Genomic DNA, 1,153,433 nt, shown 5'->3' on the forward strand with positions numbered 1-1,153,433 from the left:
GATAATTGGATGAGCCCAATAGTACAAATAATTACTGAGAAAATTGAATAATCTAACCCCAAAGAGTGGACATTTGTCGGAAAAAAAAAAGAAAGTATTAGTCTTTCAATTGTGTTTGACTCTTTGCAACCCCATGGGCTGTAGCCCACCAGGCTCCTCTGTCCATGAAATTCTCCAGGAAAGAATACTGGAGTGGGTAGCCAACTGATAATTATTTCTGCATATGTGGCAGAACTTTTTGCTACACTGGATTTGCGTTGGGTGTATTCATGTATAAATTGTGCTATTTTTTGAATTATCAGAAAGGATTGACATAATAGCACAAAAAGTTTTTAAATGGGGAAGTAATGGCAAGATTGATGATACATACAATGGCTATAAAATATTTTCACCTTTTTATTTCTGTCTTCAATGAATCTGCCTATATTTTCATCTTGTTTATTATAATCTTCACTAAAAATGGGGAATTTTATGAAGTCACAGAAAGCTAAACCTTTTATAGCAGTTTTATTTTTCTCTAAGTGAAGTAATCATTGATGGAATTGATAGCTATGTAAATCTTACCAAAGCACGGTATATCAGGAAAAATAACTCTAAAAATAGAATGATTTTTGTTCAATTTTCTTCAAATATTATTTGAAAACTCCAGTAGAGTCAGAGTCTCTGGACTGAGAATAATACAATATAGTTTTATTTTAAAGGGATATATGGGATAAGTGATATGACAAATGGGATAAATGATAAATGGGAATAGTAAAAGATAATTCCAACGGTGCTCCAGATAATTTTCTTTTGAAGCAAGGAACACCTTTCCTCATACCAAAACAGCAATAACAACAACAAAACATTTAATTGAACATTTTAAATAAAATGTTCATAGCTCTACAGGAAGAAGTGTAAACATTACAGATTCCTGAGCCTGGGGTGAGGGAAATATAAGAATATAGATGTGAATTTTGGAACTTTCTAGGTGAGTGTGAGTGATCACACCATTGTGATTATCTGGGTTGTGAAGATCTTTTTAGCACAGTTCACCTAGAGCCAGACATCCTGGAATGTGAAGTCAAGTGGGCCTTAGAAAGCATCACTACGAACAAAGCTAGTGGAGGTGATGGAATTCCAGTTGAGCTATATCAAATCCTGAAAGATAATGCTGTGAAAGTGCTGCACTCAATATGCCAGCAAATTGGGAAAACTCAGCAGTGGTCACAGGACTGGAAAAGATCAGTTTTCATTTCTATCCCAAAGAAAGGCAATGCCAAAGATGCTCAAACTACCGCACAATTGCACTCATCTCACACGCTAGTAAAGTCATGCTCAAAATTCTCCAAGCCAGGTGTCAGCAATATGTGAACCGTGAACTCCCAGATGTTCAAGCTGGGTTTAGAAAAGGCAGAAGAACCAGAGATCAAATTGCCAACATCTGCTGGATCATGGAGAAAGCAAGAGAGTTCCAGAAAAACATCTATTTCTGCTTCATTGACTATGCCAAAGCCTTTGACTGTGTGGATCACAATAAACTGTGGAACATTCTGAAAGAGATGGGAATCCCAGACCACCTGACCTGCCTCTTGAGAAACCTGTATGCAGGTCAGGAAGCAACAGTTAGAACTGGACATGGAACAACAGACTGGTTCCAAATAGGAAAAGGAGTACGTCAAGGCTATATATTATCACCCTGCTTCCCTGTTGGCTCAGAGGTTAAAACGTCTGCCTCCAATACGGGAGACCTGTGTTTGATCCCTGGGTTGGGAAGATCCCTGGAGAAGAAAATGGCAACCCACTCCAGTACTCTTGCCTGGAGAATCCCACGGACTGAGGAGCCTGGTAGGCTACAGTCCACGGGATTCCAAAGAGTCGGATAAGACTGAGTGACTTCACTTTCACTTTTACTTTATTTAACTTATATGCAGAGTACATCATGAGAAATGCTGGGCTGGAGGAAGCACAAGCTGGAATCAAGATTGCTGGGAGAAATATTAATAACCTCAGACATGCAGATGACACCACCCTTATGGCAGAAAGTGAAGAGGAACTAAAAAATCTCTTGATGAAAGTGAAAGAGGAGAGTGAAAAGGTTGGCTTGAAGCTCAACATTCAGAGAACTAAGATCATGGCATCTGGTCCCATCACTTCATGGCAAATAGATGGGGAAACAGTGGGAACAGTGGCTGACTTTATTTTTTGGGGCTCCAAAATCACTGCAGATGGTGATTGCAGCCATGAAATTAAAAGACGCTTACTCCTGGGAAGGAAAGTTATGACCAACCTAGACAGCATATTACTTTGCCAATAAAGGTCCATACTGTCAAGGCTATGGTTTTTCCAGTAGTCATGTATGGATATGAGAGTTGGACTATAAAGAAGGCTGAGTGCCAAAGAATTGATGCTTTCGAACTGTGGTATAGGAGAAGAATTGATGCTTTTGAACTGTGGTGTAGGAGAAGACTCTTGAGAGTCCCTTGGACTGCCAGCAGAGCCAATCAGTCCCTCCTAAAGGATATCAGTCTTGGCTGTTCATTGGAAGGACTGATGGTAAAGCTGAAACTCAAATATTTTGACCACCTGATGTGAAGAGCTGACTCATTTGGAAAGACCCAGATGCTGGGAAAGATTGAGGGCAGGAGGAGAATGGGACGACAGAGGATGAGATGTTGGATGGCCTCACCGACTCAATGGACATGGGTTTGGGTAGACTCTGGGAGTTGGTAATGGACAGGGAGGCCTGGCATGCTGTGGTTCATGGGGTCGCAAAGAGTCAGACATGACTGAGTGACTGAACTGAACTGAATTGGGACTGTCTAGTTGGTGGATTAATATTTGGACTAATCTTTTACTTTGGAGTGAAAGATGTACAGAGATTACTATTTGTTCATCCAACTCTTTATCTTTCCTCTCTGGGCACAGCAAGACTACATTTCCCAGTCACGCTTGCACCCTCCCAGCCATTTGCAGAATTGGCCTATTTAATCCGACAAAGGAGCCACTGTTCTCTTTGCATCTGTTCCTTGCCACCTGTAGGCTGAATCTGAAGGACCCTAAGCACCCAGAGAAGGGCAAAGTCATGAGAAAAGGAGTTTCTCCTTGGAAAAAGGACAGCCAGAAGAGTCACTCAACCCAAAACACTGCATTAGGTTATTGTATGCTTGACAATAAACTTTTATTAATATTAAGTCACTAAAATGTAGAGTTCTCAGCCTATCATGACTAATCCAAAAAGATTCAAAAAATGAGAAGTAGAAGGCTTACTAACAACAATCTAGAATCTGCCTTTTTTGTGTGCACATGAAGCATGAGCTGGAGGGGTATTAAAATTTTTACCTGCTCTTCTGATGATGTCAGAATTCCATCACACATTAGAAATTCTTCTAGGATTGTTTTTTTTTTTAATGCAAATATTCAGAGAGAGGAAATGTACTTTCATGAGGCTGTTTTCTTATATAATAGGAAAAATGGGAGCAACCTCAGTGAAAGAAGAATGCTAAGGAAACAGGAAAAAAGTAGGAAAACCCAGGCAATAGCAAACACTGCCTTCACTTATTCCTTTTCAAAGGTAATAGAAAACATAAGATCTCTCTTGTAATCCTTAGTTCCTAGAATAGCAGGAGATGGGCTTAAAATGATGCCATCATTTCTTTCTTTTTTTTATTTTTGACGATTCTTTTCACATCTGATATTTACATGTTTCAATGCCATTCTCCCATATCATCCTGCCCTCACCCTCTCCCACAGTCAAAAAGACTGTTCTATACATCTGTGTCTCTTTTGCTATTTCACATACAGGATTATCGTTACCATCTTTCTAAATTCCATATATATGCGTTAGTATACTGTATTGGTGTTTTTCTTTCTGGCTTTTCATCATCATTTAGAAATGATGATGCCATCATTTCTATTAAAGCAGATTATATCACTTGATTACTCAAAATCTTTTGTATCTCCCTTGTAGTATTTTTCACATTCTAACTTGTTTTGCATTCATCTTATAGTCAGGTATTGCATAGGGACATTAAGATATAAAAATGAAAATCAAACACAGTATCTAACTTCATGGAACTTACATGCTGGTCATGGAGAGAAACACGACACATGTAATAAGATAGGTGTATAAGTACATAACTATAGCTGCATAATTAAAGTGATCTGAGCACTATGTTGGAAGTAGCTGTGTCACGTGAGATGGAAATAGAAGACCACGGGATAAAGTGAAATTTTACCTGAAAGTTTAGTGAGGTAGGCAGATAAGAGGAGAGAGAAGAAGAGGACTCTATGTGAGTAAAGAAAGGATATGAAAAATATCCAGTATAAGTATGCAAAAGCTCTGAGATGGGAAAGAATGTGGTAAAGAGAAGTCCAAATATAAGATAGAGTGAATTAGCAAGGGAAGGACAAGACATGAAGACAGAAAGGAGTTGGATCACGCAAAGCATTGTGGGCCATTTCAAGAATTTTGAGTTTTATTCTAAGAGCAATGGGAGATCATTAAAGACGTTTAAGGAGGGGAGCTGTGTGAACTGTCAGGCTTTTGAATGACCACTTATACGCCATGAAGAATGCATTTGAGGGGAAAGAGTGTGTTTAGAAAGACCTGTTTGGAAGTCACATCTGAATTCCAGGCCAAGAGATGATGGTGGTTTGTACTAGGATGGTACAAACATAAATGTTAAAACATATTTAGGGGGTGAAATCAAGAGGAAATGTTAAAACATATTTAGGGGGTGAAATCAAGAGGAAAGATTGGATGTGAAACTTAAAGGAAAAGAGTAAATAAGACTGACAGTCACAATTCAGACCTAAGCCACAGGTGGTTTTTTTTTTTTTTTCTTTCTGTAATTCTTATATTTTTCCTGCTTCCAGTGAGATTCAAGACAAGAAAAAATAATTTTGGGGGTCAAATTTTTAGCATATAATCTAGTAAGAAAAATATTATAGATGCTTAGGATGTGGTCCACTGGAGAAGGGAATGGCAAACCACTTCAGTATACTTGCCTTGAGAACCCCATGAACAGTATCAAAGGGCAAAATGATAGGATACTGAATGAGGAATTCCCCAGGTCGGTAGGTGCCCAGTATGCTACTGGAGATCAGTGGAGAAGTAACTCTAGAAGGAATAAAGGGGTGGAGCAAAAGCAAAACCAATACCCAGTTATGGATGTGACCGATGATAGAAGCAAGGTCCGGTGCTGTAAAGAGCAATATTGCATAGGAACCTGGAATGTTAGGTCCATGAATCAAGGCAAATTGGAAGTGGTCCAACAGGAGATGGCAAGAGTGAACATAGACATTCTAGGAATCAGTGAATTAAAATGGACTGGAATGGGTGAATTTAACTCAGATGACCATTATATCTACTACTGTGGGCAGGAATCCCTTAGAAGAAATGGAGTAGCCATCATGGTCAACAAAAGAGTCCGAAATGCAGTACTTGGATGCAATCTTAAAAATGACAGAATGATTTCTGTTCGTTTCCAAGGCAAACCATTCAATATTACAGTAATCCAGGCCTATGCCCCAACCAGTAACGCTGAAGAAGCCGAAGTTGAACGGTTCTATGATGACCTACAAGACCTTTTAGAGCTAACATCCAAAAAAGATGTCCTTTTCATCATAGGGGACTGGAATGCAAAAGTGGGAAGTCAAGAAACACCTGGAGTAACAGGCAAATTTGGCCTTGGAGTATGGAATGAAGCAGGGCAAAGGCTAATAGTTTTGTCAAGAGAACGCACTGGTCATAGCAAACACCCTCTTCCAACAACACAAGAGAAGACTCTACACGTGTACATCACCAGATGGTCAACACCGAAATCAGATTGATTATATTCTTTGCAGCCAAAGATGGAGAAGCTGTATACAGTTAGCAAAAACAAGACCATCCTTATTGCCAAATTCAGACTTAAATTGAAGAAAGTAGGGAAAACCACTAGACCATTCAGGTATGACCTAAATCAAATCCCTTATGATTATACAGTGGAAGTGAGGAATAGATTTAAGGGACTAGATCTGATTGATAGAGTACCTGATGAACTCTGGACAGAGGTTCGTGACATTGTACAGGAGACAGGGACCAAGATCATCCCCATGGAAAAGTAATGCAAAAAAGCAAAATGGCTGTCTGAGAAGGCCTTACAAATAGCTGTGAAAAGAAGAGAGGCAAAAAGCAAAGGAGAAAAGGAAAGATATAAGCATCTGAATGCAGAGTTCCAAAGAATAGCAAGGAGAGATAAGAAAGCCTTCCTCAGTGATCAATGCAAAGAAACAGAGAAAAACAACAGAATGGGAAAAACAAGAGACCTCTTCAAGAAAATTAGAGATTCCAAGGGAACATTTCATGCAAAGATGGGCTCGATAAAGGACAGAAATGGTATGGACTTAACAGAAGCAGAAGATATTAAGAAGAGGTGGCAAGAATACACAGAAGAACTGTACAAAAAAGATCTTCATGACCCAGAAAACCATGATGGTGTGATCACTCACCTAGAGCCAGACATCTTGGAATGTGAAGTCAAGGGGGCCTTAGAAAGCATCACTACTAACAAAGCTAGTGGAGGTGATGGAATTCCTCCAGTTGAGCTATTTCAAATCTTGAAAGATGATGCTGTGAAAGTGCTGCAATCAATAAGCCAGCAGATTTGGAAAACTCAGCAGTGGCCACAGGACTGGAAGAGGTCAGTCTTCATTCCAATCCCAAAGAAAGGCAATGCCAAAGAATGCTCAAACTTCCGCACAATTGCACTCATCTCACACGCTAGTAAAGTCATGCTCAAAATTCTCCAAGCCAGGCTTCAGCAGTATGTAAATCGTGAACTCCCAAATGTTCAAGCAGGTTTTAGAAAAGGCAAAGGCACCAGAGATCAAATTGCCAACATCCGCTGGATCATGGAGAAAGCAAGAGAGTTTCAGAAAAACATCTATTTCTGCTTCATTGACTATGCCAAAGCCTTTGACTGTGTCGATCACAATAAACTGTGGAACATTCTGAAAGAGATGGGAATCCCAGACCACCTGATCTGCCTCTTGAGAAACCTGTATGCAGGTCAGGAAGCAACAGTTAGAACTGGACATGGAACAACAGACTGGTTCCAAATAGGAAAAGGAGGACGTCAAGGCTGTATATTGTCACCTTGCTTATTTAACTTATATGCAGAGTACATCATGAGGAACGCTGGGCTGGAAGAAGCGCAAGCTGGAATCAAGATTGCTGGGAGAAATATAAATAACCTCAGATATGCAGATGACCCTACCCTTATGGCAGAAAGTGAAGAGGAACTCAAAAGCCTCTTCATGCAAGTGAAAGAGGAGAGTGAAAAGGTTGGCTTGAAGCTCAATATTCAGAAAACAAAGATCATGGTATCTGGTCCCATCACTTCATGGGAAATAGATGGGGAAACAGTGGAAACAGTGTCAGACTTTATTTTTTTGGGCTCCAAAATCACTGCAGATGCTGATTGCAGCCATGAAATTAAAAGGTGCTTACTCCTTGGAAGGAAAGTTATGACAAACCTTGATAATATATTAAAAAGCAGAGACATTACTTTGCCAACAAAGGTCTGTCTAGTCAAGGCTATGGTTTTTCCAGTGGTCATGTATGGATGTGAGAGTTGGACTGTGAAGAAAGCTGATTGCGGAAGAATTGATGCTTTTGAACTGTGGTGTTGGAGAAGACTCTTGAGAGTCCCTTGGACTGCAAGGAGATCCAACCAGTCCATTCTAAAGGAGATCAATCCTGGGTGTTCATTGGAAGGACTGATGCTAAAGCTGAAGCTGCAATACTTTGGCCACCTCATGCGAAGAGTTGACTCACTGGAAAAGACTCTGATGCTGGGAAAGGTTGGGGGCGGGAGGAGAAGGGGACGACGGAGAGTGAGATGGCTGGATGGCATCACCGACTCTGTGGACATGAGTTTGAGTGAACTCCGGGAGTTGGTGATGGACAGGGAGGCCTGGCGTGCTGTGATTCATGGGGTCGCGGAGAGTCGGACACGACTGAGCGACTGAACTGTACTGAGTGACTGAGGATGCTGAAAGAATGAGTGAATGGACAAATGCATGAATAATGAATGCCTAGCATCTTGAATACTAATTAGTTCATCATCTACTTAACTGAAGTTTCTAAAGCTGGTAACAATCTTTGAGACATTAATTTATATCTCTTATCTATGCATTATTCTCATTTTCCCTTCCTACAAGGCTCAGGATTATTTTAATCAATACACATTTGTACGTCATTTTATTGAGGAAATTCTAGGTCTAGCACAAAGGCACTGAAACTACTGAGACAAGATCTGAAGGGACCATATATGTGGGGGCCTGGGCTTCTTAGCGACAACCTGTGAATTACCATCTCTTTGATCATACTTCTCAACCAACATCTTATCAGCATTGACATAACTCTAGGGGTAGAAGAATCTATCAAAATCCCGTGGTTAAATTACCATTCCACCTGGTGTAAGGGAGGGTATACACTTGGATTTGTTGCTTGACATTCATACCCATAATATATACTTTGTGACAGAGACTGTGATGGTTAATTTTATGTGTCAACTTGATTCAAATATGGTGCCCTGATATGTGACCAAATAATATTTTTGATGCTTCTGTGAGGTTTTTTTTGGATGAAATTAGATATCAAATTGGAGGAAAGCAGTTGCCTTTCTTAATGTGGATAGGTCATATTCAGGTGAAGGCCTTTGGAATAGAAAACCCTGGCCTCCCAAGAGCAAGGGGGACTGTGACAGTTGGCCCTAGAACTTAACTACAACATTGGCTCCTTTCTGTCTCCAGCCTGATCAACTTTGTACTTGATTTGTAGTATTGCTTCCTTTCTGCATCTCCAACCTGCTGGCACATCATACAGACTTTGCACTTGCTAGCCTCCATAATGATGTGAATCAATTTCCTAAAATAAATTTTTTGTATGTCTAAATCTATATATCCTATTTTCATGTTTCACTGGAAAACTTTGTTTAGTGCGGAAACTAATACTCATGGAATGCTTTCGAAAAAGAGTTTGTGTTGTCTCAAGTATCTGACTGTATTTTAAAATATTATTACCAATTAACCACAGTCTGGCTACAACTCTTATAGATTTATTTAGACTAATGGTTCAGTGTACACAAAGACATTAAACTAGAAATAACTAACAGAAAAAATACATGGATAAAATACAAATATTTATATAAAAAAAAAACAACTCCTACACATCACATGAGTCAAAAATAAGCCATAATTGAAACTGGAAAGCATTTTTAACTAAGTAAAAATGAAAAAAAAATCAAAATTTGCAAGATTCAGCTAAACCTGCCATTAAAGGAAAAACTGTATTTTAAAATCCACTATAAAGAGAAGAAAAAACTTCAAAATCAATTGTTTAAGTGCCTACTTTGAAAATATAATAAGAAGAAGCAAATTAAATTCAAATTTAACAAAATAAAGTAATCATTATAGGTAAGAGTAGAAATAAATGATATAGAAAACAAAATACAATAGCAGTTAGATCAAAGTCTGAATTTTTTGAAAACTTGATAAATATTTTATAGAACTGATAAATCTTTAACTAGAATGATCAAAGGAAAAGGATAACCAAATTACTAACATAATAATTGAAACTGGTGACATCATTAACAGAATAAAAAAGGATAAATGGATAATGAATATTATGAACAACTTTGGGGTCATGAATTTGACAACTTCAATGAAATGGACAAATCCTTTTAAAACACAAATTGTCAAAACTGATTTAAAAAGAGATGAAATATATGAGTAATTCCATATCTATGAAAGAAATAGAATTTGTTATTAAAAACATCTATGCTCAAATAAATAAATAAAATTCCAGACCCAGACAGCTTCACTAGTAAATTTATGCCCAAAATAAGACTTTTCAATAAAATTGCTCACCAATAACCTTATAAACACCAACACAAAGATGTGCAACAAAATTTTAGGAAATAAAATTTAATAATTTTTAAATCGCTAATATATCATGTTAAGGTTTATTGCAGTAATGCACGTTTGGTTTACCATTTGAACAGCTATCAGTGCAATTCATTATATCAACAGAATAAAAGAGAAAAATCAAATGATCATATGATCATCAAAATAGGTGCAGAAAAAAGCATTTGATAAAATGCCATTCATAATTAAAATGACTCAAATTAGGAATAGATAAAAATTTCCTCAACCTGAAAAAGAAATCTAAGAAAAATCTACATCAACATCATACATCTTGCAGATAGGTTGAAATCTTTTCACCTAAGATTCAGAACAATCTCTATGTAACATTGTACTAAAAGTTCCAGGCAGTTAAGTTAAGCAAAAAAGAGACAGAGAAACAAAAATTTGAAAGAAAAAATCCGAAATGCTTTTTGGCATATTCATAAACCTAGAAATGCATAAGGAATCCACAAAATTTCTACTTGAGCTAGTAAGAAAGGTGAGCAATGCTATAGGATGCAAGTTCAGTTCAGTCCCTCTGTCACATCTGACTCTTTGTCACCTGATGGACTGCAGCACGCCAGTCTTCCCCGTCCATCACCAACTCCCGGACCCTACTCAAACTCATCTCCATAGCGTCAGCGATGCCACTCAGCCATCTCATCCTCTGTTGTCTCCTTCTCCTCCTGCCCTCAATCTTTCCCAACATCAGGGTCTTTTCAAATGAGTCAGTTCTTTTGCATCAGGTGGCCAAAGTATTGGAGTTCACCTTCAGCATCAGTCCTTCCAATTAATATTCAGGACTGATCTCTTTAGGATGGACTGGTTGGATCTCCTTGCAGTCCAAGAGACTCTCAAGAGTCTTCAACACCACAATTCGAAAGCATCAATTCTTCAGCACTCAGCATTCTTTATAGTCCAACTCTCACATCCACACAGGACTACTAGAAAAAACATAGCTTTGACTAAACATATATTTGTTAGTAATGTCTCTGCTTTTTAATACGCTTATCAAAAAAATTAAATTATATTTCTATATACATACTAAAAAACAAATAAAAATTGAAATTAAATGATATTTCCAATAGCATCAAAGATACAAAGTTCTTAGTAGTAAACTTAATAACATGTGGGTAAAATATAGTCTGTATTCTAAAAACTATAAAATATTTCTGATACAATGGAGTATTCAGTTCAGTTCAGTTCAGTCGCTCAGTCGTGTCCGACTCTTTGCGACCCCATGAATCACAGCACACCAGGCCTCCCTGTCCATCACCAACTCCCGGAGTTCACTCAAACTCATGTCCATCGAGTCGGTGATGCCATCCAGCCATCTCATTCTCTGTCGTCCTCTTCTCCTACCGCCCCCAATCCCTCCCAGCATCAGAGTCTTTTCCAGTGAAGCAACTCATCTCATGAGGTGGCCAAAGTATTGGAGTTTCAGCTTTAGCATCAGTCCTTCCAATGAACACCCAGGATTGATCTCCTTTAGAATGGACTGGTTGGATCTCCTTGCAGTCCAAGGGACTCTCAAGAGTCTTCTCCAGCACCACAGTTCAAAAGCATCAGTTCTTTGGTGATCAGCTTTCTTCACAGTCCAACTCTCACATGCATACATGACCACTGGAAAAACCATAGCCTTGACTAGACGGACCTTTGTTGGCAAAGTAATGTCTCTGCTTTTTAATATACTATCAAGGTTGGTCATAACTTTCCTTCCAAGGAGTAAGCGTCTTTTAATTTCATGGCTGCAATCAGCATCTGCAGTGATTTTGGAGCCCAATAAAATAAAGTCTGACACTATTTCCACTGTTTCCCCATCTATTTCCCATGAAGTGATGGGACCAGATGCCATGATCTTTGTTTTCTGAATGTTGAGCTTCAAGCCAACCTTTTCACTCTCCTCTTTCACTTTCATCAAGAGGCCTTTGAGTTCCTCTTTACTTTCTGCCATAAGGGTGGTGTCATCTGCATATCTGAGGTTATTGATATTTCTCCCAGCAATCTTGATTCCAGCTTGTGCTTCTTCCAGCCCAGCGTTCCTCATGATGTACTCTGCATATAAGTTAAATAAGCAGGGTGACAATATACAACCTTGACGTCCTCCTTTTCCTATTTGGAACCAGTCTGTTGTTCCATGTCCAGTTCTAACTGTTGCTTCCTGACCTGCATACAGGTTTCTCAAGAGGCAGATCAGGTGGTCTGGGATTCCCATCTCTTTCGGAATATTCCACAATTTATTGTGATCCACACAATCAAAGGCTTTGGCATAGTCAATGAAGCAAAAATAGATGTTTTTCTGGAACTCTCTTGCTTTCTCCAGGATCCAACGGATGTTGGCAATTTGATCTCTGGTGCCTCTGCCTTTTCTAAAACCTACTTGAACATCTGGAAGTTCACGGTTCACATATTGCTGAAGCCTGGCTTGGAGAATTTTGAGCATGACTTTACTAGCGTGTGAGATGAGTGCAATTGTGCGGTAGTTTGAGCATTTTTTGATATTGCCTTTCTTTGGGATTGGGATGAAGACTGATCTTTTCCAGTCCTGTGGCCCCTGCTGAGTTTTCCAAATTTGTTGGCATATTGAGTGCAGCACTTTCACAGTATCATCTTTCGGGATTTGAAATAGCTCAACTGGAATTTCATCACCTCCACTAGCTTTGTTCATAGTGATGCTTTCTAAGGCCCACTTGACTTCACATTCCAGGATGTCTGGCTCTAGATGAGCGATCACACTATCATGATTATCTTGGTCATGAAGATCTTTTCTGTACAGTTCTGTGTATTCTTGCCACCTCTTCTTAATATCTTCTGCTTCTGTTAGGTCCATACCATTTCTGTCCTTTATCAAGCCCATCTTTGCATGAAATTTTCCCTGGGTATCTCTAATTTTCTTGAAGAGATCTCTAGTCTTTCCCATTCTGTTGTTTTCCTCTGTTTCTTTGCACTGATCACTGAGGAAGGCTCTCTTATCTCTTACAGTGACAGAAAGTACTACTCTTTATCCAGCTTGGAATCTGTCTTCCCTTTTACATAAGTCTGCTGATACGTGAAGGGAAGATGATAGATACCATCATGAGAAGTAACATTCAGAACATATCAGACAGTCTTTTGTCCATTCTTACATTATGATTATGTGTTCTTCCACTGCATTCTTTTGAGTGGGGAGCAGAATACAGAACAAAAATCTCTACTTACCCAGGAATCATATACCAATTGACTCATCCTCCAAACTGGGTCTTGTTGCCTTATTTATCTCTTCTCAATATGTGGGTGGCTTCGCAAGACTCTTGTCTTGGTTAGTAAAATGCACTATCAGCTCTTATTTTTCCCATCATATTTATAAGAATTCAGGGAAATAAAAAATACATATTCATCAGAGAAAGTCAGCAATGTTTCTTCTGATGTTCCAGTCTATGCATTAGCTAGTAGACCAGAAGTGCTGGGGGACTCCAGGTCACAGTGCCCACTCCAGCATTTGGTGAATTAGGCAAACTTAGGTTTGCCCTCTGATCTGAAATCTGCTCCTTCATATTTCAAATGAGAGTTCTAACATCATTACAGTGTCTTGTGAGGATTCAGAGAGAGAAAGAATGTAAAGCCCTGACAGCAATTCCTGGTACTCTGTTCAATATACAGTAACTTTGATTATCATTATGGACTGATTAGAAATGAGGACTATTGACTTTTAACGCCCATGGAATATTCCAGCAAAGGCCGATTCTTAACATTTGTGCCTGTTTCCTTCTCTCTAAATTGAAGAATAATACCTTCCTTGTCTATTTGATGAGATCATTAAAAGGATTCAGCATGAAGGAACTCTTGCAATTGCAACTCTGGGGAGCCAAATGCTCAAGTCAGAAGTAGCCAAGTACACGTTTCATTTTTATTTCATTGCAATGGGCTGATCAACTATGTGCTTAATTACCTTGTGTTTGTGGTAGGATGAAGAGGGAGAGTCAAGAAAACGAGAAAATCTAGAATAAACTTGCTTTTCAATTGGGTGAGAAGAAACATTTTGGAGAAGAAAAATTTATAGTTACATAATTGGTTGAAAATTGGGTGGGGTCAATAAGGTGAGAAACATGCTTCTAATACAATCAGAATTGAAAATCATGGGTTATCATGAAAGAGTAAACAAATAAGGAGAATATTGGACTCCAGGAAATTATTGCTGAAGACTACTAAGAACTGAACTTCTGCTTAGTTCCTTTATTGGCCTTCAAACACACACACCCACACAACACACACACACACACACACACACACACACTTGATTTCATGTGATTAAGTAGCTTTGTTCCTGTCATTTTCAACATGCCACTGCTTCCCAGAACTTGGAGAGGTTTTGTGGAATAGGGCTCCCTGGTTCTCAAGTGTCCCTCCTTGTATAACTCTGGTTTTTGAAGAGGTTCACCAGAGGCAAAGTGCATGCTGTGTCTCTTCCAGGATTTATGGGGAACCAAATGCTTGAGTCAGAAGTTGATAAGGACACATTTCATTTTGATTTAAAAGGACAGTTAATGCCTAAAACTGAAGAGAACACAAGTGATTATTAATAAAATAGGTACTAGAAATTAACCACTGGGAAGCACAACTCTTTTACATTCAGTCAGTGATGCTGATTTGTAATTAAGTACCAAAGTGAAAATTGCTCAGTCATGTCTGATTCTTTGCAATCCCATGGACTATACAGTCCATGGAATTCTCCAGGCCAGAATACTGGGGTGGGTACCCTTTCCCTTCTCCAGGGGATCTTCCCAACCCAGGGATCGAACCCAGGTCTCCCTTGTTGCAGGCAGATTCTTTACCAACTGAGCCACAAGGGAAGCCCTAGGTACCAAAAGCAGGCTCCTAATATCAATAAAATGAGAATTAGTTTTCTGAATGATGGTATTCTGTGACTGAGCCTTGGATCTTCATTTATGATGAAAAGCAAATGGGGGCATTTTGATATGTTGCTGGAAAGATCATTTTCTCTAGCTGTTCTGTAAAGCTTTGTTCATTCCCCTGACTTAAATGCCACAGTGACTTGGCAAGAGGTTACAATGGCTCACAAACGGATGCTTATAGAGGCATTTAAATTATCCAGACTTCATTGCAGCTTGGAGAAAATGAAGGGGCACATGGTTACTGTAAATGTGGACCTTTCCATTGAATGGTGATATATAAGACTGATGACTAATAAACATACCCTACATGGGAAACAGTTGAGTGATGACATCTTTCTTCTTTCACCCTTTTAACAAGCCACCATGGCTGGGATTTTACTTAAGGAATATATGGGAAACAGACTAAGCCCCAAGGCAGATCACCCTGGCAGTAAAGAGAAGGCTTTACTTTCCCATATATGTTATCTGCATTTTTCTATCATTTTAACATCTGCCAGTGAGATCAGCATGGTCCCTTGCATGCTGCACATTGAATGCCCAAGTTTGGTGAGCAACTGTGGCTTCCAGCCTGAAGAGACAAAAGAGGCGATTAGGCCACAGTCTTTGAGGCTCTGCCACCAGCCCTATCCATATGCTTAGCTTTTTGGACAAATAAATTCACCAAGGTTCCTTGCAATCTTGGGCACAATTTTTTGTTTAGCCATCCTTTTCCCTGTGTCTCCAACAAGGAAGATGCTTGTAGTTCCATGATACTCATGAGATTCATCATGATCAAGTGAGAGTTTGATTGCAATTTTGCAAAACATAAAGTGAAATGCAAAATATCATATTACTGGCTAACACCACTTTGAAACAAAGATATTTATTTTATCTTCTCCATGAGATTTATTATGTCCAGTTACTTATTTTTTGCCTGCAGAAATATATTTCTGAGTGTACAACTAGCTTAGTTTGTCATTAGACTCTATCTATCACTGAGCATGCTCCTACCCTTTTGTAATATCTACTCCGTTTTTTCCTGTGTTGCTGAAATTTTCCAAAAATATCCTTAGACCTGCCTCATTCTTTATTAAGATATAATTATAAGAAAAGAACCTACTGTAGCACACAGGGAACTCTATTCAATACTCTGTAATGGCCTATAGGGAAGTAACTGATTCCTTTGTTGCACAATTGATACTAACTCAACATTGTAAATCAACTGTACGCCCATAAAAATTTTTTTTAAAGATATATTAATCCCTATTGGTTAAATTATTTTCAAATATTTTCTCCCATCCCATAGGTTCCCTTTTTATTCTATTGGTGGTTTCTTTTGATATGCAAAAGCTTTTTAGTTTGATGTAGTCCAACATCTTTATTTTCTGTTTCGTTGCCTTTGCTTTTGGTGTCAAATACAAAAAAAAAAATCTTTTTCTTCTATAAATTTTATAGTTTCAGGTCTTTAATCCACTTTGAGTTGATTTCTGTCTATGGGGGTAAGATAGGGGTCCTGTTTCATTCTTCTGCATGTCCAGTGTTCCCAACATCATTTATCGAAGAGTCCATTATTTCCATTTTGTATATTCTTAGCTGCTTTGTTATTGATCATAAATATGAAGGATTATTTCTGGGCTCACTATTCTGTTCCACTGATATATATGTCTAATTTTATGCCAATACCATATTGTTTAGTCATTATAGTTTTGTAATACGCTTGAAATCGGTAAGTGTGGTGCTTTCTGTTTTGTTTTTTTTCTCTAGATTGTTTTGACAATTCATTATTTTTTGCGCTTCCATACACATTTTAGAATTGTTTGTTCTCTTACTGTGAGTGCCACTGGAATTTTAATAGAGATTTAACTGAATCTGGATTATTTTGTGTATAACGGACATTTGAAAAATATTAATTCTTCCAGTCTGTGAGCACAGAATATATTTTAATTTATTTGTGTCTTCTTCCATTTATTTTATCAATGTCTTGTAGTTTTCACTGTACATATCATTTTATACTCTTAGTTGAAATTATTCTTAGGTGTTTTATTTTCTTTGATGTAATTATAAATGGATCATTTTCTTGATTTCAATTTCTGATAGTTCATTGTTAAGGTATAGAATCACAACTTATTTTTTATATTTCGATTTTGTATTTTGCAACATTACAAATTCATTTGCTAGTTCTAACAGATTTTGGTGGTCATTTTTCTATAAAAATTAATTAACTTGCTTAATCCTATTTCTATTCTTGAACCATAGTTAGATGAATTTAAGCACACAGGTCAGTTACTCCAATTTTCCAGATTCTTACCACCTTGTTCCTATGCTACTGGAATTAGTTTTTTTTTAGAATGAAGAATAGCATATATGTGCCTAAGGATCTGGTCATTCTAAAACCACATTATTTTTAGGTGAAGGAAGGGGAACATGTCATTGCTTAGATATACAGTTCTGTTATTTCAACATGAATATAAACTATAAACTTCCTAGATATCTAGAGTATCTCAAAGTCTATGAGCCTTCTTATTTCACTTTTTATTACGTACTACTTAAAGCAGTTTCCAGGGTCCAGCATCTTGAGAATTGAATAGATGATGTTGAGGTCAGCACGACTTGACATGACTACCAGGTCAATGCGACCATTTTCAGGACTAAGTGCTAATCCTGTGGTCAGTTCAAAGAATAATACTGTCCCATTGGTCCCTCCTTTATTATATTTGTTGCTAAGACAAATGTGCATTTAGAATCAAGATTGCATGCCTAAGATGATATGGAAGAGGAAGTTATAAAGTTAAAAGTTCTTGCTCTCTACTCTCCACTTCTCACCCCATCCTGCCCAACTACATAAACATTAAAATACTATCTAGACATACTTCACTGTGAGCCTTAGGAATGTATGTTTCTATTGGCAACCAAGCTCCTAAACATCACTGCACACCAACTAGGAAAGAATCGGGACTGATGAAAACACAAAGGTAAGATTTGTTCTAGATGATTTATTCTTCTGTAATTTCTTCCAAGAACCCCCCATTCCCAGCACACACACCCCTATTTCTCTTAAATAAATAATAAACTTTGGAAGTCCTTTAACCTTTTCTTCTTATAGACATCATTCTAAAGGAAAATAGAGCCCCATGTATTTTGGACGTTTATATAAGTTCCAAAAAAGGAGTCACTCTGGTGCAGTTTCAACCCTCACTACAGCAGGTTTCTTTATGGTGAATATGACAAAGGGCAGGCTGTGCTGCAAAAATGCCAGCCATCTCTGTGTTCGCAAACCTTCTATCACTCTTCTTGATTTGACATGAAATATTAAACACCAGTTACCAGCAAAAGGTTATTGAACACAGATGTCCACTATCACTTTCAAATTGCTAAAGTCATTTTAGGTTTATATATTTTCTTTGCTTAAGCATTCACATGCAACGCAAATGTTCTGTGACAGTAATGATTTCACAATATACCCTTTCAATTAGGAAAGCACATCATATATGTGTTTTCATTTTTAAAATGCCTATTTGTTTTATTCAAAAGTTCTGTGTCCCTCGCTAAAAATGGGACCTTGGATTGAGAAATAAAGAGAAAGAAAGAGCTCCACCTACTGATTCATTTTAAAAACTTTTTTTCCTCTCTGAATTGAAAATACTCCACATGACAGGGACCTGGTGAGCAATCAATTCAAACTGTTTGGTTTACAAAAAAAAAAGATAACAAGAGTTGCCCCCATGAAGAGTAGTAGATTACAATGGAGCTCTGTCTCTGTAACTGAAAAAGCTCCCCCAGCACTTCTGCCTTTGCTGTGCCCCTCAGAAGCCCTAATTAATAAGTCTGCTTCAGGGTTAGTACTCCCCAGAGATATGGGTTAACTGTAGCATTCACTTTTGCTGGATTTAACAGAATCCTCACGAGTCACACATTTTGCTGCTTTACAATAATCACATTCATGTCCCTGGCTGCCTCTTCTTTCTGAAGGACGTGGTGGGCCCTCTTTGAAAGGATTTACAGGGCCATTTCTCCCACCGGTGAAACTGGGATTGTTCAGCACCTACCATGCTACTCCCTGCCCCCACCACTGCCCCGACTCTAGTGACTTCACAGGGATGGTGAAGAAAAACATCCACTGAGAACCTGGGGGTATTTTAAGGAAGCCAAGAGTAATTACTTGAGAAGGAACTGCTGTGCCAGCCTCCTGGGAGCAAGGATTGAGAACAGCAGCTGGAATGATGACTCTCTGTGTCTTCCACCAGCTCCCACTCTGCTACCTCTGTTGTTGAGAAGCTTCCAGGACCATATCTAATTCCTTCCTTAGAGCTTCTTTTGAGAAGCGCGTCTTTCCATGTCTCCCATTCTGTGCCAACCCAGGCAGCTTCCCTGAGATACAGACAGAGGTGACTTACTGGGGAATTTCTTGGCTGCCTGGGAGTGTGACGATGTTCTTGATTTTAGGTACCCATCACTTCCAGCTTGGGCCCTGCTTACTGTATTACAGAATTTCTCTTAAGGTGAACAAACACCAGACTGTATTCATCTCATACATTCGAGCAGTAGGTATAGAAAATATTACCAATGGGCGACAAGATGATATCTGGGAACACACAATGGAGTCATTTAGATTAAAGTCGCCTTCCTTTGAATCTGTCTGCTCAGTCATGCATTCCTATAAACATGATTAACTAACCATAAGACCCAGGAATTCAAAGTCTGAATAGAAAATGTCTATTCTTCCCCAAATGAATCACACATCACCTATCACTGCAGAGTTGCCAAACTCTATGGTTTTCTCGTCAAACATAAATTCAAGAGCTGACCACAGCCAGGGGAAGGAATTTCTTATAAATCAAATAACTACATACATTAGAGGGAGATGCAGAGGACCCACTGCCACATTTCAGTCAATCAAAAATATATGTAATGAGAATCTCCCATGTTCAAGGTGCTGTGCTTGGTGTTGCGGGGGGTTGTATTTAATGAAATACGAGCTGGTTCTAACTCTCAAGCAAGGAAATGCCTACTTCACGTTGCTGCTGTGAGGATTATATGCAATTACCAAGCACAATGCCTGGCACATTGTCAGTGACAGGTAATGACCACTATTATCATTACTAGCATTGTAATATAATATTTAGGTAATATTTAAAACCTAAGAAGAGATGTCACATGATGGATGAGTTACCAAATGGTTGACCTAGACACTAATCGTTCTGAGTTCAGAAGAAAGGGGAATTCCTGGAGTCTGAAGTAGGTGAGATGGTTTTATGCAGATGATTTTAGCCCTAATTACAATTTACTGTTTCGGGAAGCTCATTAAGGTCTAGGCATCAGGTTGAGTAACTAACAATTTCATCTGTTTTTAACTTTCACAATCAAATGATGTAGATATAATCACCCCCATTTACAGATGAGAAAATGAGGCTCAGAAAGGCTAAGCAAGATAGTTTGTGTCACAAAGCCCTGCAGTTTTAGCACTTAATCAAGTGGTCTACATCATAGAATTATATACAATTCTATAGAATAGAATTATATAGTCTATAGAATTACAGACTATTAGAGCTGGAAGCAGAGACCATGTTGTCTTAACTGCTCACTTGACAGGGGTAAAGAAGCAGAGGTCCAGAGAAGGAAATTAATTTGTTCACACACTTAACTAGTGACATAACTGAAATTAGAAACCAAGGTGCTGGTTTCAAGTTGGTACTATTTCCAATAGTTTTCCCAAGTATTTTCCAATGTTTATCTTAAGTCAATAACACTTTTAAACTACAAATATAAAAGATCATGCTAAGAGAAATCTTTGTGCTTCAAGTTAATTTTATATAAACACGTCTCTGCTGAGAAGATATTTAATGATTTCCTATTAGAAGTTATTCTCCACCTCATATCCCACCCAACTCCATTCCTTATGCGTACAAACACACACAAACTGAAAATACATATAATCTCTTTATTTAGATGGTAAAATGCAGGCTAAATTTCTATCACAGTATTTGGAACTTCTATTTAATCTCAGGTTTAACTGGATCTTTAGCTTCTCACATTTTTCTTTTAGTAGGATTTGGAGCTAATTTCTTTAGAATTGTATAATTTAGGAAAATATGGCAAAAATCTACCATAGTAGATGCTACTGTCCAAAAATTTAACCAATGTTAAAATCCAAAAGCTCAAAGGAATGGTTTTAGGAGGTGGGGCATTTGGAAGGTAAATAGGTCATAAGTGTGGAGCCCCCATGAATGAAAGTAGTACCCCACAGAGCTCTCTAGCTCCTTTTACCACAGGAGGACCTAGAGAGAAGGCGATGGTTATGAACCAGGAAGAGTGTTCTCATCAGAAGGTGATAACCCTGATTCCTTCATTTGGACTTCAAATTTCTGAATCTGAAAAATTAATTTCTGTTGTTATCAGCCACCAGTGTTTTGGTAGCTCAGATGGTAAAGCATCTGCCTACAATGCCTACAATGCGGGAGACCCAGGTTCAATCCCTAGGTCAGGAAGATCTGGAGAAGGAAATGGAAACCGACTCCAGTATTATTGCCTGGAAAATCCCATGGACAGTGGAACCTGGTAGGCTACAGTCCATGCGGTCGCAGAGTCAGACAGGACTGAACGACTTCACTTTCACTTTTCACTTTCATGGACTAAGAGGGTAGATATTAATAATTGATTACAAAACTTTATTATTTCGCTCATGAGTGTTCCAAGATCGGTCAGAGTATCCATCAATCAGGTTGTCAAGTGAAAAAAGTTTTGCTCTTCCTGATCACAAACTCTTCTTCTTGGTCTGATATGATCATGCTTCTCTGTGTCCCTCTTTTGTTTTCTTTTAGAGTGCCCTACCAATTTCTAGAGCGGACACAAGCATAAAATTAAAAGAAGCATACAACACAGCACTACAGTAGGCAGGAATTTTTTTTAACAAAAGAGCTATAACAAAAATTTGTAATTGATCTTTTAGTTTCCTAATTCAATCAGGTACCGTGAACTTCCAGATGTTCAAGCTGGATTTAGAAAAGGCAGAGGCACCAGAGATCAAATTGCCAACATCCAATGGATCATCAAAAAAGCAAGAGAGTTCCAGAAAAACATCTATTTCTGCTTTAATGACTATGCCAAAACCCCTGACTATGTGGATCACAAAAAACTGTGGAAACTTCTTAAAGAGATGAGAATATCAGACCACCTGTCCTGCCTCCTGAGAAATCTGTATGTAGGTATAGAAGAAACAGAACTGGACATGGAACAACAGACTAGGTCCAAATTGGGAAAGGAATACTTCAAGGCTATATACTGTCACCCTGCTTATTTAACTTATATGCAGAGTACATCATGAGAAATGCTGAGCTGGATGAAACACAAGCTGGAATCAAGATTGCCAGGAGAAATATCAATAACCTCAGATATACAGATGACACCACACTTATGGCAGAAAGCGAAGAACTAAAGAGCCTCTTGATGAAAGTGAAAGAGGAGAGTGAAAAAGTTGGCTTAAACACAACATTCAGAAAACTAAGATCATGGCATCTGGGCCCATCACTTCATGGCAAATAGATGGGGAAACAGTGGAAACAGTGACAGACTTTATTTTTTGGGGCTCCAAAATCACTGCAGATGGTGACTGCAGCCATGAAATTAAAAGATGCTTGCTCCTTGGAAGAAAAGTTATGACCAACCTAAATAGCATATTAAAAAGCAGAGACATTACTTTGCCAACAAAGGTACATCTAGTCAAAGCTATGGTTTTTCCAGTAGTCATGTATGGATGTGAGAGTTGGACTATAAAGAAAGCTGATCACCGAAGAATTGATGCTTTTGAACTGTGGTGCTGGAGAAGACTCTTGAGAGTCCCTTGGACTGCAAGGAGAACCAACCAGTCCATCCTAAAGGAAATCAGTACTAATTATTCATTGGAAGGACTGATGCTGAAGCTGAAATTCCAATAGCTTGGCCACCTGACTCGAAGAACTGACTCATTGGAAAAGACCCTGATGCTGGCAAAGATTGAAGACAGGAGGAGAAGGGGACAACAGAGGATGAGATGGTTGGATGGCATCACTGACTCAATGGATATGAGTTTGAGTAAGCTCCAGGAGTTGGTGGTGGACAGGGAAGCCTGGGGTGCTGCAGTCCATGGTGTTGCAAAGAGTCAGACACAACTGAGAGACTGAACTGAACTGAATTCAATCATATTTTTCTTTCTGAGAGTGCAATTATCACCACAAAGCAAATAGCCATGTAATTATCATCATGACCATGAAATAAAATATTGTCAGTTCCCAGGAGGCCTCTTTGTGCCCACTATCTCCCTTCCCCTCAAAATTACCAATGTTTTGAATGCTAGCCTAATGATTTCCTTGCTTTTCTTAATACCATCAAAGTCTGCATTGTTAAACACTTCATGTTCCTGTTTTTAAAGTTTATTTAAATTGAGTTATATATCAGTTCAGTTCAGTTCAGTCGCTCAGTCGTGTCCGACTCTTTGCGACCCCGTGAATCACAGCACGCCAGGCCTCCCTGTCCATCACCAACTCCCGGAGGTCACTCAAACACATGTCCATCAAGTCGGTGATGCCATTCAGCCATCTCATTCTCTGTCGTCCCCTTCTCCTCCTGTCCCCAATCCCTCCCAGCATCAGAGTCTTTTCCAGTGAGTCAACTCGTTGCATGAGGTGTCCAAAGTATTGGAGTTTCAGCTTTAGCATCAGTCCTTCCAATGAACACCCAGGACTGATCTCCTTTATAATGGACTGGTTGGTTTTCCTTGCAGTCCAAGGGACTCTCAAGAGTCTTCTCCAACACCACTGTTCAAAAGCATCAATTCTTCGGGGATCAGCTTTCTTCACAGTCCAATTCTCGCATCCATGCATGACCACTGGAAAAACCATAGCCTTGACTAGACGGACCTTTGTTGGCAAAGTAATGTCTCTGCTTTTTAATATGCTATCTAGGTTGGTATATATATATAGTATGTGCATTAATATTTATTTGTTAAAGGACATTTTTCCAGTTTTGTCTATTTTAAATGATGCTACTATGTATAATTTTGTGCATATTTGGTGTTACCTTGAGTGTATATTAAAGAGTAAAATTATAGGGTCATGAAATATGGTTGGTCTTCCCTGGTGGTTCAAACAGTAAAGAATCTTCCCGCTTTGTGGGAAACCCGAGTTGAACCCCTGGGTCGGGAAGATCTCCTGTAGAAGGGAATGGCAACCCTCTCCATTATTCTTGCCTGGAGAATTCCATGGACATTGGAGCCTGGTAAGCTACAGTCCATGGGGCCACAAAGAGTTCAGACACAACTGAGTGACTAACACTTTCACTTTCAAAATATGATCAGCTTTAGAAGATGCATTTTTCCAAAGTAGTGTAGCACTCTATCACAAAGTACTAATGTGTGAGAATTCCCTCTGCCCCCTAATATTTATTATTCAGTTCAGTTCAGTTCAGTTGCTCAGTCGTGTCCGACTCTCCGCGACCCCATGAATTACAGCACGCCAGGCCTCCCTGTCCATCACCAACTCCTGGAGTACACTCAAACTCATGTCCACAGAGTCGGTGATACCATCCATCCATCTCATTCTCCGTCGTCCCCTTCTCCTCCTGCCCCCAACCTTTCCCAGCATCAGAGTCTTTTCCAGTGAGTCAAATTATTATCAACATTTTAAAATGTGGACATTCTTTAGGTGCTCTTAATGTGCAATTTCATGGTTTCTAATGAGTTTGAATATCTTTTCATATATTCCATATGTTTACTAGATATTTTCTACCACAGTGTGTGTGTGTGTATATAGTGCCTTTTCAGCTCTCCTGGTCTTTTTTTTTTTTCTATTGGGTTGCCTGCTTGTCTCTTACTCCTAGGTAAGAGTTCTTTATATAATCTGGAAAAAAAGGTCTATATCAGTAACACATGTTGAAAGCATATTTCTTCTCTTGGTGATTTGTTTTTAACTATCTTGTATATTTTGATGAACAGATATTCAGTTTTAATATATATCCTCATTTATCTTTTTTTCATGGTTAGTGCTTTCATTTCTCATTTAAGTTTTTACTTGAAACAAGATTATGAATATATTACACAAATTGTCTTTTAGATGCTTTATTGTTTTGCCTTTAATAATTAAGCCAATAATACATATGGATTTGATGCTTGTGTATGATATGAAATAAGGTCGTTATTTTTTTAAATTTTTCTATGCATGGTCAGTTTTCCCAGTATCATTTATTGAAAAGACCATATACCCCAACTATTATAGTACCGATGTAGTTATAAATCATATGTCCATATACATATCTGTCTGTTGATGGGAATCTTGATTCTGTTTATTATATTTTTATAAGCCAGTACCATGATCTCTTAATTACTGTAACTTTTTAAGTTTGACACACAGTAGAGCAATGCCAACCACTAATGATTATTTACAAAAGAGATTAGTCTGCAGAAAATATACAAGAGGAACATCAGAGGAAGAATGAAAATTAAGAGATGCTGGTACATCCAGGGCTGAGTCCTTGGACCACCTCTTTTCTTCCTACACTCATTGCCTAGGTCATCTCATCCATTCTCATGGTTTGAAATACCATCTATATTCTAATGGCTCAAAACACTACATCCCCAACCTAACTTTCCCCATGAATTTTGGACTCAAGTCTGGAAAAGCCTACATGACATTTCCCCCTAAAAATCTAATAGCTATCTCAAACTTAACTAACTCCTGATGCCTGCCCCTCCCCAATAAAATTCCAGCTCTTACTCTTGTCCTTTTCATCTCAAAGAGTAATTTGATTCTTTCATAAATTTTTTTTTGCTCTTCTCTTTCTTACACATCCATTCTCCACATCCGTTGCATCATCCATTCTTTCTCCACATCCATTGCATCAGAAAATTTTCTTTGTTCTGCATGAAATTACATCAAAAATTAACACCCACCAGCTCTACTCTTGGCTTCCCAGGTGGTGCTAGTGGTAAAGAACCTCCTGCCAATACAGGAGACATTAAGAGACATGCATTTGATCCTTGAGTTGGGAAGATCCTGAAGGAGAATGGCAACCCGCTCCAGTATTCTTCCCTGGAGAATCCCATGGAGAGAGGAACCTGTCAGGCCACAGTCCATAGGGTCGCAAAGAGTCAGACATGACTGAAGCAGTTTAGCATGCACTCTCCTCTTGACATGCTGGACACCATCTTCTCTTGCCTGGATTAAGATAATAGCTCCTCACTAGTCTCTCTTCTCTTCTACTCCTGCTGCTGCTGCGTCACTTCAGTCGTGTCCGACCCTTAGCGACCCCACGGACTGCAGCCTACCAGGCTCCTCCATCCATGGGATTTTCTAGGCAAGAGTACTGGAGTGGCTTGCCATTGCCTTCTCCGCTTCTACTCCTGCTACTGCTGCTGCTAAGTCACTTCAGTCGTGTTCGACTCTGTGTGACCCCATAGACGGAAGCCCACCAGGCTCCCCTTCCCTGGGATTCTCCAGGCAAGAACACTGGAGTGGGTTGCCATTTCCTTCTCCAATGTGTGAAAGTGAAAAGTGAAAGTGAAGTCACTCAGTCGTGTCTGACCCTTAGCGACCCCACGGACTGCAGCCTACCAGGCTCCTCCATCCATGGGATTTTCTAGGCAATAGTACTGGAGTGTCTTGCCATTGCTTCTACTCCTAGCTCTCCATAAATTATATCTACCCAGGAAAACATAATTATTTTCCTATTAGTCCTCTTTTCAAAAATGGATTTCCACATCACTCAGAGTAAAAACAAAAATACTACGTTGAACAAACTCCTAAATGATCTGATTCTTTGATAACTCTTTGATTTCATCTGTTACTATTCTTCCCTTCATTCTCTTTGTTCCAGCTACCTTGTCCTCGAACATGCCAGGCAAGCTGCCTGCTTAGTGTTTTCACATTAGCTATTCCTTCTTCCTGGAACATTATTGGTTGTCTCCTTGCAGATAGCAACATATCTAAATTTCTCATTTCTTTTAGTTCTTAACTCTGTCTTCATCATTTCAATAAGATTATCCTGGGACACCTTATCTAGGAATTTCAAAGTATAACATTTCATATTGCCTTCCTATGCTCTGTTTTTCTCCTTTAACAATTATTACTATCTAACATACTACATTTGTACTGCAAGGAGATCCAACCAGTCCATTCTAAAGGAGATCAATGCTGGGTGTTCATTGGAAGGACTGATGCTAAAGCTGAAACTCCAATATTTTGGCCACCTCATGCGACGAGTTGACTCACTGGAAAAGACTCTGATGGTTGGGGGCGGGAGGAGGTTGGGGGCGGGAGGAGGTTGGGGGCAGGAGGAGAAGGGGACGACAGAGAATGAGATGGCTGGATGGCATCACCGACTCTGTGGACATGAGTTTGAGTGAACTCTGGGAGTTGGTGATGGACAGGGAGGCCTGGCATGCTGTGATTCATGGGGTTGCGGAGAGTCGGACATGACTGAGCGACTGAACTGAACTGAACATACTACATAAAATACATACTTTCCTGTTTATATTATTTATTTTGTGGCTTTTTGAAGCGATGTGACTTGAGGCTTAAGTGGAGAAATTAGTCTTAAAAGAAGTAAGAGGAGTGTATCCACTGTAACAGGTCAGAAGAATTGGATAAATGCCCACATAAGAGGGTTCATAAGTCTGGTTGGTTGAGGGGGTCTATATATAATTAACTCCATTGACAGTAGTCCTGACTACCTATATATTATCGTCAAAAGGTTTGACTGGGCTGAGCAGATTTCTTGAAACTACGTTATGAAAAAATCTTTGATTGACCAGTTTCTGTGCTTTGTAATCATATTCCAACACTTCAACTATTGAACATGACTGAAAGTTGGGAAGATGGAAGATGGCATGGTGACAAGAGAGAAATATGCACATCCAAGTCCAATATTTTCACACTCATTTGAGCTTAAAAATTCTTATCAATTAAGAAGTAGCTAGAAGTTACATCTCTAGATTTAGCTATGATTGCATCAACACAAATGTAGGAAACTCTGAATCTTATTGGCCCTATAAAAGAGTCAGTAAATAGATATTTCCAGGATCACTTTCAGTAAGTAGCAGGTACAGGCTTACAAGAAAACTTTAGTACCATTCTTACCCTACCACTCTCATGTGGTCATCCAGTGGGTAAGGTGACTTCCTGGATGAACAGACACTAAGAGTTCAAAGATTCTGTTTGTTATGGGTTGAACTATATTCCTAAAACTGTATTCCAATGCATTACTGGAGGTACCTGTGAATGTGACCTAATTTGAGAATGGACCCTGGCCCAGACATAAACCAGAATGTAGATGCTAAAGAGTCTGCCTGTAGTGCGGTAGACCCAGGGTCAATCCCTGGGTAGGGAAGATCACCTGGAGAAGGAAATGGCAACCCACTCCAGTATCTTTACCTGGAAAATTCCATGGATGAAGGATCCTGACATGCTACAGTCCATGGGGTCACAAAGAGTCAAACATGACTGAGTGACTTCACTTTAATTTGAGAATACAGTCTTTGGAGATGATTAAGTTAAGTTGAAGTCATTAAGGCGGACCCTAATCCAATAAGTGCTAAGTTGCTTCAGCTGGGTCTAGTTCTTTGCACACTATGGACTGTAGTTCACCAAGCTCCTCTGTCCATGGGGATTCTCCAGGCAAGAATACTGGAGTGGACTGTCATGCCCTACTCCAGGGGATCTTCTTGAACCAGGGGTCTAACTCGTGTCTTTTATGTCTCTTGCATTGGTAGGTGGGTCCTTTACCACTAGCACCACCTGGGAAGCCAATCCAATATGACTAGTGTACTTTTAAACCAAAAATTTGGACAGGAACAGACATGCACAAGGAGAATGCTATGTGGATATGATAACAGAGATCTAGGAGATGGGTCTACAAAGTAAGGATGCTGAAGACGGTCAGTAAATCATCAGAAGCCAGATAGGAGGTATGGAATGGATTATTCTTCACAATCCTCAGAAAGAACCAAACCTGCTGACATCTTGATCTCAGATTTCTATCTACCAGAAGTATGAGACAATTTTATTGTTTAAGTCACACAGTTTGTGGTACTTTCTTATAGCAACCCCAGGAAACTAATGTGGTCCCTGATCTTTTTAGAACAACTGTTGTAGACAGCGGAGAAGGCAATGGCAAGCCACTCCTGTACTCTTGCCTAGAAAATCCCATGGATGGAGGAGCCTGGTGGGCTGCAGTCCGTGGGGTCGCTAAGGGTCGGATACGACTGAGCGACTTCACTTTCACTTTTCACTTTCACACATTGGAGAAGGAAATGGCAACCCACTCCAGTGTTCTTGCCTGGAGAATCCCAGGGACAGGGGAGCCTGATGGGCTTCTGTCTATGGGGTCACACAGAGTCGGACACGACTGAAGTGACTTAGCAGCAGCAGCAGCAGTTGTAGACAGAGTTCAACTTGTGACAACATAAATTTTAATCTAGTAAAATTTTTAAGGTTTGAAAAGTCACTATTTAAAAAAAAAAAAACTTTATAGGGGACTCCCTTGGTGTTCCAGTGGATAAGACTCCCACTTCCAAGGAAGGGGGCATGGATTTGATCCCTGGTCACAGCTTCCCTTGTGGCTCAGCTGATAAAGAATCTGCCTGCAATGCAGGAGACCTGGGTTCAATGTCTGAATCGGGAAGATCCCCTGGAGAAGGGATTGTCACTCCAGTATTCTTGCTTGGACAATTCCATGGATAAAGGAGCCTGTCAGGCTATAGTCCATGGGGTCACAAAAAGTCAGACATGACTGAGTGACTAACACTTTCACTTTCTTTCAGGGAACTAAGATCCCACATGTCTCAAGGTGAGGCCAAAAAATAATATTTCTAATTTAAAACAATTTTAGATTTAGAGAAAAATTGCAAACATACTGCAGAGACTTTCTCCACACAGTTTCCTCTATTGACATTTATATTAGTAGGGCACACTTGTCACAAGTTGGCTTCCCTGGTGGCTCGGCTGATAAAGAATCTGCCTGCAATGCAGGAGACCTCACTCCCTGGGTTGGGAAGATCCCCTGGAGAAGGGAATGGCTACCCACTCCAGTATTCTGGCCTAAAGAATTCCATGGATTGTATAGTCCATGGGGTCACAAAGAGTCAGGCACAACTGAGTTACTTTAGCTTTCCTTCCCTTGTCACAAGTAATGAACTGATATACATACACTATTATTAACTAAAACACACACTTTACTCAGATTTCCTAGTTCTTACCAAGTGTCTTTTCCCATCCAGGATACCACGTGACATTTTGCTATCACGTTTCCCTGTGTTCCTCTTGGTTGTGACAAGTTCTCACTTTCTTTGTTTTTTAATATTTTTGAGGAGTACTGGTCAGCTATTTTGTGTACACTGACTGATGTTTTTCTCCTAGTTAGGCTGTGATGTTGACTTTTAGGGAGGAAGACCACAGAAGTAAGGTGTCATTTTCATCACATAACATCAAGGGTACAGACTACCAATGTGACATATCCCTGTTGATGTTCACCTACCTGAGGGAATATTAGTCAGATTTCGCTGTTGTTAATTTAACTCCTGCCCCCTACCTTTCGCATTATAGTTTTGGGAAGAAGTCACTATGAAAAGCCCATACCTAAGTAATGGCAAGTTATATTCCCTCTCCTTTGGGGTAGAGTATCTACGTAATTTTTTCAAAACTCTTCTGCAGAAGAGATTTGCCTCTTCTCCTCAGATTAGATTGTAGTTAACTGGAATACTTCAATACCGTGAAAATCAAGAGACTCTACAAAGAGGATAATTAAAAAAATTTTTTTTTGGTACTTTATTTATTTATTTATTTATTTTTTAGGTAATTAATTTATTTTTTATTGGAGGCAAATTATTTTACAATATTATATTGGTTGGTTTTGCCATACATTGACATGAATTCGCCCCGGGTTTACATAAGTTCCCCCTCCTGAACCGCCCTCCCACCTCCCTCCTCCCTTTATCCTCCCTCTGGGTCATCCCCGCATGCCAGCCCCGAGCATCCTATAACCTGCATTGACCCTGAACTAGTGATTCGTTTCACATATGACAACATACGTGTTTCAGTGTCATTCTCCCAAATCATCCCACCCTCACCCTCTCCCACAGAGTCCCAAAGACTGTTCTATACATCTGTGTCTCTTTTGCTGTCTCGTATACAGGGTTATCATTTGCATCTTTCTAAATTCCATATATATGTGTTAGTATACTGTATTGGTGTTTTTCTTTCTGGCTTACTTCACTCTGTATAATAGGCTCCAGTTTCATCCACCTCATTAGAACTGATTCAAATGTATTCTTTTTAATGGCTGAATAATACTCCATTGTGTATATGTACCAAAGCTTTCTTATCCATTCGTCTGCAGATGGACATCTAGGTTGCTTCCATGTCCTGACTATTATAAACAGTGCTGCAATGAACATTGGAGTACACGTGTCTCTTTCAATTCTGGTTTCCTCGGTGTGTATGCCCAGGAGTGCGATTGCTGGATCATATGGCAGTTCTATTTCCAATTTTTTGAGGAATCTCTACACTGTTCTCCATAGTGGCTGTACTAGTTTGCATTCCCACCAACAGTGTAAGAGGGTTCCTTTCTCTCCACATCCTCTCCAGCATTTATTGCATGTAGACTTTTGGATAGCAGCCATTCTGACTGGTGTGAAATGGTATCTCATTGTGGTTTTGATTTGCATCTCTCTGATTATGAGGGATGTTGAGCATTTTTTCATGTGTTTGTTAGCCATCTTTATGTCTTCTTTGGAGAAATGTCTGTTTAGTTCTTTGGCCCATTTTTTGATTGGGTCATTTATTTTTCTGGAATTGAGCTGCAGGAGCTGCTTGTATAATTTGGAGATTAATCCTTTATCAGTTGCTTCATTTGCTATTATTTTCTCCCATTCTGAAGGCTCTCTTTTCACCTTACTTATAGTTTCCTTTGCTGTGCAGAAGCTTTTGATTTTAATTAGGTCCCATTTGTTTATTTTTGCTTTTATTTCCAATATAACTTCTCTTTAAAACAAAGAAAACAAAATAGTGTTAGTATTTGATGTATAATAAAGCAAAAATTCCAATCCAGATAATTAAAAATAATAATAACACACACTTTTTAAAGGTTTCATTTGATCATACAGTCTCAATTTCTTTCTACTAGAGCATGTATTCTCAATTATCAAGAGTTTGAAAGTTTATTCTAAATTACAAAGAAAATTTACTATTAATAGTAGACTACAGGATTTCTCCTTGGAAGGAAAGTTATGACCAACCTTGATAGTATATTAAAAAGCAGAGACATTACTTTGCCAACCAAGGTCTGTCTAGTCAAGGCAATGGTTTTTCCCGTGGTCATGTATGGATGTGAGAGTTGGACTGTGAAGAAGGCTGATCGCCGAAGAATCGATGCTTTTGAACTGTGGTGTTGGAGAAGACTCTTGAGAGTCCCTTATACTGCAAGGAGATCCAACCAGTCCATTCTAAAGGAGATCAGTCCTGGATGTTCATTGGAGGGACTGATGCTAAAACTGAAACTGCAATACTTTGGCCACCTCATGCGACAAGTTGACTCACTGGAAAAGACTCTGATGCTGGGAAAGGTTGGGGGCGGGAGGAGAAGGGGACGACGGAGAATGAGATGGCTGGATGGCATCACCGACTCTGTGGACATGAGTTTGAGTGTACTCCGGGAGTTGGTGATGGACAGGGAGGCCTGGCGTGCTGTAATTCATGGGGTCGCGGAGAGTCGGACACGACTGAGCGACTGATCTGATCTCTGACAGGATTTCTTTGCCTCTTTTATCACCACATCGAGGGTTTCATCTCTTTGCTCATGACCCAACACTGCCCTTTCATTATACTTATCCTCCTCCTGAAGTAGAATAGAGAATAGAGTGAGAGGGGGGAAAAATGTATTTCCTCCAAAATGGCAAACTCTGTCACAGACCATGGGCATGCCTCAATTCAGATGTACTAGACATCTGAATTAGTAATGTGGTATTATGGAAAAGCTCTTGCTTCAAAAATTCTGAGTAGAATGAAGTAAGTCAGAAAAAGAAAAATATCATACGTTAACACATATATATGGATGCTAGAAATGTGGTACTGGTGAATCTATTGGCAGTGCAGCAATGAAGACATAGAGAATAGACTTGTGGAGACAATGGGGGAAGGAGAGGGTGGGACAGTTGAGACAGTATCATTGAAACATAGACATTACCATATGTAGACTAGATAGCTCGTGAGAAGTTGCTGTATCACACAGGGAGCCCAGCTTGGTGCCCTGTGATGACCTACAGCAGTGGGACAGAGGGAGGGGAGGGAAGCTCAAGAGCAGGGTGATACATGTATTCAATTCAGTTCAGTTCAGTCGCTCAGTCGTGTCCGACTCTTTGCAACCCCATGAATCACAGCACGCCAGGCCTCCCTGTCCATCACCAACTCCCGGAGTTCACTCAAACCCACCTGCATCGAGTCGGTGATGCCATCCAGCCATCTCATTCTCTGTCGTCCCCTTCTCCTCATAACTATGACTGATTGGCATTGTTGTACCAACTCAGAAACCAATACTACATGGTAAACCAATTTTCCTCCAATTAAAAAATAAATTTTAAAAACTCTTTAAAAAATACAGAAAAACTCTGAGCATATTTAATGCCTTAATTTTGTTTATTCAACAAATATTGATGAAGAGCCAGCCATGTACAAGGCAGTTAGGTTCGGTGCTAAGAAACGAACACTGAGAAAGCATAGATAAGGTCTCTGTTTTGGTGTAGTTTTAAACTTGGTGGAGAAAACAGGCACTGAGTAAGGATTAAAAGTGTACTAAGTTACATGAAGAAATTTAGGGTACTCTGAGGGTACAAATTGTGATCAGGGAATGGGGTGGTGGATTGATTAATTCAGTGCAGTGAAACAGAAGGTTTCTTTGAGAAAACCATGTTAAAATGCATGCAATTCAGGTAAACATGGAAAGTCATGTTGGGGAGGTTCTCAAAGAAGGCTACACTAGTGTTTATAATATTTATGAGAAGCCAGTTGAAAACTCCTAACCCTGGAAATTTACCATAAATAATTAGAGATGACTCAGACTGGTAATTCCTTGAAAACCCTCATGGAAATAGCAACGTTACAATACTTCCATAATCAATATAGTGGTTTATAATAGCCAACATCTCATGCAAGTGATAGAACTGTGTGGTTTTCAGGAGAAAATAAAACAAAATAACCGAGGAAGCAATTTCCCTAAATGTGGTGACAGCCTAGTCATTAAAGAACATTTTACTTCATTGTGTTATGAATATGTGACTCATTCTAATGGCTTACTGGGAATATATATATTTATATATACACACCATTTGCAAGAAAACATCTGCAACAACGAGATGATTAGCTGCGAAGTAAATAGCAATTTTGTTTTTTAAAGATTTCTTTCTAAAGTGCCCCCATCTACCCTTCATTTAATTCAGGTGCATGCCTAATGACATCAGTAGTGACTTCCAGAATTTTCCTGGTTGGCAGGAGCAGATTCTTGAAGGGGCTCATAAGATAAAGCTTTTGGTTCTCTCAGAATTTCAGCATTTCTTTGAGATTACTCCATCCCATTTTCAACAAGTTCTATGCCCCGTCTCTGGCCCTCACAGGACATATCTTCAAGGTTAATGTTTAAGTGTTAATTAAGCCTAGCCATCCTTTAAGAGATAAGTAAGTAAACAAGCTGGCCATGATAACAAGGTTTCTAAGACTGGACAAAAAGGAATGTTAATGCATCTTTCATATTGGAAACAATACGTTTATAATCTTAGACTTAAAGTAACTATGGTTACAAAGCCTTGTGCTGCTTACCTTCACTTGACTCCTTTCACTGGGAATCCACCTCTGTCATCAGGAGAGAGTCTCCTTGGCTAATGGCCCTCAGTGTGTCATCATGAGAATACAGAGATTAAACACCTTGTGAATAGAGAGTGTATATTTCCTTATCTGCTTCAGAAGTGTCTTTTCAATAAGGAAGACTTGGTCAACAAAAGAGAGAGAAGTGTTCTCAGTGTAAACCAACTTTCTAAATTTTTTTTAAAAAAGCACTAGTTTTCTATTATACCTGAAGTGTTTTGTTGTCAGTGATTACCTGCCAAGTGCTTCAAGTCTTTACAGCCATAGTCTTGATGTTGACTAAGTGCTTCCAAAAGAATTTCTGCAGATACTTAGGGTGAAGAGGTCAAGAAGAAGATATTATCAGGATAGAATTTAGAATACTAGATTTAAGATGAATTAATGCAGGCATCCTCACAAAGATTATTAAGAAGGTAGGAAGTTGTTCAAACATAGCATTAGATATAAAGCAGGGCTCAAAGTTATGTCTATAATGCATTCTACAGAAATGATATAAAATATATCAAGATGAAAAGAAGCATATGTTAATGTAAACAGTGGTTATCTTAGGGGTGAGATTATAGGTGATTTGACACAATAAACATTAATTAGTCAGAAATAAACTGTAAGTTTTATATAGTAATCTATAATCTATTTTAAACATCAGCTACAGCTTTGGCAATTATAGAAATGACTGCCTGTTAATCTGGGACACATTCAGAGGAGGTTGGTAAAGGATATCAGGAGCAGTTAAAGCACTGACGTTTTTCCCCGTGGAGAAAATAAAAGAATAAAGTAACATTAAAGCTGGCTTCAACTCTTTGAGAAACCGTCAAGTAGAGGAGAAACAAGACATTTTCCAAAGACTAGAAGTTCCCACTCCAGTGTTCTTGCCTGGAGAATCCCAGGGACGGGTAAGCCTGGTGGGCTGCCGTCTATGGGGTCGCACAGAGTCGGACACGACTGAAGTGACTTAGCAGCAGCAGCAGCAGCAGCAGCAAAAGTTCTATGGAGTTTAGCGCCTGTCTTATTTAAGAAAGGCATTTCTAATAACAAGGGAACAGATTGATATTCAAGAATTACTGAAGGCATTTAAGAAGAGATAGGGTGGATATCAGACATGGTTATAAAAATGATTGCTTCACTGAGTGAGAACTCAGACTGTGGGGTTTTTAAGATATTTTCAACTCTTGGATTCTATTATTTTAAACATTGCTAACACATTTGCCCAATACTCTAGACCTCAGATCTTGATTTCTCTTTCCCTCACTTTTCCCCACCCCATTCCCACTTCCCTCCCATATTGACAGAAAATGCTGACTTGTGCTACAAGTCATAGGGGCATATTGCCCTTGAGAACAATGATAAGAGAGCAGTAAATTCCTTGTTATAAAGCCTCTATTTTAAAAAAACAGAAGTGGCAGAATATAGTGACTTGTCTAATTCACCATAATGTGTTTTGCACCATAATGTTAGGGCAGGGTTCCCTTGGCTTGGGATTTACAGGGGTTTAAGACAGATCAGAAAGAATAAGATTGGGCTCAGATTTCTATCACTCATCTGATCCCACATTTGGACATGACCCATTTTATCCATCCCTTCTCTATGTCATCAACTTCCATACCATCTTACTCAAAAATGGCACAAGACATTCTCTGGCCAAACTTCCCAAACATCCCAGCCCCTTAGCTCCCAGGATGCCCATTTTGTGATCCCCACGGAGTGTGATATCTTCACTTCTTGTCGGCCCCAAATAGGAAGCAAATGCAAATACTCTTGTAACACTATTCATTTGGGAAAGAGCCAAATAGTATTAGAAATTCCAAACCAGTAACCGTCTATCTTCCAGTAAACATAATAGAACACACACACACACACACACACACACACACACACACATATATTTACAGTTCTGGGCGATTTTGACATTTACATTTACTTGATTCCTAAGATTCAAAGTGAAGTTTCTGCAGTTCTCCATGCATGAAGCATTAAGGAGAAGAATGCACCTCAAGAGTGACAAACCCTAAAAATTCCTGAACCCATGGACTGTATACCGCCAGGCTCCTCTGTCCTTGGAATTTTTAGGCAAGATTACTGGAGCAAGTTGCCAGTTCCTCCTCCAGAGTATCTTCCTGACCCAGGAATCAAACTCATGTCTCCTGCAAGTCTCTTGCATTGCAGGCAGATTCTTCACTGCTGAGTCACTGGGGAAACCCCACATGTATGTATACACATCCTTTTTCATATGCTTTTTCATTATGGTTTATCACAGGATAGTGAATACAGTTTTCTGTTGCTATACAGTAGTACCTTATTGTTAAAGACTCTTTGTTAATCACTAAAATCCATGGAATGAGTTATATTTCAAACAGGTCTATTAGTAGGAAAAAAGCATTCATCAAAACAGAAATCTAAAAATGGAGACAGACAACGTTGGCCAAGAAAGAAGAAAGAACAGGTGTTTTATCTTATCCCACACTCGTTCAGAGTGGAATATGGCAGACCAGCGCTCTTGTTTTTGTGGATACGTGCTAAAGAAAACAGAGAACTCCAGCCAAGTCGCACAGTTTCGTGAATATATGGAGAAATGTTTACTTGCCTTGAATTGAGGATGGAATTCTAGTCCCCTTAGACAGTGAGCCAGATTTTAGAAAGCCAACATAAGCCCACTTGCATTGTCTAATCATTCTCTCTTCTGGGAAAATTCTAATTTAGCTAAAACCAGGATTTGGATTTGGCCTAGCTATAAATTAAAAGAATACTACATGGCTATGCAGCTCTGCTCGAGAGTTTATTTGCTCTTACATTAAAAAATAACTCCAGTTACTCTCAAAGGATTCATTAAAAACCTGATTTCTCCACTTTATAGCTATTTTGCCTGGCAGATGGGATCTGGTTTTTTCCTTATGTTGCATTTTTCGAACTAAGTCTTTATGGTGAGATAGCAGTATTCTCTCCCGCCAACAAAAAAGCCACATGAATATTTCAATAAAATTGCATTATTTGGCATCTACTGTCCACATATGTTCATTTGGCTATTGCTTGTCCAAGCCAATTATAGCCACAAGGGGAATGAGTGTTTGAAATTTAAACAAGGAGCTCTAAATTTTGTAAGAGAGACGAGGCCCCCTGACAGGTAGATCAGTCTCTAATTCATTTTTAATGCAGTTGACAATTCCATAAATCACTGTTTCCCTCCTAGTACATGCCAGCTTCTGTGCTGTAGAAGCCTGAAAAGAAAACTTCTTTATACTTTTGGGTGGGTGGGGGGTGGATTAGGACTAAGTTAGACTCTTTGAAGGAGAAGGCAGTGGCACCCCACTCCAGTATTCTTGCCTGGAAAATCCCATGGATGGAGGAGCCTGGTAGGCTGCAGTCCATGGGGTCGTGAAGAGTCGGACACGACTGAGCGACTTCACTTTCACTTTTCACTTTCGTGCCTTGGAGATGGAAATGGCAACCCACTCCAGTGTTCTTACCTGGAGAATCCCAGGGACGGGGGTGCCTGATGGGCTGCTGTCTATGGGGTTGCACAGAGTTGGACACGACTGAAGCAACTTAGCAGCTGCAGCAGACTCTTTGAATGAGCCTTTAAGGAGGAATAACTTCATCATGCAGAGAATGAAGAGTATTTCAAGCAGAGAGAAAGGCATGAAGTGTGATGAGTTCAAGGGTAGAGCTAGGATACAGATACATAAGTTGGAAGGGGATGATAGAGGTGATGGGTTTCTTGGTACAAAAAGCCATCATCGAAAGCTTGAAAATAAGGAATGTTAAGTTCTATCCCTATCAGTCCTAAGAAATGGAGTATTCAGTTCAGTTCAGTTCAGTTCAGTCGCTCAGTCATGTCCAACTCTCTGCAACCCCATGAATCACAGCACGCCAGGCCTCCCTGTCTATCACCAACTCCCACATTTCACTCAAACTCATGTCCATCGAGTCGGTGATGCCATCCAGCCATCTCATTCTCTGTCGTCCCCGTCTCCTCCAGCCCCCAACCTTTCCCAGCATCGGAGTCTTTTCCAGTGAGTCAACTCGTCGCATGAGGTGGCCAAAGTATTGGAGTTTCAGCTTTAGCATCATTCCCACAATTGTGAAAAGAAAACCTAATTCCTCTTTCCAGCAAAGAATGCCTGTAAGGTCTGAAGTTAAGTGAACAGATAAACAGGGCCAAGAGATATTTGGAAATACTATTGTCAATTAAGAGCCAAAATGGGCTTCCCTGGAGGCTCAGTGGTAAAGAATCTACCTGCTAAGGCAGGAGACTTGGGTTTGATTCCTGGTTTGGGAAGACCCCCCTGGAGAAGGAAATGGCAATCCACTCCAGTATTCTTGCCTGGTGGACCCCACGGACAGAAGAGCCTGGAGGGCTACAGTTTATGGGGTCACAATGAGTCAGACACAACTTAGAAACTAAAGAACAACAAGAAACAAAATATGCAGTACTTAAGTTAAATCACCCTAGGGATTTTTTTTTTTCATTCTATTTTTAAGAATCTGGTTGCGAATTGGGAGAAAACAAGGTACAGTTAAATTAGTGTGATTGTTCTTTGTTGAAAGTTAAGGTCACTCAGAGATACCATTTTCTTAATCATTGCCTATACACATGTCAAAAAAAAAAAAATCATACACACACATCTTTTTACATGCCCAAAATGATAGTGTTTGAAAATGTGACTAAATCATGTATCTTGATTGGAATCTGGAGTATGAACCTACTCTCATAGATTTTATTACTTTATCAAATTTTCAGCTATAGACTTCATCCTATACGGCAGTGCTTTAGAATTACATGCATAATATAGACAAGAGTTTGGCCCCCAGGATCAGGCAAACCTGAGCTCTGTCTACTTATAAGCCCTATGACCTCAACAAGTGATTAGATTCCTTTAGTTTGCAACCTTCTGAACTGTTACTAATTAAAAGAAAAATCAGATGCAAACTCATATCTACCAAATAACTATTTTGAAGATTAAGTAAAATGTTTAAAAATGCTTACTGTGGTGTCTGGTGTATATTAAGAACTTGATAAATGTCATTAACCAATTATATAATTATTCTTATTATCCAAAGAAAAACACCCACAATCAGTTTGAGAAGAAACATCTGTAGAAACCATTTTATCTATACTCTGAGCCAGTTGATTCACTGCATTTTTCCGATTAAATAATAATGAAAAGGGTAATAATAACATACATATAATACTTCAGTGTTTAAGAATATTCCCTCATGAACAAATAATTTGGCACTAATTCTGTGAGTTAGAAAAGATAAAATATTCTTATTGTTTACAAAGAAGAAAAAAAAAAAGAAATCAGGATATAATACCCAAGAGAAAAAAAATCTATACAAGTCACAACAAAACAAAGAGATTAAGGGGGAAGAAAAGCCTCTTAAAATGATTAATTTGTCATAACAAACACTTTCAGATAATCATTCCTATGCCAGAGTGGAGAAAACAGTGTCAGTCAATGGACTGACGTTGTGAAATCGACTGATTGGGATCTAACAAATGTCAGACTTATTTAACTTATTTTTATTGCTAGTTACTGATTTCTCAAGTTTAAATAACTCTTTCCAAAATTAATATTTCATTTGTGTTTATGACTCTTAACATGTACATTATTGCAGAGAAAATATATCATAAAAACATTCATTTAAAATAAGCACCGTTTTCATAATACACAAATTTGTTTTTTAAAAGCACATTACTGAGGAAAGTTTTATGTTCTCTATTTTTTAAAGTCATATATTGATAAGTTGAAATACAGTCACTATCTTTATCTATTATTTAAATTATTGATCAACAAACCATAAGATAGACTTTGGAACAATGGTGCTCAAATTATACAATGGTGAGCTGAAAATTTGAAAAACAGTTCCACTGGTTAATTGAATATAGTCAATCTTTCTTCCAGTTCACATTTGATTAAATTTTTTAACCTAGATTTTTTATTAAATTCAACAGTAAAAGTTTTCCTTTAAAAAACTGATACCTGATAATTGTTGATTCTGACAAAGTGAATGTCCAAGTATCATAAAATATGTATTAACAGAAGTCCTGAGAAAGGTGACTTTGCCTTATTGTACAGTTAATAAATATGGTCATATATATTCATGTCTGTGATTTTTGTATCATACTTCCCAGGTGGTGCTAGTGGTAAAGAACCTGCCTGTCAACGCAGGAGAGGTAAGAGACGCAGGTTTGTTCCCTGGGTTGGGAAGATACCCTGGAGGAGGGCATGATAACCCACTCCAGTTTTCTTGCCTGGAGAATCCCATGGACAGAGGAACCTGGAGGGCTACAGTCAGTAGGATCGCAAAGAGTTGGATATGACTGAAGCAACTTAGCACACACATATCTATAATAAAGTTATGGCTTCTCTAAGATATACTGATTCCAAGCCATGTAATATGATCAAATATCTTAATAATTTATATTGTCATGATCATCATGATATTCAGATGCTTCCTGATCAAATTTGTTGACAATTGCTATAGAAGTATACACATATTCATTTTTATTTAATTAATCTAAGTTTCCTTGAATATATCTTTGTTGAGTAAGTGTAATATAGGCAGTACAATTGGTTAGTTAAACATATGTGGAGTAGATCCACTGTTAACACCAGGGTTTCCACTTAAAGTGCTCTTACACCAATGGAAAAAAGATACTTTTCCTTATGGCTGCAAATGGAGGTATTACTAATAATGGTTCTCAGAGTTTTCTTTGTTTGGTACTTACATAAACTTAAAAGAATTAAATATTTAAACTTAAATGTCTGTGTGATTTGAATATAGGAATTGAGCTTTTCGTTACATAAATAGATAGCTATGGCAAATTATACTTGCTATTTGTAGGCTAAACATTTTTTTTTGCATGAAATGTTCCCTTGGTATCTCTAATTTTTTTGAAGAGATCTCTAGTCTTTTCCATTCTATTGTTTTCCTCTATTTCTTTGCATTGATCACTGAGGAAGGCTTTCATTTCTCTCCTCGCTATTCTTTGGAACTCTGCATTCAAATGTGTATATCTTTCTTTTTCTCCTTTGCCTTTTGCTTCTCTTCTTTTCTCAGCTATTTGTAAGGACTCCTCAGACAACCATTTTGCCTTTTTGCATTTCTTTTTCTTGGGGATGGTCTTGATCCCTGCCTCCTGTACAATGTCACAAGCCTCCATCCATAGTTCTTCGGCACTCTTTCAGATCTAAGCCCTTGATTCTATTCGTCACTTCCACTGTATAATCATAAGGGATTTGACTTAGGTCATACCCGAATGGTCTACTGGTTTCCCTATATTTTTCAATTTATGCCTGAATTTGGCCATAAGGAGTTCATGATCTGAGCCACAGTCAGTTCCTGGTCTTGTTTTTGCTGACTGTGTAGAACTTCTCTATCTTCAGCTGCAAAGAATATAATCAATCTGATATCAGTATTGACCATCTGGTGATGTCCATGTGTAGAATCATCTCTTGTGTTGTTGGAAGAGGGTGTTTGCTATGACTAGTGCATTCTCTTGGCAAAACTCTGTTAGCTTTTGCCCTGTTTTATTTTGTACTCCAAGGCCAAACTTGCCTGTTACTCCAGGTATCTCTTGACTTCCTACTTTTGCATTCCAGTCCTCTATGATGAAGAGGATATTTTTTGGGGTGTTAGCTCTAGAAGGTCTTGTATGTCTTCATAGAACTGTTCAACTTCAGCTTCTTTGGCATTAGTGGTTGGAGCATAGACTTGGATTACTGTCATATTGAATGGTTTGCCTTGGAAACAAACAGAGAAAACAAGCATTCTAATGTTTTTGAGACTGCACCCAAGTACTGCATTTTGGACTCTTTTGTTGACTATGAGGAATACTCCCTTTCTTCTAAGGGATTATAACACACAGTAGTAGATATAACGGTCATCTGAATTAAATTCACCCATTCCAGTCCATTTTAGTTCAGTGATTCCTAAAATGTCAATGTTCACTCTTGCCATCATCTCCTGTTTGACCACTTCCAACTTACCTGGATTCATGGACCTAACATTCCAGGTTCCTATGCAGTATTGTTCTTTACAGCATCAGACTTTACTTCCATCACCAGTCACATCCATAACTGGGCATTGTTTTCCCTTTGGCTCCGTCTCTTCATTCTTTCTGGAGTTATTTCTCCACTCTTCTCCAGTAGCATATTGGGCACCTACCGACCTGGGGAGTGCCTCTCTCAATGTCCTTTTTGTCTTTTCATACTGTTCATGGGGTTCTCAAGGCAAGAATACTGAAGTGGTTTGCCATTCCCTTCTCCAGTGGACCACATTTTTTCAGAACTCTCCACTATGACCTGTTTGTCTTGGGTGGCCCTACACAGCATGGCTCATAGTTTCATTGAGTTAGACAAGGCTGTGGTCCATGTGATCACTTTGATTAGTTTTCTGTGATTGTGGTTTTCAGTCTGTCTGCCCTCTGATGGATAAGGATAAAAGGCTTATGGAAACTTCCTGATGGTAGAGACAGATTGTGGGGGAAATTGGGTCTTATTCTGATGGGTGGAGCCATGTTCAGTAAATCTTTAATCCAACTTTCTATTGATTGGTGGCGCTGTGTTCTCTCCCTGTTGTTTGACCTGAGACCAAACAGGTAGGGGTAATGAAGATAATGGTAACCTCCTTCAAAAGGACTTGTGCATGCACTGTTGTATTCAGTGCCCCTGACCTTGCAGCAGGCCACTGTTCACCCATGCTTCCACAGGAGGCTCCTGGATATTCACAGGCATATCTGGATCAGTCTCTTGTGGGATCACTACTCATTTCTTCTGGGTCCTGGTGCAGAGAAGGTTTTGTTTGTGCCCACCAAGAGTCTGTTTCCCAAGCCCTGTGTAGTTCTGTAATCAAATCCCACTGGCCTCCAGTGTCAAATTCCCTGGGGGTTCCCAATTATGGATACCAAGGGAATATTTCATGCAAGATGGGCACAATAAAGGACAGAAATGGTATGAACCTAACAGAAGCAGAAGACACTAAGAAGAGGTGGGAAGAATACACAGAAGAACTACACAAAAGACATCTTAATGGCCCAGATAACCACAATGGTGTGATTACTCACCTAGAGCCAGACATCCTAGAATGCAAAGTCAAATGGGTTTTAAGAATCATCACTATGAACAAAGCTAGTGGAGGTGATGAATTCCAGCTGAGCTATTTCAAAGCCTAAAAGATGATGCTGTGAAAGTACTGCACTCAATATGTCAGGAAATTTGAAAAAGTCAGCAGTGGCCACAGGACTAGAAAAGGTCAGTTTTCATTCCAATCCCAAAGAAAGGCAATGCCAAAGAATGTTCAAATTACTGCACAATTGCACTCATCTCACACACTTGCAAAGTAATGCTCAAAATTCTCCAAGCCAGGCTTCAGCAATACAGAACTGAGAACTTCTAGTTGTTCATGCTGAACTTAGAAAAGGGAGAGGAACCACGGATCAAATTGCCAGCATCCACTGGATCATTGAAAAAGCAAGAGAGTTCCAGAAAAACATCTGTTTCTGCTTTATTGACTATGCCAAAGCCTTTGACTGTGTGGATCATAACAAATTGTGGAAATTTCTTAAAGTGATGGGAATACCAGACCACCTGACCTGCCTCTTGAGAAACCTGTATGCAGGTCAGGAAGCAACAGTTAGAACTGGACATGGAACAACAGTCTGGTTCCAAATCCGGAAAGGAGTACCTCAAAGCTGTATATTGTCACCCTGCTTATTTAACATATGCAGAGTGCATCATGAGAAATGCTGGGCTGGATGAAGCACAAACTGGAATCCAGATTGCCGGGAGAATATAAAAAACCTCAGATATGCAGAAAGTGAAGAGGATACCAAGGAAGAAAGTGAAGAGGAACTAAAGAGCCTCTTGATGAAAGTGAAAGAGGAGAGTGAAAAAGTTGGCTATATCTCAACATTCAGAAAACTAAGATCATGGCTTCTGGTCCCACAACTTCATGGCAAATAGATGGAGAAACAGTGAAAACAGTGAGAGATTCTATTTTGGGGGGCTCCAAAATCACTGCAGATGGTGTCTGCAAGCCATGCAATTAAAAGATGCTTGCTCCTTGGAATAAAAGCTATGACCAACCCAGACAGCATACTAAAAAGCAGAGTCATTACTCTGTCAATGAAAGTCCATCTAGTCAAAGCTATGCTTTTTCCAGTCACGTGTGGATGTGAGAGTTGGATTATAAAGAAAGTTGTGCACCAAAGAATTGATGTTTTTGAACTGTGGTGTTGGAGAAGACTCTCGAGAGTCCCCTGGCCTGCAAGGAGATCCAACCAGTCAATTCTAAAGGTAATCAGTCCTGAATATTCATTGGAAGGATTGATGCTGAAGCTGAAACTCCAAATGCTTGGCTACCTGATACAAAGAACTGACTCATTGGAAAAGACCCTGATGCTGTGAAAGACTGAAGGCAGGAGGAGAAGGAGACAACAGAGGATGAGATGGTTGGATGGCATCACCGACTCAGTGGACATGAGTTTGAGCAAGCCCCGGAAGTTGGTGATGGACAGGGAAGCCTGGTGTGCTGCAGTCCATGGAGTATCAAAGAGTCGGACTTGACTGAGCAACTGAAGCAAACTGAACTGAAACTGTTTTTTAACATATAGATTATTTGAATAATATATGCCAAAGAAGATATAAAGATGTTTAAAATTCAGAAGCAATGAAATCACTATAGGGCCCCAAACCTCTCTTTGGCTTCAATTCTTTATATCTGTATAAAAGTACTCTTCCCAGATAGAGCAAGCATAACTACTAAATGCTGCCACTGAAAGTTTGGAAGATCTACGACACAAAAGCTAGAATTCAAAGGGATTTCTGTAAAGCAAATTTCAGTGACCCTCCTAAGTCAGAAGAATTTTTCATATGTCTTGGAAAAAGCAGAATCAAAAGACAAAAGATGAAAGACATAAGACAGGAGATAAGAGATGAAAAAGTCTTCATTTTGTGATTATTGGTTTCATTCCCCTCCCCCCGCAAAAAAAAAAAAAAATGCCTAGAGGAGCCTCTTTAAGGTCTTTTCCAATTCTGTGCTTCTATGATTCCAAGTATATATTCTGTAAGTGTCCGTCCTTTGTTTGGTTTAGTTACCTAACACATAATATAGCTAGGTTGCTGTATCTCAAATAACCAATGGAGAATGTAGTTTAGCCTGTTATGATATGAATCATTACTCACAGAGGATTGCAATTTATTGATTATTAATTTAAATATATATGTCACATAGAATTGGAAGTGTTTAAATGTAAGGAAGATGATATTTCTGAATACTACAGCTTATACATTTATTTTTAATAATATGGAATTTTTAATGGAGTTTTAACAGAAAAGGTCTAAAATATATAATCCAAAAGGAAATTCTCCACAAACTTGAACCACTATCAACATAAACAGGGATGTGTGTGTGTGTTTGTGTGTAGTGCTAAGGATAATTTATGTTAAACATTTAATAAGTGATATAATAATCATTAGTAAATAATAGATCATAATAACTCTAGTATCACCAGAATCCACATACTTCAATTATGATGTGACAACAACTTATGCAACCATTTAGCAATTCTCAAAAAGAAATTACATTCATTCCAGAGTGCTAGTAAACATTCTTGCTTTGGAATTTTTAATGCATTTAAATATTCCCCATGGGTTGTTCAAAATATGGCATATAAAACTACTATAAAATGCCCAGATGTTAGCAAAACTTTAGTCTTTTATTTTTCTAATACACATTTCTGTATGCCTTTTATAATATTTCATTTAAAAAGAATATATTTGTATACCCATAGCTGATTCATGTTGAGGTTTGACACAAAACAACAAAATTCTGTAAAGCAATTATCTTTTAGTAAAAAAAAAAATTAAAACAAGAATACAATTTATTTCACAACTTCCTAATTGTCCTTAATATTTTTTAAAAAATTACTCAATTTCTCATATTAGACAAAAATAAAAGCAGATCTCTCGAGAGTTTCAACATTTTACTTCGCATTTCAAAGTTCCATTTTGAGAAAAACTTACTGACTCAGGGCAAATTTGTGGGAAACTATAAATTAATATAGGTCTTGCTTAGAATCCTCTCAGGCAATTACTAGAAGCACCATAAAAAGGTGTGATCAGGATATCCAGACCAAGTATGTTTTTGAGGACTCAAGTATACATTTACTCCCATTTTTCACAAAAAAATGTTTCTTGGGATACTTGTTTTTCAAAATTATCTTCCAAAAAAAACTACCTAGTAAACAATTTGGAATTTTTTGCTTACTCTGTCTTTCTATTTGAAATTCACAAATCCGTATTAGTGCTCCAAACAAATATTTCAGTGAGGTATATTATTTAATCCATGTTTAATCCAGAGTTTTCAAGTTGTTAGTGTTGTTCTGACTGTAACACTCCCACAATTCTCCTCTCCTTCTCCCCTCGTCTTATTAAACACTATTCTTTTCCAATTTCATGGAATACTTATTGCTTGAGACAACAAGGCTTTGAGAGTCTCTGTACCATGGCCTTGATACTGTGACTGACTCAAGGCCAGAGTGGAGTCATGGGTGGAGATATTGAAGAAAAGAGTACAAACAGGAAATCCATGAGGGTCGTTGTAAACAGAATTGCTAGTTGGATTAATATTTCATAAAGCAATGAGTATGCTTATTTTTGGATTTTTCTTCAGTATGTTTAGAAACATGAAAAAACGGATAAGCTACAACTGTAATACACCTAGCAAACAATAATTGCTTTTCTTATTGCATGATCTTTAAGAAAAGCAAGATTGTTTAAATGAGAAAAAAGTCTTTGTTTTCAGAAACATCTAGCAAATAGGAAGAAACTATTATAGAAAGCATATTTTCAAATAATCAAAGCATTCACAAACATATGAAAAACTTCACAAGTGCAGGCAATATATAATTAAGCATTCAAGTAGACTAATAATTTATACTGAGGACTCTACATATTATTCAACTGGAATCAAGAAGTTCTTCCTGTAAAAAAAAAATAATCCTTGGTGATTGTAGCATAACAATGTGAATATTTTTAATACCACTGAATTAGATACTTAAAAAATGGTAAGATGGTGAATTTTACATTGTATGTCTTTTATGGCAATTAAAAAAGAAATAATCTAATTTTCAGAAATCAGTAAAATAGCAAGATTTTTTTTAATACTTGAGAGAATTATACCTTATTATAAAATCAGATTCTTTAAAATGTCTGAAAATTCTCCTCTCTCACTGCGAAACACTTATCTTGACCAAAGAGAAGGCAGTAGTAGATGGTGAAAGAACATGTTGGTTTCAGAATAAGATAAACATTTTCTTTTTTTCTCTACTTCCACTACCTAAATCTCCATGCCATTAGAGCTACAAGAATAGATTTGAAAGTGGACTTCCTTTTTACATTACAAAAAAATAACAGAGTTTTCTATAAATGTAAAATGGATTTCACAAGTTTTTTAAAAATATTTCATTTCCTGTAGTGGCATTAAGAATAAAATCTTGTGTGTGGACTTTTTAAAGTTAGGTAGGATACATTTGATTTATCAAAGTGTGTGTTAATATAGGAGCATTAACAAATTTGAGAGAAATAGACAGGAAAGGATTAATGAACTCTAAAACTCACTGCAAAGCTAAGAATGTTTAAAAACATTGTTCTCCTTGGCTAATATCTTATACTAGACTGTAGTTTATGAGAGCAGGGAACACATCCATCTTGTTCACCACTATTTTTCATGCTTTCAATAGTACCTAGTGTTGTAAACAATAAATATTAATATCTCTCAGTGTATTAATAAATTCAAACAAAAGTTAAAAATACAGAAAATTGCTTTTTAGGTAATAGTTAAGCAACACTAATGAAGGCCTTTTGATAAGACTCTTGAGAGTCCCTTGGACTGCAAGGAGATCCAACCAGTCCATTCTAGAGGAGATCAATCCTGGGTGTTCATTGGAAGGACTGATGCTAAAGCTGAAACTCCAATACTTTGGCCACCTCATGCGACGAGTTGACTCACTGGAAAAGACTCTGATGCTGGGAGGGATTGGGGGCGGGAGGAGACGGAGATGACAGAGAATGAGATGGCTGGATGGCATCACTGACTGGATGGACATGAGTTTGAGTGAACTCCGGGAGTTGGTGATGGACAGGGAGGCCTGGCGTGCTGTGATTCATGGGGTCGCAAAGAGTCGGACACGACTGAGCGACTGAACTGAACTGAATGAAGGCCATTTTTCAATCAATAAATGATTTCAAATATTACCAATGGATTATATATCTAATCAGTTACAGGTTCCATTCTTCATCAAATATATGTTAAACTTAGCTACCAAATTCATCCAAGTGTTATGTATGGAATTTTATTTACAAACCAATGTTCTCCATTTCAAGAGACCAATGTTGTCAACACTTAAGCACTTAACATCCAATTCTTCACATGAATCTTTTTGTCTGATGGACCACTGTTGAACTTTTCTCATAAGGTCTGAGCAATAAAGTTATATTTCATAGATGTTCTTACAGTCTTTTCAAGTAGAGGCATTATGAAACTTTACATATTTTTAAGATAGCCAGTGGAAGAATATAAATCAAAATGTTAATATTTGCCATTTGAATTAATTTTCTTCAAAATTTAAGCTATTTGCACACAAATATCAAAATAAGAATTATTAAATAGTGTTTCCTATAATCCTGACAAAACTTTTAGAGATGAAAGAGTGTGCCAGTATTTGTAAAAGTATAGAAAAGAGATATTTACTGCTTTTAAACAGATTTCCTATACCTTAATTATTTGTGTGCTTTTAATTTAGGAAAACTAAAACATAAGCAGAGAAAGTAAGACATAGTTTCCTCATGATTAGCAAAAGAGTCAAAATTTTGGAATCACTTTGAAATCTATTTTAAAAACTCAGCTAGTTTGATTTTTTTCCTGTTATAGAACCATGAAAAGTTATTGCAACTGAATTGAATACATAACTCCTAGAGTGTAGACAGTTGCTATTATTTGTTCACTTCATCAAAATGTTTTTTTAAATTCTTGCTACATCTGTATTACCAGGTCTTGGAGAAACCAAGGTGAAAGAGGCCCAGGAGAAGCCAAACCCTCTTTGCTATTTCTAACAAAGGAAATGCCATTCTTGCCACTAACTCTTGGAATGATTTCCAAGTTCTCTAAAATTAATTTAACCTGTGTCAAATAGCTGTCTCATCTGGAAAACTCAATAAATGAATGTAGAAGTTAGAAAGAGCAAGGAGAAAGTTAGGTGTTAAACTGAAATGGTATATCTCAGGCTTTTTAGATTAAAACTCCAAATTAGCCAGCACACTTCCATACATCTGCTCACTTTTCTTTAAACTTGAGCTATATTATTGCAGAAAAGCATAGTAATCCCCACTCTGCTCTTGTATTTCAAATGAGAGACTGAAACATAACAACATAGGCACCTTTGAAAAGGGGTATTATGGGTGGATGAATTTCTTTTGGGGTCAGCATTTCCACATCCAAACAGCAGATTATATAGGGAGGAAAAGTAGAAGGAATAATAACAAGTATTTCTACCCAATGACAATGATTCTAATTTGACATTGAACTTTAATTTAAAAAAGACAGGTCTATTAAATCATGCTTCACTTTAAACAATAGTTGAATTTAAAACTTTTGTGCAAATTATTTCTTGGCAGCCAAATTATACTTCACTATACCTCAGTAGCTGTTGACAAGCAGAAAGCTCAGGTAAACCCTTACAGAAGTAAAAAGTATGCTATATTTATTCAGAAATGTGGGTCATTGTACACTATCTTCTTGATTTAAAGCATTTTAACATGCCAGTGATTTAAAAATGAGTTTTTTTTAATTCTGTTACATGATTTTACAAGGAAATTCTATCTTATACTTTTCCATCTGTTAAATTAACGTTTATTATATGCTGGTCCATGAATGAAATGTCATTGCCTAAATGATTTTTAGACATCTGTTAGTGTCCTCAGAGACAAAAAACTGGAATATTTTTAGAACAGATGACTTACCACATGACTATTAACTTTTGTAGGGTCCCACTTAAGATTTTTCAAGGTGACTAAAAGTAAAATGGAAACCTTCTGGGTTTTAAATATTTTTCTATTTTCTTTTTTGATATGAAAGGGAAATCTATAAAAATTTTGTAAAGAAAAGGGGCTACGGTAACTTGCATTGATTCCTGTTGAATGGTAGAGCTATGAAACTCAAACTGAGTTTGTCTAAAGGGTCACGTGTCTGTGTGACTAGCAATTCATGCAATGACTCTGCTTTCCTACTCTCATAATTAGTTTTACAGTTTGGGGTGGAAAAGGAGATGAAAAGAGATCATATATGGACTATCTGCCATTTGCCAAGAATTGTGCTTGACATTTTATGTATGGCTTCTCATTTATAAAGACTTAAGCAATACAGAGGGCTTCCCTTGTGACTCAGCTTGTAAAGAATCTGCCTGCAATGTAGGAGACCTGAGTTCAGTCCCCGGGTTGGAAAGATCCCCTGGAGAAGGGAAAGGCTACCCATTCCAGTATTCTGGCCTGGAGAATTCCATGGACTGCACACTCCATGGGGTGGCAAAGGGTGGGACTGAGAGACTTTCGCTTTCTCTTTCAAATAATACATAAGAAAAAACTCAACCTGAAGAAATCTCTAATTTTTATTTTTTCCTGCCAAATTATTTTCTGTCTTACTAAGTGATAAGATCACTAGTAAGGAAGAGAAACGTGGTATCTTGCTTTTCTCCCCTGTTTGCAGTCACTGTTTTTTTAAGTTTTGAAATGAAGGGAGTTCAGTGGTAGATGGCAGTGTGAGAAAGAAGGCTGCTTATACTCTTTGCAGCTAAGATGAGGCTAGCTGAGAGAAGTTTTAAAAATAAAAGGTAAGGAAAATGGTCAAATATTTGGAATAAGGCATAGTTTTCAATTGACTGGATAAAAATAGTTAAAATGACTTTAATTGTAAACGTAAAACTTTAATTTCAAATACTATAGATGGAGACTAAGAAAGGATAAGTTGATCTGTAGCTCTTTTAAGACCAAAGCAAATGTAGAAGCAATCCTTGAGGACTTTATCTAATCATATCTTTCATATTATTTAATAACAGTAAATTTGACATGGCTGTCTATTGTAGATATGATATATCTCTGTCAACTGTGCTGAGATATAGGAAGATAAATGTTAAGAAAAGATCAGAAACTAGTGAATTGATAACACCAAACATTTTTCATAAATCCCTGTCAAATCTTTCATAAGATTTTATTTAAAAGTTTTAAATATTTTATTGAAATTTTTATTTAAGAGCTTTAAATACTATATTGTATACATATTGTTTTAAGTCAAATATATAGTCATGTAATTTCAGTATTCTCATTAGATAACATGAGTAACAACAATTCTAATCAAGAAAATTATTGTTATTTAAAGTGAACTGAAAGTGAATTAAGCAGTCATCTGAAATTTTAAACACTTATAAACCAGTTGAGAACAAGAATATAATCATATTTATTGATGCGTCTCTCTGAGGCTCATCACATGGCTCATGCTTACACATGTTATAGAACTGACCTAAATGATGAACAGCTTGGGTCAAGATTACAGCGTGGATTAAAAGCTTACTTCCAATCAGGTGCTGCTCCATGGGAAATCTGGGGAGCAGGCTAAGCACTTGCCTTGATCAGTTGTACTTACTTTTTCTTCCTATCTGCTGACCAGTGATGAGGAGAACACCACTAAACATTTTGATGATTCATTCTAAGTCTGCACGTCATACTTTTATCCTGATCTTTATGTGGCTAAAGTCTTAATAGCCTCCCACACCAAAAGTCATGTTTGAAATACAATACATTAACAATCTGAAGCTGACTTAGCTGTGAAGCAGGATACCGAGAATAAATAGATGAAATTCTAGACATTTCTAAAGAGGATCCAGCTACTTAATGGTCACTGAGGTCTTCAGTGAATAGGTGTGAATATTTCAGTGCAGTCCAACCTGAACTGAAAAGCAGTTCTTACTTCCAAATTTAAATACCTCCTGTGCATATAAAAAAAGAGTTTCATTTATTAGTCCAAAATGTTACTACGATTTGGGACCTTGAAAAAACATTCTCTTTTTCTTGGGCATGTTCTTCAGCGAAAGGAAGTTGGGAAGGGTAGGCTAGAGAATGGAACTTGTGCTTGGAGGTCATAAAGTTGAGACGTCCTGTCTTTCACCTCGCAACAGGCGAGGTTGGGCCGAAGACGGTTGAGTAAGTACATTTCTCTGCCAAAGTTAAGATGATGAACCATGGGTGAACCTCAGCAAAATTCTATTCATCCACTGAAAAGCTGTTAGCATTTGGTTATTGAGGATTGTCCAAACCATTTTCCTCACAGGTTGGACCCATTCTCTTTGGGGGACAATTGCAGTGCCCATTAAGAGGGTCACAGTGAGCTGGGTGGACACACTGGCACTTCAGAGAGCAGTTGGGTCCATACTGGCCTGACCTGCATTCTGTGAGGGGAAAAATAAAAATAAAACCAATTCACATATGCTTTTCAATCAGTCTTTTTACTACTATTTCTTGGAATTCAATAAGATAATGATAGGCTTGTAAAGAATTCTGGTTAACCATTGGTATCTTTTTCCCATGCTTAGAATGTTATATAAGAAAGTAAGGACTTTAATGGGAAACAGGAGGAGGCTGAAGAGTGTTAAGAAAGTCAGTGACAAAAATCAAACAGATGAGAAGACAGGACAGCAACTGATATTTTCAAAATGCCTTCTCAAAATTAGATTATTTGATACAGTTTATAGTAGTGCTTTGTGAGGGACACGAGGAAAATGGATTAGTTGTCTTGAGGTCAGAAAAAGGCAACACTTACCCAGAAGACACAATATATGAAATTTGCTTTTAGGTTGAAAACACAATTACTTGTGATTATGTTGCTGAAAATGAAATGACTTTAAATGCAACTCATCTCTTAACATATGTTGAGAGGATTATAGATCTCATGGAGAATCCTGCTATATGTACTAAAGGGTTATAACTGTCTTTAACTTGAATTGCATTGTGATCACAATCAGTAGAGAAATGAAGAAAAGGAATAAAAAAGTGTTCAGTTCAGTTCAGTCGCTCAGTCGTGTCCGACTCTTTGCGACCCCATGAATCACGCTTTATCAAAATAATAAAATATCCACTAGAAAAAAAGTCCCCCTTCCAAAATCACACCCCAACCTGCATATTTTGTCTTAGTCTGATATCCAGTAGAGACTTAGCAGAGAATTAACAGGTTCTGTTTCTGAAGGATTGTGAGCTTGGGAAGAAAGCCAAGCCCAACCCATGGAAATAGAAGATGGTTTCACATTTCTTAGGCAGTCAGGCAAGACTGGGAAATAACTCAATTTACCAACGTTTAAGGACCAGAGAAACTTAACTTTGCAATAATAACATTCATCTAGCTCTATGCCATTTTTCAAAATGGGTTCCTAATATATCTTAATTGGCTCTAACAAACACCTGTGAGGTAGGAAAGGTAGTGAGGTAAGCTCTCTCATTCTGGAAAGAGATGAACTAAGGTTTGAATGTCTTAAGGGAACTTCTCAAATGTTAGACCCCTGGAAAATGACAGAGGTGAATTTCAAGTGCTCATTCCTTATTCTGCACTACCGTGTAGAAAGACACCAGGTATTAAGCATATGGAAAAGAAAACCCAAATCAGAAAGTGGAAAGCTGGAAGGTAGAAAAAATTAGAGATAGCAATATAAATATAAAGATACAGACACCTAGAGCAGATTCTGAGTCTGTGAGCAAAATTTTGTTAAACATTTCTTTCTCGTCTCATAATTCTTTTTGCTGGGTTAGAGATTCACCGTAAATATTCCACAAGCAGTGCATGTTTAATTTTCTTTCTTGGATAATGAAGATAGATTTAGGCATGGTCTAGCTCTCATCTTAATTAACTAGTTGCATTTAAAATACGAGATAAAGGAAAACATATGTCAATTTTACAATTAATTCTTTTGACAGAGTTTCAACATGAGCAAACAGAAATTCCATTCCTTCCTAAATCAAGGAACAACAGGTAGCCAGAAGGAACTCAGGAGGTAATGCAAATACTACTCTGAAATGAATCTTTTTTTTTTTAAATCATCAAACTTTATGAACAAATAAAACAAAACAAAACTCTGTGTCATTTTGAATTTAACCAAACACATCCACCGCTGCTTAGTGTGTGGAAGGATTACTTAGTCGGTCTTAAGACTTAGTTTGCTTGTTTGAAAAAGAGTTATGAGTCAGGATCTCTCCTGAGCAGTTCAGAATCTGATTTTAATTTACAAAAATACCACATTTTCATGTTAATAACGATGTGTATTTAAGACATCTGTTTGAATGTCTGCAAATGTTAATTTACCAAGGGGGTGGGGAAGTAATCCAATAAAAAGCTGCTACATTCTTTTATGAATTAATATTATGGCTGTTTAATAGGTTCTTTACCAGAGTTCAAATTAAAACGAGGTCTTTTATCTTTATAGTGCCTGCATAGACACAGCTGTTCACAGTTAATATCGCAGATGAACTGTGCCTAATTGAAAATAAAAATGCAAATAAAAGAGCCCACAGTACGTCTGTGTAGGCCATGGGTACCCCAAAGAGCTCACAGCAAGAGAGCACTTGAGGTGCCCACCTAGAATTAACAAGTTAATACAAAGCATCCACTGTCATGTGGCAATTTACTTGTGGATGAAAGAGACTATGTGATAGCGAATTTAGTCCATAGAAACTCCATACAGTAAGGTTTTAATTTTCAGCTTGTCCATCAGCTTTCTTGGTGTAAGTGGCTAGTTTTAAGTCATTGCTAAATGTTGTCAGATAGAACTTTCTGAAATGATGAAAATGTTCTATACCAAGCTATTCAATACTGTAGCCACTAGTCACGTGGCCACTGAGCACTTAAAATGTCATGTGTGACTGTGGAGGTGAATTTTAAATTAAATTAAACAGCACTCACTCTGGTTAGTGGACGAGGCAGATAGACAACTGAAAGCAGTTCCTATCCCTTTCTTTTCCCTGAGAGGCAGTATCAAGTGGGGATGTTAAAAGTCTAATTCTGGATCCAGACTGCTTGTTTCAAATCCCTAAGCTCCCATTTACCAGCTATTAACCTTGGGCAACTTACTAAACCTTCAGCTCCCAGCTTCCTCACCTAGAAAATGGGCATGGTGATAATAGTAAAGGCATCTAGCATAAATGAAAATGCCTGGCTGATAATATGCATTCAATATACATTAATGGTTTTTGTGAGGATTTAGATGAAACCACAAATGCTTTAGTGTGCAATTCATTGGAGACTGTGTCCTGTGGCTTCATCATGATGTCATGTGGATGTTTATTCTGATGAATTTAGTTTAGATGTGACCAAGTGCAGGTACTTCTGTCTATCATGACTCCATTCAGAAAATGGAGAAAGGAAGAGAGAATGAATTCAAAAAAATTTTGCTGAGGTTACCATGTGCTAGACCTAATTCTGAATGTTTTTGATAAAAGATAAGTAAACATGAATTCAAATCTCAAGAAACTTGTAGTGCAGTTTGCAGAAACAAACTTGTAGAAACGCAAGGATTAAAGATACAAATGAAGCAGATTTTCAGGGAAGAAATGTCAATATCAGTAAGCTCCTGAGTTTGAAGATCCAAAGGATTCCTAGTTAATACTCAAAACCTCTTGGCTGTATTCTCTAAGTCTGCACAGAAGGGAAGAAGGAGGGGTTGGAAAGAATGCAAGACTCTTCATGAGCCACTGGAGGTTCCTTATTCTGGACTAGATACAGATGTTTACATGTACAGTATCGTCTTCTAATAGCCTAACCCAAGGTCTGAAGCCAGACTGCTGCTGCTGCTGCTAAGTCACTTCAGTCATGTCCGACTCTGTGTGACCCCATAGACGGAAGCCAGACTACCTGGGTTCAAATCTTGGCTCTGTAACTCTTTCTTTTCTGTGCCTCTGCTTCTTCATCTGTCAAATGGGAATAAGAACTGCAATGATTGCATGGCATGGCATTCAAAGCAAGTCGTTTTTACGGCTATTTCTCAGCAGCAAGGTGGGGTTGGGGAGATGGATGTTAGATGACTAGCACTCTCCTGTAGCGTAGAAGGTTGTTGTTCTATTATTTGTTCAGTTACTAAGTCGCGTCTGACTCTGCGACCCCATGAACCATAGCCCACTAGTCTCCTCTGTCAATGGGGTTTTCCAGGCAAGAACCTAGAGTAGGTTGCCATTTCCTCATTCAGGGGATCTTCCCGACCCAGGGATTAAACCTGCATCTCCTACATTCAGTTCAGTTCAGTTCAGTTCAGTCGCTCAGTCGTGTCCGACTCTTTGCGACCCCGTGAATCACAGCACACCAGGCCTCCCTGTCCATCACCAACTCCCGGAGTTCACTCAAACTCATGTCCATTGAGTCGGTGATGCCATCCAGCCATCTCATTCTCTGTCATCCCTTTCTCCTCCTGCCCCCAATCCCTCCCAGCATCAGACTCTTTTCCATTGAGTCAACTCGTCGAATGAGATGGCCAAAGTATTGCAGTTTCAGCTTTAGCATCAGTCCTTCCAATGAACACCCAGGATTGATCTCCTTTAGAATGGACTGGTTGGATCTCCTTCAGTCCAAGGGACTCTCAAGAGTCTTCTCCAGCACCACAGTTCAAAAGCATCAATTCTTCAGTGATTAGCTTTCTTCACAGTCCAACTCTCACATTCATACATGACCACGGGAAAAACCATAGCCTTGACTAGATGGACTTTGGTTGGCAAAGTAATGTCTCTGCTTTTTAATATGCTGTCTTGGTTGGTCATAACTTTTCTTCCAAGGAGTAAGTGTCTTTTAATTTCATGGCTGCAATCAGCATCTGCAGTGATTTTGGAGCCCAAAAAAATAAAGTCTGACACTGTTTCCCCATCTATTTCCCATGAAGTGATGGGACCAGATGCCATGATCTTCGTTTTCTGAAAGTTGAGCTCTAAGCCAAAATTTTCTCTCTCCTCTTTCACGCCTAAATTAGCAGATGAATCTCCTACATTAGCAGATGAATTCTTTACCACTGAGCCACCAGGGAAGCCTAACCTGGAAGGTTACTGAGACTTTTTCAGCATGATTGAAATTCTAGGTGACAGAATCACAGATTAGTGCTGGAAATGATGCTAGAAATACATAGCCTTAAACCTCCTTTTTTTTTTTAATTTCTTTTTCTTGGGAATGGTCTTGATCCCTGCCTCCTGTACAATGTCACAAACCACCGTCAGTAGTTCTGCAGACACTCTATCAGATCTAATCCCTTGAAACTATTTGTCACTTGCACTATATAATCATAAGAGATTTGATTTAGGTAATACCTGAATGGTCTAATGGTTTTTCCTACTTTCTTCAATTTAAGTCTGAAGTTGGCAATAAGGAGTTCGTGATCTGAGCCACAGTCAGCTCCCGGTCTTGTTTTTGCTGACTGTATAGAGCTTCTAAATCTTTGACTGCAAAGAATATAATCAATCTGATTTCGGTATTGACCATCCAGTGCTGTCCATGTGTAGAGTCTTCTCTTGTGTTGTTGGAAGAGGGTGTTTGCTATGACCAGTGCGTTCTCTTGGCAAAACTCTATTAGCCTTTGTCCTGCTTCATTCTGTACTCCAAGGCCAAATCTGCCTGCTACTACAGGTATTTCTTGACTTCCTACTTTTGCATTCCAGTCCCCTACAATGATAAGGACATCTTTTTGGGGTGTTAGTTCTAGAAGGTCTTGTACGTCTTCATAGAACTGTTCAACTTTAGCTTCTTCAGCTTTACTGTTTGAGGCATAGACTAGGATTACTGTGATACTGAATGGTTTGCCTTGGAAATGAACAGAGATCATTCTTTCATTTTTGAGATTGCATCCAAGTACTGCATTTCAGACTCTTTTGTTGACTATGATGGCTGCTCCATTTCTTCTTAGGGATTTGTGTCCACAGTAGTAGATATAATGATCATCTGAGTTAAATTCACCCACCCCAGTCCATCTTAGTTTGCTTATTCCTAAAATGCCTTAAAAATAGCTGTGTAAAGAGAGAAGTGAAAGGCAAAGGAGAGAAGGAAAGATATACCATTTGAATGCAGAGTTCCAAAGAATAGCAAGGAGAGAAGTGAAAGCCTTCCTCAGTGATCAATGCTAAGAAATAGAGGAAAACAATAGAATGGGAAAGACTAGAGATCTCTTCAAGAAAATTAGAGATACCAAGGGAACATTTCATGCAAAGATGTGCACAATAAAGGACAAAAATTGTATGGACTTAACAGAAGCAGAAGATACTAAAAGGTGGCAAGAATACACATAAGAAGTATACAGAAAAGATCTTCATAACCCAGATAATCATGATGGTGTGATCACTCACCTAGAGCCAGACATCCTGGAATGTGAAGTCAAATTGACCTTAGGAAGCATCACTATGAACAAAGTTAGGACGTGATGGAATTCTAGCTGAGCTATTTCAAATCCTAAAAGATGATGTTGTGAAAGTACTGCACTCAATATGCCAGCAAATTTGGAAAAGTCACCAGTGGCCACAAGATTGGAAAAGGTCAGTTTTCCCTCCAATCCCAAAGAAAGACAGTGCCAAAGAATGCTCAAACTACTGAACAATTGCTCTCATCTCACACGCTAGCAAAGTAATGCTCAAAATTCTCCAAGCCAGGCTTCAAGTGTATGTGAACTGTGAACATCCAGATATTAGAAAAGGCAGAAGAACCAGAGATCAAATTGCCAGCATCCATTGGATCACTGAAAAAGCAAGAGAGTTCCAGAAAAACATCTACTTCTTCTTTATTAACTATGCCAAAGCCTTTGACTGTGTGGATCACGACAAATTGTGCAAATTTCTTAAAGAGATGGGAATATCAGACCACCTGACTTGCCTCTTGATAAACCTGTATGCAGGTCAGGAAGCAATAAATAGAACTGGACATGGAACAACAGACTGGTTCCAAGTCAGGAAAGGCTGTATATTGTCACCCTGCTTATGTAACTTATTTGCAGAGTGCATCATGAGAAATGCTGGGCTGGATGAAGCACAAGCTGGAATCAAGATTTCCGGGAGAATATCAAAAACCTCAGATTGCAGATGACACCACCTTTATGGAAGAAAGTGAAGAGGAACTAAAGAGCCTCTTGATGAAAGTGAAAGAGGAGAGTGAAAAAGTTGACTTAAAGCTCAACATTCAGAAAACTAAGATCATGGAATCTGGTCCCATCACTTCATGGGAAATAGATGGGCAAACAGTGGAAACAGTGTCAGACTTTATTTTTCTGGGCTCCAAAATCACTGCGGATGCTGATTGCAGCCATGAAATTAAAAGATGCTTGCTCCAACCTAGACAGTGTATTAAAAAGCAGAGACATTACTTTGCCAACAAAGGTCTGTTTAGTCAAAGATATGGTTTTTCCAGTTGTCATGTATGGATGTGAGCGTTGTACTATAAATAAAGCTGAGTGCTGAAGAAATGATGCTTTTGAATTGTGGTGTTGGAGCAGACTCTTGAGAGTCCGTTGGACATCATAAAGAAAATCAGTCCTGAATATTCACTGGAAGGACTGATGCTGAAACTCCAATACTTCGGCCACCTGATGCAAAGAACTGACTCATTTGAAAAGACCCTGATGTTATGAAAGATTGAAGGCAGGAGGTGAAGGAGTCGACAGAAGATGAGATGGTTGGATTGCATCACTGACTTTATGGACATGAGTTTGAGTAAGCTCTGGGTGTTGATAATGGACAGGGAGGCCTGGTGTGCTGCAGTCCACGGGGTCGCAAAGAGTCGGACATGACTGTGCGACTGAACTGAAGTGAACTGAACCTTCCTTTTAGCCAGATGAAGAAGGTAAATTCTGAGATTAAATGCTCTACTTTGGGTCATATCTGTGGCATAGTCAGTCCTTCAGGACTATTGTGAATTTAATATAAAACCTATTCATCTAGTATGTATCCGTTAAGTTTAACAGCAAGTGAGAAGTCAATGGTTCATTGAATCAATTTTCTCTTTTTTTAAGATAATCCCTAAATATTACAATTTTATTTAAGGCTATTCTTCCTGTAAGTAAAACAAAACAAAAAGTATAAGTTTCAATTCCCAAAGAGTAGTTGAGAACTTTGTGTTTAAGAATACCATCTGGACCTTACCTTGATTGCCTTATAAATCTAGTATTTTCTTGAATTTCTTTGTGATCACAATGTTTAACTGCATCACTTTGAGGTACTTACAAGTTATGCTCTGTCTCTTGTGGTGCTGTTTTGGGGTATCTATAATGTAACAACTACATACCCTGATTAATCATAGTAAGGCAAGGTAACAAGCAGTGGTAGGGAATGTTCTTTGAGTAATGCTCTTAGTGTGAAAATGTCTATATATTTCCACATAATCCATGAGTCAGAGGGACACCCAAAGGTGCTTTGGTTCATACCAGTATCACATCTCCCTCCAGTTTTCCCAGGTGGGCAGAGGCATTTTCCAGTTACTGGGTGGCAGGAGCTTTCTCTTTCACAATCACAAAGTTCATGGCAATTGTCTCCAAAGATTCCAGCTGAACATTCTATCCAGGAAAGAGAAATGCTGAAAAATTAACTCCTTGAGCTCTCACTGATGCACCTAAGTTGAGATTTAAGATACAGTTTCTGCAAAAGCATAGTGGGAAGATAAAATGAGATTGATTGGTTGGAAGAAGAGAGGAAAGTTCTGGAATGAAGCTTCATTTTATACACAGGTTCATATTTGCACCTTAAAATTGACTTACTTCAACACTGTTCTGCACCTGTTAGAATGGTTTTTTTTTTTTGGAAGACAGAAATTTAAGGAATGAGACTGAGTCATCCAGCTAAGTACATTACTTTAAGTGTTGTTGTTTTGTTGCTAAGTTGTGTCTGACTCTTTTGTGACCCCATGGACTGTAGCCTGCCAGGCTCCTCTGTCCATGGGATTTCCCAGCAAGAATACTGAGTGTGTTGCCATTTGCTTCTCCTAGGGATCTTCCCAACCCAGGGATGGAACCTGTGTCTTCTGCATTGGCAGGCAGATTCATTACCACTGAGCCACCAGGGAAGCATTACTTTAGTTTTCCTTATAACGCTATTTATTCATTTACTATTTCTCCAGAAGATGGTAAGCTTCACTATATTCCCAGACTTTAAATAGCAAACATGGAATATTGTACATTTTTTCAAATTGTTACATAATAAATGAATAAGTGAATAAAGCATGAACAAGAGATACTATATGTAAATTTATAGTGACCTATGAGAATAGGATATGGAACTAATATATAGTTCCTTTTTTAAGGCAAGAATTTTGATTCACATAAAGTCAAATGACTCTGTGGACATGAGTCTGAGTGAACTCCGGGAGTTGGTGATGGACAGGGAGGCCTGGAGTGCTGTGATTCATGGGGTCGCGGAGAGTCGGACACGACTGAGCAACTGAACTGAAAGTCAAATGACCACTATCATTATATTATCTTTATAATTATTGGGGTTGCTGTAACCATATGCACAAGAACAAACATAGTATAAACTAAAATGAAACTTGGAATTATTTATTGAAAACTATGTGGTTCTGTATTGTTTTGAATGGACTAGGGCTTAATCATATTTTATTTCAAACTGGGTAGCCCACTTTCTCACCTATATATCTTCATCCACATTCACGGCTGCTATTACTTCTGCTGATGAATGCCTAGTTCACATCTTTAATATTTTCATAAAGCCCTTGAATCTGTTTCAGTACCACTGAACCCAATGATGTCATCCTTTTCAAAGCATTTAATGAAATATTTCTCATTCAAAGCAGAATTCTTTTCCATTGAAGACTAACTGCTTTAGTGGTGTTTTGAGATCCTAAATAGTTTCATTTAGGGCAGAATAAAATTTTTGACCAATCAGCAATAAAATCAGGACTCATTTTACTGCTTGTAAGAGTGAATTCTTGTCACTTTAATGTCCACATCAGAAGCTCAGGTGATTATTCCGTGTTCGAGATTCAGGTTTACATGTTTTCCATCAGATGGAAAGATCTCACAGTCACACAGAATTCCCACATTCAATACTTAAAAACACCCTGGCTATACCTTTTTCACACTGGTTGCCATGGAAACCTGCTGGGCAAATGCACTGTCCACTGGCTGCATCACAATTGGCTCCATTTTTGCAGTCACAGATGTGAGCACAATTCAAACCATAAAATCCAGGAAGGCATGCTAGAAAATGGAAATGTCAAAACACTATTTTGGCTTTAAGAATAAATAAGAGAAAAATTAAAGGATATACTCTAGGTAATCTCTTTCCCAGGACCAAAGAAAGAGAAAAGAGGCACAGAACTGGAAAGCAAGGAAAAATTACACGGAGAAGCATAGTGACAGTACTTTAGTCATGCAAATATGTGAATATATCAGTGCCATTCTTAACTACTAGTCTAGAAAAGTCCACAAGAAAATGTAAGATATCTTCAAGTAGATAAAGTTGATTTGCTGTAATGTGTTATAGTCTGACAAAGACTTCATCAAAACCCTCTAATGACCTAAACACCTAAAAGAGCAATGTTTTCCAAGGTCAGATCCAGGCTAACTTTAGTGAGAATTTAAAATTCTTTAAATAAATAAGAGACTATCTGTGGAAGGTGATTCATATAGCTCTTGGTATTTGAAGTCCTGGGGATAGATAATGGAAGGGGATATAAAGAAAACAGGGGAGGAAAAAGAGGAAGAAAGTAAATAAAAGAGAATATGATGTATACGTATGGAGTAAGTTAACATCTTATGAAGAAGGCATGTTTTAAAGTCAGTGAAATTTAATCTTTAAAAAATTTATTTAGATAGCCCACAGAAGTACAATGTAGAACTGTTTCTTAGCAAGTCCAATATAATCTGTTTTTCCTCCATGGTTGGAGATATTTTTGTGGCTGCACATCAGAAGCAATTGGTTTAGATACCATGTGATCCAAGCAAATGCATTTCTTGGAATGCTAAAATTGTTCTCTGCCCAGGGAGATGCTCACCCTGAGGGAGGTATGTGAAAGCTAGTTTTGACAGCAGGCAAAGGATTCTCATTTATTACTTGGGTTTTGTCTATGGCTATACTCACTACTCACCAGTGGGAACAGACGGGGTATGCAATTTCCTTTTCCTTCAATTATCCACTCTCTCTTTCTCTCCCGCTCACTCTTGCTCTTCACACTTTCTTCCCCCCAACCCCACTTCCCAGGCACCTAGAGTTGGATTTGCCTAGGCTTCAAGTGTGTGACACTTCAGCACAAATGGAGTTACTCAGGACATATTCAACATTAGGAAAAACTCACATCAGAGAGCAGAAAAAGAAGGTAAAACCAAAAAGAGATGAGGAATGAGTTATTTTGTATGATATATAGTCTTCCATCTTCTAATCTCATTTTAACTCTTAAAAAATGAATAATAAAGGAAGATATAGTGCAAGGCTTCTTCTGTTTGATCTTATATAATTGTTGTTGACAATACATAAAAAAAATCAGATCTCCTCTGTCCGTGGATATTCTCCAGGCAAGATTACTGGAGTGGGTTGCCATACCCTCCTCCAGGGGACCTTCCCAACCCAGAGATCCCCAGGTCTCCCGCATTGCAGGCAGATTCTTTAATTCTTTACCGACTAAGCCACCAGAGAAGCCCAGGAATACTGGAGTGGGTAGCCTATCTCTTCTCCAAGGGATATTCCTGACCCAGGAATCAAACTGGGGTTTCCTGCATTGCAGGCAGATTTTTTTATCAGTTGAGCTACCAGGGAAGCCTCCTTTATCTCCCCTATTTTAATTATATAAAAAAACTGAGCTCATAAATGTTGGCTTGCTCAACTTTTCCTTTTGTCTAAATAATATTATCATTCTTCCAGGTCCATTGGCTTAGAACTTTAGAGTTATCTTTGATTCCTACATTTTCCTCATCTGTATGTCCAAGTCAATTGCCAAAATACACTCAATTGTTCTTCCAACATACTTTTCTGTTCATCCATTTACATTTTGATCCCAGAATAGATTTTTGAAATCCTGGATATGAGTTTAAGTGAACTCCGGGAGTTGGTGATAGGGAGGCCTGGTGTGCTGTGATTCATGGGGTCGCGGAGAGTTGGACACGACTGATCGACTGAACTGAACTGAACTGAGATCATCACAATAGCTTCCTGTGTGGACACAATCAATGGCTACTTTTCCTAATAGTTAACAATGTATCCACTTTACAGATTTCTTTAACCAGAGGGATGTCCCTTGTCTGCTCAAAATCTTCCTTGCGACCCTACTGTAAACAGGATGAAATTTGTGGGCCTTGAATAGATACATTTTCCCCTCTTCTGTATCGCTTATTCCAATATTGGAAACAAAGCAAAAACCACATGATGTTTACTTTCATACACCCTCACCCAAGAAACATCAGAGTGCTGGCAATAATTCTAAACCTAGAAAGGGTTAGTAGAATTTGTTTCTGTGAAATATGTTTACAGAACCTAAAGACAGGTTGAAACAAGTGGAAACAATTTTAAATATTGTTAATATCACTGTGCTGTGTTTAGTGGCTGAGCTGTGTCTGAGTCTTTGTGACCCCACAGACTGTAGTCTGCCAGGATCCTCTCTCTATGGGGATTCTCCAGGCAAGAATATTGGAATGGGTTGCCATTTCCTTGTCCAGGGGATCTTCCCAACCCAGGGATCCAATCCAGGTCTCCTTCATTGAAGGTGGATTCTTTACCATCTGAGCCACCAACTACAGAGGTTTTAAAAAAGACTTGATTTGTAAGTAATTAATGTTCATCAGCTTTTACAACATGCATGCATGCCTGCCTGCATGCTAAGTAGCTTCAGCATGTCCAACTCTTTGCAACCCTATGGACTGTAACCCATTAGTCTGCTCTGTCCATAGGATTCTCCAGGCAAGAATACTGAAGTGGGTTACCATGCCCTCCTCTAGGGGATGCCATCCTGACCCAGGGATCAAACACACATCTCTTATGTCTCCTGCATTAGCAGGTGGGGAATTGCCCACTAGTGCCACCTATGAAGCCTTTTACAACATGCCTCAGTGCTAAAGGCTTCCAAGGATCTTTTTATTTAATCCTAATGATGACCTTTTAAGGAGAGTTTATTATTATCTTCAGTTTATACATGATAAAAAACTGAAACTTATAAAAATTTTGTTTATGCATGTTCTATATGGCAGAGGCAGGCCATATACAACTAATTCTGGAGACTAAGCTCTCACATCTTAATCTGTTAGCTGTATTGTCCATCAGGGTTCTCTGATGTCAAAGACAAATTATGGCAGAATTCTCCCTTTGCCTAGTTTAGTTGAAAATATAGAGTCCAAATGAAGAAATGATATAAAGAAATATCAGTATATTAAAAAAGACCAGCAGATGACTCCACTGCTTGTGTCTGTCCATGTCATCACAGAACCATAGACATATTTTTAAACACCTATTCCAAAACGAATAAAGAAGTTCAATTACTTCATCATCATGATAGTTCTCAACACCTAGAACTTAAATTAGAGCTATGAAACATATTGCAAGAATAAACATTAAAATATTAACAGCTTATCTAGTTTGATATAATGTGAATGTATTATTTTATGATTTAAAAATATTTTTTAAAACTTATCAATATCATAACATGCCCACTCATTTTCTCTGGGTACCATGTTCACAGGCTCTTCCGTAGTAGCCAGGGAGGCATTCACATCTTCCAGAAAACCTACTGCAAACTCCATTGTTCTGACACGTGCAATTAAAACGGCAGCCTGGACCATAATAACCAGGAAAACACTCTGAAAAAGAAACCACAAGAGCAAGAACTCTAGTTAAGACAATTGAACCTGTAATGAATTTAAAGACAGAAATAAACAGTTCAATAAATGAAAAAGACAGACAAATCATTAGCCAATGTGATCAAGATAAAAGAGGAAAAGTACCAATACACACATTTTTTAAAAAATGTGCAATGATCATCAAAAGGAATCAATATAAAAAGTATAATACAAATAAATACAAAAACCTAAATGAAATGGAAAAGTTACAGAAGACAACTTACCAACATTTTCCTAATTTGAAGCAGAAAACCTAGATAGGCTAGTTATAACAGAAAAACAATAGAGAAAATAGAAAACAGCTCCAATTAAAAAAAAAAAATCACCACTCCTGAGCTTCACAGGTAAATCCTATAAACTTTTACAGTTCAGATCATCACCTTATTACTTATATATATTCTAGAGCATTGAAAAGAAAGGAAAATTCCAAACAGATTTTATTATGTGAGTATAACATCAATTCCAAAACCCCAAACAAAAATGAATAAGAAACTATACTTCAATTTTACTTATTTTATTGATGCCAAATTCATAAAAAGTACATAGAAGCCAATAGCATATTATAAAGTAATATATCACAATTAATATTTATTCCAAGAATATAAGGTTATGCAACATTAAAAAATTATTTGATAAATCCATCATACTTATCAGCCTAAAGAAAAAATCATATTACTAATTTAATAAATGCAGAAGAAACATTTGAATAATAAAGTCATTTAAAATTCAGTAAAATGATGACTAAATTAAAAAATTAATAGCTATATAATAATATGAATATTAAAATCCAGTGTTTTACTTTACTGGGGAACAAAAAGCTTACACAAATGGAAAGATTGAACATGATTGTTTTTGGATAAGATGAGTTAATATCAGAAATATGCTAATTCTCCCTAAAACAATAATTCTCCCAGAGGACAATAAAACAGTGGGGAAAAAAACTGATTTTTTTTTTCTGCATCTGGATGATTTGGTTATAAATTTCATTTTGAAGGACAAATTAACAAGAATAGCACCAGGAAATCCCCCCAAAAAGGAAAGTAATGAAAGGTGGCTAGCTCTGTCGATATTAAATATATATACTAAAGATTTCCTAATAAAAACACTATTGCATTTTCACATAAATGGATCAATAGAATGGAACATCAGGAACTATATCTAACTGTATATTAATGTTTAGTTGTCAATGAAGCCTACATCTCAAATCAGTGGGAGAGATAGACTTGTGGATAACTGAACAGCCACATAATGGGGAAATGAATCTATTCCTCACACCATACACCAAGAAAAATATTTTTAATTGATCAGAAAATTGAATTTCAAAAATGATGTCATACGGGTCCTAAAAGAAAACATGGCTGAATTCTTCTAAAACCTGAGAATGGCGAGTCCATCCCTAATTAAGACTCAACATTTTAAAAAATAGAGAAAAGATAATTTTATAACAAAAAAAGAAAACAAAATCCTTTTGAATTATGCAGAATCTATAATTCAAAGATGCTCTTAATAAAGCACATCACCTGGGATTCATACTCCTGCATCATCAATCCTCTTGTGGAATGTGGGCTGAATCCATAACTGGCTGTACCCAAGAGAATGTGGTGAAAATGATGATAGATCATGTCTATGTCTTAGAAAGACCTGACAACTTCTGCTTTAAGATGTCAGCTGTTATGTAAGAAGCCCAATAATCTTGTTGGAGAAAAAAGTCTTGCAGTGATGAGAGTGGCCAAGACTGGGCAACACATTGACCCTGAGCTCACCTCCTCCCCTGGGCACATCGAAATGACAACTATTTACAGTAAGTAGAGAATTTATAGAAAAAGAAAGCAAAGTTCCTTAGCCATTAGAGAGGATGCTAAACATTATTCATAATAATAAAAATGAATATGAAAACTCCACTAATTGAATAGTTCTCACCAAATTGCATAATATACTCTTTTGATAACCATATATTGCTTATGAGGATGAAATATGGTATAATCTCACATGAAAGAGAATTTGTCCATATATTTCAAAGTTACATTTGTATTTACCCCATGACTCAGTAACTATTGTATATGTTTGAAATGTTCCATAATAAAAGGTTTAAATGATAGAATCAGAAGTTAAAATATCCCACATCCCCAAATGCTTGAGAGTTATCTGACTTAAAACCAAAAATAAAATCAAGAGCACATCTATTCTACATTCAGTTCAGTTCAGTTCAGGCGCTTAGTCGTGTCCGACTCTTTGCGACCCCATGAACAATTCTGCTTTAGGAGTCCTGAGTATCACAATGTTGATAGGAGCTATCTCCCATGAATTAAGAGAGGAGATCCATGGTTTTAAAAATCCATGAAAATTGATCTTCCTTGAATGCTAGTTTTAGATGGGCTGTCATTTCAGTGTTATCATCCTCACTTTCAGAGGGGAAACTATTGGGGAGATGTTGTGAATGTCCTTATGGCCCAGAGCATGGTATCAGCAGAGCAGGAATTAGCATAAGGGCCTATGCAATCCCACTGCAAGGTACTTTCACTTGTGCTGTGCTGCCACGTTTCATAACAGTCAAATGAGTGGTGAAAGATGGTGGGCACTTACACCCATTATGAGAGTACGTCATAGTCCCAGGTCTAAGGAGCCAGAGATTCCATAGTTGGAACCACCTCAGTATAAGGTCACTGTGGATTATTTTTCACTCAGGGAGCCCCAAGGTTAGGCCCCAAGAACAGTGTTCTCATCCATGCTGTGTCTTACTACCCTTTGCCAATGTTCTGAAAAACACAACACTATCTTCTTAAAAGAGTGTGCTCTAATTAGGTGCATGCTTTCCAGTGCTGTACAAAGTAATCAACTGTGGTTTGAAAAGCAAACGCTAGAACAAGTATTGATATTTATTTTTATCCACTCATTATCAACTTTTCTAATGTGGAGCAGCACATAAATATCACTTCTAAATAAAAGTACATTTATGGTGGTACATGATTAAATTTCTCCTGATGATGTACAGTTTCAAGATCTCTGGTCCCAGAGTCGTCCTCTTTACCCTTTGAAGTTGGGCCCACTCCTGATGTGAGCTGGGTCTGCCCAGGGCCCCGCATCCTGTGCCCTGCCCACCTCAAGAATTGGATGGAGGGGGAGTGGGATTTAGGTCTCACAGGAACGCTTTCACATTAATACTATTTCAATTACTTAAGAATTTTAAGAGTTTTCACGTGGTATTCCGGTAACAAGGTAACAAAATCAATTGGTATTAACATAACACTATTTTTATTAGAAATGTAATCATAAACTATAAACAACTTGCATAAATGTATTGGAAAATAGCCCCTTCACAGGTTTCTACTATATTTTATCAATGAATGGCAGTATGCTGTAGATTTTATTGAATAAAAGAAGGTAGTAATCAATTTACCTTTTTCACAATAATCTCCTGTCCATCCAAGGGCACAAGTACAGCTTCCATCTACAGGATTGCAAAGGCCACCATTTTTACAGGTGCATTTTAGCTCACAATTTGGGCCATATTTTGTTGGAGGACATACTGTAGTAAAAATTCAAAAAATCAAACTAAGTAAAAATGTCATGCAAGTAAATATTTTTCTCTGCTTCAGATAGACTAATCAAATCCATATAGCAAAATCATTTTTTTAAATACTCAAATTAAAACAACTACTCAGATGTAGCCTTCAGGTAGTAAGCACATCAACGTCATTCATTCATATTTTCACTTACTCCATAAATATTTATTGAGCTTATAACTACGTGCCTGGTATACTTTGAGAACTAGAGATGTTCTATGAAAAACAGAGATCAATCTTAGATTAGTGATGGGAGATTTTATGTATTTAAACCCATAAATGATAAAGATGCTTTAGTCATTTGCTCCTTAATATCTCTGTGCTGAAATGGGAAAAGCACTTCAGTACAAAGCGGTAGGTGACACAAACAAAAATGTACTGGCAAGAGAAGTTAAGATACACATGAGTGAAGCTAACCAGACATAAGGGAAATTGAGCCTTCATTGTCAGAGGGAAAATAATTGAATGATGGGAAGTGCCACCAGTGGGAGAGTAACCATTACTCACATTTATTTCCTTTTGCCATGAAGAATATGGGCCCAACATAGCCAATGAACATGCTTTTTTTTTTCAGGAAAACTCAGAATCCATATTTTATATGAAATCATCTAATATTTGAAAGTTGGCAACTAATTAAAATTGTTTTATAGCACTGTGGAAGCCAAAACTATGTCAGCCAATTCAAACACATTTGTGGCTAGATTTGGCCAAAGGCCTACCATTTATACCCTCTAGTTTATAGTAGCTTTACATAATGATATTTTCCACATGAATTATCTCATTTAATGCTTATACATATTTCTCTGATGTGGGTAACAGTATTCTTATTTTACACTTGAGAAAACTGCAGCTGAGAAGCTCACGTCTTGCTCACACTTAAGCAGCCAAAAGATAAGACCCAAGATTCAAATCCAGAACTTCTGACTCTCTTGCTATTTTAGCTAGCAGAAGAGACCTTAGAGGGATAAAAAAGTTTTAACTTGCTCTACGTGCATGCATGCTCAGTCATGTCTGACTCTTTGTGACCCATGGACAGTAGTCTGCCAGGCTCCTCTGTCCATGGAATTTTCCAGGCAAGAATACTGGAGCAGGTTGCCATTTCCTACTCCAGGGGACTGACCTGACCCAGGAATCAAACCCATGTCTCTTGTGTCTCCTGCATTGGCAGGCAGATTTTTTTTTTTTACCACTGTGCCACCTGGGAAACCCAACTTGCTCTTATATTTGGCTAATAAACAACAGAACGCATACTTTGACTTGTATGACACTTTCTCTCATGCCTTTATTTAACTGAATAAGTGAGTGAAGTCCCTCAGTCGTGTCTGACTCTTTGCGACCCCGTGGACTGTAGCTCACCAGGCTTTTCCATCCATGGGATTCTCCAGGCAAGAATACTGGAGTGAGTTGCCATTTCCTTCTCCATAGGACCTTCCAGACCCAGAGATCGAACCCGGGTCTCCCACATTGCAGGCAGATGCTTTAACCTCTGAGCCACCAGGGAAGCCCAATGCTGCTGCTGCTGCTAAGTCAATTCAGTCGTGTCCGACTCTGTGCGACCCCATAGACGGCAACCCATGAGGCTCCCCTGTCTCTGGGATTCTCCGGGCAAGAACACTGGAGTGGGTTGCCATTTCCTTCTCCAATGCATGAAAATGAAAAGTGAAAGTGAAGTCATTCAGTCGTGTCCGACTTTTCGCAACCCCATGGACTGCAGCCTACCAGGCTCCTCTGTCCATGGGATTTTCCAGGCAAGAGTATTGGAGTGGGTTGCCATTGCCTTCTCCACAGTAACAAATGATAGAAGCATTTTAATTTTATTAAAAAACCCCCACATATATGGTTGTACAATTAATGCTTGAAACATCATCATATGTATTTTTAGTTTTAGCCTTTAAAGCAATTAAGCCGAATCAAGACACCATGTGTTATACTATTAACTTTATTTGTGTCCCTTTCACCCTTCCCAAACAACTTCATCACCCAGGAGGCCTATTCATCTTCCAAACTGAACGCTGAAATGTACTCCTGAAACTGGTGAATCAGTTAAAAGATGGGACTTTAAGATAGGACTTTGGACCAAAGCAACCAGAAAAGTGAGGAGTGCTTAGAAATGTTTCTTTCCATTGTTCTAAGTCCTAAACAACATTCACAAAGAATTGTGTGAATAACTTTAGAAAAGTTATTGCAATTACACGATAAATATTTCAAGCAATATATCAAGGTATATTATGGAGAAAAGTATTCCATACCTCAGCCCTATCTTTCAGTCTCCCTTCTGAAAAACATCATTGGGATCTGCTTTTCCCCTTGTAGGCTTCACTTCAAAGAGACTTACCCTGACCACTTGATTCAAAATTTCAATCCACCTAATTGATTATATTCTTCGTAGCCAAAGATGGAGAAGCTCTATGCAGTCAGCAAAAACAAGACCAGGAACTAGCTGACTGTGGCTCAGATCATGATCTCCTTATTGCCAAATTCAGACTTAAATTGAACAAAGTCGGAAAAACCACTAGACCATTCAGATATAACCTAAATCAAATCCCTTATGATTATACAGTGGTAGTGAGAAATAGATTTAAGGGACTAGATCTGATAGACAGAGTGCCTGATGAACTATGGACAGAGGTTCGTGACATTGTACAGGAGACAGGAACCAAGACCATCCCCATGGAAAAGAAATGCAAAAAAGCAAAATGGCTGTCTGAGGAGGCTTACAAATAGCTGTGAAAAGAAGAGAAGCGAAAAGCAAAGGAGAAAAGGAAAGATACAAGCATCTGAATGCAGAGTTCCAAAGAATAGCAAGGAGAGATAAGAAAGCATTCCTCATTGATCATTGCAAAGAAATAGAGGAAAACAATAGAATAGGAAAGACAAGAGATCTCTTCAACAAATTAAAGATACCAAGGGAACATTTCATGCAAAGATGGGCTCGATAAAGGACAGAAATGGTATGGACCTAACAGAAGCAGAAGATATTAAGAAGAGGTGGCAAGAATACACAGAAGAACTGTACAAAAAAAGATTTTTCATGACCAAGATAATCACAATGGAGTGATCACTCACCTAGAGCCAGACATCTTGGAATGTGAAGTCAAGTGGGCCTTAGAAAGCATCACTACGAACAACGCTAGTGGAGGTGATGGAATTCCAGTTGAGCTATTTCAAATCCTATAAGATGATGCTGTGAAAGTGCTGCACTCAATATGCCATCATATTTGGAAAACTCAGCAGTGGCCACAGGACTGGAAAAGGTCAGTTTTCATTCCAATCCCAAAGAAAAGCAATGCCAAAGAATGCTCAAACTACCGCACAATTGCACTTATCTCACACGGTAGTAAAGTCATGCTCAAAATTCTCCAAGCCAGGCTTCAGCAATACGTGAACCATGAACTTCAGGATGTTCAAGCTGGTTTTAGAAAAGGCAGAGGAACCAGAGATGAAATTGCCAACATCCGCTGGATCATGGAAAAAGCAAGAGAGTTCCAGAAGAATATCTATTTCTGCTTTATTGACTATGCCAAAGCCTTTGACTGTGTGGATCACAATAAACTGTGGAAAATTCTGAAAGAGATGGGAATACCAGACCACCTGATCTGCATCTTGAGAAACCTGTATGCAGGTCAGGAGGCAACAGTTATAACTGGACATGGAACAACAGACTGGTTCTAAATAGGAAAAGGAGTACATCAAGGTTGTATATTATCATCCTGCTTATTTAACTTATATGCAGAGTACATCATGAGAAACGCTGGGCTAGAAGAAGCACAAGCGGGAATCAAGATTGCCGGGGGAAATATCAATAACCTCAGATATGCAGATGACACCACCCTTATGGCAGAAAGTGAAGACTCAAAAGCCTCTTGATGAAAGTGAAAGAGGAGAGTGAAAAAGTTGGCTTAAAGCTCAACATTCAGAAAACTAAGATCATGGCATCTGATCCCATCACTTCATGGGAAATAGATGGAGAAACAGTGGAAACAGTGTCAGACTTTATTTTTTTGGGCTCCAAAATCACTGTGGATGCTGACTGCAGCCATGAAATTAAAAGACGCTTGCTCCTTGGAAGGAAAGTTATGACCAACCTAGATAGCATATTAAAGAGCAGAGACATTACTTTGCCAACCATGGTCCGTCTAGTCAAGGCTATGTTTTTTCCCGTGGTCACATATGGATGTGAGAGTTGGACTGTGAAGAAAGCTGATCACTGAAGAATTGATGCTTTTGAACTGTGGTGTTGGAGAAGACTCTTGAGAGTCCCCTGGACTTCAAGGAGATCCAACCAGTCCATTCTAAAGGCAATCAGTCCTGGGTGTTCATTGGAAGGACTGATGCTAAAGCTAAAAGTCCAATACTTTGGCCACCTCATGCGACGAGTTGACTCACTGGAAAAGACTCTGGTGCTGGGAGGGATTGTGGGCAGGAGGAGAAGGGGACAACAGAGAATGAGATGGCTGAATGGCATCACTGACTCGATGGACATGAGTTTGAGTGAACTCCAGGAGTTGGTGATGGACAGGGAGGCCTGGCGTGCTGTGATTCATTGGGTCGCAAAGATTTGGACAAGACTGAATGACTGAACTGAACTGAATACTTTCAAGGGGCTTCTCTGGTGGCCTAGTGGTAAAGAATCTGCCTGCAATGATCCCTGTTTTGGCAAGATTCCCTGGAGTAGGGAATGGCAACTCATTCCAGTGTTCTTGCCTGCAGAATCCCATGGACCGAGGAGCCTGTGGGCTACAGTTCATGGGGTTGCAAAAGAGCCAGTCAGATACTACTTAGTGAGTAAAATACTCTCAAGCCATACATCATGTTCTTTTTTCTCTTATCATAGATCTTACTCCCTGTTAACATGCATAAAAATCACTTATTAACTATAAAAGTTAACATTGATATCATTGTTTAATGCATGTTCACGTGACCAACACACGGTAAGGTCAAACAAACTGAAGCATCAGATTTCGGACCAAAGAAAGTTTTCCTGCAGGGCCTGCAAGGTGGCTCATGCTCTGAAAAGCCCCAGTTCCTCTCAGGGTTTCAGCAAAGCATTTTTAAAAGCCAGGTGAGGAGAGGGGTTCCAGGGTCTGTGATCAGCCAGTGCACAACTCTATGACTGGCTGACTGTGAGGTAGCAGGATGGTGTCAAAAGGATGAACATTATCAGTTCTGAGATTCCAGGAGGCCTGGAGCTGAGTGCTCAAAGTAATCAGGTAGTTTGATGTCTCCATTTGTTGGAGAGGAGGAGTTTTTCTTTTTTTTTAACATCTGCAAAACAACTCAGGAAATGGGCATCAAATACTGTTATTAGGTATTTCAGAGAGGAGCTAAAGCAGAGAATATGGGGGAAGGCCTGCCCTGGGAAGGTACCTTGGGGTCCTGCTCAGTTATATCATAACTACTGCTTTACTTTTGCTCAAAAGTGCTTGCTGTGTCTGTACCTATTTATTCACCTTGATTTTATTCTGTACCTATTTATTTACCTTGATTTTATTCTAGTCTTTTTTTTTTTTTTTGAAGGTGAGGTAGGTGTTATTTTTCTCTTGCTATTTTCAAAATATGTTCTTTTTCAGTTTTCAGAATTTTGACGTTGTTATGTCTTTTGTGGATTTCTTTTGGTTTATCCTGTTTGGCATTCACACAGATTTTTTTATTCTGTAGGTTTAAACTTTTTGTCATGTTTAGGACATCTTTAATCACTGTTCCTTTGACTCCTTCAGTCCTGCTTACTTTCTCCTCGCCTCTAGGACTCTGATGACATAAAACTATGAGTTTTATTTATTTATTTATTTTTTCCCTTCCAAAGATTCCCCAAAGCTCTGTTGTTATTATTTGGTTGTTGTCATTTCCTTATCTGCTGTCTAAATTGGGTCATTTCTATGATCTATCTCTGAGTTCACTAATGTGTTCCTCTGTCCTCTCCAAACTGAGATTTTTACAATTTTGGTTTTTGTATTTTCCAGTTCTAAAATTTCCACTTGGTTCTTCTTTATGTCTCTTATTCTTTGTTGAACATTTCTATTAAATTTTTTTTGTTGTTGTTGTTGTTGCTCAGTGAATCATTTTTTATGATGGCTTCTTTAAAATTCTTATCAAATAATTTTGATGTCAGTGTCATCCAAGTGTTGGTGTCTTTCGATTATTTTTTCTTATTCAAGTTGAAATTTTCCTGGTTGTTGGTATAATGAATAATTTTTTAATGAACCTGATATTTTGAGACTCTGGATCTCCTTTAAATCTCCTGTTTGAGCGTCTCCTATGATACTCACTGGCAAGGAAAGAGGTTCATCCATTAAGAGGCTGAAGCCCAAGCTCCCTACACAGCCACCAAGGGGAGCAAGGGTAAATGTGCCTCATCGCTGCTGGGCCACAGCAAGAGTTTAGGCCTCCACTAGGCTGACATCCTACCTGAAAGAAGGGTAGAAGTGTCTCTTTATGACTTCCTACTTGCTCTTCACTGACTTGCCTGGAGTGGCCCCATTGCAGCTTGGTGTTTGTGAAAGTCCTGACTGCTCACTAGACCCCTCTGACTCCATCTCAGCTTGGAAGGGTGTAGTTTCCTCATCACCTCGTGGGTGGAAGCTGGTGCTTTCCACATGGTTTCCACTGTCACTGTCAAGGTGGCCGGTTCTTTCCTTTCTGGCAGGAATGAAAGCATCTGCCCCACTAGGATTTCTCTTACTCCATCCTGGTGCAGGGTGAGGGGTGCCTTATATACCCCCAGTGGAGCTTAAAGGATAGAGCTTATGCTCTTTATGTTACAATCTCAGCATTTTTATCATGCAAAATATCTATATATTTATCATATTCCATGTCACCATAATTGGCACATTTGTTTTAAACTTAGCCTTCATTAAAATAGATTTAACACCCATTAAATATTCTTTTTGGAGAACACAATGGCAACCCACTCCAGTACTCTTCCCTGGGAAATCCCATGATCGGAGGAGCCTGGTAGGCTACAGTCCATGGGGTCACGAAGAGTAGGACAAGACAGAGCAATTTCACTTTCACTTTTCACTTTCATGCACTGGAGAAGGAAATGGCAACCCACTCTAGTATTCTTGCCTGGAGAATCCCAGGGATGGCAGCCTGGTGGGCTGCCGTCTATGGATAGCCCAGAGTCGGACACGACTGATGTGACTTAGCAGCAGCAGCAAACATCCTTTTTACCAGAGATTTTCTATGTATTACTTGGTTGCTCAAATTTACCTTCTAGTAGTTTCTTCAAAATATTTTATGGTTACTATATTGCCAGCAATTTTTGATGATTAAAAATTATCATTTATTTCCCACTATGCTATTCTTGAATAAAAGTTTGTGTATAAAATACTTGAATCACATATTTTCCCTAGAAATCTGTAGGTTCTGATAGCCATAAACTAGCTATAAATATTGTTGTGAGGTATCAGGCCGACTTTTTTCCCCATCTCTTAATATGAGATCTCATATTTTTTCTTATATCCTCAATAGAATTTCTTCTCACATATGATCATGCCTAACTAGTATTTCTAGGGATAGAATGTATTCTTTCAATCTGTAGCAACAGATCTTCTTTCATTTCAGAGGGAAAAAAATCTTGATTATATTTGAATATTTTCTTTTCTATTGATATATCTATTTTTTTCTATTTCATTGTTTTCACTTTCCTCAGGTATTTTCTCCATGTACCTGGCTATCGCATCAGCAGATTCCATTCTCTCATTACCTGAGTTCAATGTGGTCTACATTTATGTGATGTGAGGTTTAATTTTCCTTTCCACTTCTTTCTGAGCTCTGCCAGCTTACTTTTTCATTTCCCTTTGTTGTCTTTTCATTTATTACATGACCTCACGTATCTCTGTATTGCACTCACAATTTATAGGGAACACTTTTTCACTATGTCCTTCGGATGCTTGGAATAAATTCAGTTAATATTTTCATGGGCTCCATAACAAAACTCTTCTGCTCCATGTTCATCTGCTTTTTGTTTTCCTATTCCTTTTTTCCTTCTTATAGAAATTTCACTAAAAAAAAAATCTTTGAATGGTTTCATATTTTGGTTCTAAGATGAGGGAAGGTTTTCATGTGTGCCAGTTTTTTAAAAAAAAAACTTGCACTCCTGGGCATACACACCGAGGAAACCAGAATTGAAAGAGACACATGTACTCCAATGTTCATTGCAGCACTGTTTATAATAGCCAGGACATGGAAGCAACCCAGATGTCCATCTGCAGATGAATGGATAAGAAAGCTTTGGTACATATACACAATGGAGTATTATTCAGCCATTAAAAAGAATACATTTGAATCAGTTCTAATGAGGTGGATGAAACTGGAGCCTATTATACAGAGTGAAGTAAACCAGAAAGAAAAACACCAATACAATATGCTGCTGCTGCTGCTGAGTCACTTCAGTCGTGTCCGACCCTCAGCGACCCCACGGGCTGCAGCCTACCAGGCTCCTCCATCCATGGGATTTTCTAGGCAAGAGTACTGGAGTGGCTTGCCATTGCCTTCTCCGCCAATACAGTATACTAACGCATATATATGGAATTTAGAAAGATGCAAATGATAACCCTGTATACGAGACAGCAAAAGAGACACAGATGGATAGAACAGTCTTTGGGACTCTGTGGGAGAGGGTGAGGGTGGGATGATTTGGGAGAATGGCATTGAAACACGTATGTTGTCGTATGTGAAATGAATCACTAGTTCAGGGTCGATGCATGTTATAGGATGCTCAGGGCTGGCATGCGGGGATGACCCAGAGGGAGGATAAAGGGAGGAGGGAGGTGGGAGGGGGGTTCGGGAGGGGGAACTTACGTAAACCTGGGGCGAATTCATGTCAATGTATGGCAAAACCAACCAACATAATATTGTAAAATAATTTGCTTCCAATAAAAAATAAATTAATTACCAAAAAAAAAAAAGTTGAAAGTGATTTCAATGAAAAAAAAAACATACAAACTCAGATTAGTTTTTGTGCACCTGCAATTTTTATGGGGGGGATGGGCATCGTATGGATTGGGGCTTCCCAGGTGGCACTAGTGGAAAAGAACCCACTTCAAATCTCAGGAGATGCGGGTTGTTTCCCTGAGTTGAGAAAATCCCCTGGAGAATGAAATGGCAACCCACTCCAGTATTCTTGCCTGAAGAATCCCACGGACAGAGGAGCCTGGTGGGCTACAGTCCATGGAGTGGCACAGAGTCGAATACGACTGAAGCAACTTAGCATGCATGTGGTATGGATTAGAGGCTAGAAAAATGATTCTGATTATTAGGATGACTCCTTAGCCCAGAATATGACACAAAGTCATGGCATGTGGGTCATGTACTTGTGTGGGTGAGTTTCGCCTCCCTTTAGCTGCAAGACTGCTTCCAGTCCCCTCTTCTCTAGTGAAGACTTGAAATGATAATATATCTGTGCACTTCCTCATTTTATCCAAACTTCCCACACCTTTGTGATGTCCACTGTGGTTCAAGAAAGCTCCTGCAGCCTGTCCACACACCCAACTTTTGTATTTCAACAAAGGATCTTTAGACTTGCTCCTCTGTGTGTGTCATTGAGAAACAGCTCTTAGTTCTTCTGTTGGCCCCAACTTAGAGCTGTAGGGGCCCGGAATCCTCTATGTATATATTTTCCTTGAACAGTTCTGTTATTATGATAATAATAAATAACATTATTTAGGATAAAGAAAGTTTGACAGTTTTAAACCAAGATCATGTATTTTTTTCCTTCTCTCATGTTTCTTAACAGCTTTCAATGGCCCTCTTGAAAACTGATGAGGACATAAAACTCTTCAGTTGTTATAATCAGACACCTTCAACACACAATTTTAGGTAGTTTTACAAAAGTTAGTTATTTAAAAATTTGCTCCTAGTTAAGAATATGCATAAATTAGTCTGTTTTTGTGTTCATTTTTATGTTTAGTCCCCCAGTAAACTATTTCCTTTATAACTCTACAGGAGTGTGTACTTTCATATGATTAAAGCCACATTTTAAAGTGTTGTAAACAATTCCCACTTAATTATAAGCCCTGGCACTGCATCTGCCTTTAGAATTTAGCTTAATTAGTGCCTGGATGAACAAGGTGACCCTGCAGGCATTGTTACCTTGCTGACACCTGGCCCCCATTTGGCCAGGTGGACACTGGCACCTTCCAGTCACTGGGTCACACTGTCCTGAGACACAAGAACACCGCTGGACACAGTCCTGCCCATAGTAATCTTCAGGACAAGCTGTAGAAAGGAGAAAAAGCAGAGCAAAAGGAAACCAGATTTTCCTTAATAAAACATTTCACCAGTCAAGATTTGTAAGAACATGTAGATACATAACCTTTTCTTTTAATCAAATAGGTTTCCCCTACTTGCCCTGTGTTTTCGATTTAAAAGGTTACTATGGAAAAAAAAAAAAAAAGACCTGTTCAAATTGTTGCTTACTTAGTGCAATTTTAGTTGATATCAGGAATTCTGTCCAAATATCTAGTATCAGACATTTATGTATGTATGTGATATGAATCTGAGAAGGCAATGGCACCCCACTCCAGTACTCTTGCCTGGAAAATCCCAAGGACGGAGGAGCCTGGTGGGCTGCAGTCCATGGGGTCGCTAAGAGTCGGACACAACTGAGCAACTTCATTTTCACTTTTCACTTTCATGCATTGGAGAAGGAAATGGCAACCCACTCCAGTGTTCTTGCATGGAGAATCCCAGAAACAGGGAAGCCTGGTGGGCTGCCGTCTATTGGGTCCCACAGAGTCGGACACGACTGAAGCGACTTAGCAGCAGCAGCAGTGACATGAATGACACTTCACAGGCTCAGTCTTACTTTGCTGCATGGCTGTCTTAGGCTGTGTGTGTATGTACTAATCTTGAGTACAAAAGCGAAAGTGAAGTTCACTCAGTTATTTCCGACTCTTTGCAACCCCATGGACTGTACAGTTCATGGAATTCTCCAGACCAGAATACTGGAGTGGGTAGATTGTCCCAACCCAGGGACTGAACCCAGGTCTCCTGCATAGAAGGCAGATTCTTTACTGGCTGAGTCACAAGGAAGCCCAAGAATACTGGAGTGGGTAGCCTATCCCTTCTCCAGCGGATCTTCCCAACCCAGGAATCGACCTGCATTGCAGGTGATCCTTTACCAACTGAGCTATGAGGGATGCTTCCTCTTAAAGTGCACTCAGAAAATTTAGCTTACACTTCTGTGCCTTATGCTCACATCTCCAAATATTTATTCATGTATTTATTAATTAATTTCTAAATTTCTTGTGCATTTGTCAAAACAAATATGCAAAATTACCTTCAATAGATTATATCTATTAAATTAATTGCATTAATTAACAAAATTAAACATTAATTTATTCATAAATTAACACATTTATTAATTTTCTTGCTTGTTTGTTTTGCTGCAATCTCATTCTACCAGTTCAGTGAGATGCTTACCAAAATAGAGATAAAACAAAGATAAATATCTGTGAGGTTCAATCAAAGTGAAAATACTACAACAGTGTATACACTGTGTGCTTGGTTGCTCAGGCATGACCGACTCTTTGCCCCCCCATGGATTGTATCCCGCCAGGTTCCTCTGTCCATGGGGATTCTACAGACAAGTAAACCACAGTAGGTTGCCATGCCCTCCTCCAGGGGATCTTCCCAACCCAGGGATCGAACCCAGGTCTCTCACATTGCAAGTGGATTCTTTACGTCTTAGCCACCAGGGCAGTGTGTATACATAAACAAATATCATAATTCTTTGAACTTCTAAGAGGTGACAGAAAACTTGGCTCTGACCTCCATAGCTATCAAAGCAGAGAAGGAAAATTGCTCAAGCACAAGATCATCGCTTTCTGCAGACAAAACTCCTCCCAACATTCAAGGAAACCATGACTTTTGAAGATTCTCTGGCCTAAGGAAATTCCTCCAGTGATTTTCTTTGAAGAACAAACACAAAGGAGCCAGTTAGAACCTTCACTGGGAGATGTTTATGGGCTGGCTTTCATTCAAAGATAACTTGGCCACTGAGGCCTCAGAGGCAGTATCCATTAGGTTTCAATTTTCTGCCACTTGGAGCCAGGCCTTTGTCTTATTCATCGTTTATTCTCAGAACAGCAGGATACTGAAGCAGAGTAATTAAGATTACCCTCAAACGAAGAAAACAGGGCAACTAGCTGCCTGAGGAAGGTAAGCATTCTGGATATCTTTACCATATAACCATAACTCCGCTGGATCACAAATTTCAATATCATTCTTCCAAATAAAAGAATCTCAAGTTCACAATCATAGTCCTTCAGTCTTTAAGATCTTTACTCTTATGTGGCAGCCTGGATGGGAGGGAGTTTGGGGGAGAATGGATGCCTGTGTATGTATGGCTGAATCCCTTTGCTGTCCACCTGAAATTATCACAACACTGTTAATAGGCTATACTCCAATATAAAATGAAAAGTTGAAAGAAAAGGCCTTTACTCTTTTGTGAAGTACAAGATAAAGAATGCATGTGAAGTTGTTTCAGTCATGTCTGACTCTTTTTGACCCTATGGACTGTAGCCCATAGACTGCCAGGCTTTTCTGTCCATGGGATTCTCCAGGCTAGAATACTGGATTGGGTTGCTATTCCCTTCTCCAGGGGATCTTCCTGACCCAGGGCTCAAGCCCAGGTCTCCTGCATTGCAGGCAGATTCTTTACCACTGAGCCACTTGGGACATCCACTAGGGAAGATACAGAATAGAGCACAAAAAAAATATAATAATAGTGAACAGATCAATAAAGGATCACCAAACAAACATCCTCTTCAACAGCACTAGGTTAAAGAATATGACATTGCCAGGATCACTTTCCCACCATGCCCTCTCCAATTCATTGCCTCCTCCATCCTCCCTAAAGACCATCATCATCTTGTGAACTGTCTAAATAGTTGGTAACTGACAGATTTGATAAAAGCAAAACGTGTTTGCTAAGGATATTCCCACAATGTCTAAGCCAGAGCATTTGTATGGGATCTTTAATTTATATCTGGTCCCTTAAATTTTATGTCAGTAGTTAATTGTATGATGTTGCTGTTCAGTCGCTCAGTCACGTCCGACTCTTCGCAACCTTACAGACTGCAGCATGCCAGGATTCCCTGTCCTTCACCATCTCCCAGAGTTTGTATGATAGGTAGTTACTTAAGGTCTTTGGATTTTCAGGAAATGGTTACTTTTAGGTAGGGAAAACTACTCAATTTTGAGCTGGAAAATTGCTGAGGATAAATGAAATTGTGGAAATTTGGACAATGAATTTGACATTGTGTACATAGGAATCTCCAGTCTGCTCTGATCTTGCCAAACACATTTTCTTATCCTGACTTGAGTCCAGCATTGCTGGGGCAAGAGAGGTTGTGACCAGAGGGCTTCCTGGCTGCCTTCACTGACTTCAGCTCTCAATCAAATTCCTGCCAGAAGTACTCAACCTAGAATTTACTCCTGTTACTGCAGTAAATCATTATGCAAAATAAATGCAAAAACATGTACTCTCTAAGTGCTGTTCTTTAAAACTCTGCTTTAGCATATCAAATTCATAGTAGATAGAGTGACTTACTTTGACTGCAGTCAGCCCCGATGAAGCCAGGAAGGCAGTCACAGGTTCCAATCATGGTGTCACAGCTGCCACCATTCAGGCACTTACACTTCCTTCGGCAGTAAGGACCATAAGTGCCTTTTGGGCATCCTGATGAAAGAGAACAAAACCATATGCGGTATTGTAACTTGAAGCTATCAGTGCTTAACTTCATGCCCATAATCATGTGGTTAACTCAATATTCCAATTACTTTTCTTTGGTATTCTTATCACCTTCAAGATACTGATTCAAGGGATGGACTTATCTGAGGATACAAATGGATATGGATGATGCCTTAGAAATACAGATGGGGACAGAGTTCCTGAGGCTGTTTATTAATAAGATATAAAAAACTTAACCTTGAACTTCCTTGAAAATCTACCCACTTTTAGAGTATACTCAGAAAAAAAGACAATTCACCAAAAAGGTTGCTTTATTCCTGCCTAGAAAAAGTCATTCTTTCAGTTAATGTCTAAGTATAGTTTGTCTGATCTGGAATGATCTGGGTTTAATACACATAAGAATTCAAAACGGCAACAAGCATGGAGGAAGCATCTTAATTTTCTATTAGCGTCTCAGTTTTCTGCTCATATCCATGGATCTTGGCTGACCATGATGATACCTGTGTAAGAGGTAGATAAATGGCCAGACTTCATAACAAAAGGAGACTGAGCAGGGCAAAGAGTGACCTGAAAACCACATTATCTGTGCAATGATTGAAAGACTGGGGGTATTTAGCCAGGAGAAAATAGACCTAAGAAGATAGAACTGTCTTCACACATGAAAAGGGAGTCTTATGGAAAAGGAAGAAGGGAGATATTATCTCAATAAGGAAATGCTATTGGAAAGAGCTGTCCAGGATTGGAATAAGCTTTTACCATGAGGCAGTGAGTTACCCATCTCTGTAGGAGTTTAAGTAGAAATAGGATAAGTAACTAGAAGAGAAAATGTAGCAGGGATTCAAGCACTTAATGACTTTGAAGCACTTCCAAATATGTTGCTGTCTTGCTCTATGAAACGTCTGGTACTTTAAAGTCTTAAAATCACAGAAGTTTTAGTTTCAAGAGACCTCAGGTCCATCTGGCTCAACAATTATTTGAAGATGAGGGAGTACAGTTACTTAAAAATGTTATTGCACAAAATTATGTTACCTGGTAAAGACAAGTTTACTTTTTCCTGTCTTATTTCTAAAATAAAAAGATGTAGAACATTTTGAAAAGACTGAGATCTGAACCCTGTATCTTCCACTTGCTAACGTTGTTGAGAAGTCCTTCCTTTGAGCTCCTAGTTCTTCCCTCCCAAAGAGGATGATAACAGAATCACAGGCTTGTTGTGTGAACAAGTAGGGCACCTAGCATATCACCAATCTCAGCTAGCTCCCAAGATAATGGTAGCCATTAGTTTCTTTCACAGTGGCAAGATCATTGGTGGGCCTATGGCAAAACCCTTTCCCTATCTGCTTAACCTGAGTGCAAAGGTTTCATATTTGCCTGAGGTCCTTCCTCTTGCACAATGTTTTCACTTGGAAGCATAGTTCTAAAAATGACTAAACTAGAGACTGAATGACACTGGCTTCCTTCCATTTTATCCTGTATTTCTATGTAAGAATCGATGGTAAAGAACATTTTTGAGTGTTGCACATGTAGCAGGTTTTAGACACCAAAGAATGGTTTTTATTGAGACTCAGATTGTTTATAATCCCTGTCTATATCCTGTCCTAGAATCCACTGTCTCATCTTGAGCCTCAGACTCAAATGGGTTCTCCTTCTGTCTTTCAGTTCCCTTCTTCCCTTCTCTTTCAGGTTTAAAATATTAATAAAATCCTTCAAGATGGACAATGAATGGAAAACAGCTAAGATCATTCTTATCAAAGGTTACTTCTCTGTTGCAGCTGTTGTATTACTTTTTTCCTTTCTATGAAAAAGAGGAATGCACTTCACATTCTCTCCTATTGTTTCTGCCTTCCAAGGGTTGCCAGTTCTCATAGTTAATGGATACTTCTTTGGTTTAGAGCTTTCTTTAGTCCTCCTAAGAAGTTGTTTTTTTCCTTTACCAAAATTCAATAGAGTGTATCTAAAAACAGAACTAGTGGTTTAAAGGGTCTCTGTCTCCTCGTATTCACCAAAATATAAAATGCTTTCATGTCTGTCTGGGTCAGTCTTTCAGAATGCAATTTTTAATAGCTTTATCATTATTATATGATGCTTAAAATAAATGTTTGCTTGCTTGACAGTGGAGAAAAAAACACAAAAAAAGATCAAGGTATAGTTGGAAACAATGAATTGTGGTGTGTACTGCCGGTATGTTGCTTCTAAAAAGGAGGTTAAATTAAATTGACTAATATAAAAAATGGGTTTTTGTTCAAATAGGGAAAAGAAAACACCCCATAAAGTGAAATTTACCTATTAACTAACGAAGAAAATGTTGAACTGTAGATATAATAATGGGTATAAAAGAATGAACATCAGTTAAAAGGAAAGTAGAGTTAGATGCTGTTATCTGATGAATTTATATAACTGATATATGTAAAGATCTATATTTTAAGATCACTTTCATTTGAATTGAAATAACTTGGAAAACATAATTTCTCTCTGACATAGACTCATTTCAAAATGTCTGAACGGTGGTTTTGCATTTGAAAATATCATCTCTTGCTGTTTCTTCTTGGTATACAGAAAGAAAATAAGCCTTCAACTTAATTATCCTTTTAAAATCGGGACACTGAATATGATGAAATTAACCTTCTAATGAGCATAACATCTGTTGGAAGACAGTATATGCACTAACCTCTTAATCCCGCAACTCATTAAATTTATATTGAGTATGATATGTGTTTACAAAAGTACCCATAACTTTTTTTCCCAAGAATAAGTTATTTTACTGACAGTTCTACTTTCTCATATAATTCTGTGACTATGTGAAAGTCTAACTTCTAGAGTCATGCACACATCTCTTGCTCAGATGTTCACTATTTAAATTTAACAAGGAAACATACACCTGGGAGATAATGATTTCATTTGGCTTGTTAGGGTGTTCAATCTCCCCTCTCTCATTTCCTAAAATGCTACTTTGATCATTTCTTGGCCTTTGTTCTATTCTTTATAATTATTTTTCCCAGGAAATTTTGTTTCTTGATCAAGGGATATTTGGTTATTTTCCAGTGTGTGTGTGTGTGTGTGTGCGCACGCGCATGCACGCACGCGTGCTCAGTCATGTCCAACTCTCTGAGACCCCATGGACTGTAGTCCACCAGGCTCCTCTGTCCATGGGACTCTGCAGGCAAGAACATGTAGTGGATTGCCATTTCTTCTTCCAGGGGATCTTCCAAACCCAGGGATCAAACCCGCGTCTCTTGCATCTCCTGCCCTGGCAGAATATTTCTTTACCACTGTGCCACCTGGGAAGCCATTAGTTTTCATTAGAAGATGATTATTAATATTTTCCCCTATCCTTGAACCACCGCCTCTGCATGAAGGAGATTAACTAAGAAAAAGCTTGGAAATGAATTCTCCGTTCTGATTTGTTTAAATATTAAAGGTTACTGCATACCATGATGAAGTGAATGACATTTGAGAAGTTTAATTAGGAAGTTAGAACAAGCAAGGTTGTGACTGTATCTTGAGACACTTAGCTCCAAAGCAAATGAAAAGCATGAATCTGTTTTTCAGTCTGTTTTCCTAGTAGTATTTGACCAATTTATTCACATATGCACCAGCCATTGTTGCACAGTTTTATTTTACAATTAAAAACAGATACTAAGATTTGGTCTGTCTGAATAGTCATTGCTATGAGCAAGACCATTCAAGCCAAGCTTCCACACATGTCTTGACATCTTCCTCTTGGCACAGGTGAGCTATCCTGTGGCCCATGTTTCTTAAAGCATCCTAAACCAAGTGTTATGGATCTTCTTATAGATACTGTCAACAGAGTGGTCTATGGTTCTAGAGGATTCTAATACCTTCAGTTCACTCAGAGAGACTTCTAATAAATCATACTGCAGATTGGAGAAACAAAAGATTTCCAGGATCTGTAATCACTTAACAATTTCATGTTGGTCATAAAATACATAGCAAGATGAGTTTACATCTATCAAGTTTGTTTGTTTTCCTCCCTGCTTGCTATCCATAGACTGGGACTAAACCACCCAGTTTAAATTAAGGAAAAGTGGTGAGATTCCTACTCCAAGTTTGTCTGCTTCCTCTGACCTCTACTGAGAGAAAATGTTGATTCTCCACTCCAAACCTGGGAAGATGAAAGCCCGGTTGTTTTTGGCTGCTGGAATGTTTGCTTTTGAGCCAGCCACACCTTTTACAGATATTTTCTTGAACCCCTCTTTTGTCGTCCTGTAATTACAGTGCATGTTGCCAAGAAACCTTTGCAGCAACTTCCAACCACGTGTTGCCTGGAACTGAGCCCATCGGACTAGTCAGGGAGAGGCTCCCAGCCTCAACCTGGCTTTTTCAAGGCAAAGCTCTCCTTCAGCCCAAGGTAGCTGGCTTTCTGAAATGGAAGTACGACCAGCTTTATGTAACTTAATTTTGATTTATTCAGATGAAATATCCTTAATATCAAGAAGAAATTCTTCCTGAGAAATGTGACAGCATCAACTGTGAGAAAATCACTCCTTTCTTCCATTGCTTGAGATTTGCCATGACCGAAAAAAGAATTAAAATTTTATTAATTTAATGCTTTAGCTCTTCATTGTAAGTTTGAGTAATGCAATGGTTATGGATTCTATGGGTATATGAAACGATTTTTGTACATGCTTAACTGTGTTTTTAGTTGGTAATGTTTAAAATTAGGACAAATGTGAGAATTGATATTCAAAATATATATTCTATGGCTTGTGGAAAATGGGAACCAATAGCTTGACCATGAGTCTATGTTTTATGGCTGGTGTTTTTTGGGAGAGATCCAAAACTCATCCATATACTTGCAGGATTAGGAAAGGAAAGTAGGGAGGGAAAAAAAAACCCAAAAACCTGTTATAGGAATAACTGGGGAGAAAAGAAAGTAGCAAGGGCCAAGTTGGTGGAAAAATGAAACTAAAGCCAAATCATTTTATCCTTAAACCTATAAAAGGTACATTATAAATAATTACTAGCTTAAAAATTAAGTAGCTGACTGAACACTTTAACATGTTCCTTGGGAGTTTTTATCATGTGTTCTCCTATAACCAATTCTATGTTAAAATGTCCTAACAAATGAATATAAGGTGTTTGGTCAAGGGACTATTCTTTTTATTGTACAACAGTGAGCCAACTGGCATTTTGTTATTTAAGCAAGTCACTGTTTTCACTCCAAAATAACAATTTATTTAACTTGATTGTTCCAAAAAGCAGATTGTGGAACTAACTTACTTTATGAATCACTCTGAATATGTTGCCATTTGCTATATATCGATTTATAATAATTGGTTCATATTTTCTTCTTTCTTTCTCTTTAATTCTTATCTTTTTCTGGGGGATATTTTGAATAGGCAAGGCAAATGGGAGAATGAGTTACACAGGAAAGTATGTTTTCAACCATTCTGATAAAAACTCCCATAGGATTTACAATGAATTAGAATCTTGAATTAACATTTGCCCTTTTGCATTCCGAGTGATGACCCACTCCAGCAGTGTCTCTTCAATAAATTACAACTAAAGCACAGAACACACTTACGGAGATGACAGCGGTTTCCATGGTAGCCAGGCAGACAGGTACATCTCCCTGTGACTGGGTGACACTCCTCATTCTCAGCTGAACACTGACATACCTGTTTACAGTCCTTCCCGTATGTGCCTGGTGGACAAACTAAGGGAAAGAGGAAATGTAGACCCAATGAATTAAATTTGTCTGTGTATATATAGCTCTAAAAGTGAAAGGAGGGGAAAATTTATTAAATAAGACCATTGCCTACAGAAGTGTGCTACCCATTGGGATTTAGGTTTCATTAAATTTAGTTGGGGATTACTTCAGTGTTTGATTTTGTTTTGTTCAGTCAATTTGTGACCGACTGTCAAGGGCCGACTGCAATTTTCTTGTCACTAAAGAAACTCATAGGGTGATGTCAGGTAAAATCAACTAAAATAATAGTATAATTCATGAGGGACCACATATCTGGATAAAGATTTTTTTTTTTGGTGCAGCCGGTTTAAACTCTCAAGGTTGTTTCTCTCTGTGCATTAGTATGTACTGTATTTGTGTCACTTGTCAGCTACTCTGCTGGTTTTGAGGTTTTTTTTTTTTAACAGTCCAAGCAGTAAAAGGTTTCCTTCCCAACTTCTAAATAATATCATACCATTTTGTTAGGAAAAGAGAAAGGCTTTCTAGATATTTCTCAATTTCTCAGCTTACAAGTTGGAGTCAAGCAGACATTTTGAATTTCATGGTTGTATCTGATGACAGTTCAAACAAATTCAATGGGAAAAAAAATCAGATAATTTAGCTTGCTGCACCTAAAGTTGCATAACAATTTCCGGATCAACCTTTTATCACCTCGGGGGTGTGGCATCATGAAAGAACAAACCTTTTAGAAAACCCTCACACTGGAGAAGTTATCAGCTGCCTTGGTCACGGGGTCCCTCTGTTTCATTGGCCGCTCTGTGTGCCTGTGGGGTTATTTGTTTTCTCAGCATCCATGATCCTTCAGATCATTTCATCCTCCAGTTTTCTTTTTAAGTAGAAATGACAGCAATGGTAGACAAACTAGGTATTCTAACTTTAAAGGCCCTTGGCTGCTTGCTTAGTATTAAAAAAAAAGACTAATGAAATATGGGTGATTAATTTAAAAAAGAGAATTTTTTCCTTTCTTCTTGACTGGGATATGTACAAGTAAGAGAATTAGGTGGAATCTGACTCAGCATGTGAACAACTGTTTATATACTAGTCTGCTGTTGATCTAAACATCCTTTTTCTCTAAGAATCACTGATTATTCACATATATATCAGTAAAACTTATCCTGAACTTGCTAGGTATGCCAAAGAGCACATCTGGTTTTACTGGTTGAGAAGTTGATTACTTGTTAATGAGCGGTGAAGCAAGAAGAACTGGTCATGGCATTTCAGAGGTGACTAGAAGTGGATGTTTGTGATATTCTTACTTCCTTCACATCATTGTCAGTAAATACATAAGAGCATCAGCCCCATTTCACTGTGATGTGATGAAAGGTACTCCCTAATGAAAGGCTAACAATCAGAAAAATCAAATGTGTGTCTTTAAAGCATTCTGGTAAATTCAGAAACCATGAACTGTGGTTCTACAAATTCTTCCCATCACTGGGAAGATCTGTTTTTGCCATGGCATTACTGAGGATAAAGCTTGACAGGGCCACAGCAAATATGGCCACAAAATTCTGTGCTCTGAGGAGAATAACAACATTAAGTAGTCAAAGTGGCCATGCAGAACACAGAAGTGTTTGCATAATAAGTTCCAATTTCCCCATCTATTTAGACATTTCCCGTCTTGAGGTATGGGGCCCACTGGCTTGGGGCTTTGAGGGAAGAAATATTCTGAATGATTTGCTTTGATAGAGAGGGGCCTCATGATTACTGTGCTGGTCTGCAAGATCCATTGAAGATTGTGTGGTCTAGAGGAAATGGCATGAACTTTGGGTCAGGGAGGCTCAGAACCACTATGGACGTTATCTCTGGCTTTACACAATTGTTTAAGACCACAGTTCACTTCAGTTCAGTTGCTCAGTTGTGTCCGACTCTGAGACCCCATGGACTGCAGCACACCAGGCTTCCCTGTCCATCACCAATGCCCGGAGCTTACTCAAACACATGTCCATTGAGTCAGTGATGCCAGCCAAACAGCTCATCCTTTGTTGTCCCCTTCTCCTCCTGCCTTCCATCTTTCCCAGCATCTGGGTCTTTTCCAGTGAGTCAGTTCTTTGCATCAGGTGGCCAAGCTATTGGAGTTTCAGCTTCAGCATCAGTCCTTCCAATGAATATTCAGGACTGATTTCCTTTAGGATGGACTGGTTGGATCTCCTTGCAGTCCAAGGGACTCTCAAGAGTCTTTTCCAACACCACAGTTCAAAAGCATCAATTTTTCAGTGCTCAGCCTTCTTTGTAGTCCAACCTTCACATCCATAAATGAATACTGGAAAAACTATAGCTTTGACTAGATGGACCTTTGTTGGCAAAGTAATGCCTCTGCTTTTTAATATGCTATTTAGGTTGGGCATAGCTTTTCTTCCAAGGAAGAAAAATATTCTTTTAATTTCATGACTGCAGTCACTATCTGCAGTGATTGTGGAGCCCACAAAAACAAAGTCTTTCACTGTTTCCATTGTTTCCTCATCTATTTGACAAGCAATGATGGACCGGATGCCATGATCTTCATTTTTTGAATGTTGAGTTTTAAGCCAACTTTTTCACTCTCCTCTTTCACTTTCATCAAGAGACTAGTTTTTCTTCACTTTCTGCCACAAGGGTGGTGTCATCTGCATATCTGAGGTTATTGATATTTCTCCTGGCAATCTTGATTCCAGCTTGTGCTTCATCCAGCCTGGCATTTCGCATGATGTATTCTCATATAAGTTAAATAAGCAGGGTGATAATATGCAGCCTTGACATTCTCCTTTCCAATTTGGAACCAGTCTGTTGTTTCATGTCCAGTTGTAACTGTTGTTTCTTGACCTGCATACAGATTTCTCAGGAGGCAGGTAAGATGGTCTGGTATTTCCATCTCTTGAAGAATTTTCCACAGTTTGTTGTGATCCACACAGTTAAAGGCTTCAGCATAGTCAGTAAGACCCTCAATTTCCTCTTCAGTACAGTGGGATCAATGAGAGCTCTCACAGACTGTTATGGGGAATAACTGAGTAGACACAGCAACACAGGGGACTCTCATTGCATTTCAGTAAAATCTGTTTCCTTTCCATTGAAACCCTTATACTTAAAATCAGCATCAACTATTTAACAGAGACGCTATATATGGGCAAAACCCATAGACACATTCAGAATAATATGGGGAAAGTATCTAATATTTAAAGACCAATGTTTTTCTAAACAAATGTTCTATATTAATGCATATATATGGTATTGATGAACCTATTTTCAGGGATGGAATGGAGATGAAGATATAGAAAACAGACTTGTGGATACAGCTGGAGAAGGAGAGAGTGGGATGAATGAAGAATGTAGCACCTACATATATACACTACCATAGGTTAAACAGATAGCTGGTAAGAAGTTACTGCGTAATGCAGGGAGCCCAGCCTGATGCTCTGGGATAATGACCTAGAGGGGTGGGATGAAGGGAGGGGAGGGAGGCTCAAGAAGGAGGTGATACTGGTTCTCATAAACCAGTATAATTATGACTGGTTTGTATTGTATATGGCAGAAACCAGCACAATATTGTAAAGCAATTTTCTTCCAATTAAAAAATTAAAAAGAAATAAAGATTGATATCTTTCTAAAAAACATTGAAATCACATGGCATGAAGTCTCTGAAATACATATAAATAAAATTTATCCACATCCTTCTTAATTGTTCTTCATTTTGAAGCTTCACAAAAATGTTTCACTTCTCCATCCCAAGAAGAGTTCAAGCAAATCCTTAGCTTTGATTCTTGAACTCCAGTGGAATCAAAATTGCAAAAGATATAAATAATTACTCAGGAAAAATTGATCTCTTGACATTCTCAAAGTCAGTTCTTAAATGGATGTTTAAGTGTCTTTGAAGGAATTTACAATTTGGGATTTAACTCACATCTCTTTTATCTCCTGCATTGGCAGGCAGGTTCTTCACCACTAGTACCACCTGGGAAACCCCATATTGAAAACCAATAAAGTGCAAATGGAAATAAAAGCAGCAAAAGCATTTTGAATGTTATTAAAGATAATTTTTGAGAAATACTAAAGTATTTCGTAGATTATATATGCATCATGAAAAACATCTATCAGTTGTCATCTGGCTGAATGACTCTGACTAGGACTCCTGAGGAAATCAAAGTTAAAGCAAAACCTGCTCCTTGTCCTCTGAAGGAGAAGGTGGTGTATTAGTTTGTTGCCTCATGATCCCTGATAGACTGCATTATGAGGCATGCTTTCACTCCATCTTACAAAACTGAACTTGCAGAATTCTGGAACATTCTTATTCTGCCAAGAGATATTTCCTGGATACCTACTACGTGCTAGGTTCACAACAGTGAGCAAAATCAAACATGGTACTTGTACCCTTCAAACTTGCAATAGAAGTAAGAGGAAAACAATAAAATAATCACTCAAATAAATATCTAATTTTAAAATGTTGTAAGGGGGTAGGGTGCTATGAGAGAGAATGACATCAGGGACCTTAATTTAGACTGGCAGAGAGGGGATGGGATGTGTTCTGTTTCAAATGTTCTCTGTGAGGAGATTACCATTTAACAGATCTGAAACACTAGAAAGAGTATATGTAATGGGAAGAGAAAGGTGAGGGAAAAGAAGAACAGGGAGGAGAAAAAAGTTCCAAAGGGAAAGATCCAAGTATGTATGAGTTACCGATGTGTGAAAGCGACTCAGTTGTGTCTAACTCTTTGTGATCCCACATACTATACAGTCCATTGAATTCTCCCGGCCAGAATACTGCAATGGGTAACCTTTCCCTTTTCCAGGGGATCTTCCCAACCCAGGGACTGAACCCAGGTCTCCTGTATTACAGGCAGAGTCTTTACCAGCTGAGCCACAAGGGAAGCCTATGAGTTACTGATATAATTCCCAAATAGTGTGTGGGCAATACACAAACACCTGTGTATGTGTGTTGACAATGGTAAGTCTATGGTTTTTCCAGTGGTCATGTATGGATGTGAGAGTTGGACTATAAAGAAAGCTGAGCACAAAAGAATAGATGTTTTTGAACTGTGGTATTGGAGAAGACTCTTGAGAGTCCCTTGGTCTGCAAGGAGATACAACCAGTCCATCCTAAAGATCAGTCCCGGGTGTGCATTGGAAGGACTGATGCTGAAGCTGAAACTCCAATACTTTGGCCACCTCATGCGAAGAGCTGACTCATTGGAAAAGACCCTGATTTGGGGAAAAATTGTGGGCAGGAGGAGAAGGGGACAACAGAGGATGAGATGGTTGGATGGCATCATCAACTCAATGGACAGGGGTTTGGGTAGACTCCGGGAGTTGGTGATGGATGGGGAGTGTTGCGGTTCATGGGGTCGCAAAGAGTCAGACACGACTGAGCGACTGAACTGAACTGATATTGTTATAAATGTTTCTCTATTGGTTTCCTATGCCTGTTGTAACAAACTGTCACAAATTTAGTGGCTTTTAAAAACAAACCTGTTCTCTCACAGTTCTGCAGGTTAGAAGTCTAAAATCAGGATGTTGGTAGGGCTGCATTTTTTCTGAAGACTTAAAGATATTTCTTTGCCTCTTCTAGTTCCTAGAACCCACCTATATTCCTTGGCTTGTAGCCACTTTCTCAAATCTTCTAAGCCAGCAGCTTAGCTTCTTCTTTTTATTCTGCTTCCCTCTTTTTTTTTTTTAATTATTTGTATTTATTTGGCTCTGCTGGGTCTTAGTTGCGGCATGCCAGATCTTTAGTTGCAGCATGTGGGATCTAGTTCCCTGACCAGGGGTCGAACCCAGTCCCCCTGCATTGGGAGCACAGTCTTAACTGCTACACCCTCAGGGAAGTCCTGTTTCCCTCTTATAAGAGCCTTTTTGATTATATTAGGTCTATCAGGTAATCCAGAAAAATCTCTCCATCTCCAATCCTTAACTTAATCACTTCTGCAAAGTCCCATTTGCTGTGTAAGATAACATATTAACAGATTGCACAAACTGGGACATCTTTGAGAGCCTATCATTCAGTCTATCACAATCTCTATATTCCCAAGTATTTTAAGTAGCTTCTGATTTATCCTTAGAGATCATGTTATTAAATAGTTATGTTACTAATAATAGCTTTATGCACAAGTTGTTATAGAAATCAACATAAAATTACAAATTTTTAAAGAACTATATAATATAAAAATATGGAAAAAATATCATCAGTTTTTTAAAAAAATTTTTTACTTACTGGAACCAAAGGACATGTTGTAATGAATGTCACTTTGAGAATGACTTGGGATTCTTGAGAGGTCAGAGCCCAGCAAGAACCTGGGAAGCATCTTGAGGGCCCAGATACACCTACAGTAAGACTCAAGAAGAAGAGACTTCTCAAGTGCTAAAACTAAGAGAAGTAAAAGACTAAATGCACATCACAGTGGATTTTTCCATATAATGAACTGCTTGTTGTTCTTAGTGCTTCATGTATAATATTATTTTTTGGTTTTAACAAAATAACTTTGGGGTTCTCCTATCCATAGAACAGTGTTTGATTTTATTAATATGTGTAAGGCCTCCTTTAAGCAGGTGCTACTGTACACATAGTAAGATAAGCAGATATCAAACCACTTGCACAAATGGTAAGGTTACTAAGTGGAAAAATCTGAACAAAACTAAGATGGCCTTAGGATGAACTCTGAGCTTTTTTCCATTCTCTCAGGGATTTTTCTTAGGACGTGAGAAGGGTGCTAATTTTATATAACATTGAAGAGATTACAAAGTCGGATAATAGACCAAGTTGTGCTTTAACTTAGTAGGTATGAAAATCAGCCTGGAGAGTTTTATATTGACAATTTCTCATTCACCTTGTTTACTAGTTAGCCATCAAGGCCCCTGGAAGAACTGGTCAAACCAGTTTGAAGTAGTATAATCCATGCCACTTTCTAGTTTAAATCATTCTGAACCACAAAACCTCTGTGGGTGGCTTCTCTAGATTTAAGTTGTTTTTCTATATTAAAGCTGAAGTTCCAATAATTTGTCCACCTGTTGCAAAGGGCCAACTCATTGGAAAAGACCCTGATGCTGGGAAAGATTGAAAGGAAAAGGAGAAGGGGGTAACAGAGGATGAGATGGTTGTCTGGCATCACTGACTCAATGGACATGAGTTTGAGCCATCTCTGGGAGATAATGAAGGACAGGGAAGCCTGGAGTGCTGCAGTAAAGGTCACGAAGAGGCGGCCACAACTTAGTGACTGAAACACAATTAAAGTGAGATTTCACCCTTTGAATTAATCAGTGAATGTACTCCAAAATAAGACTGAATTGACAATTACTATCTTTTGATTTATGTAGAATTTATATCACTTTTACCATGAGATATGACTTGAATAGAGATAAATACCCAAAAGATTTTGGAAGGGGAAATATTGCATTTTTGATTTATTGCATTCTCAGGCATTTGAATGATTTTTATTAAAAACTGAGGAGTCATTTTGCTAAATTCAAGTTGAAATAAAGTCAATTAGACACGTTAATTAACCCTGAAAACCTCATGAACACTGCTTCTCACCTAATTTTACGATGGGTAGACTTTCTAATAGTGCTTTTTTGCTTCTAAGAAATAAGGGTTATCTTCTTCAAAGTGACTCCTGAGAGGTCATTCATATCTTTACTTTTCCACTAAAATATAAAGATGAATGAGATCTCAACTAGAGAATATAATGGATTTGTCTTTATTTAATTGTCTTGTCTACTGCCTTATATATTCATAATTATTTTCCATGAGAGATATAGCTGGCTGGCAAATGTTTTCTGAGATGGCACACAGAATTCAAAGCATACATAAAGGAAAATGCAATGAATTGACTTTTTGTCTAGAAATTTATGACTGTCTTAGCATTTGTCACGGCACAAAGTAATTTCTCATGGGAAGACCCTGTCCAGCCTAGCAAGGAGATACATTGTGTAGTCCCAAGATCACTGTGACAGTTACAAACTCCAAGGCCATCTATACCAGCACAGAGTTCCTGACAAGCTAAATAAGCATAAGCAGAAAGATGCTTTAGACTGTCAAAACAAGTACCTACCATCTCACTGGTTAAGAAAAAAGAAAAAAAAAAAAGAAATGTATAGCTTTCACGATGGTCAGAGAGGTATATGCAAATTTCATCTAATACTTTGCTTCTTACAATTTGGGATTGACCTTAGGTGGTTTCTGACAGCATATTTTGCTCAGGTCCCTATCAAAGGCCTTGTGATAGATCAGCTGTCATCCACCCGTTTCTCAGAATGTCTTTGTATTAAACTAATGGTGCAGCAGAACAGCCAGGCTGACAGGCAGGTTATTTATTTGCAATCTGGTAAAAGAACTGACAACTTCATTGTTTTAATTGTTCATTTTTCATGGCTTGATGCATTAGCTCACTCAGATCTTTGTGCCTCAATCAGAGGATAAATCCATGGGGATGAGGGCATCAGAATAGCTGAGTCCATTTAAAGTTCAAGAAGCTGCAGAGAGACCCATGGTGCTGGTTGTGATCACTAGCGTCCCACAAGTGTCTGGGGATTTTTTTTTTTTTTTTTTGTATTATCTATGTTCTGCATCTCTTTCCTCTCTTTCAGGAAGACCTATGATGTCAGCTACTGATCTGATTGTTTCTTGAAACAATGTTCCTGGTTCTCACAGCCTATTAAGGGAGAAAGACCGGAGTGGCCTAGAGTCTCCATGTCTCAGTCAGGGTGGGGACCTGCCAGACAGAGGCCCAGAGACCTCAGATATCAAGATATTATCGAGAGCAGATATAGCTCAGTCAGAGCCTCTCCAAATTACCCGCAAGTTTTTGTTTTTTTTTTTCCTAAATATACACAGCCTGGCCTTAACTTGGGAGATTTAATTCTAATTCATTATTCTTTGGTATGAACTGAAGAGACATATTTTTAAAATTCCATGATGAACTCCTAGTTGAGAGCTATTAATCTAGAGTATAGAACAAGACACTCAGTTTACAGACAAGACATCCAAATAGACTGAATCATTTGCCCAAGGTCATAGTCAATTAATAGCAGAGATAAAACTAGAACCCAGGGGTCCTGACCCTTGGATCAATGACCTTGTTATTCTTTGCATCAGATACCATTCTCTGAGCTACTGAGACACTTCAAGAAGGTTCTCCTAAGACCTTCTGCACGTCCTAAGGTGTCAGGGCATAAGATGGAGATGACCATGCACAACTCAAGGCTTATCTCAAATGCTGGCCCTCAGAGAGAAGAAGACATGTCCGTGGTCCAGTAATAAACATAGAAGGGGTGACTATTAAGAAACTGGTACCCAAACCACATTACTAATTTATTGATTTTCCTTCTTATTAAAATTGAAAGTATCTCCAGGGAAGAGGCAATGTTTTATCATTTTTAATATGCCTGTTGCCCCTCATATAACCTAGAACACAGAAGTTGCTCAATAAATATTTGTTGAAGGAAACAAAAGAGAAGGAAGGGATACTTCTCTAGTCCAATATGCATGACTGTGTGCAAGGCTGATCCTACACAAAAACAGAACACTGGCTCCCTGGCTGGTATGTGTATACATTCATTTGCTTATTAAACATTTATTCAACATTGTATTATTCACAAGGTCCTGTGCTTGGCACTGATGGTATAAAATTGAATAAGCCTGGGAAATCCCATGGTAGGCTACCGTCCAGGGGGTTGCAAAGAGTCGGACACGACTGAGAAACTTCACTTTCATTTTTCACTTTCATGCATTGGAGAAGGAAATGGCAACCCACTCCAGTGTTCTTGCCTGGAGAATCCCAGGGACAGAGGAGCCTGGTGGGCTGCCGTCTATGGGGTCGCACAGGGTCGGACACGACTGACGCGACTTAGCAGCAGCAGCAGCAGTATCTGTTTTGGAGAATCCAAGAGAACTGATTCAGGAAGACATGTGAAAAATTGACATAGAACATTCTGACAAGTGCTACATACAGACATGTAAGAAAGGCTAAGGAATCTAAAAGAAATGAATAGTTAATGCTATCAGGAGGGAACCAAGGTATCCTCAGAGAGACAGCATTAGAACTGGGTCTGCTGCTGCTGCTGCTAAGTCACTTCAGTCGTGTCTGACTCTGCGTGACCCCATAGACAGAAGCCCACCAGGCTCCCCCATCCCTGGGATTCTCCAGGCAAGAACACTGGAGTGGGTTGCCATTTCCTTCTCCAATGTGTGAAAGTGAAAAGTGAAAGTGAAGTCGCTCAGTAGTGTCCGACCCTTAGCGACCCCACGGACTGCAGCCTACCAGGCTCCTCCATCCATGGGATTTTCTAGGCAAGAGTACTGGAGTGGCTTGCTGGTCTAGAAGAGTAGAAATTCATCTGTCAGAAGGAAGAGAATGAATGAGTAAAGTCTTTTATTGAAAGTGATAGACACATTGCTTCATGGTTACAGGACAGGGTTTAGGAACAAGAATGATGTTGAAGAGTTGTGCTGGTCCTTAAAAGTGAGGAATTTTTAATATCACACTGAAGCCTTGATCTGGTGCTTGCAAGTTGCCACAGAAACACCATGGTCAGACTGATGACAGTGTGCATATTGGACTGGAGGATGGGAGCCCATTGTGGGGGCCATTGTAGGCATCTTGCTGCTGCTGCTAAGTCACTTCAGTCGTGTCCGACTCTGTGTGACCCCATAGACGGAAGTCCACCAGGCTCCCCCTGGGATTCTCCAGGCAAGAACACTGGAGTGGGTTGCCATTTCCTTCTCCAATGTGTGAAAGTGAAAAGTGGAAGTGAAGTCGCTCAGTCGTGTCCGACCCTTAGCGACCCCACGGACTGCAGCCTACCAGACTCCTCCATCCACGGGATTTTCTAGGCAAGAGTACTGGAGTGGCTTGCCATTGCATCTTAGAGAGAGACAAAAACCTGAATTGGAGATCTGGAAAAGGATGGAGATAAGGGGTTGTTCCAAGAGACTTTCTCTGAGGTGGAATAAATAGGACCAGATGACAGATTGTCTAAGAGATCAGAGGAAAATGCTCTTGGTTCCTAAGTAATTCTCTCATTGTTTGTTGTTATATGTTTGCTTGTTTTTGCCATATGGCATCTCTCTTCCAAAATGGCCCAAAACACTTATATTTGAGTTGCAAACAGGCTAGAAAATTTTAAGACATTGATTGCAGAAGTTCATAGCAAAGAAGCAAATCTGAATCAGCATGCAGGCATCCTTACATTTTTTGATAACAGGCCTTTTCAGTTTACCTTGGCAATTAAAGCACTAGTTGGAGAGGGCAGGCTGAGAGGGCAAGGTCATTATTGTAAGAGCTACAGAGCATGGATAATCCAGTGGCTCAGAATTGGAAAATAGCATGTGGAACAGAAAAGGGAAATGAGGCTAAGACCTGGGGCTTACACAGGTGATGAAAGCAAGTTCCACCTGGCTCATTTTAAGGCTTGTTTTCTGAGTATATGCTCATACATGACATAATCATTAAGGAAATGTTCAGAGTGTTTTAGTGTTGAAGTCAAAGTGACAATGTTCCTTTTTGCAGTGGAACCTTCTGTGCCACGATCAGCATGTTATCTCACTGGGGCCTTCACGATGGCTGTCGCCTTTTTGTGGAACCTGGTGATTGCCATCCTCCACATGTGTGGACAGTACTAATAAATATTTGTTAACAATATTTCCTCCTTGTCAGTGCTCCAGATAAAAGTCAAACAGTACATAAAATGTCAAGAACTTTACCATTTCAATTTAATGTGGATGGATTATATTAACACCCACAGGAGAAATAGGCATCTGTATGTGCGTGCTAAGTTGCAGCAGTCATGCCTTTGCAACCCTCTGAACTGTAGCCCATCAGGCTCCTCTGTCCATGGGATTGTCTAGACAAGAACACTAGTGTGGGTCGCTATATCCTTCTCTAGGGGATCTTCTCGACTCATGGATAGAACCAAATCTCTTACATCTCTTGCATTGGCAGGTGGTTCTTTATGACTACCACCATCTGAGAAGGCCCAGGAGAAATATATCCATTCTGAAAACCAAGGGTTAACTTATGCAGGCCTATTTTTCAATCTTATGTTTTATTCAGCTACTAAAAGGTGAATTAAGTAGCATGGTTAAAATTGTGGTTAGGAGACTTTTACCCCCAGCAGATGTTCAGAATACAAGAATTCAGGCAGAGAGAGGGGAACAGTTTATAGAAATAAAAGAAGGTAAGAATGACCAGAGAGTAGGTTATGGGAAATTAATGAATTGGAGAACTGAAGAAAGGCTCCTCCCTAAAGAGCTGACATTCTCTGAGTATCTACGGTGCATCAGATCTGTTCTAAACTCTCTCCCTGTATTATTTCATTTTATAAACTGAACAACTCTGCAAGGGAATGGCTATTATTTTTTTTTATTTTACAGCAAAAACTAAAGAAACTAATGTGAAGTCATTTGCTTAAAGTATGCACAGTCTGAGTCAGCACTGGTGACTCACTATCACTTTCTTAGGCATGACTTTATACTTCTTCCCAGGAGTTATTGCGGGGTAGGGTGGGGGTAGGAACATATCCTATTGGTTTATGGGCCCTTAAGATAGGACCGGAGGGCTTCCCTGATAACTCAGTAAAGAATCTGCCTGCAATGTAGGAGACCCCGGTTCAATTCCTGGGTGGGGAAGATCCACTGGAGAAAGGATAGGTTACCCACTCCAGTATTCTTGGGCTTCCCTTGCATCTCAGCTGGTAAAGAATCTTCTCTCAATGTGGGAGACCTGGGTTTGATTCCTGGGTTGGGAAGATCCTCTGGAGAAGCAAAAGGCTACCCACTCCAGTATTCTGGCCTGGAGAATTCCATGAGCTGTACAGTCCATAGTGTCACAAAGAGTCAGACACGACTGAGCAACTTTCACTTTCACTTTTCAAGAAAGGACTTGAGATCCATGTTCTCACCTCATTTCACAGGACCAGGGTAATACAGAGAGAGGAGAACTGGTTGGAGACTTGTGAGTTATCAATTCTTACCCATGTTACCCTGGGAAAGTCACCCCCCTGAGGATCATGTTGTTTTTTTGTCATTTCCATAACTCTATTTAGTTTTATTTTTCAGAAAACTTTTATTATGAAAATGATCAGAAAAAACATCTACAATGATGGAAATCTGATACATTCTACTTTAGTATGAGTGTACAATAAGTTAGCTATGCTATATTCACAACCAGAGAAACTGATAAAATAAGATTAGATTCCATAATTTTCTGCTTCTCTATGAAATAATTACATATTAAGCTTGAGAGGCTATGTCACCAATGACTGCTTTCCACAAGATCCATAAAACTTAAGGGATAGGAGAAGAATCTAGAAAGAAGGACACCCAGGTCCAATCTTCTGTTTTGGTGGATAGCACCAATCATACTAGATGCCAGAATTCTACCCTGAGGATGGAAACATTCAGTATTATCTGCTTAGAATTCACAGATTGGATCATGTGCAGTATGGAGGTTAGACAAAGGGGGCAGACCAGGTATAGGAGACGCTTACATACTTGGCAAGGAACCCTGGAATCTCCAAAACCCAAGTGTTTCTGCTTCTACTCAAGTATGTTAATACTCCCTTCAGTGCATACTCAAGATAAGTTTATAGACCCCAGGAACAGCACAGTTAATAGAAATTATTTTCTTTTTGCAGATTTGCTACCAGACGAGAGGCAATTGTTTTTTGACTATTATCCTAGAGTGTTAGTTTTCGGTATTCATGTAAAATGAATCCTTAATGAAAATTTTCTTCATGTCAGTATTAAGGTCAATGAAAGTCAATGAGTGATAGTCACATATACTAATGAAACTTCTGTATTAGAGATCAGCTCAAATTCTCACCTGGCAAACAGATGTCTATCTTGAATATTATCCCCTCTTTATAGAGAAATAAAGCATCAAAAACAGAAACACAAAAGAACCTGTTAGTGTTATTTTGCACAATGTGATAAGAGCAAATAACTGTAGCAGCATTAAGTAGATTCTTGTCAGTTCAAATCATAAAAATCATTGTTTTTAAGCCATGGCTTTTGAAAACAAATGCTTTTTGTTAATGCTGATATTTTAAAGACATGTAAATATTCACTCATAAACAACCACTAAAGCTATATTCATTTCACTGGCAAATATTAATTCAATGCTTACTATGTAGCAGGCATTGAATTTATTTACAAAAAACTCAAAATTGACTAGATCTCAGAGTTTTCCTCATAGCAAAGTCATCACCTTGTGCAAATTCCTTAAGAACAAGATACTTGAAAAAAATTGGCCCCTAACTTTTACAAATTATTCCTCTCAACTTCAGCTGCTTTACCTGCCAACTTTCTAAAACAAACTCCAATTCAGTTAGTAATAAAATATTGCAACTCTTATGAAGCTCTTTCCCTTTCTAAAGGCAGTTTACTTGGCCCAAAGTAAGAGACTGAAATGAACTACTTCATGTTATCCCTCTTGCCTTACACGTTGTCCTGAATAAGTCACATTCTTTCTTAATAATTTGAAAGCATTTTCATTCGTGCCCTGGGAATGACTAGAAGAGCTTTTAATATTATTAAGTCTAGATCAAATCAATCCAGTCCAAATAGGGCATAGAACTAATGATTCCTTAACCACTCCTACTTCTTTGCAATTATTCACAACTATATTGGTGGCCTCATTAGGAAATCCTTGACATCAATGATCAGAGGTTCCAGATGCAGGCCACTTTCATACATTTTGCTGACAACCTTTGAACCAAGCTGCCAAGTCAAATCTTACCATAGTCTTAAAACCCAAATAGTGATTCATTGTTTGCTTACAGAGAGACAGATTACCATTGTTAACTTGACCTCAGCCTCTAACTCCAAGTCAAAAATGCTGGAAGAGATGGGCATCTTAACTAGAGCAAGACATAAATCAAATTACTTTCAACACCACAAAGAAATGAATGGCTGGCATCTCATGAACTGCAAAGTGCAGTGGGTTTTCCATGGAAGATGAAGTTGATGACAAAAGATCCCATTACTTAATTGAGTTTAATAAAATATGGAGGAACAAACTTTGCCATGATTTCAAATAGTTTGATGAATAAGTAGGGTCATGCTGAGAGCTTGCTAACTGCACAGTTCTTGTGACTGAAGTTTTTCTAAGAGTAGGAGTAAGAAAAGAGACAAACTATCCAGAGATGTGTATAATGCCTTCATTATTATTATTATTATTTTTTGCTTCAACCAAATCAAATTATATTATCTTAATCAGCATATTTGCAGGATTTTTAGATACAGGTAGAGAAGAGGGAATGAAAAGGCCGCTATGAGGAGACAGAGGAAAATATATTTGTTCCAGAGAAGACAAATTTTGGTAAGTGAAAGAGGTGTAGTGAGGTTATGGGAGAGCTAAGGCCAGGCCAAACATGATCATCAAGGAAGAATTTTATGAGCATGTTAAATCTCATTATATCATGAATTAAACTGCAATTTTATACAATGCTGGTTGAACTGAATTGAGGCAACGGATCCACAATTGAGGAATAGAAAGACTTGGAAGTTTAAATAATAACAAATCATTATTGTTTTTGGTATATGACTCCAGTTCTACTTTTTCCAGTGAGTTTTAACTAAGTAAAAACTAAAATGTGTCTATGATTTTAAAAAATACTTATAAAATCCAGCCTTCAAGGTTAACTTGAAACCAAAATAAATGAAAATTAAATGTTGAAAAATATCGAATATTGGCAAGAGATAATATTGATCCTAATATTTTAGAAAGTTATTATTCTTATTTGTCTTCCTTGGTAGCTCAGACAATAAAGAATCTGTATGCAGTGCAGACTTGAGTTCGATTCCTGGGTTGGGAAGATCCCCTGTAGAAGGAAAAGGCTACCCAGTCCAGTATTCTTGCCTGGAGAATTCCATAGACAGAGGAGCCTGGTGGGCTACGGTCAATGGGGTCATGAAGAGTTGGACACAACTGAGTGACTAACACTCACTCACTCATAGTTCTTATTTACTTTCTGCTTCAGATCTGGGAGGAGACAGAACTCTACCAGTCCAGAAATGTGTGACAATCAGTATTATTAGTCTTGATAGCTCCATAAAAGTACTGATTTTTTCCAAACAAAATCTTTTTGAAAATTGCTCTAGAAAAACTGAACTTTTCCACACAAACAGCAAATAAGAGTTTCAGAGGTTCTTCCCAAAATGCTCTGTAAATTCAGCATTTCCAACAAAAGGTGATCTATCCCAGAAACACGAGAGATATTTCTCATTTTGATAGTCTGCCAGTGTGTAAACTCTTGTGACATCTGAAGGTTTTAAATATTGGCACAAGCCAGTTACTTAGAAACATATGAGCGTTTTTGCTTTTTCTTTTTTGGTCTCTGGAGAATGCAACTTAATAGAAAGAGACACCCATGTGCACCTAAGGACACCAGCAAGACACATGCACACCTAAGGACACTAATGCCTTCATGTGCCTCTTACCTGTGACCTCATCAACCTACTGTCCAAATTGCTGGTTGAAGAAGAGTTAAAGTTTTCTGGTTATTTTGCCTACACTCACTGGTCTTTTTTTTTTTTTTCTCCCTTTTGAATTAATTGAGCTGATGACCTATGTTCATACAATGGAGTTGAGCTTATGTCATCATTGATTGGAAATAATACAGTGTCTTTCCCAAAATATTAATAGCAACTTAAGGATAATGTTTTTAAAGTAGTTACAAGTCAACACTAGAATGGAGTGTAAGAAATGGCCACATTTGGGTGTATGCTCATTAACCGGAATTTGAATTATTTTAAACTATGGGTATCTGTTGGACAAAAATAAAAGGTGCACGCGTACTGGCCCCATGAGCAAGGTGTGGGATAGAACTGCTCAGTCCACTTCCATTGTGGCCTTTGGTTCCAAACCAGCCAGGGAACGAGAAAAATATCCCAGAGATAGACTAACAGTATGACACAGTTGGTGACAATTCAACCCCCAAAAGTCCGTCTGGACAAGTTGAAAATGGAAAAATACAAATCAACCTTTTTTCCCTTCCTTCCTTCTTTTCTTCCTTCTTTACTTCCCTTCCTTTTTTCTTAAAAATATAGGTCCGGTTTTCGTGCACTATTCCAGTGCTGTCAAATGAAGCAACTATGTTTCTAGGCTTCTGGACATAAACTTTTCAACTACTGGAAAACTTTTTAATATTTTTAAAATAGATTCCCCAATCATACTGAAAAGCATTTGACCCTCTGTCAAATTATTCATTACTTGTCTAACACAGAGCATGGAGAATTTTATGCACATTATCTGTTATAGGGAACAACAATTTAAAAATATTCAGTCCAAAGGTTATTTTACACAGTTGATAAGAAATTACTGCTTACCTGGAGCTTTATAATCTAAAATCACATTTTCAACACAGAAAGTTACAGCACAAGGCAGAAATAAATTCAAGTTTATCTACACAAATCTCTTTCTTTTCTGGTTTGTATAAATGAATTTTTATTAAATTATTATTTTTTACAGTAACATTCACACTCAGTAATTCACCCCATATACATAACTCATTTCTCACAAACAAAAACCATATCTATGTATGTAGCTAACTCATTTTTCCTTATTCATATGTATTTTTCTTTTCTAGCAAAGCCATATTTTTCAAGTTCATAAATTGGCAGCCAATAATTACAATTCTGCCTCATTTCATCTCCCTATTTAAAATATATTAATTACTAAAAATGGAACTTAGAACAACCTAAAAATCCAGAGACCTCAAAATGAGAAATTATTGAGATAAGTAACACAGATTCCTATCTGGTTAGAGAAGGGGGCAGGAAGGAGAGGGCTATTTCCTCAATTAGCATTGACAACAGTCCAACAAAATTCCCATACCCTGGAAGGCTGGAATGTGGTTTAAAGCTTTCTTTTATAAAGGCTGAGGTTATGGGTACCCAAAACCAAACTGAACACACACACACACATACACGTACAAAAGAGTGAAAGGAATAATGATGCCCCGGTACATCTCTTGGTTCTTTGCCATTATATTTTTCTACATCTGGAATTTCACGTTTACACAGACCTAGAGAAGCTCCATAGAAGCTGGCATAGAAACCACACAGGACATTCTCTATGCTTGAAAACACATCTCCTGCTCTCTATTCCAAACTATCCTCTTTAGAAAACCTCTCCTTTGAGTCTCTTGACTGTTCTTCATTTATATATACTCTACACACCCTAGAAGACATAGTCAACTAAAACCGAAGTTCAGATATCTCCCTTCCAGTGTAGATTACTCAGATAAAGCTAAACATAGCAGGTGGAGGGTGGAAGGAGGAAATAGGTACGATGTAGGGGCAATATGGCGGGTTTGAAGGAGGAGGAGGGAAGTGAACAAGCCTTGCCTGCTTTGCAATTTTCCAAGGTGGGCTTGTCCCTTCATGGGATATTTTTTGGGTCAGGTAGGATATATACATAGCTACCATGAAGGGAGGGCTTCCCTGGTGGCTCAGACGTTAAAGTGTCTGCCTCCAATGCAGGAGACCCAGGTGCAATTTCTGGGTCAGGAAGATCCCCTGGAGAAGGAAATGGTAACCCACTCCAGTATTCTTGCCTGGAGAATCCCATGGACTGAGAAGCCTGGTAGGCTACAGTCCACGGGGTCGCAAAGAGTCGGACACGGCTGAGCCACTTCACTTCACTTCACCATGAAGGGAAACTGGCTTCTGTCAGAGCAAAACGAACAAAACTGGTACAGCAAACTAGCCAACTACTGTTGTAATTATTTTTAACCTACTACTTGGGTGTATATTTAACCTAGTAACAAAAATATTTGTTAGGGAAAAACTATTTGGCATTTCACTTCTTGGCATTTTGTTCTTTGCTAAAAACCAAGAGGAAAGGGCGGGTGCTATGATTTAGAATGGAGAGAAAAGAATGGGTAAATTGTGACAGGCGGTCTCTAAGGAGAAAGGGAGAAACAGGCTTAGCAGGTGAAGTAAGATTCACTTTAAGATTCAAGATTCATTATTTAAGTTCTTTATGCTGGAAATCATAAGAGTGATGAAGTAAAAAGAACACCGTTAAAGTTTCATTCTCATTTTAATGTTAAAATTAATAATATCCACTCACCTTCCTTTTTATCATTTAAAAAATTTATAACTTTTAAGTGACATAAAGTATGTGGAAAATTTTAAATACTTATTTAGACCTAGCACTGGTTTTATTACCACTGGTTTATGGAAGTCAGGTCAGTTTGTCCAATGATTTTTTTTTTTTCTGGAACCATTAATAACTGGTCATCCTACTTCCATCTTCTGATCTTTTCAATTTTAAATTTAATTTATTCATTGAAGTTAGTTATCCTGGACCTAGACCAAGATGTCATTTTTCCTTTAATAAACTGGCAAAGATTATAAAGTTTGACATACCCAGTGTTTGTTAAGGTTAGGGCTAAAAGGTACTTTCCCACATAGTATGAGTTTAAATCACTGAAGCACACCTTTTTTTTTCTTTTCAGAGCTTGACATGTGCTTGTGCTAAGTCGCTTCAGTCATCTGTGACTCTTTGACTCCCTGGACTATAGTCCACCAGGCTCCTCTGATCATGGGATTCTCCAGGCAAGAATACTGGAGTGGGCTGCCATGCTGTCCTCCAGGGGATCTTCCATACCCAGGGATCAAACTTACGTCTCTTATGTCTCCTGCATTGGCAGGCAGGTTCTTTACCACTAGCACCTTCTGGGAAACCTGGAGATTGACATACTTTGCAATAATTATTAAAGTTTTAAATAAATAAGCCTTGCTATTATGTAGCTAGGAAATTTAACTCAAAGAGAAACTCTCACATCCATGAAAGAAATAAATGAAAGAATGTTCACTACAGCATTTTTAAATACCAAAATCCTGAAAACAATCTAAATATCCTTCTATAGAGGATTTATTAAACAAATCATTTCGGGGGCATATAATAGAGTATTCTGAAATCATATTGAAGAAAAGGTATATATGTGTGAGCTGACCATAAAAGATGCATACAATACATAGTCTAGCAAATAAAACAGACAAGCAAGAATAAAATTAATATTTGGTGCAATATCATTTATGTTTCAAAAATATAGCACAGTGGGTTGGGAGGGGAGAATTTTAAATTGGCAGGGAGCTTTCACTATACATACTTCTGTGCCATTATTTTTTAAAAACACTTTTACTTGTCATATATTTAAATATATTCTTATGTTATTATTTTCTCCTCAAGCTCATTATTTTTCCCTCAAGCTCACTGTTTTATATATGTATGTATATAATACACATAAAGCTTGTTGTTTTATGTACATATAACATATATGTAATGTATAATATATATATACATATATAAAAAACAATGAGCTTGAGAGGAAACAATAATATAAAAATATTTACTTTTGTTTTTTTGAGCCCCATCCCAGACGCACAAGCAAAGAGGGAGCTATGGCCCTCTAGTGGAGAATTTTAACTAAGAACTGTTCACTTATTTCCACATTCTAAAGAAAAGGCAACATCTGAATTTATTTATGGATAGACTGAACCAGAATTTTATATCAGGTAGTATCAAAAATATATATATATATAATTCAATGGCCTTGAATTTAATGCTTGCCTTAAAAGTCTTAGAAACATCCTAATAAGGTTTGAATTGATGATGCATTTTCAATATGCGTCACAGCAGTATCCACACAGTTGCATTCCATGGGAAAGGTCTGAGCACTTCTGTTTATTGTGAAAGCATATTTGCTAGCATAGATATTTCAATTACAGGAAAAGGTTGACTTCTAATAATTACAAAGAGCTTATTGCTAATTAAAAACCAGTCATTGCTTATGCCAGTCTCTGAACCAGGATCTATGTGGGTAGCTGTTCCCTCAAAACTGAATCACTGTATGTGAATGAAGAAGGTGCTTATTTTCATGGACTAATCTAAAACATTTCTAACAAGAGAAAGTATTTCAAACTATGTATGGCTACGTCAACTGCCAAATTCCTTCGGTCTAGTTGAAGGCATGCATAGTTTCCTGTCAACTTGTTCTCTGAAGCGGAACAGTCTCTCCAACCCCACCACTGGGCTTGCTCCATATTAAGTACTGGCTACCTTGGAAAGGTACCGTCTCTCAGTGTAAAACTCCCCAAAGGGCAATTCAAATCACATTTAGAATTTCCTATTTACATTGCAACAGCCATGGCAGAAGCTTGAATGTCACAGTACAAATCGGGCACCAAATGCTGAGTGTGTTCAGCAGCGGATTTGGTTTCAGAACTCAGTTCACATGAGCATGCTTTCATCAAGAGAAAGGGGGAGGGAGTGTCAGGGGATAAGTTCATGGTATGAACTCTGGTCTTAATTCTATCATTTTGAACAAGTAAACTAGTGTTTTTGCCCTTGCAAAGAAAGTCTTTATCAAACTACTTTGCATAGGAACCTTGCCTTTTAAATGAAATGCTTATGCAGAAATGTTATCAAGCAAGAACAGGCCACTGATATTTCCAGTTAAATTTCCCATGTGAAAAGGGAAATTTGGTTAAAACCGCCTAGCAAATAGAGGCAACTTCCCTGAAGAGACATATTTTTCTCCACAAGTAATGAAGGTTGCTAATTGTTTTTCTTTCTTAATCTGTGGTTATCCTGAGAGGAAGTACATTGAGATATCATTTTGAACTTCTGATTTGCTTTTTTTTTACTATATGAATTTATAGGGATAGATTTTCCAACATAGATAATCTGATGCAATTTTAAACAAACTTTGTTTTGTGTGGTCTTTTTTTATTATTATAAAAAATGAGCTTCAAGAAGAAAATGTTATTCCAACTGGACACAGTCACACACATGCATACCATCTCAATCTTCAGATTCCAAGTCCACCCAACTGAGGTGAACTTGAAAGAACTCTTCCAGACAAAGCTGGAAGGTAAACCTGGCAGTGAGCAGTACTGTTTCATGTCACTATTTAATGACTGGCTAGTTGACTTCACATCTATCCAATGTTCCCTATTTCAGACATGAGCATTTATTTGCAGTAAAAGAGGATATGCCTAGCAATTTATTACCATCTAACTTCAAAATTATTTATTCTGACCTGTCTCTTCTGAAGTTTGTTTAAAAATAAAACAAACTTAAAGGCAGTATGTATTACCATAGATTTCTAGGCTCAAAAAAAGAGTACTCATACTTGGCCTTTGCATGGTTATGGAAAAAATAACATAAGCATCCTTGGCTAAGGCTGCCTTTGAACAATCCTGAATTGCAGACATAAATGGCTGCCTTCATTTGAAATGGATGCAACCCATTTGGGGGCTGGGACTATGGGTGATCCATCACATGAAGCACACGAACTCAAAATACATTTGAGGAGAACAGACTTGGCCAGCCTAGGGAGTAATCTTACTCAGGTAGAAGAAAATAAGACGTTGTTTGTTGTTCATAATCCACTGGGGCAGAGGCTATTTTTCTTTCAAAAATTTAAATCTATTTGAACACTTTGAACTAGTCACTTATGCTGGGTTTTGATAATACATTAGCATATTAGATTAGCATATTAGATTGAAACATCTACTTTCCTGAAGCACTAGGATAAACCTTCCCGGAGATCTAAAATTCATCCCATAAATTCATTTCATTTTGCATATCAAAACAAACAGGGAAAGAGAAAACTAGCTCTTGTTGTTTTTTTTTCTTTATTATACCAGCTTCAAAGAAGATAGAAGCTGAATACTTCAGAAGTCATATATGTTAAAATGATTATTTCTTTAGAAAGCTTTACTGTCACCTTATGTATTATTCAATGCCATTTTGTTTCAATATCCATTGCCATCTAGCTAACAGAGATCCTATAACTTCCCTGCCACATACCATAGGGCAACAAAAATATAAGGGACTTGGGGTTGAATAGATCTGACCTCTAGTCTAGCTCTGCAGAGATGACAGTGAAGATGTCAATACATTGTCCTACCAGGTATCAGAAATAATGCTTAACAATAGCCATCCCAGGGTCTGGCATAGGGTTGTTAACAATAGCAATAAGTAACTTTACCCCTGAATGACCAATGCATAAGCTATAAAGCATCCAGGTCAAAGGCAACAGCCCAGAGCTGCCAGAAGGAAAAGTGTAAAGCCACAGTTAGAACTCAGCTGCTGCTTATCCAAGTCCTAAGGAGTAATCCATTTCAACTTTTCCCAGTCTTAGTTGATCTTTAATCGAATTGTTCCCATAGGAAGAAAGATTTAGCCAAGTTCCTCATTATGTAGAAACTGTTGCATTTAAGCATTTGAAAATTTAATGTGAGTGCTCCTTTTGTAACAAGCCAGGTCACGTTACTCCTCTGTGCAAAGCCTTTCAGTGGATCCCTAATTTTATTCAACTAAAAGCCAGAGTCTTTCAATGGCCCACAAGGTCTACTAGAACAATCCCTTCCCTCTGCTTTTCTGATTTCATCTCTACTTTTTTTTTTTCCGTTTGTCTCTCCATTCTTGATACACTGGTTTCTTACTGTTTCTTAACTTTCTCAACGAATTCAAATCTTGCCTCCTCTTGACCACTCTGAACTGTCTTTCCTACCCAGCACTCTTAATCTGCCTTACTTGTTTTGTCTTTTTCCAGTAGCACTTTCACCTTATACTGCAACAAAATGCACTTAAAATAAGTGCATTTGTTTATTGTTTATTGTCTATTTCTCCCTGCTAGGATGTATGGTCTAAGGGGGTCAACGCTTTTTTGTTTGCTTGTTCATGGGTATATCTCAGGAGGCTAGATCAGTGCTTGGCCCATAGAAACATGGACATAAGACATTACCAACGATTCACAAGACAGTTGAAGAGGCAATGTATCAAAAGATGCCAAACCTCACCAGTAATCAGAGAAACGCAAATAAAAATAATATTTCCTTTAAAAGTCTGACACAAGTTAGACATTCAGTTCAGTCGCTCAGTCGTGTCCGACTCTTTGCGACCCCATGAATCACAGCACGTCAGGCCTCCTTGTCCAAGTTAGACATTAAAGTAACACAACTGCAGCTCTCACATAACTAGTACCCCTATGCTGGAGAGCAGTTTGACATTATTAAACAAAGTTGCATACAGAATATCCTGTGACCCAACAAATCCACACTTAGTATAAACCTTAAGGAAACATTAATATATGTCACAAGGAGACACTCACTGAGGTGTTCTTGAAACACTGCTGGTAATGGCAAACAATCAGAAACAACCTCTATGTTCTCTTTAGGAAAATGAAGAATGAAGCTGTAGCATGTTCACCCAACAGTAGCCTTTTAAGTACTGAAAAGAAATGGACTCGGTCAACATGCATCAAATACAAACTAACTTCCAAAAGAATGTTGAGTGGCAAAAAAATTTGCAGGTGGAGAAACTCAGTATGATGGTCTTTGTTAATCAAGACATTAGAAACTTACAGAATAATATTACATGTTGCTAACTGAATATATTATTAACTCCATAACTCTGAATAAGGCTCCCCAGTTTATAAATCCTTTCTGCATTTCCTACCACACTCTCTCCCTCACCTGTCTTTGACTCTGCTCCAAGTTTGGATGAAGTTCAGTGATTCTGCTCCAGGTACATAGAATAGTAAGTTGTGGCTCTGAACTGTTTTCGGGTTGGTTTTACATAAGCCGCATTGTTTTAGTTGACTAGAGGGAGGGCCGCCCTAAATCTCCAAAATTGCACACAATGTTTGTATTAAATTATCTAGGTCATTAGAGTTCAGCCATGACTTTTCTAAAAGGCTGCTTTCATAGACTTTATCTTGTTCCATGTGACATATCTCCAGCAATAGACCGTTTTAGTTGGTCTATTGCGGATATCTGCAGATATCTCTCTCAATTTTGGAGGAAATAGAAATGCACTACGGTTCCTATATGCTAGATTATCAGAAAGAGACCAAGATTTTTAGATACAATCTAAATATGTGAGGCTTTAAGTACATAAACAGTTAGCTCATGTACTTTCTAGAATGCCAACAACTTCATTTGCTATTTGAAACAGGGCAAAACAACATATCAGTTTTTAAGTGCCCAATAAATGCTTTTTTTTTTCTTTTGAAACATTCTAATTTTTCATCAAATGCTTTACTTGGGATGGAAATAACCAAGAAGCTTCCTGGCTCCCAGCATAAACTCTTCTTTTAAAAGTGATATGTCTCTTTTATAGTCAACATGGTCAGAAAGAAATCAGATTAGTCTTATACAAAAATTTTAAGAAGAAGTGATTTGTCTGTATTCTTCAACTGCATCTAAAAACCTTCTCTCATTAGTGACAGTGATTCTCATCCGACTTTCTCTAAATTAGTCAGATTGCTTTCAGGGGTTGAACCCATGAGTTAATCTCAGGGGTTTCATAATCTCTATAAAATTGTTAGTAAAAATGAATGTGCATATATATTTTTCACAGGAGAGTTTCTACAGCTTTTGACAGATTCTCTTAAAATGATGAACAACCAAAAGAGTTGAAAAATAATGTTTTAAGAATCGTACCTTGTTTCTAGCGGTAGCTTTCAGAGAGTGCAAAAGATTTCCTGGCTCAATTTCCAAGAGATCTGATTCAGTTGATCTAAGAGCCAGGAATCTGCATGATTATATAAAGCACTTCAACAGCTCAAGATGCAAATGGATCTTACAGAAAAAACTGATACTAAAAACCTACAGAGTAAAATTTAGCTTCCTCAATAATGCCTTCATGGTCTCTGTCTCTAACCAATCTTTCTAGTCTTACCTGATTTCTCCATTACTCATACTGTCCTACAAACATAATAATCATTCTTCCACTCATGTATTCCTGCATGAAAAAATAACTGTTGGATTCATCATAGGGACCTTGTGCTATATTTCAAAGATCTGATGGCTGACAAACACTCTAGTCACAAGAAATGACCAGCATTTCTTCACATTATATCTCTTCCTCCTTCACCAGGTATGTGCCTATTCATCTTGTGAAATCCAGTGTAAATATTAACTACTTGTGCAACCATTCTAGATCCTTTAGGACAGTTTTTTGTTTGTTTTTTCAGTAAGTCCCGAGCTTTTTTTTTTTTTTTTTAAACACCTTAAGTATACTGTGGTGCGATTATTTGTTTTGTTTTCTGGTCTGTGTGCCTCTCCTGGTCAGGAACCATGTAGAACCTCTAACATACCCACGTTTCCCTCCAGTTCCAGTGAAACATTCCCAAACATTATGTTTTCCTCCCTCCCAAGATGTGAATTTTAGTGAGGTACTCTTGAAACCCAAAATTCCTTTAAAGAAGCAAAGGAGTGCCATGGCCAGAATCCTAAGCAGGATGGCACACTACTGGGCCAGAGACTTCAGTAAGGAAATCATTCAATTCAGCAGTACACCTGAAGAACTAGCTCCCCAAGAGAATCTGTTGTTACACAGAACGGTAGGGATATATCCAGGCATTGGCCTCCAGCAGCAAGAATGATCTTCAGCTCAGAGTGAATATTGTAACCTACTCCAGAATGAGCTCTTCTATCAGATAATCTAAAAGATACTATCAGTGGTAGAGTCACTGGAATTTTACTATTTTGGGAAAGAAACTAGAGAGAAAAAGAGTCTATCTAAAGTTGGTTTTATTCTTAAAGTCATTCAAAAAATCTATAAGTAGTACTGAAATAAATAAGGCAGCATTCTCTGAATCTTGGATCTAGTGACCACAGTGAGGATCAGGCCAGGAGAGAGCATTCCTGGTAAAGCAAATTCACTTGATAATACCTGAACCAATGCCTAAACTTCTATTAATTCAGCAGCTATTCATAAAGGATTTCTTTCAGGGCTAGGAATAACATATGTGTGTACACACACACACACACACACACACACATATGGTGGTAGTTGGTGGTTTAGTAGCTTAGTCATGTCTGAGTCTCTTGTGACTCCATGCATGGACTGAAACCCACCATGCTCCTCTGTCCAAGGGATTCTCCATGCAAGAATACTGGAGTGGGTTGCCATTTCCTTCTCCAGAGGATCTTCCTGACCCAAGGTGAAGCCTGGTCTCTTGCATTGCAGGCAGATTCTTTACTGCTGAACCATAAGACCTGATTTTTTTTCTCCAAATGAGTACCTAAATTTACTGATGAGCTTTATATATTTGAAGTACTTTATATATCTCTAAGAATAAGTCATCCTCCAAGTAATTTGTATATCTTCATTACTTTTATTCTATGTATTCTCTGAAATTCATAACATTTTAAAATGTTGTAAAAGCATATTTTAAATTAGTAGAAATATAATTTATCTTTTCTTCCAAAGCATGTAATTTTTAAATTTAGGCATCTTGCAGATTATTCATCTTTTTTCACTTTGAAGCTACTTCCTTGCTGCATAGAATATTTCTCCCATGTGTTGAGACACTGGATTTCCAGGCTTCGTATGTATGCATTTACACTTATAAAGATGAAAAGACATGGGCACAGATCACTTAAGTACAAGATATGAGGGTTGCCTCAAATGTGTGTTGAAACTGACATCCACAGTTTTCCTTACCTGTGCATCTCAGAGATCACAATCTGGAAGGTCAGTAGACTGAATCAAAAAGCTAAATATGGTTCCACTTTTAAAACTAGACATGCACTCAAAGTGGAACACACAACAAATGGAATATTTCACATAAAAATTCTGATTTTTTGGTCCTTCTTGAAACTGTCAGAAATCCTGGCAGCCCAGGGCCAACCTTCCTACATGGCCACAGTCAGTGGAGTTGAAAAGCTGCTATGACAGCTCAGGGAATCTTCATGCCATCCCAATATCCCTTAGTATTTCCTAGAGCCTGGGGTACTTTGATGTTTTTAATTCCCCTTCTTAGAACTGTATTTTTAATGTCTCGAAAAGTGGATATTTGCAATATTCACTCAGATTGCTGCTCCAGTATCTCCAATAATCCCCAAAGACTGAAAGATTTGTGCCTGATTGACTACAGCATCTTCACCAGATAAAGAGTTGATACACCAGCTGTACAGCATCTTTATCGGGTGAAGAGTTGACATACCAGCTAATGAGAACGAGGACCTCACAGAGATGCTCTGCATCTTCCTTTCCAAGGAAGCCTTGGGGTGCTGGACAAACATATTTGTAGGAAGTTCTGGGGTCCTTCTCTTCCATTTTCCTTCAGAATTTCTCAGAGGACCAGGGGTAGGTTCTCCTAAAGTTAGTTCTATCTAGGGAAACGTATTAATCTACTGCAGGACAGGTATCATTCTCTATGGCAGTGGTTCTCAAATCTTAGCAAGCTTCAGAATCACCTGGAGAGGTTGTTAAAAACGCAGAGTTCTGGGCTCCACCTCTGGAGTCTTTGATTTGGTACAGGATGGAACTGAAGAATCTGAATTTCCGCCAAGTTCTCCAGGGACGCTGATGCTACTGTTTTGGGGACCTCCATCTGAGATGCATTTGCCTACAGATATCTACAGAGAATTTTTCAGATGGTTTCTGGATGCTGTAAATGCCAGATTTATGCAGATAAAAGTCAATAAACAGCATTTTTGGGTATATCTTAACAAACGTCTTGATGGCAGTCACTGGGGAGAAGCTGAATCCTTGGCAAATTTTGAAGAATTATTAGAATCTTACCCATACTGCCATCTCTATGTTATTATCTTCCTATTTTCTACTACCCATGGTCATCTATGGACTATATGGTATTATGACAGAGAACAAACAAACAAGAGACAGTACTTGGATTATTACAGTTTCCCTTTTGCAAGTAAGAGACCATTTCTTTGGATGTTTTTTAAAATTGAAAGGAATCTTTGAAACCACACGATGGCAGTGTAATCACATGAGTGACTGTCTCAAGGTGCCTGAACTGGGTTTTTGAACCCAAGTCTACATTAATAAGTAATTCTGAAAGCTAAGCATCTGCAATTTTGGCTTAACAGCTATTGGCCCATAAAGTATAAATGACAAGTTGTAGTCGGATACCTCTACAAAAACCCTCAGTCAGAGCTTTCAATATTTTTACAATGCCTCAGACAGAATACAGTTTTTTCCCCCTCTGCTGTTTCAGTGTGGCAACAGCTTCACAAGAACAAGCAACAGATCATTTCATGCATGAGCTATGTAACAAATTCAATCCAAAATAACTCCTGCTTCAGTTTAGCAAATTACTGTGTGATAGCAAATTTGTCTCTAGACTTTAATCATCTTTGAAAAGTGAATTTTTCTCTAGCATTGCTTAATTTTAGATATTTGCATGCCTATAAACTTCTTCCAAGCAAGTAAAATGGAACTTTTTCTAGATTTGTTTACTAAAGCATCTACTCAGAGCTTTGCTTTCTATGGTGATATTTTAAGATGGCATTAAGTCTTTGGTGCATTTTAATTTGGCTTGTTGGGTAGGAATCTGTACTTTATAATCTACACCCCAATATCACATCAGATGTACAGAAGTTTTAGAACAGGATCTTGTTGAAGTGAAAGACATAATCCACTGTTTCAATCCCTGTCCTGTCGCAAAATATTCTGTACTGTCAGTAGAAATGGTAGGTCTTTGGTACAGGGACGTGGGAAGAGGAAAGGCTGATTTAATATTAAATATAAAAAACGCTCCTTTATTTGTATCTTGATACGGTGCTCAGGTCAGCTGAGCAATTAAAATATTTAAATAAGACCACTGCAAATGTCAATAGATATGGGTGTCAGCAGATGGGAATAAAGACCCTACACACTTCCCAAGCACACAGGGTTCAGTTCTAGTTTGATGACAGAAGTCTGTATTTGCCAAAGATGATAGGACTTAAAAAACAGCAGCAACCAGACAGCAGTGGGAAGGAAGGAAACAATACCTTTTCACAAACCGTCCTTATCCATCCTCCTGACACATGCAGACTTTCCCGACCAACCACGGACACCCTGATTCTGGTTTTGGATGCTGCTCTTACATTGTGGATCAAAGGTTCCCTCAGGGCATTCCAAATTAGATAAAATACTCTCTGGGAAATACACTGTGAAAGAGATTTCCCCAAATGCAGGGATCTGAAGGGGAAGGTGTATTAACCTACAAAAAGAGAAAACCAACATTTATAATCATCGCCCCAAATGCAGACAAAAGTCGTTAAAATATTATTTTGAGGGTGTAGCTATTGCTCTGATGTGGGTACCATGTGCTGCACTTTATTGCCACGTGTGTCAGGTGGAATGGGAGCTGAGAGAGCCCACCAGTGCTGTTGTGCTTTGCAGTACGGCAACAGCATCCAGTTTCAGAGGTTACAACTCCCCAGGGCCTCACTGCAATTGATGGGCTGCACAGTGTTCAGAATTTCTTATTTGCCCATCTGGGTTTTTAACCTGCTCTCCTAGTTGAGCTATTCCATATTCAGCTAGCTTGTTTTGCATTGGTGTCCAATTTATTCTCTTCCAGAATCTCAAATCAAGATCATCCACTTAAAGTAGGATAGATATTAAGATTTGAAAAATTACACTCTGCAAAACAACTGACCTCATGCATACATTCAGCTATACAGAGCCAAGCTTGCATGTGGTTGGTATTATTATCCCCACTCTGGATATAAAGAAATTGAAGCTTAAGAAAAGTAACTTGTCTATGGATTATACAGTTACTAACTGGCAGTGCTGGGGTTCTTATGCAGGCTGGTTCGGTAACTCTAAAGTCTGTGTTCTTAATCATTTTCAGAGGTGAAAAGACTTATCAGTCATTACACTTCCTACTTTCAAAACAGCTATTCCTTCTCCCCACTTCACTCCTCCACTGTGATGACTAAAGAGGAACAAATTATCTATTTTTTGGTTCAAGCATTTATTATAGGCAGTTTATAAAAAGCAAACTCTTTCTCCACGTGAATGCTACATATTTTTAATTCTGACACATATGTTAACATTTAAAGAACATTCCATGTAATATTTATATGCATAATACATATTGGCAATATGATGTTGGACAGTTATAATTTTATCAAAGTGAAATTATTAGGAGTACTATATGAGCTATCATTCTTTTTGACAATTCAATCAGGCTTCAAAATTTCAAAAGAAGTTTAACTTGCCTCATTGATTGACTTATTCATTATTTATACTCTATTTCGAAAAATGGATTTAAAATAACTTGCACAAAAAGGAAAGACCCATAAAATTGAATCATTAAAGCAAGGATGAAAGAAAAAGGAGCATGCAATAAAAAGGACAAAATTTTTAGATTAAAGAAAATTATTGTAATCAGACATACTTTATCCATCAGTTTTTAGATAGTAAAAACAAATAAGGAAATAAAAATATAGTTCTCTGATTAAAAAATACTATTTTTTAAATAAGAGACAGGCTGGGTGTTCATTGGAAGGACTGATGCTAAAGCTGAAATTGCAATACTTTGGCCACCTCATGCGACGAGTTGACTCACTGGAAAAGACTCTGATTCTGGGAAAGGTTGGGGGTGGGAAGAGAATAGACGACAGAGAATGAGATGGCTGGATGGCATCACCGACTCTGTGGACATGAGTTTGAGTGAACTCCGGGAGTTGGTGATGGACAGGGAGGCCTGGCGTGCTGTGATTCATGGGGTCACGGAGAGTCGGACACGACTGAGCGACTGAACTGAACTGATCTTTTTAATATTAAAATTATGTTTTGGCTTGTGTGTGTGTGGTGTGAGGTAGGAACGAAGATTCTTTTTTAAAAAACTTCCTATATGAATATTCAAAGGCCTTCTCTGGTGACTCCAACAAAAAGAATCTGCTTGCAATACAGGAGACTCAGGTTCGATCCCTGGGTCAGGAAGATCCCCTGGAGAAGGGAATGGTTACCCACTGCATTACAAATATTCAAGGGACCCAATGCTATTTACTGAAAGGTCAGTACATGCCAACTGCACTGTGGGGTGATTTTTATCATATTCAATTAATTCTGTATGAGAGGGTCATTTTTCTGGACTTTTATTATGTTCCATTGGCCTACCAGTTCAGTTAAGTCGCTCAGTCATGTCTGACTCTTTGCAACCCCATGGACTGCAGCATGCCAGGCTTCTCTGTCCATCACCAACTCCTGGAGTTTACCAAAACTCATGTCCATTGAGACGGTGATGCCATCCTACCATTTCATTTTCTGTCGTACCCTTCTCCTCCTGCCTTCAATCTTTCCCAGCATTTGGGTCTTTTCCAATGAGTCAGTTCTTAGCATCAGGTGGACAAAATATTGGAGTTTCAGCTTCAGCATCAGTCCTTTCAATGAATATTCAGGATTGATTTCCTTTAGGATGGACTGGTTGGATCTTCTTGCAGTCCAAGGGACTCTCAAGAGTCTTCTGCAACACCACAGTTCAAAAGAATCAATTCTTTGACGCTCAGCTTTCTTTACAGTCCAACTCTCACATCCATACATGACTACTGGAAAAACCATAGCCTTGACTAGATGGATCTTTGTTGGCAAAGTAATGTCTCTGCTTTTTAATATGCTGTCTAGATTGGTTATAACTTTTCTTCCAAGGAGCAAGCATCTTTTAATTTCATGGCTGCAGTCACCATCTGCAGTGATTTTGGAGCCCCCCAAAATAAAGTCTGCCACTGTTCCCACTGTATCCCCATCTATTTGCCATGAAGTGATGGGACCGGATGCCATGATCTTAGTTGTCTGAATGTTGAGTTTTAAGCCAGTTTTTTCACTCTCCTATTTCACTTTCATCAAGAGGCTCTTTAGTTCTTCTTTGCTTTCTGCCATAAGGGTGGTGTCACCTGCATATCTGAGGTTATAAATATTTCTCCCGTCAATCTTGATTCCAGCTTGTGCTTCATTCATTGGTCTATTCATCTATATCTAAACCAATAATATTTTATCTTAGTTACTATACCTATAACTAGTAATGAAAGTTCTCCTGTTCTTCAAGATTGTCTTGGTTCTTCTTAGATCTTTACTTTCTCAAATAAATTTTAGATCCAGCTTCTCAATTCCAAAAATAACTGGAGGGATTTTTATTCTGATTGAGTTAACATTATCAATCACTTTGGGTTGAATCTGCCAGTTGATGGCCAGAGTATATGCCTCCATTACTTAGTTCTTTTAAAATTTATTTCAATGATATTTTGTAGTTTTAAGTTAGAGTGATTATATAGCTTGAATATAATTTATTTTTTACATTTGATATTCTCTAATGCAATTATAAACTGATTCTTTTAAAATATTCATTTTTTATTTGTTTGCTTTTTGGATACAGAAATACAATTAGTCTCTTCATTGATATAATATTCAGGTGACCTTCGTAAAGTTACTTATTAGTTCCAACAGTATGCAGTTTCTTTCACGAGGTGTCCTAAGCACATAACCATATCATGCAGGAGTAATGGCAGTTTTAAGTCTTCCTTTCCAGTATATCTTTTTCTTGCCTTATTACAATGGATGAGACCTCAAGTGCGATACTTTAAAGAAGTGGTGGCAGCAGCATCTTTGTCTTGTATTTCTAATCTTAAGAGGATAGTTTTAGCCTTTTACCACAAAGTATGCTTGTTGTATTTATTTTTATAGATTTTTTAAAAAATCAGACTTAAAAAGTTCTTTTTCTGATTTTCTAAGACTATATCTGTGAATATATGTATGAATATGTGTATATGTTTCATTATAATGAGTGATGAATTTTTCACATGCTTTTCTGAATCTATTAACATATATAATTGTGTCCTATTTTTCCCTAATACAATGGTGCACTAGAGAGATGATTATCAATTGTAAAACTACCTTTGAATACTTGTTACAAACCCTCTTGGGCAAGATATATTATTTTTTATATATTGCTAGATGGATTGCAGATTTAAATTTGAAAGATAAGACAACAAAGCTTTTAGGAAAAATATAAGCAAATATATGCAGGAGCTTGAGTAGGCAAAGTATTATTAAACAAGTCTCCAAAAGTTAAACACAAAGAAAAAAGTGATGAAAATTTCAACCATATTAAAATTAAGAACCTCTGCTCATTGAAGGAAATAAGTATTAACAGAGTGAAACTGTATGCAATGTGGGAGAAGAGATTTGTAATACATGTGATTAGGAAGGACTGTACAGAATACAGAAAGAACTTCTACAGACCAATAATAAAATGTAGGTAACTGACTTAAAAACCAGCCATAACAGAGAATAGGGATTCACAAAAGAAAAACTCCAAATCACACTATGTATATGAAAAAAGAACAAATATCATTAGCTATCAGGGGGATTTAAATTAAAATCATAATGAGATACCATTAAACACACCCCTAGAATTGCTAAAATAAAAATACACACAATATCAAGTGTTATCAAGGGTGGAGCAAGTAGAGCACTGCTTATAAAAGAATAATTTGACAAGAACTTTGGAAAACTTTTTCTTGGTATCTGCCTGATGTAGGAATTCCACTACTAGGTATTTATATTAGGTATAGACTGATAAAACACATGTAAAGGAATGTTCAAAGCAGTACTAATTCTTTTAGCCAAAAATGGAAAACTATTCCAATAACCACCACAGTAGACAGCCTCTGAGATGGTCTGCAATGTTCCTGCCTCCTGGTGTCCACATTCTTTTGCAGTCCACTCTCACACTGAAACCATTTGTGTAACCATAGAGTATGGCAGAAGTGATGGTTTGTCACTTCTGAGATTCAGTTATCAAAGACTGCAGCTCCTCTCCTGGATTTTCCTGTCTCCTCCTCCTCCTCTATCACTCTCTTGGGAAAGCCAGCCACCATATCAGAAGAAATGCTATGAAGAGATCTATATGATGAGGAACTGAAGCCTTTTGCCAGTGGACACATAAGTGAACTTGGGAGCAGTTTGCCTTAGTCAATTCTTCAAAGACTGAACTTGGCTGGCAGCTTAAACAAAATCTCCTAAGAGACTCTGAGTCAAAATCCCCCAGTGGCATCACTCCCAGGCTCCTGCAGTGTAAGATAACGTTTGCTCTTTCAAGGTGCAAGTTTGTTGCCAATTAGGAATAATCTATATGCAGAAATAGATAGCTAATATATCCATCATCAATAATAAAACTGAAAATTATGGATCACTTATCAAATGACACTAAACAGCAATAAGAATGAACAAACTACAACTATATCCAACATTACAGATGAATTTCACAAATATGTTTATAAAAGAAACCAGATAGTCAAAAGAGTATATACATCATTATTTAATTTGCATAAAGATCAAAAGCCAGCTGGCAAAATGAATCTATAGTAATAGAAGTCAGTATACTTACTGTTCTATGAGGTATAAGGGGGCTTCTATGAATTTTGACAATGTTATATTTCATAATCTGAATATTGGTGACATGGATGTATTCATTTTGAAAAACGTACCACCCTGAAAGCTTATGATTCATTCACTTTTCTATATGTATGTTATAATTACACAGGTTAGTTGGGTTAAAGGAGTATGTATCATGTGAATTTCTAGATGAGGGTCTTTGAACAACATACCGAACAATTGTCTGATGATAGTTTCTTAAAAGTACAGAATCGCTTTACGTGTTGTCATTTTTTATACTGATTCTTGATAAAAAATCAAGCACAAAATAGTGAATCATTGTAACATGAAGAAAATTCTCTAGAGAATTGAATAAATAAGGTCCCAGTATATAGTTTTCTAACAATTAAATTTAATTCTGGGATAAGGTTAGCAGTGTTTCTCAAACTTTAATATACATAAGAAATATCTAAGGGATTGACTTAGAAATGGAGATACTTTGTCTCTATTCCCAGAGAGTCTGATTCAGCAGGACTGAGAAACAGCCATTAATTTGTATTTTTAACAGATGTTCCAGTGAAACACTTTGTAAAATCCGAAATAAAACTGTACAGGTGTTTTTGCAAACCTTGGTAGATACATTTCTAAATTCCAAATAGAAACCATGGTTTTAACCACACACACAGTATTTGATACTTTTTTCTAACGTCTCTCAAAATGAGGGTAGACAAAATTAAAGCTTGAATATAAAAGCCTATATTTTAAATCTCTTTGGAGAGTAAAGATGATGTGAACTAAAAAGAATCACACATACTTTGCTGATTCTAACATATAACTTCTTTTGCACAGGGGTGACATGTATAAAATACACATATGTGGTGTACAATAAAATGTCACTCTCATATGAACAACACCTCTCATACACACACTTACACTATAGCCCGAATGACAACTGAATCCTCAGATAAAAACGCCTACAACAATGTTTATAAAACAAACAAAACAATTTCCAACAAGATCACAGGGTTTCTTGGAAGTCTCTCTCTTCCTAGTTTGTGTCCCTCACTTAGTTCACAAATCTACACTTGGTTGTGGATGTGACTGTAGCTGAGAGAACATGTGATTCTGACTTGGAGGGAAGAAAAAACAAAAGCTCTCAGAGGACAGATATCCAAATAACCTGCTTTTATGCAAATACACTCACAACAAACAAAGCAAGGCAAGAGGTATCCTGAATATATAAGATATGTAGGCAGAATTATTTATAAGCTGTATTATTGTGAAACTGCCCAAGAGGCATCAGCAAGTCTTTAAAGGTCCCTTATGATCACTGTTATAAGTACTGCTGGAAATAACATGCAGCAGTAACAAACGATGGGTAGCTACAGAAGCAGGCATGCCATTTACTTTACCAAACGGGGTTTATTTTTCCTCTGTAGTCTCCTCTTAATAATATAAGCCCCAAAGTGAGGTCTGTGTCTAGATTTATGAAGTAAGTGAAAACAGGGAGGTCCCGGGTCCTCATGCACACCAGTAACTGTAATGAAGCAACAGCTTACTGGGAGGGGGATATGGCTACCTCTGTGCTTTGTACATTAGCTAGGCCTGTTGGTGCTCATTAAATTCTTAATGAGGATGATGACACTACAGCTGAAAGAAGATTATAAATGCAGCTACCCTAGGTGCAAAATTATGGGCCAGATTTCAAGCCCACATTGCTGAGCCCTGTGGATTTTAGAACTATCATATGAAAGGATGTATACACAGGATTATTAACATCTTCCCTCTCTACAGAGTAACTATCTGCCCTGTTGAAGCAGGTAACATCTCCCCTTCTGGGCAATGAACTTGAGGGTAATCAGTAGTCAAGGTAGTGTCTCAAAGGGCCAAAGACTAGCAAGGATGCTAGCAAGCTGGCAGAAGTGGAATAGGAAATATGTATGTGTGGGTATCAGTTCAGTTCAGTTCAGTTCAGTCGCTCAGTCGTGTCCGACTCTCCGCGACCCCATGAATCACAGCATGCCAGGCCTCCCTGTCCATGTGTGTGTATACTTACAGATATATATAAAAACACATATATGTGCAAATATATACATATATAAGGCCATTAATCCACACACACATATATATAAACACATAGGCACATATATACATACATGAGAGAAAGAAGACGAAACACTTTCAGAACAAAATCAAAATTCCATTAGAGAAGTTATATCTGTATTAAACCAAACAGAGCAGAAATGTATTGACCAGTGCAAAACAGCAATATGGAGCTACCTAGTTATTTTTCTCAAATACTAACTTCACTGAAGGCTAGAGAGAATTCAACACCTCACATCTCACTTTCGACTGATGGAGATTATCATGCATAAAAGAGTGGGTGAGATGCAGGACACGAGGGGTTCTCAACACTGCCCTTCATAATCTGAGAAAGGAATGGTGGCTGACTGATCATAAAAATCATCCCCAATTCTCCTCCCATCCCTGAACCCCTGCCCTTGGCAATGTGACTTTCAGTTTCTCCTTTCTAGAGGTGAAGCTTTCTTCCCCATCCCTTGGACCTTGGCTGGCCTTGTTATTTGCTTTGGCCAGTGGACTACAGCAGAAGTGATGGTGTGCCAGTTGTGAGATTAGACCGAAGAGGCCAGCTTGCACCAGCCAAAAACGGCTGCCCTGCCAGCTACCCACTGACACGTAAGAGAGTCCAGCTGAGTCTGGAATTGTCTGAGAGCATGACTGCCCAGTCTATCCTTGGACTCTAAATAAATAATGAATAGTCTTTGATTTCTGTCATTAAATTATAAGGCAATGTGTCATACAGCAGTAAGTACATAATCTTGCCAAACATTATCATGAAGAAATTCCCTCTCCAAAGAAAAGCTATTTTTTGCATCCCTTTTTTGATCCTAGATTATAGCCACTATTATCATTTTTGCTATCCCATGTGAGGTACAGTTCAAAGTAACTCATACAATTACTACAATTAATGGCTTTAAAAATCCTGATTTCTGGTAAAGTGCTTTACCTAAATGGGAGGTCTGGCTCTAACCACAGAGACACTATTCTCTTGTCATTGACCCTTTGCATTAGAAATGGTAGTTCAAAGGAGCTGCAGCCAGTAGAGAAAAGCAGTGGGAAGATTAAAAGTGATCCTGGCATGGGGTAACTGGGGATCCAGATGAAAAGGGAGTTGCCTCATGAATAGGCAAACTCTCTAGTAACCTTTTCATCCTCAATTGGCACTTTGAACTGAAATCAACCTCAAAAGCGCAGGATGAAATGCATTCAGAAAATGACTAGTATCTTTAAATCATCATGAACAGGTACCAAGTGGGACGTTGGTCCCAGGGTGCTCCTCTGTAAGTGAACAGAGACAAACATCCTAATATTCTTTCTTCCTCAAAACCAAACTCTAATTACTGAGCAGACTGTTCCCAGGCAAAGACATCTGAAACTAACTCAGCATCCAATCTATTACATATTTGAATGATAAAAGAAACCATAAAATTTTAAACATGGGCTCTCTAAAAACACTGGTGATCACAACATATTGAAAAATCTACAACTTGGAAGAGGTTGTAAAATATCATCAAGGCAAAAAATAAAATAAACATTTCTATTCCCTTGACTCTTGCAGATTTCCAGCTTTGGCCCAAGGATAGCTGCCACATAAAACCCTCTTCATGAAGACAGAAGCAAGAAGGGAGAGGTCACAGTTATTAGTACTTTTAACCATCATCACATGTGTTTCATGGCCCAGTCTGCAAATACCAGCATCACTAGCTGCAAAGAAACACAAAATTTAAATGAGAGTGAATTTCACACTTGAGGCAACAGGCAGCTTTACATTTGGATATGACATTCAGAGCTATGTAAAAAGACTACTTTGCATACAGATTATTGAATGCTTTGCCTTGGAAACCGGTTCATCGTCTGTATGCCAAGAACAGGGGAAAACTGGTGGTGCTGACTGGCAGAGTCTTTCGTTTAAGTTATAGAAGTCCAAGAAGGAATATAATTTTCCCAAAGTTTTTTTTTTTTTTTTTTTTTAATGAAGAAAGGAAACCAGGAAGCTTTGGGAATGGACTTACAGGCATATACAATGAGAAATGCACTCTTTGAAAGTTGGAGAAACTATCATTTCCTCCAAATTGGTAGTGAAAATGACTATAGAAATTTATACAATCATGCTAAATAACATAGCACAGTTCATCAGATTATCTTTTTAAATAAGATTTAAAGTTCTTGAAAAGCAATATCTGGATACTTCAAAAATTATCACAATAAGAGTTACTAATTATTGACGATCTAAATGTGAAGGCCGTGTAGCTGATTTTTTATAATAACCTTGGTCCACTCAGCATCCCACTTCAAAGGTATTATTCTTATTCCAATTTGAAAAATAAGGGAAACGAAAAAAAAAAACACTGATTCATCAGGATTCATATTCTAAATACACAAATGATTTAAATAAATATTTTTGATTAGAACAATTTTAATGCTTTTTTTTGCTGTCTTTCACTTTTTTCATTTTTTACTGGCTCTGTGAAGACATCAAAGTTGTAACAATACAGATTCCTCTAAGAACTTTCTTCTCTGCTCCATCTCCCTTTTCTATTCATGTCTAAGAATTCCTCTATTCTCCATTTAGATATCTATTTTTCATTGATCATCTTATTCTCAAACTCTTGCTCCATTAAATTCTATGGTTCCACTCCTTGAAAACAAGATGAAGATTTTAGATCGTGAGGAAGCCTTCATCATAACTAGCATATCTGTGACTGGTCCTCCAGTTAGCACTGTAAGTCACACAAGGTTCCAAAGGTAACTGGTCTTTGAAGACAACCCTCTGTACCAAACTTCTAGAATAGTATGCATATGGCCATCATCTTCTCATTTAATTGTTGTCAAAGACCTTTGTTTAACGTCTGTGTGTACATGTTTTAACAAATAAGCACTTTACATTGGTGAAGAAGGCAGAGAGTCTTACACTATGTGTCCTTTTCAGAGCAGATTCATTTTAATTCAGATAACTAAAAACTACTCCAACTTTTTGACCTCAAAGCTGACACATAATTAATCTTTAATGAGTTATTAGTATTCTTTGCAAAGTTTTAAAAGGCCTTGCTAGAGACTAATAAAATTATTAAAATTTAAAAAATTAGTCCTGAACAGATGAGTAGGATATTTTACTATCTTGTCAGGTGGATAATGTATTTGAATACTAAGTATGTGGCATGTGCTACTTTACACAGGCTGGCCTTTGGAAACATTTGCACTCTTAAAACTATTTGTCCTTTAGTCCTTTCATATATTTTCAACCAGAATAGTCTTATTGCTCATTTTTAAAACACTAAAATAAGAGAGAAAAGAGAACATAAGATTCAAGACAGTTGAATCTTAAGACTTCATATTAGATACCATAAAGAACACATATTTCATGATTGATAGCAATAATAATTTAAGAGGCTAAATATAACTAGAATTGGCATCTTCACCATTTCAACAGAACTGTAGTATTAAGGTAGACACCATTGTTTCTCCTTAGATAATTTTCCAATTTTGAACAAGATAATAGAGATGAAAATCCTTTGTAAAGCATAAAGTGCTAAACAACTTTTATGATGATATGATTATTAAAATGCATCAGACTGCTGGATGCAGTCTAGTTTAAATTATAGACATTCTCTGCAAAAATACACACTTCTATTTATACTATATATGGGTATGGCTAGCACTATCCCTTTGAATTCTCTTAAGTTTAAAGGTAAATTTAGCAACACAGAGTTGAAATATAAAATGGAGATATTTCACGATTCTATAATATAAGGAAACATAATTTGCTAGTAATAGCCAACACACTTTATCTTTGTGGGAATACATAGGCAATTTCAGTGATACTACAGAACTTCCTCCTCAAGATTTACAAAGTTTCAGACTGAGCTTGCAAAACATTAGATATGTGGAGCCTCTCACAAAGGTAGGCTTGTCCAGGAAGTCTGAGCTCCTTGCTGCTGTGCTAAAGTGAGACACATTCCATTGTCTGCAAGCTTCCTTCCCTTTCTTCTCTACACTCAGACCATTGATTAATGACGGCACAAGAACACAGTGAGATCGACAGTATCTTAAAGTAGGACACTTTCTTTTCTCTAGTTTCTTGGGCCTATCATTTTTAATACTGAAAAAAAAAATTCAGATATCTCCTAGCCTGTGCATTATTATTGTTTCTGAAGCCAATAGGCAGTTTTTTATTCCAACTTGGAAAGAGCTATTATGATCCATCAGACATTTACAACTGAGTCACTTCAAACTGCTTGAAAATTAATACACAGATTTCATTTGATTTTTCCCTCTCTGTTCTATCTCCTTTTGGGACCAGAAGATGGAAATTATTCATGATATAATAAAAGACACTTGCCTTCAACATGTATCTAGACAATAGACTATGTTAGAAAGTTACGATAAATTATATATTGTTGTGCTATCAGTTTATAAGATACTCCCTAATTTTAGACATGTTAAAATGTGAAAAAACTGTGTCTCAGTATATGTGATATAAATAGTGTGTGTGTGTGTGTATGCAAGGAAGGAAGAGGAAGAAGTTAAAACTTGACAGTAGAAAAATTCAATAAGTTTTAAAAGTTACATATTTTTCCAAATACATATCAGCAGAATCATTTAAATATACTCTTTGCATGCTTCACATGAGAGCAAATTTCCAGGTATTTGATTTCATTTCAACATTAATAATCTTCAGGGATTCTGAATCTTCTCATCATGACTACACTGGACCTGACCTTCAGGAGTGAGAGGGACCAAGAATGAATAAGATCCATCAACAGAAAATGTTGTATATTTATGGTCAGAAGGGATAACGTATCCTTGAAGAGTCAAGACAATTTTAAACATTTTGTTCATAGAGAACAAAATGGGCTAAACACTTTGTTTCCTTCATTGTCAAGCTTCCTGGGATGCAAACCATTCAATTTTAATCCTAAATTAAATTGATATTTCATGTTTTTTTTTTCCCCAAAATTAACAATCCTAAATCCAAATCCTGAGGTTGCCTTCTATTTTTTTTTCTTTTCCTTTTTAAATGTATATGAGTCAGTGATTATCCTTTTCTTCTTGAAAGTCATCTTTCTCTGGAATTATATCTGGGTCATTCTATTTCTTTTCCACCTTTTCCCATCTTTTTAAAGCAGGAGTCACAAACACCTGTGCCTGCCCCACAGGTTTGTTACTCACAAACCCTCACTAACTAATCCCAGAAGAAAGTGGGTAGAATCCCTGTGGGTTAATTCCCATAGAGCTGTGGGCCCAGGACCAATACGAGAGGGCTTGCCCTCCAATAAAGAGGTGTGAACTGATCTAATGTAACTGTTTGTTCCCATACAGGAAGATGTGTCCAGAGTTCCTACATCTGATTTTTTAAAATATTGAATCACATATTTTAAAATGGAATTTGTCTGCCATTCAAAATACATCTGCAAGTCAAATTCAGCTCTAAGGCTGCCAGTTTGTAACATCTGCTCAAAGTAAATCATTATCTCACTTGTCGGTTTCCCTTTCTCTAGATCCCCCGAATGTAGGGAATTTAGCAAGTTTCTCTCATAGTCTTCTTGGCTTTCCCCTTTAGTGTCTTCTCCTTATTTATCTCACCCAAATCATATATGTTAATGGTTCGCACATCTACCTACTGGTTCTGATTTTTCCTTTGAGTTTTCAGGATCTGACTTTCCAACAAGTAATTGTTCACATATGTCTTGTTCAGTATATCTCAAACTATATACACCAAATAATTTTCAAACTTCAGATTTTCATTTCCATATCTATTCATTAAAACTTGCTACTTGAGTTCCAGTCTTAATACCCTCACTAACTAATCCTGTTCAGTTCAGTTCAATTAAGTCGCTCAGTCGTGTCCGACTCTTTGAGACCCCATGAAACGCAGCACGCCAGGCCTCCCTGTGCATCACCAACTCCCAGAGTCCACCCAAACCCATGTCCATTGAGTCGATGATGCCATACAACCATCTCATCCTCTGTCGTCCCCTTCTTCTCCTGCCCTCAATCTTTCCCAGCATCAGGATCTTTTCCAGTGAGTCAGCACTTCACATCAGGTGGCCAAAGTATTGGAGTTTCAGCTTCCAATGAACACCCAGGACTGATCTCCTTTAGGATGGACTGGTTGGATCTCCTTGCAGTCCAAGGGACTCTCAAGAGTCTTCTCTAACACCACAGTTCAAAAGAATCAATTTTTCGGCACTCAGCTTTCTTTATAGTCCAACTCTCACACCCATACATGATCACTGGAAAAACCACAGCTTTGACTAGACGGACCTTTGTTGGCAAAGTAATGTCTCTGCTTTTTAATATGCTATCTAGATTGGTCATAACTTTCTCTCCAAGGAGTAGGCGTCTTTTAATTTCATGGCTGCAATCACCATGTGCAGTGATTTTGGAGCCCAGAAAAATAAATTCAGCCACTGTTTCCACTGTTTTTCCATCTATCTGCCATGAAGTGATGGGACCGGATGCCATGATCTTAGTTTTCTGAATGTTGAGCTTTAAGCCAACTTTTTCACTCTCCTCTTTCACTTTCATCAAGAGGCTCTTTAGTTCTTCTTCACGTTCTGCCATAAAGGTGGTGTCATCTGCATATCTGAGGTTATTGATATTTTTCCCCGCAATCTTGATTCCAGCTTGTGCTTCTTCCAGCCCAGCGTTTCTCACGATGTACTCTACATATAAGTCAAATAAGTTGGGTGACAATATATAGCCTTGATGTACTCCTTTTCCTATTTGGAACCAGTCTGTTGTTCCATGTCCAGTTCTAACTGTTGCTTCCTGACCTGCATACAGATTTCTCAAGAGGCAGGTCAGGTGGTCTGGTATTCCCATCTCCTTCAGAATTTTCCACAGTTTATTGTGATCCACACAGTCAAAGGCTTTGGCATAGTCAATAAAGCAGAAATAGATATTCTTCTGGAACTCTCTTGCTTTCTCCATGAACCAGCAGATGTTGGCAATTTGATCTCTGGTTCCTCTGCCTTTTCTAAAACCAGCTTGAACATCTGGAATTTCACGATTCACATATTGCTGAAGCCTTAGGCAAATGAGTTTGTTTCTCTGTGCCTCACTTTCCTTACCTAGAAAAGGGGTTAGTAAATAGTCCCTACCTCACAGCATTATCATGAGGATTAAAAAAAATGTTGACAAGACAGCAGGATACAAACTGGACATTTTTTATTGTTTTCTCAGATTTGCAGAAGAGATCTCAAGTCACTATATGTTCATGCTAAGTCAGTTCAGCTTTTTCTGACTCTTTGTGACCCTGTGGGCTATAACCCGCCAGATTGCTCTGTCCATGGGATTTTGTGTCTGTGTGCCAGACAACTTATTCAGGTCTTCTTAAGGAAGTGTGACTCTAGTTTTGTGATTTGTACTTGTTTGGTCACTTTGAGGGTATATAACAAGTGCTCCAGATAAATGTTTAGAAGTTGGTAGAAATTTCCTTTAAGGAGAGAGGGTTTTAGCTTATAATTTACTGAGTTTAGCTATGTGCTAAATGGCAAAGGTATGATATGTATTAACCTATTTAATCCTCATAAGAATCTAGTGAGTTGGGTCTTTTGTTAGTCTCACTTTATGGATGAGAAAACTAAGGCAAAATACGTACATATCTATTGCAAGTAGAGAAGATATAAATAATGGCATCTGACACATTCATACTTCAAACCAAATTAGAACATAAAGTGTTCTTCATGTCTAACTAGTCCTTATATTTAAACACTAAAAAAGTATAGTACTAGAATGAATACATGTTCAACAAGTAAAACTAAATATTCAGTCATAGTAGATAAAAAATTCCAAAACACAGTGGACCATAAACAAAACTAATAACATACAAAGGGTTTGTGTATCTCCATATATAAAAGGTGTGCATACTGGAAAGTAGAACTTTTTGATGACTCACTGTGTAGAAATAAGAATTTATTTTGTGCTCTGCCAGATATTCAATTTAGGGCTCTGGAAGCAAGCAGCAAGCGTAATCATGGATTACGGTAGGCAACTAGCCAGCTATATTTACCAACACACAAAGAGAATTTTAAACACTATTTAGAGTGGGCAGATCTATAAAACCAAAAAACACTGAGACCAGTCAGCAAGTGCAAAATGCAAAGAAAATTCTTTGGGTCATTATTTATGTTAGATGATGAACAGGACTTATAATCTGCTTCTGATTTACAGCTTCTGTCAGCAGGCTCAGTCCAGTTGGATAGGCAGATACACTGGCTGGTATCAAGGTCCTGCTGAGAACTATCATTACTGAAGTGGTACAGCAGGCAGCTTAGGTTGTGGAAATAAGTTGGACAAGCTGCATACAGACAAACAAAAAACATCCGCCCTCTGTTGTTAAATTGAGCATAGGCTCCTATGGCACTTGACATTTCAACAATGTGTTTGGCTATGTCTGTCAACCTACAAATATGAGGCCAAAAGAAAAAAAAAAAAGGACAACCTTAATGAAACTTCCTGACTTCTTAGGTTTTTCATAATTTTTCTCTATTTTCTTTAAATTTTTACAAGCAGGCAGCTATACAATTTAATATCGATAGCTATAGTCTCACCTTATATCTAGCATTTGCATGAACTTTATTGTTTATCTAGTCCTCAGTTACTAATTACATAACTCCTGACAAGTTACTTAATTCTTCCTAGAGTTAGCTTCCTCATTCATAAAATGGGGATATCGCTTCCCAGGTAGATCAGTGGTAAAGAATCTCCCCGCTAATATAGAAGACACAGGAGATGCAGGTTTGATCCCTGCGTTGGGAAGATCCCCTGGAGTAGGAAATGGCAACTGGCTCCAGTATTCCTGCCTGGAAAATTTCATAGCCAGAGGAGCCTGGCAGGCTACAGTCCATGGGTCACAAAGAATTAGACAGGTCGGAGCATACACACACACACACACACACACACACATTGACAAAAAAGAAGTATACAGTGAACACACAAATGGCATTCGAATAGTGTGAGCTTTGAGCAACTTATTATCATTGTACAGCATATACCTATAGTTATTGTACAGTGTAACTTACTACATATTGGATTATATATTATTACATATATATTACATATTGTATATCATCTAGTTAAATCCCTTTTGTTTATAAAAACTAAAAGCCACAGACATTTATTCACTATTCTAATGTGGCTCTGTTATATTCAGAAGAAATAATCGCATATATTAGAGGTGAGTATAGAAAAGCATAAATCTAGAGTCTTGAGAAGAAGCAAAGAACCACAAAACACTGCATTGGTGTTTGGTGTTGTTAGTCATTAAAACCTTTGAAAAAAATCTTCTGAAAAGTTCTTTCAGAAATGGAGCACCAACAAAGCTATGGTGCTGGGCAAAAGCTTTCCTTCTTGCACCACTGCTGTTATCTTAAAAGTTCTAGCAATTCAATCTGGTTTATTTAGGCTAGTGAATATTTTTTTGAGTTCCATAAACTCTGTTTCTCATGTCTTTTTTTGACTTGATGGATTATGTCTATGAAATTTTAATTCCAAACTGCTCTACTAAGTTTCAGGAATGTTCTTTAATTGAATCTTGAACATTTTTAATGAGCATCCCTTGTAAACCAAGAGCTGGGGAATACAAAAAATGAATGATCATTTTAATCATGTATAAACAGACAATTATAATACACTATGATGGGTAATGCTACATAGGGCAATGAAAGGATTTAGTGGTTTTGTTTGTTTGTTTACACATACTGAAAAATAAAAATCCCTGAAGTATTTTAACAGGCAACAAAAATGAAGGAAGAAAAAATTATTTAGGGGAAGAACAATGAATAACAGCACCATATTTTAAAAGCACATGTGCTTGGGGGAATGACAAAGGGATGTGGGATAGACAAAGGGATGTGGGATACAGGTGAGAATAGCCAAATTATGATGGACTTAAAACTCTTTATGGAATTTTGTTAAGGCATCAGTAATTTGTTGAAGGTGATAAATTTACAAGAGGTTGAATGTTTTTAAAAAGATCTAACTGAGACATTATGGAAGTTGACAAAAGCAGGAGAAAGAGCAGCCCCAGGACCCACCACTCTTCAACGTAAAGCTCTTCTATCACTGCACTGTGACTCTCTTCCGTTCCCACAGACGGTGGGGAGATGAACGCATTGGTAATGACATACCCATCAGCCCTCAGCCACATCCCTATTTTGAAACTGAATTTGCACAATAGCTTTTTGAAAGGCCTGTCACTGCTTTAGTGTCGCCTCTTGTCGCACCTCTCTGTGGGAGCTGACATTTTGCTGATACTTCATCAGGCTGGACCGCCTGCCGAGAAGCAGATTGGTAAAAGATATGCATCTCACTGCTGGGAAGGATGGGAGATGTATTATTTAAATACAATTTATTTTATAGCAACTTTAAAAATCAAATGGAGGATTGCTTCAGAGAGGTTGGAAGTATATTATCGCACCTCAGCTCTTTGTGCCTGGTGATGCTTAACACTCAAAATTGTTCTAATAGTTTTTAGTTTGTTTTATCTTATTTTACTTTACAAGTGTTCTTTTTTCTACCTTAGATAATTGCGTTTTTTTATATAACAGTATGTCAAAAAGAAGATGCTAGCCCTAGTTTAGGGTAGGTATGTTGCAGAAGATGGAAAACAGCTTAGTGGTTGTTGGAGGGACCACTTGTTTCCTCACAATCTGAGTTAATACTCCCGGTACATGAACTGAGAGAAGAAGGATAAGGGGTATGAATCTACACATAAAGCAATGCAATGATTTTTAGTCTATTTTTTGAATCTCAAATCAATTAAGCTAATTAATTAATTTTTGTTCCAAAAATAAAATAGACTAGCTTGATAGCAAATTAAGCTATTTGTTTGTTAATTTAATTCAACCCAAATGTCAACTTAGTCACCTGCTTAGAAACAGGAAAAATCAACACCTGAAAAGTTACAAATTCTTAATATCAAAAGAGAAAGTAAAGATTCAGAAATCATTCAGATTTCTAGGGTTTCCCTGATAGCTCAGTTGGTAAAGAATCTGCCTGCAATGCAGGAGACCCCGGTTTGATTCCTGGGTCGAAAAGATCCACTGGAGAAGGGATAGTCTACCCACTCCAGTGTTCTTGGGCTTCCCTTGTGGCTCAGCTGGTAAAGAATCTGTCTGCAATGCAGGAGACCTGGGTTTGATCCCTGGCTTAGGAAGATCCCCTGGAGAAGTGAAAGGCTACCTAACCACTCCAGTATTCTGGCCTGGAGAATTCCATGAACTGCATAGTCCACAGACTCGCAAAGAGTCGGACAACACTGAGCGACTTTCACTTTCAGATTTTTAAGAGTTTTCAGACTACAATTATTTGCCAGCCACTGGTACACTGGAGCTGTTAATACCAGCTTTGAAAGCCAATGGTTAATTTGCAACCTGTTAAATTTGGGGGAATTTTCTGAGACAGTTGACAGTGGTTGCTTGAAATTGCCTTGGTGGGAATATTACACAGGAAATTGTCAAATGAACCAAAACAGGGTTTTTATATTTCAGAGAATCAGTAGTTAAACATTTATCAATTTGTTTACAGAAGGTTCACACCTGTGTTTACTAGGATTTTCATGGCACTTAATGATTTTGACCATCATCACCTCATGATGAATCATCATTTCATGATATTTGATCATATAATGTTTAAAAGTTGTATTTGGAATTGGTATCTCCCTACCTGGGGTTTTCCAGGTGGTGCAGTGATGCCAATGCAGAGGGTGAAAGGGATGCAGGTTGATCCCTGATTTGGGAAGATCCCGTGGAGTGGGAAATGGCAACCCACCAAAGTACTCTTGCCTAAACAATTCCACGGACAGAGGAGTCTGGCGGGCTACAGTCCGTGGAGTTGCAAAGGGTCGGACGTGACCAAGACCAAGCACACACACACATACACAGACATCTCCCTTTCAGTGTCTTCTCCCTCATTCTCTAATGTTCTCTTCTTCATAGTGAACGGGTCTATTTTGTAAACACTCATAAGAAATCATGGCAGAAGTTAGAGAAGAAATAACAATGACTGAGGGAAAGAAAATGGCATTTCTGAAAAAAGGGAAGTGAAGTGTCCAGAGGAAACATTTGCTAGCTTTTTAAAGCATTTAAGTGGTACTGTCAAGTTATGCTCAATATCCACCTCATCTGAAACAGGAGAAAACAATCTTAAAGAGCAACAAGATCAATTGGACCGAAGAACACACATCTTCACTATATGGGAACAGTCAAGACCACCAGATGATACTTTAAGAATAGACAACTATCTTACGTGTTTAGTGTGTGATTGGTCTGAAGATGATACATTTTCTCCCTTGTAAAGGGGAAAAATATTTAAGAAGTACATATGGGAAAGACAGAAATATAAAAAGGAGAAAAATATTCGCTAATAGTCCTTAGAGATGGCCATTGTTAACAACTGCTGTCCTTTCTACTACAATTTCCCACACATATACATGTGTACAGGTTTTTACAAATTTGGAGCATTCTCTATATACAACTTTTAATGTACATTTAATGTCAATTCTCCTGATGTTACACATTCATCCAAAACATGAATCTTAATAGCCTCAGAATAGTCCATTGATGTGTTATTGGATTTATTTGCTCATTCTTATTGTGGGTGGCTATTGAGCTTACTTTTATTTTGTACTTTAGCTAGTAGAAATAATACTGGGATAAAGAAAAAGCTGGGATCACTTCTGAGATTATTTGGTAACAGGCTTGATACATGAGACTAAACCTTCATAGAGATGGTACTTTCTCATCAAGGGTGTGAGTGTCTATTCAACCGTAACTGTCACCAACCCTGATACTGTCTATCAAGAAGAAAGAAAATGTATAGTCTACCATAATCCAGAGAGTTTTCTCACACAGTGAAAGCAACACGTTTAAAAAGGAATTATTTTGCCCAAGTATTTGTATTTATAACGTCTAATAATTGAAATTTACATAAAGCCAATATCTTTAGAAATGCTTTTTGGTCTCTCCTACCTCTAAAACATATTACCTCGTAGACCCCACAAGTATTTTTACAGTTCATTATGCAGAATAACTAAGTTTTAAAATTCTGTAAGCACCATTTTCAGAGTATTTATAAAAATATGTATGTGTTTCTTCAAACATAAACCCCCTTTTTAAATGCCACACACATTTCTTGTGGAGTACGTGAAGCATTTTTAGTGAGTCCTATGCTTTGGTTCCATTCATTTTCCCTATCTGTGTGTGTAAAATCAGATAATAGCATATAACATTAAAACTGAACTGGTCTAGAAGTTGGGGGATATTTTTGCCTATCCAAATAAATTTATTATCTCATGTATCAGATTGCCAATAAAGTTAGAATTGTCACCTAAAAATCTCTTGGGATCTTCATAATATATTCTCCTTGGTTTTGAAATCTTTGAATGGAAGATAGCTGTAATATAACTATTAAAATTAATATTTTAAAGAATGAATATCTTTCTCTCTCCTTGTTTCTAAATAGTCTATTTATATCACCTGACAATTGAAACAGATATATCACTATCTGCTTAATAATTATTTCATTAAAATTGAGTTAGACAAGTCACTTCACTTTGGAAATAGCAAGTTACTACCTTTTGAATATGTAAATTATTACCTTTAAGCTTTTTTTTAAAGGAAACAAGTAGGCTAGAGATAGCCAACTGCTGCACTAGCAAAATTTATACCTTTTGAAAGGCTGTCAACAGTGCCAAAATGACAGTCCTAAAGTACAAATGATCTAGTTATATCCAGAAAAATCATCAGGCAACCATCTTGTTCTATCTTGCTTGAGGGTTACCCTTGGGGCAGTCCTGAATTTTCCCAAATGATCAGATGATTAGCTAAGTGCTACATACTACCCTAATGTTACACTTTATATTTACATTTAAGTTTCTGAATTTATTTGCTTGCTGGTTTATAGAAAATTCTAAGCACTAGCAGCTAATTCAGATCAATGTTCACATCTCATAATATCATAGACCATCCAAACACTAGACTTCTGCTAACCTTGATCAGAAACATTTGAAATAGTAACGTAAAATTACCATCGTTACCATCTAGCCCACAGCTTTTCTCAAGTTTTCAAGTAACTGTTTCATGGTGGATGGAGTAGAGAAGGCATTACAGGCAGGGTTAACAGAGGTTATGTAAGAATTACAAGCAGAAAAGGAGATAGCAAAGTAGTAGTTCTACACACTCTTTGAAGCAGATTCACTTTGACTAATCACTTTTTATCAGTCTCTAATCTCTTCCCACTCTGACAAGAATGAGAAATACAGTCTAGCAGATTTTTAAAGTGCCTTTCAGTATAACTTTAAATAGTATGCTATGATAGATGGGTTCCAAATATCTCCTAGCTTGCAGGTTTTTTGCAATGAGATTTTGCTAACTCTCTCATCAGGAAGTAGAATCTCTTCTCCCCTTGAATCTGGCTGTCCTTATGACTTACTTTAACCAATAGAAAGTGGCAGAAGTAACAATGTGTGGCTTCCAAAGGTAGGCTTTTGGAGACATTATAGTTTCTGCTTTTCCACCTTTGGATGCTCTTTCTTAGATTGCTGTCTTAAGGCTGTGATGCTTTGAGGAAGCCCAAGCTAACCTCCAGCAGTCATGTACAGATATGAAAGTTGGACTACAAAGAAGACTGAGGGCTAAAGAATAGATGCCTTTGAATTGTGCTGTTGGAGAAGACTCTTGAGAGTCACTTGGACCGCAATGAGATCAAACCAGTCAATCTTAAAGGGAATCAACCCTGAATCCTCAATGGAAGGACTGATGCTGAAGCTGAAGCTCCAATAATTTGGCCACCTGATGCAAAGAGGTGACTCACTGGAAAAGACCCTAATGCTGGGAAAGACTGAGGGCAGGAGAAAGGGGCAACAGAGGATGAGATAGTTGAATGGCATCACTGACTCAATGGACATGAACTTGGGCAAACTCCAGGAGATAGTGAGGGAGAAGAAGGCCTGGCAGCCTGTAGTCCATGGGCTCACAAAGAGTCAGACATGATTTAGCAACTGAACAGCAACAATAAAGGTAACCCCATGGAAATGCGATGTACAGGAAAGGCTGGATATCCCTGCTTCCAGCTGATCTACTAGCTAGAAGCAGTCACTAGTGACTGCAGGTGAGACAAGAGGGAGAATCATCTTATCAATCCAAAGAATCAAATTGAAAGCTGTTTTTGGCAGGATTTGTTACCAAATATTGAGGATTTTTTATACAACAAATAATTAAAACATACACTCTTACACTGTAGTTCACAGAGCAGTTTTGAAAAAGCATTTATAAAGCTAGCAACTTTAATAACTTTGTTGGTAATCTAGTCTAGGTTAATAACTTACATAGGGTACAGGCTTTTCCCATGTAACCAGGAAGACAGTCACAGTTTCCAGTTTCTTTGTTGCACTGACCTCCATTCTCACAGGGTCCACAGAAGAATTGGCATGCTGATCCCCAGAGGCCATCAGGGCAGGCTTGTAAAATAAAACGAGAAAGAAAGAAAGGAGCTATTTATTACCACCTTGTAATAAATCTCAAGGTGGTCCCATATTTCTGCTGTTGCCTAAGTGAGTAGGAAAATGTGTGTGTGTGTGTGTGTGTGTGTGTGACTGAGCTACAAAGAAAGAAACATTCAGAGTAGCCCCTAAGGATTTATCACACTTCCAAAATATTCCATGAAGAAATCAACATGAGGCCATATCTTGTCACTTTGGAAACACACATTCAGAGGTTGGCTTTTTGCTGAAAACGTGGTTTTTCAGACAGTAACAATGGAAGCAATTTTGATAAATATTTTTGGAGGCAGTTGCACAGAACAAAATCTGAAATGAGATGTAAGTTATAAAGGAAGTTTGGAAGGTGCGGTGCTTGGGATTTGTTCCACCTGAACCCTCTTTTCCCAGTCTTTGCTTGTTTTCTAAGCCAGAATAATCATTCCAGAGGTTTGTAATTTCTGTATTTTATAAGAGTGTGCAATGTATAAGGGGGAGACAGAGAGACTTGTGCTGCTTTGTTCAATGTTCTTGAACTAGAAAAGGATGGCTGATACTGCAGGGACCACTGAGGGCTCAGTTAGAGGTTTCAGTCTCCACTGAAACCACTGAAATTTGAAACCTGGTGGAAAGCATGCTTTTAACACAGGGAAAACAGTGAGACTTCCTTAAACATGCGATAATTATAGAAAGTTACATAAAACCAAATTTGGATGTAAAGTATCTTCGAGTCTTGGGCAGAGTTTCTGAATAACAGAATTATTAATTATTTTAGGATGTTCATACCATTCTTAGCTATTATCTATTGATCACTTCTTCTGTGCCAAGCATTTTACATAAATTAGCTGACATTTTCATAAAAATCCTTATATGACATTGCAACTTTATCTCTACTTACATAAGAAACTAAGATTTGGAGAGGTTAAGTGACTTATTCTGGGTCACGGTTAACAAGTAGCAAAGTCAGTACTGGAATCCAGAACTGGCTTGTGAAATTGGTGCTCTCAGTCACTACACCCAACTTCTGAGATGATGCTACTAGTACTCAGCACTTTTCATGTCAATTAACCAGCTCTTAGGGTTCCATCAGTGTTCAGAATTTCAAGTTAATCAATATGGAACTAGTCTAAGAAAAATCGGTCCTTTTAATGGTGACACAAAGGCTGAACAGGCCTCTTTAGAGAGACTCAAGAGACCTGCTGGGCCAGAGTCCTCCATAGTCAAGTCTGCACCTGGGGTCCAAAATACCCCAGGCTACAAACTAATCAATGCAAGGCAAAGCCGCTGTTTTCCACCCGCCCCTCCTCTTTTTTGCTATTTCACGGATTAGTGTAGAAACCAGCTCTACTGCTCTTAAAAGTCATCACTGATGGGCTAAATAAGGCCTGGTGCTGATTATGGAGAGCACTGTTCATTAGTGCCATTGAAACAATTTGCAGTCTTTAATTAACTATTCATCTGCAATCTAGACACAGGTCTGGAGTCAAGATTTTTAAAGATATGCCTGGCTCTAGGAGCACTTGGGCTACTTCACTCTTTGAAAAAAGAGAAAGAACAACAGGCCTGATTTTCATCATGAACAACACTTGGAGAGCTTTTCTTGCTTTGATTTTAGCTGCCAATCATGGTGATCCTGTTCACCCGCTCCAGTCTGAGTCATAATTTCATTTTGTGGTTAGACAAAAATATCAGAATTGGACAAAGTTATCTGATTAAAAAATAATATGTTTTCCTGAGACTATGGTGACCTCTCTATTTTGCTGATTTACATATACTTTCAACTCATTTTCCTTCACAGTGGGAATCTCAAAAGCATTTTCCAATATAGTATATTCAGCAGTTGCTTTGAGAAAATGTTATCAGAATAAATTAAATTTACCTAGGTGTGTATATATGATATCGTCTCCCATGTGTTGACTTCTAGGGCACAACTTCTCTAGTAGGGAAATGAATGAGGGGCTGACTCTAGGCTTAAAATCAGTTGAAGCAGGAGGAGGTTTAGATATTGGAATGGGACCCACTCTCATACCAAGTTCAATGCATTTGTATAATGTCAGCCTTCTGTTCCCTCAAGTTCTCTTCATTACCTAGAAAGTCACAATCCAGCTACATAAAAATCCCTGCTGCTGCTGCTGCTGCTAAGTCACTTCAGTTGTGCCCGACTCTGTGTGACCCCATAGATGGAAGCCCACCAGGCTCCCCCATCCCTGGGATTCTCCAGGCAAGAACACTGGAGTGGGTTGCCATTTCCTTCTCCAATGTGTGAAAGTGAAGTTGCTCAGTCATGTCCTACCCTTAGCAACCCCACGGACTGCAGCCTACCAGACTTCTCCATCCATGGAAATTTCTAGGCAAGAGTACTAGAGTGGCTTGCTATTGCCTTCTCCGAATCTCTACAAAATCTTGATGAACATTGCTGTTTACATACTCTAGTTCCACAACCAGGTCCACAGCCACAGGTCAACCTGGAAGTCCCTAATTCCCTTTCAGTCAGCTTGGACAAACGCTGCAGACCCTGTGAAGATAATAATGTAAGGGCAATGTAAGGGCAATGTGTAATTACAAGAGTCAAGGACAACCTTCTAACCCAGGCCCAGCCTCTGTAAGTGGAGCCAATAGTATGATGGTTTCCATTCAAATCTATTCTCTCCTCCTGATTTTAAACAAGATTGCTTTGGCTCACGTCACAGGTTCACTTGCCATTAGTTGTGATAACTGTACTTATATGTTCAGACCTGCTACGTGTGAAAAGGAAATAAACAGTGATACGTTCCCCTAAATAAAATAGTAAGAACTGCTAAATTCATAATGTATAATAACAAGAGAAAAAGAATGAAAATTATTGAGTCACACTTATATATTTATTTAAGAAAATATAGTAATTATTGAGCAACCTCTATATGTCCTGATTGTTTTAGTAGTCTGGGGATACTTTGGTAAACAATAAATAAATAACTAACCTTCCCTTGCTGGGACTCAGCTTCCAGCAGCAAGTGTGCAGGCAATAAACATTAGAAACAATAATAATTAGAAAATATGGTATGTTAGATGATGGTAAGCACTTTGGAAAAATACAGAAGCTCAAGGAGACTTGCAGGTTGCTATTTTGAGTAGCATGGTACTGAAAAGATTCACTAAAAAGGTAACACAATCCATTTTGAGAAAATGAGAGAGCCACGCAGATGCCTTAGGAGAAGCATTCCATGAGTCCACAATCCAGAGAAAGCCATTATTAACATATTGGAGTACCTTTTTCCAAATTTTATATGCAACTACATGTATGTATATATACATGTTACTTATCATTGGAATTATGCTGCACACAAACTTTTGTATTTATAGATTTATAAAGAAATTATTTACAGAGATTTCAGAGAGGAGCACACTAATAATCATGTTAAAATTTTTCAAAATGTTTCTATGATTTCCATTGCATTTGTTTGAACAGTCCAGCTTTAGATGTAAAGAAAATTATTCTATCACTCTGAAAGCAGCCCTTATTTGCTTAATTCAGCTCAAAAAATTGATCTTCTTAGGATAAGATTCTCTGCAATGTGATCTTTCTTCCCTTGCTCAAGCCAGCAAGGGGACAGCTAACATCACAGGCTAAGAAGACAAGGTTAAATGGCTTTATTGCCCCCATCTCAGTTCCCTCACCTGCAAATAGGGGATTGATAAAGTTTACTGATTTCCCAAGGACCTGGGTGGGGTGGAATAACTAATGATTGGATGGTGCTAAACCAAAGCTGAGCATTGTTATTAGAGAAGAAAGAAAATTTATCATCAGATTGTACCTCTCTGGCATCTGTTGCCTTGGTAACCAGATTTGCAGGTGCAACTGCCATTTCTGGCACTGCATTCCAGGGTGTTCTCCTCCACACACTGACATTCTGAAGAGCAGCCAGCTCCGTAGGCCCCCTTGGGACAGTCTGTAAGCAGATTGAGGCAAAGCGGTCACCTGAAAACCATGCTTTGTTTCTTTTACATTGTGAGTGCACAGGCATGTAGTTCTGTGGGGCCTGATTATGGGAAAAACAAGGGGATCATCCTGGCTGCCAAAAAAATAGGGAAACAACTGTCTTTCAAATCGAGCAATTCATTTGCTTTTTGGCAACTGGATGTGAACAGTGAAGCCTGAACTACTTAGAAGGCTTTGGTGCTTCTGGGAGAGAAATTGCTTCTCAATGTGCTCCACTGGTGCCTGCAGTTTATATTCTCCAAAGGCTGCTGACGCCTGCCAGGCCCCATATCCATCCTGTCACAGTTTGGCAATGATAGACAAGCATTGACGGGAAGGCTCGCCATTGTTTTCATTCCCTTTCATTATATGGTAATCTGCAATAATGCTACATCATGTAGATGACCCAAAACCTTCATCCTGACAGCACCATTTTCTTGGCCCCATCTTTGGCAAATGGTGCTTGCCTTTCCTTCATCATTTTCCCCATGCTATTGAGTTTTAGGGATGCTAGTCAGCACAGGAATTCTAATTTTAGAAAGTCCCACCTTTGCATTCAGGAAAACATACCGTTATCTTAGTTATCTTTTTGAGTAGTTATAGTACTTCAATTTCCTTTCCAAAATATAACTGACAAATTTTTTCTCCCACATTACAAGAGTCTAAGGGACTCAAAAGATCTTTCAAGTGCCCTCCAGGCTCAAATTGTATTATATACCTGTATAGGCTTTGCTGTGGAAAACTGCTTGGTGAGAACAAAATAAACCACTTGACTTTCTGATGGATGGAAATTATGAGCATCTTCTAATGTGTGCTATTTTTAGCAGAGGTAATCTGAAGTCGTGGTTACAATCCACCATGGAGGGCGGTCTTTGTCTCAGTTACCAGGGACAGACAGAGTTACCCCTTAAAGCAGAACAGAATTATCAACAGGGCCCCTTTTCACTCTTCATAGTATTCTATTTGAATGATACCTCCTCATCCTTCCTGCATCTTCTAAGTGTTGAGTTTTTTCCTAGACCCACCAAGCCCCAGCATCTTTCAGAGCTATTGTCTTCCTTGATGTGGGCTTCTTGCTCACTTTCCAGCGCTCATTTTTCCAGATTGGTTTCCAGGCCCTACTCTTTCTGGTTCAGCTTGTAGAACAGGGGTTCAGTGGACAACTCATACCATGGAATACTTAACTATGACAATTGAGTATATTAAGAACATAGCACTGGCGAAGGAAAACAAGGAAAATGTGGAAGAAGAAATCTTTTGTTGGTAATCTAGCATTTTCTCAGGCTTTGCCATGCATTGAGACATGTCCTCCAAAAATGCACATGTTTAGCTACTTCCCTCTAGTACCTCTGAATGTGACCTCATTTGGAAATTATGTCTTTGTTGATATAATTAGTTAAGGTGAGGTCGTATTTGAAATTGTGCTGCTGCTGACATAATTCGTTAAGATGATGTCATACTCCTGTGGGCTGGACTTACAGTCTGATATGACTACTGTCCTTGTAAATAGGAGAAATTTGGACAAGAGGCACTCAAAAAGGGAAAATGCCTTGAGAATACTGGAGTTCTGCTGTCACAAGCCAAGAAAGTACAGAAAGCTAGGGAAGAGAGGCCTGGTGCTGTTCCTCCCCTGGTGCCTGCAGAGGAATGTGGCCTGCCAGCATCTTGATCCCAGACTTCCAGCCTCCAGAACTATGAGGCAATTAATTTCTGTTGTTTAAACCACTCAATATGTGGTACTTCACTGTGACAGGACTAGAAAACTAATATAGGGTTGCAAATTCAAGCCTCGTAGGGCCAGGCAAATGGCACTAATAAATGAAGCCTCAAGTCTGAGCAATAAGAGTCCTGAAGACCTAGAGTGTGTATGTGTTTTCTAAAGAGGATCACATTCCAAATGCTATCTACCATTGCCACCACCACCATCTGCTTTTTAAATTTTTGAGCAGATGAATTATGATTTGAATGTTTTGCACCAAAATATCTGATATTAGCTTATGAAAAATTCAAGAATTATGACTTTAAAATATGGTGTATCCTCTTACCTTGGAACAATAACAGCAATGATGCTATCTTTGTTTCTAGGTTTGTTCTAGGAGGTTATCCAATGCTTTGGGATACAGCGTCAGCACCTGCATTATTCTCATTTACCCATGTCTTCTCTCCTGTTCTCTGTTCCTCGTCCATACCTTTTCTCATGCTGTTCACTGCTATCATGTCCGACTCTTTGTGACCTCATGGACGGTAGCATACCAGGCTCCTCTGTCCTCCACTAGCTCCCGGAGTTGGCTCAAATTTATATCCATTGAGTCAGTGATGCAATTTAACCATCTCATCCTCTGCTGCCCTCTTCTCCTCCTGCCCTCAGTCTTTCCCAGCATCAGGGCCTTTTCCAATGAGTCAGCTCTTCCCACTGGGTGGCCAAAATATTGGAGCTTCAGACCCAGGCTTGTTTTTCTATGAAGCCTCCACTGGCTCTCTTATTGGAGAATTCACTACTTATTCTGTTTTTAAGGGGCATACCTTTTCTAAAATAGATAAGGTCCATGGACATTCAACTAAAAATACAGTGTAAGACTCTTAAAGGTCTCTGATATTTTAAATAGGTCATGGTATTACTGAGGTTCACTCAGGAAGGATTTTCAAAGGTGGGACTATGGAATAGGTGAGGGAGTGAGGTACAGACTGTTTGAGGTTCACAGGGACTTGCACAGTTTCCAGGTGGGATGTTAAGGTGGACACCCAGAGCTGTCCTAGTGAGAGAGAGCTTAGAAGTTACTGATGAGCTGAAACACTTATTGCTGATTGTGTTTTCTTGCATCTTTGACAGTATGTGGTTGCTGGTCGCAAATGCAAAATGAATAGCATGATTTAGACATTTTAGGGAATTTTTTTTTTTTTTGCACTAGAACTCAGTGTATTGGACTTTTGATGTTTAATTTCCATAAAGTGTGGAATATCCACTTAAAAGAACTATTAACATCTCCCTGTCAATAATTAAGGCAAACACTAACTAGGAAAAAGACTTCAGAATATTTTTTTTCACTCATCAAAATATAGATTCTATAATGTAAGGAGGCTAAATAAAGACTAAAACAAAAATTGTGATATGTATATAATATGAGTGTATAAAATACGCTATGCTTTTTACTTTCTTCCTTTGTCTAATGTAAACAAAGAACAGAGATGTGCTGCTCACCATTTTGTTCCACAAGGGTTAAGTCCTAACCCATTGAAGTTGCTTATGTACAGTAAACTCTGAGAAATTCAGGATGAAAAACAGGATGAAGCACTCTGTGCTTTGGATAAACGCACCCTTAGATGGTTAGATGCATATCTCAGGAAGAATTTCAAAGAGCCAGATTATTTTATCAACATGCTTATATATATATATATATATATATATATATATATATATATATATATGTACAGTCAAACATGACTTAGCAACTGAGCAATAACATACATTTTTTAGTAGAGTCTTATTTTTTTTTAAATTACCTTAAAATATTTACAGAGATGGATTTATATAACTTGGTGATGACACTAAAAATTTACAGGGCATTTCATATTATTGTACTTCCTCTTTAATAATATATAAGGCATTTTACTTTACATAAATAAATAATAATGTATAATATCACACACTAGGTGTGGTGCCAATTAAGTCAACCCTAAAATTAGATGAGATGAGTATGGGCAGGAAGTGTGCGCATGAGCACTCAACGTTTGTCATGTCTGATTGTGACCCAGTGGACTGTAGTCCACCAGGTTCCTCTGTCCATGGGATTCTCCAGGCAAGAATACTGGAGTGGATTGCCATGCCCTCCTCCAGGGAATCTTCTCAACTCGGGATGGAACTCGTGTCTCCTGCATCTCCTGCATTGCAAGTAGATTCTTTACCCACTGAGACACCTGGCAAGCTCAAGGAAGGATACAAATATATATAAATAAATTGGCTTCTCCCTTACCTCCTTGGAGCAGTTTCCTCAGAACTAACTGAGTGGCTGTCTCCTGGGCTCTAGTCTTCAGCAAGACCTTGATTAAAACTTAAGCTCACAACTCTGATGTTGGATGTTTCTTTAAGTTGACACTAAATATTTTCAGTAATTTTCTGAGCTTTCTGGCTTCACGCACAGAGAAAATTTAGTGCCTTAGACTTACGCAAATGACAAAACCTCCCATAGCGCCCTGGCTCACACATACAGGCTCCATATACCCTGTGGCAATGGCCATTGTTGGCACAGTTACATTTCCTTTTGCAATTCTTTCCAAAGAATCCTTTTGGGCATCCTGGAGGGTAGAAAGACAAACAAAGTGAATATTTGCCCACATGCAACCTCATTAGAACTATTGTTATGAAAGATAAGGAGACTGCAAAAGGTGTTTCTAATCTGATTAATCAAGAAATTAGAGAGATCTTTTAAAAACTACCCCTATGATTTTATATCATTTGCCCCAAATTCTGCAATGACTTGCCACTGCTGTCAGGTTAAAAACTCCAAATGTAAAAAGAAATGAGTCCCTCCGCTGGCTGACCTTATGTTGCACTAGTATCTCCCTGACTTTGGCTCTATCGGCAGATCCCTCTCAGTTCAGTTCAGTCGCTCAGTAGTGTCCAACTCTTTGCAACCCCATGAATCACAGCACACCAGGCCTCCCTGTCCATCACCAACTCCCGGAGTTCACTCAAACTCATGTCCATCGAGTCGGTGATGCCATCCAGCCATCTCATTCTCTGTCGTCCCCTTCTCCTCCTGCCCCCAATCCCTCCCAGCATCAGACTCTTTTCCAGTGAGTCAACTCGTCGCAGATCCCTCTCAGGCACCCCTAAATCACCTCATTCTTTCTCACTTCAGAGTCGGGTCACATGTGGCCCGCTGAGTCTGCAGTGCTCTTCCTCCTCTCTTGCCTCGCTTCATGTTTCCTCATTTTGCACGCTTCTGCTTAAGGGTCACTTCTCTACAAGTCTTTCCCTGGCTCACACAGTCTTCATGGCCCTCATGGTTCAACCTCCAAGCACACATTAAGATTTAACTTGAAACACCTACCAACATGTGTAACCTATGTCTGCTTTGAACAAGACTGTGAGTTCCATGAGGAAGGACCAGGTTCTGTTTCATTTTTGTTTTCTTAACATATAATAAAGCCTGGCACAGTGTCTTGCAACACTTAACACATATATTTTGAATAAATGAATAAAAATTGGGGGATAAATAACTAGGGTGTCAGCATTAGCCTTCCTGCACCTCTCAGAGAGCAAACTAAACTTGGTTTTTCTATCTCCCCAGTTCTACAATCTGAGAGAATCTAATAAACTCTCCATGATTTCTGTCGGTCCCTGAAGACTTACATCTTCATGACTCTCTGCCTTCAGCTCCTGGGACTGCACAAGCAGTTTCTTTTTTTGTGTTTTATCAGCCCATGTATAAAATGTGGTCTCCTGATTGATTCCTATGAAAAATCCACACACAGCACTCATTGGATGGGTATTTCGTAAGTTTTTGGTGCATCATTTCTCTCCTCTCTCTCTCTCCTCTCCTTTCCTTTTCTGGTTTTTAACTCACATCCTCCCTGATTTATCCAAAGAGCTTTATTTTCTTCTTTCTTTTAGTATGCAGAGCAAATCAGTTCACCCAAGCCCCTGCGTGCAAACCTGCACACACAAACTCAACATTTGCTCAGTGGATGAGAAAGGTTTTACCTGTATCAGGATTCGCACTGCATGGATCACAGCTGGAGATTTAAGTACCACTTATTTTGTTCTGTTACGCATTTATCAGTCAAAGCAATTGTGTGCTTGTGTGTGTGTGTGTGTGTGTGTGTATAGCCCTTTATGTCTTCAGAAAAGCCCACCTTGAAAAATACAGACTTAGCTTTTATTCAGTTTCTTATTAGAAACCTCAAGAACTTAAAGAGTTGTCTCACAGGACCAGACATTCCTACCGTCTCCACAGGTTTTCCCATGAACCCCTGGGGGGCACTTGCATCGCCCAGTCAGAGGGTCACAGGTGCCTCCATTCTGACAATCACAGGTGTCATCGTACTGTCTCACACTGATCTCTGGGGAACGAGCTATGAAGAAAACAGTGAAGGTGAATATGCAGTGTAATACACTCATTGTGACACAAATAGAGAGAGAGAAAAGATTGTCTATTAGAATTGATTCTCAGTAATTAAAATCTCTGTAACTTGCAGATCCAGGAAGTCTCTGACCTGTTCATCATTCCTGGGGGAATTACTGGTACAGGTAGTTAAAATGATGCTGACTAAAGAACTGCTAACAAGGTTTACATGCAAAATTTACCGTGCTCCTTAAACTCTTACCCTCACATTTTTGGAACTACATAATGTATAGTATAGATGTCACTAGGCTTCCCTGGTGGCTCAGAGGTTAAAGCATCTGCCTCCAATGCGGGAGACCCAGGTTCGATCCCTGGGTCGGGAAGATCCCCTGGAGAAGGAAATGGTAACCCACTCCAGTATTCTTGCCTGGAGAATCCCATGGATGGAGAAGCCTGGTAGGCTACAGTCCACGGGGTCGCATAGAGTCAGACACGACTGAGCGACAGAACTGAACGGAGATGTCACTAACCCCAATGAGAAACAAACTGCATCTTCCATTTTGAAAAATAGGAAGAAAATGTAAGAAAAAAGAGCCATGTGTTTTTAACCAGAAATGAATGTAACTAAGACTATCTTGAGGATTCCAAGGTATTCTGCACTGACAAAGACAAACAATTGTTTTCTTTGGTTTGCTGTTTCGGGGGGAAGTGCTTAGTATTCCATTAAAAATAAATACAGTGTGGAAAATGTCTATGATTTTAAGTTTGAGTAAATATAGCTATTGAGATCATTTCAGTAGCCATTTAAGTTGACATTTTATCATCATTGGATAAATACTATAAAACTACATTTTTATTACCTCCTCTATCTACCCCCCCACACCATTCCAGATGCTAATATGGAAACTTGATTTCTAACTCACTTTTTTCTTTGCTTTCAAGCCTGTGGTTACTATGACAAGGAAAGGAACAGCAAAGGGGAAAAAAGGAGTAATAAGTAAACTGGCAACAAACATGGTTGAGACCTGCACTACTAATTTACATGTAGTAACTCTGAATTTTTATAGCAGCTATAAACTACACATTTTATATATATATATACACACACACACCTGGAAAATGAAGCTAAGGAAATTTAAGTAGCTTGCACAGTATCTGGGTTACAGCAAGGCATCTACATCAGCACACCAACACTATCACCTGCTGCTGCTGCTAAGTCACTTCAGTCGTGTCCGACTCTGTGTGACCAAATAGATGGCAGCCCTCCAGGCTCCCCCATCCCTGGGATTCTCCAGGCAAGAACACTGGAGTGGGTTGCCATTTCCTTCTCCAATGTGTGAAAGTGAAAAGTGAAAGTGAAGTCGCTCAGTCATGTCCGACCCATAGCGACCCCATGGACTACAGCCTACCAGGCTCCTCCATCCATGGGATTTTCTAGGTAAGAGTACTGGAGTGGCTTGCCCTGCTACTCTACCACAAAAAGAATATGGTATCACAGAGTATGTGCATGCATGTGAGTGCTCAATTATGTCTGACGCTTTGCAACCCCAGGGCTAGGCTCCTCTCTCCATGGAATTTTTCAGACAAGAATACTGGAGTGGGTTGCCCTTTCCTAATCCAGGGGATCATGGATTTGCTAAATACTTCATTAACATCATTTATCTAGAGAAGAAAATTTGAAACCAAACATGTCCCAAACCATAGCTGGATGATTTAGAAAAAGTCATGAATCTTCCCTTCCATATAATACATAGTCCATTCATTTGTCATATGAAAATACTTCAGTCTTCTCTTTCTACTGACTAGAACCGTCACAATAACAAGATAGTCAATATGAAATCTCTTTGAAAGAAATGGAGTCCTAAAGTGTGCTGTTAAAATGAATATGTAGCAATTTTTTAGTTGTTTCCTTTGTAACTACTTGCTGAAATTCCTAAAACATCCAAGTAGATGTTTTCATTATAGACCAATAAAGATACTGGGTTAGAAGATCTAACCAATGGGAAAACTAACTTTCCAGATCCCTGAAGAAATTTTTTATGTCTCTTGCTGCATAAGAAGAGCTGGTACTCTTAGAAATATTAGTGATGAATGATTGGTCATTTCCATTTTTACATTTTATAGGGGTTTTTAAGAAAATATCCTCACTCTCCCTTTTTGTTAAAGATTTAGTGATCATACTTTTTTTTTCTTTCTAATTTAGATTGCTCTGTTTTAATTTTTATAGAAAAAAAATGAAAGAGAGAGGAAATGCAAAGAAGATATAAATTTCTGCTTTCAGGGCCAGACTGCCCTTTACAGGACCATGTGAACACTTAAAGAATCTTAAGTTTTCCAAAACCAAAGAAGGGGTTGTGTTATTTTCATTTTATCAGGAAGTTCATTTTCAACATTTGTATAGTAATTTTGTATCAGACATGTTTTATTCTCATGGATTTGCAATAGATTTCTACTTTTATTTCTCATGCTAACATGTTATGGATCAAGGGTGTGGAAGACACATATTTGCCAACAAAATTTACAATAAAGGGTATAAACATTTACTTCTAATAGTCATGCAACAAGATTGATTTGTGCGTGTGTGTTTAGTCGCTCAATGGTGTCCGACTCTTTTCAATCTTATAAACTGTATGTAGCCTGCCAGTCTCTATCCACGGGATTTCTCAGGCAAGAATATTGGAGTGGGTTGCCATTCCTTTCTTCAGGGGATCTTCCCAACTCAGGGATCGAATCCGTGTCTCCTGCAGTGGCAGGCAGATTCTTCACCACTGAGCCACCTGGGAAGCCCAAAGTAGATTATAACAAGTGGCCGATCAACATAGCTGGATGTCTCAATACAAAGCTTCATTCATTCATGCACTGGAGCCTCCAATTTGGAAACACGTAAATAAGCTCCCAGGCTAGTAAGGGAAATAGATCAGGAGCATAGCTAACTTGAATCTGATAGAGACAGATAGACAAAGAGGAGAGAGAGAAGCTTTAAATCCACTGGAAACATAAATGGCTGTTAGACTAGGGCCATCAAATAAGGCTTCATGCCATAAATGGCAATAGACAAAGATGGCAGTTTAGCAAAAGGCACAAAGCTGAAAAGTACAAAGCATTAAGCAGTGAGTAGTTTAGTTTGCTGGAAATAATAAGCTGATCAGAGCTGTGGATAAAAAGAGAGAAGGATTTATGAGGGCCTGATAATAGATGGTTGTCAGTGACTAGATTAGAAGCGTAAGCTTTATGTATCAGGAAATGGGACACTTCTGAAGCTGTTTGGGCAGCAGGGAAACAAGATCAGAGTGATGCTTGTGGAAAGTCCTCAGCAGTCTAACTAGTAATTCTGGGGAAACCACTTCACTATGTTACAATCCAGGTTTTGCGTCTCTTATATTTCATAATAGAAACAATATTGGTGCTCTTTCTTCCCATATTCAGGGGCTTCAAAAGAAAAATCTGCTCATACAATCTTCCAAGCCATTCACAAAGAAAACTCTTTTATTAAAAAATTTATAAGAGAAATTCAAAAAGAGAAAAAGGAAATAAAGGTAGTCAATGTATTTGAGTTTTATTACTTGGCAGTTTTAGTACCTGCAAATATACCTCCATTTAAAATATAAAGGAAAACATTTATTGGAGGTATTATTGTACAAATCATTGACATTTTCTCATGAGAGGCTTATATAGCAATCTTTAAATTGTCATTGCCTGTACGTATGTAAGTTTTAAAGAAAAAGATAAGAAAACACAAACAAAAAGAAGCAACATTCAAGCAGTTCCATTAATTATACTTCATAACACAAATAATTTTATTTTTTTTCTTCACAGGGAGTAGCTTGCCAGGGCCTAATGATTTATTTAAATGGAGGGATTTTTATAGGCCGAGGAATATTAGGATCCTTTATTAACTTTCATGTTCAACAGATAAACAAGAGACAGCACGTCAAGTTTCCCAGGGAACACAAAATTTCCCGTTTTAATCACATGTTCAGTTTGAAACCTCAGTGCTTCATAGACATTCTGTGTGCACAAGAAATAAATTGGTTTCCCATTCACATCAACCGTTAATCTTGTAAAACATTTTGGGGAGAACACATGGAAAGAACTCATCATCAGTAGTTCACCAGGAGTAGAAGGAGAATTCATCACCCTCCACCAATGCTCCAATTACTTACTTTCATTACAAAGAATGCCTCCCCAGCCATCGGGACAGGAACACCCACTCTTTCCTTCCTGGCATCGGCCTCCATTCATGCAGTCCTCACAGCTCAAACTGCATTCGTGTCCGAAGGTGTGACCTAAACAAACTGGAATGAGATATCATTTCAGTGAACCCTACATGTACTATCTACATCACTGAAAATGAAGATTAAACCTCTGTTTCCGCCAACAAATAAACATGTTCTTCGAGCACACTTTCTAAAGACTCCAGAAGAAGATACCTTCTAAAGCAAAGCGATACCTTTTAAAACAGAGCTTGGAATGTAATCCCTAAAAAATATTTAGAATCTTTAAGAAAGTAAAAAAAAAAAAAAGAAAAGAAATTACCATTGATTTCTGAACACAGAAATAATGTTCCCAGCACTTTAGTGCGTGTGTGTATGTGTGTGTGTGTTTCCTTCTAGGCTTTTTATACAATTTTTTTTTTCCAACTAAGCCTTTTTACTGAGATTTAATATACAAGTAAAGAAATGCACAAAACTCAAATGTATCCTTCAGACTTTTTCCCTACATTGTCAACAGCCTCATGTAAAAGCCTTCCAGATGAAGATAAAGGCTATTACCAGCATCACAAAATATCAAAGGTGATTTGATGACTCTTAATCATTAACCTTACAAATTAGGCACCATTCTGATTTATACTGCCATGGAATATTTATATGAACTTTATATGAATAGAATCGTAAAGTATGTACTCTTTGGTATCAAGCTTCTTTCATTCAATATAATGTTTACGAAATTCAGCCATATTGTGGGTTCATTATTTTTTAAGTTTTTCCCATTTAACGATGGGGTCTTTCAGATGTCCCAGTTGAAAGCCTGTCATGTTTAGCGAGGGTTCTCCACCTTGGCAGATTCTGAATTTCAGTCTACCTCCTAGCACCACAAAACTGCTGGTAACTGTGCTAAGCTCCTTACCCTCTTAGCAACTATCTATAGATTTCCTGGCTTCTCTGTCTGCACTGCCCATCCATTAGCAAATGGCTCAAGGAGAAATGTAGTACAGAATGTCCATCTTACTTGTCTGAATGTCTCTTCTCTCTGGACCTTGGCCCTTCAAGTCCTAACTGCCCTGGTAGCCTTCAATTTCAGTTGTGACTTTGAGTAGCCAAAGTATCAGAAGCTTGATTAAGAAACATTAAAGCATTTCTATCTTTATGTAGATGCAATTACTGATGTTATCTTTGACTATCACATATAAACAAATCTTCATTTTACTAATAACATTCTAAGGCAATCATTAAGCTTTGATGCTCTTAAAATACGAGGAATACAGGAAGAACAAAAAGAGCAGCTCTGTCTTACAAAGAAAAGAAAAAGCAGCAGCAGACTGGCTGCAAACTGTTACTTTTGAAAGAAGTTATGCTAATTTATTTTGATCAGAAGTGATTTGATGCTTGAGTTCTGTTGAGTGGATATATAAGAAAAACTGTGCACATTTGTAAAGATATTTTTTTCTTGGTCCATTTGAGCATATTGAACCATTGGTTCTCTGCATTTTAAAATTTTAAAAGGATCTAGATTTTCAGGCTATTTAAAGTAAATTTTAACTATACAAAAATGACTTCTAGTTGAGTTTAAACTGTTAGAACTAAAAGGCCCCAATCCTTGTCTCCATGATGCTAATTCAAATATATTTTTCAACTCCATTTCGCTGTATCAAATTTCCATCACCCTGCACCCCATTGTCCAAGTATACATACAAAGCAACCCTTTATTGGCAAAGGGAAGAAAGATAATAGATGATGAATTTGATAGGGAGCTGTGAAGAAGTAATTTTGGTCCCATGTCTCTTGTCAATATCATGTTAAAACACTTTTATTTGGCATTAAATGTTGATAACAAAATTGTCTATAAAAGAAATTCTGTGAATTATCTAAAAATAGAGGGAAGAGGTGATTATAATGAAACACATTCATTTACCCACCAACATTGTGCAAATCAGTCAGTTCTCCTGGAACATCTTGTCCCTCTTCCTCATCATCTTCATCTTCATGGTACAGAGGCAGAGAGGTGGCCACATAATGAAGCAGCGGAGGTGGGCTCTTGAATAGAAGACCCGGAAACCTCACAATGTCTAATTCTTCTTCTTCCTCTAGTTCATCATCTAAAGCTAAGACCACACAGAGAAATGCCTGGATTCCACACGCTGGTTAAAAGAAGGAAAAACTGAGCAAGGGTTGATGAGAGAAATGAGAAGAGTTTGAACTCGATAGCCAAGGCAGGGGGCAGCTGAAAGGAAAAAGTCTTTGAGAAGACCATTTCAAACAGTCTATTGTAAATGAAGGTGAGACACAGCAAGCTCAGAGTGGAAACTGTACTCCACAGGGAGTACAAAAGGGGTAAAGAAAAGATCTTAGTCTGTGAAGAGAGAAAGGGGAGGATAGGTTACATTAAAGAATATATGGTCTCCGTGCTCCTGAAGAACAAGACAAGGGCTGAAGTCATTTAGAAGAGATTTGATAGAATTCTTCACAGATACTTACAGATGCAAGTTTTCCCATCACTTCCAATTCTGTAGCCTTCTGCACAAGAACACTCGTAGGTTCCAACAGAATTGATACACAGTTGGTCACAGATGATACTGACATCCAGACACTCATCCACATCTAGGAAAATTCAAACAATGTCTGCTCTTTGGTGTTGAGATAAAATAGACATTATTAACTCATGGGCATATTTGTCACCTTTATTAACCAATAACAATGTACTGCTATACAGAAAGTGTGTGTGTCTGTGTGCGCCGTGTGCTCAGACGTGTCTGACTCTTTGCGACCCCATGGACTGTAGCCCTCCAGGCTCCTCTGTCCGTGGGATTTCCCAGGCAAGAATACTGGAGTGGGTTGCCATTTCCTACTCCAGGGGATCTCCCCGACCCCAAATTCTTCCTCAAGAATATCCTGCCAATTATTTTCCTTTCATTCATTTCCAAGTTTACCATCATTTATCTATATGCATAGACAATGTCTTTCTGAGATCTCGTTCATAAGATTTTGATGAAGAATTTAAAACTTAAATAGTCTCAGGCTGTGTATCATTTAGCAGAATGTTCATTCGCTCTTGAATTATTCAACATCTATGGCAAAGCATTTATTCAATGCATATTTTTGTACATGATTTGTGGAGAATTTTACAGATGGAAGAATCCTAGGTTTTGATCTCATACAACTTACTGGTGTTAAATTCACATCCGAGCCCAGGCTTTGGTCAATGTGTTCATGATTCTAAAAGGTCATTTATGAAACTGAGTTTCTAGGCTGGCCTCAGATTATGGATACCTTTTCCATTTGGATGTGTGTATCCAAGTATGTATATTCTCGCCATACAATCATCTCTTGGCTAACTCTGTTTAACAGCAGATGGTACATGAAATTCAATTTTTTTTTGGCCCTGTTAATTGGATGGGAGGTGCAAGTAGTAATATGTTCTACTGTATTTAGAATATATAGATACCATCGTTGTAGGTTCTTTGTTGTTATCGACATTGCAAGGCTGCAGAGTTTGGCATCTACGTGAAAAAACACACCTAGCATCTCAACAGAATTTAAGAATTTGCTTCTTTAATCCAAGAAACACTATTCTCTCTGAGGCATTAAAGGCTTCTTATGTAATTTGACTGTTATTGAAATAGATAACAATATTCTCATTTTTGATTTCAAGAAAAATATGGTTCAAAATAATGGTAATAATGACCACAAACAAAAATTTAAAGATTATATATTTAGGGCAAACTTGGTAAAGTAATTTTTAGCAATGACTTATATGAGCCCTTCACAAAAATGTGAAAAGTTCAAACTCCTCTATGATAGGGCCCTCCCTGGTGGCTCAGACAGTAAAAAATTTGCCTGCAATGCTGGATTCTTGGGTTCAATGCCAGGGTCATGAAGATTCCCTGGAGAAGGGAGTGGCAACCTACTCCAGTATTCCTGCCTGGGGAATTCCATGGACAGAGGAGCCTGGTGGGCTATATACATGGGGTTGCAAAGAGTCAGATACGACTGAGTGACTAACACTTTCACTTCACTTTTACTTTCATGATATTATAAAACTATAATGGTCAGCTAGAAATCCTCTAAAAGGTAAGCAACAAAATAGAAAGTTACAGAATGACTCATCTTGAAACTTGCATTAGCTAGATTAACCTCAGCTATATAAAGGAATCTGATACTATGGCTCAAGAACTGGCAATCCTTTTGCTGCTGCTGTCTAATTAAAATGACTTTCAATAATCAACTCAGTTTCCAGTCAAGATTACCATAAGCGACTCCTGTAGCATTATGCTATGACTTGCTGGAATCTCTCACTTGCCTATGTGTATTAAGTTAGGTAAAAGGGATTATGAACCAATGAATATTATAATAATAATAATAGGTACTTTTAGTTGAGTGATTTCTTGATATCAATCACAGTAGCAGGCCCTTTACATTGATTACGTTTCTTAACTTATCCAGTAATCCCATAATTGTCTTCACTTTACTGATGAGGATTTGAGGCTCAGAGCACTTAGTGGTACCCAAGTTCATACAATATTATGTGGCTGGACCACAGAGAGATCCAAGTTTCTTTAAGGTGAAAGCCTTCTCTTTCTCACCCTAACCCTCTGCCTCAGATATTCCTCCTCCATTGATTGCCCCATCACATCAGGTATTTCATGTTAGAGCTCAGGAATTTACCATCACATCCACAACCATCAGAACTGATCTGAAAGCCTTCCTGACAACTGCATTCATAGCCTCCTGAATAGTTGATGCAGAACTGGGTACAGCAGGCTTCTCCACTGTCACACTCATCAAGGTCTAAAGGGGCGAAAGGACATTTTTGTTATTTAAGAGATAGGAATTTAACCCACCTATAGAGATGCTGATAAGCCCCAGTTCTAAATTAAAACCATTTTACTAATTATTTTCTATTTCTCAGGCTACAGAGTACAGACACTGAATAAATGATAATACAAAAAGAATGAGGCTTGCATTTGGGTTAATGTTTCTGACATGTTTCTCCTATGCCTAGTATTTATTTGAAAAACATGTAAATAATCTCCAAATGCATTTATAAGCACAGGGAAAGAGCTCTCTGCTATTTTTCAGTTTAAACAGCAATCTGGCAGAATAAACAGAGAACCTGAAGAACAACAATTAAAAAAAATAAAAACAGCTTGAGAAGCAGAGCTAAAATATTCCATTGAGTGAACATTTAATAGCTACAAAAAGGAGGCACTCAGGCCCCTATGTGTGTGTTCTAAGAGCTTCAGATGAAAGAATGCTCCCAAGGAAAAGAATTCACAGGACTGGGAAGGCAAGTGGTTAAAGGAAATTCAGAGAGAGCACAGACAAGCATTTTAAACATTATGTGTTAAATTACAGAATATTTCAGGGCATTTGCTTGAACTTTTCGATGCTACATTGATGGGGATGAGTTTTTACTATAATTGGTGACACTATTACCCTGGAATGTCCTATCAGATAGACAGTTTTCTAAATTATGTTCTTTAAGTCTCCTTCGGCACTGTCACTTTAGAATTCTACAATCTGCCATGTATCTTTCTTTATGTGTCCCAGGGAAAATAAAAATTAATCAGAATAAATCAAACTGAAACCTTTCAGCAAAGGATAATCTATTTATCCTAAGTTTTGAGATAATCATTTGTAATATATTTGGCTAAGGGGTAGAACAGACTCATCGCCCACTGCTAGACATCTGGAAATTGTGTGGTCAGGATTTTTGGCTATAGGCCTTCAATTCTACCCGCTTTGTTGAGCTGTTAAGTTGGGTGGCCTGTCAGTGCTGAGTTTACAAAAATCCTTTTGCTCCATAACTACATGAACAGCCACATATATAAAAGATCAGTGTCTCAATTAACCTTGGAAACAGTACCAATGTAAGAAAAGGCAGACAAGAGAAAGGAAAGAAAATTCAATCAATTAACCGTGGTTAGGGGTCACCATAAAATATCTAAATGAAGGTCATTTGGACACAAAACATTCTTTCTCCTGCAAAATGTCACAAGCAGTGCTACTCACAAAGTTCTAGATGATATTTTTTTCCCTTTCTTACATTAAAACTTCCTTTGTCTTTTGGATTACATAGCATGAATATAGAAGGCAAAAAACTTAAAACTTCAGTTTTTTATCTAAAACATTGCTTAAATCTTATTTATTTATTTATTTTAATTAGAGGATAATTACAATATTTGATGGTTTTTGCCATACATCAATCTGAATTCGCATTAGGTATACATATGTCCCCTCCTTCTTGAACCCCTCTCTCACCTACCTCCCAACCCTATCCCTCTAGCTGTTCAAAGATCATGGTCTTTGCGTTCCCTGTTTCATAAACTGGGAATTCATAAATGGAATTCCCACTGGCTATCTATTTTACATATGGTAATGTACTAATGTATATGTTTCAATGCTATTCTCGCAAATATTCCCACCCTCTCCTTCACCCACTGTGTTCAAAAGTCTGTTCTTTATCTCTGTGTCTCTTTGCTGTGCTGCATGTAGGAACATCATACCATCTTTCTAGATTCCATATATATGCATTAATATACAATATTTGTCTTTCTCTTTCTAATTTACTTCACTCTGTGTAATAGGCTCTAGGTTCATCCACCTCATTAGAACTGATTCAAATACAGTCCCTTTTTATAGCTGAGTAATATTCCATTGTGTTATATGTATCACAACTTCCTTATACATTCATCTGTTGATGGACATCTAGGTTGCTTCCAGGTCCTAGCTATTGAAAACAGTTGCTGCAATGAACACTGGCTTTAAAATATTACGTTTTAAGGTGTTTTTTTGGGGGGGTTTCTTATTTCAAGATTTTTTAAAAAGTCTTCTCATATACCACCAGAGCCTCTAAATACATACATCTCATGATTCCTTATTCTATCCAGTAAGAAGCACAATCACATCATATTAATTGGAAAAATGAGTTCTTCAATCTATCATTTTATGATCCATTTTGGATTCTTCTTCTATTATCATTCCTCTGGGGCTATTTCTTGTTCTGATGTATAGAACTCATTCGAAATCCCATGCATCCTTTCTTAAAATGCCCTGTCCCTTCTAGCCTTATATCACCTGTTTTCCTAAATTTCTTGATTCCTTATCAGATCTTTTTTTGGTAAGATCTTATTTTTAATTCCTCTGCCTCTCTGATGATCATATTTTTCCTACATTGGCCAATATATCAAATATTACAACACTGCAGAGAAATTCACCTGTAAATGTAAAAATTTGAATTTTTAAATTTAGCCCTAATCAAAAATACAGAATCAATTATAGCAAGTAAAACAATTAAACATTTCAACTATGACTTCAGAAAGGCATCAAAAGTAAACCTTGAAAGAACCTGATCTTCTGTATCTGTCTCCCACACATAGTCACTGAATAAAGCACCAAAGAGTAGAATAAGTGTTTTTCTGATAACTACAAACTGTTAAATTTAGTGAACTTATTGCTGGTGAGACACCTGTATTTTGTATAGCTGTCTTTCAAACTGTGTTAACACATCATTAGGTTTTATCCCTAATAAATGCTTGCATTTGGGCAAGACTGACCATTTGCAGACTAGATGACTTATCTTCACATTTATTTGTATGTTCCCATGTAAGAAGAAGTTGATCCTAAAATAAGGTAAAAAGAAAATTATTTCTCTCATGCATGAATGTTTTTACAAAGCCTTCATGCCCTTAATCTGTTCTCAGGCAAGTAGGCAGACTATGTATGTGCACACTCCAAACAAATCATTGCCTTTACTCTAGAGAATATTTGGCTTTTAGGAATGAGTGTTATTTATTGATGGAAAATGAAATATACTTGAGCCATCAACAAAATAATGTCATCATGTTGACTGCTAAAATCTCATAAATATGCAATTTTCTATATTTTGACCCTGGCAGATGCGATTTTTGCTGGCTGTAAATATGAACTTTACCAAATTGTACTTTTCAAAGAATCAGGAAAGATATCAAATTATAAGCTGCAAACAAAAGGCTTCACAAAATTCCAGTTTCCCTTACCGAACACTCAAAAGGAGAGGATAAGAAGGAAGGAAGGGAGGGAGGGAAGAAGGGAAGAGGGAAAAAAGAAAAAAATTTCTTTATTTTTTCCAGAGATCCAAATGTTAGCAAGGTAGAAATCTATAAGCATATTTTTCATTACATAAGAAGGTGTAAGGCAAGCAACTGGCTTCATTAAGCTAACCACTGTAAACTCTGAGAAAAATGCAGAAGGTGATGTTGGATTAAGAAATAACAAGCAAAAACATTGCTTTGGTTTAAAAACTTATGAAACCCAAATACTTTAAAATCCCTTAAAGTTTACTCTGTCACATTAGTGCCAAACTAAAAAAATCCCAACAACTTAGGCTTTTGAAATTCACCTCTTCACTTATGGTACTTCAATTTATTTTGAACTACACTGAGTAGTATTAGATGGTCAAAGTCTTTTTTTTTTTTTTAGTACTCATAATTTTAAGAAATATTTTTGTGATAAAACATCACAAAAGAAAACATACAAATAGGGTATCCTAATTCTCAAATGATGACAAATTGTTTCAGAGGCTTGTAGGTGCTCTCAGACCCAGTGCACAGAGTAATTTAGTTTGATGTTCACGTTCAGTAGTTCAGTTGTGTCTGACACTTTGCAACCCCATGGACTGTAGCCCGCCAAGCTCCTCTATCCATGGAATTTTCTAGATAAGGATAGTGAAGTGAACTGACATTTCCTTTTCTAGGGCATCTTCCCAACTCAGGGATCAAACCCTAGTCTCCTGTGCCTCCGGCATTGGCGGGTGGATTCTTTACCACTGTATGACCTGGGAAGCCCCAACATATTGCTGAATGACTACTATGCGCTGATACCTGGTCACACTGAGGTCTGAGGTCTGTAAGGTTTGTAGGAAACTTCACCTTGGGAAGTTTGTTATGTAAATAAAGGAAAACATGCTCTTTCATTCAAGAGGTTTTTTAAAAATGCGACAGTATACCAGGAAAGTCTGAGGCAAAATAGTAGCTTCTAACGATAGGGAGGCTGAGAAAGAGGGAAAGAGTGATGTCGGGGGAATTTCTTACAGGAGTAGGAAAACTAGAGATGCTCACTCTCCCAATTTTTGGTAGATATTCCTTTTTGAACTGTGGTTCTGGAGAAGACTCTCGCAAGTCCCTTGGACTATAAGGAGATCCAACCAGTCCATCCTAAAGGAGACCAGTCCTGGGTGTTCATTGGAAGGACTGATGCTGAGGCTGAAACTCCAATACTTTGGCCACCTCATGCGAAGAGATGACTCACTGGAAAAGACCCTGATGCTGGGAGGGAATGAGGGCAGGAGGAGAAGGGGATGACAGAGGATGAGATGGCTGGATGGCATCACCGACTTGATGGACATGAGTTTGGGTGAACTCAGGGAGTTGGTGATGGACAGGTAGGCCTGGTGTGCTGCGATTCATGGGGTTGCAAAGAGTCGGACACGACTGAGCGACTGAACTGAACTGAACTGATTTCTTTTTCTCAGAAGTTCTAGATTAAACATTTCACTATGGAGCAAACTGGGGTGGAATTTATTCTTCACATTGTCTCCAGTGATATGTTTTAATAATATGTTGAAAAAGTTATCCTTTCCAATGGCTTTGAGCTGGGTTTTCCAAAGAATAATATCTTCTAACGTTTACTTTTGGAATGTAGCTACCTTCCATGTCAAGGGTGAACATGTACCTAAATTATCACCAAGTTGAAAACCAATGAACATGATTTGCTTCTGCTTGAGGTGGAGAGAATTAGGATGGCAGCATTTGTTGTTTGAATTACAAATTACATTAGATGGTTAGATAAGCCTTGGAATATTTTCCAGAAATAAAACTGTTAAGTCACATATATCGCTAATAAGTTTTAAATCTCCTTTAACTTCAAAGTAAGTATCTTGAAACACTATGATATCTTCTGTCAATAAATATTTCTTTTACATTATCCAGTAGCCAAAGACACTGTTCATTTTACTTGTAGTTTGAGAGTTGTGGCTACATTACAGCACCAAGTATTAGAGAAGAAAGGGCTAAATGAATCCAGAGCAATCTCTAAAGGAAGATAGCGTTCACCATACATTACCTATGCACGTTTTCTCATCTGAATCAAGCTGGTGTCCATGGTTACAAGAGCATCGGGGCCCACCAACTGCATGTTCACAGTGATGGGAACAACCACCATTGTTCTTTTCACAGCTATTGACAATTTCCAATTCAATTCCTTTCCAAAACTAGCAAAGGGAGGATTATTAGCATAACAACAGAGAAATATGAATACATGGCAATAATGGGGACACACTCTCTGTTGGGAAGAGAACAAACTTTATTGGAAATTTGTCAACACTCTGAGTATATAAAAGTTTGAGGACTATTAAGCATTGTACATATCTAACACTGAAGTGTTAGTTGTCCAATCATGTCTGACTCTTCGTGACCCCATGGATTGAGCCCTCTAAGGCTCCTCTGTCCATGGAATTCTCCAGGCAAGAATACTGGGTAGCCATTCCCTTCTTCAGGGAATCTTCCCCACCCAGGGGTTGAACCTGGTCTCCTGCATTGCAGGTAGATTATTTACCATCTGAGCCACCAGGGAAGCCCTGTACATATTTATATCACATCAAAATAATAATAAACCTATAAATAATATTAAAATGACAAGGTGATACAGAAAGGTAATGAGTCTACCAGTGGTTATTAAACACATCTTAAAGGATACTTACCTATGGCAATTTTTGGTATTTTCAGAGGGTATATATATATGTGTGTGTGTGTGTGTGTGTATTGAATCAATGATCAGAAAGCAAATAGTTTGTCAGTTGACATATCTGTTCTCAAACTAATGGTATGTTAATATGTGCCCCTTTCCTAGGCTGTGAGCACTGTTAAAAATGTATGGAACAAAATAATGTAACAAAAGTAAGAACACAAAACGAATGAGTTAGCTGATTATATGTAACTAGCATCACGTTAATAGTTATGATGTATACAAGAGTCACTTTGTATACAAACATCCTATTAATTCAAACACCAATTTGCTGATTGTGGTACATGCCACTAATTTGGGGCATTTGAGGGGACATCCACCTCAATATACAGATGCCAGTTTTCCTGAGCACACAGGTATTATAATCAATCATTTTCTAAGTGAGAAAATGAAAAATAAAAGAATGCTTTGAATCATTGTGAAAAATACGGAATTAGATAATCTGCTATTTTCACCATTGGTCTCTATTGTTCATTTGTGTTGCTTGGACACATCTCTAATGAGAGTGACTACGTTGGTTCATTTCCTTCCATTTTTACCTCCTGAATCCTTTGAAAGAAGAAAGATGGGAAAGAACAGAACAAAGGCACTCAGGATTGTGGCATTCCTTGAGAACCTATATTACCATTCAAACTGCTGAGGTATCTGCTATTTTTCTTGTATGGTTACGGTACAGAAATCACGCTCCCGGACCTCAGCCTCCTGTCTGTGGTTGGCAGCAGCCTTATGTATCCCAGAGCAGCCAGGACGTACCTCTGTCTTTGGGCCCATCCCTCTGTGTCTTCATCATCTTGTACTACCCAGCTCACAACAGATGTGCAAAAATAGGTTTTGAATGATTGAATAAGCAAAAGAAGGATTATGCTAATCAATTTATTGTTGAAAATAAGAATGCCTTTGGGTTTAGAAACAGCTAGTTTAGGGCTGAGCTAAATGAGAAAGCTAAAGGAAAGATTGAAATAATTAAGGGAACTGATATTTTTCACAATATGTTAACATATACTCTTTAGGGAGACATATTTCAAATTTTGGCTCTGATTCTTGTTTTTCTCCTGTGATCAATGCAGCTCTAAGATTGCTGGAGGTAATTTACTTTAAATATAAATGATATTATTGGAACCTCACAAAAACTGTACAAGGCTAAAACAAGTGCATACTCACCTATAACTTACTACCAGAAGTAAATTTTTTTGATATGGATGATACAGTTAAACTATCATACTTAAAAATATGCTTTACAAAGTTTAAAAACTGATCCCTGTGGTTTCTCATAGCAAATAATCATTATTTGCTCAATATATTAAATATGCATTAAATGTGTATGGAATTTAAGTTCATTATATATTGCCTGGTAGTTGTAGAAAGTTTTATTTAACCATGCTGGAACTGGAATTTTTAAATTTCTAACCACCAGATAGTGATAGTTCATTCAGAGAACATATTGAGGATTCAGCATTTATACTATACAGTATTTTGAGAACTTCTGAAAAGAAATGACATAGGTACAAAATATCATTGTCTTAGGAAAAAGTTAAAACAATATTTGCCTAAAATAGGCTGCTATATGAAGAACACATAATTTATTGTTAAATATGACCATGTTCTGAAAACATTACTCCACCTGCAAGTTTCGAAACATTCATTTTCACCAAGAAAGTTTTGTATGTCAGTTAGTAAATATTGAGGTCTGGTGAGAGCTACACAAAGAACTTAGCCAAATAGTCACATAAGGGAAATAAATGTAAAAATACACTTCAACCAAATGTATTCAACTCTAGGGCAAATTGCTTTCCCAAGTAAATTCTATGAAGGCTTGAACCTCATGACTCATTAGCAATAATGGCCCCCTCTTTCATGATAACTGAGAATGCACCAGTCTGATTGCAGGAGTTTTTATTTCAGGCATCTGTAACATGTCCTCATCTCCTAAACCTCTGACCACATTAAAAAAGCCAAAATATTAATAGTACAGAAAAATCCATCGACATTTCTCTCTGCCTGAAAGAACTCCTCGGGGCACCAAGAGAAAGACTCACTTTGGAAAAAGTTATATCCTAATTAGTAGTTAATTCTTCCCTCTCATCTTATTTAGTTTGCTCTTTAAAAGATAAATATCACCACAGCAAAACTGCCTTGTCTTTAAGCAGTAGAAATAAAGCAACAGAACTTACGGCTACACTGGCAACCCAAGCATTAAATAAACGTAGAGCTTTATGCAGTGGAGGAGAATGAAGAAGTTAGTGACCTTAAGACCGTCTCTTCATGAGAGATTACATAGGAACACTAGCTGATTTATTCTGTCACTATCTTTATTCTTCTTCATGATCAAAGCCGATCAAGAGATGTGTGATGTATATAAACACATAACAAAGTTAAAAGGATAATATATTTGGAGCTTAGAGACACCAGTTCAAGTCCTAGTTCAGTCATTGACTAATTTTGTATCACTGAACTTTGGACTTTGGCCCTGATAGGAGAGAACTGGGAAGGGCATCTTTGGAGCTGAGATCAGAAATCAGATGTGTTACTACCATCTAGGGCTGGCCCTCACTCTGCTGGTTGTTTCTTTCTTGTTGGCTCCTTTCCCCTGAGTTTTACACTGGAGTTACTAGTGTCCAATAAATATTGCAGGACAGAGGTGGTGATGGATGACAGACTCTTCACAAAGGAGACCCATCGGTCCAAGAGAGCCCCCATCCAGAAGACCTGAGACTTAGTCCTTGTGGCCTACAAAGAGGATCATGATACTGACCACATTCTGTGGACTCTGAGCTCTGATGTCACAGAATTAAAATGAGGGGGTGGATCTTCTAAGCTACCACTCCCACCCTACTCTAGTGGAAAACATTCTAAGGAGCTCTTATTTTGGCAAGTTATTCAGCACAACCCTTTTATTACTCTTGCTTAATACTTGTAAAATGCCACACATTCCTGGGCTGCGATCACTGTCACTTACTGTAACACTGTTTTCCATCAGCTCCCAGCTCAAAACCAGGTTGGCAGGCACAAGTGAAAGATCCCACTGTGTTCACACAGTGATGGCTGCAGGGAGCAAGCCTTTCAGCACATTCATTTATGTCTGCAGAAAAAGATACACAGGAGCTATGTCTTTGGAGCTGGAATTAAGACTTATTTACAAACTATAAACATGAACGAAAGCATCCCCTCCCCTTCAACCCCTGACAACAATGCCAACAAATATAACAGTAAAATATCACATAGGCTCCATATTTGCAAATAAACCAATGTAAAATGACAAGAACTCTGTGGTAGGTCTCATTCATGTTCTTAAACACTTTTTTCTGTTAGAACCTACTTCTTATTGCTATTTAGTTGCTCAGTTGTATCCAACTCTTCATGATCTCATGGACTATAGTCTGCCAGGCTCCTCTGTCCATGGGATTTGCCAGGCAAGAATACTGGAGTAGGTTGCCACTTCCTTCTCTAAGGGATCTTCTCAACCCAGGGACTGAACCCACATTGCCTCCATTGGCACATGTATTCTGTACCACTGAGCCACCTGGGAAGCCCCATGAAAAACTACTGCTATCTATTAATTTGAAGAAAGAGAAAACAAACAAAAATAGACCTTTTCTATCCCCTAAAAATACAGATAGAACACTTTAATTTGTCATTGTGAATATATATCAAATTCTTAACCAAAATTGGTATCTCTCTGACTTAAGACAGTACAAGTGGCCCCACACAATGCAGATTTGGAGTCTTCTTAAGTAGCAATCCATAGTATATGTCACAGTGCCATTTAAAACCTGGTGCCCTCTCCTTCTCAACACCAATAGACAAGTCTATTCAGTATAACATTTTGTGTCCCAGGTAGTTTATGCTCCCCTTACTCCACCCCTGCCTTAAATGGATAGGTTTCATCATCATTTAGAACTCTGTCCTGTGTGTCACTCCCACTCTCTCTTAATTTAAGAGAAATGCTTATCTTTCTAAGACATTTACAAAACTCTAAGTAGGCAGTAACTTTGGGGACAGTCTTTTTAGGAATAATGCACCAGATATCAAAATAAATATTTGAAAAAGATATTCTACAAATTATGGCTATATATATATTTCTCAATTTTCCACAGGCATTTATTAAGATCCTATTTTGTGCCAGATACAGAGCAAGGTAGGTTCTACGTAAACAGAGGACCAAAGCATAAATGTTCTCTGTCAGAAAAGTATGTTTAACAATCCACAGAAAGTTTTATCTTATTTTTGGCTTAAAGACAAAAAAAACTAACTTAATACTAATTTTTATGTCTAATTATTTTTCAATTTCTCAAAGCATTTATCAGTCACATTAGTCAGGAAACATTTTGTATTTTCTTAATTAACCCCAATAAACTGTTTTTCATTTCACAGAAATGTCGTGATAAAAATGAAGGATTCCGTGATTTCTCAGAAGTTCTTAAAACAAAGACAGTCCCACAGGAATGACTTCATTTATCAGTTCTGGTCATGAAGTAATTTATCACTTTCATCTTTGAACTGAAGTATGTCTGTTTTGCTATTTCTAGGAAATGGAAATATGTAACCTTGTATTTCTAGAGTTTCTTTCTCTTTGGTTTTAATTATTCCTAACTTCTGAGAATACTCATTTGCACATACTTGATTTTCAAAGGTTAGCCCCACCTTCTCTAGCCTATAATAAAAAACTCCCTGTGCAATTATGGAAAGTTTTGAAATATTAATTTTGGAATTCACTTCAGAATGAAAAACAGAAAACAAAAAGAATTAATTCTGAAACTACACCAGATTATTTTTGTAACTAAAAATTTCACTGAGCTTTTGTATTGAATAGTATGATAAAAAATACCTTTCAGAATGATCAAATAAGAATATAAGTGTTTCTTTTTAAGCGTAAATGAAAACACCTTTCTCCTAGCTGTTCTGACTATTCAAAACTGAATTACCACAAAATTGCAAACAATTACCCAATTAATCCATCAGCTTCTTACCGGCACAGGCCTTTTTGTCTTCAGATAGTCGGTACCCTGGGTGACAGGCACACCTGGCCACGCCATTCTCACTCTGACAGATGTGGGCACATCCATTCCCACCCGTGCAGGGGTCCATCTCTAAAAGCAATTAAGTAGTGATAGTTTGTAATTCATTAACTGTAGAAAAACGTGTAGAGCAGAAGTGTAGATAAAGATACAAGAGAACTGTGATCAGAGGGCTTCTCACATTAGGATGATAAAGCCTTTGGAAAGTCTTTCCCACTTTCAGATGACACTCATCTAACAAAGGGTTCCCCATTTTCTGATATGAATTCCAAAATCTGAACAAATCTAAACGTGAATCAAAGTCAAAGAACTGGCCAATTTTATTCTTTTTAAAAGTCTATCTGCTGTGCTCTTGTACCCAAAGTTAAATAGAGCCAACAGGAAATCCTCCACACACCTTTGCATTATTTTCTCCGTCTCTCCGTGGTTACTCTACTCATTTGCATAGCAGTTATCCTCATATAAACCTTTCACCTCTTCTCAATTTCCTCTGCCTTGGAATAAGCAACCATGGTGTGAAGAAAAGGCCAACTGGAGTAAAATGGAAGAGTCTTAGCTACAGCTACCATGGAGATGGAATAAAGAAGTTCACATCCCACTGAAATTAGTCAGTGACCTCCTTCTGACCTCCTCCCCTTACTTGCTCTTTTCTTAGCCTCAGTCATATTCTTTGGAAGCCCAAAGTAATGTAAAGCCACACATCCTATCCAGAGTACCTCCACACAGAGCTTATTTGTTGAATTCATGAGTTCAGTGATCCTGGTCTAAGTATGAGAAACAGCCTTGTCTACATTATAAGCTGCTGGGGTGGGAATATCTACTCTTGCATGCTTCCTTTTCCTTTTTTAAAATAATGCACAGAATATTAAAAAAGCAAAACAATGAATAAAGCTACTTGTCCCCACATTTACCCAGTATCATGTAACCACTATCAGACATAAATGCTTACATGCTTTCATTAGTTTCTTGCAAACCATTTCAGACTTCGTGAAAATATAAGTGATACAAACATCTTCTATCTATCTATCACAGATACAATACACATTGTTCTGCTCCTTGCTTTTATGTAGGGAGAGATTGAATTAAATTTGTACAAGAATTTTGGGGAGTATTGCCATTTGAACAATATTAGGTTATCTGATCCATGAACACAAGATGTCTTTCCATTTATTTTAGGATATAACTTATTTTAACAATGTTTTATAGTTTTCATTACATAATTTTTGCACTTCTTTTGTTAAATATGTTCATATGTATTTTATCATATTCAATGCTATGGTAACTAGAATCATTTGTTAATTTTACCTCCAGATTTTTTAGTTGCAAGTGTATAGAAATCCAATTGATATTTTACATTTTGATCTTTTATCATGTAAGTTAGCTGAATTTCCTTATTATTCTAATAGCTTTTATTTTTTAAGGTGTATTCCTTAAACTTTTGTTACAAGATCCAGTCATCTGCAAATAAAGATACTTTACTTCTTTTCTAATCTGGATGCTTTCTGTTTTCTTGCCTTTTTGCTTTGGCTAGAATGTCCAGTACAATGCTGAATAGAAGTGGTATGAACAGATATCTTTGCCTCACTCCTGATTAGAGGTGGGTAGCTTTCAGCATTTTATTATTAAGTAAATATTAGCTGTGTGTTTCTCATAGATTCCATTTATTGGTTGAGGAAGTTCTCTATTTCTAGTTTTGTGAATTCTTTTATCATGAAAGGGAATTAAATTTTGTCAAGTTTCTTTTTTTTTTTTTTTTTACCTGCATCTATTGAGATGATCGGAAAAGGCAATGGCAAGCCACTCCAGTACTATTGCCTAGAAAATCCCATGGATGGAGGAGCCTGGTAGGCTGCAGTCCGTGGGGTCGCTAACGGAGGAGCCTGGTAGGCTGCAGTCCGTGGGGTCGCTAACGGAGGAGCCTGGTAGGCTGCAGTCCGTGGGGTCGCTAAGGGTCGGACACGAGTGAGCGACTTCACTTTCACTTTTCACTTTCACACATTGGAGAAGGAAATGGCAACCCACTCCAGTGTTCTTGCCTGGAGAATCCCAGGGACGGGGGAGCCTGGTGGGCTTCCGTCTACGGGGTCACACAGAGTCGGACACGACTGAAGTGACTTAGCAGCATTGATATGATAAGGTTGGTTTTAATATGGTATATTTTTAAATACATAATTTTTAGATGTTGAGCCCATATTGATTTCCTGAGATAAATCTGATTTGATCATAGTGTATAGTTCCTTTTATGTGTTGTTGGATTTGCTTTATTAGTATTTTGCTGAGGATTTTCACAACTACAGGCATATAAGATTTTGGTCTGTAGTCTTTTTTTATGAAATACTCGTCTGATTTTGGTATCAGGGTAATACTGGCCTCATGGAATGAGCTTGGGATTATTCTCTCCTCTTACATATTTTGGGACAACACTTTTCAACTGATGAAAAGAAAACAACTCAGAATCCTATACCCAGCAAAATTACCCTGCAGGAATGAAGGAGAAACCAAGACATTCCCACATGATGGAAAACTAAGAGAATTTATCTCTAGCAGACTATTCTGAAATTATGTCATTTTTTTCTAAATAGAAAAGAAATTATTTTTAAAGGAAGGAATAGTGGAGCACCAAGAAAAAAAGAAAACAACAGCATAAGAAAGAAAGAGCAAGAATAAGAAAAATATGAAATATACATATATATATAAAATATTATATATGCATTATATTTACAATATATAGAGAAACATATATAAATACAATAAACCTTACTTCCCCTCATGAATCTTCTAAATTATACTTAATAACCGAATAAAACATAACATTGTCTAATATGGTTCTAAATGTACATAGACTGAATAGTTAAACAATTATATAGGAATGGAAAAGAGTAGAGAGAAAGTAGTTAAGGTGTCATACTTCACTTGAACTGGTAAAAATGATACTGCTGGTAAATAGTTATACACAATATAATACCTGACAATAAGGAAAAAGCTAGGGAAAGATATACATTCAAAACTGTTATGAATAAAGGGAAATGGAATCTAAAAAAATGTTATAGTAGTGTTTAGGAAGACATGAAAAGATTCAGAAAAATTTAATAAAACTGATATAATAAATAGAAAAAAAGAAATGTCAAACAAGTGTCATTACATGACTTCATTCATGTAAATGACTTACTATGCCAATTAAAAGGCCCAGTTTTGAAGAATGGCTTAGAAAACATGACCTAACTATATGCTGTCTACATGAAACTCACTCTGAATATAATGATATAGGCTGGTAAAAAGTAAAAGGATGGAAAAAATACATATCATATAAACACTGTTCAACATGTCACCATTAATATCAGATAAAGTAGATCTCAGTGCAAAGAAAATTACCAGAGACAGAGACATTATATAATAATAAAAAAAGAATAATAAAAAGGGCCAATTCACCAAGAAGACATAACAATCCTAAATGTAGGGATTCCGGGGTGGCACAGTGGTAAAGAATCTGCCTGCCAATGCAGGAAATGCAAGAGACACAGGTTCGATCCCTGAGTCAGGAAGATCCCCTGGAAGAAGAAATGCCAAACCATTCCAGTATTCCTGCCTCAAAGGTTCCATGGACAGAGGGGCCTGGTTGGCTACATGGGGGTCGCAAAATGTTAGACATGACTGTGCATGCATGCATAGGCAAATATATGCACCAAACAATAGTACTGCAAAATGTGGAAAGCAAAAGCTGATAGAAATGAAGGAGAAATATACAAATTCACAATTTTGGTTGTAGTCTTTATCTCTACTCTTTCACCTATTAAGAACAGAACAACTGGAAAGAAAATCATCAAGAAAAGCCACTATCAACCCATAAGATCTAATTGACACTTACAAAACACTACATTCAACAACAGCAGGATATATATTCTTGTCAAGTGCCTCCAGAACACTAAACAAAACACATTTTCTATGTGACTCATAGGCCATAAAAAATCTCAATGGGAAATAAAAATAATCAAGTTGAATAAAAATAAAAATTCAATACCAAAAATTTGAGGACACAGTTAAAGCAGTGATGAGAAGGAGAGAAAGAGCGAGAGAGATCTGTGGTACTAAATCCATTGGAAGTGATCTCAAATCAATAATCTAAGCTTCCACTTCAAGAACTCAGAATAGGAAGAGCAAAATAAATCCAAATCAAGTAGAATGAAGAAAGAGCAAAAATGAGGGCAGAAAGCAATAAAATTAAAAACAAAAAAATAGATAATACTATTGAAGCAAAGAGTTGGTTCTTAGATCAATAAAATTGGCAATGGTGACTGACGAAGTAAAAAATACAAATTACCACTGTTTGGAATGAAACAGGATATTACTATAAACCCTGATGACATCAAAAGTATAGTAAGACACTACTACAAACAATTCTGCTGAATTTGGCAACTTGGATGAAATGGGCTAAGTCCTTAAAAGAAATGCAAACAATCAAAACTCAATCACATGAAACAGAGAATGTATATAGCTCTATAAATCTGAAAAAAATTAATTCATAATTTAAACATTCCCCAAAGAGAAACTTTCCAACCTAGATAATATCACTGAATAATCCTACCAAACTTTTAAGGAAGAATTAACATCAATTCTAAAATTTAATAGAAGAAATAGTTTTTAACTTATCTACTTTATGAAGCTAGTATTATTCTGATACCAAAGCCCAGCAAAGACTTTCTATTTCTAAAAAAGAAAAGAAAATACTATAGACCAATATCACTCATCAATACAGATGCAAAAAATCCTTCACAAAATTTTAGCAAATAGAATCCAGTAATATATATACACACAAATTATACAGCTTGACCAAGGAGGGTTTATTGCAGCATACACAGCTGGTGCAATATTCAAAATCAATGTAATTCTTCATATTTACAGAAAAAAGAAATTCACATGATCATATTAACTAATGTAAAAAATTTGACATAATTCAATACAATATTTGTGACAAAAAGAAAATGGGAGCAGTGAGAACTTTCTCAACCTAATAAAAAGCATATACAAGAAACCTATAACTAACATTATGCTTAATGATACTGAATTATTCCCCCCGGGATTAGGAACAACACAAAAATGCTTACTCTTTATGCGACATAGTACTACCATAGCTCACGCAATCAGACAAGAAGAGGAAATAAAAGGATCGTAGATCAGATAGAAAGAAATAAAACTATTCCCATTTGTATATTACATGATTTGAAAATTATGTTTGAAAATCCTAAAGAATCTACAAACTCTCAGAACTAAAAAGTGAGTTCAGCAAGGTAGCAGGATACAAGGTACACATACAACGATTAATTGCATTTAGATATACTATTAATGAACACATGGACAGTGAAATTAAAAAGGCAAAACATCTACAATTACCCAATTACAGGACACAGTCTATATCTTTGAATAGATTATATACAATTCTTTGAAGGCAGGGACCTGACTTATATACCTTGGTATCGTCATACATTTAGAATCTATATAGAAGACATTTTATAAACTGTAGTTTGTTGAAAAGAGGATACAGTTATCAGAAATTTGGTTTCAAGTATAGGTCTGTCAGTTGCTGGAAAATTGAAGGACACAATAGATACACGATGGTAGACTCCAGATGCATTCAAGGGAATAGGACCATCTCTTGCCCTCCTGGACTGTTCATTCTGCTGGATGAGGTAGACAGTGTATGAGTAAATCAGTAAGAAAAATCATCACAGATTATTGTGAGTGCTGTGAAGGAAATAAATAGGATGCTGTGAGAGACAGTAGCTTAAGAGGAGAGCCTTGACTGGAAAAGAGAATTTGGGGCAGAGGTCTCAAGACACTGACGTAGAAAAGGCATAGCATGTTATTGTCATTGTTCAGTCCCTAAGTAGTGTTCAACTCTTTGTGACCCCATGGACTGCAGTGTGCCAGGTTTCCCTGTCCTTCACTATGTCCTGGAGTTTGCTCAAATTCACGTCCAATGAGTAGGTGATGCTATTCAACCATTTCATCCTCTGTCACCCGCTTCTCCTCCTGCCTTCAGTCTTTCCCAGCATCAGGATCTTTTCCAATGAGTTGGCTCTTCACATCAGGTAACCAAAGTACTGGAGTTTTGGCTTTCGCATCAGTCAAAGGGTTGATTTCCTTTAGGACAGACTGGTTTGATGATCTCCTTGCAGTTCAAAGGACTTTCAAGAGTCTTCTCCAGAACCACAGTTCAAAAATATCAATTCTTCAGTGCTCAGCCATCTTTATAGACCAAGTCTCACATTCACACATGACTACTGAAAAACCAAAGCTTTGACTATACAGACCTTTGTAGGCAAAATTATGTCTCTGCTTTTAATACACTGTCTAGGTTTGTCACAGCTACCATAAGGAAGCCTGTGGCTGCACATGCAGTCCACAGTAATTGTTTGGGAATTAACTAAGTTCAGTAGTAAGGCACTGAAGAGTTTAAATGGAAAAGTGGCAGGGTCAATAGTAAAATTTCCAGGTTTCCTGAATCTTGCTTCATTAATCATTTTCTCTTTATTGAGATGGTTAAAATATGTGTATATTAAGAAAATACTTCATTACAAAATGGTAGCCCTGAAGGCACATAGGATAAAATCTTTCACTGACTTTGCAATCTTAAAATCTCTCAGTATCTTGTATTCTTATGCACAGTTAAGGCATTTCAAATTCCAAAGAAATTGCTGTTTCTTTTTTACTTTCTGTGTAACTTGAAGAACATAAATAAGAAGGTAATTTGGATGTATGAGTTGGCATGGATTTCACTAAATATGCTAGTTTAAGAGCCGTTTAAAATAATACATTGCAATTTGTCTTGAACAGCTCAAATTCTGGCCAGAAATCATTTTAAGGGTTTGATTATTAGACACAATTTTGGAAAATGTTTAAGTTAAAAAAAAGCATTTATCTTATTTTATGTATTCCAGTACAGTTTAAAAACTTATTTACATTTTTAACAAATATTATATTAAAATATGATTTAAAAATTGGTTATGATTATAATATTGATTTCAAATGAATCTTTGTCATATACCTCTACTTTCCAAAGAGTATATGGGATAAACAGCCACAGAGAAATTCCTGACTTATTTGTAAATATTAAAATCATACCTATCTTGCACAATACATGAGCCAATTTACACCTCAAACTTTTTAAGAAAAGCTTCTTACAGAAAATGTACAAATGTACACTGAGGAAGCTAAATGTTACTTAATTATAATCAGTGACACAGATTTCAAGCTCAATACCAGAAATTTTTCTCTCTTAAAGATGTTCTAGTATACTTCCACATGTTTTCAGTCACCAGGTTTTCAACAACTAAGGACAGAAGAATTAAAGATGCCATGGAAAAGATCTGGCTACTTTTGTTCTTATTTTTAAGACCTCTCAATACTCTCAAGTAACACTTTCTCCAAATAACATTCTCAAAAGCATGTTTAAGTAACCTCCCCATAAGCCACAAAGCATTTGCTAAAGGTATTCACTAGTCAGAGTCTTTTGATTTCCTCTCTCTAGATTCTCATTTCTTGAGTTTCAAAGGTGCCTGAAAACCAATGATTCTATTTGTAATGTTAAGATGTCTGTGTTTAACAAAATACCCATGTGGTTAAACAATGCACATTTTCATATATGCAGGTATATTGGCATTTTACCAGGGAATATGTTCTGGTCCAAGAAGTGTATTACTAATGAAAATTAAGTGGATATATGTTAATAAAATCTCCACTCTATAATCCCAATAGCATCCCTAATTGTTGGTGTTTTACATATATGATTCTCTATATGTGAAGTAATTCTATGTGGAGGATTTCTGTGACCTTGACACTGTTCTCTGGAGTAATTTCTACTCTTCTTTACAAACTGAAGTTAGATATCATTTCCTCTTAAAACCTTTTTTTTTTTTAGCCCTTTAGTCTGGTTTACATCTGTTTACTGGGGTTCCTATACTATGTTTTGCACAGCTGTGAACTCTTCATGCATTTGTCTCCCCTACCAGACCATGATATTCTTGAGGGCAGGGACCTTTAATTTTTGTACCAAAGAACTCTTCAGTTCCAACTCCAGTTCCTGATCTATAATGGGAAGTTGGAAATGTCCCTTGCAAGAATGAAACACATAGAATAGCAATATGTGACAGAATGGTGAAAAAGATAAGCAGATTTTTTATCTGGTGAAATACCACATTAGTATCCCAAGCCTGAAAGAAAAAAAATCCTCAAAGCAAAAATGAGATGAAACAATCATTTGGTCCATGCTCTTGGAAAAGAGACAGAAAACCCCCCAAACCTTTAGATTTTCTTTTTAAGTCTTGTTCATTACTAATATTATTCAATTCCTACACTCCGTCTATCTGTTAAAGTCCCTCAGAGAGTCAAGATTTATTTCTAGCACAGCATTATGGATCCCTTTCATCTAGTCCTAGATAAAATGCAAGAAATCTATTTAGTTCATGGCGAGAAGTGCGGCTGCCGTTGGAGCTTCTACACGCTTAATGAACTGCATGTTCACTTGAAAGGCTAATCCCATCCAACTAGAGTTCAGGCCATTATGAGGCTTACAAGGGCACTCAGACATGAAATGCTGGCTAAGACTCTAACTGAGCTTCATAATAGACAGCATCCTGGTTTATGGGACAGGGATATTGTATTCATCAAAGGGCAATATAAGACTTTGTATTGACTGACCGGAGAAACTAGTCACATCTTCCTAGGCTGCTATGGTTTAGTCTAGCTGCCAATTTGGTAGTTCCTGGGTTGCAAATTGTGGACACTATTGCTTAACATTCATGTCTGCTTCACATCCCAGCAGCGGCAGCTCACCATTGACGACTGTGTTTCCTAAGTGCAGTCCAGCCCAGTTGGAGAGCCAATTTCTAACACAATTGCAGCCTGCTCTGACAAGAGCTCTGGTAGTCAAATGCCACATTCTCTGAGGTCCTTTGGAGACTATCACTTTCTGGAGCACTGGTTGATGCAATGAGAAAACCAATGGGCAGAAAACAACCACTTTTTAAAGTTAATTATATTATTAAAAATTCTGTTCTTCCACAGAATTACTATAATAATTATTGTATATAATATTTATGTTGACATTTAACAAGTTAAACTTTCTAAATGTCAAATGAAAAAGATCTAAGAGGCATGAATTTGTAACCTGACTCTCCCGGGGCCACTAGCACTGTGACCTTGGGACAGTCATTTGACTTCTAGGAGCTTTAAGGCCCGTATCTGTAAAAACAAGCATAACAATGACTATTTCATGATACTGTTGCTAAATATGAAATGAAATAAGGTATTTAAAACAACTAATACAGTATCTGAAGTAATGCTCAAATATTAGGCATTGTAAGTGATAATAAAGTAAGAAGAGGAAGTGAAATGGACAAAGGAATAATAAGCTTTCATCAGAAAGAGAGTTTGGAACTTGATATATTTGAAGTAAAACCACTGTGAATGATATGAAATCCAGAGTGTGTTCAGGCTTGTGAATAGCTACAACTGACTGGAGTAGAGGAAATAAAAAAAAAAAAAATATGTAGGGAGTTGAAAGAATCAAGACAAATAATAAAATCAGGAATAATTTACCAAATTCCTACTAAGAAAAGATCTTATGAGAGAAAGATAAATAAGAACTTCTACTATGTGGGGAGATGAACAAGTATGTACAAATGGGGAAGGATGTAGAAAGAGATCAATTATTAGCGAAAGAATCAGACCAGGTAAGAACAGGGTCTCAAAATCTAAGGAAAGAGACTTTCAAAAAGGAAGTCAAGTGTAAGCTGGGTCAGCTGCTGAAGGGTGACAGTCAGAAGAAAGTTATGAGTGCTTCACTTGTACTAAGTACTGTTTCAGGCACTTCACTCGTATTCATTCAATACATCATGAGTGTGAGTACAATAACTTGGAAGTCAGATAAGGAAGAGTCTTTACTGAATGGTATCAGGGAACAAGGAGATGACCTGAAGGGATAATAACTCTGAACTATGCAACGTTTGGAAATCTTCAACAAATAACAATAATTATTATAACTGTGGATTAATAATTGTTAAAATTAAGAGAATATATGCTTAATATCGGAGAAGGCAATGGCAAGCCACTCCAGTACTCTTGCCTAGAAAATCGCATGGACAGAGGAACCTGGTGGGCTGCAGTCCATGGGGTCACTACTAGTCAGACACGACTGAGCGACTTCACTTTCACTTTTCACTTTTACACATTGGAGAAGGAAATGGCAACCCACTCCAGCGTTCTTGCCTGGAGAATCCCAGGGACGGCAGAGCCTGGTCGGCTGCCATCTATGGGGTCGCACGGAGTCGGACACGACTGAAGCGACTTAGCAGCAGCAGCAGCAGCATGCTTAATATATTCCAGGGACTACTGTAAGTGCTTTATGTGCATTCATTCCCTTAATCTTCATAAGAACTCAAAGAAGTAAGTACAATTTAAATATCCATTTTATAGATAAAGAAACTGAGGCAGAAATTGTATTCAAGGTCTCAAAGCTAAAAAGTTACAGAAGTGGGATTTGAAGGGGAAAGGAGCGCTTCAAACTCAGGAGGCTAGATTCACAAACTTGTTTCTTAACTCCTACACTATACTGGAGGAGAAGAGGTCTGGAGTATCTTGTGATAGATATAGAGATGAGATGCTTACAAAGACAAGGTCATAAAGGGTGGTGTACCCAGAAGATAAGTGATGAGATGACAGAATTAAAGGTGGATAATAATGATAAATACAGAGGACAGCCACAGGAGGAATGGAACTTTGGTTCCTGGGAGATGGGAGAAACGGCATTAAAGAAATTTTGATACAGAAATTGATTCTTAAAATTCAGTAAGCAAGGACTGGGAGCTGGAAACGTGAGACCCGGGAAGACTGCACTGGATAGAGTACATGAGGTTTGAGAGCAAGACTTGGTGTCATCAAAAACTGAATTCCAGTCTTGACTCTATCAAGTGTTATGTCACCTTGCAGCTGAAAATGTACTCCTCTTTGCGTTAGGGTTCTAGCAATAACTTCTGTGAGCCAGGAAACTTAATAAGCCTTACACGCATTATTTATTTAAACTTTATTCATAACCTTATGACATATATACGATTATTATGCCCAGATCACAGATGAGGAAATACTAATGAGATTAAATTAACAGCTCATCTTCACAATGAATGAGGGAGCTGGGATTTTCAGCCAGACCTAGCTGATCCCATAGTCCTTTAAACCACTGGGTCATACTGATTCTTTCCAGATGTTATCGAAGAGAAAAAATAGGTTTGAGAGGAAGTTGAGAGCAAAGACAGCTGTGGATATTGGGGATCAGTTATTTGAAATCGAATATGCGTGTTGCACCCACCCCAAGGACCCAGTTGGAGTGCTGGATAGGAAGAACTTAACCCCAGAGTTGTGAGCAATTTTTTAAGTGGGGGGCACTTTTTGGGTGGGTGGTTGAGGTATGAGATGTATACAAGTAATTTGAAGAGAATTCAGTTACACTGGATCATTTTAAAAGTGAGAAGACAATGAAAATAGATCTTCATTAATTTGCTTTTCCTAAATGTAGACATTATTTCACAAGAATTTTCCTCTTAATGATGCAGGAAGGATTTGGGGATACTGGTTCACAAATTGGGATACACATTTTTCAAGGAAAGTCAAGTGTTCAAATATATATACAGATGCCAGCCTTTTTATTTAATTTTTGGCTTGGAAAATGTTAAAATACAAAAAGCTCAAATTGTTTCCAAAGTGCTGCTGTAACTTAATATCTGCCATCAATAATTTCCATGTATAAAGGCATTTCCAGACATACTAATATTGCAAACAGGCACACTTGGAAATTCTATTAAAGCAATGGTAGATATAACTCCTTGATGTATTTGCAAAACATACAATAGGTCAACTAAGACCATTTAAACTCAATACTCCAATAATCATTTATTCAGCTTCTAGATGATCTCTGTAATTCAAAGGATTTAGGTAAACATTTCTTTAGAGCAAATATCACAAAAATAGGAAGCACAGGACACTTTCCAGATCTGGACTAATCAATCATCAAGCCCTTACTGAAAGCTGATAATATATGCATGGTACTTGTGTCTTAAAGATTTTGCCAGATTTGAATTCATATGAATTATCTTTTAGACTTCAACATATTTTATAACTCTAAGATCAGAACAAAATTATTAGGCTGGTTTCCCAACAAGATACACAGTGGTGATATGTTTTGCTAGAAATGAAAAAAGGATTTGAATTTAGTGCTTTATTGCTTCCAGTTTTCAGTCTATGTGTGTCAGCTACCTTAAGATTTAAGTTTGCATGAAAATTTGATGCCACGAGTGTGCAAATAAGATCTGAACCCTAACAAGTTTAATCAGTGGAATTTATCTTAAGGAAATTATCATTTTGGGAGCAAAGATTTATCTATAAGAATATTTTTTGGTTATTTTTTTTAAAATAAAAAGTGCAAATCTATTTATTCCACATCAGGATTATTGGAGTGCAATTATAAAAACAAGGGTAGGCTATGAATAATATAGTCAGCTGGAAAAATCTTGGGTTCCAGAGTGCCAGTTCCTGGGTTCAAATGCTGTTTCTGCCACCTTCATGCTATGAAATCTTGGGCCAAATACCCAGCTTCTATTGTGCTCCATTTTGTTTTTTGTAAAGTGCCTACTTTATACAGTTGTTGTAAAGTTAAACGAGACAATCCATATAAATGTTCTTTGCAGTGGTGTGTGACTCAAAGGTAATTCTAAGTATAAACTATTATTATAATGCAATCATTAAATATTATATGTAAAAGTTAAACTTTAAATTTTGTAATTAAATATATTACATAAAATAGTGTATTAAATATTTTAATAAGGCAAAATATATAATGGAAGACACTGTACAATCTTATGTTATTTATTTATGCAAATAAAATGCTTGAAAAGATACATACCAATACATAAAAACTGTTACTTTTGTATGGTGGTATGGATGGTTTTTACTATTTTTCTTTTGTGTTACTTTATTACCCATTTTTTCCAGATTTCCTTCAATGAACATGTATTGCTTTTATAATAGAAAGTGTAAAGCAATAAAAATAAAATAAATTGTGTGGCATATATTGATCCATTACAAAGTTAAGAGGACTTTAGGAGAAGTTGCTGCTTTCAGTATGTCAATAGATCCTGAGGCAAGAGATGTTAATGACACCAAAAAGACCACAGGGAGAGGAGAGGTGTAAAGGGGACTTAGTGTATTCAATATAAAGTAATAGAATTCGAGGATGATGACAGTAGGACCAAAAAGTCAATGTCTGGTGAAAACAAAAAATGTGCAATTTCAACCTCAAGATCACTATCACTGAAGTAGAAAATACTTGTCTCTAATGATCTGGAAATAGACTGGTCTTACCTTGAGTTAAATATGTAAGGCCCTGATTAAATTCATTAACCTCTTTATGTTTTCTTTGGGGTTATTTTTATTTTCAGTTCAGTTTTAGGTGTTATTTCAATGTCTGAGATTATCCACCCCCATGGTAAGACACAAAACTGGAAGGACCTTTGATCATTCCAAATGGTGTTTCTACACCTTCAGCGTTGGTTTCCCTAATGGACCTTCTTTAACTTGTTTTTTTTTTTTGGTACTCCTTTTATGATGCCAAATTGTTTGGTAAAATCACTGCTGGTTTGTAAGATTTCATTATATATATCTATATATATATACACACACACACATGCACATATATATACATATACACACACATATATGAATATGTACATATACATAATATCTCCCCAGTGGCTCAGCAGTAAAGAATCCAACTGCAAGAGCCGAAGGAGATGTGGTTTTAATCACTGGGTCATGAATATCCCCTGGAGAAGGGTGTGCAACCCACTCCAGTATTCTTGCCTGAAGAATGCATGGGCAGAGGAGTCTGGTGGGCTATAGTCCATAGGGTCTCAAAGAGTTGGATGGGAATGAAGTGACTTAGCATGCACGTACACATATCATCACATTCTTGTTGCTTTCTCTTTATTGCCTTGGACAGTGACGTATTATCAGCAAAATCACACTCCCGTGTCCATAAGCACAGAAAATGTCCTTCTGACTGATATATGATTATTTGTGGGTTCTTGATAAAAATTTAGCTGAACTGTGAATCATCCCACAGGCTTTAACATTTTCTAAAGTCAACTCTTTTGGCATAATTACATGACTTTTAGCTTTTATTAAAAATGGTACAATGTGATTAAATCCATGAAATTCGAACCACATGACTTTGTAACTGGAAGCAGAAGAATGTTTAAATAATCCCAATAGTTTTTTGTAGAAAAAAAAAAAAATTATGTGACAGCAAAGTCCCAAACATTAACTTGAAATAAAGTAATTAAACTATGCTGAGACAGTCTAAGTCAGTGCTTGGGAAAAGGCCCCACTTCCCTGTCCCCTATTATTGGGTATTCCATGAGTTCAAGGAAAAGAGGAGCTACTACCAAGTTTCAGTTTACTGCTGAACTAGCTTTTCAATCAAATTAATAATCACCTTCCTAAGGACAGAACTATCATTCTCATGGTCACTGCCAAACAACAAAAAAAGAAGAGATCCATAAATGTTTGCTGAATAAATAAAGAAGAATCTTCCCATCTTTTGCTGGATTAGGATTAGACAACTGTAGGCAGAGAATCTGCTTATGTCAACAAAGAACTTAATTATTCACAGTGACTGCTAATGTCAGCGGCTGGAAGGCAGCATTTTTGGAGGACTAGTGGAATTTCCTACTAAGTGTGCCAGAAGAAAATGACTCTGTATCCTGATTTTATCCCAAGTATAACAAAACAACTGTCCTGGGACGTTTGTCTACACATATATCAAGTTTTAGTTCACCCACATAATTTTGAAAGCAAGAAACCTTAATATGTTCATTTTCTTCTTCCCACTTCTATCCAAAATAACCAGTTGTTACTTATTTGTTGCTGGCAAACTGTTGATTTTATAGATGCTGAACATTAGCCAGCATAAGACCATGAACTTCACACTGGTAAATTCAGACCTATCTCTGTTGATGCCCAGCAAAATGGCCTCTGTCGCTTTCCTTTGATTACACTGAATGACTCAGCAGAATAATTCACAACTTAAAATGTGCACAGTTGCTGAAATAAAACATGCATAATTTGAACTACAAAGATCACTTTTTGTAAATGGTGTTAAAATAGGGTAGGGAACTTCGCTGGTGGTCCAGTGGCTAAGACTCTGTGCTCCCAATGCAAGGGGCCCAGGTTTCATCCCTAGTCAGGGGACTAGATCCCACATCCTGCACCTTAGAGTTCACATGCCGCTAATAAAGATCTCATGTGCCACAACAAAGATCAAAGATCTCACGTCCTACAACTAAGACCTGGCATAGCCAAATAAATAAATGTATATATACATACATTTTATATATACATACACATATATATCATGTATGGATCTGAGAGTTGGACTGTGAAGAAAGCTGATTGCCAAAAAATTGATGCTTTTGAACTGTGGTATTGGAGAAGACTCTTGAGAGTCCCTTGGACGGCAAGGAGATCCAACCAGCCCATTCTAAAGATCAGTCCTGGGTGTTCATTGGAAGGACTGATGCTAAAGCTGAAACTCCAAAACTTTGGCCACCTCATGAGAAGAGTTGACTCATTGGAAAAGACTCTGATGCTGGGAGGGATTGGGGGCAGGAGGAGAAGGGGATGACAGAGAATGAGATGGCTGGATGGCATCACTGACTCTATGGACATGAGTTTGAGTGAACTCTAGGAGTTGGTGATGGACAGCGAGGCCTGGCATGCTGTGATTCATGGGGTCGCAAAGAGTCAGATATGACTGAGCGACTGAACTGGACTGAACTGATATATACATACATGTATATAACACACACATATATAATACATATATATACATACTTATATATACATACAAATAATTAAATGTACATACACACATATATATAGGATGTCCCTGGTGGCTCAGATGGTAAAGCATCTGCCTATAATGCAGGAGACCCAGGTTTTATCCCTGGGGTGGAAAGATCCTCTGGAGAAGGAAATGGCAACCCATTCCAGTACTCTTGCCTGGAAAATCCCATGGAGAGAGGAACGTGGTAGGCTAATATATATGTAGTTGGTAGGTATCTTTTCTTTCAATGTATAATGGGTATCTTTGCCTTACCCTACCCACCTTGTAGTATTTTAAGCTTGATCCCAATTGCCTTCTAGTCTTAAGAAAATAAAATCTAGGGTTCTTTAAAAGCTGTCATTCTTTTCTATAAATTAAAGTGGTCTAAGAACGAGTTGACTCACTGGAAAAGACTCTGACGCTGGGAAAGGTTGGGGGCGGGAGGAGAAGGGGACGACGGAGAATGAGATGGCTGGATGGCATCACCGACTCTGTGGACATGAGTTTGAGTGTACTCCGGGAGTTGGTGATGGACAAGGAGGCCTGGCGTGCTGTGATTCATGGGGTTGCGGAGAGTCGGACACGACTGAGCGACTGAACTGAACTGAACTGAAGAAAGATTTCTAAATAACCCCTAGAGTATATAGACTGAAGGGAGCTCATATCTTTGATAGTAAGACGCCTGTGACAGAAAAGCAGTGATATAGCACTAAATCCCCAGTTAGGTTAGTAAGGAGAGCTCGGTTTTCAGGTTGGAGATATGTTGACTAGGAGACATACTGTTGTTTAGTCAGTCAGTCAGTTACTTCCAACTCTTTTTGCAACCCCATGGACTGTAGCCAGCCAGGCTCCTCTGTCTATGGCAAGAATACTGGAGTCGGTTGCCATTTCCTTCTCCAGGGGATTTTCCCAACCCAGGGATCAAACCCATGTCTCCTGCTTGGAAGGCAGATTCTTCGCCACTGAGCCACCTTGGAAGCCCACCCACAAATTCATACATGTGATAAGACTGCATGGAACGAAATACACAAAACGAAAAATAATTCAAGCAGCTGAGCACAAATGTTTTAATTCTGTAAAGTGAAATTTTCTTTAAGAGTTATCTACAGTTCAAAGCTCACTTCTATGAAGTATCAAATCCATCACCCTTTTAAGAGACATAAAATTATGAAAAGGTATCACTGGAACCAACCTAAACATTTCAGCTAAGGATCAAGAGAAAGTTAAGTGTGTTGTCACACAGAAATCCAAAGAGAATAATCAGAAGGAAACAAGTTCAATACAGTCATACTAATGTTGCTAAAAGAAGTAGAGTGGAAGCCCAGGATGGTGAACAAGTGGGAGAAAGAAAGAAAACATGGTTCAAACAGGTACTAGGAGAAAACCCAGGACGAATTCTACCTTTGCATTATCTAGGTAACCCTTATTTTTTGTTATAGGGAATAATAGTAATAGACTCTAATAATAATCTTGTTGTTGCAAAACCAGTCCAACTCCTACCAGGTTAAAAAGAAGTCTGTTTATGACTTATTGGGTTCAGGTGGTAACCCATATCCTCCCACACCAAAGAGATCAGTTCTGGCAAGAACCTGATCTAGGAGACCAGAAGGGGAGAAAACTTTGAGATGTTAAGAAACAAACAAAAAACTCACCTAATTTGAAGGAAAAAAAAAAAAGTTAGAACCATTTAGGGAATAAACAGTGATTCCAGAATTTTAAGACAGAAGGATCTTCGGAAAAAACACCCAGTTTGGAAGAGAAGGGCTTCCCTGGTGGTTCAGCTGGTAAAGAATCTGCCTGCAATGCAGGAGACCTGGATTTGATTCCTGGGTTGGGAAGATCCCCTGGAGAAGGGAAAGGCCACCCATTCCAGTATTCTGGCCTAGAGAATTCCATGGACTGTATAGTTCACGGAGTTGCAAAGAGAAGGACAGGACTGAGTAACTTTCACTTCTCACTTTTGGAAGCGAATGCAGTCTTAAAGCTGCATTTTCATAAAAGGAAACATGCCATTTATATTTAGATATTATGCTAGAGGTTAATAAAAATATGAAAAGTTGAAAGGATGGTTTATTTACATTTTCCTTAGGACTAAGAAAACATATTTTGTTCATATTAAAAAATATTTATCATTTTTGGGTACAATTGGAAAATGGATAAAAATTTTGGGAGGAGGGCTAAAGCCTCCCCTTGACCCTCTCCCACCTCCTGAACTGAAAGAATTGAAGCTAGCATGCAGAGTCTCTTCAGGGAATTTAAATTAAATAAATATATTAATAAAAGCGAGATGTGTTTTTTATCAAAAAGATTACCATGGATACATATAGCTTTTTCTATTGAGTCTGCAGACCATTTCTTCTTGATGTATAAGTAACAAAATACGCAGTGGAGAATAAAAGCCCTCACCCATCTTGCTTAGTTTGTGCATCTCTGCATTTTCTAGATATCTTTGTTTGTGATTCTTCTAAACTCAGTGGGATACTTAACATCACTTTAAATTCTTAAATTCTGTCACATTTCATCACTGTGAATCATATTCCTATCTCTGGCTGCCCTGCCTTAAACGTGAGTGAATGTAAACCTACGGACACAAAGGGTTTCAGAGACAAAAAAGGCAACAGCTGTTTATGGAAAGCAACATGTGAAGTAGATTGTAGGGGGGGAAATGATTGTTTCAAACACACAATCTTGCAAAATGGTACAGAAGGCTGGATAAAGTTTTACTGCTCTCAACACGTTGCTCCTTTGCAGCAGGTAATATGTGTTCATTGTGACTTCCTCTCATAGTATCTGCCATCTCATTTCAGCTGGTGGTGTGAAAGGCTCCAGGGCCGGTAGTGTTCGTCAGTGATCTGAATACACCAAGGCTCATAGCCCCCATTGTTAACAGAGCAAGAGCTGACAGCTTGAATGCTGGAAGAGGCAAGAAACAAAGTAAAACAGATGTCAAAATATCCTGTGCTTGTCTGGGCATAACTAGCATGCTGAGCAATCAATTGCTAAAGAAAATCTGTTTCTATCGGTTTCCTACCTACTCCTGAGGTTCTTTGGCTAATATATTTTGATATGATCCCCCTCTCCCAAAGAAAACCATCACATATATATTAGTCCCAAACTCATGAGAAACCATACAATCATTATCTATAACATTCTCATTCTAATAAGATGTATTTCTTCCTTAGTGACAGAGTTTCTTGCATTTGGAGGACAATATCCTTTCAGGGAGTCAGAGTAATGAGAAGAAAATTTCCAGCTGCTGCTACAATTCATAGTACACACATGTCCACTGGAAATATGAAAAAATGTTCTACAAAGGGCTTTTATACTGCCATACTGGAAGTGTTTTTTTTAATGATAAAAATAAGTTTCTAATTTTATTTTATCTTCACCTAGCTCATAGTAGGGTGTCTTGCATACAGTGGTCATTTAACAAATCCTGAAAAATTATATCCAAGGACCTGGCAGTTGGAAAACTATGTTGGGGACTGGGAAGGAGTGTAAAGTCATCAGTTTTCTAAAACTGATTACGAATTAAAGATACTAGAGAACTACTCAAGGAAATCAATTAATATTCTGCTTTCAACTTCATTGCATCTGGGAGTTCCATGAGGGCAGTAACCACCATGTCAGTTTCTTCCCAACACTAATACCACTGCTTAGAACAACATATGGGTTATGTTCAGTCACACCCAGCTCTGTTGAGTGTTAAAAGCCTGTGTGGCTTCAAAAGGGCCCCATACTTGGCTGAATGTTTTGCCATCATCATCTTGAGATTCTTAATACTTTTGGAACAAGGTACCCCACTTTTCAGTTTTGTACTCACCCTTGCCTATTATGTAGGCAGTCCTTCACTCAATACATGTGTGGAATGAATAGAAATAAATGAACATAAAAAAAATGACTACATAGCTTTTCCATCCTATGAGTTCCAAAATTTTCAATTAAGTTTGGAGGTCCTCAAATTTAGTCTCTAGAACTTCCCTGAAAGTAAATTCAGCTTTAATATTCAAAATTTCATGAATGGCATCCCTTTAGAAGAATAAAAGGGAAGTATAGCACACATCTATATGTTATTTCAGTGTATTTCAACATAACAGTGTTCAAAAATATCCGCCTGAAAGTAAAGTGAAAGTGTTAGTCACTCAGTCTTGTCTGACTCTTTGCAATCCCATGGACTGTAGCCTGCCAGGCTCTTCTGTCCATGGAATTCTTCAGGCAGGGATACTGGAGTAGGTTGCAATTCCTTTCTCCAGGGGATCTTCCCGACCCAAGGATCAAACCCTTGTCTCCTGAATTGCAGGCAGATTCTCGACTGTCTGAGCCACCAGGAAAGTTCCAAAATATCTGCTTACCACATTGTAAAGTGTTCTAGACGTGATAGCCAAGGAGTTGACACAAAAAGGAAATGATGATCTTATTCATCCAAAACATGATAAATATTTAAGTTGTATCATGTGTAACAGAAAACAGAAAAATACAAGGAATTTGAAAAGAAACATGCAGCTAAATGATTGTTCAAAAATTGACTGTAAAGGAAAAGCAGAGGGAAAAAATAGGAGAAGACAAGAGTGTGACATTTTCTTAATGCACTTAATATTTGTCAAAATGCATAGACCAAAGGTCAGAAGTGGAGAAATATAGATATGTTCATAGAAGTTGAAAAAAATAGACATTTCAGCATTTAAGATAATCATAATCATCTACTCTTGTGTCAATAACTTGTTCCCTCTGGTAGGTTGGTTCAACTAAGTAGTAAGCCATATTAAAAAACTATAATAATTTAGGCAATATGTTTCTGATATTAGTATAAACAAGTTGATTGATTCAAAATCCTATCTGATAGGCAAAACTTGGTACATAAAAGAACTTAATGTACTTAATATTTCACAAAGATAGCCTAAAATCATTAAAGAAGAGAAAGATCATTCAAAAATGATGCTGGGAATCCCACTGCTGGGCATACACACTGAGGAAACCAGAATGGAAAGAGACACGTGTACCCCAATGTTCATTGCAGCACTGTTTATAATAGCCAAGACATGGGAGCAACCTAGGTGTCCATCAGCAGATGAATGGATAAGAAAGCTGTGGTACATATACACAATGGAATATTACGCAGCCATTAAAAAGAATACATTTCAATCAGTTCTAATGATGTGGGTGAAACTGGAGCCTATTATACAGAGTGAAGTAAGCCAGAAAGAAAAACACCAATACAGTATACTAATGCATATATATGGAATTTAGAAAGAAGGTAATGATAACCCTGTATGCAAGACAGCAAAAGAGACACAGATGTATTGAACAGTCTTTTGGACTCTGTGGGAGAGGGTGAGGGTGGGATGATATGGGAGAATGGCATTGAAATATGTAAATTATCACCTGTGAAATGAATTTCCAGACCAGGTTTGAGGCATGATACAGGGTGCTCGGGGCTAGTGCACTGGGATGACCGAGAGGAATTGTATGGGGAAGGAGGTGGGAGGGGGGGTTCAGGATAGGGAACACATGTACACTCATGGCGGATTCATCAATGTATGGCAAAACCTAAATAAATAAATAAAAAGGGGATTATAATAATAATAAAAAAATGATCCTGGGATAATATTGAACTATCTAGAAAACAAATATAATTTAAGTCTTTACTTTACATCATACACCAAAGTAAATTCCAAATGGATTAAACATTCAAATCTAACAAAATAAAACTACAAACTCACTAAATAAAATTATCTATATTTATCTATAAGCTAGTTAGAAGACTCTTAAAACTTAAATGGAAGAAACATGCCAAAACAAAACATAAATATTTTGTGCTATATGAAATTTAAACATGAATATACTGAAAAACAAAATATTTACAACATGTGTGACCAAAAAAACCAAATCAATGATATATTACCTCCATAGAAAAATGGAAGATAGAAATATGCAAGTAATTTTAAAAATGTATATTAATACACAGAAAATAATATATTAATAAATTACAATAATAATGAGATTCCATTTAAAATTACTATAATGGATACCATAGTGTGTTGCCCAGATTCCATTTTGGGACTGAAATTCTCATTACTTCAGCTCCTAGGGGTATTGCCAACAGACAGATTTCAGCTGTGTCCCTTTTCAGAAGCATCGTTAGATGAAGAGAGACACCCTGCCTAAGGTCACATACCCTGCTCTAGCAGCCTCACATAATGACTAGCCCAGTGTTAAAGGATAAAGTCCTGCTGCCTTGTGCAAAGCTGGGGCCAATCTGAAAAGCTACTCTAGCTTTGACATTTCCAGAAAATTGCCTGAGGCTCTTGCAATTGCATCTCAATTCATTCAGCCACTTACACAATTCTGCTTGCCTCATCTCTTACATGTGTTGTCCCCAAGAGCTCTCTTCAATAAATGTCCTATATGCACATCTGAGTCTGTTTCCCAGAGTTCTCTACCTATGATACTTGGTAACAGAAGGAGGGTGAGAAAAACCTAGACCTGCAATGAGAAGGATGTTAAGCATCAATTTCAACCTCAAGACCAGTTTCGGTGCAGGGACTATAGCTCATTTCACTAACTTTACTCTTGCCAATTTTCCTGAAAAAGACAGCAACCATAAGCCTAGAGGACTAGTCACTGGATTTGAGTGGCACATCACTCAGTTGAATCACACTCATTCCTCAACTGCTGGGCATGGCAGCACACAGCTCACAACCAAGTTCTTCTCCAGAAGAGTAGCCCTCAGCTGAAGGGAAACTTCTTATTTAAGGTCATGCCCCTCCCAGGTCAGGCTGCAGGTTGTTATAGGCTATTGAGTCCCAGTTGCTTTGCCTCAAGACTGGACAATTTTGACGGGACATCCCAGCTCTCAAATTCTCTTGAAAGGTCAGTAGAACCCTTGTTGAAGTTTCATTGTACTTCAATTTCTTCCTCTGTCTTATCTTGCTAAACTTACACCTCACTTGTGTTGTTCCTAGTAAATCTTTTGCACAAAAATCTTGGTCTGTTTTTAGGGAACCTAGGCAATGACACCAATCACACTGGGAAATGATGAAATAAAATATATTGTATAGGTCTTATTTGGGCATAATTAAAAGGGCAAGTTTTCCTAAAATATGGCTGATAGAAACTTAATTTGTTATTTTATGGAGGAGAAGTGGACAATAAATACCATTTCTGAGGTCATCATTTTTTGTATCTTGATTCATACTAAGGAAATAATTATGGAGATATTCAAAGATTTGGCATAAATGTGCTTAGCAGTTACTGTGTTCACTATAGCAGCAGAGAGAGAAAATACAAAAAAAGTCTACAAACAGGTAAATCGTTAAAAATATTATTTAATAGAAAAAGGATTATCAGTCATTAAAATGATTTTATCAAATATATAATAATATGGAAGAGGGTACATATTAAATTTTAAAAGTGTTGCTGAAAGTTATATAGAGTATGATTGCATTTCTGTTGGGAAAGAAAAAGAAGTGTATGTTAACTCACATTCAAGAATCTTCCACTTTGTCATTTTTCTGCATTGTAGGAAAAGGTTGAATTTAGCAAACTGAGGACAACTGTCTTCTCAAGGCTTACACTGCTCTCTTAAGAAAATGGTTTCCAAATTATAGTCAAAAATTGGGAATTCTGTATCATCTTAATAGTCTCTTTTGAAGATTGATGATTATGCTTGTCTAATTGTTCTCTTCAAAATTTCCTCTTTAAGATCAATGCTTTTAGGCTCTTAAAATTATGCATTTTTGCATAATATCATGGAAATGATTATCCACTAATGTCCCCAAAATTAAATATATACTGAATTAATATGGTCACAGACCCTTCCTGGATAATACTGTATGAAAGGTCAGAACTTTTTCTCCGAACAATTGCTTGGTTATTCTGGCTAGAAAACCTCAGTGTTTAGCATATCCTCTGCAAAGAATTTCTTCTGCACTAGCTCTGAGACCCTGAGAAGACTCTCACTGTCATTTAGCAGTGCCGCTGAAGCGTGGTATTGTTAAAATTAGGGAAAACAGAGAGCTGGAACCCTCTGATGAATCATTCCCTCAGAGTTCTGGCTTTCCCTTATGTTACACTTATTAAGACAGAATCTCACCTGCTGAGAAGGAGGACAGGCAGTACTAGTTCAAAAACTCTTAAGACTACCTAGATAATTGATTGATACTAGAGAAATAGATAGATGATAGATATGGATGATAGATTATAGGTAGATAGATAGACAGCAAAAGTGTTGAAGTACATGGAATCTCTGTTAAATTTGCTAAATGGTAACCTGAACCCTGTATAAGAGACTGCAAAAGAGACACAGGCATTTAGAACAGTCTTTGGGACTCTGTGGGAGAGGGTGAAGGTGGAATGATTGGAGAGAATGGAATTGTAGCATGTATATTATCATAAGTGACCAGTCCAGGTTCGACGCATAAATTTTCCTCTGTTCATTTCTTTGCATTTGTGCTTTTTTAAGAAAATTCTTTTTTAGATATTAAAAAAAAAAAAATTTGCTTCTAGTCTATTCCAATTAGTTTTCTAGGACTCAATACCCAAATTTCCAGCAGTTTAACAAAAATGTTGACAATGGTAAATTCTGAATAATGATATTGATTTTTGACTCTTTTCCATTTTTTCTTATACATACGTATTCTAAGTTGTGATACACATATATTGCTTTTATGCTCAGAAAAATTATGACAATATATTTGTAATAAGTATAACAGACAATGATCATACTTGCTCTATAAACACTATATATACATATACATATATATGACAAAATTCACAAAAAATTAAATTAAAAAAAGTACCATTAAAAAAAAACTGATAAAAGACACAAATTACACATATACTTTTAGAATCTGAACTAAATGAAGGAAGTAAAAAACACACATGGTTTATTTATCAAATTAGTGAACACTAAAAGGGACACTAAAATGTGTATGCTGGCAAGAATAAGACAGGAACTATTATAGTGGTAATGGGTCAAGAAATCATATTGAAATTTTGAAAACATTTTGACAAGAGATTTTAAGAATTTTTAAAAATATGCTTTCTTTTAACTTCTTTTACTTTAATCCTCCTGCTTGAAATCTTGCCTCAAAACAGTAATAATTAAAAATATCCAGATAATATATGCAAATATACACTGTCAGTATTACTTAGAAAAGAAAAAAATTCCATGAGATGTGTATTTATATAAATATCAAAAGGTATTTGCCTTAAAGTCAGTTACAAATAGTTTTAGCTTATTATACATTAATGTTGCATGTGTGTGTGTGTGTATATGTGTGTATATGTGTTCTCTCATAGGAGTACATAGCAAAAGGTGACATGGTCTCAATAAAGAAGAGAAAAATATGAAATGAAAGAAGTCCAAATAACAAGAACTGTTTCCAAGTGAGATGGTTTGTGATTTCCTTTATTCTCTCCCTATTTATATTTTTTTACTTTCAAAAGTTTTTTACCCAAGGTATGTAATCCTTAGGAAATTGGAAAAGAAAAATTAAAAAATTTTTTGAGGTTCCCACAGAATCTTTCATTAAATGTATATTATTCAACTAAAGATGGTATTATATGGTATTGAGCTCAACAGAATATTATTCAAAATACCTGGATTTAAATCCTTGCTCTAACCGTTTCTAGCAGTGTGACTTAAATCTTGTCTATTTACTGATTGCTTGATAATAGGAGATTTATTTAATTCCTCCAAGCTTCAGTTTTCACATTTTTAGAATGATTATAATGTGCATTTCACAGCATCGTTGGGGGGATTAAATAACCTTAAAAGGGATGCATCAAGCCACGTGCCCGACACCCTTTAGGGGTTCCATCAATGTTTGTTGAAGGTAAAAGAGTTGGGTGGTTCCATCATTGAAAATCACATTTTTCAAAGTGTAGAAACAGCCTCACTTCACAGTGCTGGGTCACAATCTCCTACCCAGACAAAAGAATATCCTAAAAATAATCTAAGCCTCTGGATAGTAACCAATTTAACAGAGCAATGGCAGTGTGACTATTAGTTCTGGCTTCAAATCATTTTTCTCCTTTTTACTTACTCTTATTCTTTATTTTCTTTTAACCTTTTCGTTTGTTTGCTTGCTTGATTTATGGAGTTATTCAACTTAAATTATAGTCCCACGATTTGTCCTATTTTTATGTTTTAATTAATGGTGAACTTTCATCATTCCACATTTAAAGCAGTATCACTCTATGCATTAAATTCATAAGAGAAAAACTTTTCCTAAAAAGGAGGAATAAGAAAATAAAAAAGGATGGATATCTGTATTCATTTTGGACATTTCAGACATGGTAGTTCCAAAGAACTGCGAAGCAGAAATTAATCCCACTGCCTGTGGAGTTCTGAGGATGTGCAGGGCAGCAGATCTCATTTAGAATCCTCCTTTGCCATCTATTAAGAAGTGAGCATGGCAGAGTTGGCCATGGGGAGGCTTTTTGATTCTCAATTCCTCTGAACATTGTCAGTGTTTAATCAATAGCTAGTCGAGGCATCATTAAACATGTGCTCTCAGTTCAAGGTCCTCTGATCGGGATGGTTGAGGGAATTGCTCAGTTTTGCTGTAAAGTGCAAAAAAGGGGGCCTACATTCAGGTTAGCCTACTTGAAAGAGACACAGTTTTAAACAGTATTGCATTAAATGAGACCTGCTTTAATGGGTCACGTGGAAGATCAATTATTCTTGTTCTCATAATTCTTGCTTCCAAGGTAAGATGTATCCTACTGAATTTGAGATTCAGCACTTATTAATTTATGCTTTCTACAAGGAGAGGAGTTAGCAAATATGTCAGTCATTGGAATGAAGGAAGCCTATTCTTCCACATATTATATTTTCTATTTTGATGATTCCATACAAATTTAAATTCCTTGTACTGTGGGTTTAATCAACTGTTTGAAAAACCAAGACAGTCTATTTTGCCATTCAGAGTGCGGCTTCAAGGACTAATACACAATTTTTTTTTTTCTTTCTGGTTTTAATCCATTGTTCTGATACTTTTGTGATATGGCACTTAGTAAAACCATCACTAGCCTCATGGAAATACTAAGAGATGAAATAGTGTAGTTCTTATACCACAGGGTCTCATAAAAGTTATAATGAGAAATACATAATATTGTTAAATTATTTTCTTTTGGAAATAAGGCCAGGTTGAAGCTAAACTGTTTTCAAACTTAAGAAATTTTAAAAATGTGAGTTGTAGGAATCAGAGCATTCCCTCTAGACAGAGAGGACTAATTAGTCAGTTTGAGAAAGTAATAAAATTTGCATTCTTTCCCCTTGAATTCAGGAGAAAGTTGAAATTGTAAATATTTTTCCAACATATGACAGAGGAAAATATTAGATGCAGAAAAATCAATCCAACCATTCTACTGCAATTACTAAACGCTTGAGCCATATACTATATTCACGTCTCAAATAAATGAATGTGAGCACTGAGATTATGGCAAAGTAACAGGCAAAAGCACTCTTATTGCTACTGGTTCATAATCTGTGAATTTCATTTGGTAGGGATCATCATAACAAAGGCTTCTAGTACATGTGAAACCATACAATACAAACCTTCAAATCAAAATTTAAACAATGTCAGAAAATAACAAACCTTGGAATCCCTTTCTTTTTACTTTGTTACAAGTTATTAGGTTTGTTATTAAATAATACAGCAAAACTTTAGAATTTGATGCAAATCTTACGTTCTTAGAATGAATATACAAATGGTTAAACTGATTTTGATAAAACAAATTTTAAAATTCTGAAAAATCAAACTCCAAATTTGTATATGGCTTATATGACTTTTTGGTAAAATAAAATTCATATAGCTAGTACCCTGTGTTAACCTATATTATTAGGGAAAAGAATCTGAAAAAGAATAGATATATGTATTCAGTTCAGTTCAGTCGCTCAGTCGTGTCCGACTCTTTGCAACCCCATGAATTATGTATATGTACAACTAAATCTCTTTGCTATACACCTGAAATTAACACAACATTGTAAATCAACTATGTGTGTGTGTGTGTGTGTTAGTTGCTCAGTCGTGTCTGACTCTCACAACTCCATGGACTGTAGCCCACCAGGGTCCTTTGTCCATGGGATCTCACAGTCAAGAATACTGGAGTGGGTTGCCATTTCCTCCTCCAGGGGATCTTCCCGACCCAGGGATTGAACCCAGGTCTCCTGCATTGCAGACAGACTCTTTACTGTATGAGCCACCAAGGAAACCCCCAAAATAAAGACTCCAATATAAAATAAAACTGGAGAAATAAAAACTTTAAAAAGTTTGTAAAAAAGAAAGTCATCAGAATAATTTTTTTGTCTTGATAGATTTCTTTAAAAAATTCATACTGCTGAATATACATAGGTAAAAATCCTGTAGCTTCCGAGTTTCTTAACTGTGACAGTCCAAAGTGCCAGGATCGCTCACCAGCCATAAGGCAATAAGCTCGACTTGTTCTCCTTGATTTATAAACCATTTTCCATATAGCACTCCATTATGACCCCTCTAAGTTTTAACTGGTGTCTTTTCTTTCCTTAAAATGCTTTAACAATAAGTCCAATCATCCAAACACCTTCCTTTTGAACAGATGTTTGTTTTCAGAACTGGATTCAATTGATCATCTCTGTCTAAAAGGCATATCGCATATCTACCCCTTACAAGCTGAGTGTCCTTCCTTCAGTGTCATTCTAAACCTCATTCTTTACATTGCTAAAAGAGTAATAACAGGAGTACCCACCCCAGAGTGTTTTACGAAGCGTAAATGAAACAGTGAATATAAACATAACACTGTGCTCCAATAGATAACATACACTCTATGAATATTAGCCATTGTTATCATGTAAAAACAGGCCCACATTCACACAGCTTGTTAGGTGCAAAGCTGGGATTCTAACTTAGAGCTGTTTGGTGCCAAGGCTTATGATCTTCCCACTATGCACTCTGTATATCAGATGTCTTAAGGGAGATTGGGATGAATGTTGGCTCCCATTCAGTTCACAGTCAAAATCCTCTAACACAGGCCCATAGAGCAGCATCTCTACATTTTCAATTGAAGTGAGACCCATAAGATTTAGACACCAGACACTGGGGAGGCAAGGTTGACATTCTGTTGTGAACGCTTGAGTTTGACTTGTATTCTTGCCCAGACAGAAGGCCAGCCCACCACAGCCCAGACCAACCAGTATGGGAGTCTACAGAAGGAGCCAATTTTTATTTTCAAGAGGGAATGCAGAGAATCTTCTTAAATTCCCAAATTTGGGATGAAATAGGACTAAATTACCATATCACATAGCCCAGAAGAGAGAGGCTTAGCAAAGGTTACATGGCAGATGTACTCAACTTCTTTTCCCCTTCAAAAAGTATAAAGCACACTGCAGCCTACTTCCTCATGGTGCTTATTGATTTCAAACCAGTCCTCTATAGGGCTGTAAACCAAAGCCTGTGATTCTAAGGCTGTATTAACCTCTGTGAACCTGGGTTTCATTATCTTTAAAATGAGAGTAATAATATCTACTTCTTAAGGTTGTTGTGAGGTTTAGAGATAAAATTTTAAAAATCATGGTCATTAGTATTACTAATGGACACAGCCAAAATTACTCCCAAATTGTAATTACTTAGATTCTATAATTTGATGTCTCAATGAATTAATATGTCTGAGAAAGACTAGGCTCGCTGAGCCTCTGGATGAATGTCAACCAAGCTTGAGGAGACTTGCCTTTCCCTGGGGATGCTCCACATCCCAGTAGCCTTAATACACCCAATCAGCAAGCCCGCAGGGTCAGGAGTCATGGATCTAGATTGTTAGTTAGGTCAATGGTTATATTCTTGTCTTATGAATACTAAAGAGATGGTCCCTGAAAATTTTTCTGTGTTAGAGTTCGATTCCTTTCCTACCTATCTCCTTCTTTGGCTCAAACTTGAACCCTACTCTATGCCTGCACTTATAGACAACACCTCCACTTGCCTTCAGAACTCAAATTCTCAGAATTTGAAAAGGAATTCCTTAATCCTTATTCCTGTGAAAAGGAAATGATTGGAAATGACACCCTGGATTCTTATCAGAGCGATGCCCTTGACTCCCATGTATAATCATACACATCTTCAGTCTTTATGAACTGGCTGCTCTGCATCAAGATCTAGGTCGACAAAGCCCTAGGTACTCTGCCCACTCTTGTGTGAAGGCCAGTCTGATCTCCTCATGTGCTCTGACATTGACGGCAAGATGGCATTTCAGAGAACCAACAGGCAGACCATCCCACTGAATGGCAGGTTCGTATCTTTCCTAAATCTGGGATTTAAAATTCTGTCCATGATGCTTTTAAAAGAAGCCTGGTGATAAATCTAGGCTTGGATTTAGTTAGCTTTATTCCATTTATATTCCATTTACTTCCACAGATAATTTGTGGCTGTGTATGGTCTAAACATACCTATAATAGAACCACTAAAGCTATAGTTTAAAAGGAAGGGGAAAGGCACAAAAAATAACCACTGCAGCAAACTAAGAACCATGTTATGAAAAGAGGTAAAGAAAGCTACATTAGGAATATAGGCTAAAAAGTCTCTGCAATTAACCCTTCAAATTAATGCTGGGTTTTATAGGAGCCAAATCATGTACTGTATAATTCTTCTTATCTAATAAACAGAAACAGGTCATAAGAGGCAAAATGCTCATACTTCTAAACAAAGCATAATTTATTACAAGGACCTTCATATTTTAAACACTGAATAAAAAGAGTCATTTAATAAAAGTAAACACTTTCAGTCACATGCTCTTGGGAGAGATAGACAATAAGCCTTTATAATCCACTGTGAGAGGCTCTATTAGAGAGTTGTCCTTGATTCTACGTGGTGTATGATGCAATATTTCACAAATTCTGCTTTGAAGTCATGGCTCAAAACCCTCTTCCCCTTCACAGACTAAGCCCCCACCCCAACTACTTCCCTTATCAGACATTCAGAGTTAAGATATACACAGGGTCAACTGTGAGCGGTCCCTAGACTTGCAGTCTTCCTGGGGGTTAGTGGAGTTATTCAAAATACCTAAACCCCAGGAGGACTGTGAGTTTAGCCTGACCACCTGCACCATTTGCCACATGTAGGTCTCCCCTGGTGGCTCAGATGGTAAAGAATTTGCCGGCAATGCAGGAGATGATGATGAAGTGAAGTTGCTCAGTTGTGTATGACTCTTTGCAATCTCCTTGACTGTAGCCTACCAGGCACCTCCATCCATGGAATTTTCCAGGCAACAGTACTGGAGTGAGTTGCTATTTCCTTCTCCAGGGGATCATCCTAACCCAGGGATCGAACCCAGGACTCCCGCATTGCAGGCAGACGCTTTACCGTCTGAGCCACCAGGGAGTTTTTATTTGGAGCTATAAATAACGAAGGTTCTTTTTGTCATCTATCTGAGTGTCTTTATATTGTGTCCCACCATTGAAAGCATCTATAAATCTTATAAGACAGGTGACAAATGTGGATTCTAAGTATGAGAACAGATCTGAAAAGTCTCCTCCGAGAAGGTGATTCTAACCTTTGCCTTGAAAGACAGAAGTCAGGTGAGGAGAGTTAGAGACAAAATAAATGAGAAAGGGGAAAGCGTTGACTTGCACTCAAACCTGGCAACATGTATGGGCAGAAACAGGGAGTGTCTGACAGATGGAACACTAAGTCCAAGGTGCAGGAATGTGGAAACTTCTGGCACACTTTACATACTACAAATTTTCAGTGTGTCTGAGCCTAGAGAATGAAATGCAGAGTCACAATATGGCAAGTAAGACAGAAGTAACAAAGAGTCAGACCCTGAAGCACGTTGTAAACCACAGTAAAAATTTTGGGTTAATTCTAAAAGCTATAGAGAAACAAAGGTTTTAAAGATGGTAAAATAATTTTTAAGTTATAGTTTCAAAAGATATCACTGGCATTAGTTTAGATAATTGAAGGGGTCAGTTAGAAAGAAGGAAAGAAGCAATTACAGTAAACCTTTCTGTAAGAAATAATGAGGACATGAATGAAAGTAGTCTCAGTGAAGCCAGCTCTTTGGGGGGTGTTGAGGAGAAACTGCCCATTGGTTTTACTGGAGAGCTTGATGGGAGGAGGAAGAGAGAGGAGGAGTCATGAGTAACTTCTGATACACTAGACTGCCCTGGAAAAACGGTGACCTGAGCTGTCCTTACTACTCAGAGAAGAAGAAATTTGGGAGGTGGAGGGTAGGAAAGAAGATATATTTAATTTCAGGTCCACTAAGTTTCCAATGCTCAAGACTCCCTCAATGAGAGCCTCAGATGAGGGCTTCAGGCAGTAGCTGGATCTCTGAGTTCAGAGAACAAGGAGAGTGGTCTGATTTAGTAATATTGATGTGGACCTCATCCATATATAGCTAATTAGAGTGGGTAAAGTTTTGCCAGTGGTTATGATCACAGAGGAGGGAGTAAAGAAATGGCCAAAACCAGAACTCTGAAGATCTAGAAAAATTCTGGAGTTCGACAGAGGGGAAAGACTGTATGAGAAAGATTAGGGAGTCATCACAGAGATGGAAGGGAACCAAGAGAAAGCTGTTTCCTACAATACCAGGAGGAGAGAAAGTCAGGAAAAAGGAAGGAGCAGTCACTACTTTCAGGATGTTAAACAGAATGCTTGAAAAGAATTCCTTGAAATTATCAGTGGACAATGTATGAACGAGCCTGGTAAAAGTAGTTTTAGGGAGGAGATTTGTTTTAAGACAGGGAACCTTGCTCCTAATATGCCCTTCTTTCTCTTCTATCATCAACATCTTTCTATCTTAAAATAAAACTCCCCTCTAAAGCTAGTTTTGCAGGGTTATCCATACACTATCCATTGAGAGTTTCAAGTAACACTTTTCAGTTGTTTTACTTAAATCTTGAATGTGACAGCCTCTCCTTCTCTCCTGACGTTCTCTCCTCTGTGGATTACAAGGCACAACTCTCTCCCAGCTCCCTCCCATTTCTGTGATGACTCCATAAGCTCTCATATAAAGAAGGCTCAGTGCCCAAAAACTGATGCTCTCGAACTGCGGTGCTAGAGAAGACTCTGACCCTTAGACAGCAAGATCAAACCAGTGAATCCTAAAGGAAATCAACCCTGAATATTCATTGGAAGGACTGATAGTGAAATTGAAGCTCCAATATTTTAGCCACCTGATGCGAAGAGCTGACTCATTGGAAAAGACACTGATGATGGGAAAGACTGAGGGTAAGAAGAGAAGGAGGCTAACAGAGGATGAGATGATTGGATGGCATCATTGACTCAATAAACAAGTTTGAGCAAACTCCAAGAGACAGTGAAGGAGAGGGAAGCCTGGTGTGCTGCTGTTCATGGGGTCACAAAGAGTTGGACACAACTTAGTGACTGAATAACAATAGTCTTTGCCTTCCATCCACCTCCAAAATTTTGAGCAAGGTTCTAAGGTGGGGCAGGATGGGGTTAGCTTGAAATAACATCAGAGTGCTTTCCTTCTCAGTGAAGAGCAAAGCAGACAGTGTTGAGAGTTATTAATAATACCAAAAGTTTTAGATAGGAGTAAAAGCTGGGTGGGCTCTTAGCTGAAAATTTCTCTTTTCTCTGCAAAATGAAAGGAATGCATACCTTAAGAGATTTTGAAATCACTGAATTTTCTAGAAAAACGCCTGTATGATTATTGTTGTTAGAAAATGCAAACTTGATATAAACCATGTGGCTCTTGTCAGTCACTAGAACACTATACTAGGTTACCAGATTTGGATTTAAGTGTTACACTCATATCTGGTATTTGCAAGCACTTAATCCTTTTGCTTCTTTTAGATGGAGGCAGTCCTATTTTCTATTTCATGTCATTTTGCACTTTGGACCCTGTGAAAATGCATAAGCTGCCTAAAGCTTGCTGCCTCCAGTGCTTTTGGAAACAGGGAGATATAAATCTTCAACCCAGTGATAAATGAGAATATTTTACCATACAATGAAAATATAGTTTTGAATATTGCTTTAAAACTCCAAAATGCAAAAAAGAAACAAAAGTGAAACATGGAATTGTTGAAAGAATGGGGGTGGGTGGAAGTGTGGTCCAAGAGGTAGAGGATATATGTGTGCATATGGTTGACTTACTTCATTGTATAGCAGACACTAACACAACATTGTAAAGCAATCATATTCCAGTAAAAAAAAAAAAAAGAGTCAATGTATGTTTGCTAAAAAGCTAGCAACCAAGATGCCCAAAGGAAGCCATCTGATCACCAAAGTAAGCTTATAATAATAACTATAGTGTCTGACTCTTCATAATTTTATTTAGTCTTGTGGCTCCACCTGGTAAAGAATCCACCTGCAATGTGGGATACCTGGGTTTGATCCCTGGGTCTGAAAGATCCCCTGGAGAAGGGAACAACTACCCACTCCAGTATCTGGCCTGGATAGTTCCAAGGACTGTATAGTCCATGGGATTGCAAAAAGTTGGACATGACTGAGTGACTTTCACACAGCCAACTGCAAGTATAGAACTAATATCAATATCATGATAGAATTTTTACTGATTACTTGCTCTGTGTCAGGCACTGCACTAAGGATTTTACCTGTGCTGTAATTTTTCCTCACCAATCCTACATGTGGAGAAATGGAATAATTGAACAGTTAAGTGAAAGTCCAAAGTCACACATGTCTTAATGGGATAACTATGTGGTAAAGTTACTATTGCTATCTTGAAAAACTGATACCTTTTCAGATTAGCATTATTTTTCTCAAAATCCTAAATTCCGTTCTCTATTTTCATAAACAGTTTAGAGAGAAGTTGCTGTACTTTTAGTTGCACACAATACAGAATCCCCCATTTTTAGCATCTCTGTGCATTGAATGGGTGCTCTGATTGTGGGAAAATAATAAAAATGGATAAATAATAATTATAAACTGCTGATTCAAGCCATCATTTACTGAACTTTGCCTATGTGCCAGGTACTGTTTTAATCTCTTCATATTTTCAGTCATCCCATACAAGGGGTATCCTGTAATGCACTATGAAGTTATTTAGGGAACATAAGAAAATAAAACTATTTAGTGCTTAAAAGTAGGGTTTTGTTATTTTATTTGATACAATATACATTATGAAAATCTTACTGTTAAAAATATTTTATAAATACAACTATAAAAAATTCCTATAGACACTTAAGAAGGAAGATCTGTGAATATACTTTCCAAATAGAGAGAAAGAAGCAAAGAAAAGGCAACTGGAAAGGAGGAAGACCACTGTGCGAACATTTAATCACACTGTCTTGCTTTAACTTTGGATACAGAAGGTAGATTTTATCATACTGCTCAGTGCAAGGAAAACTCTTATCACTCTCCATTCCTTGGAAGGCTCGCTCTTATTTCATTTTTTACCCCAGAATACACTATTAGTCTCCCCCCCATTCCCCATCCTAGTGTATTTAATACATTTCTCTTTATAAGGTTTATGTCCTTGTACAATATATAATGTTGATTTTTGTGAGTTATTATACTGGTCTTATTAGGCATAGACATAGATAGACGAGGAAAGAGATAAAGATGATATGGACTCTAAAGTTGAGAGATTAAAAAACCAGGCCAAGATGGTGCTAAGCTGCCTCAGTCATGTCTGACTCTTTTCGACAATATGGAGTATAGCCCACTGATTACACAACTGTTATATGATGCAATAGAATTCAGACCTCAGTGTTCAGTTCAGTTCAGTTCAGTCGCTCAGTCGTGTCCGACTCTTTACGACCCCATGAATCACAGCACGCCAGGCCTCCCTGTCCACCACGAACTCCCGGAGTTCACTCAAACTCAGTGGTGCTGGAGAAGACTCTTGAGAGTCCCTTGGACTGCAAGGAGATCCAACCAGTCCATTCTAAAGGAGATAATCCTGGGTGTTCATTGGAAGGACTGATGCTAAAGCTGAAACTCCAATACTTTGGCCACCTCATGCGACGAGTTGACTCACTGGAAAAGACCTCAGTTTATCTCTACCTAAAACTGTCAGACTTACCTTCCCAAGTCTGAAGACTATAGAAAAACTGTAGAAAAGGAAAGATTTCTAAATGCATTCCTAAAATCCATTGAATTAGGGAAAAGGTTTTGAATTGGGTTAATCTTCAGCAAAACGGATAAAAACTTGGAAAGTTCATGATTTTTTTTCAAGACCACAGATGGGGACAAGGAGGGCAGAAGAGACGTGTTCCCTAAATTCAACTTTGGGGAATTAAATTTATCACCTAGCACACAAAAGTGATTAATATTGCGAGGGCGATGAATTTGATAATGACTGAGAGATGCCATCCACCTGACAAACTAAACAATTTTTTTAACCTGACATAGCCCTATTCAAGACATCAGCTGTCATATGAAATGAATTCTGTTTCTAATTGTCTTCATAAATAATGCAATTAATTGAAAGGTAGTTACAATGAGTCTTTAACTTCTTTCATCTCCAATTTGAGGGCAAACTCTTTGCATTCCCTAGAAAGAATCTTCCACTCCTTTTATCAAATAAAACCCAGGCATCATGGATCAGAACACTGAGATCAAAAACAAAAGAATCTATTATATGAAGACCACCATATATAATTGTGTTCTCAATCCTTTTCTAAGGTTGCTGCTGCTGCTGCTAAGTCACTTCAGTCATGCCCGACTCTGAGACCCCATAAACGGCAGCCCACCAGGCTCTTCTGTCCATGGGATTCTCCAGGCAAGAATACTGGAGTGGGTTGCCATTTCCTTCTCCAAATGCTTGCATGCATGCTAAGTCGCTTCAATAATGTCTGACTCTGGGCGACCCTATGGACAGCAGCCCACCAGGCCCCTCTGTCTACGGGATTCTCTAGGCAAGAATACTAAGGTTCAGTTCAGTCGCTCAGTCGTGTCCGACTCTTTGTGTCCCCATGAATCACAGCACGCCAGGCCTCCCTGTCCATCACCAAATCCCGGAGTTCACTCAAACTCATGTCCATCAAGTCGGTGAGGTTAGTATTATCTTAAAATGTGAAACATAAAAATCCGATGAAATAAAATTTATTCAAGCTCAAAATTTTACTAAGAATATCTGTTTAATCAAGCTTCCAGGCTGTACATCTACCCTCTTCGTGACACCTAACTTTTGTTTACTTAGAATTAAAATGTGACCTCTGATTCTATTATGTTTCACATTTCAACACACCAAAATACCTTTGGTTTACAGCCTCCAGGTAACCTTACTTCCCTTTCCCCCAACTCATTTTGTGAGAACAAAAAGGAACTATTGAACAAAAACAGTTCCTGACCATTTCCAGCAAGTGGAAATAAGAATTTTTGTATTGAAGACTAAAATAATTAAAATGTTGTTTATCTGAGGTTTCTCTGTGCAGACACCAGTGATTCCATTTGCTTATGTGTGAGTACACATGTTAATAAACCCATGTGCTGAAGGCATGAAAGAGGTAAGAGAACTATGCAAGCATTAAAACTTTCAATCATTTAATTATTTCACCCCTCTGAGAAGGCTAATTTCAACAAATATAGCAGAAGGACATGATTATGAATGGAGATTTGAGCTGAGCATTTTTAACAAGGTTGTTACAAAAAATAGAAAGACAAAGACTTTGTGAGGTACAACAAATTATAGCCAAAATCTTACAAGTTACTTTAAATGCAAATGACACAGCTAAATACAGGAAATTCGGATAATTAAATTATTTTGGTATCTAGTCCCTGGCTCCTAAAAAATATCCACTGGAGATAAAAGGAGTTTAGTCTACATTATCATTACTTATTTTTAGTCATATTTACTAAAGTCTGCCTGTCAACAATGAGAAAATTTGCAAAGCTATCAAATATAATGTATTTTTTGTCCAGGGTCCAAAAGCTAGAAAGACTGCAAGTTTGAATTTTTTCCCCAACAAGCAAATCCATCTGAGTAAAGTCCTTATATTTTTTTACATTCTGTTGTGATAATAGCCTGGAAAAGGAAACGGCAACCCACTCTAGTGTTATTGCCCAGAGAACCTATGGACAGAGGAGCCTGGTGGGCTGCCGACTATGGGGTCGCACAGAGTCAGACATGACTGAAGCGACTTACCATGCATGCATGCATTGGAGAAGGAAATAGCAACCCACTCCAGTATTCTTGCCTGGAGAATCCCAGGGACAGAGGAGCCTGGTGGGGTCTCTGGGTGTGCGTCTATGGGGTCCCACAGAGTCAGACATGACTGAATTGACTTAGCAGCAGCAGCATGATAGCCAATTTAGACTTTTGTCTAAAGGTAGAATTAAACAGAGAGAGACTAGAGAAGGGGGAATAAAGGAGAAAAGAGAAGTACATTAGTCTGCTTGGGCTTCTGTAACAAAATATCCCAGCCTGGGTGGCCTAATTAATTTTCTCACAGTTTAGGAGGCTGGAAAGGTCAAGGTCAAGGTTCTAGTACAGTTTGGTTTCTGGTAAGTGCTCTCTTCCTGGCTTCAGATGTCTGCCGTTCAGCCAGATCCTGGTAAGGTGGGGAGCCCTGTCTCTCTGGTATCTCTTCTTATTCAAGCACCAATCCCATCATGAAATCTTCCACGTGCATGAGCTCATCTAAACCTAATTATTTCCCAAAGGCTCTACCTCCAAACACCATCACACTGAAACTTGGGGCTTTAAAATGCATTTGAGGGACATAGTTCAGTCCATAGTGATGACAGAAGATAATCAAAAGTCAGAACAAGGTAACAAGAATGTTAAGTATAGAGAGGCAGCAGTCAAAGGTGAAAATTGTGCTGTCAAGAAGTCAAGAGGAAGATTTAGAAAAATGAGTGGTTAACAGTGTCAGAGGCCATTGAAAAAGGCATGGAAAAGACTCCTGTGAAAGCTGATAATTAGAAGGTCATCAGTGTCTTTCATTTGGTCTGAAGCCCAACTGCACACATATAATATTATATGATATAATGAGTAATTCAGGCAACACTAAATTATATGGTATTAGAAGAAAAAGAAGGAATGCTTTTGGCTGGGGTCACCTGAGAAGGCTTAACAGGCCAAATGACATTGAACATGGAACTTGGTAAGTAGAGTTCTGACAGGTGGAGACTTGGGGCTTAGAGTCTAGGTTGAGTAAGGTAAGGTGTGGAAGCGGAAAAGGGCATAACCTACTTGTAGAACTGAGCATAGTCAGAGTTACTGCAGCATATGATAGAAATATAAGAGAGAAGTGATAAATTTGTACTTACAGGGTGATAATATAAGGTGGATTTCTTTCATCAATAGCTGTCATAAAATACATTATTTTAACCCTGAATTCCACTAAAATAGAATGTAAGAATTTCATTTCATAGTACTTTTATGGTTTTTCTTAGTCTTTTAAAATATTTTTAAGAAATTATTTTAAAGTATTTGATAAAAGGTGAAGTTAGCCATATTTTCCTGAAAATTAATTTCCTTTATTTTCAGAGTAAAATTTATTTGATTTCTTTGGATCTCTGACCTTTTATCTCTAAAGTAGACTAGGCTGGATTAGTCCTTGAATTCCTCCAAAATAAGATTCTATGATATAGAAAATAGTATTTTCAAAAAAGAACCAGAATATAATTATTGTTTTTATTAAGAACATTTAAGTTAAACTGGCTATAAAATTCTAATTTTATATTTTTATTAAATGATGGAAAATTCTCACACACTGTTTGTATGTGGGACTTCCCAAAGTCTAAGTTCTTTAAATACTTTTCAAATAAAATACAAGCTCTATAAAATAATTATTCCACAGAATCCAATGGAATTTAACAAATGCAGGTTAACAGATGATTTATAATAAATTAGTAATTTGGGGAACTCCATAACATTAAAATACTTTAGAGATGCAGTAACTTTGTCATTTTGTTCAAGTTCTACATTTGCCACATGAGAAATACAGGATGACAAGAGATTAAGTGACTTGCTAAAGGACACATGACAACTTGGAGTCCACTGTGCCACTGTTTCGAGTCCATTGATGAGAGTCATTGGTGGACTAATATGAATTTTTCTGTTTTTCAGATGGTTGCTAAATCTAGTTTCTATTTTTTAAGCTGTTTGTTTCCAAGTAAAGGGAAATTTAAAAGTATATGAATTATTTGGTAATATCTGTGTTAATGGAGAATACTGATAGCAAAGCAAATGTGAATGCAAATACTGATAGCAAAGCCAAAATTTTATTTTGCCTGCTTTCCCATGCTGGGTCTGGACCCTTCATCAACCAGGTGTAACTGTGCTGCCCAAGGTCACGGACCTAGACTTCTGGTCCAGAATTCCATTATAAAGGAAGTTATAAGGAGAAGCGGTCATTGACAAGTTTTGCCTCACATTGACAGAGTTGTGTGACTGTGTCATTATATAACAGTATCATGGAATCCTCCTACATATACACCTTTTAAAAAAGCACCATCTTAAGGCAAAAGTATATGGAGATATTCTGAAGCATTATAGATGTCTTTAAAAATCTGATGAAAATAATAAGCCCTTACCACCAGAAAAATGACATGCACTCCAAAAATTTGCAAACAAATTCAGATACTCAAACTGAGGGTTGCTGAGGCCAAGATTCCAGTTTTACTGGGATCATATTTTATCAGCAGTCCAGGCAGTACTACATGGGGAGCCAAGTGGCCTGTACACTGTAGCTGGATATTATGGACCCCTCTCTTAACACCACCACTTTGGATAACTTCATCTGGCAAAGGCTGACCAGTAACTGCTGGCCATATGTCACCACAAGTGCCTAGTCCTTAGAGACAGCATGTTTTCTTGAAATGAAGTCATCTTAAACTCTGCAAGGGTTTGGAGTACAAGTTTGCTGTAGCTGTGATTAAGAGAATGTGCAAAAAACACCAGAGGCTCAAAAATTCACACTAACCTAAGCTTCTGACTGATGGGCAGAACAGTGCAAAGGAAGAGAAAGAAGGTAGGGAGGAGGAAAGAAATGAAGACACCTAATTTCAAGTATCCTAAGTAGTGGAATCATAAAATCCCATTAACTTCACCTTCTCCTCTGTGACTCTGCCACAGGTCATGATGAATTTCTGTCTACTACAATATCCTGGTAAGCATCAGCTACCATTCTCAGTTTCCTGCCAGGTAAAAAAATCCCAAAGGGGATGTGAGCTAATTTGATTTTCTTATGTTTTAAAATATTTGACCCTTCCTACAATATTACTCAAAATAGGAACCAATGTAAGACTCAGTTCTCTATAGAATATTCTTTCTTTCAAAACAAATAAGCAAACAAACAGTTCTTATCCTCCAGCTCACATTATGAGTATTTAACTACAAAGTGCTTAAATTCTTCTTGAGTTCATTTTAACAAGACTGCTGTAGTTGTGTCAACTTAGATTTTTAGGACCATTCTTTGAAACCAAAATTTCAATATATTCATAGGAGAGAGGCATGAAAATTTCCATAAAGGTCACCTCCTGGGCTCTCAATCCAGTCCTTCTGTAGCATGATATCCAATGGGTGAAAAGCTTTAAAATGATGCAATCATGAAATCCATATTTCTTGTTAACTTAGTTTTTAATATGTATACTGTGTTGAAATTTTGCATAAAAGAAGATCAGTCTGTGGAGCTGCAAATACCCTATTGATAGTGCTCCGTCACTTCAGCCACGTCCAACTCTGTGCGACCCCAGGGACAGTAGTCCACCAGCTCCTCTGTCCATGGGATTCTCCAGGCAAGAATACTGGAGTGGGTTGCCATGCCCTCCTCAAGGAGATGAGGGCTACCCTCTTGCCATAGTATCCATGTATTCATACAATAGAAATTGGCTTTTAAGGAATAGAAACAGAAAAGATAAACCATAATATTCTTATCCAAGTCTACTTTTGACTTGATTTCACTGAAACAAAAATTGAAAACTTCCAGAGCAATGATGGTGAGGAACAAGGAAAGAACTTAATGATTTTACTAAGAAAAAGATAATAACTACCCACTCCAGTGTTCTTGCCTGGAGAATCCCAGGGACAGGGTAGCCTGGTAGGCTGCCGTCTGTGGGGTCACACAGAGTCAGACACGACTGAAGTGACAGCAGCAGCAGCAGATAACAACTGCTAGAGTTTAGAAAATTAATTACACCTGAAAAGGTACTTTAGTTGGGTACCTGAGTGTTCATTTTGCCTTATTGCAAAAATCAGATGTCACAGATTTATATAATGCATTACTTTGCAAAGTATTTTTATATCAGACACAAAAATTCACCAAGTCAACCTTTACCGATAAATACCACATCTGCATGTATTGGTAATCCTGTTCCAAAACATTTTGTGCCTGAGAGAAGTTAGAGAGGCAGTTTAAGGATGCAACAGCTGACATCCTTACAGGTTGGGGCTGGAGATGGAGATGGGAAAGGTATTCCTATTGCAACAAGCAGTCAAGTTGCAAAAAAGAAGGGAGTAGTTCAGGGACTAAATAAATACACATGAGCTGCTGTCCCACTAGGGTGCTTGCTGTGGACAAAGTTATCACGATACTGAGTTCCCTGGTTACTATGATATGGCTTCTATCTGCATGTTCACTCAACTTTGGAAAAGTCTTTTTTTGCTCCCCAAAGATCTATTCTCTCATATCAAAATCAGATTTATGACTAGGATATCTTTACCTGTTTCCTCTGGTTTTCTCTCATTTCCTATAAGATATGTTACAAAAAAGAGACAGTATATATTATGAAGTTAAGCAAAACTGGCTGTTTTCTCTTTGAAATGTCATAATTATAGAATATCCATAAAACGCTAATAATTTTGAGTAAATGGGCAAGCTAACAAGCCCTATACCAATGAAACTAGCCATTAAATGTTGTTGTATAACATGCTACTCTTTCAATGTAATAGATATTTTTTAAAGGGACCTGGAGATGAAATAAAAATGTGCTTGATGCCATCTGAGGATCATCATTCAATGAAAAAAACACTTCAGTTAAAAAACATTTATAAATCATACAGGAAGCACTGTGTTTTAAAAGTTATTCTGTTTTTTTCCTGTGTACAAAGTCATTTTAGCAAATTTATAAAATTCAGAAACATACCAAAACTTAAAATAATAATTCTACCTACCCAAACTGATACCTAAGAACATTCTGATACACAATAAATATATAGTAACCTCAGATTTAATGTGTGTAGTTTTAAATATTCTTGAGCAACCACAAGCTCCTTATAATCTGTTATAATTTTTGCTATTATAATCACAAGTCCAATTCTGAATCTGGTTTGAAATGAGTGTGCATTGCAGCTAGCCTCCTCTCTTCATTGAGAGTCTATGCTGAACTGGTATATAAACAACAATTAACAAATTTATATTTTACTACATGTGGCAGAAAAGATGCACTATGGAAATAGCCACACATTTGGAAATTCGAGCTTTGCTTGTGAATGTTAATTTTTCTATTTCCTTCCCCATCTTTTTAGTCTTTTAATAACAAGATATCTCTTCTTTTTATTCTAAGAGAGAGAATTGTACTTGAACACTGTCAGCTTCTATAGGTATTTTTTACAATAGAAAAACCTTTTCTTCCTGCCCCTACAAGAGCAGGTCGATTTTCATTGAAAACGACTTCAAGCTGATTCTAATATTTACTCACTTATGCAGGTGCGTTCATCAGCATGGAGTCTGTATCCCGTATCACATTCACAGTGGAAGGTGCCCAGAGTGTTAATACAGCGCTGCTGGCAGCCTCCATTCACCACTGCACATTCATCGACATCTAGAGGAGGAAGACAGATGGCCAGGATTACAATGTCATTCCAATGTCAGCTTCATAGAAGTGGTACAATATTTGTTTGATACACAGTATGTGTTTTATTGCGCAAAGGCACCATCTCTGTTGCCACAAATCTTTGCCTGTTTGATCCATTTTACTCCACAGTATAAACAAGAAAATGTAGACAGAAACTTTATTGAGCTTTTTAAAGCCTAGCCACGATGAGCATAGGGACTGTTTCACAATTTTCTATTCTTCACATCCTGATTAATTAGACAGATCCGAGATATAGATATGTCCTTAGGGAAGGAAACCTGGAGGGGAGAATTACAATGAGCTACTTACTCTATCTGGAGCAGCACAGGAGTAGATAAACACATATTATTGGTCTGATGCTGTTGAAAAAAGTCAGTAATAAAGTTAAGACCTTGACTCTCCTTCTTATGTGCTATGGTGGACATTAGGGCAGAGCTAGGTAAATTCAAATAAAACCATGGTTTGGAGTTCCTAAAAACACATCAATACATTTGCTCCATTGACTCAGCTTCTTCCTTATCACTCAAGGTTTCATTTTCTGAAATACTTAGTATGCTTATGCATGAAGTGATATTAATTTAGAATAAATGGAAAGAAGTCAAGACTCATGGTCACTGACTTATTTGGATCAGTCAAATTCACGATAAATGAAGACAGCATTTGTCTTCCTTTGGAAAGGAACATCAATTTCTCTCTCAGAACCTATATTTTCTTGTATCCTATACAGTCACTACTTACATATCTAAAATCACAAGAAGACAACCACAAACATAGGTCAAGTTTTTCAGATAATCAGTGAAATAAGAGCTTCTAAATTTTCTTGTTTGGAGAATCTATTTTGTGACGTGTCAAAGTAAAAATCAGGCAGCGGTCAAGATTTAGTATGTGCAGGTCTCATGCAGATCATCTCCCTGAGTCCCCTGCCCCCAGTTCCATTCCAGTAAAGAATGTGGAGTATTAATACGCTTCACTAAAATATATAATCATAATAGATAATTAGCTTTACATTGAGTGAGGCTTAATTCCACAGGGCAAGACATTTATTCAAGACATCAATACTGGGAAGGAATATACAGTGTCTTATCATAGGACCTTGAAATCCTAATGGATATTTTGTACTGTGGTAAAAATTAGGGCATTTGTACTGAGGGAAGAAAAAGAATTTCCTTCTACTTGGCATTTTTTTATGAAAAAGAAGAAAAATATAAATCACGAAATGAGTCCCACATTCAAAAATTCCTAGTTTACTGTATTTTCCATTTAAAATTAGATATTCTGGATTAATTTCTGATATTTTTTAAAGGAATCTTATTTTAGAGATAAGAACTATGGACTTTTCATAGTATTAGAATTTTTATTAAATTTTGAGTCTGTGATCATCAAAACACTGAGTTTTTCCATATAAACCAACATCAAATCAGAATTCTCCATTTGTTACTCATACTTTGTGCAGGGCTTTAATATTTATGCTAAATTTTTATTCTTTCTAGCTTTAGGGTATTATTCCACAAGGTTGAGATATAATTTTGAATCTTAGTTCTGTCAGCTGCTGAATTAGATCTCCTTCCCAGGTCTTTGATTTTAAACATACAAATAAAACTTAATTCTCAAGAGTCATATGTTTTCCCAACATAACAATCAACACTTCAGCACTTGCAATCATCAAAAATTTTCATAATATATCATATATATATAGATAGATATACCTACATATATATATAGATATAGATGCATGTGTGTGTGTGTGCTCAGTAGTGTCCAGTTCTTTGTGACCTCATGGGTTGTAGCCTGCCAGGCTCCTCTGTCCATGGGATTCTCCAGGCAAGAAAACTGAAGCCGGTTGCCATTTCCTTCTCCACATACATAAGTATTATAAATTAAAATGTCTTAAAAAGTATGCCCAGATAAAATGATGACTTCTGAGGGAAGGAAGGCATGTAGATAGGGTGGGGTACAAGATAACTGTGTTGGACAAGAAAGTTTATCCACATGTATAATGTTCTGTTTTTTTTTTTCCACAAGAAAGATTTTCAGGTATTACGTGCATATTAAAAAGGAATTTTAAAGAAAGAAGCATAATAATACCACCTCCCTTCCTGCTCAAGCTTCAATAATTTTCTGACAAAAGAAACCAAGTAAGTGTAAAATAAAAATGAAATCACTGGGCTCACTCCAAAGACCAGAGTGGACATTGATTTTAAGGATGAGTCCTCTTTCACTGTATTTAGTGTGTTCACATTCTTTTTTTTTTTTTTTATTGGAGGCTAATTATTTTACAATATTATATTGTTTTAGTGTGTTCATATTCTGAATCTGCCCCCAGAACTATAATTAAAGTGCCATAATACATTAGAATATATATAACACTCAAAGAAAAGCAAATCAAACTTCCTCTGGACATTGGGTCAGAGAGCCTTGGGAAAAATATCTTAGTGACAAAGCTTATTAGACTGTCAACCTTGCCTCTTTGAGACTCAGGTTTCTCATCTGTAAGATGGAAGAACAATGACTACCATAAGTTTGAACAGGAAAAAGGAGTCCAGAGTGGCGGTGGCTAAAAGACAAGGAAGGGAAAAGCCCGTGAAAATAGAACAAAGGAAGATCCGAGGACTGCAGTGAGGACCTTAGGTAGAACAAACAGCATTCCTGGCTAGCCCAATTTACATAGGGCAGGCCCAGGGGGAGGAAAAAACATATAAAAAGAGGAGCCAAAGGGCCAGGGGTCTCTCTCTCTCTCCCACGCGCAGCACATGCTCATTCTCTCTCTCTCTCCTTTTTGCATCTTTTGGGTCAACATGCCCTCACGCCTTAAGGATGTATTTTCCTTTATTTTCTAAATAAAACTGATCTGTCCGAGAGCTATAACATGATCTGTCTGAGAGCCGAGAACTATAACACGGACTGTCTGAGAGCTGTTATGCACCGAGGACTTGAACGTCCGTCGCTTCAAATTTTTGTTGTGATGAAACAGAACCAGAGATTACACTCCCCTGACACTGTGGTTTATGTTTTTTTTTCTTATTCATATATATGATTTTGGAATAGACTGCTCATACTTGAGATTGTAGAAATCAGTCAATTGCATTCCACTAACTTGAACCAACAAGAAAAAACCACAAAGTAAAGGATTTCCCTGATGGTCCAGTGGCTAAGACTCTGTGTTCTCAATGCAGGGGCCTAGAGAACTAGATCCCACATGCCACAAATAAGAGTTCACATGACACAATTAAAGATCCCACATGCTCCAATGAAGATTGAAGATCCCTTGTACCACAACTAAGAACTGGCACAGATAAATATTTTTAAAAATCCATAAAATGAGAGTACATGATAGAGGTCCTGAGCAACATGGGAATTCGGGGAAGGGAAAATGCATTTGGGTGGCAGCAATAAGGGGATGGTTGAGATATAAACTGAGAATTGAGTTCATGGAGAAAAGGATGAGTAATACCTGAAGAATTCCATGGACAGAGGAGCCTCGCAGGCTACAGTCCATAGAATTGCAAAGAGTTGGACATGACTGAGAGATTGAGCATGCACACGCAATCCAAAGGTACAGTTGTTTAAACATGCAGTGTCTGAGATTTAGTATTCAGACTTGTCAGGATGGAGAAGAAGGTTGGCAAAGGAAAGTAAAGTTGAAAACGAAATCTAAAATATTCTTTTAATTAATTGAGATAGCAACATGTTCCTTTCTTGATTTGCAATACAATACACTTGTGGGCAGGTGGAGACATAATAGACTGTGTTCACACAGTAGCTAAGCAAACTTATTAAAAGTTAAAAAAAAATCAGTCATTTATAAAGTGGTATGATCGCGGAAGAATTGATGCTTTTGAACTGTGGTGTTGGAGAAGACTCTTGAGAGTCCCTTGGACTGCAAGGAGATCCAACCAGTCCATTCTAAAGGAGGTCAATCCTGGGTGTTCATTGGAAGGACTGAAACTCCAATACTGAAACCACCTCATGCGACGAGTTGACTCCCTGGAAAAGACTCTGATGCTGGGAAAGGTTGGGGGCGGGAGGAGAAGGGGACGACAGAGAATGAGATGGCTGGATGGCATCACCGACTCTGTGGACATGAGTTTGAGTGAACTCCGGGAGTTGGTGATGGACAGGGAGGCCTGGCGTGCTGTGATTCATGGGGTTACGGAGAGTTGGACACGACTGAGCGACTGAACTGAACTGAACTGAAATGCAGAGTAATTGGTTTGACTTTCTTCCTTTTTGTCCTTTCAGAATACACTGAATTTACGCATTGCTTGGGCATTGTGTGACCTACAGTTTGCAAATCTGGCAGCGCATTAGAATAATTTGGTGAGCATTTAGAATTATCCATGCCTTGTCTTGCCTTTAAAAAATCTAATTTAAATGGTCCGGAGTAAGACTTGAGAGTCAAACATTTTGTATAAAATCAGCTATAAGGATATATTGTGCAGCACAGGGAATATAACGTATATTTCATAATAACTATAAATGGAGTATTATCTTTAAAAATTGTGAATATTAACTATCTGTAACTTACATAATATTGTATATCAACTAAACTTCAGTATGAAAGATTATAAAAAATAGACTATAGGAAATGTTTAATAAAAGTTACTCATCATTAAAAAAAAAATAAAAGCACCTTTAGTGATTCTTATGTGGAGCCAGAGTTGAGATCCCCTGATGTTGTTTCTGCTTCAGTTGCCTAGTGATCTTGTTAGAATGCAAAGAGCCAAGGGACTGGATTTTATCATTTCTAATAGATCCAAGTCTATTCTGAAGCTGCTGGTCTGGGGACCATATTCTGAGTAATGAGTCTGCAGACAATCCTCTGTTCAACTGTAAATGTCATATGAATCATAGATGTCATGATTTGACTCAACTTCTCAGATGCTTGACTGCTGCTGCTGCTGCTAAGTCGCTTCAGTCGTGTCTGACCCTATGCGATCCCATAGACGGAAGCCCACCAGGCTCTGCCATCCCTGGGATTCTCCAGGCAAGAACACTGGAGTGGGTTGCCATTTCCTTCTCCAATGCATGAAAGTGAAAAGTGAAAGTGAAGTTGTTCAGTCGTGTCCGACTCTTAGCAACCCCATGGACTGCAGCCTACTAGGCTCCTCCGTCCATGGGATTTTCCAGGCAAGAGTACTGGAGTGGGGTGCTATTGCTTTCTCTGAGATGCTTGACTAAAGCATAACAATTCAGTTTAAATAGACAAATCAATACTCTGACCAAAATAGTGTGTACATACACCTACACAAATGTATACACATATATATTGTTGTTGTTTAGTTGCTAAGTCGTGTCTAACTTTTTGTGACTCCATAAACTGTAGCCCGCCAGGCTCCTCTATCCATGGGATTCTCCAGGCAAGAATATGGAGTAGGTTGCCATTTCCTTCTCCAGGGGATCTTCCCAACCCAGGGATTGAACCCATGTGTCTTGCATCTCCTGTATTGCACACAGATTCTTGACCACTGAGCCACCAGGGAAACCTTATATACATGCACACATACATTAAATTATATGCTAAAATCATCTGAAAATAAACCACTAATATTTCCCACAATATTCTCTCAGTAACAGTTAATAGCTTTAAGACAACTTTAGCATTATCTGTTATGAGGAATGACTTTCTTCTGTAAAACATGAGGGATATTTTAGTTCTTTTCTGATGAAGTACCTCTGATATAGGATAAAACTGGGTTAAATTGCCAAGATATTAGACACTCATGCTGAAGCTGTCACAAGTGATTTTCTTTTCTATCAAGATTCTGCCCAACAGAGTTAAAAACTAGAAATGTCAATATTACATTAAAATGTTATTATCAAGTATACTTCATGTGAAGAAACCATTTCTCCAAAATTTCTCTCAGTTATATCTTCATGTTAGATGCTTACACAAAGCCCTGCCCTTAGAATTGGAGCTCCAGGACATTGCTGGGAATAATGATAAAATGATTAGAATTTTTTCAGCATTATCACTGAGATATGGACCAAGGATGATTTTTATACTGTAAAAAATGTCAAAAAGAATCAACTATGTCTGCTATTTTTCCTTTTTAGTGTCCTTTCTCTTAATACTTCTGCTGTATTTATCCCCCAAATTATTTCCCCAGATGGTCACAGAATATAATAGCTTAAAATAATTCACATCATTATCCAATGTATTTTGCGCGTAAAAGCCCCCTGAAACAACAATGATCCATTTTTTTTTCCTAAACAATTCAGGATTACTTCATATTGTTTTTTTAGAGCGTGCAGCCAGAGTAAGATAAATTATTCTTCCATTTACTTTTTAATGTACTGTTCTCAGGAATCTTTTGATTGGAAATAAGTGTTCCTGGGTTGCTTTATATTAAAGATTGCATTATAGAAGTGTTAGGCGTGGAGGGAATATTAAAGGATGTGTTGAAGACTCCACTAGATTTTACACGTGGTTTTATTTTCACTCTGATTTACTATTCTACTTTTGCTCTGATATGCAATACTGCTGACTTTTCACTTGTATTTTAATTCTGTAATTCCTGATCGAATGAACTCCTTAAGGTCAAGGATCCTGTTATATTAAGCATATTCTGGCATAGAATTTATACTCCACAAATGAAAAGTGAATGAATGAATGTGTGGTTTGAGAGACCTCCACATCATTTAGTCTTCGTATTCACTCAAATTCATTAATGGATTTTCTTAGGAATGGGCTCTGTTCCACTTGCCTATTCTTCACCCTTGTAATAGACTATTGGTTTGGTTTTGACCCTTCACAAGTTTCTTTTAAAAAAATTCGGGGCACAGAATAATTTTTGTTTGCTAATGAACAAACTTAAACTCTGTCTATAGTGAATATTCACTGCTTGATTGTTTAGGATTCATCCATTTTTCTTCTTCACTAATACTCAATAGCTATGAGGTTTTCCTTTGAGGAAATTTATCCCTGTCATTTTAGAGAAATGTAGATTACATGGGACTGATGAATACCATTCCTCTCTCAAATCTGAGGTGGATTTTTCTTGGCATAAATTTGCCTCCATCTGCCACAGTGATTGGACCAGGTACTGTCTTCATTAGCATATGACTGTCTCAGGAATGAATGAATTCCTTCAGATGTGATCTAGTCACCATGAAGCTCAACATATAGGTCAGGAACCTGAAACACAGAGAACCTGTTGCTCTGGAAATTGTAATGTGTGTATACGAGCCATTTTACAGTAGCCAGTTTGCACCCACGAATGAAGATACACTAAAGATAAAGCCAACAAACACGACAGAACTGAAGGACTGATAGGAGTATAGGAGTTGGAGTCCTGATTGAACTATGCCTGAAGGCTTCCCACCTCTGGCCTCAGTTAAGTGATTCAATACCCTCCCTTTTATTGTTTAGGCTTTTTAAATCACATGATCCTATTGCTTGTAAAATAAGTCATCTTAACTGATGCATGCATACTGTAAAGTGGGTTCACAGGAGGAAGTCACCAAATGCAGCCCAAACTCAGCACACACTTTCCAAAAAGATTTATTGTCCTCTAATCAGTAAAATGTTTTAATCTTTTGTTTCATCAAAGATTGAGAAAAGTGATGTAGTTCTTCCTCTTAACATTACTGGAACAATTATACTCTGTTAAGATTCTAATGAATTTGGGGATTTGTCACAATTTTGGTTCAATTTTATTACAAATATTAAGAGTTTATCAAACTGCCTGTGCAAAGCTGTGTTATATCCGATAGTGCCTACAAGGTTGAGGATGCCATCTTGCATGGTTTCCTCACAATTGCTCTGAGAGATTTTTCTGATTTTGTCTGTTGAGAATAAGGATTAATGCAAAAAAAGAGAGAGAGATTATGCTAAAGATGTGGCTCAGTTCAGTTCAGTTCAGTCACACAGTCGTGTCCGACTCTTTGCAACCCCATGAATCACAACACAAAGGGGGTCTGGTTATTGAGGATCTTTTTGGCCATGCTAAGGAATCAGGGGTCTACTTTATAGGCCTTGGCACCAGCAGGGCAAAGGATAGGTATGTAGGAGACTGCAGGCAGGGAGATCAAGTAACAACAATTGCCAAAATCCAGCTGAATGATGATGAGGACTTGATCTAAGCTAGTAGCAGTGAAAATAGAGAAACATAGACAAATATAAAAGAGAAGAGAAAATAAAAATATTTGCTTATTAGCGTGGCAACCCATTCCAGTATTCTTGCCTGGAGAATTCTGTGGACAGAGGAACCTGGCGGGCTACAGTGCATGGTGTTGCAAAGAGTTAAACACAACTGAAGCAACTTAGCATGCATGCATGATGAAGAGCAAAGACTCAAGGTGAAGTGACTTGAACAACTGGATGTATATTTGTGGCATTCACCACATTCATTAAAATAGCACAGAAGGAGGAACATTTGATACTAAAAGAATATAGCTGCTGAGTTATATGTGTGATTATTTGTTTTATATCTGTGTTCCCTGCTCAAGACTAAATTACATGAGAGGAGGAATTCTGCCGGTTTTACTCACAATACTTATCCCAGTGTTTGGCACATAGAAGATGTTATAAAAATACCTGTTAAAAAAGTAAATGAAAAGGTACAGAATATCGAGCATCTCCATATAGATAGTAACTCAGAGCACAAAAATAGGGATAATCAGTTCAGTTCCGTTCAGTCACTCAGTCGTGTCCGACTCTTTGTGACCCCATGAATCGCAGCACGCCAGGCCTCCATGTCCATCACCAACTCCCGGAGTTCACTCAAACTCATGTCCATCAAGTCAGTGATGCCATCCAGCCATCTCATCCTCTGTCGTCCCCTTCTCCTCCTGCCCCCAATCCCTCCCAGCATCCAGAGTCCTTTCCAGTGAGTCAACTCTTCGCATGAGGTGGCCAAAGTATTGGAGTTTCAGCTTTAGCATCAGTCCTTCCAGTGAACACCCAGGATTGATCTCCTTTAGAATGGACTGGTTGGATCTCCTTGTTGTCCAAGGGACTCTCAAGTCTTCTTCAATACCACAGTTCAAAAGCATCAATTCTTTGATGATCAGTTTTCTTCACAGTCCAACTCTCACATCCATACATGACCACTGGAAAAACCATAGCCTTGACTAGACGGATCTTTGTTGGCAAAGTAATGTCTCTGCTTTTTAATATGCTATCTAGGTTGGTCATAACTTTCCTTCCAAGGAGTAAGCATCTTTTAATTTCATGGCTGCAATCAGCATCTGCGGTGATTTTGGAGCCCCCCAAAATAAAGTCTGACACTGTTTCCACTGTTTCCCCATATATATATGAAGCAATGGGACCGGATGCCATGATTTTAGTTTTCTGAATGTTGAGCTTCAAGCCAACTTTTTCACTCTCCTCTTTAACTTTCATCAAGAGGCTCTTTAGTTCCTCTTCACTTTCTGCCCTAAGGGTGGTGTCATCTGCATATCTGAGGTTATTGATATTTCTCCTGGCAATCTTGATTCCAGCTTGTGCTTCTTACAGCCCAGCGTTCCTCATGATGTACTCTGCATAGAAGTTAAATAAGCAGGGTGACAATATATAGCCTTTCCTGACTTGGAACCAGTCTGTTGTTCCATGTCCAGTTCTAAAGAAGATAAAGGAGGTTAATAGAGGACTCTGAGAAGTATCAACATTTAGGACAGAACACACAAATCTGACCAAGACGGCCATCCGCAGAAGTAGGAGGAAAACTGAGAAAGTCTGGCATCATGGAAGTCGAGGGAGGGGGAATTTCAGGAAGGAAAATGTGGACAACACAGGGATTTCAAATAGGAACTGGAAAGTGCCCATTGGATTTAACAACAAGAATTTCACTGATGAAACTGATGAGGATGAGGATACCAATAAAAATAATCCACCTGACAATTACCGAAACACGAACAATGTACCAGGCACTTGTCTAAACCGTACACATTTAACACATGTAGTACTCAAGACAGCCCTAAGAAATAAATACTAATATTATTACTACCTACAGAGGAGGAAGCTGAGACTTAGAAGGCTGTTTTAATAGAGTACTGGATTGATCCCAGGTTGCAGTGTGTTGGGTTGAAGAAAAAGTGTAAGACAAAGAAAGGGAGACAGAAAGTTAAGACACATACTGCAATAATTTTGTCTATTAAGAAAAGGAGGCTGGAGAGTATAGTAGAGGGAGAGCATTTTTAAGGTGGACCATATTTGCAGTAGTCTAAATACTGATGAGAAGGGACTAATAGAGAGGGCTGACTTAAAGATATGAGGGGATTTCTCAAATTATTCAGAATCTCAAATAATATCAGTGCAGTCCATTAGAAAGTATATCCTGGGAGAAGCAATCCACCCTGGGCACTGAACATCCTTACATATTTTATGTCAGATCACTCTTTATCCAAACCATTTTTCAAGGCTCTGTTTGCACAGAGAGACAAGCTAACATATCCCCTGAGAAAACAAAGTGGCTTGTTTCCGCTAACTCTAAAAGTGGTGGATTCCCCAAGCTCAGTGTTTCCCTTGTTTAATGCAGCCAGTTGATGTGTAGGCATCCATAATGAGCCCTTTGTGTCACTGCTATGGGATTTGGGGGGACACGGGGAATTGACACAGAATAAAGCTCTGGCTACTGGCTATGCCGGGAGTAATAAAGCCCTTTGTTTCTGACCCTGGAGCCTCATGTCTTGTGTCACCAGGTATGAAACAGTTACAGGCTAACTGGCTAGTATATAGTAGGGTATTATAGAATATGAGACCCTGCACACTTCGTAATAGTACACAGAAATGAAATCACACACACAAAATCACGTTACTCTGGGTTACAGTGAGCATGTCCATCTGAGCAGCTGCAGAGATGTTACTATTTTCTCCTTGTTTCTTCTTATGCCTGTTGATTGTTTGTAGTCTTGAAATGATTAGTAAAGCACAGTACAGCATAGATCCCTTATCTTCCTGGGCCTGATTTGATAAGCTGATCCTTTGTGTTAGCTCAGGAAGGAAGAAGGAAAAGATGTCATGCATGTGGACCGCATGAGATTTTAATGAGCAGTGAGAGCACAAATACCTAATCCAGGGAACCAACAATTTTACTATATTGTTAGCTCCTTGAGGACAGAGATGGTATATGTTTTGCTTATTGCTATATTTCTAGTACTTAAGGAAGTGTTTGTCATATAGTATGCACAACAAATACTTGCTGAAAAGGAGGGAAAAAACTGGACTTCCATTGTGGTCCAGTGGTCAAGATTCTATGCTTCCACTGCAGGGGGCACTAGTTCAATTCCTGGTCAGGAAACTAAGATTCCACAGATGAAAGTGAATAAATGAACAGATAAGTTATGGGTAGATAAAACTGCAGAGGGAGAAGGCTCAGCAAAAAGACTGAGAAAGGGGAATCAAGAAGGTGGAAAGGAGCAGACAGGGTGGAATCCTGGTACCCAAGGAGGAATGTCTTTTTAAAAGGGAATGAACAAGAAAATCAATGCTGCTGAAAATCAAATCAAATGAGGACTGAAAACAATCTGGTAGATTTGTAAATTATAAAGTCTTTCTGCCACATAGTAGAATGTGGATAGCAAGTTAGCCTTTCAGTTCAGTTCAGTCGCTCAGTCGTGTCCGACTCTTTGCGACCCTGTGAATCACAGCACGCCAGGCCTCCCTGTCCATCACCAACTCCCGGAGTTCACTCAAACTCATGTCCGTAGAGTCGGTGATGCCATCCAGCCATCTCATTCTCTGTTGTCCCCTTTTCCTCCCGCACCCAATCCTTCCCAGCATCAGAGTCTTTTTCAGTGAGTCAACTCTTTGCATGAGGTGGCCAAAGTATTGGAGTTTCAGCTTTAGCATCGGTCCTTCCAATGAACACCCAGGATTGATCTCCTTTAGAATGGACTGGTTGGATCTCCTTGCAGTCCAAGGGACTCTCAAGAGTCTTTTCCAGCACCACAGTTCAAAAGCATCAATTCTTTGGCGATCAGCTTTCTTCACAGTCCAACTCTCACATCCATACATGACCACTGGAAAAACCATAGCCTTGACTAGATGGACCTTGGTTGGCAAAGCAATGTCTCTGCTTTTTAATATACTATCTAGGTTGGTCATACTTTCCTTCCAAGGAGTAAGCGTCTTTTAATTTCATGGCTGCAATCAGCATCCGGGGATGACTATTTTTTACAAAAGTTTTTTCAGAGTCCAGAATAATCTATTCTTTCTTCTTATTGAAAACAGAGCTTCCAAGGCCAGGCTTTCGTGGATGTATTATATTGCTGCTTCATCTATAACACAACCAATATCATCCCTGAAGACCATAGTGTGACAAGGCTCTGGAGTATACAAATACAATATTATTATCATAGTTTCTCTGTGAGGGGCTGCAAACAATCAAAATAAAGCATGTACACAGAGCCTACTGAAAACATGAAATACACTTAATAATATGCAAAATCATTTCCATACTTTATAATGTCAAGCACAAATGGCAAAGAAAGGTGAGTGAGCCAGGAAAACTGAGCTAACAAAAATTCATCTATCAATAGTTCATTTTGCTTAGTTACTTTTCTCTATAACCATTTCAATCCACAGTCCAAATACACTGATTCTCTCCCAGTTTTCAAGAAAGAGGCAAACTCATTATAAGCTGAGAACTAAGGATATTATTTCCAGAAATGGATAAGGTATTCACCCTGTGCACTCAGTTAGAAAAAACAGAAACATTTAGCCAAACTCCAGATTCACTCTCTATAATGAAAGGTATGATCCTCTGAGAGGTTTTCATCTTTTGGACAGTGACTGGTTCTGCTTCTCCTTTTTTCCTTGGAGGTCTAACATAACTCTAGCATTCAGATGCTGCTTAATGTTTCCTAAATGAATGGTGAATGGAGACACATCGAGAGAGTTAGAAGAGGGGCTGTGGGAGAGGGGAGGACTAATGCAGGGCTTGGAAATCAAAGGTGGGTAATGAAAAGTGGTTGGCTGACTGCCTGCTTGATTGAGATAACTGGGTTGGTCTAGAAATTGTTCAAAGACCTTGGAATATCTAACTCTAAGGGACACAAATGGAGAGTGGGGGGCACCTGGCTCAGGATACTGTAGAAATCACTGCTTGAGAGGTGCATCTTTTCCTAAGTGTTTGGATACAGGACAGAATACACACAGGGGTTCCATTAATAGAGTATTGATTGACTGATTGATCAATTGATAGATATACAGAGAAATGATAGATGGGGAGCCTTTTCTCTCCCAGTAACTATATGAGTGAATGGGAAAACTTTTCTGGGAAAGTGAATGTGAGGTTGGATTCTCCTCCTACAGTGGATTTTGATTAGCTTTATCCTCACATATCAGATTCAAGGAAAGAGTAAGATCTCTTAATGGTAGTGAGTGAAGGAGACAAAAGTTGAGGCAGCCAGCAGAGAAACTAGGAGAGTGTCTGCCCTGGGGCCTTACAAAGCTCTAGATCCCAGGGCAGCTGATAAAGAGTAGAAAGAGGATTCAGAAGCTGGGGAATTAAGACTCAGAAAATGAGCTCACCTCTGTCCCTTCCATTACATTTGATTAACACTTTTAGTCGACCTCATCTCTACACCCCAACTCCAAAGGTCAAACTAGCTAAAGGGAACTGGCTATGTTATAATAAACAGAAACCTCACGATACATGAATGGGAGTCTGATAGAAACTGTGCAAGTTGATATTATGACTTTGGAGGGTTTTAGTCATGACTTTAGTTGAAAAGGAGTCTGAAATGTAGTCTCAAAAACGACAGAATGATCTCTGTTCTCAAAAACAACAGAATGATCTCTGTTCCTTTCCAAGGCAAACCATTCAACATCACGGTAATCCATGTCTATGCCCTGACCAGTAACGCTGAAGAAGCTGAAATTGAACGTTTCTATGAAAACCTACAAGACTTTCTAGAACTAACACCCAAAAAAAGCTGTCCTTTTCATTATATGGGACTGGAATGCAAAAGCAGGAAATCAAGAAACACCTGGAGTAATGGGCAAATTTGTCCTTGGAGTACAGAATGAAGCAGGGCAAAGGCTAATAGAGTTCTGCCAAGAGAATGCACTGGCCATAGCAAACACTCTCTTCCAAAAACACAAGAGAAGACTCTACACATGGACATCACCAGATGGTCAACACTGAAATCAGACTGATTATATTCTTTGTAGCCAAAGATGGAAAAGCTCTATACAGTCAGCAAAAGCAAGACTGGGAGCTGACTGTGACTCAGATCATGAACTTCTTATTGCCAAATTGAGACTTAAATTGAAGGAAGTGGAGAAAACCACTAGACTGTTCAGCTATGACCTAAATCAAATCCCTTATGATTATACAGAAGAAGTGAGAAATAGATTTAAGGGACTAGATCTGATAGAAAGACCCTGATGAACTATGGACAGAGGTCCATGACATTGTACAGAAGACAGGAATCAAGACCATCCTCAAGAAAAACAAATGCAAAAAAGCCAAATGGCTGTCTGAAGAGGCCTTACAAATAGCTGTGAAAAGAAGGGAAGTGAAAAGCAAAGAGAAAAGGAAAGATATACCCATCTGAATGCAGAGTTCCAAAGAACAGCAAGGAAAGATAAGAAAACCTTCCTCAGCGATCAATGCAAAGAAATAGAGGAAAACAATAGAATGGGAAAGACTAGAGATCTCTTCAAGAAAATTAGAGATACCAAGGGAACATTTTATGCAAAGATGGGCTCAATAAAGGACAGAAATGGTAGGGACTTAACAGAAGCAGAAGATATTAGGAAGAGGTAGCAAGAATACACAGAACTGTACAAAAAAGAATTCATGACCCAGATAATCACGATGGTGTGATCACTCACCTAGAGCCAGACATCCTGGGATGTGAAGTCAAGTGGGCCTTAGAAAGCATCACTATGAACAAAGCTAGTAGAGGCAATGGAATTCCAGTTGAGCTATTTCAAATCCTGAAAGATGATGCTGTGAAAGTGCTGCACTCAATATGCAGGCAAATTTGGAAAACTCAGCAGTGGCCACAGGACTGGAAAAGGTCAGTCTTCATCCCAATCCCAAAGAAAGGCAATGCCAAAGAATGCTCAAACTACCGCACAATTGCACTCATCTCACATGCTAGTAAAGTCATGCTCAAAATTCTCCAAGCCAGGCTTCAGCAATACATGAACTGTGAACTTCCAAATGTTCAAGCTGGATTTAGAAAAGGCAGAGGAACCAGAGATCAAATTGCCAACATCTGCTGCACCATCGAAAAAGCAAGAGAGTTCCAGAAAAACATCTATTTCTGCTTCATTGACTATGCCAAAGCCTTTGACTGTGTGGATCACAATAAACTGTGGAACATTCTGAAAGAGATGGGAATCCCAGACCACCTGACCTGCCTCTTGAGAAACCTATATGCAGGTCAGGAAGCAGCAGTTAGATTTGGACATGGAACAACAGACTGATTTAAGTAGGAAAAGGAGTACGTCAAGGCTGTATAGTGTCACCCTGCTTATTTACCTTATATGCAGAGTACATCGTGAGGAACGCTGGGCTGGAAGAAGCACAAGCTGCAATCAAGATTGCGGGAGAAATATCAATAACCTCAGTATGCAGATGACACCACCCTTAGGGCAGAAAGTGAAGAGGAACTCAAAAGCCTCTTGATGAAGGTGAAAGAGAAGAGTGAAAAAGTTGGCTTGAAGCTCAACATTCAGAAAACTAAGATCATGGTATCTGGTCCCATCACTTCATGGCAGATAGATGGGGAAACAGTGGAAACAGTGTCAGACTTTATTTTGGGGGGCTCCAAAATCACTGCAGATGGTGATTGCAGCAATGAAATTAAAAGACATTTATTCCTTGGAAGGAAAGTTATGACCAACCTAGATAGCATATTAAAAAGCAGAGATATTATTTTGCCAACAAAGACCCGTCTGGTCAAGGCTATGGTTTTTCCAGTGATCATGTATGGATGTGAGAGTTGGACTGTAAACAAAGCTGAGCTCCAAAGAATTGATGCTTTTGAACTGTGGTGTAGGAGAAGACTCTTAGAGTCCCTTGGACTGCAAGGAGATTCAATCAGTCCATCCTGAAGGAGATCAGTTCTGGTTGTTCATTGGCAGGACTGATGTTGAAGCTGAAACTCCAATATTTTGCCCACCTCACGAGAAGACTGACTCATTTGAAAAGACTCTGATGCTGGGAAAGATTGAGGGTAGGAGCAGAAGGGGATGGCAGAGGATGAGAAGGTTGGATGGCATCACTGACTCAATTGACATGGGTTTTTATGAACCCCGGTAGTTGGTGATGGACAGAGAGGACTGGTGTGCTGTGGTACATGGGGTCGCAGAGTCGGACATGACTCATCAACTGAACTGAACTGAACTGAGTCATGATTTTATCTAAATGAAATATTTTCTCATTTCTTTCCCCTGATAACAGAGCTTCTTTCTTGTGGACTGGGGTAACATGATGGCTGTTGGCACCCATCTGTCCCCCTGACCAACATCAAACTACAGGACTGGCACAGGACCCGAGCTGGGATAACCTGCGAATTCAATCTTCTGAGCCACGTGGTTGGGCTTCCCAGTGGTTCAGTGGTAAAGAATCTGCCTCCCAAGCAGGAGATGCAGATTTAGTCCCTAGGTTGGGAAGATCCCGTAGAGAAGGAAATGGCAGCCCACTCCAGTGTTTTTGCCTGGGATATTTGGGGGACAAAGAAATATGGGACAAAGCCTGGCAGGCTATAGCCCATGGGTTCACAAAGAGCCATAAATGACTTAAGCACTAAATAACAGCAGCAGCAACTACATGGTTAGATTAAGGAAGGACATATGACCCAGATGAAATAGTCACCAGTGACTTTTGCACAGGCAACAGAGGAAAGAAGCACTACAAATCTATATGATGCTTGAGTTTCTCTTTATATTACAAAATCTTGAGTTAGCATTATATTTTCATAAATGTAAATTGTGTGCCACTACTGTTAGCTTTATTTCTTTTCTAGAAAAAATTTTTAACTAAAATGCTAGTTCAGTTCAGTTCAGTTCAGTCGCTCAGTCGTGTCCGACTCTCCGCGACCCCATGAATCACAGCACGCCAGGCCTCCCTGTCCATCACCAACTCCCGGAGTTCACTCAAACTCATGTCCACAGAGTCGGTGATGCCATCCAGCCATCTCATTCTCGGTCGTCCCCTTCTCTTCCCGCCCCCAACCTTTCCCAGCATCAGAGTTTTTTCCAGTGAGTCAACTCTTCGCATGAGGTGGCCAAAGTATTGCAGTTTCAGCTTCAGCATCAGTCCCTCCAATGAACATTCAGGACTGATCTCCTTTAGAATGGACTGGTTGGATCTCCTTGCAGTATAAGGGACTCTCAAGAGTCTTCTCCAACACCACAGTTCAAAAGCATCGATTCTTCGGGGTTCAGCTTTCTTCACAGTCCAACTCTCACATCCATACATGACCACGGGAAAAACCATTGCCGTGACTAGACGGACCTTGGTTGGCAAAGTAATGTCTCTGCTTTTTAATATACTATCAAGGTTGGTCATAACTTTCCTTCCAAGGAGCAAGCATCTTTTAATTTCATGGCTGCAATCAGCATCTGCAGTGATTTTGGAGCCCAAAAAAATAAAGTCTGACACTGTTTTTCCATCCATTTGCCATGAAGTGATGGGACCAGATGCCATGAGCTTTGTTTTCTGAATGCTGAGCTTCAAGCCAACCTTTTCACTCTCCTCTTTCACTTTCATCAAGAGGCTTTTGAGTTCCTCTTCACTTTCTGCCATAAGGGTAGTGTCATCTGCATATCTGAGGTTATTGATATTTCTCCCAGCAATCTTGATTCCAGCTTGTGCTTCTTCCAGCCCAGCGTTCCTCATGATGTACTCTGCATAAAATGCTAGAAATAACTTATTTACCTAATTGTAGAATTCAAAAGAACCTTAAAAGATAAACAAGTCTCAACTCTTACACCATAGGAGACCCTTCAACATTTTTAACAAATGGCCATTCATACTCCGATTACAGATTCAACTGCAGAGAACACGATATTTTATCCTTATTATTACTTCCTACTCTTCCTTTTTCCCCCTCCATTTTGTCCTCCTATATTTATGTAACATTGTGTATCTGTGAGTGTTAGTTGCTCAGTCCTGTCTGACTCTTTGCTACCCCATGGACTGTAACTCTCCAGGCTCCTATGTTTATGGAATACTCCAGGCCAGAAACTGGAGTAGGCTGCCATTCCCGTACCTAGGGGGTTTTCCCAACCCAAAGATTGAACCCAGGTCTCATGCATGATAGGCAGTTTCTTTACCATTTAAGCCACCAGGGAAGCCCTTATGTAACATTCAGTTCATTTGCTCAATCGTGTCCGACTCTTCGACCCCATGAATAGCAGCACACCAGGCCTCCTTGTCCATCACCACTCCCAGAGTTTACCCAAACTCATGTCCATAGAGTCGGTGATGATATTCAGCCATCTCATCCTCTGTTGTCCCCTTCTCCTCCTGCCCCCAATCCCTCCCAGCATCAGGGTGTTTTCCAGTGAGTCAACTGTTCGCATGAGGTGGCCAAAGTATTGGAGTTTCAGCTTCAGCATCAGTACCTCCAATGAACACCCAGGACTGATCTCCTTTAGGATGGACTGGTTGGATCTCCTTGCAGTCCAAGGGATTCTGAAGAGTCTTCTCCAACACCACAGTTCAAAAGCATCAATTCTTTGGCGCTCAGCTTTCTTCACAGTCCAACTCTCACATCCACACATGACCACTGGTAAAACCAAAGCCATGACTAGATGGACCTTTGTTGGCAAAGTAATGTCTCTGCTTTTTAATATGCTATCTGGCTGGCTGGCTGGCTAAGTCACTTCAGTCGTGTTCGACTCTGTGTGACCCCATAGACGGAAGCCCACCAGGCTCCCCCGTCCCTGGGATTCTCCAGGCAAGAACACTGGAGTGGCTTGCCATTTCCTTCTCCAATGTGTGAAAGTGAAAAGTGAAAGTGAAGTTGCTCAGTCGTGTCCGACCCATATGCTATCTAGGTTGGTCATAACTTTCCTTCCAAGGAGTAAGCGTCTTTTAATTTCATGGCTGCAATCAGCATCTGCAGTGATTTTGGTGCCCCCCAAAACAAAGCCTGACACTGTTTCCACTGTTTCCCCATCTATTTCCCATGAAGTGATGGGACCAGATGCCATGATCTTGGTTTTCTGAATGTTGAGTTTCAAGCCAACCTTTTCACTCTCCTCTTTCACTTTCATCAAGAGGCTTTTGAGTTCCTCTTCACTTTCTGCCCTAAGGGTGGTGTCATCTGCATACTGAGGTTAAAATATTTTCTCCCGCAATCTTGATTGCAGCTTGTGCTTCTTCCAGCCCAGCGTTCCTCACGATGTACTCTGCATATAAGGTAAATAAGCAGGGTGACACTATACAGCCTTGACGTACTCCTTTTCCTACTTAAATCAGTCTGTTGTTCCATGTCCAAATCTAACTGCTGCTTCCTGACCTGCATATAGGTTTCTCAAGAGGCAGGTCAGGTGGTCTGGGATTCCCATCTCTTTCAGAATGTTCCACAGTTTATTGTGATCCACACAGTCAAAGGCTTTGGCATAGTCAATGAAGCAGAAATAGATGTTTTTCTGGAACTCTCTTGCTTTTTCGATGGTGCAGCAGATGTTGGCAATTTGATCTCTGGTTCCTCTGCCTTTTCTAAATCCAGCTTGAACATTTGGAAGTTCACAGTTCATGTATTGCTGAAGCCTGGCTTGGAGAATTTTGAGCATGACTTTACTAGCATGTGAGATGAGTGCAATTGTGCGGTAGTTTGAGCATTCTTTGGCATTGCCTTTCTTTGGGATTGGGATGAAGACTGACCTTTTCCAGTCCTGTGGCCACTACTGAGTTTTCCAAATTTGCTGGCATATTGAGTGCAGCACTTTTGACATACAAAATATTTGGAAGATAAAAATCAATAATTATGTATTGTTTCAAACAAAGTTATTTTAAAAGAATATTATAAACACAATTATACAAATAAAATAATGTGACATTTTGCTACTTTACTTTTAGCAAAATTGGTCCCCTTCTTTAATTTGCATTATATTGAGAATAAACATTTCATGTTTGTTTATAGATTATTATTCTTTTGGAAGAATATGTATTTACATTTTACACCCACTATTAAATTACAGTCTCCAGTTCTTTCTCTGTACCTTTCCTTTTCTGATGTTTACCTAAACAAGTACCATTTATCATAAAGTATTACACACTAAAAATAGAATTTTTATTTTTTCAGTTTTTTTCTCCTTTGCCAGCAGCTTTCAGCCAAATTTTCAAGAAATATCAATTTAATTTAAATTGCACCTCTAGACTATCCAGGATTTAAGCATTTAATTAGAAATCCATTAAAATAATTGTATTCCCTTTTAATGAAGTCACTTAACCTGTAGTTAAAAGTGATTTCTATTATTTTAAATCACTCATATATAATCTGATATTATATTGGTTAAATTTATCTCAGAAACATTAGCACTTGTAAATTAAGTAGAAATGTGCTGAATTCAAAGGCTGAAGTTCCTATTCACAAATATTGGTGATGATATTTAAAGGTCCCAACTGGAACTAAACAATATTCCCTTCTCTCATTTCTTTCTTTAATCAAAGCCAAATAAACTGGAACTGGGAGAGTATAATTTAGTGATTTTCCTTCTTAAAATTAAAAATCATCTCAAAAGATTTCTTTCCCGCAGTATTTATTTCTTAGGGAATACTTACTGATAACTTAAAAAAAATTTATTTATCTATTTTTGCTTGTTCTGGGTCTTTCTTGCTGTGTGCTAGCTTTCTGTAGCAGCAAGGGCTATTCTTTGTTATGGGGATTGGGTTTCTCATTTGGTGGCTTCTCTAGGTTTGCAGCACAGGCTCTAGAGTGAAGGGTCAGTAGTTGGGGTGCATGGAATTAGCTGCCCAGCAGCATGTGGAATCTTCCTGGACCAGGGATCAAACCTGTGTCCCCTCCATTGGCAGGTGGATTCTTCACCACTGCCAGGGAACCAGAACCACCAGGGAAGTCCTACTGATGACTTAATATATTGTGAGCAAATTTAAATGAGTAAAATTAAACATAAAGATAAACTGAACATTCAGAAAACAAAGATCATGGCATCTGGTCCCATCACTTCTTGGGAAGTAGATGGGAAAACAATGGAAACAGTAACAGACTTTATTTTGGGGGGGCTCCAAAATCACTGCAGATGGTGACTGCAGCCATGAAATTAAAAGGCGCTTGCTCCTTGGAAGAAAAGTTATGACCAACCTAGACAGCATATCAAAAAGCAGAGACATTACTTTGCCAACAAAGGCCCATCTAGTCAAAGCTATGGTTTTTCCAGTACTCATGTATGGTTGTGAGAGTTGGACTATGAAGAAAGCTGAGCACCGAAGAATTGCTGCTTTTGAAATGTGGTATTGGAGAAAACTCTTGAGAGTCCCTTGACAGCAAGGAGATCCAACCAGTCCATCCTAAAGGAGATCAGTCCTGGGTGTTCATTGGAAGGACTAATGTTGAATCTAAAACTCCAATACTTTGGCCACCTGATGCAAAGAGCTGACTCATTTCAAAAGACCCTGATGCTGGGGAAGATGGAAGGTGGGAGGAGAAGGGAATGACAGAGATGGTTGGATGGCATCACTGACTCAATGGATATGAGTTTGAGTAAGCTCTTGGAGTTGGTGATGGAAAAGGATGTCTGGTGTGCTGCAGTCCATGGGGTCGCAGAGTCGGACATGACTGTGCGACTGAACTGAAACTAAAAACATAAAGATAAAACATTTTATGGCCCATAATTGGTCTTTATCTAGACCAAAGCTTTGAATCTTTATACTTTTTGAATTTTTCCCTACCCTAGGACCTAGATTATTTCCCACTCTGACTCCAAACTTTCATTTACTTTTTGATATATTCCTAGTGACTCTTTCCTTCTCCTTTGTGATCCATGTCCTTCATCTAGCAATTCCTCATTCCTTACAGACTTCCCATACTCCTCTCCACCCAGCCAGGATCTCACGGTGTCTCCAATGGCTCTCCAAAATCCTTTCCCAGATCTCATCCCATACCTACTATGCCAGTTCTGAATGACAACCACCATCCAGGAGGGACCAACTTATCCATTAGGCACAATGCCTAGAACCCATAATACTTTCCGATGACCACATAAATGTTTTACTAGGGCAACCTTTTAGGTTGAAAAAATATTTTAATGTAGAATATTTATATCATTGCAATCATAAAATATACATTTTTCTAAGACTAAAAGGGTCCATTAAGGGAAAAATGCCTTAGGTCCACGAAAATCATGACTCTATCATCTATTTACTCTGCTTTTCCTCCAAAGACAACAACCAAGGACAGCACTGATGAAGGAACTCTCACAAACAATTTGGCTTATGCTGATGCTTCATTGAATTCATCAGTGAGAATCTAAACTTTTACTATGACACACACACAGGCACTTGTGCACGCACATACATGGGCATGTGACAACTGTAATGGCAAAGGGCGTTGGGCTCAGAAGGGTCCAATATTTAGGGTTTAATGTTCCGTGTTCACCATCTGGAAATATCTAATATTATTAATGTTGGTGTTTGTGTTTTGTAAGTGAAGGCATGTGGGACAGTAAGGCAGGACCCAGGGACCTGGAACCTCAACTCATGTCTTTTCATCTTCTATGAACTCACTTTCTCTTTGGAATGCTTCTACCAGGCTGCCTTTCTCCACCCTGTACCCAGTGACCAGTGCTACTCTCTGCTCCCCTCCCCTCTCAGTAAAGGCCCTACCATGGGTTGGGAGAGGGTTAAGGGTTTGGTGAACAGTTTCCATGACACTTTGGTGAGTTTTAGCAGCAGCTGGCCACAGTTTAGGCTGACAGCCACAGAGCACACCTGGAGGATGACTTTACAGGGTTGAGCCTCCCACTTAGCTCTGATCCAATACTGAGCACATCCAAGGACAGACATGGGGTTTGCCCATCCACATCGGGTAGGGCTGTAAGCACGTAGGAAGGAGAGATTGGCTTTCTGGCCCCCAGCCAGGGCACTGTGTGAGTTCCCAGGTGGACACATGCTGAGCTACACAGGCGGACAATAGGCCTGTGTGAGTATCTGCATTTCCCCAAGTATCTCGTGCCCAGAAGCATGACAGTACATTAAAAAACATCCTAATAGGATGAGACATTATTTTTTTTTTAAATAAAAGCTTTACATTTCAGTACCTATAATATTTTTCCCTTACTTTTGGAACAAAAACTACATACACATTCTCATTTTTGCTCTGGACACTGGGACTTATGTAGGTCGCCCTGCACACATTTCCCAGGTTCCAAGAGCTGCACCTTTTTGATCTTACTGTGAAACCTGAGCTAGTTGATGAGAATCCCTTTGACTTTTGTCTTTCTGTCACAAAATGTGTCCTGTTTCCACTTCTCTTTCTCTTCTTTTTATGGGTTCTAAAATCAGTTTCTCTACATGATGCCTTGGATTCCATTGCCATCCTTCAGGCTTCACAACATCAATTATTCTGTTGAGCTTAACTCTTCCTCTCTCCCTTGTCATCAGTTGTTTCCCCCCTTGTGTTCAATTTTCTAACCTCTCTCTTAACCATTCTGCTGCTCCTCCAACTCTAAAAGCCAGTTGGCTCCAATTACTATCTCTGCTTCATTGACATCCTCTGGCAGTTTAGCCATCACTCATCATATTGCTAAAACTGCCTAATCAAAGTTTACCTGAGATGGCTTTACAATCATGGACCTAGTAATTTGTTGCCTTTCTTTTGTATTTTATGTAGATTTTAAAATACGATGTAAAAATATATATTCTGATACGCAAAGATTTCTATCATATATAAAAAAGCAAGAATTATACATAAAAGAAAATTCCATTTTTGTTTTTGCTTTTTTAAAATGAATACGAAGATACCTAGGAGGCTATACATCAAACAAGCAGTTATAACAATTTATCAATATATGTTAATATTAGTCAATATCAACTTTGTCAAAGGAAAGAAATCCTTCAAGGAAAAGCACTGTGTTGATGCTAGAATGAGCAGCTTCAGGGTGTCCCAAGCACATCTTGTGGCAACCTATAGATGTGGCAAGCCATGTCAGATGGCTAGCGTCTGGGATGGGCCCTCGAGGCACCCCCATGGAGTCCTCCAGGCCTGGGCTTCAGCTTTGCAAGCTCAAAAGGGTTATTTGGGTTTCCATACCCAGAAGATCTGTGGGGAAATGATTAAATTCAGAATGAAGAAATGGGTAAATCAGAATTCAGATATTCTGAATTAGAATGATAACACCTGCCTTGCAGTATGCCTGAAAATGAGGACCTAATACTCTGGACCTTTCTATGGATGTCAGTAGTACTGACCACCTCCAGGCTTGGTTCTCACTCCTACCTTGGATTTGTTGTCCTGGCACTTCAGTGCTTCTCTCTCACTTTCCTGAAGACTTCTTTCTAGTTCTGGGTATTTTCTATTCTCCATTCTATTGCTCACCAAAAGGAAGTTTAACAGAATGTCCAGTAAAGATTTGAACATATCTAAAGTTGGAATATGCCATTTTCTGGCCTACAAGTAATGCATGCTTTTCAGGGTAGAGACTGTAATTTCCCATTGGGATTAATATTGCTTTTTTTCCTAAAAGAGATTTCTTCAGTGTCTGTACTCTTTTATTTAAGAAGTCCTTCAGGAATCTCAAAATCAGTGAGGTAATTCAAATGCAGATACTTTCGACTGAGACATGAAAGGTTCAGTTTAGCCATGTAAATTAGATGCATTGGCAGAACTGTACCTCTGCTATCACATCAAAAAATTGTAGGTTAAATACTTTGGCCAAATTCTGACAGCATTGGTATTTAAATATCAAAGCCAGGATTCAAACCCACAGTTTCTGATTCTGAATCCAAGGCTCTTTCTCCTTCATACTATGCTGCCTACAACTATTCTTATGTGGTCTAAAATAAATGACCCCTAGCCCTTAGTATAATATTTTGGGCATAATAGATAGCCTAAGAGAGATTTATTAAAAAATGAATGATAATATACACAAATATAAACAAATGTACTTACATTAAAAAAAAGATACTTTGCTTAACATAAAAGAGATCTAATAAGACAACTTGTTTATCAAGAGACATATCTTCAATCCAAAAGAGTCACCAATGCCAATAATACAGTTGATAATGTTAGGAATATTCCAACAAATGTCACAGTATGGACTTAGATTTAAGTCATTCATTTTAGAGAGTAGATCTGATTTTAAAAGGGAGAACTCTATTAGCACCTGGTGTGACAGTACAAGAAAACACATTTTCAGGTTTATCATTTAAGACTTTCTGACTGCAGGCAAAAGACATAGATGAGGTTCTCACTGAGAACTGAACAAGGAGGAGAAACCTGTAGGGGCTGAAGTACATTAGTAAAGAAAACATGCATTCTGGCCCCTATGCTCTTTCTTCCCCCAGTGTTCTGAACATGATTTTGTGGATTCACAAAGGCAGCACAAATGAAAGAGATGGGAAAGTACAGGCTAGTTACATTCAAAGGGAAGCAAAAGCTGTCTGGATTCAGGCTGATAAGGCTGAATTTGTCTAGGGATGGATTCTCTTGAAATTCGCACTTGATGCTCAAGAGGCTGTACCAAGAATTATCAGCGGTAAGAAGGCACTCTAATTTAGCTTATGAAGCAGTTATTGCTCTGGTTGAATGGACATTGATTAGAAATTGGAAGAATGTGCTCCAGTAGGTCAGGTTTTTATAATGCGTGTCTCAAAACTGGGAAGTTTAACCCCAAATACAAACTTTATTTAAAGCTAGGCTTTAAGTTTTAAGATTGCACCTATTTTTGAAAAACCTGGCATTTATTATTACACATTACACAATGTCAGAGAGGAACTTACAGTCTCAGAAAAAAAGAAAAGTACAGAAGAGGCTACTTCAGAGAAAAGAAATATATGAAAAAGAAAGACTTAAAAGCATTTCTAAAATATAATAGGTCTATTTTATAGTTAGTATTAATATCTAAATTAAAATGCAGTATTTAAAGTTTTGCAAAATTTAACCATCAAAAATGGAGAAAAGTATATTGCTCTGACTTAGAAGGAAATAAAATTATTCACCTATTTAATAAATTAACTGTAATAAAACAATTAAAAATATCTTCAACAAATGATTATCTCCATGCTTTAAACTGGTTAATTAAACCTGCTAAAGCAACCCTATGGAATTCTATGTAACAATTTTTTAAAAATCAAAAGTTATATTTAAACGGGAATAGAGATACAGTCTGGAGAAGGCAATGGCAAGCCACTCCAGTACTCTTGCCTAGAAAATCCCATGGACGGAGGAGCCTGGTAGGGTCACTACCATGGGGTCACTACGAGTCAGACATGACTGAGCGAGTTCACTTTCACTTTTCACTTTCACACATTGGAGAAGGAAATGGTGACCCACTCCAGTGTTCTTGCCTGGAGAATCCCAGGGACGGGGGAGCCTGGTGGGCTTCCATCTATGGGGTCACACAGAGTGGGACACGACTGAAGTGCCTTAGCAGCAGCAGCAGCAGAGATACAGTCACAGAGAACAGATCTGTGGCCACTGCAGGGGTAAGGAGAGGGTGGGGCAAACTGAGAGAGTAGCATTGACGTATATCAATACCATGTGTAAAACAGACAGCTAGTGGGAAGCTGCTGTATAACACCAGGCGCTCAGCTCTGTGCTCTGTGATGACCTAGATGGGTGGGATGGGCAGGGTGGGAGAGAGGCTCAAGAGAGAGGAGTCATATGTATACTTACAGCTGATTCACATTGTTGTACAGAAGAAACCAACAAAATATTGTAAAGCAATTATCCTCCAATTAAAAATAAATTTAAAAAATAAGTGAGCTGGCATGAAAATATGTTGATGTCATAAAGTTAAGTAAGAGAAAAAGGAGAGAGATAAAGTTCCTGAACAATATATATGGCATGATATGAAGGAGTTACATATGCATATACATTTATGCAAATGTTTATAATCTAGGAATATACATAGATATTTTCATGCAGCTACGTATATATGTATGTTTTTGTAATGCTTAGAAGAAGACCACTGAGGATAAACATAGCACTGATTTCAGTGATAAAGTGGTGTCATCTAAAGAGAAAAGCAAGCACAAAGAGTTATCAAACAGAACTGCACTTTCTCTTTTTTATTTGTACATATTATAATCAGAATGAATCACCCCCATATTTTATTTTACTTTTTTATTTTTATTTTATTATTTTTTTTATTGGAGGCTAATGCCAAAGAATGCTCAAACTACCGCACAATTGCACTCATCTCACACGCTAGTAAAGTCATGCTCAAAATCCTCCAAGCCAGGCTTCAGCAATATGTGAACGGTGAACTCCCAGATGTTCAAGCAGGTTTTAGAAAAGGCAGAGGCACCAGAGATCAAATTGCCAACATCCGCTGGATCATGGAGAAAGCAAGAGAGTTCCAGAAAAACATCTATTTCTGCTTCATTGACTATGCCAAAGCCTTTGACTGTGTGGATCACAGTAAACAGTGGAACATTCTGAAAGAGATGGGAATCCCAGACTACCTGACCTGCCTCCTGAGAAACCTGTATGCAGGTCAGAAAGCAACAGTTAGAACTGGACATGGAACAACAGACTGGTTCCAAATAGGAAAAGGAGTACGTCAAGGCTGTATATTGTCACCTTGCTTATTTAACTTATATGCAGAGTACATCATGAGGAACCCTGGGCTGGAAGAAGCACAAGCTGGAATCAAGATTGCTGGGAGAAATATCAATAACCTCAGATATGCAGATGATACTACCCTTATGGCAGAAAGTGAAGAGGAACTCAAAAGACTCTTGTTGAAAGTGAAAGAGGAGAGTGAAAAGGTTGGGTTGAACATTCAGAAAACAAAGATCATGGCATCTGGTCCCATCACTTCATGGGAAATAGATGGGGAAACAGTGGAAACAGTGTCAGACTTTATTTTTTTGTGCTCCAAAATCACTGCGGATGCTGATTGCAGCCATGAAATTAAAAGACGTCTTCTCCTTGGAAGGAAAGTTATGATCAACCTTGATAATATATTAAAAAGCAGAGACATTACTTTGCCAACAAATGTCCATCTAGTCAGGCTATGGTTTTTCCCGTGGTCATGTATGGATGTGAGAGTTGGACTGTGAAGAAAGCTGATCGCCGAAGAATTGATGCTTTTGAACTGTGGTGTTGGAGAAGACTCTTGAGAGTCCCTTGGACTGCAAGGAGATCCAACCAGTCCATTCTAAAGGAGATCAGTCCTGGGGTTCACTGGAAGAACTGATGCTAAAGCTGAAGCTTCAATACTTTGGCCACCTCATGCGAAGAGTTGACTCACTGGAAAAGACTCTGATGGTGGGAAGGATTGGGGGCGGGAGGAGAAGGGGATGACAGAGAGTGAGATGGCTGGATGGCATCACCAACTCGATGGAGGTGGGTTTGAGTGAACTCCGGGAGTTGGTGATGGACAGGGAGTCCTGGCGTGCTGTGATTCATGGGGTCGCAAAGAGTCGGACACAACTGAGCAACTGAACTGTACTGAACATTAAACCTTGCCTGCTGCTGCTAGGTTTCTTTAAACTTCTTCAGTAACTTAAGATGGCTCACTTAACAAGCCTATATCACACATTTCAAAATCTGAACTTACAGAAAGAGTATCAATATTTATGCCACATTTAAGATTTTTCAAACTTTGTATATAATTTTAGAACAAATGCTTTTCTTTCAAGGTGTAATGTATTCACACATAACTTCTACAAATGCATGACAGAAATAAATCACAGCTGATCACTATAAGGGACATGAGATTTTTGGGGATGTCTATCTACTATTGTATAAAGGTTTTACCTACAAATTCTATAGAAAATACAAAGACCAGAAAAGAACCATTACATGTAATTCAAAACCGATTACTGTTCTTTCAGTTTGTCTTTTACATCTGAATCACATTTGATAGTTGGCGTAGAACATTCTTTTAGCTATTCCACAGATAATAATTACCCTTCCTTCTATTCTTAATCTTTTATGCAAACCATATGGCACATTTAGACATTTTGCCAGCTCTAATTAAAAGTGTCCATTCAAATTAAACAAGGTCAAAAGAGACACTATATTAAGATCTACCGAATAAGTTGAGGGGAACTACATGTAGAGAACAATAAAACAGACTCATTGTCAGTTATATCTATCTGCAGTCTTCATGCTGATTTTTAATACACAAAAGCTGAGAAAACAAAGCACATCACTGGTTGGTCTTCTAAATATGCAAAGAAAGCTAAAATGTCAGGGAAGCAAAGAGGTAGGAAAAGAAAGTGGAATCTGCTCAGTGATTTCTTGTGCCAGGGTTGTGAGAATTCAGTTCAGTGGCTCAGTTGTGTCTGACTCTTTGCGACCCCATAGACTGCAGCACACCAGGCCTCCCTGTCCATCACTAGCTCCCCAAGTTTACTCAAACTCATGTCCATTGAGTCGGTGATGCCATCCAACTATCTCATCCTCTGTCGTCCCCTTCTCCTCCCACCCCCAATCCTTCCTAGCATCAGGGTCTTTTCCAATGAGTCAGTTCTTCTCATCAGGTGGCCAAAGTATTGGAGTTTCAGCTTTATCATCAGTCCTTCCAATGAACACCCAGGACTGATTTCCTTTAGATTGGACTGGTTGAATCTCCTTGCAGTCCAAGGGACTCTCAAGAGTCTTCTCCAACAACACAGTTCAAAAGCATCAATTCTTTGGCACTCAGCTTTCTTCACAGTCCAACTCTCACAACCATACATGACCAAAGGAAAAACCATAGCCTTGACCAGATGGACCTTTGTTGGCAGAGTAATGTCTCTGCTTTTTAATATGCTGTCTAGGTTGGTCATAACTTTTCTTCCAAGGTGTAAGTGTCTTTTAATTTCATGGCTGCAGTCACCATTTGCAGTGATTTTGGAGCCCCCAAATATAAAGTCAGCCACTGTTTCCCCACCTATTTGCCATGAAGTGATGGGATCAGATGCCATGATCTTCGTTTTCTGAATGTTGAGCTTTAAGCCAACTTTTTCACTCTCCTCTTTCATTTTCATCAAGAGGCTATTTTGTTCTTCACTTTCTGCCATAAGGTTGGTGTCATCTGCATATCTGTGGTTACTGATATTTCTTCCGGCAATGTTGATTCCAGCTTGTGCTTCATCCAGTCCAGCATTTCTCATGATGTACTCTGCATATAAGTTAAATATGCAGGGTGACAATGTACAGCCTTGACGTACTCCTTTCCTGATTTGGAACCAGTCTGTTGTTCCATGTCCAGTTCTAACTGTTGCTTCCTGACCTGCACATAGATTTCTCAAGAGGCAAGTCAAGTGGTCTGATTTCTTGCACCAGGGTTGTGAGAGTGCCTAAGTTCAAAACAGATTGATGGAGATGCAGTGAACATGTCCAACTCCGCTCGTGGTGGTGACTAGTGTATTAGATGCTAGGATATGCCATCAGATCACCCTTTATGAGTGAAGGACTTACAAATTAGTGGCCAGGAGTGCAGCCAATATCTAGCCTTCAGCTACCACCCCTCTTCAAGAACTTCCTCTAATGAAGACAGCCTCTTTATCCAAGGGTATGTAAATTTGGGGGGGCAACCTAAATCCAATAACTGGTGCTTGCAGCGTAGAAAATCCAGGCCTTGAAGTCAGCACAATTCTGAAGGGTCATCCTAGTTTCAGAACTTCCCATGAGATCCATTAAAATTTTTGTGTGACTGAATCACACAACAAACCATTTTCTTCTTTCTGCCCCTTCCTGTTATCCTTCCTTGATTTCCACATTTGTTGATCTTTAGGGTAGCTTCTAATAAAATTCATGCACATTAATCTCCATCTCAGAGTCTGCTTCCTGGGGACCTATCTCATGACAGTTTAGTTAAAAATCAGGCAAGAAATCAAATTGGGAACAAAACAATTCACTAGAAGAAACATTTGAAAAATATGGTAAAATGTGAATCTTGGAAATAACTTTTATCCTATTTCTGAACATGTAACACTTTATCATTAATTTCTGAGAAGGAATCTTTGGGGAAAAATTATTGAATTTCCTCTGTGAGTATGGCTCTCACAAGGTGAAAGCAAAATATGTTTATAATGAGAGATAAAGGTGCAATAAGGATTAGATGTTTATTGCTATTAAATGCAAATAAAATTATTGATACTTGAAAATAAGTGCCACAGTCATCATTGGTGGAAATCTGTGTTTAGGATCCTGGAACAACTGTCGGTATTATAACTGAAAATGATAAAACACAGCCAAAGAAGGACACATTTTAATGAAGAAATACATAAAACACTATCTAGAAAAAAAGTATTTTCAATAGACATTGTTAAGAAACACTCCAAACTGTAGATTTTATTTTGAAATACATTTTTGGAAATAATAATGGCAGATAAACTTTTGGTTAAATGAATCAATAAAAAGATAATTGATAGTAATCATACTGTATGAAAATTTTGGAAGATACAAAATATAAACATTTATTCCTTACTATCATGACATTTAAAAAGTAGTTTATCAAAACTTCCCTAAGAAAAAAATTTTGAAGAAGAATAAATTCAAAAAAATTATGAGCTGTAAATTCACTTTTAACTAAAGACGTAATTTTTTAAACTGATTTTAAAGCCATATAAGGGAAAGATATGTTTTCTCCATTTTTAGTTATTAATTAACATTCCAAGGAGAAAGAATTATACTTTCTTGCTTATTGGAATTGCCATTATTTTGACTTACTAAAAAATATCTAAGTGCTTGATGTGAATCATCCACTATAACTTTATGTGAATCATCCACTATAAAAGTTTAACTATAATTGTAATCACCTCTGAACATAATACAGTCAAGATCCCCTCAAAAAATTCTTGAAATCAAAGTAATAATATTTGGTAAAAGTATAAAAATTATATAATAAGGATATTAAAGATTTATTTTAAAAATATATTATTTGAAAGTAAATTTTAATATTTAGTGTCATTTTCTTTCCTTTATTAAAAATCTAATAATAGGGCTTGACAAATTTAATTATTCAGTAATATATTTTGAGCCCAGAAAAATACCTTACTTTTAAATATTATTACATAAAAATGTATGTCTAATATTCTCATGAATATCTTCACAGAAAGTGAATGCACATCTTTCTAATTTAAAACACAGATTATCAGAATATCATCTCAAAAGTAATATACTGAATCTTTCTATTATCAATTTTTGAAAGCTTTTCTTTTGATTAGAAGCAACTTGAATATTAAAAAGCTATCTGTTTACTCTTTTGTACCAAACTTACAATGTTCAATACCTTAAACATAATTATTTTTTAATTAACATGGGCAAATACAAGAGTAAGGTAGCAACTGGTCTTAAAAATATTTCTAAACACAGGAAGGGAGAAGAAAATTAGTTTGCAATACAGTGAATAGAGTTTATTTTAGCATGCTCATTAGCATCTTATACAAACCTCTTGGAATACTTTATTAAAAACCCTGACAACATCCCTAAGGGATGGAGATAATGAGTCACTTTCTATACTCATTTTCTGAAATGGTAAGGAACAGCAGAGGGGGTTAATTCACTTTCCTCCTCCTCTACTATCCCCCACCCATAAGATGAAAGACACAGACAACTCCAGTTGATAAATTCTTGGATGGTTATCTTTCAGATGTTGTTGGTAGTATTCATTCTAAAATTTACTTACTCTTAAGCTCAGCTCAGTTCAGTCACTCAGTTGTGTCCGACTCTTTGCGAACCCATGAAAGCAGTACACGAGGCCTCCCCGTCCAACACTAACTCCTGGAGTCCACCCAAACCCATGTCCATGAGTCAGTGGACATGAGTCGGTGATGCCATCCAACCATCTCCTCCTCTGTCTTCCTCTTCTCCTCCTGCCCTCAATCTTTCCCAGCATCAGGGTCTTTTCCAATGAGTCAGTTCTTCGCATCAGGTGGCCAAAGTATTTGAGTTTGAGCTTCAACATCAGTCCTTCCAATGAATATTTAGGACTGATTTCCTTTAGGATGGACTTGTTGGATCTCCTTGCAGTCCAAGGGACTCTCAAGAGTCTTCTCCAACAACACAGTTTAAAAGCATCAATTCTTCGGCAATCAGCTTTCTTCAAAGTCCAACTCTCACATCCATACATGACCACTGGAAAAACAATAGACTTGACTACACAGTCCTTTGTTGGCAAAGTAATGTCTCTGCTTTTCAATATGCTGCCTAGGTTGGTCATAACTTTCCTTCCAAGGAGTAAGCGACTTTTAATGCAGTGATTTTGGAGCCCAGAAAAATAAAGTCAGCCACTTTTTCCACTGTTTCCCCATCTATTTGCCATGAAGTGATGGGGCCAGACGCCATGGTCTTAGTTTTCTGAATGTTAAGTTTTAAGCCAACTTTTTCACTCTCCTCTTTCACTTTCATCAAGAGGCTCTTTAGTTCCTCTTCACTTTCTGCCATAAGGGTGGTATCATCTGCATATCTGAGATTATTGATATTTCTCCCAGCAATCTTGATTCCAGCTTGTGCTTCTTCCAGCCCAGTGTTCCTCATGATATACTCTGCATAGAAGTTAAATAAGCAGGGTGACAATATACAAGCTTGTCGTACTCCTTTTCCTACTTGGAATCATGTCCAGTTCCATGTCCAGTTCTAACTGTTGCTTCCTGACCTGCATACAGGTTTCTCAAGAGGCAGGTCAGGTGGTCTTGGATTCCCATCTCTTTCAGAATTTTCCACAGTTTATTGTGATCCACACAGTCAAAGGCTTTGGCATAGTCAATGAAGCAGAAATAGATGTTTTTCTGGAACTCTCTTGTTTTTTCCATGATCCAGCAGATATTGGCAATTTGATCTCTGGTGCCTCTGCCTTTTCTAAAACCAGCTTGAACATCTGGAACTTCATGGTTCACATACTGCTAAAGCCTGGCTTGGAGAATTTTGAGCATGACTTTACTAGCGTGTGAGATGAGTGCAATTGTGTGGTAGTTTGAGCCTTCTTTGGCATTGCCTTTCTTTGGGATTGGAATGAAAACTGACCTTTTCCAGTCCTGTGGCCACTGCTGAATTTTCCAAATTTGCTGGCATATTGAGTGCAGTACTTTCACAGCATCATCTTTCAGAATTTGAAATAACTCAACAGGAATTCCATCACCTCCACTAGCTTTGTTCGTAGTGATACTTCCTAAGGCCCACTTGACTTCACATTCCAGGATGTCTGGCTCTAGGTGAGGGATCACACCATCGTGGTTATCTGGGTCTTGAAGATCATTTTTTGAACAGTTCTTCTGTGTATTCTTGCCACCTCTTCTAACTCTTTTATACTGATAACTTAAAAAATGCACAGCACAAGAGTTGTGAGTTAATTTTTACTGGGACCAAAATGAGAACTCTAGCCCAGAAGACAGTATTTCAGATAGCTCTGAGAAACTTCCCCAAAGAGGTAGGGGAGAGGTCAGTATATATCTAATTTTGGTGAATGAGGAATACATGCAATCGAGCACATATTTTCTTTGCAGAAGGTTTCTGCTCATCTCATGAGGGTTACTACTAGTCACAAGGAACAGTTGTCACCATAGATGATTTTAGTGCTTTTCTAGATATGAGGAGATGCAAGAATGGGCTCATAAAATTGGCTCCTGAAGATACCTAACTTTCTGAAGACCTGTTAGGCCAGTTTTTCCCAGAGCACAGAGATCCTCATTTCTGCTCTCAACCCTGAACTCCTTTCAGGGGATGTTGAAAGTCAGCAGCTGCAGCAGCACGTAATTTAATCCTTTGTAGAGGTAGATGGCAAGTGTTAATTGCAAGTGCCAATTTGTAGCTGACAAAACTATGTCAGTCAATGAGAGAATAAGGTGAAGAAAACCAACATTAATGGTTGGATATCAGGATAAAATCTAAAGAAACTACTCATGAGAAATTGTCTAGAGGTTATCTTGTACCTTTAAATGGTCTCTATGAAAAGTGAAAGTGTTAGTCACTGGGTCCTGTTCACCTCTTTGAGACCCCATAGGCTGTAGCCAACCAGGCTCCTCTGTCCAAGGGATACTCCAGGCAACAATATTGGATAAGGGTTGCCATTCCCTTCTCCAGAAGATCTTCCTGATTCAGGGATAGAACCTGGGTCTCCTGAATTGCTGGCAGCTTCTTTATTGCCTGATCCACCAGGGAAGCCCCATATATATGTACACTTTGATAATAAAAGGAGACATATGAATAACATAGGCTTTTGGTATAGCCCAAAAATTGTATAACCTGAAATTCTTCTAATACATTTGTCATTGTGTATTAGCCAGCACCAATATTCCTGTGAGCTTCCCTGGTAGCTCCATGGTAAAGAATCCACCTGCAATGCAGGAGACACTGGCTTGATTCCTGGGTCAGGAAGATCCCCTGGAGGAGGGCACACCTAACCACTCCAGTATTCTTGCCTGGAGAATCCCATGGACAGAGGAGCCTGGTGGGCTACAGTCCATAGGGTCACAAAGAGTCAGAAAAGACTGAAGCAACTTAAATCCTAAAAGAATTTAAATAAAGAGACTGTTCCAGGAAAAGTGCCATCACCAGAGACATCTACAAAAAAATACAGGCTTGGGTGGTTGGGATAAGTCAGCAGAGCCTAGAGACCAAAGTCCACTCTGTATCCTATTGTCTCTGCATGGTCCAGTCAACATTTTTAAGCAAATACTTACTTTTCCATCTCCATGTCTATTGCCTTCATCCTCTCTGAAGTCTCCAACCCCTACATCCTTTTCCCTTTCTCAGATGGCATAGAGCCTTAATTGCCTAATTTGTCCTTGGGCCTCATATTCTTATGGAACTCCTTGTATGTATATAATTAAATTTGAATTTTTCTTTTTAATTTGTCTCATATCTTAATTCTTAGACCAGCCAGAAGAACCTAAAAAGGTAAAGAAAGACATTTTTCTTCCCCTACACTTACTCATGCATAAATTCTTTAAAATATGTTTTGTAGTAGTAGCGTTAGTCGCTCAGTTGTATCCGACTCTTTGTGATTGCATGGACTGCAGCCTGACAAGGTCCTCGGTCCATGGGATTTTCCAGGCAAGAATACTGGAGTGGGCTGCCATTCCCTCCTCCAGAGGATAATCCTGACATAGGGATTGAAACCAGGTATCCCGTGTTACAGGCAGATACTTTACTGTCTGAGTTACAGGAAATTCCAAAAATATGTTTATGATTCTAAAAGTAACAATGACCACTGTTGACAAGGTGGGTATTACAGAAAAGAATTTTGGAAAATGTTAGGTGGTTAGAAAAGGAAAATGGAGTCCAAAATGGCAGTGGCTAAAAGACAAAGAGAAAAGTCAGTGAAAACAGAACAAAAGAAAATCCATGGACCAGAATGAGAACTTTAGGTGAAACAAACACACCCCATTTTTGGCCAGTCCAATTTGCAAAGGGAGGAGACAAATGTATAAAAGGAGGAAACCAAGAGGATTGAGGTTGAGGCCTCTCCTTTGGGGTTGGCTCATCCTTATGCCTTGAGGGTGTACTATCCTTTTTTTGCCAAATAAAACTCAGCTGTAACCGAGCTGTAACACTGGTCCACCATATCAAATCTTTGCTGCGGTGGGACAGAACTGAAGAAATTACACACTCCCCTGACTAAAAGGAAATTAAATATCCCATAATGTCACTATTAGGATAACGTATGTTAATATCTGATCTGTGTCTATATTTCTATCTATATGAATTTCTTTGTCAGCTCCCATATATCTATCTTTTTGTCTTTTCATACTGTTCATGGGGTTCTCAAGGCAAGAATGCTGAAGTAGTTTACCATTCCCTTCTCCAGTGGACCATGTTTTGTCAGAAATCTCCACCATGACCCATCTGTCTTGGGTAGCCTTACACATCATGACTCACAGTTACATTGAGTTAGATAAGGTTGTGACCCATGTGATCAGTTTGGTTAGTTTTCTGTAATTTGGTTTTCATTCTGTCTGTTCTCTGATGTATAAGGATAAGAGACTTGTGCAAACTTCCTGATGGGAGGGACTGGCTCTGGGGGAGTCTGGGTCTTGCTCTAGGGCAGGACCAGGCACAGTAAAACTTTAGTTCAATGTTTTGCTCATGGGAAGGGCTGTTCCCTCTCTGTAGTTTGGCCTGAGGCCAAACTATGGTAGCAGTAATGGTGGTAATGGTGAACTCCTTCAAAAGGACTTACGGCAGCATGCCATGGCTCCCAGGACTGTTGAATTCAGTGCCCCTGACTGTCAACCCATGCCGCCACCAGAGACTCCTGGACACTCACAGGCAAGTCTGGCTCAGGCTCTTGTTGGGTCACTGTTCCTTTCTCCTGGGTCCTTGTGCACACAAGGTTTTGTTTGTACCCTCCAAGAGTCTGTTTCCCTCAGTCCTGTGGAAGTTCTATAATTAAATTCCACTGGCCTTCAAAGTCAAATTCTCAGGGGCTTCTCAGTCCTTTTGCCAGGTCCCCAGGTTGGGAAATCTGCTGTGGGCCCTAGAACTTTTGCAACAGTGTGAGAACTTCTTTGGTATAATTGTTCTCCAGTTTGCGGGTCTGCTAAGTGGCTATATGGTGGGGCTAATGGCAACTTCCTCTAAGAGAACTTATGCCACATGCTGTGCCTCCCAGGTCTGCTGCAGCCAGAATCCCTGTCCCCACAGCAGGCCACTGCTGACCCGTAAATCTGCAGAAGACAGTCACTCATAGGCACCTTACCTACCTCCTGAGAAACCTGGATGCAGGGCAAGAAGCAACAGTTAGAATCAGACATGGAACAACTGACTGGTTCAAAATTGGAAAAGGAGTACATCAAGGCTGTGTATTGTTACCCTGTTTATTTAACTTATATGCAGAGTATATCATGCAAAATGCCAGGCTGGATGAAGCACAAGCCAGAATCAAGATTGCGGGGAGAAATAGCAATAACCTCAGATATGCAGATGACACCACCCTTATGGCAGAAAGCGAAGAGGAACTAAAGAGCCTCTTGATGAAAATGAAAGAAGAGAGTGAAAAAGCTGGCTTAAAACTCAACTTTCAAAAATCTAAGATCATGGCATTTGGTCCCATCACTTCATGACAAAAAATAGATGGGGACACAATGGAAACAGTGACAGACTTTATTTTCTTGGGCTCCAAAATGACTGCAGATGGTGACTATAGCCGTGAAATTAAAAGACACTTGCTCCTTGGAAAAAAAGCCATGACCAAACTAGACAGCATATTAAAAAGCAGAGATATTACTTCACCAACAAAGTCCATATAGTCAAAGCTTTGGTTTTTCCAGTACTCGTGTATGGATGTGAGAGTTGGACTGTAAAATGGCTGAGCACTGAAGAACTGTTTCTTTTGAAATGTCGGGATGGAGAAAACTCTTGAGAATTCCTTGGACCGCAAGGAGATTCAACCAGTCCATTCTAAAAGAAATCAGTCCTGAATATTCATCGGAAGGACTGATGCTGAAGCTGAAACTCCAATGCTTTGGCCACCAGATGTGAAGAACTGACTCATCTGAAAAAACCCTGATGCTGGGAAAGATTGAAGGCGGGAGGAGAAGGGGACAACAGAGGATGAGATGGTTGGATGGCAGATGGCATCACACTGACTCAATGGACATGAGTTTGAACAAGCTCCAGGAGTTGGTGAAGGTGTGCTACAGTCCATGGGGTCCCAAAGAGTTGGACATGACTGAGCGACTAAACAACAACAACAATATATGTATCTACAAAACAGGAGGGGAGGGGACAGGGCACAACATTTAAAAGAACTTTATAGCCATTAAAAAAAAAAAAAAAAACTGGTTAGAACCATCTAGGTCCAAGATAGAGGGAAATTCCAGTTCCACGAGACTTTGAGCCTTATTAAAGCCCACTGTAATATATTAGCATGCTAAATGACACACCTACCAGTGCCCTGACAGATTTGAGGCCAATCATAAAAAGTCAAAAAGTGCACTGTGGCCAGATTCCTAGAAATTTCTGCCCTTCCCGAAAATAATTGGAGTTATCCTCCTACTCATTAGCCTGTGAATTACCCAGTCCATAAAGACTAACCACACCATATTTCAGAGCTCTTTCACCTTCTGACATGGCCCATACTCTGTCTGTGGAGTGTGTTTCTCTTTAAATAAACCCACTTCTAACCTATCACTTCATCTCCAGATTTTTTCACAATGAGGCAAGAACCTCAAATTCACTGAGAACATTTACATCCATGTCTACTTTAATTTCTGCTTTATTTTTCAACCTCTGTGAACATGTATCTATCAGACAGTGAATCTTAGGGTGAACCCCAAATCATGCTTCCATTTCCTTGCATCTTCAAGGTTTCCTTGCAGGAAATTTTCTCTCTACCACGTTCTCCCTCTTTTTCTTCTAAGCAAAGTTCTCCCATCTCATGCCAATTGACTGGACTTCAACCTGGCAAAACCCATCACTAGCTAATCAGAGTTTCTCAAGTCCATTTCAGTCTTGCTTGAGGTTCTAGTTATATCTGCTCTATTTTCTTTCCAATATAGATTTCAAATCATTCTGCATAAATAGGTATTCTGCTTTTTTTCACTGAACAGTCTTATAATCATTTTCTCAATGTTGTAAGTATATTTTCAAAATTACTCTTTAATATTCCAATGTGTTACTTATATTTATAATGAATTTTATTGTCTAAAAGTAAGACCAGAGCTAAATAAGAGGAACTGATCAAAATTATGAAAATTAGGAAACATTTACTAAAAATGAAGAGGAGAAATAATTACAAAAAGCGAATCCAAGACTTCTAAAAAATAGTGTCATGTTACATTGTTTTGTAAGGGTGAATATATTTGCATTGAGTGAACTCCGGGAGTTGGTGATGGACAGGGAGGCCTGGCGTGCTGTGATTCATGGGGTCGCGGAGAGTCGGACATGACTGAGTGACTGAACTGAACTGAAGTAATATAAGATATTCACTTAATATGTTCTGCTTCTGTTAGGTCTATACCATTTCTGTCCTTTATCGAGCCCATCTTTGCATGAAATGTTCCCTTGGAATCTCTAATTTTCTTGAAAAGATCTCTTGTTTTTCCTATTCTGTTGTTTTCCTCTATTTCTTTGCATTGATCACTGAGTAAGGCTTTCTTATCTCTCCTTGCTATTCTTTGGAACTCTGCATTCAGATGCTTACATCTTTCCTTTCCACCTTTGCTTTTCGCTTCTCTTCTTTTCACAGCTATTTGTAAGGCCTCCTCAGACAGCCATTTTGCTTTTTTGCATTTCTTTTCCATGGGGATGGTTGTGGTCCCTGTCTCCTGTACAGTGTCACGAACCTCCGTCCAGAGTTCATCAGGCACTCTATCTATCAGATCTAGACCCTTAAATCTATTTCTTACTTCTACTGTATAATCATAAGGGATTTGATTTAGGTCATATCTGAATGGTCTAATGGTTTTCCCTACTTTCTTCAATTTAAGTCTGAATTTGGCAATAAGGAGTTCATGATCTGAGCCATAGTCAGCTCCTGGTCTTGTTTTTGCTAACTGTATACAGCTTCTCCATCTTTGGCTGCAAAGAATATAATCAATCTGATTTCGGTGTTGACCATCTGGTGATGTCCATGTGTAGAGTCTTCTCTTGTGTTGTTGGAAGAGGGTGTTTGCTATGACCAGTGAGTTCTCTTGGCAAAACTCTATTAGCCTTTGCCCTGCTTCATTCCGTGCTCCAAGGCCAAATTTGCCTGTTACTCCAGGTGTTTCTTGACTTCGTACTTTTGCATTCCAGTCCCCTATGATGAAAAGGACATCTTTTATGGGTGTTAGTTCTAAAAGGTCTTGTAGGTCTTCATAGAACTGTTCAACTTCGGCTTCTTCAGCATTACTGGTTGGGGCATAGACTTGCATTCCTGTAATATTGAATGGTTTGCCTTGGAAACGAACAGAAATCATTCTGTCGTTTTTAAGATTGCATCCAAGTACTGCATTTCGGACTCTTTTGTTGACTATGATGGCTACTCCATTTCTTCTAAGGGATTCCTGCCCACAGTAGTAGATATAATGGTCATCTGAGTTAAATTCACCCATTCCAGAACTGTATAAAAAAGATCTTCATGACGAAGATAACCATGATGGCGTGATCACTCACCTGGAACCAGACATCTTGGAATGTGAAGTCAAGTGGGCCTTAGAGAGCATCACGATGAACAAAGCTAGTGGAGGTGATGGAATTCCAATTGAGCTATTTCAAATCCTGAAAGATGATGCTGTGAAAGTGCTGCACTCAATATGCCAGCAAATTTGGAAAACTCAGCAATGGCCACAGGACTGGAAAAGGTCAGTCTTCATTCCAATCCCAAAGAAAAGGAATTCCAAAGAATGCTCAAACTATCGCACAATTGCACTCATCTCACACGCTAGTAAAGTCGTGCTCAAAATTCTCCAAACTAGGCTTCAGCAATATGTGAATCGTGAACTTCCAGATGTTCAAGCAGGTTTTAGAAAAGGCAGAGGCACCAGAGATCAAATTGTCAACATCCGCTGGATCATGGAGAAAGCAAGAGAGTTCCAGAAAACATCTATTTCTGCTTCATTGACTATGCCAAAGCTTTTGACTGTGTGGATCACAATAAACTGTGGAACATTCTGAAAGAGATGGGGATACCAGACCACCTGACCTGCCTCCTGAGAAACCTGTTTGCAGGTCAGGAAGCAACAGTCAGAACTGGACATGGAACAACAGACTGGTTCCAAATAGGAAAAGGAGTGTGTCAAGGTTGTATATTGTCACCCTGCTTATTTAACTTATATGCAGAGTACATCATGAGGAACGCTGGGCTGGAAGAAGCACAAGCTGGAATTAAGATTGCCGGGAGAAATATCAATAACCTCAGATATGCAGATGACACCACCCTTATGGCAGAAAGTAAAGAGGAACTCAAAGGCCTCTTGATGAAAGTGAAAGAGGAGAGTGAAAAGGTTGGCTTGAAGCTCAACATTCAGAAAACGAAGATCATGGCATCTGGTCCCATCACTTCATGGGAAATAGATGGGGAAACAGTGGAAACAGTGTCAGACTTTATTTTTTTGGGCTCCAAAATCACTGCAAATGCTGATTGCAGCTATGAAATTAAAAGACGCTTGCTCCTTGGAAGGAAAGTTATGACCAGACTAGATAGCATATTAAAAAGCAGAGACATTACTTTGCAAACCAAGGTCCGTCTAGTCAAGGCTATGGTTTTTCCCGTGGTCATGTATGGATGTGAGTTGGACTGTGAAGAAAGCTGATCACCGAAGAATTGATGCTTTTGAACTGTGGTGCTGGAGAAGATTCTTGAGAGTCCCTTGGACTGCAAGGAAATCCAACCAGTCCATTCTAAAAGAGATCAATCCTGGGTGTTCATTGGAAGGACTTATTGTAAAGCTGAAACTCCAATACTTTGGCCTCCTCATGCGACGAGTTGACTCACTGGAAAAGAGTCTGATGCTAGGAGGGATTGGGGGAAGGAGACGGGGACGACAGAGAATGAGATGGCTGGATGGCATCACTGACTCGATGGACATGAGTTTGAGTGAACTCCGGGAGTTGGTGATGGACAGGGAGGCCTGGCGTGCTGTGGTTCATGGGATCGCAAAGAGTTGGACACGACTGAGCGACTGAACTGAACTGAACTGAAGATATTCACTACATAAAGCAAAAGTGAAGTCACTCCATGACTTGTGTCCAACTCTGCGACTCCATGGACTATAGCCTTCTACAGGCTTCTCCATCCGTGGGATTTTCCAGGCAGAGTACCGGAGTGGTTTGCTATTTCCTTCTCCAGGAGATCTTCCAAGCCCAGGGGTCAAACCCAGGTCTTGCTCATTGCAGGCAGATGCTTTACCTTTTGAGCCACCAAGGAAGCCATTCACTATATATCCACATCACAAAAGATAATGCATGTCAGTTTTACTTTCTTTGCTAAACCACATATATTTGCTATATACAAATATAACCTGTACTGATCTCCATCAGACAGGAAATTCTTTCTGGGTCCTTTGGTTAGGGAAAAGTCTCCTCTTCCTTAGACTGACACAACTGCCAGGAAATGGTCCTGCTGTTTGGTCCAGAACAGTCAACCCCACGGGGGGTTCTCAAAGGCCTTTTACAGGCAGCATTTCTCTATTACCCATGTGCCAGGCGTGGGAATAGGATGGGCCCTTTTGCCGAGACTTGGAGTCTCCACACTAAGAGGCCACTTTCTGGTGGCACTGTTAAGTGCCTGGCATTCTTCACCATGGGGCATGATGTTGTCTCCCATGGGAGACACCAATGTGCCCACGTCTTCCCCAAGTGCTTAGCAATTTCTTCTCAATTCTTCCTCAGGCTGCCTCTGCCTCTTCTTTTTATAATGTCTTATACTCTCTCCGAGACGCCGGCCCCGGCGGCGCAGACGCGACGCGAGAGACGCCGGAGAGACGCCGGCCCCGGCGGCGCAGACGCGGCGCGAGAGACGCCGGCCCCGGCGGCGCAGACGCGGCGCGAGAGACGCCGGCCCCGGCGGCGCAGACGCGGCGCGAGAGACGCCGGCCCCGGCGGCGCAGACGCGGCGCGAGAGACGCCGGCCCCGGCGGCGCAGACGCGGCGCGAGAGACGCCGGCCCCGGCGGCGCAGACGCGGCGCGAGAGACGCCGGCCCCGGCGGCGCAGACGCGGCGCGAGAGACGCCGGCCCCGGCGGCGCAGACGCGGCGCGAGAGACGCCGGCCCCGGCGGCACGAACCACACGAAGAGGTGCGGCCGTGAGGAGCTACCCCACGCCTGAGGCCTGGGCCGGCGGCCGAGAGGAGCTACCCCACGTCCAACAGGCGGTGGCTGTGCGGGCGCAGGAGGGCCGAGAGGAGCTACTCTGCGTTCAAGGTCAGGAGGGGCGGCCTTGAGGAGATACCCCTCGTCCAAGGTAAGGTACAGCGGCTGCACTTTGCTGGAGCGGCTGTGAAGAGATTTTCCACGACCAAGGTAAGAGAAACCCAAATAAGACGGTAGGTATTGCTAGGGGGCACCAGAGGGAAGACAAACTGAAATCATAATCACAGGAAACTAGCCGATCTGATCACATGGACCACAGCCGAATGTGGCCCACTGGAGAAGGGAACGGCAAACCACTTCAGTGTACTTGCCTTGAGAACCCCGTGAACAGTAACAAAGGGCAAAATAATAGGATACTGAATGAGGAATTCCCCAGGTCGGTAGGTGCCCAGTATGCTACTGGAGCTCAGTGGAGAAATAACTATAGAAGGAATAAAGGGATGGAGCAAAAGCAAAACCAATACCCAGTTGTGGATGTGACCAGTAATAGAAGCAAAGTCCGGTGCTGTAAAGAGCAATATTGCATAGGAACCTGGAATGTTAGGTCCATGAATCAAGGCAAATTGGAAGTGGGCAAACAGGAGATGGCAAGAGTGATCGTCGACATTCTAGGAATCAGTGAATTAAAATGGACTGGAATGGGTGAATTTAACTCGGATGACCATTATATCTACTACTGTGGGCAGGAATCCCTTAGAAGAAATGGAGTAGCCATCATGGTCAACAAAAGAGTCCGAAATGCAGTACTTGGATGTAATCTTAAAAATGACAGAATGATTTCTGTTCGTTTCCAAGGCAAACCATTCAATATTACAGTAATCCAGGCCTATGCCCCAACTAGTAATGCTGAAGAAGCCGAAGTTAATCGGTTCTATGAAGACCTAAAAGACCTTTTAGAACTAACACCAAAAAAAGATGTCCTTTTCATTATAGGGGACTGGAATGCAAAAGCAGGAAGTCAAGAAACACCTGGAGTAACAGGCAAATTTGGCCTTGGAGCACGGAATGAAGCAGGGCAAAGGCTAATAGAGTTTTGTCAAGAGAATGCACTGGTCATAGCAAACACCCTCTTCCAACAACACAAGAGAAGACTCTACACATGGACATCACCAGATGGTCAACACCGAAATCAGATTGATTATATTCTTTGCAACCAAAGATGGAGAAGCTGTATACAGTTAGTGAAAACAAGACCAGGAGCTGACTGTGGCTCAGATCATGAACTCCTTATTGCGAAATTCAGACTTAAATTGGAGAAAGTAGGGAAAACCACTAGACCATTCAGTATATGACCTCAATCAAATCCCTTATGATTATACAGTGGAAGTGAGAAATAGATTTAAGGGACTAGATCTGATTGATAGAGTGCCTGATGAACTCTGGACAGAGGTTCGTGACATTGTACAGGAGACAGGGACCAAGACCATCCCCATGGAAAAGAAATGCAAAAGAGCGAAATGGCTGTCTGAGGAGGCCTTACAAATAGCTGTGAAAAGAAGAGAGGCGAAAAGCAAAGGAGAAAAGCAAAGATTTAAGCACCTGAATGCAGAGTTCCAAAGAATAGCAAGGAGAGATAAGAAAGACTTCCTCAGTGATCAGTGCAAAGAAATAGAGAAAAACAAAAGAATAGGAAAAACAAGAGACCTCTTCAAGAAAATTAGAGATTCCAAGGGAACATTTCATGCAAAGATGGGCTCGATAAAGGACAGAAATGGTATGGACCTAACAGAAGCAGAAGATATTAAGAAGAAGTGGCAGGAATACACAGAAGAACTGTACAAAAAAGATCTTCACGACCAAGATAGTCACGATAACGTGATCACTGACCTAGAGCCAGACATCTTGGAATGTGAGGTCAAGTGGGCCTTAGAAAGCATCACTACGGACAAAGCTAGTGGAGGTGATGGAATTCCAGTTGAGCTATTTCAAGTCTTGAAAGATGATGCTGTGAAAGTGCTGCACTCAATATGCCAGCAGATTTGGAAAACTCAGCAGTGGCCACAGGACTGGAAGAGGTCAGTCTTCATTCCAATCCCAAAGAAAGGCAATGCCAAAGAATGTTCAAACTACCGCACAGTTGCACTCATCTCACACGCTAGTAAAGTCATGCTCAAAATTCTCCAAGCCAGGCTTCAGCAGTATGTAAACCGTGAACTCCCAGATGTTCAAGCAGGTTTTAGAAAAGGCAGAGGCACCAGAGATCAAATTGCCAACATCCGCTGGATCATGGAGAAAGCAAGAGAGTTTCAGAAAAACATCTATTTCTGCTTCATTGACTATGCCAAAGCCTTTGACTGTGTGGATCACAATAAACTGTGGAACATTCTGAAAGAGATGGGAATCCCAGACCACCTGACCTGCCTCTTGAGAAACCTGTATGCAGGTCAGGAAGCAACAGTCAGAACTGGACATGGAACAACCGACTGGTTCCAAATAGGAAAAGGTGTACGTAAGGTTGTATATTGTCACCTTGCTTATTTAACTTATATGCAGAGTACATCATGAGGAACGCTGGGCTGGAAGAAGCACAAGCTGGAATCAAGATTGCCGGGAGAAATATCAATAACCTCAGATATGCAGATGACACCACCCTTATGGCAGAAAGTGAAGAGGAACTCAAAGGCCTCTTGATGAAAGTGAAAGAGGAGAGTGAAAAGGTTGGCTTGAAGCTCAACATTCAGAAAACAAAGATCATGGCATCTGGTCCCATCACTTCATGGGAAATAGATGGAAAAACAGTGGAAACAGTGTCAGACTTTGTTTTTTTGGGCTCCAAAATCACTGCAGATGCTGATTGCAGCCATGAAATTAAAAGACGCTTGCTCCTTGGAAGGAAAGTTATGACCAACCTTGATAGTATATTAAAAAGCAGAGACATTACTTTGCCAACCAAGGTCCGTCTAGTCAAGGCAATGGTTTTTCCCGTGGTCATGTATGGATGTGAGAGTTGGACTGTGAAGAAAGCTGATCGCCGAAGAATCGATGCTTTTGAACTGTGGTGTTGGAGAAGACTCTTGAGAGTCCCTTGGACTGCAAGGAGATCCAACCAGTCCATTCTAGAGGAGATCAATCCTGGGTGTTCATTGGAGGGACTGATGCTAAAGCTGAAACTCCAATACTTTGGCCACCTCATGTGACGAGTTGACTCACTGGAAAAGACTCTGATGCTGGGAAAGGTTGGGGGCGGGAGGAGAAGGGGACGACGGAGAATGAGATGGCTGGATGGCATCACCGACTCTGTGGACATGAGTTTGAGTGTACTCCGGGAGTTGGTGATGGACAGGGAGGCTTGGCGTGCTGTGATTCATGGGGTCGCGGAGAGTCGGACACGACTGAGCGACTGAACTGAACTGAACTGAACTGATACTCTCTCCACATTCTAGAGTCCAGTAACATTGCCTTCAGGTGTCTACTTTCAAAAGGCACAGCATGGCAACCACTTTATGAGGTGAATGGGTCGAAACTCCGGGATCAGGGTATCTACCTGATCCCCCTGAAGCCAGGGGAAAGCAGACAGGTAAAGGAATGGATGGAGAAGTCCTTTCTTACTTTCTTGACTTCTGAGGCCATGGAAACAAGAAATGCAGTCCTGAAATTACCGTTGCAGTGTATCATTTTCACTTCCTCTAATTTTAATTTAGAAAAGTTTCCAGAAAATTAATAAGATTTTGTGCATAAACATAAAAATATCTCTAGAAAGCTGGGTTATTCAAAATGACTAAATCTGGGAGACATTAATATTATCTTGGTATCACTGTAGAATTTGTGTAAACAGAGGTATAACAACTGATTTCTTTAATCTAAAGATATGTCCCAATCACTCAGAATAGAATTCAAAGATCACAAATGGTTCATTTGACTAATAGTCCTTAAGTCATTCAGCACACTCCCATTTGCATGTTGTCTAAGATTCAATGAAAAATTCATAGATGAATTGATTGCACTGATGACTTTGGTTATGTTGGGCCCTCACAAACCTAGACATAATAATGCTGATAAAAATAGCTTACTTGTATTATGTGCTTTACAATACTTTAAAATACAGCCTGTTTAGTTATAAGTGTTCTTGGAAGAAGAATTAGCTGATAAGATATTGGTATATAAGGGAATTGGGTCAATTTAATGTGATTGGTTCAGAAATTTTACAGCATATTATTGCTTTGTTCCCCCAAGTTCTATGAACTAAATATATACTGCTGCTGCTGCTGCTAAGTCGCTTCAGTCATGTCTGACTCTGTGCGACCCCAAAGACGTCAGCCCGCCAGGCTCCCCTGTCCCTGGGATTCTCCAGGAAAGAACACTACACAACTGAAATACAGAAAGTATGGTGGTAGACTGTGGTACAATAAGTAATGCCCATTAATTCTATATTTTTCCTCTTAACTTCCTCTTAAATCCACGTAGGATTATTCACCTACTTGCTCCTGGAATCATGTACCCATGCACGTGGTATACTTTGATCTGTTCTCATAATTGAAAGGCTCCAGCACCTTCATAGGAGAAGGCAATGGCAAGCTACTCCAGTACTCTTGCCTAGAAAATCCCATGGATGGAGGAGCCTGGTAGGCTGCAGTCCATGGGGTCACTAAGGGTCGGACACGACTGAGTGACTTCACTTTCACTTTTCACTTTCACACATTGGAGAAGGAAATGGCAACCCACTCCAGTGTTCTTGCCTGGAGAATCCCAGGGAAGGGGGAGCCCAGTGGGCTTCAGTCTATGGGGTCACACAGAGTCGGACACGACTGAAGTGACTTAGCAGCAGCAGCAGCAGCAGCAGCACCTTCATATTCCTTTTTCATAAAACTACCATCTCTGTTTGTTTTTTTAAGGTAACTTCCTATACTTGTTGCAGGATTTTGTTTTTTGGAATTTGATTGGTCTTTTAAACTACAGTAGTATTTTTATGAGTTTGGTTGTTTTAAACAGAGCTCAAGTTATAAAGTTGCATTTGTTTTAGTACTGTGCCCTTCTTATCTTTAAAGCTGAATTATTTTTTTGGCTATGAATGCTTTTAGGAACATATGCTACAGTGGAAAGACCTAGGCACTATGCTTTTTGATTGTCTTAATAAAATCATGAGTTAAGTAGGGCATTTTACACCTACTCCAGTATTCTTGCCTGGAGAATCCCAGGGACAGAGGGGCCTGATGGGCTGCAGTCCATAGGGTTGCAGAGAGTTGGACATGACAAGTGACTCAACACAGGGCATTTTATGGGCTTCCCAGGGTGGTATTAGTGGTAAAGAACCACCTGCCCATGCAGGAGACCTATAAGAGATGTGGGTTCAATCCCTGAGTTGGGAAGATCCCCTGGAGAAGGGCATGGCAACCCACTCCAGTATTCTTGCCTAGAGAATCCCATGGACAGAGAAACCTGGCGGGCTGCAGTCCATGGGGTCACAAAGAGTCAGACATGACTGAAGTGACTTAGCACACAGGCCATTTTACAGATAAAATAAGGTGTGGGGAGTTTGGATGACTCATCCATTAGCATGCGGTGAGCAAATGGTAAACAGCCACCCTTGTTTGTTGATTTGTATTTGAGTGCTCTAGATACAATATCAGTGGAGAAGGAAATGGCAACCCACTCCAGTATTCTTGCCTGGAGAATCCCAGGGATGGGGGAGCCTGGTGGGCTGCCATCTATGGGGTCGCACAGAGTCAGACACGACTGATGTGACTTGGCAGCAGCAGCCGACGACACAATATCAGAGTATACATTTTCAATGACTATCTGCATAAATTACTGTATTAATTATGATCTGCTTTATAATATGGCTTCTCTTATTGCTTTAAATTTGTATTTCAGGCTTTAATGATTATTTGCTTTGTGTGTTCACAACTCATCTGCCTGGCTGCTCTTATTTGTGACTCCCTGGATAGCTAGAGTACAGGAGAAGCCTCTCCCCTACCCTCCTGATCCCCACTCTGTCCACACAAACACAGTGAATTACGTGCACTGCACTGCTCAGGCCTTGAGGTCTTAAGGAGAATGCTCCAATTCACAAGTGAAAACCCCATCACTGTACACTGACCCTGGTGTCTCAGTAGTCCTGATGTTTGCTTGAAAGGAATTACAGATTTTTCTACCTGTGAGAAGAGAAAATACATCTGGATAAAGTGGGCTTGTAGCGAATCATCTCGTCCACCCTTAGAATTACCTAGGATGGATCATTACAGATCGATCTGCAACTATAAAGGGTGTATTGATTGAACACCTCTCATGACTCAGGCACATTTTCAGGCACTAGAACACAGATACAAACACAGCACAGCCTCTGCTACATCAGCACAAGCGAAAAACACCCTTGTGAGTTTCACTGGAAAGACACCATTTAGGGCAGTGTTTCTCCAGCTTTAGAGTATCTGATGTACCTGGAGGAATTGCTAAAATAGTTGCTGTTTTAACTCCCCAGTTAATGTTTTTTTAGGTTGGGGTGGAGCCTGAGAATATGCATTTCTAACAACGTTCCAAGAGATGCTGAGACTGTTGGTAAGCTTTTATCAGGCTTCCCTGGTGGCTCAGACAGTAAAGAAATCTCCCTGCCATGCAGGAGACTGGGGTTTGATCCCTGGGTTGGAAAGATCCCATGGAGAAGGCAATGGAAACCCACTTGAGTATTCTTGCCTGGAGAATCACATGGATAGAAGGGCCTGGTGGGCTACAGTCCACAGGGTTGCAAAAAGTCAGAAGCAACAGAGCACTCACACAAGCTTTTATTGTCTGTAAAAATGGATCATTGTAATAGTGCCTAACCCATGGGTATGTCTTGAGGATAAAAGTAGTCAATAGCATGGTGCCTGGTACCTAGTGACAAGTCAACAAATGTTAGCCTCTATTATTATTTTCATTATTATTAAGGGGTTTCAGGAGGATTTATCCAAATTCTCTCTCTCCTACTTCAGACTGTCTGAAATCCCTTTAGCCAAAGACAAACTGATAAAAATTAAATAAAATTCTCTGGGAGAGTTTACTTCCAGTAATACTAGGAATTAAATCAGAGGAATCATAGCCTTCCCTTATTCTGCCTTTGATAAGGTAGAGATCACTGAGGCTCTAGCAGGTGTTGCTAAAGGTGAAAAAGTATTATCCTGCAGAAAACTAGAAGCAACAAAAACAAAAAAAGCTTAAAGTAACAAAGGGAACTTAGAAAATTTTCTGAAGTCTGTTCTATTCCCACTTAACACAAAAATGTTGGACTCCTTTTTTCAGTTGAAGGTCTATAGCTTCAAAACTCAAGCTGTGTCCAGGTCAATTACATGACAGGCCCCCTAACGTCCCCTCAGCAGGACATGACACGTTGAAAATAAGGTTATTAAATAAGAAATACAGAAAATAATGATTGATCTTCCATGGAAAACAGTTGCTTCCTGTTAAAAACTAACCAAGGGCTCTCTCTCTGGGTTTTGTAGAAATCTTAATACCATTGGAAGTTGAAAAATGCCAACGGAGGCATATACAGTCCAAAAGGAATACATGAAGCGCTTTTTATTAAGGTAATTTGTTTTAAATTTAAAATATATTAAAATCTCTTAACAACAGTTAAACCCCAAAAAGATGATGTCTACCTTAGGTTATAGGTTAATGTAAAAAGGAGATGTTCTGACAGGTGGGCTCTTCGCTACATATATGACAATACGGGAAATAAATCTAAATCCCAAATTATTTAAACATTAGGTGATACAATCAAACTTATAGAATATCCATGTGCAAAGTGACTATTTTTTAGTTTCTTGCTAAGAATGTGATGCCCTGCTCAAGTGTATGAAAAATATGCTTGATTCTTTGGATTTTAATTTCTGGGGGAGATTTAATTATATTTCCAAAGGAGAATATTAGGTTAGCTTTCAGAAAGCTTCTGGTAACAACATTTTCACCAACCAATCAATACATAAAATTGTTTTTTATATGTGTTTCTGTTTTAAGACATCATATTCAACATGTATTTTTGGACTATTTTGAACACCAAAACCATCAGCTAAAATCACCAATACATGAAAAAAAATGTGCCATTAAACAGACTACAAAAAAAAAAAAGCCACACATTTTAAAAGTTTACAGTTTGAAAGCTAAAGCAAGAAGGCAGAGTGTTATTTTGTTTGACTTCAGGTGGGAACATACGCATTGGGTGACTCAAATTTTTAGCTGCTCTGTGCATGTCCTTGAATGACTGGGAAAGCACTGGGAGTATTGATTTGGGGGTTACAAATAAATTTTAGTTAGTTGGTGAACTCACAAATAATGAAGATTGACTATATATTCTCCACTAGTTTGAAGATCTTGCTCCATCTTTTTTTCTAGATTCTTCTGTGACAAATCATCTGTCATTTTAGGCTATTTGTCTTTTCTATCTTGCTGTTTTTTAGAATTTTTGTCTTTATTCATGATGCTTTGAAGTTTCTCTAAAACATAGAGAGGTATGAATTTAAATCAATTCCACAATACTTAGCGTTCATTTCCAATCTGGAGATAACTATATGTGTGTATATGTTGAGCTTTGGAAAAAACACCTTTCAACCATTATCTCCTTAAAAATTACTTCTCTGCCATTTTCCCTTTATTTCTTATTTATGGAACTTCCCTGGTGGCTAAGACAGTAAAGCATCTGCCTACAATGCAGGAGACCCGGGTTCAATACCTGGGTTGGGAAGATCTCCTGGAGAAGGAAACAGCAACCCATTCCAGTATTCTTGCCTGGAAAATCCCATGGACGGAGGTACCTGGTAGGCTATAGTCCATGGGATTGCAAACAGTCGGACATGACTGAGCGACTTCAATTCACTTCACTTCACTTCTTATGTATGAGAACTCTAATATACATATATTATAACTCTTCAATATAAATCTATATATCTTAACTCTTCTTTCATGTTTTTGTGTCTTCATATCATTTGACTATATGCTAAGTGAAATTTTCAGAACTAATTCAGTTCTGAAGACACACAAATACTACACACCCACGCACATTCACAATTTTTATGAGTTTTAGTTTATGACCCTTTTTTCAGATTCACATCTGCCAATTTTGTTGCCCTGTTCCTTTTAAGTATTCCCTTTTATTCTGTTTGATGATCTTGAACATATTTATTTAAAACCCATTTATGACTGGTTTGTTATTTTTTGTTGATGAAACTAAAGGGGATCTTCCTGACCCAGGAATTCAACCCAGGTTTGCATTGCAGGCAGATTCTTTATCAACTGAGCTATGAGGGAAGCCCGATGAAACTAAATTCATTCACTAATGGTTGAGCTTTCCTAGCTCTTTTCCTTAATACTGATTTTTTTCCTTTGGGATTTAGAATTTTGGTTGACAATTTTAATTTGTGTGAAAGCATTTTACTTCCTTAGATGGAAGGAAAGGAAAATGGCAGATGTGAATCTGAAAAGGGGGTCATAAACTAAAGTTCATAAAAACTGTGGAGATTCTTCTATTGGATTTGGGGTTACCTGCACCTAGACTCTGGAGAACAGGTGTTACATTAGGGCTCATGCATCCCTGGGGCTCAGTTTGAAAGAACTGGCTTGCCAATGCAGGAGATGCAGGAGACTTGGGTTCAATCCCTGGGTCAAGATCCCCTGGAGAAGGAAACAGTAACCCATTCCAGTATCCTTGCCTGGGAAACCCTATGGACAGAAGAGCCTGGTGGACTAAAGTCTATGGGATCTCAAAGAGTCAGGCATGACTTAGCAACTAAACAACATTTCTGGAATGGGGCTACCAGAGACACAGTCTCTCAACAAGCAGATGGTCTAGTTTTGATTATTCCACATCTGAGGTATGCAAATTAGATCAAAGAGCTAGAGTCAGTCTCCTTTCAAAGGTAGGGAAATCCTTTCCTAGCTCCTGGTTTCCTGCCAGGAGAGTGACCTTGGTATCCTATTGTAGGTTGAGTTGTATTTCTCCCTAACGCCCCAGCACCCTAGAGTGTGATCTTATCTGGCAATAGGGTTGCTGCAGACGTGATTAGTTAAGTTGAGATCATACTGGATAATGACTGGACTCTAATCCAATACTTGCAAACGTTCCAAAAGAAATGCCATGTGAAAAGAATACAGTGTGTCATGTGATGATGAAGGCAGAGATGAGCATGATGCTTCTTTTCTACAAGCTGACACACACTGTATATTGCCAACAAAGTATGACAATTAGGAGAGAGGCCTCCTCTAATGCCTGCAGCATGGCCCTGCTGATATTTTAAATCTCAAAGTGCTACCAGCAGAACTTAACACAATAAATTTGTTGTTTAAACCACTCAGCTGGTGGTAATTTGTTAAGGTATCCCTAACAAACTAATAGATCACTATTTGGTTTTTTCAGTCTCTAAGTCCAATTCCTATCATCTTGCCTGTTTCCAGACTTGGAACTTCCAAAGTCTGAAGTTAGCCAACTCCATCCACACTCATTTACACATGTGTGAATTGGTGTCTTTTGTCTTTAATATGGAAAAGTTTGTCTTCTTTTCTGTACGTTTGTCTATTCTTACTTAATTTTTTAAAATATAGTCTACTTACCAATACTGTCTCTGGAGAAGATGATGTTTAATTTGAAAATTCACGATTAAATCTTTTCTGTAAATGTCTATTTTGTAAGTATTCTGTGAAAAACATATATCCTTTGTATAATATGGAAAGATACTTTAAGGAAAAGAGATATAACAAAGTATATCCTTATCCACAGATTTAAGAATATTTCACAAAGGCAAAGTAAATATTAGGAAGGAAAGAAATGAGAGGGAGCTTGAAGAAATAAAGAAAAAAGGTACTATTCCTCTTCAGAGCATAAGTCAGGATGCCTCTCTATACAGAGTCAAAGGAGCAGGTAAGGTGAAAAAAGTCAATAATCAAAATCTATTCTTATTTCTGTCTGTCTTTAACTAACAGTAAAATTTTTCTAATCTGCTATTTTAGGTCCAGTGGTTCCCTTACCTACTCTCACTGGCAAGCTTTCACCCACATGTCTGGAGAAAGAAATATACAACATTAAATCAGGCTCCCTAAGAGATGGTATGGGTGGCACCAAACTTCTCAGGTCTTCTGAGACGCTAGGAATTATGACATGCTTTGCAACCCAGAGACCAACATCCATATGCATTTGTGCTATTTTCACTGATGAACAGTTTGAGAAGGATTCATTAATAAAATCTTTCAGTGATCCCAGATTCAGAATGTCTGTAAACAGCAGTCTTGACCCAGAAACAAATCAAAGCAGCCTAGAAAATTTTAAATAGACTTGAACTTAGTTGGGAACCTGAATTTAAAAACATTCATAAACCTGGGATCTAGGTCATACTCATAAAAAATAGACTATAATTACATAAAATAAATCAATGGAATATCTTCTCACTAAATTCTTATTTTTGTTGTATTTATTAAAGGAAGCATTTGTTGGATATTAGCTTTCACATTTTCAACTTAAATTTTTCATTAGAGGGATTATAAATATCTTTGCACAGTAAGTACAGAGATGCAGGTGGCACTGTGGAAAGAGAGGCAGACTTAGAGAAACAAAAAAGACTGACTCTACCATTTACTGATCACAAGCAGATCTTTTAATCTTTCTAAGCCCCATTTTCCTCCCAACTGGTAATAGCAATAATAATGCCTTCTACCTAGATAGCAGATTATAAGAATTACAAAGTGTTACTCAACAATGTGTTTATATACACTATTATAAACATTTAGGCAAAAAAAAAAAAAACCTGAAAACAAAAATGAAATTTGGCATAGACTAATGATCCTTCTGAAGAGTAAAAGCACACAGCGGCACTGTTATTTCCACTTGGGAAAGGGTGTACATGTGCCCAGTAAGAATATCCTGGAGACTGGGGTGAGTAGACTGGGCTCAGAGAGCCTGGCCTGATCTTTCTGCTTCATGTTCTGACCTGAGCATGGCCCACTCAGAGTCTGAATGTGTTGGTTCATGTGGAGGGGCTGGGAGAGCAAGGACACAGAGGTTCAAATAAATTCCTATTTATGGCTATATTAGCAGCTGAAAAACCAGGACTGTTCTTCACAGTGAATTGGGTGCCTGGAGAGTAGATGTACTCAGGAAACCAAATTATAGATGAGAAGCTGCCAGTGTCCATCTGAACAAAGAAAGTCATCTGCCTTTAACACTTAGTGCCCTCAAGTTCAAAAACCCAATGAATTGCCATCCTCTACTATATATTATTTCTCCTTTTTAAAGTGGGATGGCTAGAAAAGTAGGCTCTTCTTTGGGGAGCATCAGAAACATCAATTAGCCAACATTTATTTTCTGTGATCCAACAAGGTGCTGGGCCCTGGGTAGATAAAAGGATGTGTTTAGAAAAGACCTGTATTCAAGGACCTTTGAGTCTAGAAAGACAAACATGTGAACCACTAGCTATAATAAAGATAAGGTGAAATGAATTTGTGTAAATGTTATGTGAGTGTTTGGCAAGTAGTTAAGAAAGAAAAAGATGCTGACATTTTGGGGGCACTAAGATTGGAAGGACAATAGGCATTTTCCACATATTATCCCATTCAATTTAATACTTCCAACAAATTCCAGGAATTACAGGTGTAACCCACATATCAACTGCGTCACACTGTTCTCTAAAATCTATAGAAGATTGACTCCAAAAGTCTTTTTGCTTTAGCAGGCCCTCAGTTGACAGGGTCAGTGGAAAACCTGGGAGATTATAGGCTCTCTCATGGGAGGCTGAAAAGTCCTGCCACAGGGCTTAGAGAGAGTAGTATGAATGTCCTTGCTACTCTTGTGTTTATTATATGCTATAAATCACATATATTTATCTTATGGCATGTAGTGATTTTTTATGTTTAAATACTTACAAAATTTTAATTATTTAGGTATCCCTCCCTTTATTCTCCAAGTTTTCCTAGTTTTGGCAGGCAATAAATGTAATGATTATCTTACTATGACCCCAACACTCACCTGGCCCACTGTCTATGGCAGCTACCTACAGAGCCACTCCTGGAATCATTGCAACTATTCTTGAAGTCCCATCCAGTCATTAGCCATAGGATTCTCTATTGATATTTAAGTGGAGTACACAATTTCCAACCAGGGCACCAAAACTCAGTCAGGATGAGAAGAGATTTTGATCCTCAAGAAACTCCCAGTGGCTCCCTGTGGAATCAACCCACTGTCTCACAGTGTGTGTGTGTGTTAGTCACTCAGTCATGTCCGACTCTCTTCAACCCACAGACTGTAGCCCACCAGTCTCCTCTGTCCATGGAATTCTCCAGGCAAGAATACCAGAATGAGTTGCCATTCCCTCACTAAAAGAGAGTAAAAAGAGAGGCCTTTAATGCTATTAAATGTCCAAAGTTAATTTATTATAATCATATTTCATATTGCCTGTCTGCCAGAGAGGAGGAAAATATGGATTATATTTCCTGAACCAAGATTTGGTACACATTAACTAAAACTATATTTTACATATAAAATTTATTTAAATAATAAATGTTATAAATAAATAAATATTTAGTAATGCCCTTAATGCTGAAGTTGAAGCTCCAATACTTTGACCACCTGATGCGAAGAGTCAATTCATTGGAAAAGACCCTGATGCTGGGAAAGATTAGGGCAGGAGAAGGGGGTGACAGAGGATGATGACATCACCAACTCAGCAGACATGAGTTTGAATAAACTCTGGGAGATAGTGAAGGACAGGGAAGCCTGGTGTGCTGCTGTCCATAAGGTCACAAAGAGCAGGTTACAACTTAGCAACTGAACAACAAATGCCCTTAATAAATTGCTTTCATTAAAGTGAATAAGCGCATTAAATCAGGATACTCATAGAAAATTTGGGTAATGTCTTCATTTGTGTGAAAAAAAAAGAATGCTTGAAGTAGTTCCAAATTACAAATCACCTTATGGATATTTCAAAATGATCCTAAATTATTTTCCTCTAGCTTTAGAAAAAGAGTAATGATCTTGATATAAAAATAAATCCCCAAATCATCCTGAAAGGGTGTCATTAACCTGAAAGAGAGTGTTTCTAACTCCCTTAATATTGAAAATAGCAAATTAAAATTAGCACTAACTGAGCAACAAAATTTTAAAAAGGGATATTGCAGATTTGGTCATAGAGAACGCCATGAGCATAAGTGGGAGTGAGTCATATACAGTCTAATTTGAAAAATCCAGGTGCTGCTTGGCATATAGAGATATTGTATAAGCTAGTGTTTGAAATTTTAAGTTACAGTAATAGCCCAGAAGCAATATCCAAAAAAAGCAAACAGATATAGCAAAGTGAAAAACAAGTTAGGTAATCATTACCTTTCACAGTAAGGCAGGGTAGCACTTTCTAAAGTAAAAGAAGTAATACTTCCAAGGAAACTAGATTGTCTCTGCAGGGCAGGTAAAACTGTCATTGACAGAATTGTACCCAAGAGCCCAGGATGTTAATTTATCTCATTTCATCCTCTTGTCTCATCCAGGATAAAGCAGTCATTAGGGATGAAACAATGAGGACAGCCAAAGAAAGCCGGAGGAGAAATGATTTCCAATATGATATGTTTGTAACTTTGCCCTATATCTGGTCTAATAATTGGGAATTTAAAATTATTTTGGATAAATTATCAGAACTCTAAAATAAATAGATTCAAGAGTTAGACATTTGTGATTTAAAAACTAGGAATTATGAACAAGAGTAAATTATTAATGTTCATTCTAATTCTGTGATTCCAAATCTCAATACCTGATCCAAAATTACTTCAATGGTTCAACTGACATACTAATAGCTGAATATGTTGCTGAGCTTAATGCCAAAAGTATACAAAAATGGTGTCTAATGTCTCAGTTATACAATCAAGAAAGAATATTGGCTAAAGTTCCACTAATATGTGTAGCAGAGAAGGTGTATTAAGTCTCTTTCTGTATTTTTGCTGTTAAATCCTCTATGAGTCCTAATCATTTAGTAATCATGGTTTGGATTTTCTTTAAGTGTAGTTAATAATAATAATAATTTGCTTCTGTGTTTTGAATTTAATAGTGTATATTTTATCAATTTTTCTTTGAATATTTTTACTGGATGTAAAACAGTGAAATTTAAGGAAACTTAATAGTGCCATTTTGAAAAGGTTTTATTTTCATTAAAAATATCATAAGCTCAAGGGAAAAAATAATAAATAGTATAGAGGAGAAACAATTGAAAATAAAACTTCTTCCTTTTCTACTGTCCTCGCTTCCCCTCTCAGATCATGAAGCCATATTCCTAATAATTTGCTGCAAATTAATTCACGTTTCCAATACCTAAACACACACACACACTTGCACACATACACACAAGGATTTGTACAAGGCAGAATACATTTCATTGCAACAAAGATAGCTGTTATTCTTTTTGATGATTATCTCATGTTTTAATCTGCTAATATCTTTTACTAAGGTAGGAAAGTCTTGGTAAGTGAGTATTTGGTAAACAGGTCTGAGACCCAAAGGATAGCCTCCCCAGATAGAGTAGTCAGTAAAAAGACAATTGCAGGTGTTGAATTTGCTCATTGTTGGTCCGTTCTGTGAGTATTAGGTGGGGCAAAAATTCTGGTCTTTTTATTTTGTAACATATAGTTAACTGGGTAAACATTGAGTGAGCATGGTGCCATTTGTAATACATTTATGTTTTAACAAGCTATGGGATCTTTTTCTTTTAATCAACTATTTCTTTTCATGCAGAATCACTTAGTTGGCATTTTCAATGAACTACATATTTGAGGAGATGAATACACATCTGTACTTTGAAAATAAGAACAAAATTCAATTTTGTTTGTTAAATTACTCTAAATAGCAATTTAACTGGATTTTTAAAAAATAATTGAGCCTCCTGTCCCTTCAGCTAGTCTTTTAATATTAAACAACCCCACTAACATCATTTGGCAGATAATCATGCTTAAAGTAGAGCTTCAAATTGGGCTGTTAATGAGAGTGCTGGCAGAATTGAGCTTTTTTTTCAAAATCTATTATGGATTGTTTTAAAACTTTATTAAGGGTCTATCAGATGGGTTCATAAAATACAGGGATGTTTCAATACAGAATGTGACTTTTATTAGTCCTCTCATGATAAATGACATTAGTTTGATTTGAGATGGCAATAAAAAATATATAGCCTGTTCTAGGGAACTCCATTTCCCAGATCTGGAGATTTGTGATTAGTAGGCAAAGAATTTAAATCACATAGCAGACAATGTAAGACAAAGCAAGATTTACCTCACCAAACATTTCCATAGAAAGTCAAATCTCTCCAGCCTGGCAGATATGATATTCCTCCAAATATTTCTTGCAAGCACATCCAAGGATTACACCTACTCTTTCATCATGCTTAAGATTAAGAATGAGATGACCATTTATGGACTTCCCAGGTGGCTCACTGGGTAAAAAATCCACCTGAAAATGCAGGAGATGCAGGAGAAAGGGGTTCAATCCCTGAGTCAGGAAGACCCTCTGGAGGAGGGCATGGCAACCCACTTCAGTATTCTTGCCTGGAGAATCTCATGGACAGAAGATCCTGGAGGACTACAGTCCATAGTGGTGCAAACAACTGGACATGACTGAAGTGACTGAGCTTGTACACAACACCCATTTGTAGATAGTTAACAGGCAAGTGAGATCAAAAATAAAAATACTAGAAAATGTTTGAGAGTTTCACATTGTATTTAAGACATCGGAGAAAAATGAAACTTAATGCCCTACTATAATTTAGAATATGTTCAAGCCAATTTTAAAGCTTACTTAATTATAGTATTCTGTACATTATGACAAAAATTCCTACGCTTCCCAGTTTATATGGTGGGCATACCTCTGTAAGTTTATAACACCTCCTCCTCCATCTTATTCTAACCTAGAAGTATATTACTTTTTTCAAAAACAAAATTGTTAATTTTTGAATCAGTTCAGTTCAGTCACTCAGTTGTGTCTGACTCTTTGCGACCCCATGAATCACAGCACGCCAGGCCTCTCTGTCCATCACCAACTCCCGGAGTTCACTCAAACTCATGTCCATCGAGTCGGTGATGCCATCCAGCCATCTCATTCTGTCATCCCCGTCTCCTCCCATCCCCAATCATTCCCAGCATCAGAGTCTTTTCCAGTGTGTCAACTAATCGCATGAGGTGGCCAAAGTATTGGAGTTTCAGCTTTACCATAAGTCCTTCCAATGAACACCCAGGATTGATCTCCTCTAGAATGGACTGGTTGGATCTCCTTGCAGTCCAAGGGACTCTCAAGAGTCTTCTCCAGCACCACAGTTCAAAAGCATCAATTCTTCGGCGATCAGCTTTCTTCACAGTCCAACTCTCACATCCATACATGACCACAGGAAAAAACATAGCCTTGACTAGACGGACCTTGGTTGGCAAAGTAATGTCTCTGCTTTTGAATATGCTATCCAGGTTGGTCATAACTTTCCTTCCAAGGAGTAAGCGTCTTTTAATTTCATGGCTGCAATCAGCATCTGCAGTGATTTTGGAGCCCAAAAAAATAAAGTCTGACACTGTTTCCACTGTTTCCCCATCTATTTCCCATGAAGTGATGGGACCAGATGTCATGATCTTGGTATTCTGAATGTTGAGCTTCATGCCAACCTTTTCACTCTCCTCTTTCCCTTTCATCAAGAGGCCTTTGAGTTCCTCTTCACTTTCTGCCCTAAGGGTGGTGTCATCTGCATATCTGAGGTTATTGATATTTCTCCCGGCAATCTTGATTCCAGCTTGTGTTTCTTCCAGCCCAGCGATCCTCATGATGTACTCTGCATATAAGGTAAATAAGCAGGGTGACAATATACAACTTTGATGTACTCCTTTTCCTATTTGGAACCAGTCTGTTGTTCCATGTCCAGTTCTAACTGTTGCTTCCTGACCTGTATACAGGTTTCTCAAGAGGCAGGTCAGGTGGTCTGGTATTCCCATCTCTTTCAGAGTTTTCCACAGTTTATTGTGATCCACACAGTCAAAGGCTTTGGCATAGTTGAATAGGGTATCATAATTGTTTTAAGTCTATTTTTAAGAAATTCATTAACATAAACATAGGAACTCAGATGATGAGTTGGATGAGATGTTTGGATGGCATCACTTTATTTATGTACATGAGTTTGAGCAAGCTTCGGGAGTTCGTGATGGACAGGGAAGACTGGCATGCTGCAGTCCATGCGGTCACAAAGAGTGGGACACGACTGAGTGATTAAACTGAAACATAGGAACTAAGACATTAGAAATTAATCTTATTTTCCAGGAGTCTTACCCCTAAATATCTGCAAATTGATGGACTCATTTTCTACTCAGCTTTAAAATAAAATATGTATTGGACTATGTCATGAAAAAAGTTCCTTAATATTTAAGAAGTGTGATGCTTTGTTAAACCTTTATTAAATCCTGTTAATTTACTCTGATCTGTTTTCTACCTATTCATCCCTCCATCTAACATTCATTGAATATCTACTATATGCCAGGCACTTTGCAAGGCATCAGTCAGGACTACTAGAGAATTAAGGGAGTATTCTCAGCTTCAAGGCATTTATGGTCTGCTGGGTGAGACAGACAATTTAGCAAACAAATACTGTATACCACATGACATTCTAATAGAGGGTTTGCCCAAAGGACTAGCAGATTTCAAGAAACAAAGAAATGAAGTGCTCACTAGATTCTTGGGGAAATGGAGTCCAGGAAAGTTCAGAGAGAATGTGACCATGGGCTTCAGGTTTTCCTTTATCCCTTCCCTCCCCCAACACCAATCTGCCATTAAGTCTCTTTCCAATGAAGATTCTGTCTCTTCCCATTTGAGTAATAATACTACATAACTTGGGCTTCCCTTGTGGCTCAGCCGGTAAAGAATCCACTTGCAACGTGGGAGACCTGGATTTGATCCCTGGGTTGTGAAGATCCCCTAGAGAAGGCAAAGGCCACCCACTCCAGTATCCTGGCCTGAAGAATTCTATGGAATGTATAGCCCATGGGGTTGCAAAGAGTCAGACACAACTGAGTGATTTTCACTTCACTATATACCTATGGCTTCCCTGGAGGCTCTGCAGGTAAAGAATCTGCCAGCAATGCAGGAGACCTGGGTTTGATCCCTGGGTTGGGAAGATTCCCTGGAGAAGGGAACAGCTACCCATTCCAGGATTCTGGCCTGAAGAATTCCACAGACAGAGGAGCCTGGTGGGCTATAATCCTTGGGGTCGCAAAGAGTCGGACACAACTGAGTGACTTTCATTATATGATTATTAAGAAGCTTACTGGCAGTGAATTTCTCTACTGCTTGACCACATCTTTACAAAATGGGACTTTGACAAATATGATACTTCCCTATAGTCAAAATTATAATTAGGTTACTGATGACTTCAAAAAAGGAGAAATTACATTGCTACCTATACTTACCTTTAAAGCCTATCCCAATATCTTGTCTTTTTTGCTCTAAGAGGATATATTTTGAAAATTACTCTTCTGATTGACTGTTATCTCCTGTCTAGTCTCCAGGTTGAATGGGATTTAGAAAGATACCAACCTATCATCAATCATTTCACAGTATCAAAAATTTCACATTTGCAAACATCTTGATAATTTACATATCCTTTTCATTGACACATTTTCATTTGACTCTTAAAAAACAAATCCCATCATATTATCCCCATTTTAGAGATGAGAAAACAGATTCTGCAGTCCAGGGGCAGAGACCAGACTAGACTTTGTGACTTTTTCTACTTCCTCATGATTCCATTCATTCACTTGTCCAATTAAATTAATTCTGGAACTAATCATTAGCACAGAAACAGGGTCAGAAAACCATAGCCAATTTTTTTTAATATCCATAGGAATATCCCTCACACTCAAAGAAAAATATTAGAACTATTTAATTTTTTTCTAGTTATACATGTGTTGCTGTTCAGTCACTAAGTTGTGTCCAATTTTTTTGTAACCCCACACACTGTAGTACTCCAGGCACCTCTGTCCTCCACTATCACCCAGGGTTTGCTCAGATATATGTCCACTGAGTTGGTGATGCTATCTAACCATCTCATTCTCTGCTGTCCCCTTCTCCTTTTGCCTTCAATCATTCCCAGCATCACGGTCTTTCCCAATGATTCAGCTCTTTGCATCAGGTGGCCAAAGTATTGGAGCTTCAGCTTCAGTCTTTCCAATGAATATTCAGGATTGATTTCCTTTAGGATTGACTGATTTGATCTTGCAGTCCAAGGGACTCTGAAGAGTCTTTTCCAGCATCACTATTCAAAAGTATCAATTCTTTGGCCCTCAGTCTTCCTTATGGTCAAACTCTCGCATCTATACATGACTACTGGAAAAATGATAGCTTTGAATATATGGGCCTTTGTCAGCAAAGTGATGCCAGGTCATCACCAAAGTGGTGAGTCATACATATATTTTACATATATATTAGTATTTGGCCCATACTTTTAAATAGTCAATGATTAAAATCAGAGTTTGTGAATGTTTATTTCGGATTTTAATTTAAAAAATTACTGAATAGAGGCATGATTTTTCAGTTATATGAAGCCTGAAATATCTATTATTAAATGGCTGCTTGTGTGTGTCTGTGTGTGTGTATGTGTGTGAGAGAGAGTATATATGTGTGCATGTGTACTTGTGTGTGTGTGTGGCTGGGGGTGCTTTGAGATTACCAAATATAATAATAATTGCAATGTAGTGAGGGGTCAACTATAGTTATAATGGCTAGTGGAACAATGAGGTAGAATATAATTTATTTTCCTAATAGATCAATGAGAAAATAGAAAGTCCATGTGAAGATGAAGTTGTCAGATTTAGTGACAGCTGAAGAACAATTCAGTCTGTCAGGTATCTGGGTCCGCGTGGGGACAAGGTATTTTTGAGCCCTCTGAGCACCTCGGCGGGGAGGGGGTTTGATTCTAAACACGATGTCGCCCCTCCTACCATCTTGCTGGGGCTTCTCCTTTGCCCTTGGACATGGGGTATCTCCTCAAAGTTGCTTCAGCACTGCACAGCCACCGCTCCAGCACTGTCTAGTCAAAGGTCTGTCAAAGGTCAGTCAAAGCTCCACAAATGTCCGTCTAGTCAAAGCTATGGTTTTTCCAGTAGTCATGTATGGATGTGAGAGTTGGACTATAAAGAATGCTGAGCGCTGAAGAATTGATGCTTTTGAACTGTGGTGTTAGAGAAGACTCTTGAGAGTCCCTTGGACTGTAAGAAGATCCAACCAGTCCATCCTAAAGGAGATCAATCCTGAATATTCATTGGAAGGACTGATGGTGAAGCTGAAACTCCAATACTTAGGCCACCTGATGCGAAGAACTGACTCATTTGAAAAGATCCTGATTCTGGGAAAGAGTGAAGGCGAGAGGAGAAGGGGATGACAGAGGATGAGATGGGTGGATGGCATCACCAACTCAATAGACATGAGTTTGAATAAACTCCGGGAGTGGGTGATGGACAGGGAGGCCTGGTATGCTGCAGTCCATGGGGCTGCAAAGAGTTGGACACGACTGAGCAACTGAACCAAACTGAACTGAAGAATAAGTTTTACAACATCATTTGTCAAAAAACCACTTCCTTCACAAAAAGTTGTATGGAAGTCTATCAAGTCTAGTTAAGAACAACAAGTTATCCAAAGATAAACTACAAGCCAGTATCCCAATTGGTTTGCAGACATTTTATTAAGATAAGGTAAAATGAAGTAAATGATAATCTTGACAGCTGATCAACAACACTGGCAAAAAGACAAGTGCGATAGCAGTGCAGAGGAACCTTTTTTATTAAAGCAACAGTTAACTGTAACCTTTCCACCTCTACTGTTCCACCAGGGAGTTACACCCAAGAAAGTGTCATCAGGCAAATACCAGCCAGCAAGCCTCTGGAGACTTCTCTCAGGTTGACACTGCTGGGATGAATTTCTTTCAGTCCAAGAACAGGTCTTGTCTCTTCATGCTATTTTCTTAAGGCAGGTAAATATGTAAAATCAGAAAATAGCATAATGGTTTGAACTATAGTTTACGCAGCATGATAATAATTAGCCAAGTCAAAATCAGAGTTGTTTGTCAAGCAAGGAGACTGTATTAGTTACCTTTTTAGGGGGAGGTAATAAAAAAACAAGCAAAATCTCGGGCATGTATCCAGACCTTTTCTTCTTTTAGTGGTCTAGAGGTTGGCCATGGTTCCACTCAGCTCTGGGACCTTACCCTGGGACCCAGATGAAAGAGTAGACTCTGCTTTGCAAATAAAAAATCATCTATACCATTTTTATAGATTCTGTTTATATGCTGGGAGGAATTAGGAGATTGGGATAGATATACACTATTGATACTATGTACAAAATAAATGCGAAGAGCTGACTCATTGGCAAAGACCCTGATGCTTAGAAAGAAGGAGGGCAAGAGGAGAAGGGGGTGGCAGAGGATGAAATTGTTGGATGACATCACGGACTCAATGGACATGAGTTTGAGCAAACTCCAGGAGATAGTGAAGGACAGGAAAGCCTGGTGTGCTGCCATTCATGGGGTCACAAAGAGTCAGACACAACTTAGCAACTAAACAACAAGAACAGAATAGACAACTAATGACAACATACTGTATACTCATGGAGCTCTACTCAACACGCCAGTGACCTGGGAAGGAAGTCCAAAAGGGAAAGAATGTATGTATATGTATGGCCGACTCATTTTGCTGTACAGTAGAAACTAACACAACATTGTAAAGCATATATGAAATAAAATTAATTAAAAAACAAAAGTATCCTCTGTCTGGGACTCAGGTTCTACAGGGCAGAGGGCAATGATGCAAGAGGCCTTGCTGAACTGCACATTCACATTAAAACCCTGCTCAGAACTGGCATTGTATAATTTCCATTTAAACACAATTGGCACCAGCAAGTCACATGATCAAGCTGTCAATGAGCAGGGGAAGTATCTTTGCCTTCAGGGGAGTACCCAAGTCTACTGTGAAGGACATTTATTTGTAGCACCTGTATGGTGTGGGATGAGCATAGTTGGGAGCTGTGCTGATTGTTGATTTATTACTCCCCAGCTCCAAATGTACTTTTTGTCCTCTCTGTGAAAATGGATCTGGGCCTTTTAAATGATTTTCTTTCCTGAGCAGACATATGTTAAGCTTTGCCAGTAGAGGGCACTAGAGAGACACTGTAAAGAAGGGTTTTTTTTCCTTCCTGGTGGCTGCTCCCTCTCTAGATGCAGCTTCTCCACTGCCTGGCTGCCTTAGCACAGAAGTCTTCACCAGCATCTGGCTTTTGCAGGGTGCAGGCTCTCCTATTGCTCAGTTTTGTACTGCAGGCTGTTTGTCCAGCATCACACTTCTGCAGCATAGGCAACTTCTCTAGCACTAGGATGCTGCATTTGTGCATAGCTCTGCCAATGAGGGCAGCTTCTTCAGCTCCAGCTCCTGCACTGACTGGTGGTCAGCAGCCCCCAACACCCAGCACTTCCCCTGACACACACTTTGGGTGACAGTGTAGAGAAGAGACACCTCTTCATGAACAGTTTTCTCTAGCACCCTAGAGAGCAGACTTCAGGCAAGTTCCAAAGGTCATATTTCCAGCAAGTTCTACAGCAGTGGCCTCTTTGCCATCCAGTGAGCCAGGAACACACCTTCTTCAACATTGTCTGGATCTCAGTCTTGGGGATTCTCTTCCACAATTATTCTGCTTTTTAGCTCTGGGGCAGTAATTGTAATACTTTATTCTTTAAAGTTCTCTATTATTTCTCAGTGACCAAATTCTTTGTACTCCAACCTTCTGTTAATAACTTTTTGTATTAACATTCTCATGTTAAATTACTGTGTGGTGTCTTTCTCTCCTAATTGGACCCTTTCTTACTGACCAGGGCCTCTTCACTCTAACCTCCTGTTATGGTTAATAATTCTTTGTATTAAACTCCTCACATTCAAATTTCTGTTTTTTGTCTCTTGTAATTGGACCCAGGCTGATATAGGAACCATATTATAATCTATCACAGAAATCTAACAAATGGTATTGAAGTGACGTGAAAGTGTTTTACAGATGAGATATGGAAGCCCATAGAAGGGAAGGTATATATTCTGAGTTCCCAATAGGGGGATGTGAACTGGTCACTAAAGTGGTTTCCTAATGTCCACATCAGGGATCTTCAATTACTCATGTGGGCAACAAGGGAAAATCTCTACTGATACTGGAGAGCACCACTTGTGAAAATGAATGGAAACTTACATAGCTATAGCTGAAGAATAAAATGCTGGCCGGAGGGCTGTCTGCAATGCTGAGTATGTTACACTGACAACGTGTAGCTATTCTAGAGATCCATTTTTCTGCTAATTTAAGAACTGTGACCCATATTTTGTTATACATTTCCTGTTATAAATAAGATGATACAATTTACACTCATATTATGCCTGAGTTTTTGTTTTTTAAGAACTTTTTTTTAAAATTTGAGCTAACATTCCTTTTTGTTTGTTTGCTAACTTGTTTGTATATAAAGAGTCTTTAAAAAAAATGTTGTTGCTCACTCTTTGCAAACCATCTGGCAATTCCAATTCCAATGACAAAGGAAAACAGTGACTAAACTAAAAGGAGCAAAAGTAAAGGCAGGTCAACTCTTCAAAGAGAGAACTTATTTACAACCAGATTTGAGCAGTGCTAAAGAGTGTGCCCCAACAGCATAATTAATAATAACATTCAGAGGTAGTTTTCATTTTTAATCTTATTTCTCATTAATTTGAAATTGGCTTAACATAGGATTTAATGAAGAAAATTAGGAATCAGCATAAAGAAATACTAGGTCCATAATGAAGATGATAAGCAGGCTCTGCCAGATGGCAATATCAAAACCCATGGCAGGTCATACACAGAAATCAAGCACTGATTTTCAAATAAGAAATGAGGGGGGCGGGGGAAGGACTGAAATTTTCTTACTGTAGTATACATTTTTATACAGATATGCTAATCTGATTTACGTGTGATATCTCTGTTCAGTATTTTTTCTATTATATTGCAAGTGGCATTTCTGCTATCAATAATTTATTCCATATTACTTAACACCTTATTTACAAAGAGTTTGGTAGTCCATTTCAGTGATCTCCCTACCATTTCCATATACACTTGTCTTTCCATTTCATCCTATATATTTTGGCCAGAATAACTTTCAGAAATCACAGTTTCATACCATTACTGTTCTATTCAAATATCTCCCATTGAAAAACATACTTCTTCCCATGTACCTATAAATGTAGTTCTTGAATTGAAGCCATTTACTCTTTAGCCGAAGAAATCATTCTTGAGTTCCCTTAATATACTGTCTGCCCCATCCAACAGTTCTTCTATATCTGGAAGAACAATTAATCTATATCACAAAAGTGAAAGTGTTAGTCACTCAGTCGTGACCCACTCTTTGCCACCCATGGACTGTAGCCTACCAGACTCCTCAATCCATGGGCTTCTCCAGGCAAGAACACTGGAGTGGGTTGCCATTCCTTTCTTCAGGGAATCTTCCCAACCTAGGTATCAAACCTAGGTCTTCTGCATTGCAGGCAGATTCTTTACCCTCTGAGTCACCAGGGAAGCCCAATCTATATCATGGAATTAAACAATTTCTCAAAATGCATTCTATAAAATACTACATCCTTGAGAGATAAATATTTCACTTTTAAAGACTTCCAAACATGTTTTCTCAACATGTTTGGGAAACCTGGGTTAAACAACATTAAATGATTCCTCTTTCAATGTTCCTCAAAATTATTTGACCATGGACCTCTTATCATGAAGACAATTGTTTGATGTGTATCTATCCATATGCATACCCATATAAATACATATATTTCTAAATCTTATCTAAAAGAAAAATAAATACATTTAAAGCTTCATAAAAATTATACACAGACTTACCATATAACCTGTAGTCCCATTCCTATGTATATACCCAAGAGAAATGAAAATATGTACATGAAAAAAGCTTGCATATCAATATGGATAGTAGCATTATTCATAATGGCCCAAAGGTGGAGATAACTCGTATGTCCATCAATTGACAAATGGATTTTAAAAATGTGGTAAAAATGAATGGAATATTATTCCATAAAATAGAATATCATTAGCCTCAAAAAGGACATTCTGACATGTATTATAATTGATATGAAAGAAGCCAGTCACAAAAAGTCACATATTATATGATTACATTCACATAAAAGTCCAGAATTGAGAAATCTATAGAGACCGAGAGTAGGTTTGTGGGTGCTTAGGTTTAGAGGGGAATAAAGGAGAGATAGGAACGTGATACTCAGTGCTACAGGTTTTCTTTTTAAGGTGATAGGAATGTTCTAATATCAACTGTGGTAGTAACTATATATATATATTTTTCAATGTATTAGACACTATGAATTGTACACTTGCAAAAAGAAGGTATGTGAATTAATTGGAAGGTATGTGAATTATATTTCAATAAAACGGGCTTTTAAGAAAAGTTTATTATACCGTATAAAGTGCTACACAAATGTAATATATCACTATTATCACCTTTTGTCTTTCTACATGAAACAAATGTCATCATTGCTAACAATAATAAGAAAAAAATGTTTTTAAAATATTGAGAAGAGCAGGTATCGCACCATTTGGTAACCCCTCCTATGGCCTGTTTTAATTAGCGAGGGCTTAACAATTATTAAACAAGTGAACTGAAAGAAAAGCTAACAAAAGGCTTTCTTCTCAGGGTGGTCTATGATGACAGAATCACTTGCCCTGAAAGCCTGTTAGAAATGCAGATTATCAGGCTGATCTCACACCTGCTGAAACAGAATCTGCATTTTAGCAAGATCTAAAGTGATTCTGTTGGCCCAGATGGTAAAGAATTTGCCTGCAATGAAGGAGACTTGGGTTCAATCCCTGGGTCAGAAAGATCTGCTGGAGAAGGGAATGGCTACCCACTCCAGTATTCTTGCCTGGAGAATCCCATGAACAGAGGAGCCTGGCAGGCCATAGTCCATGGAGTTGCAAAGAATTGGACATGACTGAGCGACTAAGCACACAGAGTGATTCCTGTATGCATTGCAGGTCATACTGAACTGTAGTATCTTCTCTTCGTTGAGAACACTAGACTTTTACATACCTATTTTGCTTTCTCATGCCTTAAGGCTTTTAATAGGGATTAAATCAGCTCACTTTTAAAAAGGACAATGTCTAATGAATTATAATTAACCTAATTTTCTCAGCTGTGGTTTTAATATGTTTCCAGTACTCAGTCAAGCCTCCAAAATGTGATGATTATTTAACACAATAGAAATTATATATAAATAGACGACATGTTCAGGTCTTTTGGTCCCTTGAATTTTACACTCATGCCATCTTTTATGATCACTGATTTAAATGCAAAAGATTATAGTTACCTTGTTCAAAGATACATAGCAAATTGTCTTTAACCAGTTTATTTTCTCGTGAGTGAAAAGCAATTTATAATCACCCTTTTTTCTTAGTTTGTCAACATTTTTTGATTAATTAGCAAGGGTCATTTTGGTCATGCTCAAAATATATTAAATATACATGAAGCAGAGAAAATATATATATCTTTTAGAACTATACTTAACAGTTTGTGCTATTGCTGGGAATACTGTAAGACTTGAAGTGCCCCATATCTATAAGCTTGTTAGAATTTAGAGAAATTTATAACTAAGAAGCATGTACTTAATTACAGCATGGGTGGATGTTGTCACTGAGTCATGTCTGACTCTTTGTGACTTTTTGGACTGTAGCCCACCAGACTCTTCTGTCCATGAGATTTCCCAGGCAGGAATAGTGGAGTGGGTTGCCATTTCCTTCTCCAGGAGATCTTCCTGACCCTGAGATTGATTCTGTATTGCATATGTTCTTTTGCACTGCAAATGGATGTTTCACTGCTGAGCCACCAGGGAAGCACTAATTACTGAATAAATATACATATAAAATGCACTCCTTTCAAGGATTATTCTCATTTTTCCTCCTTCCTGCTCCTGACCTTTTATACCCACACAGTCAGGGAAGCCTTAGGAAGCTGGATTCTGTGGGTCTCCATCCCAACCCAGAAATGGGGGTCAGCAAGACCAGTGACAAATTTGAACCAACCAAGGCTCATTCCTTTCCCCATCACAGGTGTGTGCTAGGGAAGTGAAGATCTCCTATGACAAGCAGGAACACTCAGCATTGTCAGGTTGTCTATTACTGGAGAGTTATCAATAGGTTTTAGAAAAATCTAGCTGCCTTTCTCAGTCCACAAGACGGACTGCAAATAACAATTTATGATCAATTATCCTGAGTATTCAGAAAAACAATCACAGAACCATAAGCTTTCATAATGCCAGAGGTCCACAAAACCCCTTTTAACAAAGATAATACTGAGAATTAGAAAAATTCTCAGATATGGTTCTTTTAAATATATCTTTACCACCTGTGGGGAATGGCAAAATACATGAATGTTAATGTTTGTAATAGTATGGCACACTACATATTTACAGTATTTCCTATTCTTAGGCATATACTGTTACCAGAGAAACACTTGTATAGAAGATATAAAGTAAAAATACAAATAAATATGTATCTTTCATGTGCTTGGTTTTTACTGGTGATGCATGTGGAATTATCCATCAAGCGTATCCACAATAAATAAAATGAGTGATGTCTTTTTATATCGATATTACCTGTATTCAAGGAGTGCAGACGAGGTCTATGAGTAAATGAAGAACTAGAATAAATAATAAAAACAAACAATCTGAATTTATGAATTAAAGTATACATTTTTTTTTTTCAGAAATGAGTGGTTTCAATTCTCTCTATGAGGTCCTATAGTGAGGAAATTCTGATCTTTAGAAGGTCACTGAAAATAAACACATGAAAACCAATAGCAAAACAGCAAGTCAATTTTAACTGGCTTATTTCCTGATTAAAAATTAAACACATATATATTTAGGGTTCCCCTTAACGAGTCCTTCCATTATTTAGAAATTGATGCTTCTATGTTTTAAAAATTGATGACAAATTTCTTATAGCAAATAAATCTTAAAAATTAGTTATCCATTACTATTTATGACAGTAACAGAAAATAATATGGGTCTTGAAAGGTAGGAACCAAACCTCCACATTTCCCAGGTCTAAAAAGACCACTCCTTATTTATTTATTTATTTATTTTTTGCTCTTAAATTGCTTTTTATTCAGTCATCAAAAGTGAAAATTTGTTTTAGACAACTGTAAAAACATGACTAGGAGAGGAGATAGTGGCTGTTTATGAAGTACATTTTTGAAATTGAAGTGTAGTTGATTTACAATGCTGTGTGAGTTTCAGGAATACATCAAAGTGATATATATATATATGTATGTATCTGAATTATACATAATTATATATTCTTTTTCAGAATCTTTTCCATTATAGGTTATTGCAAAATATTGAATACAGTTCCCTGTCTTATACAGTAGGTCCTTGTTGGTTATCTACTTTATACATAGTAGTGTGTATATGTTAATCTCAAATTCCTAATTAAAATTTATCCCTCCCACACTTCCCCTTTAGAACCACATTTATTTTCTATGTATGTGAGTCGTGTCCGACTCTGTGCGACCCCATAGACGGCAACCCACCAGGCTCCCCCATCCCTGGGATTCTCCAGGCAAGAACACTGGAGTGGGTTGCCATCTCCTTCTCCAAAGTGTGAAAGTGAAAAGTGAAAGTGAAGTCGCTCAGTCATGTCTGACTCGTAGCAACACCATGGACTGCAGCCTACCAGGCTCCTCCGTCCATGGGATTCTCTAGGCAGGAGTACTGGAGTGGCTTGCCATTATGTATCTGGAGAAAATCACAATTTGAAAAGATACATGCATCCCAATGTTCACTGAAGCACTATTTACAGTAACCAAGACATGGAAGCAACCTAAACGTCCACCAACAGATGAATAGATAAAGAAGATGTGGGGTATATATATATATATTCAAAGGAATATTACTCAGCCATAGAAAATAATGCCATCTGTAGCAACATGGAGACCTAGAGATTATCATACCAGGTGAAGTAAGCCAGACAAAACAAATATCATATGCTATTGCTTAAATGCAGAATCTTAAAAAAATACAGATGAACTTATAAACAAAACAGAAAAAGACCACTCTTTAGAATACAGGATCATATCGATCTTTTGGAGGGTGTGATTCCATATTGCCAAATATATATATATATAGGGAAAACAAAAATCTGAATTCAGGCAGGGTGCTTCAGTTGGGGATTTTTTCTTAGAAAAAAAGGAAAAATGTAACAATATATTTTTTCAGAAAGATCAGCTCATTTTTAAGAAGATCAAATAGAGAAACTCAAAATAATTGTGAATGAAACTAAAAGCTTTTATTCTTAAGAATAATACATTTATATTATGCTTCCTGATAAACAGTAAAATTTAGGGAACATGAGCCAAACTTGGGAAGGAAGGTCCCTTGCTGCCCACCATTCCCACACACTCCCATACAGACATTTGTCCTGATTGGCTATTCTGTTTCATCATTTTTGCAAGTGGCAGGAGCTACTGAGGCAATAGGTTTGCCTTAGGATTTTTGTCCTGGCGTATTACCAACAAGAAGCCCCTGTAAGCAATGTCTTGCTTATCAGCCTTATACTTTGGGGACTTCTTTTTTCCCAGTGTCTCTCCTTTGGGATCACCTATAGGAAAGAAAATGTAAGTTGTTCAATTGTGTCCGACTCTGTGACACCATGGACTGTAACTCACCAGGCTCTTCATGCATGTGATTTTCCAGGCAGGAATATTGGAGTGGGTTGCCATTTCCTTTTCCAGGGGATCTTCCTGACCCGGGGATCAAACCCTGGTCTCCCTCATTGCAGGCAGATGCTTTACCATCTGAGCCACCAGGGAAGCCCCACCTATAGGAGCTATGCCATAGATCTGTGCCTCTAATGAAATTTGGGTAGTGGGCCAGCTCATCTTGGAGAATCTGTATCAGTTACGGTTTCTTCCAGCTTGTTTCACTTCCAAATACACTTTTGACTGTAATATGTATTAGCTGAAAGCTGAGGTGTTGAAACGATTACTCTGAATTACTAGGGGAGAAATGATGGACTTTAGTTAAAAGATTAACTTCAAAAGAGATAAAGTGGATTTCCATTTTTCATAGCAGAGTTTCAGATTTGAATTATATGTTCTTTCTCTCTAGATGAAGAGACACAGATATTTAAGAAAACATCCAGAGTTTCTACAAAGAATGATTGTGGTGTGGTGTGGCAGTGGCAGTTTTGCTGTTCAAATCTCAGATGCCTTCCAGTGTCAAACAAGAAGGAAGAGAGACAGCGGGACAAGTAGTATGAAGTAGTACTCTGATAAGAATGTTTTTTTTAAGGAAATTAAAGAAGTGGAAGGAATGTGGTTCAGCCCCACGACTTAGTGCCTGTCCCTTTTCCATGATCCACTGGAGAAGGGATAGGCTACCCACTCCAGTATTCTTGGGTTTCCCTTGGAACTCAGCTGGTAAAGAATCAGCCTGCAAAGTGGGAGACCTAGGTTTAATCCCTGGGTTGGACAGATCCCCTGGAGAAGGAAAACAGTATCCACTCCAGTATTCTGGCCTGGAGAACCCCAAGGACTAAGTCCATGGGGTCGCAAAGAGTCGGACACCACTGAGCAACTTTCAGTTTCACTGTTCCCTATAGCCCCTTTTGATTCAACAGTGGGTTATCTCATTCTGTGGTTAATTCCCATAGCATTTTCCTTGTGTCTGCACATAGTTACTGGAGAAGGCAATGGCAACCCACTCCAGTACTCTTGCCTGGAAAATCCCATGGACAGAGGAGCCTGGTAGGCTACAGTCCAAGGGGTTGTGAAGAGTCAGACACAACTGAGTGACTTCACTTTCACTTTTCACTTTCATGCATTGGAGAAGGAAATGGCAACCCACTCGTGTTCTTGCCTGGAGAATCTCAGGGACAGCGGAGCCTGGTGGGTTGCCGACTATGGGGTTGCACAGAGTCAGACACGACTGAAGCGACTTAGCAGCAGCAGCAGCACATAGTTACTCCTGTTATGTTATACTATCTCATACTCATCTCCTTTATTGAGCTGGGACAGCTCCTTGGAGAGAGAAAGATAACCACCTCACACATATTTTTATATTCAGCAAACATAAAGCAAAGGAGGAAATTTTTTTAAAATGAAAGAAAAATGAAAAAAAATTGAGCACATATTATATATTAGGCTGATGCAAGGTGTTAGTATATAAAAAGATACGTTAACAAATGTGTATTCCCTGCTTGACTTTTGAATTGAGATTTAATCCAAAATAGGTGGAGGTAGAAAAAATAGCAACTTGATTTTTGTTAAAGTGGAACCTGGAGAAAAAGATTAAAAGTAAAAATGTGATTTACCCTTTCAAATGGAACAGATCTGTTATCAGCAAATATTTACACAGACCTACTAATAACCAAATGGTTTAACTAGTCAGACTTTAAAGGACAAACCCAGCATGATTAAAAGTTGTACATAAGGAAATGAATAAAGGTGTACTGACTATGTCTGTATGCATTTCTGACTGGTTGGACATGTACCGTTTCATCTAGTCATTCATTCAGTAAGCATTTATGGAATTCTGCTAGGCACTAGACACCTGTGATGTGGTTATGAAAAAGTGATAAGACATGACTCTTACCTAGGAGATAGTCCTGATCTTGTAAGTAATTCTGGATAGTCTAAATGTTTAAACAAATATAGTGCTCTGTGAGAAGTTTTATACGAGAAGCATATGCAACATGAAAGAAAAGAGTCTAACTTGTAGCCTGGAAATAAGAAGCAATAGGTTTAAACTCCCACATAAGGACCATAGAAGTTGGCATCAGACACAGAATATAGAATAGCTATGTGCAAAATATCAAAAGAAAAGGATATAAGTATAAAAACTGAACATACAACATAAAGGAACTTACTGATTTGAGAAAAATGAGACTTCTAAAGATATAAAGTTAAATTGTTGATATTTGAAACTCAGTAATACTGAGCATATGTAGTAAAGAGAGAAAAGAAAATAGAACATATGAAAGCAGCATGTGAGACAGAATAAGGTCCAGCATACGTACAATCAGAGGAAGAGAAGAAGACATTTAGCAGTATCCTGGCCTCAACCCAGTAGATGCCAATGGTACTCCCTCCCCTCAGTTGTGAAAATCAATGTCTTCAGACATTGCCAAATGTCTCTGGGGGACAAAATTCCTCCATTTGAGAACCACTGCCAGAAAAAGCAAATGAGAAACACAAACTACTGGCCTATTTCACTCATGGTTATAGATGCAAATATGATAAAATTATAGCAAATTGGATTTAATAGCAAATAAAATGACAAAACCCAGTTCTATTTTTTTCCTGAAATGCAAAGATGGTCGCATTTTTGAAAAGTCTCAAATATTTTACCCGATATTAACAAAATAAAGAAGAAAAATTTATGTCCTTCATCTATATATAAATTATATATATATATACTCTCACAGTATACTCTTCAGTGGCATGCAGTTATTTGTATATTTAATTTACACATTATAATAATCTATCTGTAGAGTGAGTTAGAAACTGTGTTTTAGGTTCATTACTATGCTTGAAAAACGGGGATACTCATGTACCTGAGCTAATCAGAAGCCTTTTCCACAAGTTTATAGCTCTTTAGAGAAAAGGTTAAGGAATAAGATTAACCATTTATAAATGTTTCAATTCCATTGAAAGGGTAGACTCTAGATGTATGTTAATGCTACAATAAATGTCTGCTAAAATTCTGATTTGTATTTTAAAAATCAATTCAAGTAGTTCAATACAATTTATATAAATGCAAAGAAAAAGTCTCCTTAAATGATTGTTTAATTCTATTTCATCAGCATTCAAGCCAATAGTCTTTGAAACCAACCAACCTTTACTGTTCAGTTCAGTTCAGTCGCTCAGTCGTGTCCGACTCTTAGCGACCCCAAGAACCACAGCACGCCAGGCCTCCCTGTCCATCACCAACTCCCGGAGTTCACTCAAACTCATGTCCATCGAGTTGGTGATGCCATCCAGCCATCTCATTCTCTGTCTTCCCCGTCTCCTCCTACCCCCAATCGCTCCCAGCATCAGAGTCTTTTCCAGTGAGTCAACTCGTCACATGAGGTGGCCAAAGTATTGGAGTTTCAGCTTTAGCATAAGTCCTTCCAGTGAACACCCAGGATTGATCTCCTCTAGAATGGACTGGTTGGATCTCCTTGCAGTCCAAGGGACTCTCAAGAGTCTTCTCCAGCACCACAGTTCAAAAGCATCGATTCTTCAGCGATCAGCTTTCTTCACAGTCCAACTCTCACATCCGTACATGACCACGGGAAAAACCATAGCCTTGACTAGACGGACCTTGGTTGGCAAAGTAATGTCTCTGCTTTCCAATATGCTATCTAGGCTGGTCATAACTTTCCTTCCAAGGAGTAAGCGTCTTTTAATTTCATGGCTGCAATCAGCATCTGCAGTGATTTTGGAGCCCAAAAAAATAAGTCTGACACGGTTTCCACTGTTTCCCCATCTATTTCCCATGAAGTGATGGGACCAGATGCCATGATCTTGGTATTCTGAATGTTGAGCTTCAAGCCAACCTTTTCACTCTCCTCTTTCACTTTCATCAAGAGGCCTTTGAGTTCCTCTTCACTTTCTGCCATAAAGGTGGTGTCATCTGCATATCTGAGGTTATTGATATTTCTCCCGGCAATCTTGATTCCAGCTTGTGCTTCTTCCAGCCCAGCGTTCCTCATGATGTACTCTGCATATAAGTTAAATAAGCAGGGTGACAATATACAGCCTTGACGTACTCCTTTTCCTATTTGGAACCAGTCTGTTGTTCCATGTCCAGTTCTGACTGTTGCTTGCTGACCTGCATACAGGTTTCTCAAGAGGCAGGTCAGGTGGTCTGGGATTCCCATCTCTTTCAGAATTTTCCACAGTTTCTTGTGATCCACACAATCAAAGGCTTTGGCATAGTCAATGAAGCAGAAATAGATGTTTTTCTGGAACTCTCTTGCTTTCTCCACGATCCAGCGGATGTTGGCAATTTGATCTCTGGTGCCTCTGCCTTTTCTAAAACCTGCTTGAACATCTGGAAGTTCACGATTCACATATTGCTGAAGCCTAGCTTGGAGAATATTGAGCATGACTTTACTAGCGTGTGAGATGAGTGCAATTGTGCGGTAGTTTGAGCATTCTTTGGCATTCCCTTTCTTTGGGATTGGAATGAAGACTGACCTTTTCCAGTCCTGTGGCCACTGCTGAGTTTTCCAAATTTGCTGACATATTGAGTGCAGCACTTTCACAGCATCATCTTTCAAGATTTGAAATAGCTCAATTGGAATTCCATCACCTCCACTAGCTTTGTTCATCGTGATGCTCTCTAAGGCCCACTTGACTTCACATTCCAAGATGTCTGGTTCCAGGTGAGTGATCACGCCATCATGATTATCTTCGTCGTGAAGATCTTTTTTGTACAGTTCTTCTGTGTATTCTTGCCACCTCTTCTTAATATCTTCTGCTTCTGTTAGGGCCATACCATTTCTGTCCTTTATCGAGCCCATCTTTGCATGAAATGTTCCCTTGAATACACATTCAAGTAAATACACATGAATGACTCATTAGTGCCTCACATGAATTGAAATGCCCATTTGCAGTGGGCATTTAGGATAGTAGGCTTTAGGATAGATTTGTTTTCAAAACAACTTTATTATTTTTATTAAATTATGATCTGTGATCATTGCATGTTCAACAGTCCACCAAAATGAATCATTAACATCACTAGATATATCAAACGGTCATTCAAAGGAATGAATAAGAAAAGAGGCTAGGAAGTATGGGACTGAGAGAGGTAGTTCTTTATTGGCAAGTTGCTCCATCCCACACCATCAACCCCAGTTCTACATCTCAGTAAATAGGAAGTCACTGTTAATTCAGTGTCAAACTCTTAGTTCTCCCAAATAACCCAAGTTACTCTTATATACTGTGCAGAAATGAACATCAGTTATATGAAAGCATGGAAATCACTTCTCTAAATATGCTATTTATATGAAGAGTGACTAATTTCAATTAAAATATGAAATAACTGCATATAAATAAATCAGTGGAAATAAAGTTTAACATGCCTTACCAGACTAATAGTTGCTATAAAAATAACAACAATAATTGTCAAACGTAACACAGCTAATTGCTCTACTGGCATTTCAAATGTATCATAATAATGATCATGTTGATAATAATAATACTCAGCCAAAAAGAAACAAAGAGTTCAGTGCTGTCAGGCAGTGGAGAGGGTGTGAAAATAATATTCTATCCAGGCAGATCATGCTAACTTCAGTGGGCATTAGCTTACCTATCATTTGGACACCATGAGGTGGTGATCCCTCTGGTTCTCTGATTTTGAATCCATACTGAAAACATCATTTCAGTCTCATCAGAAATAAAGATGATCTCACTTGAATGAAAAAGGACCTGGTTGAATTTAGGACTTGCCTTTATAAATGCACACCCTTACAGGCAGAGGACCATGCCTGGAATGAAACTTGTCTCAGAAAGTTCCAGACGTAGTCACCCTCAAACATATGGTTGTCTACTTGCAGTCCATCCTGTTGCTATGTGTCAGAGATGGTCCAGAAGAGAAGGAGCTGCACTGCTTCCTGAGAATCTGAGAAATTTTCCAACCTACTCACATCCAAAACTTGTCTTGTCTTGGCAATTCCAACACACCCACAGCCCAGTCCAAGACACCTTCAGTGGGATGACTTTTGTTTCTCTTGTTTTCTCCCATTAACTTACTCATACATGTACCATTAGGAATTGACATTGTCAAGGGAAAAATTGAGTTTGATTTTGTAAGGTCAATGTGGAAACCAAATAAATGCATTTCTATGTGATCTAAAGAAAAAGGCTGAATACATTAAATGCTCAAGCATTTAAATGGTAAAAATCGGTAGGGAAAAAGTCAGAAAGGACAGTTAAAAAGCATGGTATAAGAGATTATCATATTTTGGGTATCTCTTCTTTTTTAGAAGAAGACAAGGAAGTGGTCTCTGGTCCCAGTTACTTTCCCAATCCGGGAAACAATGTGGTCATAAATTAGGGTACAATTCAGAGTTATCATTTGAATACCTACTATAGCCACTCACTATGCTAAGTGCTTTAGATGCATTATCTTATTTAATTCTCACAGCAACTTCTGTGGTTTTAGGAGCTACAATTATCCTAAATTTTACAGATGGGGAAAGAGTCTTAGCAAGATTAAATAACATGCCCAAGGTTACAGAAATTGTAAGTGACAGAGCTGAGACTAAAATCCAGGTCTCTTTGAATCCAATGCACTTAACCTCATTCTATAATGTCTTAAAACACTATTCTGTAAAGTTTTTGGCTTATGTTTCAATCTTTGCCTCTAATCAGTGAGCTCCTTCAGGGCAGAATTTATTTCTCATTAATTTTTATATCCCTAGAGCGTGGAATAATGCCTGATAAAGAGCAGCAACTCAATGACTGTCAAATGAACAAAATGATGAATTAATAAATAAAGGAAGGAGGGAATTAATTTTAAAAGGAGTCAGAAAATGGAAGTTTGTGGGGGAAAAGCTAATTGTATATCAAAAACTGTTCCTGTGGCTGCTTTTGCATCTCTTTATTTCTATTGTAACAACACACAAGTATTTTATGATAAGCACCATTTTCACTTTAGAATTAAACAAAATGCTTTCACAAATATGTACTTTACCCAGGGATTTAAATGAACGATTGAAATTCCATAATCAGAACATGACACAGCCAAACCAGCGTATAATCATATGTTTCTTATAATAAGCTACTTGAAGTGTTCTTAGGGTTACAATTTTGTAATCTAGACATGAGAGGAAGATCTGTGCTCTAGACAACATTCAGCACAGGCATTTCAACTGGCTCTGGATCAAAGACACCCCTCTCTTTTGCATTACATAGATGTTCTCTCTTATCAGGAAGCAAACAGTCCCAACTGTTACCTCTACATCCTCTGCCATCTTCCTCCAGCTTCTGGCCAGCTTGACACTTGCAGTAATAACTGCCAATTGTATTACAGCATTGGTCCTGACAGCCACCATTGTCAGCGCTACATTCATTTATATCTGCAATTGAATATGTAAACAGAAATTAGCTTCCTATAGCTAGACACACAAAAAGACTTCAATTGCTCTCCTAAAAATATACCATCACAGCATGACATCATCATTTGACCTCAGATGAAATGAGATAAAATTATAATACCTTATTTTAATTAACACACTCCAGTTTTAGCTAACACACTCCTGTTTTGGTGTAAAGAAAAAGACAGGTCATAATATTTGGTATTGATATATTTTTGAACAGTGTCCTAAGGGCTTGTCAAAGTTGAGGGAATTTGGAGGCTTATGGTGCAGATCAAGAAATTTCACATCCGAGTCAGCATTTTAGGATGAGATTGAGAAGAGGAACTAGCAAGTTAGAACACAAGGTCACTTATTTATCCATTAAATGTTTGGTTGCAGGCTTCTCAGATAAATAATTATTGAAGTACAAGCTGGAATCAAGATTGCTGGGAGAAATATCAATAACCTCAGATATGCAGATGACACCACTCTTATGGCAGAAAGTGAAGAAGAACTAAAGAGTCTCTTGATGAAAGTGAAAGAGGAGAGTGAAAAAGTTGGCTTAAAGCTCAACATTCAGAAAACTAAGATCATGGCATCCAGTCCCATCACTTCATGGCAAATAGATGGGGAAACAGTGGAAACAGTGGCTGACTTTATTTTTCTTGGTTCCAAAATCATTGCAGATGCTGATTACAGCCATGAAATTAAAAGACGCTTACTCCTTGGAAGGAAAGTTATGACCAACCTAGACAGCATATTAAAAAGCAGAGACATTACTTTGCCAACCAAGGTCCATCTAGTCAAGGCTATGGTTTTTCCAGTGGTCATGTATGGATGTGAGAGTTGGACTATAAAGAAAGCTGAGTGCCAAAGAATTGATGCTTTTGAACTGTGGTGTTGGAGAAGACTCTTGAGAGTCCGTTGTACTGCAAGGAGATCCAACCAGTCCATCCTAAAGGAGATCAGTCCTGAGTGTTCATTGGAAGGACTGATGAAGCTGAGATTCCAACACTTTGGCCACCTGATGCAAACAGCTGACACATTTGAAAAGACCCTGATGCTGGGAAAGATTGAGGGCAGGTGGAGAAGGGGACAACAGAGGATGAGATGATTGGATGGCATCACCGACTGAATGGACATGGGTGTGGGTAGGCTCCGGGAGTTGGTGACAGACAGGGAGACCTGGCGTGCTGCAGTTCATGGGGTCGCAAAGAGTCAGACAAGACTGAGTGACTGAACTGAACTGAACTGATTGAACTGAACCACTATATCTTGGGCATTGCACTAGACAGTGTAGGGGAAGGTAAAAGGGTAATTTCATGATTTCCAAGGGTTCAAATCCAGCTGGGGTGGAGGACTAAACAGAAGTGTGATGTGGTTGTGTCCATGTGCTGAATATGTCCACAGCCCACTTCTTAACTTGTGGTCAGAAAGCATCCTTACAGTTAGGGCTTGATTTTATATACACCCCAACCAGCTTCCAGTTGCTAAGCATTCCAAATTATCTGTAGGTTTGATAGTGAGTGGCCTGTTCTGCTCAAAGTAGCCACTTTTGTACGCTGACTTGCTGACAATGGTATTTGTTTTATGAGGTAATTGTGGCTGGAAGAGAGAGAGGGTGGAGAGGGCAGAAAGGAAGTGGGGGGTAGCAAGTAAAGACGGGAGAGTGAAGAAGAGAGAGACGGGGGTGGGCATGAGTTAAGTCAGGACCAGCCGAAGAAGCTGACGAAGTAGAAGCATTGCCAAAGGTGAGGTGAGTCTCCATAATGGTAGAATCAAGACTGCAGAGCACTGATAACTGAAAAAAATGACGCAGAGTGGGGTTTTGTGCACCTCAACTGGACAAAACTGATTTTGCCTGAGGCCTAGCTCTGCAGCTGTAGAAATAAATTTTATTAGCTTTTAGGTAAATTTTCATTGAAGTGTGCCATACACATTACAAAAGTAAACATGTCTTAAGTTTTGTTAGTGGAAGTACACTGACTGAAACCACCCACCCTGGCCAGGCCCCTACTAACCATTTGCAGAGCTGTTTTACAACAGGAGGCCCTGGTAAGGAACATGGAACTAATAAGCCACCACTAACCGGAAGAGTTTAGGAAAGGTCAAAAGGAGACAACACATGTTCGACCACCTCCCAGAATCCTTCTCTCTGGCATCCATCTTGGCTGAGTGATGTGTGCACCACCAGGAAGGACTCTGAGTCAGAATGATTGGCTAAAGACAACCCGGAAACTAATCCTATCACCATAAAACCCAAGACTGTGAGCCACATGGCAGAGCAGTCCTCCTGGGTTCCCTTACCCTACTGCTCTCCACCCGGGTGCCCCTTCCCAATAAAATCTATTGCTTTGTCAGTACACGTGTCTCCTCAGTTCAGTTCAGTTCAGTCGCTCAGTCGTGTCCGACTCTTTGCGACCCCATGAATCACAGCACGCCAGGCCTCCCTGCCCATCACCGACTCCCGGAGTTCACACAAAATCATGTCCATCGAGTCGGTGATGCCATCGAGCCATCTCATTCTCTGTTGTTCCCGTCTCCTCCCGCCCCCAATGCCTCCCAGCATCAGAGTCTTTTCCAGTGAGTCAACTCGTCGCATGAGGTGGCCAAAGTATTGGAGTTTCAGCTTTAGCATCAGTCCTTCCAATGAACACCCAGGATTGATCTCCTTTAGAATGGACTGGTTGGATCTCCTTGCAGTCCAAGGGACTCTCAAGAGTCTTCTCCAGCACCACAGTTCAAAAGCATCAATTCTTCGGCGATCAACTTTCTTCACAGTCCAACTCTCACATCCATACATGACCACGGGAAAAACCATAGCCTTGACTAGACGGACCTTGGTTGGCAAAGGAATGTCTCTGCTTTTTAATATGCTATCTAGGTTGGTCATAACTTTCCTTCCAAGGAGTAAGCGTCTTTTAATTTCATGGCTGCAATCAGCATCCGCAGTGATTTTGGAGCCCCAAAAAATAAAGTCTGACACTGTTTCCACTGTATCCCCACATGTCTCCTCAGACAATTCATTTCTGAGTGTAAGGCAAGAGCCCACTTTCGGGCCCTGGAAGGGGTCCCCTTCCTGCAACAGTTTGATAAGTTTTCAAACATAAAATACAGCAATGCAACCCCAAGAAACAGACCATTGCTAACACCCAGAGTGTTCTGCCTAGCCGAAGGTAACAACCATCCTAATCTTTAACACTATAGGTTAGTTTTGTTTTTCTGAGTTCTACATAACTGATCATACTGTGCATATTTTTGTGTCTGTCTTCTTTTGTCCAGTATTCTGTTTGAGATTATGAGACTGTACTTGTAATCTGTTCATTTTTATTCCTGTATATCATTCACATATATGAATATACCATATTTTTTATTTACCCATTTCAGAGTTAATGGGAATTTACCTATTTTCTTATTTTTGGTTATTGTAAAGAGTGTTTCTATGAACATCCTCACATATGCCTTTGATAGACCTACATATACATTTCTGTTGGGTATATATCTAGGATTGGTATTGCTGGGTCAAAAGCTTTTAGATTCTGCTTTAGTAGTACAGCCAAATAGTCTTCTAAAGAGGTGATGCTAATTTACACTCCTATCAGTGCTGTGTTAGAGACCAGATGCTACTCATCCTTACCAGTGCTTGGGATATTCTGTTTTGTTTTGTTTTTCATTTTAGCTCTTCTGGAGAATATACAATAGCATCACATTGTGATTTTAATTTGCATTTTCCAGATGATTATTTAGGTTAAGTACCTTTTTCATGTTATTGGCCATTTGGATAAAATCTTGTTTAAGTGCTTATTCAAATATTTTGTCCATTTGTTCAATTCTTAAAATACTGGCTCTTGGTAACTGGTGGATCACATAGAATGCTAGAGAAATTGTAGCAGTGTTTATCCTTGTCTGGCTTCTGAAATTATAAAGATACATTTTAACATTTCACTGTAAGGAATACTGTGTACTCTAGGGTGATTTTTTTAATTGATTACTTTTATCAGATTAGGAAAGTTCCTTTTTATTTTAATTCTTAAGTATTTGTATCACAAAGAGGCCATTTTTCCACTTTTTTCTATTATCTGAAAAATTTTGTTTAAGGTTTTTTCTTACTTAAATGTTTGTAAGAATTCAGTTATAATGCCGCCTGGGCCGAGGATTCTGTTTGTGTATGTGTGTATGTGAGCATTGACTTATAATTATTGATTCCACTTTTAAAATAAATAAGATTCATATTTTTATTTAAACATGTTAGACAAATTATGTTGGAAGAACTGTGTCCATTTCATATAAATGTTCAAATTTATTACTGTTAATTTATTCATAACATTCTCATACCATCTTTTAATGCCTGTTCCATTTGTAGCAAGGTCATTTTTCTATTCTTAAAATAAATAATGTGTGTCTTCTCTTTCATCTCCAACAGATTTTTGTCTATCTATCTATCTAGTTGGAAAAACCTGAATGAATAATTTGGCCAACCCAATGTCTTCATATTTTCCAAGGACAAACTTTTGGCTGCATTGATTTCTTTCAGTGCTCTGCTTCTAAGTTCTTGATTTTGAAATTTAGTTAACTGAGTTTTGGCTTATCTTCTTTAAAAATATTTCTGATTACCTATAAGTATAAAACAAACCACCTTCAAACTAAGTGACTTATAGAGGCAATTTACAATTATCTTTCACATTTCTGGGGATTGGAGAGTCAGCTGGGTGGTCCTTATTTGGGTTTTCACATATGCTAGCAGTCAGGTGACAGTTTGGGTTAGATTTGCACACAGGTTTATTCATTCAGATATTGCGATTTGGGCTGAGAGGAACATGGGCTTCCCAGTGGCTCTAGTGGTAAAGAACTCCCTGCAATGCAGGAGACGCTGGTTTGATCCCTCGGTTGGGAGGATCCCTTGGAGGAGAGCATGGCAACCCATTCCAGTACTCTTTCCTGGAGAATCCCATGGACAGAGGAGCCCGGCAGGATACAGTCCACAGAATCGCAAAGAGTTGGACACATCTGAAGCAACTGAGCATGCACACAATTGGAACATATGAGAGACTGCTCAGGCATCTCTCTTTATTTCCACATGCCTAACTTTGAATTTCACATTGCCTGGTGGTCTCAGAATAGAGACATTTTATCAATACATGGTGGTTATCATTACCCAGAGAGACAATTCTAAGAGATCCAAACAGAGGCTGTAAGGCTTCTAATAACCTAGCTTTGAAAGTCACATAGTGTCCCTTCTTAGACATCTATTGGATAATGCAGGCACAGGTGAGCTGAGATTCCAGGAGATGGAAGAATTTCTTCTCACAATATGGGCTTTGTAGGTGTGTCCAGTGAAGAAAGAAATTGCTGGTAGCCTTCTTGGAAAGAGCGTATCACCCTGATATGTTCACTTAAGGCTATACATTTTCCTTAAAATAAGGATTATCTGCATCCCACAGGCTTTGTTGTGTTATGACTTAATTATCATTCAACTCAAAATACTTCCTAATCTAAATCAACATTTTTTTTGTTTGGGTCATTATAGGTATATTTGGGGGGTTTTCAAACATTTGAGGAACTTCCAATCATTTTGTTATTATGAAATGATAGATTAATTCTCCTGTGTACAGAGAATATGTTCTTCATGACTTTAGTTCTTCAAGATTTGTTAAGGCTTGATTTATATTCCATCATATGGTCAATTTTGGTTTAAAAAATATATATTTACTTGAAAATAAAGTACATCCTACAGTTGCCAGGTGCTATGTTTTCTGTACATATACATGAACATATAATTATATGTGTGTATGTTAGTTGTTCAGTCGTGTCTGATTCTTTGCGACCCCAAAGACTATACCTCACTGGGCTCCTTTGTTTGTGGAATTTTCCAGGCAAGAAAACTAGAGTGGGTTGCCATTCCCTTCTCCAGGGGATCTTCTTGACCCAGGGATCGAACCCAGGTCTCCCACATTGCAGGCAGATTCAGATATTTCAAATATGTATGATAGTTATACATTTAGGAAAAAAGTGAAATCAGGTCAAGTTTATTAATCACGCTTCTCATATCTTTTTATCCTTATGAATTTTTAATGTTTGTTAATATATCAGCTAGTGAGAGGCATAATAAATTCTCTCTGATTTTACATTTGTTCTTTTATAATTTCAATTTTTGGTTTATTTATTTTGAAGCCCTATTATGAGTGGAAATAAGTTTAGAACTGCCACATCTTCCAACAGATTCAGTTCAGTTCAGTCGCTCAGTCGTGACTGACTCTTTGTGACCCCATGAATCACAGTACACCAGGACTCCCTGACTCGCAAGAGTCTACTCCAGCAACACAGTTCAAAAGCATCAATTCTTTGGCGATCAGCTTTCTTCACAGTCCAACTCTCACATCCATACATGACCACTGGAAAAACCATAGCCTTGACTTTGCTATTATAAAATGTTCCTCTTTAGCTCCAGCTACATTTTTTTTTAATTAAAATTGAGGTATTAGAAAACATGGTCCTGTCTAAGACATGCCTAAGACACTTTGTCCATGCCAAAAAATTCTTGATATTTGGTCTTGTACAAAATTAGACATCTTGTCCATAAGACATCTGGTTCACAACAAGAGGTCCCAGATACTTGGTCTTGTCCAAAAACATTTTATTTTCTAAATTTTACTTTTAAATTTTTGTGTATTTGTTAAATTGAGAAATTATATTCATGTATCTTTTTATGTGTTATTTTAAATAACTAATAGCTTTAAACTATAGTACTAAATTATTGACTTTTAATATAATTACTCACATATTTGGATTAAATTTACCACTTATTTTCTTACTTTTCTAAATTTCCATATATTTTACATTACTTTTTCTCTCCATATCCTTTTAAACTTATTATTTTTAGTGTTTTATATGCACTCTTCATTAGGTTGTCAGTTAAATATTACTTTATTATCATTTTAGTGGTTACTGTAGATATTACAATATCTATTATTAAAGTGTAATATAAATTAGTATTTTAATCACTTCCCTGACAATCCTAGAAACTTATACTTTAACATCTTTATGCTTTTCTTGCTTTTTATATTATTTTTATTGTGTCTTTGAATTTCAGATATGTAGAAGGCATAAAGATTCATTGTTACTTTACATAGTCAATAGTAATTTAGCCTTATCCACATATTTCCCTTTTCTGATATTTATCATTGCTTCTTTTACTTCTTTTTGGAATAATGTTCCCACTGTCTGAAAACTGCTTTTAGTGTTTCTCTTCATATGGATTTGCTGGCAACGCTATTTTTTCAGATTTTGTTAGGAAATGACATTTTTTCACTTAATTTTTAAATAAACTTAAATTTAGAACATTTTCAGATTTACAGAAAAATTGCAAAGATAGAGAGTTCCCATATACCCCATTTATTTCATATTCTATTATTATACATATCTACATTAATATGGTACACTTGTTTTAATTAATGAGCCAATATTGGTACATTATTAAATAAAATCCATACTTCATTTAGTCTTTCTTAGCTTTTAACCTAACTTCCTTTTTCAGTCCCAGGATCCCTTCCAGGGTAACATATTACATGTAATTGTCATGTTCCCTTAGGTTCTTGTTGGTTTTAACAGTTTCTCAGATTTTCCTTGCCTTTGATGACCTTGACAGTTCTGAGGAGTACTGCCAGGTAGCTTACAGAATGTCTCTCACTTTGGATTTTTATGATGTTTATCTTATTGTTTGACTGGATGATGTGTTTTGAGGAGGAAGACCACAGCGGTAAAGTGCCATTTTCATGATCGTATCAAGAGTACACACTATCAACACCTGACTTAGCCCTGTTGATGTCAACCTTGATACCCAGGCTGACAGTGAGTGTTTGTCAGATTTTTCCACTGAAAGTTTACTCTCATTCTTCTTCCTTTCTGTACCATTATTCGTTGGAATGAGGTCATTAAGCACAGCTGACATTTAAAGAGTGCAGTTAGCCTTCCTCCTCCTTCAGGGTGAGGAATATATGTAAGTTATTTGAAACTCTTCTGCACAGATTTGCCTATTCCTCCCATTTATCACACTTTAATTTTTGAAAAGTATCTTCAGTGGAACAGAATCATAGATTGACAGCCATTGTCTTTGAGCACTGTGAAAGTGACATTTCATTATCATTTAAATTTCCTTTTGCATGTAATGTGACTGTTTTTCTCTGCCTACTTTTAAGATGTTCTTTTTGTCATGTTTCTGATGTTTTACTATGATATGCTTTAATGTGTGGTGGTTCTTTTTTTTATAACTTTCCTCCTTGAAATTTAAGGTACATCATAATTCTATGGTTTGATGTCTTTAAGTTTTACAGAAATTGTTCTCACAATTTTGCACATTTTCTCTCTCTTCTTTTTAGCACTGCATAGCACTTATTTGTGAGACTTTTGATTTTTATGTCACTTTTCTTATGATATTTGGTGTTTTGTTCTACTGGTTCTTTTATTTATTTGCTTCCATCTAGATATGTTCTACTGACCTGTCATTTAGTCATTAACTCTATAAACAACTGTTCATAATATACCTTTAGTTCCACCTACTGCATTCTCCATTAAAGTTATTATCTTTTACATTTCTAAAATATACAGTTGATTATTTTGTCAATTCTATTTCTTAGGTGAAACTTTTCATTTCATCAACAATTTGCTCATTTTTACAAATCCACTTCTTTTTGACTTGCTTTATAATATTGAAGCTGGATCCTGTAAATATCTTTACTTTACCAGGTAGTACAATGATAAGCCTTAGTGAAGGGTACTGTAGGAAAGCTGTAGGAGGAACAGACGTTAGTTTGACTCCAGTGTTTTCTGTTTCAAAGGCATGTACAATGCAGCTGCCAGCAGGCGACTTCCCTCTCATTGGGAAGCTTATCTATCAGCAAGCAGCTGTTTTTCCAGTGGTCCATACCCTTCAGCAAGTCTCACCAGTGCTCCATCAGCTTTCCATTGAATCTCACTGCCACCCCAGTGGGCAAGTTTCTGCCCACCATCCCTGGCCAGCAGCACCTCACCAAACTTTCATACCACCCACTGGGCAACAACTACAACCTCTCCAATTAGATGTAAATGTCAACCTGGTGTGAAAACCAGGAGACTAAGTTTGTTCCTTTCTTGGGCATTCTCCTTCAGTCCTGGACATAGTGACTTTTCCCTACATCTGCTAGTCCTATATTTTTTAACATTCTTTTAACCATTCTTGATACTTGATCTCCAATTTCCAATTAATAAGTTGTATAGCATGTTTTCTTTTTTCCTGATTACTTCTTTGCTGTGCTTTCACAGTCTTACTCAACTCTGGGATACCTTATCTCCAGAATTTTGAGCTCTCAAACCTTGGATTCCATGATAGGTCTGAATTCCAATTTACATCTTCCCAACCTAGTGAGGCTGATGACTTTTCTTTCTGCCTTTTCTTCCTATTAGCAGCAATTTTCTTCTCATCTTTTGGAATTTCCTACTATGTCACTAATGAATCAGTCCCTCAAGGTGAAACCTTGTCTCATTGATATTCCTGACTGCCATGATATTCTCCAATGTTTTCAGATGAGTGATTTTTTTTTAATATTACATACCACTTTTCTATTTGTTCTCAGCTAGAGAATTGGCCTGTTACCATATAGACCATTGTAGCCAGTAAAAGAATACCTGTTTACACTATTTCTTTATCCCCCTTACTTTTCCTTGCATCAAACCAAAGAAAACTCCATTAACTGAGGCATTATGTGCTTGTTTTTCTTACAACATGACTCAGTCAATAGGCCAGGAATTCATGATTAACAAAGAATACAAAACTCTAAAAACAGGTCCAGAACCTTGCAAAATATAATAGAGAGAAAGAACAGTGAAAGCTGATTTTCTCAGAAATATCTGTGTACAAGTTTACATATTATTCTCTAAACTTAGTTTGCTGGAAAAAAAAAAAAGGAGATATGTTGGGATAGGTCAAGTATCAAGAGTCTTGTGATTTCACATTTAAGGATTTTTTCAAAAATATATTCCAATGGAATTCAACTCTGTTAGCACCTTTCCATGTTTAACATTACACAGACCTCATAATGAACTGATGAAATCATTAAAATTGTGCTTATTCAAAAAGCTATGGTCATTAAAAAGAAAACTGAAAGTCTGTATATGTTAAACAAAGCATTTATTACAACTGAAATGTTCATCAATATGGAAATAAGTAAATTAAATGTATCACTTCAGTGCAGTCATTACAAGTCATAATTGTGATGGCTATAAATCAACATGGAGAACTATTATATTGAAATAGATTACAAATTGTTTCTGTGTTTTAGTTATAACTACAAAAGCTATGTATTCTTACGAAGAAATCTTGGAAACATTAAAAATTAAATAATTTGACATAACAATAGTAGAATTATACCTTTAAAATTTTAGTTTTGCATATAATATTATTTGTGCCATCATTACTTTAAAAAATAGGTGTGAGATGTATGATGGGCAATAAAAAAGAATAAAACAAGAGATTATATAATTTTTGGTGACCATTCAAAGGGAAATGATTTCTTTTTTTTGGAGGGATAGATTTTTGCTGTCGTTAAATTTTATGGAAATCTCTTTGAACATAAGGACCATTGGATAAGACAATAAACATTTTCAACAGAGGCTTTTCCAAAATGTTAATATTTTCTGGGCTTCCCTGATAGCTCAGGTGGTGAAGAATCCACCTGCAATGCAGGAGACCCCAATATGATCCCTGGGTTGGGAAGATCTCCTGGAGAAGGGAAAGGCTATCCAGTCCAGTATTCTGGCCTGGAGAATTCCATGAACTGTATAGTCCATGGGGTCGCAAAGAGTCAGACGTGACTGAGCAACATTTTCTACAATTTTTGACTAATATTGACCTGTACTAAAAGATAAGGCCTAACTTATAAGTGAGTGTTAGTCATGTAATTCAGTCGCGTCCAACTCTTTGCAACCCCATGGACGGCAACCTACCAGGCTCCTCTGTCTATGGAGTTCTCCAGGCAAGAATACTGAAGTGGGTTGCCATTCCCTTCTCTAGGGGATCTTCCCAATCCAGGGATTGAGTCAGGGTCTCCTGCATTTCAGGCAGATTCTTTACTATCTGAGCCACCAGGGAAGCCCAAGACCTAACCTAGAACAGCATATTATGACAAAATTACTTCAATTGAAAGCTGAATCATGCCTCCTTTGTCAAAGATGAGGTGTCCATAGGTGCGTGGATTTATCTCTGGGCTTTCTATTTTGTTCCATTGATCTCTATTTCTGTCTTTATGCCAGTGCCATACTGTCTTGATGACTGTGGCTTTGTAGTAGAGCCTGAAGTCCGGCAGGTTAATTCCCCCAGTTCCATTTTTCTTCCTCAAGATTGCTTTGGCTATTCGAGGTTTTTTGTATTTCCATACAAATTGTGAGATTATTTGTTCTAGTTCTGTGAAAAAGATTGTTGGTAGCTTGATAGGGATTGCATTGAATGTATAAATTACTTTGGGTAGTATACTCATTTTTACAATATTTATTCTTCCAATCCATGAGCATGGTATATTTCTCCATCTATTAGTGTCCTCTTTGATTACTTTCACTAGTGTTTTATAGTTTTCTATGTACAAGTCTTTTGTTTCCTTAGGTAGATATATTCCTAAGTATTTAATTCTTTTCATTGCAACAGTGAATGGAATAGTTTCCTTAATTTCTCTTTCTATTTTCTCATTATTAGTGTATAGGAATGCAAGGGATTTCTGTGTGTTGATTTTATATCCTGCAACGTTACTGTAATCATTGATTAGCTCTAGTAGTTTTCTGGTAGAGTCTCTAGGGTTTTCTGTGTAGAGGATCATGTCATCAGCGAACAGTGAAAGTTTTACTTCTTCTTTTCCAATTTGTATTCCTTTTATGTCTTTTTCTGCTCTGATTGCTGTGGCCAAAACTTCCAGAACTATGTTGAATAGTAGTGGTGAGAGTGGGCACCCTTGTCTTGTTCCTGACTTTAGGGGAAATGCTTTCAGTTTTTCACCGTTGAGGATAATGTTTGCTGTGGGTTTGTCATATATAGCTTTTATTATGTTGAGGTATGTCCCTTCTATTCCCACTTTCTGGAGAGTTTTTATCATAAATGGATGTTGAATTTTGTCAAAGGCTTTCTCTGCATCTATTGAGATAATCATATGATTTTTATTTTTCAGTTTGTTAATGTGGTGTATTACGTTGATTGATTTGCGGATATTGAAGAATCCTTGCATTCCTGGGATAAAGCCCACTTGGTCATGATGTATGATCTTCTTAATATGTTGTTGGATTCTGATTGCTAGAATTTTGTTAAGGATTTTTGCATCTATGTTCATCAGTGATATTGGCCTGAAGTTTTCTCAATATGGTCCAAATTGCCTCTGACAGATTTTTACCTGAAATAAATGTAGAATTTTTAAAAGAAAAGTAGTCCTGGTTTGCATACCCCAAAGAGGGCTTTGAAAAATAATCTATGCTTTTGGACCACATTTATACTTTCTATGTGTTTTGCAGTTCATCACATTCTTTCCCACAACCTATCCCTTCTCACTCGTTTATCTCATTCATTTATTTAACTGGCTCTAAAGGCACCTGACTTGACCCTTCCTGGTCTGAAGACGTGGCTTCAAATCCTTGAAGATTCACATATCTCTGTCAGGGAAGGCCTGGATTGGAATGGAGAGGAGGACCAGGAGAAGGAACACTGTAGTATAACTTTTCTAATTCAATAAGTGGATTGGCTTGCTTGTACTGCTTTTATATTGGGTAGCTCTCAACTTAAAATCTGTTTAAATAAATTGGTTGTTTTTGCTGTTAAAAAATTTGAAAATCCTTTTCCTAGATTGTGACATCTGATCACGGGAGAGTTGAAGACAAGGCTTTTTACTCCTAAAGAATGTAAATAAATGTATCTCTAGGAGATAATATGAGAGAAAACTGTCAGTAAAGATACCCAGTCTTAATTCTGAGATATTAAAACAATAAATATCATATGGAAGAATCTCTTTCCACATATGTCTATTTACAAATGTCAAACTGAATTTAGCATTCAGAAAACTCATAATCAGATTGGTAAAATAGAGTTTACACACGAGCAAGAGTTAAAGAAATAAAGGACAATTAGAAATTTGGTTGGTCAAAATAATTAGTATGTAAAATTAACATTAAAAGGGCTTAAAATACCTTCTGCTCAGGAAGAAATTTTTATTACACAAAAACCAGCTAATGATATTTTACAAATATGTTTTATTTTTTGGAACTAAAATAACAGCAGTATTAAAAAAAAATGAAAGAAGCTGATAGCCCTACATAAACTTTAAAGTCTTTCATTTCTGAGACCAGAATTAAAAGACAAACAAGAAATGAAGACAACATTGACACATAAAAGGCAAAAGAGCAGAAATCATTAATATATTAAAAAGCTAGTATAAATCAAAAGGAAAAGGTGAACTATTTCAAACAGAAATATGGTGCAATGAAATAAACTGAAAAAAAAATCAGAAATACAGATGTCTAATAAATGTCAAATGTTTTTTAACCCTATTAATAATCAAATTAATTAAAATGAAAATAAAGTTAATACTATTCCTTCTCTATTAGATTTACAAAGATCAAAATCAATGCTAATGTGTAAAATTATAAGGGTGTGATAAAGGAATATACCATACATTCTTTACTAGTAAGAGCACAAACTGAGAAATAGTTTCTGAGATTCAAGGGTCCACAAAAATATGTATATGCATGCATATACTTTTCTGCCCAGCAATTCTTTCCAGAATATATCTTAAGGAGACAGTCAAAAGTGTCCATAATGATTCCTTATTTTTCAATGCCAGAAAAATAGAAATTGAATATGAACAGTAGTAAGTATATTATGACACATATGAATCAAGGACCACTATACAACAATCATATTCCAGGAGAATATCTATCTCTGCAAATGTTATGACACACAAAGAGTGTGTATATTTACATATACATATATAATGGCCATCCCACGTATCTACTTATATGTCAATACATTTTTTAAAATACAAGGACATACTCAAATATTCTAAAGTGCTTATCTTTGATTGAAATGATTGCAGATGGCTTTTGTTTTGTTTTATTGCTATATATTTTCGTGTTTCCCAACTTTTCTACAATGAACATATTTTCAGAAAAACAGCACATTAAATACTATATATATATATATTTATATATATATTTAACTTAAGGCTACAAGGTTCCTACCACCTTCCTTTCCTTTTTTATATACTCTCTGCCATGGTACACAATTATATCATTTTTAGTGTTTTTACTTGAATTTTAGAATATGTAGTGTGCTATTAAAAAGTAGATGAATGAGCCTTATAATTTTGCTTTTTAAGCTGCTTTGTAATGAGTGTAAAGTGCTCAATGATATAGAATATTGGCATTCTATTCAGTCTATTTCCTGTGGACAAGGCTGTAGCAACCAATGAGTTGGATGGTCCCTACTTGAGAAGGCAACAACGCATGTGAATGCTTCTGATTTCTGGAGTAATCTTCACATTCAAATGATACAGACAGCATTTTAGAATATGCTTTGTGGAAGTTATACAAGAGATCACTATCCTCCTGAAAACTAGACCCATGTTTATGCACTGAAGAGTTGATAAAAGCAGAGGGTGTCACACTGTTTATACCAAGAACCTCCTACCAGGGCTAAAGTAGAAACCCTTTAAGGACAAGCAAATATAACAAGCAGGTGAGTTCTCTGGGCAGGCCACACTTTCAAAAGCAATGGCTTTTATTATCAAGCTTAAGTCTGGATCTGCCAGGGCACAGATGAGCCCAAAAGTAAACTCCTTTATGAGATATTTGAGGCTAACCTTACAGTTCTTAGGCTCTGCTGGCTCAGGTGGTAAAGAATCTGCCAGCAATACAATAGACCTGGGTTCAATCCCTGGGTAAGGAAGATCCCCTGGAGAAGGAAATGGCAACCCACTCCAGTGTTCTTGCCTGGAGAATTCCATGGACAGAGGACCCTGGAGGGCTACAGTCCATAGGGTTCAAAGAATCACACATGAGTGAGAGACTAACACTTTCACTTTCTAGTCATAGTTCTTAATTTTGTTATCTGTACAGTAAGTGGGAAAGGGATTTCATTAAGATAAGACTATTTTGAGGCGCAACTGATATGAAACATTTAAAATAACACAGTTTCTGGCTTTAAATAAGCTCTTTAAATAGTAGCTTTCATTATTAACTAAACATTTGCTATTATTATTTATACTTGAAAAGTAAAGTGTGATTCATAGAAATCACTTGATTGTTCTTGTTTAATTTGTATTGAACATGAATTGAGTCTTAATGTGGATGGAATTATAAATTTATACTAACATATATTTCTTGCTCTACAGACAGAAATCTTAAAAACAATTTTGTTCTTCTTCCTATAGCACTACTTTCATATAATCCTGTTGTATTTATATAATATTTGAGGTTTTCGTTTTTTTTAATTGCCTATATAATCCAAAAAAGATAAGCTTCATTACTAGTATCTGTTCGCTGGTCAGTCACATATTGACATTAGTAAATAAAAAAATATAAACATGTATTTCCAACTGTACTATTTTTTCACCTTTCTTTAAAAAGTAAAAGAAAGCAGGGTGCACATTTCGTGGCCTCAAATATTCAGAAAAAATATATATGAAAATATAAAATTTTTACCCACTGAAAAATCAGGGTTCATAAGTAAAAACTTGAAAGTCATTGGATTTGAAGATGGTTCTGAAAACCAAGTCAATACTTAAGGACTTAAAATTGCAGTTTTATAAAATACTCACTGCATGATAGATTTCAGGCTGTTTCATGTGTCCAATGTCATTCAAGGTTGCAAATAAATTCGGCCTTTCAAAAGCAAGATGAATGACAAAAATCCTCTGACATATAGCATGTCTTCCAGGTTGGGCATGACAAAAGTTCAATGATATCATCAAGGCTATCAATCCATCTGTAATGACATACTGCAGTCTCTTCAAGAATTAAATATGATGTTTGCAAGAGCAGTATTGCATTTCTGGTTGTAGGAAAAACATAGACTTGCAAACACGCAAAAAGATCTGTTAAATTACATACACAAATAAGCTATTAATTTCTATATTTAAACAAATTTTTGAATCTGGGTTTTTTATATTTGACTGTTCTCCTAAAACATGCTTCTATTTTGAAAATCACATGATCTATTTGGTCTACAGTTATTGGGTTTTCAGTTCAGTTCAGTTCAGTCGCTCAGTTGTGTCCCACTCTTAGCGACCCCATGAATCACAGCACGCCAGGCCTCCCTGTCCATCACCAACCTCCGGAGTTCACTCAAACTCATGTCCATCGAGTCGGTGATGCCATCCAGCCACCTCATTCTCTGTCGTCCCCATCTCCTCCTGCCCCCAATCCCTCCCAGCATCAGAGTCTTTTCCAGTGAGTCAACTCGTCGCATGAGGTGGCCAAAGTATTGCAGTTTCAGCTTTAGCATCAGTCCTTCCAATGAACACCCAGGATCGATCTCCTCTAGAATGGACTGGTTGGATCTCCTTGCAGTCCAAGAGACTCTCAAGAGTCTTCTCCAGCACCACAGTTCAAAAGCATCGATTCTTCAGCGATCAGCTTTCTTCACAGTCCAACTCTCACATCCATACATGACCACGGGAAAAACCATAGCCCTGACTAGACGGACCTTGGTTGGCAAAGGAATGTCTCTGCTTTTTAACCTACTATCTAGGTTGGTCATAACTTTCCTTCCAAGGAGTAAGCGTCTTTTAATTTCATGGCTGCAATCAGCATCCGCAGTGATTTTGGAGCCCCAAAAAATAAAGTCTGACACTGTTTCCCCATCTATTTCCCATGAAGTGATGGGACCAGATGCCATGATCTTTGTTTTCTGAATGTTGAGCTTCAAGCCAACCTTTTCACTCTCCTCTTTCACTTTCATCAAGAGGCTTTTGAGTTCCTCTTCATTTTCTTAGTGATTGCTTATACTGCTTTCAAGAACTAGCAAGTGCTGAACAGAGTTGGCCACAGAACAAAGTACAGAGGCAGAATCAGAAGTGTTTCAATTTTCACTCACATCTTCCTCTAAACCAAATGTATTTGGTCCAATTTATCATGCATATTTTTGTTCTGACTGTTTACGAAAATTACTCAAAAAGTCAAACATATCTTACATATCATAGACATTTTCAAATCAGTAGACTTGCTGGAGTGAAGACCTAAGCTCCTTACTGCAATTAGTTTTTCCAGCAAATTAGTCAATTTCTCTTTAAGTCCCAGACTTAATGTAATTCTGTACAGGTTAAGATACGACAGTAATCAACATTTCTGGAAAATTCATACATGCCCAGATATAATTGGGAAATGTATTTAAACAATGTACTGGGTCTTTATGATCTCATTTTGAGATTACAGAATTATGAATGAATTATATTAACAATACGTGTGTTCTGAATAATTTTGACAATACCAATGGAATAACTAGTATGTATGATTTTAATTCTAGGACTTTCCTTAAAATAGTGCATCTGTGGCTCCAGTTCAAGACTTCAGCATTTTGTTCTATTCTTAGTCACTAAGGAACAAACTGAGAACCTCAAACAAAAGTCTTGACCTTGGTGAGTCTCCTAAGTCCCAGCCAAGCTCCTCCTTCTACTATTCATTATTGGCAGTGGAAAGAAAGGACGAATGTGGAAATGTGTTAGATTATCACAGAGGAGGATCAGTCCTTATAGTCCAGTGACCTCACTCCTTACGTGACCCCTAGACAAAAAGGAAGAAACAGTCACAGCTATAAGGCAACATGCACTGAACTTCATTCAGCCTCTGAGGCTCTAAGTTTGAATCCAAGTTCTAACCCTTCTGTGAGAAACCGTGCAATTCACTTCACATTTGTGAGCTGTCTCTTATGCATTTGAAAAAGAATATAATGACAATTCATAAAAATGTTGACAAATATAACTATGATAACATGTACAAAAATGCTTTGCAAATTCTGAAGCCCAATATAAATGCACTCATGTACTATACACAATTGCTTTCTTTTTCTTTCATATTTCTACTAAAAAACTTTTCAAAAAGATTCATCAGAAATTCGTATAGCAAGAGGAATTGTGAAAATATTAATTAGATTTTTTATTGAATTATAGTTGATTTATTTTGTTTTTGTTATTTAGTTGCTAAGTCCTGTCCAACTCTTTTGCGACTCCATGGACAATAGCCTGCTAGACTCCTCTGTCCATGGGATTTCCCAGGCAAGAAAACTGGAGTGGGTTGCCATTTCCCGCTCCAAGGACTCTTGCAACCCCATGGACTGTAGCCTGCCAGGCTCCTCTGTCCAGGGGATTTCCCAGGCAAGAATACTACAGTGGGTTACTATTTCTTCTCCAGGGGAGCTTCCTGACCCAGGGATCAAACCCACATCTCTTGCGTCTCCTGCATTGGCAGGCGGATTCTGTTGACCACTAGCATCACATGGGAAGCCTTCTAATTAAAATATTATGTCATTTTCAGGTGTACAACATAGTGATTCTTCCTTTTGCAGATTATATTCCATTATAGGTTATTATAAAATATCGGGCATAATCCTCAGTGCTATCTAGTAAATACTTGTTGCTTATCTAGCTTATGTGTAGCAGTTTGTATTTGCTAATCTCAAACTTTTAATTTGTCCCCATCTCTTCTTCTTCCCCATTTGGTCACCATAAGTTGGTTTTCTTTGTGAGTCTGTTTCTATTTTGTATATAAATTTGTTTGTATTATTTTTTAGATTCCACTTATAAGTGATATCATATAGTATTTGTCTTTCTTTGCCTGACTTATTTCACTAAGCTTAACATTCTCTAGGTCCATCCATGAGGCTACAAATGGAAAATTAGATTTTTATAGGAAAAATTTACATTAAACAATGGCTACTTTAAATAAATGTACCAGAGACATTGAAAAAAGGCCATTATATTATAGCGCATCTTACATTTCTAGATATATATTTATTTTTCAAGAATTTTTCAAAATGTGAAAAAATATTAAAATCAATGTTACGCTGACATTAAATAAAAATTCTAAAATTACTACCTTCTTATCGCAGCCCTCATGTGTGCTCAGTCGCTCAATTGTGTTCAACTCTTGATAAACCCATGCACTGTAGCCAGCCAGGCTCCTCTGTCCTTCGAATTTTCTAAGCAAGAACTTACTGGAGCAGGTTGCCATTTCCTTCTCCAGTGGATCCTCCTGACCCAGGGATTGAACCCACATCTCCCGTGTCTTCTGCATTACAGGTGGATTCTTTACCTGCTAAGCCATCAGGGAAGCCCAATTATAGTCCTATCTGTTAATAATTAGATATGTTTGAAATGTTTGGGTGTATTTACAAAGCAATTTTAATTGAAAATTTTCTATTGAAACTAACAATCACATTGCTTCCCTGCAGGCTCAGACAGGTGAAGAGTCTGTCTACAATGTGGGAGACCAAGGTTCAACCCCACTCCACTATTCTTGCCTGGAACATCCCATGGACAGAGGAGTCTGGTGGGCTTCAGCCCATGGGGTCATAAAAGAGTTGGACAGGACTTAGTGACTAAACCACTTCCACCACCAAGTGCAATTGCCTTTAATTCAAATTCCCTATGTAACATATGTACAACTCTTACCAAGCAGCTGCAGAAAAATAGCTTCACAGTGTGATATGTTGGAAAGTTGAAAGTTTGTACAAAACACAGTCTTCCTGAACTGTTAGCTCTTATCCAGGAAGACAAAAAGTTATGACAAGTCTACAACACAGCTAACAAAAATCAGATGAGGCACTAAAACCAATTTGCTCTTTTGGTCTATATTTTCCTTACACTATCACAACACAAATTAGTCACAGTTAATAATTATAATTACCAATTATATATTGCTTCACATAACTAACATTTGTACGTTTACATCATATTCTCATATTCTGGGTTACATCTAAACTTCACAAACCAGGGAAGTAGAGTAGGCCTTATTTTTAATGATGGTACAATACAACTTTCTAAACTAAGGTAGCCATCGTTGAGAAACTTCTATCCCAGTATAGTATTAAGAAATCACATGAGCCTCTGTCACCTAAAATAAAATAAGATAGTCTAAATCTATCTTTTAGCCAGATTCTCAAATCCTCTTTCACTCATGCATCATTATAGGACAATGGGAAAATAGATGTCACATTAGTGTTAATGTTTGTTTTTCCATAACATTGATCCATCCTCCAGTGTGTCAAGAAGACAAATTTTAAATGGAACTATTTATTTATTTATGAAGTACAGGTCCCTCTATGACCTAGAAAATTTCCCAGGCCAAGGTATGACAAGTGCTGATAATTTCTGCATTGCAAATAAAACTGCTGACTTATATTCTAGAAATAAGGTAACTGAAGTCTATGAGTTATAGTTACACCTTTTTCCTAATAATTTATTGAGATATCTTTTGCAAATACAAATTGTACATATTTAATGTATACAATTTGACATTTTGATGTATATACATACATTGTGCAAAGATCAATCACCATAGTCAACATAAAAAAACATATTCATTACTTCTGTATAATTGCCATTATATAGAGTGTGTGTGAGTGTGTGTGTGAAGATTTACTATATAAGGAACTCATACAACTCAATGGCAAAAAAACAAATATATCAATTTAAAAAATGGGCAAAGGAACTAAATAGAAATTTGTCAAAAGAAAGCATAGAAATAACAACCAAGTGTTGAAAATGTAGTCAACATCACTAATCATCAGGTAAATGAAAACAAAAATCACAATGACATGTCACCTCACACTTGTTAGAATAGCAAATAGCAAAAAGAAAACAAGTAACAAGTGTTGGTGAGGATGTGGAGAGAAAGCCACCCAGGAGCACTGCTAGGGGGAGTGTAAATAGGTCTAACCATCATGAAAAACAATACTGAGGTTCCTCAAAAAATTAAAAAAATAGAATTATCAGATGATCCAGTAACCCTACTTCTGGATGTATATCTGAAGGTTGTGAAATATGAATCCTGAGATATTTGCACTTCTAAGTTCTTTGCAGCATTTTTCACAATAGCCAAGACATGAAAGCCACCTAAATAAACGTTCATCAACGGTCTAATGTAGCAGTCCCCACGCTTTTTGGCCCCAGGGACAGGTTTGCTGGAAGACAATTTTTCCACGGCCCAGGGTTTGGGGACCCCGGTCTAATAGATAAGGAAAATATGGTATATATGCAGAATGGAGTACTATTCAGTCTTAAAAATAAGGGAATCCTGCCATTTGCAACACATGGATGAATCTGGAGAACATCATGCTAAGTGAGATAAGCCAGGGACAGAAAGACAAACACTACATAACCTCATTTTAATGTGAGATCGAAAATAATGAAACCATGGAAGCAGAGTAGAGTGGTGGTCGCCTGGAGAAGAGAGGAGTAGGAAATGAGGCGATACCGGTCAAAGTAAAAAGTTTTAGTTATATAGGATGAATGGTTTTGGAGATCTAATGTACAGCATGATGATGATGGCTAACAACACTATTGTACAGTCATTTCCTCACTCAGAAAATGTTTACTCAACAGCTTCTTCATGCTGGTCCTGGAGGATCCAAGCATAAAACCCATTAATTTTTTTTTTTAAGATAAGCCTCATTTCCATACTAAGTAAGCTTACTGGCTAGTGTGGGAGCTGTGATTCAACAAGTTTCTGTAAATAAATTAAAGGCAAGATTGAAATTAAAGCTCACTAAAACCTAAGTTTTCTGACTCCAAAGCAGTTTCAGTCTTTTCTACTCCAAGCTGCCTATTCAGAAATTATTGCCTCATTGAAAAAAAAAAATCAGTTTCTCCCTCTATCTAAACTGCCATGTCATTTTACTATAGTTAGAAATCATTACTTAGATGATGCAACATATATCTGCCAATCATTGGACAGTCAGCTTTTACAATGATGACAGTTTATATGTTTATGAACCCATTAAGCATTTTCTTATTCTTCTGTCATTTAATTTTCAGTCATAAAAGGAAAAGTTCGCTATGCAAAACCATTTTCTGTTCTCTCAGAAATAATGATTTGTAAAGAGAGATTTTTGCAGCACACTCATGTAACTTGAAGGCTTTACTTAAACCTGAGTGTGACTGTTGCATGCTCAGTCATGTCCAACTCTGCAACCCCACAGACGTAGTATACCCCCAGCTCCTCAGTCCATGGAATTTTCCAGGCAATACTGGAGTGAGTTGCCATGCCCTCCTCCACAGGATCTTCCTGACCCAGAGACTGAACCCATGTCTCTTGCATCTTCTGCTCTGGCAGGCAGATTCTTTACCACTGTGCCACCTGGGAATCCCCTTAATCCTGAAGGAATGTGCATAAATCTTCTGAACTTTACTTTCCGACTAAGGAGTAAGAGTGGCTCTGGAGTCAGAGTGGATCCAGATTCGGGCTCTAATACTAGTCCACTGTATGACTGTTCCCAATAGTGTTGCTGCATAACAAAAAACATCAAAATCTGGTAGTTTAAAAACAACAGTTATTTTATTGTCTCAGTTTCAGTGGGTCACAGATTTGGGTCAGGCTTGGCGAGGTCGTACTGGCTCTACCCATGCAGTTGTAGTCAGATAGCAGCTGGAGGTAGAGGACAGAGGGGAATGGAGCTGCTCAGACTAGCCAGGCACACACACACACTCTCTTTGTAATCTCAACACTGCCCAGGAGGCCTCTCATTCAGGCTACTTTGGACTTCTGCAAAGCATGCTGGTCTTGGGCAGCCAGACTGGCTGCTGCATTTCAGCTCAGGGCTTCACTGCAAGTGTCCCAGGGATCAAGGTGGGTGCTGTATCTACTTTCCGGACCTAGCCTTGGAAGTCTCTCACTGGCACTTCTGCCACATTCTGTTAGTTTCATCAGAGTCCCAAACCTGTCCGGATTCAAGCAGAGGAATTAGACCTCCTCTTTTCACATGGAGATGGCAAAGTTCAACAAGAACATGTGGAAAAGAAGGCATTGCTGGAAAATAAAATCTTTGGAAAATATGGCATCTATGAAAAATAAAATCTGCCTCAGTGAGCTTGGTAAAGTTAGCTAACTTTTCTGTGCCTCAGTTTCCTTATCTATAAAATAAGTATAATATATGGCCCTTCACAGTATTCTTGAGGTTTAAAGGAGTTAGTTTAGGTGCTCAGAACAGTAAAAGATGTCATTTTCATATATTTTATTTTTAATTTAATTTTAAATTTAGATTTTATTATCATTAGTATCTTCAGGTCTCAATTCAAGTATCACTTCTTTTGTGGAGCTTTCCTACTATTCACAGTGACTTTTCATTCTCTCTTCAAGCTCACTATGACTTCAGATTGCTTCTTTTCTAATCTACTTTTTCAGATTGTATTGTAATTCTATGTTCACAGGCCAAGATCCTGCAGTGTATGCTGAACTTCTCAGGAGCAGGAAACAAAATGGTTGCTCAGAAACACAGGTTTGTTTATCAGGGATTGACTTAGACCAAATTACGGACTCAAACAGCAGCAATGAAAATGTAGATTTTTAAAAGATGGTGAAAACAAGGTAGGATAACACAATATAAAGAAGGTAAGATGTACACAGGTAATGAGTGTCTGACTACCACTTGGGTTTACCCTTCCATCAAAGCTTTAAAGGTTACAATTGCCTTAATAAGGGGCTGCAGGAGATGGTGGGATTTACCGATGAGAAAACAGAGGAGTGAGTTGAAAGCTTTGGGCTCCAACATCTAGAAATTAGATGAAATTGGTTGTAATAGACTAGCAAAAATTCAGCTAGCTTTCTTATCGCTGTAATTTCACATTTAAAGTGTCCATAATTAAAAACATTTGCTGAAAGAAAACTTCATTTGAGAATGAACAAAAGCTTTGAGCCTATAACCAATATAAATCTGCAGCATTCTATTCATTTTAGAAGAGAAATCAACATTAATGTCAAATGAATACAGCAAAAATATCTGTCCTCAGGTATCATATAGAAATCTACAAGACCTTGAGTAATGAGGAAGACCGCCAGCGTCCTTACCAACAAGAATGTACTTGTAAATCATAGACTAGTCATGCAAAATCATGCAGGACTTGGTCTCCTGAACCAAGAGTAATCATTTAAATCCAATGAAATAAGAAACTCATAATACATTAAAATTTCAAAAAGCCATTTGTGAATAATACAGCTCTAGAATTTTCATTTTTTTTTTTCTCACAGAGCTCAGAAATGTTTAAAAATGAATCTTGCAGTTGAACCCTAGGAATGTCAGATCTCAGAAACAACAGACAAAGAAACTCTAATTAGCTGTGATGAATGTTGATTATAGAGCACAGATATAACAATGATTACAAAAGAAAAAAAAGAGGTGATGCATCAGGCCCACATACCAAGTGTGGTTGTGTAATTAGTGAAATTTAATCACAGTAGGCAAATGTGATGTTTTAGTATTTGTACCATTTTGCAGATTTGCAGGCAGAACTGTTCTTAGAAAATACAAAAGGAATAAAAGCATCTCTTTTTTATATACTGTATCTTTAAACCATTTAATACATGAAGGTCCTTTTTTCTTGTTCTTTTTCCACCTCCTCCCCAATCCCCACAGAAAACCTATTTCTTTTTCAGCAAACACTCAGTACTATTGCCTTATGAGGCTGTTCTTTACAGAATGTCTCTAGCTCATTAGAGTTAATAGGAGATACACATATGCTCATAGAGAAAAAATAGGCTATGTTTTATCTGATATATTTGAATTTAAAGATATGGTACCTCATTTGAGTTTCTAAAGAAAACAGAACATAGCAGCCATGCCTAAAGATGAAGCCAGGAATAGAACTTACACTCAGGTTCTGTGATATCAGCCAAAGCTTTGCTGGTTCATGAAGTGAAGGCATCAGTCACTCAGTTGTGTCTGACTCTTTGCTACCCCATGGACTATTGCCCACCAGCTCTTCTGTCCACAGAATTCTCCAGGCAAGATTAACTGGAGTGGGTTGCCATTTCCTCCTCCAGGGGATCTTCCTGACCCAGGTATCGAACCCAAGTCTCCTGTATTGCAGGCAGATTCTTTACTGTCTGAGCCACCAGGAAGCCTGCTGGTTCATGAATAAATCCAAAAAATATAAGAATTCCCTTGGCTAGCTGAACTCCCACAGAAGATTCAGTAACCTGTTAAGAGGTCACAGGGTTCATCTGTAATGAGGGTCTGTCTTGAAGCTTGCCATCTTTGGATTTCCTGATTAAGTGATGGATGAGAAGAGGTCACCCAAGTAGTACCGAACCAAAAAAAAAAAAAGGATTTTAAAAACCCTGACAGAAACGTTGGCTGGCCCACATTATTCCCAGCAAGAGATTTCTGCTTTGCACTGATTACTTATAAAACCTTTTCCCCATGCAAATCTTTTTTTTTATACTAAAATTGCTCTATAATTAGGTGTTTTTGCTGGAATTAGGAGCAAACATGAAAAAAGCTGTTCTTGAAATACATTTGTAAAAGGTGTCTTAGTTATCACTGGTGAAGTTGGATTAAACTATTTAATTTATCATTACAATGGTGTATCTGTGCTTGCCCTGGATATTCCACTTAACTATAGTAAAATAGAGAAATAACATGGGTCATTAGAAGGTTACACAGACACACACACATCTTATACATTAGTACTTTGTGTAGTTTCTTTAACATGTATATATTATCATTTTTCTAGACTCAATCTGATACAATGCAAATTTATTCACTGATATGGTAATTTTGCTTAAGATATTCAGGAATCCATCATCCTTCAACTTTAACAGTAGGAAAGTTTCTCTTTGATGACAAAACTGAACCAAGCAAAATAGAACCCTATTCCCAACAGCTTCATGGAGAAACCTGGTTGGAGTGGGAGGCAATTCAAACTAAGTAAGCCAAATCACTTGGAGATCACTGGATGGGCAAATGGTAGAGAGAGATTGGAGTGAGACGAGAGTTATTAAGAAGGTTCCAAGAAAAAGCTGGTGGTTATAGAAGACACTGGTCAGCTCAGGGACTCAGAGAAAACTGGTTCATCAGACAACCAGCTACAAGTACTATTGACGGAGGAGGAAACAATAAAGTTCCAGAAATAACATTAAGAATGAATGAACTCTTTATACATCAATTACACTTAAAAAAATGAATTAATTCTGACAACACTTACACCAAAGTGAAAAATCTTCAAGCCACCTGTTTTGACTTCTTAAAATCATAGGTATCAGGATGGGCCCAGATAAAGGGCTTAATGGAACACAAACCTCTAGGAAGAATTTAACTGTCATAGCAAATGCATGTTTTTGTTGGCTGATAAATCAACACAGGGATAAAGAAGCTTTACAATTTAAGAGCTGACGTAAATTGCTGTGCTGTGATGGCAACTGAAATGTGTAAGAGTCTTTCCTAATAATCTGCAATTACCCACTTTACTGGTATCCTCTGGATGTTTAAATATGAGGGTGAGAATGAGCGCTCTGTTTTATCATAATGCCTTTCAGCATTCTCACCTTCAGCTACAGGAATATGGCATAAGATAAAAGAGAAATGGCACAAAACCTTCTACACCACCTTTAGAACCATTAAACGTGAGGAACAGCTTTTCAGTAATTTGAGAGCTTTTCATGAACCATGGTTTCAGCGCCTTGACAGTGTGAGAGCGCTGAAGAGGACAGCTTGCTGGGGAGGAATGCTCCCAAGCAGCAAGAACATGAGGTCACCAGGAGGATGGATTGGACAGAGTTTCTGTACTCAACTTAGAAGACAACCAAGGGCAAAAATAACACCATGGCCATTTCCAAGGTAAGAGAAAATGAGACTCTGTCTTCTGAAAGAATCTGCTATTTAGAGAGTGAAGGATAAGTAAGTACTTGGATTGAAAAGCAAGGTCAAGCTAATAAAAGCAGTAAGTGGAAATTGTCACTCAGCTTAAAAAATAGCACCTAGATTTCAAGCCAAATTAAGGGTAAATTCTAAAGCTACCCCTGCCAAAGCCAAACTCTAAAGAAAGAAAGAAAATCAGATTCCCTATGACCCCTCTCTAGCTAGCTTTAGTTCTCTTCCACAGTTACAGCATAATATGGCTTTAAGAATAAATGGTATTCAAAGCACTGTTTGCATAAGGATTCACACTTGCATTATCGTAATCCTGGCAAGCTGCTATGATCCAGATATTCCAAGAGGGAAAATGAAATCCACTGATGTTAAGTGCCTGTGGTCACCTAGCTGGTAAGCAGAGATGTTAGGATGGAAGCCCAATAGGTCTTCAAACACTCAGTGTTCAGTTCAGTTCAGTTCAGTTCAGTCGCTCAGTCGTGTCCGACTCTCCACGACCCCATGAATCACAGCACGCCAGGCCTCCCTGTCCATCACCAACTCCCGGTGTAATGACATTTTAAATGCAGTCAGAATATTGTGCTCTGTAAGTTATCCAAATTGATCTTTTTTTTTTTTTTTTACCTTTATCAACATCTGTCTGATTTCTCTGACCCTGTGATTCTTGGTTAATTGTCCCCCACTTAGTCTAAAGCAAAATCCTTCTCTGATCCTGTTGTTTCAAGCCAAGGTTACAGTGAACTGCTAAGAGATTTTCTGGTTTTTTTGGCCAAAAGTAACAGTGCAGAGGCAAAGACAATAGGAACCACAACAATGAAAACAAATCTTCCAAATGAGGAAAATAAAACATTAAACTGCCATAGTAACAGGACCGCAGAGAAGTCAGGGGATTGGAGTCGGGACAATCGGAGGTTAGAGACTAGCACTGAAGAACAGGAGAAAAAAAAAAAAATCTGGAATGTTCAAATTTGAAAGAAAACAGTGAATTTCAAAGAAGAAAAGCATGCATATAGTAAGACCTAATTTCCATTTACCATAACCATATGTCCCTAAAGGAGCACCAGGGAGAAGCAGCATTTGGCAAACATATTTTTTGTGTTTAAGCATCAAATTTGAATTGTGATAGATACATGTCTTTCAAATATTACATTTTTCGTAAGTAGAAATGATCAGGAAAATAAACTCTCTAAGCTGTTTATGAGCTAAATTCTATTTTGACATCTAAAATAGAGAAGAATTTCAATAAAAGCTCTTAAATAAAAGGAAAAAAAATTAGACACTGTGCTTAGTTCATTTTATTTAAGGACCAGAGTCTCTCAAAAACAGAATCAACTACAATTTGGCATATCATAGATCCCAATTTAAATTACTTTTATAAAAAGTAACACACGACCTAGACTAAACACTTTTACAAGCAGGCACACACACCACTAGTGTAGCAGACCAAGGATGGGAGAAGAGACTTGCTTTTCTGAAGCTTGGGAAGTAAGAAGTGCCTCTCACCTTTCCCCTACAACTGCATCTCCCAAATGACAAACCTGCTATTGATCCTGACATACTGTCTGCTGCCCGAAAGCTAAAATCCGAGTAATTACTGCCAGTGGTTGAAGAGTCCTGTTTGGGTGAAGGGAGGGCGCTAGATTGAGATCATTATCCAACAACTTGCAATTCTTTAAACTGCTGGTCAACCTGTATGTCTTTGAAATGAAGCATCTAAAGCATTTTAATTGCAGAGAAACTTGGTATAAAAATCACCTCCAGATAGGTAGTTAAATTTGTTCACTTTCTCAGACACACTGTAACTATCCTTCCCTTCTATCTCCTCCTTCCACTCTGCCCCTTCCTGATTCTATGTATCCCCTTCCTGTTGGGGACAGTGATAACCATAAAATTTGATTCATGAAAATATTAATGAACTTTCTATTTTCCCTTCATGCTTTTAGATTGTTGATACAATAAATAACTGTCTCCCTCCTGCTTTTAGAAAGAGAAACCAAGGGATCTCCCTTGGTTTACCTCTTTTATGGGCTCTCTTGAAACATCTGTCCCTTGAAAAGTAGACTCATTCACAAAATTTATCATCAGGCAATTGAAACATGTGCTGAACCCTCTAATATAAGATATGCCCAACCATATAATAGTCAGTTCCCCAGGTTTGGGGACCACTTGGGTGAAGAATTGATTTTTTGGGATCTGTACTCTCTGCCACATAAATTTCTCCCCTCCATCACCAATTTCACTATTGACACATTAATGTTCATTGTGCATCACTCTTGTATTGTAATAAATTGCTCATGGATTTAAAAAAATTAGAAATAACATTGCTTCTTTCTCTGGTTACTTTTCATTTTTGTCTACTTCCTCTTTCAGCCCTCATTCTCTATACCCATTGCATCTCTTTACATCTCCAGAAACTTCAAATTCTTTTTAAGCTGACAGCTGTTTCTATAATTTTCTACAAAAATACATTCTTAAGTCACCAAGAGCCTTCTGATTGTGATCCCAATGGCCTCCTCCACTGTTATTTGCCTTGAGCCAGACCAGGTGAAAAGGATTCTGAGACGATGCCAGGTTCTCCCCGTGATACAAACACTGTCTCTTTGTCTCCATCTTTTCAGTCTGTCATTTCTATTTTACTTTCGGTTTCCAAACTAATTGCCCTTAAAATGCATTTGCATATTATCATTCTCTTGCTCTGATATTATCAATAACTCACCCTCTATCACTACATCAGAACTATACTCCTTTGTTGCCTCACATGATCCTCCATCAGTTTGTGGACAGAAGTTGAGGGCCCAATTTAAACAAGATTAACCTGGCAACTTGTAGGCTGCAGTCATTCCCTGTGAAGAATGAGAATATATAGGATATGAGAAGAGACGTAATATTCTTTGTTTGATTGCAGTTGTATTTATATTTAATGTCAAGTTTCAGGTTTTAATGTATTAGAACTTTAGTCCTTACAAAAGAAAATAAATTGCTTGAAGGAAAAAAGTTTTGTGACAGTTGGAAGTATTCATAGTCTCATTCTGATAAAAAATATTTCTTATGGTTTTCCCCAATCACCTTGTTTTTAGAAATGCATTGATGGCATTGATCACATGCAAAGCTCCAAACTACTGGTACCTATATCTATGATTATCACATATAACATAGGGAAATGGCTACTATTATGAACTCAATTTATTTGTTAATACTTCATTAGTTTCATGCTAATATTTCTTTCTTGAAGCCTAACCCACAGAGAATTTCATTACCACTACCATTCAGGTGTCAAATCCCTTTCTAAAACACAACAAAAGAAAATCTTTGATAAAAGTGGATCTTTAGTTTCACAGACAAAAGAGACCATAAAAAAAGAAGATTAAATCTTCATCATCTTACCTCACAAAGCAAATGCATAGGGAAATAGCATTATTCACCATTTAAATTGCCTAATTAGTCTTGGGAGTTTTTAACGTCTGTCCAAAGTAAGGGAATTCTACACCCAGTTATAATGCTAAATGCCCAAAAAGTAGATTTAAGTAAATCCTTCACTGAAAGAAATAAATCACTTCTGTGCTGAGGAAGCTCTATTAAGATACCATCTGAAAGATCTATTGAGCCCTGAAGTGAGATACATACATTTTAAAGAGGATAAACATAGGAAAAATGTCTGTCGTGCTCTACGGTGACTATATCCACCCAAATGTTCAAGAGCTCCCTGATTTATTCTCAAGTAACAACCTTGAGTCTTTAAACATTGTTCATGATAGTCGAATGAGAACATGCACAGGGTTTCAATATAAGATATCTGCTAGTAGACGTCCTTTTGAGAGTCAAACATTCTTAAAGCCTCATTTACTTTCACAAACAGCATATGCTCACCACGTGGCACCATTCTTGTTAACACTGAAGTAGTAATTTGAACAGAACAGCTTGGGAGTTCTGTTTATAATAATAATAGTATGTGATGTCAAGTCCTCAGGGTCTCAGATGTCAAAGGTGGCCATGAACATAAATGCAAATTCCCAAAATCTGCTCTGCTGGGAAAATTATTCTTAGCAAGCCCAAAGAAGCCAATAGAAATACAAATGCTTGGTCTCCAGCTTCTAATAAGTTCAGGAATTGTCTTTCCAAATTTACCGCATCACCTTCATCTGGTTCTAATGTACACACATGTCTAGTGAATTAGTTCCCCTTGGGGGAAAATTTTGTTGTCTCAAGAGCTTGAGATTTTCAATGAAGTGCCAATGATTTTATACAAATTGTTGAAAGTTTTATATTACAACTGTTCTCTTCCTTTCATATGAGCCGACTGTTTACTTTTTGAGTACCTTCAAACCTTCTAGCATTTCAGAATAATGTTTAAAACATGGCATTATTAAGAAACTTTAAGATTGCAGCTGTGAAAACAGACCTATGTCATTATAATCAGTGAGAAAGTCCCTTAAGTGGGATTTCAGAATATAAAAGGAGCCCGTGCAGAGAATTGGCAGGGTAAGAGCCAAGGAGAGAAAAAAGGGAAAGAAAGGGTGGGGGGGAGGAATCCATCAAGCAAAGAGAGGGGGGTGTTTCTATTCTTGACAGCCCATTAAAAAAAAATGTAAGTAATTCAGTATTTGAGTAGAAGACTTCTTTCATGAGGGAGAAGGTATAGTTACTCACTGCATCGGCTTGCATAATCGTTTTATATACTACATCTATTAAAGCACTGATTTCTTTCTATTCTAGATGGCTATTTACTTATCTGTTTTTCTTATAGACTGTGAGCTATTCAAGTGCCTTAAATGTATTATAGGTATCTTACAAACTAGGACCTAGTACACTGCAGATACTCAAAATTTGTGGTTAAATAAATGATAGACTAGAAATAGTACAGAAAACACATTTTTGGTCAGACTATGATGCAGAAATGGGAAAATATTCAGGGAAGGAAAACTATTTCATATTGCTGCTGCTGCTAAGCCACTTCAGTCGTGTCTGGATAGATGGAAGCCCACCAGGCTCCCCCGTCCCTGGGATTCTCCAGGCAAGAACATTGGAGTGGGCTGCCATTTCCTTCTCCAATGTGTGAAAGTGAAAAGTGAAAGTCAAGTCATTCAGTCCTATCCGACCCTTAGCGACCCCACGGACTGCAGCCTACCAGGCTCCTCCATCCATGGGATTTTCTAGGCAAGAGTACTGGAGTGGCTTGCCATTGCCTATTAGCACTGTATTAATGGAAAGAAATATCCAATATACATTAACATGCTATAAAGTAAGATGACCACAAAAAATAAGCAAATATTGCAACACTCATTTAGGAATCCCTCATCTCTCAGGATAGGCAATAGTCCCAAAATGAGTCTTTTTCCTCCTGGCCCTGATCTCACAACTTTGCAGGTACAGAGAAGGTAGACAATCATATATTATTCATGTGATATGGTTATGTAGCATGGTGTCCTGGTAAGTGAAGATAAAACACTCAGTGGTCCTCCTGAAACAATAGCTCAGATAAACCCAAACTGGGTAAGAGGGAAGAAATTCCAAAAAGGGGCTCAAAGGGACTGATGGACTGGCAATAGTGGTATCCTATTTTAGGTTGGCCCCAGGCAATGCCTCTCAAGTCTCTTACCCTGTCTTTTCTTGTAAAATTTGCCAGTTCTTTTCCTGTCTGTAAGGAATTTTCATCTCTCTCCTGAACGTCTATAACTAGTATCTGCAACTCTTAACCTTCTTCCATCCTAAAACAAAATGCCTTCCCTTTAGTTTCTTTCTATTAAAACATTGTCCTTTTCTTTCTTATTCTTTTAACTCAAACTCCTTTATCTCCACTTCCACACCAACCTCTGGCTTCTCTATCCCCTGGACTATAGCTTCCAGATCCATCCCTCTACAGAAGCTGCTATCCTGAACTTCCAATGACTTCCCAATTGTCAGTCTGTGGACACCTTTAGTCCTCATTGTATTGAAAGTTTGATATTGTTGATCCCTCCTTCAACCACCGTTCAAAAGAGCTGGCAATAATAGGCTCAGTTCAGTGCAGTTGCTCAGTCGTGTCTGACTCTTTGAGACCCCATGAATCACAGCACGCCAGGCCTCCCTGTCCATCACCAACTCCCGGAGTTCACTCAAACTCATGTCCATCGAGTCGGTGATGCCATCCAGCCATTTCATTCTCTGTCGTCCCCTTCTCCTCCCACCCGCAATCCTTCCCAGCATCAGAGTCTTTTCCAGTGAGTCAACTCGTTGCATGAGGTGGCCAAAGTATTGCAGTTTCAGCTTTAGCATCAGTCCTTCCAATGAACACCCAGGATTGATTTCCCCCAGAATGGACTGGTTGGATCTCCTTGCAGTCCAAGGGACTCTCAAGAGTCTTCTCCAGCACCACAGTTCAAAAGCATCAATTCTTCGGCGATCAGCTTTCTTCACAGTCCAACTCTCACATCCATACATGACCACTGGAAAAACCATAGCCTTGACTAGACGGACCTTGCTTGGCAAAGTAATGGCTCTGCTTTTTAATATACTATCTAGGTTGGTCATAACTTTCCTTCAAGGAGTAAGCATCTTTTAATTTCATGGCTGCAATCAGCATCCGCAGTGATTTTGGAGCCCCAAAAAATAAAGTCTGACACTGTTTCCACTGTTTCCCCATCTATTTCCCATGAAGTGATGGGACCAGATGCCATGATCTTTGTTTTCTGAATGTTGAGCTTCAAGCCAACCTTTTCACTCTCCTCTTTAACTTTCCTCAAGAGGCTTTTTAGTTCTTCTTCACTTTCTGCCATAAGGGTGGTGTCATCTGCATATCTGAGGTTATTGATATTTCTCCCAGCAATCTTGATTCCAGGTTGTGCTTCTTCCAGCCCAGCGTTCCTCATGATGTACTCTGCATATAAGTTAAATGAGGAAGGTGACAATATACAGCCTTGACCCACTCCTTTTCCTATTTGGAACCAGTCTGTTGTTCCATGTACAGTTCTGACTGTTGCTTCCTGACCTGCATACAGGTTTCTCAAGAGGCAAGTCAGGTGGTCTGGTATTCCCATCTCTTTCAGAATTTTCCACAGTTTATTGTGATCCACACAGTCAAATAATAGGCTAGTTATAGACTAATGTAAGTAAAGTGCTTAGTACAGCTTTTGGCACATAGGATAGACTCCTTAACAATGTTTACTAATGTTTCTGTATTAATATATTCCTCAGTTGTCTTTGTGAGTCCTTCGGTGTGTCCTTTTAAATGCAGGTATCCCTTACCCAGTGTCCTGATCATCCACACGCTGTTGCTGGGTAATCTTACCAGTCTTTTGATTTCAACAACTATCACATTATGACTCTCCCATCTATATCTCCAGTCCAGTGCTCTTGCTGTTGTTCAGTCGCTGAGTCATGTCTGACTCTTTGTGACCTCATGGACTGTAGCACACCAGGTTTCCCTGTCCTTCACTCTCTCCTGGTGTTTGCTCAAACTCATGTCCATTGAGTCAATGATGCCATCCAACTATCTCATCCTCTGTCACCCCCTTCTCTTCCAGCTCTCAATCCTTCTCAGTAGCAGGATCTTTTCCAATGAGTCAACTCATCGCATGAGGTGGCCAAAGTATTGGAGTTTCAGCTTTAGCATCAGTCCTTCCAATGAATATTTAGGATTGATTTATACGTATACATCTAACTTCTGAGGGAGATGCCCATTTAAATTGGCAATATGTCATTGAAGGGTAAAATCACTCTCAACTAAGAAAAGGTTGCTAACTTTTCTATGGTTATTTGTGTCTTTCTTCAGGTGACTTTCAACTTCCTGTAAGCCAGCTCAATGTCTCATTCATTCTTGGGTCCCTCAGAAACAGCAGAGGGCCCCCAGACAAACTGCAGCCACAGATCCAATTCTACGGTTCTCAACCTAGAAGTTTTACTTTAATGGGAAGTCATATTTATCCCCTCCATGGAAAAACAGACTGATTCAAATCGGGAAAGTAGTATGTCACCCTGCTTATTTAACTTATATGCAGAGTACATCATGAGAAATGTTGGACTGGATGAAGCACAAGCTGGAATCAAGATTGTTGGAAGAAATATCAATAACCTCAGATATGCAGATGACACCACCCTTATGGCAGAAAGTAAAGAACTAAAGAGCCTCTTGATGAAAGTGAAAGAGGAGAGTGGAAAAAGTTGGCTTAAAACTCAACATTCAGAAAACTAAGATCATGGCATCTTGCCCCATCACTTCATGGCAAATAGATGGGGACACAATGGAAACAGTGGCTGACTTTATTTTGGGGGGCTCCAAAATCACTGCAGATGGTGACTGCAGCCATGAAATTAAAAGACGCTTGCTCCTTGGAAGAAAAGTTATGACCAACCTAGATAGCATATTAAAAAGCAGAGACATTACTTTGCCAACAAAGGTCTGTCTAGTCAAAGGTATGGTTTTTCCATTAGTCATGTATGGATGTGAGAGTTGGACTATAAAGAAAGCTGAGTGCCGAAGAATTAATGTTTTTGAACTGTGTTGTTGGAGAAGACTCTTGAGAGTCCCTTGGACTGCAAGGAGATCCAACCAGTGAATCCTAAAGGAAATCAGTTCTGAATATTCATTGGAAGGACTGATGCTGAAGCTGAAACTCCAATAGATTGGCCACCTGATGCAAAGAACTGAGTCATTTGAAAAGACCCAGATGCTGGGAAAGTTTGAAGGCAGGAGAAGAAGGGGACAACAGAGGATGAGATGGTTGGATGGCATCGTGGACTCAATGGACATGAATTTTAGTAAACTGAAGGAGTTGGTGATGGACAGGGAGGACTGGTGTGCTGCAGTCCATGGGGTCACAAGGAGTCAGACATGACTGAGTGACTGAACTGTACTGAACTGAACCCCACCTCACAAATGTCCCTATACAGACTGCTATATTTAGTCCTGATTTCTTTCACAAGGAAGTGTCTGGAATATTTCAATAATGAAAAAAACACAAGTTAAGTGGATAGTGACTAAAATTTAGAGATAAGAGCATACTGTTAAATTTAGAAATCAGATGAAACTTTAGCAAAGGTTTGAATAATAATGTACTCTATTAAAAGCATGATTTGCTGGTTATTTTTAAAATAACCCAGGGAAACAGGAACTTCTAAAAATTTCACAGCAGCCTAAGTCTAAGACTTGAAAAAAAAAATAATAAAGTGCTGGGGTTGCTACATCTGAAGCCATCACATCCATGGCTCCATGTCAATTTATAATGGTAAATGTGCCACAGAAACAAATTTGTCATGGGAATTTTCACAGCAATAAATATCACAGTCTGGTGTCAGTAGATGGAGTTATGGATCACACCCTCACAAGTCTTAGGCCTAGTTTGTGGAATGTGACATGTGTAATGCACATTAGCTGAGACCTCAAATCTTTTCATGCTTCACAGACCAGAGCAGATTGGCTGCATTGCAAAGTATATTTGCTGCAACACAATAAGTTGTCCTCTCAAATCACACCCCAGCTGATTGTGAAAGACAAATTAGCTGAAATCAGATCTTCAAGCCAATGTGATACAGTGGGAATGGGGATCAATATTAAAGTCACTGTGATCCATGAAACAATGTTCTCCATCAAAGGCATGAAACTACTTAAACGGAATATGATTTACTAAGAATATCATTAATTAAAATATAAAGTATTAGAAACTCTAGGTTCCAAAAGTGGTAAACTACTGGCCTCTAATGTAAAAGTTTTATAATTGTGGCTATTATCTAACATCTCTCTTGTGCTTCTTTCTCTTCTCTTCCCTCATCTTCCTCCAACAATCTCTTCCCTTAAAAAAAAAAAATTAACCACAATGCTCTTTCTTTCATAAACTTTCTTCTCTTTCCTTTGATTTCCTAATTTAGCAAGTATCTATATTCTAGATAAAAGGTCATATACCTCAAGGGGGTCCTAAAGGAGGAAATAATAGCCTTGCCTTTAAAAATTAACAATCTATGTTTTAAAAACACAAGTACAAAATGATCATAAAATCAGGTAGAATTTTAAAGTACTATAAAAGGGGAAAATTAAGCACCATGGAGATTTCAAAGAGATATTATGTTTGATAGAAGGAAACCAGGATTCTAGTGAGAGAAATTTTAGAAGTGGTGATATATTACAAGTAGAAATTGGGTTGGGATAGGTTCAGGAAAACACCAAGTCAACCACATTTTTTAACTTATGTGAATGTATAAATCATGGTGCTTAACTCTTGATAGGCATTCAACAAACATTCATTTTCCTCCCTCCTACAGGAGGGAGGCCTGTGCTATGCCCTGAACTGTGTTCCTTCTGAATTCATATGTTGAAGTCTTAACTCCTAATGCTTCAGAATGTGCCTGTGTTTGGAAACAGGGTCATTAAGGAGGTAATTAAGGTCAAACAAGTTCATATGGATGAGTCCTAATTCAATATAACAGGTGTCTTTAAAAAAGATTAGGATACAGATATGCACAAGTAAAAGACCACGTGAAGACACAGGGCTAAATGGCCACCTACAAGTCAAGGAGAGAAGCTCTCAGAGGAAATAATCCCTGCCAACAGTTTTATCTTAGAATTTCTCTAGAATTCTGAGGAATTAAATGTCTATTGTTTAAGCCATCATTGACTATGCTAAAGCCTTTGACTGTGTGTATCACCAGAAACTGTGGAAAATTCTTAAAGAGATGGGAATACCAGACTACCTTACCTGCCTCCTGAGAAACTTGTATGCAGGTCAAGAAGCAAGTTAGAACCAGATATAGAAGAGTCTGGGTCAAAATTGGGAAAGGAGTACGTCCAAGCTGTATATTATCACCCTGCTTATTTACCTTATATGCAGAGTACACCATGAAAAATGCTGCAGTGGATGAAGCATGAGCTGGAATCAAGATGTCCCAGAGAAATATCAATAACCACAGATATGCAGATGACACCAACTTTCTCCTGGCAGAAAGCAAGGAGGAACTAAAGGGCTTCTCGATGAAGATGAAAGAGGACAGTGAAAAAGTGGGCTTAAGATTCAACATTCAAGAATCTAAAATCATGGCCTCTGGTCCCATCCCTTCATGGCAAATAGATGGGGACACAATGGAAACAGTGACAGATTTGATTTTCTTGGGCTCCAAAATTGCTGAAGACGGAGACTGCAGCCATGAAATTAAAAGATGCTTGCTCCTTGGAAGAAAAGCTATGACAGATCTCAGTTCAGTTCAATTCAGTTGCTCAGTTGACTCTTTGTGACCCCATGGACTTCAGCATGCCAGGCCTCCCTGTCTATCACCAACTCCCGGAGTTTACTCAAGCTCATGTCCATTGAGTCAGTGATGCCATCCAACCATCTCATCCTCTGTCATCCCCTTCTCCTTCTGCCTTCAATCTTTCCCAGCATCAGGGCATCCCAGCACTACCACACCTCATTTTACCCTCAGGATTCTGAGAGACTGTTATCATTGGCATGTCAATATTATGGATTGCAAATGTGAGGCTCAAGGAACCTAAGTAGAACAAACACATTTCAGGGGTAAGCAACAGAGTGAGAAAATGAGGAGGAGGAGCAGTTAATCATGACTAGATAAATTCAGTCCAGCTCAGTTCAGTTGCTTAGTTGTGTCCAACTCTTTGTGACCCCATGGACTGCGGCATGCCAGTGTTCCCTGTCCGTCACCAACTCCTGGAGCTTGTTCAAACTCATGCCCATTGAGTCAGTGATGCCATCTGCCATCCAGCCATCTCATCTTCTGTTGTCCCCTTCTCCTCCAGCCTTCAATCTTTCCCAGCATCAGGGTCTTTTCAAATGAGTCAATTCTTTGCATCAGGTGGCAACAGTATTGGAGTTTCAGTTTCAGCATCAGTCCTTCCAATGAATATTTAGGACTGATTTCCTTTAGGATGGACTGGTTGGATCTCCTTGCAGCCCAAGGAACTCTCAAGAGTCTTCTTCAACAACACAGTTCAAAAGCATCAATTCTTTGGCGCTCAGCTTTCTTTATAGTCCAACTCTCACATCCATACATGACTACTGGAAAAACCAAAGCTTTGACTAGATGGACCTTTGTTGGCAAAGTAATGTCTCTGCTTTTTAATATGCTGTCTAGGTTGGTCATAACTTTCCTTCCAAGGAGTAAGCATCTTTTATTTTCATGGTTGAAGTCACCATCTACAGTGATTTTGGAGCCCAAGAAAATAGAGTCTCTCACTGTTTCCACTGTTTCCCCATCTATTTGCCATGAAGTGATGGAACCGGATGCCATGATCTTCATTTTTTGAATGCTGAGTTTTAAGCCAGCGTTTTCACTCTCTTCTTTCACTTTCATCAAGAGGCTCTTTAGTTCTTCTTCACTTTCTGCCATAAGAGTGGTGTCATCTGCATATCTGAGGCTATTGATATAGACCTGGACAGTATATTAAAAAGCAGAGACATTACTGGCAAAGGTCCATATAGTCAAATTTATGGTTTTTCCAAGAGTCATGTATAGATGTGAGTGTTGGACCATAAAGAAGGCTGAGCACTGAAGAATTTATGCTTTTGAACTATGGTATTGGAGACTCTTGAAAATCCCTTGCACTGCAAGGAGATCAAACCAGCCAATCCTAAAAGAAATCAATGCTGAATATTCAGTGGAAGGACTGATGCTAAAGCTGAAGCTCCATTACTTTGTCTATCTGATGTAAAGAGCTGACTCATTAGAAAAGGCCCTGACGCTGGGAAAACTTGAAGGCAGGAGAAGAAGGGGGACAACAGAGGACAAGATGGTGGGATGGTATCACTGACTCGATGGACATTAGCTTGAGCAAGCTCCAGCAGAAGGACAGCAAATCCTGGTGTTATGCAGTCCATGGGGTCACAAAGAGTCAGACGTGACTGCATGACTGAAAAACAACAGGCCATCCAATCTTTGTTTCTTTGTTATGGCAGCCCAAGCAGACTAATTTAAGAGGCCACTGAATACAGGGTTAAGATGATACCTTGGATCTCTTTTGTCAAGGAGATGAAGTTTGGGGACATGATTTTCTAATCAACAGAAAGTAAAACAAGGTTTGTAAGCTGGGATTGTCCCAAAGACCTGAGATAGATGAAAAGATTTGGCTTTTTTGTGTTTAGATTGTGATGGTGGAGGAAACAAAGTTGGATGGTCAGTTTGGATCAGCCTAAGCACAAAATAGTTGGGACTTAAACTGGCTCACTGATAGTGAGAATGACAATTGAAGTAAAGTATATTTAACTTAGCAAATGATTTTATAAGGGAGAGCCAGGTAATAAGAAAGCTCAATGATACCAAGTGCTTAGCATGGTAGAGATGTTAATAATAAGGATGTTAGTGTAATTTTTCATTTTAATTTTAAAGACATGACTCTCCTGTAATATAGAATATATATGGTAAAGATTTCACCATATTCAACTTGCTCATTGATGATAAAAACCAGTGATATACATATACACACATAGCAATGGGCAATCAGGCAATGGGCAATAGACAATTAATTTACTAAGTGACAAACGGGTTAATTTATTATAAAGGGTAATAACATTCTTTGGGTCATGTTTTTCATAGTGCAGTTATCAAATGTCTATTTGTGGGACAAAATACCTTCACTATGGAGAAAAATCATTTGCAAGGTTATCAGTTTTCTACAACTTCTACACCTTTAGAGTTGTAAAATAATCCAGTCAACAGAAAGACAAGAAAATATGCACATTCCTATAGAAACAGATAATAACCATAGGGTCCCTTAGGCATGTCCAATACTCCAGTGAGAGAATGGATACCTGTAATCTCTTTGGTTGATTCCCAAGCACTGTATTGTTTTTTCTGACAATAAATATGGAAGTTATGTTTCATGTTAGGTATATTAAAGATGGAGTGTTAAAGAAACAGGGGAGAAAGTCCAAAGTGCATTTTGAAGGGCTGAGGATGCACATCAGTAGAGGAACAGCTTTGAATTCTTTTATCACCTCTGCTTGATCACTTCCCATACCACATCAGCAAGCTCATCAAATTGAGACTCCATCACAGGCTAGAATTAGAGGCAACTATCCAGGACCAAGCCCCTTCCCTCCTCCTTGCTCAACAACAACCTACTTTACTATGATCCCAATCCCCTGGAGTAGGAAATGGCAACCCACCGTGGTATTCCTGCCTGGAAAATCCCTTGGACAGAGGAGCCTGGTGGGCTATAGTCCATGGGGTCACAAAGAGTCAGACACAACTGAACATCACCACCACTACCACCACCTGCATCTAATGGGCTTAAAAGCTTGGTTCTGAATTCTTGACATGGCTTTACTTTCCTGGACTTTGACATACGGTGTTTATGATTCTCTTCTGGTGTCTGTATCTCAGTTTCTGCCTTCTGCAAGACTGACCCTTTGGACCAAGATTTCAGCTGATACATCTGGTAGGAAATGCTTGCTCCAGTCTAGAGCAAGTGGTCTTCGGGAGATGGTCTGGACCTCACTTTTCCAAGTGGCAATTGTCATCGTGAGATGAGTGTATTCTTGTCCAGATGAAGTCCTTGGTCTTAAATTGCAGGTTTCTCTTCCTCAGGGCTAGGCCCACCACTGTGGATGAATCTTGGTCATGACTATGGCCATCACTTCTCTATAGCTTCACATGCAAGATTGATGCTGTCCATCCCAAGTAGTCAGGTCAGTCGTTCAGTCAACCAGTAGAGGTGAAGAGGAATGAATGCTGGTACCTGGGTCAGAAGAACTGGATTCAAAGCCTGCCTCTGGCCCTTACAAAGCATGGGATTTTGAGCAATTCTCCTTTCCTCTCTGGGCCTCAGTTTGCTTCTTAAGTGCCAGGAGCTAGGCAGGACAGTTGGGCAGATGGTGGTAACTCCTCATAGACCACTTGAAATTTCTGAAACTTCCTAAACAAGAACCCAAGTCTCATTTTAATCATTTGGTTGGTACTCAGGTGAGCAACCCAAAAAGAGAGGGTAGATCTGAGTCAATGCACAGAGATGGAATTTTCCATATAAAAGTCAAGATTTCCAGTTTTTTCTTTGACCTTTAGCCTCTTATGTGACTCACTGACAGAGGCTCCTTTTCTTTACTATTTGCTGGGTATTTGTCATGGGATTTGAAAATAGCTCTGATAACCTCAAGTAAAACAAAGTTTTCATTCACTCATTCATTCACTTGTCAAAAAGTACTAAATGCCTCATATGTGCTAAACACTGTACTAGGAACCAGAAGATATACAGATAAACAAAATATATCCTTGCCCTCTAAAATCTCAACCACTGAGGGCTATAATGCAATGATTTTTTTTTTTAACTTTTCAAGCACATTCTAGTGCTAGAGTAATAGTAGAGTACACCGGTATGTTCTTCTATCACCCCAGTATCCCCTCCACCAAGGAAGAAACAACTACAAATAAGGTAAAAATAGGGTAATAAATATATAGTAGATGTCAATATGGATACAGATAGATAGCTTCCCTTATGGCTCAGCTGGTGAAGAATCTGCCTCTAATGCAAGAGACTTGGGTTCGATCCCTGGGTTGGGAAAATTCCCTGGAGAAGGGAAAGGCTACCCACTCCAGTATTATGACCTGGAGAATTCCATGGACTATATAGTCCATGGGGTAGCAAAGAGTCAGACATGACTGAGTGACTTTTACTTCACTTCACTCATACATAAAGGGTATATATATACACAGTGTGTGTGTGTTGCCTTGGGTTGTTGTACATTTTGGGATAAGCCAACAAAAGATTTTAGAAAGAAATTTCTGTTTCAATTCATCATAGTAAGAAAATTATAATGACAAAAAAATATCAACACTGAAACAGACAAACAAAAATATGGCCTGTAATCACGTCTGTGGAAAGTTTTGGAGAATGGACTCTAATATGGAAGAAAACCCCAAAAGGGTCATATTTATCTTGAACAATGCTCTTCTGCCTCTTTTGCCTATAGGTAACTTTTAACCCCTACACAATTACTTATTGTTATGTACTTATATAATAACATAAACCCCCATATTTTCAGAATTTCATTTTTAAATCATCTCCAAGTAATGAAGCTGCACTATGCCACTCTATCCTTTGGTACACACAAAGAACTGGTAGGTCACTTTGAAAAATATATGTACATATAATATGGAGGTACATTTTCAAAATTTACCAAGGTCATTAATGCACCAAATGTAAATGGTCTTTCATTTATCAAATGCCCTGGAGAAATCAGGAGATAAGTGAAATGATAGATGAAGAGATGAAACCCTACGCTAATGGGCTGTATATAAATGAATCAATGTCACATTTATGAAAGGTTTTAGAAAATGATTCCTATTCTTTGCTTATTTTAAGAGTTTTAAATTTAAGGAAGGTACTTGTAGGAGAACTAAAAACTTAATTTAAAAGACGCCTATCAGAAGCATTTCTCCTATGATTTTTCTTATGATAATCTGCATTTCCCTATACTAATTTCAGGAGAATTTATCACTGTCTCCACTTTTGTATTTGTATTTTCTTTCTGTGAAATCATCAGTTCATACATTATCTTTGTCAGGGATTGTTTCTCTTACTTCTTTCTCCTAGAAAACTTGTAGGGAGTTAATATAAGATTAGCACGCTAAAAAAGATTTAAAAACAGAGGAATCTTTCCATTTAGTTAATCAAAATAATTTTTTAACTACAAAAAGTCATTAAAATTATGCAGGGTGATTCATATTTAAATTTGACAAAGAGAAAACTTATATTTTAGAGCAAGTTATTTAAGATTAAATCAGACAAAGGTCCATGGGAAACAACTGATACTCAGATGCAAATTTTCTCTTCTCCCAAAAGTGACAAAGAATTGAGATGGCAATCCAAATTCTGAATAAGAGGAGATATGTTAAAACACAAATGCAAAGTCAAACCATTAATGGGTTTCAGGAATGACAAAATGTGTCTTCCCTGGGCCAGTGGGGTTTTTTTTCTGTCTACTGGACAAATGTGTGTTTTGACACCTCCAAGCGATAATCTAGAAAGATGCCTGTGATGAGTAATGTTTCTTCCAAGTCAGGTTAGATGCTGCGGCTCAGTGTGGCTATCAGTGCTGCTGAGTGAAGGAAAGAGAAGATAGGTGACCGCGGGTATAAGGGATCAGCCTCAGAGGAGGGTTTCAGGGGAAGAGAGATCTCTTCCAATCCTAGGACAAGGTCAGTGCCTTGACAGTGGTTTCCATCAAAAGCCACAGAGGAAATGATCTTGCTGATGGTTTTACCAGACCAGTAATAATTGACCCTCTTAGGACTTGAGCTGGGAAGCATGACCAACCAAGGTCAGCCAGAAAAAACAAGAAACAAACCAGGATTCTGCGATTCAAAGGGAAGAGACAGCAGAAAATGCTTAGAAGAAATGTCTTAGAATCAAAAATGTTACACTTTCAAGCTCAGAATAATACTTCGGAATCTGAAATCCTGGACAAATTCCCCAAATAAAACACCATGAAAGAATTCAGTCACTGATATGCACACTGATTGTTAAAATACTGATGTATTTCCACACTAGTTGGTAAACAGTCTCCGTCCTGAAATCACTGTGTGACCCCACCCACTGGACGACCTCCCCAGTCCCCAGGACCTCTCAGACTTCTTTCAGTTCGGATAATAAATTATTAAAGCAGGGATTCTTGAGAACCCTGGTGGCTCTGGCATCTGCTCTGAATTTGTAAATTTCCTGTGTCATACAGGAAATAACTGTATGACTTTTACTGCCACCTTTACATAAATCCAACACTTAAAATGAACTGCATTGGTTTTCCCATTCCCTCTTCACTGCAACCACCCTTCCTTTCATACTAGTCTTCCATACACTTGTATCTTTAATGTTAACCAAAGGGAATATTAATCTCACTATTTGTTACTGAATGCAAAGCTCCAATTACTGTTTCCAATACCAGCGGCCCTTTCTGAGACTGGCACAGCATGGAATAAAGGAAATACGAGATGTGGCTATAACGTGATGAAACTGATTTTCCCATGTGGCTTGCGGGATTTCCCTGATTACTTCTTAGTCATGTCTTGCATCCGCCAGTAGGTAAAAGCAGTCTTCTGAGCAGGAAGATTTCTTACATGGCCCAAATAAAATATGCGTTCTTCTCCTCACACTCACAAGGATCTCTACCTAGGAAAATTCAGTGCTTATAGAGAACTCCAAAGTCTAATTAGTCATTTTTTTTTTTTGCACTGTTAATCTACTCTTTTAAAATATTTTGCTTTGCGAACATTACACAGAACTATCAGCAAACCAATTAAGGACCAAAACAGCAAAATCATTCTCAGAATAAGTTTTTCCGAGGATAGAATTTTCAAAGGATGACAAACCAATTATGTTATGTGGTTTGGTCTTGTCACCACCAGTCATTCACATAACTCAGACAGTGGCCACAATGTATGCAAGAAAGCAAAAGTAGCAACAAAAGAATTTTGCGTGGATCCTTCAATTTACCCTGGAGTTTTATTTATTGGGAGGAACCTCCCCATTCTCTTCTGCTGAGTTTAGAAATTAATGGCACGATGTTTTGGGGTGTGTTTGAAAGAATGCTGAGTGCTTCCTGAAAATTTATTACTGAACTTTGATAATAGTACAGCCAAAGAAAGATAAGATAGTAGCATTTGTTTCCAGGGTTTCGTTTTCCTATCTGATCAAAAACCTAGTACCCTAAAAAAGTGAAATGTGTCATTTTAATTTTTATGCTGTGGAGGTAACCGCCTTAGAATAATTTCATCTAAAACCAATTGTCTATTTATAGTAAAAATTAGAGATAATTAAAGAAAGAACCCGTGCAGACAGCTGCTTAGTCCTTGTGGTTATATAGATATATGACATATTCACGTGGAGATAACCAGGTAATCTTAACTAACAGCAAGTTAGATATCTTTCTACTATTTCCTCTCTGTAGAGCAAAGAAAATAATATATTGCTCTAATACTATAGGCACGTTGTTTTACCAATATGTGATCACATTGCACATTCTCTTTTATGAACTACTTAATTTTATTAATATAATAATTTCCATGAATATCTTCCAGGTTATGACCATTCTATAATGTTTTAATAATAGTAAGGCAGTTTCATGATTTACACAGAAAGCTTCCTATTAATGGAGTTTAGTCTATTTCTATTTTTCACTATTTAGAATACTCCTATTAGCATCCTCCTAGCTAAATATTTCTGCTTATTCATGCTTATGATAAGACTCGGTTTAGTGCTGCTGAGAACAATCAGACACAACTGAGACTAACTTGTCATTTGTATGCTGGTCTGAAAGTTCTGTCTGCAAAGGAAATACTGCAAGCATACTCTGCACTGGATACTATAATAATGATTAAAGTGTTCTCTCATCAGAGAGCTATTTCAAAGTGTCTGCCATGGGTACCTTGCATTAGAAATGAATATCACAATATTTTGCATTTTTTTAAAAAGTGTTTGACTTTAAAATTTTAAACTTAAAATAATTCTTTAGGCTAGAGATAGTTGTATTCTCAGTAAAATGTGAATCATAGATAGAGCATCACAAATCACCAGGGAATGGTAAATTATTCAATAATTTGTGTGTGAATAAATGATAAGCAATCTTGGGGAAAATCCATTTATAGCCTCACCTCACACCATTTACCAAAATAGATTCAGGTGGATTAGAGTTAAATATTTTCTAAAACAAACTATTAAAAAACTGGAATTGGATATTCATTGAATCTCTGAAGAGGGAAAGAGTTTTACAATCAGCAGTTAGAAAAATCACGAAGAAATTAATCAATGACTTTCTACTCAGGAAATTGTGTTTTAAACTTTTGCATGCTATAAAAGCATAGACTGAATAAGAGAAAACAGTATTAAAAACAGGACAAAATAACAGATTACTATCCTGACTAATAAGAACATAATTGTTGATAAGAAAACCACTAAGTAGATTTTTTAAAAATTCTATAGAGGCAACTCATAAAAGCTGGCCATTCCCAACATTTAAAAAAAAAACTCATCACTAGAAACCAAACAAAGCAAACCAATACAAAGATGAAACATTATGTCTTAACTTACAAAATATGACTATTTAAAAAAGAAGATGAGGTACAATAAAGGAGTGTTTGCTTTTCCAGGTATTAGTACAATGGTTACCCAAACTTCTGTAAAGATATACATTAATATTAATCAGATGCTATTAGAAATGCATATGCCTTCGTTTATTGAAAAAATAACATAAATAGCTAGCAATATTGTGTAAATTTGAATACATTCATGTTGAAATGAATATCAAATGATGAAGCCACATATATACAAGTATGTAAACATAAAACCTCATTAAGTGAAAACAGGTAACTGTTCCATGGTTGGCTAGCACAGTGTACTTGGCTTGAGAATTCATGAATGAAATACAAATATATTTTAGCAATGCTAAATATAATAGTATTCCATGAATATTTTCCAGGTTATGACCAGTCTGTATTTTAATAATTGCTCTATAATGCTTTAATAAAAAAAAGTTTGGAAAGAAATATACCAAATATGTATCATGTGGTGGTATCATGGGTGATTATTGTTCATGTCCCTATATCACTTTTTATTTTTAATTAATTTTAAAAGCAAAATTATGATTCAACAGACAATATTTTAGATTTCCTGTGTGTGTGTGTGCTAAATCGCTTCAGTCATGTCTGACTCTTTTTGACCCTATGGACTATAGCTCACCCAGCTTCTCTGTCCGTGGGATTCTCCAAGGCAAAAATACCTGAACTTGAATGGGTTGCCATGCCCTCCTCCAGGACATCTTCTTGGCCCATGGATCAAATCCATGTCTCTTATGTCTCCTGCATTGGCAGGTGGGTTCTTTACCACTAGTGCCACGTGGGAAGGCCTTTAGACTATCCTATAACAGTTTAAATACTTCCAAGTTGGCCTATTTAACAGTGGTTTCTCCTAATCCTGAGAATTTTCCTTTTAGAAGCATAGAAAACGTTGCTTTACAATCTATTTTTTTATACTTCTTCAGTAAATGAATCTCCTATCTTATTTGGGAGGTAGAAAAAAATAAAAATGAATTTCTGGAAAGAACTCTTGGAAGAGTTAATGTTTGAGACATGGCTAGCACTTCCAAATTTCTATAATATATATCATTAATTTTACTTATCTATAAGTACCTGGGCTATTTAAACAGGTAGCCTTAAGAACAGTCACATCAAAGCCCAGAGAAGCAAATAGATCATTGTTCTGGGATTACTGACAGGTTTGTTGAGTTTATGGTTTAGAGCATTTGTTGGAAATCCAGACTGAATAACAAGCATATGAGAACCCACTGGGAAAGTCTGAGTAAGGGACCTGTGTGACCTCAAACCTACACACTGGACAGTGCCCTCACCACCTCTCTGAGGTTTCTCCCCACTGTCTTTAAAACATAATTGATTTGTACTTTTACTCCCTTAGTACTCCTCTTTCTGCCATGTAAACTGTTGGTTAAACTGAACTGATGTGTCAGTAAATCTCCACTTTCACATAACCAGCAATATTTTAGCAAAGGTCTTCTGAGATAATACCTAACTAAAGAAGGACAAAAGAATTGTATCTGTCAGCTCCAGTGGGTTGAATGTGACTTCCTACATAATGTGATGAGATAGGATCTGGTACCATTTCTGGTCTCAGCTGTTAAAAATTACCATGAAGAGTAAGTTTATCATGGGCATAGGCTAGGAACAGTGATGACACACAGATAGTGTTTGCCATTGCAGACTTCTCCTGAAAACCAGACAGTTACTTTTGACAATGGAAGGAAAATAATTTGCCACACACAACAATTTACACCATACATGTGACGGACAGTGAGCCAGTAAAACACAACAGCCACCAAAAAATTATGAATTGCATATATGCATGTAGAAAATGCAAAAACAAGCAAGTCTCAAGGATGTCAAATCCTTCAAAATGTGTCAGTAGTCCCTAAACACCCATCTGTGGACTGGCGCTGGTCTGTAAACAAGTTTTATACTCATTTGGACCAAAATGAGGGAAAAAATGAAAAGCATGATTTTTTTAAAAATAAAGTTTAACTTTTTCTAAATTTAAATATGATTTAATTCTTAGACTGTGTCATTCCTTTCTGAAGTACTATAATGATCTTCTATGTGAAATGATGCTAATCATTTAAATAGATTTTTTTCCCCTAATACCTTTGCTAGGTTAATTTCCTCATTTTTTTTTTTAAGTAGAGACTCATGAAATCTAACTCTTAGAAACCATTTACTAGTTAACAAAGTATTTTAGATAGCCTATCGGAGTCTGCTTCTTTATTTAACATTAGATTTTCAACTATGAACACATAGATGATAAATCTCTCGGTCATCTCTTCCTTATTAGAAAAAAATACTCAATATAATATCCCTCTTTTTGAGAACTCAGAGGCCATCTTTATGCTCATTATTTACTGTTCTCTACTATAACAAGAAGGAACTTAAGTCTATCTTAAATGAACCCAGGCTACCTCATTACTTTAATATTTCTATAGAATTTTAGCAAGATGGTAGGAAGCGCGAATTTGTGTTTAGAATCAAACCCCATTCCTGCCAGAGATGCTCAGAGGGCAGGTCAGGTGGTCTGGTATTCCAATCCCTTTCAGAATTTTCCACAGTTTATTGTGATCCACACAGTCAAAGGCTTTGGCATAGTCAATTAAGCAGAAGTAACAGGGGCCAAATAAATAGGGGTAAATAACTGCAGAGGGTGACTGCAGCCATGAAATTAAAAGACGCTTACTCCTTGGAAGGAAAGTTATGACCAACCTAGAGAGGATATTTAAAAGCAGGGACATTACTTTTGCCAACAAAGGTCCATCTAGTCAAGGCTATGGTTTTTACAGTAGTCATGTATGGATGTGAGAGTTGGACTATAAAGAGATCTGAGAGCTGAAGAGCTGATGCTTTTAAACTCTGGTGTTGGAGAAGACTCTTGAAAGTCCCTTGGACTGCAAGGAGATCCAACCAGTCCAGCCTAAAGGAAATCAGTCCTGAATATTCATTGGAAAGACTGATGCTGAAGCTGAAATTCCAATACTTTGGCCACAAGATGTGAAGAACTGACTCATTTGAAAGGACACTAATGCTGGTAAAGATTGAAGTTGGGAGAAGGGGACAACATAGAATGAGATGTTTGGATGGCATCACCAACTGAATGGACATGAGTTTGAGTAAACTCTGGGAGTTGGTGATGGACAGGGAGGCCTGGTGTGCTGCAATCCACGGGGTTGCAGAGTCGGACACGGCTGAGCGACTCAACTGAACTGAATATTTCTTTATCCTTTACTTCTGGTTTACTCACTATTAGTGCACCCTGTTAGAGCTGGCTGCAGTTCATTTATTCTGGTTGACTCCTCACATGGTAATGATTCCAGTAAGAACTGGGCAACACACTTGATGCATGGAAGCAAAGTTCATAACTTTTAGTGTTTGACCTTTGAAACATCTAATATTGCTTGGGAAAAAAAGGTTTGTGATAATTTTTTGTTCTAAGGAATGTTCTAGAGAGATGTGTGGACAATTTAATTTCTGGAGACAAGATGATTCAACATCTATCCCCCGCCATGTTGCTTTTGTCTTCTGTTTGCTAAATCGTATCCAACTCTTTTGGAACCCCATGGCTCCTCTGTCCATGGGATTTGTCTTCTACAGATGTCCAAAAGACTTCATGATTCTGGTGGTGGCCATGTGACACAGTGGCAGCTTATAGGATGTATATAAAAGTCTGTAGAAGATTTCTAGGGGCATTTCCTAATATAAGCACTGACCCACCCTACTTTATGCACCATCTTTAGGAATAGAATATAGATGAGATGCCTGGAGGTGCAAAAGCCATCTTGAAAGCATGAATGAAATAGATGAAATGTAAGTGAGCATTCTATAGATGCTGAAGTGGGAAAGTTAAAAGAGCCTGGGTACTTGGAGGCATTCTTAAGCCATTTTACCAGTGCTGTATGCCTTCCCCTAAACCACCTGCAATGGGAGACAAACTACTAACTGTATAAGCATCTCTCAGTTCTCTAAAGTTGAACATATTCTACACCATACCTGAGTATCTTACAAATGATTTCTCTAGAGGTAGATTCCATTGAATTTGTTTTATCCTTGAAGGATTCCCCAAGGAGATTTCAGACTTGCAAAATGCAGTCAAGGTCACTGAAAAATGAACTCTTTCATCAAGTTTCATGTGAACAAAGTGAAAACGTATATTTAAAGTACCTTAATAAATCATACCTTAATTTTCATTTGAAAAATGAGAGGTCTTATAAGCAAGGGGCTTCCCTGGTAGCTCAGCTGGTAAAGAATCTGCCTGTAATGCAGGAGACCTGGGTTCGATCCCTGGGTTGGGAAGATGCCCTGGAGCAGGGAGAGGCTACCCACTCCAGCATTCTGTCCTAGAGAATTCCATGGACTGTATAGTCCATGGGGTCACAAAGAGTCAGACAGGACTGAGCAACATTTTCTACAATTTTTGACTAATACTGACCTAAGGATTTTCATATTGTTGTAGATTTATAATCATTATTATATCATTCATATTTACTCCAGTATAATTTTTTTAATTTATCTTGGGTATTTAAGTTGTTCTCTGCTTTAGATTTCTAATTTTGGATATATTTTCCAATGTGGGTCTTATGACTGGGTCAAGGATATGAACACTTTAACAGTTTTCAGTAGCTACTGTCAAATTCTTTCTAAAATTGTTGTAACAATGACACTCCATCAGAAATAGGTGGGGGATATTTATTAAGAATTTCTGCTGGCAAAGGGAATATGACATTTGGTACCCAAGCAGGTGGGAACCTTTCAAATATCATTTTCTTCAATTGTATTTCTTTTCCATAGAACATTCCTAGAAACATTCCTCTCCATTGCTGCTTCCTGAAGAAGGTTTGAGGGTCAAATATAAGGAAAGTACATTCTCACTAACCTCTTAGAGATTTCCTTTACACAATAGCATATTCAAAGTTCTGTAATATCCATCAGAAAGACAATTGTTTAACTTTGTTAAACCACATATTTCTCAAATACACTTCTCACTGAATACCCCTATCATTTTATAGCACCTGATCTCATTCTGATGTATAAACATGCTCTAAAAACATGTCTTAAGAAAAGATGATGCACACAGCTTATGAAGTTCACTAATAGACACACAAGAATCTCCTTAAGAGCTCGACTTGTTGCTCTGTGATGATCTAGAGGGGTGGGATCGGGGACAGGAGGGAAGCTCAAGAAAAAGAGGATACATGTATACTTATAGCTGACTGACTGTTGTACTGCAGAAACTAACATAACATGGTAAAGCAGTCATCCTCCAATTAAAAATAAAAATGAAACAAAATAATCTCCCCCAAATCTGAATCTATTTTAGAAAATGGTGGCAGGACCAGTTGAAGGCAACTTTCAAAAACCTGGGCCTCCCTTGTGGTTCAGCTGGTAAAGAATCCACCTGCAATGTGGGAGATCCTGGTTCAATTCCTGGGTCAGGAAGATCCCCTGGAGAAGGGAAAGGCTACCCACTTCAGTATTCTGGACTGGAGATTTCCATGGACAGTCCATGGGGTCATAAAGAGTTGAACACGACTGAGTGACTTTCACTTACTCACTCACTTCAAAAACCTAGGCATTAGGAGATCTGGCTTAGCCCAAACATAGTCTGTATGACTTCAAGATTTCAGGTTCCTTTAGGTATTTGGGGAGGGCTAGAAAAAGATTTCTCAAATCGGCTGAGTGTGTGTTCATCATAAAAGGAATTCTCTTTTTCCTGTTCTTTCTTTATCTCTCTGGTTTATTGAAACTACTCCCAACTTCATCTACAGCAGTGAAGCTGCTGCTGTGTCACAAACAAGAATACAGCCCTTGGGTAGGGAAGATTGGCTGGAGAAGGGAAAGGCAACCCACTCCAATATTCTTGCCTGGAAAATCCCATGGACAGAAGAGCCTGGAAGGCTACAGTCCATGGGGTTGTAAAGAGTCAGATATGACCGAGCAACTAAGCACAGCACACACAACCCAGGAAAAAGAGAAGCCCTAGGGTAATAGCAACTTTGATAGAATATTTCATGTGAGCCACTTGGCACATGGTGGGATCACTGTGAATGGTAACACTTATTACCAACAGTAGCATCTACACTTATTCCTGGTTAATAAAAAGTCTAAATTTCTCTAAAAGATAAATTGGCATTTTTCTAAGAATTTTCTTTTCATTTGCTATTGCCCAAGTAACAATAGTTAAGTACCCTTCCCAGGTAGTAATTTAAAATTGCTTGCTAACAACACTGCCTCAGATACTTCACAAAAACTTGGCAACTGAATAAACTACAAGGGATAAACATAAACAGGACATTAAGAGCAGAAAAAGAGAAAATGTAAACAGAATTGAAGCAACAAAACTGAGTAAAAATAGAACAATGTAATTGGAATAAATTAAACGTCATCATCCATGAGGTGGATAGCTTGTTCTTTGTGAGAATCTGAGTCTCTGCACTATAGATCTGTAAACCTGTCAGTAAAATTTTCAACCTTATCCTGTCCTATCCTGGGGCTTCCCAGGTGGCTCTCGTGGTAAAGAAGCTGCTTGCCAATGCAGGAGTCATAAGAGATGTGAGTTTGATCCCTGGGTCAGGAAGATCCCCTGGAGAAGGTCATGGTAATCCACTCCAGTATTCTTGCCCAGAGAATCCCCATGGACAGAAGAGCCTGGTGGGCTACAGTCTATAGGGTCACAAAGAGTCAGACACAACTGAAGTGACTTAGCATGCAGGCATGTCCCATCCTAATAAGTGATTTAATTGATAAAGAAATAAGGAACACAGTCCAAATAATGTTAATAGCAATATTTGTAATCTGTTTAAAAATGTGAACCTTGAAGCCAAAAAAGATCTAGATTCTCACTTCACAAACTTTCAGACTTTGAGGAAGATGGCTATTTTCTCTAATTTTTTCTTCAGTTCAGTTCAGTTCAGTCGCTCAGTCATGACCAACTCTTTGCGACCCCATGAATCACAGCACGCCAGGCCTCCCTGTCCATCACCAACTCCCGGAGTTCACTCAAACTCATGTCCATAGAGTCAGTGATGCCATCCAGCCATCTCACTCTCTGTCGTCCCCTTCTCCTCCCACCCCCAATCCCTCCCAGCATCAGAGTCTTTTCGAGTGAGTCAACTCATCGCATGAGGTGGCCAAAGTTTCAGCTTTAGCATCAGTCCTTCCGATGAACGGGCTTCCCTGGTGGCTCAGAGGTTAAAGCGTCTGCCTCCAATGTGGGAGACCCGGGTTCAATCCCTGGGTAAGGAAGATCCCCTGGAGAAAGAAATGGTAACCCATTCCAGTATTCTTGCCTGGAGAATCCCATGGACGGAGAAGCCTGGTAGGCTACTGTCCAGGGGGTCGCAAAGAGTTGGACATGACTGAGCTACTTTACTACTACTACTACTACTACTACTTCCAATGAACACCCAGGATTGATCTCCTTTAGAATGGACTGGTTGGATCTCCTTGCAGTCCAAGGGACTCTCAAGAGTCTTCTCCAGCACCACAGTTCAAAAGCATCAGTTCTTCGGCGATCAGCTTTCTTCAGTTGCTGCTGCTGCTAAGTCATTTCAGTCGTGTCCGACTCTGTGTGACCCCATAGACGGAAGCCCACCAGGCTCCCCCATCCCTGGGATTCTCCAGGCAAGAACACTGGAGTGGGTTGCCATTTCCTTCTCCAATGTGTGAAAGTAAAAAGTGAAAGTGAAGTCGCTCAGTCGTGTCCGACCCTTAGCGACCCCATGGACTACAGCCTACCAGGCTCCTCCATCCACGGGATTTTCTAGGCAATAGTACTGGAGTGGCTTGCCATTGCCTTCTCCGTTTCTTCAGTTACAGAATATGATTTACCTCAAAAGGCTTGAGGATTAACTAAGTTAATGCATACAAAGTACTTAACACAGTGCCTGCTGCTGCTGCTGCTAAGTCATGGCAAGCCACTCCAGTACCATTGCCTAGAAAATCCCATGGATGGAGGAACACAGTGCCTAGCACATAATAAATACTTAGTAAATATTAATATTATTACAGCATTGTAAAAATTGTTTGGAAACACACATGACAAAATACAAGACTAATTTTGAGTTGAGACCTCAACTGAAGTAGTAGTAATGACTTAAAGAGCTGTTCTTTATCTCTCTGGTTTATTCAAACTACTCCCAACTTCATTTGGGGCTGAGGTCCAGGAAGACTGAGTGATTTTCTAAACTGGTGGAAACCAAGAATTTCAGTTCTTAATCTGGAGTCTTCTGACATGACTCTCCACTTTTGTGCCTCTGGCAGTTATGTTAGGCCTGACTTTTAATGACAGGAGCAGTTTCACAATGTCATCTCTAGCTATACTTAAGAGGGCAAGGTTGGATCACCAACATGTAATAAGATCTTTAATGAAATTGGTCCTCCTGGATTAAAAGGTTGTTTCCCAATTTTCTTAAACCAGCCTTAAATTGAGAAGGGACTACCATACAATATCAAAGGAAAGGTTGCTATAATGAATTAATACAGGAAGTACCCAGAGAAATGGCAGTGTCTTGGAAAAGACTTCTTAAATTTTTCTTTTATTACTGAAACTTGATAGAATACAAAAGTTGAAGAAGTTTCAGTCTATATTCGAAACTTTTCCTCATGGGTATTTCCCCTCTTGTTTAAAAAAATAAAGTTATAAACTGAGGCTTTATTTTTAAAGACCTGAATCATTAAAACATAACTTTCTTTTTTTTCCCCCGCTGGAATGGATTTGTTTTTTGTTTTTTTTATTGGAGGCTAATTATTTTACAATATTATATTGGTTGGTTTATAAGACTCAGTATCAGCTATCCTGTCCTCCCATGAATTATGGGATAAAGGAAGTAAACAAAAGATAAAACAACTTTTTCAAGGGTTATAATAATAGGGGAGAGGGACCAGGGAAAAGTTGACTTTACGCAGAACCAAAGAAGTCCTGAGATGACAATTATACAGAGTCTGCGTCCTGTTTTCAGAGAAGCTGCAGTTGATGACACATTTCTGCCATTAACATAATGATGGCTCTTTACCTACTGCTTGTCTCATATTTCTCTTAGAGATGCAAAAAGTAGGTGAAAAGAGCCAACCAGTGATATAAGTGGATCTATTTGCATCATAATCAACCACACTCATCCAATGTACTCAGATATGTGAGAGGAGACATGGGACCAAGAGTGCAGGAATAGGGAATTAATGAATGGAAAAACTTCTCCATCTTATCCTTTCTGCCTATAAATCTAATAAATAAACATCTTTCAAAAAATCTGCTATTAAAGCATATTTAATGGACTTAAATCATATACATGTAGGCTGGGAAAACTGTAATAGACTAGTCTTGAAATTATCCACATAAGTCATTCTATATCACGTGTTCATAATGGGCATTCCCAAGAACTCATAAAAAATTAGTTTCATACAAGACTCAAAGGTGAAGAGTGATAAATCAGATATACAGTACCCAAAGAAGGAATGGCATTCTTGGTCAACAGTAGAAGGGAATGAAACAAAGAGAATTTCTAAAGTTAAAATGACTATGATCAGTAAACTTGGCTTCCAACTATTGAATCTGTGACAAGTTGAGAGATTTTTCTTGATACCCTGGAATTGGTGACTAGCCCCCAAACTAAGACCAAATAGCTACTGGACATCTTTTGTTCTGAGAAGAACTATCAACAACTGGGACTTCTTAAGAGGTTCTCAGATTCTCTTTGCTACCCATTTGTTCTCAACCTTTGTAAGCAGAAGGCTGATGGTGGATAAAGTAGCCTGTCTTCCTGCCACTTGGCTCAGCAATGTTATGATTGCTGAGAGAACATGAAAAAAAACCAGCATCCTGGCTGCACAAAGCCTTCCCAAGTCTATGGCCTACCTGCCGAAGAAACCCCAGCTATAGGGTTCACCAGATAAGAGGAAATAGGGTAAGCAAGAGTGACACAGAGTCAAAGATGTGAACAGAAGCTATAATCTCCATCAAGGAACCAGGATTTGTGGAATTCCCGTTGCAACCTACCCCAAGAACACTTGCATGCCCCTTGAGAAAGTCAGGTGAAGGGCTCTTGCCATACAGTTCCTGCTTTCCCCACCACTACCTACTGTGTCAATCTCCTGTATGTGGTGGGAACCCCAAGTCTGGTTTTCTTTTGGGAATTCTTCTTGCCTTCATCCCAAGAACTCTAATGCCTATCTCAATACCAGAAGAGTTAAAACCTAAAAGAAGAGAGAGATCTTGCCTTGTTCTTTAAAGTAGTTTCCTGAAATCTATGGTCAAACCTAGATTGAAGAGAAAGAGAAGAAATGGGATTAGAATTTTTAAAAATCTTAGATGAGTTTTCAATAACCCAACATGACTAGAAAAGATGGGTTTTCACTGAGATAATACTATAGCTAATACTTTCTGAATATTCATTGGAAGGACTCCAGTACTTTGGCCACCTGATACGAAGAACTGACTCATTTGAAAAGACCCCAAAGCTGGGAAAGATTGAAGGCAGGAGGAGAAGGGGATGACAGAGGATGAGATGGTTGGATGGCATCACTGTCTGAATGGACATGAGTTTGAGTAAACTCCAGGAGGTGGTGATGGACAGGGAGGCCTGTTGCGCTGCAGTCCATGTGGTCGCAAAGAGTGGGACACGACTGAGTGACTGAACTGAACTGAATACTTCTCAAAAGTTTAACGTATTAGGCACTGTGAATTAAATAGGATAATCCAATGAATCCTCACAACAATCTTTTAAATCATTATTTTAATTGTAAGGAAGCTAAATTTGCCACCTCAAAATATGTCTCTTCCACATGAGGATTATTTTAGGCTGGTTGCTTCTGAAAAACAAAAATCTCAGTAAGAGTTTTTACTGCCTTCCTCTGAATAGCTTTGTAGGATTTAGATTGGGGCTTATCCCAGAAAAAGACTCTGGTGCTGGGAAAGATTGAAGGCAACAGGAGAAGGGGGCAGCAGAGGATGAGATGGTTAGATAGCATCGCCGACTCAATGGACATGATTTTGAGCAAACTCTGGGAAGGACAGGGGAGCCTGGCATGCTGCTACAGTCCATGGGGTTGTAAAGAGTAAGACATGACTTAGCGATGAAACAACAGCAACAACTTATCACAGGAAAGGAGCCATCTCCGGAGCCAGCCATAACTATAAGGAGTCAGACAGGTCCTCAGCAAGGCCTGTTTGATCAGTCATTTCTGTATCCTGTTATCTCTGCATCATAATAAACATTTGTTGACCAAACATTTGTTTTTTCCCATTTTCCTATAAATTTCTTTCTTCCCCTTTGAGGTCTAAAACCCCTACCCCTTCTCCTTTCAGATAACCTATAAGCCTCAATTGCCTGACTTATCCTGGGGTGTCATTTTTCTTATGGAACCCCCGTATGTGCATAATTAAAATAACGATTTTCTCCTGTTAATATGTCTCATGTCAATTTAATTCTTAAACCAGCCAGAACATAGAAGGGTAAGAGGAAAATATTTCCTAATACAATTATTACTCTCATTTTATAGAAGGGGAAACAGATGCATTAAAAGTTAAGCAACTTTTCTGTAGTCACACAACTAGCATATGTCAGAACCAGGCAGCTCAGGTCTTCCCTATTAATCACCACAGTATTCTACCTCTACAAAATAAGAGTTACAAAAGGAGACACAATGAGTGTTTAAAGGAGAAGACTGGAAAAACAAAACCATTTCATATTACTGTCCTACTGAGATCAGCTGTTCAATAAACTGATTACATGTCAATGGTGTAGGCTTAATCAATTTTTAATAAAATAATGTTAATTATGAAGGGACTAGGGACCATCTACTCATATCATTTTTACATATTCTCATATTTCTAGATATAAAACATTTGTCATTTACTTTATCTTTTGTATTGTATTAACTGAAAATAATATGAAGTTAAATACAGACATATTTCCTATTTAATGCTCAGTAGATGATCAGTACTCTTGCCTGGAAAATCCCATGGATGGAGAAGCCTGGTAGGCTGCAGTCCACGGGGTTGCTAAGGGTCGGACACGACTGAGCAACTTCACTCTCACTTTTCACTTTCACACATTGGAGAAGGCAATGGCAACCCACTCCAGTGTTCTTGCCTGGAGAATCCCAGGGACAGGGGACCCTGGTGGGCTTCTGTCTGTGGGGTCACACAGAGTCGGACACGACTGAAGTGACGCAGCAGCAGCAGCAGCAGCAGATGATCAGTAATTTTCTTAAAAGATATTTAGTTAGTTCATCTAATTTTCTAATGAAAATCCTAAATTTATTACTAATTAAGACATGAACACGACTTGGGAATAAATGGTCCAGTTTCTTTCCAAGAATAGAAAGAAATTTTGTTAAAAGGTACATATTCCCAGCATCTCCTACATTTAAAGTCAGTTACAATGGTTTTTATCTCTAGCTCGTTGATAATAATGGGTGAGTTTTCCCAAAAGGTCTCTCAAATCTCTGATTTGCAGAATTCTGTCTGAGCTTAAACGACTCAGTTAAAAATGTACTCTTCAGAAAGAATACTCTCATCCATCTCACTGATTATCATAGATAATCTACTGCATTTAGCTAAAATGAGAAAAATATCAATTGCTTGATCATTCCTATAATGCCTACCTGTGAACCTCTATTTGTGGGCTATGTTCAGTCTCTTAGTGTAGATGCTTATTTTCTAGCTCATAATCTAAAAATAAATAGATATAAAACCTAAGGCTTCTCGTGTGTTGTTTCCTCTCCTTATTAACTGCTGAGCCAGTACTTCCTTCAGCCTTGCTCTTGTTTCAAATGTGTTATGAAAGGCAGGTTCCTTCTCCTCCTCGGTGACCTGCTCTAATTGGAACTCATTTTGTGTCCAGGCTTCTCTGACCACCCCCCAGGCTTCTGCTGTTTCCTTCCTCTTGTCCTTGCTGATCTGCCCTTGTTCTATCCAGCTGATAATTGCTTTTTGCATTTCAGATCTTAAAAACAGTCCAATGCTCTAGAGGCGACCTCCTATTGTTTTCTTATCTTTCTTCTCATCAGCATGGCTATCTCAATGCTTTGCCTTTAATACTGTCATTTTTTTTCTAACTTTTAAAGAAATTCCCAGAACTAGTTTTCACCACTCTTCCTCTGAGTGTCAGTGTGCAGCGGAGAGTCCCCTCAAACACACTAAGCTCAGCCATGACTGTTTTAATCCCTCTCTGAACTACGATACTTGATATCTCCACTTCCTTAGTATCTGTCATCAGCTCCACTCCCCACTACAAGTATCTGAACAGCTAACCCAGAACTGCAATTACTCTACTTGCCATGTACTGAATTACTGATGTGCTTGTAGCCTCTTCCACGGAAAGTCATTTGCGTAACTTCAACCAAATATTATTCCCATTGTGATGAGTCCAAGAAAGTACAACTAGAGCTATATAATACAGAACATTTTCTCCCAATGGCTGTATTTTCTAAAATCTGGTTATTTTTGCTAATAAATGTCCTTTTATAAAAGTCCCTTTTCTTTATCCCAGTTCAGCTAATCATTTTATTTTTATTTACATACTTATAAGCAGCTTTAGACATACACTGCACTGTCAGAGCAGTAAAGAAAACTGAAATCAGAACATGGTACGGTATTTGCCCAAGAGCTTACAATCTATTTTTGAATTTCCAGTATTTTTCAAAACTGCCCTAAATGAGCCTTCTAGGAGAAAGCCTGAATATATGATAGCATTATAATTGCAATAACTGCAGAACCCAGACATCTCAGAAATAAATTTATTTTATCCCAGATATAGCTATCAGGGTTGTGAATATGTAAATAGGTTCCTTCCTTTCATACCTGATTGAATGGATTATATCCTGCAGAAAACTGCTTGGTTTGAGAGATTTAACTAAGACAGGGATGCAAGAATTTTCTTGGGACAAACATGATTTCAAAAATATATGATTATGTCCCAGTCACCAAACTTAACATTAGTTGGTTGGATTTTCTTGCTGTATTTCTCAGTGACTTTTGAATACAGCAGTGAGTCAAAATCATAATCATGATGGCATTCTTTGGTGGAGGGGAATGGTGGTTTGTAAACCCAGAAATCTTGGGACAAACAAGCAAGTGGAAACCTAGGATTACATACCTAGTGTTTTTTTATGAGAAACTGCTGAAGCCACTCAGGGCCAAAAATATCTCCAAAGACGGCTGCCTATAAGCATATGCACTAAAAATTAAGAGAAATAAGAATTTTAAGCTCTCTGAGGGCAGGAAATGCTTTCTATTTTGATGGGGACTATGTTCTGGTTACCATTAGGTACATAATCATCCTGTCTTCCACGTGGCTCTCACCTTATCTGTGACTTACAGCTGCACCACCTGCCTGCCCTGTGCTCTCTGCTCCCGATCTTCCCCACTCCGGTCATCCCCTAGCAGAAATCCGATGCTACCCTCAGGTACCACAATGACATCTCTGACTTCACCGCCAGACTATTAATTCTTGGATGGTGTCTTTGAGTCCTCAATCCCCAGGGCTTTGCACAGAACCTGACACAAAATAGGTTTTTCAATAAATGCCGGTTGATTGAATAAATGAATTAAGGGATGGATAGATGGATGGAATTAATTGAACTGAACTAATCATAAATGGTAATTTTATGTTCTAAGCTTAATCACTGCTCGCGCTAACTCTCTCAGGAAATCTATTCATGTTCCTCATTTCTTTTCTCCCTAAACACACAGGCATCAATTGAATGATTTTAAAGGGTGCTGTGCTGATTAGAAATCCTTCTTTTGCTCCCAAAATAGAAATTGTAAAAGTTCTGCATGTGCATCGCCAAATATTTTATTGTACAGTGTTAGGTATTGTCGTGCCACTTCAGATTTAAAATATATAAATGGACAACTTTGCTATTTGGTTCTATTGTAATTATTCAGATAGCCTTAATGTCTTTTTTTTTTTCTCTATGAACAGGTCTTCTATCAAAAAAGAATCATCTTTCAAAACACTCTGAAAGAACTTACAGTATCTCAGAGACTAAAAAGAGATTCATTTAATTTCACTTTGCATCTATGGAATGTTACTTCTGCTTGTATTAACAGCGAGATTATTAATAGAATTTTTCTATGCCCCTATGCCAGGTATCCTGTCAGATGTATGAGCTATATGAGGACAAGAACAAAGGAAGGATTAGTATCTAACCTCATGGATCCCACAGATCTAGTGATCCTGGATGGCTAGATAATTCTCTGGAAGCTTCCAGGTCAGGGGCACAAATGTAAAGGCATCCATTCCTCTATCCCTGAGCCTTGCTCTTCACTGGTATTTGGTGCACTATTTCAACAGCCCCACGCATAGGCTACCACCTGCAAACTACTGCAGCCCACCACACACGAAGTCTTACATAAAAGGGAAAATTGAGCTCTCATTCAACAAAATAATTATTGAGTAACTCTTAGTGCAAAATGCAGAGCACCAGAGGCATAAGGCAGTTTTACATCAGTCTTTTAATGTCTTCCCGTCAAGCTACAGGATGGGAAGGCGGGGTGGGACCAGGAAATAGGTGCTTGTCAAGAAGAAAACAATTGAAGTCAGAAACCAGAATCAACTATTAAAAACAATTAAATCAGAATTTTTTATGTTACAAGGAAAATCATTCATGCTTTCAGTTCAGTTCAGTTCAGTCGCTCAGTCGTGTCCGACTCGAACTAAAAAGCCTCTTGATGAAAGTGAAAGAGGAGAGTGAAAAGGTTGGCTTGAAGCTCAACATTCAGAAAACAAAAGACCATGGCATCTGGTCCCATCACTTCGTGGGAAATAGATGGGGAAACAAACAGTGGAAACAGTGTCAGACTTTATTTTGGGGGGCTCCAAAAATCACTGCAGATGCTGATTGCAGCCATGAAATTAAAAGCCGCTTACTCCTTGGAAGGAAAGTTATGACCAACCTAGATAGCATTCATGCTTTAACTGCCCATAAAAGAAAAATCACAATGAATATAAATTTATGGTAACACAGATAGATGGTAAAAGAAAGACATGTTTTCCATTTTTTTCCCTTGAAGCATACATATGAATTTAATTGTACAAAGTCAGTGGTGTCAAGAAAGTAGTAAGTGAGTTTTGTTTGTAAAATTTCAATTTGCAAATGGAGCCAATTATAGGAACATAGAGGGATTTATTGGCTAATCTTCTAGATAACTGAATGATAGTTTAATTTCAAGTGTATATAGTCATTTTCTCACCAAAAATAGCTTTCTTTTCCTTGAATATATGACACACTGTGCTTTTTGGTCATTAAATAAGTAGAATGTACAAATGTGTTCTTGATGTTTTACAAAAGGCAATTCACAAAAAGTCTTAAAGAAATAAAGCAGTGGCCTGTAGTAAAGTGTCATATTTTAACACAAGACTTCGTTGCCATAATGGGGAAATTTATCTTGCTTTAAACCACAGATTATCATGGATTCATTCTCATCAAATGACATGAAACATGATCCAGGACTCTCCTTGGCCCTCCTATGGGAAATTCAGTTGAAATGAAATCAGTTACTGTCTTCTTATTCAATTTCTAAAACTCAAGAAAAGGTTAGATTTGGGAGTGATCTGCTCTCACTTGAAACACAGTGTATGTGAAATATGAAGGGAATAAAAAAGACCTTCATTTGAAACTTTCATACTGGAAGATGAGGGCTCTCACATATTTACTAATGGTACAGCAGCTTTCATTGTAAGGTTCCCGTTTTGAATTCTGCCTAAATCAGCAATGATCAGAATTGCTACCGAGCAGTGAATCCATGAAAAAAATCTAAGAAAAATAATCATCTCTCACACTGCTGAATTATTGGCACAATGGGCAACCCACGTGGCAAGGACAGAGTAAGCACAGGCCCAAAGAAGGAATTAACCTTTAAGAGATTTTTTTTTTTCATTCTACAACACTCATGGATGGAAGGACAGTAATAGTATCAGGATGCTACCCATCAATAAGGCTTGGCTAAATCTAACATTTCTAAATCTAGACCTAAATTCAACTATTCAAGTGCAATCATTTATCTAACTCTCATGCTGTGAAACACTGGGGGAGAGGTCATTCTATGGGTCAGTTAAGCAGAAACTTAAGACACGCATGTATCCTAAAGTATGGAAAGTGATCAGGCAATAAAATTAATAACAAAAAATAAATTAAAATTAAAAACAATGGAAACAGTGACAGACTTTATTTTCTTGGGCTGCAAAACCACTGCAGATGGTGACTGCAGACAAGAAATTAAAAGATGCTTGCTTCTTGGAAGAAAAGCTATGACAAAACTAGACAGCATGTTAAAAAACAGAGAAACTACTTTAACGACAAAGGTCCATCTAATCAAAGCTATGGTTTTTCCAGTAATCATGTATGGATGTGAGAGTTGGATTGTAAAGAAAGCTGAGTGTCGAAGAATTGACGCTTTTGAACTGTGGTGTTGGAGAAGACTCTTGAGAGTCCCTTAGACAGCAAGGAGATCCAACAAGTCCATCCTAAAGGAAATCAGTAGTGAATATTCATTGGAAGGACTGATGTTGAAGCTGAAGCTCCAATAATTTAGCCACCTGATGCTAAGAACTGAGTCATTGGAAAAGAACCTGGTGCTGGCAAAGACTGAAGTTAGGGGGAGAAGGGGATGACAGAGGAGGAGATGGTTGGATGGCATCACCGACTTGATGGACATGAATCTGCGCAAGCTCCAGGCATTGATGATGGACAGGGAAGCTTGGCGTTCTGCAGTCCATGGGGTCGTGAAGAGTCAGACACCACTGAATGACTGAACTGAACTGAAAAACATTTAAAAAGAAAACTCTAGGAAAGTTTAGAATAAGAAAAATTACTTCCACCTCTCATGCTTCAATAAATGCAACAGAGAGAAAAATCTAGGTTGTGTCTTCAGTTCAGTTCGGTTCAGTCACTGAGTCATTTCTGACTCTTTGCCACTCCATGGACTGCAGCACAGCAGGCCTCCCTGTCCATCACCAACTCCCAGAGTTTACTCAAACTTGTGCCAGTTGAGTTGATGATTCATCCAACCATCTCATGCTCTGTTGTCCCCTTCTCCTCCTGCCTTCAATCTTTCCCCGCTCAGAGTCTTTTCAAATGAATCAGTTCTTTGCATCAGGTAGCCAAGGTATTGGACTTTCAGGTTCAGCATCAGTCCTTCCAATGAATATTCAGGACTGATTTCCTGTAGGATGGACTGGTTGGAACTTCTTGCTGTACAAGGGACTCTCAAGAGTCTTCTCCAACACCATAGTTCAAAAGCATCAATTCTTAGGCGCTCAACTTTCTTTATAGTCCAACTCTCACATCCCATCCATACATGATTACTGGAAAAAACACAGCTTTGACTAGACGGATCTTTGTTGGTAAAGTAATGTCTCTGCTTTTTAAAATGCTGTCTAGGTTGGTTAAAACTTTTCTTCCAAGGAGCAAGTGCCTTTTAATTTCACGGCTGCTGTCACCATCTGCAGTAATTTTGGAGGCCCCCCAAAAAAGTCTGTCATTGTTTCCACTGTTTCCCCCTCTATTTCCCATGAAGTGATGGGACTAGAGGCCAAGATCTTCGTTTTCTGAATGTTGAGTTTTAAGCCAGCTTTTTCAATCTCCTCTTTCATTTTCATCAACAGGCTCTTTAGTTTCTCTTCACTTTCTGCCATAGGGTGGTGTCATCGGCATATCTGAGGTAATTGATATTACTCCTGGAAATCTTGCTTCCAGCTTGTGCTTCATTCAGCCCAGCGTTTCTTACGAAGTACTCTGCATACAAGTTAAATAAGCAGGGTGACAATATACAGACTTGACGTACTCCTTTCCCTATTTGGAATCTGATCACAGGGACCACAGCCTTGTCTAACTCAATGAAACTATGAACCATGCTGTGTAGGACCACCCAAGATGGATGGGTCATGGTGGAGAGTTCTGACTAAACGTGGTCCACTGGAGATGGGAATGGCCACTTAAGCATTCTTCCCTTGAGAACCCCATGACCAGTATGAAAGGGCAAAAAGATAGGACTGAAAGATGGACTCCCCAGGTCAGTAGGTGCCCAATATTCTACTGGAGATCAGTGGAGAAATAACTCTAGAAAGAATGAAGTGACAGACCCAAAGCAAAAACAATAACAAGTTGTAGATGTGACTGGTAACAGAAGTAAAGTCTGATGCTGAAAAGAGCAATATCGCATAGGAACCTGGAATGTTAGGTCCATGAATCAAGTAAATTGGAAGTGGTCAAAAAGGAGATGGCAAGAGTGAACATTGACATTCTAGGAATTTGCGAACTAAAATGGACTGGAATGGGTGAATTTAACTCAGATGACCATTATATCTACTACTGTGAGCAAGAAACCCTAAAAAGAAATGGAGTAGCCCTCATAGTCTAGAAAAGAGTCTGAAATGCAGTACTTGGATGCAATCTCAAAAAAGACAGAATGAACTCTTTTCGTTTCCAAGGCAAACCATTCAATGTCACAGTAATCCAAGTCTATGCCATGACTAGTAATGCTGAAGAAGCTATGAAGACCTATACGACCTTCAAGAACTAACACCCAAAAAAGATGTCCTTTTCATTATAGGGGACTGGAATGCAAAAGTAGGAAGTCAAGAGATACCTGGAGTAACAGGCAAATTTGGCCTGGAAATACAGAATGAAGCAGGGCAAAGGCAGGTCATAGCAAACACCCTTTTCCAACAACTCAAAGAAAGACTCTACACACAAACGTCACCAGATGGTCAATACCAAAATCAGATTGATTATATTCTTTGCAGCCAAAGATGGAAAAGCTTTATACAGTCAGCAAAAACAAGACTGGGAGCTGACTATGGCTGAAATCATGAACTCCTTATTGCCAAATTCAGATTTAAATTGAAGAAAGTAGGGAAAACCACTAGACCATTCAGGTATGACCTAAATCAAATCCCTTACGATTATACAGTAGAAGTGAGAAATAGATTCAAGGGATTAGATCTGATAGAGTGCCTGAAGATCTATGGATGGAGGTTCATAACATTCTACAGGAGGCAGGGATCAAGACCATCCCCAAGAAAAAGAAATGCAGAAAGGCCAAATGGTTGTCTGAGTAGTCCTTACAAATAGCTGTGAAGAGAATACAAAGGTAAAGAAGAAAAGGAAAGAGACACCCAATTGAATGCAGAGTTCCAGAGAATAGCAAGGAGAGATAAGAAAGTCTTCCTTGGTGATCAATGCAAACAAATAGAGGAAAACAATAGAATGGGAAAGACTAGAGATCACTTCAAGAAAATTAGAGATACCAAGGGAACATTTCATGCAAAGGTAGGCACAATAAAGGACAGAAATGGTAGGGACCTAACGTAAGCAGAAAATATTAAGAAGAGGTGGCAAGAATACACAGAAGAACTATACAAAAAAGATTTTCACAACCCAGATAATCACGATGGTATGATCACTCACCTAGAGCCAGACATCCTGGAACTCAAAGTCAAGTGGGCCTTAGGAAGCATCACTATGAACAAAGCTAGTGGAGGTGATTGAATTCCAGTTGAGCTATTTCAAATACTAAAAGATGATGCTGTGAAAGTGCTGCACTCAATATGTCAGCAAATTTGTAAAACTCAGCAGTGGCCACAGGACTGGAAAAGATGTTTTCATTCCCATCCCAAAGAAAGGCAACACCAAAGAAGGCTCATACTACCGCACAATTGCACTCATCTCACACTCTAGCAAAGTAATGCTCAAAATTCTCCAAGTCAGGCTTCAACAGTATGTGAACTGTGAACTTCCAGATGTCCAAGCTGGATTTAGAAAAGGCAGAGGAACCAGAGATCAAATTGCCAGCACCCACTGGATCATCGATAAAGCAAGAGAGTTCCAGAAAACACCTACTTCTGCTTTATTGACTACGCCAAAACCTTTGACTATGTGGATCACAACAAACTGTGGAAAATTCTTAAAGATATGGGAATACCAGACCACCTGACCTGCCTCCTGAGAAATCTGTATGCAGGTCAGGAAGCAACAGTTAGAACTGAACATGGAACAACAGACTGGGTCTTCAGAGACTTAGAGAAATGCACGGTTTGTGGATGGAGGAAATGCAGGGTAACATGGGGGTATTATGGTCAAGGTTACTATGTGGTTTCTACGGGTTTATTATGCAGGACAAAAACAACAAACATTTAAAATTTCTTCATCTCCTACCACTTGATTGTCTTTATCCCCATTCAGCTTCTCTCTGCTCCCTCAACCTCTAAGTAAGATTTCCCAACTGGAGGATGATAAGTTAAATTAATAGAAAAGAGAGGGAAAGAGAGAGAAGACAAAGGACCTGAACAGCAAAGTCCTGGAACATTAGGAGCAGGGAAGCACTTTTTCAGAAGCTTTAAAACGGGGGCATAGCCCTATGATAGTTTTGAGTAAGAGGAATTTATTTCCCCAACAATCACAGGAGGTTTCACTCTCTTCTATAGAGTATGATGTTGAGGTTCCAAGAAGTGAGTAAGTAACCTTGTTAAGGTTGAAGGGAATCAGAATACATCATCCTAAAATGCACCACTTCATGGAAGGATTATTTTGAGTTGAAGGCAATTGAGAAGCAACAGCCTTAAAAACAGCTCTGCACTCTGCCCTCCCCTTATTGACATACATTGGACTTTCTATCAGCCCAGAGATGGGCACCAAGGGGTATCATATCAAACCTTACAGAAAATTCTTCTCTTCCATTAGTGTTCGTGTATATTTACCTTCCCACAGTTTGCCATCCCAAAAGCCTAAACTTCTTTTCCTTTTCCTTGTCACTTTTCTCAAGTTTATTGTTCTTTGTTATAATAGCATATAAGCCCCAGATTCCAATTACTTCTTTTGGGTCTTCACTCTTTTTCTGTGAAGGTTCCATATGTATATTATGTAATAAACCATTTATCCTACTAATCTGCCTTTTGTTCATTTAATTTGCATTGTCCCAGATACTGAACATAAAAACCTAGAACAGAAAGTAAGAGAAAGTATATTCCCTTCTGTACAAGGTTGTGTGGCTGGTAAGTGCCCAGATTCAAGCACAGATTAAACTGATTCCAAGCCAATGACCTTCTCTACACTGAATGTCTTCCCTTCGCATGGGCAACAAAGTATGTGGTGTGTACTGTGGCTGAAGCGCAGGGTAAAACAAGAACAGAAGTATTCCTAAGAAGTGGTCAATAACAGAGGGTCAGAATATCTTAATAGGAATAAAAGGAAGTGTTGTCAGGTGTAAATGAAGTAACTAGTCTTCCTCCAGCACCCTTAGAAGGGAAGAATATTAGATCCCAAAAGTTAGCAACGGGAAATGGTGTGCAAAGTGGTGATTTAAGTCACATAATGGAGAAACCAAAGGAAATTTCTTGTGATTATGATGGCATAGAAACCTGTTGGAGTCAAGGTGCATGAACAATGTCCCCCAGTTTGCCAACCTAGGCTCCACTGGTGCTGTTTCTCAGACTCATTCTCCACATGTCTGGGTACCACTCTGTTGCCTGCAGTGGTCCCAAGATGATCCATCTGGAGCCTGCCTTTCCAGTTGTACAACAGGGAGACAGCACCTCCCCAGGGTTGATGCAGCAAGTATAACAGACACATTAGTGTCTAAGTGAAGCCTGCTCTTTTCTCTCACGTAATCAGAAGAATCAGGGGAGGAGGTGAAGGGGGAAGTAAGCACTGAAGAAGCGAAAACTCAGGAGACCCATGACTTCAACTGTCTGAAGTACTTTGCAAAAGACATAAATACATCTAAAATACATTTCCTAATATTTATAGGCTATTTAAAAACACACCTCTTAGGAATCAAGAGAGTAGCCTTTTCAGTAAAGCTGTCTCATTTCCATCTCAGCAATTATTGCCTAAGAATGAGAAAGACAGAACACCACATTCAGGCATGTTTTGACTGTGTTTATTTCTTCTGTCTTCATCTGTTATCTTCAAGCTCACTTCTTGTGATTTAATGACTTAACTTTGCTTATGGCAAAGGTTCAGTGTACCTTTTATTTAAGCTGAGAATTCAGCGCTTAAAAAGAAACTTAAGCAAAACATTTCATAGACTATTCCTGAGAGAGCTCAGAATTAAATGTTCTACTATAATGAAATTTTGTTAAAATCAGCAGGGAAGATAGCCATTTACCAGTCTTTCTAGGTGCATTTTTTTTTAATGCATGGGAAGCATAATTAGAAGCCTCTACAGGTGGAAAGTCTTACAGTACATTTTATCAGAATGTGAGTGCTCAGTTGTGTCCAACTCTTTGTAACACCATGGGCTATAGCCCACCAGGCTCCTCTGTCCATGGAACTTTCCAGGCAAGGATATTAGAGTGGCTTGCCATGTTCCAACCCAGGGATCGAACCCTCGTCTCCTGCATTAGCCAGAGGATTCTTTACCACTGCACTACCTGGGAAGCCCTATTTAATCAGAATGGTGCACTTTAATTTGAAATTTTTAGAGCATTTTACAGAGATGATCTATTAGCAATAATAACTAGCACAACTTTACATATTTTAACATAGAACTGTGTGTAGAAGAGAAAGCACTTATAAAATTCACTAAACTTAGAGAACATTGTACCCATTATCTCAATCACTGGAGCGTGCATGCATGCTAAGGCACTTCAGTCGTGTCTGCCTCTTTGCGACCCTATGGACTGCAGTCCTCCAGGTTCCTCTGTCCATGGGATTCTCCAGGCAAGAATACCAGAGTAGGTTGCCATGCCTTCCTCCAGGGTCTCCTCCCAACCCAGGGATCAAACTCGAATCTCTTGTCTCCCGCATTGGCAGGTGGGTCCTTTACCACTAGCGCCACCTGGGAAGTGCCTCAATTACTGGTAAATATGTGCAAGTAAGTCAACATTTATATCTTACATGTTAGAAGGTATACAAGGATGGAAAAATATATACTGGGTACAGTGACTGGAATTTACATTTTCAGAGTGCTTTTTAGTTTTACAAAGAAATTTACATGTAGTCTATCATTTAATTCTCATTACAGTTCTCTCCTTACATTAGAGATAAGGCAGATCAGATTAGGAAGAACAGAGCTTTGCTTGAGATCCTCTATTAGGTGACTGCCACCCACAACCTTCTGAGTCCAGGGACTATCCTCTGTTCCGTGGCTACCTGCTGAGCTTCCCCATGAAACTTCTGTGTGATGGAGCCAGTCACCTCAGTTTTCTGAACTGCCTCTGTGAATTGAGGTAGTTTTTCCAGATAACTAATTCACCCAAAGCTATATGAACTTTACAAAGTTGTCTAAATTTTACTCTAATCAGGAGGAAAAGAGTCTAAGTTGCAACCTAAGCAAAATGTGTGCTTTGTGAGAGAAAAGAATTATGACTTTTATAAACAGTCATACCACTTTATAGAATGCTGAGGTCCCTGAAGACAGCTGGCTGAGGCGCTTTCCTCTTCCCTCCTCCTCCCTTTTGATTTTTATTCATAAGACAGAGCAAAAAACTTGCCTCTTCCTGAAAGTGCTTAAGGGTATCCTATTTGTACACTGATACATTAGTATTTAAACCAAGTCATGAACTACTTATGGCAGATGAAAATAATTTAGGGAGATATATCACCTTTTAAAAATAAAATAAAACTTAATAAAAAATATCAGAGTATATCCTATTAAGAAAAATTAGTCAAATTTAGAAGAAATGAGTAAAATATTTGGGCACTATGCTTTTCAACATTATATGAGGGTACCATTTAACAGGTCTGAACAAGTATTACCTAAAGGAATAAACTTTGACTCTGCTACTAATGTAAAGTCCCAGATTCAGTGAAAGTACACATTAACTTGTAGGTTTTGTAGAGTAACTAACAATTTCTGTCCCATAGAAAAGATAACTCTTAAAGTTAGAGTTGATTGTACTATAGCACATAGGCTAGTTTTATGTCTAACTTAGCCATTTTAATACCTTATTGTCTATAAATACCCAGCTCCTCAAATAATCTTTTAACCAATCTCAACATTGTATTGGTTTCCTCAATTAGTAATAAGCTGAATGAAATATATATATATATATATAATTAGGGGTTAGGGTTTCATTTTATTTTTTGTAGGAAAATTATATCTTTAACTTTAAAAATATTACACTTTGACAATCCTATGAAATAAGGATAAGTACTGTTTTGTAAAACTTTGCTTTCAATTGCAGTATAGAGATGAATATAAGAGGTCACACTGTAAATTGTATTTCTTTGTGGATCTTGTTCAAAACAGTCTGAAAGCTTCTGAATTAGAAGTTTTATCCCATGACCTCTTGAATCACCTCTATTTCTCCAATTCAAATGATTCTGCGTTATTGCTTCTCCTTATTTTTCATTTAAGCGTCAAGCAACCAATATTTTTTTCATGTTTCTCTCAGAATTACCTGCAAGAAGTCTAAATCTTGGTAGTAATTTTTAAAGTAACCAAAGTGTCAGACAACTGAGAACAAATCTCTTCCTGGGGTGGACAGTGCCCTGCGGTGTGAATTGGTGGTTAGGCCGGCAGCAGCAGCAGACTGTCAATTGCTCAAAGGAAGCGCTGCTCTATGGTCAGCTGATTTGCAGAGAGAGGCTTGGAAAATGTCAGAAAAAGGGTAAAAGCACAGAGATTACAAACCCAAAGTAAAGACAGTGGTGGCACAAGTCATTTATTGACTTAGCACAAAATATCATGTGGCATTTTACAATAACAGCAAGATAACTACACGGGAATTCAATTCATAAATAACTGGAACCCCAGTAATAAAGACGGGAAATCAGGACACAAGTAGGCTATATTAAAGCCAAAGCAAGAGGCCTGGTTTGGGACTTTCTCATTCAGACTTGGGTTCCATCTGCCTATTGGCAACATTTTAACTTTGGCCTCTACAAAAAGCCTTCCTTGTGGCTTTTCTACTGGGAACACAGTTTCTCTTCTTTGAGTTTCAACCAAAACAAGTGGAATGCAAAAAGTTGGTGAAATTTTGATTGAAAACTGTGGCTTTTTCAGTTATGTGAGAATCTGCAATCAGAAATTACATTGTTCTAAGAAAGAAAAAAATAATGCAGTGAATTGCAACTGGTAATATGGCGGATGCTTTGGAATTTGCTCTGATTTGTCATAAAATAGCATTGTTTTGCATACAGTCATCTTAACATTTCAGTTGAAATTTGTCACTGTTGCTGTTTAAGAAAAAGTTCTCATTCACATTTTCTTTTTTCATGAGGTAACCCAGAATGCCTGTATCTGAAATAGGACAGACTCTAAATCTGAAATTTTGACAGTGGGTAAACTGGACAGATAGTATTATGTAAAGTTCTTCAGCATCATGATTCATTCCTGTTATCAGAAAACAGTAAATAGCCACAATTATTGAGATAGTAAGCTTGACATGTTACATAAAATACCTTTCTGATAACAGAAATTATGTATTACTTTCAGTATATTATAGCAGAGATGCTATTTAACTACATTATGGTCTAGTTCCAGACAAGGCAACGGTAACCCACTCCAGTACTCTTGCCTGGAAAATCCCATGGATGGAGGAGCCTGGTAGGCTGCGGTCCATGGGGTCGCTAAGAGTCGGACATGACTGAGCGACTTCACTTTCACTTTTCACTTTCATACATTGGAGAAGGCAATGGCAACCCACTCCAGTACTCTTGCCTGGAGAATCCCAGGGATGGAGGAGCCTGGTGGCCTGCCGTCTATGGGATCGCACATAGTCGGACGCGACAAGCGAATTAGTAGCAGCAGCAGCAGCATGGTCTAGTTCACCGTTCACATATTGCTGAAGCCTGGCTTGGAGAATTTTGAGCATGACTTTACTAGCGTGTGAGATGAGTGCAATTGTGCGGCAGTTTGAGCATTCTTTGGCATTGTCTTTCTTTGGGATTGAAATGAAGACTGACCTTTTCCAGATCTGTGGCCACTGCTGAGTTTTCCAAATTAGCTGGCATATTGAGTGCAACACTTTCACAGCATCATCTTTCAGGATTTGAAATAGCTCAATTGGTATTCCATCACCTCCACTAGCTTTGTTCGTAGTGATGTTCTCTAAGGCCCACTTGACTTCACATTGCAAGATGTGTGGCTCCAGGTGAGTGATCACGCCACCGTGATTATCTTGATCATGAAGATCTTTTTTGTACAGTTCTTCTGTGTATTCTTGCCACCTCTTCTTAATATCTTCTGCTTCTGTTAGGTCCATACCATTTCTGTCCTCTATTGAGCCCATCTTTGCATGAAATGTTCCTTTGGTATCTCTAATTTTCTTGAAGAGATCTCTTGTTTTTCCTATTCTGTTGTTTTCCTCTATTCCTTTGCATTGATTGCTGAGGAAGGCTTTCTTATCTCTCCTTGCTATTCTTTGGAACTCTGCATTCAGATGCTTATATCTTTCCTTTTCTCCTTTGCTTTTCGCTTCTCTTCTTTTCACAGCTATTTGTAAGGCCTCCTCAGACAGCCATTTTGCTTTTTTGCATTTCTTTTCCAAGGGGATGGTCTTGGTCCCTGTCTCCTGTACAATGTCACGAACCTCTGTTCATAGTTCATCAGGCACTCTATCTATCAGATCTAGTCCCGTAAATCTATTTCTTACTTCCACTGTATAATCATAAGGGATTTGATTTAGGTCATATCTGAATGTTCTAGTGGTTTGCCGTACTTTCTTCAATTTAAGTCTGAATTCGGCAATAAGGAGTTCATGATCTGAGCCACAGTCAGCTCCTGGTCTTGTTTTTGCTAACTGTATAGAGCTTCTCCATCTTTGGCTGCAAAGAATATAATCAATCTGATTTCGGTGTTGACCATCGGGTGATATCCATGTGTAGAGTCTTCTTCTGTGTTGTTGGAAAAGGGTGTTTGCTATGACCAGTGTGTTCTCTTGGCAAAACTCTATTAGCCTTTGCCCTGGTTCATTCCGTGCTCCAAGGCCAAATTTGCCTGTTACTCCAGGTATTTCTTGACTTCCTAAAAGGCAGAGGAACCAGAGATCAAATTGCCAACATCCGCTGGATCATGAAGAAAGCAAGAGAGTTCCAGAAAAACATTTATTTCTGCTTCACTGACTATGCCAAAGCCTTTGACTGTGTTGATCACAATCAACTGTGAAAAATTCTGAAAAAGATGGGAATACCAGACCACCTGACCTGCCTCTTGAGAAACCTGTATGCAGGTCAGGAAGCAACAGTTAGAACTGGACGTGGAACAACAGACTGGTTCCAAATAGGAAAAAGAGTACATCAAGGCTGTATATTGTCACCCTGGTTATTTAACTTATATGCAGAGTACATCATGAGGAACGCTGGGCTGGAAGAAGCACAAGTTGGAACCAAGATTGCTGGGAGAAATATCTATAACCTCAAATATGCAGATGACACCACCCTTATGGCAGAAAGTGAAGAGGAACTCAAAACCTCCTGCTGAAAGTGAAAGAGGAGAGTGAAAAGGTTGGCTTGAAGCTCAACATTCAGAAAACAAAGATCATGGCATCTGGTCCCATCACTTCATGGGAAATAGATGGGGAAACAGTTGAAGCAGTGTCAGATTCTATTTTTTTGGGCTCCAAAATCACTGCAGATGGTGACTGCAGCCATGAAATTAAAAGACGCTTACTCCTTGGAAGGAAAGTTATGACCAAACTAGATAGCATATTAAAAAGCAGAGACATTACTTTGCCAACCGAGGTCCATCCAGTCAAGGCTATGATTTTTCCAGTGGTCATGTATGGGTGTGAGAGTTGGACTGTGAAGAAAGTTGAGCACCGAAGAATTGGTGCTTTTGAACTGTGGTGTTGGAGAAGACTCTTGAGAGTCCCTTGGACTGCAAGGAGATCCAACCAGTCCATTCTAGAGATCAATCCTGGGTGTTTACTGGAAGGACTGATGCTAAAGCTGAAACTCCAATACTTTGGCCACCTCATTGCAACAAGTTGACTCACTGGAAAAGACTCTGATGCTGGGAGGGATTGGGGGTGGGAGCAGAAGGGGACGACAGAGAATGAGATGGCTGGATGGCATCACCGACTCGATGGACATGAGTTTGAGTGAACTCCGGGAGTTGGTGATGGACAGGGAGGCCTGGCGTGCTGTGATTCATGGGGTCGCAAAGAGCTGGACATGACTGAGCGACTGAACTGAATTGAACTGAACTGAACTGATGGTCTAGTTGTTTTTCTTTTGCCAATGACTAGTCATATGACCTTTCATTGATCAAATCAACCTTCTCACTTCAATCTGCTCACATCACAGATGAAATAAATAGTTCAATTTCCATACTTAGTCAAATAATAATAAAAAATAAGTGAATTAATATAACTGACTGTGTTTACAGGTTGTAACATGCTGGATAATATAAAGTTAACACAAATCTAAGAAACATTCTACATTCATATTTGATGTTTCAATTAATATGTTTATGGTTTACAATGTTAAACTCCAAGATTATAATGGATGTCCATCAAAAAGTTATTATCTTGGTAATATAAAGTTTAAGCAAAATTCCTGATTTCTTAGAATTCATTAAAATTTGAACACCTATTTAGGAGTTAAAGGTCTCAGGGGCAGATTTAATAAAATGTACATCTAATCAAGTCAACAACCCTACATGGGATTCCCCAAAGTCAAACATTCTTAAAAGGAGAAAACAAATCTAGTGACAAACCTAGTGAGTTTTTCTTGAAAACTGAAGAGTTTTTACAGTTTTCACAGGTTGGAAAAGGTAAGATTATATGAGATTAAAGAGCATTTGAGGGCACAGAATTTAACATAGTATCTTTCATTATATAAAAAAAATCCTGAAAAAATTACATAAGATATCCAATTTATTACCTAATGGCTTGGAGAAGAGACAGGGACAGTTAGTTCTCTGACAAGCCACTCCTTAACTATGGAAACAAGCAATAAAATGAAATTAATGCTCTCAGGTGGCAAGCAATGGTTTGGAACTTTATAACCCACAGAAACAACCAATTTTCTACCTCTCTGAAGACAGAGCTTCCATTAGGTCAACAAAGCATGACTTCTACAGCTGCCCCACAACCACACACTGACCAGATGGCATCTGCCATAGAAGGATTTACGTATACAGAAAGCCTTAATATAGAAACAAAGATATTTCACAGTGCCTGTAAAATATGAAATGTGGCAGAGTAGCTCAGGGTCTGCTCCCTAGATTTGCCATAGATTTATAAAAGTTTCTAGAATAGTGAATAAACCACATACTGCCCAGCTTTAAAGCAAGCACCATTGATCCATTACTGCATTTTGAAAAACAAGAAAACATATATATGAATATCTTGGCAGGTGATGGTTTGATCTAGACTAGGTTGAAGTATTAAGGAAAAGGTATTTACAACAAAATCTTTAAGAAATTAATGTTGTAAATATACCTGTGAAAATGCTTGTGGTGCATCAAAGAACAATTTTTGACTTGGCTGTGACTCTGAAAAAAATCAGATTTTATTGGTTTCTTAAGGCAGACAAGACAGACTTTCTCTCAGAATACATACATATATGTATATATATATATACGCATTAATTTTTTCTCTTTGTACAGATACGTGCCAAAACTATATCTCTTTAAAGGTATCTCATAATAATTAATAATATTTACATGACTGTGGGTAAGCCTCACAACAAATAACTCTGTAAAATGAGTACTACAGCCTATTTCATATACCTCAAAAGTCAAAATTTCAAAAAGTACAATAGTCTTCCTTATGATTACTTAGCTTATAACTACTAGAACCAATTTCAAATTTCATTCAATTGCAAATGAGCTTTAATTTAGAAAATACCTTTGTATATATTAATCTGAATTACTAAAGTTGCACTATATTTATCTGGGAGGATATTTCAAGGATATATAGTGAACTATAAACGTGGTAATTTTCAAATATTTTTACCCTTCGTCAAAGACAGAATATGCATGCTTCCCTAGAAGAAATATTTGAAAACAGCACACCAAGTCTAATTATTAACACCAGTGAGGCAAAGAGTTGCTACAATTTTTTAAGAATGTGTCAGTGGCCAGAGTATCCAAAAGAAAACTTTCATTTAATGACAATCAATTTCTTCCAGCTTCTTCCTCTCAGAAGGTATGAGAAAGGTCTTTCTTGTTTCATTGTTCCCTTCCTACAATAAGCAGAAAGGATATCAATTATTTTTGCCAGACAGGCTGTCACTGCCCCTGGTAAGTAAATATGCTTTTAGAAGGCTTCATCTGAAAGGAAGTAAAATATATGTCACTTTCCTAATCAGCTGTCAGGAATCTTTTATTCTAACATGTTTTCAGAGAGGAAGATAGAATTGCCATTTTAGAAAAGTGATGGAAACTTTGGGTATTTTCTGAAAAAAAATTTCAAAAAAAGATGGTCTTCAAACATGTGGCCACAGAGACAAAGTACTTTTCCTTTTCCAGAGAAGAATGAAAGAAAATGAAAAGACTTAGAGGGAGTGTCTGATTTTATTCTGAAGTGTGACAAAAATGGTAAGCAGTAAATCATTAAGTATCTGATTTGGTGAATAAATAAGAGAGGACCAAGAGATCTTGTTACTAACTGCACAGGTAATTATTATACATTTATGGTACTGGGTCTCGGGTGTTTCATTCACAAAAGGTAGGCTTGAGCCAAACTGTTGAGGGCTCTTCATGCCTGGATAACTTGAAGAACAAACAGACAAATAAAAGCAAACAGTCCACTCCATGTCTCTTGTGCCCCTAAGTTGTGCTCTATTTTCACATGTTCAAGAACGAAATGTGAATGTGTTCCTAAAAGAATACAGATACTCAGAGACCACCCAAGAAAACAGAATAAACACAGAAGCTCAATGAATTATTTCTTTTGATCAATCTTATTAACAGTGAGCAAAATGAGGGCTGACAAGAAAAATACTGACAACTGGCATTCTGTATACCTAACACCCTTGGTGCTTCATCACACATTGAACAGGGGGGAAAAAAAAACAATCTGGAGCCCATTCTGGTCAATCTAACACAAAAAACAAAAAATAAGGGCAAAGACAAGAAGGGAAATGGTAAATATGAATTTATAAGCAATGTTGCCATTATCTGGTTCCCCTTCAGATTTTGTTTGCCTATAAAACAAAACTCAGTTTTACTGTGATTCTGTAACTTAAACCAGTTTAATAGGAGAGTGAATTTTTGTGCTTCTCTGTGACATGATTATGCTGTGAAACTGCAAAATATCTGCTCCCTCTCTGATCTGAATTCTTTCATGGCTTTAAAGTGGCTGATAACTTCTCCGGAAAGTGGGCTAAGGACAAATGAAATTATTTTAGCTTGACATATTTATTTCTAAAGCTAGAAATATAATTTTTCTCTTTGCTATGTCAGGTTGGTTTTCCTGCACTTATCCATTTAATCATTGATTCTGTTCTATTCCTGACAGTCACAGCTGTCAAAAATTCTCTTAGAATTGTCAATCTTTGGTCAAGATGAAAATCTGAAGATTAATGAAAAGAGCAAAACTATATTTTTAAATGGAAAGAGGAAATGATGAATGTGCTGGGTCATGCTTTCAATATATTTAAAGGACATTATATTCTTAGTGGAATCCAACAAGAAAAGCACAAAGCCTAAATACCTGACACGAAACTAAAAACTTTCTTAGAGAAACAAACCTTTTCTATAATCTAGAGAGTTCATACTTCACATAAATATGTGCGCGCTCTGTCACTTCAGTCATGTCCAATTCTTTGCGACCCTACGGACTGTAGCCAAACAGGCTTTTCTGTCCATGGGATTCTCCAGGCAAGGATACTGGAGTGGGATACCATGTCTCATCCAGGGTATCTTCCGCACCCAGGGATCAAATCTGCATCTTCTGCTGCATTGCAGGTGCATTCTTTACTGCTGAGCACTGGGGAAGCCCACTTCACATACTCATACACATAAACTCCTGATAAAAAAAACTCCTTAACAGAGCTTAAAAGAAAAAGTAGGGTAATGTATTTTGGTGAATAAAACTTGCAGCAACATTAATTAGAATTCTTTTAAAAAGAAGGATTTCTGTCTTTATTGACATTTTACTCAGTTTGGTTTATTAACTGACCATTCAGTTCAGTCGCTCAGTCATGTCCGACTCCTTGCAACCCCATGAACCGCAGCACACCAGGTCTCCCTGTCCATCACCAACTCCCGAAGTACACCCAAACCCATGTCCATTGAGTCGGTGATGCCATCCAACCATCTCATCCTCTGTCATCCCCTTCTCCTCCTGCCCTCAATCTTTCCCAGCATCAGGGTCTTTTCCAATGAGTCAGCTCTTCACATCGGGTGGCCAAAGTATTGCAGTTTCAGCTTTAGCATCAGTCCTTCCAATGAACACCCAGGATTGATCTCCTTTAGAATGGACTGGTTGGATCTCCTTGCAGTCCAAGGGACTCTCAAGAGTCTTCTCCAACACCACAGTTCAAAAGCATCAATTCTTCGGCACTCAGCTTTCTTTATAGTCCAACTCTCACATCCATACATGACCACTGGAAAAACCATAGCCGTGACCAGATGGACCTTTGTTGACAAAGTAGACTCTGCTTTTTAATATGCTGTCTAGGTTGGTCATAACTTTCCTTTCAAGGAGTAAGCGTCTTTTAATTTCATGGCTGCAGTCACCATCTGCAGTGATTTTGGAGCCCAGAAGAATAAAGTCAGCCACTGTGTCCACTGTTTCCCCATCTATTTGCCATGAAGTGATAGGACCGGATGCCATGATCTTAGTTTTCTGAATGTTGAGCTGACCATTAGAAATCAAATAAAGACTAAAGGGAAAGGAACTGACAATCTGAGAACATATCTGAAAAACCATATTGCTGTTTTCAGTATGCCAGTGATCATTTTAATTGTCCAACTTAGCATACTGGCCCACGTTATAGATCACAACTGGACATAAATAACCAGTGGTTTATAATGTCATGTCTCCAGTGATGTTAGGATGCTGAATTTCAACTGCATGGGTCTTTTGTGAAGACAACAGTGAACTTACTAGCTGATCAAAACACATAATAAGCACTAAGGGAAAGTCATACCACAAGATTCTGCCACTAAACTTGTATATTCAGAATGAACAAATAAATACCTTTTTATTTTAATTAGCATGTTCAGTGGGAAAGCTAGTTTTGAGTTTCATTCCCATTTTCAAAGCTTCTACCAAGTAGCACTAACGGCAAATTGATGATTCCATGTAATGTAGACTTTCTATAATTATTTTTTAATCAGTAAATAACATGTAACAGCAGTTTCTAGCCTAATAAAAGCGCTTCAGTTGGTTGAGAAAGTCTTCATAGACAAGTTCACTGAAAGAGAGTACTTAGCAACAGCAAATCAAATGGAACCCTTCAATGAAGCTGTTAGACACACAACATCAGCAGCTGCTGCCATACCGAGGGCTTGTTAAAAATCGATTCATTCTAGTGATCAAAGCTGAAAAATCGTTCCACAGCCTGCTTCATATCAATAGACAATTTTGTGCAGTACATCACACACACAAAAATAAAGTCTAGTAGCAGTGGAGAGTATCAGAAATCTGGCTTCCAAACAATATTTAAAATGGATTTTTGTCAGCTGATGAAGGATGAGCTTAAATAGAACACAATGTCAGACAGAAAGGGGGAGGCTTTTAACATAATAAAAGCAATCAATGAAGCTTCTTTGCTAGTTTCAATATGCAATAAAAGGGGAAGGACTTATTTTTCAGACTGGGAATATCCCAGAACTTGATATGGTATTTAAAAAAAAAATTTTTTTTTTAAATCAAAGACTATTTGCTTCCAACCTCTGGACATATTTATATATGTGACTGTGTGTATGTATATGTGAGTATGTGCATGTACACACACATATAATCTCAATAAATTTTTTTTTTTTTTTAAATCATTTATTATTTAAACATTTAAATAAAAACGTTCCCTAGGAGCCAGCTGGGCCAAATGGTTAACATGTCCCTAAGGAGAGTTCTGGTATAACAGGGCCTGTAGCTCAACAACACAGTAGAAGAGTGAATGGACTCGCTGTGTTACAGTTTCCGGTCAGGGCAAAATCATGAGAAGCAGAGACGGGCACAGAGTTGGAAACCAGACTTTTAACTTGGCTGTTCCCAGTAACTGCATTCAGGAGAATGGGCATTCTTGTCCTTCCACTATGACTTTAGAAAAGGGTAGAAATCCCCAAGCACATGGTAAATAAATGTTTAGAGAAAAGAAATTGGAGTAAAGAACCAAGAAAACTATTAATATTACAAAGGTTGGCAAAAGGACATGTTCTGAATGGTGTGTGGGTGTGTGTGTGGAAGGGCCATGTTATGGGTATGGCAGGCTCTTGTGAGGTCTTAGTCGAGAGATTTTATTTCATGTGGTCCCTCGGACGGAATTTTTTCTTCAAAACTTGGAGGAGCTCAAGGCACCAGGACCTAGGGTTGTGCAAATACACTCTTTACAAGGAACACCACCAGTTCAGTTTCTAAATATTATTTTAGAGCCTATAAAACATGCTTCTTTTCCCTAGTTTGGTTTTCTTTACCTCATATAAAAAATAAATAAATAAAAAGGGCAAGAGAAGAGCCAATGACTGCAATAAGAATGGGTAAGAGTCACTCTTTACTTAATAATCTGCGGACAGTCGCTCCAGGCCTTGGCTTTCCTTTTGGCCAAAGCCAGCCACGCTGGCTCTGTTGACACGGGGGCAGCATCTGGGTTGGAGAACCTCTTTGTGACTTCTTTCACCAGTGGCGCTGGGGGAGCTGAATCAGAGATCTCCACTGTCACTGATGTAGGAAGAGTGTTGGCCTTTTTGAGTTGTTCTCTGCGCTCAAGCCTGGACACTGGTGTCTCTGGCTTCTTCTCTTCTGGTTGAGCGGTGGGCTTGTGCAGGGAACCAGCTCTGCTGACGCTGCTGCTTCCAGGCTGTGGGGTGACACTGACATGTTCTCTGGAGAGCTTCTCCGCCTGTTTGGCCTCCCTGGCCTGCTTCCTCTCTTCCCGAGTTGCCTGCTGCTCCCGAAACCCCTTCTGTTTCTGCAGCGCCAGCGTTATCCACAGTGGCTGTGTGGTCTCAACCTTCTCCACAAGTTTGGAGCCATCTAAGGAGTGTCTGCTCTGAAGCATCGGCTTTTCTTTCCTCCCCACCTCAGGCGTTGGGGCAGGCTTCTCTTGCCCAGAGGATGGAGCCGGGGAAGCCGGTTTCCTCTCGGTTTCCACCTCTTCCTCCTTATCCCGCTTCTGCTCCTTTCTCTCCTCAGGCGGTGGGGGCGAGGGCGGCCAGCCGCTGTCCCGGCCCTCCTTGCACGGCTCGCTGGGCTCCAGCTCAGGCTTCCCCACCCGGCGAGTCAGCAGCTCCACCAAGTAGGGCCTGCTCACCTTGGAGAGCGGGGAGGGTGGTGGGGTCTGGCCCGCGGGCTTGGGGGCCAGGGCTGGCTTCTGGGCCAGGGGCAACCTGTTGGCCGCCTTGTCCTGCTCTGGAGCCGGGGGCTGGCTGCCAGCCAGTGGGGGCCCGGGCTGGGCCGCAGGAGAAGAGAGGCTGGGAGGGCTTTCAGAGGAGTCCTTCCAGGGGGCCGGGGCTGGCTTCCTCTCTGGGGGGAGCAGGGGGCCCGGCCTGAGGGCTGCAGCCTCCGTCTCTGGGTCTGCATGTGTGCTCCACGTGTGCGCGGACGGCGCCCCATCCATGCTGTCCCCCGTGCTGCTGTGCCTTTTCTTCTTCTTCTGTTCTGTTTGTTGGTCGCAGTGGAAGCGCCAATCTCAATAAATTAAGCACTGACATGAGTAAACATATTCCTGATAGGTTTCAGTCTTTTTTCTTTTAAATACAACAAAATTCAAATTGTTGGAGCTGCTAAGGTACACCCACAGAAAAAACAGACAAATTATTTTCCACAATTCAGTAAAGAGAAATAATGTATCAGGTGCCCAAGTCTGTTATTTTAATTCTATACATAAAATTAAGTATCTTATACAGATATGTGGGAAAGATTCCCTGGTTATTATTGTAAAGACCTCAACTAAAATTAAACTGCACCCTAGCTATTCCAGTAAGAATTGAGCAATCAGTCATAATTACAGCCAAAATAAATGAATTGGAAAATAGCTGATTTAAAGAGGTCATACATAGTCTGAGTTTTAATTTGAAATTAATAACAGCATGACTTGTGCTGGTAACAATTCTTTATTAAAAATGAATAAAGGCAGTGCCTGGGAGTAAATGTTTCCCATTTCATAGCCTCATTCTCCTGATCACTGGAAGGGGTTTGGAGAGAGCAGAAGACATAGATTTGGCCTTCTGGGGTTCCTCTCCTGCTACAAGGTAAGGGGAATTGTTGGAGTAGATAATGGATTGGTAAGCCATAGCGAAATCCCAAGGTTAGTAACAACAGTTTGCTTTATTTGGTTATCTCTCCCTTTCAGGAGATCACACCTACATTCTATCGTCCTCATTATTTCAAAGCCTGGATAGAGTTGTTATGATCTCTGGGAACACTTCAGGAACATCTACCCACTTTGGAGAATCACGGTCTCCTCTCTACCAAAGGAAACCTGAGCCAATCCCCCATAACCCTGCAAGGAATTATCTTTGCATTAAGGTGTATCTCTTTACAGAGCACTGTAAGTGCCTTGAGCTGTTATGCCTGGTGCATAATGATGCAACATTGACTTTTGTTTTTTGTATTTTCCAAAATAAGAATGAATCCCAACTGTAATTAACTCTCCCCTCTAACACTCCACATTTCATATGCCTTATGATTAGATACTAAAAACATGACTCTCGGAATTATGTGTCACATATTAATCATAGATTGGATGTATCATAGAAACCACTCTCTAATAAATATTTTTCAACCCCCTGATTAGTTTATATACATATCATAGGAACCGCTCTTTGATGAATATTGTTCAAACCCCTGATTAGTTTAAAAGTAATTAGCTTTCACTCTATAAAATATTAACCAGAATATGTGTTATGGAATTTTCCCTTTCAGTTTGGGCAATTAGTTACTTCTAAATTATGATATCTTCTCATTAATACTAACTGTGTTGCATTTCTATTTTGTTTATCTAAGCCTCTGGCTCTACCTCAATTTCACAAGTAAATAGAAGACAGAAGCTGTACCTACTGGTCCTCATGGAATTAGCATCCAGGGTATAGTTTACATATAACAGGTCATCAGTAAATACCTGAGTTAATAAATGACTCTACCTTTCATTAAGCTCTTCCAGCAAAGAAAAAGTCTATAATTTTCTTGTCATTTATCACATCCCCCTTTTTCCTCTTGAGGCCTTTCTAGTCATCTATGGGTCACTTATTACTTGGAAGGAAAGTTAGACAAACCTAGACAGAGTATTAAAAAGCAGAGACATCACTTTGTCAACAAAGGTCCATATAGTCAAAGCTATTTGGTTTTACCAGTAGTCAGGTACAGATATGAGAGTTGGACCACAAAAAAGGCTTAGCACGAAAGAATTGATGCTTTCAACTTGTGGTGCTGGAGAAGATTCCTGAGAGTCCCTTGGAAGGAAAAGAAATCAAATCTGTCAATCCTAAACAAAATCAACTTTAAATATTCATCCGAAGGACCAACACTAAAGCTGAAGCTCCAAAACTTGGCAACCTGATGTGAAGAGCTGACTCACTGGAAAACACCCTGATGCTGGGAAAGATTTAAGGCTAAAGGAGAAGGAGGTGGAAGAGGATGAGATGGTTAAATAGCATCACTGGACGTGAATGGACATGAATCAATTGATGTGAATTTCAGCAAATTCCAGGAGATAGTAGAGGACAGAGGAGCCTGGCATGCTGTAGTCTATGGGGTTGCCAAGAATCAGAAATAACTTAGTGACTGAACAAAAACAACAACTTTGGTCCCTCAGTTTCCTTTGGAACATTCTAGTGGCATAATTTGCCTTTCACTCCAATTTATAAATAATCTCCACTCTCTATTTACTTTCTCAAGGCTATAATATAGCATATCACTACATATATTAATCTCCTTTCTGTCTAGAAATGACACTGCAATAACTGAAAAGGTATAATGATAATAAAACTTAACACACACACACACAAAGAATAAGTAAGGGGCCATCCCTTGATGAGAGCTCTCATTAAATTCTGGAAATTCTTTTGAGCAGAGAAAAAAATAGGAGTAGAAGCAAAAAGTGGTCACTGAAAGGAGTGAGTTGCCAGACAAAAATCTAAAAAGATTTAGGACTTGTAGAATCACATAGGGGGCTTTCCAGGTGGTGCTAGTGGTAAAAAACCCACCTGCCAATGCAGGAGACATAAGAGATGGGGGTTCCATCAGTAGGTCAGGAAGATCCCTTGGAGGAGGGCATGGCAATCCACTCCAGTATTCTTGTCTGGAAAATTCCATGGACAAGGAGACTGGTGCATTAGAGTCCACAGGGTCATAAAGAGTAGGACACAACTGAAGTGACTGAGTATGCTTGCAGGCAATCAGATAAGAGTGGATGATTGAAGTTACTAAACAGAGGATTCACTGAATGCTTGCCAACAGAAGTGTAGATCCCACACTCCCTTCTCAGACACAAAACAGCAAAGAGATAAATAAAATGGATGTCCAAGGAGAGGTAGAAAACAAGTTGAACATCTTGGAGATCATCAGGTATAGATCCCTTACTTTTAGGGATGGCCTCCTGCAAATTAGATAACTCACACACCAAGTCATTAGCAAGAGCAAGAGCATAGAACATTGATCTCAACTCTGGAGTGCCTTCCACTGCAGCACTAGGCTCATAGTTTAAGGAGCTATCTGTCCTCAAGGTTTGACATTTCCTCAAGAATGAGGACAATGATTTTCATGGTCTCCTTGTTACAGGAACAAATCACATGAGATCAGAAAGAAGTTATTTTCTACTTCCCAGAAGAGCTTTTTCAATAGCTGTGGTCCACAAAACCATTCTCAAAGGTCCTTCTGAACTTTAAAGAAGGAGAAATACTGCTACTTACTTTTCAATGAACACATTCATATTCTTGACACTGGCATGATATACTAGAAAGGATACGAGATACTTAATTTCCCTGAGTTTCAGTTAGAATCATGATACCTACCCGAGAGCGTAACTAAAGATACATCCTTATACATGGTGTGTTCTTGAAATGCTAGTTTTTGTGTTTCTGTGTACTATTTTGTAGCACTCTGGGCTCTTTATTAAGTGAGTTTATTTGATAAATTAAGATTAACATTGTTAGATGGATTTTCTTTAAGAAACCACAGATCTTTATCTCAATTCTGTTAATGTGAGATCCTGGATAGAAGCAAAATAATGTTAACTCTGAAACAATCCTATTATCTAGTGCAATTCCTTCCCCTAAATATACAGAAAAATTCCCCTAAGAAGTAAAGTGACTTATCCAATGCCACACAGTCAATAAGGGGCAGTAACAGGGTTGAATCCAATTTTTTAAGCTCAAGTACAGAGCTGGATATTTTGCTTTGGTTAAATTAACAAAGTCTCAGGTTTTTCCCCATTAAAAAAAAAAGTTTCTACACCAAAAGTTCTGTCCAGTACAGAAATTCGAGTGTTTGAGCAGAAGTAAAGGAACATTTTCTGAGCATCCACCAAGTAGCAGATACTTTGCTAGTGTTCCCCCTCATCTCTGTACACCTGTGCCTGGTCCAAAAAGCTTATGGTAAGCTAAATCACATAAGTTTAAAAAGAAAAAAAAAAAAATCATGAGGCTGTACCAAGTAAAAGCATGAACTAATACACAAAAAATGAAAGCTGTTGCAGCTGGATTATCATAATAGAATATGAATTAATGTTCTCACTGTTTTTAGCTTTTCACTAAATTAGATGTATTTTATATGTTAGATATAAGTTAGATGTCAGAGAGGACTACCCTTGATTTCTGACTCTTGGTTCAATCCACTAAAAGACTAAAATCCTATTAAAAAGACTAGGGTATGATGTCATGAACGCCATATTTACTTACAGAGAATGTGTCAGCTTTCCTTAACTTCCCAAGCAGAGAGGAAATTTAGTCGGAAGAAGTGTGGGAAATCTCTGCTTGACTAATATCTCTTCTTTCCTATTATTGTGCATCAGCCTTTACTTCCTTTTCAAGAATCATAAGTGTCAATGAGGAAAAGATACAGTCAGTTAAGAAAAATATCCTGTAGAAAATGGAATGAAGCCTTCATTAAAATGGTCATAGTGACAGATAATGTATGTTTTAACATTTCTTCACCACTTATTTTCAGATTAAAAAATTAAAATGTACAAAAGCAACCACAAAATGAAAGAGAAAGACAATATAAACAAGGAGACCTTGAGCATAGCTCACAATGTCTGCTTTCTCTAGATGTGTTCAGAAAATATAAATTGTGTCCTTTAAAAACCCTTGTACTGCATGGAAAGTCTCTTTGCATTGTTGAGAAAAATTATCCAAAACCTGGAAAGAAGGCAAAAGGATGACTGTGGGTTCTTTCAATGTCATACTGGAACAATAACAGGGCTAACAAAGGTTATTTAATTTCCTAGGGAAGAATTTCTCAACTGGAACACCACTGAGACTCTAGACTGGATGATCCTTCACTAGGGGTATGAGAGGGGGCAGGGAAGGCTTCTTGTGTATTGCAGGATACTTGGCAGCATCCCTGGATTCAACTCACAGGATGCCACTAGCACCCTCCAGGTTGCCAAGAACAAAAACATCTCCAGACTTTGCCAAATATCCCCTGGAGGCAAAATCACTTCGATTCTCAACAACTACTGTACTTGAGAAAGGCACCTTGATTTGATTTACTATATATTATAGTGTACCAAGTCAGCCAAACTACTTGTAGTGGGCTTTCTGTTTGTTTGTATTTTGTCTAATAGAGATACAAATAATTTCTCTCTGGTAGAAAAGATATAATCAAAGTTTATGATTTTATTGCCCTGTTGGTCTTTTCTCTAATTTAGCAAACTTATTTTATCACCTTTCCCAAGCAACTATGTAATCTCCTTTCTTCAAACGTTCCTTAAACCACTTCAGCCATACCAAGGATTCTCTTGTGGATGAATTAAACCAACTATAATGAATTCCTGGGGCTTTTCAGGTGGCACTAGTGGTTCAGTTCAGTTCAGTCACTCAGTTGTGTCCGACTCCTTGCGACCCCATAAACCGCAGCACGCCAGGCCTCCCTGTCCATCACCAGCTCCTGGAGTCCACCCAAACCCATGTCCATTGAGTCGGTGATGCCATCCACCATCGCATCCTCTGTTGTCCCCTTCTCCTCCTGCCCTCAATCTTTCTCAGCATCAGGGTCTTTTCCAATGAGTCAGCTCTTCACATCTGGTGGCCAAAGAATTAGAGTTTCAGCTTAAACATCAGTCCTTCCAATGAAGATCCAGGACTGAGTTCCTTTAGGATGGGCTGGTTGGATCTCCTTGCAGCCCAAAGGACTCTCAAGAATCTTCTCCAACACCACACTTCAAAAGCATAAATTCTTCAGTGCTCAGCTTTATTCACAGTCCAACTTTCATATCCATACATGACCACTGGAAAAACCACAGCCTTAACTATACGGACTTTTGTTGGCAAAGGAATGTCTCTGCTTTTTAATATGCTATCTAGGTTGGTCATAACTTTTCTGCTTCTAAGACTTTCCAGCACTTACTAATATTCTTAATAAGAAAACTCTCCTGTGGCTTAGGTGAAGTGTCTGCCTAGGAATTTATATACCACAGCTTAGCTTTCATTTTTCCTGTATTTATTTCCCAGTTACCATTTATGATAAATGATATTGGCTTTCCATTTTCCTTGTAATAAATTTTAAATTAAAATAAAAGAAGTATTTATAAATAATAGTACAGGTGGTAAAAAGATATGGCAAAACTTATGAATGTGTTAAGTGAACAATTAAGTTTGGAAGATCTTCTGATAGAGGAAACTGGTTATTTGAAATGGAATTTGTTTCACAGTTGCTTGACTTCAAACTTTCTTTTTATTTATTTTTTAATTGATTTATTTTAATTGGAGGCTAATTACTTTACAATATTGTACTGGTCTGCCATCCATTGACATGAATCCGCCCTGGATGTACATGTGTTCCCCATCTTGAACCCCCTCCCACCTCCCTCCCCATCCCATCCCTCAGGGTCATCCCAGTTCACCAGCCCCAAGCATCCTGTATCATGCATCGAACCTGGACTGGTGATTCATTTCACATATGATAATATACATGTTTCAGTGCCATTCTCCCAAATCATCCCACCCTCACCCTCTCCCACAGAGTCCATAAGACTGTTCTATACATCTGTGTCTCTTTTGCTGTCTCGTATACAGGGTTACTGTTACCATCTTTCTAAATTCCATATATATGCGTTAGTATACTGTATTGGTGTTTTTCTTTCTGGTTTACTTCACTCTGTATAATAGGCTCCAGTTTCATCCACCTCATTAGAACTGATTCAAATGTATTCTTTTTAATTGCTGAGTAATACTCCATAGTGTATATGTACCACAGCTTTCTTATCCATTTGTCTGCAGATAGGCATCTAGGAACCCTCTTACACTGTTGGTGGATTATGGATAGACATCTAGGAACCCTCTTACACTGTTGGTGGGAATCCAAACTAGTACAGCCACTATGGAGAACAGTGTGGAGATTCCTTAAAAAACTGGAAATAGAACTGCCATATGACCCAGCAATCCCACTCCTGGGCATACACACCAAGGAAACCAAAATTGAAAGAGACACATGTACTCCAATGTTCATCGCAGCACAGTTTATAATAGCCAAATTTTCTTTTTAATGAACTGTTTAAAAACAATCTCCTCCAGGAGGCAGTCTTAAAGGCAATGTGGAAAAAGTAATAGACTGAGGGACAAGAGAACCTTCTCTCAAGCACATGTTTAGCTGATTGTGATATCTTGAACAAGTAAGCCCACTGGAATACAACTGCATCATGTCTGCAACTAAGAATACATGATTTCTAAGGAACTTTTAGATTCTAAAGTGCAGAGATTGGCTGCTATGCTTACAGCAATCTCACCCTCTTCTTCACTCCTATTGTGCTTAATTAAGTTTAGCACTTATTGATTTTTAATTATTTCGTGCCTGTCAGTTTTATCGTTTTAGCAAGACTGTAAGATTGTTGAGGAGAGGAATCACATCAAATCATTTTTTGAAACTTATGGAGATTTTATGCAATACTGGCCAAAGACTAACACTCAATTACTGTATGGTCACTGTTTGGTAACTGTCCAGCTTTTAGTTTTCAGTAGAAATCTAATGAGTGCTTTTATTAAAAATAAAGTAGCATCAACAGAATTAGTTTAAAACTTGGAAAACTGCTTTATATCACTATTTCATGGACAGTTTATTGTATAAGGACATGGTAATGAACTAAAAGTATTCTAAAATACAGCATATAAGGCTAAGTTATTAATCAAAACCTATGAAATTCATAAAATAACTGACAAATTATGCATTTGGTGAATTTTTAACCTGGAAGAAATTGTCTAAATGATTAAAGTACTCTAGAACTCTGCTGTCCAATACAGGATCCACTAGCCATACGAAGCTATATAAAGAATTTAGTTCTTCAACAGCACTAGCCATATTTCCTGTATCCTTTGGCTATTGGTTATCATATTAAACTTCTAATATGGTACGTCACTTCCATCACTGAAGAAAAACCCACTGGACAACACTTCTCAAGACCATCCAAGAGAAGTTCTATAACTGAAATAACAGTTTAAAAGAAACTGAGTTTCTCTTAATTCATTTCAGAACAAAGGAAAAGTCTAAGCAAAGAATTTGCTTTAAGTATCAGAACTCAACAAAATCGCAATGTGTCCTTTATTAATTTTGCATATTTATAAATTAATCTATCCTAAGTGGGATAGAGTAATACCACTTATAAATAAAAATGTACAAATGTGAAATTCAATTAAGGAAATACAGAATAAGTCTTTATTGGAAACAAGTTCCATATTTCTCTAAGGAAGCCTACCAAAATCCATGGCCAGGAGGTATGTAATATATATTTGGCAGAACTTGCCTTTCCAGCTTAAATTTTTATGCCAAGGATTCAGGTCTTCAGAATTCTGACTGAGAAAATAAAAAGCAATTTTGAACTGTTCCTCTGGCCTAGGAGATGATAATACATATCCACACTACCATCCCCAGTCCACCCTTTAAGTAACATTAAAGAGTATAAGACAAATGAATAAAATTTAACAGATACCAGCTCAACAGATATAGTCTACAAATAAATTACCAGTCAAGATACAATGCATGCAACCAATTATTTAACAATACATATTTTATTTACCTCAGTTTCTTTACTTCTCTTCATCCCACCAGATGGGTTATTTGAAATTACTCCAATCTCCTACATAGAAAAGTAGAATTCTGGCAGATCACTAACTAAAGATTTTTGGCCCTATAGGCAAGCAGCTGTGAGTGGGGTTGGGTGTGTGAAAAATATGCAGTTAGAGAAATGGTGGGTAGATGCCAAAGTGTAAATGGGACCCCCGCAAAATCCTACTCTGTCCATGCATCTCCATCCATTTCTCCTAGCCCTTAAAGGGCTATCACAGAACCATGGACAACTGACAACCACAGCCGGACAGGTCAGGGAATAGGCGGTATGTACTTAAGAGTAAGGAGCTTCATATTCACACAATGTTTTAAAAATCATTAGCAGAATTTCTCAAAATTATATCTCTTTCATGACCAAGGAAGGGAAGTACGTGAAGGGCAGGGGAGGAAAGTTGATGTGAGAACACCATTCAGGTGCAGATTCTAAGGGTTATATTGTTTTTTTGTTGTTGTTTAGTCGCTTCTTCAGTAGGCACTGGAGCAGCGGCTGTGTGGCGCTAGAGCAACTTTGAGGAGATACACTATGTCCAATGGCAAAGAACAAGCCCCAGCAAGACAGTAGGAGGGGAAAAATTGTATTTAGAATCAAAGCCCATACCTGCCAGAGATGCTCAGACAAACCTGTACACCAGGGCCCAGAGACCCCACAAAGACTGAGACAGAACTGTATTTGAGTGTCTCCTGCAGAGGCAGGGTGAGCAGTGGACTGCCACAGGGGCAGAGGCTCTGAGTGCAGCAGACCTGCGTATGGCATAAGCCCTCTTGGAGGAGGTCACTCCTTCATGTCCAACTCTTTTGTGACCCCCATGAACTATAGTCCTTCAGGCTCCTCTGTCCATATGATTTCTTAGGCAAGAATACTAGACTGGGTTGCCATTTACTTCTTCAGGGGATCTTCCCAACTCATGGACTAAACCTGCATCTCCTACATTGGCAGATGGATTCTTCACCACTGAGCCACCAGGGAAATCCTGTATTTTCTTTAGATAATGTTTAAAAACAATAACATATGCAACTCAAAGTGAGGTACAGTTTTTCTAATTCTTGTGGTTAAGAATGACCATACTCACTCATGAGCAGAGAAGATCCTCATGAGTCAAAGGAGGGAGGGGTTACTAGCCTATAATATGTCCTGCTAACTTCCCAGAAACCCTTGCAGTGGGATCCATCCTGGCTGAAAGATGCATATATATATTGAGGAGTTCCCTGAGTCAGACCAAATATGGGCATGAGCAAGATGACTGGCCATAGACAATGCAGTTGAGTGCCCCCACATAAGCGACCTAAGTCACTTCCATTCCATGCAACTCACTCTGAGTTCACCCACCCCTGTGTTCTTTCACACACAGTTTGCCTCTAATAAAGGCTTTATCTGCTTCACACATACAAAAATCATTAGCATTGGTGTAAAATCATTATCTGTCAACCTGGTTTCTGTCCTTTAGAAAGTTCTTAGAAATTCCATTGGAATTATAGAAAGGTTATGAATTATATCTGTGTTTTAGTTGTTTCTATCTGTAATAAGGCAAGATTAATTTGGAAGTCTTTGTTCTCTGAAAGACTTGTATTAACATAAAAGCCTTTCTCTCTAGACTGTAGGTATTCTCACAGCCTCTGAAACCAAGTATGGGTCGCCTTCCTGTTCTGCACCAGGTCTCACCCACGCTTGATTTCTTAGGCCAGGAGAGCTTCTCTGGCAGATCTTACAGAAGTCTGATGTCAGAAGAATCAGCAGAAGGAGGTAGAGTAATAAAGCAAGAGAAGATACCATAAAAATCACTGGATAAATAACATTTTATAGAATAGCTGCTAAAAATGGCCCAGAGGAATTTTCCATTAAGATTATCTGTACTGTCATTTGCAATGACAGGTAGACATCTAACAACCTTGAAATTTATTTATATATATATTTCTTTACTACCTATTTTCTTTCATTTGGGAAATTCAACTGCATGGTCTTATCCATTGTACTTTACTCCAATCAATCTAGACTTAAATGTCTAACTTTCTCAATCATCACACTGTGTTTACAAAGTATGCACTTCTATATAGTTCTTCTAATGTTGAGTATATTTGTATGAGGTACAAAAACATATTAAAAAAAACACCTAAGATACACTGCTAATACATAATCCACTGAATTTTCTTTATAAATCTAGAACTTCATCTAACAAATTTGATTTAGAAAATGTAGAGCATATAATTTCAAGAAATTCTAAAGATGAATAATTGCTATTAATTTAGGATGTTACAAATGTATCACAACCTTTCAATATAAAAAGGAAAATAGAAATGAAGTAACAGAGAAAAAACTATGCCGATATGACACTTACCTCTAAATTAGCAAAATGCAATTATGGTCCACATAGGATAATCAAATAAAAATAAAGCAAGATTTGTAGCACAGCAAAGACCCTGATACTGGGAAAGATTGAGGGCTGGAGAAGGAGGGGATAGAGGATGAGATGGTTGGCTGCCATCACCAATTCAATGGCATGACCTTGGGCAAACTCTGGGAGATGGTGAGGGACATTTGGAAGGCCTGGCATGCTGCAGTCCATGGGGTGGCAAAGAGCTGGGCATGACTTGGCGACTTAACAACAACAAAGAGCTGAAAAATACCTGAGAAATAAATCTATAGTCCAATTCCCAGTTCAATCATTTAGAGACCACAAAGCAGGAGTTGTTAGCCTTCATTGTGAATTTAGAAATTGGGCAGGAGAGGTTTGCTCAAATCAGTATCCTGTGCCTGTCCAAGGTACCCGAGAAGCAAGGTACGTGCTTCCATGTACCCTCCAAAAACAATGACAGTCAAACAATATTCCATGCCCGATCCTGACAGTGGCCTAGAAACCACCAGGTTCTATTCCCGCCCTCAGTTCCATTTCTACCTGACTCCCCATTCAACTTTATCTCATTGTGTCAACCCTTGCATCCACCTTTAAGCCTGATTACCAGCATTTTGTGTCTTAGCTTTGATCTTTAGTGCTCCCTAAAGAATAGGAAAAGGAGTATGTCAAGGTTGTATATTGTCACCCTGCTTATTTAACTTCTATGCAGAGTACATCATGAGGAATGCTGGGCTGGAAGAAGCACAGGCTGGAATCAAGATTACCGGGAGAAATATCAATAACCTCAGATATGCAGATGACACCACCCTGATGGCAGAGAGTAAAGAGGAACTCAAAAGCCTCTTGATGAAAGTGAAAGAGGAGAGTGAAAAGGTTGGCTTGAAGCTCAACATTCAGAAAACAAAGATCATGGCATCTGGTCCCATCACTTCATGGGAAATAGATGGGGAAACAGTGGAAACAGTGTCAGACTTTATCTTTTTGGGCTCCAAAATCATTGCGGATGCTGATTGCAGCCAGGAAATTAAAAGACGCTTACTCCTTGGAAGGAAAGTTATGACCAACCTAGATAGCATATTAAAAAGCAGAGACATTACTTTGCCAACAAAGGTCCGTCTAGTCAAGGCCATGGTTTTTCCTGTGGTCATGTATGGATGTGAGAGTTGGACTGTGAAGAAAGCTGATTGCTGAAGAATTGATGCTTTTGAACTGTGGTGCTGGAGAAGACTCTTGAGAAGTCCCTTGAACTGCAAGGAGATCCAACCAGTCCATTCTAAAGGAGATCAATCCTGGGTGTTCATTGGAAGGACTGATGCTGAAGCTGAAACTCCAATACTCTGACCACCTCATGCGACGAGTTGACTCACTGGAAAAGACTCTGATGCTGGGAGGGATTGGGGGCGGGAGGAGAAGGGGATGACAGAGAGTGAGATGGCTGGATGGCATCACCGACTCGATGGACATGAGTTTGAGTGAACTCCGGGAGTTGGTGATGGACAGGGAGGCCTGGCGTGCTGTGATTCATGGGGTCGCAAAGAGTCGGACACGACTGAGCAACTGACCTAACTAACTAAAGACTCTGTCTTATACTATCTCTTTGGCTTTTACCTTTCTGGCTTCCTGAAAAGGAAAGACCCATCCTGTCTGAGTCTTTCCCTTCCACTTCCACCATGACCACCTCTCCACAGCCCCCAACGCACACACATGAACTCAGCCCCGATGAAGACACCATGCCTTGCAAGTATACCAGGCTCAGGAGAGATAGCACCATTGCTAACAGTTTCTAGTTCTTTATAAGGTCACTGGACTATACTTCTCAAAGTACTAGTACTATGCTTTAATTTGAAAGTGGCATTTTAACAACATTAACTTCTTTGTAGAAAGTTTCATGTCAGGGTAACACTTGCTTAAAAGGCACGGGTCACATAATAAATTGATGGGACCACCCGTAATGCATGATATGAGGTAGAAAGTGATGCTACAAAAGATGAAAAGGGGTTACCAAGACTACGATTAAAATAAACAGATCTTTCCAAAAGGAGGAAGAAAGGTGTACAAAGCAAGAGACATGAATGACTCAGGAGCTCCGAGAAATTCATTAAAACCAGAGAACAAGTAAGGGAGAGAGAGGCTTGAGGTGAATCGTACAAAATCAATGAAATATTAGGCTTGCAAGGGTTATGCTATGAATGGCCCTGAATGCAATGCTAGAGAACCTGGATGTTTTTACCAGTAACTGGTTGGATACTAGAGACTACTTAGACAGCCGTTACAATGTTCAGGTAAAAATGAGGAGGTCCTAAATTTAGACTTGTGGTAGAGAACAGGAAAGGAGAAGGCAATGGCAAGCCACTCCAGTACTATTGCCTAGAAAATCCCATGGATGGAGGAGCCTGGTGGGCTGCAGTCCGTGGGGTCACTAAGGGTCGGACACGACTTAGCGATTTCACTTTCACTTTTCACTTTCACACATTGGAAAAGGAAATGGCAACCCACTCCAGTGTTCTTGCCTGGAGAATCCCAGGGACAGGGGAGCCTGGTGGGCTTCTGTCTATGGGGTCACACAGAGTTGGACACGACTGAAGTGACTTAGCAGCAGCAGCAGCAGCAGAGAACAGGAAAAGAACATTGAACATCAACAGAGCTTGAAGACTGGGTAAAGACGGAATACATGATGACACCTGGGGTTCCAGTCTACCTGAACATGTGGATTGTGCTGCTATTTATTGAGAGTAACCAAGAAAACAAAGAGATTTAAAGTGAAAGTGAAGTCGCTCAGTCATGTCCGACTCTTTGCGACCCCCTGTACTTTAGCCTACCAGGCTCCTCCGTCCATGGGATTTTCCAAGCAAGAATACTGGAGTGGGTTGTCATTTCCTTCTTCAGGGGATCTTCCCCACCTAGGGACTGAAACCACGTCTCCCACATTGTAGGCAGACGCTTTACTATCTGAGCCACCAGGGAAGCCCAAAGAGATTTAAAGGAAGTAGATAAAGAATTTGATTTTAAATATGATAAATTTGAAATAAAAGATTTGAGAATTGTAGACTGGAAAACCAAAAGAATGGTCAAAATAGCCCAAGGACAACATGCAGAGACAAAGTAATGACTGGAGGACAGAAAAACAGGTACAGATTCTTTACCAGCTGAGCCACGAGGGAAGCCCCACTTCCAATTATAGGAGACAGTAAAGGAAAAAAAAAAATTGAGAGAAAGAACATGCCCCCTAGAGGAGGGCATGGCAACCTACTCCAATATTCTTGCCTGGAGAATCCCCATGAACAAAGGATCCTGGCAGGCTACAATCCATGAGGTCTCAAAGAGTCTGACACGACTGAGCAACTAAGCACAAAGGGAAAAAAATCGATAGAAAGAATACGCCAACTTTTGTGTAGGCCATAGGAAGTTATATTATCTTATTAGACGTATTTTAACACATAAAATTTTTTATATTATTTTATTTAGTCTCAGTTTTTAACTGCAGTTGGCATCACCATAGAAGACATTCATGTTTTTGTTATCTTGAAAGCTTAGTTTATAGCAAGATTGCAATCATTCTCAACCATACACACACAGATTCATAAGTAAAATAAATACTGTAATATAGTTTTATATTGATTTTCATGTTATATAATTACTTTGAGCACCTCTAGTAATCATTTACTTTACACTAGGGTTTGCTGTAAAAATTGCTTTCTCCATATTTATGCAATAAGAGTCTTCCATGAAATCAATTAGAGAAATAAAGTAAATTTGTATAGCTCATTTATGCATACACATTACAGAAAATGAAGGTTCTTCCTTGTTCTAGTTTATTCATCATCTTTACTTCAAGATATCACACTGTTCATAATAAGAATTGGGTTTCAGTATAATCCCTGATAAATATAACAGCCGAGCAGGTATCTTCCTTTGCCTGGGCCTCCGTCCTCCCCACTTCATTGCTATTCACAATACTGCACAGTTCACATGCAGACCAGTCTCATCAGCCTGCATGAGGCTTTGGAGCCCAACATTATTTCCAAGGAAGTCTGATACAACCTTTTGTAAGAACAGGTGGCCACTATACAGAAAAATAGAGCTTTAATATAACCCCCCTAGACATACATAAAAGACACCACAGGGGGCTGTCAGTATGTGAAGAGTAATCAGTCACGTAATCTTTATTAAACACAGCACACACCCCACCTCAAAGAACAGGGAATCCTTAAACACAAAAGGTCTTTGGCTGCAGATTACTTTAGATTTAGCTTCAGGATCAAAGAGGTAATTTTATTGTATTTTATTTTTAATCCTCAGCCTTAACACTGAGTGTTTTCCTTAGATGAAATTTTTCATCTCCATGCTGATTTTTCTATCCTAAAGACTTGTGTTGAAGCAAACAGTCTCAATATACAAAGATGGCTTCATTGAATCATTTTTTGGATCCTTTGTTATAAATCAATTTTTATAACTCTAACTTCAAAGATTTCATGTCATCTTAAATCTTTGAATGCCTGAATGTATTATTTACTCCACCAGTAATTACTTTTTATGGAAAAAAAATATTACCTACTTGATGGTTTCACCCAGTCTAAGACATTAATCTTTCACTTCAGGTACAGTATTAGATTACAGTCCCCACTCACAATCAAGTCTTGATTTGGGATGACAGGGTTGAGCCATCCAGACACTGTTTTTAATCAGCCACTTTTAAAGGTCGACAAATGAATAGTCCGATTATTTCAGTCCATTGTGAATAGCTCAGAAACAAGCACTCTGTTCACTATGGAAAATATTAGTGAGAAAGAAGCTTTGCTAATAACAAGCAAAACTGCAGTGGCATCAATATAGGAGTACATTTCTATCCAACCTAGATTACTCTAGAGCCTTATAAATTCCCCAACTGGCTAACAGTTCTCTCCCATATATTACAGTCCAACTGGACAAATGATTTGCATACTATTTTCAGATCATTTTTTTCCATTTCCTGGGGTAATATATTTAAGAATTATTAAAAGAAGAGCATCGTCCCTTGCTCCTCTGAAAAGCCTCAGACTTTTAAACTATTATATACTTTTTATTCTAGTTATAAGTAAGTGAAGAATAATGTCACTGGAGAAAGAAGGTACAAATTACAAATCTCTAGTTATGAATTCTGTTCTTTTAAACAGAGAGCATAAAAATGCATTAGGTATACGAAAATTATTTGACCATTATTTTATCTCTAGCCACTTCCGCTATGAAGTTTCAATTACTTACATTAGCACAAAATAATGTATTGTCATTGATGTTATTTTGCCTTGTAAAAATATATTAAAAAATTAGGCGTCCCATTGGAAAATTAGGACACTTTCTCTCCTATACAATCAAACTGGAAGGTTAATAATTTTTCCACCTTGAGGCACTGTCAATTTATCAGCTCTGGCTGTAGGCTCCTGTCCAAGTCCAACCTTTCTATCCTATATCCCCAAACCTCATTATTTCAAACCACTCTTCCAAGTCTCTAACCCTTATAGCAGTGAGTGGTCCTAAATCCTGGCTGTACGTCAGATTCCCCTAGGGAACTTCCACAGAATATGGATACCTGGAAATTCTGATGTAATTGGGTTGGGATAGGACTTCAGCACCAAAGTTTTTATAAGCTACCCAGGTGATCTAAGGTGCAGCTGGGTTGAGAACTGCTGTGCTACAGCAGTTTTTTGGTATTCCTATCATCTATTTTCACAGCCTACTTCCCCACACTGTAGATTTAACCACATTCCCTTCACAAACACACAGAACCAGCAATCAAAGGACTCTGATTTTCAATACATTTCTAATGAGTAATTTAAAAAACCTCACAACATTTTCTGTATACAAATATTAATAGAAGAGTATTTCTACAAAGAATATATCTGAACAAAAGTGGTGAAAAAAAGCAAGGGAAAAATGCCCGTTATATAGGCCATAAAGTATTCAATGAATTTGCTCTTCTCAACCAAATTACCACAGTCCTTTCTCCCATACCTACTATTTCTTACTATTACTCATCACTGATTAAGGGGGAAAAGACAAAAAGGACCCACCTTGTCTGGGTAAAAATAAAAAGTGGAGATTATGTGTTTTAGGATGTGTGGTAAATGATACAGTAGTACTTCCTAATGAACCATATATTATATGTACATTCTTTACAGAGTCACTTTACACTCTGTCCATTCAGAAGTGAACACAATTTTTCTACCCTTCGTGACTTGTTTTTACCAAGAGAATATGATGGTACCACTGTGTGACTTCTAAGGTTAAGGCTTAAGAGAACTGAACCTCCTGTTTTTGTCCTCTTGAAATGTTTCCAATGAAGAAATCTAGTCTAGCTTATCAGCTCATAAGAGGCCACACAGAGGAGAACTAGGGTGCCATAGCCAATGGGTACATGGATGCATGCTCCATCATTTGCGACTCTTTACGAACCATGGACTGTAGTCTGCTAGGTTGCCCTGTCCATGGGATTTCCCAAGCAATAATACCAGAGTTGGTTGCCATTTCCTTCTCCAGGGGATCTTTCCAACCCAGGGATCAAACTGTATATCTCAAGCAGATTCTTTACCACTGTACCACCTGGGAAGCCCATGCCACAGCCAATAGCCAACAACAGCTGCCAGGCCTGTCAAAGAGATTCTTTTGGACTCCTCCATCTCAGCTGAGTTATCAAGTTTCTCCAGTTGCAAAGGTGAGCACAGGCAGGATTCTCCTCAGGATCAGCAAAAAACACCCACCAACTGAGTTATACCCTAACTGCAGAATCATGAGCAAAGAAATGGTTACAGTTTTGGGCTAGTAAGTTTTGGGGTGATTTGTTACATTACAAGAGATAGTTGATATGGAAATTTATGTAATATTCAAAAGAACGGATTACTGTGCTTGCTTTCATGTATATATACTGTATGCAATTTATAAGTAACACATTTTCAAAGTTTTTTCTTCATAAAGTGCTTTGCAATTCAATCTCTCTCCACTACATTCCATAAAATCATACATTTGGTTCTCATTTTCTTCCATCATTACTTGTAGGGGGAAAAAAAAGCCCTGCTATAGTCATCATTTAAAAAATTAGGCGACAAATTAGCCCGAAGTTCCTCTATAATTACTAAATTATATAATTCACTTCATTTCTCCCTAGAGAACAGGTATAAAAAGGAAAATTCCAGGAGGGATTAAAACAAAATTGTTCTGCTGCTGAACCTAAGGATGTGTCCAAGGTTGGTTACCTCGGATAACTTTAATAAACCATTTCCCTAAATATTCCACCTAATGGAAAACCTCAGAAACCTTTCTACAAAAACAGTGGAATTCGACAATTTTGCAATTTTTCCATTGGAATCTTCCTTCAATAGAGATCAAGGTTCTGACTGAAGGCAAATGTGACCTTGTGGCTTTTTTCCTATTTTTGGTTTTATATTGTTTATAGTAATTTGGCGAGTAACTAGCTGCATTAGTCTCCCAATTGCTGCTGCAACAGATCGCTGCTGCTGCTGCTAAGTCACTTCAGTCGTGTCCGACTCTGTGCAGCCCCATAGACGGCAGCCCAGGAGGCTCCCCTGTCCCTGCGATTCTCCAGGCAAGAACACTGGAGTGGGTTGCCATTTCCTTCTCCAATGCATGAAAGTGAAAAGTGAAAGTGAAGTCACTCAGTTGTGTCCGATTCTTAGCAACCCCATGGACTGAAGCCCAACAGGCCCCTCCGTCCATGGGATTTTCCAGGCAAGAGTACTGGATGGGTGCCATTGCCTTCTCTGGCTGCAACATATTACACTTAAATAATACAAAGTTATTCTTTTGCAGTTCTATAGGGCAGCAGTCTGAAATCAATTTCATGGAGCTAAAGTTAAGGCTTTGGAATTTGAGGAGCGAATCCTTCACCTGGCCCTCTCCAGCTTCAAGAGTAGCACTCCTTGCTTTCCTTAGCTCATGGCTTTTTCCTCTGTCTTCAAAGCCAGCAGCATAGCATCTTCACATCTCTTTGCTTTCATCATCACATCACCTTTTCCTCTTCTGTAGTCTCAGCTCATCATAACATCACCGTTCCCCCTTCTGTAGTCTTATCTTCCTGTCTGCTTCCAACTTGTAAGGACATTTGTGATTGCACCGTTGAGCTCATCTCAATAATCCAGAATACATTTCCTATCTCCAGACTTCTAATTTAACAACATCTACAAAGTCCCTTCTATGATAAAAAGTAACATATGCACAGGGTCAAGGGATTAAGATGCAGATTTAGGGAATATTACTTAGTTTTTCACACTGCCTTTGATTTTGTACTGTTTGGTCCTAAAGTCAGGATTCTTCAAGTAAGTTTTGTCTTGAACTAGCTCAATGGAGGTATAGCAATGAAAATCCTTAATTTATGCATCTGACACAGTACAGAATAAATATCCTGTTTAATGCAAGCAACAATTAAATCATCAACTAAACTTAGCTAAAGCCATAATCTGACTAGTTAAAAAGAATAGCAAAATTGGTCACTGAGATGGAGCTGTTCTTTTTTCCGGCAATTTATTTTACCTAAGACTATGACTGTCATCATTCGTTTGCCAAGTTCAATAAAAACTTCATCTGGAATGGTTGCTTCGGGGAATGCTGGGTAAATACCGTTTTTTGCATCAATTTGAACACAAACACAATTCAGTGCCATCCTATTTAACTACCATTTTTAATGTATTCTTACCTAACCTAACATACTTTCATTTTATTAATAGTATAAAACCTAACTCGTCCCATAATTTTTAAACTGACAATGTGGCCTACTTGAAGGCATCATAAACTTACAAGCACAGATTCATAATTCATACATTATTTTAAAAAAGCGCCCCTTAATACATTTTATCTTCAAAAGAGAGCAATATATTTCAACTGAAAATTATGTTAAAAGAGTGATTCAAGCATGAATGCAGAAGTGTTTTGACCCTATAACTAAGTTATAATATTTACATGTACGAAATCTCATTGACTCAGAAAATAAGTAATAATCTCTGTCAAAGGGAATATTTCATAAGGTAAATCAAATAAAGAAAACAAAGCATTAAATGCAAATACTTGTGAGAATGATAGGGAATCATACATGCATTAAAACATCTTATTATAGAATAAGAAAAAATAAAGTTAATACAATCTAAACTAACATTCAAAAGAAACACTGTGCAAATTAACTGTTTTCACTTTATGGTAGCTCTTAGACTTCTTATTTTTCAAGTTATAAAAAGTTATAAAAATAAATGATATATGGTTTTAGGAGTATATAATTTGGAAAAGTTAATAGCCAGAGTTAAAGTACTATTAACCCATGGTCAGAACTGATAAATGAATTAACAGCAGTTAGTATCAATATATAATGTATTTAGCACTATAAAAGCAAATATTGAACAGTTTCCTCTTACTAGTGAGAGAAAAAAAACTCTCAAAATATTTATGCCATTCTGTCCCTCAGTTCAGTTCAGTTCAGTTCAGTCGCTCAGTCGTGTCCAACTCTTTGCGACCCCATGAATCACAGCACGCCAGGCCTCCCTGTCCATCACCAACTCCCGGAGATCACTCAAACTCATGTCCATCGAGTCGGTGATGCCATCCAGCCATCTCATTCTCTGTCGTCTATTCTCCTCCTGCCCCCAATCTCTCCCAGCATCAGAATCTTTTCCAGTGAGTCAACTCGTTCAATGAGGTGGCCAAAGTATTGGAGTTTCAGCTTCAGCATCAGTCCTTCCAATGAACACCCAGGATTGATCTCCTTTAGAATGGACTGGGTGGATCTCCTTGCAGTCCAAGGGACGCTTGAGAGTCTTCTCCAGCACCATAGTTCAAGAGCATCAATTCTTTGGCGATCTGCTTTCTTCATAGTCCAACTCTCACATCCATATATGACCACTGGAAAAACTATAGCCTTGACTAGACGGACCTTGGTTGGCAAAGTAATGTCTCTGCTTTTTAATATACTATCTAGGGTGGAAAAGGTCAGTCTTCATTCCAATCCCAAATAAAGGCAATTCCAAAGAATGTTCAAACTACTGCACAATTGCACTCATCTCACACGCTAGTAAAGTCATGCTCAAAATTCTCCAAGCCAGGCTTCAGCAGTATGTGAACCATGAACTCCTAGATGTTCAAGCAGGTTTTAGAAAAGGCAGAGGAACCAGAGATCAAATTGCCAACATCTGCTGGATCATGGAGAAAGCAAGAGAGTTCCAGCAAAACATCTATTTCTGCTTTATTGACTATGCCAAAGACTTCGACTGTGTGGATCACAATAACCTGTGGAAAATTCTGAAAGAGATGGGAATAACAGACCACCTGACCTGCCTCTTGAGAAACCTGTATGCAGGTCAGGAAGCAACAGTTAGAACTGGACATGGAACAACAGACTGGTTCCAAATAGGAAAAGGAGTACGTCAAGGCTGTATATTGTCACCCTGCTTATTTAACTTCTATGCAGAGTACATCATGAGGAACGCTGGGCTGGAAGAAGCACAAGCTGGAATCAAGATTGCTGGGAGAAATATCAATAACCTCAGATATGCAGATGACACTATCCTTATGGCAGAAAGTGAAGAGGAACTCAAAAGCCTCTTGTTGAAAGTGAAAGAGGAGAGTGAACAGGTTGGCTTGAAGCTCAACATTCAGAAAACAAAGATCATGGCATCTGGTCCCATCATTTCATGGGAAATAGATGGGGAAACAGTGGAGACAGTGTCAGACTTTATTTTGGGGGGCTCCAAAATCACTGCGGATGCTGATTGCAGCCATGAAATTAAAAGACGCTTATTCCTTGGAAGGAAAGTTATGACCAACCTAGATAGCATATTAAAAAGCAGAGACATTACTTTTCCAACAAAGGTCCGTCTAGTCAAGGCTATGGTTTTTCCCGTGGTCATGTATGGATGTGAGAGTTGGACTGTGAAGAAAGTTAATTGCTGAAGAATTGATCCTTTGTACTGTGGTGCTGGAGAAAACTCTTCAGAGTCCCTTCAGATTGCAAGGAGATACAACCAGTCCATTCTAAAGGAGATTGATCCTAGGTGTTCATTGGAAGGACTAATGCCAAAGCTGAACCTCCAATAGTTTGGCCACCTCATGTGAAGAGTTTACTCACTGGAATAGACTCTGATGCTGGGAGGGATCAGGGGCAGGAGGGGAAGGGGACGACGGAGAATGAGATGGCTGGATGGCATCACCGACTTGATGGACATGAGTTTGAGTGATCTCCGGGAGTTGGTGATGGACAGGGAGGCCTGGCGTGCTGTGATTCATGGGGTCGCAAAGTCGGACACGACTGAGTGACTGAACTAAAGTGAACTGTGTGGAAGTCAGGTTACCCAGTTAGCCAAACAGACTTCACTGCCTAGGAAGGGCAAGTAAATTGACCAAAGAATGAAACAAAGCTCAGTCGAACAATCCCTGCTAGTTTTAGGAATTAGTTTCAGGAACTTGGAAGTCCAGGGTTCAGGGAAGGACTGAAAGCCGGATTGTTTGCTTAACTCCATAAAAGCATATGCAGAGCCTCAGATCCCAAGGCCTACACAGAAGACTAGTTAATTACTCTTTCTACACCCTCACAAAAGACAGGAAGTGTACTTCAGGAAAGATTCTGAGAGTGGGGGTGAAATAGGATCTTCTCCACACAGGGAATCAAAACCAGGTCTCCTGCTTTGCAGATTCTTTACCTACTGAGTCACCAGAGAAGCCTATTACACTGAAAACAAAGGCTAAAAATACTTGTCCATATTGAATGAAATAAAAGAATATATTTTTTCTGGGGAAACCAAGTGGTCCAACCAAAAGATGCTGAGATTCTAAGTGACATTTGAAGGTCCTCAAAGAAAAAAAACAAATCTGGTTCTTGTTCATTTACCTATTTACATACACACAGACACACAGACACACACACACACACACACACACATTTCTCAACAGCCTTTTCTGTACTGTTTGGTATGAAGTTTGGATTCAAAACAGCAAAAAACCTTGTAAACAAACTGCGAGAAGAAGAAACTAAATAAATGTGTATTTCTGAGTGTGAATGTATTTCTGTAACTTTAGACATAAAAGATGGAGAAGGCAATGGCACCCCACTCCAGTACTCTTGCCTGGAAAATCCCATGGAAAGAGGGGCCTGGTGGGCTGCAATCCATGGGATTGCAAAGAGTCGGACACGACTGAGCGACTTCACTTTCACTTTTCACTTTCATCCATTGGAGGAGGAAATGGCAAACCCCTCCTCCAATGGAGAATCCCAGGGATGGGGGAGCCTGGTGGGCTGATGTCTATGGGGTCGCACAGAGTCAGACACGACTGAAGTAACTTAGCAGGAGTAGCAGCAGACATAAAAGAAGAAAAGATATTGCAGATACTGTGCTTAAATAATTTGATTCAGTTCAGTTCAGTCACTCAGTGATGTCCGACTCTTTGCAACCTCATGAATCGCAGCACGCCATGCCTCCCTGTCCATCACCAACTCCCAGAGTCCACCCAAACTCATGTCCATTGAGTCAGTGATGCCATCCAGCCATCTCATTCTCTGTCATTCCCTTCTCCTCCTGCCCCCAATCCCTCCCAGCATCAGGGTATTTTCCAATGAGTCAACTCTTCACATGAGGTAGCCGAAGAACTGGAGTTTCAGCTTCAGCATCAGTCCTTCCAATGAACACCCAGGACTGATCTCATTTAGGATGGACTGGTTGGATCTCCTTGCAGTAAGGGACTCTAAAGAGTCTTCTCCAACACCACAGTTCAAAAGCATCAATTCCTCAGCGCTCAGCTTTCTTCACAGTCCAACTCTCACATCCATACATAACCACTGGAAAAACCATAGCCTTGACTAGATTGACCTTGGTTGGCAAAGTAGTGTCTGTGCTTTTTAATATGCTGTCACTTTCACTTTTCACTTTCACACACTGGAGAAGGAAATGGCAACCCACTCCAGTGTTCTTGCCTGGAGAATCCCAGGGACAGGGGAGCCTGGTGGGCTTCCGTCTATGGGGTCACACAGAGTCGGACACGACTGAAGTGACTTAGCAGCAGCAGCAGCAGGTTGGTCATAACTTTCCTTCCAAGGAGTAAGCGTCTTTTAATTTCATGGCTGCAATCACCATCTGCAGTGATTTTGGAGCCCAAAAACTAAAGTCTGACACTGTTTCCCCTGTTTTCCCTTCTATTTCCCATGAAGTGATGGGACCAGATGCCATGATCGTAGTTTTCTGAATGTTGAGCTTTAAGCCGACATTTTTAGTCTCCTCTTTCACTTTCATCAGAAGGCTTTTTAGTTCCTCTTCACTTTCTGTCATAAGGGTGTTGTCATCTGCATATCTGAGGTTATTGACATTTCTCCCAGAAATCTTGATTCCAGCTTGTGCTTCCTCCAGCCCAGCGTTTCTCATGATGTACTCTGCATAGAAGTTAAATAAGCAGGGTGACAATATACAGCCTTGATGTACCCCTTTTCCTATTTGGAACCAGTCTGTTGTTACATGTCCAGTTCTAACTGTTGCTTCCCGACCTGCATACAGGTTTCTCAAGAGGCAGGTCAGGTGGCCTGGGATTCCTATCTCTTTCAGTTCAGTTCAGTCGCTCAGTCGTGTCCGACTCTTCGCTACCCCATGAATCACAGTACACCAGGCCTCCCTGTCCATCACCAACTCCCATCTCTTTAGGAAACTATAAACAAGAGCACTTAGAAAATAACAAAGAATGTTTACAAATTAAATGACTCTCCAAAAAAAAATCCATAAAAAAAGTTGAAGAAATCACTCAGGAATGTAAAAACAAAACAAATGGATGGAGTCCAAAACTTATGTTCATTAGAGAATCAATCCAGGAGATCAGTATCTGATCAATTAGGGTTCCGGAAAGAGAAAACAGAGGATCAGATATGACCCCCCTAAAAATAAGAGTGCAATTATCCCATACTGAAAGAATGCATTTCTGGTTTAAGAGTCAGCCAAATGCAGAGCACAAAGGAATGAAAAAGACTTATATCAAGTGAGAGGTTATGAGATTTCAGAACTTCAGGTAAAAAGAAAAATGTTGGAATAGCTTTTAAAAATAACCAATCAGATTCAACAGAAGCTATAATGCTTATCAAACTGGAAGATAGAGAATAGAATAGGGCATTACTTTATAAAATTCTGAGGAGTAATGTTTTTTAAAACCTAGAATACTATAACTGGTGATATGATCAATTTCTTGTGGGGGTACAGGAAGTCTTTTTGAGACAACGAAAATTCCCAGGAATTCACCCTTCAATCAGTTTTTCTCAAGTAGGTACTGGAAAGTAGTCTCCATAAGAAATAACTAGCTAACCAGATTCAGAAAACAAGGGATCCAATACAAGAGAAAGGCAGAGGAAATTCCCAGCGCTATGACAAAGTGAAAGTGAGAGTCTTAGTTGCTCAGTCCTGTTCAACTCTTGAAACCCCATGGACTGTAGCCTGCCAGGCTCCACTGTTCATGGGATTTCCCAGGCACAAATACTGGAGTGGGTTGCTATTTCTTCCTCCAAATGACAGAGAAGTCCCAAGCAAAAACTGTCCTAAGCTACAATCTTATGGAAAACCAACTCCAATGGAGCCACTGTGTGGGTAAAAGATCCGTTTCTTAACAAAAAAAAAAAAAGAAGAAGAAATGAAATAGGACTGTTAGAGGAGCTTGGCAGGTACAGTCCATGGGGTCACAAGTCAGATATGACCGAGCAATATCACTTTCTTTTTAAATTTTCTTAGAAAGTTTGCATTGAATTACTGTTAGTTACAGAGAAAAACTGTGGTGTTGGAGAAAACAACACAGAAGAAAAAGCAACTGTGGTGTTGGAAAAGACTCTTGAGAGTCCCTTGGACAGCAAGGAGATCAAACCAGTCAATTCTAAAGGAAATTAGTCCTGAATATTCACTGGAAGGACTGATGCTGAAGCTGAAGCATCAACTTGGCCATTTGATGTGAAGAACTGACTCATTGGAAAAGACCCTGATGCTGGGAAAGATTGAAGGCAGGAAAAGAAGGGGATGACAAAAGGGATGACAGAGGATGACAGTTGGATGGCATCACCGACTCAAGGGACATGAGTTTAAGCAAGCTCCAGGAGTTGGTAATGGAGAGGGAAGCCTGGCGTGCTGCACAAAGAGTCAGACACAACTGAGTGACTGAACTAACAAAAGAAGAATAAATAAATGAGAAAAACGAAGCAATCTCTGGCTCCACATAAAAAACTCAGAAAAGAAAAAAAATGTAGTCATTATAGTACGCTAAATAGTACACTAAATCGCTTATCTATGATCAATATTTATATAGTTATTTATATAACAGAATATTGATTGAAGAAAACACATGAGGTAAGTTTGGGGATAATGAAACAAAAAAATGTATACACCAAGAAGTGGAGAAGTAAGAAAGCTCAATCCTCATTTTCTAGAGTAGGGAGACAGACAATTAGAATAAAATATCAGAAAATAGAAATATTGTCATGGTATTTAGAGATACAGAATTACATATGAGAAGAAATAGTTATGAAAGAGTTAAAATTAGGTCCAGTCTAGGGAATAGAGATGGAGGAATGAGAGTAATGGTTTAGTAGATAGCTTAAAAAAAAAAAATCGGTGTTTCATACTCTTTGACTTTTAAAACTATGAATGTGTACAACTTTCACAAAATACAAACACATTTTTATAGAAAGCTAACATCTAGTAAAATCCTATAATCCACTAATGACCAGCTCTTTTCAATTCTTGTTTTCCAGGGAAAAATCCAAACATGTTTTGACATTGCATTCCAAATGTCATTTGATTCATTTGCTTTCCAGTATTTCTATGACTGCAACTGCAATTTGCAGTGGCTTCAAGATGGCTCTAAGATAATTCCAAAGCTTTCAGCATAAATTGACCCTCTTAAACAATTGCGCATAAATTTTCTCAGGCTCAAGCTGACCAAATGGCAATCAAAATGAAACACAAACAGGATGTTAATATTGCTCAGTGAGCGTGAGAGAAAACAAAACTTAATACAACCACCACTCACACCTGCGGAGGAAACAGTTTCCCATTGGGATGATTGTGTGTTGTCAAAATATATGAACTCAAATGAAGAAACAAACGTGTATGTTTATTATATGCCAGTCACTGTGCTGGATAAACACAAAATAGGAAGACGCATAAGATGCAGACACTTCTTTTGAGGAGTTTGTAATCAAAGAAACTAAAACACTAGAAGCTCTCTCAACTGAGCTCCATTTATGTGGCTTGTCAGACTAACTCTCACTAGCTGTTTACTCCCTGAAATATGACTGATTTCCATGGCATGCTGTACACTCAAGCTAGCAACTACCCTTTCACCATTAGCTTCTTCGATTACCATTTGAACTGTTTGCCTATGGAGGGAAGGAACAAATCTCCTCTAACTTCTTAATTAAGTAGTTGGGGCTGTACAATAATCTGACAAAAGACAGACTAAAAAGAGAAAAACACACAGAATTTATTAACATGTACATTGCACATACACATGGGAGAATTCAGTGATGAGTAACTCAAAGAGACGATTAGAACGTGGGCTTATTTGGCATCTTAACAAAGAGGAAAATTTTTACAGGGAAGTGACAAAAAAAGAAAAAGGGATTTAGATTTTAAAGGTGGCCAATTTGTTGTTTTGTTGCAAAGTTGTGTCTAACTCTTTTGGGACCCATGGACTGTAGCCCACCATGCTCCTCTGTCCCATGGATTTCCCAGGCACGACTACTAGAGTGGGGTGCCATTTCTTTCTCTAGGGGACCTTCCCAACCTAAGGATTGAACCCTCATCTCCTGCACTGGCAGGCAGATTGTTTACCACTGAGCCACTAGAGAAGTCTGACCAATTGAAGGAAAGTAAATCTATAGGGAAACTAGTGGTGGATAAGGGCTAGTTATTAAGGTTTATTTGTTTAAATTCTTTCTTGGTGCCATCTTGCCTCCAGTGATAAGGCTGTTACCCATTTTTTGGTATGGGAAATGGGGAGGGGATATCTTCACAAGGAGCTTTTATGTTCTTCTTTTGGGATATATTTATAATTACATACATTTGATTAAATACTATAAAAGTCAATTAAATCTGAGTGTTAAATTAGAACTAGCTGAAAGTTTTGAGAGGACTTGCTAAAGTTGAAAAACCTGTTGAATTAGGTATGAAAAAAAATCATAAAACCCTAGAAGGATTTTTCACAGATAACTTTTGCAAATATCTTTATATTCTTATTCCTTTTTCAAGAAAGTGAAATTGGATATAGAGAGGATACAAAATGAATGTGGCTTATACTAAAATATATGACATAAAACAAACAAAAGAGAGACATTAGTCAAAGAAAAGTCTTAGTTTTTCACGACTAAAAATACATTTCTATGTGTTAGATTAAAATAAATACAATAGGTTGTATATATCACTGACTTTCAATTCTAACCAATAAACCCATTACCCAACCAACTACTGGCCCTTATCTTATTGAATGAGAGAGTTTCCTCTGCCTACAGAAGTAACTTGGGCCCCAAAGGATGTGTTTAGAATGGATTCCCTTGAAATGATGATAGATATGCTGTTCTGCTGCTGCTGCTGCTGCTGCTAAGTCACTTCAGTCGTGTCCGACTCTGTGTGACCCCATAGATGGAAGCCCACCAGGCTCCCCCGTCCCTGGGATTCTCCAGGCAAGAACACTGGAGTGGGTTGCCACTTCCTTCTCCAATGTGTGAAAGTAAAAAGTGAAAGTGAAGTCGCTCAGTTGTGTCCGACCCCTAGCGACCCCATGGACTACAGCCTACCAGGCTCCTCCATCCATGGGATTTTCTAGGCAATAGTACTGGAGTGGCTTGCCATTGCCTTCTCCATATGCTGTTCTAGTCACATTCTTTCCTCTAAGGGCCCCAGCTGTGTTCAGCAAAACTAATTGATAATGCACATTTCCAAGGTGGCTGGTTATGGTTAACAAAACGTACAACCAAACAAAAAACTGGCCTGATATTAAAGATTTTACATAACAGCTCATCCTTTTGATAACTATATTCTAAACCACTGAGAAGAGCTCATTCTTTTGATAACTATTTTCTAAACCACTGAGCTAACGGTTAACATAGAAAAAAGTAAATTCTAATACATAAAAAAAAACGACTGATGTGGATCCTCAAGAAAAGAAACAGAATAGAATATTAGCACATGAGTTTGGAAAGGTAAATGTCTTCCCTGGTGGCTTAAATGGTAAAGAATCTTCCTGAAATGCGGGAGACCCACCCAGACTGGATTCCTCGGTAGGGATGATCCCCTGGAGAATGGAATGGCTACCCACTCCAGTATTATTGGAGCTTTCCTGGTGACTCAGACAGTAAAGAATCTACCTGCAGTGCAGGCAACCTAGGTTTAAACACTGGGTCTGGAAGATCCCCTGGAGAAAGAAATGGTTAACCACTCCAGTATTCTTGCCTAGAAATACCCATGGACAGAGGAGCCTGGCAGGCTACAGTTCATGGGGTCACAAAGAGTCAGACAGGACTGAGTGACTAACACTTTCTCTCTCTCTTTTTTTTTTTATTAGATGTCACATGACCTATAGAATTCATTAAGAATAGAGAAATACCCAAAGCTGAAGAGTAAAAGGGGGACAGTTGTAAGGATCCATGACAATGTGAACTACTTTCTGAAGGCAATGGAAAATGCGTCATTTCAGAACCTTATCTCAAAGGTCAAAGGCTTTGATTTCAGTCATTATCAGGAGGGTTTTTTTCAAACTATGGCATATTCCATTTGACAACTTGTTTTTCCTCAAAATTATTTTAAAATGAAAATTAAATGATATGGTACACAGCTTATATTTTACTTTATTTGAATTTTATTTAATTGTATTTAATTAAATTAGACTGTTGACTCAGGTAACTCATTAATTAGAATTAAGGAATGACAATTAAATCCTGCAACATGAAATAAAGATCCTCCAATTTTATAGACTATATCTCAGAAAACTTGGTTACAATTCAAATATTCTATTAATTTTTTATTATAAAATCAAGAGCATTGTCTCACATGTTTAAATGCATAAATGTCGTTGTTGTTTAGTTGCTAAGTCATGTCTGACTCTTTTGCAACCCAATGGATTGTAGCCCAACAGGTTCATCTGTCCATGGGATTTCTCAGGCAAGAATACTAGTGTGGGTTGCCATTTCCTTTTCCAGAGGATCTTTCTGATCCAGAGATCAAACCTGCATCTCCTATTACTGAGCCACCAGGGAAGCAAATGCATAATACATTGGCTTAAAAGACTGGAAAGATACGTGTTGAACTTGAACAGTTATGACAATTGTCACGTAAGTTTACATGTGGTCTAACGAAAGCTAGAATTTTGACCTAACATAGGTTACTTCACTTTCTGCATATAGTTTTACCAGCATCTGAAAATTCACCTTCCTCCTTTGCCGTTCCTCTCATCTAGGAGATCTAGTCCTCTTCTCACTCGACTCCATTGTTCCAGATTTTTCCTCCTTACTTTTGTCCTCCTAATAGAGCTAACTTGAAATATTACAGCCCCCTAGTGCAACGTCACACGAAATAGTACTCTGAACATTTCTGTTTGAACTGATGAGTTATATAAAACACAGGTTTCTTTTTACTTCTGTAAATATTAAATTCTGTGTATTGGAGTATTCTTTTCAAAAGACTGAAATTTATATTTATATCCTGTGACCTAGGTTAACCGGTCAGGTGTTTTATTATACCCTTGTAAAATATATTTTAATACAGAAAAATTAACTAAATAATAAAAGCTCAGATTATAAGAACAGTTAATAATTGTCTAATCCTATCACATATATTTGAACCCTCTTTACAGTTCTCTGACTAAAAAGTTGTTCATTGGTTTCAACATTGCCCAGAAATAAGAAAATCTACCTTCTGGTACAGTCCCACTGCATTGTTAGGAAAACTACTACACAGTTATTATGAGAGAAGAAATCTGTCTGCCATTCTTTAGATTCCTATTCAGAGGCCACATGTGTCTTAAGCCCAGGCACAGAAATTCAAAGCCAACTACTCATTGCCCAACCTGTCTTCTCTCCTCCTTTGTCCATGCCATTTACTAAAAGAAGCAAAGAGCAAGCCACACTCCCCAAATCTTCAGTCTCCTGCCTACATCTTTAAAAAGAAAAAATGTTTTCTTTGAGTTTTTGTATATTATTATAAGAGGTTCAGTTCAGTCGCTCAGTCGTGTCCGACTCTCCGCGACCCCATGAATCACAGCACGCCAGGCCTCCCTGTCCATCACCAACTCCCGGAGTTCACTCAAACTCATGTCCACAGAGTCGGTGATGCCATCCAGCCATCTCATTCTCCGTCGTCCCCTTCTCCTCCCGCCCCCCAAACTCTCCCAGCATCAGAGTCTTTTCCAGTGAGTCAACTCGTCGCATGAGGTGGCCAAGTATTGCAGTTTCAGCTTTAGCATCAGTCCTTCCAATGAACACCCAGGATTGATCTCCTTTAGAATGGACTGGTTGGATCTCCTTGCAGTCCAAGGGACTCTCATGAGTCTTCTCCAACACCACAGTTCAAAAGCATCGATTCTTCGGCGATCAGCTTTCTTCACAGTCCAACTCTCACATCCATACATGACCAGGGGGAAAACCATTGCCTTGACTAGACGGACCTTGGTTGGCAAAGTAATGTTTCTGCTTTTTAGTGTATTATCAAGGTTGGTCATAACTTTCCTTCCAAGGAGTAAGGAAAGTTAATTTCCTGGCTGCAATCAGCATCTGCAGTGATTTTGGAGCCCAAAAAAATAAAGTCTGACACTGTTTCCACTGTTTTTCCATCTACTTCCCATGAAGTGATGGGACCAGATGCCATGATCTTTGTTTTCTGAATGTTGAGCTTCAAGCCAACCTGTTCACTCTCCTCTTTCACTTTCATCAAGAGGCTTTTGAGTTCCTCTTCACTTTCTGCCATAAGGGTAGTGTCATCAGCATATCTGAGATTATTGATATTTCTCCCAGCAATCTTGATTCCAGCTTGTGCTTCCTCCAGCCCAGCGTTCCTCATGATGTACTCTGCATATAAGTTAAATAAGCAAGGTGACAATATACAGCCTTGACGCACTCCTTTTCCTATTTGGAACCAGTCTGTTGTTCCATGTACAGTTCTGACTGTTGTTTCCTGACCTGCATACAGGTTTCTCAAGAGGCAGGTCAGGTGGTCTGTTATTCCCATCTCTTTCAGAATTTTCCACAGTTTATTGTGATCCACACAGTCAAAGGCTTTGGCATAGTCAATGAAGCAAAAATAGATGTTTTTCTGGAACTCTCTTGCTTTCTCCATGATCCAGCGGATGTTGGCAATTTGATCTCTGGTGCCTCTGCCTTTTCTAAAACCTGCTTGAACATCTGGGAGTTCACGGTTCACATATTGCTGAAGCCTGGCTTGGAGAATTTTGAGCATGACTTTACTAGCGTGTGAGATGAGTGCAATTGTGCGGTAGTTTGAGCATTCTTTGGCATTGCCTTTCTTTGGGATTGGAATGAAGACTGACCTTTTCCAGTCCTGTGGCCACTGCTGAGTTTAGTAGCCCCAATACCTAAAATGTGTTTCGGCAAATCCTGCCTCCTAATGATACATATTTGATATGCCTGTCATTATCATGAACCATCTTCGTTTTGTGTACCATTGCATCTATGTCTCTCACTCAACAAAGAATCTCCAATTAATGCAATCTGTTTTCAGCACTTAAAGAAGAGAAACAAAATGTCACAAGGACAAGTTTTTGAGTATGAGCATTTCACTAAGAATTTGGAATTCTGTTTTTAACCAAGACATAAAAGCAACACAAACAAACCTAAAGCTTTTTACCTTGCAATCAATTCAGATGGTTACCAGAGTAAGTGATAACTAATAATTATGGATCACTTAAATAGAAAACATTCTAACAAATTGAAATAGACGGTGGTAAAAAGTATTAGGCTGTATTTAATAAATAAAATTTCTCTTCATCAACATAACAGCTTTGCATTAAAAACTGTCTAAGCTTCTAAATCAAAAATCAAATAATTATTATTATATGATAATCCAAAATTACATAATAGTCCAAAATATTATGATACAATATTATCAAACATGAGTATTTCATTTTAGTGAAATTATAGTCAATTAAATAAGGGATAACAAAGTTGTTTGCTAAGAAAGAAAAAAAAAATCTGTCACTTTTAGGGTCTTAACAACAACAAAGTTTTACTAAATGTTCTCTTATAAACTCTAAGATAACACAGCATTCAATTATTACTATCAGTTCAGTTCAGTTCAGTCCCTCAGTGGTGTCCGACTCTTTGCGACCCCATGAACCACAGCACGCCAGCCTCCCTGTCCATCACCAACTCCCAGAGTCCACCCAAACCCATGTCCATCGAGTCGTGATGCCCTCTAACCATCTCATCCTCTGTCATCCCCTTCTCTTCCTGCCCTCAATCTTTCCCAGCATCAGGGTCTTTTCAAATGAGTCAACTCTTTGCATCAGGTGGCCAAAGTATTTGAGTTTCAGCTTTAGCATCAGTCCTTCCAATGAACACCCAGGATTGATCTCCTTTAGGATGGACTGGTTGGATCTCCTTGCAGTCCAAGGGACTCTCAAGAGTCTTCTCCAACACCACAGTTCAAAAGCATCAGTTCTTCGGTGCTCAGCTTTCTTCACAGTCCAACTTTCACATCCATACATGACCACTGGAAAAACAATAGCCTTGACTAGATGAACGTTTGTTAGCAAAGTAATGTCTCTGCTTTTTAATATACTGTCTAGGTTAGTCATAACTTTCCTTCCAAGGAGTAAGCGTCTTTTAATTTCATGGCTGCAATCAGCATCTGCAGTGAATTTGGAGCCCAGAAAAATAAAGTCAGCCACTGTGTCCACTGTTTCTCCATCTATTTGTCATGAAGTAATGGGACCAGATGCCATGATCTTAGTTTTCTGAATGTTGAGCTTTAAGCCAAGTTTTTCACTCTCCTCTTTCACTTTCATCAAGAGTCTTTTTAGTATTTCTTCACTTTCTGCCATAAGGGTGGTGTCACCTGCATATCTGAGGTTATTGATATTTCTCCCAGCAATCTTGATTCCAGCTGTGCTTCCTCCAGCCCAGCATTCCTCATGATGTACTCTGCATATAAGTTAAATAAGCAGGGTGACAATATACAATCTTGACGTACTCCTTTTCCTATTTGGAACCAGTCTGTTGTTCCATGTCCAGTTCTAATTGTTGTTTCCTGACCTGCATACAGGTTTCTCAAGAGGCAGGTCAGGTGGTCTGGGAATCCCATCTCTTTCAGAATTTTCCACAGTTTATTGTGATCCACACAGTCAAAGGCTTTGGCATAGTCAATGAAGCAGAAATAGATGTTTTTCTGGAAACCTCTTGCTTTATCCATGATCCAGCGGATTTTGCGACTTTGATCTCTGGTTCTTCTGCCTTTTCTAAAACCAGCCTGAACATCTGGAAGTTCACGGTTCACGTATTGCTGAAGCCTGGCTTGGAGAATTTTAAGCATTAGTTTACTAGCGTGTGAGATGAGTGCAATTGTGCGGTAGTTTGAGCATTCTTTGGCAGTGCCTTTCTTTGTGACTGGAAAGAAAACTGACCTTTTCCAGTCCTGTGGCCACTGCTGAGTTTTCCAAATTTGATGGCATATTGAGCACTTTCACAGCATCATCTTTCAGGATTTGAAATAGCTCAAATGGAATTCCATCACCTCCATGAGCTTTGTTCTTAGTGATGCTTCCTAAGGCCCACTTGACTTCACATTCCAAGATGTCTGGGTCTAGGAGAGTGATCACACCATTGTGATTATCTGGGTTGTGAAGATCTTTTTTGTACAGTTCTTCAGTGTATTCTTGCCACCTCTTCTTAATATTTTCTGCTTTTCTTAGGTCCCTACTATTTCTACCCTTTATTGAGTCCATCTTTGCATGAAATGTTCCCCTGGTATCTCTAATTTTCTTGAAGAGATCTCTAGTCTTTCTCATTCTGTTGTTTTCCTTTATTTCTTTGCATTGATCGCTGAGGAAGGCTTTCTTATCTCTCCTTACTATTCTTTGGAACTCTGCATTCAACTTCTCTCAAAATGAATCTCTGCTTATATTTGAGAGACTTTATTTCACAACTAGAATGAGTTTGCATTTAAATCTCCGATTCTAGTAAAATTCAAAATGATTTTGTTTATTGAAGGTTCAAGGTATAGCAATTTGTTCTCCAGATTTTATACAGAGTTTGTCATGATTAATTTGCCTCAGGCTTTTTGTTTTGCTTTGTTTCGCTGATTTGGCTTCATTTTCCAATCCCAGCCTCTTAGAATGCTCTGTTTCCTGTCCTTTGTGGATTGATCTACAGAAACATGCTACCTGGCAACAGCTCAGGTTTTCTACCTGCCATTGTACAAGTCGTTGAAGCAAAACATCTATAGGTTGGAAATTTGATAGAAAAAAAAACTTTTTATTTTTCCATCTCTCATCCATAAAAGAGGTATTCAGCCAGAAGTACTCCAAAGTATCTCTATCAAGGAGAGGCACAAATGCCTTCATTACAAGAAAATGGAAAAAACAAAACAAAACCCTTTTCAATGGAGTTATCTATCATCTGCTGTGTTGGTGGCCAAGAAAGCAAGAAGCAGTGTGTACAATCATGGTCAGGAAGAGGACTTGGAGTTCTATCCAAAAGCAAATAAACTCATGTTACTTTATCAGGAATGCCTTTGGTTTTTCCTTAGTAACTCTATTTTTCAACTGGAAATTTTCATTCAGTGAAATGAAATACTACACCATGATAATATTTTCAATTGAACCTGAGTTTAAAAAAGCCAAATATCATATGAAATCTCACATTTTTAAGAGTTGCAGGGGAGGGAGGAACAAGATGGCGGAGGAATAGGACAGAGAGACCACTTTCTCCCCCACAAATTCATCAAAAGAACATTTGAAGGCGGAGTAAAGACCACAAAACAGCTTCTGAATGCTGGCAAAGGACATCAGGCACCCAGAAAAGCAGGCCATTGTCTTCGAAAGGAGGTAGGAAAAAACATAAAAGATAAAAAGAGAGACAAAAGAGGGAGGGACGGAGCTCCGTCCCAGGAAGGGAGGCTTTAAAAAGAGAGGTTTCCAAACATCAGGAAACACTCTCACTGGCAAATCTGTGGCGAGCCTTGGAAACTCAGAGGGCCACATAACCGGGAGGAAAAAAAAAGGAACAATTAAAACCCACAGATTACCCGCCAAAGGGTAACTCCCAGCGGAGAAGCAGCGCAGACACCTGCATATGTCACTAGCAAGCGGGGGCTGGGCAGGGAGGAGCCGGCTGAACTGCTTAGAGAGAGGACTGGGCTTGAAAGCCGCGAAGGCCATCTGAGAGAACTGGGGATAGCAAAGCAGACTTGCATAGCTTCCCCACGAAAAGGCGGAAAGCTCTAACCTAAGACTCCGCCAGCCCCACTCACAGAACAAAGGGCTGAGCAGAGTAAGCCGGCTGCAGTCGGCCCATCCCCCATCACCCGCCAAGACAGGCAGGGAGGGCAGCCAGAGCCGGACGGGGCAACTGCGGCCCCAGAAAGGCATCTGATACAAACTGCAGGCAGGTTTGTTGCTAATCAAGACTTCTTGGGCTTGGGCCAGTAGATATCTGCCTGAGAAGGTGCACCAGTTGTATACCCAGAAAACCGAGTGGCAGGGACTGGGGAGGTGATTAGTCGCAGCGACCGCGCTCGCCAAACACCTGGTCACCTGAGCTGCTTGGACTGGGGAAGGCACAAAACGCAGACCCAGCCAAGTCTGCGCCTTTGTGGAGTACCTGAGAAACTGAACTTGAGACGCTCAGACCTGGGAAGTGCATACCACTCAGCACCTGCCATGGACAGTTCCTGGCAGAGCAACCTAGAGCCTGTGCAGTGTAGACTGGGACAGCACACGCGCTGTGAGCGGGGGCAAACCCAGTGTGGCCGAGACGCTGCGAGCACTACCCACAGACGCCAGAGATATTTGTCTGCAGCGTTCCTCCCTTCCCTGAACAGGACTGAACAACTGAGCCTTAAAAAGTGTCCACCCGCACCCTAGTGTCAGGGCGGAAATTAGACACTGAAGAGACCAGCAAACATAAGCTAAAACAGAGGGAACCACCTTGGAAATGACAGAGTAGTCTACAGGCTACTCCAAGAAGGAGACCAAAAACCAGAAGCAAGAGGCTTAAGCCCGAATCCTGAGAACATCAGAGAACTCCTGACTCCAGGGAACATTAATCAATAGGAGCTGATCAAACGCCTCCATACCTACACTAAAACCAAGCACCACCCAAGGGTCAACAAGTTCCAGAGCAAGACATACCATGCAAATTCTCCAGGAACACAGAAAAATAGCCCTGAGCTTCAATATACAGGCTGCCCAAAGTCACTGCAAACCCACTGACATCGCATAACTCATTACTGGACACTTCATTGCACTCCAGAGAGAAGAAATCCAGCTCCACTTACCAGAACACCGACACAAGCTTCCCTAACCAGGGAACCTTGACAAGTCACCCGTCCAAACCCACACACACAGCAAGGAAACTACATAATAAAGAGAACTCCACAAACTGCCAGAAGAGGGAAAGGCCACCCCAAGCAAAGCAATATAAGCAAGATGAAGAGGCAGAGAAATACCCAGCAAGTAAAGGAACAAGATAAATGCTCACCAACACAAACAAAAGAGGAAGATATAGGGAATCTACCTGATAAAGAATTTCAAATTTTGATGGTGAAAATGATTCAAAATCTTGAAAGCAAAATGGAGTTACAGATAAATAACCTGGAAAAAGGATTGAGAAGATGGAAGAAAGATTTAATAAGGACTTAGAGGAAATAAAAAAGAGTCAATATACAATGAATAACGCAAGAGATGAGATAGAAACACTCTGGAGGGAACAAACAGTAGAATAACAGAGGCAGAAGACAGGATAAGCAAGCTAGAAGATAGCATTGTAGAAATAAATGAAACAGAGAGGAAAAAAGAAAAACGAATTAAAAGAAATGAGGACAAAATTAGAGACCTCTGGGACAATGTTAAATGCTCCAACATTCGAATCATAGGAGTCCCAGAAGAAGAAGACAAAAAGAAAGACCATGAGAGAATACTTGAGGAGATAATAGTTGAAAACTTCCCTAAAATGGGGAAAGAAATAATTACCCAAGTCCAAGAAACCCAGAGAGTCCCCAACAGGATAAACCTGAGGCGAAATACTCCAAGACACATATTAATCAAATTAACAAAGATCAAACACAAAGAACAAATATTAAAAGAGGCAAGGGAAAAGCAGTAAATAACACACAAGGGGATTCCCATAAGGATAACAGCTGATCTTTCAACAGAAACTCTTCAGGCCAGGAGGGAATGGCAAGAGATACTTAAAGTGATGAAAGAAAATAACCTACAGCCCAGATGACTGTACCCAGCAAGGATCTCATTCAAATATGAAGGAGAAATCAAAAGCTTTACAGACAAGCAAAAGCTAAGAGAATTCAGCATCACCAAACCAGCTCTCCAACAAATACTAAAGGATCTTCTCTAGACAGGAAACACAGAAAGGGTGTATAAACTCGAACCCAAAGCAATAAAGAAAATGGCAACGGGATCTTACTTATCAATAATTACCTTAAACGTAAATGGGTTGAATGCCCCAACCAAAAGACAAAGGCTGGCTGAATGGATAAAAAAACAAGACCCCCATATATGTTGTCTGCAAGAGACCCACCTCAAAACGAGGGACACATACAGACTGAAAGTGAAGGGCTCGAAAAAGATATTCCATGCAAATAGAGACCAAAATAAAGCAGGAGTAGCAATACTCATATCAGATAAAATAGAATTTAAAACAAAGGCTGTGAAAAGAGACAAAGAAGGAAACTACATAATGATCAAAGGATCAATCCAAGAAGAAGATATAACAATTATAAATATTTATGCACTCAACATAGGAGCAACGCAATATGTAAGACAATTACTAACAAGTATGAAAGGGGAAATTAACAACAATGTAATAATAGTGGGAGATTTTAATACCCCACTTACATCTATGGATAGATCAACTAAACAGAAAATTAACAAGGAAACACAAACTTTAAATGATACAATAGACCAGTTAGACCTAATAGATATTTATAGGACATTTCACCCCAAAACAATGAATTTCACCTTTTTCTCAAGCGCACACAGAACCTTTTCCAGGATAGATCACCTCCTGGGCCATAAATCTAGCCTTGGTAAATTCAAAAAAACTGAAATCATTCCAAGCATCTTTTCTGACCACAATGCAGTAAGATTAGATCTCAATTATGGGAGAAAAACCATTATAAATGCCAACATATGGAGGCTGAACAACATGCTGCTGAATAATGAACAAATCATAGAAGCAATCAAAAGAGAAATCAAAATATGCATAGAAATGAATGAAAATGAAAACACAACAACCCAAAACCTCTGGGACACTGTAAAAGCAGGGCTAAGGGGGAAGTTCATAGCAATACAGGCACACCTCAAGAAACAAGAAAAAAGTCAACTAAATAACCTAACTCTACATCTAAAGAAACTAGAAAAGGAAGAAATGAAGAACCCCAGGGTTAGTAGAAGAAAAGAAATCGTAAAAATTAGGGCAGAGATAAATGCAAAAGAAACAAAAGAGACCATAGCAAAAATCAACAAAGCCAAAAGCTGGTTCTTTGAGAAGGTAAATAAAATTGACAAACCACTAGCCAGGCTCATCAAGAAACAAACTGAGAAGAACCAAATCAATAAAATTAGAAATGAAAATGGAGAGATCACAACGGACAACACAGAAATACAAAGGATTATTAGAGAATACTATCAGCAATTATATGGCAATAAAATGAATAACCTGGAAGAAATGGACAAATTCCTAGAAAAGTACACCTTTCCAAAACTGAACCAGAAAGAAATAGAAAATCTGAACAGACCCATCACAAGCACGGAACTAGAGGCTGTAATCAGAAATCTTCCAGCAAACAAAAGCCCAGGTCCAGACGGCTTCACAGCTGATTTCTACCAAAAATTTAGAGAAGAGCTAACACCTGTTCTACTCAAACTCTTCCAGAAAATTGCTGAGGAAGGGAAACTTCCAAACTCATTCTATGAGGCCACCATCACCCTAATCCCAAAACCTGGTAAAGATCCCACAAAAAAAGAAAACTACAGGCCAACATCACTGATGAACATAGATGCAAAAATCCTTAACAAAATTCTAGCAATCAGAATCCAACAACACATTAAGAAGATCATACATCATGACCAAGTGGGCTTTATCCCAGGAATGCAAGGATTCTTCAATATCCGCAAATCAATCAACGTAATACACCACATTAATAAACTGAAAAATAAAAATCATATGATTATCTCAATAGATGCAGAGAAAGCCTTCGACAAAATTCAACATCCATTTATGATAAAAACCCTCCAGAAAGTGGGAATAGAAGGGACATATCTCAACATAATAAAAGCTATATATGACAAACCCACAGCAAACATTATCCTCAACGGTGAAAAACTGAAAGCATTTCCCCTAAAGTCAGGAACAAGACAAGGGTGCCCACTCTCACCACTACTATTCAACTTAGTTATGGAAGTTTTGGCTACAGCAATCAGAGCAGAAAAAGACATAAAAGGAATACAGATTGGAAAAGAAGAAGTAAAACTTTCACTGTTTGCTGATGACATGATCCTCTACACAGAAAACCCTAAAGACTCTACCAGAAAACTACTAGAGCTAATCAATGAATACAGTAACATTGCAGGATATAAAATCAACACACAGAAATCCCTTGCATTCCTATACACTAATAATGAGAAAATAGAAAGAGAAATTAAGGAAACTATTCCATTCACTGTTGCAACGAAAAGAATTAAATACTTAGCAATATATCTACCTAAGGAAACAAAAGACATGTACATAGAAAACTATAAAACACTAGTGAAAGTAATCAAAGAGGACACTAATAGATGGAGAAATATACCGTGTTCGTGGATTGGAAGAAGAAATATTGTAAAAATGAGTATACTACCCAAAGTAATTTATACATTCAATGCAATCCTTATCAAGCTACCAACGATATTTTTCACAGAACTAGAACAAACAATCTCACAATTTGCATGGAAATACAAAAAACCTCGAATAGCCAAAGCAATCTTGAGGAAGAAGAATGGAATTGGGGGAATTAACCTGCCGGACTTCAGGCTCTACTACAAAGCCACAGTCATCAAGACAGTATGGTACTGGCATAAAGACAGAAATATAGATCAATGGAACAAAATAGAAAGCCCAGAGATAAATTCACACACCTATGGACACCTTATCTTTGACAGAGGAGGCAAGAATATAAAATGGAGAAAAGACAGTCTCTTTAACAAGTATTGCTGGGAAAACTGGTCAGTGACTTGTAAAAGAATGAAACTAGAACACTTCCTAACACCATACACCAAAATAAACTCAAAATGGATTAGAGAGCTAAATGTAAGACCAGAAACTATAAAACTCCTAGAGGAGAATGTAGGCAAAACACTCTCTGACATAAATCACAGCAGGATCCTCCAAGACCCACCTAACAGAATATTGGAAATAAAAGCAAAATTAAAGAAATGGGACCTAATTAAAATCAAAAGCTTCTGCACAGCAAAGGAAACTCTAAGCAAGGTGAAAAGACAGCCTTCAGAATGGGAGAAATTAATAGCAAATGAAGCAACTGATAAAGGATTAATCTCTAAAATATACAAGCAATACTGCAGCTCAATTTCAGAAAAATAAATGACCCAATCAAAAAATGGGCCGAAGAACTAAACAGACATTTCTCCAAAGAAGACATACAGATGGCTAACAAACACGTGAAAAAATGCTCAACATCACTCATAATCAGAGAAATGCAAATCAAAACCACAATGAGATACCATTTCACACCTGTCAGAATGGCTGCGATCCAAAAGTCTACATGCAATAAATGCTGGAGACGGTGTGGAGAGAAGGGAACCCTCTTACACTGTTGGTGGGAATGCAAACTAGTACAGCCACTATGGAGAACAGTGTGGAGATTCCTCAAAAAACTGGAAATAGAACTGCCATATGATCCAGCAATCGCACTCTTGGACATACACACCGAGGAAACCAGAATTGAAAGAGACACATGTACTCCAATGTTCATTGCAGCACTGTTTATAATAGCCAGGACATGGAAGCAACCTAGATGTCCATCTGCAGACGAATGGATAAGTAAGCTTTGGTACATATACATAATGGAGTATTACTCAGCAATTAAAAAGAATGCATTTGAATCAGTTCTAATGAGGTGGATGAAACTAGAGCCTATTATACAGAGTGAAGTAAGCCAGAAAGAAAAATACCAATACAATATACTAACGCATATATATGGAATTTAGAAAGATGCAAATTATAACCCTGTATACGAGACAGCAAAAGAGACACAGATGTATAGAACAGTATTTGGGATTCTGTGGGAGAGGGTGAGGGTGGGATGGTTTGGGAGAATGGCATTGAAACATGTATATTATCATATGTGAAAAGAATTGCCAGTTCAGGGTTGATGCATGTTACAGGATGCTCGGGGCTGGTATGTGGGGATGACCCAGAGGGAGGATAAGGGGAGGAGGGAGGTGGGAGGGGGGTTCGGGAGGGGGAACTCATGTACACCCAGGGCGGATTCATGTCAATGTATGACAAAACCAACCAATATAATATTGTAAAATAATTAGCCTCCAATAAAAATTAAAATTAAAAAAAAAAGAGTTGCAAAAAGTTGTTACTGCTTAAAAATGTTTCCATCTCTGTGAATTATTTAAGAAAATTATCTCCTTACCTGGGTAGATATGACATTTTCGACTTTACTGTGAAGAGCACAATTCAACCACTCCCTTTATGAGGCTTTAAGAAAAATGAATATGCAGATATAGTTCCGCTGTCACATAAAATGTAAGAAGAGAAATCTGTTTCAAATTATATGCTTATTCTGGGTATATGTCTTTCTAGAGAAAAAATAATACATTAGCCTATTAGCATGCAGATCAAGCTAGGAGAAATAAGAGACAAAATTTGCTCTATGGAAGCAGACAGTTTAGTGTCCAAAGATGGGCTTTGAATCCATATAGACCTGAATGAGTATTCTATCCCTGCCTCATACTAGTATGGTATTTGCTAGTATGGTAAATTCAGAAAAGTCACCGAACCTTAATAAGCCTCAGTTTTCCCGTTATAAATTGAGAATAACAATGTATATTTCAACAAGTTAGTATAAAGACTAAATTATATTATTTTATCCATTCAACTTTCATTCACTTAATATAAATTATGACATACACCAGACAATATTCTAGGCACTAGGGACACTGTGATGAATAAAAGACACAGACCACGGAGAAGGCAACATTTGTGCAGAGATAAGGAAGGATAAAAAGGTATTATCCAACAGGGAGCTTTCTAGGGTAAGAGACCCGCGTCTCAGGAGCCTGAGAAGCTGGAGTAACAAAAGGAGGCCAGAGTGGCTGGCCGGCAGTACAGAGTGGAGAAGTCTGAGGAGACAGGCAGAGCAAATACTACCAGGCCCCTTGCCTACTTACTAGGACCTGTAAGTTCACTGGCATGAAGTAAGCCTAATACTAATCTAATATTTCATTTAGCACAATCATATTTTCTCTCTCCAGAGCTAAGACTACCTGATCCTTAGGATCAATTCTACCTAAACCTGTAGGATCAATCTTGAAAACAAGAACTGTGAAAAGGCTACAGAACATAGAACATCATGGTGAGTGATGCTTGGCTGTGCTACAGATTCCAATGATGGTGTTTCAATATTCCACCCAAATCCAAATGGGACAAGTCATATTCCATTGGTGCCTGCCTCATGAGCAAACCAAACCAGCCACACTGTTACTAATTAGATATACCCTCACCACAAGCAACAAAGCCACACATAACCAGTGGGAGAGAAGCAGGGTCAAGGAAGGGGGTATCTAAAAATTTAAACATCTTCTTAAAAAGTACTCAGTCATTCAAAAGAGGTTATCAAAATGGAAAGCATCAGGGATGCTCTACGTGGACAAATGTAAAGTTTGTTGCATAACTGTGAAGGGGTTCAAAGTATATCACCCTTAAATATACTGCTCTGGCAAAAGGATTATTTTGAGCAGAAGGTAATTGAGAAAAAGCAGACATAAGATACGGTCTCTACCCACCCATCCATTTGTCTGAAAGCAGAACATAAATATGTGAACTCCTTTTGTGAAGGTGTCCAGGTCCCCTACTTCCTATACCAGAGATAACAACCTGATTCCTGCAGAAAAGATGGCACCAAGAGTCTACACAAATAAGTCTTGCTAACTGCCTCTTATCTACAATTACTTTCCCCATATATTTTCATTTTAACAACTTGCCACCTCTGGAAACTCAAAGAGCTTTTCTATTGTCTTGTCACTTCTCTACAAATTTCCTGTTCTTTTATTAAGATGCTATATAAGCCCAGGTTCTAACTGCCCTTTTGAGTTACTCACCACTGTGATCTGTGTCTACAAAGGATGCACACATTAATAAACTCTGTGTTTCTTTTGATAATCTGTTTTTTGTCAGTTCAATGTACAGGGCCTAGCCAATGAATCTGAGATGAATGGAGGAAAAAAAGTCAAGTATTTCCATCCCTGTACCCATTTATCTTATGTTCAGTAGGATGAGTGCTCATTAGTTCTTAAAAATAAAGTTAGAAACAGTTCCATTTATAAGTCTGTTAATAATTTCTAATACTTCAAATCATTTCGATATTTGTGTATATTATAAAACAAAATAAAAATATCATGTGGTGTTTAAATAGGATTCTGTGCTGAGAATCCAGAAACAAAAAAGGCAGAGCATATTAACTGCAAGCAGATCATTTGCATTAAGAATTTTCAATTAAATTTTTATTTTGGTTGCTTATTTGTAATGAAATGCCTCAGAATCACTTGTGAGTGAGTGAGTGAGTGAAAGTCATGCAGTCGTGTCCTACTCTTGCAGTCCAGCCCCCATGGACTGTAGTCCACCAGGCTCCTCTGCCCATGGGGATGCTCCAGGCAAGAATCCTGGAGTGGGTTGCCATGGTCTCCTCCAGGGTATCTTTTCAACCCAATAATCGAACCAGGGTCTCCTGCATTGCAGGTGGATTCTTTGCCTTCTGAGCTACCAGATTTAAGAATAACAAAAACAATTGATGATTCAATTGTTAATGTTTCATACATGTAAACTTAATATATAAAAATGGCGTAAAAGATTTCTTAAATGATAAAATATTTATTTTAGTTGATTTCCTTAACCAATCCAATCCAGCCTTCACTCTCTCATCTATAATGTTGATATTATAATTATTTCAGTTATTATTTTTCATTTTCCTCTGAAGTAACCCTTTTCTGGGAGAGAAAAGACAACCTAATAGATCTTTCCATATTTAATTTCATGCATTCTGTGAATTTTTAATGCTAATGCTTTAAAGAATTCCTCTTATTTAAATAAGATATTTGATAAAAAGTATTCCAGATAATCTTTCTACTAAATCTTTAACAGCAAAGCTTAAAAAAAAAAGTTATTACCATATGCTCTTTAATGCCTAAAGCAAAGATCTAGTATGGAATTGAGCATCATAATGAGGTCAATCTCAATTCCATCAATGTTATGTTCTATTAAAATCAAATCCGATCACATTCCTCATTTCAACCCAGCATGGCTTGGCTTTGAGGTATGTTCAGAAATGCACTTAAATTAGAAGGAAATATTAACATTTTATCATATGAATGCCACTAATGGCTCAGAAGATTAGCAGTAACACTTTCTGAAGACTTCCTCTACTGAAAATGTACTCTTAATAATATTCTTACATATCTAACTGTAACTGCTGGATATGTGTTTCCAACTAACAAAGTTCAGGAGCTCTTGGTTAAAAATAAATAAAAGGGGCTTCCCTGGTGGTCCAGTGGTTCCCTGGTGGTCTGTGTTTCCTCCGCAGGGGGCGTGAGTTCAATCCCTGGTTTGGGAAGTTCCACACGCTGTGAGTGTGCACGTTGTTCAGTCATTTCTAACTCTTTGCAGCCCCATGGACTATACACAGACCGTGGACTGCTGCAGGCCATTATACTGGAGTGGATAGCCATTTCCTTCTCCAGGGGATCTTCCCAACCCAGGGATTGAATGCAGGTCTCCCACATTGGCAGGTGGATTCCTTACCAGCTGAGCCACCAGGAAAGTCCCTACAACATATGAGGTGTGGCTAAAAATAAAATAAAATTTTAAAAAGTAAAAGAAAGAAAAACTACTGCCAATGAAAATCCCTTAACTAGAAATCTAGTCCCATTTGCCATTTTCAGAGCTGACTGTGGCTCAGATCACAAACTCCTTAATGCCAAATTCAGACTGAAATTGAAGAAAGTGGAGAAAAACACTAGACCATTCAGGTATGACCTAAATCAAATCCCTTATGATTATACAGTGGAAGTGAGAAATAGATTTAAGGGACTAGATCTGATAGATAGAGTGCCTAATGAACTATGGATGGAGGTTCGTGACACTGTACAGGAGACAGGAAAAAAGACGATCCTCATGAAAAAGAAATGCAAAAAAGCAAAATGGCTGTCTGAGGAGGCCTTACAAATAGCTGTGAAAAGAAGAGAAGTGAAAAGCAAAGGAGAAAAGGAAAGATATGCCCATTTGAATGCAGAGTTCCAAGAATAGCAAGGAGAGATAAGAAAGCTTTCCTCAGTGATCAATCCAAAGAAATAGAGGAAAACAAGAGAATGGGAAAGACAAGAGATCTCTTCAAGACAATTAGAGATAACAAGGGAGTATTTCATGCAAAGATGGGCTCAATAAAGGGCAGAAATGGTAGGGACCTAACAGCAGAAAATATTAAGAAGAGGTGGCAAGAATACACCGAAGAACTGTACAAAAAAATTCTTCAAGACCAAGATAATCACCATGGTGTGATCACTCACCTAGAGCCAGAAATCTTGGAATGTGAGGCTAAGTGGGCCTTAGGAAACATCACTACGAACAAAGCTCATGGAGGTGATGGGATTCCAGTTGAGCTATTTCAAATCCTGAAAGATGACGCTGTGAAAGTGCTGCACTCAATATGCCAGCAAATTTGGAAAATTCAGCAGTGGCCACAGGACTGGAAAAAGTCGGTTTTCATTCCAATCCCAAAGAAAGGCAATGTCAAAGGATGCTCAAACTACTGCACAATTGCACTCATCTCACACGCTAGTAAGTTAATGCTTAAAATTCTCCAAGCCAGGCTGAAGCAATATGTAAACCGTGAACTTCCAGATGTTCAAGCAGGTTTTAGAAAAGGCAGAGGAACCAGAGATCAAATTGCCAACATCTTCTGGATCATGGAAAAAGCAAGAGAGTTCCAGAAAAACATCTATTTCTGCTTCATTGACTATGCCAAAGCCTTTGACTGTGTGGATCAAAATCAACTGTGGAAAACTCTGAAAGAGATGGGAATTCAAGACCACCTGACCTGCCACTTGAGAAATCTGTATGCAGGTCAGGAAGCAACAGTTAGAACTGGACATGGAACAACAGACTCGTTCCAAATAGGAAAAGGAATATGTCAAGGCTGTATATTGTCACCCTGCTTATTTAACTTATATGCAGAGTACATCATGAGGAACGCTGGGCTGGAGGAAGCACAAGCTGGAATCAAGATTGCAAGGAGAAATATCAATAACCTCAGATATGCAGATGACACCACCTTTATGGCAGAAAGTGAGGAGAAACTAAAGAGCCTCTTGATGAAAGTGAAAGAGGAGAGTGAAAATATTGGCTTAAAGCTCAACATTCAGAAAACTAAGATCATGGCATCCGGTCCCATTACTTCATGACAAATAGCTGAGGAAACACAGTGGCTGACTATTTTTCTGGGCTCCAAAATCACTGCAGATGCTGATTGCAGCCATGAAATTAAAAGACGCTTACCCCTGGAAGCAAATTTATGACCAACCTAGATAGCATATTAAAAAGCAGAGACATTACTTTGCCAGGAAATGTCCGTCTAATCAAGGCTATGGTTTTTCCAGTGGTCATGTATGGATGTGAGAGTTGGACTGTGAAGAAAGCTGAGCACCAAAGAATTGATGCTTTTGAAATGTGGTGTTGGTGAAGACTCTTGATAGTCTCTTGGACTGCAAGGAGATCCAACCAGTCCATTCTAAAGGAGATGAGTTCTGGGTGTTCCTTGGAAGGACTGATGTTAAAGCTGAAACTCCAATATTTTGTCCACCTGATGTGAAGAGCTGACTCACTGGAAAAGACCCTGATGCTGGGAAAGATTGAGGGCAGGAGGAGAAGGGGACAACAGAGGATGAGATGTTTGGATGGCATCACCGACTCAATGGACATGGGTTTGGTTGGACTTGGGAGTTGGTGATGGACAGGGAGGCCTGGCGTGCTGCGGTCCATGGGGTTGCAGAATTGGACACAACTGAGCAACTGAACTGACTTGAACTGAACTTGAACAGAAAATGATGCTTCATTGAAATCATCCCTAATCGAGTGAAATACAGAGTTACATTTCTCAGGTAAGCAATGGATCATCCTCCATAGATTATCTATGAGCTATAACTAAATTTGTTTAGGAGGATTTTGGATGGGAGTGTATGGGAGGAGGGGTTTACATTTTCTCTGATGCTGAATAGGAAATAGTATAAATTCATGGTGATCCACTACTCTCTCTATCCTTGATTTGTATATACATATAGCTCATGAGGTCAAAACATCATTACTACAATCTTTCATCTTGAATTTAAAGAAGGCTCATCTCAGCAAAAACTATTTCAGAGTTAACCCAATTTCATATACCAACAAAACATATCACTGAGAACAAGGAAATATGATAGTCCTTAACTTACAATAGGAATGTATTCCTTAATACCTTATGTACTTTGAATGAGTTCAACTTCTTGAATACCTAAATTATAACCAGCACCATTCTAGATATGTCAGATATAGAGCCATGACCTAATGGAGATTGTAAGATATACCTGAAGACCATACGTGCAAGGAATTAAAGACCTTTAAACTGTAAATTCTCTTAAAGGTCATGAAGAAGGAGTCATTTTACATCTGTAGTAACTAAAGCCAGGAGAATTGAAGTGCCTTTGTACAAACCACAAAGCTAATTAACATTCTGCTGGGACAGTGTTGCTTATCTTGAATATGAACAAAAAGAAAATCTGCAGGCAGGGTTGGTGGGGTGGGGGTGAGTGGGTGGGCACATGCTGTGACACAAAATATACAAATATCAACACTGTGAAAACTCCAAGTATGAGAGAGACTCAGGGAAGGGTCAACATTTTTCTCCACATTTAAATTACTGCTGATATCACCTGTACCTGGAGCCTTAATCCCTATAGCTTAAAACAGATCAGGTGTGCATTATTCAAACCATTTTTAAACAGGGGCTCTATTCTACACATGAAGGAAACAAAAATATGTCACCCCAAAACATGCCTCTTTGACATAAAAATTATTTTGAGCTGAAGGCAATTAAGAGGCAGCAAAAGTAGGAACAGCTCTCTCTACCCTGCCCCAGCTCTGCCTAAAGGCAGGATATAAATTCTCCTTTTACTTGACAGACTGCTATCCAATCTAGAGGTGGCAGCAGAGGAATCGGTAAACAACCCAAATTTGGTAAATTCCTGCCTATATATTTATGTTCCCACAGTTCTCCACCCTTGGGATCCTAAAGTCCCTTTCCTTTGTCCTGTTGTTTCTCCATAGATGTATTATCCTTTGTTGAAAATGGTATATGAACCAGAGTTTTAAATCACCACTTTGAGCTTCTCTATATAATAAAATTTTTTCTCCTGTGTGATAAGCACTGCTTGCATTAATAAACTCTTTTCCTTTGTTAACCTCTCTTTTTGTTTGAGTTGCAGCTGAAAATCTAAGATGGGGAGAGATAAAGTTCAGCTCCCCTATGAATATAAATTCTTTAAAAGCTTGAAAAGACTTTCCCCACCCGTGAGCTCTGTAGAACTATGAACCAAAAACCTAAGCACTGAACCGGACCCCTCTGGGATGCAGGATACCACAGATTTCGATGAAACTAGGGGCTTCACCAATTCTGGGACCCTTTTAGGAATGTCTTCTCAAAGGAGTCATAGAGCTTGGTGGGCACAAATTGGCCACAAAATTCCATATTGCTTTATGAAAACAAGTGAAAGTGTGGAAAGAGAATGCAGTAAGAAGAGGGGAAGCAAGAGAATCAGAATTAGGGAACTCTAACAACGGGAACAATTTCAGGAAATTTTTAAAATTTCATAATTACTGTCCAAATATTTAAGAGTATATTCACAATACAATACTTGAACTTAGAATAAAGAACTGGTTGACAACAGGTTTTGGTTTACAGTTCCCTAACAACTCTGTTGTCAACCAGTTTTTTATTCTAAGTTCAAGTACTATATTGTGAATATACTCTTAAACATTTGGTCAGTAATTATGAAAAAATAGTTCAAATATGCATAAATTCCCTGACTTGACAAGTGGGGATAATTAGGATGAGAGCTATGGACACTCATTTTAAAAAAAAGAAAATAAGGAAAATTAGAGTAAGAGGTTTTCTTCTCTGACTCTCCACCTCCATGAAGTCTTAGAAATATACGTATTTCCCAGAGAGAAAGAGACAGAGAGATAGAGAGGGAGAGAAAGAAGGAGACGAGAGGAGAGGAGAAGGGAGGGGAGGGAGGGAGGGAGGGAAGGGAAGAGCCATAGATCCTGGGACAAAGAGTCAGTAACTCTCCATGATTCAGTCAGAACCCATTAAATGTTGAGAGGGCGCCTGGAGGAGCCATAACCTCATAACTGAAAAAGCACAGGATATTTACAAGCAGTTTCTTAAGATATAAGATATTAAAATATTTACTATGTCACACAACGATGAAAGATTACTTAATGTCATGCTCTTCATAATGGAACAAAATTCAAAAATACCCCAAATATAAAAATAATAATAAAATAGAATAAAATGTTTACTCTGGGAAAGGAAGGGCTTCACAGGTGGCTCAGTAGTAAAGAATCTGCCTCCCAATGCAGGAGATGCAAGAGAAGACAGTTCAGTCCCTGGGTCAGGAAGATCCCCTGGAGTAGAAAATGGCAACCCACTATAGTATCTTGCCTGGGTAATCCCATGGACAGAGGAGCCTGGTGGGCTACAGTCCACAGGGTTGCACAGGGTTGGACCCAACTGAATAACTGAGCAGCACATGGGAAAGAAAATAGTAGATGGAAGTTCTGAAATACAGAAAAAACTTTACTAATTTTAAGGCCTGTATATTGAATTGATATGATGTATATTTAGTGTGCTGCAATAATTGCTCTACCTTAATGTACATAAACTTTTTATAGAAAAGTATTCAGTAGATTAGTCCTTACCGTTTTCCCCCAATCCTATTTTTTCTCATTAGATCTCAAATAACTCAAACTCTAAGCTGGCTACTTGGGAGACTTTCACAAACCTAATCATTATGATAAATATACCTCACATATCTTCTGTTTTTTTGTAATTTACCATTATGGCCTTTTAAAAATTGTTTCTGAAATCCAACTGTCCTATTAAATGTTCCCTGGTGTATTAGAAAATTATTTTCTCACTACAATTAAGAAAGTTCCATTTCTCTACCTCCACTTGCCTTTACCTGAAAGACACTCAACTCTCACTCTTACCAAGCAAGACCTTTATAACTTGTGTTACTATTTCTGCGATTTCATATCTAGACCATATGTATTTTTGAAAGCCACTGTACTTTTGTTTTATTCAGGGTAGCCTTTGTTAACCTAATCATAATGACAATGTTCAAGTTAACTCTTCAAAGCATATTTTATTTTTTTTATTCTTTTTTTTTTTTGAAAGGAAGCTGAAAGAACAACTTTAATAAGGTTTCACTAATAAGGTTTTTAAAAAATTAGCTTTTAAACAACTAAAGCATGTAATTCTGGAATTAAGATAAAAGTATACAGTTACCACATTTTAGCAAAAATGATTAAAGGGGAAGATAAAGGTGAATTTTCACAGAATATACTTCTCTGAGTAGTTACAATTCACGCTGCCTCTGTGACCTAACGCCCAGCTATAAATCCTGCGTGGGATGTGCACAGCGCGCTGGGCCTCTCCGCTCAGCGGCCCGGCAGTACCGTTTGTCTGGCTTTCTGCAGCTCTGCTTTGAGATCTCTACATTCTTTCCTCATCAGCTCCACTTCCTGTTCCAAACCATGGATCTTCAGGTTGCAGCTTAACTTTTCCACCTCCCAGTTTGATGAAGGAGGATTTAAATTTCTTATCACCTGCTGAGTTTCCACCTCTGTCCTCAGTTGGAGGAGTTCCACTTCTTTAGATTGTAGCTGTTCAGTCAACACTTTCAAAGATTCAGAGTTGTCTTTATTCATTTTATCCAGTTTGTTCTTCAGATTATCCCTATCAATGCAGACCTCTCGGTACGCATGATAGGCTTTATTTACTTGTTCCCGTCCCACAGAGCTTGTTTCGTCATCCTTTCGAGCTCCTATAAGCTTTTCTTCCAAAATTCTGATTCTTTTTTTTAAGAAAGAGTTCTCTTTCTCTGAATCCTTAAGTCGTTTTTTGATGTCTTCATATGCAGTGACAAGGGCAAAATGTGAAGCAACAGATTCATCTCCTGAATATACTGAGACTGGAGTCACTGGGTCTCTCCTGTGGGCTTTTTCATGATTCAGAATACAGATATCATCTTCCACCAGTGCATCCATGACAGCCAGAACACAGGCTCCGTGGGGCCGCCGAGTTTCGATTCCCCGGTGTCTGGAAGCGGACCGACAACAAACCGGGTCGCCAGGGGTCACCGCGGGCTTCCGGTTTCCTCGAAGACACAGCCGCCTCCCTGGCGAACGCAGCTGCTCCGGGAACGCCGCGGAGGGACGCCCATTTCTCCTGCCCCGGCGAGGCCGGGGCCGGCGCGCCCGGCTAGCGGGCTGCGGCCCCGTAGGCTCTGGAAGGAGGGCCGAGCCGCTGCCGAAGAAGACCGGCAACCCGGCCTCGTCAGCGCCCGCCCGGGCGGCCTCAAAGCATATTTTAATACCAATTACTAGTTCTCTATCCATTAATGTGACAAGGCTACAAATTCAGTGCTCTATATTATTTTCCTCCTATTCTGGATACTCAAAAATTTTAAAGTTTCCAAAATTTCATACCTTGCCATTATCCGTGATTTCAAACCTAGATTTTTACAATCTGAGAAAAATGTTTATAGGGCAAGATGAAGAATATAACCTTTAATGGTAAATTTTTAACAAACTATTCTAAAGGAGATCAATCCTGGGTGTTCATTGGAAGGACTGATTGCTAAAGCTGAAACTCCAATACTTTGGCCACCTCATGCGACCAGTTGACTCACTGGAAAAGACTCTGATGCTGGGAGGGATTGGGGGTGGGAGGAGAAGGGGACTACAGAGAATGAGATGGCTGGATGGCATCACCTACTCGATGGACATGAGTTTGAGTGAACTCCAGGAATTGGTGATGGACAGGGAGGCCTGGCGTGCTGTGATTCATGGGGTCACAAAGAATCGGACACGACTGAGCGACTGAACTGAACTGAACTGATACCTAAGATGAATCAGGTAAAATTAATTTACAAATAAATATGCTTGTTTGCCAAAGAATGAAGATTTACTCAAGGACCTATTAGCAACTTATGGGAATAAAAGTACAAATGAAATAAAAAGGAAAAGGAAGAGATGATAAAACCACTTGTTTTCCAGAACTCTAGTCATGTTACACACACACACACACACACACACACACACACACACAAGACATAGAAAGACACTTATACACACCTATCCACCTATCCTCACATTACACACTTCTATCAACTTAATGTCCTTTGAATTAATTTTATGACATAGTGTGTTAGGGATGGGAGACAGAATGGAACCCTTCAATACAGTAAGCAGCTCTCTGCTGGAATTGTAAGCAACCCCTAAGTCTTCAGAGAACCACAAAGCTTTGCAAATTTCATTGATTTCTTTGATTGATGTAAATTGCAAGTGACTCTGTATTGTGTCAGGCAACTCTCAAATGGTTCCAGCTGACTCTGCAATGAGCCTCTACATGGTCCAAAGCACTAGGAGGAACATGTCACATCTTTAACCTCAAGCAATAGAGCTCAATCTGCCTTGTTTTAAATTAAACACCCCGTAAGTAATTGTACTCAAGATTTGAAAAGTTTTTGCTTCCTTAAACAGCAAGAACATGCACTAATAGCATTGCCTTTTATAATTTTGAGAATAAAACCCATTTGGGAGACCTGAGAAAATAGGCAGCCTTCAAGGTGGAGGCCTCAAAGCAAGAATGAAAACATGAAAGCTGTTCTGGACGGCTTTTGACATCTTAGAATACAGAATAATGGTCTCAGCTCCTGTCCTCATTCCTCCTGTGATCAGAGCTCCATTTGCAGTTAATGGCAACTCCTTCCATAGGAGGTCTTTCTGAACAGTGAATTCTGAACAGAATGATAGAACTGAAAAGCATCACTGAATATAGTCTCTGGGTTGTTCACCACTTGCATGTTCATGGACAAAGGGGAGAAGAGAAGCAATACAATCAGCAGGTATTCCAAGAAGCAAGCAGGCCTGAGAACGTATCCAAATGATAGTGAGCAACGAAGATACAACCGTCACGCCATGAGGTTCAAATCCTGGCTACCTCACTTACTAGCTACACAATCTTGGGAGTGTTTCTTAATCTCTCTGAACCTGGCTTCTGACTTTTTTTTTTTTTTTTGGCCTGAGTATGATGATAATTCCTATGTTGCATGGCCATTATGATTATCGTGTCAGATAACGAAGTCTATAAAACACCTAGGACTGGACCATGAACTCAGAAAGGGTTCAATAAATGGTAACCGCATGATGACACTGGCAGTGATGATGATGAAGAGAATGATGACATATGATGACCACTGTCATTAAGACTATTCACAGTCCAGGCTATTATGCTGCTTCTGACCCTGGCACTTTTATATACCCTATTTGCTTCCTCCTATCAGTTTCAAAAAAAAAAAAAAATCATACTTCATCATGAGAAAGTGGCCAAAACAGTAATGCCTTCAGGGAGACAGCACTAAACACAACTGATCTGGATACACTGCTTCTATTCTTCACATTAACTAGAGCAAAAGGTAGATGACTTGGTGAAAGCCACACGGAGAAGCTGAGTTATAAAATGGGATTTAAAGATGCTTAGGTTTCCACATATTCCAGACACTGTGCAAAGGAATAAGGCTGGATTTAAGACATCGTTATGGGCCATAGAAATATTCTCAGTCTAGACTTGAAGCTACACCAAAATTGTGGCAAGAGCTGTAACAGAAATATGTACAAAATTCTGTGAGAACACAGGAGGGAGACATTAATTAAATCATGGGAAAACAGAAGGAGAAGTTTCATGGAACATTTCCGTTATAAAATAACATCTGAGTTGGACCTCAAAGGGTGAGTACAAAAAGTTCCCTGAGAGGATCTTCCCACAACAGCCTGTCATCATATTGACACTAGCAAACCATCTCCAAGGAGTACTCCCCAATATTCAGACGGCTCCCACTGAAATGGCAATAGATTATTATATACAAGCCAATAAAGGACAAAGAAGTAGAGAGGAGTAGCTTATGTTTAGTGTTTTATTTGTCCCAAGGGTGACTTTTAATCCAAGCTAGGCTGGACAAATATCAACATCAAAAACCTCAGATAAGCAGATGACACCACCCTTATGGAAAAAGTGAATAAGAACTAAAAAGCCTCTTGATGAAAGTGAAAGAGGAGAGTGAAAAAGTTGGCTTAAAGATCAACATTCAGAAAACTAAGATCATGGCATCTGGTCCCACCACTTCATGGCAAATAGATAGAGAAACAGTGGAAACAGTGGCAGATTTTGTTTTGGGGGGCTCCAAAATCACTGCAGATGGTGACTGTGGCCATGAAATTAAAAGACACTTACTCCTTGGAAGAAAAGCTATGACCAAACTAGACAGCATATTAAAAAGCAGAGACATTACTTTGCCAACAAAGGTCCTTCTAGTTAAGGCTACAGTTTTTCCAGTAGTCATGTATGGATGTGAGCTGCTGCTGCTGTTAAATCGCTTCAGTCGTGTCCAACTCTGTGCGACCCCATAGACGGCAGCCCACCAGGCTCCGCTGTCCCTGGGATTCTCCAGGCAAGTACACTGGAGTGGGTTGCCATTTCCTTCTCCAGTGCATGAAAGTGAAAAGTGAAAGGGAAGTTGCTCAGTTGTGTCTGACTCTTCGAGACCCCATGGACTGCAGCCTACCAGGCTCCTCCGTCCATGGGATTTTCCAGGCAAGAATACTGGAGTGAGTTGACATTGCCTTCTCAAGTGGATGTGAGAGTTGGACTATAAAGAAAGCTGAGTGCCGAAGAACTGATGCTTTTGAACTATGGTGTTGGAGAAGGCTCTTGAGAGTCCCTTGGACTGCAAGGAGGTACAACCAGTCCATCCTAAAGGAAATTAGTCCTGGGTGTTCATTGGAAGGACTGATGCTGAGGCTGAAACTCCAATATTTTGGCCACCTGACGTGAAGAGCTGACTCATTGGAAAAGACACTGATGCTGGGAAAGATTGAAGGTGGGAGGAAAAGGGGACGACAGAGGATGAGATTGTTGGATGGCATCACCGACTCAATGGATATGAGTTTTAGTAAACTCCAGGAGTTGGTGATGGACAGGGAGGCCTGGCTTGCTGCAGTCCATGGGGTCACAAAGAGTTGAACACAGCTGAGTGAATAAACTGAACTGAACTGAACTGAGACCTGATAATGTGAGCACAGTGGCAATCGGGGGTGCTAACACAAGCCCAGGTGGTGGTCAGACTACATTTGTTTCTCTGTGGTGGCATTGCTGGGTGGTTAAATGAATCAGTGATTGCAAATTGCTTTGAAAATACACAATACTGAATAAAGGCCATGAATTACTGTTGTTCAATTTACTCAGACAAACTCGTCTCCAGACAGAAGGTCCCTGAATGACAGACTATGTTTAAAGACATTTAGGAGCTTTCTTTTTCACAACAAAGATGATTTTTTTTAGCTAGATTTATTCTAAAACCATCATAAAGCCTAAGGATAATCTCTTTTAAATGCCATTATAACAGAATAAATCTGAAATTGCTTGTAAATGCCACTTACAGGGAACTTTAGGAAAAAAAAATGCATTAAACTAAAACATTTTGCCATATCACCTTAAAAATAAATTACAAGAAAAAGGAAGCCTCCCATGGGAATGGTAGCCGTGATAGCTGAGAGGAAATAAGAAGAAACAAATTACAGGTATATAACCCATGTAAACATACAGAGAACATTCTCTGCAAAAGATGATGGAAAAACTGCTAAAAGGAACTCGCATTTTATAATAATCAATCATTGGCTTTCCTGGTGGCTCAGATGGCAAAGAATCCCCCCGCAATATAGGAAACCCAAGATCGAACCCTGGGTTAGGAAGCTCCCCTGAAGAAGAAAATGGCAACCTACTCCAGTATTCTTGCCTGGAGAATTCCATGGACAGAAGAGCCTGGCAGGCTTCTGTCCATGAGGTCGCCAAGAGTTGGACACAACTAAGCGACTTACACTTTCATTTTTTTCACTGTATTTCACATGGTTTTTAACAATGTTCCTATATCTCCACCAACTGTATCCAACATTTACAAAAGGTTAAGTAGAATGTGATTAGCTATATAAAAATGGTAGTTATATTGATATGTCCTACATTGTTATACTTTCTAGTTTACACAGTAAATTTAACTAATTCAATATAAAATGTACTGTGATAGGACAGGTATAACACATTTTTTAATTTTAAATTTTAAAAATTTAAACAAGCAATTGAGGTGATAAGAGGTTATATGACTAGAAAGGTTGGAATCCCAGAGCAGATAAGTGTCATAATCTAGGCAACAAGTTATTCTGATTTCTAGGCTACTAACCTAATGGCATTATTTTCATACACTGAGAAGATTTTGTAAAAAGTCTTTATTCAAATAGCAGACAAGCTCTAAAAGAAATAATAAAATAGATCACTTTTGATGTTATATTATCCTTAGTATTTTAGTACTTAACTTTTTATTTTTTAAATTTATTTATTTTAATTGGAGGCTAATTACTTTACATTATTCTATTGGTTTTGCCATACATTGACATGAATCTGCCCCGGGTGTACATGTGTTCCCCATCTTGAACCCCCCTCCCACCTCCCTCCCCATCCCACCCCTCGGGTTCATCCCAGGACACCAGCCCCGAGCATCCTGTATCATGCATCGAACCTGGACTGGCGATTCGTTTCACATATGATAATGTGCATGTTTCAATGCCATTCTCCCAAATCATCCCACCCTCGCCCTCTCCCACAGAGTCCAAAAGACTGTTCTATACATCTGCGTAAATAACAAAAACTGTTTTAAGAAAAATTATATTTACATAATAAAATGGAGAGGTAACACAAGTCTTTCTCAAGCTGTATTCCTTGGCACAATCATTCCATAAGATGCCAGTAAGTGTGTATGAAAAAAAGATTTTACAGTAAAATATACTTCAGAAATACTGCTTAGTAAGTCTTTTCTTTCTGACTCTCAACCTATTTTAATATGCAAAAAATGCTGGGAACATCTACAACCAGAAACCTATGGCCTCCAAAATTCACATATTGCACCTCAGTGCTTCTTAAAATGGAGTATAAATTTACTTGAGTTAAAGTTGGACTACCATGTGACGGACATATCCTAAATTACAAAATAAGTATGGTACCCACTTCTAGTGTGACAATTTTGATTGTTATTTTGCTAAAGAATAAGAGATGTAAACATAATTTTTAAATTAAAACGAAGAAAAGGCTATTACTTCAAAGCACTTTTGCTCTACCCAACAGCTAGAAGCCACTTCCCTCTGCCATGAAGATGACTTCCACAGAAATCTTTGAGAAGGAGTGCAATCTGCAATCTGGGGAGAACTAGCATGTCCAGCATTGAAAACAAGTTATATGCCTTTTAGGTTTGGATTTATCAGTTATAAATAAAAAGGAACAAAATATGTCTAAAATAACACACTGTGTTAAAGAAAGTTTGTTTGCCCACTCTGTCTTCTGCAAGAAACCACATATTTCACTGTCACCATGAATGCATACTGTAGTCTTAGTTATCCAGATTTAAATAAGTTCAGGTATGAATCTTTCCCATTCGTTTCAGGGTAAGCATTCATTTCTGTGAACTAGCAATTTGCTTAGAGCAAGTTGGAGATGAATTAGCAACATTGAAAAGAAGTTTCGACCATTCCTAAGGAAGCTGCTTAGTAACCTAAATATTGAGAGAAATGGATCCCTTTGTTTCTTGAACACATACCTTGGTATTAGAAATTACAGTAAGAGTTGTAATGTATGTGAAGTTGTCCTATATGTCTCCAGTTTGAAATTTTGAATATGGGATTTTTCTGAACCAAAAACATGTAGAAAGAAAAGAAAATGCAATTATAATGCTGTACACTGAAGTCCAGAGATCTATAATTTGATTCCTGCTTTGCCTTAAACTAGCTGTCATTTAATTTACTCAGTTCCTTTAACTAAACTGTGACAATATTTTTTGATATGATCATACAATTCATTGCTGATGCCCAGCAACACACACATACACCAAATCTAACATCAGAATGGAAAGCACAATAAAGAGGCTTACCTAAGACTTGGATTTTTCCAAAATATGATTCAAATATTAAGTGGTGTCTCACATACAGTAGGCATTCAACAACTAACCAGTAGCTGAACTGATATGGTAATAATGGAACAAATATTTTTAAAAAGAGGCACCAAATCAAAAAGGCTAAAGAAATGGTAGCTAGCAGGCATAAAAGAAGGATGACAAAGAAGCAGTGTAAATAGAGATTAGAAACAAAATGAAGTGGGGCCTGCTAATTACTGATAAGGAGACAGAAAGAACACTGAGAAATTGTGAGTGAGTCTGTGGCCTGAAATTTCACACACAATAAAACCTTCAGGACCTCAGTTGATCTGAAAGGGGTACTTTAACATCAATAAATACATAAATGTAAGAACTAAAATGGGGAGAACCAATTCTTATTTGAAGAAATTTTAAAGATTCCATCAGATGAAGAAGGCAAGAGATTAATTTCCCACAGATTGAAATTTTTGTACTGCCTGAGCTTTTACCTTATGTGTGAACTGCTTTTCTGTTCATTTCTTTCCTTTCCTTCTTTCTCTTTAGCTTTTTTAAAAAATTTTTCTGGTAAGATAATTTTTAGAAAGAAAAATTTCAGTATCATAGCCTCAGTTGACTAATTTCTTTAAATATATGCATTCATCTTAATAAATGTGGAAAATAATTAATTTAGGAGTGAAGTCTGGCATAAATATGCCAAACTGAATCCATAATTAGTTTCTTTCATAAAATAACTGCATGATAGGATAGAATAGGAAAATGAGTATCTTCAGGATTTCAATACTATAGTGATTCAAAAAATCCAACAGATCAGTACATTATTGTGAGAGTTTAGACCAATTTCCTAGGAGTTCAGGCAATTGCAAAATTAGAGGGCACAGTCTCCAAATGTGCCCTTACTCTGACACTAACTGCAAGTTTGGGGTATTACAAAACCACCCACAGGCTCAATAATCCTCTAGAAGGGCTCTCAGAACTTCCTGAAAGAAGCTATACTCATAGTTACAGCTTATTACAGAGAAGGAAACAGATGAAGACCAGCCAAGGGAGGAAGCAGAAAGGGTGGAGTACAGGCAAATATCAGATATGGGGCTCCCATTATTTTCTACCTGTGTTCCTCTGCTGGCAATGGTGGGTGACAACATGCAGTGTTGTCCACAAAGGAAGTTCACCCAAGTCTCAGTGTTCAGAGATTTTATTGGGGCTCCATTATGTAGTAAAATTAATTGATTATTCACACGGTTGACTTCCATCTCATTGTTGACTGGTACCATGTGACTCAAAGCCCCCACCCTAAATCACCTGTCATTCCCATATCACAGATATAACCAAAATTATTAAGCAATACATATAAAAGTACTTCAAAATGTAATTACTCTACAAACAAGAGCTAGTATCAGGTTTTTTTTTTCCTGTAGACTTTCTTTTTAAAAATTAGACAAGTTCTACCATAAAGAAAATAAAAGAAGCATCATGCTATAATTTAATCATGATTTAAAATACAGAATTTATTTTAATTATTAATGATAAATTGACAATTTTATAATAAAATATTCAATGTTAATAAACTACTAATTGCATTCATCATAATATAATGACACAACTTTTAAAAAGTGATTTTTTTATATCTGATACAATATCTTGATTGTACAAAGAGAAAAAATGTTACTGTATAGGACATAATAATTTAGTCTATGACACCTTCTCTTTAATGTTTACCAAGGGGCTACCTTTGACTATAGATATTCTATATATTAGCGCTCTGTATAAAATTTCTAACTTTTAGGAATGAGGAGGTTAATGTTATCTAGAAGTAATATGAAAAACATAGAAAAAATAATTTTTAACAACTTCACATATTTTAAGAAATTCCATTTTAAAAATTTAGCTGGTAAGTATAATATGACAGCACATTACTTTGAGCATATGACTAAAGGGAATGTATAATAAAATTGTTACAACTCAGAGTTTTCAAATCATGCATAAATTCCCCTTGTTAATTCTATCAAACCTAGGAACTTTGCATTGTCATTTATTCCCTTAACTTGAATAGCAATCCAGTAGATGCCACAGAGATATAAAACCTTACAATGAAGCCTTTAAATGGAGAAAGCCACAGGATGATCTGTAAGTAAATGCATGAAAGAGTAGTCAAGCTATATGAATGTTTGCTTGGGTAAGAAATGCAAAACAAAAGACAGTGAGATGGATCCAAGAACACTCAATGGATTGGTGATGCTGTCACTGTACCTTTAGATGTATGGAGTCTGAAGCAGCATAGAGGAAAGATGAGGGCTTAGAGGTAGGGCTACTGAAGTCTGTTCACACACTGGTCCCAGTCATGAAGGTAACCCTGATCCAGATGCTCACCTTACCTTGTTCAAAAGTGAATACAAGACCTGAGTTCAGTTCTAGAACTTGAATCTTGAACCAAACAACACAAAGAACAAAGAATTTCCTTCTTAATAGCAATTATGTGTAATCTCAGGGCTGATGTAGGTCCAACTGTTTCTACGATTAGGTTTCCTGTTGTTCCTTCAATTTTCTGGGCAACCCTCATAACATTTCAGTGTGTGTGTGTGTGTCTGTATGTGTGCGCGCTCAGTCGTGTCTCTTTGCAGACCCATGGACTATAGCCCATCAACACGGAATTTCCTAGGCCAGAATACTGGAGTGAGTTGCCATTTTCTACTCCAGAGGATCTTCCCAGCCCAGGGACTGAATCTGCATCTCCTGGATCAGCGGGCAGATTCTTTACCACTGCGCCACCCAGGAAGCCCCCAGCAACATTCTCACTTCTACTTAAGTAAGAAGTGGTTTCTGATGCTTCCAATCAAAGAGCCCTGACTGAAACAGTTCCTTTATCAAAAAATGGTACTGATATCTTTGGTCAAGGATATGTCAAGGTAAATAAATAATGCAACTTTTTACATGCACTTGACATTCACCTCAGTTCCGTAAGAGGTCTGAAAAGTTCATGAAGACATGGTTTCCATTACCCAGTATGGTTTAAATATGGCCAGGGAGACAGAAATCACACATGGGAAATGATTATAAAACTATGAATAATTGAACTACTAAAAATAAAAAAAATCCAATTTTCTGTGCAATAGCAGTTTTGGAAATGAAGAGAATGGAATACTGGGGACTTTCTAGAAAATCAAGATTGAGTACTTTGAAAGGAAAATCAAAATGGAGTTGATGTTGCTAAGAGCGCTCTCTTAAATGGAGCCAGGAGGCCATTAAGGAAGTGTGACTTATGCACTTTCTCAGCCTACTGACCTGATGAAATCATCCAGAACACCTGCCAGAAATTCAAGATACTTATCCGACCCTTACCCTAAAATAACTCATGATTCCTTAAGGACAAATATTTTCTGACTAGCTTCGAGTTAATAAAAATTCTCGCCAGGCAACTTTTAATAACCTAGTGGCTTTCTGTCTTTATAAGCCTCTGACTCTTTCCTTTCTTCAAAACAAACTTTCAGCTTACCGAAATCTGGGTCTCTCAAGCTTCAATTCTTAAAACCCCAAATAAACTATCCTCTCTTTTTCAGCCTCCCACATTATTTTGGTTGACAGTACAAACTGGAATCTAAATAAATGACCCCTGTTATTAGGAGTATTACACATGTTGTCTCTCAGTATCTGGGGGGGACTGGTTTCAATTCCCCTTCAGAGGCCAAAAATCTGTGGATGTCAAGTGCCTTAAATAAAATGGCATAGTTTCATTTTTATTAATGACTGAGAATTTGCAGCCACATGGATGGACCTAGAGAGTGTCATACTGAGTGAAGTAAATTAGACAGAGAAGGAGAAATATTGTATGACATCCCTTATATGTGGAATTGAAAAAGAAATTATAGAAATGAACTTACAAAACAAGAGACTCACAGACTTAGAAAACAAACTTACGGTTGCTGAGGGGAAGAATCAGTTAGGGACTTTGGTAAAGTCATGTAAATACTGCTATATTTAAAATGGATAATCAGCCAGGACCTACTGTAAAACACATGGAAGTCTGTTCAATGTTATGTGTCAGCCTGGATAGGAAGGGGTTTGGGGGAGAACGGATACATATATATGTATGGCTGAGTCTCTTCACTGTTCCCATGAAACTACTACAACATTATTAACTGAAAGTGTTTATTAAAACATGAAAGAAAAAAAAAAGAAATAAATGGTTTTGCAGCACTGAAGAGATTATAGAAAGTAAATAAGCTAGATCAGAAAAAAAAAAAATAAAGTTTGGAAAAAATGGCATAGTATTTGCATATATTCTCTGTACATCCTTCAGTCTACTTTGAATTATCTAGATTACTTATAATACCTGATACAAATGTAAATGTTTGCCAGTGCAGCAAATTCAAGTTTTGCTTTTTGGAAATATCAGGATTTTTTTTTTTTATATTTTTGATTTGTGGTTGGTTGAACCCACAGATGCAGAAACAGTGGATACAGAAGGCTGAATGTAAATTAATTTCAATGAAGAAAAATATATAGTACATACATTTAAAGAAGGTGATAAAATCCATACTGTCAAGAAATGGCTTTGGAGGGGTATACTGAAGAGTCAAGTCTCCACTGATAAAACGCACATTAGGAACACAGTTTTGGAAAGGAAGAGAATGGTTGGCAGTGCTTGAGTTCCCTTGAAAAGGTACACATAAACAATCTTACCTCTGCTCACCTCCAGACACACCTTAATCAAAAGCTCTGCCCAGTCTTCAGAAAAGAAATGAGCCAGAAGCTAGCATGGAAAGGTAACAGGAGAGACACCCGGAAATGAGAAGGTGAAAAAAGGACCTACAAGAGAGGAGTGAAAAGAATGGGCCTGTTTAGCGTAAAAGAAAGCAGAGGCAGTAATTCAACAGCTTAGAAAGTTAATATATCAAGATGCCAGAGGTGATAGATTTGCCACTGATGCAAAATACAAAGTAAAAAATAATGACAACTGACAACAATGAATGTTGACGAACACCATTAAGTCTTGGTTTTTGAAAGGATTTAATCCCTTTAACTTGCAGAGGAGAGATTTTGTTTTGTTTTGTTTTAAGGGTTCTACCAGACATAAGTTTTCATGCCCTTCGGATTTTATACAGGGCTTGATTGAGGGATAAGCCACTCCCTGAGGAATCTGTCTACAGAGGTTCTGAGCAGGACAGGACAATCTAGGGAGACTGAGAAAATTTCACTTAAAAGATTTACTCTCAGATTCAATGTTGTTTGTGGTTCAAAACACATACAATAATGAGCATGGTGACTATATAATCTATTATCTTATCCTAGACTCTTCTGAGAGTACAGGGGGTTGTTAACCCAGGTGGCACAGTGGTAAAGAAGCCACCTACCCATGCAGGAGATGCAAGAGATGCAAGTCAGGAAGACCCCCTGGAGTAGGAAATAGCAACCCACTCCAGTATTCTTGCCTGGGAAATCCCATGGACAGAGGAGCCTGGTGGGTTACAGTCCATGGGGCTGCAAATAGTGGGACACAACTGAGTGACTGAGCATGCATGCTAATAATTTTGTTAAAACAAGGTGCAAACCGTAGAGATATACAGTCATGTTGCATGCTTCCGAGGAAGGGAGGAGGAGTCAGGCTCCCAAAAAGGATTCCCCCAAGAGTAATAGTAGTTTGGGCAGGTACTTGATTCCCCAAGTATTAATATTATGTAGGCTTGGGGGCAGAGTCCATTGCTCAGGACAGCTTCCAGAGGGGTAGATCCCTTCTCTGCAGCCCTTGTCCCTCAGCTTAACTTGTCAAAATACACTGAACACATAGCTCAAGAGTGTCAACAGGGCATTAAAATGTTTGTTGAATTTACAATATCAAAATAGATTTTGAAAAGTAAGAAGAGATTCTGGAAAGCAAGATATTTTCTCTAAAGCTCCCATCTACATAACTAAGCTTCCCCTCTCTTCACAAATATTTCCCCTGAAAACCCCCAACTTTTGTCCCCACCAAGGTTTTGTCAGTTGCCTTGCCCTCATTTCATTATGGCTCTTAAATCCTGAAGCTACTGAAGAAAGCCTCTTATATATTCATAGCTGCACCAAGTCAGGCAGAGCCTCCTGGAGCCCATATTATACTAACCTAAGAAAGCATCTGAAACACATCTGGCTCCGTCAGTGAGCCTGGGAGATGCAGGGAGTGGGAGCTGAATCGCCCAAGTTGATTATGGTTAACTGCTGGTACCAGGCCACTTCCAAACCACGACTGGACCTGTTCATTCTATATTCAGCCAGAGACAAAGAGATAGTGTGTGGAGACATGTAATTTGCCCCAAAGAGAGATTTGAAAGGTTAACGTGACAGCAAAAGAAAACTCTGAGGAGGAAGTTTAAAGCTTTGCTTGTCTCCAAGTGATCACCTAGCAGTAAGGGATCAGGAATTGATGAAATTTAACTTTTCTCATCTCTCCCCTGTGAAGAGGGAGGCAAATGAGTAATCAGAGGAGGGCTCCAGATGATGGGGTAGTGATCACCTGAGCGGTAAGCAAACAGACTTGCTCCTGAGCCCAAAGAAAGCTCAGGGCAAGGAGATCTCATAATACCAGGAGCCTGCGATTTCACTACCTAACAGTTCTGTAGAAAATCCAAGGCAGGGATGGCAGAGGTCAGGTGGCTGGCTCGTGCCCTCCCTTGGTGACAGCTCCAGGCAATTTCACCATCCAGCTGTTCTGTTTTTCAAAACTAAAGTAATTGGAATTGAACTACAGAGCTTTGCTAAAACCCTAGCAATTAACAGTGCCATTTCCCAAATTGCACTGTAACGGGAAAGTGTCCATCAATCAACCCAGTGAAATAACACATTTTCTCACCAGATGTGAGATTTAATATCTTCATAACTCTCCAGATTTACCACTTATGAATTGTCAGCCTTGCCTGGAGCTCTGAGAATTAATGGACTACATCTCTGCTATGCAAGGATAGTTTACAGTTGTAAAATATCCCCACCTTCTCTTTAGATATATTTACCAAAATGGTCTTCTTTAAGATGTAATCAGAAAACATGCTAGATGGGAAAATTTCATTTCTATTTGCAGCGTTATATATTATCATTGTCTAGATAAATACAGTTTACAGAGTCTCAGCGCCACATGCTCTTGTAACAGGAATAACCAGTTTATCACTGGCAGCGGACAATAAATTACAGTGCAAAGATGCAATGGCTTCAAGTTTGAAACTTTAGAGTAATTTTATAGCTTTTTTGGGAGACAGACCCAAAATATTCTAAGTTTCTAACTCTGTATGTATATACAGGTCCTGCTGTTCTTCCTGGACTAAGAAGAGAGATTAAAGCGTCCACATATGTTCATCCTGTCACTGTGGTTATCAGGTATTTCAGTTCTCATTTTAGCTTTCACTCCGATCTTGAACATCTGAGCCATAGCTCGGATGAAGCTGCCTCCTGAAAGCAACTCAGGCAGATTCCTGTGATGCCTGAACCTCCAACTTTTCAGGTCTGGAAAATTAGTCTTGCTTCCACCCACAGGGGAAAATATTATAACAGTGAAGGTCACTCCACAGGCCTTGCATGGACTGAATTCATTTAAGAAATTATTTTTCTTCTACTGTGTTGTTCCAGGGCCTGTGCAGTAATACCTGCAGGGTACCAAGTGGGTATAGAGGGGGAGAGGCTGCAGGAGAATTGGGTATAGGGGTTGTGGTGGCAGTTAGGGATGGTTTCCTACAGGAGACAATGTCTCAGCTTGTCTTCCCATCACAAAGCCTATATGTTGTCAGACACTGGAGGTGTTGAAATGATCATAGTATTTTAGAAAAAAAAGTCATAGGATTTCTAGCATTCTAAGGAACTCAGAGACCACAGATTTCATTTCCTAATTTCATAGATACATAAAATGATTCAGTGAAAACTGTCAATCACACCATTGCATCAGCTGTTAAAACTCACTTGGCATACTGTGTTATCCTAAATAATCTGTCATTCATTCCCAACTCATAACATTTAATTCTCCTTGACCATTTTAGTTGGTTTTAGAAGTTAATATAACTTTTTTCTTTTTCTTGGAAGAAGGAAACAGCAGATGTGAATGGATCATTATTTCCAAAGAATAAAATAATATATCTCTGCATGTTTTATTCTATTTAGAGATTAAAATCATAAAGCAATAATTATATATTAAAAAATAGTTCAAAAAAACAGACTGATGGAATAGAACAAAGATTGATAAAATTCAAGATTGATATAATTCAAATGATTATAATAATCTCCAACAATAGAGAAATAAATTACTCTTTAGTAAATAGCGTTGGGCCAATGTGATATCAGTATAGAAAAAATAAATCTTAGAGTCATTTCTCATACTACACAGTGTATTAATTCCAGATGAGTCAGAGTTGAACATTTTATTGAGAACTAGGGGAAAAAAAAACAAAACACAGTTCCTCTTCAGCTACCAAGAAGAGATAAATTCCTAATACTGAAAAAATGGAGTCTATTAGAATCTCATCAGAGGCAAGATGGATGAGCACAGATATATAAAACTAAAGAATCTGATCTACAACACATAAAAAAATAAAGCAACATAATGAGATCATGTAATAAATATACTGATATCTGATTAAAACATATTATCATACACACCCACACACTCACACACACACTTGTGTGTGTATAAAGAATTGACCTGTTATACAAATCAATACTCAGGGGCTTCCCAGTGATTGGGACTCCACACTTTCACTACAGAGAGCCCAAGTTTGGTTCCTTATCAGGGAACTAAGATTCCACATGTCATGTTGTGCTCAAAAATAAAACAACAAAAAACAAACAATAAATACCAAATCAGTACCCAGGCAGTGCTTCACAAATAAAGGGGCTACACAAAAGTTCACAAGAATAGTGAGGTAGAGAACTATCATAAGGGGGGTTAAAACATAGCCATACAAACAATTAAAAATAATAACCAAAATAACACTAAGGTATCTTTGCATAATTCTGCTTCCCAGGTGGCTCAGTGGCAAAGAATCCACCTGCCAATGCAGGAGATGGGGATTCAATCCCTGGGTCAGGAAAATTCCCTAGAGAAGGAAATGGCAACCCACTCCAGTATTCTTAACAGAAAAATTTAATGGACAGAGGAGCCTGGTGGGCTACAGTCCAATGGGGTTGCAAAGAGTCAGACACGACTGAGATATGCAGGTACATTTTTTGCATAGCTGTTGGAGAAGACTCTTGAGAATCCCTTGGACTGCAAGGAGATCCAACCAGTCCATTCTAAAGGAGATCAATCCTGGGTGTTCATTGGAAGGACTGATGCTAAAGCTGAAACTCCAATACTTTGACCACCTCATGCAACGAGTTGACTCACTGGAAAAGACTCTGATGCTGGGAGGGATTGGGGGCGGGAGGAGAAGGGGACGACAGAGAATGAGATGGCTGGATGGCATCACCGACTCGATGGACATGAGTCTGAGTGAACTCCGGGAGTTGGTGATGGACAGGGAGGCCTGGCGTGCTGTGATTCGTGGAGTCGCAAAGAGTCAGACACGACTGAGCGACTGAACTGAACTGAACTGAACTGAACGGAGATGGCAAATAAAATTTTAAAATACTAAAGTTCAGTAGAGATGAAGGCAAAAAGAGAAAGGGGCAACTGAGGATGAAATAGGTAGCAGCATCAACTCAATGAACACAAATTTGAGCAAACTCCAGGAGAGAGTGGAGGACAGAGGTACCTACCTGGCATGTTATAGTCTGTGGGTCCACAGAGTCAGACATGAGTTAGCAACTAACCAACAATAACAACAAAGTTCAAAGTGGGACTTTAAGAAATTTGAATGTATACTTCAGGGTCACCGAGACCAGTCTATGGCTGGATCAGACCAGCAACATATTCTTCCTCACAGTTTTCAAAAAGACTTTCAATATTTTGTCAATGCTGAATAGTTGTGAGATCTCCTCTAAAATCTGGATTTCTAGAGTCTCCATAAATTTTTGAAATATACTAAGAAGACAGAGTGCTGAAGAATTGATACTTATGAACTGTGGTGCTGGAGAGGACTCATGAGAGTCCCATGGACAACAAGGAGATCAAACCAGTCAACGCTAAAGGACATCAGACCTGAATATTCATTGGAAGGACTGATGCTGAAGCTCCAATACTTTGGCCACCTGATGTGAGGAGCCAACTCATTGGAAAAGACCCTGATGCTGGGAAAGATTGAGGGCAGGAGGAGAAAGGTGGGACAGAGGATGAGATGGTTGGATGGCCACCAACTCAATGGGTGTGAGTTTGTGCAAACTCCAAGAGACAGAGAAGGATAGGAAATTCTGCTGCAATCCATGGGGCCGCAAAGATTTGGGCACAGCTTAGCAACTGAACAATAATAATAATTCCACTTTATTTCAAAGAAATTTACATGTATCTCTTTAAATTCTCCTTCCCTCCTCCACTTCAACCAAAAGAAACAGTACGTGCTCACTCAAAAATAGCAAAAAGCATGGAGAAAAATCTACCTCTCCCACAGTATATGAATAGCTAGATAAATGAAATCAGGAAGAGACTTCCACACCATTATAACAAATGAAAGAAGATGGTGTGCCTAGTTTGATGAGAATATGAAAAAGTGACTAATGAGAAAAATGATCATATTGGGGCACGCCAACTACTGAAAGTTCTGGGGCTTTATACTGACAGAGGTGAGAAGTGAAAGGGAAGATGCTGACTGAGTTCATTACATATGAAATGTATTTCCCATAAAGGTGTTTACATTCATAATAAAATTCTCTAAAAGGAGATACTTGTGCAGTTCCTTATGTTCTGAAGATTGACCCACATAACTAGGAAAGTAGTTATGACCCCTTGCTTCTTGAATATCTTTCATTCAGATCCATAAGGCCCTTTTTAGTTCACGCACTGTTTTTGCACCTTGAGGATTCAGAACTTCCTCCATGCATCAAATCAAAATTTCTCTCGAGTTCACTGAAAGCTTGCTGTGCTGGGCTAAGTTACTTCATCGTGTCCAACTCTTTGCAACCCCATGGACTGTAGTCTTCCAGGCTCCTCTGTCCATCAGATTCTCCAGGCAATAATATTAGAATGGGTTGCAAGCCCTCCTTCAGGGGATCATCCTGACTCAGGGATTGAACCCACATCTCTTATGTCTCCTGCATTGGCAGGCATGTTCTTTACCACTAGCACCACCTGGGAAGCATACTTACCCTTATAATTTGAAAGGGTAGAACAACTACCTGAACTACACTTAAATAAAATATTACCTAGGTTTAATGCCAGTAGTCAAATTCTACCATTCTGTGCTCCTCTAAGTCAGTGGCTTCCCAGGTGGCATAGTGGTAAAGAATTTGCCTGCCAATGCAGGAGACACAAAAGATGTGGGTTCGATCCCTAGATCAGGAAGATCCCTTGGAGGAGGAAATGTCATCCTACTCCAGTATTTTGGCTTGAAAAATTTCAGGGACAGAGGAGCCTGGCAGGCTACAGTCCATGGGGTTGCAAAGAATTGGACATGACTGAGCACACACACACACATATCAGTGAGCCAGGGATGTATATTGATTAGTCTCAGGCTTTGGAATAAAAATTTACGTCCAAATCCTTTCTGATTCTCAGCCATCCTTTCTGTTAACAAGAGGGATAATGATTTTCGTCATATTAGGAACACTGGGAGCATGAATGAGCTAGTAATTAGGAAGGGCTTAGTTTAATATTTAGCCCATGGAACAAGTTACAGCAGTATCTTTTATCTTTACTAAAGTTACTGAAGCTTTAGCTTTGTTTTCTGTTGAACATTCTGATATGTTTTAGTTTCCTTTCTGGAATATTTTTTCCTTCTTAGAACCTTCTCAGTAATTTTATGCCTCCTTTCAATGTGTGACTTTGGCCATGTGAGGGCAAGCATTCTGCAATATCAGCTTCCAACAGGGTTAGTGTCCTAAAAGATGAGGCAAAGACTCCATAATAATAGTTGTTATGATCAAGGCAGGAAAGAATTTACTCTAACCTTCAGCAATCTGTCTTACAGTCACCATAAACTACCTTAAAGTCTACCCTCCAAAAGAAATCTAGACACTGTGAACTCTGTAAGAATAAGAGTTTCTCAGTAGGGACTCATTATCACCACGTTAAAAATCAAGTAAGCTATCATTTTACCCACATATAGTCCATGCCTTCTAAATCTTTTGAAAGAAAATCTGATGCAAGTGCTAAAGATAGAGGCATGAAATCGTCCATTAAATCCCCTTTTGTTTATTTACTTAGCATCTATCATTTAAAACCTATTTTTAAGGAAACTGGGAGCATAACTTCAATGCTTGAAGAAGTAATATGTATTACTTTGTATTTGATCTTTAAAATTATCTAATGAATCAGTGTTTTTCCTGCTTTAAGGAAAACTGATTACACAGACTCCAGTGAAGTTAACTTGAAGTGACAAGACTATAGTGATAACTTTTCCCATCACTAAAAAGAGTAAGAAGACCCAAGGCTCTTTGGTGGTAAATATGCTTCTGACACATGTCCAGATCGAGGTATCAGAGATTTTCTTTCAAATGGAAAGGTATGTCCACTTAAAATTTAAAATGATAATGAAAACAAAAGGGGGGTTCGGTTATTCTGATTCTTTTTAGTCTTCAACTGTATTTTACCTTTTTATCCCAGTTTTATTGACATGCAGCACTATATAAGCTTAATATACACAGCATAATGATTTGACTTACATTCATCATGAAATGGTTATCAAATAAAATGAAACAATTATTACATTTAGTGATTGTTTAGTCCAGTGAACATCCATTTTCTTATATAGGTACAAAGCTAAATAAACAGAAAAAAAAATTTCCTTGAAATGTAAACTTCTAGGATTCACTCTCTAAACAACTTTTACATATAACATTCACTGGTATTAATTATATTTATCACATTGTACATTACAACTCTAGTACTTATAACTTGGAAGTTTGTGCCTTTTGGCTTTTCAGTTGTATTTTTCATAGTTTATACTCTACACAGATTTTAGCAAAAAAATTAGGAGGTTAATATCAGTTTTGTTACATCTGGAATTGGGAGTGGGGGTAAGCATGTACTTCTAAGTATTAGCAGTGAGTGTATTCACATCCAAATAACGCCTTGCTGTGCTGTGCTTAGTCACTCAAGTCATGTCCAACTCTTTTTGACCCCATCGACCCACCAGGCTCCTCTGTCCATGGGGATTCTCCAGGCAAGAATCCTGGAGTGGGTTGCCATGCCCTCCTCCAGGAGATCTTCCCAACCCAGGGATCAAACCTGGGTTGCCCGCACTGCAGGCAGATTCTTCACTGACTGACTTCCACCAGGGAAACCCAAACAGAGCCTTCAGTTCAGTTCAGTTCAGTTCAGTCGCTCAGTCGTGTCCGACTCTTTGTGACCCCATGAATCACAGCACGCCAGGCCTCCCTGTCCATCACCAACTCCCGGAGTTCACTCAAACTCATGTCCATTGAGTCGGTGATGCCATCCAGCCATCTCATTCTCTGTCGTCCCCTTCTCCTCCCACCCCCAATCCCTCCCAGCGTCAGACTCTTTTCTAGTGAGTCAACTCGTCGCATGAGGTGGAGGTAAAATTATACTTACTACTAAGAGTAAAAAGCATGATAGGGTGTTTTTAAACTACTTGAAACCAGCTACAGTTGATACATAAACGAACAACATGTGCTCTGTGATGGTGAAAATTAAGTGACAAATTTATTTGTGTCAATTGAAAATAAAATAAAATAAAGAAGGGAGAATGAGTGCCACCTTGTGGAGAGACCGACAACAATCACATCCAAGTTAGCTGTGCCCTGCACCTTTCCTTCTTCTTTCCAAACAAAGCTCTCATCCACCGTGCTATTTCCTTAGTAGAGTAAATACTTTACCTTTCTAGCGGAAAGGATATTGTAGGTTGAAATGTTCTTGGATAAATCAATACCGTAGTCTGGACAAGAGCAAGAGAGAAGTCCTGGCTGGGATGCTGGAGCATTCAGAGGAATGTACTAATATTTTACAAATTGCCAAGGGGCTTCCCTGGTGGCTCAGTGGTAAAGAAACTGCCTGCCAATACAGGAGACTTGGGTTCAATCCCTGCATCAGGAAAATCCCCTGGAGGAGTAAATGGCCACCCACTCCAGTATTCTTGCCTGGGAAATCACATGGACAGAGGATCCTGACAGCCTACAGTCAGTCCATGGGGAGGCGAAAGAGTCAGACACAACCTAGCAACTAAACAACAAAAATACGATTGAGAGAGCAGCAATATTCACTTTAAAGAGGGCACATCCTAGAGGTGACCAAACAACTCATGCTGTGAGAATCTGGGTCCCGCTAGAAATTTCATCCCTTCTGTCTTATTAGAGAAATTGAGACAGCTTACTAGATTCAGCATTTCATAATCATCCATTGATCACACCGATGTATTCATTTGTTTATTTTGTATTGGATATATTTAACGTGATGCCTTCATTAGAAAGCAGTTTACTTTCAGCAAAAGGCTCAACTGCTAAATAATATAGGAATAATAACCACTTTGTGAATGATAGTGGTAATAATACTAGTGATTATAATAATAGCAACTAAGACTTATTGACTATAGCATGACAAGTACTTTAGATATGATATACAACTTCCTAACAACGCTGCAAGTTATATATCACATTATTAAGCAAATTGATTAAGATCACTGATCCAATAGTAACAAAGCTGGAATTTGAATCAAAGCTCACAACGTTCCTCAACACCAAATATACTCTCAGGTCTGAAATTTTTGAGACTTCAGAAGTAAAGCACTCACAAACAACAATCTTGAAAACTAGAAGCTTTCCAAAATATGGCCTTAAATCCCATTTTAATTATTTTTGCTATGCACCATTTTCCCAACATCCTAGCCAGGACTAGAATTATGAAAATCACTGTATGCTTCACTGAAAAACAGTTTCATTAGCATAGAATGCAATCCAGCTATTCCTCGATGGGGGACAAAAATTAGTCTTAATTGTAAAAGTTTATTAACTAGAGATCACTTTCCAGTTAACTATCTCTATTCAACAATAGAAAAATGCTCATTAACTATAAATCATGAAGTAATTCAATATTAACATCTACCTCAAAGCAAAATTTTCCAGGTTTCAAGTTCTATATCTGACCATAAATGTTTGTTTCAGAATGAAAATATTTCCTCTTCAAATAAAAAAACAAACTAAAAATTCAATAATATAAATTGAAAATGTACTCTATAATTTTAATTCTTTCACATTTGCTGGAAGTGTATGTGAAAGCTTGGTTTTATTGATATTGTTACTGTCATTGTGTCTTTTTTGGTTTATTTTGGTACCAATTATCTGCATCAGCAATTTTTAATAATAAACCACATATTTATGTAATCAGCATAGGAAATTATTAAAATTTCAAACACTATTCATAGCAGCAATATAGAGAGATTTCATCTGAAAAAATAAAATCTGTATATTCCAGGAAAGTATTTATCTAAAAATAAGCATACAACTTTCTATTCTTTTGGGCTTTCCCTATTTTTATCTAAGGATATCAGTTCAGTTAGGTTCAGTCGCTCAGTCGTGTCCGACTCTCCGCGACCCCATGAATCACAGCACGCCAGGCCTCCCTGTCCATCACCAACTCCCGGAGTACACTCAAACTCATGTCCACAGAGTCCGTGATGCCATCCAGCCATCTCATTCTCTGTCGTCCCCTTCTCCTCCCGCCCCCAACCCTTCCCAGCATCAGAGTCTTTTCCAGTGAGTCAACTCATCGCATGAGGTGGCCAAAGTATTGCAGTTTCAGCTTTAGCATCAGTCCTTCCAATGAACACCCAGGATCGATCTCCCTTAGAATGGACTGGTTGGATCTCCTTGCTGTACAAGGGACTCTCAAGAGTCTTCTCCAACACCACAGTTCAAAAGCATCAATTCTTCGGTGATCAGCTTTCTTCACAGTCCAACTCTCACATCCATACATGACCACGAGAAAAACCATAGCCTTGACTAGACAGACCTTTGTTGGCAAAGTAATGTATCTGCTTTTTAATATATTATCAAGGTTGATCATAACTTTCCTTCCAAGGAGTAAGGAAAGTTAATTTCCTGGCTGAAATCAGCATCCGCAGTGATTTTGGAGCCCAAAAAAACAAAGTCTGACACTGTTTCCACTGTTTTTCCATCTATTTCCCATGAAGTGATGGGACCAGATGCCATGATCTTTGTTTTCTGAATGTTGAGCTTCAAGCCAACCTTTTCACTCTCCTCTTTTACTTTCATCATGAAGCTTTTGAGTTCCTCTTCACTTTCTGCCATAAGGGTAGTATCATCTGCATATCTGAGATTATTGATATTTCTCCCAGCAATCCTGATTCCAGCCTGTGCTTCTTCCAGCCCAGCGTTCCTCATGATGTACTCTGCATATAAGTTAAATAACCAGGGTGACAATATACAGCCTTGACGTACTCCTTTTCCTATTTGGAACCAGTCTGTTGTTCCATGTACAGTTCTGACTGTTGCTTCCTGACCTGCATACAGGTTCCTCAAGAGGCAGGTCAGGTGGTCTGGTATTCCCATCTCTTTCAGAATTTTCCACAGTTTACTGTGATCCACACAGTCAAAGGCTTTGGCATAGTCAATGAAGCAGAAATAGATGTTTTTCTGGAACTCTCTTGCTTTCTCCATGACCCAGTGGATGTTGGCAATTTGATCTCTGGTGCCTCTGCAGTCACGATAACGTGATCCCTGACCTAGAGCCAGACATCTTGGAATGTGAAGTCAAGTGGGCCTTAGAGAGCATCACTACGAACAAAGCTGGTGGTGATGGAATTCCAGTTGAGCTATTTCAAATATTGAAAGATGATGCTGTGAAAGTGCTGCACTCAATATGCCAGCAAATTTGGAAAACTCAGCAGTGGCCACAGGACTGGAAAAGGTCAGTCTTCATTCCAATCCCAAAGGATATCAATAAAGGAAAATTATAAACACATTTTTTATTCACTGTCTTTTTATCTTTATTGTTTAGTGTCTGACCATTTAAATGATTAATTCAGGGATTCCTTTGAGCTGCATATGCCTCACCTGATTGATAGTGATCTTTAAAATTTTAGAGCAATGGTTTTCAATGTGAGAGTTTCAGATCACGTAGATAAGTAGAATGATTACAAAGAGTTTGGCAATTCTTATGGGGAAATTTTTTGTAGACTGAATACATAATAGGTTACATATCCTCATATATATACATAGAAATCTACTCTTTATCAAATGTATTGTTGCTTTTGATTAATACAATAGAAGTTCATTTATAGTTTATTGGCATCATCACTGTCATTATTCTGAATATTCTGGTACACCAGATGAAACACACAACCATCATAGATGGGGTCAGGTTGGGGACCATTTTCCAGAAGTGACAGAGTTGCTTTTTCCTTGGTGGTCACCATCTCAGTGTCTCTCAGAACAAACAGATGCATGGAGCTGCCCAGGTGTAGCTTGATAAAGACCACAGAGAATGAAAAGGAATGCCACGTATCAACAAGTACCAGTGGCCCTTGCCTGGTTCATTACTTTTCTATTTCTTCTTCTAAGATGATCTGAAGGTCCACCCAGATCAAATGCTACAATTCCCCCTAACTGGATGTAGCAGTCATTACAGGGGAAAATGCCCCAATATTTTTCTCTACTCCTTTCACACAATGTCCAAAACCAACCTTTGGAAACTTTTCCTAAGGAAGAAAAGAAGAACTTCTCCATTAGCCTCAACCTCCTCCTCATTACCTCCCCTCACCACCTTTATTTGAAAGCATAGACTTTTGGTTGTTTTTGCCCTCTAGCCAGGGAATGATCAGTGGGAAAGTGCAAGAGTACCCAGAGAAGGCGCTGCTCTTTGGTTCCGGAACAGGAAGGCAGGTACCCTTCGCACAGAGATGCTGAAACCACTGAGCTTTCCTGCCACCATGTGGAAGTTCAAAAAGAATAATTTCAATGTAAAAGTTCAGTTGGTTGTTCTGTAGTGAAATAAATTATTTCAGCTGCTACATTTTTGAAGTTACTCTATCAGAATTTTAAATCCTTTTCCATACATCCCCTAAGGGTGTGTGAGCTGAACCAAGCCTCCTTTCTGTTTTATGATTTCTGGGCTGACGGGAGTTCACAGCAAAAATAACTTCCAAACATCAATCAGGCCCTGTCCGTCTGCTCTTTTATTCGACATGCTTCCTTTTCATTGTGATAATATACTCTGTTTTTACATTTAAAACATGACATTCAATACAAATCATTTGTTAAGATGAACTTCATATGAAATGCAAACCTTATCAAGTGCAGGAAAATTAATAGAAATCATAAAGGCAAAAATGAAAGAGCATAATATAGATTCAGTGGAATTATCTTTTATTGTACTTAAAGGGAATACAATCCAATTCTACAGTGCATCTGAGTGCTTTTGTTCTCTTATTTTAAAGAAAGTACCTTTAACCAATGTGAAAGGAGGAGGGGTCTGTTACCAAAGAGAGTGATCAGGCACAAAATGGAAAATACTTTAAAAGTTCATAAATATTTGTAAGATTTTTCTAGGTGATTCAAACAATTCCTCGGTTTGATTCTGGAAGGGATTCAAAAGTGAAGTGGTTATATCTTAAAATGAAATGTTTATCAAACTGCAGGTAGAAACATTTTAGTGGCTTGTGAAGCCAATTTAGTGACATTAGTTAATGAAACAGATCAGTAAACACAGAACACTGCACATGGCAAAGATGCACCTTTCTTTTTGCTGTTGTTAAGAATGCATATGTGCTAGCTAGCAAAATAAAAAATGTATTAACTCACTGTGTGCCAGACTAGACCAAAATGCTTGACAATTACACCAGTGTATTTTACATCACCTTAATGAAACTCTTGAGAGTCCCTTGGACTGCAAGGAGATCCAACCAGTCCATTCTAAAGGAAATCAGTCCTGGGTGTTCATTGGAAGGACTAATGCTCAAGCTGAAACTCCAATACTTTGGACACCTCATGCGAAGAGTTGACTCACTGGAAAAGAGTCTGATGCTGGGAAAGATTGGGGGCGGGAGGAAAAGGGGATGACAGAGAATGAGATGGCTGGATGACATCACCGACTCAATGGACATGAGTTTGAGTGAACTCTGGGAGTTGGTGATGGACAGGGAGGCCTGGCGTGTTGTGATTCATGGGGTCGCAAAGAGTCAGACACGACTGAGCGACTGAACTGAACTGAACTGAATGAAAGTGAAAGTGAAAGTTGCTCAGTCGTGTCTGACTCTGCAACACGATCGACTATACAGTCCATGGAATTCTCTAGGCCAGAATACGGGTGTGGGGAGCCTTTCCCTTCTCCAGAGGATCTTCCCAACCCAGGGATCGAACCCAGGTCTCCCTCATTGCAGGTGGATTCTTTACCAACTGAGCTACTAAGGAAGCCCACATCACCCTAACAGTACACAGCAAGTCAGGTTCTAGTGACAAAACAATCCCTACAATGTTGTTCTATATGCTCAGAGTATCATGGTTTGCAAAGTGTTGTAGAATTCTTCTACAGAAATATAAATTACAGATCCTTCTAGCATATATTACTTAATATAAAGACAGTGTGTACAATTCAGCAGGGTGTTTTTGGAAATGGATTATCAAGGATCATGACTCTTCACTTATATTTTAGCTCATATATCTCTGGTTATTAAGAATATGTTTGTGTTGCCAACAAATATACTTAATATCATGTTTGATAATAAAATAGCCTTTTTTTTGAGAGTCATAAGCACACTTCTAATATCTGCACATTCAGAATACTAGTCACATGTTTCCATCACATCCAAGAGTCTCAAACTATTTGTACAAGGAGCCACTTAGCAATCAACAGAACACCAGTGTTTTCTGTCATTTATAGATTTTTCAGCACTCTAATTTTTGCCAAAAATTTTGGGTTAACATTAATGGTAATACAATTTGCAAAAAATGAATAACAGTTACATTTATTGGGTAACCCACTATATGACTATAAAATATTTCATTTAATTTTCAGAATAATTCTATGAGGTAGATATTATCACTTCTATTTTATGAGGAAAAAAGTTCAGAAAGATTTAATAATTAGTGGAGTATCCTAGGATTTAAACTCAAAAGCCAATGTATCATCTCACTGTCTCTCAGGATAATGAGAAATAACAAAAAAGGTGTCCTTTCTCTGTATATTTAAGATTTCTTAGTGCTGTCGATCGAAGGATGAAAGGAAAGAAGGAAGAAAAGGAGGGAGGAAGAAAGCAAGAATAAAGGCAATAAACAGATTCAAAATTAACTTTAGAAAACTAAAATGAAGTGTCGGAACCTGAGATTACATATGTATTGTAATAACTCATGAAAACAATGAATGTATAATCTTTCATTGATGCAGCCCTATTTCAAATGTGAGCCTTAGTAAATGAGAGGTAACCACATACCTGAATGAAGTAATAAAATATTCATTCTAACTTCTCAGAAAAGAGGAAGAGGAAAGAGAAAAGAGAGAATGGTGAAAGAGGAAGGGGAGAGCCTGGTCAAATACCCATCTCAAGGGTGTTGAGAGATGACTGAGAACCGCACAGATTATTCCTCGGCCTGACCGCCCGTGCTCACGTGGCCTGACTGCCACGAGCAGTGTGGTTAGTCGTGAGTCCTAAGTGGTGAAAGGAAGCCCAATACAGAGGACACAGCAGAGGCTTAGCGGTAAGAGAGAGACCTGGATTCACAATCTGGCTTTGCTCTTTCCTGGCCATTTTGATGTCAGGGGAGTTAACTGAGTTCAAATTAAAAGCAGTAATAATATATGAAAGTGAAAGTCTCTCAGTTGTCTCTCTTTGAAACCCCATGGACTGTAGCACCACCAGGCTCCTCTGTCCATAGAATTCTCCAGGCAAGAATATGGAGTGGGTAGCCATTTACTCCTCCAGGTGATCTTCTTGACCCAGGGATAATGACCTTGGTCTCCTGCATTGCAGGTGGATTCTATATTATCTGAGCCACCAGAGAAACCCCAATAATATGCTGCTGCTGCTGCGTCACTTCAGTCGTGTCCGACTCTGTGTGACCCCATAGATGGAAGCCCACCAGGCTCCCCCATCCCTGGGATTCTCCAGGCAAGAACACTGGAGTGGGTTGCCATTTCCTTCTCCAATGTGTGAAAGTGAAAGGTGAAAGTGAAGTCGCTCAGTCATGTCCGACCCTTAGCGACCCCACGGACTGCAGCCTACCAGGCTCCTCCATCCATGGGATTTTCTAGGCAAGAGTACTGGAGTGGCTTTTGCAGAAGTGCCTATATCACTGTTTGTGAGCACTCATTGAGTGCCAAACTTGTGGCTGTTCGTGACTAAAAAGATTTAACAGCTCATTCCCTTCCTGCAATACATTAACTTTTAATATCTAAAGATTAGTCAATTACAACCTATGAAAAAGTATTTTCCACACTTTTCTTAACCCTACCTTACTGTCATTATATTTGTCAATCTAAGTAACTTCCATATTATGGTATTCTTATTATTTTTCTTTAAATCAATATTACTTTTACTAAAACAATTATGTTTTTACAATAAACTGAAATAATTATGTTTCTACAATAAACACAAATAATTATGTTTTTACAATAAAGTTAGGCATAAAAAATGAAAGTTTATTTTTCCTACAATAACTATGTAACCATTACAATTAAACAACTTAATTATCCACATTCAGTTCAGTTCAGTTCAATTCAGGCGCTCAAGGTCATGAGTCATAGCACGCCAGGCCTCCCAGTCCATCACTAACTCCCGGAGTTCACTCAAACTCATGTCCACCGAGTCAGTGATGCCATCCAGCCATCTTGTTCTCTGTCGTCCCCTTCTCCTCCCGCCCCCAATCCCTCCCAGCATCAGTCTTTTCCAGTGAGTCAACTCGTCGCAATGAGGTGGCCAAAGTATTGGAGCTTCAGCTTTAGCATCAGTCCTTCCAATGAACACCCAGGATTGATCTCCTTTAGAATGGACTGGTCGGATTCTAAAGGACTTGCAGTCCAAAGGACTCTCAAGAGTCTTCTCCAACACCACAGTTCAAAAGCATCAATTCTTCAGCAATCAGCTTTCTTCACAGTCCAACTCTCACATCCATACATGACCACTGGAAAAACCATAGCCTTGACTAGATGGACCTTGGTTGGCAAAGTAACGTCTCTGCTTTTTAATATGCTATCCTTAGTCGGTAGAAAATGTAAATGAAAACTACAAGATATCAGCTAATACCAACAATGATGGCTATAATTTTTTTATAAATGGAGAAAACGTTTGATGTGAATGTGGTGATATGGGCACTTCATACATTGCTGATGAGAATGAAAAATGATGCAACTGGTGGGGAAAATCAGTTCCTTCAAAACTTAAATGCAGCTATCATATGACCCAGCAATTCCACAACTAGGCATCTTCTCAAGAAAAATAAAAACATATATTCTCAAGAAATTTTATACACATATTTTCATAGCAGCATTATTCATAATAGCCAAAAAGTGGAAAACCCCAAATGACCATCACTGATGAATGGATAAAATGTCCATTAACTAATAAATGAATAAACAAAATGTGGTATACACTTACAATGGAATTATTCAGCCATAAAATGGCATGAAGTACTGATAAAAGCTAAAATATTATAAACCTTGAAAACCGTACCCTAAATGAAAGAAGTCAGGGGCGGGGATGGGGGAGAACAGCCACATATTGTGTGATTCCATTTATATGAAGTGTCCTCAATAGGCATTTCCAAAAAGACAGAAACTAGATTAATGGTTGATAGGAGCTGGAGGGAGGGAAGAATAAGGAATGGCTATGAATGGGTAGGGGTTTCTTTTGGGGAAGAAAAAAATATTCTTAAATTATATGGTGATTATGGTTCCACAACTCTGTGAATTTACTAAAAATTGCTGAATTGCATACTTTAAAATGGTGACTTTTATGGCATGTAAATTATATCTAAGTGGGGGCAAAAAGCACAGTTTGGAAGGCAGAAGTGGAAATAGGGAGAGAATCTTGGAAAAGAACGTTTGAACAGGAGGTTATGGTTTCAGTCACTTAACTAACGTGCATGAGCACGTACTCTGTACCAGGTATTTGATAGTCACTGAACACACTGAGAGGTGCTAAACTGGTGCAACTATCATGTAACTTTAATGTCCTTATAAATACTCTGAAATTTTAACAAGTCAAGTTCACTGGACAACAAAGATAATGTAAAGAACAGGATAAAAAGTTTCCAAAGGTGAACAGGTCAGTTCAGTCGCTCAGTTGTGTCCAACTCTTTACGACCTCTTGAACCGCAGCACACAAGGCCTCCCTGTTCATCACCAACTCCCGGACTTTACCCAAACTCATGTCCATTGAGTCGGTGATGCCATCTAACCATCTCATCTTCTGTCATCCCCTTCTTCTCCTGCCTTCAATCTTTCCCAACATCAGGGTCTTTTCAAATGAGTCAGCTCTTCACATCAGGTGACCAAAATACTGGAGTTTCACCTTCAACATCAGTCCCTCCAATGAACACCCAGGACTGATCTCCTTTAGGATGGACTGGTTGGATCTCCTTGCAGTCCAAGGGACTCTCAAGAGTCTTCTCCAACTCCACAATTCAAAAGCATCAATTCTTCTGTGCTCAGCTTTCTTTATAGTCCAACTCTCACATCCATACATGACCACTGGAAAAACCATAGCCTTGACTAGACGGAATTTTTTTGACAAAGTAATTTCTCTGCTTTTTAATATGCTCTCTAGGTAGGTCATAACTTTCCTTCCAAGTAGTAAGCGTTGTTTAATGTCATGGCTTCAGTCACCATCTGCAGTGATTTTGGAGCCCAAAAAATAAAGTCAGCCACTGTTTCCACTGTTTCCCCATCTATTTGCCATGAAGTGATGGGACCAGATGCCATCATCTTAGTTATCTGAATGTTGAGTCTTAAGTCAACTTTTTCATTCTCCTCTTTCACTTTCATCAAGAGGTTCTTTACTTCTTCTTCACTTTCTGCCATAAGGGTGGTATCATCTGCATATCTCAGGTATTGATATTTCTCCTGGCAATCTTGATTCCAGCTTGTGCCTCATCCAGCCCAGCATTCCTCATGATGTACTCTGCATATAAGTTAAATAAGCAGGGTGACAATATACAGCCTTGACATACTCCTTTTCCTATTTGGAACCAGTCTGCTGCTCCATGTCCAGTTTTAACTGTTGCTTCCTGACCTGCATACAGGCTTCTCAAGAGGCAGGTCAGGTGGTCTGGTACTGCAATCTCTTTCAGAATTTTTCAGTTTATTGTGATCTACACAATCAAAGGTTTTGGCATAGTCAATAAAACAGAAATAGATGTTTTTCTGGAACTCTCTTGCTTTTTCCATGATGCAACGAATGCTGGCAATTTGATCTCTGGTTTCTCTGCCTTTTCTAAAACTAGCTTGAACATCTGGAAGTTCACAGTTCATGAATTGCTGAAGCATGGCTTTGAGAATTTTGAGCATGCCTTTACTAGCGTGTGAGATGAGTGCAATTGTGCAGTAGCTTGAGCCTCTTTGGTATCGCCTTTCTTTGGGATTGGAATGACTACTGACCTTTTCCAGTCCTGTGGCCACTACTGAGTTTTCCAAATTTGCTGGCATATTGAGTGCAGCACTTTCACAGCATCATCTTTTAGGACTTGAAATAGCTCAACTGGAATTCCATCACCTCCACTAGCATCGTTCGTAGTGATACTGCCCAAGGCCCACTTCACATTCCAGGATGTCTGGCTCTAGGTGAGTGATCACAGTATCTCTACACTAAATTTTGCCTATGGCCAGTGAGACCATAAGATACAAATCAGATAAAAAAAAATAGTAAGGCAGAATTATGTCTTAAATTTTTCTTTTTTTTAAAAATTCATTATCATATTCTTGTACTATCTGTACAACTTAAAAGATAAATGAATAAAACAAACCTGTATAATATCCCTTCCTGAAAGTGCATTCACTTCACTGTGACTTGACTGGTTCCATCATTCATGTTGAAATCCAGTGCTCAGAGAGGGAGAGAACCAAGATCTGAGGGTCTTTGACCTTTCTGCTCCATTGCATACATTTTGTAGAATGGCTACTGGCTCTGAGGGCACTAAATAGGGTAACCTGAAGAAGGCTGTGAGGAATGTGTGTGTATGCTAACACTCAACTCATTTTTCTCAGCTGTTGACTATAAATTTTTGTTCCTGGATTCCTCACATTGATATTTTTGCTTTCCTTCTTAAAGGATATTTCTTAGAGAGTGAAGAAATGGACCATTTTCTCTGTTGCAAGAAGACAAGAATACTCTATTAATATCATACTATCAGCATTTAGCTATGCACAATCAATGCAAAAGAATGTTTTAGCTGCTCATCAATTGCTCCTGATAATGAAGCCGAACACTGTTGTCCTACATATAAAAATGTGCTTCCCTCCAATCCATAAATTCTCCACAATAATGCATCTATAAAATAGCTGATAAAGGATTATTAGGAAAAAAGGCTTTAATGTAGATTTGTTATCAGACGGTTCTTGTTCCCAAAGCCACGTCCAAAGACACTCTAATTGTCATAATCACGGTCACTTTCTGGAGGGAGCATCTAGCTACCTGTAGATACTCATTCAATGTTAGTAGAAGTAGTGCATGTGCTTAGTCGTGTTCAACTTTTTGCAACCCCATGGACTGTAGCCCCACCTGGCTCCTCCGTCCATGGAATTTTCCAGGAAAGAATACTGGAGTGGGTTGCCGTTTCCTCCTCCAGGGAATCTTCCCAATTCAGGGGCTGAACCTGCATCTCCTGTGTCTCCGGCATCGCAGGTGGATTCTTTACCTGCTGAGCCATTGGGTAAGCCGTTGAATGTTAACTAACAATACAGGAGACCATTGAGGCTACACACAAGGAATAGCTACATTATGCTAATAATAAAACTAACAGGAGCAGAAAAAAAAAAAGAAACTAAGTTGAAACCTAACTTAAATTGCATGTGTAGTTAAGACAACATTCTTGTGGTCTCTGGACCACTAAAAAGCCAGAAAAAAAAAATAAAACCACCTCAAATGTAAACTACTGCCAACTGTGTAAGACTGTTTGATTAATACAACTAATTTTGTTTTATTCCCCTTCTAAAATGCTTAGATTTCCCTACATCCATCAATCGGGATGCATGTAATTGTACTTACTGCACTTGTAGTGCAGCAAAGCAAGAAGAAAACAGATCTCTATTATTCTTTCTTTCTGACAATGACATTAACTGTTAAGTCATAGGAGAAGAAAGAATATTGAAATAAGAATTACAGAAGCAGCAGGAAGTGGAAGTCACTGTAAGTCACAAGAGTTGAAATCCATGGTCAACTCTAATGCTAGCTTTGTTGTGAGAACGTAGGCTACTACCAAACTGGTCTTTTCTCATAAGATTAAATACAAGGATGCTTTCACCAACTTACTAAGACTATTTAATTAGATTTAAATTATGAAGTGAAAGCACGTTATGAAACAGAAGAACAAATACATGCTAACTGGTTATAGTAATATGCAATATAAACAAGGAAAAATTCCATCTCCATTTCTTTAATTGTTTGTGGAATTTATGTTAGATGAGAACAGGAGTTTCTGTTTGGTTTGTTCTTAGTTACATCTCTAGCACCTAGAACAGTTCCTGGCACAGAGTAGGAACTCAGTAATAGTTCACAGATCTAATGAATGAATGTTTTATATATATATATATATTTTATATATATATATATATATAATTTTCCCTTTTGGCTTTTCCTAATATATACATTCTGATACAAAGTATTCTATATTTTTATTTCTGCTACACATACATCATAAAATATTTTATCATTTAATCTAGTCAATTACCTGAAAGCGAAAAACGAGCACATTTTCAGTACAGAAAAGAAAAATTCAGTACCATGCATAAATCAATACTGCCTGAAGACATGTTACAGAGCTACACTAACAAGAAAGGAGAGCCTGAAATATTTCTAATGCTTTCTCTTGATTTACGTATTAGAGTTGACTATGGACCTCAAATCAACAGACAAGGAATGACAAAATTTAGTAATATCTGGAATCTCTAACTCTATACCTCATCCCTCAAAAAATGGGCATTGCTTTTTTTTGGCAGCTTATTGGAATCACACAAGAGAAGTATAACCAGGGTCACTAAACTTTTTAAAAATTATATTCTAGGAAAGGGGATTTCTGTGAAAAATTTATAACAGCAGACATCTTTCTTGATAAAGGGAAGCACTTTATTTTAAAATAAGATTTGAAAATACATTAGATAGCCCCATGTATCAATCATATTTCAAAACAATTTTTTCACATTACCATAGTTAAAAATAATATCCAATAGGCATTCTAGTTCCATTTTATACAGGAGATGACAGAGCATCTAACCTGCCCAAGACCCCATAGCTAGAAAACAGTAGGGCCACACTCCAATCCGAGTCTCTGCTCTAGGAGAGATTCATACTCCCATACTCCCTCCTCTGCTTCTCTCCTGCCTATATGTACTTGGAGTAAAAGACCCAGAGCAAGTCACCAAGTAACCACCACTATGGAAATTATCCCATGCATGGAAAAGTTAGGAAGCTGGATGGACATCATGAATTTTATTGGTCAGTGGGGATCCTGGCTGATTGAGAAACTGCCAGCAGCTAGATGGGGAAAATACAGTTCATGAACCTGCTCTCAGAACACAGATTGGTGGTCAGTAGCTACAGATGATTTCGAGCACAGGTAAGATGCTTTTCAAATTGCCTTTGGTCCATTATGCACTCATTCAGTTTCTAGGATATGGAATGTCCAGATATCAGGAGAAAAGGAGTCATGAAAATAGGAGCAAGTAATTTTAAAATTAAGTGCTATAAGAAATTGAGAGCAGCAATAGACCCTTCATTCGAGTAGCTGAATAAAAGAGGTCATGAGTCAGGAATCGGAAGTTAGGTGTGTACCCATGCTTCCCCTATGGCTCAGCAGGTAAAGGATCTGCCTGCAATGCAGGAAATGCAGGAGACATGGGTTCAATCACTGGGTTGGGAAGATCCCCTAGAGGAGGAAATGGCAACCCACCCTAGCATTCTAGCTTGAGAAACCCTATGGACAGAGGAGCCTGTCCAAAGGCTCACAAAGAGTCAGACATGATTAGAGTGACTGACACAAACACAATGTATTAGCCTACAGTTGATGCAGAGAGAGGAGAGGAGGGGCATGAAAAGTATTAAGGCAAAAAATAAAAGAAAAAGAAAAGAGGAATCTATAGACAGGAGCAATGAAACCCAGCCAGGAAGCAAGGAAACCTCTGTGGGCAACAAAACGGACACAGTGAATGAAGAGAAAAGGGGTGAGAAAGGCTTGTTGTGGTGTTGTTCCTGATGGTGAATTTAACCCTCACTGTTGCCGTTGGGAGAGTAAGACAGACAAGAAATATACATAACTTCAGCCTCCATATGATTTCTTTGAGATACAGAAACATTAATAGTCACCTCTATCCCATGAATTGATGCTTTTGAACTGTGGTGTTGAAGACTCTTGAGAGTCCCTTGGACTGCAAGGAGATCCAACCAGTCCATTCTAAAGGAGATCAGTCCTGGGTGTTCATTGGAAGGACTGATGCTGAAGCTGAAACTCCAATACTTTGGCCACCTCATGCGAAGAGCTGACTCATTTGAAAAGACCCTGATGCTGGGAAAGATTGAGGGCAGGAGGAGAAGGGGATGACAGAGGATGAGATGGTTGGATGGCATCACCGACTCAGTGGACATGAGTCTGGATGAACTCTGAGAGTTGGTGATGGACAGGGAGGCCTGGGTGCTGCACTTAATGGGGTTGCAAAGAGTCGGACATGACTGAGTGACTGAACCGAACTGAACTATCCCATGAATGTGCTGGGAAATTCTGGACTTCCAAGAACTTCTTTGACAGGTCAGGAGTCCTTATAATTATCCCAACTGGTAGTCAGTTGGCTCCTTGGCTCAGTCTATGAGGTCTTAAGCTTTCTCTGACCCCTTCAAAGATGCTATTGTCTAAGAAGGTAGAAATATAGAGCAATAAACAGAGCCAGAAAACTGGCCAGACTAAAGTTTAGATCCTAGCTCCTGCATTCAGATCTCACGTTTGCTGTATGACCCAAGACACTTCCTTGAGTCTCTGAATCTTCCATGTTAGAATGCTGATAACACATATAACTCTGGGGAATCATGCATACTAAGAAGATAATGCCTGCCAGGTGTTTGATACTGTACCTTCTCACACAAAGCAGATGTTCCATTGGTGAAAGCAACAAGATCATCTTTACCACCATCATTATGAATTCTCAGTAGATTTCCATCTTGACTGCATTTTAGAACTAAATGGAGGAGGGGGGCTAAATAATACCAATGACTGAGCACCAACCCAGACTTTCTGGGTGGAAATCTGGAGCCCAGGCAGGCTTTATTTCAAGATCCCCCAGAGGACTCTAACATTCGGTCCTGGCTAAGAACTGCTGATTGAACATGTGTTAATTCCTTGACTGTTACTACAGCAGCCCTTTCTCTCTCTGGAATGACTTGCCTTTTCTGAAAGCTGACAGGGGCACCATCTCTACATCAAGAGACAAATTTAATATGCAGTTTCTCAACGTTAAGCTTCAAGCTTCCTCATTTCCATTAACCCCTTCTAAGGACCTGGGTCTAATTTTGTATTTATGCTCAGTTGCTCAGTCCAACCTTCTGCGATCCTATGTAGCCTGCCAGGCTTCACTGTCCATGGAATTTCCCAATCAAGAATACTGGAGCAGGTTGCTGTTTTCTACCCTAGAGCATCTTCCCAACCCAGGAACTGAACCCATGTCTCTTGCATCTCCTTCACTGGCAAGTGGATAATGTGACCACTGTGCCACTTGGGAAGCCCTTTGTAGTCATAATTTTGTATTATTTTTATTAAATACAGTTTCCATCACTGAATTAGTTTTGCACTTCAAGAAACCCAAATTCTGAAAACTTTGCTCAACTTCTGTTTGATGTAAATGAGCAGAGAGCCCCAAATGCTTAGCTTGTGCCTGGATTGAATCTGCTGTTCAAACTTGGCATTCTTTGAACTATTTACTGGCTCTTTCTGAATAACTGAAGATTTGAATTTACCTTGAATTCCTATTAACTACCATTGAGTCCTTTGTCCCATAAAACTGACTTCTCTGGTCTATTTTTATCCTGCTAACAGCTGACTCAGCTGCACAAACTACCTCAACCACCAGCTGAGACTGACCCTGCTAGTTCATAGTTGTACATTACACACCCCCCAGTGCGGCCCTGAGAAAATCTGGAAGACATTTATAGCAAGCTATTATGTTTGATCTTTTTTCCTGAACTCTGAGTAAAAATTAATATTTCCTAAAAGTAATGCTATTCATTGAACTCCAATCCAGTCTCTTTTGTTACCTAATAAAAATAACCATAGTTTAAAAAATTTTATGAGAAATTACTTTCACTATTTACCCAGAATCAAAGCAACTCTCTCTCTCTTAACCTTCTGTTTCCCCCAAAGCTTAATTATCTTGCTGTCCATTAGTGTTCTTGAGAGAAACTTTTACCTCAAATGTATGATAGGAACTAGTCACTTTATTTATAAATGCTGTCTTGAAAGAAGCACTATTCTTACTCATCTATTAGAATTTTGGGTTTGTTTCACTATATAAAGTAGTCTTTTCTTCAGTATGATCCTCCTAGTAGAAAAAAAAATAAATAAAACCTCATCACCTAAATTATGCTGTTATTTCAAAGTCTGACAGTTCAATTCTCTGCAGAGAGATGTAGGGTCAAGCTGCACAAGCAAAAGTAGCAGATTTCAACCCAGTGTAATTTGGTGAGGACAGAGGGGAGAAAGACCAGCAAATCATTTCACCAGCTCCTGTAGGGATCAACACGTCCACTGATACTTTGAACTGTATTTTTTTTTTTTGGTAAGGAGACAAATGTTCACTGGAGAAGGGTTTCATTTTGCCACAGAAGCAAAAATTAGTAAGCAGAAAGTAGAAAATTTAAGAAATGGATCCCAAATTGTAAAGGTTGAATAGGGAGCCAAAGGTCAGGAAAGGTTTGGAAGCGGGACTCAGGTACCCTGGAATAAGACGGCATTGGGAAAGCCAGGGAGCAGATCACAGTAGATGGTGGTTTGATACAGAATGACTGTGACTATTTTCCTATTTCTTCTCTTTGGAACAGAAATGAATTTTGAGGGGATTGTAAGAAATAGGCAGTAATTTCAAAAGTATAAAATTTTAAAAGTAGATTTTCTTTAGATAATTCCTAAAATGTCACTTTAAGCAAATGGCTAGGGGATTTTTGTTTATTTGTTTGGCCTTCCCTGGTGGCTCAGTTGGTAAAGAATCTGCCTGCAATGTGGCAGACCCAGGTTTGATCCCTGGGTTGGTAAGATCCCCTGGAGAAAAGCATGGCTACCCACTCCAGTATTCTTGCCTGTAAAATTCCATGGACAGAGAAGTCTGGTAGTCTATAGCCCATGAGGTCACAAAGAGTCAGACATGACTAAATAATAACAAACTTTTGTTTTACTAAATCATCATCCTGGGTTTAAACTATTGACAACATACTAATTCAGACAACAAATATCCCTGTTATTTCATTGAGAAGTTTTGTTTAGCAACAAAGAAATCAGAGCTAAACCTTGAAAACTAAATTGAGAAGATTTATCAGTTCTGGACTTCCCTGGTAGTCCAGTGGTTGAGAATCTGCCTGCCAATGCAGAGGACGTTCATTCAATCCATGGTCCCAAAAGATCCCATAAGTCTTGTGGGCCCATGAGCTGCAACTACTCAAGCCCATGCCCTGAAGCCTGTGCCACAACAAGAGAACACACCACAACGATAAGCCTGTGCACCACAACTAAAGCGTAGCCCACTCCGTGCAACTGGAGAAAGCCCCACTGCGGCAAAGATCCAGCATAGGTAAAAATAATTTAATATTAAAAAATATAAAACACTTAAAAAAGATCTACCCAGTCCAATTAATCATCTCTCCCAGCTTTTTTCTCAGTATATGTCTTTTTGAAAATTTATTTCATATTTTTCATTATCTTCATTTCATGTGTTATCTTCTTGGACCATCTCTTAGTTAAGAGTGTTGGTTTTCCTTGACTTAAAAGTTTGTCAACACCTTGGGAGCCACTAAATATCACAGATAGTGTCTGTTCATCTATACCCAATAGAAAGTGGCTGCATCTGTAGGAAGCAGCATTCTGAGTTTTGCTGAGTCTTGATGAAATTTGCTAGGTTGTTTAATTTGCAAACAAATGTTTTCATCTACCTTGAAAGGCCTAACTGACAGAGCTGCAGCATTAGCTCAGTGAAAATAGGACTATTTTTGCAAATTTTCCTTTTGTAGCTCTTCCTGGTTTTTCACCAGGTGACAAAATTTTGCACTTACGTGGGGAAGTAGCTTAAATATGGTGCCAGCTGTGGCATATGACTGCCTCGGGCAGTTAGAAATGTTTCTACTGATACCTCTGAGAGAGAAAATCATCACTCAATCGAACCATAAAAGCTACAGAGAGACAAAAATCAATCATCCTAAAAGAGCAAAGAAAAATATCATGTATCATAAATAAACACTAGAAGCTATACATTAATGATAGGTACATATTTATTTCCTAGACTCACAGTGCAGCATGTCTCCAAAGAGTGTGCATTTAACACGGGTACATACATAGAATGAGTATGATGAGCAAGCGTTAAGCAATAACGAACATTCTAATACCCAGGAACAAAATAACTATTAAATAGAATTTTATACTTTAAATCCTTTTGCAGCTGAGAATAACAAACTTGGAGGCATACAAAGTTGGTGCTTAAATGCATATCATTACAGCATACTGTGTGTGACTCCGCATTTTAATAAGATCACTGAAGACTCAGAAATGTTTTTCAAATTGGCTTCAGCCTACAAATTCTTAAAATTTATGGTCATATTTGCTTTACTCTATGTACCCAGGTACGGTTTCAACTTTTTAGGTATTTGCCTCTGTTGTTCTCCAGAGGTTACAGATTTCAGAGTTTTACAAAATTAGACTTAAAACTTCCATTACTATCACCTTATAAATCATAACCAAACTTTCAAAAAATAATTTAGAACTTAAATAAAAACTACTGAGGTATTCCAAATCTGTACTTCCACAATATCAAATTTCAATGATACCCCATTCTCCATTTTCGTCTTTGCATTGGATAAAATGATATATTAATTCTTCAAGTTATTTTCCTGTAATTTAACGTTAAAAATCCAAAAAAAAAAAAAACCAGAAACAAAAAACATAACCACCACCAACCTCAAGGAACATGGGAAATTCATACATGCAAACAACATATATACATACACAGATTTGTGGATGGTAGAAAGTTTTGGCCGGAGAAGGAAATGGCAACCCAACTCCAGTGTTCTTGCCTGGAGAATCTCAGGGATGGAGGAGCCTGGTGGGCTGCCGTCTATGGGGTCACACAGAGTTGGACACGACTGACGCAACTTAGCAGCAGCAGCAGAAGAAAGTTTTGGCAAGTTTTTTTTTCCCCTTTATCTCAAAACCCAGGTTTGGTTTCCTGTCTATCAGCTATTAATATTAAATAAACAAGCAACATCAGTAAAAACAGAATAGAAGAATATATTCAACTAGAATTGACTTTCCTTCCTACTTCTCAGAGTTATCCAGAAAGGTGCGTCAACCATGCTCAAAATAACCATAACATTGGAATCACCTGTTCTTACAATGCCAGACTAGGTTCTATAACAGGAATTAATATCATACATGCTAAAATCTGCTCTCAAAAGTACTTCTATGGGGACTTCCTTGGTAGTCTAGTGATTAAGAGTCTGCCATGCAGTGCAGGGGATGCAGGTTTGACCTCTGGTCAGGGAACTAAAATCCCTCAGGCTGTGGGGCAACTACTGACCACACGCAGCACAACAAAAGATCCTGCATGATGCAACAGAGATCCTTTGTGCCACAAGTAAGACCCGATGCAGCCAAATAAACAAACAAATGGAAAAAAAAAAAGCATTTCTATGGGCAAATTGCACCCTCCCTCCCACCCTTGTGATCCTCACATGAAGCTGAAAGAGAGAAAGGACTTGAGGAAGCAGAGGTACAAGATCATTCTATGTGAATTTTACTGCTCTAAAATATACACTTTATTAGTGACCTTTCACAGGCTCTGAAAAGAGTGCTCATTCCTTATTTATGGAGAAGTATGTTGCTGTTTAGTCGCTAAGTAGGGTCTGCCTCTTTCGAGACTCCATGGACTGTAGACTACCAGGCTCCTCTGTCCATGGGATTTCCCAGGCAAAAATACTGGAATAGGTTACCGTTTCCTTCTCCAGGGGACCTTTCCAACCCAGGGATCAAACCGGAGTTTCCTGCATGGGCAGGTGGATTCTTTACCATCTGAGTCACCAGGGAAACCCATGGAGAAGTAGAAGGCACATTAAATTAAAAACCCTCTTCCCTAAAGAAGAAATATTCTCTTGGTTTCAATAAGGTTACAACAAAACTAATAGTGAAATATTCCCACTACATTGAGAAACCTCTTAAAAGAAAGTCATACTAAACTTAAGTGAATGTGGACTTCCCTAGCGATCAAGTAATTAAGACTTTGCACGGTCAATGCAGGGATCATGGGTTTGATCCCACCCCTGTTCAGGGAAGATCCCACATGCCATCTGGCAGAAAAAAAAAAGAAAAGAGACTTAAGTGAATGTGTCCATAATTTTCAATAATTAGAAATAGTTACGTCTCCTTAGGAGCAATGGAAATGCATCAGTCAAACTTGAGGAAACATCACTATTATGGTTAGTATTGATTACTCCTTATAATTAGTGTTAAGCAGTATTGCAGATTGCTATCACTCTGCATTTTCTATAAAATATGGTTAATTGGGGCTTCCCTCATAGCTCAGTTGGTAAAGAATCTGCCTGCAGTGCAGGAGACCCGGGTTGGATCCTTGGGTCAGAAAGGTCCCTGGAAAAGGAAATGGCTACCCACTCCAGCATTCTTGCCTGGAAAATCCCATGGAAAGAGGAGCCTGGTGGGCTGTAGTCCATGGGGTTGCGAACAGTCAGGCACACTGAGGGACTAACACTTCACTTTATGGTTAATTGGTGACAATCTTTCTTCCAAAAGGTACATAAGATTTATCACCTGGGTATTCCTCTGATCCCCACTTACAACACACCAGCCTCTGCCATCACTGTTGCCACTCTCAGAACTTCATAGTTCACGGTGTGAAAGCATGGATGCAACAGACCACCAACACGTTCATCTTCTCATCACTAAACGTGCCAATCTCTCTGCATCTGTACCTGCACTCTTCCATTTCTTCTCTGGAAGACACATCCTGGCCCTGCTCAGATGGAGGTCTACTCTCTTCATTTGAGCCTTAGTTCTCCACCCAACTTCCCTGGTGGCTTAGACGGTAAAGCATCTGCCTACAATCCGGGAGACGGTTGGGAAGATCCCCTGGAGAAGGAAATGGCAACCTGACCCAGTATTCTTGCCTGGAAAATCCCATGGATGGAGGAGCCTGGTGGGCTACAGTCCATGGGGTCGCAAAGAATCAGACATGACTGAGCGACTTCACTTTCTTTCATTTTCTCCACCCAACACACCTCTTGGGAACATCATTCTAGCAATTATTCCCCTCTCTTCTGCATCTTCATTTATTCTCTTTCAACTGGAATATTCCATGAGCACACAAATTACACTAAGGTTACTTTCTTAGCAAACTCATTTCTAGTCTTCTCATTCCTTTCTTCTTGACCACTACCTTTCTCTGCTCCATTTTTTTCAGTAAAATTTCTCAAAAGAGTGGTATTTGCATTTCATTGTCTCCCATTCACCCTTCTGCAATCAGGTTTCAGTTCCCTTTCCGCCATTGAACTGCTTGTACCAAGCCTACCAGTGTCGTCTTTTTAGCAGCCATATCGTTTGGTAGGAGCCTATACCAATACCTTTGACTGTTTTCTCTTGATTGATTTTTTTAATAGGTTTCTGTGACAGTGCACTCTTCTGGTTTTCCACTGAGCTCATTACTTAATGAAAGGTCACTCTGTGACACACCTACACCAAAGGGTCTTTCCTGGACTCTTTTCTTCTGCCAGACCTCTGGAAGACAGGCTACCCCAGCCTTGGTCTTGAGCCATGTTCTTTCTTCCTTTATTCTCTCTCTTGAGATGATGCCAGTCAGTCCTGCAGTATTAATTAGTATTTATCCACTGAAGAGCCAGCTGGTTGGAAAAGACCTTGATGCTGGCAAAGACTGGAGGCAAAAGGAGAGGAGGTGACAGAGAATAAGATGGTTAGATAGCATCTCCAACTTAATGGACATCAATCTGAGCAAATTCTGGGAGATAGTGAAGGACAGGGAAGCCTGGCATGCTGCAGTCCATGGGGTCGCAAAGAATTGGACATGATTTAGTGACTGAACAACAGCAACATCCATTGAAGACTGCTAGATTTATAACTTTTTCCCAAACTTCTTTCCTTCAACTCCAGGCAAAGCCCAATAACATCTCCAACATCACTATATGAGAACATCTGGCTTCTTTGCACAAAACTGTTCTTTCCACTGACCCCCATTTCCTATTGTACTCTACAAGCTTCCTCGCTGATCAAGTTAAAAATTGAGGACTGACCCTTCCCTTATCTCCAGATTCTAGCTAGGAGCCATATCCACTGGATTTGCTTCCCAAGTATGTATCAAATTGTTCCTCTCTCCATCTCTACGACCACCACCTTAGTCTAAGTCACACTCAAGTTGCTTCCACCAACTGCCAAGTCCTTCTAAAGAGCTTTTTGCCGCTCCATCCATTTCCCCTTTAAAATCTATTCTTCCATCAGCCTGTGATTTTTGAAAACAACCATCAGATCAGCTACCTGAGCTACTTTAACTTTTCAGTGCCTTTCCACTGCTCTTTGAAAGACAACATCCTTTCCATGGCTTCCCAAACACTTCCCAAATTACTTCTGTCACTTCATGTCCTACTAGTCACCATGTCACTTACTGTGCTTGAGCAAAAACTGGTCTTCCTTCTGCTTCTCAAACACATCCAGCTTGTTACTACTACATGGAGTAGCTGAATTTTCTCATCTCTTCACCCTAAAATATCTGCCAGATGTTCACAAAATGCCTCCTTCTTCCTGTTCAGTTTTCAACTCTCCTGTCGCCTTGTGAAAAAAGCTTTCTGTGTCTCTCCTCTTAAATGCTGCACATCCCCAACATACTGAGCACTGACCACCACACTGCCCTTTTTATTTTTATTTATTAATCACTAACTGAAATGATTTTATTTAGTTTGTTACCCAGTAATTTATTATCTTTTTCCCTTGTTGAGATGGTAGGCATCCTGAGAAGGCAGGGAGCTTTTCTGCCATGTTCAGAACTATAATCCAGCACATTAGGAGAGTATCTGAGATATCCTAAGTACAAAAGACAAAATACAATTGAATGAGTGATTGGATGAATAGCAATGTTTGCATAATGGATATCTAAAGTGATATGCTCTGTGCCAAGACATCCATATAGTATATCCAGAACCAGCTGGAATTTTGCTGTTGTCATTGTATAATAGCATATAGGCATTTCTGAATTGACACAAACTCGACTTTGCCACGTTGCTTCTCTGGTAGCTCCCAATAATGACTCTACTGTTTTTTAGGAACTGGCTCAGTGATGAGGAGAGCCATAAGGTTGTAGTGTCCCAAAAGAAGTGTGATTTATTTGTATTTTGATTTTTATGAACTTACTTAATCAAAGCACTCTTTTATAATAGGCTTCTGAAACCTGTTCCTTTTGCAATATTCTCTATCTTAGTAAATGACACCACCATTCACTTAGCTGCTCAAGCAGGAAGGAAATGTGGAAAATATTCTTTTTCATTCCTCTCACTCACTCCACCACCATCCAATCCATCACCAAGTTCTATTCAGTCTACTTTTAAATATAATATGAAAATATATGCTTTCTTCATATCTATTACCATCATATCTAAGTCATCATTTTATTCTCCTTGGACCATTAGCAATGCCCTGCTTTTCATTCATATTTCTACAAAACCCATTCTCCATACAGTGATAGCAGTCGCCCCACTGACATTCTTAGTTACTTCAATAACTGGAGCTTTTTCCCAATTGGAGGCCTTTGCCTATGATGCTTTATCTGTCTAGAAAGCACTTCTCCATTTTATTTTGGCTTTCTCCTTCTTCAGGTATTAGTTATATTATAGTGGATGCTCTGGTATGCTGCTTTGATTCCTCTTTAGAACTGAGGTGTTTGCTTGTGTTCGTGGGAGTGAATGAGTTTCTGCTGCTGCTGCTGCTGCTAAGTCACTTCAGTCGTGTCCGACTCTGTGTGACCCCATAGACAGAAGCCCACCAGGCTCTAACCAGGCATTATTCTCATTTGAGAAGAGCAATCTTGCCTGAGATGATCTCTCTTGAGATCATTCCCATACCTAATGCCTGGGAAGGTATTTGGGAGTGGTGGATACTGTAGAAAGGCCAAGCCATCCCCGCTTGCTTCAAGCAGGAACAACTCAGAAGAACCTCCTCCTCAGCTCCAGAGCCCTCCATTGGAATGGCTAAGGTTCCACTGCAATTGCATCACAGTTCAACCTCTGCCTGTGGTTCAGCTTCCCTCATCCTTCATCATGTCATCTTCAAATCAACCTTCGCACCTCAAATCTCAGGAGTTTGTTTCCCAGGACCCTAATCTATGGCAACATCTACTCAAAATGCTCTTCTCTAGGAACTTCCCTAGAGAGCCAGGACTTTCCTGATGGTCCAGTGGTTAAGAATCTGCCTTCCAAGTCAAGGGATGCGAGTTCAATCTCTGATTGGGGAACTAAGATATAACGTGCCATGTAGCAACTAAGCTAAGGGGCCACAACTAGAGAAGCCCACACACCACAACGAAGAGCCAGTGCAGTCCAAAAAAAAAAGTTCTTCTCTAACACTTGGAACCATTCCCCATTCCCTCTAGTAAAAAACCCATTTCCCTCTAGCTCTACCCTGTCATTATTTTCCCTCATAGCACCCTTTTCTTTGCCTTCATAAACCCTAATTCCCAAATTTGTAATTCTGTCCATAGGGGCAAGAACCACCTCTATTACAGTGCTTGCTATATGTGGTGAGAATCCCATGGACAGAGGAGCCTGGTGGGCTGCTGTCCATGGGGTCGCACAGAGTCGGACACGACTGAAGTAACTTAGCATGCAGGCATGAATTCACAAACCACACCTTTTTTCACGGTTCAGTTCAGTTCAGTCGCTCAGTCGTGACCGACTCAAACCACTCTGTGTTGGTTTCATCTCCGATCTCCAGATTCTTTGAGAATGCCAAGGGACCACTGATACTCTTGAACAAGAGGGTGATCACAGTTGTGACATTTCAAAGACAAGTACTGGGTTGGCTAAAAAGTTCATTTGGGTTTTGGAAATGAAAAATTCTTATGGAATAAATCTGGACAAACTTTTTGGCCAACCCAATAGAACATAACAAAGTTGGGCTTGACTATTGCAAAGTAGTCAGCTTAATAAAGATATTTTCTTCCCATTTTCATAAGTTGTGCACATATTTAAGACAATTAAAGACTAAAAGTTACATATGAAAGTGCCCCCAACAAAAAATAATATATTTCATTTTTCAAAATGCTTCATGGCTGTGGGCCATAAACACATAGGTTCTTTGTAATACATTTTAGATCCAGAGGTTCATGCTTCTTTGGATTAGAACATATATAGTAATATCTACAGAGAAAAAAAATCTGGAATCCAGTTTTGTCAAAACTCAAGGTCCCAAGACACAGTTGAATTTTGTCTCTTACATTTCTGAATTTAGACCATACAATCCTAAGCAGAGGGGAAAATATTTCCATTTCAGTTTATCAAAAAGATAGAAAACAAAAACAAAGAATCTACCACTCACCAGAGAAATGAAATAAAAATACTTAGTGTATGTCTTTTTATATTTCAGTTCCGTCCGTCCCGTTCTGTTCAGTCGCTCAGTCGTGTCCGACTCTTTGCGACCCCGTGGACTATAGCCTACCAGGCTTCTCCGTCCATGGGATTCTCCAGGCAAGAATACTGGAGTGGGTTACCGTTTCCTTCTCCAGGGGATCTTCCCAATCCGGGGATCGAACCCAGGTCTCCCGCATTGGAGGCAGACGCTTTAACCTCTGAGCCACCAGGGATATTCTTGCTGATCAGAGTGACTTTATTCCTGACCCTGATCTAAGCCTTAAACATAGCCCACAGTTATTGCTGAATCACATTTAAAAAGTTTTCCAAGGTAATTACTATGAAAAGTCCATTTTAGGAGTCATCCTAAAGAACAAAAATATCATATTAGGATAATAACTTGATTTTTTTTCCCTCTTTAGAGAATTTCACAGAGTAAAGGTCTTTGGGTCCACTTTTTTATAATTATCATGTAATCACTGGAACTATGAAAAGCACTGTCTATTTAAGTATCTCAAATGCCTTATCCTCATTAAGTTTAATCAACTGAAATTTTTAGGCCTTGACTCTGTACTTGAAATACGTTTCCAAAATCTGTAAGTGAATAAATGTCTGTGTGTGCCCATGTGTAAAAGGTTTAATAGATTTTCTGTGAGTCACACCTGTCTTGGAAAATAAAATGGAAACTGGTGATTTCACTTGTGGTAACTTCTAAATAATAATGACAATTTAAGGAAATAAACTCTTAAAAAATTAGAAAGCACTAACATTTGAATACACATAAGCTACTGTCAAATAAAAAGAATGAAATTCAAAATATGAGAATCATAAAACAAGGGCTGATAATTTCTTGCCTAACAAAAGTCACTAGTAAGAAACCGTTATTTCTTTTTGCCAGTTTTCCCTTTAGAAACAATACAGTTCAAAGAATTCTACAATTAATCCTAAAATTAGTGTCTCAGTTTAGTAATGCTTTCCAGTTGCCAAGAAAAAGAATTATTTAACAATTAGTTTTCACAAAATCCAATTAATCAATTGCTCATGAAAAAGAATAAATAAACTTCACACATGCCAGGAAAAGATATAGAGTTAAATGAAAATCTGAAGTGATCACTTCATTTAACACTATACTAATTTCTAACATTTTACTGCTGAAAGTATATTTTAAAAAACTATTTATAATTTTGACACACATGCAAAACACAAAAAGGGAAAAAGTACATCCCTTGCCCCCAGTTAAGTAAGGCTCATACATAGGATGAACCACTGGATCAAAAATACTTCATAGGTGTGGGCCAGAAACACAGAGGTTCTTTGCAATACATTTTCGATCCAGTGGTTCATACTCCTTTGGATTAGAACATATATAGTAGTATCTACAAAGAAAGAAATCTGGAAGATTATACGCTAAAATTTTAATAGTGATTATTACCACAGACCTGAACTTTCTACTGTATTGCCAAAGAATTTATATTTTTATAATAAACATTTTTGCAAGCAGGAAAATAATAAAGAAATGTTTTTGTTTTGTTTTGTTTTTTACCAAAATGGGTAATCAGAACTGGGCAATGTGGGGAAATGTATCTCTTAGTATGTGGTGTAAAGTGAAAATTTCTATTCAGGATTTCTTTTTTTTTATACCGAGAGTATGTGTGTGATTTTACAGTATCTGAATTAAGGTTTCATTAAGATCTCATTTTCATCAAAGATACAGTCATCTGAAGAAAAACCTGCCAAACCAAAAGGAAAATCCTTAAATCACAAGATATCACTGCCAAAGTCAAAGAGCATATGTGTAGTGTGTATTATCTAGCCAAACTGAAACTCATCCAAGTTGTGTTCTTTGTCATATCATGGGGGAAAAAATCCAAAAAAACTTGAAATGTAAAGATGTTCTCTAATTTTCCTATTTCTTCTGGCATAAAATCAGAGGTGCCCTGCCAATGCTCTCCCATATCAGTAGCAGTAGCAATAAACCTAGTTACAAAATTGGTAAATTAGGGGTGACTATTACCATCTTAAGAGTCAACACTTATAAAAAGAATATTCTGTAGGGTTCAAATCTTAGAAAGATGAGAATTTCCCTTAAAGGCATAATTTGTTTGACTAAGACTGTAATTAGTTACAACTATTTAGGGACATATACTTTATATGATGCAAAATACACTTATAAAACACATATTTAGAGTTGGAAAATATACTTCTACTGTTTTCTTTTGATATTAGATGTTACAAGAAAAGGTGGCTCGGTGGTAAGGTATCCACCTGCCCGTTTAGCAGCCATAAGAGACGCAAGTTTGACCCCTGGTTTGGGAAGATCTCCTGGAGGAGGAAATGGCAACCCATTCCAGTATTCTTACCTGGGAAATCCTATGGACAGAGGAGCCTGGCGAGCTACAGTCTATGGAGTTGCAAAAGAGTCAGACATGACCGAGAGACTGAGCATGCACACAAGTTACAAAGGAAATTATAATAAAAGCCTCCATTATCAGTAGTAATGGTGAAGATAGCTTGAAAATATGTGAAATATTCATTCACTTATTCATTCATTCATTTAACAAATATGAATTTAATATTACCTTATATATTCTAGGCACTGCATTGTACAACAAGCAGAAAAAAACCTGCAAGGACCTCAGATGTGCAGATGTAAGTCAAGCTTTATAGAAGGATTGGAATTACCATATGACCCAGCAATCGAATTCCTGGGCATATACCTGGAGAAAAGTATATTCAAAAAGGTTCATACACCCCATGTTCACTGCAGCACTATTTACAATAGCCAGGTCATGGAAGCCATCTAAACGTCTATCAACAGAGGAATGAATAAAGAAGATGTGGTACATATACATAATGGAATATTAGAAAGGTATGAGATTGTGCCATCTGCAGAGACATGGATGGACCTAGAGAGTAATACAGGGTGAAGTAAGTCACAGAGAAAAGCAAATTTCATACAATATATGTGGAGTCTCAAGAAATGGTACAGATGAACTTATTTGCAAAGCAGAAATAGAGACACAGATGTAGAGAACAAACATGGATATGACGTAGGAGAAGAGAGGGGTGAATTAGGGGATTGGGGTTGACACATATGCACTACTATGTTAAAATGGTGGCTCAGTGGTAAAGAATTTACATAAAATGCAGAAAAATATAAAACAGATAAGTAATGAGAACCTACTGTACAGCAGAGGGAACTGTACTCAGTACTCTGTGGTGACCTAAACGGGAAGGAAATCCAAAAAGGAGGCAATGTATGTATACATATAACTGACTCATTTTACTGTAGAGCAGAAGTTAACACAATATTGTAAAGCAATTATACTCTAATAAAGATTAAAAATAAAAAAAGAGTGCATGATGATTCACCAAGTGGGAAAAGGGGTATTGCAGCAGTTGTTCAAGATGCCCAAAGGTGAGGAATCATGAAGTATCAACCCTTATACAAGGAACTGTACAGAGGTTGAACCTAAATACGCTATGAATAGAATTTGCTATTTTGTAGCTCAAAAATGATAGAATATCCATAACTTTAAAAAGGCTCATCTTCCTAGCTGGAAATGACTCAAGTGGAGTATGTACCATGAGAAAAAAGGCAGAAGAAGGAGCTGGAGATGTAGGTAGTAACTATTATGTTGAGCCTTGTCTTATGAATTTGGACTGAACTGTCAACACTCAGACTTTAGTGTTCATGTTAGCTGTTCAGTCATGTCCGACTCGTTGCAACCCACGTACTGAAGCCCACCAGGCTCTCTGTCCATGGAATTCTCCAGGCAAGAATACTGGAGTGGGTTGCCATTTCCTTCTCCAGAGGATCTTCCCTGACCCAGGAATTGAACCCTGGTCTACTGCATTGCAGGTGGATTCTTTACTGACTGAGCAACCAGGGAAGCCCATGGATGGGACAACTCTATACTCCTAACAAGCTCTTCCTTGTGGAAGTATACAAGGAGGCCTTCAATTAGAATTTTTTTTTTTAAATGCCCAAAATGTCAGTAACAGACTGATGTCTTCGAATGGTACCAGTAACTCTGACTGCCTGCAGTCCAATTTCATGATTCTCTGCTATAGTTAAATCTTGGCCCATAAAATGAATGTAGCAATTTATACTTTAAACTGGCCTAGTGATCTATTCCAAGGAAGCTGCTACTAATTATAGCTCAATGTTCTTGGAAAGAAAATATGACATAAGCATAAATTTACCTAGGATAAAAACAAATGCACAGATGTTTCTGTAGCCTGCATTTAGTGCTGCTGAGTGTACTCTCAGCAAAGATGAATGCTCCTGAGAGTCACATAAAGTATCTTTATATTATGTGTACTGTACACTGAGTTTAGATTGCCTAAATGGGCTTCGGTTACTCAACAGATATTATAAATATGCCAAATGAGGAAACTTCATGTTACTGTTTTCTAACTTTGGTTGAACATTCATAACATTAAAAACAGTACCATCACGCTTCTACAAGCTGAACTTAAATGTCTTCTTCCATGAAGTTCCAGAACACGACCATGTCCAGGAAAGACCTAGAGCAAGGCAGGTATGGATGAACACCTGTTACCACATAAGCCTGGTGGTTGGGGGTCAATCAAGTTGGACAAAAGATGAACAAGCCTCTTAATCAAAGCGGTAGGTACCAAGAGATAGTGCCAAGGTGAAGGTTGACAATTTTAGCTTTTCATTATTCTGGATTTTTTAATACACAGGTATAAAATTGGAAATTTAGATTGATTGTCCAAGTCCTAGATTTTATACACTGCCATTTATGAAGTAAAGCTGGGAAGAAAAATGTAGTAGCATAGTAGTATAAAGGAATTTTGCTATCTATCATATGTTTAATTTTTTAAAAATTCAACAATGTACTTTTACCATCACAAATATCTTTAAAAATGCATAGAATTTTTACAGACTTGGGAATCACTGGCTGATAACTCTTCAAGGAAGGTATAGCTTGTGAACTGAAAAAGAAATTGAGAACAAAGCACATCTTGGGCTAGTTCCTCAGTGTTGTTAATATTGCAGTCCTGCCTAAAATGACTTGCAAGGGTGCATGACTTCTGCAGCAGGTTGTATGCCCAAAGATAGTGAAGTGGAAGTCACTCAGTCGTGTCCAACTCTTTGCAACACCATGGACTATACAGTCCATGGAATTCTCCAGGCCATAATACTGGAGAGTGTAGCCTATCCCTTCTCCAGTGGATGTTTCCAACCCAGGAATTGAACTGGGGTCTCCTGTGTTGCAGGCGGATTCTTTACCAACTGAACTATCAGGGAAGCCCAAAGATAACTGCAGCAGATTCTTTACCAACTGAACTATCAGGGAAGCCCAAAGATAACTGCAGTGATAATCTTCATTTCACATGCTTGTCTCAAATGTGATCCTGACACTCCACCAATAAGAGGCAGAGTCTAATCCCTCTCCTCTAGCATCTGGGTTGGCCTTAGTGACTTGTTTAATGAGTAGAATGTGACAGAATTGATGCTTTGGGATTTTGGGGACCGGAGTAGAGAAAGCCTTAAAGTTTCTACCTGGGTCTCCTAACATTTGCTCCGGGGAAACTCTTCCTCAGAACCCAGATGCTAGGCTGTGAGAAGGCCAAGCCCTACTGAGGGCCTGATATAGAGGCTCTGGTTGACAGCCCCAACCCAAAACCAGGATTAACCCTGCCCACATTCTCCTTTCATTCTGCGAGCTTTTGAAAAGCTCTAAGGAACAGCTCTCATCTCCTAGTCAATTAAATAAGAATCATAGAGTGAAGGGCCCATGCATCAGTGTCTATAAAACGATATCCAGGTGACTGTAATCTGCAGCCAGGATGGAAAGCCACGGACTAATAACATGGTACAACCCTCAAAGGAAAATAAGCAACCTCTTTCTAGTCTCTCTGGGCCCTCAAACCTGAAAAAGGATATAATACTCAAGCAGATATTAGGAAATTGTATACATAATTACCCTATTCCTGAATTAAATAATCTAGAAGATAGGAGGATTTAGGTAGCATTCGAGTCATGTATTTTTTGTTTGCTTTGCTTGTCTAATTAATAAACCTATTATATGCAATATGGCAACTATAAATATAATAGGAGAACTCCAAGAATGATACCATTTCTTCCACCAGACTGATCATCAGTGAATAATCTAGTGGGGAGAAATGCTTGTGAATATTTATAACATTAAACAAAAAATACAGTAATTGAAGTAGTTCACAGCAGAAGCAATTATCTTTCAGGGAAGGTTTCAAGGGTTTGCATCCAGTATAGTTTTGCAAATGGGCTTTAGTGCTCTGTGGTCACCATCTTGAAATTCTTTCTTTTAAAAACATTTATTTATTTGGCTGTGCCAGGTCTCAGTTGCGGCATGTGGGATCTAGTTCCCTGACCAAGGATCGAACCCTGGCCCTGCACATTAAGAGTGTGGAGTCTTAGCCACTGGACCACCAGGGCTCATCTTAAAACCACCCTCATCTTAAAATTCTTACTCACTTTATTTCTGAGTTTGTGCTTTGTAAGTGAAATTCAATGGGCCAATGGAGCGGCACCAGACTTTGGAACTTTAATTCACATAGTGTCCTGCATCCCCTGAAAGGGTTCTCAGCCTCTTTCTCCCAGACCAGCCTCTGCTCCACTGTGGGCTGCTACTGCTCTCTCTCTGGGGTGAGGGGGTAACTGACCAGGTTGGCCCCCAATAGGGAGCCTGAGTATTATTGCAGGGAGGCAGGCCAGGTATACCCCAGTACTCAGGTGTAGCCTGCCAGCTCCATGATGTACTCAGCGGTCCACCTGGCAAGAACCTATTACCCACCTCCTGACCCACTTCTTGCCCACCCCTAATCCAGTATCTAGTGCTAGAGGGTGCAATCCTTTGGAAGTCACCTGGCCACTAGACTGAGGGGAAAAGACTGACTTCCTCACCTCCAGGTGGGACCAGCTGCCTTTTTTGGGGGGTAGGGGAGGCACTTAGCTCCACAAATTACGTACCTAGACCTAATTGCCTTTGTTTCTGAAGAAGTGATGCTTATAGCAATACTGTGTGAGAAATTACTGAAGCACAGAACCAGGCAAGTCTATCTGCAGCATTTTGTTTCAATTACGTATGTGTGATGTGTTAGATAGTAACATAAAATTGGACTAATCACTCAACCACATTTCTCAACAGAGGTGACAAACAGAACTGATATGCATTAATTGGATGGCTGACAAGGGATGAGAAATTACAAGGCAGGTGGGAGAAAGATGAAAGAGAAATAACTTCTATTTGGAAACTCCCCAACTTATTTCAGGTGGGATTTTGACCTTTAACTTTTTGCAGGCTGAAAAAAAAGAAATAATCTCCAGGCAAAGAATAAGTAAACAGGCTGGAATAATGGTTTTAGAAGGTCTAAAATAACCCACAAGTCATTAAAAAAAAAAAGAATCCTGTGATTTAAAAAGCTGTTATTAGAGTTGGAATTTGGCATCTAATTTCTGGTTTTAAGAATACGCATCTTATCACAAATGACCCAGTTACATAAAGATCCCTGCTGCTGCTGCTAAGTCGCTTCAGTCGTGTCCGACTCTGTGCGAAGCCACAGATAGCAGCCCACCAGGTTGCCCCGTCCCTGGGATTCTCCAGGCAAGAACACTGGAGTGGGTTGCCATTTCCTTCTACAATGCAGGCAAGTGAAAAGTGAAAGTGAAGTCGCTCAGTCTTGTCCGACTAGTAGTGACCCCGTGGACTGCAGCCTACCACGCTCCTCTGTCTATGGGATTTTCTAGGCAAGAGTACTGGAGTGGCTTGCCATTGCCTTCTCTGTCACATAAAGATCCCTAAGATAAGCATTTACCATGATCAAAGATAAATAAGAAATTTGATATAACACCTAAATTGAGGTTGATCTCTGATGAGAGAATGTCTTAAATATTTGAAAGTCTTTATATGACTTATTACAGGATAAAATTTTGTATTATGGAACTCTGATCATCTTTGGAAATGTTTCAAGACTTTCTGTGACTTGAAGATACTCATTACAAGACAGTTTCACTTACCAGGGCAGTGTTAAATTAAAGTTTCAGCATACCAAAATATTTCATTAACATTGTATCACAGAAGTTGGGGATTGGATGATTTTTTTTTTCAAATTCTCTTGACAAGTTCCCACTTTTAAAATGGTTGCCATTTGTGGTATTATTTTGGAAAGGAAAATACAGTAGGAAAAAAGTTAAGAAACATAAGTTACATGTTTCTCAGTATCACAGCCAATAAACTGTCTCTAAAACAGACTGGGAGACATTCTGAAGTGCTACTAAAACAGGAGGCAGGGGAACATGAGAAGCCATACAAAGAATGCTGAAGCACTTAGAAGGAAGAGAGACCATTTATTGCCTTTCCCACTCTCTCACTCTTCAATGTGAACAGCAAGTAAAGAAAGATAAATGCCTTCTGAGACACATTTCCTTATGTGTAATAGAAAACTATCTGTCCCTAAGCAAAGAGATGTTTGCCCTTGTCTTTGATTAATTGGCTTATGGATCCTGGGAGGATAACCTGTATATTCAAGGACTGCTCAGGATCACAGAAGAGAGGATGGAAAGGTTCAGAGAATATATGATTCAAAAAAATCAAAGAGACTCAAAGGTCTTCCCCTGAATCCTCATAGCAAGTATCAGAATCGGAATTTGGAAAACTGAAAAAAGTTTCCAAGATTATTTTCTCTATCCAGTGACACTAAGAGAGCTTCCTTTAACCTGCCTAATTGCTTTCCCTAAAAACCAGAGCCAGAATAATAAAAGTCTTTACAAATCCTTTATCAGTGTCAACACTTGCCATGGAAAAAATGTCACAACTTCATGAAGAACAGGCCAGTTCTAATCAGCTGGAAGGCCTCTACCTCATTCCAAATCTTCCTTTATTGGAAGTGTAACATTTGAGAATATTGCATGGAGTTTCTGGTCTGCCTTATTATGTATTATTAACTGGATGGCTTTGGACAAGGTGCCATATTTTGTGAAACTAAAACCACCAGTGAATGTAAGTAAGATATACAAGTAATTTATGTGCTACTCAGTAAAACAGAACTGCCACTTACCTTCATAAAATACATTAATAGTAAGACAGTCCAATTTGAGAGATGGGAAAATGTGGAAAAATGTATGCTATGGTCTGAATGTTTGTGTCCCATCAAAATGCATAATCGAAAACCTAACGCATCTGGTGATGGTTTAAGGAGGTGGGACTTTTGGGAGGCTGTGCCCTCATAAATGGGGTTAGTGTCCTTATAAAAGGGCACCTGACAGACTCCATAACCCCTTCTGCCACAGGAGGACACAGAAGTTAGCAGTCTGCAGGGCAGAAGAGAGCCTTCAGCAAAACCTGACCATGCTAGACCCTCACATTGGACTGCAAGCCTCCAGAACTCTGAGAAATAAATATTTATCATTTACACAAGCCGAGCGACATGAATGGACTAAGACAACATATATCTCAAAATTGATGAAATTGGATATTAACGTTTCTAATTCACAGCTTCCTCACCTGTAGTCTGTGGCTAGGAGGTAATTTAAATTATTGAGAATTTAACAAGATGAAGCAGGCGCACAGCAGCTGGCATTTCTTAACATCTCAATCAGGTCTAACTATTAATATTTTTGTTATTTTTATTGCATCTAATCGGACCAAATCATTTAAAGGTAATGTAGAATCAATACACACTATCTAATTGGTAATGTAGGATCAATACATGTTGACCACAACAGATGACTAACAGTCTTGTGAAAATTTCTACTAGAAATTCAGCGAGCATACATAGCTTCTTGAGAAAGGCAGAGATGCAAGAGTGCCAGAATGCAGTGTCACAAACAGAGCCATGAGAAGTACTTCCAACCACCGCATGGCTCTCCCACAGGGTCCTCTATTTAAAAAATGCAACCAGCGGGGCCCCACTCAGATAAGAGATCTGAGATGATCACAGCCAAAGGTAGTATGACTGCAGGTCATGACTAATTTTGATCCTTTCTTTTTCCCATGGTACAATTGTTCTCTGTGTGCCTTACATGAAACCCTTCTCTTTTCACTTGCATATTAGGTGAAAAGGGAACATGGGGAGTGGTTGAAAGTGCATTTACTTTTACAAAAGTTCTTGAAATTTTGGACTAGTGCTCAAAGGAAATCAGCTAAGTGAATCTACACTGCAGGTATAAAGGAGAGATTCAGTGTTATTTTCCTGTGAGTGAAACACCAGAGGTTCAACGCCTTTGAAATGCACTTGTAAGAAGTGTGATTGGCATCAGCTGTAAGGACAGAGTGACCAATACAGAAATAATGAGAAGGAGAGGCCTGCAGGCAGAAACACCACGAAGAGTATGATGAGTATGTGCATGACTGAAGATCAATATGTTCAGAAGATGATGGAATGGGTTTCAATGAGGGAAAAAAATTGATTCAGATAGCTCGGGTGTGTACAGGAAGACCCAGATGGACTGACAATCTAATACCTGCCAGCCCTGACGTGCAGCAGAGACAAGGAAGACTTCTGCCTTACACATCAGCTGCTTTCTAGTGCAGGGAAAAGGCAGGCTGTGGAGAAGAATGAATAAATGGGTTCTTATCTTTAGAACCAAGGACTCTGCATCTTCAAAACTGTTGTCAAACACACGAGTCAGCTCTGCTAAAATTAGTTCTTAGGGGATGGTAAATTTGTCTGGGACCTATGGCATGAGTCTATAATGATAGAGTCCTGGAAATAAAGGTTAAGCTTACCACTCTTTTTATACCTTAAAAATCCAAAATAATCTATGCAAGATTCAAACTATGTCCATAGTCATACCACTGTTATACTTTCTCCTTACTATTAACGGTCTCTGGCCTTAATGTGAAAAAGAGGTACATGTCAATTTCTTCTACTTTGAAATCATTTGAGGAGTAAGCAATGAACATGAAGACCTGCTTGAAAGGGAGGGATTCTTGATCCAAAGCTTGCAAAAGCTGGATGCTACTAGTACTGACCAGTGAAGTGCCCAACTGTTTAAAATGAGATAGCTGGTTATTTCCTTTTTTGATTTGCTTTTTTAATCACATTCCCTCTAACTACACATTCTATACCTTAACAGATTTTCTGCTAAAATAAATCATCAGGAGCCTTCTGTCTTTTCCTTTCCCTCTATATTAGTGTTTAGACGATCTAGACCCCTAAAAATCATCAAGTACTAACATCATGAGATTTATTTATTACCATTAATTACTTTCAAAACAAATCAACAACTTTCAAATAAAAACTCTAAATTAGCTTAAATACTTCATAATTATAATAACAAATTAATATATTTACCATCTTCAAGCATGTTCTCATGATAGTGCATGATTCTACTCTAAATTTCTATTCTAAACATTTTAAGGAAGAGCTGTTTCAATTGTGCAAAATGGAAAAGTATTGGTCTCTACTAGGATGATATGAAATATTCTTAACAAATGTACATGGTTCCTGACTTCATGGAGCGTAAAGGCTGGAGGTTGGTATAGACAAGTCCATCCACAACTATCGTTGTTGTTCACTGACCAGGTCGTGTCTGACTCTTCGTGACCCCATGGACGGGAGCACACCAAGCTTCCCTGTTCCTCACAATCTCCCAGAGTTTGCCCAAGTTAATGTCCATTGAATTGGTGATGCCATTCAACCATCTCATCCTCTATCACCCTCTTCTTCTGTCTTCAAACTTTCCCAGCATCAGTCTGTTTTCCAATGAGTCGGGTCTTTTCCAGTGACTCGACTCTTTGCATCAGGTGGTTGAAGGATTGGAGCTTCAGCTTTAGCATCAGTCCTTCCAAAGAGTATTCAGGGCTGATTTCCTTTAAGACCGACTAGTTTTAATTTTTTGCTGTCCAAGGGACTTTCAAGAATCTTCTCCAGCACCACAGTTCAAAAGCATCAATTCTTTGGCACTCTGCCTTCTTTATCATCCAGCGTGCACATCTATACATGACTACTGGAGATACCATCGCCTTGACTCTACAGATCTTTGTCGGCAAAGTGGTATCTTTGCTTTTTAACACACGATCTTGGTTTGTCAAAGCTTTTGTGCCAATAAGCAATTGTCTTCTAATTTCATGGTTGCAGTCATTATCATCCACAGTGATTTAAGACCCCAAGAAGAGGAAATATGTCACTGCTTCCACATTTCCCCTTCTGCTTGCCATGAAGTGATGGGACCAGATGCAACTTAAATACAGTATAAAAAATGCTGTGATGGGGACGTTCTTGTGGATGATAATATATGGAAAGGGCACCTTAACTAGGACAGTGACTTAAAGAAGACTTTTCGGAAGTATTTTTAAAGTCAGGCTTGAACTAATTGTAGGGTAAAGAATGCAAGCTTCCAAAGTACCTTTTGTGGTTTTTTAGTTTCCCAGACCTTTCATTGTACTAACTCTCCGCTTCCCTATTACTTGAGGAAAAACTAGTCTCAAAATGTCAATGTTCTAGATTTAACCTTTGCTAGTGTCTTATTCATGTCTCTTTTGGTTTAAAGTATCAGAATTCCCTCAACTTATTATAAGCCTATTCGAAGACTTGGGGCATCCAAGTCTATGCCACAAATAGTAATGCTGAAGAATCTGAAGTTGAATGGTTCTATAAAGACCTACAAGACCTTCTAGAACTAACACCCAAAAAAGATGTCCTTTTCATTATAGGGGACTAGAAGGCAAAAGCAGGAAGTCAAGAAATACCTGGAGGAATAAGCAAATTTGGCCTTGGAATACAGAATGAAGCAGGGCAAAGGCTAATAGAGTTTTGCCAAGAGAATGCACTGGTCATAGCAAACACCCTCTCCCAACAATGCAAGAGAAAGACTCTACACATGGACATCACCAGATGCTCAATACTGAAATCAGATTGATTATATTCTTTGCAGCCAAAGATGGAGAAGCTCTATACAGTCAGCAAAAACCGGGAGCTGAATGTGGCTCAGAAATGAACTCCTTATTGCCAAATTCAGACTGAAATTGAAGACAGTAAGGAAAATCACTAGACCATTCAGGTGTGACCTAAATCAAATCCCTTATGAGTATACAGTGGAAGTGAGAAAGAGATTCAAGGGATTAGATCTGATAGATAGAGTGCCTGAAGAGTTATGGACAGAGGTTTGTGACATTGTATAGGAGGCAGGGATCAAGACCGTCCCCAAGGAAAAGAAGTGCAAAAAGGCACAATGATAGTCTGAGGACACCTTACAAAGAGCTGAGAAAATAAGAGAAGTGAAAGGCAAAGGAGAAAAGGAAAGATATACCCAATTGAAAGCAGAGTTCCAAAAATAGCAAGGAGAGATAAGAAAGCCTTCTTCAGTGATCATTGCAAAGAAATAGAGGAAGACAAAAGAAAGAAAAAGACTGGAGATCTCTTCAAGAAAATTAGAGATACCAAGGGAACATTTCATGCAAAGATGGGTTCAATAAAGAACAGAAATGGTATGGACGTAACAGAAGGAGAAAATATTAAGTAGTGGTGGCAAGAATACACAGAAGAACTATTCAGAAAAGATCTTCATGACCCAGATAATCACAATGGTGTGATCACTCATCTAGAGCCAGACATCCTGGAATGTGAAGTCAAGTGGGCCTTAGGAAGCATCACTACGAACAAAGCTCGTGGAGGTGATGGAATTCCAGTTGAGCTATTTCAAATCCTGAAAGATGATGCTGTGAAAGTGCTGCACTCAATATGTCAGCAAATTTGGAAAACTCAGCAGTGGCCACAGGACTGGAAAAGGTCAGTTTTCATTCCAATCCCAAAGAAAGGCAATGCCAAAGAATGCTCAAACTACCACACAATTGCACTCATCTCACATGCTAGTATCGGAGAAGGCAATGGCAAGCCACTCCAGTACTATTGCCTAGAAAATCCCATGGATGGAGGAGCCTGGTAGGCTGCAGTCCGTGGGGTCGCTAAGGGTCGGACACGACTGAGCGACTTCACTTTCACTTTTCACTTTCCACTTTCACACATTGGAGAAGGGAATGGCAACCCACTCCAGTGTTCTTGCCTGGAGAATCCCAGGGACGGGGGAGCCTGGTGGGCTTCCGTCTATGGGGTCACACAGAGTCGGACACGACTGAAGTGACTTAGCAGCAGCAGCAGCAGCAGCACATGCTAGTAAAGTAATGCTCAAAATTCTCCAACCAGGCTTCAGCAGTATGTGAACCATGAACTTCCAGATGTTCAATCTGGATTTAGAAAAGGCAGAGGAACCAGAGATCAAATTGCCAGCATCAGCTGGATCATCAAAATAGCAAAAGAGTTCCAGAAAAATACCTACTTCTGCTTTATTGACTATGCCAAAGCCTTTGACTGTGTGGAAAATTCTTCAAGAGATGCGAATACCAGACCACCTGACTGCCTCTTGAGAAACCTGCATGCAGGTCAGGAAGCAACAGTTAGAACTGGACATGGAACAACAGACCGGTTCCAAATAGGAAAAGGAGTACGTCAAGGTTGTATATTGTCACCCTGCTTATTTAACATATATGCAGAGTACATCATGAGAAATGCTGGGCTGGAAGAAGCACAAGCTGGAATCATGATTGCCGGGAGAAATATCAATAACCTCAGATATGCAGATGACACCACCCTTATGGCAGAAAGTGAAGAGGAACTCAAAAGCCTCTTGAGGAAAGTGAAAGAGGAGAGTGAAAAAGTTGGCTTGAAGCTCAACATTCAGAAAACTAGGATCATGGCATCTGGTCCCATCACTTCATGGCAAATAGTTGGGGAAACAGAGACTTCATTTTGGGGGATGCTCAAAATCACTACAAATGGTGACTGCAGCCATGAATTTAAAAGACGCTTACTCCTTGGAAGGAAAGTTTTGATCAACCTAGATAGCATATTAAAAAGCAGAGACATTACTTTGCCAACAAAGGTCCGTCTTGTCAAAGTTATGGTTTTTCCAGTAGTTGTGTATGGATGTGAGAGCTGGACTATAAAGAAAGCTGAGCACCAAAGAATTGATGCTTTTAAAGTGTAGTGTTGGAGAAGACTCCTGAGAGTCTCTTGAACTTCAAGGAGATCCAACCAGTCCATCCTAAAGGAAATCAGTCCTGAATATTCACTGGAAGACTGATGCTGAAACTCCAATACTTTGGCCACCTGATTCGAAGAACTGACTCGTTGGAAAAGACCCTGATGCTATGAAAGATTGAAGGCAGGATGAGAAGGGATCAACAGAGGATGAGATGGTTGGATGGCATCATGGACTTAATGGACATGAGTTTGAGTAAACGCCAGGAGTTGGTGATGGACAGGGAGGCCTGCGTGCTGCAGTCCATGGGGTCGCAAAGAGTCGAGACGACTGAGCGACTGAACTGAACTGATTCTAAGCCAAGAAGAGAATATGTGGGAAAGGTTAACAATTAAACACAGAAAGCCAGAGGAAGAGGGAAAACTTCAGATGTTCAAAGTAGAGAAAAGAAAGCCAACAGGAACATAGTGTTAGTGATTTTCTCCCTGACTCTGCTCCACCGCCTCTTTCTCTCTCTCTCTTATCGCTAGACTGATTCTCACTGCTGTGATGTACATATACATAGTTAAATAAATAATACATTTAGAACCTATGTTATGTGTCCACATTTCCAATCATCCACAGAAATAAATGACACATTTCTCTGGCTCCCTGAGTTATTTCAAGAAAAAGAGATTATGATTGACCTAGGTTGAGTCAGTTGCCCATTCCTTCTCTTTGAAACTATATTTCAGCCAATAGGGTGAGGTCACAGACCAGACAGGGTGTTCTGGGCTCACCCTAAAGGCAAGAGAGCACATCTGAAAGATGCTGTCAAGTGACACACACTTCAAAGGTGTCAATTATCTCTACCTCGTCAGGAATATCACTCTCTGTTCTTCCACTTCTATATTGTAACCATTTCAAGATGAACAAATCTAGGAACTTCTCTTCTCACCCTTAATGAGCATTCCATCTCTACCTCAAATTCCATTGCCAACTCTTTTGAACAAGTTTTCTTTATCTTGCCCTCACCTTCTGTATCAAACAATTCTCACGTTGGAAAAACAAAACAAAACTGTATTTGTTATCACAGAATACTTTTTTTTTCTTATCCTAAAACCCCCCTCCCTGCTTGGCCAGTCACTGTATTATGATGGTTCTGCATTCCTTTCTTCCTCTACTCCCTCATCTTTTTCCTCCTGCTCTAATACAGTTCAGTTCAGTTCAGTCGCTCAGTCGTGTCCGACTCTCCGCGACCCCATGAATCACAGCACGCCAGGCCTCCCTGTCCATCACCAACTCCCGGAGTACACCCAAACTCATGTCCACAGAGTCGGTGATGCCATCCAGCCATCTCATTCTCCGTCGTCCCCTTCTCCTCCCGCCCCCAACCTTTCCCAGCATCAGAGTCTTTTCCAGTGAGTCAACTCGTCTCATGAGGTGGCCAAAGTATTGGAGTTTCAGCTTCAGCATCAGTCCCTCCAATGAACATCCAGGATTGATCTCCTTTAGAATGGACTGGTTGGATCTCCTTGCAGTATAAGGGACTCTCAAGAGTCTTCTCCAACACCACAGTTCAAAAGCATCGATTCTTCGGCGATCAGCTTTCTTCACAGTCCAACTCTCACATCCATACATGACCACGGGAAAAACCATTGCCTTGACTAGACGGACCTTGGTCGGCAAAGTAATGTCTCTGCTTTTCAATATACTATCAAGGTTGGTCATAACTTTCCTTCCAAGGAGTAAGCGTCTTTTAATTTCATGGCTGCAATCAGCATCCGCAGTGATTTTGGAGCCCAAAAAAACAAAGTCTGACACTGTTTCCACTGTTTTTCCATCTATTTCCCATGAAGTGATGGGACCAGATGCCATGATCTTTGTTTTCTGAATGTTGAGTTTCAAGCCAACCTTTTCACTCTCCTCTTTCACTTTCATCAAGAGGCTTTTGAGTTCCTCTTCACTTTCTGCCATAAGGGTAGTGTCATCTGCATATCTGAGGTTATTGATATTTCTCCCAGCAATCTTGATTCCAGCTTGTGCTTCTTCCAGCCCAGCGTTCCTCATGATGTACTCTGCATATAAGTTAAATAAGCAAGGTGACAATATACAACCTTGACGTACACCTTTTCCTATTTGGAACCAGTCTGTTGTTCCATGTCCAGTTCTAACTGTTGCTTCCTGACCTGCATACAGGTTTCTCAAGAGGCAGGTCAGGTGGTCTGGGATTCCCATCTCTTTCAGAATGTTCCACAGTTTAGTGTGATCCACACAGTCAAAGGCTTTGGCATAGTCAATGAAGCAGAAATAGATGTTTTTCTGAAACTCTCTTGCTTTCTCCATGATCCAGCGGATGTTGGCAATTTGATCTCTGGTGCCTCTGCCTTTTCTAAAACCTGCTTGAACATCTGGGAGTTCACGGTTTACATACTGCTGAAGCCTGGCTTGGAGAATTTTGAGCATGACTTTACTAGCGTGTGAGATGAGTGCAATTGTGCGGTAGTTTGAGCATTCTTTGGCATTGCCTTTCTTTGGGATTGGAATGAAGACTGACCTCTTCCAGTCCTGTGGCCACTGCTGAGTTTTCCAAATCTGCTGGCATATTGAGTGCAGCACTTTCACAGCATCATCTTTCAAGACTTGAAATAGCTCAACTGGAATTCCATCACCTCCACTAGCTTTGTTCGTAGTGATGCTTTCTAAGGCCCACTTGACTTCACATTCCAAGATGTCTGGCTCTAGGTCAGTGATCACATTATCGTGACTATCTTGGTCGTGAAGATCTTTTTTGTACAGTTCTTCTGTGTATTCCTGCCACCTCTTCTTAATATCTTCTGCTTCTGTTAGGTCCATACCATTTCTGTCCTTTATCGAGCCCATCTTTGCATGAAATGTTCCCTTAGAATCTCTAATTTTCTTGAAGAGATCTCTTGTTTTTCCTATTCTGTTGTTTTCCTCTATTTCTTTGCATTGATCACTGAGGAAGGCTTTCTTATCTCTCCTTGCTATTCTTTGGAACTCTGCATTCAGATGCTTATATCTTTCCTTTTCTCCTTTGTTTTTCGCCTCTCTTCTTTTTACAGCTATTTGTAAGGCCTCCTCAGACAGCCATTTCGCTCTTTTGCATTTCTTTTCCATGGGGATGGTCTTGGTCCCTGTCTCCTGTACAATGTCACGAACCTCCGTCCAGAGTTCATCAGGCACTCTATCAATCAGATCTAGTCCCTTAAATCTATTTCTCACTTCCACTGCATAATCATAAGGGATTTGATTGAGGTCATATCTGAATGGTCTAGTGGTTTTCCCTACTTTCTTCAATTTAAGTCTGAACTTCGCAGCATGGCTTATAGCCTGGTCCTTGGCCCCATGTCCTTTTCCCTTGGGGGAAAAAAAAAGCCATCTAATCCAATGTTATTAATTACCTAAATCTATGTTATCTCAGCCCATGATTCCATCATCCTCCTGGTCCCTGGGCTTGAAATCTTATCATTACCTTTATCTCATTAGTTCCTCTAAGCCAGTCATTCACTAACCCTGCTGATCCTTTCTCTGAGATGGCTTTTAGATGTTTTTCAATCCACATCAGGCACCTCAGTATGGATTTCTCATTATTGCACACCTGGATAACTGAAAGAGTCATCTTTCTGGTCTTTATGCTTTCATTTCTGTTATGATAACTCTCAAAAGGACTCTCTTAGCCAGTGTTATATCTACCTGTTTCTTTGACCCAAGAATCCAAAACAACTTACTGTATATCAAAATAAAGCCAAACTCTAAAGAAAGCCTTGGAGCTGTGTATTACCTGTGTCACGACATCATTTGATCTGCCCCAAACTTATCCCTCCTACCCTAGCAAGATCAGCTTCTAAGTGTGTCTATCAATACACACCCTGTTCTTTCCTATGCCTGCTGCTTAGAGGCTATCTCTGTCTAATCATAACATCTTTTAAATTTCCTTCATCAGTACAAATCCTTATTTTTTTTCCAGGAACTACCTTATTTTACTCTACACAGATCATCCCCTAAGCACCCCCTACATAATGTTCCCCATACCGTGCTGTTCACATACTGTTGTGCAGACATGGTTAAATGTTAAATGTTTTTGTGCTTACTTGCTAAGTTGTATTCGACTCTTGGGACCCCATGAACTGCAGCCAACCAGATTCCTCTGTTCATGGGATTTTCCAGGCAATAACTCTGTAGTGGCTTAACTTTCCTTCTCCATGGGATCTTCCCAACCCAGGGATCAAACCTGCATCTCCCATGTCCCCTGCATTTCAGGTGGATTCTTTAGCTGCTGAGCCATCTTCTTCCTCAATTAGACTGAAAAACCATAAGTAAAAAAGGCATGATGCTTTTCTTAGAGTCAGACATGCGATAGACAAGTGGTTGTAAATAGACAACCTGTAGACTTAAATGGTGCTACTGAGATCCCATATCTGGTATAGTTTTAAAAAGCTATAATTAGTTTCAAACATTTAAATATCCAGTTATTTTACCTGAAACATCACTTTGAGGCTTATTTTTAAATGGAAATACATTCCATGTTGGAATAATTGCCACCTTACCAATTTGCTGTTGTTTTTAGTCACTCAGTAATGTCTGATTCTTTTGTGACCCCCATGGACTATAGCCCGCCAGGCTTCTCTGTTTGTGGATTGTTCCAGGCTGCCATTATCTCCTCCAGGGGATTTTCCAAGCCCAGTCTTCTGCAGTGACAGATTCTTCACCACTAGCCACTGGGGAAGCCCCGATCCCACAAATATCCATGCCCTGATCTCCAGTACCTGTTAATATATTATATAGAAAGCAGGAATCAAGGCTCCATGCGGAATTAAGGTTGCTATTAAATGGATGTTAAAGTAGATTATCTTGGATTATCCAGGTGGACCCAACATAAGCATATCTGTCCTTTAAATATGGGAAAGGAAAGAAAAAGAATCAGGGTCAGAGTGGTGAGAAAGCCTTTCACAGGGTGAGAAAGGCTTGACTGGCCACTGGTGACTTTGAGGATGGAAGGCAGTCAGGAGCCAAGAAATGCAGGCAGCGTGCATAAGATAGAAAAGGCAAGGGAAAAACTCTCCCCTAGAGCCTCCATATCACTGCCAACACCTTGACTTTAACTCAGTGAGACCCATTTCAGACTTCTCATCTCTAGAACTGTAAGAAAATAAATTTGTGTTCAAGTCATCAAGTTTGTGGCAATTTGTTACAGCAGCAACAGGGAACTGATACATATGCTCACACGAGACCCCTGCTGCTGCACTGCAACAGTTTCAATTCTCCACAATTATTTCTTCTTCCTACTGTTGATATCATAAGCATTTGATTTCATGACACCTAAAACAGCCATTCAATGACTAGATGACCAATAGAGATATTAATATTATTAGATCTATGACTGTGTGGGTCACAATAAACTGTGGAAAATTCTGAAAGAGATGGGAATACCAGACCACCTGACCTGCCTCTTGAGAAACCTGTATGCAGGTCAGGAAGCAACAGTTAGAACTGGACATGGAACAACAGACTGGTTCCAAATAAGAAAAGGAGTACGTCAAGGTTGTATATTGTCACCCTGGTTATTTAACTTATATGCAGAGTACATCATGAGGAACGCTGGGCTGGAAGAAGCACAAGCTGGAATCAAGATTGCTGGGAGAAATATCAATAACCTCAGATATGCAGATGACACCACCCTAATGGCAGAAAGTGAAGAGGAACTCAAAGGCCTCTTGATGAAAGTGAAAGAGGAGAGTGAAAAGGTTGGCTTGAAGCTCAACATTCAGAAAATGAAGATCATGGCATCTGGTCCTATCACTTCTTGGGAAATAGATGGGGAAACAGTGGAAACAGTGTCAGACTTTATTTTTTTGGGCTCCAAAATCATTGCGGATGCTGATTGCAGAAATGAAATTAAAAGACGCTTACTCCTTGGAAGGAAAGTTATGACCAGCCTAGATAGCATATTGAAAAGCAGAGACATTACTTTGCCAACCAAGGTCTGTCTAGTCAAGGCTATGGTTTTTCCCGTGGTCATGTATGGATGTGAGAGTTGGACTGTGAAGAAAGCTGATCGCCGAAGAATTGATGCTTTTGAACTGTGGTGCTGGAGAAGACTCTTGAGAGTCCCTTGGACTGCAAGGAGATCCAACCAGTCCATTCTAGAGGAGGTCAATCCTGGGTGTTCATTGGAAGGACTTATGCGAAAGTGGAAACTGCAATACTTTGGCCACCTCATGCGACGAGTTGACTCACTGGAAAAGACTCTGATGCTGGGAGCGATTGGGGGTGGGAGGAAACGGGGACGACAGAGAATGAGATGGCTGGATGGCATCACCGACTCGATGGACATGAGTTTAAGTGAACTCCGGGAGTTGGTGATGGACAGGGAGGCCTGGCCTGCTGTGGTTCATGGGGTCACTAAGAGTCGGACATGACTGAGCAACTGAACTGAACTGAACTGAACTGAATATTAAAGGAAAAGGTTGTAATTTTTAAAAATAAAAGGTAATGGGAAAATGTGTTCACAATTGAATAAAATTTGTAGACTATTATTCAAAACATAGCCCATAAAATTATAAGTTTAAGGGATGGTTGTAGCTTTATGTGATAATATTATTGCTGAGTAGAAATATTTTGATGGACTACAGCAGGATTTCATTAGGGCTGGATAATTTTATTAAAGCACAATGTACAAGCATTATATGCTAGAGCAAATTTCAGACAGAATTTCCAAGGCATCATAAACTTAAAACTGAAAGGAAAGTTGAGCATCACCATGGTTATCCACAGACAATTGAGCTAATTAAGCATGTGTTCCTCATCCTGTTATTTAAGAACATCTGATAGCAAGTGTTCTGCAAAATGAACAACTCCATATGTCGAATACTATCCATTTCTCTGTGCTTTACAAGTCTGAAAAAATATTACACAGTACTCTTTCCCAGACCCAATTCAGATGTTTAAAACTTTTTATGATCATAGAGTTGCTTTGTTTTATAGAGTAGTGTGAAAGTCTTAGAGAATATTTTGTGTTGTGATTGGTGAAATGATTATTTCAGAATCACTGCAACTTGAAAACAGGTAAAAGACATCTAGGCTGCAATGATTTTAAAGCAAAACGGACTCAAAGATGTACGATAGAAAACCAATAAGTCTCTGCTTTTACAAGATGGATTTAACTGTGGTATCATTGTGACCCCAGAAAAAGCCTTCACCTCCATGTCTTAGCTGAACAGATGTTCCATCAGAGACTTCACCAGGTACAGATACTGCCCTACCACTGAATTTTTTAGATAAAGACTTGGGTAACAGTCACCATTCAGACCCTTCTGAATTGTTTAAAGGCAAATTACATGTCAGAGAGAGTGCTGTTTTATACAACACTTCAGAGGATGTAATTTCATAAAGCTGTTTTAGCATTTCCTTTCCCCTACAAAAATTATTCTTTTGAAAAGTTAGACATGATTTTTTTTTCTCGATCGTAAGAATTTTTGTTGCTATTGTTGTTCAGTCAATAAGTCATGTCCAACTCTTTGAGACCCCATGGACTGCAGCACTCCAGGCTCCCTGTCCTTCACTATCTCCTAGAATTTGTTCAAATTCATGTCCACTGAGTCTATCCAAACATTTCATCCTCTGCTGTCCCCTTTTCCTTTTGTCTTCAATCCTTCCCAGCATCAGGGTCTTTTCCAATGAGTCAGCTCTTCACATCAGGTGGCCAAAGGGACTCTCAAAGAGTCTTCTCGAGCACCACAATTTGAAAGTATCAGTTCTTTGGAGTTCAGTCTTCTTTATGGTCCAGTGCTCACATCCATACACAACTACTGGAAAAACCATAGGTAGGCAAAATGATGTCTCTGCTTTTCAATACACTATCTAGGTTTAATATGTTGTAAGGATGACGGAAGTCAAATAGATTTCACAATGATGAAATTCCAACCTAATTTCCTTACTCAACAGTTCAGTCTTTAATTGCCACCACCTTGTTATTCTGCTTCTGATCTCTCCCTTAGAATGGCTGCCAATCAACCTGCTGGATATGAAGTTTCTATGATGAAAATTAAACTTGTTCTCAAGCTGAAAGAATCTCTGCACTTGTGAACTTATCAAAGTCAAATATGAACCCAAACAAATGATAGAAATTTTAAAAATTGCTGTTCCATGGCCATTTGGTACTAAATTGAATAAATTAGCCCAAGACCTGTTCTTGGAGTTCTGTGAAAGAATAACTGCTTGAGTTTTTTCTCCCTGCTGTGAATTCACTCTCTAAAATGGCTACTTTTGAAGCCATTAGCCTTTTCAATAATTAAATTTGAATCACCAAGGGAGACTCCAAATTCAAGTACAGAGCTAATATTCATTGAATCACTGCTTTCTGGCAAGCACTTCCTTAGGCATCTTAAAAATGCTTTTTATTTAACAACTTTAATAGTTATTTATTATTTTTTTTCTCCAATTTTCAGATTAGAAGCTCAAGGTCCAAAGAAGTCACACAATCCAATGAAGTGAGCAGAAAGCCATTCTGCCTCCTTGTTCTTTCCATCACCTCCAGACCAACTCCCAGACTATCCATTTTTAAACTGCGGTGCTGTGAGCACCTCAGCCAATTCCCCCACAAGCTGAAGTTGTCTTTGCTTACATGATATTGTTGGTTCATGAAATACTTTTTATTATAAATATTTTGTATTACAAATCTTTTAAAACAGTTTTACACACAATAACATACTCTAATTTATCACCTCTAAAGAACTGCCATCTGATTTTGTTTTCAGGATATGAAGCAACTGTGTATTCAATTATTTTTCGACTTTACACATTGATACTGTTTCTACATTTCTTTCACAATTACATGTCCTTGGTCAATATATGTTTCTCCTTTAATATCATTTTATTTGCAAAGGGGCTTCTGGAAGGCTCAATTCTTATGAAAAGTGTAATAATACAGTTGGATAATTAATTAGAAATATACTGTAATCAGCCTTTCCTGCTTTCTAATTTTTTTTTGCTTACAAGCATGATTTCTTTGACATGTACATACTCTTTTTAAAAGTTATTTGTTTATAATTTTCTCATAACTTCATTATAATTTCTTATAATTCATACTTGTTGAAGGTAATGAGGAAAGCAAGGAAGGAAATGTCAAATCTCATCACCAAAAATTTACTGTTACTATTATCTGCATATTCTAGTTGTGTCTTTTCTTTTTCATAAATATTTTTTTAAAGGAACAAAAAATACTATATGGTCTTTTATTCGTTGTTTTCATGTAACTTATCAGGGATAGCATTCCATATAATTAAATATTACCTGAAATGACCATATTAATGCTCTCTTGGTATCCCAGTGTTTGAATAGAGCATAGGCCAATTAACCTGCTATGGTTGAAGATAAAAGTTGTTACCAAGTTTTAGCCATTCATTATAAAATGGAATCGCTGGTGGAAAGTGTAACGCTTCCTACGAACGCTTCGTCCCCAGCAGCACTCAGAAGAAAACAATACCCCACAGCCCAACAAAGACTGGAAATTGTATTTATTTAAAATACCTGTCAATGTGATCATCCAAACAGCAGTTTATTTAATTCACTGGTCCCCACACATTCTCCTCCTCCTAATTCATCTTGTCCACTCTGATCTACACCTCAGAGCAACAAAAGTGATTTGCAGTGAATCGCTACCAAAATACACTTTAGCAGCCCTTCCCGGACTTCAAAGTAGAGTGATAATGGGGCTAGCAGGCCTGCTGACTCAATGAGGTGGACGGATTAAAAGAAAAGTAGCACTTAGAAAAACAGATACTTTCGGGGAGAAGGAGGCACACACGACTAAGTGCACACCATGCAGTCAGCTCCCTCTCCTTTCTTTCCCGGAGCAGTGCTTTTACTGAATTGACAAAGAGGGCACAAGGTTCGTAAATAGACTCTCTAGCAGCACTTTCCCAGCACTTCAGTTCAATTATCATGAATTAACTTTAAAAACAGCATTAACTTTTCAGCATATACAATGTGCCCAAGAAAAACAACACACTTAGAAGTCCAATCTCTATTATTAAACTTTTTCCCCTTTTGTTAAAACCAGTAAGTAGTCTTCGAGAAAGGATTTCTCATTCCACTGATGGGATGTCATTTGTTTTTAAAACTATGTCAAAGACTATCTCTGGTTTGAGATGGCTGGCCGATTGGACAGCACAGATTTCAAGGGAAAAGTATAGTCCATTTCTGGACAAAAAAGTAGATTAAAATAAGTGAAAGGAAAAAGTCAGTTCCCTGGCCACACCACCTTGATGCTCTGAGTCCTCAAGTCTACTGGCTTGAATCTTAATAGCTCACCTGAAGATGATGAGCGATTAATTTATAATCCACAATAATAATGTGACAATTACACTGTGTATATTTCTAGAGTCAGATAAATTGTGCAATTCATTCACAGGCCCTCTTCTTGTCATCAATGTACTTCAGAAAAAAATGTGTAATTATGCCAACTCTCCAATTAGAAAGAGTCATAGCACAATCAGTTGAGAGGCTTTTTTCAAATTACACATCTTAGTAGCTTTCACTATTTCACCCAGATATATAGCATCATCCAGGAATGCTAGCATATGCCTCTGTTAGTAATATGATAGGAAGTGGTACCACTATGCTGTGGCGAAACAGACAGGGATGGCTCTCACAGTATCAAAACAAACAAACTGAATTGTTTCATGGGTCATTCTACCCAGATTTTAGAAAGAGGTAATGCCAATAAATACTCACTGAATGCTTCTTATATGCTAGAAATGAAGTCAGGTTGTATTTAATTTATCCCTAACTATCCTATGGTGGTATCACTGACTTCACTTCAAATATGAGGATAGCGTTTCACAATATTCCTAAGGATAAATGGTTAACAAGTAGCCAGACATTATCCAACAGATGCCTCCCAACTCCGCGATCGAGTATCAAATCACTTTTATGCTACAGAGACTTTTCTATTTGCCACTTATATTCACTAGAGAGGATTCTCTTCCCAAATTGAAGGTAAATTATTTCATTTTCTATATTACCAATCAACCAGAACACTTATTTTAACATTACCTCAAGAGGAAAGAAGAATCTCACATTGGCGATATTTTAGTTAAAAACTGAGGATATCATCATCTTTTTCCCTGAGGTGTAGAAAATATCTCTATTTCCTCCAATTCCTTAAAGTCCATCAGCAATACATATATGTAAAGTTCTATTTTTTAGGTTACAATACATCTGCAGATTCAAATCTCATACACATTCAATTGATTCTTATTAATTATCTTTTTAACAGATGACTATTTTTAACTGAGTCTATTAATTCTATAGCCATATCTTCAATGCTCAAACATACTGAAATTTCCAGGAAATCTGTTTGCAAAAATGTTTATCTTTAATCTTGTATTCTTCTCTTTTGTATTAGAAAATGCAAAGTTTATTTTAAAAAAAAAACAGCTTTATCTAAAACTTGTATCCTGTCCAGTAAAGAAGAACATTGCAAAGTTAGGAAATGACAGTCTGAGGAATAGAAATCAATCTCCGTGCTGGACCAAAGTGCCTCCACAATACTTAGCCAACAACTTAGGGACTACAGCAGCAGAGTTTTATAAAGAGGAAGAGTATAATAATCAGCATGTACAATTTTATTTTATATAAATAAAATTTATTGATGTCATTAGTTTCAGTTCAGTTAAGTCGCTCAGTCGTGTCCAACTCTTTGCGACCCCTGGAATCACAGCACGCCAGGCCTCCCTGTCCATCACCAAATCCCAGAGTTCACTCAGACTCATGTCCATCGAGTCGGTGATGCCATCCAGCCATCTCATTCTCTGTCGTCCCCTTCTCCTCCCACCCTCAATCCCTCCTAGCATCAGACTCTTTTCCAGTGAGTCAACTCGTCACATGAAGTGGCCAAAGTATTAGAGTTTCAGCTTTAGCATCAGTCCTTCCAATCAACACCCAGGATTGATCTCCTTTAGAATGGACTGGTTTAGAAGGAGTTAAAATTGATTTCTTAACCACCTCTATTTTATTCATTTCAGTAATTAATTGCATGCCAGTTAAGGAAAGAGATCCCAAGTATTTGTGTTTAGGACACTCTAGCAGCATGCATTAGATAATTTAGATTCTGGTGAATAGGACATGTTAGAAGCTCTTTATCTTTTAAAATGAAAGACTTTCCCTCAGAAGCACATCTTAATACGGCAGTGATTTTTTATTGTAATTATTATTACTAAGAACATCTCTCAGTAGTCCTGGGGAATCATCTGTCCCTACTAATGAGTAGGACAGGACTCAACTATTATATTTGCTACTTTGTAAGTTCCTGAGCTCAATAAAGTGACTATAGGAAGGAAACTTTCAAACTTTGTTATAAAAAAAGAGCATGGTTAAAGTTTGCTATAATAAATTTTGATATTAATGTGCCAGCAAAAGGAAGATGAATACGCATATATTCTAATGAACTCAATGACTACAGTAGCATGCTAAAAACTACTTTACGTAATTATTGAATTTTACTAAACTCTCTCAGGATGCATCCAAATTTCCCTCTCTTGTGAGAAGATACAAGGCTTATGGTCTTTAATTCCCCTAAATTCTTGCTCTATTATATTCATCAGGTTCACTGGCAGCCTCATCCACTGGTTTTCAGACATGCCCATACTTGTAAGGTCCCAGTTTGGGCACAGTATTCTTCAACCTGAGTTTCTGAGTTTCCCACTTTCCATTTTTGACCTTTAAAACATTTTTTTATACATCTTCAGAGTAGGTGAAGTATCTTGGATCTAGAAATTCTCCACTTGGAGTACTTTTGCATTAAAATTTGCGTATATATTTGAGGTACAGAACACCATACTAGACTACCTTCACAAAGGAAAAGTCTCTCCTCAATTGCAGTAGTTATACATGAGGAAAGTCAGATATGGATGATAAAAGATCATTTTTTACCTGAAGATCCCTTTCAGGTGCAGTGAAGTCAAAAGTTTAACATCATTAAAGGCTACCCTTTCTGATCCACCCAAGTTAACACTTCCACCAACATTCACCCGCACTTTACAAATTACACAGAGCACATAACATGTCAGACCTTGCTGATCTCAGTAGGTTAAATGGCCTCTGGTTGCAGCAAGTGTACTCTACTCATTTTAAGAGTCATAGTTCTTAATAGCTGCCCTAAAATTATTGGTTTGAATCTAACTGAACTATTTTTGCCAGATATTTTCTCATAAAAATTAACAGAAAAAAATGCATGACTTTCACCTAATGAGCGAGCTCATGGGAAGATGCCATGTCAACAGCTTTATTATTTTCAGGAAAAGTTGGGAAAGGCTTTAAAAGGGCAAAAAGACTGCTGAATGCCCTTTTTGTTGCATCTTTCTTGGTAACTTCTGCCTTTCATTGTTCTGGAGCTATTTGACAACCCTGTAAATTACTGAAAATATTTCATATCATTCCTCTCTATAGAAATACAACTGAAAAATGAGACCTGTGAAATGCAATTCATTATTGCCTCATGGGCAGAGCAGCTTTGCCATCTACTTGTACATTTATTTTTGCTTTCTTTATTGCTCAGATACATGTTTCTGTAAATTCTCCTTTGAACTAGTTGTAGCTTCCTATTGGTTTACTCATTGAGTCAAATAAAATCTCTGACATATGTTCAGTTTATCTTTATATAAGAACAGTGATTTTATCTTTTTAAAAAGTTATACTTTAACAATACACTTCGAGTTTTTCTCTAGCCAGATCATTCAAGTATCTTCATAAACTTAAGAGGTTATCTTGAGGCTTCCTCAGTGGCTCAGGGGTAAAGAATCCACCTGCAATGCAGGAGACGTGGGTTAGATTCCTGAGTCAGGAAGAACCCATGGAGAAGGAAATGGCAACCCACTCTAGTATTTCTGCCGGGGAAATCCCTTCCCACAAGGAAGCCTGATGGGCTGCAGTCCATGGAGGCACAAAAAAAAGAGTCCGACACATCTTAGCAACTAAGCAACAACAACAGGTTATCTTAGAGACTTACTCACTTTTTCAGAGACATATTTTCTGACACTTAGCTCTTAATAGTACCAGGATATAATAACTTAATATATATTAAGAAAACAAATTTAAAAATAATGAAATAAAGTATCTTTAAAATGGATCCTTTAAGCTACAAATGAGAGCTTGGAAATCAGTATTTTAAAAATCAAAATCACAAACACAAGAGGAAAAGATTTACTGCTACTCATGCTTACTGGAAAGACATCGGCCAGCTTCATCTCCTATTTAAACACCAAACAGATTTGGATATTATTTTCTCCTTATTTCCTTTCTTTAAATCAAAAAGTGTATTTCTAAGTTTTTCCTTTAGACATTGATCTTGGTGAGGAAAATCAGAATTCTTCAGATCCAACACCACTGGTCTGGCTGTGAAATTTGTATATTGAGAAAATCTGCATAATAGGGAATGAATCTGTTTTTTAGAAACCTTCTGTATAAGAAAATGTTAATCATCAAACTCTTAACCCATTCCCCAAACAATTATGCTGACGATGATATGTGGCAAATTTCCAAAAGAGGAAATTAATACTTTGTTCATCGCTACTTGAAGTATTCTCTCCTTGCAGCAGTTAACGTGATCTAACAGAGGTGATGGAGCTGGTGTGTGTGTGTTTAAGGCACTCATGTAACTGTTCCCTCAGGTCCAGTTTCACCCATGCTAGAAATAAATCCATCACTGAAACTTTATTTAAAATTGGAACATACTCTGCAACTTTATAAAGCACACAGAGCACAGCGAAGGTGCTGCACAAAACTTTTTCCAACTTGCTTCATTAAGCCAGTAAATCACAGTGGTCCTTCAGGAGATATAGAACTTTTTTGGACACAGCCAATAAGACTGAAGACAAGAGCGGTTTATAAATGTGCCGAAAGTGTTGGCATATTTTCACTCTGAAAATATCTATTAAAAGTTTTCAAATTCATGTAAAAACTTTAGCTCAGACACATAAATATTAAACCACAGAACTGTTTCTATATTTTATTACTTATTTCATCAAAAGGAGTTTTTGAAGGTCTCTATCTAATCTCCAGACAATGTAATTACTACAGTTAATCTTTACAATAAGAAATGGTTTTAACGTATACTTTTGAATGGCCTTTGGAACCACAATTTAAAAATAAATTTGATGAATGATGAGGCTTTTCAGAAACCACTCATTAAAGCCAAACACTAGTGTTACCCACTTCATTGTTTAACACGAGATATTAGACTAGACACAGGAAAAACAGTAACTCTAAAGGAGAAACGGTTAGTCATAAAATGTTAGATATATAATTTCGTTTCTACATATCATTTCTAAGCAGAAGAAGAGAATGTTGTCTTTCATAGGAGGTGGAAAAGGTATCTCTATGCTTCATGCTATCTGTTTTAGATGAACAGTCTCTCTGAACACTAAGTCATGAAGCATTTCAGAGGCAGGTGACTTCATTAGGCAAAACTTAGAGAAGGCAGTAATGACTCAAGACATGAATGCACCAGGCTTCATTTTCTGGTATTATAAACTTTAATTAACAGAAACTATCCAGGAGAAATGATAGCTACCTAACACATAAGAATGTACCTAGGGGAAAAAAAAAATCCAAGACAACAAACTTACTCCTTTTGCTAACTCTCTATGCAGAGATAATCATAAATTGCAGGCAAGGATTATAGTTTTTAGACTAATCTATTTATTCTGTAAGAAGTGGAGTTGTCCTTGGCTAATTATCATAGGCAAATTCAATATTGAAATACAAAGATTATGTGAATTTCAATGGAAACAATTTCAATTTGACCTGTTTGCGATTTGCTTGATAGGAAAAAAAAAAAAATGTAGTTAACCTCTTTAAGTATAATTAAAGGAAAACTCAATTCGTATCTTAAAAGATGGATTTTGTCTGAGTTCAGGAACTATGTTTACTGACCTGTACCCCCACACTTAAGGTAGTCTTTCTTTTCTGACCCATAAGGAGTGAACATCAAAGAGCACAGAAGATTTAGAGAAAGAAGAAGACATGAAATTAGCTATTCCTTCTTTGATCTCCTTTCCTGATAATTATCAAGTTACAGGGCACAGTTACTTTGTTCTGATTACAAAGAGAACCATTTATCAAGGTCAGTAAAAAGAATGAATAAGTTACACACTAAAAAAGAAAGTGAGAAAGTGAAATTAAGAAATGATTATAAAGTTGACATTTCAACTGACGGAAGGAGGTAAGAATCCAAGAGCAGCAGTGCTACATACATTGTTTCAAAATACTTCAAATGAATCCGAAGATCACACTGTTCCAGATGTGATTCTAACCACTGTATTTATAGCATTTATGAAAAAACTATTTCACCGCAGCTAAAAGATACCCATTTGAATTGAATCTCAGCATCCAAAACTATGTGGTTTATATACTTTCCATAATATTTAGCAAAAAACACATCACATTAGTAAAAGAAATGAAAATTGAAATCAAATACCTCCAAAGAGTTTCATATGAGTCCAGAAAAAGGGATGATAAAGATTTTCTCATCAAAGCGATATTAAGAAATTGTGCTTTCAAAAATGTACAGAGGTTTTTGTAAAATCTAAGAAATCATATACTCCAGACTAATTTAAAGGATAAACAGTCAATTCAACAATGCTTTTAGTCCTATAAAGTGAAAATTTATTACATTACTTGGAGATATGTTTTAACTCACCGAAATCCTATAAAACTACTTAACTGACCTCCTGGCATTTTCAATCACAAGATTCCATTAATAAGCTCAATTTATTTAAGTATTTTTGCACTTAAAAGTGAATTAAAATTTCTTGCCACCTTTCACCACAATCAAAGGGAACTAGCTTTGAAATAAATTCAATTTGAATTCTGTTAGCGTATATGATTAATTGGCTGAAAACTTAGAGTTTAGATGGTTACTTAAACTCAATACATTAAATGTTATCACAAACAATAACATAATATAATAATCTCATTAATACTGGAAACTTGTGATGACCTCACAACCCATGCCATTGAATTATCCATGGGTATGTACTTTAAAATAGTATATTTGACAGTTCAAGTAGTTAACTTCATTTGGATAAAGCTCTTCTTCATCATCAAAACATAAATACACACAAAAATTAACAGAGTTAATCATCTTCTGGGGGCTTCCCTGGTGGCTCAGAGGTTAAAGCATCTGCGTGCAATGCGGGAGACCCGGGTTCAATCCCTGGGTCAGGAAAATCCCCTGGAGAAAGATATGGCAACCCACTCTGGGACTCTTGCCTGGAGAATCCCATGGAGGGAGGAGCCTGGTAGGCTATAGTCCATGGGGTCGCAAAGAGTCGGACACGACTGAGCAACTTCACTCACTCACTCACTCACTCAATCATCTTCTAAGCTAATGGGGGGAGAGATCTTATCATGCTTGCTACTTTCTAGAATTTTTCAACTCTTTTCTTTACTGCTACAAATTCTGACTAAAATTCTTACAGATATAATCATAACTTTACAAATAGAAGCATGTGGTTTTCTTCAGAATTAGAAATTTTTATTAAAATTAAAACTATCAAATTATTGATGTTCAAGTCATTAATAAGTTAATCGGGCAAATAACTATTAAATATTTACAGCAGTGAAAGTACACTCCAACATAGACTTCTTAAAATTATTTTTTCATAGTACATGTTCAACACAGGACATTTTAAAAAGTATAATCACATTGTTGTTCAGTCACTAAGTCATGTCCAACTCTTTGTGACTCCATGGACAGCAGCACGCCAGACTCCCCTGTCCTTCACTATCTTCCAGAGTTTTTTCAAATTCATGTCCATCGAGTCGGTGATGCTATTTAATCAACTCATTTTCTGCTGCTCCCTTCTACTTTTCCTTCAGTCTTTCCCAGAATCAGGCTCTTTTCCAATGAGTGAGCTCTTAGCATCAGATGGCCAAAGTATAGGAGCTTCAGCTTGGAAGGAGCTCCTTCATTGGAAGGAGCATCAGTCCTTCCAATGAATATTCAGGCTTGATTTCCTTTAGGATTGACTGATTTGATCTCCTTGCTGTCCAAGAGACTCTCAAGAGTCTTCTCCAGCACTACAATGTGAAAGCATCAGTTCCTCAGCACTCAGTTTTCTTTATGGTCCTACTCTCACATCCATACATGATTACAAAAAACCATAGTTCTGACTATACAGACCTTCACTGGCAAAGTGATGTTTCCACTTTCTGATATGCTGTCTAATGTCTCAAACTGTAAAGAATCTGACTGCAATGCAGGAGACCTGAGTTTGACCCCTGAGTCGGGAAGATCCTCTGGACACTGGAATGGCTACCAACTCCAGCATTCTTGCCTGGAGAATCCCCATGGACAGAAGAGTCTGGTGGGTTACAATCCATGGGGTTGCAAGAGCCAGACATGACTGAGAGACTATCACTTTATACTTTCACTGGTTTGTCATCACTTTCCTTCCTAGATATAATCACAGTACACAAGTGACCAGACTGTAACTTACTTTATTTTGAATAGTAAATCAGAAATTGTAGGCAATTCATGAATTCTAGGGTAGAAAAGAGATATTTCCCTTAAGGGAAAACTTAAGGGAATTTTCACTTTGAAAGGGTCTATTTTGCAAGGCTTTTAGTAAATCAGGGATTTGGTTGATGCCTTTCCATTGTCGTTGGGAAACCTGCATCAGATTGAGGGGATGGGGTTCTTGGTAGAGTTAAAAGTTAGTTCTACTGGCAGGATTGTACCTTTGCAAAGTTAGAAAATATCTTGTCTTCTAAATCCACGTTTGGTTTACCCTATGATCAAATTTATCTTTAGGATACGATGTATTCTCAGGCAAACATGCAGTCACAAAGAAAATGGGAGAGTCAATCCTGGCAGGTAGGATATGTCTTCCTGATTGGCCCTCCATCACTTCATAGGTGTGGCGCTGGAGAAGACTCTTGAGAGTTTGATGGCTTCACCTCCATCTGGAGGCACTGTCCTGTGGGGTGTTAGGAAGAGAAGAGCCCCACTCCAAGACTGGAGCCCCAGTGCTGGCTACAGTGGTCATGAGATGGCAGCCAACCCCTGCGGAGATCTCACAACATCCATTAAGCAGCAAGGTCAAGACACAAAGATGTGAACAAAGGCCAGATAAGGACCTCTTACAGAGCATGAATAGATCTGATCACAAGAAGCTCTCAGAGACAGTGTAAGGGCTTGCTTGCTGGACAGTTGGTTGGTATATACAATCACATTTTGGGCTGGTGGGGCTAATGGCGTGTGGGAATGCATATGTAAATGTGTCACTATATCTACTTCCAGTTTTGTATTCTGCTTTTGCTTTTAACATATGAGCATCTGTATATATCACTAAACTATCATTGTTCTACTGGTTGTATAATATTCCTCTATGTGAATACTACAAACTAATCATTTCTATATATTGCGGATTTAAGTTATTTTTATTTGCTATTCGATAACTGTTATGCATATCTTTGTATATGAATATTTTTCTGCAACTGTGAGTTTTCTTACCTGAATCAGAATTACTGATTCTGCCTAAAGAGAGGAGGGATGTTATCCTAAGTCTATATCTAGAACAGGAAATATTGATATCCAAGGAGATGAAACAGAAATTTGGCTGTCTATAACACAGTCTGCCCCTTCAAGGATCTCTATTATGGAAAAGGGGCTGGCATAACTCAATGAAATTATTAGCTATGCCATGCAGGGCCACCCAAGATGGATGGGTCATAGCAGAGAGTTCTGACAAAATGTGGTCCACTGGAGGAGGGAATGGAAAACCACCCCAGTATACTTGCCAGATGTCCAAGCTGGGTTTAGAAAAGGAAGAGGAACTAGAGATCAGATTGCCAACAATTGCTGGATTATAGAAAAAGCAAGGGAATTTCAGAAAAACAACTATCTCTATTTCATCGACTACTGACTATGTAGATCATGACAAACTGTGGAAAAATCTTAGACAGATTTGAATACCAAACCATCTTACCCGTCTCCTGAGAAACCTGTATGTGGATAAAAAAGCAATAGTTGGAACCCTGTATGGAACAAATGTTTGGTTCAAGATCAAGAAAGGAGTATGGCAAGGATGTGTGCTGTCACCCTGCTTGTTTAACTTATACACTGAGCACATCATGAGAATTGTCATGCTGGATGAGTTACAAGCTAGAATCAAGATACGTGGGAGAAATATCAACAACCTCAGATATGAGGATGATAACACTCTCATAGCAGAAAGTGAGAAGGAACTACAGAGCCTCTTGATGAGGATGAAGGAAGAGAGTTAAAAGAACCAGTTAAGACTAAATATTAAAAAAAAAAAAAAACTAAGATCATGGCATCTGGCCCCATCTACTGTATGGCAAATAGAAGGGGAAAAGGTAGAAGTAGTGACAGATATCCTCTTGTGCTCCAAAATCAGTGCAGATGGTGACTGCAGACACGAAATCAGAAGACGACTGCTTCTTGGAAGGAAAATGATGACAAACCTAGACAGGATGTTGAAAAGCACAGACATTACTCTGCCAACAAAGGTCCCTACAGTCAAGACTATCAATGGAACAAAATAGAAAGCCCAGAGATAAATCCACGCACCTATGGACACCTCATCTTTGACAAAGGAAGCAAGAATATAAAATGGACAAAAGACAGTCTCTTTAACAAGTGGTGCTGGGAAAACTGGTCAGCCACTTGTAAAAGAATGAAACTAGAACACTTTCTAACACCATACACAAAAATAAATTCAAAATGGATTAGAGAGCTAAATGTAAGACCAGAAACTATAAAACTCCTAGAGGAGAACGTAGGCAAAACACTCTCCGACATAAATCACAGCAGGATCCTCCATGACCCACCTCCCAGAATATTGGAAATAAAAGCAAAAATAAACAAATGGGACCTAATGAAAATCAAAAGCTTCTGCACAGCAAAGGAAACTATAAGCAAGGTGAAAAGACAGCCTTCAGAATGGGAGAAAATAATAGCAAATGAAGCAACGGATAAAGGATTAATCTCCACAATATACAAGCAGCTCCTGCAGCTCAATTCCAGAAAAATAAATGACCCAATCAAAAAATGGGCCAAAGAACTAAACAGACATTTCTCCAAAGAAGACATAAAGATGGATAACAAACACATGAAAAAATGCTCAACATCCCTCATAATCAGAGAGATGCAAATCAAAACCACAATGAGATACCATTTCACACCAGTCAGAATGGCTGCTATCCAAAAGTCTACATGCAATAAATGCTGGAGAGGATGTGGAGAGAAAGGAACCCTCTTACACTGTTGGTGGGAATGCAAACTAGTACAGCCACTATGGAGAACAGTGTGGAGATTCCTCAAAAAACTGGAAATAGAACTGCCATATGATCCAGCAATCGCACTCCTGGGCATACACACCGAGGAAACAAGAATTGAAAGAGACACATGTACTCCACTGTTCATTGCAGCACTGTTTATAATAGCCAGGACATGGAAGCAACCTAGATGTCCATCTGCAGACGAATGGATAAGAAAGCTTTGGTACATATACACAATGGAGTATTATTCAGCCATTAAAAAGAATACATTTGAATCAGTTCTAATGAGGTGGATGAAACTGGAGCCTATTATACAGAGTGAAGCAAGCCAGAAAGAAAAACACCAATACAGTATACTAACGCATATATATGGAATTTAGAAAGATGCAAATGATAACCCTGTATACGAGACAGCAAAAGAGACACAGATGTATAGAACAATCTTTGGGACTCTATGGGAGAGGGTGAGGGTGGGATGATTTGGGAGAATGGCATTGAAACACGTATGTTGTCATATGTGAAACGAATCACTAGTTCAGGGTCAATGCATGTTATAGGATGCTCGGGGCTGGCATGCGGGGATGACCCAGAGGGAGGATAAAGGGAGGAGGGAGGTGGGAGGGGGGTTCAGGAGGGGGAACTTATGTAAACCCGGGGCGAATTCATGTCAATGTATGGCAAAACCAACCAATATAATATTGTAAAATAATTTGCCTCCAATAAAAAATAAATTACCAAAAAAAAGACTATGGTCTTCCCAGTGGTCATGTACAGTTGTAAGAGCTGGACCATAAAGAAGGCAGAGCGCCAAAGAATTGATACCTTCAAACTGTGGTGCTGGAGAAGATGCCTGAAAGTCCCTTGGACAGCAAGCAGATCAAACCAGTCAACTTTAAGGGAGATCAACCCTGAATATTCACTGGAAAGACTGATGTTGAAGTTGAAGCTCCAGTATTTTGGTCATCTGATGTGAACAGACAATTCATTGGAAAAGTCCCTGATGCTAGGAAAGACTGGGGGCTGAAGGAGAAGAGGGCGTCTGACAATGAGATGGCTGGACGGAATCACCAATGCAATAAGCATGAACTTGGGCAAACTCTGGGAGATGGTGAGGGACAGGAAGGCCTGGCATGCTGCAGTCCATGAGGTCACAAAGATCAGACACAACTGGGTGACTGAACAACAACAACACTGTCTGAAAGGGGAACTCGGCATGGAAGCAACGTCTTATCCCCTGATAGCACAGAGCATACCTTATTTCTGTTTCTGCTGCATTGTCCTGAGTTTCCCCTCAGAGCCATTTATTGGATTTCTTGTGACTCTTCTCCCCTCAGATTGGTTTTCCAGTGATTCTAGCCTTCTTGCATTAACCCAAGCACCATATTAAGACCGACTTTCTTCTCCTTCCATGTAAATGGAATAGTTTCTATATTACTTAGTCAAAATCACACACTAAAGGTGGTAAAGAATCTGCCTGCAATGCAGGAGACCCAGGTTCGATACCTGGGTCAGGAAGATATCCTGGAGAAGGGAATGGCTTCTTGCCAAATATTCTTGCCTGGAGAAGTCCAAGGACAAAAAGCCTGGTGGGCTACATTCCATAGGGTTGCAAAGAGTTAGACATGACTGAACGACTAACACTTTGACACTAAGCACATTATTGATTTTACATGGGTCCATGACAAGTCCAATCATTTATGGGCAGAGAGGAGTGAGGTCTTATATTTGATAAAGTTGTTCCTACCAATTGTTCTGCCTCTTTCCGATTCAGCTAAAAGGCAAAACTGAGTATCAATTTAACTTGGTTAGAATGCTTATTACATTTTATCTTCAGATATAAAGACAGAGTATTTCTCCATTTGTTTGAATCTATGAAAAAGAAATCTACCAATATTTGTTGAAACATATGTGCCACATATTACATATAAGGGGAGTAACTGGATTTTTCATACAATTTAGAATAAATACTTTATCATGATTATTATTAGTAGTATATTTTAAAATATAATTATTTTTGTTTTACCATAGTCTTAAATTCCCATATTCCACTTCTGTGAATTTTTGTGAGGATTCTGTTAGAGTTTATAGGTAAAGAATAATGCTATCCTCATATGATATTAATCACATAACTCCTTTTCAATAACTGTATCTCCATTCTTGGTCTCTTATTTGAGCTCGAGAACTGGATAACCAACTGATCACTTGCACCTCCACTAGAATACTTATTAAGCATACATCAAGTGCTGTTCCCATTCATGCTCCTCACAGTGCTTTCTCTCTCATTAATGATATCATCATCTATCTAATTGTTTAGGCCCAGCATACAGGCGTTACCCTAGGTTTCTCTGATTCCTCATATCTCACTACCAAGCCATCATTCTGACCTGTTGGTTATCCTCCAAAACACATCCCAATTGAACCACTCTCATCATTTCTAACTATCTTATCTCAAGTCACCATTATTTCTTACCAGAATTACAGTAATAAAACTTCCTATCTGTCTTTCCTCTTTTCCTAACCTCTTTCCTCCACCCATCAAAGAGAGCAACCAAGGTGATTCTTCTCAGATGTAAACAGATCAAGATACACTCCTGCTTAACATCACCAAATATCACTTGTTAAAAATCAGAATTTTCTACACTCTAGCTAAGGAAAGACTTCTAAGATGACACAAGGAGTGGCAAAACTATGAATTGTGAAGCACCAGACCAGCCCCTTGTAGGAAATGTGTCTGGAGGAAAGAGATCGCTCAGCCAAAAAGAAAAAAAGGGAGATGGAGCGAATTCTGGTGTCACTTGGTTTCTCCGATCTTGATATTCCTGGTGCCAGATGTGTGTGTGTTCTCCATCCCATCACTTGATTACATAGAATACAATCTACACCTCTGCCTGAGTGATTCTGAATTGGGTTTTTCTCACTTGATGGAACCTCAACCATTCCAATTAATGTGTAATACTACAGGATGAACTTTAAAATCAAACACATAAAGTCTTTTCCTTCTCTTTTTGAGTAAATTCTAACAAGTAATAGTTTTTCTTTAAAACAATAGAATCTATTTTGGATAATACTTATAAGAAAAACATCTAGATAGTGTATTTATTTCTGGTTCTGCTTCTTGTCCCAGGATCAGGTCCAGCACTATTCAGGCTTCTGGCACCTATTGACCAGGTGGCATGAGTGTAGCAGCAGCAATGAAAGTTGCCAAGGACTGAGGTCATTAACTACAGGTTCTCCAGGACTGGCAGCAGAGACCAACAGCAATATGACAACAGTGAGACAGAAGCTGGAGGACCAAAGCCTGTAACTGATGGGCTTGGAGTTGCAGAATTGGGATGGAATAAAAGTAGACAAGAATGAACCTGTATCAAAGGGCTCAGAAGGTTGATCAGAGGAAACAGATCGAGACTGGGGACTCATAATTTCAGCCATAGTAAACAGAAAGGGTAACAATATGTACATCATTAATAAATAGCATTCTGAATAGGGCTTTAACCAAGTTAACAGGTATTCAGAGACACATCCAACATATTTTGCTCTTATAAGTATTAGGAGTATTAAACCCTAAAACTTAATCACTATTAATAAGAGTCCCAGTTCTGGACTTTTAGAATTAGGATGGCATGGTTGATGCAAAACATCTTGGATTATGATTATTGTGTCCTTTGATGTTGTACTTGTAGATTAATTCTAGAAGGCTGTTCATCTGATTCTTGGGCTTAAATGACAATAAAAAGAATTTAGGCTAATGATGAAAAAATCTTTTTTGACAGTTCCAGTTATTAAACACTGAAATAAGTTATAAAAGAGATTACTGAATCATTTTTTCTCAAAGCCTAAAAGAAAGCATAGATTCCCATCTCACTGGGATGACTTAATAATAACGGCTTTTATTGGAGGCAGATGGAGAACTAACTGCCAAATTCCTTCAAATTTGATGATTCAAAGCCTATACAATTCAAATGAGACTGAATTATATGACAAAGTTCTTCACAGGTACCAGAAGTTTACATCTGAAAGGCACCCTAGAGTACTCAATCACTTCTGTATTTTCATTTCTTCTTTTTTATTTTATTTTTTAAATTTTTATTTTAAAAAAATTATTGGAGTATAATTGGCTGAAGAAGACCTCTTCAGAGTCCCTTGGAGTAGAAGGAGATCAAACCAGTCAATCCTAAAGAGATCAACCCAGAATATTTACTGGAAGGACTGATGCTAAAGCTGAAGCTCCAATACTTTGACCACCTGATGTAAAGAGCTGACTCACTGGAAAAGACCCTGATGCTGGGAAAGATTGAGGGCAGGAGGAGAAGGGGAGGACAGAGGATGAGATGGTTGGATGGCATTATTGACTCAATGGACATGAGTTTGAGCAAGCTCCAGGAGATAGCGAAGGACAGGAAAGCCCATTATGCTGCAATCCATTGGGTCGCAAACAGTCAGACATGACTGAACGACTGACTGAACAAAAATAGTTGATTTGCAACGTTGTGTTAGTTTCAAGAGCAGAATAAAATGATTCCGTTAAACATATACACAGATTCATTCTTTTTTAGATTTTTTTCTTATATAGGCTATCACAGAGTATTGAGTAGCATATAGTAGGTCCTTGTTGGTTATCTATTTTATATATAGTAGTGTGTTTCTTAATCCCAAGTTCCTGACTTACCCCTTCCCTCCATGTTCCCCATTATGTAAGCATAGTTTGTTTTCGATATCTGAATGCATTTTCATTTCTAACTCAAAACTATATTTAGGATCGGAAGAAAGAAGGAAGCAGAAATAAACAAAGAAGAAGAAATACACGGATAGTAATTACATTCTCTGTATTTACCTACCTGGAACTATCAGAATTAGAAGTTATATGTCATGAGCATGGGTTACAAATACTGTATAGGCTTCTGCAATTCTGCCTGTGGTTATCCTTCCCTGTATTGTTCTACATAGAGCTCTATCATAGTGGCACAATTCTTACTTTAAATTTAATAATAAGCAATAGATTTCTCATTTGGGAAGACAGAGATAAAACTCTCTAAGTAAACACACACACAAAATAGAAAAACTAAAATGTCACAACTTACCTAAAATCACCTAAGACTACTCAAAAAAAACCATGTTCAAGTATCATTTTAATAAGTGGTTGCGTTAATATTTATCTAAAACATGTGTGAGAATTCCATGTGGTTTTTTAATGGAAATTAAGATAATGTTTTATTAGTTTGTGGAGAGTACTAGGTTTTTCTAGCAATATTTTTTCTCAGACCCTGGCTTCATTTTTTCTTTTTTATATACACTTAGTGTTTAAACAGAGAAGGCAATGGCACCCCATTCCAGTACTCTAGCCTGGAAAAATCCCATGGACGGAGGAGCCTGGTAGGCTGCAGACCATGGGGTCCCTAAGAGTCAGACATGACTGAGCGCCTTCACTTTCACTTTTCACTTTCATGTATTGGAGAAGGAAATGGCAACCCACTCCAGTGTTCTTGCCTGGAGAGTCCCAGGGATGGGGGAGCCTGGTGACTGAAGTGACTTAGCAGCAGCAGCAGTGTTTAAAAGTTTATTCTTAAAGGTATATCACATCTATAACTGAGATTTTTATCTTATCAATTTAGTGATTGAATGGAGAAAGATAAAATCTAAGTTTAATAATACCAGTGAATAAAATGTTTGAAACATGTGAATTGCTTTGAGACTTAAATATTAAGTTGGGCCACAGAGATAATATAAATGCAAAGGCAAAAACTGGAAGAAAGGGAATGTCTAAGAAAAATAATTTCAAATTCTCCATGAAGCTACCCAACAAATTATAAAAGATATATTGCTTTCTGGAAGGAAAAAAAAAAAAGCAAGAAAGAAATAAAGGGAAGAAAGAAGGGAGGAAGAAAAGAAGAGAGGAAGGAAGAAAAGGAAGATGCCGATACAGCTTGAATCTCTGAAATTTTAGGAACAAAAATATAATTTGTTTAGCAACTTTAATATACAGTATCATCACTGATGACTACTTGGAAGCAGACAAATGCCTAGTAAATCTTAAGTACACAAGCTGCCTGAGAGCATGCCACTGTAGTGACAATACATAAAGCACCACGCTGTAAATGGCACATCACTCTGATTCAGTGCTTGCTGTCGCTTTCACAAAGATACATATACAACCAAAGGCGATATATGAGTGATTCTAGAATGATATTGAAGAAACGCTGAGCAAATATACACAGCTATATAAATCCACTCTCATCCGTAGACAGTTTAGAGACAGAAATAAACCATGTTATTATAACGCAATGTAGCTACTCTCGGTACCATAAAGACAATAAACATCAAAAAGACACTTTGAATGGCTCTATGAAGTCATAATGGAAATAACTTTCATACGGAAAATGCTCAAGCACTGTTTTCAAAGATTAATTCACTTGAAATTGATTTATTTAAAACCATTTCCAACTCCTGCATCCTGACATGCTTGGTTCCTGGTCATTAAGCAGTGAACCCTTTTGATGTTAGACCACATAATCACATTAGTAAAACTGAAATGTACAGCAAAGAATTTTATTTTAAAAAGTATAACTGCCAAGAGAAGATGGAAATTAAAAGCATTTCTACCCAATCACTGAGAATTGTACTGTCAGTAATTTCCTAGATTATAGTGCCCACAACTACAATATCTCTGTACCAGTATTTTAAATCAAGCAAGCATCATTCTATTACCACTAGCAGCTAATAAACACAGAAGTCTGTTGTTAAGTAAAATAAATAAGTTGATTCAGGTCTATGATATGTTGTCGAATTATAGCCAAGAGGTGGACTTCAGGTCAGACCAGTGCAATTACCTTGTTTTGTCACTTCCTCAATGTATAACTTCTTGGAATCATTACATAAAGTTTTGTAAGCCTCAGTTTTCTCATCATCAAAATGGGAGACAATTGCGCTTACATTATAGGTTTTTTGTGGGAACTGAATACAGTAACAAGTATGGAGTACTGATGGCAAACACTTACGTAGAGATAGCCCCAAAGAAAAACCTTTAATATGACAATTATTATTATGAACCAAATATTTCCATCATATAGGAAAAGTAACAGAATGTCATTGGTCTGCTTATGAGTGAAATGGGTAATAACTAAAATGCAAAGCTCCACAGTAAACTTTATAGTTTCTTTCTTCAGGAATTCCTTAGTAACTGAGGGGTAAAGCTACTTTAGAGAATGTGGAGAGACAAGCAGAGGGGGAAAAGAAAAAACATAAAGTGAGGAAGGAAATATTTACCAAGAATCTGCGCAGCCCCTGTGTCAGGCACTCATATATGATTTCACTTAATCCTTGGATCAATCTGGTGAGATACTCATTTCATGCACGAAGGGCCTCAAAGAATACCATGGATTTTAACACATGCCCCTTTCTCTATCCAATGGTGCTTCCAGAAAATAAGCTATAAGTATGGAATACTAATAGTAGCAAGAAGACTATGTCAGAGGAAGTTTTGAAGTTCACAAGTCTTACATTTAATGCCACGGAACAATTCATCTCCTGAGACAGTCATAATTCTAATAACATTAAGCTACTGCAGCTTTGATGCTGCTGTGCTCAGTCCTGTCTAGCTATTTGTGACCCCATGGACTGTAGCCCACCAGGCTCCTCTGTCCATGGGATTCTCCAAGCAAGAATCATGGAGTGGGTAGCCATTTCTTCCTCCAGGGGAATCTTTCCAACCCAGGGATCAAACTAGCGTCTCCTGCATTGCAGGCAGATTCTTAATAACATGAAGGCCTCTGCTAAATAATTAACTTTAGGATAAGACTGCAAAGGGAAGTTCCATTTGTAAAAGCGCTGTATTTCCACAAGAGATGGTCTTTAACAACAACAAGAAAAGATAGGTAGGAGTATTCTTAAACAGTGTTCTACAAAGTGTGCTCCATAGAAGATATACTAGATTCTTGTGGTGTCTGCTGGGGCAAATTTCCCAAAAAGCTGCTGGTCAAGCTTAACTTTCTGGAATATTTATTGTGACACTGTGCCTAATTTTATGTTTGTGTTATTTTCTTTCAGAAGAGCCCTTTCAAATGTGCATTAAGTCCCAGCCCTACAAAACCTAGATTTTTTTTTTCCTGGTCCTACAAAACTTAGATTATCTTTCCCCATCTCTGTCTATCCAAATGCAGATTCCTTGGTCCCACACCAGATTTATTAAATCCAATTCTCTGGAAATGACGCTTAAAATGTCTTTATTTTTAATAGGAGACCCAGGGTGACTGTACATGAACATTTCATTTTGAGAATCAATGTCCTGGAGACAAAACATGAATTGCAAAATAATCAGCATCTTATGTTTATTCATTTCCATACCAACTCTCTATTATTCGCCCTATGACAATGGAAATAGCCCTCAGACCACCTCTCATTTATAGAACACACTTTGTATTGGGTATTATACTCGAACATGATTTTGTATGTTGTAGTGAGTGAATTCATCCTTCCTCTAAGACATGTCCATCCAGAATCTGTCAATGTGACCTAACTTGGAAAAGGGATGAGATGGGATCATCCTAGAGTACCAGTTCAGTTCAGTTCAGTTCAGTCGCTCAGTCGTGTCCAACTCTCTGCGACCCCATGAATCACAGCACGCCAGGCCTCCCTGTCCATCACCAACTCCCGGAGTTCACTCAAACTCATGTCCACAGAGTCGGTGATGCCATCCAGCCATCTCATTCTCTGTCGTCCCCTTCTCTTACTGCCCCCAACCTTTCCCAGCATCAGAGTCTTTTCCAGTGAGTCAACTCGTCGCATGAGGTGGCCAAAGTATTGCAGTTTCAGCTTTAGTATCAGTCCTTCCAATGAACACCCAGGATTGATCTCTTTTAGAATGGACTGGTTGGATCTCCTTGCAGTCCAAGGGACTCTCAAGAGTCTTCTCCAGCACCACAGTTCAAAAGCATCAATTCTTCGGCAATCAGCTTTCTTCACAGTCCAACTCTCACATCCATACATGACCACGGGAAAAACCATAGCCTTGACTAGAGTGCCAGAGTAGGCCCTAAATCAAATGACAAGTGTCCTTACAAGAGACAGAAGGGAAGAAAGCATGAACAAAGAGGGAAAAGCCATGTGAATGAAGGCAAAAGATTGGAGCGAGGCAGCTACAAAGGAAAGGAGAACCACCAGACCTGGAAGAGGCTAGGAGAGATTCTCTCCAGAGACTCTAGAGGGAGCGTGGCCCTGCTGCTGCTGCTGCTGCTAAGTCACTTCAGTCGTGTCCGACTCTATGTGACCCCATAGACGGAAGCTCACCAGGCTCCCCTGTCCCTGGGATTCTCCAGGCAGGAACACTGGAGTGGGTTGCCATTTCCTTCTCCAATGTGTGAAAGTGAAAAGTGAAAGTGAAGTCGCTCAGTCGTGTCCGACCCTCAGCGACCCCACGGACTGCAGCCTACCAGGCTCCTCCATCCATGGGATTTTCTAGGCAAGAGTACTGGAGTGGCTTGCCATTGCCTTCTCCTAACACCTTAATATCAGACTTCAGAACTATGAGAAAATAAATTTCTGTTTTTTGGGTAGGCCACCAAGTTTATGGTAAATTGTTATAATAGGCTGAGACTTCCCTAGTAGCTCAGAAAGTGAAGAATCTGCCAGCAATGCAGGAGACCCAGGTTCAATCCCTGGGTTGGGAAGATCCCCTGAAGAAGGGAATGGCTACCTACTCCAGTATTCTTGCCTGGAGAACTCCATGGACAGAAGGAGCCTTGTGGGCTACACTCCATGGGGTCCCAAAGAGTTGGGCACTACTGAGTGACTAACACTTTCAAGAACAAATATATATGTGCATTCCAATAACATACGTATATCACATTGTCCTGATATCTGTGTATTCTCAACATCTCTCTCAAATCCCCACTGAAATGACCACCACACCCTTTTCTTTCTTCCTCAGAAAAAGGAAAAGATATCACCTGGGGAGAATCAAAACAATTTTGGAAATTATTGTAGTGGAAAGATCCTGAAGAATAGGAATTATTCTAGTCACAAATACTAGGAATACACTCTGTGTTAAAATGTGGAATTGCTTTTGATCCTGTTATGGCCATCCTATGTATATGTTACCATTTGGATGTTATATTAAACTAAATAGGCAGAATAAATTTAAAATTTGACTTGATTATGGCCATTATTAATTCTGTCAAACCAAATGAGATTATTTGTGTTAGATATATATGTCAGTCAAGTGTTAATAGGCAATTTTTTCAAAGGAGTCATTAAGTACAAATAAAAAATTAATCCCATCCAAATCAAATATTATCAGACATTTTGAAGATGTAGAATATTTTTAGTGAGAAATATTTTAGTAAGATGTGGGGAACATTGAGTCATCATCTTCTTTTACTTTGCTAATAGTAAAACAATTATCTTACCTTTTTAATTGTAATCTTACTAGTTAATGGTAATTAAACTAATGCCATTAACATATCTAACACTGATATTCATTGACTACTTAATAATATCAAGAAAACAATAAAAGTCACGCCACAAAAGCCATTATGGTGTATTGGGAAAATGTTTTTAAATATATATTTAAAAAATTTTAAATCTAAATTAGTTTTGTAAGGATGAATAAAATAGGTTGATGCTGCTGGGGATATTTTATTATGCATAAGATATTGGAGAACATGTCAGCTCTCTATTATTCTATGTGTTGATGATAGCATTTCTGGCAGTTTCATTTCTAGCTTATTTATTCACCCAGCAAATACTTACTGATTCACTTTCGAAATGTGTTAAGAATCGCAGTAGGCCTGTGGATTTCAAAGCCTTTTAGCAGGGAAACCACTACCATAGATTAAACTGTACAACAAATAAAATTGGAGCTACTATAATTCTAAAGCCAGGACACCTAAATTCCAGAAGAATGTTGGTAGAAACCCTTAAGTGTGGTCAAGGAACACAGTTTACAAACCAATGAACTTGGTGTATGAAGTCAAAAAGGATCTGATCTCTACCATTCATGAACCTCAATAAATAGTAATCATATTAATACCATCCACTGATTTACTCATTTGTTCATTCAAGTAATGTATTTAAGAACCTACTGTAGATCAAGCACTATTCTAAATCTGAAGATACAGCAATAAACAAAAAGTCCTGACAAAGTCATGACATTTACATTGTAGTGAGTGAGAGAGGCCGAAAATAAGCAGAATGATTAATATGTCAAGCAATGATAAGTGTGATGAAGAAAAGGAAAGGTCAAAGGGGAAGAAAATAGGCCTTGCAGGTTATTATTATAAGAAATGAAATGAACTTGACCACAGCCAGCCAGAAATGGGGAAATGCGGTCGATGAAAGGATCTTGCTGACTAACTGGCTGTTGTTAGAAAAATGCAGAAAGTAAAAGTGACCGTAGGCAGGCCACCAAGTGCCTTAGTTTCTCATAGCTAAAATGCAATAATAATAGTAGTCATGTCACAGCATTGTGTGAGGATTAAATTCATAATAACTACAGTTTATTTAGTGACTGCCATGTGTAGAACACACCTGGTACACGTGTTAGCTCGGGTAACCGCTTCAGTGGAGATGTCAATACCAAGGTAAGAATGACCAGGGGAGAAATAAATGTGCAAAAGAAGGGGGAGAAGTCTAACTTCAGAGAAGATGAATCTGGGGAGCCTGGAGACCCCTGTGGAGATACTCAGTGAGTAGCAGGATATTGCTACATGGATTGGGAGCTCATCAGTGTTACCTGGCTTGAGATTCTATGAGACTGGACACGAGGTGAGCAGTGAGAGAATGAGCAGTGTGAGGAGAGAAGACAGTCAAGGCTAAGTCCTATGGACCACCATCCCTTCCATATATGCATAAAAGGCTGACAAGGAATGGTCAGAAAAGTAGGAGAAATACCGAGAGAGAAGCATTGTCCCAGGAACTAAGAGAGCGGGGAGCTTCAAGTAAAAGAGAGTGACCACAGGGTCAATCCCAGAAACAGGTCAATGCCAATGAGATCTGGCGATTAGGAGCGGAGGCATAAACTGGGGATGTTGAAGAGCAAATAGAGGCAAAGAAAGTAAAAACAGACCTTGTAAAGAGGATGCCTGGAAAAGGGAGGTGTAGAATAAGGTGGTATTTTCAGTGGGTTGTGGGTTTGAAGAAGGGTTTCATAAGATTCAAAAGACTCGAGCAAGTTACAGGCGGTAGAAACTGAGCCAGTAAAGTGACAGAGTGAAAAATGCCGGCAACAGAGAAAAAAAATGCTGGTAGTTGTTCTAGGTCCCAGTGGAAGAGGGAAATGCTGGATCAAGAAGTGAGATGGAGGGTAAACCTCAAAAGGAAGCAGGGACATGTTTCCTGAAGCTGGGTAAAAATTTTTAAAAGCCACAAGTATTAACCATAATGTTTACTTCCCTAGAGAAAATCCTAAACATATGCTTATTTTATTACTTGCAACATTGCACTTACACCTGCCATAGAGTGAGTGAGTAAGAGAGAAGCTTTGAAGTCAGATACAAAATCATATGTTGTCCTCTCTATTTGCTTGGTTTGGATCCTTAAATATGGCTCGGTTTCTTCTTGTTGTGTCAGTCTAGAGACTCTCCTTATATATTTTTGGTATAGATTTACTTTTTCTGTTTTGAACTTTTTATTTTGTATTGGGGTATACTCAATTAACAATGTTGTGATAGTTTCAGGAGAACAGAGAAGGGACTTGGCTACGCATATACATGTACCCATTCTCCTTCAAACCTCCTGCCATCCAGGCTGCCATACCACATTGAGCAGAGTTCCACGTGCTGTTCAACAGGTCATTGTTGGTTTTTAAATACAGCATTTAAAATACAGCACTGTGTACATGCCCATCCCAAACTCCGTAACTATTGCTTCCCCCAATCCTTCCCCCTAGCAACCATAAGCTTGTTCTCTAAGTCTGTGAGTCTGTTTCTGTTCTGAAGTTCATTTGTACCATTCCTTTCTAGGTTCCACATATAAGGGATGTCATACAATATTCCTCCTTCTCTGTGTGACTTACTTTACTCAGTATGACACTCTCTAGGTCCATCCATATTGCTGCAAATAGCATTCTTTCATTCTTTTTAATGACTGAGTATAGACACTCTCCTTATATTGGCAATAATTAACACATGATGGGTACTCAATAAATAAATGATACTTAATGTTACTTTAACCATCAAAACAACCCTATGAGCCGAGTGCACATGGGGAACTAAGGCACAAATAATGGAAATGACCTGTCCAGGGTCATTTGTTAGCGCACTCTTGTCAACCTTTAGTCAATACCACCCTCTAAGGATCCTGGGCTTCCCAAGGGGCACTGATGGTAAAGAACCTATCTGCCAATACAGGAGACATAAGAGACTTGTGTTCAGTCCCTGGGTCAGGGAGATCCACTAGAGGGCGGCATGGCAACCCACTCTAGTATTCTTGCTTGGGAAATCCCACAGACAGAGAATCCTGGCAGGTTAGAGTCCACGGGGTTGCAAAGAGTTGGACACAAATGAAGAGACTTAGCAACCACGCACAAGGAGTCTATTTAGACTTTTTTTTTCTGACATAGACCATCCTCATACCTATGAAATTTTAACAGCACAGATATACTGTATATATGTATGTGTGTGTGTGTATATATATATATATATATTTATTTTATTGAGTAGGATTGACTTTTGGAGGACCTAATCCACGGTAATATCTAAACATTTCTTTTTGCACACCAAGGACCAGTTTTTGGTCCCTTGAAAACCATGTTGCCCCCATTGAGAAAGCAAGGTTTGACCGACAGATTCTGAACATTTTACCATTTACTTTAATCAATCCATAGACTAAAACAGGGCTTCAATCTCAGCATTATTGACCTTTTGAGCCACTAATTCTTTTCTGTGGGGAGCCTGCCCTGCACACTGTACAGTGCTGAACAGAATCTCAGGCCTCCGCCCATTAGAGGCCAGAAGCAGCCCCCACCAGTCACAGCAGCAAAAAATGTCTCCAGACATTACCAGATGTCCCTTTTGGGAGTAAGGGGAGCAAATTCTTCCCTAGTTGAGAACTTCTGAGTTTAAAAAAAAAAAAAGACATAAAGGAATTATGTTTCCAAGGACACACGAAAAATAAGAGAATTCTCCACTACAAACAAGTAGTATTCCATTTCCCAAAAATGTCCTCAAAAACAGTATAATATAGCAAATGTTACAGAGAAATGATTTATCCTAGCAAATTATCAGCTTCTAAAAAGCTAATAATCTTCACTTTTTAAATTCAGTACAAATTAATCACCTTGTTCCTCTCAGAAACTGTATTCTGAATATCTGACCTGGCTTTTATTTAAGAGGTCCTATAATAATACGTAATTCTGAATGCTTTTACCACAGTCCTTCACCTATATTTATGTCTTTTAAGTCATCTGTGTAAAATTTCTAGGACTTAGATAGCCTAAATAGATTAAAATCATATGTTTGACTCAGAGAAAATATGTGAAAATAATGAGAATTATAGTAGCAATAATATGTATAAAAACAAATCTAGGAAGAAAGATAATGATTGCTCTTTATAATGAATTATTTTACAGGTATTTTTATTATGTTTTCTAATTATGTATAGTTCTGCTGTTGCAGATAAGTCGCTTCAGTCGTGTCTGACTCTGTGCGACCCCAGAGACGGCAGCCTGCTAGGCTCCCCCGTCCCTGGGATTCTCCAGGCAAGAATACTGGAGGGGGTTGCCATTTCCTTCTCCCAAGTGAAAGTGAAGGCGCTCAGTCATGTCCAACTCTTAGCGACCCCATGGACTGCAGCCTATCAGGCTCCTCTGTCCATGGGATAGCAATTATTATGTCCATTCCATAGATGGAAAAATCAGTTCAGAAGTGCTAAAATAAGTTGTCTAGGGCATAAATTCAGCTATATTCAGCTCCAAAATTTCTGCTCAGTTCATACCAGGCTTTTATATTCAGTTTTCCTATCAAATAAAAGTCTTATTTTTCTTCACTCTAATAAATTTCACAGGAGATAATGGAAAAGAATTTTGCGAAGAATTGTACAAAGGATGTTTTGAAAAGCCAAGGCTTCCTTTCAATATGAGAAATGCCACTTTATTGATGCTTTAGATGGATCAGTCTTACGTTAAAGCCACTAAAGCAAGAAAAAGGCAAAGACTAACCTTATATCCATCAACAATGAATCCAGGACAACTTTTTTCTAATTTTTGATGTTTTAAAGCCAAAGTAAAACTAGGACCTTTTTATAAAAGAGACAGAAGCCCCCCCAAAATCTTCAAAATCAGCACTCTGATGCAGATTTAATTTAAGCAATAAACAGCATTGTATGTCCACTATGTTCCCTTTAAAAGAAACTGAAGGTCTGGAGAGTCCCCTGGACTTGCAAGGAGATCAAACCAGCCAATCCTAAAGGAAATCAGTCCTGAATATTCATTGGAAGGACTGATGCTGAAGCTGAAGCTCCAATACTTTGGCCACCTGATGAGAAGACTTCTTAGAAAAGACCTGATGCTGGGAAAGATTGAAAGCAGGAGAAGGGGACGACAGAGGATGAGATGGTTGGATGGCATCACTAACTCAATGGACATGAGGCTGAGTAAGCTCCAGGAGTTGGTGATGGACATTGAAGTCTGGCGTGCTGTGGTCCATGGGGTTGCAGAGTCAGACATGACTGAGCTGAACTGAACTGAAGGTCTGGACTGGGCAAAAGATCTCTAGTTCAGTTCTCTAAAGTTCTCTTCTAAGTTTGGTATTCCATGATTTGAGATATTTTTCCCTTAAGAAGTTCATGTTTCAACCATACACAGAAGATTTTAAACATACATTATATTACATTAAAGGTAGTGTATACGTATAAGTGTGAATAGTATAGTATGAACTACATGATCTAAAACCTTATTAGTCAAAATACTGTGATTCCTAGGACCTGAAGTCTTTTTAAAAATATCCCGTCCCCAAACTGCTAAACCAGAATTGTATGGTAACAAGAACTCAAGGTGATTTGAATACACATTAAAGCTTGAGAAATCAGGTCAAGAATACTGTTTCTCAAAGGCTGGGTCTCAAAAATCATCCTGCTACTGCTAAGTCACTTCAGTCGTGTCCGACTCTGTGTGACCTCATAGACGGAAGCCCACCAGGCTCCCCCATCCCTGGGATTCTCCAGGCAAGAACATTGGAGTGGGTTGCCATTTCCCTCTCCAATGTGTGAAAGTGAAAAGTGAAAGTGAAGTCGTTCAGTCGTGTCCGACCCTTAGCGACCCCACGGACTGCAGCCCACCAGGCTGCTCCATCCATGGGATTTTCCAGGCAAGAGTACTGGAGTAGCTTGCCATTGCCTTCTCTGAAAAATCATCCTAGTGGCCACTTAATAAGGACATAAATACCTCGGCCTACTTCAGATCTACCAAACAAGAATCTTGGAAAATGGAACAAGAAATCATGATTATTAATCAGCAGTACAGTTTTTTTGGTGCATGGTGATACTTTGGCCACCTCATGCAAAGAGCTGACTCACTGGAAAAGACTCTCATGCTGGGAGGGATTGGGGGCAGGAGGAGAAGGGGACGACAGAGAATGAGATGGCTGGATGGTATCACCGACTCAATGGACAAGAGTTTGAGTGAACTCCAGGAGTTGGTGATGGACAGGGAGGCCTGGCGTGCTGTGATTCATGGGGTCGCTGAGCGACTGAACTGAACTGAACTGATACCTATCCAAAATACAATTGGAGAACCACCATTCAATCTAACTCAGAGGGAGCAAGAGAGACAGAAAAGGCTATGAATTTTAAAACAGAACATTGAATATTGGAACATTGGTTTCCAAGTTCAAGAGAGTGGGGGTAAATTAGTGTTAATTATCAACAAAAAGCAATTAAGGAGAGGTTAGCTGCAGGGGAGGAAGGTTGTCTGGTTCACTTGGATGCAGTTTTTCCAAGAAGTTAACAAAAAGGAGTCCCAGGGGAGCCATAAAAGGCAGTTTTTTCAATGCTAGACCTGGGAGATAGGGCCACTGAAGGAAACCTTTCAGTGACCAGAGTTATATTTATCTTCCTGCCTAAGGCACTCACCAATTATGTGCACTGTAAATGCAAGTTGGCCTCTCTACTAGGAAAAAAAAAAAAAAAAAGCACAAGGTTTGAGAAATGCCTCTCAGTGCCCTGGTTCATTAGAAAAGAACACATTCTTAGAAAAACTCATGAGCAACAACCCACAAAGTAGGGAAGAAAAAAATTCTACGAAAGCGGTATAAGGTTAAACTGGCATCAAACTTCTGAATGGTGGAAAAATACTACACAGAAGGAAAAGAAAGAGAAATTCTAAGGCCTAAAACACATAGTGTGGTCCATGAACCAGCAGCATCCACTTCCTCTGTCAGCTTGTTAGGAATGCAGACTCTTAGGCTCCATGGAAAGACCTCTTGAGAGGGAGTCTGCAAGCTTAACAAGATCCCCAGGTTGTTTTGTCACCACCAACTAAGTCATATCCAACTCTCATGAGCCCATGGACTGTAGCCCACCAGGCTCCTCTGTCCATGGGATTTCCCAGGCGAGAATAATGGAGTGGGTTGCCACTTCCCTCTCCAGGATCTAACCAATCCAGAGATCTAACCTGGGTCTCCGCATTGCAGGTGGATTCTTCACCAACTTGAGTCACCAGGGATGCCCCAAATTTTCACTCTAGAATATCTAGAAATAGATCCAGGCACCAGCACGTTTTTAGATCCTCCATGTATGGCCAGGGCTTTCCTGGTGGCTCAGTGGTAAAGAAGCTACCTGCAATACAGGAGACCCAGGCTCGATCCTTGTTTGGAAGGATCCCCTGGAGAAGGAAATGGCAACCCCTTCTACTATTCTTGCGTGGGAAATCCCAAGGACAGAGGAGCCTGGTGGGCTGCAGTCCATGGGGTTGCAAAAAAGTCAGACACAACTTAGCTACAAATGTATGGCCAAGGTTTAAAGCCGCAACTTTATATCCCTGGAGTTCTAAAGTTACATTACAGGTATAAGACTTAGGCCTTTTTCAAAGCTGGCCACTGACCTATTTGATTCAGCCCCAATATTCTGTATGCCACAAAACTTTAAGGTGCCTGTGGATGAAAAGAACTGTGGGTGATGATTTGGTGAATGGCTGATAATTCAGGGACAGCACTACATATTATTACAGATTTGACTAATAGAGAGGTTTATTCTCTTCCTTCCCCAAGTGCATGAAACCCATCAGATGCTCATCAATTCATGTAATCCTCTGAGAGTAAGTGGAAAAGCCTACAGAAATCTAAAATGCTCCTTTAATGGCTTAAGTATTTTTGAGAACAAGTGGTATTTGCATCTCCTCTTCCAGTTAAAGGTCGTGACATTATAAGAGAACTGAGGATTTGAGAAGTGAGTATGTTTTAATAATCAGATAATCTGAGTCTGAGGTGAAAGGTCTTTGCTCAAATCTGCAACACACATGTTTTAACTTCTTGTGCAATGAACGTACACTGTCAATTTTACATGCTGGAAAGCATCTTTTAAATATGTGAACCCCTATGGCAATTCTACTGTGTTTCTTATTGTAAAAGCTACATAAAATTCAAAGACATGAGATCATAAAGTAGGCATTCTGTAGAATCTCTTACACTGAAATGAGGCAGAGGAGTAATAAAATGCTCAAATAAACTATACAACTGGATGTTATGAAGGTAGCACACACAGTCTGAAAAGAATATCTTGGAACTCATCCATTCTCAGTTACAAATAACTGGAAAGATGATCAAATACAATCCTTAAAACTAAAGAAACGGAAAATGAAAGTTTAGTTAATATGAATAATCAATAAATTAAGTTGAAGATGCAAGACTGTTAGTTAATAAACTCACTGATTCCCCTAAGACACTGGATAGAACTCACAACTCAACAGGAAGTGGCATCCTGAACGGACTACTGCATGATATGTAGAAGATAGGCACTGAAATCTACATGCCTGAGGGAGAAAACATGCGGGTAAAGGTAAGGAAAGAAACAGAAGAGGTCTCAATACAGAGCCTGGGCTAGAGTCAGTGATTCATTACACTATCCAACAAGAGCTTATTGAGCAACTATGCATCAGACATGGCACTATTACAGGCAGTTGGATAGCCTGGAATTTGTGTTCACAATGCTTCCCTAATCGTGATGAGATGAATTCAGATGTGGCTCCAAGTGAAAAAAAAAGCTTTCCATCTAGCTTGATGTTCTCATCCAGCTAAGAGTAGAGCATTTTACTTGTCTAGCTGACAACTTAATATCTCAGGGAGTTGATAAAGCAACGAGAAGTACTTCTCACTACACTATTTTGACTCAGTGGTTGATTGAGGAAATAATTGTATATTATTAAATAATAATATTCTTTCCAAATAATCATTTGGGAGAAAATGAACACCATTGTATAGGATATTAAAATAGTCACGTATAACACTTATGACATTTACAAAAGTTTCAAAATTCAGGAAAATATTCAGAGGAATATGTCATAGGAAAAGTAACAGAAAAGGGGAAAAAAGGAAAGACAATATTTTTCAGATCATGTTTTAAGTAAGTAATCTCTCTCCAACCAAGAGATCATGTGAACTTCACAAAACTGGTAAGAATATATATGACAAGAAATTCAACAGATAGAAATGCTGAAATTAAAATTCAATGAAGAAGAAAACTACCTGGCAAAAAAATGAAGATAACGTATAATGGATCATAATAAATATGTGGGGAAAGCAACAGGAAACAAATAGTTGCTTAGGGATTTCTCCATATTGTGATTAAAACTATCCTTAATATGCAAAGATGGTATTAAAAACTGTGGTGTTGTGATGAAATAAAAAGTATGTATTTGGTCTTTACCCCCAGTTCCTGGTACAGAGTTCATAAATTTCTTGTATAATAATTTCTTGAGTGATGTGCTTAGTCGCTCAGTCGTGTCTGACTCTTCACAACCCCGTGGACTGTAGCCCGCCAGGCTCCGCTTTCCAGAATAATATGGGTGAGCAATTGCTCTTTTTTATTCATAATAACCCACTTTCTTTTTGCCTTTATGCCATACTTCATTTTTTTTTAATTGAAGTATAGTTGATTTACAATAGTATATTAGTTTTGGGTATAAAGCATAGTGCTTCATTTTTGGTACAGATTGTACTCCATTAAAAGTTATTATAAGATAATGGCTATAATTCCTTATGCTATATAATATGTTCTTGTTACTTTTCTATTTTATACATAGTAATTTGTATTTATGAATCCAATACCCCTATCTTATTCTTCTCCCTTCCCTTTCCCCTCTGGTAACCACTAGTTTGTTTTCCATGTCCCTAGTTTGTTTCAGTTTTTCTATACACAGTAGCTTGTGTGATTTTTCAGATCCTACATATAAGTGATAATGCACAGTATTTGTCTTTCTCTGATTCACTAGATCCATCTATCTAGCATATTTTCTAGATCCATCTGTCTTGCTGCAAATGGCAGAATTTCATTCTTTTTATGTGCTGAGTAGTATTCCATTTTTTGTGTGTATGTTTTTTTTTTAGATTTTGAGGAACCTCCACACTGTTTTCTATAGTGGCTGCCCTAGTTTACATTACCACCAACAGTATAAAAGGATCCTGTGTTCTTTATATCCTTGTCAACACTTATTATTTGTATAACTTTTGATAATAGCCATTCTGACACATGTGATGTGATATCTCTTGCATCCTTTCATGAGCCTGTTGGCTACTTGTATATCATTAGGAAAAGGTCTATTCGGATCTTCTGCCCATTTTTTTTGTTTGGGTTGTGTTTTTTTTTTTAATACTGAGTTGTATGAGCTGTTTATATATTCTAGATATTAACTCCTTATCAATCTTATCATCTGCAAATATATTCTCCCATTCCACAGGTTGTCTTTTCATTTTGTTAATGGTTTCCTTTGCTGTGCAAAATAGTTCCTATTTGTTTATTTTTGCTTTTATTTCTTTTGCCTTGTGCTGTACTTAGTCGCTCAGTTGTGTCCGACTCTTTGTGACCCCATGGACTGTAGCCCGCCACGCTCCTCTGTCCATGGGGATTCTCCAGGCAAGAATACTAGAGTGGGTTGCCATGCCCTCCTCCAGGGATCTTCCCAACCCAGGGACTGAACCCAGATCTCCCACATTGCAGGTGGATTCTTTATCATCTGAGCCACCAGGGAAACCATAGGAGAAAAATTTCAAAGTTCCCTCTCTTAGAGAAACTGTGGATCCCTGTTTTTTCCTGAATATGCTGTGACTTCAACTCTACCTGTTAAAAAAAAGCAAAATGAACCCTATCACACTTTACTATGAGATGTACCTTCACTCAAAATGTTAATGACCTTGTTTTAAAGAGAGTCTTTTTAACTACCCATACTTTAATTAACCTGAACAAGAGTCCATATACCATTTTTTTTTTCCAGTAGGCTTTCATATGCACTTTAGAAAATACTTTGGGAAATGGTTAGACATAAGAGTTACCATAAGAGATGGATGAAACCTGGTATTTTAAATTCAGGTACAATTGAAATACGAAAATAGATTGAACTTATATGAACTTCTAAAAGTAGACTAGGCAGAGTGAGTTTTTACAGTTTTCATTTGAAAAGAATAACACATTGAGTTGTCATTCCTCAAAATTATTCATTGAGATGCCCTTAGCCATTCATATGATTTGGCAATATTTATTGAGTCAATGAAATTTTAATATGCTTTAAAGTGTGATACTTCATATACAGAGTAAAATAGCATATTTCATCCCAATTTAATAGTGAAAAAAAATTTTAAATAGTTTTTCTCTGCAACATGTAGAGGTCCTCTCACCTCTAGTGGTAAGTGAAGTACCAATTTTTTAGTCTCTTTGAACCAATTCCTGAAATGCAGATCATTTAGAATTATCATCTTATGATATGAAATGGTAAACAAAGTTTATGGTTTGACTTCAGTGCCCCTTGGAAAATCTCTTAACCTTCCTTTCAACTATGCATTCAAAAATCCCAAAAATGATTCAGCAAAACTTCAAAAACATTAGGTTGACCAATGTTTTTAACAAAATTTCACAGTTAATAACTGTTCTATCTAGCAAGTAAACATCAAGTAACTTCAATTCTTTCCCTATTACCATAAAGCTGAAAATATATATGAATGTAAATTAACTTCCCTGGAGAACTTTTTTTAAAGAAAATAAGCTCTTCTAAAACATTTAAGTCAGTAGGAGGGAAAAAACATGACATCACACACATAGTAAGTTTATTTTGGATTCCACCTAGCTATTGTTCTTTTCAAAGATGAACTGCTGTTATTTCATATCTGCAAAAGATATATATACTGAATAATGTCCTAGATGGCTCAGTGGGTAAAGAATTTGCCTGCAATGCAGGAGACATAAGAGACACAACTTTCATCCCTGAGTCAGGAAGATCCTCTAGAGGAAGGAATGGCAACCCACTCGTTTCTTGCCTGGAAAACCCCATGCACAGAGAACCCCAGCGGGCTACAGTTCATGGTTTCACAAGAGTTGGACATGATTTAGTGATTAACACACATATGCACACACAAATAGGCACCTAATCAGGGAGGTTAGGGTGATTTGGTAAATGGGAGATTTGCCATAAAACATATCAAGGGGATATCGGCTACTTCAGCTCTAACCAGCTACTTCCTAGCAGGGATTGGGGAGCCATGTTGTCAACTTCTGATTCTTAAAATTTCCAATCATTAGGTGAACCCTCTGAATTTTAAATGTCCATAACTGTAGGAGTCATGAGATTCTAAGCACATAGTAGAACTGGACTGCCTAGCTTCTCCTGGATGGCACCATGTGAGTAGTTCTGTTTGGTTACTTATAAACCAGATTTTAATTGTGGATGGAAGACCTTCCAAAGCTCTTTTCTTTCTGCTCTGGCAACTATTAGTATTTCAGATAATGACTCCTTTATCAAAATAGGTCCAGAGTGAAGACAATTCAGTACAATTTTCATGATATACGTGCCACATGAATGAGAGAGAAAACAGTTATTTTAAACTGCTGAGATGTGTGTGAGCACATGTGTGCTCCTATGTCTACCATAAATAAATTCTCCTGACTGATATAGCAACTAACTCAGTTAAAAACACAAATACAGCACGATGTCAATGAGCAGGGATCCACACACCAATGCAGGTCAGAATTTACCTACTGGCCACAGATCATACTGAGCATGCCCATACAAGAGCACAAGTATTCTGGGTTCTATGAACAAAGAATCGTGCAGGCTAATAGAATGTATGGTCCCAGGAGTAATCAGTGTAGAAGGATGGGAAAGGCCACGAGAGGAGAGGAAGGAGGAGATGAGAAAAGGAGAGGATGAGGGAGAGGAGAACAACAAAAATAATCAGAAGGAAACAAAGTAGAAAAAAACAACAGGCTGATTAGCATGGCCGGACCTGGTTCACATCTGCTCAGTAGCCCATGTGGGCATCCATCTTACTTTCCACAATTCCCTTTCCTAGAGAGTCCTAGAAACGTTCTGAAGTCTGCTCACTCCACTCCCATCCTGGGGTTTTATACCTTTCTTCTTCTTCTTCCCTGCTTCCTTCTTCCCACCAATAAATGTCCAGGTCTCAGTTCCCCTCTGGGAAAGCCAGTCAGCTCTCTATCAGACCTCTACATTGTTCAGAGTTGTATATTTACGGTTATTAATATATTCTCCCTCTTCACTATGGCATTTTCCTCATTAAAAATCACATGTATAAACACTTAGTTTGGTTTCCAAGGTGGCACAGTGGTAAAGAATCCACCTGTCAATGCAGGCGATGCCAGAGACGCAGGTTCGATCCCTGAGTTGGGAAAATCCCCTGGAGTAGGAAATGGCAATCTACTCCAGTATTCTTGCCAGGAAAATTCGATGGACATAGGAGCCTGCTGGGCTACAATCCAAGGGGCTGCAAAGAGTTGGACACTAGTGAGCGACTGAGCACAAACACACACAAACAGAGAAACTGAAGCTTAGAAACTGAAGGTACAGATTCTGGAGTCAGACTACCTGAATCTGGATACTTACGGTGTGTGGTCTTGGAGGAAAAATTTTCCCTACTTTGTCTCCATTTTCTCATCTGCAAATTAAGAATAATAAGAGTATCTATCCCGTCGGGTTCTCTTAAGACTAGATAAACAGTAAGAGCATATAAATGTTTGTTAAATAAATGAGCAAACAAATAAGTATACATATATTGAGAATATCAGGATTTAGACTGCCGTGAAATCATTGGAGGGACTGATGCTAAAGCTGAAACTGCAATACTTTGGCCACCTCATGCGACGAGTTGACTCACTGGAAAAGACTCTGATGCTGGGAAAGGTTGGGGGCGGGAGGAGAAGGGGACGACGGAGAATGAGATGGCTGGATGGCATCACCAACTCTGTGGACATGAGTTTGAGTGAACTCCGGGAGTTGGTGATGGACAGGGAGGCCTGGCATGCTGTGGTTCATGGGGTCGCGGAGAGTCGGACACGACTGAGCGACTGAACTGAACTGAACTGAAGAAGGGAGTGGGGTAACTTTCAATTTCCTTTAAATTTCATGGTATACTGCTTACAAGGCCCGATATGCAACTTTATCATCATTTTCAACAGTAAGAGTCAGAGTTGATGTTGTTTCATCTAAGTCAATATTCCAACATCAGGGTTACACCACTGGTAGTAGGAACTGAGTTACTGACAGCCATTTCCTTTTTGATAAAAAGGATAGGAAATACTACTTAACACTAACACATAAAAAGAAAGAAAATCTACTCAGAAGCTAAACAAAACATCTCTATTGTCAGTATACTTGTAAAGTTCTAACCCAACACTCCAAAAGTCTTGTCTTATGGTGTGAACTCCAATGCAAAGGAAAAAAGTTGTGTCATTTCAATATAAATCTTTGCTCTTAACTTGGAAAATGACTTGGTCTTTCAGTTTATCTCTTTTTATACAGTGAAGCATAAAGTTTAAGGCATGCCGTCCATCAAAAAACTCCTTCCTCATAAAACATCCTTCCCAGTGCATTCTGTATTCATATGTTTTGCTATAAAAAGACAAGTCTGCGTTGACTCTTTCTACACCCCGAGTTGTATTTAAAGATTTTGACTTGACAAAAGTAACAGAAGCAGATGCTTCTTTGCCCCTCACCCTTCCTCAATCCTGTCAGTTTGGGGAATGCTTGCTGCTGTTGTTTCCACATTGTGACAACCAATACAGAATGGGTCACAGGTCTCAGCAATAAATCCGGGCTTCTGAACCTTATCTTCTACTAGATGTTGCTATTTTCAGGATGAGGAGGTACATAAACAGAACTTTGAGGAATGTTGGATTTTTTCCAACAGATTTTAAAAAACTAATTCTGTTTGATTTTTGCAAATTTAAGATGATCTGGGTGGTAATCTCAATAAACATATTTACAAGACATGAAGGAGACAATTCTGAAACAGCCTATGCGAATCATCAGAGTAGAGAATTACTTCAAAGGTTCAGAAAAGGAATTTACAAAGAGTCTAAAGTAAATTACAAACTAGTCATTCAGCATATTGCACTTAATGCAATATGTATCCATTTGTGAATCCCATCTATCTCCTGGAATGAACAAATTCTCATTATGAAAAGTTACTACCTTGTCTTTCGCTTTCATTCCTGCCAGACTGGACATTATTGGCAATGTCTTGGAGAATTGGTAGGCTTGAAAACCTATTCTTCTTTCTTCAAAATACTGTATTTAAAACTGAAAACAATTCTGTGGAGTAACTACTTCCAATCCTTACAATACCATAGTTATCTCTCTTTGCTTTATGAAATAGATTTTCTATTTGTTGTCTGAAATCTTTACAAATGTCTTTAAGCCATAAACATTTCAGAGGTATAAAGCATGGAAATAAAGCTTTTTGATGATAAACACTGAATTACACAAGTATCAATGTAATTGCTTATTTTGTCCATTTGGAACACTGTATGAAATATAAAAAAGCTAACATATTTCTTGTTTTATTCTAATACTTCATGCTAATCAATATCCAAATACAAGAAACTGTAAAGCTACCACTCAAAACTCAAATGACCAAAAACCATTGAGATATTTTGTTAGATGAAGAGCCTAGTAATACATTTTTGAAACCAGATGCTTGCTCTATTTTTATACAGTATTTCACATTTCATGTACATACAGCAAGAGCCTCTTCTGCCTTTCACTCTTCCATTCCACATTCAAAAGGATGGCCCTATTAATTCTTCTTCCAACCCACAAATACATTCATTTTAATGAGAGGAATCGTAAGTCCAATGGGAGGTACTGAAATAAAAGCTATTTTTCTTCAGTGAAGCAAATATTTAAAGAAGTGATTCTACAACTATGTGTGGGGATAAGAGGTACACAGGGCTTAAATTTCTGCATCATTCCAGTCCTCTTCTCTTTTAAAAGTCTAATAAATTCAACTATTTAAAGGAAGAATCAAATTTACAGAAAGCTTATAAAACTGTCTGGGCTTTTCTTTGGCTGTTAAGCAAGAGCCATTGCACAGGTAAATGTTTGGTTTCTCTTTATGTCCATTTGCAAAGAGCATCACCTGAAGGGTGACATAGAATAATAATATCATAGCGTGAAGACTAGGTGCACACAGAGCCCTTACCAGTCATAGAGTGAGTTCAAGTCCCATGGCCTTTGGAGATCAGTCTAAGCAGCCATCCTTGCTAAAGGGAGGCAAAAGAGCAAGAATAACTATGAAAACCAGAAAGAAAAGCAAGTTAAGCAGATGGCAGAGAAGCAGGTATAAAAAGGGCCATCTGAATAAGAGGATCACCAGTACTGCCTATCAGGTACTTAATACTATCACTAGTTCTAGGCATGGAAGAAATTGGGTCAAATGAAACACAGGCAGGGAATTTGAAACATAAGATCTGGGGGTTCTTGGAACATTTGGAGCAGACAGAATTCATGAATTCATTCAACATATTATTCAGTACCTATTATTGTACTGAGTATCGAGATGACAAAGATAACACACATGTGGCTTTATATCTCCAAGTACTATCAGTGAATTAAGAAAGTCAGCTGAGTGAAGGGATATATTTAAAATACAGCCCAATAATACCTATGATGAAAGAAGGTACAAGATGCTCTGAGAACCAAACCAAAACAAACTGAGATTATGGAAACTTCTTATTAAAGGCGCAAGATGTCCTAAAGCACAAAAAACTATTATCTTTATGATGCATGATTATTTGTTTCCTCTACGCAGCAGCAGCAGCAGCAGCTACAAAAAATTGTGGTGGAATTCTGTCATACCATAAAGAGGCTTAAGGCCAGGACAATCTAGATAGAGAAAACCAATGTGAAGACATAAAGGTGAAAATACATGCAGATCATGTGGGGTCCTGGAGAGATTCAGCTGTGTCTGGTCACAGGATGGGCCTAATCAAAGAAGCTGAAGAGATTATTAGGACCAGGTTATGAAAGGTTTGGCTTCCCTGTGCCTTAGTTGGTAAAGAGTCTGCCTGTAATGTGGGGATATCCAGGTTCAACTCCTGAGTTGGGAAGATCCCCTGGAGAAGGAAATGGCAACCCACTCCATTATTCTTGCCTGGAGAATTCCATGGACAGAGGAGCCTGGTGGGCTACACTCCATGGGGTCACAAAGAATTGGACACGACTGAGTGACTATCACTTCATGGAAGGTTTGGTGCACCAGGCCCCATAGCTTCTATTTTATTCTGTAGACTATGGGGAAACATTGAGAGATGTTAGCAGAGGAGTGATATGATTAGATTTGGTTTCAGAGCAAAGCAACTCTTCTGGAAGCCTCAGGAAGAACAGAGAGAGGAGGAAGGGGATGAACCACAAAGTGATATGTTAAGAGGCTGCTTCATGGAAAAGAGAGCTTAAACCAAAGCAATGACAGAGAGGGTAAGAATGAGAGGATAGACTCACAATGTTTAGAAGGCTGAATCAATAAGGCTTGGTGATGGATAGTGTAAGGGAAAGACTGAGGCTGGTATGACTATTGGATTTCTTATTAGGATATGTCATTCCCTACTTAGAATATACATAAAGGAGGAGCATGCTGGAAGGGAGGCTAATAAAAGACTGATTTAGAAGTCCCTATAGAGTATTCAAAAAGGTCTGGTATTGAATGTATGGATATGGAGATTCAGAGTTCAGAGAAGCAGTCTGGGTTAGAGACAAAAAACTGGGTGGTATTTCAAGCACTGGATTTGTGAGGAGACATAAAGGAGAACATGAATGCAAGAAGAGCAGACAGTCTATCATGAAGTCAAGCAAAACGAGAGCATTTGAGGGCAGGCACTTGTGTCTAGCGTGCCTGGAAACAGGTATGTTGTGAGGCAATCTTGACTCAAAAAAGCATGAAAGGGCTGATCACAGAGTTACCATATGATTCAGCCATTCCCATTCCTAGAAATATATTCAAGAAACATAAAAACATAGCCTCATACACACACAAAATTGCACATCAATGTTCATAGCAGCATTATTCATAACAGCCAAGAAGTTGAACCAACTCAACTGAACTGACAAAAGGATAAGTAAACTGTGGTGTTTCCAAACAATTAAATAGTAAAGAAATGAAGTAATGATACAGGTTATAACTCTGGATGAACTTAAAACCATCATGCCAAGTGAAAGAAGTCAGCTACTTATTACATGATTCTAATTCTATGACATGCCCAGAATATGCAAACCTACCTATAAAAAGCAGCTTCTACATTGCCCAGGGCTGGGGGAATGACAGCTGAAAAGTGCAGGGTTTCTTTCCGACGTGATGAAAATATTCTAAAATTGATTGTGATAATGGTTGCACAATTCTATGATGATACTAAAACTCAGTGAATTGTTCACTTTAAATGAGTGAATTGGATGGTATATGAATTATATCTCAATAATGCTGTTAAAAGATAATATGAAAGGACAGTTGAAAGCATAGATAAGATGAATGTAAGCACAAAGCCTTAAAAGTTATTAAAAATCTCTCCAGAAGTTTATCTAAAGAAAAGCAATCTTCCATCCATTGCAATAGGCATTATAAGACACAAGTGATAGGTAAGTATGAGTGATAGGTAAGTATTGAAGTCAAGGAACAAAGGGGTCAAATCAATTTAATTCCCCACCTGTTTGGTGAAAGCAAAGGTCAAAGGGTAGGTGGACTACTTAGAAATGCATACAAATAATCGAGTAACATTTTTAAAAAATTTATTTCACATGTAAATATAAAATGTTTCAGAACAGCACAGTCTTTGCATTTTTGTATGTGGTAATTTCTGTGGAGAAAATCCACACTAGGAGTCTATTCATTGTTTAGGCTCCCACAGGCTCCCCATTTCCTTCACTGCAGTAAGGGTTGCCGTATGGAAGGGAGAAAAACAGATATTTCCAGTTAGGCCTAGTTTACAAATTTAGTTCTCAAGATTTCTGGAAGGAAAATGACAAAACACTTAACAGAATAGCCACTTGGGGAGGGTAGGAACCCTCTTTCCTTTTTTTTTTTTTCCTTCTTTCCTCTTTTCTTCCAGTAAGGCAGAGTCATTGGTTCAGTCTGGCTGCTCCTCCCCAAAGGGCCTTGCTCTTCACATCTTCCTAACTCTGCCCCCAACCTCCACCCCCCACACCCTATCCTATCCCTCCACCCCAGCACCCCACCCCTAATCTCTCTCTTTCTCCACAGTCTACACTTCTTAAGGAACCAACTAACCACATCAACCCCATCTCAGTTTAGGGTCCACAGTTTCTCTCTCCACCAAACTCCTGTTGTTCTTCCAGGTAGAATCTCACAGCTCCATGTTCTCTATCTTATATGTATATTTTATCTTCATAACCAGGACATAAGAGGCTCATAGGCAGACAGGATGCTTCCGCACATTCTCTGTGATATCTAGCATATTGTTGCAAAAGTAATAGATTGTTGTTAAATCCCTAACCATTACATAATTTTAGAAGAATGACTAATGTCCCTAAATGAGTTCCTATATATATAAAAAATAATTTACAGATGTATCAAATGCATTCTTGCTCTGCTCTTAAAAAAAGGCTGAATATTTGCTGTGTGCAGACATTTTTAAGTTCTGTAAATTCATTTACTACAAATACTCACTCTTAATAATCCTATAAGGTAGTTACTCTTACTATCTTCAATCTGCAGATAAAAAAATGAAAGATATAGAAGAGGTTGGTGAAGCAATGTGTCCGAGAATTTCCACAAGTATTTCTCCATATTAAATGCAATAAATATGTTACATTATTTGTTCTTTTACTTTCTAAAGTTTGCTGAAAGATTCCCAATGAAATACTGAAAGATGCAAAGGCTCAGAGTCAAGGAGACCTGTATTTAAATCCTAAACTCTCAAGAATCACAGTTTACTCAAACATACAATGAGACTACTAATACCCACTTACAGGTATTATAATACAATTGAAAAGAATACAATCAAAAGCTTCCAAATAGAGCAGAGAACTAATATTATTTCATTTTCAATCTAGTTAAATCATAAATGATTCCAGAAGTTTACCATTATTTTGGAAGGAAACATATCAATAATTCCAGATGTGTTAAGGCATTTTTCAGGGTATTATTACAGATATGTATTTGTGATAATCTTAGGATGTTAAACTTTTCCTCAAAGAGATGATAAGGGCATCCCAATTATGGCATCTAGTTCTTATTAAAGGCCATGTTGAAGATTTTACCAGTCATATTACATATCATTCCTGATTTGTTCTTAAATGAAGAGCTCTTCAATTTCTTCAGCAAGTAACTCCAAAATAGGAGCTTGAAAATGAGAAGGTAAAGTGTAAAAGATTTTGAAAGTGTTATGAATGAGTGGGCCAGTACATGCTCAGCAATGATGAATGACAAAGTAAAGATGAGGGCACAAGTTTATTAATCTAGAAAAATTATTTAAGGCACATCTCTTTGGCACTGTCCTGCTGCTGCTGCTAAGTCACTTCAATTGTGTCCGACTCTGTGTGACCCCATAGACGGAAGCCCACCAGGCTCCCCCGTCCCCGGGATTCTCCAGGCAAGAACACTAGAGTGGATTGCCATTTCCTTCTCCAATGTGTGAAAGTGAAAAGTGAAAGTGAAGTCGCTCAGTCGTATCCGACCCTTAGAGACCCCATGGACTGCAGCCTACCAGGCTCCTTCATCCATGGGATTTTCCAGGCAAGAGTACTAGAGTGGGTTGCCATTGCCTTCTCCGTGGCACTGTACTATTATATAAGAAATATCCTTCACAATCTAAATTTTAGACTCATTGATTTCCCTTAGGGAAAAAAAATCACATGGACTGACCTACCTATAATACATAAAAGTATGAATAGTGATTATCTTTTCAAAATATAATTAGGCTTATAGAGCAATGGCAGTGAACTGCATTTAGCTGTGGGTATAACCAGTCCACTCTTCACTGAACCTGGGCAAGGTGATCTGGCTGAAACGTAGCTAGAAAACCCCAATGTCCTCTAGAAAGGACTTCTAAACTGCGCTATAACTTAGAGCCTGAAACTCCTGTACACATGCTTGCCTCGTTTTCTCAGCATTAGTCACTCAGTCGTGTCTGACTCTCTGCATGGAACATAGCCCATCAGGCTCCCCTGTCCATTGGATTCTCCAGGCAAGAATACTGGAGTGGGTAGACATTCCCTTCTCCAGGTGACATTCCCACAGGGATGGAACCCACATCTCCCACATTGCAGGCAAAGTCTTTACTGTCTGAGCCACCAGTGATGCCGTTTCTTAAGCAAGGACCAGGCCAATCCTGCTGATGGAGTACATAACACAATTGAGCTTTATTTTCACTGTAGGTTTGACAATGGATCAGATGATGCCCACCCACATCAGGGAAATGAAACTACTTTGAGTAAACAGATTCAAATGCTACTTTTATCCAGAAATGTCCTCACAGACACAGTCCAAAGTTTAATCGGGGCATCCCTTGACTCAGTCAAGTTGACACATAAAATTAGCCACAATGACAGTACATAGGGATCCCTCAGCACACAACAAAGAATGAGCTTCCCTCTGGATGCCTTCAGTGTAGTTGAGAAAATAACATATGACCATGTCGTTTTCATCCAAAATGGGACACTTGTGAGAATGAAAGGAGCTTCTGTTAATAATTAAGCTAGGACAAAACTATCTGGGGCAGATTAGAATATATATTCATATATTTACTCTTTATATAAGGAAATAAGTATAACAATTTTATGCAAAAGATGACAAGAGGAGGGGGACAATCCTCACAAAAACTCTTTTTTGCACGTATCTTTTCAAACTTTGCTTCCCTACCACCATGTGACGTTTTGGCAGATCCTATAACTTTTGCCGTCTTCTTTAGTTACCAGGAAAGTTCACTTCGGCAATCTGTAGTGCAGTCATTGATTCTCCAAATTCATTTCCCTTGGTAGCAGTTCTCAGCTAGGAGATAAGTATGAAAGGGGAAGGGTATTCTGCCCTCAGGGTATATTTGGCACTGTCTGGAGACATTTTTAGCTGTCACAACTGGGTTATGTGGATACTCCTAGCATCAACTGAGTAGATGCCCGTGCTGATGCTATGGGATCAATGCACAGGATCGCCCCCACAATAAAGAATTCTCTGTCCTAAAATTTCAATAATGCTGAAGTTGAGAAATGCTACCTGAAGAAAACTGCTGTCTTCTTGTTGGAGTTTGAGACCTAGAAATAGGCAAAGACAATGAGGAGGGAGGGGATTAAGATTCTTCCTTCTATCTTAGATTCATTTCCCTACCACTCCTATCAGCAGTTTCTGGTCCTCATATTTGGGAATGAGGGATTGGGGATCAAAAACATATTCTTAAGAGTTGTTACAGTGATAATTTGGAATTTCTCTCTTTTGGATGTGGTGGACACACAATTGCTGTGGGTGTTTGTGTGGGTGGTGGTGTTTTAGACAAGGTGGGAAGAGTTAGCAATGGGCAATATTGCTCAAGGTCTAAACATTAGGACATGTTAAGTTAAAAGAAAAAGACATGTTTAATGACCTCAGTTGGAGCTGTGTAAAGGGTTAAAGTGTAAGCAGAGGCCAGATTAACAAATGAGTGAGAAAACATAGGCACAGTGATTGTATAGCCTCATTTTTCTTAACAATTTGCTCAAAAGCACAGAGGAGAGGGAAAGGTTTTAGGTCTTATGTGGGGAAAGATGGGAATAAGTTTAAGTGGAAATAGGCAAAGGAAAGCAGACTAAGGGGATAGAGAGAGAGACAAAGGCTGAATTGTGGTAAAGCATGATCCCTGAAGAAATAGGAATAGGAAGGAACAGGATCCAGTGCATGTGTGTTGGACCAGGGGATAGTGGGTCTCTTTCAGTACTTTGTATGACTTTGACCAGAACTAGTTTGGTTCTGTTGCATTTATAACTTGATATTGGTTGTTCCTGGACTTAAGTCAACAAGATAGCTCCCTACATGATAATCTGAGAAGGAGAGGGCCTGAAATTTTTGCCAGTAGTTGGTGTTTTGAGACTTGTTGTTTTGCGGCGTTGCCTTCTAAAGACTCTCTATCAAAATGTAAATAAGTTACCTGAAAAGTCATGATATGCAAATCTATTAATGTGTCTGCAAGGATGACTTTATTAAATTCCTTAACTCAGGGCCGGGCCAAGACAAGTTCACTACAAGTGTGAGTGTGTGCACACAGGCACAAGCCCAGAGTTCTGTGAAAGAGGATGATAACATAGTGATAGAAAAAAGCCTGGAAAATGAAACACTGTCTGAGAGGACTGCATCAGGGACAATATCAAAATGCTAAGAGAGACTTTCCTGGTTAAGACTCTGCACTTCGAATGCAAGGGGTGTGGATTAAATCCCAGGTCAGGGAACTAAGATCCCACATACCATGTGGTGAGACCAAAAAAGTAAATAAAGTATAAAAAATGCCAAGAACCTAGAGAGCGAATAAAAAATCACCTTCAGAGACAACTACAATATGTAATCCAGTCTCTTACCCCTTAGCAAGTTTACCCCCATATGGCTGTCACAGATCCTATGGCTCTGCAGGGGAGAAGTCAAAGTCCTAAGATCCATCAGATTCGGTGGTGGCATATCTCATCTCTTGCTTCCTAGAAAGCAAGGTTGGCTCAGGGTGTGGCTGGCCTCTTCTAGAGGTCATCAGGATCTTCCATATGCCATCTAAGCACTTGACTGGCTGTCTAAGCACAGACCATAGCCAACCTTCAGGTCCCTGACTGTGAAAGGGACATGTAAACCTGGAGACAAAACACTTCCACTGTACTACTCTCCAACCCCTGCCATCCCATTGCTATAACACCATCTGTCCTCTCCTTTATGCTCGCCATGTATTGCTGTCCCCATCTGTCCAGGGTAGGGGCTTCTCACTCCCTGTTTTGAGTCCAGTAAAAGCAGGGTAGAACCAAATGTCATAGTCAGCCCAGGCTGCTATAACAAAATACCATAGACTGGATGGCTTAAACAACAGAAATTTATTGTCTTATGGTTCTGGAGGTAGCAAGTGCAAATTCAAGATGCCCACTGATTTGGCTTCTGGTGAAAGCTCTCTTTCTGGCTTCCAGATGGCCCCCTTTTGGCTACGTCCTTACTTGACCTTCCCTTGGTGCGTGTAGAACAAGAGATCTCTCTCTTTCTCTTCATATAAGGCCACCAATTCTACCAGATTAGGACTGCACCCTATGGCTTCACTTAACATTATCTTCTAAAGGCCCTATTGTCAAATACAATCACAATGAGGAGTAGAGCTTAATGTATGAATGCGGTAGGGGGACAGGAACACAATTTGGTCCATAACACCAAGGAAATCTGCATTATCAGCCAGTATCCTAGGTGAGTCTGAGGCAAGTAGTCTAAGAAGCTGGCTTTGAGAGGTCCTGCTTTAGAACCTATTCCCACACATTATTCCTGAAAGGAAAACAAACTTGTCATTGATTGCAACTCGTGAAAGTACTAGTCACTCAGTCATGTCTGACTCTTTTTGATCCCGTGAATTGTAGTCTGCCAGGCTCCTCTGCCCATGGAATTCTCTAGGCAAGAATTCTGGAGTGGGTTGCCATTCACTTCTGCAGGAGATCTTCCTGACCCAGGGATTGAACCCAGGTCTCCTGCATTGCAGGCAGATTCTTCACTGTCTGAGCCACCAGGGAAGTCCCATGACAGCACATACATAACTGCAATTGCATGACTCTGCTAGTAAGACTATTACACATTACCTAGTGCAGATGAGGAAACTGAAGCCTATGATGCTGAGTAATTGAAAAATGTTTTCCTCGAGTAGTACATTTAGATAAATTTTGACAAGCACTGAGGTGTGGCAACATATTTAAAAAGTTACTAAATAAGACAAACACATTTCCAAACATTTACTTTAAAGAAAAATTACAGTAGCAGAAACCGTTGCTAATTAAATGCAAATAGTTGGTTAATATGCAATGCAATTATCTCTTACTCAAGGAATTACATATGGAATATTGCATGCACCATTTCCTTCTTGAAGGAAAACAAATTCTCTTAAATCCACCATAAAATTAGCCAACACAAATGGTCCAAACCTTTCACCAGTAGGCTGGAAGCCAGCTGACATACTTTCATCCACACCACACAACCATCCACCTTACATACTCTGCACAATGTGCTCATTATCACGAATGCTTGAATCACCCAATTAATAATGTCATTGCATGTTTTCTTCTCTCTGAATGTTTTACCCAGCAAATAACTGAACACATGAATGTATCTTCTGTTTAGGCACCACAGTGGTCTTTTAAACCACCAAATGATTTTCAAAGTCAGATCCTTGACCACTACTCTTTCTCTTTATAAGCTGTTAGTTGCTCACCCACATCTGACTCTGCAACCCCATGGACTATACAGCCTACCAGGCTTTTCTGTCCATGGAATTCTCCAGGCAAAAATAATGGAGTGAGTTGCCATTCCCTTCTCCAGGGGATCTTCCTGATCCAGGGTTCAAACCTGGGTGTTCTGCACTGCAGGTAGATTCTTTACCATCTGAGCCACCAGGAAAGCCCACTATTAGGCTCCACAAATGTTTGAACATCAGTCCAGGAAGCTCGTCCTCAATGGAGACAATAGTCAGTCCTTAACTCTAGTCTCCTTTTCTCTTCCCTCTCTCATTCACAGAGAAGAATCAATTTTCACTTTTCTCTGGGGTGTAGTTAGTTGCCTTTTAGACTTTCACCTGGTGACATTGCAAAACTCCAACTTACTACACCACACACACACATATCCTATTTTCTCTATTCAAAAATGCAGTTTTCTCATCATTTTAATATCTCTGAAATCAGGGTAGCCTTTGGGGGCAACTGCAAATTGATCTAATACTACTTTCCTCATATTTCCCTCTGTGAGACTAGAGCTGTTCCTTTTTCTATCTTTCCCTTTCTGAACCCCTGGACTAGGGAGTTGTATGCCAAGCAAACACACTGCTGGAATGGGTAGATTTCTTTGCACCATTGCTGGATTTTGGAATCTGCCACCTAAGATGCGTGAATGCTTGTAGTGTTAGACTCTTTGGGACCGCCTGGACTGTAGCCCATCAGGCTCTTTTGTCCAGGAGTGGGTTGCCATTTCCTCCTCCAGGGGATCTTCCTGACCCAAGTATCAAAACCCACGTCTCCAGTGTCTACTGCATTGCAGGCTGATTCTTTACCTGCTGAGCCATCAGGGAAGTCAAAGACTCTTCTTTGTTTTAAGTTCAGTAAAGCTGAATCATAAAACTTACCTGGCACATGCCTTCTAAAGAGCTCTTTCAGTACATAGAAAATAAAGTGATAACAAGCCTTAGTTTACTTGGTATATTTTGCTTTTTCGGTGATACCTAAAATAATGACATAGCCTACATTTAATGACATTTATTTCTGATTAAAAAATAGGTGGTAGTGGCAAATTTTATACATGGCAGGCAAGTTGAATCCTTGGGAAGGGTGGAGCAAAGGATGTTTTGGCCCTCTTAAATGAGCTGTGACATACATTAAAACTTTTAAGATCATTAAATTTAATTTTTTGTTTTATCTCTGCTGGTATAGTACCCGAGGGCTCCTACAGAAGCTTCTCTGGCCTTGATCTCATTTGTGGGGTGTTGTCTTCATAGGTAGTAATCCCATAATGCCACTTCCGTATTCATTAATGCTGCCCTCACAGAAAAGGAAACCTTCCCTTTCCGCCAGTGCAGCAGCTCTTCCACCACTGATGCTGTCTTTTTTTTTTTTTTTTTTTTCCAGTTCTCTCTCTCACTCTCTTGATAAAACTGAGCTTATCTCTTCAGAGCTAGGTTAGAGGACATTTTGAGGGGCAGCATCCATAGTCACACCAAAATATCTGTCAATTCTAAAAATTGACATGCTTTTTAAGATAAAGAGCAGGAATCTATTTTATCCCAGGATGAGCTCCTTGCCTTTTTTGAAAACTCCTATCAAGAAGACTCCTACAGCCAGAGGGTCAGACCCTAAGTCTTTTCATCTGTCTTCCCAAAAGATGTGTGAGGTCCACAGGCTAAGAAACCTCCTTAAATACTCATCTCAGAAGTAGACAAGCAGATAGGTCTTACCAGTATCTGCCACACACTGCTTGTCTGTCTTCTCCTCTAGGCTATAAGCTTCTGAAAGGGAGAGTATGTTGCTATTCATTTATAACCTTCTTAATCGGTACTAGTTAGATGGTACTATAGGCTTCCCTAGTGGCTCAGTGAGTAAAGAGTCCTCCTGCAATGCAGGAGACCCAAGTTTGATCCACAGGTCAGGAAGATTCCCTGGAGAAGAAAATGGCAACCCACTCCAGTATTCTTGCCTGGGAAATCCCATGGACAGGAGCCTGGCAGGCTACAGTTCATGGGGTCACGAGAGTCGGACACGACTGAGTGACTAAACACCACCACAGACAGTACTACGTAGCAAAGTTCTCATACCCAGGTGACTCTAAATACTTTCTACTGAACATATGAACAAACGATTACAGTTAACGGCCACTAAAGCATAGAATAGACACAAAGATATTATGGAATACATCAGGAGACTATACTCTAGAAGTTAGACAACTCTCTCATGATCACACAGCTAATACGTGACAGAACCACAAAGACTCAAACTAGGTCTACTTAGGAGAGTTAACCAGTTCTCTCCCCTTTAAAACACTAAGGGCTGCTACATTGAAACTCACAATTTTAATAAGCTTTTCCTATAAATAAGGATATTAAATCAATGCATGTATTAGTCCCTCATCCTGCAGTAATATGGACCAGGAACTGAAAGACCCTCAAATTTTCTTTCTCCAACCATTAGAAGCAAATTGTGAATTTAAGTCTTTGTAGACCTCTTATTTTTGCACCACTGCTATAACAAAGAAAATATGAATATTTTAAAATTAGACTTTGGTCCAAGCAGCAAACAGGCCACACAAAACTAGAGGGATATTAAAATATATCTCATTAGTCCCACATCTCTTAGAGAGTTACAGTTACTAGCTCCTGCAGCTTAATTCCAGAAAACTAAGTGACCCAATCAAAAAATGGGCCAAAGAACTAAACAGACATTTCTCCAAAGAAGACATAAAGATGGCTGATAAACACATGAAAAAATGCTCAACATCCCTCATCATCAGAGAAATGCAAATCAAAACCACAATGAGATACCATTTCACACCAGTCAGAATGGCTGCTATCCAAAAGTCTACATGCAATAAGTGCTGGAGAGGGTGTGGAGAGAAGGGAACCCTCTTACACTGTTGGTGGGAATGCAAACTAGTACAGCCACTATGGAGAACAGTGTGGAGATTCCTCAGAAAACTGGAAATAGAACTGCCATATGATCCAGCGATCGCACTCCTGGGCATACACACCGAGGAAACCAGAATTGAAAGAGACACATGTACTCCAATGTTCATTGCAGCACTGTTTATAATAGCCAGGACATGGAAGCAACCTAGATGTCCATCTGCAGATGAATGGATAAGAAAGCTTTGGTACATATACACAATGGAGTATTTCTCAGCCATCAAAAAGAATGCATTTGAATCAGTTTTAATGAGGTGGATGAAATTGGAGCCAATTATACAGAGTGAAGTAAGCCAGAAAGAAGAACATCAATACCGTATATTAACGCATATATATGGAATTTAGAAAAATGGTAACCCGAACCCTGTATAAGAGACTGCAAAAGAGACATAGGCATTTAGAATAGTCTTTGGGACTCTGTGGGAGAGGGTGAAGGTGGAATGATTGGAGAGAATGGAATTGTAGCATGTATATTATCATAAGTGACCAGTCCAGGTTCGACGCATAAATTTTCCTCTGTTCATTTCTTTGCATTTGTGCTTTTTTAATAAAATTCTTTTTTAGATATAAATAAATAAATAAATAAATAAATAAAATATATCTCATTAGTCCCACATCTCTTAGAGAGTTACAGTTACTAGCTCCAATATTTCCAGCCAGAAGAGAAAAAGAATGAGATGACAATACCCAGGTACCATCCATTGTTAGAGATCCTTAACAGTTTTTCACTGGGATTCACTGGCAGTAATTCTAGAATGTGGATGCTAAATACTAGCTTTTATAATAGACTTTTATAGATCCTGAGCACCAATTCTAAATAGCATCACCATTACTTTACTATAAGTGCAAATAGTAAAACTACAAGTAATGATGGCCACAATTTTCAATCATTTTACAATTTAGAAAAAAAAAAAGAACTTTTCACCTCTACACAAGAACATTTTCTCCCTGAGGTTCCATATAGCAAAGAATTAAAATAAAACTGCTGATGGTTACCTATTCTATAGCTGACTGCTATTCACATAGTGGGAAACCGTCGAAATGTAACTCTGTATCTTTGCCCCATATTCACTTGATTTCTCCTTAAGGCACTAGTTGAATTTATCTGACAGTAAGTCTTGATTTGGGGACGAAAGGGTAGGAAGGCTGAACATTACATTGCTAATATAAAGTCGGAGCCATCTCTCAAGCTGCATAAAACACTGATTTCCTTGCAAAATAAAATGCGCAAAGGCATACCAGGATCATTCATTTCAGCTTCATTACTGGTAATTGATCACACTGCCCAGAGGAAATCAGTCCATTTGTTTTTCATGAGCCAGACTGGACAGAGGTCACCATTCACATCTCTCCTCTATAATGAAATAATTATCAAAACAATAGGCACTTAATGAAAGGCGGTCAAGGAAACATGTCTGTCCTCATTCTTTTGAACTTTCAAACTGTACAGATATATGGAACTCAGATCATTTTCTCTACTAAATCCACTAAAACAAACTTGGTTCTTCCCTTCATCCTAATTTTCCTCCTGAAATTGATTGCACAGTTCTTGGTCTCACTCTCTCCAATACAACAGATGCCCACGCCAAACATGAAAAGAAGTATCCACCTCCTCAGAAATGTTCTAAGAGAGCCACACTCTAATTGGTTTGTATGCCTTGCAAAGAAAACACCAGCACACGTATAAACAGACTGACAGGTTGCCTGATTCCACTGTGAGGAGGCTCACAAGTCTCTGTGTTCAGTGAGCTTCCAGAAAGTCCTCCGGCAATGCTCATTAGCAAAACACAGCTGATACCTCTCCAAAGGTAATTGGTTGGGGGTAGGGTAAGAGGAAAAGGGCAATATCCTTTCTCTCCCTGGATCCAAAAGGACAAAGACTAAAATCCTACATATACCTCAACTCTTCAACTCTAAAATACTCAGAATCATTAAACAACAACAAAAAAAAAAGCAAACCAAAAAACCCAGAAACTTCTCTCCACTAAGAAGTTTGGCAATCTGGTTCACACACCTTCAGCTAAAGTTTCAGATCTCAATTCCTGACATGAACCCTGGGAAAGATAAGAGCCAACACACACTGTCACTATTCAAGGTACTGACTGCAGATATTAACCCATAGTCAATGATGACCTTTTATGACAGATTTTAATATACTGACTACTCATAGACTATACAGTCTTAATATACTATTACCCTATCCCCAAAAGGTTGTGATTTGTTTAGTTACAACCACTTTAAAATTAATCCAGTATATACTGCAATATGTTCAGAAGTGGCTTTTGGCACCAGGGTGTGTAGAATTATTCCCTCCCAGCTATTCAGTTTTGCTGAGAGCAGATAATAATTGTGTAGACCTCCACCTTACATAACTCTGGCGGGGGCCAGGGGGGAAACACTTTTCCAAATGACAAATTTTGAAAAAAGTATTTAGTGAAAATTTTCCTGAAAATGGCAGCAGCCACAACCAAGCAGAGAATACTTAAAATACAAATCTGAGTTTTGTCAGGAAGGATGTGAGGATGGAGAAAAATAAAAACATACATCTCTCCATATACATGCATATATATGAGATTTAAAAGCTAACATTGCATATGGTGATTCTCTGAACTTCCATGTGAATTGCTAAAAATTTTATTTCCTTTTGTAGGAATACATTAAAGATCATAAAATGTCCTCTAGGAAGAGAAAGAGAGTATGTATTAGATGGTTCTTTACTTAGCTCGCCTCTTGCCTCCCGCCTCCCACACTGTGACTACCAAGGTTACAAATAAGTCCACAGAAATGTCAAGAAACAGGCGAGGAGCCTGTACCACATATCCCCAGAGGATCGCAGTAGGCGCATCACTCACAGCTGTGACTTCTCACTCTGATCTCCTTGCTAGGAAGCTCTGATAAACACTTAACTCTTATGTACCCTAGTTTTTGTATTTTATAAATAAATTTCCCCCAGAATGGATACATGTGTACATATGGCTGAGTCCCTTTGCTGCTCACCTGAAACTACTGCAATACTGTTTAATCTGCTATACCCCAATACAAAATAAAAAGTTTAAAGTTTGAAAAAAAAAATTTCCCCCATTTTACTTCACAGAAAATAACAATCAACTTCTAAAAAAATCATATAAGCTGTGGCATAAAGATCACAGGACAAATTACCTAAGAGCTGCGGCCTCAGAGAAAGTTCCTGGGCCTTATAAGAAGATGTTGTTGAAGAGGAAAAGAGAAAAAGGAATAGTTTCTTCTACAACTGTAAAGGGACTAATAAAGGTGAATTAAAATATGGCAGAGAGAAAACAAGTGCAGTCTATAAACTCTCTATGCAATAAGACAGTACTGACAAGATCTGATCCCCTCCACTAATCATCACATACACCTTTTTTTGAGATATTTTTAGAAAGAGATTTAAATAATGTATGAAAATATTCTCATACTGATGCTGGTGACTGTATATACGTCTTTATACACTCCGGGAGTTGACGATGGACAGGGAGGCCTGGCGTGCTGCAGTCCGTGGGGTCCCTAAGAGTCGGGACATGACTGAGCGACTGAACTGAACTGATATACTCCAATGCCACAGCAATCTCCACTAGGTCTGTGACTTTGCAAGAGCTGCTTCTGACCACTTCTTCCTTCTGTGACATTCCCCCTAATGGCCAAGCAGGTTAGGTCAGAAGGAAAAGACTTCAAGGGAAAGCCACCATCTTAGTGTATACCAGAAAAGTCCAGACAAGAGGCCTATAGTGCCACTGAAGGGGAAGTCAGGCTGGTGAAAAACTTCACCAAACACTTCATGTGTTGCCGACAAGATGATTTGCAGTTATACTGATTATTACTGGCCCAGATAAAATTAGCTTATTTTAGTATCTCTGCTGCTGCTGCTGCTAAGTCACCTCAGTCGTGTCCGACTCGGGTCTCTATAACTATATGCTCTTTTCATTGCATAGCTCCTGTTCTGATTTTTTTTTATATATTTCTCTGCTTTTAGGTGACTTTAGGAATGAGGCAAAGCATAAAATCATAAGAGTAAGTCATCAGCTTGAATTTAGGAATCTCATAAACATAAAACATAAAGGTGAGTATCAGTAAACCTAAGCTAAATATACCTAGAGAAAAAATGATACTAACATATAGCTCTATGCTTCTTAGTAGACAATGCAAAACATGGTATAAGACAGATTCAGTTCAGTTCAGTTCAGTTGCTCAGTCGTGTCTGACTCTCTGCGACCCCATGAATCACAGCACGCCAGGCCTCCCTGTCCATTACCAACTCGCGGAGTTGACTCAAACTCATGTCCATCGAGTCAGTGATGCCATCCAGCCATCTCATTCTCTGTCGTCCCCTTCTCCTCCCGCCCCCAATCCTTCCCAGCATCAGCGTCTTTTCCAATGAGTCAACTCATCGCATGAGGTGGCCAAAATATTGCAGTTTCAGCTTTAGCATCAGGCCTTCCAGTGAACACCCAGGACTGATCTCCTTCACGATGGACTGGTTGGATGGATCTCCTTGCAGTACAAGGGACTATCAAGAGTCTTCTCCAGCACCACAGTTCAAAAGCATCAATTCTTCGGCGATCAGCTTTCTTCACAGTCCAACTTTCACATCCATACATGACCACGGGAAAAACCACAGCCTTGACTAGTCAGAGTCTTTAGTTGCCATTAATTATGTAATAATTTGCAAGTACCGTTTCATTATGGAAGACATACCTCACCCAGCAAAATATGTTAAGATTGACTTATCGTGTGGATGTTTGTATAAAGATGACCAAAAAATAATCATAATTATAATGGGTCAGGTGTTCTCATAGCACTGGTAGTCGCTCAGTCGTGTCCAACTCTTTGTGATCCCATGGAATGCAGCCCACCAGGCTCATGGAATTCTCCAGGCAAGAATACTGGAGTGGACTGCCATTCCCTTCTCCAGAGGATCTTCCCGACCCAGGTATCAAATGGGGGACTCCTGTGTTGCAGGCAGATTCTTTACCATTCGAGCTATAGGGAAGACCCCACATGATATTAATAAAAGCTCTAGGAATCTGTGAACATATCTTAATCTAACTCTCAGTGAAGTCAAAAGCATTATGTTAAAGCAGAGTAAAACCATTTACATGAGGTCCAAATATATGGCTACTTGGAAGTCTGACTTTACCCAGGCTTGAGAATACAGAAGAATAGAGATTTGGCACCTCTACATTCACATATAGGAGCTATCCTGATAGCAGGCTGCCTACCAGGAAGTATTTATAAGGGAAAGACATCAGACCTTCTGCATGAGGTTGCCAACAGAAATCTCCACATAAATTTGCCAGGTGGAGAAATCCAAGATTAGGAGGCCAGAAGGATAGAAGAAACTGTCAGGATCGACATAACCAATTGGGAAGGGTCTGAGCAAGCAAGGGCTGACACTGAGAAACAAGCAATGCATCAGCAGAAAAACAGGACAGAGAGAGGACACAAACGATGGTTAACCCCCGAGGATATTCATTTTATTTAAGCTCCATGGTATCTCTTAACTGACAAAATGATATCTAGACATTTCTGTAACATTTTGGAAAGCAAGTAATTTGAGACTAAAGTCAAAGGGACTGAATGCTTGAAATACAGTTATTCTGTATTGAAGTATCACATCTTTTTCTACAGAGACCAGATATGCATTTTCTCTTGAAAATTAGAGTATGGTTTGTGTTCTTACATAGAAAGTGGGAGACTACTCATAAGGCTCTTGAAATGATGTTCAAAAATCAGTGTCAGTGTCATTATTAAACTTCTCCACCAATTTCCCAGTATGACCTCCCAGAGGTGTTCAGAGTCAAGGAGTATGGTTTCCACAATGGCCTGGCAGTTGGCATAAGGGGTTCATGGCTGTTTCAGGATCATATGTGCCGGGAGGAAGGGGTGGCATTTTCTTATTATTACAAATGCTCTAAAAAGCTGGCAGAGTTCTGGCGGCCACGAAGAGAGAACTGAGTCAGAGTCCAGGCAGAGAGAAGAGTTTGGCAGGAAGAGAGCAAGTGATCCACCTGGGATGGAGAAGCTACAGACAATAAATTCCCAGAAGAGCCAGCAGTAGCTGCAGTGCTGCATAATTCATGGCTTGGGAAGGAGGCCATATTGGTGGGTACTATAATTTGGCATATTCTTAAATGAAAACTGAAACTATGAGTAAGGGAGAGCTATTACACTGGAGACTGAACTGTCAAATGAATGCTGTATAGGAATATTGAAATTTCAATCCCAATTGTTAATATTGCATGAGATATATTATAATAGTGATTGGAAGCAAATTACAGAAGCCACTTAACAATATCTGTTTTACTTGTAACCTACAATAGCAATCATTAACAACAACTGTGATAACAATATGCTAAGAACTGAGAGCATTCAAATCTGGAAGAGACAAAGAAATGAAAAAAAAAAAGTTTGTAGAGTGTATGAAAGCCTGAATAGGCACAGGTGTGATAACCAAAAGTCAGCCCTATCCAAAGGAAAAATGGTTGCTAACTGCTGGGGATGTCAAGGATATTTTAGAAATGTATACAAGATTCTTCAAAAGTTCTATTCAGAAACACATCCCATCACTTCTCAGAACCTGCTGGATGCCAGACTGATAAAAGTGACAATCAAGCAAGAAATTATTCAGGATGAGATATTGACAGACATCTGAAAAAAACCCATTAGTTCTGAAACTGAATGCAGAAATATTTATAAAGAAGAACTTTGGAACAATCAGCTATTAGTTCGAGGCTTGCCTCTGCCCTTTAGTAGCATCTTGTTTTGGGAAAGTCACGTAAGATTGTACAATGTTATAAGTCAAAAGAAGCTGTGGATATTTGAATACTTATTTACATTTTAACGATTCTTAAAGAACCCAAAGAGTTTCATTCTATGGGTATATGTGTGCTCAGTCGCTCAGTCCTCAGTCGTGTCTGACTCTTTGAGACCCCACGAACCAGAGCCCGCCAGGTTCCTCTGTTCATGGAATTTTCCAGGCAAGAATACTGGAGCAAGTCACCAGTTCCTACTCCAGGGGATCTTTCCAACCCAGGAATTGAACCCACGTCTCCTGCATCTCTTGCATTGGCAGGCAGATTCTTTAACACTGTGCCACCTGGAAAGTCCAATATTCACCATACTAGAAATTTAATTTGGGATTTAAAAAACACTATTTAGTGTTTATTTAAATATAAAAATAATAAGCCCATTATATATTATGACACATGTTAAAAAAATCAAATATACTGTCCAAAAATGTAATAATAATATCATGTTTATATTGATATTTTGTAAATATCTTTTGTGTTCTGACTTAATAGAAGACAGTTGGATTCTTATATCTGTTTCTTCATTCAATAGGTTGTTTTCGAAAATGGAAGAAAGGGTGTCAATTTACTCCATATATTTGAGAAATTCCTGAATCATAAAAATCAGGTAAAATCTTATGATAGGATATTACAGAGAAGAGAAAACCAGAGCATCAAACACTACTGTTAGCAGGATTCTCCTCAAGGGAGCTCTGTCGAGTTCAGTCAGTGAGTACAATAACAGAAAGTAGCTAGGCTACATGATATGAGTAGATTAATTAAAGCATTTCTTGTATTTATTTAAGAGAAGGGACCAGAAAGCCCTTTCTGTTCCTTTGCAGACAGAGGCTAGTGTCCTTTCCCTCATGACTACAATCAGAGAACCTTTCTCCGAAGAAAATGGGTCATCTCCCAGAGGACAGTTCTACATGTGGGTGTCAACATCTGAGAGAAAAAACATGGCTTAAGGTCCTGTCAAAGCTCTATAACATACAGCAAGAAAGAATATACTGACTCAGAAATAAGATTCACTAAGATTGCTTCCCCCAAAGTAACTCTCTTGACAATGGAGAACAGCACAGGACAGTACACGCTGCCCAACAACACTGTTGTGTGGTACCTCCTGTCAGATCATGCTTTCATTTTTATTTTATATTATTTTCTTTTCTTGGCACACCACATGGCTTGCAGGACCTCAGTTTCCTGAACAGGGACTGAACCTGGGGCCCTGACAGTGAAAGCATCGAGTCTTAACCACTGGACCACAAGGGTATCACCCAGACTGTGCTTTTAGAGCTTTAAATTAGAATCTCACACTCAGAGACTGTTGGGAACAAAGACCTATAAAACTGCGTAATAATCCAATGCAAGCTAACTCTACTAATTAAACTAGTTCTTTATTCCGAAATCCAAACAAACAAGGGTCATCAAATATTAGAGGAATATTAAAAGCATGGAAATGAGGAAGCAAAACAAAGAAATAAACTAGTAAATCTGGAGTAAAACTGAATCAAATTGGAGAGAAAATACTTCTTCAAAAATATTAGTGTCTTCAGAGAGATACAAGAGGATATTATATACATCCATAATTTAGGAAAAAATTTGCATGGCTATGAAGCTATTCAAGGGCAAACAAGGTAAGATTTGAAAATTCTTTAGCGCAACTAATTAATTACACACTAAATCAGTGGTTTTAAAGCTTTCTTGACTAAGAAATACATTTACCATTATGACACATTGTTTATATGTATGTATATGTTATATCCCAGAGAAGGCAATGGCAAGCCACTCCAGTACTCTTGCCTAGAAAATCCCATGGACAGAGGAGCCTGGTGGGCTACAGTCCATGGGGTAGCTACTAGTCAGACAAGACTGAGCGACTTCACTTTCACTTTTCACTTTCACACACTGGAGAAGGAAATGGCAATCCACTCCAGTGTTCTTGCCTGGAGAATCCCAGGGATGGTGGAGCCTGGTGGGCTGCCGTGTATGGGGTTGCACAGAGTCAGACACGACTGAAGTGACTTAGCAGCAGCAGCAGCAGCATATGTTATACCAGCCATTATTTCATATATGATAATTCTATTTATTTTGTCAAAAAGACTTGTGATTTATTGATGTGTTGTGATCAGGGTTTTAAAACAGCTGGTTTAATTATAGAATAAAAAAACAATTTAAAATCAAGGGATTAGTCTACTGGATAAAAGTTAAATAAGAACATGTCAAAGAATGAAATGCAAGGAAATGGATAAAAAGAGTAATAAGTAAGAGTCATGGATTAAAAAAAATCCAAGAGGCACAACATCCACCTTTTTCTTAAAAAAAAAAAATATATATATATATACACACACATACATACATAAACTTGAGGCTTCCCAGGTTGCACTAATGGTAAAGACCCCCAGCTGCCGATGCAGGAGACATAAGAGATGTGGGTTTGATCCCTGGGTCAGGAAGATTCCCCGCAGAAGGACATGCAGTCCACTCTAGTATTCTTGCCTGGAGCATGAACAGAGGAGCCTGGTGGGCTATAGTCCATGGGGTCAGAAAGAGTTGGACATGACTGAGCACAGCACAGCACATACATACACTTACATATGGTTAAAAAACCCAAATAATATAGAAGAAAACAAATGAAGGATTTTTTTTCTGTATTTTCTAACCTTCAAGTCCTACTTACTAGAGATAATCACTGTTATCAGTATTTATTTATAGTTTTTAGGCGACTACTTGGAGAAGGAAATGGCAACCCCCTCCAGTGTTCTTGCCTGGAGAATCCCAGGGACGGGGGAGCCTGGTGGGCTTCCGTCTATGGGGTCACACAGAGTCGGACACGACTTAAGTGACGCAGCAGCAGCAGCAGCAGCAGGCGACTACTATTAAAATCTTAATGCCCTCAAACCCTTAATTTTAGACAGTATTTATCACCACCCATTATGAAAAACAAGAGGTTCAAAACACCCAAACTTCCTGCCAGTCTTGGTAAACTCTTATTATTTTCCATTCTTCTAGGTCTTTTATTTTATTTATATATATAAAATTTATTACAATCTAAAAATATGATTCATCTTCATTACTTTCCCCTCTTTCATTCTTCATTTTATAAAATTCACTACATTATTAGTAGTAGTATATTGTCAAGTTTTATAATATTTGCATTATCCTCTATATTTATTTTGTGCTTTGCCAGTAGATTGATTCTAAAAACTAAAAATCAGCAAACATAATTGAAATACCATAACACTTTCAATCACGTTTGCTGATTTTTAGTCTAAAGTGGATAAAGATATGGACAATTTTCAGACATTCTACACTTTCATAATTACATGCTGATACCGTTAAAATGGATTTCCCCGGTTGTGCTAGTGGTAAAGAAGCCATCTACGAATGCAGGAGATACCTGAAACAAGGGTTCGATCCCTGGGTCAGGAAGATCCCCTGGAGGAGGACATGGCAATCCACTCTAGTATTCTTCCCTGGAAAATTCCATAAACAGAGGAGCCTGGTGGGCTATGGTCCATAGGATTGCAGAGTCGGATGAGAATGAAACAACTTAGCACACAGGCATGTACCGTTAAAATGCCTTTCCTATACCTGAATCTGCATTTTACACATCAAGTGGTGAAGGATGCTTCCGAACCATTCAATAGATCTGGAATACCAATTCTAGATACCCAACATAGCATCTGGAGTGCCAGAGTAAGACAGGGAAGACTTGTTTTAGTGACATTAAATATGGACAGAATTTCATCCAGACCTGTCTCTCAGGCTAAGCTTAGAAGAAGGGGCAGTGGTCTTTCACAAAGTCTCTGGACATCTGGGTCTTCCAGCTAGCTTACTCAGGCAGGATCACCAATCACACCCAGGAGATTCAACTTTCTTACCCCTCTCCTCAGGTTATTCTTTTCTTCATCTTCACTGTGGGGTGAGACCACAAGGACAAATGAGTGGGGACAAGCAAGGGTACAATTGGGCACCTTCATCAGCCTTATTCTATGGAAAAAATGCTGGGGAAGTCTTCAGGGAGAAACTCACAGTATAATCCATTGAGATGCAGAAAGTCCCATCTTACCCTCTCTCCTTGCTCCAGGCACCTAGTAGGTCCAGGCACAGAGGTTTAAAAATGGAGGTTTATCTGGTCTCTGACTGTGAAGAGATGAGGGGACAGTCATGGACAGGAAAAGGGGATGTTTGCCTGACTTGAATCCTAGATGAAAAAAAATTGATTACAGAACTTAAAAGCAGCAGCCAAAGAATCCCACTGCTTGTAAAAAGTTCTTAGAAGTCCCTGGAAGATCTCAGAAGTCCTCCAGATTTCCTGGCTCCAAGAGGGCCAGGCAGTGCAGAACCATATTGGGAATTTAAAAATTTTTTTTAGCTTCACAAGAGGAGACATTCTTCCCTCAAATAAGTTGGTCTACTGGACTACTTTAGGGTATTTCAATTTCAAATACATTTCTGGTGAATATTATCTATTGAATACTCATCTAGGAAAGGGCTCATCACACTTGACATCATTTCCCAATTGGGAGATTCTTCCTAAACCTGGGATATAAGTTAAATCTTTATATATATGTTCTTTCTAGATTTTAAAAAAAAAAATTCTTTTTATTTCTATTTCTCTTAAAATTTTCCATTTAATTCATATAGAATTCATGTTGACATGTATACATACAAAGGTGAATAGACTATCTTGACTTTTCTCCATAGAACCAATTTTCAAGATGCCATTTATTGAACAAATTATATCTTTCCTGTTCTATTGGGGTTAACTAGAATTCCAATTTTTTAGTGTATTTTTGGAACTAAACCTTTATCAGTAATGAAAATACTCAAAGATTTTATTCACAGGACACACACGTTCATACCTTTCCAGGACCAAGATATATGAGAAGTCAAATAATTCATCAGAATATTGCTAGGTCCAAATGAAATCAGGATGAAGGATGATAAATGTTCTTAAGGATATTTCATCTGAGTCTTGATGGAAGATGATAAAATAGTCTTAACAACATAGCTCAACAGACCTTCATAGTGACTGAATCACTCCCCTGGATAGAAATAGATGCTCATTACAGCTTTTGTCTCTGGATAAACTTCAATGTTAGATGTGTCGGTGTTATCATCACTCTGTTCCATGGGATCTGTGTATTCTCTATTAATCCCCTTAGATGAGAAAATATCTATTTCTCCTGGGCCACTTCCATGAGCATCCTTATCAATTCAGTGAATTTTCTCAGGATTTATAGGAACATGATCATGTTCATTTCAAATAACAGTACTATTTCCTTTTCAAAATTTATAATTGTATTTCTATTTTAGCACATATTCCATTGATTAGAAACTACAGAACAGTATTTAAATTATAATAACGATACTGAGCACCCTGAACTTGCCCCAACTACATCTAATGGATGTAGCATCTTACTCTTGAAACTTATCACATTTATTTCAAATTTATTTACATTTTAAAAAATTGGTAACGAGTGTTAGTTTCTATAGCATCATCAGACTTAGTGATGTGCTATAACCTTAATAGAGTTCCTAATATTGGACCATCATTGTGTCTTAAAATAACTTTTCAGTTTTGAATCATTTTATTAAAGTACAGTGAATGATTCTTTGCAAGAATTATTGTTTTATTTTTCTTTATCATTATTTTAGCTTGGATTTTGGCCTTCATTTCAGATGAACACTTCCAGCTGTAAGACCAAAAATACTTATCACATTGACAGTGGCATGTGGTGTGTGTGTGTTAGCGCGGGACTGTGTATATATATGTTAACTCTGCTGCTGCTGCTGCTGCTAAGTCATTTCAGTCGTGTCCGACTCTGTGTGACCCCATAGACGGAAGCCCACCAGGCTCCCCCGTCCCTGGGATTCTCCAGGCAAGAACACTGAAGTGGGTTGCCATTGCCTTCTCCAATGTGTGAAAGTGAAAAGTGAAAGTGAAGTCGCTCAGTCGTGTCCAACCCTTAGCGACCCCATGGACTGCAGCCTACCAGGCTCCTCCATCCATGGGATTTTCTAGGCAATAGTACTGGAGTGGCTTGCCATTGCCTTCTCCGATATGTTAACTCAGTTAATAGGAAAAACACAGAGGTGACTTCAAGCTGCTTCAGTAGGTCAATTATGTCATCAGTGACCTAAGTTTTATATCTTTCTCTCCTCCACTAACTTTAACAACAGTAAAAGGTATTTGTTTTTCACACTAGACATGTTTGCAAAATGTCTGCTGCCATTCCAGACAACACTAACAAGCCTTCCCCTTCCATTTGATCCTACTATTAGGACATTAATTTAGCTATTCCAGATGCTCACCAGCAAAACTCCTCTTAAGTTCCATTAGCTAGAACTGAATCAATCAGCCATACTCATGCTCTAAGGAGGGCTGGGAAAGTGAACTGCTGGCAAAGAGGAACATAATTGTCATCCTTAGTTTAGAGTTAGACCAATCATAATTAATCACCTTGGGTTGGAAAAATCACAGCACACAGAAAATAAGGATTCTATTAGCAAGGAAAGAGATGGAATGAAGATGGTTCAAGGATAAAATTAATAATATGTCTGCCACTCTCCCTATTCAATATGTGGGAGTCAGATCCGTACTCTTTTTGTACTGAATTTATCATTTTAAGTAATCAAAATTAATGCTGATTTCCTAAAATGCAATGTTCAGTATTCTAAATGTTACATGTTCTGCAATGGTATGCACAAGGATGTCGCCAGAACTAAGGTAAAATCATCTGATTCTAGAAACTTTTATAGAGGGAATAACTTTTTATTTGTACTACTTTGTTAAGATTATTGGTCTATCTAATCCTTGATTTATGCTAGAGTAAACTTTGATAATTGGTATGTTTTCAGAAATGCTTCATTTATGTTTTCAATTATTAAGATTGGAGTTTAATATGATATTACTGAAAAAAATTTAATATTTCATTTACAATATATGTATGTTCCCTCTAATATAAATATGTATGCTACTTCCTGATTTTTAATAGAATAAGTTTCTGAATGTATTGTTATTTTCTAAAGAACAAGTTTTTGAATGTTTTATTTTCCTTTTCAATAATTCGTTGATATCTGCCTTGAGTTTCATTATTTTGTACTTAATTTCTTTCCATTTGCTTTGTTTTATTATTTCTAAATTTGTGATTTTAATCCTTAACTAATTCATATTATTAATTCCTATTTAATAATGAAAAGATCTAAAGCTAAGATAGTTCCCTTACATTCAGTTTTGGCTACATAGTTTAAATTAAAATATTTCTAGTTCCCATTTTCCTTACAGTGTTCTTGCCTGGAGAATCCCAGGGACCGGGGAGAATGGTGGGCTTCCATCTATGGGGTCACACAGACTCGGACATGACTGAAGTGACTTAGCAGCAGAAGCAGCAGCAGGCTATAGCTTTCTAGTATTGAAAAATTGCTGTTTTCTCAAAAAAACATCAAAAGAAAGAAACAACCCAATAATTAGACAGAAGATCTAAAGAGACATCTTTTGCAAAGATGACATGCAGATGGCCAAAACGCACACGAAAGATGTACACTGCTAATCATCAGGGAAATGCAAATAAAGATCACAATGAGATATTATCTCACACCTATCAGAATGGCTATCATCAAAAAAACACAAATAACAAATGTTGGCAATGATGTAAAGAAAAGGGAATACTATTGGTAGGAATGTAAACTGGTGTAGCTACTGTGGAAAACAGTACGGAATTTTCTCAAAAAACTAAAAATAGAACTACCACGCTGCTGCTGCTGCTGCTAAGTCACTTCAGTCGTGTCCGACTCTGTGTGACCCCATAGACGGAAGCCAGGCTCCCCTGTCCCTGGAATTCTCCAGGCAAGGACACTGGAGTGGGTTGCCATTTCCTTCTCCAATGTGTGAAAGTGAAAAGTGAAAGTGAAGTCGCTCAGTCTTGTCCGACCCTTAGCGACCCCACGGACTGCAGCCTACCAGGCTCCTCCATCCATGGGATTTTCTAGGCAATAGTACTGGAGTGGCTTGCCACTGCCTTCTCTGAGAACTACCATATGACCCAGTAATTCCACCCCGAGAAGAAACAAAAATACTAATTTGAAAAGATACATGCACCCCAATGTCCAGAGCAGCATTATTTACAACTGTGAAGATATGGAGGCAATCTAAATGTCCATCGATGGTTAAAGAAGATGTGAGATATACAGATAGATAGATATGGACAGATATATAGATCTATACAGAAATCCATATAGATCCATAGATCGATATATATATATATATCTACACACACAAAATATACATATACAATAGAATATTAATCACAAAAAAGAATGAAATTCTGCCATTTGCAGCAAAATTAATGGACCTGGAGGGTATTACATTAAGCGAATAAGTCTGATAGAAGACAAACACTATGATATAACTTACATAATAAAAACTAAAAAATTAAACACTGGTAAATATAGCTTCACTGAGATTGTAATTTTTCTCTAAACCAAAAATAAATAAAAAGTCTTCCTGGAAAATAAATTTGTCTGAAATTAATTTAGCCACCTCTGTTCTCTTTCTGTTTGTATTTATTAGGATATTACCCTAACTATTGTTTCTCTTTAAAATTCTCTTTCCTTGGACAAGTAGGAAAGCATCACAGTTTAGTTTTTAAGCAAATGTGCAAGTCTTACATTTTGACTATTATATTTAATCTTCCATTTTATAGTCATATGCTGTTTCTAAATGCTTACTTTGATTTACAACATATAATACTTTTTATATTCTCCAATAATATGTGAATTGGACTAAATATTTATGTAACTCCACTAATGCTTATCTTTATTTATACTTATACTACGATGTTTATATTTAAACTATGAAGAATTGATGCTTTTGAACTGTGGTGTTGGAGAAGACTCTTGAGAGTCCCTTTGACTGCAAGAAGATCCAACCAGTCCATCCTAAAGGAAATCAGTTCTGAATATTCATTGGAAGGACTGATGCTGAAGCCGAAACTTCAATACTTTGGCCACTTGATGCAAAGAACTGACTCATTGGCAAAGACCCTGATCCTGAGAGAGAGTGAAGTTAGGAGGAGAAGGGGACAACAGAGGATGAGATGGTTGAATGGCATCACCAACTCAGTGAATGTGAGTTTGAGCAAACTCTGGGAGTTGGCGATGGACAGGGGGGGCTGGCCTGCTGCAGTCCCTGGGGTCGCAAATAGTCAGACACAACTGACCAACTGAACTGAACTGACAGATCCCAGATTTCCAGTAAAGACATGTGTAGTTTTGCACACTTCACCACACAAGATAAGGAATTGAAGACATGTTTACCTCTCTTTATTCCTCTACTCTCTCCATTCAGATCTTAGTTAATATAATCTCTTGGTTTAATCTAGTTTCAATTAATGTCTATGTTTACATTGTCCATAACACTTCTAAAATGCTTTAGCTTTTCCACTGAACTTTGTTATCAAATTTTTAAAAATCATTGTTTCTTTAGATTTAAGTTTTTAATTAAACTCTAACTCAAATTTAAGTCCTTAAAAGAAAAAGATTTCCTCATTTTTAACATCTCGATTTTAGGTCATTTCAACTGGCAGAAGTATTCCTTAAAGTGATTAAATTTTCAAAACAGTAATTTTATTTATCTTTCCAAAATTTTTACTAGTGAATAGCTAGATTTACATATCTCAACAATTTTGTGAATTGCAAAGAGCCCTATCCAAGTGAAATCTGTTTATTTTTTCACTTTAGTAATTATCACAAATTGTTCCCATATTCTGGCAATAGACTGACTATAAATCTTGGCTTTCACTGTTCCGAATTGGCTTTTTTCCCCACTATGTCCTAATGGGAATTTTAATGGAAATTCAGGAACTGCTCACATTTTCCCTCGTAACTTGAATATTTGCTTCTTACTCGACAACTGATCACACTGCTGAACATTCAGTTTTTTCTTTTGAAAATAAGCTTCAGAAAAAGAAGTAACATGGAAAGAAAATAAGAAATACCAAGCAAAGGAAATACAAACTCAGAATCTGATGGCAGTTCAACTATGAAAACTAAGAGCAAAAGTAGACTTAAGAATGGGATAAACATGGGAGGGAAAGAGATTGGTAAAATTACCAGTTTGTTGGCCTGGAAAATGTTTAATTTGTACTAGAGCAAATTGACATTTCTTAACAAAACTGTCCACTTCCAAATCTTACGCACTCAGTACAAATTCCAACCCCCATTATTTCAAAGCTCTGGTTAGTGAGTGTAATCATAAAAACACGTGAAACTTTCTCTAATTTCATTTCAAAAGTTAACAAAAACCCACTTGGTCACTAGTAGAAATGCAATGTCCTTTTTATGGTCTAATGGAGCTTAAGCTTTCAGGTTGCCAGAGTCTATTTTAATATATTTTTCTAAGCAGTGTGGATAATGAGATAAGATATTCGGGGGAATTAAAATGTCAATTATGTGTACAGCTTCGTAAATATGCTCAGTGATTTGAACTGATTCATTATATGGGCTTAAATTATTGTTGCAACAGTGAATGTCAACCATTCATGATACATACCTTCATCACAAAATATTGACAACCAAATTCAACCATGTATTTCCTCCAAACCAGTAACTGCTGCTGCTGCTGCTAAGTCACTTCAGTCATGTCCGACTCTGTGTGACCCCACAGACAGAAGCCCACCAGGTTCCCCCGTCCCTGGGATTCTCCAGGCAAGAACACTGGAGTGGGTTGCCATTTCCTTCACCAGTAGCTACTATAAAATTATTCTCAATTTGTTCCTAAATAATTTCATTAGAGTTCTGACACTGCAAGCATTCTCCAAAATATATGTGCCCAATTTCTCTTTTATCCAAAGAACTCAAGTGAAACCTCAAGTAATATAATATTTGAGCTCAGTGACTACATATTTGCCCAAGGTCATATAGATAATAAGGCAAAAATAAAACTTCCAAACGAATTTAACTAATACCAAAACCTATATTCTTTCTGTTATTATTTTGATTACTTTTGTATAAATAACAAGAGCTAAGAAGAGAGGCCTGGCTTGCTGTGATTCATGGGGTCTCAAAGAGTCAGACACAACTGAGAGACTGAACTGAACTGAAGAATACTGAGTATTTACTATATTTTAGCCATATGATCATAGATGATTTTCACAACTCTTCTAGATAGATTTAGTTTTCCCATTTTTCAGAAAGGAAATTGAGGCTCAGAAAATTTTAGGTGCATTAACAACTCATGAAAGCACAAAAAAATGTACATTGCTTGGTCAGATAGTTAAGTGTGAAATCTACCTTGAAATACCTTTGAAGAACAACATTACTATGGAGAATTGGAGCTATGAAAAATCAAGTCAGAATTCTTATTTTAGAAAGCAAAAATAGCAAAGAGCACTCACCTCGTAGCAGGGGCCAAGCAAGGATGGGCTCAAGGAGATGCTTATGTGAACTTGTATTCTGATTTAGCTTTTTCATGCAGCAGTCAACGTAGGACCCAACTGCACGCCAGCACTTCTCATTAATAAATACTGTAAATCATTCTCTATATGGTTATCGTCTCAGCTGCCCTCAGCATTTTGAGAAGTGAAAGGTCCCAATGAGCCAGTTACCTTTTTGCTCAGGGCTAAATGTACACTCTTTATAGCCCTACTTGCTTGTCCATAGCCCATGACATGTGCCAACTTTCTTTGTGTGAAACAAATAATTCCCATGATTCGATTAAAGAGCACCAGGAAAAATTAAAGAGCACCAGACGACAGGATGAAATCCATACAGCTATAGGGAAATAGTACCACTATACCCTTTACTGAATATTAGGGAAAATAACAATGCTAGCCTAACAAGGGGTAAAATATGTTTGATTTTTCTAAACGCTATATGCTCTGAGTTCTAATTTTGTAGTTTAATGTAAAATGCTTATGTGGAATATAAACTATTAAATCTGTACACTTATCAATTCTTGAGTCATATATTTTCTACGTTTCTGGTTAATCGTGTATGAGGTCAGCTTTGCCCACACATCTGTTCGCTTCTTAATTACCAGATTCATCTGACCTAGTTCGATTAAACAGAACCCCCTTTTATTTTCCCTGGTGGTACAGAGACATCATTATTCTGTCAAAGATTCTATTCTATATATTTATTAATTTTATGATACATGCCATCTCATCCTTCAACAGGTCACAATCTCCATCAACACTGAGACCTCATTAAACAATGCCACATAATTCATGACATGGCCACCAGTCCTATGCAGAAGCAGCAGCTACACAGCTGTTAGAGATGTTTTATGAGCACCACCTCTATTTTAAACCCTTTCAAAGAGGAAGACATTTTAAGAGAACAAGCAATTATTTAAACATTAAACACCTGGGTTTATCAACTTGTACCTAAAGTTTCTGTTTTTGAGATATTCATTGAGTCTGAATTTTGACCTCTCAATTCCCTGGCAGCAATGGTAAAAAAAATTATAGACCAGTCCTTGCCTACCCCACAGAATTGTGGTGATGATCAAAAGAGGCCACGTGAAGCATACCTAAAGATGTGAGCAGAACATTATTTATAGTGCTTAAAAATTAAAATGAACTTAAATATTCAATAAAAGGTGTATGATTTTCTAAATGTTAATATATTTAGATGATGGATGATATTTATTAAGAGAATTTCATCACAATGAAGAAATATATAATATTATTCTTAAATGATAAAACATCTTTTTAGGTAAAACATTTTTTTTCTTAATCCCAAAAGAAAACATACCATAATGTTAACAGTAGCTATCAGTGGACACTAATAGTTGAGTTATTACATAATAATATTTTTAATAAAATTGGGAAAATATATAAATGTCACATTCAACATAAAATAATTTTGTTTTATATTTTTCCAAAATAAATACATTTTTCTATAACTAGAAAAGTATTTAAAATATATGGAGAATACTTTGTACATCAGAATATGCTACCAAAATATATGCTAGTTAAATACATGAATAAAGATTAAGGTAAATAAGAAAGTCTATTTTCTGCAGTTTGCCTCATTTCCAAATATAAGTTCAAGTTTCTTAACAATCTAGAAGGAATCAGTTCCGTTATCCCAATATTTCAATTTGAGATATTAGACCATTAATACTTATCGAGCATAAGGTAAATAAAATATGACTTTAGTCATTTAACTAACTCAGATGTTAGCATACAATTCTGGTGATAAAATCAGAGAGTTCAAAATAACAGCTATCTAAACATGAATGTTTATAAAGTCTGGTGGTGAAGATTATTTAGATAGCTTTATTTTCTTATAGAAAATTTGTTAGTGTTATATTCTTTTAGAGAAAATACTGTACAGTCCTAAGAAATCTTCATTAGCTAACAGTTAGTGTTGAAATTTTTTAAATGAGACTCTAACTAAAAAATAAGTAAGAAATTGGGATTGCACAATTATTTTTAAAATGTAAAATATAGAGTTACAAAATATTATTTATGTAGAAGATGTATTTCAAACTTTTTGGTTCAAATCATGAATAATTTTAAAATTAGCTAAGATTAAGAGAATAATCAAAAAATTTATTTACAATATTTATTCATTGAGCTATTACTTATAATGGGAGACAGAAGAATCAAAACTGAGAGAGGTAATTCTTGACTTCATTTTTAAAACTTGACCAAAGTATTCATATAGTCTAATATTTTTGTAAAATAAATATTTAAAAAATAGCTACATTTTGAAAATGTTAATTTATATCCTAAATTTATACTCAAAATTATTTATGTGTAAACATATTTTTTTAATTATAAATAAAAGAAAATATGTTTGATCACCCTCTTCCATGAGTCAAGCTGGAGACAAAACAATCTGAACAACCTTGAGATGTATTTCTTATTCCTCTTAATCAGTAAGGAATGTGAACCTTGTCCAAGGTCATAAATTCAGGAAATGCAGTCAAAGGGAATTCACTTTCTACTACATCACACAACCACTGAATTACTGCAAAAAATATGAAATAATCACCATTAGGATATAGTCCCAAAAGGAAATTCCTCATGGAGAAATAAAGGCATAAATTAATAATGGAAAGCTTACCCAAGATACCAGTTTCCTCACATTTTAATATCTCTAAAGTTAAGATACAGCTTAAAATTGGTGGAGCATTTATCAATCAAGGACAACTTAACAACAGTACTTGGCAAACTACCTGGAGGAGGAAATGGCAACCCACTCCAGTTTTCTTGCCTGAAAAACCCCATGCACAGAAGAGCCTGGCAGGCTACAGTCCACAGGGTCGCTAAGAGTCAGACATGACTGAGTAGGCATGCACAATTCTTATATAGCTCTACCCTGTTCAATATGAATCCACTTGCTTTTGATCTGTGGTGCTGGAAAAGACCCTTAAGAGTTCCTTGGACAAAAAGGAGATCAAACGAGTCAGTCCTAAAGAAAATCAACCTTGACTATTCATTGGAAGGACTGATGCTGAAGCTCTGATACTTTGGCCACCTAATGTGAAGAACTGACTCACTGGAAAAGACCCTGATGTTGGGAAACAAGGAGGGCAGGAGAAGAAGAAGGTGACAGAGGATGAAATGGTTGGATGGCATCACTGACTCAATGAACATGAGTTTGAGCAAACTCCAGGAGATAGTGAAGGACAAGGAAGACTGGTGTGCTGCACTCCATGGGGTCGCAAAGAGTTGGACACAACTGAGAGACTGAACAATAGCAGGCATGCGAGTGTTTGAAAAAGGCAAATTGCTATTAACACTTCTAAATGCTTCCCTCAAGTTCTTTTAATGCATGTGTAACAGTTTGTGAACCACATTTTTAAGTAGTACTGTGTTAGTTAGAGTCAATGAAATATTGAAATAACTCAAGTTTATTGCATATAATTTTGAATCCTTTGTAATCAATATTTTATTACACACAACTTTTAATCATGATTATTAACATATTTTCTTAAATTGGGACAAGTAGTATAATCAACTATTTTACTTTCTTTGCCACAAATGATTTAAATGGCTGAGGGCAGGGATCAAGAAGAAAGAAAGAATATTGGATAATCCGCCAATTTGAAACATGGTTCATGAATAATCAACAATTAGCTGTGTCAGTTAAATATTTCTGACTTGCAAGTATAGTCATTTAGTAACTCCAGTTATTTTTGGTTATTTTGGTCCTTGAGTTATCTTATCATTGGTGGATGGATCACTTGTTTCTGTTCTGCAGTGAAACTTATACATGAAAAATGATTCGGTCACTCATTAAAAATAAACTGTAACTGATGTTTAGTTCCTAACAGTAAAGCTGAATAACTTATGCCAATAAAAGAACAAAATATGCCTTATCTCACTCTGTGCTAAACAACCCTATAAAAAATGAAAGATCCTGAAAGTAAAAAAGTAAAATATGACAAACTAGTCAGGAAATGTATTTAGGAAATGAGGGGAAAGTGGATTAATGCCATAAACATAGGCAAAACCCAAGCTTGTCATTAGTTGTAAGATCTTACAGTTTAAATTATTCTTCCTCTATTACGCATTTTTACTATGAAACTTCTTATGAATATTGTGTTTTTCAAATTCCTTTGTATGACGAGACTCTCAAAATACTGTACAGGTTTTCCCATTGAAAAGGTTCAGAATTTGGAATTGATGTAAATGGAGATGTAACTGTTTTCTCAAAGGAACAGTCTTATTCACTGCTGTATCCACCCACCCCCCAGGGTACTACTTGGTTGCACAATTCATATTTGTTGACTCCTGAATGAATTACAAAAGAGGTGTCTTCAAAGAAAGAAAAGAGTACACATACCCTAATTGCTCTGTCTCCAGAATAGTGCGGCTTTACCCAATCACAAAGAAAGAAAAGAATTCACCACTAACAGTATGGGTGGCCTCAACAGGAAAGAGCAAAGGAAAACCCAATCCTGGCAACCTGTTCAAAACAAAGGTGGATTTTGCCATAACATGTCTCTCCCCATATCAGGCACTGAAGCTGAAAAATAAACTCTTCTACCTGTTAGAAAAGACATACTGGCCTCACTGGCTAGTGGGAATCCCAGCTATATCCACAGCATAGTGTAACTCACAGCTAGGAATGTGCTCTGGAGGCTCATTATTTAATTAAGAGCAGGAATTACAAGAGCACTAAATGCAATGAAGCAGCACAATTTGCAAAGGCTCTGAATTTATGGTTTTCATTAATTAACATAAAGTAGTGGAGGCAAGCAAAATCAAGTGATCTGCTCAGCTATTAGAATTTTGAGAGTTAATTAATATAACAGTACAGATCATTGAGCTTAGAAATTATGAGTAACATATAGAATTTTAAAGAGTATCATGATGTTTTATAATTACAAGATACTCTCTGCTTCCTCAAATTGTATTCTTTTGAAGCTTGGTACCCTAACTCAATTCAAGATCAGATATGGCTAAACCTATATGAAAGGAAAACAATTAGAAAATTTGTGAATTCAACTCTGCAAACTCTTCTCATAAATGATTTATTTACATAGTCAGCTGTGATGATTACAGACCATTAGTGGCCATTAATAAATAAAACTATTTGCATTTCGCAAATGTATTTGAATTTCCGACTTCTTAAATTTCTCACTAGGGAAAGAAACAAAAATAACTGTTCCTATGAACCCAGCTTAAAATGCAGTGCAGCAAATTCTCATTTCTCCTCTGGAATGGAGGTAAACATGAATGAAACTGAAGGCTGTGTGAGCTGCCACCACTGCCACCCTATGCATTCTGCATACCCTTTGCTCCTCATTGGACAGCTTAATTGGAGCGCTCTAGAGCACTGTGTGCTACTGTTCCTCTTCAACTGAGCAAAGAGCTGTGTTAAAAGTTGAGTCATGCCAATGCCAATGAATTCAGCCTGCTAAAAATAACAATAAACATGCACTGTAACCTGAATAACATTTTCCATGATGTCTTTATAGATTCCTTTTACCTCTCAGTACATTTTACAATCAGGATATCAATGGTCTAAATAATATTTTCTCTATATAAGCACAAATTTATACATTTATTTCACAATTACAATCATCATCATCATTTACTAAGCAGCTAAAATGTGCCAGAAGCTTTACTTTTGCTTTATATGGATTATCTTATCATTGTTGAAAAGAATCATAAAAAGCAAGTCTTCATTTTATAAGAAATTAAATTGCTATGGAATAAATTGTGTTGCCTCCCCAAATTTATATGTTGAAGTCCTAATCCCCAATTCCTTAAAATGTGACTGTATTTGAAGATAGGAACTTTAAAGGGATAATTAAGGTAAAACGAGGATACATGGTGGTCCTTTAGCCAATATGACCAGTCTCCTTACAAGAAGAGGAAATTAGGACACAGACAATACGCAAACTGTGGAATAACCACATGCAGATACATGAAAGGATGGCCATCTGCAAGCCAGGGAATACACAGAAGAACTGTACAAAAAAGATCTTCACGACCAAGATAGTCACGATAACGTGATCACTGACCTAGAGCCAGACATCTTGGAATGTGAAGTCAAGTGGGCCTTAGAAAGCATCACTACGAACAAAGCTAGTGGTAGTGATGGAATTCCAGTTGAGCTATTTCAAATCCTGAAAGATGATGCTGTGAAAGTGCTGCACTCAATATGCCAGCAAATTTGGAAAACTCAGCAGTGGCCACAAGACTGGAAAAGGTCAGTCTTCATTCCAATCCCAAAGAAAGGGAATGCCAAAGAATGCTCAAACTACCTCACAATTGCACTCATCTCACACGCTAGGAAAGTCATGCTCAAAATTCTCCAACCCAGGCTTCAGCAATATGTGAACCGTGAACTCCCAGATGTTCAAGCAGGTTTTAGATAAAGGCAGAGGCACCAGAGATCAAATTGCCAACATCCACTGGATCATGGAGAAAGCAAGAGAGTTCCAGAAGAGCATCTATTTCTGCTTCATTGACTATGCCAAAGCCTTTGACTGTGTGGATCACAATAAACTGTGGAACATTCTGAAAGAGATGGGAATACCAGACCACCTGACCTGCCTCTTGAGAAACCTGTATGCAGGTCAGGAAGCAACAGTCAGAACTGTACATGGAACAACAGACTGGTTCCAAACAGGAAAAGGAGTGCGTCAAGGCTGTATATTGTCACCTTGCTTATTTAACTTATGTGCAGAGTACATCATGAGGAACGCTGGGCTGGAAGAAGCACAAGCTGGAATCAAGATTGCTGGGAGAAATATCAATAATCTCAGATATGCTGATGACACTACCCTTATGGCAGAAAGTGAAGAGGAACTCAAAAGCCTCTTGATGAAAGTGAAAGAGGAGAGTGAAAAGGTTCGCTTGAAGCTCAACATTCAGAAACCAAAGATCATGGCATCTAGTCCCATCACTTCATGGGAAATAGATGGAAAAACAGTGGAAACAGTGTCAGACTTTATTTTTTGGGGCTCCAAAATCACTGCAGATGCTGATTGCAGCCATGAAATTAAAAGACGCTTACTCCTTGGAAGGAAAGTTATGACAAACCTTGACAATATATTAAAAAGCAGAGACATTACTTTGCCCACAAAGGTCCGTCTAGTCAAGGCAATGGTTTTTCCCGTGGTCATGTATGGATGTGAAAGTTGGACTGTGAAGAAAGCTGATCGCCGAAGAATTGATGCTTTTGAACTGTGTTGTTGGAGAAGACTCTTGAGAGTCCCTTGGACTGCAAGGAGATCCAACCATTCCATTCTAAGGGAGATTGATCCTGGGTGTTCATTGGAAGGACTGATGCTAAAGCTGAAACTGCAATACTGTGGCCACCTCATGCGATGAGTTGACTCACTGGAAAAGACTCTGATGCTGGGAAAGGTTGGGGGCGGGAGGAGAAGGGGACGACAGAGAATGAGATGGCTGGATGGCATCACCGACTCTGTGGACATGAGTTTGAGTGAACTCCGGGAGTTGGTGATGGACTGGGAGGCCTGGCGTGCTGTGATTCATGGGGTCGCGGAGAGTCGGACACGACTGAGCGACTGATCTGAACTGAACTGTTAAGGAATGAGTTCCCTGTTCAAGCATAGCTGGAATGACAAAGCACCTGGCAAAGTGGTTGGTGAGGACATTAAGGTCTCATGCATGTGGATTAGAAACTGAATTTGTAGAGTTTTTTACTACAAAAACTTTATTACAGAGTCACATCTAAAGATGAAAAATAATTCAACAGAGAGTAGGGTTGCTTGGTACTAAGCAACACCAATTATGCATCTTTATTCATTTTATTCAAAGCTAAAACTGTCTGCTTGGGAAGATATTCCCTAAGAGAGCTGGCAAAAGGTAGCGGAAAGCCCTTAAAATTAGCATTTTAACAGTGTTACTGACTTATAACTGATACACAACAAACTGCACGTAAAGTATGCAATTTGATAAGTTTTGACATATGTAGATGCCTTGGAAATCACCATCAAAATCAGCAAAATGAACACAGTCATTACCCTCAATAGTTTCAAATTGCTTCTTTACAATTTATCCTTTTAGTTTTGCTCCCCTACCCTATTAGCCCCACCAGGCAAAAACTGATCTACTTCCTGTGATTAAATATCAATTTGCATTCTACATAATGAAACCATGCAGTATGTTCTCTCTGTTCCTGGCTTCTTTCATTCAGCATAATTATTTTGTGATTCATCCGTGTTGTGTATCAATAGTTCATTCCTTTATACTGTTGAGTCCTATTGCATTGTATGAATATATTCCAGTTTGTCCACTCATCTATTGATAAACTTTAAGATTTTCTCCCGTTTTGCCTAATATAAATAAAGCTGCCATTAACATTAATGTATAAATCTTTGTATGAACATATGCTTTCATTTCTCTTGGGTAATTGTCCAGGAGAATGGCTGGGTGACAGAACAGATGTGTGCTTAAATTTTTAAGAAACTGCCAAACTCTTTGCAAAATGGTTATACGATTTTACATTTCCATTCACAGCATATGAAAGTTCCAGTTCCTCCACATTCTTGCCAATATTGTCAGCTTTTTTAATTGTAGACATTCTAGTAGGTGTGTAGTGATATTTCCTTGTGGTTTTAATTTGAATTTCTTGAATGACTTATAATGTTGGACATCTTTCCATGTGCTTATTTGCCATCTGTATATCATCTTTCATGATGTCTCTATCGAAATCTTTTGCCAAATTTTAAAATTAGGTTTTCTTATTTTTGATGTTTGAGAGTCCTTTACGTGCTCAGGATTTTATTGTTCAGTCACTAAGTCATCTTCAACTCTGCAACCCCATGAACTGCAGCACACTAGGCTTCCCTGTCCTACACTATCTCCTGGAGTTTGCTCAAATTCATGTCCATTGAGTCGGTGATGCTATCTAACCATCTTATATTCTGTCGCCACCTTCTCCTTTTACCTTCAATCTTTCCCAGTATCAGGGTCTTTTTCCAATGAGTAGGCTCTTCACATCAGGTGGTCAATGTATGGAGCTTCGGTTCAGTATCAGTCCTTCCAGTGAATATTGAGGGTTGATTTCCTTTAGGATGGACTGTTTTAATCTTCCTGCTGTCCAACGGACTCTCAAGAGTCTTCTTGATACCTTCATGAATCACAGTTTTGGCATGCTAAAGGGGCTTGGGTAACTCTATGAAGCTATGAGCAGGGACACCCAAGACAGAAGGGTCACAGTAGACAGTTCTGACAAAACATGGTCCAGTGGAAGAAGGAATGGCAAACCATTACAGTATTCCTGCCACAAAAACCCCATGAACAGATTTCAGGATACATATCCTTTAATTCGGTATATGCTTTGTAAAAATATTCTCCCATTTTGTGACTTTTCTTATCTTAATAGTGTCTTTCCAATAGCTAAAGTTTCTCATTGTGGTAAAGTCTAATTTATCAATTCTTTTTAACAATTGTGCTTTTGGTGTCATATCTGGAAATCTCCCCCTAACCGAAGATCACAAAGATTTTCTCCTATGATTCTTTAAAGAAGTGTTATAGTTTTTGCTTTACATAGAGGTCTATTATCCATTTACAATTAATTACTTTTCCTTTTTGTTCTTTTTGCGCTGTATATGCATATACAATAGTTCCAGCACCCTTCTGGGAGAAGGAAAAGACTAATCCCTTATCCACTGGATTGGTTTTGCAGCTTTGTATAAAATCAGCTCTTTGTCTTTCTGTAGGCCATTTTGAGTTCTTCTTTTCTGTTTCATTGATATATTAGTCAATCTTTGTGCAGCACAATCCCTTCTCTATTATTATAGATAACCAGATAAGCAGAAGTTTCAAGACATTGAGGTAGAAAAAGCATAGCATGTTATGGTTTCTGTTCAGTTCCTAAGTCATCTGCAGCACACAAGGCTTCCATGTCCTTCTCTATCTCCCATAGTTTGCTCAAACTCATGTCCATTGAGATGGTGATGCTATCTAACCATGTCATCCTCTGTCACCCACTTCACCTCCTGCCTTCAATCTTTCCCAGCATCAGGGTCTTTTCCAAAGAGCTGGCTCTTCACATCAAGTGGCCAAAGTATTGAAGCCTCAGCTTCAACTTCAGCATCAGTCCTGCCAATGAATATTCAGGGTTGATTTCCTGCAACATTATGAAGCTCATATTTTAGTTTTAGTACTGTTTTCCATTGATTTTATCAAATGTTCTACTTAGATAATAAAACCATCTGCAAATAAAGTTTTACTTCTTTTCAAATCAAGACACTTTTTCTTGCCTGATTTTACTAGCTACAACCTCTATAATATTGAACAAAAGTGGTGAGGTGAACAGTCCTCTCTTATTACTCATCTTTCTAGGAAAACATTCAGTTTTTTGCTTTTGCTTTTGTTTTTTACCATTAATTACAACATTAGCTGTACGAGGCTTTTTGTAGATGCCATTTACAAAGCTAAGTTGTTGTTTTTTTTTTTTTTTCTATTCTTACTTTGCTCAGAGTTTTATTAAAAGGAAGGCTGGATTTGTCGAACGCTTTCAGTATATCTTTTTAAATGATAATTTTTAAAAAACTTATCCATGTGGTGAGCTGTATTACATTACAATCCTATTTGCCATTTTAGATTATCTTTTTAATTTACTGTTAGATTTTCTAAAATTTTTATTTAGAATTTTTGTATCAATGTTTATGAAGATATTACTCTTTCAAGTTCTTTTTTTTTCTTTGAATGTCCTTTGTCTGGTTTTGATATTTGGGCAATGCCAGCCACAAAGAATGAGCCAAGAAGTATTCTTTCAAATTTTATGAAATAATTTGTGCAGAAATGGCATCACTTCCTCCTTAAATCTTTGGCAGAATTTACCAGGGAAGTTCTATGGGCCTAGAGTTTTCTTTGTTGAAAGCTGTGAACTACAAATACAATTTATTTATATGTAAAGAGCTCTTTAGGTTATTTGTTTCTTCTTCATTGAGCTTTGGTCTTTCAATGAAGTTCAAATGTAACATGCCCATTATATTTAAGTTGTTGAATATACCAGCATAAAATTATTCAAAATATTCCATTCCTGTTTTTTTAATATGTGTAACTTTTGTAGTTATGTTACCTCTCTCATTTTTTATATTGGTAATTACATCTTCAATCTGTCCAGAAGTTTAACAATTATATTGATTTTTTTTAAAGAATCAGTTTTTGGTTTCATTGACTTCCCCTATTGTTTTTCTATTTCATTGATTCCCTCTCTGACCCTTAGTATTTCTTTTTTCCTGCTTACTTGGAGTTTAATTTGTGATTTTTTTTCTTTTTTTTAGTTTCTTAAGTTGGACGCTAAGGTCACTGATTGGAGACCTTTTTTCATGACCAATATAGGCACTGAGAGCTAAAACTCTACCTCTAAGTACTGCTGTAACTGCTGCTGCTGCTGCTAAGTCACTTCAGTCGTGTCCGACTCTGTGTGACCCCATAGAGCATCCCTCAAATTCTACTCATGTTCTATACTCGTGTGTGCACGTGCTAAGTCGCTTCAGTCTTGTCTGACTCTGCGACCCCATGGATTATAGCCTGTCAGGCTTCTCTGTCCATGGGATTCTCCAGGCAAGAATACTGGAGTGGGTTGCTGTGCCCTTCTCCAAGGGATCTTCCCAACACAGGGATCAAACCAGCATCTCTTATGTACCCTGCAGGTACAGGTGGGTTCCTTACCACTAGCACCACCTGAGAAGCCAGTGTTGTAACTATTTACATTCAATTCAAATTACTTCTTATTTCCCCATTTGATTTTTCCTTTGACATTTAGATTACCTAAAAGTGTGTTACAATTTCTTTTCAAGTGTTGGGGGGGATTTCTCCAATATCTTTCTGTTACTGATTTTACATTAAACTTCATTGTTCTCAGAGAACTCATTTTTTACTGCAACTCTATCTTAACCAGAAGTGGAAGTCTCTCAATTAATATTTTTAAGTACTTTAAAAGTCACTTACCCATTAGGAGAGTTATTTATAATATAGTATTACTTACTGTGTGGACAGCACTGATGGGTTTTTAATTTTGATTAAAGAAAATCAAATAAGAAGATCTTAGTTTGAGCTTGAGGCATTACAATATTAGAGAAAACTCTAAAGAGAATCAATATTAGGTTTTATTAGTAAGAGGTAATACCTTAAGCAATTATCAACTTAAAGTCAGTCCTGTCAATTAATAACCAGGTTAGAGATGATCTTTAATGTCTCCTATTAAATTAAATAATTTAATCCTTTGGGACGTCCAGGAATGGATGAACTGGGTAGAAAACATTGGGCTTGGAACAAAGTAACAGAAATGGGTAAGTGGAAGAAGGAAAGAGGAGGAGGGAAGTGGGAAAGGTGCCTAGAGAAGAAAGCAGAAAGACACTCGGTATACAGTTACATCTACTGCCTCTGTGCATTGTTAAAAATCATCTCCATGCTGCTCCTGCCATTGTCACAGGTTGTCAAAACCAATGTTAGGACATGGGTTATAGCTGGAAGCTTGCAGCAGGGCTGTCTCATCTCCCAGACGTGTCCAATCCATTCCTCATTACTGAACTCCTTCCTCTTCAGTGCAGTGTCATGTCATTTGTTGGCCACAGAGGAAAAGGGAAAAGCTTCTTTTAAAAGACATAAACCTATAACTTTATATAGGGAGAAGACAGGGTCCAACAGATTGATCATTTAACCGTTCAGAAAATTATTCTAGTCTTCCTTGCTACTTTTTATAAGTACAGTACAATATTTGCAGATATTCTCATAAAAAATAAGACAAGCCTCTTTTTTCTGATATGCTCTTGGATTATCAAGAGTTGATGTATTTGTAAAAGGCATACAGCTGTACGTCTACTGAAAAAAATCATTAGATCATTGTTTAGGATAACTTTCATACTTTTCAATATCCTTTCCATCTAGAAAAACAAAATTATTTTAGAATTAAGAGCAACGAAAAGGTCCTTTCTCGTAACGAATGTGAACATTTTTTTTCATTAGATAATGAATGTAACCCACTATGTAGAATGCTTTTCCTTTGCTGCTGGAAACTCAGAACCAGTATAAGAGTTGATGGAGGAAAATACATGGCATGCCTGCCACTCCACCTGCTCCTCTTCCAGACATCATTAATCAACCATGACAGGCTTTCACAGCTGAACCCACTTGGGCTGAAAATCTTTCTCAATATTTTTTCTGGGTGTACTTGACCAATTGAGCAGAATTTATACATGATGTGAAAAGTCTTCAACTAGCCTAGAAGATAAGTATATTTGCTACTCCTCCTGCATGTGATTTCTTAAATTTTTCCTATGTTTATTTGATAGGTTTATTGACATATGTCTTTCATCTTAAGTGTAACCAAATTATTTTTGAAAATTAACTCCCTTAACTCTCATGACTGACTAAGCTTATGAGTCAATTTGTGAATGCACATGAAAAGGTCTCAGGATAATTACAAATAAAATGAGTTTCTAAAGCTTTATACTTCTTTACAATGAGAAACATAAACATATATACATACATATACATATATATATATATATATGCAATTGCAACTGTGCACTATTATTTAAAGCAAACAATGATCAGATCAAATGTGTCAAGGGTGAGAGATCACTGTTACTTTCTCCAGTAACACTGATCGTCAAACTATAGAACCTAATTTAGGGCTACACAAATTGAGGACTGGTGCCAATTCATCACCTTTTACTTTTCCTGGTCTACAGCAAGATATATACAGGATTGAGAGTAGATATTTAGAAACTTTTACAGCGATTGGTGGTATTTTTTTGCATTTTATAAAAGTATTGTTTAAAGAAAAAGAAAAAGGTGGTCCTTTGAGACTAGTAACATTTCTTTTGATGTTCACAGCAAAATCATAACAAGGGTCATATTTTCCAAAACACTTAATTCCCTGACTTGAGAAAATGTCAAGCCTTTCCATGCCAAAGTAATCTCATCTATAATACAGTAATAGTAATGGCACCTGTGTGTGTGTGTGTGCTCACTCAGTCTAGTCTGACCATTTGAGCCCCCATGGGCTGCCAGACTTCTCTGTCCATTGCACTTACTTCATAGAATTATTACAAGAATGGAATAAAATAACTGCAGAGGGGCAGAGCCTTCCAGTGGTCACCTGGGCATCTGGCCAGCAAAAATAAATACTACAGTTTGCCTCCATCCTTGCATCCAGAGGTGGCCAGGAGATTAAGTACTCAACAGTATATAAAAGCAAAGGTGATACATGAACATCCAGTGTGGACACTTGAAAGTGAAAGTCATCAGTTGTGTGGGACTCTTTGCGACTCCATGGATTATACAGTCCATGGAATTCCCCAGGCCAGAATATTGGACTGGGTAGCCTTTCCCTTCTCCAGGGGATCTTCCCAACCCAGGGATCGAACTCAAGTCTCCCACATTGCAGCTGGATTCTTTACCTGCTGAGCCGCAAGGGAAAGGGAAGGAAACTGTGACTAGGAGAAATGTACACAGAGTGAGATTTCTAGGATTACACCATGACGTAACCACTCTAAGGAAATAGAGAAACAGCATGGAAGGAACCCGGTCTTCAGAACTTTGCTGAGCAGAGCCACTACACCAGTTCAGGCTAAGAAAAATTTCTAGCTTATCTACAAAAGGGTTAGTGTGACCCTGTGACACATTTAGCCAAACTAATAGCCCAACTAAGACCATATGTTAAGCACTTGGAATAGCCCTCAGTATACAGAACACATTAATAGTGGATAACTATTATTATTCTTATTAATTTTTGACATTTCAACACTTTGACTTGAGGAGCACCATCTATGATCATCCACAGTGCTTTTTTTCTCCTTCAAATGATAATCAGTATAACCCTACCAGACCCTTGTTTGTTAATAATTTTGAGGGTGGTTTAAAGAGTTCTGCAGAACTGCTTTTGTGGACTTCATGAAATCTCATATCTTTTTGAACGATGACTATTTTCATTTAGAAATGATTTACCTTTTACAGCTCAGTACAGCAATTTCTAACAATATGAGATATACTGACTAGAAAAGAGGGTGACAGAATGGTACGGAAGAAGACATTGGCAAGAAGGGATTTCTGAGTGGGGGTACATTTTATGAGGGGTTGTTTCATCAATGGATGGTTCATATTATGACTCTTCTTCTTCTTCATTAACTGACATAGTTCTATATTAAGATCATTCTTCTTGCCAAACATTTAGTTATCCAAAGATATAACTGGTTTACTAATCAGTTTTCTCTTTTATTGCTTTATATTTAAATTTAATTCAATTTAATTTTAGAGTATAATTTATTTCCAACATTGTACTAGTTTCAGGTGGACAGCAAAGTGATTCTGTTGTACATATACATATATCCATCAATTTTCAGATTATTTTCCTATATAGGTTATTACAGAACATTGAGTAGAGTTCCCTGTGTTAAATAGTAGGTCCTTGCTGCTTATCTATTTTATATATAGCAGTGTGTATATGTTCATCTGAAACTCCCATTTATCCCTCCCATCCACTTTTCCCCTTTGGTAGCCATAGTTTGTTTTCTATGTCTGTGAGTCTGTTTTGTAAATAATCTCATTTATATCATTTTTGTAGATTCCACTCAAATGACATCATGTGAATGTAAATTAGCATAGCCACAATGGAGAAGAGTATGAATGGTCTTTACTGGTGTGCGGGGATGACCCAGAGGGAGGATAAGGGGAGGAGGGAGATGGGAGGGGGGTTCAGGAAGGGGAACTCATGTACACCTGGGGTGGATTCATGTCAATGTATGGCAAAACCAACCAATATAATATTGTAAAATAATTAGCCTCCAATAAAAATAATAAAAAAAAGAAAGGATGGGGTATTTTTTTAAAAAAAACTAAATATAGAACTACCATATAACCCAGCAAACCCACTCTTGAGCATATATTCAGAGAAAACCATAATTCAAAAATACATGTGCCCCTTCCCCAATGTTCATTGTAGCACTATATCCAATAGCCAAGAAGTGGAAGCAACCTAAATGTCCAGTGTAAGAGGAATAGACAAAGAAGATATGATGCACATATGCAATGGAATACCACTCAGCCATAAAGAATGAAATAATGCCATTTGCAGCAACATGGATGGACCTGGAGATTATCATTCTAAGCGAAGTCAGAGAAAAAGACAAATGCCATATGCTAACCAATTTTCAAAATCCTATTTAACAATGGCATATTCAAGCACACTGAAGGTTGAGAAGCTTATATCTTGAGTTTTAACTTCACCTAAAATTTCCATAACCAAAGATTTTTTATGACAAGATTTTCTTTATTCTTGCAGTATTAAATGCAACAAAACAAATGATGAATTCAGAACTCCTGAGCAGTCCTTGCCAGAGACCTAAAGAAAAGATACAAACTTTCAAGTCAGATTTTCTAAAAACATTTTCCTACTAGTGTGACTATGTTGATATCCCTAAGAAAATGAAACATTTTAAATTATTCCTATAGTTCTATGACATCTGCCTCCAAAATATGAGTTCCCCTTTGTAAGAAACTACCTCAGTCTATTTCAAAATGCCTTTATGAGAGCTGATATATGATCCTGGCTGCCAGTAGTCCTACAGTCATCATGCTCCTAAAAGCATGACGTAAAATATAAGTTAGATCAGAGTGCATGTATCAATTGTTTTTGTTCTTATATCTAGTAGTAGAACTGCTAGGTTATATGGAAATTTGATTTTTAGTTTTTTTTAGCAATCTCCACACTCTTTACACAATGGCTGCACCAGTTCACATTCCCAACAACAGTATGAGGGTTCCCTTTTCTCCACATTCTTGCCAACATATCTTATTTGTGCTTTTTTAATGATAGTCATTCTGACAGGTGTGCACTCCAATGTTCACAGTAATATTATTTACACTTACCAAGGTAGGGACGCAATCTAAATTCCACCAACAGATTAACGGAGAAAGAAGATGTGGTGTGTATGTATGTGTGTGTGTGTGTGTGTGTGTGTGTGTGTGTGTACACAATAGAATATTACTAAGCCATATAAAAGAATGAAATTTTGCCATTTGAAGCAACATGGATAAGACTGGATGGCATTATGCTAACTGAAATAAACCAGACAGAGAAAGATAAATACTGTATGCTATTACTTATATATGAAATCTGAAAATACAATAAACTAAAGAATATAGCAAAAAAAGAAGCAAATTCAGATATAGAGAACAAACTAGTTGTTAGCAATAGTAAGGGAGAGGCAATCTAGGGGTGGGCAAGTAAGAGGTACAAGTAAGAGGGTTTAAGATAGGCTCGAAGTTGTATTGTAAAACATCGGGAATATAGTCCATAAACAGAATGTAACATTTTGTATACAAAATAAAAATAAACTCTTATATAACCTAAAAAAGAATGTAAGTTGCTGCTGCTGCTGCTGCTAAGTCACTTCAGTCGTGTCCGACTCTGTGTGACCCCATAGACGGCAGCCCACGGGGCTCCCCCGTCCCTGGGATTCTCCAGGCAAGAACACTGGAGTGGGTTGCCATTTCCTTCTCCAATGTGTGAAAGTGAAAAGTGAAAGTGAAGTCGTTCAGTCATGTCTGACTCGTAGCGACCCCATGGACTGCAGCCCACCAGGCTTCTCCGTCCATGGGATTTTCCAGGCAAGAGTACTGGAGTGGCTTGCCATTGCCTTCTCCGGAATGTAAGCTAGATCATGTTATTTCTCTGCTCAAATTTCTCCAATGACTTCCCATCCCACTCAAGAGAGAAGCTAAATTTTTTATAATGTTCTAGAAAACCTCCACGCCATGCCTACCACTACCTTTCTCTGATCTTACGCCCTCCTACTTATGTCCTGTCCCCTCTGCTCTGTACATACTAGCCTGTGCTTATGCTGACGTTAGACATTTTTCTGGCTCTGGGCCTTGCTTTGGTTGTTCCTTTAGCCTAGAATGCTCTCCTGACATTCTTGGGATATTTGTATCAAATTCCACCCTCTCTGTGATACCGTTTCTGACCACCATCATCCCAATTGCAAACTTTCACCTGCCCTAACCCATATTCCCACCCTTTAGCTTATTTGAGTTTTCTCCATCACACTTACTGCCAATTAACCGACTGGAAATATTACCCACGTACAGATCATTGTTGGTCTCTCTTCAATGGGGTGTGTGCTTCTTTAGGATCTTGGACCACTATCATCTAGAACAATACCTGGCACATGAGGATATTTCATTAGACTGATTGAACACATACATGGCATGTTATTGATTCCTCATAAGGCTGGCAACAACATTGCTTCAGCAACCCTCATAAGTTACTGAATTTAAATTATTAGATATAGACAAGATGCCACATAGGTTTTCCCTGGTAGCTCAGCTGGTAAAGAATCTGCCTGCAGTGCAGTTGACCTGGGTTCGATCCCTGGGTTAGGAAGATCCCCTGGAGAAGGAAATGGCAACCCACTCCAGTATTCTTGCCTGGAAAATCCCATGGACAGAGGAGCCTGGCAGGCTATAGTCCATGGGATCGCAAGAGTCTAACACAACTTAGTGACTAAACCACCACTAACAGCCTCAAAGTTAGAACAACATAGAAGATGAGAGGGACTGAATATACAGACATGGGGAAAAAAAAAAAAAACTAGTTCAACTGCAGTGTTGCTTGCCTGTCTTCAATTTCAACTTTATGCAGAATTTTCCAAATAGAGATTCACTTTGTCTTTCTTAGCACCTAGATTATGACAGGAAAATAAATGCCCCCCAAAAACCAAATGAACAAAAAATCAACTCCTATCTAAATAACTGGTACTTTAGGAAGATTAATTATTGCTAAGAAAAAATTAGAACAACTCCTCATGTCTCTTGACATTCCAGTTTTCAGTAACCTCAAATATTCAAAATAAAGTCACAGAGCGGAAGGCCCACAAAGAACACCTCAGCTCTAGGCTTAAGTGAAACTGTTTATTAAGGAACAGAAAATTTGCCCTTTAAGACAGTGTTCCTCAAAGTGATTTTTGTAGAAACTTGAGATCTTCGTGCTCAGTCGCTTCAGTTTTTCAACCAGCGGACTGATTCCACCATGCTTTTCTGCCCGTGGGATTTTCCTGGTAAGAATACTGGAGTGGGTTGCCATGCCTTCCACCAGAGGATCTTTCCAACCCAGGGAGCCAATGTAGGTCCTCCCGCATCTCCTGCATTGCGTGCAGATTCATTACCACAAACCACCAGGGTTTTTCCAGAGTGTATTTACGACCAAATACCATTGGTAAATTATGGACTCTTAGAATTGAGCCGATAAACTTAGAATTGTATGTAAATATCAAGAACTGATTTAACGAACTTAGGTGGGTTGGTTTTTTATCCTGGAAACCTTCAATCATTCTTAAAGTATGACAGTTATATAGACACAGAGAGGAAGAGGAAAAGGCAAGTGATATATAGAAATATAATAGCTGATGACCACAAGACACAAAGACAAGCAAGAATATCAAAACTGCTTTATCCACTTTCTTTGAGGGGCAAGGTAAATCCAGGACTCTTCCAAGATCCCTTTGAACATTCATGGCATTAAAACAAACTCACATTGTTTATACCATAGATATAAGTTGCATTATGCTCAGTAAAATATGCTATGTAAAAAGATGTATTAGTTTCCTAGGGTTTCTAGAAGAAAAGTGCCACAAACTGGATGGCTTAAAACAATCATTTTAAGCTCCCACATTTTTGAAGACAGAAGTCCAAAATCAAGGTATTAGGAGGGTTGATTCCTACTAGAGGCTGTAAGGGAAAACCTATTCCATACCTCTCTCCAAGCTTTCAGTGACTGCTGGCAATTCTTGGTGTTTCTAGGCTTATGGATACATCACTCCAACTTCTGTCTCTGTTTTTACATGTCATTCTCCTTTCTGTATGTTGGTGTCCAGATTTCTCTCTTCTTATAAAGACATCACATTCTCCCATTATAGTAGCCCACCGTAATACAATATGAACTCACCTTAACTACATCTACAAAGATCCCTTTCCAAATAAAGTCTCAATCACAGGTTCTAGGAGAATATGAATTTTGGAAAGAACACTGGTACTTCTGTACCCAGTACAGAAGGTAACATTTATATCATGCATTTTAGAACCATCCTACCAAAAGGATAGTAAAGTAAAGTATTCTCAGCATTCAAGCATTCTCAGACGCAGAAACAAGACTTGTAACACCAATAACTCTGCAGAACTGGAGACCAGACATGCCAATATGTGACCTAGTTCTGGACAGAGAGCTCCAGGGAGCTAGAAACAGGTAATGGCAAAAACCAGTAGGCAAGGTATACTTTACTTTACTTCTGTAAAGTAAAAAAAAATTTTTGTTTAAAGAAGGAATTATTTAAAAACAAGTAAATGCACTGGGGAAGTTTAAAGTATTTTAATAAAGGAAAGGCTTCTATAATAATGTGGAAAATTATCCCTGAAATTGTTTTCAATGTTTTGATTCCCTATAGAAAATATTCTCATGTTTAATTGCAAACACTTAGCAAAAGAAGGATGAAAGAAAACCTAATCTTAAAAAGTAAAACATTGTTCCATCTCCATGAGTGCTTCTTTGGAAAAATATTGCATTTTATATTCTATCAACTTCAGAGATCTGGCACCTGAAGGCTCACCAAAGCAGAATGAAAGAGTCTGATTTTCATCTCACTCACAGTAACACAGAAAATGAATGTACAATAGCATAACCTCTTCACTTGGCTGCTACTGACATTTTATTAAGTGATTTTACTCTAGATGTTCATATGCCTTTTCATTTATTTTTTTACTTAAGTTATCATTAATTCTACTATTGAATGAAGGGTAAAAAGAAATACAAATATGAGCAGACTGAAAAGCTTAGTTAACCCACACTCATTGCCTGTAACAAAGGAGAAAGCTGAGTGGAAGGTACATTTAATGATTTGACTCAGCTGCTCAGATGGCTTTTTAGAGTCAATAAATTGCCCTGCCCCACACCAAAAAAAAAAAAACAAAAACACCCTCTTCTTTATCAGAAAATCTTTTTAAAAATCAAATTAAAACCACTGGGAAGGAACTAAATCAAAATGAAATCTCTGTAATTTGTAATAAAAGAAGGATCACCACATGATGAGTCAGAAGTTTAATCTCATTTAAATTAAAGTCTCTGACTTTTTATTAAGACAAAATAGTGAGTTCAGGTATAAACACTCACTACCTCTGCTTTGAACCCATAGTAATTAAAGAAACACACACCCCCACACAAATTTGTACTTTTATGTTATATACTATATATTTAGTATTTAGAAACACAAAACTGGATTTAGGAACAAGGTAAACATCTTGGAATAGAAACACAAAGAGTAAAAGTAACCTAATAGGTTCCTGGGTAAAATTAAGATATTGCAAAATGGGGAGGGGTACTAACAGGAGCCCAAATCACTCCTTTTCTATCAGGGGACCAGGGCCTTGCTCTGGCTATGAAACCTGAAGTTGGGTTTAATTTCCCTGACCTGTGAGAAAGGAGTTTCAACAAAATGGTGACCATTGCCAGCAACTGAGACTCTATTTAGGAAAATGAGTGGGAGCCAAGACTCCTTCCCACTTCAACCCGGGTTCAAGCATTCTCAGACGCAGGAACAAGACTTGTAACACCAATAACTCTGCAGAACTGGAGACCAGACATGCCAATATGTGACCTAGTTCTGGACAGAGAGCTCCAGGGAGCTAGAAACAGGTAATGGCAAAAACCAGTAGGCAAGGTATATAAGCCCAGAGAGAAGAGCATTAAAAATAAAATAAAAGCAACAGCAATAAAATTCCTACTCAAAATGAGCCAGCAAACAAAAATTTCATACTATATGAGGTAAATGCCACAAAAGACAGCTGACATTCTAGACATCTTAAAATAATTCATTTTGGAAGAATGCCAAACACAAAACTATTATCTGAAAATGATTTGTAAACAAGTATGTTCAAAATACTTATGGAAATAAAAAGAAATAATATATATAAAAATCATATACTGGTCTGGTTACTATAATAATTTCCTTTGTATTTATTCAATATGATGTGTCTGAGGACTGGTTGACTAAAGGAAAAAGTGTTTGATGCTAGGTAATAACAAATAAAAAGTGAAGTAAGGCTCTATTTTCCATGACAATATTCACAAAATTAATATTACAAGGTGATCTATAGAATAATGATAATAGTATACTGTGAGTTCAAAGGAAGGAGACATATTAATAGCATTCACTTGCAGGAATCAGTTAATGGAGGTGGTGTCTGACTGAGATGGGAAGGGCAATGAGGTATACGGCAGGAGGCAGGATAAGGGGGAAAGCAGACATTTTGGAAGGAGAAAAATACCAGTCAAAGCAGCAGCATACAAGGGTGAGGGGTGGGAAGCAGCTTGCCCTGGGAACAGATAACTAGGGGGTACACTAACTGTAGTAACTAAAAATTTTAACAAGGTCAGTTTTATTTTTCTTGTTATCCCCATGCATCTACAATTTAAAAACTCTCAGTAACAAAAATACACTGAAAAAATTTATTAGTCTGCTTTCTAAACAACTGCATGTATATGGTTGATTCTGAATGATATATGAAAGTTTCAAAGTCACATACTTTTATTATGGATTCTTTCATAAACATTGGATTCCATACAATTTGGAAAACTTACAAGCATACAACTAACCCCTAATAGATAAGGACTAAACTATATACCGGAGAAGGCAATGGCACCCCACTCCAGTACTCTTGCCTGGAAAATCCCATGGACGGAGGAGCCTGGTGGGCTACAGTCCATGGGATCACTAAGAGTCGGACACGACTGAGAGACTTCACTTTCACTTTTCACTTTCATGCATTGGAGAAGGAAATGGCAACCCACTCCAGTGTTCTTGCCTGGAGAATCCCAGGGACAGGGGAGCCTGGTGGGCTGCTGTCTATGGGGTAGCACAGAGTCGGACACAACTGAAGCGACTCAGCAGCAGCAGCAGCAAACTACGTACATGTGTGCATGCTAAGTCACTTCAGTCGTGTCAGACTCCAGGATCCTAAGGATTGTAGCTCGTTAGGCTCCTCTATCCATGGGATTCTTCAGGCAAGAATACTGGAGTGGGTTGCCATGCCCTCCTCCAGGGAATCTTCCCAACCCGGAGATCGAACCCACATCTCTTATGTCTCCTTCATGGGCAGGTGGAATATACCACTAGCACCACATGGTAAGCCCAAGCTACACACAGTCAAGTGTAATTTTATAAAAGTTCAGAATCATTTGAGCCTCCTTCAGGTGCAATTCATTTCTCCAGTAGATGTGGTATTATATATTTCTATATTTAACTGGTAACCAAAATATCAGTCTCTGCAATGAGAAAAAGAGAAAAACTTTAATTCTGTCCTTCTAGGCAATGACTTGGAATTTTTGTGCTTAAAACAGGGAAGCAGTATAAACAATAAGGTTTAAAATTTTCATTTGTGAACTACATTATAATGTTTGCATTAAAGTTAAAATACAATTTAATTGTTTAATGTACAAATAGGAACATAACTATATTACTGATTAACCCATAATTCTTACTTAAAATAATCGTGTTATATATCACAGTGTTACAAAATACCAGTGTGCTCTAGTGTCAAATGTCCTAGGTATGCAAGTTATGAAGACAGAAAGTCATCGCAGTATGTATTTACCTCAGATACTTGTAAAGTCAAGGCTTTGTAACTCAAAATTCTGTTTCATAATTTATCTGTGTAAAATAAAAATAATTTAATAAAATGCAAAGTGCCACATTTACTTTTTCTATAATCTTCATAAATTTATAAAGAACTCTAGTTTTTCAAAACACTGAGTCAACAGAGCTACAATGAACATTCTCTGATGAGATCCCTCAAGAAGCCTATGTAATGGTATCCAAAGAAAAAGTTAGGTAAAGCAAGGATAACCCGGGCCTCACTAGGAACAGTCACAGTGGGAATCCTCTCCAGTCCCCCTCTGCTTTGATGTTATTCCATCCCAGCTCAAGGCCCCTTTGAACTGGTATAATAATTCACCATCTGGTCTCTTTTCTTCCTCCTTTTTACTTCTGGTACCCACCCATAATAGCAATGTTTCCTAACACAGAGAAGGGTCTTTCCTTCTCTACAGCCTACAGAGCCAGGACCTGATGCCATGATCATAAAAGAACTTCATATTCAGTGAACAGGATATGTTCAAGTTCTTTATTTTTTAAAATGAAAGAGTTTCCCTTAGAAGCGCATCTTAATAAAGCAGAAATGTTTAATTGTAATTATTATTACTAAGAATATCTCTCGGTAGTCCTGGGGAACCATCTGTCCTACTAATAAGTAGGAGAGGACTTATCAACTACATTTGGTACCTTATAGGTCCCTGAGTTCAGTAAAGTGACTACAGGAAGCTTTCAAACTTTGCTACAAATGTGAGGTTACTGATATTTCTCCCAGAAATCACATCTATCTTAATAAACTCAATGACTCCAGTAGCATCCTGAATACTACTTTAAGTAATTTTTGATTTTACTAAACTCTCTTGGGATGCACTCGAAGTTTCCTCTACAAAATAATTTTAAAAGTGGCTAAACTAAAATGACTCTACTATCCAATCCCCATCCATAGGGGATGGCTGACCACAAGACCAAAAGAACCATGTTTCTCTACATTTGAGATTTTGGTTTCCACAGCTCATCCAACCAAAAATGTCCTCCCCTTACTATCTTGGGCTTAAGCCTCACTTAACTCCTCAAATGCTAATTCATACATTTCCTTCATGAAAGATTTCCCAATTTATCTAGATTCTTAAAATTCTTAAAGAGATGGGAATACCAGACCATGTTACCTGCCTTCTGAGAAATGTGTATGCAGGTCAAGAAGCAACAATTAGAACTGGACATGGCACAACAGACTGGTTCCAAATTGGGAAAGGAGTACGTTAAGGCTGTATATTGTCACCCTGATTATTTAATTTAAATGCAGAGTACATCATGTGAAATGCTGGGCTTCATGAAGCACAAGCTGGAATCAAGATTGCCAGGAGAAATATCAATAACCTCAGATATGCAGATGACACCACCCTTACGGAAGAAAGTGAAGAAGAACTAAAGAGCCTCTTGATGAAAGTGAAAGAGGAGAGTGAAAAAGTTGGCTTGAAGCTCAACATTCAAAAAACGAAAATCATGGTATCCGGTTCTATCACTTCATGGCAAATAGATGGGGAAACAATGGAAAAAATGACAGATTTTATTTTCTTGGGCTCCAGAATCACTGCAGATGGTGACTGCAGCCATGGAATTAAAAGATGCTTGCTCTTTGGAAGAAAAGTTATGACCAACCTAGACAGCATATTAAAAAGCAGAGACACTACTTTGCCGACAAACGTCCAACTAGTCAAAACTATGGTTTTTACAGTAGTCATGTATGGATGTGAGAGTTGGACTATAAAGAATGCTGAGCACTGAAGAATTGATGCTTTTGAACTGTGGTGTTGGAGAAGACTCTTGAGAGTCCCTTGGACAGCAAGGAGATAAACCCAGTCCATCCTAAAGGAAATCAGTCCTGAATATTCACTGGACGGACTGATGATGAAGCTGAAACTTCAGTACTGTGGCCACCTGATGCAAAGAACTGACTCATTGGAAAAGATCCTGATTCTGGGAAAAATTGAAGGCAGGAGGAGAAGGGGACGACAGATGAGATGTTTGGATGGCAGATGGCATCACCAGCTCAATGGACATGAGTATGAGCAAGCTCCAGGAGCTGGTGACGGACAGTGAAGACTGGGATGCCGCAGTCCATGCGGTTGCAAAGAGTCGGACACAACTGAGCAACTGAACTGAGCTGGACTGAGTTTATCTAGTCATGATTAAGTGCTCCTCCTCCTTCATTTTCTCAATCTGTTGCTTACTCCTGAAATGTGTTATGATACTTAGGTTCCTTGAGCCTCACGTTTGTAACCATAATACTGACATACCAATGATACCAGTCTCTCAGATTCATGAGGGTAAAATGAGGTGTGATAGTACTTTTATAGCTATACAGTATTAATGTTCTACTTCTATGTGTGTGCCAGAGCCTTGATTTTAGACTTACCAGACTACAGAACTGGATAATAAATGCTTGTTATTTAAGTCCATGACATTTTCGTTACAGCAGCTTAAAAGAACTAAAACATCTACCTAATTCTGACTTTCAGGAAAGTTAATGCCTGCCTCTGTCAAGGCATTGGTCTACCTTCCTAATACCCCTTTTCCCTCACTCTTTCCCTACAACAGTACCATGTGTGGTCCAAGGGATGAAATCAACTTTCTAACAAGAAATAAATGTGATTCCTTAGACTACCCAGTTTTCCAAAATCTCATAATCCAATATTGCCCTAGTAAATAAAAAACTACTGTTCTTAAATTCAGAGCTTTTTATCTGACCATCTCTCACTTTTTCTCTCTCTCAACCATAAGTTTAGAAGCACTAAGGCCAACACTAAGAAGAAAGTTCCTAAAATAAAAAAATAAATATGTCCAAGTTTACCTGTTTGACTTGCCTGTGAAATAGTACTAACTCTTTAGCTTTTCTAAACTTTTGGGTTAAAGCAATTTGCTGCTTTTATTTGATGCTGTCTAAGTTCCATAAATTCTGAGTACAGATTGAGTGCAAAATATGCTAGTAATGACAACCATTCATTACCATGGCAAATGAAAGTTAAATTCATAAAGAAAACTACCTGCCCCCAACATGAAAATTAAGTCCAGAGTTTGAAATCAACAACTTGTCTCCATGCGCAAGTGTGATGGTGAGTTGGAAGCTCCTCTCCCTTTGAAGTTAAACAGAGCGAATTCAAATTCACACCTTGAGCAAGCTGCTTGATTTCTCCATGTATCAATTCCTCCTTCAGTTCAGTTCAGTTCAGTCGCTCAGTCGTGTCCGACTCTTTGTGACCCTATGAATCACAGCACGCCAGGCCTCCCTGTCCATCACCAACTCCCGGAGTTCACTCAAACTCATGTCCATCGAGTCGGTGATGCCATCCAGCCATCACATTCTCTGTCATCCCCTTCTCCTCCCACCCCCAATCCCTCCCAGCATCAGCGTCTTTTCCAGTGAGTCAACTCTTTGCGTGAGGTGGCCAAAGTATTGGAGTTTCAGCTTTAGCATCAGTCCTTCCAATGAACACCCAGGACTGATCTCCTTTAGAATGGACTGGTTGGATCTCCTTGCAGTCCAAGGGACTCTCAAGAGTCTTCTCCAACACCACAGTTCAAGAGCATCAATCCTTCGGCGATCAGTTTTCTTCACAGTCCAACTCTCACATCCATACATGACCACGGGAAAAACCATAGCCTTGACTAGATGGACCTTTGTTGGCAAAGTAATGTCTTTGCTTTTTAATATGCTATCTAGGTTGGTCATAACTTTCCTTCCAAGGAGTAAGTGTCTTAATTTCATGGCTGCAATCAGCATCCGCAGTGATTTTGGAGCCCAAAAAAATAAAGTCTGACACTGTTTCCACTGTTTCCCCATCTATTTCCCATGAAGTGATGGGACCAGATCCCATGATCTAAGTTTTCTGAATGTTGAGCTTCAAGCCTACTTTTTCACTCTCCTCTTTCATTTTCATCAAGAAGCTTTTTAGTTCTCCTTCACTTTCTGCCATAAGGGTGGTATCATCTGCATATCTGAGGTTATTGATATTTCTCCCAGCAATCTTGATTCCAGCTTGTGCTTCTTAAGTCATTAAATAAGCAACCTACTTCAAACACTTAAAGTTATTCCAGCATAGGAGATATACTCCATAAAGTGACTTTTATCATCACTGACAATAATGTGAAATGATGTTGAAAATAATTCTCTTGCTTTATGGTTTTGTGAACTTTTTAAAAATAATAACTTATTTTACTTTAGAAGGTAATTCCTTTTTCACTTTTCAAATTGAAGAATGATATTCAAACAGAAAAGTACGTAAAGTACTATTAATATACAACTTGATAAATTCTAATGCATCATATAACTATAACTGAGATCAAGAAAAGGGAACATCACTGGCATCTCCAAAGACCCATTCTGCCCTACCCCAAGAGTAACCACTAACCTGATTTCTTAGATCATACAATAGTTTTGCCTGTACATGAACTCTCTGTAAATGGAATCATACAGCAACTACTTCATTTATATGGTTCTTTTATCCAACAATGTTTGAGATTCATCCATATTGTTGTATGTAAATGGATATGTTTTAACATGATATTGTCAATTATATACTCATAAAAGTTAAACGTTTCAAACCACAGTTTATCTGGAAATTACAGTTACAGCCCTATATTACTTATCCTTACCTACTTGGTTAATAAGCAACAAATATAGTCCAATCAAATGTTAGGTACTAGTATTCTTTGGCTTTCACATAACATAATATCCTAAAAAGCATCTGTGGTACCATCTCTTGCTGATTCTACTATTCAGTGCCATGTACACTGGGACCCACGTAAGGGGAGATGGGAGCATGAAACAGAACACCACAGGAAAGCCATACGAACAGTAATTATTGTTCCAGTATATCCAAACTGTCATAACAATAAGACCCCTGGGTCTTGTTTTGACAGGCATAACAAGTACCTCCAATGTCACCAGTTCCAAAGCTGACTCTGACATGGGACAGCAGAGACTGGTGACAGATGGGGAAAATTTAACATGCAGCTTGGACAGTCTTTGGGATGGAAGTCGTTATCTCTAACTTGCTGCCAACTCCTGTACGTTGCTTTAAAACAGACACCACTGGGAAACTCTGGAGCCTCAGCCAAAATCACGGACTTGAAAGAACCAGATTTCCTCACCGTTGGTATTTTGCAACATCTCACCCACACCAGGTTCTGTTGAAATAATGAAACAGTCACTTGTATATCTCTGAATGTGAAAATCACTTTGACACACCAGACTGAATTTTTTTAGACATTAGGACATGGCTTATTATATACAAAATTTGACATTCTTAAATGAATTATTCCATAGTCTACTGAGGTATTTCAAATTCATTAAGACTTCATGTCAAGTCTTTCTCCAAATATAGGATCGGCTTTAAATTGACACTTAAATACCTAAAATATATTCTCTATCTGTTAGGCATTTATCAATGTATCTGCTGTCCATTATGGTAACCACCATCTACCTTGCTGCCACTTGGCCTCCATCACCTTGGGATCCAATTACTCTCATTGCATTTTGCTTTCAAATTGAGTAGCTGTAGTTCTCACTGTAAGGTCTAACCTACAGAGAAGAGTAAACACGGATTACTCTTTAAAGATGCCGGGGCACTCCTCTCAAATTTGAACATGTTTTTACTTGTTCCCAGTGGGCCATCTTTTGGTCCAACCAACCAAAGCGTTAATGCCTTTCCTGAAGTTGCTCAGAGACCTGATACAAAATCATGTACCTTCCTCCCATAACCTACATCCTTAGCATTCACTCCCACATACCTGCCCTGGATTTCTGATTGTATAAATCAGAAAACAAATGGTTCTTTTGGAGTGTGGCACACTTTTTCATAGGTCAGCCTTTGTTCCTTAATTTTCAAATCTAAATATAGGTCTAGAAGCATGGAAGAGTGGATCCTGATGAGAATGAGCATTGTTTTACACGGCAACTGCTTCAGAGGAGGCTAGTACAGTGTCCTTAGACCAGGCAGGACTAATCCTCTCATTCAGATCTCAGCAAAGAGATCTTTTCTTCTGGGAGTAGGAAAGCAGCACAGTGGATGAAAGAGGCAACTTCTAAAGCAAAAAAGACTCATCAGAATTTAAGGGTTCAATATTGTGTGTGTGTGTGTGTGTATATTAGTCCCTCAGTCATGTCTGACTCTTTGAGACACCATGGATTGTAGCCCACCAGCCTCCTTTGTCCATGAGGCTTCTCCAGGCAAGAATACTAGAATGGGTTGCCATGCCCTCCTCGAGAGGATCTTCCCAACTCAGGGATCAAACCCAGGTCTCCCACATTGTAAGCAGATTCTTTACAGTCTGAACCAGCTTAATCAGGATCTTCCCAAACATACTCTTCTCAACCTACAGAATACCATTCTTTCCAATCAATACCCTCACTTTAATAATGACACCCTTTGAGGCTGAAAGTGCAACTTGTGTTATCGTTTAGTCATCCACAGGATGAGGTTCACCTCTATAGCTATAGGAGATAAGGCTCTTCCCTCAAGGCACACCTAGAAGCTCTTAGATCACATCTAAGGGGACGACAGAGAATGACATGGCTGGATGGCATCACCGACTCGATGGACATGAGTTTGAGTGAACTCCGGGAGTTGGTGATGGACAGGAAGGCCTGGCGTGCTGTGATTCATGGGGTCGCAAAGAGTCGGTCATGACTGAGCGACTGAACTGAACTGAACTGAACTGATGCCACAAGTGCTTGAGCTGGGAATTTGAATTTCTGAGCTTATCCTTTTCTTTTACCACTTTGTCCAGAGACATTAGAAGCAATCCACAATTTCATGATATTTCTAAGTTTTCCAATAATGTTCAAAAGTATCAATATAAAAACCACTTGTCTCTTCTTATAAGTGGTTGGTTAGGAGTAACCAACGTAGATGTTATCTACCTCTATGAGCTGTTCACATCATGGACTATCCATACCATCTTTACTAATAGAAAAAGAGTCATTAGTGTCTTTCAAGTCTAATTCAGTCCAACGACAACAAACCCAAGAACCAGATGATCCATTGGTGTAAATCCCATTCCAAATTCAAAGGCCCAAGAACCAGGAATGTCCATGTCCTCTGAGGGCAGGAAAAGATGGATGTCCCAGCTCAAGCAAAAAAAGAAAATTCACTGGTCCTCAGTCATTTTTTTTTTATTTTCTATTCAGGCAGGCCCTCAAAGCATCAGATGATGCCTGCCTACACAGGTGAAGGAGATATTCTCTACTTAGTTGATTCAAATCTTTATCTCTTTCAAACCCAATATCAATGACACACTTAGAAGTAACATTTTACCAACTATCTAGACATCTGTAAGTCCAAACTGACAAATAAAACTAACCATGAGACACACTATCAACCAAGCTTCAATGCCAACATTTTATGTATATTTTACTACATATCAGCCCATATTTTAGGCATATTTTATGAATAATATATCTCAGTATTATACAAACATCTTACTATATGTCATATAAGTATTTTATAGATGGCTCTCATTTCAGGGGACCCTAGAATTATCTCCACTATCTCAGGTTCTCTCTGAATCCTTAGGGCCAACTCAGATGAAGAGTGAATCTTTAAAAAGTCTCCTGAGCCTGCTGCATTCCTACCCCATCCCCAAAGCGCAGTTCAAAGGTCCGTGAAGTTGACTCAGTTCAGTGCAACCAGCCAGTGAAAGCTGTCACGTGCTGCTGGTAGCCCCCAGCATCCTCTGGAGATGGCTAGATTGACATGAATCCACTACCTGCTAGAATAATCTAATTATCCCTAAAGGTTTCCACTGAAAAGCCTCTATCTACTCCAGGTCCCTGTCACTTTCCCTGTGGGTGAAGTCAGCTATCCAGTGACTTTCAAACATTCTCTGCAGGTGGCTCTGTAACACATGAAGAAGCTCCTGAAATGTCAATCCTAAGGGACAAGTGTTCCTGTCACTGAAGTGATACATTATAACCTCTGCACTTTCTGGATCTTTCAGACAAAAGATAAAAGCTAGGAAGGCCATAATGAAATTATTCTTGCTACCCAAGAGCTGATATTTCCAAAGAGAAATTTATGTGCATTAGGAGAGTTTTGGGGATGAATTTGCACTATAGTAGTTCCTGCAAAGCCTGTCCTATGAATAAAAAGCCTTCAGTTTCTAAAGCCTGAAAATCTGATAACATTCAGAGCATATGGATATTCATTTAAATAAGAAAAAAAAAACAAAAAAACCTTAGTGTGACATTTCTTTTAACCCACAATTTTGCAGCTGGAAGAAATCTTTTCCTCTCTTAGACAGCAAAATGTGACAATCCAAGCAACCAAGCTTAAAGTCTGTAAATTCATCGCTTTTATTCTACTAACAAATTCCAAGAGTTATTAAACATCTCTCATCCTACTCAGGGCTTTATGAGCAAACCAAATTTGATCTTTAAAAATGGTAGAAGCCTCTGAATTATTTCAACTGATTTTCCTACTGGCAGTTTCTTTAGTTCCTTCTTATATTTTTGCCTTCTATCTAACTCCACACATAAAATATGCAGGGAAAAGTGTGAAGGATGCATGCATTTCAAATTTTTAATACCTTAAGATATGTTTAATTAAAAACACCTGGCCCATAAGTACTGGTGCACCGCCATACTAGATATCAAAATGCTCCATTATACGAGGCTGCCGAATGACTTTACTAGTCCTGATTTCAATTCATATTCCTCAATCTCTATCTCTCTCAAAAATGCTCTTTCATACTCCAGCAGCTGTTCTAAGAGCATAACGCCATTCTGACCCAAACTCAGATCATTAAAATCAAAGATAGATAAAAAGAAGCATGACTTTGGCCCAATATTACACTCTTAATGATACACATTCAGGGTCTTTATCTCAAGATCTCAAAGGGAATCTTCTTAATGGGGTTCCATAATCATAACAGGTCCAGGGGAATGCCAAAGAGTCACAGGGCACTGTAGAAAAGTCCAGCTCAAAGTCACCAGTCCATCATTGATTTTCAATAGATGAAATAATATTAAAACTCTGAGTGAGAGGCAACTCCTCTGGAACAGAGTCACAAATTTTTGGATACTAAAAACTGGTTTGTAATCCCAGGTCATCTATTTTTTTCCTAGTCTCACATTTTCTGAAAACAAAACAGAAAAACTGATGCTAATTGCCCTACTCAGTACTTTGGATTCTTGCTATAGATAAGTTTAAAATGTGATTTTTATCTCATGTTTTATGAAATCACCATAATGCAACATGTCCATGAATTTGGGTCACTGTGAGAAACAGAAGCTTAAGGAATTATGGAAAGTATCAAAAAGTGGGCCAATTTGGATTCTAGTTCCCACTCAACCATTCAGTGATGTTGTCACAAATGATGTTTTTCCCCCCTAGTGTATAAAGGACAGTTGATCTTGTGGAATCCTTTTCATTCACTCCTCCAGCCAATTATTCATTTCTTTATTCAGCAAACACATGGCAGAGCTATTGAGTTCAGTACTGTGCTGAGCAATGAGGAAGCCAGATTATGAGATATTCTACCGACATATTCCTCTGTCAGCAGAGACAACAAAGCATCTCAAAGCTTGACTGAAACAGACAGAAAATATATTTAGTTTGTCATCATCACCAAGTTCTTGTGTGTGTGCACATTTTATTTAACTTGGGACTATTTACAAATACTTTTCCAAATAGGTATATTATCTATATTTATATGGCCTGAATAATAAAAATGAATTTTTATCTTGAGCATATTAAGCTCTGAACACATCTGTTTCAGTGCCTTACATGCATTATCTCATTTTATTTTCATAACACATTATAGGGTAAATAGCATTTGTATCCCTATTTTATGGATTACTCCACAGAGATAATTCAAGGAGATTCAGTAGCTTACCCAAGTGGTAAAGACTGTTATCTAGGCCTGTCTGATTCCAAAGCCCAGTTTCTTTAGTTTGGATATAAAATAATTTCAAGTTTTCTGCACCTCTCAACAAAGTTTACTTCAATATTTGTGAAGATACATGTTGGTATTCAGAGAGTAGATTTAAAAGACACAGAAATAAAGAAATGGAAGATTTTTTAGAAACCACCTACACTGACCTATTCATTTACAGTTAAAATGTAGGTCTTTACATTAGGGATAAAAATACAGATTGAATGAAAACCTAAAGGAAGCACAGGACAAAAAAAAAAAACTTAGTAGAGAAAAGGAAGTGAGGAATCTTGAATCATCCATCTTTGTATTCTTAGTACTTAATATAGCCCTTGGGAAAAAGTGAAAACTCAATATATGTTTGGTCAATTGGATTATATTACATGTTATAGATTTTTTAAACTAGAGTTTCCCAAATGTCAAAAGAGGCATGAGGTACTTTCATTTGTTTAAACCTTATATGAGAAATGGAAAAGTAACAAAATTGTGCCATATTTTAAATGTTCAATTCTATTAATTCACTTTAGTAATTATCCCTATAACTTTATTTGGACATAAAGCCTAAAAACTATGAGTTCTAATGTATGTGACAATGAAATACTAAGAGATAATATCTCAAATAAGCCTTCAGTTCAGTTCAATTCAGTTCAATCCCTCAGTCATGTCCGACTCTTTGCGACCCCATGAACCACAGCACACCAGGCCTCCTTGTCCATCACCAACTCCCAGAGTTCACTCACACTCATGTCCACAGAGTCGGTGATGCCATCCAGCCATCTCATCCTCTGTCCTCCCCTTCGCCTGCCCTCAATCTTTCCCAGCATCAGGGTTTTTTCCAATGAGTCAGCTCTTTGCATCAGGTGGCCAAAGTATTGGAATTTCAGCTTCAACATCAGTCCCTCCAATGAACACCCAGGACAGATCTCCTTTAGGGTGGAATGGTTGGTTCTCTTTGCAGTCCAAGAGACTCTCAAGAGTCTTCTCCAGCACCACAGTTCAAAAGCATCAATTCTTCGGCAATCAGCTTTCTTTATAGGCCAACTCTCACATCCATACATGACCATGGGAAAAACCATAGCCTTGACTAGACGGACCTTTGTGGGCAAAGTAATGTCTTTGCTTTTTAATATGCTGTCTAGGTTGGTCATAACTTTCCTTCCAAGGAGTAAGCGTCTTTTAATTTCATGGCTGCAGTCACCATCTGCAGTGACTTTGGAGCCCAGAAAAATAAAGTCAGTCACTGTTTCCACTGTTTCCCCATCTATCTGCCATAAAGTGATGGGACTGATGCCATGATCTTAGTTTTCTGAATGTTGAGCTTTAAGCCAACTTTTTCACTCTCCTCTTTCACTTTCATCAAGAGGCTCTTTAGTTCTTCTTCACTTTCTGCCATAAGGGTGGTGTCATCTGCATATCTGAGGTTATTGATATTTCTCCTGTCAATCTTGATTCCAGCTTGTGCTTCTTCCAGCCCAGTGTTCCTCATGATGTACTCTGCATATAAGTTAAATAAGCAGGGTGACAATATATAGCCTTGACGTACTCCTTTTCCTATTTGGAACCAGTCTGTTGTTCCATGTTCAGTTGTAACTGTTGCTTCCTGACCTGCATACAGGTTTCTTAAGAGGCAGGTCAGGTGGTCTGGTATTCCCATCTCTTTCAGAATTTTCCAGTTTGTTGTGATCCACACAGTCATAGGCTTTGGTTGAGTCAATAAAGCAGAAATAGATGTTTTTCTGGAACTCTCTTGCTTTTTCAATGATCCATCAGATGTTGGCAATTTGATCTCTGGTTCCTCTGCCTTTTCTAAAACCAGCTTGAACAACAACCTTATTGTCTTGATACATCACGACCTTCAATAACAGAGCAACAAAGAATTTAGGCAACTTCTATCCTGTTCATAGAAAAGCTATGACCAAACTAGGCAGCATATTAAAAATCAGAGACATTGCTTTGCAGACAAAAGTTCATCTAGTCAAAGCTATGGTTTTTCCAGTAGTCATGTATGGATGTGAGAGTTGACTATAAAGAAAGCTGACTGCTGAAGAATTGATGCTTTTGAACTGTGGTGTTGGAGAAGACCCTTGAGAGTCCCTTGGACTGGAAGAAGAGCCAACCAATCTATCCTAAAGGAAATCAGTCCTGAATATTCATTGGAAGGACTGATGCTGAAGCTGAAAGTCCAATACTTTGGCCACCTGATGCGAAGAACTGACTCATTGGAAAAGACCCTGACGCTGTGAAAGATGGAAGGTGGGAGGAGAAGGGGACGACAGAAGATGAGATGGTTGGATGACATCACCGACTCAATGGACATGAGTGTGAGTAAATGCCAGGAGTTGGTGATGGACAGGGAGGCCTGGCGTGCTGCAGTCCATGGGGTCGCAAAGAGTCGGACATGACTGAGCAACTGAATTCAACTGAACTGATCCTGTTCACACCTTCCCAGTGGCTCAGTGTTATAAAATCCACCTGCAATGAAGAAGCCAGAAGAGATGTGGGTTGGAGCCCTAGTTGAGAAAGATCCCCGTGAAGAAGGCATGGCAATCCACTCGTGTTCTTGCCAGGAGAATCCCATGGACAGAGGAGCCTGGCAGGCTACAGTCCCCAGGGTTGCAAAGAGCCAAATATGACTGAAGCGACGGAGCACTCATGCACACATCCTGTTCATGCATTTGAAAGTGATGCAACACTTTAGATTCTATACCCCTTTAACTTTCAAAAATCAAAAAAAGCACTCATGTAAGATTTTTAATTAGGAAACACCAAAACACACTAATTTCAGAGACATTAAAATCATTAAATTGCCATTACAGCAAACCAATGAAATTTGAAGTAATAATTAAAAAATTTCTCCCCTGGAGAGTTCTGAGTTCAGTGATTCCAAAAAACACAATTAGAGACATTGTAAGACCATCCTCTTAAAATACTCTTAATAGATATAATACAAAACAACGTGGATCCTTAGAGTTTCCTGTGTTGATTACCCAGATTCATGTTAGAATTTACAGGAATTAGATTTGATACTATCTCTCTGTTATGCAAAACCATGGAAAACATTTAATTAAAACTTAATTAAATTTTCCACGATGCTTCAACCCCATGGAGTCCATTTTTCAATAGCAAACAACAAAGAAAGTCATCAGGACAAATGATTTTTTTGAAAATGGTGTATAGGTAGTCACTTTTCTTAGTACCTACACCTTTCTAGGTGGCTCAGTGTTAAAAAAAAAAATCCACCTGCCAATGCAGAAGACACAAGTTCAATCCCTCGATGGGGAAGATCCCCTAAAGAAGGACATGGCAACCCACTTTAGTATTCTTGCCTGGGCACTCCTATGGACAGAGGAGCCAGTCCACAGGGTCCCACAGGGTCACAAAAGTGTCAGACACAACTTAGCCACTAAACAACAACAACATACCAGTATAGTAAATCTTGGATCTTCTCAAGCAATTTTTTTTTTCATTTTCATTAGCCTACAAAGTAACAGATTTGCACTAAAGTTGATGATCATCAATTATAAACAAGTACATAGGCTTAGGTCACTTACTGAGGTTTCATTTCTTCTAACGGTTTTACATATAATTTCAAAACACATGAGAAAATTCATACAGTATTATGTCTGGTACAGTATTATGTCCGGTACACAGTGTGCTCCTGACAGGAATTCATTTAATTAAATTAGTAAGTATTAGATAGGTATCACTTAAAAACTTAAAAATAAGTAAGGCTATATACAAGACAGCAAAAGAGACACAGATATAAAAAATAGACTTTTGGACTCTGTGTGAGAAGGCAAGGGTGGGATGATTTGAGAGAATAGCATTGAAACATGTATATTACCATATATGAAATAGATGACTAACCCATTTATGCTTGAAACAGGGCACTCAAAGCCAGTGCACTGAGTCAACCCGGAGAGATGGGATGGGGAAGGGGTAGGTGGGGTGGGGGGATCGGGACCAGGAGACACACGTACACCCATGGCTGATTCATGTCAATGTATGGCAAAAACCACCACAATATTGTAAAGTAATTAGCCTCCAATTAAAATTAATTAATTAATTAAAAAAAAACACACTAAGGCCCTGGTACAATTTTTCCTAAAATATTTATAGCAAAACATGCAAACTATTAGTTGTCCTTGCAACTGACATAATTAAATCATTATTCATTATTAAATTCATTATTCATTATTAAATTATTCCTTCATTATTCAACTATTGAGAGAGAAATACTTTGTATAATAGATATACTATAGTCAGAATTGGTCTACATGGATAAGAAAACACTTAAATGTGACCTTGTTCTCTAAATTCTAAGAAGATAGTCTAGTCTTCCCATATAGTTTTAACTTACATCATAAAACAAGCAGTCATAACAAAAGCATTCTTAATCGGCAATAAAGAGGAACAAACTGCCAAGACATGCAACATCATGGATGAACCTCAAAAGTGAGGGAAAGAACCAGAAGCCATAGAGGGAGGATTTAATGATGCCATTTATATAAAGTTCTGGGACAGCATAACAAGACTATGGTAAAAGATATCGAAACAGTAGTTGCCTGTGTTGTGGTGAGGTTCAATTCAGAGACGGAAGGAAAGGAGCAGAAAAAACCTATGGTGATGAGAATGTTCTATACTTTGATGGGGGTGTGGATTACACAGGTGCGTGCCATTTTTAAAACTCATTCAACTTCATATTTACTATCTGTGCATTTTACTGTGTGAAAATTATATCTCAAGTTTTGAAAAGTAAATATTTACCAGACATAATTCATCTTAAGGAGATTAGTCCTCCCATTCTGATGTTATTGTAGAACGGAGTTTCTGGAACTCCTCTTTTGGAATTGCATTCAGTGGCTACAACACATTTCTTAGACATCAATGGCCACAGACTTCATAAAAGTGGAATTAACTTTCAGAAACAGCCAGCATCATTAGGGTCAAGTTGGTTCACTCCAAGTGATTAAACTAGAGAAGAAAACTTCTGTTTGTCACACTGGGATACTGACTAATATAATGAGGCTGATTTTTCTCACACACTGATGATTTCTCTCACAAAAACATAAACAGTTTAACCAACTGATATAATAAATTCAATTAAAGCATTCTCAAAACTTCTTGACTAAATGTGGAATCCTGAATGTAAGTGTCAAAACCTCCCTGATGCACTACTTTAAAGGGGCAACTTTAATCACACACAGAAGCAATGATAGCACATAACTGCCATGATAAGTTAATTATACCTATTTTGTGATGTACTCTACTGAAAAAAGAAATACTTCACATCTTTTTTCATTATATAATATCTGAAAGACACAGATATTCTCAAATAAAATTTCAATTTGCAATTATGCTCAATTTAATCCCTACTGACAGGGAAGCAGTCTTCTCTGCTGCTGCTGTTGCTGCTAAGTCGCTTCAGTCGTGTCCAACTCTGTGTAACCCCATAGATGGCAGCCCACCAGGCTCCTCCATCCCTGGGATTCTTCAGGCAAGAACACTGGAGTGGGTCGCCATTTCCTTCTCCAATGCATGAAAGTGAAAAGTGAAAGTGAAGTCACTCAATCGTGTCCAACTCTTCGCGACCCCATGGACTGCAGCCCACCACGCTCCTCCATCCACGGGATTTTTCAGGCAAGAGTACTGAAGTGGGGTGCCATTGCCTTCTCCTACTAAATTTTATTTACCATCTACATGTATAACACACTGATCACATATGCCACGGGTTACTCCTCCTCAATAAGACTGAAACAGGATAGAAAGAACCTTTCACTCATCCATGGGATAGCAGTTTCTCCTATCAGACCTTATTTTATTCTATTATTGGGATGGATAGCATAGATTCTCATAATGCAAAAACATCCATTAAAAAAATAAAAGAAGTACTTGCCAGAATGACCATAGCACAGTCCTGTTAGAGAATTGGGCATTTAAATTTAAACAGGTTGTACACAATGACATATTTGTTTTGCTAAGTAGATTAACCAAACTTGAAGCTACTGTCTTATTATTAAAAAACATTTTGGCCAAAAAAAAAATGCCAAATTCAATTAGCTTTTGGGAATAAGCAATATATTTGAAATTTTAGTTCTCTCTCAGGTACAGAGAAACCCAAGACAGGCTTATAGTTTCTCTGTTTTAAATATGAACGGTTTGAACTAGACATCCTCCAAAGTCCGTGCCAGCACTGTCATAATATTTTCCTATGAATCTATTTGCCATAAGTGAGATAGCAACATGAAACCAATTAATTTATTGCAATTACTGTCTTAAGTTAGTGACACACAGTGTGACCAAATAAGAAATGAAATATAGGTGCATACCTTTGATTTCCCCCTTCACAAAATCACAAGTTTCTGCACAGGTAACTTAATAGAATAGGTAAATGTACTCTAGAGATTTCAAAAGAATTTAAGGATAAATATGTGACATAGATATTATATCTGATATTTAAAACTTATGTAGCACTTTACAATCATTAGACACAGAGGTAATAGTTTTAGTAGATGTTAATCAACCATGTTCCCCGGAAAATTATGTTTTTCTAATTCCTTGCCTAAGAATACAAATGCATCAAGTACTGATATAAATAACAGAATTCTGAATTATTGGTCTGCTTCTGTCCAATCCTGTTCCAACTTTATTTGCAAAGAGAGTTCTACATTCCAAGTTGTTCATCTCCCAATGACTACAGATTATCCTTGTCCATATTTCTATAGAAAGCCATCTCAGAAAGATGAAAATTTATGCTATTTTTACAACCTTTCAGGGAGAGTCCACAAACTGCCTTAATAATTCACTCAAATGTAACCACTCTCATTTGTTTTTGTCAAACATAAATTATGTCATCCAGCTGCCTCCTCTTAGTGAAGTTAAGCAATCCCAGATCACTTTTCCTGTGGGTCTTCTTTTCTAATACATCCTATATTAGCATTCTGTCTTAATCTTTGTGATTACTCTCCAAGACTTTTAAACCCCTCTGAAGACTAGACTCCATATCCTAAAGAGCACCTAATCCAGGGGCTGGCAAACTACAACTGGGCCACATCTGCCTATTTCTGTAAATAAAGTTTTATTAGAACACAGCCATGATCATTCATTTATATATGTATGTATTATCTAAAGTGGTTTACGTCCTCACAACAGAGACTGTAAGGCCTACAAATCCAAAAGTGTTTACTCTCTGGCCCTTTACAGAAGTGTGTGGGTCCCTGATCTGGTCAATGAGGCTTTTTTCTTTTTTCAAAATTTAAACTTTCCATTTTGTATTGCGATATATCTGATTGGGGCTTCCCTTGTGGCTCAGTAGTAAAGAATCTGCCTGCAATGCAGGAGATGCAAGAGACACAGGTTCAATCCCTGAGTTGGGAAGATCCCCTGGAGAAGGAAATGGCAACCCACTTTAGTGTTCTTGCTTGGAAAAACCCAAGGACAGAAGAGCCTGGCGATCTATAGTCCATAGGGTCACAAAGAGTCGGACATGACCGAGGTGATTTTGCATGCACACACGCATAGCTGATTAACAGGTGAACAGCAAAGGGACTCAGCCATACATATACATGTATCCATTCTCCCCCAAACCTCCCTCCCATCTAGGCTGCCACATTACATTGAATAGAGTTCCATATGCTATACAATAGGTCCTTGTTGGTTATCCATTTTGAACAAAGCAATGTGTACATGACCTTCCCAATGAAGTTATTTAAAATGCACAATTACTTCAGGTTTCATTATATGTGTGAACAACCAGGTCATAAGCAAATTTATCATATCCTTTCCAACTTTTTCAGATTCTCTCTCTGGTCTAATCTGGGATCTATTAAAACTGACCAAGAATAATATCTTAAAATGTTGTGTGTGTGTGTGTGCTTAGTCGTGTCCAACTCTTTGCAACCCCATGGACTGTGGCCCGCCGGCTCCTCTGTCCATGGAATTCTCCAGACAAGAATACTGGAGAGGGCTGACATTCCCTTCTTCAGGGGATCTTCCTGACTTAGGGATTGAACCTGCATCTGTTGTGTCTTCTGCACTGGCAGGTGGATTCTTTATGACTAGCATCACCTGGGAAGCGCATCTTAAAATACTGGTGGATGGCAAATGCTTGACAATGTCATATAATATGAGCAGTCAAGTTCATGAGCAGTCTCTAGCATCTTCCCCAAGCAGGTGGACCCTTTCCAGTTAAAAAGTGGTAATTCTTCCCCCATAATCAGGACATACATTGGAACACAGAGAACTTCAGAATTCTCTCAGTAAAGGCAGAAGGAGGTATGCTGGCCTGACACTGGCCACCTCTCTGTGATCTGTTCTCCTTCTCCAGCTAAAGAGTATATTGTAAAGAGACCATATAAAATGCTTCCAGGGGCAGGAAACCAATATAAATGAGTGGAGCAGGCTGGTGTGAGACTGCAGAGCAAGACGAACACTGTGGCAGACCTGAGTTCACACATCTGTCCACATATGTTAGCACTGACCTCCAAACTACTGCTGGGCCACAGTGTGAGCCCTAATCCAACAAACAGATCTTTGAATTTTTCAAGGGAACCTGAAAATCAAGATTCAAATTTCTAAATATTAGGTTGGTGCAAAAGTACTACTAATTGTGATTTTGCATTGTTGAACTCTGCTGTTTGATACTGGAATGCATTCTTAAATAAATGTGGTTATGCATGCTAAGTCACTTCAGTTGTATCCTATTCTTTGTGACCCTATTGACTATAGCCTGCAAAGCTCTTCTGTCCATGAGATTCTCCAGGCAAGAATATTAGAGTTGGATGCCATGCCCTTCTTCAGGGGATCTTCCCAACCCAGGGATCGAACCTGCGCCTTCTATGTCTCCTGAATTGGCAGACAGGTTGTCTACAACTAAAACCACCTGGTAAGCCCAAATGCGTTTATGTTATACATCATTTTAATGAGCATTTCTTGCTTTATGGTTTTTTGCTGATAACTTATTACTTGCTGATTATTTAATATCTATTTTAGACTAGGGAAATAATGTTGGACAAAAAACAAATTTAACTGATTTTCTTATTTGAGTTCAAAACGGGTCATTAAGTAGTGAAGACAACTCGCAACATCAACAGTGCATTTGGCCCAGGAACTCCTAATGAATGCACAGTGCAGTGGTGGTTAAAGAAGTTCTGCAAAACAGACAAGAGCCTTGAAGATGAGAAGTGTAGTTGCTAGCCATCGTAAATTGACAATGACCAATTGAGAGGATCATTGAAACTGATTCTCTCACAGCTGCATGAGAAGTTGCTTAAGAACTCAACAGTGACCATATTATGGTCATTCAGCATTTGAAGCAAATTGGAAAGGTGAAAAAGTTCGATAAGTGGGTGCCTCTTGAACTGACCAAAAATTTAAAAAATCATCATTTTGAAGTGTCATCTTCTCTTATTCTACACAACAACGAACCATTTTTCAATCAAACTGTGATACGTGATGAAAAATGGACTGTATACAACAACTGGCAATGACTAGCTCAGTGGTTGGACCAAGAAGAAGCTTCAAAGCACTTCCCAAAGCCAAACTTGCACCCAAAAATAGGCCATGGTCAATGTTTGGTGGTCTACTGCCCATGTGATCCACTGCAGCTTTCTGAATCCCAGCAAAACCATTACATTTGAGAAGTATGCTCAGCAAATCGATGAGATGCACTGAAAACTTCGATGTCTGCAACCAGCAACAGAAAGAGCCCAATTTGTTCCATGACAATGCCTGACTGCATGTCACATAACCAATGCTTCAAAAGTTGAATGAATTGGGCTACGGAGTTTTGCCTCATCTGCTATATTCACTTGACCTCTTGCCAGCCAATTAGCACTTCTTCAAGCATCTTGACAACTTTTTGCAGGGAAAATGCTTCCACAACCAGTAGGAGGCAGAAAATGCTTTCCAAAAGTTTGTTGAATCCTGAAGTATGGATTTTGGTGTTACAGAAATGAACAAACTTATTTCTTGCTGGCAAAAATGTGCTGATTTTAATGGTTCCTATTTTGATCAATAAAGATGTGTTGGAACCTACTTATAATGATTTAAATTTCATGGTCTGAAACCACAATTACCTTTGCATCAACCTATACTATATACTGTGAGGGCCAACACTGCAGTGGCTAAAAATTCTCACCTGCATCCACCTAGATTGCAAAATTCTTTAAGAACCTTGTTGATTGAGATATATCTATTGAAGAGGATTGACATTAATTAAAACGCTTATTTTAGAAAAAAAGAAACTGAAGATTAGAAACATTAAATTATTGGTCTAAGATTGCATGGAGTACAGCTAATCTAGGGCTATAATTGTGGTCTAATTCTATGTTCAACACGCCACTTCAAAAATGCTTTTTAATCTAGAGGGATTCAAGGAAGCCACTGAGAATCTAATAAAAGCTATAGACCCTATGAGAGAAAAATATACATAAATGTGAATTCACAAAAAATGCAACTTATAATTTAAAGGATTTCATACACTCTTGAAGTTTATCCTAGCCCATCTGAAGGGAGCCATAGTTACCAGGCTCAGTATTTTTTCAAGTCTTCAATATGAAAAATTCATAATCTTCCAATTATGGCATATAAAAATATTCAAGTCTTTATAATCTTTTGGGTAGCTTTCCTTTACTACTTCCATTCACTTACATGATTGTTATGTCACCTTATTACACAAGAACAAACATTTCAGACTAAACAAGTTCACACACTCAGAGCACTGGTGATATAACAGTCTCTGTTATGATTTAAAATGATCAGAACACTTGTTCAAATAAACTATAGCCTCTTTTAGCATAAATTATCAAATCTTCAACCACTCAAAAAGGTATGGAGAAAAATCTCTCCTTTCTTGGACACATTGATTTGCACTTATTTTCAAAAGCATCAAGGTAACCAGTTCTCTCTGGGCAAAGTGAACACCTTTCTTTTGATCTCAGAACATTATAGATATCGCCCTTAATTGCCTCATTTTCAGATTGTTTGCTTATGTGTCTCTCTAACTATACTATGAACTTTTTGAAGATGGACAGTAACTTATTAAGATCTGGGGATAATGCCTGCACATAATGAGCACTCTATTAATGCCAGATGAGTTAACATTGCTTTCTCAAGAGATTTCACTAAGTCTGGGTGAAGCTGAAGGCTCCCTTGAAAATACTTTTGGTATTTTATCCCTTTTACAACTTCTTATTTTTTATAAAGGAAATAAGAGGTCAATGATGACTAATTTTGAAAACATTAGCCTACGAAATGAATATGGGAATAGGGGAAATTAAGTTTTAAACCATTTTCAAAGGGATGCCTGGCAGGACAGAAGTTAATCATGGAGGAAAATGTCTGTTGTCATTCAGTTCAGTTCAGTCACTCAGTCGTGTCCGACTCTCCACGACCCCATGAATCACAGCACGCCAGGCCTCCCTGTCCATCACCAACTTCCGGAGTTCACTCAAACTCATGTCCACAGAGTCGGTGATGCCATCCAGCCATCTCATTCTCTGTCATCCCCGTCTCCTCCCACCCCCAACCTTTCCCAGCATCAGAGTCTTTTCCAGTGAGTCAACTCGTCGCATGAGGTGGCCAAAGAATTGCAGTTTCAGCTTTAGCATCAGTCCTTCCAATGAACACCCAGGATTCATCTCCCTTAGAATGGACTGGTTGGATCTCCTTGCAGTCCAAGGGACTCTCAAGAGTCTTCTCCAACACCACAGTTCAAAAGCATCAATTCTTCGGCGATCAGCTTTCTTCACAGTCCAACTCTCACATCCATACATGACCATGGGAAAAACCATAGCCTTGACTAGATGGACCTTTGTTGGCAAAGTAATGTCTCTGCTTTTTAATATATTGTCAAGGTTGGTCATAACTTTCCTTCCAAGGATTAAGTGTCTTTTAATTTCATGGCTGCAATCAGCATCTGCAGTGATTTTGGAGCCCCCCAAAATAAAGTCTGACACTGTTTCCACTGTTTTTTCATCTATTTCCCATGAAGTGATGGGACCAGATGCCATGATCTTTGTTTTCTGAATGTTCAAGCCTACTTTTTCACTCTCCTCTTTCACTTGCATGAAGAGGCTTTTTAGTTCCTCTTCACTTTCTGCCATAAGGGTAGTGTCATCTGCATATCTGAGGTTATTGATATTTCTCCCAGCAATCTTGATTCCAGCTTGCGCTTCTTCCAGCCCAGCGTTCCTCATGATGTACTCTGCATATAAGTTAAATAAGCAAGGTGACAATATATAGCCTTGACGTACTCCTTTTCCTATTTGGAACCAGTCTGTTGTTCCATGTATAGTTCTGACTGTGCTGTTGTAATTATCCACTCCCAAATTTCCCATTATCCTTTAGGATGGCAAATGCACAGATAACACACAAATCACTTTGTCTGAAAGTCATTTTAGACAAGGGATCCAATTGCATACTTACTCTAAACTTTGCAAATGATCTTACATTATGTAAAATGAAGAATATATGTAAATATACTATTAACAAGAAAATAAAATAAAATATAGATAAAATTAAAACAATACAAATGTTATTCAAGCCACAGTATATTCAGGGTGAGAATAATAACAACAACACAGTTTTATATATTCTCCTGAGTTGGTTTCCTAGAAAGTTCATTTTACAAAAGGGTAATTTTACAAAATGTTAAGACAGAATTTTAGAGGAAACAATGCATGAATTATTGGCAAATTCAATATTTGTTATGAAGCATCTATGTTGTACAAAGTACTGTGAAATTCAAGCACAATGTCTTCCTACCTGAAATTGGCAAAGAAGTATAGACACCCACCAGAGTCATTTAAAAAGAGCTGTGTGTGTGTGTGCGTGCCAGTTGCTCAGTCCTATCCTACTCTGCAACACCATGGACTGCAGCCCACTAGGCTCCTCTGTCCAAGGGATTCTCCAGGTAAGAGTACTGGAGTATGTTGCCATTTCCTTCTCCAGAGGATCGTCCGGACCCAGGGATTGAACCTACATTTCCTGCATTGCAGGTGCTTTCTTTACTCTGGGAGATTTTGAGCATCGAAATAAATGAGAGTAAAGGATTATATAACACAATAAATAAACATCAGCTAGTCCACCTTACCGGAGAGGGCAATGGCAAGCCACTCCAGTACTCTTGCCTAGAAAATCCCGTGGATGGAGGAGCCTGGTAGGCTGCAGTCCGTGGGGTCGCTAAGGGTTGGACACGACTGAACGACTTCACTTTCACTTTTCGCTTTCATGCCTTGGAGAAGGAAATGGCAACCCACTCCAGTGTTCTTGCCTGGAGAATCCCAGGGACGGGGGAGCCTGGTGGGCTGCCGTCTATGGGGTCGCACAGAGTTGGACACGACTGAAGTGACTTGGCAGTAGCAGCAGTCCACCTTACTTATGTAAACCCCCCAAAAAAGTTTTTCCTTACAATAGGAGTACAACTAATAAATGTAGAAGAAGAAGAGAAGCTGCTCAGTCGTGTTCAACTCTTTGCGACCCCATGGACTGTAGCCCACCAGGCTCCTTGGTCCATGGGATTTTCCAGGCATGAATACAGGAGTGGGTTGCCATTTCCTTCTCCAGGGGATCTTCCCGACCCAGGGATCGAACCAGGGTCTCCCGCATTGTAAGCAGATGCTTTACCATCTGAGCTACCAGGGAAGCCCAATAAGGAACAATCAAAATAGAAAAATCAGTATTTGGCAAGAATTATCCATTGAAGCTAAAAACAGAAGACAAAAGTTTGAGAAGCAACGGATTGTTTCCATTGCTTCAAAACACTTCCAAACCAAATACTAATCACAAGGAACAATATAATAAGTTTATAGTTGTGACACGACAGACACCACCTGAAGCAACTGGTCAAAGTTAACATTCAGAAATGGGCAGTGACCTAATGAACCTTCTGAGATGATGTACTGAGAACAGATCACTTTGCAAATCTCCTGCCCAAAGTAACCTAAATTCATTAATAAAGAAATCTACAAGAGTAAGCCAAAATGAGGGATATTCTACAATGTGATAGCCTATATTGTTCAAAAGTAAAATACAAAGTAACATTTTCTTTTCAAATTAATGAAGGGGTATTCCATATTACAGAGACCAAAGAGATACGATAACAGAAGATAGGATCAGAGACTCCCTTATGTTACAAAGGACATCTGGCCAGTTGGACATCTAGCCACTGGAAAAATGAATGAGATCTACAGTTTATAATAACATATCCATGTTAATTTCCTGATTTTGATAGTCATCCCTGGTTATATAAAATAATTTTCAGTTCAGTTCAGTTCAGTCTCTCAGTCGTGTCCGACTCTCTGCGACCCCATGAATCACAGCACGCCAGGCCTCCCTGTCCATCACCAACTCCCGGAGTTCACTCAAACTCATGTCCACAGAGTCAGTGATACCATCCAGCCATCTCATTCTCGGTCGTCCCCTTCTCCTCCAGCCCCCAACCTTTCCCAGCATCAGAGTCTTTTCCAGTGAGTCAACTCGTCGCATGAGGTGGCCAAAGTATTGGAGTTTCAGCTTTAGCATCAGTCCTTCCAATGAACACCCAGGATCGATCTCCCTTAGAATGGACTGGTTGGATCTCCTTGCGGTACAAGGGACTCTCAAGAGTCTTCTCCAACACCATTTGTTCTTAATTAATACGCACCCAGTGTTTAAAGACATCAGGCCTGTATCTCACTAAATAGTTCAAGAAATTAAACAAAAACCATAAATATCTACATATGTTTGTATACATATGTATATACCTGCCTATATTTTAATCAATGTTTCCCTTTGATCCTAATCTGATTTGACTAAGAAAAACAAAGACTTTTTTGTGTTCCTAGTTTCCTTTTTGTTAGTAATTTAGGAGCAGTGGGCAAGGCAAAAGTAGAGCAGTTCAGGAATAATTCAAAACAACAATTTTGGGTGTAGTACTACAGATAATCCTGAGTTACTATAGGCAGTTAATCTGGTCTGTATCTTCATTTTTCATTCTAACCCACAACTCTTTTTCCATAAGAAAAAAAAAAAAAACTAAATGCTATATGGACAGGTATATGTATATTTTAAACCAACTGAGAAGGCAATGGCAACCCACTCCAGTACTCTTGCCTGGAAAATCCCATGAATGGAGGAGCCTGGTAGGCTGCAGTCCATGGGGTCATGAAGAGTCAGACACAACTAAGCGACTTCACTTTCACTTTTCGCTTTCATGCACTGGACAAGGAAATGGCAACCCACTCCAGTGTTCCTGCCTGGAGAATCCCAGGGACAGGGGAGCCTGGTGGGCTGCCGTCTATGGGGTCGCACAGAGTCGGACACAACTGAAGCGACTTAGTAGCAGCAGCAGCAAACCAACTGACAAAGGGAAGAACCCTTACCCCTCACCATGTGCTGTGCTGTGCTTAGCTACTCAGTGGTTTCCAACTCTGTGACTCCACAGACTGCAGCCCACCAGGCACCTCTATTCATGGGGGTTCTCTATGCAGGAATACTGGAGTAGGTTGCCATGACCTCCTCACCACTCACCGTATCAATCACTTTAAAAAGAAAAAAGCAACAAACAATAAAAAGCCAAAAGTAGCATACACAGGTCATTTTGATAGATGTCAGCCTCTCCATCCCAGTCCCCAGTATCTATGGACACTGTGGTCTCTTTTTAAGATAAACTATCCATTGCAGCCATGAAATTAAAAGATGCTTACTCCTTGGAAGGAAAGTTATGACCAACCTAGATAGCATATTGAAAAGCAGAGACATTACTTTGCCAACCAAGGTCCGTCTATTCAAGGCTATGGTTTTTCCCGTGGTCATGTATGGATGTGAGAGTTGGACTGTGAAGAAAGCTGATCACCGAAGAACTGATGCTTCTGAACCGTGGTGTTGAAGAAGACTCTTGAGAGTCCCTTGGACTGCAAGGAGATCCAACCAGTCCATTCTAAAGGAGATCAGTCCTGGGTGTTCATTGGAAGGACTGATGCTAAAGCTGAAACTCCAATACTTTGGCCACCTCATGTGAAGAGTTGACTCACTGGAAAAGACTCTGATGCTGGGAGGGATTGGGGGCAGGAGGAGAAGGGGATGACAGAGAATGAGATGGCTGGATGGCATCACCGATTCGATGGACATGAGTCTGAGTGAACTCCGGGAGCTGGTGATGGACAGGGAGGCCTGGTGTGCTGCTATTAATGGGGTCGCAAAGAGTTGGACACGACTGAGCGACTGAACTGAACCGAACTGATCCATCTGTCATGGGCTTCCCTGGTAGCTCAGTGGGAAAGAATCCACCTGCCAGTGCAGGAAATGTAGGTTCGTTCCCTGGGTCAGGAATATCTGCTGGAGAAGGAAATGGCAACCCACTCCAGTATTCTTGCTTGGGAAATCCCGGGGACAGAGGAGCCTGGTGGACTACAGTCCATGGGGCCACAAAGAGTTGGACACAACTCAGCAACCAAGCGACAAGAACAATCCATTTGTCATAGTATTGGCAGTAGAACCTACTTTGTACTGTGGCCTTTCTCTAAGAAGAAGATAAAGATTTCCATCGCCCATTCCCTGGTAGCCTATCAGGCACTTGCTTCTAGCAGTTGAATAGTGCACAAAACAGACTTTCTACTCATTGACTGCATTTCCTGCTTCCCACGGAACTCCTTGGCTTCTGCAAATTTTCCCTCTGAGACTCTGCTCCTTTCCCACCAGCCATCCAGGGAAATCATTTTGGGTTTAAAATACCAGCCACTTTCTCTTGCTTGGAACCAAGAATCCTAACTGACAAAAAGTTATTAGAATTTCTAAACTTCTCAACCTGAAATAAGTTACTGTTAGCAGTACTAATAGGAACCCAACGGGGGTCTGTTTACATGTGAGCAAATCTCTTTGGGGCACTTGCAAGTGTGGAGAGAAGATTGGCTTCACATTTGGGCATGCCCTTTCTGGCTATTTAGAGATAGGCTGCCATACAGATTAATTCCTATAAGAGGCAATTAAAGCTAAATTCTTTTGATGTGCTGGAAGTTGAGATAAAGATGAAAAACTACCCGACTCTCACTAAATTTGTTAAAACATTTTAATTGAACATGTGGCTGTTTCCAGAGACTGTCCACCTGGTAGAGGCTCTCTTTACCTGGAAAAAAAATGCAATCACGGTTGGCAACCAACATATTATCTCTAAAATACCATCCTCCAACACTTCCTCCAAAAATAAAATTTCTTCCTCTAGGTGCTATTTTTCTGCCAATAAGAAAAGTCTTTGTTTTCACAAAGCAAGAGGATTCCATACTGAAAACTTTTAGCCAGTTTTTCTTTACAGATGTAGAATGAAAAGTAATTGAAAACACTGCTAATTAAAAAGAAAGTTATCGTTTGCCCTTTAGCTGCAAATAATATCAAAGCACGTTCAACGATAATGAAGTGCAGTAATAACCAGCCTGTTGTGATGGTAACACAGGAACATCACATCAGTTCTTAAAATTCCTAAAACTGTGATAAAGTCCAAAGGCATTTATTTTACATAGGTCATGCAAGCCCTTGTTCATGCTCAGATGTGCAAATGTAGTTGGGTCTGTGACTTTGATCCAAATTTATTTAAGTTATAAACCTTTCCAGGGTACTGTTTCATGATAATTATGTTGTGAGGAAAATTGTTCTCTATTTTCATCTATACATTTGAAGATTTAGTAGGTTTTCAAAGGAATGTACACTGCAGCGATTTTTCTTTCCCAAAATGCTAACCTGAGCAAGTCAATCCCTGTGTAATCTTTTAATGATTCACTGCTGCCTCTGGGATAAACCTAGGTACGTTGGCCCGACATACATGTGCTTTGACAATCTGTCTGATGTCACCCTCCTATGGCTGCCCTACATTGTAACAGTCCTTCGTACCCAAATCTTCACACTCTGCTTTCTCACTTCTTTTCTTGCAAACTCTCTTCCTGCTGTCTGAATGTCTCCTGTTTTACTCTGTTCAAAGCAAGTCAAGATCGAACTCTTCTTGTTCAAATGGTCCTAGGTGCACAGAGCAGACTTAAGTTAAAGGATGAAAATTAAAATTTATCCACAGTGAGCAAATATAGTGATTATTTTTTATATGCAATGCATACTATGATTACATGCTATGTGCCAAGTACTGTTCAGGCTGGGTGTGTGACTCTTTGTGACCCCATGGACTACAGCCCTCCAAGCTCCTCCATCCATGGGATTCTCCAGGCAAGAATACTGAAGTGGCTTGCTATTCACTTCTCCAAGGAATCTTCCAACCCAGGGATCAAACTTGGGTCTCCTGCATTGCAGACAATTCTTTACCATCTGAGCCACCAGGGAAGCCCCTATGACATTGAAAACAGCCAACAAAAATCCCTGCCTGAATCTAGTCAGCATTCTAGTTAAGTGATGACAGAAACTCTAAAATAAGCAAACTGTATATATAGTCTGCTAGTCAGTGGCAAGTGCCAAAGAGAAAACAATTGAGCAAAATAAGGAGGACAGAGAGTGCCAGGAAGCAGCTGTAATTTTTAAGATCGTCAAGATACTGTACCAGCAAGGAGACGTTAAACTGGGGAGCCCATCATGCAGCATCTAAGAATGTAGGAGCCATGGAGGTGGAAGCAAGAGCCACTGCTCAGCCTGAGGCAGGAACATGCCTGGCTTCTGCGAAGCACAGCAATGAGGCCAGTGTGGTCGGAAAGGGACGAGGGAAGAGAAGTCAGAGGAGAGGAGAGTTCAGAGAGAGAATAGGGTGGTGGGGGCAGATCACAGAAAGCCTCACACGCAGCAGGGCAGTGGCAGGGGGTTGAGGGGAGGCAGTGCAGAGTTTGATCAAAGGAGTGGAAGGCTCTGGCTATGCTTTCACCAGGATCACTCCAGCCTCTTTGTAAGAAGAGAAAGGAGAGCAAAGGTGGAAGCAGGGAGCCAGGGAGGAAGCCACTACAGTAATCAAAGCACAAGATGACTGAAGTTTAGAGGACGGTAGTAGCAGTTTAGGTGGAGGAAAGTGGTGGGTTCTGGACATAAGTTGAACATAGAATCAAAGGGATATTTTTCAAAGATTGGGCAGGAGATGTGAAAGAGATAAGTCAAGGCCGCCATCCATATGTTTGGCTGGAGCCACTGAAAGTTGTCACCATCAAGAAAAAGAGAAAGCCCCTGGGATTAGTCAAATTCAGGAGGAAGATGGGGAGCTTACTTTGGGTCATGACCAGCCCTCTCTGTAAAACCAAGTGTAGGGGAAATGGTCAGCGAAGATTATCGCCATTTTTAAAATTTTGATGCCCAAGAAAATTCTAAATACCGTACGTTCCCTATCTTTAAAGAAATTATTACAGGCATACTATCATTCCCACGCTATTAAAAAGAAGCAAACTTCAGTTAAAATGATTTAAGAGTAAAATTAAGGGCTAGTGTTCAATAAATAAAGTGCTGCACTGAATATCAAAACATATGGCACAGATAAATTTTAGGATGTCTGAGAAGGGAAGATACTAACTTCAATGATACAAACATTTTTAGCTAGCCCCTCCAGTTAGACATGAAAAGTAACACTTTAGATTTTTTTTTTTTAAATCATTAACATTCCAGTAGAAAATATGACTCAAATCTGCTCACAAAAACCCTTTTAGACAATTCTAACTATGGACATGAGTTTGAGTGAACTCCGGGAGTTGGTGATGGACAGGGAGGCCTGGCGTGCTGTGATTCATGGGGTCGCAAAGAGTCGGACACGACTGAGTGACTGAACTGAACTGAACATGTTATCATCCAGTAATATGATACCTTGGGGCAAAGAAGAAAGAACAGATACCCTTTTCCAGAACACATTGTAGCCTAGGTGAGGAATAAACACTAGAATTCAGATGTAAATACTTGTAATTTACACCTGAATTCAAGATGGCCTCCTTGGAGAATCTCAGTCTGTCAGGCTGTTAATCAACAAAGCAGTTCTCACCTAAAGAGCTAGGCCTTACAATTACTTATTTGAAAAGCCCAGTCATTTCTCAAAGGGCAAGTTGTTACACATATATTATGTTCTACTTTTTCCAAACATCTATGTTTTTAGAGTTTTTCAAACCTCTAGATACATTTTTAGTCTGAAGCACTTAAATGTAAAAATTGTTGCACATAAAGATTTTAGGGAATAAAAACTAAGACTCTAAGCCTATGCATGCACAGTGGCCTACCTTCCAAATGCTATCAGTCCAGGCCATCAGATAAAGGGTGGAAACCAGCTGACTACATAAGGAGCCATAAATGTTTACTAAAGTTTGACCTTATAAATTTTAAAATTTCAGTGGATTACCATATTGATTAAATCATGGATAAGCTGACTTCTTTATTATTTTCATCTTCCTAATCTATTTGCTATCAAATTTTAAAGGCTGAGGCCTACTAGGAGGGAAAAAAATGACTAAGTGCATAAAAAATTCTGATTTATATCCATTTTAAATAGGGACACAAAGGTGCTCCTTCAAGTGAAATCAACTTTTACCACTTCCTTCTTTCTCATCAAACACATACACAAGCACACAGAAACACACACACACACGGAAGCATTTACATCTTTCTGAAGGCTGAATGGGTCAGGAAGCGTATGGGAAGGCCTTCCTATGAATCTGCTGAAAATGTACCACAACCAATAAAAAATTAAAATATGTGTCCCCCAGGACTGAGAAGCAGAATTAAAGCTGGAAAGGCATCATTATTAATGCAAGGAGTAAAGCACAAAGCCAGGTATGAGGTGGGCCCTTTTTTAATATAAAGTGACGTTTCCTATAACCTCTAGATCATGAGTCTACATGTCTGATATAGATAATTTCTTCAGAAATGGAGAACATGAAATCTGTGTGGGACAGCAGTAAATTGGGGTCGGAAATGAAGGTTCCTGTTTGTCTCTGAATCATCTCTGCAGTGTTTCAATTAGATTTTCATGCATTGGCCCGCACTTGAGTATTAATAGGATTTTTGGACAATTATGTATAAAGGATGCAACAGTAGCACCCCTAGTCTGACTGATGCATATTGTCTTTTCAAACTCTGTCAGTTTTCCTAAACTTGGAAACAGTACAAGATTACTGAGAAGGAAAACAGATTCAGGTCAGCAACCCTGAATATAAAAGCTCCACTTGCAATATATTTGTAATAGTGAGAAAAGCAATTGCCCATGAATTCCTGGTGAACCAAAAGCAATTAGATTTACAAAAAAAAAAAAAAGGAAACTGTTAGAAATAAGTTTTCCACACAAAAAATAGCACAGATACTATTCCCATCACTGAAGTACATCAGAACTGATAGTTTTTGTAAGAGAATATTCCAAATTTGTTAAAAAAATAAATGGCATCATTTTTATTCAAGGTGACTAAAAAATAAAGTTGGTATTTTCAACTTTGTTGATACTCTGACTGGGGCCTGTAGGAATGCATTTAAGAGGTGAATTCAGAGTCTGTCAGACAAGGTAGAGTTTAAATCTCTCAACAGAATGAATCTAATACTGTTCCTTGAACGCAAGTTGGGAAAGAGTGTGAGTAACAGGTTCATCAACCCCCAGCAGCAAAAAGGATGGATGAGAATAGACAGGGAAGCAGAGCCACCTGGCAGAGAGAGGAAGAGGAAGAAAAAGCCCAAGTAATATCTGGTGTTAGAGTATTTTTCTTCCAGGCTTTCAAAACACTTCATATGAATTTTCTAATTAATTCGAACAAGATTTATGGACCAGTTGGCTGAGGCAAGAGGAGTTATCTTCCTTTAGACCTAAGAAAACAGGAACAGTAAACCCCAGAATGCTAAAGATCAGACAGGTAAGAAACTCAAGATCAGTGCTCAGATTTCTGGGTTCTTTCTTCTGCATTCAAACTGCCCCGAAACTATGTTCTTTAGGTAAGGGCTTTGAAATAAATAGGGATTACACATATGACCAAAAGCAAACAAAAAACATCCATGTGGGGCTTAAGAGGGCCTTTCTTTTGAATCATACTTTTAAAAAACAGGCAATCATTTTATTGCAATTATTCTTTTGATTTATTCATCCACACAATGCAGGACAAACTCCCTCAATATTTTTGAACCTCAATCTGGTACCTAAGCTACACACAAAGGAAACTGTGATTCAGTCAGCTAATGTTATCACACTTAAAAAAAAATGTATTTATTGAATCACAGAAAGAAATTAAGAAAATGATTACCAATTATCTTGGCAAGAATTCCTTAATTAATTGCCAGCACTAATAACATGTTATCATCCCTATTATTAAAACAATGTGACTTCTATTAAAGACTATTCATTAAAGATTCATTCGTTCCTTATTGCATCCTGCTGTTTCATATCTTATGTAGCTAAAGGGCTGCTTCTGAGAGTATGAAGGACTCCTGTGCAGAGAAGCAACACCAGCTATAAAATTTATGTTGATAGACATTATGCTTCTGAAAGCTCTGTCTAGAGTATTATAAGGATATTACTTATAAAAGCAAACAGAGCTAATGTATAGAGGTCTGGGATGTGGGTATGTTTGTGTGTGTAAAAACTTGTAATACCATCCAAAAGTAATTTACCCATATCCCTCTCATAGATGTATGGTAGTGATCCATAATGGGGGTGATTTTGCTCTCCAGGGCACTTTTGGCAATATCTGGAGACATTTTTGGTCTTGACAGTTGGGGGAAGTGGCTGCTGGCATTCCATGCATAGGAACCAGGGATGCTGCTAAACACCTACAATGCACAGGACAGCCCCCCGCAACAAAGAATTATCTGGTCCCAAAATGTCAATAGTGCTGCTGTCGAAAAACCCTGATTTAAAGGGAAAATATTGGATTTCTGCTACCACTAGCCACTGTTGCTCTTAGCCAGCTCTGTCACATCTGTGACAATTTAAGTTGGTACTTAGACAATGCTACTAAGATAATTAGAACCTAAGGATTCTTTTCTACATTTCTCCCATAAATGAGCCAAATAAGGGATGGAATCATTAGCTAACTAAGAATTTTTGTAACTGCCACAATGCCCCCACCCTCTAACTCTCCCCCAATTCACCTCTCGTGCTAAAGAATGGCTAACATTTTAAGTTAGAAAGAATAAGATCCTGTGTCTCTGACATATTTGAATCGAAGCCAAGGAGACAAAACCAAACCTTAGTCTGCAACCTCCCTCGGGAAATCTTTGTTCATTTTAATACTTGTTCAGTCAGCTGTCTGCCTGAATGACAAGGTTTTTATCTCTAATGTAAGTGGCTTTGAAGGCTACTTGCATTATCCATTTCTCAGCAATTGCTGCTGAAACCACAACACTGCAAGCTGATAATTAAATCCAGCTGCCTCTACTATGAATTCAATCATATCAACATTAGCAGCAATCTTAGTGGTTGTTGGTGGGTTTCTTTTTCCATTTCTAGACAACATAATTAACTTCACTAGCCTTCTCAGATTAAACAAAACTCAGAGCTAAAGAATACTATGAATTAAAGCTACTATGAATACTACTCATGCAAAGGAATGCAGATGGATCATGAAGATACAGAACTGGTGCTAATGCATTACTTACTTGTGTCTAACCATTTGATCTAACACACATTACACTCAATCCATAGGTGTAGTTTCAGATTTCACTTGCAAGCTCTCATGTTAACCAACCATTTACCACTCATGAAAAATCAACTCTGGAATATGTAAACAAGACATAGTTCACAATGCAAAAAGTCAACTTGTCAAACATTGAAACGTACCCACTAAAATGATATCGAAGTGCTTTCACATCATCTGAATGAACCATGCAGAAGAACTAGGTTTCAACTGACTTAATAATCTGCCACAGTTCAGATATTTCAAATCCATCTGATTTTTAAATTGTGATGGCACCATAAGAGTACCCCAAATGCACTTAATATAATCCTTTTAACTAGTATTTGACATTATTAATGAGGAAGTAAAATTTTTCTGTACTAAGGAATATGTTTAAAGCATATGTGCAACAACAGTTGCTTTATTTATACGGATTTTAAGACAGACTGGTCCCTTTCACATAAAGGCAAACAAAAAGTGTGGCTGGCTGCCAGATGCTGCAGTCCAGCTACCTTTCTGCCAAATCAGTGATGATGGCAATGAGACGATGATGACAGTAGCATTTACTGGGTGCTTGCTACAGTCAGGAACTATATCAAGCAATTTATATAGACCCTTTCACTTAATTATTCAATAATCTTATCCGGTATGAACTCTTTTTTCCATTTTATAGATGAAGAAATTAAGGTCAAGAGTATAAATAACTCTTCCCAAGTCACTAAAAGAAAACCTGCAGGACACACTAAAAATTTAATACAGTGTAATTTAAGGACACCATTCTAACCACTTCACTCTGTGCCCCAAATTAAAAGATGAAGCAGTCTTTATATGGATGTTCACCTTCCAGAAAGTAATTCACTTATTCACTGTTGTCTTCTGTTGACCACACTGACAGGTGCAGAGAACATTAGCTAATGTCGATTAGCTAATGAAACCAATCGAAGACAAGCCCTCAGGGGCTTGTACTCACCTGGAGAGACTATGTCAGTGAGGAGCTTGGACTCTGGGGACATGCTGCCTTCGAATCCAGGTTTTTTCCTACTTACTAGCTGTGTGACCTTACTAACTGTTGACTTTTACTTCAACTATTTATAAGTTACATAACCATTCTGTTTTGGGTTTAAGAACTGATAGAGTATTTACTTTCTAAAGACATTGCAAAGATTAAATACACAGTTTATATGCAAAATATTTTAAACAATGCCTGGAAAATATTATGTGCTCAATGAATGAGTTATTAATGTCTCTTCTGCACTAATGAGGAAAACACTCTGTCATTTAGAAAACACATGCCATGATATTGTGGGGACAGTTTTCTCCATCAAATTCAGCAACTGGAAAATTTCAGCAGCAGAGAAGGAAACCAGAGCACATCTTTATTTGGGATTTCAACAATCTGAGATCAAGTCTCATCTGCCACTAACTGCCAGCACTCAAATGTACCCCTTCTGAAAACTAGTAAATGATTTAACATTCCACAAATTAGCATGTGTCTTTGTTGATTAGCCTGTTCTTAGCATTCTGGAGTGATGTGTCTGTTGTTCAGAACAGTCAATGAGATACACATTGTCGATCATTTCATTTTGGTGCTAAAACTTTTACTTCAACTGTTTACACAGACTTTACCAAAATTAGTTACATCATTTTCAGCAAAGATACAGTCGCAAATAAACCATGAACTTTCAAGTGTCAGGTATATACTATGAGGACAGAAAAGACATGGAAGACATGATCTCAGGCTTAAAGAGCTTATATCCAGTTGGAAGGACAAGACTCAGACCACAAATAGATTACAGACCACAGAAGCGGGTAAGTGCCAAATAACAGACAGACAGGAAGTGCTACAGAATTTGAGAGAACAGAAAAATAACTGTGAGTTGGTAAATTGGAGTGAATGTCATAGAAAAACTGGACTAATGCCTAAAAAACTGACAACTTATAAACTTGAACTCATTCCCTGATCCCAAAATGCATTTTCTTTGTAATGTGCTCATCCTGTTGACAGTGACTTTGTGGAACTGTGTGTTCAGAAGGATCCTGAAGCCAAATGTGAACTCATTGGGAAAGAATCCTGTAAGTGGTATTAATATCTGCTATTGGGAGAGGATGGAGAAGGAAATGGCAACCCACTCTGGTGTTCTTGCCTGGAGAATCCCAGGGACGGGGGAGCCTGGTGGGCTGCTGTCTATGGTGTCACACAGAGTCGGACATGACTGAAGTGACTTAGCAGCATTGGGAGAGGAAGGGGCTTCCCTGGTGGCTCAAAGAGGCTGACTGCAACGTAGGAGACCTGGATTTGACCTCTGGGTCAGGAAGATCCCCTGGAGAAGGGAATGGCAACCCACTCCAGTATTCTTGCCTGGAAAATCCCATGCATGGAGAAGCCTGATGGGCTACAAGTCCATGGAGTTGCAGAGTCGGAGAGACTAACACATTGGGAGAAGAAGGAGGAAGTGAAGTGAGCCCAGCTCTGCCCTTTCCTGACCAGCTCTGCTTCCTCCCCACACTCATGCTCCCTACTCCTATTCCTCCTTTGGGGCCACTATCCACTAGTCTCCTTCTTCCCTCGCTTCCTCCTCTTTCCTCAGATTCTGTCATTCCTAGTTCTTTCCAGCAAGTCAACAAAGCTACCTTTTTTCCCCTTAGGGAACCAACTAAACACCATATCCTATCCAACTGAAGCTCCAGATTTTCTCAGTACTGTTAAGCAGCTAGTTTCTCAGCCCTGGTTTTGCAATTTGGAAACTGAACTGTTTATCATTGTGATCACCACAATGACACCACTACTTAGGCTTACTTAGGGTAGGGTCTCAACAACATGAGTGGGACACGTTGCTGACTCAGACACAGCAAATCGCCAGTACTATTGCCTGCCTCTCTCAGATCCATAGACTCCGCAGAATGTGAGAACAGAAAGAAACCTCAGAAGTCAAGCTTAATTTCTTCTTTGTATGAAGGAGGATGAATCATGCCCAGGAAATCGAGTCACTTTCTCAAGGAAAACACGAAGATTTTATAACAGAAAAGGAGCTAAGGCTTAGAAGTTCTAAACATATGCTCTTTTGGACTGCTCTAATCACCCATCACCTCTCCAAGCACAAACAAAACAAAACCAAGTGATACAAGAAGATATATCACCTTTCTGGTCTATCCAACCTGCACTGGTAGCCCTTTCCTTCACTCAGTCTGCCCAAGAGCTCCTGCAATGCACTTGAATATTTACTGGCATTTATCTCTGAATGTTTTCTAACTTACTAACATATTTTCATATAAGTGTTCCATGTTATATGTGCCTACTTCTTAGCTCTGCAACATTCAGAATGAAACAGATTATTTTAATAGTCAAAGAATTCTTTACTAAAACCTTGCTATCTGCTACCATACAAGTTGTTGCTGTTGCTGTTTAGTCACAAGTTGTGTCCAACTTTTTTGTGACCCCATGGCCTGTAATCCGCCAGGACTCTCTTATCAATGGAATTTCCCAGGCAAGAATACTAGAGTGGGTTGCCATTTCTTTCTCCAGAGGATCTTCCCGACCCTGGGGTTGAATTCACATCTGCATTGGCACTCATGTTCTTTACCACCGAGCCACCAAGAAAGGGCATGTCAAATTCCTGAGATCCATAAAATCCAGGTATTAATGTTCTGTAAATAAAAAGCGATTCTTGTTTTCATTAATGCGTATCAATGCTTCAAACTGTTGTTTGTGGTATCAAGTTAACACTGACATTTGTTGGAGATTTCTGAAAATAAAAATAGGCACCATTTACTGGGTACTTACTATCTGCCACTGAAGTGGGTGCTGTCACATATTATCTTATTTAATCTTTCAACAACCCTGAAAGTAGGCATTAGTAGCTCCATTTTACAGATGAGAACAAGGCAGAAGCAATTCAAGAAGAGTGGAATACTTTGGAGTGATTTTGTGAGCAGATTTCCTAAACTAATTGAAATGAAACCACATTATAAAGATGCCCAGCATTCTTTATGCCATGTGTATTCCACTGTGTTCAGCTTCTCAGCACAGCTCCCTCTCTTTCTGAACATATATTTTATTCAGTTCTACCCATTAGGATACAAAGGATGAAACTATCATTCAGTTTGGGGGTGAGGGGTGGGATAGGTTTCCTGGAAAAGGATTTTGATTTTAATAAGTCCTCAGTCCTCTTGTGGCCAAAGAAGTCCAAGAGATCACAGAGCAGCCTCAGAGATGCTTTCTGGGCTATACTAAAGGCTCTCTCCAATTGAAGCATACTGGTCCAGATCACGGTTGAACCCATGACCCATCATTTCATTAGTACTGGTTTCTAACTGCTGTAACTGTCCCAGGAAAATTTACATAATTACACAGTTGCTGAATACATACTTGAAAAGCCTTCAAAGGAAACAGTTTACTCTCTATAAACATCAGTTTTCACACCTCAAAACCATTTCCTAGACCTTTTATTCCAAAGAAAAATTGCTTGAAAAATGTATACAGGGCATTTAAGTGGTTCTTGTTGAGGCTTGCAATGGGATGTTTATGCCTATTTATAAACTTCTGCCATCAGAAATCTTGGTGCCACTATGGTATCTCACTCAGCCTGTCTCTTCCATTTTGATTAGGAGAAAAATGCAAACTACTCTCTTCTCTGCTCCACTTTTACAAGGTTAGCTAGCACTTTGAGCCAGTAGCAATTGAAAGCTAGTAGCTAGAAAGTAATTTACCTCTTTGAGTCTCACTCTTCAGAGCCAGTACAATCTGAGCACATTTTTGCACCAAAGACATTAAGGGAGAATTCCTTTTCAAGTGGTTATTCTTGAATTCATTTACTTTTGACACACACAATGAAATCCCAATTCTCCTGCAGGCTGCAGTGCCTTTGTTTGCTATTTTGTACACTATCTCCCTGCATCTTTGAATGAACAGCTGCACAAGTTTCAGAAACTTGTGAGTGCATCTTCAAGATGGACTATTACAACTGGAACTTAGCCAGCTGAAGATTTTTCAATCACCATTTTGCTGTTTTCTTTTGAGAAATGGTGAAAAGGGACAGAAGATCCTCAATTTTAAATAGGCTTCACAAAACATGTAAATCTGTGATAAGTGCACTCTTGAGTAATAAGATGACTTCTGATAAATGGCACTAACTATGATTTATAATGTGATGAAAACCCTCAAACATCTTTTCAAATCTATAGAAGATATTCCTTTTTCCCAGGAGTCATGTTAAAAGCCAGAGGCAAGAGAATTTGCATTGCCCAGTTAAACTATGGGATCTCTAACAGGATAGATGACAAGAGCTTTGTGAGACCAGAAACAGAGGGGTATCAACCACAAACATGAATTCACAGGAGCACTCAGTCTAAGACTAAGAGGGAGAATAACGTTAAGGACATGGGCTCTTTGTCTGAGCCCCATCACCTACACATACACTGATCTCAAGCAATTTATTTCATTTCTCTTTGCCTCCATCTTCTCATCTCTGAAACAGAAATGATAATAAAATGTTTCTTGCATAGAGTTGCTATGGGGAGTGAGTAGTCTGTCTCTTCCCTTTTGATTAGGAGAAAAATGCAAACTATTCTGAAATACTTATACTATTGTATGGCACATAGTAAACACCAAGTATATTTTAATTTTTATCTGTGAAATTGGAGGTCACCTAGAGTTTCAGATTAAAATGAATTCTAAGCTAGGACACGGAAGCAACTTAGATGTCCACTGACATGAATGGATAAGGAAGTTGTGGTACATATACACAGTGGAATACTACTCAGCTATAAAATGGAACACATTTGAGGTATTTCTAATGACATGGATGAACCTAGAGCCTATTATACAGAGTGAAGTCAGAAACAGAAAGGCAAATACTGTATATTAATGCATATATATGGAATCGAGAAAGACAGTACCTATGATCCTACATGCAGGGCAGCAAAGGAGACGAAGAACAGACTTTTGGACACAGTGGGGGAAGAAAGGGAGGGATGATTTGAGAGACTAGCATTGAAACATGTACATTAACATGTCATAAAACAGATAGCCAGTGGGAGTCTGACGTATGACACAGTGAACCCAACGCTGGTGCTCTGTGACAACCTAGAGGGATGGGAGAAGGACAGTGGGAGGGAGATTCTCTTGAAGAAACACATGTATACCTATGGCTGATTCATGCTGATGTATGGCAAAAATCATCACAACACTATAAAGTAACTATTTCCCAGTTAAAAAATAAATAAAATGAACTCCAGTAGTGGACTGGCCCTTTTATATCTGATCATATGCTTATGCCTCAACACATCCATTTCAATACAGAAAATATAAAGCCACTCAGCGTGATTAATCAATCCTCTTGCAACTGCAACCAGCCTGAAGAAATACCTTTGAAGAGCTCCAAACAAAACTGGCAGAATTTCCCCCCTCATATCTTTGACTTTTTCAACTAAATCTCTCTCATTTTCATTCTTTTCATTTCAAACGTTTTGCTTCAAAATATGCCTGTTTCTTTCTTATTCTCAAATAGAAAAGTATATTTGCAATATTGGAAAAGTCACATTTTATGATAAAGCATGTAGCAAGGCTTGAAGACTTCTGCTATTTTAAACTGGTATCTTAGCAGAATCTAAATCATTATCATCTGTCTTCAGCATTCACATTTTAACCTGAAAACTTTCAGCAAATAAAACAATAAATAGAAATTTTGAAAAATAATTACAGAAATGTGGGATGAATTTAAATTGCCAACAGTAACTAGTACTTATGCCTCTTTGAAAAGAAGCCCCCTAAAGGGGCAGAACTGAAGATAAAGAATGCCACTAGGGTGGCATGGGCAGAGATGCTTTCCAAAGGCTTATGCCTACAGATATAGACATGCACATCCAATGCATACAGGCATTTGTGAACAACGATCAGGCAGGGGCATCTGGTAGACCAATCCCTTCTCCCCCTCCCTCCACTCACCCCTAATCAAGTGAGCACAAGAAATGAAAATGTCTCTCCAGATACCAGTGTGCCAGAAGACATAATGAGAAAGAGACACAACTAGACTATGAAACCACAACATCAAAGGCAAATTTATACTAAGAAGATTAGATAGGCAGATTTGCATCCAACTAGTTTCAGTTTGAAATAAGCCAATTTGGAAAAAGATTTCGTTTTCAAATGTCCATTACAATTTCATCTAAGTACCAAGATCACCTCTAGAGAAATATAAAAAGAAGCATAAACCATAAATGCATATTCTCTTCCTTTAACCCAATAGTCTCACTCTAAAATCAGTAAAGAGACATACTGAAATTACCTAAGATTCTCACTCTCACTGATTCAATAATAAATATATATTGAGTTTCTACAGAGGGAAAGGAATCATCCAGAATTTTCATTTAGTAATCCACTCAATCTACATTTTAAAAGTTAGTCTTATTCTACTTAAATGTTTACAGATAAAAGGAAGATCTGATTTTTTTTTTTAAAAAAAGATTTGAGCTTAAAAGTATCCATTACAACTATAATAATCCTGCAAGAGTTGTTAAAACAGAATCTTAATTCAATGCATAGTAACTTCACAACTGCTGGCTACAGGGTTAGGAATAAGGCAAGAGAAACAGGTCAAATGGACTAAGAATGCTAATACAGAGAATCACAGGAATGCTTCTGTAATCCTCCTCCATGTTAGGGAAGCCAAGCACATACTGTCAAAAAAGACTGTTTCTCCTTATGAGGAGAAAAAAAAAACTTGCAGAGTAGACAAAGAAACAAGAGAATGAAATTGGAAGTCTTCCGATGGCAAATTATTAATGCCTTCTCTTTGAGAAATTGCAAGCAGGCAGAAAAAGGTCTAACCTGAAGAGAAGGATCAAAGACTGAAATAAAAGCTTTGATGCCCAAGTTGCTCTGTAGCCCCAAAGCGCTGTGGAGCCATGAATGCAGCTGGGAAGATTGTTAACGCCAAAATAATTGTGGAATGAATTGGTTACTTAATCCCTGGGAGGACAGAGGAGTGAGATTAGGTAGTGTTTAGTTGCTTCTAAAATGAAATAACAGCATTTAATTTGAAGCTAAATATTTATATTTATTTCAGTTTTGCTCCAGAGTTTTTACATCTTTAAAAACATATGTCAATGTTAATGATTGGTTGATAGGAATGTTTTATTTGAATAAAATTCTTATTTCTCAAAAGATAACTTTATTGATTGGGTCATGAAAGTGAGACTAAGCTAAAACAAGCCCAGTGGGGCTGATCAGACAGCCATAGCCTGGCAGCACTGTTCATCCTGAGACAAGGACCCAAAGGCTGACATAGTGACTCAAAGAAAAAGAAACCATCTCTAAGCCTCACTTTGCAGCCTCAAAGTTAAAGCTACACAACAAGCTAAATAAAATTCTTACTAATCTATTAATTCACTCATTCAAAAAGCACATTTAAAGCTCAATTCATTTCAGACTCCTTGCTAGGGACCAGACATAAAGTGGCGAAGACTCAATCCTGGTGTCAAAATCACCATATAAAGATCATAGAATCTTGGACTTTGAATTGAACTGAAAGGTCATTTTTTTCTCTAACTCTGCAGTCTTCTCTATGCCAATCCTACCACATGGTCATTCATAATCTAGGTGTACAGTTTCAATGAGAGGAAACTTACTACCTCCCTGGGAAGAAAGTTCTTCCATTACTAAAAAAATTAAGTAGGACTCAGTGACATGCCCAAAAATAAATAAAATGAAGTAGCCACTTTAATTAAGCCTCTGCAATTGGATTTCATGCATTTTCTTTTTGCTTAGCAAAAATGTTGTGTACTTCAATAAATAGCACACATACATTCTCTCAATAATCAGATTAAAAAAACTGTCTTTAACATAAAAAGCTGTTTAGAATCACAATATTTAGTCTCACCTACTGATCCCAAGCTGGTTCTCATGGGCAACATTTCACAACAGAGAAAAATTGAAGCCAGAAGGATCATAATATAGCTTAAAGTTACAAAGAAATCTCTTGAAAGTCTGTTTTCTGTCTACTGTGATTACTTCTTCCAGGACTCAGGACCAAGATGAAAGTGAAGTGTTATTCACTCTCTTGTATCCTACTCTTTGCAACCCCATGGACTCTAGCCTGTCAGGCTCCTCTGTCCACAGAACAGTATGTACTATAGTTCTATACAACAGAGTAAGGAAATTAGACAATAGGTTTTTAGACAAAGGGGGACAATTTTGAGTGTAGTAACAGTGTACGTTTGGGTATGATGGGGACCACCTTTCCTGATTTTTGAAAGGCTATTTGGTTGTTGTGTGTGTGAGCTAAGTCACTTCAGTCGTGTCCAACTCTTTGCCACCCTACAGACTGTAGCCCACCAGGCTCCTATGTCCATGGGATTATTCTCTAGGCAAGAATACTGAAGTGGGCTGCCATGTCCTCCTCCAGAGGATCTTTCTGACCCAGGGATCAAACCCACATCTCTTATATCTCCTGAATTTGCAGGAGGGTTCTTAATGCTAGCGCCACCTGGGAAACCCGTTAGGTTGCTATGGTGACATTATTTTTCTTGACTATAATCTTTACCATTTTATCACAGTAAAATACAGTTGATCCAGAATAGGTGAAGACTGTTTTAATTCTCTGAAAAATATTATTACCTTAAGGTCACATATGCTTACAGTTTGCTTCTTGGGTTGGGAAGATTCCCCTGGAGGAAGAAACCACAACCCACTCCACTATACTTGCCAGGAGAATCCCAGGGACAGAGATGAGTTGGCAGGCTAAAGTCCAGGGATTCACAAAGAGTCAGACATGACTGAGCATCTAAGCACAGAGCACAAGGTCACATACATTTTAGAGGCATTGCAAAATGTTTAAGAAGGCAATATAATATTTACTACTAGTTTATGCTTAAAGTTTCCAAAGGCACTAAACCATTTCTCTTAACCACTAAGAAAATTTCTCAACCCTAAGAGTATTTAACTCTTGTGGTCAAAAGATTTAGCTACATAGCTAGCATAATGATTTGCTGAATGAATAAATATGTAAATATTCAACACAGTAGCAGAACACCCATTAGGTATTATGTCGGTGATTCATGAGACGTCTTCATTCCTTTTCAGTACAAAAATGACTTTGAATCATGCAAAATATCAGCTATCATTTCCTGTTTATTAAACTATTATATTTGTTCAGCTTTAATATTCTTATAACCTAACTTTTCTTATTTGTAAGTTGGCTATGAAAAAAACTCTCAAGGACAGTATTGGCCTTCCTGTAATTATACATTTTTAATCACTGTCTGTTATGAAAAAATAGTTTTCAATGGACACTCATGGAAAACTCATTTTGTCCTTCTTTAATTGTGCCATTACCATAATGTAGGACTATCTAAATGAGGAAAAAAACTTGAAAAAGAAGAAATTTTGAACACATTTTTCAAGATATGCTTAATATATTAACTTTTATATTCCTTCAGTTCAGTTCAGTTGCTCAGTCATGTCTGAACATTACAACCTCATGGACTGCAGTATGCCAGGCTTCCCTGTCCAACACCAACTCCCGGAGCCTACTCAAACTCATGTCCATTGAATTGGTGATGCCATCCAACCATCTCATCCTCTGTCATCACCTTCTCCTCCCGCCTTCAATCTTTCCCAGGATCAGGGTCTTTTCCAATGAGTCAGTTCTTCACATCAGGTGGCCAATGAATATTCAGGACTGATTTTCTTTAGGATGGACTGGTTGAATCTCCTTGCAGTCCAAGGGACTCTCAAGAGTCTGCTCCAACAGCACAGTTCAAAAGCATCAATTCTTCAGCATTCAGCTTTCTTTATAGTCCAACTCTCACATCCATACATGACTACTGGAAAAACCATAGCTTTGACTAGATGGACCTTTGTTGGCAAAGTAAAGTCTCTGCCTTTTAATAAGCTGTCCAGGTTGGTCAAAACTTTTCTTCCAAGAAGTATGCATCTTTTAATCTCATGGCTGCAGTTACCATCTGCAGTGATTTTGGATCTCAAAAAAATAAAGTCTGTCATTGTTTCCATTGTTTCCCCATCTATTTGCCATGAAGTGATAGGACTGTATGCCATGATCTTTGTTTTCTGAATGTTGAGTTTTAAGGCAACTTCTTCACTCTCCTCTTTCATTTTCATCAAGAGGCTCTTTAGTTCTTCTCCACTTTCTGCCCTAAGTGTGTTGTCATCTGCATATCTGAGGTTATTGATATTTCTCCTGGCAATCTTGATTCCAGATTTTGTTTCATCCAGCCCAGTGTTTCTCATGATGTACTCTTCATATAAGTTAAATAAGCAGGGTGACAATATACAGCCTTGACGTACTCCTTTCCCGATTTGGAACCAGTCTCTTGTTTCAAGTCCAGTTCTAACTGTTCCTTCTTGACCTGCATACAGATTTCTCAAGAGGCAGGTCAGGTGGTCTGGGATTCCTATCTGTTTCAGAATTCTCCACAGTTTGTTGTGATCCACACAGTCAAAGACTTTGGCATAGTCAATGAAGCAGAAGTAGATATTTTTCTGGAACTCTCTTGCTTTTTCAATGATCCAGCAGATGTTGGCAATTTGATCTCTGGTTCCTCTGCCTTTTCTAAATCCAGCTTGAACATCTGGAAGTTCACGGTTCACATATTGCTTAAGGCTGGCTTGGAGAATTTTGAGCATGACTTTGCAAGCCTGTGAGATGAGTATAATTATGCAGTAGTTTGAGCATTCTTTGGCATTGCCTTTCTTAGCAATGGGAATGAAAACTGACCTTTTCCAGTCCTGTGGCCACTGCTGCGTTTTCCAAATTTGCTGGCATATTGAGTGTAGCACTTTCACAGCATCGTATTTTAGGATTTGAAATAGCTCAACTGAAATTCCATCACCTCCAGTAGCTTTGTTCATAGTGATGCTTCTTAAGGCCCACTTGACTTTGCATTCCAGGATGTCTGGTTCTAGGTGAGTGATCACGCTATCGTGGTTATCTGGGTCATGAAGATCTTTTTTGTGTAGTTCTGTGTATTCTTGCCACCTCTTCTTAATATCGTCTGTTTCTGTTAGGTCCATATCGTTCCTCTCCTTTATTGTGCCCATCTCGCATGAAATATTCCCTTAGTATCTCTAGTTTTCTTGAAGAGATCGCTAATCTTTCCCATTCTATATTTTCCTCTATTTCTTTGTATTAACCGCTGAGGTAGGCTTTCTTATCACTCCTTGCTATTCTTTGGAACTCTGCATTCAATTGGGTATCTCTTTTCTTTTATCCTTTGCCTTTTGCTTCTCTTCTTTTCACAGCTATTTGTAAGGCCTCCTCAGACAACCATTTGGCCTTTTTGCATTTCTTTTTCTTGGGGATGGTCTTGATTCCTATCTCCTGTACAGTGTCACGAACCTCTGTCCATAGTTCATCAGGCACTCTATCAGATCTAATCCCTTGAATCTATTTGTCACTTCTACTGTACAATCGTGAGGGATTTGATTTAGGTCATATCTGAATGGTCTAGTGGTTTTCCTACTTTCTTCAATTTAAATCTGAATTTGGCAATAAGGAGTTTATGACCTGAGTCACAGTCAGTTCCCGGTCTTGCTTTTGCTGACTGTCTAGAGCTTCTCCATCTTTGGCTGCAAAGAATATAATCAATCTGATTTTGGTATTGACCATCTGGTCAATTATATATTCCCTAAATTAGTATATATTAGTATAATAGTATATATTATACTAATACTAGTATATATTAGTACATTAGTATATTAGTCCAACCCATATCCTCCTATATAAGTCCCTTGATTTGCCTCCTTTCAAGTTTAATTTCCATCTTGCTCATTCTTCCAGTATTCTTCCATAGCATGGCTTCCTCTATAGCTGCATCAGTATTTATCCACAATGATCTAAGTTAACAATGAGGTTACCATTGAGGTTATCTGATATTCAGACCTCCTCCAACTCACTGCCAACTATACATTTATATAGTCAAGGCATTTGAGCTTCTCGTTGTGTATTTTTATTTCTGGGTCAGTGAGGATGATTTGAGAATCTCCTCCTCCGTATACATGAGTACGCCAAGTCCAGCAACCATGTGCTTTCCCTATTCTAGAAGAGTGCTCTGTCCATGATAGACATTTACTCACATTAGGGCTGAAATGAAGAAGAGTATTTCTCTATTAAACTCTAAGTAGACAGATAAAGAGTCACATCAAATCCATACACAGGCTGTAAGGAAAAAATAGTTTCTGTTTTCTCTTCAGGTATTCCTGACACGCTCTTCAGCCAGCTATTATGTATTCTTACTTAATTCACAGATTTATTTTGACCCTTCACCAAGGTTAGATGTAATATAAGCAACTCAACAATTCAGCAATTGCAGTACCCTGGAGAAGATTATTTGTGATAAATGAAAGCTAAGCAGGGGTCACTGGAACTCACAACAGAACAAAACATATCATCTCCTCTGCCAGAATGAAAAAAAAAAAAAAAGGTTTTATTTAAGTTACATAACTAAATCTCCAGTTGTTAAATATTCTTCAGCAGATAGTTTTAAAGCCATTTTAAACCACTACAATGACTTAAACAAATGTTCATTAAAAAATGCAGGCAGGTTCTTAAAACTCCAGGTCTCATGTACTGTATTCTCCTACTCCTCCACATCCCTCCAGTCTCCTGGGTTGTTCAGAACTAACAGATTATAAAAATGTTATTTTTGCACTTGCCTTCTGTGGTTTACCATCTGATTCAATAAATGGATGGATTAAATCATTATTTCCAACCCACACAGGCAGTCCAGACACTATTGTTCTTCACCAGTGATGAGGAAAACCCTCATCCAATACCATGCTGCACAAGTGAGCAGCCACCAAGTGCTACCTAATCTTCCCTGTGCACCCCACACACTAGGAAGAAGAGAGACTCAATGCATTTCATTCTTGAAGGAGAAGAAAAGAAGAGACCCCTTCTGAGAAAGCTTAGTCCAACTGAGAAGTTAGAGGGAACAGTCCCCACAAGAATCACCCTCATTTCTGACACCAACTTCAAGTTCAGAGGGTTCACAAAATCACTCTCAACATTCAGTAAGTTGGTAGAAGGACTCACAGAAATTACTAAAATCTACTTTCTTAAAATCAGACAAGGAAGAAGTACATAGGGTGAAGGCAGGAAATATCAAAAGTGGACCTTCCATCAACCCCTCCACGGAGAATTAGAAGGCATTAATTTCCTAACATCAGTGGGTAACAATACACACGGACAGCTGCCAATCAGGGAAGTCCAGTTGAGCCCTATGTCCAGAGTTTTTATTAGGAGTCCATCACATAGGCGTGTTGATTTACTTACTAATTGCCCACTTGTTAAATTTCAGTCTCCAGCCTCTCTAAAAGTGACCCAGAGCCCTTACCTTAGATCATGTTGTTGTTCTTTCTCAGGTGGCAACCTAAGACTATCTACATGTGTCCAGCTCTCCAGTGATATTCAGGGATAGATCTATTGTCAGACAATCCAGTGACCTAAGGCACCAAGGGAAATAAAATGCTCCTATCAAAAAATGATATTCCAAGAGGTTAGAGATGACCTCTCACAAGCTAAGGTCAAAAGGCAGAAGTCTTTCTACATAAGGTTAAACCATTTACTACTCATTTTCCTTTTCTCATAAGCCTTTGATTTGGGTCATTTATTTCAATGGTAAATATACTCATTATGACTATAACTATGCCCTTGGGCTTTCTGAGGTTCAAGGTAGATGTATGTAATACAACAGAGATTAAGGAACTTCAGCTCAGTTCAGTCACTCTGTCGTGTCCTACTCTTTGTGACCCCATGAACCACAGGTCATCAGACATCCTTGTCCATTACCAACTCCCAGAGTTTACCCAAACTCATGGCCATTGAGTCAGTGATGCCATCCAACCATCTCATCCTCTGTCGTCCCCTTCTCTTCCTGCCTTCAATCTTTCCCACCATCAGGGTCTTTTCCAATGAGTCAGCTCTTCGCATCAGGTAGCCAAACTATTGGAGTTTCAGCTTCATCATCAGTCCATCCAGTGAATATTCAGGACTGATTTCCTTTAAGATGGACTGGATGGATCTTCTTACAGTCCAAGAGACTCTCAAGAGTCTTCTCCAACACCACAGTTCAAAAGCAACAATTCTTCGGCACTCAGCTTTCTTCATGGTCCAACTCTCACATCCATACATGACTACTGGAAAAACCATAGCTTTGACTAGATGGACCTTTGTTGGCAAAGTAATGGCTCTGCTTTTTAATATGCTGTCTAGGTTGGTCATACCTTTTCTCCCAAGGAGTAAGCATCTTTTAATTTCATGGCTGCAGTCAACATCTGCAGTGATTTTGGAGCTCAAAATGAAAAAAGTCTGCCACTGTTTCCATTGTTTCTCCATCTATTTGCCATGAAGTGATGGGACCAGATGCCATGATCTTTGTTTTCTGAATGTTGAGATTTAAGGCAACTTTTTCACTCTCCTCTTTCATTTTCATCAAGAGGCTCTTTGGTTCTTCTTCACTTTCTGCCATAAGGGTGGTGTTATCTGCATATCTGAGGTTATTGATATTTCTCCTGGCAATCTTGATTCCATCTTGTGTTTCATCCAGCCCAGTGTTTCTCATGATGTACACTGCATATAAGTTAAATAAGCAGGGTGACAATATACAGACTTGACATACTCCTTTTCCTACGTGGAACCAGTCTGTTGTTCCATGTCCAGTACTAATTGTTGCTTCTTGACCTGCATAAATGTTTCTCAAGAGGCAGGTCAGGTGGTCTGGTATTACCATCTCTTTCAGAATTTTCCAGTTTGTTGTGACCCACACAGTCAAAGGCTTTGGCATAGTCAATAAAGCAGAAGTAGGTGTTTTTCTGGAACTCTCTTGCTTTTTCGATGATCCAGCGGATGTTGGCAATTTGATCTCTGGTTCCTCTGCCTTTTCTAAATCCAATTTGAATAACTGGAAGTTCACAGTTCACGTATTGTTGAAGCCTGGCTTTTAGAATTTTGAGCATTACTTTGCTAGCGTGTGAGATGAGTGCAATTGTGTGGTAGTTTGAGCATTCTTTGGCATTGCCTTTCTTAAGGATGGGAATGAAAACTGACCTTTTCCAGTCCTGTGGCCACTGCTGAGTTTTCCAAATTTACTGGCATATTGAGTACAGCACTTTCACAGCATCATCTTTCCGGATTACAAATAGCTCAACTGGAATTCCATCACCTCCACTAACTTTGTTTCTAGTGATGCTTCCTAAGGCCACTTGACTTTGCATTCCAGGATGTTTGGCTCTAGATGAGTGATCACACCATTGTGATTATCTGGGTCATGAAGGTTTTTGTACAGTTCTAACTTTGTAAGGTAGGTAGTTTATAGTAGAAGATTTATGGAGGCAAGGGACTGAGGGGCGAGGGTGATAGCTGTGAAGGGCTGTATGTGAGTGCATGCTCAGTCAGTTCATTTGTCTCTGATTCTTTTGACCCTATTGACTGTAGCCTGCCAGTCGCCTCAGTCCATGGGAATCTCGAGGCCAGAATACTGGAGTAGGCTGCCATGCCCTCCTCCAGGGGATCTTCTGATCCAGGGATCAAACCCACATCTTCTGTGTCTCCTGAATTACAGGCAGATTCTTTACCACTTAGCCACCGAGGAATCTCCAAAAGGCTGTATAGTGAAAGTGAAAGTTGCTCAGTCATGTCCAACTCTTTGCGACCCCAAAGAAGTTGCAACCCCTATACAGTCCACGGAATTCTCCAGTCTAGAATACTAGAGTGGGTAGCCTTTCCCTTCTCCAGGGGATCTTCACAACTCAGAGACTGAACCCAGATCTCCCACATTGCAGGTGGATTCTTTACCAGCTGAGCCACAAGGGAAGCATAAAAGGATATATGATGCTTCTCAAAAACCCAGACCTTGGCATATGGCTTAGAACAAACAATTGCAGGAGTTCTTTCACTTCATGGCAATACTGAAGGAGTAGATTGCCACCAAGGTCTAGTATTGGCCTAGGAGGGTAAGCTAGTTGTGCACTTCAGGATGAAAAGAGTATGAACAGTAGCCTACACAATACATATAGAGATATTCTTCAAAGTTCCCCTAACTAACAAGATCACCTTACCTTCTGACTTCCAAAATTCTGTTACCACTTATGTTAAGCTACTCTAGTCATATCTCTACTGGGCATTGGTTCCAGGATTCCACCAAAGTTACAAAAATCCATGAGTACTTAAGTTACTTATAAAGTGGCTTGGTTCAATTGGCCCTCTGTACCTGTGGATGCAAAACCCACTGATATGGAAGGCTGACTGCATGTTAGAAGGAGTCTGAAGTTGTTTTTAGGAGAAACAATGGAACTAAATTCTGACAGATGCAGGGAAGAAAAGAAAAATATTAATATATAAATCATGAAAACTCCATGAGGGCCTAATGGAAAAAGATGAGAAAGAATTCCCAACCCCACTTTGCCTCCTCTATTTGTTAGTCCAGCAGAGCTCATTGTATGGTTCAAAAAACAAAAAAAGACCCATGGCATGTCTTGCTTACTTGTTTATCTTCAGGCAACTATATAGAACAGAGAATACCATAAACACTGGAGTTAAAGATCTGGGTAAAAACCTGGCTCAGCTACTAACACTCCGTGATTAGGGCACCTCAGCAAAGCTTTCTGAGTTCCTGTCACCTTAATTCTAATTTGGGAATAATATGAACTCCCTCAAAGAGTAGTTTGAGACTTAAATAAGATAACATATGGGAAAGCTTCTGTTAAATGTACATTTTCTTAACTATTATATAAATATATTATTATCAGATGAGTAGATTGGAAAACATAGCTTTTAACTTTTTATTTCCAATTTTTGATAATGTGTGAGTGCATGCATCCTCAGTAGCTACCATCATGTCCCACTCTTTGCGACCCCATGGACTGTAGCCGGCCATGCTCCTTTGTCCATGGAATTTTCTAGGCAAGAATACTGTAGTGGGTTGCCATACCCTCTTCCAGGGGATCTTCCTGACCCAGGGATCAATCCTGCATTTCCTGTGTCTCCTGAATTGCAGGCAGATTCTTTACTGCTAAGTCAGGGGGGAAGCCCATCTATATATATGTATATATAAATGCTTATATGTGTATATATAAATTCTTTTACTAAAATAAGACATAGGATGATTCCAAATTTTAAATAGTTGTTCCACTTGCTTTTTCAGGATAAAACGATGGCAGTTCATTAAAATCCTGATGTATGTTCACAAAAGCAATAGAAATTAATATTAGGTGATATGGATGAAATAAAGATATCTTCAAAGATATTCAAGGAAAACATACATAAACTTTTCTTGAAAGGTTATAAAAGTAGGGTACATCCATATTTACTAAATAATTAGACTCTATTTTGTAAACCATAGAAATTGCAATTGGCAGATCATTATATCAGAAAATCAAGAATGCTTCTAAATTCTTGTAATCTGTACATTGAACTAGGGTCATACGGTATATTATGAAAGGGTTTATTTAGACTATTTGTGAACTTAATATATGTTAATAAAACTGAATGGTTTTGAACATGAAATATATATATTACATGTTATATACATATGTTATATATATATATGTATATATGTAATATCTCCCTCAAAGCAATTGAGTCCAACAAAATAATAATACTTGAAGAATATTATCAAAAACAAATACTTAAAGATACCTCCATAAAAGGGCTATATGGTCATATGCATTTGGAAAACGCAGGAATCTATATACTCCTCTGAGGGAGTCACAGTACACTAATTAACACATCAAGGGTTCCTAGTCCTGGAGGAGGGCATGGCAACCCACCCCAGTATTCTTGCCTTCAAAACTCCACAGAGGAGACTGGGCAGGGGGGCTATAGTCCATGGGGTTGCAGAGTCAGACATGACTGAGTGACTAAGCACAGCACTGCACAGGTGATGGAGTGGTAAAGAATTCACTTGCCAATGCAGGAGACAGGAGATGTGGGTTCCATCCCTGCGTCGGGAAGATCCCCTGAAAGAGGGAATGGCAACCCATTCTGGTATTCTTGCCTGAAAAATTCCATGGACAGAAAAGCCCGGTGGGCTACAGTCTATGGGGTCACACAGAGTCGAACACAACTGAGCACACACACACACACAGAGGCTCTAGAAAATCCTACAAGAATGAACACAATATAAGGTTATTTGACATAGAATTTCCTGAACTTATTAAACACAAAAACTTCATTTCCTACAACACTTCTTAAAATCCAGTGGAAATAGTGATCCAGAGAATAAATTTTAAGAAATATAATAATTCATATTATTCAGGTTTAAAAAATACATGTGCATGTGTGCTTAGTCACTCAGTCATGTCTGATTCTTTGTGACCCCATGGACTGTAGTCCACCAGGCTCCTCTGTCCACAGAATTTTTCAGGCAGGAATACTAGAGTAGGTTGCCATGTCCTACTCCAGGGGATCTTTCCCACCCAGGGATCGAACTCAAGTCTCCTGTGTCTCCTACACTGGCAAGCAGATTCTTTACCACTGAACCAACTGGGAAGCCCTTGAAAAACATAAGGCATTACATCCTGCACATCCAGCTTTATACTTTATACTAGCTTGACCAAGAAGGAAGAGGGCACCCTGCACAAGATACTCCAGGTTGAGAAAAGAGCCAAATCTGTGCAGCTAAATTTGTAGCTTGAGTGTCATCTAGTCTCTCAATTCTCTTGATTATCATTACTCTTTACCTTTTATCTTACCGAGAATTTGACTTTTGACTGTATTTCCTCCAGTCTTCTACTTTGCCTCTTTCAGGAAATGTACCTTTAAATAAGTCTTGAATAGGCCCACAGCCAGGTCAACTGAGTCCCCAGGACCATCCTGTCCGGTGAACATCACTGAGGTAACAGACCCAGCAGATGCTTCCTTCTATCTCTTACTCCTACTCTCCAGTGCAGTGTTACTGGGACTAGCCTGAGAGCAGAGAACCTTGTAAAGAAATTTCATTTTTTCTTTTCTCAACATAAAACACCCTAATCACTCTAGGGTATGTTTGTGATTGACTATCATACTGGTAGTTTCTAACACTGACCAGCCTAATTCTAATACAGAAGTGTGGAAAGTCCCATTCCATTCCATCCATTTTACAGTAGATTAAGGAACTTATAGTTTCAAAAATGACTAAGAAATGAAGCTGCACTGTCCAGACCAACTGACCCGTCCCAATGGCCATTACTGGTGGTGATGCTATTGGTGTATGCCCTGTTCACTTTTCCCAGATATAAATAACTTTGAGTAAAATTTTACCCTTCACACACACATGCAACATATACTTAAAATTCAAATGGAAAGCAAAAATTCCAGTTATACTATTTCGAAAAATACCGAACGGTATTGATTTTTGTCATGGATTTTTTAATCCAGGATTTCCTCTTTCAAATTACACTTATCAAATTTCTTAAGAGAAAAATGGGACTTTATATAACCAAAAACCTAAAAGGGGCATTTTAAGTTATGTGCCTGATAAAATAAGAGAAGTCTGGCATTTTAAAAACAATAACAGCAACAAAATCTTTTGGCATCAAGCAACAAATGTGAGTGAAAGTGAAAGTCGCTCAGTTGTGTCCAACTCTTTGCAACCCCACGGACTGTAGAGCCCATGGAATTCTCCAGGCCAGAATATGGGAGTGGGTAGCCTTTCCCTTCTCCAGGGGATCTTCCAGAAACAGGAATCAAACTGGAGTCTCCTGCACTGCAGGTGGATTCTTTACCAACTGAGCTATGAGGGAAGCCCCAGCAAGCAACAAAAAAGAATGACAAATGACTACATGCAAGATTTGGCCATTTGAATGACATAACATTTCTTTTCCTTTGGATTTTCAGCCTCTTTCCATTGTATTATGGCTATATCTTTGAAACACACTTCTACACATAAAATGTCCATCTTAAAATCTTCAATGGCATTACATATCCAAGGAGTTGAAACCCAAACTATTCACTTGGCAATGATGAGTGACATGGAGTTAATACACATCTTACTTGCCATAACCCCCCAAGTTCTGCTCCCCACTATGATTTAGTCCCTGGAATTCTTTTACTGTATTTCTGAGAACACCATTCATCACATTATAATGATTTGTTTTCCTATCTCTGTAATGAGAATGCAGCCTTTTCAATAGCAAAGCTATGTATTTCTTACACAGGTTCTAAAAATCCCTCAATACATGTATAACAAGCAAAATTTTAAGTGAAAAAAAGTCATTTAACTCAAACTTTCTGCAGGAATATGGTTTGCTCAGCATACTGAACAGGTTTAAACATTAAAAATAAAGTATAAATCCTTTATGTCCCTTTCAGGGAAATGATATAAACATTATTTCTCATAAACAAGAGATCTATTATATTTTAAAGAAACAACATCACATAGTAACTCAAAGGACAAACTCAGGAGCCAGACTGCTTGAGTTCATACCCTAGATCTATCATTTATTACACGCATGACCTCATTAAGGTCATTAAATTAAGTAAGTTAATTTCTCCTTACTTTCAGTGTGTTATTGCAAAATGGGACTTAGCTTAGAAAACTGTTGTGAGTAATTAATGAGCTGACAAGCATAAAGCATTGAGGACAGCACCTACCATGTAGAAAGCATGATTTCTGAGTTAGCTCTTATAGTCATTACTATCCATCTTCAAACTTTTCTAGCCCATCACTAAGGATATCCTGTAGAATCAAATAACCCTGAATAGTGCTAGGTCATCCTCTTCTAAGGCTGCCATTCTTGCAATATTAGGTAATTCTCATGCAGTCTTTTTTTTTTAAGTGCATCTACCTTCTGGTTGCTAACACTGGCCATGCAAAGCATACCTGGAAGGCTATTTTAGTAAAAGCACTGTCAAAGCTTCTATCTTTGAATCAATGTCAGGGTAGTAAGCCTTCTGTGTGGATTCCTAATAAGATGTCCCTTTATTATGCTCACAGGAAGATGTCAAACAGTTATCACTTTACTTTCCTCATAAACGGTCTAGCTGTCCCTTTCCTGTACTTGTCTCAATCCTTGTCAATACTGCCATATCCTTCTGTCAAGTTATGTAAAGCAGAATGCAATCGCCTTGACATGGACTTGCTAGAACCCTGCCGAGGGCTTAAGGCTCCAACTCAGTGCATCTTTATGTGGTGAACAAAATAATACTGAATTTTACACTGTCAGCTCATGTTAAGAATGCCTATCAATTTATCTCCATAATATAACCTGTGTTTCATCTCAGACTATCTCCTAGTAATGCTCATTTAGGACTGCAGATTAATAGGCATGCTCAATTAATGATTTTGCATTTTTTCCCAATTAAATCTTCTTCCCCCACTAATTTTATAATTCAATTAAAATAAGCCATCAAGTTTTCTTAGCATGATTTGCTCTTTATAAACCCCCTGCCACTTTTTCCCCATTTTCATTGTTTCAGTAGGCCTACTGCTGAAATGAAGCTGTGGAGATAGAAAATGTTTTTCTAAACTTTCTAGATTAGATCACCAGGGCTGCTATAACAAAGTACCACAAACTGAGCAGTTTAAACAACAGAAATGTATTGTCTCTCAGTTCTACAGGCTGGAAGCCTGAGATCAAAGTGTCAGCAGGGCTGTTTCCATTTGAGTGCTGGGTGGAAAAATCCTTTCCATGACTCTCTTCTAGCTTCTTGTGGTTGGCTAGCAATCCTTGGCATTCTCTGGATTATCAGAGCTTCACCCTGATTACTGCCCTCATCTTCCCATGATGGTATTCTCTCTGTTTCTTCCCATGATGGTATTCTCTCTGTGTGCATATCTGTATGTCCAAATTTCCCCTTTTAATCAGTATATATTGGATTAGGGGTCCACCTTACTTTCATACAATCACATCTTAACTAATTATACCTACAACAATCATATTATTAAATAAGGTCACATTATGAGCTACTGGGGATGAGAATTTCAACATACAAATTTAGGATGACACAATTCAACCTGCAGCACTTCTCAAATTAAAAGTGCTCTTGGGGACAAGCCACTTTAAGGAGATTCTTTGTTCTGATCTTCTATCTGCATAGAAGAGATATATCTGGCAAAGAGTTCACTGGGCTCCTTGATTGGAACTCAGTGGTTGGCTGAAAATCATACATGTGACCCAACACCCAAAGTTTGCTCAGATTTCCCACAGAATGGGAAGCAAAGCAACCACAGGCGCCTTTCCCCCTTCACTTAGTGCATTTCCCCTATAGATTTTCAGGGAATATACAATCAATAAAAAGAAGTAATGCATTAATTACCATATATTAACATATATGTGGAATCTAGAAAAATAATACAGATGAACCTATTTCCAAGACAGGAACAGAGATACAGACGTAGGGAGCAGACATGTGGACACAGTGGGGGAAGGAAAGGGCAGGACAAATTGGGAGATTATCATCAATATATATACACTACCATCTGTAAAACAGATAGCCCCTGGAAACCTGCTATAAACCACAGGAAGCTCATCTGGGTGCTCTGTGATGACCTAGAGGGGTGGGAAAGTGGGGGTGGGTGGGAGGGAGGCCCAAGAAGGAGGGGATATACATATGCATATGGCTGATTCACTTGACTGTACAGCAAAAACTAAGACAACATTGTAAAACAATTATATTCCAATAAAATAAGAAGTATTGCTTGGATAATGCCTCCCAACTTACAGATCACACACATTATCTCATGTTAATCACAAATAACAACCTGGTAGAGACATGATTATGTCAAGTATTATAAAGGGACCATGATTTGAAGGTAACAGAGCTAGAACATGGATTCCAGGTGCCCTTCTTCCCAGCTGCTTGACCTCGGACAGGTTTGTATGCTTCAGTTGGGTACAAATATGGACAAATAAGAGTGTTCGCCTCATAGACTAGTTGTAAGGATTAATAATTTGATCCATACAAATTGTTTAGAACTGTGCTTGGTACACGGAAGGTGCACATTATTTTACAAATGATGACAATGAGCTCTAGGACTATAAAATGTCTTCTCCAAGATATTGCAAATGGTAATTGGTAAGACCCAACCCTTAGCCCAGAACTTCTCAGGTTTTCCATGTCAACAGACAGCATTCCAGCAACATTCTATTTTTAAAGTGCCTAAACATCACACTTGAATAAAATGAGAGGTCTGGGTACTCTGGTTTAGGAATAAAGTACCAAACAGTAGGGTTGTATATTCAAGAAGCTCTGTCTAAAGGACTGTTTGCTCAGGGATTGGTTTTAAGGAAGGCAAAGTCCTTGAAGAATCAGTAACCACCTCTGTATGATGTTCTGGAAAAGCTAGTTTGACTGGACAAATAAAAGCCAAGGAACTGTTGCCCTGGACATAAGAAAAGCTGTTTTTGCCATGTGCTATGTGCATCTCTTCTTGAAGCCAAGAGAACTACTTGTATTATTATTATTATCCCTTGAGCTTGCGCTGTTTTTTTTTTTAATTCATTTTATTGGAGGCAAATTACATTAATATATTGGTTGGTTTTGCCATACATTGACATGAATCCGCCCCGGGTGTACATGTGTTCTCTTTCTTGAACCCCCCTCCCACCTCCCTCCTCCCCATATCCTCCCTCCAGGTCACCCCCGTGCACCAGCCCCAATCATCCTGTATCATGCGTAGAACCTGGACTGGTCACTTATGATAAAATACATGCTACAATGCCGTTCTCCCCAATCATCCCACCTTCACCCTCTCCCACAGAGTCCCAAAGACTGTTCTGTATGCCTATGTCTCTTTTGCAGTCTCGTATACAGGGTTCAGCTTACCATCTTTCTAAATTCCATATATATGCGTTAGTATACTGTATTGATGTTTTTCTTTCTGGCTTACTTCACTCTGTATAATTGGCTCCACCCTATGCCAAATTTCATATTATTGTTCTGTTCCTCTTTAAGGATAAGTTGTACTTTGTGTTTTCAAATCTTTTCATAAAACTTCTTTTATTTCCGAGCATCACCTTGAGCAACTCTCTCTTGTTTTCTTTAGGACAGAAATATCCTCTGTCATAGCATTCGTGAGCTATGTTAGAATCACTGATCTCCTGGTCTCTATTTCCCATCACACTAAGGATACCACATTTGTTTTGGAATCTGCAGCACTTAGCACACAGACTAGGCATGAGATATCAATATCTACTGACTAACTGAAAGACTGGCTAGAAGAAGGAATGAGTGAATATATAAATGAAAGAAATAAGAAGACCTCTGAGCCTCAGCATCTCACTATTAGGCACATTATAATTTAACCTGACCTCTGACCAGGGAAAAGGAAGATGGAATAAGTGATGAGGAATAAAAGGAGTGACTCTGTGTGTGATATTAATCAGTTAATGAAGCTCCAAGTTGTTTTGCCTGGATCCATAGAAATAAAAAAGAGAAAATTTAACCACTAGCTATCTAGCTTGATTTGCATGTGTTCAAATCTTCAAAGTATTCCCTTTGATTCCTTTAATCAATAGCTATTTTAGAAAGCTCTTCATTACTTCCTAATTGTCCAAATTCATTTTCTTCATTTTTCCTTATTAGAGGCAGATTTTTCAAATGAGTTAAGTAGATCAGCAATTTTAGAATCATTATCAACTTCAAGCATTTCTCTCAGTTATTAGCATGTCCCTTCTCTCTCTGGACTAGATTCTTTTCTCCATTTTTAAAAGGCCCATCTGGCTCATTTTATTGACTTATTTTTCCCATACATATCAAATAAAGTCAACTTTATCCTATACTCAAAGCAATCCATGTTTACAATACCCTGATCCTAGTATTTTATTAGACATCTCGTTTTAGATGAAGATGCAAGTGATTCTCCATTATGTTATCATGTCAAAAAATAAGTAAATAATTAGCACTCATCTAGGTTTTAATCCATCCCAACCAAATAAGCTTATAAAGTCGTTGCCATGGCCCACAAAACATTTCACAAATAATTTAAATGGATATTTTGATCCTTAAGTACATTATAATTTTAAAAAACACATTCATTGAACCCAACAATCCCACTGCTGGGAATCTGTTTCATAGAATCAAAAGCGTCATACTATTGCAGCCCTGATGTTTTGTCAAAAAGTTGGAAACAAAATGAATGCCCATCAATACATGGGTGGTTCAAACTTTACGGCATATCAATACGATGGAATGTTATTCAGCTGTTTGTATATGTTTCCATATGTGCAGAGAAATATAGAAAAGAGTATTGAGAAGATTGTTAACTAGGGAGGAGAGAGAATACCGGATGAGAAGAGAAAAGAAAAAGTAATTAAGAAAAAAAGGGGGGCATTTATGATAAAACCATCATATGAGAGACAATCTCATCTATGTAAAATTCCATATGTTATATGTATATGATTAAATATACATAAAAGGATAACCACATGATTTTCTGAGGGCGACAAGACTATAGATTTTTACTTTCTTATATTGTATAAACTTCTAATTTTTAATAATTAAAACATTTTAAAATTGAATTATTTTTATCATTTGACTCAGTTTATATAATTTGTAAAACATCAAATTAATTTTCATTTTGATGTATATAATATATCTAGAGGGAAAGACAGTAATGCCTATCAGACCAAGGTTTATATACTCATAATTCAGAACTCAAATCCAGCCACTGGATAAGAGACTGGCTTCAAGCAGTACTTCTAAACTAAAATCCACCTGATTGAGAGAATATATATATATATATCTTATCAATTAAATTTATAAATATATATATATCTCTTATCAACTCTTTTTAAAATAATCTTTTCTAATTTTCATTTTTAATCTACTCTCAAGACTCATCTAATGTACTAGCTGTATTCTTTTTTTTTTTTTTTTTTATTTATTTTTTTGTGACTTTCTCAAAATTTATTTATTTATTTATTTATTTATTCTCCACTTGTCTCACCAAATATGTGATTTCCTAGAAAGTCTTCAAAATTCCTCCATCAAACTCTTAAATTTCTATACTTTATGATATCTCATTTTGCTGGATGAAATGTAAAATCATGTAGGAGATTCCTGAACTTCTACTTCAGGATATACATCCCTTGGGGTTCATCAATTTTTCTTTTTACATTCAACAGGAATTCTACAGTGAGAGATGAAACACTGTCAAAATCCATAGATAAACACACTTGGACAAGAGTACTTAAAAGAGCAATGCAGAATCCTAAATGGTATTTTGTGTGGTCCACCTTTCCTCATGACTTCTGAAACTTTCTGTATAAAAACAAACTTGTGAAAATATGTACTTATTCTGCATGTGTTTAAAATTATCCAGTGTTTTCACCAAACTCAAACTAAAGAATACAAAATCTAGCTACTTTAATTTCAAAAAGCATTTTAATTACTTTGGTAAATAAAAGTTGTTAAGAAATTGGAATAATCAGAATACTCAAGTACTAATGTAGAAAAATAAAGAATAAATTAATCCAGGTGTAACTTTGAGGCTATTATCATTACCATATGTCTCTCTGATTACCTTTCTCCTCAGGGACTTGATGTTTTCCCAAAATCTAGTCTACCAAAACAAAAGAATTAATAAAGTAATAATTGATTTTTTAAAATTTTAATGCATCAATGACATGTGTAATTGCCCATCACAGATAATGATCAAGATGAGGAAACCAGTGTGGCACAGATAGTTCAAGCAATGTGTTTAGGGGCAAATAATTTGGTTTCATGGAACAATGTACAGTTTCTGTTACCATCTTAAAATTAATAGAAACAACTGAAGACACTCTCCAGAGCTCAGACTTCTGTTTAAAAATCAGTGTTCCACAGTCAAAGAATAAACTGGGATAGAAAATCAGCTTTATTTTAATTCACAATTTTTTAAAAAAGGAAACAACCTAGGGAAGAATTTCAAGATTAATTTACAAGAAGAATAGCTTTGAGGTGCCCAGGAAAAAATGTGAGTCTGAACCTTATGCCAAGGGCAGAGGAGACAAATGAACATGACTGATGAGCTCTCAGCAACCTTCCAACTTCACTGACAAAGATTCAAGTAATGGATAAGAGAAGGCAAACGTATCAGCAGAAGATAATGAAGACAATATTTTTGTCCACTTTTTATACCTGTTTCTTTAACTTCTATATGATAGGTTTGGTTTGGTTTTCCCCTGCCTTGAAAAGATAAATGCAGATGCATTCACATCCTCCAGAGACTAGAATCAGATGATCAAGTCAAAACAAATCCTTCTGAAAGCACCCAATCTCATAGCAGATGCAGTAAAAGACACATTATTGGCCATTTTGAGAATTTCCTGCCCAAGAAACATCTTAAACACACATGTCCAAAATTGACAGTTGTTAAGCTCCAACCTTGAAAACTAGGTTTCCAAGTTTTGACAGATTGAGAATCATGCAAGTGTCAGGTTTTTTGCGCTTTTTTTACAAAACACAAAGGATATAAAAGTAGTAAATATCACATCATGCTGAATTTGTCTTAATCCTTACTTTATTCATTCACAAATCATATAAAACTCACAGAATACTGTACCAGCACTTTCAAACGATGGGTCCGTTAAAGATTTAACATCTGAAGTCAGAAAGAGGTTTTCCTATTAAGCTGCCATTTCCTTTACAAAATAGACTATTTTGTTCTTACTGTTACCCTTTGAACTCATATAGTGAATAACTAAAACTAAACTGCAGAGCATAATTTTCAATGCTGAGTACACTGTAGGTTGTAGGTTTTTGCTTAGTGGCAGATTTCAAATGCTCACCAATTCCCAGAGGGATAACCCTGCCATTAGTTTGAATCGACAAAATTAGCTGGCCCCTAAAAGCAAGGCAGACGGCTCCAAATCATAATAAAATGGCCTTGTTGGCAACTCACCATATTGACAGTGGGGTCCCTGAAAACCCTCTGAACACTGGCACCGCTGGACTTCACCCTCTGAGCATCTCTTCCCATGGACACAAGTCCCCACTGCAGAGACAGCTAAAAGAAAGGTAGACAAGAAGGCCAGAGAGAACAGAGTGTAAGAAAGGAAAGAAAATCCTCAGTGTAAGTATCAAGTTGTTAATATAGACACCATCTAGAAATTTCTACCAGCTCCTCCATAGCCTCTCCACTGAAAAGTTTTCTCATTACCAATTAAAGCCATTGCCTTCTGAAGCCTTGTAGAACTCTATATGTGGTAACATCTGTATCACTTTGAAGCTTGTAGAAATGCCCCACCCCAGACCTACTGAATCAGAATCCACACCTTAACAAGGTACTAGCTGATTTGTATTCAGATTCAAGTTTGAGTAGCATGGGAAACAAATTTTTTAAAGAGTGGATATATGTATAACTGATTCACTTTGCTGTATACCTGAAACTAACACAGCATTGTAAATCAACTCCACTCCAATAAAAACTAAAGGGAAAAAGAAAAAGAGTAGCACTAGTCTAAAGGAACTACATGAAGATGGCTGTGTATCCCAAGTAAATCTAAAACACATGCAAGAAATACAAATACTTACCAGAGGCAAAGGACTCTGCTAGGTGCCACACAAGATAATGAATTCACTTCACAGTCATTAATTTCCAGGAGTCTATAATATAGTTGAGATGACATGTGGGCAGATATATTTACTGAGCTTAAGCCACTCATCTTCAGTGTCCTAGCAATGCATGCAAATACAATGACCCCCAGTGTACCCCTCAACCCTAAGCCTGCTTAATATGGGAAGCCTGAGGCAACTTCACCAAAATCATTCAAGAGCAGAAAGCATGGTGGGGAAGGGAGCAGGATGCCGACAAACTCCCGAAGGTGCAGGATAACAGGAGAGATGAATGGTTGTGCTGTGGTCTGCATTGATTGCAACACATTGAAGCATTTTAAGTGACTTGGCAATAACCATAAACACATAGGTAACGGAGTCACTAATAAATGGATTCGTTTCTCTGGTGTGAATGAACTATATAATGCTGCTAGTTCCGCTGCTCAAGGGCTGTCAGATAGACACCAAAGGTCCTGGAATACCCTCACCAGAGGTTTGTGAAAGGACTGCATACCTCATCTTAAAAAATAAACTGCTTCCCTAGTTCTGCAATTAATCATGACAAGCACAAGTCAAGAAAACCCATTTAGATTTCCCTCTGGACTTTTGAATCAGCCATGGATTACAAATTTGATGATATGGGAAAGGGGCAAACAGCAAAGGGAGATGGAAGCTTACTAGGTGTAACCTGTCTGGCTTTAAATAAACTGCCTTTTACATAGACAGAATATAAAGCAGCAGTTCTGTGGGTCCTGAGTTCTGACCTATCGTTAGCAACACTTAACAGAAAGGCTTTCTGCGCATTTCTGTACATGCCATGTGTGCATCTTCAGTCCAAAGAGATGCTGTGAATCTGTGGTGAGTCTAAAATGCCTAAAGCTTGACAGGCATGATATGTTTGAAGCCCAAAACAGAGTGAGACCATTACTTCTAGTGACAGAGAGTTAGACAGGAAGAATTATAACTTACAGCATAGGCAGCCAGGTTCATTGTCCCACCGGCTCCAACCAGGGCAGCACTTGTAGATGGTCTGCTGCTCCAGGCTGTATGCCTGTCTGTAGATGGTGTAGTATCGGGTCCTAAGGAATAAGAATGAGATTGATCCTATTTTCCTCTTAAGGTAATACTTCGTCTTAAGGCCATAGCTGTCACCTTAAACCCACTACCAAATTCTCCCTGCAACCCAAATCCTGATTATACACACACACAATATATATATATGCATTATACATGTGCACACACACACACACCTCACTAAATACATAACCAAGATTCAATGTAGATACAGGTTATTGAAAATTAAGAGGAACTGCAAGTCCTGTAGTATAAACTACCCTAAGGGTCACTGAAGCAATCAAAAATGGAACCCATGATTATGAAGAGAATAATGAAATCCAGAAGGATAATAAGTCACATGCTTTCAATTTGACAGTGAAGTCCCCTCATCATGGGTCCCATAATAGTGTGCATTCTCATCAGTGGTGACATCACCCACAAGCGGGGGACATTGATTTGTGGGTAGGAGGGGTGAGAAAAATCTTAGTAATACAATGGTTTGTGGTCCTACACGTAAGCAGAGAACAGAAACAGAAACAAGCATATCTGTGATATTGAACTTTCATGGGGAAGGGGGACAATTACTAAAAGAAAAAGAAAAAGTTCACAAAGTCTCCTGCAGGGGGAGGGCAATAAGGAACAAAAGATTGAACAATGAACAAAATAATGAACAAAACACTACACTATTTCTGCTGACCTGTTAATAGACCATAATACCATAATTGGTGATGGACAGGGAGGCCTGGCATGCTGTGGTCCATGGGGTCGCAAAGAGTCGGTCATGACTGAGCGACTGAACTGAACTGAACTGAACTGAACCATAATATCACTGAGATAACTTCCTTCCTATCAAATTGATGTCTTATTTATTCTTTATCCCAAAAGTATTATATTGTCTTCCTCTCACTTACCTATCCTCATATCCCCAGCCCAAATCACCTTCATGTGCCTGTGTGCTCATTTGTTTCACTCATGTCTGTCTCTTTGCAACCCCATAGGCTGTAAACTGCCAGGCTTCTCTGTCCGTGGGATTTTCCTGGGAGGAATACTAGAGTGGGTTGCCAAGCCCTCATTCAGGGGATCTTCCCAACCCAGGGATTGAACCCATGTCTCCTGCATTTTAGATGGATTCTTTGCCACTGAGCCACTAGGGAAGCCCAATCCCCTTCATATTCAAAGCCAATTTCAAGTTTCACTTCCTCCAATTTCTCTTTTTGCATCATGTCAATGTACAGTGTTCTTTCTCCTCTCTTGAAAATAGGATTTAATGTCATTTTTATAACACTTGACTATTCACCATCTTGAAGAAAGAATACAAAGAAAGAAAGTGAAGTCACTTAGTTGTGTCCAACTCTTTGCGACCCCATGGACTGTAACCTATCAGGCTCCTCTGACCATGGGATTTTCCAGGCAAGAATACGGGATTGTGTTGCCATTTCCTTCTTCAGGGGATCTTCCCGACCCAGAGATCAAACCCGGGTCTCCTGCATTGCAGGCAGACGCTTTACTTTATTTTCTTTCTTTCTTTTTATGACACTTGATTATTCACCATCTTGAAGTGTTCCCTAATATTTTTGGAGGTGCATCTTTCTAATAGGGATATGAGTATACATTTGTTTACTTACATACAAACAAACAGGACGTTAGTTTGGCATGCGACAACTCCAAACTCAGTTTCATAAATAGTTGCTGAATAAAGGAATGCAAAAAACTATTAAGCTCTTGAAAATAAACATAAAAATGTTTTATTTATTCATGTTTGCTTTCCCAAATCTGAATGTCTATGTGGTAGTAAACTTTCTTTGGTTTGGACTAATATCAACAAGAGTTAAATCTCATGGAAGTGAAAAAAAAGTGAAAGTTTTAGTCACTCAGTCCTGTCAGACTTCTTTTGACCTGATGAACTGTAGCCTGCCAGGCTTCTCTGTCCATGGAATACTGCAGGCAAGAATACTGGCACTGTATCTGGGCCACACTGATCATACATTTAAAATAAAAGATTCAAGGTAAATTAATAATCTAAAAAACAAAATAAAATAATGGAAGACATCTTAGGAAAATATCTTTGAATGGAGATGATCTAAGACAAGTCAGGAGAATATACACACTACTGTATATTCAATAGATAATTAACAAGGATCTACTGTATAGCATTGGAGAAGGAAATGGTAACCCACTCCAGTATTCTTGCCTGGAGAATCCCATGGACGGAGAAGCCTGGTAGGCTACAGTCCATGGGGTCGCAAAGAGTCGGACACGACTGAGCAACGGAACAGAACAGAACTGTATAGCATAGGGAGCTCTATTCAATATCTTATAATAACCTGTGATGGAAAAGAATTGTAAAAAAGAATCTGAATCACTTAGCTGTATATCTAAAACTAACACACTATAAATCAATTATATTTCAATAAAAATTTAAAAAATAAAAATAAAACAAGTCAGGAAACCCAGGTGCTTCAACAGGCAGGAGAAACAGAGATGATTGCACAATATACTTAAATTTTTGAAAAGCAAAAGATACCATAGTCAAAATGTTTGGGGAAAACATTACATATGTGACAGAGAGACAATTTTTCTTAGTATATGAAGAACTCCTACAAATTGAGAAATAAAAGGCAAACAATGAATCTAAAATTGAATAAAAAATATTAAAAAGCAAATCTTTTTGTAATTAACAGAAGTGCAAAATAAAAGAAAATGAAAAAAAAAAAATACTGGCACTGTTAGCCATTCCCTTCTTCAGAGGATCTTCCCACCCCAGGGATCAAACCGGGGTCTCCTGCATTGCAGGCAGATTCTTTACCGTCTGAGCCCCCAGGGAAGAAAAACTTCATGGAAGGATGCCAAATATCTAATCGAAAAGTCATTTCCAAAATCAGGGACATGAATATCTTCTGTGTACCAAGCATCATGTCACGTATGTTAAATACGTTTTTAGTTAATCCTTGTAATATCCATGTACAGTATTATTTTTCTAAGTTTACAGACTAAGGAACAGAAAAAGTAGAAACATTTTCAGTGTCACACAGAAAAAGCCAGAAGTTTTTTCTGATTTAAATTAAAGGTCCTGAGTATAGACCAAAAAAAAAAAAAAAAAACCACACAAAACACTATTCACACACACAATGTATATGCAAATATCCACAATTATAAATGATTTAGTCTTATTAAATCTAGTCTTATATTACCAGTGTTCTGCCATTTCTATACAGTGGCAAATGCCATTATTTACACATGCCATCAATTTTCTTTAAGTAATACTAGTGATATTAGTAATAATAAATTCATTAATCTAAAGTTATATTTTTTAACTTTGTTTCCTGAATTCAGACAAAATTGATTCATTTACGTAACTTGAACCCCTTAGCAACTATTTAAGAAATTATTAGATATTTTATAAATCTATTTTTAAAAGTCCCTATGAAGTCTTCACACATAGAAAAAACACATACTGGCATTTTCTCTCCTCTCCCAGGCAGCTGAGTTAATCCTAATTCAAAGACCATAATGAAATTAAAGAAGTTCCAGGTTTCAAAGTGTTACAAGAGAACCAGGGGCAGGTCAGATGGTAGCTCAGAATCGTAGATGCCTTGGATCCAAGTTACACTAAATTTAGCAAACTAACACAATATTTCTTGTTTCTCTCAGCCTTCTGATCCACTGCTTTCAGTGTCTATCCTATCAAAAATTAAAATTAATGGCATCTAACCCAACTGCAATACTTTGGCCACCTCATGCAACGAGTTGACTCACTGGAAAAGACTCTGATGCTGGGAAAGGTTGGGGTCGGGAGGAGAAGGGGACGACAGAGAATGAGATGGCTGGATGGCATCACCGACTCTATGGACATGAGTTTGAGTGAACTCCGGGAGTTGGTGATGGACAGGGAGGCCTGGCAGTGCTGTGATTCATGGGGTCACAGAGAGTCGGACACGACTGAGCGACTGAACTGAATTGAACTGAACTGAACCCAATCCTGGGTGTTCATTGGAAGGACTGATGCTAAAGCTGAAACTCCAATACTTTGGCAACCTCATGCGATGGGTTGACTCACTAGAAAAGAGTCTGATGCTAGGAGGGATTGGGGGTGGGAGGAGACGGGGACAACAGAGAATGAGATGGCTGGATGGCATCACCGACTCTATGGACATGAGTTTGAGTGAACTCCGGGAGTTGGTGATGGACAGGGAGGCCTGGTGTGCTGTGATTCATGGGGTCGCAAAGAGTCGGACACGACTGAGTGACTGAACTGAACTGAACCTTACCCAAATACCTCACATAGAAATGAGGTTTGAACTAAAGTAATAATATATTCTGTTTCTGAAGGAAAATATATAACTTTAAAGTTCCTCGTGGGTATATGTTATGCTTGTTTACTTATATAATTATTTTCTAAAATTTATTGGATGAAATCTTTAGATACAGTTTAGGCTTTGGCTTTGACTTTGAGAAACAAAGACAAAATAGTGAAACACCATTACCTTCTTTCATAAGCCACACACCACCGTGGGCTGGTGCAGCCCTGTTTCCAGATCTTGATGGTGTGCGTGGACGCCTGGACACACGGGCGTCGCAGTCCCACCACAGTCAGCTGCTCTTCTTCGCAAACATTTGGCCTTGAAAAAAAAGGATAGTAATGCAATAAAAATAGATTACATCTTTATGTTTTATTCATGAATCATTTGTTCCTTCATTTTCCACAAAAAGCTTGTGGTGACTTACATAAAGTGAGAAAGAAAAATACAGGCAGAGTAGGGAAAAAAAAAAACAGACCCAAGAAAAAGAAAAATCAGAATAGATTTTAAAAAACAAGGAGAAATTTAGAAGACACATGCAAAAGTCATAAGTTCCCATGTACTTGAGAAAACTGAGCTGAAAATTAAGTTCTAAGCTCTTTGGTAGCCAAAATGTATAAAGAAACACAAGTCCAGGATTCTTAGTATCCATGAAGAAAAAGACAGGCTGATTCAAAAAAAGGAGTTAAATTTTTCCTGAGCACTATTTTCCATCGGCAAGGTTACTTAATTCAGTTTCACCCATAATACTGGGTTGGCCAAAAAGTCAGGTTTTAGTGTAAGATGGTATGGGAAAAACCCGAGCGACCCTTCTGGCCAACCCAATACTTCTTTAAACGCAAATACTTTTCAACCAGCACAATTATATCAACATTTCCTTATAGAACGCTTATACAAACATACAGGATTTTAGACCTTTTATCTTTAATTTTTAAACGTCCTGGGGATAGATAAAACACAGGGCTTCCTGAGTGGCACTAGTGGTAAAGAACCCGCCTGCCAATGCAGGAGACATAAGAGACGCAGGTTCAATCCCTGAGTCAGGAAGATCCCTTGGAGGAGGGCATGGCAATCCACTCCAGTATTCCTGCCTGGGGAATCCCAAGGACACAGAAGCCTGGCTACAGTCCATAGGGTTGCAGAGTCAGACATGACAGAAGTGACTCAGCACAGAACACAGATAACACTTATCACCTAGAGTGCCAGAATTAAATCCTTTTGTAATTTGAGGAATGCTTCACTTAGTGATGAATGATTTACTAGTCCATACCAACTGCTTGGCTTTTGAAAACAATACTAATTGTTTTCTGACCAAACACTCATACTTCTTCTGCACTGTATGCCATACATGAACCTCCCTAGGGTCAGGCTTTGATGTTCTTTTTTATGAGTCATGAAACTCATAGTCTAGCCAACTCTCCAGACTCATAATCTGCTGAAAATAGAAATGGCTCATGATTCAGGACTCTAGTCTGTCTTTAAACGGCTCTGTGAACCTGTCTAGTGATCACACTGATAACAACACCTAATATACTGCCTGCACTAAAATCAGTTCCTTCACCCTCCACAGCTGCAGTCCCTTTTTGTGATCACTTCATTCCGGGGCTCTGACTAAATCTCACCTTCTGGTTTCATTTACAGTCCAATTCTCACTTCCAGATATACTTTTGAAAAGTGATTTTGGGGACTGTTAACATTACCTAAATGAAATAAAATTTGTGTTAAACGTTATTTATGAGTTTGAATAGCACATTTTAGTGTTGTAGGTAAATACTGTAATAAAACAATAAATAAAACAAAAAAATAAAACAATAAAACTACATGTAAGTGAGACATCCATAAAATCCTCAAGAATTGGGCAGTGGGCCTAAAGAAAACTTTAGCTTTTAAAAATGCCATATTGGGGCTTCCCTGGAGGCTCAGTGGTAAAGAATCTGTCTGACAATGCAGGAGACATGCATTCGATCCCTTGTCCAGGAAGATCCCATATACTGTGGTGCAACTAAGCCCGTGCACCACAACTATTGAGCCCATGCTCTAGAGCCTGGGAACTGCAACTATTGAACCCATGCTCTACAGCCTGGGAACTGCAACTATTGAGCCCATGAGCTGCAGTTACTAAAGCCCCAGTGCCTTAGAGCATGTGCTCCAAAACAAGAGAAGTCACTGCAATGACAAGTCCACCCACCACAATTAGAGTGTAGCCCTCGCTTGCCGAACCTACAGAAAAAAGCCTGCAAACCCAGGAACACCCAGATCAATCAGAAATAAGTAAATAAAGAAATAATTTTGAATGTCATATTAGATTGTCCTATATCTTCACCTTCACATGGACTTATGTGTTTGGGGGAAGCAGACTAGCCCTGTTAGAATGAGTTCACCAAACATTTACTTTATCTGCCCATAATTTGAATTTTTACACCTCATACAGTCTTGAACTCTATTTTATAACCTATTTTTATAATCTATTATTCCATTCATCCAGCCACCCACCCATCTAGTCATTCATCCATTCAACAAATACTGTAACCTACATGTGTCAGAAGCAGTGCCCCACCCCAACCTCAACCCTCCCACCGCCCAGCTCCCACCCCCTACCACCAAGGATTTGAGTATAAGTAGCTTCTTTGGACAGAGAAGACAATGGCACCCCACTCCAGTACTCTTGCCTGGAAAATCCCATAGACGGAGCAGCCGGGTAGGCTGCAGTCCATTGGGTCGCTAAAAGTCAGACATGACTGAGCAACTTCACTTTCACTTTTCACTTTCATGCATTGGAGAAGGAAATGGCAACCCACTCCAGTGTTCTTGCCTGGAGAATCCCAGGGACGGGGGAGCCTGGTGGGCTTCCGTCTATGGGGTCTCACAGAGTCGGACACGACTGAAGTGACTTAGCAGCAGCAGTAGCAGCAGTTTCTTTGGAAAGTGAAGAAAACACCAGTGAGGAAGCGATTAAATGAGACGAGGAAGGAGAGTTAGCCAAGAAAAAATACATATTATCAAGCCAGGCAACACTAGCTGATGAGCTCCCCAAAGTCAGAAGGAGCCTGGGTATTCATGCACTAATTCTACCTGTGCTCGGTTGAGAGCTACATCTTCTCCAGCATTCCAGGCAGAAGCCCAGGTAGGCAGAGTCTGCTTCCAAAAGCCAAAGTCTTCAGATACAGAAATGCAAATACTGGCAGCTGGAAGCGTGGCAGGTATGCAGTGATAAGGGAGAGGGACAAGGGTGCTGTGCGGACACTTTCAGCAGCAGGTGGTACGAATGAAAGAAAGCCCACGGTCCCTTTGCACTGACCATCTAAGTAGAAAGGAGAGTAAACAAAAACACTTAGAAAATACAAAAGGTAGACTGCTAAGATGGAAACAATCAGGGGACTGAAAAAGATAAGGGAATTCTTACTAAGATTTATTGATCAGGAAAGGCCTCACTGAAGAGGTGACATTGTGACCTGAAAGGGTGAAGAGATACCAGGACAACCAGAGGATGCCATTCAGACAGAAAGAAGGAGAAGGAACTGAGACTCTAAAAAGGGGAAACGCTTGGCCTCCAGAGATCTGAAAGGAGGCCAAATTGACTAAATTGATGAGATGTTCAGTAGGGCAAATTGGGCCTTTCAGTCTGTGGGGTTCTGATTTTATTCTCAGGGCATTGTAAGCCACAGAGAGTTTTTAGAATTTTGACTTTTGGTTTTTTTTTACTACAGACAGGATCTGGAGATGGATCTGTGATTCTCTCTGACACCCAGGTCCCCTCTTGATAATGACTTAGGTTATATCTGCTCTTGGGCACTACAAGTAACAAGTCAGCCCAATCCAGCAACTGACCCACAAGTCCCAGTAATCTACCAAACCTTCCTTGAGGTTTTTCCTGATTCCTACAAAGAAGTCCCCAAGGAAACTCTATACCTTCAGAAGACCCAAACTGAGTAGCAGTGAATAAGAAAAGGCACAACACAAACTTTATGCATCACAAGGAAAATGTATTAGTCTAAAGCTTCTAGAAAATTATATGTAATTCAGGTTGTCACCAAATAACCTCTCTAAGATCATAAGGAACATCAATGTGACTTCAGAACTTTATGTTATATATAGTTTCACATGTCACAGCTAGCGAGCAACATTCCTTTGATTGAGATGAAATTTTATTTTAGGTTAACTCATAGTAGAGAATGTTTGGTAAAGCAATATCATCCTTGATGCCCCTAAAGATGTGGCTAAATAAAATCAGTCACTTGGGACTTTCCTGGTGGAGCAGTGGATAAGAATCCTCCTGCCAGTGCAGGGGACATGGGTTAGATTCCTGGTCCGGGAAGATTCCACAAGCCATGTGGCAACGAAGTCCAAAAGTCACAACTTCTAAGCCTGTGTGCTGCAACTACTGAAGCCCAAGAGCATAGAGCCTGTGGTCTGCAGCAAAAGAAGCCAGCTCCACGAGAAGCCCTTGCACAGCAACGATAAACTGCCCTCTCTAGCTGCAATTCGAGAAAGTCCTCACAGCAACAAAGACCTCCTAGTGCAACAAAATAAATAAATATTTTTTTAAAAAAAATCAGTCACTTGGTTATTCTGCAGGTGTTCTGAGTATATTTAAATTTTAAAAAATTATGCTCCTTTCTTAAGGACAAAAGTCATAAATGTTTACAGTATAGAAGCCTGAACAATGAACAAATACAGAAAGCTAAGTTTGTCCCTAACATGCCACCAGATGTAACCACTGCTAGTAAAATGATAGATTCATATCCAATTCCTTCTGGGAGCACACAAACATATTTTTGTATAAATGGAATCATAATCTATTATTTTTTAAGTTATGTAAAAAATAATTTTAACTTAGCAAATAACATGGTATGAATATTTTTCCTTTTTGAACTTTGTAGCATTACTTTAACCTTTAATTTCTAGAGTATGAACTTAGAATAATATAGGAGAATTAATTCAGCCAACATCCTATTGATAGATATACAGTTGTTTCTAATAGTTTGTGACTATAAACAACTCTGATGTCAGTTGCCTTATAGAAACAACTGAATTACAGATTAATCTTTTTCTTATATCTCCCTAGGAAATATTTGTTTTTCTCTGAGTTGTTTCAGTTCAGGATTTTTCTAGCCTCTCCTGTGTTTTCAGTTCAGTTCAGTCCCTCAGTCGTGTCTGACTCTTTGCGACCCCATGGACTGCAGAATGTCAGGTTTCCCTGTCCATCACCAACTCCCAGAGTTTACTCAAACTCATGTTCATTGCATCGGTGATGCCATATAACCATCTCATCCTCTGTCATCCCCTTCTCCTCCCGCCTTCAATCTTTCCCAGCATCAGGGTCTTTTCCAATGAGTCAATTCTTCGCATCAGGTGGCCAAAGTACTGGAGTTTCAGTTTCAACATCAGTCCTTTCAATGAATATTCAGGACTGATTTCCTTTAAGATTGACTAGCTGGATCTCCTTGCAGTCCAAGGGACTCTCAAGAGTCTTCTCCAACACCACAGTTTGAAAGCATCAATACTTTGGCGCTCAGCTTTCCTTATAGTCCAACTCTCTTTCTCAAATAGCAGTTGTCAGTGCTTGACTACATTTTAAGCATGAAGCACTAGAAGCTGATTGGGAGTTCTGTGTGATAGAAAGGGCTTACAATTGGTGAGCTCACTGTTAGGTGATTAGGGGTGAACCTAATGGATGTCCCTGTATGGAAATCTGATTTTTAGGGTCATTCCATTTTTCAGAAAAGTAGCCCCAATTTCCTGCACATGGAAGCAGACAGCCTATGGCTGGTGCTTCAGGACCAGAGAGCAGAAGGGAACCCTGCTGTTCTTACCCCATCTCCTCCCTTAGGCAGTAAGAGTCTGCACCCCTACTGAACCTTCTCTGGTTTGTCTTCTTCACTGGAGAAAATCCAATCTCTCCCTTTCTCTCTCTTTCTCTCCTGAGTGGGAGTAAAGCATGGTATTTATCCAGCTCTCCAGTTTGGAGAAAGGAACCTGGGAATTCCACCAGGTCCGCCAGACTGAATTTACATTCAGTCTTCCAAACAACTCTCTGCCTTCATCCCCACCATTGCCCTCTGTACACTGCTTACCTCCACTCTAAATGCTTAATGCGGAACCTCTCTGGGATTCCCTGTGAAAGGACCAACAACCTGTCAGAATGGCATAAAGATTACATCAAAGTAAAAATATCTGAGCTACAGGTCCAGAAATAAATCTTTCCTGAACTTCTATCAGGTTAAAGCTGAAATACACCAGAATCACCTGCCCCAAGTACCCCTCCCAACCTCCTCACCACCACTCCAGGGAAGTCTCCTGTCAGGAGGTCAACTGATCTTGGGCAGTGGGACATTTCAAAGCCAATCTGTGTAAACAAACTTCATCAGAACCTTCCATCCTTTGAAGCCCTGCTGCTGCTGCTAAGTCACGTCAGTCGTATCCGACTGTGTGCGACCCCATAAACAGCAGCCCACCAGGCTCCCCCGTCCCTGGGATTCTCAAGCAAGAACACTGCAGTGGGTTGCCATTTTCTTCTCCAATGCATGAAAGTGAAAAGTGAAAATGAAGTCGCTCAGTCATGTCCAACTCTTGCTGCTGCTGCTGCTGCTGCTAAGTCGCTTCAGTCGTGTCCGACTCTGTGCGACCCCACAGACGGCAGCCGACCAGGCTCCGCCATCCCTGGGATTCTCCAGGCAAGAACAGTGGAGTGGGTTGCCATTTCCTTCTCCAATGTGTGAAAGTGAAAAGTGAAAGTGAAGTCGCTCAGTCGTGTCCGACTAGTAGCGACCCCATGGACTGCAGCCCACCAGGCTCCTCTGTCCATGCAATTTTCCAGGCAAGAGTACTGGAGTGGCTTGTCATTGCCTTCTCCATGTCTGACTCTTCAGTTCAGTTCAGTCGCTCAGTTGTGTCCGACTCTTTGTGACCCCATGAATTACAGCATGCCAGGCCTCCCTCCTAACCCCCCTCAATAAGCTAGTATGTAAATCCTTACTAGTATGTATCCCAAGTTGTTCGGGGAGCTACTCTCTAATAGCATACTCCTGCATACAGGAGTAATGAATTTTTTTCCTGCTAATCTTCTAGGAGATTAATGTTCAAAGCCCAGATGATAAAGGAAAAGATTTTCCTACCAACAGTTTTGCAACAAGGATTGAATGGATAGAAATCCTTGGTCACTTTGGATTGTGCAGTTGAACTCTTGGGGGCAAAAGTGACAAGAGCTTCTCATCTTTTTAGAAAGGAATTTTCCAAAATTTAGATTTACAGGAGAAAATGTTTTGGTTAGGATTACTCTTGTTCTGTTGCTTCCCTGGTGGCTCAGCTAGTAAAGAATCCACCTGCAATGCAGAAGTTGTAAAAGATGCAGGCACAATCCCTGGGTTGGGAAGATCCCCTGGAGAAGGAAATGGAAACCCACTCCAGTATTCTTGCCTGGGAAATCATATGGACAGAGGAGCCTGGAGGGCTACAGTCCATGGGGTCACAACAGAGTCAGACACAACTGAGAGTGCAGGCGGATGGGCGCATGTACACAGACACACACACAGATTTGTTCTCTGGTTTGGATCTTCCAATGGTCTAAGTGACTCTTGGTTTGGATCTTCCAATGGTCTTCTGTCACTGCCTTTTGTGTTGTTGTCTTAAAGTGTGGGGCTTTCCAGGTGATGCTAGTGGTAAAGAATCTGCCTGCCAATGCAGGAGACACAAGAGAAACTGGTTCAATCCCTGGGTTGGGAAGATCCCCTGGAGGAGGGCATGGCAATCCACTCCAGTATTTTTGCCTGGAGAATCTCATGGACAGAGAAGCCTGGCAGGCTACAGTCCATAGTGTCACAAAGAGTCGGACACAACTGAAGCGATTTAGCATGCACACATGCACGTCTTAAAGTGTTGCTTGTGAAGGACAGTCATGGCAAAGAACACAGATAAAGGTTCCATAAGCCTGTTTGAGCCACCCTTGTAGACTGGTGAGTTTGCAGTTCTCACTGGACCAGTATCTGCTTGGACAAATTTGCTGCAGGTCACCAATAAAACCAGGTAAGTCTTTTCTTCTGTCTCAATTTTGGATACTAAGAGGTTGACCTGGACCAAAGAGAGAACTGAGACATGAGGTACACTAGCAAAACTTCCTGCCAATCACTACTGACTCTCAGGGACATTGTCTAAGGCTAAATCCTAAAGGGTCTCAACTCATAAGGACCCTTGGCACCTCCTTCCCAATGCCTTCATAGCACTGAGACTTCCCATCTCTCTTTCACCATCTGGCATCATAGAGTAGAAGGTCTGTGATTAGACGTGCCTCACTTCTGTGAGGACTAAACATTCTTAGAACCAGTGGCAACTTGGTTTCCTTCATTTTCTGTGGTTGAGAGTTATTTTGAATTATAGAGGATGAATCTCCTGTGTCCTCTTCAAAGACACCTATTGTGTTCATATATGCATGTGCCTAAGCCACATCTATGGGGTCGCACAGAGTCGGACACGACTGAAGCGACTTAGCAGCAGCAGCAGCAAGCCACAAAAGAGCTTATTGCTTGGGGTCATGTTTGGGATGGGTATACCTATGTGGATCCTAACTGTCAATAGTCAGATGATGGACTTTTTTCTGAAAACCTTTTATATTTAAATAATTTTTAGAGGGTTTTCTTTCTAAGCAAATGTCCTATTACTACCTATAGAAGATGAAATGGAAAGAACACAAAAAGCATTAGAGCTAGTCTAAAATACCCCCCTAAACAAAATTAAAGTGCAGAAGTCATTCAAACTAATTTTGGCCCCTTCTCCCCTCACTTTCAGGGATTCTTAAGGAACTCAAGGAATCCCAAAAGCAACAGTCTGAAGCTAAAAGTGGGAGGAAAGGGGGCCAATTGGAAACAGACTAGTTATTTTATCCACTCAGAAGAATCTGGAAACAACCACACGACTTCTTGATATCTCCTCAATCCTTTGTCCAAATTCTAGTCTACAAGCTCCATGAGATTATATTATAGATCAAGGTAAAAAAAAAAAAATCTTAAAAATCTTCTCTCTAAATATTGGTGGAAAGATTCTGCTCTCATATTGAGCAGTTAACAATTGGTCCCATCTGCCAGAAATGTAATTAGAATAAAACATAAAGTGGGTCAAAGACAAGAACTCAACTCTTGTCTAAATTAGTGCATTCTGCATGACTGTACTATGCATGACTCACAGCTAAAATTTTATAATGAAAGCCATAAGATCTCGATTTGCATCTGTTTGTATAGTTATGCTTGCTTTATGTTATGCACAGGTGATATTACCCACCTCTGGATGATATTATCAACCTATAAAAACCTTCAAAAGAGTTCTATTATAACTGATTTAGAGAAAAATAAGCTCTTTTATAAGTAAAATATTTCTAAATCTCCCAGAAGTATAAAGACTATCCCAAATATTTGTCAAATTCATGTGATTTGGATAAATCTTTGGTAAATAAGATTATCAGTTTAATAAAAATGAACAGTGTCAGACTTTATTTTTTTGGGCTCCAAAATCACTGCAGATGCTGATTGCAGCCATGAAATTAAAAGACGCCTTCTCCTTGGAAGGAAAGTTATGACCAACCTTGATAATATATTAAAAAGCAGAGACATTACTTTGCCAACAAAGGTCAGTCTAGTCAAGGCTATGGTTTTTCCCGTGGTCATGTATGGATGTGAGAGTTGGACTGTGAAAAAAGCTGATCGCCGAAGAATTGATGCTTTTGAACTGTGGTGCTGGAGAAGACTCTTGAGAGTCCCTTGGACTGCAAGGAGATCCAACCAGTCCATTCTAAAGGAGATCAATCCTGGGTGTTCATTGGAAGGACTGATGCTAAAGCTGAAACTGCAATACTTTGGCCACCTCATGCGACGAGTTGACTCACTGGAAAAGACTCTGATGCTGGGAGGGGTTGGGGGCGGAAGGAGAAGGGGACGACAGAGAATGAGATGGCTGGATGGCATCACCAACTCGATGGACATGGGTTTGAGTGAACTCCGGGAGTTGGTGATGGACAGGGAGGTCTGGCGTGATGTGATTCATGGGGTCACGGAGAGTCGGACATGACTGAGCGACTGAACTGAACTGAACTATCTTCTGAGTTATCAGCACTAACTATAATATAAGCATGAATTTTATCTTACCACATTTACTAGTGAAGTAAGCTAATATTATACCTACTAGGAGAGGCTTCCCAGGTGGCACTAATGGTAAAGAACCTGCCTACCAATGCAGGAGATGTAAGAAACATCCAGAAGATCCCCCAGAGGAAGGCATGGCAACCCACTCCAGTATTCCTGCCTGGAGAATCCCATGGACAAAGGAGACCAGCCGGCTATGGTCCATAGGGTCTCAAAGAGTTGGACATGACTAAAGTGACTTTAGCTTTAAGTATCTACTAGATATTTAAAATTATAAATATAATGAATTTCATTTTAATCAAATTGAGTCATTATTTTGAAATTTTATTATAATAATAATGATTTATAACATGTATGCCTAAAAATAATTTCTAAAATCTCTTTGCCTTATAACCTTAAAGTTATAAGTAACAGATATTTATTAAATAGACAAATAAATTCTAAATAAGACAAAATGCTAACACATTCATTATTAGCATCAGATAAATTCTTTATAATTTTGTCTTTTTATTTTCACAAGCCTCTTAAAGAAGCTTAAGATATGAATCTATAAATATAATATTTTACCACACTAAGAAATTATTCTATAAAGAAGCATACAGATTTAAAATTGTGAGATGGTATATTCATAAATTTTAATAATCTGCTACAAAATGCTGGTATATGACAGACAATTCACAACTGCCTACTTCTTAGATAGATGGACCTTTGCTGGCAAGGTTAGTTTCTCGTAAAAACCCTCATCCTTGCTTAGACAGCTGCCTTATTCCAATGTTACACAGACTTTCCTCTGTATACACAGAGAGAAGACTTTGGTGTCTCTTCTGGTAAGGACACTAGTTCTATCAGATTAGGGCCCTGCCCTTATAACCTAGGGGCTTCCCTGGCTCAGATGGTAAAGAACCTGCCTGCAATGCTGGAAACCCCTGGATCAAGAAGATCCCCTGGAGAAGGGAATGGCAATCCACTCCAGCATTCTTGTCTGAAGAATTCCATGGATAAAGGAGCCTGGCCGGCCATAGTCCATGGGGTCGAAAAAAGTCAGACACAACTGAGCAGATAACACACTACACTTATAACCTCATTTAACCTGGGTAACTTCTCTAAAAATCCTATCTTCAAATATACTCACATTGGGAGTTAGAACTTCAACATGTGAATTTGAATTCAGTCTACTACAGTTACTAGTAATGAAAATAAAGTTTAATAAAAATATGAATAGAAATAATAGAGAAACAGAAAGCAACTTTCTATGAAAAGTATGCAAGGAACATAAGACTATTGTTAAAAGAAAAAGGAGAATACTATTGTCCTAAAAGTAAGATGACCAGTTGTTCCACAATCAGAAAGAAGAAAAGAATAGGACAAAATCTGAATGGTACAGAAAGTTGTATAAGGTTTGTAGAAAAGGAATCTTATGTTGAATGGCCAAACCTGCCTACAGTTGAAAGGGTTTATTTATACTTTTCTAATATGAGATTTATTATTAACAATACCTGAATGCAAAACTAGAGCTTGGTTTTCTCTAATAAAACCAGACTCTAGTTTTTGAACTGGACCACTGGTCTGCTCTTAATAAGGAATTATACAAGGTTTTTCTTGATCCTTTACATACCCTTTTTCACCTAGAGAACAAAGATTCCGTGCCTTTCCAGAATAATTACCTATGTTGTCTTCATTGTACTCCTGACTGCTTAAAAGAACCAAAGTTTTCACTATCGAAGGAGCTAAGCTTTATCTTAAAATCATGTAACTTCCTATCATTATTTTTACAATCTTGTCACTTTGTTGAATAGGTTAAGTATTGCAAAACAGTGCCGGATGATCCTATTATTCATCAGTGTTCAAACTTTTGACATTTTTTAATTTGGATATTTTACTTTCTTAAAGTCAACTCCTAAATAAAATCTTGATCTTGAACTGACTTTGAAATGTCCCAAAGGGACCCAGACAATATCAAAGGATTTGCTCTTCCACCTTGTAAAAAGAGAGATATTAAAAATTAATTAGGTATGTTGAATTGCATGAAAAGTATTGTCAAATAAAAAGAGATGCTTAACCTTCCTTAGGTTATATTTGTATGAGTAAATAGTATTAATATAAGTATTCAGAAACTGTATGAATTTCCTAGAGATTTATCAGTGCCCTCACTGCCTATGATATGTCCTAGTAATATTTAGCCTGATATTAGAAAACAAGAATAAATGTTATCAATCTCCAGTTTTTATTTTAAAATATTGTGTGTTGAGGAAACAACCAAATTTCTCTGCCAACTGCATTACTTTTATAATGAATTCTCAACAGATCTTTTTAACCTCAGCTATTTTAAATCCTTTTCAGACATAGATAGTTATTGTTTTACTTTGATGCTTTCCTGAAAAGCAGGAAAATGCTTTCCTATTGCAATCAGCTATAGGCTAGAGTGTTTAACAAAAGGAATTTTCTTAAAGACTCATGAAAAGGACTATGCCAGGTACCCTGGGATACAGGCTTTAAAGGTTTTGCTTAAATAACTATGAGATCATACCACTGAACTAAGTCACAATTTCTAGAAATCTAGTGGAAAAGTTGAGGTTCATAAAACTGCTAATCCAAGATCAAGCACAAGAATTACACAGGACTAAATGAACTCAGCAATATGTGAACCGTGAACTTCCAGATGTACAAGCTGGTTTTAGAAAAGGAAGAGGAACCAGAGATCAAATTGCCAACATCTGATGGATCATCGAAAAAGCAAGAGTTTCAGAAAAACATCTATTTCTGCTTCATTGACTATGCCAAAGCCTTTGACTGTGTGGATCACAATAAACTGTGGAAAATTCTGAAAAAGATGGGAATACCAGACCACCTGACCTGCCTCTTGAGAAATCTGTATGCAGGTCAGGAAGCAACAGTTAGAACTGGATATGGAACAACAGACTGGTTCCAAATAGGAAAAGTAGTATATCAAGGCTATATATTTCACCCCGCTTACTTAACTTATATGGACAGTACATCATGAGAAATGCCAGGCTGGATGAAGCACAAGCTGGAATCAAGACTGCTGGGAGAAATATCAATAACCTCAGATATTCAGATGACACCACCCTTATGGCAGAAAGTGAAGAAGAACTAAAGAGTTTCTTGATGAAAGTGAAAGAAAAGAGTGAAAAGTTGGTTTAAATCTCAACCTTCAGAAAACAAAGATCATGGTATCTGGTCCCATCACTTCATGGCAAATAGAGGGGGAAACAGTGACTGACTTTATTTTTCTGGGCTCTAAAATCACTGCAGATGGTGACTGCAGCCATGAAATTAAAAGACACTTACTCTTTGGAAGGAAAGTTATGACCAACCTAGATAGCATAATAAAAAGCAGAGACATTACTTTGCCAACCAAGGTCCGTCTAGTCAAAGCTGTGGTTTTTCCAGTGGTCAGGTATGGATGTGAGAGTTGGACTAAAAAGAAAGCTGAGTGCCAAAGAATTGATGCTTTTGAACTGTGGTGTTGGAGAAGACTCTTGAGAGTCCATTGGACTGCAAGGAAATCCAACCAGTCCATCCTAAAGGAGATCAATCCTGGGTGTTCATTGGAAGGACTGATGTTGACACTGAAACTCCAATACTTTGACCACCTGATGCGAAGAGCTGACTCATTGGAAAAGACCCTGATGCTGGGAAAGATTGAGGACCGGAGGAGAAGGGGACGACAGAGGATGAGATGGTTGGATGGCATCACCGACTCGATGGACATGAGTTTGGGTAAACTCTGGGAGTTGGTCATGGACAGAGAAGTCTGGCATGCTGCAGTTCATGGGGTTACAAAGAGTTGGACACCACTGAGCAACTGAATTGAACTGAACTGAAAAGAACTCAGGATGATTATGGCTTTTGTTTGGAATATTTCTGCCAGATTTAAAGAACATCCTTCTCTTTTCTCTTAAACCATCTACACCTTACAAATTTGTAAACTATACTTGGGTAAACAAAAATGAAACATTTATCTTTTTCTCTCTGTCCGATCCTTCCAAACTTTAGAAACTCTCATTAGGTATTCTTAGTTTCATGGCAATATAGTTATTTGCACAAATTTGAAAAGAATCTGTCCTCCTTGTAACAAAACGTAATTGGAAACACGGGTTATAAAATCAAGGCTTTGACTAGAATTTCACATTTTAAAATGATTCATAGAATCACATATGTCCAAACAGTTTGCATTAATAAGTCTGACTTTATGGAACCAAAGCTTGAAAGCCCTGTTGGAAAAACTGGCCTGGCTTAGAGTATTCCCAGCCATACAGGTAAATCAGGACGTTCACTTCCTCACAGGCCTTGGAATTAGAGGGACCTTGAGAACAGATGAACTTACTCATGTATATAATGCAAATGAAATCTAGTGACAAGTTTCTGTCTTGGTTTCCTAGCCTTGAGAGACTTTTAAAGCCGAATGTGAGATTACTTATAAAAGTTCCAGCAAAGTAAATTCTAAAAAGGCCTATGTGGTCAATTACTATTCTTGCAGCACTTATGTAATTAATCTGGCCAAATGTAATAAGATCAGACTTATTTTGTAACCAAGACTAATCTTACATTTTTTATTTCTGATTGAGATTATTATAGAGAAAAATGTTATGTTTCAATGGAAACTATAACCCACCCTTGTGGGTTTGTCAAGGAACGTTCAACTTTATGGGATCCAATATGTTGCATTTTCCTTTGTGTGCCATTTCTCAAGGACTCTGTTCCTTATCAGTTCCTGGAATACAGGAACAAGGCGAGCTGCACGCAGTTCTCAGGACTGAGATCATGGGAATGGGCACCTGCTTGGATTCCTTTCAGCGACTCCCTTCAGGGACTCTCTTAAGCGACCTTGTATGTATTAGACTATCCATTTTGTTGCAACTGATGAAGTTTTATCCATTGTAATTTCTGAGTAATCATTTTACTGAAGATATATAAGTCTGCATTTCTGCTGATAAAAGACCCTTACTCCACTAGAGACTTGGGTCCCCTACATCCTTCTTTCTGTCTTCAGTCTCTTCGGAGCGTGGAAACCTGCCACGCTCTCTCTCTCTCACCCGGGCTTTCAAGACCTCCTTGAGAGGACGCCCTGTGCCTTCATGAGCAGTACAAGTCCTGTGCATGGGCTTTATTGGTTTTCCACGTAACCCGAGAGATACTGCTCTCTCTCTCTCTCCCTTTTTCTCTTTCTTTTCGTCAACTCTGGCCCCCAGGTCTGGTCTATAAAAGACCGCAACATCGGTTATGTTATATTATAGTCCTGTTCATTTTCTTTGAAGTTTTACTCTCTATTGGTCAACTGGACTGGATCCTGCTAACTTGGACATTCTGTCAATCCTCACCAAATTCTTGATTCTTCTAGTTCCCTTTAATATCTAGCTATACCTCTCTTAGTTAACATTTCCAATTTTTCTCTCATCCTCCTGACTGGAAATAACTGAGAACTAAGGGCCTCCCCAAGTGGCTCTGTTGGTAAAGAATCTGCCATCAATACAGGAGACCACCTGCGATACAGGAGACCGCCTGCAGTGCAGGAGACTCAGGTTTGATCCCTGGGTTGGGAAGATCCCATGGAGAAGGAAATGGAAACCGACTCCAGTATTATGGCCTGGGTAATCCCATGGACAGAGGAGCCAGGTGGGCTACAGTTCACGGGGTCACAAAAGAATTGGACTTGACTTAGTGACTAAATCACCACCAACCACCACCAAAGTCTGACTAACCCAGACAATTCTAGAAAGTTATGCTCTTCCCACAGGATCCAAAGAAGACCTGTAAACTGAAGCTGAATGACGTGACATAAACTTCAAAGGACCCAGCACTACAACAGATCATGTATGGGCAACCTTTATGGCTGGAGCTCTGCTGTATGGACTGCTCAGGAAGTTCACCAAAACACCTTCATTCTTTCATGCTCTGCTTCAGGAAATAACCCTGACTGTCACACTGACACCTATGTCATCACCAAAGACATTCAATCTTCAAATCAGGAAATCCGTCGGATTGCCATTGACATCCTCCCGCCACTACCTAAAAATAGTTCAAACCTAATATTTATAATCTTATTGACAAGCTGCCCCATAGACTCAGAAACTGGATTTATAATTTGTTTTAGATATCATGTTTGATTTTCTTTCTTTTTCTCATCCTAATCTATGCATTTCTCTCCTTCTACAAACCAGTCAATCTTAAAATAAATCAACCCTGAATATTCATTGAAAAGACTGATGCTAAAACTGAAGCTCCAATACTGTGTCCACCTGATATGAAAAGCCAGCTCTTTGGAAAAGCCCCTAACGCTGGGAAGTACTGAAGGCAAGAGGATAAAGGAGCAACAGAGGATGAGATGGTTGGATGGCATCACTGACTCAATGGATATGAGTTTGAGCAAACTCAGATAGTGAAGGACAGGGAAGCCTAGTGTACTGCAGTCCACGGGGTCACAAAGAGTTGGACACGACTTAGTGACTGAACAACAACAGATCTCTTACTTCATAACTTCTAACCTGAGTCTTCTCTCCAGAGCCATCAACCCAGCTTCTCTCCAAGAAGTTTCAGAAGGGAGACATGAAGCAATCAACAACCCACTAAAATTATGATACAAAGATTACTTCAAAGTGAATGCATATGAGCTACGGATGCAAAAAGTAATCTTATATGAGCTTTCCCTATCTGTCTAAAGCAAAGATTTAAGGAGACATCTGCCACAAACCCCACCACCTTTACTCCTGAGTGATCAGGAATGCAACTAACCTTGGGCATCAGGACATTCCAAAAAATCTTGTGTAAAAAAATGTCATCAGAGCCTTACATCTTTGAAGCCTTAAGCCCCTCCTCCCCACTTATTAACCTGGTATATAAACCTTTACCCCTAGCTGTTCTGGGCTCTACTCCCTACAGAGGACTACTGCATGCATGAATAATGAACTCTTCTCCTGTTAATCTGTCTGTTGTCAATTAATTTGCAGGTCCCCAAACCTCCAAACCTAAGTTGATAGAAAATAGATTTTTTCCTGCCTGACACATGGAAGAACTGACTACTGTTGATATCTAATTAAATCATACAGATGTCAAAGATTATCATCCAGATGATGGTGATCCTTCAAAATCTATGAATATGAAAATATCTATCATTCTTCTGTAGTTATGTTTAAAAGTTTTGTGTACATGTATTACATGTATACTCAATAATATGCATTCTTTGTTAATAAGGACATGGATATGTACATATGGACAGGGAGGCCTGGCGTGCTCTGATTCATGGGGTCGCGGAGAGTCGGACACGACTGAGCGACTGAACTGAACTGAACTGAACACACACTACACACATTCAAGCTTCTGCATTTTATTGATGAAATCTCTATACTTAGTAAATACTTTTCTCTGCCTGGTTTTGGATCATGAAAGATGCATATTGAAATCTTTCATTAGTTACCTTGAACGCTGTTCTTTGTAATTTTGACAGTTTAGTTCTTAAAATATTTTGAGGCTATGTTGTTAAGGGTTCACAAGTTGATGATGACAGTTGACCCTGAACAATATGCATGTTAGGAGCACCAACCCTACATGCAGTCAAAAATCCAAACAGCCCTCAACTCAGTATAGCTAGTTCCCCCGCATCCCTGGATTCAACCAACCATACATTTTGCAACACCATAGTAGTTATTCTTGAAAAAAATCTACATATAAATGGACCTGTGCAATTCAAACCTGTGTTGTTCAGGTGTCAACTGTATTGGATATACTTAGTGTATTAATCCTTTTATCATTATACACTGTGGCTTCCCTGGTGGCTTAGATGGTAAAGAATCTGCTTACAATGAAGGAGACCTGGGTTTGATCCCTGGGTGGGGAAGACCCCCTGGAGAAGGGCATGGCAACCCACTCCAGTATTCTTGCTTGGAGAATGCCCATGGACAGAGGAGCCTGGTGGGCTATAGTCCATGGAGTTGCAGAGTTGGACACAACTGAGCGACTAAGCATTGTGACTTCTAACCCATGATAATGTGTTTTTCATTGTTTTGTTTTACCTTAAAATCTGATTGCCCGATGTTAACATTTGTATACTAAATTTCATTTGGTTTGCATTTTTTAGGTATAACTTATTCTGTTACTTTATTTTAAAATATGCTATGCATTCTTTTACAACTTTAGCTGCCTTTAAAAAAACAATGTTAGTTTCTGTCTTTTATTAGGTACAGTAAATACAGTTAATATATTTTTTATTACAAAGGTACTTATTTTGACTATTTCATTCTGTGACTTCTATATACCAGCAATTTGTATTGACTCTTTTCCTCTCTCACTCTTACGGCTGTTGGATGGAAAATATTTTCTGTATTCTCTGTTTTCCACCATCTATGTGACCTAGTTCTAAATTATATTTCTACTATTTTATTGGTTTTCTTTACATTGGTAAGTGCATTTTTGGAAGTAATTGGTGCTAAGGGGTCTTATGTAAATAACAGCCTGACTCTGGTCCATAGATGTGAGATCCAAAGTTGGGAGACTCTGCAAAGTAGTTCAAAAAGTAGGGCTTGCAAGTACCAAACTGCAGATATCCCACCCCATCACAATCCTTCACAAAGCTGGAAGGTCACTTTGATTTCATGCAAAGAGACTAAGATGAGAGGAGAGGAAGAAGTCATCAGGCTTCATGTGGCTAATGAGTCAAGTGATCACACACCCAGCCAAAGAAGCTGTTGGGCATGTGGACCATTGGGAGGACCCAAAGGGACATTATGTAGCCCCTCTCTGCAGTGATTCTTGAAGACAGCCTGGGTTGAAGATGATTGCTTTCTCCAAGAACATAGGGCCCCTAAAATAGAGCTCCCCAACTTCAGACAGAACCATACTAAATACAAGTAACACCAGGCATCACCTTCATGACTAGCAGGAAATCAGGCCCCTTGACTCTTTCTCCCTAGCCTTCCCAAACCAGGAGACAGAGCTGTTGTAGGACAAGGGGAAAAGACAGCATGCCTTGGAGCCAGACCACAAGCAGCCTTCGCTCTTGTTGATTACTTCAAGTTCCCAGGGCTACAGTTCTAGTTTGTAATGGCAGAAAGAGGAAGACAGATTTTGAAGATTTGAGTTTTACACTAAGCTGGATTAAATTAATATTAATAAATGAAAGTAATTGGAAAACTTTGGAGTCTGCTAATTAACTTGCAAGGATAGGAAAGGAGGAAACAACATAATTGAAAGCAATAATTAGGGAAAAAAAAAAAAAAACAGTTCCATATATCCCAGCACACTGAGATGTCTTCAATACCAGTAGCACTGGTTGAACTGTAGCTCCCTCCAACTGTCCTAGGCACTCAGTCCAGAGTCAGGTGTCTTTTCTTGTTAGTTCAGAGTGACTGCCCTATGATGTGGTTGGGCCTTCTAGAGGCCCATAAACCAAGGCAGCAGGTGGTTTTCCTCAAATCCTGGTCACAGGCTGATTTTGTCCTCCGAGGGCTAGACATACAGCCTCGTAGAAGTCAGTGTCCCCGGCAGCAGTTGGGAGGAGGGGTCAGTTAGGAAGGGATGGCTCCTAATTTCATGTTGCTTTCTGATTCTGGCCTTGTAGCACTCTTACTCTCCTTCCCTTGTGGCTCAGCTGGCAAATAATCTGTCTGCAATGCGGGAGACCTGAGTTCGATCCCTGAGCTGGGAAGATCCCCTGGAGAATGAAAAGGCTACCCACTCCAGGATTCTGGCCTGGAGAATTCCATGGACCATGTAGTCCATGGGGTTGCAAAGAAGTCGGACATGACTGAGCGACTTTCACTTTCACTTTACTTTCCTTCAACCCCTCCAGTCCCTAAGCTCTCTCTATCTGCTTTTAGCCCTAGAAATTAGAAAGCCCACACTGGACTTCAATTCACCACTGCTTGGCATTTCTGTCCCCTCTCTGGTCCACCTAGAGATCTAATATTAAATCTTCACATTACATTTTTTATTATTATGTTTTTAAAATATTTTATCTAGCTTTGGTATATACTTTAAGCAGAGGGCGCTCAAAATACAAACTTACAACATCATATCAATCAGATTTGACCTAATTTTTATAAACTTAAATATGATCTCTGTTTTCCACATCCCACTAAAATATTAATGCTTCCAATCTGGTTCCAAGGTGGACACAGACACAGAATTTAGTAAGTAGGACCTGAAAGTGTAAATGCATCACATTGCCTAAAAAAGGTTCCAGTACTCAAGATAATATAAATGAGTAAACACATATAAAGCATTCAAACAAGTGTCTTTACTCTTTCGTATTCTTACATTTTTGTATTTACTCTTTTTCTCTTTCACTCAAGTTTTTTGGATGGAAAATGCTTTCCATATTCTCTCCTCTCCACAATCTATTTATATTCATATAATGCATTTATATGGGGTTTCCCAGGTGGTGTCACTAGTAAAGAACCTGCCTGCCAATGCAGAAGACATTAAGAGATGCAGGTTCAATCCTAAAGTCAGGAAGATCCCCTGGAGGAGGTCATGGCAACCCACTCCAGTATTCTCGCCTGGAGAATCTCATGGGCATAGATGCCTACCTGGCTACAGTCCAAAGGGTCTCAAAGAGTTGGACAGGACTGAAGCCACTTAGCACAGTACATATGTAATTTTTAAGCTCATAAAATCTGAGGCTAGATTTAGAGAAAAAAACTTACAGACTTGATCTTCAATGGCACTGTCAATTTGTAGTTCTGTGAAACAAATGAAAGTAGGTAACGTGTAATTTAAAAAAAAAGATCAGAATCTAATATGATACTTTCTAATGAAAACACTAATTAAAATTAATAAAAGGCACCATGCTGCTACTGCTGCCATCTGACCCTCTATTCCCTCTGGGTATGGTTAAGCTTTTGCTCTCCAATATTATGACATAATTTGAGAACTTGTATCAACTTTCCTGTTCCTTAAGCTATTCATACAATATTCTGGTCTCAACAAACAAAAGTGTGGTGACCTGAAGGGCATCATAAGGTATTAAGAAGTTACAGAGAAATCAAAAGGAGGAGTTAAAAATGAATCTATCCTTATGTTCCAAAAGTGTATTACTATATGACACTTTCCTCTTTGTTTCAATGTGCTATATCCCACCACAGCCACAAATTAATTTTCTCTGCTCCCTAAATGAATTACACGTAACTGTTTCTAAAAATGACTACAGACATGAAAGTCATTTTCACTTAATAACTATTAATCTCATATTTCTTGGTGTCACTTTAGTATGAAATGCAAAAGAAAATTATGCTAAACATTGCAAATTTATGGCAAACGCCAGTCCTTGATTTATATTATTATAGATGGTTTATCACCAGAAGCAATCTAAACAAAACTCCATCAGATAGATGTTACAATTTGTATTTATTTCCCCCAGCACTGAATGGTTCTTCAATTTCAGAACTATCATTAATTTCTTATAAATGCAAATCTTTATTTCTTATTTTAATCTACAATAATTTCTTCGAGTCTTCAGAAGATTAACTTTTACATAAAATATTCAAATAGCAATTATAAACAATACTTTGTTTTCCCAGGGCAGTCTATGAGCTATTATGCATATACTATTTAAAAGGAATGGATTGTCAATATTGATCAGTAATTCCATCCTCCTTCCTTTTAAATGATCTCACAACTCCAAATCCAGTCATTAAGGAAAACTTTGTCAATGGGTGTGACTATCTTTAAATTGTTTTACTATCTCCTTAATCTTCTACCTTTACTATATTTCCTTTCAAAATCTCTACAAAGACCTAAGCCACCCTATTGACCTTAATGAAGAGAAAGCTGCAACTATATACTCTTCACTTATTTTTTTACTTCAATCTCAAAGCAGAAACACTTATAAATCTTCACCTGATGACACATCCTCGAGAGCAAAGAAGACAAACAGTCCTGGCCACACTGCAGGATCACTTGTTCTCCTGCCAGTCCAGCCTCACTTGTACCTGGCCTGCCAAGCCCACTATAGTAGCCATATCTACACTAAAATCATCCAGAAGTTATGGACTTCACTACAGCAAATTCTCCACCATTTAAACCTTCACTCTGTCTCCTCTAAAAATCAGAAGACAAAGCAATAGAATCTTGAGAATCCCAAGCTGACCAGCTTTAAGTTCTATTTATCAGGTCTATCCAGCTGACATCCTCCCTGGCCTAAGTCATTCATTATCACTGTTTTGTCTTCACTGCTAATCTCTTTAGCTTAAGATGGGAGGTCCCTTATGAATATGCTATTGATTCTACATAGAAAAACACTGATTGATTTAGATTCTCTGTTTTCTTTATCTCTTAAAAAAAAAAAAAAACCTAGTGCAAACGGCAACCCACTCCAATATTCTTGTCTGGACAAGAGAAGCCTACAGTCCATGGGGTCCAAAAGAGTTGGACATAGCAACTAAACAACAACGAAGTGCTAATTTATCTTCAACATCAAGTCATAGATAGTGACATCAATACCTCAAAAATAATGGAAATCACACTGCTTTGAAGTTACTGTGATGAAGAATTCATGAATTCACTCCACAAAATTTCTTTAAGTATGCACAATGTATTATCAATTGTGGCAGGGCCCTGTAATACAGTCTGAAGCGAACTGTCCTTGAAACTAATGAAATTTAAACTTCAGGGCCCCTCACTAGCCTTGAACGCTACCAGTTCTGGAAGAAGTTAAACTAGTATTTTCATTTTAGCATACGTTTTTGTAAAATTTGAAAATATAAGATATATGTGTACTCTTTAAGAAGGCCCCCTGGATTTTATAAGTCTTAGCCTACATAAAAATTGAAATGTACCCCTGATATCCAAGGAAAAGTTACACAACTATTCCACAGACTAGGTGTTACATGGGATATTCATTTGCTAACTAGAAAATACAAACGGCATTGAAGTGTATCCAAATAAATCTCTGATATAAAGCCTTACTTGAAAGAGACAGGCTAAATTGAAATCACTTCTGCCTGTCATGTCTGGGTCAGATAAACTTCCTTTCAGGAACTTGGATGTCTTCCGTACAATCTTTCTTGAACAGGTTGAAAGAGTTCAGCCTTTACCCATCAAAGATAATTGGTCTTACTATTCAACCTCCTTTTGTTTATAACAATTAACAGTATTAGGGTACTAGAGCAATATATTACTTAGACTGGAGATGTGGGATGAGAGGAAAAAGAAAAGACTGATAATGACCTTTAATTATCAATGATGCCACCTTTCTAAGGTCAAAAAGTCTAAGACAAAGATGAGGGAAGTTTCAGGTAAAGGTTTTATAATAGATTTTTTTACCTAAAACACAATTTCAATAAGTTATGAGGGAAGATATTGTCTCCCTTCCCAAAAATACTTGAACACAGCAGATTTTCTAATCTTCCACAGAATCATGACTATTCCAAAAGAGAACACAATCTGTAATAGTTTGGTGGGTTTTTTTTCCCATTTATATTTTTAAAAAGTAACCATAGTTTCACAGAGTAAGGGAATCTCCTAGATTAGAGGTTCTCAAAACGTGGTCTCTGGACCAGCAGCAGCAAAACCTGGGACTTTCTCAGTTGAGTTCATTGCTCAGTCAAGTCAATTCTTTGTGACCCTGTGGACTGCAGCATGCCAGGCCTCATTGTCCATCACCAACTCCCGGAGCTTATGCAAACTCATGTCCATCGAGTCAGTGATGCCATCCAACCATCTCATCTTCTGTCATCCCCTTCTCCTCCTGCCTTCAATTTACTCAGAATTAGGGTCTTTTCCAATGAGTCAGCTCTTTGCATCTGGTGGCCAAAGTATTGGAGCTTCAGCATCAGTCCTTCCAATGAATATTTAGAACTGATTTCCTTAAAGATTGGCTGGTTTGATCTCCCTGCAGTCCAAGGGACTCTCAAAAGTCTTCTCCAACACCACAGTTCAAAAGCATCACCTCTTCAGCACTCAGCTTTCTTTTATTTTTATAGCCCAACTCTCACATCCATAAATGACTACTGGAAAAACCATAGTTTTGACTAGATAAATCTTTGTTGGCAAAGTAATGTCTCTGCTTTTTAATATGCTGTCTAGGCTGGTCATAGCTTTTCTTCCAAGGAGCAAGCATCTTGTAATTTCATGGCTGCAGTCACCATCTGCAGTGATTTTGGAGCCCAGAAAAATAAAGTCAGTCACTGTTTCCACTGCTTCTCCATCTATTTGCCATGAAGTGATGGGACCCAATGCCATGATCTTCGTTTTTTGAATGTTGAGTTTTAAGCTAGCTTTTTCACTCTCTTCTTTCATTTTCATCAAGAGGCCCTTCAATTCCTCTTCACTTTCTGCCATAAGAGTGGTGTCATCTGCATATCTGAGGTTACTGATATTTCTCCCAGCAATCTTGATTCCAGTTTGTGCTTCATCCAACCTGGCATTTTGCATGATGCACTCTGCATCCATGGCCGTCTTCTCCACATACTGAGTTAGAAAGTCTCAAAGTGGAGTCTGGCACTCTGTGTCTTAACCAGCCCTCCTTGTGATTTGTATCCATGCTACAGCTTGAGAATTGCAACCCTACAGACCTACGAAAGATCAACCCCATCGGTAGCACACATACTTTCCCTATGGTCATAAGAAAACTGGCTAACTTCCATCAACTAAACATTTCTATTTCACTCTCAAAAGGTCAAAGCCAGATCCAGTTTTGCCTAGAGTGACAGATTCACAGTGTTTTGCAATTTGGAGTCATGAAATATATGTTTTATTGACACACACTCAGCAACATTCTCAGTTGTAGCTCCACATTCCCAAAGATTCTCCAGCTGTGACACAGATCTGATCATCTCAGGAGTCTAATACCAAAAGTGGAAAATCATGGCTCAGAGAATCTATCCCACCTCAGAGTCTCTGGAATTGGCACTATAATACTGAAACTTGCCTCTAAAGATTGTTAGAGAAATAATAGAACTGGCAACATCCCAAGTTCCTGGTTTACTGTTCATAAATGAAATAAAATGTAGAATTGAGGAGAAAGCAGGACATGAAGAGGACTAGGCCAAATAAAGTACATTGTAGAAACAGTAGGAAAAAAACTGACAGTCATGCATTTGCTCAGGTTTCAAAACACAAGTAATAGCATGAGAAGCTCTGCATAAATGAAGCTATGTGCAAAATTCTGTTTCTGATGAAAGGTGACAGTCAGTAGGTAAATGCAATATGTATATGCAATGCCATCCAACCATCTCATCCTCTGTTGGCCCCTTCTTCTGCCTTCAGTCTTTCCCAGCATCAGGGTCTTTTCCAATGAGCCAGTTGTTCACATCAGGTAGCCAAAGTATTGGAGCTACAGCTTCAGCATCAGTTCTTCCAACGAATATTCAGGGTTGATTCCCTTTAGTATTGACTGGTTTGATCTCCTTGATGTCCAAATGACTCTCAAGAGTCTTCTCCAGCAACACAGTTCGAAAGCATCAATTCTTCAGCACTCAGGTCTTCTTTATGGTCCAGCTTTGACATCTGTACATGACTACTGGAAAAACCACAGCTTTGACTATGTGGACCTTTGCTGGCAAAGTGATGTCTCTGCTTTTTAATACACTGTGTAGGTTTGTCATAGCCTTTCTCCCAAAGAGCAAGTGTCTTTTAATTTCATGGCTATAGTCACTGTTTGCAGTGATTTTGGAGTCCAAGAAAATGAAATCCAACAGTTTCCACTTTTTCCCCATCTATTTGCCATGAAGCAATGGGACCAGATGCCATGATCTTCGTTTTTTGAATGTTGAGTTTTAAGCCAGCTTTTACTGCATATTTGGATGGCATCACTGACTCAATGGACATGAGTTTGAGCAAACTCAGGGAGACAGTGAAGGACAGGGAAGCCTGGTATGTTGCAGTTCATGGAGTCACAAAGGGTCGGACAAAAGTTAGCAACTCAACAGCAACAACAAATGCAATATATAACCATTCAATAATCATTCATTAGGACTCACTACTGAACTCCCATGACTAGACAAAAAGCATAAATCCACCTCTAAGTAACTCCAAGGCTTATATCAATCTCCTTACAAATCTACCTCTCTGTATATTGTTTATTGGGTATAAGGACCACTTCTATTAGCTTTTATATCCACAGTGTTCTGAATAGCTTCTGATATATTATTGTTACTTAATAAATATTTATTAAATCTAGGAATATCTGCTATCAGTCATCCAACATAGATGGATATGATTTTCTAGACCACCATGGACCTAGAGCTTTGCAAGGAATCCCTAGTTTGTTCAGATGAAAAACATCTTTCTCAAACAAGGCTTCAAGAGTTCTCCTGAGCTAAAGGTAGTTCTTGAGCTCCAAAGAAATAATCAGTAAGGGCACTAAGTGGTATTTGAGGAAAGGAGATTAACATTCCTTTCCCCCACAACGTCCACAAGATGCTTCAAAACTCTCCTGCTGCTGCTGCTGCTGCCAAGTCACTTCAGTCGTGTCCAACTCTGTGCAACCCCATAGATGGCAGCCCACCAGGCTCCCCCATCCCTGGGATTCTCCAGGCAAGAACACTGAAGTGGGTTGCCATTTCCCTCTCCAGTGCATGAAAGTGAAAAGTGAAAGTGAAGTCGCTCAGTTGTGTCCGACTCTTCCCGACCCCATGGACTGTAGCCTACCAGGCTCCTCCATCCATGGGATTTCCAAGGCAGTACTGGAGTGGGTTACCATTGCCTTCTCCATGTCAAACTCTCCTAAATAAATATATATATGTGAAAGATCTGGGTAAACACCTTGTCTCTTTTTCAAACATGTTGACACCCTAACTGGTCATATGCCTGAGTTCTGAGCCACCACAGTCTGGCATAAATGTACTCAGTCACTTTAATACTCACAGAGGACCCAGAAAAGACTGCTGAATATAGAAGTCTTCTGTCTGTCCAAAGATGATGCTCTTGGAATGTTTCCTCTGCTTCCATCTCTGTGTCAACCCCACAAATTCACCAACTTCAGGTCCTATAGCTCCTAACTTGTCATTCTACTTGAACACCAATCCCAGGACATGTGCTAATCAACTCTTGTTTCCTGTTTCTGACCTTGTCCAATCAGCCCTCCAAGTACCTGTGTGCCTGCCAGGTGCCACGTTCCATTCCCAGACTGAGCAACTGCCTTCACAGTCTGCCTACCCTCCCGAGGCACAGAGCAGAAGTCCCTCCTAGGCCACTCCCTGGCCATCCACACTCTAAGGGATGACATTAGAGGAAAGAGCAGGCTGGGTATAGAGCCCAGTCAGTTTCAATGACAGGCCTCTTCTCTTCGCCCTGCTCAGGACTATTGTGAACATGAGAAACGACCTTAAACTGAATCACACTAAATATTCTGCAGTCAAATTTAAAAAGTATAATAGCAACTAAATACATGTAATACCTATATTATTATTTGTTGTTGCTGCCTAGTTGCTAAAATAAATCATGTCTACCTCTTTTGAGACCCACAGACTGCCAACTTCCTCTGTCTATGGGATTTCCCAGGCAAGAATACTAGAGTGGGTTGTCATTTCCCTTTCCACGGGATGTTTCCAACTGAGGGACTGAATCTGCATCTCCTGCTTGGTGGGCAGATTCTTTAACACTGAGCCATGAGGTAAGCCTTACTTATATTATAAATAAGCATCAAAAATACGAGAAGAACTTGGAACCAAATGCTAACAATAGTTTTCTCCAGCTTGTAGGAATATATCTTTTTGTTTGTTTGTTTATACTTTATTTATTTTACAGATTCTCCTTGGTGAGAGTGCATACTTATATAATTTGAAAAATTATCATTTAAAAAAATGCTTGGATGGGCTGAGTCTTAAGTTCAATCTTTAATTAAAGAAGTATGAATCATACTGACTATGAAAGATTTTTATCTGTTTCAGAATGATTAAAAACCAAAAAATAGAAAAAAGTTAATATGATAGAAATATCTTTCAAAAATAACCAACCCAATTACTTAACAGCATCTGTAGCTTGCTCTAGATGCATATGCATTTTTAACATACTTACGTTGTTATCTTCACTCTAAGAAGTCCGTACATGTGTGCTCAGTCACCCAGTCATGTCTCTTTGTGACCCCACAGGCCATGGGATTTTCTAGATAAGAATACTGGAGAAGGTTGCCATTTCCTCCTCTAGGGGATCTTCTTGACCCAGGGATTGAACCTGCGTCTCCTGCTTTGGCAGGCAAATTCTTTACTGCTGAGCCACCAGGGAAGCCCCTAAAAAGTCCAGAGCTGCTCAATAATAATTGACCCAATCAGTGTAATGTTGAGACAGTGGCAGGAACTGACTATTGACATCAAAACTCTTCCTAATATGCAACTCTTATTTTTTACAGTCCCTCCCACATTGGTTTTTCTCTCTTCTCCCCAGACTGAATTTGGGGAGAAAGGCTTGTAGAAAGGTGGCAGAAGTGGGCTGAGAAGAGAAATAATGTTTACTAAGCATCTAGAATGTGCTAGCACTGTGCTAGGAACTTTATATGCACAGTCGCAGCACTACCGGAAGGATCCATAACATAGGTTTACTGTCTGTTGAAACTCCCTAAACAACCAGCTCCTCTACACTTCCAGTCTCCTGTTTTCTAAGGCAGAAATCTCTCTCTCCCTTTTTTTAACCAAGTGTGCCTGATTCGATGCTGAATATGTTAGAAATACTAGCAGAAGAAAAAGGAAAGAAGGGTGGAAGGAAGAAGGGTGAAGAGAGCAAAGGAATGAGGGAAGGAGGGAAAACAGAGAAAGGGAAACATCTGTGATCATGATTTATATGAAACAGCACATAAACGCATGTATGTATGTGTGTATGCATGTGCTCAGTCGCTCAGTCATGAACAACTCTGTGATTGCATGGACAGTATCCACTGGAGAATGGGGATTCTCCAGGCACAGATATGAAGCAGGTTGTCATTTCCTAACCCAGGCATGTGTGCCTATGGGCTGTGAATGGATTGAATTGCTATTCAGTCCTTTTTTAAACAAGGGTTAGAAAATGAAGGGAGACTCCACTCAAAGGCCAATTTCAGCATGCAGACTAGTATCCCTGGCCACTACTCTTTCATTAAGCAATTGCTAAAATACTGGTACTTGCAAAAAAAATACTGGTGCTATAATTTATTTCCTTATAAAACCCTCTTCTACAGTTGTTATGTAGAGTGATCACCCCCTTTCCTGAATTCTTACTTCAGTTAGGGCCTAACTTACATTACAAAGTAGTCAATCACATACAATTCCTGGCTTTTCTTAAAGAGCCTCTTGATGAGAGTGAAAGAGGAGAGTGAAAAAGTTGGCTTAAAACTCAATATTCAGAAAACTAAGATCATGGCATCCGGTCCCATCACTTCATGGCAAATAGATGGGGAAACAATGGAAACAATGAGAGACTTTATTTTTTTGAGCTTGAAAATCACTGCAGATGGTGACTGCAGCTATGAAATTAAAAGACGCTTGCTCCTTGGAAGAAAAGTTATGACAAACCTAGACAGCATATTAAAAAGCAGAGACATTACTTTTCAAACAGAGGTCTGTCTAGTCAAAACTATGGTTTTTTCAGTAGTCATGTATGAATGTGACAGTTGGACCATGAAGAAAGCTGAGTGCCAAAGAACTGATGTTTTTGAACTGTGGTGTTGGAGAAGACTTTTGAGACTCATTTGGACTGCAAGGAAATCTAAACAATTTATCTTAAAGGAAATCAGTCCTGAATACTCATTGGAAGGACTATTGCTGAAGCTGAAACTCCAATACTTTAGCTACCTGATGCAAAGAACTGACTCACTGGAAGAAGAAGAAGAAGAAGTGAAGTCGCTCGCAGTCGTGTCCGACTCTTTGCGACCCCATGGACTGTAGCCTACCAGGCTTCTCTGTCCATGGGATTCTCCAGGCAACAATACTGGAGTGGGTTACCATTTCCTTCTCCAGGGGATCTTCCCGACCCAGGGATCGAACCCGGGTCTCCCGCATTGGAGGCAGACACTTTAACCTCTGAGCCACCAGGGAAAAGACCCTAATCCTGGGAAAGATTGAAGGCAGGAGGAGAAGGGGACGTCAGGGGATGAGATGGTTGGATGGCATCACTGACTCTAGGGACATGAGTTTGAGTAAGCTCCGGGAGTTGGTGATGGACAGGGAGGCCTGGTGTGCTGCAGTCCATGGGATCTCAAAGAGTTGAACACAACTGAGTGCCTGACTGATTGATTATTTTCTCATGTTAAAATATTCTTTCCTACAACATAGTCTTTGAGGACAGAGACCATATATTAAGCATCTTCCATCACACCCAGCTCCAAGACACTTTGTTGTTATTGTCACCAAGTTGTGCCCAACTCTTTGTGACCCCCTGGACTACAGCATGCCAGGCTTCCCTGATCTTCACTATTTCCTAGAGTTGCTCAAATTCATGTCCACTGAGTAGGTGATTCTATCTAACTATCTCATTCTATGCCACCCCCTTCTCCTTTCGCCTTCAGTCTTTCCCAGCTTCAGGGTCTTTTCCAATGACATCCATCCAGGTACCTAATAAATTATCATATGAGCCTTAGCCTTATAATTGTCCCCTCCTAAATGCCCCAAGACACATTGTTTTTCTCACTGTCACCGCACCGTATGACATGAAGCTTTTGGATATGAGTGTGTCAGTTCATGATGCTTCAAACACCTTAAGGGCAGAGTCAGTGACTTGCTCATTTCTGTAGCCTCCTCTGGGTTTTACAGTGCAACTGGTGCATCAGAGGGACTCAATATATATTGCTTGGCTAAAATAGATTAAGGATGGAATTCTGATGTATCCTTAAATCAGGTATGGATAAGCAGGGTCTTCTGAGGACCAAAGGGAGGTTAGGAGACCCACTATACCCTTTCACGGGATTTTTTTCCCCAACATTAGTCAATTTGTAAAAGCCATGTTAGTTTAGAAGAAATGTTGGGGTTAGATAGCCCTGGTTGAAATCAGACCTGTGACCATTTTCCTAATATTCTCATTTTCAAATGTTCACTTTGGCAGCAGAAATCCTTTCTGGATCTTTAAGTTTGAATTACCCAAGTGATATATGAATTAAAGATTATAACACTGCAAGAAACTAATGAAAAAATTTGAAAAAAAAATTGTTCTACTTGTCCCTCCCCCTTCTCAGCCACTTCAAATAATCATTGTCAGCCATCTAGTGTGTTCAGTTCTGATATTTTTATCTGCATTAATATACACGTCTCTGTGCGTGTGTGCATACATCTATACATAGTTTCTTTTGTATTTTTTACATAACAGGTCCATATTTTAAAAATAATTTTATTTATTTATTTATTTTTGGCTGTGCTAGGTTTTCACTGCTGCTCAGGCTTTTCTCTAGTGGGAAAAGAGAGTGGGAGCTACTGTGTAATTGCAGTGCACGGGCTTCTCATTGAGAAAAGCACTAGCTTCTCTTGTTGCTGAGCACCAGCTCCAGGGTGCACCAGCTTCAGAAGTTGTGGCTCCCAGGCTCTAGAGCACAGTTTCAATAGTTGTGATGCATGGGCTTAGTTGCTCTGCCACATATGGGATCTTTCTGGATAGGGGATCGAACCCATGTCTCCTGCATTGGCAGGCAGATTTTTTACGACTGAGCCACCAGGGAGGCCCCTAAATAGGTTCATAGGGTGAAGGTGGAATGATTTGGGAGAATGGCATTGTAGCATGTATATTATCATATGTGAAATCAATCACCAGTCCAGGTTCGACGCATGATACAGGATGCTTGGGGCTGGTGCACAGGGATGACCTGGAGGGAGGATATGGGGAAGAGGGAGGGGGGAGGGGGTTCAAGAAGGGGAACACATGTACACCCGGCGTGGATTCGTGTCAATGTATGGCAAAACCAACGAATATATTAAAGTAATTTGCCTCCAATAAAAAATTTTAAAAATTAAATAAATAAATAAATAAAAATAAATATAATTGCTGTTTACATTTTTCACACAACTTTTATCTATTTCAATATTCAGTGACTATATATATGTATACTTTAATCTTGCATTTTAACAGCACTTACACTTTGCAGTTATGTGCCTTTACAAGGATGACACATGCCCTGGGTCTCAGTTTCTGCATCAGTAAATTGGAACTTGTATCTTCTTCAAAGATATGGGTAAAGATTAAATCCCATGTTTGCAAGACTTGTGCTGTCAAGGGCGGGGGTGGGGTTGGGGAAGGAAGAATTGGAAGTTTGGGATGAGCAGATGTAAACTATTATACATAGGATGGATAAATAATAAGGTCCTACTATACAGCACAGGGAACTCTATTTAATATCCCATGATAAACCATAATGGAAACAAATATAAAATAATATACATATATATATGTATAACTGAATCACTTTGCTGTACAAAGTGTAAATCAACCATACTTAAATAAAATTTTAAAAAATAAAAATGTTTTCCAATCACTTGCTACACAACTGGTGCTGAATAAAATTTAACCATTGTTACTGTTATTACCTTGAACCACACAGAAATTCCTAGTTTCTTAGCTGGATTTTAGAGAATCAACGGGAGAACAAAAACTGCATTATCCTCAATGTTCTAATTTACTGTTTGCAGGAGGGTGTCTTTTCCTCACTTACAAAGCAGGAAGTCCCTTGGCTCCATGGGAACTTGGATTTGCTCCTGGTTCCTCTGTTCCCTCAGGGCTACGTAAAGGCTAAAGGCGAGGAGAACCATCTCCCTTCTAATCACCCTCCAGGGAATCAACCCTGTGAGTTCACCTTTTCATTAACCAGAGCCTAATATACAAAGACCTACTCACAGCCTTAGTGGCCTGACATTAAATTGTGACAAAAAAAATACCCGCTGGCGGCACCAGTCTGCAGCTGTTCTGCCTTCCACATCTGCCTTCCTGCCACAAGAAGTGGAGCCCTACACGTCTATCAAGTCTGTATTTAAAACAGCGTCTCGATACGTACATTTTAAATCAGATCTGAATTGCTGATCAAAACTGTTTGAAGTTTTCCAGATGCAAGACCATTTATTCTCCAACACTTCTAAAAATAAGGGGGAGAAAAGCCCAGAGCCTGTCAAAGTTAATTAGATTCACACAAAAAGCTTAACAGTCCCTTGCAATGTTTTTACTCTATTACACATAAATGTACAATAATTCCATGAACACTGGGTTTAATTGCTCATAATATTTTAATTAAGGTTATGCTTTGTATAAATATCAACTCATCAGTTACTGTGACTACAGTCCTATTTAAATGATGAAGTCAATTTGACAGTACATTCATGAAAAAGAGAGCCTTTTAAGAGTTTTGCTCTTATGTGGTCTAGAATACTAATGGAGGTTAATTGTCAAAACAAACTGAGCACAGACGTCAGAATGGTCTTCACATTTTAGTGAGAGAACAACCTAACCACATTTTTATGTGACCCGCTGACCTAATACCGCGAATAACATAATGGCTATTATAAATCTCCATGTCTGCTTCCTGAAAACCAGACAGCTCTCCTTTTTAATATTTACATTTTGTGGCTGCCCTTTGAAGCAGACACCCTTTAACTACTGTATTTGCGATTCAGATGATCAGATAATTAGATGTAAGATTAGATGCGCCAGAAGAGATGGCTGCCTCAATTAATCTTACAGTCTGTGCCTCTGCAAATCACTACTTGGTGTGTAACAGAAAATATCAAATTAAGTTTTCAGAGGCAGGGAAATTTCAAGTCTGCAGTCATTTTAATTCCATTCGAGGCAAGGATATAATTTATTACTGTATTCAGAATTCATGTTCTCTTTTTCCAAAACACCAATTTTAATTAGAGAACAGAGACCGAAAGAGGAGAAAAGAGTGGGGGAAAAGGCCTTCCAGCGCCCCACAGGGATCACTATCTACTCCTCCTAGAGACAGTACCTGTTCTGATGTCTGCAGTTCCCCAAGTGAATATCAAAGCTTAGATTCAGGGAGCCTTTTCCTAACAAGTGGCTCTCCTGGCCTTCGAAAGAGCAGTGAGGCATCTCCCATCTGGCAAATACCCCCAATGCTTTTCTTCTCTTTGCTACTGGTTTTTCACATTCAAATTTCACAAATCACTAGGTCTTCCAAAATGATCTAGTAGTTTGTCTCATCAAACACACAAAGATGCAAAAGAAACCTCATATTGCCAGCTACATGTACTTTTTTATAAATAGAAAAGAATTTTTAACAGAATAGACCAGGGACACAAAAATAGACAGAGAAACTAGAAAACAGATGGCAACAAAAGACACCGGTATTTATCTTTGGGTGCTATTAAGAGGGAAGTGCAAAATAACCAGCCCATTTTGAATTCTTTTAAAATTTGGGGATAAAATAAATTCTCAGAGTTTCTGCTGAAGTCACAGGTCCTTTAAAGATAGGGGATGGATATGTGGTGTGGTATTTAAGAATACTAGTTCACAGCTGTCAGATATGAAATCCAAAGCTGGAATCCGACGTGAAGATTTGAGCATGATAAATCCAACTCTGAAATGATTTGAAGGTTTTACTTCATCTACGAATGCTATTATTTGAAAGTTGCGGTTAAATTAATTTAAAAAGTCATTCTGTTCATTCAGTCAACAAATATTTTTGAAATACAGAAAAACTTTCAAAACGAAGCATCTGCAAAGTAATTCCTGGGGGAGAGAAATCTCCATAAATAACAAGAGGGCAGGAATAGCTTGTCATAAACTTATTTAATATTCCTCTGATCTCTGAATATAAAGGTGACAACACATGGAGACATACAAGCATCTTCAAGGGTACCTGAAAGAGAAATCTGTTCACAGCAAACTGGAACTGGAACCGATAAGCTTGACCCCATTTATTACCTGATGAGCAACTGAAATACAGCACACTTTGCATATTTGCCTCTAAGCTTAGCTTCTGCAGGACAGAGACCTCAGCCCACCGTTTTTCTCTTGCACTCACACAGTAGTTCTTTAACTGGGTGCTAATTATTTCCTAAGTATGCATAGATCCTATTCCCCAAACTAGATGGCAAGCAATGAAAAGGCAAAGGGATGTGTTTAGCATCTTTTTATCTCCCTTCATTACAATGAGCAGAGCCAGACACAAAGCAGAGGCTTCGTGCAAAGGTATGGAAGGAAGGATGGAAAGGAAGAAAGGAAAAAAAGCAGCCAGAGGAAAAGCAAGTTTTTATTTCAAGGGCTTGCTTATCAATATCCTTTCCTTTTCTCTAGTTGTTATCAGTGGCCTCAATATCCCCCCGAGCCTCCTCCCACCTCTGTTTCTCTTTGCACTCCTTAGGTCTTTCTCACAGATTCTCCCACAGGATTCTCATTTTCATTTCCTCACCTAGCGCAAGCAATTATTCCTTTGCCTAAACTAACTCAGTAGTTGGCTAACTGGGCTTCTTGTCTCATCTCTCCTTCAAGGTTTGGTATTTTTTCCTCCTCAAAAGCCTTGTTGGCTTTCAGAAAACACAACATATTAGGCATACGACTTCTCTGTACTACTACCCACTGTTCTCTGCTCCTCGAATGCCTGCCTCCCTCTGCCCACACAACTCCACCAGTCAAAAACTCCATCTCGTCCCAAAGGCTCAGCCCAAGTGCCACCCCTCCAGGAAAGCCTTATATATTCTCCTGGAGCCTAAACTCACTGCTGCTGGCTCTCGGCTCTTATAAAAATGCCTTGTATCTCCTGGGGGCCCTTATGGCATCTGCTACGGTCAAATCTACCTGAGGATCTTGCAAGCTCCTTTTGAAAGATACATCACATTTTTTAATCCCATGCTGTTCTCCTTGGTAGTTTGCTTAGTAAATATTTGTCTAATGATAGCCACATGCACTTGGAACCTCATAGCACACTCAGCACCAAAAATCATAATAATGATGAAGAAATCATAATTTATTTTTTTTTTTTTTGAACAGAGGAAAATTTATGCGTCGAACCTGGACTGGTCACTTATGATAATATACATGCTACAATTCCATTCTCTCCAATCATTCCACCTTCACCCTCTCCCACAGAGTCCCAAAGACTGTTCTAAATGCCTATGTCTCCTTTGCAGTCTCTTATACAGGGTTCAGGTTACCATTTTTCTAAATTCCATATATATGCGTTAATATACGGTATTGATGTTCTTCTTTCTGGCTTACTTCACTCTGTATAATTGGCTCCAATTTTATCCACCTCATTAAAACTGATTCAAATGCATTCTTTTTGATGGCTGAGAAATACTCCATTGTGTATATGTACCAAAGCTTTCTTATCCATTCATCTGCAGATGGACATCTAGTTTGCTTCCATGTCCTGGCTATGTTCATTGCAGCACTGTTTATAATAGCCAGGAAATCATAATTTAAAAATTGATTCTAGGAGACCGTTAATTTTATCCTTCCCTTTGAAGACACATAAATACCTCAGTCCATTCAGAATCTATCACAATTTAATATTCTTCAAAGAAAGTAATTCAAATAAATAAAGAGATATTTACATTTTATACATATTTTCCAGACACCAAACCAAAACATTTCTACAAGCACATAACTGTTTCCTGTAAATACGGCAAGCTAGCTTTTTAATTCCCTTCCCTTTTTCTTGATCCTTTTTTCACAGTGTGTTTTGCTTGTCTAGACAGTTCCTTCTGTGCCTCTTTTATATTCTGATGTGCAATAGCACCCTCACTCTTCCACCGCCCCTGAGATGATGTTCTTTTAGCCTAGGAGTGACTCTTTGCTCTTCCTCTTACTTTCTAACAAGTTCCAAAAATTCTTTGTAACCGTAACATATGTCCTTCTTTCACGTAACTTTGCTGACTGCTCTCAAACACTCTTTACCCTGATGCATTCAGGGGTCAAGTGTGCCAGCAACTCCTCTGCCCCACCATTAGGCCTGCAATGTCTCTGTGTAATTCTTTCCAATGTTTAACTATCCTACCAGAATATTATCCCTTGCATCCAATCTAAATCTCTCACACTGTACTCTGCAGTTTAAAGACACTTTCTCTTCCTTTTCTAATCTTGGTAGATGCAAAATGCAGTAATCCTCTGTATAATAGGCAGAGGGGGAGCTCAAAGTATGTCCCAAGAAACATTTTGATATCATTTTGGTTTTCTCTTGGACAATATTGTCTTTTATATCACTTATTTGTTAGAAAGAGTGAATATGTCATATTTTGTCCTCTTTTATCCTGATCTGCACAGTTACCCTATCTAAGGTGATGGCTCTTATTTCAAAAGTCTATGAAAGATTTAAACTTGGCGGATTGTGGTTGCTAATCCGACCTCCACACAACAAGGCACACAACATAGCCAACTCTCCTTAAGATATATGTGATCTTAATGAAGAAATAGAAAAATCCAAAAGAGTTTATTAGCTTAAAGGATTTACATGTATTAGTAGCACATTTAAAGATTAACACTGTGTTCTCATGAGATATACCAACCACGCTCTACCAAGAGTTCACTCACCTGAGTCTAGCGATTCTGTCCCAGACAACCCTGGACACTGTATCAGACTCATGAAGTGTCCTCATAAGATGGGGAGAAAGTCAGAGGATGCACCCTGATTAGTCCCTAAAGAGCACCATGGAAAACCTAGGACCAGGTTTAAAAGGTTTCTCATCTTATTCCCTCGAACATGACATGGTTACATAAGGATCCTTTTCGAACATGGCTCATTCAACTCTCTTCCCTCAAATTGAGAAACAAGGAAAAGCCAGCCAGAGCTAGAATTGTTCCCAATAGATTATTTGGAATGGAGTAAGAAGAGACTTTGCTGGTGACACCAATAAGCTTAGAAAACAAACAAACCAATAAAAACTCTCACAGGCAGTCAAGATCAGAATACATCTCCTGAGGTCTGTCAGAATGGACTACATGTTCTATTCAGGTATGTGTCTAGATCACAATAGCAGTCAAGTTGTTTATCCATCTTCCCAGGAAAGAACAAGGCCAGTCTGATAGACTTAAGCTTCTGAGAAATAACCTATCTTCTGCAACTAAGCAAAGAGGTCACACTCCAGGTTAATGTTGCTCTCACGCACCAAACTGTCCACTCTCTCATTGGGAATGTCCATGCAAGTTAGAAGCCCTGATGTCCACACCACCACTCACGTACTGCACCACATCACTCAGAGGCTAAAGTATCAACTGAACACTTATTTTGCAGCCTAATCTCCCTTCATTTTTCAAGCTACTCAGACAAGTAGGAAATGTCTACACATTTTTACATTTTCATAACCAACTGCAGACAAACTGCTTGTCATGTCATAAAAACATTGAGATAAAAATAAAGGATCTCATGATTTCTCCAAAGCTAATAAAGTAAAGGGTGTCTCAATGAAGTAATTATTTCCTACTTACTCGCTACATAGCAATTTATGAGATGTCTAAGGAAACTTATACAGACGCACACAGACACACACTTTTTCCATTTTACTTACTGATAATTTTTTTTCCATTTTAAGTACTGGTTTTACAGATGTTTTATAAGAAAAAAGTCAACCATTTGGGGCAACCTAATATATTACTGCTAGCATTTTAAGGTGAAGGCAATGGCAACCCACTCCAGTACTCTTGCCTGGAAAATCCCATGGACGGAGGAGCCTGGTGGGCTGCAATCCATGGGGTCACTAAGAGTCGGACACGACTGAGTGACTTCACTTTCACTTTCATGCATTGGAGAAGGAAATGGCAACCCACTCCTGTGTTCTTGCCTGGAAAATCCCAGGGACAGGGGAGCCTGTTGGGCTAACATCTATGGGGTCAGACACGACTGAAGTGACTCAGCAGCAGCAGCAGCATTTTAAGGTTTGCAGAAGGACAGCAATTTAAACTAGACAGATAGAATGGCTAATAGAAAATTTAATTTTATTTATATATACACATGTATCAAGAGTTCCAAAAAATTTGACTCAAGAATTCCACTTTCAGAAATATATTCTCATGAAATTATGAGACTTCCACTCAAATGGTGAGATATAAAGATGCTCATCATATTTTATAACTGTAAAAAAATTAGAAATATCTCAAAATATCCAAGGATAGGGAGAGATTAATATGCTATAGGTACAACTGTAAGATAAAATAGCTAGCAACCCTAAAACATAATTTTAAATAATATTTGACTTGGGGAAATGCTTATGGTTGAAGCTAAAGTAACAGATACAAAGCACTGATTAAATAGGATCCTGATCTTTAGAAAAAGAAATAAAGATATGTGTTTTTCACTCTGTATGAAGATTCTAGGTAGAAAATCATTCACTTAAATATTAACAGTTGTAATCTCTGTGGAATATGTTTATAGGTGATTTATGTTTTTATATATTCCCACTAGTGAGTAGTGAATGTGTTTTATTCATTTTAATCAAACATATTTCTATACCTTCTTAAGCCTTCACACATGAGGATTCTGACACCTCTATATACCTAGACTTTGGGACACTATATATGGGACTTGTTCAGAAAAGGCCCTTTTGTTTTTGCTTGTTATTAACCCCTTCCATATTCAAAGGGGTTCTGGTTTACATCATATATTAATGATGACCCTATCTTAATGGAATTTGCAGGATCAGGGATATAAAGGCTTGAGGAGGGGTAAAAAAATCTAATATACAACCAGTCTTCTGTCTAAAGATGTACTAAAGCTCTAGGCCAAGCACAGAGGAAAGGTTGGGAGAGAGGACTCATCTCTATTTATCTATATCTGTCTCTCTCATAGCTTTTTATTCACCCTGAATTGTCCTGTAAGGTGAATGATATTAGTAAGGACACCCAGTTATTGACACAGTCAAAACCTGCATCTTTTTTACATTCAAGAATAAGAGTTCTCAAAGTAGAACAAATAATCTCTATTGGTGTGTGAAGCACTGGTACTGTGTTTTAGTGTCTTAAGTTTGTGGTAAATTTGTGGCTATTGTTCAGTAGCTCAGTCATGTCTGACCCTTTCCAGCCCCATGGACTGCAGCACGCCAGGCTTCCCTGTCCTTCACCATCTCCCGGAGCTTGCTCAAACTCATGTCCACTAAGTAGGTGATATCATCCAACCATCTCATCCTCTGTAATCCCCTTCTCCTCCTGCCTTCAATCCTTCCCAGAATCAGGGTCTTTTCCAATGAGTTGGCTCTTCGCATCAGGTGGCCAAAGTATTGCAGTTTCCGTTTCTGCATCAGTCCTTCCATGAATATTCAGCATTGATTTCCTTTAGGATTGACTGGTTTGATCTCCTTGCAGTCCAAGGGACTCTCAAGAGTCTTCTCCAACACTACAGTTCAAGGGCATCAGTTCTTTGGCACTCAGCCTTGTTTATGGTCCAACTCTCACTTTCATACACAACTAATGGAAAAAAACCACAGCTTTGACTACATGGATCCTTGTAGGCAAAGTAATGGCTCTGTTTTTTAACACACTGCCTAGGTTTGTCATTGTATTTCTTCCAAGGAGCAAGCATCTTTTAATTTGATGGCTGCAGTCACCATCTGCAGTGATTTTGGAGCCCAAGAGAATGAAGTCTGTCACTGTTTCCATTGTTTTCCCCATCTATTTGCCATGAAGTAATGGGACTGGATGCCATGAGCTTTGTCTTTTGAATGTTGAGCTTTAAGCCAGCTTTTTCGCTCTCTTCTTTCGCCTTCATCAAGAGACTCTTTATTTTCTCTTCACTTTCTGCCATTGCAGTCGTAACATCTGCATATCAGAGGTTATTGATATTTCTCTCAGTCATCTTGATTCCAGCTTGTGCTTCATCTAGCCCCGTGTTTCTCATGTTGTACTCTGCATATAAATTAAATAAGCAGGGTGACAATATACAGCCTTAACACTCTCCTTTCCCAATTTTGAGCCAGTTCATTGTTTCATGTCCAGTTCTAACTGCTGTTTCTTGACCTGCATACAGATTTCTCAGGAGACAGGTAAGGTGGTCTGATATTCCCATCTCTTTAAGGATTTTCCACAGTTTGTTGTGATCCACACAGTCAAAGGCCATAGTGTATTCAATTAATCGAAGTAGGTGTTTTCTGGAATTCTCTTGCTTTATCTATGATCCAACAGATGTCGGCAATTTGATCTCCAGTTCCTCTGCCTTTTCTAAATCCAGCTTGTACATCTGTCGAAGCCTAGCTTGAAGGATTTTGAGTATTAATTTGCTAGAATGTGAAATGAGTGCAATTATGGGGTAGTTTGATCATTCTTTGGCACTGCCTTTCTTTGGGATTGGATGAAAACTGACCTTTTCCAGTCCTGTGGCCACTGCTGAGTTTTCCAAATTTGCTGGCATATTGAGTGCAGCACTTTCACAGCATCATCTTTTACGATTTGAAATAACTCAGCTGGAATTCCATCATCTCTACTAGCTTTGTTTCTGGTGATGTTTCCTGAGGCCTACTTGACTTCACACTCCAGGATGTCTGGCTCTAGGTGAGGGATCACACCACTGTGGTTATACGGGTCATGCAGATCTTTTTTGTATAGTTGTTCTATGTATTCTTGCCACCTCTTCTTAATATCTTCTGCTTCTGTTAGGTCCATACCATTTCTGTTCTTTATTGAGCCCATCTTTGCATGAAATGTTCCCTTGGTATCTCTAATTTTCTTGAAGAGATCTTTAGTCTACCATTCTATTGTTTTCCTATTTCTTTGCATTGACCACTGAGGAAGGCTTTCTTATCTCTCCTTGATATTCTTCAGAACTTTGCGTTCTGGTATGTTTAGCTTTCCTTTTCTCCTTTGCCTTTCACTTCTCTTCTTTTCTCGGCTATTTGGAAGCCCTCCTTAGGCAAACATTTTGCCTTTTTGCATTTTTTTTCCCCTTGGTGATGGTTTTGATTACCACCTCCTGTACAATGTTATGAACCTCTGTCCATAGTTCTTCAGGCACTCTGTCTAATCTCTTGAATCTAATCCCTTGAATCTATATGTCACTTCCACTGCATAATTATAACTTCCACTGTATAATTGTGAGAGATTTAATTTAGATCATACCTGAATCATCTAGTGGTTTTCCCTACTTTCTTCAATTTAAGTCTGAATTTTGCAATAAGCAGCTCATGATCTGAGCCATATTAGGCTCCTGGCTTGTTCTTGCTGACTGTATAGAGCTTCTTCATCTTTGGCTGTGAAGAATATAATCAATCCGATTTTGGTATTGACTATCTGGTGATGTCCTTGTGTAGAGTCATTTCTTGTATTGTCGGAAGAGCATGTTTGCTATGACCAGTGCGTTCTCTGTTAGCCTTTGCCCTGCTTCCTTTTGTACTCCAAGGCCAAATTTGCCTGTTACTCCAGGTATCTCTTGACTTCCTACTTTTGCGTTCCAGTCCCCTATGATGAAATGGACATCTTTTTTTGATCTTAGTTCTAGAAGGTCTTGTAGGTCTTCATAGAACCATTCAACTTCAGCTTCTTCAGCATTAGTGGTTGGGGCACAGACTTGGATTACTGTGATATTGAATGGTTTGCCTTCGAAACGAACCCAGATCATCCTGTTGTTTCTGAGATTGCACCCAAGTGCTACATTTCAGACTCTTTTGTTGACTATGAGGGCAACTCCATTTCTTCTAAGGGATTCTTGCCTAAAGTAGTAGGCATATTGGTCATCTGAATTAAGTTCACCCATTCCCGTCCATTTTAGTTCACTGATTCTTCAAACATCAATGTTCACTCTTGTATCTCCTGTTTGACCACTGACAATTTATGTTGATTCATGGACCTAACATTTCAGATTCCTACACAATACTGTTCTTTACAGTATCACACTTTACTTTCACCATCAGACACACACTGTTGTAAATAATCAGGTACGTTGCACACAGTTTCCATTTCCATAGAAATCAGAAAAATAATTATAATCCTGTATATTGATACATGGTTTTATTTTCATTATCCTTTATCTAGGAATCTAGAATCCTAGGTTGGTCTAGAAATATACACTTTGTTCTGTTCTCTAGCCAAAGTTAAAATTAATAGATTATAGATTATTATTAATTATTCTGACTAAAATCAGTTATCTGCAGAAAAATATATTCAAAAGTCTATTGGAATTTATTTGTTTCCCCTTTCTCCACTCCTTTCAGGAGGTACTCTATGCAACTAATCATTTGGCTAGATCTTCAGAAAAGTTCTTCTTCAAGTAAACCAATCCAAGGGAATTTATTTCGGTTTTTTTTATTGCCAACTTGCAGCACTAGTGGTAAAGAACCCATCTGCTAATGCAGGAGACTCAAGAGACATGGGTTAAATCCCTGGATTGGGCAGATCCCCTGCAGTAGGAAATGGCAACTCACTCCAGAATTCTTGCCTGGAAAATTCCATGGACAGAGGAACCTGGCAGTTGGGGGTCACAAAAAGTCAAACACAACCAAGTGACTGAGCACTGATAGACCAATACCACTATGGCCATGCAATATGATAGTAGTATTCCAAATTTTAAAACAAATAATTTTTTCTATGATTTGTCACATAGTCTTTGGAGAAACTATGCAAAAAATATTTTTATACATAAATAATGTATGAAGTGAAGTGAACTGAAAGTTGCTCAGTCGTGTCCAACTCTTTGTGACCCCACGGACTACAGAGTCCGTGGAGTTCACCAGGCCAGTATACTTGAGGGGTTCAGTTCAGTTCAGTCGCTCAGTCATGTCCAACTCTTTGCGACCCCATGAATCACAGCACACCAGGCTTCCCTGTCCATCACCAACTCCCAGAGTTCACTCAAACTCATGTCCATCGAGTCGGTGATGCCATCCAGCCATCTCATTCTCTGTCATCCCCGTCTCCTCCCACCCCTAATCCCTCCTAGCATCAGACTCTTTTCCAGTGAGTCAACTCGTTGCATGAGGTGGCCAAAGTATTGGAGTTTCAGCTTCAGCATCAGTCCTTCCAATGAACAGCCAGGATTGATCTTTAGAATGGACTGGTTAGCCTTTCCCTTCTCCAGGGGATCTTCCCAACCCAGAGATCAAACCCAGGTCTCCTGTACTGCAGGCGGATTCTTTACCAGCTGAGCCACAAGGGAAGCATTTTAAACAATGTAAAAAAATAGTAAAACTGTATTGTTTTAGCTTACCTCTCAAGTCTTTCTCTTCCTTCACTCCCTCACCCAACCCAGTGCCCCAGCAGCTCTATAATGAGCTCAGAGATTCAAGTTGGTGGAGAAATAAATTATGGTTTTCCTTCTAGGAGACTTATTTTACCAGCTTCCTAGCTTATTTCTAAAGCATACTGATCTTGTTAAAACTCCCAACTGAAAATATTCCTATCCCTATTCCTTTCTGAATTAGAACCTATTATCCAGCTCCTCTCAAAGTCTGTCTGAGAGAATAGACCAGAGAAACACTGTCAAGGATTTACAGTCAAGTTTTAAACCAAACTTTGGATCACCTCAGACCATGTGACGTTCACATATGTAGACAAAATTAGTTTAGCCTTTCATAATAGTGTCTTTGTTAAAATGACACTTAATAACAACTTCTAAACTTTTTTCCTAAGGTTGCTTTAAAAAGCCCAGTTGCTTCAAAAAATATTATTGAGGGAATTGCCTGTTAAATCAGTGCTCATTATTTATGTGATAAATCTCTTCTAAAAGTCACTACTAGGAAAAACTCCCCTGAGGAACCTATTTACTTTCTAGTTTGGGATAATGACAGTGAAACAATTGATCATAGCTCCTTTGTCATCTTGGCTGGCAAGAACCTCAAAGTTCAGTGTGAACTTCAGGAGTAACATACAGTGTTAGATCTCAGGTCCCATGCTTGGGCTCTGCTGTGCCATTGTGTCAATTTTCTACTTTTATTTACATTTTATTTCTTCCGTTATTGGTATTTTAATCATAAACCCCTTCAAATTCTTGAAGGGATAAAAAATGTTCAGGAACCATTCATTAACACTGTAATTGTATGAGTACAAATCTGCAAATTCAAATAATCAAGTCCATCATGGCCACAATATTATCATTAGGTTTTGTTGGATGGCTTTTGAAAATATAATTTATTTCCTATCTGTCTTCAAATATATCTCCAAGCTTCCAAGATATTACCAAAAATGGTCCTATTATAACCTACACACATTATCTTAAGAATTTTGAGTATAATTAGTCTAGGATTGAAAACCTCAAACTGAGACTTTCTTACTATCTCCTGACATCTTGAGATTCAATTGCCTTTCAACTATTGTTCTACCCTTTCTAGTTTGAAGGCCACTGTCCTTTTTTAATGGTAAGCCTAATCTAACAACGATCATTTAGTGCTTATTGTGTACCAGGCACTGTTCTAAGTATTTCTATATAATAGTTCACAAAACTGTTATACCCAGTTTTAAGTGAAATAAACTATATTACCCAATGTCACACAGCTGTAAGTGGCCAAGTCATGATTTGAAAACAGGTGGTCTAACTCCAGAATTCATGTTCTTGACCACTATTTCATGTCGCTTCTCTTGAACAGGATGTAAAAGAACAAATCTGATTTCTGCTGTAAGAGATTAAGTAAAATATTAATAAGAAAGTTCCAATAGCTTGACTTATTATATTTTGGAAGAGGATACCAGGAAGAAGTTCTGAAAATAATTTTAATGGCTTCCAAAACAGGACAGCACTTCATTTTCTTGAGCTGTCTTAAGGGTGAGGTTGCCTAAAGATAAGAATGAGGAAAACATTCTAAAGGTTCCTTCTTACTCAGTCACTGTAACTTTCTTTTTTTTTTTAACTTTTGGATGAAAAGAGTCTTATGCAAAGCATGGGCAATTTCCAAGCTTCTGTTTCTTCAGCTCTGCTGCTGCTGCTGCTAAGTCGCTTCAGTTGTGTCGGACTCTGTGCGACCCCACAGATGTTAGCCCACCAGGCTCCCCCGTCTCTAGGATTCTCCAGGCAAGAACACTGGAGTGGGTTGCAATTTCCTTCTCCAATGCATGAACATGAAAAGTGAAAGTGAAGTTGCTCAGTTGTGTCCAATTCTAAGCAACCCCATGGACTGCAGCCTACCAGGCTCCTCCCATGGGATTTTCCAGGCAAGAGTACTGGAGTGGGTTGCCATTGCCTTCTTTATCTTCAGCTCTAGTCTTGCATAATTTCTGAAAATAAATAAGTATGGTTACTATAGGGGTTCCCAGGTGGTGCAGTGGAAATAATCTGCTGGTCAATGCAGAAATTTAAGTGATTCGGGTTTGATCCCTGAGTTGGGAAGATACCATAGAGGAAGAAATGGCAGCCCACTTCAGTATTCTTGTTTGGAAAATTCCATGGACAGTCCTTGGGGGTCACAAACAATCAGATACAACTGAGCAACTGACCACGCATGAACACACATGTGGTTACTGTTGCTGTTCTGTTGCTTAGTCGTGTCTGATTCTTTGCAACCCCTTGGACTGCAGCACGCCAGGTTTCCCTGTCCTTCGCTGTCTCTCAGTTTACTCAAATCCATGTCCATTGAGTCAGTTATACTATCTAACCATCTCATCTTCTGCTGCCTTCTTCTCCTTTTGCCTTCAATCTTTCCCAGCATCAGGGACTTTTCCAATGAGTCAGCTCTTTGCATCAGTGGCCAAAGTATTGGAGCTTCAACTTTAGCATCATTTCTTCTAAGGAACACTCAGGGTTTATTTCCTTTAGGATTAATTGGTTTGATCTCCTTTCTGTCCAAGGGACTCTCAAGAGTCTTTTCCAGCACAATTCAAAAGTATCAATTCTTCGGTGCTCAGCATTGTTTGTGGTCCAACTCTCACACCCATGTATGGGACAGTGTGTCAATCACTCAGTTCAGTTCAGTTCAGTCGCTCAGTCGTGTCCGATTCTTTGCGACCCCATGAATCACAGCACGCCAGGCCTCTCTGTCCATCCAGTTCTGCAACCCCATGGACTGTAGCCCAACAGACTCTGTTCATGGGATTTTCCAGGCAAGAATAATAGAATGGGTTGTATTTCCTTCTCCAGCGGATTTTCCCGACCCAGGGATTGAGCCCAGGTCTTCTGCACTGCAGGCAGATTCGTTACCATCTGAGCCACCAGGGAAACCCCATTCATACAAGACTACTGAAAAAACCATAACTTTGACTATGCGGACCTTTGTCAGCAAAGTGATGTCTCTGTTTTTTTAATATGCTATCTAGTTTTGTAGCAGATGATAAAATATTAATATTGCTACAATTCAGATGATATTTTTATGCAAGGGTAGGGGTGACAATAAAAGGCAATAAAATGGGGAAGGCCATTCTCAAGAGATAAAACTCTTTCTGAAAATATTTTCTGCAACCAGGAAAAATACACCAACACCCAAAGGAATATGGGAAACTTTACACTACATTTAAGCACAAGCACATTTTCCACTTCTTAATTTAAAAACGGAAAGGACAGCATTAAAATGTGCATACAAATAAACAAGCCACTTATTTACTCCTACTAATTAACATCTCCTGAGATCTCCAGGGTCTCTTAACTTCTCTAGGGCCTCTCTCAAAGGATGTTCTCATGGCAGGAGAACCAGCGATTCAAAAACTTGCTGAGTCCAGGGGGAGAAATGTCAGAGAAGAAAAGACACGCGAAAAACAAACATGTTAATTAAAAACACGGGATAACCACCAGCATCTTCCACCTCTACCCACTACCCCTGGGAGGCCAGGGAAAATAGTCTTCCTGCTTAAAACATTTAAAGGGCCAAATTATCAATAGTATGAATGCTCTAGAAACAGTTAACATTCACTCCACACAATAATTACCTCCAAGAAAGGCAGCTCCTAAAATGAGAATTAAAGAGCAGGAATAGAAATTTCTAGTTGATCAGCTTTAAAATATACGATGTTAAATGACTGTCACCCCCCACCACCAAAAAGAGGTTCTGGAAATTTACTTGACTACTTCCACTGGAAAAGAAGGAATAAACTAAGATAGATGGGAGGCATCGAAGAGGAAATGGCCAACATATGAAGAAGACCAGTCAGGAACAGAGGAGGAGGAGAAGGGAGATTGGGTGAGGCAGAGATTCAGTTATTCACCAAACCATGGTCTTAGCAGAAATATTGCTCTTGCTGGTTGAGAAGTGAAAGTTCAGGACACATTGTCCCAAAATACAGCATCTTGGCATATTGAATATTTTAAACTGAAGAAGTGTGAGAAAACAGTAGAAGCAGAAGGTTCTCTGACCTTAGCCTCCCAGCTTCCCTTCTTCCCTAAAGCAAGTCTTAAGACCCTCCTGTGAGAGTATTTTCTCTATACCTGGAGAGAGAAGGAACATCCAAGATACCAACATGCCAAGTTGGAGAGACCTTGAGAAAAACCTGAAGGAACCAACCTAAGTTTCCACATTTTTTTCACACTTATCTCCTCTAGTCTTATACCTTTCCACAACTATCCACTCCTCATCAAACTTAGCATAAAAACACCTGGGTTTACCAATCTGGAGGTTCTTTATTTCCCTATGAAGGCTCCTAGATCATGGAAAACTGATATTAAATAAATGTGTATGCTTTAGTCTTATTAACCATTGTTCATCTTATCTTCAGACCCAGTCAAGGAACCTAAGAAAGTCAAGGGAGACCTTTTCCTCTTCTACAAAAATGTGGAGAAGGAGAAAAGAATAGGAAAGGAAAGATAAAAATGAATGAGTACAGGAAAAAAATGAAGGTAGAAATAAAATTAAAGTTGAACAAGTTAAGTCAAAGAAAAACATGTGTATGGGACCATTCTGGATTTCTCATTAATTTTCCTTATAACTGGTGTGTATATTTTACATGTCAAAGCAGCAGTGTTACAAGTTTACTATAACGTTAAAGCATGGTCTTGGGAGGCAGGCAACGCTGGGTTCAGGTCCAACCTCTCTCACTGTTACTTAGCAGCACTAATCTGCAAAATGCTGACAAGTTACTTAGCAGCACTAATCTGCAAAATGCTGATAATAAGGATAATCAAATGACTACTATTTCCTAGAAGTCTATTTTCATATGTGTGTGTGTGTGTGTCTGTGTAAAAATATACAATAGGTAATTATTTACAATGTGTGTAAAATAATTTTTCACCTAGCATTGCAGTCTGTGGGGTCGCTAAGGGTCGGACACTACTGAGCGATTTCACTTTCACTTTTCACTTTCACACATTGGAGAGGGAAATGGCAACTCACTCCAGTGTTCTTGCCTGGAGAATCCCAGGGAAGGGCGAGCCTGGTGGGCTTCCATCTATGGGGTCGCACAGAGTCAGACACGACTGAAGTGACTTAGCAGCAGCAGCAGCATTGTATCAGAGCAGTCTCCATGTCGCTAAGACCTCATAAACATAACTTTCAGTGCCTCCCAAATTCTGCCAAGTGGATGCATCATGTCCCATAGGCTTCTTTCAGCTTCTCCTTTCTATTAATATAAACAAAGTAGTTAGACTATCTTCATGCTGACACAGTTTCCCCATAGTTTGGGTTACTCATTTAGAGAAGAAGTTGTTGTTCAGTCACTCAGTCATGTCCGACTCTCTGCAACCCCACAGACTGCAGCACGCCAGGCTTCCCTATCCTTCACCATCTCCTGGAGCTTGCTCAAACTCATGCCCATTGAGCTGGTGATATCATCCAACCATCTCATCCTCTGTTGTCCTCTTCTTATCCTGCCTTCAATCTTTCCCAGCATCAGGGTCTTTTCCAAAGAGTCAGCTCTTCGCATCAGGTGACCCAAATATTGGAGTTTCAGCATCAGCATCAGTCCTTCCAATGAATATTCAGAGTTGATTTCCTTTAGGATTGACTGGTTTGATCTCCTTGCAACCCAGGGGACTTGCAAGAGTCTTCTCCAGTTCAAAAGCATCAATTCTTCAGCACTCAGCCTTCTTTATGGTCCAACTCTCACATCCGTACATGACTACTGGAAAAACCATAGCTTTGACTAGACGGACCTTTGTTGGCAAAGTAATGTCTCTGCTTTTGAATATGCTGTCTAGGTTTGTCATAACTTTTCTTCCAAGGAGCAAGCATCTTTTAATTTCATGACTGCAGTCACCACCTGCAGTGACTTTGGAGCCCAAGAAAATAAAGTCTCTCACTGTTTCCATTGTTTCCCCTTCCATTTGCCATGAAGTGATGGACCGTCAAGATGAAAGAGCTTCTCTATAAAGAGCACTAATTGAACAAAGGGTATAAACAATGTTCTTTAACAAGAAAAAGAAGTAGAAACCTTGTTCTGCCCTTACTAGAGGTTCTGATTACACTAATATTACCAATTATTATGACTGAAAGAGGAGAGTGAAAATGTTGACTTGAAGCTCAACATTCAGAAAACAAAGATCATGGCATCTGGTCCCATCACTTCATGGGAAATAGATGGGGAAACAGTGGAAACAGACTTTATTTTTGGGGGCTCCAAAATCACTGCAGATGCTGATTGCAGCCATGAAATTAAAAGACACTTACTCCTTGGAAGGAAAGTTATGACCAGCCTAGATAGTATATTAAAAAGCAGAGACATTACTTTGCCAACCAAAGTCTGTCTAGTCAAGGCTATGGTTTCTCCAATGGTCATGTATGGATGTGAGAGTTGGACTGTGAAGAAAGCTGATCAGCAAAGAATTGATGCTTTTGAACTGTGGTGCTGGAGAAGACTCTTGAGAGTCCCTTAGACTGCAAGGAGATCCAACTAGTCCATTCTAGAGGAGATCAATCCTGGGTGTTCATTGGAAGGACTGATGCTAAAGCTGAAACTGCAATACTTTGGCCACCTCATGTGACGAGTTGACTCACTGAAAAAGACTCTGATGCTGGGAAGGATTGGGGGCGGGAGAAGGGGATGACAGAGAATGAGATGGCTGGATGGCATCACCAACTCGATGGACATGAGTTTGAGTGAACTCCGGGAGTTGGTGATGGACAGGGAGGCCTGGCGTGCTGTGATCCATGGGGTCACAAAGAGTCGGACACGACTGAGCGACTGAACTGAACTGAATTGAACTGATGATTTGTAACCAGCTTCAACTTCTGTCATTTTGTTATCCTTACAGAGGCTCCTATGTTCCTCAAAACTCTCTTGAGTGAATTCCAGATTCCAGATCAATAGTTAATTCATGAACTTCCCCAGCATTCTCACCCTAGCTTCACAGATAAACATACTTGTACATACACAGTACAGGTTGAGTTTCTCTAGAGAGCTATTTATAGCCCCTATCTGAAAAATCATAAGGCTACCCAATCAATATAAAGTAAAAAACTGCAGTTCAGTATATTCTGCCAAAATTCAACTCTGAGATGTTTGTCCATGGCAGCTTGTATATTATTTAACTGAGATCTTTATGGCAACTTTTTCCATTGTGGTTTGTGATAAATGCAATTAATCAGCACATATACACAGATCGATCATCTAAATACTTTGGATTGTCTGGCAACTTGAATTGAAGTGCAAAGAAAAATAAAAACTGTAATCAGTGTAATTGGTAATGCTGGAGGGAAATCAGACTTGGATGTTTAAATATGCGGCTGTGAAACACAACCTCCCATCTATTCTTTATGGTCCCTGCTGGATTAACTTTAAGTCAAAAGTTCACTTGGTATTTTTAAGGAAGCTGTCACTTCTTATATTAACATCTGCTCCTTCATACTACTAGTAGTTAAACGCAAGGATTACATCTACCTCCTGTCACATATATAAATCTCATACTAACAGCTTTTCAGGCAAATAACATTGGGAGTGTGCTACTCTGGGCTTAACCACAAACCTTTGAAAGTTCATGACATGCAAGAGAGAAATCATAAAAGGAACATAAAATCAATTTCTGAATTTATAAAATCGTATGCCCATCTGGATTTTGCCTAAGATTATCTACTTTAAAGCACTTCAAGTTTCTTGGTGAGATGGAGAAGTATAATTCCATTTAACAGATGAAAGAAGGATAAAATATAAAACGTGATTTAACATGCATTTGAGTCTTATTAAACCATATATGAAAGCATTTTGAAAGAAGAAAATATGAAAAAACAATACATAACTCCTTTTGCGATATCATGACTGGAGTACTTAAGTCAGAGTCCTACATACTCTTACTGACACAAAAGTCTCCTGTTCTGGAAAGAACGTGGTATAGTGGAAGATGTCCAGGATTTGGAATCGGGAGTTTCTGTGTGGACTCTATAATTTATCTGTAGACTTGGTCAAGCTCACAGTTATTTAACTCTTTGAAGATTCCTTGTCTGTAAAACAGTATTATATCTCTCTCTATCTCACTGAATTTTGTGATAAAAATAACATTTGTGAAAGCATTTGGTCAATTATAAAGCAACGCATTTACTTATTCTAATTATGAACCTTGTTTCTTTGATTTTCTCCTAATGTCAATAGCATTTCCACTTTAGAAATCAATTTTTCCTACATCTTGTCATTGTCCAGCTCAGTATGGATGGTTCAAAAACATAACACGATTTTCTTTTGTCCCTAACTCCTGCTTTAATAGACAGAGATTAAGAAACACCAGTTTCAGCCCATAGTGGATGCTTTCTAAGGATTTATAGGTTGAACTGTGGATTCTTTCTATGGATTTGTTTTCCTTAAACATTTCAAAAGCACTCGGCACAGAGAGATAAGATTAAAAACTCCACCCTCAAGACATTTTCCCATTTGATGGAGGAGATATCTAAATAAAAATACATTTACCCCAAAATCTGATAATGAATAAGTATGCAAGCAAGTACTACAGATGCCTGGAGAACAAAGCACTTGAACTTTACCTAGAGGTTTCAGAGGCTGCACAAAGAAAACCCTTAAAGAATGAGTCCCTAATGTTCCCATTCATAAAGGCCTTGTCACACTATTTCAGAATATTTAATGATTAGAAATAATTAGGGGAATTTAAACAATCTCCACCCCCAGAAACGCTAAAGATTTTATGCTTAAGTCTCCTAAAAACACACATTGCCACCTGCACTGGGACTACCAGGGAAGACACAACAGGCATTTGTATAAACACTCCTCTGGGCATCCCTGGTGGCTCAGTGATGAATCCTCCTGCAATGCAGGGGACATGGGTTTGACCCCTGGGTCAGGAAGATCCCCTGAAGGAGGAAATGGCAACCCACTCCAGTATTCTTGCCTGGAGAATCCCATGGACAGAGGAGCCTGGTGAGCTACAGTTCATGGGATCACAAAAAGCCCAACACAAGTTAGTGACTAAACAGCAATATCAAACACTCCTCCATCAAAGAAGGCAAAGTGAAATCTGTAGCTTGGACTTTCAGACTAAACACAGCCACTTTTTTCTCCCTTTCTCTCTTCACAGGTTTTAAATTTTGACCTCAGATTTTTAAGCACCACCTTTTCTCACACAATCAAACCTCACACCTACATCCCTTCCTCATTTCATTTCTTCTCAAAGGCAAAGGGATAAAATATAGAGTGATATGTTATTTTGCGATAAACAATTATGCAGAGAGACAAGTGAGGGCAAAGTACATACAGAGCCTAATGAACCATTCTAAACCAAGCCTGTGCACTCACCACCCAGGTCACTGATATCAGCCTAGAATCAGCCCCTCTCATTCCATTTCATAAGCCCTTCCCCTCTCTCTAGAGTAACAGTTTTCCTGACTTTATGCTAAGTACTTCCATGTATATCTTTCTAGTTTTAGCAGCTTATTACATATCGCTATACCCTGTAGTTAGGTTTCGTTTCTGAACTTTCCGTAATTATACATCAGGAGAAAAATGAACAGACCAGAACAGGCTAGTTCCATATTGAGATGCGTCTGCAATGCTATAAAGTGACACTTCCATCTCACCCCATAATGTTCTCCGAGCAGACCGACGTCAGAACTCACTCTCTGGGGAACAGCATAGAAACAGCTTGGAGAGTTTTAAAACACTAAAAGAGGATAGTTTTAGGAGAAAAAGAAAAAAACTAGACAGAACCAGTCTTAACTTTAGGTTGTACAGCCTTGGGAAATCTATGTTACCATACTGAAGCTGAGCTTTGTCATCCGAAAAACAGGAGATCTATTTGGAAGGTAAAGTTCATGGGTTTGGGTATGGGGTGCAAGACAGGAATCAAAAACTAATGTTTAAATACTTTGAAAGACAAATAATTTAATGAAATATGTGTTATTCAAGGTTCTAAAAATTAAACTGTAGGTGTCAACTTCTGAAGAATCAAGGATGACTATTGGCCAAGACATAAGGCAAAACACAGCAATCACTCCAAAGAAATAACCCTATGACCATAGTCTAAAAGCATAAAAGATACTGTAAAATGGAGTGTGTATTCAGTAGAGTTTGGTGAACCCACATCCCTAGGAGAAGATGTAAGAAGATACTCCTGCTCAAATGAAAACCAAGATCAAAGGTGACAGAAGAAGCGATACAAAGCATTGAGGAGTGAAGGGACAACTGGAAGGAGGAATCAGTTCAGTTCAGGTCAGTCGCTCAGTCGTGTCCGACTCTTTGCGACCCCATGAATCACAGCACGCCAGGCCTCCCTGTCCATCACCAACTCCCGGAGTTCACTCAAACTCATGTCCATCGAGTCGGTGATGCCATCCAGCCATCTCATTCTCTGTCGTCCCCTTTTCCTGGAATACTCCCAATCAAAGAAATGGAAGCCCAGAGTACCCTGAGGCTGCTGGACACAATGTCCCTTGGTAGTAAGGGCAGGAAGAGCAGTAAAGAAATGCAAAATGTCCTCATCCTAGGAAAGATGACCACTGATTGAATTCTGGAAGCCAAGGGGGTCTTGAACTGATTTTAAGAGAACCTTAGGGAAGTTGGTATTCACCCAACCCCCAAATCTCTATACAGTATATAATATTTCAGAGGGGAAAAAAGTAAAATCAGATCTAATCAAATCATCAAAAGTCCCCCTAAAATGTTGTATGTGTATGTATATACACATATATATATTTCGTTTTTCACTCTGAATAGAGTTATAATCACATCAAAGTAATTTCCTCCTGACTCTGCATTTTAGTTTGTTTGTCCCTATGGGAATGATATAATGGAGACAAACAGTAAATGTGAATGAATGAGTGAAGGTAATGTTACACACACACTTCACAATTCACCTCAACAAAGGTGCACGTCACTTAATAATGACAGATGAAAAAGATTCTATTCCTTCCTTCTCCAAATGGAAGAAGCCCGCGCTTTCGCATGGGGACATGCGCACACACACACGCACACACACACACACACACACACACACACACACACAGTGTTGCAGTGTCCAGGGACCTAAAATATACTAATTTTCAAATTTTGATTATCCAGTTCCCATAGAAACCATAAATCAGTCTTCTGAAGGACACACAGGAAAGCTTTCCTAGCTGGAAACAACATTCTTTGACCACTGAGAAAAATGAAACCAGAGCCAAATCATAGCAACCCAAGATGGCATTGTTTTAAAGGTCTCACGTTTCTTCCCTTCAGTGTTAATGCTAAAGCAGGCAGACGTCTATCCGCACGCTAAGGAGATCTCTGAATTCCAAGGAGCGCGCAGCACGGAGCGGTGCCGCCTGGCTGGCCGCCAGGGAGCCTCCCCGCGGCTCGGTGATTGCCTATCGACCCGCGTGCGCCCGCCCCCTGTCAGCACCCGGTGGATCCCCGGTGAACTTGGACCAGACTTGCCCGAGCTGCTCCGGGCAATCCTATTTCCTAACAAACGCAGCATAGTGCATTTTCACAGTATCCTTCATCTCTTTCAGAATTCAAACGCACATCAACAGAGCTCTATTTCGACACTTCACTGCAAATAATTGCGAGAAAACCTTCACACGAAATTCCAGTGTCTCTAGATTTGCTCAGGAACAACTCTACTAAGGAATGTGAATATCTCCTGCTATGTTACCCCCCAAACAGACTACTGAAAATTTTAGCTAGTAGTCACCAACTGGCAAGAAAAATGAAACAGACAAAACCAGGTCTAAAGTTGCTAGAGCAGCATCTAGGACTTGTCTGTCTGGTTTGCTTCTGCCGGCTGCAAACACCACTTGGGAGTTCTTTATTGTTAAGCTCAAAATGTCCTCCATTTCACTAGGTTTAAAAGAGCATTCATCAAAGGAATGTTGAAATTCAATCTAATTCTTTTAAAACACTCCTAAAATTCCTTGACACAAATTGAGTTCATTCCATGCTGTACCCTTTTGTGTCTCTCCATTGATTTCCCAGATTCTGTCCTCTGCTCGGTTCTCTAAAATTAATCCCTTTGAAAATGCAGTTCATTTCCAGTGCAACACCATGATCCTTCTCAAATGAGCCTCCCTCCAGTAGTTTCCAAGGAACTGCTCATCCCAGCACCTCCTGTTCTTTAGCAAACTGATTTCTTCTTCCAGTCCACTCCTTTCTCCACTTACATATCCAGCCCAGTAGTCTCATCAACAGGTAACTTCCCAACAGACCACCCTAATTCTGGTTTCCCCATGGCTCTAGTCCATCCTACACATGGTCCTCTGGGGCCTTTCCCACAAATCTTGTTTTATCTCTGAAAGTGTTAGTCTCTCAGTCGTGTCCATCTCTTGGCAACCCCATGGACTGTAGCCCAACAGACTCCTCTGTCCATGGAATTTTCCAGGCAAGAATATTGGAGTGGGTTGTCACGCCCTCCTCCAGGGGATCTTCCAGACCCAGGTCTCCCATACTGCAAGCAGATTCTTTACCACCTGAGCCACTAGGGAATCTCAGTACTTTCTGAGAACAGCAGCCTCCTGGAGCATCCTTCTCCCATTTATGCCTTTAGAGAGCAGGAAATAGAAGAACGGTGTCATTGTTGCCCAATATCACTTAACTTGTTGGAGGGAGAGCATATTCTAGCCTAAGCAAACTTCTTGCGCATTTTAGAAAGTGCCAGACTCTTTCATAAATCCACCATCTCCACGCATGTTGGTTCCTCTACTTAGAAAGCTCTCCCCTTTTTCCCTTCACCTGGCTAATCCCAACCTATCTTCCAGCTCAGTCTTGCCAGCCTTTCCTTGGGAAGATGCCCTGACCTCTCTGCACAGAACTATGGGCCTCTGCTCTCCCTGTAGGGGCCCGATCACTTGTTTCATTGCTGGTCTCCTTCACTAGAATGCAAGCTTTTGTGGGGCAGGCACTCCAGCTCTCCTGACCCCGTTGTAATTCTAGCCCATCTAATATCACCTGACACACAGGAGGTGCTCGATACAGTTTTGAATGAATGAATGAAACTAATACCTTTTCTGTTATCTAGATGCATGTTCTTTCCAATAACCTGCTGTGCCTTTGAAAAGGGAGGCATTCCAATGAACGGTGTAGTCAGCATGACTGCAGAGTAGCCAAGCTTGGAGAAGGGATTTCCCCCGTCTCAGGAGGTTCCCTGCCTGGTAGTCTGACCTGCTGATAAAACTACTAAGATGATCTCATATACTTCAAGCCAACACCATGCCTTACCATTTACCCAGTGATTCCAGAACCCTTAACCCAGACAAATACTCTCAGGAGAGGGCCTCAGATATGAAGAAGCAGAGTCCCTCTCAATGCCGTATTTCATTGTCAACCCAAACACAAGGATGTTAGAGTTCTGACCTCTCCCCTCATCCACAGCTTCAGACCATACTTCCTTGAGAGAATACTCAGCTTATGGCCCATGCCAGACACAGAAAATACTGAGGGAAATCTGATGAATTAACGAGGGGTTATTTTAATCCAACACTCCATCCTCTCCCCTGTCCTAGTTCTTTCTTAACAAACATAAAATGCTTCAGATTCATCCATGCTTCCCTAATGGTTCAGATAGTAAAGAATCTGCCTGCAATGCAGGAGACCCTGGTTCGATCCCTGGGTTGGGAAGGCGATCCCTGCAGAAGGGAATGGCTATCCAATCCATTGCCTGGAGAATTCAATAGACAGAAAAGCCTGTTGGGCTACAGTCTATTGGGTTGCAAAGAGTTGGACATTACTGAGCAACTAGCATTTTCACACATACTTTAAAACAACCACAAATATTCACTCAACTCTCCATCTCCCCCCTGACCACCATCCTAACTCTCTGGCTTCAATCAAGACCCTTGGAAAAATGGTCTCCACTTGCTCACTCCACTCTCACCCTCTGTTCATTTCTCAGACCAGGATCAGGATCTGGGCCCCAGCCCACCAAAGCCACCAGTAAACTCTTGGAACAAAACACAAAGGACACTTCCTAGCACTTATGTGGCTTGTCTTTCTTGTAACATTAATACAACTCATCTTCCTTCTGCGTGTGTGCTAAGTCACTTCAGTCGTGTCCGTGTTCAGTTTGTGACCCCAAGGAATCTTCCCAACCCAGATATCGAACCACATCTCTTATGTCTCCTGCATTTGTAGGCAGTTCTTTACCACCAGCGCCACCTGGGAAGCTCATCTTCCTTCTCACCTCATCTTTCTGGCCCACCTTAATTTTTATGAGTCCCCCACCCATGGATGTCCTTTTGACAGTACCTATTCTGTCTTCTTCACTCATTCTTTTTTTTTTTGACCAAATTTCTCTTAATCATTATAGAGTAAAGCTGCATCTATCATTTTTTTAAACTACAAGCCAGTCCTACTACATGTACTTTAATATATAAACTCACTTTATGATTTACAACTACCCATAACCGAAATATGTGTCATCTCCACATTATGGATGAGAAACTAAAGGACTAGATTAGGTAACTTTCCCTGGTAACTGGTGGAACTAGGATTTGGACCCACACAGCAGAGAATACACCCTTATTCTCTGCTGATTCTTTCAATGATGGTGGTCCTCAACAACCGCTCTGAATCCACAGATGCTTCCTGAGTGATTCTACTCTGCTCCCTGGTTTCATGCTGGTATTCCCAGTGTTCTAGTCCACAGCTTCCTCTCATCTCAAGATGGTACACATCTAGCTGCCAGCTGAGCACATTCTAAACAATCTCATCACCTTCAACCTGTCCTCTCAATCTGCTTCATTCTGCACACTCTTCCCCTGCAGAAATGTACCCAATCACTTAGCCTGGAGATGATGATGTCATCCTGTTTCCCACCCACTCCCTTGCCTCCCACATCCAACAATCAGCAAGCTCATCAATTCAACTACTTTTTCACCTTAGTTCAGATTCTGCTCATTTCTTATCACCACCACGGAAAGCTTCTTCATACAACTGCCAGAGTGATTTCTCAGAACCACAGCTATTCTTCCCAAGGCTCCACTGACAATATCTTCAAAGACTCTTTCCTTCAGGATAAAATTCCAACTGCTCAGCACAGCATACAATGCCTCTTTGATAGGCAGTGTTCATGTCTGGAGCTTTGTTCCACCTTAGATTCTAATCTCCATGACCCTAAACACAGCCCGTTTGTTCTCTAGTCCCCAGAACCTTTTATACATGGCAGTCCCTCTATCTGCAACATACTTCATCACACTCCTTCCCGTCACCACTCACCTATCTTCTTACTCTCAAGCCACTTGTCTCCACAGGCATGTCTATGGCCAAAGAACCTTGCCCACGTGCTCCTATAGCCCTCTAAGCTCACTTCTCTCTCCGCACCTATTATACTAAACAGTAATAATCTTTTTGTTGTTTTTTTTTTTTTCATCATCAGATTGGACTTCTCTGAGTACAGAGGACATATCCTATACCTCTTTGCATTAAATAAGCATTTAACATAGGACACATACAAAGCAGATGCTCAATAAATCATTGTCAAAGGAAATAGCAAATGAAAACACAGCTTTTGAAAGTTGGCCCTGCCCCTCCCCCTGAATTAAGTAGGCTGATGGATACAAAGCTGACTGCATTTCAAGTGAAAGAAGCAGATGGCTTTAAATCACATCAGCTCCAGCCAGGGAATATATACTCTTCCTTTCAAAACACTCTTAAATTATCACTCTCATTATTGATCCTTTTTTCTTTGCTGAAAAAAAAAAAAAGATTACTTTAAAAGGTTTAATCTAAATAGAGGAGAACAATGAGAGCTCTGTAGCATGAAGATAACTCAAGTACATCAGTGCTTCATTGATATAGCACAATTAAGAAATGAATTGATTCACATGAAATAGTTTTCTGGATTAATATTCATTTTTCCTTAAAGCATTAAATAAATGTTTCGTGGGTTTTTTTTAATCCTTTCTGGAAGAAAATCATTCTCAAATATATTAGACACCTCTCTACTTTCATAATCAAAGAACATTTTAAAAAATGCTCACAAGATAATAAGTGAAGGCAATAATAAAAAGTATTTTGTTAAAACATAAACATATATATTTACATCAATATTTATATTCGTATTTATATTGTTTAACTCTTTCAAAATGTTAACAATGGAAATCTCTGGTTGTGAGTTTATAAGAGATGTTCATTTTGTTACCACATCTGGATATTCTAATCTTTCCACAATAAAATGTATATATTATACAATGAAACTAGAGATTTGCAAATAAAATTGGGACTATATTGAACTTAACATGCTATTGACAAAATAAATCTACCATGATCAAGTTCTATATTTACTCAATGGTACACAATAAAGGAAACATGATGCCTTATCTATATATAATATAGATATATTGCTTTCAGAGCAGAATATAAAGCTTTAAGAGATTTTGAGAATATAGTTTTTTTCAGGTCCTCCTACTATAAGTCTAAAACTGTATGTTCTTTTCTTGCTATCGATTCTAACTTCTAGAAGTCCCCTTTTCTTCTTTTCAAATATGTTATTTGTAAGTCTGCTAAAGTCATTTGAAAAATAGAGTGCTCATTTCTTGGGAACTTGAAGTTTAAAATCCAGCATTTTCTGAATAGAGATTCTGTGACATCCATTTGCACTTTCTATTTGCTGTAACAGTTAAGTGTATGTTGGCCTTTGGAATATAGTTCAGCTTCCAGCTCCAGAACAACTAGCTATGTGACCTTGGATGAGCTACTCAACTTTTTTGAGCCTCAGTTTTCTATTCTGTAACTTAGGAGAGTAATAAAATTGCACCATTTTTGTAAAGATTAAATGAGATGATGAGGTAAACAACCCACAGATTTTAAATAGCAAGTATACAATATAGGTTAGCTATTATTATTAATACTAATCTATATTGGGTTCCTGGTGGTTCAGACAGTAAAGAATCTGCCTGCAATGCTGGAGACCCCACTTCAATCCCTAGGTTGGGAAGATCCCCTGGAGAAGGTAATGGCTACCCACTCCAGTATTCTCTCCTGGGACATCCCATGGACAGAGGAGCCTGGCGGGCTACAGTCCATAGGACCACAAAAGAGTCAGACATGACTGAGCAACTAACACTTAACATTGTAATTCATGTTACTATTATTATTTACCTCTGATTCTCAGTGATTTTCCAGGTAGAAAGGCTGACAAAAAATTGAGTTCTAGGTAAGCAAAATATTTCTACCTGTATCAACTGGTTACAGAAATAAGAGTCACCTAAAAGCCAAGGCAGATTAATCTCACCCTTTGGAGTAGGAACAAAGGTCATAAATTTGTTAAGGTAATTTAGCAATTTAGAGTTAGTAAGTTAAATGTAAAACTCTAGGTCTGAAGAAGCCATGTTTATGGCTTACTTGTTTCTAAATATGCTTATGTCCATTAATTATGAACCAGATTACAAGATTGCAGCCCATGTGGTAAAGCTACCTAATCCCCCCTGCTCTGGGATGCTTACAAAACCTTTAAGCAGAGGACATTTGCCTGTATCTTTTTTAGTCCTTTTTTGGACCATCACTGGAATAAATCATAGCAACCCAGATAGAGAGCACACAACGACATGTTTTTAATAAAAAATACAAATGAACCATAAAAGTTCTTACCAGAAATAATTCAATGGTACTGGTGGCCTTAACAATAGTCTTACAAAGGTGTCTTCAAGTGGCTCTGGCCAGTAATATATGCCAGGTCAGAAAACTTTCCAAAGCAAGTTAAATTTTCTAAAGTATCTATCCAAATAAAAAAGTAATAAATGTTCATTATAGAAAAGTTGGCAAAAACTGAGAACTATAGATGAGGGGATTAAAAATTATCCGTAATTCACCACCAAGAGATAAATGCTATTAAAACATTTTGATGCATTTCCCTCCTTTTGTGCTTATTGTCTTTATATTTATTCATTTCTATATAAAACCATGCTGTTACAGACATTTGTATCCTGCTTCCTTTTTGACTTATTATAATATAAGCATTTTACAGAGCATTAAAATTCTTTGTAAACATCGTTTTTAATAGCTGCATAAATATTCCATCGTAAGGATATACCATAATTTACATACTGTTTCCTCACTGTTGGACATTGAGGCCATTTCCAATATTTTTGCTAACACACAGAAATTTTAAAGATGGTTTTCAAGAGAAAACAAGTTTTATTCTGTGGGCAAATGAAGTACCCAATGAAACAGACAGTGATGATACGTTCATGTAATAGATTCACCGCTAGCCTCAGGTTCGATCAGAATAGGCGTTTATCTTTCCTTCAAGCAATAATTCATTTTAATTCAGACCTTCCCTTAGTACCTGCTTCCTCACAAATGTTTTCCATCTCTCACAACTGCAAAGACTCAGCCATAAAGCTCACTTTTTTGACAGGTGGCATTTAATTTGTCTGTAGGTCAAAAGCCATATTATCTCTTGTTGCCACACTGAACAGAGGCAGGAAGTGTCACCTGCAGTCCTACCCATGTGTAATCCTCCTCCTTTGTGAGACAATTTACTTCTTCATGTTCAATTCTTGGCCAGTCTGTCAGATGTTAAAGTGCCTTGCTTGGGCTTCTGGGGTCCTTTAAAATTAACTTTTGCTTCTGGGCCATTTGGCTCTCTTGAAGAGTCTGTCTCCATGGGGACCAGAACGCCTACCAAGGGACTCCACCCCACCTTTAAGAGGATTCTTATTTTCTTCAGAACAGGCCTCTTTCCTACTATGCTAGAGAGTCACGTCAGAAACATAAATGCCTCACCTATGCTACCTGATGAAGAGCTTAAACCCTGAGGTAATTGAAGTAGTCACAGCAAGAAGCAAAGCCTTGGGGAGGCCATTAATAATGCAACGTGGGGTCATGTGGATTCCACGTACGAAAGAGAATATCATAACCATATTTAATATGAAATGCAAGGACTACAGCAAAGTGAGTTAGGAATTTCAACTGACTCTTTTTGGAAACTAATAGCTTACCAGACTCTAAACAGATATGGAGCTATCACAGATACAATCTAAAAACTGTAACGGCTTGTTGGAGTCAATATAAGGACTTCACAAAACAAAATAAAAAGTAGGAAGACAGTGAAATAGGAAAGTTTGTAAAGTAGAGGGGAGCAAAAGACTTCAAAGTCCACTTCTATTAACATTAATCTGGTACTAGGGGGTCCCTCAGACTGAGCCTACCCGGACTGCCTTACCCTTCAAAAGACCAGTTTACCCTCTGGAATTAGACATCAGAAAAAGTAACCAAGAGTAGGACCAAAGAATTTTTATCCTTTCTGCACAGAGAATGAAATTGAAATGAATAAAATAGCTAAATTTTAGAAATGAGAGGGGTTTTGGCCTTATTGCAATCCCTAAATAATGATTTTTCAATGTTAGAGGCATAGTGTAACTGCACAGAGTTTGTTGTTAGCCGACGAAATAAAATGAAACAATACAGGAAACCCTTGCCACGTTGCCTGGCAGGAAGATCCTGCTCAATGGATGGCACTGATTCTGCTACTTTCATACAGAAGCAATGGGCGTAAAAGAACGACAACTGAACTCATTTTCACCCATTACCCTTAAGGGACTATCTAATCTCTTTTCCCAATTATTAAAATGAGAACATTTTTAAATGATAAAATCTGCTATATTTTTTTTTATTTTTGACAAGGTACATTATAAAATGTTGGGATTTCATATAAAAACATCCATTAATATTGATAATGGTCTTTTTTATTTTGATGGACACAAGAAGCTAAAACTTGCTTCTTTACACAAACCAACATCCAGAATTTAAACAAACAAAAATTGGTGGGTATTTCTTTGCTAAAAGGCAATTCCTCATTTTATAAAAGAATGGTCTAAAAATTCTAAAAAACGAATGTCTAAAAATTTACTCTGTGAAAATCAGGATGTTCTTCAAATATCTTATTTACCCATACAGGTTAGAATTCCTTAGGGCCCAACTGCTTTGAAGTTCAGAATTTTTCAGATTTTAGAAAAGCCCATATGTGCCCAGAAGTGTCTAGAGTCACACCCTAACCAAATCCATTTACTTAAAGAAACTTAAGGATTTTCATATTGAATAAAATAAATTCTATAATTAGACTCACATCAGCTCAGTGTAGATTTTTCCACCAAATTAATTTGTGACAAATAGCAACAATGAAAAGTACCTGCCAGTATTTAGAGCTTTTGGAATTTCAAAATTAAGAATAAGGGATTATGAAACTATTTTTGATTTGAACACACACAGTCAAATCAGTCCAGTGTATAAATTTAAGATGGGTAATTTAAGAAACAGAAAGGGCAGCTTATGTGCTGATATCATGGAGACAAAATACTACTTGAAATAGAAATACCTTTTATGAAAACTGTAAGATATAAAAGAATTGGTGAATCTGAAGCATGTACCTTCCAAAGCAAAAGAATTTCAAGAGTTGCTAGTGCAGATCAGGCCTGCAAAAGCACGATACTGACATAAGATTTCTTAAAATCTACTCTGGTCATTATTTACTACCACTAACCAAAATCTTCTGGCAATGAGTCTGAAACTATTTTTCGAAGGCAAAAAAGAGTGCTTGGAAACTGAACACACAGTGTAGGCAAAGCCCGCAGGAGACACATCCAGAAACTGACAATCACACAAACATAGGTTTATAAACACACAAAAATTACATGGTAAAAAGAATACAAGAACAATGCTCCCTCTCATTACTGCTTTTGTATAATCTGTACCCTAATATCACGCAAATCCCAGGATTAAAAACAGATCCTTAGCACCCCAAATAATAATTTACAGTGAGACGATCTTGGATCTTCCTAGTTTTTAATGCACTTTGATGGTATAAGGCTGCTGGATCATTTTGATATAAGACGTTATATCTCTCCATCTCAGTTTTCCCTTAGAAAATAAAATTATTATATATCTGTAAGCAAATGAGCATGTTTCATTATAGACAGAAACATTCTTTAGAGAAAAAGGATCCTTTAAACTACCAAGTGGAGAAGGAAATGGCTAGCCACTCCAGTATTCTTACCTGGAGAATCCCAGAGGAGCCTGGCGGGTTGCAGTCCACAGGGTCACAAAGAATGGGACAAGACTGAGCGACTAAATAACAACAACAGAAACTACCAACACATCTTGTCAAGGAGGGCTTAACATAGAAGAAAGCCAAAGAGCAAAAATCATGTCTTAGGCAGACATTTTCCTACATTTAAGTGACCAATGTTAAATAATTGTACATAACAAGTCAGATTAGTTCAGTTCAGTTCAGTCGCTCAGTCGTGTCCGACTCTTTGCGACCCTATGAATCACAGCACGCCAGGCCTACCTGTCCATCACCAACTACCGGAGTTCACTCAAACCCATGTCCATCAAGTCGGTGATGCCATCCAGCCATCTCATTCTCTGTCGTCCCCGTCTCCTCCCACCCCCAATCCTTCCCAGAATCAGAGTCTTTTCCAGTGAGTCAACTCGTCGCATGAGGTGGCCAAAGTATTGCAGTTTCAGCTTTAGCATCAGTCCTTCCAATGAACACCCAGGATTGATCTCCTTTAGAATGGACTGGTTGGATCTCCTTGCAGTCCAAGGGACTCTCAAGAGTCTTCTGCAACACCACAGTTCAAAAGCATCAATTCTTCAGCGATCAGCTTTCTTCACAGTCCAACTCTCACATTCATACATGACCACTGGAAAAACCATAGCCTTGACTAGACGGACCTTTGTTGGCAAAGTAATGTCTCTGCTTTTTAATATGCTATCTAGGTTGGTCATAACTTTCCTTCCAAGGAGTAAGCGTCTTTTAATTTCCTGGCTGCAATCAGCATCTGCAATGATTCTGGAGCCCAAAAAAAATAAAGTCTGACACTGTTTCCACTGTTCCCCATCTATTTCCCATGAAGTGATGGGACCAGATGCCATGATCTTTGTTTTCTGAATGTTGAGCTTCAAGCCAACCTTTTCACTCTCCTCTTTCACTTTCATCAAGCTGCTTTTGAGTTCCTCTTCACTTTCTGCCATAAGGGTGGTGTCATCTGTATATCTGAGTCAGATTAGGGATATATTTTAAGGTTGATTAATCCTTGAAGAACGTGTATCTCTTGGAACATTTGTTGTAACAGATACATGAGAAACTGGAGATCAGAGACATTACCAGTCTCACTGAGCTAATTTGTAGCACAGCCAAAACAAGAACTCCTAATGCTTACAAATAATGGAAGTTTGGGATACATTTTTATCAACAAGGAGCAATAGAGAGGACACAGAAACACAGGTTGAAGGTTAATTATCAACAATTAGTTTAAATTCAACAAACAAATACTGGGCTCACACTTTGCCCACAATGAAGTTAAAATCTAGCTATATAAGCAACTAAATAAAAATTGACAGAAGGTGCTCAACAGGCCTTTAGGAGAGAGACCCTGGGATTCAGAAGGGAGAAGCGGAGAGAGTTTTCTGGTGGGATTCAAATGGGGAGATACAACTTACTGGGAGCATATCTGGCAACTACGAAGAATCCCTCAGTTGTACAGTGAGCCAAAAATATATTTAGAACTTTTACAACCATCGCTGGGTCATTAGAGTAGACTATGAACTCCCTGGTCCCTTAAATTTTAATGAAACTGAGCCCTTTTAAAGGTGGCGCTTTGAGCAAGTTTAGCTGTGAAACAATTAAAATGTTAATAGGGTTTCTACTGTAAATAGATTTATGAAAGGGAATGCTGACTGAGTCGTTTCCTGGCCCTAACTTGTTACTGTCAGTTGAATTCAAGCAAGATGTGCTTTACAAGAGATGTAAGGCATACCTTTTAATAGCTGCTGCCTGTTGTGTTTCCTATTTCAAAATTCATTTCATATTGCATATAACATGCCTAAAGCCCAGTACAAATACTATTCTGTTATCACATAATTGGCCAGTGTGTATCGCTGTGTCTGGAGTTTCTACTTGTTTTATTTTACATGTGGTATTTTAGTACATTGAAAGGAAACCCATGTTCATTTTTGCTCATCCCAATACAGACAGAGTTCAAAAGTTCAAAAGATAAGAAGTGGTTCTCAGCATGAATAAACCGTGAAAGGCATTAGAAAATAAATTTTTGATGTCAAGATACATTCCCAGTTTATTCAAGCTGAGAAGAGTTTTCTTATCTTTGGGACTTAGGTAAGCTGGGATAGACAAAATTTGTTTAAACTCCACAATAAATAAAAAAGTAATACAATTTGACTATTACTCTATTATCACATACTTGTCTATAAGTCAAACCCTTTACAATGTAACAAAAATTTGGAAGTACTGCAAATGAAGATTAGTGTTTTGAGCTCCAGAAAAAAAAAATATCAAAATTAGGTTGCCTTTCTCCTGATACTGATCAGAATCTACTACGCTAAACCAGAAAAACGGTTTTCTTAATAATTCAGAGAAACCAAACCTCAAATCTCCTGGGACTGCCTCTTCTCTCAAGAGTCAAAGTCGCTAAAGCTCAGAATTACTGTCAATTCTTAATTAACCGTATCAGTGAGGAGAACATTTACCCCCGCTGAAAACTGTCTACTGAAGAGTGACAGAAAATATTTCCCACATCACCAGTTGACAAGCCACACAATTTATATACCAGGAGCTGACTTTACAAACAGTTGGCTGTGAAAGCCTTTACTAATTCCAAACATGTTCTCATCATTATCACATGGTTTTCAAATAGATTTCTTTAAAAAAAAAAAAAAAAAATCTAGAGATCTTTGCATACCTATGAAAATTCAAACGTCAGTTCAGATTGCTGGGACAGACAGTCAACTAACCCTGTGTGAGGGACCCAGAACTCATCTGTGAAACAGATGAGTTTTGTGCTGGGTCTTAAGAGATTGTCCTGGCAGAGACAAGGAGGCAGGAAGTTCACTGAGGGTAAAGTACAGAGAGCACTGGGGGGCCCCCGCAAGGGCATGGGGGGCAGGGGCAATGATGACAAAGTGAGTCCAGCACGAGCTCAGACACCTCCAGCTGCTCTCCAGGAGTCTATACTTCTTGTCACCATGACCAAAAGTGATGGCTACCAGAGTTTTCTCAACTACAACAAGGTTCTTCCATTGAGTTTGTTGGGGGTAACTCTAAGTCAATTACTTTTCAGTAGCAACACCCTCCACTTTCCATACTCCTTTATTTAAATTCCCTGACGCCTTCCATGGCATTTACACTCCCTCCCTCTTTCCTTCTTTGCCGGCAGTTTCTTAATCTCCTCCTTGGGTCCTTTTTCATCTGTCCTCCTCATGTGTGTACCTGCTAAGTCGCTTCAGTCATGTCCAACTCTGTGTGACCCTACGGACTGCAGCTCATCAGGCTCCTCCATTGATGAGATTCTCCAGGCAAGAATACTGGAGTGGGTTGCCATGCCCTCCTCCAGGGGATCTTCCCAACCCAAGGATTGAACCCAGGTCTTTTACATCTACCTGCATTAGCAGGCAAGTTCTTTACCACTAGTGCCACCTGGGAAGCCCTCCTCTCATATACTAAAGTATCCCAGGTTTCCTTCTTCAATAATCTTTTCTCCTCACTTTTTATACATACTTGTCTCCTGACACTTCAATACCCCAATATAGATCTAGCCCAGACCAGTCTCCTGGCCTCAGACACTCCTGTGGAGCTTCCCCAGAAGGTCCCCATCTGAGAGCCCACAGATGTGTTAAGTGCCGACAGGGTCACAGCAGAACTCACCTTCGTCTCCCCTTTCCTGTGTTTCTGATTTTCTCTATTACCCAGATGGCACCTTCTTTCTCTCTCACTCCCTTTCCACCACACATTCACCAACTCTTTTGGAATCTATCCTTCCTTTCATCACCACCAGTACTTCCTTTGTTTATAAGACTCACACCACTTCTCCACTACTGAAGCAATCTCCTCACTGGGCTCCCCGCCTCTGGCCTCTTCCCTCTCCATCCCATTCTTCATTCAATAAACACAAATCTGACTAGGTTCCGCCTCTGATTTCAGTCAGTCTCTTCTTGGTTTCCCACTGGTGTACTGTGAAGTCCAAAGTTCTCACCTTGAGACTGTAAGACCCACCCTGAGTTAGTCCCTCTTAACTGCCTTAAACTCATCTTCTACTGTGGCTCCTTTTATATTCTCCCCCCCAGACATACCATTAAGAAAATGATTCATGGTTTTTCCTAAATGAGAAGAGACTTCCTTCTTCTTGCACATGCTCTTCTCATCAACTAGAACCCCACCACCACTTTTATCATCCATCTAAACTTTACTCAGTGAATTAGCTTAAGAAAAATACACTCTTGAAAACCTACAACTGAAGCCCTAGATTATTTCTTCCTTCTGGCTAGGTTATATGTTCCATCTCTGCCATTTTTTTTTTTTTTTTGGATAAGTTCTGATCTGTTCATTGATCTCCCTCCAGGTCTATGAGCTGCTCGATGACAGAGAATCAACTTATCCTTTTTGTATCCCCAAAGCCTAGCAAAACACTGGACAAGGAATAAACATTTGTTAAATGGAAGTAACAAGAAATCAGCTACATATTAAGCTGCTGGGTTAGTGATTTAATTTCCGCTTCAGTGGAGAGAAGACAGATACTCGGGATTTGAACATAGTCCCTTGAGTCCGCTCATTAAACCTCTGTGTTCATCTAGTTCCAGAGTCTTCCCACCTATTGAAAAAGAAATGGAAACACAAGTGCTGGGTTTAACTAGAGAACAAAACTAAATTTAAGCTTTAGCAAAGCCCATGCTGGTGAAATGGGGAAAGAAAATGTTAGAGGTGTTGGGACTCATTTCTACATATCCTGTGAAGAAGTTTTCAGGGCTTTTATTCTAGAAGGATTTTTGTATAGCAAGAGCCTTGGAAGATTTAGAGGGTGTGTCCTGCCAGGGCTGAGGGCAGAGTTGTTTCCTGAGCAGGATAAGAAAGATGATGTCTCCCTCTAAGGCCAAAAGTTTAGCAAGGTTGCTAACGTCCCCCTTATAATATTGGAGATTTTTATAAGACCTGGGTTCCTCATCTGTGATTTAAATCCACTGTGTACACAGTATCCATTTGGGCCACTCCTCACTGCCTCATGGAACTGGTGGGGGGTGACTGATGCAAACGTGAAGCTCGAATTACCTGCTATGGCCTGATTGATTAGTAAAGCCTCTCATCCAGGAGTCTCCTGTCTTCTGTCAGCAGCTATGAACTCTGGCAGACTAACTTGTTACCCTGCAGGCAGAGTAAAATCTGACACAAGAACATCTCATCAGACTTCTTGATGAGGAGAAAAGAACTAAAGGAAATTTTTTAAATTGTCCTATAAAAGTTTATGAAATTGAATAATACCAGAAAGATAAAATCTTGAATAGAGTGCAATAGTTAAAAGCACAGATTCTACAAACAGTCCGGGTTCATAGCCTAGCTTTCAAAATTGTTAACTACATAAATTCTCCTGAGCTCCATAGCCTTATATGCAATTTCTCAGAAAACCATAACTTCTCTAAATCTCAATTTCCTCATTATAAAATGCAGATACTAATATTCTGATAGGGTTGTTGTGAGGATGAAATGAGTTAAAATATAGAAAGTATTTATATTGTTCCTGGCATTTAATAAGTGCTATTTAAGAATAATATTCTGATGCTTGAACTTTCAGTTCAGTTCAGTCGCTCAGTCGTGTCCGACTCTCCGTGACCCCATGAATCACAGCCCGCCAGGCCTCCCTGTCCACCACCAACTCCCGGAGTACACTCAAACTCATGTCCACAGAGTCGGTGATGCCATCCAGCCATCTCATTCTCTGTCGTCCCCTTCTCCTCCCGCCCCCAACCTTTCCCAGCATCAGAGTCTTTTCCAGTGAGTCAACTCGTCGCATGAGGTGGCCAAAGTATTGCAGTTTCAGCTTTAGCATCAGTCCCTCCAATGAACATCCAGGATTGATCTCCTTTAGAATGGACTGGTTGGATCTCCTTGCAGTATAAGGGACTCTCAAGAGTCTTCTCCAACACCACAGTTCAAAAGCATTGTGGTCATGTATGGATGTGAGAATTGGACTGTGAAGAAAGCTGATCGCCGAGGAATCGATGCTTGAACTTTACTCCATGGAAAATCAAAGTTTTTGCAAAAGGAAATGATGTTCTTTGTTTGATGATATTGAATATATAATAAAAATAAAAAGGATCCAGAGAATATGAAGGGGAAGACCAACCAAGAGACAACCATAGCAATCTAGGAGTAAAAATAGCATGGCTGGGCTTGAGTGTTGGCAATGGAAAAGAGAACTAATTCAAGAGATTTCATTGCTGGTGTTTCTAAAATTTGACACCTGAGAGAAATATAAATATTCATTTCTATTTATCCAATCATCATACGCAAAGGCTTGTTCATGATCATCTTATCTAAAGCTTATAATGTAACTACAAGATAAACTAGGAGAAAAGTGACAGACATGAGTTCAAATACGAAGGACAAAAAGATGAGTCAAGAACTTTGGAGGGAGAAAATATTAGGGAGACAAAGATATCTAGAGATGATCTAAGGACATTTTGAGTCTTGACCCCACAGTGATAATAAATCTATTACTAGAAATGCAACTCTGTAGCTCTGAAGAGAATGGGGCTAAATGTGCAGATCTAGATCTGTATATTCACCGGAATAGAACACATAGAAGCCAGGGAAAGAAATACATAAAGCAGGGAAAGTATGCAGAGTGGAAAGGGGATTAAAGATACAAGGTGAGAGAAAGCAGCAACTAGTGCAAGAGAACTACCAATGAAATTGAGTGTACAAAGGAAATGCACAAGTGAAGAAGTAGAATGGGAAACAGGAGTATCCAGAAGAAAAAAGGGAGTAGGGTGAGTTCTGGAATGAAGGCAGCATCTTGAGAAGGAATTTTAGCAGAGGAGGCCAGGTTGCAGTGGGTTCAATGCTCAATGATAAAATCATTGATATGCATCAAAGACCTGTTCTTGAGAAATTAAAGGTGAAGGAGAGAAGAATCAAAACAGATCCACATATAGACACAAACATATCACAAACACGAAACAGAGGGAGGTGCAGACAGGAAGACATGAACACATGGGGGAGGAGAGGCGAAAATAGCAGAAAGGAAAGAGTAGGCAATTCAAGGAAGAAAAGAGATGACTAATAAAGAACACCGTTCAAACTAGGATGTGGAACATGTAGGGAAGGAATTACCTTGAAAAATCTGGAAAGTTATTCCGACAAGATACCCAAGAAAGAAGTAAAGAAACAGAAAAAAATATTGAGGACAGGAAGTTGAGGATTCCCTGCTGAGAACAGAGAGTCTGTCAAAACATTACATATTCAATAATGCAATGTCAATGTCATCAATAAAGTATGGGCTGAAGTTGGCTCCTAAATTTACCCGGCAGAGGTAATGCCTCAGTTCAGGTCCAGGTCCACTTGGGGCAATCGGAGAAAGCGTAAGTTACTGTTGAAAATAAGCAGGAGGGCCTGGGAGGATGGTAATTTTAAAGCCTAGGAAGGAAAGGTCAAGGGGAGAGGGACCATCACAGGTAACTAATCAGGAAGAAGGTTCTGGAGTTACAATGGGTTCAAAGCCCATCCCACCACTTCTCAGCTATGAAACCACAGCAGGTTACTTAATCTCTCCCTCTCTCTCAGTGCCCTCATCTGAAAAATAGAGATGACAGTATTCCCAACCTCAGAGGATTATTCTTAAAACAATAAACGCAAACTGCTAGAAACAATGCCTTGCCCATGGAGGGTGCACATAGTTTTCTCTACTTCATGTTATGCTCACTTAGTATGACTGATCTCAACAAATACGAAAAGTATTTTTTAATTAATTTACACTGAGTAAATGACAGACCACAGGCCGTGTTTAAATTATTTGTGAATTTAAAAGTGGACTGTTCTGTTCATAGCCCCAGACATCTCTAATTGGCTCAATTTCAGGCTTTATCAGAAGTGAAAAGAAATAAAACTAGAGCAAATAAAACAAATACCAACATGATGTGTGTTTCACAAGACACCTCTGTCAATTCCCCTTCATGATTCTGGATTATTATATCTTCTTCCCTTTTTCTACTTCTAAATGTATTGATTGTTCAAAAAGCTAAATCTCTACCACGCTGACCACAAGTTTTTATATCATCTACAGCAGGCTGAGAGGAAACGGTTCTACACATGTGTTGGGGGTGGCATTTGGGTAAGTAAGCTGTATTGTATCAGGCACATTTCAGATTTCTACATCAACCTGTATTGGAGACCTACATTAGGGAATGAATATGAGCTGTCCTGATCCCCTGGAGGAAGAACTGGCTATCCACTCCAGTATTTCCACCTGGAAAATTCCATGGACAGAGGAGCCTAGCAGGCTACAGTCCAAGGGGTCACATGATAAAATAGTTTAGGAGACTACTGAGTCACAAAGTGGCCATACCTTTCTAAAATCCCCACTAAGTGTCAGAGAATGCCCAGTACCTCAAGTCCCTGGAGCTTCAGCTACTGGCAGATCTTTATAGGCAGATCTGGCTTTATAGACATTCTGCCTGAATGGCATCTATCCGCAACACACCCATGTTCACTACTTCCATCATGTTGTATACAATAGTTATGCAAGTGTTTACAAGACAGCATTACAAAGGATAAATTTTAATAGAGTGTATTACAGCCAGTCATTTTCCTTTGATGTCTCAAAGATGTGGAGTAGAGTTTATTTCCGTCTATTTAATCCTTGAGAAAACATTTGCAGAGTACCATTAACATAAGTAAACACTTCAATATCCCTTTATCAAAATGCCATCATCAGTTACAACTCTCCAATTCATAATGTACTTGCCAAGGCTAGCTTTCCCTATTCCACAATTCCCAGTTTAAGCCAAGCCCATTGTTTTAATACTTCAGTGTCTACAGCTATAAAAGAGCAGGAGAATTTCTTATGAAAAGTCTCGGTGAGGAAGAGAGAGATCAGATCTTCCTTGTGAAGAACAATCTTACCCACTGCACGACAAAGCACACCAACCCACCTCCATACCAAGCCCAAATGCCAATAGAACCCTATAGTTTTTACAGTCAAAAAAGCCCCACAGGCTCCCACTAGGTAGAAAATACCAGCTGCATTCCCATTGAGAACCCCGGGCAATGATTACAAAGAACTTCTTAGAAACACAGGCTAGGCTTGGGTGTTCTAAAAGGGATCATGTTTGTTAAGAACTCCAGCACTGGAATTCAAACTACCTGTATCCAAATCTCATGAATTCTTGGAGTGTGAATTTAACCTTACCATGTCTCTTTCTTCATCGTAAATGGAGACGATAAACAGTGCCTTACTTGTAGGGCTATTTCCAGGATAAAATGAAATAATACATGTAGTCAGAAATTTGTCTGACATCTGACTAAGAATTCAAAAAAGACTCAGTATTCATTACCTGTGATTTCCAATGTTGAGTCACATAGCAGGTATACAGGCACTCTTTGTGGAATAATGATTTTATAAATCTGCCTAACCTTAAGAAACCAAAGGTTTGCTTAAAGTGATGACAAGGTCATCAGCAAGATCGATTATCAGTAGAGTTGGAGGACCCATAAGTCATACGTTATATCTTTTGTTTCATTGATAGAATTTCCTTTGAAAATGAGCTTACCTGTGGAAGAATATACCATAAATACAATTCTTTACACTTAGGCTGACCATTATTTAGCTGCACAGTCATTTCCAAGGACAAGATCAGCTACACAAAACTTTTACCTGTGTTAATGACTTACAAGTGCCAGTCAGTAGGATGGTGCCTTCTCATTAGTGGCCCTCATCTCATTAGAAGCCTGCTCTCACTGATAATGGACCTCAGAGGTCAATAAAAATCTCAGGAAGAATTCTCTTTAATTTAATAGATGGACAGGTGTGTGGAAGCCAAGTGCTTTGCGTGGCTGTATTCCACATGCCTACAACAATTGCAAAGGCATCTGCAGAAAACTAGCACTAAATCCCAACATGGTTCCTGCTGAAGAAACCATTAACTCTAATACCAGGGAGGACTAAATACAAATTTGATTGGATTTTTCCCATCCAGATTTCAGAAAGTACTAAGAGTCATCAGAGTGATCTCAATAACTCCCAGACAGAGTATCTCTATTAAACACCCAAGAATTTATATTGGTTTTAATATCTGATCTCATCTCACCTGATGAATGAGCTGCAGTAGCAGTGTCCTTTTAAAAAAATGCAATGTCATCCTTCCAGCCTTTTCAACAAAAGTACCAATACTGAAACATGAGGTAAAATAACTAAGCAATATAAAAAGTGATATGGTATCTCTGTTCTTTTTCAGTGCCCCCCAAAAGGGATTATTCTACCACATGTGCACGGGTAGCTACCTAGTAAGTTAGTCAGGGTCCATTTTAATAACAGCACTTGTAAAAGTAAGAGAACAGCTAGTCAGCCAGCTAGCTAAAAAAGCAGTATCTAAAAAGTGGAGGCTTATGTATGCACAAGCTACCCCAAGAAAGATGTGTTTTCTGAAATAAACTGGAGAGGAAACGCCCAAATAAACAAGACCCATCTTATCAATGTAAGAGAAATCACCTACCCAGAAATTTCTTGCGTTTCTGCCAAAACGTATTTACAAACTATGTAGACAAGGAGTCGTTCTGCGATGCCACTGCACACTGGTCATGTCTCAAGATTTATAGTTAGTGACATTCGCAGTAGCCAGGTAGCAAATCGAATCTCACAGGAGAAGGATGAAATATGGAAATATAAAGTGAATCCAAAAATAGTATTTTTCTGATAAGAAAAAGTCAAGACCCAGAAAGGTACAGATGGCTTTGTGTACTCATCTAAACCATTTTTCCACTATAAAGCATTCACATTTCAGAAAATCAAAAATGAAGGGAAGAAGTAGCAAAGACATTAAAGGTGTATTCATAACCGCTTAAGAGTAGAAAGCAAAAGCAGAGTTAGATTTGGCTTCTCTCTCAGACAGTTGATGATGATCCATCCCCCTGAGAAGACAGCATTCCGGGGCAAACTTCTCCAGCCAGTCACGGCGATAAGGCAATTGGTTAAGATTCACACCTGCCCTGAGCTTCTGGCAACACTTGCCACAGGGACCAAGAATGAGCATCTCCTGCCTCCTTCACTTTTGTTCTGGAAATGAAACCATGCCCCACCCGCAGAGGATGCGTTATAATCAAGTTCCTACTCTCGTTCTCTCCTAACCCCGCAAGCATCTGAGTGGCCGCGCACTCAGCCCTTAACACACTCGCCTCCCCAGCTCCTCACTTTGGCGAAAGTCAAAAAGGGTTCGCCATCAAAGGGTTCGCCTCTCAACAAACCTGTGGAATAATCCAATCCTTCGGACTCGGAGATACTTCTTAAAAGAAAAAGACTAGATATTACATAAACTCTGGTCTCTAGGAAGGACATGTCAAGTAACGCGCTGTTCAACAGGATTTCGTTCAAAACCCATTCAAAAAGTGGAACTTATCATTAGCCAATTACTCTTCCAAAAAGGAAATTCACACACACACACACACACACACACACACTAGGAAGAAATCCTGTCTGGCGCTGAGAAAGTAAGTCAGGTGGGAAGCACCCGGGTCTCTGCCCCGAGGACGCGCAGGGGACAGCGTTCCCGCCGCGCTCGGCCTGGGACAGCTCTCGGACCTCGCCGGGTGCCTGCCCGCCACTGCCGCCCTCCACCCCTCCCCGGAGGGAACTGCTCCAGCCACAGGGGCCGCAGCAGGTTCGGAGTGGGCGGAGGCACACGGGGCCGACTCTCCCTACACATCCCGGAGCGCGCGGGCTACACTTACATGCCTGGCCGGAGCTGAAGGGCGCTGCCTGGCGGCCAGCCGGCGGCCACCCAAGCCCAGAAGCACCAGAGCCACAGTCGCCGGGTCATCTCTGCCGGGCGGAGCGGCTCCAGCCGCCACCCCGGCTGCGCGCCGCGCGCCGCTCCGGCTCCGCAAGTCCGAGCCCCGTGCAGAAGTTGAGCTCGCGGGGCAGAAGTTGGTGTGCGGGGCTCGCGGGGCCGGCGAGATGCGTCTCCCTGCAGAGGGCGAGGCAGCAGCTCGGCCCCACTAGGCATCACCGACGACGAGGAGCGCGCGGGCGGAACGCCTGGGTGGCGCTCGGGGCGCAGAGATGGGCGCCCTTTCTCCGACGGGAGCGACTGGAAACCTGCTAGCCCCGCGGCCCCGCGGCCCCGCAGCCCCCGCAGCCTCGGTGCCATGGAAACGCGCTTGCTGCTCTCGGGGCCCGGCCCCTCCGGAGCGCTTAAAGAGACAGTCCCGCTGCCACCTTGGCTAGACTAGCTGCTGAGCTGCCCTGCGCCCCTCGCCCTCCTCACTCCCTCCTCTCCACCTTGTGCCGCCCGGAGGAGGCGCGGAGCGCGGCAGGACGCTGGGGGCGCAATTAAAACGAGATTTAGGGGGCTCTGCTTAATCATCTCTCCTTACCCCGCTCCCTACCTCTTCCTACCTTCACATCCAAGACACACACCGAAACCTCGCCAAAGAGGCGAAGCGGTTCGAACCCCTCACAAACCAACCTGCCCTAAACCAAGCCAGATGTAATCTGCCACCAGCAGAGACTAAAGGAAAGCTGACTTTTGATTCTTTTTTGCTCCTCTCCGAACCCGAGTCTCTGGAGTCCGTCAGAACACAGGCTAGGGGCGGGGGGGCGGGGTGGTGGGGGGTGGGTTGTGTGTGTTTGAAGTGGGAACCGAATAGCAGTTGATTGAGTCAAATCTCCTGCCAAACTGACAGTTGCAGGACACCGTCGGCTCATCCAGAAATCCTCGTCACTCCAAATGGGATCATCTCCCTTCCTTTTATTTGGTCCGCATCTATCTCACCCCCTTCAGGCACCAGAGTTATAAGGAGAAGCCAACCCTTTTCCAAACCTACCCCCACCTTTCCTTCACACCAGCTTCTCTTTCCCCAGATTTGCTGAGGAGCAGTCCATTGCGAGCCCCTAGAGCCCTTCCAGAAGGGAACAGCGTCTGCTCGGAACCGGGGGCTCCGGCTGCGGTGCTGGCCCGCCTGCCTGGGACGCACAGCCAAGCGCCGCGCGGTCGCCAGCAGCTCCGGCCCGAAGCGATGCCTCTGCCCGGCGCCAGCTGCTGTCTGGAAGGCCACAAGCCTCTGGAGTCTGTTTCTAGCAAATAAAAATCTATGGTGCATTGTGCCCTCCAACAAGGACAGCCCGGCTCCAAAGCAACAATCTGCATTTCAGCACTTCAGGAATCGGATCAATCTGCAGCGAGAGAACTTATTTCTCTGGTTCCTAAACTTAACCAAAAGTGGCTCTCCAATGACTCATTTATAGTCAAACATTTAAAGCGGTACCACCTGATTTCCTCGGTCCTATGAGTTCGAAAAAGATCTTCCCCAATTGGTGTTTGGGGCTTCCCTTTGCCCTTCATAGTTGAGTTAACCATCTGGCTCTTCCATTCAGTTTTCTGAGCCTTTGTTCTCCCTTCTTACCTTTCTGCTTTTTCTGCAACTAAAGAAGCAATTTGGCATATACAGGAGAGACTGAGGAGCAAACTTAAGGGGTTTCTATGAAAAGAAAGAAAAAAATGAGGGTGGGATAGAACCATTCCACTCCTGAGTTATTTCACATTCTATGACTTTGCCCTCCTTGACTTGTGGCATTGGAATTCACACTACACTGCAGTCTTTTCTATTTCTCTTAGACATATTCATATTTTTTACTTCTTTTATTGAAGTTTAACTTAAAGTGAAAAATCAAATATACAACTAGATGATTTCTCTATACTTGACAGATGCCTTTAACAAACAGAATTTTGGGACAATTTGCACAATAGAAATCTTTATTTGAACCACTTTACTCTATAAAACAGGGATTTGTTCTTTCTTTTTTGTTCCTAAATACTGGTTATGTATGAATCGAACCTTTTCCAATCACAGAGCAGACAGGAAAAGTGCTGACATCTGTTGTACAAATGCATTGTCACTTGGCTAACTCTTAATTAGTTCTGATAATGGCTGCCCAGCATGGGTCAGCTGAAACACATTGATAATTTTAACATCTATTTTTAACTCTTAGTTTTAACTTCTCCTAAACCTCTGAAACCTCTTTGTCACCTTTGTTACCAAGTAACAAAGTTGAATGCCTAATTTCACCTCCTCTTCTTCTTCCTGTCCCTCTTCTAGTGAGGTGCTAATGAACAGTGAAATGACCAAAGGCAAGCAGGGCAGGGTGAGGGCAGAAAGGAAGAAAAGGAAACTGGTAATTCACAGTAATCGTGACTCCTGAACTGTGTGTACTGACTACATAAGGTGAGACTCTTTTCTTCCCTTCTCAATGTAAGTAGAGGTGAAAAGATTAATTATTTCCATTGATTCAATTTCTAGTTTGTCTTTAGATGAAACCCAAAGAGTTCAGGTTATTTCAATACAGTTTGATCTTAATTGTTTTAATGAAAATGTATAGCACACCTAAAGATGAAAGTATAGATTAACTGTGCCCTGAAATTTCTGTGATTCGCTAAGCCTTTCTTTGCTTCTGGACTAGTTTTTACACTTCAGGACTTTATCTTCAACTAATCTCATTCCCTCCTGGAGTGTAAAAAGTTTCTAATCATTTTCTTTCTTTATGTTACAGAAGGCCTTGCATAAATAATAGACCTCCTTTATTACAAGGCTAAATTTTATGTATGCCACAGCTGAAACCCAGAACTATTTTAAGAACTAAAGAATAATGGGGAAATACAAAAATATATGTAAATTATCTGATTGCATGGCTGTTAGTAAAGGTCATGTTTAGTTTGGGTAAGGGGGAAGTGAATCAGTAAATTGAAAATCCCAAATTAGGAAAGTTTCCTTTTATGCACCTTAATTTAAGGTGCATTTATTATAGATGAACATTTAAAGCACTTTGGATGTGATGCTAAATGTGATTAGTGCATATTTCATAAAGTGAAATTTATTTCAAATTATTTTAGCATGGATAACAATATAGCCATGTAATCATATATCATTAAATGAAATATACTCTTCCAGCAAAAGAATTTAAAATTGTTCATGAACTGGGAAGCCCTAATTTGAACTCAGCTCTCCTTTTGCAATCTGTTCATACAAATTAAAAATAATTGGTGATTTGGTTTGATTAGTTGGTTATTTTATTCTGTAAAAAATGGGTGAATTATGAAACTTGTTGTTACAGTCATACATAGTAAAAGAGCAAAGCAGTTTGGTGGTTTGGGGATGCTATGAATAAACAAAATGAAGCCAGATACAAACAATTCATTCAGCATTTATTGTCCAAGTGAAAGAAATTTGTAAATTAACAAAGCAAGAGAATGAGGCACATACTCAAAGCGTCATTTTTTTAATTAAGAGAGAAGTTTTGTGCTGATATTACCCCTCGTTCAGACATAAATTTCATGGAGGAAAAAACAGAAACATCATGAATTGGGCTTTATTTTTGTGAATGGTCTTTAACATTGTCAACCTGAATAGGTTCTTAAAAATGGATTTATCAAGCAGACAGATGTTCTCTGAGAAGAGTCCAAAGGATTTGAGGGGACCTCCAGTGGGAATGCCACATGCTACCCTACTCTCTCCAGAGCTTCATCAAAGGAGTAATAAATATAACTAGCTTCTCCCTTGTTAGGAGGAGGCAGAGTAAGCCAATTTCATGCTTTATGTATGCTGGTTGTAAAAAGGAATGCTTACCTAAAAAGAAATAGATTCCAACCAGATGTTCCAAAATCTTCCTCAGCTGCTGCTTGAAGCTTTACAGTCACTGCATACTTTATCTTCTCGTCTATCTTCTTCTAATTGAGAAATTGTTGATCCATGCAATTCAACAGGCAGGCTGCTGCAAAAACCTTCCTGCCAAAGCTCTTCAGCCCTGCTCTCCTGCACACAGAAACTTCCAGTGTCTGTATGGGGACAGGAAAAGAGAGCAGGCCACTTTATCTGGCAGGTGTTGTGGGTTGAAAGAAGAGGAAGTCAGAAAGCAATTCTTCAAAGGACAGATTCTGTCACCTAAAAGTGTAATAAATTGCCATTATAGAAATGCCTACAAGCACTAATGAGCCATGTACAATGAAACCTTGATGTCAGGCAAAATAGAATGAAACTCACCCAGGAACCAACTGGGATTGTCACACCAAGATGTGAATGATCATCCTTGCTTTGGTTTCATCTGCCACTAATTTTGTCCCTACATACCAATAGCTCTCTGTTTTAGGAAAGTGATAAATTTAGCATAAAAATCCTAAGATCTCTGTCTACTGATTAATACATAATTTCTCAGTACTCTGCTACTCATTGGCCATTAAGACTTGATCAGTTTGATGTAAGTTATAGTAGAATTACCAACTCCAGAATTATGGAAATTTATGAGATAGGACACAATTAGATGACACATTTACCTTGTACTTTTTTGGAAACCATACTTTACACAGCTAACTCGTGTGTGTGTGTTTTTAAAGCATGTAAGCAAAGAGTCGGACACGACTGAGCGACTGAACTGAACTGAACATTAAATTTATTGTCAATCATTTTTAAATATACAGTTCAGTAGTGTTAAAGATATTCACATTTTTATGCAATAAGGCTAAAATTTTTCATCTTGCAAAACTGAAACTCTAGTCCCATTAAACACTAATTCCCCCTTCCTCTCTCTGCTTAGCTATTGCCAAACAACTTTCTACTTTGTTTCTACGATGTTGACTACTTTAGACACTTCACCAGTAGAATCATATCTTTTATGACTGGCATATTTAACTTAGCATAATAGAAACCTGTATGCAGGTCAGGAAGCAACAGTTAGAACTGGACATGGAACAACAGACTGGTTCCAAATAGGAAAAGGAGTACGTCAAGGTTGTATATTGTCACCCTACTTATTTAACTTATATGCAGAGTACATCATGAGGAACGCTGGGCTGGAAGAAGCACAAGCTGGAATCAAGATTGCCGGGAGAAATATCAATAACCTCAGATATGCAGATGACATCACCCTTATGGCAGAAAGTGAAGAGGGAACTCAAAGGCCTCTTGATGAAAGTGAAAGAGAAGAGTGAAAAGGTTGGCTTGAAGCTCAACATTCAGAAAACAAAGATCATGGCATCTGGTCCCATCACTTCATGGGAAATCGATGGGGAAACAGTGGAAACAGTGTCAGATTTTATTTTGGGGGGCTCCAAAATCACTGCGGATGCTGATTGCAGCCATGAAATTAAAAGACGCTTACTCCTAGGAAGGAAAGTTATGACCAGCCTAGATAGCATATTAAAAAGCAGAGACATTACTTTGCCAACCAAGGTCCGTCTAGTCAAGGCTATGGTTTTTCCCTTGGTCATGTATGGATGTGAGAGTTGGACTGTGAAGAAAGCTGAGCGCCGAAGAATTGATGCTTTTGAACTGTGGTGCTGGAGAAGACTCTTGAGAGTCCCTTGGACTGCAAGGAGATCCAATCAGTCCATTCTAAAGTAGATCAATCCTGGGTGTTCATTGGAAGGACTGATGCTAAAGCTGAGACTGCAATACTTTGGCCACCTCATGCGACGAGTTGACTCACTGGAAAAGAGTCTGATGCTAGGAGGGATTGGGGGTGGGAGGAAATGGGGACGACAGAGAATGAGATGGCTGGATGGCATCACCGACTCTGTCGACATGAGTTTGAGTGAACTCTGGGAGTTGGTGATGGACAGGGAGGCCTGGCGTGCTGTGGTTCATGGGGTCGCAAAGAGTCGGACACGACTAAGCGACTGAACTGAACTGAACTGAATGTCTTCAGGATTCATCCATGCTGTAGCATGTGACAAATTTCCTTCTTTTATAAGGCTGCATAATATTCCATTGTATGTATATACCACATTTTGTTTATCTGTTGACAGACATTTGCGTTGCTTCCACCTCTTGGCTATTATGAATAATGTTGCAATGAACATAGGTGTATAAAATATCTCTACAAGCACCTGCTTTAAAACTTTCCAGCTATGTACTCAGAAGTGCGATTGTTGAATTATACGATAATTTTGTGTTTTATTTTGAGGGAAGCTCTATACATAATTTCTGTACATTTTATACTTTCACAAACAGTGCACAAGAGTTCCAATTTCTCTTCATCCTTCTAAACACTTGGTATTTTCTATTCTTTTGATAGTCACCACCCTAATGAGTGTGAGATGATACCTCATTATAAGTTTTATTCCATTTCTCTTACAATTAGTGATGCTCAGCACTTTTTCATGTGTTTGTTAGCCATTTGGATACCTTCTTTAAGAAATTGTCTGTTAACTCCTTTGTCCATTTTTTGATCTAGCAATTTGGCTTTTATTGCTGATTTGAAGAAGTTCCTTATTTATTTTAGATAGTAACCCCTTCTCAGTTACATGACTTGCAAAGATTTCCTCTCATTCCATAGGTTGCCTTTCACCCTATATATTGTTTCCTTTGATGCACAGAAGTTCTTAACCTTGATGTAGTCCTGGAGAAGGCAATGGCACCCCACTCCAGTCCTCTTGCCTGGAAAATCCCATGGATGGAGGAGCCTTGTGGGCTGCAGTCCATGGGGTCGCGAAGAGTCGGACACAACTGAGCAACTTCACTTTCACTTTGCAGTTTCATGCATTGGAGAAGGAAATGGCAACCCACTCCAGTGTTCTTGCCTGGAGAATCCCAGGGATGGGGGAGCCTGGTGGGCTGCCATCTATGGGGTCGCACAGAGTCGGTCTCGACTGAAGCGACTTAGCAGCAGCAGCAGCAGTCCCATTTATCTATTTTTACTTTTGTTGCCTGTGCTGTTGGTGTCATGCCCAAGAAATCACTGCCAAATCTAATGTCCTGAAGCTTTTCTCCTTTGTTTTCTTCATGGACTTTTATAGTTTTCGGTCTTATGCTTAGATCTTTAATCCATTTTGAATGAATTTTTGTATATGATGTAAGATAAGTGTTTAGCTTCAGTCCTTTGCATATGGATGTTCAGTTTTCCCAGCATCATTTGTTGAAGAGACTGCCCTTTCCCCATCATGTAGTTGTGACATCCTTGTCAAAATTGTTTGGCAATAAATGCAAGAGTTTATATTTAGGTTCTCTCTATCCTATTCCATTTGTCTGTGTATCTGTTTTTTGTGTTTTTTTTGACAGAACCATATCATCTTCATTACTGTTGCTTTGCAATATGTTTTAAAGTCAGGAAATGTGAAGACTCCATCTTTATTCTTTTTTAAGACGGCTTTGACTATTTGGGGTGAATTAAAGCTAACTTTTGTACATAAAAAGGTTCCTTGCTATTATTTGCATAATGCCCATTTTTCCACTTTTTTTTTTTTTTTCTGTAAAGAAGAAAAAGTGAACACCAAAATTCCTTCCCTGGTAACTTTTATTCTGAATTCCTATTTTTTATGTCTGAATGTCTTGGGTAACTGATCAAATCCTAAAAAAGCCACTATCAATGCTTCTACAACGGTTAGTTGTAAGTACAGCTAGTGCTAAGAGTATTGAACAGATCTGAGCCTAAAGATGCACAGATGGAGCAACACAGCCTGATGTGTGCTTCATAGTGGACCCAATTATTTAGGCTCCAACTGCAATAAGCTACTGACACTGTGCCATTAGCTTACCTTTTATAAATGAAGCATTCTTACCCAGGAAAGACCAAAATCAAGTATTGAGAGTATAGAACTTACCATCCCTTTCCAACTCAATACGGATAAAAGAGGGGGATTTCACAAGAGTGAATAAGTGAGCAAAGTAATAACTAATGAACCTCAGTGTAAATAAGGAAAAATATCCACTTAAGGAAAAACTATCATACCTAATATGGTCTTAGTTCTATCCATTTAAACCCCACCTGAAGAAGATAGGAAGCATCTGTTGTTCTCTAGAAGAATAAGCCCTAGTTGTATCTGAGACTCCAAATCACCAACCCCAAGCTAGTATATTTAAAAGTTCATTATCCTCCATTTTTATACAAACACAGTACACACTTGCACCTGGAATCTTTTCTGTAGCTTTCAGTGTGTGTGTGTGTTGTGTTTGTTTGTTTGTTTGTTTTTGGTTGTGTGATCTTTTTTTTTGCAGCACTTGGGATCTAGTTCCCTGACTAGGGATCAAACTGAGGCTCCCCGCATTGGGAGAGCAGAGTTTAGGCACAGAACCACAAGGGAAGTCCCTTGACTATGTGTTTTCTGTGGCTTAAGAGTCAGGCAGCTTCAGTTATGTCACTATGATATCTAAAGTGCAGTCAGCACACTATTAATAAAGTGAAAAGACAACTCACAGAATGAGAAAAAATATTTACAAATCACATATCTGATAAGGGACTAGTGTCCAATATTTATAAGTAATATTTACCACTCAACAATAAAAATGGGAAAAATGATTTGAACAGACATTTGTCAAAGAAGATACATAAATATCCAATAAGCACAGTGAAAAAGATGCTCAATATCATTAGCCACTGCTGCTGCTGCTAAGTCGATTCAGTCGTGTCCGACTCTGTGCGACCCCATAGACGGCAGCCCACCAGGCTCCCCCGTCCCTGGGATTCTCCAGGCAAGAACACTGGAGTGGGTTGCCATTTCCTTCTCCAATGCATAATAGTGAAAAGTGAAAGTGAATTCACTCAGTTGTGTCCAACTCTTAGGACCCCACGGACTGCAGCCCACCAGGCTCCTCCATCCATGGGATTTTCTAGGCAAGAGTACTGGAGTGGGGTGCCATTGCCTTCTCCAATCATTAGCCACTGCTGCTGCTGCTGCTGCTAAGTCACTTCAGTCGTGTCCGACTCTGTGTGACCCCATAGACGGAAGCCCACCAGGCTCCCCCGTCCCTGGGATTCTCCAGGCAAGAACACTGGAGTGGGTTGCCATTTCCTTCTCCAATGTGTGAAAGTGGAAAGTGAAAAGTGAAAGTGAAGTCGCTCAGTCGTGTCCGACCCTTAGCGACCCCACGGACTGCAGCCCACCAGGCTCCTCCATCCATGGGATTTTCCAGGCAAGAGTACTGGAGTGGGGTGCCATTGCCTTCTCCAATCATTAGCCACTAGGGAAATACAATTCAAAACCACAGTGAGGTACAACTTCACTCCTATTAAGATGGTTACAATCAAAGAAGGGTTGACAAATGATGTGAAGAAACTAAAACCCACACCACAAACTAAAACCCCATCGTTGGTAGGAATATAAACTCATGAAGCCACTTTGGAAATAGTTTGGTAGTTCCTCCAAACATTTAACATAGAGTAACCACATGACCCGGGCTTCCTAGGTGACACTAGTGGTAAAGAACCCGTCTGCCAATGCAGGAGACATAAGAGATGCAAGTTTGACCCCTGGGTCAGGAAGATTCCATGGGGGAGGGCATGACAACCCACTCCAGTAATCTTGCCTGGAGAATTCCATGCACAGAGGAGCCTGGTGGGCTATAGTCCATTGGGTCGCAAAGAGTTGGACACAACTGAAGTGACTACCTAGGCATGCAGGCACACACATGCCATATGACCCAGCAATTACACTGTACAAGGATGAAAAACACATGTCCACACAAAAGCTTGTACAATAATATTTGTATCAGTGTTATTTATGAAAAGCCCCCAAACAGAAAGAATCTAAATGACCATTAGTTGATGAACAGATAAACAAAAAATGCCATGTCAGGACATTATAATATTATTCAGTCATAAAAAGGAATGAAGTATTGATACATGCTAAAATATGGATGAACCTTGAAAACCTTATACTAAGTGAAAGAAGACAGATACAACAGCCCATATATTTATTTATGATTCCATTTCTATGGAATCGTACAGAACAAACAAATCCATAGAAACAGAAAGTAAATTAGTGGTTAAGAGGAGTTGGGAGAAAGTAGGAAATGGGGAGTTGAGGGGTATAGGGTTTCTTTGTGAGATAATGAAAACACTCTGAAATAAGGTAGTGGTGATGGTTGTATAACTTTGTGAAAATACAAAAAAAGCACTGAGTTGTACACTTATTAACAGTATAAATTTTATGATATGTGAATTATATCCCAGGTTTTTCAAATGTAGTTTGCTGAACAGTGCCAAGCTGCAGCATGTTTCATACTGGTCACTGACTAGACAAGAAGTTTTTCCCAGAATGAAAGCAGACTACATCACGGAGCACACCACTTAGTTCAGCTGACATTTTTTAATGGCAAGACTTTACCAATGAAGTAACCAGTCCATTGATTTCCTTCTGAGGTAAGCTTCTTATCCTTGGGAGCAGGTAATGAAGAGTTCACAGATCAGCTGCTTTGAGTAAAGCTGTGGTAATCTGCATGTCTGACTTCAAGAGTGTGCCTGCCATCGGTTACATGACACACTGATTAATGAATTAAGACATTCCCAATTTCTGAGATAAATTATTTTGAACTTATGTCCTATGTATCGACTACACGTGGTAACATAACTCCAGTTCATCATGTCTCTATATGTGAGACAATAAGTCCAGGAATAGAAATGAAGAAGGAGAAGCAGGGGAAAGAGTAAGAGGATGAGGCTGGGAAGTAGGTGAGAGGAGAAAGTGGAGAAGGAGCAGGAAGAATGTAAATAAATAATAAGATAGGAGCTACATGCACAAAGAGTTTACTCTCTTCTATGGAAGTCAGACATGTGACTTGTCCAATGTGATTAGTATAACAAGTAGAAATAAAATATAGAGGATGAAGGCAGGGTGTGTTTTCTATATAGCCTGAAAAACCTTCCAGAGGGTGTATATGGAGTAGGTGGGAAAGGATGAATAGGAGTTTGGCATGCACATACCTCTACATATGAAAGACTAGAACCAGAGTTAATTAAAGTGAAAGTCATGCATGTAAATTGGTATTTGTCAAAGTGTGGTTCCCAAGTCAGCAGCGTCAGCATTATTTGGCACTCTGTCAAGAACAATTCTCAGACTATCCCCTAACAACTGAAACATGGGACACAGCAGTTTAACAGGCCCTTCAAATGACTCTGATGGACAGTAAAGTTTGAAAACCCCTGTTTTAGATAAATATAGCAACCGGTTTAAAAAAGAGATGCTGTGTCCTGAAAAAAAGCATTTCAGTTTAATACAGTACATTGATCACACTGTTTTATATCTTTTCCTTCCTCACACTTTACTAAATGGAGAGTAAAGACTGTTTTAAGATGTTATCCTCCAATATGAATGAGAGAGGAGACAAATGATCAACTACTTCAAGTAGAGTTTGGAAGATAGAAGCCTGATGCAGGGTTATTAATCACATTGGTAGATAGGAGTCACACACAGGCTCTAGATGGGTGGGCTTCAGTACTCGTGGCACATGGGCTCTAGAGCACAGGCTCAACAGTTGTGACACACAGGCTTCGTTGCTTTGTGGCATGTAGGATCTTCCCTGAGCAGGGATTGAACCCGTGTCCCCTGCTTTGGGAGGTGGATTCTTAACCACTGGACCACCAGAGAAGCTCAACTTCAAAGTTTTGAGGAAAAGTTTTCAACATAGAATTCCATACTATCTAAACTGTCAATCAAGTTTAAGAGAAAGAACTTTAAGACATAGAAAATATCAAAAAAAACTAACCACTCACATATACTTTCATAGGAAGCTAGTGGAGGATATAGTCCAGCAAAATGAGGACATGAACTGAGAGAGGAAAATACAGAAACCAGAAAGTATGGTAAAGAGTGTTTCCATGAAAGTGACAAAGGGAAGTTTTACAACTCAAACTGTGAACCAGAATTTAAAAACATCCTGCAGTGTGGAAGTAGAGTGTCTAGGAAAAAAATCTGTGGGAGATAAAAGGAAAAGAAGGTCATTTAATGTGTTTGGAAGTTATAGAAATTATTTCTAGGCATTAGAGCCCTTGAGGAAAAAAAAGAACTACTGATAAGTGAGAAAAAACAGGAGAAAATTATTAAACGGAAAAAAAAAAGTTTATTGAGGAAAGTAAATAGCCTAAAACATAATTTGGTGTATTGTTGTTTAGTTGCTCAGTCATGTCCAACTCTTTGTGACCCCATGGACTGCAGCACCAGGCTTCCCTGTCCTTCACCATCCCCTGGAGTTTCCTCAAACTCATGTCCATTGAGTCGGTCATGCCATCCAATCATCTCATCCTCTGTTGTCCCCTTCTCCTCCTGCCTTCAATCTTTCCCAGCATCAGGGTCTTTTCCAATGAATTGGCTCTTCACATTAGATGTCCAAAGTATTGGAACTTCAGCTTCAGCAACAGTCCTTCCAATGAATATTCAGGGTTGATTTCTTTTAGGATTAACCAGTTTGATCTCCTTGCAGTCCAAGGGACTCTGAAGAGTCTTCTCCAACACCACAGTTTGAAGGCATCAACTCTTCAGCGCTCAACTCTTTTTGTTGTCCAGCTCTCACATCCATACATGACTACTGGAAAAACCATAGCTTTGACTATATGGACCTTTGTCATTTGGCGTAGTTGCAAGCAATATGCCATATGTAAAATAATGCAAATACTGATGCAGATTTGTGAAGCAATCACAGAAGCCATAGTGGAAAGGAAGCTTTGGGGAATCGGGTATAACAGATCCAAAACAGGAAGGAAGTCAATAAATACAGCCTAATGTGATAAATTATGAAACAACAGGGGCTTCTCTGGCGGTGCAGTGGTTAAGAATTGCCTTGTAATGCAAGGGACACTGGTTCAATCCCTGGTCCAGGAAGATCCCACATTTCTCGGAGCAACTAAGCTTGTTAGCCACAACTATTGAGGCTGAGCTCTAGAGCCTGGACCCACAAATACTGGGCCCACGTGCTGGGAAACCCTCACACCTACAGCCTGTGCTCTGCAACAAGAGAAGCCACCACAATGAGAAGCCCAAGCAAAAGCCCACGTGCAGCAACAAAGACTCACCACAGCCAAAAATAAATAAATAAATCTTTAAAAAAAAAAGAAATAATAGGCTACTGTATCAGATTGAGATGTGTGTATGGAAAAATAGGATAATGTTATAGAACAAAAAGAGAAAGAAGAAACAGGCTATTGTGTATTGTGATCAGACCTTTTCTAAGTATATATCTGAATTCTTAGAAGGAGACAGTCATATCAAATCTGAGCGACTGATATTCCAGACAGAAGTGAGAGCAAGTTTTAAGATTTTGAGACAAGAATAAATGTAGTGTGTTCTAGAAAGGCAAGAAGACGGGTAAGCATTGAGCGAGGTCAATAATAATGGGGAACAGTAGATGAAACATCCAAATGGGAGAAAAAGCATTGGAGCTTCATGACCTGCTATGTCTAAGAAAAATCCATGATTCAAAGAAAAACAAAGCAATGCCACATCTGTCTACTTTCATTCATGGGTTTCTCCTACCCTGCATTATTTGATCTTACCTTCTTTACCCCTGGAGGAAGACATGGCAACCCACTCCAACATTCTTGCCTGGAGAATCCTGTGGACAGAGGAACCTGGTGGGCTATAGTCCATGAAGTCTCAAAGAGTCGAACATTGAGGACTTTGACCCTGATGCTGGAAAAGATTGAGGAGAAGAGGACAACAGAGGATGAGATTGTTGGATGGCATCACTGACTCAATGGACATGAGTTTGAGCACACTCGAGGAGATAATGAAGGACAGGGAAGCCTGACATGCTACTGTTCATGGGGTCACAAAGATTCAGACACAACTGAGTGATTAAACAACCACCACCACCACCATCAAGCATTACTACCACCAGGTCCTGTAATTGTAGTAAATACTCAGAGGGAAGTTCTTTTGGCTAATACATCTGAGTCATGCGCATGTCTTGAAATTAGCTTATCACCACATAAATCATGCATCCTCCATCTCTATCTATTCTACTCCATTCTGCATTTCTCAATGTCATCTTCATCACCCCAATTTCCTATTTGCATTTTAAAAAGTAGTAACCTACAAGATTTTATATTTTCTGAAGATACAAGACTCTTGTGTAGAAATTCTAATTAGGCTGGCTGGGCAATGTTCTATTATTAGTAAGAATTGTGATTTTTAGAGTTGTGGGTTAATTGCTAATAACTGTATGCAGTGTTTTCCCTCAAGATGTTTTCTATTACAGTAATTAACTGAGCAGCTGGGAGAACAGACATTAACCATTTGTCTTCACAGTAGCCCTCACTGGGGACTCTCCCCAAACCTTGCGCATGGCGTTATCTGCTGTTTGATAGGTAATGTAAGAGGGAAGCACAAAAAATATAGGATCTTCATCCTTTGGAATGAATATCCAATTTTAAACAATGTTTTTCTTGTTGAAGGGAGGCTTTCTCACACATGTGAAGCATTGATTACAAGCAACACGGAATGTCTTTTAGATGTATAGACTTATTTGACTAGTTTTTATGTGCATATTTCTCTTCGTAGCCTTGCATAATGAAATTTTGTCACAGAGATTGTGTCAGAAGCCTCAGCTACCCTGAAGACACCACTGGTTTATCTGTTAACAAATTAGATTGGACCAGTGAAAGCAGGCTTATACTGAAGTAATTTGTTAAGAGCCACCTTGCCTGAAAGCCCTGTTCTTTTTCATGACACCTGAATTCCCACTTGATTATTAATTCAGCTGAAGCCCTTGACTTTAGTATCCTGAATCTCCCTCTGGGACTCTTGGTGCTTCCTTACGTGAATTCCTATTTACTGACCTGCTCTCAAGACTATATGCCAGTCTGATGCTTGACCCCAGGTTTTCCCAACCAACTCTGCTGTTGGCTGGACTCCATCTCTATCAAGTTATTTTCTAGAGCATACCTTTTGTTAATGGAAAGACATTCTTTTTTTAATAGGAAACATTTTATTTAACATTTTATAATGAAAAGTTCCAAACCATAAGCAGAGACTAAGTACAAAAATAAATAAATAAAATTCCACTTATAGGAAGTCATTAAGTACATAAGAACTTTTTGTCTTCTCTCTCGTTGAATAAAATAATAAATTTACTACTGTTCAGATCTCATTGCTTTTTTTTTTCACTTTGTTTTTCCAGAGGCAAGAATTTTCCTTCTTCTTAAAATGACCCCATTTCTTTAAATCCAGAAAAGCTCTGGTTTTATACTATCTTAAGTATTTGGTTGTAAGAGCCTTAACAGAAAGAATGCTATCTGATTTATATGAATTCTGCAGAAGCCACACAAATAAGAGCATGCCAGGCCCTCTGGCAAATGAGGAGGAGCCACAGCTTTCCTTCCTTTCCAAAAGGATCCAGCACCCTGGCCTCTATACAGGGGTTGGTGGCAGCTCAGCCAATCCCTCAGTGTGTGTGTGTGCACACACACACACACACTCAGTTGTATCTGACTCTTTAAGACACTCTGGACTATAGCCCGCCAGGCTCCTCTGTCCTTGGGACTTTCCAGGCAAGAACACTGGAGTGGGTTGCATTTCCTCCTCCAGGAGATCTTCCCCTCCCAGGGATAGAGCCCGCATCTCTTGTGTCTCCTGCATTGCAGGCAGATTCTTTTACTGGTGAGCCATGGGGTAAGCCCAACCCCTCAGTGTCAGTGCTCAAAAGAGAGATTCACCTCTTAATTAGTGACCACGCTCCTGGGTCTGAATTCTGTGTCTCAAAAGTCAGAGTAACACAGAAACTTACATTCAGTTCAGTTCAGTTCAGTCGCTCAGTCGTGTCCGACTCTCCGCGACCCCATGAATATTACCATATGTAAAATAGATAGCCAAAGGGAATTTGCTGTAAGGCTCTGGAAACTCAAACAGGGGCTCTGTATCAACCTAAAGGGGTGGGATGGGGAGGGTGAGGGGAGGGAGGTTCAAAAGGGAGGGGACATTTGTATACCTATGGCTGATTCATGTTGAGGTTTGACAGAAAACAGCAAAATTCTGTAAAGCAATTATCCTTCAATAACAAATAAATCAATTTAAAAAACAAAAAAGTCCACCTGGTACTAGGAAGAGTGTCAGACATGGAGGGTTTGAACCAAACATGTCTGGAGTACAGTGTGAGGGAAACTCCCACACAGACTAAAAACTAGAAATCTCCAAAAGCCTGGGAATAACCCTGAAATCAGGTTGACAAAACAATCAGAGTTGGGTAGAACCTGGAGTCTGGTTATAGAGACAGTCAAGAGGGTGAATTGCTAACTGGAGGCAAGAGATCAGATACAGAAATTTAAGATTGTGGTCTCTCGGTCAGCGAGAGCTTCAAAAAGAGTAAAGCAGTCACCTGAGTGTCCTCATGGAAGTGGAGTTGCTCTGACCTCTTGGTTGTAGAAGAGGAAGCTCTGAGTCACTCTGCCTCTTCTTCTAGAAAACCCTGGCTGGGCTGGCTCTCTCCGTAGGGCATTCAGACCTAAATGATGCTATCTACTTAGTTCTTTATAAACAGTGCCTTGCAGTGAAAAGCTTTAATGAATCTTTTTTTTTGATTTACTGGTTGGTTGAACCAATTTTGGAAAAGCCCTGCAAAGCATGAATTAAAACACAAATTAAATTTAGAAAATATCAGCTTGCATAGTCCAAAGAAGCTAAGCCTTTCTTAACTCAACCTCAGAATTTTTCCTCATTGCAAACCCCTTTCCAATATATTCTGAGCAATAGCTAATATTGGAAGGTCACACAGAAAAAATTTTTTAAAAGCTGCAGCATTTTCTGTCCACTCAAAATGAATTTCATATGATAAAATCTGAGTTTTTTATATTAATATCCAAGTGTTTCAGTTTTACTGTCCACTTCCTCCATCTAAATTTATTTTGAGCTCCTTAAGAGGAGAAATGTCTTATTTATACCTTTCAAAATACCAGACTGTATCAGGTGAGGTCATGTTGAATGACTGAAATGCTTTAGTTGAAACCAACATTTTCTTAAGGCCAACCTAGAGAACTATTTAACAAATGAGCTGATTTATACTGTCATTATTATGTTGGTTAACAGATTAAAAAAAAAAAAGGAACTGTCAGGTAATAGCAGTGCCCCTTTGGGTTAAAATATAAACATAGTCCCACTTAAGAAATGAGAACCAAGGACAAGTCTTGGCATTTGTTGGGTCCTTCATAGAACAAGAAAACACATGAGATTTTGCTATAATTCAAGAGCCATTCTTGTCAGTGCTTTCAAGGGTAGAAATTAAGCTATATTAAAGCTTGTCTTGGCCCAATTATAGAATGAAAGTGAGGCATCTGTGGAATGGTTCCAGGATAGGTTTCAAATCAGTTTGGATTCAGCTATTTGGTCCTTGTTAGGACTTCAGGGGACAGCCAAGAATTACATTTAATTCATTATCTTGTTCTGAAAGTGCTACAGTGGCTGCTACACAAATTGAAAGCAGCATTTACACAGGCTAATACCTATGGTATCTTTCCAATTTATCTTTGGGCATTATCACCTCCCAGTGTCCCTCCTTGAAAGTTTGACATGTGCCCTGAATTCTCATTTTGTAGGATGATAACTATTCACCCTGAAGAAAACACAGAAGAAAATGGCCCCATGTTAAAATTCTAGGAATGCTACCTGAAATACATTTTCCTAAAACTTGAAAATAGCTCCAGTCTTTTGGCAGAAATCATGTTATATATAAACCTACCTTCTAAGCAGTCCTATCTTTCTGGATACGAGGCTATGGCATTATTGACTTAATTCATTTGACTTGTGTCCAGCAGTCTGGTACAGCTTCACAAGGGAATTATTGGCATCTTTTGTGAAATATTCAAAACCACTGATTTTTGTTTTCCATTGTTCTTAAAAAGAGAAAAAACTATTAAACTCTATGATTGTCTCTGTGATGTGAATGTAAATATAACCTGTTGAAATTCAAGGTAGGAAAATACTTCTTTAGAAAACCAGGAAGGATGATACAGGAAGAAATGTTGCCCACATGCAGAGTGATTTCTAATAGTTCATTGATCTCATTGTTTAGCATCCCCTTTTAGAGTGTGCATTAACAAAAACCCTGCATGGATATTAAATTGACAGTGTAATCCTAGAGTGTTTTATATAACTAGACACTAGCAATAGAGAGAATACTGTATTGACTCCCAGATTTCAGGCAACGGCACTTCAAGCGACTTGTATTAATGCTTTATATTGATATAAAACCTTTCTTCCAAAAAGTACAAAGCACTTTCTTAAAATTGTCTTATTGGGTTTTGTAACAACTCAGCAATGCACAGTATCTGACACCACAGTGTGTAGAGCTAATACCTTAAGTTTTCTGATTTCTAATTTTGTATTTCAAACATTTAATCATTAGACAGCCTTTCAGTTTCCAAAAATGCCAAAAATTATCCAGTCTATACAAGACTAGAGAAAGGTTTTATTTCAGAGATGTTCCTTTTAGAGTCCATAAACTATTAAGTAAAAGTTTAAAAACCAATTGTATGAGAACTCAAGTGACTTTTTCTTTGAGCCAGGGATTTAAGCCTATTATGCTGCTCCTGAGTCACTTCAGTCCGACTATGTGCGACCCCATAGACGGCAGCCCCCAGGCTCCGCCATTCCTGGGATTCTCCAGGCAAGAACACTGGAGTGGGTTGCCCTTTCCTTCTCCAAGCCTATTATAGTCTATCCCAAAGAAGAATACTACAAATATTAAGGAAAGATAAACAGAATAGATATTTTCCAATAACTACGCAAAATATTTCAATATTCTCTACTAATTCAAAATGTTTGACTAATCTTTTAGCAGTAGAAATTTTCAACCAGACTTTAAAAAAAGCTATGGATTAGCCATGTCAGGAAATATTCAGCATCATTTGATATAGATAGCAATTGGGAAAGTAGCTCTTTCTTTTGGAAGGTAATCATGTCCTTTCTTACAGCAATATTTCTAGCCTTTGACTTAACAACATGCAGTGTCTAAATTATAAAATCTGCCATCTGATGTAATATATGTATCCAGAAATGAACACTAAAAGATGTATCTCGATACAGGTGCAAGGTAAAAGGGAGCCTTGAAGGTTCAAAAGCAAGGTATACAAGATAAGGCCTCAACCATTAATTTGCCTTCTTATTTTGTTGAGTTTAATATGATGAGCTAAAGTCTAATCCAATGCAGTGCACTTCTCTGCTCTTTTAGAATACATTTTTCGTTACTGCCCTCTTATTCACATGGTCTTTTAAAGATATTTACATCAATAGGGAGGAAAAACTCTTTCCTAAAACTAGCAGTTGATAGTTAGCATCTCACTGAAATTTCATAAGGAGAAGCATTAAGCAAGTTCTTTTACCTTCGAATTTAATAAGATGCATGAGATCCTTGCCAACACCTGCTGTTACAATTTTGTCTAGTCTTTGGACTAAAACACATCAAAGAAGAAAACTGTATACATTTTATTTAGGTTCAAATGGCCTCACACTAGCATAATCTTGTACCATCTTTGCCTTTTCTAGATTCCATACACTTTCTCTTTCATTTAGAACAACAGTGTGTTTGGTTAATAACCTCACTGTTTTCTGCTGTTAAGGGAACTCAAGTACCATTAACACATATTAAAGTACCATTGATTCCATTAGTGCCGACAAGCACTAAATCCCAATTTCTTTTTAAATAAGTATTAAAACAAAAGTAGATGTCCTTTATTAACAAGTAACATGCTGAGCAACCCTTATTGCAAGAGTCTAATATATGAAGGATGTCTTAAAGAACAAGTAAACATCTTAAGGAACTGAAATGTTAGAATTTGGGTACCATAAAGGACAAGTAAAGGAATTTTTATGAAATTTTTACACATACAGGAACCTATCCAAAGGCCCATTTTTTATCTCTCAGAGTCATAATCACTTTTCACCTTCATATGTCTCTGTATTTGTATATTATAACATATATAACATCAAAATTCTCCAAGCCAGGCTTCAGCAATACATGAACCATGAGCTTCCAGATGTTCAAGCTGGTTTTAGAAAAGGCAGAGGCACCAGAGATCAAATTGCCAACGTCCGCTGGATCATGGAAAAAGCAAGAGAGTTCCAGAAAAACATCTATTTCTGCTTCATTGACTATGCCAAAGCCTTTGACTGTGTGGATCACAATAAACTGTGGAAAATTCTGAAAGAGATGGGAATCCCAGACCACCTGACCTGCCTCTTGAGAAACCTGTAGGCAGGTCAGGAAGCAACAGTTAGAACTGGACATGGGACAACAGACTGGTTCCAAATAGGAATAGGAGTACGTCAAGATTGTATATTGTCACCCTGCTTATTTAACTTATATGCAGAGTACATCATGAGGAATGCTGGGCTGGAAGAAGCACAAGCTGGAATCAAGATTGCCGGGAGAAATATCAATAACCTCAGATATGCAGATGACACCACCCTTATGGCAGAAAGTGAAGAGGAACTAAAAAGCCTCTTGATGAAAGTGAAAGAGGAGAGTGAAAAGGTTGGCTGGAAGCTCAACATTCAGAAAACAAAGATCAGGGCATCTGGTCCCATGACTTCATGGGAAATAGATGGGAGACAGTAGAAACAGTGTCAGACTTTATTTTTGGGGGCTCCAAAATCACTGAAGATGCTGATTGCAGCCATGAAATTAAAAGACGCTTACTCCTTGGAAGGAAAGTTATGACCAACCTAGATAGCACATTAAAAAGCAGAGATATTACTTTGCCAACCAAGGTCTGTCTAGTCAAGGCTATGGTTTTTCCCGTGGTCATGTACGGATGTGAGAGCTGGACTGTGAAGAAAGCTGAGTGCCAAAGAATTGATGCTTTTGAAGTATGGTGTTGTAGAAGACTCTTGAGAGTCCCTTGGACTGCAAGAAGCGCCAACCAGTCCATTCTAAAGGAGATCAGTCCTGTATGTTCATTGGAAGGACTCACGTTGAAGCTGGAATTCCAATGCTTTGGCCACCTCATGCAAAGAGTTGACTCACTGGAAAAGACTCTGATGCTGGGAGGGATTGGGGGCAGGAGGAGAAGGGGACGACAAAGAATGAGATGGTTGGATGGCATCACCGACTCGATGGACATGAGTTTGAGTGAACTCTGGGAGTTGGTGATGGACAGGGAGGCCTGGCGTGCTATGATTCATGGGGTCACAAAGAGTCTGACTCGACTGAGCGACTGAACTGAACTGAACTGAACATATATAACAGCACAAGAGTGAAGACACACCAGCTATAGAGTACAATAAATCAATTTAAGAATCTGCCTGCAATGCAGGAGACCCCAGTTCAACTCCTGGGTTGGGAAGATCCCCTGGAGGAGGGCATGGCAACCCACTCCAGTATTCTTACCTGGAGAATCCCTTGAACAGAGAAGTCTGATGGGCTACAGTAAAGAGTCAGACATGACTGAGTGACTAAGCACAGCACAGCACATGAGCGAAGAGCCTAAGTCCAGGAAATGAGCATGGCTTAGATGAGCACTCGGTGATTTATACCCACGGTCCCCGTGATTAGATAGTCCCACAGAATAGCAGAACATTGTTCAACTCTGAGGCAATCTCAGAGGAAAGATAACTATGTGCCTGACCATTGGGCCTTCTTGAAAGATGTAACTGTTCCTGGAAACTTTCCCATAGCCAGAGAACTTAGAAAATTTCAGCATAAACCTCACAGTCAAATTTAGAGCAAAAACAAGTATGTTTAGTCTTTTATATTAATCTCACCCCTCGGCACTGTTTTAGTCTTTACCCTTTTTCTCTTTCATTTTCATCTCTTCTTTACCTATATCTATTGAGGCTTGTGCTATTTGTATGTATTCCTTGACATCCATTTTTAATATTTTTTTTAAATAAAGATGAAGATAAAGATTCAGTGATGAGAGATTTTAGCTTGTTGTATTTGCTGCTGAATTTGCAGAAGGTGCAACAGTGCCTGAAACAAAGGAGGCGCTCAGTAAATATTTGTTGAATAGATGAAAAAAATGGTATATAACAGGTAATTAGATAGAGATGGATATTGATAGATAGATATAACTGGTAGGAAGCCAGGAGGGAGGGAAGGGAGGAAGAGAATGCCTGTGTATTTGGGCAGATGTATGGGCTCACAACTCTGGATACTTTACACCACTTAAATAAGTTTGACAGAGTGGAGGGAGGCTGAAAGCAGTAGAACAATGAATGAAATAACTAAACAAGTGAATAGGTAGCCTTCTGCAGTCCTGTGGTTGCTAGACTCAAGACTCTTCGTCAAAGAACTTTATTACTCACAGCAAAAGCAATAGCAGACATATCAGTATGTATGTGCTGGTTCCCTAGGCTCCCAATTCCACAGAGCCACACAGAGAATCAGATAGAATCTGAACACAGAGTGGAGTGTGCCACAGGAGATGAACCAAAAGCTTAGGGAGTCATCACTTTTATAGCAAGCACTATAGGACCTATGATTTGTTACCATGCTTACCAAGACTGCCACTTTTAGAAAGGCAATGCCAAAGAATGCTCAAACTACCGGACAATTGCCCTCATCTCACACGCTAGCAAAGTCATGCTCAAAATTCTCCAAGCCAGGCTTCAGCAATATGTAAACCGTGAACTCCCAGATGTTCAAGCAGGTTTTAGAAAAGGCAGAGGCACCAGAGATCAAATTGCCAACATCCGCTGGATCATGGAGAAAGCAAGAGAGTTTCAGAAAAACATCTATTTCTGCTTCATTGACTATGCCAAAGCCTTTGACTGTGTGGATCACAATAAACTGTGGAACATTCTGAAAGAGATGGGCATACCAGACCACCTGACCTGCCTCTTGAGAAACCTGTATGCAGGTCAGGAAGCAACAGTTAGAACTGGACATGGAACAACAGACTGGTTCCAAATAGGAAAAGGTGTACGTCAAGGTTGTATATTGTCACCTTGCTTATTTAACTTATATGCAGAGTACATCATGAGGAACGCTGGGCTGGAAGAAGCACAAGCTGGAGTCAAGATTGCTGGGAGAAATATCAATAACCTCAGATATGCAGATGACACTACCCTTATGGCAGAAAGTGAAGAGGAACTCAAAAGCCTCTTGATGAAAGTGAAAGAGGAGAGTGAAAAGGTTGGCTTGAAGCTCAACATTCAGAAAACAAAGATCATGGCATCTGGTCCCATCACTTCATGGGAAATAGATGGAAAAACAGTGGAAACAGTGTCAGACTTTGTTTTTTTGGGCTCCAAAATCACTGCAGATGCTGATTGCAGCCATGAAATTAAAAGACGCTTGCTCCTTGGAAGGAAAGTTATGACCAACCTTGATAGTATATTAAAAAGCAGAGACATTACTTTGCCAACCAAGGTCCGTCTAGTCAAGGCAATGGTTTTTCCCGTGGTCATGTATGGTTGTGAGAGTTGGACTGTGAAGAAGGCTGATCGCCGAAGAATCGATGCTTTTGAACTGTGGTGTTGGAGAAGACTCTTGAGAGTCCCTTATACTGCAAGGAGATCCAACCAGTCCATTCTAAAGGAGATCAATCCTGGATGTTCATTGGAGGGACTGATGCTAAAGCTGAAACTGCAATACTTTGGCCACCTCATGCGACGAGTTGACTCACTGGAAAAGACTCTGATGCTGGGAAAGGTTGGGGGCGGGAGGAGAAGGGGACGACGGAGAATGAGATGGCTGGATGGCATCACCGACTCTGTGGACATGAGTTTGAGTGTACTCCGGGAGTTGGTGATGGACAGGGAGGCCTGGCGTGCTGTGATTCATGGGGTCGCGGAGAGTCGGACACGACTGAGCGACTGAACTGAACTGAACTGAACTGTCCAGGAAGATTAGTAAAAAGGACAAAGGCATAATGAAAGATACAACTGCTACAGTATGTAGTTTTAGAGATAAAATTGTGTTGAGCTACAATGTAAGATTAAGAGATAATCTGTGATTGTGTGTGCCATGGGAGCTAGAAAATGTGCTAAGAGGTGACTGGACAAACTGATGTATAACAGCAGAAAGTTATCAGCACATTCACCACAGGGAATAGCCTCAGACAACTTGGAATATAGAGTAATATCCCCACTCAACAAATATTGTGTATGGTGCATTATTTGCATATATATCTTCTATATATGTCTAGACATAGGCATGGACTTGGGAATGTTATGTGGAGTGTGACAAGAGGTGTTGGCCTGGAGTGGCAGGGGAGTGAGGGAATATCTGTGGGTGTCATTGGTATGTTACTTCATTGGAAAGCACTGAAGATAAAGTCAAGGTTATTTCCTGGTTGTTCAAAGGAATGTTTCTATTGCAAAAGCATGAGGAAGTGGGGGTAAATTTTGGGTGTCTACGTCCACAGTGAAATATTATCTTACCAGATCTCTCTGGTGACTCATGTGGACTTCCTGCAGGAGGTTTTCCCTCTCTGGATTCTCACTTCAAGACCTTCAAGGTTTTCACTATCTATCTCCCTTCTTAAAGAAGTTTTGAAAACATTTTGAATATATTCTTTTTAGGAAAAATGTGTGGCTCATTATATGTGATGCTTACATGTAACTATCGATACTTTCTGAAGGATTCTGTTGCCAGACCACGGGGAGGTTGAAAATAGAGGGACAGGACAGTAATAAAATTTTAAAAGAACACTTTTTTCTCTCTCAGGGTTTTAGTAGTTTTGGTTTATCTCCTGAAATTCTAATTTCCTTTTTGATATTCAGATCTTAATTTCAAGTCATTGGCATGTCAAAAACAAAACAGAGACCTTGCTCTTTCAGCTGAGGAATAAACACCAGGCTATGGGCTTCCCTGGTGGCTCAGAGGTTAAAGCGTCTGCCTCCAATGCGGGAGACCAGGGTTCGATCCCTGGGTCGGGAAGATCCCCTGGAGAAGGAAACGGTAACCCACTCCAGTATTCTTGCCTGGAGAATCCCATGGACGGAGAAGCCTGGTAGGCTACGGTCCACGGGGTCGCAAAGAGTCGGACACGACTGAGCGACGGAACGGAATGGAAATGAACCTATGCATACTTCCTTGATGTTTTCGTGATCTGTAGTTAATACCTTGTTATCCATTTAGTTTTTAAAAAAACCTCAAAACTACTATAGCTTCACACAGAAATTCAGGTGGAGCAACAAAAAAAATTTACTACAAATCTTCCAGATTTCTGTTTCTATTCACATATTTCTAGGTCCAGGATGCATCTGTCAGTGTATTTTTTTTTACTTCCATGGGGTTGCATGTGTCATTTCTATCACTGTAGGTATTGGGGAGGACTCTTAAGTGAGTTATCAGGGTCTCCCAGACTGTACCTTCTGTTCATTGCTGCTGCTGCTGCTGCTGCTAAGTCACTTCAGTCGTGTCCGACTCTGTGTGACCCCATAGACGGAACCGGGCTCCCCCTTCCCTGGGATTCTCCAGGCAAGAACACTGGAGTGGGTTGCCATTTCCTTCTCCACTGTTCATTGCTGCTACCAGCTTATTAGAACTGCACGAACCGAGCAATTGTCTGGGTTTGAATTTTAAGATAAAATAATTACAAATCTCCAAGACATTTCACAGATACAATTTGATAAATATGTCCATATTTGTTTACAATATGCTACATGACTTCATTCATTTAGCTGTAAATAAATATATCTAATAGCAAAAATTCTAGAAAGAATCTAACAAGAAGCTAATGTTCAGAAGCACAAATTAGGCTTCTTACCTCACTCATAAGTTTGCTTTTATTTTGAATCTCCCTTAAAAGAACCTTGAATGTCTACATGGCTACAGTCCTGATGATCATTCTACCTGGCATGGCTTTACTACTTAGGCATGGGCCACAAAGTCTTGAGTTACTTTAAGTTTCAGAGCACCTTCTTTCAAGTTATTCTCCAACTGAAACACCTTGAAGTGGAATGTCTCAGACAGTAGAGTCTGTGGTTATCATTGTTTAATCACTGTCATGTCTGACTCTTTGCGACTCCATGGATTGTAGCCTACCAGGTTTCTCTGTTCATGGGATATCCCAGGCAAGAATACTGGAGTGAGTTGCCATTTCCTTCTCCAAGGGATCTTTCTTTCTCACCCAGGGATCAAACCTGAGTCTCCTGCATTGCTGCAGATTCTTTACCACTGAGTCACCTGGGAAGCCCCAGAAAACAGAATGAACACCTTCAAAAATGCCAGAAGTAAGAAAGGAGTGAACATCCATATTTTCCATTTTTACTTTTTCTAACTAATTATTGATAAATAACAAGCTCAGGTAACAATTATAATAAACTACACAAAGTCTGCTCCGTACTTACTTAAAGGGTAAAAAGCCTCTATAATTAAAAAATAAAAACCCACATCTAATTCTCAAATATACCGATCAGAGGTCAAAGTGGCAAAAATCAGTGAAGGATAAGTATTTCATTTCTTTACATAGGACAGTCTCAAATGACTGTTTTCTTAATTAAATGAAAGTAATTTATTAATCCCTATGTAAAACTAAAGAAGAGAAAAGTCATATGATGATGATGATATACTACTTTTTGTCTTTATCATTGGATGGACTTTCAAAGGCCACCAAAACTAATTAATCACTGAACTACAAAAATGAGACTGCTAAGTGGGGTCCATGGGGTCACAAAGAGTCGGACATGACTGAGCAACTGAATAACAACTCAATGGGAGCCCCTGGAATATGGACTAGCGGGAGGCAGGGAGGGTGTCTCTTGCCCCATCTTGCTCCCTGTCTCTGGTTGCTTGGAGTTACATGCAAAGGCCAGACTTTCAGCGCCCTCTGTTTTCACAGTGTTTTCTCTGGTATAGGGTTTCTCAGTCTTGACACTACTGACATTTTGGGTAGGATAATACTTCATTGTATGGATCTGTTTAACAGCATCCCTGGCCTTTACCCGCTAGATGTCAATAACATCTCACAAGTCATGACTATCTAAAATGTTTCCAGACATTGCCAAATGTTCCCCAATGGGAAAAATCCCCTCCCATCTCCCACTCTGACCCCTTCTATTGAGACCAATTGACAGCTACTCTGTTCTGGTTTAGTAACCGTTTCCTCCATTGTCCCTTCAGTCCTGGGGGTACTTACACGTCCCTCCTTATTACACTGCAGTGCCTTTTTATCCCTGGTGGGTTCCCTTTGCTTTTTTGTAAGTAGCCCTTTTATAAAAATTCTCTTCAGTTGCCTCATTTGAGTGCATTATGTATTTGTTTCTGGAATTCTAATGGATATACCCTACATCCTCTTGCAATCCCTACTTACTGTCCACCACTAAATACTTGTTTACGTTCTTTGAGACCTTGTACTTTCTTAAGTCCTGCTTGTAAGAGAAATGGAGGCAGCCTTAATTGAGAGCCCACAACATGTCAAATATGGTGGCTGGCGCTTACATATTGTGGTTAATATTAGTGGCTGATTGTCTTACGAGCATCCATTTTTTCCTTCCAAAAAATACCTTAATTTGGGTTCAAGTACCCACCCTTCCCACGCATAATCCAGGGCCCCTCTGCTAGCTTCAGAGACTGATTATTCTAAGGATAATCCCTTTGTTCCTGAAGTGAAGGGCATAGGAACCTAGGCTGTGAACAGTTGGTGTACCTCATTAATTGAGAATTTGGCTCAAAAATAAGCATGTGTTCCAATTTGGTCAAATGAGACAAGAAGAGAATTTTGATGGGAGTTCTGGGAAAGACATTTCCTCACTTCAAAGCCAGTCACCAAAATGTCCTTTTTTTCTCTGAACTTTCTTTGCCTAGGACACTTGCAGCCATCTTAGTATAGTTATAAAGAAATCAGAATGGCAGGAACTCAAAATTAGAGAATTAGACACAAAATTTTTTTTTAATTAAAAAAGCAAGGCTATCAATACAACCATTAATCATTGCTAAGTTTCTCAATTATATTATTCTATATATTTATTCATTTTGAAAAGTGTTTGAGTTGAGTTTTCTACCACTTGTAGCTAAAAGCCTCTTAGCTGAGTCAGAGATCAAATTGCCAACATCCTCTGGATCATCGAAAAAGCAAGAGAGTTCCAGAAAAACATCTATTTATTGACTATGCCAAAGCCTTTGACTATGTGGATCACAATAAACTGTGGAAAATTCTGAAAGAGATGGGAATCCCAGACCACCTGACCTGCCTCTTGAGAAATCTGTATGCAGGTCAAGAAGCAACAGTTAGAACTGGACATGGAACAACAGCCTGGTTCCAAATAGGGAAAGGAGTATGTCAAGGCTGTATATTGTCACCCTGCTTATTTAACTTATATGCAGAGTACATCATGAGGAATGCTGGGCTGGAGGAAGCACAAGCTGGAATCAAGATTGCCAGGAGAAATATCAATAACCTCAGATATGCAGATGACACCACCCTTATGGCAGAAAGGGAAGAAAAACTAAAGAGCCTCTTGATGAAAGTGAAAGAGGAGAGTGAAAAAGTTGGCTTAAAGCTCAACATTCAGAAAACTAAGATCATGGCATCTGGTACTATCACTTCATGGCAAATAGATGGGGAAACAGTGGAAACAGTGTCTGACTATTTTTCTGGGCTCCAAAATCACTGCAGATGCTGATTGCAGCCATGAAATTAAAAGATGCTTACTCCTTGGAAGGAAAGTTATGACCAACCTAGACAGCATATTAAAAATCAGAGACATTACTTTGTCAACAAAGGTCTGTCTAGTCAACGTTATGGTTTTTCCAGTGGTCATGTATGGATGTGAGAGTTGGACTATAAAGAAAGCTGAGCGCTGAAGAATTGATGCTTTTGAAGTGTGGTGTTGGAGAAGACTCTTGAGAGTCCCTTGGACTGCAAAGAGATCCAACCAGTCCATCCTAAAGGAGATCAGTCCTGGGTGTTCATTGGAAGGACTGATGTTGAAGCTGAAATTCCAATACTTTGGCCACCTGATGCGAAGAGCTGACTTATTGGAAAAGACCCTGATGCTGGGAAAGATTGAGGACAGGAGGAGAAGGGGACGACAGAGGATGAGATGGTTCGATGGCATCACAGACTCAATGGACATGGGTTTGGGCGGACTCCGGCAGTTGGTGATGGACAGGGAGGCCTGGCGTGCTGTGGTTCATGAGGCCGCAAAGAGTCGGACACGACTGAGCAACTGAACTGAGTTGAACTGAGCCATTCATTCAATTCATTCGACAGTTGTTTTTTGTGCTCACTATAGACCAGGCCATGTTCTACAATGACCCAAAGAGGCCAAAATTAATTAGTAGAATTATGTAGTTAATTTCCGTATCACTTGAAGAGCTAGATGTGTCAGATGCTGAGAGAAGAAGTCTCAGCTGAGAAGTGGTAAGTAGTTTGTTTAAGAAGAAACTAGAAAGTGTTGGAATTGGATGAGGTCTGTCTGACCACATGGTTTTTCTAATCCACCCCTCTCAGTGTGAATCATCCACTTAAATCATTCAGCTACCACTTACTCTAGACCAGTGCCCATACAGAAGAGACACTGGCAGATAACTTTGACAAATAAGAAGCAATTAGATAATCCAGACGGGTGCGTGCTAAGTCGCTCAGTCATGTCCTACTCTTTGTGACCCTATAAACGTTAGCCCCCCAGGCTCCTCTGCCCATGGGATACTCCAGGCAAAGAATACTGGAGTGGATTTCCATGCCCTCCTCCAGCGAATCTTCCCCACCTAGGGACCAAACCTAGGCATCTCTTACATCTCCTGTATTGGCAGGCAGGTTCTTTGCTACTAGTGCCAGCTGGGAAGCCCCAGATGACCAAGTCTGGAGCAATGTCCGTGAATTTAAGGGAGAACTAGAATAGCTATGGATTTGCCTCCCCTGACGACTTGGCCCGCTCTCACTCTCACTGATTCAGAGCTCTCCGAGTCTCGTCTACATTCTCCACCTGTTAGTGTCAGAGTAAGTCAGTGGCTCTCAACTCTCCACTTCCCTGTAAGGGCCGAGAGAACATCTGTATCCTTTGTGTGTCATGTGGAGCTCTGTACAACACACCTGCCTCTACTTTCACTCCATCCCTATGTTTCAGGGGGAGACCAGAGGCAGCTCTGCTTTCACATTTCCCCTCAAAATGGAGGCCACCCTCTCAGATGCCCTGCTGGGTTTTCAACCCAGAGAAAGGAAGACATTTCAACCCAGTCTGACCAATCACTTGCTCTCATTTCTTAGCCTTTCCTTCTTCCCTTTCCCACATGGGCTGAAAAAGGCAGGCTTTACATATCTTCAGGTTTGTCAAGTGCTTTTCTATTTCACATTCCCGACTTTGACCTTTTGCTAGGACCATAGTATGGATTGGGGGCAAAGAGAAAAGCTACTTTTCTGATAATATTCCTCATGAAGCATTCCAGAAATATTTCTCACATCTCATTATGAATGCCAAAACACGGACCTAGTGAAATTGTTTCCAAAATAAAATGAGGTTGTATCAATATAAAAGCTGTTGATAAAATGTAAAGGACCATAAAATGTAAGCTCTCACAGTGTTATTGTTAAGTCACGAAGAAAACAATCCATTTAGCCCTATATTCCAGTTCCAATATATTTCTATACAGAAAACAAATTATCAAATTTTAAAATGACAACTATATACTATTGTAATCTGGAGCAAGAAAGCACTCAGATTACATCAGTAAGTTATTAGTAAATCTTTGACTCATCAAATTACATTTTAGAGTGAGACTCTCTCATGGACTCTCAATCAGTGATTCTCAGCCTTGGCTATACAACAGAACCATATGGGGCGCGCTGAAATCATACTAATGTCAGGTCCTTCAAACTGCCTAAATTAGAATTAAGTGCTCTTCTTGAGAAAAATGATATTATATGAAAGAAATAAAAGTATCTAGGAGTTATTCATATAAAACTTTAAAGTTGGAGCTTCTCTGCAAAATCAGGACCTCCACATAGATGAGTGCTGCTGCTGCTGCTGCTAAGTCACTTCTGTCGTGTCCGACTCTGTGTGACCCCATAGACGGCAGCCCACGAGGCTCCCCCATCCCTAGTATTCTCCAGGCAAGAACACTGGAGTGGGTTGCCATTTCCTTCTCCAATGTGTGAAAGTGAAAAGTGAAAGTGAAGTCGCTCAGTCGTGTCCGACTCTTAGCGACCCCACGGACTGCAGCCTACCAGGCTCCTCCATCCATGGGATTTTCTAGGCAAGAGTACTGGAGTGGCTTGCCATTGCCTTCTCCGACATAGATGAGTAAACTAGAGTAAAAAACCTGAGGTCTCTTGGCCAGGCTGTAATCTTATTTTCAGGGCTGGAGAAATAAAAAGTGATTCCATCTAGACATAGCTTCATGTTTAGCAAAAGAAATATGAAGACTTTGCCAGATTAGTCCAAAGTTTTCCTCCGTAACCTATGTTTTCTGGATTCCACCGGGACTCTCACAGAAGCAAGTTTCCCTGCTCCAATCTCTGACCTCTGACTCACATATCCCCAGCATCAGCACCCGCTTTTCTGTTCCACGCCCAAACGAAAGGACTACTTCAGACAAATGGGAAGTAGTTTCAGTTTCTCCTCATGCTTAGATTGGCCAAACACACGAGCTGATCAGAAACACAGATGCCTGAGATAGAAATAGCCCAGCCTCCCTGGCTCTCAGGGCCAGAGATAAATGGGGTGGAGGCCAGAGCAGCGAAGGAGGTGCTGTTGGCACCAGTGTCCCAGCAGCGAAGTGAATCATCGCTGCCATTCAAAATGGGTCCAAAAGACACCAGAGCTTTGGGGGAGAGGAAGCAGGTTTTTTTATCCCATGACTCTGGAGAGATGGTGGTGACAACAGCTGTGCTTCCGCCCCTTAGAAAGTCATTTTAGCGTTAGATTTTCCCTAAGGAGGAAACAGATGGAGAGAAGCTTGACTCGCACATATGTGGCTGCTGCTGGCTTTCTTACTGCTGTGACTGACCCTGGATTAGATGGAGAAACACAGCCTTGGATGAAGGAGGGGATGATCACTCAAGAGGTTCTTTTCAGACCTGCGGACCTAATGCTCCAAGGGTGCATGGATATTAGGGGTTAATTGTTCATTATTTGACATTCCTCTAAAGATGGTGGCAACAGACTATCATTTTGTGTAAAATGATGAGACTCCCTGATTGCCTAGTAAACACGACAAGCATGACAGGTAGAATAGGCAAGGTAGCTACAAAGATGAATAGCACAGAGTTCCTGGCCACAGAATGGCTATAGTCAAGTTTCAGGCATCACTATGAACTGAATTATAGGCTATGGTTTGACATTATAACCAGCGTATTTTCTTTTTGCAATAGAGTACTTCTCACCCTCACATCATCCTACAAAGAAGCACCCTCTCTGTGCTGGGCATATTACCCAGAAGAGTGACATAATTGGGTGAAAAAAGCAAAGAAGGGGGAAAAAAGTCTTCCTTCTTTCTGACTTTGCTTCCAAAGATTTAAGCCTTGAGGACACAGTGAGCTCTTATAATGGATAAAACTTTTGCTTAAAAGATAAAGATTCTCCTTTTCTTTCAGGGAGGAGAGATGAAAAGGGAGAGGATGGGCAGGGAGTTTAATGAGGAAGGGGAGAGAGAGGGCCAAATCCACTAAAGCCAGGCAAACTGAAATCTATTTTCAGCAAAGGGCAACTGTGGCACTGTTCAGGCACTGGGGAGACGAATGGGGGCTGAATTTTCATCCTCAGACTCCCAGGCCCGCAAAACACTGCACACTCCCAAAATAATGCTGGCAGTCCCTGCCACTGGCCACCGCATCTGGGGAAGACTTCCCTTCCTGGGCAGCCAAACCTTTGTCAAGGGAAAACACAGCAGTTGACACTGTCCCAATCCAGACTTAGCTTTCACCCTGCTTATGTGCTTCCCATACCTTTCCATCCCAGAGAATGCAAATGAGCTCTGGTACCTACAGGATTACCAGGAATCAGAGCAAGTCTTTACACCTACTGTACAGCAGTTCTTAGTACAAAACCTGGTCAAAATTTTTCCTGACCAAGGAGATTAATAAATACATACCATTACAGGCTTCACAGAAAGAATGATACAACCATAAGGAGAATGGAAGGGGAAGGGCTTCCCAGGTGGCGCTAGTGATAAGAAGCTGCCTGCCAGTGCAGGAGACATAAGAGACATGGGTTTGATCCCTAGGTTGGGAAGATCCCCTGGAGGAGGGTGTGGCAACCCACTCCAGTATTCTTTCCTAGAGAATACCATGGACAGAGGAGCCGTGAGGTTTATGGTCCATGGGACTGCAAAGACTCGGACACGACTGAAGCGACTTAGCACATGGCACACAGAGAAAGAAAAAGAAAGGGTCATCCATGTTTCTGGAACAAGAAAAGGAATCACTTCTCTGAGGAAGTGTCACTGGGCCCCAGTCTAGAAAGAATAGTATGTAGAGGCCTTCCAGGTGGAGAGCAAAGCAAGAAAACATAGCATTCAGACACGTAAAAAGACCAGAAAGTTGTATGAAATAAAACTCAAAAGAAGGAATGTGGAAGTAGGGGAAAATCACATTGAATGCATCAGAAATTTCCTAAGAACCTATTGGACGTGAAGAGTGTCCTTTAGGGACTTGCCTGGTGGTCCACTGGTTAAGTCTCCAAGCTTTCAATACAGGGCATGCGGCTTCAAACTCTGGTCATGGAATTAAGATTCTACATGACACTTGACCAAAAAGAAAGAGAGAGAGAAGAGAGAGAGAAAGAAGGAAAGAAAGAAAGGTGTCTGTTAGACTTAGCCATTAGCCGTTGGATTTAGCCCTAGGAGAACACTGGTCAGAGCAACGTCATTGGATGGTGAGGTTGGAAAATGGATTGTGCTTTACTAAAGAGTGAGTGACAGGAGAGGAAATGAGCAGCACGCATGGAAAGCAGTGGCTTCCAAAGTGCATCCCCTGGACCAGTAGCATCAGTACCACCTGGAAACTTGTTACAAATGCAGATTCTCATACGTACACACATACTTCCCTAGCCAATAATCTGGGGTTCACAAGCCCTTCAGATGACTCATATTTCCTTGGGTTTGAGAACCACTGATTCTCGTGAGGAATTTGAAGTGGTTATTTAATAATAATGTGGAGGAATTTATACTAAGTCTTTACTTAATAATTTGGGGGGCATAAATTAGGAGTTTAGGATTAGCAGATACAAGCAATGATGGATAAATTAAATAAACAGCAAGGTCCTACTGTATAGCACTGGGAACTATATTCAATATCCTGCAATAAATCATAATGGAAGAGACTATGAAAAATAATATATACAAGTACAGTTGCATCACTTTGCTATTCACCAGCAACTAACACAACATTGCAAACCAACTATATTAAAAAAATTTTTTTAAAGAATGTGGGGATGCTGCTGGGCATACACACTGAAGAAACCAGAATTGAAAGAGACACATGTACTCCAATGTTCATTGCAGCACTGTTTATAATAGCCAGGACATGGAAGCAACCTAGCTGTCCATCTGCAGACGAATGGATAAGAAAGTTGTGGTACATATACACAATGCAATATTACTCAGCCATTAAAAAGAATGCTTTTGAATCAGTTCTGATGAGGTGGATGAACCTCGAGCCTATTATACAGAGTGAAGTAAATCAGAAAGAAAAACACCAATATAGTATACTAATACATATATATGGAATTTAGAAAATGGTAACAATGACTCTATATACAAGATAGCAAAAGAGACACAGATGTAAAGAACAGACTTTTGGATTCTGCGGGAGAAGGCGAGGGTGGGATGATTTGAGAGAATAGCATTGAAACATGTATATTCCGTTCCGTTCCGTTCAGTCGCTCAGTCGTGTCCGACTCTTTGCGACCCCGTGGACTGTAGCCTACCAGGCTTCTCCGTCCATGGGATTCTCCAGGCAAGAATACTGGAGTGGGTTACCGCTTCCTTCTCCAGGGGATCTTCCCGACCCAGGGATCGAACCCGGGTCTCCCGCATTGGAGGCAGACGCTTTAACCTCTGAGCCACCAGGGAAGCCCAACATGTATATTACCATATGTGAAATAGATGACCAGTCCAAGTTCAATGCATGAACAGGGCACTCAAAACCAGTGCACTGGGACAACCCAGAGGGATGGGATGGGGAGGGAAGCGGGAGCAGGGTTTGGGATGGGGGGACATGTGTGCACCCGTGGCTGATTTATGTCAATGTATGGCACAAACCATCACAATATTGTAAAGTAATTAGCCTCCAATTAAAATAAATTAATTTTTTTAAAAAGAAAGGAACTTCATGAAAAAAAAAAAGAATGTGGGGATGAAATTTATATTAAGAACATCTTTATATACAGTGAAATATTTAACAATTTTTCATAATGCTTAAGGAAGTTCATCCAATAGACAAGATCCATGATAGGTATATAAACCCAGGAAATTCCTAAGAACGGATGACTGAGTTAAGAGATCCATCCCAAATGCAGGCAAAGTAACTCAAGGGAACATCAAGATTGCAGACCTGGACTTCCTTGGTGGCTCAGTGCTGAAGAATCTGCCTGCCAATGCAGGAGATGTGGATTTGATCCCTGGTCTGGGAAGATCCCACATGCTGCGAAGCAACTAAGCCCATTCACCACAATTATTAAGCCTGTGCTCTGGAGCCTGGGAGCCACAACTACTGAGCCCACGCTACTCCTGAAGACTGCACACTCTGGAGCTTGTGGTCCACAACAAGAGAAGCCACCACAATGAGAAGCTCGAGCACAGTAATTAGAGAGTAGCCCCTGCTCTTTTGCAACTAGAGAAAAGTCCGAGCAGCAACAAAGACTCATCACAGCCAAAAAATAAATAAAATTATAAAAAAAGATATTGCAGAGCTGAAATTTACTTCATTGAATGTAATCAATGTTTGCCCTTTCTGGAAACAAGGATCTGACAGTGTATCTAAAGTTTTCTGGGTGTAGGGAGAGGGCAAGGAGAGTATGGGAATTACTGATAAGGAGGTGAAGGAAAGCAGTGGTCAAGATGGTAGGGATAGAGGAGAAGTGAGTGATGATGAAACCAAACTAGCAAGAACTGAAGCAAGAACAGAGCAGCTGAACAGCACTAATCAGTGTCAGGAGGGACCTGAGGTATGAGTCAAGGTCACCAGCCTAGACCACCTGAGACAACTTAAGTCTACTCGGGGCAGCTGGGCTGGCTCTGGCATCATATTCTGAGTGCCCAGGAACATAAGGGTTCTGCCCAAATGGCTCCAGGTTTGCCTCAAGAGTCTATCCTGGCTTTCTCCTTCCAAAGGGAGGCAGATGAATGGCCAGTGGGTGACTGGTTGCTTGTGGGATGGATTGAACTTGTGCTTGTATAGACTAAGCTACTCACAACATGGATGTGAGATGCTTGGCAGGACATGGAAAGAACAAGGGATAAAAAGAGATGAGTGAGAAGCTGAAGAGCACAGGTACGGAGGCTGGGAGCCATGAAGCTATCTCCTCCCCACAAGGAAAGTGGAGAATTATAATCCTAACCTGGCCTTCTAGATTATAATGAAGGTATATTCGTCAAGTTAGGAAGACAGAATATATTTTAATTAATCATGTATTAATGTAATTTGTAAATATTTAGATGGTATAGGTCATGATTGATACTCTTTCCTCAGGTCCTATGAGTTAGGGGTGAACCTGCTGATACCAGCGGTGGTTAGTCATAAATATTCTGGTGATAAGAAATATTTTATGTTATAAATTAGTGTATTGGATTTCTTTATTATACAAAAAATAATAAAAATCCCTGGTTGGTTTCTTGATTATAAACCACTTCCTCAGCCTCCTATCAACTGAGTCCCCTAGTCCTGCGTCCTTGAGAATGAGATGCAAACCATAGTCACAAAACTCTGAAGGCTTGATCCCTGGTCTGGGAACTAAGATCCCACATGCTGCCAGGTGCGTCCAAAAAATAAAAGAATGCAAAGGTCAAACCATAGGCTCCATATAAGACAATAGAACCCGCATGCTTTTCCTAATTGCTGGCTGGCATCTCGAAGGACACTGATCTTGTCTATATGTAGAATAAGAAAGATCTGAAGATGGGGATAAACTAAAAGAGAGCTAAAGCCAGATGTAAAGAACCTTTTTTTCTAACACATAAGAAAAGAAAAATGCCAGCCATTACTCACCCTCTCTTTTAAAGTTTTAGAATTAATGGTGAAAAACAAAAGTTCTGATGCATGAATTTGGAAAAAGCTGCTATCAAGTACGAAGTGTCCCTTAAGTAAAATTATGGAAAATTGGAATAGAAATTCAATATATTGCACAAATAGAAAATTATGTAGGAGGCATAAAAGGCATGCGTTGGAATCTACCTAAGCTCTAAAATTAGGACTATCCTACTGAAACCATTTCTTTACTATTACCAAGACTGCTTAAAGTGACTAAAGCTGACAATGTATGTGGGAGCTGTGGTGCTGTTAAGGCCAAGTGCACATGGAATTGCCCCCAGGGCTGAGGCAGGGCATAGGGGATATCAGTAACAATTCCCACCACCAGAGGCAGATGTCTGCAGCAATCTTCTCTGGGGACTTGCCGAGCCAAGACTATTTTAAATGGGAATTGTTTATCATAACGGTAGGCAATTTTAATACTTTTCAATGAGGAAAGGAAGCAGTTAGAACTTGTAACATGTCAGAATAGTACATTGGTCTCTGGCACACACAGCTTGAAAACATAATCTTTCCATCTGAGCTAAAAATCACAAGGAATATTTTAGACCACGGTTCAGTTTCTTCTAGATAAATATTTGAGCACTTGTGGCTACAGATTGATGGAATTGACATATTTGTCAACTCTAATTTTTAGAAACATCTCAAATATATATTATCTGCCTTACCCTGTATCAATTTCACCTAAGAAAGTTGTTGCTGTTGTTGTTTAGTCCTTAAGTCATGTCTGACTCTTTGCAAAGACCCCACGGACTGTAGCCCACAAGTCTCCTCTGTCCATGGGATTCTCCAGGCAAGAGTACTGGAGTGGGTTGCCATGCCCTCCTCCAGGGGATCTTCCCAACCCAGGGATTGAACCCTGAATCTCTTGTGTCTCCTGCATTGGCAGGCAGGTTCTTTATCACTAGCACCACCTGGGAAGTCCTCCTGCATTGCAGGCAATTTCTTTACCACTGAGCCAAGAGGGAAGCCTAACAAATAGGAAAGGCAAAATGTACAGACAATATATTAACACTAATAATATTTCAAACTTGGATATAAAGATTCTCTATTTAAAGAATTTTTAGATAAGTCTGTTATTTGCTTGTAACAACCAGCACATGAGGTTGATAGTACTACATTAATTTTACTGAAATAAAAAAATCTGGGCCCAGAGTTAAATGATTTGTCCAAGATCACACAGAGAAGCTATGAGAAGACTGAACCAGAATTAGTGAAATAATTTCCAGGTCTATAATCATAAGATGAATGATGACTATATTTAACATATTTTGATGGATGGTTACGGGTTGGACATTATAACAAGTAATCTTGCACATCAGTGGGATAGGAATAGTCAATGTCTCAGTTGCACAGACATTCCGGATTAGAGGCTAAGTAACTGAGTCACCCCGGAGAAGAAAATGGCAAGCCACTCCAGTACTCTTGCCTAGAAAATCCCATGGATGGAGGAGCCTGGTAGGCTGCAGTCCGTGGGGTAGCTAAGGGTCAGACACTACTGAGCGACTTCACTTTCACTTTTCACTTTGACACATTGGAGAAGGAAATGGCAACCCACTCCAGTGTTCTTGCCTGGAGAATCCCAGGGAAGAGGGAGCCTGGTGGGCTTCCGTCTATGGGGTCACACAGAGTCGGACACGACTGAAGTGACTTAGCAGCAGTAGCAGCAGCAACTGAGTCACCCAAATAGCAAAGAGTCAAGAAGCCAGAACTGGTCTGTTCCGCCTGCCTTTGTTTGTCCTCATTACAGCCCTATGTGAGATGCAGACAGGTGAAATTCACCTGTCTATCTTTGGTTTTCAAACATTATGAAGGAACAAGTCATGGTTACCTTTTTCTTCTCCTTCCTACTAGTGTTCTTTCCTGCTTCTCTTCCTGTATTCCTCACAAGTCAACCTCAAACCCTTTTAAAATAATAGCTTTCTTGTGCACCCAGGCCAAACACCAACCTTTTCAACATTCCCAGTTAGAATTTTCAACCATCAATCCACTGCTCTATGTTTCCCTCCAAGTTGCTTTCTTTATACCCTAAGTGGTTAAGTATAGGATCTTTTTAGAAATGCATTTTCCTATTCCACTCTACACATACTACACACTCTGTGGAGAAGTCAGTATGCGGTAGAGTCTGCCGGTCACAACCCAATATCTAGTCTTTCCTTCTTCCATACAAAGAGAGCACTGGTTTCCTACCCAACTTTAAAAGCTGTATTTCCAAGCATTCTCAAGATAGGGATGGTCATCAGGCAAAGTGCAGGTGAACAAAATGTAAGCAGTTGCCTGGGGATACCTGGAAGAATTTTGCTTTCCTGATAAAGACATCGCCGTTTCTCTACGTGGCTTTGTTCTCCATCCATTTGTACTGCTCAGAGAAGGCTGGAGATCAAATATCTGGAATTCATGAGGTGACCCTGTGGCTCAAAGTCATCAGCCAAATATGGAGGAGCAGAAAGAGAGAAAGCATCTAGACACTGATGTCATTAAGAGCCACTGTGACAGTCCTAGATGGCTGATCCTGGCATTTTCTATGAGAGAAAAACAAACCCTTACTTGAATAATTGACTATGATTCATTTTCTGTAGATGAAAATTATCTTATTTGACACAGTGTGTTAATGCTGAAATAATAGTGTAGCCACACTGGTACCACAACAACAAGAACAAATCTAATAGCAACAAAATCAACAGCAATTATGACAAAGAGTACACACTGTGATTTCAGGGATGTGAGTTTCGACTCCACAAATGAGAAATCAAAGCTGATCCCTGTGGGTTTGTAGAACAAAGAGACATTTATTGACAAGAGATACAATCAATAGAGAAAACAAAGGGATATTACATGAAGACACGTGTTTTAAAATATTGCAAAATGTATAACAAACATGTCTATTTTTGTTGTCCAGTTGCTAAGTCATGTCCAACTCTTTACGACCCCATGAACTGCAGCACACCAGGCTTCCCTGTCCTTCACCATCTCCTGGAGCTTGCTCAAACTCATGTCCATTGAGTTGGTGATGCCATCCTACCATCTTATCCTCTGTTGTTCCGTTCTCTTCCTGCCTTCGATCTTTCCCAGCATCAGGGTCTTTTCCAATGAGTCAGCTCTTCGCAACAGGTGGCCAAAGTTTTGGAGCCTATTTTCTCCCTATATAATTTTCCTACATATGTTTAACCTTATAGTACTAAAGTAAATATCAATAAGCTAAATTCCCTGGGAAGAACTCCACTTAAAAGCAAGACTATGAATTTTGGAAATGCTTCCACTAATGTCCCTAATTTCTTTCCCGCTTCTCTACTGATTCCTAATAACCTCAGCACCCTCCAAAGCCTCATGCCATCTGATGTAGTATCATTTTTTTAATGTATTTATTTTTAATTGAAGGGTAATTGCTTTACAATATTGTGTTGATGTCTGCCATATATCAACATGAATCAGCCATAGGTACACATACGTCCCTCTCTCTTGATGTAATATTTTATATGTGTGTTCTCTGGCTCAGCCCAGGACAATACCCAAAACTCATCTGCTCCATTTTTCAAACCTTCAGGACCCTGCATTTTTCTGGGAAGGACATGGATATCTTAAAGCTCTCTAATATATTAGTTAGAAAACATTACTCCATCCTCCATTTGTGTAAAATATCCATGAACACTTAACACATGACTAATCACAGGTGTTTCAGGGCATCCTGATGAGCCTTCCAGTCCCCATTTTGAGTGACCCTCTGTGGACAGCTTCCTATTACTCTTTGCAGAGCCAGCCCTTTCCATACAAGTGATGATTCTGACAAAATATCACTCATCACTGATCCCCCACCCACAGGCAAACTACTTCAGGATACCCCAACATTCTCCTTTCCTGAACATTTCCTTCTGAGCTCTACATTGGTCTCTGGTGGGCACTGTATGACTATAAAACTATCTTTGTTTTTTTAGCATTTAATCCGAAACTTAGAAAATCAGCAGTTTCTATAATTCAATACATCATTTTCCTTCACTGACTTTTGCATCGTGTTATTACACTTGTTTGTTGAGTCCCTTAGGATGTATGGATTAAAATGGTTATGAGAGGAACTTTCATTTTTATTTAATTGAAAGTTACTGGTGAGACAAGTGTTCTCTGTAAATGTTCACATTAGGTGTTTGAAAAAAAAAATCCATACTGTATTTTCCCAGACCTAAACAGATCTGTATGGTTTTCTTTAACTTTGATATGCACTTCTTTTCCAAACAAATCCTGAACTAAATGGCCTCACTAGGCTAGTTTAAAGCTCTAACTGGGAAGAGTTTTTTGCTCTTGAGGTTCTTTTGTGACTTCAGCCTTTATTTTTTAAATTGATTAGTGGATGAGGATTTTGAACATTCAAAATGTATTTGTGAAAACTTTAAAGTCTCTAAGATGGATGATTTTAAAAAATCAAATAATTCTAATTCCATATGGTTCTTCTTAATGACTCTACAACTGCAGCTATTTTTTCCATTGTTCCCACTTCTTCCTCCCTTCTGAGAATGAAATTCAGCATTTGCTAAAGCAAAGAACCCGATGAACAATTACCCTTAATGCGTATTTTCTCTTTTTCTGTCTCATAGTGTATTGAAGTTATAGATTCAGACAGAATCTCTTTGCGAATGTGGACAGCAGACTGCACTCTGTCTTTTCATGCTGTCATATTCCTTTGTTGATATCTCTGTTTTAAGATGAGCTTGCCCCATGCATCACCAATTGTCTTTTGTTTTCACGCTGCAGGGAAGACTGGGCTAATCCATATGTCACTATGAAACTTCAGGCCTCTCTGTTTGACAGGTAACAAGGCTGACAGCAATCTATTGAAAATGCATTTCAGACTATCATTTTTCCAGTCTAATTTACTCTTAATAAAATGACTTTGAAGACAAGGGGTCTACTCTGTGTTGGTTTGCTTCTTTTAGATAATTGCATTTTGAGAAAGATGCATTGACAGTTTTCACAAATACAAAAATGATGAAATTCCCTTGGGAATAAAATAAGAGAGCTTCACAATAAATTGCATCTTTTAGCCAAAGTGATCCCAAAGCACTTTGGGAACTGTGGACATTCAGATGACTCCCTAGGGTAGGGAAGTGGCCAGACATTCATCCAAGCTCTAGAGCAAGACACATTCTGTTCTGTGCAGTGTAAAAAGACAGCACCGACCCCATGCATACACACCTTTGAGAAACAAGGAATACGTATTTACTCTAGGTGTGTGTATGTGCATGTTGCAGGCCAAATTTTACAAAAGAGTATACATGCAAAATAGTATAAAAATATACACACAAAACTGAGCTAACATCAAATTATTTTTTAACCTGGTTTCATTTTTAAAATTCATTTCATGCTGTGCAATTACACATAGATCATTTCTTCCTCCTCCAAAGAAGAATCAAAATAGTGGATGTTAACATCTTTGTTCCTTTATCCATTTCCCATCACCCTGGCAAAGTCATTAATCACTTAGTACCCAGATCTCCAAATTTGAAAGAACAAATCCTTACAGAACTTTCCTCACGTGAACATTTGACTAAATTTCGCACAATAGACAATTGATCACCCAATACAAAGTACTAATTTATAAAGGCATGGTATTTTTTAAGCCATTGAAATATTACTAAAAATAATAAAGAACCCTCAAAGTTCCTTAAGCTGTGTCATCTGCAATGTAACTATTAATTATGTTGATTAAAGATAAAACTATCTATCCCACAGTTAGAAGATAATACCAAGATTTATCAATATATTAATTTCATTAACTGTTTTATTAATTTAAATGGTCACTCATACTATTTTTTCTGTCATCAATGATAATTAAATTTTGAAACTGAAAAAAAATTACACTAAAATTAGAGAAAATGATTATTTTTAATTATCTGTTTAACTAGGATGCTGAGTGCATATATTTGTCTTCAATTAATCTTAATTATTACTTAGATAAGAGGGAATGATGGTATTTCTATTACTGACATGTGGTTCTGTAACAAGCAGAGCTTTTAACACTAAGAAAAGGACAGTGAAGCAAACACAGTGAAAATGACAAGGTCCCTGAAAATATTCATGAACCTCATTTTGTAATGTCCATCACAGCCTTTACTCCAGAGTCTAAAGAGGGGAAAATAAAAATAAAAAATGTGAGAAAGATTCTCTCTGTCTCTCTCTGATAAAACCCGAAATTAAATACTCTGGGAAGTTGGAGTGTGAATATTAATCTCTGTTGAACTGGCACCTGGGGCTGTACTTTCTCATCTCACAGTCCTGGAACCTTTGGGTTTTCTTGAAGGTGTAGTGAGGCCTGAACTCTTGGACTACAATGTTTTGGCGCCATCTGGTGGATACTTTTCAGGTTGGCAGCCTCTGTTAAGAACCTGGTGTTTCTGAGAAATGACAGAAGGAAGGACCAGAGGAAGGGGGTAATTAATCTCTACTAGCAACCCACTCCGACTGAGCGACTTCACTTTCACTTTTCACTTTCATGCACTGGAGAAGGAAATGGCAACCCACTTCACTGTTCTTGCCTGGAGAATCCCAGGGACGGGGGAGCCTGGTGGGCTGACGCTTATGGGGTCACACAGAGTCGGACACGACTGAATCGACTTAGCAGCAGCAGCAGCAGTGATACAGCAGTGATATACTATGGAGTTCTCCATAGGACATTCTGAGAACCACTGGCAAGGAGGTGGCGAGGAGGCAGCAGTCTAGATGGAAGCAGAGGGGAGCCAGTGAGGATGAACCCAAACCAGCACGAGTTGAAGCGAGGTTGGAGCGGTTGGACAACCCTAATTAGCATCAGGAAGGGTCACACATTGTGGTCTGAGTTGAGGTCTCAAGCCTGGAGCACCTGAGCCATCTGAGGTCTACTCTTGGCAGCTGGGCTGGCTCTGGGATCTGCAGGAGGGAGAGGTCGAATCTGAGGGGCTGTAGGGCATATCCCCGGAGAAGGCAATGGCAAGCCACTCCAGTACTATTGCCTAGAAAATCCCATGGATGGAGGAGCCTGGTAGGCTGCAGTCCGTGGGGTCGCTGAGGGTCGGACACGACTGAGCGACTTCACTTTCACTTTTCACTTTCCACTTTCACACATTGGAGAAGGAAATGGCAACCCACTCCAGTGTTCTTGCCTGGAGAATCCCAGGGACAGGGGAGCCTGGTGGGCTTCCGTCTATGGGGTCACACAGAGTCGGACACGACTGAAGTGACTTAGCAGCAGCAGCAGTAGGGCATATCCCTAGTGGTTCAGAGCGTGAAGAATCTTCCTGTAATGCAGAAGACCCAGGTTCGATCCCTGGGTCGGGAAGATCCCCTGGGGGAGGGCATGGCAACCTATTCCAGTATTCTTGCTTGAAGAATTCCATGGACAGAGGCTGGCGGGTTACAGTTCGTAGGCTCACAAAGAGTCGGACACAACCAAAGGACTAACACTTTCACTTTCAGGGCATGTCCAGTGCAGGGCTGGGCAGCAGCCTTTGACTGTCAGTCTGTGATGACCCCTTTTTCCCACAGGAAAGGAACTGAGCCAGGATTTAGAAATAGGGTGCTGGCAGGATAAGTTGTAAGTCAAAGCTAAAACTCCATTACCAAAAATCTTCACGATCCTAAAGGTGCTTTACCTTAAAATTTCTGGTCTTCTCTGCCACTTTCAACCCAATCCTTACCAAAGCAAAACAAACAAAATTATTCCTAGTCTTCCTTTTTCAATAATGGCAAACTATCCATTTTCCAAGTCATTTTGCTTGATGCCATCCCTGTTTCTCCCCACTCATATGCAGACAGTTCAAAAGTCCTGTTGATTTCATGCCTTGAACATCTCTCAAATCCACCCACTTCCCTTCATCTCTGCCACCCCCGGGTTTAAGCCATGCCTCTCTCACCTGGTTGGCTGAACCACTTTCAATTACATCTACTTCCACCTCCTTCCACTTCTCTCATTTCTGATCCACTCTCTACAGGGCAGTTAGGGCTGTATTTTTAAAATGAAATCTGATCATGGTGCATCCTCTGCTTAAAATGCTTCATTTTCAAAGTCAGAAACCCTTGCCTTTGGGATAAAGATCAAGCTCTAACAGGCACAGCAAGACTCTGCATGACTAGGCCCCCACCTTCCCAATCTCCCTCTTCAGTGTGCTCAGCTCTAGCCACTCAGGTCTTCTTTTCAGCCCATTTTGCTCGATACTACAGGACTTCTGTATATGCTGCTCCTGCTGCGTGGGCACTTCTCTCTTCCTGATTCCTCTAGTTAACTCTCATTTATCTTTCAGAACTCCATTCAAAGTTACTAATTCTCTGCTGGCCTTTGAAATCAAAGCCCCCACATTAAGCTCTAATGGCTCTAATTTCCACTCATTGGTGACTCAGATGATAAAAAATCTGCCTGCAATTCAGAAGACACAAGTTCTATCTGTAGGTCAGGAAGATGCCCCGGAGAAGGAAATGTCTACCTACTCCAATATTCCTGCCTGGAGAATCCCATAGACAGAAGAGACTGGTGGGCTACAGTCCATGGGGTCGCAAGGAGTCGGACACAACTTAACAACCAAACAACAACAGCAAAAGTAAAAGTCACACTTGCAATTTTAATCTAGAAACTATTTGAATATCTAGCTCCCTGCCTCCCCCCGACAAAGAATATAACTCCCATGAGGGCAGAGACTGCACATATTTTGGTTCACCTTTATATATCCTGGGGCCAACATAGTCCTTGGATGAATAACTTAATTTAAAAAAGAAAAAAAGAAGAGAGGGAGGGAGGAAGGGAACAAGAAAAAAGGAATGGCAGGAAATTATTAAAAAGTTATTATATAGTGTAAAGCTTTAAGTTTATCAAAGATTGATGTATAAAATTAATTTTTTTCTTAAGCAGACCATCCTGAAACTTCTTTATGATTCAGTGTATATTGTGAATGCCACCCCAAACCCCTAACAACTAAGGTCCTGCTTAATGCAGCAGTGAGGGACAGCCCTGCCCAGGTCAGACAGCAGAACCAATCCCATCTCCTGCCCTCCCCAGCTAGGAGACCTCAGGCCACTACCTTCACCTCTCTAAGGTTTCACATCCTTAAGGATTACAAGGGGATACTCCCAGCATCTGCTCACAGACTTGAGAAGAATAAGTGAAGCAGTCCAAATGAAGCAGTTGACAGCAGCTTTAATCTTCACCCATAATCAACCTCCGGACGATTTCTTTTGCCTCTGCTTTTCCACTCCTCCTCCTCCCCACCATCTGGGCCTATCACAGCAAAACCCTCCTCACCTTCCAAGGCCTTATTCAAATGCCACCTCCTTCAGGAAGCCTTCCATGCTCCTTTCAGAAAAATCCATGTAGATTTTGTTAATGAACCCAATGTTGGCCCATTCAGACTTTGTAAACTCATGTATGGTACTTACAAAAGGTATGGGGGAAGCATCCAATTGCTAAATTTTCATTTAAAGAAAAACACATAAAATGTATCTGTAGTACGAGGTGCCTCATCTGAACTAGGTAAATAGGCCTTTTTATACAATCCTCTCAAACCTGTTATTTCCAACTGTAGTGATAATAAAGACATTTTTAAAAACACTTACTATGTGCCAGCATGGAGCCTGTTTTAAAAGCTATCCCAGAGGATGGTCTGGGGAAAAACAGCACAGAAGGCAATAGAGGCTGTTCTGTGGACCTTCAGAAGAAAGACAAAGAAAACGGGAGCTGAGGGAGTGAGGAAGGAAGTGGCCAGCTAGAGGACAAGGCACTGTTGTGTTGGGAGGTTCTCAGCGGAGGCCCCGAGGACATATACAACCGCCAGGGCGTCACCCATATGTAACTGACAGGCCCCACGTGCACAATGCCATCTTCAGTTCAATTCAGTTCAGTTCAGTCGCTCAGTTGTGTCCAACTCTCTGCGACCCCATGAATCACAGCACGCCAGGCCTCCCTGTCCATCACCAGCTCCCGGAGTTCACTCAAACTCATGTCCATCGAGTCGGTGATGCCATCCAGCCATCTCACTCTCTGTCGTCCCCGTCTCCTCCTGCCCCCAATCCCTCCCAGCATCAGAGTCTTTTCCAGTGAGTCAACTCGTTGCATGAGGTGGCCAAAGTATCGGCGTTTCAGCTTTAGCATCAGTCCCTCCAATGAACACCCAGGATTGATCTCCTGTAGAATGGACTGGCTGGATCTCCTTGCAGTCCAAGGGACTCTCAAGAGTCTTCTCCAACACCACAGTTCAAAAGCATCAATTCTTCGGTGATCAGCTTTCTTCACAGTCCAACTCTCACATCCAGCCTATCAAATACACGAAGATTTCCAGCCTTCCCTTCCCATCTTTCAGGTGAAAGAGAGAAGATTAAACTTTAACTCAAATTTAGAGTTATTGGTGTGTGGAACTGGACTGTTTTCAGAATGAAGGTTGTGTTTGCAACTCTGAAATCTGAAAAATGTCTTAATGTCTAAAACGAAATAAAAAATTCATCCATCAGGTGGTGTTTTCAACTAGTGGCAGCAAATGGGCTTCCCATCTGAATAAATTTTAAAAGGCCAGTGGGAAGCTCAAATAAAAATGATTTCTAAGTGTATTTCATGAGTCCTGGTTGCTTTTCAGATCAGATACACATATATTATTTACTTTAATTCTCACCATTTTATATCCTGGGACCAACACAGCCTGGATTAATGACTTGATAAAAGAAAAAGAAAGTAGGCTTAATATTATTAAGTATCATTCCCATTTTAAAAATGAAGAAACTGATGCATTGAGAGTTTACATGTTTCCTCACGATGCACAGCAAGTAAATTTGAGATTCATGGTGTGAATTCAGTAATTGAAACCAAATTACGCTTAAGCACTCTGCTGTAAGTGCCTCGATATAATACTATCTTATGCAAGCAATTAAACATTCTATATTTTTATATCCATAGTTTCTTGACTTTGCTTAAAACAGGCTTCTACACTGCAGCTCATTTTATTGGCTGACTGAAATCTGGTGGTGGGGGAGCTTCCCTGGAAATCTCAGTATCTGGGATCCCACTTCCCTAGGGCACCAGGAAGTCGCCTCTCACCCATCAACCCACACAGGCGCTGCCATGAGGCCATGGGCAAAGATCTCTATTTCTTTGGAGCCCACAAAATTACCTTCTTTTCTGAAGCCAGGAAAATCCCTTTTTAGTCTTGGAGAACCTATCTCTTCATCTAATTCTCTTCTCCCAAGGAGTCTGTGGCCAGAAGTCCTTCGTATCAAAAGTTGGATTTCCTTTAAAAAATTGGACGTCTGACTTCTCTAGGCTCACATCCCACAGAACAAAAGCTGGGGCTGTGCAGTAGCCACTTTATCCAAACCACATGCCCTCTAGCTCATCACAGACCTATCCAGCTCACACCTCCCATCAATTTATTTGTCAGACCCGTCTAAGTGTTTGGATTCGTTTAACCTTGGCTTAAACGTTTGGAAACAAAATCCAGGAAGGTTTGCTGTGACTTCTTTGGAATGTGTCATAACTCTCCCAGGAAGAGATGAAGCAGCACATACGCCCTGCCTTTCTGGATGGTACGGCGAAAAGACTCAGGGCAAGGGGGGAAAATTCTCAAAATTTGATCTATCTGCTATATCTCTGTAGTAAAGAAAGTTGACTTGCCTTCTTGTACACTTGAGTTTGCTGTATGAAATACCCACCTGCTCCCAGAGAAATACAATGGCTATACTCAGCATTTGGCAGTGTACAAAGTAGGTCTTCAGTAAATATTTACTGAATCAAGTGCCCAAGTAGATCAGTACAAACATATTTAAGGTCGGCATCCATGCCTAAAGTGTGTCCCTGGCAGCTCAGCTGGTAAAGAATCGCCTGCAATGAAGGAGACCCCAGTTATGTCCCTGGATTGGGAAGATCCCCTGGAAAAGGCAATGGCTACCCACTCCAGGATCCTTGCCTGGAGAATTCCATGGACAGAGAAGCCTGGCAAGTCCATAGGGTCACAAAGAGTAGAACACAACTGAGTGACTTTCACTTTGTGTATCATTTCCATGCCTAAAGTGCTTACCTGATGGCTCAGCGGTAAAAGAATCCTCCTGCAATGTAGGAGACTCTGCTTCAATCTCTGGGTTGGGAAGAGCCCTTGGAGACAAGAACGGCTACCCACTCCAGTATTCTTGCCTGGAGACTCCCATGGACTCCAGTATTCTTGCCTGGAGACTCCTCCCATAGAGGAGCCTGGAGGGTTACAGTCCACGGGTTCGCAAAGAGTCAGACAGGGCTGAGCAACTGAACAATCATCCCCAATCATCCATGCCAAAACACAGGCAAGAATGTGTTCTAGAAACATTTACTGTATCTAGACTCACATGAGCTAACAAGTTTGCCAACTCCCACCCTTTGGAAATACAAAGTATACAACTGAGAAAGACACATTTGATTGATGGCTAAATAATTAGTTCTCTGGGCCCTAAAACATTATTTCAAAGGGAGTCTTTAGAAATCTGTCACTTTATCCCAGATATTCCATCTATACAGATCAAATCCAAACAAAGTAACAAAGGATTCTGAAGCATTATCTGGATAAATTCAGTAACCCCGCATTTCCTCTGGGTAAGGATGCTCCTGACTTGTCAATAAAAGAAGGGCTTACCCTCTTTGGTTACATTTTCCAAGTAATTCAATGTGTGCTCATACGACCCAAAAAAGAGAAAAGGATAGCAAGGAAATGTGGAAAACAACAAGAGCTCTATGATTGGAGGCTATTTCAGAGCATCCATTGCCCTCACAGTTAATTACAGGCTGCCTCTCCAAGAATTCTCTCTAATGCTGGCTTTTGCTACCAGTCTAACTCAGCCGAGCAGCACACTGCCAGCTCTCCAAACCACCTTCCTTCTTCCTTTTTCGCTTTTTCCACAGAACAAGCATACTTCAAGGATTAAATCATGTAAGACCTTAAAGAACAAATACTAGACCGGTTACATTTTCGGATCTCACTTGCTGTTTTAAAACCCAGATCTTTTACCTACCACAGTAGTTGTGCTGGCTGACCATCTGGGTTTGGCATCTACAGGGGTAGGTAATAATAATAACTGGCATGCATTGATTGTCTAGCAAGTGCTAAACATTTTGCATATGTTTTAAATATTATCTCATCAGGTCTCACAATGACTCCTGGGATCAAAGCTCAAAAAGGTGAAGTGACTTGTTCCTAGTCCCAGAGTAACTGAAATGTAAGTTTAAAACATCATCGCAGCTTTTAACTTATGGTTCAATTCACAATGGATCCCTGAACCAAGGCCTCCATTGGCATCTTTAAAGCACTCTAGGGAGGCCCAGGGAAGACTCACAGCATTATGGCTTTTGATTAAGGGATAGGAAGATGCTTTGTTCTTATACTAGCTTGAGGGAAGAAATGAAATCTGAAATGCAAGATTCAGAGGATTGATGGCAAAAAAGCACTTTGGGTCAGGGAAGACAACTCCATCACTCCCAAAGTTAGCCTGAAGCCACACTCTTGGCTGAGGCTGGAAGTATGCATAAGGTGCTTTTGTTTAGTCATTTTAAAGTATGATACTTAATTAGCATCTTCTAATTATATGCTTTAGCATACATGGCCTGTCTTTCATTTTGTCTTAACTCAGGAACAAGAATTACTAAGGATTTCAGAGAAAAAAAGGAAAACGAAGTCCAAATTTTTGAAAATAAGTTACAAGATGTCTTACTGAGAGAAGAGTGATTTAGAATTATGTGCATGTAAGGATATTTTAAGCCTCAGGATTCCTGGTGAAGATTCCCTACAACTTTGCTTTTGTTGGAAAAATGGTGACATTTGAGAGCATTTTCCCGAGATTTCCTTAGCTCTCCAGCAGATCTTACCCTTGCCTGATGTTCTCTTTCCTATTCTTATCCTTTTATGCAATATAGTAGCATGCTGCATACTGGGTAAACAAAGTAAAATGCCTCCTCTCCCCACCCTACCTTCTTAGGAACAAATGTAAATATTGGCCCACAAACCACAAAGTAAACTTACCTTGAGGTATCAGGCTACTACTGTCCTTCTATAGCATAAGGTATCGTTGTTTTGTTACCAGAATGAGTTTACATCTGTTAAATCACGGTATAGATACATGGCTATGAAATATAAATGGTTGGTAACCTCTTGACAAGGTTTATAAAATATATTTAAAATGCAGTGTATAATTGGATCTTGCTTTAAAAAAAACCTAGTGATAATCCGGAGAAGGCAATGGCAAGCCACTCCAGTACTCTTGCCTAGAAAATCCCATGGACGGAGGATCCTGGTAGGCTGCAGTCCATGGGGTCACTACAAGTCAGACATGACTGAGTGACTTCACTTTCACTTTTTTTTTTTTGCCAGACACTAAATATTAATTTTATTATTATAACAACATTATGAGGAAGGTACTGTCCTTGTTTTACAAAGCAGATAATGAATGAGGCTGGGGGGGGGCGGGGGTGGAATGATTTACCTAAGGACAAAGATGTAGTAAGTGCCAAGTATTCAAGCTGGAATTCAGATCTGATCCTGGGTCCATATTGTGAATCTACCACACTATGCTCCTCCTACATTCCACTGTTCAGGTCCTGACAGTTCATATCTGAACCAGTCCTCGTTTGTCTTCCTAACTTCCTACCATTAACCCTGAATGCTGCTTATACTGTCACAGTTCTCACGTGCTGCTGAAGTCCTGACCAACCGAAGGACCTGAAGAGCCTTCCTTCTCTGTATTTATCAAAGGTAAAAAGCAATTATTGCTCATAAGTAGCACTCGGCTGTAGATTCCATGCTGTGTTGAACTGTTACTGAAAACTTTTTCTTGCATGAAACAGGCGCAGTGGGTGAAAGGGAGAAAGTATTTGGAAACTTTCGGAACCCTATCCCTCAGGGCCCAATCCATTACAATCTAGGTTCTTCATTTGCAAAACAAAAAGCTGAACCACTCAGGATTGTAAAGAGAATTAAGTAAGGAGGGGTGAGGGGAGGAGACGAGGGAGGCTTCCAGTGCTGGTCAATGTTGGTTTGTCTCCATCTGACTCGACCTCCCCCCAAAATCTTTAAGTCAGGCGCCTTGACCGATACATTTTCGGTACTTCTCAAAAGTCTCGGACATCACAGGTACTCCATGTTTATTCAATTTGATCACTTCAACATCATAGGGTCCTGAGGATAGTTCAGGTGAAATGTTAAGTATATAATCGGCCCTTCAGAACCGTTGGCTATAATTATATTTTGTACCAAACCCTCAGTGTCCATAAAAATTTGGCCTCTCCGCAGTCTCATTTCTTCATATTTCCGACACACAGATCCTCTCGTGGGTCCAGTGTCGCCACCATCAGACCAGCTCTTTTCTCCCGACTTACCTGTTCATACCCACCATTCATCAAATGTAAAAAAAGGTCCATAAATTCTCTCATGAAAATCACCAAAAGCACTTTTGAGGTTGCCTGAATTAATGTTGGCATTTCAGAGAGCAGGAAGCAGGCCCTGAGGATTTGAGTGACTTCCCCAAGGTCATTGATATCAAGCGGCGAGGCCGCAGCCCGCGCTCTAAACCGCCAGCTTTCGGCCTCTTCCCGGTCCGAGATGCGCCCACGTCCATTCAAACCCCTCCCAATCCCTCACTTCCAGTCAGTTCCGGGCTTCTCCGCGCACCATCGCCCACCACACCTGAGTCAAGCCCCACGCAGCACGCCCAATCCATCTTTGGCGGTTATTCCCTTTCCTCCACCAGGGACTAAGGGTGAGATTGACGCTGGTGTCCCAGATGCGAATAGATCACCCCAAGGTCCTCCGACGGCGGGCGGAAGGGGAGACTCTGCAGAGGAGCGCGGCTACAAGGTCCCTGCCGCATAGCTGGGGTGCCACGCACGGGTCTTTCCGGGCCGTGGGTCACGTGGCAGGGACTTCATTTTCACTTTTCATTTTCACACATTGGAGAAGGAAATGGCAACCCACTCCAGTGTTCTTGCCTGGAGAATCCCAGGGACAGGGGAGCCTGGTGGGCTGCCATCTATGGGGTCACACAGAGTCAGACACGACTGAAGTGACTTAGCAGCAGCAGCAGCAGCAAGGATACTTTAAGCCTCAGAATGGGGAGAAAAGTGTCTCTGTTGAGATTCAAATGCAGGTTCTCTATGTTAAAGTCTGGACTGTGGTCTCAGGAGATGCCTGGCAGGTAGGTTGTTCTTTCAAATCAAAATCTCATGCAAATGTAAGCTGGGCCATCGAATTCAAAAACTGAGAGTGAAAGGAGAATGAGGCTGGGGAAAAATGGGAAACTCGGGGCCAGATAAACAGTTGTTTCTCTCCAGACTTGAAAAAAAGTAATAGAAAACAACTTCTTGAAACAGGCCTCTCTTACCACCTGTATCAGGTCAGCTGGGAGTGCTTATTAAAAGCACAGCTGCCAGGATAGGAACAAGATGGCAGAAGAATAGGATGGCGAGACCACTCTCTCCCCCACAAATTCATCAAAAGAACATTTGAACGTGGAGTAAAGTCCACAAAACAACTTCTGAATAGAGGACATCAGGCACCCAGAAAAGCAGCCCATTGTCTTCGAAAGGAGGTAGGAAAAAACATAAAATATAAAAAGAGAGACAAAAGAGGTAAGGACAGAGCTCTGTCCCGGGAAGGGAGGCTTTAAAAAGAGAGAAGTTTCCAAACACCAGGAAACACTCTCACTAGCGAATCTGTGGCAAGCCTTGGAACCTCAGAGGGCCACATAACCGGGAGGAAAAAGAAAGAAATAATTAAAACCCACAGATTACCCGCCAAATGGTAACTCCCAGCGGAGAAGCAGCACAGACGCCTGCATAGGGGGCTGGGCAGGGAGGAGCTGGCTGATCTGCTTAGAGAGAGGACTGGGCTTGAATGCCATGAGAATAATCTGAGAGAACTGGGGATAGCAAAGCAGACTGGGATAGCTTCCCCACGAAAAGGTGGAAAGCTCTAACCTAAGACTCCACCAGCCCCGCTCACAGAACAAAGGGCTAGGCAGAGAGCGCCGGCTGCGGTTGGCCCATCACCCATCCCCTGCTGAGACAGGCAGGGAGGTCAGCCAGAGCCGGAGCGGGCAACCATGGCCCCAGAAAGACATCTGATACAAACTACAGGCAGGCATGTTGCTAATCCAGACTTCTTGGGCTCCAGCCAGTCGATATCCGCCTGAGAAGGTGTGCCGGTTGTACACACAGAAAACTGAGTGGCAGGGACCAGGGAGGCGATAAGTTGCAGCGACTGCGCTCACCAAATACCTGGTCACCTGAGCTGCTCAGACCGGGGAAGGCACAAAACGCAGGCCCAACCAAGTCTGCGCATTTGTGGAGTACCTGAGAACCTGAACTTGAGCCGCTCAGACCTGGGAAGTGCATACAACCCAGTGCCGGCCTCGGACAGTTCCTGGCAGAGCAACCTAGAACCTGTGCAGTATAGACTTGGACAGCACATGCGCTGTGAGCGGGGGCAAACCCAGTGTGGCCGAGACGCTGCAAGCACTCCCCACAGACGCCAGAGATACTTGTCTGCAGCGTTCCTCCCTTCCCAGAACAGGACTGAACAACTGAGACTTAAAAAGTGTCCACCCGCCCCCTAGTATCAGGGAGGAAATTGACACTGAAGAGACCAGCAAACAGAAGCTAAAACAGAGGGAACCACCTTGGAAATGACAGATAGAGAAGTCTAGAGGTTACTCCAAGAATAAGACCAAAAACCAGAGGCAAGAGGCTTAAGCCTGAATCCTGAGAACACCAGAGAACTCCTGACTCCAGGGAACATTAAGCGATAGGAGCTCATCAAATGCCTCCATACCTACACTAAAACCAAGCACCAACCAAGGGTCAACAAGTTCCAGAGTAAGACATACCTCGCAAATTCTCCAGGAACACAGGAAAATAGCCCTGAGCTTCAATATACAGGCTGCCCAAAGTCACTCCAAACCCACTGACATCTCATAACACATTACTGGACACTTCATTGCACTCCAGAGAGAAGAAATCCAGCTCCACCCACCAGAACACCGACACAAGCTTCCCTAACCAGGGAACCTTGACAAGTCACCCGTTCAACCCCACACACAGAGAGGAAACTACATAATAAAGAGAACCCCACAAACTGCCAGAAGAGGGAAAGGCCACCCCAAGCAAAGCAATATAAGCAAGATGAAGAGGCAGAGAAATACCCAGCAAGTAAAGGAACAAGATAAATGCCCACCAACACAAACAAAAGAGGAAGATATAGGGAATCTACCTGATAAAGAATTTCGAATTTTGATGGTGAAAATGATTCAAAATCTTGAAAGCAAAATGGAGTTACAGATAAATAACCTGGAAAAAGGATTGAGAAGATGGAAGAAAGGTTTAATAAGGACTTAGAGGAAATAAAAAAGAGTCAATATACAATGAATAATGCAATAGATGAGATCAGAAACACTCTGGAGGGAACAAACAGTAGAATAACAGAGGCAGAAGACAGGATAAGCGAGCTAGAAGATAGAGTTGTAGAAATAAATGAAACAGAGAGGAAAAAAGAAAAATGAATTAAAAGAAATGAGGACAATATTAGAGACCTCTGGGACACAACATTCGAATCATAGGAGTCCCAGAAGAAGAAGACAAAAAGAAAGACCATGAGAGAATACTTGAGGAGATAATAGTTGAAAACTTCCCTAAAATGGGGAAAGAAATAATCACCCAAGTCCAAGAAACCTAGAGAGTCCCCAACAGGATAAACCCAAGGCGAAATACTCCAAGACACATATTAATCAAATTAACAAAGATCAAACACAAAGAACAAATATTAAAAGCAGCAAGGGAAAAGCAGCAAATAACACACAAGGGGATTCCCATAAGGATAACAGCTGATCTTTCAACAGAAACTCTTCAGGCCAGGAGGGAATGGCAAGACATACTTAAAGTGATGAAAGAAAATAACCTACAGCCCAGATGACTGTACCCAGCAAGGATCTCATTCAAATATGAAGGAGAAATCAAAAGCTTTACAGACAAGCAAAAGCTGAGAGAATTCAGCATCAACAAACCAGTTCTCCAACAAATGCTAAAGGATCTTCTCCAGACAGGAAACACAGAAAGGGTGTATAAACTTGAACCCAAAGCAATAAAGGAAATGGTTACGGGATCATACTTATCAATAATTACCTTAAACGAAATTGGGTTGAATGCCCCAACCAAAAGACAAAGGCTGGCTGAATGGATACAAAAACAAGACCCCCATATATGTTGTCTACAAGAGACCCACCTCAAAACGAGGGACACATACAGACTGAAAGTGAAGGGCTGGAAAAAGATATTCCATGCAAATAGAGACCGAAAGAAAGCAGGAGTAGCAATACTCATGTCAGATAAAATAGACTTTAAAGCAAAGGCTGTGAAAAGAGACAAAGAAGGAAACTACATAATGATCAAAGGATCAATCCATGAAGAAGATATAACAATTATAAACATTTATGCACCCAACATAGGAGCACCGCAATATGTAAGACAATTACTAACAAGTATGAAAGGGGAAATTAACAACAATGCAATAATAGTGGGAGATTTTAATACCCCACTTACATCTATGGATAGATCAACTAAACAGAAAATTAACAAGGAAACACAAACTTTAAATGACACAATAGACCAGTTAGACTAAATAGATCTCTATAGGACATTTCACCCCAAAGTAATGAATTTCACCTTTTTCTCAAGCACACACGGAATCTTTTCCCGGATAGGTCACATCCTGGGGAATAAATCTAGCCTTGGTAAATTCAAAAAACTGAAATCATTCCAAGCATCTTTTCTGACCACAATGCAGTAAGATTAGATCTCAATTACAGGAGAATAACTATTAAAAATGCCAACATATGGAGGCTGAACATTCAACACGCTGCTGAATAATGAACAAATCATAGAAGAAATCAAAATATGCATAGAAATGAATGAAAATGAAAACACAACAACCCAAAACCTCTGGGACACTGTAAAAGCAGTGCTAAGGAGGAAGTTCATAGCAATACTGGCACACCTCAAGAAACAAGAGAAAAGTCAACTAAATAACCTAACTCTACATCTAAAGAAACTAGAAAAGGAAGAAATGAAGAACCCTAGGGTTAGTAGAAGGAAAGAAATCGTAAAAATTAGGGCAGAGATAAATGCAAAAGAAACAAAAGAAACCATAGCAAAAATCAACAAAGTCAAAAGCTGATTCTTTGAGAAGGTAAATAAAATTGACAAACCACTAGCCAGACTCATCAAGAAACAAAGGGAGAAGAACCAAATCAATAAAATTAGAAATGAAAATGGAGAGATCACAACCGACAACACAGAAATACAAACGATTTTTAGAGAATAGTATCAGCAATTATATGGCAATAAAATGAGTAACCTGGAAGAAATAGACAAATTCCTAGAAAAGTACAACTTTCCAAAACTGAACCAGGAAGAAATAGAAAATCTGAACAGACCCATCACAAGCACGGAACTAGAGGCTGTAATCAGAAATCTTCCAGCAAACAAAAGACCAGGTCAGACGCTTCACAGATGAATTCTACCAAAAATTTAGAGAAGAGCTAACCCCTATTCTACTCAAACTCTTCCAGAAAATTGCTGAGGAAGGGAAACTTCCAAACTCATTCTATGAGGCCACCATCACCCTAATCCCAAAACCTGGTAAAGATCCCACAAAAAAAGAAAACTACAGGCCAATATCACTGATGAACATAGATGCAAAAATCCTTAACAAAATTCTAGCAATCAGAATCCAACAACACATTAAGAAGATCATACATCATGACCAAGTGGGCTTAATCCCAGGAATGCAAGGATTCTTCAATATCCACAAATCAATCAACGTAATACACTACATTAACAAACTGAAAAATAAAAATCATATGATTATCTCAATAGATGCAGAGAAAGCCTTCGGCAAAATTCAACATCCATTTATGATAAAAACCCTCCAGAAAGTGGGAATAGAAGGGACATATCTCAACATAATAAAAGCTATATATGACAAACCCACAGCAAACATTATCCTCAATGGTGAAAAACCGAAAGCATTTCCCCTAAAGTCAGGAACAAGACAAGGGTGCCCACTCTCACCACTACTATTCAACATAGTTCTGGAAGTTTTGGCTACAGCAATCAGAGCAGAAAAAGACATAAAAGGAATACAAATTGGAAAAGAAGAAGTAAAACTTTCACTATTCGCTGATGACATGATCCTCTACACAGAAAACCCTAAAGACTCTACCAGAAAACTACTAGAGCTAATCAATGAATACAGTAACGTTGCAGGATATAAAATCAACACACAGAAATCCCTTGCATTCCTATACACTAATAATGAGAAAATAGAAAGAGAAATAAGGAAACTATTCCATTCACTGTTGCAACGAAAAGAATTAAATACTTAGGAATATATCTACCTAAGGAAACAAAAGACTTGTACATAGAAAACTATAAAACACTAGTGAAAGTAATCAAAGAGGACACTAATAGATGGAGAAATATACCGTGTTCGTGGATTGGAAGAAGAAATATTGTAAAAATGAGTATACTACCCAAAGTAATTTATACATTCAATGCAATCCCTGTCAAGCTACCAATGATATTTTTCACAGAACTAGAACAAATAATCTCACAATTTGTATGGATATACAAAAAACCTCGAATAGCCAAAGGAATCTTGAGGAAGAAGAATGGAACTGGGGGAATTAACCTGCCGGACTTCAGGCTCTACTACAAAGCCACAGTCATCAAGACAGTATGGTACTGGCATAAAGACAGAAATATAGATCCATGGAACAAAATAGAAAGCCCAGAGATAAATTCACGCACCTACGGACATCTTATCTTTGACAGAGGAGACAAGAATATAAAATGGAGAAAAGACAGTCTCTTTAACAAGTATTGCTGGGAAAACTGGTCAGCCACTTGTAAAAGAATGAAACTAGAATACTTCCTAACACCATACACCAAAATAAACTCAAAATGGATTAGAGAGCTAATTGTAAGACCAGAAACTATAAAACTCCTAGAGGAGAATGTAGGCAAAACACTCTCTGACATAAATCACAGCAGGATCCTCCAAGACCCACCTCCCAGAATATTGGAAATAAAAGCAAAAATAAACAAATGGGACCTAATTAAAATCAAAAGCTTCTGCAAGGCAAAGGAAACTATAAGCAAGGTGAAAAGACAGCCTTCAGAATGGGAGAAAATAATAGCAAATGAAGCAACTGATAAAGGATTAATCTCCAAAATATACATGCAGCTCCTGCAGCTCAATTCCAGAAAGATAAATGACCCAATCAAAAAATGGGCCAAAGAACTAAACAGACATTTCTCCAAAGAAGACATACAGATGGCTAACAAACACATGAAAAAATGCTCAACATCCCTCATAATCAGAGAAATGCAAATCAAAACCACAATGAGATACCATTTCACACCAGTCAGAATGGATGCTATCCAAAAGTCTACATGCAATAAATGCTGGAGAGGGTGTGGAGAGAAGGGAACCCTCTTACACTGTTGGTGGGAATGCAAACTAGTACAGCCACTATGGAGAACAGTGTGGAGATTCCTCAAAAAACTGGAAATAGAACTGCCATATGATCCAGCAATTGCACTCCTGGGCATACACACCAAGGAAACCAGAATTGAAAGAGACACATGTACTCCAATGTTCATTGAAGCACTGTTTATAATAGCAAGGACATGGAAGCAACCTAGATGTCCATCTGCAGATGAATGGATAAGAAAGTTTTGGTACATGTACACAATGGAGTATTACCCAGCCATTAAAAAGAATGCATTTGAACCAGTTCTAATGAGGTGGATGAAACTAGAGCCTATTATACAGAGTGAAGTAAGCCAGAAAGAAAAACACCAATACAATATACTAACGCATATATATGGAATTTAGAAAGATGCAAATGATAACCCTGTATACAAGAGAGCAAAAGAGACACAGATGTATAGAACAGTAGTTGGGATTCTGTGGGAGAGGGTGAGGGTGGGATGGTTTGGGAGAATGGCATTGAGACATGTATATTATCATATGTGAAACGAATCACCAGTTCAGGGTCGATGCATATTAAAGGTGCTCTGGGCTGGTATACGGGGATGGCCCAGAGGGAGGATAAGGGGAGGAAGGAGGTGGGAGGGGGGTTCGGGAAGGGGAACTCATGTACACCCGGGGCGGATTCATGTCGATGTATGGCAAAACCAACCAATATAATATTGTAAAATAATTAGCCTTCAATAAAAAATAAATAAATAAAAAATAAAATAGTTTAAAAAAAAAGAAAGCAAAATAAATAAATAAGTAAAAGCACAGCTGCTGAAGCTCCATCCTCAGTGCTCTGCGTCCGGTCCTCTGGGGGAGGGGCCCATGAAACAGAATTCTTAACCTGAACCTTCCTAGTTATTCTAAGGCACAGTAAATTTTGATGATCTCTGGCATAGAGAATGTGTAGAACACATATTGACTAGAATCTCTCATCTCAAACCATTGCCTGATAGATGGTAAAAATCAGTGTTGGTGATAACTCTTATGTTAAAATCAACGTTTGAAATACATATCCCAGAAAAACATGGAGCAGTTACAGTTACTTATCATCATTACATGATTGTCATTACATGGCAACCCCCCTCCCACACATACAAGGAACACTGTGCTGCATAAGACAGCACAAGGAAAGCTTATGAACAAAATCATGTGCAGGTAGATGTGAGGAATTGAATATGCCTATTTTTGGCTAGATTCCGTTTGTTAGCTAACCATTGCATGCTATCTATCTGTTTATATTTGGCTCTGTTTACTTATGCACTTGAACCAGCCACAATTCTAGCTCCAAATGCCAAAACATAATCATTATCTATAGAGCAATTCTCATATGACAAACACTGTGCTCTACACACAAGAAATTACAAGGTTTCCATAACCACAATTTCATCATTAGCTCCATTTTACAGATTAAAGAAGATAGGAATTACAGAAGTTAAATAATTTGAACACAGTCACACAGTCTAAGGGCTTCCCAGGTGGCACAGTGGTAAAGAACCTGCCTGCCAGTTCAGGTGACATGAGGTGCAGGTTCTATCCCTGGGTGAGAAAGACCCCCTGGAGGAGGGCAAGGCAACCCACTCCAGTATTCTTGCCTGGAGAATCCCATGGACAGAGAAGCCTCCCGGGCTGCAGTCCACAGGGTTGCAAAGAGTCAGACACGACTAAAGTGACTTAGCACGCACACACGCACAGTCTAAAGGACTTCCCTGGTGGCTCAGTGGTAAAGAATCCGCCTGCCAACACAGGAGAGGTGGGTTCAATCCCTGGGTCAGGTAGATTCTCTGGAAGAGGAAATAGCAAACCCACTCCAATGTTCTTGCCTGGGAAATCCCATGGACAGAGGAGCCTGGCAGGCTATAGTCCATGGGGACGCAAAAGAATGCAACATGACTAAGCAACTGAACAACAACAAAAAGAAAGTCTAAAGACACCACACAGCTTGGACTCCAATTCAGTTCTGACAACTCTAGGCTGGACTTCCTCCTAAAAATAATTTCTCCCTCCTCTCTACTTCATTTCTCACTCTCAGCCATATATCACTGCTGAAATTCCACCATCCAGAATTCTTTTCTGCGGGGAAGTTATCACTAATTAAACATCAGAATTCTTCCTTTGCATTAAAACACTGTTGGACCAGAGACACCAGCTGTCAGTCCTTCATACTTTACTGTGCATGAGTCATCAGTGGTCCTAACACTTGCTGAACTAGATGAAGGGGAAGTTCTTTGAATCGCAGAGGATGGAGGTGTGGTTGGGGGCACTGCCTTGCTCAGGAAGGGGTAGGAGAATAAAAGCCTCTTACTCACCAAGGAAGTTTGCAAGTCCTGAGTGCTTCGGGTCCAGGGAAGTGAGGATGCCAAGACGTGACAATCTGTAAGTGTGCCTCTTGTGATTTGCCTGGAGTTGGTCCTTTCTCCAAGAAAGTGCCAATAATGTTCTACTTTCAAATGTATGTTTAAAGGACTTGGGCTTGAGACCTAGCTCTGCCATATTTCAAATTGGGTCAAGTTGATCAGAACTGTCCCTGTTGTTGGAAGCCTCACTCAGGAGTCATGTTTTGTAAGGTGGGGGGCTGCTGTTAAAATCTTAAGGGAACATGTGGCCCCATAATATTAAGATACCATGGTAGTAAGCTAACCTTATCTTAAACCTGACTCTCTCTCTCTTTTTGAATTTGGCTGCACTGAGTCTTAGCTGCAGCATGTGAGATCTTTGATCTTCATTGTGGCACGTGGGATCTGGTCTTTTCAGGTGGTGCTAGTGGTAAAGAACCCACCTGTCAATGCAGGAGACATAAGAGACACAGTTTCGATCCCTGGATTGGGAAGATCCCCTGGAGGAAGTTATGGCAACCCACTCCAATATTCTTGCCTGGATAATCCCATGAACAGAGGAGCCTGCTGGGCTACAATCCACAGGGTTGTAAAGAGTTGGACATGACTGAAGCATCTCAACATGCATGCATGCATGTATGCAGGATCTAGTTCCCTGACCAGGGATCGAACCCAAGCCCCCTGCATTGGGAGAACAGAGTCTTAGCCACTGGACCAGCAGGGAAGTCCTAAGCCTGACCTTTATTTATGAAAACTTTCACTAAGATTTTATTGATGAGAACCCACCCATTTTTTCAAGAGTATCTCTCACAGCTGCTGCTGCTGCCAAATCACTTCAGTCGTGTCCAACTCTGTGTGACCCCACAGACAGAAGCCCACCAGGCTCCCCCGTCCCTGGGATTCTCCAGGCAAGAACACTGGAGTGGGTTGCCATTTCCTTCTCCAATGTGTGAAAGTGAAAAGTGAAAGTGAAGTCGCTCAGTCGTGTCCGACTCTTAGCGACCCCATGGAATGCAGCCTACCAGGCTTCTCCATCCATGGGATTTTCTAGGCAAGAGTACTGGAGTGGCTTGCCATTGCCTTCTCCATCTCTCACAGCTCCCTAATCTTTTCTCTAGTGTGTCTTTGAAGTTCCCTCCTACATTCCAAAATAAATGCTAGAAAGTAGACACCTCTGATAGTTGCCTTTTCATAGCTTTATCTTTCTAACCTCCACAACATACAATGTTATTTTTAAAAAAAATTTTTTTTAATAGCCAAAAATCAAACTCAGATTTTTACAAATTATTGAGTTTTCATATAAGATACAGGAAACTTAGTTCCCTACAAGGGCCATAAAATGATATAGTTAAGGAAAATACAGAATATAGCATTCATATTCTAAAGAATTAGTGGAGAATATAAAAAAGCTCAAGTTTTAGGATCAGATAGCCTCATTGAATCCTGTTTAACAAGTTACAATTAGTCGCCTACATGTGAACCACCATCAAGCATGACTGAAACTGCAGCATTGCCCTCTGTCCTCTATTGCTGACGATCTTTCAGCCTTACCATCTCCCTCTTCCTCTTCCCTCCTCTAGTCAGCATCTCTTCTTGCCTGTTCACGTAATGCCAGCCCTTGTATTCCAGCTGTTGTACTGTACTACTGTACTTTTCAAGGTGAAAGTGAAACTCTTCGTAGTTCAGTTGTGTCCGACTCATTGCAACTCCTTGGACTGTAGCCCTCCAGGGTCTTCTGCCCATGGAATAGCCTGGGCAAGAATACTGGAATGGGTAGCCATTCCTTTCGCCAGGGGATCTATAATATTTAAAATTGTTTTTTTGTGTGTGTGTGTGTGTTTGTTTTTCACATATTTGTGTGAAAGTATTATAAACCTATTATAGGACAATACTATATAGCCGCTGGTGTCAGTTTGGTATCTAGGCTCACTTTGTTGGACGTAAAAACAAATTGGATTTTTAAATGCCCTCTAAGAACAGAACTCATTTGTATGTAGGGGACTTACTGTACTAGATGCAACATCTGGGATAAATTAATACCTCTACCCTTCAGTTTCCACATCTGTATTATATACCCACCAATGAGGGTCTTGTGATGATTAAGTGTGCTAATTAAATGTTTTTTTTAGAAAGCCTACCCTAAGAACTCAATAGGCTAATATTATTAAGAGAGATAAGCCAGAGGACAAACATCAATATTTCTTTCTCCTATCCCTCCCAGAGTTAAATATCTTTACCCATTTACCAGGAAGAATTATGGAATACTTATAATAGTTTCATTTCTCTACAATGTCCTCTTATAAGACTGTGGGTAATAAAATGGTCCATTCCTTAAAAATGAGAGAATAGGAATAAAATTATCCTGGCAAGCTCACCTAATCTTTCTCAAATCCCTTATCCATACAAAGGAGAAAAAACATGTATCAGTGTTTTCTGTATAAACTTAGTTCAAATATGTAAAAATGCTTCATAAATTACATGACACAGTATAAGTTCAAGATATTTATTATTTGGCATAGAAGTAACTGAGGATATAAGATGTAATTTTAAATATAAGAAGAAAGCACACTGAATAGCTGCCTCATCAAAAAGAGGCATTTTCTGTCTAATTTTATCCTTACTACTCAAGGCTAATCTACATCACCTTTTTAGAAAACTTATCAATGGCAGTGACAAACAATGAGATTAAATATATATATAACAACCACTGGAAGCCAGAAAGAAAAACATCAATACAGTATACTAACGCATATATATGGAATTTAGAAAGATGGTAACCTTAACCCTGTATACAAGACTGCAAAAGAGACACAGGTATATAGAACAGTCTTTGGGACTCTGTGGGAGAGGGTGAAGGTGGTATGATTGGGGAGAACGGCATTGTAGCATGTATATTATCATAGGTGAAATGAATCACCGGTCCAGGTTTGACGCATGATACAGGATGCTTGGGGCAGGTGCACAGGGATGACCTGGAGGGAGGATATGGAGAAGACGGAGGTGGGAGGGGGGGTCAAGAAAGGGAACACATGTACACCCGGGGCGGATTCGTGTCAATGTATGGCAAAACCAACCAATATATTAATGTAAGGTAATTTACCGCCAATAAAATAAAAAAATAAATAAACAAAAATAAATAAAAAATAAAAATATAACAACCACTGGAAAAGAAGAAACCACGGGGTCTCATTTTTTTAGGATATAGTTGCCCAGTTATGTTTGATGGAGAGAAAATCACTAAAATTACCAAAGGAGCTTACCTGCCAGCCCCTCCAGCACCATTCTGGAATAGATCTTTGACCACCATCCTTCTTCATGAGATAACAGCTCCTGCATTATATTCTACAACTAGTACTTAAAAATAACATGGACATTTGCTTTTTATATTTAGATGCAAACATTTCCATCAGAGATATTTCACTAGCAGTAATTTGAAATTTTATATATGTTCTATAATACAATGGAAACTGGCAAAGTGAGTAGTTCTATGGAAGAATGAATTTTTATCCTATATTTTTACAACAACAAAAAATTCCAAACCTCCATCTGAAACTGCCATCTTGGATCTGTGTGTGGAACCCAGGTGGTTACTCTGCATAGATCTTTGCTAGGACTCATTTTCCCAGGCTAATGAGAATATTATAGACTGTACTTAAAACCTGAAGGTTTATGTATCACAGTTTGTTTACTGAAGGAGGTGAAATATTTTTAAACTCTCTGTTTTTATAGAGGGAACAATTTCCCCTGGAGAGAAAGACTATTATTGGCATGAAAATTTAAAGGTGTGATGATTTAAAAAGTAGCAAAGTGGTGAAAAGAACAAGGTCTAGGGTCACCTGCCAGGGTCTGGCTCAGGTTCTGCATGTGGTAGCTGCGTGACTTTATGAAACTTTCTTAACCACCCTGTGCCTTGGTTCTTCCATCTTTAAACTCTTGTGGCATATACATACAAACTCTCGTAGAATTTGTGGATTTAATCCTTAAGCTGAGTGGTTAAATATAAAGACCAAAAAGGGCAACAATGAGAATTTACATACGTGCACAAACTCTTTATGCAACCAATTTGACATGATATTTTTCCTTTCCATAAAGATGCAATAGCTTATTCAACTTTGCCCAAGATACGCTTCATAGTTAGTATCTAATACTAAAGCTAGAATAATTTCTTTTAGGGATGAAGTTAAAGACATTACCTTGTGGTAGCATGTTTCAGTGCTGCTTGCTCAGTCACTCGGTCATGTCCAACTCTCTGCAACCCCATGGACTGTAGCCCACCAGGCTCCTCAGTCCATGGAATTTTCCAGGCAGGAATACTGGAGTGGGTTGCCATTTCTTCCTCTAGGGATATTATAGTGTACCTGTGTGTTTATATACATAGTGGTCACTGCTGTGAGTTAACAATATTGCCTTCTTCCTGTTGGTTTCAAGAATATCTGGCCTGAAGGAAATGTGAGTATTTATACATTGTTTTCTGTGCACCCTGCACTGTATGAGAATTACGTTTTATATTTCACACTGGTGAAGAACAGTATGACAAGGCAAAAAGATAGGACACTGAAAGATAAACTCCTCAGGTCGGTAGGTGCCCAATATGCTACTAGAGATTGGTGGAGAAATAACCCCAGGAAGAATGAAGAGATGGAACCAAAGCAAAAACAGCACCGAGTTGTGGATGTGACTGGTGATGAAAGTAAAGTCTGATGCTGAAAAGAGCAATATTGCATAGGAACCTGGAATGCTAGGTCCATGAATCAAGTCAAATTAGAAGTGGTCAAACAGGAAATGGCAAGAGTGAACATCGACATTTTAGGAATCAGTGAACTAAAATGGACCGAAATGGGCAAGATCCCTTAGAAGAAATGGAGTAGCCCTCATAGTCAACAAAAGAGTCTGAAATGCAGTACTTGGATGCAATCTCAGAAACAACAGAATGATCTCTGTTCATTTCCAAGGCAAACCATTCAATATCACAGTAATCCAAGTCTATGAGCCAACCACTAATGCTGTAAAGTTGAAGTTGAATGGTTCTATGAAGAACTACAAGACCTTCTAGAAATAATATCCCCCAAAAATGTCCTTTTCATTATGGGGGACTGGAATGCAAAAGTAGGAAGTCAAGAGATACCTGGAGTAACAGGCAAATTTGGCCTTGGAGTACAAAATGAAGCAGGTCAAAGGCTAACAGAGTTTTGGCATGAGAACGCACTGGCCATAGCAGACATCCTCTTCCAACAACACAAGAGAAGACTCTAAATGTGGACAGCACCAGATGGTTAATACCAAAATCAGATGGATTATATTCTTTGCAGCCAAAGATGGAGAAGCTCTATACAGTCAGCACAAACAAGACCAGGAGCTGACTGTGGCCCAGATCATGAACTCCTTATTGCCAAATTCAGACTTAAACTGAAGAAAGTAGGGAAAACCATTAGACCATTCAGGTATGACCTAAATCAAATCCCTTACATTTATACACTGCAAGTGACAAATAGATTCACGGGATTAGATCTGACAGAGACTGCCTGAAGAACTATGGACAGCAGTTCATGACGTTGTACAGGGATCAAGACCATTCCCAAGAAAAAGAAATGCAAAAGGCAAAACAGTTGTCTGAGGAGGCCTTACAAATAGCTGAGAAAAGAAGAGAAGCTAAAGGCAAAGGACAAAAGGAAAGATATAAGCATCTGAAAGCAGAGTTCCAAAGAATAGCAAGGAGAAATAAGAAAGCCTTCCTTAGTGATCAATGCAAAGAAACAGAGGAAAACAATAGAATGGGAAAGACTAGAGATCTCTTCAAGAAAATTAGAGACACCAAGGGAACATTTCATGCAAAGATGGGCTCAATAAAAGACAGAAATGGTATTGACCTAACAGAAGCAGAAGATATTAAGAAGAGGTGGCAAGAATACACAGAAGAACTATACAAAAAAGATATTCACGACCCAGATAACCACGATGGTGTGATCACTCACCTAAGCCAGACATCCTGGAAAGTAGTCAAGAGGGCCTTAGGAACCATCACTAAGAACAAAGCTCATGGAGTTAATGAAATTGCAGCTGAGCTATTTCAAATCCTGAAAAATGATGCTGTGAAAGTGCTGCACTCAATATGCCAGCAAATTTGGAAAACTCAGCAGTGGCCACAGAACTGAAAAAGGTCAGATTTCATTCCAAACCCAAAGATAGGCAGTGCCAAAGAATGTTCAAACTACTGCACAATTGCACTCATCTCACAGGCTAGCGAAGTAATGCTCAAAATTCTCCAAGCCAGGCTTCAACAGTACGTGAACTGTGAACGTCCAGATATTCAAGCTGGATTTAGAAAAGGCAGAGGAACCAGAGATCAAATTTCCAATATCCATTGGGTCATCAAAAAAGCAAGAAAATTCCAGAAGTACATCTATTTCTACTTTATTGACTACGCCAAAGCCTTTGACTGTGTGGGCCACAACAAACTGTGGAAAATTCTTCGAGAGATGGGAATCCCAGACCACCTGACCTGCCTCCTGAGAAATGTGTATGAAGGTCAAGAAGCAACAGTTAGAACTGGACATGGAACACCAGACTGGTTCCAAATCAGGAAAGGAGTACGTCAAGGCTGTATATTGTCACCCTGCTTATTTAACTTATATGCAGAATACATCATGCGAAATGCAAGGCTGAATGAAGTACAAGATAGAATCAAGATTGCTGGGAGAAATATCAATAACCCCAGATATGCAGATGACACCACCCTTATGGCAAAAAGTTAAGAACTAAAGAGCCTCTTGATGAAAGTGAAAGAGGAGAATGAAAAAGTTGGCTTAAGAGTCAACATTCAGAAAACTAAGATCATGGCATCCGGTCCAGTTACTTCATGGCAAATAGGGAAACAGTGGAAACAGCAAGAGACTTTATACTTTTGGGCTCCAAAATCACTGCAGATAGTGACTGCAGCCATGAAATTAAAAGATGCTTGCTCCTAGGAAGAAAAGCTAGGACCAACCTAGACAGCATATTAAAAGGCTGAGAAACTACCAACAAAGGTCCATCTAGTCAAAGCTTTGGTTTTTCCAGTAGTCATGTATGAATGTGAGAGTTGAATTACAAAGAAAGCTGAGCGCCAAAGAATTGATGCTTTTAAACTGTGGTGCTGGAGAAGACCTTTGAGACGCCCTTGGAATACAAGGAGATCCAACCAGTGCATCCTAAAGGAAATCAGTCCTGAATATTCATTGGAAAGACTGCGGCTGAAGCTGAAACTCCAATACTTTGACCACCTGATGTGAAGAACTGAATCATTAGAAAAGACCGTGATGCTGGGAAACATTGAAGGCAGGAGGAGAAGGGGACAACAGATGATGAGATATTGAATGGCATCACCAACTCAATGGACATGAGTTTGAGTAAGCTCCGGGTGGGGAATCTGGAGTGCTGCAGTCCATGGGATCAGAAAGAGTCAGACATGACTGAGCAACTGAACTGAACTAACAAGCTAAGAATGTTTTTGATTAAACGGGTAGGAAAAATCTAAAGAAGCATAATGTTTTGTGGCACATGAAAATTAAAATTGCAGCAATCCATAAAAAAGTGTTATTGGAACAGTCATGCTCATTCCTTTACATATTATTGATTGTCTTGGGTGCTTCTGCACTGTAACAGCAGTGTTGAGTAGCTAGGACAGAAGTCATATGGACACAAAGCCTAAAATATTTAGTATCTGGTTCTTTAAGAAAATGTTGCTGATCCTCCTGTCTGGCCTAACTCTATCCCAGAAAGGAAGATTGGCACTCTAACAAGATCATAGCCAAGATTCTACTAAGCAGAGGGTAAGCTGATATTTATCTGATGGCTATAGAACAATCTGCTCCAAGACAAGAGAGAAGATAAAGAGGACCAGTTCTTTGCCATCTAAGAAATTCCACTTGAGTTTGCAGCACAAGAGTTTTCCCCAAACTGTCTTATAGTGGTCATTTTTCCTAATTATACAAAATGGGGACTTATTTTGGTAACTTCATCATAACATCACAAAGGCAGCAAGTCAGAAATTCAGTCAGTATAGAGGAAATCCAAACCCACCCCACATCCAAGTCAGCTGATAACATGGTAAATGTTTGCCAGGTTCAAACCTCTTCTGGCAAAGTGGTGTAGAGAATCCCTCCCCCAGGAAGACTGCTCATTGATGGACCATTTAACATTCATCACTCACGTACCACTGTGTTCTAGGCATTGCTCTCAACTTTGAGGACACAGGGATGAATCAGAGAAGTAATGACCCTGCTTTCATGGAACCTAAAACACAATAGAGGTGACAGTAAACAATAAACGAATAACTAGGAAAAGGCTCGAAAGTGCTATAAAAACACAAGGTATAAAATACTACATGATTCCACGTACATGAGGTATATTGAAGAGTCAGATTCATAGAGACCGAAAGAGAACAGTGGTTGCCAGGGAGTGGGTGGAGGTGGGAATGGGGAGTTTATATTTAGTGGACAGAGTTTCAGCTTTACAAAATGAAAACAGTTCTGGAGATGGTTGGTGGTGATGGTTGTACAACAATATGAATGTATTTAATACCATTGAACTGCACACTCAAAGGTGGTTAGCATGGTAAGTTTTATGCTATTTGTATTATACCACAATTTTTAAAATGGGAAAAAAAATACTAGCCATAAAGAGATGTCTTAAAAGCTTCCAAAAAGACAGGTTTCCCACCAAGAAAATAAAAAAAGCATTCAATTTCTTATCAGATACTAGAAAATAATGAAGAAAAAACATGTTCAAAGTTCTGCGCTAAAATTATTTTCAAGTTAAACTTCTATACTTAGACAAATTATTAACTAACTATGAAGGTGGAAAAATGTTATTTTCAGACAAACACACATACACACATATATATACAAGTAAAGTGATGGTGGCTGGTTAAGTGGCTGCCATTCACGTTAACATATTTTCAGTTTAAAAAGAAATTTTAGAATAGGAGATCTATTCACATAGTTAAAAATCAGAATACATAAAAAGATACATGGTGAATCTCCTCTTCCAATCTCCTCCTTCATATTCTTAGGTGTTCTCACTGCTCCTTCTCAGAAGGAGCCACTGTTAGATTCTCACATAGCTTCTATAATATCACTGTACATGAATAGGCACATATACAGATAGATTCTTTCTCTTCCCTTCCTTTAAATGGTTGACTTAAAAGGGGTAATTAGGTAAGGTCTTGGTAGCAGAAAGATTGAGCCAGGTGAAGAGGAGAACATTCCAGGCAGAGAAAAGAGAAACACCAGAGGCTCTAGCGCAGAAGTTAGTGTCTTATGTTTAAGAATCAGAAGGAAGTCAAATAATGGGTGCACAACGGATGAGGAAGGGTGGCACAGAAGAAAAATGGAAGAATGGAAGGAAGAATGCATGACTCCACCTAGAGTAATAGTGCATAGCTGCCCAACCCTGTCTTCATCGAGAAACTTTCTCCGTGATATCTAACCTTGCCATTAAGGTAGTTTGACCTCAAAAAGAGGATCCCATGGAGCCTCACTTCTTCCAGGAAATAGTCAGCTACAGATCCCCCTTCAACCTCTAACACTAAACACATCTTCCTCTTTAGAAACGTCCCTGGATGGCTCACTTGCCCTCTGAAGCCAACAAAAGAATTATGAGTATGCCTGGAATCCAAGCAGCAAGTGCCCCTCACTTCTAAAAATCCCACCATAAGAGGATGCTTGCCAATCAGAGACTGTTTCCTCTCTTTATAAATGTATTCTCCCCTCTACCGCCTTCTAACTCCTGCTGACAGTGAGGGCAGATGGATTCCCTCACCCAGTTTATGAATCAACGGCCTCTGCACATCTTCTTTTGACACAGTTTTGTCTTTGACTTCATGAAACAGTTCCAACTTGAGCCTAAGTGCAGGGCCCTGTTTTACCCCACCTCTCAAGATGAAGGGGGAAGAGGGGAGAGAGAAATCACCAGATGCTTAGTTTATTGCATTTTATTTTATTTTAGTATTTTCTGTGCTTCTTAAACTCTAATATCTCCCAATACTATTTCTGAATACTTATTTTATTTCAGTCCCAAATTTGGCATTTAGAGAGGAGTTTTTTTTCAGACTGAAAACCTCTATTTTGTTCAATATATACATAGACATACTCATAAAACTTTCCAAGCTTTATTTAAACAGTTTTCTGATGTGGTTTCCATAAAGCAATATTATGACTCAGTGTGGATATTTAGAGAAATTATGATGATTTCTTTTAAAATTCTAATTATAGTTTAAATGACCTAATTGCTATTCAGAATCAGACACATTATATGCCCAATTCAATATACTGCTTTAAAATATTGCCAAAGATTAAAATAAATTATAATGTATAGTGCATAATTTCACCTTAATTATGTATTTCTGTGATTGGTTTCCAGCTTCACTATTTCTGTTATCTCTGTAAACCATTTTCCTTCTCCATCATATTTGTTGCTTGATAAAGGAGTAATGCTGAAATGATGAGACGCTTAAATTTTTTTAATGTTTTTATTATAAATAATACATACTTAAAAAAATTTAAAACACTACAGAAGTAGATAACACCTGTCCCTGTCCCCATGAATTCTATTATTTAAGTAATCAAGGTATGATATTCCTGTGTATTAGAATCAAGAGTAGAACTAGGAAGAGCTTAGACAACTGTAAAAGTAGAAGGCATGCAGAATACATGACACTTACATTTCTGACACTAACGTTTGTAGGGATCCCAGAGTCACTCTCAATTTTGACAATGTCTAGATGGACTCTCAGAACTCACTCGAAACTGTTATACTCACAGTTGCAGTTTTTACAGGGAAAGAAAACGGATGAAAATCAGTCAACAGAGGAAGCACATGGGGTGTAGTCCAGGGAAATACCAAACATGGGGCTCTCACTGTCCTCTCCCCACAGAGTCAGGACACATTGCTTTCCTGGCATTGATATGTGACAAAACACATGGAATGATGCCAACAAGGGAAATTCAGTCAAGCCTCAGTGTCCAGAGATTTTATTGGGGATCCATTACAAAGGCACGATTGATGGCTTCACTGCTCATGTGCTTGTCTGACCCAGAATAACACTAGATAACATTGCTGGGTTTTCTAGTGTGGCCAGTCCCATCCTAAGACTATCTGGGTTTAGCCAGTCCCCATTATGTATCATAGTGTTAGACTATCTGGCAAAAATAAAGGCATTCTTTTCAGCCCTGTAGTTCCAAAGGCTTAGTGATTACCTCCCAGAAGCTAAGGTCAAAGACCAGAACTCTTTTTGAGCAAGGTAAAATTATTTACTACACAGGCTTCCTAGTCGGTGGGGGTTGGGGGGGGAAACTTTAGAGGAGTGAAAGTATCCAAACTGATTATCTTCAATTAACTTCAGACATTATTTCATGATGTTCCTTAAAGGAGAGAACCAGTTAGCTGTCTTATTGCCACCAACAGAGTATCAGGGGTAGTAGGCGAGAATGGATTCTGTTTGTTTTATGCTTTTCCTCTTTGTCATTATAGATCTCTATTTCATTTGATTCCTTTTCTCTCCTGCTCCACCTCCACTGCTGTGCTTTGTTTACTGAACTGGTCCCTCAGCGGTAGCGATCACCTGTACAAATGCCCACAGAAGTGACTAAAGGAGTGAAGTTCCCATTTGACCTTGGTTCAGTATTGATATACAAAAGAAGATCCTTTTCCACAAAGGAAATCTATTCCCTCACTTTCCCACTAACCCCTCCTTTATTCTTGAATGGTGCAGATCTCTCAGCAAATATATCATTATCTGGCTTTTGATGGAGTGTGCAGAGAAACAGCTCTCTGCTACAGTATAGTCAACAGCTAGGGCATGTAGAATTTTGGTCCTGATTCTTTAGTCTCAGACTCAAGTCAACAATTCAGGGTCTGGCAATGTGGTCCCTAAAGCACCACTTCTCATCTAAAGGACTAGAGTTCGCTCAACACTGACAGCTACATAGTGAGAATGGGAGGACAGTTTCCCAACAAAAGTAGAAAATCTGAAATCACTCCACTCACTCATATATGTGAAATTCACATAGTATAAAATTAACTTATGTTAATACTTTTAATACTTTCACAGTGCTGTGCAGCCACTACCTCTATCTAGTTCTGAAACATTTTCATCATTCTGAAATAAAACACCATACCCATTAGGCAATCACTCCCCACTCTCCTCCTTCCAGCCACTAAAAACCACCAGTTTGCTTTCTATTTCTATGGATTTATCAATGCTGGATATTTCATATAAATGAAAGCATACAGCATGTGATCTTTTGTGTCTGGCTCCTGAAATCACTGCATTTTAAATGTGGTCGCAACACCAAAAAACAGTGAACAACAAAGCTGGGTGAGATAAACCGAACACATGTGAGGGGAAGTATGGTCTGCTTGCTACTAGTTAATAGCCTCTGCCCCGATGCAAAGAGTGATAGAAGGGATCACAACTGGACACTGATTAAGAGCAAAGAGCCTGGAAAAGATGTCCTCTAGAAGGGCAAGGAATTAAGCTAAGTCTCCATCTATTCACAAATCCAGTTAAGAACAGTCAAGGACACAGAATTTAGTAGAGAGAGCTTGTTAGAATCATGGTTTATATAGGCAAGCCAAGTCCAATGTTCTAGAAAGTCCTGGAAAGTAACGAATGCAGAAACTTTATTTGCAACAACTTTGTGTATGGATTGGCAGGTAGAGATGGGGGAATACAGCTCAAGGCCAATGAATTCTGTCAATCAGAATGGATAGGTTAAACAAAGTTTTTTTAAAGTTATTTTTAATCACATTATATTATTTCAAAGTTGTTGACCTGATCATCTCATGCCAATCAGTACCTCTGATTAGTAGCTTTGGCATTCTTGATTCAAGACCTAAATAAACAGATTAAGTTTCAGGCATTCTAAAGTTGGTAATCACGTAGACTCCAGACTTAGAAAGCATGCAGAATAAAAAGGGAAGATTATGGGTTAAAATGGAAATGTTAGGGATGATGCCAATTGGAACTCAACATGAAGCACAGCTTTGCTTTGATACTTTTTAGTCTCAGTTTTTCCATCAGAAACATAAGTATAATTACTCAATGTGCTAGACTGTTGTTAGAATGATACATAATTGTCTGTGTGATATCTGACACAGATGAAAAGCAGTAGGTATGAATTATTACAATAATGAGGCTGACATTGACAAACAATTTGAACTACTAATTTTAGGATAGGCATTTGTTCTCTGACTGCATTTCTGCTCGCTGCTGGGTACAGGTGAAACATCATACCCAGATAAGGCTCAAAGGCTTTAGTAGGTCTTCAACAATAGGACAGAAATGTACCTTACAAAAGTACATGAAGCAAGTTTACCACTAGTTTAGGGGAACAGTGATAGGTTTTTAAATTAAATCTAAAATAATTTTACCCATTGAAAAGGATGACAGATGGACAGTGTGACCCCCTGCAATCTTTCTTACTTGTAGAAATGGCAGCTAGTTGGAGGGATTAAGCCTGTCAATGTCACACTGCCAACTGGACAGTTCTCAAATTTAGAAGGACAGCTTCTGTGTCAGACTAAGTAGGTCAAATTTTTGTGCCTTTTCCATAAAATCCTCCCTGCCAAGCAGAGGGTGAAGAGTTGGGGGCACTTGTTGGTTTGACAAAATTGAGATTTAACTTTTTCAAACATTTTTAGTAATTATCTCAAATGCTAATGGTAATAGAGAATTAAATCAATCCATCCATAGTATAAACAATATTTTGGTCTATTTACAATTCATTTTGCATCATAAAGAAAGACATGATACTAAGTCTCAACTATTATATAATCTTATATAACATATTTTTGTGAAAAATGCAGTGTGTCCTTTACAACATGGAAATGAACAGCAGGACCATCTTTTATTCAAAATTCTATTTTCCGATTCGTTCTGAATACATTAATGATAGAAGTCCAACATCCTTTCCAGAAATTGCATGAAGTGAGTTAAGGTGGGGAAAGTCTGATTTATAGAAATCGGTGTACCAAAGAAAAGATAATCAGGTCTAAAACCATCATTTCTCTCTTTAAGAAAAAAAATCCATGTGTTTGTCATGTTCAGTCCTTGGCTTTGGGTTTTCTACAGTCCTTGGGTGGATGCAGACAAGAAGGATGTAGGACGTGCAGGACTGATTTGTACCCTGTAGCTTTAACAAGTACGGATTTTAAGGGGAGCCAGTTTCTATTAGATCCTGGGCCCCAAGAAATTAACAAGGACAGTGACTGCGCAGGGGTAGGAGAGAAATTGTGGGGAGTGAATTCCAAGTTTCTGATTGATAAACTGATTGATTGCTGGATTAGGCTAGGATCAGCAGGGGAGCAGGAGGCAAAAATTACTTAAGACTAGTATTTCCAAAAATATAGCACTTACTACTGGTATGAAACATAAAATTAGATCACATAAAATATGATATATTAATAATTTTAATTATCCTTTCTATGACCAATGATAATGATTTTCATTTTATATCGGTAATACAGAATTTTGCTTTACATTTATTAGGTTAAGTGAAAAAAGTTTTATAAGACATGACAAAATTATGAAAGTTGAGTATGAATGACTGGTTTGTGAGACATTTATTTCAATTTAAATAGAAGACATCTTTTTAAAATTGAAGCATGTCTAAACGTAGGCATGTGAAATGACATTCCAAGACTCTGGGGTAAAGACCTGTCAGAACAGCTAAATTTGGGGGGGAGTCTGGATTGTGATTTTTATCTTTGTGTGTTTTTAATTTTACGTCCTATGAATATAGCACAAAAGACAATAAACAGAAAAAGATATCATTTCCCCAATATTCAAGATGAAGATGAATCAGAAAACATCAGTACGACTTAAGAACTTTGAATATTACCTAAAAAGAGATATAATAAAATCAGCTACACTTGCACATGGTAGATACAGATGTCTGAATCTACCCAGCTTATACTTGGTCTTTCCTTGACAAACTTACAGCTTATGAATTGAGAATTATATCTACAGTAATACAAAATCAATTCCCAATTAAATGCTATGCTAAATCTAACTCAATTATGTGAATCTTATTTCAAAAATGAATTCATGTGGTGGTTTGAGATGTAAACAATAAACAGAATATTTAAAAGGTGGCCAAGGACACTGGCATAAAGAAAAGATGACATGAATAGAGTGATGTACAGCCTGCAGGCAGTGTGGTCCATGCTGGAAACTGACTGCAAAGTTGAGTCTGAGGTTCCTAACAGCCAAAACAAATACGACTGTATAATTAGTTACAACAGGGGTGGCAAATTGTAGTCCTTCAGCCAAATCCCATCTGCCACCTGGTTTTGTAAATAAAGTTTCACTGGAGCACAGATGTGCTAACTGGTTTCTCTATTGTCTATAGCTGTCTGTGGGTTACAATGGCAGAACTGAGTCGTTGCAACAGACAGTGTGGCCTGCAAAGACGAAAATGCTGTCTGGTCTTTGAGAAAAATTTCGCCAACCCCTGAATCACAATATTACAGTATCTAAGAGATTTTTTAAAAATTCCCTGGCTCAGTGAATTTTTTTAAAAAAACAAACTGATTTAGGTTATTAAAAGCCATTGATATCGATTAAAATGCTTATAAAAATTGATATTTTTGCCATGAAATTTATATTTATTTTTTCCATACCAATGGATTAACAGTTATGTTACACTATAAATCTGTTACCCAAAGCTCATCTCTTGTACAAATAAAACACTATATATTCAATATCTTCCTACAGTATTAGTCTAAAAAGGGACTGCCTCTATAGGCCCAGTTGTTGTTGCTTAGTCACAAAGTTATGTCTGATTCTTTGTGACCCCATGGACTGTAGCCCACCAGGCTCCTCTGTCCATGGGATTCTCCAGGCAAGAACATTGGAATGGGTTGCCATTTCCTTCTACAAGCGATCTTTCCAACTCAGTGATTGAACCCGTGTCTCCTGCATTGGCAGATTCTTTACTGCTGAGTCATTAGGGAAGCCCCTATAGGTCCGGACCTAAAAAAATCCACTTCCTAACAGTTATCCCTTACAGAGGATTTTTAAATACAGTCTTCTACCTTTTAAGGTGCATCACATTAATCATTAATTTAAGAGGAAAGACAATCTCTCAATAAAGTACATTTCCTCCTACTCAGTCTTAAGGACAGATTAACAGTAACTGTCAGATAATGGATTTAGGGCATTATACTGAAAGAAAAAACAAGAATGTCAATAAGCCTTCTTTTAAAATTTTTCTATCTACTTGGACTTCAGAGAAGGCAGAAAGAGAAAGTAAAGGAGGCAGTTCTAGCTGTGAATATGACACTTCATTCTGATTTCTAGGAACCTAAATCTAAAGCCCATTTTACTAACTGACCAAACATTGCTGTTCCAAGAGTGGACCTGATACAATTGGGTGTTCAGATTCTCTCTCTAGAGAATTGAGAAGAGACTGGAATGCTGGCGCTGAGACACATCAGTGGTGGCACCCAGAAAAAGGAGCCTCAAGCTTAAACACCAAAGCTTCCCTGATGCCCACCTCATAGAAGCCTACTGTTCAGATCTTCCTTCAGTTCAGTTCAGTTCAGTCGCTCAGTTGTGTCCGACTCTTTGCGACCCCATAAATCATAGCACACCAGGCCTCCCTGTCCATCACCAACTCCCGGAGTTTACTCAAACTCATGTCCATCGAATCGGTGATGCCATCCAGCCATCTCATTCTCTGTTATCCTCTTATCCTCCCACTCCCAATCCCTCCCAGCATCAGCGTCTTTTCCAGTGAGTCAACTTGTCGCATGAGGTGGCCAAAGTATTTCAGTTTCAGCTTTAGCATAAGTCCTTCCAATGAACACCCAGGATTGATCTCCTTTAGAATGGACTGGTTGGATCTCCTTGCTGTCCAAGGGACTCTCAAGAGTCTTCTCCAGCACCACAGTTCAAAAGCATCAATTCTTTGGCGATCAGCTTTCTTCACAGTCCAACTCTCACATCCATACATGACCACGGGAAAAACCATTGCCTTGACTAGACGGACCTTGGTTGGCAAAGTAATGTCTCTGCTCTTTAATATATTATCAAGGTTGGTCATAACTTTCCTTCCAAGGAGCAAGTGTCTTTTAATTTCATGGCTGCAATCAGCATCTGCAGTGATTTTGGAGCCCCCAAAAAATAAAGCCTGACACTGTTTCCACTGTTCCCCCATCTATTTCCCATGAAATCTTCCTTAGATCTTATGAAATCCTCTATCCTTTCCTAATGTCTATTACCTGTATCCAAATGAACAACTTGTCCAGATGGTACATATTCAAATACTTAAGGGGCTATTTAGCACATTCCTCTAAACTTCCCTGGATTTCCCTGATAGCTCAGTTGGTAAAGAATTCACCTGCAATGCAGGAGACCCTGGTTGGGTCAGGAAGATCCACTGGAGAAGGGATAGGGTACCCACTCCAATATTCTTGGGCTTCCCTTGTGGCCTAGCTGGTAAAGACTCTGTCTGCAGTGCAGGAAACCTGGGTTTGATCCTTGGGTTGGGAAGATCCCCTGAAGAAGGGAAAGGCTACCCACCCTGGTACACTGGCCGAGAGAATTCCATGGACTATATAGTCCATGGGTTCGCAAAGAGTCAGACACGACTGAGCGACTTTCACCTCACTAAACTTCCCTTCTCCACATAAAATATACTTAATTTACCCTGACTTTAAAATTATTTTACTGGGGTAGGAAAGCCTCAACAGTCTAAAGAAATATATTTTTAAAAATAGACTTTAATCTCAAACCTAGACCCCAGCCCCTCTAAAATCTTATATGGAGAACTGAACACAAGGCTTAAAGCATGGTGTGATTAGCACAGAGTAGGACAAGACTGTCACCTCTCTTATTCTAAACATTTTACTAATGCAGCTATAGGTCATGTTTAGTTTTTCTGATAGACACATCATACTATTGACCTTGCTGCTGCTGCTGCTAAGTCACTTCAGTCGTGTCTGACTCTGTGTGACCCCATAGACGGAAGCCCACCAGGCTCCCCTGTCCCTGGGATTCTCCAAGCAAGAACACTGGAGTGGGTTGCCATTTCCTTCTCCAATGTGTGAAAGTGAAAAGTGAAAGTGAAGTCGCTCAGTCGTGTCCGACTCTTAGCGACCCCACGGACTGCAGCCTACCAGGCTCCTCCATCCATGGGATTTTCTAGGCAAGAGTACTGGAGTGGCTTGCCATTGCCTTCTCCGACTATTGACCTTACATTTACCTAAATCAATCATGTTTTTATCATTAAAGCTGATACTCAATTTTGTTATTATTTTTGGACCCAAATATATAAATTTGTATTTATCCCTAGGATATTTGATTTCACTCACTTTTCCAGTTTGTCAAGAAATTTTTGGATTAGTAATAACTAATTATATAGCTTCTGCGTGATAGAAGCATGTTAAGCATTTTATATCTTCTGCAATATTTCAATATTTTGCAACAGTCTTACAAGAAACATGTTTATTTGTTCCCAGCTTCCTCCACTCTCGACCCCTTCACCTTTGGAAAGAAAAATATAAATCTTGTGATTGAAGTGAATTTTCTTTATGGAATTGAATAGCAATCTTACCAAAATGGAATTATACAAACAGCTGTATATTAAATAAATAAGTAAATAAAATATCTCATGAAAAATGCATCCACACTATGTAAACAAATAAAAACAGGAGGGAAGGTCATAACTAAAAGGATAATGAGACACCAAAGGAAGAAGAAATAACTGATAAGTTGGACTTCATTAAAATTTTAAAATTTTACTCCACTAAATAAAATGTCAAGAGAATTTAGACAAGCCACAAACTGGGAGGAAACACTTGCAAAAGACACATCTGAAAAGGGCTGTTATCCACAGTATACAAAGAACTCTTAAAACCTCAACAATAAAGAAAGCAATCTGATTAAAAAATGAACCAAAAGCCTTAATAGACACCTCACCAAAGATCTACATATGACACATAGCATTTGGAAAAATCTCATCACAGAAATGCAAATTAAAACTACTATAAGGCACAGCTACACAACTATTGGTGGTAGTGATGATTTAATTGCTAAGTTGACTCTTGCAACCCCATGGACCGTAGCCCGCCAGCCTCCTCTGTCCATGGGGATTCTCTAGGCAAGAATACTGGAGTGGGTTGCCATTCCCTTCTCGAGGGGATCTTTCCAATCCAGGGATTGAGCCTGTGTCTCCTGAATTGCAGGCAGATTCTTTACTGCTAAGCCACCAGGGAAGCCCCCCTATTAGAATGGCTGAAATCCAGGGCACTGACAAAACCAAATACTGACAAGGATTTGGAGCAACAGAAACTCTCACACATTGCTGGTTGACATGCAAAACAGTATGATCACTTTGAAGATAGTTTGGCATTTTCTTACAAAATTAATGTATATGATCCAGCAATTGTGATCCTTGATGTTTTCACAAAGGAGAAGGAAATTTATTTCCACACAAAAAACTGCACATGGATGTTGATAGAAGTTTTATTAATAATTGCCCAAACATGAAAGCAAGCAAGATGTACTTCAGGAGGAGAATGGATAACTTGTAGTACATCCGGAGTGTGGAATATTATTTACCACCAAAAAGAAATGAGCTATCAAACCATGAAAAGACATGGAGGGAACTTAACTGCATATTACTAAGTGAAAGAAGTGACTATGAAAAGGCTATATACTTTATAATTCCAATGACATGATATTTTGAAAAAGGTAAAACTATGGAGACAGTAAAAAGATCAGTAGTTGCTAGGAATTTGAGAGATGGGGGGTGAATGGGCAGACAACAGAGGATTTTTAGGGCATTGAAAATATCCTATATGATACTATAATGATGGATATATGTCATTATACATTTGTCCAAACTCATAGACTGTACAACACCAAGAGTGAAGCCCAAGGTAAACTATAGGCTTTGGGCAATTATGATATGAAAATGCAGGTACATCAATTGTAACAAATGTTTGACTCTGGTGGGGCATGTTGATAATGGGGGAGGCTATGCATACAGGGGGACAGGGAGTAAATGAAAAATCACTATACCTTCCTCTCAATTTTGCTGTGACCCTAAAAATGCACCAAAAATGAGGTTCTTTTTATTAAAAAAAAAAAGGTAATGAGATTGAGAGATGTTAGGTGACTTGGCCAAATTTACAAAGTCAGGAAATGGTAAAGCTGATCTTTAAAACCCAGGCTGACTCCAAATCTAACTACTATGCTCTGGTGCCTCCAAAGTCTAACCAAACAATTGCTCCCTAGATGTCAATTCTCCTGATCATTAAGTTTTCTAAGAAGATTTTCTATATATTCATTTATATCATTGATTTTAAAAGAAATACTATATAGAAGAGAGCCCAATGGCAAGCTTCAAGAAACCCTTTCGAAAGCTCATATCTTTATTTTAATTAACACCCCTGGATATATTAAATCCATTTTACTGAACAATTATCTATTCTGCATTTCTCAAACTTTTCTGTAATGGTGAAATAAGTCTTTTCCAAATCCTTGTTTATGTCCAATTACAATACACCTACTATTTACTCTTGACAGAGCAATCACATTATCTGTCAAAATGAAGTTGTATAACCTTTCTGGAAACTGATTTAAAAATACATACCAAGGCTCACAGAAATGTTTTCATTCAACCATCTTACAAAATCTCCCTTCAGAAATATGTGCAAAGGAAATAATTTAACTTTTTGTACATAAATCTTTTTCTGGATTTTACATTCTTTTATAATTCTTCTATTTCTGTATTCTGTGTTACTTATAAAGATTAAAAAAGCAAACATTAAAAATAGAATTATAAATTACATTATGGGACAAAATGAGCTACTATCTAGATTTTTAAATAATGACTTTGGGATTTTATATATATAGTGACATGGGCAAAATGCTTATGATAAAAGAAATGAAAAAGAAGGTTAAAAATGCATATCAGTTCAGTTCAGTTGCTCAGTCATGTCTGACTCTTTGCGACCCCATGAATCACAGCATGCCAGGCCTCCCTGTCCAACACCAACTCCCGGAGTTCACTCAAACTCATGTCCATCGAGTCGGTGATGCCATCCAGCCATCTCGTTCTCTGTCGTCCCCTTCTCCTCCTGCCCCCAATCTCTCCCAGCATCAGAGTATTTTCCAGTGAGTCATTTTGTTAAGTATATTTAACATGTATAAATGTGCATGTATAATAAATAACTAGCCTTTCTTATGCTTCATTAGTTAGTAGATCTAATATATATGTTATATATTATATAATATATCATGTAATATATATGTATGTATTACGTAACCCCCTACAAAACTGTTCCTGAGTATTTCTGAAAGTAATCTGGAAGTTTACATGAATATGTTTTTAACTACCACTACCCACTTCCTTCACAATGCTTTCTTTGGGATTGCCCTACTGAGCACTGCAGTCTTCTGCCAGGAATTGCCTCCGTTACCTTTTTTTAGACACTATTCCCAAATGACTAAATAATGGTCAAAAAAAGAAAAGCTATAGACTCCCAATATCCCCAAAGAATAATAAGTTCTGCCTCCCCTAAAACATTTTAGATGCCTGTTTTCATGTACTATTTTCATGATGGCTTATTGACTGTCTGGAACCACCAGTTCAAACTATTGAAAGGCTTAGCAAATCACTGACTCCCAAAACAGTTAAGCGGTTTGTTATAGGATATATCACAAGATTATGACCTATATTTTCTCAGGATTTATGCTTAGCACTTGTTTGGACACTGAGCATCTCACATATTTCACTCAAGGAACAATATTGAGATTCTATCACCAAGACATTTGTTTGCTTGCTGCAACATATTTCTAAGATAATTACATCATTTATTTAAGCTTGTCCTTCCCAACAATTCACATCACTAATCATTTTTTCCCATAAACCAACAAAAAAGTAGCAGGATTCATAAGATTCCTTGGGACATCTTTTAAATTTTGATATAGCCTCATAGGAATAATGAATACCGTCTTGGCCTTTTGTTTCTTAGCCATAAGGATATGAAATATTATTCTGCTATATATAGTTGTGAAGCTTGTACACTGCTTGACAGAAGATAGCACAATAGCTAAAGGAGTATCATTTATATCTTAGTCACTATACAGTTATATAAAATGTTTCATTATAAATAAATCATTGCATGATGGAAGTTATTATCTATTGTTTGAGGAAGTACTGTATTTCATGTAAGGGAATGACTTTGTTTAATTTGCAAAAAGGCATTGTGTGGATCTTTGACAGCCCTAGGACTGATTGCAGTTACTTTCAAGTCTAACTTTGAATAGCCCAAGCTAATACTTGAGTGACAAAGAGAAATTCGGTTCATGATGAATGATGCCACAAACAGACAGAGAAGGAAAGGATAAGCTACACTTCAGTGCTGGAAATATGAGACTGGAACTCAAGAGAAAAGTAAAGGGTACAAGTCTAGAGAGATGAATTTGTAAGAGTGAATAAGACTGCCCAAAAGATGATGGGCAAGAATATACTCAGGGATAAAAAAAAACCAATAACCTAGCCCTGAAGAGACAGAAAGGGGGAAAAGTAGTCAGAAACACAAATAGAAAATGGTCAGAGTATTAAGATAACTAGAAAAAAAATCATAGAAACAAAGAAAAACTCTTAAGAGAAAGAGGCAATTCATATTCTCAAGAGTAAAGATGAGTCAAGGAAAATAAGTATTGAGAAGAGGTCACAAGCTTTCATAAATATACAAGGTCTTCAGTAATATCAGCTAGAGTAGAAAGTCTATGGAGGGACTGGTATGGAAGTTAGATTTCAGTGAGTGAGGAAGGAATGAAAAGTGAGTAACTAGTGGTAGTAAAGGAATAAAGGTAATAAGGTAATATAAAATTGAAGGTAATAAAGGAAGCTTCCATAAGACTCTTATCCTTCTCCATCAGAGGGCAGACAGAATGAAAACTGCAATCACAGGAAACTAACCAAACTGACCTCATGGACCACAGCCTTGTCTAACTCAATGAAACTATGAGACATGCCATGTAGCGCCACCCAAGACAGATGGGTCATGGTGGAGAGTTTTGACAAAACATGGTCTACTGGAGAAGGGAATGGCAAACCACAACAGTATTCGTGCCTAGAGAACCCAATTAACAGCTTGAAAAGGCAAAAAGATAGGACACTGAAAGATAAACTCCCCAGGTCAGTAGGTGCCCAATATGCTACTGGAGATCAGCGTAGAAATAACTCCAGAAAGAATGAAGAGCCGGAGTCAAAGCGAAAACAACAACCAGTTTTGGATGTGACTGGTGACAGAAGTAAAGTCCAATGCTGTAAAGAGCAATATTGTATAGAAACCTGGAATGTTAAGTCTGTGAATCAAGGCCAATTGGAAGTGGTCAAACAGGAGATGGCAAGAGTGAACATCGACATATTAGGAATCAGTGAACTAAAATGGACTGAAGTGGGTGAATTTAACTCAGATGACCATTATATCTACTACTGTGGGCAAGATCCCTTAGAAGAAATGGAGTAGCCCTCATAGTCAACAAAAGAGTCTGAAATGCAGTATATGGATGCAATCTCAAAAACAACAGAATGATCTCTGTTCCTTTCCAAGGCAAACCATTCAGTATCACAGTAACCCAAGTTTATGCCCCAGCCAGTAATGCTGAAGAAGTTGAAATTGAACGGTTCTATAAAGACCTACAACCTTCTAGAAATAACACCCAAAAAAAGATGTCCTTTTCACTTTAGGGGATTGGAATGCAAAAGTAGGAAGTCAAGAGATACCTGGAGTAAAAGGCAAATTTGGCCTTGGAGTACAAAATGAAGCAGGTCAAAGGCTAACAGAGTTTTGGCATGAGAACGCACTGGCCATAGCAGACATCCTCTTCCAACAACAAAACAGAAGACTCTACACGTGGACAGCACCAGATGGTTAATACCAAAATCAGATGGATTATATTCTTTGCAGCCAAAGATGGAGAAGCACTATACAGTCAGCAAAAACAAGGCTGGGAGCTGACTGTGGCTCAGATCATGAACTTCTTATTGCCAAATTCAGACTTAAATTGAAGAAAGTAGGGAAAACCATTAGACCATTCAGGTATGACCTAAATCAAATCCCTTACATTTATACACTGCAAGTGACAAATAGATTCACGGGATTAGATCTGACAGAGACTGCCTGAAGAACTATGGACAGCAGTTCATGACATTGTACAGGGCTCAGGACCATCCCCAAGAAAAAGAAATGCAAAAGGCAAAACAGTTGTCTGAGGAAGCCTTACAAATAGCTGAGAAAAGAAGAGAAGCTAAAGGCAAAAGAGAAAAGGAAAGATATAAGCATCTGAAAGCAGAGTTCCAGTGAATAGCAAGGAGAGATAAGAAAGCCTTTCTCAGTGGTCAATGCAAAGAAATAGAGGAAAACAACAGGATGGGAAAGACTAGAGATCTCTTCAAGAAAATTAGAGACACCAAGGGAACATTTCATGCAAAGATGGGCACAATAAAGGACAGAAATGGTATGGACCTAACAGAAGCAGAAGATATTAAGAACAGGTGGCAAGAATAGACAGAAGAACTATACAAAAAAGATATTCACGACCCAGATAACCACAATGGTATGATCACTCACCTAAGCCAGACATCCTGGAATGCAAAGTCAGGTGGGCCTTAGGAAGCATCGCTATGAACAAAGCTCATGGAGTTGATGAAATTGCAGCTGAGCTATTTCAAATCCTAAAAGATGATGCTGTGAAAGTGCTGCACTCAATATGCCAGAAAATTTGGAAAACTCAGCAGTGGCCACAAGACTGGAAAAGGTCAGTTTTCATCAAATCCCAAAGATAGGCAATGCCAAAGAATGTTCAAACTACTGCACAATTGCACTCACCTCACAGGCTAGCAAAGTAATGCTCAAAATTCTCCAAACCAGGCTTCAACAGTATGTGAACCGTGAACGTCCAGATATTCAAGCTGGATTTAGAAAAAGCAGGGGAACCAGAAATCAAATTGCCAATATCCACTGTGTCATCGAAAAAGCTAGAGAGTTCTAGAAAAACATCTATTTCTGCTTTATTGACTATACCAAAGTCTTTGACTGTGTGGATCACAACAAACTGTGGAAAATTCTTCAAGAGATGTGAATACCTGACCCCTTGACCTGCTTCCTGATAAATCTGTATGCAGGTCAAGAAGCAACAGTTAGAACTGGACATGGAACAACAGACTGGTTTCAAATTGGGAAAGGAGTACGTTGAGGCTGCATATTGTCACCCTGCTTATTTAACTTATATGCAGAATACATGAAAAATGCCAGACTGGATGAATCACTAGCTAGGATCAAGATTGCCAGGAGAAATATCAATAACCTCAGATATGCAAATGACACCATCCTTATGGCAGAAAGTGAAGAGGAACTAAAAAGCCTCTTGATGAAAGTGAAAGAGGAGAGTGCAAAAGTTGGCTTAAGATTCAACATTCAGAAAACTAAGATCATGGCATCTGGTCCCATCACTTCATGGCAAATAGATGGGGAAATAATGGAAACAGTGAAAGAGTTTATTTTGGGGGGCTCCATAATCCCTGAAGATGGTGATTGCAGCCATGAAATTAAAAAACGCTTACTCTTTGGAAGAAAAGTTATGACCAACCTAGACAGCACATTAAAAAACAGAGACATTATTTTGCCTATAAAGGTCTGTCTAGTCAAGCTATGGTTTTTCCAGTAGTTATGTATGGATGTGCCAGTTGGACTACAAAGAAAGCTGAGCGCCAAAGAATTGATGCTTTTGAACTGTGGTGTTGGAGAAGACTCTTAAGACTCCCCTGGACTGCAAAGAGATCCAACCAGTCCATCCTAAAGGAAATCAGTCCTGAGTAGTCATTGGAAGGACTGATGCTGAAGCTAAAACTCCAGCTCTTTGGCCACCTGATGAGAATAGCTGACACACTAGAAAAGACGCTGATGCTGGGAAACATTGAAGGCGGGAGGAGAAGGGGGTGACAGAGGATGAGATGGTTGGATGGCATCACCGACTCGATGGACATGAGTTTGAGCATGCTCTGGGGGTTGGTGATGGACAGGGAAGTCTGGCATGCTGCAGTCCAGGGGGTCACAAAGACTGAGTGACTAAACTGAACTGAGAGTTAAAAAATGTAGCCTAGATTCTTAAGAAATCAGTTTTTGAGTGAAGTTGCTGTTGCCACTGTTGTTGTTTAGTTGGGAGTTGTGTCTTACTCTTTTGAAACCCAATGGACTGTAGCTCATCAGGCTCTTCTGTCCATAGAATTCCCCAGGCAAGAATATTGGTTGTTGTTGTTCAGTCACTAAGTCATGTCTGACTCCTTGTGGTTGCCGTGTCCTTCTCCAGGGGATCTTCCTAACCCAGGGATCGACCTGCATCTCCTGCATTGGCAGGTGGATTCTTTACTACAGAGACACCAAGGAAGCCTGTTGAATGAAGACAGATTATTATTTCAAATGTAATTTCTCATGGAAAAAATTGCTACATTAGAGGTTAATTTCCTAAGTCAGTCTACAGTACTTATTTAGTCCATAATAAAGTACAGAGACTGCAGATTTATGATTCAAGCTGGAGGAGAGAAATGTTGCAACACTTGTAATAAAACAAAACCTGAATAATATATCTTAATAATATATTGCTTTTATGTGTCTTGAATGCTGGTAGCTGAAGAAGATAGAATTAATTAAAGAAGTATTACTTGGTGGGTGGATATTTTAATGTAAGGATTCCGATATGAATTTCCAGAAAACTTTAAGGTCTTAATTTTTTTTCATTATGTTTAATTTCACTTCTGAACAAATGATCATGGCTTACTTTAATTTTCTGTCTTTGGCATTAGTTCCATCGTTTCCAACTTTACCTGGAGTTGCTTCAGTTCAGTCACTTAGTCATGTCTGACTTTTTGTGACCCCCATGGACCACAGCACACCAGGCCTCCCTGTCCATCACCAACTCCCAGAGTTTACCCAAACTCATGTCCATAGAGTCAGTGATGCCATCCAGCCATCTCATCCTTGTCGTCACCTTCTCCTCTGCCTTCAATTTTCCCCAGCATCAGGGTCTTTTCAAATGAGTCAGCTCCTCCCATCAGGTGGCCAAAGTATTGGAATTTCAGCTTCAACATCAGTCCTTCCAGTGAACACACCTTCAGGATGAACTGGTTGGACCTCCTGGCAGTCCAAGGGACTCTCAAGAGTCTTCTCCAACACCACAGTTCAAAGCATCAATTCTTCGGCACTTAGCTTTCTTTATAGTTCAACTCTCACATCCATACATGACTACTGGAAAAACCATAGTCTTGACTAGATGGACCTTTGTTTCAGTTCAGTTCAGTTCAGTTGCTCAGTCGTGTCCAACTCTTTGCGACCCCATGAATCACAGCACGCCAGGCCTCCCTGTCCATCACCAACTCCCAGAGTTCACTCAAACTCACGTCCATAGAGTCGGTGATGCCATCCAGCCATCTCATTCTCTGTCGCCCCCTTCTCCTCCCGCCCCCAACCTTTCCCAGCATCAGTCTTTTCCAGTGAGTGAACTCGTCGCATGAGGTGGCCAAAGTATTGCAGTTTCAGCTTTAGCATCAGTCCTTCCAATGAACACTCAGGATTGATCTCCTTTAGAATGGACTGATTGGATCTCCTTGCAGTCCAAGGGACTCTCAAGAGTCTTCTCCAGCACCACAGTTCAAAAGCATCAATTCTGGCGATCAGCTTTCTTCACAGTCCAACTTTCACATCCATACATGACTACTGGAAAAACCATAGCCTTGACTAGACGGACCTTGGTTGGCAAAGTAATGTCTCTGCTTTTTAATATACTATCTAGGTTGGACCTTTGTTTAGGTATTAACAAATATGAGAAGGGAAGGTGAGAAGGAGATGGTAGTGGAAAAGTATATTTAAAAAGCCAGTCTCAAGATTACGGTGGAAAATAGAAGTCTCAGTGATTCAAAGGCATTTAATTTTTAAGTAGCTTCTTATCCAAGGCGACTAAATCTTGAAACAGCCTAGAGTCCAAGTTTTACTTAAAAAGGGCAGAAAAAGCAAATTGGTGAAAGACAGGGGTCAAAATTAGCAAGGGGTCAACAGTGAAAGAAGAGTGAGCAGAAAAGGGGCAGCATTCAACTTACCAAGAAATTAAATTAATTTTCCAGAACTGATAAATCTCATATGCTCTTATCATGCTGCTGCAGTAAGATACTTCAAATGCCCATTGGGTAAAATGAAAAGTGATGAATCCTAACTATCAATACCATCATGGAAAGAAAAGTCAACTGGCAAGGGAAACTTCTTAGAACTTAATGGTTTCTCAATTACAGGAAAAATGAACTCATTTGAAGGCAAAACTGAGTGTGGTGGCATTTGGAAGGCTATAAATATGAGACATTAGGGGGAAAAAAAAAGAGTTGACCAAAGTAAATTACTTAAAATCTGAAATTACTATACTACTGTTAAGAAATTCAATCTGAAAAAATTTAATGGGCCTGAAGATGTTAACATCAACAGTTAATACCCAATAGATAATAAATATCAAAGTAACAACTTAAAAGTCCGCCTTCCTTCTCCTATCCTTCTCCCCACCCTTATCTCACCCCACAACAAACCCTCCAATCTCAGATGCCTTCACAGATGAATTCTACCTAATATTTAAGAAGTAGATAATACCGGGTCTACACAAACTCTCAGAAAACAAAAGAGGAGGAAACACTTCTCAACTCATTTCATAAGGCCTGCTTTATCCTAATCTTAAAACTTAATAAACATACAATTAAAAACATTATACACCCATATCCTTCATGGAAGTTGATGCAAAAAATCTTCAACAAAATATTAACAAATGGAATTTAGCAATATATGAAGACAAGAAAGTGTCAGTCTTTCAGTTATGTCCAACTCTTTGTAACACCATGGACTGTAGCCCGCCAGCTCCTCTGTGCAAAAGGATTCTTTACTGTCTGAGCCACCTGGGAAGCCCATATATATATAAATAGAAAAAATAGCTTGACATCTGGCATTTTTTCCAGGGGTGTCCAATATTAAGAAACCAAAAAGAAAAATCTTATGATCATTGTAATAGAAAGAGGAAAAGCATTTATAAAGTATAAGACTATTTCTGATTTAAAATTCTCACCAAACTAAGAACCAAAGGGAACTTTCTTAATCTAATATAATATTCAATGGTGAAAGATTGAATATTTTTTCCCTAAGATAGGGAACAAGGCAAGGATATTCACTCTACCCTTACATTCAAAACTATACTCAAAGTCTGAGGCTGTATTATAAGGTAAGAAAAAGAACTAGATGGCTTATAAAGTGGAAAGGAAGAAGTAAAACTGTCATTATTCACGGGCACCGTGATTGTCTATGTAGCAAATCTTAGGCCATCTAGAAAAACTGCCAGAATACATGAATTTGACAAGGTTTCAGGACACAAGATCAATAAATAAATCAATTATAATCTATATACTAACAAAGAAAAATTTGACATTGAAATTTTAAAAAGTTTCAATCACATCAAAAATATAAAATACTTAAATAAACATAGTAATAATGTGCAAAACATACACACTGAAAATTACAAAACATTGCTAGTAGAAATTAAAGAATCCCTAAGTAAATGAGGAGATACCAATTTTGTTAAGTATCAGTTCCCCCTAATTGGTCTAAAGCCTACACACAGAAACAAGAGCAGATTTTTCAGCAGTGACTTATAAGGGCCAATGTCCAAACAACACACAGAAGTAAAACCATCTCAGAAGAAGACTGGATAGATAGCAGTGCAGAGGCCCCTTTACAACTAAACCTTAGAGCTCAGACCCAACCAGGGCAGAAGGTGTTGGGGTACTAAAGTGACTGAGACTTAAGTTTTCATCACCAATGAAGTGGAGGTTTAATATAGATAGTAATTATGTTACAGATAAATAAAGTTGAAACTCTTGGACCTCTGGGTTTGTGAACATAACTGCAAATCATTACTATATCATGCCTTGAACTTATGTGCCTGGTACAGAGCAGATCCTCAATGAATTTTCACTGAAAGGGTGAATAAATTTCACATTGGTCACTTTAAATCACCTTCAAGTTCTGAAATCCTCTGGTAGTCCATTTTCTCCAAATCCTTGTTTCCCACTAGGTGGCGTCCATTAGCTGGCATTCTTTACTTCCTGGCTTGCTACAGGAATGGTTTCTAGTTTGCAGTTGGCAGAGGTCTTTTACTTCACTAAACTCTTACACATTTTCTTCTCAAGGAAAACGGCTGGGGTTTCCCCTCTAATTTTTCCCTGCTTCTCTAACTGCTGAGGGAAAAGACTGAAGAATTTACCTTAAGTTCATTTAAATACCAGGGCAGCTGCAGTAAACACATCCATTTCACTTTCTCAAAAATGTTCTTGGACGTAGATTTTGTAGTATTTTTCTCTCTCCTGCCTATATTTCTCAGAGCTGTGTCATTTTTATTCTCCTCATCCCCATTTCTTCATCAGAAGTAACATTATATTTTAACTTAGTTTTTCTTAAGTTTTCTATTTAGAATTGTTTGAATTTTGGACAGGAACATAAGAAAACAGCTATATGAAATTCCAAAGAAACTAGACAGTCTTAATTAGAAAACAAAATGCAATTTAAATATTTAGAATATTATCATATTTTTACCCTCTGAGGGGGAAAAAACTGACAGAAAAATCTCAGTTACTTGAAGGGGAATAAATGAAGGACTAGACAGTTCAGTTCAGTTCAGTCGCTCAGTCGTGTCCGACTCTCCGCGACCCCATGAATCACAGCATGCCAGGACTCCCTGTCCATCACCAACTCCCGGAGTTCACTCAAACTCATGTCTGGACTAGACAGATCAGCAAGAAATCTTGGAAAGAGTAAAGTGAAAAATACAGAGCTTAAAAATGTTTAATTCTTCTGGCTTGGACCCTGGTAGAACATACAGGTTATACTGCCGAATCATTCATGAGCTTTGTGGAATCTGGTAGTCTCTGAGGGTACTCGCCCTCCTCCTAATCTACATACTTTGCTGAGGCCTCATCCCAGGCAATTTTTGTCACCCACAGATAACAGTGCCTGAAGATCATTCCCTGCTGATTCCCCAGCCATCTCTCCAGCCCAGAACGTACTACCCAAACACAGACAATCTAGCGCACTTCCACCTGGAGGTCTCTCGTGGAACTAAAATTCAGTAGATTCAAAGCTTGACTCTACCACCGCCAGCAGCGCCCCCTGTAGTCCTGTCTGGACAATGACATCACCATTCAGCAAGACAGAAACAGGAATTTGCCTCAAATCTTCCTTTTTCCCACCTGATGCCTAATCAATCACTCAGTCCTGTCATTTGTATCTACCCTACCTTTCTTGTTCGCATCCTTCCACTCTATTCCTAATACCTTTCTCTTGTTTTAACATTTATCAGCTCTCACTAGGAGTAATGTTGCAAGCTCTGAAATTTCCGTCTCACCATCCTCCAACTCCTTATCCACTGTCCCTAGATTGATTTTTCTAAAATACAAGGGTAACCACACGACTAACTCCTTTGTTTAAAACCCTGTTCCATCCGTAGAACGGAAGCCCAAAGCCCTGAATCAGCCCTTTCCTCCTATACATCATCTACCACTGCTTCTGACCAGAACGCCGCATTTCTTTTTATTTATTTATTTGGCAGAACAGGGTCTTAGTTGCGGCATTTGAGATGTTTAGCTGTGGCAAGTGGGATCTAGTTCCTTGACCAGGGATAGAACCTGGGCCTTCTGCTTTGCGAGTTTGGAGTCTTAGCCATTGGACCACCAGGGAAGTCCCATGAATGCTGCATTTCAGCTTTCAAAATCACTTACATTCACAAAGGGGTTCTACTCTTTCATGCTCTCTGCTTTTATTAATGCTTATGCTATATCCTTTATCTGGAGTTCCTCTCTCCTCCTTTTCCCATATTCATCCAGAATACTCTTGATCATTCTTCAAGACCCAGGTCATCCTCTAAATTGAGCATTCCTTCCTCTGTTTTCTCCTGATATCCAGTATATAAATCTACTACAGTGTCATTATATTATAATGCCAACACTGTGAATTCCCTGCTAGCAGGGACTGATCCTCATTTTTGTGATCTTTAGTGACAAGCTCTGTGCCTGGCCTTACTTAGTCCTCAGAATATCTCAAATAATGAAAGAATGAGGAGGCAGGATATTAATTATCAAAATTTACTGACTACTTGAGACAAGCACTGTGCTCAAACTTTATAAACATTATCTCATTTAATTCAAGAGCCCAGTGAGGTAAGTTTTATACTTATTTTATTTTGCAGATAATAAACTTCAGGAAGTTAAGAAATATATGCAAAATCAATATATGTAAATGCAAGGCTTAGATTCTCTGCTTCTTTTCCTGACCAGAGCTCAATCTCTTATATATGCCGCTTAACTTCAAATGTATGCTACTTCCATAGGAACTAAATACAAGGAAATACTATTCTATAAAAAAAATTTTTTTTTAAGGTCATGGACTCTGTAAACTGGCTACTTGAGAGTTTATACTGATTCCAAGAAAAAAAGCAAGAGTGATTCTCAAGCATGGTTTGTGAACACTTACTGAAGGGAGTCTTACTAATGCCCTTGGGTATTACCAGGAAGAAGTATGATTTCGCTAAGAACAAGGAATCCCAAAGCATCTTCCTTCCCTTCTAGAAGACAGGATTACTTGACAAGAAAACCAGGGAACTAGAGTAGGTACATGGGGCTGTGACTCCCCAACATCCTCCCTAGCACTGGCCGTTGTATAGCAGCCTTGCCATTTTGAGTGTTGACCCAAGCTTCAGCGGTGAGTACTATCAAGTCTAAACCAGTGTTTCTCTAAGCACTGTTGTGTACGGCACTGTCTGCAGTGCTTGATAAAAATTCATTTCCCAATTTACATGCTGAGAGATTCTGAATCAGTGAGTTTGGTGCCAAGGAATCTGCACCCAGTGGAATCCAATAGACCAGAGTCACACTCCAGAAACATGTGTGCAAACCAACCATGTGTTCCCATCCCTCTGCCAATTCCGGTGGTGGTTTGGTCACTAAGTCATATCTGACTGCTGGCGACCCCATGGACAGTAGCTCACTGGGTTTCTCTATGGGATTCTCCAGGCAAGAATACTGGAGTGGGTTGCCATTTCCTTCTCTAGGGGATCTTCCCTACCCAGGGACTGAACTTGGGTCTTCAGCATTGCAGGTGGATTCTTTACCAAGTGAGCCATGAGGGAAGCCCTTTGCCCAGGGCTTTGACAGGGTTAAGCCAGTCAAAGTCAGGTTTCATCCTGGTAGAGGTCACTGGTCTAGGTGTAGGTGCCAGGGTGACCAACGGTCCCCTCTTTCGCAGAACTTTCCTGATTTTAGCACTGAAAGTCCCACATCCTGGGACTACCCTTACTTCCAAGCACATCAGGATTGCTGGTCCCTGTAAAGGTGATATAGGAGGTTGTCCTAGTCAAACTGAAAGAATAGTCTTCTATTCACACTTTCTCCCCTTCCCACCCTCTTTCTTGGACACAAACAAGGAAGCACGCTATCCCCACTGCTGTTGGCAGCCAGCTTATATCCACAAAGGAAACTGGCCTGGGGACAAGACACGGAGAAGGTAAACTCCAAACAGCAGAGCAGTCTGAGCTCTGGTTGTGCTGTGCCTGGAGCCCTCCCTACTCTGTGCACAAATAAATGTCCTTATTGTTTATTCCAGGCTGATTCAGAGTTCCACCCTTGCAGGCCCAAACATCCTAACCAGCACACTTTGGCAAATTATGATGTTAGAAAGAAATATGACCAAGTTCCTTTTAGACAAAACAAAGATGTGAACTAAAAAATAAGATGTAGGGTAAATCTGTCACTTTTGAATGTGCATAAGGAATTCCTCTGGATTCTGTCTCATTGAAAGTTACGGGGGAAATGTGTGAAAACTTGAGTCAAGATATCCAATATTCTCTGAGAGTTGGCACAATGGCCTAAACCTAACAAGATGAAATTTAATAACCATAAATTTAAAGCCCTATATTTAGGCCCCAAACAGTAATTAATTTCACAAGTACAACATGGCGGAAACAGGATTTAAGAGCAGCATGTGTGAAAGATTTAGGGATTTTGGTCGACAGCGAGTTCAACATAAGCCCAAGGTGTGATGTGGTTGCCAAAAATGCTAATGTGATTGTAGGCTGCCTTACAAATGTGTAACAAAGATTTCCCCCAGGCCACACCAGCCTCAATAACCTTTAACAGAACAGGGGTTTTCTGCTTCTCCAACCACCTGAGTTTCTCCTGTTCAGCCTGTGGGAATTCTAGATGCCCTTCCTCTACCAAATCTTTCTGGGAATCTTTAAACTTGTACCTTTCCTTTCTTTTTGGACATTATTTTAACCCTGGATTAAGATGGCTGTCTGCTTTTTACATTCTCCTGTTTAAGCTACTAAGTGAAAAGTGAAAGTATTAGTTGCTCAGTCGTGTCCAACTCTTCGGGATCCCATGGACTATAGTCTGCCAGGCTTCTCTGTCCATGCAATTCTCCAGGAAAGAATACAGTAGTGGGTGGCCATTCCCTTCTCCAGGAGATCTTCCCTACCCAGGGATTGAACCTGGGTCTCTTGCATTGCAGGCAGATTCTTTACTGTCTGAGCCACCAGGGAAGCCCCATTAAGCTACTAAACACTGAAGAAAATCAGGTAAATAACAACACTAAGAACTCTTCTCGCTATCCCCAGCCAGGTCCTCCACACTTTGCAACAGTCTTTCATCAGCCCTAGACATAGCTGTGCCTTCTTCCCCATTAACTTTCTTCCTTTCATCAAGGCCCACACCTCACTTCTCCCTGGGGATGGCCTAGCCTCTTTCTTCATGAAAACAATAACCTGCATTAAAATAGCCCTTGCTTAATGAACTTATTTGCAAAACAGAAATAGAGTTACAGATATAGAAAATAAACATGTTTACTTGGAGATAAAAGTTGGGGGGGAGGATAAATTAGGAGATTGGGACTGACATAAACACACTCAGTTCAGTTCAGTTCAGTTCAGTCGCTCAGTCGTGTCCGACTCTTTGCAACCCCATGAATCACAGCACGCCAGGCCTCCCTGTCCATCACCAACTCCCGGAGTTCACTCAAACTCATGTCCATCGAGTCGGTGATGCCATCCAGCCATCTCATTCTCTGTCGTCCCCGTCTCCTCCTACCCCCAATCCCTCCCAGCATCAGACTCTTTTCCAGTGAGTAAACTCTTCGCATGAGGTGGCCAAAGTATTGGAGTTTCAGCTTCAGCATCAGTCCCTCCAATGAACACCCAGGACTGATCTCCTCTACAATGGACTGGTTGGATCTCCTTGCAGCCCAAGGGACTCTCAAGAGTCTTCTCCAGCACCACAGTTCAAAAGCATCAATTCTTCGGCGATCAGCTTTCTTCACAGTCCAACTCTCACATCCATACATGACGGGAAAAACCATAGCCTTGACTAGACAGACCACACTACTATATATAAAATGGGCTTCCCTGGTGGCTCAGCAGTATAGAAACAGTCTGCAGTGCAGAAGATGGGTGCTTGATCTCTGGGTTGGGAAGATCTCCTGGAGGAGGGCACGGCAACCCACTCCAGTATTCTTGCCTGAAGAATCCCATGGACAGAGGAGCCTGGTGGGCTACAGTCCATTGGGTCACACAGAGTTGGATATGACTGTAGCGACTGAGCATCCATGCACATACATAAAATAGATAACTAATAAGGACCCACTCTACTCAGTACTCTGTAATGGCCTAAAAAGGAAAAGAATCTAAAAAAGAGTGGATATACGTATATGTATAACTGATTCACTTTGCTCTGCACCTGAAATGAACACAACATTGTAAATCAACTATGTGTGTGCCGTGTGTTAGTCGTTTAGTCATGTCCAACTCTCTGCGGCTCCATGGACTGTAGCCCACCAGGCTCCTCTGTCCATGGGATGTTCCCCAATAAAAATTTTTAAAAAGTTAACCCTGGCTTTCATCTGCCCTCTCAGGACCTCAGCCACCTAAGGCTAATAAAGCTTCTTCAACATTTCACCAAATACTGACTCACATAACTGCTCCGGAATCTGCTTCCTGAATTTAGCCATCGTGCCTCAGCTTAGTCATGAACCCAGGCCCCAGATGAGTATGGGTGACTGGATAACCCGGGGCCAGTAGACAGGAAGTCAGATGTCTGACTTTGCCCCTCGGTGTCTCTCTTGCCTGACTTCCTTCCTAGCAGAAAGGGCTCTCCCTGTCTTCACTACTGCTCTGTGTCCAACACCTCTCACCTCTCCAGAGCTTGTTTCTCTCCAAAATCTTCATCTTCTATCTTGGGGCTTTTTTTTCTTTTTCTTTTTTTGTAGGTAGACAGGCTCAAGTCTTTCTAATCCCTTCAAAAATAATAAAATAAGACATTAAAAAAATATTTTAACCCAGTAGCACAAACTAATAAAAAGGCACCCCAGAGTAGAATTCAATATGAATCCTCCTCCATAAGTGAGCTCACAGCTTTCTTCTTGGAGTATGGTTAGTAGGATTGGCTAGCTGGGTGGTTGAGGGGAGAACAGGGGGTTTGATGTGAGGAGTACAGTGACATGAACAGAAAGAGAGGCCCAGGTTGTATCTCCCTGCTTCTCCTCTTTCTCCAGTGTTGGAGTTGGGTCGCAGAAGAAAAAGCCATGAGGTCAGTCTCTGGAGCCTGTGCTCCCAGACTGCAGCACATGTGAGCGCACAGCCAGCCCCTTTTGTCTGTTCCTGGGGCTCAGCACTGACACAGCTTTGTTCTCTTCAGTCCTGAGACTCCACTGAAGGCCACCCTCATCCCATCAAGGACCCTGGTTCAGTCTTACTGCCCTCAGCTTAGGTTTTCCAGCGTCACCATGCTGTTGCCCTCATTAGATTTTGCCCAGCTTTCCAAGGTCTCCACCCCTTCTCTCCTCCACAAACTTTGTGTTCCACCCCTTAGCCTAATCTATGGAAACCTTTCACACTGAGGTCCCCAATGAAAACCTTGTTGCTTAATTCAATTAATGTTCTCTGGGCCCTTTATTCTTGAATTCTCTACAATATTCAATGTTAGCATCATCTTTTCTTGAACGTTGTCTTCCTTGGCTCCTGTTGAGATCACTTACTAAATCCCTCTTTCTACTTCCCAGCTCATTTAATCTCCCCTGCTTCCAATACTTATTTCCTTAAGTATTGGTGTTCCCAAGGTTCTGGGATTTTCCCACTTCCCTATTCTCTCCCCTACACTGCCCAATTCTTGAATAATTGTACCCACCCCATGGTCTCAACCACCACCTATAGATCACCAACTTCCAAAGCTACATTTTTTTATCCACTTCTCTTCTGAGTTCCCAAGCCATTTACCCCCTAAATATATGTCATATATCCAGTAAGATGCTTCAAATTCAATATGTTCAAAATTGAACCCCAAATCATGCTCCCTCAACCCTAGCACTAGGTCTTTTCCTCCTGTGACTTGAACCTGTGTTAATGACACTGTGTTTAAGACCTGGGTGACTTCCAGAACTACTCTCTTTCTGACACTCACCCACATTTCTTCTGTGAGTTAAAACCTCATATCTGCTCTAAAGGTTCAACTTGGTAATGACTTTATCACTGTTGAAATGACAGCAACACCCACCTTAAAGGTCTCTTTACCTCTCCCAATGCCTTACCCTCATCCCACTACTATTAGTATACCGTTAGCTATTCTTCTCACTATTACCAGATAACTTTTTTTCCCTAATGCTATGAGTATTTCATTTCTTTGCTTAAAGTCCTTTAGTAGAGGCTTCTCACAGGCTTCAGGACAAATGCCAAATCCTTTATTATGAACTATAATACTATTTTGGGGGGCTCTTAATCACTGCAGATGGTGATTGCAGCCATGAAATTAAAAGACGCTTACTCCTTGGAAGGAAAGTTATGACCAACCTAGACAGCATATTAAAAAGCAGAGACATTACTTTGTCAACAAAGGTCCGTCTAATCAAGGCTATGGTTTTTCCAGTGGTCATGTATGGATGTGAGAGTTTGACTGTGAAGAAAGCTGATTGCCGAAGAATTGATGCTTTTGAATTGTGGTGCTGGAGAAGACTCTTGAGAGTCCCTTGGACTGCAAGGAGATCCAACCAGTCCACCCTAAAGGAGATCAGTCCTAGGTGTTCATTGGTAGGACTGACATTGAAGCTGACACTCCAATACTTTGGCCACTTCATGTGAAGAGTTGACTCATTGGAAAAGACCCTGATGCTGGGAAGGATTATGGGCAAGAGGGGAAGGGGACAACAGAGGATGAGATGGCTGGATGGTATCACCGACTCGATGGACATGAGTTTGTGTAAACTGCAGGAGTTGGTGATGGACAGGGAGGCCTGGCGTGCTGCAGTTCATGGAGTCGCAAAGAGTCGGATATGACTGAATAACCGAACTGAACTGATAATACTATTATCTGTTCTTGCTTCCCTTTCAAACCTATTTATAAGCACTCTTCAACTCGGTCCTTATGCTATAGCAACAAGAAGTTACAGTTCTAAGTACCATGAAAATAATCTAGTTCTATGAATGAATAAATATGTCATTCAATTGGAGAAAAAGCCTTCCCTCCTTTAAAAGAAGTCAGCAATCCCAAACATCCTTGTTAATTGCATACCTATACGTTTCTCCCAACATTAGGTTGTATGGTCAATAAAGGCAGTAGTGGGTTTTTTTTTAACATTTCTATCTCTCATACAATTTGGTCTATTGTACTGTCCAATAAATGAATGGAAGCAAAAACAAAAGAGAGAGAAAGAGAAAGGGAAAAAATGAAAAGTCAGAAGTGCAGGAGAAGAAGTAAAAGAGAGAAGAAAGAAAGGAAGGGAAAAGAAGAAGGGAAGGAAGGAGGAAGAAAAGACAGGCTATTCTTGGAAGCACTATTTTACAACTGCTTTCAAATCATCTTCTGCTGTTGGCCTATCTCTGTCTGTCTTAGAAACACACCAAGCTCCTAAAGTTTACCATATAATTTTTTAAGTTAAGGAACCTTATAAGAGAATTTTTATTTGAAACACAGAAAGAATATTTGCCCTGAAGCATCTAAGAGTCTTTTTGGAAAGCAAGCATCTAAGCATTTTGCAGACAGCTGGGGATTTTTTTGAAGAAAAGGAATTGAGCAGAATTATTAGTCTTGTGTCTCATTAATATTTAAACCAGGTATATCTTTAGCAAACAGGACTGAGAATAGTACAGTTCCTCTGTCTTCTAATTGACTATTCCAAGTATGCTAAACTCCCAATCTAGGCAGAATCAGGAGCCTGGAGTAAGAACTGCTGCAAGATTGAACAAGGTTAGATTCCATTCTTGTAGGTTCCTTATCTATAACTCACACCATGTAAGAGCCCTTTTCCTTTGTCGCAAGAGCTTCATTTTTCCCTCAGCTGATATGTGGGACATAGAACATCCTGGGTAATGGGAAAGGGATCTGAGTGCCAACGTGTCCCAGAAAATTCCCTGTTGCCAAAAGGCCTGTCATTAGATGCCAGCAGCTCATATAAAGATAAGAGGATTTTCCAGGAGAAACTGCATGGACTGAGAAGAAAATCCTTGGGATTGAGATAATGTGTTCTCTCCCCCAAGAGTAGTCATGTAATTTGGGATGCTGGAAGTGAAAATATTACATTTCTGGCCTATAAGGCCTTGGCCAGAAATGTGTATTTTCAAGAGGTTTGATTTGTTACATTGCTTTATCTCTTGTTTATGAGGAAGAAACAGGAAAGTCCACAAATGGCTCAGTGAACTACAATCAGTGTGGGAAAATATGGCTGTAAATGGCATAAAATGAGTGACTCAGGTCAAGGAGGGGAATGGTTGGCAGGAGCCAGGGTGTCTTATCTGGGGTGGGAAGGACTTTGGATTTGACTCTGTAGGCAGTGAGAAACTATTCACTGCAAAATTTTAAGCTTGAAAGTGAAACAGATCTAATTTGAGGAAGGGGATTCTGGCAGCAAGAAGAAAGAGAATGAATACCACTTAGATCACTTAGAAGGTTTTGGCAATAATCCTGAGTAGGTATTGAGCTGTGTGGTTATGCTGAGTCAGTCAGGCATGCCTTACTCTTTGAGACCCCATGGAGTATAGCCCACCAGGCTCCTCTGTCCATGGGATTTTCCAAGCAATAATACTGGAGTGGATGGCCATTTTCCTACTTCAGGGGATCTTCCTGACCCAGGGATCGAACACTATCTCCTGTGTCTCCTGCATTACAGGCAGATTCTTTACCTGCTGAGCCATCACGAAAGCCCACCAGAGTAGGTATAATAGAGTCCAAGTTTAAACAGCAAAAAATGAAGAGAGAATGGCAGAAACTCAGCAAGAGAAATACTATTGGTAGCAGGAGAACTTTTTCCTTAGTTCACTTGACTCCAACCAAGTTGTCTAATTTCAGGAACTGCTCACCAACCTTACAAGAGTGCAGGGTAGCACATTTTTTAACACACTCTACATATCTTTGCATTTAAAGCAGAACTTCTCACCAGTACTGTCCATTAGCAGCATCTTTGGAGCCTTTAACATTAATGATTCCTGGGCACTGTGCCGCTTTCTCTCCCTATTGCCAATTCCATTGGGCACTCTTAGCAAAATCACTGCTTTAAAATGAAATCATATCAACAAATATGTACTCCAGACTTTAAAAAGATGAATGCTCCTTAACTCTTCAGTGGCTTCACCACACCATACCTCTTTAAATTGTCCCAATACAAAAATAAGCAACATATTTGCCTGTTCAAATATTTGAAATGTACTTCCTATTCTATGGTTATTTATAGTGTTCTGTTGACTGCTTATGACACATCTTTTTTGGATACAATTGAAAGAAAAGTCAGTGAAGATAATGAAAAACATAAACTTTCCAGATTACTAAAATGATTTCATATCAAATAACAGACTTATTCAGTCATTCTCTCAGCTGATGCCCATCAGAATTACATCTGGTGAGTGTTAAACTTTTGCCTTCGGGGACCTGTCTCCAGAGTTGGTTATCCAATAAGATTAGGAAAGGAGCCAGAAACTGAATCGTGCTTAGCTTCCCCAAGTACTTCTGATATTGGTGGCCCATTTGGGTCATGCTTTGGGAAAATGAGCTCTCTGTTTTGTACTTGGTTCATAGTGCATCATTAAAATATATCCAACTTTTGTCTCATCTACAAAGATTTTTGACTCCTCCCTCCCTCACTGAATCTGAACTTCCCCAATGGCTCGTTGGGTAGAGAATCTGCCTACAATCCAGGAGACACAAGAGATGCGGGTTCAGTCCCTAGGTTGGAAAGATCCCCTGGAGAAAAGAATGTCTATCCACTCCAGTATTGCCCAGAGAATCCCATGGACAGAGGAGTGTGGTGGGGTACAGTCCATGGGGTCTCAAAGAGTCATACACAACTGAGTGACTAACACACAACGTATTCACTGAATCCAGGTGTCATTAGTCTGGAAATTAGACTGATCAAAACTATCCAGAAACTGATGGCAGTCAGCATTATGGGGGCATGAAAAGCTCTTTTTGTTTCTCCTTTCAATCTACAACCCTAAAAGATCTGGAATTCAACAGAGGTTCCTCGCCCCATCCACCAGAACACCAGAGAGAGCCACACATCTGTGTATTTGAAGGTGGGTGAACTGGAATGCATGGAGGAGGCGATACTGGGGAGCAGTGGAGGCAAACCCAGTCCCAATCCTGGACTCTCACTGCAGTGGCTGAGCCCATAGCCCCAGAGAGCCCCATAGCAGCAGGGGAAGTGGTACACGCTACCCCAGCCTCTTGGTCACATCAGGATCTGTGAGCATAGGGAGCTGGGCAGTGGAAGCAGCAGGAACTGTGACCCCGGTTCCTCCAGCTGAGGCAGCACTCTTGACTCCAGTCCCCCCTCCCCTGCCACAGCTGGCAGTACCCTCAAACCCCACAGCCCCAGGTGTGGTAGAGGTGCTAGTAACCCTGGCTCTTCCCCCACCCCGCCCTTCTCCTTGCCATGGCATCAGTGCCTGAAATCTAAATGACCCTGGGTGCAGTGGGAGTGTCTACCCTCCTGGTATTCTGAATGGCAACTCCATATTGGCAGCATCAAGGCACCAGTGACCCCTCCTCAGAGGCACAGGCAGTGGCAAGGAGGGCCCCAGCGACACCTTTGAAAGAGGCAGTGGAGGGTGAAAAAGTGTCCATTCTCTAATGTAGCCAGCTGCTGCCCTGAAAAGAGAGAAACCAAAACCTTGTGCTATAATGCCACCTGCTGAGAAACCAAAGAAAGGCTTTAATTACCAACCAGTTGAGTTGTTAAAATCAAAATTTTAAAAGCTTTATCTAAATAAGAAAGGTGTTTGCTGCTTCAAATGTAACACTGGAAAAACTAATCAACACTATGAAAAACCATGGTAACTCGACATCACAAAAGGAAACTGACAGTTCTTCAGAAATCAAACTTAAAATCATGGAATACTACAATCTGACTGAAAGAAAATTCAAAATAACAATAATGAGGAAACTCAGGGAGTTACAAGAAAACTAAGACAGGCAGTTCAGCTCAGTGAACTCAGGAATAAAGTTAATGAACAGAAGGGACACTTTACCAGAGTGAACTCTAAAAATGAAACAAACAGTTTCTAGAGCTGAAGAACCCAGTAAATGGATGAATAATGCATTAGAAAGCATTGGAAATAGAATAAACCATAAAGAAGACAATTGCTGAGCTCAAAGATATAAATATAGAAATGATTCAGGTAGAAGAGGAGAGAAGACTGATTTTCAAAACTGAAGAAATTCTACGAGAACTTTCCCACTCTATTATGAAAGGCAAGATAAGGATAATTGGGAATCCCAGGAGAAAAGAGGGAGAAGGGAGCAGAGTTTATTTTAAAAATAACATTTAAAGACTCCCCAAATCTGGGGAAGGAATTAGATATCAAAGTCCATGACGCTAAGAGACTATCTAGTTTTCTGAATGCAAAACAAAACCTCGTCCAAGACGTACTATATTAATGCTATTAAAAGTCATCAATAAAGACCTTTCGGCTATGGGGCAGGAGGTGTGGAAAAGAGCAGGAAGCTATAAAGGAACCTTATTAAGCCATTAGCAGATTTCTCAGCAGAGACTCTACATGCCAGGAGAGAGTGGAATGACATATCTAAATATTGAAAGATAAAAACTGTCAGCTAAGAATACTCTATCCAGAAGTTAATCTTCAGATACGAAGGAGAAATAAAGGCTCTCTTAGACAAACAAAAGCTAGGTAATTTCATCACTAGACCTGCTTTACAAGAAATGCTGAAAGCAGCTCTTGTACCTGAAATGAAAAGGTGAAAGTACACGAAAGTATGAGTAAGGTGTTAACTAGACAGAATGAGGAAATTGCAACTCTATATCAGAATAAATTGTTAAACACATGATTACAGTATAAAAGACAAGAGAGGCAGTAAAAATAACTACTGTAATTTGGTAACGAACTCACAATAGTAAAAAAAGGGTAATTTGAGACAACAGAAACTTAATTGGGGAAGAGTTAGAAAAGCAGAACTCAGTTACCAAATGAAGATATGATGCTATCTTCAGGAAAAGGACTATTTTATCTGTGAGATGTTTTGTACAAAACTCATGGTAACCATAAAACATGAATCTAGAGCAGAGATACAAATGTGAAAAGAGGAAACTCAGAAAAATATCAGATAAAACCACCAAACTAGAAAAAGCATGGAGTTATAGAGCAACCAGAAAACAAAGGACGAAATGACAGAACTTTCTCATTTACCGACAATCACTCTAAATATAAATTGATTGCATTTTCTAATCAAAAGGCACAGAGTGGGTGGATGGATTAAAAGCAAGACTCATCAATATGCTGCCTCTAGGAGACTCATCTCAGCTCCACAGACAAACATGAGAGCACCAAAATATATAAAACAAAATATATAAAGCGACTATTAGTAGACCTAAAGGGAGAAATTTAGAGTGACACAATAATCAAGAGGGATTTAACACCCCACTTCTACCAATGGATAGATCATCCAGACAGAAAGTCAACAAGGAAACAATGGCTTTAAATGAGATATATTCTCAGTATACCAGATGAACTTAATAGATTTATACAGAATATTTCACAGAGCAAAAGGAGAGTCTTTTCAATAAATGGTGTTGGAAAAACTGGACATCCACATGCAAAAGAACAAAATGAGACCCCAATCATGTAATACACAAAAATTAACTCAACATGGATTAAAAACTTCAAAGTAAAACATGAAACCACAAACCTCCTAGAGGAAAACATAGCAGATGCTCACATTGGTCTTAGCAATATCTTCCTGGATATGTCTCCTCAGGCAAGGTAAATAAAAAATAAACAAAAGGAACTACATTAAAATAAAAAGCTTCTTCACAGCAAAGGAAGACATCAACAAAACAAAAGACAACCTACCAAATGGAAGATTTTTCCAAATCATATATCTGATAAGGTGTTGGTATCAGAGAAGGCAATGGCAAGCCACTCCAGTACTCTTGCCTAGAAAATCCCATGGATGGAGGAGCCTGGTAGGCTGCAGTCTGTGGGGTCGCTAAGACACGACTGAGCAACTTCACTTTCACTTTTCACTTTCACACATTGGAGAAGGAAATGGCAACCCACTCCAGTGTTCTTGCCTGGAGAATCCCAGGGACAGGGGAGCCTGGTGGGCTTCTGTCTATGGGGTCACACAGAGTCGGACACGACTGAAGTGACTTAGCAGCTTAGCAGCATCCAAAATATACAAAGAACTCAACTCAGTAGCAAACAACAAAAAATGTGCAGAGTATCTGATTAGCCATTTTTCCAAACAAGACAACAGGCACATGGAAAGATGTTCATCATCACTAATTATTAGGGAAATAAAAATTAAAACCACAATGAGATATTTCTTCACACCCAGTAGAATGGCTATTATGAAAAAAATCAAGAAATAACAAGTGTCAGTAAAGATGTGGAGAAAAGAATGCCTGCATACATTGTTGGTGGGAATGTAAATTGGTGAAGCCACTATGGAAAACACTATGGAGGTTTCTCAAAAAATTAAGAATTATCATATGACCCAGGTAGTCTACTTTTCGGGATGCTTTCAAATAACAAGAAAACACTAACTTGAAAAGATATATGCATCCCTATGTTCACTGAAGCATTGTTTACAATAACCAAAATATGGAAACAACCTAAGTGTCAATCAGTAGTTGAATGGATAAAGAAGATGTTATAGATAGATAGATGTACACACACACACACACACACACACAAATGGAATGCTCAGTTCAGTTGCCCAGTCGTGTCCGACTCTTTGCGACCCCACAGACTGCAGCATGCCAGGCTTCCCTGTCCATCACCAACTCCTGGAGCTTGCGCAAACTCATCCATCGAGCTGCCGATGCCATCCAACCATCTCATCCTCTGTCGTCCCCTTCTCCTCCTGCCTTCAATCTTTCCCAGCATCAGGGTCTTTTCCAATGAGTCAGTTCTTCGCATCAGGTGGCCAAAGCTGAAGTGTCAGCATTATTCCTTCAAATCAATATTCAGGACTGATTTCCTTTAGGACTGACTTGTTTGATCTCCTTGCCACTTAGCCATAAAAAGGATAAAATCCTGCCTTTTCTAGCAATGTGGATGAACCTTGAGTGCATTGTGATAAAGTCAGATGGAGAAAGACAAACACAGTAGAATTCATTCATATGTGGAATATAAAAATAAATAAATGAACAAATAAAACAAAAATAAGTACACAGACACAGAGAAAATATAGTGGTTACCAGAGAAGAAGGGGTATGCTGCTGCTGTTAAGAATCCACCTGCCAATGCAGGGGACATGAATTTGATCCCTGGTTCGGGAAGATGCCACATGCCATGGGGCAACTAAACCATGTACCCAAACCATGTACAGCAAACCCTGTGCTGTGCAACAAGAGAAGCCACTGCAATGAGAACCCATGCATCACAACTAGAGAAAGCCTATGCACTGCAACAGAGACCCAGGGCCGCCAAAAATTAATTAAATTTATAAAATTAAATATATTGAATGTCAGAGCTTTTGAAAAAATGTCTATCTTGATCCCTGTCTCAGCCTCTGTTCCTCAGTGCTTCATTGTCCACACTGTATCATGGCACCTATAAATTTCATGCTCTTTGTCCCTTCCAAAGGTCTCCCGGGGTATGTAATTTATGTGTCTTTGTATCTCCATCCCACTTGACATATAGTCTGGCAGGTGACAGACCCTCAATAAATTTTTATTGAATTCTTAAACATTTATTTATTTTTAAACACATATTTAACCACCATGTAACATTTTCAACATCTATGAAAGGAAGGGGTTGACCTGCATTGTCTCTAAATCTTAATCCCTTTGAGATATCTAAAATCCTGATTTTTTTCTTCTTGCATCACCCAAAAATATTTACATGATCCCAGAAATAACGCATTAGTCTTGTGTATCCAAAACTTTAATATGTATGCTACTTACCTGGGGATCTTCTTAAAACGCAAATTAAAATTTGGCAGGTCTGAGGTGAGGTTGAGATTCTGTATTTTTCATAAGCTCCCAGGTCATGTTGGCAGATCTGGTGAGTAGCACAATTTTAGGACATGGACACTGATTGTAGCCCTCAGTGGTGAGTCCACATCATACATTAGAAGGCAGATTAGGTTCTTCTCAGCACTAGACTGTCTAGGTTCAGATCCTGGCCCAGACACTTCCGTGAGAGGAGTTATCTTAACCTATTTACACTTCAACATCCTCATCTGTAACAGAGAGATAACGATAGAGTTTTTGTGAAATTAATGAGATAATTCAAGCAATTCTTATCATGGTGTTTCCCACATAGTAAACACAACATAGGTGAACTCAACAGTTTCACTCCTTGTCAGTTTGCTTGTTTCAGCAGTGATCGATTTACAGGCTCAGGAGCCTTGATTTTATCTTGAAAATGGTAGAGGGAAAATATTCTCCTTTCCCTCCATTGAGAAAGTAAATACATCAACACACCAAGACAGGACCAGAAGAGAGAAGAAAAGTTAACTTATCATTTTCCAATATCATTCCCTGCCCTTTTACTCCATTACTGCCCCATTGCAACATTTTACCATTTCAGAAAAGATAAAATGCAGGGATTAAGATCCATGATATAAAGAAATTCTGGCCAGAATATATGAACTGACACTCCATACAGCATAAATATCAGCACACACACTTACACATACACACACGAAGACATTTTTCTGTTAATAATAAGATGCAAAGCTCATTTCCTAATGCTAAAATATAATTTAATAAAAAGCATAGAGCTCAGTCTTAGAGAAGGAGGAAAAGAAGAATCAGAGGGACAAAAGTAAAAAGCAATAGAAAAGCAGAAAATCTGACATTACTAGTAGCCTTGTGTCACCTTAAAAGGGAAATGAGAAAAGGAAGAAAGAGGTTCAGAACAATCAATTATTGAGTCCTTCCTATGTGCCAAGGGCTTCAGGTATATCTGCGTTTTAACATCCAGTAACATTCTCCATGGAAGGTGTTATGAGCCTCATTTTAGAAATGAGGGACTTGGGTTAAGAGGGTTTACCCTGCCAGAACTACATTTGGCATTGGAGACCCGGGTTCGATCCCTGGGTTGGGAAGATCCCCTGGAGAAGGAAATGGTAACCCACTCCAGTATTCTTGCCTGGAGAAACCCATGGACAGAGAAGCCTGGTAGGCTACAGTCCACGGGGTCGCAAAGAGTCGGACACGACTGAGCGACTGAACGGAACAGAACGGAACGGAATGTGATTCTACTGCTAGGGCACGCTCTACAACTCTAGTCAGTCTCATCTCCTGAAACAAACTTTGAAATAATCTTCAGATCTGAGCTTCTTAAGTTTAAATCCATTTTAAGGTCTTATAGTAAATCACAGGGCTTCCCTGATGGCTCAATGGTAAAAAATCCACTTGGTTAAGCAGGAAACGCAAGTTCAATCCCTGGTCCAGGAGAATCCCATGGAGAAGGAAATGGCAACCCACTCCAGTATTCTTGCCTGGGAAATCCCATGGGCAGAGGAGTCTGGTAGGCTACAGTCCATAGAGTTGCAAAAGAGTTAGACACGATCTAGCAACTAAACAACAACGACAATAAATTACAAGCCAGGACAACATGAAGTGGGAATTAATACGTAAAATAGCTGAAATTGTGGCAAAGATACATTCCATCCTTTAGTAGTTTTAGTGAAATAGTAAATCCTCGGTCCCAAACAAGTTATTCAGGCTTGTTACCAGTCCTATCAGCTCAGTTTACATTTTCCCTGGATTACAGACAGGTGCAACAGGGTAAGCACCGTCCCTACTTCTACTTCAAGGTGTAACTGGAGAAGATTGTCTGCCCTGCTGAGTGGTGCAAAGTACAAGACTCACCAGTAACTTGGGTTCTGCTCCTGGCTTCTCCTTGTATTGAAACTGAGCTGTTTGGTTGCCAGCACTGTTTGATTAGTGTAAATTCCACTAGGCCTCTGAGTTCTTGTTAAGTGAAGGAGCCCAACCCAGTCAGGAAGATGAATTCAGGGTCTTGAAACTGAAGGACGGTTGATTTAAACCACTCAAGAGTTTAGTGTTAACCTAAAGTTCTGCCTGTTTACTGATTTTTAAGTGCAACAGAATAGAAAGCCTGGCCAAGTAGTTTAATTTGTATCTTACTATGGGACAAGGTCATTTAAATACCCTGATTTATATCCATTTGCTGATTATATTCGGAGAAGGCAATGGCACACCACTCCAGTACTCTTGCCTGGCTGCAGTCCATGGGGTCGCTAAGAGTCGGACACGACTGAGTGACTTCACTTTCACTTTTCACTTTCATGCATTGGAGAAGGAAATGGCAACCCACTCCAGTGTTCTTGCCTGGAGAATCCCAGGAACGGGGGAGCCTGTTGGGCAGCCGTCTATGGGGTCACACAGAGTCGGACACGACTGAAGCGACTTAGCAGCAGCAGCTCCTGATTATATTACCCACTTTTAATGCTAAAACTAACATGTTCCTTTTGGTACTTTGGCCACCTCATGTGACGAGTTGACTCACTGGAAAAGACTCTGATGCTGGGAGGGATTGGGGGCGGGAGGAGACGGGGACAACAGAGAATGAGATGGCTGGATGGCATCACCAACTCGATGGACATGAGTTTGAGTGAACTCCGGGAGTTGGTGATGGACAGGGAGGCCTGGCGTGCTGTGATTCATGGGGTCACAAAGAGTCGGACACGACTGAGTGACTGAACTGAACTGAACTGACACTGAAAAAAAATACTTAGCCTTAGTTAAGGTTTTCAGAGTCTATTTCTCATACTTAGAAAAGTTCAATGATCTCTTATGCAATTATAAGCTCCTGGGTTAGAAGAAAGTTAATGATACTGTTAAGGGGATCTAATAACTTGACAACACTTTATCATTTGGGGTTCTCCTAAACAGAAAACTATTCAAATCTTTTCACTTTAACTTTGTTCTCTACAGAATATATGGATAAAAGGAAAATAAATTAGTCATATTTTATAATAATTAGTATGTCAAGAAATGCAACATGCTGTAAAGAAGCACTTGAAATGGAAAATGACTGCTATTTCAAGGGTTTCTTTTAATAATATATTTTAGGGATAAAGTATTCTAATAAATAGAAGATTATTGCCTATTATATAGAGAACAAATATATTCAAAGAATTACAATGTTCTGGAAACTGAAGTGACTTGGAAATATAATTTAATCCTTCTTTGATAAGTCAGAGGGTATTTAAAAATCTTACACATTTTCAGGGTCACAATAATAAACACAAATTAGCATAATTTAACCTGCTATTGCCAAAACACAGATGTCTTTATTAAGAGAAATGCCAGGTTGATAGAATGGCCAATAAACCATAATTTATTGCAACACATAATATTTTGGAAGATGTATCCACTATTTGAGTTTTCATTTAAAACATATTATTAAGAAACAATTATTTTAGTGGTCACAAACCTGCACACTCCAGAGTGATACAAAAGCAATTTGCATATGATTTCTTGCCCCATGCATGTTGTCATTACAAAGGGGGATTTGGCATGACAAATATATTCCTTAATAAAATCCCATGTCACATGAAGAGCCAAATAAGTGAAGAGCCAAGTTTTAAGTACACAAATGCAAATCTAAGAGATTTAACACTTTCCCATAAATCAGTTCTCAACCTTAGTAAAAGAAACTTCCCATTCAACTTACAATTTGTAAGAAATCAACCAATTTTTCTATATAAACTGGAAACAAAAAAAAGTATATTTTAAAAATTATTTGAAGTTATGGTTCTTGAATGAAATGTGTTCTTGCAACATTACAAAAGAAATCTCAACTTTCTCATTTGGAAGATTTGGAGGACTTGACTGGTAAGTAATATTGATATATTGACTATAAATTGCAGCTATTTTGTAAATGGACTGCATTAATGCAATCAGTAGCATTCATTGAATGCATTAAAAATCCACCAAACTTTAAAGTGAAATATTGACTGGAACCTGCACATCCATTATGTTCATTAAAAAATACAGACATTTCAGTCATAGAGAGATTTCTAAAATGTTAAATTCTTTTATAATGAAAAATACTTGGGTGGGAAGTTGTTTTGAGTGTTAAGAATAATAAAAACATTCTACACATCAGATGTATCAGGGGAAAAGCTCTTGAAAATCCACAATGTATTAATTATGGAGCAATGATGACAAAAATCGAAACTGCCACATAATCATTTACCAGTTACCTGGGAAGTGATTCTATAACTGTTCTCTCAACAGAGTCTTCACAATTACCACAAATGTGTAGCAATCTCCATCATCATGTATGCCACTTATTTCTATCTTTGCTTCCTGAAGCCAATCTTCACAATACATATTTTAAAAAGTATTTTTATAGTCTCAGAAATCATCATCTAAGAATATATAATGTTTACATAACAACTTAAAAAGATGTATTAGTAAATCAAAAGTTAAAAATAAAACATATTAATATTACCATTTTTCTTTTCTTCCCTAGTCTTAGTTTTATTTTTGAACAAGCAATTAATTTACATAGTACAAGATTTAGAAGTTAATAATATTTTACAAACGTCTATGTATTGTTGAGACGTGACTATGCCCCAAGCAAGTCCTAAAAATAGTAAACTTTCCCTAATACCATGTCTTACTTTTCTTCCACATCCTGCTATATTATTTTAGCCCACTAGTTTTAATTCTGCATCTATATCTTTAGTATTTTTGAGGCATTGCTTTGGCTAATATGCAGAATTTCTTTATGACATGCTTTATAAACTATGCAGCATTTAATTTTCTGTTTTACAAACTTTATGCTATGTCATTATTCTAATGTGGTACCCTTTCCAGGAACTAAAATTATTATCAAAATAAATTGCTCCTCCATCCATCTAATTTGTGGCTAGAAGCCACCAGAATGGACAATAACAGGTCTGTCGTGTCTGCTGATTTGTTTGGTGTTTGGCTTATCATGGCTTGAAAAGTTAATTACCTTCCATGAGTAGCTGACTAGACTCTAGATTGTCAGCTCCTATGGTATGGGAATAGCCAATGCCAGTAAGTGCTTGCCTAGGAGAACAAGCATTCTGGACTGGGGCACAAACAATCCAATAGGAAAAAAAAATCATGTACAGAGGTTATTATAATACACTGTTATAACGGTTAAAATAGTAATAGAAATGGGAAACCAATGCTGAGTCAGATCCATAGTTCTCTATTTCTCTCCTATATCTCTCAGACCTGCTTCTATTACATTACATTCAAGGAATAAAATAGTTCAGTTCAGTTCAGTCACTCAGTCATGTCCAACTATTTGCAACCCCATGGACTGCAGTATGACAGGTCTCTCTATCCATCACCAACTCCCAGAGTTTACTCAAACTCATGTCCATTGAGTTGGTGATGCCATTCAACCATCTCATCCTCTGTCGTCCCCTTCTCCTCCCGCCTTCAATCTTTCCCAGCATCAAGGTCTTTTCCAATGGGTCAGTTCTTCGCATCAGATGGCCAAAGTATTGGAGTTTCAGCTTCAACATCAGTCTTTCCAATGAATATTCAGTACTGATTTCTTTTTGGATGGACTGGTTGGATCTCCTTGCAGTCCAAGGGACTCTAAAGAGTCTTCTCCAACACCTCAGTTCAAAAGCATCAATTCTTTGGTGCTCAGCTTTCTTTACAGTCTAACTCTCACATCCATACTTGGCTACTGAAAAAACCATAGCCTTGACTAGATGGACCTTTGTTGGCAAAGTAATGTGTCTGCTTTTTAATATGCTGTCTAGCTTGGTCATAACTTTTCTTCCAAGGAGTAAGTGTCTTTTAATTTCATGGCTGCAGTCACCATCTGCAGTGATTTTGGAGCCCCCCAAAATAGTCTGCCACTATTACCACTGTTTCTTCATCTATTTGCCATGAAGTGATGGGACCAGATGCCATGATCTTAGTTTTCTGAATGTTGAGCTTTAAGCCAACTTTTTCACTCTTCTCTTTCACTTTCATCAAGAGGATCTTTAGTTCTTCACTTTTAGTTGTTCTTCACTTCACAAGAAATAAAATAAGGTGGTAGCCAGATAAATTATTAATAATTATTATTAATAATATAGCACAATTAATATCACAATTAAATGTGATAATTATTAATAATTCTACATGGGATATGTAAGGTAGAAATGTACTCAGGAGCTCATAACTGAGGAAAACTCACTCAGTATACCAATGAAATTTAGAAGAAGACCTGAAAGAAATGTGGAACAAAAGGAAATCTGGGAAAAGAGGAGAATATTCTAGGCAAATATACACTACCATGTGTAAAATAGATAGCTAGTGGGAAGCTGCTGTATAGCACAGGGAGCTAAATTCAGGGCTCTATGATGACTTAGGGTGGGATGGCAGAGGCAGGGTGGGGGAGGGAGACTGAAGAGGGAGCGGACATATGTATACTTGTAGTTGATTCACACTGTTGTAAGCAGAAAGCAACATAACATTGCAATTATACACTCCAATTTAAAAAAAAAAAAAACAAGATGGAATAAAAAGAATAGCCTATGCAAAGGCCCTCAGGCAAGAAGAAGTGAAGAAAGGACCCTGAGGAGCTATGTAGGAGCCTAAGACCCAGCATGTCCTCAGCCGGATACATGAGGCTTCATTTAGAACCTGAAGGAAGTGAAATGCAGTAAAAATGCACCATGTACCTATCAGAAAATTTGGCCACAGAGTTTGGGGCTGAGGTTTGATTAAGTCTCTAGATCTGGTCTTAATGAGTTGGGAGGGCGGTGCGGGTAATATTCTTTGCAATCCCATAATCTTTGCGAGATGTGATCTAAAAGCGTCAGCATTCTCTCCCTAAAAATACAGCTTTATGAGCTGTCATCTGAGGGAGAGTTAGGTCAGTCCCACTTGATTCATGTTTTAGAAGTCAGAGGTACTAGAGCATCTTGTTTAATCATGAGTTGTTCCTCGATTAATTATGTTGATATTAAAATTTTTAAAAAACTGAAGGAGAACTACCTTCTAAATAGGAACAGGAAGCCTAAGAATAGAGAGAAAGACAAATAATGTGCTATATCAAAGTCCTAAGATGTCCCAAACTTCCAGTTAATTAAATGTGACAGAAAAAGTCACGGCAATGCTGCTGCAGTTATTTATTTTTAATTTTTGTCTCCTACACTCTCCAAATCAATTGGAGAATCTCTAACAGCTGCACTGGTGTGATCACAGCAGAAAGCAGTTTCTATTTCTGAGTTCTGCTTCCTATTATTCAGACACGCTTTGGAATTTTTCTCCACAATTTCAATCTTGGTTGCTGCCCTGTTACTTAGCTAACGTTGCATGATTTTAATTGAGTATGGCTGTATCTCAGAGGGAAAGGACACTAATTTTGTAAAGCAAACTTCATACTACCATGGCTCAAGATTGGGAGGGAGGCTCATGAGGGAAGGAATATATATATCCTCACAGCTGATTCATGTTGATGTACTGCAGAAACCAACACAACACAGTAAAGCAATTATCTCCCAATTAAAAATTTTTTTAATTTAAAAAAGATTGGTAGTTGTTTTGCTGGCTGATCTAAAATTTCTACAGATGTTGGAAACTAAATCATTATGGAATCCAAGTCCCCATTAAAATGCTCTATTTATCATGCTGGATCAATAAGATGAAGTAAGTTAACACTGGTTTCCCAATGCAATGAATCAATGAAATAGTTTGAGGTTATATATTTAATTTCTTGTTCAGTTGTATTGTGAATTTATCCAGTGATTGCATAAGCACTCAATTAGCCTACTATTCTGGGTGCAGAATTCCTGGGACACTCTCCAACACATTTTTCTCCTCTATCAAGATAGTTTATTACTAGGAGGTTACATAACCTAACAGTTTCAGTGATTACTGAAACACATTTCTTCTTCATGGAATTTAAAATACAAAAATATTTAAATTTTTAATAAACTTTTTTTCTATAAATATGTTAAAATGGAAAAAAAAGGGAAAGATAGGGGTGTGGGAGGGAAGGAGGGAGAAGGAACAAGAATGATAGAGAAGGAAGGAAGGAAAGAGAGAGATAAAGACTGAGAAAGAATGGACTTTCTCTTCCTGCCTGAAGCCCAGAAGTGGAAGCTGGCTATGAAGTAGCCATTCTGTAACCTTGAGAAAAGACCTCCTGTTACTGAAGATTGAAACAAGGCAGATTTGTGTCCTTGATGATTTCTTCTGAGCAGAGCTGTGCATCAGTTCTGAACTGCCTTCTCCCAAATTTCCTATTATCTGAGAAAAAAAAAGTAACCCTTTTAATTGTCAGGGAGGAGTGGCCAGGACTTGTGACATGGCTGAAAGAAATCCTAACTGATAAAACACCACTCAACACGTCTGGTGTGGTTGGGTCTTATCAGTCTGGGAAGCATCATTTATTTGTATCCTGTACAACCACGTGACCCTATAGCTGTCAGATGCTAAGCATATTCTGAGGATTCAAAGATTAGTGAAATATGGATTCTGCCTTTCAGAAGCTTATAGCCTACTGAGAAAAATTTGTAAACAGATAGTTACAACATAATGTTATCTGTGAAGTCAAGGTCTCAGAAAGGGTGTTCCCTAGGACAGCACTCAAGTTAAAAAATGGTCTGTCATTTTATGAGTTTCGGAAGCATATACTACGTCTTTGTGATATACTCTGGCATATTAAAGTTTCCGAGGAGTCCTGCAAATGGCCTGTAAGGCGATTTAACTTTATTTTACCTACAGTTTCTTAAAACTATTTAATAATAAAAGCCCCCTTTTCCCCTAAGCAGTGCTTCCTAATATTATTTAGTGTTAGAAAATACACCCAAGGAAATGTTGTACCAAGTGACTTAATAAAGTTATAACCTTAGACTTATGGTAAGTTTACTTGTGGAAATAATTCAACCCTATTTAAATTATTCACATATTAGTCCCTTTTTAAAAAAAAAAAAATCATCAGTTGTGGTTTGAATTGTGTTCTTGCATAAGACAGGCTGAAGTACTAAGCCCTGGTACCCAGGTGCATGCTAGTTTAGTTGCTCAGTCATATCCTATTCTTTGCAACTCTATGGACTGTAGGGTGCCAGGCTCCTCTGTCCATGGGATCTTCTAGGCAAGAATATTGGAATGGGTTGCCATTCCATTCTCCAAGGTATCTTCATGATCCAGGGATCTAACCTGGGTCTCCTGCATTGCAGGTGGATTCTTTACCATCTGAGACACCAATGAATCCTGGTACCTGGATATGTGAGCTAAATTGGAAATGGGGTCTCTGCAGATGTAATTAAGATACAAGTTAAGATGAGTTCATACTGGATTAGAGTGGGCTCAAAACTCAATCCTTATAAGAACATAGGATACCAGATGCAGGTAAAGCCAAGTAAAGACAGAGGCAGAGACCGGAGGGACAGAGTTGCAAACCAAGGAACCACTAGAAGTGAGGAAATAGCCCTAGAACAGATCCTCCCCGGGCCCCCAAGAAAAACCCAAACCTGCTGACACCTTGATTTGGACTTATGGCCTCTAGCTCTGTGAAAAAATAAATTTATATTGTTTCAAACCACCCAGTTTGTGGTCCTTTGTTTCCTCAGCCCTAGGAGACTAATACACAATCATACTTCCTATTTGGCTTCTATTGATTCTATTTGTTTGAAAAATTTGTCTCGGCATTTTCTCCAGTCTAGCAGCTGGGTTGGGAAAGGGAAGGGCTTGAAGTCCAGAAGAGTTTGAGCCCTGACTCAGCCTATTTTGAACTCTGAATTTAGGCAAGTTACTCAGCTGTTAGGATTCTCAGTTTTCTCAATAATAAAATAGGCATAGAAGCTTTCATTCAAGTCATCCATTCCTTTGGCAAGTACTGATGGAAGAAAGACTGCTAAGCACTGTTCTAGGCACACAGATAGATATTAAATAGCCAATTACTAAATCCTGCAAAGATAAGGCAGGTGCTAAGGGAGGGCATAGTCTGACCACATAAACTAATCTTGGAGGTGGTTATGAGGAATCGGTGAGAAGTATGTGATTGTGTTTTATAATCTATACTTTAAATATAAAAACAAAGGTATTATTACAAGTAGAATCAAATGGATTAAGGAGAATGGAATGGGTATCTCTGGTCAAGCTGGTTCCTCCGGTCAAACTGGTAAACATTAGGAAAAGGAAAAAAAAATGTGTTGGTGGGCTTTCAGAGGACTGGCAGGAGAAACTGTTGGAGATCATAAGAGGGAGTCGAAGTATATGAGAGATGTGTGAATTCACTCATCATTCATTCAACAAAACAGACCTAGTCATGCTCCTCCTGGAATTTAGCTAAAGTCCACCTATCACATACTATAATTAAGTGAGATGTTGATAATTGTCCCCCTTTCTTCCAAAAAATGAGATTAAAGGGTGTTTGTGTTGACTCATTAAGTGGTATACATATGGGAAATGACATTAGTATATCAATGACAGGAAGGTAAAGTAGTTATTGGTGTTATGTTGGGAAAAGGCATAATAGAACAGAAGAGGATAAACTGTCTTACATCAAACATTTCTGACGTCATGCCGGTGAATATTTGAAAGTTCAAGTCCTTGGTACCTGCATGATGAAGGTGCAAAGCATCTCCTCAGTAAACCTGTCAGGGATCATCATCTGATTTCTGTTGGAACCAGCCAGCTACTGGAAAGAGTTCTCCCTTGGCATCCAGAACACTTGACTCTCGCACTCTCATAAAGAAAGCAGCCAAGAGTTTTCCATCCAAACACAAGTACTGTCTTATTAAAATTTTATGAAGTGACAGGGAGTCATATTTCAGAAACAAGTCATGGAGCTACTCTATATTAAAATTCCCAACACAAAGGTTCATCCTCTATATAAAGATGATATTGGCATGCATGAAGATTCACAGAGCTGGGGCTCTGGATACATACACTGACCAGCTCAATCTGGCCCAACTCTTCAGCTTTCCAGTTCAAAGATCAATAATTTACCCATCACTTTTCCCTGTACAAAAGTTAAAAATATACAAAGTTAAAGTTATAATACAAGAACAAATGCTGAAATGCCGATAATATGTTTCCGTAAATATACAAAACTTATATTCCTACCTGTTTCAAGATGGGTTTGGAGCTGCTTTTTAAAAATATTTTTGATAATAAAAGAGTTAATTCTGCTATTACAAGGCTTCGATTAAGTCAGATTAAGTTCTATAATATAGGTTTCATTGAGAGTATTAAGTATTTAATATCAGATAGAAAGGTTTTTAATATTATAACAAACAGTTTTTCATGTTAATTCATGGTATAAATTTCTTTTAAAAAGTGCATATTGGATTTCTTCCATCCATTCAAGATTCAAAGAAAAGTGACCATAGCTCCAAGTCTTGCCAGCAGTAAATCCAAACAAACTACCTAATCAGCAAGAGGAAAGTTGTTACAAGGACTCTGAGGGAATTCTAGCTAACAAGGCTCATATGTCTAATGAGTATCAAAAAATTGTGAGGAAAATATAGCAGTATGAATAAAATTTTAGTTATATTTATCTGAAACTATCTCTGCTGCTGCTGCTGCTAAGTCACTTCAGTCGTGTCCGACTCTGTGTGACCCCATAGACGGAAGCCCACCAGGCTCCCCAGGATTCTCCAGGCAAGAATACTGGAGTGGGTTGCCATTTCCTTCTCCAATGTATGAAAGTGAAAAGTGAAAGTGAAGTCGCTCAGTCATGTCCGACCCATAGCGACCCCACGGACTGCAGCCTACCAGGTTCCTTTGCCCAGGGGCTTCTCTGGTGGCTCAGATGGTAAAGAATCTGCCTGCAATGCAGAAGACCTGGGTTCAATCCATGAGTAGGGAAGATCCCCTGGAGAAGGGAATGGCTACCCATGCCAGTATTCTTGCCTGGAGAATTTCAAGGATACAGAAACCTGGCAGGCTACAATGTACAGGTTCACAAGAGTCACATATGACTGAGCGACTGTTTTTTTCAGTTCATATATATGCATGCATGCTTAGTTGGACTGTAGCCCACTAAACTCCTATGTCCATGGAATTTTTCAGGCAAGAATACTGTAGTGGGTTGCCATTTCCTTCTGCAGGGGATCTTGCTAACCCAGGGATTGAACTCAAGTCTCCTTGTCTCTTGCATTGCAGGCGGATTCTTAACCTGCTGAGCCATCAGGGAAGCCCCATATAGGTATACATATATTAGCCATTTTTATGGCCCTATGCTACTGTACAAAATGAAGACTGCCTCAGTTCAGTTCAGTTCAGTCGCTCAGTCGTGTCCGACTCTTAGCGACCCCATGAACCACAGCACGCCAGGCCTCCCTGTCCATTACCAACTCCCGGAGTTCACTCAAACTCATGTCCATCGAGTCGGTGATGCCATCCAGCCACCTCATTCTCTGTTGTCCCCGTCTCCTCCTACCCCCAATCGCTCCCAGCATCAGAGTCTTTTCCAGTGAGTCAACTTGTCGCATGAGGTGGCCAAAGTATTGGAGTTTCAGCTTTAGCATAAGTCCTTCCAATGAACACCCAGGATTGATCTCCTCTAGAATGGACTGGTTGGATCTCCTTGCAGTCCAAGGAACTCTCAAGAGTCTTCTCCAGCACCACAGTTCAAAAGCATCAATTCTTTGGCAATCAGCTTTCTTTACAGTCCAACTCTCACATCCATACATGACCACGGGAAAAACCATAGCCTTGACTAGACGGACCTTGGTTGGCAAAGTAATGTCTCTGCTTTTTAATATGCTATCTAGGCTGGTAATAACTTTCCTTCCAAGGAGTAAGCGTCTTTTAATTTCATGGCTGCAATCAGCATCCGCAGTGATTTTGGAGCCCAAAAAAATAAAGTCTGACACGGTTTCCACTGTTTCCCCATCTATTTCCCATGAAGTGATGGGACCAGATGCCATGATCTTCGTTTTCTGAACGTTGAGCTTCAAGCCAACCTTTTCACTCTCCTCTTTCACTTTCATCAGGAGGCCTTTGAGTTCCTCTTCACTTTCTGCCATAAGGGTGGTGTCATCTGCATATCTGAGGTTATTGATATTTCTCCCGGCAATCTTGATTCCAGCTTGTGCTTCTTCCAGCCCAGCGTTCCTCATGATGTACTCTGCATATAAGTTAAATAAGCAGGGTGACAATATATAACCTTGACGTATTCCTTTTCCTATTTGGAACCAGTCTGTTGTTCCATGTCCAGTTCTAACTGTTGCTTCCTGACCTGCACACAGGTTTCTCAAGAGGCAGGTCAGGTGGTCTGGTATTCCCATCTCTTTCAGAATTTTCCACAGTTTATTGTGATCCACACAGTCAAAGGCCTTGGCATAGTCAATGAAGCAGAAATAGATGTTTACATGTGTTTAAACAACCCTCCCCTTCCCTCTGTGTGTAGCTCAGTTGTGTCTGACTCTTTTCGACCTGGTGGACTATAGCCCACCGGGCTCCTCTGTCCATGGAATTCTCTAGGCAAGAATACTGGCATGGGTAGCCATTCCCTTCCCCACCTCATTTTTCTTATTTTACAGTCATCTTAGTCATTTCAGGCTGCTGTAACAAACTACCATAAACTAGTGGCTTAAACAACAAACATTTCTCATGGTCCTGGAAACTGGGAAGTCCAAGACCAAGGTTCTGGCAGATTCAGTTCTGGTGAAAGCCCACATCTGGTTTGTAGAGGCTTAATTGTCACTCTGTCCTCACAGGGCAGAGAGAGAAGACTCTGGTGTGCCTTCCCCTTCTCATAAGGGCACCAACTCTATCGGATCAGGACCTCAGCCCGATGACCTCAGTGAGTCTCCTCACGGCCCCTGTCTCCAAATACAGTCATGAGGTGGGTCAGGGTCATAACATATGAATTTGAGGGGATACAAATTTTCAGTTCATAACAACAGGTATGTATCCAAGGGCAGAAAAGGTGAAATTGGCTATTCAAGGTCACAGAAAGTGCAGATGGCTGGAGGTGGGCAAGTCAAAACCTGAAGAGCCCATGGTTAGGCTCCTCTAAGTTTCATTCCACAGTGTACTTACTGACAGTCCAAGGGTTTGTGTTTGTTTTTGCTGGGATCTTAGTTCCCTGACCAGGGATTAAATCCATGCCCTCTGTAGTGGAATCACAGACTCAACTACTCCACCACCAGGGAAGTCCTCACGTTTGTTTTGTAACTGAAAATTAGCACCTCAACTAACAGCAAATCTCAGCAATTCTTTACTCATCTGTGTAGGTCCAATAATTATAAAGATATGCTCTTTATTCACTTGATTGCATGATGAGGATCTAGAGGATTTTCATCTGCTTTTTTTTCCCCTAATCTGCACTAAAATTCTGCACTCTTCAAGGATAAATACAACAGAAAATGTATATGAACAAACTAAAGTTTGATTTACCTACTACCATTGATTTTTTTTTTCTATCCACTACCCATAGCTGTTTTTGAAAAAGTAAGTAATTTTTGAACTCAGTATCATCAATATAATAAATAAAGGCCCAGAGCTGACCTGTTTTGAGGCCCCTCAGCCTGAAACATGTCTTGTCTTTTTACTTTTTCTCCTGAGGCTCAGACTTTGAAGAGAACAAAGTAGTTCTGGAGTTTCTCTTCCTTCCCCAGAGTCATTATCTGAAGAGCAAAGAAAATAAAGAAGAATGTTGCTTCACCAAGGCACTCCTCAATCTTTCATGCCTGTTTAATCTTGTGGTAGTGGTGGCCTTGTTCCAGGCTATGGGGAAAATAGGCTCTTACATGAAGTGTTTAAGCAAAGAGTAATTTATTAATACTAACACAGATGATTTCATCGGAGCTAAAAGAAATAAACAAAAAGAAGAAGCCCATTAGGCAGGCTTGCAACAATAAAGCACTATTCCCTTAACGGCTACCCTGAGAAACAGCATTCTCTCTCAGGCCCTTGTTTCTAAAATGTCATACTTTCTACTGCTTTGTCTCAGTACCCCAGTTTATTCCTAGGTAAACTAGCCAGTGGATGTCCCAGGTGGCTGGGTGGTAAAGAACCCGCCTGCCAATGCAGGAGATGTGGGTTCCATCTCTAAGTCAAGAATATACCTTGGAGAAGGAAATGGCAACCCACTCCAGTATCCTTGCCTGGAGAATCCCATGGGCAGTTGAGTCTGATGGGCTAGAGTCCATGGTGTTGCAAAGAGTCAGGCTCGATTTAGCAACTAAACAACAACAAACTAGCCAGTCTCTGGTCAGTCACAGAATATCAGAATCAGAAGTATGTAAGATGGATTATTTATTGCCTCACCTTAAAATGACATAATTGCTCCCTGACAGATTATCAAACTTGAAATTGGTTTAGCTTTTCAGTTTGCAAGACAAATTCAGTACAGAAATGCCTATCTGGTGATTTATATCTGATTAGTCACCAAGGGGAGAAAATAAGTCCAGCTGTTTTTTCTCAGATAACAAACAACTATCATTTCCATACAAAATTTTCCTATTTCAGCATATTTTAAGTGGAAATCTTTCTAAAATGCATAAGAAGCCTTCATGACTCTACCAGTAGAGTAAATATGACATACTTTAATTTTTTTCTATAATTTCAGGGTTATCCAAGTGGGTCCTGGTCTTCCTTCAAGATTAAGACACTGTTTTGTCAAATAGTAAGGCTTCCCTGGTGGCTCAGATGGTAAGGAGTCTGCCTCCAGTGCAGGAGGCTAGGTTCGATCCCTGGTTCAGGAAGATCCCCTGGAGAAGGTAATGGCAACCCACTCCAGTACTCTTGCCTGGAAAATTCTGCAGACAGAGGAGCCTGGTGGGCTATAGTCCATGGGGTCGCAAAGAGTCCGACATGACTGAGGGACTAACACACTTATCAAAGAGCAACATGGCCTCTCCTAAGTGAACTGAGCAAGGTAGAAAGGATTGTTGTGAGTCCAGGCCAGTGGTTATCAGATCCTTGGCACCAGGACCTTCAACTGACATGATTATTCTCAGAAGTTCTGGGAAAGAGTCCTATTTAACTCCTCCAGAGCAAAGACTTGGCATGAGACCACAGCTACACCCAGTTACAGATGGGGTTGTCTCATGATTCTGTGGGAAATTTGCTTCCTTACTTGGCTTATACTGCACAGTATGTCATTTTCTGCCCACAATTTGGTGAAAAGAGAACTTCTCTAAGCTCCTCTTTGAGCATTTGCATGCAATGCAAAAACTAGGCTTCTGAGTGCCAAGTATAAGTGAATAAAGAACAAAGGAATAAGATCATCCATTCTCTAAAAACACCTTGTGTAATACAACCCAAAGAATGCACTCTACCTTCAAGTCTATGGCTAGTTCAGATAAACATAATCATCACCATCCTTGAAATAAATGGTTAATTAAAGGTTATAAGTGAGTCAAGTGAAGTCGCTCAGTCGGGTCCGACTCTGTGCGACCCCAGAGACGGCAGCCCACCAGGCTCCCCCTTCCCTGGGATTCTCCAGGCAAGAACACTGGAGTGGGCTGCCATTTCCTTCTCCAATGCATGAAAGTGAAAGTGAAGTCACTCAGTCGTGTCTGACTCTTAGCGACCCCACGGACTGCAGCCCACCAGGCTCCTCCGCCCATGGGATTTTCCAGGCAAAAGTATTGGAATGGGGTGCCATTGCCTTCTCCGACAGATAGTCTAAATAATTTAAATATCTATAAGAAAGATACTAAATCAAACCCGTTCACCTACTTGGATATTGTTTGCTAGAAATAATAGATGTTGATAAACATTTTAAAGAAAACACTATGAAAAAAAAGAGATTCATAAATATTATGGTTTAAATATAATTCATACACTTCCTTTCCTAAGTTTCTGCATTATATACTAGCTTATATTTTCTTTGATTTAATAGTAGCTGTATTTTGCAATACTTTGATCCTCTTCAAAATTTTGCCACAGTTCCCTTTTTCCTAATGGACTCCATATTTTAGCATTATTAAGTTTATCTACTCTTTGACCTCTATTTATCTTTCCAATTCACTTTCTAATCCTCACTGTTCAAAGTCCATACACCCATATTATTAGACATTTTATAATTCTTTGAGAAAGCCTTGGACTATCCTTGGACCATTTCTAAAGTTACCTGCTCCATGAATCTTCTGTGATTCTTTCCAATAAAAGGTTTTCGTCCTTTATCTGACTTCCGTAGTCTTTTGTGTTTCCCATGTGTCATCCATCATGTATTGTGCTGCATTATTAGCTGTCTACATCTTACTTTTCTTACTAGACTGTAAAGTTACTTAAGGGCAGAATGTGAGTTATCTGCCCAAATGATTATCACTCACAATACCTAACAGAGTACCATTCATATACAAAATGCAAGATGATAGAACGATATTACAAATGTATGAGTCATGTCTCTCAGTTACAAAATAGCAGAAACCCACCCAATTTAAAGAGGTTTAGTTCCTAAAAGTGGAATTTATTGGCTCATATAAATGGCCAACCCAGGGATTCAGTTGACCTCAACTATAAAGGGACTTATGGCCTCAAAGAATATCATTATAGTTCCCTCTATGAATCTCTTTACTCTTTCTATATTTCTTTGTCTTCATTATTTAAGGAGATATTTTCCCCATGGAGGTCAAGAAAGGCACTAGCAGCCTTGTGTCACAAACTCCAGAAAACAAAACCATTGACTCTTCTTGGGTTTCATAAAGTCACAGCAGATAAAGAAATAAAAGTCTAATTTCCTAATGGAACTCAAGGAAAAAAGAAATGTATCAGACAATAAAAAAATACCTACAAAATCACACTACATATTATAGATTAACTTTTTAAGAATTTTACAGACTAACATAAGGGTTAGCTTTATAATTTTTTAATTTTAGTGAAAATATCAAATCAAGAAATATTACATGACTGTATTCTATGCTCAAGGCATATAAATGTTACAAAAGCCAAATTTAAGACCATGAAAGAATCATAGTCTAGTTGGTGACTGACAAAATTTGATGCATGACAAATGAAAATAAGCTGTGATATTAACCAAGTGTTAAATATTGCAGCACATATTATAATCTTAGCACTAACTCAGAAAAGAAAGGATGACTGCAGAGTAGAACAATTATTGAAGGTTTACAGAGATGCTGCAAGTTGTTTTGTTTAATGAAAGATAGATTGTCTTTGAATTGTTGAAGATGGTGAGAAGGATGAGGGTGGAAGGAAAGAGAATGAAATGGCTCAGAGGTGGGCATTCTATTTGTAGAAACCTGTTCATTGGAAGGACTGATGCTAAAGCTGAAACTCCAACACTTTCACCACCTCATGCAAAGAGTTGACTCACTGGAAAAGACTCTGATGCTGGGAGGGATTGGGGGCAGGAGGAGAAGGGGACGACAGAGGATGAGATGGCTGCATGGCATCACTGCCTCACTGGACGTGAGTTAGGGTAAACTCCGGGAGTTGGTGATGGACAGGGAGGCCTGGCGAGCTGCGATTCATGGGGTCACAAGGAGTTGGACATGACTGAGCGACTGAACTGAACTGAACTGATCATAGACAACAGCCCATTTATAATGGAGAGTTCATTTTGAGGATAAAGTAAGATGGTTACAGAGAAGTTAACTGATAGAAAATTTTGAATCTGATCAGTTACAATTTCTCTACATGTAGATTTGAAGAAGAATAAAGAGGGAAATCCAGTGGCAGGTCATGATATAATTGAAGTTCAGAAGTTGGGTTAATATTTCTCCTGTGAAATAGAGGCCATTGATTCCATTTATGCACATTGTAAGCTATATGTGCTTGTAACGCTAGTGGGCACCAACCATGCTGCAGTGTGAACGGGGCTTCCGAAAGCTGGGAAATACATGATCCTTATAAAGATGTATGGTCCATCTAGATGACTTCAAGAAACAAAACACATCAGTTTAAAAGGGATAGTAAGTATACAGGTACTCAGTTCAGTTCAGTTCAGTTCAGTCGCTCAGTCGTGTCCGACTCTTTGCGACCCCAGCAAATCACAGCACGCCAGGCCTCCCTGTCCATCACCAACTCCCGGAGTTCACTCAAACCCACCTCCATCGAGTCGGTGATGCCATCCAGCCATCTCATTCTCTGTCGTCCCCTTCTCCTCCTGCCCCTAATCCCTCCCAGCGGGGAAAACCACTAGACCATTCAGATATGACCTAAATCAAATGTAGGCACTAGGAAGAAATTAAAAGGTTGAAGAGAAAAGTAGAGAGCAGACTATGGAGTGCTTAAGGCTAAGGAATACAGACTTCATTCTGTGGTTAATTCAGGGAAGCAGTTTCAGAAGCCACTGAAGGATTTTGACCAGAATAGTGAAGTTGCAATTAGTATTTGAGGAAAATTAAATTTAGGCTACAGGTCAAGGATCGATTCAAGGGGGCAGAAACTAGCAAAAGAGAGAACTATGAAAAGGTCATTAGAATAGTTCAGAAAAAAAACTGGACCACAGGATAGAAAGTAACGGAGGTATTTTGAAAGGGGAAAAAAAAAAAGTGGTAACAAGAAAGAAATGCAAGAAAGTGGGATTTTGCTAATCTTTTACAAAGGAAACATATGCCCTGGGACAGATTGTTATTATTTAGGTGGAGAATAAAGGACAGAAATTATATTTCTTTTAAATTGCTCCCAATGACTTCACTGCTGGAAGTTACACAGTTCTTTAGAGTTTACAGAGTAATTTCAAATATATTACTCCATTTGAGTATAGATGCTTTCTGAAATCATGAAATTAAACAGTCGAGAAGGAAATGGAAACCCACTCAAGTATTCTTGCCTGGTGGATCCCAGGGATGGGGGAGCCTGGTGGGTTGCCGTCTATGGGGTCGCACAGAGTCGCACACGACTGAAGTGACTTAGCAGCAGCAAGCTTATACAGTAAGGTAACATCTAAAATGCAGAAATGTTTATTCATCACCTATGATAGAAGGCAATGGCTACCCACTCCAGTACTCTTGCCTGGAAAATCCCATGGATGGAAGAGCCTGGTAGGTGCAGTCCATGGGATCGCTAAGAGTCGGACATGACTGAGCGACTTCACTTTCACTTTTCACTTTCATGTATTGGAAAAGGAAATGGCAACCCACTCCAGTGTTCTTGCCTGGAGAATCCCAGGGATGGGGGACCCTGGTGGGCTGCCGTCTCTGGGGTCGCACAGAGTCGGACACAACTGAAGCAACTTAGCAGCAGCATGATAGAATGCAATGTAATATTATAATGACAAACTTCCATGTGTTTATTTGGACCAGAAAAGAACAGGCAGTAATACCAGAATCTCTAATATCAAACTTTTCATGTATTTTGGATCTTATTTCTTTCTGGATCTCATTTTTCTTCAGAGACCATGTTCCCTGTCTTTCCTCTTCCCATCCCTGATCTTCTCTTCAGCATTTTAGAAAAACATTCGTTAACCTACTTCCATCCTGGATCATCTCTTCACTTTCCATCAATCTAAGCTGCTGGCAGCATTAAGTGTCTGTTTTCTGTCTCTTGTGTCCTTTGCATTTGCACTTCTCAATCCATCCCACCTCTGCAAGTTTTTCTCCCTGGCGTTAACACAAATCTATTTGCTATATTTGTTGGTCATTTTTTCAGTATTTTCCATATTTGACTTCTTGGCAGTGGATGATAGTTTCCCTCTTCATCATTCTTGAAACTCCCGCCTTGGGTTCCTGATCTCATTCCTTTATCTCACCTCTGTGTCTTTGACTTCTCCTGTCCCTTCATGTCTATAATCCTTCAGGATTCCATCCTTCATTCTCAACACACTTTCTCTGGGGAATTTCATTCTCTTCTTCTAAAACTTATATACAGACAGCTGTCAATTCAATATCTCCCATCTAAATCCAAAGTGGTATATTTACAATTGAATGCCCCACAGATTGGGACTTCCCTGATGGCTCAGCGGGTGAAGAATCCATCTGCAATGCAGAAGGTGTGGGTTTGATCCCTGGGTCGGGAAGATGCCCTGGAGGAGGAAATGGCAACCCACTCCAGTATTCTTGCCTGGAGAAGTCCAAGGACAGAGAAGCCTGGCAGGCTACAGTCCATAGGTTCACAAGAGTCAGACACGACTGATCACACACACACATGCCCCACAAATGCTCCAAAAAACATGTCCAATACTGAACTTCCCTCGGGTACCTCGAGACTTTTTTCCATTCTCGCTTCAGAAATCATGGACCCATTGTTCACACAGAGATCTAAGGTAGAACACGGATAATTGTTTTTGATTCCTTTCTTCTTCATCCTCCATCTGATGGTTAATTTTATGTGTCAACACAATTTGGCCACAGGGTTCACAGATATTCAATTAAATACTATTTCTGGGTGTGTCAGTGAGGATGTTTCTGGATGAGATTAACATCTGGTAGTCTGAATAAAGCAGATCAAGCAAAAGTAACTTCCTATGGGGCTGCAGGTTTGCCATCATTCCTGCAATTATACTGATTTTTCACAGGGATTCTTCTAAACAATGCTTTCACACAAATCCTTTTTTCAAGGTTCATTTCTGAGGATTCCAAGTTAGACAACCAGTTTTAGTGGCTGGTTAATATTTTTATATAGCATTTATACCATAATTTAACTGTTTCCCAATAGTGCAGTGTTTATGTTGTTTCTATTTGTCTCTACAATAATTAGCTTTGCAATGATTATCTCTGCATGCAAAAATGTTCTCATGAGTTCTAGACTGCTTTCTACAGATAGATTCCGAGAAACAAAATTACTAAATCAAAAGGCATGAAGATACATTTTACAGTGCTTGATCTGTATTGCTGTTAACAATATTTTTACCACATTAAGCCAATCTTACTGTAAACATTTTTTAAAACTTGCTTATCATATTTGTTATGAGATTACTAGAATTATTTTCTTTGATTGATGAGATTAAATATTTTCTTAAACATTTACTGGCTGTTTATCTTCTGCTTATAAATTTTGCAATTTTAAATTATCCTAGAATTTTTCAACAATATACATACAATTATACAACTTAAAACTATTAAATCTGTGTTACTAATGAAATCTATTTAATCTATGCAAATATTCTGTGTTTGATTTTAAGTTTTTAAATATTATTTAAAATACAATTTGATTTTTAAGTAATACAATATATTTGTTTTCCTTTGTGATTTCTTCTAATGCTTCCCTACTTAGAAAGTTGTCTTACATTTAAAATCAGATAAATTCTCTTACTTTTTTTCTCCATTTTTTTTCTCTTTCCAATGTCTCTCTTTAACATTTATCTTATGAATTCCTCTGTTATTTACTTTGACATATGGCAGAGATTGAAAATAGATTCTACCTCATATGCCAAGTTGATTCACTCACTCAATAAAAATGTATGCAGTGTTTACTATGTACCAGGCACAGTGCTAGACATGATTGTAGAGGCAAATGTTGAGATGGATACTCAAGTCTCATTGGAAGTCCCTCAGTGAGAAAGTGCTCTTCACTGATTGCCAGTGTGGGGAGGAGGGGAAATGAGTGGACTGACAGCCTAATGCTGGGGGTCTGCCCTCTTTTTGCATGTTGTGATATCAACTTACTCGTTATAGAAAAGCAGACCTGATGGTCAAGGGATGTGCTCCGTAACATTAAAAACTACAAATGAGTAGAAAGCATCATTATCCTGAAGAGAATAAACAGGTTCTCAGGAGTAAGTAAAAATATATGCCTTCCCTCCCATCACCCTTTAACTTCATTTAATCACTTAAAAGTAGCAAGATATAACAAATTATCTTTTCTGTAAGTATTTTAACATGGTTTCAATCATACTGTTTATGTGATTTTAGCTTTTACATTTTCTATTTAACATTATGAGATATTTGCCTATGCTATAAGCTTCTTAGTAAACACTGTATCTAATTGTGATACATAAGTGGTTTTAAGTGGACCAATTACTCTTTTCAAAGTAGAGTTAGTTTCTTTTCTTAAATAGATATTTCCAACGGATTCTCTACTTGAGATATTATCAGATAGTCATGCCCGTTTTTTAGGGTATACACATTGAACCCAAGTGAATTAACACAAGCACACACTATCTTAGGTCCTCAAGCAAATTTCTTTTTCTATTAGCCAGACAATGTTTTGAATTTTCCTCTTTCATAACTCTTAAGACCATTCATTCAATAATTTATTGAGTCTCTAAACGGAATACAATCAATAATAGGGCATTTCCTTATGAAATAATGTTCCATATATTCCAATATACTTAAATGTAGCACTTTACATCCTTAACTTACCCCTCTCTACTAGCTCCTTTCCAAAACTGTTTAAGTGTATGCTAATCTAAAACAAAACCCCAAACTCTAAGACCAAACTTTTTCTCAACCTAGTTTCTCAAGACCTCAAACTCCACCCAGTCTTCTTTCTCAGCCAATCAAAAACAAAAGCAGAGTTCACTCTTACCAAACCTCTTCCCTTAATTATCTATTACCAATTTATTCATTGGAAGGACTGATGCTGAAGCTGAAGCTTCAATAACTTGGCCATGTGATGTGTAGAGCCAACTCATTGGAAAAGACCCTGATGCTGGGCAAAATTGAAGGCAGAAGAAGGGGATGACAGAGGATAAGAGAGTTGGATGGCATCCCTAATTCAGTGGACATGAGTTTGAGCAAATTCCAGGAGATTTTGAACGACAGGGAAGCCTGTATTCAGCAGTCCATGGGGGTATCAAAGAGTCAGACCATGACTTAGCGACTGAACAACAACAAGCTTATTTCCTAAATTCTGCAATCTTCCACCCTACCCCTAATCAGTTAACTTTATGGTCCTATTTAGGCTTTATCTTAACTTGTCCTCTCTGTAATTCTATCAGTAACACTTCCATCTCTCTTCAAAGCACTCTCTTCCCCAACACCTTTATTTTCACTGTTTTTTCTCTCATAAATCATGTTCTTAATCACCAGTTCCTCCTTTTATCTCAAGAGCATTTGAATGTACAGTAGAAACCTTTAACTCCAGATAAGGAATTCACAGGATTAGGGAAGGCTCTTCCCTTCTCTGTAAATGGATTTCTTCCCCACCACACATCAAGGCTGAAAGGTTTCGGCACAAGAAAAATAATCTCCAAGTCATCTGTGTATACCTAACAACCTCTATTCTCAGTAGAGGCAAATTGTTTGTTCTAAAAACTGTTTATGCAATTGCGTTTGTTATTTTTATTATGTAATTGAATCAAATGTTATATAAACTAACAAGATATGAGAGTAAAAAAAGAGTTTTTTCTATGAAAGTTAATATGAACGGTTTGGAAAAGCTTCATAACGGTTGGTAGCTTAAAGAAAAATTAGTTAAGTGGAAAACAAGGCCAAGAAAAAATATTTTTTTAAATATAGATATGTTTTACATCTAGTGACCTTATCATGTATATGTCTTTAAGTTCTTACACCACTCAATAAAGATAAATCTGGAATCTGAATGATGCTCTTATGGCTTAAATGACAGAGCTGAGCTCCAACCAACAACAGATCCACACACAAAGCAAAGACCTTGGCCCCACATTCAGAGATGATTAAAGGAAAGTACATGTATATGTTTTAAGATGTTTATGTATCACTTATTTTTCCCAGCTAGAACTGACTCTGATTAACCTGTTCCAACTGCACTGTCTAAGAAGCATTCATCAGAAGGATCTTGACTACATCACAAGCCCTCTTCTTTCCTTGCTCAGGTATCTCCCTGAGAAATTTAAATTTCTAACCAGAGCTCCAGTTTAGACTTTAAACAAATAAGCACCACACTGGTAAGCTCTTCACAGAGGGTCCAAGGTTCATTCATCATCAAATTCCCATTTTCTGCTGCCCTCACTGCATTGTACCTTATATGCAGTAACTACTTCCCAAACTGTTGTGATTTAAAGCATAATGAAAATATTAGTCCACAAATTACAACCCAAGAATTAGAAATCTGGTTGATAGTGGTGTATTACAAGAAAACTCCTCAGCTTTGAGGTCATAATTTGCCCCTTCCCAGCAATCAAAGAAGCTCAATTGATAATTATAATTGCAAAATTATCAGTTTTAGTTGGGTGGTGGTTCAGTTGCTAAGTCATGCCCGCATCTTTTGCAACTTCATGGACTGTAGCCCACCAGGTTCCTCTGTCCGTGGGATTTTCTGGGCAAGAATAATGGAGTTGGTTGCCATTTCCTACTCCAGGGGATCTTCCTGACTCAGGGATCAAACCCACATCTCCTGCATTGCAGGTCTCTGCCTGAACGCTGATTCTTTACTGACTAAGCCACCAGGGAAGACCTTAAAGCTAATTTTTAAAAATCAACTGTAGTTTTCCAGAAATGTACACAAATTTGGGTGAACAATGATAAGGACCACTGTAGCTTTCAATTTTATCTAAATTAAGTCTGAAGTTTTGCTAGTCTCTTGAATCTGGGGGTTTCTTCTCTCAGAAGCAATTTCCTCTGAGATAGGCAGGACAGATATGATAATTTCTTCCATTTGACATATGAGAGAATGAATGGCTCCAGACTTACCCTTGACCTTATAGATAGTTTGTGACTTACACATATATTTTACCAGGCACTAGGTATTCTGAGTCACTTTTAAATGTTCCAAGCTCCTTTACAATTGGGCAGGAGAATTGGAATAGTGAAAAGTCAAACTCTTCAATCCACAAAGATCACTCCTCTTTTCATCAGGCTGGCTAGAACTATGCCTGTAGAATTCAGTCCTTTAACACATTTCCCCACAAAATCTTTGGGAGGAATAATGAGTTAATATTTTTTTTGCGGGGGGGCTCCAATCTGGTCCCATCACTTCATAGGAAATTGATGGGGAAACAGTGGAAAAAGTGGCTGACTTTATTTTTTTGGGCTCCAAAATCGCTGCAGATGGTGATTGCAGCCATGAAATTAAAAGATGCTTACTCCTTGGAAGAAAAATTATGATCAACTTAGACAGCATATTAAAAAGCAGAGACATTACTCTGCTAACAAAGGTCCGTCTAGTCAAGGCTATGGTTTTTCCAGTGGTCATGTATGGATGTGAGAGTTGCACTGTGAAGAAAGCTGAGCGCCGAAGAATTGATGCTTTTGAACTATGGTGCTGGAGAAGACTCTTGAGAGTCCTTTGGACTGCAAGGAGATCCAACCAGTCCATCCTAAAGGAGATCAGTCCTGGGTGTTCATTGGAAGGACTGATGCTAAAGCTGAAACTCCAATACTTTGGCCACCTCATGTGAGGAGTTGACTCACTGGAAAAGACCCTGATGCTGGGTGGGATTGGGGGCAGGAGGAGAAGGGGATGACAGAGGCTGAGATGGCTGGATGGCATCACTGACTCGATGGAAATGAGTTTGGGTAAACTCTGGGAGTTGGTGATGGACAGGGAGGCCTGGTATGCTGCAATTCATGGGGTCACAAAGAGTCAGACAAGACTGAGCGACTGAACTGAACTGAGCTGAAAATCACTGCGGATGGTGACTGCGGCCAGAAATTAAAAGATGCTTTTGAACTGTGGTGTTGGAGAAGACTCTTGAGAGTCTCTTGGGCTGCAAGGAGATCAAACCAGTCCATCCTAAAGGACATCAGTCCTGGGTGTTCATTGGAAGGACTGATGCTAAAGCTGAAACTCCAATACTTTGGCCACCTGATATGAAGAAGTGACACATTGGAAAAGACCCTGAATCTGGGAAAAATTGAAGGCAAGAGAAGAGGATGACAGAGGATAAGATGGTTGGATGGCATCACCAGCTCGATGGACATGAGTTTGAGGAAGCTCTGGAAGTTGGTAATGGACAGGGAAACCTTGCGTGCTGCAGTCAATGGGGTCACAAAGAGTCAGACACAACTGAGCAACTAAACTGAACTGAATGAGTTAATATTCATTCTTTAACATCTTTCTATTAATAAATATAACCAATTTGCTTTCCTTTAAGTAATTACCCGAGGAAAAGGAAAGGAAAGTAACAGGCATTTTGAGAAAGAATTTGTTACCTTTTTTTGCATTTAAAAAAATTGAGTTTTCTTGTCTGAGTAAAAAATCTTTCCTTTTGAAACCATAATATTCTTGCTGAAATTGGAGCCATTTTTGGCTTCCAGACATCATTCTCCATCTAAGATTGACACTGTGTTTACCAAAATGAAAACTGATATTAATTGAAACTGGTTTTATTGTTTTGTTTTGGTCTTTTTGCTATTTACATTTTGGCTATACTTGTTTGTGACCATCATTCTGTCCTTAGTCCATGAATGTTTTTCTTATGCTTTCAACAGGGAATTCTCATCATCATAATAAAATTTCTAGGCAAATACTGATTGTTTTCTGGCATTCCTTTAATTCAACTCTTCTTAATCTTGTAAGTCTAAATTTACTTACCATTTGCACTATAATAACAAATAAATCTGGAGAAGGAAATGGTAACCCACTCCAGTATTCTTGCCTGGAGAATCCCATGGACGGAGAAGCCTGGTAGGCTACAGTCCACGGGGTCGCAAAGAGTCGGACACGACTGAGCGACGGAACGGAACAGAACGGAACAGAACGGAACAAATAAATCACACAAACAGAAACTTAACCAGCATATTTTCTGAAGTTATGTGATGTTGAATGAAAATTTCTGCTAGTGCACATCCAAACTGGTAGAACTGCTCAGAACCATGAAGTTGCTTGTACACTGTTTCAGAAATGACATTCCTGGGAATGTATCCCTAAAAAATATAATTTGGTAGATACGAAAACAAACACAAACCAGATAAAAATATTCACTGTTAATTATTTAAAAGCTATACAAATGCCCAAATATAGGAGACTGGCTAAGTAGGTATTGTGTGTGTTTGTTGTAAGTGACTTCAGTTGTGTCTGACTCTTTGACACCCTGTAGACTGTAGGTCACAAGGCTCCTCTGTTCACGGAATTCTCCAGGCAAGAATACTGGAGTAGGTTGCCATGCCCTCCTCCAGGGCATTTTCCTCACCCAGGGATTGAACCCGTGTCTCTTCTGTCTCCTGCGCTGGTAGGCAAGTTGTTTACCACTAGAGTCACCTCAGTGAAAAGGAAGACATTTGAAAATATGATTTAAGACAATATTAAAAAAAAGGTATCATAAAGGTAGTGGTAATGAAAAAGCATTATATAAAATAATACACTATTTTATAGTTTTAATTAAATATAACTGCAGATGAGAAAGAAATAGATGGTAATACGCAAAAATGGAAATAGTTGCTGTGCTAAATGAAAGAGTTGTTAATGAAACTTTTTTCAGCTATTATTATTATTGCTACTTCACTTTTGTTTGACTTTTAATTTTATTGATTTTTAATTAATAAAGATGCTAATTTTCATGCAAAAATTGAGGTTTAATTGACATATATTAGGTTCAAGTGTACAATATAACGATTTTATATTTATGTGGACTGTGAAATGCTCACTGCAATAAGTCTAGTTGTCATCCATCACCATACAAAGTTAGTTTCTTTTCTTGTGATGAGAATGTTTAACATTAGATCCTTAGCAACTTTCAAATAAATATTACAATATTGACTACAGTCATTACGCTGTACATTACATCCTCATGACTTATTTTATAACTGGTCATTTGTACCTCTTTACCCTCTTCACTCATTTGTCCCACCCACCACCGACTTCCTCTCTAGCAACTACCAATCTGTTGTCTATGAGGTTGGTTTTCGTTTGTTCATTTGTTATATTTTTTAGAGTCCACATGTAAGTGAAATCATCAGTACTTTGGTTTATTTCACGTAGCATAATACCCTTAAGGTCCATCAATATTGTCATAAATGGCAAGGTTTCTTTCTTTTTTTTTTTTTTAGCTAAGTAGTATTCCATTATATTTGACCCATTATATATACTATCTTCTTGACCCACGGATCAAACCTGGGTCTCCTGCATTGCAGCAGATTCTTTACTGTCTGAGCCACAAGGGAAGCCTCATTATATATGATACCACATCTTTATCCATTCATCTATCAGCAAAAAGTTAGATTATTATAAATAATACTGTAATGACAGGGAGGTTGCAGAGATCTTTTGAGTTAATGTTTTTATTTCCTAAGGACAAATACCCATTAATAGAATTGCTAGATCATATGGTAGTTCTATTTTCAATTTTTTGAGAAACCTCCATACTGTTTTCTATACTGGCTACACCAATTTACATTCCTGCCAAAAGTGCACAAGGGTCCCTTTCCTCCACATCCTTACCAGTGTTTGTTATTGTTTGTCTTTTTGATAAAGCCATTCTAACAAGTATGAAGTAGTATGTTATTGTGGTTTTGATGTGCATCTCCCTGATGATTAGTGATGTTGAGCATCTTTGCATGTGCCTGTTGGCCATCTGCTTGTCTTTGGAAAAGTGTCTATTCTGGTCTTTTGCCCATTTTTTATTGGATTTTGTTCTGTTATTGATCCTTAGGAGTTCCTTATATATTTTCAGTATTAACCTTTAATCATATATATGACTGGCAAATGCCTTCTCCCATTCCATAGGCTGCCTTTTCATTTTGTTGATGGTCTCCTTCACTGGGAAGAAACTTGGTTGGATGTAGTTCCACTTATTTATTTTGTTTATGGGCTTCCCTGGTGGCTCAGAGGTTAAAGCGTCTGCCTCCAATGTGGGAGACCCGGGTTCGATCCCTGGGTCGGGAAGTTCCCCTGGGGAAGGAAACGGTAACCCACTTCAGTATTCTTGCCTGGAGAATCCCATGGACGGAGAAGCCTGGTAGGCTACAGTCCACGGGGTCGCAAAGAGTCGGACACGACTGAGCGACGGAACGGAACGGAACGGATGCTCTCCTTGCTTCTGATCGTTGTTGTTCAGTCACTCAGGCATGTCCAGCTCTTTGCAACCCCATGGACTACAGCACGCCAGACTATCCTGTTCTTCACTGTCTCTGGGAGTTTGCTCAAACTAATGTCCATTGACTCAATGGTGCCATCCAACCATCTCATGCTCTATCACCCTCTTCTCCTCCTGCCTTCAGCATCTCCCAGCATCAGGGTCTTTTCCAATGAGCTGGCTCTTTTCATCAAGTGGCCAAAGTATTGCAGCTTCATTATCAGTCCTTTCAGTGAATATTCAGGGTTGATTTCCTTTAGGATTGACTGGGTTTGAGCTCCTTGCTGTCCAAGGGACTCTCAAGAGTCTTCTTTAACACCACAGTTTGAAAGCATTAATTCTTCAGCGCTCAGCCTTTCATCCGTACATGACTACTGGAAAAACCATAGCTGTGACTAGATGGACCTTTGTCAGCAAAGTGATGCTTCTGCTTTTTAATACAGTGTCTAGGTTTGTCACAGCTTTTCTTCCAAGAGCAAGTGTCTTTTCATTTCATGGCTGCAGTTACTATCTGCAGTGATTTTGGAGCCCACGAAAATAAAGTCTGCCACTGTTTTCATTTTTTCCCATCTGTTTGCCATGAAGTGATGCGACTGGATGCCATGATCTTAGTTTTCTGAATGTTGAGTTTTAAGCCAGCTTTTTCACTCTCCTCTTTCACCTTCATCAGGAGGCTCTTTAGTTCTTCTTCACTTTCTGCCATAACGGTGGTGTTGTCTGCATGTCTGAGGTTATTGATATTTCTCCTAGCAATCTTGATTCCAGCTTGTGCTTCATCCAGTCTGGCATTTCACATGGTCTACTCTGAATCATGTTAAATAAGCAGGGTGACAATATAAAGTCGTGACATACTCCTTTTCCAGTTTTGAACAAGTTCATTGTTCCATGTCCATCTGCAACTGTTGCTTCTTGACCTGTATACAGGTTTCTCAGGAGGTAAGGTGGTCTGGTATTCCCATGTCTTTAAGAATTTTCCACAGTTTGTTGTGATCCACGCAGTCAAGGCTTTGGCTGAGCCAATGAAGCAGAAGTAGATGTTTTTCTGGAATTTCCTTGCTTTTTCTATGATCCAGTGGAGATTGGCAATTTGATCTCTGGTTCCTCTGCCTTTTATAAATCCAGGTCTTATGGTTTCAGGTCTTACATTCAAATCTTTAACCCATTTTGACCTGATTTTTGTATGTGGTGTAAGACAGTGATCTAGCTTCATACTTTTATATGCGGTTGTCCAGTTTTCCCAGCACCGTTTATTTAAGAGCATGTTCTTTTCCCATTATTCTTTGCTCCTCTGTTACAAATTAATTGATCACATATGCATGGGTTTATGTCTGAGGTGTCCATTCTGTTCATTGATCTATGTATCTGTTTCTATGCCAATACCATACTGTTTTGATTACTATGGCTTTGTAATAAAGTTTGAAAACAGGGAGCATGATGTCTCCAGCTTTGTTCTTCTTTCTCAATATTGCTTTGGCTATCTTGGAGCTTTTGTAGTCTACACAGATTTTAGATTGTTCTATTTCTGTGAAAATGCCATGGAGTTTTGATAGGGATTGCAATGAATCTGCAGATTGCTCTGAGAAATATGTATATTTTAACGATGTTAATTTTTTCCAATCCATGAGTCCAGAATATCTTTCAATTTAAGTGTCTTATTCAATTTCTTTCATCAATGTCTTACAGATTTCACTTACAGGCCTTTTATCTCTCTGGTTGAATTTATTTGTAGGTATTCAATGCAATTGCAAATGATACTGTTTTCTTAACTTCCCTCTCTGATCACTCATTCTAGTGTATACAATACAACCAACATTTATACTCTGATTTTGTACCCCATAACTTACCTGGATTTGTTTATTATTTCTAAAAGCTATCTTTTTTTTTTTTGTGTGTGTAATCCTCAGAGTTTTCGACATACAAAATCATATCATCTACAAACAGTGACAGTTTTACATCTTTCTTTCCAATATAAATGCGTTTTATTTCCTTTTTCTACTTGATGACTGTGACCAGGACTTCCAATATTGTATTGAGTAAAAGCGGCATAAGTAGGCACCCTTTTCTTATTTCTGCTTTAAGACCTGAAAGCTTTTCACTTGTCAGTATGGTGTTAACTATGGAAATGTCATGTGTAAACTTTATTATGTTTAGGAAATTCCCTCTATAGCCACTTTATTGAGACTGAGGTGAGGATTTCTCAATTTGTAAAGAGATTTAAATAAAAAATTTACTCTTGGATCCTGAACATTATTAATTTAAAGTCAGCAATTTTTAAAAATTGGGCTTCCCTGGCAGCTCATTTGCCTGCCAATGCAGCAGATGCAGGTTCAATCCCTGGGTGGGGAAGATCTCCTGGAGAAGTAAATAGCAACCAACTCCAGTATTCTTGTCTGGGAAATCCCACGTACCGAGGAGCCTGGCAGGCTACAGTCCATGGGGTCACAAAACAGTCTTGTTTTGTCTAGCAACTAAACAACAAAAATTTTTCACAAATTAGCTATATGCCTCAACTATAATTTTCTTACCTTTCCCTATTTTGAAAAGGAACAAACTTTATAAAAATGATAAATTTACTAAAGTTGGAGAGAATACTAAGGTTCCCAAATGTTGTTTCCATCTGTCTGTCCTAAGTCGCATCCAACTCTTTGTGACCCTATGGACTGTAGTCTGCCAGGCTTCCCTGTCAATGGGGATTCTCCAGGGAAGAATACTGGAGTGGGCTGCCATGCCCTCCTCTGGGGGAACTTCCCAACCCAAGGATCTAACCCAGGTCTCCCACATTGCAGGTGGATTCTTTACCAGCTGAGCTACCAGGGAAGCGCAAATGTTGCCTTAGCCTTTCTCAGATATAAGATCTTGAATCTCCTGAATTTCTTCCAGTTTTAGGAATAAAACATTAACTTGGTGAAATCCCTCTAGATTTACAATTTTGAAATTATTCATATTGTTAAATATATGGCATATATAAATATAATTATATAATACTATTTTAAAATGAAAACTAAGATCATGGCATCTGGTCCCATCACTTCATGGCAAATAGATGGGGAAACAGTGGAAACAGTGTCAGCCTTTATTTTTTTGGGCTCCAAAATCACTGCAGATGGTGACTGCAGCCATGAAATTAAAAGACACATACTCCTTGCAAGGAAAGTTATGACCAACCTAGACAGCATATTGAAAATCAGAGACATAACTTTGCCAACAAAGGTCCGTCTAGTCAAGGCTATGGTTTTTCCAGTAGTCATGTATGGACCTGAGAGTTGGACTATGAAGAAGGCTGAGCGCTGAAGAATTGATGCTTCTGAACTATGGTGTTCGAGAAGACTCGTGAGAGTCCCCTGGACTGCAAGAAGATCCAACCAGTCCATTCTAAAGGAGATCAGTCCTGGGTGTTCATTGGTAGGACTGATATTGAAACTGACACTCCAATACTTTGGCCACCTCATGCGAGGAGTTGACTCATTGGAAAAGACCCTGATGCTGGGAAGGATTATGGGCAGGAGGGGAAGGGGATGACAGAGGATGAGATGGCTGGATGGCATCACCAACTCGATGGACATGAGTTTGGGTAATCTCCGGGAGTTGGTGATGGACAAGGAGGCCTGTCGTGCTGTGGTTCTGGGGTCACAGAGTCGGACACGACTGAGCGACTGAACTGAAAGAAACAAAAACAAAATAGAACTTACAACAGACCTATCAAGACCAATATGAATAGCTCTACCTAAAGGCTGCTGCTGCTAAGTCACTTCAGTCGTGTCCGACTCTGTGTGACCCCATAGACGGAAGCCCACCAGGCTCCCCCGTCCCTGGGATTCTCCAGGCAAGAACACTGGAGGCAGAGTTATGTAAATTCAATTTATAGGCCTTGAATAGCTTCCCCAATATTGGCCTTTGCAAAGCTCTACACTGATATTTTCAAGAAACTAGCAGCACACTTCACCTTGGAAAAGTAATACTATAAAGACACTGCCATTAGTGATTTTATGTACTTCTCATACCCTTCTTGAATTTGAAATAATGGATAAGTTCAGGTAATAATTTTTGTTCTCTTTCAAATTTTATGACTAAAATATTGAGTTGTGTTTTATGACCTACATTTATTATATTCTGGCGAGTCAGCCAGCAGCTTTAGGCAAAGAATACCTCTGCAGTCAGAAATAAGACTTGGGGAAGAAATCAAAGGTTTAAAATGGGTAATCATATATTCTGGAAGCAGAGGAATTTTCCAAAGATTTTGAAAAACAACCAAATATTGCATCCTGTGTAATATATGAGCAATAATTTTCCAACTCTCTATACAGTTTCTTTTTCTTTTGTGGCTACGATAATTATCTATTCATGTATGGGCCAGGATTGTTGCTATAAAACTTAATTTCTTCCAGAGCAGTTCAGGTAGTTTTTTTGGAGGAAAAGTTTGTTTAACAAATTGCACACTGACAATGGTAAGGAATTTTTAGTTATGAGGAATTCTGACAAGGTCGCAGGAATTATCCAGTCTCAGATTACAGTCTCAAGACTCACACTGAAAGAATGAAATTTAAACATGGTAGATTTAAAAACAAGTAAGACTACTTAATATTTGCATGACAGGACAAAACACTTAAACTTTAGATATTTTTCTCCTTAAATGAGGTTCTCACTCTAATGGACCAGATATAATCTGTTAATATAACTTGTTTAAAAAGAATGAGAACATGGCTTCTATAGGAGAAAGAGATGGAAAGGACAAGGTTCTGACCTGGATTATGATCCTGTTGTGCTCCTAGCTTTCTAGAAGGTTCTAGAGCTATCACAGTACTTTGATAAGCTTTGCTTTATTTACCAATATGTGAAGCAAATATTTAACCTGGCTGTGATAAGTAAGATAGTATATTTACAAATAAAAGCATTTTTAAAATAATGTACGTTATCATTTATTAGGGAAAAGCACAAGTCAGGCACACTGAGTTCTCACCAGAGTATTAACATCACAGGCTGCTGATGCTTATTCGCTTCAATGGTGTCTGACTCTGTGAGACCCTATGGACTGTAGCCCACCAGGCCCCTCTGTCTATGGGATTCTCCAGGCAAAAGTCCTGGAGTGGGCTGCCATGCCCTCCTGCAGGGGATCTTTCTGACCCAGGGATTAAACCCGGTTCTCCTGCATTGTAGGCAGATTATTTACCATCTGAGCCACCGGGGAAGCCCACAGACTAGCTAGATTGTAAATTCGGTTTATTTTATGGCTTTTAACATCAGAGTCCACCTAAAAAATTTCTGCACAGGGGCTGTCCTTAAGCAGTTGCTGCTGCTTCTAAGTCGCTTTAGTCGTGTCCGACTCTGTGTGACCCCATAGTCGGCAGCCCACCAGGCTCCCCCATCCCTGGGATTCTCCAGGCAAGAATACAGGAGGGGGTTGCCATTTCCTTCTCCAATGTCCTTAAGCAGTAGTTGTGGCTAAACAGATCTACTCTCATTTTGAGCACTCGCTGGCTATTATTGACAGTGGTGACTAAAATCTAGTTAAAGTATCTCAAAAATTATGCAGTATGTGATAAATTACACTACTAAGGCTTTTGAGAAATAATTTACTTTTTAGAATTTAGGTCAATAGCAAAAGCAAAATTGCCAGTTATGCATAAACTCAATTTTCTTTCCCTTCAAGAACTTAGAACAAATGTGCTATGGGTTTTCTCTGAAGAGTTTTGTAGTTATTATGTTTGTTTTACTTGTTTTTTTACATAGGGAATCTTATTGGCCTTTAAAATGCAACTTAGCAGTGTAACTGATGTATTTTTTTGCCACCAATAAAACCAATACAGATAACAAAATGAATGCATTCAGCCTCTAAGATTTGTTTTTAAATTATTCTGTTTGCAGCCAGGAGAAAAACATGAGATCATTTCTTTCCCTTTTGCCAAAGACAAGCTGACTTCCCCAACCCACGTGGGCAGTTGATCGCTAAGTCTACCACTGTCTCCGGACTAGTGTCCTGCCACCTGTGGGGACGCGCTAGAACACGGGATGGGGCAAGTTTCAGTAGGCAAGGCATCTCTGGTTTACAAGAAAACTGTGGTCATTTTGCTACTCGTGCCTGCCGCATCTGCCCACTGGGCAGGGAAAGAAGGAAAGGAGATCTGTGGAGGGTACACGGTTGTTCCCATTCACTCTCTTCCACTTCATACACTGTATTCCTCTCCGCACGTGCTTTCCAAGTGCAGGATCACAGATACACTTCCACGCGCGCGCGCGCACACACGCACACCATCTCTCTCCCAAGCGCCAGCCGGGACTCGCCTCTCGCGCACCCCCACCTCCCTGCGGCTGGCTCCACGGCCTCTCCCCATCACCCGCACTCCACGTGGGCGTAACCCGGCGCCAGGCGGCCAGGCTGCCCAAGGAGCCCTTCGGCCGACCAGGAGCTCGCGGGAGGGCGCGGCCCAGGGGTCGGACGGACAAAGCGGGCGTCCAATCGAGCCCGGTACTGCCTCCCCGAAGGGAGGGAGCGGCGGCTCTGACCGGCCCAATGAGCGGGGAGCCCGAGTGGGACTTCCTCCCGGAATCCCGTTGGCCGAAATAGCGGGGCCGTGGGTGACACGTAAGTTGGGTGGGAGGCGGCGGCCGCCGAGGTTCGGCAGCCCCGTCAGTGACCCCGGCCCGCGGTCCCCCTCCCCAAACTCGGCCGGGGCCGCCGGTCGCCCACCCAGCTACTCACCCGCGCGGGCCGCGCGCCGAGAGGCTGCCTGGAGGCCGGCTCCCTTTGTTGGGGCCGCACCCCCTGCTTTGGGTGGCCACAGAGTCGCGCAGTGGGAGCCACCGCGAGGGGCGGGACTCCGAGCGCCGCCGGGGACAGCCGGCCCGGAGAGTGGGGAGGAGGGAGAGAGGCAGGCGGCGTCTGGGGACCGGCGCGAGGACAGCCCGCCGGAAAGTATGCGGAGGGCCCCCTCCCGGGCCCGGGCACTCGCGGAGAGGCAGCCTCGCAAAAGTTTGGCGGCGGCGGCGGCCGCCTCGGCGGCGTCGATGGCTGCGCGCCCCGCGGCGCGCGGGGGCTGAGCGGGCGCCACTTCCCCTCCGGCCCGGCTTTTGTGTCTCGCGTCTCCTCCTCATGCTGCGTCCGGCCACCTCCTTCGGCGGCTGCTGTTGAGGCGCTCGCTCGGGCCGAGGGGAGGAAGGCACGGCGGTGGCGCGGACGGCCGCGGTGCGGGGCCCCGGCGGGACTATGGGAAACGGGATGTGCTCCCGAAAGCAGAAGCGGATCTTCCAGACGCTGCTGCTGCTAACCGTGGTGTTCGGCTTTCTCTATGGCGCGATGCTCTACTACGAGCTGCAGACGCAGCTGCGGAAAGCCGAGGCGGTGGCGCTCAAGTACCAGCAGCACCAGGAGTCCCTTTCCGCCCAGTTACAAGGTACGGTTAACGGGATGCGCGCGGCCAGTGGCCAAGTTTGCCCGGCGCCTCTAGCCCTGGCTGGAAAAGTGGCTTTGGCGAGCCGTTGGCCCTGCGGGCGCCGCCACCTCTGACCTACAGGGACAGCAGAGTCTGCCCCTCTGGGCCTCCGGACCCCAGAGTGTCAGAGGAGATGACACCTCCCCACCCTCCAGCCTCCTCCGGCGGTTACATTTGAAATTGGCAGCACAACCCAGGTCCCACTGGGCGATGGGATGGGCGGGTGCACGCTGAGTCTATTACCCCAGCACTTGTCAATTGTCAAAAGGCTCAGCTGCCATCCAGGCAGACAAACCAGGATCCCTGCCTCCTCTCTGCCAGCGCATCCGGAGGAGCTTGGTTTTCTGGTTTCTAGGTATTTGCTTTTCAGATGGCTTTGTCAGTAGCCTAAGAAATGGGCAGTTTGGCCGAGACTTCTCGAACTCTGCTCTTTTTCCCCCAAGGAAATTAAGCCTGACCCAGTGGTCCGAACTAATGCCCTAGTTGAATGTAGCCTACACTTGCTAGTATCTTATTTCTGCTAACTCGGTAGTGTGACTTTAGAGATGTTCAGTGTGTTGGGGAAAGTCCACACTACTGTTCATCATCCTGCAGCTATGTTTTTGGAAAAATTTTTTAAAAAGGTTGAATTGTTTTCCTAATTAACTTTTAGTTTGTCCCAGAAGGGGGGTGGGTGGGTGTGGGGGTGTGTGTGTCTGTGTGTTACAGTTAGCTTGGAGAAGTGCAAGAGGAGAAACCTGGTTTTTCACTTTGCCGAATACACAGCAAGCACAATGTGAGCAAGACCTGCAGAATGACTTAAGCTCCTATTTTTCTAGTTTAGAGTCCCATTTAATGTAAATTTCAGGCACATAAATGATGCTTGACTGCAAATTCAGAACCAGGTGGCCTTGTTAAGAGCAGCAGCATCCTGTACATATTTTTTGAAAGCTTTTTCTTGTACTCCTGGTTAGTTTTCAACACTCATGCAGCCCTCTCCCTAACCAGAACAAGTAATAGTAGTAAAGGGCTGTGAGTAGTGAAATGTTGACAGTCTTTGCTGATAATGCAAATAGAGCTTATTTCACATTACTAGGAAGATACAAGCTGCATGGCTGGTTTCTGTCAGTGTATATATTTATACAAATATAAAACAGATGCCTTTTCAGGACTTAGCTATTTTGAATGTTCTCTCTAGTTAAAAAAAAAAATAATAATAATGAGAAGAAAATGATCCACAGCTGATTCTTGGTCTTATTTGTTTTTCCCAGTTTAGAAGTAAAGGAAGTATTTTTAGCTTACTGAAGCTGTGTCACCACAGGCAATGAAAATATGGGTTTGTTTCAAAAGGAAAATCTGTTTTGATTCAGCCTTAGGTTAAAAGTTTATTTCTGTAAAATGTGTTGAAATTTACCCATAAATTACTGTTGGTTTGCAAAGTATGGATATTTATTTATTTACTTAGAAGATGCTAGTGGTTTCCTGGTGAAGTTCAGTACAGTTAGATCCAGGGAAATATTTGCCATCTAGGAGTACAATGGCAGGACTGCATTTTCACACTTGTGATAGGAAGGGTGAATATGGTGGATGGTACAAGGTTGGTGCCTTGTTCTTTTAGTTCAGGAGACTCGAGCAGGTGCTATCACATTCACCAAAACACCCTCAGCACTGCACAGTGTCTGACACCAAGGGAGGGTCAATGTATTCATTTATTCACTCAACAAACAAAAGTTAACTGTGGTAAGAAAATTAGTTCCAAGCACTTTTGTTTGCTTTCTCAGATTTCATTTCCCTGTCTGCTTTTTTGAAAAAGCCCAAGTAACAACAGTGAAATATTTAACCCAAGCACCACATTTGCCTCAATTCCCAGTGGTGGATCTCATTGACTGAGGACGTCCTGATTTCTGAGTCATGGCCTTTATTTGCAGTATGCTATTTAGAAGATCAGGCTCAGTGTCTTTTTTCCTTTTATTTGCTTTCTTTTGGTGGTGGTAGTGGGGAAGAGGGGTAGGAGTTGGTATACAAGACCATTATAGTGCATAACAGTTGCTTTGCTGCAGGAGATGAAAAAAAAATGTTGTACCCAGTTTGAATGAGTTGACCTTACAGTCCATTACTTAATTTACTCTTTTTGCCATTTCCTTTTGAATTGTGGTGCTGCAGCAATTGCAATATAATTGTGTGTGAAGAATTATTTCCCACTCAGAGTGCATTTCTTCTTCTACAGTTTTTCTTTTTTCACACTTGACTTCTATTCTGTGGCATTTTATTTTGAATTTCACATCTGCAGGCCATTTAATGAAGATTTTCTGATGACAGGCAGCTTTTCTTCCCTTTTCCAATGACAAATGACATTTTACTCGGCAGTGCTATGTACGACCAGCATAGATTTGTTTTTAGGACATTAGACTTGTTTAGCTATGTGAGATCTCTTGACCTGGCTTGGATTAAAATCAGTTAATTATGAGTGACAAAAAAAAAAACAAAAAAAAAACGCTGGTTGAAAAACTTTGAGTTTGACTATGTAATCTGAAGGTGTCATTTGTTAAATGAACATATTTGGGTCATCTTCAGTTTAATAATGGGTTGTACACTAGACATTATTCTATAAGTAGGTTAACTCTAACTCCAAGTGCATTTTGGAGTCAAACAGTCTCATAAATAGGAAATGATGGGGGTGATGTGGTGAAAGTTCAAGACTTGGCAATGCCCCCTCCACTAAAAACAAATGTCTGTGTCTGCCAGCCTAGCCTATCTTGTCTTCCACCCATAATATTCCTTAATTATACTGAGGAGTAGGGCAGAGGTTACCTCTGGTGGCAGAGGCAGTAGTAACAACCTTTGATTAGCTCAGTGTTTAGCTAATATAAAAATTAAGAAAAAAACACTTTTGGGGCCGCCCACAATTTTCTCTGTCTCTAAAGAGTGTCTGAGCTTTGACTGCCCATTAGAATCACCTGGGCAGCTCCCAGGCCTATTAAGTCACAATCTGTGGGGGTGGAACCCTTCTGGCAGCCTCCCCAGGTGATTGCACTGCTCAGCCAAGGTTGACAACCACAGCTCTGTAGTCTTGAGACTGAGCTGATTCACACATTGACTTCACTGGCTTGGCTGAAAAGACATTTGACGTGTTTTTTTTTTTTTTCTTTTAACCCAAGCATATAATTCAAATTCTAGCCCTGTGTGATCTTGGGCCTCATTTTTCTTATTTATATAATGGAGATTAGAATGGCCTATTTCATAAAATACTATAAGGATAAAATAATGAATACCTATGGAGCTTCTGGGCTTCCCTGGTGGCTCAGCGGTAAAGAATCCACCTGCCAACACAGTTAGATCCCTGGGTCAGGAAGATCCCTCAGAGGAAGAAAAGGCAACCCACTCCAGTATCCTTGCCTGGGAAATCCCACAGACCGAGGAGCCTGGGGGACTACAGTCCATAGAGTTACAGAAGAGTCAGACACAACTTAGCAACTAAATAACAACAAATGAAGCTTCTAGCACATACCTAGCACATAGTAGGTACCACTCATTCACAGTTAGCTTTTGTTGTCATTACAGTTTCTGCTTAAGAGATTTGACCTCTTTTTCTTCCCACGGTTGCCATGGGTAAAATTTTTAAATTCACAGAATTTGTTTTTATAATTAGCTCCTTTTTTGTTGTACCTAAATGCACATCAAAGAAAATAGGTAGACTGGCGTAAATCCAAGTACTTTACCCTCCCTGATAATTTAAAGTTAGAATTCAAGTCTGGTTACTAATTAACTGTATAGTATGTCAGATTAGGAGAGGGATTGATAGCCAGAGATAGGAGTAACCTTGTGCAATAAGATCTGGGAGAGGGATGTAACTATGTAAAAAAAAATTTTTAAGTAGGGTCAAACAGTGGCTAGTTCTTAAAACACTGTATTACATTATTGCAGTGCTCTTGGTCTCCCCAGTGATGACCAGAAACCATCAAGAAAAGGTTCATGTATTGTCTTCTGTGCTTCTATTCCAGATCAGTGTGTGACAGTTATTTAAAATAAACAGGTTTGGTGCTTAAGGCTGACATGGTTATTTAAGTTAGTAGTTCTTTGCATGGTGTTCCCCTGAGACGTGGGATGACCCATTTACTTGAGCATGAAAGCATGCTGTTTCTGGCTACTTTTTTTTTTTTTTTTTACCTCCCCTGAATCTGCTTTAAAGAATAAAAAAGTGTCCTTCAGCTAAGGGCCAGATTTTTTTGTTTTGGCGGTTCTTCTTTCTGTTCTTTGACCTCCGGTGCCAGGTGCTTGGCATGATAGGTACTCAATAAATAGTAGGTCTATACCTGTGTGGTATTGGCTCTCTGCTGATGAATACGCTTATATAAGGTGGGCAGTGAAATGTAGTGGATGTGGGCTGAGGAGTCAGAGTGCTTGGATTGATGTCTTGCTATATTTTTCTTTTTTAAACCAGCTGGTGATCTTGGATTCGCCTTCCCAGGTGGTGGCGCACTGGTAAAGGATCTGCCTGACAATGCAGGAGATGTGGGTTCCATCCCTCAGTCAGGAAGATCCCCTGGAGTAGGAAATGGCAACCCACTTCGGTATTCTTGCCTGGGAAGTCCCATGGACAGAGGAACCTGGTGGGCTACAGTCCACGGGGTCACAAAAGAGTCAGACACAACTTGGCGACTAAACAACAAACAGATATTGTCTATTAAGTGGACATTTTCACTGAAGTACATACATCTTGCAGTTAAAAGGTGAAATTTATCAGGTTGTTTTTGTTTAATTCTGTTCTATTTAAAAAATGGAACAGAAACAACAACTTTTTAAGTTCGGTCAGTTTTATTTGTATATAAAATCCTGCCTTAAAATTCATTCCCTGAATAAAAGATAAAAGTTTGGAAAATATGACTCAATTAAGACTTCTGTTGAATATATGTGACATGCACGGATATGTTTGGTTCTGCACATTATACCTGCCTTAGTCATGGAACATTACCTGCCTGTAATGGAACTCGCCCATATTGGTTGACCAAGGAAGAGAATCGCCCATTATCTGTGAGCCTTTTGTTTTGCCGTAACTTTTAATTTTATATTGGGGTAAAGCTAATGCCTAGTGTGCTGCAGTCCGTGGGGTGGCAAAGTCAGACATGACTGAGCGACCGAACAACAATAGCAAAGCATCTGATTAACAATGTTTTGACAGCTACAGGTGAACAGCAAAGGGCCTCAGCCATACATGCACATGTATCATTCTCCGCTAAATTCCCCCTCCTGTCCAGGCTTCCAGGTAACAGTGAGCAGAGTTCCACGCGCTATACAGTAGGTCCTTGTTGATTATCCATTTTAAATATAGCACTGTGTACATGACCTTTTGAAACTCCCTAACTATCTCTTCCCCACCGTTCCTTCCCCCCACAACCCCATGCACCACGGGCAGCAGTAAGTTTGTTCTCTAAGTCTGTGAGTCTCTATTTTATAAGTAAGTTCATTTGTATCGTTTCTTTTTAGACTCTGTGTAAAAGGGGTGAGTGAGCCTTTTAAGTCTCAAGTATGTTGTACAGTTGACTACATCCACGTAGATTTGAAACCTTACCTTGAGCTTTTAAAATTCCCTCCTGCCTCACCAAGAGCGTGGACGTAAGGCTAGGTCTTAGAGACTTAAGGAAGGGGTGGATTGGAGTTTGAGAATGAAGACTGAAGCTGAGAGTACCAAAGTGCAGAGGATTTGAGAGGAACCAGAAGATGGAAGAGAGAGAGGGAAGGGGACTAACATCAGTTTATGACATTTCAGAACATTGGAGAAGATTCCTGCCCACACCTCCATGTCCCAAAAAGAAAAAAATAGGGAATAGTGAAGGGGGTGTGGGTTTGGCATCAGATATTGTTCGAATACAACTCTGGTGTTTACCAGTGGAGTGACCTTGAGCACACAGGTACCCTCTGTGAACTTTCATTTCTTCATAGTGCCCTGAGGATAGCAATGTCTATTTTGCACATTTGCATGGACTAGAAATAATACATTGAATGTGACTGGCACGAATCCCAGAGTGTGTCACTATGCCATTTACTAGGAAACCAGGACTTGCTGTTGTAGTATTAGCATTGGCTGCTTTTCATTTCATTTGCCCACCGTATTACATCTAGAAGGTAACAGTTATTAGCTGTGGTCTAAATGTGGCTCTTTTTGGAGCCATATGCTCAACTTGGCTGAAACTTTTATTTGATTTAAGGTGCTCTCACTCTATCTTTTCTACCATATTGACCCTTTTTTGGTAAGAAAGGACCTGAGAATGCTGTACATGGTAGTAACTAAGTGTTGCTGTTTTTCATTTTGACAACTAAGTGTTCTTATTTTATCACTGATTTATCACTGAGGACAAAATGTTTTTGCTACTCTTGCCAGTCAGTGGTTTGTGGGTTTTGTAGCTTTGTTTGGAAGTGAAAGTTATGCATAATATAACTGAACTTTAAAAATGGCCAACTGTATTTTGTCTTTCAAGCCATTAAAAGTGAATTTATTTTGACAGAAATTTGGAAGTTTCCTCGAAATAATTATGTGAAGTACATGCCATTTATTGTCTCCCACATTCAGGGGCTGTGCTAAACATGATACTTGCATTTTCTCACTAACACCGAACCAAGCACTGTGGTGTGAAGGAGCAATCTGAGGCTCAGAGGGGTTAATTAACTTTCCAGCATCAAGGTCGAAGCTAATGAAACTGAATTTGGAACCCTAATGTGACTTTGTATCCCAGGTTCTTTCCACAGTACTCCATTGCTCTCAAAATTATTTTAGTGTCTCCTGATTATATTAATGGTTTGGAGAAAGTGGGTTAGGTGGGTTGTGTGAGGATTTAAGATAAAATTTAGAATCAGAAGTAACAAGTCTGAGTATTTGATACAGCATCTCCAGAGTATAGGGCATTTGGTGCAATTACAGAGCGTGATTTTAGTTGATTCTTGAGTTGATTTTAGGTGGTCTGCAAATGCTGCTTGAAATAACATAGAATCACATGAGAGACGGCTGTTTTTTTGAATTCCCTTTAAAGTGTTTTCTTGACAAGTCAGGAGAAACTCTCAGTTTGATTCTAGAATCTCTCGATGTAGCTCCTCATTTGTTTTTCTTAAAGAGAGCAGACTTCAGGCAACCAACAGCCTGATCAGTTCAGTTCAGTTCGCTCAGTCGTGTCCGACTCTTTGCAACCCCGTGAATCACAGCACGCCAGGTCTCCCTGTCCATCACCAACTTCCAGAGTTCACTCAAACTCATGTCCATCAAGTCGGTGATGCCATCCAGCCATCTCATTCTCTGTCGTCCCCTTTTCCTCCTGCCCCCAATCCTTCCTAGCATCAGAGTCTTTTCCAGTGAGTCAGCTCGTTGCATGAGGTAGCCAAAGTATTGGAGTTTCAGCTTTAGCATCAGTCCTTCCAATGAACACCCAGGATAGCTAGACTTTAATAATTGTTTTGTTGTTTTATTGCATTTAAAATTTACAATTACTGCCCATTGATGCCATGTAAGTCAGATTTTTCATTTACAAGGTAGTAATGTAAAGTTTCCCTTTTAGAAGTTTATTATAGGGGAAAAGGTGAACATTTGGCATCGACTTATGCGACTTAGCAGCAGCAGCAGTACCTGTACAGGTTTTGCATGCATGAAATAAGAACTCAGGAGTACCTGCATCTCCGAAGTTTAGGAACAGATCAAATCACTTCGTGATACCGACACGGAATTTTACAGTTAAGAAAACAGTGGAAGAGGATGAGTCACTAAGTATGTGTCTCAAGCTGAGCCCAGAGTCCACATACACTGACTTCCAGAACCACATAGTATTCCTCACTGCACCCTGCAGCCCCTGGAGACCAGCAGCACGCTCACTGCAGTTTGAGCTGAAATGGGTGTTTCTTTTTTTAAACAATGCTATGTAGTTCTGAATGGCACACTTGTGTTCTTTGTTTTTATTGGCTTATGGATGCTTTTCCAGAGGACATGCCAGCCATTGCCCTACGCTAATAAGCCTCACTAAATAGGCTCATAGCCTGGAGGGATGCAGGCATGAAATAAATTGCTCGTTATAATAGTGTGACATTTTAAAAAATATTGCTTTAGCTATTTTTCATATATAAAATGTCATAATATGATAGGTAATGAATAGAAAGATGTGCTGTCACTCTGAAGGATGAGGCATTTTAGAACATTTGAATGACACCATCTCCTTTCCTTAGAGAATATGTGAATTTAAGAAAAATATATTATCATTTTAGGGGAGTCAAACATTTCATTTCCTATTTCACATCTCATTTAAAGCCTCTTTTTAAGTGGAATTAAAAAAAAAACAAAATATCTACAACTTAAGCTATGTAAGAGGACTTTGACATTGCTTGTATGTTCTGCTGCTGCTGCTGCTGCTGCTAAGTCGCTTCAGTCATGTCCAACTCTGTGCGACCCCATGGACTGCAGCCTACCAGGCTCCTCCATCCACGGAATTTCCCAGGCAAGAGTACTAGAATGGGTTGCCATTTCCTTCTCCAGCTTATATGCTCTAGACAATAGCTATGATACTATAAAATAGTCTAAATATAGATTAAAAACGCGAAGTTGATAAATTGGTTATTTAGTTTGATTAGTGTAGAACAGTTTATTAAGTTTTACATTAGTGAGGTTTAGTATTGTAAATCTATACTTCTTACTGCATTGACCTCTCAACCTAATAACAAATATTTAGAGGGAATTTTAAAAGGATTTTATATCCTTTGTAAATATTTGTTTCTGAAAAACATGTTAAATTGTACTGATGTCAAACATCACTTTTATTAGAAAAATGAAAAAAAATCCTTATAGGTAAGTGTCAGCTCAAAATCCAGAAGTCATCTAAGTTTTATCTGGGTGTGGGTACGACTCCTTGGAAATAGTTCCTCAAGTATAACTTCAGAAGTTCAATTCCTCTTCATTGATGGATCTGTGAGACTAAACCTCAACTTAAGCAACATACAACAGTGGAGCAGGCATGAGAGATACCTACATCTTCTTATTCAAAAAACAGCACAAAGTACAAGGTATGTAGGAGTTGCTGGTCCAAGAAAATTCTGAAATCCATTTAGGCAAATGTTCCTCAACTAGGTTCAGGCCTGGGAATAATCCTTCATGGTTTCTGATTCTACCCTATGGACTATTGAGTTATCCTTCCTATTCATGAACGGTGGTATGTGTTTACAGCTGAGTTTTCTCAGCCTGTTTCTTGCCTGTAGAAAGTTGGGGGTTTATGGTGTTTTTTCATTTAGAACCCTCTCCATTCCTTCCAGTCAAAACTGGCAGTGTTTCTCCTAATAAAATCCTCTCAAAACTTTCGTGGGTCTCCCGTGAAGCTTATTGAGGTTTACTCCTGTTAGTCAAAAAGCACTCCCATCTTAGAGATGATTCCTTGGGTTTCTCTACCTTGGGTTTCTGCAGGAATAAGGGAGAGAAAATGCCCTTTAACTTAGCAGAACCCTGTTGAGAGAACCTGTGTTAGGTGAGCTTGATTAAGGAAACTCACACTTCAGAGGACTGTGAGTCACACCCTTAAAAGTTGTAAGAGATCTTATAGCCTGATTGAATAATACTCTGACATGCCACATTTCCCAGGGCTTACCAAAAGGATTTCAGAAGGTAAAACCTTGACCTCACTTCACACTTTTTTGCAGACAGTTCCCTAGAAATGATCTTTGGTTGGAAACTATTTCTTGATTTAAGCGTTACTGAGAATCTTCAAAACCTTCAAGTCTTGTCTTTTTTGTTTAGTAATCCCTCCCCCAATTTATCTTCTCACAGGTTTCCCTAAACAGCAAGAAGAAACCAGGTAGTCTCTTCAGTACTTTGCTGGGAAGGCTCCTCAGCTAAAGCACACAGTTCATTTGGCACTTTTAAAACATCTCGTCTAACTGCACAAATCTGCAGGTCACGTAACTACTTGTTAAGTGTCAGTATTGTTAAACCTTCTGCCACTACATAATTTCTAGTTTCCAGTAAGATTTTCTTCACTTTCATTCATGGCCTTATTAGAAATCTCTTCAAAGTCCAAAGTTCTGTGAACAGTGTGTTCGAGATAGTTTACACTTTGACTCATGCTCTTCTTAGGCCCACTACACAGTTCCATAGCCACTACCACCATTTAGGTTTTTGTCATGGCAGCACTCTGCTTCCAAAATCTGGATTAGTTATCCTGCTGAATATCAGATTACCCCCAGACTGAATTGATTTTGAACAACAAATACTATCACAGTTTTTGCTGGAAAGGAATTGACTTAGCTGAGTGATTCAAGATCTCTCAGGATGTTGGAGTCAAACTTCTGATCAGGGTTGTGTATACTGTGCTGTGCTTAGGCACTCAGTCATGTCCGCCTCTTTCCGATCCCTTGGACTTTAGCTTACTAGTCTTCTCTGTCCATGGAATTCTCCAGACAAGAATTCTGCAGTGGTTTGCCATGCCCTCATCCAGGGTATCTTCCCAACCCAGGGATCAAACCCACGTGTTCCGCATTGCAGGCGGATTCTTTACTGTCTGAGCCACCAGAGAATCAGGGTTGTAGTTATCTCAAAATTTGACCAGGACTGGAGAATCTGCCTCAGAATTCACTACTGTGGTTGCTGGCAGGCCTCAATTCTAGTCTCACTCTTCCAGAGCTTTCCATATCCATAGTTCCAACCTGGAACTTTCAACAGAATACCTGGCTTCCCTCAGGGCAAGAGATCAAAGAGCAACAGCCAGGGAGAGAGTTTGTATGAACCCAAGGTGAATATGAAAGTATTTTAATAACCTAATCTTGAAGGTATAACTCATGACTTCCTGCCCTATTCTGTTCATTACTGTTGAGTCACCAAGTTTAGCCTGTGCTCAAGGGTAAGAATAACAGAATCCAAGAATCATCTGGGGCCATCTTAGTAGCTGCCTCCCACAATGTAAGAATGTCATTGTTATTGTTGGAAATATCCTTACCAAAGTCATCTTTGAGTACTTGCTATGTACCAGGTACTGTTCTAAATTATATTCTTGGATTATCCAGTGTAATTGTAATTTTGTAAAAAAATGTTTTACTATATATTAAAATGTGATTTACCATTTAATTTGACATAGTAAAAAATGACATTTGAAATCATGGCACCTCAGGGGGAAATTATCTGGTCTTTAAACTATCTGACCAGGAAGAATTCAAATTAAGAGATTTCCAGGTAACTCTCTGAAATAAAACCTAACTAGGAGGCTGTTGGAGAAAGCAGTGGCATCCACTCCAGTACTCTTACCTGGAAACCCCATGGACAGAGGAGCCTGGCAGACCCAGCCCATGGGGTAGCTAAGAGTCGGACATGACTGAGCGACTTCACTTTCACTTTTTACTTTCATGCAGTGGAGAAGGAAATGACAACCCACTCCAGTGTTCTTGCCTGGAGAATCCCAGGGATGGGGGAGCCTGGTGGGCTGCCGTCTGTGGGGTTGCACAGAGTCGGACACGACTGAAGCGACTTAGCAGCAGCAGCAGCAGGAAGCTGTTAGGGGAAATCCCAAAGTTGAAGCCATCCTGTCCTTAGGGAGTTTCAAAAACCATTGACAATTTGTGAAAATTTCACGTTCCTGCAAATGACTGTATTTCATTGGTTAGTAGCCAGGAATGCAGTAGAATGTGTTTGTCCATATAGTATTTTCACTTGCTTCTGAATGTGTTCCTTTTGGCTTTATATAGTCTGCAGCCCTTGTGAAGACCTTATTATTTGATAGTCGGAAGATACATATTTTTAATGGAATTAAACTGGTTTTAGAAAGATAGGTATCTTTGATTTAAAGAAAGAGCATTAGTTGCATGAATAGTAACTTCAACTTGTTCATTCATTCCTATTTTGAGAGTCAAGTTTTATATATTGTAGTACATGAGGTATTCTTTTGTGCTATTGATAAAATTAAAAAACAGAGCATATAGACATATTATGAAAACATCATTAAATGTTATGAACAATTGCAATTTCAAAATCATACTCTGACCTCACTCTTCCAAACATACTTTAGTAATTAGAGATACTTGAGTTGAATATTTCTATTTTTCATTTTACTTCCATTGTACTTTCCTAAACAGATTTCTATAAGAGGTGGGATCATCAGGAAGTGGATAGAGAATACTTTGTCCAAATGTTTGAGGCCATACTTCACTTAAAAATCAGTGGGAGTTTCCATTTTGTAATTGAGAAGTTGCTGTTGAATATCTAGCCATCAGTGATCATCTTCCTGCCCCTACTGCTATCTGTGTGGGTGCCAGATTGCTGCCATGATCCTCACTGTTAAGCTGTGTTGCTGTGGGCCTCATGTCTTACTGATACCCACATAGATTGAAGTCCCTTGAGACGTATGGTCTCCGTTCTGTGTCTGAACACGTAGAAAATTCCCTATGTGTTCTATAGAGTACAGTGTAGTTCTTAGAGAGACTTAACGGTCTGCATGTTGTGTTTTTCTTCTTTACCTTTTGCTACTCAGGTTGGTTAGGGTCCATATGGATTAAGCCAGAGGATGCTCTTTTCTGTTGATACCACCCAAGGAAGCAGTAGCTACTAACCCAGTGAGCTAGAATGATGGTATTTATGAGTACATGTGAGACCCTGTTTTTAGCCTCCAAGAAGTCTTCATCTGAGGGTCCCACAGTAGCAATACTTTGAGCAGAGGCTGAGCTTTTAAAGAAACACTGCTTTGTTTTTGTGGTAGGCCTCCAGCTGATCTCAAAACTGCCTCCTACCAGGCAACAACTCAGTCCTAAGACCATGTTGTGTGTCTTGTCTGTGACCCTCTCTTTCTCAAGGGTGGAGTTTTCAATTTGGGATCACTGAGAGGTCCATGAACTTTCTGAAAATTTATGTCAATTTTATATATGTGCCTTTTTCCAAGACAGAAGTCATAGCTTTTATCAGATCCTCAAAGCATCAGTGACCTGAAAAAGGTTAAGAACCACTGCTTTAGGGCAAATTCCTCCTTCTGAAGTTTTTTTAAGTCCATCTTGGAATTTTACCTCCTCTGGTTCTACCTCATGAATTCTCTGGAAAGTGGCCCTGTTTGTAATGGGGTTGTCAATGCTCAATGCTGTTCTTCTAAAGCCCAAATCCCCACCACCCCCCTTAAATGTAAGAATCCTGATTAGAGATTTAAATGACATTTCATAAATTGCCTTCCTAGAATCTACTAGTAACTGCTTGTTCCTGTTTAGTCTTTACGTTGTGTCCAACTCTTTTTGTGACCCCAGGAACTGTAGCCCATCAGGCTGCTCTGTCCATGGGATTTCCCAAGCAAGAATACTAGAGTGGGTTGCCATTTCCTTCTCCAGGGGATCTTCCTGACCCAGGGATTGAACTTGTGTCTTCTGCATTGGCAGAAAGATTCTTTACCACTGAGCCACCTGCAAAACCCTTTAGTAACTACTTAGTAAATAATAAAAGAATGTCTTGTTATCACGTGAGAAATTTAGGCTTTTCAGATTGCTTTATATTCATGATATTTAAAGCAATATGCAACAATTATTTTCATTTTAAATTTGGGGAAATAGAAATCACACAGCAAGACAGTGACACACTTGGGATTAATGCTCAAATTACTTGAATCCTAATGCAGAGCTTTTACTAATCCTCAGTTTCCGAAGCTACATCACCCTGGAACTCTTGATAAAAGGAGGTTTTGACAGTATCTATTCACAAAATAGAGTTTCTGACTTCACCTCCTCAGAATTAAGAATATCCCCAGATGGTGACTCAGCTCGACTTGAGAACTTGTCTCTTTGGGGCCCACCTGCCGTCCCCCATCACTTCCCATCTCTGGGTCCACAGAAGGTACTGCTGGCTGCTCCTGCTCCCACTTCCTGCTCCACTCTGCAGCTTTCCACTCCCTGTCAGTGGCATGTTTCCCTTGCTCCTTTCTGCGTCACAAGTGCCCTGGAGGATGGAGGCAGGCTCCATAGTCTTGGATCCCAGGTTAATAAGAGTGATGGTCACTGTGGGGATCTTGGCTCCCCCACACTTCTCATCTCTCTCTGGCACATTGGCCTTGGTCCAAAACTAGGGGCTTAAGCAGTCGCTTACCTTTGCATGGTTCTTTCTCAGACTCCTCTGCAACCTGGGGTATAGACAGGGGTAAGCCCACACCCAGATCGTGCTATTGGAACTTTCACCACAGGCTCTGTACAGGGGGACTTTGAAGTTCTCCAGTCAACTGGTTCTCCAGCTGTGCTTTTTAGCTTCCAGATGTAGAAGCCAAATCACTCCTAAATAAGTCACAGATTGGAAAAGCAGGAAAGAATGTTTGTAGAAACCAGGTTGTAAAGAGAAACATATGGATATGTTTTGGTTTGGCCCACACAGTGCCCGGAAAAATTTCAAGGTAGTTGTCTACATGGAAAAAGAAAGATATTTTATGTAAACATCTAGATTTCAGACTGTTTGAAAAGTCATAGGATCTCTTGACCCTGGTCTGCATTCTTGTATGGCTTGCACTTTGAGTGGGGCATGCGGGCTTCGGTTGGCAAAATTTCCACTGGAATTCTTCCTCTCGAATAATTTATTTAGTTTCTCAATGAAAAAGGCACGCCTCAGAGAGATCAACTCTTTCACTTTTCACTTTCATGCATTGGAGAAGGAAATGACAACCCACTCCAGTGTTCTTGCCTGGAGAATCCCAGGGATGGGGGAGCCTGGTGGGCTGCCGTCCATGGGGTCGCACAGAATCGGACACGACTGAAGCGACTTAGCAGCAGCAGCAGCAGAGAGATCAAATGACCTGACAACTGTGCCATCCCGTGTGGTAGCCACTGGTGCTGTGTGGAAAAAGCACTGAAAGTGTGTAACTGAGTGGAATTTCATATTTTAATTTATTTAAACTTAAAATTTAAAGCTGAAGCACTGTGAAATATTTTTCAGTTAAGGACAGCTTTATCATTTTGGTGGTACTATATTTCAGTTAACTCAGGTCATGTTAGATATTATTGGATTATTAGATATTAATAATTATTAATTATTAGATGTTATTGCAATGCATGTATACTTTGTATTTTTCAAAATGTGGCTGCAGAAATCTAAAAATTGCAAATGTGGTTCATGCTGTATTTCTGTTGGATGGTGTTGACCTGACAGAGGTCACACAGCTTGTTGGTGGAAAATCTGAAATATGTCAGCTGATATCCACGGTTCTAACCATATTTTATCTTTATTATCAATACTTTATAAAGTGTTGCCCAAATTTTCTTCTAATTCTCAAAACCTTTTCATTGTACCAGACAATCTCACAGACTCCTCTAGGAGTTTATTTTTCCTCATTCTTGCATGGCACATGATACAGAGGTGACTTTATGCAAATAAAAATTTAGCTTTGTGTGTTATAGTGGTCATATAATAAAGGTAATTTTAAAGATAATGCAGTTAATGTTCATGATATATAAAGGCTAAAATTATTTTCTCATTTTAAGTGATACTGACCATTAGTTGTCTCTGAATTATTTAAGAAAATAATTTTTAACACATTCAAAATAGCATTGTATTTGATTTTGTCACAAATGTGTATTAGTCTAAAATTAGTTGCATATTGTATCTTATTGTATAACCAGTGATCAAAACACAACAACACCAGCATCCCAGAAGTTTCCTTGAGCCCCTTGCAGTCATGAACTGTTCCTCACTCCCTAAGGATAATTGCTATGAATTGATTTTGCCTGGTTTTATACTTTACATCAGTGAAATCAAACAAGTGAATCAAACAAGTTCTTTTTCTTAACATTGTGAGATTCGTCCAAGCTATTACATGTAGTTATAGATTGCTCACTTCTTTTAGTATGCCATCTTATAAATCTGACACAATTTATCCATTCTATGATTGATAAGCATTTGAGTAATAGGGCTGCTGCTATGAATGCTCTAGTTTCTTTTGACTTTTTTTTTTTTAATGGCTAGCAACTACTTGATGTCCTCAATGACTATAGCTTAAGGTCTATTTTGAGTGCATTTGCCAAGTTGTTATTTTATTATTTCTCTTCTATTAGTGCTAATTTAATATCTTTATGCATCCTGTCTGTATGCACTGGACTATTACCACTACAAATTAAAAAATATGACCAAAAATAAAAGCAACTAAAACTTAACATTCAAAATGCAAGCGTTGGTGTCATTGTTCAGCCAAGGATAAGGATAAGCTGCCTAGAGATCTGTCCAGATGTGAGCTGGCTTATCTTTTCTCTGTTCACCATCGTTTGTGCTCTTCTGATACATTCTTTTTCCATTTGTACTGTGTAAAAGGGTCATTTTAAAGTAATTAATTTATTTAAAAACTTAAAATTACATCAGGCCCGATTCTTCCTTTTTGCTAATTTCCTGAAACATGTTCACAATCCCCTGATTTGGGAACATTGCCTCTCACTAGAAGTGTCCAGAGGATAGCTAAGCATTTGAGAGGAGTGTTACAGAGTTAACTCAGATATCTGGTGGGTGGTTGAACTAGCCTTAAGAATATTTCTAAACTAGAATAATGTCATTTTTAAATTCTGAGATGCTAGCTTAAGTGAACAATAATGAAAATAAGAATTATTTGTAGTGACATGTTTAGCAATTTATTAGTTCACAGTTTTCACTCTAGAGTTTGCTTTATTACATATAAATGGCTAAAAAGGCAATGATGTTCTTGGAATTGATTCATGAACTTTCATTAATGTTACTTTTATAACTTATCGTAAGAGAATTTGTGTTGTGCTATACTACAGTTTGTACAAATTATGATAAAAAAATTAATAAGATATGTTAACCAAAATCTACCCTAGTTTTTTAAAAGACTAGATTTCTAAATCACTGAGCAGTATATCCTTCTAGCCACAGAATTAACAGATATTTCCTATCTTGTAATTCAGGCAGGCCCTAGAAGTATTAGTATTCAAAAGTAATAAGCTTGTATGTACTAAACTCTTCTTTAATTTCAGATTTTTAGTGATTTATACTGGCTCCCATCCCCAACACTACTTAGTTCACACCTGTGAAGTTTCTAAGGGAAGCTATTCAGTTATTCAGTAACTGCTCAAAAAACCGTATGGGCGGTTCAGGTGGTTAGGGAGATACTTTCAGTTCACTTCGAGAATTGCTTAGTAAAGACATCTGAGGTTAAAAAATTATAACTTGGGTTACTTAAAATGTAGCCCATTCAATATAATATAGTTTATTTCTGAAAATTAGACTACATAGAATAAATATCTTTCCATGACATTTTCTTTAATTTTTTTTTAATTAAAAAGATTTCTGATTCTGTTTTCTGAAACAGAAGATAGTCAAGGAAAATTACTGTTATGAATTTAGGATAGGTAATCCAAAGGGGTGTGATTTGATACAACTAATATTACATGAGTAGCCATATAAAGATACTGAACATCAGTATTTTTTTGTTTTGTAACAGTTTAAAAGTCTTAAAGACTTAAAAGAACAGACGTATTCATGCGTACTGCTTGTCTGTGATTTGAACATTGTGGCCTGGACTTGACCTGGCCTGATTTATCTGAACCTAAGGCAAGAGTGAACATCGACATTCTAGGCATCAGTGAACTAAGATGGACTGGAATGGGTGAATTTAACTCAGATGACCATTATATCTACTACTGTGGGCAGGAATCCCTTAGAAGAAATGGAGTAGCCATCATGGTCAACAAGAGTCCGAAATGCAGTACTTGGATGCAATCTCAAAAACTACAGAATGATCTCTGTTCGTTTCCAAGGAAGACCATTCAGTATCACAGTAATCCAAACCTGTGCCCCAACCAGTAATGCTGAAGAAGCCAAAGTTGAATGGTTCTATGAAGACCTACAAGACCTTTTAGAACTAACACCCAAAAAAGACATCCTTTTCATTATGGGGGACTGGAATGCAAAAGTAGGAAGTCAAGAAACACCTGGAGTAACAGGCAAATTTGGCCTTGGAGTACGGAATGAAGCAGGGCAAAGGCTAATAGAGTTTTGCCAAGAGAACGCACTGGTCATAGCAAAGACCCTCTTTCAACAGCACAAGAGAAGACTCTACACATGGACATCACCAGATGGTCAACACCGAAATCAGATTGATATATTCTTTGCAGCCAAAGGTGGAGAAGTTCTATGCAGTTAGCAAAAACAAGACCAGGAGCTGACTGTGGATCAGATCATGAAATCCTTATTGCCAAATTCAGACTTAAATTGAAGAAAGTAGGGAAAACCACTAGACCATTCAGATATGACCTAAATCAAATTCCCTTATTGAAAGACCTCCGAAGAGTGCCTTCCCTCCGGAGAGACCCTTCCCAGGGAACAACGAAACCACTCACATACGGATGCAATCAGCAAGAGGTTTATTTTGATACGCAGGTACCTGGGGCGACAAAGTCTCTCGGTAGACTTGCGCGCCCAACGGTTGGAGCGAGGGGTTTTTATGGGGTTGGAAAGCGGGAAGCGCGGTTACAGAAGCGAGAAGCTTGATTATAGGGTTTTCATTGGCTGGTTTAAATGAGGCCATACGCGCGCGCGCGGGAAGCGCGGATACAGAAGCGGGAGGAGAGGTTTTTATAGGTTGACGTGACCTAAGTTGTTTTTCGCGGTACTTTTCTGTCTCTCCCTAAGGGTATTTTTCCGGGCCTGTTTTTCTGCGATTGCATAACTGGCTAGGGTGTGGCTGCTATCTTGGCTGGACTCTAAAACCTTGCTAAGGTCATAAGCTGCAAAGCTGGGGGTCTTTCATTCCCCCATTTCTCTTGTTACTTCGAATGGAATCTTTCATTCGAGGATCAGGTCATTTCTATTTCAGGGTCACACTGTCTCAGTTGATGGTACTGCTGGGTCAGAACTAAGGCCTGGATAACCGATAGTCTATCTTTTATAAATCGCACCAACCGGTTAAGAATGCATGGACCAAACAATAGTATTAGTAGAATGACTATTAGGGGACCCACGATGGAGGAGACTAGGGTTGAGAACCAGGGGGATCGGTTGAACCACCTTTCAAACCATCCTTGCTCTGCCTCAAATAGTTTTTGCCTTTGCTTAAGCCGCTCTCTTAGCTTGGCCATATTATCTCGTACTAGTCCGGTATGATCTGCATAAAAACAACATTCTTCTTTTAGAGCTGCGCAAAGGCCTCCTTCTTGCAAGAATAGGATATCTAATCCCCTCCGGTTTTGTAAGACCACTTCAGAGAGAGAGGTTAATGATTTTTCAAGAGCGCTGACCGATTCTTCTAGTGCCTGGATATCAGTATGCATGGCTGCCTGGAGCAGTTTGAACTGGCTGGTTTCTAGGAGGGCTGCAGTCCCTGTACCTAGCCCTGCGGCTATTCCTCCCACTGTAAATCCTCCTAACAGCACAACTAGGGTTATGGAGACTGGCTCCCTCTTGAATCGGGACCCTTTTTCAAAGTGACTGTAGACATATTCAGGCTCATGATAAGTTATCTTGGGCCATAATTCAATCAGAATGCAGTAATCGGAGGTCAGGTTAAAAACAGCGGCTGAGACACACGGGGTCAGTCCAGTGTTGCACGCCCAGTACATCCCGTCAGGGGCTTTTAAGTAGTAGGTTCCCCTGGTTATTGTTTTGGTGGTGCTACATAGGACCTGGTGGGTTTTGGGGATGGCTCCTAGGCAAAGCCCTTTTCCAGATACTTGGGATAAGGTTAGTTTATGTTGGGAGTTAAAAAGGCATCTGCCGGGGGCATGGGTATGGTTGGAGTAGTTGCCCCTAACAGCTACCCCCTCATAATAAGGGGGATTAGAAACCAGGCATAACCAGCATTCTTGTGTTCGGCTAGGGTCAGAAGCATTAAGGGCAAAATAGGCTCCCCGTATCAGGCTAAGCAGCCGATCTATAGTCCCCGGCGGATGGGGCGTTAGGGCAGTCGCCTGGGTGTGTTTGGTGCTGGTTATAGGGTGCCGTGTGTTAAGGTCTGGGGGTAAAGTTTGTGTTGGCTGGGTCGGGGGTCGTTGTTTGGTCAGGACTAGATTGGGCCCTATGCTTTCTGTATCTACTGGTTTAATGGTCTGGAGGATGGTCAAAATGCCCCCGTAGTAGGGGCCATGCCAATAGATGGGTCCCATAGTGGTCTGAATTCCCCAGCTAAGCCCTGAAGTCCACCGTAGTCTTTTTGCTGCCTCTTGGTTGAACATTATCTTAACTTGGGCATATTTATCTTTTCCGTCTGGACCTGGGGAATATGCACCCCAGTCGGGGGCCTTTTGTGCAAACGAGAAGTTAACTCCATCCCTGTTTCCAACGTCCCACTTACGTTTGCCATCATTTGAGGTCACGCAGGACCAAGAACTACACCAATAATGCTGTATGCCCCCGCAAGTTTTCCAGTTTTTCGTATACCCTGGGCATGCCCAAAACCCGTTGTCCTGCAAAAGTCCCCCGGCCCAAGTTACTTGTACGAGGTCTTTGAAGTTGAAATATAGGATTGGCCACCAAGTGTTGGGGGGGTGGGTCTCGGTGGTCGAGTTGAGTATTTCACCAGTCAGTCCATCTCGGAGTTCCCAAGTGACTTTGACTGGCTGATGTGGGCTTATGCAAGTTGTACAGCCGACAAGAGTGGTTAATAATAGGGCTGTAAGCCATAGGGGGCCTTTTGCCGTATGATTTTTAGCTCTAGGGGATGCAGGAGACAGGGAACCCAAGATCATAAGGATTATAGCTATGTAATCTTTGAGAGTCTTATCTTGAGTGGATTTTGAGAGCGCTGGAGCTTCCATCGAGGCGGTCTGTCCGGGTTGTCCTGGCTGAAGTCGGCGGAGCTCGATGGCAGGGCGCTCTTAACGTGCGAGGAATGGATCCAAGCAGTGATGCCGTCCACTTTTAGGGCTGTTGGGGTAGTCAGGAGCACAGTGTAGGGTCCCTTCCAGCGGGGTTCTAGGTTCTTAGTCTGATGCCGGCGGACCCAGACGGAATCTCCGATCTGGAACGGGTGTGGGACCACCGGCTTGTTTAGCTGTTCTTGGTAGGCTGCGGCCAATGGTTTCCAGACCTCTTTTTGCACGATCTGGAGTGCCTGTAAATGAGCTTTCAAGGAAAGACTGTTAGCGTGTTCAGCAATATGGGGGTCGAGGAGAGTAGTGGCTGGTGGTGGGGCCCCATATAATATTTTGAACGGTGTTAACCCATGGGGCCCTGGGGTATTTTTGGTCCGGTATAGGGCCATGGGCGGTAGGAGCACCCAGTCTCTGGAGCCAGTTGCAAGCGTTAATTTAGATAAAGTCTCCTTGATGGTTTTATTTATCTGCTCTACCTGTCCTGAACTTTGGGGCCTATAAGCACAATGCAATTTTTAATCGATCCCCAATAGCTTAGCCACCAACTGACTTACCTGGGAGACGAAGGCGGGCCCATTGTCTGTCCCTAATACTTGAGGCTAGCAGCTTCTTGGTGACCGTCCGGGCCGTCTCCTGTTTGGTGGGGAAAGCCTCTACCCAGCCGGAGAATATCAGGAGATACTTGTAGCCGTATAATCCTGGTTTTACTTCCGTAAAGTCGACTTCTCAGTGTGTGCCCGGTCGGTGTCCCCGTACACGAGTCCCGACCCCATATCGGGCCTTTCCAGCATTGATCTGGGCGCAGGCTCTGCAACTGCCTACCACCTGACTTGTGCCCTGAGTTTTGTGAGAAGGTCCCGGCCCAGCAGGGGGTAAGGGCAGTCAGGTACATGTAAAAAGGAATGAGTCACCTCTCCTGTAGCCAGACGTACTCTTTGGTCCGTGGTCCATCGGTACCGCTTGCCTTCGGTGGCTCCTTGGACCCAAGCCGATTTGTTGCTTAGGGGTCCCGTCGGGCGAGTCAGCACGGAGTGTTGGGCGCCGGTATCCACCAGGAAGGTGACAGGTTGCCCCCCAACATCGAGCTCCTGGCCCTGACTTCCCTAGTCGTCAAGAGTCAGACGGGACGCCTGGGGCTTTGGCCGGCGGGGCCCCTTTGGTCGCTTTGGGCAATCCTTGATCCAGTGACCCTTCTCTTTGCAGTAGGCACATTGATCTTTATCTACTCGGGGCCCCCTCCTGTCTCCCTCTAACTTATCCTGTCGTTGCCCTGATACTACGGTGGCTAGCAGTTTACTAAACTCTCTATTTTTCTTGCGGTCTCTCGCATTTTCTCTCTCTTTCTGAGTTTTTCTTTTATTAAATATACGTTCTGCCTCTTTTACCAAATCTTGTAAGGAGCTCTCTTTGAGGTTTTCTAACCGCTCAAGTTTTTTTTTTTTTTTTTTTTAAATGTCTGGTGCAGACTGCCAGATAAAGGACATGGGGAGATTACACCCTGGGTCCTCAGGATCGTAAGGGGTGTACATCCGGTAGGCTTTTTTAAGCCGCTCTAGGAAGGCGGAGGACTCCTCAGGACCCTGGATGACTTGTTTTACCTGGGCCAAATTGGTGGGGCGTTTTGTTGCCCCCTGGAGACCCGCTATGAGCAACTGGCGATAGAGACGTAGGTGGTTCCTACCTTCAACCGTGGAGAAATCCCAGTCGGGGTGCCCCAGGGGAAAGCAGCGTCAATCTCATTAGGTAGTTGGGTGGGACGACCGTTTTCGCCCGGGACATTTTTCTGGGCCTCCAAAAAGACCCGCTGCTTTTCTTCAGTGGTTAGTAGTGCCTGCAGCAGCTGTTGGCAGTCGTCCCACGTGGGTTGGTGAGTAACTAAAATGGACTCAATTAAGGAGATTAACCTGGAGGGGTCTTGGGAGAAAGAAGGATTGTTATTTTTCCAATTATAGAGATCGGAGGCAGAAAAGGGCCAGTATTGGGGTTGGCCATTTGGCCCTGTCCGCAAGGGGGGCCTGAGAGATGAAGTCCGGGGGTGGCTCTCGGCAGAACATCTCTCTAATGCTGTAAAGTAAAACTTTAAACAGGAATATTCCGAATATGAGACAAACAAACACAACACAGACACTATCACACCAAAATCTCACAATGCGGTTTCTGCGCAAAACCGAAAGCAAAAACTCGGATGGAGACGTAGATGAGGGTCCGGTTCCCTCGTCTCCCTGGAGTACCACGTACCCCTCGGACAGAGGCTGAGCCCCAAAAAGTCCAATTTGGTCCGTGGACTGAGACAGATGAGCACCGAAAAATCGGGCTCCAGACAGCCGTGGAACGTCTTCCAGGCTTGCGGAGGGAAGTCCGAGCTCGTCAGCTCCTTCCCAGTTCCGCCAGATACAGATTGTTCAGCTGAACACTAAGGCGCAGTACAACAGCACACAGAAGACATGAAAACATAAAGCGCTGGCCAGCTTACCTCCCGGTGGTGGGTCGGTGGTCCCTGGGCGAAGAGGTCTCAGATCCCGGACGAGCCCCCAAATGAAAGACCTCCGAAGAGTGCCTTCCCTCCGGAGAGACCCTTCCCAGGGAACAACGAAACCACTCACATACGGATGCAATCAGCAAGAGGTTTATTTTGATACGCAGGTACCTGGGGCGACAAAGTCTCTCGGTAGACTTGCGCGCCCAACGGTTGGAGCGAGGGGTTTTTATGGGGTTGGAAAGCGGGAAGCGCGGTTACAGAAGCGAGAAGCTTGATTATAGGGTTTTCATTGGCTGGTTTAAATGAGGCCATACGCGCGCGCGCGGGAAGCGCGGATACAGAAGCGGGAGGAGAGGTTTTTATAGGTTGACGTGACCTAAGTTGTTTTTCGCGGTACTTTTCTGTCTCTCCCTAAGGGTATTTTTCCGGGCCTGTTTTTCTGCGATTGCATAACTGGCTAGGGTGTGGCTGCTATCTTGGCTGGACTCTAAAACCTTGCTAAGGTCATAAGCTGCAAAGCTGGGGGTCTTTCATTATGATTATACAGTGGAAGTGAGAAATAGATTTAAGGGACTAGATCTGGTAGATAGAGTGCCTGATGAACTGTGGATGGAGGTTCATGACATTGTACAGGACACTGGGATCAAGACCATCCCCATGGAAAAGAAATGCAAAAAAGCAAAATGGCTGTCTGGGGAGGCCTTACAAATAGCTGTGAAAAGAAGGGAAGCAAAAAGCAAAGGAGAAAAAGAAAGATATAAGCATCTGAAGGCAGAGTTCCAAAGAATAGCAAGGAGAGATAACAAAGTCTTCCTCAGTGATCAATGCAAAGAAATAGAGGAAAACAACAGAATAGGAAAGACTAGAGATCTCTTCAAGAAAATTAGATACACCAAGGGAACATTTCATGCAAAGATGTGCTCGAAAAAGGACAGAAATGGCATGGACCTAACAGAAGCAGAAGATATTAAGAAGACTTGGCAAGAATACACAGAAGAACTACAAAAAAGATCTTCATGACCAAGATAATCACGATGGTGTGATCACTCACCTAGAGCCAGACATCTTGGAATGTGAAGTCAAGTGGGCCTTAGAAAACATCACTACAAACAAAGCTAGTGGAGGTGATAGAATTCCAGTTGAGCTGTTTCAAATCCTGAAAGATGATGCTGTGAAAGTGCTACACTCAATATGCCAGCAAATTTGGAAAACTCATCAGTGGCCACAGGACTGGAAAAGGTCAGTTTTCATTCCAATCCCAAAGAAAGGCAATGCCAAAGAATGCTCAAACTACCACACAGTTGCACTCATCTCACATGCTAGTAAAGTCATGCTCAAAATTCTCCAAGCCAGGCTTCAGCAATACGTGAACTGTGAACTTCCAGATGTTCAAGCTGGTTTTAGAAAAGGCAGAGGATCCAGAGATCAAATTGCCAACATCCGCTGGATCATGGAAACAGCAAGAGAGTTCCAGAAAAACATCTATTTCTGCTTCATTGACTATGCCAAGCCTTTGACTGTGTGGATCACAATAAACTGTGGAAAATTCTGAAAGAGATGGGAATCCCAGACCACCTGACCTGCCTCTTGAGAAACCTGTATGCAGGTCAGGAAGCAACAGTTAGAACTGGATGTGGAACAACACACTAGGAAAAGGAGTACGTCAAGGCTGTATATTGTCACCCTGCCTGTTTAACTTATATGCAGAGTAAATCATGAGGAACGCTGGGCTGGAAGAAGCACAAGGTGGAATCAAGATTGCTGGGAGAAATATCAGTAACCTCAGATATTCAGATGACACCACCCTTATGGCAGAAAGTGAAGAGGAACTCAAAAGCCTCTTGATGAAAGTGAAAGAGGAGAGTGAAAAAGTTGGTTTAAAGCTCAACATTCAGAAAACTAAGATCATGGCATCTGGGCCCATCACTTCATGGGAAATAGAAGTGGAAACAGTGTCAGACATTATTTTTGGGGCTCCAAAATCATTGCAGATGCTGATTGCAGCCATGAAATTGAAAGACGCTTACTCCCTGGAAGGAATGTTATGACCAACCTAGATAGCATATTAAAAAGCAGAGACATTACTTTGCCAACAAAGGTCCGTCTAGTCAAGGCTATGGTTTTTCCAGTGGTCATGTATGGATGTGAGAGTTGGAGTGTGAAGAAAGCTGATCGCTGAAGAATCGATGCTTTTGAACTGTGGTGTTGGAGAAGACTCTCGAGAGTCCCTTGGACTGCAAGGAGATCCAACTAGTCAATCCTAAAGGAGATCAGTCCTGGGTGTTCATTGGAAGGACTGATGCTAAAGCTGAAACTGCAATACTTTGGCCACCTCATGTGACGAGTTGACTCACTGGAAAAGACTCTGATGCTGGGAGGGATTGGGGGCAGGAGGAGAAGGGGACGACAGAGAATGAGGTGGCTGGATGGCATCACCGACTCGATGGACATGAGTTTGAGTGAACTCCGGGAGTTGGTGATGGACAGGGAGGCCTGGCGTGCTGCAATTCATGGGGTCACAAAGAGTCGGACACGACTGAGCGACTGAACTGAACTCAAGGGGTAGACAAATTTGAAACTGGCTCACTGTCTTTTTGTCATCTCTTTGGCCAAGCAAGATGCATGGTTAGTCCCAACAGTGATGGATTGAGGGGTGGAAGAATACTCTGCCGACAACAGTAAGCACTACTATGTGGTTGGCAGGGTGTGGGTATATAATTACAGTAATGAAGTTTAAAAAATTTAGAGTGGTGACCCCATCTACCAGAGTCAATTTCAAAATTGGTACAGTGTGAGATAGAAGAAAGCTTCTTTCATTTGAAGAAACATCTTATGGTGATTTGACATAGACTTTTTCAAAGATTAACATTGATTAACAAAGAGTCAGACATAACTTAGCAACTAAACAGCAACGAAAGCATAGTTTTAATCATATTTGGTTTTCTAGGCAAAAAGTATGAGTTCATTATTAAAAGACAGTGTAGTGGAAATTATAAACAAAAGGCAATAGGTAAATATGTTCCTTTTTTCTTCAGTCAACAAACTTTTCTGAAGCACCTGCTATTCGCAGGCTTTCTCAGAGGATATAATTTTATAGGTGCTGCCATTAAGAGAGAGAATGTAAAGGAAGTACCCTTTAAAGTGAAGGCTTATCTGTTAGGTTTTTATGACTGCTCTTTCAGTGGCATAGAATTAGTAGAACTGCTCTGCTGAAGTATTTCAGTGTTTAATATGGTGATTTTTAGCAGCAAAAGCAGATGTGATAAAATATAGAATTCAGTCTTGCATACTAGTTTATAAGGGTTTTTATAAAAAGCTCGAACAATTTAGAGCATGGACCCATGGATAAGTTTGGGCATTTAAAATTTTTTGTAGACTTCTTGTAGATGTTCAAATAATGCTTGGCTTTAAAGAAAATATTCATTATATATCCACGGGGATTCTTTTCTTTAAAAAAATTAAATGAAAAATTATGCCACTAGTATTTAATTGAAGGTTCTAGCACCTACTATCGCAACTATATCTTTTTATACCCAAGGCTTTATATTTTTATACCCAAGGCTTTGGGGGAAAACTGTGGAAAACTGAGAGAAAATTGAGCCTTTTTGTCAGTCTTTCTGTTTTTCTTTCTATATTTTTAATAGATATATCTAACTTTAAGCATTTCTTAAAAAGACCCTCATTTTTCAAGTTGCGTATTTTTTAAAATTTTTAAATAATCTTTTAGTTAGTTATTTTTGGCTGTGCTAGGTCTTCCTTGCCGTGCAGGCTTTTCTGCAGTGAGTTGGGGCTACTCTAGTCCCAGCATGTGGACTTCTCATTGTGGTGACTCCTCTTGCAGAAGTTGCAGCACATGGCGCAGTGGTTGTGGCTTTGGGGCTCTGGAGCTCGGGCTCTGTAGTTGTAGCACAGGGGCTTAGTTGCTCCACAGCATGTGGGAACTTCAGACCAGGGACTGAACTAGTGTTCAGGGACTCTTAACCAGTGGACCACCAGGGAAGCCCTACATATTTACCAATTCCTTCCATTTAATGTGAGATTGTGTATGATTGTATGTGTGTGTGTGTATATGTCTAATCACTTCCGAATGATATTGGTCCTTAGTTATATAATCCTGCTGTTGCTGTTGCGTCACTTCAGTCGTGTCCGACTCTGTGTGACCCCATAGACTGCAGCCCACCAGGCTCCCCCGTCCCTGGGATTCTCCAGGCAAGAACACTGGAGTGGGTTGCCATTTCCTTCTCCAATGTGTGAAAGTGAAAAGTGAAAGTGAAGTCGCTCAGTCGTTTCCGACCCTTAGCGACCCCACGGACTGCAGCCTACCAGGCTCCTCCATCCATGGGATTTTCTAGGCAAGAGTACTGGAGTGGCTTGCCATTGCCTTCTCCGTATATAATCCTAGTAGCAATTTATTTATATTTTTACTTTTTAAAGCTTGATTCCTCATGTTTCAGCTTGAGAATATCAGAATTTTTTGCTAAAAAAGGGAAGCTGAAGGCTGGTCCCTCAGTACACAAATAATGGCCTTAATTTGGAAATAGTTAATTTCCTGTGAGTTGTCCTGACATGCTTTTTGTGCTTACACTAGAAGAAGCAGTAAGAAGAGGCAGGTTTTGTTTTTTTTTTTTTTGACAAGTTTATTTCTGTACTTTTTGCGAACAATGCCTGCTCAGAAAGTTTTCAGAGTAGGAACATGTAGATTCTTGTTAAGCACCAGTTAGTGAAACTAATACTCTATGAAATGAGTGAATAATTGGCCAGTTACCATGTATTTATTCTTTAACTTATTTAAAGAAATACTTCTCATTATTAGCTTTGTTCCTTTGGGAATATGTTGATGTGGAAAGAAAATCTGGCTTTAGTTTTCCTTCATCTCTTTTTTAATTTATTTTTTAACTCTGCTAATTGAATGTTTAAGTACTTTTAAAAAAATCTGATTGGCATCAATTGGAACAGACACCAAAAAGAACATTCTGAGTAATTATTTTGTAAAGGGAAGAGTCTTACCAGGCCCCATAGCATTTTAACTGCAAGAAATTACAGTTTTTTAACTGTTATACCCAGAATTAAGTCTTGAATTTTGATTGTGTCTCATTCGATTATATCTATTTTCCCCTTTCTAGATCTGTTCTGGTGTTGTCCAGGTCACTCAAAAAACCTACTGGCATGGTGTAGACTACATGGATTATTTTTTATAGTTGTGTTGACCCTACTTTCAAAATACATATCCTGCCTCTTACTAATCTGTACTGTTTCTAACATCCTAGTCTGATTCACTGTCCTCTCTTGATTGGGCAGATTGCAGTAGGCTTCTACTTGGTTTTCTTGCTTCCACCCTTACCTCCCACATGGTAGCTCAGTAGTTTATAAAGATTATTCTTTGTAAAATATAAGTTAGGTAATGTTATTTCCCATTTCTCTGTAGAGGAACTTTTCTATTACCACTTAGTTGCACCAAGTTTCCGACCACATGGGCCTTTTAGCTGTTGCAATGACCCTCCAAGCTCACAGCCTTCTCCAAGTCTTTAAATCTGCTGTTCTGTCTATCTGGTTGCTTCTTCCCTGAGAATCTCTTCATCATTGACTGACTTTTTTTATTCAGGCCTCAGCTTTGATGCCAGCTCCTACGAGGGCAGCTGTGTTAGCTATGTTTGCTCCATAACAAATTATCCCCAAACTTAAACCGCTTTCAAGTAACAAACACATGTAACCATTTACTATTCCACACATTTTCCTGAGGGTCATGAATTGCTGGACCCAGACAGTTGGCTGGACTGCAGTTGACTCAGGAGGAAGCTGCTGGCAGGCTTCAGCTTCTCACTATTGGTCAGCTACCTTCGTTTTCGCAAGGGAATGATTGCCTGAGTGTCCTCCTGATGTGGCATCCCCCACAGAGTGAGAGATCTAACAGAGGAAGAGCCCAACACAGAAGCCAGTCTTTTGTAATCTAATCCACTTGTATTGGATGCTGTTAGTCACACAGACCATCCCTGGTACAGTGTTGGAGCAGAGTACACAAGGGTATGATTACCAGGAGGTTGGGGGTGTCCATCGGGAGCCATCTGGAAGGCTGGCTACTCTAGCAGCCCACTAGAATTGCATTGGTTACTTTTGAGAAACGTGCGGGTTTCATTTTTTTTTTTTTAATCTCTGAGCAGTGTTTGGAAGTCATAGCTGTGTCTCTTCCTTGATAAGGGAATAGCTGAACAGTTGAGATTTCATCCACCCAAGTACTTTCTCTCATTATTTACACTAATGACCTTCTGAAATCCCACATTGTGTCTCCTTTTTAATTGTATCTTGTTTGTCTTCCTTTATGAGAGTATGAGACCCTTGAATTCAAAAAACTGATAGTTCATGTCCACTATTTTATAATCCTTGGGCTTAGAACAGTGCCTGAAATATAGTAGATCATTATTTGATAAATGATAAATTTTATTTGATAAATATAGTAGATCATTATTTTTTTAAAAAAGGTTTCCCTTTTCTAGCCCTGAAAGTTTTATTTTAACCATTTCATATGGGAAGTTGTTTTTACATGTATCACTGTTTCTAAAATTTGGTGTGCTGAACATAAATTTCATCAGTTTATTATTTTCTGAGTTGACCTTATTTAGAAGGCACTGTGCTAGATACTCTGAAGTTACAAACCAAATAAGACATGGTCTTTACCCGCCCAGGAGACCTTTTAGTGACAAAGGGCAGACTCTGGTGTGTGCCATATGAGAAGAAGTAAAGTAAAAAAGAGGAGATGACAGGGTGGAAGGCAGGGTGAAAATTGGAAGAGGCTTCACAATAAAAGGTCTTCTTTATGTCTTAGGGTCAGCATGTTATTTTGTGCTATAATATTGTGTTTCTTTTAACATGCTCAGAATGCAAGAAGGAAAGAAACTGTATTTTCTGAAAAACAAAGTCAGGAAGCTTGATCTACAGAAGTAGAAATGGTAAATTATGTAGTTACATATATTTTAAAGTTATATATTGTTAACGATCACCTTGCTGAATTGACTAAAAATACAGGAAATTTAATTTCATAATATATGGTTGTCATCACATAATTTCATAATATATGGTTGACAGTTGCCCGTACTTCAGCCTTCAATCAGTATACCTTTGGAATTAGTTCTCTGAGTAATAATTATATCTGTAGTATTCTTCAGTGTTACCCGTTTGTTAGGGTAGTCCTTCTGTCTCCATCTCCTTAAAATTGCTTCATCTAATTTTGCTGTGGCTTGAACGCACAATTACCACACTAGATAGAATTATGTATGTGAACGTGAAAGTCGCTCAGTTACGTCCGACTCTGAGACCCCATGGACTGTACAGGTCAGAATACTGAAGTGGGTAGCCGTTCCCTTCTCCAGGGGATCTTCCCGACCCAGGAATTGAAGCAGGGTCTCCTGCTTTGCAGGTGTATTCTGTACCAGCTGAGCTACCAAGGAAGCCTAGGAGTACTGGAGTGGATAGCCTGTCTTTTCTCCACTGGATCTTCCCAGTCCAGGAATCAAACTGGGATCTCCTGCATTGCAGGTGGATTCTTTACCAGCTGAGCTACCAGGGAAGCCCCAGAATTACATTTTAAGGGAGGATTTATTTTTAGTTTAGCTCTCTCTGGCTCATGATTTTCATCTTTCTCGTACTCACCTGTGTTTTAACAACTTCTCTTATTTACTAGGTGGTGTTTTACTTAGGTTTGCTGTTGAACTTTGTGTTTATGATCAATGTATCATAGTTGGCTTTGAAGTCAGACTGACTCATGAGTCTGCCAGATTTTAGTTTTATATCCTTAAACAAGTTGTTGAAGCTTTCTGAGCCTTATTTAAAAATATATCTGACAGTATTGATGTGAAGAGTAAATATGTTCAAGGCCTAAAATGTTACCTGGCGTGAATTTCCTTCCGCCCTCTCTTCCTTCTCCATCAGGTGGACTGGGCTTCACACTCCACCACCTGGTGCCTGAGACAAATGCTTCAGTGAGCAGCATCCACATGTGTGACACTTGGATAAGGATGTCCTAGTTTATCCCCAGTGGTGTTGGGCTGGACTTGGAAGACCAATCCTGCGGATACTTTTCCTTCCTAAGATTGTCAGCACAATTTGGGGAGCAATCCAAGATTGAGTTTCATGGCAGACTGGTACCAGTAACTTGCCCAGTGGAAAATGCACAGTCCAAGATTGACTGTAATATTAAACTTACTTTCTAGGTATCCTTTAGAGATTTGATTCTCTGAAGCAGGTATTAACTGCTACATGGTATTTCACTCCCTGCCTGGGATTTATAACGGTGGAATTCAGGGGCAGCTCAGCCCTTGAGAAGAAGGTGGCCGTGGGGGTTTCTTGGAGGAGATGTATCCATCCCTGTGCGTACTCAGAGTTAACAAAACATTCACAGCAAGGAATTTTTTAATTAAAGTAAGTTTTGCAACATCCATGTAATTACTTAGGTGTTTTCCACTCCCTCACATATTTTCTTGGGTCACCCACCCTTGTGACTCATTCAGCAGCAATATCAGTGAGATCAGCATTCCCTTCTAGTCATCAAGCAAAACAGGTCATCTCCGTACCTGCTGGGTTGTCTGGTGTCCCCCTGGAGAATCTCATTTCAGTTTAGGTCTCTTCCTGCTGCCGTATTTCCTTGTTTTCCTCCTGGGTGGTTTCCACTGACCCGTCGGGAACTTCTCCCCATGCCAGTTTCTTCACTCCTGTTGCTGTCTTTCGACTGTTGCATTTCTTGTGTTTATTCATCATTCATGCCTTGAGAGTCATGCCAAGATTCTGCCCTTGTTTTAAATTCAACTAAAATTCATTGAGTATCTATTTTGTACCCTACATGGAAATAGGCTATATTACTTACATTATGGAATAAAAGAGTAAGGTTCAGAAAGGTTTTGTGTTCAGAATGACAAAAGTAGTATATGAGAGAAGTAATCTGAATGAAAATCTGCACATTTTAAATTCAGTTTTCTTTCCACTTTAGCACAACTCCCATTTCCTTTAGGTGTGCCAGGGTTTTGGGAACCTCTGATGATATGAACTGTAAGGCTTCATTAGGTCATGCTTAAGTCTGTGCCACTGGGCATCATCCTTCTGCTAATGCAGGCGGCTGCTGGAAGCAGTGTGTGGCAGATGTGCCCCGGGTACCAATCTCTGGGTCCACCTGGAGTCCATATTGCCAGCTCCTGGCTTATAGGATGGAGAAAATGCTCTTATTTCACTGTTGATTTTTTTTTTTTAATTTAAAGGACTGTTCTTAAAAGTAGATTTAATAATTTAGGGAAAGAAACCTCCACTCATTAAGAGGAGCGAACTTATTAAAAGCAAAGAAGTCAGGGGAACTTCCTAACTTCAATTTTTTTCAGAATATGATTTTACTCTTTCATCAGAAAGGTGTTACATTGAATAAATAGACTTTCCCTTTTAAGTTATAAAGCTGTATGCCTCTGTCTAGGCAGGCCATAGAAATTGCTTTTCTTTTAAAATTACTTCTTTAATAACCCTAATGAAAATGAAGGTGGTTTCCATGAGTTGAAAATTAGGCCATTATTTGATCATCGGATGATGAGAGTATTAAAAATAATTCATTTGAGGGGATTTCCTGGCAGTCCAATGATTAGGATGCCTCGCTTCCACTGTAGGGGGCATAAGTTCAATCCCTGGTCAGGTAACTAAGATCCTGCGTCTTACAAGCCTTGCAGAGTGGCCCCCCAAAAAATTCTTTTTGGGTTTTATAACAGTTTTTAGAGATTCTGTGAATCTGTATTTGATGAGGTAGATGATTATGTCAGAGACTTTAAGACACAATGTGAACAGCAAACTTAAGAAGATGAGGAAACTATTCATTTTCCCCAAATTTGAAATGACTGTAGCCTGGGGTTCACATTTGAACTCCATCATTAAACACTTGGATAAACTTTGACTGGTTACCTAGCCACTCAGCCTGTTTGATTGCCTATTCAAGTAGAGATTATACTTAGTCTCTGAAGTTAATGAGTCTAATGAAAACATCAGTTCTATATTTAATATGTAGTAGACATTTTGAAAAAGGAAGTCTACTCCACTTCCATTTTAATTAGTTGAGCAATTAAAACGTCTAGAAAAACAAATTCCCAGGTGGTGCAGTGGTAAAGAATCCACCAGCAGTGCAGGAGGTGCAGGAGACATGGGTTCAATCCCTGGGTCTGGAAGATCCCCTGGAGGAGGGCATGGCAACCCGCTCCAGTATTCTTGCCTGAAAAATTCCTTTGTAGGCTACAAAGGAGCCTTGGCAATCTTTAGTCCATGGGGTCTCAAAGAGTTGGAGATGACTGAGCACATACACAAAATACACACAGAGAAAAACAAATTAAAATATTTGCCTTATTAATGGTGAGTTAGTAGCTGTGGTTTTTCCAGTGGTCATGTATGGATGTGAGAGTTGGACTGTGAAGAAAGCTGAGCGCCAACGAATTGATGCTTTTGAACTGTGGTGTTGGAGAAGACTCTTGAGAGTCCCTTGGACTGCAAGGAGATCCAACCAGTCCATCCTACAGATCAGTCCTGGGTGTTCATTGGAAGGACTGATGCTGAAGCTGAAACTCCAATACTTTGGCCACCTGATGCAAAGAGCTGACTCATTGGAAAAGACCCTGATGCTGGAAAAGATTGAGGGCAGGAGGAGAAGGGAACGACAGAGGATGAGATGGTTGGATGGCATCACTGACTTGATGGACATGGGTTTGGGTGAACTCCGGGAGTTGGTGATCGACAGGGAGGCCTGGCGTGCTGCGGTTCATGGGGTCACAAAGAGTTGGACACAACTGAGCGACTGAACTGAACTGAACTAACTTCATCTTTCTATACAAAGGCTTCATATTTGAAAACTAGCTACATTACATCAAAGATTTTTTATATAACTCTAACTTAGAAAATAAAAATAGGATATAAAGCTTTAATGACACCCTTTTAAAATCTCCGTTAGGGAGAGCAAGTTTAGTATATTAAAAGACATGATTTTTTTAAAATAGGCATTTTTATTTCTCTCACGAAGCATATTTTGGAATGATCTTTGAACAGCTCCTGCTTCAATTGTTAATTCATTTTACTCAGCAATTATAAACATCAAAGCAGTAAAACTCAGTTAAGTGAAATAGGAAATGGCGTATTCTGGTACATTCAGTTGTCAGTGTTAAATAGGAAAAGTATCACTTTCTCCACCCATATGTTTTCTGGTCTGTATATTTAAACCATTCTGTTGAATTTGAGATTATATTGAAAACTGTATGCCAAGTGTTTTTCTGGTAAAAGAAAGAGAAATCAGTTAAATTACTTTTTGTTTCCTGTTATATTATTGAAAGACATTCCAAGCTGTACTAATTGCTTTACTTAAGTGCTAAGAATGGTCATCATTAGAAACAATAGTCTCCTCTAGTGCTGGAAGTGTAGATCAGATATGAAGATGATTCGGCTAACTGTATACTGTCCGTTGGACATGGCAGTGAACTTGTCAGTAGCTTTTGATCTCTTCCTTTATTTTAGAAGATGAATACAAAAAAAAGAACAACACTCCATTTAGTCAAGGTATGGTAAAATTAGCATCAGCATAATTATTACGATATAAATGTAAGAGTAGTTTATGTTCGTGTAGAAATTTGAAAAGTGCAGAAAAATTTCAAGAGACAAAAAATCACTCATAATAACAACCAGGGCTAGCTCTAAATTTTTAGTGTTTAGTCTTTTTATAGAATTAAAGGCAAGTGGATGTACAGTTTTTTGTGGGTTTTTTTTTTTGACTAGTTTAAGTTTTTTTAGACCTGTTTAAGTTGGTGTTTTACTTTATTTGTATTTCCATTTTAAGTTTTAGAGAAATCATTTTAAAATGGATGAGAAGAATAGAAATGAAGCTTCCCTTATGGCTTAAAAAAATCTGTCATTTACTTAATCAACATTGCAGTATCTTATTGGGGAAACAGAAAAAAATAATTATTTTGAAAAGTTTTTTTATCCTGCAAGAAACTGATATATAAATATATAAAATAGTAAATTATGTATCTGCTTTCAAATTTAGGGAAAAGTTTCTCTGAAAAATAGAACCATTCAGAAGTCAAATTGTAAGAGATTTTTATTTTCACTTTATTTTCTGACTTGGAGTATTGAAAGAAAAATTTTAATCACAGTAATTTTTGTTGATTTTCTTTCAGGATTTTCCACTGCAATAAAGAATGTAAGCCTAACTGAGAAATGCATTCATGAATTATCAATATTTGCTTTATCTTACATAGGTTAATTTCTTTTTTTTTCTTTGTTTTTTAACTGAAGGATAATTGCTTTACAGAATTTTGTTGTTTTCTGTCAAACCTCAACATGAATCAGCCATAGGTATATATATATCCCCTTCCTTTTGAACCTCTCTCCCACCTCCCTCCCCATTAGGTTGATCCCACCCCTTTAGGTTGATAAATTCTTTTAACTCAGAATGATAAAATTAAGCTTATAAGACCTTTTATTTCTTAACTCTGAAGTTAAGAAATTATAAAATTACTTCTGTATATTCCTAGTGAAACACCAGGCCAGAAAATATTAATATGTTCTTGTTAGATTTCATCTATGTTCTTTTCAAATTCATGAAATTCCGAAAGACAAGGTAATGGAAATACTCCCTTTGTAAACCTCAGATAAATAACATGTATATTTTGTCTACTGATAGTGTAGAATTTTCCTTTCTGCTGTATAGGAATGTTTTAAAATGAGTCCTGGCCTTTTTTCCCCCTCAAATGCCTGTGTTGTTTTCTCTCATGCATTTAGTGCAAGGATGATTTACTAAGTTGACAGTACATTGGCAACTATGTTTAGATCAGAGGGTTTTATTTTTTTTGTTTTTCGGGCTTTATTTTTTTTTTGGTTCTTTTTATATCGTGTGTCTGTGTGTGCATGTGTGTGTTAACCTCAGAAGAAAAACTATAATAACTAGTGCTATTTTTTATTTGCTTACATATACTGCTATTTATTTAGGTAACCGTCTAATGTATATTTCTAGGTTTTTTGTTTTGAATCAGAGACTGCAGTTCCTAATTCATAAATTTGTAATGTTGAAGGGATAGGATACTTGTAAATACTGTAGTTTTTATCATGGAGTAAGTAACAAAGTAGCACAAAATTATCTCCATTAAAAGTAGAACTCAAAAGTGAGCTCCTTAAAATGTTAAAAAATTTACCTAGTGAGTTCCCAAGATTCTGAAGCAAAGATGAAAGAACCAAGCATGAATATTAACTAAAATTTGTCCCAGTTCTCCTATGATAATTCATATTCAGCAATAATTAATAAAACCATTTCTTTTATCTACATACTTAGATTCATACAACTTTATGGCAGGGTGGCAGGTATGTTGTATCAACAACTTAAAGGTAAATTTAAAGATAATAATTTCCTTTCTCACAGTCTCTTGAATGACAAGCACAGTTACCATAATAAATAAATTTCTTGTCTTATGAAGTATCTCTACAGAAATTTGGAATAGTGGAACAAGACCAAACTAATTCACTAAAAAGTTTAAAGCTTTTTAAGTAAATACCTTTTTCAGTACTATACATGTAAGATGAGCTAATGGCTAAAGAAAGGCCACTGGATCATCCAATGAATAAATAGGAGTAGTTTCTAATTAGCACCTTGTTCCACCACAAATTACTTGTGAATTGGGAGTAAAAACCTCTTTGTATATAAATTATAAAGGAGTATAAAAACATAGTCTATGATGATTGCTGCCAAAGTGGGTTTTAAAGGACACTTTTTCCCCCTGAATAGATGAGCACTCATCTGCAAATGTATTTAACCTCCTAGTGACAGGTTTATCTACAAGGTAATAAAGAATAGAACTGGGATCTTTAGTGGCATAACTCTTTACTCTTTTAGAGAAATTCTGATTTACACTTTGTCAATAGGGAAATAGCATTACATCAGAGGTGAAGTGTCGAGTATGCTAACGAATCTTGTTTTAAGCTATGGTTATAACACGACTGAGCGACTGAACTGAACTGACTGATAGTTTTATTCTACATTTGAAAATCAAGCTGTAGTATAATAATAAATGTCAACTACTCATGTCCAAATTACTATAAATATTGAATTGTTAGAATCTGAAACTATTGAGGTTATTCTTTGCCCGAACTTCCTGTTTTCACCCACCTCCCAATTACTTGCAGCTGTCAAAATAATTTTAATCATTTTCAGATACTTCACAGAAGAAAAGGGACTTAAGCCCTTCAGTCAAAAAAGATGTTTCCCCTCCTCTCGTCTTCATTTATAGCCCCGCTGGGCCCCCCTATTCTAGTCAGGCCAGCATTCTTTCTGAGCATCACTTTTCTGCTATAAGATCTTAAACATTTATTCAGGTCATTCCACGGTGCTGATTCTGTGTCCTTGCCTGTTAAGTCACATCAAAGAAGCAGAGAATTTTAGAGCTGGAGGAAGCTTGAGAAATCAGTTGCTAAGCCAGGTTTATTTTACCAGTGATGAAATGTATGACATTAGATAAATACTTTTCAGATTAAAAATTAAACCCAAATCTCTGGACTTCTAGCCTTTGACCTGCTCCACTATGGAATGTTGCCTGCAGATATGCTCAAGTAGATATACGCAGACATCTGCCTACTCTGAAAAACACTTGACATTTGCATTTTCCCACCTCTGTGTCCAGGCTTTTCACCAACTATGCTTGGGTATTAGTCCCTGGTATGCGGAAAAGTCATGAAGAGAGCAAACTGAAACATTTATGCAGGGAAAAAAAGGAGGCAGGCATGCTTCTTAGACCTGTTTACAGTGGAAGTAGTTACTGTGTATATACACTTTACTGCTTTTATTATTCTTTCAGTATCAAAATTCATTCAGTATCAGAGAAGGATAATGTGCTTGTAGTTTTTTAGAGTCGTACCTATAGAAAAGGAGAGCCCCACTATAGGACACTTTAAGTGTGACACAGGGTCTTAGTTTATACATAATACTTTTCAACTAATTGAAAATTGTGACAGATAATTCCAAAATAGTGTTATTTTTGTCAAAAACCATTCCCTGAAAAATCAGAGCCATTCCCAGCATTCTGCTAATAAATTGAATCTTTCCTCTCATAGTCACATTTATTTTACTGACAATATTCAAGTTCAATTTGAAATGATTAATGTACTGTTGATGCCTCCTTTGTTTTAAATATGTGTATTGAGAATTTTAGCATTGGAAGGACCTTGGTGACTCACATGTCCAACTACTTCATTTTATTGCTCAGGAAACAGAATTCAAAATGTGAAGATTCTTAAATGTGACAACAGAACTGATTTGTGTATGGTAGCGGGGGGGGGGGAATCAGTGAATTAAAATGGACTGGAATGGGTGAATTTAACTCGGATGACCATTATATCTACTACTGTGGGCAGGAATCCCTTAGAAGAAATGGAGTAGCCATCATGGTCAACAAAAGAGTCCGAAATGCAGTACTTGGATGCAATCTTAAAAATGACAGGATGATTTCTGTTCGTTTCCAAGGCAAACCATTCAATATTACAGTAATCCAGGCCTATGCCCCAACCAGTACTGCTGAAGAAGCCGAAGTTAATCGGTTCTATGAAGACCTACAAGACCTTTTAGAACTAACACCCAAAAAAGATGTCCTTTTCATTCTAGGGGACTGGAATGCAAAAGTAGGAAGTCAAGAAACACCTGGAGTAACTGGCAAATTTGGCCTTGGAGCACGGAATGAAGCAGGGCAAAGGCTAATAGAGTTTTGTCAAGAGAATGCACTGGTCATAGCAAACACCCTCTTCCAACAACACAAGAGAAGACTCTACACATGGACATCACCAGATGGTCAACACCGAAATCAGATTGATTATATTCTTTGCAACCAAAGATGGAGAAGCTGTATACAGTTAGCGAAAACAAGACCAGGAGCTGACTGTGGCTCAGATCATGAACTCCTTATTGCGAAGTTCAGACTTAAATTGAAGAAAGTAGGGAAAACCACTAGACCATTCAGATATGACCTCAATCAAATCCCTTATGATTATGCAGTGGAAGTGAGAAATAGATTTAAGGGACTAGATCTGATTGATAGAGTGCCTGATGAACTCTGGACGGAGGTTTGTGACATTGTACAGGAGACAGGGACCAAGACCATCCCCATGGAAAAGAAATGCAAAAGAGCGAAATGGCTGTCTGAGGAGGCCTTACAAATAGCTGTAAAAAGAAGAGAGGCGAAAAGCAAAGGAGAAAAGGAAAGATACAGGCATCTGAATGCAGAGTTCCAAAGAATAGCAAGGAGAGATAAGAAAGCCTTCCTCAGTGATCAATGCAAAGAAATAGAGGAAAACAACAGAATAGGAAAAACAAGAGACCTCTTCAAGAAAATTAGAGATTCCAAGGGAACTTTTCATGCAAAGATGGGCTCGATAAAGGACAGAAATGGTATGGACCTAACAGAAGCAGAAGATATTAAGAAGAGGTGGCAGGAATACACAGAAGAACTGTACAAAAAAGATCTTCCCGACCAAGATAGTCACGATAATGTGATCACTGACCTAGAGCCAGACATCTTGGAATGTGAAGTCAAGTGGGCCTTAGAAAGCATCACTACGAACAAAGCTAGTGGAGGTGATGGAATTCCAGTTGAGCTATTTCAAGTCTTGAAAGATGATGCTGTGAAAGTGCTGCACTCAATATGCCAGCAGATTTGGAAAACTCAGCAGTGGCCACAGGACTGGAAGAGGTCAGTCTTCATTCCAATCCCAAAGAAAGGCAATGCCAAAGAATGCTCAAACTATCGCACAATTGCACTCATCTCACACGCTAGTAAAGTCATGCTCAAAATTCTCCAAGCCAGGCTTCAGCAGTATGTAAACCGTGAACTCCCAGATGTTCAAGCAGGTTTTAGAAAAGGCAGAGGCACCAGAGATCAAATTGCCAACATCCGCTGGATCATGGAGAAAGCAAGAGAGTTCCAGAAAAACATCTATTTCTGCTTCATTGACTATGCCAAAGCCTTTGACTGTGTGGATCACAATAAACTGTGGAACATTCTGAAAGAGATGGGAATCCCAGACCACCTGACCTGCCTCTTGAGAAACCTGTATGCAGGTCAGGAAGCAACAGTTAGAACCGGTCATGGAACAACAGACTGGTTCCAAATAGGAAAAGGTGTACGTCAAGGTTGTATATTGTCACCTTGCTTATTTAACTTATATGCAGAGTACATCATGAGGAACGCTGGGCTGGAAGAAGCACAAGCTGGAATCAAGATTGCTGGGAGAAATATCAATAACCTTAGATATGCAGATGACACTACCCTTATGGCAGAAAGTGAAGAGGAACTCAAAAGCCTCTTGATGAAAGTGAAAGAGGAGAGTGAAAAGGTTGGCTTGAAGCTCAACATTCAGAAAACAAAGATCATGGCATCTGGTCCCATCACTTCATGGGAAATAGATGGAAAAACAATGGAAACAGTGTCAGACTTTGTTTTTTTGGGCTCCAAAATCACTGCAGATGCTGATTGCAGCCATGAAATTAAAAGACGCTTGCTCCTTGGCAGGAAAGTTATGACCAACCTTGATAGTATATTAAAAAGCAGAGACATTACTTTGCCGACCAAGGTCCGTCTAGTCAAGGCAATGGTTTTTCCCGTGGTCATGTATGGATGTGAGAGTTGGACTGTGAAGAAAGCTGATCGCCGAAGAATCGATGCTTTTGAACTGTGGTGTTGGAGAAGACTCTTGAGAGTCCCTTATACTGCAAGGAGATCCAACCAGTCCATTCTAAAGGAGATCAATCCTGGATGTTCATTGGAGGGACTGATGCTAAAGCTGAAACTCCAATACTTTGGCCACCTCATGAGACGAGTTGACTCACTGGAAAAGACTCTGATGCTGGGAAAGGTTGGGGGCGGGAGGAGAAGGGGACGACGGAGAATGAGATGGCTGGATGGCATCACCGACTCTGTGGACATGAGTTTGAGTGTACTCCGGGAGTTGGTGATGGACAGGGAGGCCTGGCGTTCTGTGATTCATGGGGTCGCGGAGAGTCGGACACGACTGAGCGACTGAACTGAACTGAACTGAACTGAGCATGGGGCTCAGGAATCTTGGCTCAGGCCAGCGTTATTTTCCCTAAATTACTTGAAAAATTTCTCATTAAATTGTGTCTTGGCTCCTTCTGTTTCTCTTTCTCTGTCCATTTGTCCCTTTTTTCCTTCCTCCTCTTTTGTAATTCTGCCAGGTTAATTCATATCAGCCCTACTTAAGTAATTTTCAATGGATTTAATATGCCTACTAACTAAGAAATGGGTTGAAAAGAGAAATTGAAAGTCTCACTTTAATTAGAATGCTGGTATCATCAAAGTTTTTTTCTTTTTCTTTTAGCAATGGCAAGCCACTCCAGTACTCTTGCCTAGAAAATCCCATGGATGGAGGAGCCTGGTAGGCTGCAGTCCGTGGGGTCACTAAGAGTCGGACACAACTGAGCAACTTCACTTTCACTTTTCACTTTGACACATTGGAGAAGGAAATGGCAACCCACTCCAGTGTTCTTGCCTGGAGAATCCCAGGGACGGGGGAGCCTGGTGGACTTCCGTCTATGGGGTCACACAGAGTTGGACACGACTGAAGTGACTTAGCAGCAGCATTCACCTTTCTACTGACAGATCTGGACTGTCAGTTGATTCTACTGTGCTTTCAAAAATTCCCATGTACTTTGTTAATTTAAACAATATATATATTACATATATTGTCTCTACCTCTCACAGAAAAATTTTAGAAGTTGCCAGTGAATTTCTATGTTTATATTGGTATAAGTCAACTGTATCAAATTTAGCTGGACTCTCAGAAATCTATCTTGGTATGTAACCAATTGCATGTTTTATAGGTAAATTTTATGAAATAATTGATATGATTAGTACATTGTAAACATAACCTGCTGATTCTCTTCATTCAGTCATTTCATAAACCATCAGCAGGTACCCAGACTCAAGGCTAGGTAACACTGCACAGATTTGATTCTCTCATGAGTAATTCTACAAAGTAGTAGGAATGACAAATCCATACATAAAGTATTATAATAAGACCATGGATAGAGATTTGCTTAGGCCACTGTGGGAGAGGATAGGTGTGGGGCATCCAGATGACCTGCAGAATCCTCTGGGGACCACGGTGAAGGTGGACACTGATCTCACATGCCAGGTGTTATGTAGGTGACTAAGTTTATGTGATGGAGTCCAGTATAATGCAAGTATTTCAAGGCCTACTCCCCAGAATTTCACGAAACCCTCTGTGTTTTCATGTCACGTTGTGGTCAAAAGTCTGCTGTCACGCTGAAATCCAGATGTCCTGATATACCCTTTCTTAAAGGCTGAAAAGAGGATGTTTTTATTTGACCTTTGGTGGTCTCAACCAGTGAACTTATCCTTCTTCTGAAGGGCTTTTATGTGCTGTGCAGTGAGTAGAGATTAAACTCTTACCCTCACCCCACATCAGACAGTGCCCAAGATCTTAGAACAGTGTATGTGCTTGTATGTTAGTCGCTCAGTCGTGTCTGACTATTTGCAGCCGCACCAGGCTCCTCCATCCATGGGGGTTCTCCAGACAAGAATATTGGAGTGGGTAGCCCTCAGTACAGTAGATATTATTTAGAGTTGCATATGATCTTCCTAGCAAACCATCAGGAAAATATTCATTGCTGTATAGCAAATATGAGAAAAGAAAAGAAATTATACCTAATTATATTCCTATCTCAGAGGAGAGCTTAAAATGTCAAAAAATGGAAAAAGAATGCAGCTTATCAATAAAAATTCCAGTCAAACTGGTGAAGCAGGTTTTAGATATCTGGTGTTGATCTTGTCCCCACAGTGTCTTATCTTCTTAAGTTCCCTCAGTGGTGACTGGGATAAGCAGTTTGTTGTGGAACAAAAAATGTCAGGAAAAGTAAGAGGTGACTGTGAGGCTTGGCTGGGAACGTCCCTTATAGGGGTCCTTGTGTTGCATCTTCTTAGACTCGTGATAGTGATGTAAATGTTCCCACCATTGACCTTCTGGCTATCAGCCACTTGAGTGTTTCCTTGGTTATTCTTAAGACTTTTTGGTACTATTCTGGTGTCCGTATCAGGCATTAAACATGTCCACCATGAGATGCATGCTGTCTTCCTTGGTCTTGGACCCTTCTGCACAGGAGCATAAGGCAGAAATCTTTGCATCATCCTTGGATCCACTTTCATAATGCACTTTGAGTCAGTCACTCAGGCATTTTGCATTTATTTCTTAAATATATTTGGCTTCTGTGCATTCATCTCCCTGTCAGTGATTACTGCTTATACTTGAATATTATAAAGTGAAATTCCCTTCACCCTGCAAGATCACTCCTCAGAAAAGAGGGGATCTCGTTGTACTGGTGTTGAGTACAAAGCCTCTGCTATTTCTGGGTGCTTTCCCAATTGCTTTATTTTAAACAGCAGAGCACTGTGTGAGGAAGATGCATTGGCCCAAAATGACCTTGTTTAATGCGGCCAGATATTTATGGAGGGCACCTGACAAAATCTTTTTTTTTTAAAAGGATGTGGCAGCATTAAAGATAGTGTGGGTATTTATTCCCAGGAATGTGATCTCACAATTATAAATGCAAAATGTCTTTATACATAAGCCTTTTTACTACCCCCACCCAGCAAAAACAAAATGGAAAACCCTCACCCCTAAAACATTCAGGAACTAGGGCTAATGGAAGCATGAATGGACAAATGGAGATGTCAGCTATCCTAAGTTTTACCAAATATCTGTGACTTAGGACTTTTCTAGTGACAGCATCAGATGGAAAATTTCACAAATGCTGTACCTCTAGTGAAGATGAGTACGCTCTAGAAAACTGTCAGAGGACTGAAATACTGACCTGAGGTGATACAGACACAGATTCCAGACATGCCTGTGAAGAATTTGAATCAAACTGCTGGGGTGACACAGAGGGGAAAAGTGATCTATCTGAATGCTTTCTATTTCACTATTAATTTCACTTATAATATGTAACTCAAAATAGGACTTCCCTTGTGGCTCAGTGGTAAAGAACCTGCCTCCCAATGCAGGAGACATAAGAACCACGGATTTGATCCCTGAGTCAGAAAGATCCCCTGGAGAAGGAAATAACAACCCACTCCAGTACTCTTGCCTAGAGAATCCCGTGGATAGAGGAGTCTGATGGGCTACAGTCCATGGGGTTGCAAAAGAGTTGGATACAACTGAGCGACTAAACAACAACAACTGAAAATAATAAGTCCATGATCTTAGATAAATATACATCCAGAAAAGTACATGAATTCTAAATATATAGCTCAGTGAATTTTCTCAAAGCAAACAGTGTGGAATCAGACCAGGAATCAGAATGTTATCAGCACCCAAAAATGTGCTCTCCTGCCCTCTTCCAGGAACCACCTGCTCGTCTCCCACTGCCACACGCAAGGTAGAACTGGCCCTGCCTTCTCTCACTGTAGACTGCACGTGTGTGGTGAGTCGAGTTAGTCATGTCTGACTCTTTGTGACCCTGTGGACGGTAGCCCACCAGGCTTCTCTGTCCATGGAATTCTCCAGGCAAGAATATTGGAGTGGGCTGCCACTTCTTTTTCCAGGGGATCTTCCTGACCCAGTGATTGAACGTATGTCTCCTGCAACTCCTGCATTGGCAGGCAGGTTCTTTACCTTCTGAGCCACCTGGGATTATCAAGGGATTATTTCTTCCCAGGAAATTCTGACTCAATAGATCCTGGTTGGGCCTCAGGAATCTGTGTGATGAACAAGCACTGCAGGTTCTTCTTACTTTCAGGGAAGTCTGAGGAATACTACAAACAGATTGTTTTTGTGTTTGCCCCAGTGCTTTCACATGTTCTCTGTCTTCTGTCTCTTTCTCTGTCTGCTGCTCTCCTTTAGAAAAGAAACATCCTTCCTCCATTGGAAGGTCCACACAAATGTTGCCTCTGGGAATCTAGACTGACCCCTGCAGGCCCAGTAAATAACTCTGTAGTCACTGAAGTCTTATTCCTGGTCTTCCTCATAACCCTAGTCCATGGTGACTTTCCTCATCTCAGCTGATTACAGGCACTGGTTTTACCTTCAGTTTAAATGCAGAACTGGCTAAGGCTTCTGCATCGTCCTGTTCTGTCATTATACTCGGGCCTTGATGACTGCAGAAGCCTGCTACTAACTAGCTTTCGCACTTGCATCTTGCATGCCATGTGGTCAGAGTGATCATTATTTTAAAAACTAAATGAACATCTCACGTTACTGCTCAAAATTCTCCACTGGCTATCCATTTCTGTCAGAGTAAAAGCCAAGTCTTCACAAGGTTTTGTAAGACCCATTGCCATGTGCCCCCTGCCCCACCTTCACCCTTTAACATTCTAGGCTCACTCTGCCTCAGCTGTTCTGGCCTCCCTGCTTTTCTTAGATACACTTTCGCTGTAGGACTTTTGCACTTCCAGTTCCTTATATCTGAAACACTTACCCTGAGGGGTCTAGAGTGCCAACTCCACTTTTTTTCAAGTCTTGACTCCTCTATGAAGCCTATCTTGACCACCCTATTTAAAAGTGAAACTTGGAAAAAAAAAAAAGTGAAACTTGATCCATTCTTCCCACAGCTCCCATCTCTTTTACCCTTTCTATTTCTTCGCGTGGCATTCACTAACTTCTTATATATCATTGACTGTGTCATCATTTTTATCTCTCTGCAGAATATGAGCAGAGAGAATGGTAGAAAATATGATATTTTCTACCATTGTGCTCAGGATATAGTCCCAAAGTAGTAAATGCTCAGTGAATATTTGTTTGATTTGTTGAATGAAATAGGATGCAATAGATAAGAGGTTTTATATAGTATCTCTTAATAAGCCAGATTTTCATGAAGACTTTCCCAAGAAATGTTGCAGAGTCACATTTTGAAGTGAAGACTTGACACTGGGAGTTTGGATGATTATGGGGGTGCTTATGTACTGCTGCATTAATTTGAAGAAGCCAGTTGCAGCCCAGCTCACCCTTTCTGAGTTGTGAGTGTGCTGCTAGATACAGGTTTATACAAGGGGGTTGATCCTTGAGTACTGTATTTTCCCTCTTTGTTGGCATTACTTGAAGTGTCCATAGAGGCAGGTTTCCATGAAGAAGCTAGATAACTTAAAAAATTAAATAATGTCTTTCATGTTTGGTCCAAGCACATAGATTTTGAAAGTTTATGCATAAATTCTTAGGTTCATTAAAATACCAGTGTGCTTTTGCATATTTTAGCCCATCCAAAGAGCATTCTTATATGCCCTTACATCAATTTTGGGATACCAGAAACCTGATCATCTCTGTCATGCATTATTTCCTGAAGTGTTGTGATGCAATCCATCGGAAATCTGATTTCTAGATACGAATTTTACTTTAGAGGGTCTAATTTTTATTCATCTGATTTTAGAATAACTTCTGTTACTGTGAGTTCTTAAGTTTCTAATATATATGCATGTGAAATGTTATTCGCTCAGTCATATCCGGCTGTTTTGCAACCCCATGTAGCCCACCAGGTTCCTCTGTCCATGTAATTCTCCAGGCAAGAACACTAGTGGGTTGCCATTTTCTTCTCCAGGGGATATTCCAGACCCAGGGATCGAACCTGGGTCTCATGCATTGCTGGTGGATTCTTTACTGTCTGAGCCACCAGAGAAGCCAATATTTGCTCATATGTACTTATTTAAGCCTTCAAGAATGTAATTTTTACATTTTTCATGGGACAGGAGGATAATTTTTCTTTTAGCTTACAAAGAGATTAAGTGTAAAAATCTGCTGGCTCAGCAGGTTATTCTGTCATCCTGGCTCACCTAGACTTTAGAAAGAAAGAAAGTGAAGCCTCTCAGTCGTGTCTGACTCTTTGCCATCCCATAGACTGTAGCCTGCCAGGCTCCTCCATCCATGGAATTTTCCAGGCAAGAATACTGGAGTGGGTTGCCATTTCCTTCTCCAGGGGATCTTTCCAACCCAGGGACTAAACCCAGGTATCCTGCATTGCAGGCAGACTCCTTACTGTCTGAGCCACCAGGGACATCTAGCCTTTGGTTGTCTCTAATTGTCTTCTTACTGTTTTACCTGCCTTAACCTCCTATCCCAATATAAATTTATTGATTAGAGGCTTTTTATTCTTTGGCATTGCCTTTCTTTGGGATTGGAATGAAGACTGACCTTTTCCAGTCCTGTGGCCACTGCTGCTGCTGCTTAGTCACTTCAGTCGTGTCCGACTCTGTGTGACCCGCTCCCCCGTCCCTGGGATTCTTCAGGCAAGAACACAGGAGCGGGCTGCCATTTCCTTTTCCAATGTGTGAAAGTAAAAAGTGAAAGTGAAGTCGCTCAGTCGTGTCCGACCCTTAGCAATCCCACAGACTGCAGCCTACTAGGCTCCTCCATCCATGGGGTTTTCTAGGCAAGAATACTGGAGTGGCTTGTCATTGCCTTCTCTGATGGCCACTGCTGAGTTTTCCAAATTTGCTGGCATATTGAGTGCAGCACTTTCACAGCATCATCTTTCAAGATTTGAAATAGCTCAACTGGAATTCCATCACCTCCACTAGCTTTGTTCGTAGTGATGCTTTCTAAGGCTCACTTGACTTCACATTCCAAAATGTCTGGCTCTAGGTCAGTGATCACGTTATCGTGACTATCTTGGTCGTGAAGATCTTTTTTGTACAGTTCTTCTGTGTATTCTTGCCACCTCTTCTTAATATTTTACTTTGCCAACCAAGGTCCGTCTAGTCAAGGCTATGGTTTTTTTCTGTGGTCACGTATGGATGTGAGAGTTGGACTGTGAAGAAAGCTGATCGCTGAAGAATTGATGCTTTTGAACTGTGGTGCTGGAGAAGACTCTTGAGAGTCCCTTGGACTGCAAGGAGATCCAACCAGTCCATTCTAAAGGAGATCAATCCTGGGTGTTCATTGGGAGGACTGATGCTAAAGCTGAAACTGCAATTCTTTGGCCACCTCATGTGACGAGTTGACTCACTGGAAAAGACTCTGATGCTGGGAAAGGTTGGGGATGGGAGGAGAAGGGGACGACAGAGAATGAGATGGCTGGATGGCATCACTGACTCTATGGACATGAGTTTGAGTGAACTCCGGGAGTTGGTGATGGACAGGGAGACCTGGCGTGCTGTGATTCATGGGGTCGCAGAGAGTCGGACACGACTGAGCGACTGAACTGACTGAACTGAACTGAACTGAGAGGCTTTTTATAAGAGTAAATCTTATACTTTAGTGTCTCCCAAGGTGCCTGGAATACTGCTGGGCTATGATAGCTCTGAGCATCTAAGAAAAGAATTATTTCAGGAGAAGTGAGTAGGTTTCCTCTAATAGTAGCTCACCACTTGAAAGAATGCCAAGGAGAAGACTTGTGTGAAGATATATATCTTAAATCAGCTAATACAATACATGTTTGAAAAAAGGCAAATCTCAGTTAGATAGTATCATGAGGGAAAGCCTGGGTATAGTTTTATCCAAAATAGGAAAGGCAGTTAAAGCACCAATTCAAATCATGGTTAAAATTTCCATTTAAACAACTTCACAAACTGTATGCATTAGCAAACTTAAAAATAGACACTTGTGTGAACTATTATAGGAAGTTTATTGTGCAGTTAAAAAAAAAGTATAGCAATTGCCATGCAGTAGAAAAATACCTAATCAGACTGTCCTTTTTTCCTCTTGGCTTTCTGAAAGCATCTGTATTTCAGGGCTGTGATTTAACTAACTCTAATCTTATGAGCCTATATGTATATTTAATCTATTCTGTTATCTGTCTGTTCTCTGGGATGTGTGAGTACCAGGGAGCCTAAAAATACGGAAATTCAGTTAAAAACGCTGGGACTTAAAGGATAGCAGGCAAATGAGGAAGAGAATGACCTATCTTCTAAATGCATTCAATCATTTCACAAGTATTATTGAATCCTGCTAGATATTAGGAGTTGGGGGCTGGAACTGAAGTGGTAGTAAGGGTTGGGAAAGGGAAGCAGCCAATCCCAGCCTTCATGGCATTTTTAGTTCATGCATTTTGTCATTCATTTGTTCAGTCATTACCTGTTCAGTCCCCGTAATTCACTGTTACAGGGATAAATCAAACCAGACATTTTTTGTCCTGTCTGAACTTATATTCTGGTAAGATGGCAAGGCAATAAATAAAGCAAAAAATGCAGTAGAAAGAGTAAGGAGGAAAATGGAGTGGGGGAGGAGCCTAGAAGTGTTGAGGGTGAGAACTTAGGCATGTTGTCCAGGAAAGTTGTTGGTGAGAAGGTATCTTTTTAGTGAAGATCTGAGGGAGGTAAGGGAGATAGTCAAGCAGAGAAGGAGCAGTGGGGGCACCAAAAAGAGGCAGTGTGACATGCTGAGGTGAAAGCTCGCTGGTGTGTTCAGGGAATAATGAGGCTGCTGTGGCTGGAGCAGAGAATGTACGATGGGGTGAAGCCTCGTGAGGCTTTGGGCTTCATTCAAGGCATGACAGGAAGCCCCCGGAAAGTGCTGCCCCCAGGCCTGCAATACAAAGATGTAATTTGGCAAAGGGAACTAACCATAGGACAGGGTTCTTTAATAATTCAATTCACACATGCCCTGTCGAGTAGACTGGAAATGCGGAATTGTACTGGAAGAAGTAAAACCAGAATGGGGTGAGAGGCCAAAGCTGGACTTAGTTGTTCAGGGGTCAGAGGTCTGAGTGGAGTCATGAGAAGCGGGCAGAGCTTGAGGAGACCTCGAGGAAAGATCGGGGCGGAGACACTGAAGAAGAGCCTTACGGGCTCGGCAGGGGGCTCCTATGTGATCCTCACAACGGTGATAATCGTCCCCCTTCTTTTGTCTTTTTGCTTGTTTTATGTGGGTTGTTTTCTCGGGAGATATTTGGTATTCTTTCTCAGACTTCATATGAAATGAAATTATGAAAGAGGGAAGGAAAGAAGGAAAAAAGATGATGTTGACTTTGTGTTGATTACTAACTTGTTCAGCAGAGGAGGGCAAGTTGGGGGATTCCACCCCACTTTTGACTGATTAGAACCACAATCAAAACTGTTCTTAAAGATAAATAACAATGATTTTAGACCTAAGAATCCAAAATAAAATGAAACCTCAAAAGTATTGTGTTCTGAGAACTATGATGATTTCAGTTGATTTTCCTTTTATATCATTTGTCTTGCTGTCCTAAAGATCTTCAGCCACAATTATCAAAACACAGACTTGTTCATTTTAACTTTTATCACCTGTAAAATGATAAAGACACTCACAAATCAGTGTTTTCACAAGTTGAACAGTTTGCCTGTCCTACCAAGACTCAGTAGTTTGTTTTTTAAATAAAGATAAAATTTTGTGTTATCATCAGGACTGAACAAAATTTCACAGAAATTCCGAAGAAACATTGCCCTCTCTTGGCTTAAGGTGTTAAAATGCTTAGCAGTGTTTTCTGTTTGCTTTTAAAGTGTTGCTTTCTAATTCTGAATGGAAGCAGTTTACCCTGAAATGTTATAGATGGTATGTTTTACCCTTAAGTGGATATACACGGGCTTGCCAGGTGGCTCAGAGGTAACGAATCCACCTGCAATGCAGGAGACACAGGAGATGTGGGTTTGATCCTTGGGTCAGGAAAATCCCCTGGAGAAGGAAATGGCAACCCACTCCAGTATTCTTGCCTGGGAAATCCCACAGACAGAGGACAGCTAATTTCTCTGTGCCTTTCAAATGGAAGTCAGTTAAAATGGAAAATTGCTGTAGGAAGCTGGCATGTTTTTAAACTCTTGAGTGTGTTGAAAGAGGTATAAAAACTCTTTCCATTCTTGGCTGCATGGAAAATATTAAACTCCTTGTCAGTAAGCAGGGGAGATGATGAGTATTGTGGGTTTTCATCTTTTTCTTATGCGTTTTTGTGATTCACATCCTGTCCTGGTTGCAGTGTTGGTCTGCATTAATGATCTTAAATGCCAAGATTGAACCATTATTTTTAAACTTATTTTTCCTGGAACGTGTTTGGTGCTTTGAGCATGTTCATTATATATGTTTTTTGCTGCAAAAGTTCTAACAGTATGATTTCATCTTGACTGATGCCCTTGACTTCAGAATAAAAATAGAAAAATAGAGATAAGTGACAAGGATTGATTAGCAATCCTCCTTCTAAGCGAAACAGTAAACCTACCTAGATAAATCACCAGCCCCAAATCCTGGAGAATGTGTGTTAAAGAATTAAAGGTAGTGTGGGTATATGTAAGTGTTTAATTGATAGGGGCATTTTCTAGAAGAACTGTAAGAATACAAAGATTCCATTTGGTCTGTTTCGCTGTCCTTCAAGTTTTATTAAAAATAGGCTTATAGGTTTTACTAAACTATTAGAAAGTTTATTCACAACCCTCTCCCCTTTTTTAAGGGAATTTTTTTTTAAGTAACAAGAAACTGAGACCAGTTTTTTATTGCTGTTTCAAGTCTCTCTCCCAGTACATATGTTTATGTGTATGTATATTTGCTTTGTTATTATTAGACTTTAATTGTAGGGTTGAAAGAGCTCAGGGAATCACCGGACTCATCTTATGGCACTTTTAAGCCATCAAAGACAGATGAAAAATATTTTAGTATTTTGTAACATTTGCTCTGTGCCCTGCAGTGTTTGAAGCTGCTGCTGCTGCTAAGTCGCTTCAGTCATGTCCAACTCTGTGCGACCCCATAGATGGCAGCCGACCAGGCTCCCCCGTCCCTGGGATTCTCCAGGCAAGAACACTGGAGTGGTTTCCTCCTCCAGTGTGTGAAAGTGAAAAGTGAAAGTGAAGTCGCTCAGTTGTGTCAACTCAGCGACCCCATGGACTACAGCCCACCAGGCTCCTCTGTCCATGGGATTTTCCAGGCAAGAGTACTGGAGTGGGTTGCCGTTGCCTTCTCCAAGTGTTTGAAGCAGTTGATGTAAATTAACTCATTTAGCCCTGACATCCACCCGAAGGGATGGGCACTATTATTATTTCCATGTGCCATATAAGGAAACTGAAATGCAAAGAAGTTCAGCATCTTGCCCTGTAAGGACTGGATCATGAACTTGAACCCAGACACCAGAGTGTATGCTTTTGATCGTTACATTACCACCTACCTCTTCTCTCTTTCTTACTAGAATTTCCAGTTTTAAGGGTTAATTTGTATGCTCACTTTCCTTTACCTGACATGGTTTCCTCAGCCTGTGATGTTCCTCCTCAGTTTGTTTTCCTTTTTCTGAGCACTTCTCCAGCCTTCTGTGAGTCACTGCTGTTCCATTCTCTCGCCTTCCTCCTCAGTGATATTCTGCAACCCTGAAACCATTTCTGAATTCTTAGGTTATATATCAGGCTGGAAGCTGGCGCTTTAATAATGGCTTGACCAAATCTGAGTAAGTTAATATTAATAGTACAGTTACATCATGGTTTCTACACATACCCTCTGTTCCTGTTTACCACATCTTTTTTCTGCTGCAATTTGCAAAAGCACATTTTTCTTGCCTTAGGTTGTACTCTGAATGATGCCATTTTATGCATTCATGATCATGCCTCAGATTTCCCAAGACATTTGATTGTGGACTGTAATCCACAGATATATTCGCCTCTTTGTGGACATTGTATAACATCTCTTCAGGTTATTTATGAAAGTTTCTAACTTTCATGTAGTAGAATCTTCTAGCTGTTGAGACAAGCTGCTAATACGTCAAATCTGTAAATTCCCATTCTTTACATAATTGTCACACAGCTGTGTGATTAAGTTTGGTCGATGGGTACTTTGTACCAGCTGTTTGCATGTTATCCTCCTGACTGAATTGCAGGGAGGAGAGTAAAGCACAGAACCGTGTCTCCCCCATCCCTCAGCTCTCCTCACCCCATCCACCAACCCCCTGTCCACTAGGTCCCACCTCTACCCCAATGAAGATGCATTTCTGCAGATACAGATGTGTTTTCTGCTCCCTAAACCAAAGATAAGCATTACATGATGACCAAGTACCACATAATGTTGAGTGATGCTGCTGTATTTTATTGTCAAGAAGAATTCCACAGGATTATAATTTGTAAATGCAGCGTTTCCCCACATCCTTACCTTCCCATGGTAACAGTTAATATTTAGAGTCTGGGGATGGTGATTAACTGTTCCCTCACATATGTTTTCTTGACTGTGCTGCTGCTGCTGGATTTTTTGTTGTTTTTATCTTGGGTGTTGCTAGCCTGGATTGTCTCCCTTTAGAGGTCCTGACCTCCATTCAGGAGCCCCTGGACTCAGGACGCCTACTGCCACTTCGCTTCCTTTAGAGCAAGATCTTGACTGCATTGCCTGTTCACCTTCCTTTGAAAGCGATGCACATGCTTGCTGAAATTGTCCATGATATGTCCAGTTCGTGCACCCATTTAGCATAGTAAAGGTATATTTAAGCCCTATTACCTGGCATATTTATGTTCCTGTGAGCCGCTGCCCAGACTGTGGGGACTTTGGCCAGTGGACTGGAGATGAGGGAGTGTTTTTCCTACCAGCTGGGAGCCTAGATGTTCTCATGACATCCTGTTCTCACCTGTGTATGTCATGACAACATTGCAATTTATGTTTCCCTCTAGGCTTCCCCCACCTGACTGAAAATCTCAAAGACTGTGAGCCCAGAGTTCTGGGCTTGGCTTCGTGAGGTTCCACAGCACTAATCTTTGTTTTCCCTACCTCATTCCAAATGTCATTCAAGATGGTAGCATTAGTACAATCCAAGGAAACTCTTGGTTTTAGTAGACTTTTAGAAATTGGCCAAGAAACGTATATACTATACACCCATATGTTTGAAAAACAATGTAATTTCTCAGCAGTGGATTTGGAACCAGCTTTTTGGAAAACAACTACCTTTGGTCCAATTTCATCACTTCTGCACCTTTGTCCCTTTGATATCCTCCTGGAATGCCTTTCTCCTGTGGTGCCCCCCACCTCCCCAATTGTTCTTCACTCTCAAAGCCAGCCAAGAGTCTTCCCTCACTCCTCTTTCTTCCAGAGCTCACCCCTCTCTTTCACTGGGCTTAAATATACTTTTATTATGCCAAATGCAGTTGGCTCTGATTATTTAAAATTACTGAATCTATCTCCTGTGTTAGACTAGAGTTTCTTGAGGCCAAGGCCCATATCTATTCAATTTGCATTTCTACTCATATTACGGTGCTGAGTAAAGTGGTGTTGGATGAGATCCCTTTATAATAACAGCACTGGAGGAGGGGGAAGGATCATCTGGTGAAGAAAATAGGGACCCAAGTGGAGAAAGGGATTGGGGCAGGTCGTTATTTGGATGACTGTTGGGAGGCTGAGACAAGAGAGAGGGAAGATGAGTTTGGGGCATTCCAGAGGAGACAACACCAGGCCTGTCTGGGTGGTGGCAGGCGTTTAGCAGTCGTGGCTGCAGTGTAAGCGGAGGTGACAGTAGAGGAGTAGGGGCTGTGGGAGTCGCAGATGGAGCCCTGGCAATAGCAGTTTACATGCGAGGCACGATGAGAGATGCAGTGTTGGGAGAAGGGGAAGGACCTTGGAGATGATGGCCATATTGGAAGAAGGACAGCCATAGCTGGTACCTGGCAGGGGGTGGGAGGCGGGCAGTGGGGAAAGGTGGGGAGAAGGGTCAGGGAGGCGATTGCTGTGACCGTGGCAACGTTGCGTGGCCAGCAGTTTGGGGCAGCTGTACATACTTTGCCAACAAAAGTCCATCTAGTCAAAGCCATGGTTTTTCCAGTAGTCATGTATGGATGTGAGAGTTGGACTATAAAGAAAACTGAGCACTGAAGAATTGATGCTTTTGGACTGTGGTGTTGGAGAAGACTCTTGAGAGTCCCTTGGACTACAAGGAGGTCAAACCAGTCAATCCTAAAGGAAATCAATCCTGAATATTCTTTGAAAGGGCTGATGCTGAAGCTGAGGCTCCAATACTTTGGCCAAATGATGCGAAGAACTGACTCATTGGAAAAGACCCTAATACTGGGAAAGATTGAAGGTGGGAGAAGGGTACGACAGAGGATGAGATGGCTGGATGGCATCACCGACTTGATGGACATGAGTTTGAGTAAACTCTGGGATTTGGCTATGGACAGGGAAGCTTGGTGTGCTGTGGCTCGTGGGGTCACAAAGAGTCGGACATGACTGAGTGACTGAACTGAACTGACACACTGAAAGATCAGTTAGTGATTGACGATTGAATTGTATCTTAGGTAGCTGTGAGGAGCTGGAGGTGGTAAAAAGAACCCAGTGGCAAGCTTGGCTGAGCTTGCCAGGGAGTGAGGTCATCTGTGACCATAATGCTGAGCAAACAGGATTAAAGGGAACATCAGAAACTTGCTTTATCCTCTCCTCGTCTCCCCTGTTCCAACTACTACTCTGTGGGCTTGAGTTTTCTGTCCCTGCATGAAATCTAAGACAGATTTCACAGCTTTTCTCAGATTAAAAAAATTTTTTTTTTCTCAATAACTTTTATCCATAAATACAGTCTTGGTTTAGTAATATCTGGTCTCAGTTCAGTTCAGTAGCTCAGTCGTGTCCGACTCTTTGCAACCCCATGAATCACAGCACTCCAGACCTCCCTGTCCATCACCAACTCCCGGAGTTCACTCAAACCCGTGTCCATCGAGTCGGTGATGCCATCCAGCCATCTCATTCTCTGTCGTCCCCTTCTCCTCCTGCCCCCAATCCTTCCCAGCATCAGAGTCTTTTCCAGTGAGTCAACTCGTCGTCGCATGAGGTGGCGAAAGTATTGGAGTTTCTAGTCCAGTGTAATAATACTTTTTTTTTCATTAAAGGTAAAGGTTCTCTTGCTCTTGCAGCTCCTGTTTCCTGGAGCTTTGAAGCCTATAGTGAGGGAGGGAGTACCCAGGGGCTTCTCCCTGTTTTCCCCCTAAAGGGGGGCACTCCCTCCTCCCCTCACCTGGCAACTCCCACTTCTTCAGAATAGACGTGGGGGTGGGGGTGGGTGGGGGGTGGGCTTGGTAAAGTGCAGGAAGGTCCTGTGGCACGACATCAGCTTGCTTTGGGTTTCCTGCCATGGCAGATGTCAATCCTATGCCCTTCCCAGGTGGCTCAACCATAAAGAATCCGCCTGCCCAGCCAGAGATGCAAGTTCGAGCCCGGGTTGGGAAGATCCCCTGGAGTAGGAAATGGCAACCCACTCCAGTTTTCTTGCCTGGAAAATTCCACTGACAGAAGAGCCTGGCAGACTACAGTCCACGGAGTCACAGAGAATCAGACACAACTGAACGTGCAGGCATGGCACAGGTTATAGGCTCTTCGGTGGGGACAGTCTCCCTCCTTCATCTCTGTGGCTCTCTCGTCTGTATTTTCTTTGACATGGGGAATACACCTCCTATTTCAGCAAACCTCAGTATGCTGCTGAGGTTTCCACACCCACCCTCTGCTCAGCTCGTTCAGCTGCTGTGCTCTGCTCAGTCCTGTCCAACTCAGTGACGCTGTGGTCTGTGGCCCACCAGGCTCCTCTGTCTCTGGAATTTTCCAGACAAGAATACTGGAGCGGGTGCCATTTCCTACTCCAGGGGATCTTCCCAACACAGGGATGGAACCCATGTCAGGCAGCTCTAATTCACTGTCAGCTCATGTTGACTTGGCAGCACTTATGGGATCTCTGGGTGTAAATATTCCTCTAGTGCCTGAGAGTGAGGTGGGAGCTGGACACCCAGGTGGAGGTAAATGCTGTGCAGATGGTGGCTGAAGTGTGGAGAGTGGACATGCTAGTCCATCAGGAGACAGGGAACCCCACAGAGACTCACATTCCAGAAGCAGGAGAACAAGGAACTGGCCAAGAAGGTGGAAGCCTCTTCCACGGTATTGTTTCTACAGAGGGGCAGACCATATAGGAGTCAGCTGAGTATTACGCCTATTATTGTTTCCATCTTTTACCCAGATTAAAGGCGTGCATTTTAATTTTAATTGTGAAAGGACTCTAAACTATCTTCTTCCTGTTTTGAAAATTGATGTTGATTTTACTTTAGAATTTCTGATTTATTGAAGATAAGTTTTAAACATTTTTTTTCCAGTTGTGTATGAACACAGATCAAGATTGGAGAAATCCTTGCAAAAGGAAAGACTTGAACATAAGAAAGCAAAGGAAGGTAAATAAATAATGTAATTCGTATTTTATGTTTTTTTATGCTCTTCTTTGAAGTATCATGTACTTGCTTTACTGTTCTTTTGCTTAGAAATTTTTCAGATCACCCAAAGTCAGTCAAGCAATATGCTATGCATTGTGCAACAAAATAAATCCTGCTGAAGATTGGATTTAGAATTTTTCATTTAGTTTGTGCCTCTTTGAGATCATTCATATATTAGTTATATGTATTGCTTCAGAAATAGCACGCAGTTTTTCATTTGAATATTGTTTACGTTATTAACATCTGTTAACAGACATCTGGGAAAGTAATACCGTGCAGTCCAGAATATGACAAACTTTATATATATATATATATGTATATATGCACTTATAGCATAATCGATTTCGACCTCATTGCATGACATCTTTTAAGTTATAGACCTGTTTTTCTCTTGTGCTAAAGACTTTATTGGCATAGCCAATTGGTTTGTTTTGAAAAATTAACATTTAGCACAGGTGTTAAATAAAAATCAATGCTGTTGATTTTTATCAGAATTTTTCTATAAAGCATGGACTTTGTATAGCTTGTGATTTGGAGTCACCTGCATTCTTATTTTCGTTTATTCAACTTTTTGGTTAAATATTAGATTGAAGTGGTGTTTGTCTGATTACTTTGGTATGGGGTAGAAGGAGGGAGAACAGAGGAGGACAGTGTGAGCTGGAATGCTTTACTGAGAAGTTTTAAGATTATTAAAATGCTCTGATAGGGTTTGGATTTTCCTTGTCTTCAAATGCAGAGTGATTTTGTAGAGCCATCTAGTGGATAGTCAAACTTTAAGAGCGTTAAAGATGGTTTCCATGGCTTGAGTTCCTTTTCAGGTCCTGAATGATTTTAGTGTGCCATCTAGTGGCTGGCGATAAATCACCTCTGTCCTTCGGTGCACTGCATGGTTCTGTTTTTTTTTTCTCCTTCATTTCAAGGCGAGTGCATCACCAAGTCCACACTCTAAATACACTTTTAGTCAGTTGACTATTGTGTGTATTTTGTTGATACAAGATTCACAACTTTAAGGTTTGGAGGAAAACTTTTAAAGCATTAAAAGACAAAGTATATCATCAAGTAGATAGTTTAGGTCTGAGTAAATTGTGTCCTTGTTTTTTTTAGATGTCTAAAAATGCCACGATGAATTAACTTATACTAATAGAGTTAATTAATGTAATTATGTTCTCCATTTTGTATTTTCTAGATTTTCTGGTTTATAAATTAGAAGCACAAGAAACACTGAATAAGGGAAGGGTAAGTTGGTTTTTTTCTCCGTTAATTTTTTATTTCACAAAACTTGACAGAGGAGGAAATAAAGTCTCCAAACATTTCACTCTGTTGATCATTAGGACTGAAATACATCTCCCTCCATCCTTTCCTTCCTTCCTTCCCAAAAAAAAGTCTGAGAGGAAGACCTTAAAAATTGTTCCTTTGAAACCTACCTTCCTTTGCTTATCACATTATTGGCAATAGTGATAAATTTAAAATATCCTTAATGTTCCACAATAAAGAGATTCATTTATTTATTCATCCATAGTCTTTCTTTTCTATAGAATGTGATATTTAGTTTGATTTGCCTTTGCACAATGTTACTGTCACTTGCAGAGACGTTACTGTGTAATGCCTAACACAATACCTGGCCTAGAGTTCACGTGTTCAAATGTTCAAAAACATCTGTACAATGAATGGATAAATAAAGATATTGACATTTTAAAAAAGTTTTTAAGTCCAAATTAACTATGGAAAAACACTTATTTCTCTTACTCTAAGAAAAACATGTAAGTATTGGTTGAAGAAAGCATTGGTGTTGTGGGGTATTAAAACTGAGAAGAATCGGTTCCTTGAAAAACTAGGAGGTTACTGGCTTTTCACTCTTACTTGCATTTTTACGATCTAGTCAAAATCGTGTGTGTTCTGTTGTGCATTTTGTCATGTAATATATTACAAATTAAAGTGGTAAAGTGATAAAAATAAAATGTTAAAGCAAAAATGCGGTCCATTTTAGAAGTTGCAAGAATGTGAAAGAAATAAATGAAGCTCTGCTTATACTGCCGATGGTGTAAAGTAAGAGGCGGGGCACACAAGATAGAAAAACACAGCAGCCTGGGGAGAGAAGGCTGGCAGGTGTGGTTTGTACACTGACCCGCTGTGGCTGCCCAGGACTGGATGTGTGAGCTCCAAATGTGAAGATGCTCCACTGGCACACAAGAACACACTGTGGGAGCACGGAGTTCAGCTGGACACAGAGGCTCAGGGTTCTGTCCTGGCTCTGCTCCTAAAGGAGACGTTTGCCCTAGGCCTGTTCCTTAGCCTTTCTGTTTCTCTCTGTGAATTGGCGCTGTGGTCAAGAATCCGCCTGCAATACAGGAGATGCAAGAGACGTGCATTCAATCCCTGGAGGAAGAAATGGCAACCCACTCCAGTGTTCTTGCCTGAAAAATTCCACGGACAGAGGAGGCTGGAGGGCTGTAGTCACTGGGATCACAGAGTCAGACATGACTGAGTGCACACACACACAGGCATGATTGAGTATACACACACACACACAATGTGTATAGAATTTCTTACCATGGAAACTCAAGGAAGAAAAGGGCCTTTTCTCTCCCTTTCTGGAACCCATTCTAAGCTTGTGAGGCCTGGTCTCTGCTGGTTTCTCTCCTGTTCCCCTTGGAGCACCAGACACAAGGTACCAGCCATATGCGGTGCTGTCGTCTCAGGACAAGCTCTCCTGTGCCTCTGGCCTCAGTTTTTCTTCTGAATATGAGAGTGGAAGTAAAATCACCTCCAAGGGCCCTTTCAAACTGCTGTTTTATAATTCCATGCTCTGCTTTTTCATCATTAAAGTCTAGCAAACTTAGAGGAATGTAAAACTTCATTTCTGCTATGAAGTAAAGAGAGGACCTCAGAAGCATCCTGGCTCCAGCTTAGAATTCAATTTTACTTACACACGTGAACAGTGAAAACCTTTCATTAGGAGCTTTAAGTTCTGTTTAACAAAAGAGCCAAATGTGTTATCTTTTTGTTAATTATTTGCTTTTCAATTTGCAGCAAGATTCTAATAGCAGGTACAGCGCATTGAATGTCCAACATCAAATGCTGAAGGTGAGTAATTTAGAGGTATTCTTCATGAATGAATAAAGGGGTTAACTAAGTAACTTATATGATTAAGGAAAGTTTACAGAAAATTGATTTGTACCGTGATATGGATAATAAAGTCATTTTGGCTATAGGTGATATATAATTGTAATGCTCCGTTATGTTTATCACCTGATTACAAAGGACATATTTAACTCATTATGCATTTTCTTATAAATCAGGGTCTCTGGTCACTTAATTTTTGAGTTTGTTCTTTACTCTTTAAGGATTTTCATTTGTTTTTTATCTAATTTCTGAGTGGTTTTTCTTGAATTTTTTTTTTTTTTAAATCTTAGAGACAGTGTAGGCAGTGGAAGTATTAGAATGCTGTCTTCCTGTTACTAATGTGTCATAAGTGGCCCACCTACCACAGGAGCACAGTTTATATTTAAAGATATTCCTTCCTTGGTTCTTGGGTAAAACTCATTGTTGTGTGTCAGGAAGACTGGAGGAGAGAGAGAGAGATGCACTGTTTGTGTCAGGCCAGAAGAGATGAGCAGCGGCTACTGTGCCACCCGCACAGCAGGACACCTGTGCCGTTGTCTCCAGCAGCCAGTGCCCAGCTTTTTGCTTGGGTGTTGTCTTTCCTCCTGTGTCAGTAGGGTATATGCCTTTTATTGAAACCATCATCTTTACTATTCTCAGGAAAAAGCAATACGTGAATTAAAGCGGACCACCCATTCGCGTTAAGCATTTGGAGACTATAGAATTTATCTAGATTGTGATTACAGTATTATAATCTAGAGTAGTATAAGTAAGAATCATTTCTACAAAAAATCGATTTTTTTCTTTAAACTGGGTTACCAGAAAGGCTGATAATCAAAGAAGGGAAATAAAAAATACTGCTGGGAAAACATCAGATTGAAAGGCAGCCTAGAAGCTCCATGGAGGGGTAATTTTTCCATTAGCTCTACCTCGTTTCTACAGTAACTTGAGTCCCTGGGAATTTCCCCAGATCCCATCCTTTTCCATCACTCTTGTAAACTTCCAACTTCTTGTTGTTCACATTAATGTTAAAAATTAAGGAGAAAATTATTTTTGGCCACGATCCCAAACTATTCATTTGAAATGGAAAGGAAATGGAAGAGAACTGCACAAATTTAAAGCGGTCAGGAAAACGAAGCCAACTTCATCTATGCTTACTTTCTTACAAGAGAAAGGCTGTGCTATCGAGAGACAGGCTGATTTAGAGAATATGTTAGTGCAAATTCTCCGTGCTCAACGCACAGTGAGGCCAAACAAACCAAACCATCAGAGTTTGGAGCAGAGAAAGGTTTATTGCAGAGCCATGCAAGTGATTGGTAGCTTGTGCCCTAAAGGCCCCCAAGCTCCCCCAAGGGTTTGGCAAAGCATTTTTAAAAGCCAGGTGAGGGAGGGGGTTGCAGGGTCTGTGATCAGCTTGTGCACAAGTGTCTGATTGGTGACAGTGAGGTAGCATGGTGGTGTCACAGGAGTTAGCATTATCAGTCCTTAGGCTCCAGGAGGCCTGAGGCTGTATGCTCATGGTCATCAAGCAGTTAACATCTTCCATTTGGAAGGCAGGGGCATGGTTTCAGATCTACAAAACAACTCAGGAAATGGGCATCAAATACTATTATCTGGATACTTCAGAGAGGAGCTAAAGCAGGGGATACAGGGTAGGCCTGTCCCCGGAAAGCCCCATGGGGTCCTGCTCAGATACAAATATATACCCCTGCTCAAATTTTCATCTTTGCAGAGTCAACACGAGGAGCTAAAGAAGCAACACAGCGACTTGGAAGAGGAACACCGCAGACAAGGAGAAGATTTCAGTAGGACATTTAATGACCACAAGCAGAGATACCTGCAGCTGCAGCAGGAGAAAGAACAAGAGCTTTCTAAGCTAAAAGGTATTTGGAAACCTAATGAGCCAGTGTGCATGGAAATGAATACCCATGTTAATGTTTGAATAGAACAATAGACTTTTGTTTGCTTGGTGATTTATTTACATTACATGTGGTGTTTTACCAGCTACTTCTTTATGATATTTCACACTGATCTCTCTGGGTTTGTTTAGGGAAACAGTAAAGAATACTTAGTGTTTCTCAATGGGACATATTGGTCTTGTTGGGCAAGACAGTTCTTTTTGTGCATTGTGAGACATTTAGTATCTCTGACCCCACCCACAGAATGCCACTAGTTCTCTCCAGTCACAGTGATAGGTTTCCAGATCTCCACTGGGGCACAAAGACTCTTGATCACTAATAGTCACTTCAGAAAGCTCAGGCTCTGAAGTCTGCCTGCCCTGGTGAATCAGTGACTAGTTTTATGACCATTGGTAAGTTGTATAAATCTCCACAGGCTTAATTGTCCTCATCTGTAAAAGTGGGATATTCATAAAAAGTATTCACCTTATAGAGTTGGTATGAGGATTAAATTATGCAAAGCACCTAATACAGTTACTGGTACATGGTAAACCTTCAGTATATGCTAACCACCATAAATATCACATCAGGTATTTTCATAGTAATATGAAATGAAATACGTCAGTTCCGAGTATGAGTTCTGAAAAAGGGCAACAGCATATTCTACAATCACCTATTCAGGTCCTGAATAAGTTTGAAGTGTGAGATTTGGTTTAAAAAGGTACATGGTGCTTACATAAACAAAGATGAAATCAGAGTAAGGTCTTTTATAATCTAGTTAATTGTACTGTGCCAAAAAATTTCCTGGTTTTATATAAAACGTCGTCATAGAAATCTGCTGTGTGATAGGTCCTTTGGACTTTCTTTACTTTTCTTTTGCTATGCTTTGTCTCTCAGTATTCCAAACTAATAGGTTAATAATGGTATTCCAAAATAATAGGAATACGTTGTAAGTATTTTCTAGGTGCCTAACCTTGGCATACTTCACATAATTTAGTTCATTTAATTTTAGTGAGAGGCTTAAAAGGCATGTTATATCTTATGTCTACTTTATATTTACGCCTTTCTTTGAAACTCAGTCCATGTGTAGTAAAATTTTTATCAAGAAATCAGAACCATGGAAAATACGAGGACATTTGTATGTGAGTTCTGCATACTCAGACAGTTCAAGCCTGATGGCTGGTCTGAACATCCTGGGATCTAGAACAAAAGGAGGACAGTCAGTTCTGGGGCTCTTGTCATCAGAAGAGAGAATCTCACAATATCTTGGAGGGTGAGAGAGAGACAGAAACATGGAGAGTAAGAGAGAGCAGTATTTTTGGTACCAGGTAATATTTGGAAGACATCGCTCATAGAAATTTTAAACAACTTAATATGGCAGTGCCTTTGATGACACTTGATAAGTGATTTTCACATCAGCAGTTTCGTTTGATCATGGTCCCTGACAGTAAACTGTGATAGACGAGGGTCTGTCATGGCAAACCATGATGTGTGTAGTCCAAGTGATCTTTGGTAGATTAATGTGACACGAGGAGGGAGTTTAGAATTTAGAATTTGGATAACGATGAGCTGATACCATGTAAGCTTAGATGATTCTTCTCATCATTATGGTTATAATAAGAGCTGACATGCAACAAATGTTTGCCATGTTTCAGTACTGGGTGAAACTCTTCATGCAGGTATCTTATTTAAGCCTTATAACAACCTGAAATGTAGGCGTTATGTTTAACCCAGTTCAACAAATGAAGAAGTTGAGGCCTGCAGTTAAGTAATTTACGGTCACACAGCAAAGGCACAGGAGACACTGTCCTTAAGGTTATAAACTGAATTCCTTTAAAAGTCAGCCCTGTATTTCAACTGCGTGTGTGTGTGTGTGTAGACTGAAGGCCTATCCAGCCTACTTGGGGTCCTCTTGGATTGCTGCTGGTGTCCTGTTTTGACGTTTGAGAAAATCTGCTGTTACAAATAGGTGAACAACTCAGCCACTAGCGACATTCTCACCTTCTTCTTGATCTCTTCTCAAACATAGTCATAAAGCCAGTGCTCAGGGATTAAGCAGGGACTCTTAACAGAGTGAAAGCGGGCAGAGAATATGAGGTGGCATGGTGACCAGCAGTTTTCTGCAGTGCTGAGGGCCACCCTGGAGACAGTAAAGTTCTGCCAGCAGGGAGTGGCTGCCACTCTGGGGACAGTTTGCCCAGCACCATGCAGGTCCACACCTGCTGCTGTCCCAGCATCATTCTAAAACAGCACCCCTTTCACTGTCGATCATATCTCCCATTGGAAAATGAATCATATGATCACCCAGCTGCCATTTAACTTCTGCTGAGAATTGGCCTGATGTTGCCAGAATCTTATGAGACCCAGCTTCTTGATTTTTACTTGGTGACAGCTCTTCAAATGTGGAAGACACTGTATGTCAGCTAACATTTGCAGGGGCCAAAAAAAAAAGTCTGTGTGTTGACCAGTTCATAAAAAATAACGTCCAGATACAGAAAATGTGGGAAAATTACTAAGAGGCTGTTCCTTGAATTGTAGGGCTTGTGGCTGGGGAGGTTATAAGACTTCACTATGATCACTGCAGTCTTACATTGTAACTGTGGAAAGACTTGTCCAGTAGCTATTGGAGGAAGAATTTAGACCAGTCAAGAACTCAATTGTGGGAGAAAGAAAATACATTTAGAATTTTTGAGCAGATGGGGTGTCTGTCTCGTATTTGTTTTTTGAGTTGCTTTTGTAACTGAAATCCCTTTGGAGGACTGTGGAAATTACTCATGGCTATGCAGTTTGTGCTTTTTGGTAGCTTTGTTTTTAATTTACGGTGAGACTAAAATCTTAGATGACACCTACCCATTACATTTCATTCCTAAGGGTTTGCTTATTAACAGAAATATTTCCTTTTTAGCGCAGGAGTAATTAAAAATCCTTAACTTCTATGCCAGATAGATTATTTAAGCATATTTAAACCACTGAGCCAGAGTGTATTGTGTTGTCCAACTGAATCTGTGCCACATCCCAAAATGGTGCTAAGTTTTGTTGATTTGGAGTATTGTACTGTCAAAGTTCAAAATGATCTTTGAAAAAGTTATGTGAGGCTTTAGATAGGAAAATAATAGAATCAAGAGCCTGAAAAGCCCAGGGCTTTATGCATGATTGTCCTTTTTCTAAAATAGAAACCGTGTACAATCTGAGAGAAGAGAACAGACAGCTGAGGAGAGCACATCAGGACATGCACACACAGCTGCAAGATGTCAAGGTAAAAAACAACAGCGACCTACAGGCCCCAGCATTTGATTGTTTGGTGTTTGCCTGCTTTACTTTGTAGTGGCTTTAAAAGTCGTTCACTACTTGACCTGCTTTACAATCCACACTGTTATTTTGGGCTTTTGCAGAAAGTGAACCTGCCCATTACTTCTTGTGCATTGTAAGCTAAAGAATGATCTGGAAATTTCAGCATTTGCATTAGCACTGGACTGATTCTTTTGCTAGATGGTTGAATCTTAATAAGCTTTTTCTTTGCAAAGATTTATTAATAACTAAAGGTATTTTTCTTCCTGTTTTGATTTCCTTGTAAGTGATTATGATTTTTGGGTAACACATTTTAGATTGTGGATTACCACCTTAACCATGGTCTTCCCTCTGCAAAGATTTTTGAACTTATCAAATGCTACAACAACAAACAAGCCAGCAAGTGAGCAATGTTTGGGTGGCCATACCACTACCTGCCCAAGAGGAGTTTGTCCCAGAATGTCAAAACTCAACATGTAAAATTCTTTTTTGTGTAGCAACAGCATAAGAATTTACTCTCCGAGCATGAGCAACTTGTAGTGACTTTGGAAGACCACAAGAGTGCACTAGCTGCTGCACAGGTTAGAAGGGTAGCAGCCTCTCTGGGTTCTTAAGTCTGCTTAACATTTCTCAGTTCCTCTATGCATGCAGTCTCTTAAAGGCCAGCCTTCACTGAGTTCCTTAGGACAGAGCTTTCCTGATCCTGAAGATCTTGCATGCTTTCAAAACTCAATCAAAGAATATTAAGTAAAGTTTTGATTTTTTTCTTCTCTTTTTTCTCCCCCTGCACTGGCAGTGTGGTTCATATGACTTTTTCTACCCTCCACCAACTCCCTACATGTAGTAGTCTAATACTTGTCTAAGTCAGAGAGTTCATCCCATATATGTGGATTTTTGCCACTGTATCGACCTATGTAGACTCTTGCTATACTATCTACAGGATTTTATATGCTAACTACCTAAATAAATTATTGTAAAATTCTATATTTTACTCCTCCTTCCCTTGCTCCCAGCTTTATGCCAGCATACACTCCTTTTGGGCCTAGGCTTATGTATTGTTAGGTCAAATTATAGGAAATAAGAAAGTTCAGGTAAATAGAGAAGGAAAACCAGAGTTGTTAAGTTTCATTTGTTCAAAGCCTACAGCAGTCCTCGCACAAGGCAGGCCCTCAGTAGATAATGTATTAAATGAACAAATACAGGTGTTAGAGAGCTTAGTGAAGTAATGTCACACTGTTTTACAGCTTTATCATTGAAGCAAATAGGAATGGCTAGTTTAGTCACTGTATATTCTTAATCACTGGTCTTTACTTTTCTTCTCTCAGAAGAATTAAAAGAAAAGAGCAAAGGAAAACCAACTATTTGTTCTTACCAGGAGACTGAGCATTATTTTTTGTCTTTATAAAATTTTTAAAAGAATCATATGCCAGGCCCTGATCTGTTTCAGAGACTATAACATCTGGGTCTGTGGAATCCCTTTTCAAGGCAGTCATTGATTATCCCCCTACAAAACTGTAACTGTGTGGTAATTTTTTACATGTTTATCCATTAAATTGGCTTTAGAGGATATTATTACTTTCAAAATCTTCTTTATAAAATTTCTGCCAAGCATTGTTACATGAGGCTACTTTTCATACTGAAAAATATGACAGACCAATTTGAATACTCTAGGTACTATAATAACAATAAATATTAAGCAATGACTTGATAATTCAGAAAAATGTGAGTAAAGTAGTTCATTTAATGACCAAAACCAAATTCTGTTGTAAGCTCACTGGGGAATATTACTCACAAGATTTTGTAATGGAAAACAAGTTTTTAAATTTAACGTACATATATTTTTCTATTTTTTTGAATATCTTTTTGGTTCTTTTGGATGAGGTCGTCAAGTTTCTCCTGTTCTTTTACTCCCCAGTTGAAACTTTCCCCAGATCTGCTTAGAAAACAACTGCTATTTAAGGCATATATGTTTCTCATGTAAATCATCTTATGAGATTCTGTCTTGACAATATGATTTTTAAATATAATTAAGAGGGGAGAAAGCAGGAACTGAGTGGAATTTGAGAGCTTAGAATTTGTCAGGGATTATCATAATAACTTTATATACAGAATTTTATTTAATATTTACAACCTACTGAGTTATATAGTAACTGTATATTTTTTTTATAACTAAATAAAATAAGGTCAAAAGGAGTAGAGAAGCTGGCCCAATATCAGTGCCCAGAACCACCTTGAAGCTGGGATTTGTGGAGATTCCCTGTGTTACAGTTATGTGGGCCTTGCCCCACACCTGCTGAATACTGATTTCTAGAGTGGGCATCCAGGAGCCTGCATTTTTAACATGATCATTCCATAATTTAACATGATTCTTCATTCATGCTCATATTTGAGGACCATAGTATTTCTCCCTTCAAAGGTTATATACGTAGGAAGAGGAGAAAGAAGAAAGGGTAGAATATTTATCTTATTAAAAGCATCGCTGTGTGGATGTCATTTTTTCCCCCTTTGACCTCCAAAGTTGGTTTGCAAATGTTTTGATAGGTTTCTGGCTAAGGGCCACTGTTAGCCATATGGCACACGTTTGTACAAATGATAAAGAAGCACGCCCCTGAGACAGATTTAGCAGGCAGCCTTCTCTGTGAATTAGAAAAAGGCAGGAAGCGGGTGGGAGAGTACCGTGCAGGTGCACAACTGTGGCCAAGGGAGCAAGACTCACCAGCCTCCTCTCTCTGCTCTGCTGGGCACAGTGAGGGGGGCGCCCTGCCTGGGAAGCTGGTTCAGAAGAGATTTCTGGGTCCTTTGTATGTGCTTATGGAAATGTGTGTTTACACATATAGCACTTCTGTTTTAGGTTAACCGTGCTGGTGCATATGATAAGCCAAGTATAAGCAGTCTATTGGTTTTCTTAACATATTTATTTTTTCCATCTTTATAGCTTCTGGTATTTAAAGTATCACACACACACACTCCCACATACCCTGCCACATATACACACAGATAACACACACATGAGTAGATTCTCGTCCTATTCCTGCATTAGTGCCTTTGTCATTTTAGAAGAAAAGGATATTCAGAATCCAAGACTGAGAATAAAAATCCAGCCTCCTTTCATGCCTATGCTACTGTTTTGCAAAACTGCAGAGCACAATAAAGGGAGCTTTTTGGAGAAGAAGGGACCTTATGTGACCACAGATTCACTGGGAGAGAGGGTAGCCTGAGTGACTTTACATATATAATCAGTTACTTATTTGAAGCGTATGGTTCTCTCTGCTGAAAAGTGTTACTCAGACCGTACTGGTAAAAGATATCTGCACTTACATTTATATAAATGTGGAATTCTAAAATAGATTTTACTGTCATAAAACTGATTGCATAGCTGTCTTTAATAATGATATTTGTACTAGAAAGTTATTTATAAAAATTCTGACTTAGTTTAATGTAGCATGGAAAACTAACATCTGTCTTAGATATTTTTTTCTCTGTTCCCTTTAACTCTAACTCTAATTTGCATGTGATTAAAAATGGTTGAGCATGTCCAAGTAAGTATAGCTAATGCATGGAAACAGTCTGCATATTTTTCCTCTCTTGTATTTAGGTATGATATTTTTATCTAGTCCTCCGCTGAACTGTCTATGAATGATATCCTTTTCCCTCCTCAAATTGTGCAATTTGCATCCAATTGTGCAATTTGTAACACAGACTCAAGTTGCAGAATATAAACAACTGAAAGATACACTGAATAGGATTCCAAGCTTTCGAAAACCAGAACAAACAGAACAGCAAAATATTACCCAAGTGGTACATTCTCCACAAGGTGACAGTGCAGCAAGAGACAAGTCACCTGGAGAGCCTCGGGAGGTAAGAGTTGGGAACTGGTCTGTGTCGATTCTTTTCTCTGTCAAGCTGTTCTCAGGTGAACTGCTCTAAATATGGTCAACTCTTCCTGCAGAACACTGATTCTCAAATTTTAGCAAATATCAAGAGTTCCCCATTAGGGCTGTTAAAACAGGAATAGCTGTTTTCAGCCCACAGGTTGGGCTTCCCAGGTGGCTCAGCGGTAAAGCATCCACCTGCCAAAGCAAGAGACTCGGGTTCAATCCCTGGATTGAGAAGATCTCCTGGAAGAGAAAATGGCAACCCACTCCAGTATTCTTGCCTGGAGAATCCCATGGACAGGGGAGCCTGGTGGACCACAGTGCATGGGGTCACAAAGAGTCAGACATGACTGAGCATCTGAACAACAAGCCTACAGGTTACAGTTCAGCTAATTTGGGATGAAACCTGAGGGTCTGCATTTCTGTTTCAGCTGGTCTGGTGATGTACACTTTGAGAACTGCTGTCCTGTTTTCTGACAAACACTAAACTAGTTTTATCTTTCTTCATATGGGTCTATTTGGTTGAAAGGAGCTATCATGTCTGAATATTTTAAAGTTTTTTTTTTTTTTGAGGTGGGGGATTGGGGTAGAGTTCAGTTCAGTTCAGTCGCTCAGTCGTGTCCGACTCTTTGCAACCCCATGAATCACAGCACGCCAGGCCTCCCTGTCCATCACCAACTCCCGGAGTTCACTCAAACTCATGTCCATCAAGTCAGTGATGCCATCCAGCCATCTCATTCTCTGTCGTCCCCTTCTCCTCCTGCCCCGAGTCCTTCCCAGCATCAGAGTCTTTTCCAGTGAGTCAGCTCGTCACATGAGGTGGCCAAAGTATTGGAGTTTCAGCTTTAGCATCAGTCCTTCCAATGAACACCCAGGATTGATCTCCTTTAGAATGGACTGGTTGGATCTCCTTACAGTCCAAGGGACTCTCAACAGTCTTCTCCAGCACCACAGTTCAAAAGCATCAATTCTTCGGCGATCAGCTTTCTTCACAGTCCAATTCTCACATCCTTAACATGACCACAGGAAAAACCATAGCCTTGACTAGACGGACCTTTGTTGGCAAAGTAATGTCTCTGCTTTTTAATATACTATCTAGGTTGGTCATAACTTTCCTTCCAAGGAGTAAGCGTCTTTTAATTTCCTGGCTGCAATCAGCATCTGCAGTGATTTTGGAGCCCCCCAAAATAAAGTCTGACACTGTTTCCATTGTTTTCCCATCTATTTCCCATGAAGTGATGGGACCAGATGCCATGATCTTTGTTTTCTGAATGTTGAGCTTCAAGCCAACCTTTTCACTCTCTGGGGTAGAGTAAGAAGGTTGAATGATTCTGAGAATATGATAATCAGCCTACTCAAGTACTAAAGCTGATAATATATTTGAACTTGATACTGGACTAGGCCATACAGCATATGTCAAAGTTTGTATTTTAAGACCTTCATGAAACTGCAAGAGAGTACGTGCTAGTCACAGAATCCACTCTTTTGTATTCCCGTTCTTTATAAAATTGTCTTGTTGTTTAAGAATATCTCCTAAGTGCAGCATCCATTCTTACCGAGTTGTTTTAGTAATCAGATCTTTCCCCTGACAAAGACACTTTAAACAATGAATGTTTGAGAAGACTCCCCAACTCATCTTCTTATCATCTTATGGGAATAATTAAGTTGGTATAAGTGGACTTCACTTGAATCTTCAGTCTGAGCAAAGCATTCCTTCACAGACAGGTTCTATGTCCTAGATACTTATTCTTTGTCTGGGTCTTATGTTGCTCTGAACTTCAGAAAACACGGTCAGCGCCCTGGTGCGGAAACTGGTTCTATTCTCCATCCAAGTTCAACTGGATTAATCTTTTAATGACTCTGACTTTTTAGTTTTTCTATCTATGAAATGGAGGTAATAGTTATTTGCCCTAACCTTTCTCATAGGGATGTTGTGGAGATAAATGACAGGTGTTTGAAAGCACTTAGAGTTCTTCAGAGAAATATTTCCTATAAAGCCAGGCAGCGTGCTTGCTAAGTTGCCTCAGTCATTCTGACACTTTGCAACCCCATGGACTGTACCCTGCCAGGCTCCTCTGTCCATGGGATTCTTCAGGCAAGAGAGATTCCCCATTTCCTTCTCTGGGGAATCTTCCCAACCCAGATATCAAACCTGTATCTCTTGATTCTCCTGCATTGACAGGCAAGCTCTTTTCCACTATAAAGCCAGTTCAGTTCAGTCACTCAGTCGTGTCCGACTCTTTGCGACCCCATGGACTGCAGCATGCCAGGCTTCCCTGTCCGTCACCAACTCCCGGAGCTTACTCAAACTCATGTCCATTGAGTTGGTGATGCCCTTCAACCATATCATCCTCTGTTGTCCCCTTCTTCTCCTGCCTTCAGTCTTTCCCGGCATCAGGGTCTTTTCCAATGAGTCAGTTCTTCACATCAGTTGGCCAAAGTATTGGAGTTTCAGCTTCAGCATCAGTCCTTCCAATGTATATTCAGGACTGATTTCCTTTAGGATGGACTGGTTGGATCTCCTTGCAGTCCAAGGGACTCTCAAGAGTCTTCTCCAACACCACAGTTCAAAAGCGTCAATTTTTCCGCACTCAGCTTTCTTTATAGTCCAACTCTCACATCCACACATGACTACTGGAAAAATCATAGCTTTGACTAGACAGACCTTTGTTGGCAGAGTAAGATCTCTGCTTTTTAATATGCGGTCTAGCTTGGTCATAACTTTTCTTCCAAGGAGCAAGCATCTTTTAATTTCATGGCATCAGTCACCATCTGCAATGATTTTGAAGCCCTCCAAAATAAAGTCTGTCACTGTTTCCATTGTTTCCCCATCTATTTGCCATGAAGTGATGGGACCAGATGCCATGATCTTAGTTTTCTGAATGTTGAGTTTTAAGCCAACTTTTTCACTCTCCTCTTTCACTTTCATCAAGAGGCTTTTTAGTTCTTTGCTTTCTGCCATAAGTGTGGTGTCATCTGCACATCTGAGGTTATTGATACTTCTCCCAGAAATCTTGATTCCAGCTTGTGCTTCATCCAGTCCAGCATTTCTCATGAGGTACTCTGCATGTAAGCTAAATAAGCAGGGTGACAATAAACAGCCTTGACGTACTCCTTTCCCGATTTGGAACCAGTCTGTTGTTCCATGTCCAATTCTAACTGTTGCTTCTTGACCTTACAGATTTCTCAAGAGGCAGGTCAGGTGGTCTGGTATATCCATCTCTTTAAGAATTTTCAACACTTTTTGTGATCCACACAGTCAAAGGCTTTGGCATCGTCAATAAAGCAGAAGCAAATGATTTTCTGGCACTCTCTCACTTTTTAAGTGATCCAATGGATGTTGGAATTTGATCTCTGGTTCTTCTGCCTTTTCTAAAACCAGCTTCAACATCTGGAAGTTCACAGTTCACATACTGGTGAAGCCTGGCTTGGAGAATTTTGAGCATTACTTGGCTAGCCTGACTATAAAGCCAGGGCAGTATCAATTCACACTTGCCAGGAATGCAAGGACTTGGTAAAATGTGTACCTCCAGAAGCTTTCCTCAAGTGTCTGAGAAAAGACTTTTTCCCGTGGTTTATTTATTTATACAGTCCAGTTTCTCAGTTATGTTTCTGCTAATTTAAGATGAGAGCTTCACATTTATTTCAATTATGGGACAGTCTGACCAAACAAAATATTTTTCCTGATAAAGAAAAATCAGGAGGATTTGGCAGGAGGAAGAGCAGTGACACATTTTCCTACTGATGTTGTATTTACTTTCTTTTGCCCCTTTTTTCTAAGTAATGAAGACCATATAGAAATCTCTGACACTTTCAGAGAAAACTGATTTAAGTTCACCAATTTTAGAAGAGGAGTTCTCTGTAAAAAAGACATTTTTTTTCTTCAGAATTTTCTGTATTAATAATATAAAATATTCACAGACTTTCTCTGGTGTACAAAGAAATATTACTTTTAATACATTAAAAATGTTTTATTGTACCTGATTTAATGTACACTGTTTTAGCTAACATGGATGTCCGTTAGTAATGGCATTCTTTTTTATATTAGGTAACAAAAAACAAACCTAACTCATCCTCAATTTGATCTTATCCTTTTCTTTTCAAATAATTATTGAAGACAAAATTTACATCAAAGAAAATGGCATAAGTATTCAATCACTTGGAGTATGAAGATTTTCCCTTTTTATTCTGAGAGAACAGGAGTTAGACTGCTTTTGAAGGCAGAGGCTACTGAGATGTGGTCATTTACAGGCTTTACTTTTAGGTTACTTATGGTGTGCTTCCCGTGATGAAATTTTGCTTATGTTATCTCTATTTTATAGGTGAGATTACACAGTGAGAAGAGTTAAGTGACTCCATTGCAGCCATACTTTTCAGTCAGGATTCTATATTTCTAGATTCCAGGATTTTGCTTATGTTGTAACCCTGTAGACATGGTAATAAAGAAATTCTGTCACTACTTTCGAACTAGAAGAGTGTCATTTCCAGTGATGTGCTTGACCTAGGTGTCTCAAAATAGTGAAGTGTGGCAGAACCATGAAGCAGGCCCTGAAAGAACCGAGGAAACAAAACCTTACCCTTCCACCCAGAAGGAGGCAGAATTTCAGGCTCCCGCGGAACTGACCCGGCAAGAAGCGGGACCCAGGGAGCCGGAGGAGCGACAGGTGGAGGAGGAGCACAGGCGGGCCCTGGAGGAGGAGGCCATGGAGCAGGTCGGGCGGCCTGAGCACCTCGAGGAGGAGCACGACCCGTCACCCGAGGAGCAGGATCGGGAGTGGACGGAACAGCGTGAACGAAAGGAAGCCAGACTTGCAGCAGGGGAGGTTCATGCTGAGGTATGAGGTTACCCAAACAGTCAGCTGGGGTAGGGGTTGTGGCTTTGTCTCTACATCGTGTTGACCCATGAACAAGGAGAGTTTGAATCTCGCAGGACCACTTCTGTAAGGATTTTTCTAGTAAACCCTAGAAAATCTGTGGTTGGTTGAATTTGCATGTGGGAAACTGAGACAGAAGGGCCCCCACAGGGAGGCTGTGGAGGATCCCTACATTCAGAGGGCTAACTAAAAGTTATATGAAGATTCTCACTGTGCTGAGGGTCCATGCCCCTAACCCCTGCATTTTTCAAGGGTCAACTGTATCAAGGAAAAAGCCCATGTGTAGCAGTCTCTAAAATAAAATGGGGGTGATTTCACTAAATCTTCCATGTTCCTATTTAAATGTTCTGTTGTGACATTAGCAGCATAGCTACCTTACCCCAGAAAGGTGGCTGGGGAAAAGAGAAGGTGCTGTAGGTGTTTATTTGTCAAGAATGCACAATAGGGCGGGGTAGGAGGGAGGCTCAACAGGGAGGAGTATGTGTATACTTATAACTGATCATGTTGTTGTACAGCAGAAATCAAAACATTGTAAAGCAATTATCCACCAATTACAAATTTTAAAAAAAAAGGAAGAGAAAAGAGTGCACAGTAAGGGAGACTTGGGCACATCCTTTAGCAGACTAGGAAACTAGATGGCCACCTCATCCCGCACTTTTCAGTCTGTGCTCAAGGCCTGTGGGCATCTTGATGCCAAGAAGTGACTCATTTTTTGTGGTCAAGGGTACTTGTCTCCCTGTTTACTTGCTATTAAATCATATGTTGGCTTTCACACTTTCAAATTCAGGGTGGTTAGTAAGCCATCAAAAGCTGACCTTATTACTTAAGGATATGCCACTGGGTGAGTGTGTTTAACCAGTGTCTGCTCAAGCTGAGCATTCCCCTCTGCATATGAGCACTGCCCTCTCACTCCACTCCCTTTTCACTCCATTCCCCTCTCATTCCACTGAGCACTCCCCTCTCACTTCATACCCCTCTCCACTGAGCACACCCCTCTCACATAAGTAAGACTCATGAAAACAGCCATTATTATTATAAATGATACTTTAAAAGAATTGAGAGCAACACTGAAGCAGCCAGGTATTTTTCTTGCACAGCCTCTAAGGTAATACCTGACGACAGGCTGCCTGGCTCTTACATGGATGCTGATCATCTTTAATGCTGATCATCAGCTCTGAAGCTTTGTTTGCTCTCAGACTTTTCAAGACTTCAAGCTGCTGGAGGCTTGACTGAGCAGGTGTGAAGGTGCCTGTAGGTTTACTCTTAGACTGTTGCACACTTAGTGTGAAGAAGCCTCTCCCAGTCTTGCGTCCATAAGCTTTCCTCCAAGATAATTCCCCACTAGGTTTAATTTCCCTCAACCATGCACCCTCTTTCCTTTGGTGAGAATTGTACATGCTTGTATTAGTTAGGGGATGGAGGAGAGAGTGGTAGATTGCTTAATGGAAGCAGAGTTTAAGAATTCCTGGATCAGATTTTCCTTTAATCTTAAAATCCTCTCTTCTCATCCATTTTTGATTTCTTTGAAGAAAACTGATTCTGCCTCTCCACCCTAACCTGAAATTTGACCTTTTTTGGCTCCGCTTAGCCTGAGATTGGTGTATGCATTGCTAGAATTAATTAGCTTCCCAAAGTCTTCAGCTCTTCATGGAAAAGCCTTAGCCTCAACTTCAGCTCACACATTGCCCCAATTAGTCTGAGGTTATTAAGTGCCCACTTATACCAGAGTCTTTTGAGCATACATTTAATTAAAGCTGAAACATTTCTTCTGTTGTGTCCTTTTCCATTTGAGAGGGAGCACATTAAAAAAATCTCCATTAATGCCAACAACGGGGGAAGGTCAAAGGAAGCCAAGCTTCTTCTTGCTGAAAGAAGCCAAGGGTGATTCAGAGAGAGTAGGGAAATAGCAGTGGAGTCCAGCAGCGGGTGGTGTTGGACTTAACATACAAGACAGTTGACCTGACAGAGAGATATTAATAAACCAGCCCTGCCTTCTGCCCATGTCATGAGAAACGAGTGAAGGGCAGACCCAGGGGACCCGACTGCTCTTGCTCACTGTTCCCCAGGTGCATCCTTCAGCCAAGCCGATTACCAGACTCCAGTCGCCGTACGAGGAGCAGCTGGAACAGCAGAGGCTGGCGGCACAGCGGGCGGAGGAGGCCCAGCGGCTGAGGGAGGAGCAGGAGGCCCTGCACCAGCAGCGGCTGCAGGGACACTTGCTGCGGCAGCACCAGCAGCAGCAGCAGCTCCTCTCCAGGGAGACAGCCCGACAGCGGCAGGATAGGCTCCAGGAGGGCCGGCCGCAGCACCCCGAGCAGCCACGGTAGCCTTCTGACTGACCTGGATGGCTCGGCCTCCAGTGTCCACAGGCAGATTAAAGACAGCTCCGCACAGTCCTTCCCTGTGAACTTGAGGGGCTCCTCAAGTTGAGGCAGAATCGAAAATCGAATTCCAATTATTTAGCTTCCAAAATAATCAACATTATTTTTTTTTCTGCCTAAAAGTAACAGTTTACATCTCAAAGTAACCTATCAGGTTTTGTGCTAACTTCATTTTAGTTTTTGAAAAAGCATTTTATCTTTTATAAGGTATATTTTGAAAGTATACCTGGAATCTTTATTAAACCTAATTGGATAAGTTTAAGAAATATATTTATGGTTTTTAAGAGAATGTTGAAAAATTCATTGATAACTCTCTTTAAAGATAAATGACTTATGTCAAACTGTGCTACTTAAGTTGTGTCCCGGAATTGATGACTGTTTGTTTCCTTGCAGGCAGCAAGCTCGTTACGATGCTGTGGATAATGATATCGTTCAGGGAGCAGAGGACCAGGGCATCCAGGAAGAGGAAGGAGGTGGTGAGCTTCTTAGATGATGAATGTTTTAATAAAACTGCTTGGTAATATATAATGTCAACTCAGAGACATATGCATACCTGTGTACAGGTTTCTCCTGCTCTCTGAAAGAAGAGTATTGGTTTGAAACCATTTGTAAGCTGAAATGCTATAGATCGAAGAAACAATTACCATAGGACACATCTTGCTAACGGATACACAAAATAAATTGAGATAAAGGACAGATGCTCACCGGCACATTCAGAGCTCTGGGGGTGTGACGTTGAGATGCTGAATGTAGGTCCCGGGGAAGGAAGGGGGTGGTGCCATTCTTAATGAAACACTAAATGGCTATTTTTGCTTTCACCTATTTTCATAAAATTGAAAATCCTCTTCCAATTTATTTCAGTTAGCCAGAACAGGTACTAATGTAGATCTTTCATAAAAGCGAAGTGGCATAAAACAAACTTTCAAAAAGTGGAGGGTACCTATACGTACAGAGATTTGTGCACCATATGTCTTTTGTTGTCATTGATATGTTTTCCTTTATCCTCCCAAAAAGTTCACATTGATGGCCTAAATCAACCCAAGATAATCTATTTGCTCTCTAACATTTTAAAGTAGAGAGGAAATAGTGGTTTACTCTTCTTATATGGAAGGCATGCTTGCATGCTCAGTCGTGTCTGACTCTTTGCAACTTCATGAGGTGTAGCCTGCCAGGCTCCTCTGTCCATGGGATTCTCCAGGCAAGAATACTGAAGTGGGTTGCCATTTCCTACTCCAGGGGATCTTCCCAACACAGGGATCAAACTCGCATCTTCTGTGTCTCCTGCATTGGCAAGCAGATTGTTTACCTCAGCTAGATTGTTTACTGCTGCGCCACCTGGGAAACCCCTAAACTTCTTGTATGTTAATAGCCATTTCTAGCACATTGTCATAGGAATATTAGGCTTTGGGAAACCTCTACATTTTCTTCTTACCTTGGAGAAATATAGATTATTGCCTTGAAAGTTTTTCAAATTAAGTCATTAGTAGCTTTCATTTGTGGTACACATCTATATGTCACTGAACAAATACTGCTTACTGTGATAACAGAACTAGAGAATAACCATCTCTCTGGCAACGCTAACACTTAGCTGTGTATCCTTTCCTTAAAGAATCTAACAGAAGGTGATTACCGAACTCCCTCTATAGCCTATTCTGATACTTTATAGCTCTGATAGTCTAGAAATTGTTTTCCTTATGTGCCCCCATGCAACACTTGAAGCTTTTTTGTTCCATTATCAGTAAGACTAGAGAACCATTAATTCTCCCTTTTATTTAATGGATCCCTTGGTGCACTTGAAACATGATGGTAAGTTACCTGTATCTTTCTTTTCTAAGGCTAAATACTCTCCATATATTTAACCTTTCCTCTGATACTGTGTGTGTGTTCTTGTCTAAATTCTCTGTATTGAAATTTCTTTTTCAAAAAGTAACAAGTGAATGTGTGAGTATAAATATGTGATGTTTGTGGTATCATCATCACTACCACCTCAGAGAACATAGGACGGGCTGAATTTGTTTTTGAGCTTCACAAATGGGGTTACCATTTCTTTCATTTCCTGAAGTAGCATCTGTTTCTTCTTTTGGTACCTTGCTATTTTCTCTGACATTACCAAAATTTTGTCAATAATTTTAGTGATGTTTAATTGATTGGGCTTTATTTTATGGAGAAAGCGTCTATCATTGACTTTGGCATAATGGGGGAAAATGCAGCTTCTGTTGTAAACATTTGTTTTAGAGAGTTACAGTATGTCAGTTATCCGCATTGTCACTATAGATACAAGGACTGGGAAAAAGACATAACTTCCAGAAAAGCTGAGACGTGTACCTTATGTTGAGCTAACCTAGAAGGAGGAGAGAGTGATGTGGTCTGTAGGAAAGCCCACCAGTGGCTTGGCTTGGCTGTGAAAGGGAAGAATCCTGTCTGGTTCATTGGGGCTGATAAGGGTTCCTTTGATTTGCTAGCCTATGAGAGAGACAGCCAGCACCAAGACGAGGCAGAAGAGGACCCAGAGAATGGACATGAGCTGCAGGAACAAGGGCCCCGTGAAGCTGACCCAGAAGCCGAGGGAGATGTAAGTGTCCTCCCATCCGGTCATGACGCTTGGGAACTCACAAGGCAGAAAGGAAATATAAAGGGTTACCCGACTCTGCAACTCCGGCTCCAGGTGGTCCACTTAATTACATGGTAACTGTCAGCTGTCAACCGTGGGGCGTCTGTGTGATGAGAATGCATTAAAGGTTGCTCAGGGAAAACATGCAGGGAGTCTCCCTCTGGGGACTTTAGTAAAATTAAAACAGAAGAGCAAAAAGAGGCACTGCAGTATGTAGGAATTCTGAAAGATGAAAAAGAAAACACGACAAAGCAAATGTGGGAGTTAGAGCACCAGAGAAAGGAGGTCAGCCACCATGGAGCACGTTGAGCTGTCTGCTCAGTTGTGAATGTGTGTCCTGCAACTGTGTAATCTCTCAGCAGTCCAGTGACTATTTTAGTAAACACACAGCTAAGAATGTGAGGTTTGAGAAATGAAAAACGTTTCCCAGATACCATAATGAAATAGAAAAATTAGAGTATTAACAGGTAGAGATAAATAATAACAAAAGCTATTCTATTTATTTACGCAAGAAGGGACTAAGACTCCCAGTTCAGTTGGGTGGTATGGGACCTTGACCTTGCCTGTAAGTGTGTCTTTGCACTTAGGCGTAGATGATTTTGACAACTTACTGTAACTCTCCTGTCATCTTTTATTAGCAAATCAACTACCACACTTATAGAATGTAGTCTGCTGTCCTCTGGGCCCTGTTTATGTTGGTCCAATGGACTGAGAGGAGGAGGATTGATATTCTTCCTTGATAAGCACTGCCAAAGTCTTCCCAAGCTGCCTGAAGCAACCTCGATGGAAACGGCTTTCCCCTATACCTTGCACGGAGAGGTGGCAGGACGTACCTACCCACCAGTTCCTCAATCAGCAGTTCCCAAAGTATGCTCTAGGGAACCCTAGCCCTGAAATATTGTCAGGAAAGAATAAGAGCTATAGATAACAGGGGAGTATGAGAGAGCCAGAGGATGTGTAGAAGCAAGAGAGTGTCCATGAGAGAGCAAGAAAGCGAGTATGCAAGAGCCTGAGAGCGATGGAGGGCACAGGAGAAGGATGGATGTTCCAGTTCCTGACTTTTGGGAAATGCTGTCTGTCTCGATTGGTTACCTGGCTGCATAATCCTTCACTCTCCTTTCATAAGTTGATTTTCACTAGGTAACACATTGGGAAATGGCCTTTCTACCGTGCCTTCACTTAATTGGAAATTATTAGCCTGCTTGTCTCTCTTTGTCTCACCTATTTTATTTATTTTTTTTTAAATTAGGAACATTTTTGTCCAGCTTCACTGAGGTTTAATGAATCATCCTTTTTAAAAAAATATCTAACAACTGTGCCTATTAGACCTTTTTTTTTACTTGGTTAGAGTTAGAGCTAATCTGTATATTTTTATAAACTTTTGTAAAGGACATTCAGTACTTTTTTCCCTGAAGAAAACATGTTACATTTTCCCTGTATTTCCACACAGTTTATTGATAACACACAAAGGGAAATCCATATGACAAGATTGTGGAGTAACTGCAGTTTAGTGTGAAGGTTATGATTTGTCACTCTGTATCCCCAAGAAAAGTGTCATTTTGTTCTTGAATGAAGTATATAGCCAGGAAGGTGCAGATAATACATCAGCTGAGACTGCAGTGAGCTCTTGAACATGTTCAAGGCTCTGAAGTGAACTGAAGTAGAATTTTGTGGTCTGGAGACTAAATCTCACTCAGACTTCCCTGTCTCTGTGGAGCATTTGCTGCTTCAGTGAAGTGTCCTGTTGATGACCCCAGTGTGGTCAGGGAAGCTCCTACAAGCATCATCATTTCTGCCCAGCTCACACTCTAAAAATCTGAATCTTTATGAGGGTGTATATTATTTTGAAAGGTGCTTTGCGATCATTAGTGGGACATCCAGATAATTCTGAAGTTGATAATATGAAGGGCATTCATTGAATACAATAACCGAGAACTACTTGAGAGGTAGGATGGGTTGGGGGAGGTATTTTTCAAAATATTTATATCGCCAGAAGTTGAGTTAAGCCCAGTCCCTCTTATTTTGTCTCTTATCAGTGCAGCATCTCTCAGCTTCACATTAGTGTTCCTTATAAAGAAATGTGGTCCACACTAGCATGTGATGGCCTACTCTTGAATTAGCCTCCTCTTGTCTCCTCACAGCCCCTCTTCTTGGGTCCCTGCTGGTGTGGGCTTCCTCTCTCCTCAACTGCTTTTCACCCACTTATATCAGCTGGTTTGCAAAGAATAACTGGTCTGTAAAAATCGATGTACTGTTGAAAGCAGTTACCAGTTACCTATCTAAATCTCTCATTTAATTATTTCTCCTACTTGGTCCTTTGACTTTCATTAACTTTTTTTTTTGTCATCTAGTAATGCTCATATTACTTATGGTATTGGAGCTTTGAGAAGTGTTTTGGAATCACTTGCAGGAAAGAAGTGCTCTTTGAACTTCTTTCTGATGCATCCATCTCTGACAAAACAGAGGCTTTATCTTTTGACAGCAGGATGGGTACCTGTGAGTCTTGGTAAGGATAGACCTGAGCAGTCTGGTAAAGGACAATTTAATTTTCTGTCAGCCTGTGGCCTTTCAAATGAAATTAAACTTGATCCTGGATTTTGAAGTGGTGCTTGCTTTTCATTAAAATTTTACAGAGGGCAGCTGTAGAGGATATAAACCCAGCAGATGATCCTAATAATCAAGGCGAGGATGAATTTGAAGAAGCTGGGCAAGTGAGGGAAGAAAACTTGCCAGATGAAAATGAAGAGCAAAAACAAAGTCACCAAAAGCAACAGAATGCAGAAATGGAGGAACATTTGGTGGTAAGTGGGTGCCATGATGGAGGGTGGTTCTAACCTGGGGATTTTATTATTTTTTTAATTAATTTATTTTAATTGGAGGCTAATTACTTTACAATATTTTGGTGGCTTTTGCCATGCATCAACATAAACCAGCCATGGGTGTACATGATTCCCCCCATCCTGAACCCCCCGCCCCCCGCCACGTCCCTCCCCACCCTACCCCTATGGTTGTCCCACAGCACTGGCTTTGAGTGCCCTGCTTCATGTATCAAACTTGCACTGATCATTCTATTTTACATATGGTAATATACATGTTTCAATGCTATTTCCTCAAATCATCCCATCCTTGCCTTTTCCCACAGAATCCAAAAGTCTGTTCTTTACATCTGTGTCTCTTTTGCTGTCTTACATATAAGGTCGTTGTTACCACTTTCTAAATTCCATACATATGCGTTAATACACTTTTTGGTGTTTTTCTTTCTGACTTACTTCACTCTCTATAATAGGCTCCAGTTTCATCCACCTCGTTAGAACTGACTCAAATGTGTTCTTTTTAACAGCTGAGTAATACTCCATTGTGTATATGTAGCACAACTTTCTTATCCATTCGTCTGCCAATGGACATCTAGGTTTCTTCATGTCCTGGCTATTGCAGACAGTGCTGCAGTGAACATTGGGGTTCATGTGTTCCTTTCAGTTCTGGTTTCCTCGGTGTGCATGCCCAGCAGTGGGATTGCTGGGCTGTGTTTACCTGGGGATTTTATAAATGCCTGAAGTGAAAGTGTTAGTCTCTCAGTCTCTTTGCGACCCCATGGACTATAGCCCTCCAGGCTCCTCTGTCCATGGGATTCTCCAGGCAAGAATACTGGAGTGGGTAGCCAATCCCTTCTCCAGGGGATCTTCTCAACCCAGGGATCAAACCCGAGTCTCTTGCATTGTAGGCCGATTCTTTACCATCTGAGCCACGAGGGAAGCCCTATAAATGCCGGGTTTTATGCAAAAGGTCTTAGTCATGACCTGTGTGGACAGGAAGTTTACCTCATATGCAATGCTTGCACTCAGGAGTGGGTCGTGGGTATCCTGGGCTTTGTTGGGAGTGATTAGTCATCATTTCCTGCCCACTGAGGCATTGAAATGCACTGTTCATGGTGGCCTGCCTGTTCTTTGTCCCAGAGAACTGGAAAATGCATCTCCAGTGTTCAGTAACCTGAACCTCTCCTTTTGTTTCAACAGATGGCAGGAAACCCAGACCAGCAGGAGGACAACGTGGATGAGCAGTACCAGGAAGAAGGGGAAGAGGAGGTAGGAAGGGGGAGGGCAGGAGGCCAGACTGCTGGGGGTCTCACCCTCACCTGAAAAAACCTCTCCGGATGGGCTTTCATAGAAAGGTTTAGAGAGCCGTAGCCTGGATAAGGAAGGATGGTTTTGAGGAGAAATGGACCATAGCCATGGAGACATTTGGTTGGAAGATAACAAAAACAGGGTGATAGAATTCTCTTCTCTGGTTTTCCCTAGAAATTTTGAATTAAGAAGACACTTGACCTCCTAGGAATGTCATACTTACGTTTATGTGATCTTTGTAAAAATATTTTCTCCTGTCTCTTTCCCTCACAAGAAAGAACAAAGCTCTGCCCCTTGAGGGTCTGGACAAACCCCAGAGACTTTCTCTGTAGACATGGCCACTGCTCCTGCCTCATAGCGACACCCCATGGTGTCCACTTAACACCCTCCAGACATGTAAAACATTTTCACTTTCAGCCTCTTCCCTTCTAAGAATTTAGTGTCTTAAATTTAACAAAGAAGAAAAGGAAAAATAGGTAAGGAGCTCAGTTGAGTAAAATGCATTTGGGTAGAATTTCTTAGCATTTCATTTTAGTTTGCTTTTTATTGCAAACCCCTAGCATATTACTGTAAATTAGCTTCGTGGAGCATCTACCATGTGTAGTTGTGTGTAATGTGTAGTGTTGTTGTGTGTAGTGCCACCGTTGTGTAGTTGACTGATTAATGCTGTTGGTTGAGCTGGTTAGTCTCAGCAGGGTACTGTATGGACCACTGGAGCTCAGAACACAGGAATAATGGATGAGGCCCAGGCCCCAGGCTCAGTATCTCTCTGGACCAGAAAATGGTCCAGCAAATTAAGGCCCTGGTTCAGAGGCACTTCTCAACCAGGCCTTCGCAAATGTGTGACTCTGGCCCTAAGGGGAGCGGCCGGAGAGGATGGACAAGTGGCAGCCTGAACCTACCTGAGAGCCTGCTAAGAGGCCCATGCTTCTGCCTCATGGGCAGGGCTCCCTCAGCTAAGGCTGCTGCCTCGCCTGGTTGTATTTGTCAACTTTTCAGAGCTGATGCTGAAGTTTGTGTTTATACCAGGAAAACAGAGGAGAACATCATTCTTTGCAGGCATTGGCAACATATACCTGTAGTTTTACACGCAGTCTACCTGCCTTGATCCTCTTATTCTCTCTCCTTTTTCTCATCCTGCTGTTCATCCTGATCAAACCCCTGAGCCGTGTCATCAGAAGAGAGTGTTAGAGAACCTGGCAGCCTTGAATATGAAGACATCTGGCAAGAGAAAGATATTCATCTGAACCTCTCTTGTAACAGGATGTCTAGACTAATATTACTTGTTTCATTATGTCCGCTGCCAGGGATCTTTGAGGGATTAGAAGAGAAGAGGCTCACCTTGGCTTCTTTTTAAAAATTCAGAAGGGTAAACATAAAATTTTAATCAGTATTTACTGATAATTTTTTTTTTTTTTTTACTTCTGTATTCTGTCAGTTATTGTGGGATCCAAGAGGGATCAAAGATAGAAAAGGAAGGCAGAGAGGTGGGAGGGAAGGAGGATGGTGACAGGCAGACGCCCCCCAGTGCCCAGCCCAGAACTCCCAGCTCTGCACCCACTCTCTGACCCTGACAGACTCAGGTCATCACACCTTTTCCTTTAGGGTGGCTACCACGTGAGCTCTCAGCAGAAGCCCTGCCTGCCTCTCTTCTTCCCTGGGTACCTTTCCACTCTGCCCTCTAAGCATCCCTTGTTCAGGCTGCATTTTATTTTTTTGGCAGTTCCTGAGGTGCTTAGTTATTGGATTTTCCCACCTCTTTCCGTTGTTCTCAGTTCTTCTCTTGAGGAGGGAGAATTTCCATATACCAGTCAAGACCTAGTAATAGAGATGAAGTTCTCAGCAGAGTGGAGCAAAATGAGAAAAACAAAGAGGGATGCTGTATGTGAGAATACATAGCCTGCTCTCTGTGAGTGCTGTGCATGTGAGCACTCAGAATTGTAAAATGCAGGGTAATATGCTTCTTTCTTCTCTTCCTTAAGCCTCCGAGTCTTCCAGCTGACCCCTGAGATGTAAGGCCCATTGCCACTGTTGGCTCCCCTCCCTTCCAGCCCACCGTCAACCTGCCTTCTGTCACATTTGCCTCTAGGGAAGAATCGCATCTTGCCAGGGTTGTACCTGTTCAGAGGCACAGCCCATCAGACTTGTGACTTGAACCTTGAGAGTACAGAACCCGAAAAAAGTGTGACATTAGGAAATCTGCCCTCTTCCTGCCTTCTCTTATCGTAGTGCAGCAGTGTTTTCCTTCTAAGATCTAAAAACGACTGTTAACAAGCATTGATTGTTTTTGCTTTGGGATCCTTAGACATTCCTTTGACAAGACATTCCTATGAAAAGCCATCCTCGTGTTGCATACTTTACAGATTTTTTTAATCTCCTTATGAGCAAACGAGATAAACTGTGACATTGCCAAAAAGTGCTGTGTGTACTTTAAAATGATTTAAGTGTTTAAAAATATAGAGAGCTTAAATGACTGCTGTGAAAAACCCAAGTGCTCTGTTTCCCCAATCTGACTAAAACCAGATTGATCTGAACACTCAAATAAGAACAGGTACAGGGTTTCCTGTGGAGAAGGCGATGGCACCCCACTCCAGTATTCTTGCCTGGAAAATCCCATGGAGGAGAATGGTAGACTGCAGTCCATGGGGTCCATGGGGTCGCTAAGAGTCAGACACAACTGAGTGACTTCACTTTCACTTTTCACTTTCATGCGTTGGAGAAGGAAATGGCAACCCACTCCAGTGTTCTTGCCTGGAGAATCCGAGGGACGGGGGAGCCTGATGGGCTGCCGTCTATGGGGTCGCACAGAGTCGGACATGACTGAAGTGACTTAACAGTAGCAGCAGCAGGGTTTCCTGGCTGCCTTTAGTAGCATGTCGGCCTGGGAATCACCACATCAAGAAACTGTCCAGATGGCAGAAACTCTGCTATTAAACATTAGCCGGCAAGCAGGGGTGTCCATCACAGATTGAAGGTCTTTCTGTGATCATGTCCCATCCATCTCTTTGGATTTTAGGCTCTTGGTTACGTAAGGGCATCCTTCCAGTTCCTAGCTCACCCCCTAAGATCTTTGATACATCAGAGATAGGCGTGAATACATACAGGGACTGGGTAGCTAGCCAAGTCCATTCCGATTCAGGAGATCGGTTTTATTTTGTTTTTGCTATTTATTAAACTTTGCCACATCACATAGGGACTTTTTCTAAAATGCCTAAATCATTAGATTTTAGTAGTGAGTAATTTGAGTTACTTTGTCAACAAAGGTCTGTCTAATCAAGGCTATGGTTTGTCAGTGGTCATATATGGAAGTGAGAGTTGGACTATAAAGAAAGCTGAGCGCCGAAGAATTGATGTTTTGAACTGTGGTGTTGGAGAAGACTCTTGAGAGTCCCTTGGACAGCAAAGAGATCCAACCAGTCCATTCTAAAGGAGATCAATCCTGGGTGTTCATTGGTAGGACTGATGTTGAAGTTGAAATTCCAATACTTTGGCCACCTGATGTGAAGAGCTGACTCATTGGAAAAGACCCTGATGCTGGGAAAGATTGAGGGCAGGAGGAGAAGGGGACGACAGAGGATGAGATGGTTGGATGGCATCACCTACTCAATAGACATGGGTTTGGGTGGACTCGGGGAGTTGGTGATGGACAGGGAGGCCTGGCGTGCTGCAGTTCATGGGGTCTCAAAGAGTCGGACATGACTGAGCCACTGAACTGAACTGAAAGTAATAAGGAGTGGTTCAGGGAGATATTTAACAAAGTATTTCCATCGGGTTTAGCAGGATAATAAAGAGGGTCAAGTGTGGACGACATAACTGGCATGTCCACATTGTAAAAAAGTAACATTTGGTGGTTATTAGTCTAAACATATTTTAAAATGACAAACTCCATATCATTTTGTCCCATTTCATCAATGCCTTTAAGATGAGTTTGAATTACTCTTGCCCCCCAAATGTAAAGAATATGTTACTAGAATATTAGAAAAGGTATATTCATAAATTTTAAAAATTACAAAATTTTCATATGTGCGATACCTAAACTAAAAAGTAATTTGAATCAATGGTTTCCACCTCAGTTTATATTATCAGTTGATCCACAACCTAAACTTTCTACAGTAGGTTCCAAGAGAGGAAAGAACTCATGAAACAGTATTTCTCTCTCTAGCCAGAGACATTCATTATCACTCAAGTGGCTCTCAGGCTTTGCTGTGGATAAGAATCCCCTTGGAAAGTGTGTAAAACATACAGATCCCTGGATGAGACCTTACTCTTGGAGCTTATGTTCCTATCTGTGTGGGCCCTAGGAATTGGGAGTTTTTCACAAGCTCGCAGCTAACGCTGATGTTTCAGGAGCACACTGTTTAGAGAAGTCTGAACCTCTTGAGACTTCTATGCAAAATGATGGATGTCTATGTGCCTACTTACTAAAGACTTTCTCATCAAAGTCTTAAAGTGGTCCTTGACCCCCACCATACCACACACACACAGAAAATTAAAAATCACTGATTTTTATCTAATCCTTTCTTTGACAGATAAGAAATTTGAACTTCAAAGAGGTTACATAAGTTTTCAAAGGTCACACAGCTTGTTATTGTTAGAACCATGATCAGACCCTACCCAGGTCTGCTTTTAAAAGCTATCATAATTAAGTACACCAAGCATAGTAACTGGGCTTCCCAGGTAGCTCAGTGGTAAAGAATCTGCCCGCCAGTGCAGGAGACGCAAGAGACGTGCGTTCGATTCCTGGGTTTGGAAGATCTGCAGAAGGAAATGGCAACCCACTCCAGTATTATTGCCTGGAAAATTCCATGGACAGTGGAGCCTGATGGGCTCCAGTCCTTGGGGTCACAAAGAGTAGGACATGACTGAACATGCACACACATGCGCATTACATTAAAGCATAGTAACTAAATAGTTGATACAGGCAAGTTTTTCTTTTTAGAAATTAGTGAATGCAGAAGGAATGATGGAATTAGAAAGTCACCATTTTTTTAACCCCTAATTAAAACAGTTGATTTAGGAGCAGTCATCAATGGATGATATCACCAGATTAATGGAGGTCAGGGGATTTTACCATGGAGGGATCAGGCTGTAGCTGTCTGAGCTCACTGACCAACTTTACCTTCACTAAAAGTAGAGCAGACAGTATATGCCTCCTGATGTGATGGAAATTTGAAGTCTACAGCATCATCTCTGAAAAATCTTTACTTTGCAAATTGAATCTGAATTCATTCAAGCCTTTAAGCTAACTTTCTTTTGTAAGAAGTGTGGAGGCTAAAGAAATAACTGAAATAACACCTCAAAGAAGCAAATAATATTTTACTGGACAATAATATACAGCATTAAGGAGAAAAGAAGGAAGTGGAATTGGTGTTGGATGTGACTTTTGTTTAGAACAAACCAGCTGTAAATAGACATATTTAAGACAATTGAGAAAATGGAAGTAAGGACTAGACATTAGATGATGCCATGGAATTATTTATTAGATGTGATAATGGCATTATGGTTATATAAGAAGAGTGCAATGTCTTTAGAGATGGGTAGTCCAACCAGTCCATTCTAAAGGAGATCAATCCTGGGTGTTCATTGGAAGGACTGATGCTAAAGCTGAAACTCCAATACTTTGGCCACTTCATGCAACGAGTTGACTCACTGGAAAAGACTCTGATACTAGGAGGGATTGGGTGTGGGAGGAGACGGGGACGACAGAGAATGAGATGGCTGGATGGCATCACTGACTTGATGGACATGAGTTTGAGTGAACTCCGGGAGTTGGTGATGGACAGGGAGGCCTGGCGTGCTGTGATTCATGGGGTCGCAAAGAGTCGGACATGACTGAGCGACTGAACTGAACTGAACTGGAGCACTGAAATTACATGATATCTAGAATTTTAAGAATAATTCATCAGAAAATAAAGTGATAGGTGATGCAGGCATGGCAACATTGAGATAACCTTTGCGCCTTGGTGATGGCTATTAGGGAGTTTATTGAATTATTGTCTTTGTGTGTGCTTGAAATTTTTCATTGTAAAAACAAATGACCTTATTGTTTTTTTTTTTTAATTAATTTATTTTTTATTGGAGGCAAATTATTTTACAATATTATATTGGTTGGTTTTGCCATACATTGACATGAATTCACCCTGGGTGTACATAAGTTCCCCCTCCTGAACCCCCTTTCCACCTCCCTCCTCCCTGAGAGTTGCAGAGCCAAGGATTTATTCTAGCTCTGTCTGACTCCATGGTCTGTGTTAGGGGGTTGGTAGGCTGCAGGCCTGGGTCTATTTTATGAGTGAAGCCTTACTGGAACAAAAGCCATGCCTTTTTGTGTACATGTTGTCTAAGGCCACTGCTGCGCTAGAGTTGGGTAATTGCTACAGAGACTTGATGGCCAAGAAAGGCTGGATATTTACTATCTGGCCCTTTATAGCAAACGTTTGCTAACCCCGATTTACTCTTTTCACTGTACCACAGTCTCAAGGCAGTTCCCTCCCAACCCCAACTACAGTATTTACTGTTCACTAGTATATTTTCATTATAAAGGCCATAGAAGACATGTCTTTTCACTGAAATCAACCGGGACACTTTAGCAATTTTCAATTAGTGAGACCTTAGTACAGTCTGAAATAAGTGCTTCACTGTTTTCACTATAATGTCCTGGGGAGTGTTGTTATTCTGTGACTAAGGGCAGAAGAAATGTCTTTGGCCACTGCTACAGCCTATGGGTGAGGCAGAAGTGTCTTCTTCATAGCTTGCTCTACCAGGACACGTAAATACAAAATATACTCTATATCTGTCCCCACAATGTATTTATTTGGTGCCAGTGTGGTGTAGGGGCTGTGAGTCCAGCCAACAATGGACTGGTTAGACAAGACTCAAGAAGGCTGGCATCTTAGGCTGGCATCTTTGAAGGTTGTAGACTCTTAACAGGTCAGGGTCCCTCCAGAGTGAGTCTGGTGGGTTGCAGTTCATTCTGCTCAACCTGGGCTACGGACACCTTGACGCAGCCCTTAATTTGTTGTTCCTTAATTATAACACCAGTATACTTTCCTTTTCTTGCCCATTTCTGGGATATTTAACACATATACACCACCAGCCCCCAAATTAGGTAATTTTGTGTTACTCAAGAAGACTTACTCTTATGCCATTGTCATAGTTAAGTTATAAAATATATTACCCTTTATTTTCATGGATGCGATCATTAAATAGAGATTTAATGATCAAAAATATTTGGATTCTTTCTCTGATTTGCATTTTGAGATAATCAGAATCAATGACACATAATAGTAATAGCATACATGAAAGAGAACTACTTAAAACAGAAATGCGTTAGAGTACAAAGAGATGCAGGGATTTGAGGTAGCTTAGTACCAATTCTATGAAGAAACTTAAATAATTATGTTCTGTGTTCTAGATATTTTAGCCAAAAAGGTTTTATTCTTAATTATAGAAATGTATATATACAGGTTTTCCTCTGTTCTCTATTACATTAAAGTGTAGGTGGTGGTGCCTGATTTCTGTGACTTGTAAGTATCTGTAAGAGCAGATATTTGTTGCATTGATTCATTCATTGATTCGTTTATTCAGCAATATTTATTAAGCAGTTGCAGCATGCCAAGCATGCATCTAGGTATTGAAGGCAGTTGAGTAAGACTGATGGTTCCTGTCTTCATAAGAACTTACATTCTGTCAGAACAATTCTTTTGGAAAAGAGGAGTTTTTAACTTTATAAGGTGAATTTCTTCAGGTGTTATACTTGGAGTGTTAACCCTTATTCAAACAAATCAGAAATTCGACACACAAAAGTCCTAGATCCTGAATAACACTGACTTTTTTTAGTAAGTGTGTTACACATTTATTCATGGCTAATAGACAAGTCAAATCTTTGTCTTTTCAGATTTATTTTTAGTTTAATTTTGTCTTTACTGATTTGAATGAACTTTTTTGGAAATCAGAATATGTTGCTTCAAGTGTTGAAATGATCCAAGTGTCCACTTGATGTCTCTGGTTTGTTTTAGGTTCAGGAAGATTTGACTGAGGAGAAAAAAAGGGAATTGGAGCATAATGCTGAAGAAACCTATGGTGAAAATGATGAAAATGTATGTGTAGGATATACATATTTCTCTTGCATGTGTGTGTCTTTGTGCACACAAGTAGGAGACACCTGTGTATAGTTGGAAAGGTCCCAGTGGGTGCATCTAAGGCGCCACGGACTATAACATTAGGAATTAGGACATTGTGTGACAGTGTGAAGATTAGAAAAGATGGTAGCACTCTTGCCTATTGGAATATTTTCTTCACCTGTTTTCTTTCTGTTTTTTTTTTTTTTTAAGAGGGAATTATTTATACCACTAACTCTGTGTCCTGTTTCTCAGTTTTCTTTTTTTCCTTTTAACTTTCAGGCCGATGAGAAAACTAATGAAGGAGAAGAGCAAGAAGTTCGAGATGACAACCACCCCAAAGGCCGAGAGGAGCACTATGAGGAGGAGGACGAGGAGGAGGAGGACGGCGCTGCTGCCGCCGCGAAGTCCCGGCGAAGAGCCGAGATGTAGTCGCGCCGCTTTCACAGGCAGAGCTCGGCGGTCGGATTCTTTTCAAGCTGCTCACAAATAAATCTGCCTACTGAACTCTAGGATATTTAATTACAAAAATTAAAAATTTAGACTTTTTTTTAACTTTTGTATTAGAAATGCCCATACATTTATATGAATATATTTTGATAACCTAGGTTAGAGCTTCTTTTTATATTCAAGCAAGACCTGAACAAGAAGAAAAATGATATAGCAGACGTTAGGTTCTGAATCTCATTTTTCGCAGATTATGTAATGTTGGAAAAGACCTTGATTTTGTATGTTTCAACTTGTTCCTTCTCTGTCTTCCAGTTTCCAAGTGTTCTGCTGTCTGCCTTTGATGAAATGCAGAATTTCAAGATAGGGAATACTGAAAAATGCTGTACACATTTTAAGGAGAATGGCCAATTTACTAATTGGTGCCTTTCCAAGGTTCTTATGTATAGTTCTGATAGAATTTTCACCTGTCTATGTATCTCGGGCATAAGATTCATAGACAGTGACATACAGTTAGAAAGATGTTTTTGTTATAAAGACACTGTTTTTCAGGCTTCTCGGATCAGTTAGAGAAATGTTTGATTTTACTTAAAGTCACAGGTCTTCCTCTTGAATTAAATTTAAAAGTGGGGTAGTACTAAAATGTACGTGTCAGTATTCTGGACTTAGCTGTTTCAGGATTCAAACAAGGTATAACATATCAGCATATTAACCTTCTTAAAGGACTGACACTTCGTTTAATAACGAACTTGGTGTGTATGGGTGGCATTTTCCACATGAGTACCCCTTCTTTTCTTTGGTGGTCACCTAGTGATAGCCTTGCTTTAGTGTCTAATTCTTGACAGTAATACATATTTCCCTGTAAACTCTGTGCCTCAACACTTAATCATTGATGACAAGCATGAATATGGAGTATCAAACTGTACAACTGAACAGGATATTGTTCAAAAACTATATGGTGAAGTACATAAGGTGGTATGATTGACCCTCATGACTCTTCTGTTTGCTGGGATTAGGTCTGCATTATACCTATGGATACACATTTAATGATGATGAATTATACAGATCCCTTAAAATTAAAAATCAAAAATTTCCCATGGGATAGAGACATATTTCAGTCTCAAGTATAAAAATTTTTTAACTAAATAGAATTAGGTTATATCATTCATTCATATGTGTGTGGTTTTATAATAGTACTTTCAAATTAAAACTGATTTCAATTTGTACTATTATTGTATGAATGTAATTTTATTTTTTAATAACCACACTCATGTATGGTTTTTGATTATCCCAGATGAGTGATTATGTGTGTATGCATAGGAATGCTTTGTTCAAATATATTTTGGATTTTCAGTAATCATGAATCAAATCTTACCTTTATGTATAAAAACCCTTTATGTAATGTAAAATGTATAATATTGTACATAATATTCAGAATACAATTATTTTGGTAAATTAGTTTGTATTTTTAATGTCCCAGTTGCAGTATTTAATTATTTGAAACACATTGAAACTTGGTAATAGTCAATAAAATGAAAAGGAGCAAGCGGTAAATCTTCTAAAATATGTGATTTTTTTATTAGTTTCCGATCTTACAACATTTTTCAATTCTTTTTCATGAAAGGAAACATTTTAAGAGTTCCCAATGTATAGTAATGAATTATAAAGTGTTTTTCTCAATCTATTCCTATTTTGCTATCTCTTTCTCTGCTTGGATTGGCACATGAGTTTTTCTCCTCCTTTTTCTAAAGAAAGAGCTAAGAATGTTTATTTTATTTGAGCTAGTTCTGGAGGAAGAAAAAAGGAATGTAAGACAGTGTCATGTGCGCACACACAAAATAAACAAAAAAACTATTATATCTTCCCTGGAAAAGCAAACAAAGCAATCACAAACCATTCTACTCTCTATAGCACCAAATTATAGAGCTGTTTTAGCCAATGTTTAGAAGAGAACTAATCAGCCAGAGCTGATCTACATTAATGATATGAGCAGAAATAAAATGTCACTTGTATTTACCTTGCCAATTAATCTGTGACTTGGTACAACCCATATGCCAAAGGATTTGGTACCAGTGACATAATAAGAAGGTGGGGGGAAGGCACATTTTTAAAGGACAAGTACAATGGAGCACAAAAAAAGCTATATTAATACTAGTACAAATGGAATAACTGGATATTGTGATTGAGTTAGATCTAGGAATAAGAGTGTAATCTGAGCCATGTGGAGGTCACAGTGGAAAACGGTGGACACACTGTCTTCTTAGTGTGAGAAGTGGGAGAACAGGGTTTACTTTATCCCCACAGTGCTCTTTTAAGGCTCATGGAATTCCCTTCTTACAACTGAAGAATTTTGGTTTCCTGAAGCATGTGAGATTTTTTAAACTGCTTTGATTTCTTTATTTTGCTTTTAGTTCTCATTACATCATTTTGGTACATTGACCTGTGGCAGGTTGCACAGCATTAAAAAAAGAAAAGTCAATTTCTACTCTTGAATTTCCTTTTGGCTTCCCTTGTACTGTCTGTGCCTAGTTTTCTTCTAACCATCCTGTCTACTCTTTCCCAACCTTCCCCCGCCTCCCCATTCAGATTTCTCTTCTGTCTGCCCCTAGCATGTCAGTACTCTTCAGCTTTTGCCCTGGACTCTACCCTATCCAGTCCACTTCTCTCTCATGTCTTGGACATGTCTCCCAATTTATCTCCTCAGCCTAGCTCTCTGTGACCCATCCTACCTTAAACTTCTGATTTTCAAGGCTGAATTTGTCTTCTTGCCTTCCTAAAACCTACTTCTCTTTCTAGGCTCTGAATCTCAATTCATAAAGTTTCCCAAAACGGAAGCAAAGTTTGTCCTTGATTCTATCTTCTCTCCCTATGGATGTTACCAATATATCATTTGCCCATTTCTTTTCATCCCTACTATCCTGGTTCAGGCCTTTCTTATCTTTTACGTGGACTATTGTAATAGTCCCCTAACTTTTCTCCTTGTTTACCCTCTCCTGTCCCTAAAATCTGTGTCAGTGTGATCTTTCCAAAGATAACACACTATCCCATTATAAAATTATTTAATAAATTGCTGTTTCACATAGAAAAAGTTCCAAACTCCTTAACATGACTGACATAGTTCTTCATAACCTGTCTTAACCGCTTCAGCCTTGTAATTTATACTCTAATTCTGAATTATAAGTATGACTCATCTTTGTCAAGCACTAATGTCTTAGTAATAGACCTTGACTCCTGCCCTTGAGTGGGAAGTTGATTTGACAAGAGCTGATAATACTACCCCACATCTTGGAACAAAGTGCTTGATCCAAAATGGGCACATGATTCATGACACCAATTCAAATCCTTCCCTGGGATTTTATTGTTGGAGGGCAATTCTCCACGGTGTTTCCATACATATTGTGTTTTTATTCTGAGCATTCTTTTCAAGGGTATTTGCCCATCAAACAGCCAGCTGCTAGATACAGTATCTCCCGCTGGGTCAGAGGGCGTGTTTGTTCCTGGCTGGAATAAAAAAGATAATGTCTTCCCGCAGGGTGAAATTTGGGCAGATTTACTAGTGGTCCTTCTATAAGATGGAGAATTTCTTAAGATCGGAGATCCTTAGGAGTGACACAAGCACTTGTGGGTGCATCCTCTGACCTGGGATGATCCACATCAACCTCATGACACTAGGGGACCAAGGAGGAACTGATGTGAATGTGAAGCTCACGTTGCCTGCTGTACCATGAGAAATATTTGTTTTTAAGCGAGCAGTCGAGTCTTCTACCAGCATCCATGGAACTGTGGCAGGCTAACTCAGCTCGTAAGGTGAATCTCAGATTCTGCACAATTACTGACATTTTTGCAGGCTGGAGCAAATGGAAAATAGCATCTCTCTTTCCTTCCAATAGCAAAGCTACCGTTTGTAAATTCACATCAGCTAGTGTCTGTTTTCTCACTTGTGTGGAAAAAATAGTCTACAGAGGTAGAGAACAAACCTAACCTGCAAAGATAAGCAAAAGGCAGAGGGAGGGAAGAAGAGAGCTGTGACAATTTTTTAGTCCCTGTATCCTGCCATCCCTGATATTGGGCAGGGTCACCCAAAGATTGATTAATGAGCCAATAAATTCTACTTTTTCAGTTGAGCTAGTTGGAAATGGATTTCTGTCACTTGCCACCTGAAGATTCCTGACTAATACTTGACTAACGTTCAGTTCCTTTAAATCATTGTGCTCTCTTTTAGCATGATAAATTTGCTCCCCCTCAAACACTGTTCAATCAGTTTGCTTTCCTCTACTTTACCTGGCTCATTACTTAAGTCTCACCTTAATACCAATTCTGAGAAGTGTCTACCTCTCATCCCACCCCTATCTAGGTTGAATATATTTTCTCTGTCCCCCTATAGCATCTTGTGTTTCATATCATGGTACCTCCCACAGAACATGGAAATAGACTATCAACAAGTCTGTACATTCCTTGACATAAATGTTCTGTGAAGGTGGAGACCTTATTTCCCTTGTTCACTATTGAAACCCAAGCACTAAGATCTTCAATATATGTTTACTAAATGAAATCTCAAAATCCTTACCTGTAAAATAAGAATATTGATTATTTCAAGATTCTTCAAATAAATGGCAGAGCTAGGAAGTCTTTCCAGGTGAATTTGATTCCAATGTTAATTCTACATACAGCCAGGATTGTATGGATCTTTATCCAGTGTCTCATTCTGAGTTTCATATATTAAGAAGGTGTGTTTTAAATTTTTCAAAAATAAATGTAACTAGTAAAAAGCAAGAAGTCACAGCCATAGGGTCTTGAGGAAGAACCAAAAAATTGCAATTACTTGACCTGAGAAAGATATGGTCAAAGGAAGATGTAACAATGTATGTCTGTCTTCTATGAAGCGTCAATTGTAACATGAAGAATAAAGAATGTCTTGAGAAACGAGTGAATGAAGTTGTGAAACCTAGAGTTGTTTTCAAATCAGAATATATTAAATAATTTCAATTTATAACAGCCATGCTGCTGCTGCTGCTACTAAGTCACTTCAGTCGTGTCTGACTCTGTGTGACCCCATAGACAGAAGCCCACCAGGCTCCCCCTTCCCTGGGGTTCTCCAGGCAAGAACACTGGAGTGGGTTGCCATTTCCTTCTCCAATGTGTGAAAGTGAAAAGTGAAAGTAAAGTCGCTCAGTGGTGTCTGACCCTTAGCGACCCCACGGACTGAAGCCTACCAGGCTCCTCCATCCATGGGATTTTCTAGGCAAGAGTACTGGAGTGGCTTGCCATTGCCTTCTCTGTGTAACAGCCATACCTAAGCCAAAAAACAGATGCAATATCCTCTTCAAATTTCCTTGGGTCTTGTCACTAACTATTGTAGGAGGCCCAGCTGGTATGATGGAGTAGGCTGTGTATCCGTCCACTGCTTGCCCTTTTGTCTTCACACCACTTCTTTTGTTGTTCATCTGCAGAAAGGCTTAACCCAGTAACTGCTAGGGTAGGCTCCAAACCAATCATTGGAGTTCATCTTCTGTCTCTATACTGATTCTGCTTCTGCTTCTGCTTTCTGTACTGAGGCTAGATAGGAGAATTCTCTTGGCTGCTCTAGTGATGACAGAAATCATCCATCTGGAGCTTCCAGAAGTCACGCTCCTTTATGACATGGAGAAAACTCAGTTGAAGCAGAAGAAATGAAGTCAAAACAGAAAGAGGGACAGGATTGGGGCAGGAGTGGAGGAGCAGAGGGAAGGTGAAAAAGAGAGAGACGGAGTCACAAAGAGAATGGTGCTCAGATTCCCAGGTTCTGACTTTAATTTTATTTTCCAAGTTTTCTCTCCCTTTTGTCCCATTGAACTAGTTTAAGATTCTTTTTTTATCAATTATATACTGAAGAATATTGACTGATTTCCACATTATATTTTTATTTATGTAATGAGAGGAAATGCTCTCATTAACTTTTAGTCATATTGCCCTACATACATGTAGCAAGTTTTAATAAATAATGGCCATGCTTTTTGCCAGTCTCTTGATCATCATGTTTTTCTCTTGGATCTGTCTTTAAGCCCAGAGAATTCATCACAAAAACTTAGGTATTATTGTAATTAAGTTAAGAATACTTATATATTCTCAACTTTAGTCTACATCAAAGACTGGCAAACTTTATCTGTAAAGGGCCAAATAGTAAATCTTTTGACCCTGTGGGCCATAGAACCTCTTTTGAAACTACTTAACTCTTCCACTGTACTGTGAAAACAGCCAGGGGCAATGTGTAAAGGAATGAGTATGGCTGTGTTCCAATAAAACTTTATTTACATAAACAGACAGCAAGCCAGATTCAGCCCACAGATGATAAGTTATCTAGTTTAAATGATCCAAATGTTTGCTGTAAAAATAATTATTTCAATAGAAAATAGAGCATTTTAAGATCTTCAGGTCTCAAGGCTTTCCAGTTCTTTCCTACAATCCTTTCTTCTATTTTGAGTTGGCAAGCACTCAACATTATCCTAGCTGCTGCATCTGTACACCGCTTTAAGTAACTGGAAATGAAATACTTTTGTCCTTTACCATCTCGGCTGACCTTGTTCTCACCATTCCCTGTATGTTACTAATGGAGCTTGAAATTAAACGTCATTTCTGTTTATCTGTTAACACATGCATAGCATTCCCCGTAAAGTACATGTCTTTTAAAGACATTGGAAAACAGGGGTTTGAATATGATGAGATGACTTCTTTGGTCTGGTGTATTCTTTCTCCTTCTAAAGACTGAAGGTAGGGAAACCAGCTTCCATGGCTGCCCGTTAAAGTGTTAAAAATCATGCAATTTGTGATCTCAACTCAGAGTTTTTTGAGTGCTGTAAGTATCTGATTGCTGTTAAGCTGATGAATCCTAATGGAAATAAAACATTTTCTTCCATAAGAGTAATTCAAGCACCTTTTATGTTTCCTTAAACCTATACAGTGTGTTGAAAAGCAGAGATATTACTCTGCCAACAAAGGTCAATATAGTCAAGGGTATGGTCTTTCTGGGGGTCACGTACGGTTGTGAGAGCTGGACCATAAAGAATGCAGAACACCAAAGAATTGATGCCTTCAAACTGTGGTGCTGGAGAAGACTCCTGAAAGTCCCTTGGACAGCAAGGAGATCAAACCAGTCAATATTAAGAGAAATCAACCCTGATACTTGTTGGAACAACTGATGCTGAAGCTGAACTTCCAGCATTTTGGTCATCCGATGTGAACAGCTGACTGAGTCCCTGATGCTGCGAAAGACTGAGGGCACAAGGAGAAGAGGGCATCAGAGTGTGAGATGGCTGGATGGTATCACCAAGGCAATGGACATGAACTTGGGCAAACTTCGGGAGAGGGTGCGGGACAGGGAGGCCTGGCATGCTGCAGTCCATGGGGTTGCAAAGAATAGGACACGACTGGGTGACTAAACAACAACAGCCCTATCCAGTTATCTTCTGAGGTGGTTTTAACATTTGGCCATGAAAGATTATCTATGATAATCTTCCTTCAAGAGGTGGAGTCTAATTTCCCTTCCTTTGAGTGTGAGCTGGATTTAGTTACTGGCTTCTAACAAAATTTAAAGGGGTGATGGTGTGACTCAGAAATTAGGTCAAAAAGACAATGTAGCTTTCTCTTGTGCTGCCTCTTGGAAGCCAGCTACCATGTCATGATGGTATTCAAACAGTCTTATGTTGAGACCTACATCCGTGTGGCAAGAAATTGAGGCCTCTGGGCAACAGCCAGTGAGGAACTGAGGCCTCCCGCCAACAGACACATGAGTGAGTTTAGAGCGGACCATTTGGCCCCATTAAACCTTCAGACTACAACTTGACTGTAACCTTCATTAGAAACCCTGACCCAGAACTGCCTATATAAGTCATTCCTAAATGCCTAGCCCACACGAAGTATGAGATAATAAATGTTTATTGTTTAGGTTTTAGAGTAACTGGTTACACAACTGAAGCTAACTAATACATCTTCTAAGAATGCTTATGGCTCTAAGTGGAGAGGCCAGTGTTGGAGGTGATGCGTAGCAGCACAGTGTAACTGAGCATCCAGCCAGTTGCCAGAGCCAGATGTGCAGGTGAGGGAAAATGAAGTTCAGCTTAATTAGCTGAAAATTTTAAGCCAATTTATTTGTCCAAAATTATTAGATTATTTGTGCCAGATATCAGTAGTCTCTTTACAGTGGTTCTCAGCCTTGGCTACACATCTGAGGAGTTTCAAAAGTAGTGATAACCTGGGTCCCACTCCCAGAAACTCTGAATTACTTGTACTAGGCTATAGTCTGGGCATCAGGATTTAAAAAATTTCCCCAGGTGTTTCTAATGTACAGCTAAGACAGAACTACTGCTTTATAAGTTAGAAGATTCAAAGAGTTATGTTTTCCCCCAATATCTCTCTGTACATGCCTGCTAAGTTGCTTTAGTCATGTCCGACCCTTTGTGACACTATGGACTGTAGCTCGTCAGGCTTCTCTGTCCATGGGATTCTCCAGGCCAGGATACTGAAGTGGGTTGCCATTCCCTTCTCCAGGAAATCCTCCTGACCTAGCGATCAAACCAATGTCTCTTATGTCTCCTGCATTGGCAGGCAGCTTCTTTACCACTAGAGTCATCTGGGGAGCCCAAAATATATCTTCCCAACCCAGGGATGGAACCCAGTTATCCTACATTGCAGGTGGATTTTTTATTGTCTGAGCCACCAGGGAAATCCAAGACTACTGGAGTGAACAGCCATTCCCTTCTCCAGGAGATATTCCCAATCCAAGGATCGAACTGGGGTTTCCAGCAATATAAATGGATTCTTTACCATCTGAGCCACCCTCCATTAGATGGTAGATTACAATGAAAGCAAGTCTCAGACTAAATTTTCAAAGCAAACATTTACAGGTAAGCAGAAACAGACTACAAACTTTTAGGAAGTCTCAGATATTTATCTTTTTAGGCACTCTAGACAGGCATGAGGCTTAAAGGATTTGCTCATGATCCTGTAATATTCTACAGACAGAATTCGGCTAAATGTCTGGTCAGATCCTGCCTGACAATCTTTCCTTATGCAGCCCATGGCCTGCTGCAATGGATGCTGGGCTCCCCCAGTGCCCAGACTATTTTGTGGGCAGGGAAGGTGCCTGTGCAAGACTGCCTCCAGCTCATACTCATGTTTTGAGCAGCATTCACTTCTACAATGTAAAAGAAAAGTCTCTAATATCCATGGTCCTATCTAACTAAATACACTGAGCTGAAGTGAGTAGAAGATCTTGTAACAGCAGCCTCTGGACTTGGGCCCAGGTGAGAGCACCAGCTTTTCAGCCTGGAAGCACATTCGAGCTACCAAAGAAACTTAAAAAAAAAAAAATTTCCAATACCAACCCATCTAATTTAATCAGAAACTCCGAGGGCAGAGCCTAGGCATTGGTACTTTTAAAAAATCTCTCACCAAATCAAGATTGGCAGGGAGGTGCGACTCATAAGGGGTGTAATACATACAAGGGAGTGTTTTAGGTGGTGAAAATCTATGTTCTGATTGTGAGAGCTTTATATGAATCTGTACATGTATAACACATAAAACTGTTCAACAGCAACAAAGGAAAAGATTGACCTTATTGTATGATAATTGTAAAAACAAAATATTATACCTATTAAATTCTTAAAAGTCTAAAGAGTCTAACATATAGTCAGGGTCAGAAGTCACAGATTAGATTCTTTCAAGGGCGGATCTACCATTTCTGAGATGTGCATTCATAGTTAGGGTACTACCAGCACATATCCACATACATAAGCTCACCACATAGTCTGTGCAGAAGTATTTTAAAGTGAATTATAAATATTATAATAGTAAGGCTTAGCTATCTTTTGTAGATTCACACTGAGAAATTTTAGAATATTACATGTGGGGCATTGCACAAGTGAATAGCTCTATTAATCTCTTACTTATGGAGAAAAACACTTGCAATGCAATTGCTTTGCCTCAAAACAATGTTTCTCAAACCCACAAAACAGTGTGCATGAATATGTGTGTTTATATTAGATAAATGAAACAAAAGTTTCAAGAAACAGCTCATATCTCTCCTAATGCTAAGTCACTTCAGTCATGTCTGATTCTTTCTGACCCAACGGACCATAGCCTGCCAGGCTTCTCTGTCCAAGGATTCTCCAGGCAAGAATACTGGAGTGGGTTGTCATATCCTCCTCCAGGGGATCTTCCCTACCCAGGGATCAAACCCATGTCTCTGGCATCTCCTGCATTGGTAGACAGATTCTTTACCACTAGCACCACCTGGGAAGCCTATGTCTCTTCTACTTCATTTTATCAATATTTCATGACAGTGTTGGTCATGACTCAGTATCTTGCTATAATGGTGAGAGAATCATAGTTAAAAACACTTGGGGAGAATATAACCAGATACTTAATGCTTGTAAATGCCATGCAGCAAGAAAACAGATGGGAATTTGACCACAGCATTCACCGCTCTCAATCTTTCTGAAGTTGGGCAAGTTTCTTGATCTCTGTGTGCTTCCACTTCCCACTCATAAAATGGGAATGATCACAGAAAATTTCATGCTGTGGTTCGGATCACTGAGTCCTCATCTGAGGAACCCAATCCCTAAGTTTCTCTCCCTCTACCTGTAAGACTCACTAAGACAGAGATAGGACATGGAAGCCATAAACTATTTCTGAGTTTAGAGGCCAGAAGACTATACCTGAATTTATCATCTTTTTTCTAGAATGATGTAATGTGGTAGCTAAGTCTTATCAGAGCTTTCAATATATGAACCGTCCAAGGATCTAAGAAACAGTATAAATCTTTTAATCTTCAGTAATTTGAGATACTCTGTCTGGAGGAAGAAGAATAAATTAAGCAATTGTTCTGGCCAAAGAGAATTGAGTGGTGATCTGGTTGATCTGTCCCATCCACATCCTTACTTTAAAATAACCAATAAATCACTTTTATGAATTTGCTGTATGGAAAACCGACAGTATATGAGGAAAAATGAGATGATTATCCTAGGTAAAAGAAAAGCTGTGCAAGCAGTCTCAATGGAAGGGCATGGCCACACAGTTTGAGTTGAATTCCTCAACATTCAGTCACTTCCAAGGCATCCCAGAGCATCTGGGGACATGGCTGACTAAGCAGTTTATTCACATGTTCACTAGGGCACTTCCTAAAGCTTCAGAGACATGGAAAAATATGCTATATATATAGAAATATAAACCATGCAAAATATAAGTGAATACTAAGAAATGAATCACAAGGCAATACACATCTACTTGTTCAGCTTCTCCCTTCTGTTGTTTTGGGCACAGGCTGCCAGGGTGGAAGGAGTAGATGGTGGCTGTCTCAGCCAACCATTCCTGCTCTTAATCCACACCTTGGGCAGCAGAACCTAATGCACTAACATGTGCTGTTCAACCTAATGTGTGTTCAAGTCAAGACCAGACATTTCTCCAAGACAAGGAGGAAAACATCGCCACCCTGATATAAATTTCGCAGCAAAATTAGGTTATGGATTCTTTACACACAATACATTGAAATCTCCAGGTCAGTGTTTAGATTGTGAAAGTTATCAAACATATTGCTAATCTTGAGAGAAAAGCAGGTGTTGGTTCCCAATTCTGGGAATCACCCCCAAACCTGCAAGGTAAAATCTGAAACTAGCCCGTGTACACAGAAGGGCAGTGAGCGATGGAAGAAAGATGCCGACCACTCCAGATTGACAGGTGGCAGCTTTGATGAGCAAGGAAACTTACATAGGAGGCTTGTCTTCCATGAATGCACGACAAGTAGATCTCTGCACTCACCTGCCAGAAACTTAACGGTTTATACAGAGGCCTTAACTGGGTTCAGTCATGTTTACAGTCCAAATGGTCTCAACACCACATTGCTTTGTCAAAGCTGCCTCCTGGAAACCAGCTCCTTCTGTGGGAATGATGTGTAGAAGGTACACTCCAAGGACCCTGAGAGGGTGAGGAGCCACCCATTTCTGGTCCAGCTTCTGGGTCAAACATGACCACATCCTCCCATGACTTCTTCCAGAAGCTGGAGCAATAGGTTATTTGAAGTGCCACAAAATTACTAAGGAGGCTAAAGAGCACAGTTCAGTTCAGTCACTCAGTTGTGTCCAAACCGCAGCACACCAGGCCTCCCTGTCCATCACCAACTCCCGGAGCCCACCCAAACTCATGTCCATTGAGTCGGTGATGCCATCTAACCATCTTATCCTCTGTCATCCCCTTCTCCTCCTGCCTTCAATCTTTCCCAACATCAGGGTCTTTTCAAATGAGTCAGCCCTTCGCATCAGGTGGCCAAAATATTGGATTTTCAGCTTCAACATCAGTCCTTCCAATGAACACCCAACTGTAAATATTACTTTTCTACCAGTTGAAAAATCATGTATTTCTCCCTGTTGCTGGGAAATGCAGTCAGCCTCTTAAGTGGTATTTCTTAAAAAGCCAAGAAATTGTTAAAATAAGAAAAAAGTCTAGGTTACAATTAGCATTGTCATTATTTTTAAGAATATTTAACTTATATTTTCAGAATTTAATGCAGTTGCTAAGTGGTATCAGAAGCAAAACCTAAATATTAATACTTTTTCTTATTTCAAGCTGAAAATATTTACGAGACTTGTGTGAGTAAATAAAACAAATAGTTTTGTATAATTACCAAAGGCTTCATATAGTTAAAACTGACTTGAGCAATGTTTTTGTCAATTCAGTAAAATAATCAGCAAATTTATTACTTAATAGTTTAACGAATAAATGGATCAAATGTAGCTTTTGAAATTATTTCGAAAGCTCTTGTATTACCTTTATAAAAAACTAGGAAGGAAAGGTCATCATTTTGAAAACTCAGTCAGGTAGGTCTGACTGGCTTTTGACTGTAGGTTCTATTGAATGAATAATACAGTATGAGAAGCCCAAAACTTTTTCTGTTAGGCAGGAGTGAAACAGTCTATTGTTAATATTAATAGTGAAAATATAGTACTCAATCAAATCACTGCACAGCAACAAATAATTAACTGGCAGAAATTAAGCTTATTCAAAAACTTAAATAAGATATTTAAATACTGCTTTAAAAAGTGATCATTTTAGATAAATAAAGACCGTGTATGTTTACAACAGAAATAAAAACAGTGAGATTTATGAAATAGTTTCTCTTGCTCATGTCTCAACAATTGAGGCAACAGCAAATTTCTATCTAATCATGAGCAAATACTAATATGTAATGTAGTGTCTACATTAGTTACTTCGGGCTGTCGTAACCAATTACCACAAACTGAGTTTCTTAAAACAACAGAAATTTATTCTCACAGTTTTGGAGGCTAAAAGTTGGAAATCAAGGTGTCTGCAAGGTTGGTTCTTTTTTTAGGGTCTGAGGGAGAATCTGTTCTGTTCTTCCCTCCTGGCTCCTCCCTCTGGCAATCCTTGGCCTTCCTTAGCTTATAGATGAATCAGTACACAATCTACCTCTGTCATTACATGGTGCTTTCCCTGTATTGTCTCTGCCTCCTTCTTATAAAGATAAATCTAATCTATTAATATAGTATGACTTCATCTGATATCTATTTACATTTGCAAATGACCAAATAAGATCATATTCTAAAAGTCTAGGTAATTTGGCGGGGTGGGGCATGATTCAATTATGCAGCCCAGTACAATGTTTTAGCTATTGTAAAGGAAAAATCAGAAGCTTAAAAAAGTGATTCAGAATATATTTTTGGTACTCATGTATTAAATACTTGAAGTGGCAATTAAATAATTTTACTTGGGAAAGATGTTGTTTAGTTTTTATTGAATTTTATCAAACTAAAGAATTAGGAAGTAACTTAATAATACTTACTATTTTTAGGAAATATTGGCATAGTCTTTATTAGAAAGAGTCAACAAATATTTACTATGCTCAAAGCATGTCTTTGTGGAATATTGGTTTTTTCATTTATCTGAAACATGATTACTATTGACTAACATGTTTATTGTATCTCTTCTTGATTGCTTGCAGTATATAAAGAAGGACATGCTGCTGCTGCTGCTGCTGCTGCTAAGTCACTTCAATCATGTCTGATTCTGTGCGACCCCACAGACGACAGCCCACCAGGCTCCCCTGTCCCTGGGATTCTCCAGGCAAGAACACTGGAGTGGGTTGCCATTTCCTTCTCCAATGCACACATTCAGGCTAAGTCACTTCAGCTGTAGCCGACTCTGTGCGACCCCATGGACAGCAGCCCACCAGACTCCTCTGTCCACGAGATTCTCCAGGCAAAGAAGGACTTGAGATATTGGCAAAAAGAAAGCAAACATATATACTACTTTTCTTCAAAAGCTTTTAAATAAAAATATGCTATATTACTGGAAAAAGAAATGGCAACCCACTTTAGTATTCTTGCCTGGGAAATCCCATGGACAGAGGAGCCTGGCGGGCTACAGCTCATTGGGTCACAAAAGAGTCAGACACAATTGAGTGACTAAACATATATTGTATTATAAAGAGAGAAGGGCAGTGTGGTGAGGACATCACAGGCTGCTACTAACTAGCCATGTGAGTAAATTTCTCTGTGTCTCAGTTTCCTCATTTGTAAAAGCAGTAATATGTGTTATATGCCGCCCAAGATTATTAGGATGATTATATGAGTAGATGTGTGAAGAGTGTTTAGAACCATGAATGGACCCAGGAAGTCTTATATGTGTTAGATATTGTTACAAGAAAAGCTAGTACATATAAATATATTTTTAAAATTTTTATTTATTATTTCATATTTGTGCTGGGTCTTCAGTGCTGCACAAGGGCTTTCTCTAGGTGTGGTGAACAGGCTTCTCATTGCAGTGGCTTCTCTTGATGAAGAGCATGAACTCTAGGGCATGAGGGCTTCAGTATTTTCAGTACACAGGCTCAGAAGTTGTAGCTCGCAGGCTCTGAAGAGCAGGCTAAGTTGTTGTGGCACAAGGGCTTAGTTGCCCTGCAACATGTGGAATCTTCCCAGACTAGGGATCGAACTTGTGTCCCCTGCATTGGCAGGCAGATTCTTTACCACTTAGCCACCAGGGAAACCCTAGTATATATAAATATTTAAGGATAATATGGGGTCTTTTTTTGTCTTTTGGGGCCCAGATAGTTTCCAAACAAATGATTTCCAGAGAACCCTGAATAACTTGATAGTAATAAACAAATTATTTGTGACAGTAGTTTATTTTCTTATTGGTAATAATTGTTTGTCTGTTTCAATTTAATGTGTGGTTTTTGCTTGAATAGTATAATAATTCAGTCAGGACTTGAATTTGCTGTTAAAAGTAAATCAGAAAAGTCAGTAAATGAAAAAACTTAAAATATTTGAGGAATTTTTTTTCTTTAGTATCATGTGAATTTATTGCACTCTGTGAGGTCTTCTGATGATGGTCATGATAAAAGTATAGACTTTCTTTTTTTCACCCCATTTAAAAAAAAAAAAACACACTGGTTCAAGCGAAATAGGCAGGTTATTTTGAGCATACTCTGGTCATGTGTTCTTGTCTCTAGAGAGGAATCTTCTGCTGCTGTCGATTTCTCAAACCAACTATACATCCTGGGACATCTACTGAAACAGACAAAAATGTACCTGACTAGAGAAGTTGAATTATCCTGATTTAATGTTTTCTTCCCCCAACTTGGCCAAGGCTAAGTAGGTGAACTGAAATGAAATCTGAGCGACCACAAATCTTCTATGAGTGTAACTCCACCACTGGCTATTGAGCAGTGCATGTTTTGTTGCTGGTGCATTGACCAGCAATATTTAAGGGGAGAATAAGTTGTAAGCAGTGGGAAGAAGTGAGTGGAGGTGGTTAAGGCATACAAAACCTGATGCTATAGCTGGCATCCACTCAGTGTGTTTATTAAGGTTTAGGGAAACCTGTGATAAGCCTCCTTCTGCCACTCACTGGATCATGAAGGACCAGATATTCCGTAGTTACAATTTAACAATGTCTTCAAACTGAAAAAGATAGGATACATGCTGCATCCTGCTTAAATGTGTCATTTCCTTCTACTACACCTACCTCCTGCTAGTGCTTTTTAGAGTTGCTATGAAGAAAAGGACAGGACTAAATAGTCCAATAATGTCCCAGGCAAACATGGATGTATGGTCACCCGACTATATCATCTTAGATCCTATTTAGGGTGATAAGAAATATTTGTTTAGGAAGAAGATAATATATAGTATTTCCAAAAATTATGTTGGAACACAGTAATGGTCTAAGTGGACCACTGTCTGAAATGTTTTATGAAACAAAACATGTTTGTGAAATGGTTTTAAATGTGTACTTAGAAATAATTTAAATGCCTATGTATAATGTTAAATTCTTTAATGAGGACATTAACTGGGTAATACAAATCTTTGGGATTAAAGGTTTCTAAGGATGGCTGATATCCCATTAACTTTTTAATAATGTTATAATACCTCAGGAGGAAATTAAGTCTGTCCCTAAAGATCATTAAACAGTCTGCCTATTTTGTCTACATTTTCATCATGGTGACTTTTGATTCTAAGAGTCTTTTACGGTTGTTTCAGAAAAATGGTTTATTGTTAAGTCCCATTCATTTATGGGCATGAGATCATTTAAGTGCAGATTTCCCTGTTGCTGGAAGTATCCCTCTTATAATTCCAGCAAATGTTCCCAATTTTATAAAATGATAATGAGAGTTTAATGACTGTCTTCCCCCTAGAGGAAAAATGGTTTCTAACACATTAGAGATACAAGGACTTTGCTTTCTCTGGAAAGACAAAAACCAAAATTGACCCCATTCTCAAACTTTACTCCTCCAGTGGTTAGTTGGATATCATTCTTTGCATGTTTCAGTCTGTTCCAAGCTCACTGAATAAAAACTAACAGGAGGAGAAAGAGAAGAGAATCATGATTTAAAGCATGAAGAAGTAGGACACAGCAGTTCAAAAGAAAATTACTGTTTTTCAAACAATAGAATCATATGAATATACATACTTGTGCTGTTCGCCATACATAGAGTATGGGTTTGAAACAAGGTAGACAAGGGAAGGCCGTGAGGTGGTGAGAGACAGAGCGTGGGTAAAGGGACAGATTGCTTGAGCAGAGTAAAAGTTCCAGGAGAAGCTCAGCTGCCTTAGAATAACAGCTGGAATGCAACAGACACCCAACAAATTGGTCAATATTCAGTGAGCATTTGTTGAATGAATTGATGACTCACAGTAGTAATCAGATCTCTTAGCATTTTGCAAGTGCTACGGGAGTTGGTGATGGACAGGGAGGCCTGGCGTGCTGTGATTCATGGGGTCGCGGAGAGTCGGACACGACTGAGCGACTGAACTGAACTGAACTGAATACACTGATTGGGCTTCCCTGGTGGCTCAGAGGTTAAAGCGTCTGCCTCCAATGCGGGAGACCCGGGTTCGATCCTTGGGTCGGGAAGATCCCCTGGAGAAGGAAACGGTAACCCACTCCGGTATTCTTGCCTGGAGAATCCCATGGACGGAGAAGCCTGGTAGGTTACAGTCCACGGGGTCGCAAAGAGTCGGACACGACTGAGCGACGGAACGGAACGGAATACACTGATTAAGAAACGCTGTTTGGATATAGACATATAAATGATCATTTAGAACAATTTTTCAGTTTTTTTTTTAAGTCATAAAACAGAAAAGAAGAAAAAATGTGCACATTCTTCCTTTTCTTTTGAGTAAATCATTGAGATTCAGATTCTAATATTAGAAATGATAATATTTGCTCTTCCTTCTTCACCTATTTGAGGATCAAATGAGAGAGGAGATAAGGATATATTATACAAACATATTGGATTATTATCCTGAGAGAATATCAGTGATTTCCTTTAGAAGGTTTTCTCTCATTCCCAAGTGATTGAATCTCTGCATATGGAGAAGGTGCAATGCAGAGGTGCCTGGCAGCCATGTGTGTATGTGTTAGTAGAGTAGCATGGATCACTAAGAAGCTCATGGTCTGAGATTCACCTGGACAACTTTTGGGCTTCCCTGATAGCTCAGTCAGACAACTTTTACAACATGCCTGTGTCTGTATCTCGCTTCGATTAAATTCTGATTTAATTAGTCTGAATAGGTCCCAGGCATTGGAATGTTTTTAAAGCTCCCTAGATAATTTAGAGAAGGAAATGGCAACCCACTCCAGTGTTTGCCTGGAGAATCCCAAGGATGGCAGTGCCTGGTGGGTTGCCATCTATAGGGTCGCACAGAGTCGGACATGACTGAAGTGACTTAGCAGCAGCAGCAGCAGCAGATAATTCTCTATGTAGGTAGAGTTGAGAATTACTACTGTAGACCAGAGTTAGGGGGCATGGGGAGACATAAGGGGGAGGGATGCAGAGCCTACAATTTTTCCCTATATTAATTCAGCAAATATTTCCTGAATATCTACTATGTGCCAGACCCTGTTTTAGGCACTTGGCATATATTGATGATTAACGTAGACAAAATCTCTTCCTTCCTTTTGTGTCTATTCTAGTTTGGAAAAGCAGACAATACATCTCATTTATTTGAAGACACATATATTTTCCCTAATTTAATGTTTCTAAAATTATCAAGCAGTTTACAGCATATGATAGCTTTGCAATATATAGTTATCAGACACTATTTCCCTCAGTGGTAAATAGAATAATAATACATCTTATAATCTTTCAGCTCTCAAAGTCAATAGAATATAGTACTAAATATAATTTCAGGTAAAGTCAAGAAAAAAAATCTTCTTCATAATCAACAAAACATTATCAAATAATTCAAAAGTTTAAAATCTCAACTAATGAAGTAGTAACAGTTGAATTACTCATCTAGATAAATACTTTGACTTCTTCACTGATGCTTTACTTCCCTGGGCCAACAATGTAATCCCTCAGGAGATTGTACATATTTTACTGAGCAAATATTATACACTTTTTCAATATATATTATCAGTTTGGGGACACAATTCTCCATTAGTCTCTCATGTTTCTCGACATCTTGATAAGTGAAGCACAAACTGTCCTTTGTTTCAATGATCTTGTCAAGGATTTTTGCATAGTAAACACCTATGAAAGATAGAGGTAGTGTTTCCCTCCAGAACAAAGGGCAGGCATCCTTACTTCCCAGTCTAATAGAGTTAACATCGTCCTCCAAAATGAAGGACAGGCATCTTATTGCCCACTAGAAAAGATCCAGATTCCCCAAACTCACAGCTCCTCCACTGTAACACATCCAGCTACATATTCAAATATCATTTCACCCCCTTTGCATGGCCCTTTGGGCTTAGGGAACCAGCACAAAAGATGTTGATACTCTGACCACTACTACTACTGCTGTGAGTGATAAACTGTTCTATGTCTCTGATCCAGAAGTCTTGAGCCTTCTACAGTCTTTCATGAACTTGGGACTGGCCAACTTGTTAGCATGCGAGTAAGGTAAAATCTCAGACATTTCATAGTTCCCATAAATCAGTATCCTTTTCAAATAGCCCTTTGGAGTTTTCTGTTTAGGAATAAAGAGAGCTATGGAGATGATTAATGGAATATAGTATCTTAAGGGACAAGGTAGGTTGCAACCAACACAGATATTTCAAAATGTATGCAAAGAAATCAAAGAAATCAAATCACTTGGTCAGCAGATGGAAGGGAGTTTCACCAATAAAACAATCATGATCCCTTGCCTAGTTTTCAGAAGTGAGTCAGTTTTCAAACATAGAGACCACTTAACCGTGAAACAAAGGTCAAGTTCCTCGGAGAAAGGTTAACTGAAAGACACATGATGAGGATTCCCTAGTCGTTTCACAGAAGGACCTACAAAGTAGTAATGTAGAATTCCCCTGTTGTAGTGAGAGTGGCTGAGGTCAGATAATAAATGGAATCTTGACCCAGGTCCTACTCATAGTGGTCCACAGAACCACCAGTGGCCATTTTCTCATTCCTCAATGAATTCTTGTCATAGACAAACTCAGCAGTTGGAAGATCCTCCGTATTAACTCCTCAGTCTGTGTAGTAAGAATTATCATAAAAGAAAAGGGCAGGTCAGAGCCTTTAAAACTGCTCCCCGATCACCTACCAAAACAGTCACAACAGTGTTAAGCTCCAAAGGAAATGGTAGAGTATATTGCGGCCTTTAAAGGATACAGAATTAGTGATCCCCATCATATTCTAATGAAACCAGATAAATTCTGAAGGATGACAGTAAACTGTACCAGGTATTATCCTTGCCAGAGCAGAAATCTGACCCAAGGTATATAGAATGCAGTCACTGATCTGGTGAATTCATCCTTTTCCAATTGTATCAGGAAGAGAGTCAGAAATAGTTTTCACTCACGATAAACTAGAATTTTCATCCTTTTCCAATTGTATCAGGAAGATGGTCAGAAATAGTTTTCACTCGCGATAAACTAGAATATTCATTTAGGGTCTTTTTCCAGGGTTATGCTAACTTTTCTATTCTGTCAGAATAAAAAACCTGGACTATTGAAATGAAGTGCGGAACATCATGTTGGTCCATCATAGCAAATTCTATGTAAATTGGACTAGAGAAACAAGAATTGGCAAATAAAGGCAAGAAAGGGAGGAAATAAACTCTCCCTTTGATGAAGGTTCAGGATCTTGTCCTCATCAGTGTAGATTATAGGACTCTAGTGGTCTGGGGCTTCCCTGGTGGCTCAGATGGTAAAGCATCTGCCTCCAATGGGGGAGACCCGGGTTCGATCCCTGGGTCGGGAAGATCCCCTGGAGAAGGAAATGGCAACCCACTCCAGTACTCTTGCCTGGAAAATTCCATGGATGAAGGAGCCTGGTAGGCTACAGTCCATGGGGTTGTAAAGAGTCAGACACGACTGAGCGACTTCACTAACTTCACTAGTGGTCTGGGGCAAGAATGTACTCTCAGAAATAAAGAACAGATTGTCACATGTTGTACCTCCCACGACCTAGAAGAGAGGGTGATACTTGGTAGGCAGTTTCAGCTTCTGCAGTATATTTCAGCAGTATATTCCAGGGTTGGAAAATGAATCTAATTTACCAAGTGACAGAAAGGCTTCGAGCACTGAGTGAAACGTGACATGGGAAAGGTTTTTGCAGCAGACCCAGGCAAGGGGGCTGCTGCTGGAGCCGCTCAACCCAGAGCCTCTTTAGTACAAAGTCTGCAGGAAAAGACAGTGGGTTTCGAGGAATCTTTTCTAAGGAAACCCTACTTTAAAAACAATGAATAGGAAGAACAAAGAAAATGACTAGGAGGAGGAAGAACAATAGAAGGGAGAGGATCCCATACTTAGGATCTCTCTCTAATATATATATATATATATATATATATATATATATGTGGGGCATTTCAGAATATCTTATCAGAAACAAAGAACAAACTGTCACATGTTGCATCTTCCGCCACTTAAGAAAAATGGCAATGCTTGGTAGGCAGCTTTAACTGCCGATATACGTGTGTGTGTGCCCGCGCGCGCAAGCATGTGGCTCCTCATCATGGCTTTGCCAGAGCTATCCTTTTACAAAGTAAAATTTGCAGTATCACTCTAATATGAACATATGACAAAATTCTCCGAGATGTGAACTGCTTCTTGGCCCTCATAAATTGTTATTGTTGTTCAGTCACTAAGCCAAGTCCAACTCTTTGTAACCCCATGGGCTGCAGTATGCCAGACTTCCCTGTTCTTCAATATCTCCTGAAGTTTGTTCAAATTCATGTCCATTGAGTCAGTGATATTACATAACCATCTCATCATCTGCTGCCCCCTTCTTAGTATGTCAATTTAAATATAGTTGAGAGAAGGAAAGAGTTATAGTAGTTTTACTATGTAAGTTTTCACAGAATGTCTCACAAAAGTAAATTAACCTATTGTGTTTTTCACAATAGTAGTTTTATTATAAAAAATAAAAAATAGTTCCTATGCCAAGGATGGGAGAATGGTTAAGCAAATTGCTGCACCTTCAGACTTTGGTATACTTTGTAATAATTAACAATAGTGTTTAGAAACAATGCTTATGACCAACTTGGATAGCATATTAAAAAGCAGAGACATTACTTTGCCAACAAAGGTCTGTCTAGTAAAGGCTATGGTTTTTCCAGTGGTCATGTATGGATGTGAGAGTTGGACTGTGAAGAAAGCCGATCGCTGAAGAATTGATGCTTTTGAACTGTGGTGTTGGAGAAGACTCTTGAGAGTCCTTTGGACTGCAAGGAGATCCAACCAGTCCATTCTAAAGGAGATTGGTCCTGGGTGTTCATTGGAAGGACTGATACTAAAGCTGAAGCTCCAATACTTTGGCCACCTCATGCGAAGAGTTGACTCATTGGAAAAGACTCTGGTGCTGGGAGGGGTTGGGGGCAGGAGGAGAAGGGGACGACAGAGAATGAGATGGCTGGATGGTATCACCGACTCGATGGACATGAGTTTGAGTGAACTCCGGGAGTTGATGATGGACAGGGAGGCCTGGCATGCTATGATTCATGGGGTCACAAAGAGTAAGACGCGACTGAACTGAACTGAAATCATAATAAATATATATATTTGCTATATACATATTTATATATGTATCTATATATACATATATATAGTAAGTACATAATAAATTATTAATATCATCAACATATACATGATATCAACAAAAATAAAAATATCAATCATTTATTCATTCTATAGACAGTTTATTGAGAACATAATGTCTAAGGACTAATTGTCAATATAAATATCCATGATAATTGAATTTTTCTTCTTTATTTCCATCTTCTCAAAGCCAAGAATAGTGCCTGGCTCATTTTAAACAGCTCAGTAATATTTATTAAATGGTTCCATTCAATCTTTCTGCAGTATAAGAGATATTTTAATTGTCCATAATTTTCTTTAAAATACTTGATCCTATACAGTGGAATTCAAGTATGTATTTTAATTTTTATTTCTAGTCCAAAGTCATTTGGTCAACAATTCAATATTCAGATAAGAAAAACATTTTAGAGGTTATTGGTAGTATTTGAAAGACATTGATCAGGAATCTATCCTGCAGGGGAATCTATACCAGGTTTCATATATCACTGTTATTTTTATTAGAGAGTTCATTAATTAGCGTAAGGAATGCTAGTGGTCATTTCTCATGGGTGAAATGAGTGGTGTTCCAACTACGTTGATCAGTTAGAAATACTTTATATTCACCTGAAAATTTGTCTGAATAGTGTATTAAACCTGGGAAGCCTACATTTCTGGAATGGTGTTTTAGATATCACCTGTTCCCACGAGAAGGGCTATAGATCCTCATCTTGGAATAGTGTTAACATCTTTGGCTTGGAGTGTAACTTCCAAGAAAACTGCTGGGAGGTTACCTAAAGAGATGGAGAACTGGTGTTAGCTGGTTGTCATGAAATGTTCATATTTGACAAAAATCAGTCTGAACTTTGCTTTCATTGCGACAGATCCCCCAGCAGCCAGAATGTTGGAAAGGAATTCTAATTATGGTAGATCATCAATATTCACCAAAAAGAGCCTGACAGTTGTGAGGACATTCATTCAGTGAGGTCAGATCACAACAGACAAATGTCAGTAGTATCCCCATTTTATAGATGATGGGGCTTCTCTGGTAGCTCAGCTGGTAAAGAAGCCACCTGTGATGCAGGAGACCTCGATTTGATTACTGGGTCAGGAGGATTCCCCTGGAGGAGGGATAGGCTACACACTTCAGTATTCTGGCCTGGAGAACTGCATGGACTTGACCATATAGCCCATAGCGTTGCAAAGAGTGGGACATGACTGACTGACATTCACTTTCACATATAGATAAGAATCAAAGACAGAGAAATACATGATTTGTCAAGGTAACAAAAATAAGTGAGAGGCAGAACTCATTGAGATGGAGGTTTAAATATGACCCAGAGGGATGATATGGGGAGGGAGGTGGGAGGGGGGTTCAAAATGGGGAACACATGTACACCCGGGGTGGATTCATGTCAATGTATGGCAAAACCAATACAATATTGTAAAGTAATTAGCCTCGAATTAAAAGTTAAAAAATAAAAAATAATTAAATAAATAAATAGCGTTCTAATGTCCCTCTCCTTGTACTTAAAGCTATGGGGGGAAAATAATACCAAACCAAAATTATGCATTTTTTAAAAAAGGAATTATACCAAAAATATTACTAGTAATGGTCTTACAGGCAATTATTTTTCTTTCTACTTTTCTGTATTATACAAAATTTCAAAAAAACTCTAAACTTCACTTGATTTCTTTAAAAAAGAAATTTCTGACTGAAGCAAACTATCCTATCAATGTTTCTCAAAATAGGACTTGTAGAGAAAAAAATAAATTCATAGGCCAAATAAAATTTTTCTTGTTTCATAGCCTTAAAATATACTTATGCTGTTGACAGAACTTTTGAAATTCACAGAACATCCCAAGCAATGTATTATTTTTTCTATTGTTAAGAGTATTTTTTAATTTTCTAAAATTCACTTCTTAAAAACAGAATATTGACCTTATTGACTAAAATACAGAGTTACTCATTATTTCAAACAACATCAGAAGACAATGTTGAGAAAGAATAGAAATAAGTCAAACCTCTACATTCTACTTTAAATTTCCTTGGACATAGTTTATGTGAATATAATAATAAAATTCATTTGAAAATCTTTCTAAGGACACCCTGGATGAAAGATAGGGTTATATTTATGTTTTCTGTTGTTGTTAATAATGTGAGAGCTCTAGTATGTTTCACTTAAATGCTGTTTGAGTTTTCTAAGTTGATGAATTGGAACATTATAAATACGTATGTGACTGACAAGGCAGGTGAATAACGCCAGTATAGTGACAATCATTTTCCAAAATTGTTTTCAGTAGAGCAGTTGCTCACTGAGTTTTGAATTAAGTAACTTTCCAATGTGTGAGATATTTTAATATGTAAGCTTTTGGTTATGCAAAGAAAAATTTGCCGCAGTGCATGCATGGGACCTTTTGAGGAGGGCACCATTATCTTCATTACCTCCACCATAGTTTGGCCTCAGGTCAAATAACAGGAAGGGAACACAGCCCCACCCATCAACAGAAAATTGGATTAAAGACTTAACTGAGCATACTCCTTGAATTAAAAGTCATGACCAACCTAGACAACAAATTAAAAAGCAGAGACATTACTTTGCAAACAAAGGTTCATCTAGTCAAGGCTATGATTTTTCCAGTAGTCATGTATGGATGTGAGAGTTGGACTGTAAAGAAAGCTGAGCGCTGAAGAATTGATGCTTTTGAACTATGGTGTTGGAGAAGACTCTTGAATATCCCTTGGATGGCAAGGAGATCAAACCAGTCCATCCTAAAAGAAATCAGTCCTGAATATTCAATGGAAGGACTGATGTTGAAGCTGAAACTCCAATATCTGGCCACCTGATGCGAAGAACTGACTCATTGGAAAAGACCCTGATGCTGGGAAAGATTGAGGGCAGGAGGAAAAGGGGGCGACAGAGGATTAGATGGTTGGATGGCATCACCGACTCAATGGACACGGGTTTAGGTGGACTCTGGGAGTTGGTGATGGACAGGGAGGCCTGGCATGCTGCAGTTCATGGGGTCACAAAGTGTTGGACATGATTGAGAGACTGAACTGAAATGAACTTAACTGAGCATGGCCCCGCCCACCAGAACAAGACACAGTTTCCCCCTCAGTCAGTCTCTCCCATCAGGAAGCTTCCGTAAGCCTTATCCATCCGAAGGCAGACAATGAAAAACACAATCACAGAAAATTAACCAATCTGATCACACAGAGCACAGCCTTGTCTAATTCAATGAAACTATATAAGCCATGTCATGTAGGGCACCAAAGATGGATGGGTGCAGAGTTCTGACAAAATGAAGTCCACTGGAGAAGGGAATCTGATCGCCGAAGAATTGATGCTTTTGAACTGTGGTGCTGGGGAAGACTCTTGAGAGTCCCTTGGACTGCAAGGAGATCCAACCAGTCCATTCTAAAGGAGATCAATCCTGGGTGTTCATTGGAAGGACTGATGCTAAAGCTGAAACTCCAATACTTTGGCCACCTCATGCGATGAGTTGGCTCACTGGAAAAGACTCTGATGCTGGGAAGGATTGGGGGCAGGAGGAGAAGGGGACAACAGAGAATGAGATGGCTGGATGGCATCACCGACTCTGTGGACATGAGTTTGAGTGAACTCCGGGATTTGGTGATGGACAGGGAGGCCTGGCGTGCTGTGATTCATGGGGTTGCAAAGAGTCGGACACGACTGAGTGACTGAACTGAACTGAACTGGAGAAGGGAATGGCAAACCACTCAAGTATTCTTGCCTTGAGAACCCCATGAACAGTATGAAAAGGCAGAAAGATAGGACACTGAAAGATAAACTCCCCAGGTTAGTAGGTGCCCAATATGCTACTGGAAATTGGTGGAAAAATAATCCCAGAAAGAATGAAGACAGAGAGACAAAGCAAAAATAACACCCACTTGTGGATGTGACTGGTGATGGAAGTAAAGTCTGATGCTGTAAAGAGCAATATAGCATAGGAACCTGGAATGTTAGGTCTATGAATCAAAGCAAATTGGAAGTGGTTAAACAGGAGATGGCAAGAGTGAGCATCAATATTTTATGAATCAGTGAACTAAAATGGAATAGAATGGGTGAATTTAACTCAGATGACCATTATATCTACTACTGTGGGCAAGAATCCCTTAGAAGAAATGGAGTAGCCATCACAATCAACAAAAAGTCTGAAATGCAGTACTTGGATGCAGTCTCAAAAATGACAGAATGATCTCTGTTAGTTTCCAAGCAAACCATTCAATATCACAGTAATCCAAGACTTTGCCCTGTCCAGTAATGCTGAAGAAGCTGACGTTGAACTGTTCTAAGAAGACCTACAAGACCTTCTGGAACTACACCCCCAAAAGAGGTCCTTTTCATTATAGGGGACTGGAATGCAAAAGTAGGAAGCCGAGAAATACCTGGAGTAACAGGCAAATTTAGCCTTGGAGTACAGAATGAAGCAGGGCAAAGGCTAATAGTTTTGCCAAAAGAACGCACTGGTCATAGCAAACACCCTCTTCCAACAACACAAGAGAAGACTCTACACATGGACATCACCAGATGGTCAACACCGAAATCAGATTGATTATATTCTTTGAAGCCAAAGATGGAGAAGCTCTATACAGTCAGCAAAACAAGACAAGGACCTGACTGTGGCTCAGATCATGTACTCATTGTCAAATTCAGACTTAAATTGAAGAAAGCAGGGAAAACCACTAGATCATTCAAGTATGACCTAAATCAAATCCCTTATGATTATACAGTAGAAGTGACAAATAGATTCAAGGGATTAGATCTGATAGAGTGCCTGATGAACTATGGACGGAGGTTCATGATATTGTACAGGAGGCAGGGATCAAGACCATCTCCAAGAAAAAGAAATGCAAAAAGGCAAAATGGTTGTCTGAGGAGGCCTTACAAATAGCTGGGAAAAGAAGAGAAGTGAAAAGCAAAGGAGAAAAGGAAAAAATACCTGTTTGAATGCAGAGTTCCATATAATAGCAAGGAAAGATAAGAAAGCCTTCCTCTGTGATCAATGCAAAGAAATAGAGGAAAACAATAGATTGGGAAATACTAGAGATCTCTTCAAGAACATTAGAGATACCAAGGGAATATTTCAAGCAAAGATGGGCACAATAAAGGACAGCTATGGTATAGATCTAACAGAAGCAGAAGATATTAAGAAGAGGTGGCAAGAATACACAGAAGAACTGTACAAAAAAAAGATCTTCATGACCCAGATAACCACAATGGTGTGATCACTCACCTAGAGCCAGACATCCTGGAATATGAAGTCAAGCGGGCCTTAGAAAGCATCACTACGAACAAAGCTAGTGGAGGTGATGGAATTCCAGTTGAGCTATTTCAAATTGTAAAAGATGATGTTGTGAAAGTGCTGCACTCAATATGCCAGCAAATTTGGAAAACTCAGCAGTGGCCACAGGACTGGAAAAGGTCAGTCTTCATTCTAATCCCAAAGAAAGGGAATGCCAAAGAATGCTCAAACTACCACACAATTGCACTCATCTCATACACTGGCAGAGTAACGCTCAAAATCTTCAAGCCAGGTTTCAACAGTTTGTGAACCATGAACTTCCAGATGTTCAAGCTGGTTTTAGAACAGGCAGTGGAACCAGAGATCAAATTGTCAACATCCTTTGGATAATCGAAAAGAAAGTTCCAGAAAAACATCTACTTCTGCTTTTTGACTATGCCAAAGCCTTTGACTGTGTGGATAACAGCAAACTGTGGAAAAGTCTTCAAGAGATGGGTATACCAGACCACCTGACCTGCCACCTGAGAAATCTGTATGCAGATCAGAAAGCAACAGTTAGAACTATACATCAAAAAACAGACTGGTTCCAAATCAGGAAAGGAGTACGTCAAGGCTGTATATTGTCACCCTGCATATTGAACTTATATGTAGAGTACATCATGAGAAATCCTGTACTGGGTGAAGCACAAGCTAGAATCAAGATTGCCTGGAGAAATATCAATAACTTCAGATATGCTGATGACACCACCTTTATGGCAGAAAGTGAAGAACTATAGCGCCTCTTGATGAAAATGAAAGAGGAGAGTGAACAAGTTGACTTAAAACTCAACATTCAGAAAGCTAAGATCATGGCATCTGATCCCATCACTTCAAGGCAAATAGATGGGGAAACAATGGGAACAGTGACAGACTATTTTTTTGGGCTCCAAAATCATTGCAGATGGTGACTGCAGCCATGAAATTAAAAGACACTTGCTCCTTGGATGAAAAGTTATGACCAACCTAGATAGCATATTAAAAAGCAGAGACATTACTTTGTAAACAAAGGTCCATCAAGTCAAAGCTATGGTTTTTCCTGTAGTCATGTATAAATGTGAGAGATGTAGTATAAAGAAAGCTGAGCTCCAAAGAATTGATGCTTTTGAACTGCGGTGTTGGAGAAGACTCTGAAGAGTCCCTTGGACTGCGAAGAGATACAACCAGTTTCCATTCAAAAGGAAATCAGTCCTGAATATTCATTGGAAGGACTGATGCTGAAGCTGAAACTCCAGTGTTTTGGCCACCTGATGGGAAGAATCGACTCACTTGAAAAAATCATGATGCTGGGAAAGATTGAAGGCAGGAAGAGAAGGAGACGACAGAGGATGAGCTGGTTCACAGCATCACCAACTCAGTGGCCATGAGTTTGAACAAGCTCAGGGAGATGGTGAAGGACAGGGAAGCCTGGCCTGCTGCAATCCATGCGGTTGCAAAGAGTTGGACATGACTGAGCAACTGTACTGAACTGAACTGAACTGAAGAAAAAATATAAGCCGATACAATAGTAGGGTTTTGTTCAAAAGTAAGGGATGGTTGGAATAACCACCTCTCTTTTCCTGATACTTCTTTCTCTGCTTATATGGTTGGTTGGTGTGTGCTCTGCTGTACCCGATTCTTCATGACTCTATGGACACTAGCCCACCAGGCTCCTCTGTCCATGGCATTTTCCCGGCAAGAATTCTGGAGTGGGTTACCATTTCCTACTCCAGGGGGTTTTTCCAACCTAGATATCAAACACACATCTACTGTTTCTCCTGCACTGGCAGGTGGATTCTTTACCACTGAGCCATGTGGGAAGTCCTCCTCTACTTATATATGTGTATAATTATTTATGTTTACATACGTGTGCCTGAACCACACTTTTCTACTACTTTGATTTATTTCAGTAAGCATACTGTCTAATGTTTGAGACATTCCAGTCTTGGTACAAATAACAACAACAATAAAAATGTTACAATAACAATGGCTAGAAGTGCACTATGTTGCCTCGACAATGTCATTTAGACTATTTCTATTTCTTCAATACAGAAGAAAAAATCAATACATTGATTATGTTATTACCTAATATATTAATAGGTCATGAAGACCTTTTATTGGTGTGTGTGTGTTGGTGGTGGTTATAATATATGGAAGAATTCATTTGAAACAAAGAAGTAAATAAAAGTGCCTTTGGAGAAGGGAAAAGCTACCCACTCCAGTATTGTGGCCTGGAGAATTCCAAGGACTGTATAGTCCATGGGGTCGCAAAGCGTCAGATAGGACTGAACAACTTTCACTTTCACTTTAGCACTATCAGGGAAGGAGACTGTACAGCCTTGGTGGGGGTTCAGCTGGCTGATGGGAGCGTACCTCTAGACAAGATGGGTCACTGAAATCTCTACCATTACTTAGATTCCTAAGATTTTAAAGCTGCCTCTTCTAGAATATAAGAATATAAGCCTGGGGAAATAATAAAACCATTCCTTGGCCTGTTAGAGTAAAGAATATCTACAGGACTGTCTGGGATGCTAACACATTCTCACCGTTTCATTGCACTGTTCCCTTGAAGCCCGTCCATACAAAGCAAACATTTTACTCTGAATATAGTCATAGTCCACTTGGGGTTCATTCAAATTCTGCTTAATTTCTAGCCAACCTAAAAAATAAAAAAGAAATTTTCTACCATAAATGAAAATTACACTAATTTTTTGCTTAAATGCTATAGAATAAAGGTACTTCATATTTTAGATATAAATTTATCTGATTAGCTTTTAAACTAACAATAGCAAAATTGTTTTCTGTCTTATTAAAGTTGGAAGAACTTTCAAATTATAATTAATTTTGGGGTCCTCTTTTAGTAGAACTAATTTTCAATGTTCCGCAAATTTTTTTAGCTTGTTTTCAAGATAGCTTTTGTGTGTATATTGCATTGTTTTGAAAGATTAATCTCCAGTTCCCCAAACATGTCTTAGACTATACTATGTCATAATTAGTTTTTACATATTTCTTTTCCAGTATATTGTTAAATTGCTTGAGGGGAGAGATGACTTCTGAATTTTTAATTCTTTTATAGTACCAATAATAGAGTCCTGTACCTAGCTGACTTCAACAAATACTTTATAAATTTAAGTGAATTTATAGATTTAAAAAGAAATAAAAGAAGAAGGAGAGAGACAGGGAGAGAGATTTTGAAAGGGAGGAGAGGAAGAGTGGTGGAAGGAAAGGAGGGAGGGAGAGAGATTGAGAGAGAGGATTTGAGAAGGATGGGGCAAGAGAAAGGTTGGAGAGAGGCACAGAAAGGCAACCAAGAAATTAACTGGGGGAAACTGCCCTTTTAGAAAAGGTCAAAGGAACTTGGATTATTTTCTTTTTAAAGAAACAACCTCTTTGTAGGTTTCACATGTAAAAAATCAAGATTGGTAGAATGCAAAATTGATCTGAAATGATGAAGAATTTTTTGACCGGAAAAATTGTTAGAATGATAGCACAAAATAATTGAAATGGCAGCAATCTCTGTGCTTTTGACTTTTATTAGCCTGCAGAGAAAAATTCAACCAGATGCAAGAAATATTGCTTCCAGTATGGAGAGAGAACAGGGAGGATTCACAGAAGAGACAATTAAAATGATCTTGAAGATTTTTATCGATTTGAGCCCTCAAAGTAGAAAGGAAAGGAAAAAGCCTAAAGCAGAAAGTTCAGCATGAACTAAGGCCCAGGACTGTGGTGGTATGAGGGGTGTTGAGTAGGGTACATGTTGAGTCATGATTAGAACCCGTGTCCAAATGTTAATTCTCTTCTGTGATTTCAAACCTTGGTCTTGCACTCACTCTTGCTCAGCACTCATTTTTCCTGAGTCTAGTAGTGTCAGAGTTTGAAGTTAATGGGGATTTTTGTACAGATTTTCTAAACTGAGAGAAGGGATGGAGTGGGAAAGTCAAGTGACAGAACCTCCCAGGGTTGTCAATATTTGTAGAGAACTTCTGGTTCTCCTCTCTCCTTTCAAAATTATGTCCGTTAAAGCTCAGAGCGGTTAGGCAACTTGGACAAAGCAAACAGCTGGTTAGTGCCAAACCCCCATTAGTCTGCCCTGGGTTCCAGGGAGGAAGAGTCCAGATTGTAGAGGCAGACAGCCGAGTTCAGACTGTCTCCATTGCTCATTAGTGTGCAAACTAGGGAATTTCACTGAAAGATGGAGAAAAACATATTTGCCTCATGGGTTTGTTTGTGATGAAACACTATAGTGGTTATCATAGTGGCTAAGAATATGATGAATTTCTGTGCCTTGGTACCTGCTATGGACTGAATGTTTATGCCCCAGGTCCCCTACCATGTAAGGACACAAGGAAAAGATTCCCATCTGTGAACGAAGAAGCCAGCTCTTCAGTTCAGTTCAGTTCAGTCACTCAGTCGTATCCGACTCTTTGCGACCCCATGAATCACAGCACGCCAGGCCTCCCTGTCCATCACAAATTCCCGGAGTTCATTCAAACTCATGTCCATCGAGTCGGTGATGCCATCCAGCCATCTCATTCTCTGTTGTCCCCTTCTCCTCCCGCCCCCAATCCTTCCCAGCATCAGAGTCTTTTCCAGTGAGTCAACTCGACACATGAGGTGGCCAAAGTATTGGAGTTTCAGCTTCAGCATCAGTCCTTCCAATGAACACCAAGGATTGATCTCCTTTAGAATGGACTGGTTGGATCTCCTTGCAGTCCAAGGGACTCTCAAGAGTCTTCTCCAGCACCACAGTTCAAAAGCATCAATTCTTCGGTGATCAGCTTTCTTCACAGTCCAACTCTCACATCCATACATGACCACAGGAAAAACCATAGCCTTGACTAGATGGACCTTGGTTGGCAAAGTAATGTCTCTGCTTTTTAATATACTATCTAGGTTGGGCATAACTTTCCTTCCAAGGAGTAAGCATCTTTTAATTTCATGGCTGCAATCAGCATCCTCAGTGATTTTGGAGCCCCCAAAAATAAGGTCTGACACTGTTTCCACTGTTTTTCCGTCTATTTCCCATGAAGTGATGGGACCAGATGCCATGATCTTTGTTTTCTGAATGTTGAGCTTCAAGCCAACCTTTTCACTCTCCTCTTTCACTTTCATCAAGAGGCTTTTGAGTTCCTCTTCACTTTCTGCCATAAGGGTGGTGTCCTCTGCATATCTGAGGTTATTGATATTTCTCCCGGCAATTGATTCCAGCTTGTGCTTCTTCCAGCCCAACGTTCCTCATGATGTACTCTGCATATAAGTTAAATAAGCAGGGTGACAATATACAACCTTGATGTACTCCTTTTTCTATTTGGAACCAGTCTGTTGTTCCATGTACAGTTCTGACTGTTGCTTCCTGACCTGCATACAGGTTTCTCAAGAGGCAGGTCAGGTGGTCTGGTATTCCCATCTCTTTCAGAATTTTCCAGCTCTTACTAGACACCAAATCTGCCTCCACCTTGATCTTGGACTTCCCAGCCTCTTGAACTCTGAGAAATAAATGTTTGCAGTTTAAGAGATCCAGTCTCTGCTGTTATTATAGAAGCTGGAAGGACTAAGACAATACCCTCATATCTAATGAAAGGATAACAGTACCTACCCACAGAACTGGTATAAGGATTAAATTCATTAAAAAACCAATTAATCCAATGGAAAAATTTTAGGACAGTTCCTGATACATAGTTATTGCACAATAGATGTTAGTTATAATCATCTTTATTGGAGCCAGATCTAAGGGTTTGAATCCTCCTCCCATCACTTCTTATCTGTGTGACCTTGGAGAACATCTCTGTGGCTGAGATTACTCATCTGAGGAAAGTTAGTAACAGTACTTGCTTAATAGGGTTATAGTGATGATTAAACAAACAAGTGTAGCAAAGAACCTTCTGGAGTATGCTTGGTACATGCTAACCACGCTATAAAACAGAGCTCGTATTAATTGTTTGAGAACCCCAAAAAGATTGCCTTGTGGTTGTTATTTAATGTCTAAGTGATATAGTTTCTTTGAATCTACAAAAACTGTAGAATGAAAGGTTTAGAATGGGTTTTGATATAAATATTGAGATGAATTAAGGAGAAACACTTAACACAGAATGATCTGAGTAAAGAGTGATGCAAATCCCAACTGTTGACCATATGTAAAGAGATGGCATTTTTTGAAACATTAAACTGAAGCAAGTAAGTGCTTATTCTGAGGAATTAATAATTGCTTCTCTTTGCCCTGAGGCTCTTTTCTCATTAAAACTGAAGCAATAGTAGCTTCAGGGGAAGGTAGCTATTCCAAAATAATTGCTCAGCCTGAAGCAATTTTTTTATATACCTATATATATATATATAATTATTATACACACTTGTTTAGGAAAAAGGTTTATTTTTAAAATTAAACAAATGTTTTTGAAGATTAAAAAATGTATTTATAGATTTTACAGTCACATGGTTCAAAAGTCAACAAGTATAAAAGACTATCTGGTGAAAATTTCCCCGTCCAATGAAGATTATTCTCCTACTTCCTCTCTGCACGGTCAATCAATACTAATGGTTTCGGTGTAACCTTCTAGATATATCTTGGAGATTTTACAAATTAGTATATGAAAAGCCACTTTATTATTTTTCATACTTTCATTATATTCTGTTGCATGATTTACCATAATTTTTACTTAGCGAGTCTCATATTGATAATCATTTACTGTCTTTAATGATTATAGTCACATAGTGAATAACTTCATTAAAAAGTCATTTTCTGATAGCATGATTGTATCTATAGTATAAATTCCTAAAGGCAGAATTGCTGTTTAAGGCCATGTGTTTTAAAAATTTGTAAAATATTGCCAAATTATTTTCTATAGAGATGGTACTAATTGATATGCCAACTGGAAATGTATAGAAAATCTTCAAACTAGATTTTCTGAAGTCTACATAAAACATCTGTTTTTGGCTTCACCAACTTGGTTTGAATTCAGGAAAGGGGACAATGAGATTATCATTCAAACAGATGTTCAATCTTGTGCTCACTGTCTGGCCATTGCTGGGGGAGGTGATGAACTTCGGAGAGTTCCCAGTTCCCAAGGCTCTGGATTGCACAAGGCATGCAGGCAGTAAACAGTTTCCAGGGATCTGAGTCTGAGAGTAGCTTTGAAGGGTCTCTGTCTTACCAACAAGGCATGGAAAAAGCTCCTGAGAGCTTCTGGGACCCACAACATGCTCAAAAGCATAGGATGAGAAGAGGAGTGGATCTGGGCCCGGAGAGCCACAGAGAACCGAGATTCTGTAATCAGCAGTGATGGCCAGTCTGCTGTTAACAGCTGCAAAAGACGAAGGGCACCTGACAGATGGCCTTGTAGACTGTCTTCTCCTGGACCAAGCAAGGGGAACAGAAGACACAGAGGATATCTCTCTAATGACAGAATAGTATATAAACTTGAAGCTCACCTGGGGATGGGACAAGCACTCTGAACTTTCCTGCTTCATCTCTTCTTCTCAGATACTGCGTTAGCAATTGGAAATGCCTTTACCTTGGATCTGTTATTTCACTGAATCCTTAGGTAATTTATTCCTAGTTACAGAGTAGGATGGAGAAGGCAATGGCAAGCCACTCCAGTACTCTTGCCTGGAAAATCCCATGGATGGAGGAGCCTGGTAGGCTGCATTCCGTGGGGTCGCTAAGGGTCGGACACGACTGAGCGACTTCACTTTCACTTTTCACTTTCACACATTGGAGAAGGAAATGGCAACCCACTCCAGTGTTCTTGCTTGGAGAATCCCAGGGATGGGGGAACCTGGTGGGCTTCCGTCTATGGGGTCACACAGAGTCGGATACGACTGAAGTGATTTAGCAGCAGCAGCAGAGTAGGATGGGCTTGCCCAGTGGCTCAGTGGTAAAGAATCTGCCTGCCAATGCAGAAGACTCAGATTCAATCCCTGGTTTGGGAAGATTCCCTGGAGAAGGAAATGGCAACCCACTCCATTATTCTTGCTGGAGAACTCCATGGACAGAGGAGCCTGGCTACAGTCCATGGGGTCGCACAGAGTCAGACACAACTGAGCAACTGAGCTCACATGCAGGCTAGAATCTACTCCAATTAATTTAAACATAAGGAGACTCATAAAACACGCTTGGGAAACTTACAGGATCGCCAGGATTCCTGGGAACTAGTGAAAGTGAAAGTGTTCGCCACTCAGTTGTGTCTCACTCTGGAATTCTGGTCCAATCTCCAGGGTATCTTCTAGACCCAGGGACCAAACTTGGGTCTCCTGTATTGCAGGCAGATTTTTTGCCATCTGAGCAACCAGAGAAGTCCTGGGAAGTAGGCTGAGATGTAAAACCAGCAAGAATACAGGCAACAGAAAAGTCCAGTAAAAACCAATTACCGTTCTCAGACCAGAGGAAGCTAGGGAATGGTTGCCAGACACTTGATGACAGCTACTCTAGGAGACCAGGGACCTCTCCAGTATGCCAGTCTATAGGAAAATGACTTCTTCCTGTCACTGGCAGCTGCCTCTCGTTGCTGTTGGAACCAGGGTATATGGAGCACTAGCCAGAGAGTGCCTGGTCTGCAGAACAAGACAAGTGAGATAGGTATGAGGATGGGTGTTGCATAAACAAGAAGATCTGCCTCACTGTGACCTTCGTGTTGAAGAGTTCCAGATCTATGTGTATCTATGCATCAGATCTGCATTTCCAACGTCCTGCTGGACAGAGACAATGACTGCTCACAATGTGCAGGCAACAGCTCTTTTGAAGTGACACTATTTTTTAGTGATTTTTTTCTCTGAATGCTAGCCTTGTCTTCTTATTTTTAGCATTTTTGGATGAGGTCTCTGAAGACATGTTCTCACCACCCCGTTTCTGAGTTTTCATTTTGAACAGGTTTCCCTGAGGTGCAATCTTTCCCCTGAATGCATATATCTTGGTTACTCTGCTTTAGCTGGAAATAAATGAAAGGATGAACATTAAAAAAAAATCTGGATTCTGAACCAAAACATGAAACACAGGATGATTAACCATATAATGTTCTCCTCCCCCACGAAACTCACACTTATTTATTTCTTGTGGATTTTCTGTGAAGTTCAATTTACAGAAGAGTTTCCTTGAGAGAATATAGAACAGTGGTTCCCACTGGGTCTGACCACTTTTCTAGAATATTCTGTTCATATTCTCTGGGCTTTCCAAGAGGCACTAGTGGTAAAGAAGCCACCTGCCAATGAAGGAGCCATAAAGATGCAGGTTCAATCCCTGGGTCAGGAAGAGCCCTTGGAAAACGGCATGACAGCCTACTCCAGTATTCTTGTCTGGAGAATCCCACAGACAGAGGAGCCTGGTGGGCTACAGTCCACAGGGTTGCAAAGAGTGGAACGCAACTGAAGAGACTTAGCAAGCGCACATGTAGTCTCTTTCTACTAGTCATTTCCTTATTTAATGTGGAACAGCTTCTTCTTCCATTTTCTTTTCACTATTTTCTCTTCGTTCACATATGTTCAAACATTTCTTATACCCATTGTTTACTGTTATGCTGTCATATCAGATAAGAGTGTCTGCCTATACGTGAAAGTGAAAGTTGCTCAGTCATGTCTGACTCTTTGCATCCCCGTGGACAGTACATGGAATTCTCCAAGCCAGAACATTAGAATGGGTAGCCTTTCCCTTCTTCAGGGGATCTTCCCAAGCCAGGGATCGAACCCAGGTCTCTTGCATTACAGGCACATTCCTTACCAACTGAGCTATCAGGGAAGCCCCCCTCTGCCTATACACACATACACACACACACACATAGAGACAGACCTCTGAGATGTTGTGGGTTTGGTTCCAGGCACTAAAATAAAGCAGATAGCTCAATAAAGCAAGTCACACAAACATTTTGATTTCCCAATGCACATAAAAATTATCTTTATATCATACTCTATTCTATTAAGCGTCACAGAGAAGGCAATGGCAAGCCACTCCAGTACTATTGCCTAGACAATCCCATGGATGGAGGAGCCTGGTAGGCTGCAGTCCGTGGGGTCGCTAAGGGTCAGACACGACTGAACGACTTCACTTTCACACATTGGAGAAGGAAATGGCAACCCACTCCAGTGTTCTTGCCTGGAGAATCCCAGGGATGGGGAAGCCTGGTGGGCTTCCGTCTATGGGGTCACACAGAATTGGACACGACTGAAGTGACTTAGCAGTAGCAGCAGTATTATGTCTAAAAAACAATGTACATGCCTTAATTAAAAAATACTGCTGAAAAAATTAGCCATTATGTAAGGGTGCACTGAATTATAGTAGTAACATCAGTGATCATTAATCACATACCAGCATAATATATAATAAAATGTTCAAAATATTCCAAGAACTAGCAAAATATGAGGCAGACTCTAACTATGTCAATAATGTTGGAGAAATAGCTCAATGCAGGATTGCTAAAACCTTCATTTCATAAAAACCACGATAAAGTAAAGTGAATAAAGTGAGGTATGTCTGATATATATGTAACAACCAGAGCAGAGTCTATTCTCATTCATGTTACATATCCCACGTTAGTCGGTAGAGACCTCTGTCTCAACTTCATCATTCAGCGACCCAGGCTATGGCATTGGTTGTGGGAAGGAGACAACTGGAGGGCCATTCCTGGGCTCTTATGCCTCAGCCTATACACGACACAGCAGCTGTTCACAGCTCAGTAATCAGATCTAGGCCGTGGCTTCACTGTTAGTGCAAGAGGGTTGGGATGAATGCTTGTGGAGCAGCAGCGTTTATGTCTCAGCTCATGTCAGAGGGAAAGGAGGAAATCAGTATCCTAGGCATGCCTTTCAGCTCCAACCTCCCTGTCACACACTCGCACAAGCACAGACTCAGGGGCCATAGGGTATCAGATCTGTACAGCACCGCCCTCAATTTACAGACTGGGGAGGTGAAATGGAGAGAGGGTTGAGGACTGGATCAGGCTCTGCCTATGGCCCCCTGCTAGGCTGCCTCTGCCAGCTGCTTTCCAATGTAGCAGATTCCCCTTGGTCTCTCCTGGTTTGTTCACTGGCTCCCTCTCCCTTGTAACTCATTTCATTACACTCCTCCCCTCATTCTGCCTGACTGCACATTTTAACTGTGACCTTTATGAAGAGTACCATGAATAGGTATCTGAGCCTCATATGTGCATTTTCAGCTTCCTGTTTCTGAACTTCTTTTGCTTCAGATGCTCCAGATTTACTTTTATAAGTACATTTTTACACACAGAAGGCAAGAAACGAATACACGCTGCAGTAAAATAAATCCTGTGAGAGACATGTGTAAAGGGGACCTTTGTCCTCAGGGCTGGACCACAGGTTTCCAGAGTCAATGCAACAAAAAGAGGTTTCATTTAAACCTATATATGCAAGTGGCTTTAGACGCAAGAAATGCAGTAGCTTGTACTAGCTGATGCTATGAATCTCATTATCTCCTTTTTAAATTTTAAAAGATACTGTAGATTTCCAAAGTACCTAATATGGTAGAATCAGAGGCTTAGGGGACACAACCTAAAGTGGTGGTTGTGAAATATTGACTTCTCCCTCTTTTCATTTCACCTTATTTCATTTAAAGAAAACATTGTGTATCTTTTCTTTGGTTGCCTGTCTAGCTTTTGAAAAGCTTATTCTAACTCCACTGACATTTTGCCTGCCTGAGGTCTTCAATTTAAATAATACTTTATGAAGTACAGTCTTTCTCTCTCTCTATTTTTCTTCTCTAACTCACTGAGGATGCTGATTGCAGCCATGAAATTAAAAGACGCTTACTCCTTGGAAGGAAAGTTATGACCAACCTGCAAAGTATATTAAAAAGCAGAGACATTACTTTGCCAACAAAGGTCTGTCTAGTCAAGGCTATGGTTTTTCCAGTGGTCATGTATGGACGTGAGAGTTGGACGGTGAAGAAAGCTGATCGCCAAAGAATTGATGCTTTTGAACTGTGGTGCTGGAGAAGACTCTTGAGAGTCCCTTGGACTGCAAGGAGATCCAACCAGTCCATTCTAAAGGAGATCAGTCCTGGGTGTTCATTGGAAGGACTGATGCTAAAGCTGAAACTCCAATACTTTGGCACCTCATGCGACGAGTTGACTCACTGGAAAAGTCTCTGATGCTGGGAGGGATTGGGAGCGGGAGGAGAAGGGGATGACAGAGCATGAGATGGCTGGGTGGCATCACCAACTCAATGGACAGGAGTTTGAGTGAACTCCGGGAGTTGGTGATGGACAGGGAGGCCTGGTGTGCTGTGATTCATGGGGTCGCAAAGAGTCGGACACGACTGAGCGACTGAACTGAACTGAACACGCATGCACTCCAGTCTTGACTGTTTAGCAAACCTTGTAAAGAATTATTTAAGTTTTGGGATATTAGGAATGGTGCATTAATTATTTCATTTTCAAGAAACAAGCCTTTTAAAAGAATGGAACATGATTAATTTCTACTCCTCATTATTTTTTAAAGCTTCTCTCGAAATTACCCTTTTCTTCCTAGGCATAGAAGTTTGTTGTTTAAAGCTACAAGGGTGAGTGATTTTATTTTCACTATGGGACTGTTCCTGGAAAAGCCAGATATTGATTCTTTTGTTGGATGTACAGTAAAATCATTTAAAGAAACTTGTTCCTTCTTTTTTATAAAGATGAGCATTTTAAATGTGTGTTCCTGTCTTTCTGAGAAATCTCTGCCTAACTTAGATTCTCTACATCATTTTGCACATTTTTGTGAGTACGTGGCAATAACGAGATAGAAAAGGCATATGGAGAAGTGAACACAAAAAAGATTTCTCTCATGTCGAATCTAATAATATGCTTTTCTTAAGGGTTTGAGTGAAACCATTTGCACAAAGCCCTACCAGTGAGAATAAAGAAGTTGCAAAAGAGATTTTTTTGTCAGAGAAAGCTTTTCACTTAATGAAACAGTAACATCTTGTATCTATCCTGTAATTATCAAGAAATAATAGAAAACAGTATTTCTCTCCAACACAGAAGAACACCTTTATATGATTATATGATAGGATGACTCTATATTTTAATTATAAATGTTTACTTCAGACGCTACTGAAGGGAGCACAGATTGGAACATTTATGAAAGATGATTTGGCTTCTCCATCAAAATCTAAAATATACATGCCTATAGATGCAATGTGTTGGGTTAAATAAAAGTCATGGTAAACCCTTACAGAGGATGACTTGGTGGAATAAAAAGAGTAGAAACACTGTACACACGCCCCAGTATGATTCCAGTGTGTTTTGTTGAGTGAAAACTCAATGGGCAGAACAGCATGTAGGAAATGTTACTATTTGTGTTACAAAAGGAGGAATAAGTAAGTTTATAAATTTATCACACATAATATACTGCTGATATGTCCAAAATATGTTTGGGAAGATATCCCAATAATTCCAGATAATATTAGTTTTAAGTGGGGAGCAAAACTGAAGAGATAGATTGCTGTGATTTTAAATCCTTTGGTTACTGGGAAGAAGAAATAAGGAGGAAAAGGATAACCAAGATTTTGAGCCTGAGTTGGATGTGAAGGAAGGAGGAAGGAAGCGAAGTAAAAGAGGAAAGGCAGTGAGTACATTTAGGGCCCAGGATGGCTGTGGGGCTGTGGCATATCTAGGCAATTTGGAATGTGTGGCTAGACTCAGAAGAGAGGATAGAGGAGGGGATGGACATTTGAGAGCCATCCGTGTAGATATTACCCTGAGGTGATAATTACATCAGAGGAGTTCTCCCAGAGAATGCATTTTGGAAAAAGAGTGAAAATTTTCAGATTCCTGGGATCTTTAATATGCAAGTATAACTTGGAGTTTCTCTGCCTTATTTCTAATATGAATGATTAATAAAGTCTGAATATTTATTCTCCAGCTTTCCAATTTAAGCAGAAAGAGAAGTAATTATTTTAGAGTGCTTGTAGCTTGCAACATGACTAGAAATTTCATAGCACATTTATGAGATGTGGATGTTTTGTTTTGAGAAATGCAGGAAGCAAGTCAGACAGAATAAATATTGCTATAAATAAATGCATACAATAGGCAACCCCAAAGCATTCTGATTTGGGGAATCAAACCATCAAGCATCTAATGCTTTTGGCAGGAAGAGAGGAGGAGAAGGCCAAATGAGAATTGGAAAGAACAGATGGCTGTCCTCAGGTGATAAATATTTAACACGAGTTATAGCAGGCATTTCTCAGTAGGTTGACAAGATCTTAATGACCTAAAATTTATTTTAGCATTCTCTGCTTCAATGAAAGTGAACACACAGCTCCTCAGGCAGCGTATTGTGATAGATAAGCCTTTGAGTATAAAATATAGACCTGAGCCATATTGACAAGATGGAAAAGGGCTACAGGGCAGAAGCTACCAAACTTTATCTGTTCATGGAGCCCTTAGTGTCTCCGTATGTTTTTTCCCCATAGCATCCTTAGGCCAAAATAAGAACCTGATAGTTCAGTGCTTTAAGTACCTAGATCCAAACAACTTCATAAGTGTTTATACCTTAGCAATTTAGCAGCCATTTTAAAAAGTATTACACATAAATTAAAAGAAAAATTATTTCAAATCATTCTTGAATAACCGCAGTTACCTCCTAATATGATTTGTGCCTCTGTTGGGCACTATACAACTTCTTGAACCTTGGAATCAGACTGCATCCCTCACTATCCTCACTTCCTGCTCCTGATTAATGTTTGTGCACTGCTCACTACAGAAAACCCAGTTTCTAAAAGAGGTCCTCCAAAGGAATGTCACGTGGTCTGAAAATTACCTCTAGCTTGTCATTCATGGGCTCTCTGACAGATGCTCAGTATCAATGTGTTTCCATTAAAAATGTAAAAATTCCACAGTTCAGTTCAGATCAGTCGCTCAGTCATGTCTGACTCTGCGACCCCATGAATCACAGCACGCCAGGCCTCCCTGTCCATCACCAACTCCCGGAGTTCACTCAAACTCATGTCCATCGAGTCGGTGATGCCATCCAGCCATCTCATTCTCTGTCGTCCCCTTCTCCTACCACCCCCAATCCCTCCCAGCATCAGAGTCTTTTCCAGTGAGTCAACTCATCGCATAAGGTGGCCAAAGTATTGGAGTTTCAGCTTTAGCATCAGTCCTTCCAATGAACACCCAGGATTGATCTCCTTTAGAATGGACTGATTGGATCTCCTTGCAGTCCAAGGGACTCTCAAGAGTCTTCTCCAATACCATAGTTCAAAAGCGTCAATTCTTTGGTGCTCAGCTTTATTTATAGTCCAACTCTTACATCCATACATGACTACTGGAAAAAGCGTAGCCTTGACTAGATGTGTCTTGGTTGACAAAGTAATGTCTCTGCTTTTTAATATGCTATCTAGGTTGGTCATAACTTTCTTTACAAGGAGTAAGCGTCTTTTAATTTCATGGCTGCAATCAGCATCCACAGTGATTTTGGAGCCCAAAAAAATAAAGTCTGACACTGTTTCCACTGTTTCCCCATCTATTTCCCATGAAGTGATGGGACCGGATGCCATGATCTTCGTTTTCTGACTGTTGAGCTTCAAGCCAACCTTTTCACTCTCCTCTTTCATCAAGAGGCTTTTGAGTTCCTCTTCACTTTCTGCCATGAGGGTGGTGTCATCTGCATATCTGAGGTTATTGATATTTCTCCCAGCAATTTTGATTCCAGCTTGTGCTTCTTCCAGCCCAGCATTCCTCATGATGTACTCTGCATATAAGTTAAATAAGCAGGATGACAATATACAGCCTTGATGTACTCCTTTTCTTATTTGGAACCAGTCTGTTGTTCCATGTACAGTTCTGACTGTTGCTTCCTGAGCTGCATACAGGTTTCTCAAGAGGCAGGTCAGGTGGTCTGGTATTCCTATCTCTTTCAGAATGTTCCACAGTTTATTGTGATCCACACAGTCAAAGGCTTTGGCATAGTCAATGAAGCAGAAATAGATGCTTTTCTGGAACTCTCTTGCTTTCTCCATGATCCAGCGGATGTTGGCAATTTGACCTCTGGTTCTTCTGCCTTTTCTAAAACCAGCTTGAACATCTGGGAGTTCACGGTTCACATATTGCTGAAGCCTGGCTTGGAGAATTTTGAGCATGACTTTACTACCATGTGAGATGAGTGCAATTGTGTGGTAGTTTGGGCATTCTTTGGCATTGCCTTTCTTTGGGATTGGAATGAAGACTGACCTTTTCCAGCCCTGTGGTCACTGCTGAGTTTTCCAAATTTGCTGGCATATTGAGTGCAACACTTTCACAGCATCATCTTTCAGGATTTGAAATAGCTCAACTGGAATTCCATCACCTCCACTAGCTTTGTTCGTAGTGATGCTTTCTAAGGCCCACTTGACTTCACATTTCAAGATGTCTGGCTCTAGGTGAGTGATCATTTCATCATGATTATGGGCTCGATAAAGGACAGAAATGGTATGGACCTAACGGAAGCAGAAGATATTAAGAAGAGGTGGCAAGAATACACAGAAGAACTGTACCAAAAAAATTCCACAACTCCCCTATAAATTTTCTGCCATCTGTAGATGGCATACAGTTAAGGAACTGCAGCTTTAGGGAATTAGAAGGTAGTCAAAAATTAGTGTGGGATCAGGGAACAGAACATTCAGCTCATCTCTTTGGATAATCAAGTGGTTCCCTCACTGTGAGAAACTAATTTTCATTAGTTCGTAAGAGGCATCATAATTTGTTTCCAGTTATGCATCAACATGAGTTTGCATAACCCCCTTTCAAGAGAATACAATGAGTTTTCAAGATAAAGCAATGACCTCTGATCTTAAGATCCCATGAGAAAACAAGATCGGATTATGGTCAGTGCTTCTGTGGGCAGAATTCAAGGCTCGTGTAAGTTGGACAATGTGTGATTTGTTCCTCAGAGTATTTTGAGCTGTGCCTCTGGGGCTTTGTTAAAGGACACAGTGTCAGATGTATTATCTACTAGAGGGGCCAGAAAATGATTCTGCTTCTAATCACTCCTGAACCTGGAGATATTTTATTAGGTGAATGAAATATTAGTCTCCTACATCACCTTAATTGTGTTCCAAATTGGATCCCAAAATTAAATCCTTGTTTCCTGTCTATTATTGCTTAACTTGCTTTTTTAAAATTGCTATGACAACAAATTCATTGTAAGTTATAATTTATCAACTGTCTAACATAATGGTTATGTAGAACAACAGGATTACCTCTAGCTTCCAGGACAAGTATGAAGAAAACTCACTTCCCTTTCCCTGTTTTCCCTGGAATCTACCTGATTCTAGAATGTGTCATCTTTGAAAGGAAGAAGAAGAGGAAGCAATTACTCATTTTTTCAAATTTCTGCCTATTCTGTACTATGCACTTTTGCTACCTTAGTGAATTCAGAATCCATAAGAACAATCTCTCTTTCCTGGTTAGGAAAAACTTCCTTAGAATTAGTAAGTGCTTAAGTGGGAATTCAAACACCAACATCCATGTTCTTTATACTGTGTGCTTTCTTTCTTTTTCTAGGACACTTGGACAGTGCCACCAAACAGTGCAAAGCTGTGTCTGATCTGTGACCCTCCAATCTGCTGTCACAAGCCCAGGATCGAGAAAATTAGGTCCAGGTAGGTTCACAGGTTGGTAAAGTCCCAACAGCCAACGTACGGAAATTGCTATTTTTGTGTTCCCTATGATCCCCACGTTGAAAACACAAGGGTACTAACATTTAGAACCTTTACCAAAGGATCCAAAGAAATATGGGCCAGGGAAGACTGAGTGTGGTACTGGGAGAGGCCTTAGAGATCTCTTAATTCAGTTTTATGATATTATAGATGAGAAAACAAGGACCAGAGTAGTTAAGCTACTGTCTCAAGTTAGTGAGGATCTGGGTTTTAGAATCCAGGTCACCTGACATCAAATCTAGAGTTTTTTATACCATGTCTTTGCCCATCATGGGATTCTTTTCGAACACAATAACATAGGCTTATTATAGAAAAAAATATATATATAAATATGTAGTAGGTAATAAAAATAGAATTTACCTACATTCTTCCCACTCAAGATAACCACTTATGTTAGGACTTCTTTCTACAAATATATGTTCATTTAGGTGGCCAGAATGGTCTCCAGGTCAGAATACTAGAGTGGGTAGCCTTTTCCTTCTCCAGGGGATCTTCCCAATCCAGGGACTGAACCCAGTTCTCCCACTTTGCAGGCAGATTCTTTACCAGCTGAGCCACAAGGGAAGCCCAAGAATACTGGAGTGGGTAGCCTATCCCTTCTCCAGCAGATCTTCCTGACATAGGAACCAAACCAGGGTCTCCTGCATTGCACACGGATTCTTTACCAACTGAGCTATCAGGGAAGTCCCCATTATAGAAAAAAAGAAAATATAAATATATAGTGGGTAATAAAAGTAGAATTTACCCAAATTCCTCCCATTCAAGATAACTGCTTCTGTTAAGACTTCTTTGTATGCATATATGCTCATTTAGGTGCCTAAAATGGTAAAGAATCCACCTGCACTGTGGGATACCTGGGTTTAATCCCTGGCTTGGGAAGATCCCTTGGAGGAGGGCATGGCAACCCACTCCAGTATCCTTGCCTGGAAAATCCCTGTGGACAGAGGACCTGATGGGCTATAGTCCTTGATGTCGCAAAGAGTCGAACATGATTGAGCAACTAAACACACATATTTTTAAAATGTAATTGTACTATGTATAATAGCTTGTAATCATTTTAACTTAATATTTTGTAAATACCTATGTATGAATAAAAAATATATGCCAATATCATAATCTTTTATATCAGCATAGTACAATATACAAAAAACTTTTTTTGGGGAAGTTTGTGCTGCTGCTAAGTCGCTTCAGTCGTGTCTGACTCTGTGCGACCCCATAGACGGTAGCGGACCAGGTTCCACTGTCCCTGGGATTCTCCAGGCAAGAACACTGGAGTGGGTTGCCATTTCCTTCTGCTGCTGCTAAATCGCTTCAGTCATGTCTGACTCTGTGCAACCCCATAGATGGCAGCCCACCGGGCTCCTCCATCCATTGGATTTTCCAGGCAAGAGTACTGGAGTGGGGTGCCATTGCCTTCTCTGTGTGGAAGTTTAGGTTCTTTCTAATTCATTGCCATTATAATAATACTTCTATAAAACTTATAATGCAAGAGGTATAGATACATCTCTGTCAATCTATCAGTCTATCTCTATCTATGTACTGAATGATTAATTTCTTGAGATATATTCCTAGAAGTTCAACTCCAAGAACAAAGCATATGTGTTAGATTTCTCCAGAGAAACAGAACCAATAGGATTTATTATGCAGAAAGAAGTAGTTTACAAAAAATTGGCTGATAAGATTATGAAGGCTCAGAATTCTCAAAATTTGAAGGTTAATTCTGCAAATGGAAGACCCAACAGAGTCACATTTGTGTTTCCAATCAGAATGCCAGCAGGCTCACGACCTAAGAAATGTTTCAAATCTGAAGGCAGGAAAAAACTGTCCACCAAGTTCAAAGGCCATCAGATAGGAGGAATTCTCTCTTACTCAAGGAAGTTTTAGCCTTTTTGTTCTATCCAAGCTGCACATAAAATTATCAGAGCAGGTGAACAGTTTTTAAATTTCTGATTTGTATTTCCAAGCGGCCTCAGAAAATTCTGTCCTATTTCAGAAGGCAAACTCCAACAGTGGAGAATGTCCACCGTTCCCCATCCTTGTCAACACTAGTCTTATCGATCTTTCGAAATCCTTGTCAATCCTAGTTATTCATGAATTCTGTATTTGTGAATTTGCTAACTCATTAAAGTCTATTTGCAATTCCAAAGTCAGTACTCAAGGCACTTTCCTGGTTGTTTGTGGACATGTGCAGAGTGGTGAAAAATTTGAATCACATATGGACAAACAAGGCCATCTCCTGCTTTCTTGTTTCAACTTTCATACTGTGAATAAGTGTCTTTTTCACAGTCAATTTAGTGCCACAATTTTCACATTTTGTGCTTTTGTTGGTAAGTTTGCTGTTTAAATGGTCCCCTAGTATATGCTGAAGTGCTGTTTACTGTTCCCATGTGTAAGAAGCTGTGATGTGCCTTCTGGAAAAAATACACGTGTTAGATAAGCTTCATTCAGGCATGAGTTACAGTGCTGTTGGCTGGAAGTTCAATGTTAATGAATCAAGGTAAGATGTATCCAGAGAAGGGGAGGGGAGATTCAATGATCTGTATGTGAGGCTTCTCTGGAAAATGCAGAAATAACATCCACAGTTCGAGATGAAGATATGGGACAGTTAAATTTGTGGATTAATGATATGATGACTGATTAAAAAATCATAGTAGATAGAATTGTTGTGAGTTGAAAGCCAAAGAAATTTATGGTCACATTACCCAGCATCAGGATAATGTTCTCAGCTAATGTTTTATTATAAAGAAACACTGCCTATGATTAAACAAAATTATATATTTAACAGTTGAAGGAAATGTTGTGACTGAAAGCTTGCAAGAACCTGTTCTATTTCTCTTAGGAGCAATGGCTCTGTATACATTTATTCAGTGTTCACAGACTGTATAACCATGAACTGTGATTTCCTCTTATTTTAACATATATCTTTTATTGTAGCTGAAATTGGCCTTTTTATGTTTAATTGTTGTTGTTATTTAGTTGCTAAGTCATGTCTGACTCTTTTGCTTCCCCATGAACTGTAGCCTGCCAGGCTCCTCTGTCCATGGGATTTTCCAGACAAGAATACTGGAGTGGATTGCCATTTCCTTCTTCACTGGATCTTCCTGACCCAGGGATGAACTGGTATCTCCTGCATTGCAGGCAGATTCTTTACCCCTGAGCCATCAGGAAAGCCCTTTTATGTTTAATGAACATATATATTTCTTCTTTGTCAAGAGGCAGTATAATGTAGTAGTTAAGAAAGACCAACTCGATGGACATGAGTTTGAGTGAACTCTGGAAGTTGGTGATAGACAGGGAGGCCTGGCATGCTGTGATTCATGGGGTCGCAAAGAGTCAGACATGACTGAGTGACTGAACTGAACTGAACTGAACTGATAATATCTGAAATAGTATCCTGGCTCCACACTAAATTGATATTAAGAAATCTGGGTTCTACAGTGTTTTCTTCCATACATATATGATTGCTATTACTTTCTGAGCTTTTCTTTTCACTTATATAAAATGAAGTTATGAATGTCTCTAATTCTAAGGTTTGGGTTTTATAACGTAAAGATGTCATGCTGCTGCTGCTGCTAAGTCACTTCAGTCGTGTCCAACTCTGTGTGAACCCATAGATGGCAGCCCACCAGGCTCCCCCATCCCTGGGATTCTCCAGGCAAGAACACTGGAGTGGGTTGCCATTTCCTTCTCCAATGCATGAAAGTGAAAAGTGAAGGTGAAGTTGCTTAGTTGTGTCCGACCCTCAGCGACACCATGGACTGCAGCCCACCAGGGTCCTCCGTCCATGGGATTTTCCAGGCAAGAATACTGGAGTGGGGTGCCATTGCCTATTCTAGATCTACTCTAAATTTACTTCCAAAATGTGCATTTGGGAATCAAAGACTACTGTAATGTTTCTAGAAGCAGAGCATAACTGCTTGGATAGTATCTACCTTCTCTAATTCTATTTTGAAGATCTGATATGTTGAAGAATTTTAGAGTGATACTACTTCCAAGAGTTGTTTTATATATATATATATATATATGTATGTATGTATATATGATTGTTGGTTGACTCAAATTAGTAAACAAAATCTGGATTATCATTTTATCAAATAAAAATTATAGTATAATTATATTATCTGCATTGTTATTTATGTTGTCACTGTCTCTGTGCATAATTACACTGAGACAAACATGTTTACTTTTTAATTTGGTTCACTATCACAAATTTCTGTAATAAGTGAAGTAATTTATAATAATTTTAGCTAAAGAAAAATACAGTCACCACATTTATACTTAAGATACTCAATCTCCAATTAAAGTAAAAATAATCTTCAGTGTGTAGTATGTAGAAGAGAAAACAGTAGAAATCCATGCTTATGACAGAATTTGTAACTAATCCAGAATACCAAGGTTTTTATCTGATCTACATCTTTCCATACATAATCAGATTCTTACTCCTACTCATCAGCCTGTTTTAACTTGCTTTCTTATAATCAGGCCCAGAATCTATACTCACAATCTTTGTGTATGTTGTAACTGGATATATCTTGTCTATGCCAAAGCCTTTGACTGTGTGGATCACAGTAAACTGTGGAAAATTCTGAAAGAGATGGAATACCAGACCACCTGACCTGTCCCTTGAGAAACCTGTATGCAGGTCAGGAAGCAACAGTTAGAACTGGACATGGAACAACAGACTGGTTCCAAATAGGAAAAGGAGTACATCAAGTCTGCATATTGTCACCCTGCTTATTTAACTTCTATGCAGAGTACATCATGAGGAACGCTGGACTGGAAGAAGCACAGGCTGGAATCAAGATTGCTGGGAGAAATATCAATAACCTCAGATATGCAGATGACACCACCCTTATGGCAGAAAGTGAAGAGGAACTCAAAAGCCTCTTGATGAAAGTGAAAGAGGAGAGTGAAAAGGTTGGCTTAAAGCTTAACATTCAGAAAACTAAGATCATGGCATCCGGTGCCATCACTTCATGAGAAATAGATGGAAGAAACAGTGAAAACAGTGTCAGACTTTATTTTTTTGGGCTCCAAAATCACTGTGGATGCTGATTGCAGCCATGAAATTAAAAGACGCTTACTCCTTGTAAAGAAAGTTATGACCAACCTAGATAGCATATTAAAAAGCAGAGACATTACTTTGTCAACCAAGACACATCTAGTCAAGGCTTCGCTTTTTCCAGTAGTCATGTATGGATGTAAGAGTTGGACTATAAATAAAGCTGAGCACCAAAGAATTGACGCTTTTGAACTATGGTGTTGGAGAAGACTCTTGAGAGTCCCTTGGACTGCAAGGAGATCCAACCAGTCCATCCTAAAGGAGATTAGTCCTGGGTGTTCATTGGAAGGACTGATGTTGAAGCTGAAACTCCAATACTTTGGTCACCTGATGCAAAGAACTGACTCATTGGAAAAGACCCTGATGCTGGGAAAGATTGAGGGCAAGAGAAGAAGGGGATGGCGGAGGATGGGATGGTTGGATGGCATTACCTACTCAATGGACACGGGCTTGGGTGGACTCCGGGAGTTGGTGATGGACAGGGAGGCCACTGCATGCTGTGGTTCATGGGGTGGCAAAGAGTTGGACACAGCTGAGTGACTGAACTGAACTGAACTAGGGTAGATAATAAGTTCCCAAACTTGCCAATCCAGAATTATAAGATTTTCTTAATTTTTTTTCAGAATTTTCAATGATGCTTACAGTCAAACAGTCAGATACTAATAATGAAGAAAATTATATACTCTAGGAAGTTCAGTTCAGTTCAGTCGCTCACTCATATCCAATGCTTCAAGACCCCATGAAATGCAGCACGTCAGGTCTCCTTGTCCATCACCAACTCCCTGAGTCCACCCAAACCCATATCCATTGAGGCGGTGATGCCGTCCAACCATCTCATCCTCTGTCGTCCCCTTCTTCTCCTGCCCTCAATCTTTCACAACATCAGGGTCTTTTCAAATGAATCAACTCTTCACATCAGGCCAAAGTATTGGAGTTTCAGCTTCAACATCAGTCCTTCCAATGAACGCCCAGGACTGATCTCCTTTAGGATGGACTGGTTGGACCTCCTTGCAGTCCAAGGGACTCTCAAGAGTCTTCTCCAACACCACAATTCAAAACCATCAATTCTTCGGCATCAGCTTTCTTTGTAGTCCAACTCTCACATCCATGCATGACCACTGGAAAAACCATAGCCTTGACTAGACGGACCTTTGTTGACAAAGTAATGTTTCTGCTTTTTAATATGCTGTCTAAGCTGGTCATAACTTTCCTTCCAAGGAGTAAGTGTCTTTTAATTTCATGGCTTCAGTCACCATCTGCAGTGATTTTGGAGCCCAAAAAAATAGAGTCAGCCACTGTTTCCACTGTTTCCCCATCTATTTCCCATGAAGTGATGGGACCAGATGCCGTGATCTTCGTTTTCTGACTGTTGAGCTTTAAGCCAACCTTTTCACTCTCCTCTTTCACTTTCATCAAGAGGCTTTTGAGTTCCTCTTCACTTTCTGCCATAAGGGTGGTGTCATCTGCATGCTGCTGCTGCTGCTGCTAAGTCACTTCAGTCGTGTCTGACTCTGTGTGACCCCATAGACGGAAGCCCACCAGGCTCCCCCGTCCCTGGGATTCTCCAGGCAAGAACACTGGAGTGGGTTGCCATTTCCTTCTCCAATGTGTGAAAGTGGAAAGTGAAAAGTGAAAGTGAAGTCGCTCAGTCGTGTCCGACCCTTAGCGACCCCACGGTCTGTAGCCTACCAGGCTCCTCCATCCATGGGATTTTCTAGGCAATGGTACTGGAGTGGCTTGCCATTGCCTTCTCTGCATATCTGAGGTTATTGATATTTCTCCCAGCAATCTTGATTCCAGCTTGTGTTTCTTCCAGTCCAGCGTTCCTCATGATGTACTCTGCCTATAAGTTAAATAAGTAGGGTGACAATATACAGCCTTGATGTACTCCTTTTCCTATTTGGAACCAGTCCGTTGTTCCATGTCCAGTTCTAACTGTTGCTTCCTGACCTGCATACAGGTTTCTCAAGGGACAGGTCAGGTGGTCTGGTATTCCCATCTCTTTCAGAATTTTCCACAGTTTATTGTGATCCACACAGTCAAAGGTTTTGGCATAGTCAATAAAGCAGAAATAGATGTTTTTCTGGAACTCTCTTGCTTTCTCCATGATCCAGCGGATGTTGGCAATTCGATCTCTGGTTCCTCTGCTTTTTCTAAAACCAGCTTGAACATCTGGAAGTTTATGATTCATGTATTACTGAAGCCTGGCTTGGAGAATTTTAAGCATTACTTTGCTAGTGTGTGAGATGAGTGCAATTGTGCGGTAGTTTGAGCATTCTTTGGCATTGCCTTTCTTTGGGATTGGAATGAAAACTGACCTTTTCCAGTCCTGTGGCCACTGCTGAGTTTTCCAAATTTGCTGTCATATTGAGTGCAGCACTTTCACAACATCATCTTTTACAATTTGAAATAGCTCAACTGGAATTCCATCACCTCCACTAGCCTTGTTTGTAGTGATGCTTCCTATGGCCCACTTGACTTCATATTCCAGGATGTCTGGCTCCAGGTGAGTGATCACACCATCGTGATTATCTGGGTCATGAAGGTCTTCGTTTTACAGCTGTTCTGTGTATTCTTGCCACCTCTTCTTAATATCTTCTTCTGTTAGGTTCATACAATTTCTGTCCTTTATTGAGCCCGTCTTTGCATAAAATGTTCCCTGCTGCTGCTGCTGCTAAGTCACTTCAGTCGTGTCCGACTCTGTGTGACCCCATAGACGGAAGCCCACCAGGCTCCCCCATCCCTGGGATTCTCCAGGCAAGAACACTGGAGTGGGTTGCCATTTCCTTCTCCAATGTGTGAAAGTGAAAAGTCAAAGTGAAGTCACTCAGTCGTGTCCGACCCTTACCGACCCTACGGACTGCAGCCTACCAGGCTCCTCCATCCATGGGATTCTCCAGGCAAGAGTACTGGAGTGGCTTGCCATTGCCTTCTCCAAAATGTTCCCTATGTATCTCTAATTTTCTTGAAGAGCTCTCTAGTCTTTCCCATTCTATTGTTTTCCTCTATTTCTTTGCATTGATCACTGAGGAAGGCTTTCTTATCTTTCCTTGCTATTCTTTGGAACTCTACATTAAAATGGGTATATCTTTCCTTTCCTGCTTTGCTTTTTGCTTCCCTTCTTTTCACAGCTATTTGTAAGGCTTCCTCAGACAGCCATTTTTCTTTTTTGGATTTCTTTTTCATTTTATCCAGGTGTAGCAAAAATTCATCATTTGTGCGTGTCAATATCTTTTGAATACCTTCTCTGTATTTTGATAATTTCCCACAGTTTGAGTTTTGGTTTGCTATTGGAGAATCTATTTTAAGATATGTTTGCCCCAGGCTAAGGGCATAGAATCTACACTCTGTGATTCCAGAATCTATACTCTGGAAGATAAGCAAAAATAGCCACCTGAGAATATAAAATTCATTTTATTCTGGAATAGTAGCTTGGCAACAGGAGTGTCTTTATTGGCCAAATCTGTGTGTGCTTGGATGCTTAACCTCTACCCTATTTCACTAATCCTGTTTAATGAACCTATGCATTCTTTAATATCCTTTAACAAATGATTTTTCTACTTAGATTAAGCAGAATAAATTTTGTTATTTGAAAGTTAATTAAAATATGTAAATATTTTATAAAAACACTATGCAAGTAGTTTTTAAAAATAAAAGGATTATAATAAACATGAACCATCTCTCCATCTTTTTTCTAATCCTGTTACCTAGAAACATTCACTTTCAACAACTGAGTTGATTGGTCTGTTATTTTTTCCTTCTCCACATGTAAATTATATGTGTATATAACTATTTATCATTGCTAGATATTCTTGGGTTGGCCAAAATGTTCATTCAGGTTTTCCATAAAGTGTAAAGGAGAAACCTGAATGAACTTTTTGGCCAAAATTGATTATGGATTTCTATTTTTACGTTCACTTCTCTTGCTTTCCTGTATCTTCTCATATCATTATAAAATATCTGCTTAAATCACTGGTCAGTGTTCACTATGTAGATGTGTTTATTAATAAGCCAAGTAGTATACTATCATTTTATTTTTTTATACCCTTTCATTTTTCCTGGAGTCAATAATTGCCTTGCTCCCCTCTTGTTTTGTTTGATTTGTTTATTCAATATATCTTTTCAAATTCTGTGTCATCTCACTCAAATACAAATTACTACAGTTTTTTCAAATGTTCAAATAAATCTGATATTTTGGAGATCTTAACCTCACTGTTTTAGCCTTTGCTGGTTGTTTTCTAGACTTTGGGATGGCTGTCCTGGTGAGACTCCATTTTGTAGCTTTCTTGTGTTGGATCCTCTATTTTCTAGGCAACCGTCTGCCTCTTTCTTGTTTTACTGCCCCATTTTGCTAGAGCACATCTTAGAGTATCTTCCTGAAAATGAATATATGGGATTTTGAGTCCCTGCACAGTTTTGCAAATTCACTATCACTGCTCACACTTAATCATTTGGCTATAAAATTGAATATTTTTCTCACAGGATTTTTCTATGAGCAGCACTTCTCAAGAAGGAATCAATTTTCTCAATTTTTTAAACTGTGATTTAACACAAATTAATTGTTGACTCATGGTTATTACTGAAGTCAGTATAACTATCATTTGTAATTTTGGTGGGAATTTTCATATCTGAATGTATTTTGCCACCTTTGAAAGGACCTAAGTAGTTTACATTGTCAATATTGTTAAATATTTTGCAAATCATCAAAATAATGTGAACAATGTTAATTTATAGCCCTTTGGCTATCTACATCCAGACCTAGGAGAATTTCGTAAAGTATTAATATAAGAGGAATTGGACTTGTAACTTGGTATCTGTTGCCAGTTAGGAGGATTAGAGGTCTGTTTTGGATATTGTCATTTCTAGCAAAATTTGCTAGATAAATACTGAGATTCATAGGTGTTAGAATGACTTTTTGTGCTTCTCTCATTAATCCAAAGTCTTTTCTAAATGAAAAGTACAAGAACATTAACTTCAATATTTAAAAATTAAAATAAAAAAATGTTCAATAAAATATAACAGTTTCTATGAAAGTAAGCTTTGATATTGAAGAAAATTCAGGATAGGCATCTCTATGAAAATAACAATCCTTAACTCTGTTTTATCTTTATATACTACTATATTACTCCGTTCCAGAAAAACATCTATTTCTTCATTGACTATGCCAAAGCCTTTCATTGTGTGGATCACAACAAACTGTGGAAAATTCTGAAAGAGATAGGAATACCAGACCACCTGACCTGCCTCTTGAGAAACCTGTATGCAGGTCAGGAAGCAACAGTTAGAACTGGACATGGAACAATGGACTGGTTCCAAATAGGAAAAGGAGTACGTCAAGGTTGTATATTGTCACCCTGCTTATTTAACTTATATGCAGAGTACATCATGAGGATCGTTGGGCTGGAAGAAGCACAAGCTGGAATCAATTGCTGGGAGAAATATCAATTTAACCTCAGATATGCAGATGACACCACCCTTATGGCAGAAAATGAAGAGGAACTCAAAAGCCTCTTGATGAAAGTGAAAGAGGAGAGTGAAAAGGTTGGCTTGAAGCTCAACAGTCAGAAAACGAAGATCATGGCATCTGGTCCCATCACTTCATGGGAAATAGATGGGGAAACAGTGGAAACAGTGTCAGAATTTATTTTTTGGGCTCCAAAATCACTGCAGATGCTGATGGCAGCCATGAAATTAAAAGACGCTTACTCCTTGAAAGGAAAGTTATGACCAGCCTAGATAGCATATTAAAAAGCAGAGACACTACTTTGTCAACAAAGCTCCGTCTAGTCAAGGCTATGGTTTTTCCAGTGGTCATGTACGGATGTGAGAGTTGGACTGTGAAGAAAGCTGATCACCGAAGAATTGATGCTTTTGAACTGTGGTGTTGGAGAAGACTCTTGAGAGTCCCTTGGACTGCAAGGAGATCCAACCAGTCCATTCTAGAGGAGATCAATCCTGGGTGTTCACTGGAAGGACTGATGCTAAAACTGAAGCTCCAATACTTTGGCCACCTCATGTAAAGAGTTGACTCACTGGAAAAGACCCTGATGCTGCGAGAGATTGGGGGCAGGAGGAGAAGGGGACGACAGAGAATGAGATGGCTGGATGGCATAACCGACTAGATGGACATGAGTTTGAGTGAACTCCGGGAGTTGGTGATGGACAGGGAAGCCTGCTGTGCTGTGTTTCCTGGGTTCGCAAAGGGTCGGACACGACTGAGCGACTGAACTGAACTGAACTGATATTACTCAGTATTCTGATATATCCTTATGCAGCATTGTACGCAGAGGAGGCACTCACTAAAAGACGGCATACAGAACAAATGAAAGAATGAGAAACATAGTAAATGTTTAAATAGAAAGTTCAGAGTTTTTTTTTTTTACAATGAAACTCATGTAACGATGTAAATTCTATGCTGAAAGTAAATTAGGAACTTTCAGTATCTAAATATTGCACTGTCTCCTCCTCCTTTTTTTCCTCAACATCTTCCCAGGCACTGAATTATATATTGTCACGATCTCTGCCACTTGGTTGTGAACTTTAGGAGAATTAAGTCTGTGATTAACTCATCTTAGTATTTACCTTAGCAGCTACCGTTTTAATCTGCACACGGATGGTGTTCAATCAATGTCTATAGAGTTGAGTCATTGGTGAGCCTCTGGCTGACTATCCACCAGGTTCAACAATGTGATAGTACCTTTCCAATAACGAAATGAAAAATCGAAGTTGTGTAGTAAAACATATTAAGGTAAATAATGGGACAATATCACACAGAGAGCACAGACAAATATAAGCACACATCTTCTAAGAATTCGTGTAAAAATTTCACTGTAGCTTAATGCCTTTGAGATCTTTGGCAGACACTCTTAAATAATACAAAAAGGATATTGATTTTAACCAGTGAGGGAGTTGATTAGTGCCCTACTTTTGTTGGGATTAAAACAATACCATTTAAAGAATGTTCTTTCACAATAGTCTTTTTAAAAAACATATAGGCCTTTTGAAGTCTATTCATGCAAATATTTGATGTTAAGAATCATTAGAAAGTTGAAAATTAACTTTTTGTTCATGAAAAAAATGAATGGTAGAATCTGCTGCTGCTGCTAAGTCACTTCAGTTGTGTCCGACTCTGTGCGACCCCATAGACAGAAGCCCACCAGGCTCCCCCGTCCCTGGGATTCTCCAGGCAAAAACACTGGAGTGGGTTGCCATTTCCTTCTCCAATGTGTGAAAGTGAAAAGTGAAAGTGAAGTCGCTCAGTTGTGTCTGACCCTTAGCAACCCCATGGACTGCAGCCTACCAGGCTCCTCCATCCATGGCATTTTCCAGGCAAGAGTACTGGAGTGGCTTGCCATTGCCTTCTCCGGGTAGAATCTGAGTAAATGTAAATATGTTAATCTGAGGAGCAAGTTAGAAACCAGAATGCTAAGTCATGACTTGTGTCTTGTGTCTTAGACCTGTATATCTGGGAATTTAATTCATCTGGGAAACTTGCCTGAGCTCTGTCAGCTCTCTCATCTCATTGTGTCTGCTCTAATAAGAGTACTGCTCATTATAGTTTCTTATAATAGCACTGCTATGAAGTGTCATTAAAGTCACCTCTAGAAGTAGTAGTTGTTGTTCAGTTGCTAACTCTTTGCAGCCCCCTGGACTGACTGTAGCATGCCAGGCTTCCCTGTCCTTCACCATCTTCCAGAGTTTGCTTAAACTCATGTCCACAGAATCAGTGGTGCCATCCAAGCTTCTCATCCTCTGTCACCCTCCTCCTCCTGCCCTCAATCTTTCCCAGCATCATAGTCTTTTCCAGTAAATGGGCTCTTCCCATCAGGTGACCAAAGTATCAGAACTTCAGCTTCGGCAACAGTCCTTCCAATGAAGTCCTTCCAATATCCAGGGTTGATTTCCTTTAGAATTGACTGGTTTGATCTCCTTGCTGTCCAAGGGACTCTCAAGAGTCTTCTCCAGTACCACACCTTCTCAAATTGCCATCTTTTCTTGTTTACCTCTTCTATCAATCTCCTTGGATGCTAAGCAAAATGCAGACTCCTTGAGGGCAGGGCTTGCTTACATTGGTGTTAGTCACTCAGTCATGTCTGATTCTTTGCAACCCCATGGACTGTAGCCCTCCATGCTCCTCTGTCCAAGGAATTTCCTAGGTAAGAATACTGGAGTGGGTTGCCATTTCCTTCTTCAGAGGATCTTCCCAACCCAGAAATCAAACCTAGTTCTTCTGCATTGCAGGCAGATTCTTTACCAGCTGTGTGGCCAGGAAAGCCCTACATAAGCCTAAAATCATGCCAAGTACACAGGGCATTAAGAAGTATTATTCAATGCTGATTAAGATGGGACCTTTTCTATTCTGTTTGATTATTTATAAGCTACTGTTGTATAAATCAGAAGTTCAGGGATTATGAGTTTTGTTAGCTTCTGAACTGTTTAGGAGACTGGATATTGTTCCCAGATCAATGACTTCAGCTAGAAGACAGAAGCAATGACAAAGGGTCCTGTCACATTAGTTACTGGTTTGTTTTCCCTTCAAATAGGGCATGTTTGTACCCTGACATAAACTATATCCTGTTTCCAAGCAGATGAGATCCAAATGTATGTGAATGGTTCAGTACAATTTGTCTGCAAGTCTGAATAAGCAGCTCCGGTTTCAGACTGTAGGTTAATAGTGTAATTTTTGTAGAAGGATAAGATTTTACCAAAGCTGTGGTCACTGTTACTGAGTAATAGGTTAAAGTTTAAAGTGGGCTGCCATTTCCTTCCCTAGGAGATCTTCCTGACCCAGGGATCGAATCTGGGTCTCCTGCATTGCAGGAAGATCCTTTAGCATCTGAGTTACCAGAGAGATACATGTTGTGGTGAGACCATTTAATAATTTTAATACTTAATACTATTTAAGAACTGGACATAGAACAACAGACTGGTTCCAAATAGCAAAAGGAATATGTCAAGGCTTTATATTGTCACCCTACTTATTTAACTTATATGCAGAGTACATCATGAGAAACACTGGGCTGGAAGAAGCACAAGCTGGAATCAAGATTGCCGGGAAAAATATCAATAACCTCAGATATGCAGATGACACCACCCTTATGGCAGAAAGTGAAGAGGAACTAAAAAGCCTCTTGATGAAAATGAAAGAGGAGAGTGAAAAAGTTGGCTTAAAGCTCAACATTCAGAAAACAAAGATCATGGCATCTGGTTCCATCACTTCATGGGAAATAGATGGGGAAGCAGTGGAAACAGTGTCCAACTTTATTTCTTGGGGCTCCAAAATCACTGCAGATGCTGATTGCAGCCATGAAATTAAAAGACGCTTACTCCTTGGAAGGAAAGTTATGACCAACTTGGATAGCATACTAAAAAGCAGAGACATTACTTTGCCAACAAAGGTCCATCGAGTCAAGGCTATGGTTTTTCCAGTGGTCATGTATGGATGTGAGAGTTGGGCTGTGAAGATAGCTGAGCTCTGAAGAATTGATGGTTTTGAAGTGTGGTGTTGGAGAAGACTTTTGAGAGTCCCTTGGACAACAAGGAGATCCAACCAGTCCATCCTAAAGGAGATCAATCCTGGGTGTTCATTGGAAGGACTGATACTAAAGCTGAAACTCCAATACTTTGGCCTGATGTGAAGAGTTGACTCATTTGAAAAGACCCTGATGTTGTGAAAGATTGAGGGCAGGAGAAGAAGGGGACGACAGAGAATGAGATGGCTGGATGGCATCACTGACTCAGTGGACATGGACTTGGGTGGACTCCGGGAGTTGGTGATGGACAGGGAGGCCTGGCGTGCTGCAGTTCATGGGGTCGTAAAGTTTCAGACACGACTGAGCAACTGAACTGAACTGAACAATAAAAATATGCACATCAAATTTATATTTTCCCTATATTTGGAGATTATATTCTTAAATAACTACCCATGCCTATCAAGTTTATTAAATCTTGACTAAATTTATTAAATTAGTGCTTAAGCTATTTTGAGTCTTTTAATGTGAAAAATCAACTTCCCCAGCTATTTTGGCATATGAATATCATCATTCAGATACCAGGATTTAGTCTGGATTTGATTTATTGACGCACCATTGTGTTTAACTAGTATGTTGAATGTGATGTGCATATAAATAATCAAGTTACAAATTATATATAAGTACAAAAGCTTTGTAAGTTAACGTTCCTTTGATGAAAAGCAAAGATGTATGATAAAAATTATGAAAAAACTTTCTTCCAAAAATTAGTACTGTTTCAAGAATGATTAAAGTAAGAACATTGTTAGTATTCAGAATATAAAAGGCAATGTGAAATAATTCTAATGAATCAGAGTGGATTTATGTCTAAGATGAGGAGAATCAAATGACTTTAAATGAAAAATTTTAAATTAATTTTTAGCTAGAAATGTCTGTTATCAAAAGTTGTTTATCAAAGGCAGATATTTAATGCCTCTTGAGTGATTTTCTCAAAATTAGTCAATCTCAGAAACAGTCATGCAGGTTAATGACAGCTTCACGTTGCTGAGAAGGTATGTTCCAATTTCATTTCTCTAGTGTTTTTAACTTTGTAGAAGTTTATTGCAGATCCATGTATCTGCTTGTGACCTGTGGCATCCTCTATTGATCTGATTATTCAATGGTGCATTTCTGTTAATTCTAGAGATCTTAAAATACTGATATAGTTTTAAATTTGATAAAATTGAGATCAAGGTATGCAGCCCTTGGTCAGTGGTAAGGAGGATAATTCCATAGCAATCTTGGTAATAAATATTATGAAACATAAATAGAAGTTATGGAGTGTTTTAGGTAAGTTCAGCCTAGCCTAATATTATGTGGGTTAGCAATAGCTTTGCTTCATTGTTGAAGACAAATACCCACTGGGAATAAGTGCTGTTTTGCTTTGCAAATGCACAAGTGCACATTCACAGTCCCTTGATTTTAGAATATGAACAGACTGAGCATTAGCCCACAACTGGGATTAGCTGACACAAAACTCTTCAGTCCATTTTACAAATGTGACTCTATTCAGGTCTTGTGTGTGTCATGAATACAACATTGGGGCTGTTAGTTGACAGAAGTATTTCAGTTTTACAGTTAATGTATAAAGTTTTCAATGCCTTATTCAGGGACTTTTATTTATAAGAGTGTTCTTTGCTGTCTGCATCATTTCCCACCCATCATCAAAACTTGACAGGTAGCCTTATGATGAATACTTTGAAGGACTGAGAAAGTTATCTTTCACTAGGAAATGTCATCGTTGAGATGAATCAGGTTTTGAATAAAAGCCAAAGCTTTAATATGAATGATGTTAGAAATACTATTCATATCCTGGATATGCCAAAATACCTTGGCTGGCACATTAATGAATAAATTAAGTTTGTTATGGGTTTACTAGAGAAGATTCTGATTTCTTTTTGAGATTTTCTTTACCTGATCTCAATAATGATAGCAGTAGTAATGAAAACGAGAGCTAAGTTAAATTAAGTAGATACTATATGAAAGGCTGCTGTGGTCGCATGATTATTTATTTGACAAAAACACATGTTATGAGGTAGATAGTGCTATTATTTTCATTTTATATGTGAGGAAATGGATACTCTCTGTATTAGTCTTCTATTGCTTCATAACCCATCACCACAAATCTAGCAACTTGCAACACCACCCATGTATTAGCTCACGGTCTGTAGAAAAGAATTCCAGGCATGGCATGACTTGGTTCTCTGCTCAGGATCTCACAATGCTAAAATCAGGTGTTATCTGGACTCCTTTCTCATCCAGATCCTCTGGGGAGACATCCACTTTCATTCTCATTGAGGCTATTGGCAGAATCCAGCTCCTTGAGAAAGTAGAACCAACTGAAGTACCAGTTTCCTTGCTGGCTGTCAGCTGGGGTCATTCAACTCCCGCAGGCTGCCCATATGCCTTGCCATCTTTAAAGATGGAGCCTCCATCTTTAAAGCAGGCAATGGTAATGTCGTATCAAATCTTAGACTTCTTTCTCTCTGACTTTAAGACCCATATATATTTCAAAGGCTCAGGTGGTCAGGTCAGGTCCATCCTTTCTTAAAATTAACTAATTTTCTTAAAGCTAACAATGACATATGACATACTCTAATCATGGCAGTGTCTCTCCTGTCTTCATAGTTCATACCCACACTCAAGGTGGGGTGCATTATATAAGGATTGAGTCATTGCAGTATTGTAGGAGGTACCTACTACACCCTGAAAGCGTAAATAACTTTCCAAGGTAACCAGCTAAAAACTGGTGGCACCAAGATCTGAACTCATGGCTGTCTAATTCTAGAGCTTTGCCGATTTTTCCATGTAGGGCCTGATTATGGAATTTAAAGCTACCGATCAGTGGGGAATATCTGGCCGTTATACTGCTACTGAATGGTGTCCCTTGGAGTTCTGGAGTTAATGGTCCTGGTACTATCTCTTGCCTCATTCTAACCCATGGTGGTGGTTCAGTCACTAAGTCATGTCTGACTCTTGCCACCCCATGGACTGGAGCCCACCAAGCTCCTCTGTCTGTGGGATTTCCTAAGCGAGAATACTAGAGTGAGTTGCCATTTCCTTTTCCAGAGTATCTTCCCGACCCAGAGATCAAACTCGGGTCTAATACATTGCAGGTGGTCTCCTGCATTGCAAGCAGTTTCTTTACCAACTGAGCCACAAGGGATGCCCCTTCTAAACCCATGTCTATCTTGCAATTTAAAAAACTTATCCCCATGCATTTAGTTTAAAAAGTGGGAGGGTACCATAAAGTTTATTTTTATTCTCTTATTTAAAAATAAATCTAACTTTCAGGAAATCCGCAAAACTTAGATATCCCATATACCTGTCACCAAAGTTCCTTAATTGTTAACGTTTTGCCACGTTTACCTTATCAGTCTGGGTCTACACATGTGTATTTTTTATTAACAGCTCTAGTGAGTGAAGTCGCTCAGTCGTGTCCGACTCTTTGCGACCCCATGGACTGTAGCCTACCAGGCTTCTCCGTCCATGGGATTCTCCAGGCAAGAGTACTGGAGTGGGTTGCCATTTCCTTCTCCAGGAGATCTTCCCAACCCAGGGATCGAACCCGGGTCTCCCGCATTGGAGGCAGACGCTTTACCATCTGAGCCACCAGGGAAGCTCATTAACAGCTCTAATGAGATATAATTCACATGACTTAAAGTTCATCTGTTAGAAGTCAACAATTCAATGATTTTTAGTGTATTTATAGAATGGTGTGATTTTAGAACACTTCTATTGTCAATAAAAGAAACCTCATATCCATTATCAGTCATTCTCCTTTTCCCACGTAGCCCCATCCAAACTCTAATCTTTTTGTCTCTAAAAAGTTGCTGATTCTGGCCATTTCTTATAGATGGAATGCGCTGCTGCTGATTAATTTATCATGGTATTGGTTCAGGGGCAAAACTAAACCAAAAGTGGTCCAAGTCCCCAGTTTAACAACAAATATAATTTTAAAATCTTTTAAAAAATTTGTTTCTAAATCCTTTGATATATAATTCCTAAGACTTCAGAGTTTCTAGAGTTTACATATTAAGAATTTACCTGTTTACCCTGACTTCAGTAAATTGTTAAATATTTTCAAAGTTTTAATATATTGTATGTATACATGTTTTAATTCAGTTGGTTTTCCTCAGGATTCAATAGCCTTTATTGTTCTTAGATGTAATTTGAAATGATGAAAGTTTTCTTTCTTATTTTCTCACTAACTATATACACCATGTAACAATTATTTATTTAAAATATATAATCAAAATACAGGCTCAAAAATGACTGGCTTCTTTCATTTTGTGTAACATTTTTGAGGTTCATCCATGTTTTAGTACTTGCTGCTGCTGCTGCGAAGTCACTTCAGTTGTGTCCGACTCTGTGCGACCCCATAGACGGCAGCCTACCAGGCTCCCCCATCCCTGGGATTCTCCAGGCAAGAACACTGGAGTGGGTTGCCATTTCCTTCTCCAGTTTTAGTACTTACTCATATTTAATTCCTTTTAATGGCCAAATAGTGTTCTATTTTTATTTTTTGCTTATCCATTCCTTAGCTGGGTTGTCTCTACTCTTTGTCATTATGAATAATGCTGCTGTGAATCTTTGTATACAAGTTTTATATGGACATATATTTTCATTTGAGGGGTTAGATATCTAGAGATGGAGTTTCTGAGTCATATGGCAACTCTGTTTAAACTTTCGAGGAGCTGACAGTCTGTTTTCTGAAGAAGTTGTACCATTTTACATTTCAACCAAGCAATGTATGAGGATACCAATTTCTCCAGATCCTGGTCAACACTTAGTATTGTCTGTCTCTTTATAGATTTTCTTGAGTGTGTGAAGTGGTATTTCAGTGTGGTTTGATTTGCATTTCCCTTGGCCACCTCATGCGACGAGTTGACTCACTGGAAAAGACTCTGATGCTGGGAGGGATTGGGGGCGGGAGGAGACGGGGACGACAGAGAATGAGATGGCTGGATGGCATCACCGACTCGATAGACATGAGTTTGAGTGAACTCCGGGAGTTGGTGACGGACAGGGAGGCCTGGCGTGCTGTGATTCATGGGGTCGCAGAGAGTCGGACACAACTGAGCAACTGAACTGACTGACTGACTGACTGACTAAAAATACTGAGCATCTTTTCATCTGTTATTGATCATTTGTATATCTTTGTAGAATTCTCTATTCAAATACTTTGCTTATTTTTAATTCAAGTTGTATTTGAACGGTAAGTTCTTTGTATATCCTAGAACTTTTTATATATCAATAGTATTCTTTGAAGCACAACACTAAAAAAATTTTTGAAGTCCAATTTATCTATTTTTTTTTTCTTGATGCTTTGTGCTTTGGGTTTAGAGAAACATTACCTAATTCAAGGTTATAAAGGTTTACACCTTCAAGGAGTATTACAGTTTAGTTCTTACATTTAGACCTTTGATATATTTTGAGTTAATTTTCATCATGTGAGGTAGAAGTCCAACTTCATTCTTTTGCATATTGATATTTGTTCTCACAGAAGTATATGTTGAAAAAGATTGTTTTTTCCAAATTAATTTCTTGGCATTGTTGATGAAAATCAATTCCCATAAATGTTAGGATTTATTTCTGGACTCTAAATACTATTCCATTGATCTGTATGTCTCTCTTTGTATGTCATTACCACATATTCTTGATTATTGTAGTTTTGTAGTAAGTTTTCAAATTGGAAAGTGTGAATCCTTTAACTTTATTCTTGTTTTTCAAGGTTATGTTGGCTATTCTGAGTCCCTTGTGTTTCCATGTGAATCTTAAAATCAGTTTGTCAATTTCTACAAAAAAGCTGCCAGGTGGGATTTTGAAAGGGATTGCATTTAACCTGTAGATCAATTTAGAGCGTTTTGTCATCTTAACATTATGTCTTTAAATTCATGAACACGGGTGTCTTCCCTATTCAAGAGTGTTTTGTAGCCTTCAATGTATGTCTTACATTTCTTTTGTTATATCTATTCCTAAATATTCTATTCTCTTTTATATACTATTATAAATGAAATTGTTTTCTTAAACTCATCTTCAGATTATTCATTGCTAGTATATAGAAATGCAATTGATTTTTTACATTGACCTGATATAATTGTAATTTTGTTGAATTCATATAGTAGCTTGAATAGGTTTTAGTGAATTTCTTAGTATTTTCTACATAAAAGTTTATTTCTTTTGCAAATAGTTTTACTTTTTAGTTTCTATCTGGAAAAGCCTAATTTACCTGACTAGAAATTCCACTAATGCTTTTATGTCTGACATTTTTTTCCCTTCTGATCCAAGATTCAATCCAGGATTATGTGCTGTATTTACCTATAACAGTTCATCAGTTCACCCCCGATCTGATAATTTTCTTCAGTGTTTTCTTTTCTTTTGTTGCCTTGATATTTTTGAGGAGTCCAGGCTAGCAATTTGAAAGAATGTTCCTCAATATGGACTTATCTGATGTTTCTAATAATCAGATTTAGGTAATGATTTTAGGTAGGAAATCCACAGAAATGGTTCTGTGTTCTCAGTGAGGTACATGATGTTGCTTTGCCCAATGGGCAAAATTCTTTTAACTTCTAATATTTTGAATAGAGTGTTATCCACTCTAAAGTTAATAAATAAGTATATACCTCCTGTCATTCAATAAACTTTCATCCACTTAGCTATAATCCATTAATGATTCATTCCTGAATCTATTATTGCTATGATAGTTGCTAAATGGTGCTCACTGCAGATCTTGGGGCTTCTCAGCCTCCATGATCACATGAGTTAATCCCTTATAGTACACATGTATGGAATCATTTATACTTGTATATGCCCTATTGGTTCTATTTCTCTGAAGAACCTTGACTTATACAAATTTATTTAATGTTGTCCTGACCCAGGGATCAAACTCCTATCTCTTGCATTGCCAAGTGCATTACTTACCGCTGAGCTATGAGCCACCAGGGAAGCCCTGGATAAGGTCTACTGTCAATATTCTGAGCAACTTAACTGTGAAAAGGGCTAGAGGGTCGTATATACTAAACATCTGCGTCCTCCAAAATTCACGGTGAAGCACTAATCTTCAGCGTGACTTTACTTAGAGAAAAGACTTTAATGGAGGTAATTAAGGTTAAATAGGGCCATGGGCTTCCCAGGTGTCTCAAGTGACAAAGAATTTGCCTGCCAATGCAGGATCCACAGGAGATGTGGGTTTAATCTCTGGGTTGGGAAGATTCCCTGGAGGAGGAAATGGCAACACACTCCAATATTCTTGCTGGGATAATCCCATGGACAGAGAAGCCTGGTGGGCTCCATGGGGTCACTATGAGTCAAACACAACTGAGCATGCACACAGATGCACAAGGCCGTAAATGTGGGGCCCTGATACAGTAGGATTAGAGTCGTTGTTAAAAAAGACACTGGGAGCTTCCCAGGTGGCTCAGTGGTAAAGAACTCACTTGCCAAGCAGGAGACATGTGTTTGATCCCTGGGTTGGGAAGATCCCCTGGAGAAGGAAATGGCAACCCACTCTAGTATCCTTGCCTGGGAAATCTCACGGACAGAGGAACCTGGTGGGCTACAGTCCACGGGGTTGCAGAGTTAGACACGAATTAGTGACTGAACAGCAGTAGCAAGAAAAGACACCAGAGAGCTTTCTCTCTCTCTGCCATGTAAGGATATAGTGAGTAAGTGATTGTCTGTAAGCCAGGAAAGAACTCTCACCAGAAACCAATCCTACCAGAACTTGATCTTGAACTTCTGCTCTACAGAACTGTAAGATAATAAATTTCTGTTGTCTAAGCTACCCAGTCTATAGTATTGTGTTATGGCAACCCAAGCAGACTAATACAGAATATCTCTCTTTCTCTTAATACCTATTTGTGTTTTTTTTTTTAATTTGGCCACATGATACATGAGATTTTAGTTCCCTGGCCAGGGATTGAACCCATGCCCCCTGCATTGGAAGCTTGGAATCTTAACCAGTGGATCACCACGGAAGTCCCAATACCTGTTTTTAATATGATGCTTTCATGCCTCTTATGTCTCCTTAGCTATATCTGATGCTCTTGAAATTATTGTCTTATCTCTGCAAGACTGAACCTTGAGTTTTCTGCCAAGGAAAGGAAGGTATACATGCCTGGATATGCTGGGTGTGGGAATGGATGCAGAGGGTTAACAAATTCAAAAAATCCTCCTGTTTCAAGCCCCACTCTGCACCATTTCCTTCAGAATGACAGCATCAATTTGTGCTTGTCTCATGTTTTGCAGTTTGAATTATCTTGTTGCTAGGGGAAAAAAATTGCTACCTTTTCTACTCCTGTTTCCTGTCTTGCTCCCCCTTTTTTTGGAAATATGTCTCCTTTTAAAAATTTTCTAATTGTGGTTTTCTAACTGTCATTTTCTGACAGTCATGTTAATGGAGTCTGTTGCAGGGACTGGACACCAAAAGATCATGGGCTTGATCAGTTCTACCAGTTCCCCTTGTCCTATAGAGCCATTTACTGAGACCCAGCAGCCAGAGGTTGCAGCATGAGCAGTTTGCAGGAACTCAGGAAGTGGTCAAACTCACATCAGAACTTCTATTCCAGGGAAGTGAAGGAGGAAACCTGTGTCCCATGATAAAGCCAATGTTTAGACACCAGCATCTTAAGGGAATTAGTTGGCCAGACAATGTTAAACAACAGTGATAAAGAACAAAAGAGGACTCCCATCTGACTCTGAGATATCATATGTGCACCCCTCCAACTCTCCTCCCCAACGATAGAGGAAACAACTCAGAGAAGGTGAAGGGGGACATGTGGGAAGAGTAGATTATACCTCTTATTTAAGCTCCAAGAGAAATAGCCTACAGAGGGGAAAAGGAAAGAGGTATGAAATTAGACAATGAGGCTAAATTTTACAAATAATTGGTATTGACTCTTTAAATGCCAATATGAGACTATTTAAATAATAAAAAGGGACTAAAAGATTATGGAATCTGGACAAAATATATTCAAGTAGAGCAACCATCCAGCAAGAAATGGGTGCCCATATGGTTCCATTGAAAGCAATTATTTTTAAATATTATGTTTATACACAAATAACTTGAGACTAATAAACATATACTAATAAGCAGTATATATTTATACTCTGGAGTTTACATGTATTCAGATCAAGATAAGAGAACAAAGTACTCTAAATTCCAGTTTTGAATACTTGGGACAAAAGAGTTGGGTCAGGAATAGACTGGCTTAGGCCAGATGTCTCGGAGAAGGCAATGGCAACCCACTCCAGTGTTCTTGCCTGGAAAATCCCAGGGACCGGGGAACCTGGTGGGCTGCCGTCTATGGGGTCGCACAGAGTTGGACACGACTGAAGCGACTTAGCAGCAGCAGCAGCAGCAGCAGGCCAGATGTCTACCCATAACCCAGTGAGATAGGGTGGGAAGATAGGGAGAGAAGGCAGTGGCATGTAGTGGCATGTAATATTACTCTGTCACCATTTTTATTTTTTAATTTTACTTTTCACCAGTTCTTAGCTGTGGCATGTGAACTCTTAGATCTGGCACGTGGGATCTAGTTCCCTTACTAGGGATTGAACCTGGGGCCCCTGCACTGGGAGCATGGAGTCTTAGTCACTGATCACCAGAGAAGTCCCATCTAGTACCATTTTTAAACATAGTTCTCTGAGTAGGTGAAACAGGAGCTGGAAAGATATCCTCATATTTTGGAAGATGTTACAGCTAAGTGTCCATCTACTTTTTGGCAATGATTGCATCAGAGTTAAAGAATCAGGTTCACCAGAAACCAACATACTTTCTTTCTCTGTGCAAAGTGATTGTGCAATCAAGCAAAAATAGTAGCCATTTGCTCCAGGAAATTACTGTTACTGTAGGCTAAGATGGTGAACCAACTAAAATAACTTACTCATAAAGACTAATGTTTTACTCATCAGTACTTTGAAGTCCTCACATTATTGTGCCTTCCAATCCAAAGCTATCATGTCATGAGCTTTGCCCAAACCCAATCAGTCCTACTCCTTGACAAAACCTACCTAAACTCTCCCAGATGAAACCCTTCAGATACTTTCCACTGGCTTCCCTCTTCTAAGGACACTATTACGTTTCTATCATGGTGATGTATATGTGCATGAATGCTCAGTCACTAAGTCGTGTCTGACTCTTTTGAGACCCCATGGACTGTAGCCCACCAGGCTCCTCTGTCCATGAGATTTCCCAGGCAAGAATACTGGAGTGGGTTGCTTCTCCAGGGGATCATCCCCACCCAGGAATCAAACCCACATCTCCTGCATTGGCAGATGGATTCTCTACCACGGAGCCACCTGTGAAGGCGATACTCTCTCTCATTGTGGTAAATCTGATAAAATAAACTTTTCTGTAGCGATTGGTTCTCCTGGGGGACTTTGCAAATGTCAACAACTGACACTAAGAGCTATGATTTCTGCAATTTCTCCTGTTTCAAATTAACTTCCATATTTTATTACCATTTTATTCCCTGAGGAGTTATATGTGGTTTATATTTGCAAAGCAAGAAATAATTTTTTGCAGAAGAGCTTATTGAAAAGATTAATTGGTGACAAATTAATTTCTGAAGAGAAATAAGACACTGTGAAATACATTAGTCTGAACCTAAACATCAGACAATAGTCAAGTCTACTCAAAATGTTAATCATCTTTTCAGTTGAAATATAGGTTGAACAATCAGAAAAATAATAAATAGACAGTTGACGATTAAAGATTCACCCATGAAAAATTTTACAGCATTAATATCCATAGTTTAAAAAATTAGTAGTCAAGAGCAGTGCTAATACAGCCAGTTTTGTGTAACTTCCCATTTAAATAATTTTTGAGTACATTTTTCCTGGTGTATTTTTCTATTCCTCCCAATCATTGACTTCCCTTCCTGGTAAATATTAGTAAAGGGTAAAGTCTCTGTGACTTAAAAATTTTGACCTTGGCCCTTTTTGGTTTTTTCATACTCTAATGCTCCTATAACAATATTGGATACAACATTCAGTACTGTGTCACTGCCCCTATTATAACATCATCTTATTTTTACTAAACATGAAAGCATAGTCGTGACCATATATTAAAATCTGATGCCAAATGAGAACAAATCGGGTTGGCTTCGGGTGGAGTTCATATTGGGCAAAATCTCATGTGCAAATTGTCCTTGCGCAGATCCATCAGAGAGAGCTAATAGTATTGTATCTCCTTCATGTAGGCCATTATCAATAAGAAGAACAGGAAACTGTGTGGAGGTTGGTTTTCAAAACATCTTTCCAAAGCATTAACTAAACCACAAAATTTCATTCTTTCTTTCTAACCATAGCTGTGTTGTAATAGAATCACACATTATTACACTAAGTATCACTGATACACAGGGACCAGAAGATGTTTAGCAAAAACTTTTTTTGACCTCAATTTACAGTGTTTGGTTGGGTGACCTTGGGCAAATTAGTCAAGTTATTTTTTCAGCCACAGTTACCTCAATTGCTATATGTGAAGAATAATACATGGTTGTTTTAAGGATTAGAGAAAATGTTTTACAACCATGCCTGTGTGTTAGTTGGTCAGTCGTGTCTGACTCTTTGTGGCCCCATGGACTGTAGCTCGCTGCCAAGTTCCTCTGTCCATGAAATTTTCCAGGCAAGAATACTGGAGAGGCTGCCATTCCCTTCCAAGGAAATTTCCAGCCCAGGGATTGAACCTGGGTCTCCTGCATTGCAGGCAGATTCTTTACCATCTGAGTCATCAGGGAAGCCCATAACCATAACTAATTCAATAAATGGTAGTTGTTGGTAATCTATTCAATATAGAAATGAAGTAAAATAAAATTCAATATACAGACACACAAAGACTAGAAGGGGTTAACACATTTGCCAGTGAAGAAGTTGAGAAATGTGTTATAAACCTGGAATAGTTGAGTTAATTTATCACAGAAGGAGCATCTGTAATGAAGAGGCGAAAAGCAAGATTTTAGCAGCTTGTGCAAGCCAGAGAGAAGGCTGACCTGTCTCACACATCTTTTGCATCATTCGGTAAGATTCTTTGCTGGCAACTTTGAGAGTCAGATTTTTTATTGTGTAACAGAAAGGAGACATCAAGTTTGAAGTTTTTATTTTGATGTTTAAATATTACCATATATCTTTTGAATGGCTCATGGGAACGAGATAAAGCAAATTCTAGAAATGTAATTTTTAGATTTTAGTCACATAGAATGCATAGCAGAAACTTTGCAGAAAAGTCTTTTCAAATTGAGAACTTTGTGGAATTAATGGCCTCGAATGGAATCAACTTGTCAGATACATCAAAACTCACAAAATTGAATTTTTTACTGAGATGGCAAAACCTCGACCACATTTGTCTTCAAACCTCAGGGAGGCCAAACAAGTCTGTTATTGATTTGTTCAAGGAAGTGGTAGTTCAGATTCAAACATTATGTGTGGAGTTGGGCTGCCAGTTTGATCTGAAGCTACATACACCGCTGGAGCTAAAACATGACCAGGCATGTCTGGAGGACAAGCAGCACGACTTCCCCTGGAGTCTATTTTTATTAGGAATGAAGTGCCTCTAAGGAGTGAAATCACCTCTTCCCCTGGAATAACTGCACTCTGTAGGGTGGGACAACTTTGCTAGAGCCTGGAAGTTCTTTCATAGCGGTGGAAAACCAACACCTCCGAACTAGGAAATATACATTTTAATGTCTCCAGAACTCCAGGAGTTGTCTGTTTTAACTAGTGCTGTATCCCTAGAGCCTACACAGGGAACAGACTCATGATAGGAACTCATAAATATTTGTCAAATTTGTTGCATGACTGTGATCTCATTTATTATCTCAGACAGATTGCTTGATAAGACAGGGTGTAATTGTTAATTTTATGTGTTAACTTCACTGAGCCACTAGAGTGCCCAGATACCTGATTAAACATTTTTCTTGGTTTGTCCCTGTATCTTGATGAGATTAACATTTAAATCAATAGACTGAGTAAAGCAGATTGCCGCCCTCAATGTGATGGGCCTTGTCCAGTTTGTTCGAGGCCTGAATATAATAAAAAGGGCTGAGCGGGACAGAATTTACTCTCTGCCTGATGATCTGCAAGCTGGGACATTGGCCTTCACCCTGCTTGTGGACTTGGACTCCAACTGGAGCTATATCATTGGTTCTCCTGGCACTTCAGTTTGCCAACTACAGATTATGGAGTCCTTGCCTAAAAAATTACATGAGCCAATTTCTTACAATAAATCCTGTGTGTGAATATATGCATATTTCTATGGGATTTCCATATGTATATGGGTTTCCCTTGGTGGCTCAAATGGTAAAGAATACACCTCCAATACAGGAGACCTGGGTTCGATCCCTAGGTTGGGAAGAGCCCCTGGAGAAGGGAATGTCTATCCACTCCAGTATTCTTGCCTGGAGAATTCCATGGACAGAGGAGCCTGGTGGGCTACAGTCCATGGGGTCACAAAGAGTTGGATGCAACTGAGCAACTCTTTCACTTTAATATATATATTTATAAAGATTGGTTCAGTTCAGTTTCTCTGGAAAAACCACACTCATAGGCATGGATTATATATAGATCATGCAAATAGCTACTGTAGAGAAACCCTGTTTTGATTCTAGGCATTTTCACAATAAGAATCTTTGCTCAAGTAGTTTCCTATGGTTTCTCTGCACAACCAATTGATCAGAAGGCAACTTTCACATAAAATATACATTAACAAAAATCAAATAAAAGAGGGACATTAAAAAGAACATAATGAAACATAAAAGAATAAAAGTTTTCAATGTCTTGTGAAAAATGAAAATGCAAGCAATATTTCAATATATGTAAAATGTGTGCAGATTCATGGTTACAGTTGTATTAAGGAATATTATAGAGAAAACAATGATACTTTCTCAAAGTCAGTCATTAAGGATTTAGTCTCTAAAGTCAGGATAAATTTTTAGTAATAACAAAAATGTTAAAATATTATTTTTATAATATTAAAAAAATCTACTGTAAGATTCTTTAGATTTACCCATAAATCTGAAGTAAAACGAATAGAGAAAAGTGAAAATGAAAGTCGCTTAGTTGTGTCTGACTCTTTGCAATGCCATGGACTATACAATCCATGGAATTCTCCAGGCCAGAATACTGGGATGGGTAGCCTTTCCCTTCTCCAGGGGATCTTCCCAACCCAGGGATCAAACCCAAGTCTCCCGCATTGCAGGCAGGTTCTTTACCAGCTGAGCCACAAGGGAAGAGAAAGATGCTGTTGTTTCTTATCAATATACATTATGTCTGGACTACATTTAAATGTTCTATCACAAGCCTAGTCCCTATATCTCACCAAACTCTCCAAGCCTGAATCCATGCCAAATACTAAAATTCTGTCTACATCAGAATCATGATAGAGCTTGAGTCTTTGCTTGCCTCCAATTTATAGTATTGCTTGGTGAATTCAGTAAAGATGGCATTAGAAGACAAGCTGCTGTTGAATTGTTGTAGCTGAAGTAATGGATAATTACTGTTCTTGAATACTGTTGTGAATTACCATTTACATCCTTTATATTTGCCATAGCTTGGTAAACTTTGGTTTTAGAGGATGGGAAGGATTACTGTGGTCACTGAAGGATCTGCAAACTAATGTGTTATCATGTTTTAGTATAATATGCAATCTGGCTTTACACTGTTATTTCACACTTCCAGTAAGTTTATTTATCTCTGTATTTTTTTCCAAGGCCATATACATAGTTTTTATCATCTACTATTTTAAGATTGTATAGACCATTATGAGGCCTACGATTTATATAACATAAAAATAAGAGTGCCCTGTCAATGGAAAAATTAAATCAAAATGTCAGCCATTTGAAACCAAACTGTCAACTGTTATTTTATCTTTAATGAGAAAATTGCCTTTCAGCCAGTTAGTTCTGCAGCAAAACTGCCTCTGGCAAAAATCTGTACTGCAAAAATACTGGATATGTCTCCTTTCCTATTGCAGAATTCCTTGAAGTCGAAGGAAACAGAATTCAAAAAATTATAGTGCAATTTCATGGAAAATAAACAGTTTTAGAAGATATTCTCAGATTTTGTTGAGAATGAACTATGTTTTGAGATATTGTAGCTGTTCTAATATACAAATTACATTGAGCATCACTCTGTTCCAAGAATTAACTATTGAGTGAACAGAAATTATACCCACCCAGATTATCACTGATATTTGAAAGCCACTTCCCTCTGTGGAAGTTTATTTTCTTTATGACACTGATGATATTGATGCTCTTTGGAGAGGCATTTATATATTAAGTGGTGATATAGTCCCTTGGTCAACACTGAGATGTATCCTTACTGGGCTTCCCTGGTAGCTCAGCTGGTAAAGAATCTACCTGCAATTAAGCAGACCCCGGTTCGATTCCTGGGTTGGGAAGATCTCATGGGGGAAGGCATGGCAACCCACTCCAGTATTCTTGCCTGGAGAATCCCCAAGGACAGAAGAGCCTGGTGGGCTACAGTCCCTGGAGGTCACAAAGCTGGACACGACCGAGCGACTAAGCACAGCACTGACTGAGTAGTCCCTGCATTGAGTAAAGTGGTTTTGGTGAAGGATTGGCATAATTCTTCCTTAAATATTTAATAGAGTTCACCTATAAAGCCATCTATACCTGGGATTTTCTTTGTGAGAAAAATTGTAAGTTACTATTTTAATTTCTTGTTAAGGCCTGCTCTGACACACTATTTCTTCTTGACTATATTTTGATAATTTGTGTCTCTCTAACAAATTTACCCATTTCATCTGAATTGTCTAGTTTACTGCACACAGTTGCTCATTTCCTGACATTATTTTTTAATTAAAGGATAATTGCTTTACAGAATTTTGTTGTTTTCTGTCAAAACTAAACATGAATCAGTCATAGGTTCCAAATAGGAAAAGAGTATGTCAAGGCTGTATATTGTCACCCTGCTTATTTAACTCACATGCAGAGTACATCATGAGAAATGCAGGGCTGGAGGAGGCACAAGCTGGAATCAAGATTGCCGGGAGAAACATCAATAACCTCAGATATGCAGATGACACCACCCTTATGGCAGAAAGTGAAGAAGAACTAAAGAGCCTTTTGATAAAAGTGAAAGAAGAGTGAAAAAGTTGGCTTAAAGCTCAACATTCAGAAAACGAAGATCATGGCATCCAGTCCCATCGCTTCATGGGAAATAGATGGAGAAACAGTGGACACAGTGGCTGATTTTATTTTTGGGGGCTCCAAAATCACTGCAGATGCTGATTGCAGCCATGAAATTAAAAGACGCTTACTCCTTGGAAGGAAAGTTATGACCAACTTAGACAGCATATTAAAAAGCAGAGACATTACTTTGTCAACAAAGATCCGTCTAATCAAGGCTATGGTTTTTCCAGTAGTCATGTATGGACATGAGAGTTGGACTATAAAGAAAACTGAGCACCGAAGAATTGATGGTTTTGAACTGTGGTGCTGGAGAAGACTCTTGAGAGTCCCTTGGACTGCAAGGAGATCCAACCTGTCCATCTTAAAGGAGATCAATCCTGGGTGTTCATTGGAAGGACTGATGTTGAAGCTGAAACTCCAATACTTTGGCCACCTAATGCGAAGAGCTGACTCATTGGAAAAGGCCCTGATGCTGGGAAAGATTGAGGGCAAGAGGAGAAGGGGATGACAGAGGATGAGATGGCTGGATGGCATCACTGACTTGATAGACATGAGTTTGAGTAGACTCTGGGAGTTGGTGATAGACAGGGAGGACTGGCATGCTGCAGTTCATGGGGTTGCAAAGAGTCGGGCATGACTGAGCAACTGAATTGAACTGATACATATATCCCCTCCCTTTTGAACCTCCTTCCCATCTCCCTCCCCATCTCACCCCTCTAGGTTGATACATAGCCCATGTTTGAGTTTCCTGAGACATACAGCAAATTCCTATTGGCTATCTATTTTATATATGGCAATGTAAGTTTTCTTGTTACTCTTTCCATACATCTCACCCTCTCCTCCCCTCTCCCCATGTCTATAGGTCTATTCTCTGTGTCTGTTTCTCCATTGTTGCCTTGTAAATAAATTATTCAGAACCATTTTTCTAGATTCCATATACACGTGTTAGAATACAATATTTATCTTTAACTTACTTCACTCTGTGTAATAGGTTCTAGGTTCATTTGCCTCATTAGAACTGACTCAAATGTGTTCCTTTTTATGGCTGAGAAATATACCATTGTGTATATGTACCATAATTTCTTTATCCATTTATCTATCGATGGGCATCTAGGTTGCTTCCATGTTCTAACTATTGTAAATAGTGCTGCAATGAACAATGGGATACATGTTTCTTTTTCAATTTTGTTTTCCTCAGGGTATATGCCTAGGAGTGGGATTGTGGGTCATATGGTGCTTTTATTCCTAGTTTGTTAAGGAGTCTCCATACCATCTTCCATAGTGGCTGTATCAATTTACATCCCTACCAACAGTGCAAGAGCATTCTCTTCTCTTCACACCCTCTCTAGCATTTATTGTTTGTGGACTTTTTGATGATGGCTATTCTGACTGGTGTGAGGTGGTATCTCATTGTAGTTTTGATTTGCATTTCTCTAATAATGAGTGATGTTGAGCATCTTTTCATGTGTTTGTTAACCATCTGTATGTCTTCTTTGGAGAAATGTCTGTTTAGGTCTTTTTCCCATTTGTTGATTGTTTTTTTTTTTTTCTGGTATTGAGTTGTATGAGCTGCTTGTATACTTTGGAAATTAATCTTTTGTCAGTTGTTTCATTTGCTATTATTTTCTCCTATTCTGAGGGTTGTCTTTTCACCTTGCTTAGAGTTTCCTTTGCTGTGCAAACGCTTTTAAGTTTAATCAGACCCTACTTGTTTACTTTTGTTTTTATTTCCATTACTCTAGGAGGTGGGTCATAGAGGATCTTGCTTTGATTTATGTCATTGAGTGTTCTGCCTGTGTTTTCCTCTATGAGTTTTAAGGTTTCTGGTCTTACATTCAGGTCTTTAATCCATTTTGAGTTTATTTCTATGTGTGGTGTTAGTAAGTGTTCTAATTTCATTTGTTTACATGTAGCTGTCCAGTTTTCCAAGCACCATTTGTTGAAGAGGCTGTCTTTGCCCCATTGTATATTCTTGCCTCCTTTGTCAAAAGTAAGGTTCCCATAAGTTCATGGGTTTATTCCTGGGCTTTCTATCTTGTTCCAATGGTCTATATTTCTGTTTTTGTGCCAATACCATACTGTCTTGATGACTGTAGCTTTGTAGTATAATCTGAAGTCAGGAAGGCTGATTCCTCCAGCTCCATTCTTTTTTCTCAAGACTTCTTTGGCTATTTGGGGTCTTTTTCGTTTCCACATGAACTATGAAATTTTTTGTCCTAGTTCTGTGAAAAATGCCATTGGTAATTTGATAGGGATCACATTGAATCTGGAGATTGCATTTGGTATATCATTTTCAAAATATTGATTATTCCTACACAGGAACATGGAATATCTCTTCATCTGTCTATGCTGTCTTTGATTTCTTTCATTAGTGTCTTATAATTTTCTGTGTACAGTTATTTTGTCCCATTGGGTAAGTTTATTCCTAGATATTTTATTCTTTTTGTTGCAATGGTGAATGGGATTGATTCCTTAATTTCTCTTTCTGATTTTTCATTGTTAGTATATAGAAATGCAAGTGATTTCTGTGTATTTATTTTGTATCCTACAACTTTGCTAAATTCACTGATTAGCTCTAGTAATTTTCTGATAGTATCTTTAGGGTTTTATATGTACAGTATCATGTCATTTGCAAACAGTGAGAGCTTTACGTCTTCTTTCCTGATCTGGATTCCTTTTATTTCTTTTTGTTCTCTGATTGCTGTAGCAAGGACTTCCAGAACTATGTTGAATAATAGTGGTGAAAGTAGACATGCTTGTTTTGTTCCTGATCTTCGGGGGGATGCTTTCAGTTTTTCACCATTGAGAATAATGTTTGCTGTAGGCTTATCATATATGGCCTTTACTATGTTGAGGTAGGTTCCTTCTAAGCCCATTTTTTGAAGAGTTTTAATCATAAATGGGTTTTTAATTTTGTCAAAGGCTTTTTCTGCATCTATTGAGATTACCATATAGTTTTTACCTTTCAATTTGTTAATACGGTGTATCACATTGTTTAATTTGTCCTTACATTATTTTTAATTTTTGTAGGTCTCCAGTGTTGTCCTTTCATTCATTTATGATTTTGGTAATTTATGTCTTCCTACTTTTATTCTTAGAAAATCTAGCTAAAGCTTAATCTATTTTGTTAAACATTTCAAAGAACCAACTTTTTGTTTTCTTTGTTTCTCTTTATTGTTTTCTATTTTGCATATCATTGATTTCTGTTCTGATCTTGATTATTTCTTTTGTTCTATCTGCCTTATGTTTAATTTACCCTCATTTTACTAGCTTCTTGAGATGCTTTAGTTATTGATTTTAGATCTTTCTTCATTTTTAGTAAGTGAACTTATTGCAATAAATTTCCCTTTAGCACTCCTTTAGCTGCTTCCCACAAAAATTTTGACAAATATTATTGAGAAATACAGTTAATGAAATTAAATACCTACATTTGTGACTACTTATCAAAAGAAAGAAAAAAGGGGAATAAAAATACTAGATTTATTTGAATAATTTGTTCCTTTGTGTTAGTAACTTTACTGTTCAATAAGAAAGGATGCTGGGAAAGGTTGGGGGTGGGAGGAGAAGGGGACGACAGAGAACGAGATGGCTGGATGGCATCACAGACTCGATGGACATGAGTTTGAGTGAACTCCGGGAGTTGGTGATGGACAGGGAGGCCTGGCGTGCTGTGATTCATGGGGTCACGGAGAGTCGGACACGACTGAGTGACTGAACTGAACTGAAGAGAAGAGAGATTAGTGAGCTGTACTGTCACACATCAGCAGATACTGACAACACTGCGACCCAGAGGCACATTTCCTTCCAGGGCGTTGGTTGGAGCTATCGTTGTCCCAAAGTAGCAGTTCTGTCAGAGCCAAGTCCTTTATTTATTTATTTATTTATTTATTTTTTATTTCTAAAAAAGAATTTTATTAAAAAAGCACAAATGCAAAGAAATGAACAGAGGAAAATTTATGCGTCGAACCTGGACTGGTCACTTATGATAATTTACATGCTACAATTCCATTCTCTCCAATCATTCCACCTTCACCCTCTCCCACAGAGTCCCAAAGACTGTTCTAAATGCCTATGTCTCTTTTGCAATCTCTTATACAGGGTTCAGGTTACCATTTTTCTAAATTCCATAAATATGCGTTAATATACGGTATTGATGTTCTTCTTTCTGGCTTACTTCACTCTGTATAATTGGCTCCAATTTCATCCACCTCATTAAAACTGATTCAAATGCATTCTTTTTGATGGCTGAGAAATACTCCATTGTGTATATGTACCAAAGCTTTCTTATCCATTCATCTGCAGATGGACATCTAGGTTGCTTCCATGTCCTGGCTATTATAAACAGTGCTGCAATGAACATTGGAGTACATGTGTCTCTTTCAATTCTGGTTTCCTCGGTGTGTATGCCCAGGAGTGCGATCGCTGGATCATATGGCAGTTCTATTTCCAGTTTTCTGAGGAATCTCCACACTGTTCTCCATAGTGGCTGTACTAGTTTGCATTCCCACCAACAGTGTAAGAGGGTTCCCTTCTCTCCACACCCTCTCCAGCACTTATTGCATGTAGACTTTTGGATAGCAGCCATTCTGACTGGTGTGAAATGGTATCTCATTGTGGTTTTGATTTGCATTTCTCTGATGATGAGGGATGTTGAGCATTTTTTCATGTGTTTATTAGCCATCTTTATGTCTTCTTTGGAGAAATGTCTGTTTAGTTCTTTGGCCCATTTTTTGATTGGGTCACTTAGTTTTCTGGAATTAAGCTGCAGGAGCTGTTTGTATAATTTGGAGATTAATCCTTTATCAGTTGCTTCATTTGCTATTATTGTCTCCCATTCTGAAGGTTGTCTTCTCACCTTGCTTAGAGTTTCCTTTGCTGTGCAGAAGCTTTTGATTTTACTTAGGTCCCATTTGTTTATTTTTGCTTTTATTTCCAATATTCTGGGAGGTGGGTCTTGGAGGATCCTGCTGTGATTTATGTCGGAGAGTGTTTTGCCTACGTTCTCCTCTAGGAGTTTTATAGTTTCTGGTCTTACATTTAGATCTTTAATCCATTTTGAGTTTATTTTGGTGTATGGTGTTAGGAAGTGTTCTAGTTTCATTCTTTTACAAGTGGCTGACCAGTTTTCCCAGCACCACTTGTTAAAGAGACTGTCTTTTCTCCATTTTATATTCTTGCCTCCTTTGTCGAAGATAAGGTGTCCATAGGAGCGTGGGTTTATCTCTGGGCTTTCTATTTTGTTCCATTGATCTATATTTCTGTCTTTATGCCAGTACCATACTGTCTTGATGACTGTGGCTTTGTAATAGAGCCTGAAGTCCGGCAGGTTAATTCCCCCAGTTCCATTCTTCTTCCTCAAGATTGCTTTGGCTATTCGAGGTTTTTTGTATTTCCATACAAATTGTGAGATTATTTGTTCTAGTTCTGTGAAAAATATTGTTGCTAGCTTGATAGGGATTGCATTGAATGTATAAATTACTTTGGGTAGTATACTCATTTTTACAATATTTATTCTTCCAATCCACGAACACGGTATATTTCTCCATCTATTCATGTCCTCTTTGATTACTTTCACTAGTGTTTTATAGTTTTCTATGTACAAGTCTTTTGTTTCCTTAGGTAAATTCCTAAGTATTTAATTGTTTTCATTGCAACAGTGAATGGAATAGTTTCCTTAATTTCTCTTTCTATTTTCTCATTATTAGTGTATAGGAATGCAAGGGATTTCTGTGTGTTGATTTTATATCCTGCAACTTTGCTGTAATCATTGATTAGCTCTAGTAGTTTTCTGGTAGAGTCTTTAGGGTTTTCTGTGTAGAGGATCATGTCATCAGCGAACAGTGAAAGCTTTACTTCTTCTTTTCCAATTTGTATTCCTTTTATGTCTTTTTCTGCTCTGATTGCTGTGGCCAAAACTTCCAGAACTATTTGAATAGTAGTGGTGAGAGTGGGCACCCTTGTCTTGTTCCTGACTTTAGGGGAAATGCTTTCAGTTTTTCACCATTGAGGATAATGTTTGCTGTGGGTTTGTCATATATAGCTTTTATTATGTTGAGGTATGTCCCTTCAATTCCCACTTTCTGGAGAGTTTTTATCAAAAATGGATGTTGAATTTTGTCGAAGGCTTTCTCTGCATCTATTGAGATAATCATATGATTTTTATTTTTCAGTTTGTTAATGTGGTGTATTACGTTGATTGATTTGCGTATATTGAAGAATCCTTGCATTCCTGGGATAAAGCCCACTTGGTCATGATGTATGATCTTCTTAATGTGTTGTTGGATTCTGATTGCTAGAATTTTGTTAAGGATTTTTGCATCTATGTTCATCAGTGATATTGGCCTATAGTTTTCTTTTTTTGTGGGGTCTTTACCAGGTTTTGGGATTAGGGTGATGGTGGCCTCATAGAATGAGTTTGGAAGTTTCCCTTCCTCAGCTATTTTCTGGAAGAGTTTGAGTAGAATAGGTGTTAGCTCTTCTCTAAATTCTTGGTAGAATTCAGCTGTGAAGCCGTCTGGACCTGGGCTTTTGTTTGCTGGGAGATTTTTGATTACAGTTTCAATTTCCGTGCTTGTGATGGGTCTGTTCAGATTTTCTATTTCTTCCTGGTTCAGTTTTGGAAAGTTGTACTTTTCTAGGAATTTGTCCATTTCTTCCAGGTTATTCATTTTATTGCCATATAATTGCTGATAGTATTCTCTAATAATCCTTTGTATTTCTGTGTTGTCAGTTGTGATCTCTCCATTTTCATTTCTAATTTTATTGATTTGGTTCTTCTCCCTTTGTTTCTTGATGAGTCTGGCTAGTGGTTTGTCAATTTTATTCACCTTCTCAAAGAACCAGCTTTTGGCTTTGTTGATTTTTGCTATGGTCTCTTTTGTTTCTTTTGCATTTATCTCTGCCCTAATTTTTATGATTTCTTTCCTTCTACTGACCCTGGGGTTCTTCATTTCTTCCTTTTCTAGTTGCTTTAGATGTAGAGTTAGGTTATTTAGTTGACTTTTTTCTTGTTTCTTGAGGTATGCCTGTATTGTTATGAACTTCCCCCTTAGCACTGCTTTTACAGTGTCCCAGAGTATAAACTTGAACCCAAAGCAATAAAGAAAATGGCTACGGGATCCTACTTTTCAATAATTACCTTAAATGTAAATGGGTTGAATGCCCCAACCAAAAGACAAAGGCTGGCTGAATGGATACAAAAACAAAACCCCCATATATGTTGTCTACAAGAGACCCACCTCAAAACGAGGGACGCATACAGACTGAAAGTGAAGGGCTGGAAAAAGATAGTCCATGCAAATAGAGACCAAAAGAAAGCAGGAGTAGCAATACTCATATCAGATAAAATAGACTTTAAAACAAAGGCTGTGAAACGAGACAAAGAAGGAAACTACATAATGATCAAAGGATCAATCCAAGAAGAAGATATAACAATTATAAATATTTATGCACCTAACATAGGAGCACCGCAATATGTAAGACAATTACTAACAAGTATGAAAGGGGAAATTAACAATAACACAATAATAGTGGGAGATTTTAACACCCCACTTACATCTATGGATAGATCAACTAAACAGAAAATTAACAAGGAAACACAATCTTTAAATGATATAATAGAAGAGTTAGACCTAATAGATATCTATAGGACATTTCATCCCAAAACAATGAATTTCACCTTTTTCTCAAGCGCACACGGAACCTTTTCCAGGATAGATCACATCCTGGGACATAAATCTAGCCTTGGTAAATTCAAAAAAATTGAAATCATTCCAAGCATCTTTTCTGACCACAATGCAGTAAGATTAGATCTCAATTACAGGAGAATAACTGTTAAATGTGCCAACATATGGAGACTGAACAACACGCTGCTGAATAATGAACTAATCATAGAAGAAATCAAAAGAGACATCAAAATATGCATAGAAATGAATGAAAATGAAAACACAACAACCCAAAACCTCTGGGACACTATTTATTTATTTTTTATTTATTTATTTATTTATTTTTGGTAATTAATTTTTTATTGGAGGCAAATTATTTTACAGTATTATATTGGTTGGTTTTGCCATACATTGACATGAATTCGCCCCGGTTTTACATAAGTTCCCCCTCCTAAACCCCCCTCCCACCTCCCTCCTCCCTTTATCCTCCCTCTGGGTCATCCCCACATGCCAGCCCCGAGCATCCTATAACATGCATTGACACTGAACTAGTGATTCGTTTCACATATGACAACATACGTGTTTCAATGCCATTCTCCCAAATCATCCCACCCTCACCCTCTCCCATAGAGTCCCAAAGACTGTTCTATACATCTGTGTCTCTTTTGCTGTCTCGTATACAGGGTTATCATTTGCATCTTTCTAAATTCCATATACATGCGTTAGTATACTGTATTGGTGTTTTTCATTCTGGCTGACTTCACTCTGTATAATAGGCTCCAGTTTCATCCACCTCATTAGAACTGATTCAAATGTATTCTTTTTAATGGCTGAATAATACTCCATTGTGAATATGTACCAAAGCTTTCTTATCCATTCGTCTGCAGATGGACATCTAGGTTGCTTCCATGTCCTGGCTATTATAAACAGTGCTGCAATGAATATTGGAGTACATGTGTCTCTTTCAATTCTGGTTTCCTCGGTGTGTATGCCCAGGAGTGCGATTGCTGGATCATATGGCAGTTCTATTTCCAGTTTTTTGAGGAATCTCCACACTGTTCTCCATAGTGGCTGTACTAGTTTGCATTCCCACCAAACAGTGTAAGAGGGTTCCTTTCTCTCCACATCCTCTCCAGCATTTATTGCTTGTAGACTTTTGGATAGCAACCATTCTGACTGGTGTGAAATGGTATCTCATTGTGGTTTTGATTTTCATCTCTCTGATTATGAGGGATGTTGAGCATTTTTTCATGTGTTTGTTAGCCATTTTTATGTCTTCTTTGGAGAAATGTCTGTTTAGTTCTTTAGCCCATTTTTTTGATTGGGTCATTTATTTTTCTGGAATTGAGCTGCAGGAGCTGCTTGTATATTTTGGAGATTAATCCTTTATCAGTTGCTTCATTTGCTATTATTTTCTCCCATTCTGAAGGCTGTCTTTTCACCTTACTTATAGTTTCCTTTGCTGTGCAGAAGCTTTTGATTTTACTTAGGTCCCATTTGTTTATTTTTGCTTTTATTTCCAATATTCTGGGAGGTGGGTCATGGAGGATCCTGCTGTGATTTATGTCAGAGAGTGTTTTGCCTACGTTCTCCTCTAGGAGTTTTATAGTTTCTGGTCTTACATTTAGCTCTCTAATCCATTTTGAATTTATTTTGGTGTATGGTGTTAGGAAGTGTTCTAGTTTCATTCTTTTACAGGTGGCTGACCAGTTTTCCCAGCACCACTTGTTAAAGAGACTGTCTTTTCTCCATTTTATATTCTTGCCTCCTTTGTCAAAGATGAGGTGTCCATAGGTGCGTGGATTTATCTCTGGGCTTTCTATTTTGTTCCATTGATCTATATTTCTGTCTTTATGCCAGTACCATACTGTCTTGATGATTGTGGCTTTGTAGTAGAGCCTGAAGTCCGGCAGGTTAATTCCCCCAGTTCCATTTTTCTTCCTCAAGATTGCTTTGGCTATTCAAGGCTTTTGTATTTCCATACAAATTGTGAGATTATTTGTTCTAGTTCTGTGAAAAATATCGTTGGTAGCTTGACAGGGATTGCATTGAATGTATAAATTACTTTGGGTAGTATACTCATTTTTACAATATTTATTCTTCCAATCCATGAACATGGTATATTTCTCCATCTATTAGTGTCCTCTTTGATTGCTTTCAGTAGTGTTTTATAGTTTTCTATGTACAAGTCTTTTGTTTCCTTAGGTAAATATATTCCTAAGTATTTAATTCTTTTCGTTGCAACAGTGAATGGAATAGTTTCCTTAATTTCTCTTTCTATTTTCTCATTATTAGTGTATAGGAATGCAAGGGATTTCTGTGTGTTGATTTTATATCCTGCAACGTTACTGTAATCATTGATTAGCTCTAGTAGTTTTCTGGTAGAGTCTCTAGGGTTTTCTGTGTAGAGGATCATGTCATCAGCGAACAGTGAAAGTTTTATTTCTTCTTTTCCAATTTAGATTCCTTTTATGTCTTTTTCTGCTCTGATTGCTGTGGCCAAAACTTCCAGAACTATGTTGAATAGTAGTGGTGAGAGTGGGCACCCTTGTCTTGTTCCTGACTTTAGGGGAAATGCTTTCAGTTTTTCACCATTGAGGATAATGTTTGCTGTGGGTTTGTCATATACAGCTTTTATTATGTTGAGATACGTCCCTTCTATTCCCACTTTCTGGAGGGTTTTTATCATAAATGGATGTTGAATTTTGTCGAAGGCTTTCTCTGCATCTATTGAGATAATCATATGATTTTTATTTTTCAGTTTCTTAATGTGGTGTATTACATTGATTGATTTGCGGATATTGAAGAATCCTTGCATTCCTGGGATAAAGCCCACTTGGTCATGATGTATGATCTTCTTAATGTGTTGTTGGATTCTGGTTGCTAGAATTTTGTTAAGGATTTTTGCATCTATGTTCATCAGTGATATTGGCCTGTAGTTTTCTTTTTTTGTGGGGTCTTTACCAGGTTTTGGGATTAGGGTGATGGTGGCCTCATAGAATGAGTTTGAAGTTTCCCTTCCTCAGCAATTTTCTGGAAGAGTTTGAGTAGAATAGGTGTTAGCTCTTCTCTAAATTTTTGGTAGAAATCGGCTGTGAAGCCGTCTGGACCTGGGCTTTTGTTTGCTGGAAGATTCTTGATTACAGCCTCTAGTTCCGTGCTTGTGATGGGTCTGTTCAGATTTTCTATTTCTTCCTGGTTCAGTTTTGGAAAGTTGTACTTTTCTAGGAATTTGTCCATTTCTTCCAGGTTATTCATTTTATTGCCATATAATTGCTGATAGCATTCTCTAATAATCCTTTGTATTTCTGTGTTGTCAGTTGTGATCTCTCCATTTTCATTTCTAATTTTATTGATTTGGTTCTTCTCCCTTTGTTTCTTGATAAGTCTGGCTAGTGGTTTGTCAATTTTATTTACCTTCTCAAAGAACCAGCTTTTGGCTTTGTTGATTTTTGCTATGGTCTCTTTTGTTTCTTTTGCATTTATCTCTGCCCTAATTTTTACGATTTCTTTCCTTCTACTGACCCTAGGGTTCTTCATTTCTTCCTTTTCTAGTTGCTTTAGATGTGCTGCTAAGTCACTTCAGTCGTGTCTGACTCTGTGTGACCCCATAGACGGAAGCCCACCAGGTTCCCCCGTCCCTGGGATTCTCCAGGCAAGAACACTGGAGTGGGTTGCCATTTCCTTCTCCAATGTGTGAAAGTAAAAAGTGAAGGTGAAGTCGCTCAGTCGTGTCTGACCCTTAGCGACCCCATGGACTACAGCCTACCAGGCTCCTCCATCCATGGGATTTTCTAGGCAATAGTACTGGAGTGGCTTGCCATTGCCTTCTCCGTGCTTTAGATGTAGAGTTAGGTTATTTAGTTGACTTTTTTCTTGTTTCTTGATGTGTGCCTGTATTGCTATGAACTTCCCCCTTAGCACTGCTTTTACAGTGTCCCAGAGGTTTTGGGTTGTTGTGTTTTCATTTTCATTCATTTCTATGCATATTTTGATTTCTCTTTTGATTTCTTCTATGATTTGTTCATTATTCAGCAGCGTATTGTTCAGCCTCCATATGTTGGCATTTTTAATAGTTTTTCTCCCGTAATTGAGATCTAGTCTTACTGCATTGTGGTCAGAAAAGATGCATGGAATGATTTCAACTTTCTTGAATTTACCAAGGCTAGATTTATGGCCCAGGATGTGATCTATCCTGGAAAAGGTTCCGTGTGCACTTGAGAAAAAGGTGAAATTCATTGTTTTGGGATGAAATGTCCTATAGATATCTATTAGGTCTAACTGGTCTATTGTATCATTTAAAGTTTGTGTTTCCTTGTTAATGTTCTGTTTAGTTGATCTATCCATAGATGTAAGTGGGGTATTAAAATCTCCCACTATTATTGCATTGTTGTTAATTTCCCCTTTCATACTTGTTAGTAATTGTCTTACATATTGCGGTGCTCCTATGTTGGGTGCATAAATATTTATAATTGTTATATCTTCATCTTGGATTGATCCTTTGATCATTATGTAGTTTCCTTCTTTGTCTCTTTTCACAGCCTTTGTTTTAAAGTCTATTTTATCTGATATGAGTATTGCTACTCCTGCTTTCTTTTGGTCTCTATTTTCATGGAATATCTTTTCCCAGCCCTTTATTTTCAGTCTGTATGTGTACCTCGTTTTGAGGTGGGTCTCTTGCAGACAACATATATGGGGGTCTTGTTTTTGTATCCATTCAGCCAGCCTTTGTTTTTTGGTTGGGGCATTCAACCCATTTACGTTTAAGGTAATTATTGATAAGTACGATCCTGTAGCCATTTTCTTTATTGCCTTGGGTTCGAGTTTATACACCCTTTCTGTGTTTCCTGTCTAGAAAAGATCCTTTAGTATTTGTTGGAGAGCTGGTTTGGTGATGCTGAATTCTCTCAGCTTTTGCTTGTCTGTAAAGCTTTTGATTTCTCCTTCATATTTGAATGAGATCCTTGCTGGGTACAGTAGTCTGGGCTGTAGGTTATTTTCTTTCATCACTTTAAGTATGTCTTGTCATTCCCTCCTGGCCTGAAGAGTTTCTGTTGAAAGATCGGCTGTTATCCTTATGGGAATTCCCTTGTGTGTTATTTGCTGTTTTTCCCTTGCTGCTTTTAATATTTGTTCTTTGTGTTTGATCTTTGTTAATTTGATTAATATGTGTCTTGGAGTATTTCGCCTTGGGTTTATCCTGTTGGGGACTCTCTGGGTTTCTTGGACTTGGGTGATTATTTCTTTTCCTATTTTAGGGAAGTTTTCAACTATTATCTCCTCAAGTATTCTTTCATGGTCTTTCTTTTTGTCTTCTTCTTCTGGGACTCCTATTATTCGAATGTTGGAGCGTTTAACATTGTCCCAGAGGTCTCTAATATTGTTCTCATTTCTTTTAATTTGTTTTTCTTTTTTCCTCTCTGTTTCATTTATTTCTACAATTCTATCTTCTAGCTCGCTTATCCTGTCTTCTGCCTCTGTTATTCTACTGTTTGTTCCCTCCAGAGTGTTTCTGATCTCATCAATTGCATTATTCATTGTATATTGACTCTTTTTTATTTCCTCTGAGTCCTTCTTAAACCTTTCTTCCATCTTCTCAATCCTTTTCTGCAGGTTATTTATCTGTAACTCCATTTTGCTTTCAAGATTTTGAATCATTTTCACCACCAAAATTCGAAATTCTTTTTCATGTAGATTCCCTATATCTTCCTCTTTTGTTTGTGTTGGTGGACATTTATCTTGTTCCTTTACTTGCTGGGTATTTCTCTGCCTCTTCATCTTGCTTATAATGCTTTGCTTGGGGTGGCCTTTCCCTCTTCTGGCCATTTGTGGAGATCTCTTTATTATGTAGTTTTCTCTCTGTGTGTGAGGTTGGACAGGTGACTTGTCAAATTTCCCTGGTTATGGAAGCTTGTGTCGGTGTTCTGGTGGGTGCAGCTGGATTTGTTCTCTCTGGAGTGCAATGATGTGTCCAGTAATGAGTTATGAGATGTCAGTGGGTTTGGAGTGACTTTGGGCAGCCTGTATATTGAAGCTCAGGGCTAGTTTCCCGTGTTACTGGAGAATTTGCGTGGTATGTCTTGCTCTGGAACTTGTTGACCCTTGGGTGGTGCTTGGTTTTAGTGTAGGTATGGAGACGTTTGATGGGCTCCTATCGATTAATGTTCCCTGGAGTCAGGAGTTCTCTGGTGTTCTCAGGATTTGGCCTTAAGCCTCTTGCCTCTGGTTTTTGGTCTTATTCTTGGAGTAGCCTCTAGACGTCTCTATCTGTCATTTCCAAGGTGGTTTCCTCTGTTTTAGCTTCTGTTTGCTGGCCTCTTCAGTGTCTAATTTCCGCCCTGATACTAGGGGGTGTGTGGACACTTTTTAAGGCTCAGTTGTTCAGTCCTGTTCTGGGAAGGGAGGAACGCTGCAGTCGAATATCTCTGGCGTCTGTGGGGAGTGCTCGCAGCATCTCGGCTACACTGGGTTTGCCCCCGCTCACAGCATGTATGCTGTCCCAGTCTATACTGCACAGGCTCTAGGTTGCTCTGCCGGGAACTGTCTGAGGCCGGCGCCGGGTTGTATGCACTTCCCAGGTCTGAGTGGCTCAAGTTCAGGTTCTCAGGTACTCCACAAAGGCGCAGATTTGGTTGGGCCTGCTTTTGTGCCTTCCCCAGTCCGAGCAGCTCAGGGGACCAGGTGTTTGGCGAGCATGGTCTCTGCGACTTATCGCCTCCCCAGTCCCCGCCACTCAGTTTTCTGGGTGTACAACTGGCGCACCTTCTCTGGGGGATATCGACCGGCCCGAGCCCAAGAAGTCCTGAATAGCAACAAGCCTGTCTGCAGTTTGTATCAGATGCCTTTCTGGGGCCGCGGTTGCCCGCTCCGGCTCTGGCTGCGCTCCCTGCCTGTCTCGGCGGGGGATGGGAGATGGGCAGACCGCAGCCGGCTCGCTCTCTCAGTCCTTTATTCTGTGAGTGGGGCTGGCCGAGTCGTAGGTTAGAGCTTTCTGCCTTTTCGTGGGGAAGCTATCCCACAGTCTGCTTTGCTCTCCCCAGTTCTCTCACATTGTTCTCGCGGCATTCAAGCCCAGTCCTCTCTCTAAACAGTTCAGCCGGCTCCTCCCTGCCGAGCCCCCGCTTGCTAATGGCGTATGCAGGCGTCTGTGCTGCTTCTCCGCTGCGAGTTACCGTTTGGCGGGTAGTCTGTGGGTTTTAAAAAAATCTTAAAAAAAAAGAGGGTTATGTGGCCCTGTGAGCTTCCAAGGCTCGCCACAGATTCGCCAGTGAGAGTGTTTCCTGGTGTTTGGAAAGTTCTCTCTTTTTAAAGCCTCCCTTCCCAGGACGGAGCTCCGTCCTTACTTCTTTTGTCTCGCTTTTTATCTTTTATGTTTTTTCCTACCTCCTTTCGAAGACAATGGGCTGCTTTTCTGGGTGCCTGACGTCCTCTGCCAGCATTCAGAAGTTCTTTTGTGGACTTTACTCCACGTTCAAATGTTCTTTTGATGAATTTGTGGGGGAGAGAGTGGTCTCGCCGTCCTATTCCTCCGCCATCTTGTTCCCAAGTCCTTTAAAAACCAATTTTTTTTAGGAAATCTTCCATCATTCACTCCTGTCAACAATACAGATTGTGGTTTTTGCGTCTGCTAATAATGACAGTATTGGTTGACCAGACTGGAAGAAGAATGAATTTAATATAACACCAAGAAAGAATAGGAATTAAACAGTGAAGCTTCCTTTCATCATGTGATCAGTTTAGTTCAGTTCAGTTGCTCAGTCGTGTCTGACTCTTTGCGACCCCATGAATCACAGCACACCAGGAATCTGTACAGCTGGATTTTGCTGGGAAAACAAAAAACCTGTTTGCAGTCACCAGAATGACCTTTTAAAATATATGTCAAATCATGTTGCTCCTCCACACGCATGCCTCCAATCATTCCCATCTCACTCAGAATGAAAGCCAGAAACTACACTGGCTTACAAGGCCCTGCGTGATTTGACCTTCACTGCCTTTTGGGTTTCATCTTTGGTTTCTCTTGCCTTATTCATCCTGCTTCAGTCACAGTGGCCTTTTCCCATTTCCTCCAACATGGCAAACATCTCCCCAAATGCAGGATTTCTACGTGCTATTCCTTGTGCCTGGAATACTTTCCCTCCACATATCCATGCTGTGCACCTCCTTCAAGGCTTTGTTCAGATGTCTCTTTTTAAGTGACTCCTTTCCTGATTACCCCTCTAAAATTGAAGTCTATACTCAACAATTCAAGTTTCCTTTCAGAGTTTTATTTTTCTCCTTAGGACTTATGACTCTGTAAGACACCACAGGGCTTCCCAGGTGGCACTAGTGGTAAAGAACCTGCCTGCCAATGCAAGAGACATAAGAAACACACGTTCACTCCCTGGTATGGGGAGATCACCTGGAGAAGGGCGCAGCACTCACTCCAGTATTCTTGCTTGGAGAATCCCAGGGACAGAGGAGCCTGGCAGGCTATAGTCCATGGGGTGGCAAAGAATCAGACATGACTAAAGCAGCTTAGCACGTAAGATACTACAGGTTGTGCCTACCTAGTTTATTGTCTAAATGGCTAAAAGTTCCATGGGGCACAGCAGCTATTGTCTCTTTTGTTCCCAGCTCTATCCATGGCACCTAAAACTGTTCCTAAACAGAAGAAATTTGATTTATTTTGGTGAATGAACAAATAATTGAATGAATACCATGAAGATCTATCTAGGATTTGAAGGTGTTGAAATCACTTGTCACATAGCCAATAGCATTAAAAAGGTTTTCTAAATCTCTTGAATATGAAATTTGTCTGCTAGCTGTTATTATATAGATATTGTTGTAGAAATTAATTTGAAGATTCTACAGCTCTTCATTTCTCTAAGTCACATTTCTGCTCTGAGCCCCTATCTGGCCCAAATAGTAGGAAATATTATTCATCACTGACCTCCTCTCTCCTTTGCCAGGATGTGTAAAGGTCCTGGGAATCTAATGAGGTCCATGAAATTTGGCAAACAGTCTCTGGTTTCTTCTCCTGATAGACTTGCATGCTGCCTTGGAGGCAATCTGCTGGGCTGCCTCTCTGCCAAGCTCTGACAGCACAGACTTTGCCAAGTTTAGAGCCTTAATGTCTTGGATCTTGTCTCCCTGAGTTCATTGTTAAATCATGCATCCTGCAGTTTCGCTACCTTCCATGGTAGCTGTGAGGAAGTGAGGCATGTGCTAATTCTCACAAAACCCTTAAATACCTTCCTCTTTGAAATACAGGGCTGCTGGCACCTTTCCCTCTCCTCTCCGAAGGAGTCTTGTGTGATCTTTCTTTTAAACCCCTTTAAGAAGGTAAAGTTGTTTTTCTCGTCAAGATGAGAAAAGGAGATACTGATGTGTGTTCTGGGAAGTTGCTTAGTCATGTCCAACTCTTTGTGGCCCCATGAACTGTAGCCTGACAACCTCCTCCATGGAATTCTTCAGGCAAGAATACCAGAGTGGGTTGCCATTTTTTCCTCCAGGGGATCTTCCAGAACCAGGGATCGAACCTACCTCTCCCACGACTTCCTACATTGGCAGGTGGATTCTTTACCACTAAGCCACTGGGGACCTAAACTCCCCTCAGAACTTTCCTTTAGTAAAACAAAGGATATCATTTATTACAATAAGGGCTTTTTAAATAGAGAATCTGGAGATACTGAAACAGTTAGATTTTCTATTTAAAAAACCCCTTTTCAATAAATGATATCCTTAGCTTTACTAAAGAAAAGTTCTGAGGGGAGGTTAGGGGCATTGCTAAGGGTTAACTGAAAATCACACCAGGACACACTTCTGGAAATAGAAGAGGACACTAGGGTTTCAATGGCTAAATAAATCTGATTCATACAGAGATTTATAATAAAACATATAATGAAATAATACCAACAACAGATTTAAAATGAGTCTCTCGATCTCTCTTTCCTTATAGATAGATAGGTAGGTAGATAGATAATCATGTTAAATGACAAAGTGGGTTCTGCATTCTGTACCAGTGTGCAAGCTGTTGATTATTGGCTTGTAACAACATAATACAAAGAGAATATAGAAAATTGGAGTAAGAATATTGAAACCATTATAGCAGTTGGTATACAATGGTAACCAAGTTCATGATAGCAAACGCATCTTGTTTAATAGATATAGATCAGTACAGATACTGCCAAAGCTGTGTGGCAATTTGCTTTTGGTTCAGCTGCATACAGTCATGGGTAATATCTTAAAGATAGTTTGTCAGTCATAACCCAAAAGTGTATAGAAATCTGAGAACAGGTAAGCATTAGATACTTCAGACATTGTTTTCAGTTATTTTACATTTTGAGTCAGAATTTTAAGTTTATAGTTTAACATTGTTAGCAAAATTTGATGTCAGATTTATATTGTTTATACTTAATACTAATTTACATATGGCCTTTATCTGAGCCTAGTTCACTGAATTTTCTCTTTTTTTTTGTCAAGAGAAAAGACTTTTTTTCTGAATGTTGCAGTAAAATACATGATTACTAGGAAAGGAAGATCAAAAAAACTAACACTTGTTTAATTGGAAAAATGATAACTTTTATATGGTGTTTAATTTTGTGGCCATTATTGATGGAGAATTACTAAAACTTCAGTGAAAAGGTACTGGCTAAAGAAATAATAAAATCATAAACATTTAAGCAAGATTTGCATTCATGGTGTAAATAAATATATTTAAATCTAAATATATTTTTTCTTTGTAAGAAAAAATAATGAAATGAAAAGCTAAGAGAAGTTTTGATATATATTCTATATGTTCAGTCTTTCACACATAAACACTATATTTCATATATAAATATTAGTGCTGTATGGGTTATCTACAATGTAGATTACATATATTTGCTGAGGCTTAGGCAGAAGACTGTAGTACAGATTTTTACTTGGAAGTTTTGTATGACTCTGCCACAAAGAAGGTAGCTGAAGCACTTTCCAGTGATACCACAGCCTATTCAGGAACGAATGAAAGATAAAGGAAGCAAGTTATAACAGATAAAACTAGCAAAGTTCTTTTCAATAAAAGTTGGCAAATGAACAGATATTGCCAAGATGGAAATTCTTATATATATATAATTTATAAGTAAATGTAATTATATAATAAATATATGAATATATTTATTACATAGAAATATATTATTATATATGTATGCACATAAATATTGATGTAGAAAGCTGAGCACTGAAGAATTGATGCTTTTGAACTGTGGTGTTGGAGAAGACTCTTGAAAGTCCCTTGGACTGCAAGGAGATCCAACCAGTCCATTCTAAAGATCAATCCTGGGTATTCATTGGAAGGACTGATGCTAAAGCTGAAACTCCAATATTTTGGCCACCTCATGTGAAGAGTTGACTCACTGGAAAAGACTCTGATGCTGGGAGGGATTGGGGGCAGGAGGAGAAGGGGACGACAGAGGATGAGATGGCTGGATGGCATCACCAACTCGATAGACATGAGTTTGAATGAACTCTGGGAATTGGTGATGGACAGGGAGGACTGGCATCCTGTGATTCATGGGGTTGCAAAGAGTCGGACACAACTGAATGACTGAACTGAACTGACTGATGCATACAGATATATATGTATATATAATATATATACATATATATATATATGATGTGAACATCATGGTGATTATTCTGTCAGCAATATGGGTCAGAGTTTAATTTTAGTTTGAGAATAAATTCTGATAACCTAGTTGCAATGACACAAGAATAATCTGGAGTAGTTGTCCAGATTAAGGAGTTTGTGGTAGAATGCAAATCAATTCTGTTTCACACATCATTAAAGTCTTACCTCAAGGAGAAAAAAGTCAGCTAAACTAAACAACAAGCTAATTAGTAAAAACTGTAAATAACACAAGGGCAAATATCTTAAATTCTAGAAGACTCCTTGTATTTTATGATAGTAAGGAAGCTCACTATAAACAACTATATATGCTCCATGGTTACCCATGGGCAAAGTTCTGCCAAGAAAGCTTGAGTTATGGAATAAACACAGTGCTTTACAATGTAGGAAACCAGATTTGGTCTCAGCTTTTTATAGATCATCAACAAGATACCAACAAGATATTATTTCTTTGTCTAATATCTGAGATATTTTACATGATATTAGATTTTCCATGCAAGGAAAAAATGCAACATGTTTTCCAATGGAAGATGAGACCCAGGCCCAAAATGGAAACTAGAAGCTGAGAACAGCAAAATTTCCATAGATTGTTATGGCATCTTGTAATTGAACAATTTTCTATTAAGTATGTGATGACCTTAATGAAGCACATCGTCTAGGAAAACCTATCTAACCTATGAAATTTCCATAGGTTATAGAGATGAAAAATGAGGAATGAAGTGTGTTTGTTTTAGGATATGGATATATATCTACCACATAAGAAATTGTTGTTGTTTAGTTGCTAAGTCATGTCCAACTCTTTTGCAACCCCATGGACTGTAGCCTGCCATGCTCCTCTGTCCATGGTCTTTCCCAGGCAACAATATTGGAGTTGGTTGCCATTTCCTTCTCCAGGGATCAAACCTGCATCTCCTGCACTGGCAGGCAGATTCTTTACCACCAAGCCACCAGGAAAGTGTCATAAGAAATTACTCTTGTTCTATTCACCTTGGCCTTTGTTCTTTCTTGGTTGGTTCCCCTCTGTTTAATTTCTAGAAATATTAAAATAACATAAAGAATGGGCTTCCCTGGTGGCTCAGAGGTTAAAGCGTCTGCCTCCAATGCCGGAGACCCAGGTTCGATCCCTGGGTTGGGAAGATCCCCTGGAGAAGGAAACGGTAACCCACTCCAGTATTCTTGCCTGGAGAATCCCATGGACGGAGAAGCCTGGTAGGCTACAGTCCACGGGGTCGCAAAGAGTCGGACACGACTGAGCGACGGAAGGGAACGGAAAGAGTGTATCATTTAATATTGATTACATTTCTTTGCTAAAAAAGAAAAGAAACCTAAACTTTCTTTTGGTATATTAAATTATTTTTCCTCTCTGTCATATGTGCCACAGTGGTCCTTAATGATGATGATGGTAGTGGTGTTTGGGGTATTGATGGTACTGCTGTAGATGACTATAATTTAAAAATCTAAAATATGTGTCTTTTTTGTTCTCTTCCTGGAATAGCAAATTTTACATTTGAGTGCACCACTTGACTCTGTCATCAAAAAGTGACGCATTTAGTCTTTTGAGATATATTGGTATAATGCAACAGCAACTTTAAAAATGGCATTTTAGTGGAGAATAGTGCAGGTATAAGTTGCCAGATCACACCTTAATGACCCATATTATAGCACGAATACTGGTGTTCAAAGATTTTGAAGAAAATCTTAGTTCTATTTTTTGTTCAGTCCAAGAGATTAGAGAATAAGAAGATCTATTCCCCCACATTTAATCTTGAGTCCTGGGTCGGGAAGATCCCCTGGAGAAGGAAGTAGCAACCCATGCCAGTGTTCGTGCCTGGGAAACCCCATGGATAGAGGAGCCTGGGGGGCTACTGTCCATGGGGTCACAAAAGAGTCAGACACATCTGAGCAAATGAACACACACACATATACAACACCAACCACACACATGTACCTCTCTCTCTCGGCTTCTCTAGTCACCCTAATGTGAAATGTATCTCTCCAGATACTGTACTTTTATAAGTTTGAAAGGCTTCTGCTACTGAGATTGTATGTCAGTAGGGAATGGCAATGTCTGGGCTTTACATGTATTGGGATGCTGCTGCTGCTGCTGCTAAGTTGCTTCAGTCAAGTCCAACTCTGTACGACCCCAGAGATGGCAGCCCACCAGGCTCCCCCATCCCTGGGATTCTCCGGGCAAGAACACTGGAGTGGGTTGCCAGTTCCTTCTACAATGCATGAAAGCAAAAAGTGAAAGTTAAGTCGCTCAGTCGCATCTGACTCTTAGCGACCCCATGGACTGCAGCCCACCAGGCTCCTCAGTCCATGGGATTTTCCAGGCAAGAGTACTGGAGTGGGGTGCCATTGCCTTCTCCAGTATTGGGATGAGGAGGATGAGTTTTAGGTCTAGGCCCCAGGTGAAAGTAATCATGCCTTCCAGGCAGCATATGATCATTTTTTTTACTAGGTCTGTTGTGAAATCCATTGTGAGTGATGAAAATGCATGTTGGGCTCCTGAAGAATGTCTAAAAAATTGGGTTCTGGTAGATCTATACTGAAAGCTGTGAAGACTGGAAGGGATGCAGCAAAACCATTGGCTTGGGAGTTGTAAAACCTGGGATTGAGCCAGCAATCGCACTTATTGCTGCTGCTGCTAATAAGTCACTTCAGTCTTGTCCGACTCTGTGTGACCCCATAGACGGAAGCCCACCAGGCTCCCCTGTCCCTGGGATTCTCCAGGCAAGAACACTGGAGTGGGTTGCCATTTCCTTCTCCAATGTGTTAAAGTGAAAAGTGAAAGTGAAGTCGCTCAGTCGTGTCCGACCCTTAGCGACCCCATGGACTTCAGCTTACCAGGCTCCTCCATCCATGGGATTTTCTAGGCAATAGTACTGGAGTGGCTTGCCATTGCCTTCTCCGATCGCACTTACTAGCTGGGTTATATCAAGGAAGTCACTCTAACCTCTCAGTCTCAGTTTCCTGAGCCATGTAATGGAAATAATATTACCTCATGGACAAATTGTGAAGATTACATATGATCATATTTGAAGAAACATTTTACACAGTGTACACAGATATATTGCTTCATAGTATCAGGTACTGTCGATTTCTCTCATGAGTTCATTTTGCACTTTATGCCTAAGGCTGCTGTACCAATCAGTAGCTATCGATGAGACATGAACTTCCTTGAACTTTGGATAATTTTCTAGACTTTTCTTGGCATTTCTAGTCCTTTTTGAATCTTTCTTTTGGGTTCCCCCAAAAGACTTTTCTCAAACTCAGTTTGAATGCCTTAGGATGAATCTGCCTTTCCTCTGCTCAAGTTTCCACTCTTGCTGTGAGCTAGTTGCTTATGTACACAGCTCCAGGCTGCCTGGCTCAGGCTTTCTTCAGGCTTCTCATCTTGGTCTTGATCTGTACTTGACCTCTGGTATCTCTGGATAATCTTGTCTCTCATCCATTTTCCCACCCAGTATCGGAGTCTAACTTACCTTTCTTTCCCGTTGATTAGATTATACTCTTCACTTTCTTCTCTTGGAGAAGATGAACAAAGTTGCCCAGTGGGGAAGTTTTTAGGTCTCTACTGAAAGTATGCCTACCGACTTCCACACAGACCCACCTCGTGGCTACTTCACCCTCACTTCCAGTCTGTTGCAGCTTTCCCTGGGACAGACTACACAGTTGAATCTGGTCTATCAGGCCAGGGTCTTTCCTTATTTACAGGGATTATTCTTTCAGGATTTCCACTGGGGTTCTCCCTAGTCTAGACTCTCCTGTTTCTCAATAGAAACTAGGTTCAGGTTGTCTTTTTTAAGTCTTCTGGGATACATGCAAATCAGATGATGTGGTTAGATACTGGTGGGTATACCAATAAGCTCCTTAGGCCAAAGTACCAGAATCTCACCTAAGACCCCCATTCACTAAAAATAATTTTAGTGAGAAGAATGGACTTGTTTGGCAAGTTAAAAGAATTTCCTCATTCATGTTCACTCAGTTGTGTCCAACTCTTTGCGACCTGATGGATGGTAGCCTACTGGTCTCCTCTGTCCATGGGATTTCCCACGCAAGAATACTGGAGTAGGTTGCCATTCCCTTCTCCAGGGGGTCTTCCTGACCTGGGGATCAAACCTGCATCTCCTGTATTATAATTGGATTTTTTACAGCTGAGCCACCAGGGAAGTCCAAACATTACATACAACTAGTTAGACAGTCGGAGAAGGCAATGGCACCCCACTCCAGTACTCTTGCCTGGAAAATCCCATGGATGGAGGAGCCTGGTAGGCTGCAGTCCATGGGGTCGCTAAGAGTCAGACACGACTGAGCGATTTCACTTTCACTTTTCCCTTTCATGCACTGGAGAAGGAAATGGCAACCCACTCCAGTGTTCTTGCCTGGAGAATCCCAGGGACGGGGGAGCCTGGTGGGCTGCCATCTATGGGGTCACACAGAGTCGGACACGACTGAAGTGACTTAGCAGCAGCAGCAAACTGGACCCAGATAGATGAAGTCTATCCCTCTAGGTCTCAGAGCTGGTTCTTGGCAAAACAGGCATTGGAACCCAGTACTTGAGCCTTCGCTTAACATCAGTTCCCACCTCTGGTTGTACATTAGAATCACCTAAGAGGCTTAGTAAAAGTTGTAACAGCTGAACTTCATAGACCTGATCAAAATCTCTGGGGAATGAAGCTAGGTCATTAATCATTTTGAAGGTCCAGATGATTCCAGTGTAAAGCCAAGGCTGAGAGTCACATTTATGCAACTCTTGCAGAGTGAGAATATTTACAAATACTAGCCCTTGATTTTCAAGATTAACTTCAGAAAGTATGTAACAAAAAGAATAGTTTTGAAATATTGCCTTTCAATGATAAGAACTAGACTCTTGAGCAAGAAAAGAGTTTCTTGAATTTCAAAATAACCTTAAGTATCAAAAGTTAGATGTTGGTGGACTCAGGCATGGCGTATAAGGAAACCACAGAAGAGGAAGAGTTAGGGATATGTTGAAGTCATTTCCAACCACACAGAAATTAGAACAAAAACAGAAATGATGATCACTTATCTGGGTTGGCGGGTAGAAGGCTCAGAGAGAATAGGAAGCACACAAGAGATACACATCATAGGCTGGTCATCTACTGTATTAGGATTCTTCGGAGAAACAGAACCAATAGGGCATGTGTGTGTGTTTATTTATAACATATTTATGTACTTATTATTAAGGAATTGAACACACAATTATGGAGGCTGGCAAGTCCAAAATCTGCAGGGTAAACTGGCAGGCTGGAGACCCAGGGAACAGCCAATGTTGCAGCTCCAATCAGACGCCCACCCACTGGCAGAATTTTGGGAGGTGAGGGGTGGGTGGGCAGAGTGGGGGTGAGAGGAGGGAGTAGAGGAAGTGGTCTTTTGTTACATTCAAGCCTTCAGCTGAGGCCACCCACAGTATAACCAGCAATCTGCTTAACTCAAAATACATTGATTTAAATATTAATTTCATCCTAAAATAAAAAAAATGCTTCACAGAAACATCTAAAATATGTTTGGCCAAATAAAATATCTAGGCACCATGACCCAGTCAAGTTGACACTGGGTACCATGATCTCATCAAGTTGACACATAAAATTAACCATCACACCTGATACATGTCCGATTATGCTTAGACCACATCTATCGCCTTCTCTATCCTTTCCACTCTGCCCAGTCAAGACTCAGGGGGGAAGAATATCTGCTCCCAGGTGGATTTGAAGGCCCAAATGCAAAAAAAAAAAAAAAATTCCTGAGAGTGTGTAGACTGAACAGTCAATATGAGGATCCTCAAATCCCTAAACCTTATCTACTGCTAGAATTACATTTAAAAAATAGGATAAGGTAGAAAATCCCATGGGCAGAGGAGCCTGGTGGGCTGCAGTCCATGGGGTCACGAAGAGTCGGACACAACTAAGCAACTTCACTTTCACTTTTCACTTTCATGCATTGGAGAAGGAAATGGCAACCCACTCCAGTGTTCTTGCCTGGAGAACCCCAGGGACAGGGAAGCCTGGTGAGCTGTCATCTATGAGGTCGCACAGAGTCGGACACAACTGAAGAGACTTAGCAGCAACAGCAGCAGAGCTTTCCTGGTGGCTCAGTTGTGAAGAACCTACCTGCCAAAGCAGGGGCCATAGGTTCGATCCCCGGTCTGGGAGGATCCCACATGCTGTGGGGCAACTGCACCCGTATGCCACAACAACTGAGCCTGTATTGCAACTAGTGAAGCCCAAGTGCCTAAAGCCTGTACTCTGTAACAAAAGAAGCCACCACAATGAGAAGCCCACACACAGCAACTAGAGAGTGGCCCCTGAAGCAATGAAGACCCAGTGCAGCCAAATATAAATAAATGAATAAAATATGATGGTGTAGAAGTTACACAGGTGATTTGAAAAATCTTAGCATAGACTCTTGCATATTGTGGCTGCTAAGTAAATGTTAGTTGCCCTAAAAATATTATAAAATATCAGATTTTTATCTAGTGAAACACACACTGTTACAACTTTTCAGTTCAGTTCAGTCGCTCAGTCGTGTCCGACTCTTTGTGACCCCATGAATCACAGCACGCCAGTCCTACCTGTTCATCACCAACTCCCGGAGTTCACTCAAACTCATGTCCATCGAGTCAGTGATGCCATCCAGCCATCTCATTCTCTGTCGTCCCCTTCTCCTCCCATCCCCAATCCTTCCCAGCATGAGTCTTTTCCAGTGAGTCAACTCGTCGCATGAGGTGGCCAAAGTATTGGAGTTTCAGCTTTAGCATCAGTCCTTCCAATGAACACCCAGGATTGATCTCCTTCAGGGTGGACTGGTTGGATCTCCCTGCGGTCCAAGGGACTCTCAAGAGTCTTCTCCAGCACCACAGTTCAAAAGCATCAATTCTTCGGCGATCAGCTTTCTTCACAGTCCAACTCTCACATCTATACACGACCACTGGAAAAATCATAGCTTTGACTAGACGGACCTTTGTTGGCAAAGTAATGTCTCTGCTTTTTAATATACTATCTAGGTTGGTCATAACTTTCCTTCCAAGGAGTAAGTGTCCTTTAATTTCATGGCTGCAATCAGCATCCACAGTGAGTTTGGAGCCCCAAAAAATAAAGTCTGTTTTCCCATCTATTTCCCATGAAGTGATGGGACCAGATGCCATGATCTTTGTTTTCTGAATGTTGAGCTTCAAGCCAACCTTTTCACTCTCCTGTTTCACTTTCATCAAGAGGCTTTTGAGTTCCTCTTCACTTTCTGCCATAAGGGTGGTGTCATCTGCATATCTTTTTAAATCAAAACTAGATTACATGTGCTCTTTTGTGTAGGTTATGGTACTGTGGAGAGTTGAGTGTGGGAGGAGCCAGGAAAAAGATGTGCATAAACCCTCCCCTAAAATTTAGAGTATTAGAACAACAATGCACGATAAAATTCATTTGCTTTTCATAAATTTATTTCCTCTCACCAATGAGCCATTTTCTATGTTTATCCATGATAATTTACTGAGAGAAAAGATACACAGCTTTTTAAAAATGTGTTTTAGACAGATAATGGTCTTAAAAGCAGGGGAAATATATCCAGTCATTGAACAGGTGTGTGCTTGCAAAAGGGAAATAAATGAATCTTTTAAAACACAATATTTCACCAAAATGAGTTTTACTTCTAAAAAATGATGGCAATATACCCTGCAGATACTTAATATAAATTCATTTGAAAGGCATCCTAGATCTTTTTACCTAGTGATCAATTGCTTTGTCTTTATTTTTAGTTTAGAAAGCCAAAGAGAGAAGCCATAATTCTTCTGAATAATACAAACCAATATTCAGCTATTTGCTTGAATTTTATAGCTCTGTGTGAGATAAATGTACATTCATTTTGGTTCCTTATTTTAATCCTTAATTTGCACAACAAAGCTTTGCCATGTTATTAGCTTTGTGTGTTATACAATAGGCAGAGAGAATAGCATTAACTCTCTCTGACCAGATTGGCAGTAGGTTGAGAATCTGTAAGAGTTGGATCTATAAAACTTAATCAAGGTATTGTTTTCTTTGTTTATAGGTTTTTCTTAGGTAAAATTCAATGTTTAATACAAAATCTATCAGCATATTTTTATGTATATATGCAAACACATGGGGCTTCCCAGGTGGTTCAGTGGTAAAGCATCCACCTGCAATGCAAGAGACACAGGAGATGTGGGTTCCATCCCTGAATTGGGAAGATCCCATGGAGGAGGAAATGGCAACCCACTGTAGTATTCTCACCTGGAGAATTCCATGGATAGAGGAGTCTCTCAGGCTACAGTCCATGGGGTCTCAAAGAGTCTAATACAACTGACAGCACACACATGCACACACACACACACACATATGCAAATGCATACTCTAATATTCAGAATAGAGTAAGATTTATCAAAATGGCATTTTGGCCATGGGACTCAGGAATGCTAGAATCCTACCTCCCACAATTTTCAGGAAGGTGATAAATGAAAAAAGCAATAACTAGTTAAACAAAAGGACATCTTATTATAAATTAAGTCTCTGCCTCAAAGACCATGGGCAAAGTATAGTAAATTACACACACTATGATTTAGTAGAATTTACACCCCAGCTAGATATGTGAGGGGGTGCCATCCTGCTGAGCCCAGATCTGACATTAGGAAATGACCATTCTTACAGAACAAAAGCAAACGAACATTGGCTCTATTTGCCCAGCAAGACCAGACCTGGACCACCAGACTGGCATACATATCTCCCAGACCAAGTAAAGTCTCCTGCAAGCAGGAGAGTGACAAGCAAAGTATGTGTATGTGTGTGTGTTTGTGTGAGAGAGACAGAGAAAGAAGGGGGAGAGGTGGGAAGGGAGGGAAGGGAGAAGAAAAATGGTGCCCTAACCACTTTCCCAATATAGAAAAAGGAGAATTAGGAAAAAGAAAATCAAAGCCACCTCAAAAGCTCCACCCATAAAAAATGCAAAGGAGTCAGTAATCAGTGTCTAGGCAGTTCAGCCCTCTTTCCTTGGGCTGGAGGAAGAGGGAGGGCAGAACTGCTGGCTTGAGGTCTGATTTGGTTAGGGGAAGGAGTGAGAAAATGGGCAGAAAAGAAGCTGGAGCAATGCCAAAGCTCTCCTCTGTCCCACAAGAGTCTTTGTCTCAGTGAGATTTTTGGTGTTCATAAAATATTTTGTCAGCTCTATAATGTATTTCTTTAGATATAACTTTTTTTCAGCCCTAGAGATTTAACCTCAAGGAGAATATACTCAGATTTCACATTCATCCACTTAATACTCATTAAGAACAAAATTTTGTTTTGGAGGGGTATAAAGAAGAATTAAGATGAATCCAGCTCTTGAAGCAACTTGCATTTTAGACATTATCAAAATAGCTAGACTATACAATATAAAATGAAAAGTACTTTAAAATATTTATAGCTCAAGGACACTGAGAATTTAGAGAAACTTTTTTTTAAAATTAGCAATAATATATTTCACTATGATAATTATAATATAATATGTTTTGGAGGTGGCTCAGATGATAAAGAATCCTCCTGCAATGTGGGAGACCTGGGTTTGATTCCAAGGGTTGGGAGGATCCCACTCTAGTATTCCTGCCTGGAGAATCCTCATGGACAGAGGAGCCTGCCTGGCTACAGTCCATAGGGTCGCAAAGGGTCGGACCCAACTGAGCGATGAAGCACAGCATAGCACAGCACAACCTTTTAGAAATTCTGAACAGAACTGACGGAATACTTCTTTTACAGAGAAAAAAGCAGCTAAGCTAAATATACACCTGCACAATTCAAATATTGATGCATCTGCTCCAAAGCTCTAAAACCAATTAGAAATTTTGTTTCATGACTGCAATTAGCCTTTAAAAAGATGAGCATCTATTAACATAGTTTGGTAGCGTAATGACAAGCAATTAGTTATAATTGTTCTATTCTGGAAAGAAATAATAATTGGAAGCAGATGACTTCTAAAGGAATCGAGGAATGAGCTTGCTAACTTAATTTTTTTAAAGTTGACACAGGGAAATTCATTTAAGGTATTTTCCTCTTTAGATATATAGCACCTGAAGAAGGTAAAATTCTTTTCTAACTTTGGGGATGTCTAGTTAGCTTTTCTGTCCTTCCTTCATCATCCTCACCCCATTAATTAGTTTAATCATTTACATTTTCCTTGTAATATAAGAGAAAATATCAGGGTACTTTTAAGAACCTGGGAGCCAAAGAAAATTCCCTACAAGATGAAATTAATTACACTTATTTGAAGGATTTTAAAAGTTAGTTGGAAATTGCAAAAGGCAGACATCAGTTCAATACAGGATGAACTTCCCAGATTCAGATGGATCAAAAATAGTTTTCTTCAATGTTTCTAATCCTTCAATTTGTTCAAATGTAAGCTGGAAAGCCTTTTACTGGATAATATAGAGTTGATCCAAGCATTCATTGGATGTTGTTGAGAAGCTGGACTAGTTGATATGTAAGATTTCTTCGTATGTGAATGAGCTTCTCTTCCTGTAATTACTTTCTAATAAAGGAGTTATTTGCATTGTGCCATCTCTCAGAAAGTTGTAGTTGTGAATATTACCTACACAATTAATTCCTGCCACTATTTTGAACTAAAGCCATTAAGATAATCATGAACCTACACACGTGTTTCATTCAGGGGAAGAATGAAACTGGGACACAAATGCAGACTGAAATAGTATATGGTTTTAGGAAGTTCTTTTATGCCAATCACCCTGTGTATTGAAGAAGAACTGAATATTAGAACTGTTAGAAGGATGAATGTACCTAAAATTTTTATAATAGAAACTTTATACGGTTCTGTTGAGTTAAATAGAATATGGCCAGAAAATCTTTGGCGCCTATGTACAAAATTCCTACAAAAATAGCTCTGCTGCTGATTTTTTTTTCAAATCCCTGCATATTTCCTAACAAAGTATGCTTGCTAGTATGTTTAGGCTATGGGAGTGAGTGGTTCAGATCTCTGGGGATTATCGAATATACAAAGAAGTATTTTACACAGGTCAAGTGAATAGATTTATTTGAAATAATAGCAATACCACCGTTGGACATATAAAATCATTGCTGATAGCTATTAGAACTGCTGGTACCACAATGAATAGACAGCCTCAATTTGGATTTAGCTTTTATTTAATCCATTGCCCTTGGTCCAGTTGGTTCCCTCTGGTGTAGGTAAGCATCACCAACTTGAGTCAATGTGCTCTGGCCACACTGACCATAGGACCTATACCTCTTAAGATCAGAAAATCAGATTGAAATTCAATACAAGCTTTCTCTTAGAAATAGTGTAACACATATTTTGAGACCCTAATTACATTGCATTTAGCCATTATTCTTCATAGCTATCTACCACCCAGCGCCTCTTATGAAACCCATGATTTTCCTTGCAATTAGACTGTTTTTGCTTGCAGATAATAACTTAATTCAAAGTAATTTAAATAATAAAACAATTTGCTGGCTGTCATAACTCCCCAGCTTTTCATGTATTCATGAAAACTTATATCTATTTCCAGCACTATTGCCCTAATTAAATCTTTTTTAATACATTTCACCAAAAGTATTATAATTGTATCCTACCTGGTGGTTATACCACCCCATTTATGGTTTCTGATGGTAGGCGTTTATCTCTTTATTCAACATTTTACATGCCAATTCTGCTATTTTGGTCAGCAATACCAAATATCAAACACTTTATTGTGTTGAATAAGTAAAGTTTCTGTCCATAAATTTGAGAAGGTGATGGAATTCCAGTTGAGCTATTTCAAATCCTAAAAGAGGATACTGTTAAAGTGCTGTACTCAATATGCCAGCAAATTTGGAAAACTCAGCAGTGGCCACAGGACTGGAAAAGGTCAGTTTTCATTCTAATCCCAAAGAAAGGCAATGCCAAAGAATGTTCAAATTATTGCACAGTTGGACTCTTCTCACATGCTAGCAAAGTAATTCTCAAAATTCTCCAAGCCAGGCTTCAACAGTATGTGAAACGTGAACTTCCAGATGTTCAAGCTGGTTTTAGAAAAGGCAGTGGAACCAGAAATCAAATTGCCAACACCTGTTGGATCATCGAAAAGCAAGAGAGTTCCAGAAAAATATCTACTTCTGCTTTACTGATTATGCCAAAGCCTTTGACTGTGTCGATCACAATAAACTGTGAAAAATTCTGAAACAGATGGGAATACCAGACCACCTGACCTGCCTCCTGAGAAATCTGTATGTAGGTCAAGAAGCAACAGTTAAAACTGGACATGGAACAACAGACTGGTTCCAAATAGGAAAAGGAGTACATCAAGGCTGTATATTGTCACCCTGCTTATTTAACTTATATGCAGAGTACATCATGAGGAATTCTGGGCTTGATGAAGCCCAAGCTGGAATCAAGATTGCCGGGAGAAATATCAATAACCTCAGATACACAGATGACACCTCCCTTATGGTAGAAAGTGAGGATGAACTAAAGAACCTCTTGATGAAAGTGAAAGAGGAGAGTGAAAAAGTTGGTTTAAAACTCAACATTCAGAAAACTAAGATCATGGCATCTGGTCCCATCACTTCATGGCAAATAGATGGGGAAACAGTGGAAATAGTGGCTCCAAAATCACTGCAGATGGTGACTGCAACCATGAAATTAAAAGACACTTGCTCCTTGGAAGGAAAGTTATGACCAACCCAGACAGCATATTAAAAAGCAGAGACATTACTTTGCCAACAGAAGTCCATCTAGCGAAAGCTTTGGTTTTTCCAATAGTCATGTATGAATGTGAGAGTTGGACTATAAAGAAAGCTGATTGCCGAAGAACTGATGCTTTTGAACTGTGGTGTTGGAGAAGACTCTTGAGAGTCCCTTGGACTGCAAGGAGATCCAACCAGTCCATCCTAAAGGAGATCAGTCCTGTGTTCTCATTGGAAGGACTGATTCTGAAGCTGAAACTCCAATATTTGGGCCACCTGATGGGAAGAACAGAGTCATTGGAAAAGACCCTGATGCTGGGAAAGATTGAAGGCAGGAGGAGAAGGAGACGACAGAGGATGAGATGATTGGATGACATCACCTAGTTGATGGACATGAGTTTGAGCAAGCTCTGAGAGTTGGTGATGGACAAGGAAGCCTGGAGTGCTGCAGTCCATGGGTCGCAAAGAATCAGACTGAACTGAAATTTCAGGAGGTTTGTTAGTTGGGAAAGGCTAGGTTATGGTGCATCATCAAATGGAATCTTATAGGTTGATGACATGTGTCCACCCTCTCTTGCTGTACATCCTTTGTAGGTTGACTATAGCTCTGCCTCACATCATATTCACCTAAGGACCTAGAATGATGGAGTAGCCTTTATCTGGAAATTTGCCTGCTAATGTAAGTGCAAGAAAAGAAAGTGTGATAAAGCACAAACTCGTTTTCAAAGTTTCTGCCTATAAGTGACTTGCGTCAGACTCATTTACATTTCACTGGCCAAATCAATTTGCTTGACACATCTGACATCAAAGAGTAGGGGGAAGTATATAACTCTTCTGGGGAGGGCAGTGACTACTGATAAACAGTAAAGCAATCAACCACATGAGGGACTTCCCTGGCAGTCCACTGGTTAAGTCTTCACCTTTCAATGCAGGGAGTGCAAGTTTAACCCCTGGTCAGGGAGTTAAGATCCCACAAGCCTAGCAGCCAAAAACCAAAACATAGAAATAGATTATAAAAAAAAAAAACTCTTAAAAAAATCCAACCATATGACCTTAAAATTTAGAGTAGAGGTCAGTAAATGATAACCTATCATATATTTTCTTAAACAAAAGTTTTATTGGGACACATTCACACCCGTTCATTTACATGTGGTCTATGGCTGCTTTTGCACTAAAAATGGCAGAGTTGAATGGTTAGTACAGAGACCATATGGCGATAAAATCTGCAGTATTTACTCTCTGCGCCTTTACTGAAAATATTTTCCCACACTGAGTTAGAGAGGCGGAAGGTTACATGTCTAAACACCTAAAATGAAATGTGTCCCACTTTCTCATTTACTTCATGAGCAAAGTCCCTGTTTTTTTGAAAGCAGGCAAAATCTAACTCTTTTTAAATCAAATTGAAGCAGTAATGGGAAAATATGCCATAAAACCAATATTTTTTTTAAAGTACTTTTTACAGAGAAAACAGATCTTATTGAAATGATGAGGGAAGATTTTTGGAGGAAATACTATTCAAAGTGAGCGTTGAAAGGAGAAAGGTGTTCTCAGGGGTGCTTTCAAGGGAAAAGTATTGCAGAAATGGAAAAACTTGAACAAGAAAAGTTTAGGATACGTTCAAGAAAGAGTGAATTCTTGATTATAATTAAATACAGGGATTTGTGATGCTAGAATTTGGGAAGATGAAGCTGTTCCTAGAAATACAAAAGTACCATCTTGAATTTTAAAATTAGAACCAAATTATTAGAAGAGACAGCAAAAGTGTTGAAAGGTGTTTAGGGTTTGAATCTTGGGTTTGCCACGTGGTGGTGACCTACCTTTATCACCAATCTTAAGCAAATTACTTAACCCTTCTGAGCTTCAGATAATCCTGCCTATAAAATAAGAATAATCACAACCTCACAGTTTTTTGAGGACTTAAAGATGACTGTACACTATCTGTCCTATGTCTGATGCATAATAGTCAAAAGTTACAGCTATTTTTATTAATATTTTATTCTTTTTTAAACCACTGTCAATATACTTCTCTGACTTTTCTAGCCAGGCCCATTCCTAACTTAGATACAATTTCTAGGTTTTGTATCCCTTTTCATGTTGTGTTACCTGACTGGAAGAACCTGCCACTTCCTGGGAAGGTCTACTATTCTTCAATATCCATCTCAGATGGCTTCCTGTAATTTAAAATGAAATCTTTTCCTTTCACTTACTCATACAATAGCTATTCATAACACAGTTCTTTGAATTTAAGGTCTTTGTGTGCAATCTTCAATCATTCATAAGATCCCTGAGGGAAGGGCCTGTGTGTTGGTCTTGTTAGAATCTTTGTTATATAATTTTACAAGCAGAATTTACCTGGCAGAATGATTCAGAAAGCATGTTATTTATTTCATGCTAGGATCTCTAGATAATCAATAAACCATCTTAGGAAAACCTTAATTCTGCAGCTCCATTGATCTTTATAAATAAAAAAATATAGTCATAAGTTGTACTGGGTGTTGACCTTTCTGTACATTTTAAAAGCAATTAAAGTGAATTGTGTTCTTTCTTATTAACATGTAGGGAAGTCAGTCTTAAAATTACATTTGTGAAATTCTCTGATCAAAAAGAAGCTTTACCATTATTGTTTATTTTCTAAGCATTTCATGAATAGCATATGGCTTAGGACCTCCCTAAATTTCTGCTGTGTGAAAATCACTAATAAATGACAAAATATTTAAAATGAAGAATCCAGTGCATGTGGTTTAAAATTGTACAAGTTACTTCTAATTGTCCCTTTTACTTTTGATAGGTTCAGATATTTAAAGCAGTACCTTCTAATTAAGGAGCTTATAGTCCTAGGGGTGGACCAGATGAGTCCCTGGAGCGTGGGAAAACCTTCGAGCCCTTATTTATGTTAAATTTTTATCGCCATCATTTAAAAATCTTTAATTGCATGTTTTAAAATATATGTTATATATTCATTTTAGTATTTTATGTATACAATTTCTAAAAATATTAAATAATAAATTAATAAAATAAAATTATTAAAAATTGTTTAAAATTCATGTCCTCAAAATTTATTTACTGATAAGGCATAGTATTTAAAAAACTGGAGAAAACTGGATAAAAGTATAGCAATAGATATATAAATATAATATATATATATATATGTATGTATATATATACATAATAAGTCATAATATTTAGTCATACATTTCTTGTTCATTCATTTTTAAAAACAATGGTGATGGCTTTCTATACAGATTTCATTAGGATACAATACATATTTTTGAAAAAATATTGGTTTCTGGTGGTGAAGTATCTTCTGGTAGCTTCAGGATCCCATCCAGCATTTTTAAGTTTGGCAAACAGGAGAACACTCTAAAGCAAAAGTTAAAGAAAAAAAAGTAACTGTACTGAACAAAATAATTGTATTTCACTTACTCTATAAATGAGTGGATTTTGCCTATTGTTAAAAGAAAGATGAGTGGCTATCACATTATTCTGTTTTCCTTATCTTTGCAATGACCTTAAAGTAAAATACAAATTGTGTTGATTGAGCTGATGACCCTGTCATAGCTTGCCTGTCTGAAAGCTACTAGATGGTTCAACAGATTCTAAGTATTGAGCAGAGGAGTGAAACTACATACACTCTGTTTTCATAAGAGAACATCATTCCGGTTTTTACAATGTCTTATAAAGAAAAAAAAAATCAATGAGTGGATTTAGCTAACTATGAGAGAAAGAATGAGATCATGAGTTATGTACACATTATAAAATTGGAAGCTGTTTTTTAAAGTAAAGCAAGTCCGAGTTGTCTAGTGATAGTTAAAGAAGAATTCTGGATGAGAGTTATAAGAGGGGGTGGGAAATATTTTGTGCTGAGTTAATTTCTCTTGACAGAGAAGCTCACATTTCAAATTTAGACAGTCACTTCCAACTTCAGGAGGTGGTCTTTCATGTCAACCCAGTTGAACAGTAGCCATATGCCTAGCAGCTTTATAAAGCAGAGCTTTCTTTCAAGTGGACAGCTTTCCTGATTGGGGAGTTCTGGTGGCTCAGGCCAGAGGAAATGGATGGCAGTGGCAGTGGCCCAGGATGAAAGATGCTGAACCTCTCAGGAGACATGCCATGTCAACTAAGGATGGTGCCAACCTCCTGCAATGCTCCCATTGGCTGCATGATTTTCTTAGCTCTAAATACTTTCTGCACATTAGCTCATCCTTACAACAATCCTGTCAAGTTAGTTTTTACCCCCTATTTTAAGTAACTTATCTAAGATCATAAAGCCTGTAGGTGATGGAGTAAAGATTAAAATCTGTCTTCTGGCTCCAGTTTTCAGACTTGGCAGGAACTCCTAGTCCTCCCCCCACCCCCTTTCTTTTTTAAAAGTCAAACTATTGGTGAACTAAGATAACCCTGACTTCTGAAGAATGGTAAAAGAATTTGCCTGTGGGTGTCCCAAGAAGCGGGCTGCCCTCGACCTCCTGAGACTTACACCATTAGCTCTATCATTAAGTCCTTTCTCTTTTGAACTGTGCTGTCTTCTTATTGGAGGATCTGAAACAAAGGAGGAAGGGAAGACAGTCACAATTCTAGGTGTCATTGATCAAGGAAAGATTTATCCTTAAGTATTCTGATCGTGATGTAAAGGGTCACTGAAAGTCTGGCCTAAATCCTCAACACAAAGGTACCCAGTGACAAAATGAATGCTGTTATAATCCTCATGTGGATTTTTGGCTAGATAATTAAACCTAAATTTGGATGAACTTGAGACTTCAGCTTAGTGCTGCAGCAGGAGTGAATACTTAAATCCTTCTTTCATACTTTAGAATGACCACATCTTTCTGTTTAAAGCAACCCTGCACTACGTTGGTCAATACAACCTGGCCTTTTGTAGCCTGATTGTCAGTATGTATGGATCTTGGACTCAATCCAATAGAATTAATACTAAAAAGGAGAACCTCATTATAGCCTTCTTTTCCACATAATTCTATACCACCTCATGAATTTTGAAGACAGATTTATAGTGAGACCTCAGGGCATATCAGATTTCAGACAGTCAATCTCACACTATTGTTATAAGGCATTCTTTGAAGAGAGGCAAGTCTCTGAGTTGGGACCAAAGTATTTTCTAAAATCCCACATATTAATTAACCAAACTGAAATATAATACTAATAAATTATCTTTAAGACAGACATGTGCTATTTTATGAATGACGTTGAAATGTCTAACTAGAACTCCTCTGACTGTAGGAAATAAAATTAATTTTAAGCTTCAAAACATTATTTTGGTTAAATATTAGTTCAATATTAAAGCAACTATGCTGCTAGATTTTGCTTATATAATATCAATTTGTGAATTTATTGTCACAGAATATGACATTTTGCTTTCAGACTATAGTCAAAGGGAAAACAATTGCAGTAATGAAACTTTTGTAGTAACAACAGAGATTAGAATTTTTATTTTGACAATTTTCATTGCACATCATGGACTGAAGAGTCTGATGTTCTACAGGTCTCTAGAATATAGTTGCTATTATGGGAAAATGCCAGTATGAGAAAGGAAAGTGGTGAGAGAACTATCTTTTGTAGAAATTGGATGTGGAGGAAGGACTATAATCACAGAACAGAATGGAGCCTAGAAATGATCTAACCCTTTGCGTGACAGATTCAGAGCGAGAGATGAGATGACTTGTGGTCATCTGGGGGCAAATATAGGTCTAGAGCTCAGTTGCTTGTTTCTACCCTTTTAATTTCCATAAATATACTAATAGTGTGGGCTTCCAAGGTGGCTCAGCGGTAAAGAATCTGTCTGCATTGCAGAAAATGCAGAAGACATGGTTTCAGTCCCTGGGTCAGGAAGATTCCCTACAGGAGGGCATGGCAACCCATTTCAGTTTTCTTGCCTCAAGAATCCCAAGGACAAAGGAGTCTGACAGGCTACAGTCCATAGGGTCTCAAAGACTCAGGCACAGCTGAAGCAGATGAGCACACACACACTAATAGTGGTGCTGGGAATTAGCTGTAGGTAAATAGTGGGCATATTACTTGGTGCACACTCAAGGTTGCTTAGATTCCATTATAATCATTATTATTATCATACTGACAAAGAAATAAAAATGGTTTACTCTTGGCAGGTTTCCAGCTCTTCCAACCACTAGAGTAGATCAAATCAATTACTTTTTTGTATTCACTTAATTAACGGTGCCCTTGTGGCCCAAAGATATGAAAACAAAACCAGAGAATAAACAATTTATAAGATGGTCACCTGGGCCTTGATAGGAACCTACATTTAGAAATTTTATAAAAGACATCTGTTGAATATCATGAGAGAAAATGCATAGGATTTGCAAGTCCAAAATTAAATATCTAAGTGTATATATAGTCCCATTACAGAAGGAGCCTAAAATTTGCACAGCATCATAAATTAACTGACAGAAGAGTATATTAAAAAGTAAACACATACACACAAAATCAGTTCAAAGCTCTTCAGGTGAGATTAGAAGCATGAATTGTTCAATACACAGTAGATAAGCTAAATACCTGCTGAGCAAATTTAAGCAAGATGGGAACAATGGTAAAAAGTATAATATTCAATGAAGTACAAAAGATGACTTATAGCATTTGGGACCTCACCGTTTTCGGTAGTTTTGGTGAAATTCACAAGGGTTCCTCTTGAGGATAAGGGATTCCAGTGGCGTGCACCGTAAACTAGACAGCCCGCTCAGAGTCTCAATATAGTTGTCAGCCAAGGATAAATGCTGTATCTGAGGTATCTTTGGCAATTGTTTGAAAGATGTGAGATGGTTTTTGTTCATATTTAAAACTCTGCAACTGTATATAAAATATAAACATCTTGTCATTTGTCTCCTAAAGAGGATGGTAAACTACCAAATATTGCAAAGCACTAGCATGCCTCACCTAGACTATGACCCTCAAAGGTGTGACAGTGACATTTTCTACAAATATGATTGGGAAGAAAAAAGAAATATGTGTATTAAAGTATTAAGAGAAAATAAACAGGGCAGACAAGACTGAAAGCTTGTCTAAGGCAAGAGTATGTTTTCTTTTCCAATGTATATACTAGGTACCCCCGGCACTGTATTTGGTCCTTGGTGACTTCTCAATAAGTCCTGTATGAAAGAGTAAAGAGCTGCTTGAAATCTCAGCACTACAAAAGTTCACTCAAAGACACATGAAAGCTTCTGAAGAGTATTGCCCCTAAGTAGTGAGATTATAATTGTTTTCCTTTCTTTCTACTTTTCTGTACTTAAATTCAATACTGAGACAATAACATTTAAAATTTTTTAAAAAGCCTTTTTTTTTAATGCAAAAGAAAGCTAAAAGCTATCCTTGGGAACAGAAATATGTGTTAGGCATTGAGGTTGAATACATTTTCCTGATAGAATATAATGCTTCTTAATATTTTTGCCTTAAAACCATAATTGTATAAAACTATGCCATTAAAGAAAATAATTCCAAATCTATCACTGACACCTCACTTTACAGAAAAATTCCTTTATGCATAAGCTGAGATTTAATACTCTGAGGGAAACACAGGGTATTTATTTATAAAACTCATAGCCCACAAAGACACTTGGTAAATAATTATTGCCAATAGTAAACATGGTGCTAAACAGAGAGATGACAGTCACACAGCAGCATGAAAAACGCAAATTCAGTTTGAAGCCCCCCGCAGATTTTCACATCCATTATTTTCATTTCTCTTGTTTCCTTCCATTCTCCATAGGGATATTTTGCAGTCTTAACCATATCTTTGATAACTTCAGGTTTCCACTCTTTCCTAGGTGTGTGCCTTATGCGCAGTTGTATCTGACTCTTTGCCATTCCATGGACTGTACCTGTCAGGCTCCTTCATCCATGGAATTTTCTAGGCAAGAATACTGGAGTAGATTGCCATTTCCTTTTAAATGGGATCTTCCCAACCCAATAATCAAACCAGTGCCTATTGTGTCTCCTTTATTGCAGAGGGATTCTTTACCTGCTGAGCCATTGGAAAGCCCCACACATAATCATTAGATGCAATTTAGTCCTATTGCAATTTCTAATTGAAAACTTATCTCAAGCAGATTCTGTCTCTCTGCCTCTCTGTCCTCATCTGAAATCTGTTCTTTCCTTATCTGCTGGTCATTTTCTCTCATTTTCAGTGTATACCCTGCCACTCTCTTCTAGCTTCTTAGTTCAGTTCAGTTCAGTTCAGTTGCTCAGTTGTGTCCGACTCTTTGCAACCCCATGGATTGAAGCACACCAGGCCTCCCTGTCCATCACCGACTCCTGGAGTTAACTCAAACTCATGTCCATTGAGTCGGTGATGCTATCCAACCATCTCATCTTCTGTCATCCCCTTCTCCTCCTGCCTTCAATCTTTCCCATCATCAGGATCTTTTCTTCCCATGAGTCAGTCGTTCTTCACGTCAGGTAGCCAAAGTATTGGAGTTTCAGCTTCAGCATCAGTCCTTCCAATGAATACTCAGGACTGATTACCTTTAGGATGGACAGGTTGGATCTCCTTACTGTCCAAGGGACTCTCAAGAGTCTTCTCCAACACCACAGTTCAAAGGCATCAATTATTCAGTGCTCAGCTTTCTTTATAGTCCAACTCTCACATCCATACATGAACACTGGGAAAACCATAGCTTTGACTAGACAGACTTCTGTTGGCAAAGCAATGTCTCTGCTTTTTAATATGCTATCTAGGTTGGTCATAACTTTTCTTCCAAGGAGCAAGCGTCTTTTAATTTCATGGTTGCAGTCACCATCTGCAGTGATTTTGAAGGCAAAAAAATAAAGTCTCACTGTTTCCATTGTTTCCCCATCTATTTGTCATGAATTGATGGGACCAGATGACATGATCTTAGTCTTCTGAATGTTGAGTTTTAAGCCAACTTTTTCACTCCTTTACTTTCATCAAGAGGTTCTTTAGTTCTTCTTTGCTTTCTGCCATAAGTGTGGTATCATCTGTGTATCTGAGGCTACTGATATTTCTCCCAGCAATCCTGATTCCAGCTTGTGCTTCTTCCAGACTAGCGTTTCTCATGATGTACTCTGCATATGAGTTAAATAAACATGGTGACAATATACAGCCTTGACATACTCCTTTCCCAATTTGGAACCAGTCTGTTGTTCCATGTTCAGTTCTAACTGTTGCTTCTTGACCTGCATACAGATTTCTCAGGAGGCAGGTCAGGTGGTCTGGTATGCCCATTTCTTGAAGAATTTTCAGTTTGTTGTGATCAACACAGTCAAAGGCTTTGGCATAATTAGTGAAGCGGAACTAGATGCTTTTCTGGAACTCTTGCTTTTTTGATAATCCAGTGGACGTTAGCAATCTTATCTGTGGTTCCACTGCCTTTTGTAAATCCAGTTTGAATATCTGGAATTTCATGGTTCACATACCGTTGAAGCCTAACTTGGAGAATTTTGAGCATTACTTTACTAGCGTGTAAAATGAGTGTAATTTTGAGGTAGTTTGAACACTCTTTGGCATTGCCTTTCTTTGGGATTGGAATGAAAACTGACCTTTTCCAGTCCTGTGGCCACTGCTGAGTTTTCCAGATTTGCTGGCATATTGAGTGCAGCACTTTCACAGCATCATCTTTTAGGATTTGAAATAGCTCAACTGGAATTCATCACCTCCACTTGCTTTGTACATAGTAATGCCTCCTAAAGTCCACTTGACTTCACATTTCAGGAGGTCTGGTTCTGGGTGAGTGATCACACCATCATGTTTATCTGGGCTGTGAAGATCTTTTTTGTATTAGTTCTTCTGTATACTCTTGCCACCTCTTCTTAATATCTTCTTCTGTTGCTGCTGCTAAGTCACTTCAGTTGTGTCTGACTCTGTGCAACCCCATAGACGGCAGCCCACCAGGCTCCCCGTCCCTGGGATTCTCCAGGCAAGAACACTGGAGTGGGTTGCCATTTCCTTCTCCAATGCGTGAAAGTGAAGTCACTCAGTCGTCTCCAATTCTTAGCGACCCCATGGACTGCAGCCTACCAGGCTCCTCTGTTCATGGGATTTTCCAGGCAAGAGTACTGGAGTGGGTTGCCATTGTCTTCTCCGCTTCTTCTGTTAGGCCTATACAATTTCTGTCCTTTATCGAGCCCATCTTTGCATGAAATGTTCCCTTGGTATCTATAACTTTCTTGAAGAGATCTCTGGTCTTTCCCATTCTATTGTTTTCCTCTATTTCTTTGCATTGATCACTGAAGAAGGCTTTCTTATCTCTCCTTGCTATTCTTTGGAACTCTGCACTCAAATAGGTATATCTTTCTTTTTCTCCTTTGCCTTTCACTTCTCTTCTTTTCACAACTATTTGTAAGGCCTTCTCAGACAACCATTTTTCCTTTTTGCATTTCTTTTTCTTGGGGATGGTCTTGATCCCTGCCTCCTATACAATGTCATGAACCTCCATCCATAGTTCTTCAGGCACTTTATCAGATCTAATCCCTTGAATCTATTTCTCACTTCCCCTGTATAATCGTTAAGGGATATGATTTAGGTCATACCTGAATGGTATAGTTGTTTACCCTACTTTCTTCAATTTAAGTCTGAATTTGGCAATAAGGAGTTTATGGTCTGAGCCATAGTTAGCTCCTGGTCTTGTTTTTGCTGACTGTATAGAGCTTCTCCATCTTTGGCTGCAAAGAATATAATCAATCCGATTTCGGTGTTGACCATCTGTTGATGTCCATGTGTAGAGTCTTCTCTTGTGTTGTTGGAAGAGGGTGTTTGCTATGACCAGTGCGTTCTCTTGGCAAAACTCTATTAGCCTTTGCCCTGCTTCATTCTGTACTCCAAGGTCAAATCTGTCTCTCATATTCACCATATCACAGATCCTCAGTCAATCGGATAATGTTAGGGGACATGGCTAACAAACCAAGTGTGATTTTTCTCCTGGGGCAAAAGAGAAGGAGGCTATGAATATGCATGCATCAATTTTCTACTCTCGATACACTGATTTGACAGTTGTAGAGTCTGAATTAAAATTATATAATTTTATATTATACATTGCATTTCTGAAAAAAGAAAGGCCAAAAGAATACATCTAAAGAATACTAAAACTGGGTCAAGTCTTTTCTTTAATGATAAGAGTTTCTCTTTTTCTCTCTTCTTTTTTAAATAAAATAGGAAAAATTTGGAGGTTTACTGATTTGAATCAAGTCAAATTCATATACCCCAAATTAATGGTCTTCTAGTGTAGCATTTCTAAAGTATGTTATGTGACTATTAATATTTGTTCTTGTACATTTATTTAAATAAGTATTACAAAATATAACCAATACATCCTTATTTTATCCCTAGAAGAGAGTCTAGGGGGAAAATTGAACAAATTAACATCAAGTGACTGATGCTGGGAAAGACTGAGGGCAAGAGGAGAGTGGGGTGACAGAGGATGAGATGGTTGGATGACATCACTGTCTCAATGGACAGGAGTTTGAGCAAACTCAGGGAGACAGTGATAGACAGAAAAACCTGGCATGTTGTAATTCATGTGGTCACAGAGTCGGACATAACTTAGTGACTGAACAACAACAAACAATAAATTTAAATGGCAGTGATATTAAGATCCTTCTGAAACTTTTTATTTTGGTATTTTTTAAATTTGTCATTTGAAAAGAACATAAGTGAAATCAAATGTTATACATGTCTGTCTAAAGTTGGGAATGGACTTTGAAAATGACTGAAGATCTTCAGGGACCATTGCATATTCTGCCTCTTACTCTGTCTGCTGGGCCATTTCGCTCCCTGGTAACTGTGATGAGCTCTTTTCATTGCCTTGCCTCAGCCCCGGCTAAGAGATGTAGCTTAACCCACTCGAGGATTTACCTTTTCTTCTTGTGGCTGCTTGATATTTCCTAATTCTTTCCTGGAATCTTCTGTCTGCCCCTCTGATGGCTACCACAGCTTGCTCTAGCTACACATCTGCTTGGTGAAGCAAAGGGCAGCTCTCCACAGAGTTCTCAAGCAATCCTGAGCAAGGAGGCAGATTATCTTTAATATTATCTTTAGTTTCCTTGGGACATCAAAGAGTCCATATAAATTAAAAATTCTTTTATTTCCGTCACTGTTCTGATTGACAACTCCTACCCCTCTATTAGAATGTAAAGAATTTTATCTTAAATCAAACAAGAGATTAAAGTGAAAATAAATAAAATGTTCTCGGTTAAAAAAATTTTTTTTTAAAAGCAAGTGAACCTGAAGTCGACTCTTGTCAACTACCTATAGAGTCTTTCCCTGTAAATGGTCAATAAACATGACTAAAAATCACTGTCTTACAATGATAATGTGTATATAATGTGATTGTATTTCCAGTTCACTACACAAGGAACATAGCAAGCTTTTTTGCCAATATGTCCTATGATTATTAATTATTCCCCTAAGAACTGGTAATAACAGTATTAATTTGGAAAGGAATAGATTTTTCCTGCTAAAGTGTGACAGTTTGATTTATAAATTTCCCTTTTTGCCTTGCTCAGACATCGCTTAGCACTCTCACTTTCAAGGCCTGACCACATGAAGGGAGCCACAATAGGTAAAGACATTGATCACATGTACCCATATAATAAAGACTTGACTTTAACTTAGAAACTGGACATGCTAGGGAGAAGGTACCTTGGCAATCTTATGGCACTTAAATCCACCAGTGAATTGTCCACTAACCAGAGGGTTTCAACTCGAATTAGTCTTCTAAGAATCCTGTTAAAATTTTCAACTTGATAAGGGTCCCCCAAATCCTGAAATGAAAGGTTCAAATTCTGAAGGGAAAAACAAATAAAAAGAAAAAGCAAGTGCTTTGTCAACTTTTAAAAATAGTTATTAATTTAAACTGTTATATATTTAAGTCAGCAGTTTTTACTGTTTTGTTTTTTGGTCTTCTAAAATATTCACACATCCAAACACTCACAATTATTGCAGAGATTTTCAGGATAGGGAAGGAGGGTGAAGATACTGACTGGATTGTTTAGAATTAAACACCAGGTGAGAGGTGACAGGTAGAGACGGAAAGACCCTTAGATTTTGAATTTTTTCTGCAATGAAAAGTATAGGGGGTAAAGCACTGTTCAGGTTTATATGATTAGTTATCTTTGAAAGTGAAAGTCACTCAGTTGTGTCTGACTCTGCGACCCTGTGGACTATACAATCCATGAATTCTCCAGGCCAGAATACTGGAGTGGGTAGCCATTGCTTTCTCCAGGGGATCTTCCCAACCCAGGGATCAAACCCAGGTCTTTAGCCTCCTTGGAAATTCTCAGAAATTTCATTTATAAAAATTTCAGAGTTAGATGCCATCATTCAAAAGATAGAAAATATAATTTTATTTAAAAATAACCAGGGATATATACATATATGTAATGTGACATATTTCTGAGATGGTAGATATTTTATTTCTACTTTAACATCAGTCAACTTTGATGTCAAGGAGATTAAAACCACTCTCAGTGGTAGCGTTGCTCTTGTAAACTCTATTTCTTAAAAAGTCAACTTTATTTTTTTTGTTTCCAAAATTTTGCCGTCAATTTCTGTGATTAATATTGCATAATTATTGCATAAGATGACATTCCTTTTTTTTAATTTGGAGCAAAATAATTTACCACTTTTAAAGAAACTCAGATATCTCTATCTAAAAAAGGTCCTGATATATTCAGATATTAAACATTATGAAATTTGATACTTTAAGTTCTATTTTCCCAAAGTATAAAAGGTCTTAATTCTAAACAAAACTAAAGAAATATTGAGATTATATTTATCATTTCCACATTAAACATCACCTTCTCAAATAGAATGCTTTTCCCAATAAGTTTTTCTGTAATATTAGGGTTCATTTAGACATTCTCTTGCAGTATAATTATTTAAAGGTCAATTAAACTTTCTATGAGAAATTTTTAGCAAGGTATCATTGGCCTTTGCAATATATCCACAGTTTAAATGACAGCTATAAAGAACAAATGCATGTATACACTGGAATGATTACTTTTAAAAGAATCCTGGGAGTGGAGGTTAAAGTTTTAGATGTGTTTAAATTTTTCAAATAAATAAGTAGGTGCACTATGTACATTTTAAAGAGTGGAATGTATCCATCATACATGACTAATTAAAATGAATTTTAGAAAGAAAAGAAAACACTGTACTGGGAAACAATATTCTACTTTCCTAGCTTCCCTTAATAAGTTGTGTGACCTTGGGCAAATCATTTCTCTTTCTAAACTTTCCTTTCTTTTTTGAAAAAAAAGTCTTTGGACCAGACCCAATCTGAAGCTCCTTCCCAACCCCTAATTCTACAATTCTATGACATACAAGATTCATCTGTGAAATAGAAAAGGCACTGGGAGATCCCAATAAGTCTCATTTCTGGAAGATTTCTTAAAATACTCACATGCAATTTGATCACTTTGAAAAACAAAAATATTGGCATCCTACTCTGTTATAAAGAAGTTCATTTATTCTTTTATTGCTACCAATGCCTATTTTTCACAGTTAAGTCTTCAGTCCTCTGCTTAACCATGACTTGAAAACTTGAGTGATGGCAACCCCACAGGTGGGTAATGGTTGAGAGCTAACTATGGGAACTGTTTCAATGTTAGTGGCTCAGCCAGCTGAGTCATTTTCAGCACCAAGAAACCACACCTCAAATCCTTCACTGCTGAAAGTTTGATTTGTTCCAGGATAGCTCTGTTCAGACCCCAAAGGCTGCCCTAGATCATCAAAACTTTTAGCTTTTACCACATCATTCAAAGGAGTCCAGATTACATCATAAACTCATTGATAAGGATTATTGTTCAACACGACTTTTTTATTATCAAAAATCCAATTTCAATCTCTGTTCTTTTAAACTTTTTCCAAAGTTCAGCAATATCAATATAAAATGATGAAGAGAAAGGGGGGGAAAAAAGATGGAGCACCAGTCACAACTATTTTCAGAGGAATTTCTAGATATGTGCTTAAATGTGTTTTGATGTTTTTTCTGGCAATTGACCTTTTTTAAAAAATGCCATAATTTAGTCAACGAAGGAAATTTGGAGGTTTACTGATTTGGATCAAGTCAAATTCATATACCCCAAATTAATGGTCTTCTAGTGTAGCATTTCTAAAGTATGTTATGTGACTATTAATATTTGTTCTTGTACAATTATTTAAATAAGTCAAAGAAGGAAATATGCTTTTTTTTTTTTTTTAAGCTCTCACCGTGCAGTCCTCCCAGTTTTCCTGCAGCCACGTTTTCCATTTGTTTTTTTCAAGGACTCTTTTCTGTGAAGGCAAAGTACATTCCTCCTCTCTGAAGAGCAGCTCTTCGGCAGAGGGTCCTGAGCAGAAATCACAAGGTGAGACCTTGGAAGTAGGTTCCGGAAGACAGGACCAACACCCTCACTGGATGCTTGACTGGTTGTTTTAAACTTCCACTTGATATTAGGACTGAGGGAGACAGGATTGACCTCTTATGCCCCAATAGTGTGAACATTAATAAAATGTGATGTATATGATTAAATACACTTCTGCCTGCTTAATCAGGCTGGGGGAGAGATGGGGACAGAAAAGGAGCCAGGACTTGACCACTATGAACAATTTCTAATTGTTTAAAATTATTTTCCCTGAAATTTGCTGAATAACTCTCATGTCTTCCAAACAAAATATAGTGAAACCTCCAATGTGAAAACACTAAATCAGATGCCCAGGTATGATATTAAAAGATCAATCAGGGATGACCCAGAGGGAGGATAAAGGGAGGAAGGAGGTGGGAGGGGGGTTCAGGAGGGGGAACTTATGTAAACCCGGGGCGAATTCATGTCAATGTATGGCAAAACCAACCAATATAATATTGTAAAATAATTTGCCTCCAATAAAAAATAAATTAATTACCAAAAAATAAAAAAATAATAATAAAAGATCAATCAAGAAATGATTATTAAATATTTAAACCCCCCAGTTCCTGTGTTTCTCTTCCTGCTGCCAGAAGCCTTATGGCCATCTCTGATGAGCTTACTTCCTAGGCTCTCCCATCACCAGATGAGTTATACAAGAGAGAGGAAATAGCAAACAAGTCAGCAATTGTATTTCTTTTTCATCTGTTTTACTTTTTTTCTGTTTACAGTAAAGTGAATACAGTTATCAGGAAAAAAAATAAGGCTGTAGATTATTTTAATTTAAATTGTTCACAAGTCTGCTACCTATGGTCTAGGTTTCTGCAGAGGATCAAAAGTCAGCTTTAACTTCAATTCTCACATATAGATTTCTTTTTAAATGCAATTTAGCACATCACTATGACAAATATTTTTAGGTTCAGAGATAATCTGATGCCTTTCTAGAGTAATTAAAAGGAAGGAATGACCTCTATTAACTGTAGGGAAGAGTCAACATGTAGAGTTAACTTTTAATCTTACATCAATTACTTCTAGCTCAAGCAAGTGAGAAAAATCACCAGTATAGTGGCTTTAATCTTCATATAATTTTCTCTTTAGGGATCATGAAGTCACTCTTGACTTTCTTTCTCTTTTGTCTCTTAATTCAATAAACCACCTAATCTTACCAGTTTTCCCCTTGAGAATCTGTCCCTTCCTTTTTAATGTCCAGACATTCACATCTTCCTACCTGAACTGCTGCTACTTTCTCTTAGATCTCCTGCTTTGTAATCTTCTCTTCTTCAGCATAAATGACACAAATTGCTATCCAGCTCTCCTGAAAACAGCATTTACCATGGGACTGATATTTTCAAAACCTTTCAGAAGTTTCTTATTGCTTACCAAATAAAGATGGAAAAGACTAGTTCATCAGGCAATGTTTTCTACAATCTTATCAGTTCAGTTCAGTTCAGTTCAGTCGCTCAGTCGTGTCCGACTCTCTGCGACCCCGTGAATCACAGCACGCCAGGCCTCCCTGTCCATCACCAACTCCCGGAGTACACTCAAACTCATGTCCACAGAGTCGGTGATGCCATCCAGCCATCTCATTCTCTGTCGTCCCCTTCTCCTCCCGCCCCCAACCTTTCCCAGTATCAGAGTCTTTTTTAGTGAGTCAACTCTTTGCATGAGGTGGCCAAAGTATTGCAGTTTCAGCTTTAGTATCAGTCCCTCCAATGAACATCCAGGATTGATCTCCTTTAGAATGGACTGGTTGGATCTCCTTGCAGTATAAGGGACTCTCAAGAGTCTTCTCCAACACCACAGTTCAAAAGCATCGATTCTTCGGCGATCAGCTTTCTTCACAGTCCAACTCTCACATCCATACATGACCATGGGAAAAACCATAGCCTTGACTAGACGGACCTTGTTTGGCAAAGTAATGTCTCTGCTTTTTAAATATACTATCTAGGTTGGTCATAACTTTCCTTCCAAGGAGCAAGCGTCTTTTAATTTCATGGCTGCAATCAGCATCTGCAGTGATTTTGGAGCCCCAAAAAATAAAGTCTGACACTGTTTCCACTGTTTTTCCATCTATTTCCCATGACCAACATAGGTTTTCTTATTGTCATAGACCCCGACACTCTTATGCTGCCAAAGGCAAACTTCACTTTTTCCTGATGCCAACCAAGCCCCTGAAATCCACCTTAAACTTTGTTATTTAGTCACTGAGTCATGTCTGACTCTTTTGAGACCCCATGGACTCCACTAGGCTCCTCTGTCCATGGGATTTCCCAGGCAAGAATACTGGAGTGGGTTGTCATTCCCTTCTCCAGGGGATCTTCTCCACCCAGGGATCGATCCCACATCTCCTGCATTGATAGGCAGATTCTCTACTGCCGAGCCACCAGGTTTGATTTCAATTCGCTTCCAACTCTAACATCTTGTATTTCTAAGAGTCAGACCTGGCACCATTTGTACCCACTTCTCCTCACTCCATTTTTTTCTGGAATGCATGATTTCAAAGGTGAAAAGAACACAGAAACGATATTGAAAATATCAAAAGCAAACTTTGGTTTTTGTGGCAAATCTGTCTGGACTCTGATGGGTGATAATGAGTCCATTTATGAAGGATTTATGGAAGGCAATAAGAGCAAGAGGCCAATACTTCATTATTTTGACAAAAATATCAGTTCTTTCATCAGACACAGGTGGAAGCCAAGAATCTAACCTGCACATTCAGGCATTTCTCTCATAACAAGCTGTAATATTGCCATTCAGGAAATTACAAACCCTGAAGGTGGTAGGATCCCAACTACTTTACAAATTAAATATCCTTGTGCTAGGAAATCACCTTCTTGATTAGGATGATTGGAATTAAAAGTTACAGAACTGGAAAAACTGGACCGGTCAATTCATTGACTGGGGAGACCTCAGGCTTTATTGTCTTTATTTACACCCTCTCCCCCACACCAAATTTGTTAGCTTTCTTTGTGCAATAGCTATACCAGAATTATTAAACTCTGCCCTGTATTGTTTGTTTGAGATCTATTGATCTTCTGCTCTTTCAATTATTTCTTTTTAGAGCAGCTTGCAAAGATTTCTTTGAAGTTAGAAGCCAAAGGTCACTTCCACTGTGAGGAGATGTATTAAATTGGATTCTTAAAAAAAAAACAAAAACCCTCAGACCTGCTTGGTAATTGAAGATATATCTCAGCAGCTGAGAACTGAAGTCTGGAATATCTGACAGCCCAGGGATGTTGGCTTTCACCTGCCATCTCAGCTTGTCCTTTGTCCCTTCATTGGAGTTGTAACTCCTAACAGCAGTGACTGAATTAACTTGCTGGGGGATTTTTGAACAGGAAGAATCTATTCTTTAAAATAATTCTGCCAACAGTATGCTCTTTGGCTTCATTTAATTGGGAGGGGTTAAGTCAGTCTCTATCTGGCAATCAAAGCCCTGGGAAATTGCTGTTTATCACACACCAGCTAACCTTTCTTTTCTTGGGAACTCTTCCTGAATGTACAACTGGGGCAACTGAGATCAACTGCAGTAATTTTGATGGGTGTTTCAGGATCTAACCTGGAAAGAGGGGCATTCTTAGAATGCTTTTGAAATGTACTTGTTCTCCATCTCACACAAAAAATACTTAAACAAAATTTAGGGCAATGAACAAGGGGCATCTGTTTTCTTCATGGCTTGAGTTGATGGGATTTTTCACTGTTTCCTATCCCTTAGATCATGCTCCATTCCTTTTACGACCAGTCACTTGCGAGAGATTGGGTGTTGTTAATGGCCTAATGGAAGCAAAATGTGCCTTATCTCTGGAGAGCGATGATATCCTCTGCATGAATGACCACTGGGATCTTCATGAGGGCCGATTTTGCTGAGTGATGACCTCAGCACATGACTTGTCTGCTTAGATCAGAGAAGGAGGGAGACAGCTGGACTCTTTTTACACATGCTTCTTTTCAGTTTACTCCTAGGTTTTTATTCTCCTGTCATCTCCTCCAGTTTCTTCAGTTCTGCTGCTGCTGCTAAGTCGCTTCAGTCGTGTCTGACTCTGAGCGACCCCATAGATGGCTCACCCATCCCTGGGATTCTCCAGGCAACAACACTGGAGTGGGTTGCCTGCAGTTCTCTCTAAATCTCAACTCTCCACCTGTCACTCCAAATACAATTTATTTTGCCTCACGGTGGCTGCCACAATTATCAACGACCCTCCCCCACATACACCTGCATAAATGCCAATACTCTTCCATTCCATTCCCAGTGTTTCACTTCCTATTCAAATGTCTTCATTTCCTGCCTCTCTCCAAGTCCCCTCAATCAGTTTTTCCCATAGTAGGGATCTCAGATCACTTGCAACAGAATCACTTATAACAATTTTAATAAATGCAGATTCCAGGGCTCCACTGCATACTAACTACATCAGATGCTTCAGGCATACAGCCTGGGAATCCATGTTTTCCTCACACTTCCAGGTAACTTGTGAGCACACTGAAGTTTAAGAGCCTACTAAACCTTGCCTTCTTTAGCCCCTGATGTAACCCTTTCTCTTTCTTTTGTTGATGAACTCTTTACCTGTGACATACATGGCCTCGTGGCCTCTGATCTCCTTCCTTCCTAATTTCCCATAATTTGTTGCTCTTAGAAAAATATTCTAAGGTCTCCAAAAGGAAGTGTAATTTACCTCTAATACTATCTAGTACTATCTAATAACATTTTATTATTATAAAATATATTAATATAATATATAATCTAAATTATTACATAAAACAATGTTTTATTATATAAGCCAATGAATGCTTAGCTGCAAATAGATATGGTAGAGTTAAACCATAAGAACATATTTAACTCACAGTTTTATAAAAAGATGTTATTTTAATCACCTTTGTCATTTGAGTTTGAGTGAAAGAAGAAAAGCATTAGTGGGTAAAGTAATGCAATTGAGAGGTGGAAGTGGGCAGATGAATATACCTATAGCAACTTTTCTTAAATCAAAATTACAATTGCATGATAGACAATGTATCTGCAAGTCTACAAATACAGATGTAAATTAGCCAAGATACTTGATATTTTATAAAGACCAAATACTCACTGCAGCAGGAATTATGTCTAATATTATTTCATCCACTTACGAAGAATGCAAAAAAATATCAGTCTGTGTTCCTACAGAACTTATAATCTATTGCAGCTACTTTTAGAAATCAAACATTATGTATATCGAGGGCTTCAGATAAAAAATCCTTCTTACTGTCACACCAGCATACTTACAAAATCTGACAGTATGAAAGAATAATAATAAAGCATTGGTTATTTTACCAAGTTTAAAATTTTTAGTGAAAATGCACAATGAGACTACTGGTTTATTTAGATTCTCTTTTAATGCTTTTTTAATCAATGTAGGATTAACCAGCTTAAAGTCATCCACTGAAGTAACAGTGTTATTCATGATCATAAAATTCCAACAAAGATCATTGGTTAAATAAATTTAATAATATCCTTATGATGGAAAGATATGCAACTTCTAACCAATTTGTTTAGAGTAGTGTTTATAACATGTAGGAAAGAAAGGCTCACAATATCAGATGAAAAAGCTCAAGAAATACAGGTGTCCAAGTTATTATTTAAGGCAATATATACATGCTTTTCAAAAAAAGACTAAATGGAAATAAAATTACAGTGACTATTTCTGGATAATTGAATTACAGATTCTTCTGTTTCTGTTTTCGATATTTAATATAGAACATTATTATTTATATGATCAGCTATAAGATTATGCTTTTAGGGCTTCTCTGGTGGTCAGTGATTGAGTCTGCCTCGCAATACAGGGGACACTGATTTGATCCCTGGTCTAGGAAGATCCCACATGGCACTGAGCTGTTGAGCTCATGTGCCACAACAGCTGAGCCCGGATTCTAGAGCCTGAGAGCAGCAACTACTGAGCCCATGCACTGAAGCTATTGAAGCCCTTGCACCCTAGAGCCCATGCAGAAGCCCAGTGAGAGGCACATGCACTGCAATGAAGAGTAGTCCCCCTCACGGCAAGTAGAGAAAGCCCCCACACAGGAACAAAGACCCACCACAGCCCAAAAGTAAAATAAATAAACAAATGAATAAATCTTAAAAGAAAAAGAGTATGCTTTTAAAGGTGGTTTCACTATATTAACAGCTATATGGTCTTGAAAAAGGAAATTTCTCTAGGTCTAGGTCATACAGGTTTTTATCCCCGAGTAATGTCTTGCTAGCTTCAAAAAACATCTACTAAGAGCAAGTACAAAAAGATCACACACTTCTGGTCCTTTACCTTCTCTTACTCGTGGGCAACGCAGTTGACTTCCTTGGATGTCATTTTGTTCTACTTTGTGCCAAGTGAGGTACTTAAAAGAATCTGATGGAAGCTTTAAAATAAGAGAGAAGAGAAATATCATCTGGCGATAAACAGTTCGCTTACTTTATGTGTACAAGTAATGTGAACCCATCCAAACACTGAGCTAAACTGAAATCTAGGTGCCTAATGACGTGCTTATTGATGTTATGTTAGTCCAATCTAAATTATTTCTATTCAATTTTGCATCTTCCAACACCTGCAACTGATTTATGTTTGATGACAAATGATAGCACAAATAAATATATGCACCCATTCATGAATCAATCTGTCCTCTGATATTTATTGAATAGCTCATGAGGAATCTCATTCTATTTTAGAATAGTTGTAATTGTTAAAGGTTCTTCATTATATTGACTTCCCTGGTTGCTCAGATGGTAAAGCATCTGCCTACAATGCCGTAGACCCAGGTTCAACCCCTGGGTTGGGAAGATTTCCTGGAGAAGGAAATGGTAACCCATTCCAGTATTCTTGCCTGGAAAATCGCATATACGGATGAGCCTGGTAGGCTACAGTCCATGGTGTTGCAAAGAGTCAGATACGACTGAGTGACTTCACTCATTTCATTATATGGACCCGAAGTAATCCCTCTAAGTTAGTCCAGTTATACAGGCTCTGCCTTTTGAGGCTACACAGACGAATCCCTTCACATGTGACTACTATTTTAAGTCTCTGATAATAGTTGTCATCCTCTTTGTCATTTAGTTATTACTTACAGATCATGGTTTACAAATTATTGACTATTCAGGAAAAGTGTGGTTATCCTTGGGAAGAGTTCCATTTTATTGACATTGTTCCTAAAACATGTGGCCAATATTGAATGAAGTATTTCAGGTCTCTAGTCATCATCCTTGTTCTGGATAGTGTATTACTGACCAGAATATGTGTCAAGATCACATCTGGGGCAATTTTATGCTGTTTATTACTCCTGAAGCTGTAGTCAATCAAAATTCCTAGTATCTTACATGACTTAGGATAGTTTCAAGGTTAGCACAAACAAAAAGGCATATTATTCAGCAAAGAATATTATGTTAAATACATACACCATAGATTCATTCTTCTGTTAGCCATGTTATACCTATACAGACAAACCAAGGATATTTGATTTGAAGAAATGCCATTACAGTGTTTGGAACAACTACATTCATCTCACAGAACAGTATTTTGTATAGTTTTTCTTTGTTTGAGGCTGTGTGACTAACATAAAAAACATTTTCATCGTTAAAGAAGCTTATGAGGCTTTAAACCAAGCTAAGCATTTATCTTTACTACAGGACTTCTCTGAATCTTTAGTATCTTAAGATATATTGTGAGTCTGTACTACAAAGTATTTTCCTGGACTTTTAAACCACAGAACCTTTCATTCTTAGCTCAGCACATGGAACTAGACCATCCTATAAAGCAAAATTTGAGGCAAGCTGCCTCAAAATAAACTGGGAAGAGGTGGGTTTTTAATAATCATTTAGCTTTGATCTTTTACCTTCATTACTTACTTACTGAATGACCTTAGTTGGTCCATAAATATTTAAACATATTCATTTAAAAAATAACAAAAGTTCTCTAACTTGATTAACAGCAACATTAATAAGTTAATTAATGCTTGAGAGATTCTTTGGGACAATCTGAGAATTTACTAACATACTTTCAAGTAATTCACTTATTCTTCAGAACTATTTTTTAAAAAACTAAGAAGCACAAACACATTTTAGATTATTGAAAAATGTGGTCTATCTTTGGCTGTTCGGTTTACATGTTTGTGGAAGCATCTTTCCCAATCTATTATGTGCTTTTGAATTTTTTTTGCTTGTTACTGTCATAGAATAAAAATTTTTTTAAAGTTAAATTTCCTGAAGTTGCCACATCCAATTGCCTTTTTATGCTATTTCATGAGACTCTAGCCGGGAAAAAATGAATCTAAGCTAAAGCTATATTGAAAATAAAGTTTCCGTTTTTCAAATGATATCTAATTTTGTGCAAAAAAAATGTCAGTTTTTTAAAGGAATTATGTGATTGATTTGGGGGTTTCTAACATCACAGGAAATTGAGCCATTGCATTCCTTTGTTTATATCTATGAAAGGCTGTCAACATATTGAAGTTGTGTGACCACGCTTTCTTCTTAAAGGACTGGTGAATATTCCTCTGTCTTACCCTGTTCTTTTTCCTTTTTTTATTTCAATGGACCAAGTGATTAATCCATTGGTTCAATAAATATTTTTGAAACTAGAATGCTTCATTTCAACTTACTAATTTATTGAAAAATAAATATGGTGCCCTGCTATGTGGCAGGCACTATCTCAGACACTAAAGATACAAAGTTAAATAAAATATGGTATTTGTGCTTGAAAAATTCGTTTTCTGTAATTTGAGAGGCAAACATAGAAATAACTCATTTTCATCCAAGGAACAAGTGGAAAATTTTTGAATGAAGGAAAGGAGGGACAAAATTTTGTGATTCCACTTAGATGGGTTAAAGAACAATCTTGGAAATGGTAAGTTTCCAAAGGAGGAAAATTTTTATCTTATGGACAAAGGATATTCCATAAAGAAAGGAGATAGTTCTTAGACTAGAGACAGAATTTGAACTCAGTGGGGAAAGGAAGGGACACCATTGTTATGTCTCTGGTCATTATCTTTTCTATTCATCTCTATCTCTTTTGTCTTCCTTTCTGCACCCCAGATTCTTTCCTCTCTGAGTTGGGACTGCGAGTAGCAACTTTCATTTTCTCCCCAGTTACAAGGATAGGTTTAAGACATGTATGCGCGTGTGCTAAGTTGCTTTGGTCATGTCCAACTCTTTGTGGCCTTATGGACTGTAGCCTGCCAGACTCCTCTGTCCATGGGATTTCCCAAGCAAGAATACTGAAGTGGGTTGCCATGCCCTCCTCCAGGTGATCTTCCCTACCCAGGGATCGAACCCGCATCTCTTATGCTCCTGCCTTGGCTAGCAGGTTCTTTACTACTAGTGCCACCCTGGAAGACATGTATACACTTATTAAAAAATGTAAAATGTTAAGTAAAATGCATGTTAAACTTATGACTAAGTAAAGAACTAATTAAAAAATACTTACCAGGGATGATATTCCAGAATCCGAATGAGAATATAGTGTTCTGTTCCTGGAGAGAGCCCATGGGGTGTGTGTCTCACTCAGATAGGAGCTGTAGGATGAATTAGATGGACAAGTCTCCTGATCGCTTGTGTTTTGACCTGAGGAGCTGAGTGAAAGAAAATGCTTGAGAGGTTCACGAGGGAGGGGATATAAGAATACTTATGCCTGATTCACATTTTTGCATGGCAGAAACCAATACAACATTGTAAAGCAATTATCCTCCAATTAAACATTTAAAAAAATGCTTAAAGTTTTTAAATGTAAATATCTTTGTATAAAACAACAATAGCCACAAATTATAAGCACCAGCTTTTCCATTTATAGGAGAGATAAATGATACCCTAGGAATTCTGTCATAGTCCTAAACACATTTTTTATGGCTGACAGTCACTTAAGGCAAATTCTCCTCCAGGTAAGAGTGTCTACAGAGACTGCACATCTTAGAAAAGTAAATCTAATGGTACACACAAATACATGCTCATAGGATATGAACAAGGAAACCAGCCCTAATTTTGGAATACCATTCCTAGTAGAACTACTGCTGCAGATTTGGCTTGTGCCAAATAAGCTTTAAGCTCCCTACTGGTTTTCCCATTGATCTGAGTCTTCCATTTTCCCTGAAATTTTCCCCAAACCTATATTTCCTCAGATTGGTGGCAAACACATTAAAAATTCAGGTTCTTTAATCAATTTTACTCACTCTGAAATAGTGCTCAAATATTTCACTTAAAAACAGTCCTATTTTCTCTCTGTATTCCCATTGTTATGCCACTGAAATATAAAATGTCTTTTTGCTTTCCTGTATTTACTATTTATTGTTATTCTTGCACTTTTCCCTTTCTCCTCAGGAGTGGTTATGTTTCTCTTTCTGTAATTGGTACTGTATATTACTTTAAGTCAATTTAAAAATGATATCTGAGTATGCTTTTTCATGTTAAGTAAAACTGGAAATTGTATCTATCTCTGGCCTCTTTTTACCCTTGATGGATTATTTTTCAGGCTCCAAGAATCTTAAGAGACAGCATTCTATATTTTATGGCACAGTTATTATGAAGCTCTGAAGCAATTTTGCTTACAAGAAACTGACACATCTCTTGTATATTGAAGTTGCCTTCATGAAGTATAATGTAGAAATGTCTTTCATTTTTCATGTATTAACTGATGTGTTAGAGTAGAAGAGCATAGCCATTACATCATATTCTAAAAATAGTGTTACTATGCCATTAAGAAAATAAAACAACTGTGCCTTGTTATCAAGGAAAAGACTATCCCTCCATCTACCACTAAATAGCAAAAGATTTAGCCTTAATCATGTGAAAAAGTCAGAAAATATATTCCTCTCCAATATTCCCCAGTTGATCAATTCTTTAATAAACTGGATATGGTTTTCTTGACATTACCAAAGAATACCTTGCCATGGCAACAAATTAACAAACATTAGAAAAACACTACAGTGTGCAAAATTTACTATTCCTGAAGCAGGTAAATCCTGATATCTCTAGCCAGAGTTTTGGGCAGAAATCAGGGAGAATAAAATAAGGCAAAATGGAATAGTATTTCAGGTGATGAACAGAGGATAAACCTTTAACTGACTTTTGGTTCTCTTGTCTTTATGAAAATATGCTAGCCGTTTTCTGCCAAAATGAAATCAGGAAAATAAGGATAATGACATGACTGACTTCTGTGATTCTGAAATTTAGTCATGGTTACACATCATGGGGTCGCAAAGAGTCGGACACGACTGAGCGACTGAACTGAGCTGAACACAGTGATGAGGGCCTGACAAAAATGGTCCACTGGAGAAGGGAATGGCAAATCACTTCAGTGTTATTGCCTTGAGAACCCTATAAACAGTATGAAAAATCTGGCTTAAAACTCAACATTCAAAAAACTAAGATCATAGCATCCAATTGTATCCCTTCATGGCAAATAGATGGGTAAAACGTAGAAACTGTGTCAGATTTCATTTCCTTGGGCTTCAAAATCAATGCTTACACTGACTGCAGTCACGCAATTAAAAGATGCTTGCCCTTTGGAAGAATAGCTATGGCAAACCTGGACAGCGTATTAAAAAGCAGAGACGTTACATTGCCAATAAAGGTCGGTATAGTCAAATCTTTGGTTTTTCCGGTAGTCATGTACGGATGTGACAGTTGGACCATAAAAAGGCTGAGCACCGAAGAACTGACGCTTCCAAACTGTGGTGTTGGAGAAGACCCTTGAGAGTCCCTTTGACTGCAAGGAGATCCAACCAGTCTATCCTAAAGGAAATCAACCCTGAATATTCATTGGAAGGACTGATGCTGAAGCTGATGATCCAATACTTTGATCACCTGATGCAAAGAGTTGACTCACTGGAAAAGACCCTGATGCTGGGAAAGATTGAAGGCAGAAGGAGAAGGGGACAACAGAGGATGAGATGGTTGGATGGCATCACTGACTCAATGAACATGAGTTTGAGCAAACTCAGGGAGATAGTGAAGGACAGGGAAGCCCATGGGGTCATGCTGCAGTCCATGGGGTCGCCAAGAGCCAGACACGACTACACAACAGTGATGAGAAGCAGACCCAATAAGAAAATCTGGAAGTGTCTCTCTCTCTCTCTTGTTTTTAAACCTAAAGTGTGAGAAATGGCCTTATTTTGTTTAAAGGAGAGCACAGGGAACCGTAAATTCACAAAGCCAAAATGTCTGATAAGAAAGATCCAGTTGATTGGGTTTTCACTGTACTTTGGTTGTATAGTGCTGCAAGACCAAGTACAGCAGCTTCAAGGTAAAATCACATTTACAAGTAACAGAAAATTATCTCATTATCTTAGTTGACAGTAGATTATTTGAAAGTGTAAACTAGAAGAACTATTTGTGCCATTATCTTGACTGCTACTAGACATTTATGAATAACAGAAAGTAATTAAAACTTTGGCAACAGAAATAAATAGGCAAATAACATCCACACTCTTTCTTTCTCTTTCACAGGCTTTTTTCCTGTCAGAATGGAATGAAATAAATTTGGTCTAGAGTTTCAGATAAGGACAGATTATCTGAGAAGATTTTAACCAGATAACTAGTCTGAATCTCTTTCAGTGTGATTACTTTCTGTGGGTCCCAAAGGCTGAATTCTTTCTCTCATATTCGTATATTCCTCCTGGACACCACACCAGAGGGCAGTAGTGAAGGGCAGTGTTCTGACATCATGAAGTAAAACCTTTGGGGAATTCTGAAGCTCTTCTTTGTTCCATTACTTCTATCATAAATTCCATATAGAAGTTTACTTTGGTTTGGTTTTGGGGGAAAAATATCAGCAAAGAAAGATAATTTGTGATCCTTTAGTTTAAAAAAAGAAAAGGTAGATCATCTTCCAGGTTATCTAACTAATCCAAACTTCTACCCCATCTGCCTTCATGCACATGTCACTGATGTTCAGAGTGCAAAACCATTGAGTCCTGGGAATCTAAAACTGTTACTGCTGTGACCTTGGGTCACTTAGCACCTCTGGTTGATCCTTCAGTTCAGTTTAGTCGCTCAACTGTGTCCGACTCTTTGCAATCCCATGAATCACAGCACGCCAGGCCTCCCTGTTCACCACCAACTCCTGGAGTTCACTCAAACTCATGTCCATTGAGTCGGTGATGCCATCCAGCCATCTCATTCTCTGTCGTGCCCTTCTCCTCCCACCCCCAATCCCTCCCAGCATCAGAGACTTTTCCAGTGAGTCAACTCATCGCATGAGGTGGCCAAAGTATTGCAGTTTCAGCTTTAGCATCAGTCCTTCCAATGAACACCCAGGATTGAGCTCCTTTAGAATGGACTGCCTGGATCTCCTTGCAGTCCAAGGGACTCTCAAGAGTCTTCTCCAACACCACAGTTCAAAAGCATCAATTCTTCGGTGATCAGCTTTCTTCACAGTCCAACTCTCACATCCATACATGACCACGGGAAAAACCATAGCCTTGACTAGATGGACCTTTGTTGGCAAAGTAATGTCTCTGCTTTTTAATATGCTATCTAGGTTGGTCATAACTTTCCTTCTAAGGAGCAAGCGTCTTTTAATTTCATGGCTGCAATCAGCATCTGCAGTGATTTTGGAGCCCAAAAAAATAAAGTCTGACACTGTTTCCACTGTTTTTCCATCTATTTCCCATGAAGTGATGGGACCAGATGCCATGATCTTTGTTGAGAAGATGATGTGGACTCTGCCTGAGTGAAAAGTTTTTCTGGTTTGGTTTTGTGTTTTTTTGGCAACAATATTAACAGGATGACAACTATTGCTAATATAATGATTTTATAATTAACATTTATTAATCATATGCTATGTGCTAGGCATTATACTAAGAACTTCACAGAGATTAACTCATTTAATCATTGTTGTTGTTCAGTCACCTAGTTGTGTCCAACTCTTTGCAACGCCATGGACTGCAGCACCTCAGGCCTCCCTGTCCTTTACTATCTCCCAGAGTTTGCTCAAATTCATGTCCATTGAATCGGTGATGCCATCCCACCATCTCATCCTTTGCCACCCCCTTCTCCTTTCACTTTTAATCTTTCCCAGCATTAAGGTCTTTCCCAATGAGTCAGCTTTTTGCATCAGATGGCCAAAGTATTTAATCATTAAAATCACCAAAGTGTGTAACATTGTTATTTTGATTTTAGAGATGAGGAAGCAGAGACCCAAAGAGGTGGCATAACTTGTCCAAGCCAAACAAGTAAATGATCAAGTGTTTTTAATTACTACAATTCAAATGAGATTCAGACAAGTTACTGTGATTCTTTAAATAACTGTAAATCATTTATTCAGATGCAGTTGTTATTAAGGAAAATCATTAATATTGATTTTTCCTATTCTGATTGCTTCACTTAACTACAGATAAATAATTCACTAGTTAATAGAACATGTAAATCTGAGCAGTGATTCTTTACTGAAAATAAATGGTAAGCCTTTAGTAGTAGGACCTATGAGAATATCATTCCAGGTGATACCAAGCTGTTTTAAAAACCCTCTCATGTCTCCCCGCCCCAAGGAAAATAAAACCAGGCTTGTAGTTTAGTTATGTATTGGTTTACTCATTTTTAATCTTTCTGCTTGCATTAAACAAACAATTATCATAAATTGCAACTCTAAACCTTATGAAAGAGAAATTAATTTTATGAATGCTGTAATATAAAGTTGCCATGATTAGAACAGTACAGCATTTGTCAGGAGTGATTTATGATGTCTTTAAAATAGGTGGTATTATCTGAATTGGCCATCTGTTCTTGGTTTCAAAAAGTGTAGATTGGCCAACAAGAGGGAATCTGGTGAGCTGAGACTGTAGGACGAAAAACAACAATAATATAAGTTATCAATTCATGAGCCCCTTTCATTGGAAGATTGCATTGTTTACAATCAGGAATTTATAAGCCTCATAAATTGTCAGCTGCAAAGGGATGCTATCTGTTTAATTAAAATGTCAAGTTGGTGATTATGTAGCTTTGCAAGGAGAGGAAAGGAGGAAGTGGCAGATGGCCTAGTTCTAAGGTGAAGCCCAGCTTCTGAAATGAAAGAGGCTGTATTGAACACACACCATCCAGAAGGCCAGGGGGCTCCTTCAGACAGTCAGCGTGGACAAGATGGCATTGCTTACAACTCCATTTCTAAATGTTCCATTTATATTCAGTGCTGCATCATGAGAGCTTTGTGTTTAGAAGAAAAAGAAAAAGCTCAATTGCATTTTTCAGTTAGCAAAGGACACTCCCCAAGTCCTCAGATGCTTTCTTTCCCTCCCCTCCCCCCATATTACTGAGTGAGGTTCTCAGATCTAGAGGGATCTTGCTAAACCCATGCACTTAGGTTATCAGTTAAGGAAACTTACCATGAACTCTAGAGCATTAAATTTGGCTGAAAAAAGATATCAATCCAATCTGTGATTACTCTGACCATTCTTCTTATCTTTTAAAATCCAGAAACCCGGTCCTCTCTATGCCCATGTATAAGTTTAGTCATTTGTAAAACAGGCGATGATTGTGCTATCTACATGTTAGCGATGGTGGTGAGATATTGTAAAACACTGAGAAAGGAGGCTTCATGAAATCAAGAAGTCTTTTGCAATTATAACATTTTAGTGTCTGAAATAGCAAATTTGGTAAACCATGTTATTGGATTCAAATTTCTGATGGCTCTAAATTAAGTTCCTAGAGCTAAATTCATAAATTAAGTAAATAACCATAAAGCAATGAATGTTCTAAAAAACTCATGTGTTTTACAAGTATCCCTAAAATTTTAGTACCTAAAGCCCAGAATTTTAACAGATATATCTGAAATCATTTAGACTGTTGATTATAAAAACATAGGGGAAAAAATTATAATTTTGAAAACTATACAACTAAAATGTCATTTCTTTATTTCTATCTTAATGGTCAGATTTTAATTTTATGTAACCTTGTATTCTAATGAATTTTTCCTGTCCCTGTTACTCTAGCCCCATGTGCATTCCTATAAACACAAATAGGCCCCCATATTAAGGTACAACAAAAGTAAAAAGACAGACCTATCAAAATTCTTTAGAGGAAAAGCTTGTAAACTTCAGTATCTATTAATGGGTCCATTGATATTTTTAGAAACACAAAGTTATATTACAATCCTAGGAACAATGAAGATAAACTGAGATACCTCTATGTTTTCTTTAAAAATTATATTTAGAAATTTTTAGAATGTTATTGTAACCACATATATAGCTGCTATTTAGAAGGTTCCCAGTACTTTTTTATAGGGAATGTTTTACTATTCCCTATATTGTTACAGTTTTGAAAATTCAACCGCATACAACACTGAAAGGGAGAAGAAGAATATAGACACTAAAGGACAATATGTGATTAGGTAGTTTTGTTAACAGAGACGAAACTAGAAAATTTCAAATGAAATTAACAGTATGTTAGGAAGGTAGTATGACCAAGACTTATTTCATGATGTGCAGAAACGTGATGGAACAAATACTGGCACTAAGAAAATTTTTTTTCTTTTCTCTCCCCTTCTTTCCCTCCCTCCCACCCTTTCCCCACTTCTCCAAAATTTGAAGATTAAAGTTTAAATTGCAGCCTGGCATCACTTTTTACCCTGTCTCTGAAATAATTTTATAAAATGTACTAGCTTAAAAATAATAATATTGATCATAAATATCATTTTTTTACAGAATTCATGAGTAAACTTCCTCTTGGTACAGTGTATTCAGGGGTGTTAGCAAGTAGGAAACAAATTTATAACTTGTCACAAAACTTCTACACATTTAAAAACTGTTGATTCACCTGCCCATTTCTAATTGTTTCAGTTTTTGACATTAAAATCAACATTACATCTACATACTGCATGAGATGTTCAGAGTTTGCTAACTAAAATAAAACTTCTGTAATATAACTGCTTCAGCCTTTAAATCCCTACTTAAGCATAATTTCTATCTTAACTATAGGCAGTACATTCAGGGAGCTATAAGTAAATTTCACACACTCATGAAAGCACAATGTATTTCATCCTGAAAACTGAAGGTGCAAATCTCACTTTTTTAAGGAGGAGAGCCAATTCAAACTCATATAAGGACAAAACATTCAAGTCCTTAAGAGACCTAATCATATATTGCCTAATCATCAGTGTGCTTTGAGAAACATTTATGAAACAGCTATAAAATTTAGGAATGAGGAAATAAGGATTGGGTTTTGGCCTCTAATTTAATCTGATTTGTGACTTTATTGATCTAGTAAAAGTCCTGTTTTCTGGTAATTATTTCATTTAAGTGTGACTAATAGATAAAATTAATATTAACTATAATTAGTGGGTATTAACTAATAGATACTTCCTTCTGGCTGTCCTATCTGATTTTCCCCTGAAGTTCACACACACTCTCTTAAAGTGCCGTGTGTAGCTATAAATCTACCACTACTAGACAGTAAGTCCAGCTCTCTGTTACAGCAATGATTACCTGAATTGCATTTGTAGCCAGTTGCCTGCATATAGGAGAGGCGGTGGCTCATGTCTCTAAGCAACAGTCATCAGTAACCCAGATTTCATGATTTTACATTTTTAAATGAAATTTAATCCAGGATCACACAAACCTCCGGTTGTCTGTTTTCTCTTAAGGAATGAATAAGACTACTTCTAACATTTCATTTGCTTACCTTTCAGACATGTCTTATTGGTTCATAAAGTTCCTCTGGCCTTCCTAAACCTATTTTTCTGAAGACATTTTTTCATCCCATTCCCAGAAGAGCTGTCCAGCAAGAATCAGCAGCCTCCTTTTGGGGTCTTCCATGTATTCACTGTGACCAAGGAAACAAGCTGTTACCTAGCAACCTGGCCCTTTAGGAGGTATTGTTACCAATCTCTTAGTGCTCATCAAAGGAATTCCTGTGCTCCTGGAGCAGCTAATGGTGAATGCTGTTTCCAGAGAGTTTTCTAAACTGTGGTATAACTGAACCTTGACTACAGAAACATAAATTATAGCAGAGGGAGAAAATGGCCCTGGCATCCCTGAAAAGTATGCTGTCTTCAGCTCTATTATTTCTTGAATTGTCTGCATCTGGCTTGGGTTTAGTTGAAGTGGTACTCATGCAATGTATCCCTCAGTATTTGGTTTCGTGCTCTTCTTCTGTAGTTTCAGAACAAGCAGAAGAAGCAAAAGGGAAGTTATCTAATTCCAGCTTGAAACTTGCTCAGGTAAAACACCTTGAAATTGAAGGTAGGGAATTCTTCCTTGTTCAGCACAAGAAAAGAAAAAGTATTTCAAAGCAAATGTTTACAGCCTGTCACAGAAAAAGGAGATAATATCATATTGTATTTTCATTTACTGATTCAAGAAGTCTGCTTAGAGTGCCTGCTATGTTTATAGAAAGCACTGTGAATTTTTAACTTCAGGAGCTGATAAAAAAAAAGTTCAGCCTGCTACTTGCATGCCTTCTTTCCTCCAAATAGAAAATGTTAGCTGTGCTTTTGAGGACTGAGAATTTGTTGTTTGCCAGAAGCACAGTAAACACTTTCATAGTCTCTACTGATTCAGAGAACAAGACATTTGGGAAACCATTTTATTCAAAACCTCATTTCAAAACAAGATATTTGGCATGTCCTGGAAAAGAGAATTATGTTTCCATTTCAATTCTCTTTCCATGAAGTGGTAATACGTCCATGGGCTAAAAAATTTCAGTAACCTTAGAGATGTGCTTCATATAAAAACAGTGTAAACACATTCTCTCCATTACGTTTCTGTTAGAACTTATATTACACACAAAATGTTTCAGCCTGAAACAGCATGAAAACTTTCAGTGCTAAAATATATCATTTGATATATTTGGTAAAGACTCACAATTGATTTGTTTCTGTCCAAGTTAATATAATTAAGAAAAACTATCAAATATCTATAATAATTACATCTCAAATTTTCTGAATATTTTTCCCATGATAGGAGTAGAGACGCCAAATGGCAGACATTTCTTTACCCTTGTCATTTCTAAGCATCCTCAGAATTTCCCCAAGTGCAAAAATTGTAAACCAGTATTATCCCAAGATGAATTAAGTAAATTAAAAACTGGTCTTATTTAATCTTTTTAGTATTATAGTCCCCCAAAGCACACCATAGCTCCATTACCTTAGGCAAAAGCTATTCATACGCAAATATTTTCATTCTGACTTTGCCAGAATCCTCAGATCCAATCTCTCCCCCAGTCTCCCAGTTGATCCTCACACCTTCTTCTCCATCTTCTAACTTCCAGGATCTCTGCTCCCATCCTTACTTCCACAAAGCAAACAGAAAGAAATTTCCTCAGGGTCCCATCACCCATTCATCCACTTACTCTCATCTTCCTGCCTGTTTTCCATGTTTTCTGCTCATTTACAGGTATGACAGCACTTCAATCTTCATCTGTGGACTATAGCCTAACCCTTCATCTCTACTCAGCACCATTGGTCCAGAAATTCTTCTGCATCATCAATTTTTCCTCTTCACTGCATCATTCCCACAAACATATAAACATGCTGTTATTTTCCCCATTTAAAGCAGAAACCAAGCAAAAATGCCCTGGATCCATTTCTCGATCCAGCTTCATCCCATTGCTTCACATCCATTACAGTGTGGGGAAAGCTTTGCAAGTGTTTCTATGCTTGCTGCATCCAGTTCTCTTCCCGTCCCTCTTGAACTCATTCAGGTGTTGTTTTCACTCTACTGCTTCACTGGAACTACATTTGTCAAGGTCACTAATGACCTTCAAGTCACTAAAGTCAGCGATTGGTTCCTAGTTCTCATTTCCTTGATCTAGCCACTGTATTTGAACCGTTGAGTTACTTTCTTCCCTGAAGCACTTTCTTCATTTGGCTTCTATGACCCCACACTCCATTGGCTTTCTTTCTGCTTTATAATCTCTTTTGCTATTTCCTACTCATCTGACCAATGTCTTAATACTGATGTGTCAAATCAGTCTTTAGACTTCTTTCTCTCTTAACTCACTCTATTAATGATCCTGTCCAATCTCATGGCTTTAAAAACAATTTATATGCTAATGATTCCAATATTTATAACTCCATCCTAGACCCCCCTTCTCTCTCTTGAATTCCAGGCCTATATATTTACCTGCCTACTTGACATTCCTCTGAATGTTTCATGGTCACCTCCATCTTAATATTCCCAAAATAAACTTCTAAATCTCCTATCCAGATCAACCCCTTTTATATCCTTCATTTATACAAACCAAAACTCATGGAATCATCCTTAACTACTCTTTTCTTTCAAATATTGCATCCAATCCCTGATGAATTCCTTTCAGCTCTAACTCAAAATATATTTAGAATCTGGCCACTTCTCATCTACTCCATGGCTACCACAAGACCCCATATATTTTTTTTGAAACTTTGTATTTTGCATTGTAATACAGCCAATTCACAGTGTTGTGATAGTTTCTGGTGGACAACAAAAAGACTCAACCATACACATATATGTATTCATTTTCCTCCAAACTCCCTTCCCATCCAGGCTGCCACATAACATTGAGCAAAGTTCCCTGTGCTACTTATGGTACCATAAGACTCCATATTTCTCATTTATTTATTGAACTATGGAAACTATAGTAATGAACACTAAAAATATTGTGTGAGTTTTGGGTGTGCAGCAAAGACATTCAGAATATATATTCAGATTCTTTCCTATTACAGGTTATTATAAGATATTGAATATAGTCCCCTGTGCTATACAATGGATCCTTGTTGTTTATCAACTTTATATATAGTGGTGTGTATTTGTTAATCTCAAACTCCCAAACTATTTATTCCTACCCCACTTTCTCCTTTGGTAACCATAACGACTTCACTTTCACTTTTTGCTTTCACACATTGGAGAAGGAAATGGCAACCCACTCCTGTGTTCTTGCCTGGAGAATCCCAGGGACGGGGGAGCCTGTTGGGCTTCCGTCTAGGGGGTCGCACAGAGTCGGACACGACTGAAGTGACTCAGCAGCAGCAGCAAGAGGTCCTGTTAGCATGCAGCACACACACAATAGGTCTTCTGAGAAGTGCACAAAACCAAAAGAATGGGAAAGTGCACAAAAACTCAGCAGACCTGAGGGCAGAGAGGACTAAAACTTCAAAGTAACTATGAATTAAAAAAAAAAAATGAATCTTTTTTTCATCTCATGTGTCTTTCATTTGTCAGTCCTAGCCTCACTCCACAGAAGTACTTCAAGAAAAACAAAAACTGACCAAGAAAAATTGTGGAAAGGACAGAAAAAGATGGAGTCCAAAGTAGATCTAAAACTATCACAAGAAAAGATTAAGTCCAGCCTAACCAGGATGTGTTATAAAAATGTCCACACAAATCAGAGGAAGGATTATTAGGGAAGAGACTTCAGAGTATGCCAGATGAAAAAGTCCAGGCATGATGTAAAGGGGACATCTTTGAAATATGTAACTTCTGGGAGAGGAAAAAAATGTGGAAAAAGAAGTGAGAACTTCCCTTTGGCAATTAGGAGGTGGAAACAAAGATAAAAGGGAAAACTTAAGGTCTTATAAAACGAAGTAGCGAAATACCGTCACTAGATGGAAGGACTCAGAATTCATCCTGTGTCAGTAATATCTCCCCCAGAGATATCCATATCTGAATACTCAGAGCCTGGGAACGTGTTACCTTACATAGAAGAAGGGAAGTAAGATAACAGATGGAATTAAGGTTGCTAATTAGTCGACCTCAAGACAGGGAAGAATCTCTGGATTTTTCAGTTGGACCCAATGTAATCACAGTTGCCCTTAAACATAAGAGGAAGTAAAGAGAATCGGTGTCAGAGAAAGACAGCTATCCATTCCTGGCTTTGCAGATGAAAAGAGGCCATGTGCCAAATAAAGAGGCCATGTAACGCAAAAGCATTATCCATAAAAGAGAAAAAATTGATAAACTAGCCTTCATCAAAATTAAGATTTTATGCTCTTCCAAAGACACTTGTATGAGAAAGAAATGGCAAGCAACTTGGAAACAATATTTGCAAATACATATATCCAGAATTTATAAAGAACTCTCAAATTCAACAGCAAGGAGAGAGGGAAAGGAACTAAAAAAGTGTGCGAAATATTTGAAAGGAAGTTTGACTAAAGTACTTATGTGAATGATGAATTAGCACGAGATGCTCAGCTTCATCAGTCATTAAGGGAATGCAAACTGAAACCACAAGATACCATTACACATCTATTAGAATGGTTAAAATTAAAAATAAAAAACTGCAAACAAACCAAATTTCTAGCCAAAAGAAGTGAATGGACTAAAAATTACAATATATTCATACCAGGGAATTACACAGCAATAAAAACAAATTAACTAATGAAATGTAATCTATAGTGACAGAAAGCAGATCTGTTTGTTTGGAAATTGGGCAGGGAATATGCCCACCATTCACCAGGGTAAGAACAGGATTACAGCCTTGCTGATGGTCCTACCCCAAGCCTCCTGCACTGCCCAGCCACAATCAACCTCATCATTTTCTTCGATATCACCATCAACAACAAGCCCTTGGGCCACATCCCCTTTGAGCTATTTGCAGACAAAGTTCCAAAGACAACAGAAAACTTTCATGCTCTGAGAACTGGGGAGAAAGGATTTGGTTATACAGATTCCTGCTTTCACAGAGTAATTCCAGGATTTATGTGCCAAGGTGGTGACTTCACACGCCATAATAGCCCTGGTGGCAATACCATCTCTGGGGAGAAATTCATGATGAGAATTTCATCCTGAAGCAACAGGTCCTCTCATCTTATACATGGCAAATGTTGGCCCTAACAAAAATGATTCCCAGTTTTTCATCTACCCTGCTGAGACTGAGTGGTTGGATGGCAAGCATGTAGTCTTTGGCAAGGTGAAAGAGGGCAAGAATACTGTTGAAGCCATGGAGGCTCTTGAAATGGAAAAACCAGCAATATCACCATTGCTGACTTTTCTGGACAAACCCAGAAAATTTGACTTGTGTTTTATCTTTAAGAAAAAAAGAATGGGATTATGAAGGTGTACTTAAAAACATTTTTGGATAATGGACATGTATGTTTTATTGATTGTGATGGTTTCACAGGTATATACATATGTCAAAGCTCATCAGATTGTTTGCTTCAAATCTGTGCAGTTTATTACATGTCAATCACACACATACACAGAGAGAGACAGGGAAAGAGTATGTGTGTTTGTGTGTGTGTGTGTGTGCATGTGTGTGTGTGTGTGTGTATGAGAGAAAGACAGAGCCACAGAGAGGAAGAAGGATGAAAGGAGGAGAGTGAGAGAAGGAAAAAGGAAATAGAATGGGAGGTAAAATGATGTGGAGGTATAATAAAACTATAACAGCCACTCATAAGATCAATCTCAAATTTCTGTGCTCATGGAAATAGCCCTGTTTTCCTCACTGATTATCTTTATCAGTAATGTATATTTGAACTTCAAAAAGCTTAGATGAACAGCCTACTGCTCTAATCTCTTTTATACATATGAGTTCCACTAAGTGGTTATTTCTTTACAGGGATGCATTGCTTACAGATGTTGAAAAAATACTGTTTTGCTTTGTTTTTGGCACTCAGAAAGCCCTTCTAAAATGAACCTGAATATTCACTAGGAGTGCTGTTGATGTATTTTGACTTATTGTATTTTATCATGAAATGGTGCTTTGCTAGGCAGGCAAGGAGATCCATCTAAGCCCCCTCACCCCCTTCAACACTTTAGGCAGAGTTGTGCTTGTATCTATTTTATAAATGGATTTCTGCATAAGATTTAGATTGCTAAAAAGCTGGTTAATAATTGGCAATTCCCATGGAAATGGAAACCAAGGGATAAAAGGAAAATGAACTCAGAACATGATACCAGGAAGGGCAGGCCAGTTTGCAAAACTGCAGCAGGGGAAAGCAGAAGGACACTCGGGAAGTGAAGGGTGAGATAAAAGGGTGGGTTTGGAGATGGTGCCCTGTAACGAGTGCCATCAAACAAGATGACTTGGGGTTAGCCTTCTACACCTCTACCAAAATCTTCCAGACATATACAAATGAGTAACTAACGAGCCTTCCTCTGCTCTTTCTTCACAATGATCTTTTTGCCTTATACTAAGTAACTAATACCCATAGTAGTTTCCCTGTGTATATCATTCACTACTTGATATCTCTCATGCCAAACACAGTGACTAGAATATCATAAGCATGAAATAAGTACTGGTTAAATGAATGAGCAACAGTGCTAGGTCTAGAGCCATCCTTGTGAATCAGAAGACGGAGGGAGTCCACAGCTGAGAAGTGGTCACTAAGCTGCAGAATACTTCACTGTGTTACTATTGAGAAAAGTTTGTGTGTTTACAAAGGCATTGCTTAAGGAAAACATTTCAAGAGCCTTCTTTCAGTAGAAACACACTTTAGTCCCCAACATATTGATCTAGAATCTTCAGAAAAAGAAGTGCATATTTTCCTATGAGAGTGTGAAGAATAACTGAAAGGGAAACAAGGGGAAAACTGAGAAAAATTCCATGGCATTTCTAACACAGATGTATGGATTCTGCGTCACATTCCATTCTTTGGGCAGAAAATAACCATGAGAAAAAGTGTTCATTTCCTTCCTATAAGGTTAAATTGGAGACAAATCAAGGTTTTGTCCTTTCTTTTTCCTGTGGTGTGAACAGTTCTGTGCTCTGTGTAACAGAATTTTGAGGACCTGGCTAGGGTCTTGTACCTAACAGGTACTCAATCATGAGGTGACACCAGAGAATTAGGAGTTCTTTGAGAGATGACTTTATTAATTAGGAGATAAAAAGATCTTACCTTCAGAGAAGCAGAGCAAGGACTTCAGCAGCACCCATTAAAAGGCAGACTAAGAGAGTTCTAAACTTAAGCTGGAAGAAATTATTATTAGGCAAAAATGTATGAGATGGTATGTAGAATGTATGAGATGGGTCAGTTTTCTGTCATTTTAAATCCTTTTAAATATCCTTGCTACATGAGAAATCTTCTATATGTATATTTGCATGTGCTGTGCTATGTTCAGTTGCTCAGTTGTATCCAACTCTGTGTTACCCTATAGACTATAGCCTGCCAGGCTCCTCTGTCCATGGGATTTCCCAGGCAAGAATACTGGAGTGGATTGCCATTTCCTCCTCCAGGGGCTCTTCCCAACCCAAGGATCGAACCAGCACCTCCTGCATCTCCTTAACTGCCAGTGGATTCTTTACCTCTGAGCCACCGGGAAAGCCCCTTTGCATGTGTATGTTTATATATAATATAAATTTTAATCTAAAGTTTAATTCACTTAAAAGTAGCTCATGCTGCAGACTCATAAAGTAGTACTTTCCATTTTGAGTCTTTTGTAAATACGCAAAAAAATTAGTTAATTGGCAATGAATTAATAGTTTTGTATATAAAATAATCAAAAACAACAAAAACAGTATACACTTTCATCATCATTTCTAAAATTAAAAGATTTCTTAATCCATGTAAGCAAAACACTATCTTAAAATAAAAAATATTTCATTAAATTAACAACCTGTCTCTGTTAAAAAAACAAAACAAAACTCTATTATGTTTTCTTTATTTTCCCTGTTTGCCCTTGGCTTTACTGATACTAACTTGTAGTCCTTCTTTGGGTCTCTGGCAGTCACTGCTCTGGAGTCAGTTCTAAGAAGGAAGCAGGCTGCTGGACTGTGCATAATGGAGTAAGAACATTTTATTGATATTTATTTAGCAGATTTATCACCCTGAAACTCACAGAGGGCCATAGGGCATGTCATGCTAATATAACTCATGTGTTATGGTATGATAACATCATGTGTACACAAGGGGTTTATGTGAAATATGAAGCAAGTCTTGCTTGCTTTCAGATAAATAATGGGATGAGTTAACAGCTCAACTCTGGAGACCTAAATTTTGAGTACAGGATGGTTCTGATAAAAGAAGGAAGAAAATAAACTAAATAGTATTCTATTTGGAGCTGCCTCACATCTGATGCTATATTACCGCTGATTCTTAGAATATTAAATTTTTTCTTATACGTATATCATCTTTTTTACTTAATACATGCTCACCGATAGGTTATGAAGATTATGCTCTCTACAGTAGAAGTGGCAACCAACCAAATCCCAATGAAACTCATTTTAAAATTTTTCATTTGCAAAAATATATATGCCAAGAATTCTACTTTGTTTTGCCAACGTCTGGTAAAATGAGTAATGTTTCCCAGTCATAATGTGTTGCTCATTTAGGGGTGTGCATGCTAAGTCTGTTACAACTCTTTATAACCCTTAGACTGTAGCCTGCTAGCCTCCTCTGTCCATGGAATTCTCCAGGCAAGAACACTGGAGTGGGTTGCCATGCCCTCCTCCAGCTTTTTTTAGGAGAAGAAGATTAATAGAATTGGGAAAGACTAGATATTTCTTCAAGAAAATTGGAGATATCAAAGGAACATTTCATGCAAAGATGGGCATGATAAAGGACAGGAACAGAAAGGCCCTAACAGAGGCAGGAGAAATTAAGGAGAAGTGGCAAGAATACACAGGAGAACAATTTTAAAAAGGTCTTAATAACCCAGGTAACCATGATGGTGTGGTCACTCATCTAGAGCCAGAGTGTGAAGTCAAGTGGGTCTTAGCATTACTACGAACAAAGCTAGTGGAGGTGACAGAATTCTAGTTGAGCTATTAAAAATTCCAAAAGATGATGCTGTTAAAGTGCTGCACTCATATGTCAGCAAATTTGGAAAATTCAGTAGTGGCGACAGGACTGGTAAAGGTCAGTTTTTATTACAGTCTTAATGAAGGGCAATGCCAAAAATGTTCAAACTACTGTACAATTGCATTCATTTACCATGCTAGAAAGGTTAATTTTGAATTTATGCTGGATCTGCTTCTGTGACTTTAACCCTCATTTTCCCACTTTTGTAAGATAAATAATGGCCTGCCTCAGGGAGATAACCTGAACTGCCCACCTGTGAAGGACTGTAAGAAAATGAAACTAACACATTTCCCTGCCTGAGGCTTGCCATACTAGGTGACATTTGCAAGGATTGAATAGTTTTTTTTTACTTTGTTTCTTCACCTCCACTGTCCATCTTTGATCCATGAAAGAATCTAGCAATCAGGTCCTGATAAGATGGTTATTTTGAGGCGCTAGCCTGCCATCTTCTCAGTCAACTTGCTCCGAATAAAGTCTCTTCCTGATCCCAACACCTCGTCTTGGATTCATTGACTTATCCTGTGGCAAGCAGAGCAAGCTTAGACTCAGTAAAACTAACATGTGAAATGAGTGCAATTGTATGATTGTTTGAACATTCTTTGGCATTGAATTTCTTTGAGATTGGAATGAAAACAGACCTTTCCCAGTTCCATGACCAGTGCTGAGTTTTCCAAATTTGCTGACATGTTGAGTGCAGCACTTTAGCAGCAGCATCTTTTAAGCTTTGAAATAGTTCACCTGGAATTCCATCACCTCCACTAGCTTTGTTTGTAGTAATGCTTCCTAAGGCCCACTTGACTTCACGGTCCAAGATATCTGGCTCTAAGTGAGTGACTACACTATCATGGTTATCCAGGTCATTAAGACCTTTTGTATAGTTCTTCTGTGTATTCTTGCCAATTCCTCTTAATCTCGTCTACTTCTGTTAGGTTCTTGCCATTTCTGTCCTTTATTGTGCCCATCTTTGCATATGATCCCTTGGTATCTCCAACTTTCTTAAAGAGATCTCTGGTCTTTCGCATTCTATTGTTTTCCTATATTTCTTTGCATTGTTCATTTAAGAAGGCTTTCTTATTTCTCCTTGCTATTCTCTGGAACCTCGCATTCAGTTGGTTATATCTTTCCCTTTTTCCTTTGCCTTTTGTTTCTCTTCTTTTTTCAGCTATTTGTAAGACCTCCTCACACAACCTCTTTGCCTTCTTGAATTTCTTTTTCTTCAAGATGCTTTTGGTCACCGCCTTCTGTACAGCATTATGAACCTCTGTCCATATTTCTTCAAGCACTCTGTCTACCAGATCTAATCCCTTGAATTTATGCATCTTCTCCACTGTATAATCTTAAGGAGTTTGATTTAGGTCATACCTGAATGACATCAGTTCAGATCAGTTCAGTTCAGTCACTCAGTCGTGTCCGATTCTCCGTGACCCCATGAATCACAGCACGCCAGGCCTCCCTGTCCATCACCAACTCCCGGAGTTCACTCAAACTCATGTCCACAGAGTTGGTGATGCCATCCAGCCATCTCATTCTTGGTCGTCCCCTTCTCCTCCCACCCCCAACCTTTCCCAGCATCAGAGTCTTTTCCAGTGAGTCAACTCGTCGCATGAGGTGGCCAAAGTATTGCAGTTTCAGCTTTAGTATCAGTCCTTCCAATGAACATCCAGGATTGATCTCCTTTAGAATGGACTGGTTGGATCTCCTTGCAGTACAAGGGACTCTCAAGAGTCTTCTCCAACACCACAGTTCAAAAGCATCAATTCTTTGGCGATCAGCTTTCTTCACAGTCCAACTCTCACATCCATACATGACCACTGGAAAAGCCATAGTCTTGACTAGACGGACCTTGGTTGGCAAAGTGATGGCTCTGCTTTTTAATATACTATCAAGGTTGGTCATAGCTTTTCTTCCAAGGAGTAAGCGTCTTTTAATTTCATGGCTGCAATCAGCATCTGCAGTGATTTTGGAGCCCAAAAAAATAAAGTCTGACACTGTTTCAACTGTTTTTCCATCTATTTCCCATGAAGTGATGGGACCAGATGCCATGATCTTTGTTTTCTGAATGTTGAGCTTCAAGCCAACCTTTTCACTCTCCTCTTTCACTTTCATCAAGAGGCTTTTGAGTTCCTCTTCACTTTCTGCCATAAGGGTGGTGTCATCTGCATATCTGAGGTTATTGATATTTCTCCCAGCAATCTTGATTCCAACTTGTGCTTCTTCCAGCCCAGCGTTCCTCATGATGTACTGTGCATACAAGTTAAATAAGCAAGGTGACAATATACAGCCTTGACGTACTCCTTTTCCTATTTGGAACCAGTCTGTTGTTCCATGTACAATTCTGACTAAATCTGGAATATTAAAATTATATGCAAAGAGAAGTGAAACTAGCTTCTTCCATAGTAAGTGAGGGGAGACAGTTGGACCTCTGTAGAACAGAATTTGGGTATCATTGTCTACAGACAAAAATTATTCTGCATTGTATCAGTTATTTACAAAGCATGGAGTTAATAGCTCCTGCTGCTGCTAAGTCGCTTCAGTTGTGACCGACTCTGTGCGACCCCATAGATGGCAGCCCACCAGGCTCCCCCGTCCCTGGGATTCTCCAGGCAAGAACACTGGAGTGAGTTGCCATTTCCTTCTCCATAATAGCTCCTATCAAATTGAAATTAGATAAGACAGGAAGGTGTGTTCTAGATAAAGGCCAGGCAACCTCCTGACCTCTGGTCAAATTTGCCTCACAGTTACTTTTGATAGGGCCTGTAGGCAAGAACACTTTTTACAGCAACCAACCACACAAAGAGGCGCAGCCGAGAGGAGCTACCTCACGTCCAATAGGCGGTGGCTGCGCGGGCACAGGAGGGCCGAGAGGAGCTACTCCACTTTCAAGGTCAGGAGGGGCGGCCTTGAGGAGATACCCCTCATCCAAGGTAAGGTGCAGCAGCTGCGCTTTGCTGGAGCAGCTGTGAAGAGATATCCCACGACCAAGGTAAGAGAAACCCAAATAAGACGGTAGGTATTGCGAGGGGGCATCAGAGGGCAGACACACTGAAATCATAATCACGGGAAACTAGTCAATCTGATCACATGGACCACAGCTGAATGTGGTCCACTGGAGAAGGGAATGGCAAACCACTTCAGTATACTTACCTTGAGAACCCCGTGAACAGTATCAAAGGGCAAAATGATAGGATAATGAATGAGGAATTCCCCAGGTCAGTAGGTGCCCAGTATGCTACTGGAGATCAGTGGAGAAATAACTCTAGAAGGAAGGAAGGGATGGAGCAAAAGCAAAACCAGTACCCAGTCGTGGATGTGACTGGTGATAGAAGCATGGTCCAGTGCTGTAAAGAGCAATATTGCATAGGAACCTGGAATGTTAGGTCCATGAATCAAGGTAAACTGGAAGTGGTCAAACAGGAGATGGCAAGAGTGAACGTCGACATTCTAGGAATCAGTGAATTAAAATGGACTGGAATGGGTGAATTTAACTCAGATGACCATTATATTTACTACTGTGGGCAGGAATCCCTTAGAAGAAATGGAGTAGCCATCATGGTCAACAAAAGAGTCCGAAATGCAGTTCTTGGATGCAATCTTAAAAACGACAGAATGATTTCTGTTCATTTCCAAGGCAAACCATTCAATATTACAGTAATCCAGGCCTATGCCCCAACCAGTAATGCTGAAGAAGCCGAAGTTGAATGGTTCTATGAAGACCTACAAGACCTTTTAGAACTAACACCCAAAAAAGATGTCCTTTTCATCATAGGGGACTGGAATGCAAAAGTAGGAAGTCAAGAAACACCTGGAGTAACAGGAAAATTTGGCCTTGGAGCATGGAATGAAGCAGGGCAAAGGCTAATAGAGTTTTGCCAAGAGAATGCACTGGTCATAGCAAACACCCTCTTCCAACAACACAAGAGAAGACTCTACACATGGACATCACCAGATGGTCAACACAGAAATCAGACTGATTATATTCTTTACAGCCAAAGATGGAGAAGCTGTATACAGTTAGCAAAAACAAGACCAGGAGCTGACTGTGGCTCAGATCATGAACTCCTTATTGCGAAATTCAGACTTAAATTGAAGAAAGTAGGGAAAACCACTAGACCATTCAGATATGACCTAAATCAAATCCCTTATAATTATACAGTGGAAGTGAGAAATAGATTTAAGGGACTAGATCTGATAGATAGAGTGCCTGATGAACTCTGGACGAAGGTTTATGACATTGTACAGGAGACAGGGACCAAGATCATCCCCATGGAAAAGAAATGCAAAAAAGCAAAATGGCTGTCTGAGGAGGCGTTACAAATAGCTGTGAAAAGAAGAGAGGCGAAAAGCAAGGGAGAAAAGGAAAGATATAAGCATCTGAATGCAGAGTTCCAAAGAATAGCAAGGAGAGATAAGAAAACCTTCCTTAGCGATCAATGCAAAGAAATAGAGGAAAACAACAGAATAGGAAAAACAAGAGATCTCTTCAAGAAAATTAGAGATTCCAAGGGAATGTTTCATGCAAAGATGGGCTCAATAAAGGACAGAAATGGTATGGACCTAACAGAAGCAGAAGATATTAAGAAGAGGTGGCAAGAATACACAGAAGAACTGTACAAAAAAGATCTTCATGACCAAGATAGTCACGATAACGTGATCACTGACCTAGAGCCAGACATCTTGGAATGTGAAGTCAAGTGGGCCTTAGGAAGCATCACTACGAACAAAGCTAGTGGTGGTGATGGAATTCCAGTTGAGCTACTTCAAATCTTGAAAGATGATGCTGTGAAAGTGCTGCACTCAATATGCCAGCAAATTTGGAAAACTCAGCAGTAGCCACAGGACTAGAAGAGGTCAGTCTTCATTCTAATCCCAAAGAAAGGAAATGCCAAAGAATGCTCAAACTACCTCACAATTGCACTCATCTCACACGCTAGTAAAATCATGCTCAAAATTCTCCAAGCTAGGCTTCAGCAATTTGTGAACCAAGAACTCCCAGATGTTCAAGCAGGTTTTAGAAAAGGCAGAGGCACCAGAGATCAAATTGCCAACTTCCGCTGGATCATAGAGAAAGCAAGAGAGTTCCAGAAAAACATCTATTTCTGCTTCATTGACTATGCCAAAGCCTTTGACTGTGTGGATCACAATAATCTGTGGAAATATTGAAAGAGATGGGAATACCAGACCACCTGACCTGACTCTTGAGAAACCTATATGCAGGTCAAGAAGCAACAGTCAGAACTGTACATGGAACAACAGACTGGTTCCAAATAGGAAAAGGAGTAGGTCAAGGTTGTATATTGTAACCTTGCTTATTTAACTTATATGCAGAGTACATCATGAGGAACGCTGGGCTGGAAGAAGCACAAGCTGTAATCACGATTGCTGGGAGAAATATCAACAACCTCAGATATGCAGATGACACCACCCTTATGGCAGAGTGTGAAGAGGAACTCAAAAGCCTCTTGATGAAAGTGAAAGAGGAGAGTGAAATGGTTGGCTTGAAGCTCAACATTCAGAAAACAAAGATCATGGCATCTGGTCCCATCACTTCATGGGAAATAGATGGAAAAACAGTGGAAACTGTCAGACTTTATTTTTTTGGGCTCCAAAATCACTGCAGAGGCTGATTGCAGCCATGAAATTAAAAGACGCTTACTCCTTGGAAGGAAAGTTATGACAACATAGATAGTATATTAAAAAGCAGAGCCATCACTTTGCCAACCAAGGTCCGTCTAGTCAAGGCTATGGTTTTTCCCATGGTCATGTATGGATGTGAGAGCTGGACTGTGAAGAAAGCTGATCGCCGAAGAATTGATGCTTTTGAATTGTGGTGCTGGAGAAGACTCTTGAGGGTCCCTTGGACTGCAAGGAGATCCAACCAGTCCATTCTAAAGGAAATAATCCTGGATGTTCACTGGAAGGACTGATACTAAAGCTGAAACTGCAATACTTTGGCCACCTCATGCGACGAGTCAACTCACTGGAAAAGACTCTGATGTTGGGAAAGGTTGGGGGCGGGAGGAGAAAGGGGAAGACCGAGAATGAGATGGCTGGATGGCATCACTGACTCTGTGGACATGAGTTTGAGTGAACTCCGGGAGTTGGTGATGGACAGGGAGGCCTGGTGTGCTGTGATTCATGGGGTCGCGGAGAATCGGACACGACTGAGCGACTGAACTGAACTGAACGGGTTATAAAAATAAACCAAAAACCAAGCAATTGCAAAAAAAAGAATATACTACAGAGGTATATGCAGCCTTTATTGAAATAGCTTGTTGATACAACTTGTTGACCTTTGCTCTATTGCAGAGGCCAGCAAAACATGCCAGCCATTCAGATGGTTGCATGAGTTTATAAGTTAGGTTTTATTGAAACATAGACATACATACACATGCATTTGTATAAATTTACTCTCTATGGCTATTTTAGTACTACATTGGCAGAATTTAAGTTTCAACAGAGCAAAGCCAAAACACTGACTGTATGATCCTTGTTAAAACAAGTTTGGTTATACCTCCTTAGACAATACATGGTTCTCCAATAAAACACGGAGTTATTCCTCCTGGGAAGATCTTTTGCTTTTCTTGTTTCTATTTTTTCTTCTCTTTCTTTTACTTGGTTTACCCCATTTTTTCTTCCTGTCATCCATAATTCTTTTTCATATGTTTCCTCCTCTTTAACTCTTTCTTTCTCCATTAAATAGCTATAATGTGGAACTGAAATATAAAAATTTTAAAGTAATATATGAAAAGAATTTTTAGATTCCTTTTTAAATCTAAAATAAGAAGAGATCTTTTTCTCACCACATCTAATGCCCTAAGAGTCTAAAGTTAAGTGGAAGTTACTTTTCATTGTGATGTATACCTATGTCTATGGGTCAGTGATCCTTAAAGAAAAGGACCTCTTTCTTGAGAAACAAGAATCGGGGGGTCCAGTTAGTTACCTTCCCTTTTCCAGGCAAAACAAGGAACACTTATTGATGTTTCAGTGAGAAAGTGACTTAATAACATCTTTTTTGAATGGCTCTTTACTCCCACTGGTATGTACACAAAGCAATGTGAAGTTGAGATTGACTAATGATGGTATAATGTCTGCATTTTAAAATATAAATATAATATATTTTTATATATTATATTATATAATAAATATATAATAATAATCTATATATATTTATATTATATCATATACAGTGTAATGTCAGCATTTTTAAAACCACTATTCCCAAGCAGTGAAGAGATTTACAAGGAAAAGTTTTCTGTCCCTGTTTCCTCTGCTGATTCTTTTTTGTTTCCCTAATCCCTTCTAGATCTCCTTTATTTTATCATTTTACTTCTGTTAATGTCTTAAGTGTCATTTTTTTGAAACTATCACCCTTGATCTTCTATTTGTGCATTTTATGTCTGAAAACTCACATTTACTCTTATTTTAACTACCAGCTAATGATTCCCAGTCTGCATCTTTAACTGAGAAGCATAATTAAGGGAAACAGTGAGAGATATTATTTTCTTGGACTCCAAAAGTCACTGCAGACAGTGACTGCAGCCATGAAATTAAAAAACACTTGCTTCTTGGAAGAAAAGCTGTGACAAATCTAGACAGTGTATTAAAGAGCAAAGACATCACTTTGCACACAAAGGTCCATGTATGGATGTGAGAGTTGAACCATGAAGAAGACTGAGCGCCAAAGAGTTGACGCTTTCAAACTGTGGTGTTGGAGAAGACTCTTGAGAGTCCCTTGGACTGCAGGGAGATCAAACCAGTCAATCCTAGAGGAAATCAGTTCTGAACATTCATTGAAAGTACTTGTGCTGCAGCTGAAGCTCCAATACCTTGGCCACTTGATGTGAAGAACCAATTCATTAGAAAATACCCTCATGCTGGGAAAGATTGATGGTAAGAGGAGAAGGGGATGACGGAGAATGAGGTGATTGGATGGCATCACCAACTCAATGGACATGAATCTGAGAAAACTCTGAGAGATGGTGAAGGACAGGGATGCCTGGCACGCTGCAGTCCATGGGATCGCAAAGAGCTGGAAACAACTGAGGAACTGAACAACAGCAACAACAATAGATGTTACATGTATATATGCATAATACATATATTAAATGGTCATCTCTAGTTCACTGTTATTGGGTTGAGCTCAATACACCCCATAAACTTTTATTTTTGCATTCTTCCTCATCAACATTAACTTAAGAAACAACCCAAACTCATTTATCCACACTTTCAATTAATCTTAAACATTTTTTTATTGCAAGGGGATGTGTGCAACTTAATTGGAATACATTGAAAAAGGAACAGCTGAATGTATTGAGAGATAGATAGATGAATAGGTACGTGATAAAGAAGGTATAATGAAATGTTAATTGTAGAATTAGGTGATGGGTATATGGGAAGTGAAAGGCAAGGCAGAAAGGGAAAGATATACCCAACCAAATGCAGAGTTCCAGAGAATAACAAGAAAAGATTAGAAGGCTTTCTTAAATGAACCAAGCAAAGAAATAGAGGAAAACAACAGAATGGAAAGACTAGAGATCTCTTCAAGAAAATTGGAGAGATCAAGGGGACATTTTATGCAAGAGTGGGCACAATAAAGGACAGAAATGGTAAGGACATAACAGAAGCAGAAATGATTAAAAAGAGGCAGCAAGAATACACAGAAGAACTATACAAGACAAGTCATAATATGTCAACAAATTTGGAAATCTCAGCAGTGACCACAGGACTGGAAAAGGGCGGTCTTCATTCCAATCCCAAAGAAAGGCAATGCTAAAGAATGTTCAAATTACTGTACAATTGCACTCATTTCACATGCTTGCAAGCTAATGCTCAAAATCCTTCAAAATAGGTTTTACCAATATGTAAACTGAGAACTTCCAGATGTACAATCTGGTTTTAGAAAAATCAGAGGAACCAGAAATCAAATTACCAACATTCATTGGGTCATGGAGAAAGCAAGAGAGTTCCAGGAAAACTTCTACTTCTGCTTCATTGACTACGCTGAAGCCTTTGAATGTACGGATCACAACAAACTGTAGAAAATTCATGAAGAGATGGGAGTACCTCACCACCTTACCTGTCTCCTGAAAAATCTGTATGTGATTCAAGAAATTGCAGTTAGAACTGAACATTGAACAATAGACTGGCTTCAGATTCAGAAAGGAGTATGACAAGGCTTTATATTGTCACTCTGCTTATTTAACATTTGCAGAGCACATCATGTGAAATATCAGGCTAGATGAATCACAAGCTGGAATCAAGATTGCCAGGAGAAATATCAACAGCCTCAGACATGCAGATGATACCACTCTGATGGCAGAAAGTGAAGAGGAACCAAAGAGCCTCTTAATGAAGGTGAAACAAGTTAGGGTAAAAAAAACTGGCTTGAAACTCGACATTAGAAACAACTAAGGTCTTGGCATCCATTCCCATCACTTCATGGCATGGCAACTAGGAGGGGAAAAAGTGGAAGCAGTGACAGATTTTTTCCCCCCTTGGGCTCCAAAATCACTGTAGTTGGTGACTGCAGCAATGAAATTAAAAAACACTTGCTCCTTGGAAGAAAAGTGGTGACAAACCTAGATAGCATATTCAAAAGCAGAGACATCACTTTGCAGACAAAGGTCTGTATAGTCAAAGCTATGGTTTTCCAGTAGTCATGTAGAGATGTGAGAGTTAGACCATAAAGAAGACCGAGCTGAACATCCAAGGAAGAATTGATGCTTTCAGACTGTGGTGCTGGAGAAGACTCTTGAGAGTACCTTGGACTGCAAGGAGATCAAATCAGTCAATCCTAAAAGAAATCAACCCTGAATATTCATTTTAAGGATTGATGCTGAAGCTGAAGCTCTAATACTTTGGCCACCTGTTGGGAAGAGCCGCCTTATTGGAAAATATCCTGATGCTGGAAAGATTGAAGGCAGAAGAGGGCAGCAGAGGATAAGATGGCTGAATAGCATTGCTAACTCAATGGACTTGAATCTGAGCAAACTCCAGGAGATAATGGGGGACAGAAGAGCATGGCATGCTAAGTCCACAGGGTCACAAAGAGTCAAATAGGACTTAGCTACTGAACAACAACAAATATGGGTACTCATTGTAAGATACTAAACATTTTGTAAGTTGTTGTTTTTTTTTAATCTGTTAGAAAAGTCTTTCAATTTGCCCCAAGACGTCTTTAGTTACCACCACTGCTTTACCTTAGACCCTCATCTCTTACCTAAACTATCATGTTCACCCCTAGTGGGTACTCCTAAGGAAAGTCCCCTAAAATGCTGCTACTCGAAGAGTGGTTCACAGAGCAGTAATCAGCCAGCACATCACCTGGGAGCTTGTAGTAAATGCAGGTCTCACCAGGCATATTAAATCAGAATTCACAGTTAGGAAGATCCCCAAGTAGTTTGTATAAACTTTGAAGTGTTGAGAAGCTCAACTGTATATGATAACTTTAGCCTCCATAACTCCATTGCCTGAAACCCTTCAGTGGGTTTCATTGTATACAGTGTGATATCTGAGAACTTCAGAGTGGTTGCCTATTTAGAACATTTCAAATATTAATATTTCCAAGACACATGTATTGTGTCTCATTCTAATTGCCCTTTCTCTAACACTCTCCATATACCTTAACACAACCTAATACTGTCCTTTTTGTCCTTCAAGATAATTTAGTCCACATTGCTTACTTATTACTTTGGCAATATCTTTATAGTACCCCTATATTTTAACTTTTTTGGGTAAGAAGATATCTGTTACTTTTCCCAATAAATTGTGAACCTCAAAAAAACAGAAAACGTATCTTGTTCATGATTACATTCCCAAGTATTAGCACACTTCGTGTTGTGGATGTGAGTTATTTAAAAATGCTTATTGAACTTAACCCAGAAGGAAGTGACTATTCCTGAAGGTGTGGAGAGCTGGTTCAGAAAGAGAGTGCTGAAAGGTGAGCAAACAAGGAAAACCAAATTGTACTACAGCTACATTCATTTAACTATATCTACCTATCTATATCTACTTTCCAGATCCTGAATTTATTCATAATAAAATAGCTATTTCATTAACTGTGTATATACTGAATTCAAATGAAAAAGCCATATAAATTTGGTCACCATATATTTACTGAATCTATTAGAACAAGGTTAGTCTTATTAAGATGCAATATTGCTTTTGTTGTACTTAAAGAGATCTCGTAAATGCTTGCTTTCCAAAAGTTATAACAATCATATTTATTAGTTTTCATGCATAATAGATGAAAATACAATGTCATATTTATCAACAAAGGCAATGAAATGTTATTTAGATATTCATTAGGCAATCAGTCACCCATCAGCAAAGCATAATTCAAATCTCATTTTGACTTTTGCCTGTGAGACTATTACAACTAAATAGAAAATTAAGTATTTTGTGTATATACCTTTGTAGTAGGGTAAATCAGAGCTTTAAGAAGAAAAAAGTGAGAGAGAGACTAATAATTCTTATCATGGACCATAAAAAATGTTCTTGCAATTTAAACCCTAATTCCACTCACCCTCCAATAAAAAGCAATTTTAATCTTATTAGTAGAATAATAAAAAATATTTTTTTTAAAAAGTAAAGTATGTTGGCAGATTTCATCTAATTTTGAAATAATATTTTAGATGCCAATCACAAGAACTAAGTAAGCTATTTATTATTTTATATAGACCTAATAAACTGAGAAATGGAAATTCTTTTCCAACCTCCTTCCTTCCACAATGTTTATTGAACAGTTGCATTGAGCAAAACATTGTGCTATGCTAGGTTCCATGGATACAAAGATAAAGCATTCCTTTATTCATTACAGAAATATTCATCACCTTCCACATGCAAGACACTGTCCTAAGCCTTGAAGATACAGCAGTGAATGGACAAAGACTTGTGCTTTTGGAGTTTACATTCTAGTGGGTGAGACAGACAAGTAAGCAAATGGGTAAGGAGTACAATTACATATAGGTGATCTGAAAAGTTTAAGACGGGGTAATGGCACAGAGTATATAAGGTAGGGGAGCAGGAGCGGAAGCTACTTTAGGTACAATAGCCAGGAAAGACCATTCTGAGAAGACAATATCTGAACACAGAGCTGAAAGAACTGAAAAAGCGAGCAATTTCAAGAATGGGACAGGAGAGGTATTCCAGGCAGAGGGAACAGCAGATGTAGAGACTCTTAAGATGAGACTGAACTTGGGGCGTTTTCAGCAAAGAGAAAGGTGAAGCTACTGGAACTCAGGGACCCAGGTAGAGGCTGGTAGAACATAAGGTCAGGAGGGGAGACATGATCTGAGGATCATTTGATGAGTCTGGATTTTATTTAAAACATACTGGGAAGCCACTCAAGAGATTTAAGCAGGGAAACTTTGTGAAATGATTCTCTTTTTAGAAAGATCACTCCAGCTACCATGTGGAGAAACAACCATAGAGAAACAAATGGAAGCAAAGATTGGGTTAAGAGGCCATTACAGCAGTTCAGGAAATAAATAGAAGTGTCTTAGGTGTCTTAAATTTCTTTCCAAAGGTAGATGTGCATGCATGTGTGCTCAGTCACTTCAGACATGTCCAACTTTTTGCAACCCTATGGGCTGTAGCCCACCAGGCTCCTCTGTCCATGGGATTCTCCAGGGTGAGAATACTGAAGTGGGTTGCTGCACTCTCCTCCAGAGGATCTTCCCAGGGATCAAACCGGCATCTCCTACCTTGCAGGAGGAATTTTTTTTTTACCATTGAGCCACCAGGGAAGCCCCCATAGGTAGATAGAAGTTATTAAATTGGAGATATACTGTAAAGGTAAAGCTGATAGGTATTGTTTTTGATTTAGATTTAAGGGAATTGGAGGAGAATAATAATAATAGTAATAATAAAGACTCCTGTGTTTAAGTGATAAAGCGAATAGTGAATAGTGAGCTAAGATGGTAAGAGGAGGCAGAAGTCTGGAGAAATTGAGATGATATAAGAGACTTCCTTCCCTGGTGGCTCAGTTGGTAAAGAATCCGCCTGTAGTGTGGGAGACCTGGGTTTGATTCCTGGGTTGGGAAGATCCTCTGGAGGAAGGAAAGGCTACCCAGTCCAGTATTCTGGCCTGGAGAATTCCATGGACTACATAGTCCATGGGGTCGCAAAGAGTCAGACACAACCGAGCAACTTTCACCCTCACCCTAGACATCAAAGTGGAAAGGCTAAGCAGGCAGTTTGATATATACACCTGGAGCTCAGAGGACAGGTCAGGGTTGGTAGAACAAATTAGGGAATAATCCCCACATAGATGACATTTGAAGCCTAGGGACTGGATGACATCACCTAAGGAAGAAATAAATGAAAGAACAGGCTTAGCTCTGACGCAAGTCATAATATCTAGAGCCAATGAGGAAGATTGAGAAGGTGCAGCCAGTGATACAGGAGGAAACCCAGGAAGCAGATCAGACTTCTTGGGTGTGTAACCCATGCAGCACACAGTGCTTTGCACTCAGAAGGGCCCCATACTTGGTTGCTCATCTGCTACCAATTCTCACTTATCTTTGAACTTATGTTTTGTAGGTGAAGTTTGATGGGACAATGGAGTGTGCAAGTGAGGAGAGAAGATACACACATTATGTGTATCGGCCATTCCTTGAAACCCCCATTCACATTCCTGATGCTGCGTGAGCACGGAGTTAGGGGACCCATGTTGCTTGGGTGTTCAGTGAGACTCAAACCAAGGACAGGCAAGCGGACAACACCTACAACAGAGCAAGTGGTGGCGCTGGTGATGACAGCATCTAGAGGCGGTGCTTTCTGTTCAAACCAAAACTTGCTTTTAGAGCAGAAGAAGGCAATGGTGACCTAAAAAGCATGAACAACCAAAGAACCCTCTCCTGGCCTTTCTTACTTATGTTACTGTGAACATTTGATGGGGTCCGGCTGCTCATCGCTTACAAAAGTAATTATTTTCTCACAAATGGTAGAAAGGAAAGGCTGAGGTAGACTCAGTGTTCCCTGAAAACCATCTCTGTAGATTCTGCTGGGCCATGGAAGTTTTAAAGGAAAGGAAGGAAGTGATTTCAGTTAACCATTGAGATAGAGGGCCAGGGTCATCACCATCCCCCACCATAGCAGACTGGTGTGAGGGCTTGTCACTCCTCGAGACATTCCTCTAGAAGTTATCTTGTTCACACGGTTTGGTCACACAGTTTGTTAGGAAGATTACTGAAAGGGAAGCTAGGGAAGAGATCTTGTCATCTGTTCATTACTTATTCTTCATTTCTACTTCTTTGATCTACAAAAAGAACCAAGAAGTTAGGCAAGGCACTGTGTGATTAAGAGATCTGAAAGGTGTGGTAGAGCCAGAGATACATAGAGGATGGTGGTGCTTGGTTTAAAAGTTAGTTGCAGTATAGCCTTGTCAAAGTGACAAGAAAAGGGGCCTCCTGCTGAGGGCTGTCTACTGCAAAGAGCTGCTTACATTACTTCTCTGTGTTCAGTTCAGTTCAGAAAGGGTAATGTAGAAGGAGCGGGAAATACAGAAGAACCCATAGAGCCTTTTCCTTTCAGTCCTCCTTTTCTCATCTATTAGCCAAAGTAGAGAATATTGATAGAATGAATGCATCACAAGAAGTGAAATAAAAATAATTGAATTAGTCTTCTGCAGCACTTCCATTGTTCTGGGAAAAATAAATAAATATATATATATATATATATATATATGCATGCATGGGCTGCAAACTATGAACTGTGTAATTCATATGAGTTAAATGCGCTTATATTTTCATTAACTCTGGCATTGTATATTGTAAAACTGAATGGTAAAATTCATGTTGATAATTTAAATTCTAAATTTTTCTTTATTTATGAACAACACTGAAAGGCAAAAAAAATGATAAGTTGAGGGAGAGAAGTGGAAGAAAGGAAAAAGCTTTTTTATGATTTATGACCTTTAGATATTTTTTCCCTTGCTTTTTGGACTAGGAAGCCCACATTTTCATCTTGCACTGGGCCCACAAATTATGTAGCTGGCGCCACAGGAAGAATATGGTGTCCTGGAATCCAAGTGAAGAAAGTGCTTCCAGGAGGGAGGAGTCTGTCAACTACGTCAAGTGCTGCTGAGAATTGAATAAGGTAAGGACAGAAAATCGATCATTACTTTCATCATGCTGCTGCTGTTGCTGCTAAGTTGCTTCAGTCGTGTCCAACTCTTAGCGACCCCATGGACTGCAGCCTACCAGGCTCCTCCGCCCATGGGATTTTCCAGGCAAGCGTACAGGAGTGGGTTGCCATTGCCTTCTCCGCTTTCATCATGGAGACTATTCAATTAAAGTCAGTTCTGTCAGAGATGGTAAAATATTGCATATAATAGTTTGCATGAGTAGCTAAGTCATGTCTGACTCTTTGTGACCCCATGAACTGCAGCCTGCAAGGCTCCTCTGTCTATGGAATTCTCCAGGCAAGAACACTGAAGTGGGTAGTTAGTCCCTTCTCCCAGGATAGATATTCCTGACCCAGGGATGGAACCCAGGTCTTCTGCATTGCAGGCAGATTCTTTACCAACTTTATAATAGGTTAACAGTAGTAAAAATAAAGGGCAAGATTTATACACTCACTTTTATCTGTGATGTTGCTATTTAAATAGTCTATTAATTATGTTTCAAGAATAAATTAGCATTTGTTCAATGATAAAATGGAATCTTCCTAAAAATGAAACAATTTAAGAAATATAGTTAAATTATTACTGTTTATATCTTCTGTTGTGGCAGGTTAAAAATTGTTTATTTTTCTATCTCTTCTTTTTATTTACTTTCTGTTTTTTCCCCTTTACTTCAAACATGCGTACACAAAGAAAGTAAATTGTTATTAGATAAAATTTGGCACAAAAAAAGTAGTTTGTTAAAAATCTGTATGATACCAACAACAGAAAATGTAGATGAAATGCAATGACCAAAACCTTTGCCCTCCTCTATGTGCATGCTCAGTCGCTCAGTTGTGTCTGACTCTTTGTGAACCCATGGACTGTAACCCTCCAGGTTCCTCTGTCCATGGAATTTTCCAGCCAAGAATACTTGAGTGGGGTTGCCATTTCGTACTCTAGAGGATTTTTTCCTGACCCAGGGATCAAATCCACGTTTCCTGTGTCTCCTGCATTGGCAGGAAGATTCTTTGATTCTTTATTGCTGGGCCACCTGGGAAGCCACCCCATCCCCATATTATTTACATAAAAAATAAAATTTTCTAGTTCATTATGAAATTAAAAGACGTTTGCTCCTTGGAAGAAATGTTATGATCAACCTAGACAGCATATTAAAAAGCAGAGACATTTTTTTGCCAACAAAGGCCCGTCTAGTCAAAGCTTTGGTTTTTCCAGTAGTCCTGTATGGATGTGAGAGTTGGACTATAAAGAAAGCTGAGCATGTAAGAATTGATGCTTTTGAACTGTGGTGTTGGAGAAGACTCTTGAGAGTCCCTTGGACTGCAAGGAGATCCAACCAGTCCATCGTAAAGGAAATCGGTCCTGAATATTCACTGGAAGGACTGATGTTGAAGCTGAAACTCCAATACTTGGGCCACCTGATGCAAAGAGCTGACTCATTTGAAAAGACCCTGACGCTGGGAATGATTGAAGGTGGGAAGAGAAGGTGACGACAGAGGATGAGATATTTGGATGGCATTGCTGACTCGATGGACATGAGTTGAGTAAGTTCCAGGATTTGGTGATGGACAGGGAAGCCTGGCATGCTGCAGTCCATGGGGTCCGAAAGAGTCGGACACGACTGAGCGACTGAACCGAACTGAGTTCATTATGTAGTACTTCAATTCAGCCACTAGATGGCAGATGTTACCATATTCAACAAATCGTTCTCAAAAGGAAACTGGTTATAAGATTACTAAAAATTACGAGTTGCGGAAACATAAAACCCTATTGATTCATTCTCTCCACCCTCCCCGCTCTTGATGAACTCCTTCTGGGGGCTTGATTTCTGAGACAGTTTTCCTTGCATAGAGATGGAAGGATTAAAGCTTTCCCCTACATGTGTATAAGACAGATGATTCAGAAAGCAATTCTGGAATCCTATCAACTCCATAAAATATAAAATTAAATCACAAAACTGAGTAACAGATTGCATTTAAATGACTATGAAGATGAATGGCAATGTTGTACTGGAATGTTTTCAACCAAGGCCAAATGGATAACCACATTGATCTTGCATTTTATATCTTACAAAGAAGGACATGACATAAACATCACAAAAAACAAGCCAATATATTTACTGCTATGCTAAATTAGTTATAGAACATTTTTTTTTGAACTTTGATAAGGTGTTTGTTCTTTTGACCACTGTGTTGGTTATTATTCCTTATATGGCAGTTCCAGTTGAAGAGTAGAGGAGGAGGAAGAACCAGAGCTGTTAAAATAATGTTACACTGCAGCATTTAATGTTGTCCCCCATATGTAAAGGTTGGCTTTTAGAATCTGCTGAAACTGAAGTCACTCAGTCGTATCTGACTCTTTGCGACCCCATGTACTGTAGCCTGCCAGGCTCCTCCGTCCATGGGATTTCCCAGGCAAGAGTAATGGAGTGGGTTGCCATTTCCTTCTCCAGGGAATCTTCCCCACCCAGCGATCACAACAGGGTCTCCCACATTGCAGGCAGACGCTTTACCGTCTGAGCCACCATTTAGAATCTACTAGGAAATGGAAACCCACTCCAGTGTTCTTGCCTGGAGAATCCCAGGGACGGGGGAGCCTGGTGGACTGCTGAGGCTGGTGGACTGCTGTCTATGGAGTAGCACAGAGTCGGACACGACTGAAGCAATTTAGCAGTAGCAGCAGCAGATATTATAATTAACCAAATTCCTTTTGTGGAGTTTCATATTACTTATGTTTTGACTGATAACTTGAAATATATTTAAGCAAAACGTGAACCTTTGTTAGTTTGTAATTTTCCTAAGGTAACATACTAATACTCCCTTTTTAAAAAATTTTTATTTTTATTGGAGGCTAATTATTTTACAATATTATATTGGTTGGTTTTGCCATACATTGACATGAATCCGCCCCGGGTGTACATGAGTTCCCCCTCCTAAACCCCCCTCCCACCTCCCTCCTCACCTTATCCTCCCTCTGGGTCATCCCTGCATACCAGCCCTGAGCATCCTGTAACATGCATCAACCCTGAACTGGCGATTCATTTCACATATGATAATATACATGTTTCAATGCCATTCTCCCAAACCATCCCACCCTCACCCTCTCTCACAGAGTCCCAAAGACTGTTTTATATATCTGTGTCTCTTTTGCTGTCTCGTATACAGGGTTATCATTTGCATCTTTCTAAATTCCATATATATGCTTTAGTATATTGTATTGGTGTACTACTTTCTGGCTTACTTCACTCTGTATAATAGGCTCTAGTTTCATCCACCTCATTAGAACTGGTTCAAATGTATTCTTTTTAATGGCTGAGTAATACTCCATTGTGTATATGTACCAAAGCTTTCTTATCCATTTGTCTGCAGATGGACATCTAGGTTGCTTCCATGTCCTGGCTATTATAAACAGTGCTGCAATGAACATTGGAGTACATGTGTCTCTTTCAATTCTGGTTTCCTCGGTGTGTATGCCCAGGAGTGCGATTGCTGGATCATATGGCAGTTCTAGTTCCAGTTTTTTGATGAATCTCCACACTGTTCTCCATAGTGGCTGCACTAGTTTGAATTCCCACCAACAGAGTAAGAGGGTTCCCTTCTCTCCACACCCTCTCCAGCATTTATTGCATGTAGATTTGGATAGCAGCCATTCTGACTGGTGTGAAATGATATCTCATTGTGGTTTTGATTTGCATTTCTCTGATTATGAGGGATGTTGAGCATTTTTTCATGTGCTTGTTAGCCATCTTTATGTCTTCTTTGGAGAAATGTCTGTTTAGTTCTTTGGCCCATTTTTTGATTGGGTCATTTACTTTTCTGGAATTGAGCTGCAGGAGCTGCTTGTATATTTTGGAGATTAATCCTTCATCAGTTGCTTCATTTGCTATTATTTTCTCCCATTCTGAAGGCTGTCTTTTCACCTTGCTTATAGTTTCCTTTGCTGTGCAGAAGCTTTTGATTTTAATTAGGTCCCATTTGTTTATTTTTGCTTTTATTTCCAATATTCTGGGAGGTGGGTCTTGGAGGATCCTGCTGTGATGTATGTCGGAGAGTGTTTTGCCTACGTTCTCCTCTAGGAGTTTTATAGAATCTGGTCTTACATTTAGCTCTCTAATCCATTTTGAGTTTATTTTGGTGTATGGTGTTAGGAACTGTTCTAGTTACATTCTTTTACAAGTGGCTGACCAGTTTTCCCAGCACCACTTGTTAAAGAGACTGTCTTTTCTCCATTTTATATTCTTGCCTCCTTTGTCAACGATGAGGTGTCCATAGGTGCGTGGATTTATCTCTGGGCTTTCTATTTTGTTCCATTGATCTATATTTCTGTCTTTATGCCAGTACCATACTGTCTTCATGACTGTGGCTTTGTAGTAGGGTCTGAAGTCCAGCAGGTTAATTCCCCCAGTTCCATTTTTCTTCCTCAAGATTGCTTTGGCTATTCGAGGTTTTTTGTATTTCCATACAAATTGTGAGATTATTTGTTCTAGTTCTGTGAAAAATATCGTTGGTAGCTTGATAGGGATTGCATTGAATGTATAAATTACTTTGGGTAGTATACTCATTTTTACAATATTTATTCTTCCAATCCATGAACACGGTATATTTCTCCATCTATTAGTGTCCTCTTTGATTATTTTCACTAGTGTTTTATAGTTTTCTATGTACAAGTCTTTTGTTTCCTTAGGTAGATATATTCCTAAGTATTTAATTCTTTTCGTTGCAACAGTGAATGGAATAGTTTCCTTAATTTCTCATTCTATTTTCTCATTATTAGTGTATAGGAATGCAAGGGATTTCTGTGTGTTGATTTTATATCCTGCAACTTTACTGTATTCATTGATAAGCTCTAGTAGTTTTCTGGTAGAGTCTTTAGGGTTTTCTGTGTAGAGGATCATGTCAGCAGCGAACAGTGAAAGTTTTACTTCTTCTTTTCCAATTTGTATTCCTTTTATGTCTTCTTCTGCTCTGATTGCTGTAGCCAAAACTTCCAGAACTATGTTGAAGAGTAGTGGTGAGAGTGGGCACCCTTGTCTTGTTCCTGACTTTAGGGGAGACGCTTTCAGTTTTTCACCATTGAGGATAATGTTTGCTGTGGGTTTGTCATATACAGCTTTTATTATGTTGAGATATGTCCCTTCTATTCCCACTTTCTTGAGGGTTTTTATCATAAATGGATGTTGAATTTTGTCGAAGGCTTTCTCTGCATCTATGGAGATACTCATATGATTTTTATTTTTCAATTTGTTAATGTGGTGTATTATGTTGACTGATTTGCGGATATTGAAGAATCCTTGCATTCCTGGGATAAAGCCCACTTGGTCATGATGTATGATCTTCTTAATGTGTTGTTGGATTCTGATTGCTAGAATTTTGTTAAGGATTTTTGCATCTATGTTCATCAGTGATATTGGCCTGTAGTTTTCTTTTTTTGTGGGATCTTTACCAGGTTTTGGGATTAGGGTGATGGTGGCCTCATAGAATGAGTTTGGAAGTTTCCCTTCCTCAGAAATTTTCTGGAAGAGTTTGAGTAGAACAGGTGTTCGCTCTTCTCTAAATTTTTGGTAAAATTCAGCTGTGAAGCCGTCTGGACCTGGGCTTTTGTTTGCTGGGAGATTTTTGATTACAGTTTCAATTTCCGTGCTTGTGATGGGTCTGTTCAGATTTTCTATTTCTTCCTGGTTCAGTTTTGGAAAGTTGTACTTTTCTAGGAATTTGTCCATTTCTTCCAGGTTATTCATTTTATTGCCATATAATTGCTGATAGTATTCTCTAATAATCCTTTGTATTTCTGTGTTGTCAGTTGTGATCTCTCCATTTTCATTTCTAATTTTATTGATTGGTTCTTCTCCCTTTGTTTCTTGATGAGTCTGGCTAGTGGTTTGTCAATTTTATTTACCTTCTCAAAGAACCAGCTTTTGGCTTTGTTGATTTTTGCTATGGTTTCTTTTGTTTCTTTTGCATTTATCTCTGCCCTAATTTTTACAATTTCTTTCCTTCTACTAACCCTGGGGTTCTTCATTTCTTCCTTTTCTAGTTTCTTTAGATGTAGGGTTAGGTTATTTAGTTGACTTTTTTCTTGTTTCTTGAGGTGTGCCTGTATTGCTATGAACTTCCCCCTTAGCACTGCTTTTACAGTGTCCCAGAGATTTTGGGTTGTTGTATTTTCATTTTCATTCATTTCTATGCATATTTTAATTTCTCTTTTGATTTCTTCTATGATTTGTTCATTATTCAGCAGCGTATTGTTCAGCCTCCATATGTTGGCATTTTTAATGGTTTTTCTCCCGTAATTGAGATCTAATCTTACTGCATTTTGGTCAGAAAAGATGCTTGGAATGATTTCAATTTTTTTGAATTTACCAAGGCTAGATTTATGGCCCAGGATGTGATCTATCCTGGAAAAGGTTCCGTATGCACTTGAGGAAAAGGTGAAATTCATTGTTTTGGGGTGAAATGTCCTATAGAGATCTATTAGGTCTAACTGGTCTATTGTATCATTTAAAGTTTTTGTTTCCTTGTTAATTTTCTGTTTAGTTGATCTATCCATAGATGTAAGTGGGGTATTAAAATCTCCCACTATTATTGCATTGTTGTTAATTTCCCCTTTCATACTTGCTAGTAATTGTCTTACATATTGCGGTGCTCCTATGTTGGGTGCATAAATATTTATAATTGTTATATCTTCTTCTTGGATTGATCCTTTGATCATTATGTAATTTCCTTCTTTGTCTCTTTTCACAGCCTTTGTTTTAAAGTCTATTTTATCTGATATGAGTATTGCTACCTCTGCTTTCTTTCGGTCTCTATTTGCATGGAATATCTTTTTCCAGCCCTTCACTTTCAGTCTGTATGTGTCCCTTGTTTTGAGGTGGGTCTCTTGTAGACAACATATATGGGGGTCTTGTTTTTGTATCCAATCAGCCAGCTTTTGTCTTTTGGTTGGGGCATTCAACCCATTTATGTTTAAGGTAATTATTGATAAGTATGATCCTGTTGCCATTTTCTTTATTGCTTTGGGTTTGAGTTTATACACCCTTTCTGTGTTTCCTGTCTATAGAAGATCCTTTAGCATTTGTTGGAGAGCTGGTTTGGTGATGCTGAAT

General features: G+C 39.1%; 2 protein-coding genes, 2 long non-coding RNA genes and 3 pseudogenes across 10 annotated transcripts; 2 read left to right on the forward strand and 5 right to left on the reverse strand.

Annotated features, from left to right (window-relative positions):
- Positions 1 to 52,048: 52,048 nt before the first annotated feature.
- LOC129551748 (uncharacterized) lies at positions 52,049 to 743,674 on the reverse strand. The gene is made up of 25 exons (XM_088833084.1): positions 743,256 to 743,674; positions 666,552 to 666,686; positions 661,981 to 662,090; positions 660,359 to 660,463; positions 297,643 to 297,765; positions 215,699 to 215,821; positions 172,175 to 172,294; positions 170,164 to 170,286; positions 166,527 to 166,664; positions 161,091 to 161,213; positions 158,904 to 159,026; positions 158,345 to 158,530; positions 156,372 to 156,503; positions 152,090 to 152,218; positions 150,308 to 150,436; positions 145,980 to 146,114; positions 142,036 to 142,167; positions 89,356 to 89,487; positions 83,673 to 83,801; positions 80,210 to 80,335; positions 69,952 to 70,080; positions 66,387 to 66,515; positions 62,802 to 62,930; positions 61,146 to 61,274; positions 52,049 to 53,174 (listed from the first exon to the last, which is right to left on the reverse strand). Exons 1-25 carry the CDS (start codon positions 743,672 to 743,674, stop codon positions 53,023 to 53,025), a joined length of 3,540 nt encoding a protein of 1,179 aa, XP_088689210.1. The 3' UTR covers positions 52,049 to 53,022.
- On the reverse strand, positions 433,264 to 434,133 carry LOC129545752 (5-azacytidine-induced protein 2 pseudogene; annotated as a pseudogene).
- Positions 743,675 to 746,827: 3,153 nt separating the features above from the next.
- LOC129545758 (uncharacterized) lies at positions 746,828 to 852,031 on the reverse strand. Of its 2 annotated transcripts, none has more exons than XR_016038964.1 (4): positions 851,759 to 852,031; positions 841,544 to 841,645; positions 756,778 to 756,913; positions 746,828 to 747,355 (listed from the first exon to the last, which is right to left on the reverse strand). It is a non-coding gene; the product is annotated as an uncharacterized LOC129545758 (long non-coding RNA). The 2 variants fall into 2 exon arrangements; XR_008683753.2 differs by lacking the exons at positions 841,544 to 841,645; positions 851,759 to 852,031 and adding exons at positions 759,597 to 759,832; positions 760,953 to 761,094.
- Positions 808,436 to 813,499, reverse strand: LOC148778839 (uncharacterized). Its single transcript, XR_016038960.1, has 3 exons — positions 813,421 to 813,499; positions 809,422 to 809,586; positions 808,436 to 808,558 (listed from the first exon to the last, which is right to left on the reverse strand). It is a non-coding gene; the product is annotated as an uncharacterized LOC148778839 (long non-coding RNA).
- A 36,734-nt stretch (positions 852,032 to 888,765) lies between the features above and the next one.
- Positions 888,766 to 982,628, forward strand: GOLIM4 (golgi integral membrane protein 4). Of its 6 annotated transcripts, none has more exons than XM_055410372.2 (16): positions 888,766 to 888,952; positions 946,247 to 946,321; positions 947,547 to 947,596; positions 949,391 to 949,444; positions 951,195 to 951,345; positions 954,534 to 954,616; positions 955,146 to 955,229; positions 958,348 to 958,506; positions 963,029 to 963,358; positions 965,464 to 965,720; positions 966,172 to 966,254; positions 968,241 to 968,350; positions 971,023 to 971,190; positions 972,403 to 972,471; positions 980,526 to 980,606; positions 980,910 to 982,628. In XM_055410372.2, exons 1-16 carry the CDS (start codon positions 888,766 to 888,768, stop codon positions 981,057 to 981,059), a joined length of 2,091 nt encoding a protein of 696 aa, XP_055266347.1. In that variant the 3' UTR covers positions 981,060 to 982,628. The 6 variants fall into 6 exon arrangements, with proteins under 6 accessions (XP_055266347.1, XP_055266356.1, XP_055266383.1 ...); XM_055410381.2 differs by having other exon boundaries at positions 966,172 to 966,251; XM_055410408.2 differs by having other exon boundaries at positions 963,113 to 963,358.
- Positions 982,629 to 1,092,444: 109,816 nt separating this feature from the next.
- Positions 1,092,445 to 1,122,202, reverse strand: LOC148778840 (uncharacterized; annotated as a pseudogene).
- Positions 1,122,203 to 1,122,513: 311 nt separating this feature from the next.
- On the forward strand, positions 1,122,514 to 1,127,482 carry LOC148778841 (peptidyl-prolyl cis-trans isomerase A-like; annotated as a pseudogene).
- Positions 1,127,483 to 1,153,433: the final 25,951 nt, after the last annotated feature.

This window comes from Moschus berezovskii, chromosome 1 (assembly GCF_049115385.1).
Source record: "Moschus berezovskii isolate FMDL1 chromosome 1, NW_MosBer_1.0, whole genome shotgun sequence".
NCBI classification, from domain to species: domain Eukaryota; kingdom Metazoa; phylum Chordata; class Mammalia; order Artiodactyla; family Moschidae; genus Moschus; species Moschus berezovskii.

Bases quoted from the DNA above. Each gene is read 5' to 3' on its own strand.
- LOC129551748 (XM_088833084.1), bottom strand. From the start codon at position 743,674: ATGGCACCGAGGCTGCGGGGGCTGCGGGGCCGCGGGGCCGCGGGGCTA. The intron at 662,091-666,551 runs GTAATGGTGTTT...CTTATTCCTTAG, and splicing joins TGTGTGGCTTATGAAAGAAG to GACCCGATACTACACCATCT. The intron at 158,531-158,903 runs GTAAGTATCTGT...GTGTGGTCTTAG, and splicing joins TGATGGGAAAACTTGCATCT to CTTTAGATGATGAACTAGAG.
- GOLIM4 (XM_055410372.2), top strand. From the start codon at position 888,766: ATGGGAAACGGGATGTGCTCCCGAAAGCAGAAGCGGATCTTCCAGACG. The intron at 949,445-951,194 runs GTGAGTAATTTA...TCATCTTTGCAG, and splicing joins TCCAACATCAAATGCTGAAG to AGTCAACACGAGGAGCTAAA. The intron at 958,507-963,028 runs GTAAGAGTTGGG...TGCTTGACCTAG, and splicing joins CACCTGGAGAGCCTCGGGAG to GTGTCTCAAAATAGTGAAGT.